The sequence below is a fragment of the Balaenoptera physalus genome, assembly GCF_965194825.1.
Source record: "Balaenoptera physalus genome assembly, chromosome: 20".
NCBI lineage: Eukaryota > Metazoa > Chordata > Mammalia > Artiodactyla > Balaenopteridae > Balaenoptera > Balaenoptera physalus.
In genome coordinates this window covers 10780818-11898860 of record NC_138901.1, presented here as the reverse complement: position 1 = coordinate 11898860, position 1118043 = coordinate 10780818, and the positions used below count along the sequence as shown (strand labels likewise).

General features: G+C 51.1%; 18 protein-coding genes and 4 long non-coding RNA genes across 96 annotated transcripts; 11 read left to right on the top strand and 11 right to left on the bottom strand.

Moving 5' to 3' along the window:
* The first annotated feature begins 52008 nt into the window (after positions 1-52008).
* Positions 52009-93657, top strand: SLC38A10 (solute carrier family 38 member 10). 10 transcript variants are annotated; one of them, XM_082441291.1, is made up of 17 exons: positions 52011-52442; positions 55044-55161; positions 60888-60933; positions 61741-61834; positions 62045-62188; positions 63089-63213; positions 65964-66066; positions 66915-67097; positions 69710-69821; positions 70688-70794; positions 80832-81018; positions 87345-87512; positions 87710-88021; positions 88726-88857; positions 90048-90071; positions 91981-92151; positions 92436-93657. In XM_082441291.1, the coding sequence occupies exons 1-17, from the start codon at positions 52344-52346 to the stop codon at positions 93473-93475; spliced, it is 3165 nt and encodes a 1054-aa protein (XP_082297417.1). In that variant the 5' UTR covers positions 52011-52343; the 3' UTR covers positions 93476-93657. The 10 variants fall into 10 exon arrangements, with proteins under 10 accessions (XP_082297420.1, XP_082297421.1, XP_082297417.1 ...); XM_082441288.1 differs by having other exon boundaries at positions 52012-52442; positions 80832-81003; positions 87710-88162; XM_082441286.1 differs by having other exon boundaries at positions 52012-52442; positions 87710-88162.
* A 3158-nt stretch (positions 93658-96815) lies between these two features.
* NDUFAF8 (NADH:ubiquinone oxidoreductase complex assembly factor 8) lies at positions 96816-99414 on the bottom strand. The gene is made up of 3 exons (XM_082441305.1): positions 99264-99414; positions 98999-99109; positions 96816-97066 (listed from the first exon to the last, which is right to left on the bottom strand). Exons 1-3 carry the CDS (start codon positions 99345-99347, stop codon positions 97037-97039), a joined length of 225 nt encoding a protein of 74 aa, XP_082297431.1. The 5' UTR covers positions 99348-99414; the 3' UTR covers positions 96816-97036.
* A 185-nt stretch (positions 99415-99599) lies between these two features.
* TEPSIN (TEPSIN adaptor related protein complex 4 accessory protein) lies at positions 99600-110847 on the top strand. 7 transcript variants are annotated; one of them, XM_082441302.1, is made up of 14 exons: positions 99600-99763; positions 101678-101750; positions 102058-102149; positions 102318-102411; positions 102817-102931; positions 104560-104627; positions 104812-104898; positions 105014-105085; positions 105897-106100; positions 107084-107261; positions 107402-107515; positions 107642-107720; positions 107877-108011; positions 108221-108713. In XM_082441302.1, exons 1-14 carry the CDS (start codon positions 99716-99718, stop codon positions 108338-108340), a joined length of 1479 nt encoding a protein of 492 aa, XP_082297428.1. In that variant the 5' UTR covers positions 99600-99715; the 3' UTR covers positions 108341-108713. The 7 variants fall into 7 exon arrangements, with proteins under 7 accessions (XP_082297428.1, XP_082297423.1, XP_082297424.1 ...); XM_082441297.1 differs by lacking the exon at positions 108221-108713 and adding an exon at positions 108989-110847 and having other exon boundaries at positions 99610-99763; positions 105897-106091; XM_082441298.1 differs by lacking the exon at positions 108221-108713 and adding an exon at positions 108989-110847 and having other exon boundaries at positions 99611-99763; positions 105897-106007.
* Positions 110848-116598: 5751 nt separating this feature from the next.
* CEP131 (centrosomal protein 131) lies at positions 116599-135312 on the top strand. Of its 3 annotated transcripts, none has more exons than XM_082442322.1 (26): positions 116599-116826; positions 119267-119468; positions 120206-120315; positions 120761-120875; positions 121177-121304; positions 123693-123806; positions 124353-124508; positions 125765-125882; positions 126256-126372; positions 126575-126725; positions 127245-127339; positions 127816-127998; positions 128380-128556; positions 128635-128760; positions 128870-128995; positions 130088-130204; positions 130644-130746; positions 131461-131662; positions 131925-132032; positions 132125-132242; positions 132529-132603; positions 133574-133716; positions 133796-133973; positions 134063-134259; positions 134997-135057; positions 135133-135312. In XM_082442322.1, exons 2-26 carry the CDS (start codon positions 119283-119285, stop codon positions 135205-135207), a joined length of 3279 nt encoding a protein of 1092 aa, XP_082298448.1. In that variant the 5' UTR covers positions 116599-116826; positions 119267-119282; the 3' UTR covers positions 135208-135312. The 3 variants fall into 3 exon arrangements, with proteins under 3 accessions (XP_082298448.1, XP_082298447.1, XP_082298449.1); XM_082442321.1 differs by having other exon boundaries at positions 128870-128998; XM_082442323.1 differs by lacking the exon at positions 128635-128760 and having other exon boundaries at positions 128870-128998.
* A 737-nt stretch (positions 135313-136049) lies between these two features.
* LOC309650679 lies at positions 136050-138925 on the top strand. Its single transcript, XR_014257681.1, has 3 exons — positions 136050-136461; positions 138165-138827; positions 138864-138925. It is a non-coding gene; the product is annotated as an uncharacterized lncRNA (long non-coding RNA).
* Positions 138926-139897: 972 nt separating this feature from the next.
* On the bottom strand, positions 139898-149240 carry PVALEF (parvalbumin like EF-hand containing). 3 transcript variants are annotated; one of them, XM_082441569.1, is made up of 5 exons: positions 144907-149240; positions 142152-142264; positions 141823-141958; positions 141362-141453; positions 139898-140258 (listed from the first exon to the last, which is right to left on the bottom strand). In XM_082441569.1, the coding sequence occupies exons 2-5, from the start codon at positions 142255-142257 to the stop codon at positions 140212-140214; spliced, it is 381 nt and encodes a 126-aa protein (XP_082297695.1). In that variant the 5' UTR covers positions 142258-142264; positions 144907-149240; the 3' UTR covers positions 139898-140211. The 3 variants fall into 3 exon arrangements, with proteins under 3 accessions (XP_082297695.1, XP_082297694.1, XP_082297696.1); XM_082441568.1 differs by lacking the exon at positions 144907-149240 and adding an exon at positions 143085-143452; XM_082441570.1 differs by lacking the exon at positions 144907-149240 and adding an exon at positions 143085-143452 and having other exon boundaries at positions 141362-141450.
* Positions 149241-151853: 2613 nt separating this feature from the next.
* On the top strand, positions 151854-190831 carry AATK (apoptosis associated tyrosine kinase). Of its 9 annotated transcripts, none has more exons than XM_082440927.1 (15): positions 152129-152318; positions 174469-174576; positions 177812-177959; positions 178438-178486; positions 180396-180475; positions 181023-181141; positions 181297-181384; positions 182321-182454; positions 183729-183813; positions 183890-184011; positions 185321-185470; positions 185909-188570; positions 188665-188812; positions 188975-189160; positions 190238-190831. In XM_082440927.1, exons 1-15 carry the CDS (start codon positions 152236-152238, stop codon positions 190276-190278), a joined length of 4203 nt encoding a protein of 1400 aa, XP_082297053.1. In that variant the 5' UTR covers positions 152129-152235; the 3' UTR covers positions 190279-190831. The 9 variants fall into 9 exon arrangements, with proteins under 9 accessions (XP_082297057.1, XP_082297053.1, XP_082297054.1 ...); XM_082440928.1 differs by having other exon boundaries at positions 189882-190831; XM_082440932.1 differs by lacking the exon at positions 152129-152318 and adding an exon at positions 157367-157515 and having other exon boundaries at positions 174469-174602.
* A 402-nt stretch (positions 190832-191233) lies between these two features.
* Positions 191234-263071, bottom strand: BAIAP2 (BAR/IMD domain containing adaptor protein 2; the record flags this gene model as incomplete). Of its 23 annotated transcripts, XR_014257400.1 has the most annotated exons (16): positions 262899-263071; positions 247246-247321; positions 245629-245715; positions 221749-221810; positions 220988-221059; positions 220235-220372; positions 208878-209030; positions 205952-206176; positions 205570-205771; positions 204722-204923; positions 203678-203746; positions 203101-203263; positions 201213-201247; positions 198474-198517; positions 193676-197432; positions 191234-192968 (listed from the first exon to the last, which is right to left on the bottom strand). XR_014257400.1 is itself a non-coding variant. In XM_082440955.1 (15 exons), exons 1-13 carry the CDS (start codon positions 262950-262952, stop codon positions 201217-201219), a joined length of 1668 nt encoding a protein of 555 aa, XP_082297081.1. In that variant the 5' UTR covers positions 262953-263071. The 23 variants fall into 23 exon arrangements, 20 of the variants coding, with proteins under 20 accessions (XP_082297081.1, XP_082297067.1, XP_082297068.1 ...); XR_014257399.1 differs by lacking the exon at positions 193676-197432 and having other exon boundaries at positions 198470-198517; positions 203101-203397; XM_082440955.1 differs by lacking the exon at positions 193676-197432 and having other exon boundaries at positions 203101-203397.
* Positions 263072-263436: 365 nt separating this feature from the next.
* Positions 263437-267920, top strand: LOC309649919. The gene is made up of 2 exons (XR_014257359.1): positions 263437-263678; positions 264437-267920. It is a non-coding gene; the product is annotated as an uncharacterized lncRNA (long non-coding RNA).
* A 22334-nt stretch (positions 267921-290254) lies between these two features.
* On the bottom strand, positions 290255-296153 carry CHMP6 (charged multivesicular body protein 6). 2 transcript variants are annotated; one of them, XM_082441223.1, is made up of 8 exons: positions 295995-296153; positions 294438-294547; positions 294199-294286; positions 293536-293622; positions 292642-292707; positions 292324-292404; positions 291234-291288; positions 290255-290546 (listed from the first exon to the last, which is right to left on the bottom strand). In XM_082441223.1, the coding sequence occupies exons 1-8, from the start codon at positions 296058-296060 to the stop codon at positions 290491-290493; spliced, it is 609 nt and encodes a 202-aa protein (XP_082297349.1). In that variant the 5' UTR covers positions 296061-296153; the 3' UTR covers positions 290255-290490. The 2 variants fall into 2 exon arrangements, with proteins under 2 accessions (XP_082297349.1, XP_082297350.1); XM_082441224.1 differs by having other exon boundaries at positions 294438-294535; positions 295995-296145.
* Positions 296154-308833: 12680 nt separating this feature from the next.
* Positions 308834-759893, bottom strand: RPTOR (regulatory associated protein of MTOR complex 1). 7 transcript variants are annotated; one of them, XM_082441505.1, is made up of 44 exons: positions 759483-759596; positions 758994-759165; positions 749501-749635; positions 749253-749292; positions 748128-748240; positions 747183-747251; positions 746720-746848; positions 744131-744204; positions 743230-743288; positions 673961-674103; positions 573691-573793; positions 555832-555914; positions 498974-499132; positions 484878-485024; positions 469603-469778; positions 437273-437332; positions 405769-405869; positions 405083-405227; positions 397406-397481; positions 391298-391399; positions 384414-384497; positions 382881-382991; positions 362319-362393; positions 359269-359334; positions 358572-358763; positions 358094-358234; positions 352805-352922; positions 351783-351923; positions 351339-351497; positions 344246-344364; positions 338740-338843; positions 337942-338125; positions 336272-336385; positions 330855-330960; positions 327686-327800; positions 326284-326408; positions 325114-325218; positions 321569-321616; positions 315357-315463; positions 314411-314538; positions 312594-312680; positions 311612-311728; positions 311209-311338; positions 308834-310529 (listed from the first exon to the last, which is right to left on the bottom strand). In XM_082441505.1, the coding sequence occupies exons 1-44, from the start codon at positions 759536-759538 to the stop codon at positions 310461-310463; spliced, it is 4887 nt and encodes a 1628-aa protein (XP_082297631.1). In that variant the 5' UTR covers positions 759539-759596; the 3' UTR covers positions 308834-310460. The 7 variants fall into 7 exon arrangements, with proteins under 7 accessions (XP_082297631.1, XP_082297629.1, XP_082297630.1 ...); XM_082441503.1 differs by lacking the exon at positions 321569-321616 and having other exon boundaries at positions 748128-748264; positions 749105-749292; positions 749501-749583; positions 759483-759893; XM_082441504.1 differs by lacking the exon at positions 321569-321616 and having other exon boundaries at positions 336275-336385; positions 748128-748264; positions 749105-749292; positions 749501-749583; positions 759483-759892.
* Positions 615119-631402, bottom strand: LOC309650320. The gene is made up of 2 exons (XR_014257523.1): positions 620258-631402; positions 615119-620094 (listed from the first exon to the last, which is right to left on the bottom strand). It is a non-coding gene; the product is annotated as an uncharacterized lncRNA (long non-coding RNA).
* NPTX1 (neuronal pentraxin 1) lies at positions 697882-707730 on the top strand. Its single transcript, XM_082441533.1, has 5 exons — positions 697882-698449; positions 698740-698947; positions 701079-701323; positions 702548-702727; positions 703516-707730. The coding sequence occupies exons 1-5, from the start codon at positions 698006-698008 to the stop codon at positions 703735-703737; spliced, it is 1299 nt and encodes a 432-aa protein (XP_082297659.1). The 5' UTR covers positions 697882-698005; the 3' UTR covers positions 703738-707730.
* A 181-nt stretch (positions 759894-760074) lies between the features above and the next one.
* Positions 760075-775631, top strand: LOC309650319. Its single transcript, XR_014257522.1, has 2 exons — positions 760075-760474; positions 775264-775631. It is a non-coding gene; the product is annotated as an uncharacterized lncRNA (long non-coding RNA).
* On the bottom strand, positions 762786-877026 carry RNF213 (ring finger protein 213). The gene is made up of 69 exons (XM_082441536.1): positions 876894-877026; positions 874455-874596; positions 864582-864742; positions 859728-859877; positions 849805-850320; positions 849403-849525; positions 848669-848817; positions 847907-848065; positions 847370-847572; positions 842068-842351; positions 840959-841215; positions 839612-839809; positions 835952-836174; positions 835097-835152; positions 833793-833946; positions 830920-831090; positions 826186-826275; positions 824920-825042; positions 823892-824072; positions 821763-821936; positions 821235-821384; positions 818124-818713; positions 817093-817255; positions 815746-815963; positions 814652-814792; positions 814365-814532; positions 812265-813420; positions 811387-811580; positions 811017-811169; positions 806759-810364; positions 805023-805159; positions 804514-804609; positions 803503-803621; positions 802075-802194; positions 801421-801563; positions 800721-800856; positions 800314-800452; positions 797669-797860; positions 796765-796910; positions 795542-795696; positions 794134-794340; positions 793615-793793; positions 792926-793046; positions 790392-790492; positions 790096-790278; positions 789182-789351; positions 788983-789082; positions 785259-785370; positions 784469-784682; positions 784032-784222; positions 782892-783014; positions 781985-782095; positions 781099-781338; positions 780689-780770; positions 779846-779880; positions 778414-778508; positions 776419-776578; positions 774383-774551; positions 773024-773115; positions 772006-772257; positions 770648-770780; positions 770214-770297; positions 769624-769804; positions 769152-769353; positions 767950-768027; positions 766807-767001; positions 766282-766371; positions 766010-766188; positions 762786-764766 (listed from the first exon to the last, which is right to left on the bottom strand). The coding sequence occupies exons 2-69, from the start codon at positions 874582-874584 to the stop codon at positions 764613-764615; spliced, it is 15657 nt and encodes a 5218-aa protein (XP_082297662.1). The 5' UTR covers positions 874585-874596; positions 876894-877026; the 3' UTR covers positions 762786-764612.
* A 7289-nt stretch (positions 877027-884315) lies between these two features.
* Positions 884316-904855, bottom strand: SLC26A11 (solute carrier family 26 member 11). Of its 4 annotated transcripts, none has more exons than XM_082441525.1 (17): positions 904739-904855; positions 903416-903630; positions 902662-902854; positions 902175-902260; positions 900138-900217; positions 898907-899049; positions 894610-894785; positions 894095-894167; positions 891747-891797; positions 890571-890631; positions 888441-888496; positions 888104-888244; positions 887359-887486; positions 886930-887029; positions 886349-886482; positions 885942-886014; positions 884316-885151 (listed from the first exon to the last, which is right to left on the bottom strand). In XM_082441525.1, exons 2-17 carry the CDS (start codon positions 903626-903628, stop codon positions 885060-885062), a joined length of 1800 nt encoding a protein of 599 aa, XP_082297651.1. In that variant the 5' UTR covers positions 903629-903630; positions 904739-904855; the 3' UTR covers positions 884316-885059. The 4 variants fall into 4 exon arrangements, with proteins under 4 accessions (XP_082297651.1, XP_082297652.1, XP_082297654.1 ...); XM_082441526.1 differs by lacking the exon at positions 904739-904855 and adding an exon at positions 904110-904133; XM_082441527.1 differs by having other exon boundaries at positions 885081-885151; positions 885881-886014.
* Positions 904856-904863: 8 nt separating this feature from the next.
* On the top strand, positions 904864-917478 carry SGSH (N-sulfoglucosamine sulfohydrolase). 4 transcript variants are annotated; one of them, XM_082441532.1, is made up of 8 exons: positions 904864-905023; positions 906175-906335; positions 907796-907901; positions 908185-908335; positions 908685-908841; positions 909206-909287; positions 910142-910345; positions 917114-917478. In XM_082441532.1, exons 1-8 carry the CDS (start codon positions 904927-904929, stop codon positions 917194-917196), a joined length of 1041 nt encoding a protein of 346 aa, XP_082297658.1. In that variant the 5' UTR covers positions 904864-904926; the 3' UTR covers positions 917197-917478. The 4 variants fall into 4 exon arrangements, with proteins under 4 accessions (XP_082297658.1, XP_082297655.1, XP_082297656.1 ...); XM_082441529.1 differs by lacking the exon at positions 917114-917478 and adding an exon at positions 911157-912493 and having other exon boundaries at positions 904866-905023; XM_082441530.1 differs by lacking the exon at positions 917114-917478 and adding an exon at positions 911408-911668 and having other exon boundaries at positions 904866-905023.
* Positions 912519-950235, bottom strand: CARD14 (caspase recruitment domain family member 14). 7 transcript variants are annotated; one of them, XM_082441512.1, is made up of 21 exons: positions 949501-950235; positions 934062-947847; positions 932673-932810; positions 931414-931739; positions 928263-928430; positions 927179-927298; positions 926432-926557; positions 925765-925920; positions 924609-924716; positions 923935-924077; positions 923750-923844; positions 922044-922104; positions 921660-921852; positions 920094-920220; positions 919683-919920; positions 918578-918641; positions 917730-917844; positions 916678-916851; positions 914527-914648; positions 913361-913476; positions 912519-912732 (listed from the first exon to the last, which is right to left on the bottom strand). In XM_082441512.1, exons 2-21 carry the CDS (start codon positions 934270-934272, stop codon positions 912537-912539), a joined length of 2997 nt encoding a protein of 998 aa, XP_082297638.1. In that variant the 5' UTR covers positions 934273-947847; positions 949501-950235; the 3' UTR covers positions 912519-912536. The 7 variants fall into 7 exon arrangements, with proteins under 7 accessions (XP_082297638.1, XP_082297640.1, XP_082297639.1 ...); XM_082441514.1 differs by having other exon boundaries at positions 917730-917841; positions 934062-950235; XM_082441513.1 differs by having other exon boundaries at positions 921660-921849; positions 934062-950235.
* A 90-nt stretch (positions 950236-950325) lies between these two features.
* On the top strand, positions 950326-962964 carry EIF4A3 (eukaryotic translation initiation factor 4A3). Of its 2 annotated transcripts, XM_082441535.1 has the most exons (12): positions 950327-950570; positions 952625-952697; positions 953318-953384; positions 954062-954124; positions 954967-955099; positions 955299-955379; positions 957349-957490; positions 957953-958091; positions 959065-959180; positions 962222-962329; positions 962430-962557; positions 962739-962964. In XM_082441535.1, exons 1-12 carry the CDS (start codon positions 950402-950404, stop codon positions 962753-962755), a joined length of 1236 nt encoding a protein of 411 aa, XP_082297661.1. In that variant the 5' UTR covers positions 950327-950401; the 3' UTR covers positions 962756-962964. The 2 variants fall into 2 exon arrangements, with proteins under 2 accessions (XP_082297660.1, XP_082297661.1); XM_082441534.1 differs by lacking the exon at positions 962739-962964 and having other exon boundaries at positions 950326-950570; positions 962430-962598.
* A 2727-nt stretch (positions 962965-965691) lies between these two features.
* On the bottom strand, positions 965692-981206 carry GAA (alpha glucosidase; the record flags this gene model as incomplete). Its single annotated transcript, XM_082441519.1, has 19 exons — positions 965692-966885; positions 967283-967435; positions 967743-967907; positions 968319-968462; positions 968875-969016; positions 970026-970174; positions 970338-970489; positions 973577-973710; positions 974070-974187; positions 974652-974736; positions 974834-974947; positions 975456-975566; positions 976518-976649; positions 976736-976854; positions 976935-977054; positions 977552-977648; positions 977732-977897; positions 979547-979692; positions 980691-981206. 19 exons carry the CDS (start codon positions 981204-981206, stop codon positions 966826-966828), a joined length of 2823 nt encoding a protein of 940 aa, XP_082297645.1. The 3' UTR covers positions 965692-966825.
* A 3088-nt stretch (positions 981207-984294) lies between these two features.
* CCDC40 (coiled-coil domain 40 molecular ruler complex subunit) lies at positions 984295-1028100 on the bottom strand. Of its 2 annotated transcripts, XM_082441510.1 has the most exons (21): positions 1028012-1028100; positions 1027481-1027581; positions 1025954-1026014; positions 1025090-1025527; positions 1019641-1019773; positions 1018501-1018664; positions 1017567-1017650; positions 1017274-1017493; positions 1011313-1011470; positions 1011010-1011132; positions 1007269-1007390; positions 999836-1000079; positions 999573-999755; positions 995035-995280; positions 993847-994060; positions 993258-993427; positions 993057-993148; positions 991524-991644; positions 988431-988619; positions 986756-986914; positions 984295-985696 (listed from the first exon to the last, which is right to left on the bottom strand). In XM_082441510.1, the coding sequence occupies exons 2-21, from the start codon at positions 1027507-1027509 to the stop codon at positions 985451-985453; spliced, it is 3396 nt and encodes a 1131-aa protein (XP_082297636.1). In that variant the 5' UTR covers positions 1027510-1027581; positions 1028012-1028100; the 3' UTR covers positions 984295-985450. The 2 variants fall into 2 exon arrangements, with proteins under 2 accessions (XP_082297636.1, XP_082297637.1); XM_082441511.1 differs by lacking the exons at positions 1025954-1026014; positions 1027481-1027581; positions 1028012-1028100 and adding an exon at positions 1020215-1020260 and having other exon boundaries at positions 1025090-1025221.
* Positions 1028101-1028171: 71 nt separating this feature from the next.
* TBC1D16 (TBC1 domain family member 16) lies at positions 1028172-1111776 on the top strand (the record flags this gene model as incomplete). Of its 5 annotated transcripts, none has more annotated exons than XM_082441521.1 (12): positions 1028172-1028434; positions 1044824-1045059; positions 1047975-1048572; positions 1095639-1095800; positions 1096824-1096971; positions 1097896-1098060; positions 1098561-1098709; positions 1099325-1099459; positions 1100170-1100356; positions 1102470-1102649; positions 1105254-1105400; positions 1106282-1111776. In XM_082441521.1, the coding sequence occupies 12 exons, from the start codon at positions 1028172-1028174 to the stop codon at positions 1106528-1106530; spliced, it is 2619 nt and encodes an 872-aa protein (XP_082297647.1). In that variant the 3' UTR covers positions 1106531-1111776. The 5 variants fall into 5 exon arrangements, with proteins under 5 accessions (XP_082297647.1, XP_082297648.1, XP_082297646.1 ...); XM_082441522.1 differs by having other exon boundaries at positions 1097893-1098060; positions 1098603-1098709; XM_082441520.1 differs by having other exon boundaries at positions 1097893-1098060.
* Positions 1111777-1118043: the final 6267 nt, after the last annotated feature.

The window sequence follows — 1118043 nt, the reverse complement described above, 5'->3', positions numbered from 1 at the left end:
AGAAAACGCTGATGTTTCTCAAAGCGAGGTTCCTCTGGGAATCTTCATCAGAATCACTAAGGGAGCATATTACGTAAGCTTCCCGGATCCCACCCCAAATCCATAGACCAAATTTTAAATGCATTTTACATGAACTCTCTTGGGGATCCTTCTGCACATGGACTAAATCTCAGCAGTTAGACTCTTACTCCCTGGAATTTTGCCTCTTGTGCAATGACTGAAATTTGGACATTTCCCTCATGTGTTGGTTTGAAAAAAAAAACCTGTCCACAAATTCTCTGATACTCCTTCCATGGGTCTCTGTCCCTTTGCCCCCTCAATCAGGGCTGACTCTGCAGACAGCCTTTGCTCATTCAGAAAAGCCTTGTTGCTTCTACCCAGTTCTCTTGGGATACTAGCTTTTAGAGCCCTGAGCTAGGATGTAGGAATTCTGACACCCCTGAGGCTGCCATGCTGTGAGGAAGCCCAGGCCATAAGGAGAGAGCACAGCCAACAGTGGGCATCAACCACCAGACGTGTGACTGAAGGTGTTTCCAGATGATTCCAGTCTCCAGGCCCTTCAAGTCACGCCCAGCTGTTTTCTCAGCTGGCCTGAGACATCATGGAACAGAGACAAGCCATCCCCACTGTGTCCAGTCCAAGTTCCTAACTCACAGAATGTGTGGGCATCATGAAATGGTGGTTTTAGCCGCTGAGTTGAGGATTGTTTGTTATGCAGCACTAGTAGCTGGAAAACAGATGATACATCCTGTGATGAAGCCCAAGCAGAAGACCCACAGGTTCCTGCTACTTGGATTTCAGGAGCACCCCTGCTTCCTGTTCTGTTGGAAGCCTGGGTGTACAGCTCTCCGCTCCTGTCTGTCAACCAACCTACATCCTTCCAAGTTAGGCCCAAGAATTCTAACGATGCAGCCATGCTGACCACGAGGTGCTGTGAACATCCGAGTGGAGGCGACCAACAGACCAGGTGGTAGTGAAAGTGGCGGGAGTACAAATTTGGGAATTCTCAGCTCACAGGTGTGGTCAAAAATGCAACCTGCAATGTGAAGATCCAGAAGAAGCGTGTGGAGAGAGAGAGAAGAAATGGGTCCACGGCACCACATTTCAAAGGGTGGGCGGAGGAAGAAGGACCCATGAAGGACATCAAGATGGGGAGACAGGAGAGAACAGTTCGTGAAGAAAGGGAGCCCAAATGGTCAGGGAGTTGTCCGGGGAGATAAGGGCTAAGAAGCCACAGGAAGTATTTGGAGACTTTTGCCTGAGCAAGGAGGGCGGAAGCAGAAGCCAGATGGTAGTGGACCCGAGAGCCTGTGGGTGGTGGCTGAGTGGGCAGCACCCTCCACGTGTGGCCGCAAACCAGGGCCCCACGTGAGCTGCATCCACGTTGAGATAAGTACAGAAATCGAGAGGGAGCGTTTAGCAACATTTATAGCGGTCGGACAATAATTTATGTCTGTTGAATCCAATAGTAAAAAATTAGGGCCTGCCTTTTGGATGACTTTGGGGTTTTAATTTCATTTTTCTAGTAATTCATTTTATTATATTTTACAGAAGTATTAGTCTGCATAGGATTGGGAAAACAAAACAAAACAAAACGAAGCACTGGCATAGAAAACTCTTGCCAGATGTTTTGCCGGTAAGAGAGGGAAAGAACATCAGCTGAAGGGCGTTCAGTGTTAAAGGAAGGGTTTTGGTTGGCTGGTTTGTTGTTGATGATGAAGTTTACTTTTAGGATGAGAGAAACTTGAGCACGTTTACACACTGAAGATAAAAAGCCAGTTGAGAAAGAAAGAGATGACAGGATATAACCTCTATGACAGGAGAAGATATAATTGATGGAGTGAGGTCACCTCTTGAGCTAGTGGGAAGAAGAGAAATCAAGAGTGCGCACACACACACACACACACACACACACATACACACACACACACACAGAGTAAGAAAAGGGACCAAAAATACAAGTGCAGAATTTATTTTATTTTATTGTTATTATTATTTGCCACACCACTCAGCTTGTGGGACCTTAGTTCCCTGACCAGGGATTGAACCCAGGCCCTCAGCAGTGAAAGCGTGGAGTCCTAACCACTGGACCGCCAGGGAAGTCCCCAGAATTTTTCTTAAATTATGATAATGCTAAGTACACCTCTGCACCAACAAGATAAAAAGAAATCTAGATTAGATTATTTTCTAGGGGAAAAAAAAGCTAAAATTGACTCAAGAAGAAGTAGAAACAACCATTGGAAGTTGGAAAGGTGGTCAAGAATCAATCCATTAAAATGTGACCAGGCCCAGATGGTCGTAAGGCAAGGCCTACCAAATTCTCAAGGAGTAGACAATCACCATGTATGTAAACTCCTCCAAAGCATACAACAAGACAGGATACTTCCCAACTCTTCTACAGACCCAAAGTGGAAGCATGAAAAGAAATCTGTATCTCAACTTCCTTTATGATCATAGACAGAAAAATTCTAACTAAAATGTTGGGATTTGTCATTTTGTTCACAAACTTCACCAGTTGAAAGCTCGGTTTGTTGCTCTTCAATTTTTCTTGATTTCCAGTAAATGTACTTAATGGTATACATTTTCAATTCTCACTTTGGGATATCCCACGGGTTTTCTTTTTTTTTAATTTCTTTTTTTAAAATTAATTAATTAATTAGATTATTTTTGGCTGCGTTGGGTCTTTGTTGCTGCACATGGGCTTTCTCTAGTTGTGGTGAGCGGGGGCTACTCTTCCTTCTGTAGCGAGGGCTTCTCATTGCAGTGGCTTCTCTCGTTGCGGAGCACAGGCTCTAGGTGCACAGGCTTCAGTAGTTGTGGTGTGTGGGCTCAGTAATTGTGGCTCGTGGGCTTAGTTGCTCCATGGCATGTGGGATCTTCCCAGACCAGGGATGGAACCCGTGACCCCTGCATTGGCAGGTGGATTCTTAACCACTACGCCACCAAGGAAGTCCCCCCACAGGTTTTCGGATACAGTATTCTCATTGTTTCTTCATTTATAAACAGTTGGCAGTTTCTGTTTTGATTTCCTTCTTTTTTTTTTTTTTTAATATTTATTTATTTATTTATTTGGTTGCACCGGGTCTGTTGCAGCAGGCAGGCTCCTTAGTTGCGGCATGCGTGTGGGATCTAGTTCCCTGACCAGGGATCAAACCTGGGCCCCCTGCATTGGGAATGCGGAGTCTTCTTATCCACTGCGCCACCAGGGAAGCTCCTGATTTCCTTCTTTGGCCAAGAGTTACTTAGAAGGGTGTCCTTAAATGTGCAAATGACTAATTTTTATGTTATCTTCTTCCTCTTAATTTCTAAATGATTTCATTGCAGTCAAGGAATGTGAATCGTATGATTTTTGCTCTGTTAATCTATTAGATTTCTGTCGCCAAGTGAATGGTCAACTTTTTGTGATTGGTCCACATGTATGAAAATAATAGAGTCTCTGTTCATTGATTACAAGGTTCTACTATATGGATCTGTTGGATCAAGTTTGTTAATTGTGCTTTTGGAATCTGCTATATCCTTATTTGTTTTTTGTCCACTTGGTCTCTCAGCTTCTGAAACTGATGTGTTAAGGTCTTCTACTAAATGTGGATTTGTTAATATAGGCAGGTTGTCATTTTTTGCTCTATACATTCTGAAGATATATGTTGGTTGGTCCATAGCAGTTCACAATTGGTGTGACAGGCTATAGAAAGAGGTTCGTCACCTACTGCAACCCCTTCTCTTTTGCCTTCCTCTCCTCTATTGAAAGGAAATACCCAGATTCCTGGTCTCACTGTAAGACAAAGGGTGACCATATGACCTAGTCCTGGCCAAGGAGATGTAGGCCGGAAATCTCTGAGGACTTCTCTTCCTAAAAATGAAGGAGCAGATTTGTGGAGATAAGGCTTAGGCTTTATCCCTTGGCCCTTCCCCCTTCATCTTTTTGAAACAGGACATAACTAGAGGTGCAGCAGCCATCTTGCAACCATGAGGACAAAAGCCAGACTCTATATCTCTGATGAGTTCCTCCAACAGCTGTATTAATATTGGACTCCACCTTCTATACTTCTTCCTGCTTGAGACAAACAAACTCTGCTTGTGCCGCTCATTATTTGTTGTCTGGTCTCTGCAACTGAAGCTACAGAAACAGCTACTACAGAGGGCCACATATCTCTGTGATGGCTTCAAATGAAATACAGTGGGGTGTTTTTGGGGGAGGGTCTCTTTAAATGCTTTTTGCCTTGAGTTATTTTTGTCTGCTCTTTTTTTCTTAGCATTGTCTGATATAGCATGTCTTTTGTAATCCTACAAATTTTGTTTGCTTTTTGTTGTGGTAAAATATACATACAAAATTTATCATTGTAACCATTTTAAAGTATGCAATGCAGTGACATTCAGAACATTCACACTGCTGTGCAACCATTGCCACTGATACAACACTTGAAAACTTTGTATTGAAGTACAACATACACATATGTAAAAATGCACCTATGTTAAATGTGCAGCCCTACGGATTCTGGAATAATGAACACACTTGTGCAATCAACACCCAGACCAAGAAACAGAAGCTTCCCCTGGTGTCACCTTTTCCCCTTTTTCTGTGGTGCTTTCTTTTGGGTGGGTGTGCTGGTAGCAGAAACTCTGCCTCAAACTGGAATTGACAATAATGGAGTTGAATGTTTTGCAGGACAGATGTGGGCAAGTGCCGGACTTGGCAACTCAGAATCCAGCAGTGTCCCCCAGAACCAGGGCCCTGCTCCGACTCAGGGAAGTGGGGAGGCGTCGGTTCTGGTCTTGGCCTGGGCGAGGTGCCTGGAGTTGCAGGCTTCCTGCCCAGGTCGGACAGGATCCGGGGAAGGCCAAGGCATCTCCTCCTGCAGCGCGTGCAAAAACCAGGAGCTTGTCCTGGAGTCCTAGCACACGTCCCCTTACACGTGCTGTGCCCCCCGGCCCACCCAGCCCGGCTCTGGCTTCAGCAGTGGAATCACCATGATGAGCCTGGGCCCTTCCTGGCACATGGTGAAGTCTATGGACCCCTTCTTTGAATAAGTTTTTTTTTTTTTAATATCTATTTATTTATTTATTTGGTTGCACTGGGTCTTAGTTGCTGCAGGCGGGCCCCTTAGTTGCAGCACGCAGGCTCCTCAGTTGTGGCATGAGAACTCTTAGTTGCGGCATGCATGTGGGATCTAGTTCCCTGACCAGCGATCAAACCCGGGCCCCCTGCATTGGGAGCGCAGAGTCCTAACCGCTGCGCCACCAGGGAAGTCCCTAGAATAAGGTTTTTAAATACGTAAAATGCATAGGATTATAAAGAAAGCCAACTATATGATAAGACAATAATCAAAGTCTTTACATGACTTGTGTATGTTTTGTACACATGTATTACTATATCACAAAAACTGTGATATTTGTGCTTCCTCGTTAACACATTAAATAACTACCAAAATTTTGAAGTACTGATGACAGAAACAGTACTTTAAGATACCTGGAATCATTGCAGTGTGATTCGAAAATAACTGTCATTTCAGTTGAGCCATGGATTCATGATAGAAGGAAATGCCAAACTGCAGAGATCAGAGAAAAGAAAGGTGTGAAAATGTGGTTCTATCCAAGGTCATGGACGCGCCCAGTCTCTGTCCATGAGCCCAGATTAGGGACCCCTGGCCCAGACCAGTCATTGTTGGGGGTCAGCCTCATTGACAGCACCCTCTAGATGTCAAATTTTAATCTATCCCAAGTGTCTCTGTCTTTTAATGCAAGACTTTTAACTCATTAGTATTTATCGTGATTACTGATATACTTAAACCTATTCCTGTGACCTGGTTTCAGGTTTTCGTTACATGTTTCCTGCTGTTCCTAGGCCCTCTGCCCCCATTTCCTGCTCTTGTTAGACAAGTCAAGATGTCTTCCTTCCAATTTTTTCTTCTTATGGTTTAGAAGTTTTACTATATATTTCTATTTATCTAGTAGTTACTTAAAAATTTTAACATGCATATTTGAACTTAGCTTTCCCCACCCATGTCTGTCCCCATGAACAAGACACACACACCACTTTTCAGTTTTATTTCCCTCCCTCCTTTTCCCTCCACTGCCCAGGATGAGATCATTTGGATTTTCCTCCCAGACTGTTGAGTGTATTTTCCAGCCTGCGTCCCCTGATAAAAATAGTTTCACTGGCTCCCAGAGCCTGTGTCTTCCTCTCGGATTTATTTTTCGTTTTGCTAGAGTCTATAAGCTAGTAATTATTTTGGATGGTATTTGTTGGAAATAAACTCTCCTAACACTTGGCACGACCCAAAAAAGTGTTTGTTTTCTCTCCCAACTGAATGGCTGTTAGGCCTGGCGGAGAATTACAGGCTCAAATCATTTTCCCTCCGAACTGTGAAGGTACCCCTCCATTGTTTGGAAACAGAAGTTATCTGATGTCAGGCTTATCCTCTTCTTTTTCTTTTTTTTTTTTGCAGGTAAGGTGTTTTTTCCCCACTGGGAGCTTTTCTTTGATCCCTCTCTCTGCTGTGTTCTAAAGTGTCCTCCTGTGTCCTCTTCAGCCCAGGGCTATTCCTGAGTATTCTTTCCTGAATCATTCCTTTCCTTCTTGTCCTGTCCTTCGGAATTCGTTTTCAATAACTGAATGCAGAAAACTGTGGGCTTATGTCCCATGTTTCTTAACGTTTCCTTCCTACATTATAACTTTTTGTCTCTGACTCTGTGTTCTGGAGAATTCCACAGCTTGACCTTCCAGCTCACTAGTTTACCACTCAGCTGTGTCCATTCTACCTTTCAGCCCACCTATTGAGTAGTTTTTATTTCAGTGTCCAAATTTTTTTATGTCCTAAGATATCTAGTTGACTTTTGGAAAGTATCTTTTTAATTTTTTTTTTCACTTCTGGCTCTTTCCTATCACCTCCCCAGTTTTCCCAAATGTTTAGCCATGGCATAACAAGGGAGGCACGTTATTATTTCCAGCTCACCATATCCGTTTCCCTGCCATCCACAAGCCAACCACTAAGCTAACGCCACATATTTTAGGGTTTTGTCACTCCCTGGGTACACATTTCTGCATTAGTTAGGCTGGGCGTATTAGTCAGCTGTTGCCACAACAATGCTGCATAACAAACCACTCCAAAGTTCCGTGGCTTAAGCAACAGTCACTGATGCTCACACTCGTGGCTCTGAGAGTGGATGCGGGTGGGTTCAGGTCTGCTTCGGGGCTTCCTCATCCTCCTTGGACCAGTGGCTTCCCATTAGCACATGGGAAGGAATTTGGGAGGAAGCGGGGTGGACAGCTGCAATCTTGGCCCCACCTCATGGGAAGTCCTTCACGCGTTGTGTTTGGTGCTGCTTCCTCTTCGTATGCAAGGTTTCCTATTTGTCCATCAACAAGTGGTCAGTGGCCTTGAGACTGTGGAGGGTCCAGCCGACTGCTAGGGGCATCAGTGACCGCTCTGGGGACATGGGGCTCCCTGCTCTTCAAGGTGTTGTTCATCAGTGGGATTTCCCCTCTGTCCACTGCCTACTTCTTGGCACAGCCAGGGTGGGGCTGACCCTGGATACCCCTGTGCATCAACCTGACAGTCGCCCAGGGCCCTTCAGCTGCTGCCTACGAGCCACCATCACCTGCCAACAGTTTCTTCCCTCGAGCCAGAGCAACAACCCTCCACCCTCAGGATTCCTCGGGATTTCTGGTCCCCAAGGGCACCCTTCTTGTTCTCCTGGTTATAGTGGGTCTTTAAATTTTTCTGTCATTTCCAGGCATTGAGGGTGGGAGTATAGGCTGTTAGGAGACACCTGGATCATCATCTTGATTTAATCTCTTTGAGGCATCTAAACCTGTCCAGTTCTCAGGCCTTGGATGCTTAGTCCCTGGGAGAATTTCCAAGGACCTGTTGATGGGGGCTGGCGGCTACAACCTGGCCTGGACCAGGGCAGGCTGCTGGGAGGGGATACCTGCTCCCACCTGGCTGCTGCTGGCCTCCTGGGGCCTAGCTCAGGATCCCCATGAGCCCTGCCCGTAGGGAGTAACCCCAAGGTGGAGCCTTGGAGGTCACTGTCTAGTGGCTTTAGCAATGCGGAATTGGATCGTGACTTCCGTGGCAGCAGCTCCAGTGATGTGGACATTCAGAATCCTCAGGCAAAACCCGGTAGGCCCCAGGACGTTTGTAACATGGCAGGTCCCTCTGCCATTGGCACCTTACTCATGTACAAGGTTCAGCTCACCCCTGGATGGACAGGATCCTGCAGGGAGGTCCTTTCCTCATCTTTATGTCCAGTGCTTTCACTGACTGTTTTGTTAGGGTTTCTACTTCATTTGTGATCAAAATTTGAGTGGAGGTTTGGAAACCAATGAAAGTTTGTAAGCCACCCTCCCTAGGCCTGGGACCACGTGCTGTGGTTCCTCCTCCTCATGTAATAAGACGGACCCTGTCTGCTGCTTTCAAGGAAAGTGCAGGACTGGGGTGGGCACAAATTCTCCTCCAGAAGCAAGCCAACCTGCTTTTTGTGAAAAGATGGGAACTAGCAATTTGGGGTCCAAAAGAAGATTTATCACCTTCCCTCTTCCTGGGGAGGCAGCAATGAATTAAAGGGTCAGAACCCTGCTCATCTCCACAAGGCTGAGGTGAAGGCACCTCTGGGCAGGGTGCAAAGAGCAGCAGAAGTGCAGCCCCAGCCGCGGAGGCTCCATATCTCAGAGCCCCTGGGGGCCGGCTTTTCCCCCTCAGTATGACTCAGCCCAGGGGGAAAGGGGGCCACTCCTCATTCGGGGTGACCCTGAGACAGTCACCAGGCAATGAGTGCGGCCAGGACTGGCTCCTGGGCCCCAATCCCATCACAAGGGAGTGTTGAGGGCGAAGACGCCCCTGAGCAGCGCCTCCCTCCGGAGCTCCGGAAAGCTCCCAGGGCATCCTGCTTCCCTTCCGGAGTGCTGCAGTTCTCTGCAAGTCCCAGGAGAGATGCGCGGGGCGGCCCCAGGCGCTGGACGCGACGGGCGGTTCTTAACCAAATCCCCAGGGTCCCTGGGGTCCCACTCCGCCGCCGCCGCCACGAGGTGTTATCCCCACCCCCTCCACACTCCGGGGCGTTTTTCCGGACAGCGGAGGGCGGTTTCCGACAGGGGAGAAAGCGCGGGGGGCTGGGGCGGTGAGTCACCCGCTTCCCAAGATCGTGTAGTCCGCGTGAGCAGGCCCGCCCGAAGGCGCCCGGCAGCGCATGACTCCTGGGCCGCGGCGTCTTCCCTCTCGGCCCGCCCGACCCGCCCATTGGCCCAGATGAGCACCGCCCGCGACTCCTTGAGATCCCATTGGCCTGCGGCTGCGGCCTAGACAAAGGAAGCGGCGGCGGCGGGCGGCGATTGGGCAGGGCTCAGCATGGGGGGAGAAAGGCGAGAAAGGGGCGGGGTGGGAGGGGAGAAAGAAAGCCGGGGCGGAGGCGCGGGTGGCGGGGGAAGATGCGCACTGGAGGGGGCGGGGTCGCGGAGTGGGGGCCGGACTGAGGGGAGGGCGGGAGGAGAGCGAGTGGGGGAGGGGTGAAAGAGAGCGGGGAGTTGCGAGAGCAGCGAGGGGTGGGGCTGCGGAGCCGCACGGGCCGGTAGGACGCTGGGGCTCTAGGTCCCGGGTAGAGGCGAGGGGTTTAACGAGGGGTGGGGTGAGAGTGCGGGTGTTCGAGAGGGAGGACTCCAGTGCGGGGCGGAGGCGGGGTGGTGGGGGCGGGGCCCGTCCTCGGGGGCGGGGCCGGGCGCCCCTGGAGGGCGGTGGCCGTGGGGTGCTGGGCGACTGGAGCCCGCCCGCCCCTCCGCCTAGCACCCCTCCCGCCCCGGGGCTCCTGCCCGGACCACGGCCGCCGCCGCCTCATCGTCTTCCCCGAGGGCTCCGCGTCCGTCTCCGCAGCTCGGCCGGGAACGTGGGAAGGCAGGATCCCGGGCCGAGAAGGACGCGCCCGGGCCCAGGACTGGACCTGCAGCCGGACCCGCAGCCCAGCGGCGGAACGCGCCGCCCCTCGGCCTCGGAGCCACTCTCCGGGACTGCCGGGCCGCGGGGATCCTCTGCGCGTCCACGCATAGGGAGGAGACGCGGGCCTTGGCGCTGGAAGACGTACCCGGCGCCCGGACAGGAAGCTCCTTGCGCTTCCTGGAGAGTTGGCTCGGCGGGGCGCGTCGCCGGGGAGGGAGGGACGGGCCGTGGGGCGACCGGCCGGGCGGGGAGTGGCTTCTGGGGGCCCCCTCGCCATCGGCGGGCCCGCGAGGCCGCCCTCGGAGCGCCGCCAGGTACGTGCGTTTTCCTTTTTTCCCGCTCCCCCAAAGCACACTCCGGGTAGGGAACGAATAAAAACCCGGCTGGTGTGTAAGAGCCTTTCGCTGCAAACGTGTCTTTCTGCAGGGCTCAGGGAGGGCCACTAAACGCGGGGTGGACACTGGCCCAGGATGTGCCTGCGGCCTGGGCCGGAGGACTGTCCTCCACTCCATCTCGGGGCTCGGTGCAAATGCCCCTTTGGAAAAGCTTGTCCCTTTTCTCCAGGTTCCGTTTAATTTGCCGAGGAGTCCATGCGCCCTTCCTCCTCCCCAGAGCTGGGACGATAGGGCTTTGTTCGCGCAGTCTCTCCCACCCCTACTCTTTGGAACCCCGGGGATTTTCGAGCCGGGACGCTCAGTACTGAGGGAGGATCGCAGGAAACTCGGTATGGGGAAACCAGACCTTGGTCCCGCGGTGGGTGGGCAGCTCCCCTTGTCCTGTAGTTAGCCCCACGAGCCCCGGACTTGCCCGTTAGGGGAGGCCCTTAGGCTTTGTTTTTTGGGGGTGGTTTGGGGAGGCCCGGTAGCCAGCCTGGAGCGGGCTCCTTCCCCTCCCCCATGACCACTTCAAACAAAAGAGGTCCTCGGAGAATCGTTTCCTGGGGAGAACTCTTCTGAATGTGAACCTGTAGTTCCCCCCGCTCCAGTTCTTAGGATGGGACAGTCTTTACAACAAAGGGGAAGGTTGGAGAGAGTTGAAGGAAAGGGCGCGCTTTTATTTAGGGAGACTTTGAGAGAGAGAATGCACATTCACTTTCTCCCCATTTTCTTACTTGATTAATGGGGCTTTAGGTGATGTTTGCATTTGGGGTGTTTTTGTTTGGAGACTTTTTCCGGAAAGGAAGAGTGCCAGATAGGTGGGAAATTGGTAATTTGGTCTCCAGCCGGTAGGGAAAAATCCCCTATGGAGTGAAATATATTCCTTGCCATTTTGGGGGAGACTGAAAATTAGGGATTTGGTGGTTAAAGGGGAGGGGGTGATTTTGTGTAATTTTCTACCGCCTCCCCCCCGCAAGTCAGAACAAAGGGCCGAGGTGGAAGGGGCAGAATGGGGTCGGGGTTCAAATAGGGTACGCTGTAAAAACCTCCCAGTCCCCGCGCACCCCCGAATATTCTCATTAGAGTTTGGGTTGGAAAGAAAAGGAGTCAACCCTCCAGAGTCGGGATCTGTACATACCCAGCTCCCGAGAGCCTCCCCATCTTTTCCCGAGTCCTGGTTACCGGGCTGGGGAGCAGGGGCCCCGAGGGCGGGAAAGGTCTCTCCTTGGGGTAAAGCACGCAGTTTCGGTTTCCACCTTCCCGGGACGAGCCGAGAGGTTCGCGGTATCCTGGTTGCGCTTGTCCCCGCTCGCCCCAGCGTGGCGCTCCCGACGCAGACCCGCATCCACCAAAGCCCCGGACCTCATTTCTCTCGAAATAAAACTCAACAAGCCATAAAAGGCTCCCGATTCCAGTGGAAAAGGCGCCGAAGATTTATGGTCCCCCGAATTACCCACACTCTAATTATCCCTGTTTTTAGTTGACTTATGGGTGGGTGACCACTAAAATCATTTTCCATTTTGGATTCTTTTTTTTTTTAAACGGGAAAAATGCAAGCTTCACTCTTTCTTACCCGCTTGGGCGGGCCTTTTCCGTGCGGGAAGAAAAATCCGGCCTCCCTCTGCCTTCTCTGCCGCCTCCGGCTGGGCGTAGCGGACCTGTCGAACTCCTCCACGGCCCGCTTAATTGCAATTTAGGGAAAAGTATTTTTTCTTTCTCCCTCCGCCCAAGGGCGTTAACAAGGATTCTTCCCTAGAAGCACTGCCCTGTGGCGCGCTAGGTTCGGTGTGGGGACTACTCGGGCCTCAGAACCCCACTCCCGAGCATCCGCTCCCACCCTGGCCCAGCAGCTGGGGGTGAGCCAAGCCGGAGAGCGAGTCTCCCCGTGGTCCCAGTTCCAGTCTGGTCACCCTCATCCTTCACCCTCTTGGGAGCCCGCGCAGGACATGAGCTTGGGGCGTTGAAGGACCCCCCACACACACACAATGTTCTGGGGGGCGATCCCGGACCAATTCCATGCCACTGACTGGCGGCCCCATCCCCCATCTTCTTCCCTTTGTTCGCCTCTCCGGACTCTGAGTTGAAAGTGGCAGGAAAAAAATAATTACATGGAAATCAAAGATTAGACGGGGTGCGCTGGCGGCCTCCACGAGGCCTGGCCCACACTCCGACCGACAGCGCCTGCGCCTCATAAATCTTCGCGGGACTGACAAAAGCTGCGTCCTCCGGTTACCTGGGAATTTGGGAACTATGGATCGCCTCCTCCCAGTCCCCCAACACGCCTCTTCAGGGGCGAGAGTGAAGAGTCCTGGGGGCCCTCAATTTCTGGCCAGTGCAGAGGCTTAGTTCTCAGAAATGGATGGTGTTGTAGGGGGAAGGGGTGGTCTGGCCAGGGAGGGACTAGGGCCCAAGACCCCCATCCAAGGAAGGGCCACAAATACCCTCACCCAGTTTGCTAACCAAATAAATATTACTAGGGTGCTGCGTTTCCCTGTCCAAACTGCCTTAGGAGGGTGTGGTGGGGAGGACGAAGAAGGGTGTGTGGGGGGGCGGGTGGCGGCAGCGGCCGTTAACCCCTCGTTGGCGACTCCTTTGTCTGGCCACTGCTGAAGCAAGTGGCGTCCTGGCCTGAGGGCGGGGTACCGAAGCTAGAGAGCCAGCCTGGCTTCCGAGGACCCCTTCCCTGGCTCAGGTGTGCAGGCTGTGGGTGGGGACCTCTGATGCAGGTTCAGCTGAGCCAGGAGGTCTCTGCGCCCTTCTCCAGAGGTCCTGGGGCCCACCTGCGATCCACCCAGGAGCTGCACCCCAGACCAGCCTGGGCAGGAGAGAAAGTGAAAGAAGTCTTGGCTCGTTTAGATTGTTTTAAAAACTCGCATTAATTGGGAAAATAGTAACTGCGCTTCCCAACACAGAGAAGAGGTTGAGAGGGGTGTCTTTTTTTAATTATACCCCCTTATTGTGGCGGTTGTTTCTGACCCTTTCATAGAGTTAGAAGAAATGTTGCCACATTTAATTTCTGTTGCCGTGAGATATGGAGGGGGTAGTCCAACATTTTGAAGTAATTTGATAAGGCTTCGAGTAGCAAATCCGAAAGGGAGGCTGGCGGCCCAGGTATAGTTTCTTTATAACCTGAATTTACAATGAAAGCATTCTCCTTTATGGATATAATAGATTAGATTTCACAACTTAATTCACCGGAATGGCTCCGTTTAAGGGAGCTCCGGCTGATTTTATTACGCCAAGCCAAATTGGATGTTTGTGGTCTTAACGAAAAGCGATTGTGACATAAAATATAAAATTTTTAAAGTAAAAAAAACAACGGGTTCGGCCCTGTCCCCTCCTCTCTCCGTCCTTCTTCCTCGCCTCCGGTTCCCCAGTTTGGGAAATACCGAGAATTATTTGTTAATTTCTGCGAGAGAGACAGGAACTCACTCCCGGGAGGGGGTGGTCCGGGAAGAGCCACTCGGGCCGGGCGGGGAGCTCCGCGGAGCAGCGGGCCTTATCTGCCCGGCGCCGGCCCGTTGGCGGCCCTCACCACGCCGCGCAGGCCTCGGCAGCGGCGCGCGCGCGGTGCCATTTCCCCGAGAAGCCTTGCGGTCCTACTCCTCGGGGTCTTTGGAAAAGTCGAAATGCCCAGCCAGGCTCCGGAGTCTCGGGGCCGTCGGAGTACCCACAGGGGCCGAAGCCTTTGACCGCCCTCGGCGCCGGACAGCTTCCCCCGACAGCGCGGGTGGGATGGAGAAGGCGCCCCTCTGAAAGCCAGGCGCGCGTTCCCCTGGTAGGGCCCTCGGCAGGACACCGGGTATGGAGCAGGCTGGCGCTACTTTGTGCAAAACAACTGCGCTCCCGCTGGGCGTGCTCCGCGCCCGCCTCGACCACGAGGGCTCGCCCCGACAGCGAGGGCTCGCCCAGGGCGACCGCAGGAGCTGGCCCCAGGACCCGCCTTGTCCTCCACCTCGTGGCCCGTGGGGAGTGGGCATCACGCGCGGAACTGTCCAGGGCCGGTCAACCCCCCGCCTCTGAGCGTATCCCGGAGGCCGCCCTCTCCACGCTCAGCGGTTGACAGTCCCTCCCGGCGGCGGAGAAAGGCGCGGCCCGCTAGGCCAGCGGAAGACCGAGGGGGGATGGGGGACTCAGTGGCCCTGCCCGGGCCTGGCCCGCCCGCGCCCGCGGCCCATTCTACTGTCACTTCTGATTAAGGTCGGGCTCTATTCTCCCGACTGCGACGTCCTCCTCCTTCTCCTCTCTCGCCCCTCCCCCATTTAGTGGGCGGTTTGTTGAAGTCAGATTTAGCCCCCAACCCCTCCCCGAGCATCCGGGGGCGGTAGGCAGCCCCAAGTGCGGTCCACCCTTTCCCAGGTAGGACTCCGACCCGAGAGCCAGCCTGCGACGGGGGAGCCAGGCGCGAGCCCAGGACCCCGGAGCTGAAAGGCCAGCCGGACGCTCCACGTGGCGCCCGCGCGGCCGGGAACCCCGCACCCCACACTGGGAGGACCGCATGCGTTCCAGTGGGCGGCTGGCGGGCTGCGGGTGCGCTCCTTAAATTAAATCTTCGCAGCGCCTGACCTTGTTTTTTCCTCGGCCCGATAGCGGCAGCAGCTGTTTTTTCCAGAATTCCTGCTGCTGGGGGAGGGGCGTTATTATTATTATTTTTGGTTGTTACAACCTCCTGGAAAAATTCCCTGGTCTCGGAAAGCGTAACAATAGCCCAGCGGATTTCTGGAGGAAGCGCCCCCTGCCCTGCTTTCTCCTGGGACGCTTCTGCCCTCAGGCAGCTGGGGGCACCTCTGTGGGGAGTGGGGACCACCTCCCCTGCTCTGGCCCCAGCCCCCTCCTCGGCCTTCAGAACCTTCCAAATCTACCTCTGGTCTGGATCCCAAACCTACCTCGCCTTGGGGTCTTGCCCCTGCCCCCATCACCCCTGGGAGAGGTCGCGGCTCTCTGAACTGGGGAGAAGTAGTTTCCTCCAGTATCGGTGGGGGTGGGGCAAGAGGTAGACCTTTCCAGCACCACCTCACCCCCACCCCCAGCCCCTCCAGGCGACCCCTCACCGGGGTGTCCCTTCCCCTGGAATCCTACCCCTGTTTGCTTTGGGTGTCAGCTCTATACCAGAGACAGTTAAAGATTAATGGGCCTGGGCCCTGGGGGATGGGATGAGGGGGCTGGGGAGGGAGGCTGGCCCCTCCCTGGGCAGTCAGACCCCTGCTGGCTTCCTCAGTCTCTCTGTTGGGCACATAGTCCTGTTCCCTAATGCTGCCCCCCCACCCACAGGGCTGAACAGTGGCTTCGAGCCGGCAGCAGTGGTGGGCCCACCTGTCTGGCCGGGGAAGAGGTCGGGTGACTCTGGCGGCCAACTACACGCGTGACCTGGCTTCCAGCTTCTGCCCTGGGGACTCCTGCTGAGGAGGGGACGCTGGCCCTCCTGGCCCCCTCCCCCTGTGGCGCGAGAAGCCCAGAAAATTGGCCATGGCTGCGCCCAGGAGGGGGCCAGGGAAAGCCAGGCTGGCCAGCTGGTCTTGCAGCGTGTGACTGGTCTGGGCCTCCCTGTGTCAGCCTCACCAGTCTTCTCTGTCCCTGGGGAAGTGGTGGTGAATGTACAGGGGCTGCTGGGGGCCTTCACACAGCCCAGCCTGGGCCTGCCTCTCCTCGCCCGCCCTCTGTGCGCCCTCCTCGGTTAGGAAGGGGAGGGGGGCAGGCAAAGAGGCCTCTTCGCGTCCAGTGGTCCCCAGGAACCCCTGACCCCTCAGGAGGCAGGGCCTCCACCACGGAGTCCTCGGGACCTTCCCTGAAGCTCCTCATCCTGCCTGTAAATGTATTTACACTTGTGTTACGCCAGTGCGTGGCTGTGACGCACAGGTCCCGGGCCTACACTACAACAGGAATTGAACTTTAGTCTCCAGGCAATTAAGGTGGCAGGGACTATACTTCATTAATGGTTGTTATGCAATAAAAATGATAAAATGGCCCCTATTTTGTGATTTACAAATGCAATTTATTTTAATTTACGTTTCTAAGTACTTCTGGGGTTTGATGGGGGGGCAGCTAGGACATAAATTGAGGGGGTTAGGGGCCGCAGCTCCTCCATTTGGAGGGATAGGGAGTGGCCGAGGTGAAATGGGACGTGGAGCAGCAGGAAATGGAGAGGACACGGCCGTGGCCCTAGGCTGGCAAGAGATGGACGTTCTGGGCTGCCTTTTAAAAAGCAATGAAAAGTCACTCCAAGGCCTTGCCCTTCTGTCCCTGGCTGCTGCAGAGTGGGCCGGGGAAGCATTCCTGAGCCAGCTATCCGGAAGCCTGCTGGGCAGGACTGTCTCCTAGGACCCTGGGACCTTTGGCACAGCGGCTTCCCTTACCCCACCCCACCCCACGGTCAGTTGGGCAGGTTCCTCAGGTCCCAAAGCAGCCTGTCTTTGGAGACTCTCTGTGTCAGGATCCCTGCTGTAGCTCTGTCCCCCTTTTCCTGGCCTTGTGTGTGGATCAGATGTCCGTTTCTACAGCCTCTGGAGGGTCCAGCTGTCCCGTTGTCCCAGCGCTGTGTGCTTAACCGGGACACCATATGCACTGCCAAGGCCTGAGGGCCCAGACAGCCTCGCAGGTGTGTCTCCCTGGTTTCCTTCTGCACCCCTCCCCCTCTCCTCCCCCTCCCCCTCCTCCTCCCCCTCCCCAACCCACAGACAGACCTCGGGCACTTGGAGAACCCAGGATCAGGACAGCAACATTCCAAGCCCAGCCACAGCCCACAGCGGGCACTTGAGAGGTCGGGTTGCCTGCGGGAGAGTTTAGAATCCAGCCTCGAAGGTGGAGGGGTCTGGCTTCGGACAAAGAAGGGAAAGAAAGTGCGGGAAGGACCAGGGCTGGGGACTGTTGTGCAGGCGGAACATCGGAAAGCCTGAAACACACTCCAGCCCTGGTTGTCACAGGATCCTTGGCCACCAGCTCCTGCCTTTCAGACCCAGCGTTAACTTTGTCGGGCACTGTCAAAGCCAGGGCTCCCAGCCCAGCCTGTCACCCTTCCCCCGACAACACACAACACCCCTCCCCACCGACACACACACCCTGACATCTTGCAGCCCCAGCCAGAAAGACCAGGACTGAGGCAGCCTTGACCTCTGCTGCGCTTGCTGCCACGGGTGGGCGGGGCTGGGGAGCAGCCTCCTAATTCCTCCTCACCCTCCAAACTCCTGAGGATCATGGAATCTACACCTGATGCCCCCCTCACTTCCCGAAAGGACTGTCCCAGGCCTCCTCCCTGTCCCTTTTATTCTGGGCACCTTGGCATGCTGAGTTAATTGGCAAACTTTCCCAGAAGTAAACTTGATGGATGGAAATTAATAATTTTCCCAACGATGCACTCATTGCTAATCATGCCGTCTGGGAGGAGGGGGCAGGGGGTGCCTCACTCAATTTAGGAGCTCTGCAGCCCCAGTGCTGGGTGCAGCAATGGCGGGATAAGGGTGCTTTGCGGGGGGTTGAGCCACCCCTGCACTCCCACTTGGGTCTCTTGCCATGTGACCTGGGCCCCACGGAGTCCACTGGGGTGCTTCCAGCTGGGGTCTCTTACACAATAGAGGTGAGGGAAGGGGGAGCCCTGACTGCATACATGGAGACCTGTGGGGGGACGGGGCCCTTGGGATCCTTAAAGGAGGGGCAGGAGAGGATGGCCGTGGGGGCCCCGTGCATCATCAGGGCCACCTTCCTGGCTTTGGAGCTCTTCTTCTGGAAATGAGTGACCAGGGTCTTGCTGGTCCACCCAAGGCAGAGGGTACCTCGTGCTTGGGGACCTTGCTCCCGGGACTCCTGTCCTATAAAGAGGCACAGCCCCCCATCCCCATCATTCTAGAACTCTGGTCCCGTTGGGGCTGAGTGGAGAATCAGCGCTAAGGCAAAACAGGTCTCTGCTCAGGCCTTTGCGTCCCCGGGAGCAGCAAGGGCACAGCGCACAATGGCTGGGTCCCCAACAGCACTTCACCACAGTGCAGGGGTACTCAGGGGCCCCCAGCAAAAACCCATGCTGGAGAGTGGCCTGGGAGGTATGGGCGTGACCAACACGTACCCCAGATGGTTCTGACTCAGGCAGCCCAACTACTGCCCAGGAGACCTAGACCAGCTACAGGGTCAGGGATGGGAGGCAGGCGGAGTGGGGCAGGGGGGAGGGGTGGGCGGTCTTCACGAAGGAAATGTTTTGTTGAATGAATGGTGGATAGATAGATGGATGATGATGTTTCAGTAGGTGCAAAGATGATTTCCTTGGCCCTTTTAGTGTCCGCAGCCCGTTTGTGGCAGAGCTGACCTCAGTGGCTCCACCCAGAAATTTTCTTTGGAAGATGAGATTAGATCAGCCCCCCAGGGAGACAGACAGGGGTGGGAGGAGGGGTGAGAGGGCTTTCTGGCCTCTTCCCTGCAGTGACCAAGCTCACAAAGGACACAAGAAAGACCTTGCCTTGACAAGGGCAGGGGCATGTAGCGGGGCCTGGGATGCAGTCCAAGCCAATCTAGCACCCCTCCCCACCCCACTACCCCAGCATTCCCATGCTGGTGAAATGTGACCAAAATGAAGCTGGAGGAGCCGGGATATGACTAAGGAGGGAGGGGTGGTGAAGATTAGGGGCTGATGAAAGGAGGAGAGGCAGGTAGGACCCACTTGTTCTGGTGGAATCGGCTCCTGGCTGACTGCCATAGCTGGACAGGGCCTTTCTGCCCACCTGGCAGGTGCAGACCCCTCCTTGGGCTTGGTGGACTTGTGCTGGCCTACACTGCCAGCCCCAGGCACCATATGGGGATTGCCAAACAACTTTGTCCTGAGGCCGCAGGAACATGGGGGAGGAGGGAGAGGAGAAGGAAGAGAAAGAAGCTGACTCTGCTGGCACCCGTACTCAGGACACTTACAGCCTTAGCATGTTAAAGATGAAAACAAGAGGCACAGAGAGGTTCACTCACTTGCCCAAGGCCACACAGCAGGATTTGAACCACGCCTGTCTGGCTGGGAAGCCCGCCTTTGTCCAAAACATGACATATTGCAGATTAATTAAAGTGGTCACCCCAGCCGGGCACCTAACGGTGCCCCACCCCACCCCACCCCCACCTGAGACCGTGCCCATGGCCCCGAGCCAGACAACTGACCCAGCTTCCTGGGCTGGGCAGCTTCTGAGGGTGAGGGGCTCACACCTCACCACACAGCTCTGGGGCCTGGAGCTGGCCAGGGCCTTGGGGTGGGGGAAGGTGGGAGGCTCCACCTTGAGGACAGCCCTAGGAAAGGGGGTGCCTCCCCTCCAGGACCATATCTCCCTCTTCACACTGACCACCTCCCATCCTGCGGAGCTTCGTTGGGTGCCTGGGTTAGATTAGCACGGGACTCACTGGTCTGATGCTTCCTTCGCACCCTTAACTTGGGAACGTGGCCCTTTGGAGCACAGACACACTCAAGCTCTGGCGTTCCAGCTCTGGTTGAGGTCACATCGGACCTGTTGTTTGCTTTCTAAGTTTTGCCGCGACCCTTTGGCCATTCGGCTCTGATCTGGGTCCCCTCCCCTCCCCTCCCTGCCACCACCAGCATGACTGGAGGCCTTGAGCACCTGTGCTGGGCCCCTGTCCTGGTCCCTGCAGGTAATGGTGTCCTGGCCTCGGGAAAGCTGAGGGAAGTTTCTATGGACTTAGGGATATGTTGCAGATGCAGCCATCCTGGCGTGGTCCCTGGTCCTGAAGACATGCCCTCCCTGGCGCCATGGGGGTGTGGAGCAAAAGCATGGAAGCAGAGGGGTGTTGGCTCTCTCTGGAGTTGTGGTGGCCCCCCTCTCCTCGCCCCTGACCTTGGGTTTCACTGAGTCCTGCCCATCCTGTCCCCTGATGTCTTGTCTCTAGCTCAAGGTCTCTCTCTCAGCCTGGTCCCTTATGTGTCACAAGGTCACTGCCCTCCCCCCACCCCGGCTTCCTTCACCCAGCCTTTCTCTCCAGTGGTCCTTATCCAGCCAGAGCACCTTGACAACCCACAAACCACTCCCAAGCTCCTGACCCAGAGGTCCTCTGTCCTCCCTGGCCTTACCTGCCCAGCCCAGCCTAGGATAGCTGTTCCTACGTTGCAGCACCGTGGGACACTCAGAGGGTGCTGCTGGCCTGGTGGGAAGGCCTGGGACCGGGGTGGACAGTGGAAGACACAGGCTTCTCCCCTTCCCATCAGCCAGGATCCTAATAGGGGTGTAAGTGGCCCCAGGTGGGGCCCTCAACTCTTGGAACGCCATCCTGGGGCTTAGGAATCTGCTGTTTGGTGATGCTTTCATCAAAATGGAATTTGTTCTATGCCTGTTTATCGATTTGAGTCAATTGATGGGAGTGGCTTGCTGCCGCTGGACCCGCTGGGTGCAGAGCCCCACTCCATGCCCTGCTCTGACCTGGGGGCTGGTCCTGTGGCCTCCTTGCCCTCTGGCTTCTGGGCGGGTGCGGCTGGGGGAGATGCAGGCTGGAGGGCTGAGGGCAGGAGGGCGGGGAGAGCTGTGTGCACCCCACCTACGTGCACCCAGGCTCTGGGCCACAGTGCCCTCTATGTGCCCTCCCGCCAGCTCCAACAGCACCATCTCTCCTGCCCTTCCTCCCAGGAGGGTGAGGGTGCCTGGCCCGGCCCACCCCTCTGCACTAGGTCATTCAGCAAGCTCTCACTCCCCTCGTCTCCCTTTGGGTGGGTCTGCGGGGCCCTGACAGATCCAAACCGCACACCAGCCTGATGGCCAGAGGCCTGCTTGGGAGCAGCAAGCCCTACACACTTGGACCGCCTTAGAGACAGCGCCATGAAGGTGCCCCAGAGGCCTCAGACCCCCCACAGTGAGCTGACAGGGCTTCCTCCTCTTCCAGCCACCTTTGGGATTCTGCCTTCGTAGAAGATCTTGAGAAACTGGTGATGCCTTCTCCGCCTCCCACCTCCTTTCTGGGCACTGGGGCTGCAGAGGGAGGAATGCAGGCTGGTCCCACCCAGACTGCGGGCCCACCCTACACCCCAGGGGCCTCAGCCTGGGCCCTGTGCATCTTTCTTGAGACTCTTCTTAGGAAAAGGATGTGAAGATTCCAGTCTGGACTTTTCCTGGCTCTGCTCTGCCCCCCGTCCTCCAAGGAGCTCTGGCTTGAGCCCCACATGCTTTGGTCTGAGGATCAGGTGCCCTGGGGGTACCCTTGACGAGCTCCTTGGGCACCCCACCCCTTACTGCCAGCCATCCCGGGTCCTCTCTTCTCCCTGCTGGCTCTGGGCCAGCTCAGAGGTGAAGCAAAAGACAGGTGCCACCTCAAGGAGCCCCAAGTCCACAAAAGGGACAGATCTGTGAGCAAACAGCTACTGTTCCAAGTGGGAGCCCTGCCATCCAGGCCTGCAGGTGGCGGACAGCACCCATTGGAGCCCCCGCAGCAGCAGGTGGGGGACCAGTGGTGACTGTGTAACTCCATCTCTCTGAGCCTCAGTTTCCTCCAGGTAGTTCACGGTGTCACCTATGTGATGCCCTTGTCCAGGACGCTTAACCTGAGTCGAGCCACAAGGGAAGAATAAAGGAAACCCAAAACGAAGGACATTCAGCAGAACAACTGCTCTGGATGCTTTGAAATGATCAATGTTAAAAAAGACAAAAAGAGGTGATACATATATATGATGGAATATTACTCAGCCATAAAAAGGAATGAAATAATGCCATTTGCAGCGACATGGACGGACCGAGAGATTGTCATACAGAGTGAAGTAAGTCAGAAAGAGAAAGACGAATATCATATAATATCACTTACATGTGGAATCTAGAAAAATGGTACAGATGAACTTATTTGCAAAGCAGAAGCAGAGTCACAGATGTAGAAAACAAACTTATGGTTACCAAGGGGGGAAGGGAGGGGTGCGATGAACTGGGACATTGGGATTGACATATATACACTACTATGAATAAAATAGATAACTGAAAACCTACTGTTTAGCACAGGGAACTCTACTCAGTGCTCTGTGGTGACCTAAATGGGAAGGAAATCTAAAAAAGAGTGGGTATATGTATATGTATAACTGATTCACTTTGCTGTACAGCAGAAACTAACACAACATTGTAAAGCAACTATACTCCAATAAAAATTAATTTTAAAAATAAAAAATAATAAAATGAATGCTTCTAACACTACTCTTATATACAAATGTTTGCTGAAGATTTTTGGTAGATACTCTTTAATAGGCTAAGGAAGTACAACTTTTCATTAAAAAAAAAAAGACGAAAAGGTGGGGTATCTGTTCTAGAGGAAGAGAAGTTAGTGCGAGACCCTGGAGAGGCTCCAGACGCCACTAGGCATGGGGGTTCGGCTCTGAAGGATTTCAGAGAGAACTGGGGAGTTTTGCACAGGGGCCGCATGGGATCTGAGAGATGGTGCCAGCTACATTTCCGGGGCATGATGAAGTTAGAAAGCCCTTCTTGGACTTGAAATGCTGAAATAGTTAGGAGTGAAGTGTCACAGTGTCTGCAACTCACTCCCAAGTGGTTCAGCAATTTTGTATAAAGGGAGAGAAAGAGCAAATGCAACAGTATTGTTTTAAAAAGAGCTGTTGGGTACAGAGTCAATATACACAAATACATTTTATTTATATATACTTTAAAAAAGATGCCTTCTGAGGCCTGGAGGGGCCAGATCCCAGGTGCTTCCGCAAGACCCCATGCCACTGTTGCCCTGCCCATGGGACCTCGGGAGGCGCCCAGAAAGGACAAGAGAGAGCCATGCACAGCCCAGCGCTGTGCTGGTGTTTGCACTGTTCGTGGCGGGGCGGGGTGAGGGCAGGGTCTGTTTGCTCAGACGCTCCTGGAAGGAGTGCTTGCATCTCCCTGGGTGCCTGTCCTTGCACCCTGAGACACAGAAAGGCTCCTGGGGCTTAACAGGAAGGTGCTGGAAGAGGAAACCAGTCACAAAGTCCGGTCGCAAACACTGACATGCTGGGTCCCCATGGCCACTGGGAGTTTGCTGTTATTAAGCCATTTTTAAATAAGGAAACTGAGGCTAAGAAAGAGTAAAGTTCAGGGGAAGGGACACAGCAGCTGGCATTGATTTAAACTTCACTGTGCACAGGGCCTTAAAACAAGGCTGCAGACACGCGGCCTCTTCCAACCCTCACAACAACGCTGTGAGAAAGGTGTTGAATACTGATCCCATTTCCCAGATGAGAAAGTTGAGGTGTAAGGAATTTAAACGCCGAGCCCAAGGCCCCAGCCAGGGAAAGGGGAACCGGGCCTGGGCACTCCAGGTCTCGGATGCAGAGACACAGACTTGGGGACATTCCCACAGGTCAATGCCCACAGACCTGGCACCACACAGGGGCACCCACGCCTCCAGGAGGAGGTAGAGGGAGCCTGCCCAGGGGGGCTTGCTCTAGACCCTGTGCTGGGCTGAGTGCGTTATTGCCATGTGCACACGGCATCTCATGCTGGCAAAGTGCAAACCACAGAAGAGGAAACAGGCTTGTTGGGCTGATGCAGGTCCCCTGGAACCTCGAACATGCCCTGCGCTCCGCAGCTCCGGGCAGTTTCCTATAACCCAACTAGCCATGTGCCACTAGGGACTAGGGTCCGTCCCTGTGAGGAGGGCGCAGTGAGCCAGCTGTGGCTCGGGCAGCCCAGGCCTTCTGCATTTTCCTAAGGCCCATGCAGAGTCTCCTCACCACCTTTGTTCATTAGAGCTTGGGGCCTCCCTTCTCCTGCTCCTCGGGATCCCAATCAGCCTGCAGAGCCCCCCTTCAGCCTCCCCAGGGCAGCATGGAGGCCAGGGGCCCTCCTTTGATTTGCTTTCATATGTGTGAATGAGATCTCTGCCCCAGCAGGTAGCTGTGGGACCTTGTGGGGAGGCCAGGGCAGGGGAGGGGAGGGGAGGGGAGGGAGAGAAGGAGGGGAGGGAGAGGGGAAGGGAGAGGGGGAGGGCACGGGACAGAGGCTCTGAGTCCAGCCTCCAGGCCTGGCTCATTCACTCTCTGCAGCCCCTGCTCTGCCTGAGGTCAAGGAGCTCCATTGGGCGGGAGCGGTGGGGGGAACAGGGGGGAGGAGGTGGACAGCTCAGAAAGCCGTCCCAGTGCCCTTCTCTGGGCAGGCGAAGGGGTCGGCCCCGGCCCAGCCCCTGTCCAGCTCCAGGCTGGTGGCTGCCCCAGGCCCTGATCCTGCCAGGCACACCTGAGGACGTGGCCATGGCTGGCCACACTGACCTGCCCCTCCTCAGCCTTCTTCCTGGTCAGGACCACCCTCCTCTCCTCCCTCCCTTGACGTCCATTCCTGGGCACCCTTCTAGCCAGCAGGCACTCCTGCATCCGTGGCAGCGGTCCGTGGGCCCAAGACGAGAACCCGTACTCTCTGAAGATGCTGGGTGGGCCTGGAACCCGGGATACTTGCTATAAATTCAGATGCCCACCTGCACTTGCCAATTGGGACCTCTCAGCCAGGGCTTTTGGCAGCACCCCCCGGCTGGGGGTGTGGGGAGACTCTAAGCCCATCCCCTATCTCCTGGGTCTTGCCTCTCTCCCAATCAGGACTGCTAATACCGTGTCACCCTCAGCGCTAAGGGCAGGAGTGGGGCCCCCAGCCGGAGAGGGAGGCAGGCAGGGCGGCTTGGCACCAGTGGGTGCTGGCCGCCCCCCACCCTGCTCCCTACAACAGCTCCCACATCCTAGTTCTTAGTCGCCCCCCTCCCCCATCTGCACGGTCCTGCCTGGGAGCCTTTGCTCTGCCAGGAGTTGGTTCCGTGTCCTCCAACAGCACCTCCTTTGTGAGGCCTCGGCTGCTTGGAGAAGCTGGGTGTCCTCGTGCTGCTGGGCCTCCCTTGCTGCTGCCGGGACCCTGCCCCACCCTCCCCGCGTATCCCCAGTGTCAGCGTGGTGCCCGCAACCAGTGGAGGAAGAAAGGAGTGAAGGGGGGATCTCAGCGGCACCAGGCCTGGCCCTGCCCTGGGCTCTCAAGGCAGCTCCCGTGGGAGGGGTTCCCTGGGTGGGAGGCTACCCAACTCCTGCGTGGTCCTGGCGCCTCCACCAGGGAGGGTGTGGGAGAGCTGTGACTGTGAAGACCCTGATCCCGGCCCCCCTCCCTCCTGGTGCTGGAACACCTGGTCCCTGAGACATAGGGGGCAGAGGGGAACAGGGGGGCAGCCTCCAGGTCTCAGGAGCCTGAGGAGCTCACCTGTAAATGCCTGTTGAGCAGGTGACCCATCCAGAGACAGACCCAGAGGCCCAGAGAGACAAAGCAACTTGCTTGAGGCCTCACAGCTAACTGCGGATTTGGGTGAGAAACCCAGTTCCTCAGCCCTGCCATCAGAGCAGGTGTTCCCTGCCCAGGGCAGAGCCCCCGAGCCGCGCCGGGAAAGCGGCCTGGATCCTGGGTTCCAGGCCTGAGGAGCTGCAGCTGCTGTGTCAGTGTGGGGACATTGCCAAGCCAGGCTCAGACGCCCTGGCCCGAGGCCTGTGTGGGCGTGGGAGGGAGCCCACAGCCCAGCCACACCTGTCCCGCTGCGGGCCCTGCGGTGGGGTTTCCCATCTGTGCTGGAGCCTGATCAGGTTTCTCACTTCACCCCGAGGCAGGGTGCAGGGCAAATGGGCTCCGGCCAGCCGTGAGTCACCGCCCAGCCTGTCCGCCAGCCTGCCAGGGCTCCTGACAGCCGGAAAAACCTGTGGGGAGGGGCCATGCTGGGAGTATCCTCGCTGGGCCTGGGGCGGTGGGGGGGGGCCCTCCCGTGGGGCCCTCCCACCCAGCCCAGCATCTCCCTCCCTCCTCTAGCCGGGTCAGGGGCCCAGGGCCGCTCAGGCCCCTGCATGGTGGGAAAGTGGGACCTCCCAAACCTGAGTCAGTCCGGGCCTGACCATCCCCAGACCCTGTACCACTGCTTACTCAACAGAGTGCTGAAAGTTCACCTGATCTTGTCCCAAGTGTTAAGATCTGTGAAATTGCGGGCTTGATCTGTTGGTTTTGCTTTTTTTTAACAGACGCTAAAAGAAATCACGTGTTTTAAAATAGTTTGTCGGGACCATCTGTGGATCAAGTCAGGCACAACTGGCCTGGGGGAAGGCCAACTCCTCCTTTGGAAGCGCAGAGCCCAGAGGGGGTCTGGCTGCAGCTGAGATGATCCGGGAAGGGCCTCTCCCCAGGGCAGCCCCAGAGCACGGAGGCTGTGGTCTTGAGTCCAGTCCAGAGCACCTCCCCCCGCCCCCACCTTCTACAGGCCTGCCCAGAAGCAGCCTCTCCAGGCAGCCTGGGGTCCCCTCCGCCCTGGGAACAGTGGGCAAGGTCAGGGACACTCCAAGCAGGCTCCCAGTTGGCCTCACACCCACTCACACCTCCCTTGGGCTCACCCCTCTGGGCTGCACCCCTCCTTCATCTCCAAGCCCCTGCATTCCAGGCATCTCCTCCTGTGTGGGATGAGGCTTCAGCCCCTGAGAACCCTGCAGCTGGGAGAGCCCCCATGTGGCCAGGTGACCAGCTTTGTACTGGCCCTACCCCTGGCCTGCCCCAGGCCACTGCCAGCTGATAGAATCACTAGACCAAGAAAGAGTCCCTGCAGCCCCTCAGGAAAAGCAAGGGTGAGGCTGAGATGCAGAGCGCGCCCCCTACTGGAGGGAACCTGCATGGCATGCAGCCCCCCCAGCCCTTGGCCACTGTGAAGGCAGAGGAGGACAGAGGAGGCCCCTGCCCCATCTGCTCACAACCTTGCCCACAGGGTCCCTCCTCCGGGTGGCTGGTAGGTCTTCTTTCTGGGGGATAGTGAGCTCAGCCCCTGCCCTGGGGTCCTGGAAGCAGTTTAGAGGCAGGAAATGAGCTGATGAGGTCCTTGAGACACAGGCCAGGTGCAGGGTGGGCTAGACCGGCTCACCGTGGTCTGTCTCCCCCAGAGCGAGGCTGTGGGCAGTGAGGGCTGATATTACTGAGTGCTCACGACACACCAACGCTGGCCTCCACGCTGTACCTGCCTCCTTGCGCTGAGCCTCCTAAGAGGTGGGTGCTGTTCTATCCACCTTTGACAGACAAGGAAACTGAGGCACTGAGTGATGGAGCCACCCACTCAGGCCCTGCAGAAGCCCCGGAGGGTCAGAGCTAAGACTCAGAGGCAGAGCCCACAGGGCCTGGGCTACTGGGGTCCCCCTGCTGGCCTGGGTCCTTGGTGTGTGGCCTTCCAGGCCCCCTTGCCCACCTGCAGCAGCTCCCCAGGCATTTCTCACCCTCAGATTCCCCTCTGGCCCAGGGGAGGGAATGGAGACAAAATCTTTTCCTCTAAAAGGTTAAAATCTGGGTTAGGGGACTTCTCTGGTGGTTCAATGGTTAAGACTTCGCCTTCCAATGCAGGGGTGCAGGTTTGATCTCTGGTCGGGGAGCTAAGATCCCACATGCCTCGCGGCCAAAAAGCCAAAACATAAAACAGAAGCAATATTGTAACAATTAAATAAAGACTTTAAAAATGGTCCACAGCAAAAAAAAAAGAAAAAAAACCCCACCTTAATAAATAAATAAAATCTGGGTTGAAAAAGGGAGGGTTGTCTGGTGGTTCCTCAAACATAGAATCACTGTGTGACCCAGAAATGCCACTTTGGGGTATATTCCCAAAAGAACTGAAAGCAGGGACTCAACCAGATATTTGCACACTGGTGTTCACAGCAGCGGAAAGGTGGAAACAACCCAGGGGTCCACTGATGGATGAAGGACAAAAAAATGTGCTCTGGTCCATACAATGGAATAGTATTCAGCCTTCAGAAAGAAGGGAATTCTGACACATGTCACAACGTGGATGAACTCGAAGACATTATGCTAGTGAAAGTGGTCAGACAAAAAAGGACAAATATTGTATGATCTCACTTATATGAAGTTCTTAGAATGGGCCAATTCATAGAGATGGAAAGTAGAATAGAGGTTACCAGGGGCTGGGGGGAGGGGGGAAAGGGGAGTTATTGCTTAATGGGTAGAGTTTCTGTTTGGGATGATGAAAATTTTAGAAATTGATAGTGGTGATGGTTGCACAACATTGTGAATGTAGTTAAAGGCACTGAATTGCACACTTTATTATTATTTAAAAAAATTTTTTTGGCCACGCCACGCAGCCTGAGGGATCTTAGTTCTCCGACGAGGGATCGAAACTGTGCCCCCTGCAGTGGAAGCGCGGAGTCTTAACCGCCGGACTGTCAGGAAGTCCCTGAATTGCACACTTTAAAAAAATACTTAAAATGGCTAATTTTATGTTATATGTATTTTTCCACAATAAAAAGAAAGATTTTTTTAAAAGGAAGGGGCCCAGTGAAAGGCATGTAGGGGGCCCCCTGCGGCCTCCCCGTCCCTGTCCCATCCCTCTGAGGGCCAGAGTCCACCTCCTTGGCAGCTCCCCTGCCAGGCAGGCCCAGCTTAACAGGAGATAAAAAGCAGTTCCGTCCACTTTGCTCCTTATTCAAAGACAGATGGAGGAGAAGTTGACACCATCGGCACGTATGAGGTTTGGGGGTCTTGTGCGGGTTTCTCACGTCCTGCACCCATAGCAGGAGCAGCTCACCATCCTCTTTGCCTGGTTTCGGGGGTGGTATCCTCTCTACCATCCCCCCTACCGCTGTCGCCGGAAAACCTGTCCTGGGGGACCTGATGCTGCGGTCAGTGTGATCCTGAGTTAGGACCTCTTCTGCGACTGCCAGCTGTGTGGCGTTGGGAACACCTGCAACCTTTCTGGGCCGCCGATTCTACACGGAGTCACCCAGGGAACATGCAGGGAATAGTCATCTCTGCATGTGAATGGGAGTCACCGGCTCGTGGTGGCGCGTGGTGGCGCTCAGGGATGCTGCCCCTCCTCGTGGGGCATTTCGGTGCGTGTTCAGCACCTTCTGTAACGAGGCCTTATTGCCAGTTTTCAAGCTTTATTCTATAACAGAGCACAATGTCCTGTAGAAAGAGCACAGGCCTTAGAATAGGCTCCACTGTTTCCAAGCTGTGCCATTTCCAGGAGGCTACTTAACATTTCTGAGCCTCATTTTTCTCATCTATAAAGTAGGATGATAACATCTGCATCCCAGAAATATCGTGAAAATGAATGTGGGAAAGCGCTTATTTGCATGGTACCTAATATAGACTGTGTTCTCAAGGGTAGTTACAGGTGAGGCTGTCACTGTGTCGGGGGTTGAATGGTAGGTATCAGCCCCCCCCCGCAAGAAAAAAGATATGTCCACCTGGAACCCGTGACTGTGACCTTATTTGGAAAGAAGGTCTTTGCCAGCCTCCCCCCAGTACCCCACTGAGGGTAAGTTTGTGGAGCTCACTCTTGCTCTGTCTTTCCTGACCATGGACACAGCGTTTGCCCTCAAGGCTGAGCTCAAAGGCTGCTATGGGGGCCTTCCAGGCTCCCAGGAAGGGATCAGAGCCGCCCGCTACTCCAGCACTCAGATTCTGCTTTGTCGCCTCCCCTGAAGCTCAGGGCCCAGGCCCTTCCCAGAGGGCCTGTGTCCAGTCCAACTGGCTGGCAGTGTGCAAGGTGCCAGCAGGGCAACGAGGACCTTGGGAAGAACCGGGGGTGGGTGCCCCAGCCCGCCAGCAACGGGCCCTGGCACATCAGGGGTCCTCTGCGAGCTTCAGTCTCCTTGTCGGCTAAACGGAGGGTATCCTCAGCTCATGTGAGTGTTGGAGGAGTCTCTCAATAGTATTTACCAAAAGCCCTTGGTGCCTTCAAAGGCAGTTGTGTTATTACTGCAGTGGGCATGCCAGTATTTCCCAGAGGGGTGAAGTCCCCAAGGCCCCAGTCTTGAGATGGGATGGTCAGGGCGCAGAGAGGATGCTGGGGATTCCCTGGGCCCTGAGACCACGGGAAGACCTTGGCTGACCTGGCTTTAGCCCCAGTGTGGCCCCAGCTCCCTGGCTGACCCTCTGGGGTCTGGATGGGTGTGACAGGAGGGGCTGGCCCTTCCAGCTCTGCCCTCAAGAGTGGGATGGGGGCTGCAGAGGGAGGAGGAGCCCCCTGAGCGTTCTCACCCCACACAGGAAACATGCCCTGGCGGCGGTGGCCTTGGCCTGGGCGCCCGGGTTCACGCGCCAGGCTGCCCGGCCCCACGGGTGTGGAACCGATTTATTCGGTAGCTTTGCCGCTGATTAGTTGCAGGTGAGTGGATGGCACGTGGTTTCTGTTGTAACAATATTTTGGGACAATTAGATTGAAACCACATTGTCTCGGCCCTGCTGGTGGCTCGCCCCAGCGTTGCACTCTCCATGCCCTTTGAGGCTCCCGGGCTGGCCAGGCCACCCCAGTCTTCCTGGGGCCCCGGGGCACAAGGCAAGGCGCCAGGGGCCCTTCTGCTGGGGGGCAGGGCCTTCCATCCTCACCCTCACCAGGGCTCTTCCCACTGGCCTCCCGCTGACCACAGCCTCTAGTTGTTCCAGAAAACAGCTGCTGGGAGGCTTCCCAGGGCAGGTAGGGAGGGGGCTCTGGGGGGCCTGGGACTTCTAGGCTGGAAGGCCACTCCCTTCCCCCCAGCATTATCTCAGCACATCCCTGTCCCTACCCCGCAGAGGAATGCACTAAGCATCCCCTCGCCCCCGACTCCAGCCAACAGCACCCGCAGACTGCATGCTCCAGGAGCGAAACCCAAGCCCAGTGACCCCAGGGTGGGAGGGGACAGCCAAGGCCAGGTCGGCCCAACTGCTGGGTGGGGGTCTCTTGTCCTGCCCACCCCCCTAGCACCACACCATGGGCAGAGAGGCCTGGATGCCAGGTTATTCCTCTCACTTTTGGGGAACCACACTCCCTACCCGCCCCCTCGGGAAATGCTGAAGGCTCAGGGTTCATCTACAAGGGGTGAGGGGATGCAAGGGGGCCCCTGGGGCCAGGCCCAGGCTTAGGAAGGGGATAGCTGACAAGGCCCAAGCACAGGGAGCAGAGTGGGACCCAAGACATGCTCCCCCACAAATAGCCAGCAATACCCCGGGCAGGGCCGTGTAGAAGGGCTGGTGACTGCGGATGAGGATTTTATTTTATTTTTATTTATTTATTTTATAAATTTATTTTATTTATTTATTTATTTAGCTTATTTATTTTTGGCTGCGTTGGGTCTTTGTTGCTGCGCGCGGGCTTTCTCTAGTTGTGGTGAGCAGAGGCTACCCTTCATTGCGGTGTGAGGACTTCTCATTGCGGTGGCTTCTCTTGTTGTGGAGCACAGGCTCTAGAGCTCAGGCTCAGTAGTTGTGGCACACAGGCTTAGTTGCTCTGCGGCATGTGGGATATTCCCGGACCAGGACTCGAACCCGTGTCCCCTGCATTGGCAGGCAGATTCTTAACCACTGTGCCACCAGGGAAGCCCCAGATGAGGATTTTTAAATTCAGGTGTTACCCGAAACCAGTTTGAGTCTGGGGACTTGTGCAGAATGGGGGATGGGGGTGATGGGGGTGGAGGTGTGGTACCTCCCTCCCTTTGGGAGGAGCTCAGGTCACACTTTAGGCAACAGCTCTGGCCCAAAGCATTCTGGGACAGCCTCTGGGGTGAAGTTGGAACCAGGCTGGGACCCTGGGGTGGGGGCAGAGCCAGGCTGGTAGCAGGGCCACCCCAGTTGGGTGGGCAAGTGTCACTGGGGCTCTGCTTCTCAGCCCCCCAAATCCCCCCAGCCCTGAGATAGTGGTGTTCCTGCAGATAGGATCCTCCAGCCTGCTGGAGGCCCTGCCCGGGGTGTACCGGGGCCACTCCCCGCCTCCCGCCTGCATCTTTGGTTAGGACTTGTGTTGAGATGGGGATGCAGGTGCCCCCACACTGGAGAAGCGAATTAAGGGAAGGATTTGCCTTCTGCAACAGGATCACAGTATCTGTCAGGTTTCCAGTTTAATTCCAATAGTGCTCGTTTGCCGTTGCAGTGTTTCTAATGCTTCCTGAGCACTTGAGGGAAATTTTTCCGAATGGGATTTTCCTAGAGCTCTGCTCACTTGCCCACTTCAGCCCGCGCTGTTCCTTCCCCAGAACTGCAGCTCTCTGCCTGGCCTCTGCTCCAGCCCGGGGCAGCTTCATGCTTCCCAGTGACTCTTGCCTTATGACACGAAACAGACAGAAATACAGGTCCAGGAGCTGAAACCTCAGGTGTGCCCGGCATTGGGGAGGCTACCTGGCTGGGCTGGGAGTTGGTGAGTGGCCTGTGGGCCCCAGCCCAGGGCACATGGTGTGGAAAGCCAGCTCTCCCATCCTCCCCAGCATTTCTGCTTCTTCAAGCCCCGCCCCCGCCCAATCCATCCTGGGAGGCCCCGCTGTGCTCTCCGGGCACTGGCACTCTGCTCTCCTGGCCTCGGGTCCCGTGCCCGTCTCTCAGAGGGACACTGCCAGGTCTCTGTGTCTTTGCCTACCACAGCCCTTCCTGGCCCAGGTTTGCAGAGGAGAGAGGGGGCGTGAGGGCCAGGGAATGGCCTCTGACCCTGTCCTGCTCAGCCCCTGTTCCCACCAGGCAGAGGCCTCTCAGAGCCTTCCTCCCTGAGGCCCTCTGCTCGGTACAGTAAGGACGATGGCCGGGGGTTGTGTGCCTGTGCCCCATGACCCTCTTCAAACCCTTTTCCAGGTGAGGACCCTAAGGCAGAGGAAGACCGAGCTTGCTTGGTCTTGGGGAGATGGGGGGTTTGCTTGGTCTTGCTTGGTCTTGGGGAGATGGGGGGTTTGCTTGGTCTTGGGGAGATGGGGGGTTTGTGAGCCTGGGTGTCAGTTCCACCGATTTGGAAACCCCTAAAAATAAGTGGGGTCAGCCTGAAGGGACAATTTCTGGGGACTGAAGCCATCACACTTGGGGTATAAAAGGAAAATGTGATGAAACCCCAAAACCACAAACAGAAAAAGAAATTTCTTACACAAATGTTTGAAATTTCTCCAACGATAAAAACATCGTTATTGACAAATGTCAAAAACAGCAAACTGACCCAGGAAATGCAAGCTATAGCCTCAAAGAGATGCCACTGCACACCTCCCCATGTGACCAGATGCAAGAAGCAGTCGGTATCAGATGCTGGTGAGGATGTGGAGGGCTCGGCCTCTTGCTCCGCCTGAGGGAACGGAAAATGGTGCAGCCTGGTGGGTGGGGGTGGGGGTGGGGAAGCAGGTGACAGCGTTGGAAAAGGTCACATCCACCTGCCCTGTGACCGAGCCGTTCTGCTCTCAGGTGTTTGCCCAGGAGATGAAACACGTTCACATACAGCCTTGTACTTGAATGTGTTCCTAGCAGCCTGGCTTATTAATAGCCCCAAACTGGACCTACCCAAGTGTGCAAGCACAGGTGAACGGTGCAGACACGGCCACCAGGCCGTGGACGGTACCTGGCAGTGAAGAGGACACACACAGCAATGGCCTGGTTGAGTCTCAAAGTCATTTGCTGAGCAAAGCAGCCAATACATTCTGCATGGTTTCTTCATTTATGTGAAATTCTAGAAAAGGTGAAACTATTCTGCAGGGGCAGAAAGAGCAGGTCGTGGTGGCCCGGGGTTGAGATTGGGCAGGAGATGGGGATTGATCAGGGGCCTAAAGGAAGATTCCCGGGCTGCTGGGAAGTTTTGCATCTTGACTGTCGGGGTGGTTACACGACTGTACCCATTTGCCAAAGCTCATCCAACTGGACACTTAAAATGGGCACTTTTATTGTATCTAAGTCATAACTTAAAGCTGATTAAAAAAAAATCCTACCGGACACTAATTGTCACCTATCAGATGACAGAGGCCAAAATGACTGATCATCTCTAGCTTTGCCAGGGACGCAGGGAAGCGGAAGCTCTCACACTTGGTGGGGGTATATATTGGCACACTTTTGCCCAGAAGTTTGGCAATAGCAATCAAAATTTGAAATATGCATGCTTTTCACCTAGCAGTTTCTCTTCTAGGAATTTTATCTTCCAGACACATGTGCATAAGGGCACAAAGATATGTGAACAGAGATGTCCTTTGTTAGGCTGAGAAACTAGCAACAACTGAAACATCCAACAGTAGCCGCTGGCTGAATACACAGAACCTGACCCATCCTGACCAACCGTCTCAGTTTTCCTGGCACTAGCACTGACAATCCCATGTCCTGGGATCCCAAGCCCCCTCATACCAGGACACACCACGGTATAGATAAGCTAGGGAGTACTACAAAGTCAGGAAAAATGACAGGTGGGTTTACATGTGCCAACGGGCAAGGTGTCCGAGAGACTCTGTGAGTGAGATCAAACAAACAATCAAATTGCTGGTGGCGTGGGGCCGTCCACAGACGCTGCCTCTGGAGATTGAGGCTCTGGAAGATACTACTTTCGCTTTGTATCCTTTGTGCCATTGGCTTCATTTATTTTGTGTGTGTATGGGTTGTATAATTAAAAAATATATTCTAAAGGACATGTGACCTTGGTCTGCATGTGTGACCTTGGTCTGCAGTCGAAGGCAGGTGGGTGGGGCCTCTGAATTACAGCCACAAAGAGGCAGGTACAGGGCGAGGGAGGGGCCTGAGGCATCTTCAGCAGCGGAGGAAGACCTGGAGGGGAGGTGGGAAAGAGCCATCCCTAGATCAGGGCTTAGACGATCCCTTTGGTCCTCCGGGCCCCTCACCCAGGACCTGCCTCCCGGAAACTGACTCAGCCCCTCTTGCTCCCTTTGAACCCCTTGCCATTAGCAGGCAGCCCCTGGGCCCCAACCAAAACACAGCAGCCCAGGGTTGTTACGCAAATGGACTGGTGGGGCCCTGAGCCTGGCTAATTCCTGTGTCTTAATGAGTGGGAAGATGAGGTTTTTATTCATCACTGGGGCTTTAAAAATTGCAGTGAAGTGGCCCACTTTATAAAGAAAAAAAATCAATAGCTAAAAGAAAACAGGAGTATGTAAATGGACAGAGTGACAAAAAGCAGGCCAATTACCCCCCAAAATGAGACACAGTTATGGCTCCATTAACTCAATTATATTTTCAAAAGGATTTTTTACATGGGCCCCACCCCACCCCACCCTCACACGCCTGTAATTTTTACATCAACTTCAAGCCATTAAGTTGCATTAAATTATTTTGTGGGAGAGAGAGGTGTGTTTGGGAAAGGGGAGCTGTGGTCCTGCCCGGCTTCCCTGGGGGCCTGGGGTCAGGTGTGAGCAGGCGGGCTGTCGAGTGGAGCCTTGGGGAGGGAATCCTGCTCTCAGCCCTGAGAGATAATGAAGAGGAACCTCGGACTCCCCCCATGTAGCAGGACCAGCCTGGGAGTCCCCAGCCCCAAGGTCCCCTCTGCATGCCCCGCCCCCGAATTTTTATTCCCAGATGATTCACTGCTCTGTAACTACCCCCCACAGTGGGACAGTGGGTGGCCCTGCAGGTGTCAATCCAGATGTGGGCACCTAAACCCCCTTGGCTTCGTGAGTTTTCTCTTTGTCTTTTTACTGTTAGGAAACAATGTTTTGAAGGCATGGGAAAATACAGTGTATTAAAAGCAACCACACCACCAAAATTGGGGCCTAAACGGGGATATATTCGATGCCTGCTCTTCATGCAGCCCTTTGCAGGCCCAGAGCCCCTGGATGAGAGGATCCTAAATGACACTGGCAATTGTTTATTCAGCCACCACCTTCCAGCTGTCCCGAGATGCCAGGGAGGCCCTGGAGGCCCGACAGTGCCCACCCGCATTTCCTGAAGTTTTCTTAAGAACGTGCCGGCCCTGAGGCTCACTGGCTGTAACCTGCTTTTCTGAGTCTGCTGCCCCCGGGGAGCTGAGGCCTGTCCTACATAAGCCTGGGCCTGGGCCGCCTGAGACCCAGCACTTAATATCAAGGATTTCAGGCGGAGGCGAGGAAGAGGAGGAGGAAGGGCTGGGGCCCAAGGGGTGGTCAGACAGGCTGTTGCTGGGCAGAATGTCCAGGGTCACTGGGCCAGGTTGCTGGCCAGAGAATATAAAACCAGCCAGTGGAGACTCAGGCTGAGCAGCAGGGGTGGGGGCGACCCTAAGGCACAAGCCAGGGCCCCCCACTTCCGGGGCTGGCGCAGTGAAGGGTTAAACTACAATACAGACACAAAAAACCAAAGAGAATCAAACCCCTTCTGCCCTTTGGGGCATCAGACCCAAGACAGGCTGAAGAGAGGGCCAATCTGGGCATGCTGTACAGAGGGGTCATCAGAGGTTCCAAAGGGCTGTAGGGGGAGGAGAAATGAGGGAGGGGGTCCCCTTTGACCTGGAGAGGGACCATCGCAGGGTAACCTATAGGGAAGATGGCACCATGGGGAGTGTGTGTGAACTTTAGGCTCTCATAACCTCCATCACCCCACAAGCACCCCAAACTTGCTGTGCCCATGGAGCTGGGAGACAAGCCCTCACTCCCTCGGGCCCTCAGCCCTGTTTGAGAGCCTGGGGCAAGAGACTAACGGGGGCACTTCCCTGGTGGTGCAGTGGTTAAGAATCCGCCTGCTAATGCAGAGGACATGGGTTCGAGCCCTGGTCCGGGAAGATCCCACCTGCCGCGGAGCAACTAAGCCCGTGTGCCACAACTACTGAGCCTGCGCTCTAGAGCCCGCGAGCCACAACTACTGAGACCGTGTGCCACAACTACTGAAGCCCGCATGCCTAGAGCCCGTGCTCTGCAACAAGAGAAGCCACCTCAGTGAGAAGCCCGCGAACCACAACGAAGAGTAGCCCCTGCTCACTGCAACTAGAGAAAGCCCGCGTGCAGCAACGAAGACGCAACAGCAGCCAAAAATAAATAAATAAATTTATTTAAAAAAAAAAAAGAGAGACTGATGGGGAGGATAGGAAGGGGCCACATTCCTGGATGCAAGTGTGTGCACACGTGTACATGTGTGTGCGGCTGAGACACAGGATACACGCCAACTCCCATTGCCTGCCCCCATGTCCTTGGGAGCCTGAGGCTGGGGCAGCATGTGCTCGCAGGCCCAGAAGTGGGTGCGCAAGTGAGTGGTGAGGCTGCTTGGAAATGGATCATCACCTCCATTTAGGGTGTGATCTTGGGGCTTCAGCAACAACAGGAAGGAATCCCAGGGAGGGAGAGTAGGTGCAATGGCTGGGGCCACAGCAAGCCTGAGAGATCCCAGGAGAGGGAGACACAGGGCTGGGAAGGTAGTTGGGGGTGTGGCGGCCAGCAAGCAGACCACTGGGCAGTGGAGGGGAGCAGAGACTCAGCCCAGGGGAGCAGGGGTTGATGGGCCGCCTGGGTGCTGGGGAAGGTCCTACAAAGAGGGCATTGTGATGTGAGGAGAGCCCCACCCCGACCCACGGCTCTGCCCTATACCAATGCTCCCCAGCTTGTGCCTTTTCACCCACCACACCAGGGCCCTCGGGCTCACCAATCCTCATGACCTTGGGGACACCCCCTACGCCCCCCAAGCCCTGAGGATGGAGAGTGGCTCAGAGGGAGTGGCTGAGCCCAGGCCTCTTTAGCTGCCCTCCAGACTCCGGGTGCCCACCATCCCAGGGATCTGGGGGAGTGGGGGACCCCGCCTTCCCTGGGACTGGCCGGTATCTTCTCACTCTCTCTCTTGCCTTATCAATCATCTGCCTGCTCACTGTCAGGCCACAGGGCCAGCCCCTGGGCCCCCAGCCAGGCCTGCCTCTGCCAGAGAGTGGCCTCTTGCCCACATGCTGAAAGAGCCATTGTTCCAGAGGGGATGAAGGGGAAGGGCATGGGGACACATCAGCTGTCGGCCAACCAGTCAGGGTCAGACTCAAGGGCCTGGGCTAGGCCACACTCAGGAGACTCCTCAGGACCAGTCATGCCTGGGCAACTAGCAGGGACCCAGGGACAGTGCTTGGAGTGAGGCCTGAATTCAGGGGCTGCCTTTCCTGTTCTCTGCCTCTTCATCCCCATCTCAGCCTGAGGGAGAGTTGGCTGCTGTGGCAAGTTGAGGGCCCAAGCCCCCTGGAGCCTCTGGTCCAGCCAAGACCCTGGGGGAAGAATCTAAGATTATTGACTTCCCGGGCAGCCCAGGACCAGGAGGGGGCAGGGGTGGTTTCTGCCTGGCTCTGCTCGGCGCACAGCCATCTGGCCTCTGCCCTCTGCCCTGCCCGGCCTTCGTCCTCTTGGTCTCTCCCTCCTGTCTCTCTGTCTCTGGGTATCTCTCCATCTCTGCACCCCCTTCCCACACTGCACCCCGAAGCACATCCTCCAGGGCAGTCAGTCTGCTGGAGGGACAGAGGGAAAGCACTGCCTAGAGATCCACGCCCTAGGTGACAGTTTCCCACCGGAGGCCTGGCCCCTGATTCTTGGCCTATGTAGCCGTCTGCCCATCCCCCGCACCCTGACCTGCTCCCCGGCCTTCAGGTCTCTGTGCCCACCCCACCCCCCGACACCTAGGCACCTTCCAGAGAACCTCGAAGGCTTGTGCTTACTTAGACCCTTCGCTCCTAGGGGATGGGGATGTTTGCACCTTTTTCAGTCCCTTGTTGCAGGAAGATGTGTGTGGTTCTCCTGCTGTCTTCTCCCCGATCCTGTGGGAGGCTGCACAGTGCCTCAGGACGAGGCCCCACCCTTAATCTCTCCTGGCTTTTCCCCTCAGAGAACAAGTGGCCATTCCCCCCGCCCCCCATCACAACTCTAGCAGGTGATGGAGTCCCCAGGAGCCATTAAACGGCTGCCCGAGACCAGTGGCTACAGGGTGGGGCTGTGGGAGGAGGCCAGAGTGTCCCCTGCACGGTCCCCAGGAGCAGACGGCAGCCAGCCTCCTGCCTTTTCCTGGAGATGGCAGCCACAGGGGCCCAGGTCCCACATCAGCCCAGGGCAGCCGGAGTTGCAGGTGGTGGGGTCACCTTGGAGCCGGGCTCTGCTCCCCCCCGACCTTCCACGTGCTGGCTTGCCAGCCAAGCTCTTCTCAGCTCGGAGCTCCTCAAGGTGAAGAGGGCATCCTTGAGGGCTCTGACGGCCCCACGCCAAGGTCTAGGCACCAAGGTCAGTGCCAGCCCGCACCGAAGGAAGGGAGAGGGGTGATCAGGAGGTTACAGCGAGGGAGGAGGGGGCCAGGGGAGGGGAAATAAAAAAAGATTACATTTTTTTAAAAGGCACTCTAGCTGTCTGCTGACACCATCTCTGGTCTCCATCTGTTTTATAGCCTGACGGCTCAGGCAGCTGGGCTTTGCCGTCAGGGTGTGTGTGTGTGTGTGTGTGTGTGTGTGTGTGTGTGTGTGTGTGTGTGTGTGTGTGTGTGTTGGGGGGCGGTGAGGAGCCAGACCCCCCCCTAGCCAGACCAGGAGGCCTGGTAGACTCACCTCCTCTCTGCCCCCACCCCCATCCCTGGCTTCTGCTCCGGGACTGCTCAGGCCATGGGCACCCAACCCTTGGCAGGGTGAGGGGCACACGGTGCAGGTGGGATCCCGAGGGTGGAGGGGAACCTGGCCCCTGGCTGGCGGCCACTATCGCTGCCCATCTATCCCCCTGACAGGTCAATTTTCTCCCGTGTTTTACAGGACCTTTCAGAGCAGGAAATGTGATCTGGCGGCTGATTTATGTCTTTACCTGGTCTTTGTTCACAAGCCTGCTCTGCGGCCCCCTGCTCTGCAGGGCTGCGCCTGTGCAAGTGTCCAGGCCCCCGAGTTCCTCCCCAGGGGTCCCCACCCTCGGCTCCTCCCAGGGACTGGGGCCGACTGTGCCCAGCCTGAGCTCGCCTCTGACTCGGGAAGAGGGTCCCGAGCGGCTTGTTTCCTGGGAAGGGGGTGGTCTGGGGGCACTTCGAAGTCCCTGGCAGAGGGGCTGCCCCAGCCACAGCCTCCTACCACCTGCAGTGTGGGGAGTGGCGACCGGGGGGGAAGGATGGGGAGCCACATCTGGACGGCAGGGCTGTGTCCCTTAGCAACGCTTCCCGGGTTTGGAAGGAAGGGACGGTTAGGGTAATTGTGTTCTTTACATGTTAAGTTGACTTTTGTTTCTCAAACTGAGTTCTTCCCTGGTGTCATAGCACACATGGGGCCAAGGCGGGATGCGGGCCTCTCCCCTGGTCTCCTCTGGGGGAGGCAGCAGTTGGAGCATTTTAGCAGCTGCCTTCTGAAATAATGAAAATCTTTTGTGTATAATCGACAAGCTCTCAGTCTTTTATAAAGTGGCACAGAGCATGTTTAGAAAACTTCTGGCGGACATTCCAAGTGAAAATAGCTCTTGGCTCCTCCCCTGCCTCCACCTCCCCCAGGTGCCACCCCCCACCCCTTCCCAAGAGGATTCTGGGAACCTGAGACTGTGGTCTCTTCCTCCGCACCGTCCACAGGTTCCGTGTGGTTTTGTCACATACTCCGGGTGCTAACCGAGGTGACCACTGCTAACAAACAGGCTGGATGCCACCTTCCTCCTGTTTCCACCAATGCCCAGGTCTCGCCCCCAAGGCGCTGCCACCTGGCACCCAGGGGCCCAAGACATGATGATCACTCGATCGGTGGTCAAACAAGTAAGTGAATCAAGATCCTCAACCCAGAGTCTGTGTGGGTGTCTCCAAGAGGAGGGTGAGTCCTGCCCTGACCACCAGGGCTCCCCTTGGTGGGGAGATGCAAACATGGCACACTGGGGGGCCCGGCACGGGCAGATGGCCTCCCAGCAGACCCCACTCCTGAGCAGTGGGCTCTGCCTCGAGATTAGCAGGGGGCATGCATGATTCTTGCTGAGGTAGGACCCCCATGGCCATGTGGTCTCTGCCTCCACAGGAAGCCCGGACACACATGTCCAGCCAGGACCTGTGTGTGACCTAAACCTTGGCCAGCAGACTCTCCCTGGCTCTTGGTGTTGTTGCCTGACCGAGTCACCAGGTAAAGGGACAGGTAGAATCTGCCGGTGTGGCTGACCAGGTGTCCTGGCCCGACTGTGCCTGACCAAAGGTGGGTAACATTATTCCTGCTTCTCGCCTCCCCAGGAGGCCCTGTTTCCCCACTCCACTTTCCAGCCACCTGTTTCTTTTTTCTTTTTTTTGTTTTCTTGGCCATGCCACACGGCTTGTGGGATCTTAGTTCTCTGACCAGGCATTGAACCCAGGCCCTCAGCAGTGAGAGCAGGGAGTCCTAACCACTGGACCACCAGGGAATTCCCTCCAGCCACCTGTTTCAACTGTGAGATCCTGTTATCCTTCCAAACTTATCCTGTTTAAATGGTGAGAACAGTGTTGGTTTTTGTCTCCAAAAACTGAAAGTATTTTGCTGATTTAAGACCCACCAAGATGAAATTAACAGGGTTGGGACTTGCGGTTCCACTTGGAAAGGACTATAGCCCAGGTCATGCCCACCAACCCACCCATTTATCTCTCCATCCATCCGTCATATGTACATTTACTCACCCATCTGTCACCCACCCACCAATCCACCAACTCTCCCCTTCCATCCACCCATCTACCCATCATCCACTTACTCATTCATTCACCTGTTCACCCCCCAACCCATCCATGTGTCCATTCATTTGCTCATCCATCCTTTATCTATCTATTCCCCACTCCAGCAAGCCACCTTTCTATGAGGAGCATTGACAATATTCCAGGCCTGGTACCGGGTACTAGGGCCACAACAGTACATGAGACCTTGCCTTAGTCCCAATCTGGTGGAAGAAATAACATGTAAATCCAGGGGGCTCTGGGGCACGTGAGCAGGGCATGTATAACCCAGCTGGGGGAAAGAGAGGGCCAGGGAGTCTTCCAGGAGGAGGACTCTGTGGAGCTTCAAGATGGGTAGTGAGGAAGGGCCTGCTGGGCAGAGGCCAGGAAAGGTGGGTGGCTTGAGAAGGCTGAAGAACAGAGTAGGGGGCCGGAAGTACAGCAGGATGCAAGCTGGAGCTGCAGAGCTGATGTGGCGAGCCTCATTCCCAGGCCATTTGGGAAGGGCAGAAGCGTGACCACCAACCAAGGAACCCATCACATCCTTTCTTCCTGGTGCTCCGTCTCTATATCAGCCAACCACTCACGCTGGAAATGATGATATGGAAGGAAAGAGGGGGCACAGCCCCTCTTCTGATCCTTCCCCCATCAGTTTGCTGGAGGAGAACTCGGGCACAGCAGGAAGTGAAATAAAGACAGCGGAGTTAGTTTTGTGGCCTGCCTGTACTGTGTTCATAACAACGGAATACGAGAGCAGGTACCAGCTACAAAATACGAGTTGTGTGATTTCAGTGATTCCGCCTATATTTGTGTTTCAAACGGGCATCACACATTATAAAGATGAATGTTAAACGCATGCTAATAATTTAAATTTTTCTTTACTTAGAATGACATTACATAGCAACTAAAAAACACCATGACAAGTGGAGAGACCACGGAAGAAAGGGAAAACGTTTATGCTTTCCCACCTTTCATGGAATTTTCCGTGACTTTTGAGCAGGGTCCACACTCTCCTTTTTTTTTTTTTTAATTATTTTTTATTTTTTAATAAATTTATTTATTTTATTTATTTATTTTTGACTGCACTGGGTCTTCGTTGCTATAGGCGGGCTTTCTCTAGTTGTGGCAAGCAGGGGCCACTCTTTGTTGCGGTGCACGATCTTCTCATTGTGGTGTCTTCTCTTGTTGTGGAGCACAGGCTTCACCCCCAATCGCCCCCCCACTCCCCCCCACCGTGGTCTTGGCTGCTTCCATCCCCAGGGATGCTGAGCACAGGAGTCGTCTGTGTGGAGCCTGGACAGGTTGGGGGCTGGGCTGATGTGTGACCGGAGGCTGTGCGCTCTGAACCCTCCTGGATCTGTATCCGGCCAGTCTGACTGCCCGCCCTGCGCAGAGCGAGGAGGCCACACCCCCAGGTGGTGTGGGGACAGCTGGAGGAGCCCGGGCTGGAATCCGAGCCTGGTGGCCCTTGTCATTATCACCAACCCCTGATGGGCCCTGGACGTGCAACAGGTGCCTGGCTTGGGGCTCAGCACCCCCTAGCCTGGAATTTCATTGGCTCTCCTGTTATCTGAAGACTCGGCCTGTGTTTGGGCATGCAAACAATGGTAATAACACTAGCGGGCAGTGACAGCGCCCACGTCCCATGCACATCTGCTGCTTCCCAAACATGCGGCCCACTTCACCTCCATGGCACCTGACAGAGCAGGTGTGGTGACGGCCCTCTCCATCCCCGGGGTCGAAGGCCTGTGAGCTGCCAAGTGTCCACAAGCGGAGGCCGGCCTTTCGCCTGCAGAGGTGGTGGCAGGGCCACTGTGGCCACTTCTAGAGGAAGGGGTGGGCAGTGCTGCCGCGGAGGGCGCTCCTCGCTGATTCAGCACGTGCTGTGGACCAGGCCCTTTGTGGGCCTCACTTAATTGACTGCCATGGCTGTGGGCGGTGTGTGTGTGTGTGTGTGAGGTTAGAGCTATATTTCAGTGAGGAAACCAAGGCCAGATGAAGATGGTTGTCCAGCCCGATGGCTGGAAGGTGGGGAGAGGATTTGAAGGTCGCCTGGTGGCTACAGCCTTGTCAGCAGCAGCTCTTCTGAAGGAGAGATGAAGAGTGAGTCTACCCTCGGGCCAGGCGCCAGGTGGGGCTCCTCCAGCTCCTGTTGGAGCAGATACAGTTCCTCACCCTGCGAGGGGGCCCGAGGATTAGACAAAGCCCGGGCGCGGATCCAGAGGGCCCGGCCAGGCCCACTGCCCTCAGCCCTGCCCCCCGCCCCCCACCATTTGTGGCCTCCCTGCTCAGGACCCCTGCCTTCGTGAAGGCTGTCGTCCCCCCAGGCCCAGCTCTGGCCCTCTGCCTGGGGAGTGGAGGGGCCTGTGTCCCCAGGGACAGCCCGTCCTGCGCTCCCTGTCTCCATCAGCTCTCGGCTGTCACCGGCTCTAATTACCCAGGCTCCATGTGCCTGGGCCTCTGCACAGCTGGGGAAGCTCTCAGAAGCTGCACCCCACGCCCGGGCATGTCACATTCCTGTGTACCTCCCCACCGCCCCGCTGTCCTGCCCAACTGCAGGGCAGCCGCGGGTGCAGGGAGCCTGGCGCGGGGGGTGGGGGAGTGGGGAGGGGGCTGCCGCTGCTGGATGGGGGAACCTGAATGCGGCCCACCTGTGCCCCAGGACTCCCAGCTGTGTCTCCCTCACCCCCCCCCACCATCCTAGTCCTGTCCCCCGACCTAGCAAAGAGAAGTCAGAAGTTTATCACTCTGGGTCTGTTGGGGCCACCTGGAGGAGCTCAGTGTTCTAATGGCGAAGGCAAGGGCAGGACTTCCCCACATGAAGGGGACCGTCTGACCTTCCAGTGTTGCCTCCCACCCTGAGGGTCACAGCCTTCCCTGGAGCCCGAGCAGGGCCCATGGGCCCTGCGGTGCCTGGGCAAGCCGTGTTTGGGGCACACCTTTTAGGGGAGATAAGTGACACCTTTGATCCCAGGGATGCTGCCCTGGAAGGGGGCCCATCCTGGGGAGATCTCCCGCTTCTGTGGCCTGGGAGGACCAGATGCACAAGGGGCTGAAGAAGGCGGGCATTTGCCGGGCTCCGGCCACCACTGCTGGCTTCTCCCTTCTGGAGCATGAAATGGCAGTTTCTTGCCGGCTCACAAAACCTTCGAGGCATCTCACCCTGGCAAGCCTGGGGCGCGCACATCTGCAGCCAGAACATCCCATCCTTTGTCCCCACTCCTGAGATGTAGCCTGGGGGAGCAGGGGTGAGGCCTCGTGCCTCTTGCTGGCCTGCTCCACAGAAGGTCCATGGGGCAGGGAGGAGGGTGAGCTGAGTGCATGCTGGGGTCTCAGCCTGGCTTTGCCCCAGTCTGCCAGGCTGAGACTGAGCGCAAGGTGGCCATGGGACAGCCTGACATCCCGGCTTAAGGAGGATGGAATCCCAGAGCAGGCGGGGGTAGCACATGGTCTGCTGGTTAGGGGTCGGCAGCTGCTGGGGTCAAGTGCCAGCTCCTAATCTGCTTGGTGCGTCGGGAGAATGAGCTCAGACATGGCCCTGCCTTTCCCGCACCCCCAGATCTGCCTCCAGCCCCAACAGGAAGGGAAACACCTTGTGAATTTCCCAGGGACCTAGGTAGGGAACCCACCCGCCCATGCAGGGCCTGCAGGGATGGTGCCTGGGGGGGTTCCTGTGTCCAGACGTGTGACTCTGCACCTTATGTGCCCAGGCAGCTCTCGCCTCGTGTCTGGAATTTTTAAAAAAGGGGGGGAAAAAAAAAGTAGATGAAAGCAGTTTTTCCATCTTGTCAAATTCTCAACCACCCCTTCTAATTACAAGATGATAATGAGATTCAGGGGAAGTTTTCTCTTGGTGGCCAAGATTACAATCTGCAGCTTTTGTCTGAGCCCAGGGACATCATAAAGGTCACACTGTCCCTCCAGCTCAGCCTGGCTGCACAGAAGGCTCTCCCTGATGGGCCTGGGGACACACTTCCCATTCCCCGCTGCTGGATAGGACCTGACCAAGGGCTCCCCCCTCAGACCAGGGAAAGGGGAGGCCCCAGTGGGGACCAGGTCTACAGAGGCCACATGAGGCCCCAAAGCTTGCATGAAGGTGAGCTCGGGGACGGGTCTGGAGTGGTGCAGTAGTGTTCTTTGTGTCCCCTTGCCCCTAACGTGGCCTAAAGCATCCCCAGGAGCCAGTCCCACAGACATGGTGCTGGACTCCACCACCAGCTAGAAGATGCTGCCTCCCTTGTCTCAGCTCAGGGGGCAGAGGCTAGCGGCCCCTCGTGCAGGGAGCTATGGAGCCACAGTGACCTGTGTCCAGGCCCTGGGCCTCCTGTTATGTGGCCTTGAGTAAATCGCCTTGCCTCTCTGAGCCTCAGTTTCCCCATCTGTAAAGTGGAGAGGGTAACAGTTAGGGATTGCCATTGGCTGCCTTTAGTAGGAAGTCGAGAAGTTTGCCCTGGCCAGGCTGCTACCAGGACCTGGGCTCTACTCTGAGTGAGAAGAGTTGGAGCTCTGACTTTCTGGCTGCCATGTGATGAACAGACGGCAAGGAGGCCAGGAAGTGCCAAGTGAGGAGAGCATTGCAGTGGTCCAGGAAAGAGATGATGATGACCGGGACCATGGTGGAAACAGAGGAAGTGGTGAGGGATGGTAAGATTCATGGGTATCTGAACATGGACTCAACAAGATTTCCTGACAGATTGGATTAGGGTTGTGACTGAAAAGGAGAAGTCAAGGATGGGTACATGGCAGCTGCAGCAGTTCCAGCCATCACATCTGCATTCCAGGCAACAGGAATGAGGCAGGGAGAGATAAAAAGGACCACTGAAAAGCCTTTCCTGAAGTTCACCCAACACTTCTGTTAACATTGGTTAGGTCTTAGTCACATGACTGTCCTGACTGCAAAGGGGGAATGGGAAGAGTAATCTCTTTGCTGGGTACAATGCCATTGACAAGGACAGAGAGATGCTGTTAATAGGGAAAAGGACAGCATGGACACTGGTCAGGCAGCCACTTGGAGATGCTGATCACTATACACTTAGCCCAGGGTCAGCTCCCAGTGGGCACGGGCAACGCCCTGAGCGCTGACAACCTGGGCCAGGTGGCATGTTCCACGGACCCTCTCCACCTGCAGGAATTAGGTGGGAGTTTCTCCTCTGCACATGCTTTAATCGCTCCAGTTCCTGTGGTTCTCCGGGGTGAGTGCTGCAAATTAGGTGGTGTTGTGAACTTGGTCCCATAGGAGGACGTGGTTGGCTTGGGCAGCGAGGGGTAGCCAGGAACAAGGAAGAGACAGGGCCAAGGCGGGGGTGCGGGGTGGCTGAGAAGGGCACCAGGGAACCATTGGCCAAGGAGGGGAAGGATGAACCTGTCAGACGGAGCAGGTGAGGCCGTGGCAGGGGCCACGTCTGCGGGAGGCCTGCCGTGTGGACACCGAGGGGCCTGAAACCCGGGAGTGTCCAGAATGGGCAGCATGGTAATGTTCGTGTCCTGGGGCTGCCGTAACAAAGTTCCAGAAACTGGGGGACTTAACAAATTTATTCTCTCCCTGTTCTGGGGCCAGAAGTCTGATATCAGGGTGTCGGCACAGTCCGTTCTTTCTGAGGGAGAATCTTTTCCATGTCTCTCTTCCAGCTCTTGGTACTGTCGGCCATCCTTGGCGTTCCTTGGCTTGTAGACGAATCACACCAATCTCTGCCTCTGTGTTCACAGGTGTCCTCTCTGTGTGGGTGCCTGTGTCCAAATTCCCCCTTTTTGTAAGGACACCAGTCATATTGGATTAGCCCCCCCCCCATATGCTGAGGGACTGGGGTTAGGAATGCACACATGAATTTGGGTGGGGGGGGTCACATCCACCTTAAACCTGCAGGGAAAGAAGGCGAGGGTGGAGATTGCAGCAGTGGCCCCAGGCTTGGGAGGTCACAGGCCCTCATTAGTGGATGTGTGGGGTCCTGGGACATTGGGAGGCAGCTCTGCTGATGGCCGTTTCTGAATTCCTTGTAGAAAACACCCCTTGGCCCTCTCCCTCCCCCACCAGGCGTCCTGGGATGGGTCTGTCCAGTGAGGTCCCTGGGGAGGGCTGTGGGAGGGCATCTGGGCCAGGCTGCTGGCTGGGAGAGAATGTAGGTGCCTCTCCCCGGTACCCCATTCTGGCTTCCTGCCTTCCAGGAAAGGGCAGAGAGGGGGCCTCCCTGGGTGCCCCCTTGGGTCCCAGAGCCACCTGAGGAGGGGAGGCCTGGTCTACCCTTGGCCCAGCTGGCTACTGGTCTCCCTCAGGTCTGGGTCAGCTGGCCTGGCCCCTGGTGTGGACAGGGCCTGCCTGCCTCCCGGGCTTCTGGCCTTCCCAGTCTCCAGAGATTTGGGGCCTGCATGGGGGGCCCTGGAAGACTGGATCGTTAGTCTGTGGTTTTTCCAACCGAGGGTCTCATGGCTGCCCCTCCTCCAGACAGAGGCCCCTGGAGGCAGAGGGAACCAGTGTCAAGACCCCTGGAAGACCCTGCCGGCCCCCAAGGCTCTCCCAGGCCCACCCAGCCCAGGTGCCCACGAGCAGCTGCTCTCCTGTCTTCCTCTCCCGGGCCGCCGGCCCCTAGCCCTCCTCCCAGAGCCCGAGCCAGCCCGGGTCACCCACAGCTTGAGACCTGGGAAAAACCCTTGGTCTGTGGCTTTAGGGGCTGGGGCCAAGGATGGACTCTCAAAACTGGGCCCACTCAGTGGGGGGCTAAGGGTGGCCCACCCAGCTCTCCCTTGTCAGCCCCAGAGAAGCTCCCTTGCACCTGGGCAGCTCCCCAGGCATCTCCAACTTGGGCGGCCCCTGACAGAGGAGGAGGGGACATAATCATCATCCTCCGGGCCGCAGTGGGGCCAGCCCCCGCCTCCCCACCTCACATGCTCCCCTCTCCCAACACAAAGGGGCCTACAAAATGAACGAAATGAACGGAGCAAGCGTACTTTGGAAAACACCAGGGCCGATCCCCTCTCCTCTCACACCTCATTAAGGCCTGACCACCCCCACCCAGAAAACCAAGGTCAGGGCCAAGTGTGTGTGTGGGGCCGGGGTGGGGGGGGGCGGGGGGCGGCGGCAGTCACGAGGTTCCCTGTGAATCCAGTCACTCCACGTGGTTCCAGCACTGCCCCTTCCTCTGAGGAGGAGGCCTGGCAGTGGGAAGGGGTTGGTGGATTCCCCCAAGCATGTGATCCAATGGTGCCCCGCCCAGCGGATGCTAAATGAAATCCATTCCTGTCTGCTGGACCTGTTGTCAGTTTTATGGCTCTGGGGTTATATAAACAGCGGGAGGAGAGTACAGGGAGTCAGGGCCAGGGGCCCACCAGGCCTGGGCTCCCCCTTCTTTCCCTCGGCCACCTCCCTGGGCTCAGGGCAGCCTCCAGGCTCTGCTCTGACACAGACAGCCTGAAAGAGGGAGAACCCAACCAGAGAGGGGGATGGGAACTTGGGTGTCTGGACAATTCAGCCACTGGGCTGGAGTGAACATTTAACTCCTGCTTGCTGGGGTGATGAAAGCCCAGACCCCATGCCAGGGTCCCTGATGCTCAAGCCCCCCAGGGCCCCCACTATTCATTTCCAAGGGACCATCCTGGTCCCCCATCATGCCTCCGGTTTAGAAGCTAGAGACACAGATGAAAAAGCAGAGGATTGCCGAAAAACAATGATGCTCTCCAGGAGAGAAGGGACCAGCCCTCACTGGGGCTTATACCTGTGACCTCACAGAGAATCGCAGAGCAGGGTCATCAGCCCCATTTTACACCTGAAAACACTGAGGATTGATCCAGTGTCCCAGTAGCCAGGGCACAGCCAGCTCCATGGCCCTGGCTCTGCCTACCACCAGCTCCTGGGGCCCAGGCCACCTTCTCCAGGAGCCCTTCTCTGAAGCAGCCACAACTCTCACGTGGATTTAACCCAGGCTGGGTCCCTGCATTTCTCTGGTGAGGACTGAGGTGGGGGAGAGGGAGGGGAAGGGGAAGGAGGTGGTAGAGGGGCTCACCCTTGGTAAAGCAGGCACCACCTCCGGCCCCCCGCCCCAGTGTGGGAGAAACAGGATCCTTCACCTCACTGCAGACGTGCCAGGTGGGGTCAGCATCCCCCTCTGTTTGAAGACCTAAGTCGCCAGCCTCCAGAGATGGGACCCTCGTCCAGCCCCCTTCCCCTCCTTCCCCCGATGGTGCCCATGGCTGTCACCTCCAGCGACCAAATGGAAAGTTGCTGCCACTTCAGTGATGGGTGCCCCAGAACAGGCTCAGAGTGGTTCATTAACATGCCCAGGTCACAAAGCCTTTGTGCTCCAGAAAGCTCCCATGGAACAGCGGTGTCCTGTCAGCTCTGCTGATTGAACTCGTGTCGGTATCGAGAATGCAGGGGGTGTAGGTTCAGAAATAGCCATGGCCCTGTCCTTCCCTGCTTTACACTTCAGTCCCTAAACCTTTAGGTGGTGCAGGGCGAGGTGAGTGACTGTGTCAGCGGGAATTGCGGGTGGGAGGCCACTCAGAACCAGAGTGGGGTAGAGAGGGAGTCCGGGATGGGGGTGGGGCAGCCCAGGGGAGGCTATTGGAGCCCAAGTGAGGTGGGGGAGCATCAGCTCGGGTGTTACAAGTATGGAAAGGGAGAATACCAAGATGAATGCTGTGGACCTGGACCCCCAGGGGTATTTGGTGATGTTGCTGTGAAAGTGTAGCTTTCAATATACTTAGATGGACGTTGGAAGAAATCTATATGTGAGTGTGGTACACACATGTGTCTTCTAATTCTGTCCATTGAGGGACCAGGAGCAGTGGCATCCCAATGGCTGAGCACACACCCAGGGCCCAGATCTTGGTCACTATGACTAGTCTCCCACTGGAAGGACCCAGGGCTCCTTGGAGAAATGATTGATTCTGGAAAAGTACAGGATGAGCTAGGAACATCTAATTGTGCAAGAAAGCAAGGAAGTGCTCAGAGAATGATGGAGACGCAGCACAGGACACAGGAGCCAGCTGAAGGGGCGCTCACTGTCCAAGTCTGGGAAATTTGAGCATCAGAATAACTAATGATAGTAATGGATGATAACCCATTGAATACAATAGGAAACTAGGAGTCCACAGTGACATTGATACATTAGTACCTTGCAAGTTTGACAAGGAGCAGGACAGTTAGTTTCAACGTACCTCCCCACAAACCACTCATTATTTATAAAGGAGAAAGATGTAACTTTAACGTAACTATCTAATCAAGCGATCAGAGAGAACATCACCAGTAATGGGACAAATCAAAATCATTCAGCACCTGATAGGATTCAGTGGAAACACAGCAGTGCATCCATGATATTCCTGCCAAAGAAACGTAACTTGAATTTCATCATGGGTGTGGGTAGGCAGAATACTGGCTCCCCACAAAGATGTGCACCCCTTAATCCAGGGAACCTGTGAATATGTTACCTTACATGGCAAAAGGGACTTTGCAGCTGTGATTAAGGTTACAGACCTTGCGATGGGGAGATTATCCTGGATTATCCGGATGGACTCAATCTAATCACATGAATACTTAAAATTGGAAAACTTTTCCTGGCTGGGTCAGAGACGTGAAGCGAGAGGGAGGTGACCCCCTCACCCTGTTGCCAGATTTGAGGTTGGAGGAAGGGGGCCATGAGCCAGGGAATACAGCCTCTAGAAACTGGGAACGGGCCTCAGTTTTCGGTTGGCAAGAAAACGGGGGTCTTGATCCTACCACCGGAAGGAACTGAATTCTGCCAGCTACCCAATGAGTAGGAAATGGAGTCTCCACGAGAGCTTCCAGAAAGGGGGCGACCTGCTCACATCTTGATTTCAGTCCGGTGAGATCCATTCTGGACTTCTGACCCCCAGAACGGTAAGAGCAGATTTGTGTTGGTTAAGCTGCTAAATTTGTGGTGATTTGTTACGACAGCAATGAAAAACCAATATAATGAGGAGACATCAGACAAACTCCAATTGAGGGACACAGGGCTACTTACTAAGCACATTGAAAGAACGCAAAATTCGTAAGATCAACAGCTAATTAGAAAAATGGGCAAAAATGAATAAGCATTTCAAGAAGAAATGTGAATGGACAGTAAAAATATGAGTAGATGATTAACCTCATTTGTAATTAGGGAGAACAAATTAAAAACCACAGTGAGATTCCATTTTATTCACCAGATTGGCCAAATGATGATACCATATGTATGTGACAATGGAACTCGCAGGGGCGAGTTCCTTGTGCTCTAGGTCGTGAAAGACACGGCTCAGGATCCCAGGTCCACAGGAGGATTAGCGGGGTGCTGGGACAGGTGAGCGGCCTCCCGGCCCCGCCTCGCAGGCCCTACCCACAGACCCAGCCCCCACCTCTCATTGGTTTGCGCCCCGCCAAGCCCCGCCCTCAGGCCTCTCCCTCCCGCCTTCCCCAGGCCCCGCCCCCGCAGGCTCCACCCAGGCCCGCCTCTCGTCTTGAGCGCCTTGCCCGAGCCCCGCCTCCTTGTCGTCACTTCCGGGCAGAGGAGCCCGCGGAAGGCGGAAGTGTGTGTGTGTGTGTGTGTGTCAGGGCGGCTGCGAAGCCGGGCGGAGGTGTTCCTGGCTGGCACCCCGCGGCTCCTCCAGGTCTGGGCGTGGGGACACGGGGGTGGCCAAAGAGAGCCAGCGGGGGACGAAGCCATGAGGCGGCCGCGGGGTCTGGCGGGGTCTGGAGGTTGACTACTCCCGTCGCCTTCCCGCGAGGCCGCCTCCTCCAGGCAGCCACCCGTCCCCCTCAGGGTCTCGCGCCCCACCGTCGTCCCGGCGCCTTGGACTGGGGCTCCCGGGCCCCCAGACCCCACGCTATGACTGCGGCCGCCGCCTCCAACTGGGGGCTGATCACGAACATAGTGAACAGCATAGTAGGTGTCAGTGTCCTCACCATGCCCTTCTGCTTCAAACAGGTGAGTCCAGTGGGCAGTGGTCGCCGCCCTCGCCGCCCCGGGCTCATCCCCTCACGGGAACTAGGGCTGGGGGAGGCGGCCCCGCAGCTCGCCCGCCTCGGGGCTGCAAGAGAAACCGAAGGAATTTCCTCAGTGAAAAACTTAAGCACAATTAATAGCGTCAGACCGAAGTGCAAGTGTAGCAAAGCAAAATGATCTTTCAAAAATGGAAAGTGACCACAGGATTCAGTGTTCTTTTTCTTTACTATTTTTTTTTAAAACTCTGACCTGACTTCACTTGTATTCAGAAGCACACAAGTCAAACCCCCAGACCTTGGAACTAGATTGGGGTGTTGGTTACAAGGTGATTACTAAATTCTCCAGAGTGTACGCTTAAGATCTCTGCGTTTCACTGTATACCAATGTTACCTTGAATGAAAAAATCTGAAATGTTAAAAAATTGGTGTCATCCCAACATTAAATACTGCATGAAAGAAACTCACCATTTTTGAGGTGTGGATTCATTTGGATTCTGTTTAATTCACAAATAGGCATTGGTACATTAGAAAAGGGAGATTGATGGAATTATCAAATTGGGTAACTTCTTTCCTAAAAATGAACTTCTTAGCTTCCCGTGTGCCACGGTGGAGGTGCTGCTCCACCTGCCTCCTAGGGCAGGAGCTGTCCACTAGCTGGGTTGCTTAAGGGTTGGGGAGGAGGAGTGGGACACCAGAGAAGAACAGGTGGCCAGCAAGGCTTCAAACACCAGTCTTATGTGATGAAACCAAATAGGTGGAAAAAATGAAAATAAGATGGACATTTTGGAACTGAAAATGGGCACCAGTCGTTTAATTTTAGATTAACACTTTGCATTTTTCATATTTAGTATATTTTGGATAAAAATAGCAAAAAGAAAGAAAATGCGTTTACGGTTCCTGTGTGAGTGGTTGATCTGACTTGGTTGGTGAGCATGTTGGCAGGAGGACAGAGACTGCAGGCCTATGTGGAAGGCCACGCTGGCGGCTTCTAGAAGCCCTGGGGCAACATCTGTGTCTCGGTATGTGAATCCCAGTGTGGGCCGGCCACCTCTGTTTCTGGAAGGACTACATGTCCCAGCGTGCATTGCGACTTGTCTGGCACAGAACTGCATCCTGGGATGTGTAGTTGGCTGGTCCTGCGTCTGTAAATGCAGTGCTGTCATCCTTGATGCCTGTCTGCCAAGTGCCACCATGGCAGGGTTCTGGTGATTCAGATTTGAGTATCTGCCGTGTGCTGGGCACGAGGCCCCTGCCAGAGCATTTGAACATGGGCCAGGCTGACTTGCCCGGGGAAGAGCTTAGAGGTGGGGTCTGCATGCAAGCCAAGACCTGGAAGTCGTTTGCCCTGCCCCGAGGGCCTGGCTGAGTTAGGACACTCTCTCACTCATCACTCAGCATCTTCTCCGTGAGAAGCCGTCAGCCAGAACACAATGTGAGGCCAACGGGCAATTTGGAGATAATGTGTTTTGATCTGGCAGCCAGGTCATTTAATAAAAGTTTTGGTTTGCGTTTTTGTTTGTTTGGTTTTAGTAATTTGGGAACTTTTCCAAAAGAATTAGCATTTTATTGAAGTGTAACATGCGTACAGAAAAGTGGACGCATTTTAGGTATACTCTTGATGGATTTTCATAATGTTAACAAACACATGTAGCCAGTTCCCAGATTAAGGAGCACAGCATTGCCAGCACCCTCCAGCCCTGCCTTCTTACTGAGGGTGCCCCCTCCTACCTCCAGTGCCACAGGTCAGTGTTGCTAGATTTTAACTTTACGTGAATGGATCATGTTGTAGGTACATTTCGATGTCTGGCTAGCATTCCTCAATTTATCTGTGTTTTAACCTTTATTAGGCAGGCATGGTGTTTCCTATTTGGAGTGCTTAGGAACATGTGTACAGGCTTTGACCCCGTGGACGCATTCTGTGGGGTGGTGACCTGCGTGCAGGAGAGCTGGGTCGTGGGCTGTGTGTGCGTTCCACTCTGCTAGATGCTAGTAGGACAGTTGGTTGTTTCTTCAGTTTTTGGATTACAGATAAACCTGCTGTAAACATTGGCATGCAGGTTCGTGCATGAACACATGTTTTCATTTCTTTTGGGTAAATACCTAGGAGTGCAATTGCTGGTCAGATGGTGAGTGTCTGTTTAACTTATAAGAAAGGCGTAAATGTCATTTTTAATCTCTTCCTTCCAGAATGTGTTTATCACTCGTAGCTGTTGATCCAAGTGGCTGGAAGGTGGTTTGCTGTAGGGTGTTTGCAGGGAACTGGGGAGACTGGCAACCCCTTGCTGTTCCTTGAGACTCTGGGAGGGGCTGGGAAGGAAACGGTGTCCCTGGTGCTCTTTTGGGGTCATGCACAGGCTTTATGTCTCTGGACAGAGCCTATGGCCACCACATCCAGGAAATTGTCCTTTTAGTGCTAGGAACCACCACCCATAGGCACGGGAATGAAACAGAGCTGGGGCCTCGTGTCTAGGGGGCGGGGGCCACGGGGAGGGCTATTGGTTGTCGCACATGCTGTTCAGTGTGAGAGGTAAAGATGCCGGGTAGTTTTATTTTGTTAACATCTCTTTTTCTCCCAACCCTACAGTGTGGCATCGTCCTGGGGGCCCTGCTCTTGGTCTTCTGTTCTTGGATGACGCACCAGTCGTGCATGTTCCTGGTGAAAGCCGCCAGCCTGAGCAAGCGGAGGACCTACGCCGGCCTGGGTGAGCGCATCGCCTCCCCAGGGGGCGCTGGACCTTTCTCAGTACCTTCTTAAGAAGTGCAGCATCTCAATCTGGGGGTTTGGGCCTTATTCTCTTTTTTATTGGCCGCACATGCGGCATGTGGGATCTTAGTTCCTCGACCAAGGATTGAACCCGTGACCCTTGCATTGGAAGCGTGGAGTCTTAAACACTGGACCGCCAGGGAAGTCCCTGGGCCTTATTCTTTTAATTACTTTTCTTCCACTTTATTCTTAAAGAGTCCTTTGAACAGCAGTTTCTTATTTTAAAATTTAATGCAATTAAAAGAAAACTGTTGGGCTTCCCTGGTGGTTAAGAATCCTCCTGCCAATGCAGGGGACACGGGTTCGAGCCCTGGTCCGGGAAGATCCCACATGCCACGGAGCAACTAAGCCTCTGCACCACAACTACTGAGCCTGCGCTCTAGAGCCCGCGAGCCACAACTACTGAGCCCGCGTGCCACAACTACTGAAGCCCGTGCGCCTAGAGCCCGTGCTCCACAACAAGAGAAGCCATCACAATAAGAAGCCCGCATACCCCACCAAAGAGTATCCCCTGCTCACCGCAACTAGAGAAAGCCCACGCGCAGCAACAAAGACCCAACGCAGCCAAAAATAAATAAATTAATTAATTAATTTAAAAAAAATTTTAAAAACTCCAAAAAACTGTTAACATCAACACACATTTTAAAATTGAGGTGATACTCATTCTCCTGTCTCCCCTTTATGCAGATCCACACAGAGAGCCCTCTCCCAGTTCAGGCAGCCTCAGCAGCCTCCGCTCCTGTGCCCAAGAGTCCCCAGAGCCTTCCTTCCGAGCTGCCTGACTGGGATCTTGCTGTACATCCCCACTTTGAACGCCATGGGCAGACTGTCCTTGGGCTCGGGTTCGTAGCTGGGAGCAAGTCACCATCTCCTCAGTGCTGTCCTGTTTCCTGTTGCTATTGGTTGCAATTTCGTTTCCTCTAGATCTTTCTTTCTTCCTTTGATTTCAGTCGAGGCAGAGAAGGCTGTGCTTTCCGCCTCCTTTCAGTTTGGACTATTTCCTGGGCAACTTGGCTCTGAGGGCAGGGTCCCTCACTCTCCTTCCCCCCTCAGGGTGGTGTGTGCAGGCTGCATTCTCTCCACCGCCTCGGAACTTTTGGCTCTGCACTCCATTCTGGGCATATATGGTGTGGGTGTTGAAATACCAATGCACATGGTCTCAGGAGCTGGTCCTGAGCACTTCTGGGGAAAATTCCTGTCCTTCGGCTGGAAGTCCCTGACCCTCCAGCTGGTGTGTGGCCAGGATGCTGGGTCCGCTCGTGGAGGGCCTGGTTGGGCCCTCAGCTCACAGCTCTCACGGCAGAGAGGAGGCAGCAAGAGGAAATGGTGTGTGGAGTTCCAGGAGCCAAACAAAATAAAAACATCTGCAGGCCCCACATGTGGGCTTTTGGCAGCGTGACCTCTGGTTTCCTTCCAGTCTGCCTACTTTGCATTGGCATGGAGGTACTTGCATTTGTTCTGACCTCAAAACTGAAGGGCTACTTCCTTCTCTCTCCGTTCTGATGAGAATGGTGATGTCAGACCTTTTTTTCTTTTAAGTTTTTTTTTTTTAAGTAATCAATTTATTTATTTATTTTTGGCCACATTGGGTCTTCTTTGTTGTGTGCAGGCTTTTCTCTAGTTGCAGTGAGCAGGGGCTACTCTTCGTTGCAGTGCGCGGGCTTCTCACTGGGGTGGCTTCTCTTGTTGTAGAGCACGGGCTCTAGGCGCGTGAGCTTCAGTAGTTGTGGCATGTGGGCTCAGTAGTTGTGGCTCACAGACTCTAGAGCGCAGGCTCAGTAGTTGTGGCGCATGGGCTTAGTTGCTCCGCGGCATGTGGGATCTTCCTGGACCAGGGCTCGAACCCGTGTCCCCTGCATAGGCAGGCAGATTCTTAACCACTGTGCCACCAGGGAAGTCCCTGTCAGACTCTTTTATTGCTATTGGAGTCACTTGGGGAAGTGAAATTTATCAGCTAAATTTGCGCCCCGCCCTGCCCCCCACCTGAGACCAAATTCTTCTTGGGATGAAATGTGCTCCTGGGCAGGTTCCTTCCTCTGTCTGTGGGGCCATGGCCTTTAGGGTGACTCTTTCTCCCCACTGAGGGTTCCTGTAGCAGACATCCCACGAAGTGCTTGGCTGTGCCCTGAAAGAGGATGGGTGACCCTGGCCCGGGGAGGCCATGGTTTTTGACAGCTGTCTGTCTGAGTATTCTTAGAAAGTCCCTGAGAAGGCAAACTGGTTTGGCTAGCTGTGAAAGATTGAAGAAAACTACCCATGGACACCCTTCTGCATGGCTGGCTGGGGCTCCTACCTTTAACTGCTTGTGGTGACTGCAGCCCAATTCTAACTGCTAGAAGCAAAAAGGATCTGAAACCACCAGTGGTCTCTGGTCCTGTCTTCGGTACCAAACAAGATGGCTCAGTTGTGTGAACTCCCACAGTCCCCCAGGCCTAGCCTGCAGCATGAGCTGCCCTTCGTCCTGGCTGTGTCTTGGCACAGTCTCAGAAATGGAGAGGCCCCACCGCTTGGAAAGGAGCCCTAGACAGGAAGAGATGGGAATCTCTCAGACCCTGTGGGCCAGCAACCCTCCCACGCTTCCTGAGCCATCTCCTGCTGCCTGCAGGCCTTTCTCTTGTCCTCTGCCTTCTCCTGGCCCAGAGCTTGCGCTGCAGCCGGAGAAGGTGGCCCAGGAGGAGAGTGCTCACTGCATCCTCGTGCCTCAGGCCCGGGGACATACGGCCTCTGTCAACAGAGCCCCCAATGCATGTTGTCTGCTGGGCCCATGGGCATCAGGCAGGTGGGGGTCAAGGAGATGGACAGACCTGGAGACATTGCAGGCCATGGTGCGGAAATTCCTAGAAAGGCCGTCGCAACTTGAACAAATAACCTTTTTAAACTGTCTGCGCTCCGAGGAATGGGTGGGTGGTTTTCTGGTGTTTGAGTTTGTGATATTTCTGTTTGGTTCGTCCCGGGAAATGACCATAGCTCTGCCCACTCCGCTCTGGCCAGTGCGTAGGCATCGCTGGAGAATGAACTTTGCCAGTTTGGGGAAATACAGCACTGGTGGATTTTTTATTGGTGTTTTGTGTGTGTTTTTGTGGTGTCTTGTTTGTTGCTTATGGGCTGGTTCTGTTAATTTTATCCACTTCTTACCTGCTGCTCCCTTGCCCTGCATGGCATACTTTTGAGTGGACTTTTCAAACCCCATTTTCAGAAGATATACAGCTATGTCAGATAGTCAACTGCCCCTAGAAGTTGTGGCCCCCTCGAGGCCACTCTGACCCAGGCCCTGCCCGAGGAGGGTGGCCGGGCCTCGCCACCACCTCGGAGTGCTCAGTTGTGCGCAGCAGATGCTCTGGCACCATGTCTGTGGTCCTGTCATCCGCCCGCCCAGGTTTCTGTGGCCCTGGTCAGCCTGCTGCCCGCTCATGGGCTGGGTGGGGCCTGCAGAGGGCCTGTCTCTCCCTGCCTGTCTGCGGTTGCGTGACCTGTACCTGTGGATACTTGGCTTGGGAAATGAGGGTTGTAAAACCAACCTTTCTAGAACCCAGGATTCTCTGCACCCCCTACCCCTCATCTTTCCAGCAAATGCTCATCATCCCCTGGCGGATGGCAGTGGGGAGTCAGCTGCCATCCAAGGCCTGGCTCTGGGGAGGGCTGGGTTGAGGTCGTCACCCTCAGCTTGAACAGCACGGTTTGGTGCGTGCTTTCCCGCTCTGCCTGGCGGGCAGGAGGCTTTGGACTGTGGGTGGTGAGTATGGGAGTGGGGCTGGGGTCCCACACTCAACGAGGCGGGCTAAGGGTCAGCTCTGTGTGCACAGCGGCCGTGGAGCCGTGGGCGAGGCCATGGCCCCAGGAGGACGAGCTGAGCCAGTGTCTCTGGGGAGACTGGAGAGTCCCTCCTGACACCAGTCCTGGCTCCGCACCTGGTGGGAGTGCCGGCTCCTGGCCCCCGTGAGGCCTGGCCCGTGAGCTGCAGCGAGCCTGTCACAGATGGAGAGGGAAGGCCCAACCCAGGAGCGTGGGGAAGGGACGTGCCTTCTCAGAGACCACCCTGCCCACTCCTCCTAGCCTCTCGGGGCAGGTCTGGTGCTGTGGTTCCAGCCCAGAGGGGCAGGAGGGCAGTCCCCGGCTTGCCAGGCAAGAGGCTGAGGGCCGGGGGGCTGCCAGGTGTTTGTATCTGTGACTCGGGATTAGAGGTTACTGAGGGATGGACATTTGAAGTGGTGGGTGGGGTGTGGGGGGTGCTGGCCCAGGTGAGGAAAGGGTGAGAACGGGGCTGGAACCACAGGCCGTCTCAGCACAGGTAGCAACTTGGGGGCAGCCCCGTGAGGGTGTCGTTCTAGGAACCAGTCGAGTCTTTCTGGGTGAAGAGGTGCCACCTCCCGACTTGACCTCTGGCTTCCTAGAGCAACTTTAGCTTCCTCTGTCCAGAATGCAGGTGTGTTCTAGAACTTTCTCTGGCAGGGTGGTCTGAGCATTTGGAATACACTGAGATGCTCAGCTTCTTTTTGGAGAAGGAAAAGGAATGGGATGGCTGGGCCCCAGGCACCTTCACGTTTGGGGCACTGGGCTCTGTGTCTTAGATGACCCTGAGGTGCGAGTGTCTGTGCAGTAGTCAGACAAGCCGGGAGGCTGGAGTGACCTCCCCAGCAGAGTGACCCCCTTTGCTTCTCAAGGCCAACTGCCCTGTGGCTGTGTAGCCCAGGTCAGGTGCCACGCTCACTTGCTTTTGGCAGTGTCGTGCCTTTTCCTAAGTAATTTGAAAGTAACAAGGGTCTTTGGACTCATTCACATCAATCGGCCTTCATGTTCCCTACTTTCCCAGTCTCCTGGGCAGCCCTGGCGCTGTGTGACGGAGGGACAGGGGCAGGAAGCTGGGGCTGTGCTGTCACACGCACCCCCTTATGCTTGCTCCTGGGAGACCAGAGCTTCTCTCTGCCCTCGTCCTGCTGGACTGTGGGGATGGGACGCAGGGGTTCCGGGCCACTGTTAGGTCCTGGGAGGGACCTGCTGAGTCAGCTCTTAATCTCGCCTCTGCTAGAAGCAGCTCCACTGTCAGGAAGGAAGGGCAGAGGGACTCCTCTCCGCTGTAGGACGCGCCCTTCACCAGCAGGGCAAGTGGGGGCAGGCCCGAATGCACTTGTCCCCTCCTGTCCCAAAGTACCACATTTGAGATTTTCTTCTGAAATCACAGAGGGGACATAGCGGCCCTTAGCCAGGTCCCCTTGGTGTGGCTGTGAAAACCAGATGTACTGGGGCTGGGCTGACAGCCCTCCTGGGCACCCCCCACCCCCGTGCAGCTTCTGCCTCAGGCAGGCCTCTTTCAGCCTCCTTCACAGCTGCCCGGCTTGCCCAGAGAGAAACTCTTACTTTGCTGGGATGGTTTTTCTTGTCTTTTTTCTTTCCTTTTCTTTTCTCTCTTTTTTTTTGTGTGTGTGAGAAAACCAACCCACACTGGCTTTGTTCTTATTTTCTGTGATTTTTGTTTGTTGAAGGTAGATCTGAAAAAAAGCATGGGACCAAGATTTTAAAATATCCCCTTTACACCCATGGAACTCCAGACCTGCAGGTTTTTGTCAAATTGCCTTTCACAGCTTTTATTGGTAACATTTTTACTGATGTGCTTCTCCCACTGTTGGACTGAGCTGTTCATTCTCTCCCCCACCCTCCGCCCACTAGCGCTGCACGCCTACGGAAAAGCAGGGAAGATGCTGGTGGAGACCAGGTAGGTGGTGCCGTTCTGTTGGGGTAATTCTCTCTGTTCTTCACTTGTGGCCAAAGAGAAACTGGAGGATTGTTACACAGTGAGCCATATGTTTTAGACGCGGATTGGTTCATAGCTTGAAATATTTCTCTGAAGTGTTACTTACTAAATAGCTGAAAGTTCAATTTATCGTACCCTTAAAATGATTAGTGTCAAAGCTGAAAGCCTTATTTAAGTCTTACTAAGAAAAATATAAAAATGGAAAACCCAGGGAACATAGCGAGGGGGCGCTCCCTCGGCTGCACTTCATCTCTTGGTTCTGTTCCTGAAGCTCGTACGCACCCCCCACCCCGCCCCCTGCCCCGGACACTGTTGCATAAAGGTGGCATTAAACTCATATTCTCCCTTTGGAGTAAAATTTTATGAGATGAAAAAATGGCTGGGAAATTGCACTTTTAGGCTTCTAAATTAGGGAATTGCAAACTGAAAAGGATAACCCTTTCTGAAGCAGTCAATTGTTCTTTTAACTTGTCTAACATCACAGTGCATTTTTGTAGCACCTGAAAGAACTTTTAGAACCTCCTGTGGAGAGAAAAATGTAATACCACATAAAGAAGAGTTCAGTGTTACTCAATACTCATTCTGAGTAAAATAGCAAACTCCACAGCCAAACCCTGTAAACCGTTGAATGTTGATACCATGTCTCCCACTCAGCCCCTCCCTTGGGTTGTTGCGTGTCAGCGGCCACCCAGCAGGGATGGGGGCACGTCTGGGGCTCCCCGGGACCCTGGTGCTCAGCTCTCAAGCCCGCGCCTGCCTTCCTTGCAGCATGATTGGGCTGATGCTGGGAACCTGCATCGCCTTCTACGTTGTGATTGGCGACTTGGGGTCCAACTTCTTTGCTCGGCTGTTTGGGTTTCAGGTAAGGACATCTGCAGGTGCGTTGGAAGGCTTGTGGCTGCTTGCGTGGCAGCCCAGGGACACCGTTTAAATTCACATCTCATATGGGGAGCGGGAGGGGGGCCGAGACCAACATGCTGTGTGGTGAAGCTCCCTGGGCCCTGGGTCAGTGCTGGGGCTGTGGGTGGGAAACCCAGGGATTCACTGGGGCAACGCCTGGCGCTCCCTCCAGGTCACCGGCACCTTCCGCATGCTCCTGCTCTTCGCGGTGTCCCTGTGTATCGTGCTCCCACTCAGCCTGCAGAGGAACATGATGGCCTCCATCCAGTCCTTCAGCGCCATGGCCCTCATCTTCTACACCGTGTTCATGTTCGTGGTGAGTGTTGGGCCGCCAGCTGCCTTCCAAGGATGACAGGAAGGTGATGCAGATTCGTCCACAGGGGCACGGTGGATAGACAGGGCCAGCTGGGGAGGGGAGGCCTCCAGGGCAGGGAGTGAAAGGTGATGCTCCTCAGTTCACGAAAGACCTTTTATATGGGCTTTGTGGCCAGGGGTCACGAGGCCAGCCTTTTGTCACAAGAGGGCGAGCAGTTGTTTTCCAGTGAGTGTTTATCACAGGCTGGGGGTGGGATGCAGCGTGGAGTTAACACTCAGGGTGCCCCTTTCCTCCCAAGCCTGGGAGGCCCTCAGTGGGAGCCCCTGGGCCTGAGCCCCTGATCAATCCTGCAGGAGCAGAACGAGAGAATCTGTGCAGTGGGCTTTCCTTAGAAGACCGAGCACCGGGCGGTGTTCCCAGCATCCCTTGGCCATGAGGGCCAGCCCAGTGACCGTTCCCCTTCTCTCCAGACAGCCCTGTCCTTGATGGGTTTGTCTTTTAAATCATGTCCATGCAGGACCGGCAAGGACCTGCCAGGTTGGGGGACTGTCCTGTCCCGGAGGCGACTGGGGCCCACCAGGTGGGCCTCGTTGCTTACCGTCTGCGCTAAGCAGCCCTGGACAGGCAGCTGCCCCCGATATCAGGAGGCCCTGCAGCGTGCGCTTCTCTGGGCAGCACCCGGCCAGCTTGCAGCACAGCAGAGGGCAGCGGCCCCGGGACCGTGCACCACCCCCGGCCCCTCCAGCTGGTGGCACCAGGCTGCACTGTGCCAGAGCCTGCAGGCTGTCTCTTTCCCACTGTGGTGCGGGCAGCATCCATTCCTTGCCTGGCCCTGGCCCTGGCCCGAGTCCCACCTGTGTCTGCTGCCTGGTGCCAAGCTCCGCTTTCTTCTCCTCACAGATCATGCTCTCCTCCCTCAAGCACGGCCTCTTTGGTGGGCAGTGGCTGCGGCGAGTCAGCTACATCCGCTGGGAGGGCGTCTTCCGCTGCATCCCCATCTTTGGCATGTCCTTTGCCTGCCAGTCGTAAGTACTGCCTGCTCCCGGGGCCCCGCGTGTGAGTGTGTTACGAGGTGGGGCTACGATCCTGGGAGAGGGAAGCACCGTTTTCTTCAGTGGATGATCCAGGCCACGAGGAGTAACGTGTTCTTCACCGTGGCCTTCCTGCTTTGGGTTCAGGGTGGGAGTTAGATGTTTACTGAGGGAGAAATCGACTTTATTCCCGAGATGTGTTGCCGGCACTGTTGGTGAGAGCGCCGAGTTTGCCAAATCCCCCACGAGTAGAGTTGGCTGTGGGGAACACAGAACAGCCCCAAACCATCTGACTCACAGAGTCCTGAGCATTTTGCCAGAATTTAGCTGTTCGTGTGAGAATATTTAAGAGGAAATTGCACAAACATTGACTTCAGACTGCCGCTGGGATGCTTTCAGAGGCCCGTGTGTGTGTGCGCGCGTGCACGTGAGCAGGCGTGCGCTCTCTGGCACGCAGGGCTTTGTAAATGCAGAGCAGCTATTTCCTTAATTCCAGTAGCCTTATCTTCTCTACCAAATGACAGGAGCCTGTGATTCATGCCCAGTCAGGTGGTAACCCGCTCAAAAGAGAGGCGTAAATCCGGCGGGGATAGGAAGGGACCATCGGTGACGGGGGGCTGGCAGAGCAGCCCCGCACAGCTCTACGGGCATCAACTGTGCCAGTCGTAAACTAGCGTGACAGATGAGACTGTCCAGACTGCTGTGTTTACACCCACACGCGAGATCCAAATCGTGGTTTCCCACTTCTCGTCTCTCTTGGCAGCTTGGTTTCCACCAGAACGCTCTCCACTCTTGCTGTTTAATGTCCCCGTTACAATCAGTGACAGAAGTTACATCCTTTTGCCATGTACCTAGTTACCGGTTGTCCTTTTTGTCTGAGTTTGCTTCTTTGAAAATAAACCCTGGTCGGGCTTTTGGTGGTGGCTGCTCTGTAGTCAGGCACGTCTGCTGGGTTTGGTTCTCAGGTGGAGTTATGGGTTCCAGAGGGGTTGTGAGCACATGTCCCGTCTGCCGCTCACGGAGGGCACAGGGCCTGCAGAGGCACCCACGTTCCCTGGGGAGCGATGCTGAGGGGTCCAGAGCTGGGGGCATCCAAGGGCAGAGATGGCTCTTCCCTGCCCTGCATGTCTGCCCCAGAGCACGTGGGGGGAGGGGGCCCTGCTGCTCTTGCCGGGTGACCACGGGCCGGCTGTGTGGCTGGTCTCCCTGTCCTGGACGGGCCAGGCCTCCGCTGTGCCATCACTGTGTGGCCCTTTCTGGTCTGAGTTCGCAGTAAATGAGTACATGGTGGTGCAGGACCACTTGGCCCTGCGGCCCAGAGAAGCTCGGAGAGAGCACTGAGCACGTGGAGGGCCAGGCTGTGCAGGGGGACAGGCGGACTCCTCTGACTCAGGTAAACTGAGTCACAGGGCTGCTCAGCGAGGTGGGCAAGTGCTCTGCGGGTGCTGGGTTGGCCCGCCGTGGGGGTCTGGCTGCCACCATCAGGTGTCCTTGGGGCCCAGGCAGGATTGGAGGAAGGCGGGGACCGTGGCCGTTCCACACCCGTCCATCCCCACGTTCAGGGCACAGCCCCCTCCCCGCAGTGTCAGCGGCTCTTGGGCAGGGACTTCTCCCTGTGTGTGCTGGGGGCCGGGGCGGGACACCCTTGTGCTGAGATCTGGTGCTGGGGCTCCCTGGCATGGACCCCACTCTGGCCCAAGGAGCTGGTCAGCACCCAGATGATGGTGCCAGTTCCCCTGCAGGTCCTCTGCCGCCTCCCTGGGCTGCATGGGCGTGTGGCCACCCGCTGCCCTCCGCCGGGCCGAGGTGGGGACAGCTGTCTGCTGTGACCCCTGCCCACTGGGGGTAGCTGATGGGATGGTGTGCAGGGCCGGGGGACGGTGCCAGCTTCTGCCGGCCAGGCCTCCCCCATCCTCATCCTTGTCGTTTGCTGTTAATAACGTTAGCGCGTCCTCTTTGTTCTCCTTTCACTTTTTTTAAGGCGGTTTTGGGATTTGGCTCCGCTGACTATTGTGGTTTCATTTATGTCCTGACGCGCCCCCTCCCGGCCTCCCGCATGGCGTGACCGCTGGCCCTGTCTCCCTTGGTGCTGAGCCTGAGCCTTCAGCACAGTGTCACCCTGCTTTCTCCTCTCAGGGCTGCACAGGAGCCCCCCATACCCCCGCCCCCGGCCCCCGGCACCCTACCCCCCGCCCCTTCCTGTCTGCCTCCGTGGGGCCCACCTCTCGCAGGTGCCGGGTCCCTGCCTGCTGTTTGCAGAGAGCCTGCATGGACGCATCCCTCCCAGGCCCGGCGGCGCTGCCCTGCTGGCTGTGGGCCATGGGACTGAAGCCACTCTTCCCGTCGCAGAGCTGGGTCCACGCCGGCTCCGAGCCCCTCGCTGAGGCGCTGAGATGGGCAGGCAGCCTGGCTTGTTTGTTTAACTTTCCATTCTTTTGACAGCGATGCTCTGAACCGCTTCCTGCTTCCCCTGTAAACATGAGGTGCTTCAGCCCAGCCCGGAGCGGTCACGCTCCTGCTGCAGTGGAACAAACGGCCTTTCATCCTGTGGCACTTCTGAAATGTTTACAGAGAGCACGTTCGGGGAGGGCTCTGAGTACTGTCTGTAGTATTGTGAGAGCTCAGCCTCGGCTCCGGTGGTGGCCAGCGTGGTGGGAAGGCAGGTGTGGAGACTCGGCTGGGGCTCTGGGGGAGGTGTGTCTGTCTCTGGAATCGGCTCCGTGAAGTCGCTCGTTCTTATACAGCCAGGTCCTGCCCACCTATGACAGCCTGGATGAGCCATCAGTGAAAGCCATGAGCTCCATCTTCGCCTCCTCCCTCAACGTGGTCACCACCTTCTACGTCATGGTAGGAACCCTTTCACACGCCCCCCCACCCACCCTTGCACAGTTCCTCCAGTCCCCCAGCGCAGGCCTGCCCTTGCTCCCTCCCATCCCAGTGCCCGCAGGCTGCCGGGCAGCTCTGCGCCTCCGCTCAGCTCCAGGGCCACCTGCGAGCCCGCTCCCCAGGTGGTGGTGTTGTCCCCATCCCGGGAGGAGCGCGGGTGCCTCAGCGCAGGGCCTGGAGCCTCCCCAAGACCTCTGCTGATTTGCTGTAGAAAGGTGGTCCGTCAGTGAGAAATTGGAGAGAGTAAAATAGCAGAGAAAGAATATCACAAGTTCCAGCCCGCAGATGCAGATACAGTTCATGTTTTGGTAGATTTTCTCTCCAGTCTTCTTAATTCTCCTCTTCGTTGTTTTTTTACATGGCAAATAGAGATATAAATTCACTGAGAGTCTGGCTTGTTTCCCTGAACTTTGTGGTTCCGCCATTCTTGTCAGTTTTTACAAATGGTCTGTCAGATTGTTGTCCACGCTGAGCCTGAGCTCGTGGGGACCTTGATTTACCCCATGGTTTGGGTTTTGAGCCAGATTAAGTCCGGCCCCTCTGCGGGGCTCATGGGGCATTCCGGTGCTCCCTTTCCATGCAGGCAGCTCCCTTCTCTTGGTGCCCTGTTGTCCAAGTGGGGAGAAGCCACATCGGACTGTCACCTTTAGGCCTGCAGCCTCTGCTCGTCAAGGAGGATGTTTACGAGCCAGGAGCTGGGGGGCCTTGGTCTTGCTGCAGCTGCTCGTGATGAGGCTCGTGGCTGTTCCAGGGAGGGTGCGCCCCTCTCACCACATACCACCCCCCATCCCTCTGTCGTCCCCCCGCAGGTGGGCTTCTTCGGCTACGTGAGCTTCACCGAGGCCACCGCGGGCAACGTGCTCATGCATTTCCCTTCCAACCTGGTGACCGAGATGATCCGTGTGGGCTTCATGATGTCCGTGGCCGTGGGCTTCCCCATGATGATCCTGCCCTGCAGACAGGCCTTGAACACGCTGCTTTTCGAGCAGCAGGTAAGGTGCTCAGGGCCCCTCGGACGGCGTTCTGCCGGGAATTGTCTCTGTCCTGGTCTCAGTTATGTTGTCCTCAGGTGGCTTTTGCTAGTTCTTTATTTTCCTGGGCGGTAGTAGGAAAAGTTTTTCCTAGTTAAAAATTAAAAACTCCAATTAAGGGCTTCCCTGGTGGCGCAGTGGTTGAGAATCTGCCTGCTAATGCAGAGGACATGGGTTTGAGCCCTGGTCTGGGAAGATCCCACATGCCGTGGAGCAACTAGGCCCGTGAGCCACAACTACTGAGCCTGCGCGTCTGGAGCCTGTGCTCCACAACAAGAGAGGCTGCGATAGTGAGAGGCCCGCGCACTGCGATGAAGAGTGGCCCCCGCTTGCCACAACTAGAGAAAGCCCTCGCATAGAAACGAAGACCCAACACAGCCAAAAATAAATAAATAAATAAATAAATGTATTAAAACAAACAAACAAACAAAAAAACTCCAATTAAAATGAAATCTTTTAATAGGGATCTTTTTTTTTAACCAACTTTGGAGGACAGAGCCCCAGATCAATCGGGTCGATTCCAGCAGGAGATGTGGAGTCAGGCCCAGTGTCCAAGCAGGTTAGGCTCGTGTCCTGTGACTTCCCTGCTGTCCCCCACATCGGAGAAGTACCAGGAAATCAGTGGCTTGCTTCAGCACAACCCTGTGGGAGAGGAGTGGTTGAGAACTCAGAAGAGCCGGTTTAACTGACAGGAGCTGATAATGGCCGGCCGGGTGGGCAGATGAACGCTGGGGTCAGGCCACCATTCTCTTTACATTTGTGTAAGGGAAAATTTTGATAATTTGACGAAGGACATCTGAACCTTGAGAGAGGCTGAGTTTTGTTTGCTGTCGTATGTGTAGGCCCAGCGCCATGTAGTCCTGTGTAAGCAGTTTTCCAAATGTACGGTGGGAACCCACATTCCCCTGGCTCTCTAACTCCTGCCCAGTTGACAACAAGAGGTGCAACTGTGGTAGCTCGTGCCCAAGGGCGAGGGCATGGGGTTGGCCCTGTCTCTCTGTGGTGGTTCTTGTGTTCCCGCCCGAGTCCTTGAGCCTGGTCTGTGGCGTCAGCCAGGACTCCTGGTGGCCACTTGAACTGCTTAGGCCATGGTGGCGGGGAGGGGAGAGTCTGGCAGGCAGATGGGGTGGGTGGCTGCCTAGGCCTCCAGGACAGCCGGAGCCGGGCTCGTCCATGTGGCTTGGCGCGTGGTTGAGGCAGCCTCCCACGGATTCTGCCACCAGGGACAACACCTTGCGGCAGAGCCCCAGTCCTGAAGAACTGGCTGCCTGCCCCACCCCTGTTAGCTGTTCAGGCACCTGGGCACCAAGCAAGGCTGTGTCCCCTGGGGGGCGTGGCAGGCCAGCTTATGCGGCCATGGGGTCCTCTGTCTGATGCAAACATGTACTTCATATCTGAACAGCATTTGTGTTTCTGTAAATAACATGTTTTTATGATTTTTTAAATTAGAAAATCGGTAGTGGTATTAAAGGAAATGTTAATTCAAGTGGAAAACTTACCTGCATGCCTCCATCCTCATTCAAATGACCCGTTCTGCTCCCCTTGGCGTTTGTGTGCATCTCTTTGCAGATTTCCTCTCGCTGTGTTTTCTCCTGTCTTTAGTCCATGTGTATCCATAGAAACCCCCAGCGTCACTAAGCCCTTGCTCTCACTTCCTGTTCATTGCTGGTCTTTCACCCTTGACCTATCACGGGTGACTCTCGTGACCCTCTTCCTGCATGTAGCTGCCCGTTTCTTCTTCTCCTCTTGGAGTGTTTCTTGGGTAAATTTCTGTAGGATTCTGAGTCAGAAGGTGTAGACCTAACAACCTCCTTCACTAGTCTGTCCTAAGAAAGCTGCCTTTGCAAGTCAATTCTGGACATTGGGTGCCTCCAAACTGTAGTTCTGGAAGGGTCTGAAGCTTCACTTGAGTGGTGTTTTCCTAGCCCAGCAATAGTAATCATGGCCAGCCCCTCCTGTGTGCACAGCACTGTTCTAGAAGCTTCACTCCCATCACCTCCTTTGGTCCTCACCACAGCCTGATGAGGTGCTTCCGGTGCCCCTGTGCCTATGGATATGGAGGTGAGGCCAGAGGTGGTCTCTTTGGCTTGATTACAGCATGTAATGACTTGACTTGTCCCCTTGCCTTCTTCCTGAACGTGCCTGCTGGAGATGAGGATGGCGCAGCCGAGCGTGTCTGTGTGCATGGGGGGCCCACCGAACCCTGAAACCCACTGCGTGTCACTGTGAACTGGGGATGTGTTCTGTTTCCCGTGTTATGCAGTATTTTTAAAAATCTCTCTCACGGCATTGCTCTAAAAGGAGAACAGAAGGATTTGTTCTTCGTATCTCAGAACGAAGTTGTTATTTACCGCCGTAGCTGCTGTGAGGAGCAGCCTGGACCTTCCTGGGGTCCGCGGTTCTGGTTGCAGGTTCACGTTCAGGCACATCTGCCTGTGCCCAGAGTGCACGCCTGCCACCTCCCGGGGCAGACCTACCTGGGATGTTGGTAGAGCCCTTTAAGGACTTGCTTACAGCAGAGTGGAGAGGAAATTGGTCATTTCAGAACCTTGTTTTTATTTTCTTTCATGTAGCAAAAAGATGGGACCTTTGCCGCCGGAGGCTACATGCCACCCCTGCGGTTTAAAGCCCTCACCCTCTCGGTTGTGTTTGGAACCATGGTCGGTGGAATCATGATCCCAAATGGTAAGTGGGGCTGCTCCAGTGGCTGGCCTCCTGCTGGCCTATTCTGCCCCGCGCCCCCTTCCTGCTGTTGTGTGCCCCTGCCTCCAGTCTCAGTGTTCAGCCAAGATGCTCAGAGTCTCACCACTGTCCTCTCTGGTCAAAAAAAAGTCTAGAGACTCTTGGGCGCTTTTTTCTTTGGCTCCCTGAGAAAGGCTTGGGAGAAAACGCTGCAGCTTGATGTGACCACAAACACGTGGGTGGAAGCTGCGATGCGGGGTCCAGGCCTGATGTGTGAAGTTAGTGGTTATAAAGCAGCTCCTTACTGCTGACTCCTGATTTTGTTGACACGTCACCGAGGGAAAAGGGAAGGGCCCTGGGCAAGATTTCTGTTGTCCGACGTCCTGCTCCAGCACAGACAAAGCTCATTGTCCTTAGACATCGAGTGGGCCCCGCATGCCCTCCAGGTAGCGACCCCCAGGCCCCACACTCCAGGCTCCCAGCTTCCCCACGCAACCAGGACAGGCCCTGCTCGGTCACTCGCTGGGCAGCAGGTGGGGTGATGTAAGATGATCCGGCCCAGAAGCCCCCGCTGGCCGCCCCGGACGCTCCGCGAGGAGCTGTAACAGCGTTGTGGACCCAGCACGGGGCGGGCAGTGCTGTTAGCCTCACCTCACTGGCGAGGAAGCTGAGGTACAGAGAGGAGGGGACTTGCGTGAGGCTCCTGGCCCGATGCTGTCAGATTGGACACCCTAAGGGTCCTTGCGGGTACAGAAGGCTGTGCCCCGCTCCTTGCTGCTGTCCGGCGGCACGCGTAGATGCGCCTTAGTGGCAAGTCTCCTCACCCTGCTCGCTGGAAGCTCACCCCTCCCTGTCACTCTTGTTCCCAGTGGAGACAATCCTGGGCCTCACGGGCGCCACGATGGGAAGCCTCATCTGCTTCATCTGCCCGGCGCTGATCTACAAGAAGATCCACAAGAACTCCCTCTCTTCCCAGGTGCGTGCTGCGCAGCGCTCTCAGCCCCACTCAGGGCGGGTCTGGGTCGGAGAGAGCAGGAGGCGGTGTTCTCTGAAGTTCCTGTGAACTCGTTGTGTTACTTAGCACAAAAGGTCCTGTAGGTCTGAGAAACGTGGGGTTAAGCCAAGGTGAGCAGCCTTGCACCGCAGGGCCGCCGAGCCGAGCTGCTGACCACGCTTATCTGAGCATTGAGTGCTGAACTGCTTTTCTCCGCCTGTCTGTGCGGTGACCGGATTATCTGTGTGTGCCACATGCTCACGTCCCCGTCTCCATCCCCTCCTGGGGACACCCGCACTGTCTCGCTGGGGACTGTCTTGTTGGTGTCACTTCTCCAGTCTTTCACTGTTACAGACAATGCCATGGTGACTATCTGTGCCCATGAGCGTTTCTGTATATTTGAGAAAGTACCTATAGGAAGCTCTCTGGGCCCTGGGATCCCTATGTCAGGAGTGGGAGCTTTCCCCCAAGGGCCCGTGTGCAGGTCAGCGCTGTTGCTTAGCAGCCAAGCTCTGCTTCTCCCCTCCGTCAGCCCAAGGGCGGTGGCAAGTCTCGGCTGCCCTGGAGTGAAGGTGAGCATTTCTCTTTACATGAACTGTCCGTGCTTTTTGCTCACCTTTAATGGAGTTGTTCAGCTTTTTCTTATCGGTTGATTTTGGTAAATTTTTTAGGAGCATAGTATACATATGGCAAAACACATAATTCTCATGTACAGCTTGATACATGTCGGCTAAGTTCCACACCTGGAACCACCTCCAGGCCAGATACAGAACATTCCAGCACTCGAAGCTTCCCTGGGGCGCCCCACGGTCTTTCCTCCACTAAGGTTACTGCCTGTCTGTCTTCTAACATTTTGGAATAATTTTGCCTGCCTTTCAAGTTAGTACAAACGGAGTCTCACAGGAAGTGTCAGCGTGTGTCTAGCCTCCTTACTCAGCATCACGCCTGAGTTCCCCCACGTTACTGCCGGGGTGGCCAGGGGTGGTTTGCCGTCTTCCCTGCCATGTGATTCTCCACTGTAGGAATCTACAGTCACCCAGAGCAGAGTGTCCTGGACGGGCTGCTCTGCACGTCTCTCCTAGTGCAGCGTGTGTGCACTTTTGTTGGTTATTCACCTGGGTGCGGAATTGTTGGGTCCTGAGGTTATGTCTGTCCAATTTTAGTAGATTTTGCCAGACTTTTTCCAGCTTTCCAAAGTGGTCCTCAGGCACCATATTGGAATTTTAGTTGCTTTAACATCTACCGTCCCTTTTTCAGATTCTAGCCCTTCCGATGGATGTGTAGCAGTACCTCATTTGGGTTTTAATTTCCAGGTGACTGTTGAGCACCTTTTCATACTCTTGTTAGCCGTGTGGGTGTCTTCTTTGTGAATGCCTTTCAAGTCTTGCCCATTTTTTAACTATTGGGTTGTTTTTTTCTTATTGATTTGTAGAGGTTTGTAAAAGATTCTAGATAAAAGACTTTTCAGAAGTATATATTACAAATGTTTTGTCTCACTCTTGGCTGCCTTTTCACTTTCTTAACGACACCTTCTGATCAACAGATGTTCGTAATTTCAGTGTAGTTCAGCTTTTTGAGTTTTTCTTTTGCTGTGTGCTTTTTATGTACTACTTAGGAAATTTTTGCTTATCCCCAGGTCCTGAAGACAGTCTACTCTGTCATACTGTAGAAGCCTTGTATTTTCTCTTTCACATTTAGATTTACTTCCCATCTGGAACGCTTGGTGTGTGGCAGGGGTCAGGGGTCGTGTTCTGTGTGACTCTCCAGTTGAGCAGCAACCCCTTGCCCCAGCGTTGCTGCGGCACCATTGTCATCAGTCACCTGTGTACGTGTGAGGCTGGGAACTCCCATTCACTGGTCTGTCGGTCTCTCCCACACTAGCGCTACCCTGTGTTGGTTGCTGAGGCTTTGTAGGGAGTTTTGATGCTGGCTACTTTAAAGATGGCCTTTCCTATTGTTGGCTCTTTGCATTTCCAACTCAATTTTATTTTTTTTAATTTTTAAAATTTTTTGACCGCACCACGCACCACGTGGGATATTAGTTCCCCGACCAGGGATGGAACCCGTGCGCTCTGCAGTGGAAGTGCGGAGTCTTAACCGCCGGACCGCCAGGGACGTCCCTCAACTCGGTTTTAGAAGTGGCTTCTCAGCTGTTGGCATTTGACTGGGATTGCATCAAACTATAGATTGAAGATTTGACATCATCATTCACTTTGCAACTTTTCCTAATTTCCATCCTTATTTCTTCTTTCACCACTGGCTTCTTTATTTATTTTTAATGCTAATAATACAAAATTTTAACTTTTTCTCTAACAGCAAAGTCGCAAGCAGAAAAAACACTGTAACGAGTTGTGAGAGAGACCACAGAAGAAAGGGAAAACATTTTAGTACTTTTAATGGTACTGTTTACCTGATTTTTGGATAAAAGGCCACACATCTTCATTTTGCACTGGGTCCTACATATTAGGTTATATTAGCTCTGCTCTTGACTGCTCTGCTTCTCCTGAGGCAGACCTCAAACCTTTCCTTATCGGAACCCCCTTCTGTCTACAGCCCTTTGGGACTCCAGCTGATTGTCACCAGCAGCTTCTTTAGATTTCCAAACTTTGGGGGATTTTCCAGGACTCTCTTTTATTGATCTCGAGCACAATCCCAATGTGATTTGAGGACACAAGCTGAAGAACTTCAGTCCTTTGACATTTGTTGGGGCCCAGCAGATGGTCTATTCTGATGGCTGTTTAGCTGGCTGTAGAGTCTGCAGTTGTTGGATGCAGTATGCTTCCAACGTGTGGTTAAGTTGAGTTTGGTAACTGTGATTTTTAGATTTTACATATACTTACTGATTTTTTAATCTTCTTGTGTATCAGTTATGAAAAAGGTATGACAGTTCCCACTTTAATTATAGGTTTATTTGTCTTGTTATATCAATTTTTGCTTTTTGTTTTGAAGCTATGTTATTAGGAGTGTACAGTTTTAAAATGACTATATCTTATTAAACTGACCCTTTTTGTTGTGAAACGTTCCTTTTTATCTTTGGAAATGCTTCTCTCCTTAAAGGCAGCCCTGTCTGATACAGTGTAGCTAATCCAGCTTTATTTGGGGTTTATATTTGCACAATATTGTTTTTATTATCCTTTCTCTTTTGATCTCTCTATGCCTTTATATTTAAGGTATGTCTCAGGTAAGAGCATTTAGTTGGCTTTTGTTTTGTTTTGTTTTGATCCATCCTGATAATAGGAGTATTTAAGACTATTTACAGTTAATAAAATTACTGATTTGGGGGGATTAAAGCTTCCGTCTTACTCTTTGTTTTTTATTTGTCCCATCTGTTCTTTTTTCTGTTTCTTTTTTGCTTGCTGCCTTTTGGATAAATCAAGCATTTTAAGTATTTATTCTCTGTTCTTCTATTAGCTGTTGTACATTTTTGTTCTACTAGTGGTTATACAAGGCAGTTTAATATGAATCCTTGGCTTATTAGAGTTGACCATAAGTTAGCTTTTTTAAACTGCTTCCCAGATGAGGTAACTATCCAATGATATTTTAACTCCATTTACCTTCCTCTAGCCTTCGGTGCTATTGTTTTTATGTATTTTAATTTTACGTATATTTTAAACACCACAAGACATCATTATTATTGTTCAAAATAGTTTGTTTATATTGATCCTTTGCACCCTCTTGGTTTTCTGGGGCCTGGTCCTGTCCCCTGACATGCTTGGTACTTTGTGTAGGTGTATGTGACAAATCGTGGAGGCTCTGGATGATGCTGTCCTCTGTCCAGCAGACAGAGGATGGGCAGAAGGCCTGTGTCCACTTGAGGCCAATCGGTTTCAGGTTTGCCCTCACTCCTAGAGTGTAGCCCTTCCTGAGTCTCAACGCAATCACCCGCAGATTACTAAATTCTCTGCTTAGCTTTCATCCTCTTGGCAACTGCTCTCTGCACGGCTCTGCCCAGCTGGTGGCTGGCACGTGCCTCAGGGGAGAACTGAACACAGAACGTGGGTGCGTCCTTGGAGGGTTCCTCTTCTCCAGGATTGTAGCACCTCCGGTTCTGGCTGCTGGGGAGCCCTCACTTCTAATGCCTGGGGCCCAGCCTATGTGTCTGCAGCCTCCAGGGCTGCTCAGCACTGCTGACTGGGAAAAGCCTGGCCTGGTGGCCCCTCGGTGCTTACCTGTTCTCTGGAGTCTCTCGCCCCTCAAGTCTTAGCTGCTGAGGTTGTTCACCAGTCTTCAATTGGGGATTTTGGTGAGTTTTAGGAACTCCTTATAATATGAGGAAATTGGCCCATTGCCTGCCAAATTGCAAATGTTTTTCCCAGTTTGTGAAGTACCAGTGTTTTAGTCTATCGGACTCTTTGTAGGAGAGAAAAAAGTCATTGTTAAAATGACCCTGCCACTCCAGTATTATTTTAAGGAATTCTTCCCTCAGTTCTTTTAGTAATTCCATGATTTCATTTTTCCATTTAAATCTTTGACCCATCGGTATTCTATTTTGGTGTAAGAAACAAAGTAGGTATCCTCAGTTTTTCTAGATGGCTTTCTAGTTGTCAGAACACTGTTCGTCCATCAGTGATATGAAATGTTACTGCTCCTGTATATTAAATTCTTGTATGTATTTGGGCTCATTTGGGACTTGTATTTTAATTTCCTGGATGTCCCATCCAGTGATGTGGCCGTCCACGCTGTTTTAATTACCCGGCCTTGTGATGGTGCTCCCTTGTTGTGTGGCTCTGAAAACGTTTTAATTCTAATCTCTTTTCTTTCATTAATGACGTTTCTGGATGTTCTTGCTTGCTTACTTTTTCTTTTTTTTTTTTTTTTTGGCTGCACCGTGTGGCTTGCGGGATCTTAGTTCCCTGACCAGGGATTGAACCCAGGTCACAGCAGTGAAAGCCCGGAATCCTAACCACTAGGCCACCAGGGAACTCCCTGTTTACTTTCTATATGAATGTTCCAGTCAGCTGATCTGACTCTTAACAAAAATAAATCCACCTTTTTGGTTTTGGTCTAATTGGAATTCGTTGAAACTGTAGATAAATTTGGAAAGAATCATTCCCTTGATACTCTGGCTAATCTGCAGAGTGTATTTGTGAGCCTCCCAGTGCGATAATGGGGCGTGGCGTTCAGTCGTCACAGCTGCACTCAGCCCCCCTTCCCCGTCTCCGTCTGCTGGACCAGCATCCCTCTGCTACATGTGCCTGTGATACTGGGACCTCTCCTTCCTCTGGCTTTTCTGACTGTTTGTACGTAGGGAGGCTATAGATTCTCATATATTAACTTTTTTTACCCTCTGACCTTACAGCATCTCTTGTTAATTTCACCTCCCCCTTTCCAGTTGTTTCTCTCTCATCTGTGTCGTCCTGCACCTCTCGCCGTGGCGCTGGGGCGGGGCGGGGGGGCAGCTAGTCATCTTCCCAACTCAGCTGGGACAGCTTCCAGTGTTGAACTGTTGAGCGTAATGCTGGTTTTGGCTTCATGTACAGAAATGAACATGCGCATTCAAACGTTCCCACGTGTCTGTAGACGTGAACACACGTAGAATCGCGTTAAAGAGACGTCTATCTGTGCCTGTGTTACTATGGATTTTTAAAACTGGAAAGCATATTGAATTATATTAACTACTTTCTGACCACGTGCAGAGAAGATGGAAAAGTTTCTCCTTTGGACTTAGTGTCTTGGTGACGTACATTGCAGATCAGTCCTAGAATCGACCATCTGACTGTGGCATACCGTTTGTATGCCCTGCTGTTTTATTTCCGAACACGGAGTTTTCATGTTTTGAGGAAAATGAGCCTTGCAAGGAGCATGCTCAGAAATATGGCTGGAGTCTGGTGTGCAGACCTAGGGCCTGGAGGGTACCCGCTTGGGGTGTGTCCCTCCTGTCCTGGGAGCCCCGGCTGCTGCTCCGTAGGATGGCACAGACCTGGCGTCAGCCCGAGTCTACTTGCCCCAGATGCCTGAGCGCTGCTGGCACGGAGGTGCTTGTTCCTGGCCCCGAACCTTGGGAAGAGCCAGGGAAGGTGGGGGGCACGGGTGATGGGCCCATCACAGCTGTGCTGGAGAAAGGCATGAAAGAGTATTCTGAGAAACGTCCTCAGAAGAATAAGCAGGGACCGCGAAAACACAGTTGGCCCTTAGCAAATCGAAAAGAAACCTTATCTGTCATCACTAGTTCATCCTTTATCTTGAAAATTCGAGAACTCAGAGGGTCTCTCCAGTGGGGCTGAGACGGAAGGGGTGGGTTTCACCGTCCGGAGTTGACGCTGCGGCCGGGAGCCAGCAGGGGGAGCAGGGCCACCTGGGACTCACGGGAGGCAGCGGAGCCCTGAGTCGGAGCGGCACCAGCCTCCGTAGCTGTCCTCGTGCAGAGCACTGGGGAGCATCCGCAGGGAGGGCCAGAAGGCGCCGCTGTACTCCTGAAACAGGGACACAAACGCGCACCAGGACCTGTTGGACCTCACCCAGAGTGTGACGCCCTGGCCTCAGGGCTAGGATGCCTGCCATGCGCTGATCACACTGCCCTGAAGACCCAAATTGGGGTGCATGGGGCGGGCTCCGGAGCCCCCGCCTCGAGGTGTGGGCTTTGTTTGAACGTGTACATCTTCAGTCTCACGTGTGAGCAGTGAAAGGGGACACCTTCTTCCCGGCCAGGGCTTGTCTCTGGTTCTGAGTTGGGGACTCCAGCAGATTGGGAGCCTTGGGGTGTCGCATTGCACATGGCCCCCAGGCCAAGCCCCTGGTTTTGCCTTATGTACCTGGGCTGAGACGTCAGGATGTGTTTGCGTTTCTCCTGGCGGCTCTGCAACTGGTTAAGAAGAACAGAAGTCAGGGCTGCGAGATCAGACGTCTGGTGCACCCGGCTCGCTCACCAACCTTGTCCCGTTTCAAAGCAGCTCTGGACTTGCAGGAAGTTGTACCTGGAAGATGGGTTCTGCAGGCACAGGTGCCCTCCTGTCCCCATCTTGAGGCCATGGCAGCCCTGTACCCCAGCTGGCTCCCCCGTGTTCCCGATCATTCCATCACTGCTGGCTGGTGCGGTACAGACCTCAGCTGCGGCCCCTTCTTCTGGGAGCAGCGTCTCTTCCTTGTCAGGACTTCGGGGGAACTGATGACCGTCCCTGTTCACACACGTGTGGCATCAGCCTCCCAAACTTCACGGCAGAGCGGCAACCTGCGAGCTCTGGCCTCTTGTGACCCTGGGGCCTCATGGACGCCTCAGGCCTTTGGTGGGGTGGTGGTGGGGGTCTGTGGTCGGTGCGTACTTGTCATGGCTGCCCCAGGGAGTTGGCCAACACCAGTGCCCTTTCCAAAGTCTGGCCCACCTGGAGCTCCTGACACTGCCCTGGGGGCCGTGTTCCCACCCTGGCTCTGGCTGACTCTTGCCTCCCGACAGATGCCTGCATGCAGACTGTGATCTGGTCACTGCATCAGCATCACCCGTGGACCTAGATTCCCTTGGTGTGAGGCATGGCCCTCCCACGTCCTCACTGACGCCAGCCTGGCGTTAATCGTCTGCTCCCCTCAAGCTGGGGCGGCTTTGGCTTCCCTGCCTGGGGGTTTTTGCGGACCTGTGGCATTTCTTCAAAGGAAAGGGTGAGAGTGGAGAGCTGGGACTGTGACCAGTTACAGAGGCTCTGGCAGGGCCAGCAGGCGGCTCATGCTCAGACAGTGGTCAGCTGGCAAGTACCCCACAAAGCCCAGGGCGGCTTGAGAGCCAGGTGTGTCAGGGTATGAGGGGGGGTCTCGGCGAAGGGTGGGGTGGAGACTGCCGCCGGGTGGGGGAGCGTGGGTGGGGTATCTTCTTGGACAGGGTGGAGCCAGGGAACACACTTCGCTAGTGGGGTCGTGGGATGTCTGGGCCGGGGGCAGCGGCAGGTGCGTGTGTGGCACCAGGCGGAGCTTCCTGGCTCCGTGCAGGCTCTTCTTCGTAAATTGAATTTAAGTTGACGCTTTCTTGTTCTTTTTTTGGGAAGCTTGCTGTCTCCCAGCATTGATGGAGTTAACGTTTTTTATTTTGTGCGCGATTTGTTTCTTTAAGGCTAGAAAGCCAAGGGTTGAAATAAATCATTCAAAGCCACGGATGAAATGTTGCCTTTGGCTTGTCCGTCTTCCGTGGAATGTTCAGTGATGTCCCCGTTAAAAAAACCCAACAAAAAACAACCAAGCAGATGTCTTCATCTCTGTGTCAAGACCATTTTAGGGACTGTCCAAATCAGGGCCTGGAGGGGAATGGGGTTCTGCTGGTGAAGCCCAGGCTCATTGGGATCCCACCTGGCGCTGTCCTGGGGGCCCTTCTGGAGCTGTCATCCCCCGCTCTGGCCGGCCACGCAGGCAGAACCACTTTGGCCGTTCGAGTATTTCAGGGCTCTCACTCGGTCTTATCCTCATCCTGTCAGTGCTATGGGGTCCAAGTCAGGACGTGAAGTTCTTTTTGTTGTTTCTCTGGAGAAATACGAGATGCAAGGGATTTAAAGTTTCTTTTTTTTTAAAAATATTTTAAAACTACTTTGGTCGCCTCTGGATACCATTGCTCTTTGAATCTTCCCTTCATGGTGAGTGGGTATAACATGCTACTCTTTGAGCACACAGCTGAAGCTGGGAATCCACACATTTTTAAGAAAATAACTTGGGGTGGGGGGCGAGAGTCAGGAGGTCTTGACCCCAAGCTGCGTACAGTGTTCTGATGCTGCTCAGACCCCAGGGCTCAAATCCAGCAATATCCCCATGCGCACCTGCCTAAGGCCGGAGGGTGGTCAGTGCCAGCGGGGCCTCTCGAGTCCATGGTACTGACCGGGCCTCCCTGAACCATGGCTGACCCCAGAGCACGGCCAGCATTTTGCTTCCATGAGCCCTGAACCAGCTCAGTGTTTCCAGAGTGGCAGCGGCTGAAACAGACTTTCTCCCCAAGGTTCTCCTCATTGGTTGGCACCCACCTTCAGGAGCACAGGTCCTTTCTTCCTGTGGAAAATCTTTCTTCTCTAATTGTGTTGGACCTGGGAAAGTCTCAGTGGTTCTTTTGAACAGATATATTTCAAAGAGTCAATGTGCCTTTTGGAAAAGGTTTGAGTTCTGACTCTGAGAGCACGTGGAGGTGGGTGGTGGGGTCCCCTGGCGCTTCAGGCAGGCCACCTCGTGCTCCTCTCTGCGGCACCAGGAGTTACGGCTCCTTGGGCAGAGCTGCGTGGGCCGGGCCTGGCTGGGAAGGGCAGGACGAGCAGCTTCCACTGCTGTGGCAGCAGAAATAACATGGAGAGCGTTGGCCCAACGTGTACAGGAGCTGCAGGGGAGACGGAGTTACACAACGTCGGGTTCGTGTACTGAGTCACTGAGGGCAGCACTTACGACCAGCCTGGGGGCCATCACAGGAGGGACCGGGTGGGGACGAGGCCCCTCGGCGAGCAGTAGTGCCTCCAGCTCAGCTCGCTGGGCAGCACCGATGGGCACCGATAGCCAGAGGGGGCGAGGAGCCACCTCCTTCCCAGCCGTCTCCCCGTCTGTGCCCTGTAGCTGCAGGTGTGCCTAGCTTTCTGGGTAATGTTGGGGATAGGTCATTTGTAGCCGGGCACCCAGTGGTCTGGGCCCTCTACTGGGTGAGCGGGTGGGACAAGCAAGGGCCCCCTTCAGGTTAGGCAGATGCCCCAAGATTCTTGCTCTCCTGACCAAAACCATCAAGGGATCCAATCTCTGAAGCATTAGGCGTGGGGAGGCGTGGCCGCCGGGCTCTCCAGGATGCCTGGCCAGTGGGCTTGGGTCTCTCCAGCCAGCAGGCCGCTCCGTGTCATACTTGCTGCCCCTGCTGTCTTCAGGCTCCCTCACAACACCCCCGCCACCCCACCGGCCCCATCACCAGTGTGGCTTCTGCAGATGTGGCCCATGATTCGGTCACACTGATCAGTTAGTTGACCATCATCTAGTGTTCAGAGTGGTTGGGGCCTCTGTGGGCTGTGCCCCACCCCCTAGGAAGGGCAGGGCCGCAGGGACTGCATGACCCCTTTAGCTCTTGGGGTCTTTGTCTTGTCCAGGTGGTGCTCTGGGTCGGCCTGGGCATCCTGGTGGTCAGCACACACACCACCCTGTCCGTGAGCCAGGAGGCCCCTGTGGACTTGGCAGAGGAAGCCCCGGGCAGCAGACTTGGAGAGGCTGAGGGCGCGATGAAGGCAGAGGCAGCCCAGCTCCCAGGTACGCGGCTCCCAGGTACGCGGCTCTCAGGTATGCACACAGGCTTGCAGCCTTCTTGGGGGCACCCCAGCAGCGTCATCTTGGGGTCACGGGGACCCAGGTGGCACTTTCCAGGCTGTCTCACCTGCCCAGTTGCCTCCGTCCTGTTTGGGTGATGGAGGGGGTGGGGGGCCTCCAGGGGGCTGGTGGGTGCGGCCACCTGCGTGCAGGGGACAGACAGATGGCAGGCAGCAGGGCCGAGATCTGAACACCCCCATTGAGAGCGCTAACAGGTGAGTAAACTTGGGGGTGTCGCTCACGTTTGCTTGTTTTGTTTTGAGGATGTAAATTTTAAGCCAGGTTTTCCTGGACAAAGTCAGTGATGCCCCTCAGCTTTGTTTCCTGTTTCACTTTATGTTTTACTTGTTGACCTGCCCGTTGATAGAGGGATGAGCCACACTCCCTCATAAGCTGCAGGCCTGCCTTGGAAGGCCCCCCAATGCAGTGGCCCCATCGCCCATATGTGGCAGGGCCCATGGGGTGCAGGGTGGTTTCCAAGCGCGGCTTTCTGGGGTACAGCAGGAGCTCCATTGCATCTGGGGTGTTTGGGAGAGAAGAGGTGTCTTGGAGCCTGTGGCCTTCCCAGGCCTAGACGGGAGGGGTGCGGGGAGGGCTCCCTCCATCTGGCCTCCCGCCTTCTAGGAGCTCCAAGCGGCTTCAGGTTCGGGTGCTGGTGGGTGGTGCTGTCTATGATAACGTTCATTCCAGGGGCTTCTGCCCTGACAATGGCTGGGTTTTGTGTATTCATACTAATGGTGTGTGCATGTCTGCTTACCTCCCCTGCAAAGAAACCCCTGGCTTGGACTGAGATTCCCCAGGCTGCCTGCCTGGCATTCCCCTCTGGGGGAGCAGTGCTGGTTGCTGGTGGATTCCAGGTCCCTTTGAGTGGTGATGGCTAAGAAGCCCAGGGGAGCCCTGGTCTCCTCAGCTACTGTGATTGACAAAAGGAAAGGTCCCAAGGGCTGTCCAGGGAGGCAAGCGTGCTGGGTGCTTGCAGGGCTGGGCTACCCGCAGTCGGAGGTACGGGGCTCTTGGATGTGTTGACGTCTCTGTTCCGGCCTTACCTCCCTGTGCTCAGAAAGCCCCTGCAGTGCCAGCAGCCAACACCAACTTCCTGCAGAACAGTCTATCCTGGGGCTCTTTTGGGGGAGCCCTGAGCCCGGAGTAGCTGGGCATGCTCTCCTCTGCCTTCCTGGGATGGCGAGGGCCGGCTAGAAGACTCTCCCTTTGTGGGTCCCCTGCAAAGAGGACCCCTGGGAATAGCGGGGCTCAGCAGAGAAGTTAATCAGAGTGGTCAGAAGCTGCCTGGGGGACTTGCCTGGTGGTCCAGTGGTTAAGACTCCTCGCTCCCAATGCAGGGGACCCGGGTTCGATCCCTGGTCAGGGAACTAGATCCCGCATGCTGCAACTAAAAGATCCTGCATGCCACAACTAAAGATCCCACATGCCACAACTAAAAGATCCCTCATGCCGCAATGAAGATCCTGCATGTGGCAACAAAGATCCCGCGTGCCACAACTAAGAACTGGAGCAGCCAAATAAATAAATAAATATTTAAAAATAAAGAAGAGGGCTTCCCTGGTGGCGCAGTGGTTAAGAATCCGCCTGCCAATGCAGGGGACACGGGCTTGCGCCCTGGTCCGGGAAGATCCCACATGCTGCGGAGCAACTAAGCCCGTGCGCCACAACTACTGAGCCTGCGCTCTAGAGCCTGCAAGCCACAACTACTGAGCCCATGTGCCACAACTACTGAAGCCCGCATGCCTAGAGCCTGTGCTTCGCAACAAGAGAAGCCACCGCAATGAGAAGCCCGCGCACCACAGCAAAGAGTAGCCCCTGCTTGCCGCAGCTAGAGAGAGCCCACATGCAGCAACGAAGACCCAACGCCGCCAAAAATAAATTTATAAAAAATAAAAATAAAGAAGAAGCCGCCTGGGCATCCCACAGCAAGTTGCATGGATTCAGTAATTTGGATGGGAAAAAAGGCTCCTTGAAGAGGGAGATAGGTGTTGCTCCTCCACCCCTGTTGGCAACCCCACTGGGTCCCTCACCCCTGGGTGTCCTGGCCCTGTGTGCTTTAAGGACACCCCTAGCAAAACTAGACTCGTACACCGGTTTCGCATCTCAGCTGGCTGTGGGCCCGCCCAGTAGGGCTTCTCGGCATCAGTTGACGTAGTCGGCACCGGGCTGCCTGTCCCCACGGCGCTGTGCAGCCTCCAGCCCACGGCCTGCACAAGCAGCTGCATCCTGTCGTGGAGGCGGGCCCCCGGCTCACCTGGAGCTGCCGCGGCCACATCTGGTTTCCATTTCTTCCACGAGTCTGTAACAAACACATGGCCCCTCTTGGAACCACATGCCGTTTGTTTAACTCAGTCTCCGTGTTTCTTGCCCCTGGCCTCCCCGTCATTGATGGGTTGCCTCGCTGAAGCAGAGCTGGGCCCGTGGGGCCTTGGCCACGTGCCCTGCAGACGTCTGCCCATCAGCGTGTGAGGTGGGTTTACTGGCCTCTTTGATGTCGAAGAGGCCAAAATGGTACGGACTTTCCTTAGAGCCCGAGCTGGCCTTGGGACTGGGGGAGTCCTGCCCTCCGGGGGACATGCGGGACTGGCCACCCCCGGCCTGGCACTCTTAGCTAGTGCAGAGCCCAGGATGCACCTGGTGTGGACGGAATAGGTGGCCGAGCCCTTTAGGAAAGGCTACGAGGCTGCTCACCTGAGGCCGATGGCCTGCTCGAGGGTCTGGCGGGTGGGTTCAGAGTTGGTGATACTCTCAGCTCCTCCTTTGAATGCGGCCTTGTCCCCTTTCTTCCTCTCCCTCCCAGCCTGCAGCTTCTCTTGGTGTTGGGGGCCGCCTTGGCCACACCCATTATACAGCTCATCCCTTTCCCCATCAGGGACACGGCCCGGCTTCTGCTGGGTGGGAAAGAAGAGGAAGGGCCAGGACGGGGCCTGTGGGCAGCAATCCGTTCGTGTGGGGACACAGGTGACCTGAGCGGGAGCTTGCCCCCCACAAGCTCCTACCTAATTGTTCTTCCGAAGATGCGTCCCTTGTGCTGCTGCGCCAGCTGCCGGTGCACGCAGACAGGAAAGCGTCCGAACTCCTGCGACAGATGCCGGCATGCCCACGGGGAGGCCCGGCTCCACGCCTGCCTTCTCTCCTTGGTCCCCGGCAGCTCTCCCTGTGCCCTGCAGAGAAGGGGCTGTTAACACCACTGTGCCGAGTGACTTCAGTTTTTCTGCCCGTTTGTCAGGACACGGCTGTGAGCTCATTTCACCCATGCTAAGATAACCACACCAGCCGCGGCTGAATCCAGAAGGACTCCTTGGGGGCAGGAGGGGTGCTGCCTCCCATGTCCAGCCCCGAGTGACCGGCCCACGCCCCCTCCACCTGCTGCCCGTGGGCAGACGTGCCTGTCTGCAAGAGAGCTGTGACGGTGAGCCAGATGGGGCCACCGGGCCACCTGGCTAGGACTTTGGGTCCAGGGGCCCATTGGGATTCCTGCACATTCAAAAGAGTGTCATAGTCAGCGTTTCTCTTGCTGCCTGTGGAGAAGAGTGGGGGGTAACAAGTAAAACCTTCTCAGGGCAGCAGCGAGGCGGGCACTTCGAAGGTTGTCAGGAAAGTTACTCAAAAGCAGCATCTGGCCTTTTAAAGGAACGTTGGTGGCTGCTCCTGCTCTCTGCACGGCCCTGGGGTCCCGTGCGTCTCCTGAACTTGGGGTTCCCCTCCAGTCAACAGGGACTCCCATCTATGGGACTCAGGTGTGATTTTGAAAGTCACTTTATTTTTGTGCTTGGCAGTCAGAGAGGACTGCTTCCATCTTCACTGATTACAAGATACAGAAAGAGACACCCCTGGACTCAGGATGGGGTCTTGCAGGGGAGAGTCGACAAAGAGGAGCCCCCGGCCCAGACCCTGTCTTCCAAGGTGGAACCAGCCTTGAACGCAGATTCTCGTTGCCGTGGACAGGCCTACTCAGGATGTCGCACCTGCAACCTGACACACATGCCCAGATTTTAGAACTGCAGGTGTCTATGGCCTTTGGTCCTCTGTCTCCCTAAGCCAGTTACAGAATCACCTGGCGCCCGCACTGGACACGGGAAGGAGAGTCTGATGGGTGACCATCCATCGGCCCGTCTGTCTTGGGAGCTCCTGGCCAGACGCACCGTCAGGAGGTCTGAGTGTGGGATGAGGCCGTGCAGGTCGGGATGCTCCACCGCCCGGCAGAATGAGGCAGACATGGCATATGTCTGCGTGGTTTCCACTTTGTGGAGCGGAGGCCATGACCTTGAGGACGAGAGGAGGCCCTTCCAGGCCGAGGCGCCCTCTGCTGGCCACTCCCCGCTGACCCACTGCCGCCTCAGGGAGGAGAAACGGTCCAGGGTCGGCCCAGCAGCCTTCGTCCTTCCCTGGGGTGATGACCAATGACCGCACGGGCAATTTCCTGTCTGCGCCACTGCGCGGGCGCCTCATTCCAGAGCCTAGCCGCAGGGCAGACGGAGTGTGGGCTGTTTTTCAGTTGCTAATTAGGAAGTCCTGTGTTAGTTTTACTGTGGCCCAGAGGCATTGCTGGCAAACTGTCCTCATGAGGAGCTCCGTTCCTTTTAGGAAACGCTATGTCCATTGCTGAGGACAGCTGTGAAGTGTCGGAAGCCCGGCCGCTGCAGGCAGGGTGGCCGCGCTGTGCGCCCTGTGCCCCTTGCACACCTGCGTCTCCAGGTCGTTCCTTTGCCCGACGACCAACAGATTTTTGTTCCCTGCTGAGAACATGACTTGTTCCTATGACATAATGGAGATGTTTTCTGTTTTGTTGTGTTCTTCCTTCCCGGCCCCCTTTCTTCACTTTGTGATCCGCTGGATAGACACCTCTTGATTTTGAGCACAGGGCTCTCTGCAGGCTGGGGACGGGGGTGTTAACTGTGGTGTGGCAAAGACGCCGCATGCTTATTAGAATCAGCTGCTTGATTGAACTGTGGAGTCCCGAGTCTGGCTCCTGCCCCGCACGATCCCCCCTCGTTTGGACACTAAACCTCAGCTGCTGAAGGTGCCCCCGGCCAGCATGGCAGGTCAGCCTGGTCCCTGCTCCTCCTTTGGGGGAGGGAGCAGGCCCACCTGAACAGGACTATTGTGAATCCCCCCAGAGGCCCTTTCGGGATTCCGCCTCCCCTTTTGCAGGCAGCTTGTGCCCTGAAGGGGGAAAGCAGTTGCTTCAGGCCTCTGGGATGAAATGATTCTTTTTTTTTTTTTTTTAATTTAATTTAATTTAATTTTTGGCTGCTTTGGGTCTTCATTGCTGCGTGCGGGCTTTCTCTAGCTGCCGTGAGCGGGGACCACTCTTCGTTGCGGTGCGCGGGCTTCTCATTGCAGTGGCTTCTCGTTGCGGAGCACAGGTTCTAGGTGCACAGGCTTCAGTAATTGTGGCTCGTGGGTTCTAGAGCGCAGGCTCAGTAGTTGTGGCGCACGAGCTTAGTTGCTTCGCAGCCTGTGGGATCTTCCCGGACCAGGGCTCAAACCTGTGTCCCCTGCATTGGCACACGGATTCTTAACCACTGCGCCACCAGGGAAGCCCCGAAATGATTCTTTTTAAAACGTGTTTTTTCCCTAGATAGTTTTTTAGTTTCTGCCACGTTTGCCTAACAGGTAGAAAGTGGTTTTGTTAATGGAGAGAGTTTCCTGATAGGCTCCATTTTGGCCCAGTTCGGCGGGCCATCCTCGTGCACCTCTCCCCGAGGACCCGCGGTGACTGTGCAGGTGAGCTGTTGGACCTGCTGGAGGATGAGATGGCTTGTGGGATGCAGGCATGTGTGGGAGGCAAGAGGGTCCAGCTTTGTGGGCTACACCTCTTTCTCACCTTCCTTTTGATAGGAATTTTCACTTCTGCAGCAAGAAGTTGACAGAATTGCAAATCAACCTCCCTCAGGCATTTTCCTTAAGCATCCCTTGTCCTCCCCTTCCCTCTTGGCCTACAGCAAGGAGTTGGTTGGGCTTGGGCAGGATGGCTGTCCCCAGGCCTTAAATGGTGGGTTCGTGCTGCCACCTGGTGGTGATGGCCAGGCTTATGAGGGATGTCGCTCTTCTGCACCCAGTTAGGTGTAAATTGCATTTTGACATATTTTTGTTGTGAACACACATGAAAAATGACAGTTTTCTATACTACTTAGCTGCTAATGATTGAACAGGAAAAAAAATAACTGCTTAGGCTCTGCCATTCGACTGGGAAATGTGATTACAATCCAGGGAAAACTGCCCAGTTGCCGTGCTGATTGGCGGTGTGGCCATGTGGAAACACCGCTCAATTATCTGTGCCGTGCTTACAGGCCAGAATCCAATTGTGGACGTGGCCGAGGACAGCCGAGATAAGCCGAAGCTGCCAAATGAGAAAGATGAGATGGAGCAGGCCCAGATTAAGGGCCCCGTGAATGTGCCCCCAAGGGAAGACGCCAAGGAGAAGCAGGAGGAGGCACAGCTGGATCGCCCTGGTCAAGGTGCTGTGACGGCCCGGGCGGGGGGTTGGGGGGTGGTGTCCACGGGGGAGGGACCTCAGCTGGACATCAGTCACGTGGTTGGTCGGGAACGAGCTCAGTTCACAGGCCTGGAGAGGGAAGGCCACCCTGGGGGGGAAGGCCAGGCCACCCCCCACCCCACCCCCGCCCACTCCCCCACCTCGGCCGTCTCCTTCCAGGAGTTGCAGTACCTCTGGGCGAGGCTCACCGCCATGAACCCCCAGTCCCTCACGACAAGGTGGTGGTGGACGAAGGTCAAGACCCAGAAGGACTGGAGAAGGAGCATCCGTCCAAACGTGTGGATGAAAGGGCTCTGGGGGGCAAGGGTCAGATGGTGCCACCACTGCTGGATTCAGAACGAGAGAGACCCAGACAGGACCAGGCTTTGGAGGCAGTGGGTGGTCTTCCTAAAGATCCCCAGAAGGTTCCAGAAGAAAATGGTCAGCCAGCCGTTGAGCCCCTGAAGGAGGACCTGGGGCTGGGCAACAGGGGTGCGCATCCAGGGCCCCAGGCAGTGCTCCCTGAGGGGCAGGACGTCCTGGTGGCAGGTGCAGGGGCCAGAGCAGACGGTGCCCTGCTGCCCGGCCATGCCGTGGGGGCCATGGGCAAGCTGGTGGAGAAGAACGAGCACGGTGGGTGTGGGCTCCTTCCATGTGGGGCCTGGGAGAGGCTGCGGAGGGGGCAGGAGAAGCTGACCATCCTCACTTCTGTCCCACTGCCTTTCTTTTCTCGCAAGATTGGCATGTGCGTGTAGCAGCCCTTCTGCAGCTGTCGGGGGCTTGGCAGCTATTCTGATCAATCTGTCACACACTTGTTTGCCAGACCCGTAAACATCAGGTGCTGAGCTAGTCCTGTGTGTCTGGGCACACACGGGGTGCCTGGGCACACACACGGGGGTGCGGCGCAGGCCTGACGGGTGGGTGGTGCGTTGTTAACTGCTGTCTCAGAGCTGCTGAGGATGGTCCCTGCGTGTTAATTGGCGAAGGTAGTTAACACTGGCTCCCTGCCGCCAGCCTATGACATGTTAAATATTTTTTATTACCTCCTTGGTACTCATCAGGTTGAGTATACACTGCCACAGGGGAAGGAGGGGCAACGTGGAGGGTGATTTTAGGAAACATCTGCCTCCTCTTGTCCCTTCTCTACGTTCTTCTGAGCCTTCTGCCAGCCTCCTGAGTTTTTGCCGTGTGTGCAGGTGGGAAGGCTCCCCTCTCGGAGGAGAAGCCAGGCCCGGGGGCAGTGCCGCAGGCAGAGCCTCGAGAGCAGAGGACCTTGGAGGGACAGGGCGGGGACCACGCCGGGGACCACGCGGGCAGCAAGCTGGAGGGTAAGGCCTTCACTTTCTCTCTGCATCCTCCGGGGGCCTGGAGACACCTGCCCCTTCCTTCCAGAAGCGGAGTGATGTAGGGAAGGAGCCACAGGTGCCCATCGTCTTGGGGGCCTTTGCAGGGCCCCAGCCTCTGCACTTGCCAGTTTCCTGCTGAGGAAAGATCTTAAATAGCTCCCCTGCCCACTAACAACCTTTTCTGCTCCTTTCTCACCTTCCTAGGAACGTTTTCTATCTCCTTTTCTCCCCCTTTTTAAAAAAAATTCTCACTGTCACGTGACTTTCTGTTACCATTTGGATCTCATTTCAAAATAGATATGTTAATATTTCCAACAAGTCGGCCCGGTGTGGGGGCATTAGTGAGGGTGGGAGGGCTGGTGACTCACTGCTGTCTTAGCTCCCCCCAACCCTGTGGCAGTGGCTCCCACCCCTTCGTCTTAGCTGGGGCAGGGGTGGGGGAGAGGGGGGGACATTTGTGTCCACCTGCAGTGAAGACCCAGCACCTGTCCCAAAGCGAAAGCTCATCTTCTCTCTTCTCTCCAGTGAACAAAACGTGCTCTGCATCCTCCTCCATACCTTCGTGCCCATTTTGGGGTGCTCCCAGCTCTTGGCTTTTGACTACCCTCCTCGTGGGCCCACCTGGATGGGCACTGCCCCTGCCCTAGAGGTGGTGGCGGCCGTCCTAGCGAATGATCACCCATCCTGGTTTCTTTGGCCCCCGCCCAATCTGAGTCACCGCGGTGTCACCATATTTTGTAGCAGTGTCCACAGAACGGCTCCTGGGTGTTTCATTCTGTGCTCTGGGAGTCTTGGTCTGTGCGTGTGGATGGCGGTACAGCAGACTTGGGTGGGTTCATGGGATGCTCGTGCCTTGCTGCCCCATGAGCTGCTTCCCAGCGGATCCTGCAGCCTCGGGATAGCTGGCCCAGAGTACTGCGCAGGGATGCGAGCCGAGCCTCTGCACACCAAGGCTAGGAAGGCAGAGCCAAGGGTCCTGGGGTTTCCTGCAGCTCGGGAGCTGTGGGAATTCCGCATGTTACTTTGTCTTTGGTTTCAGTCTGTTTACTGGTCCTGGTCCTTATAATCTGTTACCTAAGCCTGTTTGATTCTTTGACTTTTTCGTTTCTGAAAAGAACTTTCATGGTTTCCTATTCTGCCTTTCTCCAAACGCCTCTCAATGGGATGCACAGCTGAAATCAGAAAGATGGTGGCAGGTAGGAGTCGGGAGGAGCTTCACAGTGAATGCGTCTGGGGGCGGGGTTTAGAGACGCGGGAGCAGATGGTGTGGGCCCCGCATCCAGTAGCGCCTCACATGGGGCGCATGAGGCAGAGACCGGGAGCCACACACGGTCTGCCCCCCACCCCGGCTCAGCCACAGCCCCTCAGGTGGGGTCCCCCTAATGCCCCAGCCCACTCCCTTCTTGTATAGACACCCTGGTCCCTCTTAGCCCTGCTGGGGCTCCACTGTCACCAGAGGACAGCCAGGTGCAGCCTGTGAGCGCCTGGGCTCCCCCAGAGACGGGGCGGGGCCTGTGTGTGACTTCCACCATGTGCATGGCCTGGTATTAATGTGCTCTGCGTGTATGTTAATATCCGTGCAGCTCTCATCCCATCCACGAGCCTGGTCCCCGTGGTCCTGGTGGGCCGGGCAGGAACCCAGAGCCACATGCGGGGCTCTGGCTGGGGGCTCAGTTTGTCACCTCCACTCTGCTTCACGTCTGTCCCATGTTGCTTCTGGCTGGACATGGCGCACTTCCCCCCTCCTCCAGCCTCAGTCCAGGGCTGGTCCTCTGAGGAGCCAGTGAGGCAGGGGGCCTGCTCCTCAGGAACCCTCCCTGGGGACAGGTGGTATTGGCAGCACGTGGGACCATTAGGTGGTCATGAGCCACGGGCACCCAGGGTGACAGCATGGCCATGGCCAAGGGAGCTGGTCTAGAACCCTGTGGGATGGCATTGTGCACATCCCTTGTCTAAAGGAGGTGTGCGGAGCCACGAGCCAATCCACAGAACATGGGCTTTCTCAGGCCGGCATCTTGGTCACCTTAGGGTGTCTGGATGTGTGCCTGGTGGGGAGCAGGGGGCTGGAGCGCCTGGGCTGGCCAAGGGACCTGTCCTCCCTGTGGTCGGCCTCAGCATGTTCTTCATGGGCCTGCCTGCCTGCACGTCCTGGCACCGGCCTCTGCAGGGGAGAAGCCATGGCAGTCCCTGACAGAAGGCCAACCCCACCCTATTCTGGCGGGTCACAGGTTGCCGCTGGGGAGGACAAGCCAAGGCACATCTGCGTGTGCCCGGCACTCGGGGCCCTCGCTGGGGTGTTAGCTCTCACCACTCACAAAATGTTCTTCTTTCTTTGGATTTGAGCTTTTACATCTGACAACCTATACAGTTACATCATCTTTCAAAGCTTCCTGTTTAAAGACATACGTGTTGTAAAAGTTACTTAAACCCAGATTGCTGGCTGTAAAGAACTGACCCAGCGCTGAGGTGTTTGTAGTGCAGTGTGAGCTCTCCGCACCCAAGGTGTCCAGCCTCAGGGCCTCCTCTTGGTCCACAGTCTGTGCGGGGCCCTCCTACACACACCTGCTGCACCCGGCCTGCCCCTAGCTCACCTGGCGCTCCTCCCGTGCCAGCTGCAGCCAGCTTCCTGGGGGAGGTGGGGCCAGTGGGAAAACTGTCACAGCCCCCATCTCACTGAGGTCCCAGCTCTTGTCTCTGCTGAAGAGGAAGATGGTTCTGTTTGTTTTTAAAATTTTCACCTTGGAGGAAATTTTCTTAAAGCACTGATGTTCTTTTTTAGAGTAGTTCATAGTTCAGGTCACCCAGCCCAGATCACCATCATTGTGGTTATGTCGCGTGGCCTCTCCCTTGGCTCTCATAACCGCTGAGCCGCTGTGGGAGTGAAGCAGAAGGAAGGGTGTCTGGTCGCTGGAGAGAGGCGATGGCTGTGCCCCAGGGTGGCCTGGGCGCCAGCTCAGCCGGGTGGAGAGGAACGCCCGGGGGTGGTGTCCCGGGGAGGGGCCCACAGGCCACCTTGGCATTGCTGCATGCATCATGTCACCCTCGGCCCAGCAGAGCGCCTTTGCAGCCTTCAGGCTCTGACTGCGTGTGTTTTCCAAACTCCAGAAGCTGGCCGGGCGGAGATGCTGGACCATGCCGTTCTGTTGCAAGTGATTAAGGAACAGCAGGTGCAGCAGAAGCGCCTCCTGGACCAGCAGGAGAAGCTGCTTGCAGTGATTGAAGAGCAGCATAAGGAGATCCACCAGCAGAGGCAGGATGGCCAGGACGGCGAGGACGGCAAGTCCGGGGGAGGCGGCAGGGGGAGGGGGCTGGGCCTGCAGGGCAGGGGACAGTTGCTGCGTCTGCTCGGGGAAGAGGGGTTGTCACTTAATGCACCAACACCAGAGTGTCCGGGGGTCCCTGCGCAGTTGGGTCTGTGGCTCCATGCCTAGAGTCCTGCTGGGCAAATTTAAGCCATGTTTCTTATTCCTTGATTGCTGGCAAGCTGGGTTCTTTTAGTCCCTGCATGGGTAGCTTCTGCTCATTTCTGTGGCTAAACCGGTGACTGACTTCATTTGCAGCGGACGTGCAGCCTGAGCTGGGGGTGGCCGGGCCCAGAGGTAAGGAGCAGGAGGCCCACGCCGTGGGGATGGCAGAGCGTCCCCCACAACAGCCTTTAGGAGCTGTGCCCGGTGCTCCTGGGCGTCCCCCCGCTCCTCCCCAGGGGCACAGCCAACACTCTGTGGAGAAGCCCGAGGGGGCCTTGGGTAGAGCCCCGGCTGCGCCCCCTGGCGGCGCTGACCTGCAGCCCCGGGCAGCCCAGGCTGAGCCGAGGGAAGGCCGGCAGGGCGCTGTGCCTGAGGCCGTGGACGCTGGCGTGCAGGAGCGGGTCCCTGTGCTGGACCCCGCCAGGGCACCCGGGATCCCAGAGCAGCACGGCGCTGGAGACGTCCCCCGGCAGAGTCGGAATGTTTTTGGTGGAGGCTCCCACGAAAGGAAGAAGTCTGGAAAGGAGGAGGCAGCCACTGGCGCAGATGCTCAGGAGGCAGATGTGCTGGGGGCGGGGGCAGCAGTTGGGGCCCCTCAGGTAAAGTCCCAGCAAGCAAGCCAAGACCGGGCACCTGGAGGCCTGTCCAGCAGGTCGGGGGGAGCAGCCCCTCAGGCCCAAGCCGTGTTACATCAGCCGGAACAACGGGCTGTCTCTGCCGGAGGGCAGGGCGGGAAGCAGGGTGGTCATGAGGAGGCGAGGAAGGAGCACGTGCCCGCTCCCAGGGAGGACGCCGCCATCCAAGAGCCCGAGCAGAGGCCGGACCCTGAGCTCGGGCCCAAACCAGCCATGCTGGGGGATCAGAAGCCAGACAACGCCAAACCCAACCGGGACCTGAAAGTCCAGGCCGGCTCTGACCTTCGGAGGAGACGGCGGGACGTGGCTCCTCGTGCAGATGCGGGGCCAGCCCCAAAGGACGGGGTCATCATCAGCTTCAACCCCCTGCCTGACGTGCAGGTCAATGACCTCCGCAGTGCCCTGGAGACCCAGCTGCACCAGGCCGCGGGGGGCGCCCTGCGAGTGGTCCCAGGCCGACAGATCAAACAGCTGCCCGGGGCCCTGGAGGAGCCCTGAGCCCCATTAAGGCCACAGTGCTCCCTGTCAGCCAGTGAACCTGGACCACGGTGGGCACGAAGTCCTGGAAGTCAGGCCCAGGGTGGAGTCTGACAGCTCTCCAGCTGCACCCTGCTTCCAAACCGGCTTTGCCGTCCCTCTCTCCTCTTACACTTCCTGGTGACTCAGCTCCCTGAGGCCACTGGGAGAAAAGGTGGCCTCAAGGAGAAATAGCCACTCGCTGAGACCCAGGAAACGTGACCCGCCACCGGCCACACGGGTATTGTTACCCTGAACCTTCTTTATTGATGTTCTCTGTGAGTGTCGTACAAAACCTGAGGAAATGCTTCTGCCTTTACCCTTCTTCATAGCAAATGCTGCTTCAAGTCTCAGAGGCTGGGCGGGCCTGTGAGTCCAACTGCTTCTGCCCTGGAGCTCTGCTCTGCATACTCTGGTCTCCCAATCGAGTGGTTGTGAGATTTAAAAAGTAACAACACACCACTGACATCTGGTTAGTGCGCTTGGTGCGGAGGTGAATCACCCAGAGGACCCCATACCACAGACATAAGCCATGACCCTCAAACCCCACAGTGACACGTGCTCGGAGCCTCAGCTGGGTGCCAGACCTGCAGGTGTGGGGGTGGGAGTACACAGCCGGCAGAGGCAGCTTCTCCCGAGTCTGCACCCCTGGCACCTGCTCATCTGTTGGGAGGGTTGTGGTGTTTCGTGCTGTACTTTGTTCTCAAGGGGCAGAAAGGCCGATGGTCACCCCCGGCCCCTGAGGCTGGTCAGCAGGTGACCCGGAAAGTATGCCAGGCTGTCCCACTGCAAGCCCGGGGCCTTCACCTGCTTTGTGCTGTGTGTGCCTCGCTCCCCTCTGGGGGTAGGGGCAGCTCCAGACCCTGCCCCCGAGGGGTCCATGGGTGGGCCACTCGCTGACCACTGGCCAGGGGTGCCCAGGGCATGTGGCAGCTCCAGCCTCGGCCCCAGGTCACTCTCTTCCCCTGCGCCTTTTGAAATGGTTTTTATTGTTTACTGTAATTTCTGTGTCATCTTGAAGACTAGAAATGAGTAATAAAAGGAGTGGAATCTTCTGGAGGCCAAGCTGATTCCCCATGAACCCCGGGCACTGCTCACAGAGAAGGAAGCTCTGTGAAAGGGGGCCGGGTCTCAGTGCTTCCCACCCTCCATTCTTAACTAAAAGCAATTCCAAACAAACTGTGCTCAGTGGAAGTTTCCCTCAGGTTGGAACTCCATTTGTTAAGGTCTTGTAGTGGGACTTTGTTTCCAGTCCTCTTTACCTGAATGTCTTACCTTGACCCAGTGTTCGTGTCCTCTGGAGGTCACACCACCCTCCTGCTCCTTCTGCCAAGATAACTTCTTCCTTAGAGCAGGGCGGCCCGAGCCTAGGGTGAGAGCAGCAGTGCAGGGCCTCTGCTGCCGCCTGCCATCCCCACACACCCTGACACTCAGGGTCCTCTGTCCCAGTTAATGCTTGTTCTCTCCTCCTGGCTTTCAGCTCCACTTCCCTCCCCAGTCGGCAGCCCCTTGGGAAAGGAACCCGAATCTTCCCCAGAATCTGGGCAGACCTCTGGGTGGGGTCACCATTACCAGTAATGCAGGGAGCTAGGAAGGGCCCTGGGACAGTGCTTTGCTTTCTGACCACAGACCACTCCTCCATCTGGGTCCCATGGCTGGCAGGTATGGCCAGGGGTCCCAGCCAGAGCAGCACACTGGGCCACCAGTGGGCAACCTTCTGTGCTGGCAGCTACACTTGGCAGACACAGGGCCATGCTGGCCTGGGTGACTGGGACAGCACCCTATCCACGCTCCTGTTCGAGAGCAGGGCCACTGAGCCCAGACCGGGGTAGGAATAAGCCAAGGCCGAGGCTGTGTACTGCCTCCACTGGTGCAGCTGAGCTCTCGGCCCAAGGTCAAGACAGGCGGAGAGTACAGAGCCGCACAGGGTGACTTCCACATGGTGACGCAGCTGCATAAGCAGCAGAGACCATCTTTCCTGCATCCTGACACAACTTGGTTGAATTCCCTTCAATAAATACAGTCTTGAAGACAAACTGAGTTTGGGGAGGGGAGCTGGGGAGGCCTGCGAGGTGAGTTCAGTGTGTGGTGAGGGGCCTGGCCCGGTCAGTGGACCACGTCCGCAGCCCTAGGCTTGAGACGCGGGGTGGCGGCTTCACCTGCCTCCATGAACTGGAGTCTGAAGGGATGGCAGGAGAGAGCACTCGGCGGGACAGTTCTGGAAGGGGCCAGAGCACCTGTGCCCAGCAGAGATGCTGGAAGCTCTAGCCAGCAGGCTGTCAAAGGTCACAAAGGATCAGGAAGAGAAGGCCATCCTCAGGCCGGAAGCACTTGCTGGGCATAGATACCAGGTCCAGGTGGATGCCAAAGTGGGGAGGCCCACTCCTCCCCCCGGCCTTCAGCCTATCCATGGGTCTGTCCCCCCCGGCAGGGATGGGGGTCGTGTCATCGGTGTCTGGTCCTGAATTCCAGTGTTGACTGTGAAATGTGACTCTGCCCAGCGGGACAGTTTCTAACAGCCCTGAAGCCCTTGAATGGCATGTGGCTCCCCTCCGAGGCCACCCTGGGAACTGCATTTCACTGGGATGATGTCTCAGGAGATGAGGGGTTTCACCACCTGGGGAAAAGTCGGGCTGATTCTGGAGGAGCGTTTACAAGAGGAAACAGCTCCAGGGCTCAGGGCGAGGGTGCCCTGGCACGAGGCTCTGGGACGCCAGGGCCTGGATGGAGCCAGAGGACAGTGTGACCTCCACACCCCGGGGAGGGGGCTCTGGGAGCACAGTCCCCACGTGCCCAGCAGGCGGTACTCAGGACCTTGGAATCTTCAGGCCATGGCACCAGGGTCCTGCCAGGTCTCCCTGGACTGCGCATGTGCAGGTTGGGAGGGGCGCTGCTGCGGCCTAACCTTAATCTCAGGATGACAGGCGGAACCAGAGCCAGCAGGAGCCTGGCAGGGATGGGCTTGGGCTTGGACTCCAGAGGCTGCAGAAGGGTGGGGAGGCGACCCCATGGGGAGGGTCTCACTACTGGGTTCCTAAACCGGACCCTCCCTCGACTCATGCCTTAGTCTGGAAGAACAACCCCCGCCTTTTTTCCTCTCCAAGTCTGAAAAAACCATTGGTATCAGATTCCTACAGCGGGGACCTTTCCCTCATGGTGTAGCTCTTCTCTCTTTGGTCCGTGCTGTAAATCGGTAGTTACTTCTAGAGGCCTCGCTAGACTCAGACAACAGGCCTTGGGTGAGAATTCTTTAAAAAATGAGACTAGAGAGGCAGGGTGTTCTATGGCCCACGCGCTCACCCTGCAGACGACAAAATAGATCTTGCAGCATCTGATCTGGTCTTTATTGTGGGTTCACTGCATCTTATTCTCCCCCAAATCCTTAAGTGAGCAAGGCTGGAAAACCCATTCCCCTCTGCCCGCACTCGCCTAACGTGTTTCCAGTCCTTTTAGCCCCAAGAGCTTTTGAGGTTTTAGACATTTGCCCCTCGGAGCCATCAGTACCACACACCCGGGGACGTGGAGTGGAGCTCGCAGTCCTTCCTAACGGCCTCCTGTCAGGGTCTTCTTGGCCTGGAAGAGAAAGTTCTTTGTCTGAATGGGTTTTCAAGTTAGACGTGGCTCTAAAGTAAGAAAACTACCACACCAAATGCCATCTTCTGGCAAATAACTTACAAACAGCCTGGCCGTGGATGTGCAGCAGGGGGCCCCTGGGGCTGGGTCTCTGCTCCCACCTCCACAGGCCACGGAGCTCAACCTGCTCTGTGGCCTCAAAGCCATGCCCACCTGTGCCAGGCACTGTGCAGGGCCACCAACGAGTTACATTTAGTTTTCCCCCTTCTAGAGGAAACTCTGAGGTCAGAGATGCTGAAACACTTGCCTAGGGACAGGGCTCCCAGGGACAGAGCTGGAAGTGGCGCCCAGAGCCCTCTGCCTCCTCGTTCAGCCCCGTGGAGTCTCAGGGTCCAGGCAGAGTGGGCAAAAATGGGTTCACCGGCTTGTGTTCTTAGGTGAGAAACCCCCAGGTTCCCTGTTCTGAGCTTCCAGTGCCCAGGGCCTGCAGTTAGGTCACCCTCAGCGGAAAATGGCACGAGAGGCAGCGACATGCTCCCGGGGGCAGGACAAAGGAGCGTAAGGAATCACAGATGACCAGATACCTGTAACGGGTGATTCCTGACTAACCACAGGCGGTAGAGAAAAGCCTAGCGTGGCCAGAAGTGTGTGATCTTTATCTCACATGTGAATCCTTCCAACCAGCGACCACAGAATGAAGGTTTGTCCCCTCCCCGAGGGAACACTCTAAGTAAAGCAGGGAAGCTGCCAAGAGGCAGCAAGTCCAAGGGACCCATGCAGCTTGGGTGAAGGGCACACGCTGGATCAGAGGTTGGTGACAAGGGCTGAGGTCACACGTCCCAGCCACAATGATGGCAAGGAAGGTGCAAGGAGTTCTCTGAGCCCTCCAGGAAATGAGGGATAGCCCACGCATTCTCAGCCACCCTGGAACATCCTTGGATTCCCTGAATTCTGCCAGGCTGACCCAACTGCCCCCTCTCGGGTCCAGTTCTCGAGATCAGCAGCTCTGGCGAACAGAGCTGACCACTGGCATCGTGGCCCACCCCAGACCCACTGAGTGAGGGGCACCCAAGGCCATGACACCTTGGGCACCAGCTCAAAACCCTGTGTTAAAGCCTCATTACAGGCAGTCTCCACACCCTCCTCTTGAGAGACTGGAACTCCCATCTCGGTTCCCCAGAGAGCTCCTCTCCCTTGGTCAGGTGTGGGTCTCTTCCAACCCTACTTCCTCCCCATCCTTTATAATAAATGCATAAACTCAACACCATAAATCTTTACTTGTGCACAGTGCCTATTTTCACTGGCATAGCATTTGATCAGATGAGGATCAGAAAACGCCACAGCTCAGAAACAGAAACCACCTGCTACGGAACGGTTAGAAGCAGAACTGAGTCCAGAGCCAAGAGAAGGAACACACTGTTGTCACCACACCCCGCTTCCGCGCCAGTGAGAACCAACCAGCGCGGCTGGGTGGGGGACTTCTCAGCCTCTGTAACCTTGGTCATGACAACAAACCTAAGATACACTCGTTTTTTCTCCTTTCACCCTCTGTGAAATGGGGTAGTCGAAAGGAAGGGGGGGTCGGGGGTGCCCGGTTGTAACTGCCCACGCACAGCACACACGTGGGGTCCTAAACACAGAGAAACTAAGACAGCAGGGGCCGGGACCCCCCACCAGCAACAGTCCCGCAAAGGGTTACTAGGCACTGGCGGGTACACGTTGAGAGTGGTGTTCCCCCAACCTGACGGACACGGGCACGCGAGCTCCGTGGCGGCGGGGGTCGCACCGGCTGATGGAGGGTGTGCCGCGTCTGAAGCACTTGCTGGCGCCCAGCACCGCACCCAGAAGGAAAGGAAGCCGGAGGTCCCGCGCGGGCACGTGGGTCCCAACCTCCCAGGGTCTGTTCCCCGGGCGGGGCCGGCGCCCACCTACCGCGGCAACGAAGCAGCTCCGTAAGGCCTCGAACTCCTGCGCGCACAGATCCTTTCTCAAGCGGCCGCCCGGGGCCATGGACGCCTGCACGCACCTGCCGTAGGCCGCGGCCTGGGGGCGGGACGGGGCCGGGCGAGGGTCGCGGCGGCCCCCAGGCCCGCCAGTCACCCGGGCCGACCCCGCCGCCACTCCCCAGTCACCACCACCCCGCCAGCCCACACCCCGCCCCGCGCGGCCCTTCCTGCCCCGCCTGACGGCTCCGCACCTCGGCCCCACAGGCCGCCAGTCGATCGGGGAAGGCGCGGAGGCGGCTTCGCACGCGACCCCACACCGCTCCGTTCCCCGACATGAGCAGCTCTTCCTGGCACCCGTGGGCGCCGCCATCTTAGGTCCAGCCTCTTCCGGCGCCCAACAGCTTGATAGGTCGGCGCTTCCGCCCACAACCTTTCTTGCGCTTTGTCATTGGCCAGGCTTCAGCCCTCGCCTCCGCCTCTCCTCCGGAACCGCTCCTGGTGTTCCAGAGCCTTGCAATTGGCTCGCGGTTTCGTCTGTCTTTGTCCTTGGACTTTGGATTGGTTCACGTGCAAATTGTTTCCCGAAGTCAGCCGCAGGGCCCGCCTCACGCGAGTGATTGGCCAGCGGGGTCAGACCCGCGCAGTTATTGGAAGGGGCTCGGGCCTGGCGGGAGCTGGGCGGGGCCGGAAGGTGACCGGCACCATGGCGGCCACGGTGCCGCTGCGGGACCGCCTGAGCTTCCTGCACCGGGTGAGTGCGGGGGGCCCTGGCCCCGCCGCGCGCCGTCTCCTGGCCTCGCCCCTGGCCCGAGCCGGCCGCCTCCCTGGCTCCGCTCGACCCTCGTGGCGTCCCCGCGCTCCGGGCTCTCCAGTTGCTCCTGAGCTCGGCGTCCCCCGGCCCCTCCCACTTGTTCTCTCTCCTCTTTTCCACCCCCTTCCGTCCCCTCCTACACCCCAGACCCCTCCTCCTCTCCCCTCCTACTCTTCGGCCCCTCCCAAAGCTGGGGGACCCCACAGCACGTACGTCGAGGGGGCAGGTCAGGCCACCCGTTTGTCAGGTCCACTGGGGACAGTGAGACCCCCCCCCCTTGAACAAAATCCAAGTTGGAGAAGAGAGCTGTGGGACCCCAATTTTTGTTTTCTTACCCAACTTAAAATATCAATAGCCTTACAGGAAAGGAAATATAGTGACCCCAAATTCTGTCCAAGATAAACACAACCAGACACTGGTCCGGGAAACGGGAAAACCTTTTATTCAGTGGCTCAGGCAGTGCGGGAAGCCCTGAGCTCCACTCCAAATTGTGCAGAGAGGACTGAGAGTTTTCAGGACAGAAGGAGGGAAGGGTGGAGCTCAAGTGAAAAATTATAGGCAGTTGGGCAGTGTCCACGGGATACCGGCTGCTGTGCTGATAGCTGGTGGTTACAGAAGCTAGGATCCCATCGTCCCGTAGCGACTGGGAGACAGGCCCTGTCCTTCCTGGTGGTTACATTTCGAGGAGTGGCCTTCACGTCCTTGAGAAAGATATTCCCGAGTTGTAGGAGGTCCGTGTTCACAATTGTAGGTTCTTCTTAGAAAATGCTCCTGAAATGACCCTGAACCAGCCCAATGTCCAAGGTCAAAAAAGGGAGGTTGGGGTCTGTCACCAGGTATAGACCAGAATGAACAGTAAATTCTCCTGGCACCTCGAGCTTCCTCAGGCAGGCGGTGGGGATGGGGGTGGGGGGATGCCAGGTTCACCCTCGTGCTGCCAGAAGCCCAGTCAGTTCTCTTTGAGCAGAGATTTCGCTACGTGCCAAACATTCTACGGTTCTGCAGACCTTGCCAGCTCCCCTCTGGGTCTTGGTGGACAAATAGCTAAGCAGTGTGTACACACAGCCTCATGCGACATTCAGGCAAACCGTTTCTGTGGCCAGCACCTCATGGAGTGCACCTGAAGTCTGTCTACACTGAGGCTCGTACCCCCCCAGATGTTCAATGATGTGGAACGGGTGTTTCTGGTTTTTATCCCTGTAAGCTATACGTCTTTGTGCTGAGTCAGCTCTTAATGTAAAGGCGTTTGTGCTAACAGGTAAACGTGAGACACACAACTAAGTTGGTTGTTCTTGCTTTGGGTTGTTTCCGTGGAGTCCCTTCATAGAAGTGGAGCTGTGGGTCGGTCAGGCTGAATGGTTATGTCACTTTGCTGATTTGTGTTCTGGAAAAATGCAATCTTCCCAGTGCCCTGTGTGGGAAGTGGGAAGGGGACTGACCCCAAGGGCTTTTTTTTTTTTTTTTTTTTTGCCAGTCAGTAAGTAGGTAAACTAAAGGTGGTTTTAAGTTGTGCAGCTGTAAGCATAGGGGTCTGGGGCCCATGCCGAATCCTGACCCAGAGGGTTTGTTACCATGGAGACCACCACCCATTTCCTCTTCCCAGGTGTTCATCCTGACCTCCACAAGGGGGGGCTCCTGCAGGCTTCCTGTGGCCAGTAGGACCATAGCTGTCCTCTCTGGGTCCCCTCACCCTGTGGCATGCCAACAACGACATGTGTGGAGACTGGTACCCCCAGGAGCCCCGAGAACGAGGGCTCCTGTGGCCCCTCTCAGGAATGGGTGGCCCCTTTGGTGGCCGGGGGCCCCCTGTGTGCATGGCCACTCACTGTGGGCAGGGCTCTCCCTCCCTTTCAGCTCCCGATTCTCCTGAAGGGAACGTCGGATGACGACGTCCCGTGTCCAGGCTACCTGTTTGAGGAGATCACCAGTATCCTTCCTTGTGGACACATGTGGGGGCCCTGCAGCAGGGTTCCTGGGCTTCTACCCTGAGCGGGCCACGGCTCCTTTACCATAGTAGCCGGGTGTGAGCGGGCTCTGAAAGTCACACTACTGGTGACACAGGGCTCAGGAGACCCTAGAAGCCCGATGCTCCTGAAACCAGGGCCTGGGTTGGGCGCCTGTTGGGGGGACACACTAAGGAGCGTGATGGCAGGAAGGCCTGGCTCCTCTCCCAGGCCAGCGGCCTTGTGCGGCCCAGGGTCAGCTCGCCCCTTCCCTAACCGAGCGCCTCCCAGAGATCTCCCACGAGTCCCTGGGCAGCAGCCAATGCCTCCTGGAGTACCTGCTGAGCCGTCTGCAGAGCGGCTCTGGCCGCGTGAAGCTCAAGGTGAGTCCGTGAGCGGCTCCACAGACCCTCCTGGGGGTTAGTTTAGGGCCCAGTCCTGCCCCCGGTGGTGAGGCTGGAGGGGAGGGATGAGCCGGGGGCGCGGGTGGCTGTGTCGGGAGGGGTGCCACTCTTTGGGCCCAGCTCTGCCCCACGTGCCTGCTCCCCTAGGTACTGAAGATCATGCTGCACCTGTGTGGTCATGGCTCCTCGTCCTTCCTGCTCATCCTTAAGCGCAACCCCGCCTTCATCCAGGAAGCCGCAGGTACAGCGCTGGCACAGCCCAACGGAGGTGCAGGGAGGAGGGTGGCCAGGGCAGGTCTTGGCCAGATCCCTTAACCCGGGCCCCCGCGTCCCCACCCCTTACTCATGCTCCCCACCCTGTGCCCCGCCCACCCTGTCCTCTGCTGTCAGCACCTCCGTGCAGGACCCTCCCTCCTCCCCGCAGGGCCAGGCCAGCTCCGCTGGGGGCTCCTCCAAGCCCTCCCTGCGCTTAGCCCCCTGCTCCTCCCCTGTGTTCACCGCACTGTGCAGAATGACTGGTGTCTGTCCATGAGCCCTGCCAGGCCCTTGCGGCCTGGACCTTTCCTGTCCTTGTGCCCTGCACACGGTGGGCGCTCGGCAAGCGTCTGCACTGCCGTCCCTGCCACGGGCTCTCTCTTCTCCCCAGGGCTGCTCCTCAGGGCCCTAGTAAGCCTTCCGCTCTTGGAAGGGCTGTGGGAGGACGGGACTGGTGAGGCCGTCGGGAGAGGTGGGGCTCTGGCCTGTCGTGATCCAGGCGACAGGTGGGTCTGGGGTGGAGCCCCATCCCTCACTCGCCCCCAGGCCGGAGGTGTCCGTGCATCTCTCATCTCTTGTTAACAAGGACTTGTGGGGACGTGGCCTGAGGTCTTCTCCTCAGGTGGGGCGAACTGAACAGGAAGGCCTTGGTGTTCAGGCAAGAACTCACCCTGCCAAGCTGTCCCTGAGAGGGCAGTGCCATGGAGGGGCTGAGTCCCTTGGCCACTGCTTGCTTGTAGGAGACCCTCAGCAGTTAGCGAGTGAGTCCCACCCGCCAGGTGCTGGGACTTATCCCACCCACACCCCAGATCCACTGTCCCCCCTTTACTGCAGGCAGGACTGAGGCCAGGGTGGGGCTGGGCTGCCTGTGGGCCCTGGGCCACTATGCCAGCGCCTTGGAGACAGGGAATGGCCTTGGAGCGGGCACAGACTATGACTCAGCAGATGCCCAGAGGCGTCCAGGGGGCTGGGGGTGCACTTGTCACAGCTTAGCTCCCTGGAGCTTGTGCACTGAAGCAGCACGACTGGTTCATACTCACCAGCCAGCTGGTCAGAATGGGTCTGTCCCGCTGGGCAGCTCATGTGACCGTGGCTGGTGCCAGACGTCACCTCTATCCTGGTCTCCAAAGAGGGCAGATGAAGCAGAACGGGGACAGCAGACCGTGGTTTTCTGTTGGCACCAAAATCTCTTGAGCTCTGAGCACTGCCCCAGAGGACGGGTGCCCAGCTAGGCCTGCACAGGCTGTGAGAAGAGATGGCGCTGGGAGCAGGAAGGGTACACAGAGAGGACGGCCCTACTTTGGGGGCCAGGCGGGGGGTCCCCTGCGATCCGAGGCTTGGGCCCCACAGGGAGGGTGGGAGCTGTGGCATGACAGCAGGGAGGTGCCCGCCCTACCTGGTTGCAGGGCCGTGGTCTGCACACCCCGGGGCTGGCCTGCCAGGGTGGAGACAGCACCAGATGGGTGAAAAGTGAGATGTGTTTGGACAGAGGAAACAGAGAGGCCCCGCTCTTCCTCTCAGCTCTGAAAGGATGAGGTGGAGCCAGGCATAAGGGTGTTCTCCAGCTAGTGCAAGGGCCCTGCGGCAGGGAGAGCCCGGAGTGGTTTAATGAGATTTAAGCTCATTTGATTTACCACATCTGAAGTTTTGTGAGCAGGAGACTTTTCAGGTGTGATAAGGAACTTGAGTTTTATCATCTTTGAGCCCCTGGAAGCTCTAAGTGTTTTGAATTGGACAAGAGCCTCCTCTGGTTGCCTCTGGGTGGAGAAGGGGTTGAGGGGAGGCAGTTAGGCCGCGGGTGCAGGAGCTCAGGCGAGGGGCGGCAGTGGGGTCAGGGAGCAATGCAGCCCATGATGTTCTGGAGTTTGGATTGCAGCCTCGCTGCTGTGGGTGTGGGCGAGGGGGAGCCGAGGGGTTGTGAGGGCACAGCCACCTCAGGCCTGGGGACGGTGGTGCATCTGTGCTTTAGGAAGCCCCCAGGGACTTGGGGGGTGGTGCTGAGCAGGGGCTTCATGGGGGGCTGGGTGGGGCCGAGGCTCACCACCTGTGTCGGGGGTGGGCTTTGAGGCTGGGCCCCTCAGGGTGGTTGGCATAGCCCAGCTCAGCTCTGCTCCCCTCTGCCTCCATCCCGCAGTTTTCACGGGACCCCCGGATCCTCTCCATGGGAACAGCTTGTACCAGAAGGTGCGGGCGGCCGCCCAGGTGAGCCCAGGACCCAGGTCTCTCCCTGCTTTTCCCGCCTGGGACTCTGGTTCCACTCCTGCTGCGGGACGGGAGCGCCTGTGTGTGGCCCTCAGAGGAGAAGGGGGCAGGGGTGCAGAGCAGAGGGGTGGGCGCGAGGACAGCGGGCGTGTGGCGGTGCTGAGTGTCCTCTGCCTCTGCCTAGGACTTGGGGGCTGCCTTGTTCTCGGACGCCTTGTCACCTCTGCCTCCCTCCCAGCCGCCCAGGGCCCTGCCTCCAGCAGGTATGCAAGTACGTCCAGCCCCATCACCGGGTTCCACTCTGGGGGGGCTCACGGCCTCCTCCCCTGAGTATCCGGGGCTGAGGGTGGGGGTCCCCGCTGCTGCTGACGTGGACCTCCCCGCAGGCATGGGCTCCCAGTCCAGGTCCCAGAGCGCCCTACAGGGCTTCGGCTACAGCAAGGAACGGGGCCACACAGGTGAGTGCTGTGGGGATGAGGGGCCGGGCGCGGGGTGGGCGGGGCCCGTGCGCCCCCGACTGACTTCCCTCCCACCCTGGGGCGGCAGGGCATGTGCAGCCGCTCTGTTTAACCGACAGGTGAGAAGCCAGGCTGAGGGTCAGCCTTGCACTCGGGCCCCCAGCGCTGGCTCCTTCAAGGAGCCAAGGGCAGAGGGTGGTGGTCCCGGCTGTGACAGAGGTGATTTGGAGCAGGCCCGGTGCCGGCCCTGCTTGCTGGGAGAGCCTGAGGCCCCAGCAGGGCCACGTGAGCCTCTCATGGGCTCTGGGCCGTGTCAAGCTGTTGTGCTGACTGTCTGGTCATGGCTCCCAGTTCCCTGGCACTTCTGATTCCTAAAGGGGGTCTGTCTCAGAGGCCCCGCCCGTTCCTAATTTGGGGGTGACCACCGGATCACTCTCCACGGGGCACTCACGTGGGTAGGCCCTCCAGCCCTGGACGTGAGCACTCCTTAAGCGGCCACGGAGATTGTGGTTCTCAGGACAAGCACCTTAGGTGGCCCCCGGCTCCGAGGCGGGGACCCAGGGGGCCCAGCGGCACAGCTTTGCTGTAAGCTGCCGAGCGTCCAGGTTCCTCGGGGCCAGGATGCACTGAAGTGAATTCACCACAGAAGCTTCCGGAAGGACCCTGTCCCTCCACACGGCCTCTGCTCTGTGACTGCAGCTTGTGTCCTGCTCCCGAGTCCTGGGTGGGGAGCAGCCAGGGGTACCTCATCCTGGGAAAACGGGGCAGGACTGAGAGGGGCTGTGCCGTCTCCTCTCTGTCTCTGGTGCAGGCTCTGCGGGAGAAGCCTTCCTGTCCACCATCCAGAAGGCCGCAGAGGTGGTGGCCAGCGCCATGCGCCCTGGGCCTGAGAGCCCCAGCTCCCAGAGGTCCCTTCTGCGAGGTGACGCCTACCAGCCGGCTGTGACACCTTCAGCCAGCCTCGGCCCCCCAACCCCTGGGAACCCTCTCCCCAGGGCCGGCCCAGGTGCCCGAGGTATCCAGCGAGACTCCTCCCCTGGGGGTGTCTGGCTTCCCCCTCCCAGGGCCCTGGGCTTCCTGTCACCTGTTCGGGCCAGGCCGGAGCTGACGGGGGAGGAGGAAGAAAGCAGCCCACCCATGGTGGGAGGGGGTACGAGCCACACCCTGCCGGTCCCACGACGTCTCTCAGAGCCAGCATGCTCCGTTGGCCACGTGGGAACCCCCGCAGAGCCAGCCGCCCGTGCGACTCAAGTTCCCTGGGGCCTCTGCGGTGGCTACCTTGTCCCCACACTGTTGGACGTCTCTGTCAGTCTGCTCTGGGTGGGAGCTTGGGTGGTAAGGCCCCACAAGAAGGCGGGGTCCGCCCAGGATCCCAGCTGCTCAGACACAGAAGCAGGACTTGAGCTGGGACGGGAGCCCAGCCCCAGCTCTTGTGCGTTCACCCAGCGCGTTCAAGCGGCTGTGCAGCCCATCAGGGCCCAGGGACAACAGGGAAGCCCTCCTCAGGGGCCAGGCTCCGTGGCACGTGCGTTCTAGTGGTGAGCTGTAAGAAAGGAAGGAGGGGCAGCTGTCTGTGATCTCCGCCTTTCCCAGAAGCTGCTGTCATATTTGTCCCGCTCGAAGGAAGAATGTCAGGGCTCACTGGGATTTGAGAGCTGCTGTCCTGGGCGCTGCCCCACTGCCCCAGCCCGCTGCCCTGCACGTCCTGCCTCCCGCCTGGCCTCTGGTGCCTGGCGCTGCTTCCTGCATTTTCCAGGCCGGGCGTGTCCCATGCGGGACCCCCACCCTGGTCCTGAGTCAGAATGTGCCCCATTCTGCCCCGTCTCCTCTCGCCTGGTGTTTCCTGGAGCAGAAGCCCAGGTGGCCGCGCTGTCCACATCTCGGGACCCAGCCCCCAGGCCCTTCCCTGGGTCTCCCCGTCCAGGGCTCCCGGGAAGATGGACATGGGGCCAATCTGAGGCCCACAAAAGTCTTACCCTTGGTCACTGTTTCTTCCAGCCATGAGACACCAGCCTGGGCAGGCCGGAGGCGGCTGGGATGAGCTGGACAGCAGCCCAAACTCTCAGGATTCTTCCCAGGAGAATGACGACCTGGGCAAGGCCTCAGACTCAGGTAGTCCGTCGGGCAGTGACAGCCCCTCAGGGGCCAGCCGGGCACCCAGCGACCTGGCAGAAAGGTGAGCCAGCACCCCAGGGCACCCCTCCCTGCCCTGCTCCAGGGTCCTACCCCGATGGGGGAGACTTGACCCAGAAAGGCTTCACCCCTCCTGGCATGGGTGGAGCCCACCCTCTTTCCTGACCTGCGTGCCCCCGACAGGGTCGAGGCCGTGACCCTGAGTGACTGCCAGCAGGAGCTGAGCCTGGTCCGGGCTGTGACACGGGGGCCGCACTGCTTCCTGAGCCGAGAGGAGGTGCAGCACTTCGTCAAAGAGTGAGCCCCTGACCCACTGCAGGCTCCCCAGCCCTGCGCCCCCGCCGCCCATCACCCTGGCTCTGCACACCGCCCCCCTCTTGCTCTGCTGGCCCAGCCCCACTGCCCGGTGCCCACTTCATGCAGGTGTGGACTCCTCAACTGTGAGGCCGTGCTGGAGCTGCTCATCCGCCACCTGGGCGCAACCAGCGAGCGCGTGCAGATGGTGCGGAGGGGAGCGGGGGCGGCGGTGGGTGAGGGGGGAGTGAGCACGGGATTCTGGTGGACCGCCCAGCTCGGCTGAGCGCCGAGAGGAGGGAGGGAGCTGGTCAGACAGACCTCCCTGGGAGTGGACCCTGCTGACGTCAAGCCCGCCCCGCAGAGAGCCCTGGGTGCCATCGCCTCCCTCGGGTGCACCGACCTGCTCTCCCAGGAGCGAGTCCTGCTCCTTGCCCGGCCTCGGCTGCAGGAGCTCAGCGTGGGCAGCCCCGGACCCGTGACCAACAAGGCCACCAAGGTGGGCAGCCTCTGGGACCCAGAGAAGCGGGCGCAGGACACCTCGGCAGCCCCACACCGTCTCCCCCACCCTCCACTGCCTTCCCTAGACCCGCCCCTCCTGCCCTTGCTGGACAGGAGGGCCAGGTCATGCCCTTAGAACAGCGGTCGGGGGCCTGGCCTCTTCCCGTTCCTGGGAGCCCCATGCTCCCCTGCCCTTCTGCCCAGCAGCTCTGCCCTTCGGGCGACTCGCTCTCCCTCATGGCTCGTCTCCTGTGGGAAGCCCTCCTCGACTGCTTGGATGCATCTCTCCCTCTGTTCTGCACTCTGGGTCACAGCTCGTGGGTCTGAGCTCTGCCCCCAGATCCCCACCTCCAGGAGGACAGAAAGGGTTCCGTCCGTCTGAGTCCTCTTTCCACTGATGGATGTGGGGAGCCCCCCGGGAATCTTCGCTGGGGGCCGCTCGGCAGCAGCCAGGCCCCGGCATCTCCGCCCGCTCTTGGCATCCTTCGGCTTCTGGTTTCCTCTGTGGTGGCTGAAGATTCAGAGCCTTAGTCACCTGTCCCTAAACTGCCTTTCTTCAAAGCACTGGCGAACCTGTCACACACGAAACACACTGTGGGCATGTCACGGTGGTGTTTCTAAAACCTGGGAAGGACCCAGGAGACTGGCAGGCGGGAACGACCAGGGGTTTAGACACGTCTGTTCTCTCCGCGTGTGTGTCAGGTGCTCATGTGGCACCTGACCGGGGGGCTTCTCCCGCTCTGGCAGGTCACACGGCAGCTTGATGCCGGGAAAGTGCCCATTTGTGTGACAGCGGGTGGGGAGCAGGAGCGCTGCAGTTGGGGGAATGACACGAGGACAGCTGTGAGTGGCTAGAGGCCCTGCCCCCTGCTCTGGGCAGCGGCATTGAGGAGGGAACCGGCAGGGCCCTGTCCTCTGAGATTCCTGGAGGAGCATAGGAGCCCTCACTGATTCCCCTCTTCTTCCCTCGTTCAGATCCTGAGACACTTTGAAGCCTCCTGCCGACAGTGGCCCCCTGCCCGGAGGCCCCCAGCCGAGCCTGGCCCCACAGTAGCCCGTGTGGGCCCATCAGACCTGCTGACCGACACCCTGCCTTTAACCGGGGGCCAGGCCTTCCTGCAGCCTCTGAGTTCAGCTCTGTTTTCTCCCAAGGACACTGCTCCCCCGTTGGGGCTGCAGCCCAGCCCTGTGCCCCCGACTTCCCTGGACGGCTGCCCCCTTCCAGCCCATGCGGATGCCAGGGAGGCCAAGACCAGACTGGCAGGTTCCAGAGAGCAGGGGGCTGGATCGGAGCGGGGCCCGTTGGGCACAGACACTGCAAAGGGAGGGCCAGAGCTTGACCCGGGCCCCGGGGATAGCTGTGACTCCTTGTTTGCTGGCATGGAACTGGTGGCCTGTCCCCGCCTGGTGGGGGCCAGGACTGCTGCAGAAGAGCCCCTCCCAGCCTGCCAGGCTCCCTGGACACCGTCACAGAGAGTGGCAGCAAAAGAACCTTCTGGCTCTGAGCCATCAGCTTTCGCATTCTTAAACTCATGATCTTGTCAGCCTGGGCCACTTGCAGAGTCTCTGTGTCCCCCAGCCCCTGACTCCTAGGACCCTGTGACTTTGTGCTGTCCCCATGTGCCCACAGCCTCTGTGTCCCACCAAAGAGTGGCTCCCCTCAGGTGTCTGCAGTCGGCCTCACCCTCCTCTGGCCTCCTCCCCTCACCCACTGAGACATTGGTGCGGGCAGCCACCCAGCCAGGCAAGCTCAGAGTGGACAGCCCACCCAGTGATGAGAACAGCCACCGGTAAAACACAGATAATGTTTCAGGAGTCCACGAACCAGCCAGAGCCAGGCCGGCACTGCTGGGAGGGGTCGTCCTTGCCCATGGGGGCTACTCCCCAACCTTGTCCCTGAGGTGGGTTCCCCATTTTTCTGCTGGGGGGCAGGACCCCCCCCACAGCCCACCCTGTGGGTGTGATGGCCGAGGAGCAGCCCCTCAGGCAGCCCGCAGGACACACAGGGAGGGCGGGACGGGCACAGAATGAGGAGCTGAGTGCTCGCTGAGACTGGCAGCTGGCGGGCCCTGGGCTGCCGGGTCTCCCACCTCACAGCCATCTGGTCTGGCAGGATGAGTACACCGCCCGCTTTTCCCATTTGCCAGAGGGATCCTAAGGGAGGACAGTGGGGTGGGTGGTATGGCGTGGCCTGCCTGGAGGGTGTGGGAGGGAAGGCCTGCTGACCGAGCTCAGAGACCAGGTGCCCCTTGGAACTGTCCTCAGTCCCCAGGGTCCTCACGGGCACACAGAGAGGGGCACCGGGGGGAGACAGGCCCCATCTGCAGGCTGAGCCCAGGCCCGGGCCCCAGCCGAGCTTCTGCTGTTTCCAGACGACAGTCCTGAGAGGAGGACCGCAGGGCCACCTCAGTCATTCCCCCGCTGTCTCCTTGGCCAGAGACTGGCCATTTGGACTTGAATTCCTGTAGCAGCAGGCAGGCACAGGGCCTTACAAGTGCTGACCTCGGGGTCCCCTGGGGAAACCCCTGCCTGCCTTGACCTCAGAAACAAGGATTTTTGGGTGGATTTGGAACCACTGCTTGGGTCTTTGAGCTCAGATCCGTCTCTCAGCGGGGGTAGGGGGGGTGTCCTAAGCAGCGTCACACCTTCTCGTCCAGCAGGATGGGGCCCTTTCCAGCATCGGGTCCCTGTGTGACCCATGTCAGCTCCCCCCTGCCATGACCACTGCCTGCAGACTGTACAGCCACCTCAGAGCAATGGCTGTGGTCCCTCTCGGAAGAACTGGGGTTGACCTGGGGTCACACCTCCTACATAAACACTGCTGTTCACACAAAGCTGCACTGTTTGCTTTTTTCTTTTATTTTCCATCTTTGTGTGTGTGTGTGTATGAAGATGGCCCTAAGGGGCACACGGAGAGACTTCTAAAAGCAGGGACAGGTATTTTTTCCTTAAATGTTTGGAAGGACTCCCCAGTGGAACTATCTTGTCCTGTAATTTTCTAAATTGCAAGGTTTTTAACTATGAAGTTCAGTTTCTTAAGTAGATTTGGGACGATTTGGGTTCTCTATTTCTTCATAGGCTAGCTTAAGTAATTTTTTTTTTTTTTTTTAAGCTGCGTTGTTCTTCATTGCTGCGTGTGGGCTTTCCCCAGTTGCAGTGAGCGGGGGCCACTCCTTGTTGTGGTGCACAGGCCTGTCACTGCAGTGGCCTCTCATGGAGCACGGGCTGTAGGTGTGCAGGCTTCAGTAGTTGTGGCTCGTGGGCTCTAGAGCGCAGGCTCAGTAGTTGTGGTGCACGGGCTTAGCTGCTCCGCGGCAAATGGGATCCTCCTGGACCAGGGCTCAAACCCGTGTCCCCTGTGTTGGCAGGCGGATTCTTAACCACTGCACCACCAGGGGAGCCCCAGCTATAGAGTTTTTCTAGCCTACTTTTCATTATTCTTTCAATTTCTATAGAGTCCCACCTTCATTTCTGTTACTGATAATTTTTCCCCTTTCTTGGTTAGTCTGATAAGAGGTTTATTAATATTACTGACCTTTTCGAAGAACTAACTTGGTTTTATTCTACTAGTTTTATGTTTTCTATTTCATCGATTTTTGCTCTTTATTATTTCATTTGTTCTGCTTTTTTTTTCTCTATAGTTTTTTTAAGCTTAGATTATTGATTTGAGAACTTTATTCTTTTCTGATACAAACGTTTTAAAAATATTTATTTATTTGGCTGCACCAGGTCTTAGTTGCGGCATGTGGGATCTCTTTTTTTTTTTTTTTTTTTTTTTAGTTGTGGCATGCAGGATCTTTAGTTGAGGCATGTGGGATATTTAGTTGTGGCATGAAGAATCTTTGGTTGAGGCATGTGGGCTCTTTTAGTTGCGGCATGCAGAATCTAGTTCCCTGACCAGGGATCGAACTTGGGCCCCCTGCATTGGGAGCATGGAATCCTGCACGTTTTCCTCTAGACACTGCTTTAGCTGCATCCCATGAATTTTGATACATTTTATTTTTATTCAGTTCAAAATATTTTCTAATTTCCCATAAGACTTCCTTTTTGTCTGATGGATTATTTTAAAATGTGTTTTTTTGTTATTACTACTTTAACTCTGATGTAAGAGAACATATTTTGTGAGACTTCCATTATATTGTTAAAGATTTCAAACTTTTGTTAAAGTTTGTTTAGTGGCCCAGAATATAGTCTATCTTGGTGAATGTTCCATGTACGCTTGGTCTAGAGAACTACAGACCAATCTCCTTCATCAACATAGATTAAAAATAAAAATCCTCAACAAAATATTACCAAAACAGGGCTTCCCTGGTAGCGCAGTGGTTAAGGATCCGTCTGCCAATGCAGGGGACATGGGTTCGAGCCCTGGTCCGCAGAGCAGGATCCCACATGCCGCGGAGCAATTAAGCCCGTGTGCCACAGCTACTGAGCCTACGCTCTAGAGCCCGCAAGCCACAACTACTGAAGCCTGCGTACCTAGAGCCTGTGCTCCGCAACAAGAGAAGCCACCGCAATGAGAAACCCGCGCACCACAACGAAGAATAACCCCTGCTTTATGCAACTAGAGAAAGCCCACGCGCAGCAACGAAGACCCACTGCAGCCAAAAAATAAAAATAAATAAATTAATTAAAAAAAATAAAATTAGCGAAACAAATCCAGCAATATACAAAAAGTAATACATCACAATAAGTGGAGTTTTTCCTGGGGAAGGAAGGCTGGTTCAACATCTGAAAATCAATCAGTGCAATTCATCATATTAACACACTAAAGGAGAAAGAATCACATTATCATTTTACACAGAAATAGCAAGAGATAAAATTCAACATTCATTCATGATTTTTAAAAAAACTCAGCAAACTAGAAATATAACAATTTCTTTCACCTGGTAAAGGGTATCTACAAAAATCCCACGGCTAACACCATACTTAATGGCAAAGGACTGGATGTTTTCCCCCTAAGACTGGGAACAAGGCCAGGTTTTCCACGCTCATCACTTCTGTTTAGCATTGTCCTGGAAGCTCCAGCCACAAAATAAAACAAGAAAAAATCAAAAGGCAAACACATTGGAAAGGAGGAAATAAAACTGTTTCTATTCACAGAGAGCATAATTGTCTATGTAGAAAATCATGTGGAATCTACACAAAACCCTAAAACTAATAAATGAGTTTAGCAAGAACACAGGCTACAGAGTAAATTATACCATGAACTGTATTTTCGTATACTGGTGATAAACAATTGGAAATTGACATTTAAAAAACTGTTATTTATGATAGGGCTTCCCTGGTGGTGCAGTGGTTAGGAATCCACCTGCCAATTCAGGGGACATGGGTTCAAGCCCTGGTCCGGGAAGATCCCACATGCCACGGAGCAACTAAGCCCACACGCCACAACTACTGAAGCCCACGTACCTAGAGCCCGTGCTCCACAAGAGAAGCCACCGCAATGAGAAGCCCGTGCACCGCAAGGAAGAGTAGCCCCTGCTCGCTGCAACTAGAGAAAGCCTGCACGCAGCAACGAAGACCCAACACAGTCAAAAATAAAAATAAATAAAATAAATTTATTTAAAAAAAACAAAAAACCCACTATTATTTATGATAGCATCTGAAAAATGAAATAATTAGGTACAAATCTAAAAAATATATGTAGGCTCTGTATGATGAAAAATACAAAAGACTGATGAAGGAAATCAATGAAGACCTACATAAATGGAGAGCTATACCATGTTCATGATTGGAAAATTTTACTGTTAAGATGTCAATTCTCCCCAGATTGATCTATAGATTTAACATAATCCCCATCAAATTCCCCCTGGATTTTTTTGTAAATGGAGACAAGCTGATCCTAAAAGCTACAGCCAAAGTCAAAGCAATTAGAATAGCAAAGGTGATTTTGAAAAAGAACACAGAAGGCTCACAGTACCTGATTTGAAGTGTGAGATGGGTGAAAGTTCAGACACAGATCAATGGACCAGTACAGACAGTTCAGAAACAGACCCACACAGATATGGTCAATTGGTTTTTCACAGGTGTCAAGGTAATTCAATGGAGAAAGGATAGACTTTCACCGGATAGTGTTGAAACAACTGGAAGAAAAGAATGAGGCTTGGCCCCATCTCATATCTTACACAAATTTTTTTAAAAATTTATTTTATTTATTTATTTTTGGCTGTGTTGGGTATTTGTTGCTGCACGGGCTTTCTCTAGTTGCAGCGAGCGGGGGCTTCTCTTCATTGTGGTGCATAGGCTTCTCATTGCGGTGGCTTCTCTTGTTGCAGACCATGGGCTCTAGGCATGTGGGCTTCAATTGTTGTGGCGCATGGGCTCAGTAGTTGTGGCTCACAGGCTCTAGAGCGCAGGTTCAGTAGTTGTGGCACACAGGCTTAGTTGCTCCGCGGCATGTGGGATCTTCCTGGACAAGGCCTCGAACCCATGTCCCCTGCATTGGCAGGAGGGTTCTTAACCACTGCACCACCAGGGAAGCCCCTCTTACACAAAATTTAAAGTGAGCCACAGACCTAAGTGTAAAACTTCCAGAAGAAAACCTAGCAGAAAATGTTCTGTCCTTGGATTAGGCAATGGTTTCTATGAGATACAAAAAGCTCAAACTGTAATAGAAAAAACTGGGCGTCATTGAAGTTGAAGAACTTCACCTTGAATGCCACAGTGAAGAGGACAAAAAGACAAGCCACAGACTGGAGAAGATGTTTGCAAATCACAGCTCTCAGGAAGGACTTGTATCAAGAACATATTAACGAACACTCAAAACTCGATGATAAAACAAAAACCCCAGTTTACAAAGCTGGCAGAAGATTTGGACAGACACCTCACCAAAGAAGGTATATGAATATAGGGCAGAGAAGCCCATGAATAGATTTTCGACATCATTAGGGAAATGCCATTGAAGACCACGTGGGATACCACTACACACCTATTAGTATTACTTAAAAATAATAATAATTAAAAAACCCAGTAATACCAATTGTGAGAGCAATGGGGAGCAATTGGAACTCACACGCTGCTGGTGAGAATGTAAAAAGATACACCTCCTTTGGAAAAGTTGAGCGGTTTCTTAGAGAGTTAAACATGTACCTACCATACAATTCAGTAGTCCCCTCCTAAGTATTTATTTACCCAAGCGACATGAAAACTTATGTTCATACAAGAGCCTAATAGTGAATGTTTACAGCAGTTCCTTTCATAATTGTCCCAAACTGCAAACAACCCTATGTCCTTGGGTTGCTGAGTAATAAAGTATGGTTCACGCATACTGTGGAATACTAGTCGGCAATGAAGAGGAACATAGATGCCTCTCACACCGCTAAGTGAAGGAAGCCAGACCCAAAACACTACACACCGCAGGACTGCATTTCTACGACACTCTGGAAAAGGCAAAATCATAGTGACAGGGGACAGGTTAGTGGTGGCTGGGGCAAGGGGTGGGGAGGGTTTGGCTACAAAGAGGCAGCCCAGGGTTTGGGGAGGGGAGAGAATGTTCTGTGCCTTGTTTGCGTGGTGGTACAACAACTCTAGGCATCGTCAAAACTCAGCTGTACACTCCAAAATGTGATTTTTATTGATATAAATTAAAATTTATTTAAAAAGTATGTGATTTGAAAAAGTGGGGCAAAAATCAGCAAAGTGCTGTTATTTTGAAGGGAAAGACGACTTGTTGGTGAGATCAGAAGTTTCATGGAGGAGAGGGGGCTTTCCTGGTGAAGGGATCACAGACCGGTGGAATCTGGCCGAGCAGCGCGGCGCTGGGCGTGCTGGGTCCACCTGAGCGCTGGGAAGGACGCACCGTGCTGTTCGTGGGACACCTAGGACACCAAGGAGGAGAGGCCCTGCCAGTGGGGCCTGTGGACATGGGTTACAATAGGAAACAACCCCCAGGTGCGGGGGTGGAGGTGGGAGGATTAAAACTTTCGAGAAGGAGGCCAAAAAAAAAAAAAAAAAAGGCATCGTCAAGACAGAAAGGATGGAGACAAAAAGGGCAAAGCCACCGCGCACTGGGTGTGGGAGTCGGTGTCAGAGCCGCCCGAGAAAGGGCACCCTATTGACAGCTTCACATTTCCCCCGAGGCGGGCCTCCCTGGGACTCGCAGGTCTGGACCCCAAAACGGAGCTTTCACGGGGTAGTGGGATCCACGTGTCCAGACGGGTCTCGGCAAGGAGGGAACCCGGGGACCGCGTGGGAGCCGAGGTTCCGCGTGGGATCCGGGGGACGGCGTGGGAGTTCGGGGACCCTGTGGCAGCCGCGCAAGCTGGCTGAGCTGGGGTGAAAGAGAAGCTTGGAGCGACCACACACCCCCGATTGCTCTCCCCGCACCCCGCCCCTTTCTCCTCCTCCCCCATCCCTCCCCACAGGCTCCGCCCAGGACCCGCCCCCACTTCTGCCGAGACCCCGCCTCCCGCAGCCAAGTCCAATCGGCAGCCCGCCGCCACCACGGGCCCTCAGCTCTCTGCTGCTCCTCCCACGCCTGAACTTCCCGAAGGACAGCCGAGCGGCCCAATGAGCTCCCAGGACGTCCGGAGCGGGCGGCCGGAGGGCCAATTCGAAAGCGGCGCGGGCAGGAAAGGCGGGCCTCCGTGACGGACGGGGAGGAGGTGCTAGGCTGTTTGCTGGTTGCTAGCTGCGGCTGCTCGCCCGGCCTCCCGGCCGTTTCATTGTCACCGGGCCTCGGAGTCAGCGCCGGGGCCGGGGGCGTGAAGTCGCCGGCCCGAAGCCTGGGCCCCGCCCGTCCCAGCCTGGAGGGCCCCGCGCACCCTTCGCCGTTCGGTCCCGCAGGCCCCGAGTCCCAGGCCCGACCCGCGCAGGTGAGGGGATCCCTGTGCAGGTGGGGTTGCCCTCGCAGTTAAGGGGGGTCCAGGGCCTGCGCAGATGATGGGGCCCGCGCAGGTGAGGGGGTTCCTGGACCGCGCAGGGAGGGGCATCCCGGGCTGCGCAGGTGAGGTGGAACGTGCAGGTGAGTGGGGCCTTGTTACGATGAGGTCGTCCCCGCGCAGGTGAGGTGGTCCTGGGCCCGCCCAGATGCGGAGGCCAGCGCAAGTGAGGGGGTCTGGCCCTCGCACAGGTGAGGGGGTCCACGCAGGTGACCGGGGGGGGTCCTTATGCAGGTAAAGGGGTCTGCCCAGATGAGGGGGAGGGTGCAGGTGAGAGCCCCTTGGTGCCCCCGCACAGGTGAGGAGGGGCTCATGCCCCAGGGCCGTTGAGCTCCTCCTGCCTTCGCAGGAGGATGGGGTGGAAACCAGTCAGCAGTCCGGTCTCACCACCTTGAGCCAAACCACAGAGATGGGGAGCTGCCGGGCAGAGAAGCTGCCTGGGGTCCTGGGACAGCCCATCTTGAGGGGTCCAGGCAGAGGCTCTGGACACCCACCTTCAGGTCCTGGGAGGGACACCTCTATATGCAAGGTGAGGTCTGGCCTGGAGGTTTCCACAGAGAGGCTGTGTTTACCATCCCAGAGCCCTGCACGCTCCTCCTCGAGTGGGCCAGCCTGGGTCCAGCTGGGTGTGGCCAGTGCCTGGAGGAGAAGAGGGTGTTAAATTTCACCCCCACGACCCGACCGGAAATGCATAACTGAGGACACTGGCCTGGTGAGTGGCAGGGACAGCCTCTGCCCTCACGCTGGAGAGTAGGGGCCAAAGCCTCTGCTGTGGGTGTTGGGGCTGAAGGAGGCTGCAGCGCTGGCCTTGGGTGACAATGGTGTGTGCCCGCTGGCCCACCAGAGTCCTCCGTGGCACAGAGGGCTGTGCTCATTCCTCTCTGGTCACTCCTGGTGCCGGGTCACCCCCTCTTGTTACCTGAACACCTGCCACGTGCCCGGTTCTGCGGCTGCATGGTCCCCACCCTCATGGACCTTACATTCTTACGAGGGCATCAGGCAGTGCACAGACCAACCTGTGTGGCCAGGTGGTCAAGTGGTCAAGTGAAGAAGAATGAAACAGGATGAGGGATGAAGAGTGACAGCAACAGGCAGCCCTCTGAGTGAAAGGGGGCCTCGTGACATCCCAGGGAAGGGTCTCAAGCAGATTGAGGAGGGAAAAGGGAGGCAGTGAGGAGGTCAGAGAGATCAGGGTCAGGTCTGAGGGGCATTAGGCATGTGGACTTTATTCTCCCTGCCTGGGAGCCCTCGGAGGGTCTTCACTGGGGACACAGCCTGATCCGAGATCCGGTTCAGAAAGATCAGCTGTGGCTGCTGTGCGGGGAGGGGCTGGGCCGGCCAGGCAGGGCCAGAGGAGGGCTGCTGCGGTTGTCCAGTTTGAGGAGATGGGGGCTCAGATGGGGGTTGTGGAGGGAAGGGACTGACGGGGAAGGGGCACCGGCTGGGTTGCTGAGGGCCAGGTGTGGAGGTGAGGGAGAGGATGTCAGGACGAGACCTGGATCTTCGGTCTGAGCCGGTTTCAGAAAATGCCCACCAGCGAGGGGCTCTGGAGGCGGTAGTCAGGAGTCTGTTTGGGTCTGAGGTACCAGGGGCTCCGTGGTTAGCTAAATTGGGAACTAGGGGACAGGGGGGCGGGAGGTATGCCTGTGGGAACCGGCAGCCCATGGATGGTGTTTGAAGCCAGGAGGCCAGAGGCGGTCCCCCAGGATGAAGAGAGAGGCCCAGGGCTGAGCAGTCAGAAGAGGAAGGGCCAGCACGGGACGCTGCAGAGGCGGCCAACCTAGGAGGGGAGGAGGGGAACCTGGACACGAGAGCAGATGCCGCATCCCAGGAGCTCGTGGATATTCTGGGTGGTTCTGAGGAGATGGAGGGGGTTCTGTGGTCGCATAAGTTTGGGGGCCCTAACAAACCCCAGTTAGAATATCGCCTGTGGGATGCTCACCACGCGCCAGCCTCACAGCCGTCTTGTCTGAGCCTCGTGATGACCCCTGGCGAGGCACTTTTAAAGGCCCATTTTACAGATGAGGAACATGGGGCCCAGGCGGGTGGAGTACCTGTCACGGGGCGGGGGCTCACAGCCATGACTGCCGCAGCCCCCGGCCACCCCAAGCAGTGTCCCTCCGGGGAAGGTCATCTTGACCCCAGGAGGACCTCCTTTTGCCGTTCATGCTCGGGGTCCCACTCTGCCACTCGCTTCTGCTCCTAATGAGGAGATGGCCACCCAGTGAGGAGGGTGGTGGGCGTGGCAGGCTTCTGGGGAGCTGGGTGGCAGGCAGACTCGGGCGCCCTGGGCCCCTGCGGCCCGGCCAGAGGTCATGTGTGCGCACCTGGTTCCTCGGAGGACACCTCCTCGCATCCCTTCTTCCCTGCTCAGGGCCTACTTGTCCACCATGAAAGGCTCCAGGGCCCTCAGTGGCCCCTCCGGCCCTCCCGAGGGCAGCCCGGAAAGCACGGACCTGAGTCTGACAGGCCTCCCTCCGCCCATGTCCCGGCGTCCCAACAGTGCCTCCACCGCCAAGCCCATCGCCCGCTCCATCTCCGTGGTCACTGGCAGCGAGCCAAGGAGGAAGATGCTGGTGAGTGTTAGGGCTGGGCCTCAGGTCCAGGGGTGTCCAGGGCCCCCTACCTCGGGGTGGCGTCTGACTCCTGGGTAAGCTCCACACCTCAGCAGGCACCTTCATGTCCATCATCCCATGCATCCCTGGGGCCGCCCCGGGGCAGGAAGGACTCCGGCTTGTAGATCAGGGAGCTGACTCACCAAGAGGTCAAGACTGGGGTCAGCTGGCCCCGGGCAGAGCCTAGATCCTGCCAGCACCAAGCCCTCTGTCTCTCCTGTTCCAGCAACATTTGGATTTGTGTGATTCCTCTGTAAACGGGGTTGATGTGTGGGGAAGGAGGAGCTCCTGGTAGCCTTGAGATACCAGGCAGGGCAGGGCAGGCGGGCAGCCGGATGGCCGCGGGAGCTGCGGGACGAGAGCTGCAGGGGGGAGTGAGTGGCCAGGCTCGTTGGTTAGAAGGTGATGAGGAGGATGATCAGCCTTTGCTGCGGCGCCCGGGCGGGCCTCACGCGCTTCCTCTCGGACCTTCCGTCTGCCAGGGGTGAGGAGCTCCCACTTCGTGTGAGAGGCCGAGGACCTGCCCCCGCTCAGCAGGTCAAACCCAGGACCCCCATGCTGCTCCCCTGCCCACCTGTCTACATGTGACCCAGGAGAGCCTCTCTCTAAATCTGTGTCCAAGCCTGGCCGGTGCTGCGTGGACTGGCGAGGGTCTGAAACCTTGGCCACATGGTTGGTTGCTTCCCTCCTTTTGGCAGGAGGCCCCAGGGCCCGGAGGCTCCCGGGCCGTCAGCAACCTTCGCAGATCTAACAGTGCCACGCAGGTCAACCAGCCACAAGCCAGCCAGGCATGGCCCGGCCCCCTCAGGTAACCTCTGACCCCTCAGGTACCCCCAGCCTGCTCTCTCCTCCTTCTGTTAGCCCTTCTCCCAGCTTCACTGGCGTGAACGCTGGCTGGACGGGGGGCCAGCCCTGGGTGGGGCAGGCGGGACGAGTCTTGGCCCGTCATTTCCTGCGCAGAGATGTGGACCTCAAGGCCACCATCCCCCTGCCTGCTCCTCTTCCTTGTCCTTGCTGCGCTTTCCCTGTGGGTGTTGTGGTGGCCACAGGACAGGTGTGAGCACCTCTTCCAGGTGCGGTTGTCAGTTCGGGGCTGAGAAATGATATTTTATGCTGTGGGCTGGGGAGCAGGAGTCCCCACCGGTGACCTGGTCCCTCCTGTCCCCTCGTAAGACGACCCCCGTCTGGGTTCCTGGAGTCGGGCTCCCGGGGCCCAGTGACTATCCCTGCTTGCCATCCTCTCTGCGACACAGGCCGGAAGAGCCCCTGGACTTCCTGACACTCTTTGAGGGCAGCCCTGGTGGGAGAAAGAGGCCTGCCAGTCTGAGCAAAGCTTCCAGCGAGAAGGGAGCCACGTGGAACGTCCTGGTGAGGCTGCAGCTGAGCTGAGCGGACAGGACGTCACGCGGCCCGTGTCCGTTGGGAGTGACGCCTGGTTCCGGCTTTGTTCTCGCTGCCCCTGCAGGGTGGGCCAGCAGGGGATGGGGGGCATCAGTGTTAGTTAGCCAGCTTTGACCACAGCGGTCAACGTGAGGAGGAGCAGCAAAGAATGTCCCAGCCCTTGGGCCATCCCACCACTCCCCATGTGTGCGTGGGGCAGTGGGGGCAGGGCAGGGGCCCTGTGTCAGTGGCGTGTGCAGCGAGGTCACAGGCTGTCGTCTATGTGCAGGATGACCAGCCCAGGGCCTTCACCTTGCCACCCGATGCCCAGAGTCCTGGCACCCTCGACGTGCTGGTGGGCCCACGGAGGAGAGAGTGCACGGTGCCCCTGGCCCCCAACTTTACTGCCAACAACAGGTGCGCTGGCTGCAGGGCCACACGGCCCCGCCTACCCAGAGCTCCCGGGGGTGGCCGCTTTGTCTTATTTGTGTCTGGACCGGGGTGCCTCGGAACATTGCTGTGGGCAGGTTGCTTAACCCTCCTGGGCCCCAGGATCCTCATTTATACCAAGGGTATAATGGTTGTGTTTGCCCCCCAGAGTCAGGAGGATTGAGGAATCCAAGATGTGAACCTCAGAGCAGAACCTGCTCAAGAGACGTTGTTGATGTTTGGGGCACACTTCTGTTTTTCCCGGAGTTAAAAATGATCTCTTGTTTTCCTCCTTGGTTCGTTGTCTTTGTGTGGGTCACGTCTTCTCCCAGACTTGACAAGAGAACCTTAGAACTCCCCTCCAGCAGGCCAGCAGGTGCCCTGCCCATCCACCTGCCTCCAGAGAAACGTCTCGGAGCCCTGTCTTCTCTCGCCTGGGTCCGAGCTGGCCGCCCTCCGCTACCCCCTCCCTCCTGGTAGGCCCTCCGTTTCCTCCATCTCTAGGGGAGCACATCCTCCCGTAGATTCCTCAGGAAGAACGTGTGGGAGGTAAAGTTTCTAAGACCACATGTGCCTGAACATGCCGTGACTGTCCCACCGACTGAGAGTTTGGCTGGCGCTGAGTTCTAGATTGGAAAGCTTTCCTGACATCTTGAAGCAATTGCTCAGTTTCCGTGGAGAGCTGTTGTGAATTCACTGCCTTCCTGATCCCCAGTCCTTTCACGTGTCTGTTTTCCTCCCTCTAGAAGCAGTTTGAGTCATCTTTTCATTTCTCTGTTGTGGAAGCTCCCAGGGCCAGGCCTTAGATGTGGTCCTTTCACTCATCACACTGGGCTTTGGTGGCTGGTCCATGTGCACACTTGTGCTGTTTGGTTCTAGGAAATTTCCTCTTGTCATTTCTTTGACAGTTTTCTCCCTTTTCTTTTTCCTGTTCTTTCTGCGACTGCTGTTATTTGCATGATGGGCCTCCTGGGTTGATTCTACAAACTTGGCGTCTTCCCTTCTTTTCTTTCTCTTTAGCTTTGGGATCTGCTTTCTGATAGATGCACCTAACTGTGTCTTTCAGCCCTTTGCTCACTTTGTTTCTTCTCCTGCAGCTCCTCTTGTTCTCGAACGGCTCTCCATCCTTCCTCTTTCGTAGCATCTTGTTCTTGTTTCATCTCTCACGTGTTTGAGGATTCCACGCAGAGGCGGCTGGAGCTGCCTGCACTGCTCACGAGGCTGACTGTCCTCCTCTGCCCGGCTCTGGTTCCAGGGTGTCTGAAATCAGCCACGGTGGGAATATTGTCACTGACGTTGGCAGATGCTGCAGATAAGAGCTCTTCTCTCTAGAGACTTGGCTGTTAAAGATTTATCAGCACAGCCTGACACTGAGTGTAGATTTGTTGAAATGTCCTGTTCTTTGCTTGGCCTTATTTCCGTCATATTCTGTTTGTTGACCTTTCACATGTGGGTCTTTCCCCAAATGTCTGGAATACTGGCTCTGTCAGAATTTAAGAGGGAGGCCCTAAAAGTTGCCTGGAGGCTTCACTTTGGGGTGATTGTGTGGGGACCAGGCTGCTGTGCTGGGGGCTCCCCACCTGTCTGCGTCTGGGACTTTTCTGTGGGGCTGCCCAGTCTCTCCAGGGAGAGATCCTCCTGTCTCCCCCGCGGGGTTATTTGAGGGCCACCAGTTCTGCGGACCAGCAGGAAAGGGATGGGGGCGTCCTGGTCCAGTGCACAGACTTTCACCTGGAGACCTAGCTGCTTGTCTTCTGTAGGAGGAGGGGCGGGGCAGGACGGGCTTGGTGCCTGATGCTCAGAGTGAGGAAGGGGGTGCAGGCACAGCTGCTGCTTTGGAAGAGCCAGGTGCCCTTGCTTCCTGCACCTCCCTGGATTCTGGGGTGCAGACCAGCCGCCTCGTGGCCCCTGCGGCACCCAGGTTTCCCCTCACTCACTTTGCGAGTCAATCACCACTGGGCCCTCTGTTCCTCGTCCTCAGGAACTTTGTGGACATCTCTTTGCCGCTGTCTCGTCTTCTCATCCTTGTGTGTTTGTACATTTTTTATTCCTTCTAGAGGGTTTGAGAGGGGCAGAGAGAAAACTGTGTATTCCATCCATCACGTGTAACTGGCAGGGGGAGGTCCTTTCTCTGTTGACTGGTCTGTGACCGTTCCCCCACCCTGTCGCAGGCATGTCCAAAGTCAGGGGCTGCAGTTTTCACCCTCAAACCTCGGGTTCTGCTCGGTGGAATGCCCTGGTGGAGCTTTCTCGGGTCCAAGAAGGGCTCCACCGGCAGGGACACTGAGACGACGCCACAGTGAGCCCTGGCATCAACAGCGTGACTCGGGGTTCTTTCTCAGAGCCTGACCCCCCTGCCCCGGTCTCTCCTGGCAGGAGCAACAAGGGCGCCGTGGGCAACTGCGTCACCACCATGGTGCACAACCACTACACCCCCTCGGAGAAGATGCCGCCCCCCAAGAGCTCCAACCACATGGCTCCCTCCCTCAAGTAAGGCCCTGGCTCCAGCCTTGCACAGTGCATGACCTGGGCCACACAGGCGGGCCCGGGCTCACTCCAGCCTGAGGTCCTACCGAGGAAGCCGCAGCCACCCCCTGAGTCTCCGGTCCCCGGCTAAGACCAAAGCCAAGGGGGGTCTCGAGCAGGGCTGAGCTGAGCTGAGCAGAGCAGCCCCTAGTCCGTCACCCCCACGTCCACTGCATGGTGTGCTCAGGTCAGGGATGGCCCATGGGTGTCTTGAGTCACCATCTGGCTCTGGGATCCTGTGACATTTGAGACCTTTCTGCTGTTTTAAATGCCGTGCCCATTAACCCTGGGTGCCACCAGACGGGCCCTGGTGGGGGCGGAGTAGGTGACCCTGGCGACGACCAGCAAGTCAGAACGGGGAACAGGACCTGTGGGTGCCTCCTCCCAGGCCCAAGGCCCCAGGACCAGGCCGAGGCAGCTCCCCAGGCTGCGGGCAGAGCCGTCCCCCAGGGGCCAGGAGAGGGGGGCCCTGTCAGGTGGCTGTGAGCCTTTCTCTGCCCTCCCGGTCAGCAACATCATCAAGGCAGCCACAGACGAGGGCGAGGGCGGCAGCCTCGGGAAGCCGCAGAAGAACGCGGCTCGTAGCAACCACACGGTCCAGAACAACTCAGGGGGCACCGCCGGCCAGCTCAGACGGAAGGAGGTGACCGAGGAGGAGGCTGAGAGGTGACTGCAGCCGGGGCTGGGAGGAGGCCTGAGGTACCACTGAGAGAAATTTCCATTTAAGAGTTGTTTTAAGATATGTAGGCTGAAAAGACCACACGTACAATTCTTTTTATATAAAACGTCAAGAAAGGCGAATCTGCAGAAACAGAAAGTAGAGCGGTGGCTGCCTGGGGCCAGGGGAGTGCTTTGGGTGGTGATGGAAACGGTCTCAAACCGGATCATGCTGGCGGTCGTACAACTCTGTAAATTTACTAAAAATCATTGAATCGTATACTCAAAATGGGTGAATTTTATAAGTATGTAAACCATACCTCAGTAAATCTGTTCGTTAAAAAAACATTAAGCAGAAAGAAGATATAAAACTGAAAAACTCCAAACAACTGATGGAGCCGCCCCTAGAATCTTGCCCCAGGGGAGCGCGGAGGGTGGGCCTGGTGGGATCTGTTGCTGCAGCCCCTGGTCTGTGACGTTGTGCCCCGTCAGGAACCACTTAGCGATCAGAGGCTGGGCTTTGAGAGCCTCACCTGGCTGAGCCATCACCACTGCTGTCCCAGTAGAGCTTGGGACTGGGCCCTGGCAGTGGGCAAGTGGGACGAGCTGGGTGAGGCCCGGGTGTCCCCACCAGGGCTCCCCTCTGCATGCATGTCCCACGGCCGGTGACTGCTCACGTCCTAGATGGTCCATTAGCACCTTTGCTGAGTGAATCAACAGTGTCCCTGAGAGCCAAGGTGAAGGCTTTGGGTTTAACCCGCTTTACTGAGTATAATTTACGTACAAGACACGCCCCCTTTAGGGCACAGGTCTATGAGTTTGATGCACGTGCAGACGGAACGATGTCACCCCCTGGGATCCCCTCGCACGCCTCTCACCCAGCCCCTTCCAGCCGAGACCCTGGCCACACCAGCCCGTCCCCTGCAGCTTGCCTTCCCTAGCAGGCCCTGACTAGAGCACCGGCCTGTGGCCTTCCGTGCCTAGCCTGCAGAGTCCCTGGTTTGTTGCTGTTTGTCTGTGAGTAATGTCGCTGTCAGGAGCACACAGTGCTCACCCATAGGTGGTGGGCCTTTGGGTTACTTTCTGTTTCTAGCAATTGTGCATAACCTGTGCGGATGAGCATTTCCATTTCCCTGGGGAACGCTGGCACCTGAAGAAGGGCCACGTGCACAGCCGCCGGCTTCTCTGCCTGCCGGGCCTTCTGGAGACCCGGGGAGGGAGGCCTTGGCTCAGCCGCCTCCATCCTGAGCCCCACCTTCTGGCAGGTTTATCCACCAGGTGAACCAGGCCGCCATCACCATCCAGCGCTGGTACCGACATCAAGTGCAACGGCGCCGAGCCGGAGCCGCCCGCCTGGAGCACCTGCTGGCGTCCAAGCGAGAGGTCAGCGTGTGTGTGTGTGAGCCACACCCTGAGGGGGCGGGCGAGAATCCCAGGGGTCCAGCTATACGGCAGGGTTTCTCGGACCAGTGAGGGTGAACCTAGAATTGCCCCATGGGTCCCCCCCATCTGGGGGCCCAGTTTCCTCCCTCCTGAGTCACTCAGTTGGCAGGGCCTGGGTGCCAGGTCACCCCTGCTGAAAGGTGGGGTGGGTTTCTGGCTGGGATGCAAAGCCATCTCCCACCTGCAGGAGCCGCTGGCCACCTGGGAGAGGGGGGCTTGTCCTCTGTGGGGCAGAGAAATGGCAGGATGGGGCCATCCATCTTGGGGCCACCCCATCTTCCCAGTGAAACCCACAATGGCTCGGCTTCTGCAGGGGCAGCGGCAGCGGCTAGGAGAGGGGACCCTCCTGGACCAGCACCAACAGAAAGAGGTGGCCAGGAGGAAGGCCCGGGAGGAGAAGGCGCGCCAGGCCCGGAGGGCAGCCATCCAGGTGAGGGGTGACCTGAGCCACATGGGGAGTCCGGTGCTAAGGCAGGACCCCCATGTGCCGAGAGCACCACTGCGCTCCTGGGGGCCCTGCCGCCCCCTTCCCTGAGCCCCTGGGTGTGGGGCCTTGGACAGCACGGCTTGGGGAGGACAAGGGGCCGCCCTCTCCCCTGGGCGGGGTTGCTCACAGGTGCTCCCCACGGCAGGAACTGCAGCAGAAGCGAGCCCAGAAGTCAGGTAACGCTGACCGTGGGCTGCTGAAGCGGCCGGGGGAGACAGGGAAGCCCCAGACCACCCAGGAGCCAACCCTGAGGCCGGGGAGCGCCGCCCAGCAGACCCACAAGGCCAATAACACTGGTGAGCAGGTCCGAGAGCCCGGAGGCTGCCCTGCCGCCTGCCCACCTCTGCCTCTGGCTCTGTGTGCAGACACCCCGGGTATGGTGACCCCAGGTGCAGCCATCCCTGAAGGCGGACACCCCCGTGCCCAGACCTCCCCATCCCTTTCCCTCAGGGAGGCCCGTGGCTGAGAAGGAGGTGTGGCCTCTGCCAGTGTCTTCTGGCCCCCTGTGCCACTGCCCCATTTGTGGCTTCCACCTGTGGAGGAGGGGGTGTAGTTCTCAGTAGACGCCAGGCCCTGCTTCTCCACCTCTGCCCCAGTTACTCTGGAGCTGGACACAGGGTCCCTACAGAGCAGCTGCGCCAGCTACCTGACCTCTCGCCCCGGGAGGTCAGGGCTCTCCATTATCCCCGCTGTTCCGTGAGGTCCACTGTGGCACGTGCTGTCCCAGGCCTGCATCCCCCTTCCCTGGCCTCTTCCCAAGGGCTCCCCCACGTTCGCTGCCCCCAGGTGGGCTGACGCTGCATTCCGTTGTGCAGGGGCTGGCCTCCGCACCGCGGGCCTGGAGGACCCCTGCCAGCCTGCCCACGACTCGTCGCCAGAGCCCCGGCAGCTTCCAGAGGACAAGCCTCAGGTCTCGGCACAGCCCTTCCTGCCCTCCCTGCCCGGCTTCAGCTCTGGGGTGCATCTGTGCCGGGGTGGCTGGCGTTTGCCCTTTCCCTGCCCCTCCCTGGCTGTGGGGTCACTCACACCAGGAAAGGCCACCCAGGATGGGTCTTGTCGCTCCAGCGGAGGGCTGGGGTCTCAATGGTTGCTCTGGAATCCCACTGGGTCTTCATGGACACTGGGGTGGGGCCTGTGCAGGCCCACAGAAGAGAGCTGGAAGCTCAGAGGTTAGGTGTTGGCCAACGCCTCCAGCCTGAGGGACGAGGAGGCCAGGCCCGGACCCATCTCACCCGGCCGCCCTTTTTGTTTCCCTGGAGGTGGGTTGGGGGGCAAACCCAGTCCCTGTGGCTGAGCGGGCAGGCAGCCGTGTGGAGGAAGTCTCACCCCGGCCTCCCCTGCACCGTTCTCTGGTGGTCTCTGCCTCTAATGGCCCATCTGCTGCAGGATGCCAGCTCCCAGGACGTGGCTGGCGAGGGCCTGGAAGCTTTGGGCCCTGCTGGGAGCAGGACCAAGTCCAGGGCAACCCTGGACGAGCTGCTGGACACGCTGAAGCTGCTGGAGCAGGAGCCTGAGCCGCTGCCCCGCCCCGAGGCCTACCACAAGGACAAATACGCCTGGACCGACGAGGTGACCGTGGGCCTTGCCACTGTCCACGCGGGTCACAGGGGCGCTTTGGGGGCCAGGGAAGTCCACCGGGCTCCTCCCTGCTCTAGTCAGGACGCTAACGAGGGCCAGATGGGACCTTGTTGAACCCCCTTGTCATCCCCGGGCTCACTAAGGTTTAGGACCCCCAGAATAACCCAGGGGTGGAGGTGGGGTGGGCACCACCTCTCTGCCAGTGGTGCCCCCAGGTGATGGATGCCCTGCCAGGGTCTGGGCAGCCTGAGAGGCCCTCCCTCAGACCAGGCCCTCTCCTGCCCCAGGGGGCCCTGAGCAGCTCCTGGAAGGCCAGCCCAGAGTCTTCCGCTGCCGCGACTGCCCCTAGTGCTGCGCCCCCTCCCCCCGCAGGAGGACGATTCCAGCTCCCTGACGGCCGACAACCTGGAGAAATTTGGGAAGCTGAGTGTGGCTGCTTGCCCCCGCGAGGATGGGACCCTGCTTTCGGAGGCCAAGCTGCAGAGTATCATGAGCTTCCTGGATGAGATGGAGAAGTCTGGGCAGGGCCCGCCGGCCTCGGCCCCCCAGGTGTGGAGGGGTCTCCAGGGAGGGACGGCAGGTCATCACTAGGTGAGCAGGGCCTGCCTGACACAGCCGCGTCCCCAGGGGCCCATGCCGGAGGAGGGGCTGGGGCGCCTGGAGCCCGCGTCCGAGGTCAGCACGTCGGTGATGCGGCTGCAGCTGGAAGTGGAAGAGAAGAAGCAGGCGATGGTGCTGTTGCAGAGGGCGCTGGTAACGTCGCCACCAGCGCTGCCTCCGTCCGCATGTCCCCAGCTGGAGCGAGTCCCCGGCCTGCCCCCTGAGGGTCTCATCTCTGTCTCATCTCCCGCACCCCCCGTAGGCGCAGCAGCGCGACCTCACCATCCGGCGGGTCAAAGAGACGGAGAAGGAGCTGGGTCGGCAGCTGCGGCAGCAGAAGGAGCACTATGAGGCCACCATACAGCGGCACCTGTCCTTCATCGACCAGGTGGTGCTGCCTGGGAGGCGGGGCTTGAGGGCAGGGCTGTCAGGACCTGAGCAGTCAGGGAGGAGAACGGGACTGGGTTCCAGACCAGCTCGGGCTTCATGGAGATTTCTGGAGCCATTGGCCTCCCCTGTGGGTCTCCTTCTCCTTCTGTAGAAACGGGCAGCATCTTCCCCTGTGGGGACCAGGGCTGGTCCAGTGCACACCAGCCTCACTGGGTGCTGCTCACCAGCCCCCAGCGATGCTCCCCACAGCCGTAATCCTCCCCCCACCCATGGCCGTGCTCCCCAGCCCAGCATGGTGGGCGGGCAGCAGGAGCAGGTGGGCACAGCACATCCAGGGTGGGGTCCAGCCATGTGGGATCACTCAGAGGACCGGTCGGTCCTCTGGGGGCCTGGTGGGAGGCGTCCAGCAGGACACACCCTGAACTTTCCGGTGTGTTCCAGACTGTCCGTGTCCCGGGGAGGCCACTCCTGGTCTGCTGGGGCTGGTGGGGCAGCCAGAGCTCCCTTGACAGGGTGGTGGCAGCTTCACGCCCACGCTGTGTTCAGTCAAGCCCCCCCGTCGGGTCCTTTTCTGAGGAAAACTCTGGTGCGGGGTCTGTGAAGAGAGGAAGGAGCCCAGAGGAACCGAGTGGCCTCCCGTGATCATTAGCGACACTCTGCTTGGTGGTCATAGGTGTCTCCAAATTGGGGGTCTGCCTGGAGCCCTCAGTGAGGCTGGGTGCCATCCTGGGGCTTCACAGAGACCCCTTGGCAGGCAACGGGCAGGCCCTTCTCCACAGGCCAGGTGATGGGGTCGAAAGAATGACCCCCATTCCAGGAAGCTCCTGATGTGGCCACAGTGGGGGGCTTGTAGGCAAGGCACCGTCCCTGCCTGAGCTCCGCTGACACCAGCCAGGTCTCAGGGGGCTTGAGGGCCGGGGGCAGCTGCAGCCCCTTGTCCACGTGTGCACACCCTCCCAGACCCAGGGTCCCGCACAGACCGAGGAGCAGCGGGGTGTTTTGGGATTTGGTGCGCTGGCCCCCCGGGTGAGGGGAGGCGGGGTCTCCTGGCCTCACGGGGCAGCAGCTTCACCTCCGCCCCTGGTCGCAGTTGATCGAAGACAAGAAGGCTCTGGGTGAGAAGTGCGAGGCCCTGGTGACCGAGCTGAAGCAGGGGGACCAGAGGCTCAAGGACAAGGAGGCCCAGATGCAGGAGCAGCACGAGCTGGTGAGCCCCTCGCCCTCCTGACACCTGACCCCAGGCCTGGTGTGCCTGCAGGCCCTGTGCGAGGGACTCCAGGACAGGTGGCCCCCGGAGCCTCATTCCCTGACCTCCGAGCTGCTTCCCGCAAGCCCGGCAAGTGGCAGACCCCGGGGCAGGGGCTGAGGGACTCGCATGACCTCTCCCGTGTCACAGATGAGGAGGTGGGGTTCAGAGGAGGTGACCGAGGACATGCCGCAGCTCTGGTCCCCGGTCAGAGGGACGCCACTTACTACTCCTGGCTTCCGTCAGACAACAACCGCAGCCCCTGGTGCTTCCTGCTTTGCCCGAGGTCACTGTTGAAAGGCCGCCTCCTGATACCCAGGGGATGGCCAGAAGGGGGCTGTCATTTGCATCTTCCCGCTTCGCACAGCTCCTCTGTTGACTCCTGTTTCCTTGCTGGTAGGAGATTAAGAAACTCAAAGAACTCATGAGCGCCACCGAAAAAGTCCGCAGGGAAAAGTGGATCAATGAGAAGACCCGGAAGATCAAGGAGATCACGGTCAAAGGTGGGTGCCGCTGTGCCCAGAGCCGCCACTCGGGCGGAGTAATCGTGGGGGTCTCGAGTGAGAACAGTAGTTCCAATTGCACACGTGGCGGAGAGGCTTCCTGGGAAGCAGTGAGACTCAGGGATGCGGCCCAGCTGGCTCGAGGCCGGGAGGCGCAAGGGAGGCTGGCGGCACACGAGCTTGGCCACAGACCAGCGTCCGGACAGAGGGCCTGGTCCAGTTGGGGGGCCTCACCTTCCCTTGGCCGGGCTCCCCTTGCCGGGTCTCCTGGTCTCCTCCAGCTTCCAGGGGAGCGAGCCAGATGGGCGTTCGGGGTGGGGGCCGCCTGCTGGCAGCACAGTCGCTCCTCCCCCACTCAGAGAGCCTTCTGAGGGCTGATGGGGCAGCCCCAGCTGTGTCTGCCCATGCCCAGCCCTCCTGCCCCAGGACACCCTCCTCTCCAGTGACCCCCGTCCTCCAGGGGGAGACCCAACAGGCCAGAGCACCAAGCAGGGAGCCTCGCTGCGGTGGGCAGGGAGAGATGCCGTGGGCACTGGTGGACTCAGCTGTGCTTTGGGCTGGAGCCCATGGCGGGGGTCCTCTGCCCGGACTGCAGCCCTGGTGTCATGGTGGGCAGAGGTCGGGGGTCCCCCACAGTACAGAGGGGTGAGGGGCAGCGCCCCTCCAGTGGTGGAGGAGGGTCCCTGCAACATGGTCTCCCTCCACGCCCCCCAGGCCTGGAGCCTGAGATCCAGAAGCTGATCGCCAAGCACAAGCAGGAGGTGAAGAAGCTAAAGAGCCTGCACGCGGTGGAGCTGCTGCAGGCGGACGAGCGCGCGGCCCAGCGCTACGGACGCCAGGCGGAGGAGCTCCGCGAGCACCTGGAGAGGGAGAAGGAGGCGCTGGGCCGTCAGGAGTGGGAGCGTGCCCAGCAGCGGTGAGGGTCCCAGCCCTCTGGGGGCGTGGAGGGTGGGGGTGAGGCCTGGGGTGTGCGCAGACCCCCCAGAGCGAACAGCACTTCCTCCGCAGTGGCCTCCCTCGGAGGACAGAGAAAATGGGGGGGTGTAGGACACCGAGGGATGCAGCTGTACTGGGCAGTTCAGTTCTGAGGGACGTTCCCCGGGTGGCGGCTGGGGTGGATGGGGCGGGGACTCCAGCGCTCCGGCGGCCCCCACCTCCATTGGGTCCTGTGTCTGCAGCTTCGAGCAGCACCTGGAGCAGGAGCAGCGGGCCCTGCAGCAGCAGCGGCGGCGGCTCTACAACGAGGTGGCCGAGGAGAAGGAGCGGCTGGGCCAGCAGGCCGCCAGGTACCACGGGGAGGGGCCCAGCCCAGCCCAGCCCAGCCCAGCCCAGCCCAGCCCAACCCAGCCTTACCAAACTGGCCTCTGCTCACCTGCAGGCAGCGGGCAGAGCTGGACGAGCTGAGGCAGCAGCTGGAGGAGAGCAGCTCGGCAGGGGGCCGGGCCTTGAGGGCCGAGTTTGAGAAGGGGAGAGAGGAGCAGGAGCGCCGGCACCAGGTCAGCCCCGCCCCGTCCCGCCCGGGCCCCGCCCCTCCAGGCCAGCCCAGCAGCAAAGCACCCACACCACCTGCGGAGAGGGGCCACCACCAGGAGCAGCGCCCACCTGCCAGGGTGGCAGACGCTTGGAGTGCTACGCTGAGCCTGGGTTCACACGACGGGACTCCCCAGCTAGCTCACCACAGACCCTCAGCTTGACCGCAGGCCCCATCCAGGCTCTTGCAGACACTGCCCTGGGTGGGGAGCAGCCAGCGGGGGCTGCTCTCACACTGTCACTTGCCCCCAGATGGAACTGAAGGCCCTGAAGGACCAGCTGGAGGTGGAGAAACAGATGTGGGAGGCCAACTCCGCCAAGAAGGAGGTGGGAGGCCGGTGAAGTTGGGGCAGGGGGTGGGGTCTTCCTTCCCTCTCTCCCCTCCTGCCCGGCACCCCAGGCTTCAAAGCTGGCTTGTAGGCTCCACCTCTGTGGCCTCCCCTCAGGCACACGTGGGTTCTGGCTGCCCAGGGCTGGCGGTGATTCTGACCGTACTTGAGTGAGCTTCCAGGTGGGCTCGGGAGAGACCAGGGGGCTGGAGCGGACCCCACTTGATGGTGGCGGGCGTTCCTCACCCTCCCCTCGCCCAGGTAGCTGCTCTCAAAGTTGACAGGCTGACCTGCAGCCAGTGTAAGGGGCCCACGCAGGAGCAGGCTTTCCTTGTCCTCTCATGCCTTTTACCAGGTGGGCTGTGTCAACCTCTCCTGTCCTGGAAGGAGGCTGTGGTGGAGAGGCACCCGGGACCACACAAGGCATCAGCCTGGGGACAAAGCCTGAGCAGTGGCCCAGCAGCCATGCTATCCCTCACCCCTAGCCACACACGGAGGGGTCCCCATATCTGTGGGATATGTTCCCAGACTGTTTGCCGAGTTAAAGGGCATGGCATGTTAAACCTGATGGCAGTTTCCAGGTTGCCTTCCAAGAGGCTGCCCCACTGATGCTCTCGCACCCAGGTGGGGGCACCCGGCCCTGCCCTCAGCAACCAGACGAGGTCCCTTCTTTTATCAGGAGGGTCAGTTTGGCAGCAGACGTGGTCTCTGTGGTCTTAGTCCCGGGTCTCTGAGTGGGGAGAAGCACCAGGCTGTGCTAATGGTTCCCACTCAAGCCCCTGCTGTGTCCCACGCTGGGTCCTGATGACAGGATGTGGCCTCCACCCCTGAGGACAGGTGGGGCCTGGGGCAGTGCGAGGCCTCTCCTTCCCTGCCATCAGGTCATTCCCAAGAGTCCATGTGGCCATCCCTCGGCCTCCTCCGCCAACCTCAGCTGGCCCCCCAAACCCTCTGGGCCTCCCCTGCAGGAAGCGTGGCTGCTGAACCGGGAACGGGAGCTGAAGGAAGAGATCCGGAGAGGCCGGGACAAGGAGATCGAGCTGGTCATCCACCGGCTGGAGGCCGACATGACGCTGGCCAGGGAGGAGAACGAGCGGGCCGCTGAGAGCCGGTGAGGCCCCGAGAACCCCGGAGTGAGGCCCAGAGACTGGCAATGGGGCTGCCTCTGACCCTGCTTCTCCCGCCACCAGGGTCAAACGCCTCCGGGATAAGTATGAGGCAGAGCTCTCAGAGCTGGAACAGTCGGAGCGGAAGCTCCAGGAACGGTGCGCAGAGCTGAAGGGGCGCCTTGGGGAGGCCGAGGGGGAGAACGTGCGTCTGCAGGGCCTGGTGCGGCAGAAGGAGAAGGAGCTGGCGGATGTGAAGGCGGTGAGCAGGCGGGATGGGTGGCTGACCGCCAGCCCCCAGCCCCCGCCGTCCGCTCACGCCGTCCCTGTCGTCCCCGCCCGCCACCCCAGGTAAATGAGCAGCTGGCTGGTGAGCGCAGCAGCCTGGCCCAGGTCCTTCGCCAGGAGTTCGCTGACCGGCTGGCAGCTTCGGAGGAGGAGAACCGGCAGGTCAGGGCCGAGCTGGCTGAGCTGCGGGCCCGCCAGCGGCTGGAGCTGGAGCAGCTCACGCGGGAGAAGCAGGCGGAGCTGGAGGAGGTTCACGGGAGGTGGGCTGCAGGGCTGAGTGGGGTCCTGGGGAGCACAGGGCTGGGGGAGGCAGGCGGGACCCTGTGGCTCCAAAGAGGACGCTGGGCCCAGGGAGGCGAGCAGGCCGCGCGCCCTCCTTCCTGCTTCCTGCTTCCTGCCTCCTGCCGATGCAGAACTGGGCCGCATCAGCCGTGGCTGCTCCAGGCTCTGTGTTTGAGGCTCTGTCGTCCTCTCTGTGGTGCTTCGCCCCAGAGCCTGGGAAGAAGCCCAGCCAACCCCAGCCAGGGCGGGTGCCCTATGTGTGGGTGTCCGGAGAGGAGCTCCCTGGCCCTTAGCCCCCTGGGCCTGGGTGGAGTGGGTGCTATGCAAAAAGGGTGGACACCCTCCACCCCCTACTCCCCTCACCGCCAGGGGTCCCTTAGTCCTTCCCTGGTCCCTACCTGCCTGCCCTCCGTGGGTGCTCTGCAACGCGGGCGTGTGGTGGGGGCTTCTCCTCCTCCTCTCAGCAGGGAGCCCTTCCCAAGGGGCATGGATTCACATGGGGTCAGCCGTGGGGTCACAGATCCTGTCATTGGCTTCTCCAGGCGGCCCAGTGCCGCAATCAGCAGGGCTGGGACAAGGTGGGCAGGAGTGGCCCCTCCTGCTCTTCGGGGGATGGAGGCCCCCCACCGGCCACCCTGCTGCACTCAGAGCTGCAGGCCGGCATGGGGGTCTGGCAGGGGCATCGCACAGAGGCCCACCGCACGCTCCCCCGCAGGGTGAAGCTGGCCCTGGCAAAGAAGGAGGAGGCCGTGAGCAGCCTCCGGAAGCAGCACGAGGTGGGTCCCCACGGCCAGCCTTCCTGGGGGAGCGGGGGTGGCTCGGGCCTGACCAGGATGGACGGCCTGTTGCAGGCTGCGATGAAGAGGGCCGACCACCTGGAGGAGCTGCTGGAGCAGCGCAGGCGGCCGTTCCCGAGTGCCAAGTGACCGCCGACAGCAGCAGGCTGAGGGCGCCTGGCAGGAGGTGCTCTGGCCGCCCCTCAGGTGGAGCACCGAGGCTACGTCGTAACAGTAAAGAGGTGTCTTTTAATACTTTGTGTGACCCTGATTTGTCTCTCCTGGGCTGGGGCCTGGGGTGGCGGGGCTGGAGGCTGCTCAGGGCCAGGTGTGAGGTGACCCGACCTAGCTTTGCTCTTGGCCTGCCCCCCATGTTCCCTGCCTGGCCCTGCGGTTCCCCGACTCAGGCCCCAGTCCCTGAGCAGAGAGAATGGCCCTCTGTTCAAGCCTGGGCCTGGACGAGCCCCAGGACGCTTGTGCCCCCTCGCCGCACCCCTCACCCCTGGGGAAGGAGGTCTGAGCCTCCTCCCCGACCCCTGCACAGGCTGCTGTGTGTCCCCTCCATGGTTAGAGAACTGGCCAGCCTCCCTGAGGGCCTCTCCTTCCTTCCCCCACTCAGGACACCCCCTGGAGGTGACAACCTGGAACCTGTGAGAAATGGGTACTGGACAGGCCCTGCCCACGAGGAGGGTGGAGGCCCATCCTCGAAGGTGTGGGCAGGGGAGCGAGAGGGCAGCGGAGGGGACACTCCCCCTCTGGGAACTCTCCTCCCCCGCCCTCCCGCCAGGCACTCTGTCGCTGCTGCTGCCCTGGCCGAGGGTGCTGGGACCAGGCCGCTGGGGAGAGCCGGCGCTGGCCAGGACAGCCCTCCTAATGGCCCAGGCGCCACCCTACTTGTGGGAACGCTCAGGGCTGGCCCTAGTGGAGGTGGAGCCCCTCCTGCGCCCCAGGCCCTGGGGCTTGGCCTCTCGTTAGCGTGAGTCCCGGCAGCAGTCACTCTCAGTCTCAACCACCAGGAGGGCAGAGGTGGACGCCCCATGGGCCTGAGGCAGCTCACAGGAGCGCTGACCTGCAGGCCCTCCTGGCACCCCCATCCCCTGCTTTGGGGTACCGGGGGCTCAGTTTCCTCATCTGCACAGGACGGCTTCTTCCTTCCTTCATGCCAGAGCTGATCGCTCGCAGAACCCCAGGCCAGAGCTGGATACAGCAGTGAGACGAGCAGGGCCGCTCTGGGCCTGACCCCTCCTAGGTGGAGTGCCTGGCCTGGTCCCTGGGCAGAGCACATGTGTGCCATCCATGTTTCCTCCCTTATGGGGCTGTCTCATCACCATGAGATGACCGGGCAGAGAGCAGGCCTTGCAGCCCCTCCAGCTCCAACTGGGGCTCCCAGTCCTGGGGCTCGAGGTGAGCAGGGGGTTTGCTTAGTCACCCACAGCGCTCCTGGCCCCCGCCTGTCTCCCCTTGGGACAGCTTTGCTCCTGGAGCCCTTCCCACTGGGCCTGGAGCCCCTCCCAGCTCCCCACCCACTTCAGCCAACCAGCTGTCTCTGCCTGCTGTTCTAAGAGCCAGGCTGGCCATTTGAGGCATTCCTCCTGAGTCCCAGAAAAGAGGTGGGGAGGGGCTGGGCCCCAGGGGCAAGGTCTTGGAGTGAGCTTTGCCAGGGGAGGGGCGGTGGGTCACCAGCTCAGCAGGCTGCGGGCTTCAGATGCTGGGCCTGCTCGACCCTCCCTGAGCTGCGCAGAGGCAGAGAGAGCTAGCTGCTCACTGTCTCCAGGCCAGAGGCTCTGGGGGCAGGGCAGGGACCAAATGGGGGAGAAGCAGCCTGCTCTGGCATGCCTTTGGATGCCCTGATCCACCCCCAAAATGTAGTTTTATCTGAAGCTGTTGTTGGGAGTTTCTAAACTATGGTATTTTTGCAAGTAAGGTTTTCAGCAGATGGGAAGACAGGTACTTGGGGTGACTTTCAGGGAGAGATGGTGGCACAGCCAGAGAAGCAGAGAAATGGATGGTGGTGACTTTCCAATCAGGGAGATGTTGCCTGACTCCCCAGCTCCTGATTTACAGCTTTCCATTCATCTGTTCATTTGTTTGTTCATCCACCCACCCATCCATCCATCCATCCATTGATCCATCCATTCATTCATCTGTTCACAAGGACAGGTTGGGTGCCCTTCTGTACCAGTCTCTGCATCCCTTATACTCCTTCACTTCTGCTGTTATCTGAGCTCTTTGCTTTAATTTTATTCAAGTTTTTGTTGTCACAGATAATTTGCTCCTGACATTAACTGGTTTGGAGCTTTGTGTCATCCTGGGTCTCTGTCCTGCCTATGATCTGCCCATGGGCCTTGTGATGGCATCTCACACGTCCCAGCTGGTGAAAACGTGTCCCTGAGAGGCTACAATGCTGGGGGTGGCGTGGGAGGCCTGCCCCGCTGGACTGTTCCACCTGCACAGGTGTGCCCCAAAGAAGGGGGACTGAGACGCCATTCCTGTTCCCTGGGGTAGGGATAGTGGGCTGGGTGGCACCGTACGCAGGGGTGAGGGTATCTGTTAGGCCCCAGCCTCCCAAGAAAGGTCTCCTTGGCCTTCTAGCTCCTCTGGTTAATTCATTGTGTTTTTTTAAGTCTTCTGTATCCTTGCTGATTTCTTTCCTACTTGCTCTGTCAGTTCCCAGGAGAAGAATGCTAAAATCTCCACCTGTGATTGTGCATCATCTCTTTTTCATTTTAGTTGGCCCATTTTTGCTTTATGTCTGAGGCTATGTTAGTAGGTGCATACAAATTTAGAGCTGTGTGTCTTCCTGGTGAGTTGACCCTTTATCTTTACAAACTGTCCCTCTTTGTCTAGCAGAGCTTCTTGCCTTAAAGTGTCCTCCATCTGATAGTAGCAGCCACACCAGCTTTCTCTTTTTCTCTACCAGCCACAGACAATATGCAGACGAATGGGCATGGTCAGATGTGGTCTGCATTGAGCAGAATTTGGACCCTGGTCCAGAGGGATTACTTTTGCCCTGGTGGCAGTTAGGACAGGGACTGGGCTGGCTGAGGCTGGGCTCCAGTCTCTGTGAGGACTGGCCTGATACTCCCGTCCTCACTTCTCGCTCCTAGCCCCATAGGAACCACAAGCAAAGACCCTACTCCCTGGCAGGTACTGAACACCCGGGAGACTGCCGGACGCCCTCCTCAGCCGCTCAGCCTCTCCACCGCTGTTAACCAGTTGCAAACCCTGGCAGGGACCCTGTGCCAACGTCAGGCTCACTTCTTGGGTTTTCCTCTCCGGGATCTCAGAACCCGTGTCCTTGATGCTTTGCTTGCTCATAATAGACAATAAATAAGCAACTCATATGGTATATTAGGGGATGCGAGTGCTATGGAGAGAATAGATTAAGGAGAATGCAGAATGCTGGGCAAGGTAGAGTGGAATGTGAAACAGGGCGGAAGAGTTGACCTCTTTGGGATGTAACATTTGAGGAAAACATAGAAGGAGATGAGGGAGTTAGTCAGACAAATGTCTAGGGAAGAGCATAGCAGGCCCAGGAACATGCAAAGGCCCTGGGGCAGGGTGGTTCCTGGCTGGGGAGCAGTGGGGTGGCCAGTGTGGCTGCAGTGAGGGTGGGAGGGTCTAAAGTCAGGGAGCATGTGGGCATCCCAAGGACTTGGCTCTTCTGCGTGAGAGGGGAGCCTCTGGAAAGTTCCAAGTGAAGCCATGGGTCTGACTTGTATTTTAAAAGGACCTCTCTGGCCGTTATATTGAGAACCCACTGTTGGAAGGTAGAGGCAGGGAGGCCAGTTTGGGGGCCAAGGAAGGTAGAGGCAGAGAGGCCAGTTTGGGGGCCAAGGTGGTCATCTGGGCAAGAGCTGGTGGTGGCCCAGATGGTGGGAGAATGGCGCTCTGGATGTTTGAGGGCAGAGCTAGTGGGATTATGTTGCAGGTGGGTGTGAAAGGGAGGGGAGCTGAGGATGATGTGTGAGCTTGGCTCCTGCAATAGCCCAGCCTGGGGGCTCCTGAGAGCGTTGCCTTCACCCTGGGGTGATCCAGCCACCTTTGGCCCCTCCATCCTAGAGAGTCTGGAGTCCCGTGGCAGCTGGAGGAGGGAACCCATCACACCCACGTGGATGCAGGGGGCTCGGATGGGGGCCTAGTGCTCTCCCAGCTACCAGTCCCCAGGATGGAGCGGGGAGCACATCCACACCCTCTGCATGGTGACCACAGAGCTCCCGGCCTGAGCAGCAGAGGAACGATGCAGCTAACAGATGGGAAGACCGAGGGTGGGGCTGTGGGAGGAAGACGGGAGCTCAGCCTTGGGCACGTTAAGCTTGAGACGCCTCCATCACACGAAACAGGGTGTCAGGCAGCCAGAATGGGCACAGGAGTCTGGAGTACAGGAGAGAGGTGCTTAAAGCACAAGAAGGGAGCCCACTGGGTGGGCGAGTATGGCTGGCGCAGAGGCTGGGGCAGGCGGGTGGGGTGGGGGAGGACTCCTGCAGGAGGATGAGCTTGGGGAGAAGGGGAGGAGGCCTCAAAGAGAGGGAGGGGGTCTCAGACCGGAAGGAGGAGGCGAAGAGATATCGGCAGAGATCTGAGCCCTGGACACGTCCAGCCCGGAGTGCAGGGTGCACAGGGCTGGTGCCAGGACCCCCCAGAGGCACCCTGGGGCTGAAGCTGTCTCTGCACTGTGGACTCCAGGCGGCCTAGGACCCAGCCTGGTGAGCAGCTGCACAGAGCCCAGTGGGGGCCGGGGCCGGGTGTGTGTGTGTGGCGGGGGTGGGGGGGGGTCTGGGCCCAGAGAGCACCACGCTGGGAGGGCAGATCCAGGAGGGGCCGGGGCTGGAGGGGGGACTGCCCTCCGAGGGTGCCCCCAGTGAGGCAGGAACAAGAAGGGGCAGAGGAGGCTGGACACACACACCACCTGTCCTTCCATTTTCCCTCCTGCACCCCCCATGCCACCCTGCCTTCCCCGTCACCCAGAGACCCACGACCCTGCCCCCACCCCAGCACACCCCCAACAAACACATGGGCTGCAGTTCATTTAATGCTGTTTTTCTTCAATTTTCCTGGCTCAAGCTGCATCCACTCCCATGGCCTCCACAGGGCACTCGCGAATCCCACGGTACGCCTTGGGGGATGCTCAGCCAGCCGAGGCTGGGCATGGTGCTACTTCTTCTTTGCAATCTTCTCCTTTTTGATCAATTCAGAAAATTCTAGAACAGGAGACAGATTTCTAGTAAATAACCCCCTGGCTTGTGCCCCACCAAGCCCTGCAGGCCCAGCGGGAAGCCTCCTTTATGATGGGGGACCTCGCGGTCCAGGGAGGCCCTGTATCCTGCCCTCCTGAGTCCTGGGTGGGGAGCAGGAAGGACCGGAACTTGGCTGCCTGAGTGCCCCACACCGTTGTCGTGTGCCCTGTGCCCGGCCAGCTTGGCGGTGGTGAGCTCACCCACCCTGGGTCTTACGATGAACCCTCAGCAGTTCCCCTCAGAGTCTCTGAGCAAGTGCTCCTGTGATCATCCTGCCTTCAGTGGGGAAACTGAGGCACAGAGAGGCTGGGGGGCTGCATCCTAAACAGACCCCTTGGCCCGGCTGCCCCTCTTTTAAGTCTTGCGACCACCGCACAAGTCAAGGTTTGCTGGTATTTGCGGGCAGCAAGTGGAGGCCTGGAGGGTGAGGACAGGTCCCCAGTCTGGGGCTCTGAGCCTGTGCTTGCCTGTTCCCAGGGCCATCCTCCAGGCTTGGGGTCAGCATCTGGGTGGGTGGGCGGCAGGATGATGCAGACCCCAGGGCAGCCATGGGAGCCTCAGGGAAGGCCTGCAGCCCCACAAATGCCTTTCCTCCTGGGCAACCCCCTCCCGCCTGCTCAACTCACACGCAGCCGTTGGCCCACCTGACCTCCTTTCTCCTGCGTCCACCTCTGCAGCTCCTCAGGCCCTAGTCTCTGCCTCAAACCTTCCTCCCCATCTCGGAAACCCCCCATCTAATCTGCCCCCTCGACCTTCCCCAAAGCCGGCTTGGGCCACCTCTCCCCTGCTCAGAAACCTGCAGCAGCTCCCCTGGGCCCGGTGAGATGCCCAAGCCCCCTCAGCATCCTGGAGACTCAGCTTCCCCCTCTGTGAACAGGGACGATGGTGACCACCACAGGTGGCTGTAAGCTTTGGGGGATGGGGTTCACGCCTGGCAGTGGGGAGCCTGGTCAGCCCTGCACAGAGACAGGCTCTGGACGTGGAGCAAACTGAGTGCGAGTGACGGGGAGTGGGGGGCAGGAAAGTCCTGAGAGGTATCCCTGCCCCTCTCATCTCTGCTGCCCCACCTTCGAAGTCAATCCTCCCGTCCCCACCCATGTCGGCTGCTTGGATCACGGCCTCAGCCTCCTCGTCCGTCAGTGGGGTGGTGGGCCCGCTGCTGGGGATGATGCGCAGGATGTACCTGGGGCCAGGGGTGGGCTTGGGTCAGAGCTGAGGGGGCATCTGGCCAGTGCCCAATGGTATACAAGGTGCCTGCTCCCCACTTTACAGCTGGAGAAACTGAGGCCCAGCTGGAGAGGGGTCTCTGGTCCTGGGCCCAGTGCTGTGCCCCTGGACCCTGTTTCTAGCCTGGCCCCATCTCCCACAAGGCCTGCTGGAGCCAGTGGGGGTACCAGGTCTTCTGGGGTGAACGTGGTAGCTGTAGGTCAGGGAGGGGGCCCAGAGCTCAGTACCCCCTCATCCCCAGCCACCACCAGGGAGGGGGCCCAGGGCTCAGGACATCCTGTCCCTGGCCATTGGCTGTTACTTGGTCTCATTCCACTCGATGAAGCCGCTCTTGTCCTTGTCCAGGGTCTGGAAGGCCTTGCGGATGACACTCTCCTGCTGCCCTGAGGCTTGGAACTTCTGCATGTACTCAAAGAACTTGATGTAGTTGAAGGAGCCTGGGGATGAACGGGCGTGTCACCAGGACCATCCCCCTCGGGGCTGGACTGCCCTGGCCAGCAGGGCCTGGGCCCAGAGGGGGATTCCTCCCCTGGGGTGGGGGCTGCCGGGTCCTGTGCCCTCCCCCAGCCCCGGGGGGGGCTCCTGCATCCACAGTGGGGCTGGCCCAGTGCGGGCGGGGGCGGGCTGTACCATGGTGCCTCATGTCGGTGGGCAGCAGATCTATGTCCTTGTCCGACAGGGATGTACCCATGGCCATGGTCATCTTCTTCATCTGGGAGGAGAAGTCCTCGTCCATCCTGGCCCTGCAGGGAACAGGGAGCCGGCTCGGCAGGTGTGCTGGGCAGGAAAAGGTGCTCTGCCTGGACTCTGCCTGGTGCCAGCTCCTGGCCCTGGAGTGGGGACCCCAGGCACCCAGACCCCAGGCAGGCCTCGGGCTGCAGAGGGTGGCTGGAAGGGTCAGCTTTCCCAGCACCCTGGGGCCCCGGCCTTGCAGAGGCCCTCGTGCCCAGGCCCTGAGGAAGATGCGTCTGAGCCCTGCCTCTTGGTAGCTGGCCACCCTGAGGTGTTACCCCACTTCACAGAAGAAGAGACTGAGGCTTTGAGACGATAAGTGATACACACGAGGTCCTTCACTCTGCTCGGAAGAGGCGGAGGTGGCGCTGTCTGACCCCTCAACGCTGCTGGGTAATTTCCTCTGTCCTTCCGGGCTCACCTCAAAGCCGCCCCCTCTGGGAAGCCTTCCTGGTTACCTGAAGCACCACCTCCTCCTGCCAGGACTCAGGGCCCAGGGCCTTGGTCTCTCTCTCCCGGACCCCAGACCGGCGGGCCTTGGTCATCCTGGCTGGACACTAGCCGCCGGCTGGGAGGCGTGCTGTGTGTAGGCCAGTCTCGAGCTGGCCCTGGACTGAGCAAGGCCCAGACCCACTCCAGCAGGATGGCCCCACCCCCTTCCCAGGCGCTCAGGAGGGCGGCCCGCTGTGCATCTGCCCTGAGGAGGTGCCCACGGCAGTGTCCCCACTTCTTGGAGGTTCAGGCAGGAGCCACTGAGGCAGGCCGGGATTCCAGCTCGGCAGGTGGGGTCTGGGCACAGGGACCGGGCTGTCCTGTGCCCCCACACAGTGCCTTGTGACCTGCGGAGCTCTCGGGTTGCTGTCCCCAGGGCGGGTTGGGTTCTGGGGCTCGTGGCAGAGCAGCTATTTCAGAGGCTCGTTGGCCCTCTCTGAAGTTCACGGGGTGGTGGAGCCTTCTGGAACCTACTCCCGCCGCCAGGAGAGGCAGCTCAGTGACCTGCTGGGCATAAGCCAGTCAGGCAGTGGCCGGAGGCGTCTCCTTTCTCCCAGTAGAGAAGCCACGGGTCAAAGGTTGCAACTCAAGCTGCAGCGGGGGGCAGGGAGGGCTGGATCCAGCCCAGGGCTGCGTCCTGCTTCCTGACCCTGGGCGTGCCCCCCAGCTGCTCTGGGCCTCAGGCTCCTCATCTGTGAGATGGAGAGACCCCTGCCCGCCCGCCCTGCCCTGCCCTGCCCCTTCGCAGGGTCATGCAAGGAGCCATGAGAGAAGGAGATGGTGGGGAAAGGGTGTCGGATCCTGTGGTGGCTGTCACCCATAATGGCCAGTCCCTGCATCCAGTCCGGGAGGTGGGGCGGGGGTGGTCAGCTGGGATCAAGGGCAGGCCCAGGCCTTGGAGGCCCAGGACAGACCCCACTACCCTGCATCCCACGGTGAGACCGTGATTCCCCTCTCTACCCTGGAATCATGGGGTCCATTCTGGAGGGAAGGGATTCCCTGGCTGCCACTCGGGGCCTTGCCCAGGGCCAATGTCACCCCCTTTATGGAGGAGGGACAGGGCCAAATTCCAGGCCAGGTCTGGCCAAGCCTTGGGTTGACATCCTGACTGCAGAGCGCTGTGGGCGCCCTGCGCTGGGCTGTTTACCACCCTGCTCCCACCCCGTTGCTCTCCGGGGCATCCCCCCACCCCCACCCCCCATGAAGGCAGGGGAGCCTGAGATCAGAGCTGGAGACAGCAGGGGAGGCAGGGCCTGGGCCTCAGGCTGTGGTTGGTGTATTTATAGCACCTGATGCAGGGCCTAGGATGGAGTCTCACCTGGCACGCCTAGTCAGGGCAGGAAGCGGGGAGGGGGGTGGGGAGGGGGCTACACGGCACCGCACGGAGCCGGCTCTGCAGCCCCCTGCGCAGCCTCCCGGGGTGCTCCCAGCGCCTGGAAGGCCTTCCTCCCTCTCCTCCCGCCTCACTGCCTTCCATAGCCAAAGCTGGTCATAGCTTTAAGGCCTGGCTCCGCCCCACCTCAGACCCCCACGTATGCCCAGTATTGCTGCGTTCTCTATGCCCCCTCCAAGGCTGGCAGGGCCCTCCCCTGTCCCCAGACCACTCAGGACCGCCCATGTGGCCCTCCTGGGGGCTGTGGTCTGCATCTAGCACCTGAGAGTGAATCACCAAGTTCAGATGCTCAGTGAGAAAAAGGCCTCATGGGCTGGAGGGAGGTGGGAGGGGTGATGGAGGCCTTGGGGCCCCACTGGGACGGGGGCTGGGCACGTGGGCCCAGAGCTGGCTCAGCATGCCTGCCAGAGTTGGTGGGTCTGGGGGCCTTGGAGCCTCTGTTCTGCCAGGCCCTTCCCCCACTCAGCACCGGGAGCCCTGTGAGGGGGTCTCAGCCACCCCCTACTGACCCCAGCTTGCAGCCATGCTCTCAGAGGCCCGCCTAGGCACATGTGTGCACACGTGCCCACCCCTGCAGACCCAGTTACCTTGGGGCTGCCCCTCTCCTTCCTCCTCTTTTTCTTCCTCTCCTGGACCTCCCTGGGGTTCCCCCAGCACCCAGGGCCTCCCCTTGTCCAGCGGAAGACGAGGCCCAAGCTCCTACCATGCAGCTCGGGCAGCTCTGGCCCGGCTGGGTGCCCATACCACCCCTCCCTGGGCAGGGCTCACCTTCGCCCGGCTTCCTTCGAGGGCTCTGGGAAGGCGGGTCAGGCTGGGGGTGCTGAGAGGCTGTGGGGGCTCCAGCTTTTATACCTGAAGCCGCTCGGCCTGTTTACATCTTGGGGCTGCAGCTGTCCCCCCGCCTCTCCCGGGTACTCCAGCCTGGTACTGGCCGCCCCCAGGGGCTCGCTGGCACTTGGCACGTCCACACCGGGCTGGGCAGACTGACCATTAGCAGCACCTGGCCTCCCCGAGCCTGGGGTGGGGGTAGGGAGAGTGACGACATTGCTGAGTGAGTAGGCTTGCTATCTGTCGCAAGAGGTCCCACCCTGCCTGCTGGCCTCGTGGGGGTGAGAGGGGGTGGCGGTCCAGGAGATGGCAGGGGGTGCAGGCCGCCAGCGTGTCCGAGATGGCAGCAGAAGACTGGACGACTGGGCCTCCTCTGATGAGAAGCCAGGCTGGGCAGCTGTCCTTTGTCCCTGGGTCACTGTGGGGGGCTGGGAGCCATGCCAGGGCTGGCTGTCAAGGCGAGGGGAGGAGAGGGAGGTCTCCGTCAGGCAGGATGGCTCCTGCAGGCACAGGGAGCAGGGCTGTGTGACCCCGGGCGGGGCTGGCCTCTCTCCCTGGGAAGGGCCCTCACAGGGCAGTCACCAGGGTGAGGACGAGGGACCAGAGAGGGACACATTGCCGTGAGCCCCTCCTGGCCGTGGCCCACCTGGAGGGGAACGGCTCACGGTTCATTCGCTTCCTCGGCCTCAGTGTTTTACAGAGTGGTGCCCCTGACGGTGCAGACGTCTGTGCAGCCCCTTTCCTACCCTCCATCACCAGCTGTCCTCTGCGGGGGTTTCTGCCCCCGTCATTTTACATGGCGCTCCTATAGCTCTGAGATCTGCTTTCTCTGCACAAAAGTTTATCATGTGTCGCCGCACTCTGCCATGACGTAAGACAGCTCTGTGTTAGGCCAGCAGGCTGAGGATGTTCTAGTAAGTTCCTTGACTGACCACCTGCTGCTGGACCTGGAGCAGGTCCCAGTGCTTTTCTTTCTTTCTTTCTTTTTGGCCATGCCACGCGGTATGTGAAATCTTAGTTCCCCAACCAGGGATCGAACCCGCGCCCCCTGCAGTGGGAGTGCAGGGTTTTAACCACTGGACCGCCAGGGAAGTCCCAGGTCCCAGTGCTTTTGTCATCAGAGACACTGTGGGAGACCAGAGTGGGAGGACCAGGACGAATGATGGAAGTTTCCATGGTCCTGCCACGTTCCTCTCCAAAAGGGTTACCCTAAAGATTTCCAGCCAAGGCTGGGTGACTCGCACCTCCTGCACACCCACACCTACACTGCAGTCTGGTCCCCAGCAGGCAGCAGGGACATCTCTTAACATGTCTGTACATAGAGTTGAATGTTATCCGCATGAAAGGAGCAAGGCACCGACACTCTACAACACGGATGAGCCCTGACAGCCCCACAATGAGAGGAAAAAGCCAGTCACAAAAGGCCACATAGTCTGTGATGCCATTGGTTATAAAATGTCCAGGAGAGGCAAATCCATAGAGACAGAAAGCAGACTGGTGTTTGCCGGGGGGCTGGGGGAATGGGGAGTTACTGTTTAATGGGTACGGGGTCATGAGAATGTTCTGGAACTAGATAGAGGTGGTGGCTGCACATTATCGTGAATGCACTAAACACTACGGAGTTGTTCGTATTAAAATGGCTTATGTTATCTGAGCACCCTCTCTGCCGGCACCTTCCAGAAGGCCCTATCTGTGCCCACCCCTGCCCAGGCCATGAAGCGAGGTCTGGGGAGCGGGTGGGCGGGCTCCTGGACCAGCACCTGCCCGGAGCTGACAGATGGCCAGTCCCCTGGGCAGCCCCTCCCGTTTCATTTCGGTTCAGAGTTGGGCCGCCCCTCCTCTCCTGAAGCCCTGGCCCTAGCTTACCAGCCCCCCTCTGGGCTGAGCTGGCCTGGAGGGGCCACGGGGACCAGCTCACAGCTCTGGGGATACCGTTGTCCCCTGTGCCCAGGCACGGCAGGCACTGTCCGCTTGGGACGCCCTGGTCTCTCGGGCCCTCGTGGGGCTGGCACTGCCCCCCACCCCGGCCTGCCTGGAACAACTTCGCGGGAGGGGTCTGGTGGGCTCTCGGCCCTCCTGCTGCAGACTGGAAACCCCTGCAGAGATCCGCAGCCCAGCCCTGCCCCATGACGTGAGTACTAGACACCTAAGAGGAATTAGCTCTTCTTTTCCAGGGAGCCGTTTTTATATAAGGACAAAGCTCTTTCAAGCCACAGCCTCCTCAGAGCATGGCGTCTCCCCCTGGCTGGCTCGGAACGCCAGGCAGCACCTTCCCGTTCCTGGGGAGGCCGGGTACCCTTGGCGGATGCACCTGCTCTGAGGTTTCTTTGGCAAATGCTGGAACCCTCTCACCCCCACTTCGCAGAGCACAGCTGCGGTGGGTGGGCTTGTGGGGGAGAGGTTCGCCTGAGGTTGGGGCCTATCTGCGGGCACGTTTGGGTGGGGGACAGCATTTACCCTTGGCACCCCTCCCGTTCACACAGAAGTGGGGGTGGGGAAGTGTAATTACAACAAGGGACATCTGTTTCCCTGCCCCCATCCCAGGCCAGGACCACATCCCCGTGCAGCAGAAAGGGGTGGGCCGGGGGAGCCCACTGGGGGGTGAGGTCCTGGCCGGCAGGGGTGTCCCTGTGGCCCTGCACTTTGGTGCCCAGCATGTGGGTTTGTGGGCTGAATTTGGGGCAGCCTTTCATGCAGAAATGCTGATGCGGGTTATTACAGGAAGGACTCAAGAGGTGCTGGCCATCCCCATGGCCCTGCCCCTGTGTCCTTTACCACAAAAGATATGTCCATGTCCTAATCCCAGTACCTTGAATGGGAGCTTGTTTGGAAATAGGGTCTTTGCCGATGTGACCCTTAAGACGAGGTCACACTAGATTAGGATGGGCCCTAATCCAGTGACTGGTTCCTTATAAGAAGAGAGACACAGAGAAGAGGGAAAGGCCATGTGGCGACGGAGGGACAGAGGCAGAGGTTGCAATGATATGGCCATGGGCCAAGGAACACCTGGGGCCACCAGGAGCTGGAAGAGGCAGGGAGGGTCCTCCCTTAGACCTTTGGAGGGAGCCCGGTCCTGCCGACACCTCAGTTTTAGATTTCCAGCCTCCAGACTGTGAGAGAATCTATTTCTGTCGTTTGAAGCCCCCAGTTTGTGGTCATTTGTTATGGCCTCCCCAGGACACTCAACAGCCCCTTCCCAGGGACCCTCTCATGTCCCCCTGCTTCCGGCCCTCTCTCCTACCGCTGTCTGCCCGACCCCCGGCCCATCCCCGCCTCTGACCCCCTTCCTGAGCCTCGGGTGAGGACCCAGGTAGGATGTAGGGCTGGGCCCTGGAGGTTCCTGGAGGGACACAAAGGCAGCTGCGTCCACCAGGCTGACCAGGTGCCTACCAGGGCTGTGAATTTAAGGGGCACCAGGCTGACAGGTGAGCAGTCCAGAGCTTCTCTGGCCTCAGGCTCCAGATGGCTCAACACTTTCTGCTCCTGCCTTGATTCAAAATTGCGATATGTTGCTCATGATGGATTTTTCTCATTAATTTTGATTCTTTAAGATATTGCATTAAAATATTAGTTACCTTAATGACCAAGTTTGTTTTTGACAGCTTTATTGAGATATAATTCATATGCTGTGAAGTTGACCATTTTAGAGTGTACACGTCAGTGTTTTTAAGTATATTCACAGGGTTGTGCAACCATCACCTCTATAAAATTCCAGAACATTTTCCTCACCCCCAAAAGAGGCCCTGTACCCCCATTTTCCCCTTCTCTGGACCTCTGACAACCATCAATCTACTTTCTGCCTCTATGGATTCGAATAACCTAGGTCTTTCCCATAAGTGGAATCCTATGGTGTTTGTCCTTTTGCTTTTTTCGCCGAGCACATTTCCAAGGTTCACCCATGCTGTAGTGCGTGTCAGCGCTTCGTTCCTTTTTACTGATGGTAATATTCCCCTATATGGATCCACCACATTTTATGTATCCGTTCATCTGTCGATGGATGTCATTACTGAGTTTTTGGTGCCCTGTGGTGCCTCCCTCACCTCACCTGAGCCCTGGTCTGGCCCCCATGCTGTTCCTGACCTGGGAGGCCTCTCCCCTCTGTCCCAGGGCCTCGGGCCCTCTTGGAAATCCTCTAGGCCCAGACTCCCTGGGGGGTCGGCTCCTTCTAGGGAAGGTGCTCTCCCCCTACTACCCCTGGCTTGTCCTTGACCCCATATTGTCTTTCCTGAGGCTCCTGCCCAAGGCTTCGGTCGCCACGGGCCCAGGGTGCTCTCATGTCCGTGGAAGAGAAGCAGAGACGAGGCATCCCCACCAGCCCGGCCTCTGAAGGTGGAGGCGCGCCTGAGGCACTGATCGCTCCATGTGGGACACCCCAGCCCCCACCGATGTCAGGCCTGGCCTCTGACCCGGCTATGTAGGGCTCTGGGGCATCTTGCCTCCCTCCAGGTGGCGGGGGTGGGGGGGCACATCTGCAGGGATCTCGTGCCATTCCGGGATTGGCAGAAGCCAGTTCTGTGGGATTCCTGGGGCAGGCTGGCCACTGGTCACCCCTGATTGGCAGGTCTACCCCTGTGAGCCCTCACCCCTGCACGCCCTGACCCCAGCACTGGACAAGCCAGGTTCATGGTGTGGGAGCTTTGCCCCTGGGGCTCAGGTTTCTACCTTCTCTGTCTTTTCTCAGAGGGGTGTGTGTGTGTGTGTGTGTGTGTGTGTGTGTGTGTGTTGGGGACGGGTCCTTGGGTCCTGAGGTCGAGGAGAGAGCCCCATGCACCGAGCCTCTCAGCTCCACCCTGCGCAGGGCCCAGCACTCTGTCCTGTCTGTTTGGCCTTGTCACGCCAGCTGAGGGTTGGGCTCATGGCTGGCCTGGAGGTCTTGGACTCAGGGGACCCTGAGTCCAAGACAGCAGTTCTGTCCCAACCCCAGGAAGAGTACAGATAAGCCCTTCCCCTAAATTCCAGTGCCAGTCTTCCTGCCCCCCACTGTGGTGGCCAGTGAGTGCTGGTGGCTGGCCACACACGGGAATCGCTGGCCAGAGGAACAGATCAATGGCGGAGGGACTCAGGGCACCTCTGGTTCAACGGTCACCATGCCAGGGGAGCAGCAGGGCTCCTGGTTCCAGTGAATCTCAGAGGACCCCAGTGCATGGGGGGAAGGTGTCACTCGGGTCAAATGGAGTGATAGTGCTGGATCTGCAGCCCTGGGTGGACTTCCCCTGCCCCACTTAGACCCTGGAGGATATCTGCAACCCTAACGCCCCCGAGATCTGGCCTTCTGTATGCCAGTGTGTGCACATGTGTGTGTGTTCACTGGTCAACCCATGTCACAGAGGTCTTCACAGAGGGTCTTCTGATCCTGGTCACTGAGGCTGGCCATGGTGGCACAGAGAATCTGGACAGGGACAATTTAGGGCCACTGGTCATTTCCCTGCTTGTCCCCAGGGAGTCCCCCAGTTGCGTCGAGGTCCAGGTGTCTGGGGCATCTTCCTGGCGGGCAGAGGCAGGGCCCTTGGTATGGGGGTGGGCAGTGTTGGGCTTTCCTCCTAGGTGGGGAGGGGAGACCCCCCACTGTGGATCCAGCCCCCTCACACTGTGCACTCCTGGATCACAGCCCTCAGCCATCCTTGCGCCTGTGGCTGCTGCCCCTCCAGGCCCCTGGGATCTGAGCCCCTCCCACAGGCCAGGCCCTCTGCTGGCCATTCCCCTGTGGCTCCTTCCTCATCAACAAGGCCTTTGGGGCAAAGCTGTTTAGAGTAGTGGCCACAACATCAGGGCCAGTAAGAAGGTTCTGGATGCCCCATGCTCCTCCACAGACCTGAGGTTGTTGGGGCCACCCATGGCAGGGGACCCCGAAGGTCTGAGAGGAAAGGAGGCCCCTTCCTTTGCCCATGGGGGAACTGTCTACACAATGGGCCATCTTAGGTTAAGAAGGATGTGTCCTGGCATCCTCTCCTGAGGGCTGGCCCTCACCATCCTTTCTCTGTCCCTGCCCACCCCTGTTCCATTGATCCTTGCCCTCCCCCAAAGCCTTAGGAGCCCCTCCTGCCCGCAGAAACCCCCTGCCTTCCAGCTGGGTCAGCCAAGGAGCTTTGCCCATCTGGATGGACGTAGAGTGAGTGACCCAAGTTACATAAAACTCAAATCCCGGCTACATAGTAACTCTCTCTCCGCTCCCAGGGGGTGGGGAGGGGACGGTTCCCAGCCCCCTGCGAGCTCAGCCCCCCTGCCCTCCTGAAGCCGCCTCATCCATGCAAGATGGCGCGGCAGGGCGCGCAGCCGGCGGGGAGGGGACGGTCCCTCGGTGCCCAGCGCCGCCGCGCCCGCCCTAAACGCCAGGCGCTGTTCTCTCCAGGGCGGGGGCGGCCGCTCCTTCTCCACGGTTGTCGCAGCGTGGCACAGGCGCGGGCGGTGTGGGCAAAAATAGCCCCCCCACCCCGCCGGCGCGGGCGCCGCCCAGAAGGCGCGGGGCCGGACCAAAGCTGCCTCCGAAACCGGCGTGTGCAGGCCGCGTGCGGGGCCCCGACCCCCGCGTGCCGGGGCCCGCGCCTCCGGGCCACCCAGCGCGCGCTTTCGTATTGCTCCTGCGTGCCACCGTGCCCACCCCCGCGCGCGCCGCCGCGCCCCCGCCTTCCCGCTCCTACCCCCACGCCTCTGCCCACCCCCGCGCCTCCAGGTGCCCCCTCCCCGAGTCTCCGTCCCGCCCCCTCCCCCCCCCGCACTTTTCGCCTCCGAGCACCCCTCCCCCACTCTCCGTGCCCCCGAGCCTTCGGGTCTCCCATCCTACGTCTCTGAGCTCCCACCCGGCCTCAGTATCCCCCTCCCCGCCCCCCTTCCCCCCGCACCTTCCGCCTCCCAGCGCCCCCCCATTCTCCGTGCCACCCCCGCGTCTCCGGATCTCCCATCCTGCGTCTCTGTGTCCCCTCGTGCCTTCGTGCCCCCCACGTCTCCGTACCCCCCCAGCCTTCGGGTACCCCCACCGCGCGTCTCCGTGCCCCCCCAGCGGTGTAGAGAGCCCCCCCTCCGCGCGCGCTCCCGCCGGTGTTTTCGGACTGCACCAGCCCGGGAGCCCCGTGGCGCCGCGGCCGGCCGGGGGAGGCGCCTCGTCTGTCGCCGCCGCACCGGCACCCGCACCCGCACCCCCGCCGGCCCCGCGGCTGCGGCTGTGGGCGCTGGGCGGGCGCGGCGGCCAAGGCGCGCTCGCACCTGCGGCGGCCGCTCGGGTGATGGCGCGCCGCGGGCCGCGGGCGTCCTGAGCGCAGCGCCCGCCGGGGGATGCCAAGACGCGCTGCTGGCCCTGGCCATGTCGTCGTCCTTCTTCAACCCCAGCTTCGCCTTCAGCTCGCACTTCGACCCCGGTGAGTCCCCTGGCCGCGCCCCTTGCCAGCCCTCTGCCCGTTGCGGCTGCCCCTAACCTGCCCGACTGCGGACATGATGCTTCCAGAGCCCCCGGTTTCCTATTTTGCATGAAAGTTAACCCTTTCCCCACTCTGAGTGGAGCCGCAGAAGGAACGGCTTTCCGCGCTGGACCCCCTGGAAGCCCGGAGGTGGGCAGGCCTTGGGGCTGGCACCTGCATGGCTGAGGCCTCCAGCAGCGGGTGTGGGCAGTGGGGGCACTGCCCCTGTCTCTGTGGAAGCTTCTGTCTCAGGTAACTGGGGCAGGAGGGCCCGTGTTGGCCCCAGGTGTCCGGGGGAGGAGGTGGCCAGGACTAAGGGCCCCCGGGAGGTGTGGGAATGTCGCCCCCCCAGGCCCAGGTGACCATGGCCCCTTGTGGATCTACGGTCTTAGCAATAGGAGGCTTCTCCCCAGGCTGGGATCTGGTTCTGGGGAGCCGTGCCAGGCCACCCAGTCGCCTGCATGGGGAGGTGGGAGCAGTGGTCAACCCACAGGACAGAGCCCACTGAGCAGAGGCTCAGAGGAGATGGGCCTCAGTGGATGCCCAGGCCTTCCGGGCAGGGAGAGGCCCAGGTGGCGCTGTCAAGCTGGCTGCAGGGGGCGTGGGGCCAGGCTGGCGGCCCTGGCAGCCTGTTTACCCATGGCTGCCTGACCTCCTGGCAGCTGTGGGCGGCTGGGGTGGGCAGAGGGGCCAGGGGCAGCTGGAGGCCTGCATCTGTCACCAGGAGGTGGTAGACTTTCTTCCCTCTGTCTTCACTGGCCTCACCACCCCCCTCCTTGGCCCGAGTGGGAGATAAACCCCTGCCCTGGAGCCTTGGCCGCAGGGCCCAGAGTCCCACCCACATGTCACTGGGGCTCTGGCACAGGCTAATCCAGCCAAAACAAAGCCGGGTGAGCACGTGATGGGCTCTCCTGGGTCTCCCTCCCTGGAGTAGGGTCCAGTTCGTGCAGTGATGCACAGGGTCCCCTGGGTACGGCCCCATCTGAAGGCATTTGCTCTTGGGGGAGGGGACCTGATAGCAGGTTCCTCTGCTGGGCTTAGGGTGTGGGTGTCACTGGCTCAGAATTGACTTCCCAAGGCGACTCCTGGAGCTTGGAGAATGTGGAGTCACCAGTGGATGGCCCAGAATCTGGCAGCGACAGCCCTGGCTGGGCTCTGAGGGCAGGGGCTGCAGGTGGCCCTGCTGAGCAGTCCCAGGCCCAGACAACCTTTAGGGACAGGTGTCCCGCTGGCTCCGAGCTGGTGCTCCATGCAGTGTGGCTGCTGGGGAGTGAGGGTCCAGCCTTGAAACTGTTGGCAGTGTGGCGGGGTGTGTGCCAGGACTGACCCAGGGATGGCGATGCCCTCCCCCACGCCCTGCCTCTTGCACTCTTTGTGGGGCCCAGACTTGCCCTGTGTGGGTTCAGTACCCTCCCCCCACCACACACACACCCCGTGTGTCCCAGCACGAGACCCTTCCCCCATCTTAGAAAGACAACTGAGCTTGGCTCCTCTTGCAAGTGTTCCTGTAAACAGCTGTGATCAATGTAATTATAATGTGTCAGTTTAAGGACTTACGAGGGAAAAAAGTTGTCAGGAGGCAAGTGGAGATCTGTTTGGAGTGAAGGGGAGAACTGTGCCCCACTGTGGGAGGGGCCGCCCTGGATGGTGGAGATGGGTTGCTGGCTGGGGTGCAGGGCTCTGTGCTGGCCCCCACGTGGGCATTAGGGAGGGGGGGTGGGGTCCGATGCCCTCCTGCTAAATGCCCAGTGTTCAGAGCCCAGCTCACACCCCCTGGAGTCCCCCTGCCCACCCTTGCCGTCCAGAGTCTCAGTTTTCTCACCTGTAAAATGGGATGGCTGTGCCTACCCCAAGCTCAGTTAGGGGTTAAGCGCCTGGTGAAAACTTGACTCTCAATGAACAGAGACTGCTCTTATGGAGGGGGCGTGGTGTATGGAGACAAGGCCACAGTGGCATGTGGCTTTCCTGTCCCCAAAGTGGGGAGAGATGGTTCTTTTTGAAGTTGGCTCCTGTCTAAGGGGGGACCCTGCTTGGGGTCCACCAAACTCGGAGGGCAGGGGACAGTCGTGTTTGTGGCTGTCTCGGAGTTTGTTTCTGTGGTCACTCAACACTCAGGGATGGACAGAGGGGCCTGGCCCGGGCAGAGGGTCCTCACAATGTCACCAGGCCAGGTCTGCTGCCTACTGCCAGCTCTGCGTCCGTCATGGATACTGTGGCAGTTCTCCACAGAGGTGGTGACAATGGTGCGGTTATGTAGAGAGTGACAGGGGCTGAGTTTGAGGCTCAGGCTGTAGGCACATGCTTGAGTGAGGCCTGGGGGCTGGGGTACCTCATTTAAACTCAGCTCCTGCTTGGGCCACCACCACCTATCAGGTAAGGGCAGGGCAGGCTGCTGGAGGGGGCCAGGCCCAGGATGTTCTCCTGGGGCGATGGGCCGGTGCAGGCGGGCATCCGGAAGGGCTGCCTCCTCTGGGGTCCAGCTCTTCCTTAGGATGTGGGTGACCCTGGGGTATTTCTGGGCAGTCACAGCCCTGTGACCTCAGCACTGTGTGGCCTTGGGCCAGTCACTCAACCTCTCTGAGACTCAGCTCCACATAGGTGAAACCTCACTCTGGGGAGACCAGGTGATGGGGTATGGAAGCCAAGAGCTGAGGGGTGATGAGGGTGCCACGTGGGAGTCGGGAGCACCTGGGTCTGGCTGGTGGGGGGTGGGTGTGGCTTCGAAGGGGCGGGGCGGGGGTTGCCTCTCCCGCTGGAAAGCTCTGAGGCAGGGAGCTGCCCTTGTTTCTTACCCTCTCCGGCCCCGGGTGGAGTGGGTGCAGCCCAGGCTCTCAGCAGGTGCCTGCCAGGTGCAGGCCTCAGTCAGAGCTCTGCAGTCCTGAGCCTGGGGCCCTGGAGCTTCTGAGGACCCCAAACCCCTCCCTGATCCCATGGCCCTCTCTGTGCCTCTGTTTCTTAATCTGTAGGCGGGCATTACTGTGGTGTCCCCTCCTGAGGGCCACATGTGGGTGACTGGAGCGCTGGGTGAGGGTCAGTCCCCAGGGAGCACCACTCAAGGCTGACCCTGGGGCAGGGGTCACTGTGGACCATTTGGCGGGACCTGGAGTTCGGCGAAGCTCATGGAAGACAAGGCAGCCCCCAGCCTCTCGGTCATGTGCTGCTGCCTGCCCACGTCCTCGTCCTGCGCCTGGCCCCACTGGGAGCCGGCTCACCGGCGTTAATGTCTGCGAGGTGCCAGCTCAGGGCTGGGCATGCCCGGGCCTTAGGGTGAAGGTGTCGCTGGGGGACAGGGCACAGGGAGGGCATTCCAGCCGGGCGTGGTCTGTCCTGCACGGGGACAGGTGCGCTTGGGGACTTGAGGGCTGAGAGGCCCCCAGGAATGGGCTTTTGCCGCCCTGGGGGTCCCTCTCTCTGGCTGATGCACCCGTGCTGGCAGTGGTTCTTGAACTTGGTGGCCCACCGCTCTCTGCCTGCTGCCCACGGGGCCTAGCTGAAGGCAGATGCTGCCTGACACAACCCGCCCCCCGTCCCCTCCACCGGGCCCTCCCCAGATCGACTCAGGCTGGGGTGGGGGGAGGGGCGTCAAGGGCCGGCGTGTTACTCCCTCCCCGCGCCCGAGAAAGGCTGGCCCCAGGGTGGAAGCTGTGGCTCTTGGGCTCTTGGGGTATGGGCCAGCTCAGGGCAGGAGGGAGGTCACAGTCCTCCCCTGGGCAATTTCTTTGCATTCTAGCACATTCTCCAGGAAGCCAGCCTATGCTCCTCTCACAAAGGGGTTGCTTCTCCCTCACGCTGGGTAGCTTTACATGCGCCGGTACCCGGGCTCACGCACACACTCACACACGTGAACACACACGAATGCACAGATGCTCACAGATGCCTTCACCTGTGTGTGAGCTTGGGCTGGGCCGTGGGTGCTGTGGTCTCCTGCAGGGGGTGGTCAAGGTCATGGCTGAGCGGAGCCAGATCCCCCGCCCAACCTTTGGCCCTCAGCCTCACCCCTGGTCTCATTTCAGTTGATGGGCTGAGTCACCGGGTCCCGCTGGCCTGAGGCTTGAGGAGCCTGGAGTCGGCCCTCTCGGTGGTTGGCCCTGAAGGACTGCCCGACTGTCAACCGGCCACCTGCAGTCACTGCCCTTGAGCATGTCCACCCATTCGCCATCCTCCCTGTTCTCCACCTTCCCCAGGTCAAGGGCTCATGGGTGGAATAGCATCCCCCCAAATTCATGTCCACCTGGAGCCTCAGGATGGGACCTTGTTTGTAAACAGGGCATTTGGAGCTGTAATAAGTTAAGATGAAGCCATCCTGGATTAAGGTGGCCTAATTCTATGGCTGGGGTCCTTACAAGAGAGCAGGGGGAGATTCAGGAGAGAGGAGGACGTCCCATGCCACATGACAGTGGAGGCAAAGCTGGGCTGATGCAGCCACGAGCCAAGGAAGGCCTGGGGCCTCCAAAAGCTGGGAGAGGCGGGAAGCGTTGTGCCCCGGGACCTCTGGAGGGAGTGTGGCCCTCGTGCAGGACGTCTGGCCTCTAGAACATCAGACACTCCATGTGCATTAAGGCCCCAGTTTGTGGCACGTTGCGATAGCAGCCCCAGGACACTCCTGCAGGGCGGCTCTGAGCCCCACGGGGCCTCGTCTGGGGCTGAGCCTGCCTCTGCCTTCATGCCAGCCTCCATCTCCTCTGTGTAAACTGGGACAGCCCTACCCACCTGGACATGTCTTTGGAGGAAAGCAAGGTAACACGTGTGCAGGCGCCTCAGAACACGCGAGTTCACTGGACCGCAGTGATAGGAAGGCAGCTGTGGCCCAGGACAGTAGCCCTCATCTGGGCACCTTGGGGCCTCGCTCTCGGCCTCCAGCTGCCTCTTGCAGAGGAGCCAGCACCAGCAGGACAGGCGGCCCGTGGCCTCCCCTCCCCCGGCAGAGGAAGCCGGCAGAGGAAATGAGGGCAGCGGACGCCGGGCCAGAGCCAGCTCCCAGGCAGCCTGTCTGGCCTGTTGCAGCAGGCAGCGTCCACGCCGGGTCCCTGCCTTCCTCTACCAGGGTCAGCCTGGGGGGCAGGGGCCAGGGTGCCCTGGGGTCAGGGAAGGTCTGCTGAGGGTGACTCTGGAGTTAGACCAGCAGTTGGAGCCGCGCGGGAGCGGCCGCCAGAGCTAGGTATGTGGGGGTTTCTGGGAGGGTGTGGGCTCTCCCACTGCCAGCCCTGGGGCCAGGCATGAGCGGACAGGGGCTCGTACTCACGAGGTCCCCAGCCCCTGCTCTGGCTCTGCCAGAGGAAGTGGCAAGACAGGAATGGGCAGGGCCAGGGCAGTGGGTGGTTCTGGGCAGCCTGGGGGTCACTCGCCGCAGAGGGTGTGTGCGGTGAGGCAGCAGGATGCGGGCCGGCATCTGGAGGCTGGGGCGGGTCCCCGGTCGCATCTCACGGTGGGATGTGGCAGGCGGTCGCTTGTAGAGGGATGTGTGGTGACTGTGTGATGGGCTGGTTCCTGTCTGCGTGGAGCTGCCTGTAATCCCGGGCAGGTGGTTTGGCTCCACTTGCTGTGAGGCCCACCTGGCTGTCCGGGCACCCCCCTGGGAAGAAGGAATCCCACTTTCGGGGGACGCCGCCCGCACAGGGTGCTCATAGGAACGAGTCTGGCGGGTCGCGCTCGGCCTCATGCCCGAGGTCACTCCTTGTTGACAGCAAAACGGCAGGTTCTCTGCCCAGCCGTCCACAGACACTGCCTTCTGCCCGGCTCCAGGCATCCTAACGCCGTCTCTTCCCTCTCTTTCTGACAGCTTTATCGAGATATGATTCACGTACCGTGTGATTCATCCATTTCAAGTGTATACTTCAGCGCTTTTTAGTGTATGTACAGAAGCGTACAGCCATCACCACAATTTCAGAACACTTTTGTCCCCCTCGTGAAAGCCGCACACCCACCGGCAGCCCCTCGTGTGCTTCCTGTCTCTGGAGATCGCCTGTCTGGACATTTCCTACCTGCAGGCGTGCAGCTCAGGGTCGTCTGTGTCTCTCTCCGTGGGCCCTCCGTTTTCTATCACGGGAACGTAGGGAACGGGCCTGGGTCTGGGGGCCGCTTTCGTGGGTGCTGAGGGCTGGGCCACCACACACAGGCCCCTGCCCAGCACTCAGCACTGAGGCCCTGCTCCTGCAGTGCCACAGCCTGACTCACCTTTTCCGCTGCCTGACGCCTTGGGTGCCTTTCTGGGGGCTTGTTGGCCATTTGAAGTCGTCTTCTGGGATTCCCTGTGTGAGCCAGGCCTGCCCGGCTGTGGGTGGTATTTATATGTTCTGGAACTGAGCCCTTGGTCAGAGGTGTGCGTCAGGGCTGGTGCTTTCGCATCTTAGCCGTCTCACTGGTCTGGGGTCGGGTATGCAGGCACCGCTGGGGCGAGTCTTTCCCGACCCCGTGCTCAGTGGCGTCAGGTTGGTGGCTTGAGATGGGCTGTGGTGGGAGAATTTGTGCCCCAGGAGCCTGCAAAGCCTCCACATCAGAAACCTCCTTCGTCTCTTTTTTCAAGAGAGCTGGTTGTTAAGCATTACCAGCAAACCAGGGGTGTAGGCCAGCTTGTTAATCCCAGGAAGCCGCCTGGAATCCTTTTGGCATGAGGCAGGCATCCTCAAGAGGCAGTTTCTGGCCCCTGGGGATGAATGACCCAGAGGGATGGTCGTGCTCCCTCTTGGGGCCACTCAGCCCCGGAGGGAGCCCCTGGGTGGGACCTGCTCAGGGAGGGCGGGGCCAGGGCTTGGACAGTCCTGACCCTGGCTGAGGCCGCACCTGACCTGAGCCCTGCCCCTGCTGCCGTGCTTCCCCGGCTCGCCTCACCCCACTCTCTGCCCGCACTGGGTTCCAGACAGAAACTTGGAGGCCAGGATGGCAGGAAGTTTTGGGTTTGGGCTGCCCTCCCGCCCCTCAGCAGCTGGTGCTGGAGTGGGAGCCAGTGCATCGGATTTTGCTTTATTTTTCCTTCTTGTGATGGGCGGCCCTGCAAGTCCTGTCTGAAACTGACTGGCTGCAGCGCTTCCTGGGTCTAGCCGTGCATCTGTAGGTTTCCTCCTGGGTGGGTCTGAGCCTGGCTGCCTCCGGCCTCTGCACAGCTGCTCCCCCGCCCATGCTTGTGAGAGGGACTCATTCATCCAGCTCAGTACCCTCGGGGCGACCCCGTGCCCAGCGGGTGTCAGGGCAGGGTCCTCAGATGAACAGGATGGGCAGGTCCCGTCCTCCAGAGGGGGTCACCCTCAAGTCCCTGCAGGGAGTGGGGGCCGAGGGATGTGCAAGTCGTGGAGGGACTGGCGGACGGAGGCCGGGGGCCGAGTGGGAGGCCGTTAGTGCAGGGGAGACGGTGTCAGTGGGAGCGGCCCCGGGAACGGAGAGCGGGGACTGTAGTGCCCGTGTTTCCCTGTTCTCACCCAGACACCCCCCACCCAACCACCCCTGCTGTGTCCCTTGGGCTGCTCAGCCACCAGGGATTGGGGGGCCAGGGCTGAGGACATCCTGGGTGCCCACCCTGCCCCAGGACTAGCCTTGGGGGTGGGTCCTGGGGCTCCTGGGAAAGAGTCAAGGGGCCTCTGTTGGTGGTGACCAGGCCGGCCTTGTCACATGCCAGCAGAAGGGATGTCACTCATTGGTGCTGAGCTCGTGGCACTTGCTTCTGTTGCTGCTCCGCACGGTGACTGTGCTTATGTCCAGTGCTGGTCCTGGCCCGAGGGGGACCGGGCTGGGTGTCCAAACCCATACTGCCAGCATGTGCTTCTGGAAGCGCATATGAGAGCATGTCTCCTGGTGTGAGAGGTGTGAGTGCGTGCACGTGGGTGGGTGTGATGTGTGTGCTGGGAGCGTGTGAGTGTGAGCATGTGTGCAGTGGTCTGAGTGCGGGTGAGGATGTGGGGGGAGTGTGTGGGAGGGAGTGGGTGAGCGCACGTGTAAACATATGAGTGCACCTGTGTGAGGACGTGGGGACGTGTATGTGAGTGTGTCCCCTGTCTGGTTCTCAGTGGGGAGGCCCAGGCCCCTGGCTCTCCCCTGCCCCGGGCGGTGAGAGCCCTCGGGTTCCCCTCTTAGGCTCTACGTGATGGTGTAGTTCCTGACCCCCTGTGGACAGCAGGAGGGGGGCTGACACCCCCCTCCGACCACGCCGACCGTCCAGCCACCCACCAAGGGTCTGCGGTCCGGGGTCGGGGAAAGAACCCTCCTGTGTAGGCGGCTGCTGTGACCCATGTGTCCGTGGGGGCCTTGGTGGGGGGGCCTCCCAGCTGCTTGTTTGTGTCTGCGGACTTTGCCGGGTCTAGGTCCATCACTTCAGGTTGATACTTAAGCCGGCAGAATGGCTGCGGCCACTTAGCCGCCGGACACTTGAGCTTCCCTCCCCCGGAGGCAGCGCCCTCCACCTTCCAGCCCTCCCCTCAGTCCTTGGGGTGCGAGACTGTCCAGGATGCCTGCTTGCCCGCCCCTTTCCCCCGGTGCTGTCCTCGGCCCCATGCGGCCCCAACGCCGTCTGTACTCCACCCCGCAGGTGGCATCCACACCTGTCTCTGTACGTTAGGACATCCAGACTGCGGGTGAAGAGGTTTGGAAGGTTCTGGGGTGGGGGCGGTGGGGCGCAGCCTCCCCACCCAGGCGCGTCTCGGACCCCTCTCACCTGCTGGGGTGGAGCCTGGGCGGCTGCGGAGGTGGGGTGGCTGCACCCCCGCCCGGAGCTGCGTTCCGAGGTGGTCAGGGTGAGCCTGGTGGGGGTGGTGGGCTGGGACTGAGAGCCGTCCGTGACTGCCCCCGACCCAGTGCCACCTCTTGGGATGGGGGCATCCTGCAGCTGCGGCCTTCATCCTGGGAGGCCCACGGGGAGGTGGGTGTGCCGGGGCCCAAGCGCCCCGTGCGTCCGAGCAATCAGGGCTCTGATTTCAGTCGCCAGCGTCCTTTCATTTCTCTACTTGACCTCAGAGATTTGGGGGAGGAGTGAGGACATGGATGGGGTGGGCCTGGGTCCTGCCTGGGAGGCACCACACAAGTCCAGTGACCTGCTTCCCTTCCTCTGCTGAGAGGTTTCTGTTTCTCTCGGGGGGAACTTCCATGTCTGGGCCTTTGGGCAAACATTTGCCAAGAAACTCTGCCCCACGGACCCCCAGCGCTGGGTCCACCTTCCGGATGGTTCATGGGGGTATGAATGCCCCTCCTACTTGCCCTCTGTCGTGGGAAGCCCCAGACTCTTGCCACTTGCCTCATCTGGAGGCTGGGAGGTGGGAGTATCAGGGACAGATGATGGGCCCCTGGAGGCCTGGGCACGCAGAGCTCTGCCCCTTGTGCTGTCCGCTCACCTCGGCCTCGTAACTCAGAGACGCCCGCCCAGGTTGCACAGCTTCTTCCTGCACAAGATCCTGTTTGCATCAGCGGGCGGGCTTGTGGGGCAGGGGCATTGGTGCCAGGATGCCCTCCGATGCCCTGCCAGGGCCCCGCCCCAGGCCTGCTGGTGACTCCAGGTGTGAGCCCCCGTCGGCTGCATCCGCACCAGGCAGGCCGGCTGGGGCGCTGGGAATACCAGGGGGCGTGGCTGTCTCGCTCGGAGCCACGCTCACTGCCTGGGCTGGGCGGGGCCCCTCGGAGGGCCTGGTTGCCCCCACTGGAACCGCAGGCCAGTGGAGGCTGAGCCGCTGTTCTGTGTCCTCATGTGGTGCCGTGGCGCCGTGGGCTTCGGTGTGAGCCACGGGAGCAGCTCCTCAGGGCCTCAGAGCCTGTGGCCGGCCCTGGACTAGGTGCGTTACGAGGTGGGGGTACGCAGGCGGGGGTGCCAGGTGCCCAGAACAGCAGCTTTGGCTATACCTGGGGCGGATGACCCCATGGGGGGATTCGAGGCTGCTCGGCCACAGGGGGATCTGAGACCTCCCCTCCTTCCACAGGGGAACAAGTTGGGGGCCAGGAAGGGTGCTGGGCCCTGGTGGTAGGTGGGCACGGTGGACGAGTGGACGGGGTCCTGGCCTGTGTGTTGTCCTGAGTAGCAGGAGTGGGGCCGTGCTCCACCTGACTTCCGACAGTAGGATGGAACATCCAGTGAACTTCAAGGGCCAGACGGGGCTGTAGCAGGGAGTCAGTTGGTGCTCTGGCCTCGGAGCCACGGCCCTTGGCAGAGATGCTGGTCGAGGAGTGGGCTCCCCGTGGTGTCTGGCCGCGATGCGGGGTCGCCCAGGACCCTCATTGTTGTGGAAGTGGCCTTTGTTCCAGGAGGGTTTGGGCAGCGCCCCAAGGGAGTGGGTGAAAGATGAGGCTGTGGGCGTCTGGTGCAGATCGGAAAGGGGCTCTTGGGGGGAGCAGTGAGCCAGCCAGGGGCACATTGGGGGTGCCCGCCCATGGGGGCCGGCAGGGTTGGCACACCCCTGACTCGGTCTCCACGGGTGTCAGACCGCTTACTTAACATCTTTTTAAATTGAGGTGAAATTCATATAATGTGAATTTAACCCCTTTAAAGTGTATGGGTCAGTGGCATTTAGTACATTCACAGTGTTGTGCGGCTACCACCTCTCTAGTTCCAGAGCCTTTTCATCACCCCAAAAAGAAGCCCTGTGCCACTACAGTCCCCCTCCCGGCCCCTGTCCCCTGGACCCGCCTGTTCTGGACACCCCATAGGGATGGACCACGCAGTGCCGTGGAGGGGCCGTCGGACTCGCCCACGGCTTCTCCACCAGCCGCGCGGGGGCTCCTCTTTTTTCTACATCCTCACCAACACTGGTTATTTTCTGCTTTAAAGATCATGGCCGTCCTAGTGGCTCAGATGGCTCACTTATTCTTCAGAGCGGCTGCTGAGCCAGGCGGCAGCATGCGGCCCCTCCCAGCAGACTGGGAGACCGAGGCACTGGGCCTTGAGGCTGGAGGGGGCTGACTGGAAGTGCTTCCTGAGTGCCGTGTGTCTCAGGCTCCTGGGGATGTTGGGACGGGGCCAGGCCGAGGGGCCAGCGAGGATGAAGGCGCAGCGGGGGAATGGCCAGCAGTGGGTAGGCAGGCAGGTAGAGGGCTCGGAGGGGGCTCGTGGGTGGCGCTTTTGGAAGATGGCTTCAGTCCCGGGTGAGGAGCCGCCTGGAAGCCACAGACCCCTGAGGAGGTTGGGCAGGGTCCGGGCCATGGGGTGGAGCTCAGTAGCCTCAGCGGGGCTGGACGTGGGGAGGGGGCAAGAGGAATCCAGAGGCAGTTGGGGTCTCCCACTTGGGGAGGGGTGGGAGGGATCCAGGGAGCGGGTTTGCCTTGAGGGGGACGTGGACTCCATGCTGGGTTTGGTTTGAGATGCTCCAGGACACCCAAGGGAAGGGCCAGAACCAGGTGGATATCGGGGTCTGGGGCCCCAGAAGAAGCTGGGGACCAGGGTAGGAGCTGGGGCCCTGATGGGGTCAGGAGGGGATGTAGGCCAAGCCTGGGTCCACTTGGGGAGGAGGATGGCATCTAGCCCAGGACAGTGAAGGCAGCGACTGAGGAGGTGGAGGGTGCAGGGGCCACCCCGGGACCCAGAATGAGGCACAACCTGCTGTCCTTCCTGCACTCTGGCCGCGAGATGTGGCCAAAGACAGAGCCCCTCAGAGTGGGTCCACTGACCTGAGGATGGCTGGAATCACTGATCCTTCTCTTGGCCGATCCAGGCCACCTCCACCTTCCATCTCTGTGTCCCCATTGTTTCCCTGGGGAAACCTTACTGACCTCCAGCCATGTGGCTCCCCCAGGTGGGGTTTGAGTGTGGGGTGGGGGCAGACAGAGACCTGTGGAGACCCAGGACCCTGTGACGCCAGGACAGATTCTGGGCTCCATTCTGTTTATGGTGAGGCTGTTGGGGTCTTTAAAGATGAGAGTGATGGGGTTAGGTGTGGGTGATAGTTAAATAAAATATTAAATAAAAGTATACACATCTGATTCTAGACGTAGTACATGCTTATTGTAGAAAATATGAAAACTGCAGACAACGAGAAGGTATTAACTACCCAGAATTCTCCCACCCAAGACAATCACTGTTCACATTTTGAGATGTTTTCTTCCAGTTTTTTTTTTTTTTTAACATGGTTGTGATCAGGATTTATAAACAATTTCATGTCCTGCCTCTTGTTCTCAAATTTACTGAGGCATAATAGAAATAGACTAAACTGTGCATGTTGAAAGTGTTGGGCTTGATGGGTTTGGTGTACAGATATGTCAAAACTCATGAAGTATATATATTTGGGAGACCCCATGAACCCTTGACTCCGTAGTCAAATAACAAGCGTTTGCTTTGAGCCCAACCGTTTCCTTGTGTATCCACTTTTTAAAATTAGCATAAAGTTGATATTCCCTCATTTATTTAACACATCTTCTTAAATTCACTCTCTATGGCTTCCTTTGCAAATATACTATTGTTTTTACGGAATCCTTTTATTGTGATTATGTAGGCTGGTTTTTACTCTTATAAACACCACTGCAGGGAACATCTCTGTGTGAAGCGATTCCTGCCTGTGGCATTAACTTGCTCCTTCCTTTGTTTTTAGTCTGGATTTGTGTGCCATTCAGGCTGCTCTCTCGCTTGATATTCTCAGACCAGGAATCACTAGGCCTGGGAGTTGGCAGGTCTCCCAGGCCCTGCAAGCACATCTCCAAATCGCTTTCCAGAGGCTGCTCCGACTTACACCCACCAGAGCGCCTGGGCAGCTGGTCCTGGTGTGTGGGCTTCGGCCAGACACCAGCTTCTAAGAATTCACGTGGCCGAGAAGCAGACATCGGGTGTGACATTTCATTTCTTTTATTATGGACGAGGCTGCACATTTTCCTGTGGGTTAGTCAAATTGTATTTCCTTGATTGTGGGCTGTGTGTTGTTTGCTTGTTTCTGTTTTGGGGTCTTAATGTATTTTTTTAGTTTTTGCTGATTGTGTGCCCCCAAAAGTAGTCACATCAGTCCCTGATAAATTTTCTGTCATCATTCGTCCTGGTTTGTTGTTTCCTTTTAATTTGGGGCTTTTATAGAACATACGTTTTTATGTGGCCAAACCCATTGATCTTTCATGATTCCTTCCGTTGCTTTTAGCTTAAAAATCCCTCTCCATTGAGAAGCCTGATATTTATCTGTTTTCTTCTCAGATGCTATAATTTGACTCACTGATGTCAATCTGAAGGTATTCTGGTGTGTGGTCTGAGGCAAGACCACACGGGGCCGGGCATTCTGTGCGGGGTCTTCCGCTGAGGCCGGACCTGGCTCTGGGCTGTGATTCTGCTCCTCACCTGTTGGCCCATCTCTGCTGCAGAACCATATGGTTTTAATGATTGTAGCTTTTGGATATGTTAAGAGTTAGGCAAGATCCCTCTCTCTGCACTTTTTCTAGTTTCTCTTGTTTAGAGCTTCATCCGCTACAAGGCCATGGGTCTTGTTGATGGGTGCTTGGGAGGGGGTGAGGGAGTTGGGTGACCCAAGTTGTGTGACAGCCCCCTCATGGACACCACTCACCTGACCTCACCCCCACTCATTGGCGGAACAAGTCATTCCTTTTACAAGAAGCCCAGCCTGGCACCTGGTTCTGTCCAGAACTGCTCCCTCCCCGCCTCACAGCTCCCCCGACAAATGGTCCATCCCCCTCCTCCCGCCAGCCCCTCGGAGCCCTCCCTGGAGACTGACTGAGGCCAGGACCAGAGAGCACCAGCACCGAGGGTGGTTCACCAGAGGGATCTGCTGGGTACCGATGTCCACCCCCTTTGGGGAGAGCACAGGATCCATGTCACCCCTCCCGTGTCACCTGCAGGGCCAGGCCCCCCAAAACTGGAGCCCCTTGTGAAGGGCCCTGAGACCTCCAGGGTGGGCCATGGGGGATCTGTCCCCAAGGGACACCCAGGTCCTGGCCCTGCAGCCTCCACCCCAGCTTAAACCAGCACCCCTCCCCCCTCCCCTTCCATGTCCATCCACTGAGGGCCATGGGTGGTGTGGCTCGTGCCCAGACCCTGACGCTGGACCCCACTCCTGCCCCCTGCTTACCCGCCCTCCCAGCAGGATCGGGCTGGTCCTGGAGAACTGGATAGGACCTGTCACGTGGCGGGTGTTACAGTCGTGTACTCGGGGGATAGGGTGGGGGCAGTGTCCCAGAGCCAGCACCTGGCAGGTTTTATGGGGGACTGTGGGATGTCCAGGAGGCAAGGAGGCCTTGGGGACATGGGACTCTAGCTCTGTGGGGTCTGCAAGGAGGGTCTTCTGGCCCACCTGTCTCCCTTGGGTTCCCTACCCCAGTTGCAGGTCCCTGAGGTGATCTGGGGGACAGCAGAGAAGGTGTGGGAGTGGGGAATCCTCAAAGAATGTGTTGAACTTGAAAAGGAAGCAGGAAAAGCAGGAAGGGAGAAGGGGGAGGAAGGGGGGAGGGGGAGGGAAAGGAGGGGTGGGGACCCATTGGTGGACCCGGTGTCCCTGCCTCGGGAGATGGTGCCTGGCTGCAGCTGTGTTGGGGGCTGTCACCCTGAAATGGCCTGCAGTCAGACCCCCACGCGTGCCTGGCTGAGTGGAGGTGGGGTGGGGCCAGAGAAGGGTGGTTCCAGGCGGGAAGCTGGGTGGTAGGGGTGAGATCTGTCCCGTGAGGCTGGGGGCGGGCTCTGTTTGCTCATCATGAACTGGAAAGTGGCCCCTCCTGGCAGGGAAAGCATCCACGGGAGACCCTCGGGACACAGCAGGTGCCCAGCAAGCGTGAGTTACTATTCCTAAACGTGGCCATGCAGTTTTACAGAACGCTGTGCCTCCTTGGAATGGCTGCTCACAGCTGGTGAGCAGTGCTCAGGCCACCGGGCTGGCGAGGAGGGCAGGGTCCCGTTCAAGCAGCAGAATTGGGCCGATGGAGGCCATAGGCCTGCTGGGTCAGGGGGGGGAGCTGGTCGTCTCTGTCTTGTTTTCTCTGTTGCTTCTGCAGTAGATAGAATTATTATTTTAAGAAGTATCTAACGAAACAGGGTCCACCATCAGTCATCCCCACAGGAGGGCGCCACAGAGGCGGGACCTCAGACAGAGGAGCGGCCAGGAACATGGGGTGGTTCTGGTCTACCTGCTGCTCCGGCTCGGATGCTGCGTGGGTTTGGGGGTGTTGTAGGAGCTGGTGGGTGTCAGAGGTGAGCTGCTGAGCATTTGCTGCCCTGGGGTGTGCATACCCCTGGGTCACTGAACTTCGGGCGGGAAGATGGGACAGGTGCCTCTCGGCGCCGCACATACCACCTTTGTTGTGATGGTTAACAGGCGTTTGTATTGTATGAACATGTCGGCTTTTACAACCTGCGTTTTCACATAAGGGAGCTGGACTCTCAGTCCCTTCCCGTGTGAATTCATCTGATTAAAGTAGAGCCTTAATCACAACAAGAAAGAGCTCCTCTTACGCCAGAAACGTGACCCCTGCTGGTGGGGGACGGAGGAGCGGGCTGGCCGCTGCTCTCAGGGAGCCCCCCCGAGGGACCCCCCCACCCCACCCTGTGAGGTTTCCTTCCAGAATCCCCGGCCCAGCCCCTGCCTCTTCCAGCCCCGTAGGCTGCGGTGGCCCCTTGAGGGGTTTGGGCCCAGGGTTTGCCCTGTGTGCTCTCAGCCACCCACAGGCACTGCTTCTCCTTGTGATGTCACCACCCTGTTCCCAGTGTCCTGGCTCCCTGGCCCCAGTTCTGCCCACAGAGTGGGCATGGGGCACTGGGGAGGGCAGGGAGGGGTCCTGGCCGGGGGCCCCAGGCTCCTGTCTGTAGCTTCCTCACCCCAGCCCTTTGTTTGGGTGAAGACAGGCAGGCTATGTGCCTGCCAGGTGACCCTGGCTGTGGGTGCCCCCCAAGGCGAAAAGGGCCTTGGGGAGTGAGCCCTACAACGGTGGAGAGCTGTGTGCCGACGCCCACGGTCACTTGGCAGGAACCTAGCCCGTGGCTGAGACGCTACCCATCCCCCTCCCGGTGAAGGACCACTCTGGCCACCTGCCCCTGCTTAAGGAGGCTCTGATGGGGGCCACCTGCCCCTGCTTAAGGAGGCTCTGATGGGGGCCACCTGCCCCTGCTTAAGGCAGCTCATATTGAGGCCACCCACCCCTGCCCAGGGCGGCTCGGATGGAGGAAGCTTGCAGAGCGGCTCCGGGGACGCAGGCTGCTGGGGGTCGGAGACGAGGCTCCAGGGACTGAGGAGCTCACCCCCTGTGGGGCACACGGGACACATGGGGAGTGAACAGACCCCGGAGACCCTGGAAGGCGGGGCCCAGAGTTCAGAAGGAGGCAGGTGTAAGCTGAAGCAGTGGGAGCCTCACCACACCCCGTGGAGGCCACACCCATGAGTGCCCTGCCCCCGCCTTGATGCCCCCGAAGCTTGGACACGCCGGGAGGAGGCCTGCATGGCCCCAGGGCAGACCTGGACGATGAAATGGACCCTAAGAGAGAACTTCCAGCACTCAGCAGTCCTGCCTGCCCTGCCGTGTGTGGTGAGCCAGCCCTCCCCCATCCCAGCTGGACCGAGATTGGCGAAGTGGGGCCTGAAGGGGCTCTGGGATCTGGGTGCCTGCGGGGGCTACGTTTCCTGCCTGGAGGTGAGCAAGTGCGGGGGCGGGGGGCTCACTGAATGGGGTACATCCAAGGGCTTGGGCTGCAGGGCCACGCTTGGCCACTCCTAGGTGACTCCCGGTGGTCTGAACTTCACCTGGGTCTGCGGGTTATTTTTATAATCTTGGCGGGCCCTCTGGGCAGGAAGGAGCAGGTGGTGAGCGACCAGCCTGTGGCCTCGCTGCGAGACCAGCCTCTGCCCCTGTTCCTCCTCTCCTCGCCCTCCGCTCAGCCAGCAGGAGGCCTGGAGCACCTTTTAGCCCACCCTTCACCCCTTCCCCGGGGCTGAACTGAAGTGGGAAAGGGCGGGGGGTGGGGTCTTGTGGTAGGGGGTCTGTGGTGTGTGCCAGGCCTAGCTGACATCTTGGGCTGGTGTTCCTCTATTGCACACTCGGTGTGGGGTGGCCCCATTTCCAGATGGGGAAGCTGAGGCTCAGGGTCCCACAGCTGGTGAGTGGTGGAGCGAGGCCCTGAGCCCCCTCCCAGCCTGGCCTGGAGCTGCCCCAGCCCAGCCTGGGGAGGGTGAGCAGGTAGCTTCTTCCCACCACGACCAGGAGCCCACTGATGGGGGGCACATGGTCACAGAGACCGGTGCCAGCACTTGCCCACTGATTGTATACAGGCACGCCAGGTGCCCATCTCCTGTGGGGAGGACCACAGGGCCAGGTACAAGGGAGGCTTCTTGGCAGGGGGGTGGTCTTCCTCTGCTTAGCAGCTCCCCTCACCTCTGGCCCCGGCACCCTCCCTTCCTGGAGCTGCACTGGGCAGCCCAGCCTGCAGCCCTTGACTATGAGCTGACCTGGGAGCTGCTGCCCCCGCCAGGGCCCTCCGAGGCGGTGCCCGTCCATGCGCGGCCACTGTGCTCTGTGGGGCTGGGCAGTAGCTGTGGGTGCCATGAGGGTCTGGCCTTCCCTTCTGCTTTGGGGGCAGGGTCTGGGGGCAGGGATGGAACCTCTGGTGACAGTGCTGCAGAAATGGGTCCCGGAGGCATTGGGTGGACAGAAACACCCGTGGAGGCCTAGGGTCCCCCGAGTGGGGCCCAGGCCAGGCACGGCCAGCCAGCAGGGCAGTGCCTCAGGGGACCCTCCTGTCACAGGGTGTTAGCTGAGGCCATGTGCCAGGATGCTGGTGGGTCCCAAGTGCAGTAGCCCCAAGCTTGGACCCCTGGGTGGCATGCACCCCTCTGAGCCAGCTACCAGCCCCACAAGCAGGGCGTTTGTTCCCCACATCCAGGGGCCTGGTGCCTGGTACCCAGCCCTGCAGCCCCCAGACCTTGGCTTCAGTCCTGGAGCCCCTCATGGTTACAGAAGGGGGCTGGCATGGTGATGTGTGTGCTGGGCTTCATGGCCATGTCCAGGGGCTGGTGTTCTGATCCTTTCTCACCTGCCCAGTGTCTTCAGGAAGGCTCTCCCCGCTGAACCCTTGGACATAAAACGGCCAGAGAGTGCCACCTGGTGGGCGGTGAGGACCCCCCCCCCCCACCGACCTATGTGTCACTGCCAAGCTGCCCCTGTGTCGCTGTGGTCACAACTCAAGTGGGCTCTGCGAGAGCCAGGACCCAGCTGGCCTGCCCTCCCGCGGGCCGTATAGTTGTCCCCCAGGCCAAGGGTGGAGTGGCAGGCGTCTGGGCTTGGGGTCCGGTTGGAAGTGGGTCTTCCCATGCTCCCCGTGCTGGGCTCGCATGGGGCTGACAGTCACGCTAGGATGAGTGGCCACAGCAAGGTGAAGGGCTTGGAGTTTGGGAGCAAAGCTGTGGCTGGGTGCTTTCTGCTGCAGAGTTGAATGGCCTGAGGTTTGTTTGAATGGGTTTTTCATTTCTGAAACAAACAACAAAGCCATTTGCAACTTTTGTCTTCCTGGGCACTCGTGGTGTCGTTCTGGTGTGTGAGTGGCCTGGCACTGGGGGGATGGTTTCGGGGTCACCGCTGCCAGGCCCCCTCAGTGGACAGAGCATGGAAGGACATGTGTGCAGGTGCCCGAGCACAGACACACAGGTCAGTGCCTGTCTGTGCGCTATAGGTGTGCCAGGTGTTCATGCCATGGGGTCGTGCGGACACCGCCACCCGCTGCGGGCACCTCCTGCTCTTCTTGCTCCCCGTCCTGCACTGGCTCCAGTATGTTGCTTATTTGCTTTGCGGAACCAAATCCCCACCTGAGGCTGCTCTGCCCCCTCCTCGTGGCCCCACTGCCCCAGCGTCAAACCTGATGGGCCCTCTGCGCCCTTTGTGGTCCTGGCGCTGTTCTCTTTCCTCCGTCAGTCAACACAGGCTTATTGGGGTTTCCAGGCCTTGGGTGTTCCTCTAGCCCTTGACACAGAGAGCATCCTTGGGCTGTCACACCTCTCACTGAGGTTGTCACAAGAATGAAACGAGGTGCTGACCCCTCTTGCCCTCTGGGAAGAGGTGGGGCGTGAATGGGACCCCATATGGGCCTCCCAGACTGTTAGTGGGCGCCAATCCCAAGGGCACAAGCGGGACCTTCCCCGTAGGCATCTTTGGTGGGTGGTGGAGGAGCAGGGAGCCGGGAGCCAGGAGTCAGGAGTGGGTCTACTCAGGCCCCCAGGCACCAGCCTGTCAGTGTTTGGGTGCATCCATAACTTCCTCGAGCCTCAATTTTCTTACCTCTAAAGTGAGCATGATGATACCTCATGAGCAGGCTTGTCGGGGGGACTGGAAGAGAGGGTATGTGTTTGGGCACGCATAGTGTGTGTGCCCCCGTGTGTGTGTTCGTTCATTCTGTGTTGATACAACAGGTGTCTCTGCCAGACACTGGTCTGTTTCAGGAGTTCACGGCCAGCAGGGCCCAGGCTGTAGGCGCCGGCCTGCGGGCACAGAGAAGGGCTCCGGGAGCCAGAGCTGGAGATGCTGAGGGCGTTGGTGGCTCCCTCCTGGGGGTGGCCAGGGTGCAGGACTTGAGTGAGTGATGCCTATGTGTGGGCAGGGGGTGAGCGGCCCCTGTGCGGCCTTGGGATCTGGGGGTGACACTGGAAGGGACAGGTCCATCTGACACCAAGGGACTGTTGGAACCCTCCTTCTCCCACCAGGATCATCCTCTGACCGCGGAGGGCAGGGCATGGGCTCCCTGGGGACCGAGAGCAGTCTCCTAGCTTCTGACACAGACCTCAGTGTCCTTATCTGCAGAGTGGTTCTGAGGGTGACACTTCTGTCACCTGCTGTAGTCTCGGGGAGCGGGGCAGGTTTCAACTGTTCCAGCATTGGTGGGGCTCCAGAAACTGACATGTTTTGTAGATTAGAAAATTCAAGTCCACAGCCTCTCAGAGCCACTTCTGGCTCTGCCCATCTGTTTGGTCTTCTCCCCATCCCCGCAGATCCACCTTCAGGGACGTGGGCATTGGATGGTGGGGGAGGCCCACTCAGGGCCCCGCCCGCCACCTTCCTCTGCTGCTGAGTCAAGCACATCATGCTGAATGACCACCCACCCTCAGCCCAGTTCTGTGACCAGGGCCTGCCAGGGGGTTGGGAGGGGACCCACAGGAGGGCCGCACCCCAGGACTAGCATCAAGGAGGCTGAGGGCGGAGGCTGAGGCTGGGCCACCTGAGGTTGTCCTGCCCGACAGCAGCCTGTGCAGCCCAGAGGGGCAGGTGGGTGATGGGCCTGGTGCCTGCTGCCTTCTTCCAGGCTCTGGGACCATCCAGGAGAGGGAGATGCAGGAATGCGCATGCAGGCAGAGGTGGTGGGAGGGGAGCCTGCTGAATGCCCATGAGTTGCCATGGCAACAGCACATCCTTGGGGGCTTTCATGGCTTCCTGGGGGTGCGGCAGCCAGGGCTGCTCAGCACCCTGCAAGTACATGCTATTTGGGTGGGAGAGCCCATTGGGGGTGTGATGCTTACCCAGTGGGTGCCCCCCCATCCGCCACACACACACCCAAAACCTGGCCTGTGGAGGCCCCTGTGAAAGTATCTGCTCGCAACCCCACGGGACTGGGGGATACAGCCAGAGTTCCAAGGTCTCTTCCAAGGGCAGGCTGAGCTGGTTTCCCCTGCCATGGTGACCCTGCCCTCCTGGGCCGTCAGCCTTGCCTCTCTTCCCTGTGTGTAGGTATCTGGAATGAGCTCGGAGACTTGAGTAGGAGTCCAGGCCGCACTTGCCATTGTTCCAGCCTCTTGGGCTCACACTGCCTCCAGGAAGTCTTCCTAGATACCCCATTAGCCAGCAGCTCTGGCTTCCCATGTGGGCGCAGAATGCCCGGGAGCAGAAGCACATCAGTCAGAGGTCAGCTGTGCCACGTTGGGCAGGCTCCTCACCCTCGCTGAGCCTGCATTTCCTCCTGTCCAGTGGAGACAGGCATGGCAGCCACCTCAGTGCCAGTTAGGACCCGGTGAGGCACTGCTGAGACCTGCTCTGACCTGAGGGACCAGTGATGGCAGGTGTGCTGGGTGGGATGATGGGGTCCTGAGGAATCAGCCGTTGGGAGCTGGGGTGCTGGGATGCTCAGTGGGCAGAGGAGCTGGGGACAGGCAGGAAACCTCCAGGGGCCGAAGGGAGGACGGGCAGAAAGTCCTTGGGAAAGGGGCGTGCACTGGAGCCGGTATTGTGGGACAGGAGGGCAGGCCAGGGGTGGAACTGCCAGCCCAGCGTTTAGGGGACCCCGGCTGGCTCCACCACACTGTCCTGCGGGCACCAGATGGGCCGAGCTTCCCCAAAGCCCTGGCTCAGCAGGGGAGTGGGGGCAGCTTGGAGCCCTGATTTGGGGGCCGTGCTTGTGTGTTGGAGGGCCACGTTGTGCTGTCCTGGGCACCACAGGTTCCCTATCTGGTGAGGGTGAGCCATGAGGGGCTCACATGGACCAGGTGCTGCAGAAGGGGGCACCCCGCTGTCCTCAGGACAGAAACAGCACCGGGGGTCCCTTGGTGGGCCTTCAGTAAGAGGGTGACTTGGAAACACCAGGCTGCATGGAGGAACTCTGCTGCCTGACCTTGGGGACGGTGACATCCCTGTCCTCAGAGGTTGGACGGGTCCCGGCCCTGACCCCCAGCTGCCTGGAGCCTGGCATGTGGCCAGTGGCCAGCAGCCAGGTCCTCAATCTCTCCCACTTAGTGGGGCCCTGGTCCGCCTCCCAGCACCCCCCATCCCGGGTCTCACAGCCTTTACCAGTGCCATCCCATAGCTATGGCAACGATGACAGCCCCCGGGGCCCGCTCCAGAGGGGTGAGTGGGCTGGCCAGTCTGAGAGAGACGTGGGAGAGGGTCCCCATAGCCCCAAGACCCTGAGCTCATGAGGGATGTCCACGAACCCCCAGAAGTGGGAGCTGAGCAGGCCTCGCCAGCTCTGCCAGACCCTTGTCCCTTGGCAAGGCCAGTGTGGCACCCAGGCGCCGGCCATGGACTGCAGGCTTGGGCCACCGTGGCCACCCCGTGTGTCCACCTGCCCTGGGCCCGGCGGCTGTGCCTCCAAGTGTGGGGTCTTGGAGCAAGGGTAAGGGTGCTGAGGCTCAGACCGCAATGAATCGGGGGGCCTCGGAGCCCGGCATGGGGATCCGGCTGGCCCCGGAGTGTGCCTGGGGGACTGGGTGCAGATGGGGGCCGGATCGCAGAGCTGCCATGTAACTGCTCTCTCCCTCGGCAGACGGCGCCCCGCTCAGCGAGCTCTCCTGGTCGTCCTCCCTGTCTGTGGTGGCCGTGTCCTTCTCCGGGCTCTTCACCGTCATCGCCCTCATGCTGGCCTGCCTGTGCTGTAAGAAGGGTGGCATCGGGTTCAAGGTGAGGGCTGGGGGTCGGGGGAGGCTGTGGACGAGATCCTGAGGGCTGGCCCTCTGGTGTCCACTCGGCACTGGGCTTCCTTCCCTCCTAGGGCCCTCTGGGGACCATAGAGGCCGGGACCCCACAGTCCCTCCTCTGGGGGCGGCTGATGGGAGAGGCCTAGGGGCTGTGAGGGACCCCTCCCACTGCCTCCCCCATTTTGGGTCCCCCTGTGGGGGGCATGGCCTCACGCTGTCATGTCCCAGCTCAGGGTCAGGCCTCTGTGTGCGGTGCACCCCGGGACGGTGAGGATGGGCCTCAAGGGGGCCATGGGGGCTCCTGAGCCGCTGTGTGAGGGGTCTCTATGCCCAGGGGGTCCTTGAATCCTTGCTTGTTCGAATCAGCAAAGGGAAACCAAAGCTGCCCAGACACGCTTCCCGGCATCAAAAGCACGTCTCTGGCTGGGGTCACCTTACTTTGGGTGTCTTCTGCCCCACGAGGAAAGGATTGTGTGCCACATAGGAATCAGCGCGGTAGGACAGCAGGAGTAATCATTACTGTTCACGGAGCATCAGCTAGACGCTGGGCCCGCCTTCTCTCTAGCCGCCCTGGCAGGGCTAATCTCCCGGGGTCATCCTGGGCTGGATTCCAGGGCTGAGGTGCCCCTCCTAAGGATGGTGGCCGAGGGGCATCCCCTGGGGCGCTGTTCCCCAATCCTAGAAGCGCCCATGGCTGCTGCCTACCTTTAGCTGCAGCTCTGAGCATGGAGGACCAGGAGAAAAAGCTGGGAACTGAGGGGCCCAACCAGAGCCACCCCCCCCGCCCCCTCGCCCTGTGGGCTGAGTTCTGCCGACTTAGCACATAGCACCGCCTGTGGTCATTCTCCCGCCCACTTGGCTGCCCCGCCCTTGGCTGGAGGTCAGATTCCCAGGCCTGGCGAGGTCAGGAGGGGAGGGGCTGTCCTGTGGCCCAGCACAGCACCCCGACACCCCAGTCGTCTCCATACTAAGTGACCCACATTGCAGCCGGGGTCACCCCCATTTTAGAGAAACAGTGCCCTCCCCCTCCCCCTGGTATGTCTCATCACAGAGGGGGCCGGGGGAGCTGGCATCTGCCCGGCACTTGCCTTTTACAAAGGTGTCTTTGCCACATTTCACGGCAGGGCCATCCAGAGCCCTCTGAGGGGGGAGCTGGTGGAGCTCAAGGCCTGGGCAGCAGGGCCATGGCCCTGGGAGCCTCGGGTCCGCATCCAAGCCCCTGCCTGGGTATCCTCATGCCTAGCCCTGTCTCCCTGGCCTGCAGGCACACAGTGGGCTGGGCCAGGCAATGCTGGCATTTTCCTGGAGGATCCTGGGGCCAGAGAAGCAAGCGGGAGGGGGAAGGGAAGGGAAAGGGGATGGGAAGGGGGGAAGGGAAGGGGGAAGGGGAGGGGGGAAGGGAAGGGGGATGGGAAGGGGGGAAGGGAAGGGAAGGGGGATGGGAAGGGGGAAGGGGAGGGGAAGGGAGGGGGAGGGGGAAGGGGGGGCCTGGGCTGGGCCTTGAGGCTATTGTATGTCAGCCCCTTCTCAGGATGCTGTGAGAACAAGGCCCCAAACAAGGGCCAGTTCGGCCCCCTCCTACCCGTGCCCTCCTCACCTCCTGGGAACATGGTGCCCGGAACATTCCACCACCAGTGCGCCTCAGTGGGAGGGCCTGCCTGCATAGCGGGCTCCCGCCTGGGCTCTGGGGGGCCAGTGCTGGGCTCTCCCACCTGGAGCTGTGCTGGGAGAAGGGGCTGGGCAGCGATGCTCACACTGTCCTATCTGATCACCCGCTCTGCTGGCTCCATCCGGTGGGCCTCCAGGTGGCACCGTCAGGTAACAGGCTGGGGCCAGGGCCAGACCCCGAGGTGGGTGGGAGGGTGGGCGTCTGTGCCTCTGCAGAGCCGCAGCTGGGATTACAGGGTGAGGGGGCCCAAGGGTAGTCTCCCGGGCCCTGGAGAGGGTGAGTCCCTGCAGGCCTTGTCCCCAGTGGCTCTGTCATCTCTGGGTACAGGCTGGGACCGGCCTGCAGGGACACCCCAGAGGGCTCTCAGCCTCCCTGTTGCAGCCGAGGACATCGAGGCCTGGAGAAAGGAGGGGCCTCGGGTCACAGCGCCGGGCAGGGAACCTAGGCCTCGTGGCTCCCAGTCCAGCCGCCTGGCCACAGGGGCGGCCCCGCTGCAGCTGCTTGCAAGTCCCTCGACCCTCGGCCTCTGTTTCCCCACCTGGCAGCGGTCTGTCCTGGTCAGGCAGGCCCACGGCGCTAGTACTGTGGTTCTGCTTGTGGCCCAGGGCTCCTGAGAGACTTGGCCGTGGCTCAGGAATGTGAGGTGGCTTCCTCAGACAGACGAAGGGGCAGCTGAAGTTCAAAATAGCTGGGCCAGGTGGGGCCCAGCCCGGTGCCCAGGGCCAGGCTCTTAAGGAGCCCAGGGAGCGGACGGATGCCCACCCTCCTGGGTCGAGGTCCAGGGGCCCTGCAGGCAGATGGCCGCGGTAGGTGGTGCTGCCAGCTACCACCTGCCTGGGGTTGAAGCTGGGGGGTGGGCTCTCAGGAATGCTCCTTGTCCGGGAGGAGCAGGGGCACTTAGTTGCCTGTCCACTGGGTCAGGGTGGGTGGGATGATGGAGCCCCTGTCCTGGATTCCCCAGCCACGACCCTGAAGCAACTGACCATGGGGTACCCCCGCCCAGGGCGAAGGCTACTGGGAGGTGGGGTGGCTGAGAGGAGTGGAGGGCTGACTCTGGATGGGCAGGGGCAGCTGGCCTCCAGCCCTACCCCGCCCCCCGCCAGTGTGGGCCCGGTGCTGCCCACCCTGGCCTGAGCCTGGTAGACGTGGATGTGGGTGGGCTGAGGCTGGGTGAGGCGTGGCTGCCCTGGGGCTCACGGCCCCCACCCTTGAGGCTCTGCCCGTGGGAGGTGAATCCCCACTCCCCAACCAACATAAACCAAACCCCGCCCTCCTGGGGCAGCTGGTGCCCCTGCGGAGGGGGCAGTCTAGGAGTGGGGTCTGTTCTCTGCCCTGAGGAGCGAGGAGGTGGGTGGAGGGGGCAGCTGGCAGGGCTGCTGGTGGGAGCGGGGCCCCGGGAAGAAAGGGGCCTTTCAGAGCTGGCCTGTACCCCTTGTTCTCTCCCTGCCCTGCCCCCTGTCCCCTGTCCCTCCCCCTTCTGGGGAGCCCTGGAGCTCACCGCGTGTGTCACCCGTTTGGCCCAGGAGTTTGAGAATGCTGAGGGGGAAGAGTACGCGGCTGACTTCTCGGCACAGGGCTCCCCGGCAGCAGCAGCTCAGAACGGGCCCGACGTGTACGTCCTGCCACTCACCGAGGTCTCCCTGCCTATGGCCAAGCAGCCCGGGCGTTCAGGTGAGTGAGCCCCCAGGTGGGCCCAGGTGGTGGGTGTAGGGTGTGGCTCGGGGGTCAGTGCTCCCGGGGAGGGGGGGCAAGGGGCTGGTGTGTGCCCCCTTTTGCTGGGACCTGGGGCGCTATGAGCAGGCTTGGGCCAGCTGGGGCTACTGTGCAAAGGGGGCGGGGGTTGCTCCCTCTGGTCCTGGGGTGGGCACCTATGTGCTGGGAGGAGGGGCTTCTCTGCGGCCCCTGGGATGCTGGACCCCGTACATGGGCTCTGTGGTGCCCAGGAGCAGAGCCCACCCACTGGGGGGGAGGGGCTCTTTGGGGCTCCTTCTGTGGGTGGAGCCTTTTGCTCAGGACCCTGGGGTGGGGGAAGGAGGGGCCTGGGTCCCCCCAGTGCATGCAGGTTGCAGGTACAGGTGCAGGCGGGGCCTCTTCCTGTGGCTTCCTTGCCATGTCTCCCACTTGCCCCATCCCGTGGTCCCCCCACCAGGCTGGCAACCCACATGGCAGATGCAGGGCCCACACTCCAGAGGTTAAAGGTCAGTGGCCAAGCTGGGCTTTGAACCCACATCTGCCTGATTCAGTACTGCAAGAACCCCCCAGTTGTGTCTGGAGGCTGGTGGGGGGAGTCCCTGGCCCCAGGCCCCCTCCCTGGCAGCTCCTAGGTCAGGCCTGTGCCCACCCCCAGCTCCTCCAGGCGCCCTGAGTAGGGTGTCAGGCCCAGGGGGGGGCTCTGTTGGCACCAGGGCCTGTGATGAGTAGGCCTGGCCCACCTGCTTGTGTTCCGGACCCTGCTGGTCCTGACCACGATAATGCCCATCCCGAAGCCCAGACCTTGTCATGGGCTGGGGGCCTCCAAGGCACTGGGCTGGGCCCAGCCCCCCGGCCCCATGACTGTCACTCCCCACCCCCCTGCAGGTGTCTCCTGGAGGAGACCTCACCAGTTAGGCAGGAATTTCAGGTGCCGGGGCTCCTCTGTCGAGTGGCCCGAAGGAACACCCCATAAAATCTTGAAGGTGGGGTCTCTGCTATAGGAGGCCCCCCCAACCTTCCTGGGTGACCATGGGAGCCTCTGAGCCTGTGCTGACGGTGCTGGACGCTAGGAGCCGTTGCGGAGCAAGGGACCCCCCCAGGGGACACTGTACCCCTGGCCTGGGCCTGTCACCTGCCCCTGGCAGTGTGTGTGCTTGGGACCCCAAGGAATCTTTGAGACCCAGTGTCTTCCACCGCTTAAGGGACTGTCCCTGGGGATGAGGGGGACAGGGACCCAGGAGGGGGCAGTGATTGCATGCTTTTTTCCATTTTTTAGCTCTGTTCTGTTCTTTATAGGGTACCCTGCTTCTGGGGAGGGGGAGGGATTTGGGTGATGCTGGGAGGGCAGACCACCTGGAGGTCAAGGATTAAAAACCTGGGCAGCAAGTACTACCCCTCTAAACTGTGGGGGAAGATGGCCCAGCCTTCAGGCTCCCCAGCCTGGCTCTGTAGGTGCTGCCCCTTGGGTGCGGACCCCAGAACCCCTGGACCCGGCCTGCCATGCCTCCTGCAGCTGCCAGGAGAACTTTCCTGTTGGCTGGCAGTCAGCATGCTCACCTCCATCACTGCCCCACTGTCCAGACTGCTGAGCCTGCTTGGGGAGACCCCAGGCTGGAGGTGGGGGGCAGCAGGCTGGACCTCAGGGGGAGGAGCCCCGGGACTCAGGGCCCCAGTGGGACCCCTTACCCCCAATTCTGCTCAGCATCAAGGTCAACATTCCCTAGGGTCTCCAGTCCCTGGGAGCAGCCCCTCACCTTGGAGTCTACTGGCTGCCAGGCTCAGCCTGTCCCCTGGGCCCTCTGGGCAGTTGGCGTGGGAGCAGAATTCGGGGAATCCCTTGGGGCACAGGCGGGGTGTGGGTGGGCTCAGCAGCTCTGGCCCTTCCTCTGGGGCCCTCACTGACCCTTCCTGCCTGCTGACCTCACCCAGCCCAGCCTGCAGGAGAATGGGCCCAGTGTGTTCCGTACAGGGCTGTGCCAAGCAGCCCCCAACAAAGGAGCCTTTGGCGTGCCTGGCGCTGGAATGCCATCCTGCGGCAGGGGTGAGGGGACGGGCCACTCCACTGCCCTCCTCCCCATGGCCTCCGCCCCAGCCACATTGCCTGCCCAGCATTGCCTGTGCGCTGGTCTCGGCTCCAGGCCCTGCTGTTTCCAGCCTGGCTTGTCCCTGTAGCTTGGGGCACAGCCTTCCCAGACCCACTCAGAAGGATGCATGGATGCGGCTTGCAGGTCCACAGCTCCCCTGGGCAGCAGGTGCCCTGCTCCTGATGGCAGCTCCCATCAGGAGGGAGCAGGGGGCTCTGGGTGGCTCCCCGGAACAGGCCATGCAGGCAGACCCTCTGGGGGCCAGGCGAGAGAAGATGGGGGCGATGATGGAGGCTGAGCTGGCATCTCTGAGCCCCCTGCCCTGTTACAGTGCAGCTGCTCAAGTCCACAGATCTGGGCCGGCACAGCCTCCTGTACCTGGAGGAGATTGGCCACGGCTGGTTTGGGAAGGTGAGTTGCCGTCCCGGGGGTCGGTGGGGATGGGGGAGGGACTGGTAGCGTGGTCCGCTCTTTTGCCTGGCAGGTGGAGAGGGTGGGTTGGAGACCTGCTTCTCCTAGAAACCTCCCCAGCCCTGGGGTCCCCTCTCAAGGCGCACTCTACTGGGCCCCTCCCTGGGGACCTCAGGGTCCGGCAGCCTCTTCTCTGCAGATCGTGGTATCATGCTGGCAGGTGCCTCTGATTGGGCAGGGATGGGGAGCAGCATCTTGGTCCTGGCTTCTCCCTGACCACCAGCCTGGGTGGGACAGTGAGTTGAGTCCATCTTCCTCACTGCAGACCCCCAGAGCTCTGAGAACAGCTGGGGACCTTAGGGGAGGCAGACACAAAAGACGGAGTATTACAGCCAGGAGGGCGCGCTCTCCCAGGAGCGGTCCAGAACCCATTTTGCAGATGAGTACACTGAGGCACAGAAACAGACTGCTTTGGCTGGAAGAGCAAGGTTGGGGGCGGAGCTTGGGGACGGTGGAGTCCGCCCACCTGCTGACGCCTGCCCCGCAGGTATTCCTCGGGGAGGTGAACTCGGGCATCAGCAGCACCCAGGTGGTGGTGAAGGAGCTGAAGGCGAGCGCCAGCGTGCAGGAGCAGATGCAGTTCCTGGAGGAGGCGCAGCCCTACAGGTGGGTGGCATCTGGGGACAGGCTCAGCCGGAGGGGGTGGGCCACTGGCCGGGAGGTGGGGACGCGGGCCCTGTAGACAAAGGCAAGCTCTGTGCTGCCCCGCTCCTGCCCTGCCCTGAGTGCGAGTCAGGGGGGCAGCCTCTTGGCTCCCGCAGGGCCCTGCAGCACAGCAACCTGCTCCAGTGCCTGGCCCAGTGCGCCGAGGTGACGCCCTACCTGTTGGTGATGGAGTTCTGCCCGATGGTGAGTCGCCCGCTCCCTGGTCCTCCAGCCCCTGCCCTGCGCTTCTGGAAGGTGGGCCTGGCCTTCCTGCTGAGCCGGGGACCCCTCACCCCCACCCTCTGGGCCTCACATCCCCCCCAAAGTGGGGTCCAGGTGGCTCTGCACCACTACCTCCCAGAGGCGGCCCGGGGGAGGAAGGTGGTCCCCCCTCAGAGACGGCGGCTGTCCGGGTTGGGATTCCACTGTACCCTGGGGGAGGGGGGGCTTCCCCATCTGCCTGTGCTGCTCCGAGTCATGGCGGTTTTCCTGAGAGGCACCCCGGCCGGCTCGGGAGGCTCACGGCCCTTGCGTCTGGTCCACGGCCTCGCTCGTACTTTGGTCTTGGGTCCCCCGCCACACACACACACATCTGAGCCGCTTGCCGACAGGGAGGCGGCCTCCACAGACGTGGGCCCCCCTGGACCATCTAGTTTCTGGACTCCTGGCGTAGCCTCCCAGGGCTTCCCCAGGATGCCTGGGCCCTGCCCGGAGCTGAGCGGCGTCAGCAGGTCATCAGCAGGTCAAGGAGTTGCCAGAGGACGCTCTGGCCACCGGCTCTGGGTTCCACCCAGGCTCAGCATCACGGCTCCTGTGGCCTGTCTGCTGCCCACCAGCTGAGAGGTGGCGAGCATCTGGGCCCCAGTGGTCTGTATGCGGGATGTGACCCTGCTGGCCCGCAAGGCTGCCTGGGGCTGGGGCTGTCAGTGTGGGGAAAGTGTCCGCTGCCTGCGGGGTCATCCTACTGAGAGCTGGCCCCTGGGGGGCGGACACGGGCTCCTCTGGGCAGCGGCAGCCCTGCGCCGTCAGCAGGATGCCTGGTCCCCCAACGGGCCCTGCTGAGGAGGGAGGGGCCTGGCGGTGGGCTCGCACGGGCACCCACTCCCCACCAGCAGGTGACGGTGCTGCTCTTCTCCGCAGGGGGACCTCAAGGGCTACCTGCGGAGCTGTCGGGTGGCAGAGTCCATGGCGCCCGACCCTCTGACCCTGCAGCGCATGGCCTGTGAGGTGGCCTGTGGCGTCCTGCACCTGCATCGCAACAACTATGTGCACAGGTGAGGGCGCGGGCGGCCCACGAGCTCCCTGCAGGGCCTCCACACTTGCTCCGGGGGCCGCGTGAGGCGGATCCTCAATTAACCGGGTTAGTCTTTGTTCAGCCTCTAGGGACCACTGTACAAAGGGATTTTGTCAAATAAGAAGCACCAGGCAGATGGGAGTTGAACACCTGCTTCTGCAGGAGGGTTAAGCGAGGCGACGTCCACTGTCCAGCTGGCCTGGCTGGGCATGCGGTAGGGCCTGAGGCCCATCCTCTGTCCCCAGAGTGGTCAGCGCTGCCTGGTGGCCCTATGGCGGCCCCTACTCTCCTCTGTCTCTCTCAGGCCCATAGGGAGGGGTGGCTCTGTCCTGCTTCCCGCCCTGGCCCCTGAAGTCGGAAAGACGGGCCAGGGCCCAGCGTAGGGGGACGTGCCAGAAGAAGTGGCGATGGACGTGGCCCCACCAGCCCTGGACAGCACACGGGCCGTCCTCCCCAACAATATCCTGGTGCTGAGTGATGACACGTGCAACTCCAGCATCAGTGATTTTGTTGAAGAGGGCAGCTGCCAGCCTCCCGACCTGCCCGCCGAGCCCACCCAGCCCCAAGCGCCCATCTGTGGCCCCCAGCACAGCAGCATTTTGGCCGATGTGTGCTGACCCCGCGTTTGCCCCAGTGCCCTGGGCCCCAGACACCCATGGGGCCACGAGGCAGGCAGGGGAGGAGCCGGCAGCCAGGGCCGGCCGTGGGTGGGAGGCAAAGGCGGGGGTGAGCGGCACTGCTGGGTGGGCACTCCACACCCCCACCCTGCCAGGGCCCCTGTGTGCACAGGGCAGGGGCAGGACCCTGGGGCACTCAGTTTCCCCACTGATGCCTGCCTTCAGGGAGCTGAGGGTGGCAGTGTGGTGGGCGGGAGGAGACTGCGGTGTCTCTGGGCTGGCTCGTCCCCGAGGGACAGGTCAGCAGACTGGTGTCCCAGGAGAAGCAGGGGAGTGGACTGGGGTCAGGGGATGGGGTTCCGGTGAGGCAGGCCTCGTCCAAGGAGGGCCCTTGGGCACCTTCTAGCTGGCCCTGGGCCTCGTTTTCCTTGTCTGCCTTCTAACGTGTGTGGCCCCATCCACTTAGTGTCCAGTGCTGGGCGAGGGGCAGGGCAGGCAGCCTCTGAGATGCCCCTTTCCACCCACCCACCGACCGAACTGAGCCCAGGATGCCCTCGGCGACAAGCGGCCCAGTCCCCTCAGTGCCCTGGATGCCCCAGCCTGGCACTGCCGGCTGACCCCACCCTCCCACCCTCAGTGACCTGGCCCTGAGGAACTGCCTGCTCACAGCCGACCTGACGGTGAAGATCGGCGACTATGGCCTGTCTCACGGCAAATACAGGGTGAGTGGGCCGGCTCGGGCCAGGGCAGGGCCGGCCGCACTTGCCCGCGGGGTGACACTGTCCCACGTGCTGACAGGAGGACTACTTTGTGACGGCTGACCAGCTGTGGGTGCCACTGCGCTGGATCGCGCCTGAGCTGGTGGACGAGGTGCACTGCAACCTGCTGGTGGTGGACCAGACCAAGGCCAGCAACGTGTGGTGAGTGTCCAGCGAGGACGCGGGGCGCTGGGGGGCTGAGTCCCACCCGCCTGCCGGCTCCCTGGTGTTGGAGGGGATGCAGGCTGGCCGCGCCAAGCGAGGCCACATGTGTGAGGACGTGTTCGTTTGTGTAGCCCTGTCGCTCTGTAGGAGGTGGCCAAATACGCCCCCAGGTGAGGTCGTGGGGGTTCTGGACCCACCTGTCGCTGCCCGGTGCCACGGCCCACAGCAGTTGGGCTGGCAGAGCGGCAGGGCCCATAGGGCCTGTGGAGGAAGCCCTGCCCCTCCCAGGGCCCACTGGGCCGACGCCCGAAGACATCAGGGTCAGAGCACTCGGGCAAGTTGATGAGACGTGGGGCCTCATGGTAGCACCTGTTCCCATTGAGAGGGGACAGTGGGGCTGGGGGTCTCCTGTGACTGCAGCCTGGAGGCTTGGGGCTGGGCACAGAGTGGGTGCTTGGACCCAGGACTACAGCCTCTAGAGGCTTGGCTGTGGTGGTCCCCTGTCCCTGGCCTTGACCAGCCTCTGCTTCTCCCTCGTGCTTCCTCCCAGCTTCCCAGGCCTGTCTGGCCTCCCTCTGCTCCTGATAAACCCTCAGGGCCTGGATCCAGGGCCCAGTCCCCCTTCCTGAGCTCTCCAGGGGTCTCCCCTGAGCCATTAACTGTACCCCCGTCACGGACACTCCATTCCCCCGCTCGCCTCTCCCTCTGGCTGACCCTCCCCTGCCTGCCCACCTGCCCACACTGACTGGGGTCCCCTAGACGGCTTTGGCCAGGGCCACTGTGACATCTCTGTCACCAAATCTGCTGTCCCTCATGCCCCCAGTTTCGTGGGACAGCCTGGGGTCCCCGGGAGCTGGGTGAAGCTGCTGCCCACTGGAAAGATCCCAGCTGCCTTCTCCCAGCCCCGCGTGCACTGGCTGCCTGGCCCACCTATGCTGGCTGGGGTGTCCCTAGACTCACGCCTCCCTCCCTCTGGCCTCCGCAGGTGCCTGGCAGGACCGGGAGCTTCTCCAGGGCAGCTCCTGCACCTGGCAGTGTCTGGGCTTCAGCCCGGCAAGGGAATGAACGAATGAACAAATTGACTGGGTTTGTGGGAGGCCAGTCTGGTGTTTATTTGTCCAAGCACCCTGGGCGTGGGCTCGGACCCAGCCAGGTGGCACATACTGCCCATTTCCTGAAGGAAGGCGCCGTCTTCTGGCTGCTGGTGTGATGACGGGAGCTGCCCTTGGCACCCAAGTCTTCGAGACCCTTTGTAGCCGTGCGTTGGCCAGCCATGCCCGCCCTCTGATGGCTGTCACCCCCACAGGTCCCTGGGCGTGACCATCTGGGAGCTCTTTGAGCTGGGAGCGCAGCCCTATCCCCACCACTCCGACCGGCAGGTGCTGGCCTATGCTGTCCGGGAGCAGCAGCTCAAGCTGCCCAAGCCCCAGCTGCAGCTGACCCTCTCTGACCGCTGGTGAGGACCCTGTGATGCCAGGCAGGGCTGGGGGTGTCCCCAGCAGGAAGGACAACACAAAGGGGGGGTGCTCTGAGTCCCCAGAGCATAAGTGGCTCCTCCTGACCGCCTAGGTCTCCAGCTCCCCCTGGCTCCCCCCGGCCAGCAGTGACCTCTGGGCCCCACCCTGTGCCTACAGTGGAATGGCCTCTTTATCCAAAACACAAATTTGCCTGCAGCCCTGGCAGGGATGAGCTAAGGGAACAGTGCCCCGGTCCACTACTGTCTCCCACACCACCGCGCCCACTTTAGGAGATGCCCTAACTGCTCTCGGGATTCTGAGTGTGAGAACCCTCGTGCTGAGGGCGGACTGGCCCACTCCCTGCGGCTGGGGTCCTGGCCAGGCACTACCACCCGTGGCGGGGCAGGGACTGAGCCCCAGGGCATCCCTTCCTGCAGGTATGAGGTGATGCAGTTCTGCTGGCTGCAGCCTGAGCAGCGGCCGACGGCCGAGGAGGTGCACCTGCTGCTGTCCTACCTGTGTGCCAAGGGTGCCACCGAGGCGGAGGAGGAGTTTGAGCGGCGCTGGCGCTCACTGCGGCCTGGCGGGGGCGGCGCGGGCCCCGGGCTGGGGGCGGCAGGCCTGGCACTGGGGGGCACGGGCGAGCTTGCGGCCACCTCATCCTTCCCACTGCTGGAGCAGTTTGCTGGCGACAGCTTCCACACGGATGGTGACGACGTGCTGACGGTGACTGAGACGAGCCGTGGCCTCAACTTCGAGTACAAGTGGGAAGTCTGCCGCGGCTCCGAGGCCTTCCCGCCGCCTGAGGGCGCACTGAGTCCGGGCCGAGACGCGCGTCTGCAGGAGCTCTGCATCCCTGACGGCGCTCCCCCAGGCGTGGTGCCGGTGCTCAGCGCTCACAGCCCCTCGGTGGGCAGCGAGTACTTCATCCGCCTGGAAGATCCCGCGCCTGCCGCAGGCCACGACCCCGACTGTGCCGGCTGTGCCCCCAGCACCCTCGCCGCCACCCTGCGCCCCGATGGCAGTGACCACGACGATGACTCTGACGGCAGCGAGGCCGCCTCGCTGGTCATGGAGCCACTGCTGGGCCACGCGCCGCCCGATGATGGCCCCTGGGGCCACTTCGACTACTACCCGTGCAGGAGCCATGCCCGTGACCTGCCTTGCACCTCACGCTCACCCTCACCCTCACCGGAGACCCCAATGCTGGCGGAGCCCAGAGCAGAGGATATTGACTGGGGCGTGGGGGCATTCTGCCCGCCCTTCTTTGAGGACCCGCTGGGCACATCCCCCTCCGGGAGCTCTGGGACCCGACCGTCCCCAAGTGGGGAAGAGCTGGGGGAGGCTGAGATGCCCAGGGCTGCCCAGCACAGACACTGGAGCTCCAATGTATCTGCCAACAACAACAGCGGCAGCCGAGCGCCAGAATTCTGGGTCCCGGGTCTCTCAGGCTACACGGACTGCTGCCCTGGTGTGAAGCAGGCCCTACAGACCGTCCCTGAGCTGGGCCATCCTCTGATCCCAGAGGACCGTAGAGAGCCTCTCCTTGGGCCAAAGGGGGCCTCCTCTGGTAAGAAGCTGGGCCGCTGCCTTGGCCTCCCCCATCTGTATCTTGCTGAGGGCCTGACACCTGCCCCGTGCCTGGTCACATTCCCCTGGATAGAGGCAGCCAGAAGTGGGGGTGACAGCCCCCAGGCAGAGCCCAGGCTTGCAGAGGAGGCCGAGGGCTCTGCTGGACTCCAGCTGCCCCTTCCCTCCATCCCATCCCCATCCCAAGAGGGAGCCCTGCTTCCTGCCGAGGAGGCCAGCACCCCGCCCACCCTGCCTGCCTCACCCATGCCCACTGGCAGCCCACAGCCTGCCACCGAGCCAGTCCAGGCCCTGGACAGCGACAGTGGCAGCAGCTTCCCTGAGCTGGAGGCACCAGGCAGTGAAGACGAGGACACGACTGAGGCCACTTCTGGTGTCTTCACTGACTTGTCCAGCGATGGCCCACAGGCTGAGAAACCAGATGTGACACCAGCCTTCCGCTCCCTACAGAAGCAGGTGGGGACCCCCGACTCCCTGGACTCCCTGGACATCCCATCCTCAGCCAGTGATGGCGGCTCTGAGGTCTTCAGCCCATTAGCTGTTGGCACCCCTGGCGGGCAGCCCCGAGCCCTGGACAGCGGCTATGACACGGAGAACTACGAGTCCCCTGAGTTTGTACTCAAGGAGGCACATGAGCCCTGTGAGCCTGAGGCCTTTGAGGAGCTGGCCTCAGAGGGCGAGAGCCCCGGGCCAGAGACTCGTCTCTCTGCCTCCCTGGGTGGCCTCAGCGAGAAGAATCCCTATCGCGACTCTGCCTACTTCTCAGACCTGGACACGGAGCCAGAGCCCCCCTTGGGCCCCAAGGAGACGCAAGGAGGTGTCCCAGTCCCCGGGCCAGAGCCCGATCTGGAGAGCCCGAAGAGCCCCAGGCTGCCGTCTGCACAGCCCTCCCCTGGGTTGGGGATGCTTGGGGAGGCACAGGGCTCTGGCCCCAGGGAGGTGCCGCCACTGCCACTGCCTGAGGGCTCTTCCCCAGAGCCAAGCACCTGCCCCAGGGGCCCCAGGCTGGAGCCTCCCTGGCCCCAAGACCCAGCCCAGGTGCCACCCATGCCCAGCCCCGGGCGCTCTAAGATTTTCCTGCTGACTCCGGTCCGGCCCAGCTCAGGAAGCCATCGCCCCGAGCTCCAGGAGACCCTGGCACTGCTGTCAGGGTCGGGCCTGCAGGAACGGACAGGGGGCCCAGGTGCCCCCAGAACCCCACTCTGCCTGGCCCTGCCGGCAGTCCCCGCGGCTCCAGAGGCGCGGCCGGAGGAGGAAGAGGAGGACAGCGAAGACAGCGACGAGTCGGACGAGGAGCTCCGCTGCTACAGCGTCCAGGAGCCGAGCGAGGAGAGCGAGGAGGAGGCGCCGCCTGTGCCAGTGGTGGTGGCGGAGAGCCAGAGTGCGCGCAACCTGCGCAGCCTGCTTAAGATGCCCAACCTGCTGTCTGAGGCCTTCTGCGAGGACCTGGAGCGCAAGAAGAAAGCCGTGTCCTTCTTCGACGACGTCACCGTCTACCTCTTCGACCAGGTGGGCGGCTGCCCTGGGTGGGCTCTGCGTGGGTAGTGGGGGTCTGCGGCGGGACGGGAAGCCATGGGAGACTCGTGCTGTTCTGATCCTCCAGGAAAGCCCCACCCGGGAGCTCGGGGAGCCCTTCCCCGGCGCCAAGGAGTCGTCCCCCACGTTCCCGGCGGGCAGCCCGGGCTCCCCCAGCACCCCAGGCCGGCATCGGCGGGCTGACTGCTCCCCCGACGGCCCCGCGGTCGAAGAGGGTGAGCTGGAGGCGGGGTGACGTGGTGGCGAGGGTGGGGCAACGGGGGTCGGGGCGGGGGGGGGCCCTCATGGAGGCGGGGCAACATGGCGGGGGCCTGTGACTTCGCTGGTGGGCGGGGTCTCCCCCATCCGGTCCACAACTGACGGCGGGCCCCTCGCAGGCGGAGGGTTCGAGTGGGACGATGGCCTCCCGCTGACGCCGGCCCAGGAGCCAGCCCCGCGTGTCCCTGCTGCGCCCCCCAAGCCCGCCAAGCCCAGTCCCTTCTCTCGCTTCACTGTCTCACCAGCGCCTGCGTCCCGCTTCTCCATCACGCACGTCTCCGACTCGGACTCCGGGTCCGTGGGAGGTGAGGCTGCGGTGGGGCTGGCGGGAGGGGATACTGAGTCAGGACAGTGGTGAGGGCGGCCGGGAAGGGTACCTGCTGGGCGCGAGGCCCTGCGCTTGTTACTTCTCGTTTTCTGGACAAGCTCAGTTTTCAGATGGGGAAACTGAGGCTCGGAGAGGTCAGGTCACACCAGGCCTGTTGTGGCCACCTTGGCACGTTTCCTCACCGCCCTGAGGAGATGCAGTGCCCCAGACAAAGCTGGCTCAGCACCCTCAGGATGTAAGCTGGATGCCCACGCCCCGCCCCCCACTCTTTTCTCTCTCTTTCAAAGGCACCAGGCTGGACACTGAGTGCCCCCCACCCTGCTCTCTGACCTGCAGCAGCCTCTCCTGCCAGACCCTTCCTAGCCCCTGCTGGTCTGCCTCATCCACCACCCCCCATCTCAGATCTAATGGTTTGCCCAGAGATGGTGGTGGTGGTTCAGGTGCCTAGGGGGGGCCCTACTCAGGGGCCTGAGCTCACCCCTCCCTCCAAGCTCCACTCCTGTCAGCCTCAGACCAGGTGGGCTCATACCTGTCCAGTTGCCACCACCCAATTCTGGTAGGCTTCCCTGAAAGCTCACTTCCACTAAGATGCCCCTAGTTATTTTGTCCCCCAGGCAGACACAGCCCCTCCCTTGCTGCCCTTGGCCTGAGGCTGCAGCCTCTAGGGAAGGACCTGCTGGCCTGTTTGTGTCACACAGTGTGCCCTTAATGGATGGCTGAACAAGCAAGGAGGTCACCAGGAGGCGAGTATGTGACCCTGGCCAGCCCTGTCCTGTTCGGGTCTCAGTTTCCCCACCTGTAAAAAGAGGACTCAGAGGGCTGATGCTGAGCTTTGTTGGGCCCGGTCCCTGGTGATGGGGTGGGAAGGATAGTCGTCTGGCTCCTACCTAGATAGGCGGGCAGGCCTGCTGCAGCCCCAGCTGCTCAGTGGCCCCTAAGCCAGGGATTGAGGCCAGGTGAAAGTCCTGGGGGAGGGGACTCTGGCTGTCCTTGGAGGGGAGGGCGCTCTCAGGAGTCCCTGTGTCCCCAGTGTCTCCCTAAACATGTTTGCCAGGTCCTACAGCAGGTGCTGGGGGCAGCTGTAAAGAGGCCTGAGCCCCAGGCAGCCCCTGCTTGGAGCCCCTGCCGGTTCTCTTCCCGGCAGCAGCGAGGATGGTGACCGAGAGTGGTGGGGACTTTCATCCTGGCAGTGGTCAGCAGCAGCTTCCAAGTGCTTCGGTGCCCCATGCAGCACCCTGGAGGAGCAGGGCAGGACGAGCGGCCCCTCTCTGGCGCTGGACATTAGAGCATCTGTGCACACCAGCCCCGTGCTGCCCTGGGGGCAGGATTTGTCCTGGACACTTGGGTTTGCTGCTAGGCCCTAGGGATGCCCTACAGCCGCCCCTCACCCTGAAGCTGCCCCCTCCCCCCGGCCCCTGCTGTCAAGACTGCTTGGCCTCTGAGGCCAGGGGCCCTCGCATGCCCCGCCCACAGGTTCCCTGTGGTGTGTTGCAGGCTGCTGTGTCCTCGCCCCAGGTGAGAGGGCAGGTACAGGCCTGCTAGGACGGCCTCTCCCTGCCCCCTTTGCCCCTTCTGCCGGTTCAGGGTTGGCTCAGTGCAAGAAGAGGACACCGGGCTCGTGTGTCCCCGCTCCAAGTCTGTGGCTGTTTCCCCTTCACTGAATCAGTTAGACCGTAAGCTCTCCCTCCCCACAGGGTCTGGGCCGGCTCCTGCCTGGGTCCCACTGGAGCCCTGCGAGGGGACTGAGGTGGGCAGCCCGAAAGATGGGGGGCTTTCAGGTCGCAGTCCTGCTGCTTCAGCTCCTGTCTAGAGGTGCCTGTGGCTCCCCTCTGCAAGGTAGTGCCCAGCCCAGCCCAGCTGCCAAAGGAAAGTGGGGGCTTCCCCCAACGGTCAGTGTCTGTCAGGGGGTTCCTACCGCAGGGATGGAGACAGTGGGAAGGGGTGGAGCTGGGAGGGGGGGTGGAGCTGGGAGGGAGGGTGGGGCAGGGCAGCACAGGGGGTATTTTTGTAACGCTGTTGTCAGAACAGATCGAAGTGGGATGCTTTTAAGTTATTGTTGCCAAAGAGACGTAAAATTTATTGTTGCTTTTGGGGTGTGGGTGGGGACTTGTTTTGAGTTTGTTTTTTGTTTGTTTATTTGAGGCTTATGATGCTGGTACAATGATCGTCTTGTTCCTTTCTTGTCTGTTTTTTAAGAGAAATCAAAGCTAAGGAAAAAAGCCTTCATGCTAAGCGTGTTTTCTTTTGGAGTCTGCAGATAAAGCCTTGGGCAGGAGGGGGCATGGGCCGCGCTGGGGTGGGGTCCCTATAGTCCCTTCTGACCACTGGGGGATGCAGGAGGGAGACCACCCCTTCCTCCAACTGTCCTTGGCACACCTTGGTGGAGGGAGACAGTGACCTTGGGCCCCTAGGGTGCCCAGGTTGGGGTGTCTTCCCAGAACAGGGCCGGCGGACTGACACCTGCAGCCCTCACTTCTTCCTGCCTGGAAGCTGGCCCTGCCTAGGTAAGGGTGAGAGGGGACCTCTCCGGGAAGCTCTTCCTCCTGCCTCTCCAGGGGTCGCCCCTGTCCCTCAGCACGGGGAGGCCGGGTGAGGGGGCGGTGAGCTGGGAGCAAGGTGGGTTGTGAGAAGGTGGGGCTTCTGTGCCCCTCCACCGCAAACATCTGCCCTGTGACCCTGCCTCGCCCCACCCGGCCTGCCTCCAGCTTCTGCAAGGTGAGAGCCTCTGGGGTCCTGCCCCCCTGTGCTTCGTGTTCTGGGCTGTGCGCAGAGCCCCTCCTGGGAGGGTCTGGGAGGAGCAAGCGAATGCTGCCCGGAATGTCTCCTGAGGTAAGGACTGCTGTCACCAACGTGGTTAGTTAGCACGGCTGTATTTCAGCCTCAAATGTCAAACAGCATGGATCCGATAAAGTTTCTAAAATCTTATATTTCAGCTGAAATATGGAAACAGCCAGAGCATTGAGGGGGCCCACCCAGGAATCCTGGGGCAGGACCCCCTCAATGGCACACAGCCTGGGGAGCCAGGCCACAGCACCGACCACCCTGGGGACAGGGAGGAGAGCTGGGGGCCCTGCAGCCAGTTCTGGATAGGAGTTAGTTAGTTAGGGTGTGGGCAGCGAGAAACTGGGACAGAGAGGCCCACAAAACTGCCAGTGGGAGAGGGGAGACCCAGCAAAGCCCCAATCAAGGGTCTGCCAGGAAGTTAAGTGCTCATAATAAATCCAAGGAAGGGGGGCAGGCCCTCGCCCTCCCCCTCCCCTCGCCCTCCCCCTCCCCTCACCCCTTCCCCTCCCCTCTCTCCCCCCCCCTTGCTCTTGCATGCTGCCGCAGGCACGTACAGGTGGGCGGCCTCATTACTGACCAGACAGGGGCTCCCCTTACAGCTACAAGCTGATGCGATGGTCCTCCCTGCACCCTGGGGGCTCCCCGGCCCACACAACAGACGGGCCTGATCCAAAAGGTTGGCCGCACAGCCCAGGCAGCAGGTCCCCGCTCCAGGGGCCAGCCCCCCTCACTCTCCTTGACCACGGCCATGCCACCTCCTGACCCTGTAGGAACAGCCGGGGTCCAGCCCAGGCCAGATTGAGGTGGGGGCAGAAGGGCTTGGAAGGAGAGAATTCTCTAAACGGGGAGAGCAAGCAGATTGTAACAAAACAGGTTACAGGTCAGGGTGTGGGAGGAGGGGCCCCACGGGCAGTGGGTGCAGACGTGGCCGTCAGCTGAGGAGCGGGGCAGACCTGTCATTGGTCACCGTCGGCTTCAGCTGGACGCTGGCGAAGGGATTCCTGAGAAGAGAAGAGTGGTTTTAGTGGTTTTCGGGATGGGTGCTGAGTGCTGCCCTGTGGCTACGGACGGCACCCACCTGGACCCCGACGGCGCAGCCTCTGAGCTCAGGGCCAGTGGGTGGCAGAGGCCGCTGGGGAGAGCCAGGAAGGGGTGCTGTCCGCAAGGCCCGCTGAGCCCCAACGCGCCTCCCTCTGCTCACCCCCCCAGGTGTCCCACCTCGAACTGTCAACCCTCCCAAAGGCAGGGTGGGTGGGCATGGGGGGGGGCCCCTCCACATCAGCCCCGGTCCTTTCTCCGCAACCTGAGGCAGCCCCACATGAGCCGCACCCGAGCTCGGTGTGCCGCCCCCCAAGGCCAAGCACCCCTCTGCCACCTGCCCGAGAGCAGCAGCTGAGCCCGTCTGCAAGGACACAGCTGTTGACACACAGAGCCACAGCTCAGCAGAGCACGCAAGCCCAGCCCATGCATCCTGGGGGCCCAGAGAGTGGCCCGCCCCATGCCGACACGACAGACACGAGGCGCAGGCACCCCAGCGGCAACGGGGCTGGCAGGGGTGGACGCCCGCAGCCCCTGCGGAGGGGCTGACTGCCTCCTCAGAGAGGAGCTGTGCCCGCCCCTGCGTGCTGGGGCCGCGACTGATGGACAGACGGACGCACCAGACAAGGGGCTGAGATGGAACGAGATGAATGCAGGGTGGGGCCGGCACCTGGCCTCGTGCTCACGGAGGCCTCTCCTCCTCGGGTTCGGTGGGCTCCGAGGACCTGCCCAGGCGGGGACGGCACAGGAGAGCAGGCCGGGGGACATCAGGCAGTCCCAAGGGTGACAGCACAGATGGCACGTGGGACACGGAGGGCTCGGCATGAACAGGAGCTGTTACCTGGGGCGGGAGTGGCCTCTGACGTGGCTGGGCGTCCACAGGAGCTGGCTGGGCGCTCTGTCCAGGTGCCCAGGAAGATAGAACGTGGGGTGGGCAACCCTGTGTTGGCCTGAGGACCTGGCATTTTCTAAAACACTGAGGCACTTTGGACTCAGTTGTTCAAAGGATGAACTAGTGAGAGGAGATTGATGATGGAGCAATGTGTGGCTTCTGCGTCTCCAAGATGCTGCCTGACAGTTGGCAGCACCCGCAGCTGTTCCACCCCTGCCTCGGAACATCTGCACCTGATGAAAGGCCCTTCCAGCCGGCGGGGCCTCAGTGTCTCTCATTCAGGTCCTCTCTGGCCTCCCAGGCTTGGGTCTGAGCAGATGTGCTTCAGCCCCACTGGCCCCGGGCAGGGGCAGCCTGGAGGTTCTGAGACCGAGGTTCTGCTGTGACCAGCGTCATCTGCCCCGGGACGGAGGATGCAGGGCAGCCATGGGGGCGGCCGCCTTGACTGGACTCTGGTCCTAGAGGAGGGCTCCATGCCCTTGGCGGTCCGCAGCCAGGGTCATGGCGGGGGGTCTTGTGGGGCTAGAAACGGGGCAGGTTTGTCCATCCAGAGTCGGGGACCCAGCAGGGGAAGGGACCCAGAGAAGGGAGGATGGCGCCTGTGCTGACCAGAGCCAGGGGCAAAAGGGAGTTCCAGCCGGGTGTGTCCCGACGCACCTACATTCTCATCAGAAAGGGTCAGTGACCAGCCACGTGTAAATCAACGAAGTTACAACACACCCTCAAACCATATACAAAAATAAACTCAAAATGGCTTATAGACTTAAATATAAGACATGACACCATAAAACTAGAAGAAAACATAGGCAAAACATTCTCTGACATAAATCGTACCAATGTTTTCTTAGGTCAGTCTCCCAAGGCAATAAAAACAAAAGCAAAAATAAACAAATGGGACCTAATCAAACTTACAAGCTTTTGCACAGCAAAGGAAACCATAAACAAACAGACAACCTACAGATAGGGAGAAAATATTTGCAAATGATGCGACTGACAAGAGCTTAATTTCCAAAATATACAAACAGCTCATATATCTCAACAACAAAAAACCAAACAACCCAATCGAAAAATGGGCAGAAGACCTAACTAGACATTTGTCCAAAGAAGACATACAGATGGCCAACAGACACATGAAAAGATGTTCCAACATTGCTACTTACTAGAGAAATGCAAATCAAAACTACAATGAGGTACCACCTCACACTGGTCAGAATGGCCATCATTAAGAAGTCTACAAATTACAAATGCTGGAGAGGATGTGGAGAAAAGGGAACCTCCCTACACTGTTGGTGGGAGATTGGTGCAGGCACTATGGAAAACAGTATGGAGGTTCCCCCCAAAACTAGAGTTGCCACATGATCCAGATGAAACTATAATTCAAAAAGATACATGCACCCCTATGTTCACAACAGCACTATTCACAATAGCCAAGACATGGAAACAGCCTAAATGTCCATCGACAGATAAATGAATAAAGAAGATGTGGTATATACACAATGGAGTATTACTCAGCCATAAAAAAGAATGAAATAATGCCATTTGCAGCAACATGAATAGACCTAGAGATTCTCATACTAAGTGAAGAATGACAAACAGCATATGATATCACTTATATGTAAAATCTAAAAAAATTATACAAATGAACTTATCTACAAAACAGACTCACAGACATAGAGAACAGACTTGTGGTTGCCAAGGAGGAAGAAGGGTGGGGGAGGGGTGGATTGGGAGTTTGGGATTCGCAGATGAAAACTATTATATATAGGATGGATAAACAACAAGGTCCTACCGTATAGCACAGGGAATTATATTCAGTATCCTGTGATAAACCGTAACGGAAAAGAATATAAAAAAGAATGTATATATGGGTATAACTGAATCACTTTGCTATATGGCAGAAATTAACACATTATAAATCAACTATACTTCAATTAACAAAAAAAGAAAGGGTCAGTGGCAAACCCACACTGCCACCTGAACCAGGAAGACCTCCCTGAAGAGGGTGTCTGGCCTCTGACCCACACTGTCCTCTTCTCCTCCCCCAAAGCAGTGTGACCATGGAAGAAGCATGTGCCGTCCACACTGCAGGTTCTGAGGAAGCAGGTGGCAGCTGTAATCACTCCAGACCTCTGGAGCGACTCCCTCCTGCAGCCCCGGCCAGAGACCCCTGGGTGGGATACTCCCACCCTTCAGCATCAGAGGAAGCATGAGGCCCCCTTGGGTGCCCACCACTTTCTGGAATGTTCTGTGAAAGAATAGGCTTAAGAGCTACCCCCGGGGAGGGCACCTGAGTGACCCCAGGTGAGGGACTGGGGGTCAACAGTGGGATGACAAAACATGACAAGATTCGGACCTGAGGCACTGCCGATGCTGCTGTCCTGCAGACGTCCGTCACTGCCCAGGGGTGGACGCTGGGGCCAATCAACAGCGGACCACCCAGACACAGAACAAGCTCTTCTTGACCCAAATGGGAGACGCTGGAGTATGCGAGGGTCAGTGCTGTCAGGACGCCAGGGCCCCTCCCCAGGCAGGGCCACCAGGCACTCAGGCGGAGGACTGGGGGCAGGGCTCTGTCCCCCTCCTGAGCAGGGACACACGGACAGCCGGTAGCTTTTATACGGAATGGATTTGCACCCTCCGGGGGGCAGGCCTGAAGTCCCGGGCATGGTGAAGGCAGGCACGAGCCAGGCCCCCCGCCAGGAATGGCTGTGCCCACCACCCAGTCCTCTGCAGACCCCCACAGCCTGACGAGGTGGGACCCCTGCAGCCGAGCAGCGTTCGGGTCCAGGCTCACGAAACATTCGTCCCTGCGGATTTGGTGGAATCGCCTTCGGTTATCTTCTGAATCCACTTCTTGAGTAAGAAAGAGGGTGGTTCTGAGAACAGCCCGGTCAGCACGAAGCGTGGCTTGTGTCCTGTGGTGACTCCGGAGCAGAGGAGGAGCGAAGAGCAGTCACAGCATAGATTTCAACTTTCTCCACGTTTTCCTCTTAAAACGTGCCACAACTTCAGAACATCGGCCCTTCTGGACTTGAATCGTTTTCCTTCCCGGCCCTCCTCCCAGGGCTGTGAGCTCTGGCAAAGCTGAGCAATGTCCCTCAACCAACCAGAGGTGGCTTGTGACACCCCCGCCCCTGGTAGAACCATCAGGACAGGCAGACCCTGCGGCCGCCGTGCTGTGTGCTCCCAGGGATGAGTGCACCCCTGCCCGCCGTGCCCCTGGGGCTCTGCCCCACCATCCAGGGGTGGGGTTCTAGGCAGAGGCTATACGAGCCTCCCTGAGCCTTCACCCCCTTCCAGTACCTCCAGTGGGTGAGATCAGCTGGGCTCCACCAGCTCAGAGGGACCACGAGGGCAGCAGAGGTGGGGGCGGGAGATGCAGGTGTCTCAAAGCATCTCGGAAGAAGAGGGACGGATGCAGGGGAGGAGAGTGGCCCAGGTCACCCACTGCTGAGCCAGGGTCAAAATCATTTCTGCCATCCCCCAGTTTCAGGAGCACTTGTCTCTAGAGTTTTCCAGAACTCACACTGCAGCTCTTCAAGAGAAAGGCAGGAAAAAAACCCCAAACATATATATAGATAAAAAACCCTGGCAGTCCAGTGGTTAGGGCTCTGTGCTTCCACTGCTGGGGGCCCGGGTTTGATCCCTGGTCAGGGAACTAAGATCCCACAAGCCGCGCAGTGCGGCCAAAACAAACAAACAAATACACACAAAAACAAGAAAGGCAGCGAAGGAGGGAGAGGGAGAGTCCAGGATCTGCTGGAGTGGTCCGGCTGCCCACAGGGAGGATGGCATCGCCGTGACACCCAAGGAGGTGAAGGGATGACCATCTTTGTAAAGGACCCATGTGCCAGCTTCACGCAGCAGACTTCTCAGTGACAGGGCTGGGGTGGGGCAGAGGGGCAGCAGTGCCGCCCAGACCCAGGCACAGGAGCCCAGGGCAGTGGGCTCCCCCTGCACCCCCCCCAACCCCAGCTGTTGGCGCTTGCTTTCCAAGGGCACAGGGGAAGGGACCATGACCAGTTGGGAGTTGGAGGAGGCCACCGGGGCCTGCTCCGGAAAGCCTGGAGTAGCCCCTTGGAGCCATGTCGGGGCAGACAGCAGGTGAGCCTGGGCAGAACGGAGCCACTGCATCTGCTCATCCCCTGCGGGGCAGACGCATGCTCCTGCTCCCGTGTGCCTGTGGCTCTCACCTGGGCACAGGCCATGGTGCTACCCCCAGACCCATCCTGGTCTCCCCAGCCCTCGAGGGGCTGCGATACTCACCAACCCAGGAGCCAGCCAGGACGGGCTCAGACCCACGCCCAGGGACCGCTCTGAGGGGCACTCAGCCAAAGGAGCCCAAAGCCAGCCTCGCAGCTGATCACCAGGCTTCACCCCGATTATGGCCAAAGCACCCAGCAGAAGCAACAGGGAACCCAGACAGAGGGCCAGGCCAGACCCGCAAGCTTCCAGAGGGAGGAAATCCGAGAGCCCAAGGAGAAGTCCAGGGAAGCAAAGACCCGGAGCCGAGAGCAGACGCAGGTTCAGCAGACCCTCGGACCCCAGCATAAGAAAACCAGGGCAACTTACTAACTCTAGTCAGGGGCCGCTCAAAATCTGGCCACTTCCACATCGGCACTGCAAGGAAACACAGGGCTCGGTTGGTGCAGGTGGAGCGGGTGGGAGTGAGGTCTGAGGACTCCGAGGGGACATAAGCCGGCTGGAGGATGGGGGGACGCCTGGCAGCTGGCGTGTGCTGCCAGGAGCATGTGCCACCAGCCACAGGGCAGAGCTGGCTCTCCAGCCCCCGGGAGGGGTCTGCAGGGAGGAAGCTCCAGGGAGCACGTCGGCTCAAGCAGGGCATCCCTGGATCAGGCCCACGTGGCTCTCACCCAGGGTGCGGGCCTCCCCAGGTGCCCCCAGGGAGAGCACTGTGGCCTGGCACTCTCTGCACCTTGGTTATTCTGTCGGCGAGGAGGCCAGGCTTTGCGCACACACACGTGTGGCCCGGACACACGCAGAGGGGCTGGAAGGAGGCGCCACACCCAACTCGATGCAATAAATAAAACTTTTATTCAAACAACTGCAGTACAGGGCACAATTTCAGATTAAAAAAAAAAAAAAAGACGAAAGGAAACAGGAAAAATATTTTCAGCACTTTACATCTTCATACAAGTTTTGCGGTTTTGTGTCTACATTCATCCATTGAGCATGGAATCCCCTGGATTTGAGATCTTTTAGCAAAATTAGAACACCAACATAGAAGGCTCTTTTTACAAAGGTCCATGTTCTGGCTTTGTTTTTTCCTTAATTATAAAACAGGGTCTGTCTGCGTCTTGAGCTGCTTCTCTCACAAATGCTACCAGCCATGTCCTAGTCCACGGGAGGGGGTGGGAGGGTTTTGCTAAATCACATCAGAAAAGGGAGCGTCCACAGCTTCACGGGGGCTCCCGTGGCGGGAAGGGCGGAGCGGCTGCGCCCTCGCTCACTTCCCAGATTCAAGGCGTGAAGAGGCCATACCAGCAGCCACTAAGTCCAGCATGTCTGTTTCTGAAGTCACCAAGACACACAAAGAGACGAGAGCGTTTAGGGAGGACTGGGCAGGGACTGCCTGCTCCCCGATGGCAGGTGCGGGGGTGTAGCGCCCAGAGCCGCCCTCACTCCTTCACAGGCTGGTTAGAGAAATGATTTCCAGAACACGTGGGGTTGGGGGTGGTCTCTGGAGGTCTTTGGAATGTCCGAGTGTGGCCGGTCCCCCTCCCCGCCAGTGCACTGTGCAGTCACGGTCACGGCGCCCCGAGGCTGGCGCCGTGCTCTGGTCTGTACATCGTCCAACGGCGTCCGGGACAAGGAAGCGGTCAGGAGCCCGGCCTGGCGGGCAGGCAGGGCTGGGGGCTGTGGCCTCCCTCACAGGAGCGGCCAGCTTCCTCAGGAGGCCCCCCGGCTCGGCCCGAGCCCTTCTCTGGGTGCGGCCTGGAAGGATGCCCCCGGGGCCACAAGCCTCGTGGAGCCCCCAGCACCCTCCCTCTCCCGACACAGGTGCCAGCGTGTGCTGGGGGGTCAGATGCAGAGATAACAGTACGTACACCGGAGTCCATGCATATCTGTTTTTGTTTTTCAGGAAAAAAAAGTCCTTTTCCTGTTTTTCATCTTTTTGTTTTTTTGTTTTTTTAAGATTTTTCTTTTTCTTCAAACTTTTTAGACCTGGCTCACGGTGAGCCTTCAAAGAGGGACAGCGTGTCATGAATACGGCGGATGGCGAGCAGCGGCGAGGACACCCCGCCCGCGCTGCCCGGCGGCAGGTCCCGACACACGGGTGGGGGCGTGTAAACATAGGGAGCGGAGATGGGGCAGCACCATGGACCCTGGGGGATCACAGAGTCTGGGGTCACCAACCAAAAGGCGGGGGTGAGGGGGCAAATGGGAAAGAGAAACAACCCAGGAAGAAACCAACGAGAGCCGAGGAGGAAACCGACGGAGACCAGACAGACGGGGGGGGCAGGGGACGGCGGGAGCTCTTCTGAGCAGCAGCTGCCCGGGGTCAGCGTCCTCACACTGTGGACACCAGCGTGCCACTGCCGCTGCGAAACAAAGCACAGGACAGCTGCCGGGCCGCACACCTCCCCCGCAGCTGCCCTCCCAGCCACGCGGCTGGCCACCTGGCCCTGGGGGAGTGGTGACAGGAGACCCCCAGAGCCCGACAAGGGCTGAGCCCAGGTCAGGGGTTCAGGAGGCTGCAGCCCTGAGCCATCTGCACCAGCCTGGGCTGGTTCTGGAGAGACGAGCCCAGGGGTGGGCCCCCCTCCTGGCCAAGGTCTGGACAAGCAGGTCTGGATGCCAGGAAAGAGCAGGGCCACAAAACCACCAGGCGAGGGGGTCATGCTGCGGCTGTGGGCAGCCCGAGGGCCCCACCAGGAAAGAATGGGAGCCCCAGTAGTGGCTGCAGTGGGTCCCTGACTCCGGCCTGGGCACAGGGCCAGGCCCGGCTTGCTCCCACCCACCCACCCGCCCGCAAGGGGAGCACGAAGGCAGCTCCCGGAGGGGCTGCTTCCCCCACTTGGCGTTATCTGGGGACCCTGGGCTGCTGCCAGGGGACAGGGCATCCTGCACTGAGGGCCCTGCCCTACAGAGTGGACGGGGGGAAGGCACAGCGCGGTGAGGGACGGAGAACAGGCACCCTGGGCCCCGCTCACTGACTCAGAGTGGAGACACCATGGTCTCCAGCCAGGCCCCAACAGAGCAGGCCTGGGAGGGGAGCCACCCAACTCCAGCCTCCGGTGGGACAGCTCCCCAAAACCCACAGCTCCCCAAGACGAGTCTCAAAACCCCTTACCTGCTCACAGCCCGTGCCCCGTAATCATCCAAACCCTGGGGAGGAAAGAAAAAAACAGGTCAGGCTGGGGTTCAGGGGGTGAGGCCAGATCTACAGGGCAGGGTCCCCTCCTAACCCCAGGGTGTGCGGTGCTGCCTGCAGCTGAGGACATGAAAGGCGCCTCCCCACCTCAGCAGTGACCTCCCAAATTCACAGGGATGCCTCCTTATCTGGCCAGCGGCCGACAGTGAGCTCACGCTCCCGGGCACACACAAGACAGATCACCTCATGACGCCCTTCCACCCATGTTCCCTATGGCTCTTAGGCCCTGCAAGTCATATGGTAGGAACACCTGGCAGGTGAGGGCTTCCTGGGGAACTCAGAGGCTGAAACCACTGACTGTGGGGCGTTGGGGAGCCGGGTCGGGGAAGCCAGGCTGGCGGAGGCTGGCGTGGGGAGGGCGGCTGCACCGAAGGTCACCTGCACGCCTGCCTCATGCACGCCTGTGCCGGCCCCTAAGCGCCCCACACCCAGTCGCAGCTTCCTGGCCCTGAAGCAGCTGCCGCCCCAAAGCCACTGAGGGCTACTGGGGACACCCTCCTCAGCCCTCTAAGCATCAAAACCAAAACCAGCGACCAGGAAGCAAGAGGAGCAAGCAGTGGTCAGACCCCTCCAGGCCAGGCCAGCTGAGGCCTGGGTAAGGCTGGAGAGGGACTGAAGCGTCTCACTGCTCAGCAGCCTGGCCCTGTGACCACCCCCCCACCACCGAGGCGCCACGCCTCTCCCAAGGCGGGATCAGCCTCTCCCTCCCTGCTGCTTGCCCTGGCCATTGGTCCCAGCCTCACCTTCTCCGAAAGGTTCCATCCAAGGGTCTGGCCACACCACCTCGGCCTTGCCCCTCTCACCACTTAAATTGTCTCGAATCACGTGTTCACTCTGCCTAAACCGTCAATTCCCTGAAGACAGCTCCCTCCACCCTCGACACCTCACACAGCATGTGCCAGCTGAGCCCTCCTCACAGGAAGGAGGGGTGGGTGAGGACAGGACAGCTGCCGGACAGGGACAGCTGGACAGGGAGAGTCGGCCACCACGTACCCAGAGCCCTTCCCTGCCTCACCCACTTCTGACATCACACTGTCAATACAGGAGCCCCAGCTGCTGGGTCAACTCTCTGGCTGCCCAAATCCTAGAGAGATCTGAGTTCTCTTCTCTTCCTCTCCCCTCTGCCTGGGCCCCCCAACCCCCAAACCGAGGGAGGCCCTGCCCTAGAGAGCGGCACCAGAACAGAGCTCCTGGCCCCTGCCTACCACGCAGCCACAGCAGATGAACGTCCTGGAGGCCTGGGCCCCCTCCACCCCACGAGCTTCCCCGGCAGAGCTGTGCAGCACCGTCCACACTCACACCCCAGCCCCGCCTTGACCTCAAGACCACCAGGCACACTGGGGGATCCATCAGGGGATCCACCGGGGACCCGAGCCTCAGTCTTCTGCTCTGGTCGCCTGGTACCAGGTGGCCTGACCACGCGTGCCCGGCCCTGCCTCCTGAGGGCCCCAGAAACACGCTAACTAGAAGGTTCTGGCCACGTCTCAGGCTCGTCTGCACTCAGACCCATGATTGCAGGAGCCCCACGGCTCTCAGGGAAGGGGCTCCACCCGAGATGATGCGTCCAGAGCAGTCTCAAGGCCGGCAGCACCCCAGCCCGAGGGAAGGGCAGGCAGAGGGGCCGCCGTGCCTTCTCTAGAGCCCTGAGACTATAGAGGACGTCTGGCCGTGTCCCCTGAGGTGGCCACAGCAGGGGTGCAGATGCCAGGCCCAAACCCCCGAGCACACGGCCTTCCAGTGGAGGTGCCAACACAGGGCTGCGGCCGAGCCCACCCATCAACGGCCCCTGCCAAGGCCCCCAGCTCACCTGGGAGAAGGCGGGCACGGCCACGCTGTAGGGCCTCTGCTTGAAAGTGCCAGCCGTCTGGGCGGGGAAGGCCCGGGAGGACGTGCCATAGTCGGGGGGCGGGAGGGCCAGGTCTTCCTTGTCCAGGAGGTTGCCCGTGCTGCTGCTCTTGCCCTGCTGCAGGCTGGGGGGGCGGCGCGCACGGCCGTCAGCTCGGGCCCGGCCCGGCCCCCACGGGCCCCGCAAACACGGCGGGACGAGAGGCTGCTCTCCGTGGCCTGGGGTGCGGCCACGCCGCCCCAGTGGGCCAGCCCCCGCCTAGGAGCGGGGTGTGAAGCGTGCAGGCGGGAGGGGAGCCGAGCCCTATGGCAGCCGCTCAGCCCCTCGCTGGCTCTGGCAGCGAGTCTCCTGCTCTCCCGAGGGCCAGAGGGACCTGGGGGGCTCACGGGGCCCCCACCCCGCCCCCCACAGCTGGCAGCGACCCCCGGGGCTCTCAGACGCCACCCTCAGAGCACCTCTGCACCCCTGCACCCTAGGGCCTCAAACGTGCAGCCCCTCCCCAGAGCTACGGGCCACCTGCCCCTGTCGGCATGCTCACCTCATGTGCAACCTGTCACCGCCGTCGCCGTCCAGGACCCGGGTATAGGAGAAGGGAAACCAGCCCCGCCTGGAAGAGCAGACCCTGTCAGAGTGTGCAGGGGCCTCTGCGTTCCGGCATGGGGGCCGACTGCCATCCGGCCCAAGTCCCACCCATTCCCTGGCCTGGCTGCACCTGAGGAGGGGACACGTGTGTGCGCTCCAGGGAGACCAGGAGACCCCTGCACCCACGCGGGGTGTGCGTCCAGCTCGGAACTGCCCTGCTCCGGACGGGAGCGAGGCTGGGGGTGAGGGAAGGTGCCAGGACCCAGGCAAGGCTCTTACTTCTTCAACAAACAGAACTGGTTTCCTGCCACGTGGCCCAGCTGGGCAGGGCCTCAGCCCCAAGTGGCCACACAGAACCACGGCACCAACGTGAGAGGCTGCCTGGGGGGAGGCAGGCGTGGTGTTGGGGATGCGGGTGCCCTGCCGGTGCCCCTGCTCCTCAGAGCTCCCCATCAAGGGTGGCGGCTGCCAGGAGGCCAGAGCCAGGCTCAGCGCAGCCTCTCCCTCCCCGGCTAAGGCAGGCTGCTTCTGCCCTGGGGCAGGGGTCTCTCACCCCGCGGACAGATGCATGCAGACAACAGTGGTGGCGGTGGCAGTGGGAGGGGACAGCCCCTGACCTGCGCGGCCCCTGGCTGAGCAAGAGCCAGGCATTGGCACAGCCTCTTGGCAACAGGCGTTCAATTAAGCCGTGAAGGCGCGGCCCATCCGGCTCAAGGCCACTTCTAGAACCCCAGCACGAGGGCTGCTCACATGCACGGAAAGGCTTTGGGGTGGAAGGCTGGCCTCTCTGACCGGGAGGGCACACGCACATGTGGGGTGATGGGCTGAGTCAGGGGATGTGCAAGTGAGGGACGGTGGGGGGCCCTCGGCTACATCTGTCCCTCCCAACAGAAGCGTGGGACCTGGATCATCAGTTCAAAGGAGGACCCAGAGCCCAGAGTCAGGACGTCTGAGGACCAGGTCATGAGGCCGACGTTCCCACCGCCCACACAGGACTCACATCTTGGTCTTCTCGCTCTCGCCGTAGTGCCAACCGTCACGGGCCTCGGGCACCAGCAGGGTGATGAAGTCGCCCTCCTTGAAGCTCAGCAGGGTGCTGTTGTCCCCAGCCGCGTGGGAGAAAATGGCCTTCACCCGCATGCGGCCATTGCGCTCTAGACCAGCTGCCATGGAGCTCGAGCGGGGCAGGGTCTTGTTCTCGGCTGCCGGGAAGACAGGGCAGGTGTGAGGGGGATCTCTGCCCCGAGTGGGTAAGGGCACGGTCACCCTCCCGTCAGCTCAGCTGCCCGATGGTGAGATGCTAGGAGGCCCCAGGTGGGCCTGGAGGTGGACTGTCCATCCTGATGGACGACTGCCAGGCCTCCAGGGCTGTTTGGCTCAGACTCTGGAAGGACCTGGGAGCTGGGGTGTGTGTGGATTCAGTCTCCGACCTGCCACTCATCAGCAGGGGCAATTCTCTGGGCCTGAGACTCAGCTTTGCCATCTGCTAATCAGGAGACCCTCACGGGCCGAGGCCACCGGTGGGGCTGCGGGAGGGAGAGTGCCGACCACGGCAGACACGGCAGGGCGGGAAACTGTCACGGTCAGCGAAGCCCTCCCCAGCGTCATTCACCTGCTCCTGTCACCAGCTGAGCTGCTGGCGTCCCCACACCACCCCGCCCTATCATGTTCACTTAATGGGGGAGCCTGGCCAAGCCCAAGGGTCCAGGAAGGCAATCTCAAAGGGGCCCCAGGGTGCTGCACGCAGGCACACACACTCGCGAGCCTCCGGACCTCCCCAGCCTCCCCTCAGGTGTGATGTTACTACTGCGGGCGGGGGCAGGGCCGGGGCCCCAGCGGAGCTCTTACTGGTGGCGTAGCTGTTCTTGGGGGCCACGCTCTTGCGCACAGGAAGCGTGTTGGAGTAGGAGTCGCTCAGCTTGCTCTGAGACTGCGGAGGAGACGTGGACTTGGGCTGGGCGGCCTTGCGGTCAGCCCAGGGGTGGTAGTCCTCGTTGTCTGGGCCCGAAACGCCATTCATGACAGGCGTGTTCTCCTGGGCAGACAGCCGCTGTCGGGAAGAGGCGGCATGGGGGCGGTGTGGCAGGAGGGCCCGGCCCGGGTAAGGCCAGTGTGGAGAACCCCTTGCCCCCAGCAGGGGCGCCCCAGATGCCACGGGATGCCAACCATTGGTGCCAAGGGGGGGCCATCCCCCCACACACCCATAAAGCTTTACAGAGCAAGGACTTACCCCCACAAACGGGGCCAGCTCAGGGGGCACCGGCAGGGGCTTGGCCCCCGGAATGGGGTCTGAGATGACCAGGTTGGACTTGGAGGCCGACAGGCCGCTGGGGAGTATAGACCCATTGCTGCTGGCCATCTGCTGCATCAGCTGCACGGCGCGGTCTGGGATCTTGTTGGGGTCGGCACAGGCCTGCTGCCACAGCGGCAGCTTCTGCGCCAGCAGGTCCTTGCCCTGAAGCGGAGAAAGCCAAACAGGGTGGGAATGAGGGCCGGCCGCAGGCTCCTGCAGCCTGCCTGCGGGGCTGCGGGAGGCCAGGGCCTGCTGCCGACCTCACTGATGCAGCCCCCTGGCTCCCGCCTGGCACTGGGAGGCTTCTAAAGAGACACACCCACCCCGGGAGGGGCACACCTGGCTAGGGCTGCTCTTCGCCAGGTGGGGTGCCTTACAGCCAGATGAGCCACCTGTAAGTCCCTGACCCCCGACCTGGGAAAGGGGCCGATACGATGCAGTGAGCTGTGCAGTTGAGGGACCCCCAGGAATGAGATCAAATCAAGGCCTGATCAGGGTGGGGCCTCCCCAGGGGCCTGAGGGAGATGAAATGGACAGGTGCTCAAGTGGTCAGCCACCGAACAGAAAGGTCCTTTGTGGGCAAACCCTGAGATACTAGGAAGAGCGCCACTTGGGCAGACTTGAGGGCCAGGAAACCTCGCAAGGACAGAGGGGACCGTGGGGAAGGGACAGAGCTGCCCAAAGCCCAGCTACGATCAGGGCACCACCCAGGGGCCCGCAAGCCCAGCTGTCCCTCCAGTGTGCACCAGGGCCTGCCCAGGACACAGCTAGCCAGAAGAGCACAGGGCCTGACAAAGGATGAGGAAGCCACAGGCCTGACCAGGGCCCCAGGATGGGGGTGTAGCCAGAAGTGAGACAGCAGCCTGAGGGTCCCTGCAGCCCATTCAGGGGCCCTGTGTCCACGACATGGACACACTCAGGGCCTGGGGTGCAGCTGTGCCCTCCCCCTCTCCTCTCCTGGCCCTCTGACCAAAGTGGGCTACCCTACCTGCAACAGGTGACACAACCCATGTTCCACTGCAGACCCCAGACCCCCCCTGTGTGGAGCTGCCCCCCAGCTTGGGGCAGTCATGGTCTCCAGGACCTCGGAAGGGTCTGTCCAGCCCTCACTGTCTCTCCTCACTTATCTTCCCACCTTTTTTTTTCCCCCCCCCTATTTTTTGGCAGTGCTGCGTGGCATGTGGGATCTTAGTTCCCCGACCGGGGATCTAACCTGCACCCCCTGCAATGGAAGCGCCGTGTCTTAACCACTGGACTGCCAGGGAAGTCTCTCTTCCCACTTCTTTTGACCTGTGTCTGGGGCAGGGAGGTGGCGTCCACATGGGGAAACTGGAGGCTGCTGGACAAACAGCCCTTTGGAGCAGGCCGTGGCCCCCTCTACCACCTGCTAGTTTAAACCAGGGGCCAACAAACAACCGCCCGAGGGCTGGCTGCTTGTCTGTGAACAAGGTTTGACTGGAACACAGCCACGTCCGTTGGTTTACCCATCTGTGGCCACTTCTCTGTGCAATAGCCAAAACTGGAGATATTTACTAACTGGCTCCCGGTTGAGAGAAATAGTTGATGGGTCTGGGCTGGTGGTGAGAAAGCGGGTCAGCAGGGACCCTGTACTAACAGGGACAACCCAGGATCAGGGCGCCGCAGCCCAGGGCTCCCACCCTGATGATGGCCCTGTTGCTGTCGGGCCTGAGCCCAGGCACAGGGAAATGCCGGGCGCCTGCTGCTGGGAATAGGCTGGGGTGGTCCTGCCTTCATGCCCCGGTGCCCCAGCCCGGGGGGCTTGTGCCTCTTTTAAACCTACCAGGGGGCTGGCGTCCAGCTCCCTGGAAAGTCAGCTGTCGTGTCTCGCATACACACGATCAGGCCCCCCAGGAGACGGAGATGGTGGCGTCCTGGAAAAGGACGGCTTTCCTGCCCTTCTGGCACGGATGGGCCTGTGCTCTCCCTGACCAGTCACAGGGCCCAGCCGCCAGAGGGCGCATACGCCTGCCATAGTGCTGCCTAGGGCCGCGTGGGCGCTGCGGTGGCCCTGCTAGAGAACTGCGGCTGCAGCAAGCACCGCCCTGCTGCCAGTGAGCCCTCGGGGGCACAGGACCTGACGGCAAAGCCCCACTCAGCGGGGTGGCCGGACCCCCGACCCTGCAAAGGACATAAGTCCTGTCACTGTCCTTGCTTTGCACCTGTGGTGGCAGCAGGCCCTTGGGCAGGCCCAGGCAAGCAGGAGCCTCTCCGTGGAGGGAGGGCATCTGTCTCCTTGGCAGCTCCAGCCTGGGGACCAGAAGCTGAGTCAGATCAAGCATGTGTATGAGGTGCTGACCCGCAGAAGCCCTTTATGGAAAAAGGACACAAACGAGGGCCTCCCTGGTTGGCTGAGCTGCCTAACCACACCTAAACTTTCAGAACGTTCTGGAATGTTCCCGCAGACAGCTCTGACCCCACCCCAGCTCCTAACTGTGGACTACAGGAACAGCAGCCCCAGTGAAGCTACCCGTCCCTGCAGGGGAGGTGTGTCCTCTGGGTCTCGCTGGCCCCGGGGGCCTAAGCTGGCCTCTGTAGGGGTTCCCTGGCACTGCAGCCCCTCCCAAGGAGCTTGATCCCTGGAGGAGACCCTCTTAGTGGGCTGTTAGTGTAAGTGCTCTCAAAAACATAGCCGGCAACTTCTAACGGGAGTCTTAAAGCATCTGCAGCTTTAACCCGGTAACTCTCCTTCCAGAACTCTCGCCCTGGGGAAATCCGAAACACACGGGACGTTCAGCACAGTGTTCCTTCACGACAGCTCCAGGCTGGACGCGTCCTGGTGCCCCCGGGGGAAGCCGTCGTTTCTGCCGACAAGGGCTCGGCCCCACGCAGAGTGAACACCCACCTTGGAGTGGTAGGCGGCGGAGCTCTTGGCCACTGCACACTGCTTCTCCACCAGGAAGCAGAACCTCCGCCTCTCCTCAGTGAGAGCAGTCTTGTAGCCGTCAGACACGTAGCTCTCCAGCTCACCCTGCTTGTTGCCGATGGCGTCGATGTACTGGGGGTGAGAGAGGGGGTACAAGAGGCAGGTGAGCCAGCGACGGGACAGCACGCGATCACCTCCAGTTCTGGGCGGCCCCACGCAGGGGGAGCACACCTCCTGGCCAGCGCACCGGTGTGGGGCTTGGCCGTGTGACTCACCCTGGCCATGGGGCTGCCCTGCTGTGCCACTGCCCCCTGGTGCCCCGGCAGCCGTACGTGTGGGGACCATGCTGGCAGGTTGCTTGGTGAGGCTGGTGGCAGTGGTCACCTCCCTCGGACCCGGACTCCAAACATAACAAAAGCCACCCTAATGCTCGGTAGACCAGGAAAGTTCAGCTGGCACTGTGTGTTGGAGAATAACTAATTCACACCCAGATCCCATGGGTGTGGGCAGAGAACGCAGACACAGGAGACCGCGCTTGATGCTGGGGCACACCAGAACATTCTCTGCAGGTTGGAAAGTTTCAGTAACAAAGTACCAGCAAGACTGGGGGCAGCTGTCCCAGGGAGGCCTGCAGGCCCCTCCGCGTCTGGGTGTGGGTCTGCAGGGCCCGGCTTCCTGGGTGTGGGAGGCCCTGCCAGCCCTCTTCCTGTCTCCCCTCTCTCTCCTCCATGCTCCACGCGGGGCACAGACTCCCCCTCCCCAAGCTGGTATCGCTCTCTTTTGGCCGGCCAGGGAGCAGCCTTTGCCGAATCAAGCCCCATCCTCCGGCGGCAAGGGCAGGTCCAGGCCACGAGGGGGCGGCCTCCCCCGCCTCCTCCACCAGCTCTGACTCAGCGTGGGTGGGTGGTGCGGAGCCGGTGGGCGCAGTGCAGGCTGTTCCTGCCACCTCCCCTCCCCTCCCCTCCAGCAGCGCTCAGCGGGAGGGCAAGGGCCCGCCTGCCGGGCGTGGGCCGTCCCCAGTGCTCTCACCAGCACACAGCTCTGTCAGCGTGAGTGAGCACACTGCCCCAGGCAGGGCCTGCCCAGCGCCCCCACCAGGACTGGGACCCTGCTCCCCCCTCCAACGCCTGCAGATCACCCCGCCTTCAACACTGAACCCCCTCTCCTCGCCCTGGGAGGGCAGCCAAAATGGGCCAGGCCACTACCCCACCCCTAAAGGAGCCGGCCCTGGTCCTCCTGAGCAGCCGCAGGGCCGGCCACACCGTGGGGTGGGGGTGCCTGAGAAAGTCTGTGCAGGAGGAGAGAGGCCTCCAGGGCAGCCCTGCTCCCTGCCTCCACTGCCGCTGGTCCCCGCCCCCGCCCCCTCCTCCCAGCCCCAGCAGCCCGAGCAGCTCCAAGTGCTCTTCTCCAGGTTATGAAACATGTGCGCATTCCAGAGCCTCCAGTCCCTGCTCCTGCAGAACCTCCCCTGCACTGTGGCTCCTTCAGGAAGTGGGGGAGCAAGTCTGCAGATTTGGGGTGCTACTGGGGGCCTGTGGAGGCCACCGTGGGCAAGGCTGTGCTGTGTGGGGAGGTCCCTTCAGATGCCGCCCACCAAGGGGGAGTGGCTCACACCCGAAGCCCCTATGCGGACAGGAAGCCTGGGGGCGGGAACACCCTCTGGACAGAAGGGCCTGGAGGGGCTGGGCTCCCTCAGAGAGGGGGACCCTGATGCACACCCCCGCTGCCCCTGCCCCATCACCTAAACAACACCCAATGCTAGACTGAAATCCCCCAGAGGGTCCCATGCCCGCTCTGCTCCGTGGCTGTCCTACCCCGTCCGGGGGATAGTGGGACATCGGCGTGGACTTGCAGGCTTCAACCAGCCGGGAACAAAGACGCCTCCCTCGGCCTGGCCTGCTCATCCTTGCACACAGGGGCTCGGCTGGGGTCCTGGGAGCCCCCTAAGGGGCAGCCTCAGAAAAAGTCGCTGCGAGGCTCCGGAAGGAGTTTGTGTTTTAACCCCAGGACGAGCCCCAGCCGGCCAGCCCTTCCCTGGGTCACCACCTCCCACCCTCCCTGGGGGCTGCTCCAGTGCTGGCCAGGGGTGGGCTCAGGGTGAGCCAGGCACGTGGAGACCCCATGTCCAGGCAAGAGGGGCTGAGGCGCTGAGAGGTCAGCACGGAACCTCATGCAGGAAGGCCCAAGGGAGACCGCCCACTGTCCCCTAATTGGGGACTTTGGGGAGGGAAAGGCACCTCTTCCAGCGGTTACCCCAGGACAGCAGCGTAAACCGGGACGTGGGCCCCCAGGGTCCGCCCGCCCTGAGCCTGCTGCTGAGAACGGCTCCTCCTCGTGCCGGCCCCGCGTCCCCGTCTGTCCTGCTGACGGTTTCTGGGTTTTCAGGCTGCGGTAACATCTTTCACCTCAACGCTCCCACTCCCTGGAGGGGAGAGAAACCAGCTCGGGACGAGATGGCGCGGGGCGCTGGCCTCATTAGCTGCCTGGCAGCCTCCTGGGCCGGGGGAGGGAGTGGTGGTTTATTTTTAAGATTTCCATTTATTCAAACGAATCCCAAGAATGGCCAGGAGCAGCTCAGGTCTCAGGCAGGGAACCTGGGGCTACGAGAGCCACCCAGTGTCTTCCCAGGGACCACAGTTGCCTGGGATAGGGCAGGAGAGATGTTGAGCTATACTGGCCGGGATGGCCAGCCCAGGCGGGGGCCACGAGGACGCGGAGAGCCGACCCTTCCTCCACGGTCCCCACACCAAGCATCTGGCTTGGGCAGAGCGCTAGCCGGCCAGGACACTGGCTGCCACTTCTGTCAAGGAACGACGGCAGGCCCTCCTGACCTCCTTTCCCAGGACGCCGCCTCTTGGGGAGAGAGGCCACCACTTCACGGGCAGATTCTAGAAATCCAGGCCAAGTGAGGAGCTTCGCCCTCGAACGGGCGGAGGAGGAGGACACACACCCCCGCCCCGCCCCCCGCTGCAGCCTCCAGGCCACGCTGGCCACTGTCGGCAGGGACACCCCCCAAATGTGCAGGAGTGTCCGCGCTCTCTGGACGTGCAGAGGACAGAACGTGCCTGACCCTACAGCTCTGATGACTTAGCAACAGGTCCCAGAAAACGGCCCAAGCCGGTCCCTGCCACAGGCAGGCACCGCAGCCAGGCTCCTGGCGTCCTGCATCCTCCCTGCCCCCACCTTCCCCTGCTCCTTGCTTAGCGGGTGCTATGGAGACCGCACTATAGAAACACCCAGCTGAAAGCATTTAAGACCCACAGACCGCTCCCACTTAGTCACCCTGGGCTGAACAGCCCTGTAATCCGAGAAGACAAAAGTGATCAGAACACATGTCTCCTCTCCTCTGTGGAGCAAGCCGGTGACTCAGAGTGGGGGAGGGGCGTTCTAGAAAACACCCGAGGCTTTGGTTTCCCTCACCGGATAGGCCATCGTGGCTTTCCCACGTTTCTCAAAACACCAACGCTGCCCCTAACCGCTGCAGCTGGTGAATGACAGCGGAATCCTTGGGCCTCAGCTGTCACCACTGGTAACCATTACTCCAAGGAGACAAGGAGGGAACTCGCTTAGCGGTGATGTACAGGAAGGTACAGCCAGAATCGGACGCCCCCAAGCTGCATTCAGTCACTGGGCACCTTCTGGGGGCAGCCGGTGGCTTCCCTGGAGCCTGCTGACCGGGCCTGTGCCCACTCCCTGGTCTGATGCACTCGGCACCCAGGCCAAGAATAGGGAGGCCAGCCTGGGTCAGTGGGTGAAGCTTGGTGAGGGCTGTGGCAGCGGTTCAGTGGATTGTTGGAGGACCCTTAAAAATCTCATTTAAGCACAAGAGCTCAGAGCAAGGCTTGGGGCCGGGGCTGAACAAGAGGGCAACTGCGCCCTCCCGCCCACGGTCCAGCAGACGCAACAGCTAGCAGGCAGCTCTGCGGGGAATGTGCTGTGGGCACATCCTTAGGCAGAAAGTGCAGTGCCTCTTGCAGGCATCAGGGACCCATGGGCCCCGGGCTTCCCAATTTCCTGAGAAAGGGCCCACAGCCATCACTAGATTGGCGGGGGGTGGGGGGGTGGGGGTGGTCCGTGACCAAACAGATCCCACTGCCCACGCCCTGCCCAGTACACTCACACGCCGGCGTGTCCAGAAAGGATGTGCTGGGAGGGGTGCGCCCATGGGCATCCCCATGCCCAGACCCCAGGAGAGAACGTGGGGCCACTTCTGTCCACACCAGTGGGCTGGACATGCTGACAAAGGCTTGAGGCCCAAGGGGATGGGTGTCTCAGCAATCTGTGAGCACGCTGAGCCAAGGCCTTGGGTGGCCACCAGGGAGTGCGCCAAACTTCCAGGATCCACGCCATCCAGGTCTGAGGTCTGCTCTGCTGCCCTGGGACCTGGAGGAGGGTGGAGCCCGGGCTCCTGTGCCCACCTTACTGGGTGGTCCCTGCCAAGTCTCTGGACCCTTTGGGTCTCAGTTTCCTCAGGGGCTGAGCCAGATTGTCACTACCCGACATGGCAGCCCCTGCCTCACGTGATCTTGGAGGTTCTGCAGGTACAAAATTCATATCCAACCTCAAAGACTCAGCAGAAAAACAGGAACGCAAAATACCTCACTAGTATTTGTTATAATGATTGCGTGTCTAAATAACACTCTAGACATGTGCCACTAAATAAAACACTTCACCTATTTCTTCTTACTTTTTTACATGCCCACCTCTCAGTGCGAAAAGACAGGTGCGGTGTGCCTGGTGCTGCCCCCGAAAGCCCTCCCAGCTCTGACAGCATAAGATGCTCCAGATTTCCCACGGTGCTATCCAAGTAGGCAGCCCAGTCTGGAGGAGGAATTGTGCGGCTTGATCTGGGGAATTGGGGGTAGGTTTGGGGGGGACCAGGGGAAGGGACAGAGTCCCCCAGAGGACTGAGAATCCTGATACCATCTGTGGACACAGAAGCCCTAAGAGGGCGCAGTAGCTTCTGGCTTCTCAGTTGTTTTTTTCCAGGAGGACCCCTAACTGCTTATACTCCAAGGAAAGAAGATGTCCCACTGCTGGGATGCGGTGCCTTGTCCACAGACCGCCTTTCACACTGAAGAGCTTTTTAAAATGAGAACAGCAGACGCATAAGGGGCTTAAACCACTGCCATCAAACTCCACGTGTTAACAGGAGCAGCCTCTGCCATTATCTTTTTTGAAGATCTAAATTATGGTTATTTTGTTTTTGCTTTGTTAATTACACATCCCTTGAAATAGAACAAATCTCTCCCCTTTCTCAGACAGCAATCTGGAGGCGCCTCCCAGAACAAGGGAGCCCAGTGAGGGGGAGCAAACTGCAGGAACCGCCTGCTTCAGTCAGCACAGGCCCCGGCAACAGCCCACACCCCACACCCAGAACACTCGAGGCCCCGCTCTCTGCGGCTCAGAGAGGGAATGGGGAAGATGGATCAGAGCAGAGGAGGGGGCCCCTGGCAACCTCAACCCCAGCTGGGTGGGTGGGCCCTCTGCCCTCCCAACGGCAGGAGCCTGCCTGTGTCAGCAGCTCCAAGTGCTGGGCTGCTGAGAGCCTGGCACTGTGCCGGCAGGGACCGTCCAGGGCCCTGGCCCTCTGCGCTCGGGCAGAAGGTTTGGCCCACATTGGGGGTGACCCCGCCCCACACCCATGCCCATCCATCTGCCTCCAGCCTTCTCTTCCCGGGCTCTCGCCTCTGCTGCGGTCTTGCCGGCCCCTCCCTCAGAGCTCAGAACCTACACAAGGGGTGGGAAGGACACACTGCCTCCCCGTGGCCCCCACTGGCCGGCCACACACCAACGCGAATCCCAAAGGCACGGACGACTGCTGGGTTTTCTAACAGTCATGGTGTCCCTTGGAGGACGAGGATTCCTGCCTAATCAGAGCTGGGCTGGGGGTGGGGCCAAAGGAAACAGAAACGGGAGAAATCCTTGGCCAAGTCCCTCCCGATCTATAAGGGGATCGTGCACCCAGAGCCTGACCAACTCCACCCAGCACTGCTTCCCAAAGTGCTTCACCCGGGATGGCTCTCGGCACCAGTCCCACCCCAGCCCGGACCCTTCCGTCTGAAGCCCTGGAGACCGCCAACCAGCCAGGGGCCGGGCTGTCCGTCAGAATCACCCCGAAGCTTTGAGAACCTGACAGTCAGGCTAAAGTACAACCATGCACCCGCATGCCTGGGGAGGGGGACCCTGGGCCAGAGACAGGGCACCAGACGAGGCCTGTGACCACGCCCCGTCAGACACACGGTACGTCCTCCACTGACTGTCCCCTGTAGCCGCCTCCACACAGATGGGCGCTTCTGTCAGCGCCTGGTCCGGCGAGCACGGCCATGACCAGAGGTGCAGGGCGTGACCTCAGCCGTGTGGGCAGTACTCGGTGTGCTCCCTACTTCTAGAAAAAAAACCTCTGTCCTAGTTTGCGCCCCAAATGCCTCTAAGTGCCTGTTCCCTGACCTATAATTAAAATCAATTCTCTCGCTGGAAATCCCAAAACACAGTCTCAATTATCAGCAGTTCACGAAACTGGCCCAGTCCCACTAACGGGGAGCCCATCACAGATGGACTGACAGACAGACAGACACGCTCACAGAGGACAAGCCTCCGCCCCGCTCAGGAGCCGAGGTGCCCTGCGGGAGGTGTGTAGGTGCTCCAAGGGTCAACCGCTGCCTGGCGGGTGCTCGGGGGCCTCTCTGCCCTCCCTGGAGAGCATCCTGCCCACGCTGAGCTCCAGTCGCGGAGGGAAAACACATGGACCAGGGGCTCCAGAAGGCTCACAGGTGACCCCAGGGATTGACCCAAGGAAGTCCACCCATCTCGGGACCACTGAGTCAGCCCACACCTGCATCCACCCGTGGGAGCCCTGGGCAGCGTATCCATACCTAGAAAACAGAGCTGCATGGGCTCCGTCGGTCTGGGGGTCCCACCGCCTCTGCGAAGAGGCGCTGCACTTCACGTCAGCCCAGGGGCTTCTGTGGCTTGGGGATGCCCAGGTGGGGTCCCTGTGCCAGCTGTGGGGCCCAGGCCCACGCCCACCTACACATACTGCCCACTGGGCTACATGTGACCCAGGCCCCAGTGAAGGTCCCCGGAGTGGAGACCCTGGGGATACAGAGGGGGCTTCAAGAGAGCAGGGGGGGGACCACGGGTGCCTGGGGTCCTTCCCCACCTCCCCAGGGGCCCAGTCTGGAATCCTGCCCCCACTTGGTGACAGCGTGCAAACACATCTGCTTGGAGTAAGCAGGTCTAGTGGCCAGGATGTCCTGTGGGTCCAGGCGAGGCCACGCTCTCCAGGCCAGGGCCGTGAACTACAGTCTGGACGGACAGAGCTGCCCCCACGGCTGATCCGCTACCGGAGTGGACTGCGTGAGAGCTGGGGTGTCAGCCGTTCTAAGAAATGGAGACAGGGAGAACAGAGTCTTGCTCTTCCTCAGGAAAACAGTGTCTTGGGCTTCCCTAGTGGTGCAGTGGTTAAGAATCCGCCTGCCAATGCAGGGGACGTGGGTTCGATCCCTGGCCTGGGAAGATCCCACATGCCATGTAGCAACTAAGCCCGTGCGCCACAACTACTGAGCCTGAGCTCTAGAGCCCGCAAGCCACAACTACTGAGCCCACGTGCCACAACTACTGAAGCCTGCGCACCTAGAGCCCATGCTCCGCAACAAGAGAAGCCACCGCAATGAGAAGCCCACGCACCACAACGAAGAGTAGCCCCCGCTCGCCGCAACTAGAGAAAGCCTGGGTGCAGCAACGAAGACCCAACACAGCCAAAAATAAATTAAAAAAAAAAAAGAAAAAGTACTTAAAAAAAAAGTGTCTTAAAGAACTTCTTGTGACTAGCAGGACCTCAGCCAAGGCGAGGGGCAGGGCCGGCTCAGCACACCTGCCCTGCCCAGGCATTTCCTCCAGGGGAAACTGGGGAGGGGAGGGGCTGTCAAACCAAAAGGTGCCTAGGGCCCTCCCAGCCCCCAGCAGCCACACCTCAAAGCAGACATCAGGCCCTGGCTCCTGGCCAGGTCTGCAAAGGTTCCAAGAACCAGAAGGAACAGACCCAGGTGCCAAAGGACCCTCACATGCCCAGGTGGGCTGGGCACCTCCACAAGGCCACCAGGTAGGCCAGAACCATCCATGGGCCAGGCGGCCAGCGTGCCTTCCACCGTCTCAGAGCACACTGAGCGCCCACCCCCTCCAGCGCAGACGCGGGGGGAGGGACTGAGGATGCCCCAGCCTGGCCTCTCAGGTTCAGCGCCACCAGGGAACAAAAAACACACCGGTTGGACTGTCGCTCTGCTTCCCACCCTTGGAAAGACAACCACGACCGGAGTAACACCACATGCCACCTGTCACCGCGTCAGCAGCCTGGGCTGGACGGCGAGCGGGACAGCATGGAACACAGCCCCCAGCCCTCCCGGGAGGAACTCGATTACTGGAGGAGGATCACTGCAATAGCACCCTCAGGAGGCTAAGGGACAGGTAGAGAAGGGGGGTGGGGTGGGTTTGGGAAAGACGAGGGAGGGGGTGGGACAGAGAAGGGAAACCGAGGAAGTGCACAGAACGGGGAGGGGTGATCTCGCTTTGTTCAGGCCCCAGGGCCCTTCCTGCTCTGAGATGGGAGGAAGGCCGAGGTACACCCCTCACAAGCGGGGAAACCAAGAGAGGACATGGAACTTGCCGTGACCACACGGCCAGTGCACACGGGGCACAGCTGGGATCCAAACCCAAACCCAACGGCCAGGGCCTCATGGCTGTGCCCAGGCGGGGACAGGCCACAGGGGGGCGAAGAGGAGGCCCCTGAGCGAGAGCCTCAGGGCAGATACCGGGAGGGGACTGGGCCTCACCGGGGGCAGCAGGGCTGTGCTGAGGAGACAGGGCAGAGGGGAGCCTCAGTTGTGGGGTGACTCTTGGACGCGGGAAGAAAGGTCAGCACTGGATGTCTCCCAGGTCCCAGGAGGCCAGGGTGGACATGGCCGGCCTCACCAAGCTGGGGAACTGCTGGGAGGCCCCCTGCAAGGAGAGAACCACTACCCAACTGCCTGTATGGAAAGACTAAGGTTTGCAGAGCCCGTGCTGTGTCCCCCTGGCCCTGCGTGGCTGGGGGAGCAGATCCCAGCCTCTCGGCCCTGCAGGCCCAGACTCCAGAGTGGAGCAGTCAAGGCTCTCCCGAAGAGAGAGGTCTTGCAGTGGGTGGCGGGGGCTTTGGGGCAAGGGGAGTGGGCCACTGGGAACCAGAGGCAGCAGAGTCACGATGACCCAGGCCCATGTGGCTCCGAGTCATGTAGGAGTGAACACCATGGATGACGCCAGCCCACACGCACTGACCTCTGCCCGGCCTGTCCTCTCCCAGCCGCAGGACGCACCGGCCGGGACACAGTCCCTTCTGACGGCTCTCAGCAAGCTGGTCATAGCAGCACCAGCTCGTCCAGGGAGAGGGCCTCGGGCACAGGACGGAGCCTCCGAGTCCATGGCCGTAAAGGGGAATGAAGCACGGGTACATGATGATAAAAAGGAACGAAGCACTGACACACACAACGTGGACGAACCTCAGAAACATCACGCTGAGGGCAAGAAGCCAGACGCAAAAGGTCACATGTCGTATGATACCGGTCATGCCGCTGGGGGGCGGGGAGGGACTAGTGAAGACGGGCTTTCTTTTTGGGGCCGTGAAAACATCCTAAAATGGACTGTGGTGACAGTTACACAACGCTATGAACGTACTCAAAATCAAACGGGTGAGTTACATGGTATGTGAATTACCTCGATGAAACTGTCACCAAAAAAAAAGCACCTTAAGGGGCGGGGGCTGCACAGGCTGAACCCCTGGAAAGCCAGCCTCCTGTCCCTGTCACCAGGCCTCCAAACCAGTCCCCAGGGTTCCCTCAGATAGGGCGCTGAGGAGGCCACTGCCCTCCCAGGCAGCAGGTCAAGGTTTTCAGGAAACAAAATGGCAAAACACGTCAAGGATGGGACAGAACAGAAAAATGGACACACACCAGTGCAGGTGTCTTTCCAGCCTCGACCTCACGACCCGCTCCCAGGAGCACATCCCGGGCGGGGGTGACTCGGGAGGGTTCCCTGCAGCAGTGCTCTCGCCGCGGGGCGGGGAGGCCTCGAGGTGGTGACGGGTTACAGACGGTCTTAGAGACGATGGTCACGAGACTGTGGATGTGGGGAAACGCGTCTGACTTGGGGAAGGGAGGCTACAGAGAGGCGGGAGCTGAGTTACTGCGACTACGTGAGGAACACACCTGAGTAAGGGGCTGCAGGAGACTGGCGGCTGCCTCCCACGCGGCGGGTTGCGGTTCTCAGCTGCCGCTGCGCCACCCATCCTCTCCACTGGGTGCCTCAGGCACAGAGGGGCGCGGAGGCCGGGCCGCCCCGGGGGAGCAGGGGGCCTGCTAGTCTATGCCGCACTCAAGTGGGCAGGACCGGCCTCTTGGCCCTGGCGTGCCCCAGAGGTGCTTGCGCGCAGCGGTGTGGGCACCATGGGGCATGTGCGTGCACCATGCACAGAGGGCCCCAGGCAGTGCGCCCAGGCTCACTGCCCAGATTACTGGCAGGAAGGGTGGGGCTTCAGGAGGTGAGGGGTTCACCCCAGGGGTCACCCCCATGCCTGTGCCCAGGGGAAGCTTCCACTGCTGACCACTGGGGGCTATCCTGTTCCTCCTCCTTATCTGAGACGTGCGACCTTGGAGAGCAGCGTCTGGGCCTGATCTGTGTCAACTGGCTGCAGGGTTCTGGTGAATCAGGTGTATCAGGGCCATTCCCGTCACAGGCCATGCTGTCCTAAATCCTTGTCCCTCACCCCAGCACGTAACGTCTACAACCAGGGCTGCCCCTCCCGTGCCCTGCAATGCCATCTGCCTCACACTGCAGGGTCACTGAGATGCTGGACCAGCCAGCATCTACCTGCCCTGGGGTCTCTGGGTCTGTGCTGGGAGCAGGCATTCACAAGTCAATCAGAGTAACAGTCTGGGATCTCTCACCGAGGTAGGAATCCAGAGGAACAGGCAGGAAGTTTCCCTCTGGGTTCTGCTCCTTTGGTGGAGAGCCCTCTGGCACCCACCGAGGCTACAGGATGGGACTGCTGTCCTGCTGGCTCCGGGACGCCGGGCACCCACCACCCAAAATCCCCCAGGAGAGCGGAGCCTGGCTCTACCCAGTTTCATCAGGAGGGATCAGCCTCGCCCCCCGAGACCAAGAAGGGTGAGTGCTGGGGACAGACAAGAGCACCTGCCCTTCACCGCTCACTAAAAGGCCCGAGAAGTCCCAAAACCATAACCGGGGCCCCAGTGCTCCTGTGTGTCCCCAGGCTGAGCCCCCAGCACGCGGCGGCCAAGTCCCACCTGCAGCTCCTTGTCCGAGTACTTCTGGGGGTTTTTGCTGCCTTGGCTCTTCTTGCGGAGTTTCTTCAGCTCGGCCTGGCACTTGTCCAGCGCATCACCTTTGCTCCTTTGCTCCGTCTGGTATTTCTTCAGCGCAGCCTGAGATTCAAACAACAAAACCACGGGCAATGAGCTGGTGCGCCCCTCCCGCTCTCAACTGGGCCACAGCGGCCCCGACCCCGTGGACGGCAGGAATTGCGCAGCTGCAAACCTGAGGCCTCAGCTCTGCCCACCCTGGAGGTAAAGATCAGGGCTGGGAAAACCAGCCGAGCCTCCCTCTCTCCCACCCCAGGGCCGGAAGCGCCTCAGATCAAATCATGTAATGAACACTGACAGAGCCCAGCCCCTCGCCCTTCTTGTCAACCTGGGAGAGGCGACAGGGCAGGGTCGGGGCATGAAGAACTCGAGGAAACGACAGCGGGTCAGAGGAGTTCACACAGGTTCCACAGGGCGGCTGCCTCACATCGTTTTTACAAAAAGCGGCCGAGAGGTGGGGGTAGCGGAACCTGGCACGTGGGGCATCAGACACGAGAGTCCACTCACGGGGTCACATTTAGTCTCAAATGGGCATGAATGTCAGAGGAGCTGCAGGAAACCCACAGGATGGAGAGCTCACAGGAAGATGAAAACCGTTCAGACGGAGGGAAGGATTCACACACAGCAGAGGCCAAGCAGCTCAGGGTGACCAGCAGGTACAGGGCAGGCGCTACTTACGCTCAGGTACCTGGAGTCCAGCTCCACCTTCTGTTCCAGCTGCGTTAGCAGCTCATTGTGAAAAGACTTCAGCTGGACATGGAGAGAAAACAGCCGTCAGCTCCGACGTGTGGCCGCCCCGGGAGGGGGGGGCGGTCACCACGACCATGGCATCCGGGACGCTGGGCACCCCAATGGGAGAGAGGAGCTTGTCTGACCCATGAGCCGATGACCCCACAGGGACAGGTGGGCCCCGCGGAGCCAGGCGGCCCCGGGAGCGAGCACTGAACTGAAGCGCGGCCTTCGACAGGCACGGAGGCTCCACTTCCCTCGGGGAGACAGAGACCGCCGCCCCACTGTCCCTGCTCTCCCGTGCTGGCGGGTAGTACAGGCACAAGCTGACAAGAGCCGTGGACCTGCTGGGTCCTGGCAGGACCTATAGGCTCGGTGCACCTGTGCTTCCCCAGGCCACCACTCGAGGTGTCCCCACCTGGCCCCGCGGCCAGCTGAGCATAACACCCCATCTTGCCCGTGTCCTTTTCTTCCAGGTCCATCTGTATATCCTCAGCCCCCATGGTGGTCACATCCCTGGTGTGTGACTTCTCTCTCGGGCCCTGGGGACGCCCCCACCTCTCTGGGTATGACCACAGGAAGGCACATACTTCCCTAGTGGATGCATGGCCAGAGCACATGCCCGGCTCTTCCCCTCGCCTCTGACAGCACCTGCTCACCTGCATCTGCCCCTCTCTCCCCGGGGGCTGCACCAGGAGACTGGGACTCACCATTTCTTCCAATTGATTTTGAATCTGCCTGTGGACTTCGGCCATCTGGAAGAGAACGTCCCCTGGGAGGCAGATGGCAAGAGAGAAAAGCAGGAGGAAAGTGAGCTACTCAGAATCACTGTCTTGTCACTCCCTCCACAGCTGGGGAGCGGGCACCAGTGGGCCAGGCACTGGGGTTGCTGTGGTCTGGAGACCGGCAGGCAGGGGTGTGCTGGGGGCAGGGGGAGGGGTGCCTCTCCAGGTGATGCCACCAAGAGGAGATGGGAAATTCTAGAATGACAAGGATACACAGTCGCTTGGTGTCTCTGGGGGTTTGGGGGCCTCAGGCATCTGCACTGGATCTGAGATTCACGGCAGAGGTGAGAAGACCGGAGACCCTACGTTTGCAGGTTTCAACCCTGCGTGCGACCCTGTGAGCACATGCGTCTCCTCTCACAGGCGCCAACCACCACCGGCCCACCTACCTCGGGCCCAGGCAGAGGTAGCCGCAACATGCAGCCCCTGTGCGTCCCGGGACATGGCGTGGAAGGAGGGTGGCCGTGGAGGGAGGGACCCCGCGGCCCAAGACACGTCATGGGCAGCACAGTCCCAACACCCACCCCAAATCAACGCTGTGGAACAGAAGCTCCGAGCTGGGGCACGCACGGCACCTGCCTCCAAAGACCCTCAGGGCCACTGCCCACACCCACAAGGTCAGCGTGAAGGACCTCCTTGCACAAATGGCTCATTTCCTCCTCTGCAGAGGGGGGGTCTGGAACGGGCAGTGCGAGCTCCATTCATTTCATCGGCAAGTATTTGTTAAGCAGCCATTTCTGGCGGCAGGCACTAACCACGCGCTGTGGCCACATGGAGGAGGGCCCGCCCCTGCCCTCGGGGGCAGTCACCTGCTGACTAACCCTGTCCCGAGGTGCTGCCTACACCAGGACGTCCCTCCCCTGCTCACATCCAGGCCACGCAGGGGTCACGTGACCCAGAGGATCCTTTTGGAGGCAGCCACGATGAGCACCTCTGGTCCCCATGAGGCCGCCAGAAAGCAGAACAGTTCCTGTGGCCCCTGCCCTAATGGGATGACGCTGCCCAGCCTCCAAGATCACAATGACAGCACACACATGATCCCCTGGGGTCGCTTTCCCTCCCAGAAGCACAGCTGGGTTCTGGGGACGGCCAGCTCCTCCTGGTCATCGGGCCGTTCCATCACCTGCTGGTGCTGTCGTAGCCCTGATGACCACAGAGCACGGTGATCACCACAGGCAGAAGCCTTAGGGACGGATCTCCAATCCTTGGGGCAGTCTGCCCAAGGTCAGTGGGCTGTTAAATGGCCGCAGTGCTGGCCTCCGCTGGCAGGTCCCGGGCCCTGCCTCCCAGGGTCACTCTCTGTTGTTGGAGTTCACACGAGGGCGGCCTCTCCAGCCAGCGGGTGCCCCACCCCCATCTGAGTTCTGAGTTCTCACTGTCAGTGCGCTGCTGGGCTGAGTGCCCAAAGGCCTGGCTTCGCGTCGTCGGATGCACAGATTTCTGTCGAGGGAGGAGGAGGGGACAAGAGTGCTTCCGAAGGAGCCCCAGGGGTCACCTGGCAGCTGGGAGGAGCCACGGCGTGCCAGGGGGTAGGCCCTGCAAAGCCAACCGCATGTTCCTGTCAGGAGACAAGGTGGGGGGAGTTCCCTGGCAGCCCAATGGTTAGGACACCGTGCTTTCACTGCTGAGGGTGCAGGTTCGATCCCTGATTGGGGAACTAAGATCCTGCAAGTCATGGGGTGTGGCCAAAAACAAAAAAGAAAAAGGGAGACACAGGCATGCTGGTGGGTCCCCTCAGGATGGGGTCAGACCACACATAGCTGTGGTTCGCTGGGCCCTGGGCTGAGTGTCCAGCCTGCCGCCTGTGCCGCCAGTGCGACGACCCCTTCCCAGGCACCACATGAGGAAGCACAGACCCCTGGGGGGCCCAGGCTGGCACCTAAGGCACCAAGCTGCTCACGGCTACTGCAGAGAGAGGAAGACGCCCAGGCCCAGCCTGAGGCTTCGAAGGATGCTCGAGGTCAGGGCCAGTGCCACGCCGTGTGAGTGTGAGCGAGTGGGTGGTGTCTGTGTGGGTGTGAGTGGGGGAGGGCATGTGTGTGCCAGAGTGTACACGTGTGTGCGTGTGGGTGCACAGGGTGTGCGTGGGGGTGAGTACGTGCATGGACACAGGGGGTTGGGTGTGGGTGTGAGCGTGTGTGGCTGTGTTGCGCGAGGGTGTTGAGTGGGTACACGTGTGGCCGTATGTGTGAGCCTCAGTCTCCATTCTCTCTCCCCGCAGCCCTGGGGTGCTGCTACGCCCCCGTGGACACGCGGCTCCAGGAAGCTAAGTGACCAGGCTGTGACCGGGTGGGCCACAGGGATCAGAGCTGGTCCACACAGGTCTGCCTCCAGGACCACGCTTGTCCACGAGCCGGGAGGGAGAGGACGGAGCGGGGAGATGCAGGAGCAGGGGCAGACGCCAGAGCTCCTGATGCACAAATCCCCTAATCCAAAGTGATAAACATTTACTGAGCACCACGCATGCCGGCAGGGCCATGGACACCAGCACCAGGGCACAGGGGAAGGCCTGGCGGGGGGGCCCAGAGTCCCTGGAAGTTACTTTCCACTCACTCAGGCTCCGAATGGCAGCCTGACCTCGGGCCTGACAGTGCTGTTGGGTATGGCGGGCAGGGAGGGGCGGCACCGTGGGACAAGAAGGCCCCACCCCCACCACGGCTGCCTGGGGGCAGCATGGTCCATGGTCAACCAACCATACGCCGAGGGCTGAGCTGAGGCTGAGCAGCCCCAGCAGGACAGGATGTGAGTCTCACTCATCCTCTCCTGGCCCTGACCCCACTTCTACCCCATCCCGACCCCAGGGGGCGGTCTATGAGTCAGGGAACTGGCCAAGGACAACAGGGGACAGAAGGTGCCTGGTCCCCGTCCTTGGCTGAAAAGGAACCACCAAGACAAATACAAGCGGGCAGCCCAGGGGCAAGGCCAGGCTGCCACCACCCTGACCTGACCTGCTCAGACCCGCAGCTCCCGAGTGGGATGAGGCCCCCGGCACCGCCATGGCCTTGCAGCAGCCCCAGATCTGACATGCTTGGTGGGGATGCCGTCCTGAGTGTCAAGGGTGGCACGCACAGGAAATCCAGACCCACAGGTCACCCTCTGGCCCTATGGGCTCTCTCAAGGGACATGAAGTCCATAAATAAGACACAGAGCAAGTGGCACTGTTGGCCACGCTTGAGGCCCCAGAATTGTAAATCAGTGTCCGGATCAAACTGAAAACACGTATTTCCTTGAAAGGCCACACAAAACTAGTTCAAGGAAAACATTTGAAAAATAACAACAACAAATACCAAGTCCTTTAGATAAAGAATTCCTGTTGCCAAGAAGAGTATGTGAAGCTTCTTGAGGATTCTGGACACTGCACCCCAAGCTCTGTCGATGCACTGGGACGCACCCCATCGCCTCCGCCCACTGGAGCCCCGCCTGTGTCCCTGGGCACACATGCGGGGAGTGGGCACACGCTCTGAGCTGCAAGCCAGTGGCTGCCACAAGCCGGTCCACACGGGGAATTTTTAAGGTAAATTTTACAAGCAGCTGCAGGAAGCCACGTGTACATGATGTCTGCAAGGTGGTGTGAGCGTGTACCAGCCACCAGGCAGTGGACCCCGGAGCACTGCGGGGGCACTGGGCCAGCTGCAGGGGGCGGTCACCCCTGTCCGGGGATGAGGCTGTGCCCCGAACTAGGCTTCCCAGGAATGCCGGGGGCCTCAGGCATTGGCACGGACACTCTCTCGTCTTCTCACCCAGGTTCCTTCCCGGTCCTGGGAAGCGGGCGAGTGAAGGTCCTTGGAGCCATGGGGCCGGCCAGAGCCTCCCCCCTTCTCTGGGCTCAAAGGCCAGCACGAGGTGGAGACACCTTCCCAGGCCCACCCCACACGTGGAGGAGGAGGCCACCGGGCTTTCTACCAGACCTCATCTTGGAACCCAGGTCTCGGTCCACAGCACAGGTGGGCCCTAAACTCGAAAAACCAAGTTTAAAATAGAGCCCAGACCCAGCCTCGCCAGAGCAAAGAGCGGGGGAGCAGGGTAATCAGTTGTCACCACTCATGGGACCACCAGGGTCTCGAGGAGTGTGAACAGAGGGGGAGGCAGGCAGGTGGCCAGGCCCCAGGGCGCCACAGGAGGGGAGCGGGCAGGCCACCCTGGCACTGAGGAGGGTCTGGGAGCAGGCCATCGGGAGCAGGGACAGGAGAGGGCACACTTGGGTGCCATGAGGCTTCATCCAGGACAAAACCACGTCAGAAACACAGGCATCTGAGAACGAGGCGACGCCTTCCCACCCAGTGTTTACCCTGTGAGGAGGCAGCCAGGTCAGCAGTGAGTCACCTCCGGCTGCACACCCTTCAGCTCTGAGTTTAAAAATTCCTGGTACTCTTGGTAACCTTAAACACCAGCCTTGTGTCTTTGAGTTAAGAGTGGAACTCGGTACACGTGGCAACTCCCCTCCCCCAGGGGAAGGCAGGGGCTGGGGCAGCACATGCACGAACGCGCAAACACACATAGGCACACGATGTAAGCAACGTGCTGTTCACCTCCCTCCCCTCCAGCACAGTCAGGCTGGACACAGGCTGGTTCTGTCTGGCGTGGCTAAGACAGCACAATGTCGGGACAGTCGCCACCACCTTTGCTCTGCACGATTGCGGCCTGGGAGCCTGGGTATCCTGCAGACGGTGCGTGTGCCCCTGAAGAGAGGCTGTGTGGCCTCGGGAGCCAGGCTGTGCCCTTGTCCCTCAGGGTGGTGGCCTTGCCCTTGGTGACAGGGGCAGAAAGAACTGGTCCAGCCTTCTAGCAGGGACAGGGCCCCCAACAAGGACACAACACTGGAGCTGGGGTGGCTGGACAGGGAGGGCTGAGGCCCAGGCCTGTGTAGCCCCTCACAGGCCACTCTGTCCTCAAGGAGCATCCACCACTCTTAATTCCAGAACGTTCTCGTCACTCCAGAAACCTGTCCCCATCAGCAGTCACTCCCCTTTCCCTCCAGCCTTGGACAACCACTAATCTACTGTTTGTACGGATCTCCCTGTTCTGAGCGTTTAGTATGCGTGGGATCCCGTGACACAGGCCCTTTGTGTCTGGCTTCCTCACCGAGCATGTTTTTCCTTTTTGAGGCTCACCACGTGGCAGAGTGTCAGTGCTTCATTCCTCTCCCAGCTGGATGACATTCCAGGGAATGAGCCGCATTTTGTTTATCCAGTCGCCCAGGATGTCCATCGGTGGACATTTGGGCGTTTCCACTTTCAGGCTATTACAAATAGCGCTCGCTCCTGTGATAATCAGCTCTCCCTAGGAAGCAGTTTTATTTTATAATAACTCAATTCTTTTTGTACACAATCTTCGCAATATGATTTTTGAGGTTTTTTTCCCATCGGCTTAGAGCAAGAGTCCACTAGCCAGCAGACCCTGGGGGGAGGTGAGTAAAAGGGGAGCCTCCAGCCAGTACTGTGACCACATCGGGGGCTGGAGCCTCAGAGCTGCCAAGCCCTCCCAGGTTTCTCCAGAGCCAGAACGAGCCCTCCACTGCCACGAGGGAGCCAGGGGCAGCGCCCCTCCAGGCGCCCACTGCCATCTCTGAGGGGACCGCTCCCTGCTCCAGGCTAGTCCAAACCCCCCTGGGAAGATGAGGCTGCAGATAGGAATAGGAACTGATTCCACAGCGAGGAGCCTGCCTCTCTTGCAAGTCTGGGTGACTCAGCAACCCTCTCGCTTCAGAGCTGAGTGGGGAGGTTGGGGGCTGTCCGCGGGGGACCCTCTGCCCCCGCTGGCCACCGCCAGCAGGAGCTGGCTTCTGCCAAACCTTGGGATCGTGAGCCGGAGGGAGTACCACGGCTCAGTCGCTCTGCTTCTTTTCCTTAAGTGTTTTATTTCACCACCGATACGAAAAAATTCCCAACAGACTCTCAAAAATGTTCACAGCCCCTGGCAAGAACGTCAGTACAAGGACAAGGTGGAGGGGCCTGGCGCTGGCCAGCACCTGGGGACCGAAGGCACCCACTGAGGGGAGAAAAAGGCAGAAACTAGAGACCCCGTCAGCACAGAGGGACCGGGGCGATAAGCTGGAAGGTGCAGGGCACAGCTGAGGAGGGGGAGGCCCAGGTGCAGGAAGGCCCCACACCCGGGAGGATGGCAGTGGGGCAGACACTCAACAGAGCAGCTTGGCAGGACCACAGCTCACAGGAGGGGAAGGGGCGGAGCTGTCTCGCTTGGAGCTCCAGGCAAGGTCAGGACTCGAGCAGGGCGGCACCCTGCTGTGATATGGCCCCGACCTATTAGCAGACAACACAGAAGGATCAGCCACCCACCCCAGGTGCTCTCAGAACTTGTAGACGGTTCGGAGGAGCAGTCGATTTACACGTGTTCGGGGATGTAGGGCCCACCACTGACATCTCAGATCTCAGAAACATTCAAGTGTTTCCCCAAACTGGGCTCTTTGGGAAAAGATAAAAGATTCTAGAAGACTAGAGAAAATTACAGGTACCAGATTTTTAAAAGGGACCGACTCTAGAAATTGCAGGTTGGTGTCTTCATGTGAGAGTTGTTACTGAGATAAAGGTGACCCGCTCGCAGCCTGGGGCACTCGCTCACCTTCATCGTCACCACACTGACGACTGCTCCATGAGCACCTGCTCCATGCAGGTGCCGCTCCAGGTGAGACAGTGAACCAGAGGCCCTGCCTCTGTGGTGCCTGCACTCTTTCCTGGGAGGCAGACAAAACATGGGCCAGTGAGGAACGAGGAAGAGTGAGGGGCAAGTGGGCCAGGCAGGTCAGGAAGGAGGGCCACCCGAAGGCCGGGAGGACGAAAGATGCCTGTGGCTGCCGATGGCACAGAGATGGCGGGGAGCGGTCTGGCAGGGAGCCTCATCTCGCTGATTCTCGAGCCCCAGACCAGCATAGGTATAGCCCCACCCCTACCTGAGCTCCACAAGGCACCAGGCAGTTCCCCAGGGCACTGAATACTGACACAGGGGACCTGAGTGTGGCTGGAGGCCGGGTCTCCAGCCACACCCAGAGGGTTCCATCCAAGGCCCGGAGATCAAAGGGGCCGTGAATCTGTTCTTATTAGCGCTTAGAAGACAGACACTCTCCTCCCAGCCCAACCTCCAAACCTCCCGAAAGCAGCTAAAATAACAGAGCGGGTACCCGCTCACCCCTCACCAGGTTCCCTGGCTCTCTTTCCGACACATGCACCTAGGTACCCGTGCACACACTTTTCGGCTGAAACACCTGAGATGGTAATGAACATCACGGCGTGGCCAGCATGTCAACTTCTGCACCTGGAGAGCACGGACCTGTGTGCACAGGTCCACGGCCAGCCCAACCCAAGGACAGTGGCCACCGACACAGACCCTCTTCCATCAGCACCCGCACCTCGGGGGCTGGGTGCCCCAACTCATCGCCGCCTGTGAGCTGCTCCCCAACCCTGGACCTCACGCGCGGCTCTTCAGGTCTGTGTCTCTGTCTCTGTCTCTGTCTCTGTCTCTCTCAATAAGTCAGCATACTGTTTATCTAAATGCTGCTCTGTGAGCATCTAGAACAAGTAAGTCATAAACAGGCTTAATCGTGGGTTATGAGGACTTAACCTTCAGCGGCACCAGAATTCTTATCTTTCCTCTGTGGAGTCGGGAGTCTTCAGCCTCTTTAATCCAGAAGAGTCCTCTCGAGTTGCATCTCTCACAATGCTGACATTTTTAAAGACTCAGGCTGCTTTTTTGGTTTTTTCTTTTTGCAGAAAAAACACATGTTCTTATAATCTGCAAATGACAAGAAGCTGAGAGGGAGCGTGGATCTGGGAGACTGGGAACAAGCTGGGGTGGGAGGGGGGCTCAGGCCCCAGAGTCTGGCCGCTCAGGCTGGCGCCCGGCAGATCTGTGCAGCTCCCCACCTTGTTCTATGAGCCAAGGGTGGACCAGACTCCACCTGAGGGCCCCTCCTGGGCCATAACGCTAGACTCCTAATCCCAAAGGAGCGAGGACAGGATTTCAGGAGGAGATGAGTTATCACCCATTTAGGCTTAAAAAAGAACACGTTTTTGCCAAAGCAACACAGACCCGAGAAAGCCTGCTTTGAGATGGTTCCCATGAAGACAGCCAGCGGCCTGAGCTGACCCCCAGCAAAAGTGAACAACAGCACGGGATGAAGAGGGTAAGGACCCGGCTGCCGGACCCCAGGGCTGGGCACAGCTGCATGGAGGGCCAGGTCCCTCCCCCAGAGCACTGTGACCCCCACAGCGGAGCATCACCCCCAAGATCAGTGTCCAGAGGGCAACCCAGTGAAACTTCTAAAACCTGATTAACCCAAGAAGTGGGAGGAAGCTGGGGACCTGAGGTGGGGGAGGTCACAGAAGGCAGTTTCAATCTCTGGAAGGCACAGGCGGCTAAGCCCTGGCTGGGGGAGGGGTGGGAAGTGTGGAGGTGGGGAGGGGCCTCCTCCAAAACCCACTGCCACAGAGCAGGACCAACCCCCAGGGCAGAGACCAGCCTCCATCCTGGTGCCTGTCCACCAGCCAGGGGATGTCCGTCAGGGGGCCCACCTGGGGGTGACAAGTCCTGATAGTCCAGGCACCTGCGGGGAAAGGGCTCCAGGCCTGGGCTGACCTCACTGTCTCATGGGTTACGTGTACATGTTTGTACCTCATCCCAGGATTAAATCAGTAAGACCACGTGTCTCCTGATTAGGGGGTTGGGCTGACAAGGCACACGGCACAGCCCCTGCCCCAGAGAAAGAGCTGGGCAAGTGTTTGCGCCCCTGCCAGTAACAGTGACAATGACAGCCAGGAACCTGGGTGCAGCTCCACCTTGACATCAGCGGTCCTGCCACATACACCCTCTTTCTTTAAGCAGGAGGATGGTGGGTGAAGAGGTTCAGGAACTGGGCAATAAGACAGGGAAAGCCCCCTGCCCACATGCATGTTCCATCCTTCTGAGGAGCTGGGCCCCGGCCGGCAGGAGGGTACCACCCATGTGTGGTCCCCTGCCTATGTCCTTCGTCCCTGATGCCAAAGTCAGGCCTGGGCAGGGGTCCCCAGTGCTTGGTTTCTTGCTCACCACCCCCATCCTCACACCTGTGTCTTTCCCACTGTGAGAGGGCTGTGTCTGTCTCTGACCCTGGCCGTGAAGACGGGACACTGCACAGGGCTCTGTGGACAAGAGCCCGCGGGGCTCCCATGAAGGCACAGTGTCAGCGTGCAGGGGGAGCTGATGCTACGAGAAAGTGGGTGTCTTCAGCAGCATTACAAATGTGGTGGACGCTGATGAGAGCCCGGCTCCCCAGCTGCCTGGACCTGGACCTCTCAGACCATGCTGGGCACTCCCAGAGCACAAGCCTTCCAGGACAGGATCTGAGAACATGTGGGAAGAATGGGCACATCCAGCGCTAAGTCCCTGTCCATGTGGCTCATCCTTAAGGGCTCCCTGGGCTGCCACAGCCCTGAAGGCCAGTCCTGTAACCTGCTGGCCCTCCACCTAGTAGACATCAAGCCAGATCACCCCAGGACATGAGCACCGCAGCCAGATTCCCAGCCCAGATGGGTCCCCAGGAGCAGCCTTATCGTGCGTTGGGGAGGGTCCTACCGTCCCTCCACCGCCAGGAGCCACCTGCCGAGGCCCCGCCCCAACTCCAAAGTGGCTGATACTGCTCCTCCTGGAGATAAAATTGGGTGACCGGTCAGGGGGCAGCCAAGCCCCGATGCAGCTAGAAATGAAGCCGTCTGAAAAGGCAGGGTAGCCCAGGGCTGTCGGCTGCACCACAAAGGTCAAAGTCCTCCCGGACCTGGGGTTACAGTGCCAGGTCTCTCCAAGGGAGAGTGGCCCTTCTCTGCCGGCACCGCCAAGTCAGGCAGGGGCTGGGGTGGCCGGGAGGCTGTGGCCCAGGTGGAATTGAGAGCAGAACGTCCACACGGTTACTGACCAGTAACAAGTCGACTGACCAGTGCAGGCGTCACATGAAGGATGATCTGGGTGGGGTCACGAGGCACGACTGCAGGGGTGCCAGGACGGCCCCTGTGCTCCCTGATCAAGTCCAGCCAGGGCCACCTTAGCAACCCTACCCCCCACTAGAGGAGCCCGACAGAGTGTGAGGGGTGGAGCTTGGGGGACCATGCTGAGGACCACGGCAGCCACAGGCCTGCCGGGAGCCCTCACCCCACCTGGGCACTGACACCAGGCCCCTGACTACCTCTCCAGGGGAAGCAGAGGTGAGACCAGCACAGCCGGGACTCTGTGACCACGAGACTAACGTGTGCGGGCGTGTGCTGCGGTGGGGTGGGCAGGAGTTCTCTGCCTCCTCCCAGGTAGAGCCACGTGCTGGAACAGTCCTCAGCAGCCCCAGATGGTGCTGGGGGCGCAGAGAAGGTGTCTGACCTTCCTTTGGAGACTAAACCTCCAGCTCTGTCTTCGCAGAGCTGGACTTGAACCTGGTGAGCAGGACGCACTATTACTGCCAAGTGGTCATGGCGTTCCTTTTGGTCACTGGCAGCCACCGAGGGCGCCAAAACACTCGTTTCTTGAGGATCTGTCATTTCAGGAGGAGCCAGAGCTCCCATTCCCTGCTGGTGGCCAAGGGGCTCTTGAGCCAAGGGGTCAGCTGCTCAAACTTGGCTGGGAGCGCCTGTTGCCTCCTGAAGCCTTCTGAAGCAAATATCCATAATGCTCAATTATTCTGGTGGCTTCCAGAGCGGAAAGGCGCCTCTGAGAGCTCATTAGCATACGCCTGAACAAGGCACGAATATAGAGCTCGCGTTCCGGAAGACAGACAGCCGAGGGCTGCGGGGGTGTCGCGTCGGCCGTGAGAGCCACCGGTATGGGATGCGGAGCTCAGACAGCACTGAGGGACCCCTCTGGGATCAGCCACCAACCCCTCCATCCTCCCTGCTGGCCTCAAAGCCACCAGTTCCTCCCTGGTAGAAGCAGGGTTCTTCTCCTGCCTACAAAATGGCAAAAAATGGCAGGTGGCCAAAAGGATAACCAGGACAAAAATCGATGGCTGTTGCCATGGTGATGATAGCGGACAGTGACCCTCCCTGACTGCTGCTCTGAAGCAGAGCAAGACCAAACGGCCCCTCGGTGTCGGTATCAGTGTTGTGTCCAAAGTGGACGCCCAGGCACCGGAGTGTCGTGGCACGAGGTGGAGGAGGCACCGACCACACGTGGCCCAACCGTCCAGGCTGGCCTCCTTCCTGTCCTGAGCCTCTGCCCTACCTGCTCCGGGTCAGGTCCTGGACCGGCATCGGCCACATAGGGAGTCTGATAAGATCTCAGAAGCTCAGGCCTGCCCCGGGCCTCCTGAAGCCAAATACGCATTTGGACGTGTCCTCGGCCAATCCACACGCTCTCAGGCATCCACAGTTACACTCGGGGCTTCGGGGTTCCCAGGCTGGCCGCCCAGGCCGATGGAGGGCTGCTTCAAGGAACTGGCCGACAGGAGGCCGTGGAGCGTGTGGGCTGAGCCTGGGCGACAGGGAGGCGGGGACTTAGGGTCAACCTGGCGTCCTCTCCCCATGGGCCGGGCAGGCGCTGGCTGAGCCGGGTCCCCGCAGCAGCAGCAGCAGGAAAGGGCACTGCGAGACGTTGGCTGTGCTGCCGGGAGACAGCGGGGCAGGAACTCACATCGACAGACCCTCCACCCGCCAGCATCACCGTCCTTCAAAATGCCGTCTTTTCTCCTGCCCGACGCGACTCACAAGGGGACAGGGAAACGTGGGTGTGGACAGAGGGAGGGGTTTTCCTCCCACATTCCCACCCAGAGCAGGGACGTGAGTGGACAAGGCCACAACCCCCGACCACCGGAGGCCACCTGGACCTCGGCAGGGCGGGCAGGCCAGGCCCAGAGCTGGAAGGTGCGTGGATGGCGCTCCCCCAGGGCGGCCACCCTCCAGGGGCCACAGAGCCCCGTGACGCTGCGCCCCAGGCCGGGCAGGCACCGCTGCTCCGATCCTCACCAAGTGCCATGAAGACCCCCCAGAAGCGGTGGTGGCTCCCCATTAACCTGCCCACTCATGCCCCCGATTAACTGTCCAAGTGGACATCAGCTCTCCTGGGGACGGTTTCTCAGGCATCAACTTGCTCTAAATCATGTGAGACACAATCAGGAACAGGCCCAGTTGAGGACTGCTCATCAGGTAATCAGGCCTCTGCGGTCGGAGCGTCCACAGTGCCTCTGACACACCTGCCCTCCTGCCAACGCCGGGGACCCAGGGGCCAGCACCCCTCGGAACAGGCGGAGACCTGCCACAGAGGCTCCCGAGCCGGCACCTGTGCCCACCGGGCCTCCCGCCATGCGTGGGATGCTCCAGGGCCACCGGCTCTCTGCTGGAGGATAAACGAAGGACCGCTTCCTCCTCACTCTCACTTGGGGGCGGGGAGCTGCAGACACACTGAGAACACAGCACACGCTGCCGGCGGGACCTCGATTCAGAGGAGGCATGGCGGGGTCACAGGACTGGGGGCCCCCAGGGCCCTCCAGCCACCCAGGCACTCGAGTCAGACTGGCCGTGGTGGGAGAGCCCTCACAGGCGTGCTGCTGCAGGATGGGCTTTAAAGGACCTCGGTGAGCCTCCTGCTGCGGACCCAGGTCAGGTCACATGCTCCCCCTCAGTGGGAACAAGCCCCAGGCCCAGTCCTCACAGACCCTGCCAGCCCCACCTCACTACCAGAACCAGGCTCAGAATGAACCACAGCTAAGGGCCCCCTTCCCCTCCTCCCAAGCAGGACCCCCAGGAACTAGTCCAGAGGGTGTGGGGTCACCACAGCCACACACCGCTGTTCCCTGTGGATGTTCCCACCCTGGAGTGGGCCCTCGGACACCGAGGAAGCATGAAAACACCCTGAGCCGTCTCTCCTGCTATGGCCAGAGTCGCTGAGAACAGGCAGATCCAATTAAGACGTTTATTAATCCCTCCTGACAAAGGCTCGAGCCGGCCCCATAAAGCTCTCATCAGGGCAGGCGAAGTGGACACGCTGGAGCCCCTGGCCCTTCACACCAGTCATGAGAGTCCAGGGGGCCCTGAGAGGGGACCCTCAGATTGCCCTCTTACCCTGTGCTCAGCCCCAGGCTTTGACCTGTCCAGCATCCACACAAAGCCGGACACGAGGACAGAGACTCTGCAAAAAATCTGCCTGCTGTGAAGATCTGCTCGAGGCCTGAGGGAGGCCAGGAGAGCGTGGACCCTATTCCTGGGGTTCTGGTGACTGCCTGTGTGCCTGTGTGCTGGCCACTTCTCCCAGGGGCTAAGCGCCATGTGCTATGGCGGGGGTTGCTGGTGTTATCAGCTGGGAAGAGGAGGTGAAGGCAGGATGCAGGCAAGGAGCCCACTCCAGGCCAGCCTGGGGACACCAGGCCATCATGGGACCACAGTGTAGGGCAACGTGGGTCCTCTGAGTCAGGACCCTCAGGGATGTGAAATCGCCCTGGCTCCCACTGTGCAGCTGTAATTAAGTCCTCCAAGTGGCGTCTGTCAGGTTTACCAGTCAAAGGTGGGGTCTGACAGCAGGTGGATGTGAGACAGACTGTCACCCACCTGCAGGGAAGGCAGGGACACACTCGGGCTCCCCAGCCGGGTGTTGACAGCTCTGCATGATATGGAAGGGGCCGTGATGCAGCCCGACAACCTCCCGGCCTCACAGGGAGCACAGGAGCCGACCTGGTGGGCAGCCCCCCGACCTGGTGGATGGCCTGTGGCACTATCTCAGAACTGCCTCTGCCAAGGAAACTATCCGGCAACAGTCTCAAAGGCCCCTGGGGTCACATGGCCCCTGCATTTCAGCGACCCACGCGCAGGAAAGGGCCACCTCGTGCCTCTAAGCATGAGGCTGTCGTGGGAAAGTCAGCCGGCATCTGCAGGAACCAGAAGCGGTAGCCAAGTCCCACGGGGCGAGTCTCCAAAGGTGGCATGGGACTGCCTGCCTCGGTTCTTCACTCGGGTAGCTGGGCGTGGACAGCAGCCAAACGCCAGGGGAGTGTTCAGGCCACACCTTAATCCAGTGACTCAGCGGCCAAACCTGGCCCAGTTTCAGGTGCAGGGAGCCGCCTCCTGCCCCGAGGCCCCGCCCAGCACAGAGCTCCCGCTCTCTCATGGGTGCGGGTGCAGATACCAGTATGGGTGCGGGCAGGTGGCGGCCGAGCACAGGCCCAGGGCACCTGCAAGCACACACACGCCCGGGATCACAAACAAGCGAGCTCTTCAGAGGCAGAGAACACAACAGAGGCTCGGGAGACGGTGAGGGCCAAACAAAACGGCCGCTCAGCCGCTGGCCCTCGCCTGCGCAGATGTACAAAATGTCCAGGTGAGGCTCTGGCAGAGGCCCTGGACACAGGCTCTGGAGGGACGGGCCCAGTGTGAAGGTCGGCCACACACGGAGGAAACAGAGGGCTCAGGGCAGGCTGGGCCCTTCGTTGCAATGATGGCCTCGTGTTAGTGCTGCCAGCCAGGAAAGCCTAGAATGCTCCACAGGATATGTCACCTTAGCCTCCTGCACAGACACAGGGCAGCTGACTGACCCTCTTCTTGCATGAATGATTCTGGCACAGAGCCCCTGAGTCACCTGCCCATCTGAGCACTGTGCCCGGAGCCCAGGTGCATTGGACTCTGGCCTCCACCTCTTACTCCTGCCTGTGCTGGGCTCAGCCCTGCTCTTTGCACAGTGGCTTTGGGGAGTAGAGCTGGGGGCCTGGCTGCAGGGGGCCACCCAGCGGGCAGGATGTGCTCAGGAGTGCCAGCTCCCTGGGGACTACTGCAGATGGTGGCACGGCTGTCGGTGAGGGGGACAGGACAGTGGCCTCCCCTGCACAAAGGATGAGGTCAAGGTCGATGGTGGCACCCCCAGGAGCAGGGGAGCAGGGCACCCCAGGGGCCGACACCGGGGAAGAAACCAGCAAGCAGGACAACACAGAGACTGCACCAGTCTGATGCTGCACCAGGCCAATTGTGGAGTGGCCGTGATGGTGGAACAGAGGGCCCGGAAGCCAGCCTGTCCACTGCCTGGACTGGGGGACAAGTGTGCTTTCAGCCCCACGGCCAAGGCCGGGCTTGCTGACAGTGCACACGGGGGCTGGATGGAGAAGCGAGGAGGTGCCATCGGGATCACCCCAGGGGAGCAGTGACAGGGCGCAGGTGAGATGCCACCGTACTTGGTCTGTGCCAGCAGGGGACAGGCACCGGGGGGTCTCCACCTGCTCTCTCTGCTTTGATGTGACCTGAAGTGTCCTGTGACTTAAAGCTTACGGCAATGGGAGAGCCCAGAGGGGACATGGCATTGCTGACAGCGCCCAGGACAAGAGGACAGCGTCTGCACTGTTCCCTCCTTCAGGGCAAAAGGAGCCTGACTGGAGATCCGACCTCCCCGACCAGCCCCGGAGCCCACGCCGGAGCAGTCTGGAAATACCCACTCTGCGCCATGCTCCCCACCATGCTGGCATCTCAGGCTGCCCGTGTCAGGGGGACGGGGAGAGGCTGGTGCACCCTGCTGTGGCCAGCAGCAAAGGGGCCACCTGCCCCCTATGCCCTGTGGCCTCCAGGCTCAAGGTAGAGAAAGAAGCAGGAGAACCAAACATGAAAACATGCTCACTTCCAGATCTTAGCAAACCCCCAAGTTTGTGGTCTACGAGCTTGGAGAGTGAGCCCCCTCAGGGTGCTGTGATCGGGGTCACCCTCCCTTGGGCCACCATCCTGGCTCCTTGGTCTGGGGAAGGCCTGCGTCTGCACACACCGGGGACTGGCCTGGAGCCTCGGACCCAGATGGGACACCCGCGCTGCCCTGAGCTGCCGGTCAGCCCCACGAGCATAGAAATCCGTGAGGAAAGCAAGCAGACAGGGCCTCGGAAAAGCTGCCCCGAGTACACAGATCAAAAGAGACGGGGATGGCCTCCATAATCACCTGCCTGGGGGCGGCACCAGGTGTGCCTCAACGGAGCTGTGAGGGGGGCGGTCAGGGAGACAAGTCCACGGCAAGTGTGGGTGGCTGCTGGCGGGGGATGAGAGGGCGGCGAGGCGATGGGGAAGGCGGGCATCCCTGCACCCCGACTAAGCAGCCTGCCTATCAAAGCGAACCCAGAGCCGAGTGGAGTGAAGATGAGAGGCCGTCTCCTCTGTGAGGTCTGGAGCTGCAGGGCCAAGCTGCCTCCTGGCCACAGGACCAAAGGCAGAGCGGCCACTCGCTCTCCACAGGGACGGGGAACAAAGGGGCAGCAGCTCAGCGACTGGGCTGTGACTTCTGACCTCCACGGGCCTCAGCCTCGCTCTCAGCAGGAGACCTCACGTCAGAAGCCTCTGCTCTGGTGATAAGGGGTCCAGCTCTGGGCAGTACGTGGTCGGCTGACGTGGCGGGGGGGCGGGGGGGCGATGTGCTGCTCAAGACCCTCACTCTATGCAGGAAGGACGCAGCGCAGGGCTCGTAGGGAGATGGGGAGGGGGTGCAGTACCCTCTGAAGCATTAGACGAGGGTCGGCATGGCTGAATCCCACACCGTCCTAGTGGGCTGTTGGCCCAGGGAGCAGAGCAGGAGCCATACAGCTCCTGCCCTTCATGGGAAAGAAAAGGCAAGAAGAACTGGAAGAACGGGGCAGGGATCAGCAGAGGACGGAGGGAGACCGGGGAGTGGCCAGGGCATCTCACTGCTTGCCTGGCAATCCCTGACCCCAAAGCCACCAGGGGCCACACCCAGAGGGACCCCAGCAGGAAGTGGGCAGCAAGAGGGCAGATGAAGCCCCACTTTGCAGGGCCTCGAGATTAAGTCTCTGGTCAGGAGCCCGGCGCCTGGCTCAGGACGTCGTCAGTGTGAACAGAGCTCCCTCCAGGCTGCTGCCACACCTCGGCTGGAGCACCACCTCCCCAGAGGCACTCACCCCTTGAGGGCTCTGGTTGATCCCCAGGACAGCAGAGACCTCGCATCTCTTCCCTCCCATCCTGGGGAGTAAGGTCTATCGAGAAGAAAGTGGTCAGAAACGAGTAATTCCCCAGGGCTGCAGACAGGAAGGGTGGAGGAAAACAAATTCAGCATGAAACAAAACAGACTGAAAACAGGGTTACTGAGAACAGAGAAGTTCCCCTCATAAAGTTCAGCTTGTCAGGAAAACACGACCACACATAACTTGTAGTTTATGCACTCAATAACTCAGCTGGAAAACACATAAAGCAAAAACCTCACAGAGAAACTGAAGAGCCCATCTTCCTGGGGAGTAAGAAAAACGCCTCTTTCACTTACTAATAAGGAGGTGGAATTACTGAAGATTTGAACGCAATTAGGAACCCTGCACCCAGAATCGGAATAAGCAGGGAAGATATGTTCTCTTCAAACATAACAGACACCTATAAACATGGGCCACACGCCAGACCAAACAGCCTGTCAATGAATGGCCAAGATTCAGATAATTCGGGAATCAGCGCAGGCCCCCCTACCTGGGGTCCCGACCAGCTTTCGGGGAGGGGGAGCTCATACAGATGCCCAGGGCCACAGGCAGAGCTAACGAGACCAAGGAACTGAGAAGAAAACGTTTCCTAGGCAAGTGACCCAGTGACACTGTTCCATGAGGACAGTGGCCAAAGTGCACCACCAAACCCCAATCCCTACCACACTCCAGCCAAGAGCAAAGGGTCCCAAATCTGAAATTTCTGCCACTTCTACCAGGGCCTCAAAGCTCAGAAGGACCTGGAAGCCCTCAGCTTTCTCAGCAGGTCACTGCAGGGCAGCCCCAGGACGGGCATCGCCCCTGGGCTGGGTCATCGGCCCCTGGTACACGGGCACCCAGCACGCCCCAAGTTATAACAAAGTGGAAACAATTGTCCTGCTGGTATCCAAGATGCTGGTCCCAGTTTGGTTTTCCCCTCCCCTCCAGCACCAGGTAGACCAGAGCTGCTGCCTCGGCGCCTGGGGTTTGGGTGGCCTGCCGGGTGGGACTCGCCCACACAGAGGGGGGCACAAGGGCACGGGAATAGAAGGCAGCGGTGCCCAGCCTCACTCAGACAGGAGCACTGCGAACCCTCACACGCCGGTCACGTGGGAGGACAGCAGGGCCAAAAGGGAGAGCCCCGTGGCGTCACACTGGCGAGCCCTGGGGCAGCGGCTGCTGTGGAACCGCGTGGAGGTCACCCCACGGTGGGCTTGGCATCATGGTCCCGAGGACTAGCTCGTTCAGAGCAGCAAACCCACCCCGCCCCCCCTCCGGGAGTAACCCAAGCGCTGATCGAGAAGACAGAGAAATACACAGTGTTCATCACGTGTTCACAGAATATTCTACAGCAGTGAAAACGCAGCACCCGCTACTGCAGGCAACAGGCGGATCATAACGCAGGTACAACAAGCAGGCTGCACGAATCCGGCTTCCCACGGCCAGAAGCCCCAGTTCCTGCCAGGCCCTGCCCCCTTCCCCCAGCCTCGACCCCCTCCTCCTCTCCAGACTTTCCCATTTCTGCCAGAATGCGTTTCTGTCCACCTTGCACTTGTGGACATACCCTTGCTCTTGTCCTCCGCCCCTCCTGGTGCCCTTGCTGTCCTCACCCAAGGTCAGAGTTGCAGCTTAACCCCTGCCCCCGGTTACCCCTCCCGGGGCCCGGGAGGCCACACACCACACCCACCCTTGGGATGCTTTGTTCTCCAGGTCCCCTTGGGCCCTCCCCCAACATACACACTGTAGCTACGTCTGGAAATTTCACAACACCCACCCAAGGACAAAGATCTCAAAAGCTTCCCGGAGGGGAAAAACAAAAAACTCACGTTAAAAAAAAAAAAAAAAAAAAAAAAAAAAATTAGCCAAAATGACTCTGAAGACTGCAACACCAGAAGGCAGAGGACAGCGGGTGAGGACTCTAAGGGAGGGAAGGCAGTCTCCCACCTGGAATTCTAAGCCAGTGCGAGGTAGAGAAACATCCGCAGACAGACATGGGCTCAGAAATGTTATTCCCCTTTTCCTGCTAAGGAACCATTAAAAGGAAGGATGATCTCCCTAATTGAGGGAGTAAAACAGGACCCACGACCCAGAAAACACGGTCCCCGACTGGAGAAGGGGCGTCCCATGCATGGTCCAGCCACCGGCCCGGGGTATCAGAGCAGGTCGGGGCTCCGGGAGGCAAGTTCCAAGAGGGGGAGAAGCGGCCAGATGAACGGGACTGCGGCCGGCGGGGAGGAGTCCCAGAGCGCCGTCTCGGGTTTGGGAGCGAGTTAATGACCGCAAACTGACGACTACGCAAACGAAGGGAAGCAATTATTAACTCCAGCAGAAACAAAGTTGTCAAAATAGTAACAAAAACCTATGGACCACAGTTCAAGAAAAAATATCACTCAACTGGACTTCATTAAAATTAAACATTTCTGTTCTAAAGCCACTGTGACAGGGGTTTCCCTGGCGGTCCAGTGGTTAAGACTCTGCGCTTCCACTGCAGGGGGTACGATCCCTGGTTGGGGAACTAAGACCCCACATGCCATGTGGTACGGTCAAATAAATAAATAAATAAAACTACTGTGACAAGAATGAAAGGCTAGTCTGGGAGAAGATATCTGCAAAGTATGTATCTGAGAGAGCACTTCAACCTAGAATACACAGAGAACTTTTACAACTCAATTATAAGACAAAAACCCAACTGAAAAAAGGGGGACAAAGATCTGAAGAGACATTTCACCAAAGAAGATAAACAAACGGCAAACACTATGCGAAAAGATGCTTGACGTCATTAGTTCGTTAGAGAAATGTGGACGTGGAAATGCACGAAACTGGAAACAACCCAAATGTCCATCAGCGGAAGAATGTCTAAACAACAGGTCACCTCCACACAGCGGAAACTACTTGGCACGAAGGCAGGATGGTCTGGAGGTACGCGGAACATCGGGATGACTTTCAAAACAATCATGAGGTAAAAGAGGCCAGACCAAGAGAGACCACAGCACACACTACTCGAGTCCATTTACACAAAACTTGAGCAAATGCACACCGAGTCTCAGGGCAGAATACACAGCAGTGGTTGCCTGGCAAGCGGGGAGAGCACGGAGGGAGAGAGGCAGGAGGTTTTCTTGCGGGCCCCAGGAAATGCTGGGGGTGACAGGGCCGTTTGCTACCTGGGCAGGTGTGCACTACCTAGGCAGGTGTGCACTCATGTCCATCTCATCATGCTTCCACTTCAGACGTGCAGTCCGCTGCACTGCAGTCAGACTGCTCTGTCTGAGCTGAGGATTCCTGCCAGCACCGCACAAAGGTGATACTGGTCACCGATTTAAGCAAAAGTTGTCATTGTTCTATTGGGTGGGGCGAGAAGTGGTATAAAAATGCTAAATCCAAATAATGTCCAAAATTAAAAAGAAGAAACAGCACAGGGACTTCCCTGGCGATCCAGAGATTAAGACTCCGTGCTTCCACTGCAGGGGGTGCGGGTTTGCTCCCTGGTCAGGGAACTAAGATCCCGCATGCCGCACGGCATGGCTGAAATATTTAAAAAAACAAACAAACATGAAAACCAGCAGCACAAACCTGCCTGTTTACATGTATGGAAGCAAACCCAAGCAGACAACATGCAGGGCTGAGAAGTGGGCCTCGGGCACGTGGGGGGCAGGGAGACTTATTTTTAAACCAGGGTGTGTGCTGCTTTAATAAAAATTCAACTCCGACCGTGTGACTCAGTAGTTCCCCTCCCAGGCATACATGAAGTGTCCACACAGACACTTGTGCCGACTGCTGACACCAATGCTATGGAAACTGCTCAAAACATGGAAACAGCCCAGATGTTCATCAACTGGGGAATGGAATCCGCACAATGGAATATTATTCAGCTATAAAAAGAATGGAGCTGACACGCTACAACGTGGATGCACCTCGAAGACACGATGTCAACTGAAAGAAGCTGGACACAAACGGTCACGATGGGTTAAGTGCACGCTTCCATCTATATGAAACGTCCAGAGCAGGTAAAGCCACAGACACAGAGAGCAGATCAGTGGCTTCCAGGGGCTAGGGGAGGGGGAGTGACTGCTAATGGGGATGGCTTACATTTGGGGGGTGAGGAAAAGTTTGAGAACTAGATATGGGGATGGTTGCACAACTCTGCGAATACATTAGAAACCAGTGAATTGTACACTTTCAGTGGTGAGTTGTATGGCATGTGAATTACATCTCAGTAAAGCTGTTGCCAAAAGAAAAAATTCAGTTCCCAGAGCAGGGCTGACAATGACCTGAGAAGAAAGGCACACTGGTCTCTGCTCCGGTTCCTGGTACAGAGCTCCTAATCCCTTGTTATCTCCTGGTGATAGCAGCATCCTTTGTTCTAATGAGGCAACTCTGGGTGGGCTCTGGATGGGGGTTGGTCACCAGAAAGACCGAGCCAGGGTTAGAAGTGGCACTTTGGGCCCCACCCCCATCCTCTGGGAGAGGGGCTGGAGACTGAGCCAACAATTGTTCATGCCTGGAAACCCTTAAACCACGGTGTTCAGAGAGCTTCCAGGGTGGGGCACCCCGACTCCATGGGGACAGAAGCTCCTGCGCTCGGTACCCTCCCAGACCTTGCCCTGTGCATCTCTTCCTCCGGCCGTTCACCTGGGTCCTTTGTTATACCCTTTACAACAAACTGGGACTCTGAAGTAAGCCTTCCCCTGAGTCCTGTGAGCCGTTCCAGCAAACTACCAGATCTGAGGAGGGAGTGGTGGGAATCTGATTTGTAGCCAAATTGGACAGAAGTGTGGTGAACTGGGTACCCATGACTTGCGCCAGCCTCTGGGGTGGGGGGCAGTCTCTCGGGATGGGGCCCTCACCCTGCGGGTCTGCACTGACCCCGGGTAGATCGTGTCAGAAGTGAGCTGAACTATGGGACGCCCAGCTGGGGTGCTCAGAAACTGGAGGGCTGGCTGGTGCAGGAAAACCCACATCTGGTGTCAGAACCGTTGGGAGGAGAGGAAATAGAGTCCTCCCTTGGCTGGCACCTCACCAGCCACCCCCGCAGACACACAAAGCCCCAAAAGCCCCTGGAGAGATTTCAAAAACCCACAAGTAAACCAGAAGCTCCCTGATTCAGGCCGGAGCCCAGACAGCTCCTAGAGTGGTGGGTGGAGGGATGTTCCAACCCCCCCGCCCGCCCCTTCCATGTGCGGACTCCACAGCAGGAGGCTGCTGTCCTGCTCACGGGGCCTGTTGTAGCGACAACTCCCAAGGACTGTGCCTACCGGAAGTTCTGGAATCTCACTGCGGTTTCGCACACGCCCATCCTCACTATGGGGCCACATGGGGCCCGATCTCCCCGTGGACAGACCCTCCCCCTTCCACACGTGTGTGTGACTGCGGGGAGAAGGCACATGTCTCCCCCTGGCCACCACGATTAACCACGATAAGAAAGTGCCCCTTTCACAGACAGGAGCCGTGTATAAACACACAGGATCACACACAACACCCGACTTTCTTCCAAGGGGCCCAGACGGTGGCTGCAGGAGCCACAGCCGGGATGCCCAGGAGTGCTGGGTGGGGCCCACGCGTGGCCTCTGAGCTCAGAGCCGGTTGGTTCACGGCCAACGCCAATCACAAAGGGGTCCAGGCCTCCATCCGCCCAAACATCCAACACGTCACCAGCCAGGCTGAGCCTGCAGGCCTGACCACCACAGCACCCCGGCCTCCATGTCCTCACGGAGGCAGGTCAGCTGAGTGTCCCCAAGAGGCCAGCAGGTTTCCCTCTAGAGCCACAGAGCTGGAGACCAGCCAGCTCTGTACACACTGAAGAAAGGCCCACATCCAGGTGAGCAGAGCCCAGCTCACATGAGGGGTCCGGCCCTGGTCACTCATTCCGCCCAGCCTCGCCTGCACATGGTCGCCTGCCCCTGCTCCCAGCCCAGGGAGGTCCCATAGTTGTGTCTGGCTTTTACACTGTTCTCTGTTCTCAGGAAAACCCGGACGTCACTGTTGCTCTGCCAGGGTGGCAGTCACCACACAGCACACACACCTGGCAGGCCTGCTGGGGACGGTGTGGACCCAGGGCCGGGACAGCAGGGCCAGCTGGGCCACCATGTCCTCAAACAAGGGAGTAGCAGAGGGCACCACAAAGCCCGGCAGCGGGCAGGCCTGACTTCCAGGGCAGGACGGTGTGAAAAGTTTGCAGGGCGGTGCTGCGAGCGAGAGCAGGCAGCCTCTGCTAAAGGCCGCACCGTAGATAAGACAGAGGCACCTCTGGGAGCCGGAATTAATGGACACACAGAGAAAACAAACGCCCTCAAACCTGCCAACAACCGAGAGCCTCTCCAAGGGAGCCCACAGCTCTTCCCATTTCACACTGTGTGCCTTGACTATAAAAGTAACGTGAGCTCATGTTGGAAATGTGCAAAACACAGTAAAAGCATGAAGAAAATAATCCATCCCAGAAATTCTACCTGTTAAGCTTCTGGGGTCTCTTCCTGTATCATGAGATAAACGTGCCCCCAGTGTATTACAAAATCTGGTCACACCATGCTATGGGTTTGCATCCTTTTTCCCTCATTTTTATACCAGGAACCTCTCCCCACACCATTAAAGACCATCATCTGAGTCCAACTTTTCACATGGCTCCCCTATGCCGGCCATTCAAGTTTTGCCTCAAACACCTGTAAACGTGGATCTGCCTGTCTCCTCATCCCCACACCGTGCTTCTCAGGGGACCTGAGCCGCCTGGTGCACCCCATTCTCAGCAGGGTGTGTGCCCCACAGCCCTCGCCAGCTCCGAGGGCAACTGCCATTTTAGGAAGACTTCCCTTGTTGGACAGGGAAAACTTGATCCCAAATCAAAGGACCAGACACAGGACAGGGCAGGGTCCCAGATCGGCATGGGGACATCCAACGACTTCAGGGACTTCCGGGGTCTCTGCCACATTTAGGGGTCTTACCGAGTTCTTTGGAGCCCTGGCTCTCGCTAGCCAGCTCACCCATCTTCACCAGGGCGTCGAAATAACCTTTGGCAGCATACGTCACACCTGAGAGAAGAGGAAGGGGCAGTTACTTCCCTCGCTAGGAAGTAACAACACCTGCAGCACCTACTCAGCGATCCTGCCTGCCTGCCAGTCAGCCGCCTCCCCTGTGCACAGCAGGCTCCAGCCTGGGCAGGACCTAAGCCCGTTTCTTGCTGATGTTCTCTCGTTCCAATCCTGAGAGCTCCTTCTCTGTGTAAGAGCACAGTGTACGGCCTGGGTCCAGAGCTATTCAAGTCAAATCGCAGGGTGCCACCCCGACCACGAGGCCTGGCGTCTTGACGAGACAAACACCAACCCCAGGCAGGAGACGTGCAAAGTGGGTCGGCAGGAAGACCACCCCAGCCAACCTGGGTTGAGGACTCTGTCCCCGTCTGCGGTCTCAGAGCGAGCCTTGTAAGTGGGAGAGAGTCACACGCTCAAAGTGGGCTAAAGGCAGCACCACGGGCACGGAGGGGGGGGGGGTACTCACACCACTTCCCAGGGCAACTTCTGCTCTAACCTGACTTCGCAAGGGACTGGCACGGAAAGCGCCAGGCCTGCCGACTTCCTGGGACCACACCTGGGGCCCGCTGCCCGCTGCCCTCTGCCTGGGATGGAGTTTCCTCCAGGAACTCGGAGACCCTTCAAGACCCCGGGTGCGCCCACAAACTCCTTCATGAGAAGAGCCCCCCAGCTGCCCTTCACGCTGGAAGGAGGACGAGGGCGCCTCTGGAGCAGGACCATAGGGAGCACCCGCCAGCAGCATCATTACTATTTCTAATCCGTTTTCTCCAGGACCCAGTTAGGGACTTATTACTGGACACTTGATCAAATTTTATTTAGGTAGTTTTCAATTAAGCGCACGCAATTTGCTCTGCAGTCTGGGAGTGTGTGCGGGCTCCGCCCCCCAGCAGCTGGAGCGCGTCTGCTGCCGGGCAGGGCGGGCTCCTTGAAAGAGATGAAAGGAAAGCATAGCGGGCCCAGGCCTGGCCTTGGGGAGGCCGAGGGCAGCTGAAGGGCTCTGTCCTATGGGGCAGTCCAGGAAAATGGGGAAGGGAGGACACCTCCAGGCCCCACCCCCACAGAATTTTGTTGGGGGCCCAGGTGGGGGTGGAGGAGCCTGGAAGGAGGCCTGTGTCTCGTGTCCAAGGGCTGGGGCTCGCGAGCAGGAGACCCCAGGCCGGGCCTTGACGGAGTCACCCTAGGCCATCGACACTGTGCAGCTGAGAATGAAGTTACGTCACTCTGAGAGAAAGCCCCCGGGGGTAAGACATGTCGTCCTTGGATGATGCTTTCAGGAAAGGAACCACCATTGGCCTGAAATGTGCAGGCCGACGCCCCCAACTCCAGGGTTGGAACCATCCTGCCACTTTTGGCCCCATGTCCACAGTGTGCACTAAACATCATGGCACTCTGTGGTGCAGCACCTACACCTTCACTCTGCCACGGTGTGCTTCTGGAAACACCGCCGTCCCTCCCTAATCAGGCCCCAGGAGCTGTCCACCTACTGAGATGTCCTCACTCGCACCCGCGGGCCAGCGACGTCAGCCTCACCTGCCAGCGCCTTCTCGTAGTTCTTGCCCATGGCGATGAAGTTCCGCAGGCTGGGGTTGAACTGCTCCATGATGGTCTGGAAGAGAGCAGGGAACAACATCAGGGGCAAGGCACCCGGCGGCTTGGGGGCCTGAACGGCGAGGGGAAAATCCCGCAAGCATCACATGCAGGGTCGAGACCACGAAGCCATGGCCGGGCCCTGGGTCCAAATCCCAGCTCTACCCCTGTTGAATGTCCTTGGGCAAATGACCTTCCCAAGCCTCAGTTTTGACACCTGTACAATGGGGGAAAGAACAGAACCTGCTCCATCGGGGCCTTGCAGATTAAACAAGTGAGCACGCGTACGACACGTGGGGCAGCACCCGACATACATCCGGCGCTCAGATATGCTGCACTGAGGTGCCATTACCCCGTCTGGCAGGGCTGAGTCAGCGAGGAAGGTCCCTCCGCAGGCCACACACAAAAGGTTCATCGCTGCCTGGAGCCCCCTCCCACCACGATCTTCACTCAACACATCAATTACCAAACGTCAGTTCTGATTAGAGCAACGCACAGCCTGACTGCAAACACCACACGATGAATAATCCAGCAGGCTCTGGATCCACTCGCCTGATGGACTCAAGTCTTGGTGCCAATACCACTAGTTCTTAGATTGAAGAAATTAGATTTTCACTGCGAAGGCCAAATAAATGTTTTAATTATGAGGCATAAAAACAGGCACACACAAACAACAGCCAAATGTGAGCTCTACTGGGTAATGTACCCTGACGGTTGGGTGCCAACCCCAGCCAGTGAGAACACTGCAAGGAACTTCTAAGGAAAACCCCATCTCGGCCACATCCTACATCTTCGGGTCAATTACTGTGATATGCGTCTGATCTTTCCGCAGGGTAAGAGAGAAACGTCGCCAGGGAGGGGAAGTCGCCTGGCCCCGTGGGCAGACCGCAGAGCCCCAGGTGCTTCTGCATGAACGGAGGCAGGGCGCGCCCCACCCTGGCCAACAGGCCAAAGGCAGCCCCGGCCCCAGGTAACACCCTTCCATCCCTGCTCCTGGCCCTCAGCCAGCAGGACGGACATGGATTCCAAGAAGGGCTGCGGGATCTGGGCTCCAGAAAAACCTACTACTTGGCACGTGCTTCTGTCGCCCACCCGGAGAAGCGGCCTGGAGTGCCAGCACGAAGAGGAACAGAGACCCGTGCCCAAGGGCGACAAGACCCCGAGCCTGAGCCACCACCTCCTGACATCGGGGCTGGGCGCCCACCTGCTCTACGCCATGCAGGGAACCTGGGAGGGAGATACACCTGACACATGCCTGAGTCCACAGGGCAGGTGCACCTTCCTTTCTGGACACGACAAAGGGGAGGGCACCTGCCATGTGCTGCACCAGGGCTGAGGCACACAGGGGGACGCAGCAGTGACCCCATGGGACAAAGTCCCGAGAGGGAAGGCAGGCCCACGTCACACACCGGGCAGGACCCCGTACCTGGAGATTGAGACAGCAGGACACGGCTCAGGGGACAGCAGGGGAGAGAAGCATGTCATAGAGAGAGGAGGGCTGCAGGCAGGAGCGTGCAAAGGCCCCGAGGCCAGGGCCTGCTGGTGTCAGGGACAGGACACCAGGAGCAGGGTAAAGGGTGGCAGGAGGTAAGAAGAGGCAGGAAGTGTGCAGTAATGGCCCAAACCTACTGCCTTGCAGCCCGTGGCAGGGACACCTGCTTTCCCTGAGTAGGACGGGAAGCTGAGGGTCGAGCCAACTACATTTCAAAAGGAAATGTACCCCTGGCTGCTCCAGGGAGCCCAGGTTGTAGCTGAGACCACACAGACGCGGGAGACCCCTCAGAGCTGCTCAGAAACCTAAGATGTGAAGGTGGCTCAGAGGGCTGGCTCCACTGCAATGCGGGATGGGGTCAGGGGGCAGCGCGAAGCTCAGTGGTCTGGGGACGACTCTACAGTGGGGAACCCAAATCTGGATGCATCCAGTCCGAGGAGTGCCCGGCAGTCCGGGCAGGGATGTCACGTAACAGGCAGCAGACGAGGGGCTGGCGTCCGGGCAGGGTGCGGAGGGGAATTCAGCGTGGGGCTGTCTGCCAAGGGTGCACGCACAGGCTGGCTGAGCCCTCAGCCTCGCTGCTCAACGCCACCCAGACCTGCGTCAGGGCAGAAAAACGCTGGAGGGCGCGTGTGTCTGCTCAAAGGAAATGGACCAAAAGCAGGGTATAGACCCAGTAAGGGTGGCTTCTGTCCCCGATTCTGGTGTTCCAGACATGCACACGCACGTACGTGGGTGTGCTCGCGCGTGTGTACAGAGTTTCAGTGTAAGATGTATTTCTCGCTGCAGCGATGGGCACAGGCTGAAAAGGGCCCTGGGGTTGGGGCATGTGAGGGCAGACCTGGGCTGCAGAGCTCTAGGACTGCAGCCCCCACCCACCCCGGGGGCAGGAGAGGAAGCTCCACAGCTCCCTCCCTAGAGCCCCAAACATCCTCAACGACAGCAGGAAATAGGCCAGCAGCCGCCCAGGCCAACAAAGGGGGTCACCTCGGCAGCCCGCCCACGCCCGCCCAGTGACACACGGCGACAGCCGCCAGGTTTCGCTTCCTTAGCACAGCTGCTGAGCTCATGCACGAGGAATGTGGGAGCGAGGGGCAGGCCAGGAGGGGTGCTGGGGTGTCGGCCAGGACACCTGGCCAGGGCACCGCCTGGTCACACAGGTGCCGCTGACTCGCCTGCCTGGAGGCAGTGGCAGAGGCATAAATGCTGTGGGGCTGGTGTCCCAGGAGGCCCTCCCTCCTTGGCCAAAAGCCATTCTTCCTCCCGGCTCCTCACAGATGCTGCCCTGGCTGGAGAGCGGGCTCCCACCCACCTCCAGGTCACCGATCTCCTAGAACCGCGACCACCAGAAACCGGCCAGGTCCAAGACGACCTTGTCAGGAGGGACCCTGGTGGCCCAAAAAGGGCCTAGCCCCTCTGGTGGGGGATCCTCTCTGCAGGGGACTTCTCTGTGGGAGGGGGCCCCTGACACCGGAGGCCTCTCAGAGCCTGAGTCCATCGCCATCCTAGGGCTCAGGCAGAGGCATTTGGACCCAGGGGGCCGTGCTAGGCCCATGATGGGCCCAAACCCACCATCAGAAGCCCGGAGTGGGGCCCTGCCACGCCCACTGCAAGTGACTGCTCCCCTAACCAGGGGCCTGTGCAGCCCCTCCACGCACTGGGGGGCCCTGGCAGGGGAAGCCGGAAGCCAACAGAGGCACGGTTGCCATGGCAAGGAGGCCATGGGGCTCTGCTACACATTACCCGCCCCACGATACTTTTTCAGAAGTGACGGAACAACGGTGTCTTTCCATGGGACTCTTTACTGGAGGGATGGAGAGAGATGAGATGCAAACCCCAAGACGTCCTCCCACGGCACGTGCCAGGGCGGGAAGAGGGAGACCTGTTTACTTCCCAAAGGGAAGGGAATGCGTTTCCTTACCTACGCCAAAGGGCATGTGCAAATGAAGGGAAGGCCAGGCCAGGAGGGCGGCCTCCCCGCACACACCTCTCTGTGCCGCAAGGCCATCCTCATGCCTGTCGTGAAACTCAAGGGCCTGGGAGAGGCTCTGCATCCTGACACCACTTTCCCGCAGCAGGGACAGAGACCCGACAACGTGGGCAGCGACCAGCGCCTTCTCCAAACGCGACACCTGTGCTACGCAGATGAAACCAAATCCCTTCAATCGCCATGCCGTGGCACGTGGCGACTGTGGGTGTGCCCCCCTTGCAGGGGGCGTGGGCCGAGCACCTTCTATCACTCTTTGGTTGGCTCAGTATCTACGAGGTGCCCTCAGGAAGCTGGGCTGCCACAAGGGCTCCCTGCCACCCCACCACACAAGCGCCCCAGAAAGGTCAGGGAGAGGAGGGGTCTCTGCCAGAAACCCTCGCAAGCTCAGGCGCGGATCATGGTGGCCCCCTTCCGAGATGTCCCAAAACTGGATGTCCCTGCCACCCCTGCAGTCCTAGGAATCCAGGCCTTAAACCAAATCTCCACGGTAGGGCTGGCCCACCCACCCCCACCCCGGGTCCCCAGCCCTGCATGTCCACAGGAGCCGATGGGAGGGGCCAAGCCTGGCTGCAGGGGCGGTGGCGTCAGCACCCCAGCAGCCGTGAGCCCAGAGGCCTTCCTGCCTGGCCGGATCCTGGGCATCCCAGCGTCTGTGCAGTGACGCCCATTTTGATTGACCTGGATCACGGGTCTGCCTGGCCATTGAGGACAAAGGGCAGCAGGACGCCCCTATCTCCAACTTGGGGTCACAAAGAGACTGTGCTCCAGCTGCTCCCACGCCCGCGCCCAGGGTCTGCCGTTCGCCAGCGCGGGAATCCTGTTTATCCCTCACAGCTCTGGTTCCTGGCGACGGCCCCCCTCCAGCACTTTCCTGGCAGGGCTGCCACAAACAAAGAGCAAAGTTTCTCTGCTGACACAGGGAAGTGACGTGCCTCCTGCTTCCCCTCCTGCCCTCGGGCAGTCAAGGAAGGCAGGGTGGGGTGTCTGCCTGCGTCCAGTGCACACGTGCGTACGTGTGCATGTGTGGGTGTGCAAGCGTGTCGTGGCCAAGCCAGGCTGCGTCCTCCCTACACAGTCGACGCCTGTTATAACAAACTCAGGGGATGAGACCTCGCTGGACTCTATCTGCCATCTGGGGAGGGGCGGCCTTACACCCCATCACCCTGAATCTTCACTGGACTGGTGGTGGGCGCCGCTGTCCATTTTACAGACGGACAGAGAGAGGCTCGGGGAGGCTAAGAGCCAGCCTTCTAGGTCCTGGTGGAGCCAGTCCCGGCTTCGACTGCAGGCTGGCCGCACAGCCCAGCTTGTCCCTTTCTCCACACGGGCCTCAGTGCTCTCTGGACGGGTCGCCGAGGCAGGCAGGACAGGATCAGGTGCCACACAGCAACTCCGCCTGCCCTGGGCTCCCTCACGAGCCACGTTCCAGAAACATCAGAGCAAGGGCAAGGGCTGATGCCAGGATACCTGGTCATCTGAGGGTGGGGCCTGGTGCCTGCCTCATCCACTCTCCCCTGACACACGGCCTCCAGCCTCCCAGGGGCCTGGTGCCTGACTACCCCTGACCACCTGTCCTCTCATCCCACCTGTCCTCTCATCCCACCTCTGCGGCAGGAACAGCAGGCGCCAGCTTTGCAGCCAACAACCTACATCCAACGTGGTGCCACTGTCCAGGCACTGCCAGGGGAAGGTGGCAGCCGTCCTCCAAGGGAGGCTGTCCTTGCCTGCTGTAACTGCCCTACACAGGAGCACTGACTACCTGAGGCTCTGGACAGAGGGCCCAGCTCACACTGCAGCTCTACATGGACTCCCGCCTCTGCTCCCCTATAATAACTGGGACATCTGTCCTGGGGACCACTCTTAAAGGAAGAAAACCAACTGGAGAAGTTCAGTGAGTGCTGGGAGGGCTTCCTGGAGGAGGCAGAACTTGCGCTGGATCTCTCTTGGTTACAGCCAGAGAGAAGATAACAATGGGTCTGCACTTGACAAAGTGAGTGGACACAGCAGCTTCCAGAATGAAATGGCCTGTGAGGTGAGGATAGGACAGTCAAAGCTGGTGGTGGCTGCAGAAAAGTCCCCCGAACTAACAAGAACAAACCAAGCAGGGATCAACTCCAGCCGATATCACTTTAACAGCACTAGGGCCCCCTCCCCACGTCCTCCACGAGACGCCCCCATGGGCCATGAGCCCCCTACAGACCACAAGAGCACCCCCCCCCGCCCCCAGGCATACATATTCTCAGCCCAACCACCTCCAGCGGGGACAAGGGCCAGGGCCCCACCAGTGCACAGAGAGGCCAAGCTCACCACAGCCTCCCAAGAAGGGTGCACAAAAGAGCATTTGCAGCAGGACCCAGCATCAAGAACCAAGGCACCCATGTTGCCCAGGACAGTCCCCTGCCGCTGAGCGAGGGGTAGGCAGTGGGAGCACAGCCGGCCCTTTTGGGAGCCAGAGGAGAGGCCTGGAGTGCAGCCGAGGTGGCCCTCATGCTGCAGCGGGCGCTCCAGCTGGCCTGGCAGCCCGGCCAAAGGGTCGCCCGGGGGCGTGAGAGGCTGACAAGCGGCCCTGCAGCGAAATGGCGGTTCTTGGCCTCCGCCAGCTTCTGGGGAAGCTGCCAACATTAGAATAAAGTGACAACTTATGTCTTTGGCACGGAGCCCAGAGTGACACCAGGGAGCACGGCGGCCTCCCATGAGGAGGGACCAAGGGGCGGGTACCCCTTCCCGTCACCCCTACGGCCCTGCGGCAGGGGGCCCAGGAGGCCCTGAGCCACGGGCTGGGCGACACCAGGAGAAAGACAAAATTCTGGCCAACTTTCCCGGTCCTGATCTGAGGGCGGGGCCTTTCTGGGCCCCTGCAGGGAACGGGCATAGGCCATGCAAGGTGAGGAAGGAGCAGCCGAGCTCCCACAGCCCCCGAGGCCCATCTTCAGGGACCGAGCACCATCACCGATTCCTGGGGCTGTGGACACCCGCCTCCCACCCCAGCTCTCCCTCAGGACCTGGATCCTCAGGTGCCCCCAACCCGACTGACCCCTGCTGGAATAGTTCCTGGGGGCAGGAAGCCACAAGTGGGCTCAGGTTGGGGAGGGGGCCAGTGAGCGCCGGGCGGGGTCTGTCCCACTGGGAGAGCCTCCCCCTCAGACCAGGAGCCGCGCAGCAGGGTCCAAACGCGGGCCCCACCAGCCCGGCCACTTCCTTCCTATCCAGAGGCACATCCGGCCAGTCCCGACTTCAGAGGGGCAGGACCCTGCAAGGCCCCAGACGCCTTCCAGCATCCAGGCCCTGCCACACCTGCCCGACTTCTCAGCCCTGCCCAGGGCACGTGCCTCCCCACTGCTTTCTGTCTGGGAGTCAGCTTTAAGCTGGAGCCCAGGCTCCCCGAGTCGCTTTCACGGTGAAACCCGTGTGCTCCTGGGGAAGTCCTCACAGCGTCATGAACTGAGGGCTGCCATCTGACTGAGGAACAGGGAAAACCTTCATGGGCCCAGAAACACACACGTCCCTGAGATTCAGACAGCAGCACCCAGGACGACCCCCCACAGACCAGCCCACTGCACCTTGAGGTGGAGGCCTCATGGCTGCTGGGTGTCAGGGACTGAATTCGTCCCCTAAGAATTCACGTGTTAGGCCTAACCCCAGCACCTCATTGGTGACTGTTTTTGCAGGGAGTCTTTACAGAAACAATCAAGGTAAAACGAGGTCATCTGGGTGGGCCCCGCTCCCACAAGTGGGGACTGGTGTCCTTCTAAGAAAAGATCAGGACACAACACTTAGAGGGAAGACCGTGTGAGGACACAGGCAGAAGGTGGCCTCCACATGCCCAGGAGGAACCACCCTGCCCACACCTGGATCCTGGCCTCCAGGCCTCAGATGAGACACACCTCTCTGTTGTTCAAGCACCCGTGGCGCTTTGTTTGGCTGCCTGAGCAGACCCAGTCGCTGGGCCAATCCCCACTTGCCCTATGAAGGCCCAACCATCAGTTCTCTTATCATCTGGTTACTGCTCAACTGGTTAGAACATTCTAGGGCCACTGACCTGTCCTTGTCCCCGACAAGGCTCTGACCCGAGTTTCAGCTGGGGGCTGGGCTCCCCGCTGGATGAGGAACCTCGATGAGCAAGAAGGGACACAACCCCAGAACGCTCTGGAGCTGCTTCTCCTCCTGCCGCCCTCCGCCGGGTGGGACGAGCCAGCTGGGGAGGCTGTCATGCCGGTGGGTACACAGGCCACTCAGCACCCGGGAAATCAGACGGCAGCAACAGAGGCCTTGGCTGGGCCTCCCTGCCCTCTCCACGGACTTCCAACTCCTCCAAGAACTTTCCATCCTGAAAGCTACCAACCATAGCCACCACTTACCTGATGCTCCCTGTGGCCAGGAAGGGTTCTCTGGTTCCAGCTAATCACGAATGAGAAAATGGTGACACAGAAGCTAAAAACCCTTGCCCGAAGCCCGCAGGGCTCCCAAATGGAAAGACAAACAAGCAGGATTGAAGCCATAGGGCCCAGCTCAGGCAGGCCTGGCTCTAGGCCTGACTCCAGCCCCGGCTCAGCCGGGCACCTGGGACGGGCTGCGATGTACTGCTTCATGGCTCTGAGCCTCTCCCACCCGCTGGGACACCCAGGGCCCCTCGTGAAGCAGGTTTAGAGATAAATGAGGTCACACACACCACTCCCAGCATGGTGCCTGGACCGAGCAACCCACTGAAGGTTCTTCACGATGATTCAGGATTACCAGCCAACTGCAAAGCCCAGGCGGCCACGGCACCTCCCCCAGCGCAGAGCCAAAATGAGAGCGTGAGACGGTCCAGCTCCTTCACCCAACTTCATGGTCCCCTGCCCAGTGGGGCCTGTGCAAGAAGCCTGAAATCAGGCCTCCTGCCGGGGCTTGACTGTAGCCCCTGGCTGCCTCCCTGCCTGTGGCCAGCAAGGCCCCGGATCCCCAAGGGCAGGACTGGCCACAGCCTGAGAACCATCAGTCCCTGGACTGCAAAGGACGCGCCTTCCGTGGGAAGGGCAGGAGGGAATAAATAGAGGTGTGGACAACAACCGCTTCTGCCAAGGTGTTGGCTAGGGCAGAGGGGCTTGACTTGCCCCACAGTGGGCTCAGAGGGGCAGTGGGTGTGGAGGGACCCCCGGTCCCCTCCACCTGGGGCACATCAGCACCAATGCAGGCTCTACCACACCCCCTTCTTTTAATAGCCCCGCTGGAAGCAGCAAGGCCACTCTGGCTCAGCACGTCAGCTCTGCCCATGCTTGGCTCCCAGAGATGCAAACGCTCTGCTGGATGGAATTCTAGCTCCCAGAGGTGGGGGGCACAGCCTCTCCTCCACAAAGCTCCCACCCCCATTCCAATATCAAGATGTCGATTTCTTTCACAGCATAGACACCTGTGAAATCCCAGCATGTTTCACAACCTGTTACATGTGTGTCGTCACCCGGCACAGGGCTGCTTGGTGACTGGTCCTGGCACCGCTGGGCAGGGGCAAGTGGGGACATTACATCCACAGACCGCTTAGCGAGTAAGAAGGAACAGAGATCCTGGCTGTTGTGGGGAAACCTTCTTTGGTCAAGAAGCAAAATGCCAGCAACAAAAGTGGCAGAACAAGGGTTTGAGGGCTTGGAAGAAAATCCCACAGCCATGCTCAGGAAACCCCCCATTTCACCAACACCTGGACGGCCAGAGGTGAGGCCCAGGCGACACCCTGACCCTGACGACTGTGAGCTGAAACAAAGCTCCGAAGAGTCAGACTCTGAATCCGAAGAGGTTTTAGGAAAACCCTACCAATTAATTTCATGCCTTTATTATTGTTTTTTAATTTATTAATTTATTTTATTTATTTTATTTTTGGCTGCATTGGGTCTTCGTTGCTGGGCGCGGGCTTTCTCTTTTTCTTTTTCTCTTCATTGCAGTGCCTTCTCTTGTGGCAGAGCATGGGCTCTAGGTGCGCGGGCTTCAGCAGTTGTGGCTCACAGGCTCTAGAGCGCGGGCTCAGTAGTTGTGGCGCACGGGCTTAGTTGCTCCGCGGCATGTGGGATCTTCCCGGACCAGGGCTTGAACCCGTGTCCCCTGCACTGGCAGGCGGATTCTTAACCACTGCGTCACCAGGGAAGCCCTATGTCATGTGCCTTTGACATACAACTTTTAAAAAACCTGTCCAAGTAATTCTAAAAGAACTGTTTTCATAACTAGAAAATAAATATCTCAAGCAAGAAAAAAAAGCACTCTGTTCCCATTGTTGGCCCTGATTCCTCCTTGTGGTGTACAACCTCTCCCAGCCCCTTACGGCACAGGGTACTTGCGACCCAAGGGCACGGGTCCCTCTCTCACACACATGCCCCGAGGGTCTGCAGGAGGCCCTGGGGATGCTCAACTCACAGCCCAGGGCATCAGGACTGGCTCCACCAGGCCCCAGACAGGCACTGGAGCTGCAAGGGGAGCCTGCACGGACCTGGGACCATCCTGGTCATTGTGCTCGCTGCAGCAGCAGAGCCCGAGGGAGAAAAGGCAAGATGCCCCTGAACTTCCCACAGGAGCAGAGGACCAGACAAGATCTCCAAGGCAGAGAATGGCTCCTGCGGCGAAAGTTGGGAGGAGGGGCCAAAGGCAGCTGGAGGGGCCAACCTGCCACCCCACTGCCCCCTGACAGACAGAAAGGGGTCGTGCTGACACCCACTGGATGCCCACTCGCAGGTGCAGATCCCCTGCCTGCCCCTGAGGTTTCCAAGGTCACCTCTTAGAGACAGGACTCCCATCAGGCCCTGCCTTCACACCACCAACTGACCCCTTGGGCCCCCAGGACATGGCAGGACCAGGTGCTTCTGGCTAACACCCTGGCCTGCCTTCAGGCCCTGAGAAAAAGGAACTCTGCGTGGGGACAGGAGCCTGCCACCGCCTTCAGAACGTGCGGGGGGTCCTGGGCCACTGCTTGTGGAGCCAACAGCTAAGAGAGCAGACCCATGACAGAGACGGTCACAGTGAGCAAAGCGAGAGCCCCAGAACCAGAAACGAGGTTCATCCATTCCCAAGCACTGACACACATGTGCTGGCCACCCTTCCAGGCCGGGGTCCCCACAGTCAGGGGCCATGTGGGTCCTGAGTCACCACACCTTGTTGCTCGGGAGCACATCAGGTAGGGACAGAATGATCTTCTCCAATAAGAGAAGCCTGGGTGCCAACCTCCTCCCAGGCCCGCTGGCTGGAACCCTTGGGAACCCACCTGGTGGGGGAAACGGGAGCACACCCTCGTGCGCCCTGCACCCTCTGGTTGGGGCCCCTCGAGTCATCTCACAGCTGTGCAGCACAATCAGGGCCCGAATGAATCAGAGCTGGGGGGTGGGGGGAGTACAGGGCAGGCATGGTCCACACCCACCTATAATTACCACGGCCGCAGGCAGTAGACACTAGCAGAGTGCTGACAGCCCCACCAGCTCGCCGGCGCAGTGTGTTCAGCGGGCACAGGCCTGCACCGTAATGAGGACAGCCTCCCCACTCTGAGGCCTCAAGGGAAACTGCCCGGGCACAGTGGCCAGGAAGGCCACATGGGGTGGGCCCTGGCTCGGTGCACTTGAGGGCCGAGGAAAGAGGACGGGAGCCAGCCAGCCAGCGGCCCAGGGCACCCCCCACCAGATCACTGCTCAGGTGTGCCTGCCATTGGAGGGCAGCCCAGGCAGCGCCCGTCCCGGGGGCCATGAAAGGCTGAGGCGGGACCGCCGAGTGACAAGGCCAGCCCTGCCCGCCCCCCACTCAGTCCTGTGCGGGGCTCCCCTGAGCAGGACCCAGACCTGCAAACTCGGGGGGAGCGCCAGGAGGGCCTCGGGCTCCCTGCCAGCCTGCCTTCCTGCCCGGAGGGGACGGGGCCCTCTGTTCAATGGCCTGTTCTCCCCTGAAAGGCCCCAAAACCTGGGCAGCCCAGCCAGCACCACCTGTGCCGGAGAGGGAGGGAGGGAGGGAGGGAGGGAGGTGGACGGACCTGCTGGCTCTCAAGGAGCTTTGGCCTAAAACAAGGCGGCAACAAGCACGCAGCTTCCGCAGCACCTCCTATGGCCCTCCCCACTGATGCCCCGAGAGCCCTGGACCAGTACCCGGAGCCTCAAGGGCACATGGTCTGTCCCATGAACCGACCAGCCTCCCCAACAAAAGACACGTTCTCCAGGAGACACCAATAGGGATGGCAGCGCAGGCAAAACACTCCTGGCCCAGTGAGGAACTCTGCAGAGCCACCACACCCCAGGCACCAAGCCACCTTACGACCATCAGCAAACTTCGGCAAGATCCAGCAGCAACCTCAGGGACGTGACCTGGGCACAAGCAGCTGCTGAAGCCAGTTGCCCAGAGATCAGTGCAACAAAGAAACTGCCCTGGCTACTCCAGAAGGGATGGAAGACGCAGTACTGCTGCTGCGCTGGTGGTGGAAAGAGTGGGTACCACATAGCGCGCTCCACTGAAGTGCAGCTCTGAGTCCGCTCAGGGACATCAGGCCCCTCTTTTTATCGGAAGATTCTACCCCAATGTGGCACCCGAGGCACCTCTAAAGCAAAACAAAGCACCACATGCACGCACATGCATGCACTCATGCACACACGTGCTCACTTGGACACAGACTTGTGAATATACCAGCAGGCACTTGCATGCATGTGCTCGAGCTCACACACGTCTGCACATACATACATGTGCACACATGTTCCTGGTCACACAAGCACACACACGCGCACACACAGCCCTCAGATCTGCTCCCCAGCAAGCGTTTCTGTTGCCAAAGAAGCGCCTGTCAGAGCATCCACTTCACCATCCCCAACGGGGAGCCGGGGGAGCTCTGTCCACTCCGGGCGCCAGGCTTCTGATGGCAGCCAACAGTTTGGTGTGACTGCTGAGCAGTGGAAGGGGGTCTAGGGTCAGCAGTAGAGGACCTGGGCCCTCGTGCTTCCCTCTGCTCCCACCTGGAGGAGCGTGGTGGGCAAGGCCTGGCCAGCAGTGGGCTCTCACCTACCAGGTGGGCTCCCTCCTGCCAGCACTGACGCCCACCACCTTGCACCAGTGGTGGCAAACCTGACCGACTCCGGCTGCAGGAACCTGCTGGCCACAGCCGCCTTCGCAGGGCGAGTACGCAAGGCCAGGCCAGCTTCCCCACACAGCTGCAAAGTGAGGACCACTGGACGGCCTCTGGTGACCAAGGCCCAAGGCCCACGACACCCTGAGGAGCCATGCCTGAAGCCTTCCCAGAGACTTCCTTCTCCTCAGGCTGTCCCCCACCTTCCCGCATCCTCAGGACAGGATGGAGACCCGTGGTGCTGTTCCTACAGAAGGTGCCAGAGCCACCCCCCTCCAAGGTCATCAGGCTGCCTGGAGCCAGGGCTTCTCTTGAGATACAGGACCGAGAGAAAAACACGAACCTGACACTCACTCTCCTGAAGCCGCGGTCTACGGTCAGCTGTTAAGGAAGGCCCTCTCTCTCCAGCACGAGGGGATGCTCGGCGGCCTCTCCCAAGAGAGCTGCAATTTGGGCTTAATCCTGAGCAGCAGACTCCCCACCCCCACCCCGCAACTCTGCCCCTCACCCCAGGCAATTACCCCGGGCTGCCTAAGAGCCAAGTCCTGGGCTCCAGGCTCTGCTGCCTGCACCCCCATCCCCTGAGGGGCCCAGCCCAGGGCCCACCCCAGGAAGCCCCCAGAGGGCTTCAGTCCTTGTCCCCGCACCCGCGGTCTGAGGGTGAGCTCTCAGCAGATGTCTGGAAACCATTCCATTTCTCGCCCCTTCATCTTCCATGAAATTCCCCGAGGACACAGCTCCCACGGGAACCGGGCCACACAGAGAGAGATTAAATCCTGCACTAGCGCTTCTTCCAGGGAAGAGAATCAAAACTGTACATTTTAGTCTCGCATTTTTAATCAGCAAGGCCAAGGACAGGCGTCCCCACCGTTCCCTTCTCTGACAAGGCAAACACCACTCAGAACTGCAGTTGATAAGACACAGGGGCCAAAACAAGCAGCTGAGCTGCAGCTCGGGGTGACACCAAGCAGGGCCACATCTCAGCCACTCTCCCACAAGTTGCCAACCCAGGCACAGAGGCAGCAGCGTCCCTGGACAGAGCAGAGGACCAGCCGGACAGGCCTGGGTCCACACACGGTGGCTTTGGCTGTATCCTGACTGCGCCTCAGGTGGCCTGGTCTCTGCCCAGCCAGCGTGCTGAAGCAGCCCAACCTGTCCTGGCTCTGCTGCAGAACCCGAGCTCCCGGTGACAAACCACAAACAGTAACAGCGCCGCACCAAAAACCCACCAGTCAGGCTGCAGAGTGGCAGGGGAGCACCACCCACAAACCTACCTGCCCACGGGCTCTGCAGCCGTCACCGGCCAGGAGTGTGTGAGGTGCCCAGCCCTGTGGACACCCACTTTCCGATGTGTCCAACCTGAAAGTCCTTGGTCTCAGCCACACCTTCCCGTGGGAGCTCAGTCATCAGCTGACCCGCCGAGCACAGACCGCAGACTAGCCTGTTGAACGTGTGTCCCAATCCCCAAAAGCTCGGATCCTAACCTTTTTCTGCCACCATCCTGCCGACAGATTTCACTTCAGACCTACAGACAAATCATAGCTCCATCCAGAAGCTGCTCAGCTGGAACAACACGCCTGACTGCTCGGTTATAAGTGTTTTATTAAGGCTGATCATGGGATTCCCCAGAGCAAAGCCACGCCACACACTCCCTCCTAGTTCTCGCCATTAAAGTTCCTGTTTAGTGGTTTCAGTGCAGAAGCAGGGAAAACAGGGAAAAAACCACCAAGACAGGCATTTCTCTTCTACCCCCTGCAATAATGAGCAAGTCGAAGTAGAACTAATGATTAATAATTTAATAAACCTCCCTCCCCTGAGAGCATTTACAGAGCAACACGACCAAAAACGTATGCAACCGACTCTACGTGAGACAAATATAAAACCCCCAAGAGCTGCTCCTTTTACGTGCTGCTTCTTCGTCAGTCTGTTTACCAGCACCTCTAACATGGTTTCAGAACTGACTTAGTCTACCCTGACCCAGCTTAAGGATTCTTCCAGGTGACCTAACTACAACTTTAAAAACCTTTATTAGCAGCCATGATCGACGCCAGCCGCGCTGGACTCCAGCTGAAAGCTAACGGCCCCCCAGAGGCCTCCCCCCCCCCCCCGCGCACAAAGAGGGCTCGGCAGGCCGCTGGCTAAAGAGGCACAGCGTAGTTGTTTAACACAATCAGAAACTGTTGCTCTGCCAGCGCGCTGCAAACCCACTCTGCCGCCATGAACCAGCCGCCGCCGCGTAAATACCAACTCCGAACCCGCCCGTCCCCCCCCGCCCCCGACCACCGCTTAACCCCGAGACACAGTTTTGAAACAGAGCACGGTTTTGTAAGAGGACTGCGTGGACCGCCCAAGGAACGAATCTCCCGTGAGGAAATGCTGCCGGGAACAGCCCTGAGCCGCCGGAGCCTGGGTCTGTGCTGGTGGGGGCGGGGGTCCAAACCGAAAAAATGGATGGTAAGAAGCTGAAACTCGGGTGTCTGCCCACGTGCACACAGGCGCAAAACCAGCCGGGGCGGGGGCGACGAGGGTCCGGCGGGCACACCCGCGTTCCGCACCGGGGGCTGCGAGCCGACTCCTCACACATCAGAAGCAGAGGCGGGCGCGCCAGCCTCCTACACAATTAGTCTTCTCCCTCCGCGGTTACATAAGATGACGGATTATCTGTCCACCCATCGAAGCTGCCCGCGCGCGACCTCCCACCCGGCCACGTCCACAGACACCCGGGAAGGAGTTGTGGGAACGAAAAGCCTGTTGAGAAAAAAGTGCCCGACGCTTGCGTAACCGCGCCCGGCGGGACCACCACGGAGCGCAGAGCGACGGGCAGCCACGGCCCCGGACCCCGGCAGACCCCGGACACCGCAGCCCGCGCCCGTGCCCCCACCTCACTCGGGTCCGAGGGCTCCGGCCCCCGGGAGCGCGGGGGCAGCAGGGGGCTGTCTGGACGAGGGCGCCCGCGCCAACTTATGCCGGGCCGGTGCTGGGTCCCCGCGGTCGCGCCGGGACGACCCCCGAGAGCCCAGGGACCGCCCGGGCGGGCGCGAGCGCGCGGGTGGCGCAGAGCTCACCTTGTAGACATTTTCCGTGAACCGATGCATCTCCTCCGACCGAGAGAGCGACATGGTGCTGGTCCGGCTGCACCACTGACAGGAGCGGGGGCGCAAGCAGCTGCGACTGCGGTAGCGGCGACGACTGCGAACGCGAAACGCGCAGAACCGAACCAAGAGCGGAGCGCCTCGCCGGCGTCCGCCTTTATAGCCGATCAGGCCCCGCCCCCGGAGGCCCCGCCCACCGCGTGCCCGCCCCCGCCGCACCCGGATCACCGCCCCCGGCCTGGCGCCCCCGCCCAGTCGCTGCTGCTAGGCAACCGACAGGCCCCGCCCCCGCACCGCCTTTCCCATTGGCGGGTTCCGGAGCCAGGGGAAGGGGGCGGGGAAGGGGCGGGGTTTATGGGCCGGCACCAGGCAGCGATTGGCCCTTGGCGCCGTCGATCGCGGGGGAGGAGGCGGAGGCGCGGCGCAGGCTGGGGCCCTGGGAACAGCCTTGGGGGCCCGGGCGACAGCCGGGCTGGGGGCGGGGAGGCGGGGGCGGGGTGGCGCAGGAAGAAGGGAGCAGAAGGGGGGGCACGCCGGCCGCGAACGCGCGTGGGGGAGGCACTCAGCAAAGTGGTGAGTCGGGGTGGCCGGGTCCTGGGCGCCGCTCCCCCGAACGCTGTCGGGGTCAGACGCCCTCGCTGGGTAGGGGAGGGTCCCTGGGCGCTCGGACGCCTGCCGCACGGGCTTGGTGAAGGATGGTGAGAGGCCGCCGCTGTGTCCCGGGGGTCCGGCCGCGACCCGGCATTTTAGGAGGTAAGTTCACTGGGTGGCTACGATCCCCGGGCCAGCCCTTCTGGGGAGGGAGGACCCTGAGGGAGGTCTCGGAGGAGGGAGGACCCTGGGGAGAACGCTGGAGAAGGGTGGACCCTGGGAGGGGTGCATCTTGAGGGGGGCTTGGGGCTGGGATTCTGGAGAGGGGAGGGCCCTGGGTTGCGGAAGAGGACTCTGGGGAGGGGGGATTTAGGGGGCGGATTCTGGAGGGGGTGTGGGGAGAGGATCCTGTGGGAAGGATTGAGGGTGAACGCTTAGGGAAAGAGAGGACCCTTGTAGTGGCAGAAGATCCTCTTTGGGGGGAGTTTCTTTGGGGAGGGAGGACTCAAGGGGAGGGGGGCAGGGAGGACTCTGGGGGGGGTGGGAAAACCTGGGGGAGGGGGAACCTTCCTAGGTGGATCAAGGGGTCAGAGATGCCTGGTTTTTGAAGGCGATTCCTGGGAGGTTCTGCTGAAGAAGCTGACCAAGTTGGCACAGAGGGTTCCGTACAATTCCCTTGGAGAAATATTTACATAAATTAGACTAACGTAGAGGAATTAATTGCTTTACATCGTAAAACACCAGATCTAAGTGTTTCCCTTTAATTAAAGCTGACACTCTCTGCCAGCATCCCATCCCTGGACAGTCATCCCTTCAAGTGCAGGTGCCCCAGGAGACAGACCCCCCCCCACCGCGCCCCACCCCAGACAGGTGGGGGAGTCCAGAAGACAGCAGGGACATAAGACAGGTTTCTTCCACAGGGTCATTGACTTGAATGGACTACAGTCTGCTTCACGTGGATTCGAAGAAAATGGAAGGGATATTCAGGAAGCATTTGCCTTCCGTCCTAACCTCCAGCCTTCGTTCACAGAGATTGTTCTTGGTTTAATTTCCTTTCTGCTACCAGCCCCCGTTTCCTCCTTTTTATTGCTTGCAGTGTTTTAAGGTAGATTCCGGTGTATGTAATTTCTGGGATTCTTTTGGTTGCAAGTAACAGAAAGCCAGCTCAAACTGGCTCTAACAATGAGGGCGTTGTTGGCTCAGGTGACAGAAGTCAGGCCCGTCTTCCTCCCCCAGCTCCATTTCCTCCAGGCCAACTAGATGCAACGCACGCTTCCATCCTTGCAGCCCTAGGACTGACATCCATTGACCTGCATGGAGTCACGGGCCAACATGGAGCTGGGTGGGTGCAGGGCAAGAGCTGTTGCTCGTCCGAAGGGAGTGGAGTGACCAGGACCAGGGGAATGGTGGGTGGAGGCTGGCCGGAGAAAACAGGGTCTCATCACTCTGGGAGGGGAATTAGCCTGGGGAGAATTCTCCTGGGCTGTCTGCTCCTATCAGCCACAAGACAGTAGAGAAAGGAGAGGGGCCTCACCAGAAAATCTTCCATGGCCCTGAGCCCCGCCCCACCCTCTAGAAGGTCCTGCTCCTGACTGCCTTCCTCCTGCCCAATGGGACGCTCACATTTGGTAGCAGCTGAGGCAGGAGACCCACTCAGAGCCTGGCCTGCCTGATTTGGGCTAATTGCTTTGCAGCCTCACCTCTGGCCTGCACCCTCCAGCTGACAGCTGGGCAGGAGGTGAACAGCTGGGAGGGAAGCCATCAGTCAGAAGTGTGCTCACAGAGCACCTGGGGCAAGTGAAAATAAGCACATCGAGCCCAATGGCACTGAGACACGCGGGGCTGATGGCAGGTGCAGAGCAGGACTGGCGAGGGGGTCGCACCTGGGCCTGGAGAACCAAAGCGAGAAAGTCCGCCCCCTACCGGGCGGCTTCCCCCAGCCACCAGCCTGCCGAGGTGCCCAGCGCTGGGTGCTCACCCCTTCAGCTGCAAGGAGGAGGTCAGAGCCTCGGGCCAGGAGACCGCCAGTGTCCTCTCAGGCCTTTCTTAGGTGGGAGGCCTTTCAGATGGCAGCAGTGTCTGGGCAGGGCTGAGTACCACAAGTGAGGACCTAGAGCCTGAGCAGTGCCCAGGGCCAGGGGGTGGGCTGGGTGCCAAGGCAGCCCCAGTGCCACTCCCGGGAGTCAGGAGGGCCTGCTTGTCTCGGTACCTTTACCAACCCCACCTCCTTCCCTTCCCCTGGACTCTGAGAGTTCGTCGGGGGGCCGTGGGATCTAGTGACTTGCCTGGACGTTGATGGTCAGTGCCGCGGGGATTGCTTAGACTTGGGGTCAGGCCCACTCCTCTCCAAGACCAGTAAGAAGCCATTGTCATGATGGAGAGGCTTTGCTCTTCCCGCCTGCTCTGCAGGGACTAGCAAGAGGGCCAGGACCAGCCAGAACACTCAGCCCCCAGCACCCCAAGCCCACTGCCCTCACCCGGACCAGGGTGTTGTTCTTCGTGCACTACTTGGGGTCGGGGAGCGGCTTTCTATAAATGAGCAGCTCATCAGGAATCACTGAGAAAGCAGATGGGCTGGAATCTGCCTGCTGCCGGTTTCCCGTCACTTCTTACTGCCGGTCCTCACCTCCACGGGCCAAGCGACCAGGGAGGTGTGTAGCCATGGCGACCCACAGCACTCCACTTCTGAACCCGAGGTCCCCCTTCCCCGTGCACCGGTGATGGGGCCTCGCAAACACAGGGTGCCAAGCAGGGATTGGAGGCAAGAATCTGACCACGTGGTGCTGCGGACACTGACCCTGGGTCAGCTGACCCCAGCATGGGTGGCACTGGAGAAAAAGGCTGGAAGCAGGGAGAATCAAAGTGCATCTCTTCATCAACTTATTTTTAGTTGCGTTATGTAAGTGGTTTCATTTCAACGTCACGTAGGGAGGGGGGGTCTCAGATTTAATTACAGGATGACAGCCTCTGCTTTTCAAGCAAGCTGTTCTCCTGGCAAGGCAGGCACAAGGATTTGTGAATTTTTGCTAAACAGAAGGAGCCCTTTCTGAGGTGACCGCAAAACTTTGAAGGGTTTCACCACCCTCTCTCTCTCTGACCAGCCCAACCTGGTTTCTGCTGAGCTTGGCCTAAGGGGGTGGCGATGTGTCTCAGATCACAGGGAAATTTCATGCCTGTCAAGGGACCTGTTTCTCCACCGCCCCCCTCCTCCTGGCAGCCTCCCCGTCTCTCTAAGAGAAGAATCCACCCAATCAGAACTCCTCTTCCTTTTCTCCTTCCTGGATTAGAGCACTTGTAATCAGTAACCAGAAAGTTCCAGAGCAGGAGAGAGCGGAGGCATGGACACTGTCTCATCTTCCCTATCCTCTCTGGCCATCACTGCCTCTTCCTTCCACGCCAGGTGCTCTGGGCGACCGGCCCGGGCAGGGTCACTGGGCAGAACTGTCCAACTTGTGTCCAGAGTACTGTCTTTTTGGTCCTCGGCCCACATTCTTCACACTGTCGGCGTTGTCAGCAAGAAGGCATGGGGGTGCCTGGAGCCAGAAGCTCCGGGGTGGGGGGAGGCCTGTGTCCTGCCATCAGGAAGGTAACCTCAGCGGCTTCTAGCACACTGTGGCTTTGTCCAGCATGAGGCAGGGCCATGTTGCCTGCCACAGGGCGAAGCCTGGCACCTACCCGGGGCTGCTGCTGACGGCATGACCACCGACTCGGGGAGCCAGTACCCGGGGCCAGTAGCTGGGACAGCAGTGGTGTGACCGCCATGGGGGCCTGGGTAGATTCCAGGCGGGCAAGGTACCTGAGCAGGGTGTTGGGAGAGCCAAGGTGTAGGTGGCAGAAAAAGCACCGAGAACTGTGCCCGGCACGTGGCGAGCCCTCGGTGTGTCTTAGAGACTGTCATCGTCAGCGGTTAGACAGGACCTTCCAGAGAGCACCTGAGTGCCCGTGGGAAAGCACGTGAGAAGCTGCCCTTTACAGCGGGTGCTCCAGGAGACCCCCAGCTTCGGTGTGGACTGCACGGTGACTTCCAGAGAGCACAGGTGCCAGGAAGACGTTGACAAGCACACCTCAGCCAGGCCACATCTGCAGGGTGAGCCACGGGGACCGTATGTGGCCTTGACGTGCTGAGAAAGGCACTTCGCTGTACTCTTCCTCCCAAAACCTATCATCCCAGGCTTATCATGAGAGGAACATCACCAATCCCAGCAGAGGGACAGTCTGCAGATCCCTGCCCAGCAAGTCACCTGAACCAGGGAAGCCTGAGACCGTCCTGGCCAAGAGGAGCCCGAGAAGACGTGATGACTAAATGTCACCTGGGGTCCGGGACGGGTCCTGAAGCAGTAGAAAGACACGAGGTAAAAACTAAGAAAACCTGAATAAAGTCCAGACTCTAGTTAACAACAGTGATTCCATGTTGGTCCTTTAATTGTAGCAAACACATCACAGCGATGTGAGATGTTGACAACAGGGGAGACTGTTGGGTGTGGGCTATCTTTGCAGTAACTTTGTAAATGTAAACAGTCCTAAAATGTAAAGTTTACTAAAGGGGGCGGGCACCCGTGACCTTGGCACAAGCCTCTCTTTGGCCTGGGGGTCTGAAGGAGGGCACCTGCACCTCACCCCAGAGTCTGGTGTCTGTAGGTTCAGTAGGCAGAGCAGTGGCCCTGTCCCCACAGGGTGCCCCGGGCCCGCTCTGCCACCTGCCACGTGGCTTCCGTGCAGGAGGCTAGCATGGGGGGGCGTGGGCCCGGCTGATGGCCAATCTCCTGCCACCCAGATGCGGCTCTTAACTCCCTCCTCCCCAGACTTTTACTTAGATTTGCTCTTCCCTCAACACCTGCTCCCCCTTGAGCTGAACGTGGTTCAGAGGCTTTCATCTCTCTGACCAAAATGTTGGCTGCAGACAGCACGGGCTTCACCCTGCGCCTCCAGGGATCAGTGACTTTGCCCTCGCAGGGACCTCTGAGCCGGGCCCCGCCCGAGAGGAGGGGATGCCTATCTGCCTGGCCATGGGCGCCGCCTGGACCAGCAGGGCCCTCTGCCCTCTTTGAGATGAAGGAGTGTGGCTCCCATGCCCTTCCTGGTTTAGCTTCAACCCTCTTAGCAAGGCAGCTTAGAAAGTTCCCAGAGCTTCCCTACTGGCCAGGCCCAGGAGGGGCCAGCAGGGGCTTCCACTGAGGGTGGAGGGGCCAGAGGAGGTGCCACCCTGTCACCGGGCTGGATGGGGAGAGGTTCGCCAGCAGCGGGCCCTCTTACATAATCCGGCGCATCGGCGTGACTCCAGGTGCCTGTGGGAGGCAGCGTGGGGGTGAGCGCAGGGGCGAGGACGAGTCTCAGCTTCACTCGGTGTTTCTCCCCCTCTTATTACATTTCAGCGTCATCCTGCGTCTGCCAGCTCGGTCACCCACTCGCTTGTTCGAATATATTAACTGACAATGCAGATTTAAATAACTTGGGCAGGTGATGAGGCCTTGGGCAGAGCCCCCTGTACCTGGGCCTCCTGTACTGGCCCAGGTGAGGCAGGAGGGCTGGGTCAGAGGAAGGACGCCAAGGCAAGCTGCCTGCTTGGGCCTCGTGTCCAGAGCTGCACGGGGCGTGCTGGGAAGGGCAGCCCAAGCTCAGGGGCCGGATTTGGGTTGGGTTGGGTGGGGAGGGAGGAGCCGAAGGCAGGCAGCCGAGGAGCCCACCCAACCACCCACCCACCCCCCATCTCGGGCACACTCACCATCTTATGTGCAAACCCAGCTTGCAACAGGATTCTGTGAGCGGGAAGACCGCAAGCTAAGGAAGCCAGCGTCGGCCCTCATGCAAGCCCCTGGGTCAAAAGAACACAGCGTTTTGGGTCAGGAGGCCAGAGGTGAGTGACTCGAAGGGCCCAGGGACCGAGTGCTGTGTGCCCAGGCCGGCCACCGCAGGCACACCGGCTCGGTGGTCACTCGGCTTCAGGGGGAAGATGAGGAAAGACGCTGGCTTCACCCTCAATATAATTACTTCCTTTACCCCTGAAATGCCATTTTTTCTGATCACTCTGCCTCTTAAATGACTTAAATTGCCTTGAAAGTGATCTCAAAGGTATGTTTGGAGTGGAGAGGAGGAAATCTGTTCTTTGGAACGTGAACTTAGAGGACACGCCAAGAAACAAGCCTGGATGTCCCGGCAGAGAGGGCAGACCTGTACCTGCAGCGCCGGCTCCTGGTGCTGCTAGCGAGGCCCAGGCGCTGCCTCGCGTGTGCAGACGGCTTCCCTGCCCAGGCTGCTGCTTCTAATTTCAGCTGCTGGGGGCTCCACACTCTCTCTCTCTCTTTTTTAAATTCCATGTTTATTTAAAGCCAGACTAGAAAATGTCTTCAGCCCTGAAATCTGACTTTCTCCTCTTGCTGCAGATCCTAAAACCCCACCTAGGGTCCCACAGCTCCCAAACGGGGAGCTTTGAGGCCGACTCGCGTGGGTCTGTGGGTCAACTTGACGGTGGGACAGATGCTCCCCACACCCACCCCCGGTTGTCCAGCACTGTGGCATTTGGACAACTGGCGGATGTTTTCCTATCAGGGCAGTCTCGTGTGGTGTCGACACAGCCGGAACACGGAGAGCTCCGCCCCCACCCCACCCCCCCAGACGTCCTCGGTTCCCAAATGCACGAGAAGTGGTGTACGGGTCTCGGGAGAGGCGAGCACATCCGCCTTGGTGCCAGGTGTTCCCAGGAGATGGGGGTCTGGAGCCACCCGCCTGTCGTCTCCCTGTCTAGGCCCTAAGGCAGCTGGGCCTGCCTGGTCCAGGTGTGTCCCCTGGAGGTGGGAAGGGACCAGATGGGCAGTTCCTGCGCACTGGGCAGCAGCTGCCGGCCTGCAGTGTGTGGGCTTCTCTCCCACCTCTGTTCTTCCTGGCACTCAGGTCTCCCCGTTTCTCTTGTATTTGGGAACCAAGGATATTGAGGGGGCTCTCCGTGTTCTGACTATGTGGACACCAAACGAGACTGCTCTGATAGGAAGACATCAGCCCACTGTCCACCTGTGGGTTAGCACAGTTTGGGATAGCTGATGCTGGATGGCCACTGTGGCCATCAGATGCCGATGCTGGACAGCAGGGGGCTCTGTCCCACAGGCGAGGTGACCCACGGACCCAGCCCAAGTGGTTGTGGGCGCTCAGGAAACGTGAGGTCCCGTCCCTTTGAGTAGCACGTAACCACCCTCACCTGCTTCTGTGGCTCACCCCAGAATGTGCTAGAAGGACTGTGATGAAACTGGACAGTGAGAAGGCAAAACTGGCTTAGGGGCCAGCCTGGGCTCCACGGGCCTGGGAGGTGCTGGCTGGACCCCTGTGCGGGACCGAGTTTATTTGTCTGACCACGAGCTCCTGCAACAAGAGGCAGGAAGCCTGAGAGCAGAGGGGCTGGGGTCTTTGGAGAATCTGCGACGCCCCGAGTCCAGTCTGTAGTGAAAGCAGACCCCAAGCCCCAGAACCGCCAGAAGCCTGGGCAGGTCCCCCCAGGAGGCCCCACGGTGGTCCAGCGAAGACTGGGCTGAACGGATGCCGGCTTCAGGGGCACGCTGGGGCACCCCTTTCTGTCCAGTAACAGGCAGCTGTCTGAACAGCACTCCAAACTGCTGCCCGGGCTGTCACAGCCTCAGGAAGCATGGAGTGGTGCGGAATTTCTTCACTGACAGGTCCGGTCAGAAAGTAATAGGATTTTGAAAAAAATTATTTTAGTGTCAAGCTTGAGAATATCATTTGCCCCGTTAGGCTCTTTTTTTTTTTCCCCTCAAAAATTGGAAGAAACAGACATCTCTGTAGAGGTTCATGGAAAACCGTAACTGTTGACTAGCTGTCCAAACAAAAAGAAGATTCCATCCATGGGGGAAAAACAATTCAAACAGATCCAGGTGACCTTTAACCCCCAGTCCAACCAGACACCGGCTCCACGTGACCTTTGCAGTGTCGCTCTGTTGCTGGCAGAAACGAGGCCCCTGTGGAGATCTGGCAGCTCAGCCCCTGGAATCTGCTGTTAATTCTCACCCAGATTTTGAGATTTTCTCTGCAGCCGCAGGAGCCAATAGAGTCCTTTGTGCAGCCTCAGGCCTTGGTTTTCAGAACCCCTGGGGCTGGTGGTGTTGGATTCGGTTGTAATTTTCCTTCATTCCTTGGCTCATAGATTTCCCACCAGGAAGACGCCAGAGACCTTGATTCCACCTCAGGAAAAATCAAAGCCAAGGTCCCCCCCAGGCACAGGCTCCGTACTGGAAAGCGGTGGGCTTGCCGTGCAGCCCCCCCGGAAAGCTGAGGTGGTGGCTTGCAAGCGGTTTCGGGCAGGTGGGGTCTCATGGGGTGTCAGCTGCAGGAGCACGGCCCTGTGGTGTTTCGCAGCACAGACTCCAGCCTTCAGGCTCCCAGTTCAGCGTCTGGAGCTCGGCCTCCCCTGAGTTGGGCAGAGAGGACTGAGGTTGCGGCCGTGCTCGTGCTGATGACGAGCTCTGCCCTGAGGGAGATGTGACCCCGGCATCTCAGTTCCTGGTCTTCAGAGGACGTGGGGTGCTGGTGTTGCTGGTGGGCAGGGACTCCACATGGGGAGCCTCCGCTGCCACCTGGTGGACAGCTTGGAAAGGTGATGGGACGCATGGCAGGCGCAGAGAGCGGTGGCCCCAGGCCGGAGGAGGATACCCCGGCGGACGGGCTGCGGGGAGCGGAGGGGTGGTGACAGGGAAGGGGCCACCTGGCCTAGGGTGGCGGTGTCCATGCTTGCCCCTGAAACTGGGCAGTCAGCAGGTGGCTGTCAGGGCACTGGCTCTGTGGGACCAGAACTCTCCTAAGACGCATCTTCAGGAGGGGAGGAGTACCACCCCGCCAGGACCCAGCAGGGAAGAAAAGATAGTGCGTGGGAGAGGCCGCCTGGAACCTCCAGAGGGAACGTGGGGATTGTGCGGACCCCCTGGCCACTTACACTCTATGAGAAAATTGCTCCCTGTGATGTGTATTTTCAAAGGGTCCTATGACATCTTTTTTTTTCAAAATTGAGAGAAAATTTACATAACAGAAAATTAACCATTTTAAAGTATACAATTCTGTCCACTTTAGTGGCATTTTGTGCATTCACAATGTTGTGCAACCACTAACTCTATTTAGTCCTGAAACACTTTCATCACCCGAAGGGAAACCCCGTGCCGTGCCCGTTAACACTCAGGTCTCATCGCTCCCTCCCCCGCCCCTGGCCTGTCTCTGTGGTCGTTTCACATCAGTGGAATCATACGAGGTGTGATCTTCGTGCCTGGCAGCCTTCAGTCAGCGTCGGAGGAGCAGCCGTGCTCTCGTGTGCCGATGCTTCATCCCTCCTCATGGCTGAGTAAACACTCCAGTGTGGGGAGGACCACATTTTGTTCATCCATTCATTGGTGGTGGATATTTGGTTGTTACCGCCTCTAGGCGACTGTGAATAGTGCTGCTATGAACAGTCAAGTACAGTTTTGGTTTGAACACCGGTTTTCAGTTTACTCTAGGAGTGAATTGCTGGGTCACATGCTAGTTTTGTTTAGTTTTTGAGGAGCCACCAAGCTGTCTTCCTAGCGGCTGCACCCTTGTGCAGTTCCACCAGCACAAGGGTTCCACTCCCTCCATATCCTCACCAACACTTGTTATTTTCTGTCTTTTTGTTCTGTTTTAATTCTAGCCGCCTTAGTTGGGTGCAACGTGGTACCTTATTGTGGTTCTGACTTCCCCAATGCCTAATTGAATGTCTTTTCATGTATATGGCATCCTTTTTATTTAATTAAATTAATTTATTATTTATTTTTGGCTGCATTGGTCTTCGTTACTGTACTTGGGCTTTCTCTAGTTGTGGCGAGCGGGGGCTACTCTTCGCTGTGGTGCACAGGCTTCTCATTGCGGTGGCTTCTCTTGTTCCGAAGCATGGGCTCTAGGCGCGTGGGCTTCATTAATTGTGGTTCGTGGGCTCTAGAGCGCAGGCTCAGTAGTTGTGGAGCACGGGCTTAGTTGCTCCACAGCATGTGGGATCTTCCCGGACAAGGGATCAAACCCGTGTCTCCCGCATTGGCAGGCGGATTCCTAACCACTGCACCACGAGTGAAGTCCGGCACCCTTTTTAAAAGGAACCAGAATTCTGTAGAATTTCAGTACCTTTCCTTCAGAACTCCATCAGGGGAGTGAGCCTGGGATACTCCATGGAGGCCAACCAGCCTGCACCTGGGCCTCCTCTCACAGGCTTCTGACCAAAACTCGGCTCCCCCAGCTGAACGAGGGGCTCTCTGGACCCAGTTCAGCTGCATCTTCCAGCCAAGCAGAGTTCCAGAAGCAGCAAGGACCACCAAAACTACTTCTATGAGTTGAGCAATTCCTGTGTGCCTTTAAGTTGAAGCCCGTGGTCTGATGAGAGTGGCGTGTGGACTGAGGGTTCCCGAGCAGACCGGGCATCTGAGATGTCTGTTAAGAAGGCCCTACGGCCCCCACCCTTGGCCACGTGGAGTGAGTGGAAGTCCTGACCTGCTGCCTTGGGTGGAAGCCCAGACTGTCTGAGATCCTGGCAGGACTGTGCTGCCAGGTGGTGGCCCGGAGCCAGGGAGCCAGGCTCAGCAACGCCCCAAGGCCTCTGACCACCAGCCCACAGGACAGGCGGGGCGGGACGCATCCATTAGCCTCATCACGCTGAGGCACCGGCTGGGAGGGGCTTTCCCAAGGCCAGGCGGCCGGGCACGGGGAGTCAGAGCCACCCCACCTAGGGCATGGGCAGCTGCATCTGCTGGCCCTGGTGGGCGAGAGCCTCAGAGACTTCAGCAGAAATGGGCTTTGTTGAAAGATCAGGTAGATTACTGGGTTTCCAGAAAACCTGGAGAGCCACCTGAGCCAGGCCTGGCCCAAGGACCACCTGGTCCATCAAACGGGCCCAGCTGGCCCTGCGAACCTGCCCCGGGGGCTGCTGCTGTCACCGCCACCTCTGCCCGCTACACTCCCACAGCTGGCACCACGGCTCCCCCTGCCTCCCAGCCCCCTCCCATCCTCTGGCGGCCGTCTCCCCAAACTCCCCACACTGAGGGGCCCCCGACCTGAGAGGGGGGATCTGACACCAGCTGTGCCAACTACTGACTCATGGTGCCCTCACTCCCCTGCCCTCTGACCCTGCACCATACACAGCTCCCAAGATCACACCTGGGGACATGCACATCGTATTCACGCAGATGGTTTTAACTCTGGAAACCCCCAGAGGCCCTGTCCTCCCTCAGTAAGCCCTAGTCTTCCTCAGGGTGCTAATCAAAGGGAGCCCGAGCCTGAAGGTTTCCTGTGAACGGCTGCCAGTATCAACAGGCCTAAGAATCAAGTTAATTTCTCAAAACAAGCACAAGAAACGGTTGCAGACTGAGGCACCCGAGGGCCCCAGAGCAGCAGGAACTGACCATGACTATTTCCTCCATGGGCCGCACCAGGTGCCTCTCCACAGCTCACAGTGTCGATTCGACTGAGGCCCTCATTTGCTGATGAGGAAACTGGCCCCGGGAAGGAATTGCCCTGGGGAGTGGGGCTGACCAAGACCCCAGGCGGGGAGTAAGAGGCTGCCTCACCTGCTCCCCTGGGACCACAGAGCGAGCCTGGTGCAGGGCCCCTGCCCGCAGGCCCGCCCCTCACTCACCCCGGCTCCCGGTGGAGCTCAGTTCCCCCCTTTAAACTCAGATGGCTCCACAGTATGTATTTCCTGCCCAGACCTCTTCCCTGGGCTCCAGCTCTGACCACCAACCCAGAATCCCCTCTGTCAGTCCCCCTTTGGGGACCAAGTCCAGGTCCCGTCCCACCACAGCTTCTCCACCTTGCGTGAGTTTCTCTTGCTCTACCTGCCCCCCGCCCCGCCCCCAAGCCCCTCAGCTTTGTGCTCCTAATTCTCCAATCCACCCCTCCACCCTAGACCCAGGCACTGGTCCCTCCCCTGATCCCCGCATTCTTCTGCCCCGTACAAACCAGTCCCTACACTGCAGCCCCGCAAGGCTCTCAGATGTAGCCCTGACCCTGTCCCCTGTGGTGCTGCAGTGCCATCCCACAGCACCACAGGGATGAGGATGAGATCCTCGAGCAGCCCCTGAACTCCCACCTCACTGCCTCCTCCCCCCAGGGCCGTGAGAGTGACCTTGGACGCCTGTGTGGTCCTCTGTCCTTGGCCTCCTCACACCAGGCTGCTCACAAGCTCCCCCAGAAAGCAGGCACACAGGAGAGGGGGCAGGGAAGGGGGCCGGTGACCTACGTAGGACAGGCTCAGCTCCAATGGGGACCCTCACCCCCACCCCTGGCAGGCAGTTAATGTTCTCTGGTCACTTATGGTCACAAGAGCAGCTTCACTTATTAGGTGAAATATTGAGACGCAGACCTACTTGCCCAGGACGAAGTGACTTGTGCTCAGTCAGACCTGCTTGGACAGGGAAGCTTGGGGTTTGCAGACTCTTAAACGTTTGTTTATATAGATTCTGATTCTCCATCTTTTAATGTACTTTCTCCATTGTTTCCTCTATTTAGAAAAACGTTCTGGTTCCAGATCTTTCAGAGTTCTCACCTGCTACACCACTTCCCAGAGAACCTGTGGACCTGCTGCCACTGATGGGTTTTTCCTCTTGGTTTTCAGTCATCTGGCCCTCTGAATGAATGCTGGTGTCAAGTATTAAAGATGGTGGGAGCAACAGGTCAGGGGTCAGCTAACTACAGCCCAAGGGTCAGATACCTGTTTTTGTAAATAAAGTTTTATTGTAACACAGCCATGCCCATTTGTTTACACAGCATCTCCATGGAGACAGCTGACATGGAGACAGTAGAGTTCCGTAGTCAAAGACCATACCTCCTGAGACATTTACTATCTGGTTCTTTAAGGAAAAGTTTGGCAACTCCTCCTCTAGAAGATGTTGTGTTCCAGCAGGTAAGAATAACCTTTTCCTCCATAAGAAGTCTGACCACCTTAACCCAACCAGGACGGAGCTGAACTTGGGGTGGTTTATGGTTTCGGTAAGTCCATCTGCTTCTCCTTCCAGGGGCTGGTCCTCCAGGACATTAACCAGAAAGCCCAGGGTGAACACTGGCGCCTCCCTTGGTAGGTCTTTGTGTCCTCAGCACTGAAGGATGGTAGACAACTTTCCAGAGGTTCCCACATTACCTCTTTAACTAGCATCCTCATATGTTCCTAAATTTGTCAAAATCTTGAAGGAAAGATCAGCCCCCAAGTCTCCATTCTTCTCATGATTAGATGCCCCTCAAATCTCCAGTTCTGTCACTAAACCCATCATAAACCAATGCTTGGCAAGCTCTGCCTACAGACGGTCAGCTCATCTTTTTGTTGTTCTGCCCCCTGTTCATTTCCATTGCTTCTGCAGTTCTCTGATACATATAAAGAGATGATTTATATATTTTGTCTAGCTTCTCTAGTTCTTAGCAGGAGCACTGATCTGCCACACACTGTCCCATCCTGCTTGGGAAGTCTGTTTCCCATGTTTAAATTTTAATTTCAGTTTCCAGTTGTTCATTGCTAGGAAACAGAAATACGTATTGAATTTTGCATATTTGCATTCTGTCATCTTGCTAAATGTACTGATTAGTTCTAGTAGATTTCCTATAGATTCCTTTGGGATTTTGTACATATGTAGCCTTGTCATCCACAAATAGAAAGTTTTGTTTCTTCCTTCCCAACATGTGTGCGTTTTCTTTTTCTTGCTTACTACGCTGACTAGGACTTCCAATGTGATGTTGAATAGAAGTGGTAAGAGTAGTCATCTTTGCCTTGTTCCCAATCTTATGGGGAAAGCACGCAGCCTTTCACCATGAAGTGTGGTGTTAGCTATAGGGTTTTTGTAAATGACTTTTAAAAAAATATTTATTTTATTTATTTATTTGGCTGTGCCGGGTCTTAGTTGCGGCACAATCAACCTGCTAATATTTTATTGAGGATTTTGCATCTATGTTCATGAGGGATAGTAGTCTTCAGGTTTCTTGTGATGACCTCATGTGATTTTGGTATCAGGGTAATGCTCAGGTTGACCATATCCTTAATGACTTCCTGCTGTCTCTCACTTACTGAAGGAGGGGTGTCTAATTTCTAAGAGAGTATTTGTCCTTTAGTTGTCAGTTTTTGCTTTCTGTATGTTGAAGTTCTACTGTTAGGCAAATACACATTTAGGATTATTATGCCTTCTTTTATTATTATGTAATTATCTCTGTATGATATTAATATACCACTCCAGATTTCCTTTGATTAGTGTTTCCATGGTATATTTTCCCCATTTCTCTACATTTAACCTATCTCTGTCTTCCTATTTAAAGTGGGTTTCTTTGGGCTTCCCTGGTGGCACAGTGGTTAAGAATCTGCCTGCCACTGCAGGGGACACAGGTTCGAGTCCTCGTCTGGGAAGATGCCACATGCTGTGGAGCAACTAAGCCCATGCACCACAACTACTGAACCTGCGTGCCTAGAGCCTGTGCTCCGCAACAAGAGAAGCCACCACAATGAGAAGCCCACGCACAGCAATGAGGAGTAGCCCTCACTTGCCGCAACTAGAGAAAGTCCACACACAGCAATGAAGACCCAACGCAGCCAAATAAATAAATTAAATAAATAAATAAATAATTAAAAAAATAAAGTGGGTTTCTTGTAGACAGCATATAGTGTTTTTTAAAAAAATTCCAATTTGACTGTCTCTGCCTTTAGTTGGTGTGTTTACACCATTTACATTTAATGTAATTATTAAAGTAGTTGAGTTTCGGTCTCCCATTTTATTGTTTTCTATTTGTCTCCTCTGGTCCCCTTTTCTGCCACCTTCTGGATTATTTGAGAATCTTTTGAGTATTCCACTTTAATTTACCTACTGACTTTTAGGCTGTATCTCTATTCTTTTAATGGTCATACAAGGGATTTTGCTATATACATTCCTATCCTTTCAGTTTATTTAGTGTTATACCATTTCAACTAAAATGTGGAGGCCTTACCCCCATGTAAGTTCCTCTACCTTCCCCATTTGTGTTACAGTTGCCACACCTATTACATTTACATATGTTGAAAATCCCACCAGGCAACATTATAATTTTTGCTTTCAACAGTCTTTTTAAACATACTTTTTAAACCTTAAAAGGAAAATTTATCTTTTTTATTTACCCATATATTTACCATTTCTGTTGTTCTTCCTTCATTTTCCATCTGGTGTCATTTCCCTGCAGCCTGAATAATTTCTTGCAGTATTTCTTTTAGAGCAGGACTACACAGTGAATTCTCTTAGTTTTCCTTCATCTAAGAATGTCTTTAATTCCCCTTCATTCCTGAAGCATATTTTTGCCAGATATTGACTCTGGGTTGACAGTTCTATTCTCCGGTACTTTAAATTTATTTATTTATTTTTGGCTGCATTGGGTCTTTGTTGCTGTGTGTGGGCTTTTCTCTAGTTGCATCGAGTGGGGGCTACTCTTTGTTGTGGTGCACGGGCTTCTCATTGCGGTGGCTTCTCTTGTTGCGGAGCACGGGCTCTAGGCGTGCAGGCTTCAGTAGTTGTGGCTTGCAGGCTCTAGAGCGCAGGCTCAGTAGTTGTGGCGCACGGGCTTAGTTGCTCTGCGGCATGTGGAATCTTCCTGGACCAGGGCCTGAACCCATGTCCCCTGCATTGGCAGGCAGATTCTTAACCACTGCTCCACCAGGGAAGTCCTTCAGCACTTTAAAGACACTGTTTCACTATCTTCTAGCCTCTGTGGTTTCTGATTAGAAATCTGTAGTCATTTGCATTGTTGTTCCTCTGCATGTAATGTTTCATTTTTATCTATCAGCTTTCAAGATTTTTTCTTTGCCTTTGACTTTTAGCAGTTTAATTATGATATGTCTAGGCATGTTTTTCTTTGAATTTATCCTTTTTGGGGACCCAAGCTTTTTGAATCTCTAAATTGATATCCTTCACCAATGTGGGAAATTTTCATCCATTATTTATTTCTTCAAATGTTTTTTCTGCTGTAATCTCTTTCTCTTCTCCTGGGATTTTAAAAACACAGGTTAGTCCTTTTGATATTGTCCCACAAGTTCCTGAGGCTCAGGCTCCCCCCCCCTCCCTGCCCCACCCCAATCTTTTCTCTTTCTAGGTTCTCCAGATTTAGTAATTTCTGTTGCTCTATCTTCAAGTTCACTGAGTCTTTCCTCGGTCATCTCCTTTCTGCTGTTGAGCATGGTCAGTACTTTTTTAGATTTCTGGCACTTTATTTTTCAGTTCTAAAGTTTCCATTTTGTTCATTGACACAGTTTCTGCTTTTCAGCTGAGAATGTCAATCTTTGCACCTGTTACAGGTATGTTTGATCTTACCTTATATGATGCAATCACAATAACCACTTCAAGGTTTCTGTCTGATGATTGTACCACCTGGATCATCTCAGAGCTGGCATCTGTTGATCGTCTCTCTCCTTGCATAATTTGGGGTTGTAAATTGGACATTTTGACTGTTGTGTAGACTCTGGGTCTGTTATAATCCTCTGGAGAATGTTGTTCTGTCTCAGCAGCCCATCAACCTGGTTAGCTCACACGACAAGCCCCACTTGCCTTCAGTGGCCAGTGGTTCCAGTCTAAGTTCAGGTATGAAAAGCTTTTTGTGTTGCTTTGGGTCTGTCCTGCGCACATGTAACTTGGAGGTGAGCCCAAGACTTCTGCTGGTTTATTTAGAGCACAGGTCCCTTTCTCCAACTCTCTCCTCTCCAGGACCCTTGCACTTTCCAGAACTCAGCTCCTCTGGTAGTTCCTCTTGCCAGAAAGACAGAGTTCTATCAGAATTTTTGTTTGGTGTTGCTGTGTGGTCCTGCAACTGAGGCCGCCCAAGGCAAAAAGAAAAGAGAAAATAAAATGGGAACTCCTCCCCACACGGGTCACAGCAGCAAGTCTGAACTTGCCTCCACAATCCACCTGCTTTGGTTTACTTTGCAGAGTCCTTAGGGAGCTCCTTTTTTTTTTCTTCCTTGAGTTTTCAGTTGTAACAGTGACAGAGATGGGCTGAAGTGGGCTTATGCTACCATAACAGAGCCAGACACTCCATATATTACTTTAAAATGGAAGAAAAATAATCTGGAGATGATGCAGTTAATCCAAAACAATTGATTTGTAGAATTTCTACTTTGTTTGAGGTTTCAGCTTTACCTATTATTCAGAACTTCACTACGTCCAAGTTCCCTTGCTGGCTGTGTGCCACATAAGCCAGAATTAAAGTGTGTTTTTTGGCGTAGAGGGAACATACCTCAACATAATAAAGGCCATGTATAACAAACCCACAGCTAACATTATATCAATAGTGAAAAGATGAAAGCATTTCCTCTAAGATCAGAAACAAGACAAAGATACCCACTCTTGCTACTTTTATTCAACATAGTATTGGAAGTCCTAGTCACAACAATCAGAGAAGAAAAAGAAATAAAAGGAATCCAAATTGGAAAGGAAGAAGTAAAACTGTCACTGTTTACAGACGACATGATACTATACACAGAAAATCCTAAAGATGCCAACAGAAAACTACTAGAGTTCATCAATGAATTCGGTAGTTGCAGGATACAAAATTAATATACAGAAATCTGTTGCATTTCTATACACTACCAACAAAATATCAGAAAGAGAAATTAAGGAAATAATCCCATTTACCATCACATCAAAAAGAATAAAATACCTAGGAATAAACCTACCTAAGGAGGCAAGAGACCTGTACTGTGAAAACTATAAGACACTGATGAAAGAAACTGAAGACAACACCAACAGATGGAAAGATATACCATGTTCTTGGATTGGAAGAATCAATATTGTTAAAATGACCATACTACCCAAGGCAAACTATAGATTCAATGCAAAACCTATCAAATTACCAATGGCATTTTTCACAGAACTAGAATAATTTTAAAATTTGTATGGAAACATGAAAGACCCCAAATAGCCAAAACAATCTGGAGAAAGAACAGAGCTGGAGGAATCACACTCCCTGACTTCAGACTATAAAAGCTACAGTAATCAAAACAGTATGGTACTGGCACAAAAACAGACATATAGATCAATGGAACAGGATAGAAAGTCCAGTGATAAACCCACACACCTACAGTCAATTAATCTATGACAAAGGAGGCAAAAATATACAATGGAGAAAAGACAGTCTCTTCAATAAGTTGTGCTGGGAAAACTGGAAAGCTACTTATAAAAGAATGAAATTAGAACATTCTCTAACACCATATACAAAAATAAACTCAAAATGGATTAAAGACCTAAATATAAGACTGAATACTATAAAACTCCTGGAGGAAAACATAGGCAGGACACTCTTTGACATAAATCAAAGCAATATTTTTTTGGAACCGTCTCCTAGAGTAATGGAAATAAAAGCAAAAATAAACAAATGGGACCTAATTAAACTTAAAAGCTTTTGCACAGCAAAGGAAACCATAAACAAAATGAAAAGACAACCTGTGGAATGGGAGAAAATATTTGCAAACGATGTGACTGATAAGGGATTAATTTCCAAAATATACAAACAGCTCAACAGCTCAATATCAAGAAAACTAATACCCCAATCAAAAAATGGGCAGAAGACTTAAATAGACATTTCTCCAAAGAAGACATACAGATGGCCAACAGGCACATGAAAAGATGCTCAACATCGCTAATTATTAGAGAAATGCAAATCAAAACTACAATGAGGTTTCACCACACACCAGAATGGCCATCATCAAAAAGTCTACAAATAAACGCTGGAGAGGGATGGAAAAAAGGAAACCCTCCTATACTGTTGGTGGGAATGTAAATTGGTGCAGCCACTATGAAGAACTTTATGGAGGTTCCTTAAGAAATTGAAAATAGAGTTACCATATGGTCCAGCAATCCCACTCCTGGGCATATATCCGGAAAAGACAAAAACTCTAATTCAAAAAGATACATGCACCTTAATGTACACAGCAGCACTATTTACAAAAGCCAAGATATGGAAGCAACCTAAGTGCCCATTGACAGATAAATGGATAAAGAAGATGTGGTATATACACACACACACACACACACACACACACACACACACACACACACACACACACACACACAATGGAATATTACTCAGCCATAAAAAATAATGAAATATTGCCATTTGCAGCAACATGGATGGACCTAGGGATTATCATATTAAGTAAGTCAAAGACAAATATCATATGATATCACTTATGTGTGGAATCTAAAAAATAATACAAATGAACTTATTTACTAAAGAGAAACAGATTCACAGACATAGAAAACAAATTTATGGTTACCAAAGAGGAAAGTGGTGGTGGTGGGGAATAAATTAGGAGCTTGGGATTAACATATACATACTACTATATATAAAATAGATAAACACAAGGTCCTACTGTATAGCACAGGGAACTATACTCAATATTTTATAATAACCTATAATGGAAAAGACTCTGAAAATCTATATCTATCTATATTTCTATATATATCTCTATCTCTATCTATATATATCTGAATCACTTTGCTGGACACCTGAAATGAACACAACCTTGTAAATCAACTATACATCAATTAAAAAAAAAAGTGTGTTTACTTCCCCTCACTTCCCTTCATGCCAGTACACTGAGAGTAGGCAAAGCAACAGATGCACAGGATAAGCCACAGGTCACCTCCTCCACATGAGGCTGTTCAGTCGGTAGTACAGGCACGAGAGATGTGCCTCAGTGGGTCAGACGAACGGTCTGTGGGAGAACAGGGGTTTCCTCTGGGATATCACCCTTGAAATAAGGAAGTGCCCACTTCCCCTTGTATAGATGAATGTGTTCTTATGGCTTCTTTAAATCTACAGCTAAACTTAGGTTAAATGCTACTGATTTAGAACTAATGTAGAGAAACTGAGACGGGTATATTTTTATATTATTTATTTAAAAAAATATTTCCTAAGTAATAAGTGGAGTAAGCAAGACTACAAGGAGGAAACTACAGTACTAAGGCAATACTGTACTTAAGAACGTATTGTTTTTTAAACACACGAGGAGGACAATATATAAAGACGCACAGAGACTCTCCCTCACTCTGCAGACATCACCGGGGAATGACACGTTCTGCCTGAGGAATTGGATGGCTGCAATCTCCCTGTTTGGCCAGTGAGCACTTTGGAAGTGTCGATCATCGTGACTCGAACACAGCTGTGGGGGTACCTATTATATGAGCACATCAGCACTCAGGAGGCTGGGACAGCACAGCAAACACGTCAGACCCGTCTCTGCCCTTCTCCGTGGCACTTTGTTTGCTGAAGCAGAACATTCAGAACCTAGCCTTTTATTGCTGACGCAGGGGCAGCACTGTAAACGAAAGCTGGTGAGGGGACTGCAGCATCCCACTAAGAGTATATTCTATTGGTGAAGCCTAAGGTTCCATCGAGGATTTAGCAGCTGCACCCACAGTTCACCTGCAGAGTTTGCAGGCAAAATTCCCAGACCTTCTTCAAATACATCACTAACAAACAAGGCTTTAACCTATAAACCCATGCACTGGCGGCCTTTATAGGACTTCATACGTCCTTTGTTAACACATTGTCTGGGGGCTTTGGTTACCACTGGGGCCATCATCTTGAGTGTTACTCACTCTCTTGCTGCCCCTCTCAGCTTGGAATCACAGCATGGGAGCTCTTCTCCCTCTGCTGCTGCGGAGCCACTGGCCAGTTCCCGCCTGGCAGCAAACCCACCCACGATGATGCCATTATCAAGCTCACATTTCACGACGGAATCCACGGGAACATCACGAAGACTGACAAGTGCAGCTTGAAGACCGGGTGGGCCAGGTGTGACCTGGCCTGTCAGCCCCACCGCCCCACCCCACCCTGCTCAAAAAGAAAAGTAGAAGAAAGGAGAAAGGTAGGAAGGGATGAATGGGAAAGGAAAAAGAAATGAGCTGGATTTTGTTCAAAAACTTGTAAGGACTTGTTCTTCCTGTTTTTAGTATTTTAGGGGTGGGAGTGGAATAGAAACATATAAACTGAAGATATCCATTTCTATTCAACCCTGCCCTGGAGGTCTCAGCCAGGGAAATTAGGCAAGGATGACTAAAAGGCATCCAGTTTGGGAAGAAGTAAAACTATTTCTATTTGCACATGATATGATCTTGCATATAGAAAATCCTAAGGGTTGCACTAAAAACCTACTAGAACTAATACACAAGTTCAGCATGGTTGCAGAATATAAGATCAACATACAAAAATCAATTTTATTTTTATACACTTGCAGTGAATAATCTGAAATTGAAATTAAGAATAAAACTCCATTTATAATAGCATCAAAAAGAAGAAAATACTTAACAATAAAGTTAACAAAAGAAGTATAAAACTTATACTCTGAAAACTACAAAACACTGTTGAAAGGAATAAATGAATAAATGAAAAGACACTTGTGTTCATGGATCATAAGACTTAATATTGCTATGATGGCAGCACTCCCCAAGTTGATCTATGGATCCAACAAAATCCCCATCAAAATCTCACCTGGCTTCTTTCCAGAAATTAACAAGCTGATCCTAAAATTCATATGGAAATTCAAGGGACCCAGAATAGCAAACACAACCTTGAAAAAGAACAAACTTAGAGGATTCACACTTCCTGATTTCAAAACTTACTACAAAGCTACAATAAGGATATAAGGATAGACATATAGATAAATGGGATAGGATTGAGAATCTGCAAATAAACTCTCACACTTGGTCAACTGATATTTGACAAAGGTGCCAAGGATTCAATGGGGGAAATAACTGTCTTTTCAAATGGTACTAGAATGATTGGGAAAGAATTAATCAGTAAGCTTCCACATTAATGAAAGTTGACCACAGTTATTCCCGAATAAAAAGAAACCAACTCTAGCCGCGGAGCAACTAAGCCCATGCGCCACAACTACTGAGCCTGCGCTCTAGAGCCCGCGAGCCACAACTACTGAAGCCTGTGCACCTAGAGCCCATGCTCCGCAATGAGAGAAGCCACCGCGATGAGAAGCATGGGTGCTGCTATGAAGACTAGCCCCCGCTTGCAGCAACTAGAGAAAGCCCACGCACAGCATCGAAGACCCAACGCAGCCAAAAATAAATAAATACAATATAAATTTATTTAAAAAAAAAGAAACCAACTCTAAAAAAAAAAAAAACCCAACTCTTAAAAAAAAAAAATCCACGTGCAAAAGAATGAAGTTGGACCACCAACCTAACATTATATAGAAAAATTAACTCGAAATGGATGAAAGACCTAAATGTAAGCGCTAAACTATAAAACTCTTAAAAAAAAAAAACCCATAGAAATAAATCTTCATGACCTTGGATTAGGTAATGGTATCTTAGATACGACACCAAAAGCACAAGCAACAAAAGAAAAAATAAACTGGACTTCATCAAAATTAAAGAACACTTGTGTTTCAAAGGAAATTATTAAAAATGTGAAAGGACCAAGCCACAGAATGGGAGAAAATTTTTGCAAATCTTATATCTGATCAGAGTCTAATATCAAGAATATATAAAGAACTCTTGCAACTCAATAATAAAAAGACAACTCAATTAAAATGAGTAAAAGATCTAAATAGATATTTCTCCCAAGAAGATATACAAATGGCCACTAAGCATAAGAAAAGATGCTCAACATCATTAGTCATTAGGAAAATGCAAATCAAAACCACAATGAGATAGCACTTAACTCCTACTAGGATGGCTATAATGAAAAAGATATGAAATAGCTAGTGCTGGGCAGGCTGTGGACAAAGTGGAGCCCTCACACCTGCTTCTGGGGATGAAAGATGGTGCAGCTATTGAGGAAAACATGCAGCACTTCCTCCAACGGCCAAATGTAAGAGTCACTGTATGACCCAGAGTGGAATTCACTCTGGGTTTACACCCAAGAGAAATGAAAACTTGTCTACACAAAAACGTGTACAGAAAGGAGTATTCATAAAAGTGAGTAAGTGGAAAAAACGCAAATGTCCATCAGGTGATGAACAGATAAAATATGGTCCATCTATACAATGAACATTATTCAACCATAAAAAGGAATGAAGTACTGATACACACTACAACATGGGTGAACCTCAAAAACATCACACTAAGAGGCCAGACACTAAAGGTCATTCATTGTGTGGCTCCATGTGTATGAATGTCCAGAGCGGGCAAATCCATAGAGACAGAAAGCAGACTAGTGGCTGCCAGGGACTGTGGGGAGGGGAGATGAGGGCACTAGCTAGAGGGTACAGGGTTTCCTTAGGGATGATGGGACTGTTTTAAAATTGATTGTGGTGATGGTTGCACAACTCTGGGAACATAATAAAAATGACTGAACTGCACAATCAATGAAGCTTTTACCAAAAAAACCACAGTGAAGATCACTCTTCGGGCGTCACAGCGCCGCCAAGCACCTTGCATCCACAGTTCAGCTTCCACGGTCCTCATTCCCTGTGCTCTTACTCTTCTGAGTTCGTTTCAGAACTTCTGCTTCTTAAGGAAGGTTCACTTACTCCATAAGCCAGATCAGAGGACAGTGTCGCTCACGACCCTTAAATGCCTTTCCTACACCAGCCTGCGCCTGCCTCAGGAAAGAACACACCTTCCTTCCTTCCAAGACCAGTCCTCAGACTCCTCAGGAACAAGATCACAAGTAGCGAGAGCAGCCCTGGAGGACACCACAGCCCCCAGCCTGAAACCTGGTCCTTGGTGAGGGTGGGGCACCAGGGACGGGATGAGGTTGTGTGCAGGGTCACTCAGGAAAGCTGGGTGGAGAGGGGGCAAATGACTAAGGAAGAAAGATCTGGAGTGTTCCCATTTTCTCACTGAGATCCCCAGACACAGGGCCGCAAGGATGCTAGGGATCGTTGAAAGGGTGAGGCACACGCCAAGGTGGCAGCTGTCCTGGCCAAGGGGTGCAGGTGTCCACTGGGGAGGCCCCAGGCTGGGTGTCTTGGCTCACGCAGTCAAGGCTCTGCCTGGGGCCATGAGGCCAGCTCCCCCTGGGGCCCAGCTCCACCTGCTGACCTGCTGCCCCCACCCCAGTGGCCGAGCACCAGCAGAGATGGAAGGGGTGGTGGGGTCTCCTGCTGAGTTTGGGGATGTGACCAGTGACCTGGCTCTGGGCCTCTCCTCCGAAGGCAAAGCTCCCGTGTTGTCATGACAACGCCCCACCTGACATCACCAAGTTCTCCCCATGGGCAGGCAGGGGTCACCGGGAGACCCCATGGGGCAGCAGTGGGTAGGGGGGAGGGCAAACACCTCCCCAGGGAAGGGCACACAGTGCAACCAGGACACAGCCCCCACCCTGTCCAGGCACCTCCCATTCTGTCTCCCCTACCCTGTCCCAGGCACCCCCACCCAATCCTGGGTGCCCTCTTCCCCCAACTCCCCATCCCCTGCTTTTCTACTATCCACGCTGCTTGTACCACAAACGTGCCTCCAGCCAAACGGTCCTGGTCCCTGGGTCTTTTTCTCTACTGCCCTGGTCTATCCCTTCTGAATGCCAGGCTTGCCAGCTTCCCAGGAAGTCCTCTCTGTGGTCAGATGGCCCCCATGGCTCCCCCTTATGCCCGTCCCACCCACCAGGCACGGCTGCTACCAGGCCCTCTGCAGGCGGCTCACTGCGGCCTCTCCTCTTCCTCCAAGGCCCCCACTAGGCCCCCACTAATCTTGGGCAGGATGCCAGCTCTGCTCCCAGATTTTGTACTTAACTGTGACTGGTTTGTGATCGTCATGAGTTCTATGCCCCCAGATTAGGTCAGGTCAGGCTCACACAGCTTGTATTTTAAGACCAGGGCTCAGCGCTGGGCAGGAAGATGTGAGTCTCATCCTGGCAGGATGGGCTCCCCCTGCCCCAACACACACACAGGGGGCCTATGAGCCAGGTGACCTCCAAGGCCGGAGCCCAGAAGTCAGCTCTAGGTCAGCTGGGTTTCAGAGCACGGCCTCCCTAGGTCCATGGGTTGAACTTTAACAAAGGAAAAGGCATGTTGGTTGGTACGTGAAATCTCACTTGTTGACGGCGAGAAGATGAGGCTTCCCTCCCCGACTCCTGGGTTGTTCCAGACGAGGGTACCCCTTGCCTGGGTCACAAGGAGGCTGGTCATGACCTTCCCGTCCTGGGAACGGGTGTATCCCAGGGAGCTGGGCCGCACACACCCGTGGGCAGGTTCTCCAAGCGCTCACCATGGGGGGTTGGCACCCGACGGCCCACCACACAGCTCCCAGTGGTGAAACCGTTAGAGACGAGGCAGGGCACTGCCATGGGCAGCCTCACAGGCCGCCCCAAGCGCTGGGTCCTGGGGAGGCAGAGGGAAAGGGGAGGGTCCACCCTGCTGGTGAGGTCTGGAGAAGCTGCCCCTCCACAGCCTCCCCCGGCCTGGGACCCACTGCTGCAGAGGGAGGGGTCACTCACAGGCAGGAGAGGCAGGACCTCCTTCCCCTCCTCAATCAGAACTGCCCCTAGGACCGGGGTGGGGCCCAGCAGCCAGAGTGGCGCTGGAAAGGTTGGCTTCTGGCCAAATCCCCCAAGTCAGCTGGCAGAGAGCCCCCTCCTGGCTGAGGCGTGCACTGCACCTGGTAAGGGTGCTTTCACACGAAGCAAAACTGTCCCCTGAAAGCCTGGGTTTCTAGCTCCTCTTGAAGAACTCCAGACCTGGCAACTTGGCCACATCCCACCATACCCTCTGGGTGGAGGGTGTGGAGGCCTCCCCTTAGGTGGGACACCCACTTCTCTGTCCTTGCTGTTGCCTGCTCGCTCCCTGGGGCATCTGGCTTCCTACCTAGACATCAGGACTCCAAACCAGACCCCCACACCCCAGAGGCACCAAACTGCACGTCCTCCCAGCCACCAGCCGCGGGAGTCACACAAAACCCCTTGAAAAGGGAGAAACCACCAGCACCCCTTCTAAGGGAGGTGGGGCCAGAGTACCGCCCTGCACCTGCTGCGGGCAGGTGCCCACAGGTGACTGCCTTCCACCCACAGCCGGGCAGGGCTAGAACCTCACTGGCTCCTGAGGCCCCAGCCCCTGTGTGGCACTGACCAGCCAGGTGCCAAGGAGGGTCAAGGGACTGTGTTCCAGGGACCTGAGGGAGGAGCCACACCAACCCACCCTTCCACGGACCCCAGTCCACAAGGCAGCAGGCTGTGTGGGTGTCAACTTTAATACGGGGCTGGCCTGTCTGGGGGCTAAGAGGGTCCCCTTTGTCTTCTTGTTGGGAGTGAAGTCTCAGGGAGATTGTCTAATTCCAAAACGAACCGTGAACTAGGGAAGTCACTTCCATCCTTCACTGTCTCCACTTGGCTGCAAACAGCTCGAAGCTGGCAGCTCGGGGACCCGCAGCCACACCTGCCGGCTATGCTGGAATGTCTGTCAGCAGGACTGGGCCTCTGTACGGCCCCAGGAGTGATGGGGAGGGCAGACCTCCTAGAGTCATCAAAATCCATCAGGGATGCACCCCTCCTGGTCCACCACCCACAGACGCCGACGTGGAAGCAGAGAGGTTACCACCCCCAGGTCTACATGGAAACTGGGCACGTCCGGGAGCCAGGCCAAGGCAGGGACCCCTTAACCAAAGCCCTGCCAGCTAATGGGAGCAGCAGGAAGAAGGGAAAGGGAAGGGTGGGGAGGCCAGGTCTGATGTGCCTTCCACAGAAGACAGGGTGGCGGAGACACTGGCCCGTGGAGCCGCGCGACCCGGGACGGGAGGTGTGACCGGCACCAGGAGCGTTGGGCCTGGCCGTGGCCCGTGTGAACCACAGCTGCAGAAGCTGTGTTTGGCTGGAGAGTTTGAATGTTGCCATTTAATCCAGAAACGACAGCAAGACAGCAGCGCCAGGGAAACGCTCCGTAGAGTCACCCTGGTCAGGAGCCCTGTGTGTGCTGTGCTGCTCCGGCAGCTCCCGGCCCACCTGGCCCGGTGCCAGCCTCCTGGGAGCCCGGTCAGGGCCGGACACGCACCCAAACTCTGTGGGCCCCAGGCCTCTGGAATCCCCGTGACTCCCACACAAGTTACGAGGCTGCCACCACTTCCGCCTGTCGGGGCCTGGCCTTGACGGGGACTTTCTCTGTGGAGGAAACATAGAGATGTCTGTCGCGTACAGAAGACCCCAGAGGCGGGAACTTCCCGAAAAGGACAAGAGGCAGCAAGGAGCCAGGTCAGGGCTTCGCGCTCTGGGAAGAACGGGCACAGCTCTGAGAAAGGCGAGTTACACACAGAAGCTGGGAGGGAGGACATACAGCAGGCACTGGCACAAACACTCAGGACAGCACAGCAGGCGGGCGTGCACGCCTCCCCACGGACCCCAGAAGGGAGGCCAAGCAGCAGCAAGGGAGCAGAAAGAACTGAGGACGAATCACGAAAGACGAGTCCGGGCGGATAGAGAATTTCTGAAGGCGTGTTAAGCGATGCCGCGGGGAAGGTCGTCCCCGTGATGTTTAGAAGACGGCTGGTCCTGGGTTGGACCCAGAAGAGCCTGCACAGCTAAACTGGTCCTTTCCCGACTCGAACTTTGGGATTCGCCCCTCTGAACGGGGTTTGGCTCTTACGCGGTTACCCAAACTGCTCAGAAGCCTGGGCTCAATCCCAGGGCGAGGCCCACACTCTGCCTGAGCTGGTGCCAGCAAGCACGCCCACCAAGCAGGGGAATTGGGGCCCAACCCGCACCAAGCAGGAAGGGCAGGGCCCAGAGGCCAGGATATTTTGCTTTGCTCTAGAATGCACGGTTCTCCAAAGGACATAACGAGGAGGGTACCTGGGATCTTTTCAGGAAGGGGCTCTGAAGGAACCTCTGGCAGCTCTATCTGTTCCTGCAAGAAACAGAGAATAAAGGCTGTGAGATACAATCACCTTGTCCTTCCCTTGGAGAGAACAGCATCCCGTTCACTTAGCCGCTATCAGCGGGATTTAAATAGGACACAAATCCTCCAGCACTCAAGCCCAGGGTGCATCCTCCCTGGCTTCTGGCATCTCTGCAACTCACATCACCGGGGGCACAGTGACCACAAAAGGTGGCTGCTCCCAACGACCCAGAGCCTGAGGGGCTCCCAACCCAAAGTTCCATTCTGAGTCTGAGACAAGGGCTTTGAAACAGGCACCCATGCAGGTCAGGGGCCCCAGTGGCGCCTCTGCCTCAGGTGGTGGCACCTGGGTGCACCTGTTGTTCCAGCGAGTGCTGGTCTACCTCTCGGGCCTTGGGAGGAAGTAAATTAGCAGGCAGGTGCACATAGGGCCCCCAGGCCACGAGCAGCAGTGCTAAGGACCTGCTTGCCTGGCCTGGCCTATGGCTGGGGGGTGGCAGGCTGGTGGGCACGGTGTGAATTCGGCTTGCTTAGGCAGGGGCCCACAGAGATGGAGACGCCCTCCATCAGGGAGCAAACACAGACTCAGGGCCTGAAGTGACGGTTGGCTGGTTAGAGGCCTCTGGGCCAACACATGGAGGCCCTGTGTGTGACAGCGAGTGACCGGCCACAAGAGGGAAAAAGCCCCCATTTGATATAAAACCCACACACTGCCCACTGGGGAGGAAAGGGCTGAGGGAGCTAGGAGGGTCGGCATTCCGCTCTGTCCTGGCACCTGGTTCACTCTGATGCCTGCAACACCTGGGTGGACAACCTGCAAAATGTTCTTTCCAGGCCAGTCCTGCCCTGCTGTCAGCCAGGTGGCTGGGGAGAAGGGACCTCAGTTTAGCACAAATGCCAGTTGTTTTAGGGAAGAAAACCAGCTGCAGAACCAGGGCCGTGTGCTCAAGTGAAACCTGACACAGTTGCTCGCTGAGGCCAGTGAGCAGTCCTCCTGGGGGGTCCCTACACCTGGGCCTGTGTCAGTGCCGGGGGTCCTGTTACCTGAGTGATTGCGTCCAGCTCCTCCAGGATGGCATCTTCGTCCTCCTGAGTGAAGCTTCCTGCCAACAGCTCATCTATTTGCTGCAAAAGGAGGAGCAGAGGTGAGGAGCATGGCTGGGTTGGGGTGGGGGAAGGGTGGGCCCTCGTGGAGGAAGGAGACAGCCCCAGCTCAAGGCTCCTCTCACTCAAAAGAAGGAAGGCAGCCCCCACGTGGTGTGGGAAGGCCTGGCCCTCGAGAGCGGCACAGGACATTCAGCGAGTTGGCCACTGTCCTCGCCGGCTGCCAGATGGCGGGCCCCGTGGTGCGGCAACACTTACCCGCTGGTACTCCACGGCCTCCTGCGTCTCGTCCAGTATCCGCTCCACCTCTTCTATGGACATCACCTGATCGGTTACAAGTTTTTGAATCTTGTCAGTGAAGCACGTAACAGAACCCCCTACACGAAGGCCACCTGCGTTGGCAGGGCACACGGCCTAGACCCTCTGTTCCTGTTTAAATGAAGCCACGCCAAGCAGAATATAACACATCTTTGGTTATTTCTGTCCCAGGCAGGGCCCGTCCACAGAGGCATGGAGCTGTCAGACAGTCTTTTCAGAAGCCTCAACTGACCTCCTTGGACTCCTCCTGGCCCTTCTGGCACTCAAATCAACCCTAGCGGTAGTCAAAAATATAAAAATTTTTCTCTGGCCAGGTGACTTGATTTCTTTTGGGTTCAAAGCAGCACCTTTGCTTGACTGGTCACCACAACATTGGACAGTCAGAAAGGCAGTGTAACCTCAGCTCTCTGCCCAGCCCCACTGCCATCCACTCATCAGGAATGAGATGGGGTGGGGGCCGGGGCACGCCATCTCTGCGCCTCACCTCTCCTTTCACCATCCACCTCTGTGCTGTTTCCTGAAATGAAGCTGTGTTCACCTCCTCCGGGAAGTCCTCCAGATTAGTTCACCACACCCCTCCCCCATTCAAACCAGACTGTCCCTCTAGTCACTTTAGCATCTCTGGACACAATTTATAGTTTGGGTCCCTATTCTCAGGTCAATATCCCTGAGTTTGTACTACTAGACTGTCACCCTCTCCCGTCACCTTCTCCTGGTAGTGACTGGCTTTCCCTCATGCCCGAAGGCCTGCGTGCAGGTGTGGCCTCAGGGACTACCCCTCTCCTTATTCCACTGGCTGCCCCTCCTCTCTGTCCCCAGTCCTGCAAGACTTACCTGGTGCATCTTATTCAGACACTCATTTCCAAACTGCAGCCCCTCGATCACCTTCATTTCAATCTGGGTGAACTCAATACTCTGGACCTGAGGAAGGAACCCGTGTGGTCAGGGGCCCACCTTCTCTGCCGCCTCATGCAGACCCATGGAAGGGAGTTAGGATCACACTATCACTGACAGACTGCTGGGCCTCAGAGCAGACTGTCTCTGCCTTCCTCCTCCCTCTGTCCTTTCCCGCTGCCCTGACCAACACTTGGGCGGGACTGAGAGGGCCTGGGAGGAATCGCAAAGTAGACTGCTTATAACCAGCAGCTCTGTTAGCAAAAGAGCAGAACTAGAGCTCTGGGTCCTGAAACTGGATCACTTCGGGAGCCTCCTGCAGATCCCAACACCTCTTCAGTCACTGGGGCAGCCTCCCCGCCCACCCCACCACCCAGAAGTGGCCTAGCCCCCCAGCCACGATCCTGCAAGAGCCAACCTGCCCCAGCCCCTTAAGACCGTCAAGCTCCCATCAAAGATTCTCCTCCACCTCCAGGCCTGACCCATTCCATAGCCTCGGGCTGAGAGGTCCAGGAGAGGAAAACGATAGGTTTCAGTCCTCTGAGGGGACTCTGGCGCCTACACGGTCCATGGCCCACACCCCCCGACCCCTACTAGGCCTACCATGGTCTCTAGGCTGGTGATCTGGTTTTCTGTCTTGTCCAGGAGCTGCTCCCGGTATCGCTTCTTCTTGAGCAGCAGCTTGGCCCGTCTGCAGAGGGAACCCGATCAGTGACCCAGCAGCCATGGCCATCAGCTGCCCTGGCCTGGCACTGACCAGCCTCCAGGCCTACCCCACCTCTGCTCTAGGCCGATGGGGGACAGAACCCCTCTCCCGAAGACCGGCCCCCAGCCCCACTCACTCCTTCCTGCCGTCGCGCAGGAGCTGCCGGGCAATCTCCCGCTCCCGCTCCAACTGCTGGGTGATCCTCTTCTGGTACTGCTTCAGCTTATCCCGCTGCTGCTTCAGTTGCTGCCGGGAAAGCAGGCCTTGTGTCGACACCAAGCCCAGGCAGGGCACACTGGACACTCACCGGGCTACCCAGCACCCAGGAGAGCCAGCACAGAGGCTGCTGGGGTCACTGAAGGGCCCCCCACAGGCCAGGATGCCCCAACTGCCACCAATGGAAGCACATCCTCTGAAACTGAGTTCTCCATGGGGACAAGTTTGCCCCCCAGGGCACGTGGGGCACTATCTGGAGACATTCCTGGCTGTCACACTGGGGATGCCACTGGCATCTAGGAGGTGGAGGTCAGGGATGCAACTCAATATCCTACAAATCCCCAAGATCTCCCCCACCTCAGACAGAGAGCCAGCCTAATGTCCTCAGCACCGGGGTGGAGGGCATGCTCTCACCGCCGTCATGGCAGGGCATCGCCATCAGCGAGGAGTGTGAGCGCTGGTCAGGGAGTGAGGCCAGCACCTCCAAGGTGAAGAGACGACACAGAAGTCGCTGGTGACAGTCACCCGAGTGCCACCATCCCAGCCCAGCCGTGGCTGGAGACTGGGGCCTTCCCTCCCAGCTTCACTCCTCTGTGGACTTCAGCCATTTGCCATCAGCTCCCCTGCTCTTGCCACTTATCACCATATGTAAGTGTACAACAGATGGTGCACTGAGGTGATGTTCATGTGACCGTGCCAATCACCTAGGACCCCAGTGTCCCAAAAAGGATGCAGGGACATTTACACGCCTTAGTCTCTCCTCCCCTATTTTAAGCCATTTACATTTCTTCCAAATTTCATCATTTCAGGTGACGCTACGGTGAGCACCTGCAAGCACAAGGCACTTCTCAGATGGAAGATTATGTCTTCAGGGTCGGTTATGGGGAGTGAGTTAACTGGGTCAAGGGTGTGCAAATCTTTAAGACTCAACGTGGCGAGAAATTAGCCCCCAGTGTAGACGTGGTCAGTCTGTCTCAAGCGGCCGCTCCCCAGTTCCCTCCACAACTCCATTCTCTTTAGAGGCTGTCTGCCCCAGCGCTCCCCATGGCCGGTGGGTCGGGCTCGTCGACAGCCGCACGTCCTGTCCCTGCTGCCGTGAGAGGCGCCCGCCATCCCACCCCGTGGCCAGCCTACCCGCTGACAAGGTACGACTAGGAAACAGTGAGACGCGGGCACCGCCTCCCGAGACCTAAGGCACAGCTCAATCGCCGCATCGGGACCGCCTACACCCGCAGCGACCGGATTCGCTCAGACTCGCTGGGAACCGGACCCGGACACGCTTCCCACCGGAAGCCCTCCACCCACCGCCCCAGACGGGCTCCGAGGCTGCGGCCCCGGCGTGGGGCTGGGCGGCCGGAGGGGCCGAAGCCCGTGGCGAGGGGGAAAACGCAGCCGGTAGCCGCCGTGCCTCGGTTTCCCCGCCCGGCCCAGGTGTCCCCGGCCCGCGTCCACCCGCCTGCGGGGCCCGGCGTCTCACCAGGATGGCCTTGTCCTGCTCCGTGACCCGGCTCTGCTGCTTCTTACGGCCGAACAGGTTGCCCATGGCGGCCGGCGCGGCCCGGCCCGCGCCCCGCCGCCTAGCCCGGTCGACTCCGCACGGCGCGGCCACCGTAGTTCGGACCCAACCCACCCCCGCTACGGCGGCCGCGCGGGGCCAACCGCCGCAGAACGCGGAACGTGGCTGTCCGCAGACGGAGGCCCCGCCCCGAGAAGCGGCCGGGGTTCTGGGGCTCTGGATCGCGTGGTTCACGTGCATTTCCAGAACGCCTCACCTGCGCGGTCTTCAAGACTAAAAGTTCCATGTCCCACTACGGTGGGACCCTCGCAGGGTGACAGCGTGGACCGTCTCCCGGGCGGTCAGAAATCTTGTTCACAAGTCACTGCCCCGCCGGCTCGGACCACAAAATGCTGCGTTTAGTGATGTTACAACCCTGGGCGTCAGTGTCCGCTGAACCGCCCCCTGGGCAGCATGCTCCACCCGCTCTGTCCTCCGGGCCTGTGACTAGTCCCCGGAGGAGCCCACCTTCTGGTTCCGTGGACACGGGCAGAAGCCCCCACGGGGCATCGGGGATATAGGGCGGGGCGCCACGTACACATGCAGCCTTGGCTCCCACCCGTGTGTCCTGGCTGGGTTGGGGGTCATAGGATGGCACCCAGCCCTGTTTGGTCTCCCCAACTGATCCCGCAGCCCAGTCTGCATGGGCCCCGCCACCTTTCTAGCAGCCCAGCAGCTCCTGGGCGGTGGGGTCATGCTAAGATGAGGCGTCCCATGGCACGAGTCCAGCGCTCACCCCTTTCTGTGAAATGAACTCCTCGATCAGAAGCAGTGCTGCGTGGACACCACGATGGGCCTCTCAGTCCACAACAGTGCCGCTGGCAGAAGCCCCCTGGGCGAGGGGGGAGGCAAATCTGTATCCAGAGTGTCTATTCCCGTGACGACATGTCACTGCCCCCTGAGGGAAGAGTCCTGATTAGCTAACCTGCTGTTGGGCAGCTGGCTGGTCCCCCAGCTAATAGTGCCATCTGGGGGGCTCAGTGCTCTTGACCCACTGGGCCCTCAGCAGCGGCGGCCAGGTGAGCCTCAGTGAGGGGAAGTCCATGTAACTGAGCCCCGCAGAGCCTCCATCCCTGCCCACATGGTCACTTTGTCCACAGGCCCATTGACCGAGCGCTGGGGGCCTGGGAAAAGCCGTTGGCTCGTGTCCAGAGAGTGTGCACTGCATCCACCCGGCCACGGAGAGCCTCCTGGGCAGAGGGTGCTCTTTCGTGAGCCTTCCCTGGGACACGAATGTCGTGTGTCCACTCTGAGAAGTCCATCCAAATCTGGGGGAGATTTGGAGATCATCCAAATCTCCCCCAGATTTCCTATGACCAATCTTCCAATCCTGTTTCTTCCAAGTCCCTGCCCGTTCAGTCAAACCTTAGCAGCTGCCTGTGATTCAATACAGATGTAACTTCTTGCCATCCCTCACTGCACACATACAGGCACGACTCCGAGGTACTGAGGGTTCTGATCCAGACCACTGCAATAAAGCAAATACTGCAATATTTCACAGGAATTTCTTGCTCTCCCAGTGCATATAAAAGTTATGTTTTATGCTATACTGTAGTCTATTAAATGTGCAATAGCATTATGTCTAAAAAAAAAGATGTACATACCTTAATGTACATACCTTAATTTTTTTTATACCTTAATTTAAAATGCTTTATTACCCCCAGTCCATCAAGAGAGACATTGGAAGAGAGAAACTGTGTTCTATGGCAGGATCTCAAGGGGCACCTGTCCTGAAATTCTCAGAGGTCTTTTTGTATAACTGAATCGCTGAGTTGTCCACCTGAAACTAACACGATATTATAAATCAACTGTACTCTTTTTTCCATTTTTTAAAATTACATTTGGACCTTTAAGAAACATATACCATCAGTCATACCACTATTCAGTAAAAATCTATTTTAGTTTTTGGAATTAGAAAATAAGACTCAAAAGTATGAAAACCACATGGGCATATATAGTAAGTGCTCAACAAATGTTGGCTTTTATTATTATTAGGTGATCATGGGATTGACTTTCACTAATTTGCTCTTGAGTTATAAGCTGCTGTTGACCCAGGGATAGTTTCTAAGAAGACCAAGTTCCTGACACTCCAGGGAATATAAGGGAAATACAACTTCCGTTTAGTGCAGTCTACCCCAAAGACGGACTGGATAAAGCCCCAAAGAGCTTTATCCAGACTACTATGTGGGATCCTTCAGGTGATTTTAGATGGTGCGCAGACCTTTTAAATAATGTTCTTTAAAATACTATGTATTTAAGAATAAACATAACTGGTAAAATATCTATGTTTAAATATATTTTTATGACAAAAGACAATGGTTTTGCATTTATGCTGATATAAAGTTTCCTTTTAAAATAAATTATTAAAGTGGAATAAGTAAGTTGATTCAAAGAAAGCTGTTAAGTAATCATAGTACAGGTGGTACCCAGAAATGGTAAAAATTGTGGCGGTGGTATGCAAATGATTGTGCCTTGAGAAATGCTGTGTGATGAACTGAATCTGCCTGCTCCCCATTTTGCTACATATGAAAATATTAACACTCATTTTCTGGAGTTTATATATATATCACACAGTTATAAAATTTTTGTACTGGACAAGACCATGAGATCATCACAGAACAACTCTCCTTGTTTTAGTTAGGTGTATTCTGAAGTCTAGAGATGCTGTGCCTTGATTAAGTGCAGTACGTTCTGGAGGAACTGCGATTTCACCCTGTTAGAGAAAACATTCAGATTTTCTGGTGGTCTAGACCTCGAGTAGAAAAGGAATTTAAGGTATAAAAATTGCTTTATTGCTGGGAATTCCCTGGCAGTCCAGTGGTTAGGACTTTACCTTCCAATGCAGGGGGTGTAAGTTCGATTCCTGGTTGGGGAGCTGGGATCCCTCATGCCTTGTGGCCAAAAAGCCAAAACATAAAACAGAAGCAATATTGTAACAAATTCAATAAAGACTTTAAAAATGGTTCACATCAAAAAAAATCTTTAAAAAAATGCCAAAACAGGGAATTCCCTGGTGGTTCAGTGGTTAGGACTCCATGCTTTCACTGCTGAGGGCCCGGGTTCAATCCTGGTTGGGGAACTAAGATCCCATAAGCTGCACGGTGTAGCCAAAAAAAAAAAAAGGGCCAAAACAATTACAATACAGGTGTACCTCATTTTATTTCACTTCACAGATATTGCATTTTTTAACAATTGAAGGTTCATGACAACCTTGTATTGAGCAAGTCTATTGGCACCATTTTTTTTTAAAATTAGTTAATTGATTTTATTTTATTTTTTGGCTGTGTTGGGTCTTCGTTTCTGTGCGAGGGCTTTCTCTACTTGCGGCAAGTGGGGGCCACTCTTCATCGTGATGCGCGGGCCTCTCACTATCGCGGCCTCTCTTGTTGCGGAGCACAGGCTCCAGACGCGCAGGCTCAGTAGTTGTGGCTCACGGGCCTAGTTGCTCCGTGGCATGTGGGATCTTCCCAGACCAGAGCTCGAACCCGTGTCCCCTGCATTGGCAGGCAGATTCTCAGCCACTGCGCCACCAGGGAAGCCCGGCACCATTTTTCCAACAGCATTTGCTCACCTCCTGTCTCTGTGTCATGTTTTGCTAATTCTCACAATATTTCAAACTTCTTCATTATTATATTTGTTATGGTGATCAGTGGTCTTTGATGTTACTACTATGACTCGCTGAAGGCTCAAACGATGGTTAACATTTTTCATTTTTTCATTTTATTTTTTTTTGAAATTTTTTGCCAATTGGGTCTTTTTAAAAATATATATATATATATTTATTTATTTAGGCTGCACTGGGCCTTAGTTGTGGCATGCAGGATCTATTTCCCCCACCAGGGATCGAACTCGGGCCCCCTGCACTGGGAGCACGGAGTCCTAACCACTGGACCACCAGGGAAGTCCCTTGGGTTTGCTGCTTTTTCAGTGACCTGCCCACCTTAGCTCTGGGCCTTGCCCCACCGGGTTCCCAGGAGAAATCAGGGACCCTGTTTTGATGGCAGCACCTCCACCGTAATTCCTGGCCTGCAGACTTTAGAGGGCTTTTCAAGAACCCGAGGTCCTCACCAAGGGCTTTCTTGGGGCCTCTGTCCAGTGTGTGTGCTTCGGGGCCACGAGGGGCTCAATGAGCGGGTTGCACCTGATAAATTCATGTCAAGTCCTTGTCTGCGCCAGCCCTTGTAGTCTTTCCTTTGTATTATACCAAGAAATTCCTGGCACCTTAGCTGGGCCATGTTAAGTCCAAGTTTCCATGAACAAAGGAGTTTCTCACAGATGAAAGCAAACAGTGGGGCCCCGAGTCTCAGGTGCCCATACCCTGTCCAGCTCCCTGGGGGTCGACTGCCTCGGGCACCTGTGAGGGATGCCCCCGCAAGACTCTCCAATGTGAGTCAGCAATATCTTGGTATTCTTGGGGCGTGAAGCAGGTAGCTGCTTCGGTGGGGTCTTCACGAGTGGGGGCGGGAGGGCTGCCTCAGACAGCGAGCAGGGTTGCTTCTGCTGGGAGACAAGGCTCAACGGGATTATGGGGGCTCAAGATCAGTCCACTCAGCTCTCTCCATCTGACTCTTTCACACTTAAAGCTCTGACCTGGTGAGGTTGAGAATTCAATTTACGTTGTAATCCTACAACCCATAGGATAAAACTTGGGGAATGATTTCCAGACACAACAGTCTTGCTACAAGAAACAAGATTTTCTTTTATAGTAGTCCTACACATTTTCTGCTTTTCTGACTCTACCTTGAACAGAGAATTTAAAGCCCCTTGCTTGTCATTTTGAAAAATGAAATCTTCCCAGTGTGGTCAGAAATCACCAGCCTACCCCACAGTCCTGATTTCCCCCAGGATGTTGCTTTGCAACTGCTTGGGCTCCCAGAACCTGGCTTTCAGGAAACACTTCCTTCCAGGTCATCACAGAAAAGCGTGTGGCTGCAGCATGTCTCCACTACCCATGTCCAATTTGCCACAGACTGTGTTAGTCCCCCTGGCTGCCATGACAAATTACCACAGGCTGGGCCACTTAGACAACAGAAACTTATTGTCTCACAGTCTGCAGGTTGGAAGTCTGAGATCAAGGTGTCGGCAGGGCCGGCTCCCTCTGAGGCTGTGAGGGGGACTCTGTCCCAGCTTCTCTCCCAGCTTCTGGTGGTTTGCCAGCAAGGCCTGGCAATGTGGAAGCATCACCTGGCCTCTGCCTCCATCTTCACGTAGCCTCCCATCTGTGTCCAGATTCCCCCTTTTCATAAGGACTCCAGTCATGTTGGATCAGGGCCGACCTGAATGACTTCATTTTAACTTGATCACCTCTGTAGAGATGTCTCCCTAAATAAGGGCATATTCTGAGATATTGGGGCTTAGGACTTCAACATCTGAATTTTGGGGGGACACAGTTCAGTCCATAACACAATGATGAGATCATCACTGTGTACCACCAGTTCTGGGTTTCTGTCTTCGAAGGTGTCTCTCCTGGACTGACTTCTGGCACTAACTATGCATCATGGAATCCTCTGTAAACAGGCACCTCTCTGGGAATTTCAAGCAGGAAGAGGTTTATTACAGAGATTCAACCCTTCAAAACCAGGGTTTCAGGAATGAAGGTCAGGGGTCCCATCACTGGATCGTGGGGGCGTGGGAGCTTTCGTAGACTCGAAAGGAAAGGCTCGGCACAGTGACCCCCTGCCTCACAACCACACCTGCCAAGGCCCCAGTTGGCCGCCCCTACACCTCTTCCACCATCCACAGCTCGGACGGAACGCTTACTACCGGAGGAAATTAACCTGGAATCCTGATGGGAGGCCTTCCAGGGAAGGTACAACGGGGTGGCCCTTACCTGACTCGCAGACTGGGGCAAGCAGGCGGCGTGAAAGTGCGGCCGCGCGGGCCGTTTGCGCACAGGTGTAGCTGACAGGGCCTTGCGGGCCGGGGTGGCGGGCCAAGGAACACATGGCAGGAACTGAACCTCCACCAACTGAGGCCGCCTTGGGTGACCAGCGCAGGAGGCCATCCGGGACCTCCTGCCCCTCATTGCTCCTCGGCCCTCATCCTCCGTCCACCTTCTCTGCCCACCTCTCAGCCTCCGCTGGGTGCCCACCTTCCCAGGCCTCCAGCCTTACTCCCAGACAAGGGCTCTGACTGGTTCTCTCCAGGCCAATCAGCTGTGGCCTTGCGGGTGTCATGCCCTCGCCTGAGCCAATCCGCAGAGGGATGGGCGGGTGGCTGCTCACGGGCAGAGAGGAGGGAATTTCCTCCAAAATAGGCGCTCTTCGAGGCCACGAAACACCAGCGATTCTGGGACAAGCCCAACATGAGAATGTGGGTCATGCCGATGCCTGGTCGGGCCAGGACACCCCAGGGAGGACGAGCTGGGGGGCTGGCTGGGGATGCACGTGCAGCATGTTAAGAACTGTCAGGGTCCTGGTCAGGGGTCCCCAGGGTCAGGGGTCCTGGGGGGTCAGACTAAGGAGGCGGTGGGTGACAGCAGCAGAGAACGCGGGGTGAGCCAAGGAATCTTTTGGAAGAAGTCGGAAGAATCCAGGCCAAGTCCCAGACATTGGGTATGAGCCCAGGAAATAGTGCTGAAGACACAGATGAGGTGTTGGCGGGACCAGCTGCACGGACGCTACGTGGGCACAGCAGATGGGGCAGCCCCGGGTGCGGGCCGGTGGGAGCTCCCAGGCGGGCGTCCTGGGAGGGGGGACGTCCTGGGGAAGGGCGGAGCTCAGAGAGGCCGCGGGGAGAGGGGCTGCAAGGGAAGGCCCTGCCTGCTGGTGACCCTCGAGGGACCCGTGAGTGGGGACGCTGGGCCGCAGCGGGTCAAGGGTTGAGACACATCTTTGGGGGCTTGAGAGCAGAAGAAACGCGGGGTCAGGGAGAGGGGTGCAGGGCCGCAGGGGCGTCCACCTTCCTGGAAGCCTAGCGCTGGACGCTCAGCCGGGCTGCGGGCGGGCAAAGGCTAGCCCCGCAGTGGCCACGCGGTGGCGCTGCAGGATAGCCGGGCGGCCGCGGGACAACACCAGGGCCAGGGATGTGGGCCGGCTCCCCGCAAGGCGGTACGGATACCCGTCCCCCAGCACTCCGCATCCCAGCACTGGGCACCTCAGCACTCCCACACCTAGAATCCCGCACCTCGCACCCCACACCGGGCACCCACCCTCGGACACAGGCCATCTGGTACCCCAGCACCTGGCACCGCACACCTCAGCATCTCGGACACTGCACCCCGTGGGGGCAGCACCCCACATCCCAGCACCCGGCACCGGTCCCAACACACCAGCCACCTGGTACCCCAGCATCTGGCATCCCACACCCAGCATCGTAGCGCCCTGGCATCCCTGCACTCCAGCACCCAGCACCAACAGGCAGCGACCCCTGCGGGGCTTTCAGGAAGGTGGGTCCAAGAAGAACAGCTGGGGTGGGGGGAGGATCTGACATGGGTCTGCCCTAGCTGGGAGAAGCCACGTCCTTCGAGCTGTTCTGCAGATACTGAAACGCCCACCAGGTGGAAGAAGTTAACTGTATGCTGCCCACAAGCATGGAGACCCCAGAACGAACCACTGGAACCAGGAGGTTGATGATGTTTACTCCCAATTACCTCACCTCCAACCAATCAGAAGAATGTTCACGAGCTGATCATTCCTGCCCCCCCACCCCCTGCCCAGCCCCGTCTTTAAAAACTTTTCCCTGAAAGCCTTCAAGGAGTTTGGGCCTTTTAAGCACTAGCTGCCTGGACTCTTTCCTTAGTGCCTACAATCAGTGCTGCACTTTCCTTCACCACAATCTGGTGTCAATAGATTGGCTTTACTGTGTGTGGGCAACGGACCCAAGTTTAGTTCCATAACTCATCTTCTTTGGAGAAATGTCTGTTCAAGTCCTTTGCCCAGTTTTGAATTGAGTTGTTTGTTTTTCAGTTGGTGAGTTGTGAGAGCTCTTTATGCATTCTGGATATTAAACCCTTATCAGATATATGATTTGCAAATATTTTCTCTGTAGGTTATTTTTTTTCACATTCTTGATGCATGAAATTGTTTCACTTATATGAAGTCCAGTTTATCTAGTTTTTGTGTTGTGCTTCTGGTGTCAAATCTAAGAATCCGGGGCTTCCCTGGTGGCACAGTGGTTGAGAATCCACCTGCCAGTGCAGGGGACACGGGTTCGAGCCCTGGTCCAGGAGGATCCCACATGCTGCGGAGCAGCTGGGCCCGTGCGCCACAACTACTGAGCCTGCGCTCTAGAGGCCACTCGCCACAACTAGAGAAAGCCCACGCACAGCAACGAAGATCCGACGTAGCCAAAAAAAAAAAAAAAAAATCTAAGAATCCATTGCCAAACTCAAGGTCATGAAAATTTACCCATGTTTTTTTCTTAGGAGTTTTATAGTTTTAGCTCCTGTATTTATGTCATTGATCCATTATGAGTTAGTTTTCGAATATGGTGTGAGGTAAGGGCCCACCTTTTGTGTGTGAATATTCAGTTGTCCCAGCACCATTTGTTAAAAGACTATTCTTTCCCCAATGAATGGTTTTGTCACCCTTTTTGAGAATCAGTTGCCCATAGGGCTTGCATTGAATCTGTAGATTGCTTTGGGGAGTACTGCCACTTAACAATATTAAGTCTTTCAGTCCATGAACACAGAATGTCTTTCTAGGTATTCAGGTCTTCTGTAATTACTTTCAGCAGTGTTTTGTTGTTTTTGGTGTACAAATCTTTCATCTCCTTTGTTGCATTTCTGCCTAGGTATTTTATTCTTTTTGATGCTGTTGTAAATGGAATTGGCCTGTTAATTTGCCTTTTCCGATTGTTCATTGCTGGTGTGTCATTTGTTTATTTCCCTGGTCCAAAATGTTCTGGTAAATAGCAAAAAAGAAAGGAAACTCCATGTGGTTCTGCCTGGGCTTTGGTTGTGCTTGTTGCTGGCGGCTGCCACCTTCCCTGTGGAACTAGGGCTGGTGTCCATCATGGCTGGGCTCTCTCACAGCACAGCCCCCAGGCCACGCCTCCTGCAGGGCAGGGCACGGTGGGTGCTGGTGACAAGCTCTGGACCGGACCCCTCCCTCCTCACCCCAGCCCCTCCCCCGCAGTTGGGGGGCCTCTCTGGGAGCTCCGCGTCTTGTCTCCTGCGTGGAGAGGCACTGGGCAGGCTCTGCTGGACCAGAACCTGTTCCCCCCGGGTGTCTGCCCCACACTCAGGCAGTGGCTTGTCCCCTCAGCTCCTCTTTCACCGCCTCTCCTCCTTCACACAGCAGCAACGTCTGGGTCGGTGAATCGGACGCCTCACCAGATTTCTGATCCTCAGCCACTTGTCCCAGCTGCACACTTTCAGGCCGTGTGGACCTGGGGCTGCGGCTTCCTGTGCTGGCCCCTGGCTCCCTCCCTGCACATCAGCCCTGGGGACCCGGGGGGCTGGCAGGTGGGTGGGGGTCTCAGGATGTGCCTGCTGGCCGGGGAGAGGGGTGGGGACATGAAGCCCACCTCCCACCATCGGAAAAAGTCCCGGCCCCACCAGGTGGAGGCAAAGGAGACCTTTGCTTTAAGATGCAGATCCAGGGGCTACAATCAACCTGCCAGGGTGTCTCTTCCAGCTGAGGCTGCTGAGGAGAAATTGGTGGAAACCAACTAGCTCAGGGGCTGACAACAGCCCAATTCGATCTCTCCCCGAAGCCCCATCCTGACCCTCGAGGCCGGGCCACCTGCCGGGACCACAGGGCTCGGGAGGGGCCTCTGCCCTCCCCACCCAGCCTGGGTCTCCTACATCCTCCCCACTTGCTTCTGGTCCTGTGAGACTCAGGGGCTCAGAGCCACCTTGTCTGTGCCGGCACCCCATGCTTTCTCCAGAGTCCCTGTCCCCACCCACCCAGCGCCACTGTCCCCCCTGTCCAGCACATGGCAGAGGCTGTGCCGAATTGGCCCCTCCAGACGGAGCGCTGGGGCAGGGCTGCAGGGAGTTAGGGGGGTTCAGACTTCAGCCTGAGTTTAGAGGACACAACTGGGCACATCTCAGCTGCCATCCTCCCTCTGGTCCCCCTCTTCCTTCACCTGCTCTGGTCGTACCCCATCTTCACCTGCCCCAGGCTGTGAGGCACTGGCCACTTTTTGGGGCACATGGGCCTCCAACGAGCTTGTGCAACTGAACCTGAGAAGCAGAACAAACTTGAGAGGTCAACCCCTCTGACCCCTTCCCAGAGGAGCACCTGCAGAAATTCCAGGAACGAGACAGTGGCTGGCCAGCCTCATGGCACCCCCAGCCCTTGTCTGTAATCACCTTCTCCCAAACTCCCTCTGCCGGCCCCACGTTCTGAGACTGGAATCACCACCGCCTGCCTGCATGCGCACGTGTGTCTGCATGTTGGCTGCAGGGAACACATCTTTGCCGGGAATTCTTGGCCCCTCCTGTGTGCGGAAGCACAGCGTCAGCACCGGCATGAGGACAAGCCTACGGCCGCGTCTCAGGTGGTCCTGTGCCGAAAGCTTCTGAGCCAGGAGGGACCTTCCTGGTTCCAGGTGACCCACAGCAGAGCCTTGCCGAGCTGGATGACCTCACGAGACGCCACTTCCCTGCCCACTCTCTCCTCGGCTGGATGGCTTTCTCTGCACAGCTGCCCAGTACAGTCGTCCCTGGCTCCTGGCCTGAAGGCTGACACTGGTCACTTGGTGCAGCTGGGCTCTTTTCCGGCCCCTTCACCGCGGCCGCGCGGAGCCGAGTGGAGGGTGTGGGCCTGGGCCTGGCCTGGCGCCCTCCTGTGGTAGCTCCTTCCACGTGCCCATCTTTCATTTTTATGAGCACTTGATTTGTACTCAAGTGCTGGTGACAGAATAACTGATGCTAATGCGAAAAATATTACTCTCTCCACTGAAGCGTGCCGGGTGCAGCTGAGTAAATGCTGGGTATCCTTCTTGTTTAAAACAAACCATAATTTAATTCAGGAGTTCCAGCTGCTCAGACCCCGGGTTTCCATGGCAACAGCTCCCCTCCCCACCTTGGAGCAGGCGCTGTGCTGGGGAATCCACCCACTTCCCGGCAGCCTCCCACATGCACCAGGCCTGGGGGCCTCCCCGGGGACACGGGGGCAGCTGGCCCTGCACGGATGGCTCTGGAGAGCAGGGCCATGGCCTGATGCCCTTCCCCAGTCCTCTCCTGGCACTGAGAACAGGGACGGACGTCTTCCTTCCCATCTCAGCGTCCACCCACCTCTTGGCCAGCCCCTGCCCCCCGGCCTTTGGGGGCTCTGCTTCGTGGGGGACTTGTAGACAGAGCGAGTGGTCAGCAGAATAAAGTCTCCCAAAGGGGCCCACATCCTAATCCTGGGAGCTGGGACCTTGTTAGGTCACGTGGCAAAGGGGATTGAGGTTGCCAATCGGTGACTCTAGTGTGGGGAGATTGTCCTGGATTATCCTGTGGGGCCATGTCATCACAGGGTCCTTGAAAGAGGGAGGGGGGCAGAGTCCGAGTCAGAGTGATGCCCTATGAGAAAGACTTCACCAGCACTGCCAGCTTTGAAGGAGGAGGAAGGGGCCACAAGCCAAGGGATGAGGGCGGATTCTAGAAGCTGGAAAAGGGGGAAGAGGGATTCTCCCCTGGAAGCTCCGGAAGGAACCTTGCTGACTCCTGGTTTTAGGTCCAGCGTGGGGCTCTCCAGGATTGAGAGGGTAAGTCTGTCCTGGCTAACACATTTGGAGTGATTTGCTGCAGCAGTCATGGGGGCTGACATGGGGGCTTCATTGGTCTGGGACCAGGGGCTGGGTGGCCCGCCTCCTTCCCAAGTCCTGGCCTCATTCTCCCCCCTGTGCCCCCTGCAACTGAGTCCCTTGTCACAGCCTGCCTGGCCTCCCCTGCGGCCCGCCTCTCGTCCTTGGTCAGGTCGGCCCCGTCTAGCCCAGTGAACCCCGTTCACTTCCGGTGGCCCCTTTGGCGCCACTGTGCACGGCTGGTACCCGGTGCCACCTGCCTCCCCGCCCACCACACCCCCTCTGCCGAGCGAAGGTCTTTCTCCGGGCCTTGAGGTCAGGATGCCTGGCTGGGACGCCCGGTTTCTGCCACCACCCAATGGGTGTGGCTTTGGGCGAGTTACTTAACGCCTGGGCCCCACTTCCTGTCACGGGGGCAGCAAGAGCCGGTGCCCAAACCGCCTCCAGTGGGACCCACATCTCAGTGGGACCCCTGAGATGTGAGGTGCGCTTGAGGGGCCGGGACCCCACAGGCCTGTTGACCGCATCTGTGGGAACATCCTCACCCAACCTCAGAAGTGTCCAGGGATGGCAGGGCCTGCAGAGCCACAGGGTCCCATCTAGAATCAGGAGCCATTTGGAGCAGGGGGGCCCTGCAGGAGATGAGGTTCCAGCCCCCAAAGGGGAGACGACCCTGGACCACCAGGTGGGCCTGAGGAGTCATGCGCTGACAGCAGAGGACCTTTTAGGCTGGGGTCAGAGGGGTTGCTGGCTGAGGGTGGAGTTGCGGTCTGCGAGCCATGGGATGGGCGTGGGAAGGCAGATGCCCAGAATAGAGCGGACGCAGCCTCCTGGCCTCTAACTGCAGGTGGTAAATAAAAGAGACACAAGAAGTGGCAGCAGAAGTCCCTCTGGGAGCCTGGGCTCGCAGGTAGAGTGGGGTGACCCCACATTTAGTGCCTTTTCTTGGACCAACTGTCCAAGCCACAGGGCTGGGGCTGTGCCTAAGGGGAACGAGGGTCGAGAACCACCTGCTTGGTGCCTGGAGTCCCCGAGGGCACAGAGGACTTGCCTTAAAAGACAGAGCCTCCAGCCAACCCTCTGCGTATTTATCTTTTATTAACAGTTTATCGCTCTTACTCTCGCATTACAATTCCATGTTTCATCAAAGTCTTTCAATTCTCATTTTGGTAAAATAAATAGAGATAAATGAACCCTTAGGTCACGCTCTCTCGAGCCTCTGTAACTTCATGATTGAATTTTCGCATCAGACCTGTGAAGACAGCCCCTCCACGGGGCCTCTGCGCTTGGCCAGGGGATGGTTTTGTCTCAAAACAAACAGAACCGCATATGAGCTCAAAATCTGGAGTGGAACCGCTCCGTGAATTGGCTGTGGGTAGTCAACTCTGCATCTGTGGGTGGAGCTCAGCTTCTGGAAGGTTCCCAAGTCGCCGTCTGGAGCGCCGGCTGGAGGTGACCGGCTGTGTGCGGGGGAGCTGAGCTTTCTGCGGTCTTCCCCACCCCACGCTGCTCGCTTGCCCAGAACATGGTGGACGCCGTCCCGGAACTTTCTCGGGGGAGCAGGCATGGCCTATGGGCCGCAGAAGGGCTGCTCCCCTTGCCCAGCCCTGCGCCCCGTCCAGCCCACCCACGTCCACAGCATGGCTCTTCCTCACATGCTCACTATTATTGGCCTCTTACTGGCAGAAGTAGCTAAGCCAGCTCACTCTATTTCTGAATAATCCTGATTCCCAAGGAAAATGGAAAAAATGCTTTTCAAAGTATCATCATTGTGGCTGTGTCTTGTGCTCCAGATGTGGCTGCTCAGCGCCCCGTCGCAGACGCGTGTGCGTGGACACATGTGAAGTTGCTGCCCTCCCAGCAGCTCTGCCGTGTCCCTCGCAAGCGTGAGCTGCACCCCTTTGTGTGGGGACAGAGGGCTGGGGCGGCACCGTTCACCCCGATACTCTTGGGGCTCGGTGGCCCCTCCATGTGTGCTCGTGTGATGCGTGTGGGGTGCAGGTGGGGAGGCCACGGTTCCCACACCTGCTGGGGAAGAGCAGCACTTGAGAGAAACAAGCTCTGTGGCCCAAGGGACCTGTCTCTCCTTCCAAACCAGGGCCCCTCCTGCTGACAGACCTGCAGCAAGAACGGCTGACACTCAGACGGAAGTCCTGCCTGCGGGGAGGGCGGCCGTGTGGGGAGGGGCACGCTTGGCCTCTGCCGTTTGGCCGGATGGGCCTGGGGTGAGGACCAGTGGGTGGCAGGCCGCCTCCATCTGTCCTTCACTCCGTCTCAAGCCTCCGCCTCATCCAGTGCGCTCAGACCATCCCCAGGAGCACACCCTGGGTTGGGGGGGTGAGGGGCGCGGCGAGCAGCCCCGGGAGGCTGGCTTCCGTCTGGAGCCTTTGTGGACTAATGCTTGCATCACTCGGAAAACGAAACAAGTGTGTTTCCCCCTTAAAAACCTCAGAAGAAAACAGGACGGGAGGGGACTGGGATGTACAGCTACTGTGTCCTCAGGCCCGGAGCTGTGTTTCATCAGAGCAGCAACCATCACACCGAGGACTCCAGCAGAGCCCCCTTCTCCGGGCTCCTGGGCGTGACAGCGAAGACAGACAGACAGACAGTGCGGGCTCTCTCGAGCCCTCAGCAGCCAGGTCAGGCAGGTGCTCAGGGCAGTGCGGTGGGTCCACTATGTACACGGCGGCCTGTGGGGAGGGGCCGCTATCTGACGCGCTTCTCCACCGAGTACACGGAGATGTAGTAGTCGTTGCTGCCGACGGCCAGGTGAGGCTGCAGGAGGGAGGAGAAAGCAGGCAGTGAGCATCCAGGGGGGTGCAGGCCGGGCCTCGTCACCCCAACTCCGCCCACGAGGCAGGCGCGGGAACGAGGGCCCATCGGCTGCGGCTTCTGCAGAGATGCACCATCTCCGCCCTGTCACGGGGAATCCGCACACTCCCCATGCCTCCCACATTTTTCTTTTCAGGATGGCCTCCCAGGGACAGCTCTGGGAACCTGATGTCGTGCGTTTAGGCAGAGAGCCACACGCCAGGCTCCCGGGGAGCCTCACACTGCACGAAGGCAGGTTGGCAGAATCCTAATTTAAAACACAGCAGCCCCCAACCACACGACCGACTGTAACGAAGGACGGCGCTGTCAGCCGGGTCACAGGGCTCTGGGCTGCTCCTACCCCAGTGGGCTTTTCACGGGGAGGTTTCTTCAGGACTGGGGTCTGTGTAGGGGCCGAAGGGGTCGGAAAGGGCGGGGCTACTTCACATCTGCCCTGATTGACAGGGAATTTGGTGCTGCTTCTACAGTGAGTGCAGTCTGGGGGCTACGGCCCCTGGAGACCCTGGGGCAGCAGACTGTGGTGTAGGGAGGGGCCTGGCTGCAGCACCCCACCTGCTGCTGCTTGCCTCCCGCCCGCCCCCCTCGCCTCCCACCCGCCCCCAGCCCCCGCGGGGACACAGACCCAGTGTGGGTGGAAAGCCAGGCAGCTGATGGCGCCGACCCGCTGGCCCATGAAGCCGTCATAGTACTTGATGTGGTTGATCAGCTCTCCGCTGCCATTGTAGATGGCGGTGAACTGGTTCATGGAGCCACTGCACACGAGAAGGAAGGCCTGGCAGTCAGTGTGGGGAGGCGGGCGTGTCCACAAGGAGATGGGGCTCCTCTCTGGTCACCCCCATGAGAGGACTTGGGCCTCAAGGGCCGGGAGGCCAGGCAGGTGAGGAGCAGCAAAGGGGCCGCACACTCAGTCCCTCCACCCAGCTCTCCTCCATAGGTGTGGGGGCGGGCAGTAGTGCCTGCTGTTTACACAGGGCCGCGGGAGTTGGTCAGGCAGGGAAGGGAGAGAGAAGAGGGCCGGCACCTACCATGCGATCAGGTTTGCCTGGGGGTGGATGTCAAGGGCCGTCAGCCCCTTAATGATCTGCAGGACGTTCACGGACTCCGGCATCCGAGGATCGAAGAAGCGCACGTCCCCGTTGACGCTGCCGAGAGGGTGTTGTGGTGACGCTGGGCGGGCCTACTGGCCCCAGGACGGGCCACGTGCAGTCGGGGGCCGTCCACACATGCAGCTTAAGGCCATGGCCCCTTGGACCCTCAGAGTGTCCAGGGAGGCCCCTGGATGGCACATGGGCCCACCCCACCGACTCTGGCAGCCAGGCCTGCCGCCGAGCCCCTTGGACCCCTCCCCAGAGCCAGAAAGGGCCCAGCCGCCGAGGCACGAAGCAAAGACACGGGGGAGGCTGTGAGTTATTTGTTCATTTCCGGCTGGAGATTAGATTTTGTGCAGCTGGGGATGCGGCGACGGGCGGGAGGTGAGGACGGTAGGCCGCCTCTTTCCCGCCCTGCGCCTGGCGGACAGCGTTTTGAGAGCTATGTTCTGTTTTCACGTTACGAACAAGGGAAGCGCCATCTCTTTGAAGAAATGGTGGCTTTGTGACAGTAAATTACATTTGCTGTCCCTTTAACGGGCAAATAAATATCCGCTGCTCTCAGCACAGGATCTACCGGGCAGCAGGAATGGATTTATGGGCAGACAACGGATCCGCACAGTGATACCGGCACACGCCAGGCAGATGCCGCTGTTGCGGGGACGCTTTGCCCCACCGCCTTGCCACCCCGTCCCCTGCCGCTGCAAGTCACCCACAGGCAAAGCTCTCCAGTGGGAGGACCTGCTGTCCCCGCCCTTGTGCCGGCTCTGACCTTTCTGGCCAGTCCCAGAGCAGAAGTTAATTACTACCCTGAAATGCCATCATTTCCCAGCTGTTTAAATACCAAGGACATATTTTAGATAGAGGGAAAATAATGTTTTTACAGCAAAATGTCTCATGAATATTCCATGCTCATTACCTGACGCTCATGATGTGGCCCTCAGGGTGCTTCTGGAGGTAGGCCTTCACCACCCAGGCCGTGTGCTCCCGGTACGTCATGACGCGGCTGGAGGGGAGGAAGGTGGGATCAGGGCCTGGTGACAACTGTGGGTGTCCCTGATGCTCCAAGGCATCAGGACGGGAGGCAGGGTGGACTTCGTTTTGAGCAGAGAGAACGGAGCATTTATTTAAAGCGTCCGGGGTCCGCCGGTGCTGCGACGTCTGCCCTTACCCTCTTGTGTTCACTGTGAGTAACTGAACCCCCCAGGCACGCCCCTCCCTGGGGGCCTCCCGAACACCTTGGGCCACGCTGGGACCTCCGGAGGCAGGGTGGCTGTCATGCCCTCCCGGGGCCTGGGCACCGCCAGCCCCCCTACCAGGACTTCACACTGGCATCTCCCTGTGGGTTTGAGGGTCAAGACCGAGAACCCCAGACTCTAAGGCTGTCGAAATGGAGGGACACAGGGGCTTTCCTGGAGGCCTGGTGAGGGTCCTTGTCAGGGAGTATGGGACTGGGGATGCACGTGCTGGAGAGGTGGGGGCAGAGTGTGACATCTGGGAAGGCATCCAGGTCACACCCAGCACACATAAGTCTCGGTCCCTGGGGATGCACAGGAGACCCCACGTCTCTGTCCTCAGACCTTGGGCCAAAGAGGGGGCTGTGGAGACCCCAGCCCCTCCCTCACGGCTGTTCTGTGACCCTCAGGTCTTCTTGGGTCGGTTTGCCAGTTAACTGCCTGCCTAGAGAGGCTTCTTAAAATAACAGTTTGACTGAGATTTGATTCACATACCGTAAGACTCTCCCTTTAAAAGCACATATTCAGTGACTTTCGCACATTCTTACAGCTACGCGACCATCACACATCTAATTTTGGAACATTTTCATCACCCCAAAAAGAAACCCTGCTCCCCCACCTCCACGATGGCTGCTTTTGGTGGGTAGTGTGGGTTTTCAGTGGGCACCCTCCCATAGAGACCCGCAGGGAACATGCAAGCCAGGGGCTGCCTGGGCCCACTCGCCATCCAAGCCTCAGGCCCAAATTCCCGCTACAGTCTGGCTGGCACCTCTGCTGCCTGCCTGGGTCCTGCACTGACTCCCCCGACTGCTCCCGGCCCTGCACCCTCACAGCTGCACTCTCTTCCGGCTGGTGTCACTGATGGTGCTCGCCTGCTCTCAGGCCCAGCTCAGTGCTGTACCCTCATCCCCTCCCACTCCCCTCCCACGAGGGCTCCTTTAGCTCCTGTGGCTGCACATGGGCCCACCTGCTGCTTCCCATTCAAAGGCCAGGCCTGTTTTCAGGGACAAGGTGGGTGTTCAGTAAACATCACCCGGGAGCCCGCGACGGCTGGGCCTGGGTTCCAGCGGTGCTCTGTCATTTACCATCCGTGTGTGACTGGCGTCTGGACCTCCATGCTCACCGGCTCACACAGGGCACGGTGCTGGGCCCCACCTGGGCCTCAGCCCAGGGCTGAGGGGCGGTGCCCAGAAGAGCCATGACAACGCATGTGGCCAGCGCTGCACAGCGCCCACGTGTGTCCCTGATGCCATCTTCTTGGCTATTCTTGAGTTCAACCCGGGAGGCGGTAGCCTTCTCTATGTTCAGGTGGGAATGGAGCCCAGGAGGGCAGCGCCTCGCTCGCTGGGACCCCCCTACCCCCAAACCTGTGTTCCCATCCACGGCTGGTGGGAAGCCCTGCTCCTCCACACGCTGGGGGATGTGGCTCTGGGGGGAGTGCCCAGCTGGCTCCGGGGGCTGGCTCCTCTGGCAGAGGGAGGGGAAGGCGTGGCCCAATTACCATTCGCTGAGCGCCATCCTCCTGTCGTAGACGCGGATGGAGCCATCGCCGAGCCCGGCCACGATGAGGGAGCGGTGGGAGTCGCAGGACAGGCTTGTCACGCAGCTGTCGGCACCGGTGGGGATGTCCTAGGGCCGACACAGACCCCGTGAGGCACCCTGGCGTCAGGAACCCCCCCGCCCCCACTAGCTGCTGGATCCCTTTTACAGCCACCGTGGGTGCGTTCGTCACCCTGGCGTGGAGCTGCTGCCTTTCTCTCCACCGGGGAAGCTGTCAAGGCCTGAGGAGCCGGGCCCCAGAGGGAGTCAGGCTCCATCTGCTTGAGTGACAGCCCGGGTACCCGAGGCCCACAGCCAGGAGGGCAGGGCCGCAAACACCTCTGCGCCCATTAAACTTCCCAACGTCTCCCTCTCTCCTGAGAAGGAAGACGAAGCAGATATCGGCAGGAGGAATCCTCGTCGGCTCCCTCTTAAAACTCCTAATTAGTTCAGGGAAGGGTCTAGGAGGAATCCTGCCGCCCGTAAACCATCTCCTCGCCTCTCCCCGTGGCAGCTGTAAATGCTGGAGAAGGGAAGGAGGCGTGATGAATGCGCGACAGGAAAGAGCAGGAGACAGAAAATGGGCCCCAAGACGGGGAAAAGTGCTTTTCCAATCAGAAGAGGTTTTGCTGCTCTCAGGCACACACAAGGAAGAAATCCAACACGGATGGAAACCGAATCATCGTACCCCTTTAAAAGGTGGGAGGCAGCGTGACTTGGCCCCGCTTCCTCTGCCCCGCCCCCTGCAGACACCGCCCGCTCAGAGTACTTGCGGGGGGTGGTGGCTCGAGGACCCTCATTCTCAGCCCTCGACCTCGAGGGCAATCGGAGCTGGGGAGGACGGCAGGGTCTGCACCCACTGGCCCACCTCGCCCCCAGGGAGGCCCCGTGAGGGACGGTGTGCTTACCTGCACCTTCATCTCACGATCCGTGTCCCAGATCCGGACGATCCGCACGTCTCCCGAGCTCATGAGGAGGCCGGTCTCCTGCTCCCAGTCCACCACCATCCCAGCTCCTGGAGAGACACAGACGGGCACCGGTGTCACCCAGGGAGCCTGTTCTGGGCAATCGCTCAAGCAGTCGGTGCCAACCCATAGGGTGGGTCCCCAACCCCACGCAAGCTTGAGGCCGGGGTGACAATTCAGAGCCTTCTCTATATCTCTGCTGTACCCAGGCATCTGCCAGAGAGACAGCAGGATCTTAGGACCATTTGTCCAAGATGCCCACCTTCCAGGACACCTGGGCATGATCGGCAGGTCTGGAGACTTTAGAATGGGTGTCAGAGGCACAGAGATGTGAGTCCCCTGGGTCCCACAGTCCCCTGGGGGTGAACAGCTTTGCAGCTGCCCCTCACAGAGGCAGGGGGCTGACCGCAGATGGTCCGTGGTGAATGAATCGAGGACTGCCCTTCCCCACACTGGACTGGGCGGGGGGCAAATGCCTTCAGCATCCCTAAGGGCAACACTGACCTCACAGGAGGGACTATAAAATAAGATTTAAGATGTTTAATTATAATATTTCAAACATACAAAAAAAACACAACAGAAACCCCTGTACCCACCACCCAGATCTAACAGCTGCTAATATCTTATCATTTTTGCTCTTTTTTTTGTTCTTGAAGTGAAATTTAAGACAGTGAAAGCCTCACTTGCCTGTCCTGTCCCCAGACAAATCACCCACAGGCCTTGGGCACCCTCCCAGGCTGGCCTCCTTGCACTCCCCTGCAGAAGCACGTGTCCGAAACCATGAACCACATCTCCCACATTTCAAAAACGTCGCCAATTTCAAATGGGGGTATATTTTCCAGCAATTTGCGTTTTTCCAGTAAAGTTACGTTTTGAGGGTTTATCCAACCTGACGGATGCAGATCTGGTTAATTCGTACTGAACTTCTGGGTAACACGCCTTTGGAGAATGAGCCCGTCACTTCCACGATTCCCTGCCTGTAAACCACGCCACACTGACGTTTCCACACGCCCTTGCACAAGGAAGTGGCAGCACCGGGAAGGGGACACGTCCGTCTGTGCGTCCCACCTCCCCAGGCGAGGCCGTTTCACTCCCAGAGTGGATGCTGGTCTGCAGTCTCAGCAGAAATGGACACAAGGTGTGATCTCCCCAAATCCTGGTCGATGTTGGTGTGTGCAGCCTGTATGTTTTAATATACATTCTGACACTGATGGTTTAACTCATATATTGCAAATATCCTCTCCTATTCTGTCACTGACATTATAACTTTATTTATGTCTTCTTTTGGTCATACTGAAATCGGAAGTGAAGTCATCATGCTTTTTTATACATCTGTCTCTGCTTTTTGTGGCAGCAGCTCCTGTGTTTGCCTCTGTGGTTTCCCCTTCTCTCTGTGGGTGCCCACTTTTCTCCTGACTTCCTGAGTTGGACGATGTGACCTTCACTTGTTCTTTTCTGACATGCCCCTTTCAGGCTATGGAGTTCCCTCCAAGTGCCCGATCTCTCTCCCAAACTCCAGACTCTCATCTGTATGTGTCACTTTAGGTTCCTGCTTGGATCTGAGCCCCTCAACCCTCACTCCAGAGACCCACAATGGCCTCCCATTCTGCCCTGGCCCCTGCAAGATTCGAGCTCCAAAAGTGACCAGGCTGGTCCTCTTACCTGACAGTGGGCCCTGTGCCTGGAACGCCCCTCTCCTGACGTTCACACAGCCCCTCCAAATCGTGCTCAGTCACCTTCTCGACCATGTGAGCCTATGACTCACCCTGTTCCGTCTTCTACCTGTTCCAGATGTGTCACCTGGCACACCCCCTCCCGTCCTCCCTGTTTTGCTGGCGGCTGCCGTGTCTACCCTGGAGAATGTCAGCTCCACACAACAAATGGACGAGCCTTTGTTTCACCTTTTAGAATGCAGTCTCCCCACTGCAACGCCCCTGACCCCAGGCAGAAGAAAACACCCTAATGTGCCAGAAAGGCATCTACTGGTGACAAGGCTGCAGACGAGGTCTCTCACCCGTCACCACGATCAGGACTGGCAGGGGAGAGGGCAGGGCACGTGGCCCCCACTTCTGTCCGGGACAGCCCAGTCACACTGTGACCAGTCAGCCCACAAGCAGAGCCTGAAACCACGCCACCTGCTTCCCCTCACCACGTGCCCGGTGTGCATGACGTGAATGAATTACAGAGGACGCGCCCACCTACGACCTGACTTGGGGCGCCAGGTCACTGCAGAGGCTCACAGACCCCTGTATCCATGGACCACTGATGGGGTGGCCTGGTTCTTGGGCGTCCTTAACAGTGCACTTGGAGCTCTGTGTCAGCCCCGTGGGGCTTTCAGGAGCCGTGTAATTAAGGAGTGGTCCTCCGATGAGAGCATGTGGCCAGGTGGCATCTGGGGTGCTCTGGGGTCACGGGAACAAGCTGGGGAGGGTCTGGGGGGACCATAGAAGGACTGGGAGGGGGGGGTCTCAGCCCCACGCCCACGCAGGAAGCAGAGAGGAGGCCACGGCCGCTCCCAATGGGGTAAGAAGCCCGACCTGGCCTCCAAATGAAGTGGTGCTGGCTTCCTTCTAGCTGAGTCTCCTTCATGGTGGATTCAGAGCCAGTGGGGGCCCGCCCTGCATTAGGGCCCACCCCAGTGACCTCATTTCAACTGAATCCTTCTCTCAAATACAGTCGCCCTCTGAGCGCTGGGGCCGAGGACTCCACCACGTGAATTTGGGGAGACACAGCTCCCACACAGGGGCCCCAGCGTCTCCATCTGCAATGGAGGCTCTGGAAGATGTGCCCATGTGGCCGTCAGATGATCTGGGGACGTGGCTCACGTGAGCTCTGAGTTCTGTTTTAAATTTAGATTCTCTGATGCGGACCAAATTCTGGTTTAAACCAGTTGTAAAGCACGGTGAAGCCAGCAGAGACAAGAAGCGTGTTTCCTAAGGTCTTCCCAAGTCCTGTACATGTCGGGTAGGCAGGCGCCCTGTGTGAGCAGACAAATCTGGGCGAGGCTGCTTCCTTAGCTGTACCAGACTGTTTGCGGAAGCTGTGTCACCTAAGACAGTGAGCTCCTATCCGTGGAAGAGTCTCAGATCAACGTGAAAACTGCTGGGATAAAAACAACAGTCTGCTTGCACCCTGACCCACCTCCTGCGCCTGCCGACCCCCACCTCATTCTCCTGCAGGTCTGGGGTCCTGGCCCATCCTCCTGCCTAGAACGGAACGCAACCACTGGCCTTCTCACTCGAGACCTTTCCCAACCAAGCCTGTGTCTCGACCTCCAGACACAGCGGAGGAGAGACGATCTGATTCATCACGAGTTGGTAAAAGATGTTAAAAAAGGTGACACTCTTCCTTGACGTATTGAGCACAAGGAACAAAATTGATGACTATGATTTAAGTAAAACTCATAAGACAGGAACATTGTGACTTTGAACCAGAGTGAAGATTCCAATCACTTCATTCCTGGGGAGCACGGCCTCAGCAGTGTCTCCTCCTTCCCCATCCCCAGAAAAGTGACAGTTGTGGGCAGAGCCTGTGCCCCTCCTCCCTCCCCTGGGCCTCCTTGGACTTTTTTTTCTTCGGGAGCAGGCAGGCTGCTCTGGGCTCCCCCCAGGAGGGCCCCTCCTCCCTGTCCACACTGCCGCCTCGACACAGAGAGTGCTTGACTGATGGAGGCTTGGCGCGTGCTGCAGCCTCTCCCCCACTGGGCGAACTCCAGCACCCTGAGTGCCTGAGATCACGGTCCATCTAGTGTGACATCCATCTCACTGCCCGGGGCCAGGGGTGGTGGGCAGCCCCCGCCAGGATGCAGAGATTCCCGTCTGACTTTATCCTGGATATGAGCCCTGCTCACATGTTCCCATCCAAAACTGGCCAAAGAGGGAATTTCTTCATTAAAATATAGACATACGGCACAGGGATGGCTGTAGACTAGGAAGCTGGAAGGTGTAAGTGAGGGACCAGACAGAACCCTAGGCCCAGCAGACAGTGAAAAAAAGAAACACGTTGTTTCAGAGGCTTGGGTCCCTGTGATGTCCATAATCAGCCCTCCAGGCTCAGAGGCCAGTCCAGACTGACCTCTAAGGACCCTGTCGTCTGGAACGGACCTCTGAGAACCCAACATGGGGATCTGACCTCTGAGGACATGTCATGTGGACCTGATCCCTAAGGACCCATCAGCCCCAACCTGAAACGCCCTTAGGAGCTGTGGTTCTGGAACTCCGAGGAGGAGGGGCCAGCCCCTGCCCAACCAGGCATGTGTGAGAACCTCAGACCTGTGGGATGGCGACCTCCATTCCCTCCCCAGGGACGCAGATGCAGTGCCTCCCCACGGGATCAGGCCTCCCTCAGGGCCCAAGAACACCTCCTGGACACCCGGCAGGTTCAGAGACACAGGACAGGGCTGGCAACAGAAAACTGGGCTCCTCGGGAGCAAATGATTTCACCTAAACTTCCATTTCTCACCTGGGAGATGGACCAGACACTTGGCAGCTGCTTAGGGTCAGAGGAGACAGGGTCAGGCACACACCTCCTGGGAGAGGAGGGAGCCGTCGTTCCCCACGGCCAGTGCCCCACCCTGCGTGGGCCCACGGGGGCTGCCACCCGGCCCCGCGTCCTGCCTCCTGCACTGAGAGGGCTTCCTGCTCACCAGGTCCCGCTATCTTTAGACTCCAGATGTGCCTGTGACCCCGGAGGAGGAGTGAGGCTGGGAGGGGAGGGCAGCCGTGACTCCCCCGCCAGCCACCTCTGTGCTCTGCGGTCGGCACCCTGCTTGCTGCCCAGCTGCTCCAGGCAACGAATACTAACAGCTGACCCAAGGCCCAAGGTTTACGTCCAGTTCACACACACACCAGTGCTGGACGATCTGTCCCTGCCCTCCGGGGCAGCTGACAACCAGGGGATGGGGCTGCCCTCCTCCGGCCGCCCCAGGTCCTGACTGTGAAAGGTGTCCCCTGGCTCCTCTTCAGGATTTCAGGGCAAGTGACCCTGTCATTCCTCTGATAACCCAAGGAGGCTCTTTCTGAGAGAAATCCTTCCCGTTACCACCACCGCCATCACTGCTGGCGGGAAGCAAAGGAGTGAAGATTGAGTCAGTCTCAGGTTTTCTCTTTTCTATTTTTCCTTCCTTTTGAACTTTTTACTAAAAGAGTCCTTTGTAAAATACGAAACTGTGAGTTTGTACATCTGTAAGGACATCTTGTTCTCAGCCTCCCGGGACCTGCTTCTCCACCCCCTCCAGTTCTGATGGCACGAGGGACCCTGTCAGACCCGTAGCCACATATGCCTTCCTGCAGGGAACCCTTGTTTAGGGAGTGACTAAAGACAGACCAGGACAGAAAGTTCACCAGAAGGCTGGTCACACTTTAAACTCAGATGCTGCAAATTAAAGGTCAAGAATTCTATCTGCTGCCTGGATTCATAAGGCTCCATCTCTTTACAATTTACCTGACTAGCGAGCTTAGGCGAGAAAAGGACTCGTTTTGAGCAGGCATGTGGGTTTGCTAACCCAGTGTTACCATGTGTATCCACAGTCAGTTGCATATAGGTGTTTTAGTAACTATCAAACTTATATATGGATTTTCAGATGGAAACAGATGCTTTAAGAGACTTTGCATTAAATTCTGAAAAAGCTTCTTTTTTGAAAACTTTGGTGGGAACACAAATCTCAATCTGGAACGACTTTTCTGTCCTAATGGAGTCGTGAGATGCCCTCCCTGTGAGCCCGCAGAGCTGTGCCACCCTCACTCCAGCAGGCTTGGTTCTGGATTGTCTTCCATTCCCAGGCTGTTGCGAAGGTGGCCTGCAGCAGAGAACTGAATTGTCCTTGAGCCAGCCCAAGAGTGAGTGAGGCCACCAAGGAGGCCGGGAGGTGCGACCACGAGGCCTCGGCTCCCAGGGAGAGTCCTGTCTACGGCTTTCGTTAAGATTTCTTCCCAGAGACTCACACAGCCAACCTCATTCATCCCATGAGATGTGAGTGCTCAGCTGGCGATGATTTTTTGTATTGGAGGAGACTGTGCGGATGGAACGAATAAGAAAAACCACAGCCCTGATCCTCTGCTGCCTGAAGAGCACAGCGGGCTAGCGAGCGTCCTCAGGCAAAGCAGAGGAGCCGGCTCCCACCCCTGGCACTCACAGATAAGGGAGAAGGCACTCACCTCCCTGCTTACTGCGGTCAAGAAAGATTGAGACCTTTCGGGCCAGACCTGTGAGGAAACAGGGATTATGGGCTTGATGCAAGGGAAAGCAGGCCAGCCAGAGCCAAATCAGCCAAAATCAAACAAGCCACAAACAGTCAGGGCAGCACCCAAGAAGGAAACAGGAGGGAGGGGCAGACGGTGGCCCAGGCCACGGCTGCAGTGGAAAAAAAGGGCCAAACGCACCTATGAACGTGAAAACCCAATTATCAGGGTTTTTGGCTAAAAAGACTCTCTTTCTAGACAGGAAATTGGAAGCGCTATGGCTTGGGGGAAACATGACCCGACATGGCGTGGGCACTTCCAGTGAGTGGAGGTTAGTGGCCGGACGCGCACATGGTTAGTGCAACCCAACCAGCAGGAGCTGACCCACTGGCCATGCCCGGAGGAGGGCAGACACTTCTGTTTAGGTCCTTAGAGTGAGGACAGCTCTTCATTCATGGGGCCCAGCGGTCAGTGAGGAGGCCTCGGGGGGGTGGGAAGTGTGCTTCCATCCGGGTGTCTGTGGGCGCCGTGGCCCAAGGATGGGCGGTCCCACCACTGGTTCTATTTCAGAACATGGCTCGCTCAGTTCCGGGGGTGGCCGTGAACCCAGACTGACTTCAGTTCTCCTGACCGCGGGGTACCCCATGAGGGGAGTGTCCCCAGGCTAACTGCACATGCATGCACAGGAGCGTGTTCATGTGTGCACATGCATGCATGCATGTCCATGCCTGTGTGCACATGTACACACGGGAGCCAGGGGCATGCTAAGATGATGAGGAGACCCTGCACATTTCACATGACTTCCGAAAAGCAGGGGTATGGCTCCTGCAAGAAACAGTCTCTTTAGTCACAAACCACGGAATCAAATCTTTGCTAACAAGCTGCCACGACAGTGACTTGGCGAGCAGATTCTGAGCTGGAGAGCACGCAGGAGAACTTCACAGGCAGACTTTTCTAACTGTTCAGGGAGTGCCAAGTCCTCCCTCCCACGTGCCCTACACACCAGCATTCACAGATGAGACCCCCTACGCCCTCTGTAGCTGAAGGACATGGTGGGCCAGGCCTCATGGGGTGCACAGCTGTGCAGGATCCCCCGTCACAGGCGTGGGGAGGAGCTGATGACCGCAGCCCCCCCAGGAGTGCCTCTTCCCCCCGCCACAGCTCGTGGCTGCCTGGGACCCGAGACCAGGCGGAGGACCTCACTGCGGAGCACAGGGAGCTTCACGTGCCTGGGAGGGGGGGGCGGTAATCTGGAGCAGGGAGCGGGGGCTGCTGCTTCTGCCCGACAAGGTCCCGGGGGACCACAGCCAGAACTCTGAAGCTGTGGGGGTCCCCCCCCAGACGCTGACAAGCAACTGCTGTGGAAGCTGCTAGCTCTCCCCGCAGGGTCCCAGCCCACAGCTCTGTAATTGTCAAGTCAGAGGCCAAGGCGGGTGAAGAAAAAGAAACAAGGTGCTGATGGGCAGAAGGCAACGAGAAGCTGGCACAGGGGCCAGAATTCCACCAGACCTGCCCCTCGGTTACTGAGCTTGAGCTCCTGAAATAGAAATTACAATCGGGGGTCTCTCCAGCCCTGCTGGGGCTGCAATCCCCGTGCTGCAGAGGGAAGCTGTGGAGACTGAAGGATGCGGGGCCCGGAGAGGCTCCCCGGTTCTCAGCGTGCCCCTTTTGGGCCCTGCAGCACACAAGCCCTTCCTGTCTTGATCTTTTAGAGAAGCCAGCCTCCTAGGCACACCACCCCTTCCACCTTCCATCCCCCTGAAAGAACAAGGAAATAATGTCTTCCTTTTTGCTAAGCCCACTGCTGCCTGGTCAAAAGGCAGGGGACAGACCAAACGAACTCCGGCTTAGCAGCCGAGGAGTGCTGCGTGCCTGCCCAAAGCCCCCTCACGCCACCTGCTGATAAAGACTTGGAGGTAAGACCCCCACCAGCTTCCTGGCCCCTCAGCAACAATGCCTCTCCTGGAGGGATTTCTGAAACCCAGGAAAGGGAGAGGGTCCAGCAGGAAGGAGTCTGTAGGAAACAAGTCTACAGAGGTGGAACCACTCTCAAGTTAGGGCTGCAGGGCACACCTGGCCAGGAGCAGCTCTCCACACACAGGTGACGTCCGGGGGAGACAAGTGGCATTGTGGGTAAAAAACCACAGACACATCACTTGGGGGTGGCAGGTATTTGGGGGCGGCAGGTAGGCAGGCTGCTGCAAGAGGAATAAACTAGACAACAGTGTATCCACTGGGCTGCCAGTGGGCTCCCCACTTTCTCATCCTCTGGCCCGGCCGGGAGGCCGACCCTGCTCTCGACCAGCCCCCGCCTTCCCCGCACAGGCGTCTGCGGAACGGCTGGAGCCTGGGGCGTGTCAGCTGCTGGGACGGCAGCAGAAAGCTAAGGACTGAAAACCACGATTCAACTTGTGCAGCGTGTCCCGCAGCGAAACAAACCTGTGAGCGTGAGCCCCTGAGAGCCACGGGGAGGCCGTCAGCCACCTGCTCCGCCGCAGCCGCAGCACTGAGGGGGGCCTGAGGCGGGGCTGGGGGCTGAGAGGGTGGGAGGCGGGGGCGCTGCAGGGCAGGGATCAGGCTTTTGCTCCAATGTTGGAAAAAGCAAGAGAGAGACAGAGGGACCTGTGACGGCAGCTGTCATCCATGTTAGCCCAGGACCGGGCCCAGAGGGGCCTGGGCAATAAGAAAACGGCTGTGTTGGGTCTTGTGGAGGTGGGTATGCATGACCATTTTGTTCCTGAAGAAAATTTAAAAACATGGCTATTTAAAAAATTAACACATAAGGAAGTGTCTGCCGTGGAGCCGGCCGTGCCCCCGAGGGTCGGCGTCTCCCTAGGACAGGTGCTCTGACGGAGGGGAGAGAAGCAGCCACGTAGGCACCTGATTGGCCACGCGAGGACACGCAGAGACCCCAGGCCAGCAGAGGGGCCGACAGCAAGCCGCTCCGGCCTCCATCTGGCAGCGGCTTTGCGACCACATTGGAGGGTGGCTCCAGCTGAGGGTGTCTCTGGAAATCCAGACCTACGGCTGCATTAATGCTGTGTGCACAGCGAGCGCGGGGCTGAGGGGTGCAGACCTCCGCGGGCCCGGACCCAGAGACCGGCAGGCGGCGCTGCTGTCTCTCACCCTGGGCGTGGGGCAGCCGTGCACACCGACAGGCAGCACGCACAGCGGCGGCCGGCGGGTGCTGCAGCCGCGCCTCCGTCAGCCCAGGGCAGGCAGGCAGGCAGCGCACTGGCCTCCGCCGTCGGACCAGACACAACCGGGTCGCCTGCTGTGTGCTCATCACCGAGAGGGGATTCACTCGGGCACAAGGGGCACAAAATGCAGCCCCAGGCCCTGCCGTGGCCATGCTCTCACAAGCAACACGAGCTTCCAGCCAAGGACGGGGGCTGTGGGCTGGTCAGAGCTCGGCAGGACTTCCACCCGCGAGCAGAGTCTCCCAAGGAGGAGGCTGGCTGGGTCGTCACCTGGGGAGTCTGAGTGGACTGAGCGCCTGCAGGACCCCGGGGAGTACCCACCTCGGGTGGTGGGCAGCATGTCGGAGAGCCCCTGCCAGGCCGTCACCATTTCTGGATTCTTTTCCAAATCAGCAAAGTTCTTCCAGACTCTGATGGCACCGTCATCTTGGGGAGACAAGAGAGGATATTCAAAGGCAGGCCTGGCTGCTCTGGGAAGGGGAGGAGGGCCCTCCCCGGAGGCACAGGAGGACAAAGGCCGCCCAGCCTGAGGGACAGATGGTTCTCTCGTCTGGTGAGGAGCCGATCAGAGGCAGAGTGAGGCCTGTTCTGGCCTGACCTTGGGCTTCAGGGCTGTGCCTCCAGCTCAGCATTCCCGATCCCCCCCGAGGGGATCACCTGCCAAGAAGAGCCAGTCTCAAGGGGACGGTGCTCAGGGCCTCTCTCTCCCCACCTCCCCTCACACGACTCAGGAAACGGGCGGGTTGCTCCTCCTGCCTCTCCAGGCTGGGAACGGGGCAGAGGCCCCAGTGTTCTCCGGCAGATGGGCAGCCAGGTGGGCCTGAGTGTGTGGGTCCACCACCTGGCTGCCTGTCCGTCTGTCCTTCCTTCCTTCCTCCTGGTGTTGCTTGCCCCCAGGACCCTGCTCTCCGGCCTCACTAGCCCTTCACACGAGGATGACCTTGCCTCAAGCTGCAGAGGGAGGATGAGGTCACCTGGGGACACACTGGGAAACACTTGCCTGATCTCTGCTGAGAAGCGAAGCCTCCCTGCTGGAGAACTCCAGCCTCGTGCTGCATCTCCACTGGGACCTGACTCCTGAAGGGACCTTGGTTCCTCTGCTGTGTCTGCGCCCGGGGAATCACCCTCTCTGCCTCCCCTTTGGCGCTCAGAGAGGCTCAGTGTGATCTGTCCTCAAACCCCGCACTGACCCTACTGGCTGCCCGCACCACTCTGGGTTTTCGTCCTCCCCCACCGCCTGATGTCTGCCAGGGGGCTGGCTTTGGGCTGGGGCTGGACTTTATTTTCCTGGGGAGGGCTGCCAGCAGGACCTCTCCCCATGGGTGTGCCTTTAATGACGGAGGCCTCCACTTGGGAGTGGTTAGTCCCCTTTGCCAGAAGAAACAATCGAGGTCACAGGAAGCTTTGTGCCAATTCGTGCTGGGGTCTTGCATCTGTCCCCCGCCACCTCTGCACTGGGGTTTAGGTCCCCACCACGCAAACTCCACTCACCTGTGGCTGTGAGCAGGAGTGAGCAGTCCTGGCCATTCAGATACTCCATGGCCGTGACCCTCGTGTACCGAGGGTTTCCGTTGTGGAAATAATCCAGCTTCTCCCCTTTCTCCCAGTCCCAAAAACTTCAGGGAATAAGAGAGGAATAAGGCTAGTGATCAGAGAAATACAAACAAAAGCCACAAGGAAATACCACCTTACACCCACCAGGTCGGCCACCAGCAAAAACACAGAAAGGGACAAATGTTGTCAGGGATGTGGAGAAACTGGAACCCTGTGTCCTGCTGGTGGGAACGTAAAATGGTGTAGCTGCCATGCGAAACAGGAGTGGTTCTTCAATATAACTAAACACAGAACTACCGTTTGGCCAGGATTCCACCTCTGGGTATACACTGTGCACCCAGGTTATATCAGTGTCACTCACAACAGCCAAAGGGTGAAAGCAACCCAAGTGCTCATCAGTGGATGAAGGATGAAACAAAATGTGGTCCCTACACATGGACTATTATTCTGTCTTAAAAGGGAAGGAAGTTCTGACACCTGATTTGTTAAGTGAAATAATCCAGTCAAAAAAGGACAAATACTAGATGATTCCACTTATATGAGGTTCCTGGAATAGACAAATTCATAGGGACAGAAAGTACAGTGTGGGGTGCTGGGCCTGGGAAGCGGGGAGGGGGAGCCAGTGTTGCATGGGGACAGAGTTTCAGTTTAGGGTGATGAAAAAATCCTGGAGATGGACAGTGGTGATGGCTGCACAACAAGGTGAATGTGCTTAATGCCACTGGACTGCACACTTAAAAACGGAGAAGACAGTAAATTTTACGTTATGTATAAAAAAGGAGAGGAATAAGAAACAGGTAAGAATTCTATCCATTTTATCAGCTATAAAAAGAATCGCCTCCATGGTTCTCTCCCATCAAGTGGGCACTTTCTCAGTGACATAAGGGCAATGGTCACTATGAATTAACATGGTGTCTTGTTACTGACACTTTCCCTTCACACACTTGCTGCCCTTGCACACGAGCAGGTCCCTCACATGTCCTGTCACTGTGGGATCCTGATGAGCCCCTGTGCACCAGTCTCTGTTCACTGCACAGGAATGGCCCCATCTTAGTACCAGAAGCTCCTGTGCCGGCCCACACATAACTGTGCTCAGGCCTCTGGAACACCCGTGGTAACGTGGCCAATTGCAACCCTGGGAGGGCGCGGGCAACACCAGGAGGAGGGAAGTCTCTCGGCAAGTTTTCCAGCCACCCCCCCTCTGCCCCCACCGAAACAGCCCAAAGGCCCGGGCTGAGGAGCTTCCACACCAGGAGGGTGCAGGGGGGAATCCTGCCCACCCCCCCCGGGGCTACCTGTTCTCCAGCTGAAAGGCCAGCCCCGCAAGTGCCCCACGTACCAGATGCTGTCTTTGTCAGCGACGGCCACACACGGCGTAAAGGGGTGGAACTTGACCACGGAGGGGACACCAGGGTTCCTGTTCAGAAATATCTGGTCATCCAGTCTTGTGATACCTGCCAAGGGCAACACACGACTATGGGTCTCAATTTGCAGTAAATGTCAATGATGTATTTTACCAAGGCCAACACAAGTCCCTAATGTTTGGGGACCTGGAGGGGCCCAGAGGAAAGCAGGGGTTACAGCGCAGGGGTGGGCTCCTGACAGCAGGGCCCTGCCTCTGCTTGGACACGGCTAGCATTCGATATATAATTGCAACAAGCCGTCAGCAATACTCAGATCAGTGCACACTGGTTAAGGTTTTAGGAAAAGAGCGCCAAAGATTTTGGAATAAAGCTCAGTAAGCTGCGATTCGTAACTGAGACCCAAGGCTGAAGCCTCGGTCTGGCCATTGCTGTCTGCAATCCAGCCAAAGCCCTGGGGAGGGGGCTCCAGTCTGGAAAAGTGGAAACCTTGAAATGACTGAAAGGCAGATGATCGAGTCACACAGAGGATGTGAACGGGGATTTGTTCACGAGGCCCCAGTACAGCCACTTGGGAAAAAACCCTCGTGGCCCTGAAGGAGCGTTAGAAGAACAACGAAAAGAGGATAAAAATGCTAAGAGCATCAGACAGGTTCACACACATTTCTGGAGAATGACACAGGATCATGCAGAGGAGCCAGGCGTGGTGGCCCCTCTTCCCTGCACGTCGTGGAGGGTGAGCAGCCCTCGTGACACTCAGGCCCCGGAGTCACCCCCTCCTCAGTGGCTGGACGCAAGTCTTGGGTGACACAGAGGCGCTGCTCACGCTTCGTGAACCTGGCGCCGGCCGGGAGAGCTGCTGTCACCCACGATTTCAGTCCTTTTCCGCCTCCCTTTGCTAAAACAACTAACACAGAAAACCGCTCAACAATCAAGACGGGGTTAAACTAACAGGCAAACAGGTCCCGGAGGGTTTAACTATTGCCCAGAGGTGCCTTCCCCCTCAGCCCTGGGTTCCCCAGGACAGGGGTGTGATTTGACCCCGGAAAGATGAGGGGACACCCAGGTCCTGAGTCACTGCAGGCGTTCTGCACACATGCAGAGATCCATGTATGATGGTGAAGTCACGGTGTCACTGGGGGTGGCCGGAGGGGTCACGGATAGAAAAGGCAGCATTAACTTTCCCAGCTCGTCTCCCGGGGCCTCGCTGACTTGTCTGGTGACTTTGCTTGGCCCGCAGGCATGATTCCCATCCTTCTACTGTTCACAGCCTTCCCAGCACACCGCTGGCCTCAGATAAAACCACAGTTTCATGAGGAGTCCAGGCTCTGAGCGCGGCAGGTAGTGGAGGAGGCTGTGGCCTCTCTAGCGGCCCTGTCCTCCCTGCCCACGTCCACCGGCAGTGATGCTCCCGTCGGCAAGCTCACTTGCTAAGGTTTCCAGCGGCTCAGCAGTTCCCCTCGGTGTGTGTCTGACAAGCAGACCTCTTTTTTTTCCACAAAGACTGGAAAAGAGAACCCCTGACCCTAATTTACAGAGATACTGTTTTTCCTTTTTGTCTGGAAAACCTGGTTGTTTCTCGAGTGGCTGGCTCTAATTTCACTCCCTGCTCAATGCTGACCAGCAACACCAGCCCAGAGTGTGGCCTTCACCACCTTCAGATGTCCGACTGTGTGCAGAAGACTGGCTCCCAGCTTGCGTCCGTGGGTACCGGGAAACCAATTTGTTCTGCTGTCCCCGTCCATAGGCCCGGGGTTCTAAAGAACCACCAACTTCCAAGAAAATAGGCCCTTGACCCCATAATTCGGAGAGCTTCTATCAAGCTGGGCGGCTCGCTCTCTCCTGGAGAAAGCTGCAGACTCTGAATTCCACATCCCCGGAGGCTTTACATCCAGCTGCGACAGTGCTTTCATAGAGGCGAGTTACAAACAACCAAGATTGGTTTTAGCAGAAGTGACCGCACATTAATGAAACGTGACCCGAGCATCTCACGGAGAGCACTGTGAATGCACGCGGAAGTGCTTCCGAAACAGCACTGCTTCTGGAAGTGCTCAGTGGGCCAAGGAGTGCGCCGGGCCTGGGCAGGCGGGCCAGGGACGAGACCCTGACTCCAGGCTGCCTGCAGGCAGGGACGGTCTCATGGGTTCTCACCCTCAACTTTAAAAAGTAACCCGTAATAATCAAGAGAATTTGACAGGACAGGGAGGCAAGGTCACGACAATAATTCAACAGAAGCGTTAAGAGCCTGCTTATCCACTCTGTGTGGTACCTGGCAGCGTTCGTCCACCGCCCAAAGCTGGCCCAGCGATGAGGGCTCAGGCAGAGCCAAAAGACCAGCCCACGCCCTGTACACTCACAGCTGTGGGACTGGGTCGGTTCCCGGGCCAGCGGGGGCTGTACTGCTGGGAGAGGGAGAGGAGAGAGGCTCGTCCCTGGGGGGTGGTGAGGGGCCCGGTACTCTGTCCCTGTCCTGATCACAGGGTGGAGGCCCTCAGCTGCCCCCTCCCACCCTGCTTCAGTGCCTGGGGGGCTGCTGCAGCCAAGATGAGGAGGACCCGCGGCCCAGCAGCCCTCCCTGTGGCAGCCTGCGTGTCCACACTGCTCACTGCCACTTCACCGGGGGTGGGGGTGGGGTGGGGCTGGGGGGCATGCAAAGTGGGCGGTTTGGGCATCTGTTGGCAAATTTAGTAAAAGGTTTGGTCGAAATGTGACTGATACACAGTTTTGGGTGATAGAGAGCAATTATTTGGGGGCCTGGTGGGGTCCAGGTAAACACAACCAGGGCCTGGTGTTTGCCTTCTGTCCCCACGGGGAGGACACAGGCCCACCCCGCCGTGGACCCCAGGGCCTGAGGAGGGCTTGCTCCTTCCTCTCTGGAAACGACAAAAGGCAGAAGACACAATTGTCCAGAAGCTGCCAGTTAAGACCGGAGCTTCCCTGGACGATGATCCCAGAGAGCTTCCAGGTCTCCCTGAGGGCAAAGGCACAGAGTCTCCCGGGACCAGGCCGTGTCAGGCAGGTGGGTGGTGCCCCCTCCTTGGCACTCCTCCCTCCCTCGAGCATCTCCGCCAGCCTCACTCCTCCCCTGCACAAGGGCGGGTGGGCGCCTGCTCAACAGGGGCGGTGGCCCCTGGGGACAGTGCTTACCCTTCTGGATGAGCTGCTGCGCCTGCTTCCTGACACGGGTGTTTCGCAGAAACCGCCACTCCCGCTCCTTGCGGATCTGACTCTCCAGGTCATGCTCTTCCGGGATCTTCAACAATAAAAAAAACAGTTATTTCCAGATAAGACGATTCCTCCTCCACTGGTGCTAAAGAATCTGGGTTCTCTGGTCAGCCCAGTGTCCAGTGCCCTACCGCAGTCCAGAGCAGAGCATTACAGTCAGAGGTTGGTCACTGAACCCCCGAAGCAGCTTCCCTCTCTATGCTGGGAGTGCCGCTCACTGCTGGCCGCTGGGCTTAGAGGCTCTGAGACCTGGGACCGGGTGGGGGGAGGGCTGGCCGGCATGGGGATGCGGAGTGGAGACTTAGGAAACCCCTGCCCCCCCGACGGCCCAACCGTGGAAGCCAGAAGCCGTCGCACTCTGAAAGGGCAGCAGGGGGGCTGTTTTCAAAGCAGACAGATTTTGAGGGGAGGTTCAGGGATAAGGGCTGGGTGTTTTCTGCAGGAGGGGACACAAAGGGCCCTGCTGTGCCAGACACTAAATTTGCTCCTTCTTACCCTTAAATGCAAAATCAGAAAAAGATGGGCTGTGCTCAGAGACTTTTGCTTTTATTCTTTGATGACAAAGGGAACTGAGGCATCTGGCTAGAAGATGAACGAGCTCATGAGAAGTGACAGAGGACAGCAGCCAGGGCATGGCTACCCTGTGACAGCTGTGAGAGGCAGGCCGGGCCTGAGGGTGGGATCTTCTCTGGGAGCTGCTGCCCGCCCCACTCCACCTAATGCAGCAGAGGGTGAAGCTGGCATCGGATTCCGCATAGGTGGAGATTGAGGAAGGAGCTTCGACCCTATGCCAGAGAACTTCTGCCCTCCCTAATCAGCTTTCAAGAGATGGAGTTTATCTGCACGTGAAGTATATGGATGCTGGAACAGTCCCCTTTCCTGGATAAGGGCCCTTCTTGCTTCATGGCTGGCGTGTGTGCATGGAGTGGGTGCATGTGGGCTACGGATGGGTGTGCCTAGGAGAGGGCCACACTTAGCAAAATAATTTGCTACTTAGCAAATAATAAGTTAGGATTTAAGTCTACTTTATTCATAACAATCACTTGTCATGTAAAAAAGATGTATCTCCTTAATCACATAGTCAATCTGGCTAACTCTGGTTCCCTGCTTGAAAACTCAGATTGTAAAATCCCAAAATACAAAAGGAATCAAATAAACTAGGAAAAACCCTACTTCCTCTTGGCTGAGTTTACCAGCCTTGTACTCAGCCAGGTAACACCACACAGGCAGAAGGAGCCCATATTCACCCCGGAGAAAGCATCAGGATGAAGGACGGTGAACGTGGTCACGTGCACGTGCCTGTGTGTAAGTGTGGCTGAGAAATGAGGTAACGTCTACACGGAGAGGAGTTCAGCTCACGTTTTAGGCAGTTATTACATGAAATGGTCATGGAGCACTTTTGTGTCTTCTCCTAGAATGCTCTGTGTTATCTCTGATCACTAATGAACAACCCCAAACCTCACCTCGTCCCTGTGCACAGGTGCCGAGGCCTCTGTGTTCCAGCATTTCACTGCTACACTCCTGTCTTTTTTTCTCTTAAAAATCACAAAACTACACCCAGCAAAACAGCAAAGATATCCTGACATGGAGACAACCGAAGAAAAGTCACCCAGAGCCTCCAGAGCACAGTTAGTGCTGTAGACATAACCCCACAAAGGTACTTGGGATAGACGGTGGGTTTTACCAGTTGGTTTTGTTTCATGACAATCCAGAGATTATTTGAAAACAAATAACAAATAACCAATAACGAAGAACAATAATAAGAAAACCCCACATGAAAAGACTGAGACTGCACCTGAATGAATCTCTCGTTTCTGCGGAATAAATTAGAGGAAGGGTCTAGACAAGCAGGAAGGGAGTGGGACAGGCAGGCATGAAGTTCTGGACTGTACTCCCCATGGTGGGGGCAGGCGGGAGGAAGGAAGGGGGACGGGAGGCAGCTGCACATGGGAGTGCGGCCACACGTGCCTTGGGGCCACAGACAGACTGACCTCCACGGCACAGCCGGGCATCACTGCCCTGGGCTGAGTCCTAAGCAGCAGAGCGTGGTGCTCCCGGGAGCGGTCCCACGGGCCTACAGGCTCTGCTGAGCTCAGAGAAGGACTTGCAGAACTGAACTGAACTAAACCGCAGCCCAGGAACCAGTGCATGCATCGTCTTGGGGATAATCGCCATGAAGCACTAGGACAAGCAGGGGCGGAGAGCAGTGGGACAGTGTGGGAGGCGAGTGTGGAGAGAGACGAGGAGAGGACAAGAGAGCAGAAGAGGCCATGAGAAGCAGCCGGCGTTGGCCGGCTGGGATGCACAAGGATGGACGGAGGGACCAGCCAGACGATTTCCCACTCAGCCTTTCTTAATCATCCGCTCATGTGCTCCTCCCCTCCCCCCATGGCTCTGCAGGCTGAACAAAAGCTTCTGACTAAACAAAAGCCCAGACCCAGACTGTGCTGCGCTTTCCTCTAAGCAGAGCTGGAGGGACGTGGGTGTGGGAAATAGTGTTACATGATTAGGATCACGACACTCCTCGGATTCCTAACACCTCCTGGCTTCTCCTCAAACAGAAACCAATTACGGTGCTGAAGCCTCCTGAAGCCTCCCGAGGAGCCGGCGGCTGACGGCTGGTGAGGGTGTCCCCCTCGCTCCTCGCCTGTCACTGGGGCAGGCTGGGCTTGGGAACAAAGGAAGACCAGAGGGCCTGCAGAAGCCTGAGGGTGGGCATTTCCACGTAGAGCAGGTTCTCATATGATGAATTTGTGAATCACAGGGCTGGGTCTTACCCTCAATGCCTCTGAATTTAAAGAGGTCCAAGTGCACGGGATAAAATTCACGACAGGCACGCGACTATCAGGATTGCAGCACGACCCCTGGGGAAGGCTCATGATGTCAATGCTAAATTCTCAGACACCAAGCTTCCTGGGTTCCCACCAGAAACAAAGCGAGTTCCGTGGCAGGACAGAGTACCTCTGTGCTTGCCTCTCACCTCGTTGAATAACAAACACCCTCCCCAAACAATGACATGGGGTCAGCAGTGCCGGGAGGGTGTGCACTGGCTGCGGGCTGACCCGGTTCAACCCGCCACCTCTGGGCACAACATCTAAGGGGTGAAGACCACTGACTGCCAAGGAAAAAGCTCTGAAGTGCAGATCAGAGTTCACTGCAGGCACTGATACCCAAATATGGGCATTTCCATCATCTGGCCACACTTCTCGTAAAGCATCAGGGTGACCGAGATACAGTTCACATGCATTAAATTTCACCCTTTTGGGCACAGTATGTAACCACCACCACAGTGAGCATGTTGAACAGTCCCCCACACCTCAAACTGCCACGTGCCCTCTGTAGTCAAGCCCTCCCCCCAGCCCCAGCCCAACACCCTGCCCTCTGTTCTCTGTCCCTGCAGCTTTGTTTCGCCTTTTCCAGTGGTGGCTGTGGGTCTGCATCTGAGTGAAACACGTAAACACGTAAGTAGAGGTCCCCACAAACCGCAGCCCTTGCCTGAGGAGCCTCCCCACCGCGGTCAGCTGACGTGCGCTCCTGGAGGGCACCTGCACTCTGAGTACTTGGTGCTGAGGAAAGGAAAGCAAATCCTTAGGGAAAAGCCAAGTTCATTTCTAAGTTTAAGAGAACGTGTTTTGGATTACCTATGCCACTTCTCCCCACCGGTAGATGACTGAGAACAGGCATCCCTGGAGACTTCAAGGACAGCCGCTCAGCACGCCACCAAGCAGCTTCCGAGACTTACAGTCACTGCCGTTTCAGTGAGACGGCAGACCAACCACCTAGAGTCCAAGGCACTTGACCGCACTTGCCTTAAGCAGGAGACTGTATCAACGAAACCGAACTTCCATTACTATTAGACTAAACCCCCTTAACTTTCAAGCAGATGGTATGTACCACAGATCTAAAGGACAACTCGCTACCTACAGCACCAGCGATGAACTGTCTCCTGGGACGAATTCCGGTGTTTGCCTACTCCCTCCTTCCTTAGCCAGAGGAGCCCGAGATGTCCTCTCTGCAGGCGGACAGGTCAGCAGGAGCAGGCCGACCCTGGCGTGGACAACACACTTGGTTGACTGTAACAGGCCTCAATGATCTCTTGGGGTTATTTCTTTAATATATTTTTTTCCTGATTATAAAGGTACTTCGTGCTAAGTGTAGAAAGTATGGCCATCCTGTGGCCAGTTTACGTCCTGTTTTTTTTCCTTTTTAAAGAAATTCTATCATGAGCATTTTCTTATGTTACTAATTTCAAAGCTTTATTTTTTAATAGCTCCAATAATATCATATCAAATACTTCATCCTTTTTTAACCATTCTCCTTCTGTTGGACATTTACGTGGATCCTAGTTTTCGCTGAGAGAGTGCTTCTCCTTTTCAGCAACGGGGGCTTGATAAATTAGAACTCTTATCACCTGCCTCAGGCACTGACAAATGTTATTCTGTGTTGTAACTGACAAAAATCAGTATCACTACAGGGAAACAGGAAGGCTGGAGAAAAGTTGTAATAGAGTCCAAATACTCTTCCTGGAAATTACTTGGATATGTAGCTTGATATACAAGAATAAGCTGCAGTTTTCAATTTTCCATTATCTATGAGGGAAGAGGAAGGTGGTTCTGTAAGAACGTGCTTTAGACCAGCAAAGTCTAAAATGAACCCCTGCAGCACTCCCTGCAGAAAGATGGGCACGAAGATTCAGCTCTGACAGCACTGCCCTGTCTCACCCTGGCACCCTGAACGTGTGGCCTGAGTCTGTAGCAAAAGGACACACGTCACGTCATCAAACCTGGAAGGCAGTGTCCCGGAATAAGCCAGATTACCCCAGTCAGCTAGCTTAGTCCAACAGTCCCCAAAGCCAGAAGCGGCCCAAGCGAGACCTGGGGACCGCCTGGATGATCTTGCTAATCAAGACAAAATGACACATTTTATACTGGCAAGCTCGGAAAAGGCAGGTAAGAGAGGTCTGTTTCTTTTACCGTTTTTTACCTGTTAATACCAGCTACCAAGACAGCAATCTGGCGTCCCCTCAACAGCCACCCTCGGTGGGACAGGAGGCCAGTGGGCATAGCAGGGCACTGTGCAGCCGGCACCTGCCCCGGGCCACGGCTCAGGGCAGGGCCTGCGCGACTGCACCTGGGCTGCTAGGAGTCACAGCAATGTGGCCCCCGAGGGTCACAGCGAGCAAACCAGTGGGGATCAGACTTTGAGCTCAGAGCAGAGGGGTTCAGACACCCAGGCCTGAGGCCGGGGCTCTGGAGTCCTGTGTGCGTTTGCTGAGGAGACGGGGGCAGTGCACGCCAGGGGATTCTGGCTTTAAACCCTGAGAGCTGCCGACACACCACTACCTTCATGACAGGCTGGGCGAAGTACCGCGCGCTCCAGTCGCAGAACCCTGTCTGCATTGTGGCTGAGATGAAACTTTTGTGCCCGGCAGCATCATCCGGGTCGTCAGTGGTCTTCGGGGCATTTGGAAAGGAGGAGGGGAGGAGAAGACAGAAACAGAGTTAGTCCCGTCACCCCCGAACTTCTTTGTGAGCTCGAGACAGTCCATCCCTGGAGACCCAGGCACAGGGGTCAGGCTTCTGAGGGCAATATCTCCGTGGTCCCCTCACTTCTGCGTCCTGGTGCCCAAGGAACCCCGACTGTCAGGACAGGGCTCCGAGTCTGCGCTCAGAGGCCGAGCAACCCCCAGGGCCGGCTGAGGTGGCCTGGGCTGCAGAGTCCCTGACACTCGCCATCGGTGCTGAGTCAGTGCCCCACGAGGCCTTTGATGCCTGGTCCCAGGGCCACCGCTCCCACCAGGCCAGTCATACACATAGGACCTTGGCTTACCCTGTGGCTCCTGGATAAGAGCACCGTAGAGCTTGGGCCAACTGGGACTTCTAAGCATTAAAACTTAAAACATGTGGCTCTGCTCACTGGGACAATGGTTCAGTTTGTTCCCCGCTGCAGAACCAATGGGGGCCAGGATGGCAGAGCAGGGGTTTGCCTCACTGCACGTGGCCGGGCATGAGAAGTGCCTCAGAGAGGAGCCCCCTGCTACCCAGGAAGACGCGCTGGGTGGAAAATCCCACAGATGGGGTCAGCGATAGGGTCTTACCTCCCGCCTGACAGGGGAACTGCAGCCACCTGCCGCCACCTCGCGGCTCTGCTGGCCAGGACCCACGGATCACGGCCCAGCCGCTCCTGCCTGGCTGCCCCATGTAGGGTCCAGCCAGGAGGCTAAACCCGGCACCTGGCGCTGTGGCCGTTTTTGTTCCTCAGCCATCAAGGCGAGGGGAGCAGGCAGCTCCAAAGCAGGTGGGCAGGGCCGGTGGCAGGTGTGGACACCTGTCCATCCCCAACACCTGCATCTGGCTCCAAAGTCAGGGTGCAGGCTGCCGTGACCTTCCTGTTAAAATTGCCGGTCACTGGTGAGCTGAGACGCGTCCTTGGCGCATCCAGAACACCCTCGCGATACCGTTTGTGCTTGGCCGGGACAGCGGCAAGCAGTCTGGACAAGACGCGAGGCCCCAGCTTTTATGTCCACCCTGTTATGTGTTCTCACAACCCCGACAAACAAGGACGCCAATTCCTCCCTCTCCTGAACGGCCTCGTTTAACTTAGCGGCTGAGACCACACCCACCTATGGGGCATAATTGAATGCTGATGGAAAAAGCAAACAACCTGTCAGAACAAGCGCTTCTGTGGAGCAGCTGCCACGTTCAGTGGAGACAAATGCTATTGACTGAGAAGGGAAGAAGCCAATCAGCCCATGTGCTGCTTGTTACATGGAAGCTGCCAAGAGTGAACCCAGAACAAGGGGCTGCAGGAGGAAGAGGGACACCCTGTGATATCTGCCCAGACGTGGGGGCGAGGAGCCCAGAGCCATTGGTGGCTCATGGCATCCTGCATTCCGCACCCGGGCCGAGGCCACGTGCACCCCGGCGCCCGAGGTGGTGCCTCTCCTCTCAGGAGCGAACGTCCCAGCACCCAAGCCCATTAGAGTTAGTGTTTAAAACCACATCTGTACCTGGTCTGGGCCCTTGTCGAACATCTTCCGTGTCCGGGGGAACTGGTGGGAGTGGGGTGTGTACTGCACCGCCACGGGGCCTGTGGTGCCCGGCCGGCCTGCAGGCAGGTCTCGGCTGACGGGCTGCTTGGCCACGTCGTTGGTCAGGCTGGAGCTGCTTGCACTGGATGTTGGCGGGGAGCCTCTGCCGTCGGGGAAAAAGAAACACTGTGTTTTACCCAGAACCCACTCCTTTGAGACCAAACCCTAAGCAACCTCCCCTGGTACTGCCCACTCCCAGATCCTGCGAATGGGCCCGGGGTCACCAGCTCGGACCATTCTCAATCGCATGGCTTGTCAGTGTGACTTCCAAACCTGAGCAGCTGATGCTGAATTAATGACCCCATCTAGCTTCTGCCCGCAGGTTCTAAGAACCATCTTCCCCTGAAAACCAATGCAGCCGGAGGCAAGCTCGGTCAGGACTTTGAGTAGGCTCCAGGAGGGTGCAGGGCACGTCTGCTCCCCTGAGATGCAGTGCACAGCTCTGTGAACACTGATTAAGAGGAGGGTTCCACCCTGCTGGTCACTCATTGGGAGACACGGACCCTCTCTGATAAAGTTCTGAATGGAGTCAGGTTCAGGTCAACTTTTGCTGTCACAATTGTGCAGATAAAGGTAGGAAAGGATTCTAGGAGGGGCTCAGATGAGAAGATGTCGGCGTGTGAGAGAGAGCCTGCAGGCTGGAGAGGGAGGGGGAGGCGGGGGGAGGCCGTGCTGGGAACCTCCCCAGACCCCGGAGGGCCGCTGCCCACCACTCACCCCGCCTGGTGGATGTGGATGCCCTTGTTGGTGGGGCTGGCGGGTGCCGACTGAGTGAGGGAAGAGGTGGTGAGGATGCGCTGAGGCCGGGCGTTCACTGTGGCCTGAAGGAACAAAGGGACAAGTGAGGTGGGTGGTCACTGTGACAACCTGAGGCTACAAGACAAGCACAGGTTGGTGGCTGTTTTGAGTGGCTTCAAAATCACAGAAAAGGGATTTTGGCTGAGGAAATCTCATACGAATGGAAGGTCCCAGTTAAAATTTTCCCCGCAAATGTCACCCTCTAGATAAAATGATATTCTGTTGCTTTTCTGGAAGGTATTCACCTGGTCCAGTGAGGCTCCACGGACGTCCCCCGCCCCGAAACGCTGTCACAAGACTGCACCGGGACTAATGAGGAGTGGGGGGGTCTGGAAGTTGGGGAGAAAGCTCTCCAGGCTCCCTCTCATGGCAGGAGCTCCCCTGGAGGGAGCAGCTTCCTGGGCGGAGCTGGCACTTGGGAAGAAGCCTGCCTAGGCTCAGCCTCGGTTGTTCGTTGTCATATTTTGGCACAGGCTCAAAACAGCACCTTGGGTGCAGCATTTTGTGAATGGAGACAAGACCCAGGTCTGTGTACTTCCTCCCATGATCACGTGCACGTTTGACATTTTACCCGGCAGAGGGTCTGTGCCAGCCTGGGCTGGCAGTCAGGAGGGAAGCAGCTTTGTTGTGATTTTTTAAAATGGTGGAGGAGACAATAAGCAAACAGGGGTGTCACTGCTTAGCTGCTGGTGGACCCACTGACGCCAAGTTCTTTCCTGGACTTCTGTTCTGAGGGCTGGGCAGCTGGATGGGCCTGCCGGATCTGGACATCCAGGGTGAAAGGACCAGAAAGGGGCTGATGCTGTGGAGGGGGCGCCACTCTGGCAGGAAGAGAACAGGAATGGCAGCTGTTGGCCACCACGTGCCCGAGTGTGGCTGGTGCCAGGCTCAGTTCTCGAAGATTGGGTGTCACCCAGCGAGATGGGCGGAGCCTCGACCTTCATGGGGTGATGCTCCAGGGGAACCCTGGACTGGCTACTTACAGAAGACCCTCAAATTCTGGCTTATTCTCTCAGCAGTTAGGAAGGCCATACCTATATTCAGCTGACAGGTAGAAAATTACAGAATACAAAACCACCAACATAATACCAATATTTCCCAGATAATCCTTCACTTTGAAATGCAAACAGCAAGAACTAGATCATAACCGGCCTATAAAAACTGTTTTTTATTTTTTGAATTATAAAAGTTGTATTGTGTTTGTTTTGCTTTGGTATTTAAATTATTTGGCCTCCACACACACACAACCCCAACAAAGCCTGAGAGCCAAATGATCCCTTAAGAGGTCTAAAAGGAGAAAAGAAATTTAAGCTAAGAAACTATAAACCGAATATGTGTCTCCTCAAAATTTCTAGAAAATCAGTGGGAGGTGATGAGGAGAAGAAACAGAAAACTTTGGGGTTGAAATGCAGACTTCGGCTGAATCCACGACCTTTCAAAGCTTCCCTGAGCACAGAGGCTCTGCCGCTGCCTGAGCTGGAGCCCACGGTGCTGATCTCCCCCGAGACCCCCACCCCGACTGCTCCCCTCCAAGGCGGCTCCAAGAAGAAGCGCGTGGGCCTGGGGTGACTAACTCTGCTTCCCTGCTCTTCCCGGGGTGTGGAGGTGGCACAGCCCTGGCTTGTTCTGTCTCAGCCTCGAGGGCAAAGAAGACAGCCGTGATTTTTTAATGCCGTTCACACTGACGGCTGCTGCACACAGCTCTAGTTTTGCATCTGTTCTGGAAATCCTGAGAGGTGGGCATGCCACTGGTTGGGGAGGCCCCATGACTGGTGATCGATCCTAGGGTTTCAGGCTTAGATGACGCTTCTTTGCCTAACGTTTCCTATTTGTGCAACAAACATTCCCTGCAGCGGTGCTGCAGTGGTGAGCATGAGTGGGGGGTGGCCACGCAGACCCGCCTGTCCGTGGGGTTGGTGTGGATGGAGGCTGCTCCGGGAGCAGGTGGCGAGCAGGTTGTGGGAGACGCCCTCCAGGAAGGCCCCTTTCTGTGCTGGTTCCAGTCGCCGTTTCACACAGAGAGCACACCGCCAGGAAAGGGTAACAGAGAAACACTGGCGTGCTTACTGGATGTCAGGCTTGGGCTGTATATGGAGGAGGATGGAGCGTGGGTCTGAGAGACCCCAGGACCCCACCGTGAGCCCCATCCACTGCGAGCACACTTGCCCATTGTTCTCATGGCGTCAACACCCTGTCATTCTCCCTCCATGACGCTGCACTGGAGTCACTGGACCAGCAGACGCGCTTTGATGAAGGCCCGCGGTAAGTTCCCTTCCCAACAAGTGTTGAGTCCAGAAGAGGAAGGGCAGCAGTGGGAGGTCATGATTAGGGCTACAAGCCAACTTTTTAGAGAGTGGCAAACACCTTGTTAGTCGGATTCTAGGTCAGATGTATCCTCTTAGCCCAATGCAAACACAGAAACGATTTGCAGGGACACTCACACACAACCCCACCTGTGCTCCCCGCCCCTGTGCTGTTAATGGGGGTGGTCTCTGTAACTGGAGCCTGGGGCCACAATAAGATGCCACCTCTGTCTCCTGCTCCCAGCGCTTTCTTACTCTGCAGATCTTCCACTACAACACATCGCCTCACAGGGATGCGGGAAAGTCTGATCCAGTGCAGAGAAAACACCCTACAGAGGTGATGAGGACAGCGAGTTTCCCAGCTGGATCTCGACAGTCAGTCAGGGTTTAGGACACCAACGGAGGCTTTTGGCTGCTCCCTCTTGGGGGATGGAGTATTTCAGAAAAGTCCCTGTTAACTGCATACCAAAGATCTGGATTCATGTGGGAGGCGGTGATTCCCCAAAGGATCGTCTACAGTTAATTCTGGGCTAAGCATGAGGCAGAGTCCCTGGTTGCTGGAGCACTGAGAATGGACACCTATGAAAGCACGTGACTCTATTTATCTAAAAAGTAATTTTTCTGTAAACCACACTTCCTAGATAAATAATATAAACTTTCCTTTTGGACTCTAAGCCCCAGGTAGAATTCACTTAAAGCAACGGTGGTGACTGTGATGAATTAGCTGGCACTTGGGAGAGCTGCACTCCTGGGGGCCTGGGTGCCCTGAATCCTCGGCCTTGCAGGAGGGGAACCGGCATCAGTGAGGCCAGGACCGGGCACAGCAGGGAGGCTCCATTTTCACAGACGAGGAGGATGACACCCACTCGAGTCCACTGTGCCTTTCTCCAGGACCACCTTCCTTTTCCTCTGTTTCTTTCCCCAAGACTGTACTTCCTCCCTCCCTTGGTCACAGGCCCTAATATGTTGTAACAAACATATATTTTAGAAAAGTTTAATTTTTGAATCAATCCTATTCTTGAAAAAGCAGATGATTAGACTATTTCTTAGTTTTGTATTACAGAATGAAAAAATTAACCTAATTCACTGGCCTCTTTTCTATAGACATTGAGAAGACTCCCCACTCCCTGAGGATGGAACAGCATTCAGGTGCCTTTGTGGCGGGTCACGCAGTAGGATGATGAAGAAAGTGGGCGAGGGGCTCACTAGGGGCAAGGGGAGGTCAGAGTGGAATAAACTACCCGATAGTCCCGAGTCGGCCAACAGTAATGCCTAGCACTTTAGCATGAGGCTGGCAGTGCTCACAGGCAGGAAGTGCAGTGAACACTGTGGACCTAGGAGTCTCTGCTTTCAGAGAGAGTCACACGTGTGACCACAGGCTGGGGTTAAACCCAGAATGTGCTCCTGAATTATCCTCATTGCTTCTTTAAGGAGGAGGAGGAAGTTGACTGCTACAGCAGTTTAAGACTGGGTACACGATGAGGCTGTGTTATTACTACTTGTGATACTACCAGGAGCTGAAGTAGCAGCCACAGACAATGAGATGATTCAATCAGCCAGGAAAAGACAGAACTTCACCAGTGAAGAATAATGTCGGTGAGGGAATCCAACACCACACAAATATGGTGCCAACAGGAGGCCAGGTGCTGCAGGAGGTTGGGCTACGTGGGAGGCCAACCCCAGTGAGGCAGCAGCAAATAGGAGGGCTTGATAACCAGTTTGGAAAAAATAACAGACCAGGAGTGAAGCTACGAGTAAGCCACGTGCCTTCAGGCAAGTGGCAGCCTGAGGACGACCCCTCGTTAGTGATTAGGGTTAGATGAAGATAGAGACACGCCAGGTAAACTGTGACACGTGACAATATTTCCCTGTACTCTTCCTGTAACTTGTCTGCAAGCCTAAAATTTAATCAAAAAGGTATGAAAATCTTTAAAAATGCTATAACGAATGACTTCTTTGTGGCATTCATTATTGTTCCATTCATGAAAGATTAACTGCATGTAAACTTTCCAACTTCCATAAACAGCTGGAAAACAGAAGAAAAAAAAAAGAAACAGATGTTTTCGGACATTGGGCACCGGGTACTGCTGAGAGAAGGGAAATCATCGCCCAGCTCCTGGCCTGCAGTCTGTTTCCTGCAGACCCGGCTGTGGTGGGGGAAGGGTATCCAGACAGAGCCCAGCAGTGCAGCTAGCAGAGGGGACCAGTCGGAGTGACATGGAAGCCGAGGTGGCTAGAATCTGCAGGGCAGAGAGGAGAGGGCTTCCAGGGTCTGCAGGGGAGGCCCCTCAAATCTGTGAGTACTTTCTGCTTGGGGTGGCGTGAAAACCCATGAGGGTGGGGAAAGAACCACTGACAGGCCAAATAATTCCCAGAGCTCACAAAAAGAACTGGGAGAGTTTACAGTCCCTAAAGAAGAAAGGACTAAAATCAATGACCTAAGCTTCCATCTTAAGAAATTAGAATCAGAAGAGCAAATTAAACTGAGAGTAAGCAGAAGAAAGGAAGCAATAAATATAAAAGCAGGTATCAATAAAACACAGAATGAAAAACAACAGAGAAACACAGCTGACTCTTAGACAACGTGGGTTTGAACTGCACGGGTCCACTCATACACATGTTTTTCAATAAACACACACTGCAGTACTACAGAATTCAGGGATGTGGAGACATGGATGGGAAAGGCTGATTTTTGACTGCGGGGGGTCAGGGTTGGTGTCTCTAACCCCTGTGTTGTTCAGAAGTCAATTGTACTAATGAAACCAAAAGCTGGTTCTTTGAGGAGGTACATTTAGCCAGAAATAGTCATGAATAAGAGAAGTCGTACGTTACTGGTGCCGGGAATGAAAGAGAGGACATCGCTACAGGTCACACAGATGTCCTTACCTAATTTCCTGCTGCCCTGATGTGGGTGCGCAGAAGCAGTGACACATGCCCCAACAGAAGCTACATGCACATGGAATTTAGCCTATATTGTGAATCTCTGGATTCAAAACGCTCGTTCAAAGTTTCTAAACCTAAACCGTGGGTAGACCTGAACATGCATGGAGTTCTCTGCTTGAATATTCATAACTGAAAACCAGGGTCCTGAGAGCTTCACAGAGAACGCCCTTCGCACGTACCTTGTAGGCGATGCTGTTGAGCACTTTCATAGCCAAATCGGAAACATCTGGATAGGGATCCGCAGCCAGATGTAGCAAGACTCTCCAAATTTGAGTGTAAACACTATTGAATGAAACTCCTGGGAAAGAGAAATGGGAGCTGTTTTAATAACAAGGAGCTGCCACTGAATGCTGGGGTGGCTTCTGGGGTAGCTCCCTCTTCTGAAGACCTAACCATGCATCAGGGGTGGACACTTAAAAGAGCTGGGGTTACAGGAAGCTCCAGTTTTGTTATCTGATAAGGGGCCCAGAGATACAGAAATCCCAGGTGGTGAACAGGCTTGATCACACAATTTCACCTCCTGTGGCTGGATCTTTCTAGAAGGAAAAGTTAGAAAAGGGCAGGACTTCCTTTCAGGTCTTGGCTGACTGGAGAGTACTATCCAGCACTGGATTTAACGCCTAGATTTCTAGGAGCTGTCATGGCCCACGCGAGTGGAGAATGTTGGCTGAGTCCCCATCCACACCTCCCTCTGCATTCACGGCCTGCTCTGGTCTCGGTGACTCACTGAGTCTTCTGCCCACGCTCCCCGGGACCTCCCCAGGCATCCAGCACCTCCCGAGTGTGCTCTCCACACTAGGGCCTGCCGAGTGCCTGGGTGCCAAGGCAGATGAGACAGGACATAAACACAGACGGGGTAAATCGTGGATCCGAAGGAAAGGGAAGGAACATTTATGAGGGATGGGAGGCCACCCCCAGGGAAGGCGGCTCAGTCCTATTAAACCTCACTGTCCTGGCTGCAGGCATCACCCCAGGCTTTACAGAGAAGGACAGCAAGGCCCAGCGTCCAAAGGATGAAGAGTTTGAATGCACGTGGTCGAATGAGGAGGCCGCCATATACCACTGCATCCTTTTTATTTGGAGGAAGCCGGACAATTGGTTTGTTGAAAAGCAAGTGCTTGTTCAACGACAGACAGGGAGTAAAAGGATTTCGAACAAGCTGTGATTGCATGTCATCTGACCGGCCAGCCCCTAGTTAACAAAGTCCCTCTAGTTATGAAGAATTTAAACACAAGAAGGGCCACTGGAGGACAGTGTTTCCTGATGGACACCATTGTTCAAAGGGTTTTATACAACATTCAAATCACAGAAGAGGTACTGGACGAAGGTTTAGAGTAAAGGTCAGCTTCTCGTGTGTGTCCTACGTCGATGCTTACGGACAAGTCCTAGCTCACCGCACCCGACACCCTCTCATTCGTAATGGGAGGCGACAGGGTCCCAGCCCCCTTTCCACAGGGACTGTGGTGCCTACGTTTGCAGGGCCTACCCACTGCACGCCCGCCTGTTCACAGGGTGATGGAGCTGGAGGAGGCCAACCCCTCACTCACATGTGGCGTGGCTGCACTCCCCAGGGGACCACCACACACAAAATACCTCCCAGTGAGCATTCACAAAAACTCCCATCGCCTTATCCTTCCACCCTGGTTCTGGGAAGAGGTGCCGAAAGCTGCCGCGGCCTCTAAATAATTCAGCAGGAGCACAGCTGCCTGCGCAGGCCAACCTCCGAGAGGCGGGGCCTGGAAAGCATCTCCCGCCACCGAGGGCGAAGAGTATTCTAAGGTCAGAGCAACGCCCCATCAGGTACTCACTCGGCATGCGTGCATCAGCACCAGTTTGAGTACCTACTGGGTGCGAGGAAAGTCACTCTCGAAGGCTCGTGGCCCACAGGAATCAGGAGGGCACATCCAGGGACTTGGGTTTAGTATAAATTTGGACCTTCGTTTGGTGAATAACGTCAGGCAGACGCACTCTCGCTCAGAGGGGACCATGAGCTGGGGAACAGTCCACATGGAAACACACACCTGTCCTCTGCCCTACTCAGTGTAGAAACACAACAAAAACCTCTTGACTCTCAAATGCCATGGCTCATGACAGCTGCCCAGATTTACAAATTCTCAGGGCTGTTCGTCAAGGCAGTTGGAATCTCTTTGGGGAAATTTCCTAGAAGCTGCTTTCCTGTCCTAGCAGATCAGCTGCCATAGGAACCTGCTGCGGTGAAGGGCCACCAGGTCACTGCTATTTCTTGTCTCCCTAGAGGAGGAGGTGGGAGAAGCCGCTCCACACTCACTCTGCAGATGGTCCCGATTCATGACGCACGGGGGAACGAGGCGAAGCACGTTCATGGACGTGGCTCACTCAGACAGGAGAACTGGCCCCATGGATGGGACGTTCCTACAAAGACCCCACACACTCACCACAGCCACTGGGCAAAATTCTCTCCCTTCCGTTGTTTCTGAGCTCAGAGTGATCAGGGCAGCAGCCGACCCGTGTGACAGAGGGCGGTGAAGGGCACAATAAATCTGCTTGACTACAGACGACGGACCCATGGTAACAGGGGGAGTGGGGAAGTGGGGGAAACAGTGGGGGCCAAGGGACCTCCTTACCAGGGTGATGGTCCAGGGCAGACACCTGAGCCCACAAGAGCCTTAATCAAGGTGCCTTTGGTATAAACGTGAGGAAGGGGTGCAGCGTGGCACTGTGCAATGAGGAAGGGGTACTGTTCACTTTACAAAATTTCAGTTTTTATTACTATTGTTGACTCTCTTGCAGAAGATTTCGACTTTGATATCACTCTGCTTGTGATTCAATAGGGAAACTTAAAAAATCTAATTTTTGTAGTGTCCTTGACCACACTGAATGGTATACAATTTACTTGTAAAAACACAGAACAGGGACCTGGAATTGCTGTCCCCACGTCACTGCTCTCCTGGGGCTGGCCACCACCTCCCAGCCTCTCTGTTCTGTGAACTGTCCTGGTTTTACATCTGCTGTTTCCAAATTGGAACGTTCTGAATCTGTGCAGCACAGAGCTCGGGCCTCTGGAACGAAGAGAACGTGGGTGCAGCCCCTGTGGGGATGGGGGGTACCGCTGGGCTGAGCCGGCTCAGAAAGGGCGCCGTGTCTGGCACTTGCCAAACTCCCCATAAGCGCTGAGAGCCTATTTTCATGTCTAGACTACAAGTAATAAAAGATCATAACTAATGGTTTTAGGATTTATTTTTCAGAGCAATGGCCACAACTTTCTAAATAGCATTGGACTCAGGAAAATTTGCTCAGAGCTTTGTGGCCAACTCTGGGCCCCAGAGTCCCCGGGGGCTGGCAAGGCAGCTTGGAGAAGGAAGGTGGAGCCCCCTGGAGGCAGGAGCTGTCACTTGTGACCTGTTGCCTGGGTCTCAGGGGTCACCAACCCTGACGCTCTATCGCATGATGTGGGCCCGGGCACCTCCCTGGGAATCAGCTCCCAGGGCCTGGGGCTTCTGCATTTCCCCTCTTGGTGACCCAGACTCTGAGCCCCTCTGGGAGGGTCCTGCTCACCTCCTCCCTCACCTACTGGACAGAGCCCTGGCTGGACTGGGCGGTGTGTCAGCACAACCCTTTCAAGGGGCTTCCCTGTGTCTCACCTGGGGGACAAGGTAAGACAAAAGCACCAGGGCTCCCCCTTCCCCACTCTTTGCACTCCCACCTCTGGACATCAGGAATGGGGTGAGGCTCAGAGAGGGAGGGAGGGAGGGAGGGAGGGGCAGGATGGTGACGGGTGGACAGGTGAGGGAGAGAAGGGCAGGTGATGGAGGGAGGAGAGGCTGCCTGCCACACACAAGAGCAAGAAATAGCAGCTTTATCAAACCTGTTGATCAAGATGGCAACTTCACAGCCCGATGTGATGCCGCAGGTTTAATGTGCAACACGAAGGCGTCTGATGGGTCAGGGAGGGCCTCCTGAGACGCCGCAGAACGCCAGCGTGGAGAGGAATGGGCGAGCACTGCTGTGTGGAGAGGCGGGTGCGGGAATGTGGGATAAAGGCAGAGGTGTCCAGGCCTCATTTGAGGGCCAGTGGCCAGCCTGGGGTGGTGGGCACAGTGGGCGGAGCTATGGTGAAGGCCAGGCTGCTCTCAGAAGGAAGGTCTTGAGTGTCGGCCACAGCTTGGACTTTACAGGAAACGAGTTTCTGTGAAGGCGTCAGCCAGACAGTGGTCCGTGCAGAGCTGATGTTGGGGGGGATCTGCTCTGGACGGGTGGTGGGGTGTGAGAGCCGAGGCCAAGTCCTGGGGTGGGGGGCCCGGAAATGGGAAGGACTGACTGGGGACACACATGGAGGTCAGGCCAAATGGCTGAGTGGGTGAGAAACATGCGGAGGGAGACATCAAAGAAGATTCCAGAAGGTGGTGACAGAGCTGGGTCCCAGTGCAGATTCACAGACATTGGGCAGATATGCTTAGGCACGTGGAAAAACGCGTGATCAGGGCTTTGCTCCCGTGGGGGGACAGCACCTCGCTCAGCAGGCAAGACCTCGAATGCGTTGGAGACAGTGGGGAGGGAGGGGGAGCCTGGGAGGGGCTAGTTTTCTGGGAGAAGATGGGAATGAATGAATGGATGTCCTAGGTTGCCATGGTTTTGAAAACCTCTTTTGCAATATTCAGTCAAAGACGCTAAAGAGATTGCTGTTCCTTGGTTGAAATGAAACAAAAAATTGACTTTAAACAGGCGAATGCCGCAAGTAATGGGATTCGGTGTAGGTTATGAATTTTAAACACTTATGTAAGCACCGCGGTTCCAGGTGGACGCGCACACTCGGGTGCACAGCTACTTTGTCTCCTTAATGCTCCTTCCAGCTCCAGCTCATTGTGAAACTTTCCCACTGAAGTTTTCACAGATATGAACCATATACAGATAAAATTCAGTTTTCTCCAGTAAAAAAATGTTCAGGAGTCAGGTTTTGTGTGAAGGAAGGAATCAGTGACGCGGCTCTCAAGTCCCTGGAGGACATGGAAGGCGGCAGGGGTGGGAGGCGCGGGCTGTGCCCTCCAATCTCATGTGGCGTCAAAAGAAACAGCGATTCTTCACCCCTTACATCCCCAACCCAGGGCCAAGGACAAAAAGATCCCCCTTTCTGGGTCGTACTGCTGGGGGTGGGGCGTGGCGACCAGCTCTGGACCCTACAGTCCATTCAGACCTTTATGGGCCCCAGACAGACTCGTCTTGTGGAATGAGTCCTGAGTCCTTTCTAGGGCCAGCAGAGGACCAGTCTTGAGGCTCACAGGTACCGCTGGCAAGCACGTTTGGACTGCCCTCCCCCTTCAGATCACAACAACGGCAAGTCAGAAATATCTAACACTGTCACGTGATGCCAAGAGAGTGTGAGCTCTAAGGTAGAGGGATTATCATGGAAACAAGCAAACAACCAAGAACTGAATGTTAATGAAAAAGAGTACCAACCAAATAGGAGGGTAACTAATACTGCAAATGATCGCAGAAGTGGGAACACAGGAGTCCAGTGAACACGTGAGCTCAACCTCATCATAATTGAGGGACATACAAATTAACACCACGAGGGGTCGGTTTGCTCACATCAGACGGGGTAGCCTGACCGGACCAGGAGACAGCAGGGCCATGGGAGCTTGTCCTCCTCGGAACAGAGCCCTTTGTGGTCAGTCTCCCTCCACGTGGAGCTGTCAGACCCCACGTGTGTCAGGCTGCAGGGTGTCTGTTGCGGCCCACGCCTGTGCACATTATGGGGGTGCCTGCTGTGTACCAGGCACAGGGTGTGGGGGGCTGTGGCAGGAGATAGGACAAAGTTCCTGCACTCGTGGCTCCGACCACTTGAGCAGAGATAGAACCGAGCCGAATAAATGAGGTCCTACATCATAAGTCTGCTGGGGAAAAGTTCTCAGGACGAAAGCAAACAGAGGGAGAGAGACACAGAGCGACTGCAGAAGGCTATTCTGGATTGGGGTGGGAGGAGCCTGGAAGACTTCTTTTAAGGTGACTCTGGAGCAGGACTGTGATTGGACTGAGGAGCAGCCTGTGAGGTGTCTGGAGGCGAAGCCCTGAAGCCAAGGGGAGGAGCCAAGGAACCCAGGAGCCCAGCACCGCCAGGTGCAAGGGGGAGGGCAGGAGGTGGAGCTGGGGCCAAATCCTGAGTTTGCTTTTTAAAAAATGAGAAAAGAAGGAAAAATCAGAGCAAGGCTACTGTCCATTAACAGGAGAATGGACAAGTGAATTGCAGCAGATCATGAAAGGGTACGAACAAGACTCAGGTGACCAGTGTGGACACACAGCCCTCAGGGCAGAGTGAGGACACAGGATGTGTGGTGCCATTTACATGACATTTAAACCCTGGGAAAGGGCGCGAGTCCATGGGGATCCACAGCCAGAGAGTAAGTGTGTGGGGATCCTGAGCAGGGAACCAGGAGGGGCTCTGGGCGCTTTAACTCTATCTGTAATTCCTTAAGTTGGGAACAAAACACACAGGTGGAGGTGTGTCACATTAGTCTAAGTTTTTGTGTGTCTACAGCATTTCTTAGTATTAAGTAAAGCTTCAGATGAGGCCTGGTAAAGCACCGGGGTGCCGAGAACAAGCGCAGAGGGACTGTCTGGTTGAGTCCTATGTGTATTACCGGTGACACAAGGGTCAATATGGTTGGTTATGCAGCGAGGACATGCGGTGAATTCCCACTGCTCAATGAGCCCAGCAGCAGAACCAGGGGCTCACCACTCAAGGCAGAACATGAGACGATGCTGACCCTTCACTCAAATTTCAATTTCCAGGCAGCCAAGTGTGAAACTGCTGGACTGGCTGAAGGTGAAAGCACAGAGGGGGGCCCTGGGTGGGGGTGAGGGGGGGGTTCCGGCCAGGGAACTTGAGAAGGGAAGGGCCGTCTGCGCCCCTGGAGCAGGGCTCTGACCTTGGGCCTCGCACACGCATTCTCTGGGGGACCCTGGGCACCGTTGGAGGCCACTCTGCCTACTGGATGCTGGGAGCCCCCCGTGCCCTGGCCGTGACACCCCAAATGTCTCCTGGCGGCAGAACCCCCCTGCTCTGCAGCACTGGGAGTTGTGCAGCCTTCCCAAGCGACAAGGCTGGCTCGCCCAGATGGCCTGGATCAGACCAGCAACCAAGGGCAGGGGGTTCCTGCTGCCACAGCAAGACGCTCCTCACCTCCTCCTACCCCGTTCACTTTACTCTCCCACTGAGCGTGTCCCAGCACCGTCCACTTGGGCGGGAACCCATGGGTGCTGAGGGAACAGGTGGAGAAGTGGAGGGGGGGGACTCACCGATGAGGGAGTTGAGGGAGGAGTAGGAGCTGACTCGGCGCATCTTGTCGATGGTCTCAAAGGACAGGATGTACTCCTCGTTCTCGGGGCTGCCCAGGGTGCTGCTGGCGCTGCTGCTGGTGCTCAGGTTCCCAGGGGAGAAGGCCACCGAGCCGCCGGCTGGCGGGGCACCGCCATGGGCAGAGTGTCAGTTAGCACATGCCCCCGCCGTCTCCCCTGGGGCCGGGCTGCTGGGCACGGGGCAGGGGGCTGCTGTGGGGCTCAGGAGCGGCTGTGCCCAGCGGTGCTGCAGGATCCTCACTGGCCACCCCGGGTGCTGACCCACGACTTCTGCTCACGCCCAGGTTTAGCAGATGGCAGGAGGGGGCAGGGGCACGTCTAATAAAAGGTCCCAGAAGATGACCCACACCACCCCACTCGAGCACCCAGCTTCTGGGGTCTTACATTCTTCCGTCAGACTCAGGTTTTGCAAAGATTTGTTCAAGCTTCTAGCCGTGGTGACGGCACGGATGTTTCCGTAGGAGCTCACAGAGCGCAGTCTGGGGGTGCAGGGGCTGTCCCGCACCGGGGTCAGACTCCCACCCTCTGGTAGGAGAGAAGGAGAGAGAAGAGTTAATGGTGGGCTCAGGTGGGAGGTGGCCAGACAGCAGGTGACAGTGGCTTTTACCTGGATGATGTGACGCTACAACAGGGCCCTCCTGCTCAGCAGGGTCTCTGACACATGTATGTTGGGGTACAAAGCTGGACAAGGTCCTGACTGGGGTGAGGGGAGCATGGGAGCAGATGACCATGACCCACGCTTGGCGTTCTGTGAGAGTTCAACTACAGAGGCCCACATGGCTCTCCAAGAACCATACCAGGTGCTCTGGGACTTGCCTGTGGCCGCTGCCCAGGATGGCACCAGGATGGCCGTCTGCTGGCTCAGCCACCCCGCCTTCCCACTCCCCAATCCCACCCCGCCCAGGCCCGCCAGCCGTTTCCCTTCCCCGATGTACTAAACGCAGCAACGGTCTCACGGCTGATCACAAGCCCTCTTTCCTGAAGACACAGCTGTCTGGGGGAGGGGGCAGCTCAAGATGATGAAATATAAATTCGGTAAAAAGGCTAATGTGAGATGAGTAGCTGCCTGATGTGACACTGACATGAGGACTCATCAGGGGAAGAGAGAGAATGTGCCTTCCTGTAGCCCCTACGGCAGCACCTTCTACCCTCCAAGATTTCCATGACTTTGATTTCCAAAAAGGGTAAAAAGGAAAAAAAACAGTCAGAGGGTCAGCGTGGTCCCCTTTCCTGCCCTTGCTATTCTTCTGGGAAGATGGGAACTGCAGATATCTGAGTGGCCCTGACTTGACACGTGGGCTCAGGACCTAGCAGAACGAGGGGCCTGCTGACAGCCCTGACCAGGGTCCCCTGGGCCAGCGAGCCCCACGGGCTCCACCTCAGTGCCGCACCCCTGGTGGCTGTACCTGTGGTGGCTGGAGAGGGCAGTGGGTAGTTCTTCTCCTCTTCCATGAACTGCAAGGCCACAGTGCAGAAATTGCTTTCGTACTGAACGACAAGGTGACTCAGAGCCACCACCAGTTCCTGCCGGGAGGAGAAAGGACAGCGACACTGACTTGGGGCTGGGAGACAACTCAGAATAGCAGTGAGATGCACGTGCTGGCGCTGAGTGCTTGAGCCACTGGGGGGGCGGTGGGACAGACAGCACTCGGCGCCAAGACAGGGGCTGCCCCCTCAACGCAGCACTCTTGAGCCCCCGGCGTGAGCAGAAACCTCTGAACAAGCCATGTGGTCAAGATCAGGGCCTCCGAGGGATGCCCCGGACACCCGGCAGAGAGACTGCTGACCACTAGGTGTGAGAGGCGGGACTTGGGGCCTTGTAGGGATGCAGGGTGAGGATGCCCCAGAGCGGGATGGGGAAGAGCCCTCACAGCTTCCCATGGTCAACACCGTGGAGAGCTACCTGAACCCTGGGCATTAAGGCAGGATACCCCGGACACTGTAGCATGCTCTTCTACTAAATGTGAAATTTTCAAAGATAAATTACTTTCCAGCCCCCAAAAGGGTAACAGGAAAGTTCTACATGACTTCAGGCCAGTTGCCTCAGTCCAAGGAGAACAATACAATTTACCTCTTTTGGGGCAGTTGGTGCCATGACCTGAGTACCTGGAGATCCTAAAAATCACGGGAAATAAAACTGGATGTCGGTACTACTTTTCCCATCACTATTCAAACGGTTTCCACAACTTTATTTTACTTTTTAGAAAAATACTTAGCAGAAGACCAAGGTCTGAGAGCCCCTTCTTGTTCTGTGAATCCCCCAGACCCCCAGGGCCAGGAGAGCTGTGCCGAGGTACTGATAAGCTGGGCTCCGATGGGGCCCCCGGGTCCTCTCTTCGGCCGCCCCCTTCTCTCCTGAGAGGGTCTCTCCCACCTCAGCCATACGCACTCCTTGGCCTCCCCGGCACGTGTGTGGGTTTTACTCCCAAACCTACCTTTTCAGGTCCTATCTCTGAGTTCCAGGCTGGCCCTTCCAACCACTGACCATGTGTGTCCACCAAGCGCTCTCCAAACCCCAACTCGACCTGCCCAGGACCTGCTGCCCACCCCTTTCTGTTCAGCCCTTGCTGGGGACCCTCGGCTTGTGCCAGGAGCAGAAATCTCTGGTGGCTTCAGTTAGACCCTTGAATCATCCTGACCCATCTCTCTCTCTGGCGATCCGGATGCCCACCCAGCGGGTCCCCTAGTCTAATAGGTGCTGAGTAACAGGCTGTCGAGGGACTGTCCGCCGGCCCCTCCCAGCGAAGATGAAGCCTGAACCGTCTTCAAAAAGCACAGGTTTTCCCTTCACTCTGAACTGGTGAAAGGGCTCAGCTGGACCTGAAGCAGATTCCCAGGTCTCAGACCGTTTGATCCAGGGAAACCTATGAGGACAGGAGGCTGAGTGCAAGGCCCACGTCAAGCGGCCGTGGGTCAAGCTCCTCCTGCTGGGCGGCAGCCGTGGGCTCCAGCCCTCGGAGGTCCGCAGGCATGTCTGGCTGGGGCGCAGGCCGGGCGCGAGGCTCGAGTTATTCTCAGACCTTGGAAGCAGATCAGCACGGCGACTTGAGCCCCTCCAGCCAGCAGCCTCACTCCCTTTCCCGGCAGAGTGGTCCCGCCACCTCCACACTCCAGCTGCCTGCTCACACTCGGACCAAGCAGGACTCCCGCTCCGGGCTTTGGCACCTGCTGCCCCTTCGGCCTGGAAAGGCCGATGCCTCGCACAGGGCTCCCGACTCTCTACCTTCACTCCCGACCTTCCTTCGGAGCAGGTCACCACCTGCCACATCACACCCTGGTCTGTCCCATCTCCATCCCGCCCCATCTCCAAGTACAAGTTCTGGAGGCCTGGTGACCTAGGGCCTGGCACACTGGCAGCACTTAATAAGTATCTGCTGAATGAATGAAGCCTCTTCCCTTCAGATACACTATAATCTTTAACAAACGGTTTGATTTTTTAGGTGAGTTGCCGTCAGGATTCAGGGACATCACGCCTGGGCATACATGTGGCCCGAGGTGAGTCGGCTAATGCTCCTCTGTGGTCGCCTGGAAGGCTGGACCACACGCCTTTCCAGGTCTTTCCCCAGGGCCATCCCCACTCCATGTTTCCAACGATGAATTACTGGCTAACATTTGTTTTTGGCCCATGGCCATGGAGCATCAAACTCAGCTCCCAGGATGACAGAGCAGCGTTCCGGGGAAGGGAGCACATCTGCTCCGCCTGGACGCCCTCTGGGCTCGCCTGCGGGAGAAGGCGCTCCAGCCCTGGCAGCTCATCCTGCCCCGTCGCCTCCACCTGAGACGTCCTGGGCATCAATGGGGAAACACCCTCTGACGCCGTTCATCAGTTTCGGCTGGAGTCAGATGTGTGTTACGGGAGGAGGATGCTGGGTACTGCTCTTCTGTGTCTGTGGTTACTAAATAAATAAATGTAAACTAGAGATAAAGGATTCAAATGTGTCCTGCTTTCCTTGCTAAGGTGGACGGCACCAACTAAGCTGCAGACAAGGGTCGCAGGGCTGGACTGGTCAGCCCTTGAGAAAGGTGGGGTGACAACAGGGCGGGGGGCGGTCACAAACCTGCTCCCCTGGCCTGGCCCTTCTTGATGAGGTGTGGGCAGCTTGCTGACTGGATGGACAGTCTGGATCGTGTACTTCCTGGACAAGTTCAAGTTCAAAATAATTTGGGAGGTTGACATGAATTTGCTGACTCTTGATTTTATCAAGTAAACTCATTAAACAGGTCAACAAGCAAAAACCTTCCCTCTCTGTCATTATCGCCTCCCCCAGGAAAGGATGCTTTCATCGTTCAGGAGTCAACAGAGGCAATCTTTTTTATATTGAAGACATGTGACTTTACAAAATGCCGCCATAATACCCTGACTCTTCTCGTTTTGCCACGAGCTGGAGACACCAGCAGTTGGTTACTGCTGGGACTTCTTAAGCCTTAGCTAAGGTCAGCTCGTGGAGTGCAGTGCCCAGGGCCGAGTCCTGTTTCATACCCTCAGGTGCCCTAACGCTGGGTCTCCTGGGCCAGCAGGCTGGGCCTGTGTTCCTCAGAGCACCATGTACCACAACTGTCACCACGTGCTCTGGACAAAGACGGGAAAAGCAAGCTGCCAACAGCATTAGGATTCCGTGAAGAGAATGAAGGCTCAGCCTCTGAGCTGGTGTCACTCACCCTATTAAAGCCTGGTCCTCTCTCCAACCCAGGGGCCCCAGTCTCCCTGAACCTCTGTGTTGCCCATGTTTCCACGGCAAACATAGCCCCCTTGACTTATTTAACAGACCTGCACTGCTGTCCGTCTCCCCATTAGAGAGTAAAAGCCCTGGAGGCAGTGATGGTCCCGAGGCCTGACACAGGACCTGGGACGTGGCAGGCGCTCAGATGTGTTGAGAGATGAACATGGTTACAGAAGGTGCGCTCCTGCCCGCTCCCAGCCTCTCCCCCACTGCCCTCCCGCCAGCTCCATGCTCTAGCGCACACAGGATGGGCAGCCCCGGGCGCACCATCGTCTTCTGTGCTCCTGGACCTTTGCACAAGCTCCTGCCTCACTTGCTCTCCCCGTCCCTTACTCATCCCTCACAACCCAGGCACAAGCTCCCCTCCTCCCCCTATGGGGCCAGAGCTCCTGACCTGGGCTGGCCTTTGGGGTGCTGCTCGTTTACGAGGGCTTCAGCACAATTCCTAGTTCTGTGCCTGCCTCTCCACCTGGACCCTGGACCCCTCGAAGACAGGATGCCTGCTGCTCCACGCGCTGAGCCTGGTGTGCAGAGGCAGCTGCGAGCTGAGCCCGAGCGCTGGGCGAGCGAAGGCAGGCCCATTCTCAGCACCCCTGTCTGCGGACGGGCTGACCCCAGGCAAGGCCAACATCAAGTGCCCACAGGAATGACCTGGCTACACCCGAGCATCCCAGTGTCTGGGGAAGGGACAGCCAGTGGACTGGGGCTGGGAACGTCAGGGCACCTGGGACATGCTTGAGAGGGCGGTGGTCCCTGTGTTCCTGATGACCTAGCGACCATTCTGATACTGGAGACTCAGATGGACATTCTATTTTTATTAACATTCTTTTTAAGTTTTTTGGGTAAAGAACTGAAAAACAGCTTTCCTTTCTTTAAAAGGAATCTTAACAGACAATTCAGGATACTGCTGATGTGCTGCTTTGATCACTGACGTCCACACACAGGCTATTTGACTCGGGAAAAAGAAGACTGACTCAAGGAAGCCAGATTCAGACAGATGCTAATGATGAGAACCCAAAATAAAAAAGTAACGGCTGTGAAAAGGCACCTCCAGGATCATTCCACATTGTTAACGTTTCTCTAGATAACCTGGCACGTTAGTAACTGGGTTCACGGCTCTCTGAGGGAACTCAAGATGGAATGAGTCCTTCCTGGCTGATGTGAACTTGCTCTGACAACGTCCCTGCCACCAAGTCAGTGGGGTCTGTTCTCCAAACAAATACCCTTCAAAACCACACCCACCTCTGACAAACCCAACCTCCCTTCCCTGGCACAGGGATCTCAGACATGCCAAGAAGCAGCCCAGCACCTCTAGGTGATGAGAGGTGACTCAAGGTCACACACAGAACGACACTGCCCTCCTGGTCCGAGAACAGTCTCTGCTCCCACGGCAGGGCTCCAAGGCCACCCCAAAATGCGGCCAGCAGACACTGGGGTCCCCCCCCACGGCCTTTTTTGGCTGGGGGAGGAGGAAAGTTGATCCGTTCTGGGCCAACTTTTGACAGGGGTGTGAGATCTTGGATGGAAATTGTGGTACTTCTACATTGAAACAGACAAGTAAAAGTTTCAACTGCAAAGAACTGCTCCGTTCATTCGCTGACAAACGTGGGGGCAGGGAGGGGAATACACTACACAAACCTTTCCGTCTGTCTGTGGGTGGCTACTGCTCTTTTGAATCTCCGTGATGTATGTATGTGTTGCTCCCAGGCAGGAAGGAGCCTATTATACAAGCTGCCAGGAGACGCAGCCTGCTAAATGCCTTTAAATGAAGCAAACACACAAGTATCTGGTGAAGAAACGTATTTGGAGAGAATTAAACAAACATTTAAAGCCTGCTCTCAGCAGGATGCACACCGGTGTTGGGGGGACTGAGTGCTTGCTGCTGTGGTCGGGTCAGGGTCATGGCTCAACCTGGGCGCTGGGGGAGCCCGGCCTGGAGGCGCTCGGCGCTGCCTGGGGGCGGGGGCCACGCACCTTCCGGACCACGGGGCTGCCGTCGTTGATGAGCTGGGCCAGCATCATGGCCACATTGTGGTCGATGGTGGTGGAGTGGTCCGTCCTCTCTGCGGAGTTGCCCACAAATGTGCCGAGGGCAAAGACTGCTGCGCAGCGCACCTGCAGGTGGGACAGGGGGCAGTCACCCCGCGGCCGGCTGTTTGGCTCTAGCCGGGGCCCCTGGAGCCGACCTGACGCAGCCCAGTCTCGTCCACGGTCCTCTCGGCCCAGCTCCACTCGTGTAGACGAGCAGGAGCAGGGAAACGAGAGGTAAGTGGCGGCCCCACCTGAGGGCCAGGTGACAGGCTATGCAGGCATCAGAGACCAAACCAGGCACCAGGGAACCCACAGAGAGGGACGCTGGGGTCTGGGGCCGGGGCTGGGCCTCTCTGGCTGTGTGGTCTCCAGGCATACCTTGACCTCACTTAGCCTGAAGTGGCCGTGGGTGTGGACTCACCTCAGGGATAGGGTCGGAGAGGAGGCTGCAGAGCTTCTCGTGAGCGCTGTCCCTCACCCCGCACCACCGGGCCGAGTCAAAGTTCTGCCAGATCCGGCCCAGGCAGATGGCCACCCACTGGCGCAGCAGGGGGTGGGGGTCGTTGAGCTGCTCCAGGCAGATGGCGATCAGGTTTCCCTGGAGGCAGGCTTCCTGCGAGAAGGCAGGCAACACACGGCATCACCCTGACCACTGAGGTGGGAGGGGTGCCGGGCTGGACCCCAGCTCCCAGTGTTTCTCAGGGAAACCTTGCTTAATCACATCGCAAGATGTCCTCAATTTTCCTTTTTTTTTTTTTTTTCCTCTGGCCGTGCTGTGCGGCATGTGGGATCTTAGTTCCCGGACCAGGGATCGAACCCGTGCTCCCTGCAGTGGAAGCACAGATTTTTAACCACTGGACCGCTGGGGAAGTCCCTCAATTTTCCTCATTTTAAATCCACCAATATCAATTCACCCTGGCTAAACAAAGGGTCCGGACCCCACTCCTCCCATGGAGCCCCTTGGGCTGGTGTGTCCTGCAATGCCCCCTCTTCTGAGGTCACTGTTTCATCAGACATTCAGAACAGTTCCTCTGGCCCCCAAATGCTGGAGCTCGGGGCTGCGCCTCTGCAACCCACAGGGAGGCCCTGCAGGGGTGGGGACGCGACGTGACACTCACCTGCCCCGTGTTATAGCTGTTAACGATCACAGCCAGAATGAAGGCTGTCATGGTCCTGTGCTCAGCCTGGAAAACAGAAGTCACCTGCTAGTTTGCACTTTTTTCATGGTGGAAACTCACCACTCCCAAGCACTAGAGTTATCCTTCCAGAATCTTTATGATTACGCTTGGTGTGTAATTAAAGTAAGGAGAGCCAGCTTTATTGTCTTTTGAGTCCACAGAAAGGAAGAGCACTTTAAAGAGGGTCTGACAGCTTTGGGTTGGCCTCTCAGAGGACAGATGGGTCCCTGACGTCTGATGCTGCAGGAGGGGCATGGGCCTCTCTGATTCTGCTCCATCAGAGGCCACCCCGTCCTGCCCAAGCCTATGGAAGCAAATCACCCTGGTCGTAAAACGACCGACCACAGTCCCTAACTTGGCTTCATCATCCCTTCCTCGTGGTCTTCTAGTGGACAGATCGATTCTCATTTTCTCCTCTCCTCTGTGCCTCTACTGACTCAGAGATCAGTGTTACGTTAACTATTAGTGGTACCTAGTCATTCTTTAGAGAATGACTAAAGTTAGTCATTCCCTGTGTCTCCCTTGCATTCCCGATACTCCTCCTCACGTGTCAGCCCCTCACGTGAGTGACTGTTTTTACTTATTCTTACAGCCGATGCTGATTTAGATACATGACAAGTTTGCAGATGTCTGCTTTCCGATGCTTCCTGCATCCTACTGTCCCCTGGGCTCCATCTCCTCCTGAAGTGCGGTCCTCCTGGCTGCCTGGGTGGGGTCAGTGCACAGGAAGCTGTCGGTCCTGAGATGTGTTGGCTTCGCCCTCTCCCTGACTGACACCGGGGCAGGCACAGGGTCCCGGGGTGACGGTTCCCCCTGTGCTGTGAGGGCCTCTCCTCAGTCTTCCACCCGTTACTCTGGTGACTGCTGTCCACATTTTTGCAACAATCTTCCTTTTTGTCCTGGTTACTTTCAAGATTTTTCCTCTTGCCTTTGACATTCTCTGCTTTCATTATGATAAGTCTTTGTGTGGATTTGTATTTATTTAACCTTCTCAAGACTAATTGTGCTTTATAAACCTGAAAACTCATTTCTTCTTCAAATCTGGAAAATTCTCCGCTAGACCAGTTGGATGATGTGTCCCCCCCCGCCCCCTCACCTGCCCCCACCATCTCCCTCTGGCCTGTGTTGGATGCAGCGAGCCCTCTCAGCCCCTCCATCACATCTCCGCTTTACTTCATCTCACGTGATTTCTCCACGGATTCCTTTACCCGTTGTGTCGATTCTGCTGTTTAATTTGTCTACTGAGCTTTTAATGACAGTGACTGTCTTCCATTACAGGTTCTTTCCCCCCCCCCCAAATCTGCCTATTTATTAAAAGACTCTAGTTGGTCATTTTTTGAGGAGGAGTAAAAAGGACAGAATACATTGTTCTTTTATAATAGTCACAAAAGTCCTTCTGAGGAAACAACATAAGAGTTTATTTTTGGATGTAATTAAAACAAATTGTTTATTCAGTAATTTTAAACATACTTATTTGTATTGATTGTCAGTCTTTTTCAGAGAATCCTATTAGTTTCAATTCTTGGGGAGCCAACCCTCTTACGTGCCAGCTCTGCTTATGTCCCTTGAACGTGGGTTAGGAGCAGGCCAGCGCTCCTGGCACGAGTCTCAGTACCCTGGCTTCGTAGGTATCCCTGCAGAAAGGTTTAGCCTTTGCCGCTTCCAGGCAGGCTCTGGAGATTTCACGTTCCTCTCTTAGCTGGCGGCTACCCCTGCAACGGGGGGCTTCTGTTTCTCACGGAGGCCTTTCCTGACTTTCCAACCAGACGTGGACAGACAGGACCAGCTCTTCTCGTCCTTGTCTGGTGAGTGGGCGGCTCGCCCCACAGGCCCGTGTCCTCCATGCAGACTCGGGGCTGCACGCGCGTGGAGCTCCAGGGTCACTGTGAGGTCTGCCTGTGAGTCCCACCGTGCCCCTCCTCTGTCATCAGTTTTTGGCATTTGGGGATTTCCTTTCCTTTCTTTCAGATCTATGTCCTCAAAACTTCAATGTGTTTGTAGCTGAAGTGGGGCCCACTTGTGCCGGCTTCGCTCACCATTTTACTGCATTTTATCAGCTTAGATGTCTTATTTGTTTGATTTGTATCTTACCCTGAAGAACAGGGAAGTGATTATTTCCAACATTTGTATAAAGTCTAAACTTTAACTGCCTATGATAATGTTTAAAAACCACACTTCAGTTAAAACACACAAGTTCTACTTACCTTTCATAACAATCCTGTTTTTGACGTTTTCTGTATTTTGAAAAATGTGTTTTTTTTTTATTATTGTCATTTAGTTCAGAAAACCAACTAGAGGGTGAATTTACACACAAAAGTTCCTTTACACAACCAAAGCCACCTAAGACTGTGTGAACAAGCTGTTAGACTTAATTAAACATTCTGATAAAAATAAGTTATATTAAGTAATTATTTAGGGTGTCTATTTTGTTCTTTTTACTATGCTAGGAGCTAGAGGTAGGGAACATAGAAATTAATTAAAAAAACACTTATAGGAAGTTATTCTATATGCTATTTATGGATTACTAATTTTTAAACAACTTAATACAATAAAATATATTTAAAATTTATATTTTCAATCTCTTCTTTCCCCCGCCGGCTCTCCTTCCCGATTGAGAAGGTGCAACAGCCTCCTGTCATGTCCAGAACCTGCACTGGGCAAAGGAACTGCCATACTATGGATGTACAAGTACTCATTGATCTAACTTGGCTGACAGGGTGTGAGGCAGAGTGGATTCTACTTCACTGCAAAGATGTGCTCGGAAAACGGACTCACGTAAACAAAAAACCAGCCTGTGTATCAAGTTTCACTGTAACTCTTTACTCAGGGAAGCAGCTACTGAAATAATATGCTGGGAAGCAAAGGGCACCGTCTGAGTGAGGCAGAGCCGGGGTGAAAGCGGACCCCCTCCCGCTACCCCGCGGGCCCCTCTGCGTGGAGCAACCTTCCCCAGAGTCCCCGGGAGACGTGTCACCAGAGCTGGTCCTTACTGGCATGTACGGATCTGCCAAGACCGAGAGGAAGTACTTGTGGCCGTTGTCCTTCACCAGGTCAGCTTGGCACGACTGGGGAGAGAGACACAGGAGAAACAGTGAGTGCAATTCCGGGAAGGGGCTTCGTTTTCTTCTTGGGATGTGTGAACAAACGAATGTGCAATGAATATTTTATGCCTTAATCATTTTCTCCTCTCAAGTCCAATTTTCATCTGAAAAAATAATTCTGACTGCTGTGTCGAGACACATTTTTCCTTGGCTGTGGGAAAAGGGCTGGCATCTCACACACTCTCAGAAGTGCAGCAGCTCCAAGGCGTTCTCGAAAGCACCTTCTGGGTACCTGCCGAATGGGGGTGCCCTGGCTGCTGGATGGCTCCTTTGGAGACTGTCTGCGTCCTGCAGCTTCCGCACACATCTTCCCTCCCGCGTCAGCCCGGGGCCCACGCGCCTCTCCTTGCGCCTTTCAAGCTGGGACGTGCCCTGGATCAATACCCAGAAAAACTGCTTAGTGATTTAGGGTAACGTGTCCACAGGGAGACATTGAATTCCATCAGCTCCCAGCATGCTCCACTCTAGGGGAAAAAGGCCATTCAAGAAGAGAGAACTGGAATTTTAAGATCTGAGTTTCTGAGAATAAAAGGAGAAAGTTACACACTGCAATACATCTCTACCTCTGCAGGGCACCGCTGGCTCAGGGGCACGTCCTATGTGAAGCCCTCTCAGGGGCAGGGCGGTTTTGCAGACAGAACCTGCTGTTTACTGCAGCCCGGAGCCCTGACCCCCTCTCTCCCACGCTGGCCCACTTCTCAGGGTGCTCTGATAATGAGGTGTTTCTTCCTCACGTCAATAAACTAATAAGGTGGCGAATGGACTCAGCTGTTTAAGTGGGAATTGAGCGAGAGGGAGGGGGTGGTCAGGAAGCAGGGGCACCAGGGGCTCAGGTTAGCAGGATAATAATCCCCAAGAGCCAGGGAAGCCAATAAAGCATGCGGCTTTCAAGTCGCTCCCATAAGGGATGCCTCCTCACTTTGAATGAAGGTTTTGACAAATGGACTAAAAGGTATCAGCTTGATGCCCTCTGCAGAGACTCGATCAGAAGGGGCTGGGAGGGAGCACTCAGTTGGTGCCTGAAGTGCAGTGCCCACGTCCAGGGACAGGGCTTAGGCGCTGCATCTGAGAATAACGCCAATGTCCTTTGTTTTGAAACCAGAGATTCCACAAGTCAAATCCAGGCCCACACATTTACAGCGAAGCTCATAGCACACGTCTCATCATAGAGTAACGAAGTGTCACTAAGTCATATCCTGCTAATTCGGAAGCTGAGGCACCTGTGGGAGTATGTGAAGCTATAACTTTAATACGTCTTCAGTATCGGAAACGGCAATTATCTTGTCCATGTTGAAAGACCTCTGTCTGGACGAGGCTGCCATGCAGGTGGGAACCACAATAATGCTCTCTGGTCCTGTCCATCCTCACTCTCAGGTCTCAGCAGGTGTCCTTTATGAACTGGTTTAGAATCACCCCATCAGCCATCACAGCCCTGTCCGCGGCCGGGGAGCCAGGGACCTGCAGGGCTCTGACTTCTGAGGATGCTGGGACACAGGCCACCAGCCACCTGCTTGCCCTCTTGACTTGGCCAAGTGCCTCCTTATAAGGAAGAGAAAACAGTCCTTGAAACTACAAAGGCCCAGAAATGCAGGCCACAGATGCGGTGCACGCACAGGCCAGTGGAAAGCTCCCAGAGAGACGCAGGGCTCTGGCAGCCCAGACTCCTCCACACAGCCGCTTTCCAAGGGTCCCCTCTTGTGTCTGTTTTCCCCCAGATCAAGCTACAGATTTGACATATTAAGGCCAGGGTAGAAAGAGGGTGGAGGCGAGGAAGAGCACGACTATGAAATGGTTTTTCCTAAGCAAGCCCCTCCCCCACTGCACACCCAACAGCTCTGATGCTTCTGTCTCAGGGATTTCATGGAATTATATTTTTAACATGGGGAAAAGGGAGGGAGGCAAGGAAGAGAAGAAAAGCAGAAGGGGAAGCAAGCACATAGTTCCTTGTGGAAGCAGCTGAAGATGCAGTTTGCAAGCAGATCTCAGGAGGGAGCAGAGACCAGGACGAGCCCAACCAGAGACCCTGGCTTCTGCAAGGGTAAGTTCACCAGGGGACGGCAGGTGCTCCCCCTCGGAATATTCTGGCAAAGGACGCTGTGGGGGAGATCCCACCTTCATTCTCCTTAATGCAGACTATAAAGTCTGTTTCCTGGGGAGCAGGAAGACACAAACTGAGCACAGACCAACAGACCACCAGGCATGACGCATCAAATGAGGCGCAATCGGCAGGACAGTCCTGAGCAGTGTCGCCAGTGGACGCAGCCACTCATGTTCTGATGTGAATATGGAGAAAATCACACAGAGGGAGGGTCCTGTTTCCTGTCCTCCGGTCGCAGAGTTCAGTCCTCGGGATGAGGAAAGGATGCCGCAGAGGTAAGCCGGGTTCACACAAGAGACAGCGGCACCGGAGTGCACCTTGACCCACTGCTACCAGAACATTAGAATCGTCTGGAGACAGATGTAGGACTACGTTGAACTGTTTATACATCCAGAGTTTTAACAACGGCATGTGGCCATAAAACTAGTAGTGCCTGAGAAAATAATCCCAGAGCAGGGATTCTGCTCACTGCTCACAAGAGCTCACCGTCCTTCACAAACCCAAAAGCACAGCCACAGGCAGTTAAAAGACGCACGTCCCTCTGCACGCCTCAAAGCCTCAGCACAACGGCCTTCCCACTTGCCAAGTGTAGCAAGATAGTTAAATACATACAGGTTTTCATTTTCCAACAAATGGTTTATTACTTTAAATATTCTCGTCAGATGCTCTTGTGTTGAAGGTAAACTTCAGAATGAAGAGATACCGTGAATGTTGAAATAACTGATATCAGTGGGAAAATCACTGGTATACATGAATGTTTTTATGCCTTCCATCTACTTTTCTGTATGTGTTCTAAAATTTGTAAATGCAGGGACTTCCCTGGTGACCCAGAGATTAGGACTTGGCACTTTCACTGCCGTGGGCCCAGGTTCAATCCCTGGTCAGGAAACTAAGATACCACAAGCTGCTTGGTGCAGCCAAAACAGAACAAAATTTGTAAATGTATTTAAAGGCTCAAAAATCAAAATGCTACAGAAAGGTATAGATTGAGAAGCTTTTGTCCATCCCCTGTCCCTGTAAGGGGTGGCGGAGTCAGTATGATCATATCTTAAAGTAGAAAATGTGACATCTGGGTACAAAATGAAAATAAATATTAAATTAGATGGAGGTTTTAAAAAAAATCTCCTCCACTGCTATATGTAATCTCTTTACTAGTTTCTTATTCATTCTCCACACATCCAAACTGTGGTTGCCCTTTTATAAAACTTCCGAGACCTGGTCATGTGGGCTATGGTCTCTGGCTGACTAGCCCCTGCCCACCTCTCCCAACCCCAACTGGAATCAGCACTGCAGAGCTAGTGAGTCAGCACAGTCTGACAATTAATCACGCGGCCCTTTAGCCTCTGGATTGCCCTCAGCGATGGACTGATGCACCAGGAAGTCCCCTGAAGCCTGAGTCACTGCACCCATTCATCCTGCAAAAGGGTGATCTGTCACCTCCCTGGCAGCACCCAGTCCAATCTGCCTGTGCGGGGCCGAGTGGCCTGCGTGGGGAGGGCAGGTGAAAGCCTCCTGCGTCCTCCTTCAGCTTTTCACTTCACTCTTGGCAACAACAGCCATTTGAACAACTGCCTCCCTCCCTCCCTCCTGCCAGACAGACAGACACATACATACCCAGCTGCAACCTGGCCCGTCATCATCATCAATGTGCACGCCTAGCAGGGCCTGGGTGGTCCTGGAGGCTAAAGCAGTGTTGGGACAGGCAGACCTGTCTGGACGTGGCAGGGTGGGGTCTCTGCTTTGCTGGCCCACAGTTCTCCAGGGACCCCAGGAGGGTGGATCTGAACCTCTCCCCAGAGTAAAACCCACTCCCAGCGCTTCTGAAAAGCAGCCACCTCATTTAACCAGAATGACGGCTAAGAAGAGGCCATTCTGCACAACAGTTCTATTTTACCAAAAAATAAAAACGACACCCGGAATCACTCACACAGCACAGCCTTGCTGACTACAGCTTCTGGGTAAACGTGGGTCTTTGCAAACTGTGTTCTCTAACGCTGTGATTTTGTTTTGTGTTCTATAACCTATAGTTTAGAAATTAAATGGACCATCAATGCAATTAAATTATTTACATTAAAATGAGGAGGTGGGAAGTGCCCACAGCAAGCCAGACTTTGGGCGGGAGTTTCACAGGAAGCCAGGCCTGGCTGCCACTCAACACCGTGTGACTGACAAGACAGTTCGTGGTGACAGCGAATCAGTCCCTTTGTCCATTTGTAGGTAGTTGCAAGATGGGACAGCAGGACAGTTGGCTCAATAGGGGGCAAACTGAAAGAAGGAATGTTAGAAAGTCCCAGAAATGCAAAACAAAACAATTCCAATACTAAGCCTTATAAAATCAGACTCAGTCAATAATAAAAAAGAGAAATTAAAAGAATGAGATTCATGGGACTTCTCTGGTGGCACAGTGGTTAAGAATCTGCGTGCCAATGCCGGGGACGCGGGTTCCAGCCCTGGTTTGGGAAGATCCCACATGCCGCGGAGCAACGAAGCCCGTGTGCCACAACTAGTGAGCCTGCACCCTAGAGCCTGCGAGCCACAACTACTGAGCTCATGTGCCACAACTACTGAAGCCCGTGCACCTAGAGCCCGTGCTCCGCAACGAGAGAAGCCACCACAAGGAAGAGTAGTCCCCACTTGCTGAAACTAGAGAAAGCCCGCGTGCAGCAACGAAGACTCAATGCAGCCAAAAATAAATAAAAACAAATAAATAAATAAATTTATTTTTAAAAAATGCGATTCAGTTTTTAAATAGATCATGAAGGTGAATAAAGGAACAGTGGTCAACAACAGACATAAAGCAGGTCATGCAAAAAAAAAAAAAATCTCAGCACATCACAGTGATGGCAACCCAAAGAGAACAGGATGGAAAGGGGAGAAAGAGGAACTTCCCAGCAGTGTCACCTGACAGACACACCTCAGCCAGGTGACCAAGGGACACCTCAACCAGGTGACCAAGAGCCCAGCCACAGTGAGGAGTCATATTGAGAGCACGGACCCTGATGGGATGTGATGAGAAGGGCACTTTTCCTCTGTGTTCTCCCTCCCCCAAACCCACAAGCCCAGACTAACAACGAGAAAAACATCAGACAAACCAGCAGAGGGACAGTCTGCACATCCCTGCCCAGGCCTCCTCTAAACCGTCGGGGTCATTCAAACCAGGAAAGTCTGAGAGACCGTCCGGTCACGAGCAGGCGGAGGAGATGGGATGACTGCGTGTCATGTGGGGTACGAGAGAGGTCCTGGAGCAGCAGGAGGGCATGAGGTTAAAACTGAGGAAACCTGAATAGTGTAGACTTCAGTTAATGACAATGTATCAACGTCGACTCCTTAGTTGTAAAAAATGTACCATGTTTTGCTGCTGCTGTTGTTGTTTTTTTTAATGGAGCAGCTTCTTTTATTTCTTTTTCATACTGAATCCCAAGTCCTTGGGCTTATCTAAAAATACAGAATTTCAGTGAAAAGTAGAGTTTTGGTCCTCCTTTTAAACTGTTAGTCATTAGAAAGGAAGTTGCAGTGGAATAATCAAAGGTGAATAATCAAAAAATGGGAATTTCATTGATGAATGGACTGCATATGCCCCGCTGTGGTATGGCATATAGAAGGGCTCTGAGTTTTGAATGAAGATGGGAATTCTTACCCAGATTTGATCACCAGTCAGCAGAGTGAACTTGGGAGAGTTGCTCATCCTTTTCTGATCCATGTTTTCCATCTTTTCCTGGAAATTCCAAGGCTTCTTTACAAATAAGGGACATTTTCGTTGTCCCAGAGAATCCATGGTAGGGGATTGTAGATGATCCCTTCCTTCCTTCCTGCTAGTGTTGGAGGGTCCCCTGGGAGGCAGGGGGCAGCTATGGCTCACTATGGAGACAGGGATACTGGCAGTGGCGGCTCTGGCGACTGCTCATTGGCGTGGGCCCTATAGGAGGCCGCCACTTTCTTACCAAGCTGTACCATGTTAATGTAAGGTACTGACAACAGGGGAAACTGGGTGTGGGACATATGGGAACTCTATTTACTATCGTCTTACGTTTTCTGTAAATATAAAATTATGATTAAAAAAATATATCTTATTAAAATAAAAACTGTAAGAACAAGTCATTCAGGACACAAACTCCCAGCACAGGAGGTATGTTTGCCCCGGCTTGTCATAGGACCAGCCCCGCGGGCTGCCCTGCCTTCCGTGATTGGACCATTAAGAAAGCAGGTTCCAGGGGCTTCCCTGGTGGCGCAGTGGTTAAGAATCCGCCTGCCAATGCAGGGGACATGGGTTCCAGCCCTGGTCCGGGAAGATCCCACGTGCCGCGGAGCAACTAAGCCCGTGCGCCGCAACTATTGAGCCTGTGCTCTAGAGCTAGCGAGCCACAACTACTGAGCCCACGTGCCACAACTACTGAAGCTCACGTGCCTAGAGCCCGTGCTCTGCAACAAGAGAAGCTACCGCGATGAGAAGCCTGCGCACTGCAACGAAGAGCAGCCCCCGCTCGCCGCAACTAGAGAAAGTCCGCGTGCAGCAACAAAGACCCAACACAGCCCAAAATAAATAAATAAACTAATTAATTAAAAAAAAAAGAAAGCAGGTTCTGGATGGCAGATCCTCTGGCCCACCTGATCACACTCCAATTTGGGTGACGTGAATCATATTTGGATGGGAGAGGAAGTTAACCCTGCTCACTTTTTCAACTGCGAGCTGGGAGCGGGGGGGTGGGAAAAAGGGGGGATACAGGTGCCAGGAAGAGAGGCTGTGAACATCAGAGTCAGTGAGCTGGGATAAAATCACTATGCAGAGAAAACAGCAGAAGTTTTGAGACTGAGAAGGAGAACTAGCACAGATGTGGGGAGGAGGGGGGGAGCTACAGAAATAAAACTCCACTAATCTCTGATCTGCTTTTCACTCACACAACGTGTTCCTTCTTGGGACTGGGATAGCTGGCACACACAGTGAAGCTCTTTGTGTCCCCAAATCTGGATGTACTTCCTCTATACCGACACACAATGTTTTTCCAAATACAGTGATACTGTGCCCTTGGAATCCCCTGGTGGCACTATAAATAAAACTTTATTAGCTGTAACTAGGGAAGGTCTGCCTGAATTACATATTAGCTGTGTCTATGAGAAAACCTCTATTAACTGGAACCTAGCTTATAGAAATCTTTAACTGTCTCCCCTCTCTTTTCTTTATAAATGTATTTATTTATTTTATTTTTGTCTGCGTTGGGTCTTCGTTGCTGCTCGCGGGCTTTCTCTGGTTGCGGCGAGCGGGGGCTACTCTTCATTGCGGTGCGCGGGCTTCTCACTGCGGTGGCTTCTCTCATTGTGGAGCACGGGCTCTAGGGCGTGGGCTTCAGTAGTTGCGGCTCGTGGGCTCTAGAGCGCAGGCTCAGTAGTTGTGGCGCACGGGCTTAGTTGCTCTGCGGCACGTGGGATCTTCCTGGACCAGGGCTCGAACCCGTGTCCCCTGCATTGGCAGGTGGATTCTTAACCACTGAGCCACCAGGGAAGTCCCTCCCCTCTCTTAATCTTGTTAATTAGCAGAAAAACAAATGATAACAAACAACTTAAGGAATTTATTAAAAGACAACCACCGCCATCCTCCAAGAGTAGGGTAGATTTTGCCACATTCTCTGGACTCTCTCATCTACGTGTAATGTTGCTTTTGATAGCTGATTCCATCACACAACCTGAAGGACAGTTAATAAAAAATATTCTGCTACATTTGCTTCTCCCTTTCCTTTCCCCTGTATTTTTCTGCACTTTTTGAAAGTTGCAGATAGCATGACATTTTGCCTGGAAATTTTCTTAAGAAAAAGGACATTATCTTACATAACCACAAAACCATGATCACACTCAAGAAATTTGACATTGATACAATATTATTATCTGATATTCAGTCCTTATTCAAATTTCTCCCAATTGTTCAAATAATGTCCTTCATAGCCTTTGGGTTTTGTTTCTTTTTTTCATTTTTTAATCTATTTATTTATTTATTTATTTTTGGCTGTGTTGGGTCTTCGTTTCTGTGCGAGGGCTTTCTCTAGTTGTGGCAAGCGGGGGCCACTCTTCATCGCGGTGCGCAGGCCTCTCACTATCACGGCCTCTCTTGTTGCGGAGCACAGGCTCCAGACGTGCAGGCGCAGTAGTTGTGGCACACGGGCTTAGTTGCTCCATGGCGTGTGGGATCTTCCCAGACCAGGGCTTGAACCCGTGTCTCCTGCACTGGCAGGCAGATTCTTAACCGCTGCGCCAACAGGGAAGCCTTAGCCTTTGGTTTCTGATCCAGGATCCAGTCAGAACCTGCCCTTAGTTGTCATGCAACATTAGTCTTAATCTGGAACAATTTTCCCCACATTTTTTGGTCTTTCTTGAATTGAAAATCTAGATAGGACAACTACAGTTTTTTTGTGGACTATTCTACAATTTGAATTTTTTAACAGCTCTATTCAGGTATAAGTGATATACAAAAACCTGCACATATTTAAACTATATAATTTGACAATATTGGATGTATGTTTACACCTGTGAAGCCATGCCCACAATCAAGGTAATTAAGTTATCTCCTGAAAAGTTTCCTTATGCCCTTTGGAATCCTTCCTCCTATTCCACTAATCTGCTTTCTGTGGCTATAGTTTGCATTTTCTAGAATTTTGTTTAAATGGAATAATACAACATGTATCCTTCTTTTACACAGCATAATTATTTGGGGATTAGTTTACCCTTTTTTACTGCTGAGTAGTATTCCATTGTATGGATAAATCACCATTTGCTTATTCATCCACCTGTTGATGGACATTCAGGCTATGTCCAGTTTTTGGCTGTTACAAATAAAGCTGCTATAAACATTCATGTAGAAGTTTCTGTCTGGACATATGCTTTCATTTCTCTTGGGTGACTATCTATGAGTAAGATGACTGGATTCGATGGTTGAGTATGTATGTTAATCTTTATAAGAAACTGTGAAGAAACCTCCCAGGGTGGTTGTGTCATTTGCATTCTGAACACAATTTATGAGAGTTTCAGTTCCTCCAAATCCCAGCCCACACTTGATACTATCAGTCTTTTTCATTTCAGACATTGTGATAGGTATGTGGTGGTATCTGACTGTGGTTTTAACTTTGCATTTCTCTGGTGATGAATGATGTTCAGCACCTTTTCATGTGCTTATCTGCCATCATACTTCTTTAATGAAGTGTATGTTCAAAGCTTTTGCCCATTTTTTTGGTTTGTGTGTTTCTTTTCATATAGAGTTTTGAGAGTGCTTTACATATTCTCACTACAAGTTTTTAATCAAATTAATGATTCACAAATATTTTCCCATTTTGAGTTAATTTTTGTCATGGTACATGGTGTAGATTGCAGTTCACTTTTTGCAGATGGATGTCCAATGGCCCCAGCACCACATGTTGAAAAGACTATCTCTATCTCCACTGAGTTGAACTGTCTTTGTAACTTCAAAAATTAGTCATCTGTATATGTGTGAGTCTATTTCTTGACTTTCTATTCTGTTCCATTGATATTTTGCCCATTTTGATGCCACTTCTACAGTCTTAATTGCTGTAGATTTATGATAAGTCTTGAAATCAGGTAGTAGTTGTCCTTTAAATTTTTTTTTTCAAGTTTTTTTGGCTATTCTAGGTCCTTTGCTTTTCCATATGGATTTTAAGATCAGGACCCATGATAATGGAATATCTCTCCATTTATTAGATTTTCTCTAATTTCTCTTAGCAATAGTTTGTAGTTTTCAGCGTATGTCTTGCATATCTTTGTCAGAATTTATCCCTAAGTATTTCATATTTTTGATACCATTGTAAATGTTCTTAACAGTTTGTATAAATTAGTTAACAGTGTATATAAATAAGACTCATTTTTGGGTATTGATCTTATAATTTGCAATGTTACTAAGGTCACTTATTAGTTCTAGTATTTGTTTGTTTGTTTGTTTGTTTGTAGATACAGTCAGATTTTCTACATAGAGAATTGTGCTGTTTGAAAATAAAGACAGTTATACATCTTTCTATCCAAACTGGATGTTTTTTTCTTGCCTCACTGAACTACCTAGAACTTCCAGCAAAACTTTGAAGAGAAGAGATGAGGGCAGATGCCCTGGTTTTGTTCCTCATCTTAGTGTTCAGACTTTCACCACTAAGTGTGATGTTGGCTGTAGCATTTTTTGTAGATGCTATTCTTCATGCTGATGAAGTTCCCTTATTGGTTTTCTGAGAGGTGTTATTTAAAATCAGGAATAGATTTTAGTTTTTATCAAATGCTTTCTTTCTGTCTATTGAGATAATAATATGGGTTTTCTTCTGCTAATATGATAAATTACATTGGTTTTTCAATCTTTAAAAACTTTACATTCCTGAAATAAGTCCTTCAAGGTCATGATGTACTTTCCTTTTTATATATTGTTGAATTTGATTTGCTAAATTTTGGTTTACAATTTTTGCATCTATCTTCACCAAGAACACTGGTCTGTAGTTTTCTTGTCTGGTTTTTGGTATCAGGGCAAAGCAAGTATCATAGGATGATATGGGAAGATGCTTGTTTGCCATCCGTATATTTCTTCATTAACATTTGGGCAGAATTCACCAGTGAAGCCATCTGGACCTGGAGCTTTCTTTGCAGGAAAGTTTTTAACCACAAATACAATTTTTAAAATAGATACAGTGCTATTCAGATTATCTATCTTCTTAAGCGAGCAGCTTGTGTCATTCAAAGAATTAATTTCATCAAAGTTATCAAAAGCTTGGGCATCAAGTTGTCCATAAATTCCCTCACTATCCCTTCAGTGTCTCCAGAACCTTCAGTGATGCCACTTCTCTCATTCCTGATTTGGGGTTTTGTGTCTTCTGTTTCCTTATCAGTCTGAGCAGTTATTGATCTGCTCAAAGAACCAGCCTTCGGTTGAGTGGATTTTCTCTACTGCTTTTCTGTTCTCTTTTGCATTGACCTCCACTGTGATCTTTATTATTTCCTTTCTCTTACCTACTTTGGGTTTAATCTGCTTTTCTTTTACTAACATCTTCAGGTTGAAGCTGAGGTCAGTGATTTGAAAACTTTCTTCTTCTTCTTCTTTTTTAATAAGGGGAATTAACATTTATTTATTTATTTATTTATTTATTTATTTGGTTGCACCAGGTCTTAGTTGTGGCAGGCGGGCTCCTTAGTTGTGGCACATGGGCTCCTTAGTTGCAGCATGCTTGCGGGAACTAGTTCCCTGACCAGGGATCGAACCCAGGCTCCCTGCATTGGGAGTGCGGAGTCTTAACCACTATGCCACCAGGGAAGTCCCTGAAACCTTTCTTTATTACCTTTACAGGACTATAAATAATTATAATCTTCCATATTTATCATTTTAAAAAATTATGTTCACGAGAAGTTTTTCCCTTGAAAGATTCTAGAATAATTTTTATGACACAGAATTGTGTATTATTCCCTGTGCCTGCCTAAAACAGTATGTGAAAAATATCAGAAGAAAGATTAGATCTGTCTAAAGTCATATCTGCACAGGACCAAGAAAGGTAGATATTTGATCTTTATGTAATTAATATGATTACTGAAGATAACTCATATTTTTCCTGGCTATGTATCACTTTGTACCTTGTGTTTTTGCCTAAATGTTGTCTTTCTTCTTTTCTATTGTATGCATTTAGTTCTAGAAGTTTCCCTCTCAACACTGCTCAGCTGTGTCCCACAGGTTTTGAAACGTTGTATATTCCTTTTTATTCAGTTTAAGGTACTTTTTACTTCCCTTGAGACCTCCTTTTTGAAAAAAATTATTTTAAAAAGTTTTATTTCATTATTTTACTTATTAATATAAATGTTTATATGATTATAAATATTCATAATTATATACAAATTATACTGAAGTATATAAATATCAATTACATTATAAAATATACATAAATATTCTCCCAGATTTACTGAGGTATAATTAACAAAAATGTATATATTTAAGGTGTAAAATGTCATGGTTAAAGTATGTATTGTGAAATGATTAGCACAATCAAGTTAATACATCCATCACCTCACATAGTTACCTTTTTTTTCCTTGGAGTGAGAAGAGCACTTAAAATCTACTCTCTTATCAACTTTCAAGTATACAATACAGTATTGTTAACTAGTCACCATGCTGTACATTAGATCCCCAGAACTTATTTATCTTATAGCTGGCAGTTTGTCCTCTTTGACCAATATCTTCTCATTTCCCCCACTCCCCAGCCCCTGACAAACACCATTCTACTCTCTGTTTCTATGAGTTGACTTTTTTAAGATTCCACAAATGAATGAGATCATACAACACTTGTCTTTCTCTTGTCTGGCTTATTTCACTTAGCACAATGTCCTCCAGGTTCAACCATGTTGTCATGAATGGCAGGATCGCCCCCTCCTTTTTATGGCTAAATAATATTCCACTGTGTGTGTGTTTGTGTGTGACATTTTCTTTATTCATTCATCTGATGATGGACACTTAGGTTGTTTCCACATCTTGGCTATTGTGAATAATGCTACAACGAACTTGGGTGTGCAGGTATCTCTTTGAGATACTACCGACTTCATTTCCTTTGGATATACACCCATTAGTGAGATTGCTGGATTGTATGGTAGTTCCATTTTTAAATTTTTGAGAACTTCCATGCTGTTTTCCATAGTGGCAGCACCAATTTACCTTCACACTAAAAGTGCACAAGGGTTCCACACCCTTATTTTCTCCACACCCTTGCCAGAACTTGTTATCTCTTGTCTTTTTGACAACAGTCATTCTGACAGGCATGAGGTGATACCTCATTGTGGTTTTGATTTGCATTTCCCTGATGACTAGTGATGTTGAGCACTTTTTCATGTGCGCTTTGGCCAGCTGTATGTCTTCTTTGGAAAAATGTCTATTCAGGTCCTTTGACCATTTTTTAATCAGGTTTTTTCTTTTTGAGTTGCAAGAGTTCCTTATTGTAGTATATTTTGGATACTAACCCCATATCAGATAGATGTTTGTAAATATTTTCTTCCATTCTGAAGGTTGTTTTTTCATTTTGTTGACTGTTTTCTTTGTTATGCAGAATATTTTAGTTTGATGTAGTCCCACTTACTTATTTTATACATACTTATAATTATAAATAAATATGATTTTACATATTTATGCTGCTTATACATTTATTTATATAACATTTATACTTTAATATTATGTTTTATTTTATACAATATATTTATATTATTTATTAAACTTTTATAATTAAAATATTTTAATCATTTATTTAAAAGTATGCAGTTTAGTTTCCAAGTGTTTGTTGATTTTCCTATTACCTCTTTTGATTTTGCATTTGATTCCACTGTGGTTGTAGAATACACTGTGTAAGATTCCAGTTCCTTTAAATGTGTTGTGGTTTGTTCTACGATGCAGGATGAGGTCCATCTTGGTGGACGTCCCTGGCACTTGGAAAGAACATGTGGTTTACAGTTGTGTGGAGCTTCGTCCAGCAGGTGGATGGTGCTGTTCAAGTGTCTGAGAGAACCTCCCTGGTTCCCTGTCTACTCGTTCTGTCATTTACTGAGAAGAGAGTGCTGGATTCTCCAGGCGTAATTATGGATTACCTATTTCCCCCTGCAGTTCCAACAGTTTTCATTTTATGTGTTTTGAAATACTGTTATTAGGTGAATAAACATTTAGACTGTTCTATTCTCATGATGGGTGGGCTCCTTTAGTGTTACGAAACACCTCTGTGTCTCTGGTAATATTCTCTGCCCTGAAACCTACTTTGATATATTAACAGGGGCATTGCTGCCTTCTTCTGCTTAGTGGTAGCATAATATGTTTTTACTTTTAATCTATTTGTGTCTTTACACTGAAAGTGCATTTCTTTCAGGCTCATATAATTTGTTCTTTTTTTTTTCTTTTAAATCCAATCTGACACTCTCTGCTTTTTAATTGGGTATTTAGACTATCTACATTGTGATTATTGATATGGTTACGCTTAAATCTATTGTCTTATTATGTTTGTGGTATTTATCTCATCTATTCTTTGTTCCCTTTCCCTCCTTTTCTTCTTTCTTTTGTGTTGCTTGTATATATTTATGATTTCATGTTATCTCCTTTGTTAGCTAATTGGCTATAGTTACAAAAATTTTTTAGTGATAACTTTAAGGTTTATGGACTACACTTTATCACAGTTCACGTTCAGGTGATATTATATCACTTCAATGAACTGAAGAGAACCTAACAATAGTATTTCCTCAATTTCTCTCTTCCCAACCTTTTTGTTACTGTTAGCGTACATTTTGCTTTTACATATGCTATAGACTCCATAGTACACTGTTATTACTTTTTGTTTAAACAGTCAATTATCTTTTAAAGAGATTTAAATAACAAGGAAAATAAACCCCATACCTTTATCCGTGGAGCATTCTTTCCTGGTGCTTTTCACCATATTGTGTACATGCATGTTTCCTCCGGGTATTATTTTCCTTCGCCCAAAGGGTTTTCTCTAACATTGCTTATACTGTGGATCTACGAGTGATGAATTCTTTCAGTTTTATATGTCTAAAAAAGTCCTTATTTTGTCTCCATTTTTTAGAGATATTTTCACTGGGTACAGAATTCTACGGTGATGGTTTTTCTTCCAGGACTTTAAAGATGCAGCCCCACTGTCTTCCTCCAGTCACTGTTTCTGACAAGTGATCTGCTGTCATCCTTATCTTTGCTTCTTTGTTCCTTTTCTTATTGTCTGCTTCTGAGTTTTTTAACTTGTTGTTTTTTAAGCAATTTGATTATCAGGTGCCCTGGTGTAGTTTTCTTCATGTTTCTTGTGTTTGGGGTTTGTTGAACTTCCTGGATCTGTGAGAGTTCAGAGTAAGTTTCGGTGGACTCATTTTATTTTTTATTTTTCTCCTCATTATGGATCACATTTTCCTCCTTCTTCACATGTCTGGTAATTTTTGCTTGGTAGCAATAAGTGTAGAGTAACATGGTGTATGGGTGATTTGAGAAGAGTTCCTCTGGGACCAGATTTCTTGGAGATTATCAGGGGACTGAGACAACAGGAAAGGGCTTTCCTAATGTGCTGTTATTAGATTTCCTTGTCCCGAGGCACGCCTTCTCTGCACTTCAGTGCCCCCACAGTGCACACTGCCCCTTCAGTCAAACGGCACATGATTCTTCTGAGCCTGTAGCTCTTTCTGGAGTTCCCCTCCTTGCTTCTTCCCAGACTGAGCCTACCTTCTCTAAGGCTGAGGTAATTCCTGCACCTCAATCAGTTTGAAAACACGGGCCCCCCGCCCGCAGACAAAAAGAAAATCCAAGCCCTCCCCACCGCCCCCGTGACCGAGGAGCACATAGGCTCCAGGCTGGAGTGCCCCGTGCGCAAGGACGACTACGGGTTGGGTGAGCGCCTGCGACAGCTGCCCTGAAAGCACCTCTTCCACGACGGCTGCATCGTGCCCTGGCTGGAGCAGCACGACAGCTGCCCCGTCTGCCAAAAAAGCCTCACAGGACAGAACACGTCCACCGACCAGCCCCCCACCCCCAGGCCTGGCGGGGGTGAGCTTCTCCTCCTCCTCGTCCTCCTCCTTCAGCTCGCCCGGTAATGAGAACCCGGCCAGCAGCTCCTGAGCATCCCGGCCGGCCCCCGGGGCGAGCACTGGGCCGCGGGCTGGGACTGCGGGCTCCGCGGCCCCCTGCACCCCTCACGCCCACGGACTGTGGTGCCACCGGGCCTGCCGCGGCGGAGGCTTGGAGGACCCGCCCCTCCTGGCTGCGGAGGGAGCCCGGCCTCTCCAGGGCCGGGCGTCTGACTCCCTTCCTGTTTGTATCCGACCTCACCCTCTACATGTTCGACGGCGGAAAGGTTTTTATAATTTTAAATTATTACTGCTTTGAAATAAATGGACGTTTGAGCTCAGAAAAAAAAAAATTCAGGTAATTCTCTGAATCCTTTAGGAGCCCCTCACATAATGACACATAGTGTGTGCTCAACATATGCTTGTGGGATGAGAGGGGGCCCAAGACTCATCCCTTAGCTGGGAGTACAGCCTGAGTGGGGCCCACACCTTCTTAACTCTTGGGGAAGTGCCCTGAGGGTGGGAAGCTCCCCAGCCCGGGGACAGCTGAGTGCACTGGAGTGCTGGGATGCCTCGCCTTGTCTGTGCCTCTGTGCAGGTTCCTTCGTCCCAAGGTGGGCGTCCCCGTCACAAACAACATGCCTTCTGACCCTCACGGTGGCCACATCGAGGACTCACTCCGGGAGCTCTGAGCTTTGCGGGAGGCACACACCATGTGAGTAGCGGAGGCCAGATGCCAGGAGGGGAGGGGAGGATCAACTCCTCAGAAACACACAGAACTTTAATCTCTTGGAAACTCAGGCCAGGGTGATCATGAAAAGGAAGGATGAAGTAAACGATGCTCAGTCTCAATCGGAAATACTAAAAAATGTCTCTCAGTGGGATGATTGCCCTTAAATAAACAGGTGCTACAAGCTGGTTAAGGAGCTAATTCAGAGGATGGTCCCAGCGCCTGAATTTACAAGAACATTGCAGGCTAGGACATTTCCAGCTGGGCCCAGGCACAGCTCCTCAAGTGTTATTAAATGTGTAATTCCTCCAGCATCGAGCACACAGTGAACGCAGGCCCTGAGATGGCCTTACAGCAGGTGTAATGGAGGAGCACTGCAGCATCTGTGCTGTCGACGAGCTCTCCCATATTGGGCTCCAGAGATAAATAGACCCCTGGAGACAAATGTGACCGAGAGGCAGTTTCAAACCAGATTACAATGATCAACTGCAAATTCCATGAGAATTCAGCAGCAAAGCGCAGTTCTGAAGGGTCATCTACTTTCATGTAAAGAAAAACAATTAAAGCAGAAATAGCCACTCCGAAGACGAAATATAAAGACATTCTCTATTTTCAGGTACTAAAAGCTACTAAAAATCCTCATGAGTACAAGAATCACAGTTGGCTGAAGGTGTCCTGTAGCACTGGTGGCCCCGGGGAGCAGGCTTGGGTGGCTGATTGCCACCCCTCATCTCTTAGGGGAAATTTTTTCTGTCCCCCCCCTTCACTGGGTTTCACGTCATGGTAGTCTCTCCATTTTATGCATCCAGAACCTTTGCACATGGTCCTTAATGGCCAGGTACCAAGAGCAGTGCCAGTGAATTTCTAAATGTGTGATACAGATGACAAAGGTATTGAAGTAGGAGAGAAGCAAGGAAGGTTCTGAAATAACTTCCCCAGAAAAGCCCTCTTGTTTATGTAGCTTGGCTTTTCAATTAAATTTGACAAAGGGCAAAGTGGAAATGACCAAAAGGTACAGTTTCCTGAGCCACAAGACCAGGCTTTCAGACCAGCAACAGAAGGCTTTAGTGTAGCAGAGACGGGTTGGGTAGAAATGAGGTTTTACTGCTACTCCCTTCACTCTAAAATTTCCAAAACCGCTTTATACACCGTAGTTCTGATCTCTGTAACCATGCTGCAGGAAGCGTTATTACCACAACTTTACAGAGAGGCAGATGATGGCTGTGGGAAGTAAAAATAGCTGGCTTAAGAAATTGAGGGCAACAGGACCTAAATTCAGTTTTTTAAACTCTCAAATCTAGGGTTTTGGCCAGTCTTTTAAAGTCACTGTTTATCCAAAGTTAGTTCAATGGGTAGAAAGATAAATCTTTTGTTGAAATATAGAATATTCTGGCCATCATTCCAGAGCAGACAAGCAATGGACATTCACTGGACACAGCAGGGCACTGGGTCCAAAAAGGGCCAAGGTTGAACTGAGGAGGATGCACTGAGGAGGATGGAGGCTGTTCCCAGCATCAAGACGAGCATTAAAATCAGGAACATGCAAGGGTGTATTGATCGCAGCCTCCCAGTCAGTAATGCTAGACCAGGAAAATGAGCGAAACCGCAGGGCTGGGAGAGAGTCCACATGACTGTCTGTATAGAAATGCCCCGGGAGCCGACAGGCCACCTCTCAGAACCAGGAGACCAACAAGGTTGCTCCACGAGATGACTCCAGACACTAACCCCAACCCAACACAACGTAATGAAAGACAGCCTTCTCCCTAGAGGCACACAGGCTATGACACCTTCTTTGGGGATGCCCCCGTGACACTCACAGTCTCATGCAACCGTTACCCGTTTTTAGCCCCCTCACAGCAAAGCTCCAGCCACCATGGCGTGGGGAAGTGGTCTCAGCAGCCGTGCAGAGCCCAGATAAGAGAGGAGGACCCGGATCCATGGGGAGCCAGGTCAGAGACTCATTGAGTGGGCAGGCATGGCTCTTACGGGCCTGGAGCAAAAAGGGTCACGTGAGTGGTTTCGGGCGGCAGCGTGCAGGACTGATGCACAAAGGCGGTAGGGACAGGACCAGGTGGCCAGATCTGCCTAACGCATTTGTCAACTCCAGGCCCACCGGTGCTAGGGAGTGGGAGCCCTGGGGGTGTGCAAGCTGAAAAGAGCCCCAGGTAGCGGGCGGCCTGCAGAGCTATCTCAATGGCGCAGGGGTCCTGGACAGGAAGGAGGGGCTGACACTCTGAGCTGAGGTCCCCCACTCTCTCCTTTCACCCCTTGCAGAGCAGAGAATGGTCTCCCCCTTTGCATGGTGACGCCCTTGCTTCCTGCCCTCCTTCTCTGTGGCTCTGCTGATCCCCCTTTCCTGTGGGTGGAAAGGGCTCCACTCAGCTCACAACAAATTGTTACAGGTTTGCTATGGGCTCCTGGGCAGCTCCTTAAATGAGCATTTTCTTATCTGCAAATAATCTACAAAACCACACTTATAGCATGGAGTTGATGTAAGAACTAAGAATCTTCACACGAGAGCCCCTGCCACGGGGCGTCACCCAGATACACACACGTGTGCACATGCACATGTACAGAGCGGGTGGGTCAAAGTCCGATTAGATGTATGGTAGTTTGCTGATTCTTCTCTCCCAACTAGAGACAATTTAAGTCACCATTCCTTCAAAACAAGCAAGCAAACCCAACCACTGATGCCGACTCGTCTCCCCACTTACAAACCCCTCAAGCAAGCTGAGGGCCGCACCCCGTCCTTCCTCCCCAGAGCCCCCATTTCTGCCCCACCCCCCACGCGCTTCTGAAGCCTGACTGCCAAGTGCGGCAGTCTCTTTGAGGGTCTCTGTCCCGCTCCCAGCGCTCTCCCTTGTTCCGGAGCCTCCTTCTTCATGTTCTGTAATCAGACTTCCCAGCCCTCCCCTCTCTGACAACCTCCTTCCACCCTCCTTTCTCTGTCCCCCGAAGAGCGGACCCCGAAGCTCAGCCCTCAGCCCGCTGGGCCTTCGTGTCACATTTCCGCTCGAGGACTTGCTTGCCATCGTCATCGGGTAGACGAGGGCCCTAGTCTCCATCTCCCAGGTCATGAGGCCCCATTACCAGTGGTCCCCTGAGCGCTCCCCTCACCACGCCTACCCGCTCGGTGCCCCTCTGTCACTGACACAGCCGGCCCACGCCCCACACAGGTTCAAACTTGAGAACCGTTTGTTCTCCACACCCGCCTGGCCCTCCTGATACCTGTGCGTCCCCTACCCTGGCCCTTCCTGTCCAGCAGCCCCCACCTTCCGGCCACCCTCATCCCTCCCTCTGGGCGTGAATTCCTGCAGCAGTGGCCTCGGTGGCCCCCTGCCACCTGGGTTAACATTATAATCTCCTTTACACTGAGGCACACAAATGCAGCCCTATCCACAAGATTTCTCCACTTTTTGAAGAGTCACCCTCGTGCCAGGCCTGTGTGCGGATTCCGGCCTCACAGCAGAGGGTTCTGTCCCCAGTGGACAGTGTCGAGGGCAGGGACGGCTGAGCTCTGCGACACCTATGGCCTTCAGCACAGTTCTGAGTACAGGGCCTTGCCTAGGACTTCAAGCAGCGGACGTGTGACTGCAGACCCACAGGCATGAGGACAGGGGTGGGGAGGTGCCTACTGGGAGCAGAGCTGGAGATGTGGGCTGGGCTGTCATGGCTGAGAAGTGACTGCTAGTGCCGCGGCCTGAGCCTTACAGGTGACAGCCTAGGCCTCCACGGGACTGTTCCCAGGGTCGGGGTTGGGGAGGGAAAGCACTGGCTGGAGACAGGAGACTCATGGGGGGAGGCAGGGCCGAGCGTCAAGAAGGAAGCGGGCAGGGTCATTCGCTGGCTGGAGGGGTGGTTGTGAGTGAGGAGGGGGCAGCGCACAAGAGACAACAGGTGAGCCGAGGGCCAGCGTGACAGACCAGGACTGGGCCCAGGAGAAGCACAGCCTTTCCTGGGAGGGAGGGAGGCCATGGAAGGCGTGAGGCCGGGAGGAGGAGAATGGACAGTGGGGCCGGGCCCCCCGCCCTACTCTCAGAAGTTCTCCTGTTGGGGGGTGGGTACAGACATTACTCACACTGTCCACGGCGAGGATCTTGGCCCAGATGAAGACAAGGAGAGGCCGCAGCTCCCTGGCTGAGCTCTGGAGCAGCTTCAGCACGTAGGGGAAAATACCCACAGACAAGGCCTGTGAGAGAGAGCACGTCAGCCCCGTGCTGGAGGGAGCAGAGCGCATAGCGTCCTCAGCACTAACGGAGCCGCACGGGGAAGGGTCGTGCCTCCCTCACCTCCAGTCCTTCTCCTAGAAGCGACCCAGGCCTGCCTGCTTGGGCTGCATGAGCTCACGCAGCTCACAAGGAAGAGACACGCCAGGCCTCCACCTGAGTCTACCTTTGGTGAGCTACATACGGCCTCCCTGCTGGCACCTGGGAGTGTAAGAGGGCTAGCAAGGACTGCTCATGCATTCTTCCTAATTTTTAGGTTTTCTCTCTTCTCCTTCATGTTGAACTATCAATTATCACTCTTCGTTGACAATATACAATGAAAAAACTTAAATATACATCAATGGAGATAAAATAATATGCTGAACTCCCATGTGCCCATCACTTGGTTTCAATGCCATCAACCGAAAGGGCACGGCATCCTGGCTGGCCCTACCCACTGTCCTTTCCTGAATGTTCTGAAGCACGTCTTAGGTATCACATTGTGTCATTTGTAAACAATTAGTGTTTATCTCTAAAAAATAAGGTCTCTTTTATGAAAACATGACCACATACCATTACCACACCTAAAAAAATGAACAATTACAATTATTCTTTTTTTTTTTGGCTGCGCTGCACCGCATGTGGGATCTTAGTCCCCTGACCAGGGATCGAACCTGCGCCCCCTGCATTGGAAGCAAGGAGTCTTAACCACTCAACTGCCAGGGAAGTCTCAACAATTATTCTTTAATAACATAAACTATTCAGTTCATGTAAAATTTCTAATCGTTTCATGAATATTAATTTTTCAAATTTTAACTTTCAAACTTTCGTTTGCAAATAGAGCCCTATAAGGTCCAGACCCTGCACCTGGTGGTGGGTCTCCTGAATCCCCTTTTATCTCTAGGTCCCTCTTGATCTCTTTCCCTGGTGATTTATGCGTTGAAAAAATGGATCACTTTTGACTCTATTTTTGTCAGTGTTTTGAACGGCTGTTTCTACTCTCCTGTGAATAGAATGATAGAAAAGTGTTTCAGAGTTGTGCCTAAAACCACAGTGAAAGGATGGCGAGTGAGGCTTCGCCGGCTTCTCCCAGGAGAACACACGCCGCGTGTGGCCGGGGATTCAGCCCAGAGGCTGCCAGCTTCCTGGCCTGGCAGGGGTGAGCTCCTCCCTAGAGTGTCCCTAAAGGACACTTTCTGTCCTGCAAAGGTGAAGCCTAACAGCAGATGGGAAAGGGCCCCCCAACAATGTGACAATGAAGGTGCAAAGAGTGAGGTCCATGGGGGCCTTGAGGGCTTAACGGCCACCCCCACAGTCATCCTCGGCCGCATGGCCAAGGTCCCTTGATTCGTCAGACGGTGACGTGGAGTCTCGTGCCCCCCACTGCGGACACGGGAAGCACGCACCAGGCTCACCGCCCAGGGACCCAGGTCCAGAAATCTTCCCAGCAGGTCCAGGGCTCTCAGCCGGTGCACTTGGCTCAGCAGCACCTGGAAGGGAGAAGAGGCGGTGTCACCGCAACACCCCCTGCCCCGGAACACGGAGCCAGGATGAGCATCCCCGGGGGCTGTTCTCCCAGGTCAGCAGGTGCCCCTTTCTCTATGGCTCATGCTTTACACAGGCTGGGGATGCTCCATTTCTTCATGAACAGGTGAACTATGTGCACGCTGTAGGAACTACTAGAACAGACACTTTCTAACCGCATTTAAGAAAATATCCACTGATGACACTGGTCTATCCACTTCCAGACTGTTCTCTATGTACAACGTCCCGTTTGTTCTAAATTTGATAAGATACTATTGTGTTTCTCATGTCCTTTCTGACTAAATGATACCCCCTCACTCTCACTCCACATAGCTAGATACATCTGACCATTAACACTGCCAACAGCAGCACTGAACTTCTTTTCCGTAAATGTGCATAATTCATTTAAACAATCTCCACATTGCTAGATACTTAAATTATTCTCAAATTTTTGCTATTGTAAACAATGCTGTGATAAAAATCCTACCAGGTAGATCTCTGCACATTTACGTTTTCTTCCCCTTCCCCTAGGATAAACTTGAGAAGTAAAATTACAGGGTCAGAGCATACACGCTTATATCACCAGATTGCCCTCCAGCTGAACCAACTTGCCCATCAAGCCTTGGCTGATTACCGGGCACCAGGACATGTTTGCTCCGGTGCTCACGGGTTACTTGGCCTTGGGCAAATAACTTCTCTGAACCTTAATTTCCTAATTCATAACACAAGACCCACCCACAAGAGTTCTATTAAATATCAAATTAAAAGCTACCAGGAAAATATTAGCTCATGTTACACTATTATTTGCCAACATGATAGGTAATAATAAAATGCTCTTTTAATCTGAATTTCTTTGATTACAAGTGAGGTTGAATATTTTTTCATAGGTTAATAGGCTATTTCTCTAGTAAACTGCCCATGCATGTCCTTCTTTTCCTACTTAAATGTTTGGCTTTTTCTTTTTGATATGAAAGGATTCTTTGTAAATTAAAAACAGCAACCTCTGCCACGTATTTTTCTCTTTTTTCCTGCGTTATATCAAAGTTTTAAACTTTAATGAAGTCATTTATATTGACTTTTCCCTCACGGTGTTTACCCAGAGGTCACATGAACAGAGTCCTGTGATGCAGAGCCCTTCTGCCCACCCCTGTTCCCAGCCACCCAAAGCGTGTACAGGGCACTTACTGTGTGCGGGCGCGGTGCTGGGCGCAACTGGGAACAGCAGGGCCCCCTCCCATCACCACCTGGCCCAGACACAGACATTCTGCAGCCACACTGCAATAACCATCGAACAGACAACTGGGGGCCACTCCCTACGCTGGGGGTCTGAAAGCTGTCACTCCCAGTGGGTGACGTGTGGGGTTCCTAGGTTCCAGGCAGAGGGACTGGGAAAGTGTGGGCCTTCCCCAAGGAAGGGCAGGTGGCCAGTCTGACGGAGGAGGCTCCAGAACCAGCCGGACCTGCAGACCAAACTAAGGGCTTCAGCTTTTCCTAAGAAGAGCAGCAGAGGGACCCATCCAATGTGCTTGCTGCGGGCAATAGGCTGGCAGGAAGATGGATGGAGAGGTGGGATGGGTGGACTTGACCGTGGCCATGACCGATGGGGAGAAACAGACTCCAAGACAGCTGGCGGGCATGACCGACAAAGGCTGCTGGAGGAGGGGGAAGAGGGGTCAGGGAAAGGAGCCGCTGGAAGAGAAGATTTGGAATGAGGCAAGAGGAAAGAACAGACGGACAGGCCAGCCAGCCCGGGGTGGTCTGCAAGGGGGAAGCTGGGTAGAGAGACCAGCGAGGGAGGTGGGAGAGAAGGCGGGGAGGTTTTAACTGTGCGCCTGCTCCCGGGAGGTGAGGATCAGTAGTGGGACGTGTGAAGAGGACCCTCTGGCTGCAGGGATGTGGACCGCGGTGTAGGAACTGAACGGGGGTGAGGAAATGGCGCAGCCAGAGCAGTGGTTCAAGGGGCTACCCTCTGAGGGGTGAATACGGGTTGGCGGGAGGAGGGTGGGGAGCAGGGAGGGTCACCAGGTGGGGGACAGAGGAGGTGGCAGGAGATGCTGAGGGAGTGGAAAGAGGGGAGGGGGTCCCGGCAGCACGAGGCTCCTGAGGAGGGGTTCCCGGGTGGAGGGGGGAGGCTGGGGAGCTTCCCCAGGTGGATGCGCGGCCTGTGGCCGCAGAGGAGGCGAGAGTAGGTGTTCCCAGCCTGCGGGCAGCCCAGGGGTCAGGGAAGTGGAGGTGGCTGGGTTCAGCTGCTGGAATGTCATTTCCCACTGGTTTGGAGCCTGTTTCCACATCGCTATTTCGAGACGGATGATCGAGTGGTTCATTTTATGTTTGGAGAAGTTGAGGTTCTCTAATCAAGAAGCTGGGAGAGGTTATGTGGGGCTGCTCACAGGGGCCTATCTGAACGGGGCCTGATCCCTTTCCCATGTTTAACTCATGGGTTATCACGTGCCACTGCAGTGGAAAGACAGATCTGGAGGGCAAGGTTAGACGGCTGAAAGGCATGGGCTTTGGAGTCAAGCTGACCTGACTATCTCACTTCCTCACAGTGTGGCTTAAATCATAACCTCTGGACACTTCAGTTTCCTCATCAAGAAGAGTAGAGATAACATGTGACTTGGGCTTATTTTCAGAATCAAATGAGATGCAGCCTGTCTGGTACAATGCGGTCTGGTATGAGGAGTGTGATGAATGTTAGTCTCGGTGTCAGCATCCAGCTACAGGATGTCTCCATCTCTCAGAAGCGATTTGATTGACTATTTATTTATTTATTGCCGTGCTGTGCGGCTTGTGAGATCTTAGTTCCACCACCAGGGATTGAACCTGGGCCCTGGCAGTGAAAGCGCCGAGTCCTAAGCACTGGACCACCAAGGAATTCCCTATTTGTTTTTAAAGAAAACGGAACTGCCGGAGGTTCAAGTCTCTAGAGACCCAGGGCTAGCAGAACCTTCCATTTACTAGGTTTGTGAAAGCAGGTGTAATTCCTCAAAAATCAAAGACATCAAACACATCTAACACTTGTAAAGATTCTGTTTACTGATTCCCTTTGTTATTTAAAACACTGTCAACGTGAATAAAGCTCTGTGTTTTCAAGTAAATAGCAGAGCACTTTGCAGTGGAAGAAATGGCAACTTGGGCCAAGAAACCTAACCACGTGTAGTTCGCATTGCTTGTTTCTCATGTGCACTGACCAGCAGTAAGAGGTCTCCATTACAACGTCTTATTTACAGATGGCAAAAGTAAAAGGGAAACCATCACCATCACTACTGCAATGCGATCTTTCCTGACTCTGTTGTCCGTGTTGACGAAACACACATTAAAGCATCAATACACAGCCCACTTGTCTCAGAGACTCAAGACCCTCAGCAATGCAGGGTTTTGTGCTGTGGGTATTGATGTTTCACTGGAAAATAAACAGCATCAATAACAAGTCCTAGGGAAAATGTCAAGTACTGGTTTTTCTAAACGTTATCGCTTCCTCTGATTCCTTCTGTTGATTTACATTTTTAAAAAATTGAGGCCCAACATAAATTAAAATTACTTTTTAAAAAAAGGACTGGCTTTTGTTTGTATTTGTACTTAAAAAAAAAAAAATTCCTGTTTCAGTGTGCCTCAGACCCCGGGGAAATTACAGAGATAAATGTTGGTAAACTAAATGAGTTAATGGGATTTCTTTCTGTCTGTGGCAACCCAAACTGAAGATTAATCATGGTGATACAAATACCCAAACTAAAACAGAGCTGCTAGGGCAACAACCTTTCATTTGCCTTGTGCACAAAAAACGCACTCAGGCTTCTGCACTGAGACTGCTGGATAGAGCTGCTTCTTAAAAACCAGATTCTCAAGCTCCAGTCCTGGCCTGGTGGACCCAGGAATCTGATGATCAGAGATTCTGGAGCCACTGATTAATATAATATGTGTAATAATAACATCCCAGTTATTATCCTGATGCCACCTAATAATAATCCTGTACTTTCAGACCCAAAATTCTATTTGTAAATAAAATGATGCCATGAAAGCAAACAGGGTTTCCTAATGAAATGCCCACACTGACTTGTAGTATCTGTGTAAAGGTACTAACACGGAATCCTGTAAAATTTCTCTCTTCCCTCTCTTTTCCACAACATTGATTCCTCCTTCTCTGCCTGGGGCTTCTTTGCACATGGGCCACTAAGGGAGTGCAGACAGTAATGCTGAGTGAGGCAGGGCCACCAGACCGGGAGACCACGGGGCCAGGCCTTGCAGTGTGGCAGGGCTCAAGAATCTTCCTTCCCATCCTTTCTGTTGATTTGTATTTTTAAAAGGTGAAAAAGGACATCAGGACTGGGCAGGAAAAGTGTACGTTCATGCTTACATCTACATGAGAGGCTGCAAATCAGCCCAAGGAGACAGTTCATTTTACCCCGATGGTCCTCAGTTAATGCCTCTGAGTTTTCGGAGGGAGAAAATGCTCTCTGGCAGTGGAAAAAGTAGCAGGCAGTGGAAAAAGTAGCAGGGATTAGAAAAGCTGTGACGTCTCTGTATTAAAATTCTCTTTCCCTTCAGCAACACTTCCTGACTCGCCAAGGCACTGGGGATAATTTATGGATAATGGGGCCCTGGTTCTGGCAAAATAACTGAATTAATGAGAAAGAAGCCAACACCGCGGGCTACCCCAAATGAAGTAAGCTCTCCTTTGCATTGTGTTGGGTTTTCTTGTTAAGTGCAGGTTCCTGCACTGATCCAGGTGGGACACAGCCCAGACAGACCCCCCCATCAGAATGATGAGGAACCTATGGTTTACGTTCGTCTGAAAGATCGCACAGAAGATGCCCCTTTCTTTTCTTTCAGAGTCATTCCCTCATTTTGGCATCAGGAAGTTGGGTCTTCTCTTTCCCTGAGGGCATGTGGGTTGTAAATGGGGCATTAAAGAAAAAGTCAATAGGAGGCCATTTACAACAGGATTGTTTGCCAGGCAGGATTCAGTGCTGGGCATCTTGCCCCTGCTTGGAAAGGACCGGGTTTTATCTATCACATTATTGAAATAATAGGAAGGTCGGTGGAGGCTGGCCACAGTCTCCTCTCATGAAAACTCGGATGACCCTGGGAGCTGGGGAGCACAGCAACCAACCGGCCCCCGCTGCCCCACAGCCCTGCCTGTCAGCCTTCCACTCGCTCCCTGAGAACTCGTGGGCTCCTGCCAAATGGCGAGTTTTCTTTGTCGCGTTGTTATCGTTGCTTTTTGTTTTGTTTTGAAAATTTGTTTATTGCTCACCTTGCAAACTCAAGATAGTCAAACTAATCTAGAAACACACATGAGGAATACTAATAATTTCTGCATTCTTCTCACAATGTCAGAAAATAAGCAGTCATAAGACAGAAAAAGCACCAAAATATCTCCAGGGAAGGATCCTGGCCAACACCCTGTGCCCACGTAATTATCAAGCCATGAGGACAAGGCTGTGTAGTGGCATTTCCACAACTGCACACACTGCTCTCACTGCTCTGCTGCCTGGGTCCCGGCACACAGTCCTGAGCCAGATGAGACCTCAGATCTGTCGCAGGCACCTTCCCAGCCCACCATGCGGTCAGCACAGAGCGGGAGAGCAGACCATGCAGGGAGGGGGCCCGCCATGCTCCAGGTGGGACAGGGATCAGCCGTTCACCTATTTTTCAAACTGTCCTCGGCAGCGGGAGACGCTCAGAGAGCGCGTCTGGCCCAGTGAAGATGAATGGTACTTCTGCAAGACGTGGTCAGCAGCCTGGTGAGAAAGTGGGGCCCTCCTGGGGGGAGGAAAGGCCTCGTCCTCGGGCAGGTGAGGCAAAGCAACCTAATCAGCTTTCTGGGGGGAAGGTGATGGTTTTCCCAGCCAGCTCTCAGAATTTAAGACCCTACTTCCTAACTGGACACGGATGTAAATTCCCACCCCCTCCAGCTGCGGCCACGGCCCCTCCCACAACCGTCCACAGTTCTCATCCAAGTTCAACTGCCGCATCCCCACTGCACACAATCTCTTCCAGGGCCTAAAGTGAATTATTAGGCCTTGGTGTCTACACTGACAGTGGTTTTAAATCTCATTTGACACTGTCTCAGAGCAAAACAGCTTTGCTTATGTCATGACCTGGTCCCTACACCTGCCCCATAAATATACATTAACTGAAACAAAAGTTCTGTGAAAACTTCCTAAACTTCCTGCCTGTGACGAATTTTGGTATTTTGCCATCTCATTACCCAAAACTTAGCTGGGTGAGACCTACAGAACTGATCTCCCAAACCACTCGTGGGGCACCAGGTGCTGCGTGAACACTGACACAGGCCACACGGGTGACTGCGCTTGACGGCACAGCCAGAGAGTGCAACAGCCCACAGCTACCGCGGGGCACAGCCCCCTGGAAGTGAGCAACCCACAGGTGCCAGGAGTGGTGCCCACGACCTGCGTGTGTAATTTGCTCAGGCTCTCCCATTTTCTCCGCAGTTGATTTGCATCTCATGTCCTTCCAAAGAGAAGGGGCACTGATGCCAGAGCCGTGCTGGAACGGAGCTCGCTGGCAGCAGCACTGGGGGTAGAGGGGACGGCAGCTGATGACAGCTCAGATCAGTGTTTAACTGCGGGGGAGAGGCTTCAGTGACTTCGCCAGGCGAGCCCGGGAGACAAGGAGGCATTAGCTCCAAAGCAGGAGGGCTGTCACACACCAGCACACTCAGCCCCAATAAACTAGTCCCCTCCCGGGCGGCTGCGGGGTTTTCTAGCTCCCTCATCAATCTGGCCTACCTGGAGACACTCACCTGTAAGACAATGGGAAGCTGCTCAGGTGGGTTCCTGTTCTCCACACCCATCGTGAGCCACACCTGGAAGGCGGTCAGCTGCTCAGCAAAGAAGGGGCTGTGCTGTGGGATGAGCAGAGGATTAGTCAGGGGCCCTCCTTCTTCACCTGGCTCTGCCTTTACACACCGCCCCCACCATCGATTCAGCCGTGTGTCTTTGTGAGGCCCCGACTCCACTCGGCCACCACCATCCAGGTGAGGGGACACAGGGCCGGGCCATAGCAGAGGAGGTGGTGAGACATGGTCAGACCAGGACGTTTTACACGGCAGAGCCAGAGGCTGCATGGACAGACTGGGTGTGGGTAAGAGAGGGTTGCAGTAAGGTTAATGCCGGGCCTTGGGCCTAAACACTCGGAAGCGGGGTCCCAAGACCTGAGGCAGGAAGACTGAAAGAGGAGCACGTTTGGGAGGAGCACGTGGGGAACTCAGCCTGGACACGCTGAGTTTAAGGTGCCTACTGGACACCCGACCGAGACATCAGGGGGACGATGGCCTACATGAGCCCGCAGTCCAGGAGACGGGTCTGGGCTGGAGAGACAGATCTAGTTAAAAGTTAAGTGAGAAACAGAGGGGACCCCGGGCTGAGCCCTGGAGCCCCGCAAGAGTGAGAGGCCAAGGAGATGGAGACACAAGGGCAAGGCCAGCAGAGGGGGATCAGGAGTGGGTGGTGGCCAGGATGCCAGGGAGGAGTGTTTTAGGGAGATGACATGGTCGGCACCTTCCATGACTGTAGAGGGTCAGGCAGGACCAAGGTCCAGAGCTGCCGGTGACAAGGAGGGCCCTGGAGACCATTAAGGATGTAACAGGAGGGCCCTGGTAGTGGGCAGAAGCACAACCGGACTGGGTTCAAACAGAAGAAAAGATGATTCAGAGACTCAAGAATAGACAGTTCTTTGCAGGAATCTGGCTGCAAAGGGGAAGGAGAGACATGGGGGGGCGGGGGCAGGAAATCGGATGGGATCACGTGACTAGGAATTTCTTTTTAAAGGTGGGAGAATAAGGGCGTACTTGTAAGAGGGGGAAACTGCTGATGAAGGAGGGAGGTGCTGGGCAAGGGCCTTGGCGAGTGGACGCCTGGCGCACAGGTTGGGGGCAGCACTGCTGGGAGCGGGAGATGCAACACAGACGGGCCGGGATGCAGGACAAGGGCCAACGTGGCAGGACTTACAGAGGATCCCTCTATCGCTCCTGTCTCTCAGCGAGGTGGGAAAAGGAGGTGCTGTGGATGGAGGGGAGAGCGAGCGGAGAGGGGACGGGAAGGAATGAAGGAGATGTGTCCGGGCAGCCCGCCGGGCAGCGTTTAAGGCCCCTGGAGGGTAGTGACTGCAGCAGGTCACAGCGGGCTTCCCCAGCCTGGCAGTGGGGGTGCGGAGGGTGCCTTGTCCTCGCACAGGCACTGCGGAGGGGATGCCTTTAGTGGAGATGACGAGGACGAGGGAAACTGCAGAAGTAGCGGCTCAGGTAGGAGGGGGCCCAGGCTGTCAGAAGGAGGTCCGGGAACTGAGAGACCAAGCAGTAGGACTGCTGGGTTTTCTGTCTTACATAGGCATTTCCACTTAATACACAGCTCTGCTGTCCCTGAGCTCCAGACAGAAAGAATTCCAAATCTCTGCCTCTGGCCCACTCCTCTCTGTCCCACTCTGTCGCCCCAGGGGGAAAGCGGGTGTCTGTGTAAGGAAGGGTGGGTGGGAAGGCAGGGATGCGGGCTGTGACCCCAGGTTCCTGCACATGTGGAAGTGTGCGCATAGAGCCCTCCAAGCCATGGGCAGGGCTCCGGCACAGCTGCGAGCCAGACCAGGCGTGTTCCCGCCGCACCTTCCACAGAGGGGCCTGGTGGTCAGAGCCATGGTGCCCCTTGTAAAGAAGTCAGTGTTGCGTGAGAATTCGGCCGAGGACTTTCACACTTAGGAATGCATGTTCTTGCCAAGTCAGTGTACGTGAAGTTAATCAAATTTGGAAGGCAACTTGGGGATTGGGATGGAGCCCCCAAAGTGATTTTCCTGTTTTTAAGTGTGAGTTATTCACAAATTGGTTTAAAAACAATAATCTTGTTAAATGCTCCCTCCCCAGCTGTACTGAGTGAGGGGGACCTTCAGTCTGGGAGGGGAAGTCGGGAAACTCAGATAATTCCACCTCCCCCCATTTCCTTCACTTAGTTTTGCCTTATGGATGCAAACACGCTGCTCATTGCTGAAGAAGCCGCTCCGTCCCGAATGACAAACATTCCTGATCTTTTCACATAAAGCTGACAAAGAGGGAAAAGCCTTTGCCATCCAAGTATGCTGTGAGGTTTGTCATGCTTCTTAAAGCCACGGGGAAGATGACAAATCAGATCAGCCCCCCACCATAAGCGTGGTTCAGCATTTTAAGCAACACTTCACAGAACAGCTCAAGAGTTGCCCCGTGAGCTCCTGAGATTATTCACAGAGTTGATGTTTTGGGCCAAATCTTCATGATTACCTCCCGGAAATACTGTGTAGATTCTTGGGGGGGAAGAAGCAGAACCCAGGATGAGTGCTCTGGAGGAGAGCTCACAGGCCGTGGGCAGAGGCTCTGAGTCATGTGGCCATGTGGCCTGGGCCTCCTGGGACGATTCTGACGCCAGGTGGTCGACCCTGTGGTCAGCCCACGTGTCAGACGGGCTGGGGGGTCTGAAAACAGGCGCCAAGCGCGAATGACTAAGAGCAGAAAGGCCAGCTCTGGGCACAAAGAGCCACGCCTGACCCTGGGGGCCAATCCACCGCGACTTGTGAGGTCACTGTGGGGAGGAGGAGAGCCAGTTCATCTCAACACAGTCCTGCTCTTCTCACCTGCCATCCCCAGTCCAAACACACTTATTTCGGCTGTTTCACAGTAAGTAAAGACTTCTTAAAGGGATACCAAAAGCCCTAACCATAAAAGAAAAAACATTGGTAAATTGGATATGATAAAACAAGAAACTTTTGTTCATCAAGTAAAAACATTAAAAAAGTGAAAATGAAGTCTGCAGAATGAAGAAAGATATTCACAATGTGTGACAAAGGATTTGTATTCAGAATATAAATAGAACCACCACAAATCGATAAGAAACAGATAACGCAAAAGAAAAATGATCAAATGACTCTAACAGGCAATTTATAAAAGAGGATAGTCAAAAAGCCAATAAAAACACGAAACAGGGCTTACTCTATTAACCATCAGGGAAATACAAGATAAAATCTCAATGAAATACCTTTACATAATGAACCAGAATAGCCAAAAGGAAAAAAAAAAAGGTGGAAAACATCAAGTATTGATGAGGACATGGAACAACTAAAACTCTCATACATCGTGGGAAGGACTGAAAATTGACTCACACCCACTTTGGAAAACTGTCCGGCAGTTTGTACTGAAACTGAAAATATGCACACCTGGCGACCAGAAATCCTACTCCTCGTGTGCACACCTAACACTAACGCACCAGAGCACGAGGAATTAGCAGTACCTGGCCACACCCACCCACTCGCCTCAAGCACAAAATTTAGGGGGGCACCAAAAAACACAGTAATTGAGATTAAAAAACACCTTAACGCAATATTTAAGAAAATAAAAATTAATGTAAAAATCTATAATGAACAAAATATCAAAATTTCATAGAAAGACAGGCCCAGCATGACTGATTTCTCCTTCTGTCTCAGGCTCCAGCGTCTCGGCTGGGCAGTGGCCAGCACAGTTCGTGAGGTGCATGGGATGGACCATGACCTTTGGGGTTTCCGCACTGTGATAGGAGTGAGCTGCAACTGAATGGAGCAAACTTGGCATTGAGTGGAGGCAGCCAGACACAAGGATTCTATTTACCCAAGTACAAACCCCTCAGGGCAGCACATACTCTGGCGGAGGTGGTGGCCAGAGCGGGAGGGGCCTCGGGGGACCGCTGATGGTCTGAGTGGGTGCTGGTTACGCGAGTGCGCTCAACTTGTAAATTCACCAAGCTGCACGTTACGATGCCTGCAATCTTCTATGTGTATGTTATGCTTCCAAAAGAATGAAAACTAAATAAAACAGCTAGTGTGTGGCCTCCATCAAGTACCCCTCCCAGTGACAATTTGGTGAGATTATTCCCAGAGGCAGAATCCTGAATCTAGTAGATGAGAAACGAAGCTGAAGACGCTTGAAAGGAGGCCTGGCACTGGAGGGAGGGGTGAGGACACAGAACCGTGGGACTTCATCTGAGAGGTGTGCAGCTCCGACCCTTTGACGGTACAAAGGAACACCAGGCACAGAGCACAAAAAAGCCTGAGTTGAACGAGGTCCCCGAACACGTTTGTGGCGACAGGCCCTGTCCCTGTGGAGGTGGAGCGTGTGAGGAGCAGGAGGCCAGGACTGTTCCCCACGGAGACTTGTCCCTGCCTCAGGGTTTAGGGTCTCCCAGGCAATGCCAAACACATAGGTGAGAGCCAAGTGAAGGCCCTGCCGGCGCCCACTTCAGGGTTCAAGATGCAAGGCCGGCTTCGATTCCCTTGTAAGTACGTTAAAGGAAAGGTGGGTGGAGGGCAGCGAGCTGCTGGAGCAGGCACCACAAGTGCTGGAGGAGAACCCAGCAGTGGGCACACGGTTGCTCGATGCAGAATTCTTCCAACTTTGCCGTAGGTTTGAAAATGTTCATAATAAAATGGGAAAAAAATTCAAGCAATGAAGGAGGAAAGATAAGATAAAATAGAGAGGGAGGGCCTCATAGCCCAGTTACCCCAGTCTCGGGGGGCATCGAAATCACCTGAGCTAACACACATGCATACAACGCTCCCCCCCGCCACAGACATGCACACACGTACACACATGTACACGGACACACAACCCACAGAGAACACACACACTCATACCCCATAGATATACGCAGGCACACAAATATACATGCACGTACACCCCCCACAGAAATACACACATACACACACACACACACACACACACACACACACGCACCCAGGCCCCTGACTCAGTAAGGTTGAAAGCTTCCCTGATGGTCGTGATGTGCACTGAAAGTTAAAAACCTCTGCAGTGACATGTGGGTGCCTCTGGCCGCAGTCAGGACTTTGTGAATACACCAAGGGTCAAGAACCCTTGCGTCCAGCATGTACCACGTGCCAGGCTCTGTCCTCCAGTCCTCATGTGCTCCTTGAATTGGATACAACTATAGTTCCCGTTTTAAAACAAGGAAACTGAAGCACCAGGGGGCTAAGCTGCCCACTGTGGTCTCTCCAATGGGGCCCGGAGACAACGGTGTGGGGAGAAAAGGCCAGTGACTCCGATCTCCAAGCCCCACCCTCCAACCCGTCCCCTCAGTGGACAGCTTGGAGCCACCTGCTTCCTCCCGGCTCCCCCCACCACTCCCCCCAGTCCCGAACACCTGCCCAGTCCCTTGGAGGGTCAGATGGGGGATCTAATTGTGCTCTAACTTGATGGGTGGCTTTTCTCTTTTCTCAAGGGTTACTTGAGGGAAGGGACCGGGTCTCACCCACATGCACCCAGATGTGGTGCCTGATGCACAGCAAACGCTCATCAAATGAACAAATCTTGAATGAAAACAGGAGGGGCTGTATGTGCAGGGGACGCAACAGGGGGTTCTTGGTGAGCTGCTGTAACGACCCCCAGGGGGGTGGGGGGAGAGTCGATTTGCCTGCCTCAGGAGCCACAAGTGAAACAACATTAACTCAAGGATGACCAGACCACCACCTAGGAAAGTACATGGGGACCAGACATCCCCTCGGGGCCAAGCCTCAGCCTTAGAGGCTTTACCTGGCCACTGGGCAGCAGGGCCGCAAGTCGAGAGCATCCGTTCATGGTAAAAAGGCTGAGAACCTGGGATCAGGCAGTGCGCATCAAGAAAAGCAGACCTATGACAGCAACACTGTAGAGAAGATGTTTTTAAGAGCTGACCATTTCATAATCTAACTTTAACCCCTGGTTGGTGCAATCTTTTAAGCTTCTGGATAATGCATCTTCTCCCAGGTGGGTGAGGGCTGTCTCTGACACCCGAGCAGGGGCTCTGCAGACCAGGTGGCCAGAGAAGCAGCTGCCGCAGTGGACCATGTAGGATGCCCTGGGAGGACTCACCCGAAATGCCGTGCCTTCTTCGATGATGGTCGGCAGCTGGGAGAGACAAATGTCGACAGCCAGGTCCCAGGCTTGCCTGGGGAGAGAGCAGAGAGGAACCCACAAAGCATTACTGACGGGCTCACCCAGAGGGACCTGACAGCAGAGCAGCCCGTGGGTGGCTGAGTCGGGGCAGAGCCGCTGGTGAAGGGCACAGGAGGTGAGGAACTCTCAGCTAGCTAAAGCCGTTTTCTTTATGACAGCTTTTCTCTTCAAATTGAAAGGAGAAAAAGCTCAGGAAAAATAAAGAGACTTGTCCACTTTCTAACGCAGTTTCTGCCCCCAACTTGAGCCCACCTAGTGCGGCAGCCTGCCCACGCTGATGGCAGCTGGGGCACTGGGTGACCGGACCATGGCAGCATCACACACAAACCTGCCATGAAAGGCCATGGTCAGGCCAAGGCGCTTCACCAGAGACGGGCCAGGTGGGGCTGGGAGAAAGGGTCCGCCTCGGCCCACCCACTGCCAGGCCCCTGCACCCCTCTGTGGGTGGTCGGCACCTGTGCCCAACACAAACCACTTGGGACAAGACAGGTGGTGCTCTGTACGCTGGGGATGCAGCAGCCTCTTTGATGAGTAGCCCTGGCCACCTTCTCCAACTTCCTGTGGCGCCGGACCCAGCTCCGCACGCTTACAAGATGTGCAAGACAAGGTGGTGCCGACTGGGTCATGGTGTCACCTCCCCAGGGTCAGTTTCACCACCTGTGAGGCAGGCTAAAGATCGTGTCTCCCACACAGGGTCCCATGAAGGCCTCGGAGGGTGGCTGACATGGAGGGACACACACAGAGGCCTGCTATTTCCTGGCAACGTTTAACACCGATTCTAAACTGGACACAAACGATCCTCTTACTTTCTCTGTGGTCCCAGATCCAAGTGCGGATTCCCAAGGATATAACGATTTTCTCACTCTGACCCCCCCTTTCTTTTAGAAACATGCTCCTCGTAGAAAGAAAGTGATGGTCAGAACAAGGGGTTTAGTTTCCGGTATTGCAATCTCTTCCCAGCGCAATTTCCTGACACGCTCAAAGATTCCATGTTAGGTTTATTTAGACTAATAACTGCCTGTTTGTGTGCAAGAGGCACCTTTTCATGGGTCTTCATAAAGGATCAAAACAAGAATGAAAAATGAAAACATGCAGAAAAACAGTAAAAATGTAAGATGAACAAAAGACTAGAGAACTCTTTTTCATTTTTCAAATATGTGGAATATATTTCTTTTTTCCCAGACTGGCCCCTTCTACACAAGCACGCCCTTCCCCCACCAATCTAATGAAGAGGCAATCAGGAGATAATCAAAAGTTCCTCAAAGTGCGGGCAATAAATAGCTCCCATATGCTCAATAAGTGCCCAGACTGCAGGTGAAATGGTTATTCTGCAGCATTGAGGGAGACACTTACTCTCTGTTAAGACAGGAGTCAAGTCAGTTATTGCAATTAAGCTCTATAAAGATTCCTTGAATTTAATCAAATAAAAAGTTTTAACTTCAAGAGTTAGAAGAAAGTGTCCACCATTTGGGGGGAGGTGACGTGGGCAGAGGGGGTCCAGGGCAGCTGGTGGTCTTGCTACAGCAGCTACACAGTGGGCACCCTGAAACTGCACCTTCTGTAAAGCTGGCTTCTGTGCCCTCTTTCAGAACCATCTCCTCAAAATCACGAGGCAAGAAGAATTATAACCCATTAAAGACGTCCCTGCTGGGGTGTCCTAGACAGAGTATCAGAGGAACTAGGCTGCCCTGGCGAGACCTACTACTGCCGCCTCAGTCCTTTCCAAGGAGCGAAACAAAACCTGACGCAGCTGCAGCGGGGCCTGGGCGCAAATCTTCTGAGAAGTGTGGCCCGTTGGGCCTGCTGGCTCCCCAGGGTTGGCCCCCACCTGGGTCCAATCACTCAGTGAGGTCGAGTCCCACCAGCCAGAAAAGCAGCTCAGAGGAGACTGCTGGCTTGAAAGGAAGCCCCGGAGGAGGGACTCGCCTGTGTCACCGGGAGCAAGGCAGGGCCATGACTGGAGGGGCACAGCTGTCTAAGTGAGAGGGGACAAGGGACTTTGTTCAAGGCACCGAGGAGGACAGGAGGAAAGGAGAGGGCGTGGGAGAACACCTAAGACCTACTGGACACCGAGGGGCCAAACAGACTGCCAGACAGCAGTGAGGCTGCAGCGAGCCCCAGGCCGAGGCCGGGAGAGAGCAGCAGGCTGGCACTGGGCTAGCCGGCCTCCCTCTGGGGCCTGTGGTCGTTGATTCTGTACAAAAGGAAAGGGTCAGGTCGGGGACCTCAGTTCCCATCAAGCCCTAGATCACATGGCAGCCTTTTCAGCAGCACGACGGTACCCTCTGCTGAGCATTTACTCGGTTAAAAGTGGCTACATTTTCTAGGGTAAAATCAAAACGAACTTGGAGTCTTAATTTGGGATTCTCACTAAGGAAAAGTGGGAAAGGAAGTCCTGTAAAACCTTGAGCCGTGGCACCCAGGCGAGCATGGAACTTGGGAGATGTCCACGTTCGCACTTCCCACAGCCCCTGTGACCAGCCGCACAGGCTGCGCCCCCAGGGAGGGAGGATCCCGGGCCTCCCCACCCCGCGGCGCAGACCAGCCGGGCTCTGAGCCGTGGGCTGCTGATGAATCACGGCCTGGAGAACGTGCCATCCAGGCAAGAGCTCGGGTTTTCAGGAAACGGGCCTAAGATGGCAGGCACCCAAGGAGTGGGCCGGGAGGACAGCCTTCCAAGAGCGCCCGGCTCCATCTGCACTGATCAGTCAGCCAGCCAGGCTCGCTCAATGGGAAGGAACGCACAGGTTATTACCACGGAGAAATGCAAGGTTTCAGGACCTGCTGAAATTGAAAGTGAAGGCAAACGGCTCCCCAATGGCTTTGCATCAAAAATTGAACAGAAGCTGGGTGCTGAGCATTTCATCATTGGCACCCCCGCCTGAAACAAAGTGTGAATGTGTATGACTTTGTGTTTTAACCTCAATTTTTGTTAGGCTTTGTTCCCTTCCTCCCCCTGCTGAAAATTCAACCTTTCCATCACCACCCAAGGAATATAGTAACTAGATGGTAAATTATTTATTCCAAATGCTCTTTCCGACTACCTTGGCTGTGCACTCCCTGGGGACGTACAAACTTTCGTCTATTTACGAGACGGGAGAAAGAGCTATGGGCATTGTTGTTGAGTGTTTCATCACCCGAATGAACTCTGCTGAAAGCCCACGGCAACGCTTCACTGGCAAGGAGCCCATGCGGCGCCTCGGACCTCAGGGGCGGCTGGCAAACCTGAGTGCAGGCGAGCATGACCTTCCAGGTTTCCAGGCCTCACATTCTCCTGCCTTTGCATCTGAGCCCACTGCCTGTTCCCTCCGCTCTCCCACCTCCCCCTAAGGACAGGACTTTGAGCTGGACACCTGCCACCCAGGACAGAGACCACATCCCCAGCCTTCCTAGACCAGGCACCACACACGGCCGCGGGGAAGAGCGGAGATCCGTGTCCCTCCCGTGAGCCACTCAGCTACACAGGAAAGAGGAACAAATCCCCATTTGTAAAGCCACTGGATCTGGTGTTACCAACTGATATTCCAACCACTACCTTTAACTACCCCCAGGGGAGGAGGGAAAACATGTGGCAGTCTTTCCATCCTAACCAAGTCAGTGGCCCTCAACGTGGCTGCATGCCCTATACAGCTGCCTGACCCAGTGTTTATACCAAGTATTTCTGGTCTCTGACTTGGCATGAGACAATTCTGCATGATGTCGTAAAGAAATAAAGGTTATCACCCACCCTGAGTGGTTTTCTCCTCCCTAGATCTACAACACGGTAGCACGGTCCAATCAGAGGGCCGTGTTAAATGTAGCGGCTGGACACAATACCAGGACCCCACATAGTCTGACCCTGAGTCTGTGTCTGCAGTGACACGAGGGCCACGTGCAAGGGCGTGACGCCCACCTGGAAACGCACAGTGTGTCCAGGCTGGGTCGCCAGTGCTTGATACTCAATAAATACTCAGGCATGATTTCATACCTTTTTAGAAAGGCTTTTTATGTTCTTTACAAGGCCTCCCAGTGTCCTGTGCATAGTGAGTATGCAACTACTTGTTAAATTATCCCTGCAACTGTTGTTTCAGTAACAATCCCGTTTGCTGTACATTTGCTGTACAGTAACAAATATGGGACGAGTCTAATGCATGTGAATGATTTCCAACTCAGGATTTTAATGAGTTCTTTCTACAACATTTAAAAAATACCAAATGAGATCAAGTGCAGGTACTAAACCTCAGGGAATTCTACTAGTTACATTTTTTTTCATGCAAAGAAGCACACAATGATTCTTCTGTCTCCAGTTTTGCATTTTTGACAAGGGAGACTTCAACCTTAATAACTTAATTTTAAAAAATAGCTTTTAGTGTTTCAAAGGCTTAAAACATCTACATGTAGATTTTTAATTACAAAAGTAATATCTACCAACTTTTAAAAGGGAGCATTCTCATTCCAATCCTCCTGTCCTGATATTAGCACCATTAGCATCTTGTTATAATTCTATACAGCCCTTTTCCCATGCATAACAGAGAGGTAATTATACTGCTGATACAGTCTGGTGTTCTGTTTTTGTCATTTAACATATATTTTGTATAATAATAAATAATCTTCACAAACAAAGTTTTAAGATGGCTTACATTTTTTCAAATATATGTATCTCAATTACATCCTCATTCTGTTAGGTACTGAGATTCTCCCCGGTTTCCCCTTTTATAGCTAATATTCTGACAAACGGCATTCTTTTTCAAAGCCTCTCTGACTGTTTCACCAGTCCCGTTCCTTGGCTCTTCCTCACAACCTGCTTAGTCCCTCTCCTGAGCTGGAATGGGTGGATGCCAAGTGGACAGGGCAGCAGGGGCTGGAGTGAAGCGGGAGATGTCAGGGTCCAACAATGCCGGCTGGGAATGTGCTGGTCCAGGCTGGGTCAGGGGTCAGGCCGCCCCCTGTCCAGGGCTGTGATCCCCAGAGCCCTCCCTCACAGCATCCTAATTCTGACCCCCACCTCTGAGTCCGCTTCCCAAAGAACCCAACGTGCAACAACCAGGATTCGCCTAAAAGGGAGCGGGGAGGGTATCAGGCCACAGACAGTGCGCTTTGCAGGATGGAGGGACTAGATTGTACTCAAGTCTTCAGGGTGCATATCAGCTGCAGAGGGGCCCTGGAATGCGCAGGGAGGTTGGAACCAGGGAAGTAGAAAGACCCCAAGGGTGCATGTATGACTGCTAGCAATTGCACGCGCCCCGGGATACCCGGGAGGCTTTCCACATGTTTATCTGGGTCTCTGTGGGTTGCTGTGTTAGCTCACGTTTCTCTGTACAACAAATAAATACAAATGAGGATTTGTTTTATGAGATTCATGGAGAGCTAAACTCGCAGGCAAGAGGGCCATATTCCTAGTTTTAGAGGAGGGCATGGAAAGGTATCAGTAACAGAGACGGGAGGGATTATGAGACGCTGCTGTTAGACTTTGGACCTTATATTAAACAGCACTTATACAAATCCCAGAATTCAGAAATGTTCTAAGAGGCCAATACTAGAGAAAGATCTGTGGGATGATGAAGAGAGACAGGTGTGACTGTTCCGCACCGGCCATCTCTGCGTGCTTCCTCCCTGGGTCCCCTTCTCCTGCTGTCATGTTCCCTGTCTGTTCTGTCTGCTCTCTGCTCAGGCTGTGCTCCTTACTCTCTTCTCCGGGACAACACGTTGTTTTTTACTCTTTGCAGCTGAACACATCTTAGAGGAGGCAGTTTTATATCTAGAGAAACATGCACAAGAAGGAAAACTGTCCCATGGACTTGGTGGGGTGGGCAGATGGAGGGAAGGACATAGGCCGCTTCTCACTAAAAGCTGGCGCCTCGCGTCCACCCTGTATTTCCTCCTCCTGGGGGGAATTGCTTGGCCAGTGGCCCCAGTCACCCAGGAGGCCGTTCACACTGGGCAGCTGGTGTGATGCCCTTTTCCTGTGGCTTAACTAGTTTTCCATCCATGACTAGTCGCAGCACTGACCCTGTTCAGCTCTTTTTTCTTTTTCTTTCCTTTTTAATAATAGATGTTTTATAAAAACCTGGTTCAGAAAAAATAGAATTTAAGGCATCACTTTACTTAAAGGATAATGCTGTTTTGAGGATCTCCTCCTTCAGAAATGTGGCTTTTCTTTCTAATTATTTATCCTAAGCATTAGAGAGGCTTTTCAACCCCATCTCCCCAGTTCTAATCTTCATGGAGTGAAGGAAACTGTGTCTGCTGTCCTGCCACTCTGTTCACACAGGATCTAAACTGCTGCACAGAGACTCTTCGTGCGGTCTACTCCTATTTCTCTGTTTCTCCATAACTTGTTCTCTAGTTTATTCTATAAGCTCTTCCAAAGGATATGGATGAGGCATGTTTTAACTTGATTTCTGTTTATAGTCTGGTGCTTGGCCAGCATAGTGCATCTTGATTTATCTCACAGATAAGAATGTTAATTCCTGATTTTCCTTGAGTGGATGAGAGGAGGTGAGTTTACCACCTTCTTCTTAGTTCTCTGGGTTTACAGAGTTGGGGGAAAGTGGTCATGCACATATTAAAAAAAAAAAAAAATCACTACCCAAAATAAACCTGACCATGAAAATACACCATAGAATGGTTTTTAGGGCTAAACTTAAGTGAATTACTCTTTTTAAATATTTTGTATTAGGATTTCTCTCTGGATATAACTAAGACACATTTTCCTTTGTTACTGCCCCATTTTAGTACTTCCTCAAATTCTGCTTGTGTCACAAAAGCAAGGAAACAGGAAGAAACCAAACGCCTTCAGATATAATGTCTAGATTCAAAACAATTTCCATTATTACTGCTGTTATCATACTGTACTTACTACTAGCAGTAGTGTAAGGAGCAGTAATCCAGTTTTTTTTTTTTTTTTAATATCTATTTATCTATTTGGCCGCGCCGGGTCTTAGTTTGGTATGTGGGATCTTCGTTGCAGCACGTGGGATCTTTAGTTACGGCATGTGGGCTCTTAGTTGCAGCAAGCGGGATCTAGTTCACTGACCAGGGATTGAACCCAGGCCCCCTGCATTGGAAGCGCAGAGTCTTAACCACTGGACCACCAGGGATGTCCCAGTAATCCAGTTTTGAAGGAAATTTATAATCAACATACAAGCATCATAAAGATCACACTCGTGGGTGTGTGTGTGTGACAGCGTGTGTATATGTGTGAAATAAGCATGCAAATTAACTGGTCATGAACCCAACAGTTTTAATTCTCTGGAGCAATCTTGGATACACTTCATGAATTCAGCTGGCAGTTTCTTTCCTCAATACCAATCCCTACAGAGTCAGAAACTCACCCGCAGGCCCTCTCCGCCCCGAGCTATGAACTGCAGGGCCTCTGTAGGCACTGGTCCCGCTCAGCCCTGGATGACCCTTAGAGGCACCTGCACTTCTGCAGGGGACTCAGGCAGAGCTGAGGGTCGACCTTATTAACTTGTGTACACCACTCAGGTCTCCACGTTTGGAGCCACGTCTTCCTATTTTGTTCAGATAATTCCCTTACACTTGGACTATCGCAGAAACGGGAAAACCATGCTCCTTAGAGAACTTGATGCTGGTCTGGGGAGAGACACTTACCACATGGCATGCATGTACGTGGGGGGCAGGCGTGGGCTGCTGACGGGGGTGCAGTTATACGACCTCATGATCCTTTCCGCCAATAAAAAATTTCGAAACAGACTAGCCACCAACAGGTCCTGTCTGAAGAGCTTCTGGAAGAGATCTGAGGGCAGAGAAAAGATAAAAAGGTGACTTCAGTGACTCACGTCCAGCATTTAAAGCCAAATATACAAATTTACTGTCCTTCTACCAGAAGTTGCAACAAGCAGGTTGGAACTGACATGCACATTCTCCACTGGCAGCACCTACATGACACACGTAATGTGAACAAACAGCAGAACCCAACCAACCGGTCACAGAAAAACATGAACGTGTCTTATACTATAGTAGTAATTTGGGTTTTAAGAAATATGGATGGTGTGTGACTAGGAAGGCAGATGAGCCCTGAATCTGCCCTGAAAACACTAAGGACCCGAGCAGACGCTTCTCTGAACTCGCCCTGCAGCACTGCTCTCGACCTGATGCGCGATTCACTTCATCCTCGCAGAACCTTCGGGGCCCCTGCTTTCTCCCGCCCACCCCCTCAGGTTTCTTCACTGAGGGGAACTCAGTCCTCCCATTCGACTTCTCTCACACGCCAGCGCCAGAGTCTCCTGACTCCGGGGCAGCAGCCTTCCCGCCAGCCCACGGCCGGGCAGCCTCACCCCGAGGAAGCACGTTCCACGCGATGGTGTCCGTGATGGCCGTGAAGATCCAGTTCAGCTCGCCCAGGGGGGTCCTCCTGTCGTTCAGCCGCCCGGGGATCCTAGGGAACACGAAACGGTCACAGAGATGGAAACAGGTGACACAGGCAGGAGGCGGTGGGGAGAGAAGGGGTGAGGGGACGATGACGCGTCAGACGGGGGTTGGGGGGAGGCTCGGCCACGCCAGGAGGACCTCCTTGCCTCGCCGTGATCTTTGAGACTCCTGTACGTCTAACCTCACATCTTAAAACTCAGCCTCCACTTCACTTTCTTCCCTTCCCCATCTGCACAGGAGCAGCGGGTGGGCCCCTCCGGCACCCCCGTGTGACAGCAGGCGCAGAGCTCTGCCGACCAGGCAGGCCCCCGGGGCCCTGGAGCCCCCCACAGCCTTGCTCTCAGCCTCCAAGTGGACGGGCCCCACACCCTAATCAAGACGCTCCTGTCGGGCAGGACACGGGTCACCTCCCAGAAGCCGGGGGCAACGGGGAGGCCTCTGTGGGCCCAGCTCTTCACCACACAACCCTTCACCTGTTCAACATCAAAACAGACCTAGTCAGGCCTAGATTCCACCTCTTAAATTCACACATAGTCCTGGGCGCAGCATCACTGGACTGAAAATGCCAGCGGTGAGGATGTGAGAGGTGGGCCAGCAGCATCACAGGCCTCCCAGTGGGGCGTGTGAGGGGAGCTGGGCTTGCTTCCTCGGCCCCCGTGGGGAAATTCGAGCACAGGAAGAAAAAACGCAACAGACAACCGGGCGACACTCTTTTGAGTGATGCTCAATTTGCGGCCACTCACATACGACGCCTTGGGTGTATGAGCTGGCACAATCCTTCTGGAAAGGACAGACACACGAAGGACAGAAAACATCTGTATCCTTTCCTCAGTAAGTCTGCTCCCAAGAATCAATCTTGAACCAGAAACGAAGAATGTGGAAACAAGGTATGTTTTGCAGTGTTTTATTTATAACAGTGAAAAGTCAGAAACTACCTATGTGACCAATAATAGAGAAATGATTAATTATGGAACAACCACAATGAAATAACTACAAGCTATTAAACTGTTGTTTATGAATATTTTAATGATATGGGGAAAAGACTGCTTTGTAACCTTAAGTAAAGAAGCGGGACAAATATCGTGCCGTCATAATTATACACAACACGTGCAAGGAGATCCGATCAGGAGGAAAGCCCCGCAGTGAGGCAGTGGCGACACTCTCCTTGTCTTCACATCTGCACGCAGTCAGCATTGGCTGCCACGCCTCTGCCCACTCACCCGCCTCTCGCCCTGGCAGCTGGTGGTGACAGGACGGCGTTCTTGGAAGAAGGAGGGTCTGCTGAGGTCTATTTCTAAACCTGGACCAAGCGCATCATGGGTGTGTGCAGTGCCCCTTGAGTCAGGTGAAGCAACACAGCCCCGGCTGGCTCCTTGGGGTTTGACCCTTGGGAAAGGCTGCTGCGTCCCCAGCGGTGAGGAGATGCTCCTGAGACTCCCGGCCCTGCTGCCGGCACTGCGGCCGAGCCATCAGGGGGAACAGAGGCCACTCCTTGTCAGGCGGAGGTCAGTGTGCATTTAGGTGTGTTTTTAAAATCCTCATCTTGTGACGATCGCTGGCAGATAAATGCAAAACTAAGACTCCCACTATGATCTCCTGAAAATTCTACTGATGTCTTTCACTAAAGCTCATCATGAAACCACAGACCAAGCCATCTGCCCGACGGATTTCAGACAGACCTGGGAACCATTCAAAGTGATTAATCAACTAATCATTGCAAGACCCATCTGCATTTGGCAGCCTGGGATGACAAAGGTGGAAGTGAGTCCCACTTCCCTCCCTTTTCACGTCATTTAGAATTAAGTCACTTCAAAAAAAAAAAAAAAAAAGAATTAAGTCACTTCAGAAACTACTTGTTTCCATTTTCCTTTCTGTAGTTGATCCTAAGGACGTCAAAACCCAACCCGCTCTGGAAGCCGTCTGGGTCAGCGATGCAGGGCCACGAAGAAAGGCACAGCACAGTGTCAAGCTCAGGACACATTTCGTTACACAAGTTTCTTTCACCTAACCCTCCCCCCAATTTCATTAATAATCAAGGTGGTTCTTTTAAAATTTAAACCCACAGTGTTAATCAAGGACTAACTTCTATGTGAAAAGCACAAAAAGCTATAGTTTAGGAACAGATCATGGAACTGGGAGATGAGAAAAACGAACTCTAGTCCCAGCTGTGCATGTCTGGGTAACTTCTGGCGTCTTGTTTCTCTGCTCTGAGTCACCCAGGTTAACCTCATATGCAAAATGGGGACCAAAATAAAGTGGATAGCACTTCCAAAGAAGATGCAGCAGAGAGCCAGCAGACACTTCCTTGGAAAATGCATGCCACCTCCTCAAACTCCTCATCACCGCTGTCTGCCGTTGGATTTATTCTCACCTCCCCCGACATCTGGGTTCACCTACAGCTTCCAGCACTGCCCACTGTGTGGAGCCTGACTCCAGCAATGGCGACTCTGCTTCTGGATCTTACAAGATGACCCAACCTGAGGTGTCTGCCTTCACCCCTTGCTTGCGGTCTTCACAGCTCAAATTTAACATGTCTAGAATCAAGCTCATCCTCATTACTGCCATCTTCTTCTCCCCTGTAGCGTGTGTCCTCGCTCCAAGAGTCCCCGTGGATTCTCTTCCATCAGAGCTCGAACCCTCAGAGACAGGGCCCACTCATCTCTTCCCCAAGTGTAGCTCGTGTTTCCTGCTTCTTGCAAGGGACCTCTTCCACTGCTTTTTGGTAACCACTCCCACTGCAAAGGTATCCTCAATGGCCTTCTTGATCCAATTCATACTAGGCAGGGTGACGGCCCCCGGTATACCTTTGTTCAAAAATCTACAGGGTTCTCTGCTTACTGCTGCACTGGTTTCAAATAGTTCCTTCTATTTCAACAAAATCTCACTTGGAATAAAGGAAAGCAGAGTTCCTCTGGCTGGAGGGGTGGGGGCTGGGAGCCACCAGCTTCCCAGTGGCCCACGCCTCCCCAGATGGGCCACTGCGAGGCCTCCGAGGAGCAAGGGCGAAAACACTGCCAGTGGAGTTGGGTAGAAAGTTTCCACTTGGCTTCAAAGCCATCAACTTGACACAATAAACTTTGAAACTAGTTTCCTCTGGTTGGGTCCATTACCTCGCAGTTGGACAAAAATATCAAACTCAGTCTCCTCTCATTTGCCCACTTGGAACAGCCTCCCACCTGCCTTGGGCTGGTTCTGGCTCAGTCTTCACAAGCGAAGCCCAACTTCCTTGTCCATGAAGATGTCTTGACCACAACAGCCTTTGCTGAGGTCCTTTTCAACTGCATCTCCCTCGGGATTTCTTTGGCAGCCCACCGACTGCTTACTTTTCTTTTTATTTATTCAGTGTTGCTCCATGCATGTTAATTATCTGTGTAACTAGGTAATAAATTCCTTGTAGGCAATGACTTACTTTCCTCGATGTAAATCAGTCTCTTCACAGATTCTGGTGGAGTGCTGAGCACATGCACGAGCTCACAGCCCACACATCTGACTCATGTTACTTCCCTACTTAAGAACATTTGCTCCCACTTGGCCAGCAGCTCCCTGAACCCCGTGTGGTGGAGGGACTGACATGGAGGGGCACCGCCCAGACCCCCCAAGAGGGGCTGGCTGCTCAGCGGGAGGAGTATGGTCGGGTACACCGTGCAGCTGGGAGACGAGCCCGTCTCAGCCGTCAGGCTGGCCCCAGCTGATGATCCCCGGGCCAGAGGTGCGGGGCCTCCACAGGCGGCCCGTGCTCCTCAGCTTAGCATCATGGCCGCGACTTCTTCGCCTCCCTCCCGTGCTTCTCCCCAATAAGCTTGTGTCCCTTGTCTCTGTGTCTGCCCCCATCAACCAGCCAGCACCGTGGTCTGGGGTAGATGTCTCACCCTGCCTGTCCTCACCTCCGTTCGTTACTTTCTGTGTCTCCCCACCTTCCTCTCTCGCCAATACGCCGATGTCTAGCTACACGGAACTTGTCCTCCTCAAACAGCTCACGTGCCTCCAGACCTGCGCAGACGCCCTCCTGCCTCCCTGGCCCAGGGGTCCCCCCAGGCTTTCAGGTTCTGCTCTGAGGCCCCCACAGAATTCCGTAAACGACAGCTGGTGCCCAGGCTATGTCTCCCACTAGGCTCGGGGCTCTTGGACGGCAGGCCCACGTGCTTCCTCGTGCTAACCTAGTGTTCACACACAGCATCTAATGCATAACAGATACATATTTGATGAGTGAGTGGATGGATTCTTGCTGCATGATCACAGCTCTGTGTAAATAAAATGCTAAATGAAAAACTATGGTTTCCAAGAAAATGACACAAACTCACTAAAAATACTCAAGTGATAAGAAGATAACACAAATCATCCCAAATTTCACCATCTAAGAACCAGTAGAAACATTTTGGTGACCATTCCTTCAGATATCTCTTTATGCACAAAATCAAATAATTTTAAATGCACTGAAATAACAATATGAAAAGACATGCTACATTTTTGTTAAAAACATCCACCAATAAATACACTTAGGAAAAAAGTCTGGGAGGGTCTGCACCAAAGTAGTAACAACAATTATCTTGGCATGGTGGAGATTATGGATGATTTTAATTCTTTTTGCTTATCTGTATTTAATAATATATATGCTGAAAACACGCTACTTGCATAATAAAGAAAAATGAAACTTTTTTTTAATAAGAGGGAAGCCAAGCAAGTTTACCCGAAAAGGGAAAACATTTGAAAACTTCATGTTTTATGAATTTACATCATCTCATATTCAGTTCAAATAAAGGAGGATGCACTTTTACTTTGTCTGCTTTAAATGGCTTTATGAAAATGATGGTGCAGAGAACTTTGGGCTAATTCATTTACTTAATGCAAATAATTCATTACTTAGAAATGCTCTGTGACTAAGAAAATGGGGAGGCGAACCCAGCAATTTAAAAAAAATTCATTCATTCATTTCTTTATATTTTAGCTGTGCCAGGTCTTAGTTGTAGCACGCGGGTTCTTTGTTGTGGCATGTGGGATCTTTTTTTAGTTGCTGCATGCGGACTCTTAGTTGCGGCATGCAAACTCTTAGTTGCGGCATGCATGTGGGATTTGTTCCCCAAACAGGGATCGAACCCCGGGCCCCCTGCATTGGGAGCGTGGAGTCTTACCCCCTGGACCACCAGGGAAATCCCCAGCAATTTTTAAAAAAAATAATTCTTTTGAATATCCAGGTCCGTATATACTGGTTAGATATTTGATTAGACAAAGCCAGATAAACTAGACCAGGGTTCTCAACCTGTGGGGTAAGGGACAGTGCTCATGATGTCACCAAAAGGAGTCCCTGAATATGTGTGCAGGTACATTTTCTCAATCAGTTAATGCTATACTGAAATCAGATATGTGCGCGCGCAGACACACACAATCTCAATCATTCTAAAAATTCAGCTGAGTGGGAAAAGAAAACTACTTGACATAAATGAAGGTTGGGAACTTCTGCCCTAGATAGTACATTTTGGGACATATTTCTTCATATGCTGACATTCTGCTGAACTGGACCAAGCCACATCTCTATAAGACTTCTTTCTAATGTCTCTTTATTTAAAATTGTGTACAATTCAACACTAATATTATCTGTATTTCCTATTACACAATGGCTTTTTTCCAGCCATTCACAGATTTCAAGTGATGATCATCCAAGTCCATTTCAGTGTGTATGGAACCTGCAGTTTATAAAGTGTGATATGGTTTGTTTGCAGCCTGAATGGTTTGCAGTTTTACAGAAGAGTCCCCCTTTAACTGGACTGCAGGACTGCGTCTGAGTAGTCAGGAAGAAGGAAATGAGAAACACGCAGTAAGAAAGCCTGGTTGGAAATGTAGCCACACTTGTTTAAATGCAGAAAGCCTGTGGACGATGCACTCAGCTCTCAACACTCACCCAGAGACACTCAACTGTGCAGCCACTGGGATGCTATCTTAGTGCTGAGTCAGCCGGGCCCTAAATTACATCTGCAAAGCCTGGGGCGCACGGTTCAATTACTCTCTTAGGGTTTAGAAGACCTCCTGGCAATGGCAGGTGAGGTGACTCAGATCATTCTCCCACTGAGAACAACCAGAAGGCTGTGTGTGTGTGTGTGTGTGTGTGTGTGTAAATCTTTTTGAAGGCAATGGAAGGCTGGCAAGGCTGTGGGGAATCGTGGCGCCAAAACCTGAGAGAGAAAAGCCCCAGGCTTGAGCCGGCACCTGGGGCTCCATTTGTCCCAGAGTTACCTGGCAACTCTGAGAGGCAGAGAGCCTAAGCTGAGCTTGGCAGACTCACAGGCTGGAGAACAAAAACTGAGGGCCCACCAAGGAGATGCAGCTCAGGTAAAACCCCCAGTCTTGGAGCTGGGTGCAAAGGATGAACTAGAAATAACACAGACCTCACAGCCTCAAATCATCCCAGATTTCTGTACAATTTCCATTTTCAATTTGCAACATTCAGTAAAAAATAACCAAGCATTTATAATAAATATAAATGGAATATAATTGATAATAATTTTGTATCACTATGTTGTACACCTGAAAATAATATAATATTGTAAACCAACTATACCTCAAAAAAACTCCAAACAAAAAAACAAACAAAACACCGCCAGGCATTTCTAGGTTTAAAACCAAGAAAAACAACTGACAAGAGAAAGAGATGGACACAGGATTCAGATATTGGCAATATCAGACACCAACTTCAAAATAATTTTACTTAATATGTTCACAGAATTAATGCACAGGATGGAAAACTCTGGCAGAGAACTGGAAACTATAAAATAAACTCTGGAAATCCGGGAACCTCAAGAACTTAACAATACAGTATATTAAATTTAAAAACTCAATAGATGGGCTGAACAGCAGATCAGATAACACTGAAGAGAGATATGGAAGACAGTTCAGAAAAAAAAATACTCAAAATTAAGCAAAAGAGACAAGAGATTGGGACATAAGAAAAAAATACATAAGAAACAGTGGATATTGTGAAAAGACCTAAGATGTACATACTGGCGTCCCCAAAAGAGAAAATGGAATAGAAGCAATATTCAAAAACACAATGGCTCGGGGACTTCCCTGGTGGTCCAGTGGGTGGGCTCCACACTCCCAATGCAGGGGGCCCAGGTTCGATCCCTGGTTGGGGAATGAGATCCTGAATGCACGCCGCAACTAAAAGTCCCCATGCCGCAACTAGGAGTCCACATGCCGCAACTAAAGATCCTGCATGCCGCAATGAAGATCCCGCATGCCTCAACTAAGCCCTGGCACGGCCTAAATAAATAAATAAATATTTAAATAAATAAATTAAAAAAAGCATTTAAATAATGCAAAAAAGGAGTCACTCTTTAAAAAAAAAATACGATGGCTCAGAATTTTCTACAACTGATGAAAGACATCAAGGCACAGTGTCTAGTGAGCTCAGGCTGTCGTAACAAAATACCATAGACTGGGTGGCTTAACCAACTGAAATTTATTTCTTCACAGTTCTGGAGACTACAAGTCCAAGATCAGGGTGCCAGCATGGTCAGGTTCTGGTGAGGACGCTCTTCCTGGGGGCCATAATTCAGTCTATAGCACTCAGGTTGAAGAAATGCTATAGTCATAAAGCAGGACAAATACAAGTAATGCCCACATAGGCACATCAAAATAAAACCGCCAAAATCCAAGACAAAGAGAACTTCCTAAAAATAGTCAGAGGAAAAAATGCATATAACTTTCAAGGGAACATGTATTAGCAAGGGTCTCGTCAGGAGACAAAAACCATGCCAGTAAATTAAGCAGAGAAAATTTAATATTAAATGCTTTAACTAAAATATGGAGATTAACTAACTACTAAGAAGGACAAAAAGAACTCTAAAAAAGACAGGATTGGTATCTGTAGGGAGTAGCTACTACCTCTTCAGCTCAGGGAGTACACCCAAAGAAGGAGCAAATTTGGAAGAGGCCCCACCCAAGGCTAAGACTTAGATCTTGCTGGAGAGGGTGTGGCTGCACCCCACTGGATTATAGAGAAAATCATTACCCCTCAGAATACAGGTGCATAAATCTTTAATAAAACATTAGTAAGTCAAATCCAGCAGTATATCAAAGGGTAATACACCATGATCAAATGGGGTTAATCACAGGAATGCAAGGTTTGTTTAACATTTGAACATCAATAATGTAATGAAACTATTAACAGAACAAAGGAGAATAAATTATTATCTTAACAGATGTAGAAAAAGCATTTGATAAATTTCAACACCTGTTCATGATAAAAACTCTCAGGAAACTACTATATACAAAAGACAACTTCCTCAACCTGATAAAGGATATCTATGAAAAATTCACAACTCACATTACCCTTAGTGATATAAGATAAAATGTTTTCCCCTAACTGATCCTTAATTAGGATCACAGCTTGGAGGCCCAGTTTCATCACTTCTATTTAACTTTGTAGTGGAGGCATTAGCCAGTGCAGTAAAGCAAGAAAAAGGAATTAAAGACATAAAGATATGAAAGGAAGAAGTAAAATTGTATTTATTTGCAGATGACACAATTATATACATAGAAGATCTTAAGGAATCTATAAAACAGGTATCAGAACTAATTAGTGAGTTTAGCATAGTTAGAAAAATGAGGCTATTATACAAAAATCAAATGCATTTCTACATGCTATCATTGAACAATATAAAAACTGAAATTAATTTAACAAACTATTTGCAAAATATATACAGTTAAAACTACAAAGCATCAAGACAACTAAGTCAGTATGTGATAATGATCATGGTAGATGAACCCACTTAGTGCTACAGAAAAACCATGAATAAATATCTAAATTAGACTGAGGACTCCAAGAACTAGAAAAGGGTAGAATGGAATATACCACAGTTAAAAACACAAGTTTGGAGCTATAAAGTTTGGGTTTGGTTCTTGAACTTTTACTTACTATTGTATGACTCTACTTCTTTTATGCTCCATCCCTTGAAAACGCCAATAAGGACCTACTTTTTTGCATTAAGTTAAATGAGATGATGTACGTGAAGCACAATGGCTGATATATAGTAGGTACTCAGGTAGATGCACATATAGCTCTAACAATAAACTGACTCTCAAGAAAGGTCCCTTGTCAGGGAACTAAGATCCCACAAGCTGTGCAGTGAGGCCAAAGAAAAAAGAAAAGAAAGAACTGTTGGGAGGATACCCAGTGAACTACAACAAGAATGTCCAGTAATGATGGTGATACAGGTGAAATGCCTCAATGTCCAGCAGATGCCTGCAGCCTCCGTCACTTCTCTGCAGTACTTAAAATTCCAGAAACTAAATACAACAGTCAGCAACAAAAGAGGAAGATCTGGTCCAGCATCACTACATGATGGGGGTTAATGTCCCCCTGGGTATGTGACATGCACTGTTGACTGAAAGCTTCTCTCTGGACACCCAATCCTGATCTCACTGACCAGACCTCTGACCAGAACCAGGCAGAGGCCTGAGGATCTCCCCTGCTCTCACACAGTGACCTCGAAGCATCTGTCCCTGACTTCCTCGTTGTAAGATGTATCCCCTCGGAATCCCCTTGAACAGCTCTGACCACTCCCCTCAACAGAGAACTTCACTTTATACTGCATTTGTCACAGTCAGAGATGTTTGATGCCATTTGCTGAATTCATGGGATTAAAATGAAAAGTAAACAACAACAACAAACTACAAAGTATTGCTGCAATAAATTTTTAAAAGACTTAACTGGGGAGACACACCACGCTAATGGCAGAAGACTCAGTATTGTTAAGACAAGAATTCTCCTCAAATTGGTCTACACATGCAACGCAATCACAGTACAAATCCCAGCAGGCTTGTTAGAAACTGATGAGCTGATTCTAAAATTGACATGGAAATGCAAGGAGCTAGAATAGCCAAAACCATTTTGAAAGGGAACAGATTTCCAGTAAAGCTACAATGATCAAGACAGTGTGGTTCTGGCATAATGATAGACATAGAGATCTATGTCATAGGACAAAGCAAAAGGACTACACAATTACATTCAAATGATTTTTGTCAAAGGTACCAAAGTAATTTAATGGGAAAAAGACTTTATTTCCATTATGGTGTGGGAACAAATGTACATCCATACAGAAAAAACTGACCCTTGACTCACTGCACGTCATGTATAAAAGTTAACTTGAAGCGGACAATAAACTTAAACATAAAAGTTAAAACTATAACAGTTTTAGGAGAAAATCTTCACTACCCTGGGGTACGCAAAGATTTCTTAGGTGGGGCACAAAAGTATAAATCATAAAAGAAAAAACTATTAGGTCGGATTTTATCCAAATGAAAAACTCCTGGTCTTTAGGAGATTGTTGTGAAAATGAAAACAAAAGTCAGACTGACCAAAAATATTCACAAGATGTAGATCTGACAATGACTTATATCCAAAATATGTAAAGGTCTCTTGAAGACAAACAACACAATTAAAAAGTTGGCAAGAGACATGAATATACATTTTATTAAAGAATATAAATTAATGGCCAATAGCACATGAAGAGCCACTTAGCACCATTAGTCACTAGGCAAATGCTAGTTAAAGCCTCAGGACACAGCATCACACACCCATTAGACAGCTAAGATTAAAGAGACTAAGAACACCAAGTATCAACGTGGATGCAGAACATCTGGCCACTCACACATGACTGGGGCGAATGCTGAGCTGGGAAATTTCTGATAAAGTTAAACACACACCTGTCACACCACCCAGCCATTCCATTCTTCAGACACAAAAGAATACAGTATCATCTTCTATTTATCTGAAGCTCTAGAAAAGATAAATCTAATGTATGAGAAAAAGCAGGTCAATGGTTGTTTGGGTCTGGGGGCTAGGGTGGGGGATTAACTGGGATGAGGTACAAGGGAAATTTCAGGACATATTTTGAGTGTGATGGCGGTCCCATGGGTGTATAAAGCTGTCAAGACTCATCAAACTATATACTTAAAGTGAGTTCATTTTATTGAATGTAAGCTATATTTCAACAATGTCAATTTAAAAATGTAAAAACAAGGGCTTCCCTGGTGGCGCAGTGGTTAAGAATCCACCTGCCAATGCTGGGGACATGGGTTTGAGCCCGGGTCTGGGAAGATCCCACATGCTGTGGAGCAACTAAGCCCGTGAGCCACAACCACTGAGACTGCGAGCCACAACTACTGAGCCTGCAAGCCACAACTACTGAGCCCGCGCACCACAACTACTGGAGCCCACGCACCTAGAGCTTGTGCTGAACAAGAGAAGCCACTGCAATAAGAAGCCCGCGCACTGCGACAAAGAGTAGCCCCCACTCGCCACAACTAGAGAAAGCCTGCGCGCAGCAGCAAAGACCCAACGCAGCCAAAAATAAATAAATAATTTTTAAAAAATGTAAAAACAAATGAAGGGGAAATTACAGCGTTTTCAAACAATAAAAATATAACTTTTCACTGGCAAACCTGCACTAAAGGGAATAAAGAAAAATGATCTCAGATGGAAGCTCTGAGGTGCAGGAAGGAATGAAAGACAATAGAAGATGTAAATATGTGGGTAAAAATAAGTATTAACTCTATAGAATATTAATAATGTTTATGGAGATGATAATATATGGAGAGTTAAAATATATGACAGTAATTGTATACAATTAAGGAAGTGAGTAAACGAAGTTAATTGTTCTAAGGTCCTTGCCATCACCTGGAAAGTGGTAAAAGTACTAATTTATATTAGACTTTAATAAGCCAGGGGTTGCCAAAACTATGGCCCTCGGGCCAAATCCAGCCAGCAGCCTATTTTTTGTATGGCTTGAAAGCTAATAACAAGCCTTATAATTTTAAAGGGCTGTAACAGAAGATAAAGAAGAATAAACAACAGAGGCTTTATGTGGCTCACAGAGGCTTAAGTGCTCACTGCCTGGCCTTTAACAGAAAACACAAGGAGACCATGGCTCTGGGTAGCCACTCGAGTGTAGGAAAAGAACACATAGTTAACAAGCCAAAAGAAGGGGAGGAAGGGTAGTAAAACTGTTAATCAATCTAAAAGATGGCAATGCAGGAGAAAAAAAGGAAGGTGTAAAAAAGAAATGGGGGAAAAAACAAAAAAGAAACAGGGTGGTAGATTTAAACTCAAATATGTCAATTATTATACCAACTATAGAAAGACTTGATACTTCAATTAAAGTCACCAATTTTGGGGATGTCTCTGGTGGCTCAGTGGTTAAGAATCCACCTGCCAATGCAGGGGACACGGGTTCGAGCCCTGGTCCGGGAAGATCCCACATGCCGTGGAGCAACTAAGCCCGTGCGCCACCACTACTGAGCCTGTGCTCTAGAGCCCGTGTGCCACAACTACTGAAGCCTGTGTGCATAGAGCCCGTGCTCTGCAACAAGAGGAGCCACCGCAGTGAGAAGCCTGTGCACTGCAACGAAGAGTAGCCCCCGCTCGCTGCAACTAGAGGAAGCCCGCGTGCATCAACAAAGACCCAACACAGCCAAAAATAAATAAATAAATAAATAAATACATTTATAAAAAATAAAATAAAAAAATTTTAGTCTAGATTTAAAAACAGAAAAGTCAACTATATCCTGCTAAAAACAGATACACCTTAAATATATAAAGCTATAGAAATATATATAAAGATACCTGCTTAAATATATATAAAATTATTTACATATCATACATAAAATTATGTACACACACATTATGTATATACATATGAAAAGACACACTCTACAAACACTAACCAAATGATAGCTGTATGGGTACGCTACTATCCTACAAAGTGGACTCTGGCAAAGGCATTACCAGAGATGAAGAGTGACATTTCTTGGTGACAAAAGGTTCAATTCATTCTACCAGGAAGGGGAAATCAGTCACGGCTAATGTGTCCTTCTGCAGTTCTGAAGGACAAAGCATGTGGTCAAAATGGGAATGGGCTTTTAATTTAAAGTAAAATGACAATAAATTGTCAAAATTACTTCTTGAACAAGAAGAGAAGAGGAAGTTGAGGTATATGTATCAGCAAACGTTTAATTAAAAATGTGGCAGGTTATAGGAAACCATAACATGGCATTAGGCTGAGGGCACAACAGGCATTCAGGATGATGGAAGAAATTTTCACATACTGAGGTATGGGTAAGTCATTCTGGCTTATACATGATTTGGCCTGAAGTTTATGTTAACTAGAACAGCCTGTCTTATGGCCTGTTTATCATACATTGTACAACTGCTTTAACCACTAAAGAAAAGAATGCAATATCCAGGGAATTCCCTAGGGGTCCAGTGGTTAGGACTCGGCACTTTCATTGCTGGGGCCCGGGTTCAAGCCCTGCTCGGGCAACTAAGATTCTGTAAGCTATGTGGCATGGCCAAAAAAAAAAAAAAAAAAAAAAAAAAAAATGCAGAGTATCCAGAAGAATTTCCACTTGAAAACAGGGATAAATGCCTCCCTTCCTATGACACCCATGCTAGTTCCCCTTCAAAGATAAGTTCCCTTCTCAGATGCCAAGGTCATGCTGCCTTGCAGTGTAGCTGCTAATCTGTCTCTTTTGAAAGCTTGAAGGGATGTACCTCTGTCATGTTTGGTGTATATTCTTTGTTCTGACAGGATATAAAACTGTGCTGAAAACCATGCTTCTCCAGAGCAGCTCCTCAGAGCTACTGAGAGGCTGTCCTGGACTATAGCCCTCAGTTTGGCTCAAATAAAACTCTCTTCTATCCTTTATTATAGATTGTTTATTGATTATTTGCGTCAACAGGGACAATCAATAGGAAAAGACGAGCTACATATTAAGAGCACTGACAACTCGAGGTTGGACCATTAGGGAGCCAGTATGTCCAGGTCCTCAGGGAACATAAGAGGCTCTCAGACTTTTTTGATCACAACTCCTAGTAAGAAATGCATTTTGCATGGTGACCTGATATACACATATACACAATCATATGTAAATGTACACATTCAAACAATAGGGCCAGAGAGCATTCATGTTGCTAGAAAAACAAGGATATTTTCTAACCTTTTCTCTTTTTTTTAATGCAAGGCTGTGACCCACCAAACTGATTTTACAGGCACTAATAAACTATGACCTGCAGTTTAAAAAAATGTTGACTTAAATGAAGCTCTTGTTAATTTCTCCTGGAAGATACTGGCTATCAAAATAGTTTGATGGTGAACAAAGCACCTGAGAGATGTGAGAGATTAGAAAATTACATAATTCTACCTCTGAATAAGCTGACTGATATTTTTCAAAAGCCACACAGGCAGCTTGTTTCCGAATGATTTTTAAAAAATCTGTACTGAGCCTTAAAATCGAACGGTTTATGTGTGCAGCTCTGCTGTTCCTCACATCCCTTTCCTTCTGCCTTTAACAGCTCCCACAGAACAGAAGCCTGCCAATCTTTACTTGTGAAGCAAATGTAGAAAAATGTATCTTAAAATCCTGGGGGGAAAGGAGTGATGATTTCCAAGGCTCAGTGGTGAGCAGGAGTTAAAACAACACTGGAGATAATCTCCCTTTTACTGAATTTATTACAGAGTGATAAACTATTGCCCGTTCGCGGAGCCAGCCAACAACAGCACCAGTACTGGCACGAGTCCCTCTGGAGACTGTGAACAAAAACCAGAGAGACACGGGGTCAAAGAGAGGGAAGGAGCAGTTTCCCATGTGCTTATTCAATATGTTTACGACACAATGAAAACAGGTTCTTTTCTATTAAATAGTACAGAAATAAATCTGGACCTAAGATTATTTTTTAAGCATTCCCTGAAAAAACCTGATTTTCTTTGGCCTTCCTGGTGTCAAGGCTGATCTTCAGACAGACCCTTTACTGAGAGCTATAGGCCCAGGAGCCAAGCAGAAGTCTCCTCCGAGCAGAGTACTCTGAAAAGCTGCTAAAAAGCCTGTACCATTCGGAAAAGGCAGTTTCTGAAATGAGGGGAAGAGGCGAAATCCAGACGAGCTCCAGGGAGCACCCCTCCTGGTCCAGACGGGCAAGGAGCGCTTCCCTCCTGAGACGCTCCCCTACCTTCAGGCTGTGCTCTCCAGGTGTCCCCCCTGGAATGTACTGAAGCACCCTCACAGGGAGCTTCTCGGTAAAGAAGGTGGGAGGAGGGGAGGGGGAGGGTGGGGCTGCTGGAGGGCGGAGCTGGCCTGCTCAGCAGCAGACTTGGACGTAATGCCTCCAAGTGTTTCAGACAGATTGATCCTAGCCTTTCTAGTCCATGGGATGCCAGGGTTACTCCACACCTCGTGCTGAGTAGGACTGCCGGCAGTCTTGCTGGAAATTCTGTCTCTTCCTGTCAATTTGTTAAAACACCACAGAAACGATAGTTTCCAAATACAATCAGGTTGCGTTTGCTGTTCTTGATCTTCCAGGATAATTTTCCTCGGAGGTTTTCCTGGAAGGGCTGCATTAAATAGAGATGAGAGCTCCTCTTCCTCCCAGGTACCTGGTGCCCCGGAGGACCAGACACTTAGACTCATGGAACTCATGCCACCTCCCTTGTAAGACCTTTCCTGATATGTCCCCAACCAAAATGAACCCTTCCTCCCTCTCAACATCCACACACGAACTTGCAGAATGTTAAGGAATCCTTCAGTTTACACGCAGCACGGAGATAAGGGGGTGGATTCAGAGAGGCCTGCGTGTGAACCCTCCAGGCTCTGCCACTTCTCACTGTGTGACTCTGGGCAGGTTACCTAACCTCTCTGCGACTCAGTCACATCATCTGTACCACCCAGCCCCACAGGAACTAGAAAAGTGGAATAAGTTAACACCTAACAAAGTTCGCACAAAACCTGGTGCATCGTAAGGGCTCAGAAATTATAGCTGCTCCTATTTATTTGCTACAAACCCCCCACAAGTTCTAAAACAAATTAAATCAGAAATTTTGGAAGTTCCCAAATAAACTCAACCCCTAAGTTTAATATAACAAACATGATAATTTTATGAGCAACCTAAGTTACATGTAGCACATTTTCACTTTTGTAACTTGTAAAGTAGCCTTCGGGAAAATAATTCCAAATTATATATCTGAGAAGAACTCACATCCAAAATATATAAAGACCTCTTACAATTCAATGATCAGAAGACAACCCAGAGAAAGTGTGGGTAAAGATGTTAACGGGCACTTTGCCATAGAAGATAGATAGACGGCAAATGAGCACAGGAAAGGTGCTCCACATGGCGCGCCTTAGTGAGTTCAAATTAAAACTCCACACTCACAAGAATAGCTATAATCAAAGGAGCAGGCGATGACAAACGTGGAGAGGATGTGGAAAAACCCACCTCTCAGGCACTGCTGATGGGAATCTGAAATGCTACAGCCGCTTTGGAAAATAATTTGGCAATTTCTTAGAAGTTAAACATAAATTCGACCATATGACCCAGCAATTCCACTCCTAGGAATCCACCCAGGAGAAATGAAAATAAATGTCCATATAAAGGCTCGTACATGAGTATTCATAGCAACATTCCTCCTAAGAGCCACTGACTGATGATCAATGATATGGATAAATAAAGAAATGGAATACCATTCAACAATAAAAAGGAATAAAATACTGGTACATGCTATAATATCAATAAACCCTGAAAACATTATGCTAAGTAAAAAAAAAAAAAAAAAAAAAAATCCAGACAAAAAAGACCCCATTGTTTGATTCCACTTACATGGAATGTCCAGAAAAGACAAATATACAGAAAAGAAAGTAGATTAGTGGTTGTCTGGAGCTGGGGTAGCAATGGGATTAACTATAAATGGGCACAAGGGATCTTATTAGAGTGATGGGAATGTGTTAAAACTGGATTATGGTGATAGTTGCATAAATCAGGGGATTTACTAAAAACCATTGAGTTGTACACTTAAAGTGGTGTGTAAATTACACCCCAATAAAGCTGTTGGAAAAAGTACAACAAAGACAACCCCCTCAAATGCCCTAATTGGATATATAAGTGATACTACAAAACCCACTTTATTTTCAAAATGTCATGTTTTCTGCATTGACCCAACAATGAGGCAGGCGGGAGAGACTCGTTTGTTGTCGAGCTACTTAATTTTGCTACACTAAAATTCTACTTTTTTTCTTTTTTCTGGCTGTGCCGCACGGCTTGCGGGATATTAGTTCCTGGACCAGGGATTGAACCTGGCCTTCAGCAGTAAAAGCACGGAGTCCTAACCACTGGACCGCCAGGGAATTCCCCAAATTCTACTTTTTAGTAGATGTAAAATTTTCTCTCTTCCCATTTTTCCTTTCTTTCCCTGAATAAACCAGTAGTTTTTTTCCACTTGGAAGTCATCTATTTCTTGCTTTTCCTGGCATCCCCAAAACTCATGCTGCCTGGGTCGGAGGGGCCTTACACATCGTCTCCAGTGCAACCACCCTCCTGGTTCACCTCGCCCCTCACAGCCCTCACTCTGCCTGGGGTGCACTCCCTGCTACCCAGCTCGTCTTGGGGGTTTTGACCACCGGGCGGTTCTTCGGGATACCAAGACCGCTTTCGCTGAAGCTCCCGCCCGGCAGCTCTGACGCTAGCACTTCTTGGTACCAGACAGATACATGTAACTCACCTGAATCTCATGAGTCTTCCATTATCTAAAACAGTTACCTGTCATTCCAGAGCCTTCTCTGCTCCAGGCTAAAAATCCCAGTTCCTTAAAGTGCTTCTCACATGGCCGCCCACTCCATGTCCCACCCCATCCCCTCAGGGTCTATCACCTCCCTTCTCTAGATTTTTCTATTTTTGGAGCAGTCATTTCGAAGAGTTGACCCAAATTAAGTTCAGTTTACTAAAATACTGACTTTTTCCACAGGGGCTAGTGTTCTATCAAATTTTCCAAGTCCCATACTTATACATGTGATTTCTGGGGACCACTGTGAGATCTATATACATGATTCTGATCATCTGCATTTAGCTACTCAGCCTGTCAAGACCTTTTTATGTTCTAGTATTGGGTTCACCTCAAAGTTTTCTTAATATGAGCAAATTCTTAGTTCAGCTCTCATTACTTCTAATAACAGTACCATTACTGTTGATCTGAATTTCTGAAAACTTTTTGCAACATTTTGCTCTACTTTCTATGGTTAATTATTAAACGCATCCTTGTTGTAGCAGAAGAATGGTGCCATCATGAGACCGTGCAATGGTGAGGCGAGTTGTTGGTGCTGTCACATCTAAACTGACTCCTGCTATACCTGGAATAGAAGGAGGAGCATTCTGGCTGCGATCCCAGTAGTAAAAAGCAAAGCTTTACAGCTCTAAGACATGATACATGGCACACCAAATTGACCTGGGCCATCATTCACGGAAGTAATCTTACAGATCTTGCAAAAGGACCAGCTGACCACCTTCTTCAGGTAAGATGAGGGACAACCCTCCCTGTGGCTTTCCAGTTGTACCCATTCTCCATCTTGCAAACAGAGCGCATCCATCAGGCTTTGTACTACCGCTCCCTTTGGTGGAAAGCTGCAGCTAACAGACTTACAGGGCAAAGCATGGCCAGTGCTCCTTGCCACTGATCCAAATACTGCCTCCTCTGTGAAGCCCAGCCCGTGGGTCCTCCTCCAAGGAGTTGGCCCCAGAATCTCCAGCTTGCCAAGGGCTCTCTCCTCTCTGGACCACTATCCACTCACAGGCATTCACTGACTGCCCACTACACGCTGTCCACACAGGAGAGGAGGCCAACCTCTTACCAACCTCTTACTGAGCGTCCAGTCCAATCTCAGCTCCAAGAGGCTTGCAGCCTAGTGAGCTCAGGCCTTCCTTGTTAATGGTTCTACAGATATGAACCTGAGCCCCCTGATCAGTTTTTAAGCTCTTGAGGACACACCATCTCGTACACTGTTAGTCTTCTCCCATCATCACCCCCTAGCACCTGGTGTGGTACACACCGCCGGCACGCCAACACTTGCCGGTGGCTGGCATGGAAGCGTAAACGTCACCGCATACCCGTACAGCAACCCAGCAACTATAGTTGGAAACAATCTGGCTCCATCTCCTATTTAGGTGCTAACCAAGCTACTAAGTGCTCAGCTGCCCTGTGTGACGTAGTGATTTGAGTCAGACTTGAGAGGCCACTGTGAACCCTCTAAGTGCGTTAATTCTAAATACCGGACCTACGAATGCCCTTCCAGGGCGGCACTTGGAGCACACCAAACTTGTGCCCAACTCAGTCTGCGAGGCTCCCGGTTGGGATGCTGTCCCCCACCTCGCGGGGCCGGCTCCTTCCGGCCAGGTGGAGCGCCCTCCAGGAGACAGGCCTTCCAGGCTGCTCAATCAGAGAAGCACCAGTAACCATGTTATGGCTCCATCTAGCACACTTTGTAATTTCATATTTTTTAATTTATGTTTTCATGTTTCCTTCTCCTGATAAGAATGCAAGGGCACACACCAACTCTTTGCTGAATGAATGAATGAACAGTCCAAGAAAGAGATGCCTGGTTCCTAGGCGCGTCTAAGCTTAGAATCTCAGATGCCCCTCTCAAAAGTAGGCATCTCACGTGTGACTCACTGGCTTCTAGTTCAGAAGACGTGCTCAGATCAGCGTGGGCAAGTGTTGTCTCTGGAAAGAAAACCCGGCACAATGACCAGGCGGTTTGGCGGATGGAGCAGGCAGGAGCTGGCTTTGTCATTTACAAGTGACTGAGCAAGACACTCAACCTCCTCTCGTCTTGGTTTCCAGGGTCTGAGATGGAGATGGTGCCAATAGTCACTCCCTGGACTGGTGTGTGGACCAAAGAGCCAATGCACCTCTGACAGCTCGGGCGCACCAAGGCCTGTGCCAACATGGGTGACAGTGGGGCTCTGAGTCCTGTATTGAGGGACAGGTCTAGGGACCACTGCTTCGTGTAACTGCCCCCCACCCCAACCCAATGAAGCAGCGGCCACTGCCGGGCTGTAAGGGAGAGGATCGTGTTGCAGAGCTGGACTTGAACAAGCTCTCAGAGACAGGTTAACAAGAAGTAGACTAAGAAAGGAGGGAAGCAGTGCCAGCATCAATAGGGACAGAAATGGGATGAGGCACTGACTCAGCCTTATCTTCTCCGTCACAGGCCTGCTGCAATAAGCGTCCCCGGAGGCACCAGCAAGACTCAGGAGACAATGCCACCACAAGGAAGGCCAACCTGAGAGTGACTGGTAGGCACGCGCTGAGGCCCCAGTGGCCTTCCCCTCTCAGCGCCTGACGCCTGCCCTCGATTAAGAAAAGCCGCCTGCACTGCCATCTGCATCCCCAGATCTCACGGATTCAGCATCCATTAGAGACCCACAGACACATTTTCTTCAGGACACCGGGAGGGCGCCGAGGGCACCAGGCGCCAGGAGATGAAATGAGTGCCGCAGATGTTTAAATGTCCCGAGCGGCCCTGTGCAGCCTTTGCTTGGATGACGAAAGGCCAGGATTTGGTCCCACTGAGAAGGAAATGGACTCTCTCTGCACTGTGAGCAGGTGCCCCACGGAGGCCTCGGGAACCTCTCATGCTCCCCGGGCAGCTCATCCATGGCTTCCTCCCAGACAAGCCTCCTTCACGCTGGCTGATCAGCAAAGGCCAGAGAGACCGTAAGGGGTGTGGGGACCCGCCCTCCTTCCCCTTCCGACCTGAGCAGGATCAGAGCGCAGAAAAGCCCGGTCCCGCCCAGCCACTCTCCCCGGTGGTGGTGCTCCAAGACCAGGCTGATTGATGCCTGCTGTGGGGCTGGGGACGATCTGTGACTCTGTTCCCCCTCAGTGTTCCCACATTTCCGCCAATTACTCACATTCTCTCCATTGCACCATCTCTTGGGGTTTTGTTTTCCCCACTTCATTTCCAAATTAGCTTCCAGTGAATCATTACTCATCTTCTCAGTGACTGGCAGGCGTTAATGAATTACTGATTTTCACCTTCAAGCAGCCGATACAATATATTTATGTTGGAAACAAAGGTACTTTTTGAATCAAGACTGGTATCTTTTGACAGTTTTCCTTTGAAACATAATACATGTGTACAATTACAGCTTGACAGCAGAGTAAATTCTAATCACAGCTACCGAGCAGCAGGCACAGGCTGCCGCCAGCCCTGGACCTCTCTGCCCACGCCGGCCCCATGGGACGCCGTTTCCCTTCCTGCCACGATGCTGGGACAGGCCACTCGGCAAGGCCTGGGCAGTCAGACACTGGGCTGGCTACTTGCCTGCCGGAGCCTCGGTTTCCCCGTCTTTGGAATGTGGACAATAATAGCATCTCCCTTCGAAAGGCTCTAGGGAGGACTAGAGAGTTCATATATGTAATGCACTTAACACAGTACCTGGCACATAGCAAGTGCCCAATAAATGTCACCTATTATTCTTCCTAATTCTCAACTAAAGAATCATGGGTTACCCTGTATTCTCAAGCCACAATTCATGTATGTTTTTACCTCTTCCTCACTGTATCCACAGGACTCAGATGAGACCAGGATTCTTTTTTTTTTTTAATTTATTTATTTTATTTATTTTTATTTTTGGCTGTGTTGGGTCTTTGTTGCTGCGCATAGGCTTTCTCTAGTTGCGGCGAGTGGGGGCTACTCTTTGTTGCGGTGCGTGGGCTTCTCATTGCGGTGGCTTCTCTTGTTGTGGAGCATGGGCTCTAGGCGCGTGGGCTTCAGTAGTTATGGCACGTGGGCTCAGTAGTTGTGGCTCGCGGGCTCTAGAGTGCAGGCTCAGTAGCTGTGGCACATGGGCTTAGTTGCTCCGTGGCATGTGGGGTCTTCCCGGACCAGGGCTTGAAACTGTGTCCCCTGCATTGGCAGGCAGATTCTTTTTTTTTTTTTTTTTAACATCTTTATTGGCGTATAATTGCTTTACAATGGTGTGCCAGTTTCTGCTTTATAACAAAGTAAATCAGCTACACATACACATATGTTCCCATATCTCTTCCCTCTTGCATCTCCCTCCCTCCCACCCTCCTTATCCCACACCTCTAGGTGGTCACAAAGCACGGAGCTGATCTCCCTGTGCTATGCGGTTGCTTCCCACCCGCTATTTTATGTTTGGTAGTGTATATATGTACATGCCACTCTCTCTCTTTGTCACATCTTAACCTTCCCCCTCCCCATATCCTCAAGTCCATTCTCTAGTAGGTCTGTGTCTTTATTCCTGTCTTGCCACTAGGTTCTTCATGACCTTTTTTTTTTTTTTCCTTAGATTCCATATATATGTGTTAGCATACTGTATTTGTTTTTCTCTTTCTGACTTACTTCACTCTGTATGACAGACTCTAACTCCATCCACCTCACTACAAATAACTCCATTTTGTTTCTTTTTATGGCTGAGTAATATTCCATTGTATATATGTGCCACATCTTCTTTATCCATTCATCCGATCATGGACACTTAGGTTGCTTCCATGTCCTGGTTATTGTAAATAGAGCTGCAATGAACATTTTGGTACATGACTCTTTTTGAATTATGGTTTCCTCAGGGTATATGCCCAGTAGTGGGATTGCTGGGTCATATGGTAGTTCTATTTTTAGTTTTTTAAGGACCCTCCATACTGTTCTCCATAGTGGCTGTATCAATTTACATTCCCACCAACAGTGCAAGAGTGTTCCCTTTTCTCCACACCCTCTCCAGCATTTATTGTTTGTAGATTTTTTGATGATGGCCATTCTGACCGGTGTGAGATGATATCTCATTGTAGTTTTGATTTGCATTTCTCTAATGATTAATGATGTTGAGCATTCTTTCATGTGTTTGTTGGCAATCTGTATATCTTCTTTGGAGAACTGTCTATTTAGGTCTTCTGGCAGGCAGATTCTTAACCACTGCGCCATCAGGGAAGCCCGAGACCAGGATTCTTTTTTTTTTTTTTAAATTAATCAATTTATTTATTTATTTATTTATGGCTGTGTTGGGTCTTCATTTCTGTGCGAGGGCTTTCTCTAGTTGCGGCAAGCAGGGGCCACTCTTCATCGCGGTGCGCAGGCCTCTCATTATCGCGGCCTCTCTTGTTGCGGAGCACAGGCTCCAGACGCGCAGGCTCAGTAATTGTGGCTCACGGGCCTAGTTGCTCCGCGGCATGTGGGATCTTCCCAGACCAGGGCTCGAACCCGTGTCCCCTGCATTGGCAGGCAGATTCTCAACCACTGTGCCACCAGGGAAGCCCCGAGACCAGGATTCTTAAGATGGAGACTGCAGCTAAGTTAAAACGTTCAAGGTTTCAACCGAAAATCAAGCTCCAAATCCAGGCTCAGCTTCAGCCACTGCTCCTGGACTAAACAGGGGCTAAACTGCTATTCAAGGTTCTGAGGAAGCAGGACACAGCAACTCATTTTATTCAAGACAATGGATTGTTAGCTATTTAAAATATGCTGTTTACACAATAGATGTTAATTATGAATAATTTTTTGGTGCGCTCTGTGCCTCCAGTGATCAGAATACTAACAGCCTCATGGAATAGCTTCCACATCTTTCTGATTCCCGGGAGCTTTGAGTACCCTAGTATTTCTAGCACGGTTTAAGCGTTTCATTACTTTGTTTCAGGGCTGAAAAATGTCCCTTAATTTCCAAGTATGGATCTTATTGCCAGTCTCTCAAAGGATTCGGAATATTGTCGGAATATAAACATGTACTGCAGTGGCAACATGCCTATTTATCAGGCTGCTGGGTTCGCTTAGATAATTAGAAATCTGGACATTTCTCAGAGAAGGTTCACTATAATTTACTTCTAGACACAGCAGCTTAATTAGAAAACAAATTCCTTGCCTAGCTTTAAAGATTGCTAAATAATTACAACACACACACCGCCCATGTATTCTCTTTGGTCTTGTGCTGAGACTCTAAACAACACATTTTGCACATCTGACAAAGGTGGCTGAGACTGGGAAGGGGTTAATCCTTGATATCCTGGGGAACCTTATGCTGAGCTGCTGCACAGAGGCAGCTGTTTGAAACAAACCACATTTATCAAAGAATTACCATGCAGCGATTCTGAAGTGTGAAACATTTCAATCAATTTCTCCAGTGATGGCAAAGAGGAGGGCGACGACAGGATCGGGCTGCATTTCTGACTGTCTACTGGCAGTAAGGGAAGGTGCTGGAAGATGGCTGGAAAGGCAGGTCACGCAGGTGAAGCCTGGCGCCACCCTCAAGTCCCCACACCTGACGCTCCAGACCCCGAGGCTCTCGGGGGCTCCTTGGATGGGGTCGCCTGCCATGCAGCGTGCAGGGCAGGATTCCCTCACCAGCTCACGCTGACATTAAGAGCCGGCACCGGTCCTAACAAGCTGTGGCCCTGGAAACCTGGGCACGCACAGAGCCACACGCAGGGGAAGGAGTGGCAGCTCGGGCCATGTGCCTGCCATCCCGGTCCACACACGCCAGGCCTCGGCATGGCCACTTGCCAGGCTGTGCCAGGACCATCCTTTACACACGCAGAGCAGGTGCCCGGGAAGGGAAGGGGTGGGCAGAGGACCAGATGGACATTATTCTTATTTTCTGCAAGTCATTAAACTTGAAGGAAACAAAACCCAACAACACAGGCCAGTGCCCTTCCTGTTTTGTTTCATCTCTGTATTGTGACTTGTCACTCCAGTCAGGTGGTATGGTGACCAGGGTCACCTTCACACTTAGGGGTGACGGAAAGGTTCTCAAGTTTAAGATTTTCCGTGTGGTGAGCTGAAACCAGTCATACTGGATGCAAAATGCCTTAAAACGCTCGTGAAACCAGCAACATGTCAGTGGCAGCCCCACCATCGCTCTGTTGATATGTCTCCAGGAGCTCCCTGACATGGGTTTATCCACACCGTCCACACAGCCCACACAGCCTATGCCATCCACACACGGACACTTTCCATGCAAGAATACTTTCTTAGGTGCTTCCTTGCTGATAGGGTTTCTTCCTCTCCCCCACCAATGACAGTGCTTAGGATTTTGTTAGGAATAAAGAACTGCTAAAGAATAAATGAAACGGGACCAAGGGATTGAGCAAAAAAGCCAATTTCTGTTTGGTCCTATAATTGTAACTAAGCACAAGTTATCCTGCCAATTAACCTGGACCCACAAACGAGCTGCACTGGAAGCCCATGTGAGGTTCTCACTTTGCCCCCTAAAGGCTCAGCTTGCTCAGTCACGCCGCCAAGAGGGTGGGGTGAACCTCCCTGGGAGAAGCCTCCATGACGCTCCGCTAGACACTCCCTGCACCTCTTCTGGTGAGTCACAGCCACGTCCCAAAGGCGGGCGGGCTTGTGCAGAGGAGGGGCATCCAGTGGACAAAGGGCACTTGATATGGCGAGAATGGCCATCCAAGGAGAGCACTGCCAACAAGACGGAGGAAAAGGGTAAATCAGCCTGGACAGCCTGGCCCAGAGCAGCAGTTCAGGCACTCAGCATGGCAAGGATTCACAAGTAAGGAATCACCTCACACGACAGCTCCCGAGTGGACCTGCTTCACCAACGTGCAAGTAAACATCACGATGAGTTATGACCCTGACGGAACCCCAAGCAGCCCCAGCGCAGCAAGTGGAGACCAAACACAGCCCCAGAGAGGCGGATGCCAAGAGCCTGCTGCATCCAAGAGCTTCATATGTTGACCAGAAATCTCCAGAAAATGATGATAAAATAGGTGAAAAATAATGAGACATTGTCCCCAGGAATGTTCTCTGAATAGAGAAACCTCAGCAGCCTGGAAGACTCTATTGAACACAGATGTGCTGCATTTCTCTCTAGCCTTGTAACTGCAAAATCACATCTGCTTCTTGAAATTTTTTCTTCTTACAGACTGTAAGCACAGTTGGGGAAAAAAATCTAAAAATTAAAAAAACAGAATAGCATTTTAAATGGAAAAATCTCTCAAGTAAGCTACAGAAATTAAGAACTTGTATCTACTCAGAAATAGATCTCACGGTTTTAGTGGCTGGGTATCTTAAGGAGCTGCACATCTGGATTTCTACTAGGGCCATATAACTAAAGTTTGGAGTTTGTCCTGGCATAAAAAATAAACATAATTCAACCCCACACATTCACTCTAACCTTGGCCAGGCTACGAGGGGAGCAAGCCACGTGGCACCTCCAACTGAAAACGATGATGTGTGTGAGTCTCAACTGAACTATACTTTTGCTAAGTTGTATTCAGAGAACGATGACTCAGACCCAAATTAATGTACCTTGAAAAGTTATTCACAATAAAAACTCAAGGTTTCTAAAATATCTTCTTCTTACTCTCTTTTTGTCACCACCATCACAAACCCACCGAAATGAAGCTCCATCTGGGGGGAAAAGTGTGGTTCATTCTGGATGCTTGTAGCCTGTCCCAATTAATCTGGACAAAGTGCTTTTCTAAAATGCAAACCCCTCTGGAATGGGAATGATCTCTTTTTAAATTGCACAGCTCACTGGACTTTGGGTACACAATTTTCCAAAAGTTGTGTGGCAGCATTCACCCGATTGTGGACAGGGCCGGTGTATGAAAGACATTTTCCCCCTTCAGTCTTTATCAGAAATCCAAATGGCTTCAGAAATGCAAAGTAGTATTAACCATTATCCCCACTGCAGCTCGGCGGGAAAGTGGTAAAAGAACAGAAGTATTTGTGGGTTGATGCCCACAGAGCCGACAGTACCACATGCTCCTCAGTCCGACCTGTATGATGGGGACAGATGTGGGGGTGACAGGGGTGTGACCAGCGAGTGTGACTCCTGAGGGTGAGGCCAGGACTCCAGCCACGTCTGTCCATCTGCAGTCTTTCCACCACATCCCCTTCCTCGCCCCCATTCCCACTCAGGATGCTATTAATGATGTTTTTCTTTTTAAATTAAAACACACAGACACCCAGTCTTTTAGCATTTCACCAACGTTGTAGTATCACCTGGCACGGGAGATGGGGAGATGGAGAAAAGAGGACCCTGTGAACCAACCTTCACAGGCCAAAGTGTAGACTCACCAGCTGAGAAAGTCACTTCGCCCTGGGGAAGGGGAGGGGTCAACACTGGGTGCTTCCAGGAACACTGGTGGCTGCAAACTCTGAAGTCCTGATTTAGGAAAATTGTGCTTGATGAAAAATACTAAAATCTTATTATATAAGGGTGTTTGCTTCTATATTTCCATCCTCATTAGCCAGTTTAAGTAGCAAGAGTAAAGGTTTCTCCCCAAGAAACAATGGAGCACATTTCATGGTAGAAAGACCACACCCCTCTCAAATTCTGTTCTCCATTTCCTCTGGTCCCCGCTTCCCTGGTTCAGGTGTTTCTGCTATGACTTCCTTTAGTCATTCTGACCTGTATCTCTTACAGGGTATCTTATTTCCCCCACATTCTATATTAATCCTATTTTTGAAGTTGTCGTATAGTACATTGGTTTGGGGTATGCGGCGCTATGATTTTAGCATGTGTAGCTTTGTGGAACCAGCACCACACTCAGGATAGTGAACATTCCATCACCTTCATAGCCTCTCTCTATAGTCCTGTTCTCTGACCCTGCAGTTCTGTCTCTTCCCGAATGCCACATGAATGGAACCAGACCTGTGTCACCTTTCACTCCACGAAGGACCTCTGGGACCCCTCGTGGCTGTGGACCCGAGGGCCTCCCTTCTTCCTGGAGGTGGTGCTCCTCTGTACGGACGCACCACAGTCTGTTTATCCATTCACCCCCAGGACATTCTGGTTGTTTCTAGGTTTGGATGGTGATGAACAAAGCTACTATAAACATGCTTGTACAGGACTTTGTATGAACCTAAGTCTTCATTCCTCTAGGGTAAACTCCCGGGACTGGGACTACGGGGACATATGGTAAGGTATGTTTAAAGTGACAAGAAGCCACGCACTTCTCCAGAGTGGCTGCACCGCTCTGCCTTTGCACAGCAATGTGTGGGAGTCCTGCCATCCCAGTTCTCACTGCACTCGGTACCGCCAGCCTTTTTTTGTTTCAGTCATTCTAATAGGTGTGCAGTGGTGTCTTGCTGTGGTTTTAACTTGCATTTCCCTAACAGTTAATGATTTTGAACATCTTCTCATGTGCTTATTGGCCAACCTTAAATCCTCTTTGGTAAAGTGTCTCTTGTCCATTTTAAAATTTGGTTGTTTTTTTTTTTTTTCCTTATTTTTGAGTTTTGAGATATCTTCATATATTCTGGATACCAGTCCTTTGTCAGCTATGTGATTTGCAAATATTTTCCCCAAGTTTGTAGCTTATCTTTTCTCTCTCTTAGCAGTGTCTTCCAGAGAGTAAACAGTTTAAATTTTGATGAAGTCCAATTTGCCAGTTCTTTTCTTTTGTGGATCAGGCTTAGGGTGTCAAGTCGCTGTGCACACTCTAAGTCTGAGAAAGTGACAGGACAGGAGCTGGCTGTCTAGACACCAAAGTCTGGAAAAGGGAGGGTCTGTGTATGGGAAAGACCACAGAGAGACGTCCAGAGACCTGGCCGCCAGGCGGGCCTGGCACCGCCAGGTGGGAAATGTCACCGAGGAAGCTGAACCAAACCAAAGCCAGGTTCCTCTTCAGTAATATCAGGGGGCTTAACTAAACAACCTAAAAAAATATATTTTTAAGTTATGTGATTTTTAATAGCTCTTTTTAGTCTGGAGAACTCGGAACATGTGACACTGTTTGTCTGGGCCCACCTGCACCATACGAGCACAGCACAGTCAGGGACGGTCACAACCATGCTAAGTGACCAGGAGGGGACACCACCCAGCATGTGAGACAGGGTCTGGGCTGGGTTCATGCTTCAAGCCGCCCCACCCAGTGGGAGAAGGAGACAACCCAGCCCTGCTCACAAAATATTTACACAGAGCAAGAACTGTCTGAACTGGTAGCCAGAAGTCACCTCACTAGGAAAGAATGTAACTTTATTGAAGTTTTAATGGATATGGTTTATCTGAGAATTACATATCTACGGAGATGTGTGGTACAGGTAACAGAGGCTCTGTCACTCAGAAATGGAGGGAAGTAAAGACCCACAGACACAGCAAAGCAGTGCTGGTGAATGAACTCTGCCGGGATGGCTTCCAAACTCTGAAATCTCATCAGGGAATCGAACCAAACAGGCCGGATAACCAGGCAGATCTAGCATTTTCTTATTTTCTAACTTCTCTCCATGTGATGTCTCTCGATGGTTGCCTTGTTTGTCCAGCACTTGTAAATGGTTTTCTTGGTTTCAGCCCATCTTGGAGGTGAAGCTGGCTTAGAACAAGGAGGAGCAGCTCCCCTGAGTGGCAGGGCGCTGAGCCTTCTGTCTCTAGAAGAGAGCTGTGCGAGTGTGACCAGGACAAGGCAATCGTGGAGCTCAGTTAAAAAAAGCACTCAGCGCCTGGCCACCTGGCCCTCTGCTTCCCGACTGCAGTGACCCCTGGTGCACCAGGCTGCCCAGCACAGACAAGACTGGGGACACGAGGTGGCCAGCAACACGTTCTCCCCACCACCTGACACCAGATTGCACCAGCACTCCGATTTAGAGAAAATCAGCAGCTGCACATGCCCAGAGCAGCACAGTTTTGAAAAGGAGCAAGAGTCACCGGTGTGTCTTACACTACATACGGGGGTTGGATGGGGGCACACGGAGAGCCAGACCTGCACCCTCCCTGACCCTTGAGAATGTGACACACTGAAGTCTATGGTCCCTGCTCTGACCGAGCTAGCACAGCCAGCTCCCCGAACACAACTCCGCTGCTGGTCCCAATCCCGACCTCAAGCTCCCGCTGCTTCCCACCCAGCCTGCAGTGCCAATCTATCAGCGCATCCTCCGGCCCTGCCTCAGCCAGCACTGCCTTTCTAGCAATGGCTTCAAAGTCTCCTCAACTGGGGGTCAGTGGTAACCAAGACCCAGATGTGGGCTGGTCAATGGTAACCAAGAATCAGCTGTGGGCCGGGCAGTGGTTTAAATCAAGAATCAGCCGTGGGCCAGGCAGTGGTTTAAACCAAGAATCAGCTGTGGGCTGGGCAGTGGTAACCAAGACCCACTCTGAGCAGAGGGGACCACCAGGTCTTCCCATTTGTCCTGCTGGCACTGATCAATGTTACACTAATTCTTTCTTGTCACAATATCCCATTTTGCTTGTGGACAAAAGCATCTTGAAGTAAACAGATGCAGTGACCAGTCACATGATTTCCTTAAACATTTATCCAAAATTTAATGGAAGAAATTATACTTGATGAACTGTTTGCAGGTATCCTAATTATACTTCGTTGATTCTTTCTTTTAAATTTATTTGTACCTATGTTTTACATGTCTATATTCTTATAACAAAAATTAAACAAGATGGAAAAAAATCAGTCCCTAACATTGCTCCTCCCTGCTTCTTGCTCCAAATTCCACTTTCCTACCCAAAGTGAAGTGTAACTATTTCATTTCATGCCTTGTTGATATGTATACACACACACACACACACACACACACACACACACACACACACACACACACAGAGTTATGCACGGTTTCAAACATGTGCTCGGCAGCCCACCATGGGTGTCGGTCTTTAACAGCATGTCCGACAGGCCGCTCCCCGGTGGTGCACAGGCCACTCCCTGTCAGTTCAAGGGTAGCCACCACATTTTCTGTATTTGCCCGTGAGAATGCACGTGATTGAGTCCACTGTGCCCTTACAGTGGGTGTTCAGGCATAATATTTTTGTGTATTTCCCCTGACACACAGGCAAGTTGTTTTCCGGGAGAGAAAACTAGAATATTTGCTTTTCCTACCTAATGTAATTAAAATCAGGCTTTAGCTGCTTTAGCACAAGATTTTGTATATCAAGACTTTGGAAACAATTTGCATGTTAATTCTAGAAGAAACGGGGTTCGGAGCAGAAGCGTTAGGAACTACCTAGGTGAATCAGGATGAATGAAATGAACACGCAAACAAATAAACAAAAAATGCAGGTCAAGTTTAGAGCTGTGAGATGGTGTACTGACCCAAAGAGCCTCACGACAGGAGCAGACAAGCCAGCCCTGTGACCTGGGAGGACAAGGAGAGGCCAAGCAACCGCAGCACATCATGAAGGACCCCTCCTGCAGGGACCGCTGCATCTGCCCTGAGATAGAATGTAAAATTGGGGGTGGGGGGATGGAAGGTTGCAGAACGTGAAAGGGAACGTTGAAGAACATCGGGAAGATGCTGTGATCTGACGTTTGCAGCTGGGGAGCAGAGTGATGACCTCTGTGTGCAGAGTGATGGACCTGTATGGCAGTGACCTGTATGTGAAGTGATTGGTCTGCATGTGTAATGATATGTTTTTACTTTGGCTCAGTGTTGGAAGTATTTTTAAACGTTCAAAAGGATTCAGCTTTTATTCTTTTCATTTTAATATGGCCCCAAATTTAGCTGTGTTCTATGTAACAATCACAAACATGGCCTTAATCAGAAAACAAAAGAACACACCCACATGAAAGGGAAAACAACCTGTGCCGACAGGAAGGACTTCTGAGAACCAAGAGTGAAAAAAGGACACTCCCCTCACACCAGAAGCCACAATAGTTTAAAAATCTGACTTACTTTTCTATCAAATCCAGTGTGACTCCAGGCACCAGACTAACGCATTTCTGCATGCAAAACCTGCAGAGAAAGAAAAGAAAGTGAATCACAGCAATTGGATATTTAACAAGAGAGTGCACCAGTCCCACAGAAAAAGCAAAGAGAGGAAAGTGAGGATGGGGATTGCCACGGTGAAAAAGTAAACCCTGTTTTTCTTAATTCTGTCAGCTTTTAGGTTTATGAAGAAAATCTCCCTGCAGCCTCTCAAAGGGGCAGGAACACCGAGCTACAGCCGTAGGTCTTCAGTGGAAGGAGAGAAACGAGTCTGCGGCATGGCGGGGCAGAGCCCCCACTGTGGCAGGGGCTGGGGGCACGTGCGCACAAGATTCCGCAGGACAGGAAGGTTCCACCCAGATGATGAACAGGCTCCACTTTTCTATTTTTCCTTCTTAAGCAAGTAAGCTGGGGAGAGTGATGGAAGAATCAGCGAACCACCCCCAGGCACACAAAAGAAATTCGTGAGAGCAGACAAAGAAAAGTGAATTCAATTATATCATTTTAATTATCATAAAATCATAGGAGTCAGAGCTGCGAGACTTAATCTTCACTGCAGAGCCATCCTGGAGGGCTAGGGTGGGACTGTCCAGGCTTCATCTAATTTGTGTGCACCAACAGGAGGTCTCGGACCATCTCTTTCTTCCTGTCAGGGCTATCGCCACGCAGCAGGACAGAATCAATGGTAGCACGGAGTGAAGAGGCAACTTAGTATCAGTCGCAGGAGAAATGTAATTCATTGGCTTTAAAAATTAAGAACAAATAATGCCCTCTATAAAAACAGCAGCAGGCACACAGCAAATACACCCACAAAATGCATTTTAGTATCACTAGTGGATGTGAGAAGTGGAGGAAGGTCGGAGAAGACCAGTGGGCTCAAGGGAGGGGATGAGTACAAGGACCAGGCCACATTCAGGACACGTGGAGTGAGACGTGTATGGTGGGTGGGTGGAGATGGGGGAGAAAGACAAGGAGACAGAGAGAGACCCAGAGGCTGGAAGACGACAGACAAGGCCGTGAAGACAGCGTCTGGAGGGCCACTGGCTCCCAACACGCAGCCCTCCAATGGGGGGAGGGTGGGGGGAGGGGAAGAGGGGACCCTGTGCACCCAGCCCCGCCAGGCTCATGGCCTCGGGGAGCAACGCCTCGCTCAGCCAGCAGAGGAAGTTATCTTCCTGGCTGTGGCTGCGCTGGCTGGTGCTCTCTATTCACGGAGCAGAAGAAACATAAATGCGGGCTGTGTTTGCCCGACACGGACAGAGCCCCTCTCCCACCGGCACAAACGGCCGGGCTGACCAGCTGCTCCACCGGGCCAGTCAGTCCCTCCAGACAAATCCTTCTGTTTACTCCGCTGTCGGAGAACTCTGCCCGTCCGCTCCCGTGCATCACCGCAACCGCCGAACCAGCCCACATGCAGCTCTGACAGCGGCTCCATGTGAATCAGGATCTCTCCGTGGATAGAAATGGGCTACAGGAAACGCATTTTCCAGTCCAATTCTGAGGCCTATGCAAACAGGGCTGCTCTGTCATCTTTCTCTCTGTAACGCACTTACTGATTGGACCTCTGCCTTCCCATAATGATAGTCTGTGCCAGACTAATCCTTTTGTCAATAACAACAATAAGCTCTGGACAAAATATAAAAAACAACCACTTGAAAGAGCAAACAAATACAGGCAGAAAGGGAAGCCATGACCCTTAAAAGAAGAATAACTGGGCAAGGTCCGCCTTAACCAGCTTTTCCCAGGCGTGCTCCCCAATTCACACAGCGCCGGGGACACTGCTCAATGCAAAGGAGATCAGAACCCCAGGCTGCCAGGAGCTTCAGGGGAAGTCTTAGGAAGGAGGAGCCAAACTCTGCGAGCAAGCTCTCCTAGGATCCTGGGCTGACCCCGGCACTGCACAGGCGTGGGACCAGACCCTGAGGAGCCCCGGGGACACCAGAGCTGAAGTGCTGAACACGCTGAGCAGAGGTTTCCACACTTGCTCACTAGCAGACATGCATGCAGATGGGGACAGCCAGTGCCACGTTAGGGGGCTATTAACTCCTGGGGCTTTCCTCTGACACCCTGTGGGGTGGTGCCTCAGTTACAACCACAGTCCAGGATTCAGAGCCTCACCCCAGAACTAGGAGCAAAATCAAAGGAGACCAGTCCTACAGCTAAGAGACCTCAATCAATTAAACCATCTACAAGAACAGAGCTAAATACTCCTCAGAGGAAGATAACAGAATCCAGACTTTCTCAGTGTCTCATCCACAATGGAGAGTATTCTACCTAAAATCAAGAGAAAAATTGTTAATAAAACCAGATTCATTGCTGACCACATTTTGGAATTAGACTTTAAAATTATAAAAATAATGATTAACTGGGAAATAAGTATTAAGATAAATCTGCTGAAAATATAAAGTTCCATTAAGTAGGAAATTAAAAATAGGGCCATGATGCAACTTTAAAATATCTATGATATGGTTATATGCATTAAGAGCAGCATGGATAAACCAGTGACTGACAATCCACAAATTGTACATCAGCCAATATTTATTCCTTCGCACCAGGCAAAATCAGAGGCAATAAAAATGGCTCGACAATTCCACAAAATTGGATATTAGTAATTATGACAATAAACACAACAGCTGGCAGTCGGTTAGTGCTTACTCTTGGTGCTAGAGCTCTCATCAACAGGCTCTGGCCACTTTCGAATCCTCTTTGTCCGACTCGCCCTTTCCGAACTTCGAGTGAACAGTTACACAGCACCTGACCACTGCCTGCTGACGCTCCAGGCCAGGGTTTCTCAGCTGTGCACTAAGGACTCTCAGGGCCAGATCACTCTTTGCTGTAAGGGCAGCATCCTAGCCTCGACCCACAGGACGCCAGCAGCACCACACCCCAGTTGTGACAACCAAACATGTCTCCTGACACTGCCTAATGTCCCTGGGGGGCAGAGTCACCCCCTTGAGGCCACAGCCCCAGGCCAGGCCCCAGTGTCTCTCACATTTTCCACAACAGTCTCTGCTTCCACTCTTGCCTGTGCTCCCTATTCCTCTCCCAGGAATTCTCTACCCAGCAGGCAAAGCAAGCCTTTTAAGAGGAAATGCTGTGATAAGTCATTTCATCTTGACCCTCCAGAGGCTTCCTGCCATGAAGGATGAAATGCAGGGTGCTTGCCTAGCCTCCCAAGGCCCTGTCCTGGGCTTCCAGTCACTGCTCTGACCTCACTTCCTCACTCTCACTCTGCTTACCCAGCTCCATTCACCCTGACACACTTCCTGCTCCTTCAACACGCCAGGTACAGCCCCACCTCAGGGCCTTTGCACTTGCTGTTCCCTCAGCCTGCAACACTCTTGCCCCAGATAACTGGAAGGTTTACTCCTTTGTTTTATTTGTACTTCTTCTACCTTCCTTGACCAGCCTAAGGAAAATAGCACCTTCATTCTCTACCTGCATACCCTGCTTTTTAAAAATAACATTTCTTGCTACCTTATTATATATTTGTTATTGCTTGTCTTTATCATAGAAGATAAGCTCAATGAGTACAAGGACTTCTCTTATTTTGTTCATCAGTGTGCCCCCAGTACTTAGAAGGGTGCCTTAATATATAGTTTTGATAATCCATAAATGTGTCAACAAGTGAATATGGTATAAGATTAATTTCTAATAGTTCACATATATCTTTTTTTTCCTGTTGCTCTTGAAAGTGAGTGGCTTCAAGATTTTTATGCAGAACAAATTAATTAACGTTAAAAAAACTCAGCTGTGTAACCTTGTACACTACCATATAACTGTTGGATGCTATTGTTTCTGAGAATGGAAATACATTAATTTTTTTTTCTAATTAGAAAACCCCCCACATATTTACCATAAAAAATTAAAAGTACAGAAAATTACAAGTAAAAATTAACCCCAAACCTAAGATAACCATTAACATTTTCACATTTACCTCTTAGAGAAAATTGAATCATGCTGGTTTATTTTGTTCTAGGAGAAAAGGAAATCAGTCACTGAAACATCCCAAACAATACAGATGTGTGTAACGGAAAAGTGGAGTCTGTCCTGCCGCCCCATTCCACTGCTGACCACTGCTGACTGCTCCTCTGCATCCAGACTGTGCCCAGCACACATGCACAACCAATATCTACCCTTGGGTTTTGTTCAGTTTTTTTCTTACCACAAGAGAATTTGCCATACACACCACAGCTGTGTTTTTCTGTTGTTGTTTTTTTAAACATTTGTTTTCCAGCATTTTCCAACATTCAACAAAGTTGAAAGAATTTTAGAGTAAGTTCCTGCATCCCACCACCTAGGTTCCACCATCAGCATTTGATTGCATTTGCTTTATCACATCTCTGCCTCTCCGTCCATTAATCCATCTCATTTTTGGTGAGACAGAGAATATGGTACACTTGCCTTTAAATTCTTCAGCACACATACTGAGATCTCAGTATCTGTTTATTGTTTTTGTCTTTTGATGTAAGATTACATACAATGAAGTACACACATCTTAATTGTTCGTTCACCGGGTTCTGACAAATGCACATGCCCGTGTACCCAAGCTCCTACAGGGACCGCTACCAACATCCCAGGGAGTTTTCTCTCACCCTTTCTCAGCCAATTCCTACTTCCTCCCATTGCCCCCAGAGGCAAACACTGCTCTGATTTTTCTACTGATTTTTATTCCTCTGTTCTAGAGTTTCACATACATGGACTCATCAAGTATGTACTTTTGTGTAAGGCCTCTTCCAGTCAGCATAATGTTTTGGATGTTTATCCATGTTTTTGTTTGTATCATGAATTTATTCTGTTTCGTTGCTGACTGGTATTCCATTATATGAAAAGACTGTAGTTTATACATGCTGTTCTGTAACTTGCCCTTGTGTATCATGGACAATATAAAAGCTGATGCATAGAACATTACCTTTTTCATGAACATAAGTGTGCTGTCCTCGGGATGCATTCGTAGCAATGGAACTGCCTGACGAATGGGTACACATATTGAATGACCAGTCATCTGATGGCTCTCCAGAGGGAAGTGCCATTTACTGTCTCATCAAGGCTGAATATACCCACTTTTTAACTTCCGGAAAAAACTGGGTTTATCAACATAAAAGAAAAACAAACCCTCTGTTCTACTGATAGGTGAGAAATGACACATCATTGGAATTTCTTTGATTATTATTGAGGTTAAATGCCAGCTAATAATTTTTCCAGTTCTTTGTATTTTTCTTTTGCTTGTTTCCTGTTTACGCCCTTCTTGTCTTATTGATTTTAAAAGTGCTTTATACATTAACGGAACCGACGGTGGCTTTGTTATATATTACACAATTTTCTCAATTTATAATTTTAAGTTTTGGTTTTTGTTATCTTTGCCATACAAAACTTAAAATTGGTGTTTAATAAAATCTATCACTTCCTTTATAGCTCTTTAATTCTCTTGACAATTTTTCCAGTACTTTTGTGAGTTTTCTTTTTTACATTTAAATCCTCGGTATATTTGGAGTTTATTTTTTTCAGGTGAGAGGTAAGGATTAAAAAAAATTCAAATGGTTAGCCATGTGCCCCATATAGTATTGAGTAATTCATTTTTTTTCCAAATGATAAATTCTTATACAGTAGATTCTGTTTCTGGAACGCTCTACTCTGTTCCATTGCCTCAAATGTCTGCTCTTACTCCACCTGAACCTTCAAAATGCATTTTAATAATTAGTAGGACAAATTTTCTTTCACACATTCTATTTTTTCAAAAAATTCTCATGGGTATTCTCAAACATTTATCCTTCTACTTGACCTTTAAAATCACTTTATCAATATGTGTCAAATTTATGGTTTAATTTAAGGAGAATTTATATCCTTAATCTTCTGGCTCTCACCATGTAATAATAATGTGGTCAATCCCTCCATTTATTCAAATATCCTTTCGTATCAATCAGTAAAGTTTTATGGAATTTTCTACACATACGTCCAATACACTCTTAGCTTGTTTATTTTTTTTAAAAATTTTTTTATTTTTGGCCGCGTTGGGTCTTTGTTGCTGCACGCAGGCTTTTTTCTGGTTGCAGCGAGTGGGGGCTACTCTTGGTTGTGGTGCGCGGCCTTCTCATTGTGGTGGCTTCTCTTGGTGTGGAGCACGGGCTCTAGGTGCGTGGGCTTCAGTAGTTGTGGCACACGGGCTCAGTAGTTGTGGCTCGTGGGCTCTAGAGCGCAGGCTCAGTAGTTGTGGCGCACGGGCTAGGTTGCTCCGCGGCATGTGGGATCGTCCCAGATCAGGGCTCGAACCCATGTCTCCTACATTGGCAGGCAGATTCTTAACCACTGCACCACCAGGGAAGCCCCTTGTTTATGTTTTGTCATTGTTACTGCTACTACTGTGAATCAGATTTACTTTCTTTCCCAACATTTCCTTACTGGCTTTTTTTTTTTAATTAATTAATTAATTAATTTATTTTTGGCTGTGTTGGGTCTTCGTTTCTGTGCGAGATCTTTCTCTAGTTGCGGCAAGCGGGGACCACTCTCCATCGCGGTGCGCGGGCCTCTCACTATCGCGGCCTCTCTTGTTGTGGACCACAGGCTCCAGACGCGCAGGCTCAGTAGTTGTGGCTCACGGGCCCAGTTGCTCCGCGGCATGTGGGATCTTCCCAGACCAGGGCTCGAACCCGTGTCCCCTGCATTGGCAGGCGGATTCTCAACCACTGCACCACCAGGGAAGCCCCCTGGCTATTTTTAATATATAAAAAGGGTAACAATTTAAAGGAAATTATTGTGAAGTATACCATATATGAAGAGTATATAAGATACAGATGTGAGTTTAAGGAACAATAAAGTAAATATAAGCACCACACAGATTAAGAAATAGCACATTACAAAATCTAAAAGGCCCCATGTGTCCCCGCCATGGTGTCTGTTCCTGCCTGCCCCCCCAGAGGTAGCCTGTACTTTTATGATACTGATTTGTATTTGTATGGTATTGATTTGTAGTCACTTAGTAATCAGTCACTTTGTTGAATGCTCGTGTTATTGTTAATAGTTTCCCAGTGGATTTTATTGTTTTTTTTGTTATTGTTGTAAAGTTAAAATTCAGATCATACATAAATAATGCAAATTTGCGTTCTCTTTAGAATATGTATACCTTTCATTTTGTTTTTGTATCTAATTATATTGACTAGCATTTCCAGAAGTTTGTTAAATGAATTACAGTTAGTATACATCCCCCTCTTAGTTCTAATTACATTAATGGAAACACGATGTTGAAGCATTAGTGCATGATGATGGCTGCTAGTTTAGAAGGTTTCTCTTATGTAAAGGAAGTATTCTTCTATTTTTATTATAAGGTTTTATTAAAATTCATTTTTAATTTTATCAAATAACTATTCTTCTCTCACCTATTAAGATGATGAATTATATTAATAGGCAGCCTAACAGAAAGTCATCAAAACAGTCCTGGAATGAATCTCACTTGGCCAAAGTTTATTCTTCTCTTACTATACAGCAGGATTCTAAGTGCTAATATTTCATTTTGAACTCATCTGCAGTGTGTGTCTGTGTATGCATATGTGTGTGCCTCTGTGTGTTTGTGTGTATGTGTATGTATGTGTCTGTGTGTGTGTATACACACTGCATTTGTCAGGCTTGGTACCTCAGTCATGGTAACTTTATGAAGAGAATGAGAAAGCTTATATCAATACTTGTTGAAATATGGCCTATGCTTACAAACTATTTTATTACCATTTGTTTTATTCCATATTTCAAGGATAATCATCTATATGTTGAATCTTCATTGTTTTATTTTTCTTGCTTCTCATTATTTTTTACTGCTTTCTGTTTCCTGTACTCCTGACCAATTTTAAGGTCACAAACTTCAGAATTAAATTTGATTTCTTAAACTTTCTCTTTGCTAGTTCTCTTTTCATCTTGATGTACTGTTTTGTCAATCTCAATATTTATTCATTTTTTTTCAGAGACCATTTTTCTGTAATTTCATTGAGGCTACAAAGCATATGCTGTCTTCTTTCTGGTGCTCCTTGTAACCACACCTGAGTTTATGCTGATGAGGTGACTCAGGGTGGGGGCTGGTCACCAGAAGGACCAACACTGGATAACAGCAGGGAACTTTCAGCCCCATGCTGACCTCCAGCCTCTGACCTCAGGAGGGAAGGGGGCTGGAGACTGAGCTCTAAAAAGAATCTTGAACAAAGAAATTCGGAGAGCTCCCAGGTTGGTACTTTGTGGAGGGGGTGTGCCCTCCACTCTCTCCCACATGCAGGTGACCCTCCCCTCCAGTGAGAAAGAGGGGCTTCCCCAGCAGTCTTGCTCTCAGCATTCCCTGTGTAGGTCTAGCCTGCACCTGGGTCACAGCTGGGAGACACAGGGCAGGAAAAGACCCACAGAGCTGATCCCCACTGTGAGTGTTATTCACGGTTTGATTTCAGTCCCCAAGGTGCCGCTCACTTTCTGGAGTCCTCGGGTAGCTGCGTTCTGAGCAGAGGCTGTACTGAGTGTGGCCGAGTCCTTCTTATGGGCCGACACTGGGCTCTCCACAGATGCAGATGCCGCGGAAGCTTCACAGATCAGGCTATTTTAACCAAGTCCTTCTGAACATGAAGTGCATTGCCAGAGATGTCAGGCTTTTAAAGGAATTTTGGGAAACAGCTCAAAGTGGCAATACACTATTAAAATAAGACAAGCAGGGCTTCCCTGGTGGCACAGTGGTTGAGAATCTGCCTGCCAATGCAGGGGACATGGGTTCGAGCCCTGGTCTAGGAAGATCCCACATGCTATGGAGCAACTAGGCCAGTGAGCCACAACTACTGAGCCTGCGCGTCTGGAGCCTGTGCTCCGCAACAAGAGAGGCCGCGATAATGGGAGGCCCACGCACCGCGATGAAGAGTGGCCCCCACTTGCTGCAACTAGAGAAAGCCCTCGCACAGAAACGAAGACCCAACACAGCCATAAATAAATAAATAAATAAATAAATAATTTAAAAAATAAAAATAAAAAATAAGACAAGCAAATTCCTTGACATTTCATTTAATGTAGCAGGTTAAAAAACAAACAAAGAGGCCGCCACCTGGGCCGCTGCTGCTGCTGCCATAACCGTGATTCCCCCATCTCCCGCCATGGCCGAGGAGCTCTCCGCGGCCACGTCCTACACCGAAGATGATTTCTACTGCCCCGTCTGTCAGGAGGTGCTCAAAACGCCCATATGGACTGCGGCTTGTCAGCACGTTTTCTGTAGAAAATGTTTCCTGACTGCAATGAGAGAAAGTGGAATACATTGTCCCCTGTGTTGTGGAAATGTGACTAGAAGAGAGACAGCATGTCCTGAACGGGCCTTAGACCTTGAAAATATCATGAGGAGGTTTTCTGGTAGCTGCAGATGCTGTGCAAAACAGATTAAATTCTATCACATGAGACATCATTACAAATCTTGTAAGAAGTACCAAGATGAATATGGTGTTTCTTCTGTCATTCCAAACTTTCAGATCTCTCAAGATTCAGTAGGGAACAGACATTCACAGAAAGATAGACAAGATGAAAAGGCAGAGGGCTATGTACCAGATGAAGGAACAAGAAAAAACCCCAGAAAAACAACTAAATGAAGTGAAGATAGGCAACCTTCCAGAAAAAGAATTCAGAATAATGATAGTGAAGATGATCCAGGACCTCGGAAAAAGAATGGAGGCAAAGATTGAGAAGATGCAAGAAATGTTTAACAAAGATCTAGAAGAATTAAAGAACAAACAGAGATGAACAGTACAATAACTGAAATGAAAAGTACACTAGAAGGAATCAACAGCAGAATAACTGAGGCAGAAGAACGGATAAGTGAACTGGAAGACAGAATGGTGGAATTCACTGCTGTGGAACAGAATAAAGAAAAAAGAATGAAAAGAAATGAAGACAGCCTAAGAGACCTCTGGGACAACATTAAACACAACAACATTCACATTATAGGGGTCCCAGAAGGAGAAGAGAGAGAGAAAGGACCCAAGAAAATATTTGAAGAGATTATAGTCAAAAACTTCCCTAACATAGGAAAGGAAATAGCCACCCAAGTCCAGGAAGCACAGAGAGTCCCATACAGGATAAACCCAAGGAGAAACACGCGGAGACACATAGTAATCAAATTGCCAAAAATTAAAGACAAAGAAAAATCATTGAAAGCAGCAAGGGAAAAACGACAAATAACATACGAGGGAACTCCCATAAGGTTAACAGCTGATTTCTCAGCAGAAACTCTACAAGCCAGAAGGGAGTGGCATGATATACTTAAAGTGATGAAAGGGAAGAACCTACAACCAGGATTACCCGGCAAGGATCTCATTCAGATTCGATGGAGAAATCAAAAGCTTTACAGACAAGCAAAAGCTAAGAGAATTCAGCACCACCAAACCAGCTCTACAACAAATGCTAAAGGAACTTCTCTAAGTGGGAAACACAAGAGAAGAAAAGGACCTACAAAAACAAACCCAAAACAATTAAGAAAATGGTCATAGGAACATACATATTGATAATTACCTTAAACGTGAATGGATTAAATGCTCCAACGAAAAGACACAGGCTTGCTGAATGGATACAAAAACAAGACCCATATATATATATATATATATATATATATATATATATATATATATATGCTGTCTACAAGAGACCCACTTCAGACGTAGGGACACATACAGACTGAGAGTGAGGGGATGGAAAAAGATATTCCATGCAAAGGGAAATCAAAAGAAAGCTGGAGTAGCAATACTCATATCAGATAAAATAGACTTTAAAATAAAGAATGTTACAAGAGACAAGGAAGGACACTACATAATGATCAAGGGATCAATCCAAGAAGAAGGTATAACAATTATAAATATATATGCACCCAACATAGGAGCACCTCAATACATAAGGCAACTGCTAACAGCTCTAAAAGAGGAAATCAACAGTAAGACAATAATAATGGGGGACTTTAACACCTCACTTACACCAATGGACAGATAATCCAAACAGAAAATTAATAAGGAAACACAAGCTTTAAAGGACACAATAGACCAGATAGATTTAATTGATATTTATAGGACATTCCATCCAAAAACAGCAAGATTACACTTTCTTCTCAAGTGCGCATGGAACATTCTCCAGGATAGATCACATCTTGGGTCACAGATCAAGCCTCAGTAAATTTAAGAAAATTGAAATCATATGAAGCATCTTTTCTGACAACAGCGCTATGAGATTAGAAATCAGTTACAGGGAAAAAAACATAAAAAACACAAACATGTGGAGCTTAAACAATACGTTACTAAATAACCAAGAGATCCCTGAAGAAATCAAAGAGGAAATCAAAAAATACTTAGAAATGATGATCCAAAACCTATGGGATGCAGCAAAAGCAGTTCTAAGAGGGAAGTTTATAGCTATACAAGCCTACCTCAAGAGACAAGAAAAACCTCAAATAAACAATCTAACCTTACACCTAAAGGAACTAGAGAAAGAAGAACAAACAGAACCCAAAGTTAGCAGAAGGAAAGAAATCATAAAGATCAGAGCAGAAATAAATGAAATAGAAACAAAGAAAACAATGGCAAAGATCAATAAAACTAAAAGCTGGTTCTTTGAGAAGATAAACAAAGTTGATAAGCCATTAGCGAGACTCCAAGAAAAAGAGGGAGAGGACTCAAATCAATAAAATTAGAAATGGAAAAGGAGAAGTTACAACAGACACCGCAGAAATACAAAGCATCCTAAGAGACTACAACAAGCAACTCTATGCCAATAAAATGGACAACCTGGAAGAAATGGATAAATTCTTAGAAAGGTATAACCTTCCAAGACTGAACCAGGAAGAAATAGAAAATATGAACAGACCAATCACAAGTAACGAAATTGAAACTGTGATTAAAAATCTTCCAACAAACGAAAGTCCAGGACCAGATGGTTTCACAGCTGAATTCTATCAAACATTTAGAGAAGAGCTGACACCCATCCTTCTCAAACTCTTCTAAAAAATTGCAGAGGAAGGAACACTCGCAAACTCATTGTATGAGGCCACCATCACCCTGATACCAAAACCAGACAAAGATACTACAAAAAAAGAAAATTACAGACCAACATCACTGATATCACAGAAATTGAGACAGAGATGTAGAGAACAAAAGTATGGACACCAAGGGGGGAAAGCCAGGGGTGGTGGTGGTGGTGGTGGTGTGATGAATTGGGAGATTGGGCTTGACATGTATACACTGATGTGTATAAAATGGATGACTAATAAGAACCTGCGGTATAAAAAATAAATAAAAAAATAAAGGTTTTATTAAAAAAAAAAGAAAAAACAAAGAAACAAACCAAAAAACCCACATGAAACAGTGTGCCAATCATCTGGTATTTGTAACTAAATTAAAAAGTATGCCATGTGTATTATTAGGCAAGAAAAAAAGTAGAAAAAGAGACTTTTGTAATTTACAATCTTTAAATAGCTACCACTTTTAAATGTACAGAATGGCTCACTCTCCTCAGGAGCTTCTAGACCAGTAACCAGAACAAGACACAAATGAGGTTCAGGAGCCAGCTGTCTCAGCTGCCCTCGATGTTTCAGAGGCAAGCATCTGAATGATGGTCGGAATGAGCCGATCCTGTCTGTCTTGTTCCCAGGGCCAGAGCCTGGAAGACATCCCAGGGGTCCCTTAAGTACCTGCCCAGTGAAAGCAGAAAGAACTTCCAAGGGAACAGTGCTAACTCTGCAAGGGTGCTGTCATTTTGGTCCAGAAGAGGTTAAAAGGTCAAAACAATTGTCATAAGGAAATGTCTTTTAGAAAATGCATATTTAAGTATTGGAGGGTAAATATCATAATTTCTGTAATTTACTAAAAATAGCCATAAGAAGAAAATGATAGAGCAAGTAACAAATGTAAGATTTGGGTTATGAGTACAAGGGGGTTTGTTTTATTATTCTCTTGACTGTTTTGTTAGAATAGCTGAAAACTGTCCTGCAATGGAAAGTAAACAGAGAGAAAGAGGAAGAGAGGTCAAAGCAGATGTTCCTACGTTGATGAGTCAACGTCAGGAAAACATTCCAGGGAAAGATCTAATTTCTCAAAACTTGAGCAGTTTGTTTCTGTTTTTGAAGAATGTCAAGATGTAAAGAGGGGCTCCCAGCCCTGCCCAGCCCAAATCATCTCCGTGGTCATTAAGAGTCGGTCCTGACAGCAAAGCCCCTGCACTGATCTGCAAAAGCAGAAAACCAACACTCTCTCCTAAAAGTGCAGCTCTCTTCCACAGAGGTGACACTCACGACTCCCAACCACAGGAGAGACGCAGAACACACAACAAGCTTCCATGGAGTTCTTCCAAACTTTCCGGACCCTGTTTCCATGGAATTCACCTGATAAAGAAGTTAGAATCCAGCTTGTCCAGGACAACCTCACATGCTCCAGCCTCCTCAGTCTGATTCAAATCTTAAGGTGTAATTTTACCTGATAAACTGAAAACAAGGACTGTGTTTACGCTGCCTACTGACAAAGCTGAGGAGTGAACACATACAAACCTGCCTGGAGGGAGCCGGCAGTCAGGAAGGGGCGGCCACAGAAAACAAGAATTTCACACGGGACACATAGAACCCCAATCCTCTCACCCAGGGAACCCCCCTGTGAGCCCTGCGGCACAGTTCTGATTTAGTAGGCGTCCTCATGTGCTGGCAGTGCTGAGGAATGGTTGAGAGGTGGTGGCGGAGGCTGCTGTCCCCTGGGAACCGAGGTTCTCTAGTATAAAGGGAAAACAGGGCCAAATGGCTGAAGGGAGTGTTTCCCAGTAAACACACCTGTTTACTCTCACACACAGCAGCTGGGCCCTCATCTGTCCTTGTCTAGTATATAGGATGGCCTCGTGGCAGACCCAGAAAGTTAAATTTATGTAAAAATTAAGTGATTCTTTTAAACTAAAGAGCCAAACACCACTTAAATTCAATCTTCCACCGTATTTATTCTTATTATATTTTTCTTGCTGCCTGATGTGCCCTTTCTGTATTAAGAAGCTATGTCCTTGACCCCCAATCTTTCCTCTACATCCAAAAGTTCACTGTGGGGGTCAATTCATGCCCGTGTGCACAAGGATGGGGGAAATACAGGTGAACCGAGGCCACCCCTGCCCCAGTGAATGAGGAGGGCAGGCGCTGCAGCACCAAATTCCATACCACTTACCATTCAAGTGACAACTTCAAAAGAGCTGACCCTATTTAAAAACATAAGCCCATGATACGCTGAGAGCAGCAGTGCTCGTGAGCTACACAGCGACCTGCGTGGATCATTTTAGAATCAGTCAGTCCCTATTACAGGGGACTGAAGCTGATGTCACTGCAGAACTCTGAAGTCCCGGCACGTCTGGTGGCCCCAAGCCAAGCCCTGATTCTTCTCCAGATACAAGTGAGAGAAGAAATCGGCTGGAAGGAATTTTAAGCAGGATGGGAGACCAAGATGAGCTGTGCAGTGTCACGCTCCTTCCGTGATCAAAAGATACAAACAAACCCCTCCAGCGAGTTACAGACACTTTACTGGAATAATGCAGACGTTCATTTCTCTTCTTTCCTATGTAACCAGTAGACTTCTCCCTGCAAGGAGACTCCTGAGAGCCGGAGGCTGGCTTAGAAACTCAGTCAACAGTGAATTCAGTGTTTTGCACGCCTGGTCAGTTCAAACTCAGTCACCAGGCTCCCACTGCGGGTGAGGCTGCACTCCAACCCTGGAGAGAACGGGCGCTTCTCAGCTGCAGCTCACCTCCTGCCTGCCAATAGCACGGCAAAACCCATGCTTAAAAACAGCCACAAGGAGTCTCTGTAATAAGCCCCAGGTGTTTTAAACGTGGGAAGTTCTTCTTGTTAAAAAATTCGCATTCTCTGACTCAGTTTCCAGGTTGAACTCCTAAATGACTCCTGAGGAGAAGAACACGACATGGAAAAGAGGCAACAGGTTTGGTGTTTTAGGGCAGAAGCTGTGAGCCGAACCATGACTCCTCCATCTGCTGGTCTGCCCGGCAGCATCTCCAGGGATTCCAGGAAGATTAAGATAGGGACAATGTCATTTATGAAGTACCTTCTGTGTCCAGACAGCTTCTTTGTTTGCTATTATTATTCCTACTTCAGGGGAGAGAGCTGAGGTTCAGAAGGTTCTGAAACTACCCAGCCAGTTACGTGGCCAAGCGTGAGAGCGTACCTCTGCAGCCACGTGCCACGACACTCCCACGGGGGCTAAGGCCACCGGACCCAAACTCAAAAATGACGTACCACTGTGCTCCTCTAGACAATTCAATGCATTGTCTCAAACTCAAGCAGTGAAAGCAGGAAGAAAAGAGGGAACAAGTAGTAAGATGAAAGCCTATAAAGAGAGACTCCCCCAGCTGTGCGGGGGAGGCCACAGGGGGAGTGGGAGCCACCAGGCAGGGTAAGTGGTCCAGCCATTGGCTCAGGAGAGAACTGACAGAAGTGCCTGCACATCCCTGTCTAACAGGTAAAATAGAGGCAACAGAGAAGTAGCTTAAACAGCAAACAAATGAGAAGTGTGCACATCTCAGGTCCAGGTTTGGTCCAACCTGTGCTCATTAACAAGGGCCAACAGCCTTGCAGGAATACTGTAGCCCAGTCTCTCCTTCCTGCCTGGACCACGGCTGGCATGCCAGCCGCCCAAGCCCAGTCTCGGGCTGCAGTCTATGCAGTTGTCTTCCTCAGGATTTAAATCTCCCTGCTTTTTAGGTCTCATATTTAAGGTTGGACTGACTTTGTCCCCCCGACCCCCATCCTCTCCTGTCCCTTCTAACACCTAAGCTCTCCCTACATGCTTTTCTGCACTCATGTCTCCACTTATACTCAAGGAAAAGAAAACACCCAAATACGTTTCTGAACATTAATAGCACCGACATGATTTTAATTCTTGTAAGACATTTGTCGATTAAGTACCCTGATAAGTACCAGATATTCCAGCTGCTTTATGAACCGTGAGTCTGTGCCCATTAACTTAGAGGCAGGTGGACACGATGATAACATGGCTGGTCTGAGGACCGTGTGGGGAACAAGCAGAGGCACCAGGCCAAAGCAAGTTTCCTACGGCAGGCCAGAGCCTGGCAACGCCAGGTCAGGTGCAGGGAAGGAAGCCCAGACATTCCATTGGCTTCTCCGTGCTCTCACGGTATTGAATCCACCAGAAAAACAGTTCCCAGGGGGTGGGGGTGAGGAGGAGCACTGCTGAGAAACTGAGCCAATTCCTGGTATTCTGGCAGCAAATGAGCGAATTCAGGTTGATTTTCCAATTATCTTTTAAATGTAAATTGTGTTCCTTACAATGTCTGATACACAATCTGTCCTTGGACTCCCAAGCCAGGCAGGAAGCTTGGAAATCACACCATGAGGGTGTTCACTGAGTCATGCTTGCTGACTTTACCTGCTTGTACTCCTGGGCTCTGGTTTAGGTGTCAGGTCAGTGACCTTGGGACGTTACCCTCCATTGAGATTCTTCCAAACCTGCCCTCACGGCTTCAAGAAGCAGATGAACCCCACTGCTAGGAAGGGGACAGCCTCAGCCCGCCTCAATTGCTTCCTCTCTAAAAGATACCTACCTTCCAGTCTACAAATGTTTGCCTATTAAAAACAAGAACACTAAAAAAGCAACTAACTTAAAGCCAACAACCTCTTTCCTTAAGTCGTACATTTTCCCCTCAAAAGAGCAACTGATCCTCTGCCGCTTTACCCCTCACTTCCTTAATATAGTTTATGCCTGTGTTGCCTCCCCTTTCTCAGGGTAGCCCCGTGCCTTCTGGCTGCCACTCCAGTGGCTCTAGAACTGCCCGAGGTGACCGAGGACTTCCTAACTGTCAACTTCAAGGCCTCTCCCAATCCTCAACCCTGAAGGGTCCTCAGAGGGATGTGGGGGTCTGGCTGCCCTCTCCGCTCTGCCCCTCCGATCACTCCCTCCGGCCAACTTCCTTCCTACATTAGGACTCGCAGAACCTGGTGCTGTGTTCTTGGCCCTCCTCTCGGCTTACATGCTCTATGAGTAACCTCAACTGCATCCAAACCATGGTGCTGGACCCCAGTGAAACAACTCCCCTGGGACGAGCTTTCCTCTCATCTCACGCACCTGTTCAAGCCTCACGTGCCGTGCTCAAAACAAAGTGACAACAACCACAAACCCTCCACGAGACAGCAAAGAACCCGCCCGACCCACCCAACAGAGTCCAGCTCCCGCCTCTTCCTTCCCTCCAGGCCCTCAGATCTCCTCCACCTGGAAAGCCACCTCTCCATTCCAGTCCCATTTGTTTACCTCGGCCTTTCTTTTTGGTTTTGTTTTTGTTTTTTTTTTAGTAGGAGGGGGTTATCAGAAGGCCCTGAAATGCCTTTATGAGTCACATCCACAAATCCTGCTGCCCTCCACTGGGGCAGTGGGTGGGGCTGGGGAGAGGCCAGCTGGGAGCGCCCAGGTGTCCTGAGCTCGCCCACGCCCACCAGAGGGCCACTGCTATGGCCGCCTCCAGGTCTCGCACACCCGGGGAAGCTGCCCTGTCGGGTGTGGGTCTGCGTCTCCGTGTGCCCATTTCCAGAAGCACCTGAGTCACTCTATTACTAATCCACGTACACGTCTCCCGAATCAGCTGTCACACGCCTGGAGGGGAGATCGACCCGTCTCACTGGCTCTGGAGACGGGACCCCAGACCCAGCACCATACCCCTGGAACAAGGTCCTACGGAACAGCCCACCTTCAAGCTGCACATCCACGGCTCCACCCTCTTCCCACTTCATGGTCACCTGCCCCACCTCAGTCCTCAGGGCCCCTGCCACACCGGACGCTCTGCCATCGCCCAGACATGGCCCGGCGGTGACTGTCTGCTCAGGCGCCTCTTCCTCCTTCTCACTTGAGCCAGAGTTTACGCGTCACAGGAGGTCAGGACCAATGACGCCCCCAGCAAGATGCTGGTTGCCTCCACGGCGAGCAGAGGAATCTCCTCATCCTCTTCTCCATCCCCAAGAGCAGCATTGATAAAAAGTGTCTCTTTAGCAGACTTCGTCTCACAGATCTTTATAATTTTAGTACTTATAATAAGGCTGACTGAACAGAACACATATTCAAAAGAAGTTATTTCACAAGTCCATTCAATCTCAGGATAAGCAAACAAGCTGTTCTGATGACCATGGTGACAACAGTTAACACTAGGACGAGGTTTAACGCCCAGTCTCAGTGCCTTAACATGGCCTCTGCATCCAGTTTAAACGCTCAGAATAAAGTGTGTAAAATAAAGAAGTAAAAAAAACAAAGAAGAGGCTGACATCTCGTGGCTTAATTTACACTATTTTAGACGCTGATGGGGTCACTATGCTACCATCTGCATGGGTTTTATACGTGGTCACACTGTTCTGGTATTCAAAACGTGATGTTATTTAAGAGGGACCATCAATTCCATCTCAGCAAAAGTAAAAAGAGAATGAAACTGGTTCATGCAATATGCCGCCTAGTTCAGCACCAATCAAAGGATTGTTTCTTTATGTCCATAAGGGTCATGAAAGTGTGCTGTCAAGTATGCAGCTGTATACAATAACAGTCTCTGAAGCAATGTGATTTACTGTTACTGATTTTGCATCCTTAGGCACACAAATCAGATAAGAAGTCAAAGTACCGTTAAAATGCCCAGAAGTTTAAGGAGAAGATACAAATAAGCAAATGAATAGTTAACAGGTAATTGTTTTATAAAAAGTGATATAATCAGTTGCTCTGCACGGATGATTTCAAACAGGGATTAAAACTAATTTGGAACACAGTGATGATGGTATCAAAGCAGCAGAGGACAAACGACTTTGCTTCCATTGGCCGACGATCATGAGGAGGACTGGGAGGGAGGGAGGCCGGCCGGCGGGGGCAGAACACTATTTTATAAGCATCATTTCACCCAAAGTTGATTTCCCGTAACTATATTAATAACTTGGTGGCTGTAAGAGTCCCATTGTGAGCTGAACTGCATAAAATCTTTATTCTCTTCTGAACACTCCTGTTATGTTAAAAGAACATTCTGTTCACACTTGCTCCCCTCGAGTCTTCCACACACATTACATACTGATTCGTTCAAACTCTCACAAAAGACTCTTGGACTCACTGAACTGCCTAGTGAGATCCGTTTGAGATAATACATTCCACGTACTCTTGTTAGGTAAACACTGGAGGAGAAGGGAGAATGTGAGCCAACAGCAAATTACTAGAAGATAAATAAGCCCAAACGTGAACAGTAATTAAAAGGCAACCTGCCCTTTAAAAAAAAAATTCACTTAATACTTTTTCTCAGGGAAATAAGATGATTTTCAAAAGGCGCTATGTGCCTAAAATTTGGTCAAATTGGTCAATATTTAGACAGTAACTCTGTAAACATTATATTTCTTAGCTTTTTACCATTATTGATTACATTGAGCCTTGGGACAACACTTTAACACTGACATCTGATATTTAAAAGAAATAAAAGGAGACATGATTTTAAAATCCTGGTATCTTGCAAAGGGTGGTCTGTCTAGTCCGTTTCATGTATGTGACTTTCTAAGATGTTAGGTGTCCAGAAGGCTGTTCACAGTCCCGAGTTAGTGGAACACATCATCATCGTGTGTGAGCCTTCTCTTTTGTTTTGCCGTTTTCTTCCCTACATCCCCAACCTGTCTCAATACCCCATAGGCACTCACATCTATTTAATGTATGCCCTTCCGTATTTCAAGTGTATGTGCACACTTATTTATACTATATTTTTTGCGTTTAATTTACAAAAAAGTATTGTTTATTTTTTCACCCAATACTATGCATTTTAAAACATTTAAATCAACTTTAATGAGGTACAATTTGCATACAATAAAATGCATCCATTTCCGATTATAATTTGAAGTATTTGACAAATGTGTTTTGTCTGTGCAACCAACCACCACAATTCCCACACAGGACATTTCCACCCCCCAGAAGCGCTGTCCATCTCATTCCTGTATCTGGCTCCAGCAAGCCCAGATTTGCTTTCTCTCGTTGTAGTTCACTCTGAGAACTTCACAAAATGATAAACTATGTACTCTTTTGTGCTTATCTTCTTTCAAGCAGTGACTCATTCATGTTATATCGATAGCTTGTTCCTTTCTATTGGTAAGCAGTAACAGACTAAGTGTATGTCCCAAAATTTGGTCCATTCACCCATGGATGAACATCTCTCTGGATTGTTTCCAGGTTTTGGACACCATGAACACAGCTATGACCATTCATTGCACATTTCAGTGTGGACACATGTTTTCATTCCTCCTGGGTAAATACATAGGAGCAGAATAGGTGAGTTGTATGCTATGTGTATATTTAAAGTTATTAAAAATGGCTAAACTGTTTTCTAAAGTGGCTGTACTATTTTCATCCCCACAGCAATGTATGAGCGTTCCAGTTACTCCACATTCTGGCCAACACACGAGCGCCTTTCATGGGTCTGTCGGTTCTTCCTCTCTCTTTTTGTCAAGCATCTATTCCAATCATTTGGCCATTTATTTAAAATTTGGGTTGTCTTCTTATGATTGAGTTTTTACAGTTCTTTATATATTCTAGATACAGTTCTTTATATATTCTCAGATACATGTATTATAAATCTTTTCAACTAGTTTGTGGCTTGTCTTTTTATTTTTTATTTTTTAAAATTTATTTTATTTTTGGCTGTGTTGGGTCTTCACTGCTGCGTGCTGGCTTTCTCTAGTTGCGGCAAGTGGGGGCTACTCTTTGTTGCGATGTGCGGGTTCTCATTGCGGTGGCTTCTCTTGTTGCAGAGCACAGGCTCTAGACACATGGGCTTCAGTTGTTGCAGCACGCGGGCTCAGTAGTTGTGGCGCACGGTCTTAGTTGTTCTGCGGTATGTGGGATCTTCCCAGACCAGGGCCCGAACCCGTGTCCCCCGCATTGGCAGGCAGACTCCCAACCACTGCACCACCAGGGAAGCCCGGCTTGTCTTTTTATTTTCTTAACGGTGTCTATCAAAGAACAGATGTTTTTATTTTGATGAACCTCAATATATCAATTTTTAATGATTTGTGCTATTTGTGTTACATGTAAGAAATCATGAACACTTTCTTCTATGTTTTCATCTATAAGTTTTATAGTTTTGTCTTTTATATATAGATCAGAAATTAATTTTTCTGCTTAGTGTAAAATAAGGGCTGGGGTTTTGATTTTATTTTTTTTCCCGAATGGATAGCCAGTTGTTCCAGCACCACTTGTTGAAAAGACAGTCCCTTCTCCACTGAATTATCTGGTACCTCTGTCCAAAATCAATTAATCATATATGTGGGGGTCTAATTCTGCACTCCATCATCTGTTCCATTAATCTACATGGCTATCCTTATATCAATACCACAGTCTTGATTACTGTAGCTTTACATTAAACCTTGTTTTTTTCCCAAAATTTTAATAGCCACTTCAAGTTCCCGTTCCATGAGTTGTTTGTTCACACACATTTCTTTCTTTTTTTTTTTTTAACATCTTTATTGGAGGATAATTGCTTTACATTGTTGTGTTAGCTGCTGCTGTATAACAAAATGAATCAGCTATATGTATACATTAAATCTTGAACCACACGCCTGTTTTTCAAAATCGTTTTGGCTAGACTCTTTGCATTTCTATATAAACTTTAAAATCAACATCAATTTCCAAAAAAAAAAAAGGTGTAATTTTGACTGGGATATTGCGCTGCATCTATAGATCAACCTGGGTAGAATAAAAGTTTTAAAATATTGAGTCTTCTACTCCATAAGCACAGTATAGTTCTCCACTTATTTAGGTCTTTCTCTCTGCAATGTTTTATAGTTTTGTGTTTTTTTTTAATGACTTATTTATTTATTTATTTATTTATTTACGGCTGTGTTGGGTCTTCGTTTCTGTGTGAGGGCTTTCTCTAGTTGCGGCAAGTGGGGGCCACTCTTCATCGCGGTGCGCGGGCCTTTCACTATCGCGGCCTCTCTTGTTGCAGAGCACAGGCTCCAGGCGCGCAGGCTCAGTAATTGTGGCTCACGGGCCTAGTTGCTCCGTGGCATGTGGGATCTTCCCAGACCAGGGCTCGAACCCGTGTCCCCTGCATTGGCAGGCAGATTCTCAACCACTGCGCCACCAGGGAAGCCCTGTTTTATAGTTTTTGTGCACAGATCTTGCATATATTTTGTTACATTCACTCCCAAGTATTCCAGAATTTTGATGCCATAGCTAATAGTATGTTTTTTAAAAATTTTCAATTTCCAACTATTAGTTTTTACTTTATAGAAATGCAGCTGATTTGGGGGTATTGATCTTATATCTTGGAACCTTGCTAAAATGCATTATTAGTTCCAGTGACCTTTTTGTAGACTTCTCATGATTTTCTACATAGATAATCATGTTGCCTGTGAAGAGATTTTTACTTCTTTGCCAGTCTGCATGCCATTTTATTCTTTTCTAGCTTATTGCACTGACTATGACTTCCAGTACAATGTTGAAAGGAGTGGTAAGAGTGAACATCTTTGCCTTGTTTCCAGTCTTCTGGGGAAAGTGTTTAGTCTTTCACCATTTCAACTACAATGTTAGCTGTAAGTTTTTCTTAGATGCCTTTTATGAGCTTGAGAATGTTCTCTTCTATTTGCAGTTTGCTGAATCAGTTTGTCATAAAACCGTGCTGAATTTTGTCAAATTCTTTTTATTTATCTATTAAAATAATCATATAGGTTTTCCCCTTTATTCTGCTAATGTAATGAATTACACTGATTGATTTTCACGTTAAGCCTTGCATTCCTGAGATAAGCCTTATTTGATCATAATACTCTATCTTCTCTCTATATTGTTGGGCTTCATTTGCTAATATTTTGTTAAGAATTTTTATACCTGTTGGGACTTCCCTGGTGGTCCAGTGGTTAAGACTTTGTGCTTCCACTGCAGGCAGAGCAGGTTTGACCCCTGGTCGGGGAGCTAACATCCTGCACGTCATGCGGCACGGCCAAAAAATTTTCAAAAATTGTTTTAAACAAATAAAATAAAGAAAAACAAAGAATTTTTATACCTGTGTTCATGAGAGATCTTGACCTGTAGCTTTTTCCCCCACCCCCCCCTTGCAGAGTCTTTGTCTGACTTTGATTTTTAAGATAAAGTCAGCCTCTTAGAATGGGATGGGAAATGTTCCCCCTTCCTCTATTTTCTGAAAGAGCTTGTATAAGGATTGGTATTATTTCTTTCTTAAATGTTTGCTAGAATTCATTAGCAAAGATAGCTGGGCTTGGAGTTTTCTTTGTGAGGCTTTTAACTAGGGAATTCAGTTTCTTTATGAGATATAAACTATCCATATTTTCTTTTTCTTTTTGTGTCAGGTTTAGTATTCTGTGTCTTTCACGAAATTCATCCAGTTCACCTAAGACATAGAATTTATTGGCACCAAGTCCTTCATACTTAAAAGGATTCCCTTACTATCCTTTTAATGTCTGTTGGATCTGTGGTGATGCTCCCTCATTTCTGAAATAGGGGATTTATATCTTCTTTCTGTTTTTCTTGACCATTCTAGCTAGAGTTTAAAAATTTTATTGAACTTTTCAAAAACTATTATCTATTTTCATGGGTTTTGTATATTTCTCTGGTGCATTTTCTATTTCGCTTATTTTTGCTGTTTTCTTATTCCTTTCTTCTACATACTTAGGGTTTGATGTGCTTCTCTTTTTCTGGTCTTAACAGAGAAAGCTTAGACCATAAATTTTAGACTTTTCTAATTAAAATCTATAAACACCATTACAATTTTGAGATTATTTTTGGTACGTGTAAGCCGAGTTCAGTAATTTTACCTCTTGCAAACGTGATATTTTACTCATGATCCCCTAGTGATAAACCCTGAGTCAGTTATTTCACAAACAGTGCAATGAGAAAGGTTATAGCATACACCTTGACGTGGGCTTTTCTAAGCATTTCTATGTACACTAAGAAAGAAAAAGTGCTGCCAACTAAACAGGCACATTATTTATCAAAAGATGGTACTGGATCTCAGGTATGTTCAGATGTGAAAATGTACATCCTAGAATCAATGAAATATGAAAGATGATCCATAATGCACACAGATAATTACAAATATTGTATCTTGTCTCACTGATAGCCAGAACTTCTAATACTGAAGTAGCGCCAGAGAGAACCCTTGCTTTATTCCCAATGTCAAAGGGAGGGCATCTCAAGTTTCTCCACTAAGCATATTTGCTGAAAAGCCCTGTACAGCCTTTACCAAGTTAAGTAAATGCCCATGACTCCACTTAAATATGCTGGATTAAACATGCACATGGATCTCAACTCTCTCCAAAGGGGAAGAAAAAGAGTAAGACATGGACAAAGAGTACCAGGGAGAAAATACAGCAAATGGGAGAAGCCAATCATCACACGGACAGTCTCAAGTGTCAGCGCTGGTGTCAGGACAGGGTTTGAATCCTGGCTCTACCAGTCACGACCATGCAGCCTCAATCCCCTCCTCCTGAAAGCAGGGCTGAAGGCAGGCCATGCCACACAGGCTTCCTGCAGGGGCTGAATGGGTTAATTCATGTAATGGCACAGCATAATGCTCAACAAGATCGAGCTACTTTTATTACCATAATTTAAAATTTCAATGAATTAAGAGTTGGGCAAGTTGTAGTGACTAAGCAGAGAGAGAATGGAAGCCTTAAACCTCAAAGGGGAAAAGCCAAAAAGAAGTAAGTACCCTCATAATGCAGAATCTCAGAAAGAATGAAAACTGAGGTACCGGACTCACTTGAAGGAGGAGCTAAGGATGAGAGTGCTGGTCCAGAATTTATCTAAAGAGCAGTAGAGCCCTAGGGCTGCTCCTCCTTGCTGGGAGAATTCTGGAGAAACTACCCAGAGGTGCTCTGGATGTGGAGACACTATGAACAGCTCAGGGCTGCCTTCATCTTCAGGACTGCCTTTCTTCATATTCCTTTTTGTTTACTGCATTTTCCCCTGGGCTCCTTAAGGTGAACATTTGATTTTTCTTTTATTTTTTAATCTTCGTTCTCTGCTTTAGCTACATCCCACAGACATGAAAAGCTGTGCTCTCACTGTTATTCAGCTCTGAGTATTTCATAATTTTTAAAAAGTATTTCCTCTTTAAGGACTTTATTTTTTAAGAGTAAGATTTTTAGTTTTCAGACATTTTAAAAGCTATCCTTTCATTATTGAGCTCTAACTCTATTGTATGGTGGTCTGAGAATAGAGTTTATATGGTATCAATTCTTTGGGATTATTAAAGCTTCCTTTGGAACCTGGTACACAGTTTTTTTTTGTTTGTTTGTTTGTTTGCTGTGAATGGTCCACCTATGCTCAAAAGTAATGTGTATTCTGTGCTTGTTGGGTACATGGTCCTATATGCCTACATTAGACCTAGCTAATTAGTCCTGCTATTAAAATCTAAACTGTTTTTCTTACTTTTTATGTACTCGGTCTCAGTACCTATGTTCCTGGTGTATCCGTTTCTACCCAGAGTCCTTTTGGTTCCCATCTTACATATTTCAAGGCCATATTGTTTGATGCCCAGAGAGCCATGGTCAGTGTATCTTCTTGATCGTCTGCTCTTTTTACCACAATAAAAGTTTTCTTTGTCCTTTCAACATTTTTTATCTCAGATTTTTCTTTGATGCATATTAAAATTGTCACTCCAGCTTTCTTTTGGTTTCCATATTTCTCCTCTTTCATCCTTTGATTTTCAACCTTTCAAATACTTTGTTTTAAACATGTATCCTGTGATACATGCTATATCATGATGATTTTTATCCAACATGAGAATCACTGCCCTTTGAGAGGTGAATTCAACTCACTAACAATTAGATAATCGCTTACATTTCAAAACTTATTTCAGCCATCTATTTCACATTTTCTATTTACCATGCTTTTCTTTTTTCTTTTTCTACCTTCTTTTGGAGAGAAGAAATCCGCTCTGCTCCTGTGAACATAATATATTCTATTTTCATTCTTTTGGTGGTTACCTCTAACATAGTGAGGCCTAAACCTAGACTTATTTTTCATGATCAGTATCTCAGATATTCAAACTTTAATTCTATCTTTCTGGTCTCTCATTCTTTCCATCTCTACCTCTTTGGTGGGAATTAATCAACCCAGCCTTCCAGCTCTCTAATTTGCCCTTTGGTTATACCCATAATGCTGCCTTTCAATCCACCTCCTAAATTCTTTACTTCGTCAGTTGTATTTTTCATGATCCATACCTCCAACTAATCTTTCTTATTTCTTCTTCCTATTTCCAATATTCTCTCTTATCACTTTGGGTATGTTTATCCTCACTCTGAATTATTTTTCTGTGGTGTAGTGCTTCTGATTTTTACAGGTGTAGCTTTTTCTACAAAGGAGAGGTGGTACACCTTGTTTCTTTCCTTCTTTCCCTCCTTCCTTCCTTCCTTCTAAGCCCCAGATACAGCAAGGCAAGCTGCACTGTCCAGGGCAATGATGGAAAGAGTAATGTGCACACCAGAGGGCCCACCCTCGGCCTTCCCTCAGCTGCACCTTCTGGTCCTCACCTGTTCCACTCCCCACCACAACAGTCTCAGCCATCCCCAAGGGTTCCACACCGTTTCTGACTCGTTGAGTGGACTCACTGTAGGACCCATCAATCTTACTCCCCTGTGGCAGCCCGAGGACTGGGCTCAGGGGAGGGAGTCAGCAGCCTGTGCCATTCTGTCTGGTTCAGTTCATTTCTTAGCAGCATAAATCAGGTTTCCGCATGTCAACTTTTTTTTAAAGGAGCTCTATTACAATACATTATGATATTCATCTTAATTGAGTGTATGTCAGAGATAGGAACACTGAGTGAGAGTACATCGTCTAGTTTGGGGAGAAAAAATAGTTTCCTCAGAGTGGGCACATGACAAATTACATAACCTGAAAGACTGGAAATTACCCTGAAACTGTCCTGGGGTTTATGGAGCAGGACCAGATTACAGTTATGGCCACATTGTGAGGGCCTCCAGATAAGAAAACTGTTTAAATAAATCCCAAATTAAGTTTACTACCACCAAGGTTTACGACGCAAAGTGTGACATTACTACAAAGTAAACTGGTAAGACAATTTCATTCACTAATGTGTCTAGATCGCCTGCCTTCAAACATAAGATACTTCATTTTAATTCAGTTTTTACAAGAAACTGAAAAAGATCACAAAACAGAAAGCACTGATTAAATGGGTAGGCAGAAAGCTTGCTCTCTAGCAGAGAAGCTGTATTTTAGAAAACTGTACAGAGAATAAATGGTTAACCCCGGTATCAAACACTAGCAAGAATTTATGTTTCCAAAAGTAATTCTGACTGATTCTTGGTTAAGTCTTCAAGACAAAACACAAAGCAAATGCCACAAGTGTCACAAAATGCAAAGCAAGTGTCTGCAGTGAGACAAGCAGGACACAGCGTGGGGCCCAGCTGGATGGACGATGCAGGGTCTCAGTGCAGCTGCAGGGCAGGGTGTCTGTGCAGCTGCCTCTCTCTCTGGGCAAAGATGAAGACAAGGCTTTCCGTGCTGGCAAATTTTCAGTAATACTATGCCATTAACATTTAAACTCCTTGAGATTACTCAATTTAATTGAAAGGAAGGAAACATGCTTCTTGACCTCTATTCAATCCAAAATGATGTCTGCCATTTTCATTAACAGACAATACAACTGCATGACACACAATGCGATGGGCATCAATCTATTTTACAGCAAGTCCCACAGCAAATTAAGTACCACTGAGTTATAATTTCAGTAGCACACAAATATATCCATAATAAATTTAAGATGGTATCCTGCCACTCAATCTAGTAAGTAGAAAACAGCCTAAGGAAAAAATACTTTGGATTCTTATCCTATATTGATGTATATGGTGAGTAAGGAAATCACTTACAGGGAGAGTAATGTAATTGCTCACTTCAGAATTACTAAAATTATCAGTTTCTGAAAATAAGATTGAGGCAAAAATGAAACAAAAATCAGAGAATGATGTCTTCCAACAACTACTTCATGATCAAATAAGATTTATAAGCATACTCGCCATCAAATATACGTACACATATTTTGTACATATAAAGTAAGGCTGTATTCTGTTTACAAGGTATATAACTTTCTTTAGCAACTGTGCCTTACATGAGTGCAGTTTTGTTAAAACCATCCTCTTAGTTATACAGGAACCTTCCCGAGCAAAGGTTTTTCCTAGGTTATTTATTGTTCGGGTTCACTGACCAACAGGTAAGTGCAGCAGTCATTTGCAGGTAAAAGCCTGGCTACATTCTCGAAAGTAGGGGATGGCAAACTATGGTTCCCAGGCCAAATGTGGCCCATTGCCTGCTTTTGTAAATAAAGTTTTATTGGAAGACGGTCATGCTCATTTATTTACATACTTTCTATGGCTCTTTCATGCTATGACAACAGAGCTGGGACCCTCGGGCTCACAAAGCCTAAACTATTTACTATCTGGTCCTTCACAGAAAAAGCCCATGGACCCCTATTCTAGAGCTACTCTGAGCTTACCTGAATCATAAAACCTAAAGCCCTATACTTGGTTAAATAACATAGAACATCAGTACAGTGAAATATTATGCAATCACTACAAATAACATTTATTGAGTTTCTAATGGTCAAGGATAAATAAGTTTGTTATGCTAAGGTTTAAGTATATGAAATTGTAAATTTAGTCTAATTACATCAATGCAAACATGTACAGACACAGAAAAAAAGACTGACTTTTTAACCAAACAGTTAACACTAATTGTGGTAATGATGGTAAAATCTTGGACAACTTTTTCCTTCTTTTTACTTTTTAGTAAATTTTCTACAAAGAATGTATATCCCACTTTTCATTGGAAAATATTAAACTGACTTTTAAATTAAAAAAAAAACTTAACCCTAAAAATATACATATTAATACTATCTGGCAAACTGTCTCCTTTCTTCATGTAAAAAAGGGCTGGTGTCTTTTTTTTTTTAACTCAGCTGTTACAAAGAAGTACAGAATTCCCTTGACAATTCTTCCCATGAATATGGTTTACTGCCATTCACAGGCTAAGGACACTCAGTGAAATGTTATGTTCGATCTAATTTCAATCCCTCAGTATGCAGAAAGTGGTTAATTGTAAAAGACCCACCCACCTGGGACTCTGCTTAATCATTCCAGGCAGTGCTTATCTGACGACCATCATCCACAATCGTTATGTACTGACCTCAAAGTCCATTCTCTGATAGCTGTATTAGTTTGATTCTTCACTGTGCTTCCTACTAAATGCTTACTTTAAAAAAAATTAATTATATATTAACTCCAAAAAGGATTTCGGATAGGTACCAAGACAATGCATCACATCATGGTGGAGTGAAAGCCTACTGCCTGACCCCTGACCCGAGGGCAGGGACCCACAGCTGCCAGTGAAGGGACGCCACGTCCTTCTGACCCCTGGTGGAGGACGACAGGGCCGGAGACACAGTGGAGAAACAGATAAACTCACTGCGCTGGCAGCAGAGTGTGGAGTGGCGAGGGCAGGAGGCCCCGTCTGTGCTCTTCCTGCTTCTTCCCTCGTCAGTCCACCCCTCCACTCACAGCCCCCTCAGATGCAGCACCAGCCCGGGGTCCCGGAGCAGAGCTGGTGTGCACCGTCAGTTCCGGAGTCGGGGTGCACAGGTGCAGTAAGGGCAGGAAATCCACAGGGAGGGGCAGGAAAATGAGTGGGAATGAGGCCTGTTGCACCGCAGATTCTGGGGCGTGTCTGTGGGCCCTCCCGCCGAGGGGTCTACGGCCGCTTCCACCTTCCTGCTTTAGTTTGGATCCTGATCTCACTGCTGTGATAAAGGCCTCATTTGACCAAGGTCTCCCCATCCTTACATGGATTATCTTCCTTAAACACTATTCTTAAGTCATTTCCCCATATAAACACCTCCCCCCACCAGTCCTAGGAGGAGCCAAGGTCCTTGGCCCAACATCAAGGCAGCCCACCCTTTGATGCCGGCCCATACTCCGACCTCACCTCACCCCTCTGGACGATGTCCTTTCTCGACTGACCCACTCTCGCTCCTCAGGGACGGTTTCTTGCGCTGGGGGCCACCTGCCTGTGGTGCTCTCTGCTCCCCTTCAAATCCCACCGTCTGCCCAGACCCCGACTCAACTTTCCTCTCCTCCGAGAAGCCCTCCCTGATCCCCTTGGCCCTTAGGGATTTCTCTGTCCTCTGGAAACACAAATAGCCCTTGGTGCCACAGATCCATTTAGTCCTTGCTCATGCATTGCCTGAAATGTTCAGATTTCCTTGCCTGGCATGAAGCACCCATTTAGATAATGAATTTTCAGGTCACATCTTGTCTCCTCAACGAGACCGTAAATTTTTCAGGACAATATGCTTCTTTGTATCGCCTATAGTGCTTACCCATGGGTTTTAAGTACACAGTTGGTATTTAGTATATTATTTCTTGGATGATGAATAAAATGAACGACTTCCTGAGTCATCTGAATCAGAGATCTTCCTGAGGTCACATTAAATGGCACCATAAACCTTTTCTAACAGCAATCACAGAGTACGGAGAGATAAATAGAAAAACTCACTTACAAATCAAAGAACGAAAAGACCTCCAGTCAAGGGCAGCGCAGCCACGAAGAAAGGAGTGACGCTCAGAGGCGGTGTGGGCGTGGCTGCCGCGCAGCCTCAGCCTCGCCCCGAGGTCGCGTCCCTACTCTCCTCCCTTCCCATCAGCCCTAGCCTCTCAGATCCTTCGAGCTTTCTCCAGTTCTGAAGACTGTGTCCGCATCACCTTCAGGCATTTCCAGCTCTGCCACGTTCCCCTTCTCTCTCCACAGGGGAGCTTCCATCTCCCCCGTGTCTCCTGCTCTTCTTCTGTTCTCTGTCTCTCTCCTCCTGCTGCCTTCCCCAGCGCCTAGCTCCTCGCTGTGATCTCCCAACATGCTAAGTCAGACTGCAGCCACCCCTCCCGCTAGGAATCCCATCCACTGTGTCCTTTGTTTCAAACACCCTAGTCCTCTCACCTGTATCTCTATGTGGTTCTTTTCAACATCCCCAGGTCGTAGTCTCACTCTGTTACCAGCATCTTCCTCCCTTCACCTCCCATCACGTGCACTGTGCTTGATGACAACAGTCCTGCCTCGCACGATGACTAGCTCAGCTCTCTCCCTTGGAGTCTGCTTTTGCCACGTGTGCTCTGCTTTGTGGGGTGCAGTGGGGAATGGCCCCGGTCAGGCCCTGTCTGAGTTGGCTGAGTCGGGGGGTGAGCTCGGCAGTTGGGGGACACCTCCTCTGCTAGCTCCTTAGGGATCAGGCACGTTAGAAGAGGCCTCTCCCTGGGGGGATCCACAGCCAGGATTTGGGAGGGCTGGGGTGGGAGGTGGATGCCCTCACCCAGGTGCTGTGGGTCAACCTGATGCTGCTACAGAGGTAAAGCTGCAAGTCCAAGTTCTCATCCAACCAGCAGCTCAAGGCAACCACAGGACCCCCCGCCCAGGCTATAGTCACCCGAGGGGCCTCCCGAGGGATTGAGCACTGTGTCGTTGCCCCCAGAGTCCTTGCTTGTCTCCCCACTTTCTCCAGGGCTGAGGGGAAGGAAGCAGGACCCTGTGCCTCTGCGCTGTTAGGACATCCCGGCAGGAAATGGAGGAAGGCGCCTCCACAGAGTCCAGTGAACCCACACGGCTGCACCGTCCCGCCTGTGCCTCACCGAGAGCTACTTACCTCCATGTATACGGGTTCCAGCAAAATATAAAATGGAAAAGTAGATATTAAAAGAGAGCAAGACGGTCCAGGGGAGAAAACTGGATTTGGAGGCAAGAAGCACACACATTCCATTGTGAGTCCTGCCAATGATGGAGGGTCTTAAATGCAGGCCCTACTGTCTTGGAATATTCCACACATTTCCTCAGTCATATTCGCAAGAGCTCTCAACTTCTCAAAAGAGTGGCGGTAGGAAAAAAAATCATTATTATTTTTTTTACTGCTGAGAATAAATTGAAAGATTCTACTTCAACTCAAGCAAAGAATTCTATAACTAATGAAGGCTTTTCTTTTTTCAAAAGAAAGTCCACTTTCCAGCATGACCCACATTGGTACTATCTGAGGGCACAGCCACAGTTAGCGACGAAATGGAGAGGGTGCTCCTGGAAACCACGCACGCACCTGACCCGGGGGAGAGCGCATCCTGAACCCCGAGAGGAAAACCCCAGCATCCACCTGGGGTCCTGAGCTCACGCCTGTAACTTGGTCCAAAAGACCCAGGTAGATTCCTTGGGTCCCCACAGCAAACCCCAGGGGGGTCGCTGGGAGTCAAGGTGGGCGCCACTTACCAGCGCAGGGCGATTTTGATGGGGGTGGTGAGGCACGACGTGAATAGGTCGGCCGGAAGGTCGGGGATCATGGGCAGGAGCTCGTTGGCCTCACAGGCTGCCAGCTGAATGCAGTTCTTCATGGATGGGGGCAAAGGCATCTGGGCCAGTGGGTGGTTTGGGTTAATAGCAGCGACCTGCAGGGGGACAGGAAGGAAGAGAGCAGCTTAACTGTCATGCACAACTGGAGACTGAGCCGGAAATGTGACACGAAGGAAAGGACCCATCAACCGAGGCTTAAAGCTTGGGGGGTCCTGGCCAAGTCCTCCGGAGAGGCCCAGCTGCCAGATCCTCTCCTGGAGACGACCACAAGCTCCAGCCCCAAATCACTTGTTACTTAAGGACTCCTGGGTTATAAACACCAGGGGGCGGGGCTCCATGAAGACCAGGTGCTGGGGTTGCAGGTGATGATGGCATTGAGGAGGGCAGATGGGGCAGGAAGGGATAATTTTAATCACTGATGGCTGCTCGTTTGTTTCCCAACTTGAAAAGAATGTTTATGTGTCTCGGGTTTTGCTCCTTACTAATAATCCCCTATGTCTGCATGATTGTGTCTCTTCCACACTGGCTATTTCATTTGCTTTTTACAACATCCCCATGAGGTAAGTCTTCTTTCCAATTTTAAAAGTCTTCTACAATGAGGAAACAGAGACCCCAAGAAATGACGTGAACTGCCGGTCACCGGGCGAGTCCTAGTCATGAGTACAGGAAGCTGGTCCTGACCTGAGGGCCGTTTTCCACTCCCTCATCCCATCCGGACCCTCCTGAATCTATACCACATACCTGTGACACTAACATGAGCGCTCTGCAGGGTCTTTTCCAAACAGCAGTCTCGGGTGAACTTTGTAAGTTAAATACACACAAAGCTGTGTTCACTCATATATACCTAACATTGATTACGACATGTAAAGTGTTGTCATTATTAATGCTGATAAAACCTTCTCAAATGGAAGGCAATAAAAGCTGTAATTCTATTAATAACCTCTTCAGATTATTAATAGAAGGAATAGTAAACCCAGAATACAAATCAAATTCTAGTATACTTAATACTAAATAAAAATAAAAACTGCAATTTCTAGAGGAAGGGGTTTTTTATTGTGGCAAAATATACGTAATATAAAAGTTACCATCTTACCCATTTTATTTGTATGGTCAGTGGCGTTAGGTACACTCACATTGTACAACCATCAGCAGAGTAGGTTTTTTAAAGCACAGAGAAAAGGGAAGGCAGAATCACTTTTAATCCTTTCCTTGGCTCCAGCTCTACAATCTAAAATAGCACCAGTGAAGCAACCTGCTCCACACAGGAAATTAGTTTCCAGGTCTGCTGTGACAACACGCTAGGAAAGATGACGGGTCTGGGTGCCGTGTGGGTCTGCGGCTTATCAGACCTGAGTCATGCGGAAAGACGCAGAGGCTGCAGATGTGTCAGAGCCAGGGGAGGCTGCCAGAAGTGGTCTCGACTCGCGTGCTCTGTGGAAGTGTGTCCTCCCCAGCCCAGGAGGGAGGATGACATGGGCAATGGGTCAGGCTCCGGGAGGGGAACAGAGTGCACAGTCTTCAACGGTGAAAGGGGCATTGGAGAGGTGGCCTGGGACTGAAGCCAATGCACATGCTTCTTGCAAGCCTTACCACAACTGCGCACAGACGTGATGATTACAGGAAACAATTTAGGAAGAAACAGTCATTTACGTAAAACCTAGATTCAATATTCTTAAATGTTGGTGTGGGTTACTAGTTTTAACCTCTCTGTCTATAATCAGCTTCCACAGTAAATTTACTTTCTGAGAACCGAAGAGCAGGTCCTCTGGCTACAGCCCCACAATGCTGCAGCCCTTCCATCTTTGCTGTTGCCTGTCACTGAGCTTCTACAGCCTCAGGCTCTCAGAAGTGAAGCAGTGTGTCACACCAAGGCCACCTTTCTCCCAAGTCGGCCTTAGACACAGGCCCCCACGAGGAGGCGGGGGTGGGGCGGGTTCCCATGCCCTGGCAGCCACGTCGGGTGCTTGGTGGGTTAAGGGCACTTCTGCTGATGTCAGGACGTCTGTGCCCTGTCCTCTGCGGAGGCAGCGCTCCCGCAGCCCCGACACAGCCGGGCGGTGCTGTCAGGTAGCAATCCGCTCAGTGCCTCTGTGTTAGGTCTGCCTCGGGCTGCACCTCGTGGTCCACGAGCATTTGGCCCAGAGCCTTGCAAAGTACCTGAGGCAGAGGAGGCACAAGGAGACAGGGAGACGATGCAGGAACATCTTCATCCCAAGTAAGTCCACTAGAAACTAAATTTCCCAATTCACAGTGATCATTGATAGAAACCTCTATTTCTTAAACAAGCCCCTTGCAGTATGCTGATGTATAAACTGGCAGAAAGCATTAAATGTGGCTGCAGATAATCTGAAGTGTGGTAACACACAATAATAGTCCCCTCAGACTCATATGGGACCTGTCGTCACCACTGGGCACACGAGAGCTCTGCACTGGGGTTAATTAGAATCAGTAACATTTTTTAAAAATGACATTCAAGACAAACAATTCCACCAACGATTCATTTCTCAAGCTGCTAACCCAGGAATACAAAAAAACAAAACAAAACAAAACCAACAGATGAGCTACTTCCAATATACTGTTTCAGTTTTGTATTTATCTAAGATACTGACCTTTTAATTGAAATTAGTCTTTGGAAACAGCTTGCATGTAAACATAACTACTAGTGATTCAGAGGACTTTTCAAAGGCACCCAGGCTGAGAAGAGAACAGGTCCAGCTGGGAGCCACCACTCACCCTGACGGGCACACCCCAGATGCACTTTTACCCAAAGGGGCTTCTCCTGGAGAACCTAGAGGCTCAAACACCAGGAAAACTTTAATCATTAAAAGCTCACTAGAGCCTTCTGGAGGATTTGGGAAGGATCCAGAAAAATCTTCAGATGCGATACACAGCAACCAGATCCAAGAAAGACATCTGCTACCTCTTCCACACGTGTGGATAATGTGGCACTCATGCACTCAGAGCTCACGGGAAGGCTGGCCAAGCAGCTCACACAGGCCCGGAACCACTCGCTCCAGAAGCACGGCTGGAGGTGAGTGGGGGTTGCAGGGGGAGCACCTACACCTCTCATTTTCTAAATGAAACTCTGCCATTGTGCTGCTTCTGTTCTCCATATACATATACCAGACTTCTTGATAAAGAGATGAAGGCACTGATAATTTCAGAGGAGTCTTTACCAAGCGACTTTCTGAAAATACCATCTACTTGGTAATAATTCCAGTTCTAGCTTAAAGCAATTTTTATTCTCAATTTAATAACACCTACTTACAGTGGACATTTTTGCAAAGTTCAGAGAGAGACTGAGATCTGTAAAGGAATCAGGTATTGCTTACCCAGCTCATTTCAAAGTTGTTAATGGAGCATCTATCATGCGACAGATACTGTACTAAAAATAGCAGATACAAAGTGGAAGTAGTAATTTTTTAATATATAATTTATATAATTCTATATATATCAAATATTAAATAGTAATTTAAAAAGAAGTGGTACCTATTGCTGGGAACTATGAAATCTAGGCCAAGAGAGCAGAAGGAGTCGTCTTTGTTGGAGGAATACTTGTAATCATACCGAGAAACTCCCCCAATATTCCCCCTAGAGGGTGGCTAAAGAGCATGATTATCCTGAGTTTGCCTAAATGGACCGTCCACTATTTATTTTAAAGCCATTTAGTTGTTAGCAATCATTTTCTAAAATGCTCTAGAATCATTCTATAACTCAGTAAAGATGCTTAATTAGAAATTATAACCAAATTTCTCCACTATTACTCTTAGATAACTAAAAAAAAGGAGATACTAAAAAATTCTACAATCCTTTACATCAAGAAGAGAATTTCCATTAGGGGCTACTGTGAGTAATGCTGCTGTGAACATCTGTGTACAGGTTTTTGTGTGGACACATGTTTTCAAGTCTCCTGGGTATAAACATAGGAGTGGAACTGCTGGGTCGTCTGCAGCTCCAAGTTTAACATTTGAGGAACTGCCAGACTGTTTTCCAAGGCGGCTGCACCATTTTACCTTCCCACTAGCACTGTCTGAGGGTTCAAATTCCTCCACATCCTGGCCAGGACGTGTAATTATCTATCTTTTTTATTCTACCCATCCTAGTGGATGTGAAGTGCACCTTAGTGTAGTTTTGATTTGTTTCCCTAGTGACTGATGATGTCCTTTTCTTACCTTATTGTGCTGGCTAGAACTTCTGGTACTACGTTGAGTAAGAATGCTGAGAATGGACAGCCTTGCCTTGTTCCCGACCTTACGGGGAAAACGTGGTCTCTTACCATTAAGGGTGATGACAGCTGTAGGTTTACAGATGTTCTTTATCAAGCTGAAGAAGCTCCCCTCTAGCCCTCATTTGCTAAGAGTTGGTTTGTTAGGTTTTTTTTTTAATCATGAAAGGGTGTTGGATTTTGTCAAAAGCTTTTTTTGTGTCAACTGATATGATCATGATTGTTCTTCTTTAGTCTGTTGGTATGATGGATTACATTAATTGAGTTTTTTGAATATTAAGCCAGACTTGCATACCTGGAATAAATCTCACTCAGTCGTAGAACATAATTCTTTTTATGGATTGCTAGAACTGATTTGCTATTATTTTATTGAGGACTTTTGCATCTAAGTTTGTGAGAGATAGAGGTCTGCAGCTTTTTTTCTCTTCTTCTGTAATGTGTATCCATTTTGGCATCAGGGTAATAATGACCTCATAAAATGAATTGGGAAGTGTTTCCTCCCTGTTCTATTTTCTGGAAGAGACTGTAAAACTGGTGTTAATTCTTTACATATTTGGTAGAATTCTCTAGTGAAACTAGCTGAGTCTGGAGATTTCCTTTCAGGAACTTTTAAATCACAAATTCAATTTCTTGACTACTCACATTATCTATTTCATCTTGGGTGGATTTGGTAGTTTGTGGTTTTAGAGGAATTGGTCCATTTCTTTGAAGTTGTCAAATTTATGAATGTAAAGTTGTTCATGTTATTCCCTTATTATTCTTTCAATGGCTGTAGGATCCTGAATCTTCTCTTGCTATATTTGTTAGTCTTGCTAGAGATTTATCCATTTTATTGATTATTCCTGAGAATCAGCTTTTTGTTTCATGGATTTTTCTCTTTTTCTGTTTTACATTTCAATGATTTCTGTTCTTATCGTCATTTTCTTTCTTCTGATTGCTTTGGGGTTATTTTGCTCTCCTTTTCTAGTTTCTTGAGGTAGTGCTATGGTCTGAATGTTTGTGTTCCCCCAAAATTCACATGTTGAAATCCTAACCCTCAAAGGTGATAGTACTAGAAGGTGGCGCCTTTGGGTGGCGATTAATGCATGAGGGTGAAGCCCTCCTGAATGGGATTAGTGTCCTTACAAAAGCAGCCTGAGAGCTCTCTGACCCCTTCTACCATGTGAGGACATAGTGAGAAGGCCTGGCCATGAACTAGGAAAAGGGCCCTCACCTGATCAAGCTGCACCGTGATCTTGGACTGTCCAGCCTCCAGAACTGAGAGAAATAACTTTCTGTTGTTTAGAAGCTACCCAGTCTGTAGTATTTTGTTACAGTAGCCCAAATTGATTAATACAGGGAGGAACTTATAATTTGATACTTTTCCTATTTTCTAGCATAAGGATCTAGTGCTATAAATTTCCCTTTCAATTGCTTTAGCTGCAGCTTTTTTTTTTTTTTTTTAATTTTTGGCTGTGTTGGGTCTTCGTTAGTGCGCGCGGGCTTTCTCTAGTTGCGGTGAGCAGGGGCTACTCTTTGTTGCGGTGCGTGGGCTTCTCACTGCGGTGGCTTCTCTTGTTGCAGAGCATGGGCTCTAGAGCACAGGCTCAGTAGTTGTGGCACACGGGCTTAGTTGCTCCATGGCATGTGGGATCTTCCTGGACCAGGGATCGAACCCATGTCCCCTGCAATGGCAAGCGAATTCTTAACCACTGCACCACCAGGGAAGTCCTAGTTGCATCTTATCAGTACTGACATGTGGTACATTCATTTTTGTTTTTTTTTTCTATTTATTTTTTAATTGAAGTATAGTTGATATACAACGTCGTATTCATTTCTGCTATACAGCAAAGTGATTCAGTTATACATATATATACATTTTTCTCTTATATTCTTTTTGACTATGGTTTATCATAGGATATTGAATATAGTTCCCTGTGCTATACAGTAGGACCTTGTTGTTTATCCATTCTATATATAATAGCTTACATCTGCTAACCCCAACCTCCTACTCCATCCCTCCCCCTCCCCCCTCAGCAACCACAAGTCTGTTCTATATGTCCATGAGTCTGTTTCTGTTTCGTAGATAGGTTCATTTGTGTCACATTTTAGATTCCACATATAAGTGACATCATACAGTATTTATCTTTCTCTTTCTGACTTACTTCACTTAGTATGGTAATCTCTAGTTGCATCTATGTTGCTGCAAATGGCATTATTTCCTTCATTTTTATGGCTGAGTAGTATTCCATTGTATGTATATACCACATCTTCTTTATCCATTCATCTGTTGATGGACATTTAGGTTGCTTCCATATCTTGGCTATTGTGAATAGTGCTGCTATGAACATAGGGGTACCTGTATCTTTTTGAATTATAGTTTTTCTGCATATATGCCCAGGAGTGGAACTGTTGGATCATATGGTAATTCTATTTTTAGTTTTCTGATGTACATTCATTTTCATTCAGTTAATGTATTTTCTTTAATTTCCCTTGAGACTTCTAACCCATCAATTATGTGTTCTTTTTTTTTTCTGAGATTTTTCTGTTATCTTTTTATCACTGACTTCCAGTTGATTCTACCATGGTCAAAGAGCACACTTGTGTGGTTTCAATTATTTAAAATATGTTGAGGTTTGCTTTATGACCCAGGATATGATATATCCTGATGGATGCTCTATGGACACTTGTGTATTTTGCTGCTGCTGTTGGTTGGAGTGTTCAGTTACTGTCAATTAGATCTTTATGATTGACATTCAACAGATATAACTGTTTCATCTTCAAAAAAAGATAGCTTAATTTCCTTTTTCCCAGTCTGTATACCTTCTGTTTTTTCCCCTTGCCATATTGCAAAAGTCTTACTGTATAATGTTGAGGAGGACTAGTGAGAACTAATATCTTTTCCTTGCTTCTGACCCCAGTGTTAAGAAAAACCACTTACCTTCTTGTCCCTCCCCTCAAGTGGGCTGGTAACTTCCCACCTGCCCTTCTCCCTGTGCATGGCTCTGTGATCACCCAGTTTAGTGCTGCCATTTTTCTGGTTGCCACCAGAAACACCATGGTCTGTGCTACCACAGATCCTTTGCGAGAGAACATCGGGCCATTACCTCCACAGCCTCTAGCTGTTGGAGGAGAGGTCCTCCTGTGATAGCAAGCAGGACCATGCAGATGGGTCCTGCTGGGAACCACAGTACCCTCACGATATCCCATGGTGTTGGTCATGATCTGTGGTCCAGAACATGAAGCAATTTTTGGCATATTTTAAAATAGATGAAATTAGAAAAAAAAATTAAATTCTAAGACTTAACTCGAAGAAGCTCCCAGTTTTATGATGGCTGCAAATAGTACACTATATTCATGGATTTGGATGAATAATTTTTACTTTGTTTCTTTTTACATTTCATACAAATCAACCAAAGATTAAACACATTCAGGGAATCATAGACACATCTAAGGAAGACAACTAAAGGTAGTTTATTCAAATGTAGTTATTTATGAGACCAAATCCATAAATAATTACTAAGCAACTACTTCATATGAAGCATCCTTGATAGGTTTACATAATAGACTTAAATACAGCTGACAACGCCAATAGAAGAGATACTGCAAGACAATACATAATTAATTGTCGAATTAATTGCATAAAAATTTGCTATATGAGGTCAGCTGAGAAGGATTTCGGGCTCAGGGAAGTAGAATTTTAGTTATACCCTGAAAGTTGACTGTATTAATGATACAATTTGCTTGTCTGTGGATTTCATTTAATCTACAGACAAGAGGTGAGAGTTCCTGAATTTTTTATGCAGCGAAATCACTTTTCTTTCACCCAAAGCTTTCAAATTCCAGGACTAGGAATAGTAAAAGGTGCCAACAGAAAAAAACTGGATCTCCCGGTACAAACCGCAGAAGGGATTGTTCACAGGTGCATAGCAGCAAAGAGTTTGGAGACACTTAAGTACCATCCTCTGTTGCACAGGCTGATGACTGGACTAAATGTAAAAGTGCTCTGCACACCAGAAAGGGTCGCACAAATAAAAGGCGGTAGTAGGTAGTGTCCATCAGCTAAGGCCGTCAGGTGCTCTGGCCTCCCCTGACGCTGCCTCTCCACCTTGCACGGCCCCCTGCTCTCTCACCAGCTCTCAGTGGCGGTAAGGGTCCTGATCTTCCAGAGGCTGCTTTTCTCATCAGCACGTTTCTGTGATCCTTTCCACCTTCTGGTTAGCACGTCAGCTCCCAGAGTACTCGGAGGACCAGCCTCCCATTCCACTCTTCATTTCCATCATGGCTTTATTTTCCCCAGCCGGGCACTCTGGGTGGCTGTGTGCAGCCCAATGAAAGAGATTTCTGCTGTATCTGTTTACAGGTTAACCCCCACTTACTCTCCTATAAACAGTGGAAATGGTAGCATTTCTCCTTAAATTACAAATGTGTGTGTGCTGTGGGGGGAGTGTTTCAACTACATAATAGGTTTCTTATCGATATTTGTTTTGAAAATATTCACTCTTATGAATTCTTACAGCTTGCTATACATAGAGTATAAGGTACAGAGGGGTGAACTTAGCCCGCCTTTATTAAAGAAAAGGGCATGGACCTGCGCAGAGTGTGTGCAGAGAAGCAAGCGGGGAAGATGGTTCACCGCTGAAGCTGGGGGTGGTGCAGTGGGAAGGCGGGGCTCCCCTGAAGACCTGCCATCAGGACAGCCCCCTGCTCACCCATGTGCCCGAAGCCAGGTGTCCTGCAACCACCACAACCAGCCCTCCCCAGGAAGCACGTGGAGGTATTCTTCTTTAAAGAGAGTTACTGATGTGTCTGGGGAAAACTAGGGTGGCTAGTGTAGTCACCGGCACCCAGAGGTAGAATGCTCTCTGGACTGTAAGCAAGGGTGCCCCGGGAAGCCACCTGCCTTCCCCGCCATGGGCACATGGCAACAATGGGTAGCTTCCCTTCAAATTAATATCATTTAAAAAGTAAAGAGAAAATAAATAAGGTTATCACATAACAGACTTCCTGTTTCCCTACTACCTACAAATGGTAACTATGAAGCTATAGAAGAGAAAGAATGGAGACATGAAAAAAATTATAACATGAAAGCTAGAGATGGACAAGCCTGAGCTCCGTGTAGAGTCAGCACTGCGGACCCCTGTTTTGTAGCGTGGACATCCCGACAGCAAGTCCACGGAGAATGTTCACAAATTCACACACACAAACTCCATTTAGTAAGCAGTCATCCAAGACACATACCTTTCTATAGATAAACTTAGAATTAACTTGTGATATTCAAAAATCACAGAGAGACATTGTAACACTACAAATATTAACCTTAACACAGAGCGTCGACTTCTGTTGGGTTGGCCAAAAGATTCGTTTGGGTTTTTCCATAAGATGTTACGGAAAAACCAAAACGAACTTTTTGGTCAGCCCAATATTTTGAATTCCACGGACATCCACACAACGTGCTATCTACAACAGTAGCAAAGGAACCACAGGTTTCAAAATATGAATTCTCTAGTTCTATGGGATGCACATTTGACATTTTTTGAAGAAACCTGAAGATTCTGATGTTAGTCATTTTTGTCACAATTAGTTTAAACACTTGCCATAAAATTTAGCCACAGTGATGAATACATGAGAATAATGTGTCATAAATATCAAGTCGAATACAGGATTTCAAATGGAAAATAGGGTGGTTAAGTCACTGCGAATTCAGTGATGCTGCAGGACCAAGCCTGTTTCTGTGAAAATGAGTATCCGCTGGACAAGGTCCTGAGCTGCTGGACGCTACTGCTGGAGCCAGCGGGAGTGGGTCACACAAGGCAGTTTACAGAATGTCAGATCAAAACATGATTCGTGGAACTGCCCTGGTGGTCCAGTGGTTAAGACTCCGTGCTTCCACTGCAGGGGGCATGGGTTCAATCCCTGGTCAGGGGACTAAGAACCTGCACGCTGCGCGGCACAGCCAAAAAAAAACAACAAAAAACAAAACATGATTCACTTGGAGGCATCATGAGAAAAGCCTTGCCAAGTGCAAACAGGCGGTAAGAGGAGAGAATGATGCCACCAGAGTTATGGCCTGAACCTCAATAACAGACTTCCCCAAAGCATGTCGACCATCCTTGGGGGCAGACATCGTCCCACCACCACCGTGGCTGCCACCGAGAAACTATCTGGGCTCCCATCCCACACCAACGAGGATGATCATGCTGAGGATCAAGTCTTACTGGGATGCAGCTCAGCCCCATCAGTCTCTGTAAAAGAAAGGCGTTCCTGTTCCCACCACCAGACATCAACTCACCTCTCAGCCTCCACAGAAAGAGAGGAAAAGGCTGAGATTTGACCCCTGCTTCATTGCTGTCTTCAGTGAAGAGAAGAATCATAACTGCCCGTGGGAAATATCCAATGGAAGTAGAACTAATGGATGAAACTTAGTAAAGACTATTTCAAAGAGAATCCACTGAAGATTTAGTCTCCTCTTCTAGTTACAAAGATTTTATATCCAAGATAAAAGTTGTTGCAAAAAAAAATAGAAATCTGAATTCTCTTTTTCTCTTTCTCTCTTAACATATATACTGTGTGCTGTGGATATAAATACTCCTTCTCTGGCTTTTATCGTGAATTCTTGGTTATGGCTACAACAAGGCCATCTTCTCATCTATCGCAAGAAGTAAGGGTGATACAGTTTAGTGAAAACAGCCTAAAATTCCATACCCAAACTGTCCATAATGCGTGTGGACAAAATGAAGACAATAACACATGCAATATAGCTGACACTCACTGTCAGACAGTCCAATACTCATCCCAACTCCACTCCCTTTTGCCACCCCGCCAACTATGAGGGGTGGGGCACATCGCATATGACCCAGCTTTAGCTAATGAGATATAAGGGGAAGTCTGCACTTGCTTTCCTAACAAGAGAGACAAATGCGATAACTCTGCCCTGTCCCCACCTCATCCAGGCTCAACATGGAAGAATGCACTGTAACCATCAAGATAAAACATCAGAGTGGAAAGATTAAACACAGCCTGTGTCCCTAATGGTACTGCTGAATAATTAAATCATTTGCCTCAGAGATCTTAGCGAAAATGACAAACTGTTACTTGTTTAGAAAGCAATAGTGAGGGCTTCCCTGGTGGCGCAGTGGTTGAGAATCTGCCTGCCAATGCAGGGGACACGGGTTCGAGCCCTGGTCTGGGAAGATCCCACATGCCACGGAGCAACTGGGCCCGTGAGCCACAATTACTGAGCCTGCGCGTCTGGAGCCTGTGCTCCGCAACAAGAGAGGCCGCGATGGTGAGAGGCCCGCGCACCGCGATGAAGAGTGGTCCCCACTTGCCGCAACTAGAGAAAGCCCTCGCACAGAAACGAAGACTCAACACAGTCATAAATAAATAAATAAAAGAACGTGAATTTCTTAAAAAAAAAAAAAAAAAAAGAAAGCAATAGTGAGATTTTTCATTACTTTCAGCTAAAAGCAGTCCAAATGCAAACACTTAAAGCCTGAGAAAAATTACTCCCATACATCAGTTCTTAGGTTGTTATTTGAGGATTTGCCCTAGCAGAACAAAGGAGAAAACTGAGAAAGAGACAGAGGTGGGATCTAGAAAACAGTGGATGCTTCCAGGAGAGTAATAAGGAGAAATCCCAGGATGACAGCTTTGGAGCAGGCCCGTTAAGAACAGCCGACTGAAGCAGGCAGTGGAGAGCTGGGAAAGAAGAAACTTTGGGAAGAGGCATATTCTGAGATTCAATACTACCCGTGCAAATTTAGGAACTGAGGAAATGTTAAAGATCTAATTCAATAAGAAAAGAGAAAATCTTCAGGAAAATCAAAGAAACAAAAACTGTTATAAAAATGGAAAGCATAGCACCCTATTTAGCCATTCAATGAACAATATTTACATGGTCATAATCAGGGAGTTGAAGTTTAATATTTGTCATTTTTTAGAATCAACTCATACACAAAGCATGGGGACTTAATTATGGTCAGAGACTAGAGAATAATCATAAAAGTGCAGATGACAGAAGTTGGAAAGGTCCAGAGGTAAAAGAAAGTCCAAGGAAGCTGAGAACCTAAAGCCAGAAGATAGTACTGATTACTGACGAAACTAGAAATAAAAACGTCAGGGTATTATTTCAAATTGCAAAGGTTACAAAGTATAGGGAATCCAAATATAGTGACACAACTAAATGGCAGTGGGGAAACAGGAGGGGGCAGTTAGTGACTCACCCTCTTCAATTTCTCTTTAGAATTCACAATTTAATACAAACAACAAATATGACTTAAAACTATGTAACATGTCTCTTTACTATCAAAGTCCTATATAATTTCTCCAATTCTTTAAATAGAATTTACTAATGGCAACTCTGTTTTTGGTTTATACAGTAGCAGAAAGCCTGATAACCAAAAATTTATGAATCAAGCAGTAGTAGTATAAGCATATTATTTACATTTATAGAGATACTCACAGAGGAACTAGAAATATAAACAGTTAAAATAGGTTCCCTATAGTAGCAGAGTCTTGGCCAAGGAGGTGTGGGCCAGGGCATATTTCATTCATTATAAACCCTTGGTACTATTTAATTTTTAAAATCATGGCATATACTAATTTAGTAAAAATAAAAATATTTATCTTAAAAAAAAAACATGGAAAGCAGAGAGAATTGAAGACTTTCCTTAATTTTCAAATTACAAAGCAATATGACATAAGGAAACATGTAGAGACCATTACTGAGGGACAGATAATGCATTTTTCCTGGCTATGATGAAGTTTCAATTGTGTGCAGTAATTTATGCCATGCTTTCATGGAGGCATCTTCTACTTCACCTGCAGTATTCCTTTGAGATGGAAGTCCACAATAAGCAAACCTCCTGCTCCCAGCAGGAGCACTGTGCAACGGAGAATATGAAAGCTGATAATCCTCTCTTAAAATTTATGTCACTCATATTTGTGTTAATGTTTATTACTTGGAGGCTTTCTGGTCCAGGTTACTATTTTTTTGCATTATATTTAATCACTTTTACCCTGTTTATTTTGTAAACTCTGGCACAAACCATTTTACCCGTCAGTTTCTTTCAGTTTCATGTTATCATCTACCCAATAAAAGTGTTAAAATGTATCATAAATTTACAAAGAATCTGGCCAACTGTAGACAGGGAAAGAATTTTTTGAAAGAATAAACCTAAGAGGCCACACAGGATTGCTGTTTCTACAGCAGATAAAAAAATGACTAACATGAACATTAAGATATTAGCTGGGAGCCAATTTTATCATTTTAATTTCCGCTGTTGATGCAAGAGACCAGCTGAACAACAGCCTATAATAGTAAGTGTAATGGAAAACCGTAAGACTTATCTGCACTGTAATTAAGAAAAGAATGAAGATAAAAGTCAGAGCTAATTATAAAACATATGGTATAACTTTGCATTGCCATCTATTTGCCACTTCAGATAACATATTTTTCATTTATTCTCCTCCATGAGGAATTAGTCAATTAAACATTTCCCTCCTCGCCCCAAAAAGATGCATGGAAAACTTTTTTGTCGCATTCAATGAAATGAACAGTTTCTTAGGCTGATTAATCCTTGGCAACATACAGAGAACATTTACAGAACCGACAGAGCAGATACTCCCAAGTGCTAGAGCGTAAGAGGGAAATGCTTGTCTTCTGCTGAGAAGGGTGGGAGAGGGGCTATATTTAACATGTTTTAATTAACAAAGGCTGATGTATTGGTCTTTCCTTAACCACACTGAAGCTCATAAGTTGGGGATAAATATCAGGCTGGATTCTTTGGCATTTTTATTTACACATTTTAAATGGAAAACAAAAAAAATGTTTTTTCAATATTTATTATTTGATGCAAGGAAAAGCAATTACCTCTTGGTGCTTTGAGTTTTTAGCACTCATAAGATAACCTATCCCTTGGATAAACTTAGATGAAATGCCTAAAAGCAAGGTAAAAATTTAATGATATAAAACTTGACCTTTCCCTTCTCTTATTCTAGAATGCAAATAATACTAATAACAATAACAACTTGTGGCACTGGGATAAAGGGTAATTTTATCAGTCACTCTGGTGCAAAGTTCTGCATAAGGGCCTATTTATAAATATTTTAACTTATAAAATATTTATAAATTAACTGTATGACATGTTAAATTCCCCCAAGTAGAATTTCAAATTTTATTGCTGATTATTTCAGCAATATCCTCTGATGAAATGTGAAAAACATAACAATACATTAAAGTTGAATAGACCCAAAAAGGCTTGAGGAAACATGTACTCAGTGCCATTTCTGTTCCTGAATTGAGAATTTCCTGCACTGCAATCAGTTGGAATTCATGACCCCCTGGAGGCTGCAGAATATTTTATTCTCACTCTTGTGCAGCCCACAGAATGGAGGCCTCTTAACTGAAAGTGCCTCTTCAATTTCTCTTTAGAATTCACTGTTTAATTCAAACATCAAATATTAATTAAAACAACCAAGTAAAATGTTTCTTCACGATCAGAGCACTACACAGGCTCTCCAGTTCTTTAAATGGAAGGCACCAACGGCAGCTGTAGCTGTTTTGTTTTCTGTATTTAGCGTAGTAGGGGTTTTTTCCAACACAAAAGACAAAAAAATGAGGGCAATAACTAAGATGCGGGTGGAACTGAAGACTGCCCAGACACGGGTCCATTTCTCCGAAAATAAATGTGTCTGCTTTATTTTCACATTTATCTCAAAGGCAGAGCCCAATGAAGCACAATTCAGCTCTATTAATTTTATCACTTAGTTAAAAATCAGATTAAAAATGACACTGGGTAAAACAAGATGTAAAATTAAGCCCAAGAGCTTGTCCTGAGTCCTTTCCAAGTTCTTTGTCTTGGACCCCACCACCTTGCCCTGAGCACTCTGAGCCTGCCCCACCCAAAGAAACAAAACCACAGCTCCAGGCCAACAGTCCCCCACCCCCACGCCCACCCCCACCCCCCCGGTGTGTTCAGGGCCTCACCTCCAGCTCCTGCTCCCTCTGCAGGGCGAACTGCTTGAAGGACTTGACGATGAGACCAGCGTTGGAGCAGTCGTAGACGAATATGGAGGGGCTGCCCATCCATGTCTGCAGGTCGTATATAGACAGAGGGATGTACTGAGTGTAGTTCTGGAAAAGAAAACAGCGCATGTTTGTGACTCACACCTGGCGAACTCTGCCTGCTCACCAGCACCTGCGCCTCCAAGAGGGTCCCATGCACGGGGCCCACTGCACAGAGCGTTCCTGAGCTGCCGTCTCTACCCACTGCGAACAGCAGCAAACTAACCTCCCCACCATCTGCCCACACGCTGTTTCATCAGGTAGAACCGGGCGGTGGCACAGTTCAACCCCGAGCTCCTCTCCTCCCCTGTTCCGCTCTCGCTGCCCGCTGGGAGCGCACTCACTCCACTGAGGGATTTCCCTCCACATGTCCCACCACGGGGCCTTCACACCCACCCTTCCTCTCCCACCCGCTTGCAGCCAAACCACAGCTTTCTTATAAATCCCAAGGCTACGCATGCTACTCACACCATTCCTGCTCACCATTTACTCTGTAACTTCTCTGGGCTTATACAGCAGAACACGTTCCTCGATTATAAAGAAGATGAGCTCAGAAAAGTTGATCGGGCCCTCAAATGTGCATGTTTTCCCTGTTGCCCCTTTAATTTCAGAGCTACCCATAAGCACTTTATCCTCTAGATGATTTAGATCACATTGAAGGAGTTCAAATAGATTTGGCTCCGTAATTTTTTTTTCAAATCACAGAACAATAACATATTAATATGAATCTGCTAAGTGAAATATTTTTCTGGACACACTGTACTCTTCAGTACTTGAAAACACTCCAGCGATTACTGGTAAACATAGAGAGGAATGGTCCTCATCTCACCAGAGAAATGACTAAAATCCTCACTCAAAGGTAACATTTTTAAGCAATTCTTCTGCATAGAATGCCATCACTTATTTATCCTTCCTCAGGCACCAATAGTTTAAGTAGTGACACTCTAGCAGAAATCAATTCTGTGCACTTACAGTAAAGGTGACTGTTTCCTCAAAGCTAAGCCACAAACACTGCCTCTGGTATTGCCAAGAGGATTGTTTCTAATGCAAGGGGGAAAAGGAACAGAAGACAGAAAGACCAAACCAGGCCTGGAGAAGACTGTCATCAAGGTGGTGGCGGCAGAGGCCTTCTTGATATGCACACACGTCACCAGATGCAAGTCCCATCCCAGACGGGGGAGGATGTGCCAACAGCACAGGTGTGGTCGGGCTGCAGACATCTCTATCACGAGGGGACCACCCTCTGCTTACGCTGTGCCATTTCACCTTGCTAAACTGCCATCACCTGGTGTCTTGTTCTTCGTCACTGCACGAGTAAGAGAACACTTGGATATGCTCTCTCTAAGTAAACTCTCACAGAAGGATTCTAAAGACGGCAGTTCTTCCCTAATGAATCTATAAAGGCAGTGCCCAATCAAAATACCATCAGGGGTTTCCTTAATGGAATCTGACAAGCTGATTCTAAAGTTAATGCTGAAGAGAAAGGTATAAGAATAGCACACACACAAAAAAAAATTGTAAAGAAGGAACAATGAGTGGGGACTCAACGCTAGCAGATATTAAATACACTATAAATCTATGGTAATTACAGGATGGTACTGGGGAAGGCAAGACAAACAAATCAACAGGAGGGAAAGCCCAGAAACAGAGCCACATATATAACTGTAATGAAGGTGGCATTTTAACTCAGTGAAGAAAGAAGGAACAATTCAACAAGTGATACTTGTAAAATCCAACTAACCATTCAATACTGCCATCTGAGATTCCACACACAATCAGGACAGATTTTAAAAATAAATACGAAAGCAGAATAAAAGATATAAAAATTTATTTTGGTGTAAGAAAGACCTTCTTAAACATATAAAACCCAGAAATGTTAAAGAAAAATAGAACAACGTAAAAATTATATAATTCTGATAAAAACACATACCCGTGACAAGCAATTTAAGAGTAAAGTAGGTACAACATATGTGACTTAGGCTTTATATTTAGAATGTGTGTGTGTATATAAGCTTCTGCTGCAGATCAACAAAGACAAAACAACAAAAACAATATATAATAGGCAAAAGCTTCACACAGGCAATTCACAGAAGAAACATGAATGATCAACAACTATGAAAGTTTCAAGCTCTCGATTAATCGTGGAAATGCAAATTACAATGAGACTCAGCCATCTACCTATCTTCATCCAGCAAACTGGAAAGAAATTTTAAGTATGAATAATACCCCATGCTGACCACAATGTTCAACAGGGGGCTGGCTTATTGTTGGTGCAAGTATAAACTGAGAAAGCTATTTTTGGAAGGCAATTTGGGTGGTTCTTAAAATTTTTACTGTACATACCTTTGACTTCTAGGTGTCCATCCTACAGAAATACTTGCATTTGTATACAGAAATGTACATACAAGGATGTATAATACTTTCACTGGTAAAAACCTGTAAGCTGTCTACATGCTACTGTGGAAAAGACTGCCAATCTAACACCTATTTTTCCCCTCTTCATCCTCAGTGCAAGTTTAGCTGAGCACAGTTCCCAGTTTCCTTTGCAGCTAAGTCTGATATTGCAGCCCAATTCTGGCCAATGGGACATGATCAGAAATGTGTCTAAATTATAAGTGCCGCCCTCTTTCCCTTCCCGGGAGGAAATGTGAACATGGCAGAGGACATAAGCAGGGGGACAACAGAGCTGTGTGATGGAAGGGGCTTGGGCCCCATGCCATGACGATGCCACAGCAGTCCCAGACGGCCCACAGGGACTATCACAGCCAATCTTGGATCCTAATATATCCAATATGAAGGGATCATTAAGCAAAGGGGGCCCATACACCCACATTATGGAACACCATGCAAGGTTATTTATATGCACTGACATGGAGAGATGTCAGAGGCTTGTCATGATTTTAAAAATGCAAGTCTTAGAATCTCACATATAATATCCTGTTTTGTGTGTAAAGCACCACATACCCAGCACTTAAGCTGAATGAAATGAGGACTCAGCAGAAATGTGCTAAGTGAAAGGTCCTATAAATGGTGCTGAAAGAAGAACACAGGACTGCTAAGGGCTGCTTTCTCTGACTGGGGAGGTGACAGGGATGTGGGGTGGTAAGAAAGTGTCATATTTATTTCTTTTAAAACTTCTGTTCTCTTGGAACCTTTTAGAATAGAAATTACTTGTATTTTTTTAAAAAGACAAAATGCACACAACTATTAAAAGGAGGGAGGAAAAGGGTAAGCTCCAGGGTTCACTATAACATACTTTCCGTTCGGTCAGTGTTTCATAATGAGCAGGTATTACATGTTATCTGTACAAGTAAAAAGGCTGCAGCACATGCTGCATTGGACAGAGCAGGGCACAAGTCAGCGCCTCTCTGGGCACAGAAGGGAAGAGCGCTCCTCTCCGGCCCTCTGCCCAGCAGCCTCCCTCCCCTTGTTCACCTGCAGCCCCCACTGCTACGGGGGAGAAAAGGGCCAAAAGGAACCCTTTAATTGGGCAGGGACACCCTTACACTGAGAGGAGAAAGGATTTTAGCACCAGCCTGGGAAATCATCACATTTTTATATGCCAGCCACACTCTGCTGTTTATCTGCTTCCCACAAGGTTCTAGCTCAGTGAGGAGCGGCCGAACATGGCTGGGGCAGTTCTGACCCCATTCCTGCCACCACGTCATCCAAGTGACTGCTGGGAAAGGGCAATGCTGTCATCTTTGCTGCCTTCTAGGTACAGCCCTAGAAGGCCCCAAAGGCAGCAAAGCAGCACGCAATAAAATATATTTTAACTGTGTTTTGAGGTCTGGCCTTTTGAACTGAAATGTAATTTTTATATTTCCCCCAAATCAAAAGTTACTTTCTAAATTTCTGCGATACGAAGGTAATTAATGGTGACTCATTAAAATAATAAAGCACTAATCCATCAGGAAACTCATTAAGGGTTTTCCCTTTCATTCCCTGTGCCACCGGCTGCCACGGAAATGGTTCAGGTAGAGTTGTCAGCCACCCAGTCCCACTGGAGGGCAGAAGCACCTCCATTTTCTAATGCTTGTCCAAGGGGCAGCATGCAAGGAGCTTTCGGAATTGGTCTTTAGCTTCACGATTTTTAGTTGTGAGAGGGTCTGGCACCTTATACCGTCCACAGGGATGCTCAGCCAGAGAAAATGGCTTGGACCCACACCTCCACACAGATGGGCTGCATGGTGGGTGGCAGCCTCTGAGCAGCAAGGGCCTCTGCGGCTGAAGTGGAGACACCCCAGCACTGTGGACGTGTGAGGCTGGTCAGTCAGTGCGGGGTTCATCCCGGGCACTGCGTCAGGCTTGGCAGCAGCCCTGCCAACAGCACTTCCCCCTCTCTGCCCAGTTGTGACAACCAAAAAGGTCTCTGGACACTGCCAAATGCACCCTGAGGGGGAACCTCCCCTGGTGAGAACCAATGCCTTTGAGGAGAGATGATTTCATTTAAAGCAGTAGCTGTATATCTGTAGTTTAGTAAGCCCGTGAAACTTGGAAGTCTGTTTTCCTTAGGGATACAAAATCAACTCTATTAAACCATATTGAGGAAAATGGCCTTTGAGAACGAATCCTTATTAGAACACGAGCAGGTGGATCTCATTTCCCATCTCAGAAGGATCCTGGGGAGTTTGTCAACCTTCGGGCCAGAATCACGGTCCTGCAAACCTGCAAAGGGAGGCCTGTAGGATGACAGCCCCGGTGCTGCAGCGAGTGAACAAGAGAACAGAAACAACACCCGAAGTGCAACTGTTTCCAGCCCGTGCAATTATCCCTGTGTCTTCTAGGCTGAACCAACCTACAAAAGCTGGAGAAGTCAAAGTCCCCCACGCACTGAAGGCTGCCAGAAACACTCCACAGCCTTTCAGGCAATGGTTTGGTTTCTTCCCCCACCAAAAACTACGAGCACAGAGAATTCCTAATCAAAGCATCTTTCCATTCTCTTGAAAAAACATATTCAAGGCCATGTTTTCATTTCAAACAAAGAAATAGAAATAGGTTTTGGATAATTTATTCATTACACTCCACTTTATCTGTCAGGTTATATTAAACATCAAAAAAAAAGCCACATGCTTCATCAGACTGTCATCACAGCTGAGTCAACCACAGAGGCAGCCAAGCACTGAGCCCTGGGACAGGAGCTCGGAGGAAGGGCACTTTGTTCTCCAGGTAAAGCCAGCCACCTCCTAAGAAGCAACTCTCCATCTCTGAGCAGATTCTAAGTTCAGACAGTCCCTGACTCCCCGATGGTTCAACTTATGAGCTTTTGACTTTACATGGTGCAAAGCGACACGCATTCAGTAGAAACCATACTTTGAATGTTGGCTAGCGATATGCGGTCCGATCCTCTCCCATGATGCTGGGCAGTGGCAGCGAGCACAGCCCCCAGTCAGCCCGAAATCACGAGGGTGAACAACTGATACACTTACAACCATCCTGGACCCAGACAACCGTTCTGTTTTTCACTGTCAGTACAGTATTCAGTAAAAATTACATGAGAGAGTCAACACTTTATTATAAAATAGTCTCTGTGTTAGATGATTCCACTCAACTGCAGGCTAATGTAAGTGTTCTGAGCATGTTTGAGGTAGGCGAGGCTCAGCTATGATGTTTGGTAGGTTAGGTGTAGCACAGGTGTTTTCAGCTTTTGGTATTTTCAACTATGATGGGTTTATGGGGCATAGCCCCACTGTTAAGTTGAGGAAGGTCTGTATATCTTCTGCCAAAGAACTCAGAATGTGAGTCAGAAGTCTTAGCCATAGTAAAATGGCATCCTCCTAAGGGCTTTCCGGTAAAACCCCCAAGGATGCATGCTTCCTCTGACCTCATAGACAGGAACCACAGGCATATCTGGACGTGTCATCCTGGCTTTCCCTGGACAGTAAGGGAGTCTGCATACAGCTGTTCTCCGAGGAGAGCAGAGGAGCATGGGTAAGCAGAAGATTCATCTTCCTTCTGAAGGAACCGGTATTGGGAGGTGATGGCCCAGAGGTGTTAGGTATGGGGCAATGGTACTTGTGAACCAAACACTGCAGGGTTTAAGTCACAAGCAAACTCCTAGTCCCTTAAAATCCTTAAGGCTGAAGGTTTATTGGCTTTGTTGATACTTTCTCTGCCTTTCCTTTACTACAGTTCAATAATTGTTTACCTTATGAGTAATGCTAAATAAATGTTATTTAAATAATAGAATTTATTGGTTTGGAAAAACTGCACATCACTATCAAATAGATGCCTCTTATTCTGATTTAGTATATAGTTCATTACTGAGTCTGTTGAAAGATGGATCATAAAGGTTTTTAAATGTGCTAATATCAAAAAGATGTATTTGTGATTTTTTAAAAGCAATATTTGTGCCAGACCACATTTAACATTTGTTGTAATTGTTACTTTATCCATATTGAGAATACAGCAGTTGTCCCCCTCTCCAAAAAAAGCTGTTAATTTTATTGTAAACTTGACCTTTCTAGCATTTTTGTGTTTGCTTGCAATAGCTGAAGACCATCAGTAAAAATTCTCTTTCTTCAGGAGAAGTGATGGAAAACTTTGGGCTATCTCTTTATAAGAGCTTTAAAGTTTTTAAAAAATATTGTTTTCTTGATGCTGAGACATAAAACCTTAGACCATATCTTAACTGACTTCTCAGATGTCCTATATTTGAAAACCAGATTTATGGAGGAAGAATTCTCAAATGAGTGTGCATCAGAATGGCCTAGAGGGCTCATTAAAACGCAGATATCTGGGCCCCTCCCCAGAATAGGCTTCCATAAGCCTTGGGTGGGGTCTGATAATGTGCATGTGTTATAAATTCCAAGAATACTGCTGCTGCTGGTCTGGGACCTGTACTTTGAGAACCCCTGGTGCAGACAGTGCAAATGTTGATGGAAACAGAGAACATTCACTTTCCAGTTTTGGTGTCAACTGTACTTCCTATGCATCATGAAGAACACTTCCCTTTTTCCATCTATGATTTAACACTTTACATATAGTGATCAGGAAACATTTTGATGATAAGATGATACTTAAATAAAAATATCCATTCATCCATGAGTCAACATGTAAGAAGGTTTTTAACTGTGAATTCAATTCCTTTGATTGATCTAGGGCTATTCAGATTTTCTATTTCATTTTGGGTCGCTTTCAGAAAGTTGTATTTTAAAAGGCATTTTCCATCTAATTTAAGTTATTAAATGTATTGGTATAACATTATTAACATTCCCTATCTTTTTAATGTCATGCCAGGGATATGTGGCGATATCCCCTCTTTCATTCCTAAATGTTGATTGTATCTTCTTTTTTCTTGCTACCTAGCCAAAGACTTGTTAATTTTACAGATGTTTTCCAAAAACCAAATTTTAGCTCTGTTAACTTTCTCTACCACCTGTTCTCTATTTTACTGATTTGTGCTCTTTATTACTTCTTCCTTCTACTTCCTTTGAGTTGAGGTTGCTCAACATTTCCTAGTTTCTTAAGGTAGATATTTAGATTTTTATTTTAAGCTTTTCTTCCCTTCTGTATAAGGACTTAATAAAGCTATACATTTTTATATAAGCACTGCTTTAGCTGTATCCTACAAACTTTAACAAGTCGTCTTTTCATTATCGTTTAGTTTGAATTATTTTTATTATCCCTTGTGATACCTTCTTTCATACATGTGTCATTTAATTTCCAAATATTTGAGGATTTTCCAGCTAGCCTACAATTTCAGATTCTGTGGCCGGAGAATAGACTCTGAATGATTTCAATCCTTCAAACTTTATTATGACATTTTTGTGACCCAGCACAGGCCTTTCTTGGTGAGCGGTCCACCTGCCCGGGACAATGTGCGTTCTGTGGGTATTGGGTGCAGTGCTCTGTTAACTGAGTCAGAGTGATTGATAGTCTTTTATAATAGTAACTGATTTTTTTTTATTAGAAAAATATAATATACCATGACTGGACTTTTCCTTGTGAGAAAGTTTTTAATTATCAATTTTATCTTCAATTTTAACACCAGTTTTAACCTATCAATAACTGCCAGATGGTTACTCAAATATCCAACTAGGATTATGGATGTGTTTCTTTCTCTCATTGGCCCTCGTAATCTTGCTTTATGTATCTTTAACTCTCCTATTAGCCGTCTACACATTCAGGGTAGTTATGTCTTCCTGATGACCTGACTTGTCTGTCATTGTGAAATGTCTCTCTTCATCTGTGACAAAACTCCTTGTCTTGAAGTCTATTTTCTAATTAGTAATATGCCCACTCCAGCTCTCTTTCAACTAGTATTTCATGATATACCTTTTTACACTCAACTTTTATGTGTCTTTGTATTTAAAGTGCATCTCTTGCTGACAGCACAAAGTTTGATCTTGCTTTTTATCCAGTCTGATATAAACTCATGAAAAAAACAAAGAATGGGGGACATTTTAGAGGATAACTGGTCTGGACTCTCCAAAAAGTCAGTGCCCACTCTTCAGAGAATGGAAACACAAGTAACAGAATGGGAGGAAATATTTTAAAAATGAATTTCTGATAAAGGACTTGTACCCGAATATTAAAAGAACTCTTAAAACTGAGTAAGAAAACAAATAACCCTATTTAAAAGTGGGCAAAAGATATGGAAACCCCACCAAAGAAAATATATAGATGGCAAATAAGCATATGAAAAGATGCTCAACATCGTATGTCATTAAGGAATTGCAAATTAAAATGCGATACCACTATGCACCTAATTAGAATGGCTAAAATCCAAAACACCAGCAACAACAAATGCTGAGGACGATGTGGAGCAACAGGAACTCCCATTCATTGCTGGTGGGAATGCAACCGACACAGCCACTTTGGAACAGAGTTTGGCAATTTCTTAGAAAGCTAAACATACCAGCTGGTCTAGCGATGGCTCTCTTAGGTATTTACCCAAATGAGAAGAAATCATGTCTATACAAAAATCTGTAGAACAGCATTATTCACAATTGCCAAAAACTGGAAGCAACCAAGATGTCCTTCACTAGTGGAATGTGTTTCAGCAGTAAAAAGAAAATGAGTTATCTAGCCATGAAAAGACATGAAGAAACCTTGAATGCGTAAGCCTAATTGAAAAAAAGCCAGTTTTAAAACACTGTATACTATATGATTCTAACTATATGACACTCTGGAAAAGGTAAAACTATAGAGACAGTAAAAATATCAGTGGTTGCCAAGGGTTGGGGAGGACAGGCAGAGAGGGAGATATAGGTGGAGCACAGGATTTTTAGGGCAGTGAAACTATCCAATACACTATAATGGTGGATACATGACATTATGTATTTGGCAAAACCCACAGAACTGTACAACATGAAGAATAAACCCTAATATAAACTAAGGACTCTAGTTAGTAATAATGTATCAATACTAGATCATCAGTTGTAACAAATATACCACACCGAAGCAAGATGTAGGCCAGGTAGGGAGTGAGAATACAACTGACCCTTGAACAACACGCGTTTGAACTACGCAGCTCTACTTATAAGCAGATTGTTTTCCACTAAATACATACAGGACTACATGATCCTCAGTGGGTTTGATCTGGGGATTTGGAACTGTGAATGTGATGGGCCAACTAAGTGGCTTGAGCATCCACAGATTTTGGTATCTGCAGTGGGTCCCGCAACCATTCCCTTGTGGAGACCAAGGGACGACTGTATGGGGAAATTCTGTACTTTTAAATTTCTCTAAAAACTAAAACTGCTGTAAAAAAAATAATGCCTATTTTTTAAAAAAAAAAGACTTTCATGTAACTATAATAACTTACTACAAGAAGACAATAAAATAACCTCACTAAAAAAATGTCAATGTCAATAAAGAAAAAAAGCAAAGAGCAATCTCTTTTTCTATATATTCGAGGAGACTGAGAAAGATGACTAACAGTTCAATGCAATGCACGAACCTGGGCTGGATCCTGAATGCAAAACCAAATCAACAAACATAAAATGCTTACTAACACACATTTTTGAGGCAGTTGGGAAATTTTGATTATGGACTTTGTATTAAATGATATTATAGAGCTGATGCTAAATTTCTTGAGCAATTTAAGGGTATTATAGTTATGTACTAAAATGTCCTTGTTTTTAGTGTCATGAGATCTGTAACTTTCAAATGGCTAAGGTAAAAAATATTTATCGGACTTCCCTGGTGGCGCAATGGTTAAGAATCTGCCTGCCAATGCAGGGGACGCGGGTTCGAGCCCTGGTCCGGGAAGATTCCACATGCTGCGGAGCAACTAAGCCCGCGAGCCACAACTACTGAGCCTGCGCTCTAGAGCCCACGAGCCACAACTACTGAGCCCATGTGCCACAACTACTGAAGCCCACGCACCTAGAGCCCGTGCTCCGCAACAAGAGAAGCCACCGCAATGAGAAGCCCTCACACCACAACGAAGAGTTAGCCCCCGCTAGCTCCAACGGGAGAAAAGTCCACACGCAGCTACGACCCAACACAGCCAAAAATAAATAAATAAATAAATAAATTTATTTAAAAAAATTTTTATCTATACAGAGATATAAAGCAAATGTGGCAAAGTGTTAACTGGTGAATGTAGGTGAAAAGTATAAAAGTATTCATTCTATTGTTCTTTCAATCCTTCTGGAGGAGGGAAAGTTAAATGTTGATTCTTTGAAAAGACTAATGAAATATACAGAAACCTCTGGTAAGAGTGATCAACAAGAAAAGAGAAAGAAGGTATCCAGTATCAATATCAAAAATGAATGAAGAAACATCACTAACTCAGACTCTGATAAATTAATAAGGAAATATGAGTCACGTTTTGTCAACAAATTTGAAAATTTAGCTGAAATGAACAAATTCCTACAAAGGTAAGTTAGCAAAGCTGGCTCAAGAAGAAACAGAACATCTGGATAGCCCTTTAGCAATGAAGGAAACTAAATAGGTAGTCAAAGATCTCTCCACATACAAAATACCAGCCCGACAGCTTGATTTGTAAGCTTCACCCAATATTCAGACAACATGTACTTCAAATCTCACAAAAACAATCCCTGTGTATCTAAGTGGAGCATTCCCTTAACTTATTTTCTGAGGCCACAGTTACACTGACTATCCAAAGACAACAAGAGAAAGAAAAATTCCAAGCCAATCTCACTCATGAACACAGATGTAAAAATACTAAACACAATACCAATAACAGAATTAACCCCTGTATGAAACACATAATTGATAAAGGCACACTAGGTTATCCCACAAAGGAAAGGTATATTTAATATTAGAAAATCATATACCTTTCAATGCATTTCCAGTTTAAAGGAGAAAAATCATACCGTCATCTAAGACACACACACATAATGGCTTGGGGAAAAGCAACATCTATTCATGATTTGAAAAATAAACTAGGAATAGAAGGGCACATTTTTAATCCGATAAGGGGCTTTCTTATTTTTTATTCTTTTTACAAATATCTATAGCAAACATCATACACTGACGCACAGGAGGCGCTCCCTTCGAAACGGGTGAGATAAGGACATGCAGTCACCACTCCACGCTCTGGGAGGCGTTGGAGGCACAGCAAGATATGAATAGTAAACACAACAAGACGGGAAGGAAAGAAATAAAACTGCCATGATTTGCACACCACGTGGTAGTCTGTTAAGAAAGTTTTAAAATATGTACAAATCATTAGAATCAATGAGAGAATAGCAAAATTAGTAGACATAAAATAAATGTACAAAAATCAACTGCCTTGCCATATACCCTGATAAAAACTCGCAAAATATATTCTTTATAGCAAACATTTTTAACAACATCAAAAAATATAAAGTATCGGGCTTCCCTGGTGGTGCAGTGGTTAAGAATCCACCTGCCAATGCAGGGGACACGGGTTCGAGCCCTGGTCTGGGAAGATCCCACATGCCGCGGAGCAACTAAGCCCGTGTGCCACAACTACTGAGCCTGCGCTCTAGAGCCCACGTGCCACAACTACTGAAGCCCACGAGCGTAGAGCCTGTGCTCCGCAACAAGAGAAGCCACCGCAGTGAGAAGCCTGCTCACTGCAAGGAAGAGTAGCCCCTGCTCGCTGCAACTAGAGAAAGCCTGCGCATGGCAACAAAGACCCAACGCAGCCCCCCCCCAAAAAAATTTATATATAAACCTTTATGAAATTATAAATTACTATTGATAAACGCTTAAAAAGAGCATAGTTTGGAAACTCAACAATATAAAGATGTTGAGTCTCCCCCCATTAATCCACTGATTGGCAAGTTGATTTAATATTTTCATGGAAGATCAAAGGACCAAAAGGAACAAAGGAGGGAAACTTGCCTTCCCAAACGTCAAGAATCATTGAAAACCTATACTCATTAAAATAGTTTACAGGGGCTTCCCTGGTAATGCAGTGGTTAAGAATCCGCCTGCCAACGCAGGGGACACGGGTTTGAGCCCTGGTCTACTACTGAGACGGCTGGTGGTTCATTACATCATATTTCTTTTAATTCTACTTCTTTTATAACTACAGTTTTGAATCTATATAATAATAAAAATGATTAAAATCAAGTTGGTATCTAGGTACATACAAGGCAGAGAGGGCACTATCCTGAGGGAGGAGCTGGGTCCAGGCCTCTTCTCCACTCCGTCTCCTCCAGGTCCCCGACTGTCCCGTCTGCCTACCTGTTGGCCACCTGTGGAAGAGTGGATGTCCCCTGAGAGTTCACTATGTGAGTGGTGTGTTGGGTACTTTAATCCTTCACTACGAAGGAGCTTCCACAATAAGGAACAGAGGTATAGGAAGTCTTCTCATTTGTCCATGTCCTGGGGCTAACAAGTGGTGAGTCTGAAGTCAGAACTCAGGTGTGGTGAGCTCCTGTCCTGGTTCACGTGCTCCAGCGTGTAAGGAGCTGCCAGGTGGGATGAACGCTCACACCTACAGGCACCGCCTCTCGGAGGATGTGATAAGAGCATGCAGCACAGGACTCAGGATGGTGGGAAGGGGTGTCGTTTACCCCTCACTTTCATCTACAGTCTTTTTTTTTTTTTAATATTTATTTATTTATTTATTTGGCTGAGCAGGGTCTTAGTTGTGGCATGTGGGATCTTCATTGCTACGTGTGGGATCTTTCAGTTGTGGCATGCGGGCTCTTAGTCGCGGCATGCGGGATCTAGTTCCCTGATCAGGGATCGAACCTGGGCCCCCTGAACTGGCAGCATGGAGTCCCAACCACTGGACTACCAGGGAAGTCCTTTTTAAAAAAAAAAAAAATTTTTTTTAATTTATTTATTTGGCTGTGCCAGGTCTTAGCTGCAGCACAAGGGATCGTCATTGCTGCATGCGGGATCTTTAGTTGCGGCATGCGAACTCTTAGTTGCGGCACGTGGGATAGTTCCCTGACCAGGGATTGAACCCAGGCCCCCTGCATTGGGAGCATGGAGTCTTAGCCACTGGACCACCAGGGAAGTCCCTCATCTACAGTCTTTTGATTAAGGGACTGTAGGAGGCCGGCTACATTGACCTTGGAGAGAGCAGAGCTGAAGCCCTATCTGCAGACTTGCTTCGTATTAGCTCTTTGGAATACTTATACCATTTTATCTTCTAGGAACGTGACTGATTTTCAAAGGAAGATCCCCAGACCTCATGACTTCCCTAGACAGCCATTTCATTAACATGTTTCGCAAAAGAAACAACTCCCTGTGCCTGATTATTTTTCAACTTTTATCACTGAAATATAAATGATCCCCAGGACTTCCCTGGCAGTCCAGTGGTTAAGACTCCGCACTTCTACTGCAGGGGGCATGGGCTCGATCCCTGGTCAGGGAACTAAGATCCCACATGCACGGCCAAATAAATAAAGAAAGAAAGAATCCCCAAACTTCCACCAGATAACTGGCCCAAGTCCCTATTCGATCTTCCTGCATTTGGGTTTGTGGAAACGGATTAGCCATCAATGGTTCCATAGAAGCTACAGGGGAATAGGACCTGTGGCCAACCACCAAAACTTACAGATTTTCTTGTAAAAAGAGAAACGAATTCAGTTCACAGGAACCTTTTATGGCACGCCCACCTTGTTGAAGACCCAAATCTCGCCGTTCACAGTGGGCCTGGGCACCCCATGCCCATTGTAGTGGAAGAGGACCCGCTCCTCCTTGGCATTTCGACGTAAAGATGTGCAAAGCTTCTTCACTTCATCCACAGTTGGATCGAGGCTCTGCTTGTACCGCGCCTGTTGCAGGAGAAAAAATTAAGAAACTTAACATGGATTCATGGGAATACCTAGAATTAAAACTCCATCCTGGGGCTTCCCTGGTGGCGCAGTGGTTAGGAATCCGCCTGCCAATGCAGGGGACACAGGTTCGAGCCCTGGTCCGGGAAGATCCCACATGCTGTGAAGCAACTAAGCCCGTGTGCCACAACTGCTGAGCCTGCACTCTAGAGCCCATGAGCCACAACTACTGAGCCCACGTGCCACACCTACTGAAGCCCACGTGCCTAGAGCCCGTGCTCCACACCAAGAGAAGCCACTGCAATGAGAAGCCCACGCACCGCAACGAAGAGTAGCCCCTGCTCGCCGCAACTAGAGAAAGCCTGTGCACAGCAACGAAGACCTAACGCAGCCAAAAATAAATAAATAAATAAATTTATTTTTAAAAAAAACAACAACTCCATCCTTTACCCCACGTCTGCATTTAATGGACCCTGCACAAGTGACCTCAAATTTCTCCATCTATAAACTGGGATGATGACTACTTCACAGGGTGGTTGTAAACATTCATTTACTCAACAAATACTTATTGAGAACTACTGTGAAGATCCAATGAGATTAATAAGTAATGCCTGCCACATGGTAACACTAGTAAAAGGTAGCATCCCTGTGATATCAAAAGTATTTCTTGGAAGCATTGAATCTGTTTGGAAAACCTGACTGGAACATGGAAGAGAATTTGCTTAAACACAGGAAGCTATAATATATACGGTAGCAAGGGAGAACAGTTTCAAAAAGACAACAAAGTTAAGGAAGCAAACTGCCCCTCTCTTGCTTAGTCATATTCGCTCTGCTTACCCCCTCCCACTACTCCTGCCTGGACCCTTGCTGATGAACATAAAGGATTCACTGAATTAGCAGGACCTAAAGTAAACACACAGAAATCAACAGCCTTTATATATATATACAAACCATAGATGGTTAAAATCCTAAGGAACCCCCACTTCTAAAGCAACAAAGAAGACTGAACTTAACAAGAAATATACAAAACCCTGACAAGGAAATTTTGTAAAACTCTCCTGGAAAACAGAAGGAGGCTTGAACAAATGGGAGATGCTCCCTGCCTGGGTAGGATGCACCCACATTCTTAAGACATCAGTTCTCCCCAGGTTAAGAGTCCATACTTTCCCAATAAATATAACAACAAGCTATTTCGCGGAGCTTGACAAGCTGCTACTGAAGTTCGCATGGAAAATAAATATGCCAGAACAGCCAGGAAAACACTGAAAGGAGAGCTATGAGGGGTCCTGCCCCCCAACACTCCAACCTCCTCTGGGCCTCTCTAAGTAAAAGGTGAGGGTCGGGGCCCAGAGAGACCAGCAGGCCAGGGAGCTACTACAGAGTCCAGAATTAGGTCCACACACATTTCCTGGCTTTTTGGAGAACAGTGTTCGCACAGTCATAATGCTATGAACACTGATTTTATTTCATTAGAAACTGTGCAGACTTCAAGATAACCTGAGTGTGGTGAGGACCCTGAAGCTGGGTGAGGGGTACACGTGGTCATCAGAAGAGTCTCTCCACTTTATATTCATTTCCTTTTGTTTGGTTTCAAAGAAGCTCCACTGGTAAATTCCCAATAAAAAAGAACTGAAAGTGTAAATCTATAACCATACTAGATGGTCGCGTGGAAGTGATGTGTATAAAAGCACTAAAGCCACACCAGGAAGTCAATAAAAACACCCCAAGTTGATAAATCAATAAAAAGCAGCATACACATATTGTTCTAAAATATGGGCATATCTACCCAAAAAACACAGCTAAAAGGGTTTACCTCTAGGTAGGGATTATGTTCTGACTTTCAAAAAATAATGTGTATGTTTGTTACTCTGATAAAGTTCTAAAACTTTATTTAAAATGTTAAATTTAAAACAAAAAACAAAAAACAAAACAACCCAGTGCCATGATATCACTTGAAGAAAACAGTGGTGAGAACAAGGAACATGAACGGCGAGGAAACTGTGTTTGAAGCATCATGGCTCCCGCTGTGGGCCTGCCACCTGGCGCAGGGCTCAGCACACAGTGACGGGTGCTGCTCAGGAAGCATCCGCTGACGTTGTTTCAAAAGAAGAGCAGGGAGGTGGAGGGAGCAGAGAAGGAAAGCAGACACAGAGGCCTGAGGATGACCTGCGGCCTACGTTTAAGAGAGGCGTCCTGACCTTTCAGAGGAAAATGAAGAGCTACACGGGAGGAAACCACAGGAAAATGTGGCTCACCTCGCAGAGCATTAGTTCCTCCATGTTTGAGATATGACATTTGGTTTCATCTAATTAAATACGTGCTAATAATGCAATTTCTGACAGTAGAAAATCCTAGTGAAATACTGCATCGTGTGTTCTGAGAGCGTTGGGGGCACAAACACAGAAGCTTCAGGATGATGAAACTCAGAACAAAGTTCTTCCAGATTCTCCCAACTTTTTCCAACTGTAAGCAAACTAATACAAGGATAGCAACCCTCTTCCACTGCAGGACAATGTTAGGACCCTGCCCTGAGGTGGCAGGTTAGGGTCCAGCAAAGTGGTCTCTCCCTGTGTTTCTTCCATAAGGTCCAGAATGCTATTTGTAAAATAAAACCGTGTCACAAAGGAGACTAGAGAAAGTCAACACATAATGCGATGTTTTCAAGTTCATTCTCATCGAGGCAATGTGCATTAATCTGACACTGACAGAGGGGCTGGGCATTACCCACGCTACCAGAGCAGGGCTGGCCCCAGTAGGGACGCTGGCCCCAGCATCCAAACCAAAGCATTTCCACAAAGGTGTGAAAAAACCAACTTAAATCAAACCGTTCCATTAGAAGAAATGAGGGAAGGGGCCTCCTTCCCGTGCATTCAGAGGGCACCCCGAGAGAGCCGTGCGGGGATGTGCCCTTTCTTCCCCACCACAGTGACGACCAGGAGCAGTGAGGGTGGTGGGGAACCTCTAGAAAGTGCAGGGTCTGTGCCTGGTGAGGTAAGGGCAGGAGGCAATGGTGAGGGGAACCACCCCTCTCGCACCCACCTCTCCTGCCATGCGGTTACGAAAGCACTGACAGATCTTCAATAACTTTCAAATCACGGCCGGTTTTATCAGACAACAGGAAGAAAACAGCAAATAAATCTTCAGTGCATATGTGTTTATTCCCCTGCCCATACTTACTTCCAGAAATTTCCCGCCAGCAGTAAGCGTAACAGTGATCACTGTTGGTAAGCAGCACAGCCCGCTTTGCATGCCCCCTTTGTCACCACTCACAACTCCACCGAATAAGAGTGGCCGCGGCGTGGGAGCCCGACGCCCCTGCAGCTGCCTTCACGAGCTGGTCCTGCAGGAGCCTCCTGCAGCCTCCCGTGCAGGGTGGAGAGTGGACTGCCTCGGTTCCATGGCCCGGCTCGGCCGAGGCCAAGGGGCACCAGAGTCACACACAGGCACCCTCCCACCCCTCCTCTGGGAGGCCTGCGCCCACCATGCCGCCTGGAGCTGGCGGAGGCCCCCTCCTTTCACGCGAAAGCCACGTCACCCAAAGGACCCATTTTCAGAGTCAGAGGACCTCTCAAGTCACAAGTTGCAGGGACACGGGAGAAAAGACCATGCAGAACTGCCAGAGAGCAGGGCAGCGAGGAGGGAGACGACCAAAGGCCGCAAGCTGAACCCTAGGGATTGGAGAGCCCCTCATTTCGTGACCTGCCCCACGGAGTGGAGTTCTTGCTCCTGGGGCTAAGAAACCTGGCATACAGTTGTGAAGAAGTCGCTCAAAGACAAAGCACCCCAAAATATGAACAAGCCGCACCGCATAGCATCTCCCAGGCCGGCAGGGCTCACTGGGTGCCCACGTGCTTGCGAGGCGCTTCTCCAGCGAGGCGACGGTACTTCCTGCTCTGTCTGGGCCCCACATTGCACTGCTGCCCCCCAGCTTCCCTCAGGCCCGCCCCTCTGCACTGCTATCCAGCTAGGATTTGTGAAGTCTCGGCTCCGCTGAAAGACCATTCGCTGTCCCCCGAGGTTAGTCCTAAACAGGAGTGTTGTTCTCCCAAACCACACACAAGGTCAAGGGGCTGACGTTACTCGGAGACGTCAATAAAGTTAGGGATTCGTTATTTCTGACCTTGGCTCTATCAAGGTCTTCTCCTGTGGGGTGCAAAAAATGATTTAGCCTCATTTTCTTACCTATCGCACAGAAAGGACACATTAATGGACCAGCATGAAAGGCACTACAGATATTAATAATAAGCCTCCTGGGGTTTTATGGGAATTAATTAATATTTTTAAGGGCTTTGAAATGAGAAGCACTAAATTAAATGTCACCACACCATGTTAAGGTTTTGTTTCAAAACTAGAATGCCCGGGATAATGGCTTTGTGGCTGGAGGGACTGCCGTGGCACAGGAAGCATCTCACCATTTGGGAGACCTGTGACAAGTGTAGCAGGGTGTACTGAATGACAACGCAAGTCTCTAAAATACTGCCTCTTGTGCTGGGCATTGCTACTATAAGTCCAAATCTCAAGATGTAATAAGATACAAGCATGGAAGTTTCGGGGGATGCGCGAGAGGAAGAAAATAGAAGAATGAACAACGGGAGGAAGGGGCAAAGGAAGACTGGCCCTGGGCTTAATGAAGGGGAATGGGGCTCCAGGTTTCATTTCTTTCCAGGATGGTCTCTAGCTGACTCCATATGCTAATAAGGCCTAAGCAGTGCTGTTGCAGACTCTGCCTTCCTTGTGGATGTGGCCCCTCCTCGTGCACATTCCAGAGGCTAGAAGGTGTGGGGGCAGGAGGGGCTCTGCTCCATGTGGCCCAGTTGGCAGCGGTGGCCCTTCTCGGTCTGGTGAAGCCACACAGAACGCTACTGTTGTGCTGCAGGAGAGTAATGGCAGCGCCTGGGGGAGGAGCTGGGGTCTCTGCTTGGTGGGTCTTCTCATGACAGAATCCCATAACGAGGAAACCCGTGCTGCAGCAGCGGCACTGCCTGTGCTTCTTTGGGGTTTCTAGTAAAGATTACTGCACATTACTCGACTAGGAATGTGAGTATGAATAATGCTATTTCCATCCTTCCATCCTTCTACGGCAATGAGCAACACCTCAAGTTCAGATCCAAGAAACAGAAATGCCTGAGAGATTTTCTCAGAACTGTCCAGGAGGAATAAACATAATGTTAGACTTTGGGCCAATTCTGCCTTTGGTCTGGGGTCTTGCAAACATTTCACCCCATCCTTCTCCTTCCCAAGTAGGAAGCAAGGGCTTCCAGGGAACTTCTGGGTAGGAGGAGGAAGGTCAGGTCTGCTCAAAGGACACCTGTCTTAGGTGGTGGTCCCATGTAAGACAGCTCCAGGCCCCTGGCAGTTCAGGAGCTTTACGCCACCATCCCTCACAAAACACGTATTGTTGCTATAGCCCTTCGCATCCCCACTGTCACTACCTAGGCCAAGCTGCTGCCATCACCACCACCATCACCATCGTCGTCATCATCACCATCACCACTACCGTCATCATTTTCATCACCACCAAGACCAATGCCATCACTACCATCACCATCATCACCTCGCCCCCTCCCTTCCTCTCATCTTCCCTCTGTCCTCCCCTCTCCCCCTCTTTCTCCTCCTCCTTCTCCACCCCTCTCTCCTCCTCTCCCCTCCCCTTTGTCCACCCCTCTCCTCCTCCCTCAGACTGCTCTGACTGCTGTCTCTCACCTCTTCCCTGGTCCATCCTCCTCCATCAATCCTCAGATGTGGCCATGACTCAGTTTCCCTTCTTTTCTCACACTACATGCGCCTCCTGGATGGCACCTCTGAACAAATCCATGGCCGAATTCCTCATCATGCTCCACACATGCCCACCCTCTGGGCTCCCTACCATAATCACTGGCATCAGCCTATACTGAGTCACCCAGACCACACTCCCCAGGCATGTCCTTTGTGCTGCTCTCCTTCTCGCCTCCCCTTCATCGAGAACTTGTTCAGTGGACCTAACATGTGGCTGTACCACCTCTGCTTTCATCAGGGGTCAAACATGCCCCAACTATCCCCAGGCCTCCAGACCATCATCTCCAAGTCTCTCCATTCGGTCACAGACTTCCCTCTCAAACACACAGCAATCAGGCCACCTGCCCTCTAAAAATGAGTCCTCAATGGGGGTGTCTGCTGCTTCCAAGACAGCATCACCATGCCTGAGCACAGCACGGCCACCTCGGCTGCTCCACCCTCACAGCCCTCCACTCAGCCACCATGTCATTTCCAGGGGTCCTGAGCAAGCTGTGCCCTTTCACACAGACCTCAGAGCTACTCTGTTGTTAGGAAGGACACAGGATGAAGTGTTGTGCAGCACAAACACGCTGTCCAGTCCATTTGCAAGTTTTATTTTCTGTTTAAATGTTTTCACTAGGGACTTCCCTGGTGGCACAGTGGTTAGGAATCCGCCTGTCAATGCAGGGGACACGGGTTCGAGCCCTGGTCCGGGAAGATCTCACATGCCACGGAGCAACTAAGCCCGTGCACCACAACTACTGAGCCTATACTCTAGAGCCCGCGAGCCACAACTACTGAGCCCACGTGCCACAACTACTGAAGCCCACACGCCTAGAGCCTGTGCTCCGCAACAAGAGAAGCCACCACAATGAGAAGCCCGCTCACCGCAACGAAGAGTAGCCCCCACTCGCCACAACTAGAGAAAGCCCGAGCGCAGCAACAAAGACCCAACGCAGCCAATAAATAAATTAATTAATTTAAAAAAAAATGTTGTCACTATTTCATAGTAAGATGCTATCTTGTATAATTTTTTCCCAGTGTTATCATTATAAGGCTGTTCCCCTTCCACAAATCTCTTAATTAAAAAACAAACAAAAAACAACTACTGCTTGTAAGTTGAAATGGAACACTTGAGTCCTTGAAGTATAAACAGAAGGCAGGAGCCTCCTATAAACAGGTGTCCAGTCTATAAACCTGCCCAAGAATCTACTCGGCCCAAAAGAAACTCACAGACACTGTGCTGGCTCTCAGCGTCACACCTATAGAAACAGTTGCAGTTTTCATCTAAAATATAACCAGATCCTTCCCAAACTCATTACCGAAATTTGGATCTTGAACAAATCAAAACCATCTCACCAAAAAAGAAGGGAGCCCAGAGCCCTTCTGCAGAGCGGAAGCAGGGCCCACACCCCACCCCAGCTGCCCGGCCTGCAGGCCTCGCCTTGGCTTTCATGCTCTGCATTTGCACCCGTGCAGCCTGAGTCTGGTCACTCAGCACAGGTAGAACCGAGTTTACTTGTTTTTCAGAAATAAAGGGGGTGACCCTTAGAAGAAGTCTAGAAACACAGAATTCTCTGATCACTTTCCAATTGGTTCCAACCTTTTCATATTATTCTGGAATTTTAGGGCACATACAGAGACAGAATGCATAAGCCATCATACTGACCTCTTAGGAGGACCTTGGCTCTGAGAGTGGCCGACAGATAAGGGCCATTCCACCTGCCTGGGTCATCACTACAGTTAAGAGGCTCACAACATGCGGTCTGCAGAGAGATCTGATCTGACTTAGATTCATGTTTGCTTCAACAATCCAGGGCCCCCCTTTGACCATTAAGTAGTCATTTATTTTCTGTCTTCTAAGAATCCCTCCTCTTGACTCACAGCCTTCAAGGCTCCAGCACAGACTATTCTAGCGATCTGCTCCACCCACTTCACAGTGCTAGCTGGGCAGCAGACACAAACATTTTCAGGTATCCCACCGCCCACGCCCCCGCCAAGATGTGCCAAGGGCAGTGGTGTCTCAAAGGAGGCTGTGACTGGGTGAAGAAGTGACTGAGCCGCCTCGCTGCGGCCCACGCTGAAAGCAAGTTGCAGTCCATTTCCGGGGCTGACAGTGATGCCGCTGGCCATCAAGGCGGTATCACACCTCCAGGGAGAGACAGGCTGCAAGCAAACCAAGTTTCAGTAAAGCCCCCCCAGGAAGTTCAGGAGTCCTCCTGGCCACCTCCCCTCTACTCCCTCCGTATCCATGACAGCTCTGTGGTGGCTTCATTCCCCTTGGGTGCAGTCTCCGTTGTGCCTCTGTCCATCCCCCCTCAATGCTGGAGGTGAGCCGCACAGGAGTCAGATGTGCCCACTGGTGAGTCCCTCCCCTCTACAAGAACTGGGGTCCCCAAGATGGAGGGCTTGGGTTCAGCCCCAGAACAGTGATTTACCAGCCATTCAACCTGGGAAAGCTCACGAACCAAACCCAACCTCCATTTCCTCCTTTGTAAAACAACTAAAATACTACTGCCCCTGACTACTCCGCAGGCTGTGGGGACCACGTGAGAAAGTATGTGTCATTAAACTGAAGGGAGGACGAGGATGGAGACTGGCACCCACACTGCACTTCTGATGTGCCAGCCACCTGACCTTCACATCCACCATGCAAAGTAGGCATTGTCATTGTCCCTGTCTTACAGATAGGGAGTGGAGGCACAGAGAGGTGCAGTAACTACCACAAGGTCACACAGCTGGTGTGTGGCAGGGCCCATTTCGAAGCCAGGCAGCCTGAGGACATCCATGGAGACCCGGAGACTAATGGTGAGCTTTCTTGTGTTGTTGCAAACTGGGGACAAGCAGGGAGTAGAAAGACAGAAGGACCATCTCTGACCATCCTCACGTGCTGGCATCCCTTCTTGCTTCAATATGACCTCTGGGCTCTGACACCACACTAACAGAAAGCCCTTCCTCTCAAGAGGGGCTGATACCCTGAGCACCTGCCTTGACTGAGCAGCAAAGCTGAGAACTGCTTAGGAGACTTAGAATAGCCTAAGTCACTCACTGCTACTGATTTTTCCAAACAATTTCACATCAACACTGAAAAAACCCACTCCCTCCTTACATTAATGTTGGACTACCTCCAAGCAAGATCAATAACTGCTAGTGACCTGGAACACTCAATATTTATTAACCTGCCTGGTGAGCAGAGAAGGAGAACACTCAAAATGTAATAAGCGGTATGCAGGAGACAGAGGGAGTGGGAGAGGGGAGACTGGACCCCAGTCACTAGGACCAGAGCATTCAGTGGACGCAGGAATACGGGCATTCCAGACCTGCAATCGTGCTCTGAGCCACTGCCACAGCTGCAGAGAACTTCTGGAAACAGCTCATATGTTATCTTCAACAGTAACAAAATGAACAAGGGAATAAATAAATACCTGGCAGTGTGAGGAGGAAATAGGTATTGTTAAATGGTTGCCAAACCAGGCAAGCACAAGCAGTCTGCTGGGGTGTGCCCACCACCGCAAACCAAGCTGGAATTCATTCAAAGAAACAGCCACCAAATTGACTCATGGGAAGATGTCCCTGCCTTATACCTCCTACCACCAGAGTTCACTCTGAGTCAAGCCCCAAATAGGGCTGTGCCAGGGCCCAGGAGCCAACAGGAGGGTCAAACTGTCAGAGTCTATCTCCAACTGGTCTATGGCTACAAACTCAAATCTTCAATTGCCATAGAGGCATTCTTGCTAATCCAATGTACTTACTTTTCAAAGAAATTTCTTATTTCTTATTAGATTTCTTTTAATGTTCAAGACGATCCTCTCTGTAGGGGTTAGTCTGATTTCGGCATGGAGCCTCAGAAATCTGGGGGTGATAGGACGGGATGTGATGCTGGCTCCGAGGCAGCTCCGGAGGACCCTGGTGACCTCTGAGCAGGGCCCCAGCCTCCACACTCAACGTTGAAGGAGTCCACCTTCCAGGTTCGGGCTCATCTGCTCCACGGGATGTCTTCTAGACTACTAGCTTGGATAATTTCATTGCCCCGTGGCAAAATGCCCTGGTTTCTTTCCGCTTACCCAATAGTACTACCTGACTTCCACCCTGTGTGGAAAGAGAGCGGCTGTGCCTGTAGTGCCCAGGTCACGGCACAACAGGAGCTCTCAGGGCCAGCAAAGCGTGTAAGAAATGGTGAACGCTAGCATTGAAGGGCTACCATACAAGGTCAAAGTAACTCCTGGTGTTTTCAACACATATCTTCCCAATAAGAACAGTTTTACATGAAATTTGTAACATCACTGCCTCTCTTTCCTTTATGTATTATTCAATAACAATTCTTCTTTCCTTCCTCCCCTAATTTGCAAAAGAGGCAGGAGAGAACTAGAAGAGCTGGTTTAGTATTCAAAGTCCAAAAATAGAAGCTATAGCTTCTAGATGGGGTCTGAATCCACTTCTGAAATAAAGGGCTCATATGGTCTCTGCAGACATGCTAAGAATCTCCCCTCAGTGGACGTGAGAAATGCTGTTCTCATCAGGGAGCAATCCTGTCCCCCAGGGCACATTTGGTCTGGAGATAGGCTTGGTTGGCACAATGGGGGGCGGGAGGGGTAGTTCTACTGGCATCTGATAGGTAAATGCCAGGGAAGCTGCTAAACATCCTACAACTATTCTCACAGCGTGTAGGGACATTATCGCCACAAAGGTAAATTATCTGGCCCAAAATGTCAATAGTGCTGCGTTTAAGAAAGCCTGCTTTGCAGGAAAATAATGAAGCTTTGATTCTAATGAAGACACATTGATTCTAATCTAATAAAGTGAAAAAAAACAAGGTGGAGAAAAATGTGTATAATATACTACCATTTATCTAAGAAAGAGGGCAACAAATGTATGTGTGTATAAATATATGTATATTTATATATGCATATACTGTTCGAATGTTTAAATGGTTACCTTCTTCTGGAAGAAGCCCACTCATTATTTTGCAATCAGGTAAATAAAAGAAAATAAGTATTCATATTGGCTTTCCTATATGAACTATATCTCAAGATACCCAAATAATAGATGAGAGGAAGTTTCTCTTTATAGAGATATACCAGTTAACAGACAAACAGGAATAATAGAATTATAGCACAACCTTTTTACAACCTCTAATGGATGGATCCAGGTACTGATCATCAATGGCTGCTAACTTCACAGAGAGAAGACAACCAATCGTTATACACATCCTAAAGGAAGCACACATTACCACCTATGGAATGTTGTGTCCCCAAACACTCCCTCCAATTGGAGGAATCTGGTCAAGCCTGGGGGGTGAGGGAAGGATTAGCAAACTCCAGACCTCAAGGAATTCTATAAGGCACATGACCTGGTTTCTCCAACCAAAAAATTGCAGTAAGAAACAGAAGAAACAGAGAGATGGATGATTGGAACAGGATGGGGTGGGGACTGACTTTTAGATTAATTCTATGGATTAATAGGGTAGATCAATCAATCACAATGTATTTACCTTATTTATGTCCTGATTCAAATAAACAAACTGTGTGTGTGTGTGTATGTGTAGTTTTTTAAAGTCATAATTACCTTTGAGATACACTGAAATATTTACAGATGAAATTATATGATGTCTGGGATTTGCTTCAAAATAAGGCAAGGGAGTGGGTGGGAGAGGGGAGTGGGTGGTGGCATAGATCAAAGAGGACTGGGAAAAAGTTGATAACTACTGAAGACAGATGATTGGGAGATGTGGAAATTTTCCACAACAAAAAGTTTTAAAATTAACAAATGAATAAGCCACAGAAACAAAGAGACAAACAGCATTTTAAAATGTTTCTACCATACGACCCAGCAATCCCACTACTGGGCATATACCCTGAGAAAACCGTAATTCAAAAAGAGTCATGTACCAAAATGTTCATTGCAGCTCTATTTACAATAGCCAGGACATGGAAGCAACCTAACTGTCCATCATCGGATGAATGGATAAAGAAGATGTGGCAAATATATACAATGGAATATTACTCAGCCATAAAAAGAAACGAAATTGATTCGTTTCGTATTTGTAGTGAGGTGGATGGAGTTAGAGTCTGTCATACAGAGTGAAGTAAGTCAGAAAGAGAAAAACAAATACAGTATGCTAACACATATATATGGAATCTAAGGAAAAAAAAAAAAAGGTCATGAAGAACCTAGTGGCAAGACGGGAATAAAGACACAGACCTACTAGAGAATGGACTTGAGGATATGGGGAGGGGGAAGGGTAAGCTGTGACAAAGTGAGAGAGTGGCATGGACATATATACACTACCAAACGTAAAATGGATAGCTAGTGGGAAGCAGCTGCATAGCACAGGGAGATCAGCTCTGTGCTTTGTGACCACCTAGAGGGGTGGGATAGGGAGGGTGGGAGGGAGGGAGATGCAAGAGGGAAGAGATATGGGAACATATGTATATGTATAACTGATTCACTTTGTTACAAAGCAGAAACTAACACACCATTGTAAAGCAATTATACTCCAATAAAGATGTTAAAAAAAAATGTTTTCATGATTAAAATGGAACTCCCCTAGAATTGTTTTGACACATAACTTAATGTCAGAATTGGCTATTTTTGATTAAAATTTGCTTACATGAAGCATTTTGGCCAGACATTTAAAGAAGGTATCCAGATAGGTGAAAAACTTAAATGCGTTTTTAGCACAGGTAAGATATACATACCGATAATCTGAAAGATTAACACATCTGGAAAAAAAAAGTTTCATAAACGTAACACAGATATTGTATGTCTCAGAAACTCCTCTCATGTTTTCTACATAATAAGAAAGTATAATAATGGTGTAAGATATAGTCAGCTTACTCTGAACTAGGAAATCCATCTCCGATTAAGTGTTGATTTTTCACCGAGGGTCACATTCCCCAGCTGACCCACGAACGCAGTTTTGTGTAGCCAATGCCTCTAACCGGGTTGACAAAGCACTCCGGACACGTCATCTCCTCTGCCTGCATTAGAAAAGCACTCAGAGTCCTGCACAGAAGGCTAGACTCAGGGAGGAGGCCTGTGCCCCATCCTGCTCATTAGAGGCCGGCACGGCCTGGGGAACACAGGACAACGGGGGCACAGGGACCGCTGCCCCCGCCAGGCAGTCTGTGGTTTCTGTGAGGCCTGCTGTGGTGTCTCTAGGAGCAGCACTGCCGTGGGGTTCATCTGCTCGCTGGCCTCTGCTGTTTGGGAGCGAGAGGAGTATTGACTGGCCTGGGAAGGTAATCCTACTCACTTTAAAGGGTGAAATAAAGACCACAAAATGTGAGATAATCAGATAAATGTTTATAAAGACTCAAAGTAACATTTTTAGGCAAAGTCTTGTCCAGAATCAGAAATGCCACTTGCTAGTACTTTTCTTGCAATCCCTCAGAACTGCAGTGGCTAGCTGCTGTTTTGCTTAACAGGCCACGACGGGGGCAGCTCCACGCCAAGAGGGGGCTCTGTATGCATCAGGCAGCCAACTCACCCGCCAGGGCTCAGGGCTGGGGAGCAGAGACTGGGCTTCAGCATCACTTGCCCAGTCAGGCTGCAGCCCTGAGCTGGCAAAAGACCACATTCTTGCCACTGCCCTAGAGACACATCTAGTCTCAGGAACAGGAACAAAGAAACTAATAAAAAACTAATAAAAAAGGATGGGCAGGGAGTCACCCCTTACTCTCTCCAGCAGAGCACACCTTGTACCACCAGAGAGGCTGCTGGGGAGGAAGAAATATTTCTCTACCCTTCTAGGTCCTTCTGGCTGGTCTCAGAATTAAATTGACATGAGACATTAACAGGAGAAACTCAAACAAAAGTTTAATAGCACATATATACACGGGAGAGACCCAGGAAAACTGGGTAACTCACCAAAATAGCTGAAGCTCTCAGCTTAAAGCCCTCACCTCACTTCACCATCTTCAGCTAAAGATAGGAGAGGATGTTGGTTTAGTGGTCAGAACTTCAAAGGGGAGGAAGGCAATTCACATGGAGATGGAAAAGTAAATGTTCGGTAAACAAATGTTTGCTGGGCCCTGCGGAGACAATGGACACAGGGAGGAATTTTAACAGACAGACTTTGATGGGTTCCTGGTTCACACTATAGCTATCTATGGGGGTGGCTCCCTTCCTCTAACAGGTCCTCTATCTCCATTCTTTAGGTTCAGGGGAAGGTCTAAGTTTCTTCCTGAGTCTTTGGGGCATCGGTTGTTTTCAGTTTAAAATAATCCGCCTGCCAAAGAGACATTTGGGGGTAGCAAATTTTGTTCCCACACAAGGCTGAATGTTTCTGGGCATCAAGCCCGACCAGGGAGACCTGAGGGCAAGCCAGCTAGAAGGCATCCGGAACAGTGTTCTCACAAAGAGAATGGTTTTCCTCCTTCTTTCTCCCTTTGAACACAATTACATGGATGTGATGTTTGGAGCTGCAACAGCCATCTTGTGATCATGAGAGCAGAGTCAAGAAAACAGAGAATCTTCCAGAATCCTGACGATACTAAACCATATACATAACGAGTCCTGGAACCATTTACCTTCAGACTTCACAATAAACTTTTATTTGTTGAACCAGAGAAAAAGTACGTATAAAGGCTGAGAGGATGAACTCTGGGGACAGAGAGAAGCCCAGCTCATAATAGCTTTGTGATCTTGGCAGATTATTTAACTTCTCCATGCCTCCACTTCTTCATCTGTAAAATGGAAGGGCGGGGGGTGGGGGAAAGAGGGAGCTCACAGTTTTTGTGAAGATTAAATGAGTTAATACATAAAAGTTCTTAGAATAGTGCCTGGCACACACCACCTACTATGTGAATGGTTACTAATATTACTTGTAAACAGGAGCATCCGAACTAATCAATTTCCTCCTCCCAGCCCGACACAGGGTCCTCACCCCTGAGTCCTCCTTTTATGCTCTGCCCCCTAAACCCCCCATTCCTAAAGTATTCCGACTATTTTTCTGTAGATGTCTCTGAAACACAGGCAACCAGTCCTGATTCCCTTCCTGTCATTCCCAGCGCCCCCATCCCTGCCTGCTCCGGCACACTCCACGTGAGCTGTCTTCTCCAAATTGGTGCCTCCTCCTGACTCCCTATTCCTTTGTATTTCTCCCAACACTGAACATACTGACTCACACCTACTGCACAGCCACTTAATATGAAACATATGTAAGTGAACGAATATATGTCAATAAAATCCTACAATTTTCCATAAAATTAAAACTTTCAAATATGTAATGGTTACAACCAATAGACTAATGAAGAATGAAAACATAGTAAATCTGACCTAGACTCCCTGTCTGTTCAATTTAACCAGTATTTACTGAGCCCGAAGCTTGAAGCTCTGGGCACTGGGCTGCAGGGTAGTGAAACAAACGCCATAGAATGGGAAGCCTCAGGAAGTGATGTGAAGTCAGCCACAGCCTGTGAGATGGAGGCCACCAGGCACTCACGGGGCAACAGCTGCAACAGATGCTGGGGGCACCGAAGACGGTGCAAACACACCATTTCTGAGGTTCAGAATTTATTGCTAACCTCCCTTCGTTTCGCATTTTTAAACTTAAACATTACACTGTGAAGCTATCACTTCATTCCAGTGAAGGAATACTCCAGAACAGGAAGCAGTCAGAAATAATCAACATAAACCATGCAGACTCTTTTCATTTCCCTTTTTCTAAACCAATGACAATTCTGTGGCTTGCTGTGGCACTCGTTTTACACAATTCTTCACAGGTGCAAAAAAGAACATCCAATTTGAGACACACAGATGAGCATCCACCAAGTGGAGTAAGTGCTGGCACAGGGGGCCGGGGCCAGGGGTGTCCGGCCTGTGGTTGCCCCTCGCCTGTGGTGGCCCCTCAGCTGCGGAAACAGAGCTGCCCCCATGGAAACACGTCACGAGCTGCCCACAGGGATGCATTTAGTTATGGAAGACCTGGATAAACAGGCTGCACTCCTTGTTACTGACTTGAAAAAACAAGAGCTGGTCTTCAGCTCTAACTAGAACTGATAGATTCAATAAGCTACATGATTTTCACCCTCACAGCCTCCACTTTAAAGGCTCCCATTAAAATAAATCACACGCAAGATTTAAAATAAGTTACATTTAAGGGTCCAAAGCAGCATGGCTCAGAATCCCCCGGCTAGGCTGGGGAGCTCACCACCTATCCTCGTATACATCTAATTCCTTCTATTCAGCCAAGCGCCTGAGACATGTGGCCTCATTAACAGAGAATCATTCTTTCCAACCTTCCCAGGAGGAAGACTTTCCAGGAGACTGACTCACTGCAGAGAAATCTGAATTATGCAAATGGTTCAGGAAGGAAGACCTAGGAGTAGAGTCCCTTTTCTCTTCGTTTTGTGAAGCATAAACATGGCCACAATTACAAGAGGGGAGAGCCACATGGGATGAGGAGGAATGAGTCTGTTACCTAAACTGCAAACTGGGAACTGCTCCCAGACAACTGTGTCTGCTCCCAGGGCTGCTGTGGAGAGGATGTGAGTTTGTGCTGTGAGAGCTGCACCTGGGGTCGGGACACAAGCTCTCAGTGACACTACTAAGCCATGGACCCCCCCCTCCCCCGCCCACCCACACACCCAGTTCTTCATCTCAGAGACACAGAATCTCAGAAATAAGCAGCGCTGGATGGCTCGGGTGGCTGGACAGAGCTGGGAGGTTTGACTCCTTCTATGAAAGTGTCCTGCCGACATCCACCCTCTCTGGGCACAGGACGACCCCACCCTCCTCAAAGGCCACCATCACACTGCCAACTGGAACATCCTTCCACATGAGGACAATGTGCTCCTCATGGGGGATCTCTGCTCTGCTCTCCAGGATGACTCTGATTTATCTTATCCTCACTACTAGAAGGGATTCGGCAGTCAGAGGCAGCTGGGAATTTATGGGGTGTAGCGGCTATCACCGATGAAGTTAAAAATTATGGAAATAAAAAATATTCTATGAGAAAAATGGACAAAAGATTTGAACAGACAATTCACAGCTAAAGACAAGGAAATGGCCCATAAATATTCAAAAATGTTCAACTTCACTTATAATAAAAATGAGAGAACATTGCTCACCTAGCAGACTGCACACACTGGCATACATTAAAAAGCACCACAGAGTACTCTGCAGATCAGGTGCTTTTACACATTGCTGGTGGGAATGTAAAATGGTACATGATCCTTAGGCAAAGGGATCTGAAAATAACCCCAAAAACCTTATACATGGATTATTTTTGACCCAGTGATACTATTACTATGAATTTACCTTAAAGATACACCTTTAACTATACAAAACACACCTGAACGAGGTTATTCAATGCAGTATTGTTTGTAATTGCAAAATATTACAATCATAATGGCATCTGCAGGAGACTGAAAAAAACAATGGTACATTCACATAGTAGAGTGGGACAGAGTTCTAAAATACAATGAGAAAGCTTCCTAGAAACTGATATGGGGTGATTTCCAGGATACACTGAGAAGTAGAAAAAAGCCAGGAAAGGAGTATATGTAGTATAACACCTTTTGTATAAAAAAGAACAGGAAAGAAGAAGATAAACATGTATCTCCTTATTTTAAAAAAGAAACCTAAGAAATATAAACCTGAAGCTAATGAAATTCGTCACCTACAGCAGGGAGATGGGAATGGCTGTGGGGAGATGACACTACTCTGCGTATATAACTTCTTATATCGTTTTGACTTGTGGGATTATGTTAATATTTCTTGAGTGTGTTGTAGGACTAACCCACTGAGTAAATACATGGAGAATAATGGGAGCCAAGAACAGTGAGCACACCAGAGCCTGCATTCTGGTTTCCAAACACCACTCTCCAGTAAAAAGAACCGGGCTCCTTGGAGACATGGCTAACTCCACAGCTCAACAGGGGAGGGAAAATATGAGCCTGGTACATCCTGTTGTGTCAGAAAGCAAGTAAGTGGCCAACACCATCTTAATCAATGATCAAACTTAGCATCACCAATAATGGGACAAAAGGACAGCAAGTGCCCCTGTAGAGGCTGAGACGGTGACAGCATCATGTCTGCTGTACTCCTGCCACAAATGCTCACCCTGACTCTAATCATAAGAAAATGAGAGGAAAATGCAAATCGAGGATTAGAGGAGCCCTGGCCTGCACTTGTCAAGAACACCCCGGAGGTGGGGGTGGGGGGGGAGTGAGGCAAAGGAAGGGTGAGCGTGAGGCAAGGGTGGAGCCCAGATGGGGGTGGGGATTTAGGACATTCCTGGAACAACTGGCAAAATTTGATTATGAAACAAATTAGATCGCAGTATTGAATCAATGTTGCATTTCCTAATTTTGATAAATGTACTGTGGTTACGAAGGAGAAAGTCCTTGTTGTTAGAAACTGCACACTAACATATTTATGGGTAAGGGGATATGATGCTTGCAAATGACTCTCGAATGGTTCAGGAAATATATATATATATTTTAATAGATTTGGGGCATGAATGATAAAGAAGACAGATCAATGTGATAATTCAAAGTGCTGTTTATTTCTTAACAGTGCTCCAAAAGAGGGGCACTCCATGGGGACATGACTACTCTGTCAGTGCCCTATCCCAGCCCCTAGAAGTGCCAGGGACACAGCAAGTGTGCAATAAATTGTTTTATACATGAATAATGACTATATATGAAAAATAAATGAACAAACAAAGCAAATACCCATTTCCTTCCAGAGAAAACATACGTTTCCTACCAGGGTGTCCAGGCCCCCGCCGCAGCAGGTGAGGGTGGGGGCTGCGTGTGCACTGGGGCTGGGATGTGCACAGACTGACTGAGGGGAGAAGAGCTCTCCATCAGCGCCCCGGACAAAAAGTGATGACGGCCTAAAGGCAGTGAGAGGCTGTGGGGACTAAACGGAGAGGAGAGAGATTTAGGAGATGGAATCCACAGGACTTGATAAGGGACTAAATGTGGACTAAATGACAGAAGCCAAGCGTGACCCCAAGTTTCCAGGCCTGGGCAGCTGAGAGGACAGTAACTGTGCAGAGAGGAAGTATAAGAGGAGGGGCAGATGCAGATTAAACAAGGCACACTTATTCTGGACATTTACCAACATCTCACATGAGGCCTAATTCAGAAGTACATGTTAAAGTCACATCCCTCTAGATCACTGCTCCTTGCCTGTGCTAAAGACACGTGTGGCAAAGTTCACTGGCCTGCCAGAGGTTTACTTGTCCAGAAGGACCCTCCGTGGCCTTACCGTCCTCCATAATTACAGGCAGGAAGGTGACACCCCCACGGGACCAGCTGACAATGCTGAATGAGAGGCATTCTAGTTCACGCTCAGAACACAGAGGTATCCAATTTTGTTTTCTTCCGTAAGTCACATAGTGGTAATAAAACCGAGCTTTCATCAACTGTAGTCATATTAATTGTGTCTGTACGTGAAAAACAAGATTTCTTCATATCCCACTTGTGTTGGTGTCCTGTGGCTGCTCTAACAAATCACCACAAAGTTGGTGGCTTAAAACAACAGAAATTTATTCTCTCACAGCTGTGGAGGCCAGAAACCCAAAATCATCATGTCGACAGAATCGCGCTCCCTCAAAGGCTCTGGGGACGAGTCCTCCCCTTGCCTCTTTCAGTTCCCGGTGGTAGCTGGTGCGCCCGGGGAATCCTGAACGTGTGGCCACATCACACCCATCTCTGCCTCCATCTTCACATGACCTCATCCTCTGTGTCTGCCTCAAAGCTCCCCAGCCCGTCTCTTATCAGGATACATGTGACTGCATTTAGGGACACCCGGCGATCCAGGATAAGCTCTTCCTCTCAAGATCCTTGACTTAATCACATCTTTAGTCACATAAAGTAATATTGACTATTTTGCCGTATAAGGTAATATTCACAGGTTCTGAGGATTAGGATGTGGATAAGTCTTTTGGGGGACCACAATTCAGCCTACCACATATTTTAAACGAGTAATGGGATTATGTCACATTTGATACAGGAAGATCCCATATCACTGACCAATATTTTAATAAACTGACATGGTAATAGACAAATTCATTCTTCCTCATTGTTCATATAACAGGAAAGAAGATCATAACTACAATAAAATTTTTCTTTATTATCTAACTACTCAACCAAATATTTCATGAAAATGAGTAAAATAAAATTTAACCTCATAAAGGTATAACAAACTTCCATGGTATTGGTATTTATAACTAAAAATGTTAATACATACACATAAAATTGGTTTTCAACACTGGATATTATCAGCCTTCCCTTCTATATGTGCCAGCCACACTCTGACAGCCTGTTTTTAATTGGATGTTGTCGAAACAGACTTAACTACGGTGTTGGATTAACTGTCACCTGTCTGGGGATAACACTGCAGTGTAAAACAACCACATAAAACACATACACTCCATCCAGCAGCATGAAAAACTGAGCAAAATCTACACTGAGCAACTTAAAACCTTCAGGCCTAGATAAAAACACTGACACTGGGACTCCCCTGGTGGCGCAGTGGTTAAGAATCTGCCTGCCAATGCAGGAGACACAGGTTTGATCCCTGGGCCGGTAAGATCCCACGTGCCGCAGAGCAACTAAGCCCGTGTGCCACAACTACTGAGCCTGCGCTCTAGAGCCCATGAGCCACAACTACTGAAGCCCGTGCGCCTAGAGCCCCTGCTCCACAACAAAAACAAGCCACCACGATGAGAAGCACGCACACCGCAACGAAGAGTAGCCACCACTCGCCACAACTAGAGAAAGCCTGCATGCAGCAACGAAGACCCAACACAGCCATAAGTAAATAAATAAATAAATTTATTTAAAAAACAAAAAAATGGACATTTCCACAAGCACAGTTATTCTGCTTTTTATTTAGTTTGAGACAACTCTTAAAGGTGTTCTTTTCCTAAGAAGATATCGATCTGAATCAAAAAATAAAAGGAGTTACTCCACTGCTAGCGTTTAGAGACCATGTTTTACTGACACTTAACCGACCTTCCACAGAGCTCGTGACACCGCTATAAAGAACCTGCTCTCTGAGAGCCGCAATCAGTGGGCCAGGCCACCTACCCCAACACGCCCACGCTCGCATCAACGCATGGCTATTGGCATTGGAAACAAGCTCTCCCCGTTACCTCGTCCTGTTTTGCAATATCTGAGCGGGAAATTATGGTGAAAAACAAATGCCAGCTAGACACGAGAAACATATACTTCTAACCCCATTTGTTGAGTTTAGAGGGGTTCTATCTCACTATACATAGTAATAGCTGTGCTGGGCAAGGCAGAGGATTCACCCATCAAATACTTAGGAGGCCACAACCTTATAATCTGCACAGAAGCCAACTTGGAAGGACGGATAGCGGGATTACTGTTAGGATACCGACCTACAGGATAGGGGGTGTCACATGAACCCCGCTGGGTCACAGTACTGCCATGCTTGATCTTCCCTATCATTCACGAAACGGAGCTCCACCTGGAATGACCGTGGGATTTCACGGGAATCAAACTTGTTTCTCACTGAGAAAAGGGGACCCCGACTGCCATGGGGGGCAGGAAATCACGACTGAGCCTTGGGAAAGAATGGGCGTTTAGAGGAGAGGAAGGAAGAAGACTGAGAAATAGAGGCTGAAAGACAAAGCCAGGAACTCAACACAGAAGCTCCTACCCCACAGAACATCTTGATTTCTCCAGTACGAGAGCTCCAGGGAAGAAAGAAGGCCTAGTTTTGAGACAAGCACTGCAGCAGAAACATTTCATGGGAAGTCTGAAACACAGAGTTGGCGTTTGGGCAAAGACTCGCCTGGAAGTGGAGAGCTGGGCACGCACATCTGTAAGTCCTTCAGTGGACGAAGCCGCACTACAAGGTGAAGAACAGGAGACACAAAACGACCACGACGCTCCCAGGGTCCTGAGTCTAACGGAGAACACCTGGAGGTGTTTAACTCTATGACAGGGACCATCTTACCTCCTTCCCTCTCTCCGGAGCTCTGGGAAAACAATGTAGACAGACTGGCACCAGCTTTCTTCCTTACCAACTGTTAACCCCTCAATATGCTAGAAAAGGGGATTAGTAAAGAAGGGAGAAAAAGTAAGGTCAGGTAACTGATGAGATCTGGGTAAACTTGATGCAGAACTGAGTGATTCCAAATGTGATGAGCTTCAAAATAGAAATACAAATTCTGAAGACACTTCAACTCCTTATAAACCATTTATGATTCCCTTTTTCAAACTCTGCCTTTTTCAAAACAGGATTTAAGTAAGTAAGTAAGATATTTTCACCATAGCAAAAATTAATCATTTGCAGCTCAAAATTCAGGCTAAGAGACACAAATGAAAGAAATCCTTAAGTTTAAATGCATTCAAGTAGGTCTGTAAAGGTATTCTACTATTCCTGAGCCATAATCTGAGGAAAAAGTAAACAAAAACTTATAGAAACATCATTAATTACCACCCCCCAGAAATCTTAACTCAGGTAAGAGTAAAGAAAAGAAAGTCATATGTTGAGTGGGCCTTTCCTTACTGACGTGTGGCTCGTGGTGGTGGACCTCAGGGTCAGCTGTGACTCTTCACAAGGGAAATATGTCCCTACAGTTTCTTTCCCATCATTAATTCTCAAGACATCAAACTTTCATCCAGAGGAAAGAAAGGAGAAGAGGAATAATCACTGGGGGACGCTATGAATAATCAGGAAAAGAAGAGGCCATTTCTCCTGAAGTGAGAGAGGAAAATGCCTGGGAGATGACAGTTAATGCTGGAAAAGCAATAAAAAGAAATTGCCCCACCAGATGGAGCAGTAAAAACCACTGCCTGGGAAGCGAGGAAGCAGAGGGCTGCAGTGACACAGGCAAGTAGAAAATATCTGCAGAAGGCTCCAGTCCATACAGATGAGGAGTCACTGAACAGATGACACGCTCGATCCACGGTGACTCAATCCACAGTTCTGGAATCCCAGCCCATGGTTCGCTCCACCCTCTTTGTGCATTTTTTTTTTATGTGTACGTATTTTGAGTTAGAAAACATGAATGAGTGACCGTCTACTACGTGTCAGGCATCGTACAAAGCACAACTATAAGCAGACATAATTCCTGCTCGCTCTTGTTTTTTCTTTTTCCTTTGAAATAAGTTTAGACACTAAGAAACACTGAAAAACTAGCACAGAATTCCCATCTAGCCTTCTCCCAGCATCCCCTAAGGCTAGCATCTTACATAACGACAGTGCAATTACTGAAAGCGGAAAATTTGCCCTGGCACAATACTATTAGCATATCTATAGACCTCACTTGAACTTCACCAGCCGGTGAAGGGTGAAGTCACCGTGGTTGCTCGGTTGCTACCTGTTTGGGAGTCAACACGGGACCCACATAACACACAGCCCTCAGATCTCCTTTGTCTCCTCTAATCTGTGACAGGTCCCCAGTCTCTGGCCATCATGAACTTCACAGTTTTGAAAAACGCCAGGCAGTTATTTTGTAGCCTCTTCCTCAGTTTGGGGTTCTCTGATGTGTGTCCCCTTGGTGCATAATCAGGTGGGCCAAAATGTCTTGTTATCAGTGATGAGAACTCTGAACATTTGATTAAGTAAAGCCAAATTTCTATACTGAAAAGTTGCTATTTTCCCCTTTGTAATTAATAAGTATCTTCTGGTGAGAGACTTCAAGACCTTTCAACTATATATCAACGTTCCTTCCAAGACTAATTCTGGCATCTGTCAGTGATTCCTGCCTGTAACAAACAAGGCTGCCCTGAATGACCTTGTGCACGCGTGTTTTTGTATTTTGGAGGCGTATCTTCAGGGTCAATCCCTAGAAGTGGAATCTAGGCCACAAGGTGAATACATGTGTAATTGTATTCAGAGCTGCCAAACTCCCCTCCAGAGTGAGGTGCCAGCTTGCACTCCCACCGGCAACGAGGAGGGGGCCTGTCTCCCCACTGCCTTGCCAACAGAATGTGTTGTCGTCCTTTTTAATTTTCACCAGTTTGATAAGTGAAGAATGACATCTCAGTGTAATTTCACTTTGCATTTCTCCAAGTATGCACTTCAGTGCTTTTTCATATTTTAAGGCCAATTTTCATATCTTTTATATGTTGTGGATTATCCGTTTATCTCTTCTTCCTGCTCTCTATCACGTTTTTGATTCCTTGATATTTAGCAGTTGCTTGTACATTATGGACACTAGCCCTGTGCCTGTAGTTTATGTGCTGTTTCCCCACAGTTTGTAATTAGAAAGCCTTTCCCTACACTGAGATAAGAGGAACTCACCCAGGTTTCCTTCCAGTGTTTGCACGGTTTCACTTTTTACATGTACATCCCTGGCCCATTTGTAGCTTATTCTTCTATATGGTGTGAGGTATGGATCTAGTTTTATCTTTTTCCAAACAGGTATCCAGTTGCCCCAGCACCATTTATTTAAATGTCCATCTTTGCCGCAGTTGAGATGTCATATTTATGATATACTATGTTTCCATTTGTACTTGGATGATTTTAATTGTACTGTCAATGATTTTAATTCTATGCCCCTGGTCTATTTGTCTCTTGGTGAGCCAGCAGCATGCTGTTTTAATTACAGAAGCTTTTTAGGATGTTCTCATGCCTGGCAGGGCCAGTCACCCCTGGTGGATTTTACTTTTCAGTGTTTTCCAGGCTATTCTTCATGATTGTTTTCCCATATAAACTTTAATATCAACTTGTATAACTTCTTTTTTTTAAAGTGTTGGTATCTTTACTGGGATTTCATGAAATTCATCAATGAACTAGGGAGAATGGAAACCAAATCCAAGTCATGCCCATCCAGAAGGGGACGCCTCCCGATGTGCTCAAGTCATCTTCTGTGGTTTTCAAGGGAGTGTTAAGTTTACCTCAGAGAGTTTCATACATATCTTCTTTATTTCTACAACTCTGCTGTGGCCCCAAAGCAGCCACAGACAATATACAAACAAATGGGTATGGCTAAATTCCAATAAAACTTTATTTGCAAGAAAGGCAATAGGCCTGGGGGCCTTAGTTTGGTGACCCCTGCTTTCGTGAATGTTTTGTTGGTGAGAGGAAAAGTTATGTGAGCGCCAATTTTTTGGTTCTCTTTTATTTACAGGGCCCTAAATTTTCCCCTTTTGCTTCTCCCTCCCTTTTTGCCTTCTTCTCCTGCAGACTCTTACCCATCCTTTTAAGCCCACAACCTATAATCCATGCTCTGCTTTACCTGACCGCTTGTTACAGTGCTCTCAGACTCAGAGGGTTCTTGGCCTTCTGGGTAGTGGTTTCCGATCACCCTCAGGCCCTGCTCTGAGCTCCCTTCTTCTCATTTTCCGGCAGGTGTTCCTGGCCTGCCTTTGCAGAGCCTGTCGGGGGGCAGGAGTGGGGAGGGGATACTAGAGATTATATGTTGAGATTTGAGTTTCTCTTTATTTTCAAGTTAGGGCATATCATGTCTTTATGCTGAGGGCACAGTTTTTATATAGTTTAATTTCCCCCTTCTTATTTTGCTACATTGTTTTGGAGGAAATATTTGGAGACAGGGACGTAAGACACAACCACTGTCATCAGCTATGGGAAGTCTCCATTCCTTGTTTTCTTGAAGCCGAGAGACCAGTGAGCAATACTGATATCAATACTAAAATTAAGGTGATGATGATGACAACAGCAACAATAATAGTAACGTATAGCTTACAGTGTAGACATCTTATGGGGTAAAATAACATCCCCTGGGAGAACAAAGGAGCGGGCATCTTTCCTAGGGTTTGTTTTGTTATTACTTTTTAAGATGCTAACGATTAAGGATTCAGGGAAGGCTCCCGAGCAAAATGACATCAAAGATGAGACCTGAAGCATGAATAGAGTTCAGTGGGCAGAGGAAGAGAAAACTTGGCAGCACCAGGCAGGGGGAAGGTCAAGCGCACTAGATGCTGAAAGTTGGCTGGAGTCGGTGTGGGACGCAAGGGTTGCAGCTGCAGTGAGAGCAGGGACCAGATCAAAGTGACTTTTTAGCCCAGTTTAAGAGTTTTAGACTTTGTACTGGGGTCAATGAAAAGCCAGTAAAATGCTTTAAGCAGGCCAAGATCCCTCTGAAATGAAACCCATAATGTTCCCAGAGTGGAGAATAAGTGCCAAGTTCAGGAATTACTGCACAGTTTTAGGGTTACACTTTCTTTATTGCACTTCAAAAACACAAAGAAAAGTTATGATAGTTTGAAAAGCATAGAATTTCTAAGTTATCTCTAAGAGCACGATGTTAAAGGCAAGTATTAAGATGACAGCTAAGAGGGCTTCCCTGGTGGTGCAGTGGTTAAGAATCTGCCTGCCAATGCAGGGGACACGGGTTCGAGCCCTGGTCTGGAAAGATCCCACATGCCGTGGAGCAGCTAAGCCCACGTGCCACTACTGAAGCCCGCGCGTCTAGAGACCATGCTCTGCAACAAGAAAAGCCACCGCAATGAGAAGCCCGTGCACTGCAACGAAGAGTAGCCCCCGCTCGCCGCAACTGGAGAAAGCCCTTGCGCAGCAACGGAGACCCAACGCAGCCGAAAATAAATAAATAAATAAAAAGATGACAGCTAAGAGAGAAAGAGGTATATTTATTGCTAACGGTAAGAAAATGCTTATTTTCTTATCACAATTAGAGCTTCTCACAACGAACTCCCGTCACAATAAACAAGCAAAAGAAGAACACGTACGAAACAACATCTTCTTCCCTGACACCCAGGGGCAGCCTCTGACCACGCCAGGCCTGCAGACATCAGACCCCGTCTCTGGTTGTTGGAACCTAAGCCTGTTGTCTTTTTACTGCTTTTGGGTTTCAAGGTCTACCTTAAGCTGATTATTAAAATAAAAATCTTCCTACAGTGTTGGCTGTAATTAAGTAACACGAGGTGGTGTTATGTAGAGACCACCAGCCTGTAAACCCAGACATCTGGTCCTGGTTCTGTGCTTCCCAAGGTGAGCCCCCCACCTTCCCGGGTCTCCAATCTTCATAGGACACGTGAGGAGACTAAGCCAGAGGCCTTCCGAGGCCCTGGTTCCAGCAGTCACGCAGGTGCCCAAGGACTGACAACGGCCCCCTGCACATGCTACTCTGCATTTAGTTGCACTCACCTAGCTACTCTCTGCCCTCAAATTCTACTTTACTCAAACTTCCCACTGCTACCTGCCAAACCCCCACATACTCGCTGGCACAGGGTCAGTGAATGGACATCCCAGCAGGCAGCACCTAACATGGTCATGGCATGGGGACAACCTTTGCTACTCCAACTGCCCTCTTCAGGCTGCAAGTCAAAGATGACTAGGGGCATTGGTCTCCGGTGATCCTAGGGCGCCCTGATGTCTGGTGCTTGTCCTCACATAACAAGAAGAGCTGTGGGGTTTTTGACATGCTGGCCATTTTCTCTTTCTCTTGATACTGTTTCCCATGGTTTAAATCAAAGCTGGAGGTGATTCCATCTCTGCAGTGACTCACTTCCCTCAGAAATGTTTGAGTTTAATCAAATTGCATTCACCACTCATCTATGCTTAACCACTTCTTATCTACTGGAACTTTCTGTGCCAACAAAGTAGAAGCAGGCCATTATGCATTCGCATAGACCCTACTTCTTTCCCTCTCTTAACACAAAACTTGCTAACCTATAAATTTCCAGCATTACCTTCAATTCTTAGGTGAACTTAATCCTATCCACCTACTGTGTATAATGATTTATCACTGAAAATGGCTATCCTTGATATCAGACGCTCAGTTACCTTTTCTATTTCTTTCAGAACTGTCAGGTTGTGCCATTCAGACTCGTGATTTAGTGCAATTCACGTTCTCGAAAACATTTTATCATATGGCTCAATTTTAAGGTTAGAACCTGGAACTGTTACGTCCCTGGAAGAAACAAGCAAGGAAATGACATCTGCAACAGCACAAAGACCCCAGATGAGAAAATGTCCTGCAACGTGGTGGATCTGGGTTCCTAAGCTCCTCTCTCGCCACAAATGATGGGAAAGGCTTGGAGTGGGGAAGCAGATGGGCAGGTGGGGGGACACCTTCTTAAAAACAGGGATGAGCTGGTATGAAAGTGACGAATACTCTGACTGTACACTGCAGTTGGGAACCCAGCTATGTAAACAGAGGAAGAAGCAGGATCTCACCTCAATGGCAACTGCCAAGCCTGGTGCTGGAGTGTGGGTGTTTGCAGCCACAAGTGGCCTGAGGACAGGAGACAATGCCCAAGGCCCAGGCCAGCTGGGGAGTCCAAGAGATGTCCCTCCAGAAAGATGTGCCTGCAGAGGACTACAGACTCGGAGTAAAGTTTACCCAAAGTAAAACCACCCCACGAAGCAGCTGCACAGAAAATGATCTGTCTCTAACCCTGGGAACAAGTAGAGAGGGAGAAAAAGCACATTTACAACGCAGCTCAACTTCCTAATGTCCTTGTTCCCCAAATGTAATCTGAATCTAATCCTGGGAGAGTTATGAGACAGATCAGATTGACAGGCAGTCCACAAAACAGCCAGCCTGAACTTTTCGAAGTTGTCAACATCTGCCATATGATCTAGCAACCCCATTCCTGGGCATATATTTGGAGAAAACTCTAATTCAAAAAGATACATGCACCCCTATGTTCATAGCAGCACTATGTACAATAGCCAAGACATGGAAGCAACCTAAGTGTCCATCGACAGATGAATGGATAAAGAAGATGTGGCACATATATACAATGGAATACTACTCAGCCATAAGAAACAATGAAATAATGCCATTTGCAGCAACATGGATGCAACTAGAGATTATCATACTAAGTGAACTAAATCAGATAAACACAAATATCATATGCTATCACTTATATGTAGAATCTAAAATACTTCACAAACGAACTTATTCACAAAATAGAAACAGACTCACAGACATAGAAAACAAACTTATGGTTACCACAGGGGAAAGGGGGTGAGGGAGGGATAAATTAGGAGTTTGGGATTAGCAGATACAAACCACTATATATAAAATAGATAAACAGAATCTAAAAAAGAGTGGATATATGTATATGTATAACAGATTCACTTTGCTATACACCTGAAACTAATACAACATTGTAAATCAACTATACCCCAATACAAGTTTTTTAAAAATTCAACATTCTAAACAAACAAACAAACAAAAAGATAAATAACAAGGTCCTACTGTTAGGACAGGGAACTACATTCAATATCCTGTAATAACTCATAAAGGAAAAGAATACGAAAAAGAACATGTATATATATGTATAACTGAATCACTCTGCTGTACACTTGAAACTAACACAACAGTGTAAATCAACTATACTTCAATAAAAGTTTTTTTAAAAAGGGGGAAACCCCCCCCACACACACAAAAAGTAGGAAAAGTCTGTAGAACAGAGTGAGAAGGTCCAACACAGTCTTAATAAGATTCATATAGAAGAGGGAATAGGACACAAGCAATATTTGAATAGGTAATGGCTATGTAATTATCAGAAATTATGAAAGATGCCAATACCTAAATTTTAGACGCCCACTGAATCTCAAGTAGAATGACTAGAAAGAAATTTACACTAAACATGTAATAAAGAATCTGCAGAGCCCTAAAAGCAAAGAGAAGCTCTCAAAGCAGACAGGGAGAGGAGACAGACCACCCTACAGGAGAAGCAGTTAGACTGACTTCCCAAAAGCAATACTAGAAAACAAAAAATGTGGAATCACAGCTTCAATGTACTGAGAGAAAATAAGTGTCAGACAACTCTATACCCAGTACTTTCTAGAACAAGAGTACATAAAAATACATTAGGATGACAGAAACTAAGAAAGTTCATCCCAAAAGAGATAATATAGACAAGGAAATTCTAAAGGATGAGCTTCAGACAACAGAAAAATGATAATCATGGGAAGTCTGAGATGCAAAGGAATTGGCAAATTTCTGGAATAAATATATAAATAAACACTAAATGTATATAAAAATAATAATACAATTTGGGCTGTATCCTCTGAAAAGGCCTAGAAAAAATGGCCAATGCAGTATCAGTGAATATCTCCAGCTCTGAGATTATGGTATTGAAATACAAATTTCTAACCTAAGGAAACCAAAATTTATTGGAAAAATGGGACAGGAAATGTACAAGATGAACATGCCATCTTGTCACACCCAAGAGCAAGGAAGCTCTACAGGAGCATGACAGACAAGGACATGTCAAAATGACTTGGCAGCCAAGCCAACTAGAAGAGGCCCCTACTAGATAAGGATGGGAGAACTTGAGCTTCAATAAAAATCAAAATTGCAATGAATTAAAAAGCATCAAATATGTTTAAACCTGTAAGTTTATAATGACACTAAAAAAATATCGGTGGCTCCTAATAAACCATGCCATCCTGTATTCATGTCCTCTGAGCTCCCCTCACACACTAACCCTCAGCTGTGTGACTTCCTTAACCAATGGGGCATTAGCAAGTGTGATGCAAACAGAGGCACAGCCAGCACAGGGGAGCTTGTCCTTTAGAATGCTCCCTCCTCAATGCCCGAGCCTCCGCGTACAAATAAAAAGGTTAGCTACCACTGGAAGGAACACTGGGGTGGGCGGGGCGGGGGGGGGGGGGGCGGGCGGAGAGAGATGAACCGCCAGCCCACACCGTTCTACCACCTCAGCTGATGCACCAGACGTATAAGTGATGTCCTCTTGGACTTCCAGCCCCAGTCAAGCCTCCAGATGGTGACAGGAACATGAATGACCTCTGGAGAAACCAGCAGAAGAACTGCCAGTGGCCCAGCCCAAACTGCACAACTGTGAGCAAATAAACGCTTGTTGTTTTAAGCCACTAGGTTCTAGGGCTCTTGGTCGCAGCAGCCACGGAAAACGGAAACAAACACCTTTGTAATTCACTATCCAAAGAAAAAAGTTGGGTTGTTCTTAGCATTTATGTGGAGTCAAAGTAGCAGAATTAACAAATTAACAGAAACCTCTAAAGCACAACATTCTACTCCTGACAACACTGGCAGTCTCCTAGCTCTTGAAAAAAAGGCTAGGAGTGTCCTATATTTATTGTTTATTATTTGGAACTGATTGCCCATAGGTGGTAGTCTTCTATAATAGTTGCCTTACCTACGTCTCACCTTTAGCAATGATGCCATAGGCTGGCAACCCCAGTATTTGGCCAGTTCAGCAGTAAATCATATAAATTACAAACCACATGTATTTTAAGAGGAAATGGAAAAATAAATAGTAATTCTAAATTCGCTCCCTTGGTAAATTATGTCATTTTCAAGTTTCAAATAACAAAATGAGTCCCAGAACCATGAGTACATAGACAGCTACCCAGCAGCCAGGAAAGGAACAGACAAAGCCAGAAGCCGACAAGCAGACCCAGAGATAAACCTTTGAAAATTAAAGAAAAAAGACCAACAGGGCAAAAGCAACAATCTATCCTCCTTTCCCCAAATGGAGAAAGACAGGCTAGTATAAGATATGTTCCTAATTGCCAGGCAGCTTCTCTTCCTGGACCTCCTCCTCCTCGAGTTGCTGGCTTGTCCCTGAAGCCCCAACCTACAGGACACAGGGACGAGCGGGGCTCTCTGAAGAGAGGGCCAGAGGGCCCACAGGGCCACGGCCCCTAACCTACAACTACATGTCGTCTAGATGCAGTCTAGAACTCAGAATTGTTGCATTTTAGAAAGATAATAATGGTGAATAAACAAACATAAATATTTCTGTGGACAAACCTACAAAGAGTCATATTAATTGGCTTTTTTTCCCTTTAATTCTGTAAATAGCCTCATGTCATTCAGGTCTGATTTTGGCACCAAATATGTAAAAACTTCAGCACCAAATATGGAAAAAGTTTCAGAACTTCTGAATTTCTGAAGTTACTTTTTGACAGCTCCTTCTTAAATCTTTGGGAAAACCAAACAAAATATTAATGAGAAAGATTAATACCTTTTACATATAAAAGGTAGGAATAAAAATACTAATAGCTAATGTTTAGTGAGTGCATTTTATATACATTATGTCATTCAGTGTCTGCAGCAGCCCCGAGGTGAACACCATCCTCATTTTACAGATGTGCAAAATGAGGTAGAAGGAGGAAGAGCACTTGCGCAGGGCCTGGCTGCTGGTGAGAGGCAGAGTTGGCCCTGAGCTGTCATCTCACCCACCCTACTGACTCCCAGGAAACCCTATTATTTCAGGGGACTGCTCCAAGCGCCGCTCCTGACCATTCATCTAAGAAAGTCTAGTATTTACTCATCTCATCTAGGGATATTCTATTAGCCCCTTAGCAATCTCTTTCCATAAGAATTTTTCTCAGAAATGCTAATAAATAGATGAAGCCAAAACTCAAGGCAATTTTCCCAAATTTGCAATATATAAAAAATGACTACAGGCGATAAATAATCTTGATCGGCCTAAATCAGAGAAATGTAAAAAGAAGCAGCAACACAGCAGCAAAGACAGTTTTCTCAAATGTGGCACCAGTTTCCACGTTGTGCCAGAGACTGCTGTGAATCGTCCCAAATCTCCCCCATTTCTCATAGCTTGGCTCTTCCCCTTCTACAGCCTTGGGGCTCGGGTCCTAGTTCGAAGCACAACTGGTCACCTAGGTATTCTACCTCCAGGCTCTCCGGGCACCATCACCAGGACAAGTCATCCTCATATTCTCAATGCACCTTTGATCACAGCCTGAGATACGTCAGACTTAGAACCAATTCAAAAGGATTAACAAACAATCCAATGCAAAACCATTCTCTTCTTGACATGGGGGCAAGACTTTAGCTAATAAGCATCAGCCAGGACGATGCTTATGCCAGATGCTGCAGGTTTTCTCCAATATCTGTTCCACACTTTTCCTGAATAACAGAACCCCCATTTTTTTAATGTGGGCACAAGGCTACCCAGACAGTTTTCCCAGTCTCCCAGTGAGAGTGGTAAGTGTAACTTTTAAGAAAACATCCGAAAGGTAAAGAGAGGGGGCCTTCTTCCCTACCTATTCCTTTCTGTACGGTGAAATGCGTATGTAATGACTGGAACTCCAGCAGTCATCTTGGACAATGAGGTGACTGAAAGGGTAGAGTCCTTGTTAGGTGCCAAGGGCCCTGATATTGTAGAGCCCCTAAGAGCCCTGAATGGCTACTTCTGGATAATCTTCATGTGAGGGAACTTCAATTTTATTTACACTACTGTTATTTTTTTCCCCCTGTAATTCTTAACCAAATTGAATCCTAATACAGAGAGATGTTAAGGTGACAATCATGAAGGGAGTACGCAGGTCACGACTCTTTCCCTTCAGTCGCTGAGTCTGAGCAGATTTCTTAGTCAAGTAAGTATCTGCTTAAAAACCTATTTTGTGACGTCAGTCCGTTTTTTTTTCAAAGATAAGTCCATCTATTAAACATCGTATTTTAAAAAGGAGCAATGGATTCAATGTACAATGGAAGTAATTACTGGAACGTAGCCAGGGGGATGTACGGTTACGGCAGCTACTGTGAAATTGAGCCTACAGTTACGTGTTAGTGACAACAACTGCCTCCTTCACAAGCTCCGTGCTCACCTCGTGCACAAAGTACGGCATGCACATTACAATTCTTCCCCATACTGTTTACAGGGTACCGCCCACTACCTCGCACAAAGCTGCTTCTCTTCCCATTCTTTTAAGGACTTTTGAAAACATCCCTTTATAATTTCATCAAGCCCCCTTCTCCACCCGATTCTTAAGCATCTTTTCTAAAGGAATCCTAACCTATTGGAAATCACTACAAACATCAGCTGGTCATTGCAGTATTTCACTCAGCACTGTTGACACACAGGCCAAGTAGATACGTCGTCAGGAGAAGAGAAAAAAAACCCAATAATTAGTGAGCGCTCTGATTTACCCAGGAAGCCTCAGCAGGAACACACACACTCACCCCGTAAGTGTGATTATCAGGAATCAGGCGGAGGGACAAAGGCCCTCGCCACAGCCTGGGGCTCCGGTGGAGAGTTGGAGCAACACCAGGCAGACAGGGGAGGATGCAGGTCACAGCAGCGCTCAAAGGAAGGAATCGAACTGGCAGAGGGTGAGACTAGAGAAAGGACCATGTACTTTGGACTCTGAAAAATGAAGAAAGAACAGGGGAAAAAAACTCAGGAGATGGCCAGGCAGAGTGAAACCCCGGGCCCCACTCCAGGGCCAGGCGGCAGGAGCACAAGGCCTGCCGGGGTGGCAGGGGCTCTGGTCTGCACAGGGGCACGAGCTCGGGCTCCTTGCGGCCCGGCAGGATCTGCACCTCTGATGGAGAAGACCCTCGTGGCTACACAGAAGGGTTATGCCTTAAGAGTGACCAGAAACGTGTAAGGAAAAGGGGGAGGGGGGGAAAGCCAGCTAATCCAGGTTAAAGGTCAAGATGAGGATTAAGCACATTCAACAACGATTAATGAACACCTCCTATGTGCTGGGCCCTGTGCCAGGAGCTGGGACATGTCTGTTATCAAAGCAGAATGTTCTTGCCCTCCTGGAGCTCACAGTCTGATGCGGAGAACCAGACACCAAACATAATAAATACCAAAACTGTACAGTGAGTCAAAACCACAGAGACAGACAGTAGAACGGTAGGTGTCAGGGGCTGGGGATTTAGTGTTTAATGGGCACAGAGTTTTACAAGACGAAAAGAGTTCTGGAGATGGATGGCAGTGATGGTGGCACCACAATAAGATGTACTTAATATCAATGAATGGTACACTTAAAAATGGTTAAGATGATAAAGTTTATGTTATATATATATTTTACCATAATAAAAAATACAGGGTGGAAAATTGCCCAGCATGTTAGAGGTGACAGGTGCTACAGAGAAAAAGAGAACAAGCAGAACAGGATAGAGAACCAGTCACCGTTAGGCGTTCTTCCAGTGGGACTCTGAAATCCAGTGCTGGCAGCAAAGTTCTGGATGGACTGAAGGTGTCAGAGGTTGGAAACAGGAAAATCTAATGGGCAAAGTTGGCAAGAAACTGAGTCCTACATTAAAGACCTAGAGTTACACTAGGAGGTCGGGTGGGAATGGAGAGGAAGGGGCAGATTCCAGAGACACTGGAAAGGAACCGCAGGACCTGGTGGCTAAGTGGACAATGGTCAAAAGAACAGCGATGCTTTAAAGGAGACGTTCCATGTTTTCTAGGCTGAAAGATAACAAGAATGATGCCCTGTGGTCAGACATGAAGCAGTTGTGACAAGAAACTGGTTAAAGGGGAACCTTGCTCACAATGAGCAACGAATCAAGAAATCTGGGTTCCAGTCCTGAGTTGACTCAACTGGCAGGCACTTGTCCATCCAGGCTGCATGCCCTCGCTATCAGGTGAGGGTGACGGCTTTAAAGGGTTATGAGAGCCCTTCTGGATCTAACGCATCCAATTCTAGGATGAATTCCAATCAGAAACGATGAATCTGGAGACAGTGAAATGATGTTATAGACTGTCACAGACAAACAACCTGGGAGAGACAAGAGGTCAGGCCTGGAGAGGGGCCCAGAAACCACAGCTGTTGTGACTGGCGAGGAAAACGGATCAATTCTCTAAATTAGTGTCAGATCAGTGAGGGGAGGGGAGGGGACGGGAGAGAAGAGGAGTGATGGGCCCCAGAGGAGGGAGGCGCCAGTGCAAAGACAGAGGCAGAGCACTCAAGTTGCCCAGTTGCCATCGAGCAGTTTGGGCCGACCTGGGCTTAGGGGGGAAAAACATCACAGGGGCACTTTAAGGATGAAAGACTATGGACCAGGGATGGTGTTCATTGGTGGGGTGGGGGTGGGGCGGGCGGTCCAGCAGAAACCACTCAAGCAAGCACTCACGCAGCAGGGCTGCACTACCAGGGGTCCCGTGGCCTGCAGAACCCTTGGAAGGACAGAGTGCAGAATGTCACACTGAGCTTCCAGGGACCTGGAGCTGGACACAGATCCTGCCCGTGTGAGCACGGCTGATGGGCAGGCCCAGCTGGCAGGGAGTGTGCAGCAGCTCTGGCCTGGAGGGCACGGGGCAGAGTGAGAGGCCCTCAGCACCCTCAGAACTACTAAGCCTCTTCCCTCAGTGATGTTCAACTTGTCCTTACAGAACACTGGCAGCGAACGAAATCTCACATTTAAAATGGTTGTTTTGAACAAATTCAACATGTTCAACACTCCGGCCAGCAGGTAGCAGAGCGGCTGTCCTCACACGGCTCCACAGCAGGACCTCCTCTGCTCACAACCCCCAGGTGGCCGCTCTGCTGCACAGAACACTGAAACAGAAGGTTCTGGGAAATAAACAGTGAGACGTAAAGGTTGCCAGGAAACCAGACAGAAAAGAAATATAAAACATGAGAGGGAGCACCAAATTCTTCATTGTCTCTCTTTCAAAATTAATGAGGGGAAGGACTATGAAATTCATCACAAACCTTTAAAACACAAACAGGGCATCATTAGCATGCAAACAGCAGGCACAGCGCTGTTCATTTGTAACGGTGGGGCACATGGCAGAGGCCTGCTGAGGCAGGCGAACTCAGGGAGGGTCACCCTTTTGCCACTGTGTCACTGGAGCTCTGTGCTGCCCCCTCGAGCCAGCCCTCCCAGCGGCAGCCTGGAAGGACACTCCCTGCAGGCTCCATCTGGAAGGAGCGCCGCCGCGGTGAGAAGGAGAACAGCACACGCCCGCCTGATCAGTGTCAGGGCACTGAGGGCACTGAGCCCACTGAGCGCTGCCACCTCTTCTCAGAGATCCTCCTCCTAGAACACGGGGAGACTTAGAGACCGGTCCTCACAGGTCCTAAGGATGATCAAAACGTAACTCTGTACTTTACAAAGGCTAGTCATTGGTAGAAACAGATGGAGTTGGGAAGAACCTTGGAAATTATCAGTGCAACCTTAGCCTGCTGGACGAGGTGAATTATGAACTGCCCCCCTCCCAGGTCCCTACCCGTCGGAAGACAAGATAAACTGCCCTTTCACCACAACATTTGCAGTCTTCTAGACCAACAGCCCCAGGCTAAATGCCCCACTTAAAAACCGGGTGTTTCTGCTGTGCTGTTTCCATGTCACTCGTTGGCATGGAATCTCCCTTGATTCTCAGATTCCAACAACTGAAGGTCATCCTTCCCATCTGAAGGTTTTCAGCAAAATGGGAGATCCTTGAGGATTTTCCCATTAAAATGATCTCACAAAAAGGTTAACGTGTGTCAGAATATTGGGCCTCTGATGGGAATCAAATGAATAAAAAGCTACAATGAACTGGTTTAACATGCTTTATCACAGTCACAACTATACTACTCATTTCACTAAAATCTTTCAAATCAGCTCTATGATCTTGTGGCCAAACTCCAATTACTGGAAAGCAAATCGAGGAGCCCCGTATTTGCCCCATGAAAACTGAAAGAATATTAACGTTTTCTCTAATTTGTCATCAACTGGTTATGCTGGCCCCCAGAGATGCGGCTAAACAAAGGTGAGAGTGAGTGGGAAGGACATGACTACAGGGAAGACGGGCTCACCGTTAGGGCCAACGAGTCAGACACAGAACTCCATGGAACATCTCTAAAATGGGAAAACAAATTACCATTCAATTTCAGCTATTAACTGTACACACTGGTGAAATAGCTAAGAGAAATAAACTTTGAAAATGGCATGAGTAGAAAAAATGACATGGCAGAGGGTTTTCAGTGGGAAAGATGACCTGGTCCTTACTGGATGGATACCTCTGCAAGCATTGAAGCTTCTTCAAGCACATAACTGAGCCACAGCCTGGGAGGCCCTCTTCCAGTGGGCGGCCCTGCCCTCACCTCAACCACCTGGCTAGGTCAGGTCCCCTTTTCTCCTGGCTCAGACATTGACAATTCTGTGGAGTTTCCTTGAGCTACTTCTCTTCCTGCCTCTCAAAGACTAACAACTCTTCTAACTCGGGGCAGCCTCGCCCCCTACACGTACAGGGGAGGCAACAAGATGTAATGGAAAGATGACAGGTGCCTGGGGAGGAGATGAGCAGAATCTCCTCTTGGGGCTGGTATCCTGGGAAAGGTAAGTGGAGATGATGCTTCTTACCTTCCCAGGTTACTGTGAAAATCCATGCCCTATAAATTATGCCCTAACCACACAGAAGGCACCACAAAGGACATCTTCTTCACACTCTCCTGAGCATACAAAGAAGGGGAGTTGCTGGCAGGCTCTAAAGCCTTCTTTGGGGTATGGGGGGAGCACTCTGGCCTGTCAAGCATTCGATCAGGAACACAAGAGGAATCCCACATGACCTCTGGTCAGGATCGCCATTATCCATGTTCAGGGAACATATTCCTTGCTTCCAGGCACTTCTCCTGGTTTTCTGTGAACCATCCCTAGTATATTCTGTGACTGTCATCTGTCTCACCCACTAGACTCCGTGTTCTACAACGGCAGGGACCATATTTGGTTTTGCTCAGACTCTGAGCTTAGTATAATCCTGATAAACATTGTTGTTGAATGCATGAACCAATCAATGAATCAATGTCTACTCTCCCTATAAGGCTTGGAGTTCATCACCAGTAGGAACCATCTTTTTTCACATCCACAGCAACCAGCAACATGCCTTGCATATGGCACACACTCAGTGATATTTTGTTGTGTTGAACCAAGTAGGAATGGTTTTCATGCTTCTGCTTTCCCAGTACTCTGACCAGCATGGCGACTGGATTTGGGGTGGCCTCACTCAAACTCACAACAATGATCCTAATGCTTCTAACTTCTCCTGAAGACCCCAGCACTTCGTCCTGGGACCTCTTCCTATCTCCATGTCATCTCTGATATCTCCACCAGGCTAGACAGAGAGGGAAAAAGAATCTTCTTCAATTCATACCAGGGAGAAGGAAAGAATAATAAAAATGGTCTATTTTCACAAGCCAAATTTGGAGAAAGGTAATTCTTTAGGTAATAAAGAATTCCTAGTATTCCATACCGAAGGAGATAGAAATTCCTAGTATTCCATACCAAAGGAGATAGAAAATGCAGTTCTTCTCTGGAGAGAATCACTACAAATAACCAGCATGCCCTCCTCGCTCCACAAACCCCAGGTCCCATGAATGGGATGGTGACAACATTACAACACGTGCAGAATTCATAGAAACAAACAGACTGGAAAGAAAGATATTGAATGGTTTTGAGGGTTAATAGACAAGCAAGACTTCTTCCATGCTTCCTATGAAGATTTTCCTGGAGTTTTTAATAGTTTATATCACTTTTAAAGGAAAATTTTCTCAAGAAGAAATAAGGGTGGGAATGTAAATTGATACAGCCACTATGGAAAACAATATGAGGGTTCCTTAAAAAATTAAAAATAGAACTACCATACGACCCAGCAATCCCACTACTGGGCATATATCCTGAGAAAACCGTAATTCAAAAAGAGACATGTACCACAATGTTCACTGCAGCTCTATTTACAACAGCCAGGACATGGAAGCAACCTAAGTGTTCATCGACAGATGAATGGATAAAGAAGATGCGGCACATATATACAATGGAATATTACTCAGCCATAAAAGAAACGAAATTGAGTTATTTGTAGTGAGGTGGATGGACCTAGAGTCTGTCATACAGAGTGAAGTCAGAAAGAGAAAAACAAATACCATATGCTAACACATATATATGGAATCTAAAAAAAAAAAAAAAGTTCTGAAAAACCTAGGGGCAGGACAGGAATAAAGATGCAGACATAGAGAATGGACTTGAGGACACGGGGAGGGGGAAGGGTAAGCTGGGACGAAGTGAGAGAGTGGCATGGACATATATACACTACCAAATGTAAAATAGATAGCTAGTGGGAAGCAGCCGCCTAGCACAGGGAGATCAGCTCGGTGCTTTGTGACCTCCTAGAGGGGTGGGATAGGGAGGGTGGGAGGGAAACACAAGAGGGAAGAGATGTGGGGATGTATGTATATGTATAGCTGATTCACTTTGTTATAAAGCAGAAACTAACACACCATTGTAAAGCAATTATACTCCAATAAAGATGTTAAAAAAAAAAAAAAGAAGAAATAAGAACAGTAGTTAGGAGGCACCCCAATAATTAGACAGTGTCTTCAATTAGCTTCCCTGCCTTACTTGGTTCTCCCTGGGAAACCTGCAAGTCTTTGATGTGGAACAGCCAGCAAACCACTAATTAGGATGGCAGGTTGGAATCCCAGGCCCACGGTCAAACAACAGCAGAAGTGTTTCAGAGATTTCCTTTTAAATATCTTAATTGACAGAGAAAAAGAGGGAAGAAAAAAAAGGAGAAATGTGGGAAAATACTGGATAGAAGGAAGTCTCCATAGTGCAGAAAAACAAAACAAAACTTTTTTTGTTCCTTGTGAGGAGTAACGCAGATGAAAGCTCTATCAATATTCTGGACATAAAATTTATGAAAGCATATTTCTCCTTGTGAGAAAAAGTCCAGGTCCTTCTGAAGGAAGTGAACACTATAAATTTATCTCAGGCACTTTACAGTTAACAACCCACATTATTATAAATGTTCCATCTCCTAATCAAGCCAGCTTTGAACAGCATGATTCCTTTAGAGACCTGGGCTCTTTTCTCTTCCTCATCTCTTCAATAACCAACACTTCCCAAAACCTGCCAAGGTCAAGGATTCCGAATACTGCTAAGTGCTTCTTAGGAGACTAGCTGGAAGAAGGGGGAGATGGGCAGGGAGGGGAGGAGGAAGAGAGAAAGGTAAGGAGGGGAGAAGGAGGGGAGAGGAGGAGGGCAGGGAAAGATGGAAGTGGGGAGGCGGAGTTCGGGAGAAAGAGAGGAAGAGGAGGGGGGAGGGAAGGAGCAGCAGCTTTGGGGGTGGGGTGGGGGTGGAGCCCTACCCCAGCACCTGAAGCAGAAAACCAATACTGGGCATAAAAATGATTTTCGGGGCTTCCCTGGTGGCGCAGTGGTTGAGAATCTGCCTGCCAATGCAGGGGACACGGGTTCGAGCCCTGGTCCAGGAAGATCCCACATGCCACGGAGCAACTAGGCCCGTGAGCCACAATTACTGAGCCTGCGCGTCTGGAGCCTGTGCCCCGCAACGGGAGGGGCCGCGATGGTGAGAGGCCTGCGTACCGCGATGAAGAGTGGCCCCCGCTTGCCACAACTAGAGAAAGCCCTCGCAGAGAAACGAAGACCCAACACAGCCAAGAATAAATAAATAAACAAAGTAAACAATGCCTTAAAAAAAAAAATTCTTTAAAAAAAAAAATGATTTTTCTCTGGTTTTGCTTCTGTTCCTTAAAAAGGGAACAAAAATGAACACCGCTAAATGTATTTGTCCTCAGAATTGAAATGGATTGGTATTTCTTGCTGTTTATCATTAAGAAAGCAGGATGAGACACCTCCAACACCCCTTTCAGGAAGCTGGGAAGCCTAGACCATTCAGACTGAGCGAGCCAGCAGCTGTCCTGCAGGAGGACTGCAGAGAAGGGCGGCCTTCCAACAGCGGCCCTGACCCAGCAGCAGAGCCACCAGGACCAGGTCAGCAGCTGGCCCTCACCTGCAAAGGTGAAGATGCACAGACACAACCAGCAAGGCCTTTCCCAGGTAGAGTCTAGAAGCAGTCCTGCATTTTGCACCAAAAGATGCACAGTCCTTCTCAATAGATGTCTGTGACAGCAAAAAACTGTAAAGAGCCAAACTTCCATTCTATCGCCCTTAGGGAATATACAGAGCAGGGGGAACCTAAGAACCCAAACCAGCCAAATGAGCCTCAGAAACAGTGCTGAGCACAGGAGACATGAGTGCCACAAACAGGGCAAGCTGACCATGATCCAGTTAGGGTCTTGTTCACACCCACACACACACCACTCTTAAAAAAAACAAGTGAAGGCACAGGACAGGGCTGCCTCTGAAAGATGAGGGGGCTGTCATCAGGGAGGGACTCAAAGGGGCTTTAAAGCCACAAGTCACTTTCTCTTTCCTAAGCCCAATAATGGGTAAAAGCAATTAATTTGATTAATTTCTAAACTGTGCATGTATTTATGTGCATGATTCCATAATAAGCATAAATGGCCTAATTCACTCCCCACATCAAAGGAAAGTATATTATTTGAGAGGAAAATAATGCCCAATATCTAACCTAAGAATTCATTCAAAGACAACCAAATGTCTCCAAGCTCATTTATGTTCATGTTTTCATGTCTTCTGAGTAGTGGAGAAAACTGTAAATAAGATTTCTCTGCAGATTGCCTGGCAAAGAAAAACAGATGATTTTTGTCATTGTGTCAATTTAGAGCATACAAAATATAACGGAAAACATGAAACTATCCCACGACCTGCAATCCCATTCCTAGGTACTTACTCAAGAGAAATGAAAACATGCCCACACAAAGGCTTTTACATGAACACTCACAGCAGCTTTGTTCATCACAGCCAAAAACTGGAAATAACCCACAGGTGCATCAGCAGGAGGATGGAGAGAAAGGTTGTGGGATGCTGATACTCAGTAATAAAGGGGGAACGGATCACCGGTAAGTGCAACAATGTGGGTGAACTTCAAAATCATTATGTTGAGTAAAAGAAGGCAGACACCAAAGAATACCCAGTGTGTGATCATTTGTACCAAGGTCAAGGAGGGGCAAAACTAATCTATGGTGATAGATGGCTTCTAGAAAGTGGTTTCCCCTGGCCAGGAGAAACTGGCTGGGAAGGGGCACCAGGGAACTTTCCAGGTGATCAAATGTTCTTCATCTTGTTTTGAGTGGTGATTAAAGGGGAGTGTACAATTGTCAAAATTCATCAAACTAAATACTTAAGTGCTGTACATGTTATTGTACGTAAATGATGTCTAAAAATAGGTTGTAAAAAAGTTTGTAGAATGGCTTATAAAAAAGGGATGTTCTAAATTTTTAGAGATTTAAAGAGACATGAAATATATAAAACTGAAAACAGGACAGACTTTCTGTGCACCTCCAAATCTGGTGTTTTGACTGTGAATTACTGAGCCCTGATGTGCAGGGCTGTGAGTCCCTAACAGTGCAGAACACCGTCCTGATGCCAGGAGACTCTGGACAACACTCTTTATCACAGCTGGTGCCCCTGAATGACACAACAGGAGACCTGTACTGGGAGAACCCTAAAAATAAGCGACAATGTAACAACCAACATGGAATAACAAACAGCATTCTCATACTGCATTCTAGAAACCCATTAGAAAAGGGAAGGGAAAAAAGATCCCTTTAGCAGGAGCAACAGAAACTCTGAGAAGAATCTTTGTGGAGAAATCCTCAGACCCCGTGGAAAGACATAAAAACAAGCGCAGAATAAATGGAAAAGTACACCCTAGTTATGGTTGTAAAATCGCCCAGTTCTTCTCAAGCTGATCTATAAATTCAGTACCATCCCAATCAAAATCTCAACATAACAGTGGTGAAGGACGGGCGTTAGGGGCTTTGCCAAGAGCAAGGAGAGTTCTGGGGCCCCCACTCAGCTCTCCCTGAGGAGAGCTCCCACCTCCCCTGAGACACACCTGGAGTCTCTTGCCGGCCCCTTTGTGCCATGACTCGGAACCACTCTGGCCTCCCGATCCGTCTAGCTGAAGACTCCAGGAGCAACCCTGACTCAGCGCAAGTCCCTTCCGATCTCCCCCAAATCTCCAAGTCGGCCACCCCCGATCCCTAACTCAGGCTCAAGCCTGACCATCACCATCTCCATTCCTGCTCTGGAGCTCCAGAGCCCAGGGCCGACACAGAAGACGCATGAAGAAGAGAGGCTTAAGCCAGGTGGGTAAGCAGCCGCCTTAGAACGTGCAAAAGATGAGCAGGTAGCAGAGGAACTGGGGAGAGGCAGACAGGGGTGAGAGGGACGAACACCCTCCCGCAGGCGGCGGGCTGGCAGGGAGGAACGCCAGGCCAGAGGGTGGCTGGGGTGGGGGCGGAACGTGATCCTGTTTTGACTTGTTTGTTGTAAGCAGGAGGCGAGTAAGCGGCACCAGCACCGGAACAAGACTGACCTTGAGGTACCTGGGGGAGGGGGGTGCGGGAGAAGATGGGGGTGCTGGTGTCACGGCAGTGGGAAGGCTGGGATGAGGCGGTTTGGGGAGCGAGAGCAAGGGACTCCAGAGCGACAGGACGTTCAAGTGCGTCTCCCTCACTGACTGCGAGTGTGGCAGAGATGGAGGCATTCGCACCTCAGGAAGGGACGCGACAGCCTGGTATGCACAAGGGGAAGCCGCCGGTGGCCATGGTGGAGAGGGGCTCCCTGCATCATTAAACATCACGGAGCCCCTCTCCCAGCTCAGCTCCTCAAGGGGTGTGGTTGTAATTTATATCAAATAGATGTTCTTTCTTCATAGAATCTAAGAAGCTACAGACTGAAAGACGTGCCACTGCTTCATGCATCACTAAGGGAAGATGCTGCCGACTCAACTTGGCACGACGCTTCCTCATTACCTGGAACTTACACCTGATACTTAGTGAAAGAGCTACTGTAAACTGAATCGGACAGGTTTATCATTTATTGCCCTTGTATGGATATGTAAAGAAAAAATAAGCCACAGCCACTGACTCGGGTATTCCCACACTTTCCTTCACGGTCAGAATCCCACTCTCTGTGCCAACTTGCCCCTCAGAGCCATCGACCCACACGATTTCACTAAGTGTCACCCCGTAGACCATGGGCAGGGGGGTGTGACATCTCCATGGCAGTCTCTGGGGGTCTTCCAGGTCACAGACCCCCATTCAGGGGATCTGATTCTGTCCTTTGCGTTCATCATCCGGGACTCCTATTCTCTGCACATGTGGGCCTTACAGCTAGTTGACCGACTGACCCCTGTCCAGTCACACCCCGGAGTCCACACCCGTGTCAGCACTGATTATGACACACATCCCGATTCCAGAGATGTTAACATGAAGAGAATGGGCACCTTAGAATTGACAGCTGATATCTTCGTGAAAATAGGTTACAAGGTGGAAGGATATTTTCACCAGAGACCAGGAATCATTAAAGAATCAAATGGAAATTATGGAATAAAAAAATATAATCAAGAATTTGGTAGGTTTGCTAAGTAGCAGATTAGACACCATAAAAAAGAGGATTTGAGAGCTATGAAATAGGTCAGCAGGCAATATCCAGAACTGAACGTAATGTAGGAAACATATGGGATCCAGCGAAAAGGCCTAACATTCTCTTATTCGAGTTCCAGGAGAGAAGGGACAGAGGTGGCATTTGAAGTGATACTAATGAAAAACATTAAGCCACAGGGTCAAGAAGCACCATAAAGGATAAAGACGCAGTAAACCACCCCAAGAACACTGCAGCGAAATGATGAAAACTAAGAAAGAAGCTTTTAAGTCGGGGCGGGGGGGCGGGGGTTTACCTTCAAAGGACAAATATTAAGACTCACAGCCAACTTTTTAACAGAAAGGACAGAAGCCTGAAGATGAGGGAGAAACACTTTTAAACTTGTTTAAACTGAAAACAAAAGCTAAAAACCAAAACAAACAAAAAAACACCCCTTTACACCAAAAGAAGGAAATTGCTATAGAATTCTGTGCCCAGCAAAGATATCCTTCAAAAATCAAACACAGGTAAAAGTAAAGCATTTCCAGACAAAAAGAAACTAAATAAATTTGTTTCCAGCAGACTCATACTAAAAGAAATAATAAATAAAGTTTTTCAGGTTGAAGGAAAATGATCCCTGGCAGAAGGACAGAAATGCAGGAAGGAATAAAAGTGTTGGAAAGGGTAAATAAATGGATATATCTAAATAAATATTGAGTGTATAAAACAACACTACTGTCTTGTAGGGTTAAAATAAACATAGAACTAAAACACATGACACTGACATCACAGTCAGGGGGAAAGTGAGTAAAGGCGGGAGGTGAGATGTTTTGAGGTTCCTGCACTGTATGAAAAATGGTAGAAGCACTAACTTAAAATACTCGTGTGCAGAGACCTCTAGAGCTACACTAAACCAACACATAGATGATACATCAATACATAGCTCATACAGTCTTCAGTGTGTCACTAACAGAAGGCGAAGATGGGATGATATTATAAAACCTGATTGCTACAAAAGAAGTCAAAAAAGGAGAAAAAAGCAATAAAACCAGGTGAGACAAAAATAAAATAAACAATGAAATGGTAGACTTAAACCCAGATGTGTTGCTAATTACATTAAATGAAAACAGACTAAACATTCCCATTAAAAGGCAAGAAAGGCCTGTAACCCAGTAGGTGAATGCAGCCTCCAGAGAGCCTGTGCGCTCAGGGCTTCCTAGGGCAGCTACACTCCTGGCTGCACCTCAGACGGGCCAAGTGGAGGAGAGGGCAGTGTGACAGAACCAGCCTCAGGGCACCCTAGTAAACTAAGACTAGCTCATCCTTTATGCATTCATTTGAAGCCCTTCTGAGTGCTTTGGGGATATGAGGGCAAGTCAGCTGCTTCCTCTGGCTTCAAAACAAAAGTCCTGACAGACCAAGACAACAGCCAAAGGAATAAAAGATCAGGTCCCAAGATATTAAAAACCTGGATTCCTTCTTCCCTCAGAGGCAGACATCCCTGCTGTGGCCCTAGGCGCACTCTCAAATGTTCCTTTGCAAAGCTGGGGCCTGCTCTTTCCTGGAGCCCGCTCCTGCCATCAACAGTCTCCAGGTCCCCCAGAGGCCCACCAGCCCAAAGCCCTCCCTTACAAGCCCAACGGAATTCCACAAGGTCCCTGGTCAATCGCTCTGTTTTTTCTCCCTCAGTTTAAAAGGTGAAAATTTTCGTATCGGCTGAGTAGAAACATACTCAAATTAAAACAAGGAACAGTAGAGTTTTAAAAATAAAGGAGCTTCTAATTTTCAAGACGACTAAAACACTGAGAGGAACTGTATAATCCCCATCTCCTACTCCTGTGTGTCCTGCAGAAATCAGACCCAATGCTGTCCAAAACACTTGCCTCTAAAAAGATCATCTGACTTGAATCGTTAATACAGACTATTCTGTCTCATTAAATAGATAAGAATAAACTCTTGTTAGAGCGAGAGCATTTTAAAGCTGAAATGAATTTTAGAGATTTATCCAAGGTCGCAAGTATTCAGCGCTATTAAAACAGGTCTCCTGACTCCCAAGCAAATGCTGTGTTAATTGTTAGGGAGTTATCACTAAGTACATTAATTAAAGAGCAGCTTTGTAAAACAAGAAATTTCTTTAGGGCAATGAAGGCAGGAACACCCTTTCCCCACACTAAGCTACCCCAGATCGCTCTCCCTCTGAGTTCCACATCTGCAACTCTAGGATGAGTATGGAAAAGTATAGACACCACTAGTTAGATAGTCATCTTCCTGAAAAGAGGACAGTAAACTAATGGTCACTTCCATTACCTGCAACTCTCTTTGTCAATGAATTGGGTGTTCACTTACCTACTTTTTATGTATTAAAAACAGTGACTTTTAACAATGATGAAAATATTAAAATTATAAGTAAAACCACTATTTCCTCTCATTTGAGGCTATACCAAGAACCTATAATTATTAAAGAAGTGTCGCCCTCACACTTGCATTCAGCCCCAAAGTGGCCCCTCACACACCTGTGACCCACAGCCAGCTAGAGTCTACACTGCATGTACACACCCCCAAAGCACCGGGACCACTTGGACAGGTACAAGTATCAATTTTAAGATGATTAGCCATCTCTATTCTTTGGGTTGTAAACCCCTTTAAGACAGGCTGTTATCTTCTGACTACAGGATCCCTCACATTAACATTTAAGGTGCTATACATAACCGATGTTTATTTTTTTCAAGATGTTTATTTTTTTTTTCTTAGAGTATTCAATATAACACTTTTCCTTCCACTAAGACAAACTGATTTTCACCATTGGTTGTTTTTCTTGGGTTAAATGCCCCTAATAAGCTTAGCTACTTTAATGCATGGAGCTGGTAAACAAAGTCAAAGGGAACAGGTTTGCTGAGCAGAGACCCTTCCACTTGCCCCCCACTGCCTCAGGGTGGTGACTGCAAGGATTGCACTGCCCTCAGGATGCTGCCCTCTGGGCGGTGCTCCCCACTAAACAGCTCTCACTGCAGCTGGTCCTACAGACAGAGGGACCAGCCATCTCTGACAGACTCAAGTCAACCTCTGTGGATGGGAGAGTAACAAAAGCTGCCCCCAAGGCATAAATGGCTGAAGGAAGGCCCCGGGCAATAGCCTCTCTAGCTGCTTACATCACACACACACAATGCATGGAAACAAGAGAGGACAGAAGTGGCAGGACGAACTGCATGTGGATTTCACAACCCAGGCCGGTAACATGTGGGTCCTTCTGCCTCACAGTCCCATTCCTACACGAAGTGATACTTGGAGAACAGGTATTTTAAATCAGATGTCTATTATTAAAGTCATACATAGTCATGATTTTTAAATGCAAGGTGTACGGGATTTAGGGTAAAAGTCTTCTTCTGCATCTACCTCAAACTCACCATGACAAATGTTTTGTGCATCATTTCAGGGATTATCTGTGTAACTACATGTTGGTGGGACTAGAAATTAAGCAACACAGCAAGATGTCACAAGGCAAGTGGAAACAGTGAACAACTAGGGGAGCCTCATCTCCCATTATGTTCACTCCAGGGCACTTGAACGAGTGGAAGGATGGGCAGATCAAGCGAACGACCAACCTACCTACTCATACATACACGAACACATCCATGTACACAGATGTCACACACACCTACACTATTAATTTGACAAGAAGAAACAGCTGAATTTCTATAAGTTACATATGCATATTCTAAGACTGCTGAATACATTTTCTTTTGTGCTTTGCTTTTTAAACTTACCACATTTCAGTCTTCTCATAATAGAAGTCAAATAGCCTTAGAATTCTGTGTCCCTCCAAAGTTTGAAATCTTTTGGAGGGAGGAGGAGTGGGAGAAGACCCCTGTGACAACATTCTCAATTTCTTCTACATTTATTGATTCATTTTGAGTTTCTATCTTTTCTGAGGTCAATTATGGCCATTTGATTTTCCTAGAAAATTATGCCTTTCATACAGGTTTTCCAATTTATTTGCAATGTTTTCCAAAGCACTCCTTGATGATGCTTTAAATTTCTTCAAATCTTGAGCTATTTCTCTTCAATCATTTATGATCTCTCCTTGAATTTTATTGAAATTTGGCTAAAAAATGTTTTTAATCAAAACAAAGCTTATAACTAAAAATCTATCAAGGAACCTGCCCTACATGCAGCCCTTTAAAAGAGAAACTTCCTTGATGACACTGACACAAGTCCTATATAACCCTCCTGGTTGGGCCATGTGCTTTACATCCTGTTCACAGCAGCATTATTCATAATAGCCAGAAGGTGGATACAACCCAAATGTCCATCAACAGATGGATAAACAAAGTGTGGTCTATTCAGCCAATGGAATGTAATTCACCTATAAAAAGGACTGAATTACTGATACATACAACAACATGAAGCACATGGATGAATCTTGAAAACATCATGCTAAGTGGAAGAAGTCAGATAAATGATCCCATTTATAATTTTATGCTATGTGAACTTTATCTTAATTTTTTAAAAATCTCCATTATATATCACACCAACAAGTAACTCCTTGACATTTAAGACAGGGTGTCCAGAAACCTTTGTGAAGCCCCAACTCACGAATATCACTGAGACATACAGTTTCCCGTGTAAAATGAAATCAAGTATAACAGAAGTGGCCATTCCCCTCCAATCCATTCTCATTTCCCCCTTGATCAGCACTCTCTCATTTGGATGGAATATAATTTGACAACTCTTCACAGTTACACATGGTGAGCATACGGTGGGCTCCTTGCCATCTCCAAATTTCACATTCCATTCTTTAGAGCACCACACCTTCTACTTTCTGACTTAGAACCAGCACTTCCTCAGACATCTTTATTTCCATCCTCACACGTCCTCCAGAGCTGTTTACACAGAGCCCTGCATCTTGGGCCTCCAGGTTAACTCAGGAAACCAGCCCTGCACATGAAATCTGTGAATGCCAGACATCTGAGCTGCAGTCTTAGTTTCAAACTGACAGCATTTGGTCCTCATTTGCAATTTGTCACACACACAGAGATAACTGTCTTGTTAAAAGGAACATGAAGATGAGAGACGATGTCCTGGAGAGGCTAGTTAAGGACAGAGTTAAGCCTGTATTTGTCTCTAAAACTACGACCCCTCAAGTAGGTCAGTTCATAGAGGAGAGCAGGGAACAGAGGTGGTTAGCCAGGAGCGGGGAGCTGGAGAGAGGGTGCGCCCCTGGGGGATGCACTTCACAGAGAGGGTCTCCAACTCTCATGGAAAGTAGGGATCTGCCCATAGCGCTGTGGCCCCTCCTGGTGCAGACACTTTCCCCATTAACCCTTCTTCCACACTTACAAATCTTTTTTTTTTTTTTAATTTGTTTTATTTATTTTTGGCTGTGTTGGGTCTTCGTTGCTACACGCAGGCTTTCTCTAGTTGTGGCAAGCGGGGGCTACTCTTCATTGTGGTGCACAGGCTTCTCATTGCGGTGGCTTCTCTTGGTGCCGAGCACGGGCTCTAGGCACGTGGGCTTCAGTAGTTGTGGCTCGCGGGCTCTAGAGCACAGGCTCAGTAGTTGTGGCGCACGGGCTTAGTTGCTCCGCGGCATGTGGGATCTTCCTGGACCAGGGCTCGAACCCGTGTCCCCTGCATTGGCAGGCGGATTCTTAACCACTGTGCCACCAGGGAAGCCCACACTTAACAAATCTTAAAAATTACATTTCTAGGAAGTAGCAAAGCCAAAATCCAACCAGCCCAGGTTCTCTGCCTGGTTACCAGGCCGTGAACTCACGCCTCCCCAGAAAGAGCCAGAGTTCTTCCAGCCCCAATAGGCTATTCATCCTCCAGATGGGCTGCAAAATGATTTCCTTCTTCTATTTTCATGTGTTTATTGTGTTTTTAAAAGAATGCCCAGGTCAGACCTCTGAGCTGCTCTGAGTGTTGGCGGAGGGATGGCCAGGCCTTTATGCTCTCTTAGGAAAAGCAGTGAGAGATGGATTTAGTAGGGGAGTTTGGCTAAGATGCTTCAGAATCTAAACTCCACATCCAGAGGCTGTTTCCAATACCTTGGCCTCTGGGGACAGGGCAAGACGGGAGGTATGTGGGCAGGGCTAAAGAGGAGACTTTCAGCTGATGAGCATAAATCAGAATTCTCACTGAACCCGGTACATGGAAAAGCTGTCAGGTGAGCAGTGATTGAAAAGAGGGGTAAAGATGAAGTCTGGGAACACTGTCAAGGCCAGAGCAAAATATAAAAAAAATGTTTGTCACAGGTACAAATCTTAACATTCCGGGCAGAAAGCAATTAAGTGAAACTGTGAAAACATAACAGTTAACCCCAAGAAGACCAGAAGACTTTGTCTACACTGTCATGCAAATTTAATGAGTACAGGATGCAAAGTGCTTCACAGCAGATACTGAATTATGTAAACTGTGAGCCATCCATTCACAATTCTGCCTTTGGCTATGAGTCCTTATTTGCAGTTTGTCACAAAAACACAAACAAGCCCAACCTTAGGACCCAAGGAAAGGAAAGGGCTGGTGAAGGCAAGAAGAGGGAGAGTTGGCTGGCCTAGGGGACAGCAGAATGCGAATGACAGTGTGACAATGGCATTAGGAGGGCTCTCGATCTCCCTTACAGGGCCATTTTCACTGGCTGAACTGCAATGTCCATTTGGGACTTGGGTCATAACATGACTGCCCCAAGCAGAGTCACGACAAGAAACAATCCACCTTGGTCTATTCTACAGATCTCTTTGGAGCACTTCCCAGGTGGGAAACACAGTCCTAGGGCAAACTTGGTTTCTTCCTCGAGTTTCTACATTTGACTCTGAAAATCCCAAGAAAAGGGAGAACCCACTTGCGTAAGGTTCTTTGCTGCAACCCCGTAGAGAATGCATTCCAAAGCACTGAAGGGGGCGGGTAAGGAGAGTTGTCTGTATTAACAATACCTGCTGCTCTGTCCCTACTCTCACCCCCCAAAGGGGCAGGCGCCACAGCCTGTGGGTCACAAGCACCGTGACCACCGCAGGAAGGAGGCCAGCGGTGGCAAGTCACCCAGCAGTGCAGTGGGCTCCAAAGCCCGACCAAGCAAACTGGACTGAGAGCCCGTTCCCTAACACCCACCAGTTCTACAGTCAATCCCGAATGCCTGGCAGCTTGTCTAGCGGCCATGGGATTCCTTCTCCTCGGGGTGGGCGGGTTGAGCTGTCAGGCCCATTTTTGGGAGGAGGCAAGGAGCCTGACTCCAGCATCCTAACCACAACCCCACCAGGAGACACTGCTGCACAGAAGAAGTGTTAGGGTCTGCAAACAGCAGCTGTGCCTACACCCAAAGGACGAGCTGGCAAATGCCCAAAACACGAACGAAGCTGTCCACTGGCCCTGGCAACCGGCTTCCTCCTCAAACTCTCTCCTCCCGCCACGAGGTAGAATCGTCACTGCAGTTCACTCGCGCATGCTCTGAGAGGATGCAGACGACTCTGTGATCAATACGAAGGAAAGGGTGATTGTCACTTAAATTAAAATGCAACAATTATTTCTGCTCTGATGATGGACTGGGTGGTGGAGGCTTGCTTTGTTCCAGGAAGACACATGTCCCTACACATATTCCACCTGGCAGGAAACTCTGTGAAAATGCATCCGTCTAACAGTAAAACCAACTTTCATCCCTTGACCGCTTGACAGACTTGAGAAGCACGACGAACTGAAGGGAAGGCTGAAATTGAGAACCTGCTACGTGCAATGCACCAAATGTCCTGCATGTGGTAACTAAGATTGGTCCCGTGAGGATTAACTGAGGCTGTCCAGCACCTCGGCTTCCCCCACAGCCACTGCATGGGCCGCCCGAGGCCTGGCTGGAGGAGGGCGCATCACAGCAAGGTGCCAAAGGGCACTTTCCGTCCCCTTTCGTGGACATGCACACCGGACAAAATGGGCTCAGTCAGGGTCACTTCAGACACCTGCCGGCAGTGGAAGTCTTGCCAAATGTCTTCACCTACCTTAGGAAGTTATCGATATTCCCATTACATTTGTTTTCAAGCCACCCAGGAGAACTGCATTTCAGCCCAAGGAAAGGTGCTGTGGCTTCGCTGGTGGCTTGGAAACTCTTTGGGGAAAGAACAACGGAGAGACAAGACCATTTGTTTGCCATCTTCCACCAGCCCCAGCCCCTAAATCACACCTTGTACTAAACTGCCAGAACCCCCCAATTTGTTAGTAAGTCTTAAAAAGATAAATTCTTCACTGTAGACGCTCAGCTTTATAATCTCCTGCTCCCATCTCCCAATAAAACTTTCAGTTGAGACTTATGTTGAACCGAGTGAGGTTTATTTAACTGCAGGATTTTCAGCTGAAACAACAGTTGGCATTTTTCCTTCAATCTCCCGCAGAAACACAAATTTATGTACCTACAAGGTAATAAGGCAAAGTCTTAAATTTAATCAGGAGAAATATTTCACCCATGGCAAACTGATAAATTATTTAGAAAAGGGCTCAATCGGCCTGTCAAGGAAACCTGGGCCAGATAGTCCGGCAGCTTCAGAAAAAAACATCATCGTCATGGTTTCTCTAAATTCCTTCTTGACCCCAAATCACCTTTATCAAAATGTTTAATCTTGAATAGTTAAAGCTAGAAAAGTAAAGAGGAAAAACCAGAAGGATTTTAACACCAGGAAGGAAATCAGCTCATCAAGGTACCACTCTTATAATGCTTATAATGGTTTTCAGTGGTTGATTTTCTGCGCTCCCTGGACGAGATGGAAGTCACAGGATTCCCCAGCCTGCTCCCATCCACGGCAACATGGAGGCATGCAAAGATTTCTGCAAACACTAATGAAAATGACCTTATTTCCAGTGGCCCAACCTTTTTGAGTCTTGCCGTACAGGACACAGAGAGAGAAAACCAGATCTATGGGTATCTACATCAAAGGTCTAGAAATTTAATAACGTTCCCATTGTTTTATTGCAGATGCAGCCAACCTCTCTCTATTACTGCAGAAAACTCGAGAGCCCTGTAGAGTGCAATAAAGTGGTGTGTGTTTTGCTCTGCAATGTTTCAAAGGACCCTGATTTATAGTTAGGAACCAGGCGCCCACGCACAAACATCTGAGCTTGGTGACTGCCTCACGTTTTGTGCAAACTCTATGAGGCAGCATGAGGCTGCCACACTCTGAAAACCACACCATCGGATGCCAGGCCTCCCTCCCTCTCCCGTAACCCACGTGAAGGTGTGCAGAACAGAGAAGTGTGCACTTGCACCAGGACACGTGCCATTATTGCCCAGTGAATATTGCACAGCCCCACGACTGATACCAGCGAGCCAGTCAGGTATCCCGCTGCACTGTTACCTTAGGCTTGTCTCTGAAATACACAAGTCCCACTAAGAGTCTGTAGCAGCAACATTTTAAACATTCTTATAGTACTTAAAAATGAAGGTAATGGTCTTGGCATTCAAAAAAGAAAATATTAAGTATTCATTGTTGTGTCTGCTTCCTGAATGCAGGCAAAAGATCCCACCCTGTCTGCAGGAACTGCTTCTTTCTAGGCTATAGCTGATACTTTATTCCAATTCTACTTTATAAACCAACCCAGATGGAATCCCACCCCACACTGGTACGCTGGCACCTTTTCCTAGGCATCCAATAATCTGTAAACATTCTCCCTCATTAGCCCTTTCAACTATCTCTCCTTCAAAAAATTACATTATAGATCTGTTCTTGAAATCCCACTAACTTTATCAAATTTTCTCAGACTAACAACCATCTACCCAGAGGACTATACCCCTTTGTACTGCTACTGGCCACCCAAGGTTAGCCCTCCCACTATCCTGGCAAGGTAATTTCTCAGTCCTATATGTGATTCTACACTGTCATTTTTGGATCTGCAATCATTTCTCTATATATAATGTTACCTGCCTTACATGCTAATGCCTCTTCCAGATAGCATGGAAGAGATCTGCTCATAGACAGAAATTTAGATTAAAAATAATAATAATCCTACTGTAGAAGATTCCATTTATTGTCAGCTAGCATGAACTTACTGATACCTACCAAGCTAAACTAATAATAAAGCTAGCAGTAAATCAACTCTTAGCACACACACACACAAAAATTACACATCACACCAAATGGAATAAACATATAATGTCTTCATATACTAAACATGCATTCTAAAAGACTATATCTTCTATATAATAATTCTTTAAAAGGAAGAAAGTAATTAAAACAGCAGAGACCCTTCCTAAGAAGAATACAATCAGTAGATCTGGTCAGGTTCTTTTTTAAACAAATGTGTCTAGCAAAGAGCAAAAGCATGAAGTCAAACCCAGAGGATGGTCAGAAGTAGCTAAGTCAGAAAGGCATTCTTTTAAATTTCAGTAGTGCTGGTTCTCAACCTTCCATCTGCCAGTGACATCACGTCTTCCGATATTACCTGTGCACATTGTCCCACGTGGACTATAAGGTCTGTCTATGCCTCTCACTCACCCCTAAGTGCCTGTCTAGCCTGGAGTACCTTCAAAGTCCTCAAAGAAACTATTTTCTACTGATAACACCGGGCATCTCGACTATTTTCAAAGGAACACACCATCTAAATATCTTTCTGGTCCTCATCCAAACACACTGTCCTCTCAAGAAAAATGCTACTGAATTTTTATATAAACCACCAAGAGGTAACAAATTTGAGGGAGGAAAAAGCAAAGCCTTTAGACATAGGTGAAAATCTCCACTAAGAAACTGCTTTCTAGAGAAGAAGAGTCCAAGGACTTCCCTGGCGGTCCAGTGGTTAAGATTCCACGCTTCCACTGTAGGGGGCGCAGGTTCGATCTCGGGTCAGAGAACTAAGATCCCACAAGCCACGCAGAAGGAAGGAAGGGAGGGAGGGAGGGAGGGAGGAAGGAAGGGAAGGGGAGGGGAGGGGAGGGGAGGGGGGAAGGAAGGACAAGATTCCATTACTACTGACTTGAAAAGTTAGAAATGCAAAGCACAAGGACACACCAGTGGCACAGAGATGTTTTGTGACATTAGTCACCTGGCACCATGAGCAACAGTAAAAATTACCAAGGGCACCATCACAGGCAGGAACAAATTTATTCCTGGCCATTCTCTTCTCTTGGAATGTAAATAATCCATGAAGAATTCCTAAATCCAGATCACGTGGATAAATAATCCACGAACGAAAATCCCAGGCAAGCAAGTGTTTGCTGGTTCTCCAAGACATTCCCATTAGGCTTACGCCCGAAAAGGAGAAGCAAAGACCCATGGGAGGCACGCCGGCAAGGCCACCTGCTCACCACCCCCTCCTTGTCACGTCCTGTAGATAATTCCAAAACCAGTATCACACAAAGCTTTATGGAAAGGCACCTACATAAACACCCCAGATTTCTAACTTTCTATTAGAATTATTAAATCCTCAAACTAGTTAATGAGAAAGACTAAAGAAAATAGGTCTTTGGGTGGTTTACAAATAACTTGAGATCTTAAAGGCAATCTGACAGAGTTGTTATATTCTATACCACTTTTCTTTTTTAAAAATGGTAAGATATAGGCAACAAAAGACACAGTAACTGGTAACAGACTTCCTAAAAAGAACCTTACCTTTTGAATCAAAGGCAAAGCATATAACAGGTGTCATCTTTTGAATGTTGACTGCTTTTTTCCTCAACTATTTGAAAATTGAAAATGGGAAAAATAGCTCTAACTAGTTGAGGTTGCAGAAAATGACTGAAAATACATTTCCTGTGTAAAATAAAAACCGTGATTTAAGAGTAACATGAAAAATACTTTTTCTTTTCTAAATATTTCAGGGGAAAGCATAGGCAAAATAAATAACAGACCATCCAATTAATGGCTCACACTAGGGCATGTGCTTCATTATGAATCCGTGGAGCACATCAACAGACAGAAAGGGGATGCAAGCCTGCCACGGGGAGTGTCCAATCACTGGATTATACGAGGTGAGGATCTGGATTCAAAGATTGTTTAAAACCAAGAAAATAAATTTCCCTGTAAGAAAGAAAAAGGAAAGCAAATAAAGAGCTTACCCTTGGCTGCCAGTTCTCGTACTGCTTCTGTAAATTCGCACCAATGGTTTCCAGGGCTTTCTGAGGACCCATTGACAGAGGATCTGGGAAAGCAATGAGAAGGAGAAAGTTCTTTATTTGTGCATTTCCTCCTTGCTAAACCTCTCTTTCAGAGTTGCCTCTCACACAACTCACTTCAAAGTCACCTCTGACTAAAGACAACACAACAGGGCTTGAGGTTTACCTGTGTTTAGCCAGACTTGTGGAACCGCTAAGGCACCCAAATAGGCTGAAAAGCCACAACTCTTCACCCTTCTAGAGAAAATTGTTCTTATTAACATCACTGGCCCCGTGATTTTTTCCTTTCATCCACGTTTGTTATTTCAGCACCTACAGTTCTCTTGCCTTCTTACTGCTTTATTCTTGTGCTCCTATTCAGGCCCAGGCTGTGCTTCTGTGGAAACAGAGACCCTGTGGACGAGGGGTCCTCTACACCTATTCATTCCGGGTTTACCTAGTCACTTCAGGAGGAGCTTCTAGAGCAAATAGCTCTAGACCAGTAAGTCCTGAAATGTATTTGGTCTTGAGTCCTCTTCACACTCTAAAATCGTGGAGTATTCCAAAGAACTTTTGTTTATGTGGTTGTATCTATCGGCATTTACTATATTCAAAATTTAGATGAGAAATTTTTAAAATATATCTTTATTCATTTAAAAGTAATAACACTCTGTATGACAGTCTCTAGATCCATCCACGTCTCTACAAATGACCCAATTTCGTTCCTTTTTATGGTTGAGTAATATTCCATTGTACATATGTACCACATCTTCTTTATCCATTCATCTGTCGATGGGCATTTATGTTGCTTCCATGACCTGGCTGTTGTAAATAGTGCTGCAATGAACATTGGGGTGCATGTGTCTTTTTGAATTATGGTTTTCTCAGGGTATATGCCCAGTAGTGGGATTGCTGGGTCATATGGTAATTCTATTTTTAGTTTTTTAAGGAACCTCCATACTGTTCTCCATAGTGGCTGTATCAATTTACATTCCCACCAATGGTTCAAGAGGGTTCCCTTTTCTCCACACCCTCTCCAGCATTTGTTGTTTGTAGATTTTCTGATGATGCCCATTCTAACTGGTGTGAGGTGATACCTCATTGTAGTTTTGATTTGCATTTCTCTAATAATTAGTGATGTTGAGCAGCTTTTCATGTGCTTCTTGGCCATTGCATGTCTTCTTTGGAGAAATGTCTGTTTAGGTCTTCTGCCTATTTTTTGATTGGGTTGTTTGTTTTTTTAATATTGAGCTGCATGAGCTGTTTATATATTTTGGAGATTAATCCTTTGTCTGATGATTCATTTGCAAATATTTTCTCCCATTCGGAGGGTTGTCTTTTTGTCTTGTTTATGGTTTCCTTTGCTGTGCAAAAGCTTTTAAGTTTCATTAGGTCCCATTTGTTTATTTCTGTTTTTATTTCCATTACTCTAGGAGGTGGATAAAAAAGATCTTGCTGTGATTTATGTCAAAGAGTGTTCTTCCTATGTTTTCCTCTAAGAGTTTTATAGTGTCCAGTCTTACATTTAGGTCTCTAATCCATTTTGAGCTTATTTTTGTGTATGGTGTTAGGGAGTATTCTAATTTCATTCCTTTACATGTAGCCGTCCAGTTTTCCCAGCACCACTTACTGAAGAGACTGTCTTTCTCCATTGTATATCCTTGCCTCCTTTGTCACAGATTAGTTGACCACAGGTGCATGGGTTTATCTCTGGGCTTTCTATCCTGTTCCATTGATCTTATATTTCTGTTTTTGTGCCAGTACCATATTGTCTTGATTACTGTAGCTCTGTAGTATAGTCTGAAGTCAGGGAGTCTGATTCCTCCAGCTCCACTTTTTTCCCTCAAGACTGCTTTGGCTATTCGGGGTCTTTTGTGTCTCCATACAAATTTTAAGATTTTTTGTTCTAGTTCTGTAAAAAATGCCACTGGTAATTTGATAGGGATTGCATTGAATCTGTAGATTGCTTTGGGAAGTATAGTCATTTTCACAATATTGATTCTTCCAATCCAAGAACATGGTATATCTTTCCATCTGTTTGTGTCATCTTTGATTTCTTTCATCAGTGTCTTATAGTGTTCTGAGTACAGGTCTTTTACCTCCTTAGGTAGGTTTATTCCTAGGTATTTTATTCTTTTTGTTGCAATGGTGAATGGGATTGTTTCCATAATTTCTCTTTCAGATTTTTCATCATTAGTGTATAGGAATGCAAGAGATTCCTGTGCATTAATTTTGTATCCTGCAACTTTACCAAATTCATTGATTAGCTCTAGTAGTTTTCTGGTGGCATCTTTAGGATTCTCTATGTATAGTATCATTTCATCTGCAAACAGTGACAGTTTTACTTCTTCTTTTCCAATTTGTATTCCTTTTATTTCTTTTTCTTCTCTGATTGCCGTGGCTAGGACTTCCAAAACTATGTTGAATAATAGTGGTGAGAGTGGACATCCTTGTCTCGTTCCTGATCTTAGAGGAAATGCTTTCAGTTTTTCACCATTGAGAATGATGTTTGCTGTGGGTTTGTTGAATATGGCTTTTATTATGTTGAGGTAGGTTCCCTCTATGCCCACTTTCTGGAGAGTTTTTATCAGAAATGGGTGTTGAATTTTGTCAAAAGCTTTTTCTGCATCTATTGAGATGACCATATGGTTTTTATTCTTCAATTTGTTAATATGGTATATCACGTTGATTGATTTGCGTATATTGAAGAATCCTGCATCCCTGGGATAAATCCCACTTGATCATGGTGAATGATCCTTTTAATGTGTTGTTGGATTCTGTTTCCTAGTATTCTGTTGAGGATTTTTGCATCTATATTCATCAGTGATATTGGTCTGTAATTTTCTTTTTTTGTAGTATCTTTGTCTGGTTTTGGTATCAGGGTGATGGTGGCCTCGTAGAATGAATTGTGGAGAGTTCCTTCCTCTGCAATTTTTTGGAAGAGTTTGAGAAGGATGGGTGTTAGCTCTTCTCTAAGTGTTTGATAGAATTCATCTCTGAAGCCACCTGGTCCTGGATTTTTGTTTGTTGTAAGTTTTTTTATCACAGTTTCAATTTCATTACTTGTGATTGATCTGTTTATATTTTCTATTTATTCCTGGTTCAGTCTTGGAAGGTTATACCTTTCTAAGAATTTGTCCATTTCTTCCAGGTTGTCCATTTTATTGGCATAGAGTTGCTTGTTGTAGTCTCTTAGGATGCTTTGTATTTCTGTGGTGTGCATTGTAACTTCTCCTTTTTCACTTCTAATTTTATTGATTTGAGTCCTCTCCCTCTTTTTCTTGATGAGTCTGGCTAAAGGTTTATCAATTTTGTTTATCTTCTCAAAGAACCAGCTTTTAGTTTTATTGATCTTTGCCATTGTTTTCTTTGTTTCTATTTCATTTATTTCTGCTCTGATCTTTATGATTTCTTTCCTTCTACTAACTTGGGGTTTTGTTTGTTCTTCTTTCTCTAGTGCCTTTAGGTGTAAGGTTAGATTGTTTATTTGAGATTTTTCTTGTTTCTTGAGGTAGGGTCGTATTGCTATAAACTTCCCTCTTAGAACTACTTTTGCCACATCCCATGGGTTTTGGATCCTTGTGTTTTCGTTGTAATTTGTCTCTAGGCATTTTTTGATTTCCTCTTTGACTTCTTCAGTGATCTCTTGGTTATTTAGTAACATATTGTTTAACCTCCATGTGTTTGTGCTTTTTTATGTTTTTTTCCCTGTAATTGATTTCTAATCTCATAGCACTGCGGTCAGAAAAGACGCTTGATATGATTTCAATTTTCTTAAATTTACTGAGGCTTGATTTGTGACCCAAGATGTGATCTTTCCTGGAGAATGTTCCATGCGCACTTGAGAAAAAAGTGTAATATAGGACATTATAGGATGGAATGTCCTATAAATATCAATTAAATCTATCTGGTCTATTGTGTCCTTTAAAGCTTGTGTTTCCTTATTAATTTTCTGTTTGGATGATCTGTCCATTGGTGTAAGTGAGGTGTTAAAGTCCCCCACTATTATTATGTTACTGTCGATTTCCTCTTTTTTAGCTGTTAGCAGTTGCCTTATGTATTGAGGTGCTCCTATGTTGGGTGCATATATATTTACAATTGTTATATCTTCTTGGATTGACCCCTTATCATTATGTAGTGTCCTTCCTTGTCTCTTGGAACATTGTTTACTTTAAAGTCTATTTTATCTGATATGAGTATTGCGACTCCAGCTTTCTTTTGATTTCCATTTGCATGGAATATCTTTTTCCATCCCTTCACTTTCAGTCTGTATGTGTCCCTAGGTCTGAAGTGGGTCTCTTGTAGACAGTATATACATGGGTCTTGTTTTGGTATCCATTCAGCGAGCCTGTGTCTTTTGGTTGGAGCATTTAATTCATTCACGTTAAGGTAATTATCAATATGTATGTTCCTATGACCATTTTCTTAATTGTTTTGGGTTTGTTTTTGTAGGTCCTTTTCTTCTCTTGTGTTTCCCACTTAGAGAAGTTCCTTTAGCATTTGTTGTAGAGCTGGTTTGGTGGTGCTGAATTCTCTTAGCTTTTGCTTGCCTGTAAAACTTTTGATTTCCCTGTCGAATATGAATAAGATCCTTGCTGGGTAGAGTAATCTTGGTTGTAGGTTCTTCCCTTTCACCACTTTAAATATATCGTGCCACTCCCTTCTGGCTTGTAGAGTTTCTGCTGAGAAACCAGCTGTTAACCTTATGGGAGTTCCCTTGTATGTTGTCGTTTTACCCTTGTTGCTTTCAATAATTTTTCTTTGTCTTTAATTTTTGTCAATTTGATTACTATGTGTCTCAGCGTGTTTCTCCTTGGGTTTATCCTGCCTGGGACTCTCTGCACTTCCTGGACTTGGGTGGCTATTTCATTTCCCATGTTAGGGAACTTTTCGACTATAATCCTTCAAATATTTTCTCGGGTCCTTTCTCTCTCTCTTCTCCTTCTGGGCCCCCTATACTGTGAATGTTGGTGCATTTAATGTTGTCCCAGAGGTCTCTTAGGCTGTCTTCATTTCTTTTCATTCTTCTTTCTTTATCCTGTTCCACGGCAGTGAATTCCACCATTCTGTCTTCCAGGTCACATCCATTCTTCTGCCTCAGTTATTCTGCTATTGATTCCTTCTAGTGTATTTTTCATTTCAGCTATTGTATTGTTCATCTCTGTTTGTTTGTTCTTTAATTCTTCTAGGTGTTTGTTCTTTAATTCTTCTAGGTCTTGGTTAAACATTTCTTGCATCTTCTCCATCTTTGCCGCCATTCATTTTCCGAGGTCCTAGATCATCTTCACTATCATTATTCTGAATTCTTTTTCTGGAAGGTTGCCTATCTCCACTTCATTTAGTTGTTTTTCTGGGGTTTTATTTGTTCCTTCATCTGGTACAAAGTCCTCTGCCTTTTCATTTTGTCTATCTTTCTGTGAATGTGGTTTTCCTTCCACAGGCTGCAGAATTGTAGCTCTTCTTGCTTCTGCTGTCTGCCCTCTGGTGGATGAGGCTATCTAAGAGGCTTGTGAAAGCTTCCTGATGAGAGGGACTGGTGGTGGGTAGAGCTGGGTGTTGCTCTGGTGGGAAGAGCTCAGTAAAACTTTAATCCACTCGTCTGCTGATGGGTGGGACTGAGTTCCCTCCCTGTTGGTTGTTTGGCCTGAGGCAACCCAGCAGTGGAGCCTACCTGGCTCTTTGATGGGGCTAATGGCGGACTCTGGGAGGGCTCATGCCAAGGAGTAATTCCCAGAACTTCTGCTGCCAGTGCCCCACGGTGAGCCACAGCCACCTCCCGCCTCTGCAGGAGACCCTCCAACACTAGCAGGTAGGTCTGGTTCAGTCTCCTATGGGGTCACTGCTCCTTCCCCTGGGTCCCGATGCGCACACTACTTTGTGTGTGCCCTCCAAGAGTGGAGTCTCTGTTTCCCCCAGTCCTGTCAAAGTCCTGCAATCAAATCCCACTAGCCTTCAAAGTCTAATTCTCTAGGAATTCTTCCTCCCATTGCCGGATCCCCAGGTTGGGAAGCCTGACGTGGGGCTCAGAACCTTCACTCCAGTGGGTGGATTTCTGTGGTATAAGTGTTCTCCAGTTTCTGAGTCAACCACCCAGCAGTTATGGGATTTGATTTTATTGTGATTGCACCCCTCCTACTGTCTCACTGTGGCTTCTCCTTTGTCTTTGGATGTGGGATATCTTTTTTGGTGAGTTCCAGTGTCTTCCTGTTGATGATTGTTCAGCAGTTAGTTGTGATTCCGGTGCTCTCGCAAGAGGGAGTGAGAGGCCAATAACATCTTAACATTATTACAAAACAGTCCCAACCCCGTGGATCCTTGAAGGGGTCTCAGGAACCCCCAGTGGTCCACACACCACACTTTAACAGCTGTAGGAAACTGTTTTCAACAGAGACTCTAATTTCAATCAGAAAGCATTTTTTTCAAAGGAAAAGGTTAGACTACTGGATAGGTAGAATACTTAAGTCTTTTATCTAATTCTCCTCCTAACTGTGACTAACTCTTCCACTCTGTTTTCTGGATTCCAGATCGTTCCACTTTCTCAGACACTAAACTCCATGCTCTAGGATATTCAGCCTCTCCCCTTTAACCAGAGCATTCCCATGGGCTTCTTTAAACTCAAAGTTATGCATATATACTTGACTTAATTAAGGCAGATAGCATCACAAGGCTTTCAACAAAACAGCAGCAGTCCTGCCCCTCCATCCACATCCCAAGCCTCACTTCTCAGAGGACAGAACTGTCCTCTCTTCGGCCACCATCCCACTCCCCCATTCCCTATTCTCCCAACATAACCACATCACATTTTTATTAAATTAATATTCAGTGTTTTACATTAGTAATGCCTATGGAAATATTATTCAATGCTGAGCCAAGTAGTGTATGAAAATGACACCTTTCTTGAATTGTTTTTCAGTCTCCTTGTTTTCCATGTTTTAATACTAATTCTGCCCCAACTCTCCGGAAGTATCCCTCTCAAATACTACCTTCCACAAAGTATATCAGCTAATCTCTCCCCTCCTCCTGGCCACTGCTGTCTTCCACAAAGTATATCAGCTAATCTCTTCTCTCCTCCTGGCCACTGCTGAACAATCTCGCCCTGGTAGAGAATTCGAGATTCCTCTTTGTAGAAATGGAATGACTCCCAAGAAAAGAGCCTAAAGGGACTGGGGGACAATAACAAAAGGTCTAATGTTAGAGTCATCAGAGTCTCAGAAAGAGAAAAAGTAAGTGCAGAGCTCAAAAAGTAGTTGAAGATATAATGTCTGTTAACTTCCCCAATTTGGTAAGAGATGTAAACTAATAGATTCCAGAAGCTCAGTGAACCACAAACAGGATTAACCCAAGGAAACCACATCCTGACACATCATAATCCAATTGTTAAAAAACAAAAGACAGGGAATTCCCTGGCAGTCCAGTAGTTAGGACTCTCACTGCCGGGGTCTGGGTTCGATCCCTGGTCAGGGAACTAAGATCCCACAAGCCGCATGGCACCACCAAAAAAAAAAAAAAAAGAAAGACAAACAAAAATCCATAGAGAAAAATCAGATCACAAACACAGAATCAGAAATGGGAAAAGCTCTGGATTTCCCAACAGCATTATAAGCTGGACAAAATAGAGCAATGCCTTCAAATCCTCTGTGAAAATAATTTCAACCTGATATTCAAGTCTGAGGGTAAAATACAGGTCCTTTCAGACATGTAAACACAAAACCTGTATCTCATGTTCCTCTTCTTGGGAAACAGGCCACAAAAGAAGGCAACAAAGGATCCAGGAAATGAGACAGAGAGACAGTGAGAAACAGACAGAGAGAACCAGAAAAAGAGAAACCACAAGACACCCATGTACCAGATCCAGAGACCAAGGAGCCCAACAGGAGCTAGAGGAGTGTTTTTTTAAAAAGTAACAGATTATCTGAGCACTGGAAAAAATATTGATAGCATTTGACAGATGTACTGGAATATATGTAAAAAATAAAATAAACTCATAAGTTCACAGAAAATTTAGCAAATTTGCAACTACAGGGGAAAAGGTTATATATACATGTATAGACAAGAAAGGACTCAATCAGAGTAGCCCCTCTGGGAAGGGTGGGAGCAGGACAGAGCTCTTTCTTAATCTACCTTTTAGTACTCTTCGATTTTTAAGATATGCATATGTTACCTTCATAAAAATAAAATAACACAAAAATGAATTATAAAATTAAGTAACAGGACTTTAGAGCTGGAAGGGGCCTTTACCATGGATATGTCAAAGTCATCAAGGACTCTTCACAGAGTCGCCAGGCCCCACCCTGGAAAGTCTAATTCAATAGCTTTAGAAGAGGCCAGTGACCTGATGAGCAGCTCTGGCTGAGGGAAACCTGGTGAAAATTGGGTTATAACTAACTTATCTGGAAGAATTATGGTAAACTTGTTTTAATCCATAACTAAAGAAATTAGATGTTAATCTTTAGCTCTCTCTGATATGGTAGGAACAGAGTGTTAGGGTCTCAAAAGAATTATAATGACAGCAATCAACACTGCTGTAATCTGAATCACAAGACCGGCAAGAGACAGGAATGAATTGGGATCTGAAAAGTTAAAATTATGGGCCACCTAAGTACATAAGGAAGGGAAACAGAGCAAAGGGAACCAAAGCAAAGGGAAGCAGAAAACAGCTTCAACAAATTGAAGCCATCAAATAGCTGGTTATGTCCTGTGCATGATGACCAACAGAGTAAATGTCAGAGCTGGTTTGAACGCGTCTAATTCATGCATCCACACTTCCATGCAGTGCCCTTGTGGTCAGCGCTCTGGCCATAGGTGACCTATGGCTAAGAGAACAGAAGTGGTTTCCTCTGTAAAAAGATAAAGGCCTGCCCATGAATCACATTGATCAGTGGCAGCTCTTAGGCACATCCTCTAAAGAACCACGACAAAGGCAAAGGGAGGGAGGGAGTTCCAAGGCCCAGAGTGCGGGGAGGACGAAAGCTACACCTCCTCCTTGGACTTCACCCTCTGGAAAGCCCAGGCCCCCACCTGCCCCTTCCTCTCCCCACTGTTCCCAGCGAGGGCATGTGGAAAGCATGTGGCAGCTGGAGAGAGCCATGCCACACTTCTCTGTGCTCCTCACCGACGGCCCAGCAGACACTGGAGCCTCACCAGTAGTGGCGGCCGACAGCAGCACCCACTCTTCTTCCCCTGGTCTCGGATCAAAATACCACCACCCAAGGGAGGAGCAGGGGCAGCTACCGGCCATCCATCAGGCTGTGATCAACTAAGTGAGGCTGTCACATCCAACCCACTGGGAATCCCTGCGGTCAATTAGTTTTATGGTTTCCTCCCAAGAATATGACAGCGAGTGGGAGAGGGGGAGGTGAAGAGAGGGAAAGAATGAGGACAACTAAAATGGTGCATTTAATACTACATTTACTAAAATAAACAACTAAATAACTTAAGTAAACTAAAATTAAATTCCTGGGTGGATACTGCTGACAATGTTATCAATCTGATATGGGGTGAAGTGGACAGAACATAAATTTAAAATTGTAGTTCTGTCTTAATAAAACACTTCTAATGACTTCACGGGTTTCTACTTAATGAACGAAGTGAGTTAGTGAGTGAGTGAGTGGGTGGGTGGGTGGATAGATGGATGGAAAAAAAAGTAGATGGTAACTGGCATTTGCATAAAATTTTAGCTCTTGATAAATCTTCCTGCCTGCAAGCTTTTCAGCATAACCCCTGTATTTCATGATGCTTAGAACTTCACAATGACATGGACTTAGTCCAACCCACCTCATAACAAAGAGAAAGCTGAAGCTTAAAGTGGTCAAATGACTTAGTCCAAGGTCACAAAGGATCCTGGTGGTGCTGGCATTCAGCCAGCCCAAAAAGTGGAGCCTTTTTTACCTCCCCGTCTTCTTCACATTTACACAACCCGACTACCACGTCCTATCCAATTTTCCTTCAAAAGACCCTGCGCTCCATCACTGCAACTACGTTGGTCACTACGTGATGGTCACTACAACCATCAACTACGACTGTATTGGTCCAACCAGCAGCACCTCGTGCTGACACTACTGAGACTCCCTGCTCCCAGCCAGTTCCTGAAGACGCTGCAGGGAGCAGAGGGCAGAGGCCAGGGAGTGCAGTAGGGCCCACTGACCTGTCTCCTCTCAACCCACTGACCTGTCTCCTCTCAACAGACCAGCGCAGTGAGTCCTTCTAAAATACTGCTTCTATGATGTCACTCCCCCAAAAGGCCTAAGGTGCCTCCTGAATGCTCCCATTTAGATAACATGCAAAATCAGCAGAGATAACAGGTGCTGTCAATACAGTGGAGCCCAGGGCCTGGGTGAGTGGAAGGTGACAAGAGACAAGATGGGCTTCCAGGCCACTGATAATATTGTTTCTTGATCTGGGTCTGATCAGTTTGGGAAAACTTATCAACTACATACTTGAATCAGTGCACCTTCCTGAACGTATGCTATCCTTCAGTACAAATTGAAATTTTAGAACATGTAGAGCTCACTGCTAAAGGAACGTTTGCACTTCTTTGTAGCTTGTATTTAGTGGACATCTCCTAAGTATTTGTTCACCGACTTATTAACTGAGCACTGCCTCCCAGATCAAGTGCAAATTTCTTTATATGTCTTTCAAGGACTCTGCCACTAATCAGCTGTGTAACTAATTTCTGCTTGAGAAAGTACTTAACGGCAAAAAGGCCACTGAAATCAGAAACGGTTTTTAATGGCTCTGTATTCTACTAGCCATAATATCATCTACATACATTTTATAAGTAGTAGCGCACAGAGTGAGAGGCATTTCAGCTCACTGAGCTCAAGGATAGAGCTGGGAGCCCCTCAGCTGTACGGCCCGTGGCAGTAACTGGCAGTAACGCTCTGGCTAACGGCCCAACCCCGACCCTCCCAGTACCTGAGGGTCCTAGGAAGGGAGCCAGAATCCTGCAGGAGCCTTCTCTACAATTAAGCCCCATCCTAACCACTCAACCTCCCTCCCCACATATCCACAAGTAGACCAGGTCCCTGTTGTCTTTTGCTGTGTTGTATACAAACACCAAGAGCTGGATGTGTTCTCAAAAGAGCTGAGGAGGGGGTGGTTGGGACGCCCTGTTTTAAGTATGGGCCTCGCTGTCTACACAAAAGTCACTTTGCACAGTAGAGGAAGGGAGGCTCCGAGCAGTTACACAGTCCTCCTTCAGGGGAAGCCCAGACACTACTACAAGAGGCTGGCGTCACCGGACAGAGAAAACAGGGTTTAAACCAGGAGCCCCTTAGAGCAAGAGTGCAGGCATGGGGCGTGCCCCAGCATCCAGCAGCAGGGCCCGGGCGAGCCCAGCAAGCGCTCGCAGGGCTCGGTCCCCACCGCCAGGCCCCTTCTCTTCCCGGGGTCCTTCACTCTCACCTCCCGTGCAGCCCCCGCCCGCCCGTGTGGCCCATTCCGACTCCCCCACATCTGCTGAGCTCGAGGGGCCTGTCTCCCTTGCTCTGGTCTTGTCTCCACCGAAGTCCCAAGGATCACGACTACATTTCTTCTGTGTATACCTCTACACTTAACACGTATATCTCTACTTAACAAACATCTGTTGACCAACTCGACTATCTCTCAAGCCCAAGTCTGATGTAAGGATCAGACGACAGTCTGTGAAAGTGTCTGTAAAACCAAGAGCGACACGCAAAGGCCTACCACCACTATTTTTAGCTCATCAACACAGGTCTCTTAATGCCCACTTGTGTGGAGGGAAGAAGAAAATGCTTTTCTCTAAGGAATAAGGGAAACAAAGCAAAGTGCCTCCCAAATATTTCCTTAGGATAACCAAATTCCCAAGCATCTGACAAACCCATAGCCTTCTTACCTATGATACACGGCTACCATTAGCTAGACATAAAAGACATCAAGGCTAAATTACACTCCCTCCTGTTCAGCACTCAGCTCATCTACACTCTGTTTTAAAACACAGATTCCTCCAGCAGGTATGGGCGCACCGTTCTTTAGCGGGATTGTTTTTACTTTAATGTGGGGCCATAAAACAAAACAGCTTCCCCCCCCCCCCCCCCCCCGCTTCCCTGAGTGTCGCCTCCATGAAATAAAACAGCATCTTATTATCTACAGGAATGGAGGGGTGGGGCGGGGAGAGGCGTTCAGCTCCCGGACCACGCCTACGGCCTCATGTCTGCACACACACTCCGGCCGGGCTACTCAGGGCCTCTGTGCCTTTCCTCCCTCAGCTGGAGCTCGGAAGCCGGGCCTTGGCTGTACAACAGTCCAGCAGGGAGGGCAGGCCGTCACTGCAGGGTACTGCGGTGCAACCTCTACTTGCTTGTTCTGGCACCACAGGAAAACCTAAAGAGCTGCTTCAGGGACTCTTACATCCTCTGAGCCTCTGGAAGTAGGACTCTCCCCAACGTGTATGGAGACTGTGCGCACACAGGTACACAAAAAGGGACTGGAAAGTAAGAATCTGTCTATTTCTCAAGCTCCCAGACCCCTTGTCCCTGAGATCAGGGCAGTTTCAACCAGCACAGTCTCAACAGTTTGATGTGTGTCTGCAGCCATAAAGCAATCAACTCGTAATCCCTACCCAGCCCTGTGCACAGAAGCACAGGGTTCTTTCCCCTCTCTTTTGGGGCGAGCACACAGAACGGAGCAGAAGTGGCACAGACGCAGGAAGAGCTCAAGATCCCACCCAGCACCCTGGCCTGCTGGGTGGGGTGGGGAGGCGGGTGCAGGCCCGTGGGGGCTGCTCCTGGCTGAGGGCAGTCCCCATGCTAAGCCCAGTTCACGCTCCAGTTAATCACCCTCCAGCCAAAAGGTGGGCGCCATCATCAGCTCCATTTTGCAGATGAGGAAACTAAGGCCCCAAATGGTTACGGGACTCACTGAGTGAAACAGCTGGAATGAGTAAGCTGGGGTCTTGACGAGTGCAAAACCTTTTGAATTCTGGTGATAGAGCACAAAATGCTAAGACCACGTATAAAACATCGATTGGTTGCCTTCTAAACATAAACATCTTTTTAAGTTATGTGAAGGCACCAACCCCTGCAGGGGGTCTTCCTCGGGACTCCTTCCCCACCCATGACATACTCCGGGTATTCCCATCCTGAAAAAGGCAGAACCAACCTGTCATCGAGCCTGGGTCTCCTTGCCTCGCCAGCCAAGCCTTCACTGTCCCTCTCCCCTTTGCTCTCCAGGCTCCCAGCATCTCTCACTCAACTGCAGCCACAGCTTGTGACAACGCCAACCTGAAACTCTCATCCAGTGGCACCCGGCCCTCCTCCTACCTCTGCCCACCCAGAGGGGTCTCCATCACAGGCGGCACCCCTCCCCACTCACTCACGGCCTGGCTCTGCTCCTCTCCCTCTGGTCACTGCACATTCTCAGCAGGTCACCTCCCCCAAATCCCTTTCTCCAACCAGAGAGGTCTTTCTAGCTGTCTGCTGGAAGATGGCCCTACTCTGAGCATTCCAGAAGCACCTTACCTTACACAAAACGTAATCCCATTATCTCCCCAGCCCAGCTGGCCCCCAACTCTCTATCTTGGTTACTGATATATCATCATCCCTTGAGCTAGCCAAGCCTGAAACCTAAAGCACTTGTTGAAAATGCTGAAATCCCTTCTTGAACAATCCTAAAGCTATTGGGGGGAGAGGCAGGTCTGGGCAAGGTTGGCATGTCCATGGAGCGGTGACCCATACGGGGTATCGGAGCCCAGGCAATGAGGAGGACGGACACCTGTGGGGGAAACAGCTGGGTATAAAATAAAGGAGTGTGATGACAGGCATAAGAAGTTGGTTCAGGGACTTCCCTGGTGGCGAAGTGGTTAAGAATCTGCCTGCCAGTGCAGGGAACACAGGTTCGAGCCCTGGTCCAGGAAGATCCCACATGCCACGGAGCGGCTAAGCCCGTGCGCCACAACTACTGAGCCTGTGCTCTAGAGCCCACGAACCACAGCTACTGAGCCCACGTACCATAACTACTGAAGCCCGTGTGCCTAGAGCCCATGCTCCGCAACAAGAGAAGCCACCACAATGAGAAGCCCATGCACTGCAACAAAGAGTAGCCCCAGCTCGCCGCAACTAGAGAAAGCCGGCGCGCAGCAATGAAGACCCGACAAAGCCAAAAATAAATAAATAAATAATTAAAAAAAAAAAAAAAAGAAGTTGGTTCACACAGGAGGATTCATCAAATTAGTAAATATATTAAGGATGAAGGATACCAAGGTTCTCACTGTCAGAGGAAGAGTTATAAATATGGAAAATTCCTATTGGTTTGGAATGGGAGGCACTAATGTAATGCATGTTTTTTATTTGTATAGATAATACTGAAATATAGATATGAATGTGTGTCCACACAGAAACACATACACATATTATGCACATGTGTGAATGTGTGCATTCCCTTGCTCCAATGAGAGAGGCCATGGGAGAAACAACACAGTACACAGCTCCAATAAGAACACCTAGAACCCAGATCTCGGTTTTCAAATTCTATTTGCCACTAAAAGGAACTGGGCTCCTTGGAGAAATGGCTGATCCCAGGAATGGAGCAGGGAAAGACAAGATGAGACAGAAAGTACAGACGTAACTCTAAGGACGATGGAAGCAAGACAAAAGGCCATATAAGCCAGTGGGAATGGGTTCCCACTAGCTAAATGGGAAACAAGTGGAGTATCAAGATAAATGACGCTAATATTGGACTATAATCCACTGATTATAATATAAAATAGGAATAAAAATATATAAAATATAAAAAAGGAAACCATGAGTTCAAATTGAATAAACTGAAAGTCTGATGAGGAAAGAAATATTAACACAGCCAAAGCACCTCTTCCCCCAAAATACTTACTAACTACAAAAGGGAAGGGGGCGGATTTCACAGCTGAAGTTCAGGTACCACACCAACTTAATCAAGTGATAAAAGAGTTACATAACCAGCAATGGGATAAATCAAAGTCACGTGCCACCTGACAGGACACCACCGAGGAAGGTGGATCTCGTCCATGACACTCTTGCCAAAGAGGCATAAACAAAATTTAATCCCGCGGAAACATCAGGGTTGTTCTGCTAAACAGAGCGCAGGTGATCTTCTGATGTCAAGGTCATGAAGGTTAAGGAAAGACTGAGGCCTGCTCCAGCCTGAATGAGACTAAATTAAGGGCAATGGGTGATACAGCGAAGGGTCCTTGTGCCATAAAGGACCTTATGGGGACACCTGGCAAACTTGAATGCAGCCTGAGGCTTACCCAGTAGCATGGCATCCATGTTAATCCCCTGTCTGTGAAGACCGAGTGGTCATTATGAAAGAGAAACTCTTGTTTGTAGGAATCACACACTAAAGGATTCCAAGGTGATGGAGCATCATTTCAGCAGCTTACTTTCAAATGAATCAGGAAAAAAACTGCTTAGTGCTCTACTTGCAACTTTTGAAAATGTTTTTTCAAAATAAAAATTAAAATATAGGCTGCTAGACACCATTACAAATTTGCTGAATCAAATCTCTAAGAGTTTTTTTTTCTTATCCCATATTGTTAAAATCACCAACATAAGGACCCACTTTTTAATAAAAGCCAAGCGAAATTTTTTCAACTTAAAAAAGGCAATGTGGGGACTTCCCTGGTGGCGCAGTGGATAAGAATCCGCCTGCCAGTGCAGGGGACATGGGTTTGATCCCTGGTCCGGGAAGATCCCACATGCCGCGGAGCAACTAAGCCTGTGTGCCACAACCACTGAGCCCACGGGCCGCAACTACTGAAGCCTACGCACCTGGAGCCCATGCTCCGCAACAAGAGAAGCCACTGCAAGGAGAAGCCCACGCACCGCAACGAAGAGCGGCCCCCACTCACCACAACTAGAGAAAGCCCACGCGCAGCAACAAAGACCCAATGCAGCCGTAAATAAATAAATAAATTTACATCTAAAAAAACCCGGCAATGTGCCCTTTTGAATTCAAAATCCATCGAAATTATTACAAAGTAGATTGCATACCTGAATTGCAAAAATTTTTTAGGAACACAATATTAAAAAATCTATTCGTTTGCTGGATTTCACACCAAGAAGGAAGTAAGGAATTCTTTGCATTTTCATTAACATTGTCCCATAAATACTGATCAAAGAGACTGGGTGAGATGTGAGGGAGGGTTCTTTGATTTCTATTTGGGGACAGGAGGGTAGGAGGCAAAGGACCCCTAGAGAATCTAATAAAAACCAAGGCCCCTCAGCCCAGAAGGCGCAATGCTGTACTCAGACACCACCACCCACACAATCTCAGCGGGCTCACACATCCCTAGGCGTACACACCAGGATCCAGGTTGAGAAGCCCTGTGTTAAAAAACCTAACAGAAGAGTAGTTAAAGAGGGAGGAAATAGAAAACAATTGATTAAATTCAGCTTTGACAAGGGATAAATGAAGTGGAAACAGTCAGTGGTGGCTAATAAGAAGTCAATTTCAATCGGCACAGTCACCAGGGGATGGCAGAGAGCCAAGAAAGCATCTAAGAAAACTGGCCACAGAAAACAGCTACTGTCACCGGGCTTGGGGAACAAGGGGCCTATGCTTCAGGCAGGAGGCTGTGAAACAAAGGCTGTCATCCTAAGACACCCCCAAAGAGTAGCGAGACAGGTAAGTGGGAAAAATAACTTTTGTTTCCAATTCAGATTATAATAAATTTGTAATTTTTACTATTTAAAGTAGATAAAGGGAATTTCTGCTTTTGCTTAGAATAGGAAAAGCTGGGGGGGGGGGGGGGGTTGCCCCGATCCTATCAACAAGAGAAAGCTGAATAATCAGTGACGGAAACAAAAGAAAATTCATACTGTGATGGCTTCATTGGTAAATTACACTAAAATTTAGAGAAGAAATAATACCCAAATCAATACAAACTCTTCCATAAAAAAGAAAAGATGGGAATATTTCTCAACTCATTTAATGAGACCAAGCATTATTTTGGTACCAAAACCAAACAAATATTTTACAAGATGAGAAAACTATAGACCAATATCCTTCATAAACAGAGATGCAAAATTCCTTAACAGAATATTAGCAGTCAAATCCAGGAACATATGAAAAAGATAATACAAGTGAGGTTTATGCCAGAAATTCAAGGTTGGCTCAACAACCAAAAAATCAATCCATATAATTCACCACATCAACAGACTAAAAGAGAAAAGCCAGGTGATTATCTCAACAGATGTTGAGAAAGCATTTTATAAGATGCAACATTGATTCTTGACAGAAACTCTCAGCAAACTAAGAATAGAAGTGAACTTCGTACCTTAGAAAAGGCATCAGAAAAAAACTTTGGCTAATGAATGCCCTATTTAGTGGTGGGAGCCTAATGCATTCTCCCTAAGACCAGAAACAAGTGAAGGTTGTGCACACTCACCATTTCTAGTCAGCACCGTGCTAAGATGCTCCGAGGAGGATGACGACAAAGAGCAGCCCCGCCTCCTCCTGGAAAGAGCTAGGTGGGACTCCTCACTGTGCAACTGAGGCACCTGCATGCAGGCGTCAGTCATTCAGGTTTAAGTGTATATAACTTGTACTACATGCCAGATGCAGGACAAATTTAATAGAGAAAATTATATAATCCAATAGTCATTATCTTATCAATTTTTCTTGAGACACTTTCTCCACTGCAAATCATAAGTGAATGTATCTATAATAGCCTAAAGGTTATATAACTGCAAAATGAAATAAAATCTTCAGATTTACACAAACCAATCACAGGCCTGCACTGGACCAGGACAGTGAAGGCAAGCCCTGCCAAGCCCAGAACCCCACGCAGTGACCCCTGCAACAGGCTGTAAGAGAGGGACCCACGCTTACCAATCCAGCATTCCAAACGTGCACAAGGAGTAGTCTTCACCACATCTGGAGGGTCCACACCAACATTCAGGCACAAAACTAAGGCAACGCTGACGGTCTTCATCTAGAAACACAACAGAAAAAAACAAATAATTCAATATGAAACTCACTGATGAGTTTTCCAGTTGTTAAAATGTTCCCAGACATACGGAGCCCTCTGCTTCTGCAGCCGGTCTTCAGTCGCCTGTTACCTGTGCCACCCCAGGGGTATTTCACAAGTAAGACAGGGTTTCAGAGTCAAGTAAGCAGATGGGGAAGAGTACATGGCAAGAGGTTTTTCTCAGGCTTCCTTATGATATACTTCCAGAAACAGAATTATTTGATCAAAAGATACAAACATTTTAAGACACTTGATACATTCTGCCAAATTACTTCGCAAAAACTCTGCACAAATTTACATTCTGACCAGTTCATCGTTATTCTTGTTATTTAAAATTGTTAATAATTTGATGAGAGAGAAATTGTCATACTGATTTAGTTTGCATTCTTTAGTATTAATAAGGCTGAATATTTTTTTCAAATATTTGTATCCTTTATCCTTTGTGGATTTTCTACTCATGTTTATACTACCATTTATTTACTAACATTAGTGATTTTTTCTAATTGGTTTTCATGTACTCTTTACATATTAAAGATGGCATCCACATTATTTATTGTAAATATTTCCCTAGTCTAGTGTTTGCCATTGGATTCCTTCCTGTTTCTTGACATACCGAAGCCCTGGACCCATCAGCTGATACACCTTCCTCCACACCTGCTCCTGCTCCGACTCCGACGTCCCAGTGTTGGGAAACGTCAGCCCCGCCTATCCAGCTGCTCAAGCCAGAAATCTAGAACTCATCCTTCATTAGTTCACTTGTTCAACAGATATTTACTAAGCACCTACCAGGTGCCAACTGCTATTTTTACAAACTGAAGATACATTAGTAAATCAAAGAAATAAAATTCCTGGGACTTCCCGCGTGCTCCAGGGGTTAAGACTCAGCGTTCCCAATGCAGGGGGCACGAGTTCAACCCCTGGTCAGGGAACTAAGATCTCGTACGCTGCACAGCACAGCCAAATAAATAAATAAATAAAAGAAAAATCCCTGCAAGGAGGGGGAGGATATCATTTCAAATAGGGTGGCCGCTAGGAAGACCACCTGAGCCTCTGCTCCCTCCACCAGGCTCCTGAGCGCCAGTGCCCACTGTGACTCCCCATCCATCTCTTTCGTCCTGCTCCTGAATGTCTCTGAGTCTGTCCACTTCACTATCCGCCAGCTCTAAGCCACACTACGTCCAACCTGTGCTCCACCATTTTCCCAGGACCCCTTCCCCTGCCTCCCCCAGTCCAGGCTTTCAAACACATCAGCACACTGCCCTGTTTTCAATCAGTTCCCAAAACCTTCAAGATTCACTGTGAACTGCTCCACACGCTATTCAAGCCTCATAAGCTCCAGATCCTGCCAAGCTCTTCACTCACATCAAGTCTCGCCCTTGGTCTGCCGGCATGACCTCTGGGTCTTCAAACACAGCCCCTCAGGGCTCCTTGCACGGCCTCACCAGCTCAGGGTCTCTCGGGTTCAGACCTCCACTCCTCGGGGAGGCCTTCCCAGATCCTGTCAGGGCAGAGCCACCTGCTCGACACCACCCCAGCATCCATGTCTTCCTCTTGGTGGAGCCAGGCCCATCCGCGCTCCTCTGTGCACCTGCAGCTCCTCCAAGGTCAGAGGTGACATGCAGGAGCAGACACCTGGCCCAGGCCCAGCTCAGTGACCATCTGCTGAGTGGGTGAATACAGGGATTTTCCTCTAATGTTTTCATTTGTTTCACACTTTACCCTTTTAATCCAGCTGGATATTATTTTGGTATATGGTACCAGGTGAGGATTAATTTTTTCTCAAAAAACTACCCAATGGTGCCAATTCCCCCTGTTAAATAATCTCCCCAAACTCACAGGTTTGTAGTGACTCCTCTAGCATATATTCCCACATAGACCAAATTCTATTTCTGGGTCACATACCTCACTGATTTAACTAATTTATCTTCACAACATTTCACAATGCTTGGGAGAGCCTGGTTTTCTTCTTCACAATTTTTTTTAAACTTTTACTTGGCTACATTTATATTCACCTATTTTTTCCCAAATTAATCGTTATTAAATTTCTTAATCCCATGGAGATTTTGATTAAAGTTGTTTAATCAAACTGCATATTGATAACACTGAGTATTTTAAATTGTCTTCTTTGATCCAATAATTCCACATACGAGAATCTGTCATAGGAAGTACAAAATATAATAAGAGAGAACTTTCTATGTGTAAAGATTTTCTTCACAGCATTTCTTACCATGGAAAATAAGTGGGAGCGACCTAAATTTTCAGCAAATAAGGGAATATTTAAGCACACCATTATATACTCTTAACAGAATGACACTTAAATTCTTAAAGTGTTAAATGAATAGAAATGGATTCAAAATACAAAAAAAATTACATTAAACATATAAACTAAACTTGGCAAGACATGACATCCTTATGATATTCTATTTTTCCATACAGGAATACAGTGTGTTTCTCTGTTTATTCAAATTTTCCTTTTTCTTTAATATTTATTTATTTATTTGGCTGCACTGGGTTGGATCTTTAGTTGCGGCATGCGGGATCTTTAGTTGTGGCACGTGGGATTTTCAGTTGCAGCAGGTGGGCTCTTAGCTGCAGCATGCGGGATCTAGTTCCCTGACCAGGGATCGAACCCAGGCCCCCTGCATTGGGAGTGCGGAGTCTTAATCACTGGACCACCAGGGAAGTCCCTCAAATTTTCTTTTAATTTTTCTCAGTAATGTTTAGTTAAACATTACTTCTTAGTTTACTTCTTTATGTTTAGTTAAACATTACTTCTTTTTTTTTTTTTTTTAAAGAGATTGGAGTTTACTTATTTATTTATTTATTTATTTATTTATTTTTGGCTGTGTTGGGTCTTCGTTTCTGTGCAAGGGCTTTCTCTAGTTGCAGCAAGCGGAGATCACTCTTTATCACGGTGTGCGGGTCTCTCACTATCGCGGCCTCTCTTGTTGCGGAGCACAGGCTCCAGACGCACAGGCTCAGTAGTTGTGGCTCACGGGCCTAGTTGCTCCACGGCATGTGGGATCTTCCCAGACCAGGGCTTGAACCCGTGTCCCCTGCATTGGCAGGCAGATTCTCAACCACTGTGCCACCAGGGAAGCCCAAACATTACTTCTTAGATGTTTAGTTAAACATCTTTGCCAAGTCCTGGGCATTTCTTTTAAGATTATTCCTGGATTGTTCATGACTATTTGGGGGCAATATGCTACTATACATGTATTTTGCCCATAGTAGTTTCTTACTGATAATTGCTGATATACCAGAATAATGTTTTGTGGTTTTTTTTTTTTCATCCCCACCTTCCCAGGCTTTATCCACCAGAGAATGTCCTTTTCTTTAATCCAGAAACAGGAGATAAAACCTGTGGCAGAATCTACACTCATTAGCTCTTCTGCAAGAATATAATTTGGATTAAAAAAAAAAAATCCCACAAGGACTCAGAGGCAAAGAATATACTAATCAATTTTCACTGCAAAGTAAAGGAGCTGTTACAGTGGAGGATTACTGGACTGAATGTCAATATTATGACATAGTATGAGTGTGTTTCATGTTTGGTAATTGCAATCGTTGCTTTTGTTGTGGTCATCCATGTACAATGCTTGGTGTCAGTCTATTTATCTCTTGTAAAAATAAAATACAGTGTGTGTGTGTGTGTGTGTGAAAAAAAAGAATATAATTTGGGTAACAGTGACTTTTCTTTATAGAGATTCACTGATGGAATCGAAATTGTTTATTTTGCTTTGGAAACTTGTTTCTCCAGCCAAACCGAGGTCCCTTTGAGGATTTTCTGACTCTAATCAGTTAACAATTTTGAATATCATATTCTCTTACCAGTGGAGATCTTTGAAAACTAAAAGACAGAGAGCAGAAGGGAAGGGAGAACTCCCACGTGGACCTTGGGAAGTGACCTTTATTCTCCCCCCCCACCCCCACCCACCCAGGCATCCTATTATTTTTTTTTTGAATTTTATTTATTTTTTTACACAGCAGGTTCTTATTAGTTATCTATTTTATACATTAGTGTATATATGTCAATCCCAATCTCCCATTTCATCCCACCACCACCAACCCCCCATCAGAATAATGTTTAAGTCACTTTACTAAATTCTTAATTAAATGTAACTGCTTTTAGGCGACTCTCTCCAGGTTTTGTTAGTATACAAACATACTGTCTGTGAATAATGATGAGTCTATCTCATTCTTTCCAATAGATCATTCCTCTTTTTCTTTTTTAGGTCTTATGGCATTACACAGATCTTCCAAAATCATATTACTAATAATTACAAAATGATGATAGTGGTGATCTTTGCACTTGGTTTTAATAAAATTGTCATAAATGTTTCATCATTGAGAATGATGATGGTTACTGATTTGATATAATCTTTATTACAGCAAGAAAATATTCCTCTGTTCAAACAGAATTTAAAGTTATATGGGGGAAAAAAGGAAGTATTTTTGTCTCTTTTCTCCCAACACTTAAAAAAAAGGATTTATTGAGACTTCCCTGGTGGTCCAGTGGTAAAGAATCCACCTTCCAATGCAGGGACATGGGTTCGATCCCTGGTTGGGGAACTAAGATCCCACATGCCACGGGGCAAGTAAACCCACCCGCCACAACTACTGAGCTCATGCACCTCAACTAGAGAGCCCGCGTGCCACAAACTACAGAGCCCACGCGCCCTGGAGCCCGCGCACAACTAGAGAGAAGCCCGCGTGGTGCAATGAAGAGCCCACGTACCGCAACTAAGACCCGACAGCCAAAAATAAATAAATATTCTTTAAAAAAAAAAGAAACAAAAAGCATTTATTAATAATAATTTCACTCTTTAAAGGAACTGCAACCCTGCCTCCAAAGACATACTGAAGAGAGGAACAATATCTTCCCAGAGACATGCCAGAATCTTCTCATTATGAACTATAAGAAACAAATGGTCCCTTGACCTAATGTCAGGAGAAAGGGTTGAAAAGTAATCAGAGAATAACAAAAGTTTTATTTACTAGTCATTTTCCAATATTTAATTGATCAGTATCAATAATCCCATACAGATGATTATTTGACAGCAAACTCACTCTCAGTATAAGCTGCTTAAAAGTAGAAGTTTCTGAAAACATTTCTGTGGTCTTCCAATGGCCATGGTGAATAACGACTAATACCTGCCCTTTACCATTTTTAAATCAAGGGCATTTTTCCTGTGCTCTATAATGTGGAACTTTGAGGTTTCCATGAGGCGTTGATTAAACCCGGGAGCAAGTTCCAAGTTGCTTCCTAAGGAAAATGTTGCTTTTCTTACAGTCATCCGAGGGCCCCTCTGGGTGCAAGGGAAGCCTTCCGTGGAGAAAACATTCCATATGGATCAGGGTCTCTGCTTAGACTGTCTGTGCCACCACAGTTTTGTGTTTTGTCCTCAATCTGCAAAGACATCCTACTCTCAGACTGTATGTTCCTCTCACAAAGCCCAGGGGAAGGACACTACACTCAGGGGTCTGCTCTAAGGCCCAGCCCACCCACTGCTCCTCAGCCAAGCCCCTGCCTGCTGTGGACCCAGGAGAAAGAGGGTGAGCCGGCCTTCCAGGCTGATGAGAGCTCAGGAACACCCCCACATTACCCCTTCTTCTTACCTCCAGGCGTTTACGGCCAGGTCTCAAGCCCAGTCGTTTCTGATCATTTCTGAGCAAGAATGGCCTCCACATGCCAGTGCTTACTCCTTAACGGGCACTGTGCTATGCAGTCACCAAAAGGCCATGAACTAGAAAAGGTGGCTGTGCGCCCCCCTTAGGGAGGCATGGAGAGAGTAAAGAATTTGGGCGGAGGCGCCAGGACTATACCCTGCTCACTGGGATTTCAAAGCTCCATTGCTGGAGCATCTGCTTCTTCTTCTTAATCTCTCTGTTGTCAGGCAGGTGGTGCAGGATGAGATAGGTCATTTATGCAGCATTCCTATGCTCTCTGATCATAATCCTATTTCTTCTACCTTGGCTGACACTATAGACAAATTGCATTCCCTCCACCTCTACAACTGCAGTTAATGAACTTAAAATAACAATTATCAGTAAAATAAATAATTTCTAATTTCATTATAAAAAGTATGATCTCTGAGGCTCTCCAAGTCCTTAGACAGAAATACCAATGGAAGCACTATCATTGCTCTTTAGTCCTGCAAGGCAGCTAATGGGCCTCACCTCACCAGGCCTCCACCAAGTGTAGTTTTCATTACTAATCAAACATTACTGACAGCAACAGTTTCTCCCTGATTGCTTTGAAAGTGAGCAACAGGAAAGCATGGCCCTCAGAGAGAAAGTGTAAAATTAGCTACACTCCATAAATTAAGATATTAAAGGAATTAATTTGATTCATCCTGGCGTACATAATACACACCTAACCCTACATCCTGCCTTTTTATACCTTTTAAGAAAACAAGGGAAAACGTCTCAAGAATATATTGACACATGAACTAGAAACATGTATTTGACCTAACACCTAGCTACCAATTTAATTCCACAATTGGGCAAAAGACAATACCAGTAAATATCCTTAAGCCAATCAAATATGTCTTTGCTCCCCTGCAAATTGTCATGGCATTGGCTTGATTTCAAATGTGGTGGATTTTAAATTCTTAGCTATACCCTAAAGTGTCTTTTTGGTATTTTATTTTCATTTCTATGGCAACCTCATTCCAAAAATTCTAGATTCATGTTTTTAATAATACAGTTACAGCATTAAGAAAATATAAGGGCTATCAAATTTACTGTGCCAAAAATTGCATAATAGTACATAAAATAACCATTTTGAATTTTAAAACATTTCTTCTCCAATGTCATATAATTGAAGATGACAGAGTTATATCCCTAGAGGTTAATTTCGAATTTGAAAAGAGTATTATTTTGAGAAGCTCTAAAACATTAAGTGATCACTGAAAACATATGACCTTGGACATGTCGGTTAATTCCAATCTCTCCTGAACAATTCTCTCACCCTAAAATGATGTAGATGATCTCTCAGGCCCCAAGATTTCTCTGATCCTAAAGTTTTGACTCCAGGACTGGTCTCTCCAGCCATACCAGAAGTATCCCTAAAGGCATGGAGCACCCTGCCTTACGATTCTGAACCCAACCCAGAGGGCTCAACATCACCTTGGCTACAAGGTGGGAGAGGCTGGGGACAGTCGGGCAGTGGGGGCCTGACGCTGTTGTAACAGCCTGGGCAGTTTCCCACACAATCCTCTGGTGCCAGATGTGTTTTGAAATTCACGATTTTTCCAATTTACAAAAGGATAATATGGTATATATCCCATATCGCATATAAAATACCAAGAAGGGTCTGGAGTAACATCCTATGCAAAACCATTAAAATTTCCACTGAAATGTACAAATATCAACTATGCATGGAATAAAGACTATCAATAACCTCATACCAGCTCACAACCCAGTTGTGCCCCCAAATGAGTTGAGAAAACATTTCCAGTATTCAGAGCTTTTGGATTTCAGAATTGCAGATAAGGGCCTGTGGACCTGGATCACTGCCTCTACTTGAAAGCCTCTGTATACTGCTTGTCACCTTGCTGATTAAAAATACATTAATGCCTGTCACCGAAGAATTCAAAACAAAATCACAAGGAATTCCTTTATTGGTTTCTTCCTACTTAATTATTTGATAACTATATATTTTTTAAAAGATACAGTGGATCAGACCTGAGTATAAATTCACAGGCTGGCGTGCAATGACACCCAAGCTGTTATGCAGAATGAAGAAATTATGTCGGTTAAACTGGCCAATCACTGCTTTCTGCTCCCCAAACCGAGAGTCTGACTCACTCCTATTCCTTCCAACATAAACAACTGAACGTAATGGAAAATAAACAGAAAGCAAGACTAGGATTTGCCATATACGCCACAACATTCACTATTCCCGTTTGTCTGAGGGCAAAGCCACCCAATTCCCAGCAGTGCTCATTAAGATTCAGAGCATCAAGCAAAAACTTTGAGCAGAGCCGAAGCTATACAAATGCATAATTTATAAAGAAAGTCAGAAACTAGAACATATAGCAAACAGAGTAGATACACCACAGGAGGGGTGGGGGGAATCGAGTTGTTGAAGAAAAGGAAAAACCAGTTTGCCTCCTAACTCCCATCCCAAAGACTGCTAGAAAGAAGTGAACAATAAACCTAGCAAGAAGCACATCAAATGGAATTTTTGCAACCAAGACCAGTAATACAAAACAAGATCCTCATCACCAGCAGCAACTGTGTGAACCTGGGCAATCCCGGTTGTCTATTCCTTTGCTCACTTCAACGGGAATTGGCAATGAGGGAGTGGTTCTTGAATGTTTGAGTTCAGTTTGTTACCTTGAGCCACAGGCCTAATTTGGGTTTAAGTACTCTTTTTTGAGGTCAAATTCTGTCTATATTCCCCTGTTTTTAAATCTACGTTCACTCCTATAAAATAGCCTAATAAAAAGTGAAGACACAAGAGGTAACTTTTCAACATCGAAAATTAGAAAGTCTCATCCAGAGCTACTGTCTCAGATGTGTGCAGAGCCCTCCCTCCCTCACCCTTCCCACCCCATCCAAACGCTCAGGACATGTGGAGCACATGTACCTACAACATCAGGACCCTTAGGAAATTTATGTTTCTAAAAGCCAAATTAAAGAACTGCATAAAAAATAGGTTGATTATAGGGACTTCCCGGTGGTCCAGTAGTTAAGACTCCATGCTCCCAATGCAGGGGACCTGGGTTCGATCCCTAGTCAGGGACCTAGATCCCACATGCCGCAACTAAAGATCCCTCATGCTGCAATGAAGATCCAGCATGCCGCAACTAAAGATCCCACATGCCGTAACAAAGATCCCGTGGGGGAAAAAAATAGGTTGACTATAGAGATCATAACTGCTTTAAACAAACTAAAGAAATCCCTTCTCAAAGGAATCCTATACTAAATCTTTTTGTGATTCCTTCATGAAACAGATGGTCTTCCCTTGGTGCCACCTTTACAAACCTGGGCATCTGTGATATGGGGTTCTACATGCCCCGCCTGGTCTGAGGAGCCAGTCTACTTGCACTAATGAACTGAGTGAGGGACCAAAAATGACTTCCTTGCCTTTTCTGGTAACACCTTATGAAATGAAATTTAAGTGTGTATTCACACAGAGATAAAATTAACTATTCAGTCTCCTTACTTAAAAAGTGAAAATAAAAATACTTAATTGTCACAGAGGGATAATATGAAGATGTGCATACTGACAAATTAACTCTAAATAATTCGACTATAGGGGCTTCCCTGGTGGCGCAGTGGTTGAGAGTCTGCCTGCCAATGCAGGGGACACGGGTTTGAGCCCTGGTCTGGGAAGATCCCACATGCCGCGGAGCAACTAGGCCCGTGAGCCACAACTACTGAACCTGCGCGTCTAGAGCCTGTGCTCCGCAACAAGAGAGGCCACGATAGTGAGAGGCCCGCGCACGGCGATGAAGAGTGGCCCCCGCTTGCCGCAACTGGAGAAAGCCCTCGCACAGAAACGAGGACCCAACACAGCCAAAAAATAAATAAATAAATAAAAATTAAAATAAAAAAAAATAGAACTCCCTAGATCCTAGGCACTGTAAATAGAACTTTAAAATAATAATAATAATAATAATTCGACTATATAAAGTCTAAATATGGTAAACCATTCTGTTGAAGCCAAAGGGTCTGACTTGAGGGCACAGGTTAAAGAACGCTCTGTGTCATGTGCTGGAACATTACAGCACCTTTAAAGCATACTTGCAGGTTGCACAACTCTGTTGGTAGAGGGTGAACTTTGTAGCACGTGCACTATATCTCAATAAAGCTGTTAGAAAAAACATCTTTTCAAAGAATGTTAAATGGCATGGGACATACCCAAACATAACCTGAGTGAAGAGAGGAGGTACACAACCAGATCCATAATTATTATCCCAAACGTGCAAGTATACATACGCAGAGGACACAGAGTTAACAAACAAGATGTCACAAGTAGTTCTGACCTCTGGGGAGTGGAAAAATGTGGATGATTCCTCTTTTCCTCTTTCTACCTGGCCCCTCTGTGTGTGTATTTTCAAATTTTCTACTGTGAACATAAGTTATTTCTACAAGTGGAGGGAAAGGTTATAAAAATTATTTTATCACAATGGTCAAGGATTTTTTACATGTGTGCATGTATGTATATATAATTTTTATTGTATCCTGAAACTAAAGAGAGTAGCTTGTTCGGTTAGCTGAAGTTTAGACTAGTATCCAAGGCAACGAGTGGGCCGTGACTGTGTGAGGAAATGCAATGCGGGTGATTCCCAGCGTGCCTGCGGAGACAGAACTCTGCTAACCAAACTGAATGTGGCCTCATAATCAACAATATACCTGGTCTTGGCAAAGCAAGTAAATCAAAGGGCTCTAGTCTATTTCTTCTCCACTCCTTTCCAGGGCAGGACACAAGATAAGGCCCACTGCTAAAATTGCTTTCAACAAGATTCTCCAATTCAATAAATGGATTGATTTCAAGGCTGTTTAGAGATTTCTGTTATTTGATAAAACACTGAACAGCTGCTTTACCACTCCTATGGTAAAGGAGTGGTAATTTAATGTAAATTAAAATTAGCAGCTGCAGCATGGGAGCGAGTCATTCATTCAGGACTAATTTTTCTTCCACTCTTCATTATCCAGCATATGTTACCCATGGTACAGACTTCATAAAAACAATCTCAAGGCAAACCAAAGTACACAGAGCTCCCAGGCTGGCTGAAAAAATACACCCGAGGTGGTTGGAACACCTTGATAACAGGCATCTCACCATTAAGTCTGAGGATGCTACGTGTGGCTGTTATCTTCTGCTACCATCCACCCTCTTGGTTGGGACAACATGTTATGAAGCTGTTCTCAAAGGTCTCACAGCTCCAAGTGGAGGGTAGTGTGGATTCTGCTAACAGAGGCCTTGAAGAGCATCACAGCCAGGAGCTGGAGTGTGGGCCCCACTAAGTTGTCGAGGCAGAAGCGTGGCTAAACAGATGTTTTTCAGGAAGACTAACTCATGACAACGGCTAACATTTACTTGGGAACGAAGAGGCTGGAGGAAGGGAAATTAGCCGGGAAGCTGTTATAGTGAAACAAGAAGACCTGCACTGGGTGCGGGGAGAGTGGGAAAGAAAGAAACCTCTATTTCAAAGAGAACAGGGGATAGCATGTGCTGCTAAGTGGGTGTCAGAGATGAAAAGCATGAGGAAATTAAAGGTCCTGCGTGGCTGAAACTCCGTAATAAGCCATCCATTAAAAGCCCCCACGGGGAACTGTGGTAGACATCTGCCATCTAACTCCCCATTACCTTTTTTACACCTTCCATCACCTTGATAACTTCCTATGCTGTGGGTCCCACCTTCCCAAAGTAGAAAATAAGAACAATTGTGTCTCAGACTCTCTTGCAGCTAAGGGGCCAGCATGTGGCCTGGGCTCCTCCAGTCAGATACACCTGCCCGAGAATCAGGTTCTGAATCCAGCAATGCCAGCTCCCTGCTCCACAGGGAGCTGTGTGGCTGAGGCACCTGACTCTGGAGGGTGGCAGCCGCACAGCTGCTAAGCTCATCCCAATGTCCCAGTGGTTCAGCAGCTACCGAGGCCCCCTTGGGATCTTCATAACCTCAGGGTCTGGCTCTGGGTCCTCCCAGAGATCTTCCACACATTCCTTTTCTGCTTAACCTCCCAGCGTGGATTCCAATGCCTGTAACTAAGAATCCTTAAGGCCCTTTAGGGGAGAAAACATTCAGAGGCCAAAATCATCACTGGATTTAACTACGTGGGCATCTTGTACTAATCGCCAACTCAACCGTCGTCAAACCAGGGAACTGAAGACACACAAAGATTTTGCCAAGGTGCTGTTATCCCAACAAGCGGCACTTTTGCCTCCAGTCTCACACAGACTAGCTGACCATATCTAAAGGAGGGAAGAAGGAAACGAAAGGTCATAGCTGAATCATCACTGAACCATCACCATCAAGAATCTTCGCAAGCCCTGAACATACTCAGTCTGAAGGCAGCAAAAGTAGCATCTTGACCTCACAGTGATTTAGATCTAAAACTGGTTCTGGCAACTCCTTTTCCTTTGATTATAAAAATGTAGCCCACTAAGTTCTCGGCACAGCACTCCCTTGCCTGCCCCCTTGCATCTCTCACAAGCATCCTATACTAATAAACTCTTCCCTTACCTGTCACCCTGCCTCTCGCTGAATTCTTTCTGTACCAAGACAGAAGAACCTATGCTCTACTGAGCCCCCAAACATGTTCTATGGTTTCAGGACCATGGCCGGGGGAGTGCACAGCAAAGGCTGCATACCTGCTGGGAGGTGAGCTTCATCTACAGGAATGGGGCCCACAGAGGGTCCCTGGCTCTGGGGAACTGTGGTGATGTTTATGTACTGTGAAATTTGAATTGCTTTTTGGTCTTTTTATAAATACACACACATACTACTATATATTGGAAACAACTACTGGCTGTAAGTAGAGAACACAGAGGTTTTCGCTGTACCCTTCTTTCAACTCTTCTACGTGTATGAAAGTTTTTCAGAATAAAGGCTTGGAGGCAATCTACATTGAAAAAACTAAAACTGATCACAACAAGAATCCAAGCAAAAATATACTCTATTGCTTGAAACTAGTTTCCAGGTAATAGAAAGCATTTTTGTTTCCATGAAAGGACAGTTCTGGAAACCATTCTCCTCAGCAGACTGAACACAGAGCTGTCCCACTCTAAAACTCAACAGAAAAGGCAGGGGTGCTACAACATCCAAACATCAGACACACTTTCTGCCGTTCAGCTTAACTGATTAACATGACGGTACCCTGAGTACACACACTAAGCCTGGAAGTCAGAGAACTCTCTGGGTTTTCATTCATTCATTCAGGCCACGCCAGGTCTTTGTTGCGGCACGCGGGCTCTTTGTTGTGGCACACGGGATCTTTGTTGCAGCACGCGGGATCTTTGTTGTGGCATGCGGGATCTTTGTTGCGGCATGCGGACTCTTAGTTGCGCATGTGGACTCTCAGCTGCAGTATGTGGGATCTAGTTCCCCGACCAGGGATCGAACTCAGGCCCCCTGCATTGGGAGCTTGGAGTCTTACCCGCTGGACCACCTGGGAATTCCCCAGGAGTGAATTCTAACACATCAGGGATGGCAGCACTTCCTGTGGCCTTCTCTTCATCAGTACGTGCAGCAGAAGCTTTATCAGTAAGACTGGACGCTCCCTCAGCTTCTGTCACGTGGGTCAAAGGACCACTCAGGTAGCTCTACCTCACATCCCTGCCCTCCCAGAGATGGAGCTGCACAAGAACCACACAGGGGCACAGCATGAGACCACCACCTCCTGCCCTTCCCCAGGCAAAGGTCCCACATGTGGCACCTCCACACCAAACCAGCTCCCTCCCCGCACCATCGCCACCAGCAGGACACCTCATCATTCTGTAACTGCTGGGAAGTAAATTAAGTCCACTGACTAACAACAACAACCAAACACTTGCTCACTTTAATAAGCTAAGGTAACTGACAACAATGGGAACATTCCACATTACATGAACAAAATTCAGAAATGCTTTCCGTCTACATCATCATCATGTTGTACAATCGAGCTTCTGCTGCACGTACCAAGACTAGGAAATGTTTTACATTTTGCTTAGCTGACTGTATAATGAAAGTAGTAAAACTGAACAAACACATGGAAAAGGGGGGGGGGGGAGGCGGGAGGCTAATTCCTCCTCGAAAGCCTCTCCTCCTGTGGCTTAGCGCCCTCCCGTCCGCTGACCTCTCCTTGTCATCATCCCCTGCCTCCCGCCGCCCCAAACCTGCTCCACCCGTGTCGCCTCCTATGTGAGTGAAAGGCACGGACAATTACCCAGCTCTAAATCTGGACACTTCACCCCAATCTAATGTTCCCAAATTGATGTCCACGCTGCCCGTCTCTATCCCCTGAGTTCAAGCCTCAACCTGTCTCTCCTCCATGACTTCAACTGCTCCCCTCCCATCCAACCTCCTTTAACACATCTCCATTTTAACACCATGGGTGCCTTCTACACTGACAGCCTAACCGTGCCATCCCATCACCCGGAGAGCACAGCAGTGCAAGGCCCCACAGGATCACTCCTTTACATTCATGTACATGGCCAGCAACTCCCCAAACGTGCAACGCTCTCTCACATTCTTTGCCTTTTTTCTGGTCACCCTGTGCTTCACTGCGCGCACGCATGCACATGCGCGTGCGCGCACACACACACATGCTGCATGCGGATTTAGGGGAAATGTCCATCTCTACACCTAAGTAAACTATTAACATCTATTAAAAAAAAAAAGAAAGAAAGAAAGAAAAGAAAAACTGAGAAAAAAGACAAATATCAAAAACTAGGAAAAAGAACAAAAAATACAAACAAGCACTTTCCAAAAGAAAAAACTCAAAAGGCCAACACACATACCAAAAACTGTGGAAGCTCACTATTTCTCAGAGAGATAGAGACGAGATACCATTTCACATCATAGTACTGGAAAAAACTTTCAAGTCTGACAGTACCTATACTAGCAAGGCTGTGGGTGAACAGGAGCTCCGGACACTCCTGGACGCAGGAGCGTGAACACACTATTCCCTGGAGAGGATTCTGGCAACACGATGGAGTGGAAGAGTGTGCGTGTCCTACAGCTCTGTTCCATTCTAGGTAAATACCCTAGAGAAACGCTCACACGCACAAATGTAGGCACGATAAGGACATTCACTGGGTGCTGTCTTGAGAAGTGAGAAAATTAGAAACAACCTAAATGTCCAACAATGGGAACTGGATGCATTACATGTATGTTCGTGTATAGAGCTCTTCTCCGCAGGGGATGAATGAAAGTCTTCTACTGAGATATCAATGAGGCCATAAATATTTCTATGTTTTTTCAAATGAATGCAAAGATTGGAGAAGAGTTTATAAAAGCTATGAAAGTGAAGGGCAGCACAAAGACTCCTCTGACTCTTAGAGACCGAGTATCCCGCCCATGAAATCACCATGGCAATATGGCCAGCAGGGACAGACGGCACATGGGAAAATCTGCATCAAGCACATTAGGAAAGCTTTCTACTTTTCCGGGAAGAACCCCATTCATCGTTGCTGAGATGACAATAACTTGAAACAGAAACTGTAGTGCATGCAATTAACCTCTACGACCATAGCAGCAAATTCCAGCAATTACAGGCACTTGACCATGACTACAAGTCATGCGCCAAGTGTAGTGGTCCCATCAAAACCACACGAAGCAGCACCTGTAAAACGAGGGCACTCAATACACACTGACTTAGAAAAGAAATGTTGTCAGCGGTTGTGGCTGAACCCTGGCACTTCACCAAAGGGGAGGAGCAGCTCCAGACCATGCTGCACTCAAAGTGGTCATGGTGGCTGTGAGCTTGGCCCACCTATGTTAGGTAGATTAGGTGTAGCAAATGCGTTTTGACTTACAATATTTTCGACTTATGATGGGTTTATGGGACTTAACTCCATTGTAAGTCAAGGAAGATCTGTAATGGGTCATTTTCCTTGTTAGAAAATGAATCTTTAACCTGAGCAGCTCCCTCTAGACATCTAGAGTTGCATTTCAATCAGAGAATGGCCCTACTGATTGCTAAGAGATATTATTCAGAGGTAGATCTGCAATTCGACCCTCCTCCCACCACAAAAGACCTTTAGACCTTTAAAATGAATTAATGGGTGGGTAGATATGTAGGTAGATAAATAGGTAGGTAAACAAATAGATAATAAATGAATAAATGGGTGGGTAGGTAGGATGGATGGATGGATGGATGGATGGATAAACAGATCCAAACAGAAGCCTGAAATTTGCCTTAGGCATATAATTTCCCACAGTGTCATCACTAAAACAAAATCATGCAAATATAAGCAGAACAGGACTAGTCCCAAAATCCAAAATTAATCAACTACTTCGACTAAAGAAAGATAGGGGGAGAAAACCGTCACTCACTATGAAAACTGCTACATAATTGCATGTATTTTTAAAAATCATGTGAACATTTTTTAGTGGCTAAGGAAACCACCTCCTTAAAAACTCTGCTGGTAAGAGACACCATAGAAAATAACGGCACCATGCCTGGCATACCTTGAGCTTCACACAACTACTAGCATTTCACAAACTTAGATAGTAGAGGACAGTCAGATCCAGAGTTACACCAGTTCCCAAAGAGCAAATCCACTGTTTTTCTGATTTAGCCACAGTTTGTTCTGGAGCTAGCTCAGTTCACTGAGACAGACCCTGATCATGAACAACTGAACAGATGGGTTTGTGCGGGCCTACTGTGTGACAACTGCTCTGCTGGATACTTTATGTACATAACTTCATTTTCAAACATAAGTAAATATTATCACTTCTATTTTACACTACAGAACCCATAGTTCGGGAGGAGAGATGCCCATGTGACCCCAACTGGATTCAAACCTCCTTCTATCTATCTACTCTGCAGCCAGCATTTCCCTGCCCATGTTCTCCAGCCCCAAGCAATGTATTTTCACAGACTCCTAAAGCTTGGGAAGGGTTTACATATCATCTGCTCTGTCATCATCACATCCTCACATTTTTTTTAAACTCCAAAAAATGAAACCTGAGAGGTTACATAACTTACATCTCAAAACAATTACTTAGTAGTAAGAGTAAGACAAAATCCCAAGCTGTCAGTGACTTCACTCCAAAATACAGAGTTAAAAGTATTCAGTCTCTCTTTCCTCTCTGCCTGGCTGAAAACTTCACCTTGAGATTTAGCAAAACTTGCCCTTAAACCCCCAGCCCCAGGGTCAACTGAGAGTGATGGTGAACTGAGGACCACACCTCAAGACCTGGATTGTATTAACCCTTCTTTCACCATATTTTACTCAAATCCACAAGAAAAAAGCCATGTTTCTCTTAGACCCCCAGCAAGAGTGGACCTCCACTCCAGGAAGAGACTGTGAAGGGCAGCCGGAGAGGGGCAGAGGAGGCTGTGGGTACTCTCCATGGCTGCATGCAGGTGTGTCCTGTGCACAGAGTGCACAGCCAGTGTGCAGATTTCACCTCTGGGCCAAGAGGGCCAGCACCATCAGCAGCCCCGCTCTTGCAGTGACTCTGCTTCCCTTCCCTCAAAAGACTAGCTCATTCCTTCGTTCAATGATATTCTCTAAATTTACAAAGATGGAGGAATTTATTTTACACACTTTTGTAATGCAAATACACTGTATAGGTACTCAACATTTAGTTACAATTCAATACTGTTCTCACAAAAGCGACTCTGCCTGTAGAGAATGTACTTGAGGACACGGGGAGGGGGAAGGGTAAGCTGGGAAGAAGTGAGAGAGTAACACTGACATATATACACTACCAAATGTAAAATAGCTAGCTAGTGGGAAGCAGCTGCATAGCACAGGGAGATCAGCTCAGTGTTTTGTGACCACCTAGAGGGGTGGGATAAGGAGGGTGGGAGGGAGATGCAAGAGGGAGGGGATATGGGGATATATGAATGCATATAGCTGATTCACTCTGTTATACAGCAGAAACTAACACACCATTGTAAAGCAATTATACTCCAATAAAGATGTTAAAAAAAAAAAAAGTAAAAGTGAAACAAACAAACAAAAAGGGACTCTGCCATCATTTAGTACCTGCATAGAACAGAAGCTCAGAAAGTTCAGTTTCTATCCAATACTTAACACGAAATTCTAAAAAACTAAGTCTTTTCTTCTTCCAACATTATCTACCACTTCTCTTTTGTGACTACAACTATATCATATTTCAGTATTTGGCTGAAACTGGCTTCCTGCTGAATACCTGTTTTCCTTATGGGAGTCTGGAATTTCAGTACCTGCCACTCAGAGGCTGCCTACATGACCAGCCCCAGATAGGAACCTTTGGTGCTGAGTCTTTACCGAATTTCCCTGGCCATCAACATTCCACACGTCTTGTCCTAACTCGTTCCTGGGGGAATGAGGCATGTTTTGTGTGACACCTCTGGGAGAGGACCCTTGGAAGCTTCTGCCTGGCTTTCCCCAGACTTCGCCCCATGCACCTTTTCCCTTTACTGGTTTTGCTCTGTCTCCTTCCACTGTAATGGTCGTAGCCATGACTACTACATGCTGAGTCCTGGAAGTCCTAGTGAATCATCGGGGTGGTGGGGGAGCAAGGGGTTGTCTTGGGGACCTTTGACGCAGCCCATATGTGTACAATCAAACAATAATCAACTTTTCTCCCCATCCTTCCCTCAACCCTTCAAAGGATATGCCAACTCCTACAAATAGCACTGAATGGGTCAGAAATGTATCTTCCTGCCCAGGCTCCCAGATTTAATGCTCATTAGTACCTGATTACAAATTAGACCTTTAACCAGTCTTAAGCTCTCAGAAAAGTAACCATTTATGCCAAGTCCTCCTCATCCTGACATTTCATTGCTTTGACAGTTTCTTGATAGGTTTCTCTTGGCATGAAACAGGATAAATTAGACTTAAATCATTTTCAATTTGCTTAACAAAGTCCACAGGATAAACTGCCTGGATAAAAGTGAAATTATTCCAGTTGACTGAGATATTTTTCACAACAAAAATAAACGGCATAGTGAGTTAGGCAGATTGCAAATCCAACCACCATAACAGTTCCTACTTCTCACCGTGCGTCAAGAAAAATACCCCAAAACATATAAACATGGAAAGGTACAAGGCACAAAGCATCCCATCTGTGATGACCATCAAATGGAAGGACCCAAGAAAACTCAGTGTTCTTTGGCAGCAAAACTATGGAATCATATGCCATAGAAAATTTAAAGAAAACTGGAATGCGTGAGATTAAAACTTCTTGAATCTCTGTGGGGCCTCAGCACCACCTCTAATACATGAGTGCTTGCTGTGATGCGGAGAGAGTGGGTTCCACATCCTGTGGGTGCACAACAAACCACCCACTTAGTGGCGATTCTACAGGTCAGAGATTCACAAGGGGACCAAGGGGACAGCTCATCTCTGCTCCTCGATGTCTGGGGCCTCAGCTGGCAAGACACAAAGGCTGGTGATGACTCACACTGGAACCACCTGGAAGCTTCTCTCACACATCTGGCAGTTGATGGTGGTGTGGGCTGGGATGACAGGAATACTAGTGAGTAGCTTCCCAATGTGGTCTCCCAAGTGGGGCTGGTCTGGGCTTCCACAGTGGCTGGGTTCCGAGCATGGGCATCCCCACGAGAACCAGGCAGAAGCTGTGTTGTCTTTAGCCCACAAGGCACAGAGCATCGTTTCTATCATGGCTACAGATGGCCCAGGCCCCAGAGGAAGGAAAAAGGATGTGGCCTCTCAGTGAAAGGAGTGTCACCACCACACTGCAGTGCCACCGTGTGGGATGGGAGATGCTGTGTGGTCCTCTTTGGAAAATACAATCCACCAGCCCAGTCTACCCTCTGGCCACAGTTCACATCCGTCCACATGCAAAATGCACTTGGCACCTCCCCAAGGCTCCAAGGCCCACGAGGTTACCACCTCAGATTGAAGACCAGGATCTCATCATCGAAACCACGTCAGGGGAGGACGAGGCTTGTCACGCGTTCCCTCGGATCTAAAGGCCTATGAACTAGAGACATACACACGGCCCGCACGCATGGAGGGGCCGGCACAGGACAGCAGGGGCACACACACCCAGCGCCATGATTAGGGCTCTGGTCTGCTGCCTGGTGCTTGTGCTCTGGGGCTCGTGGTTCCAGCCTCTCAGATGTACTTCATTTCCCATAAAACGTAGCCCATGTTTGCAGCTGGGGAGTTTTCTCAGCCTGCTTCCTGCCAGTACAAGTTTGGAGGTCCAAAGGCCTTTTTTCATTTTGTTCTGTTTCAGTTCAAGCAGATACATAATCTCTTACAATCTTTGTGGGCTTTTTGTGTAACAATTTATAATCCACTCCATCAGACAAAGCCACACCCACGAAGAGGAGTCCTTTGTCCCCGCCTCCCTTTCCAGGCTGAGGGTCAGCATCCTTCTGATTCCCAGAGGCCAGCGCTGAGGGAAGAACCACAGCCCAGATCCAAGGCCTCAGCAAAGGCTCCCACAGACCAGCCTAGGTCTGCGAACTGCCTGAAGCCATTCCTTTATTTGAGGACCCTCTGCCTGGAGGAGAGGCTGGAAATGAGAAAGTTTTATTTTTGAACCCAGCAAGTCCTGTCTCTTTATACTGAATGCTGTTCTTTAGCTCAACTGCCTCCTCTCCAGTTCTATCACAGGCACCAAGTGGAAACCAGGTGGCTCTTTGAATATTCTGCCTGGAAATCTCCTGAACTAGATTACTGGGTTCATTAAATACATTTTGTGTGTTCTGCTCTTTATCACAGCAACAGCAACCCCAAATGCGCCACCACCACATAACGAGGAGCCCCCTTCCTCCAGTTCACAATAAAATATCCCTCCTTTCCTTTCAGGGATGTGGCCCAAATCCAGCCAGGCCCACAGGCTTATTTACTGTCCATCCAGGCAGAGGAGGGGAACAGACACCACATGCCCACCCCATCTCCAGCCCTAAAGCTTCTGTGAGGCCCTTAGACTTTTGCCCGCCACCTGGACCCTAAGCCAATGCCAAAGGCTTTAGGATTTTATCATGGCAACACCTGTTTCCAGCTTCCAAAATGTGCTCACATCATCTACTGCTGTTTAACAAACCCCCTTACTCCGTGTGTGAAACCACCACTGTGCTCACAGCCTCCACAGGTCGAGAGCTGGGAAGAGCCCTGCAGGGGCGCTGGTCTCCACCCACAGGTCTGAGACTCAGCTGGGAAGACTTGGTCCTGGGGTGAGTGACAGCCGGGGAGGAGGGGGCCTCTGCATGCCTCTCACGTGGCCACGGGTGTCCTCACAGCAAGGGGGCGGCTCCAGAAACAAGGACCCCAGCAGATCAGAGGAAAGCCTCGCATGACCCGGCCTCTAGGTCACATGCCCCATGGTCACAAGTGGCCCCGATTCAAGGGGAGGGAACAGAGACGCCTCCTCCATGGAAGAAACAGCGAAGTCACAGTGACTGTATAGGGAAAAATACAATCTGCCTTCATTTTCTGTTGTCTCTTTGTTCACCTCCAAGTCCTACACTGTAGTAAGAAATCTCATTACAAGCACACCTGTGTACACAGGATTCCATTTTTCATTAATTCCTCAGTGAAGACAGCTTCTAAACAGAGTTTATGGTTGGTTCGTGACACGACCCTTGGGCTCTGCCCCTGTTGCTGGGCGCCTCAGCTTCAATGTCTCCGCTCAACCACAAACTGCCTCACAAGTTTCTGCTTCGCTGTTTTGGGTGCCTTAGTCCCACATTTGGATCCAACAGTATAAGCTATGTCTTCACCTTCTTGCAAACCCCCTCCAGTGTCAAACCAAACACCATGCCAAACAAACGTTCGCACGGGATAGATACCCACTGGACGAACCAACTGTTACACACCGCAGACATCTGAACTGTTATCATGCTACCTGAGTGGCTCTCAAGCGCAGCCAGGCGCACGGAAACCCCCAGGCCAAAAACAAGAATCTTCATCCTCTTGTAAGAGCAAATTATGCTGCATTTTGAGAACATCTGATGAACCTGTGACATGACAACCAGGTCCCTTACTGAACTCTACCTCTCCCAATTCCACCTCAGCAAGAGTCCATTTAAACAAGAGGAAAACATCATCAAAATTAAAATGCATGGGGCTTTTCTCCAAAATGCTTTCTACGTTGGAGTTCTTAAATACCAGCACCATCATCAATGATGAAAGAATAAAATTTAAAAGGTACACAATCTAAGAAATAAGCCAAATAAAATACAAACCTGGGTATCCTTCTCCTCATCACAGAGAAGCATCACAAATGGTCCCATAACTAGCTGTAGACCCGAGGTATCACATGCCCTCTGGATGACCACAAATGTACTAGCCCATAAGAGGACCCATAGCTGTTAAGGCAAACATTTAAAACAAAAAGTTGGAGCCTAAAAGTGCCTGCCAGCCCTTGAAGAGAGGAAAAAGGGAAATTCAAGAAAAAAATTTTATAGCAGATGTAGCCAAAAAGATAAACATACTTCTTTTTGACATTTTTTTACCATTTGCAAAGTAATGATAGGTCAATCCTCTATTATCGATTCCAATCCCAACTTGAAAGATGTGAGAATGAGGACATGGCAGGGATAAGCAGATTTCCTTAAAACAAAATGTAAATATGAATGATACGGATGTAAACAAAACTGCTGCCCCACAAAAATTGCTTCTGGAGGACCCTGGCTTCCAATGTGCGTTTAATCACAACCCGAGTCCACATTAATAAACCCTTTCAACCTAAGACAGCATGAACTAACATTGAAACTAATCTGCCTTAGTTTTAAATGGCAATACAATGAAAATGATAACAACCAAAAATGTTATCAAGACAAACTTATATCAGTCCAAAAAATAAGTAAATATTACATTTTAGTAAACTTCCTGGAAACTCCCCAAAACACTGCAACCCAAAACAGCAGGGCAGCTGGTTGATGGCCAGAAACCTTATAAGAAAAATCCAAATAGCTTGGCAATGTTACTGAAAATATCAAAACCAAAACCATATCCCACACACCTTATAAACAGAGGGGATGCACAGACTCACAAAAATGTTTCTAGGACTTCCCTGGTGGCACAGTGGTTAAGAATCTGCCTGCCAATGCAGGGGACACGGGTTCGAGCCCTGGTCAAGGAAGATCCCACGTGCCATGGAGCAACTAAGCCCCTGTGCCACAACTGCTGAGCCTGCTCTCTAGAGCCCAAGAGCCATAACTACTGAGCCCATGTGCCACAAATACTGAAGCCCGTGCACCTAGAGCCTGTGCTCCGTAACAAGAGAAGCCACCGCAGTGAGAAGCCTGCACACCGCAGTGAAGAGTAGCCCCTGCTCGCCGCAACTAGAGAAAGCCCACGTGCAGCAACGAAGACCCAACACAGGCAGAAATAAATACATTAATTAATTAATTAAAAAACAAACAAACAAACAAAAAAACCCACTTCTGCCAAGATGGTGCTGCCTACCTCAGCCGGTAACTGAATACCCTGTGCATGATCATGACCATCTAACACACTGCAAGTCCTCTCCATGGAGAATCACAGGTTTTACTGCAAGTTTCCAGGCTTCCATTTGTTGTGCTTTTGCTTTTTTTCTATCTAATAAAACTAGATGTTTAAGAAGTAAGTTGGGGGCTGGTATAAGGCTCGATTTCTTTTTATACAGTCAGAAAATCCATCTGAATCCTGCTGTTATGCTGCAGTAGAAACCCCAAAACAACCCACTTAATGAGTCTTAAAAAGTTTTAAAATTCTATCATCCTTCCCCTAATCTGAGCAACTTTTAGGCACAACAACTTCAAAGGCAGAAAAGCCAAGCCCAAATTCTACCGTATCTTATTAAAATACATATATAAACAGGAGAACAAAGAATCATGATATTGACCCTTTTGCCAATTCCAATCAAGTAATTTTGAAAAAAAAAAAAAAGTCGATGTGCTCTCAAAGGTAGAAGATTTAGGGACTTCCCTGGTGGTCCAGCAGTTAAGACTCTGCGCTCCCAACACAGGGGGCCCGGGTTCAATCCCTGGTCAGGGAACTAGATCCTGCATGCCGCAACTAAAGATCCCACATGCTGCAACTAAAGATCCCACATGTTGCAACTAAAGATTCCGCATGCTGCAACTAAAGATACTGCACGCCACAACGAAGATCCTGTGTGCCACAACTAAGACCTGGCGCAGCCAAATAAATAAATAAATATTTTTTAAAAAGTAGAAGATTTAGGTAGTGTTGACTGCCTCTCTATAACACCTGGGTGCCTCTCACACCCAAATAACTAGTCAATCCATCAATTAATCCAGGTGAAAAACAAAGTGAACAGAAAGGATTACCACTGAATTCATGTGTTAGTCACGTATTTTCTCTTTCTCTGACCCTCAGGTGCACACAACAGAGCGGGCATTTATTGAGCTCCTGCTGAAGGTCTCATAACCCCCTAGCTCTAATTTCTGAAATATACATAAACTAAAATAAAAAAGGGATAGTTGTCACCAGAACAGATGTTGCAGGGTTTTATCTCTAAGCACTTCACGGGAAGAAATCCCACTCACCAAATGGCAGTTACCACGGAACCAAGTGCAGCCACTGTTGATTAACGTCCACCACATTTGAGAAATAAAGAAAGAGAAAAGCCATTCTGTGGTGGATATTTTTAATTAAAATGTTCAGTTTTCAGTAATGGCTAGTTCTCTCTGCTTTTTTTTTTTTTTTTTGTGGCTGCGTTGGGTCTTCATTGCTGCACGCGGGCTTTCTCTAGTTGCGGCAAGCGGGGCTACTTTTCATTGCAGTGCACGGGCTTCTCATTGCAGTGGCTTCTCCTGTTGGGGAGCACGGGCTCTAGGCGCACGGGCTTCAGTAGTTGTGGCACGAAGGCTCAGTAGTTGTGGCTCGCGGGCTCTAGAGCACTGGCTCAGCAGTTGCGGCACAGGGGCTTAGTTGCTCCGTGGCATGTGGGATCTTTCCAGACCAGGGATTGAACCCATGTCCCCTGCATTGGCAGGTGGATTCTTAACCACTGTGCCACCAAGGAAGTCCTCTCTGCTGATTTTTAATGGCTTTATTCTTGAGCTGTGCTCGAGCCCTCAGACAAGCTCTTCCACACACAGGCAGGGCACACAGTTCCTGATTCAGGTGGCAGAAAGGAAATACTGCAAGTGTTGCTCCCATGCTGGCGTCACATGCTGAAGGGCATGGTTTTGCCCAAATGCAAGCACTTCACATAAAGCATTATATGACAAGAACAGCAGCACAGAAAGGAGTCTGCCTTTGAAGGTCGGAAATGTTGGTGTCAGATTGAGAAGCCCAGGTTTACCTCCTACATTGAAAGAACTGAAAGGTCATTACCATTTTTGTTTCTATAAACCAGCAGCTCTCAACCTTTTTAGTCTCAGGACCCCTTTATACTCTTAAAAATTATGGCAGGTATCAAAGACCTTTTTGGCCAATTGTAACTACCAATATTTATCATGTGATAAGTTAAAACTAAGGGTTTTTTCATTTTTATTAATTCATTTAAAATTAATTACAAGCCTATTATATATTAATATAAATGACATATTTTATTTTAAAAAAACAAAACAAAAACAAAAAACCTCTATCTTCCCAAACAAAAAAACTTTAGTGAGAAGTGTGGCAATGTTTTTATTTTTGCAAATCTCTTTGATGTCTGACTTAATAGATGGCAGCAGGATTCTCTATCTCCTTTTGTATTCAGTCTGTTGCAATATGTTCTTTTGAAGTATCAATATATAAAGAAAATCTAGCCTCACCCGGGTATGAAGCTGCATATCTATATGTAGTCTTTTCAAATAACTGTCAATATTTTTTGATACTACACCAAAACTCAACAAGTGGTAGTTTCTCAAAAGGTTATTTGCCACATAGACCCTGAAGCCACTTCAAGACCCTTTTCCTACTCTGTTAAATTCCAGCATTCCATCTTGTGCTTTAAGTGGCTCTTTGACCCATATGTGATTTTGTGACACCATGCACTGGTCAGCTAGAAAGACTGCGTCACCAAGGGATGTGGACCTTCCAAACATTGACGCATTTCATTCTCCAACATCAAACCACCACACTGAGTACCGACACAACTGGTCTCATCAGAAAAGGCTTTAGGCATTGGGAAACCGTCAAATTCACAGTGGCAGATACAAGTTTTCCAACATTTAATTTTCAATCAAAAGTTCAAATTTTATCACTGCCAATGCAACAGATACCATCAGTTGTTTCCCTTGAAGTGACAGCTCACTTTTCATTTTTGAGAAAATTCTTACAGTTGTTCTTTCAAGGAAAAACAGTGTTGTGTTGAAAAAAAAAAAAAAAACAGTTCAGCTTGCAACTCGACTGCACAAGTGCTCTTCCTTGAGACAACCATCAGATCTCAATATGCAGAAGTGCTTTAGGCATATTATAAATAAGTGGCCTAAAGGGTCAAGATTTAACAGTCTCTTCCAGCTTCATCTTAACTGAAAGTGGCATTATTTTTTACTGCAAGTGCGAGACTAGGAAGAACACAATGTCCAGCCCAGGGTGGGGTGGCTGCCTGAGCCACACTGAGACAGCAGCTTCACCGGCCACTCCTGCATCATCAGGGCACATGTAAACAGGGGGGAAAGCCAACAAAGTCTCAGTAACTGACCTCACAGAACCCTGGAAGGGTCATGGAGACGCCCCCCCAGGAGTCTGCAAACACACTTTGAGAATAGTACTACTGAGTATGTAGGAATGTGAAAACATACTGCACTGAATTTTCTTTATTTATCAGGAGAATTGCAGGAATACTTAAAGTAAACGTTCCTAGAGAGCTGTTTGCCCCAATAAATCTCCTGTTCTGTTAGGACACTAAATAATCATGGAGGGAAATGAAAAGTTACAAAGCTACAGCTTACTAAGAGCTACTGGGTCAGAGAGGGCAATTAATGATCTGTCCAATAAAGGTTATTTTTATAAACAACTTGCTCAACTGTGTGATACTGTCCTGTCACCTCTCCCACAATGCACGTCCCAAATCTGCCCTCCTCTTGCCATCTCGCCGCCTCCACCCCAGGGCGAGCCAGCAGCACCTCCTACCTGTAGACCAGAGCAGCCTGAGTCTCTACCATCCCTGCCCCTACAATCCATTCTCCAGTCTCTTAAGTAGAAGTCAAATGACACCACTCCGCTGATAAAACCCAGCAATGGATCCCTAACACACGTAAAATAAAGTCAAACTCCTTACCAGGGTCCACATGCCCCAGCATGACAGTTCAAGCCAATCGCTCCTTCTCCTCACCAGCTACAGTGAATCCAGCCTTCTTTCTATTCTGAATCCAGCCTTCTTTCTATTCCTCGCCTGGGCCACACTCGCTCCAGCCTCAGGGCCTTTGAATGGGAAGTAGATGGACAGATCACAGCTTGGGGGGAGGGGTGGGACAGAGTAAAGCCACACTGGTGAGGGGAAGGCATAGCCATGAACACAAATAGAAGAAAAGAAGAAAAGCTGAGAATAAATGAATAAGCACTGATCACAAGAAGTTAAGGGGAAAGTAGATAAACTCAAAGATAGTAAAAGGAAGGAAATAAAGGTCAGAAATTGATAAAATAGAAAAAAATATACAGAAGAGAAGACTGATAAAGACACAAATTGGCTTTCTATAAAAGACTAACCTCCAATGAGGTGTTTCCCAACCTTCTTTTCACCACTGCCCCTCCAAAGAGCCTTTTTAAACTTTTTTTTTCCTGATGGCCCTCCCCATGAAATTCTAATACTGCAGAAATGCTGCATATCTGTGTACTGGATGTACGTCTGTGCTTCATGCATGAAGAGTAAGAATTTTTCTGTAGGGACTTCCCTAGTGGCACAGTGGTTAAGAATCTGCCCGCCAATGCAGGGGACACGGGTTCGATCCCTGGTCCAGGAAGATCCCACGTGCCACGGAGCAACTAAGCCCATGTGCCACAACTACTGAGCCTGCACTCTAGAGCCCGCAAGCCACAACTACTGGAGCCCGCGCACCTAGAGCCCATGCTCTGCAACAAGAGAAGCCACTGCAGTGAGAAGCCCGCGCACCGCAACGAAGAGTAGCCCCCGCTCGCCACAACTAGAGAAAGCCCACGCAGCAACGAAGACCCAACACAGCCAAAAATAAATAAATAAACACAAATTTTTTAAAAAAAGAATCTTTAAAAAAAAAAAAAAAAAGAATTTTTCTGTCCCCTCCTCCAAGAACCAACTTTCCCCCTTGGGGCAGTCCTGCCCCTGTGGAGAATGGATGCTCCCATGAGACTAATCAAGAAAAAAGAGAAATGGCACAAATAACCACTATGAAGAATAAAAGAGTAAGCTCTACAAACATTGAAAAGATAAGGAGAGGACACTTTGAACAATGTTATACCACTAAATTTTTTAACTTTATTAGATAAAAAGTCAAATTCCTAGAAAAATACAACTCTACAAAACTGACTCATGAAGGCATAGAAAACATGAAAATTCCTATAACCATTTAAAAAACAAATCATAATAAAAAACATTCCACAGAGATAACACTAGACCTGGATGGGTAACTGCAAAGTTCTACATATCTTACTGAAAGCCAGAGAATAAACAAATAGAAAACATTCCCAAAACTCGCATTTTTACATTAGCATTACCTTGGTATTAAAACCCAACAGACAAAAAGTACAAGGGGAAAGAAAGGTCCCTCTTATTAAGAACACAGGTAAAAAAAATCCTAAGCAAACCAAACAGAGCAATGCATAAAAAGCATGAGACATGATGCCCAAGTAGGGTTATATCTGAAATGTGAGACAGGTTTCACTATTAAAAACACTGTGTGTGTGTGTGCACATGCACTTGTGTGTACATGCGCACTTCAATTTCACCACATTGACAAATAAAAAGAGAAAAAGCGTATGATCATCTCAATAGATGCAGAACAAGTATTTAAATAAAATTTAATAGCCACTCAATATAAAAACAACTTGTGTAACAAGAAAAGGAAAATTCCTTAATCTGATCAAGACAGTCTACAAAAAATTGTAGCAAAAATCATCTTTAATAGTGAAAGATTAAAAGTTTCCCCTTTGAGATAAGGAGCAAGCTAAGGATACGCCCACTGCTATTCAACATCAGTCCTAGTCAGTGTAGCACAGTTAAAAACAGAAAAGGAAATGTACATATAAAGATTGGAACAGAAAAACACATCTGTCATTAGTTGCAAAGGACTATGATTATGTTTACAGAAATCCAAAAGAATATGTGGATAAATACTCAAATTAATAAGAGCGTTCAGCAAGGCTGCTGGATACTAAATCAGTATATAAAATCAACTGCAGGGCTTCCCTGGTGGCGCAGTGGTTAGGTATCCGCCTGCCAATGCACGGAATACGGGTTCGAGCCCTGATCCAGGAAGATCCCACATGCCACAAAGCAACTAAGTCCGCGTGCCGCACAACTACTGAAGCCTGCGCACCTAGAGCCCGTGCTCCACAACAAGAGAAGCCACCACAATGAGAAGCCCACGCACCGCAACGAAGAGGGGCCCCCGCTTGCGGCAGCCAGAGAAAAGCCTGCGCGCAGCAACGAAGACCCAATGTAACCAAAAATAAATAAATAAATAAAATTTATTTTAAAAAATAAAATAAACTGCATTCCCATGCACCAGAACAAACATTATAATGCTTCTAAGACACCATCAAAATAGCATTTAAAAATTCAAATATCTGGTAATAAATTAAATGAAAGACATGAAAGACTCCGACATGGAAAATTAGAAAACTTAATATTGAAAGATGTCAATTCTCTGCCCAAATGATGTACGGACCTACAGATTAGATTAAATCACAACCAAAATCTCGACATCTTTTGCCCTCTCCGTGGAATTTGACCCACTGATCCTAAAATGTATATAGAAATGGAAAGGGACAAGAAGAGCTAAGATACTCCTGAGGAGGATCAAGATGGGACCATTTGCATTTCCAGATTACACGAAGCCATATAGATAAGGAGAGAGTGACACTGGCACAGAGACAAGCAGGTCCCCAGAACAGCACCGAAAGACCAGAAACAGACCCAAGCATATTCAGCATTTGATTTATAACAAAGACAGCACCACAGGGGAGTAATGGTGGTCCTTGGAAATAAAAAGTGCTGGGGCATTTTCACATATTCACATGAAACAAAACAAAACTGGACCCCTACCTCACACCATATGCAAAAAGCAATGCTGGGTAGGCAATAGATAGTTTGATTATATAATTTACCCTCAAGCTGGACACTTTATAGCGTGAAAAAGGATGCTATGAATAATTATGCCAGGACAGCAGGTATAAGCTAGGACTGCCCTCAGCATGCTGGGACTTATGGTCATCCTAGTTATAGACCTAAATATAAACAGCAAAACTATAAAGCTTTTAGGATACATTATAGGACAAAGTCTTGACCTTATGGTAGGAAAGGACTTTAACATAAGCACGAACTATACAGAAAATATTTATATGATTTTCCAGTCTTTTTATGGACTCCTTTGATAAACAGAAATACTTAATTATACTATGGTATAAATTCAACTATAGTATTTCTGTTTATCAAAGGAGTCCATAAAAAGACTGAAAAATCATATCATTGAATAGGAAAAGAAATGTGCCACACATCGAACACATTTAAAAAGGACTTAATCTAGAACATGCAAAGAACTCCCACAAATCAATACAAAACAACCAACAGAAAAATGGGTAAAACCCTGAACAGGCACTTCACAGAGAGGCTAGCCCAACGACCTGTGAGTAGATGAAAAGTCAATTTCATTAGTTACAAAAGAAATGGAAATTATCTTTATTTAATTTTATTGAAGTATAGTTGATTTACAATGTTGTGTTTAATTTCCACTGTACAGCAAAGTGACTCAGTTATACATATATATATGTACTTTTTCATATTCTTTTCCTTATGTTTATCGCAGGTTACTGAATATAGTTCCCTGTGGTATACAGTAGGACCTTGTTGTTCATCCATCCTATATATAACTGTTTGCATCTGCTGATCCCAAACTCCCAATCCTTCCTTCTACCACCACCCCCTCCCCCTTGGCAGCCACAAGTCTGTTCTCTATATTTATGAGTCTGCTTCTGTTTCGTAGATATATTCATTTGTGTTGTATTTTAGATTCCACATCTAAGTGATATCACATGGTATTTGTCTTTCTCTTTCTGACTCATTTTGCTTAGTATGATAATCTCTAGGTCCATCCACGTTGCTGCAAATTGCATTATTTCATTCTTCTTAATGGCTGAGTAATATCCCATTGTATATAAACCACATTTTCTTTATCCATTCATCTGTCGATGCACATTTAGGTTGTTTCCACATCTTGGCTATTGTGAATAGTGCTGCTATGAACATAGGGGTGCATGTATCTTTTCAAATTAGAGTTTTGTCCAGATATATGCCCAGGAGTGGGATTGCTGGATCATATAGCAACTCTATTTTTAGTTTTTTGAGGAACCTCCAAACTGTTTTTCATAGTGGCTACACCAATTTACATTCCCACCAACAGTGTAGGAGAGTTCTCTTTCCTCCACACCCTCTCCAGCATTTGTCATTTGCAGACTTTTTAATGATGGCCATTCTGACTGGTATGAGGTGGCACTTCATTGCTGTTTTGATTCAAATTTCTCTAATAATTAGTGACAATGAGCATCTTTTCAAGTGCTTATTGGCCATCTGTATGTCTTCTTTGGAGAAATGTCTACTTAGGGCTTCTGCCCATTTTTCGAGTAGGTTGTTTGTTTTTTGTTGTTGAATTATAGGAGCTGTTTGTATAATATATTTTGGAAATTAAGCCCTTGTCGGTCACATCATTAGCGAATATTTTCTCCCAGTCCATAGGTTGTCTTTTCGTTTCGTTTATTGTTTCCTTCACTGTGCAAAAGCTTCCAAGCTTGATTAGGTCTCATCTGTTTATTTTTGCTTTTATTTCTATTGCCTTGGGAGACTGAGCTAAGAAAACACTGGTACGATTTATGTCAGAGAATATTTTGCCTATGTTCTTTTCTAGGAGTTTTATGATGTCTTGTCTTATATTTAAGTCTTTAAGCCACTCTGAGTTTATGTCTGTGTATGGTGTGAGGGTGTGTTCTAACTTCATTGATTTATATGCAGCTGTCCAACTTCACCAACACCACTTGCTGAAGAGACTGTCTTTTCCCCATTGTATATTCCTGCCTCCTTTGTCAAAGATTAATCGTCCACAGGTGTGTGCATTTATTTGAGCTCTCTATTCTGTTCCCCATTGATCCATGTTTGTTTTTGTGCCAATACCATGCTGTTTTGATTTCTGTAGCTTTGTAGTATTGTCTGAAGTCTGGGAGTGTTATGCCTCCTGCTTTGTTCTTTTTCCTCATGATTGCTTTGGCAATTCTGGGTCTTGTATGGTTCCGTATAAATTTTAGGACTATTTGTTCTAGTTCTGTGGAAAATGTCATAGGTATTGATAGGTATTGCATTAAATCTGTAGACTGCTTTGGGTAGTACAGCCATTGTAACAATATTAATTCTTCTAATCCAAGAGCATGGGATATCTTTCTAAGAAATGAAAACTAAAACCACAATACAATCACACCTACAAGAATGACTACAATGAAAATAAGAGCACTGGTCAGAATGCAGAGCAACCAGAACTCACACACAGTTGGCAGAAGAGTAACAGTCCTTCTGAAAAGTCATTTGGCAGTACCTTCAAAACTGAATTTTTGTATACCCTATTAGCCTGAAATTATACTCCTAGGCATCTACCCCCCCCAAAAATAATCTGTATATGTGCTAACCAAAAGACATATATAAAAATGTTTTTAATAGCACTGTTCATAATATTTAAAAACTGGAACACTCCCAATATTCCACACCTGTGGAATGAATGACTAAATTGTGATCTATCCGTTGAACGGTACCTGTACTACAGCAATGAGTAACTACTGCTATGGGACAACAGGGATTCATCTCAGGTACCCTATGTGCAAGGGGCTCCTGACAGGAGGGCTGACAGGGTGTCTTTCCAGATGTGATAGTAATTACCTCAAGTGTTGCTTTCTGGGTATCCATTTCACTATGTATTTGTTTTATGTCTCTTTTCTGTGTATATAGCACATTTCTAAAACAGATAAAGGTTAAGAAAACATAGATGAAGTGGTACATGGCTGGTTCATGTTTTCACTCAACAGACATTTCTGAAGACCAGTTACAAAACCGTCTGTTCACTAATGGGGGAGGGAGGACTTTCTCACCATCAAGAATGCTAAAAGCCAGTCTAACTATAATACATAGCAAAAAAGTGATAAAGACCACGAGAAACAAAAAAAGTTTAGCAGAGGAAACATTAGGCATTTGAGCTAAACCTTAAAGAGCTGGAAGCAACCGGACACTCAGCCCTGGGAGCGACTTTCAGCTGTTCCTGAGCGTGGCTTACATGAAAGGGGACAGAAGTCACTTGGGGCTGCTCTCTGTGTCCACCCGGGAGCTTGAACCTAGGCCCTTGGAGGCCAGAGGTGAGGAGAGATCTGGCAAAGCACAGACACAGCAGGTGATCAGAGGAACTCTTCAGGGCTATAAAAGAGGACCCCATGGCACTTTGCATGCCCAAACCGTTCGACCATGTTCTCTCTTTAATTCCTTAATTCTTACTTTCTCAAAAAGGGAATGTCACTGTATGGTTTACAGTGTACAATGTCCAGTTGGACCATATAGAAAGTGGAATGAAAACAGACATCCCCATCTGGGCAGGTAACTCTCCCCAAGATGTCATCTGGGGTTGTGGCACGCCAGCTTATACAAGGGAGTGTGGCCTGGGTGGTCAGAGGGCATCCAACCAGTTCCACAAATCTCAATCCAGCAACATCTATGACAACTCAAGCACGAATTTTTGTCTCTCAGGCTCAATTTCAGAGAAAAATAGGCCTGTATAAAACTAGCATCTGTAGGAGAGCTCAGGATGGGCTGAAGTAGAAGTTAACGTATGGCTTCCCACTTGAACCAAACAATTAAATCTCTGCCAGAAACAGAGGATTGATGCCCTCACAGATCTTCGGCATCCTGCCTCTTGGCCCCTTCATCTGCCCGGCTGCCCAGAACCTTCTGACAAACTGCAAACAGCATTATGATGTGTGCTGGAAATGTTACTTCACAGTCACGACTGAGAACACGGGACTCAGAAGACTTCAAAGCAATATTTACTGCACTATGCTGAAGGACTCTGAGCAGACTGCGTATATGACTAGATTGTAAAAGGAAGCAGATTTAGAATGACTGTTTTTCATAAATATCACAATTTTTGAACCTCTAGTTACTAGAGAATTTATTTAGCAGGCTTTCAAATATTTTAAAACCCAAGCCCAAAATAACATAATTTCTAGATGAAGTGAATCTCCAGGTTACTCCTCACAATTACACATTATAAAGTGCCTTATTTCTAAACTATATGCAAAAAGCCCTAAGTAGAATTCACGTTGAGAACGCCACTGTCCTTCAACTATATAGTTCCTTAAGGCACATAAACTTGGGTTTTGACAGCACTATGCACAGTGATGTGAATGGCACTCCCTGGAGTTGTGTGGCAGAGCTCGCCCTATGGACGCAGCAGCCCTAGGTGCTTCATAAGGCTAAGGAAAAAATGGCAAACTAAAGCACTGGAACAATAACAGGATATTATAAAACCAAGGACATTCTTACACAATTTGGTTTTAATTCAATTTCCAGTTGACCCCCTTCCCCAGCTTTCTAGAACTATTCACATAGAAGCAAATTCTCACTTTCTTTTAGAAAAGCATAAAGAAGTTGGGGGAAAGGATAAAAAATCCAGATAGCCAGCTCATGCTCCTTTATATTTTATGAATTGATATAAATAATATGTGGCTCCTTTTAAATGTTTGAACTCTGGTAGCATCTTGTCAGTAAGTATCCCACACATCTGAGATCATTTATTTTAATAAAGTTTCATGACTCACCAGCTACCAAAGATTTGATTTAATTCAAAGTCCAAAACATAATTCCCATTTTCTCATGACAAAAAAACTTTCTAAATAAATAACAGATCAAAGTAGCATCACAATGATGGCATCCACATTCCATAAGGCAGAAAAGTGAGGAGATGGATCCTGCAGTCAGGCAGTCCTTGGAAAAGAGGAAATTACAAGGAAATGGAGGGGGAAACATTAAGAAAAAATGAAACTGTGGAAAAGGACATTCTCTGTCACCTCACTGGGATGTGATAAAGACAGTAACACACAGAGAAAGAACCACACTCTTACTAGACTCTCCACTTCATGCAGAGGTATATTATATGGGGTCTTGTAGTGCTCTACGTGGGTAGGAAAACTCCACTGTTCTTTTTCCCATAAGAATTCCACTCATCCTGAAAGGCAGTTTTTATGAGTCACCCTATAAAGTTTAAATGCTTACATTTTTACATATTCTTTTTAAGTTCCCAAGAGTTCCAACCTTAAAAGCTCAAAGAAAAATCCAGCACTCCACAGCCCTCCTCTGAACCCCCACATGAGTAGTTTTTCTGTAGCGCTCAGCAAAATCCTAACTAACAAAATATAAAGTTCATTAAAGTGTAATTCAGGATGCTAATTTATTCCCCTTTACAACTTAGAAAGAACACTGCATTCAGAATGAAAAAAGTTGGAGATATAAAAACGCAGGTGTGCCTGGCTCCATCTCACCTGGCACAACCCACACAGCCTCCAGGCAGCCTGTTCACCAGGTCCAACGCCTACAAAAACCCAACTCTCTGTAGAACAACCCTGTGATGGTTAATTTTATGTGTCTACTTGGCTGTGCCACAGCTCCCAGATACATGGGCAACCATTATTCTGTGAGGGTGCTTCTGGATAAGACTAACGTTTAAATCAGTGGACTCTGAGCAAAGTAGATTTCTCTCCATAATGTGGTGGGCCTCATCCAATCAGTTGAAGGCCTGAATAAAACCAAAGCCTGTTCTCCCCCAGTGAATTCTGCAACAGCCTCCAAGCCTGAAGTGCAACTTCAACTCACCCCTGGGTCCCCAGCATGCTGGCCCATCCTGCAGATTTTGCAGTTATCAGCCTCCATAGTCACATGCGAGCCTATGCACACGTAGCCTGTTGGTTCTATTTCTCTGGAGACCCTGCCTTACCTACCCCAAGCAAGTCAGGGCCACGTCCTGGTGGTGTTATGAGTAAACAAGAATAGCCCTTTCCACTCTTCTCAGAGTCAGGGCCACTGTGCCCAGCCACAAGGGTCCTAGAGGTACAGGGAGACAGGTGGTAGTGAACAACGTCCTTGCAACTAAGAACACATCTTCTCTGGCCTCTCCCTTCAGTAAAATGGAAACTAGGCAAAGGTATAATTCTCTACACGACATGGTCCAAAAAAGAAAAATTAAATGTCCTTGTCTCACCCATGACCATAACAAGCTGAAAAACATGGGCTCATGAATATCATCGCAATTATCACCATTATTACGGTGGTGATATCTCGGTTTTTATTATGCAGTATCTACCTCTCCTCTGAGGAACTCAAGCACTTTCCAGAGAGGGCCTAATTATTCCTCCCTTCCCTTCCAGAATTAGGAGGGCAATATTATTATTATGGTTTTATAGACAAAGATTCTGAAGAAAAGAGAAGTTCAGAGGTTCCTGTAAGCACAGCAACAGGCCCAGAAGAAGCACAGGCCCCACCACTTGGCCCTAAAGACCCCTCACTAGGTCCCAAGTGTTGACAGGCCTCAGAAAGAAGCAGTGGACAAGGACAACCCAAGAGCATGTTTTTATTGATAGATGCTCTTACGTGCAATGAAAGTATCGATATAAGTGAAGCTAAAAATTCTGATATATGTTCTAATAAAAAGGCCACAGGGACTTCCCTAGTGGTCCAGTGGTTAAGACTCTGCGCTTCCACTGTGGGGGGTGCGGGTTCGATCCCTGGCCAGGGAATCCCTGGTAAGATCCCACATGCCACACAGTACGGCCAAAAATTTTTAAAAAAGGTCACAGATTTAAAACAACCCGTCTGCCCTGCTGTCATCTTCATAATAAGCATGTGTGCTGGATATTCATACTATGTGTGCATTAAGAGAACCCCAGGGCCGTGCAGTTTAGAGCAATGGGGATCTTGGATCCACACAGCGTAACTTTTCAAGGAAGGAAACAGAAACTGCACTAGTGGGACTTACCAGCATTGCCTCTTTAGATACTCACATCAATCACGGCAAACAGGTATCAATACCCCATTTTACAGGAAAACCATGTTCAGAGTGACTAAAGAATCAATCATCCTAAGGCCACAAAGCCAGGAATCTGTGAGCTGCTCTCTGAATTCAGGTCCACCTGGTATCCCTCTTCCATTACATGAAGCATCCTCCTAGCAACACAGAAATGCTAATATCCTGGGAGATGGCCATCCAATTACTCCTGAGTATTTTCAATAGGAATGAGATGACAAGGCTGGTTGTCCCAGTGAGGGACAAATCTGCTGCACTGGGCCACTGGGGTCTGTTCCCAGTCAGCCCTCAGGAGCCACAGGCTGCACTACTCCCTCTCAAATGCCCAGTGGCAGCCCTTCTGGGGTTGGAAAGGAGCCAGCCAGTCCCTCTCTCACTCTGCAACCCCACTCTTTGCAAATCACCCTAAGGGGCCTCTGCTTCCAAGCCTCTCGGGATCTTAGTCACTGTCCTTGGCCATCCTCTGGTCTGTTCTGTGACTGCCTCTCAAAAAAGAACATCCAGCATTAAATAAGATACTCCACACGTGGTCTCAAAGAGGCCCACGAATGGAAATCAGTAAGGCAAAGACTTAGCTTTTCAGCATCCCTAGGTCTTTGCACATGAATTGCTGAACATTTATCTGTATTTATGCAATTAGCGGGAAAACAGGAATTGAAAAAAGTGGGGGTGGGGGTGGGGAGGAAGGGCAGGAGGGAGGAAAGAAGAAAGGAAGGCAGGAAGGAGACAGACTCAGGCCTTGCTTGCAGTGCATCCTTGTTCTGTTTTACCACATTCCACCAGCATCTCGCCCTTTCAAGATCACGTTCAATCCTGATTCTGTCATCTACATTATTACCTGTCCTTCCCAATTCTGTATCATCAGCAAACATGGTAAACACACCTTCCAAATCTTTATCCAAGGTACTGACAAGACTGTTGAACAGGACAGGGTCAATACGTGAGCATGGAGCCACGCTCCTAAGGGGCCCTCGCTCTAGGCTGTCAGAGACTTACAGGACAATTCTCAGAGTATGGGGCGTGCAGAGAACCCAGGGCTGATGCCCTGCAGCTCACCTCATTCACTGTCTTACTCATAAATGGGCAAAGAGCACAAACAATTAGTAAAAGAAGTAATACAATTGACCCATAACATGTGTAAAAATGTTCAGCTGTACAAGCACTTGTAAAGTGTAATTAAAACAATGAAATGATCAGGTATCTAATTCAGTGCAAATACATTTTAATGGCAATGCTGAGGGTTGGAAAGAAGCACTCTCAGACCCTGCTAGCAGGCATGTAAAATAGTAAAACCCGTTTTAACCAAGTCCTTTGTTTCCTGTACTTCTGATGCTTTGATGCTTTGACTTGCTGACCCTGGAGTGACTGCCTTCCCAGGGTTAGCCAATTCCTGGAGACAGTAAACAACTGAGCTCTCAAACGCAAACCAACCACCACATCCCCGGAGCCCACACCCCCAACTACCTCCCACAGGCGCTCTCACACTCCGGCCACTGTCCACCTGCCCTAACCACTGCAGGGCCAGGTATCTGACAACTCAGGACAGCCCCTATGCCCCAGAGCCTGCTCAAATTACTCAAAATAGCCCATCCCAAGCCTGCTTGCCCTGCCTTGCCCCTTCCTTCCAGCAGAAACCCCAGTAAAGGTGCTTGCCCACAGGCCCTCCCCACCCCCACATCCTGACACCCCCCAGTGCTCCCTGACGTGGCATGGCAAGCCCTCTTCTCTTGGGAACTGTGAGTAATAAACTGTCTTTTCAATGTCAATTGTCTCCTGATCTGCTGGCCTTAGTATGAACAGCAATTCTGCAAAATATGTCAATACCCCTTAATATGTTCATATCCAGATATTTATGACATCTAGAAACTTACACTAAGAAAATAGCCAGTGACCTGGACAAAGATTTAGATAAAGATTCTCATCATAACATTATAATATTGAAAAATCAGAAGTAGCTTAAATGTCTAATAGAAAAGTGGTTTTAAAATTATAGGTACAGGGCTTCCCTGGTGGCGCAGTGGTTAAGAATCCGCCTGCCAATGCAGGGGACACGGGTTCGAGCCCTGGTCCAGGACGATCCCACATGCCGCGGAGCAACTAAGCCCGTGCGCCACAACTACTGAGCCTGCCCCCTAGAGCCTGTGCTCCGCAACAAGAGAAGCCACCGCAGTGGGAAGCCCGCACACCGCAACGAAGAGTAGCCCCCACTCGCTGCAACTAGAGGAAGCCCACGTGCAGCAACGAAGACTCCCACTGCTTTGGGAGAGAGGAACGGTTTGATCTCCCCCATCCTCTTCCATACATAGTGACCGTGAGCACCCCAGGCTTCGAAGGCTCTGGTGGGATGGGTGACGTGTTGGGGTGGCAACTTAAGGGGTCCACAAGGTTTTTGAAGCCCCTCATTTGGGTGAGGCTATTAAGCGCCTATGATTAAGCAAGATTCTGCATATGACTAAGAATCAACCACAGAATGACCGTGGATGAAGAACAGTTGCGCATCTACAGAGCATACCCTAAGATACTGTCAGTGTGCATGTGCAGAGGCCTGAACATCCCAGGAGTGGCCTTCACAGGGGTCCAAGCAGCTGGCCTCTGCCATGGGATGCAGGCACCAGGGTTGTCAGCCCCAGTTCTCCTGTCCCAGGGAGGTTTCTCGGGGTTGTGCCACTAGGGACACTAGAGGGAGATGACAGGTGACAGGAGGAAGACCGTCCTCTCTTTCCGCGCGCACTCCCAGGACCCGCCTCACCACGTACCAGCAGAGGCGCCAGCACCCTGCATCCCTCAGTGGCCTTGTTCCCCAGACCTGGGGGTGTTGGCTGCCTCTTGCAGTGACCACCTGGCTGTAATGCCTCGAGGTTCCCTGTTTGCCCTTTCAGCTCCTCTGAAACAAATTCCCCACCTAAATGTCCTCTGTTGAAACATCCAGGATGTGTTCTGTTTTCTTTACTGGATCCTGACTGATAGGCCTTCACCTCAAAGAGAAAAGAAGCACATAATCATGTTAAAACTACAGAAACCATGTAAAGTAGTGAGGTGTGTCCCACTGCCTGGCCACACACTGAGAAGCTGGTCAGTTTGTGGGTCAGAAACCGTGACCTTCCCCAGCCCATCTGCCACCTGGAAGGCAGTCAGGCCTGAGTTCAGGGGACCCCATGCAACTCACTTCACCTTTCACACCTTCAATTCCCTCCTTTGTAAACTCGGATAGAAGCAGCACCTACACCACACAGGACCGCTGACATCCAGGAGGCATCTCCCCTCCCCACTCTCCCACAAAGGAACACTGCTCCAGGCAACACGCCCCAGGTTCCTTGACCGAACCTCCTCAGCTGACACGGTTTGAATCCCTCCACAATCTCAATGGCACACCTTGAATATCTCCTGCTGAAGGTGGGTTTTTTTTTTTTTAAGAAATTTTATTTTATTTATTTATTTATTTGGCCATGCCAGGCAGCATGCAGGATCTTAGTACCCCGCCCAGGGATCAAACCCAGGCCCCCTGCGGTGGAAGTGCGGAGTCTAAACCACTGGACTGCCAGGGAAGTCCCAAGGTAGGTTCTTTTTAAAGAGAGTGCTTAGGAAAAAGCAGTTCATAAACATGAAGACCCTCCTGCTCGTTCTGGACACTGCATTCTATCCATACAGCAAAAGATGACACCCATGGTTTGATTCATTTGTTTCCAGCAGCACATCACTGTTAAGTCATATTGTGCCTTCAATCAACTAAGACACCTAAATACGTTTTCAAAGGCGTGAAAGGTGCTCAAACTGACCATCGTTTCATTTAGTACATGATTTCCAGAATAGGAATGAAAACCATTCTGCATTTTAGCCATTTACTTCTCCCTCCCAGGAGGGCTCTGCTTTCAAGGTTCTTCTGAGGATGGCACTAGAGACAGACTGAACTACAGCGCAGTACCAAAGCACAGCCCCCGCAGATGCATGGCCAGGTCTGAATGCTGGCTCTCCTCCTTACCAGCTGTGTGATCCAGGACTAGCCACCTAGCTGCTCCAGGCCTCATTTCCTCATCTGTAACATGGGTATATCCACCTCACTGGGTTACCGTGAGAATTAAATGAGTTAATATATGTAAAGCACTTAAACCGTGCCCGGCATATAGTAAGTTTACAGAAATATTGGTTCTTCTTAACCAGAAAGCGAGCTACCAATAATAATGCCGTTTATATCAACATTTGGACAAGCTTTCTCAAACTAACCTTATGGACAAAATTTAAAAATTGAGACTGGGAGCTGCTGCGATTATATGGGAACCCAGCAGGCGGAGAAGTAGAAGGGAGTTTCCAGACAGCATGATACCTTGGCCACGCCTGAGGCTGCATTTTTATCTATTACTTGATAAGAGGTTTAGAATGTATCCTTATCCATTCTTTTTTTCTTTTGTTTTTTAGAAAATTCATGTAATGTCTGAAAATTTATATTAACATATTTCCATACAAATAACCCAAAGAAAGTTTAGTATTAGTTGTTTTTTTGTTTGTTTGTTTTTTTATACTGCAGGTTCTTATCAGTCATCAATTTTATACACATCAGTGTATACATGTCAATTCCAATCGCCCAATTCAGCACACCACCATCCCCACACCATCGCGGTTTTCCCTCCTTGGTGTCCATATGTTTGTTCTCTACATCTGTGTCTCAACTTCTGCCCTGAAAACTGGTTCATCTGTACCATTTTTCTAGGTCCCACATACATGCGTTAATATACAATATTTGTTTTTCTCTTTCTGACTTACTTCACTCTGTATGACAGTCTCTAGATCCATCCACGTTTCAACAAATGACTCAATTTCGTTTCTTTTTATGGCTGAGTAATATTCCATTGTATATATGTACCACAACTTCCTTATCCATTCGTCTGTTGATGGGCATTTAGGTTGCTTCCATGACCTGGCTACTGTAAATAGTGCTGCAATGAACACTGGGGTGTATGTGTCTTTTTGAATTACGGTTTTCTCTGGGTATATGCCCAGTAGTGGGATTGCTGGATCGTATGGTAATTCTATTTTTAGTTTTTTAAGGAACCTCCATACTGTTCTCCATAGTGGCTGTATCAATTTACATTCCCAACAACAGTGCAAGAGGGTTCCCTTTTCTCCATACCCTCTCCAGCATTTGTTGTTTGTAGATTTTCTGATGATGCCCATTCTAACTGGTGTGAGGTGATACCTCATTGTAGTTTTGATTTGCATTTCTCTAATAATTAGTGATGTTGAGCAGCTTTTCATGTGCTTCTTGGCCATCTGTATGTCTTCTTTGGAGAAATGTCTATTTAGGTCTTCTGTCCATTTTTGGATTGGGTTGTTTGTTTCTTTAATATTGAGCTGCATGAGCTGTTCATATATTTTGGAGATTAATCCTTTGTCCGTTGATTCGTTTGCAAATATTTTCTCCCATTCGGAGGGTTGTCTTTTCGTCTTGTTTATGGTTTCCTTTGCTGTGCAAAAGCTTTTAAGTTTCATTAGGTCCCATTTGTTTATTTCTGTTTTTATTTCCATTACTCTAGGAGGTGGATCAAAAAAGATCTTGCTGTGATTTATGTCAAAGAGTGTTCTTCCTATGTTTTCCTCTAAGAGTTTTATAGTGTCCGGTCTTACATTTAGGTCTCGAATCCATTTTGAGTTTATTTTTCTGTATGGTGTTAGGGAGTGTTCTAATTTCATTCTTTTACATGTAGCTGTCCAGTTTTCCCAGCACCACTTATTGAAGAGACTGTATTTTCTCCATTGTATATCCTTGCCTCCTTCGTCATAGATTAGTTGACCATAGGTGTGTGGGTTTATCTCTGGGCTTTCTATCTTGTTCCATTGATCTATGTTTCTGTTTTTGTGCCAGTACCATATTGTCTTGATTACTGTAGCTTTGTAGTATCGTCTGAAGTCTGGGAGTCTGATTCCTCCAGCTCCGTTTTTTTCCCTCAAGGCTGCTTTCGCTATTCGGGGTCTTTTGTGTCTCCATACAAATTTTAAGATGAGTTGTTCTAGTTCCGTAAAAAATGCCATTGGTAATTTGATAGGGATTGCACTGAATCTGTAGATTGCTTTGTGTAGTATAGTCATTTTCACAATATTGATTCTTCCAATCCAAGAACATGGTATATCTCTCCATCTGTTGGTATCATCTTTAATTTCTTTCATCAGTGTCTTATAGTTTTCTGCATACAGGTCTTTTGTTGCAATGGTAAGTTCTTTTTGTTGCAATGGTAAATGGGAGTGTTTCCATAATTTCTCTTTCAGATTTTTCATCATTAGTGTATAGGAATGCAAGAGATTTCTGTGCACTAATTTTGTATCCTGCAACTTTACCAAATTCATTGATTAGCTCTAGTAGTTTTCTGGTGGCATTTTTTAGGATTCTCTATGTATAGTATCATGTCATCTGCAAACAGTGACAGTTTTACTTCTTTTCCAATTTGTATTCCTTTTATTTCTTTTTCTCCTCTGATTGCCGTGGCTAGGACTTCCAAAACTATGTTGAATAATAGTGGTGAGAGTGGTCATCCTTGTCTCATTCCTGATCTTAGAGGAAATGCTTTCAGTTTTTCACCATTGAGAATGATGTTTGCTGTGGGTTTGTCGTATATGGCCTTTATTATGTTGAGGTAGGTTCCCTCTATGCCCACTTTCTGGAGAGTTTTTATCATAAATGGGTGTTGAATTTTGTCAAAAGCTTTTTCTGCATCTATTGAGATGATCATAAGGCTGCATTTTTATCTATTACTTGATAAGAGGTTTAGAATGTACCCTTATCCATTCTTTTTTTTAAAAAAAATTTTTTATTTATTTATTTATTTATTTTTGGCTGAGTCAGGTCTTAGTTGTGGCACGCAGGATCTTTCTTTTTGGTGCGTGGGCTCTTTGTTGCAGCATGCAGCCTTTTCTCTAGTTGTGGCACGCAGGTTCCAGAGTGTGCAGGCTCAGTAGTTGTGGTGTGCAGGCTCCAGAGCGCGTGGGCTCTCTAGTTGTGGCACGTGGGCTTAGTTGCCCCGCAGCATGTGGGATATTAGTTCCCTGACCAGGGATTGAACCTGCATCCCCTGCATTGGAAGGCAGATTCTTAACCACTGGACCACCAGGGAAGTCTCCCCTTATCCATTCTTGAATGGTATAGCTGGAGAGGATTTTAAGTAAGCTGGGTAAAAGGATCAGAATCCACAAAAGATCTGGCCAAGCAACCAACTCTAATGAGATAAAACTTAACATTAAATCCTAGGTTCTGCACCCAGAAGAAACCAAGTGTATGGGTAGGGGCGGGACAGGTGTGAAATGATGCCTAAGGAATGTTTTGATAGAAAGCACACCATGGGTTAACAGCAGGATGAGACCTCCGAGGCAGGCAGTGGACAGCAAATGTCAACTCCCCAGATGAAGGTGAGGATGGCCACCTCCCTCTCCTCTCACCCATCAGCCAACACCATGAGTGTGGCAGCCAGTTCTGATCACTGTACTTACAACTTTACAATCATTTTATAATAATTATGATTACCACAGAAAACCAATAACCACCATTCATACAGTTGTGTTTTACTCTCTTTCCCTCTGTACCACACAACACAGGCAGTGTTTTAGATCCAATGTTTTTCTCACTTTGTCATGTTGTGAATGTTTTCCTATGTCATTAAAGGTAGATCAAAATCTTTTTTTTTCCAACTAGGAAAAGTTATTTTCACCTTTCAACTCATTTTTCCAAGCACTGGTTACAGTAAAATCAATGGTGTAAATATACTGCATATTACAGAAAAATACATTTCATTTAGTGATCAAATGAAGAGCTTTTGGTACTGATTATATTGACATAAAATGTGCTTCAATTGGAAAAAATATCTCAAATCTCATCAGTAATAAACTGAAATGATACAGAGATGTGCAGAAGGGAAGAGAAGGCCGAAGAAGCCCCCTCCTCCTCCTCCAAGAACCTCGGGTGTGCTTCCAGGCTCCCACTGCCATGCACACACTCACACACAGACACGCATGCATGCAGCTGAAGCACAACTTACATGACACTGTACACATTTTGCTAGTTTGCTTTCTTCAGTTTACAACATGCCCATCAGCTTATGTGCCCTATCCCCCATTCTAAAATAAACGAACTTCACGGCAATCTTACAAGGCTGACATTATGCCCGTTTCATAGACAAAAAACTGAGGCTCAGGCCAGGCAGCCAGTTACGTAGTAAATGCAAGATGTGAAGCTGGCCCTCACCCCGGACCACCATGACTTCATACAATGCCACCTCCCTTACTTAGGGACAGAGCAAGGAGTAGGAAGAAAGGGCACAAAAATACCCACACTTCAGAATATTTGCCAAATATTCCCACTAAGAGCTGGCAAGAATTCCTATGGTAAAACCCATGTAAAAGAATACACAGTAACAAGGCCAAAAACTTCTGGGCCAACATCAACCTCACTTTTTATTTCATTCTGCCCACAGGCCAAGCATTAAAGACCATTCATCCACACTCTTAGCTGCACACTGCAAGGTGACTATTTTAACAAGTGGTATTGCATAGCAGCATGGGTTCGCTATTATTCCATGAATAAAACATTTTTTTCATCCAAAAATGTAAGTATGAATACTTTTTCACTGTATGCTCTGACAGGGGCACCTTGTCATGAATCTAGGGGTTCTAGCTAAATAAGGTATCCCCATCTCTGGAAAAAAAAAAAGTGGAAGAAAAATGTATTAATGAGAACAGTCTGGAACAGAGAGATGACATTTCAGGTAGAAGGGGTAAGCACAGCAGAACCTCTAAGCAAAGGGAGCAGCACAGGAAGGCGGAGGCGTGAATTCAGGGGCTGCGGTCTCTTTCACATCCTCCCTCCAAGTGTTCTTTCCCAGCTCTCTGACTTCCAGAATCCACACTAATGAAATAATTCTTAACATGGGGGAAGGGAACCATACAAGATGAAACCTGAATAGCCAACAACAGGAGACTAAAGTGTGGACTAACAAGGAGCCATCAAAAATTAGTGAAAAGAACATTTAGCAATCTAGGAAAACTGCATATGATGAGATAAGTACAAAAAATAAAACATAAAACTGTATCATGATGAAATCAGTGTGATCACATAGGCATCTGAAAAATGACAGGAAAGGAAACCAATATTCAAGTAGCTCTTAGTATTATTTCATTATTATTACTACTTTCTTCGACTTTTCAAATCTTCTATCATATTGCTTTCTTATATAAATTTTATTAAAAGGTAAAAAGAATATAACAGTAAACTATAAAATGAAAGTAATTTATGTTCCAAGGCACAAAAATGTACAAAATGCTATGGGATTTAAAAAGGAAGAGGTGAGGACTTCCCTGATGGCACAAGGCTAAGAATCTGCCTGCCGGACTTCCCTGGTGGTGCAGTGGTTAAGAATCCGCCTGTCAATGCAGCGGACACGGGTTCAAGCCCTGGTCCGGGAAGATCCCACATGCTGCAGAGCAACTAAGCCTGTGCGCCACAACTACTGGGCCTGCGCTCTAGAGCCCATGAGCCACAACTACTGAGCCTGCACTCTAGAGCCCACGAGCCACAACTACTGAGCCCGTGTGCCACAACTACTGAAGCCTGCACACCTAAAGCCCGTGCTCTGCAACAAGAGAAGCCACTGCAATGAGAAGCCTGCACACCACCATGAAGAGTAGCCCCCACTCGCCACAACTAGAGAAAGCCCACATGCAGCAATGAAGACCCAACACAGCCAAAAATAAATAAATAAAAATAAAAGCAAAAAGAATCTGCTTGCCAGTGCAGGGGACATGGGTTCGAGCCCTGGTGTGGAAAGATCCCACATGCCATGGAGCAACTAAGCCTGTGCACCACAACTACTGAGCCTGCACTCTAGAGCCTGCGCACCACAACTACTGAAGCCCGCGCGCCTAGAGCCCGTGCTCCACAACAAGAGAAGCCACAGCAATGAGAAGCCTGTGCACCATAACGAAGAGTAGCCCCGGCTCGGCACTAGAGAAAGCCTGCATACAACAACAAAGACCCAACGCAGCCAAAATAAATAAATAAATAAATAAACAAACAAAAGGAAGAGGTGGAGACAAGGATTCAGGAAGACGTTAGTTAGCATTTGAAATAGACTTGGAAGATGCTACAGGTCTACCAGGATTGGGAAGCAGGCACACTATCTTGTGTGATCAAATTTTTATATGCTTTGCAGTTTCAAAGGGTGTGTATGTGTGTGTGTATATCAACAGCCAGATAACTCTGAACCCCACACCCCTTTGTCACACAGAGATATAAATTTGTGGGAATAAGTAGAAAGCCTGGAATAAAAAAAGACTGCAACACAAAAAAGGAATACCATTTTTTAAATTATGATTATTTATATGCAAGTTAACAAACTGTAAATTTTGAACTCAAACATTTTATTAACCTCATTTTAATTCACTAACTCTGTAAATACAGCCTTTTGTGTTTTTAATTTAACGGAAGCACTATTTGATATGTTTTATTGTCAATGCCTCTGTAGAGCTCTCTCCCTCTCGCTCTTCATACATCTGGTGTCTTTGCTCAGCTATATCAATTATTTTCCTGTCCTTACCAAGAACAGTGAAAAGCTATGGGCAATTCACAAAAACCAAAGCTTAACACATCTAAACAAAAACTCTAAGAAACAAAAAGAATGGGAATTATGTAATCCATAATAATAATTACTACAACAGTTATTTTCCTTATTAAAAAATTCTAGCATACTAATGTGATCACCTTATTTCAAACCCTCCCCCACTCCATCCCACCCCCAATCAACTCAATTTTTTAAATTATTCTGGCAAAAATAAAATGCAGATGTTTACAATCAGATAGATTACCTCTGATCCTCAGGGCCAGCCATCACCCCACTATCAAAACCCACTGAAATCGAGGAACTATTTTATGAGATTGAAGAGCTATTTTATATCACTTGTTTCATTAATAAATGGTAGAAAAGGGGCCTAAAAGCACGGGAAATGTTTAATAGGAGTGTGGGAAACAAGTGAACAGGGGAGGACTTCCACATCCAGTGACAAGGGCAAGGTCTTCCAGCCCTGCAAGGTGAGAGGCAGGGGCAGTACAGGCAAGGAGCGGGCAACCTGGGCCAAATGTTTTGCTTTCTTTTGATTTGCAACCTCCTTAAAAGCACTGAGGAGCTGTGAAGCTAGCAAGAAACTACAAGGTGAAAATCTGAGGGACAGCAGGGACCCAGAGGCAGCAGCAGATCAGAAGGGATTTGCAGGTGAGCAGGGGAAGTCACAGCACACAGGCAGCCCAGAGCAGGAACCTAGGAGGCAAGGCCCCCACGTAAGCAGGGACCCCAGTGGGCTGTGCCAACGGGGCACCACCTCGCCTCTGCCCACAACCACCACCCTGGGGAGCATGGCAGTGACAAGAGCAGAAAAGGAGAAAGAGGAACAAAACATGGCCCTGAGGACTTAACAGCCACATGGGACCTTCATGCATTTTCAAAACAGCTTTATGAGTATTATGTTATATATCATAAAATTTGCCTGTTTTTTGTACAAATGAGGGGTTTAGAATATTTAGAGTTCTGCCACCATCTCATTTTAGAACATTTCCATCACTCCAAAAAGAAACTGTCGTGCCCATGTGAAGTCATTCTTCACCCCCCACCCCTGACCCCAGCCTAGTCTGGACATTTTTTATTGAATCATACAACATGTGGTCTTCTGTGTCCTTCGTGCACTTTGCAAGCTGGGTTCTCAGTTCTAGATGGCCCAGGGAACCTCAGGCCAAGACCACAAAAAGCAGTCCCAGACTAGGACCAACTGCCTGGCAAAACAAACAAGAACCCACCCTGGAGGAAAGTGCCTTCACCCTGGGCCTGCCCAATGCCCACAGATAGCTTCCCGAAGGAAAGCAGTACACAACAAAAAATAACAAAGCACACAAATAAACACAGTAACGGGGCAATGATCAACGTAAGCAGCAAACAGAAGACCCAAAGATCCTCAAATTGGAATACTAGACAGTGACAAAATGCTATGCTTAGAGTCAAATGAACTAAAAGGCAAATTGAAAATAGTTGCAGGGAACGAGAAAAAATTTTAAGTGACCTGCTAATAAATCAAATAAAGTTCTAAAAAATTAAAAACGCAAAAAACAATATTAAAAACTCAGTGGATTGAAAGAATTAAGCAGAATGCAGAATGTGAAAAATTCAGTGAATGACAAATGGCAGCTTAGACATAGCTAAAGAGAGACTGCGTGAACGTGATAAAAAAGAAGAAACTGTCCACAGTGCAGCTCAAAAGGACAGAAAGGAAGATATGGAAGAGAAATATGGAAAAGAGAGTGAACATAAATCTAATTAGAGTTTCACAAATAGTGTGTGGGAAGAACTCCAGCAACTGCCTGGCAGCTTCTAAGCCACAATAGAAGCAGGAGGTGGTGGAATGACTTCTTCAGGTGCTGAGAGAAAGTGCCAATCCAGGATTCCACATCTGGTAAAAGTGTCCTTTAAGAATCAGGACTTAATAAAGACATTTTCAGATTAACAAAGAGAATGTGACATCAGCAGACCCTCATGAGGGGAAATTCTAAAATCTTTCAGTCAAAATAAAAGTGATTCCATGGGACTTCCCTGTTGGCGCAGTGGCTAAGACTCTGCATTTCCAATGCAGGGGGCCCGAGTTCAATCCCCGGTCAGGGAACTAGATCCCACATGCGTGCCGCAACTAAGAGTTCACATGCCACAACTAAGGAACCGGCGAGCCGCAACTAAGGAGCCCGCCTGCCGCAACTAAGAGCTGGCACAACCAAATAAATAAATAAATAAATAAAGCAATCCCATGTGGAAGGTCTGAGATCCAAAAGGAATGAGAGCAAAAAGTCATAAATGTGCATTAATCTAAAAGAATGTTGGCAGTATAAAGCAAGAATAACTACTTGTGCTAAAAAAAAAAAGAAACAGAAATAAAATACACAATACTAACATATAAGAAATAAAAGGTTAGGTGGATTTTTCCCGTCTTATGTTGTCCAGGAAAAAAAACAAAGGTCCTGATTAACTTTATGCTTTTTTTGAGTATTCCTACTGTGATTGCTAGGGAACTATTACAACAAGAGAAAAACAGTTATGTTACTTCAAAAACAGCAAAGGGGAAGAAATTGAATAATAAATATTTTCAATCCATAAGAAGGTATGGGGGAAAAAAAAGAAGAATACAGGCAGGACAAATAGAAAACACAAAATAATATTGCAGATTTAAGCCCAAATAAATGTAAATAGACTAAATGTTCCAATTAAAAGACAAAAATCATCAGACTAGACTTTTTTCTTTAACTCTAACTACAAGCTGTTTACAAGAGACATATGAAAAACATAAGGTTGAAAAGAAAGGTTGACGTATATAAAAGGATAGAAAAATAAACAGTGCAAATACTAAGCAAGAAAAAACTGGTGTAACTATATTAAGGAAACATACTTTAAAGCAAAAAAGCATTATTAGGGATAAAGAGAATGACTTCATAGCAATTCAGACTCCCATTCACCAGGAAGATACAGTTTTAAATTTGTATGACATAATAATATAGCCTCAGAATATAAACAAAGCACAAACAGAACTATAAGGAGGATCTGACATATTTACAATCATGGTGAGAGGTTTTAATACACTTCTCTCGGTTATTGATAGAAATAAAAAAATCAGTAAAGACATAAATGATCTATACATGACAAATAAAATATCTAATTTAATGCTCACATATGGCACCCAGCTATTACAGATACACACTGTGGTCAAGCACACGGGGAACATTTACCAAACCTGACCCTATACAGGTCCAAAAGGCAAAGCTCAACAAATTTCAAAAGACCGAAATTTGGAGTGTACGCACACGCGCGCGTGCGCGCGCACACACACACACACACACACACGTATGCGCAGAGTTGTGCAAGTCACATGATCCACAACACTAGGGGGTGCCACTCACATAAGACAATCATGTAAGTGGCTCCCCTAAGGATGCCCAGTGCATCTGTTACTACTTGCTGAAATCACATACATGTTCTCTGATCAAACTGTAATTAAGCAAGAAATCAAAAAACAATCCTAGGAAAATTCCTCTATTTTTAAAAATTACAAAGCACACTTTTAAATAACTCATAATGAAGTCAAAATGAAATTTAGAAACTTTGAACTGAATAACAAAAATACTACACATCAAAACTTGTTGAATGCAGCCAAGTATTTAATTTACATATTATAGTTTATAATTTAAATATTTATAAAATGCCTATATTCGAAAAAACAAATGACTGGAAATTAATAAGCTAAGTACCCATCTCAGGAATTTCCCCCTCAAGAATAGGGGAAAAGGAAATAAAATGAATCCAAGGAAAGTAGAAAAAGGAAATAAGATTTTTAAATAAATTAATAAAATATTAATGGTATAGAGTATCAACAAAGCCAAGAGCTGGTTATTTGAAAGACTAAAAAATAGACAATCCTCTGGCCAGAACTGAGAAAAAAGAGTGGACACACAAATACTCAATGTCAGGAATAGAAAGGGAACATTACTACAGTTCTATAGACTTTAAAAAGATCACAAGAGAATATGATGAACGACTTAATGCTCCTAAATTTGAAACCCAGAAAAAATGGACAAAATTCTCTAAAAATACAAATTACTAAAACTGACTTTTAAAAAAATACTGAAAGGTACAAACTTCCAGTTATAAGATAAATAAGTGCTAGGGATGTAATGTACAACATGATGAATATAATTAACACAGCTGTATGTTATACAGGAACGTTGTTAAGAGAGCAAACCTTAAGAGTTCTCATCACAAGGAAAAAATTCTTTTCTATTTCTTTAATTTTTTTATCTATATGAGATGATGGATGTTTACTAAACTTACTGTGATAATCATTTCATGATACATGCAAGTCAAATCATCCTGCTGTGCAACTTAAACTTATACAATGCTGTATGCCAGTTATATCTCAATAAAACTGGAAGGAAAATAAATAAATAAAATTGGGGGGAAAAATACCATTTCAAAAGCCTAAATCATATTTTAAAAACTCTTTTTACAAAGGAACGTTTCGGATTGCACGGCTTCACTGGCAGGTCCTATCAAGCATTCATGGAACAGATCATTCAAGTGTTGAGGGATCACTCTCCTTGGCTCGAGTCACCACGAAGCCTGAACCTGTCCCCAGAGCCATGCAGGAAGGTGCCTGAGTGGGGCTGACGTCTCACAGCACCAACTCCCTGAAGATGCACCAGGTAAGGAAAATGGGGAAGGCTGGTGCCCAGAGCCGCTGTCTGATCTGTGGGATGACAGCACCTGAAACAAAAGCTGTCAAGTGGCCCTGTGATTAGAACAGTATTAAACCGGTAAGAAGCCAAGGCATGGTTTCTCTGTGTCCACACACCCCCCCTACACCCATCTCATCCCCAGCAGCTTTACACACGCAGCGCAGCGGCGGAGGCAGGAAGCTGTGCACATGGGCTGCCAGGGCTCCTGATGAAATCGAAGATGCTGTGAGCGCTACATATAAAAATAAATTACTTTCTAGTACACGAACAAAAAAAAAATTAGATTTTTAAAAGATGCTATTTAGGAAAGCATCAAGATAATATGAAGTACCTAAAAGAAACTGAATAAAAGACAGGCAACAGGGTATTCCCCGGCGGTCCAGTGGTTAAGACTCTGCGCTTTCATTGCTGAGGGCGCAGGTTTGATCTCTGATTGGGGAACTAAGATCCCACAAGCCACAAGGTGCGGCCAAAAAAAGAAAGAGAAAAAAAAAAAAAGAATGGCAACACCTCTACAGGGGAGGTATATAGCTTTATTTAGGGAAATTCTCAGACCTACCTTTAAATGAAGACATGCTGTGTTTATGGACTGGAACACTCAATTTTGTAAAAATGTTAAATCTCCCCAAATTGAAATACAGGCTCAACGCAATCCCAATCACATACCCAAAAAATTTTCTTTCTTTGAACTTGCAAGCTAATTCTTAACCTCACATGAAGAGCAGAAGAACAAGAAGAGCCAGATGTTTCTCAAAGAAAACAACTGTGAGGACTGCTCTCAGTCGATTTCCATAAAGCTCGTAATTAAGACAGAGGAGTGGTGCAACAGTGACCATGGGGAAAGAGCAGGAAGCCCCCGACAGACCCACACTGACACGGCCTCTGGACAAAAGACAGAGCCCTGCAGCTGAGGGAAGGATGAGCTTTCCAGCAAAATCCACTAAGACAACTAGATATCTACATGGGGGAAAGAAAAAAAGAAAACTGGACCCCTTCCATAGACCACACACACAAAGTGCATAACCCAAACCGGGAGGGAGCTTTCCAGACAGGACTGGGGATCACCTTCATGCTACCAGGGAAGAGTAGGAAAGAAGTTCTTAACCAAGATGGAAAAGAGCACGAAGATGAAAAAGAAAAAATAACAAATCTGATGCCATTAAAACTGAGATGTCAAAAGACCCCTCACAAAGAAAGCAGAAAGACAAGCTTCAAAGTGGAAAGGCACTTACAGTAAATATCCAAAATATGTAAAAGCTCCTAAAATCAGTAAGAAAAAGGCAACTCAACTAAAACATGGGCAAAAGACCAGAACAGGCTTTAAAAAAAAAAAAAAGAATATATAATTATGCTGTACCTGTGCCCTATGCCTGCTATGTGTACCAGAATACAAAAGAATGCTCATTTCAACATCTTTCAGGAGTAGGATAGATAAGTAAATTGTGACATATACCTGTAATGAGATACTATACAGAAGTAAAAATGAATTAATTACACACATATTCAACAACCTGGGTGAATCTTACAAATGTAATACTGAGAAAAGAAGCAATGCAAAGAAACATACATGCAGTATATCAATCATATAACCTTCAAAGTGGCAAAATAAGCACAGTTTTTTAGATATGCATGCATAGGCAGGAAAACCATTAAGAAAAGTGAAGAAATAAGTATCACCCAAAAAAGTAAGAAAAATATTTGCCTCTTGGAGGGAGGAAGTAATTGTGATGAGGGTAGGACACATCAAGGGTGCTTCCAGGGTGCTGAAAGGGTCTATTTCCTGACCTGGGTAGGGTGTACATAGGTGTTCTTTTTCTAAATATGAGTTAAACTATAAATAGATGTTTTATGCATTTTTTGCCTCATAATTTTTTTAAAAAGAAAGTAAACCAAATCAAATAAGACTAGACCCGCTTAACCCCATAGTTAAATGAAAAGAGCAATTTGACAATTCCTTCTAGGGCTCTAATGATTATTAACACCAAAGAGGATTTCTGTACAATTAACTAAACCCTTAAGGTAGCAGGTCAAATCCGGTACTCTAACACTGCATGACAAAGCGCCCAATTTAGATCTGTAACACCAAAACAGGAAAGGATTTTATTTTTAAATCCTCTTACATGTTTAACAGTTATTTCAGTTTCAAACTCTGACCCACCTGGCTTTATAAAGCCCAAATGAAATGCAAAGGATGTTATCAGAGAAAGGAGGACTCTAAATCCAGACTTGTAAATTACCTGTCTAGGGATCACTGCAAGTGCAACTCTTCCCAACAGTTAATCTGTACTATCAACTTGATACAATGTAATCTTAAATTTTAATGCCACGTTGAAGTTGGAAAGTAAAATTCCACTGGCAAAAAATAAGGTTCAGTAAAAGAACTACAACACATAACTATTAATTGTAAAGAATCAGCTATCAACTACTCCACTGAATAAAAGGTGATCTAGTCATGCATCATTAATCTCTCCAAAACCTCCTGTCCTCCCTGGCTCTTCCGAATCCTACTCAGGGAGACCTCCCCTTCCAGTAAAGATGGAGTAACCAGTATCAGACTAGTCCTCTCGCCGTGCACAACTAGAAAGCTAAACAAAACATATAAAACACTTTTTCAGACATTAAACTACATGCAGTATCGGAACATGATTGCTGAAAGAAAGAAAGCAAATGAAGTGAGCCCCATGATCACTGAGCTTTCTGCACGGAGAGACAGGGCCCTGAGCAGAGAAAGGTAGGATCACTGAGCTGAGAAAACAGAGACCAGAGTTCACGGAGGCTACAGCAGGTGGAATTGGTGGGCCCAAGGACCAAAGAGGAAAGCACTACACAGAAAGGGTGTGCCAGAAATCTACATGGGGTCCCTCGTGTCCCTGGCTGAGCATGTAGTTGGCGAGACTCCAGGAGGCCAAGCAAAGAACTACTGAGAGAGGGTGGGAAACATCCAAGTTCCAACAACTCAGAATGAAGAGACCCCACTGACCACTCAGAATATTCACCCAGAAAGGTGGCCCCACCTTAGGCATAGGGCAAGACTAGACTCAGAGCAAAGGCTTCTCTAAAAGGGGTCATCCACTTCTTTCCATAAAGAGCCAGATGGTAAATATCTGGGTCACACAGTCTCTGCTGAACTACTCAACTTTGCCAGCGTAGCACAAAAGCAACCCAGACAATACATAAAAGACACTGCTGTGTTCCAAAAGACTTTACTTACAAAAACAAGCAGTGGGTCATAGTCTGCCAACCCCTGATCCAAACCTGCTTTAACAAAGCTAGAAAACAACCTTGAAAGAAGGAAGCTGATACACTACTAGTACACTAACTTCCTTCCAGAACAAAACTGAACACTGTTTTAATGAAAACAATAACATCCAGATTCTCAACAACATAACACTCAGTGTGTCTGGTATCCAATCAAAAATTACTAGATATAAGTAAAAGCAGGAAAATGTGATCCATAAGCAAAAGAAAATCAATCCAGAGAAACAGACCCAGAAATGACAGTGATGATGGAAATAACAGACAAGAGCTTTAAAATGGCATTACAGATTTGTTCAAGGATTTAAAGGAAAACATGAACACAAAGAAGAGAGAAAAATAAACTATAAAAAAGACCCAAGTAGAATTTCTAGAAAATAAAAACGTAATATCAAAATGAAAACTACATTGGGTGGTGGGAATTCTCTGGTGGTCCAGTAGTTAGGACTCCATGCTTCCAATGCAAGTTCGATCCCTGGTCAGGGAACTAAGATCCCGCAGGCCGTGTGGTGTGGCCAAAAAAAAAAAAAAAGAAAAAGAAAAACTACACTGGGTGGGCTTAACAACATATTTGACACTGCAAAAGAACAGACTGAGAGAACTTGAAGACAGTGCAATAGAAATGAGAGAACTTGAAGACATTGCAATAGAAATGATCCAAATTAAAACACAGAGGGGGGAAAAAGGTAGGAGTGGGGAGAGAGCCTCATGGAACAATATGAAACATCTAAGATTAATGTAATTGGAGCTCCGGAAGATTGAAAGGGAGCAGAGTGAGAAAAATTGAAAAATTGAAAATATATGGCAGTACATTTTCCAAAAATTTGCTGAAAACCATAATCCTACAGATCCAAGAATCTCAGTAGACCACAAGCAGGCTACTCACAAAGAAAAGGACACCAATGCACATCATAATCAAACTGCTAAATTCCAATGATAAAGAGAAAAATCTTAAAAGTAGCAGGAGGAAAAAAAGACACATTACATCCTGGGGAACAAAAACAAGACTAGAGCACACTTTTCATCAGGAGCAATGCAGGCCTGACCACAACAGGGCATCTTCAAAGTGCTGAAGAAGAAAAGTCAACCTAGAATTTTACATCCAGTGAAAACATCCTTCAAAAATGATGATGAGGGCTTCCTTGGTGGCACAGTGGTTAAGAATCTGCCTGCCAATGCAGGGGACATGGGTTCAAGCCCTGGTCTGGGAAGATCCCACATGCCATGGAGCAACTAAGCCCGTGCGCCACAACTACTGAGCCTGCGCTCTAGAGCCTGTGAACCACAACTACTGAGCCCGTGTGCCACAACTACTGAAGCCCACGCACCTAGAGCCTGTGCTCTGCAACGAGAGAAGCCACCGCAATGAGAAGCCCGCACACCGCAACGAAGAGCAGCCCCCGCTCGCCGCAACTAGAGAAAGCCCGCGTGCAGCAACAAAGACCCAACACAGCAAAAAATAAAATAAATAAAATTTTGGAATAAAAAAATGATGATGAAATAAAGACACTCCCACACAAACAAAAGTTGAGAAAATGTATCGCCAGGGGACCCAAGTAATAACATTCTTCAGACGGAGAAAAATGATTCCAGATTCAAACTCAGAGCTGCACAGAGCAATGAAGGCTGGGAACTGAACTATGTGGGTAAATATAAAGGATGTTCTCGTTTTTCAAATTTCTTTAAAAGATAATTGACTTTTTTAAAAAATAATAACAACGTAGTCTGGGGTTTATAACATGCAGAAGTAAAATGTATGACTCGAACAGCAAAAGGATGGGGGACAGAAGCACCAGGCTGTCAGGTTCTTACCTCACATGTGAAGAGGTGTACTGTTATTTGAGGTACAATGTGATAAGTTAAGGATGTAATACTGCAAACCTTAGAACCACCACCTCAAAAAATAAAACAAATGTATCGTTAATAGGCCCACAGAGGACATATCATAAGGGTAATCATGTTTTTCACTAACATTAAAATAACCATGCAAAAGGATATAATAATTAAATACAGGAAAATATAAATTTTTATAAGTATAATTCTACTGATGCCTACCTCCTATCCCTGTCCTTAAATGTGTAACTTTCCATATATTTTTTACATAGATAAGCACTTATTTTTATATGTATATATAGCTTTTTAAAAACACAAAAATAGGATCATACCAGACAGTCTGCTCTGTGCCTTAGTTGTATTTTTTTTTAATGTGTGTGGTTTGTTTTTTTTTTTTACATGTATGTTTAATTAATTAATTAATTTATTTATTTATTTTTTTGGCTGTGTTGGGTCTTCGTTTCTGTGCGAGGGCTTTCTCCAGTTGCGGAGAGCGGGGACCACTCCTCATCACGGTGCGCGGGCCTCCCACCGTCGCGGCCTCTCCCGTCGCGGAGCACAAGCTCCAGACGTGCAGGCTCAGCAGTTGTGGCTCACGGGCCCAGTTGCTCCGTGGCATGTGGGATCCTCCCAGACCAGGGCTCGAACCCGTGTCCCCTGCACCGGCAGGCAGACTCCTAACCACTGCGCCACCAGGGAAGCCCGTGGTTTGTTTTTTAATTTAATAATATATCTTAGAAACTTTCCCATAACAGCACACACAGAATTACTTCTGTGTTTAGTAGCTGCATGGAAGTCTATTGTATGATGCACCAAAAGTTAATTAATCAATTCTCTATTGATGGATATTAGGTTATTTGCAGGCACTCAATAAATACAGACTAAATGAATGAATGAATGAATGCTGTAATGAATATTCTTGTAGAAAACTGGGATAATCTTAAAATGCCAGTTTTCTACATTTGTTTGGATTTATTATTCCTAAATTTAAAACAGGCTCACAATTCTATAAAGACAATTCCATAAAGTTATGCCATTTAAAATGAAGAAAAAAATAATCTATAGAATCAACCATAATCTACTTAGCATGACATTCTTCTCAGAGAAAAGAATACTGTCAGGGACAATCTGGCAACTATTTCTCAAATATATGCATTTAAGTGAAAATATATTTATTTAAGTGAAAACTATCATTAATTTTAATAAGGCAACAAAACAGATCATAAATTAGGATCCACTGTCTCAAAGTTAAACACAGTAGCATAAGACATTGATATGGCACTAGTAAATGATCCATAAACAAGCATGTCCTGGTACAGCTTGCGATAAGCAAGTGCAGAGCGAAGGGCTCGTGGTCAACACCCACCCCCCCAGTAGGACCAGGTGAATGTTAGGGATTGGGGCAGGGGTAGTAGCCAAGGGAATGAGTCAATCTCCAAGCCCACTTCAGGCATACTTCTGGCACCTGGGGTCCTGGAGGGCATCTGAGGGAGACACAGCATGTGGAGCCCAACACAGCTCAGGGGCACCACTCCATATACTGTGTTGCAGGACCCAGGCAAATCCAGGAAGGGAGAGCCCATCAGGTGCCCCAAACCAAAACTCAGAAAAATATGAAGCAAACCAGAACCCATATAGGGAACTCAAGCTCTGGAACTTAGTAACAAGCTCTGAGGCTATGTGAGAGCAGGGAGTCACTGAACTTAGGAGGAGTGAATCAGCATCTGGAGACAAAGAACCAAATATAGGTCACAGGAAATGCGGCCCAGCCACAGCTCCAAAGCCCAGCGGTCAGAGCCAGGCCCCCAACTTCTGGGTCAGCCCCCACACCGCTACTCCCAGAGAGGCCCCGGGAAAGCTGAAGTACCTCCTATTTGGCTCATTTCTCCTGGAACCCAGGAGAGTGCTAGGCCAGTGAGCCCACCCACGGGAAGGCAACAGAGTAGGAGTCAGGGACAGTACCAGCAACAAAGAAGGGCTTTGCAGCAAACACCTGTTCAGAGAATTTCCCACAGTAGTGCCTGTTAAACCCAGCAGTTTGCCTCACAGACCACATAGTACGGAAATAAAGCATTTCATCTTCAGAGCACCTTTACTAGAAAGAAGGGAACGGTAATGACCTCACCTTCCCAGTCTGATTTGGTAGATTCAGAACTGTTTTTACGAGAATACTCATGCTGAATGAAATGAATTTGATGTCAGGAAAAAATGTGTGAGCTATTATTGAAGCCCTAATACTTGCCATGGTGGCCTGCAAGAATCAATTCATTTTCTGTAGTGTTCACAAACACTGATGTATGGGAAGTGTGCCATAAAGTCTAGTTTTTGATAAACTATAACATTTACCAGAACCTCACATAAACACATTCAGGTAGAGCATGGATCTTAGGAGAGCTCCCATCTTACTCCGGAGAGGGGTAAGGGTCGGTGCAAAGGGTTTTTAAAAAAAGAAAGCTAAGCCTGCCCAGTTTGGAGCTCCTCTTAGGATGGTGGTCACCTGAACAACTTGTGCCCCTTATCAACTGATGAAAACTGCAGGCACAGCTCGCTGTCTCGACAGGGACAAATCTGTTCTTTTTCTTCCAAATAGTCAATTACGTGCAACATGTGCGCCACCACAGAGGAGGGGTGGAGCTCCTTAGCAGCTGTGCAGTAAGGAGCACATGGGCAGAAACACACAGCCACACAGGCTGTCCCTCGAAACACTGGGCTCAGCTATGTACATGTCACACAGTCTTCCTGCTTCATAAATATGATCACATTTAATCTTTGCAACACACCACCACGAGGTAGGTAGCCTTAGACCCACTTTACAAAGCAAAACACTAAGATCTAGACCAAGAACAGACAGCTAGAAAAGAAACCAGCTTGGACCAAGGTCAGTCTGACAACAAAGTCCATTCTCTCAGATAAAACCTCAGCTGCCTGTTCAATTTTTAGAAAAAGTCCATCAAGAGTTTCTGAGTCTTGGGACTTCCCTGGTGGTGCAGTGGTTAAGAATCCACCTGCCAACGCAGGCGACACGGGTTCAAGCCCTGGTCCAGGAAGATCCCACATGCCGCGGAGCAACTAAGCCCGGGCGCCACAACTACTGAGCCTGAGCTCTACAGCCCGCGAGCCACAACTACTGAGCCCACGTGCCACAACTACTGAAGCCCACGCACCGCAACGAAGAGCAGCCCCCACTCGCTGCAACTAGAGAAAGCCCAGGCGCAGCAACGAAGACCCAACGCAGCCAATAAATAAACAAATGAATGAATAAAAATTAAAATTAAAAAAAAAAGATTTTTGAGTCTCCATAAGGAGGGACTTTAAGCCAATGAGAAATCTCGCCCAAAGCTGCTCTGCAAATGGGATGAGAAACAAGGTGGCAGCCCGGCTCCTCAGTCATCAGACTGAGGCCTGGACTCCTGGCTCGGCTCCTCAGCAGCCCATGAATTCCATGGGGTTGGATGCCCCCTCTAAGTGGCCTCAGTTCACTCAGGTAACAACAGGTGCCTGCTAGGGGTGTTGTCAGGATTAAGTAGACTAAATCCATGTGAAAAAATGTTCACAAACTGTAAAGCAATAAAGTAGGAACAGTATAGCTTCTGCCCACACGGCCTCCCCTCCCTGGGCCTCTTTCCACCACCTTCCATCTCTCCCTCTGATGGCTCCTCTGCCTTGCAAACATTTGTTTGCTGTTGCCCCCAATGCCAGCCACTTCTCTCCTCCCAAACCCCTGCTCTGTGACCACTGCCTCACTCTCCCCTCACCACCTTGATGAAATTTCTGTTCCCAGAAATTCAGCTTCCACAAAATTTTCTATTCAACCAAGACATCACTCACAAAAGTCACCAAGGGCCCTGGCTCCGTCATGCAACAAATATTTAAGAAGTCTGCACTACGTCACAGACACTCCCTGGTACACACATACTCATTAGCTTTCCTCCAGAAGCACACCTATCTCTGACTTCACCTTAGGTTACTAACCTCTTGGTTCCAGATTTACAACAACAACAAAAAACAGAAAAAACAAAACAGATTAGACCTGAAGACATCACTACAAATGCATGTTTAGCTTAATACAGAGATGGTTACATATAGAAATGTTTACAGATGTGTATATATACACAGGGGTCAGTATATGCACATATATCTCCTTGCTCTGTCACCTGAAAGGACCTAAAAGTAGTGACACCCCAGTAGCAGTGAGCACACCCGGCACCCTGATCTTGGTCTCTAACACCATTCTCCAATAACAGGAACCAGGGGTCCTTGGAGAAACACCTGATTTGAGAACCGAGGCAGGAAATGTACACGATGATCCCGGAGCATCCTGTGCTCCAGAAAGTAAACAGCCAGAAAGTAAATAGGTGCTTTAAAAAAAAAGTCCACAATGGTGGGGCTTTGTCAAAGTAGCACAGGAGCCAACTGAAAGCGTTCCCACTGGCCAAAGATGGAGCAACAAAATAAAGTAGTAGTGAATTATAACACAAAGGACAAAATAAATATCCATGAGTCCACAGTGATATAAGTAAATGATTGAACAAATAAATGCAGAAGAATAGATAAATCTCCCATACAGAAAAATTCCAATTAATATATGCAGATACTCTGACCTTAGGGAGATGGAGCACAAGCCCCCTCCCCTTAAGTGCGGGCTGGGCACAGGAAATTCCTTCCAAAGAGAACAAGATGGGGGGAGGGGATATCAAGTGGAGACATCTGATAAACAGGACCTCAGCCAGGTAATCAAAGTCACATCAACAGTGATGAGTCGTGTTGAGAGCATGGACCTTTGATGTGATGTGATATGAAGGGCACTTCCCCTCTGTGATATTTCTCCCCAAAACCTATAATCCCAGTTTTATCATAAGAAAAACATTAAACAGATTTCAACAGAGGGACACTCTATAAAATCCCTGACCAGTACTGCTCAAAATTATCAAGGTCATCCAAAACTAAGAAAGTCTGAGAGACTGTCACAAGCCAAGAGGAGCCTGAGGATACGTAACAACTAAATGTAATGTGGCATCCTGGATGGGATCCTGGAGCAGGAAAAAGATAATAGGTAAAAACTGAGGAAATCCAAATAAAGTATGGATAGACTTTGGTTGATAATAATGTATCAATATTGACTCATTGGTTATGACAAGTGTACAATCCTAATGCAAGATGTTAACAACAGGGGAAACTGGGTACAAAGTATACAGGAGCTCTATCTTCTCAATTTTAATAAAATTCTAAAACTATGGACAAAAAAAGAGAGATAAAGTCCTTTTCCCCTCCCACACAAAAAACCACCACACAGTTTTTCTTTCTCCCAATTATTCACCAAATCCCATGATTCTCTCCTCATGTCTCTCAGAATGTTACTACTCCACTTTACACCCCAACCCCTACTCAAAAACCTTCAAAGATTTTGTTGCTTTCCAAATAAATGTCATTTCCTCACGCTACCATTCAGGCCTTTAAAGATGTGGAGCAGACCACCTCCTGCCTCTGGAACCTGAGGCTTCCTCTCACTCTGGGCAAACCCTTCCCTCCCAACTCCATGCTATTCTCTCAACTCCACTTGCCAAAATTCTACTCTGTCCTTCAAATGTTTTCTTGCTTCCAGAGCTTCCCTGACACCCACCTACCTTTAACACCAGGTGTGTGAGCCCCCTGAGGTCCACGCTTCTGCAGTATCTCACCTGAGCACTAGTTCTCACCACCAAACCTCCCGGGGATCCGTGCCCTCAGAGCAGAAGCTGGTCCTAACTGGACCAACTCTTGCTCACTGAAAACCTTCAGACGATTAGGTGTTCTGCCCACCTGTGTCCATCTAGAGAATGCCCAGTTAACCTTGGTAGGATGCTGCCGTCATCATCTCCCCGCACATCCATAACTGAAGGAGAAGGGCCAAGCCTTTCTGCTGGGCACCCAAAGGGTCACACTGTGGTTCCACTCCCCGCCCGCCAGCACTGTGTCCCACTGTGTCTTTTCACCTAAACTGGAGGCCATGTATACCCCACCCTAGACGGTCTTTTCCTCTCCATTCCAGCCAGTGCAATCCTTCCTTTCTCTGTGCCCAGCTCAGGTCCTCCCTCCCTCCTCCAGAAGCCTTCCTCAGCCAGACCCCTCTCCTGGAATCCCTCACCAGCCATTGGCCACATCACTACTTCTCACTGGTATTAACACAGCCTTGAGCCACTAGTTAGATGTTTCAAGACGCTATCTGATCCACTAAGCTGGTCTGCAGGTGTACTGATTTCACAGTGCTTCCCAGGGTTCTGGACCAGGTCCACTCCTTCCTCATTCCCACAGAGGAGCTGGTACAGCAGAGGCACTGGCTCAGGGGTCAGTAAACAGCGAGTGAGCAGGTCTTCCTGAGAAGCCAGCAAATCATGGTCTCCCAGGTTCAACCATTAACGCTCATGTTCTCAGAGAGGGGGATAACTAAGCACAATGAGGGCACAGATGCCAGGGCCAGATGGCCAGGGTCCAAGTCCAGGCTCTGCGGCTCACTAGCCACGTGACCTTTGAAAAATCATCTAACCTTTCTTGCCTCAGTTTCCTCAATCACAAAGTGGGTGTAACAGTACCTGCTCCCAGGGCTGTTTGGAAATTAAAGGGATTGTCAATGTAGGAAGCCTGGACAAGCCAGACACACGGTAAGCACGACTTAAAACTAAGCTAGTAGTGCTACTATTTTCCCAGAGGCATAAAGACGTTAAGAGCTAGTGCCTGTGACAGTCTTGATGATGATCTAGTTCCTGAGTGTGATGGGTGTCTTCCGAGTGCTTATTTTATTGTTATGCTTCAGATCTTACAAGGGTAAGAATGTCAAAAATAGATAATTCAAAATAATCCTTTAACGACACATACAGTATACTCCTGGTTGTGGGGAAGGGGGAAAGGGAAGACAGAGAAGTGGAAAATACACCAAAATATTAACAGTGGCATACAGGATTTTATATAATTTTTATTTTCACTGTTGTGTTTTTCCATATTTTCTAAATATTCTACAATGACGTGTTATTTTTATAATCTGAAGGAAAACAGCAAGTTTTCAAGGAACTCAGTTACTCCAATAAAAAAATGTTAAAATATTTTTCAAGTATTAAGACCATTTTCAGCATAAAGTTTTATTTAAACAACAAAAACTGGGGCTTCCTTGGTGGTCCAGTGGTTAAGATTCCACACTCCTAATGCAGGGGGCCCAGGTTCGATCCCTGGTCAGGGAACTAGATCCCACATGCATGCCGCAACTAAGAGCCCGCATGCCGCAACTAAGAGCCCGCATGCCGCAACTAACAGCCCACATGCCGCAATGAAGATCCCACGTGCCACAACTAAGACCTGGTGCAGCCAAATAAATAAATACATAAATATTTTTTTTAAAAAAACTCTTCAGGGAAAATATTCATGCCTGCTGGTCAAGTAAAAACTCACTTTCAGGAGAAGAGCTGTACGTATAAAGGAAAAGACTGAGAAGCAATTCTCTGGAGCCAGGCCCTGAAGCCAGACCAGGGGTCTGATCTGGGCTGTGCCACCTACCAGGCCAGGCTGGCAACAGACGGGAAGAAACACAGTCTGCCCTTGAGGTCCTGTGGCCAGAGACTCAGGGAGACGACAGTGCCGAGCCAGCACACTCAGGACGTCCACTACAGCAGACAGGAGGCACCTTGTGTCCCTGCAGTGGTTTCACCTCTGTAGAAACTAAGTCCGGACCTAGGCCAGGGCTTGGAGGGAACGCAGAAAGAGGAAAAGCTTGATTTAACATTTTGACCGTGGTTTTATTTTGATACACCTTTAAACTGCTTGTCAGATCAACTTTTAAGGGTAAAAGAAGTCACGCAAGGAAACACCAAACTGAACGGTATTCACTGTGCCCAGCTCATCACCAATACCTTCAGGCATGGGGACAAGGGGTGCAGCGGGGAGGGATGAAGACCAGATGCCAAGGGGACAGGAGGCTGGGAACCACTGAAGCAATACTTTCAACATTTTCCACCAAAACATTCTTTAAGGAAAACTTTTTCCCATTTCCACAGCCAGATACATGTTCTTTCCCTCCCAAATGCTGGTAGTGGCTCATTCCTCTCCCTCTTACATCCAACCGGAACCAGCAAGGCATTCTGTCGCCTCCTGCAGCCAATGAATGGCCAAGTGCAATCAATCCTTGTTCCAGGGAGCGCTTGGGGCCACCCACGTCTCACTGGCACCTTCCTAGCTGGAGCTATGGCCAGCTCTTCCTCGCTCCCACCTCCCCCTCCTCAGGACGCTCCCGACCCACTCCCCATCCCTAACACACATTCACACACACACACACACACACACACATATACATACGCACTCACACACCTACACAACACATACACATAAACACACACACACAAACTAACCCGCCCTCCCCGCCTGACTCTATAGCCAGAAGAATCTTTTTAAAATGCAATCCTGATCACTTCACTACTCTGCTTTAAAACCTTCTTTAATTGTCCTTAAGACAAAACCCAAATTCCTAGGGCCTCACAAAGCTTGTCAGGACCTGCCCTGCTTGCCTCTCCACCATCATGGGTCTCCCGGCACTTCTCTCCGAACAGTCTCTGCTCCATTTATTTGCGCAACAAATACTCACTGAGCACCTACCACCAGCCAGTCATTATGTGAGGAGCTGGAGATGTGGCACGAACAAGACAAAGTCCCTGTCCTAGTCGGGGAGGCAAAACAAATGCATAACCCGGTGTCACGGGGTGGACATGCCAACAGAAGATAAAGCAGGTGGGGCTACGGCCGTGGCTGGAGCATGGCCCTGGGGAGGAAAGAGGGAAGCACTGTTCAAAGACAGGCTCTCTCCCCTCCCCACCTCTGCACACCTGGCTCCTCTGCCCTCCCTCCCACACTCTTCCTTCTTTGCCCAGATCATTTCTAGTCTCTTTCAGGTACTGGCTCAGTGTGCCTGCCTTCCAGGAGGCCTTCTCACCACTCTGCACACAGCCACCACCACCCCAACCCATCTCCCCCAGTAAACTGGTAAACTCCTTAAAAGCAGGAGTTATGCACCAATGAATCGCCAACACTTAGCATGGTGCCTGGCACATAGAGGCCCTCAATAAATATTAGCTGAATTACTGAATTCTTTAAATCAGTTTTTGCAACTTCACCACTCTTTCCCCTTGCTACACCCCCACCTTTGACCTGCACACATTTTCATCTCCCCCATTAGGGACCCCCTATTGCACACAGCTTGGGCAAACAGACGCCACCAAAATGTCCAGAAAGCAGAATTCCTTAAATCACTACCTTATTACTCAAGTGCAGATACATAATTACTGCGTTGGGCTTTTACTTAACTTTGTATAAGGATGACATTTTCTCTAATAAGATAAAATTCCTCAAGGGCCACGCCCACGTCTTATACCTCCTGAGATCCCACACAATCCCAGGCTCAGTGCCACGTAGGTAAATGGTACAAAGCGCTCATAAGAACAATTATTTCCCCACAAAACACTAAGAAGCCCTGCAACTTGCTTTTAGATAGCGTACACTAATAGTTAGGATTTGTGCATTTCACTGTATGTAAAGTTTGCCTCAAACAATAATGTAAGTGAATATTAACCTCTTAGTTAATAAGTGTGCTTCCTCAAGTGCTATGGGTTAGCAGTTCAGAAACTCCCCTCTGTGTACTCCAGCCAGCAAATGAATCCGTGAGGACAAAGGAGCCAGGTTTTCACTGCTGGGAAGGAAGTGACAAACCTGAAAAGGGGAACAGAGGAGACGGGCCTTGTGGTAATCACCTCTGTGCATCACGGTACAATGCACAGCAGTAAATAAGCAATAAATACAGACAAACACGGATGTCTCCACCCTACCTCTCTGCTGAGGGGGCCTGCAAACAGTGGCACACCAGCAGCAATGGGCACACTTAGTGCCAGGTCTTGCTTCTAAATTCCATTCTCCACCAAAAGGTACTGGGGATCATTGGAGAAAAGGCTGATTCCAGGGCTGAGGCAGGGAAAATACAAGATAAGCCTGGAACATCTTACAGTGCCAAAAAGCTAAGAAATGTTCAAAGCCTGGTATGTCAAAGGGCACTGACAACAATGTGATGAGGCCTTGCTAAGCTAGAAAATAAATAATGACAGGGACGGGCCAAATGAACAGCAACAAAGTTGGGACCAAGCAACATGATGCGATGCTCTGGAAAAAGCAAGTCACTTCAGTAGCATTCTCACCCAAAATGCATAACCTGCATCTGAGTACAAGGAAGTATCAGGCAAAACCAACTTGAGGACGTTCCACGAAATAACTGCCTGTATTCTTTTGAAATGTCAAGGTCAATGAATTCAGAACAGAAAGTAGGATGGTGGTTACCAGGGGTTGGGGGAGGGGGAGGGAGAGTTAGTGTTTAATGAGGACAGAGTTTCAGTTTGGGCAGACAAAAAAGTTCTGGAAATGGACGGTGGTGATGGCTGCACAACACTATGAATGTACTTAATAACTGTAGCCTTAAAAATGGTTTAAATGATAAACTTCATATTATGTATATTTTATGACAATAAAAAAATTGTCAAGTTCAAGAAATTCTAAGAAAGCCTGAGAAACTCCTTTAGATTAAAGGAGGCTACAAAGATGAGACTTCTACGGCAATAAGTGAACCTGGATGGGGGGAGGGGCAAAAATGGCTCATAAAGGGGCAAACCACAACATTTTAATGTGAACTGTGGATTAATAATAGTATTATATCGGGAGTTCCCTGGCGATCCAATGATTAGGACTTGGCACTTTCACTGCTGTAGCCTCAGGTTCAATCCCTGGTCGGGGAACTAAGATCCCGCAAGCTGTGTGGCAAAAAAAAAAAAAAAAAAAATAGTATTATATCAATGGCAAATGTCCTGACGTTTACAACTGTCCTGTGTTTATGTAAGAGGATGTCCTTGTTCTTAGGAGATACACACAGTAAGGCATAAAGGAGCACAGTCTCCAACTTACTCTTCAATAGTTCAGGGGAAAGAATTACATATTCACATTTATAAATAGAGAAAAGTAAATGAGGCAAGATGTAAAAACGGGTGAATCTGGGTAAGGGTATATGGGAATTCATTACACTATTCTTGCAATTTTTCTGTAAGTCTGAAATTACATCAAAACTAAAAAATACAAAACAGTAGTAGTCAAGAACAGAAGACCCACCTAGAAAGCACACCGACGGTGGGTAAAATTAACACACGTCACTGGCTGTCTCTCCTCAGCTGTCTCCCCTTCTGCTGTAAAGGCACAACCCTCTCTGCAGAGTTGGATGTACAGGGCAAGTATAAGGTTCAAGAACATGATTAAAGCATTAACTTATCATGCCATATATTTACTGGCATGGCCTTTTCTATGTATTTAACTACACTTACAAAAAGGAAACAGTATCCACCTTGAGCTCCACGGAGACAAGCATGGTGGATGCCCCAGGCACTTTAATGGATTCTGAACAAAAAGAGGACAGAGTCAGAAACCTAGAGGACACCCTCTATATGTAAGCCACATGGATCTTGTTAGAACTCTAGCTTTACAATTCCACAAGGTGATAATGAGGTAGAAATGTTCTCATCCATTTCAGGACTCTTCCACAGCACGTTGTTCAAAATGGAACACGGGGGCTTCCAGTGGGCGCAGTGGTTGAGAATCTGCCTGCCAATGCAGGGGACACAGGTTCGAGCCCTGGTCTGGTAAGATCCCACATGCCACGGAGCAACTAGGCCCGTGAGCCACAATTACTGAGCCTGCGCGTCTGGAGCCTGTGCTCCGCAACAAGAGAAGCCGCGATAGTGAGAGGCCCGCGCACCGCGATGAAGAGTGGCCCCCACTTGCCACAACTAGAGAAAGCTCTCGCACAGAAACAAAGACCCAACACAGCCATAAATTAATTAATTAATTAATTAATTTTTAAAAAAATGGAACACGGCACATTTTTTAAAGCAGGTTAAAAAAAATCTATGTAGATGTCCCTTTGTGGCTCCTGAGGCTCACATGACAAATGCCAAAGGAAAGTTCATATACTTCAAATGCAAAGTGAGAGGGTGTTATAAACCCCACCCCCTTTTACCCCCACATCCAAACCAGACTCCCTTGATTCTACCTTCTCGATTCCACCTTCTGGACATCAGCAGAGGCCCTGCCCTGTCCTCCACCCCTCCCACCACTGTCTCCTCCAGCCCTGGTGGTTCTCACCTGGATTATCACACTCCCCTCCCCAGCTGGTGATACCACCTCCAGTGTCACCCCTCTTCAAACCCTCCACTCCACCCACAGTCAAAAAGACCTTTCAAAACACAAATCTATGTCTGACACTCCCCTGCTTAAATCCTGAAGCAGCTGCCATCACCAACTACATCAACAGTCATTAGTTGCTGTGAGTTTAAAGCTGGGTCGACTTGACTGATTTATGTTTCATAAATGTTGTTCAATGCAAAGGACTCACTTATTTACTATAAACTAAAGGCTTTCGCTGATAACCATGGTCTCCTCCCCTATAAACACACAGTGTACTATAATTTGATCACACGGCACACTGTCAGTAAGCAATAAACCTCCACTGAGCTGAAGTGAAGACCTCTGGCTACCTCCCCTCGCCCCACTGGATCCATTCTCCTCCCCTCACAGAACAAGGCCGTCCTGGGTGAGTGGCAGTGTGTCTTCCTACAGGACACGCAACAGGGGCAACAGGAGGCCCTAACGGTGCCTAAAGGGCTACATATAAGGCAAATGCCTTCACAATCACAAAGGCTCTCCACAAGCACAAGCTCAGAGGATGGAAAGAGTGTAACAGATCCCTTTTAGGTCTGTCACTTGATTTCTGGTCAAGCTTGGTATTTTTGGCCAACCATCTGATACCTCAAGCCTTCTTCCTAGTTTAAGTCTGATGCCCACTTTTTTTTTTTTACACTTGTTTCTCTCTCTATTTTTTTAATAGATCTTTATTGGAGTATAATTGCTTCACAATACTGTGTTAGTTTCTGTTGTACACCAAAGTGTACAACAGAATCAGCCACATACATACATATGTCCCCATATCCCCTCCCTCTTGAGCCTCCCTCCCATCCTCCCTATCCCACCCCTCTAGGTCATCGCAAAGCACAGAGCTGATCTCCCTGTGCTATGCTGCTGCTTCCCACTAGCTAACTATTTTACATTCGGTAGTGTATATATGTCGATGCTACTCTCATTTTGCCCCAGCTTCCCCTTCCCACCCCGTGCTCTCAAGTCCATTCTCTATGTCTACATCTTTCTTCCTGCCCTGCAACTAGGTTCATCAGTACCATTTTTTTTTTTTTTAGATTCCATATATATGCGTTAGAATACGGTATTTGTTTTTCTCTTTCTGACTTACTTCACTCTGTATGACAGACTCTAGGCCCATCCACCTCACTACAAATAACTCAATTTCGTTTCTTTTTATGGCTGAGGAATATTCCATTGTATATATGTGCCACAACTTCTTTATCCATTCATCTGTCGATGGACATTTAGGTTGGTTCCATGTCCTGGCTATTTTAAATAGTGCTGTAATGAACATTGTGGTACATGTCTCTTTTTGAATTATGGTTTTCTCAGGGTATATGCCCAGTAGTGGGATTGCTGGGTCATATGGTAGTTCTATTTTTAGTTTTTTAAGGAACCTCCATACTGTTCTCCATAGAGGTTGTATCAATTTACATTCCCACCAACAGTGCAGGAGGATTCCCTTTTCACCACACCCTTTCCAGCATTTATTGTTTCTAGATTTTTCTGATAATAGCCATTCTGACCAGCATGAGGTGATACCTCATTGTAGTTTTGATTTGCATTTCTCTAATAATTAGTGATATTGAGCACCTTTCATGTGCCTCTTGGCCATCCATATGTCTTCCTTGGTGAAATGTCTATTTAGGTCTTCCACCCATTTTTTAATTGGATTGTTTGTTTTTTTGATATTGAGCTCCATGAGCTGTTTGTATATTTTGGAGATTAATCCTTTGTTGTTTCGTTTGCAAATATTTTCTCCCATTCTAAGGGTTGTCTTTCTATCTTGTTTATGGTTTCCTTTGCTGTGCAAAAGCTTTTAAGTTTAATTAAGTCCCATTTGTCTATTTTTGGAGGTGGGTCAAAAAAGATCTTGCTGTGGTTTACGTCAAAGAGTGTTTTTCCCATGTTTTCCTCTAAGGGTTTTATAGTGTCTGGTCTTACATTTAGGTCTTTAATCCATTTGGAGTTTATTTTTGTGTATGGTGTTAGAGAGTGTTCTAATTTCATTCTTTTACATGCAGCTGTCCAGTTTTCCCAGCACCACTTATTGAAGAGGCTGTCTTTTCTCCATTGTATGTTCTTGCCTCCTTTGTCGTAAATTAGGTGATCATATGTGCATGGGTTTATCTCTGGGCATTCTATCCTGTACCACTGATCTATATTTGTTTCTGTGCCAGTACCATACTGTCTTGATTACTGTATCTTTGTAGTATAGTTTGAAGTCGAGGAGCCTGATTCCTCCAACTCCGTTTTTCTTTCTCAAGATTGCTTTGGCTATTCGGGGTCTTTTGTGTTTCCATACGAATTGTAAAATTTTTTGTTCTAATTCTGTGAAGAATGCCATTGGTAGTTTGATAGGGATTGCATTTAATCTGTAGATTGCTTTGGGTAGTATAGTCATTTTCACAATACTGATTCTTCCAATCCAAGAACATGGTATACTTCTCCATCTGTTTATGTCGTCTTTGATTTCTTTCATCAGTGTTTTATAGTTTTCTGAGTACAAGTCTTTCGACTCCTTAGGCAGGTTTATTCCAAGGTATTTTATTCTTTTTGTTACAATGGTAAATGGGATTGCTTCCTTAATTTCTCTTTCTGATTTTTCATTGTTGGTGTATAGGAATGCCAGAGATTTCTGTCATGCCCACTTTCTTTTAACTACACTAACAAGTCTCAAACATTTGATAACAGGACACCTAACCACTCTTAAAAGATTACTGAAGACTCCCAAAGAGCTTTTTATATGTTACATTTATCAATATTTTCCATATTAGATGTTAAAACCAAATATATATATATATATATATATTTCCTTATTAATTCACTTAAAAATTATAAACTTATTACATTTTCAATAAAGATTTCTATGAAAAATAACTATTTTCAAATAAGTGTTAGACAAGTGACACTGTTTTTTGCAAATCTCCCAATGTCTGCCTTAATAGAAGACAGCTGAACTCTCACATTCTGCATTCAATCTGTTGTGATATGTTGTTTTGGCTGAAGTATGTGAGAAAAATATGGACTGAAAAAGACACATAGTTTGCAAAGGGCAGGAGTAACAGAATAGCAAAATAATTGGAAATATTCTTCTATGATATTACATCAAAACTCAGTAAGTGGTAGTTTCTTAAAGGTTTGCTGTAATCTATCTGAATAGAATAGAAAATAGAAAATTTAATCTATCCAAAACCAAAGCAATGACTCTTCATACCCTATTATGTTAAAATCCATTGGCCTAACTTTGGATCTTTTACCCATGGATGATTTTATAATATCATGAATCGGTCATTTGGAAATATTGGTTCATTGAATTATGCAGATGTTCCAAATGTGGACACATTTCATTCTACAATATAAGAAAGATCATATTCATTAATATCACCATCATCTCATCAGAAACATCTTTAAGTACTGGGAAGCTGGGAAGCTCACAGTGGCAGATACAGGTTTTCCAAAACTCTAATTTTCACTTGAAAGCTCAAATTTTATCACTGGCAACAAATACTGTCAGTTGTTTTCCTTGAAGTGAAGCTCACTTGGTTCGTTTTCCAGAAAATGTCCGCCAGAACCCAAGCCTGACCGTTCAGGGCCGGCCTGCCAGCCTCCTCCAGGTGCAGCTTGTGTTTCAGGAAGGGTAGCAACTGGCGCAGCCGGCAACCGCAGGTGCTCTTCCTCAGACAACCATGCCTCGTGCAAAGGATAAAAAAGGCGTGTACCAAAGAGCCAAGATTTAAGAAAGCTAATAATTTTAATGCTTTATCAAGGGCATTCTGAAGTGAAACTGGGATTTTTTTTTTTTACTGAGAGCATATGGCAATGAAGAAAACAATAACCACCAGCACAGTCAGACGCCACCATCTTGATTCAAGCTCAGGCACCAGCAGTTTCACCCACCCACAATCAGCGCAACTGTCAACATGGGGAAAAGGCCAATAACTAACATCTTCTATTATTATGAAAACAGTGTCACCTCGGGGACCCGAGCGAGCACCGAGCACACGGTGAGAACAGCTAGGCTGCACCATCAGCATTGTTCTGTTGGTGGTTGACCACCACCCGCCTCATCTTCCCCATACATTTTGTTTCAGCCTCCATGGCCTCTCAGCAGGATTTTTCCAGTGGAGACACTGTGATACAGTTTTGCCTGTTTGTTTTTACCTGGGCTGTGTTTCTCAGATTCTGCTTCCTCTGTTGGAGCCCTGTAACTATGTCCCTTCAGGCAAGCCTTTTAATCAAGCCCCAGTTTCCTCATCAATCACACATAGATAACGATCTCGGCTACTGAGCCTTGAAAGACATAATCTATGTGGAAGCCCTTGGTGAACGATTCATTTTTTCATCAGTACATTTTTATTGAACCCCTATTGTGTGCCAAGCACTGTCCTCTATGCCAGCAGAAACAAGGTTCTTGTTTTATGATTAAAAAGCTCACTTCTGGGGGTCAGGGTATAAAGAAAAATATCAGAGACATAAAGAGTGATCATGAGCGACTGGGGAGCTGCTTAAGATGGGGTGATCAGGAAAGGAAGTGACCTAGACACTGGGTGCAAAATACAAGAAGGAGCCAAGTGTGCAAAGGTCAGATGGAAGAGCATTCCAGGCCTTTCCATCCAAGAAGCAGAAAAGGCAGGTGGGGTCAGATCAAGAAGCTTTGTGAACCAGGGTGGAGTTTGTGTTCTACTCCAAGCGGCCTGGTAAGTAATGGAATCTGATTTACACTTTAACAAGCTCCCTCTGACCACTACGTGAAGAATCGATTGTAGGACAAGAGCAGACATAGGGAGACCAGTCAGGACACGATTCTAGCTATCCAGATGAAAGATGGTAGTTGCCTGGACTGGGCTCACATCGGTGGAGACAAAATGAGGTGGTCCAATATAAGATACAATTTGGAGGCAAAGTTGACAGGTTCTGCTGATGACAGACAGTACAATGAGCAGAGGAAGAAGAAATAATTACAGATAAATTCTAGATTTACAGTTTGAACAACTGAGTGGGTGGTGATGACAGTGTGTTGTGATGGAGAAAACCAAGGCAAAGCAGGCAATTAGGTACCTGAGACAAGAGTCACAGCATGTAGACGGCACATAAAACCATGAGACTAGATGAGATCAGCTAGCAAGGAGTGTACAGAGAAAAGAGAAAGGGCTCCAAGATCAAGTTCTGGAACACTCTACGCTCAGCTGTCAACCAGCAAAGGAGTCTGAGGAGGAGCAGTTAGTGACCTCAGAGGAAGACCTGGAGTTTCAGGAAGACACAGAAGCAAGTGAGGAAAAAGCTGTGTGAATGAGCGAGTGGTCCACCCTGGAATGCTGCTGAGAAGTCGAAAAGATAAGGACAGAGAAGTGACATTTAGATTTAGCAACAAATGATGACCTTGTGGAGGGCAGTCTGAGTGGCATGGAAGAGAGCCTAAATGGAGTAGATTGAGAGGATGCAAAGTGAGGAAACAGGAGTAAAGAAGGGTTATAAAGTATTACTATTTCCCCTTGCTCCAAAGACAACCTAAACATTTGACTGTCCATATATCAGTTTAATGTATCTACTTGGCTTCCTCCGTGGTTTATTCAAATATGGCTACAAAGCAAGGTGACTAAGTCTAAAGACTGGTTTGGGAAATGGCTTCATCATTTTATAGCTACATCTCCTACACACATGCAGGTATAGTGTCTCTGTCAATGGTTTTCTTTCAGAGCAATAGCTCTCAGGCTTCCCTGATTCCATCCCACATACGTAAGGTAAAGATCCATATGAGACCAATTATCTCCACATGCCCACTTTGCGGAAAATGAACTCTGTGATAACTATAAACTATCACAGTAAAACATAAATGGCGGAGTTATATACAAATCTGTTTTAGCCATAGGTCTATGAATGATTCACTTCAAACTGTAATTCACATGTCTAGTTATCTGAAAATCACAAGTCAAAAATGCCAGTGAGGCATATACATATTTACTACACACAGAACCAAACAACAAACTTGATAATTTGATAATAAGAGTATTGAACTTACAGTAACTTAGTAATTAAAATGCAACAATAGTGGCATCTGAAAACCAGGAATGGTTCAATACCAAGACTGTGGGAATCCCAACCGAGAGTGGGCACGTGCTATAGTTCTGCGAGGATGCCAAATGCCGAGAGGCAGAAAACTTGGAGTCATCACTCAACTTTGGTAAAGTTGTCAATTTTAGGAACCCTTAACAACTCCACTAAATAGGACAACAGTAAGTAACTACTGATACATATACAATAAAAGTGTGTGGACTTGGGACTTCCCTGGTGGCGCAGTGGTTAAGAATCTGCCTGCCAATGCAGGCGACACAGGTTCGAGCCCTGGTCGGGAAAGATCCCACATGCCGCGAAGCAACTAAGCCCATGCGCCACAACTACTGAGCCCATGTGCCACAACCACTGAAGCCTGCGAGCCTACAGTCCGTGCTCCACAACAAGAGAAGCCACCACAATGAGAAGCCTGCGCACCGCAACGAAGAGTAGCCCCCCCTCACCGCAACTAGAGAAAGCTGCATGCAGCAACAAAGACCCAACACAGCCAAAAATAAATAAATAAATAAATAAATAAAATTTATTTTAAAAAAGAAGTATGTGGACTTGCATACGGATCACAGGAAAAAACAATGACTGAGTCTGCATTTAGGGCAGTCAATTGCCCCCTGGAAGAAGTAGTCTACACAGGTCCTGGTACAGGACAACCAGGTCCACACCTGTTGCTTTACAATGATGCTGCATCATCAGACTGCTGGAGATCACCTCCAGCACAGGGAAACAGTCTGGCATCATGCCCATGTGCTCAAGATTCCTAGAATCTTGAAGTCACATATGGGTAACCCACAGGCCAGAGCCAACCCCACAAATGGACTGCTTCATGTTTTGTAATATTCGAATTAGTTCCAATATTTTAAAATTGGAAAACTTCACATTAAAAAAAAAAAAAAAGTTTTCTGGCTTCTCAAAGAAAAGAGAGAGAGAGGGAGACCTGACCAGGACCAGCTGCCCCTTGAGCTGCAGCCTGTGCTCTTCAGCGCCTCACTGATCTCAGCCTCCAGAAAGTCAGGCACGAGTCAAACCTCAGCTGCCATTTATCTATGAACCTGTGCCATTATTCTCCTTCTATCTGGCCTGTTTCATTCATTTATGCTACCTTCTAACTCTCAGCATCATTTGGATCTGTACCCTTTACCCTAGCATAGTGTGCTGAAAAGGTCCCCTCAGGGTCTAACCAGGGGAAAGAGACTACAAGGATGTACAGAGGCCAAGCTCTCACAAACTTAACTAAAAATGTTAGCTGCTGATCTTCTTCTTCATTAAACAACTTGCAAAGGTCGGACACAGCAAACTTTCTCCCCTGGATCTTTCTAAGTCAAAATCTCAGTAATTACTCCGACTCCCAGAACTTTTCTTCCTCTTAATAACCTATGAAGAGCTTACCAGGGAATGTTAATCATTCACAAATTGTTTTAATTAAAAGGTCAAAAATAAATCCATCAATCAGTTTTGAACAGTTTAAGCATGGGTTTAGAGTAGCAAAGGGAACTGCATTTCAAAAGAAAAAAGAAAAAAAAGCCCTCCAAATAGAATGGAAAAAAAAAAAGATTACAGTTAGTTTTAAAATAAGTCTTTTCATATATGCATAGGAACCACAAAAGCTTTAAACCATATAATTAGTACTAAAGATATCCGTAAGACAAACTTTATACAATCTCTTCCAATGACCATCTCTTTTTAGTCTCTAAACTACTTTTGGATGAAACAAATTTTCCTAATAACAACTGAAGCACCAGTTACTAGTGACTGACTAGCTAGAATTACCACAAGGGTAATCCTATATATGTTCAACATCATACACTAAAAACAACAATCTTATATAAACATATCCATAAACCCAGAGCAAGCACACTGCATTACAACACCAACTACCCCTCTTAGGCTAAAATGTTCAAATCAATAAAGACAGTTTTGAAGGAGAAAACAAAGCACAAAAAAAACCCAAAAACAAATTATAAGCGTGTATGGGTGAGACGATCCCACCCTTTTGCTCTGGAGGCCAGGAAATAGATGGTGGTTGATTAAGGACAGGTTTAACAAAATTGACTGTTTTCTTTCCTACTAGCTTCTTAAGTCACTATCCACACTCCAACACCATGAGGACCCCCTACCAGACCCAAGTTCCAATCCATCATACTCTATTATTAGAGAAATTGTCTCCACCTAACAGTATCGCGACACCACATAAAAGTACGGAAGTCTTGATTCAAGACAAACTGTTTAGAAGTCTATGATGAAGTTCACTGTAACTTTAAAATAACTTTGCATTAATTTGTTACTAGCTGAACATTTGCCAGTAATCTTGTTTCCTAGCATACTATATTAGACTTCTGCACTCCACCTAGCTTGGACAAAAAAAGTAAACTAGCCACTAAGTAGACTAACCACGTTGGGACAAATATTATATCCCAAGTTGTCTTTCCTCTAAGTGTTAACAATACAAAGTTTAACAGTACAAAGTATATCAGAGAGCATGTAAATAGTTGCAATGCTGTATTTTCTAACTTGCTTAACTTCCATTGTCTGAATTAGAACTTACTTTGAATCTAATTAACACTATCCAGTGAATAACTACTAACCAAAACAGCTTTTTCCATTTACAATTAAAAAATGGAGTCTGAAATGGTTTGTGCTTTTTGGTTGACTTGCAACATGTGGCTGAGAAAAAATATCGCTGCTCTCCCAAGGACATATTTCTGGCCCTGAACTTTCTTGAAAAAGTTATCAAGGTCTAAGGGACGCAGGCTCAATCCACTTACCCGATCCTTCATCCTCCAGCTCTGAGCTAAAGATTTGGAGCCTTCAATTTTCTCACAGTGCCTCTTTTTCATGAAAGCCAAAGGCAGGTTCCAGTCAGTAAGATCGGCCTCATCTTCCTCCCCGAGACCCAGGAGGGGCGACTGCAGCATCTCGGATTCCATCACCGGGGGAGGGGGTGGGGGAGTCCTGGGCAGCAAGCGCTCGAGAACCTCCAGCCTTAAAAACTAGTGTGTACCAGAATTGGTGAAATAAGAAACAGAGAAGGGGGAAGTAGAAAAGGAAATGGATGGAGAGTGTGCGGAGACCCTCGCTGAGGCAAGAAGTCTGAGATCCTTCTCTCTAACTCTGCGCGAGAAGTCAGAAGGGGTGGGAAGAGCGGTGGGAAATGAGGGAACCCAAGGAGCTCCTCACAGACACACACGCCCCCAGATCCCAAGCCACCGGCTGCTTCTGAGGCTGTCCGTTCCCGGAGGGGCTGCGAGCGGAGCTGTCAAAGGCGTGCGAGACTCCAGGCCTCACGATGACCCTGCTCTCGGCCTCCAACGCCTCAGCCGATCCGAGGACAGGCAGGCCGCCCGCTCTTGGTGCCGGTTTGCCGACTGGGCTGAGGTCTTCGGCCGAGGGGAAGAGGTTCAGAGCGCCTCGGGTCTCCTACAGCCACTTTCAGCCCTGCGGATCTCGCACTCGCCGGAGCTGCTGCAACCAGAGCCAGGACGGGCCCATCGTGCTTGCCCGCAGCCGGCTCCTCAGCCCCGGGTCCGCGCGGCCTGGCCGGTCCTGGCCTCCGGCCCCGCGGCTCTCTCCTGCCTGAGAACGAGTCCTGAGAAACGGGCGACACGGAGCCGCGGAGAAAACGCGTAACGTGGGCTTATTGGGTTTGGGGAGTTTTGCCCTCTGGCTTGAAGCTACAGTGAAACTCCTCTCATCAGCACATCAAGGAGGACGCCATATTGCCAAGACCCAGCATGCAGCGCGATCTACGGCGTGGCGAACAAGCCAAACTTCCTCAGAGCGTTCTGGCCATGCTTCCCAGGAGGCAGCGAGAGGCGTCCCTGCCTCCCCGTTACCATCGTTACCACAATTAAGCTTTCTAGAGTTTATGGCAGTTAGTATAATAGATGCGTCATATCAAAGTCAGTCCTATAAATGAAACTGTGTTATTTGGAAAAAAGCTTTTTATTATTACAAATGGACCTACATGCTTCTGAAATTAAAGGATTCGACCCCTTGTCCAGATTTTGAAAAAGCAGCAAAAGCTTCAGAAAGAACAATTGATAACATTACAAAAGAAGATAGTATTGGGGGGGTAGGGGTGTAGTATCCTCCACAGTATCAATCAGATTTTCTTTTTTATTTTCAAGGAACACTAAATGAAAAAATTAATTTCGACAATTATAATTTTTTGCTTAATCCATCTTATTTTCTGTGCGGTTTATTCTTATTTTGATAGAGCTTCATGTGCAAACAACTAAACGCTACAGATTTCTATGCGTGTCACTCCTCCTGCGTTACTTTATTGCTGTATTCCATAAACATTGCGTATTTACAGTTTGTGGATAACTGTGTCCCGTGCGGAGGGATTATAAACCCCAAGCAGCATGCGGTGCCTGCCTTCAATAAACATAGTGTCTAGTGAGACACAGATGTAACCGTTAGATAGAGCCGGGCAGAAGGCAAAGAGGCTCGTCTTCCCCTCTGCATTTAGGTTTTGAGGTCAGGCCCACCTGTATCTGCTTCTCAGCTGTATCACTTTCCATGTCTGTGACCTTGGTCAATCCCTTAACTAGTTCAGCCTCACTTTCCTCAACTATAAAACTGGGTTAATATAATACCCACCTTGAAGGATAAAATTAACCCGTGTAGGTATCTGATATATAGTGAATGCCCAATACAATTCCAGCAATGATGCGTCTATAGCTGGAGCGAGATCTAGCAGCCCTGTGTGCTTTACTAATCTAAAACCTCAGGGTGGGCTCTGGAAGAGACCCTTTTTCTCAGTGTGGTTTCCCAGGGCTTTGACACAATGTGGCAGCCCATATAAAAATCCTGATGGCATTTGTGTTCCTTTCAACAGCCGAGTGAATAGTGCAATCCCAGATCATTCTCACCTAGCACATCACAGGCATTTAATTAAAATTCTTGGATTAAATCATTACCGTTCTAAACATTTATTCAGTTATTACATCCTGATGAGCCCAATCCTCCCATTAAAGTCAGGGCAAATTCACCAGAACAGAAATAGAGGCTAAAATCTGCCTCTTCCTTGCTCTCTGTGTTGACAAAATATCCCCCACAGTCACCAGCAGAGGCTTCAGGACTGCAGGGTCCTGAGAAGACCCCACTCTCACCTGAGGGCAGCAGCATAACTCCGGCTCTGCCCTGTCACCCTGCAGCACACAACAGTGAAGGCCAGGGTCCCCAGGCACTCTTGCAGGAAGCAGCAGTTACAGAAAAGCAGCAGCATTAAACACATTCATTCCTAACTAGCCCTGTGACATGGGAAAACCCACTTAATCTGTGTGAGATTCAGTTTCCTCACCTATGAAGTATGTCACCTGGGGAAATCTACTCACCCTGTCTGACATTCTAAGCGAAGGTAGTAACGGAGCCCGTGGAACCCAAAACTGGCAGGTTGTCAGAATCACCTGGGAAACTATTTTAAAATAAAGATTCACCCATACCTACTGAATCACAGGGAGAGGGAGGACAGGGATTCAGGATCTCTATTTTTTAATCAGGTAACCCTGATGATAACTTAAAATCAGTCAGATGTGGGGATACTGGACAATATTCTCGTTGAGGATATTGAGGATATTAGGCAATATTCTCCCCCAATGATTCTGTTCCAGCCCCATGGTGGGCCCTCAATAACTATTTGTACTGAACAAATGAATACTACGAAGCAATTATCCAATCTTCCATCTAATACATCAGAACAAGACACCCTCTCCCCCAAACTACATAATAAAACACGCCCTCTACTGTTTTACAAATGTGACCCCAGAACCAAGAGGCCTTTAGGGTCCATGTCCTGGACTGAGGGTTGGATGCAAACATTCTGTCCCCAGCCCACCACCAATTCCTGCAGAATTGCCAGAGCCTCTGCCCTCCTCTGTCCTCAGTCTCCACATCTGAGACAACAGAAACTTAAAGAAGGTGAACCTCTAAAGACACTTTGGGGTCAAAATTCTGTGATTCATGTAAAAACCAGAAATGGGCAGATGAAAGCCCAGCTCCCAACCTGAAGTTTCAAGAAGGGGCTTGAATCATTTCACAGCATCATGACTTTTAAAAGAAACCTCTTCCCAGTGTGCCATGAGTGGCTCTATTCAAGTCCCAGATAAGCATTTGGAAGCATGGCTCTAGGTTTCCAGAAGGCAGTGAGCGTCGATGACTAATAACAGGCTGGAAATTCAAGGGCTAACTTTTCTCACCTGGGTGATCTCATTACCACGGCGTGTGATCGGCCAGCCACTTGGGCCTGCCGTTCTGATTCCCAATATCTCCAATTCTTCACAAGCAAGGACATCTCCTGCTTGCCACAAAGCCTCTAAATAAGATACTTTAATCATGAAAACAAGTTCTACAAATCTCAAAAAATGCGTAAAACCTGATCTGGTTCAAGCTATGGAAGGGGAGAGAATGTTAATGAAATCCTGCTGCGGGTAAACATCAGGCTGCCAATGTGGAACTGGGAGAGAGAAGGGGCTTTTAGGCCCAGCTCTGATGTGAAACAACAGAATAACATTTGATCTTCCTGTACAGAGAGGGGGGACCTTGTCTTACAATATGAAGGTCCAGCAGAAGACCCCTTCCAGCCCAAAATCTCAGGGGTAAATTTGGGATAACAACTGGGGCAGGGAAAGGGTCTGAATAGATGCCTTGGGAACATAGCATGTTGCCCAGGAAGAACCAAGGAGGCTGGGTTTTCACAGCCTTCAAGCTCAGCTGTTGGCTAATCTTCTCTCAAAACACAAGACCATCACAGCCGAGGCGTTCCATTTGCAGGCAGGACAGGCTGCGTTCCAGCCTCCAATATTGCAGTTTCTCCGCTAAATCAATCAAGGGCACTGAATGTGTTTTGTCATCAAGAATCAGGAGCAAGCCTGGAGGTCAAGCAACTCAAGAAAACCGGTGCTTCGCTGAGCTATTATTTTCCATGCAGGGAGACCAGCCAGCTCCCACCCTTTCCAGAGAAATCTATGCTTAGCTTAAAAGAAACAAAAATAAAGTACTTTGCCATTGTCTGAGCATCATTACTCTGTTTTCAGCAGAATCCAAGCCACTCCCCCCTCTGCAGGTCAGATGTTTTGTTGACAGAGAAGTGAGAAGAGAGAAAGGGAAGTAACAGCATCCTCAGTTGGAGATGCTGGCTTTGAGAACCCAAACGAGCCCACCTCCCTCTCTGCCCATTCCACCGTCTAAAAATATGGCAGTGTTTGTGTATGTGCTTTTCACCTCCTATTGCATATCTTTCTATTTTATGTACAAATTTTTACACTGAGCAAGTAAGGTTTTGGGAAGCACAAACAAACAACAATGTTATTCCATTTTAAAAAGGAAGTGACCCCTGAGTAGCATGGGGACTATGGTAAAAGATTTCTCTTATTGAATAAACTTCACCCACTATCCACATTTCTTCTTTCAGAATTGAGAATTTTTGCATAACCTCAGCCTTAAAGAGCCAGCCGAGAAGGAAACACACAAGGAAGGGGACAGAAGTGGATCCTTCACCCCTGGCCCTTTCCTTCCCACTCTGGGGGCTATTTTGCATAGGGTGGTGAAGAGCTATCTGGGGACCCTAGAATTTGGAGCAAGGTGAGGAGTGATGGAGTTGGAAGGAGATGTGTCTCAGGCCCAGTCACCATTGGGCCCAGCCTGCAGCACAGGAGCCCTGACCCGTCAGTCTGGAGGCCTGGTGCTCCCCGCTCCAAGCCTTCACTGAACCAGACACCACTGTCCACAGCCCTTGTAGAGAAGGGACGAAAGCCAGTACCTTTCCCAGTCACAAGTTCATTCATGTGAGCCCCATCTTCCTCCCCTAGAACCTGGAGGTAGAATCACTGGGATGTGGTCTATGCCCAGGGCAGAAAGAGTGCCTAAAAAGAAAAAAGAGGAAAAAAGGAAAGCTTTTATGATAGAGACTATACTGAGAAAAATTGTTATCCAATAAAAAAATATGCAAATGGAATTGTATAACCTTTTATTTTAATGGTATTGCCTACAATAAGATTCTACCTTTATGAAAATACAAATAATATCACCACTGTCTCTTTTTAAATTCCCCATTTGTTATTTTATGTAATATTCACATCTCATCAATGATTCTCAGGTTCTCAGTGAGCACGAGGTCCTGGGGGAGCCAAGGCTAACCCAACCGTTGCCTCTGCCTTTAATAGGGGGCATTAGAGAATGTGCCAGTAACTAAAATATTGTAATCCTGATAGTGTTTGTGGTGAGCCAAGTCCTTTTCATGAGAATTAACTCCTTTAATCCTCCTAATAACCCCCTGTAAGCCTCCTGTATTAGATCCACTTTACCAGTAAGGAACTTGAGACAGAGAGCAATTAAACAGCTTTCTCAAGATCTCCCTGCTGGCCAGGGCTGGGCGAGAGTCCAACCAGCATGTCTAAGGCCAGGACCTGGGAGCCATGAGAACCTCCTTGGGCCCTTGGGAGTCACACCTACCAAAGTTCAAATCCCCACTCTGGCGTTTCTGTGTCCTGGGACCCAAGGGAAAGGTGCTGAACACACCCCAGTCCCAATTTCATGTGTAAAATTGGGAAACTAATAGTTTCTGTTTCGTAGCGATGTTGTAAGTGTCAAATCAGCTAGTGCCAGGCACACAATAAGCATTCAATAAAGGCTGTTTTTATTAACAAACTGCTATAAGAACCAATTCCATGTAGGAAGATTAAAGAGGCTTCTTGGAAAACACAGCATGTGTGCCTGAGCCTCAAAAGTGGATTTCTTTTTTTCAAATAATTTAAATTGTTTTTTTCCAAATGAAAACCTTACACTTGGGGTGGGAGGGAGAGGTCAGAGTGGGATGTCTCGTTTTTCATGGGAGATGTCAGTGGATCAGACTGTAAACTGATTTTTAAAAAGTAAAGAAAGAAACACACTATGTAGAAATGCTGAACTGAATGTTAGAAGAAACAGCCCAATGTGTAGACCATCTGCTCCAGGCGTGGGGTGATGTGGGGCAGGGGGCAGGGACCACCACCTTCCCTGCATTATAATCCCAGAGATAATATTTGACACTTTAAACAGTATCACATAGTACTTTGACAATTTTTCTTAAATTTAAAAAATAAAAGTAATAGATATTTGCTGGAGGAAATTGGAAAATGTCAATGTCAATGTCAAAAAAAAAAATTACCCATCAGTCCACAGCCTAGAGTAACTACTGTTTCCATTTTATGTATTTCCTTCTTGCCTTTTCTTTCTGGCTTATATATATTTAAAATTATATTTGCTTTTTACATTAAAAAATAACATTATTCTGAAACATTATTTTGAAAGTAAAGAAGAAACACTTTTAATTCTATTGCACACACATAACTGCTCTTAATATTTCTTTGTATAGCCTTCTAGTATATGTTATAAATATTTATTATAAATGGACATACTTATTTGTAAGGTTTTGCAAAAGAGAATCATTCAATTTTGTATAAACACTGTTTAACAAAACCTTTCATTTTGTGCCTTTTTCACATAGCAGAAGCATTTTCCCGAGTCTACACTTCCTAGCATTCTGCAAATCAACATCATTAACCACTGCCATGTATCCCTGGCACAGACAGTAACTGAAAAATGTGGAGGGGAGACCCATAGAGAAGGATTTTAATTTAAAAAAAAATTTTTTTTTTTTATTGTTGGCTAACCCTTGGGGCTGCTGCCTTAAGTCAGAACTTTCACTTGGTTTAATGAAATTCAACAGGCTAGACCTTTGGTTACAAAGACATAAGGCAAACACCCTGCAGTTCATTTCCAAAAACATCCTGAGGGACCTTAAGCCTGCTTGTGGAGCCTTTGGAAGGTTCTTAAGTGTTCGATTTAGTACTAATTAAAATAATTATTGTAATAATGATGGCTAACGTAGCATACTTCCTATGGACCAGACCCTGTTATAAGCACTTCACATGTATTAACCCAATGCCTACAACACTCCTATTGTCCCCATTTTACAGATAAGGAAGCTAAGGCACAGACAGATTAAGGAACTTGCCAAAGCTACACAGCTAACGAGTGGTGGAACCAGGATTCAAACCAGCAGTTTCCCAAATTTTGCTGCATCAGAATCACCCGCGGGGCTTTAAAGACCTGATGCCCAGGCTGCACCTTCACCATTAGAATGTCAGGGGTGGTAGCCGGCAGCAGCTTGGAACCCCCAGGTGCTCCCAGTGCTGGGAAGTGGGGGACCCACGGCCTCGAGGTCTGAGTTCTTAACCACTGTGTTAAGCGCACCCAGGGGCTTGTTTCCAGCCTGCCAGTGCCAGCATGGAGGCAGTGACATGGTTTCCTGAAAAACGTGATTAGGTCCAGTCTTGGGGAAACGTGCTGTTGTGGTGACATGTCCAGGCTGTGCCATCTGCGCATAGCTGCGGGTGAGGGCTGGTTCAAAGCTGGGAGCAAGCTGGCCAGAGAAGACTCGTGGTGGGCTGGATTAAGTCTCTCTGGGTAACTGGATGTCCTGGTTTCCTGGGGCAGCCCCAGCTGTACCTTCTGCCTGGACATATTATTAACAGTACCCTCTTACATTCCCAAAATGTCCTGGTTTGGATGAAAAACTACAATCACCCTACCTTTACCCTCTCTCATGGTACCCTATACTTTCTACTCACAGCATACAGAGTAGTTCTAATCAAACCAGTGTTTATTTTTTATTTATTTATTTTTAAATTAATTAATTAATTATTAATTTATGGCTGCATTGGGTCTTCGTTGCTGTGCACGGGCTTTCTCTAGTTGCGGCGAGCAAGGGCTACTCTTCATTGTGGTGTGCGGGCTTCTCATTGCAGTGGCTTCTCTTGTTGTGGAGCACAGGCTCTAGGCGCGCGGGCTTCAGTAGTTGTGGCACGTGGGCTCAGTAGTTGTGGCACACGGGCTTAGTTGCTCCGCGGCATGTGGGAGCTTCCCGGACAAGGGCTGGAAGCCGTGTCCCCTGCATTGGCAGGCAGATTCTTAACCACTGCGCCACCAGGGAAGTCCAAACCAGTGTTTATTTTGATGTCCCTTTCCCCACCTAGGTAGAAACTCCGTGAAGACAGGGACCACATCTTCTGATTCTGCCCCGCAGGGATCACAGAGCCTGGTAGGGTGGCAGACACACCAGAAGTATTGGTTGAATGACTCAGATGAGCGGGGCTGCCCTGCTCCGATGAACACCAGGCACAGGCACACTGACCACACTTTAGGGCCATAGCAGCTACTGTTACCCGAAAACTGGGTTTGCCTCTTGGTAGGTATCGAGCCAAAACACACAACGCACAAGAGCAGGAGAAGGAAGGATTTATTTCTTGCAACAAGTAAGGAGAACACTGGGGATCTTTCCCAAAGCAGTGTCTCCCCGAGCAGCAAAACTGGGGAAGTTTTAAGCTAAGGGTACATGCATATTCATGAAGGGGCTGAAGCAGAGGAGAACTCAGCATAGAATTGGGGCAAAGGTCAACAGAGTCCGAGCTTTAGTTGATGGAAGTCACGAGGGTCAGCAAAGTCAACATCATCATTCCGTAGGCTCTAGTTAATCTGGTGGTCGAGCACTGGAGGGGACTTGGATCCTGCAAAACAGCTCAGGAATGTACTCCAGGCTAATCTTTACCCTTACAATTGATTTATTGTTTCCAATATGGTTATTTCCCTGGTCTGGTAATAGCTGTTTGTTCTTACCTTCTTTTGTTCCCTTAAAATCATTAACTACTGAGGCCTATTCTTGTGCAAGGGCAAGCACTGTGGCCAGGCTCAGATCACAAAATGGTTTAGACCTGAAATGGCTCCTCTTGTGTCAAGAAAGCGATGAATGCCTGGTTCTCTTCCTCCCGGAACCCCCTACCTTATCTGCCTACACTACAGCTGACCCCTTGGAGGCAGGAAGCAGTGGGGAGGGGCAGACCTGGGGAGTATGTGAGAAACCCCCAATGCCACTCCAAGAAGAATGGCCGCCCAAGGAGTCAAAGGACAAAGACTTGGGGCCATGCTGACCTGATTATGAAAAGAAAAGTGACTTTATAAGTGACTTTATTTTGAACCCCCAAGTGAGTAAAATGGGGCATAGGAACATCTTGGCCCCTGAATCTTGGCTTTTATCTATCTCTGATTAATTCCTTGTATTAGTCAAGCTAGGCTAAGTTCTGGACACCCCCTCCAAAGTCTCAGCAGAAGGCCATTGTTCACCCACACAACAGGTGAGCTCAATACAGGTGTTTGGGATGATCTCATTCCATCTTGTGGGTCCCACCGCCCCCCAGGACTTGGGGTCCTTAGCTAGGTGTCTGCTCCCAGCCAGAGGGAGCAGCTCGGAAGGGAATCCAGGTTTCTATTGGCCAGGCCTGTGGCTTACGTCACTTCTGGCCGCATTCCACTGGCCAAACTCGGTCATGTGCCACAACTAACTGCAAGGGAGACTGGGAAATGTGGTGTATGTGCCTGGAAGGAAATGCAATACATTTGGTAAATAAGGAGCTATAGGGACTTCCCTGCAGGTCCAGTGGTTGAGAATCTGCGCTTCCACTGCAGGGGGCATGGGTTTGATCCCTGGTTAGGGAACTAAGATTCCGCATGCCAGCAGTGTGGCAAAAAAAAAAAAAAAAAAAGGAGCTATAAGATTTCTTCCTAAAAATTAGTCCAAAAAGGCTATATTTGTTTCCCAGGGCTGATGTAACAAAGTACTACAAACTGGAGGGCTTAAAGCAGCAGAAATTTATCATCTCACAGTTCTAGAGGCCAGAAGTCTGAAATCAAGGTGTGAATAGGTGGAGCTCCCTCTGAAGGCTCCAGGAGAAAATCCATCCCATGCCTGTTAGCCTCTGGTGTAACCCGCAATCCTTGGTGTCTCTCTGCTTGCCCCGCATAACTCCAGCCTCTGCTTCTATCACTACATAGTGTCTTCCCCTTGTGTCTCTGTGTCTCTCCTCTTCTTACAAGAACTCCAGTCATATCGGATTAAGGGCCTACTGTAAATCATCTTAACTGACATCTGCAAAGACCCTATTTCTAAATAAGGTCACACTCACAGGCTCAGGACCTGGATGTATGTCTCTGGGGGACACAATTCAACCCATAAGAAAAACAAAGAGAATGAACTTTTTAAAGGTTCTCGAGACATTCTCACATTGCTTCCAAAAAGCTCATTCCAATTTGCCTATGGACCAGCAGAGTACCGGTATCATCCTCCCCAAACCAAGTAAGAGTATTTTGGTTTTCTTCCTGAGTTTTATTATCTTGATTTCTGCAACTTCGATAAGTGAACAATGGCATCTCGTTTGCGTTTTGGTAAGGAAAGACACAGAAAGTGCACAAGGTACTCAGGACGCAGGTTGGTCATCCATTACGACTGAAGGGTGGTGGGCAGTCAGGACCAAGGGCTGAGGACAGACAGGAACTGGGCCAGTGTGTGTAGAGCCCTCAGGGCAGACCTGGGAACTGGAGGGCGTTTGCTGAGCTGGGAGTGGCCATCACAGGACACCACCCAGGCAGGGATGGAGGAACATTTAACTAGCCAAGATCATAGCTCTCTTCTTACAGAAAGCAAAAAAGGCAGAGAGGACAGAAATTTCCATTTCTCCATCTGAAATTAATGTTTCCAGCAAGGAGCCTGGATGGCTTTCTGCAGACAGCCCAGCTGCTGAGGCTGGAAGAGGCTTGTCTGGTTTGCTTGTCACAGGGGCGGTTCGGGCTGATGGTTGCAGGGGATGAACGTGGCAGCAGACGCTCGGAGTAAGACATCCACGAGGCCGTCGGTGCCACCACACGTCAGAACACTCTGTGCTCGGTCCAGAATAACCCCGGCCCCTGTGAATTATTCATACCAGCCACCTTATGACATGTGATCACATTCCAGGCAGAATGTCAGCCAGGGGGAAATTTGTAAATATAATTTGTATTCTCAATTTTTGTCATAGTTTTGGTCGTTATTTTCCCCTCATAACTCTCCATCTTCCTCCCCTATTTTCCCCTCTCTGGTTTTTAATCAGAGGGATCTGTCAAGAGTGACTCTGAAAGTCTCTGCCTTTCCTCGGAATGTGCTCTCTCCGGTGGCGGAGCGTGCAGCCTCCAATCTCCGAGTTCATGTTTACGATACATATTTTTATTACCTTTGAGTGAAAGTGATTGCTATGGTTATCTCCCCCTGAAATATATATTTTCCTTTCATTTATTTCGAGTACGGTTTGAATTTTTATGCATCTTTCAATCCCTGTTCCCCAAAGAGGTAGGTGGGGCAGCTGGGACAGGGGGGCCACAGTTCTCACTGCAGCATGACCGCCCCCTTCACAGCATCCCCAGAGGGATGGTCTCCCTTCTCTGCCCCGTGGGCACCACCCACTCCCAAGTAAGCCTGAGGAGGGCTTTCCAGGGGCTTCTGAGAGCCCAGCTCTCATCAGAGCATAGGGTTGAGAGAGTGAGCTTGAAATGGGGAAAAAAAAAATGTGTAACTGTCAAGCTGATTTCCACTGGATGAAAAAGATTTTTATGATGAGAGATGCGAGGAGGGCCCTAGGCCAACTCAGAAACTCATTTCTAGAACCAGAGGCTGCATCACTGACTTAATATGGTCCAAGGTTGACAACAAAGTCAGAACCCCCCATCTCGGGTCTACGGGTCTGTAATTCCCATTTCCCTTTAGCCTTTCACCGTAGCCACAGTCATCATGCAATTTCCCCCCAAGCACTTGGTTAGATCACAAAGGTAATGAGATCCAGTGAGAAGGCCAAATTTCTTGTGAGCCAATTTACTTTCCAAAAAGACAAGTCGGACTTTGGAACCCTTCACCTTGACCCTGACAACACCCTGTGCGCGGGCCTGTGGAAGAGAGTGGTAGAGCCGGGCACACAGACCGAGAGTCGACCGGGCTGTGAGGTGCTCCCACCCTGGGTCTCTGCTCCCCAGATGCTGATGGAAACTAAGGAAGGTGGGAAGAGTTTGACTCAGGGATCAGAGGAGGTGATAGAGCGCTGGCACGTACGTGCTCCTAGCTGTCTGGAGTGGAGCTGGGCCCAAACAGTTACATGGGGCAGGGTACCAGCTGCAGGAGCTGGGACTGGGGGGAACTTGGGGACTCTGGGCATAAGCAGGGCTGCTTGGGGGCCCTGGTGACACATTGTGGCATAGTGTTGAGGGGGTCATTCCCCAAAAAGCAGCTTGGGTGTGTCCAGGAAGCACACGGGCACAGTCATAGGCTCTCCCTCGAGGCTGAGAGCAGAGGCAGGTGATACCAAACCACAGCAGGATGACCAGAAGGGATGACAATCCTCTGGGTGACCACCTGGTTTGTGAGCTCATTTGAGGCTCCTGGGGGATGTGGGGCTGCCTTGCTGTAATTTGGGGCAGGGACTGTGGGTATAGGGGGGACAGAGGGAGGGACTTTGGGCAACTGCTGTTCTGTAAGTTGTGACATTGGGTGACACGTGTGAAATGGCTGCATTTACCCCCGCACTGTCGCAGCTACTCAGGCAAGTCAGCACCAGCCTGTCCCCACAGCACTCAGGCCAGCCTTCCTCAGCCTCAGCACTACTGACATTTTGGACAAATGATTCTGTTTTGTTTTTGTTTATATTTTAGCATTTTAAAAACATTGTGGTAAATGCATATAACACTTTTAACCATTTGTGAGTGTGTAGTTTAGGGGCATTAAGTACATTCACATTGTTATACAACCTCACCACCATCATCTCCAGAACTTTTTTAACTTCCCAAACTGAAACTCTGTCCCCGTTAAACACTGACTCCCCATTCCCGCCTCCTCTCAGCCCCTGGCACCCACCCTCCTACTTTCTGTCTCTATGGATTTGACTGCTCTAGGGACATCATATAAGTGGAATCAGACAGTATTTGCTCTTCTGTGTCTGGCTTATTTCACTGAGCATAATGTCCTCAAGGTCCATCCATGATGTAGCAGGTGTCACATGATGCTCTGTTGTGGGGTGTTCTGTGCACCGTAGGACGTTTAGCAGCATCCCAGCCTCTAACAACTAGATGCTAGAAGCACTTCCCTCCTCTCAATTGTGACAACCCAAAATGGCTCTTGAATTTGCCAAATGTACCCCTGGTTGAGAACCACAGCTCTGTGCACAGTCATCTCTGAAGACTTGAGTCTCCCCTTCATGTACTTGAGCTCCACAAAGGGGCAAGGGCACCTCAGGAATGTGTCCCCAGCCCCCCGCTGCAGCCCAGCTCCCAAATCCCATCAGAAGGTTCCAGCCACACACATTCCATGTCAAGATCGCTTAATAACATTAGGGCAGATTTTCAAAATTGCCATTTTTAATAATTTTTTAAAAACCCTCTCTTTTCTTAAATCCACATTAAGCATATGGCAAGCCATGTGCTGGCTGCATCGCCTCTTGCAAACTCAATGCTGGCCTCTGGTTTTTTACCTTCCATATGGGGAGACATAAATCCTACTTAGAGACAAACCTCAGGAGATGTGAGAAGCATGTACGAGTCAAAGATAAACAGCCTGCTTTGCCCTTGGACACATAAGCTGGATTTTCTTCAGTAATCCAGGCCCTTCTCGGAAACAGCCAAGAGCAAGGAAACTTTACAGCATGATCCATAGCCACACACACACACACACACACACACACACACACACACACACACACACACCCCAAAAAGAGCGAGTCTGGCAGTCAAGGCAGATGACAGCCACAACTTGGGCAGAATTTCAGCATGCCACTTCTTCCTCCCAGACCCTGCCAACACAGCTCGGGCAGATCCACACAAATTCCGCATTTCCACTCAAGCCCCATATAGCTCTGCTAATACCCATCAGCCCGCAGACAAAATCTTTTACTTCCCAGTAAGCCTGGAACAAAAAAGATGCATCTGCACGGGCTTTGGGAATAAAGGAGAGACACTGGAGGCCCTCAGGATTATCTTGGCAGAGAATGAATTTTGTTTGCATGTGTATGATTCATCAGGCATTGATTAAGAGTCACAGGATTCGGGGATTGGAATCAATCAGAGCACCTTACAGTGGAAACAAATAAACCTACCTTCCAGGGCCAGAGGGGAACCCAAGAGCGGTGGCCATCCAGCTTTTGTTGGAACGTTCTGGAGAGGTGGCAGATTTTCCCCCATTCTTCACCCCTCTCTGTGTCCCCATCCTCTGTCAAGTGACCTGCAGCTCTTCCCACAGAGGCAGAACGTGCTTCCCTGACCCCGGACTTCAGGCTTGGCCTTGAGACTTGATTTGGCCAGTGAGACGCTAGCGGAGCAGCACAAGCAGGGGCTGTGAACGTGCTGGGGGGTAGACTCTCCCCCTTGTTCACCTCTTTCTCCAGAACAAGAAGCCACCCCAGTGAGGCCACCCACCCGAGGAGAGAGAGAGAGCCAAGATGCCGGGTGAGGCAGCCCCCAGCCACCCCCAAACCCAGGAGAGTCAGTGCTGCCGTGTGAAGCCATGAGTTGGGCTGGCTTGTTATGCATCATTATTGGGCCAATAGCTGACCAATACAGACACTGCAATACCACGCTTCCAGGGGCAGGCCTCTGAGGTCTCGCCATCACTTTTATGAGGAACTCACTGACTGGTTCTGACGAAGAAAGCTCACCTTGACAAGAATGGCATTGCCTTGTTGATATCATTGTCATTGGACAGTGACATTTCTGCTGTGCCAGCTTTGCCCCTCTCCACCAGGCAGTGTGTGGGCTTGGCCACTGAAACAATCCAGAACAAGGGTAGTCAGTCCTGGATTCGGCTGCCTGTCAGCTAGGTTGTGATAGCTCTCGAGTCTCCCCTGCATCTCCCTCCCTCCTTGGGATGCTGGGGGAGACACCACTTATGGAGAAGATTGGTCTTGGCACTCAGGGTGTCCACACAACTGAGGAACTTCACAGGGTGAGCGATGATCAAGCCAGAGGCAGGTCACTTTGGAGAAGGCAGAGCCCCCACTGCAGCCTGGCAGCTCTGGTGACCCTTCCCTCCACCCCTTGCCCTCTGGCTCCCATCACAAGTGCTCTGTCCTGAACAGATGCTTGTACCCCCAGGTTCATGTCGGCATCACTCACAACCACCCAAAAGTAGAAGCAACCCAAGTGTCCATCAATAGATGAATGGATAAACAATGTGTGGTCCATCCATTCAATGGAATATTATTTAGCCATAAAAGGAAGGAAATTCTGACACAGGCTCCAACGTGGATGAACCTTGAGGACATTATGCTCAGTGAAATCAGCCACTCACAACAGGACAAATACTGTATGATTCCACTTATATGAGGTCCCTAGAGGAGTCAAATTCACAGAGACAGAAAGTAGGATGGTGGCTTCCAGGGGCTGGGGAGCGGGAATGGGGATCTATTGTGTAATGGGTACAGAGTTCTAATTTGGGATGATGACAAAGTTCTGGCGACGGATGGTGGTGTTGGTTGCACAACATGAATGTGCTCAATGCCACTGACTGTACACTTAAAAATGGTTAAAATGGAAAATTTTATGTTATAAATATCTTACCACAATTTTAAAAAATGACCTGTCCTATGTACCAGCTCCTTGAGGCCTAGCTCCTACCTGGCTGTCAGAGAGCAAGGCCGTCTGGGAAGTGGAACTATCATGGGGTGGGCATGGGGAGGGCACTGCTGCCGCTGCCACCCCCTCCTCCTTGGTTTCCTTGGTTTCTGCAGGAATCTCTAGCACCCTCATTACTTTAACTCAAATGAACTGACTGCTAACGGGGACCATCCAGGCATAGGGGCGGGCCAGTAGGAAGATACTGGGGCAGAGAGAGTGTCCTTCTGATGCTCCTCTGATCCCACAGAAACAGCAGCCCCCCCGCGGTGGCAAATCTGCATGGGGCATGCTTATTGCACACCCTCAGCGGAAGGGAGGGCTCTTTGTGGCTGGTGTCTGGCTGAAAGTTGGAACTTGAGCAGGTGGGGTCCCAGTTGCTGATCCTCCTCCTGGTTGCTGAACATGTCAGGGGTCTTCCTTCATGACATCATTCCTGTGTTGTCACAACGTTCTCCTCTTGCTTTAAAAGAACATCCTTCACTTGACCCTGCTGCCCAAGAACTTTTCTCTAAGGTTCTGCCAGGCTACGGAGGGCAGATGAGAATGTAGGCTGTAAATCAGGAGCCCTCATGACATTTAGATCCATTAATCCATCAAAAGAAGATTTGCTACCTCTTAGCATCCAGAGGGAAACCAGAAATCCTCTCCCATGATTGCCCGGAGGCTTAGGCACCAAAATACTACTACTCAGCACTTCGTATAGGGACCTTCAGGAGTTTGCGGGATGTCAGTGCTCTTCCCTGTGTCTATCACTTGCAGGTGTACCAACCACCCAACCCAAGCTGAAGGAGTTTGCTACCAGGTGCCTTTGCTTGTCCCCAGATTGTTTGTGAGGGAAGAAACTAATCTTGAAATGTCGAGGAGAACATAAGCCACCATCGTAACCTACAGGATCCAAACAACCTTCCAGACTGGGAGTTCTTTGAGAGCTGGAGCCACCTCTGTCCTCCAGCACTTAGCCCTGGGCCTGGCAATGGATAGGTGGGTGGCTGGGTGGTGGGTGGATAGATGGATGGATGGATGGGTGGATGGATGGATGGATGGTGGATGGGTGGGTGGATGGATGAATGGATGAGTAGATGAATAAATGAATCTCTGGCCAAGGAGCAGAAGTTCTTGCCCAGAATCTACCTCAGTAGCCTTGCAACTTCCCTCATTTGTAAAATGGGGTGAGGGTAGTTCTTTTACTACCCATCCCGTAAGGTGATTGTGAGGAAAAAATTAGATGATAAAGTCCTTTGGCCACCCCTATAGAATTATACCAACGAGAGGAAGTATTGTTCAAAAGAAAATGTTTTCTTCAGCCTAATAAATGCTTCTAGGAGAACTCACTGATTCAATCAGTGACTTAGGGAATCCTCTTAGGGTAAACAGCACTTTCTGTGTTCAGAGGCAGAATTCAGAACAGTAGAGACTTGGGCGACAAGCCATCTCACCTTAGAGCTGCACATTACATTATATTATTACACCTGTACCTCCTACAAGACTGTGAGCTTGTCAGTACTATGTCTTAGACCTATAATCCCCCCATCAGTAAAAATGAGTAACTAATAGGCACTCAAATACCTACTACAGTGATAACCAAATCATGTCATGAAAAAAGACATGATTTTACAAAAAGAAAACAATGCATAAATACTAGGGTGAAATACCTGTGTGAACTGTATCCTTGTATGACTCTGAATTTAGAGATAGACATTTGAAGTGGCTTTTTACCCATTTAAGCCTTATATGGACGTGGGGCTTGTGTGATCGTGAGGGGGGAACGGGCATATGCAGGGGAGGTACGTGAGACAGTCTACACAAAGAGCCCGATGCAGGGGCTGACATATAAAAATGCTCCATTCATAGCAGCTTATTATGGTCTCTGTGACTTGGGGGTCACTTGCCACTGTGGTCCCAAACCCTCTGTCTTCTTTCCCTGTCTCGCTGGCCTCCCCTCCCCTTTGGATGGGGCAGGAGGTGGTGAGGGCGGTCCAGGTCAGAGGGGGGACAGGAGCATCCAGCCACGCAGGAGGGGCTGAAATCCCTGCGCCAATGACCCCGTCTCCTCCTCCTCCCCACTCCAGGTGTCATCCAGCTGGACCCCAACTGCCAGGGCTGGAGGGTCAAGCGTTCGCTTCTCCTGGGTGTACACAAGGGTACAGAACCATCCCTGGACTTATTTAGGGCTCCGGACCAAGGCAAGCTGGACTGGGAAAGAAAGGGGATGAGACTGTCACGGGCTTGTCCTCAGAGCACCCCCAGTGTGCTGGCAGCCACCTGCTGCAGGGCTCACTGGGGGGGTAGGAACGAGGGAACACAGTGGCAGTTTTTATGCATGACAGCTCTATGAAAAGGGCATAGCATTTACTTTAGCAAATTTGGGACTGCGGATTGATGAACTGACCAAAGTTGGTAAATATCAAGGGTTAAGCAGCAGGCCCCCCCATTATCCACACTGCGTCTGAGTTGCAGACATCAGGCTTCCTAAAGGACAGGAGCCGGGGGTCAGCAGGGACTCGGTCACATTAGAATTCCTAATATCACAGTCTCACACTTGGGGATGAAATGAAACAGCTCTGTTTTAACCACATAATGTCCCCGGGAGCTGGACCCCAAATGATCTCTAATTATTACAGAAGTATCTGATTTCTGGGCTGGTTTCGAAGGCCGCTATTGTGGCCATTCATCAGAGGCAGCCACAGTTGGGGGCCCTGGACTGATGGTCGGAGAATCAGACACAGGGGGGAGTGGGACGTTGCAGGAGGCCCACTGTGAGCTCAGGACCCACCCTGTGCTCTGGAGGACACAGGCGAGGAGGCATCCCCTAGGCTCAAGACATTAACACCCAGTTGAGCAGAAAAGCTAAATGCTCATGGAGCCTGGTGCCTGAGGCACTGGCTAAGGGTCCCAGGGAAATTTCGGCTCTCTCACCACCTTCCCTAAGAGGTTCTCATAGGAGACCCCCCTCACCCCTGACCCAGGGCTCATTCAGAAGTAGAGAGGGGACTTGTCTTTGGTTGTCACAAGTCTGGGGACACTATGGTGCTGAGTGGGAAGGGACCAGGGATGCCAAATGTCCCACAACTGCACACACAGAATCGTTGCAATCGTTAAATTTTCTGTATCAGCTTGGCTGGGCCATGGTGCCCAGTTGTGTGGTTAAACACCATCTAGATGTTGCTGTGAAGGTACTTTTCAGATGAGATTAACATTTAACTCAATAGATGACCCTCCCTAATGTGGGTGGGCCTCATCAAATCAGTTGAAGGCCTTATCTTAAGATAAGGTTCCCAGAAGAGGAAGGAATTTTGTCTCCAGACTGCCTTTGGGCTCACAGCTGCTACATCAACTCCTGCTGGAATGTCCAGCCTGCCAGCCTGCCCTGCAGACTTCAGACGGTCCAGCCCCACAATCTCAGGAGCCAATTCCTTAAAATAATCTCTCTTTCTCTCTCCTCCTCCCCCCCACTCCCCACTCCCTCTCTCTGTATATATGTCCTATTGATTCTGTTTCTCTGGAGGACCCTGACTAATACAGCCTGCCCCAAACACCAACAGTGCCCCCCCAGAAAGCCACTGAGTGGCCTGGCCCAGTCCCACGTGGACCCCCTATTCCCTGCCTCTACAGTGAAGGGACAGGGCAGAAGTCCACTCTGCACTAAAGTTCTGTGATTTGACATTAAAAGGAGAACCCATGGGGCTGCCTGTGGGAAAGTGCCTGACGTGTAGAGGAGACAAAAGTTCCAGGTCATGAAATGAGGCCGAGTCCCCTCAAAGCTGGCCTGTGAGCCTGCCCACAGGCCCCCAAAGACCAGCAGCCCCTTTGCAAATGGCTCCAGCCCATAGCCCTTCTCCCACACACGTGGAGGCTCGGATCTCTAGTTAATTGTAAGACTGGATTGTTCAAGGCAAGAAAATCAACAAAATCTCTTCAGTGTGAAGGTCCCACAGTGGATTTCTGGCCTGTATTTTCTAGTCAAATAGTCCTGGAGGTTGTTTTTGTTCTGAAACCTCAGAGCATGACCTTGCTGGGAAGGGCAGTTGTGGATGGAGCAGGGGAAAGCCAAGGAAGGAAGGTGAGCACTGAGGAGCAGAGGTGTCTGTGACCTAGGTCACGAGCCCCCTTGTGAGAGTTTTACAGACTGGTCCATGTGTTTAGGAAGCCCAGTTCTCCAGGGTGGCTCCAACCAAAGCAGTTCAGTGGAGGGACCTGGATTCTTGACTCAGAGAACCTGGGTTCTGGCCACCAATTTGCCATGTGACCTTGGACAAGCCACTTGCCCCCTGGGTCTCAGCTTCCTCATCTGGAACATAGGCACTGAGGTCTCTGGGTGTTGGTTGCCCCTAGTAACCAACATAATGCTGGCCTCCGGGGGCTCTCGGCAGCTGCCCTGCAGCACAGCCTGCCAGTCCTCAAATCCCACCCATGCCTGCTCCACGCCAGCCTCGCTAGTCTCACACGTGAACAGACAGCCCACTTCCCTGAAACAAAAGCCTCAGCATGAACAAGAAAGCCCAAGGTACCAAAGTGACACAATGACTGGAGTAAATCCAAGATGCAGCGGCAAAAAAGAAAAGTGATGAGAAATCCAGGAATAACAAAAGTCTGCGCCAGGAAGTTCTGGTCCAAGTGTGGAGCCCCTGGTCTGAGCTTTGAGGAAGATGAATGGAGTCCAAGCCATACATAGAGGGTAACAGGGATGAGACAGGGTCAGGGTAGGGGCTTCTTCTCTGCGAAAAGGAAGGAATAAGCAATCAAGATGCAGGAGAAAATGGAGTGCCTATAAGAAAGGCCTGGTCCAACGTATGCAAATGAAAACGAGGAGTGATTCTGAACCCCTGGTGGGGTGACAGAGCCCAGGTGAGCAGTCCTGCAAGGGGCCTGGAGCCTCAGAACCTTAAGGGCCAGGAGCCAGGCCCTGCCCTGCTCGCCATGTAGTGTTCACGTGCATGTGCTTTCGAATGTAGAGCGTCACTCTGGGGCCAAAGCCTGAGACATGAGAGTGCCTCGGACTGGAATGAAAGACCACCAACCAGGGCAGCGCAAAACTTGAGCGGAAGCAGGGGTGTCCCAGGAAGGCAGGCCCACATCCCCCTTCTCCCCAGGAGGACAGAGAGACTGCAGAAGCCCATACCTGAGACAGAACCGAGCACAGAATCCAAAGTCAGGAAGCGGCAGAGGGGGAACCGCACGGAGGCGGGGACGGGGCCAGGCGCTGTCAATGAGGAAGCCTCACCCAGCACAGCAGATAATCTCTAAAGCAGATAAATCAAGAAATGGCATTATGAGCATATTATTTAGGCTCTCGGAGGCGACCACCATATAATTAAAAATGAAACAGTTAAAAGTGCTTGCCTTCAGGGCTGAGAAAGGAGGAATAGGAAGAGGGTTCTTTATAAACCTCTCTGAACTGTTTGACTTTTTTTTCTTTTTTAATTTGATTTTTCAAAAGAGCGCACGCGTGATAAAAGGAGGAAAGAAAATGAGGAAGCCTGAACTTGGATCCCAGCTTTGTACGGTTGTGGCCCTTTCAGCTGCTGCTGAGTCTGTGTGTGACCCTCAGTGCTGGGTGTCCTCCCCCGCCCCCCACCCACAGATTCCCCCACCCCTGGTCTCCCACAGGCCTGCCCCACAGCCCCCTGAGAAGGCGGACCTTACGTTGGCCATTTTAAATGGAGAAGTCTTGGGAGTTCCCTGGTGGTCCAGTGGTTAGGACTCAGCGCTTTCACTGCCCTGGGCCCGGGTTCAATCCCTGGTCAGGGAACTAAGATCCTGCAAGCCGTGCTGCGTGGCCAAAATGAATAAATAAATAAATAAATAGACAAGTCTGTAGCGAGGGATGGGGCAGGCAGGCTGTAGGAAATGAAGAAAATCAACCATGTGAAAGTACTTTCTAAGCCCTCAGCTCTAGGGACTTCCCTGGCGGTCCAGTGGTTAAGATTTCGCCTTTCAGTGCAGGGGGTGTGGGTTCGATCCCTGGTTGGGGAGATAAGATCCCATATGCCTCGTGGCCAAAAAATAAGAAACAACACATAAAACAGAAGCAGTATTGTAACAAATTCAATGAAGACTTTACAAATGGTCTGCATCAAAAAAAAAAAAAAAAATCTAAGCCCTCAGCTCTAGGAAGGCAGCAGGAATCATATTACCGTTAACAGCATCTTGGAAAGCCTTGTCATCACTGTTGCCTGTGTTCTCTGGTGATGGGGGATTCGCAAGGGTTGGGTCCAGTCCCCATCTCTATCCTCCTGTACCGCATTCCACCACTGAGAGATGACGCTACCGAGCCTGGCTGGATCAAGGAGAATGAGCACAGGCTAAGTTAGGACCAGGCAGGGTTCAAACCACAACTCCACTCCTCAGAGGCTCTGGCCTGGGCATGTCTTTAAGGTTTCCCATACACCTTCCCAAGGATCCCCTCCTGAAGAGGCCAGATCAGTTTCCACTCCCACCAATGGCATAGAAGAGTGAGGTTGGCTCATCCAGCTGTGGACCCTTGAGAAGCTTCTTTCAGCTGGTCTGCGGATAACCCAGCAGGTTGGGAGGGGGCTCTTCAGCCCCTGCTGAGCTGTCATGAAAGAGCCCTGCCCCGTCCATGCACGTCTGAGCACCATCCACAGACAGCAAATGAGTCTGGCCCCAATCAGGGGTGACACACTCAGGACAGGAGGCAGGTGTGCTTAGTGATGTTTTTAGTTATTACTTTTTGTTGTGGTAAAATACAGATAACATAAAATTGACCGTATTAACCATTTTAAGTGTACAGTTCAGTAGCATTAAGCACATTCACGTTGTGCAACCGTCACCACCATCCATCTCCAGAACTTCTTCATCTTCCCAAACTGAAACTCTGTCCCCATTTAACACTAAATGCCCATTTCCCCTCCCCCATCCCCTGGCATCCACCATTCTACTGCATCTCTATGAATTTGGATACCCCAGGAACCTCATATAAGTAGAATCACAGAGTATTTGTATTCTTTTGTCCAGCTTATTTCACTTAGCACAATGCCTTCAAGGTTCATCTGCATTGTAGCATATGTTAGAATTTCCTTCATTTTTAAGACTGAATAATTTTCTGTTGTGTGGATGGACCACATTTTGCTTATCCATTCATCCACTGATGGACAATTGGATTGCTTCCACCTTTTGGCTGTTGTGAATAATACTGCCATGAACATGGGTGTGCACATATCTCTTGAAGACTGTGCTTAGTTTGGGGGACTTTGGCTGTTCATATAATGGCCCTTTCTCTTACAGAATTCAAAGTACTTGATTTAAAATCAGCACAGCGACCACAGCGGAGCCCTTTCCCAGACTGGCTAATGCTGAGAATATCTTACCTAATGTGCTCAGGAGGGCATTTCTACGCTTACCCCCATTCTATAGATGAGGAAACTGAGGCACAGAGAGGTTAAGAAACTCGTCCAAGGTCACACATGAAGTAACCTCTGGGGAAGGGTTGGACCAGGGCAGTGTGACGCCTGAGCCCACGTTCTAAACCATTCGGTTCAATGCTTTTAGTATCCTCCTTGAAAAACAGAGAGGCCGGCATAATTGTCATTCAGCGGGAAAACTCAAGTCACAGACAACTTAAGTGGCTCTGAAGGCCACACAGCTTTACCTCTGATTCCCCTTCTGCATCTTAGAAACCGCAGTACCGTTATTTGCAGACATTCTGACTTCCTTCCCTCCTCCCCTCACTACCTCTTCAGACACAGTGTTGCTAGGACTTTACTTTTTCTGAATCCAGCCTGGGTCAGCCATCCCACAGCTCAATAGAGACATCGTGACATCATCAATCAACAAGAAGCAAACTGTCTGCTGAAACCTGAATGAATCAGACAAGAGAAAGGCTAGGCGGCCAGGGGGAGCTAAAAGCCCTTAAAAGTTTAAAGAGATCCTGCCAAATGGGTGATTGGCTCCCAATGAGGTTAGTTTTAATCAATTATTAAGCAATGGTTTAATATTTTAAGTGTTTGCTTAATCACAGAGAAATGAAAATATTTCATGATTTTCTTCCCCTGTACCTTCCAAAATAAAAAACGTAAAACAAGTGTAGGTACAGTGGCATGGATTTTTTAAAAATGCTTTCTATTGAAATAATTGGGTGTCTTTTTTTTTTTAGCTTCTTCTGTATCCCCCACAAAGCCTCGCCCAACGAGAGCCCGAGTAGGTGCTGAGTTCTGATTGCCCAACGTTCCAGCACCGGCTTTGTTCGAGGAACATTGGGAAACATAATAATGTCCTAAAGTGCCCTGGCTCACTGACAGTGCAGGGGCAGCTTGGTTTCTCAAGGTCTCCAGGTGGGCCACGTGGGAGAGTCCAGCATCGGTTCCTTGAACTCTCACTATCTGTCCTCTGCAATTCTGGTCTCCCCTACCCCTTCTCCCTGCTCTCCAAGCCCTGCCTTTCCAGCCAGTAATGCAGGAACTGGAAAGCAAAGGATAGAGGGCAGCAGGAGAGAAGGATTAAAGCACATTACCACGTATATGATCAACCCTGGAGTAATGGAGTGACTGGGCTCCCATTTTTATTCTGTGATCAATTCCCCTTTGGAGTCTGATAAAAGGTGGCTTTTTCTATCCACGCATCCATCCATGCACACATACTCCTCATCCATCCACCCATCCACACATTCATCCATCCCCTCACCCATTTATCCATCCATCCACCCCTCCATGCATCCATCCACTCATCCTCCATCCATCCACCCACCCATCCATCCACCCATCCATGCATCCACCCATCCATCTATGCATCCACCCTTCCATCCACCCACCCATCTATCCATCCATCCACCCATCCATCTATCCACATACCCATCAATATATCCAGCCATCCAACCATCCACCACCCATCCATCCATCCATCTATTCATCCATCCATCCACCCATTCATCAGGGTGCCGGGTGCTAAACCAAAATCTCCTCAAAGTAAGCTGGGCACAAGGGAGAGAGTGGCCCGTCCTCAGGGCAGGTGGGCCTCACAGGGAAGGGTCCCTGCGCTCAGTCCAAGGAAACCGGATGGGGTATGGAGTTGCCAGTCCAGGCAGAGAGACCAATGCTGAGACATCGGCCCCAAACCCCATTTGTTTCATCTGTCCTAGCTTCAGCATACTCTGCCCCTTCAATATCCAGTTTCCTGCCCTGTTGAGTAAGGACTCTCAGCCATTCTCTTGGGACCTGCAGATTGGGGGTTACTTTGAAGTGGTCTGCATGCTGGGCAGACCCCAGCATTTCCTGCCTGCCCTGTCTTCCATGGGAAGATCATAGCGGGGAGGAGGCGGTCAAGATTGGGAGCTATTTCTGCAGATAATTCAGATTCATTTGCTGTATCTAGATCATGCCGTGTCCTAATTAACGCAGACCTTCAAGGTTATACTGCATTTGCAAAGTTTTCCGAAATGGGCCAGCACTTTAAACTCCAACCACTTCCGCCTCCCCACCCAGAATTTTCCCTCCCTCCCCGAGATTGCCCCCAGACGCCCCCAGCTTCCGCTCCCAGAGGGGAGTCCTTCTGTACAGCGGGAAAGTGAGAACTTGCTTTTGGCTTTTCCGAACTCCGAGCCTCACTTAGCCAAGGGGCATCGGATAACTGATTTGCCTCCATCAAATTCATAGGTGACTAACACGCCCAAGAATTCCCAGGCCGCTCCTGGCTGGGAGCTCTGTCGGTACTGGTGTGGGTTGTGTTCAGTGAACGTCACTGAAGAAGGGGTGGATCCCAGTCAGGAGCTGTGCCTGCGGGGACATTAGGCTGAGCCTTTCCTACAGTCTTTGGGTTCGATAACAGGGTTTTCTTTAACTCTTCAGACAGGGGATCTGTATATTCTAAAGACAGTACGTAAAATATTTATTAAGAAGAGTATCTATTTTTAACTAGGGATGATTTCAGTTCTATTATTCATACAGCCTCGGAGGGCAGGCTTCATGCTTGGCGGCTTACAGGAGCTGGGAGACCAAGCAGAGGTGATTCTGAAATTGGGGGAATGTCTTGGGGAGGGGGCAGTGGGGGGATTCCAGGCGGGGGTGTGGGGAGCAGCTGATGTCGCCCTCCTGATTTCAGCCAAACCTCCACATTCAGGGAACTGATTGCAGGAGCTGGTGAAAGCTCTGGCCCCGTTTAAACCCAAAGCCATCTGTGCCCCCCAGCCGACACTTTCGAGGCTCCCTCTTACAGAGACTGGCCCCAAGCCCTGTAGGAATCAAGGAACATGCCCCTTCAGAGCACAGCCGGCTAGACATCCCTGTTAGAGACGGGCACCTGTTTCCCTGGCAGCCCCATGCTGACAAGTCTCAAAAAAACAAGCTGCAACCTGTCAGAATCCAGACCAGGACATGCTCGGCCACCCACAGGGCTGGTGAAGGCGCCAGGGTGGTGACCCGCTTCAGGACAAGTTTTCCTCACCCTCTACCCCCCCAGATAGCCCCAGAGCTGCCAAACATCTGCTCAGCCCGGAGCAGGGGTGAAGAGCAGAGGCACAGGGGTTGGTCACGGAGCTTGAATCCTGAGTCCAGTGGGAGCAGCTCTGAGCCCTGGGCACAGTCCCTTTGTCATTCATAGCCTCAGGTGCTCTCACCTGTGAATGGGGAACCCAAGAACACACACCCCCCCAGAGATGTTCTAATCGGCAGAAGATGCTCCCATCTGCGCTGCTCCAGCACCAGCGCAGATGGTCAGTGTCCGGTAGTGGACACACGGTCCCTGCGGGCACAGGGCTCTCACCGGGATGTCCAGGCCTCCATTCTGCAGGTGAAGTGATGAGAGAGGGAGGGAGACGGACAGACAGATGGACATTCTCATCCGGTGCCAGGCCTTGTGCCCCCCACGTGTTACTTCAGTTGAGCCCGTGCACTTTGCATTATTGCTGCCACTTCCAGATGAGGAGTTGGTCCCCAGAAACACTTCCATCCCTCCACACACACATGGGGACCCAGCATCAGGGAGGAGGCCCCTAACGGGCTCACGCTCAGGCCATCACCTGCTGCTCAGCTGTCCAGGGTGCAGACCCGGAGCCTCACTTGTCTCATTCCCAGAGGTGGGCCCAGAGCAGGGCGCCCTTGAGAAGCACATGCTCTGCCAGGCACCCCGAACGCCTGCTCCAGGCTCCCGCACCAGCCTGACCTTGCCCAGCAGAATCAGAGTGGAGGATGAAATCAGGACATATGAAGGCACAATGCCTGGGGTTTAAAGAACATCAGGGGCGAACACACAGGGACAGAGGAAGGCGGGAACCGGGACAACTAGGTCAGTGCCAGAGGGCCCCGTGTAAAACCCAATTACCACGCCTGCTGTGAACGGAATGTTGGGGGAGGGAGGGGGCGCCGGGAAGGTTGCCAGGTCAAAGCGGCTCCGGCCCTCGGCTGACTTGGCCTACCTTGGCCCAGCGCACAGATCCCTAGACAGGCCGCTGCGGCCACCCAGGGCCCTGATTCCTCAGTGGAGAGCACGTGGGGAGGGGAGGGGAGGAGGACACAGAGCTTTGTCCTACTGCTGCCCTGGGGGCTTAGGGGAGACACTTGCCCCCTTCTGCGGACCTCCTCAGCTGTCCCTGTGTGCTGTTCCTCCCCCCTCTGCCCCCTGCCCTCTGCCCTCTTCTGCTCTCACTCCTGGGGAGCTCACAGCTGGAGTGAACCCACAGATGCCAGGATGTCACCCACCTCAGGCTGGCCTTGCTCTCCAGCCTGCATCCTGGGATGGCCCCGGGGCACCCTAAGTGATGTCCTCTCCTCTGCCACTCTTCCCCCTGTGTCCCACCTCCTGCTCCCTTTCAGCTTTGCAGCCCCCAATCTCCCCGCCCCCGCTCCCAGGCTCAGCAGCCCCAGGAAACACCCAGGGAACTGTCATAGGGTTTGGGGCCACATGGTCACATCTGAGGGGCCTTGACAACTATCCACACAGTGTGAATTGTTTCTCACGGGCATCTAGTTTTGGGGTTTTTAAAAAAGTGTTATTAAGCATAAAATTAATAAATGAAAATGTGCCGTCACAATTCTTTTTTTTTTTTTTTTTGATTTATTTAATTTAGTATTTTCTTAGTTGATTTAAAAATACTGATTCTAGGTTCAAAATATAGCATTTTATGCTTAAATTCAAAAGCATTAAAAGCGTCACAATTCTTAAAGAAAAGAAGACAGAGGCCTGGGGTTGGGTGGGGGTAGAAGCCCTCGGTGGTCAGATCAAAACAGAGGAGCAGCCTGGGGACCCTCTGAGCCCTCTCAGGCCCAAGCCTGTCAGGTTCAATTAATCCAGCTTGATTCCAGGCCCCCAAGCATCCCACCCACCCAGCCCCCCAGCGGGGCTCCCTCATGGGGAGCTTTGCCACCAGCCAATACTGTCCCATCTTTGACCTGAGATGAGGTTAGACCCCCTCCCTGCCAGCAGGCAGGCCCGGCGCCTCCTCTGTGTTAGGGTGGGAGATGGAGAGACCCCACGAGCAGCCGGGCCTCAGCCCAAACATCCTGCATGGGACAATCCAGGGCAGGACAGAGCTGAAGGCTGCACGTGTGCCAACCCCCTCTATGGGTGCTGGTGGCTCTGGGTTCAGCTCCCGGGAGTGGAGACCATCACCGTCTCTATTCTATACACGGGAGACCAAGGTTTATCGAGTTGGTGGGACCTGCCCAGTGGCACAGACGTTGCACAGGGACGAGGACTTGCACCAACGTTGGCCTGGTGCCAAAGCCCACACCCACAGCCGCCAGGTTGCACTGCCAGCCCCAAGCCTCAGCTCTGGGTTCTGAGCGATACGCCCCACCTGCAGGCTCCACGTCCAGCTGGGGGAGGAAGGAGGGCCGTGGAGAGCAGCACTCAAGAGATGTCACCCTCTGTCCTGCCTCACCGTGCTTACTATGCTCCATCCTGGGGGTGGCCTGCCCCACATCCCTCCCACGCCACCCTGACGGGGGGCACATTGCCTATGCCCACCCCCACTCTGTTTGCACCCCAGAGAATAAGAGGTACCTGACCCAGAAACGGAGAGCACGAGAGGCTTCTCACCCATCCCTGCGCTCGCTGGTGAGAGCTGCCTTGCAGCATGCCAGGGCGCTCCAGGGTGGACACACCAGGCGAAACTTCCTAATGGCCAGGTTATTGCCTTTATTTATGTCCCTCCGTGGAGATGCTCGAGGCTTCCGAGCAGCAAAACACTTTAACAACAGTAAAAGAAGCTGGCATCCCAAACACAGGAATCCTGGAGGCTGCAGACACTGAGAGCCCACAGCTGGCACTCAGCTCTGTCCCGGAGGGTGGGCTGGAGAGGACGGCTGGGCTCCCTCGTGGAGGGAGGGGTGCAAGTGGGCAGCTGGGGCCGAGGGCTCGCAGATGGCAAGGAGGTGGCGCAGCCTGACTCTGCGGGTCGCGGCTACTGCACACCACCCTTGGCCTTGATGTACGGTACTATGATGGTGAATTGGGAATATGTTATGTCCAGACACTGTGTCAGGTGCTTCATATACTTCCTCTCCTGCCGTCTTCCCAACAATCCCATGTCTTGTTATCACCATATTTCAGATGTGCTTATTGGCATTCAGAGAGGTGAATTTGAGCAAGGACCCACAGCCGGTCATCGGTGCACTAGGATCCAAACCCAGGCTTGTGGGGGGAGGTGGGGGGTGGGGGGCGTGTAGGCAAAGCTGTGCTTCTAACTGTTCAGCCGCATGGCCTTCAGAGGTGGGAAAGTTCCTTTAGCGCTCTTCCCAACACACACAGAACCACGCCACCTCTTCCTCCAATGACCCTCATTTGTGTCTGAAACCCAGGCCCCCTGCATTCCTCCCAGCTACATCACCCACATGCAGTGATGAGCTGCTTGGTAACAGCTGAAACAGCTTCCTCCACCAGGCCAGGCTCCCGGTTGCAAAGAGCAAAGCCTAACTGGGGTCAAGTTAAGCAGAAAAGAAACTTGTTGGATGGGTATCGGTTTCCTCAAAGGAAAACAGAAGCCAGGAGAACGAAGCATGGGCAGGACCTGGGAAGCTGGGCTGACCCCTCGGCCACCTCATCAGTCAGGACGGCAGGACTAGGCAGCCGCTAGGTCATACCACGGTCACAAGCATCCCGAGACATCAATTACTACAAATGACGGGTGTCCTTTCTTTCCCTCCCAAGGTATGTCCCCCACAGGTCAGTCGAGGCCTCCTTTCACCTCGGTCACTCGGGGACCCAGTTGCTGTGCCACAGGGACAAGAAAGGGTTGGTGTGTGGGGTTCTGAAACGCCCTGGGCTGAAGTGACGCTCAGGCTTGATTCACTGACTGCAGGAGGCCTCTAGCCACAGGGGACAGTGTGGTTCCACCTGTACCGGGAGATGGAAGCACTCGGACAACACACCGAGGACGGTCACCAGAGCCACCTGTCAGCATGGGGGTTCCCTGGGAAGCGAGGAGCCCTTCAGTTCTTATCAGGAAATTGAAGAGACCTTGGGGGCAGGTCCCTGGCCTCTCCAGGCCGACTGCACTCTGGGGCTGGACTGGCCCTGGGGAGGGCAGAGCCCGGCATCTCCACCAAGACCAGGTGGCTCTGCTGACCCTGCAGAGAGCTGAGCAGGCCCTGGGGACAGAGGGCATGGCAGCAGAAGCCCCTTCCTGCCGAGCCCCCTCATCCAAGCCACGGAGAGCCATCTGGGCCTCCCATGTGGGGGATGGGGGAACCCCAAAGGTCCAGCAGACGCTGAGGTGGCCGCCAGGGGCAGATAGCACCCACTCGTGCCTCGGGTGACAGGCCCAGATGCAGAGGGGACCGGAGCCTGCGGTCCCGTGCCCCTACTGCTGCCTTTGAACTTGCTCCTGGTCTGTCTCTCCCCTTGGGAGACCTCGTCTGGCTCTTCACAGCTGCCTTCCCAGTGCTGAGTCAAGCCTGGCTGGTGACTGTCCACTTGCCATCCTGGCCCAGTGCTCCCCTCCCCATGATGACAGCATCACAGCTTCAGTGCGTCCATCACAGCTCACCTCTTCCAGAGAACCTTCCCGAAGGCCTGGGAATAGGCCACAGAGGAGCTGGAGGCCAGGGGTTGGGAGGTGGGGACACTGGGTCCCTGGTCAAGCCTCTGAGCTCCTCTGTGTAGCCTCAGTTCCTCCATTTGTAATGAGGGGTGGGGACCATATGATCCAGAAATTCCCACTTCTGGGTATATATTTAAAATCAGTGGAGGCAGGGTCTAGGAGAGATATTTGTATGCCCATCTTTATAGTAGCATCGCCCACAATCACCAAAAGGTGGAAGCAACCCAAGTGTCCATCTTCAGGTGAGTGGATAAACCAAATGTGGTCCATCCGTACAATGGAATAGTATTCAGCCTTGAAAAGGAAGGAAGTTCTGACACCTGCTACAACATGGATGGACTTTGAGGACATTATGCTAAGTGAAATAAGCCAGTCACAACCGGACAAATATGCATGATTTCACTTATATGAGGTCCCTAAAGGAGTCAAATTCATGAAGACAGAAAGTGGAATGATGGGTGCCCGGGCATGATGGGAGGAGGGATGGGGAGTTAGAGTCTCATGGGGACAGAGTTTCAGTTTGGGAGGATGAAAGTTCTGGAGATGATTGCATAACAATGTGAAGGTACTTAATACCACTGAACTGTATACTTAAAAATGGTTAAAATGGTAAATTTTATATTATGTATATATTAGCACAATTTAAAACATTTTAAAATTTAAATTAAAAAATTTAAAAGGTGGGGAGGGTGCTGTTGTGCAAGGGCCCAGCCTGAGACGTCGCTCAGAGGCCCATGTTCCTTCCTTGTCTGTGGCTTGGCAGGAGCTCCCTAACCCCGGGACCCCTGGCTCAGCCCCTCCTTCACTCTCCTGTGTTACTAGTACCTGAGCATCTTGAGGGAGGGAAAGATGAAAAAAATCATAATCAGCATTTACTAAGCTTTACTAATTTATTTCTGTAGACCAACACCATTCTCAGAGTTTAATGGGTCTTGTCTAGTTTAACACTTGACACAGCTCAGAGAGGTGAAGTCACCTGTTCGAGGTCACACAGCAGCTGAGTGGAGGAGCCAACTCTGGCCCAGGCATGATGCTGAAGCTGCCTCTCACTGCCAGGATCCCTGACCATTTTCTCACTGCCCAGTAGTGTCTAGAGGATGCTCTAGACATTGCTGGCCAGTGCTCCCAGAGTGCCTGGGAAGCAGGCAAAGAAACCAGCGGCGCCCAAGGGCCTGAGTCCTGTTTCCTGGGCTACAGCCAGGCCAAGATGCTCCATTACCAAGTGTGTGCTTTCTATTGCACGGCAGGCCTGCCAGAAAGGAACCATCAGTCCTTCTCTATCTGGGTGGTGATGCCAGCCATGCTTTTCTGTCTGGATGGACCCCTGGCCCCAGCATGTCCTCCTTCCCTGGATGGCCCTCAGCAGCCCAACTGTGTGGTCCATGGGTCTCATCATACCATCATCCAAGCTCACAGATACTTTGAAGACCACAATGTTTGCCTTGTCCTATTTCCCCAGGAATGCAGAAAGGCAGCCCAAGTGTTGCAAAGGCCCCACCGGGGTCCAGAGACCCTGGTCCAGCACTGGCTCTGCCCCTCTTCTTAGGGAACCTTCAAGTCTCAGATGTTTAGATCCCAGCTCTAGCCCCTGTGGTACCCATGGCTATTGCCCACAGAAATGGACCCCTCCAGGGGTCTTTGGGACAAGTCTCCCAGCAGGCTGCAGTTGTGGGTGGCCATTGCCTTGTGTGGGCATTTGAGACACTGAGGATTCACCATGAGCCCACCACGAGTGGACACAAACATGTGCACTGAAGTGAGTGGTGCCCAAGTCATGTTCTGGACGCATGGCGTGTGACCGGTGTATACATGGCCGGTGAGACCCCTGTGTGAGGGAGGGAAGGGCACCAATGCACCTGCCACTGTGGATATGCCCCAGGCACGCTGTAAATGCTACGGCAGCAAATCAAATTTACAAAGCAATTTGTCCTCTCTCTCCAGCTGGCCCCAGGAGGCTTAACTTAATCACTCTGGAACAATGTCAGAAGATAGCCCCGGATGCACAAATCCCTGCCTTCTGAGACAGTCGGTGGCCTCGCCAGGGCCTGCGGGTCTGAAGCGCCCTCAGGCAGAGGCGCCCAGGCAGCGATAGGAGGTTGCCCAAGTGTCTCTTCTGGCCCATCTGTGCTTGCTCCCACTCCTCACTTCACTTCTCTCTCCTCCCCCACCAGAATCAGAGCTCTCACGGGCCTCCTCCTCCCTCCCTGGAAAGAGCAAAACCAACCCCCCACCCCCCAGTGAAGGTCCCTCATTGGAAACGAAATCCCAGTCTACAAGCTGCAGGGCTGGTGGCATCACCCAAGTCCACTCCGGGAGGGAGTGAGGTCCAGATAAAGAAATAAGACTTATGGTGGCCTTTCAGACACTTGTGATCCCCTGCAGGGGTCCTGTGGACTGCCACCCTGTCACTAGGGGCCACCTCCGCCATAGCCACATGGGGGTAACAGTGACACAGGCTGTGCTGCCTCAAATCTGGGAGGCCCTTCACTCATTCTCAGGGAGTCATGGCACTGACTTTATGGGGCCGTGGGGGTGACCAGAGTTCAGAGAGGGCAGGTAACCTGCAAGAGGCTACACAGCCAGGAGTTCGGGGTGGGGTGGCAACTCTGGTCTGGAGGGGCCTAGGGTCTCTGGTGAAAGCCTCCCCCACCGCCACCCCAGCCCTCCGCCAGCGTCTGGGTTCCGGGGAGCTGCCCTTTCCCCATGGCTGATATAGAAAGGGAAACAGTACAGGCTTTGGAGAAATAATTTCTATGAATGGTCCAGTCACCCCCCCTCCAGCAACAGCAGCAGCAGCTGTGGCCGGCGGCCAATCAGAGAGGCGTCCGCTGCTCCCGCCCTTGGAAGGCCCTCTCCCTCTCCTGGGGCTTGGGATCCCCCTTCCCCCCAAGATCTGCTCACCCCCAACACGAAGCCTCTCCCTCCCTTTATATCCTTTTAAAGGGAACACTGCAGATTTAAACCACAAATTAAATTTTTAATGAAACCGCATAACAGTAGTGCCCGATGCCATGCAATATTGATGAGATCACAGTGTCCAGCCGGTGGGAGCTTGCCCTGGAAAGCTTTTTAGGATGTTATGCAATATGGAACCAAATTAATTATTTGCAACAAAGGGATCCGTGTCTCTGTAGTGCTGCTGGGGCCCAGCGAATGTAAAACGGGCGCCTTGGGCTTCCCTGGTGGCGCAGTGGTTAAGAATCCGCCTGCCAGTGCATGAGACACAGGTTCGAGCCCTGGTCGGGGAAGATCCCACATGTCACGGAACAACTAAGCCCGTGCGCCACAACTACTGAGCCTGAGCTCTAGAGCCCGCGAGCCACAACTACTGAGCCCGTGTGCCACAACTACTGAAGCCCACGTGCCTAGAGCCCGTGCTCCACAACAAGAGAAGCCACCACAATGAGAAGCCTGCACACCACGACGAAGAGTAGCCCCCACTCACCGCAACCAGAGAAAGGCCCGCGTGCAGCAACAAAGACCCAACGCAACCAAAAATAAAATAAATAAAATAAAATAAATAAATTTATTTTTTAAAAAAATGGGTGCCTTTCATTACTGCCAGCTATAAATGGCAGTCACGGGAAGGAAGCCGTGACTTCACAGACCCAAATACTATGAGTGTGAAGCCGAGATAAAAGGATGGAGAGGAGGGAGATGGGAGTGTGTATGCGTGCGAGACAGAGAGAGAGGGGAGATGGAGAGGCCTCACCAGGGAGCACCAGGGCCTGCAAGCCAGATGCTGCAGCAAAATGCAGCTCAGTTCTTCGAAGCAGGCTCTGAGCTCCCCCACCCAGCTCTCTGAGGCATCCCTTCACTTAAAGGGGCAGCAGGGCTGGGCACCTCCAGATGGGGTCGGATATGATGCTCCCCACGTGGGATGACGGCTGCCCACACAGCGGGGCCTAAGTTTGCCCATCAGAAGCTGGGCTTCCCAGTGACCAGGTCTCTGCCCTGCTGCGTTACTCTCCCACCTGTGCCTGGTCCAACTCTGATGGGAGTCCCCTTCTGCAGGGCGCCCCCAGCCCGCCCAGGACCTGGAGAGCATGTGGCTGGACCAAGCAGCCTGGCCCCTCCAGGCCGTTGGAGCTGGGCCTGCAAGAGCCTCCCTGGAAGCACCCTTGAGTGCCTGGTCACCTATGGTCAGAGAAGACTTTGGGGTGGGGTCGGGGGACGAGCCCACACCCTGAACAGGAGCTGCCCTCCTGGACCCCCAGAACCTCTGTGCCAGTCCCACCGCTGGTCCACCACTGGTCCATGCTGTGCTCTTGACATGATTTCCTAGGAGGCGGAGAACATCCCTCTTTCACAGATGAAGAAGCCAAGACTTCAGAGATCGAGTGACTTGTCTTAGGTTTAAGACTAGAGTGTGCAGCCTGCACCCCGGCCGGCCACTAAGGGGCACGTCCGAGACATCTGAGCTGTTTTCCACGTGGTACAGACAGGCAGCGCTGCCGTCCCTCCTCCACTTCTGTTTCAAGGCCAGGGGTTATGAGACAGCTGGCTGGAGCTGGGAAAATGCCCCCAGACTTGAGTGCTGGGAATGTCCCCAGACTGATCTGAGGGATAAGGAGACAGGAAAGGGGGCGGCAGGGCTGTGTCAGAGGCCTGAGGAGGGGAGACCAGGCTGCTGGGTCCCTGAGAAATCAACCAGGACAGTCATGGAGGCCAGAGCTAAATACGGTCAGCCTTGGACTTCACATAGAATGGATGCTGATTCCGCACATGGCATAATTTTGGGTGTTCTCCCCACCTCCACCCTTGTTCCAAGCCGTCATCCCACCTGGTCACCAGGACAGCCTCCTAAATGGTCTCCCCGTCTGCTCTGGTGCCAGTGCTGGATCCATTCCCCACTGAGTGGCCAGAAGAAGCTTTCAAAAATAGTCACCTGCACCCTCCTACGCTGTTGGTGGGAATGTAAATTGGTAGAGCCACTGTGGAGAACAGTATGGAGGTTCCTTTAAAAGCTAAAAATAGGGACTTCCCTGGCAGTCCAGTGGTTAAGACTCCACGCTTCCACTGCAGGGGACACAGGTTTGATCCCTGGATGGGGAACTAAGATCTCGCATGCCGCACAGTGTGGCCAAAAAAACCCCCCTAAAATTAGAGTTGCCATATGATCCAGCAACCCCACTCCTGGGCATGGATCTGGAGAAAAATCTAATTCAAAAAGAAACATGCACCCCAATGTTCATAGCAGGACTATTTACAATAGCCAAGACATGGAAGAAATCTAAATGTCCATCGACTCAACAGATGAATGGATAAAGAAGATGTGGTACATATATACAATGGAATATTACTCAGCCATAAAAAAGAATGAAATAATGCCATTTGCAGCAACATGGATGGACCAAGAGATTATCATACTAAGTGAAGTAAATCAGACAGAGGAAGACAGATATATAATGTCACTTATATGTGGAATCTAAAAAAATGACACAAATGAACTTACAAAACAGAAATAGACTCACAGACATAGAAAGCAAACTTATGGTTGCTAAAGGGGAAAGCAGGGTTGGGGGAGGGATAAATTAGGAGTTTGGGATTAACATATACATACTACTATATATAAAATAGATAAACATCAAGGACCTACTGGGAACTATATTCAATATTTGTAATAACATATATATATATATACATAAAACACGGAATCACTTTGCTGTATACCTGAAACTAATACAACATTGTAAAATCAACTTCAGTTTTTAAAAAATAGTCACCTGCTCCAAACCCTTCTGTGGCTCCCCATGCCCCTAGTGCAGTTTAAACCCTTTAGTGTGACCTACAAAGAAGGCCCTGCTGAACTCCATGTCCACCCCCTGCTCATCCAAACACCTTGCTGCCTTGGGGCCTTTGCACGTGCTGCCTTTCCTCACCTAGAATACCTCTTTGCCTAGACAAGTCTCACTCCTGCTTCAGAGCTCAGCTTAAACGATACTCCCTTGGGAAGGCCTTCCCTGATCCCCTGCCTGGGTGGGAGCCCTGCTGTGTGCTCCTCAGATGCCCCTGAGTCAGCTGGGCTCTCCCAAAGGTAGAGCCTGAGGCTGGTAGGTGGTTTACCTGTGAAGTGGTCCAGGGGGAAACAGGAGTGCAAGGATGAGTGATAGAGTTGGCCACTGCTGTGGGCACCAGGTGTTCAATCCCAGAGGACCTCCTGAGAGACTTATGAACCACTCAGGGCCATCCCCCCAGGGGCAGAAAAAGGTTCTTATCCATTGACTCTTTACACCATTGGTCCAGTGTGGCCTCACCCCACACTTCCAGGTGTGCACTTGAGTGTGCAGAGCAGAAAGGAGCCCCAGGGCCACAAGGAAGCGAGGACCGCTGGGCTGCAGCACGGTCGGGGGTGGGGGCGGGGAGCTGGCCGCAGGCTGTGCAGCCCAGATGCCAGGCAGTGGCCGCTATGAGAGGTGACAGGTACGCTCGTGGCCACAGCTCCTCACTCTTCAAGAATCCCTTGTTAGGTCGATTTACCCGGCCTGAGGGTGGGGACAGCTTCTCCTCCCCGTGCCACCCCCTGTGCCCAGCACTGTCCTGGCCCATGGGTATCACCGAGTAAAGAGCCACGGCAGAAGGAATAAAAATGGACACTTACTAGGACTTCCCTGGCAGTCCAGTGGTTAAGACTCTGCACTTCCGCTGCAGGGGACAGAGGTTCAATCCCTGGTCGGGGAACTAAGATCCCACATGCTGCATAGTGTGGCCAAAAAAAAAAAAAAAAAAAAGGGACATTTACTTCCCACCCCACTGGATACGGATGGGGTGACCAGGAGGGGTCAGGAAGCATGATGCACGTTACTCCCTGGGAGGTCGGCCTCCCCTCAGAGCCTCAGGGACAGTCACGGCTAAGGCCAAGCTTCAACTGGCTTGGGGGACTGGGGGACCCTGCCGGAGTCACTGTCAGCCGATGGGGCTGGTCCTGAGTGGGGGTGGGATGGAAGGGTGAGGGCTGGCTTTGACCAGTTTCCTGCTGCAGCCCTGCCTCCCAGGGCACTGGGCTGTCCCTGTGCAGACAGGGAATGAAAATCTCCCCAGGAAAGAGGCTTTGCAACCCTAAGACAACCAACAGGAGGATGTCACTCCTTCATTCTTTTGTTTTCTTCCCACTACGTGACAATTTAAGATTTCTCCTCTCTGACCGCCCCCCCAAACCTCTCTCTTTCTCTCTCTCTCACATACACACACACACACACCCTACAACGAGTGTTTAAAGAGGGCTCCTCTCCCAAGAGCCCCTGTTTCATCCCCATGACATGTCCACATGCCGCAGGATCTGAGAGGTTTGGACACTAACTCTGACTCAGCATCAAGAAAAACAGAGATGGGAAGCACAGCCACAGTGGAAAAACAGCTCTCTGCTTCCTGCACGTCATGTCAGCTCCCCTCCTGGCTTGGAGACCCTCCCCGGACTGGACCAGTGCTGCCAACAGCACAATGACATCACTGTAAAAATGATAACCACCACCACCACTGACCAGGCGCTCATTCCACGGGGTGCCTCCCCTGTGCCACCTGATGTCATCCTCACATCCACCCAGAGCCTCACAGCTGGTGGCCAAGGCTGTGACCCTGGAGCTCACATGCTGAGCCTCTTTCCCTCCCGACGTGCCTCACCCTGCCCCAGAGGGTGCCCACTGCATCTTTTTGATATTGATAGACCAGAAAGCCATGCGTTCATGCTTCGGCCCAGCCAGACACCACCTTAGAGGGATCTTAATACAACTGCTAGTAGCAGATAACAAGGTTTTAAGAAAAGTGCATGAAATTGAAACTTAAAACCAAGAAATCAACTTTAAAAAAATTAGCTGGAAAGCTCTTGCATCTCCACTGTCTGGGAGAGTTCCTGGCAGCACACAACAGATACTGGAAGACTGACTGTTCACTGAATGAATAAATGAATGAATGATTGGAAACAGAAGTCCAGTTCTTACATTACAAGAATTAGCTGTGCTGCTTAAGCCAAGACACTGAAACGTAAGGAACCTCGATTGCCTGGTCTGTAAAATGGGGGAAATAAAATGTAATAACCCCTGCTGTGACCGCTTCACAGGTCCCTCCGTGATCAAATGAGGGAATGAAGGAACTGGTCTGTGTCATGTTCTCTGGTGCCCTGGGAGGTCCCCCAGGGCTCTCGGGACCTTGCCGGTGCCTGGCAGCCTGTGGCCTCTGTCCAGTGAGCCTTGTTCGCGGTGGCCCAGTCCCCAGAGGAGGAGGCTAGAGAGGCAGGAGCTCATGCCCTCCCCTCCCAGGTGTGAGTGATGGCATCAGGCACAGACCTTCTAATAATTGTAATCCCTTGCCGGTATATACCATTTTTATTCCAAAACACTTTTACACCTCGGCTCATTTTATATTTCATATGCCCTCTCCTGCCTGTGGCAGATGGTGAAATTGATGTGGAAGGACACAGCGGGCTGGCGGCCCCAGCACCCACCGCACCAGCCAGATGCTGTTAGCTCGAGGGAGCCAACCAAAGGGATACAAATGGGGCTCTGGAGTGGGGGCTCCAGGACCGCTCCAGACCTGGCTTTTGAATTTACCAGTTCCGTTGTCTGGAGGGAAGGGAGGACAGTGCTGGGAAGCACGCTGGTGTCCGAGGGCACCACGCAAATGGCTGGGAGTGCCAGGACCTGTCGCCAGTGGCGTCACTCTCAGAGGTCAGAAATCTTAACTAATCTCTTGAGCAGTGGGGTCCCGGGCGCTCTCCTCCATCCTCTCCCTGGGCGGTCTCTATACTGGTTGGCTATAACTCCACCGTGCTGAAGATGCTCTCAGGGTTCCATTGTCAGCCCCGACCTCCCCACTGACCCGTAGTCCCTGTTGGCTCAGGACCGGTCTCCTCATTGGACAATATGGATAGTCTAATAAGTACTGGGTTTGGGGCCAAGTACCTGGTCCCCATCATTTTAATTTCCTCCTGGCTGTCGAATAACCACTTCAAACGCGACATGTCCCAGCAAGAACTCACGGTCTCTCCCTCCCTCCAGACCTTCCCCTACTCAGTGGGCGGCACCAGACTCAGGAAGCTTCCCAGGTTCCTCCCTCTGCTCACTCCTCACACCCAAGTCATCACCAAGTCCTGACGATTTCATCTCCTCAAACGTTCTCAAGTCCGGCTCTCTTTCCCTGGCTCCTGCCACAAACTCCTTCCCACCCCTCATCACCCAGCAGCAGCCTCTCAGCCAGTGTCCCCCTCAAGTCTGCCCTCCCAGGCAGGTTCCCAGGCAGAACCTCCTACATACACTCGGCACTGCAGCTGTGCCTCCTTGCAGACAGGATGAAATGGACAGGACGGAACTGTGGCTCCTACACGCTTGCCAGCCCTCACCCACGCCTCTCCCCAGCCAGCTCTGCAGTTTACACTGCGAAGATGGAAGACGTCCCCTCCCTCCACTCACGCCCCTCATCCCTCACCCGGCATTGCTCGTGCCAGCCACCTCCCTCCCCACTCGCTCCTCAAGACCGTGCTCTGGTATCACCTCCTCAGGAAATCCCCCTGACTGCTCAACCCCAACCCACCCACCTGCCCTGGCCTGGGGCACTCACGTGCCATCCCGCCCTGGAGGTGTGTGTTACCCCATCTGCCCACCAGGCTGAGCAACCTCAGGATGGAGAGACTGTTGTGTTCATCCCTGGCCCCGGCACCGGGTCTGCCCCTCAGTAGATGCTCTGGAAATATTTGCTGAACTGAGAGCACACGATGAATATTTACACTGTACTAAGTGCCCACGGTTCTGCCTGGGGCCAGAAACCCCTGTTTGGAGAAAAGTGAGTTTTCACCGAGACAGGATGGTAAGTTTATGCCTGTAAACTCCTGTTTACTGGGGTAAGCAAGTCATCAAGTTCAAAAGCACCCGTTCCCCACCTGATCCCAGCATTGGGCTCGGTCCAGAGGAGGGCAGGCCACCCAGGGCTCTGTTCCAGCCAGACTGGGCTGACGGCTGCCCAGGCTGGCTCAGAGGAAGGGGGTCCTCAGGGTGGGAAATGCCCCTGGGTGCAGGGAGTCTGGAGGCCCGGGGTGGGGGGACCCCACTGTCCAATGCTAATGACCACGGCCCACAACTGGTTAGTCCCCATGTGGCTGCCGCAGGGATAGTTGTAGTCACACAATGGGCATGAACTTGAACACCCTGTGGTGAAGCAGGGAGGCTTCTCCTCCAAGGGTAGCAGGTGAGAAGCTCCTCAGCCCGGGGTCTGCGGTCCTGGCCTGATCTGCCTCCACCACCGGGTGTGGGCAGGATGGGCCACTGTCCCTTCTTGGGCCTCCTCTCTGCCACCCGGTCCTTCCAGTCTGAGAGCTCTTTCCCTTGCGGGTTCGGGGTTGAGGGGGGAAGTAGTGGGGTGGGCGGGGAGAGGGGGGACTGTGCCGGGCGAGGAGAAAGCTGGGTGGGAGTGTGAAGGCCAGGGCTTGTCCCTCAGCTTTGCCTTCACTGCACTTGTGGGAGACCCTGGACTTCCCTTGGTTTCCTTATCTGCCAAGTAAGGACAATAGCCCAGCCATGCCTTAGGAAGGCAAATGAATGAACATGGACAGAGGGCTTTGAAAAGGACAATTCCTTGTTTATAAGATAAGGCTATTACTGCAGGGGTGTCTGAGAAGAGGGCAGAGGGGACGGCTCTGGTGTGGTCCCTCCCCCAGCAGAGCTGGGCAGCAGGGACCTGTCCCTGTCACGCCAGAGTGGGTGGATGGGGCCTGTCAGGAATACCACTCCAGGCCAGGGGTCAGAGGCCCCATGGGGCTTGCTGCTGTCAGAGTGGCCCCATCCCCAATCCCTTGGGCCCAGGGGCTTCTCACATGGGAGTCACATGGCCTGGCTCTGTCGTGAGGGCTTGGTTGCCAGAGGTCCCTGCTGACTCTCACCTGGTAGCAGCCAAAAGCCTGTCTCCTCTGCTCCAGGGACAACCTGTGGGTGCTGCCCTCCCAAATAACCATACATAGAGGGGTGCATAAGTCATCCCCCTGGACACAAAGTGAACACCCGTACGAAAGCAGCACCCAGACTGAGAAACAGATCGTAACCAGCACTGTGGGGCTGCTGCAAACAGAAACAAACCAAAAACAGAAACAAAAGCAAAAATCAACACAGGAGCATGGCAGACGTGTCCCCACACATTTAAAACAGCAGCCACTGACATTACCGCAGTGTCCTCCCATCCCAGGTGAGACGCCAGCTCACCCAGCGGGGTCCACGGCGTGTCCTTAGCGGTGACATGGGCCTGACTCTTGTCTGAGGAGCCCACCCGTGTCCAGAGCCAGATCAGTGAGGACTTCTGCCTTCTTCTCTTCCCAGATGGGGTCCCGGGGCCTTGCCTGGCCCTCCCCCTCCACTCTCCAGCCTCCCCCTCCACTCCCCAGCCTCCCCCTCCACTCCCTAGCCTGCCCCCTGCAGGGAGGGCTATTTCAAAAGGCAAAGTGGACCCTCATGCTAGATGGGCTCAGAGTCAAGTGGTGGGTGGGCCCTGGTCTGGGTCCATTGTCCCCCCCAGCTCTTCCCAGTGCCCTCCCAGGTCCTCCCAGGTCCTCCTTGTGCCCTCCCAGCACCCACCCAGTGCCCCCCTATTGCCTGCCATGAGGGTAGCTCTTTCCTTCCTAGGCCGGCCCATGGCCTTGGCCCTTGAAGAGAACAGGGCCAGGAGACACCACAGGATGGGTGAGGGTCCTGGGCACAGCACCAGGCTTGGGCACCCTCCCTGGGTGGGCTCCCACCATCCACTGGGTAAAGACCCTCAACAGCACTGACGTGCTCAGAATAGTGCCCGACCCACCTGTTTAGCCTTCCTATGCCTGCCTGCCTTTACTACGCTGGCCACAGCTGGGGAGCCTCCGGCCACACTTCTCCACCAGCCCCCTTTGCTTTCCCTACATCGAGGTACCTGCCACCCCACCCCAATTTAACCTCTGAAGGCCACTCCATCCTCTTCCACCAGTGATATGCCCAGCTGGCTGGCTCCAGCTGATTGCTACATTTTCAGGAATTTGCAAGCTGATTGTTAAACACAGTCATCATTAAAATTTAAATTATACAAACTTACAATTATATAAATTATATTAAGAACGAAGGTAATACATAGAACTCATCACTTTCTAATGTTTTCTACTACATTTTACTATTATCTATGCTTTTTAGGTTATTCACATCTATTGCATCCATGAGGTGGGAAAACTATATACTTGTGTGATCCTGCCACATCTTTTCCCAACTCCACTGCAAGTGTGTATACAGCACTTCCTCCCCCCCACCCCCACCCCCACCCCCATCCCCGCTGCAGTCCTGACGTTCGGGGCTCAGGTCGGGAGAACGGGTGTACACATATGAGACCTTCAGACCAGGTAGCTAGGCAACTTGAAGTTCTTCCTCTGAGGGTTTTGGGCAAGGCAGCCCTTGATTTTCTAGTCCCCAACTCCCAGATACCGCCTGAACTCTAGGGAGGGAGAGGAAGCTGCAAACACTACCCAGATTGAATCTCTCCTGCCCAGGGCCTTGGGTCCAGTTTAAAAGATTTAAAGAAGGCAGAGGGCTGCCATAGTGTGCCCCCCACCAGCCCCTCAGCAGAGCCCAGCATTTCTGCACAGGTGTCCCACATACTGCCTTCTGGCAGACAGAGAGCTCCACAGAGGTCGCCCTTGGGACCAAAGGGTCCTGGGCCCTTGACCGCAGTGTCCTCCCCTCAGGGTTCCATACTTCCCTCCCAGAGATCCCACTGCCCCTGGACATTGCCCCAGGGCCCCTCCTCCCCTTCCGACTCAGTCTACTCCGTCTTCTGTGTGTGTGTGTGTGTGTGTGTGTGTGTGTGTGTATGTGTGGCGATGGGGGGGGTCGGGGTCTGGCCCTCAGTGCCCAAGTGCCGAGTGCCAACCGCTGAGATCGCCTCTGGAGGTAAAAGCCGAGGTCCCTGCCTTGCTCGGGCAAGCCCCTGCTGCTCTTGGGGCTCAGGACGCAAGGCCCAGCCCAGGGTTCCCGCTCCGTCCACACCTTCCGCCCGGCCCAGTTGGGCTCCTCTCCTGCGCCCACGTGCAATCTCTGCGGAGCGCGGTCCCTCTGTGCCCTCAGGGCCCCACGGAAATCGGCCTCCAGCCACACGCAGCCCTGGCCCGGGGGAGCGCGTGGGGGGTGCGCTGACCCGGGGGGTGACCCCCTCCAGTCTCAGGATGGGAATTGGGGCAGAAGCCGTGGTGCCCTTTGCGCGGGTAATTCCTCCCGAGTCGCTTGCTGGCCTGGGGCGCTCCGGTCGCAGACACGCGTGGGGCAATCGTGGCCGGCCCCCTCCCGCGGCCTGGGGCCGGGCGGTGAGCTGCGGCAGGTCTCAGGGCTCCGTGGTGGGCGAGCGCAGCCGCCGGGGCTGGAAACCCCCGCACAGCCCAGGACCGAGGCGCGCCAAGCCCAGGACAGCCGCTTGCGGGTCGCGGGGTCCCTCTGGCGCCGCTGAAAGACTCTGGCCGCGGGTAGCCCGGGGGGCAGGGGGTAGGAGGAGGCTGCGGAGAGGGAGGAGAGCGTGGCCTATCAAAAAGGTGTCAATAGAGCTGGCTTCATCTCCCACCCGCGGGGCGGAAGTCAGCTCCGCACCCAAGAGCTGCCTGTGGGTCCCTCCGGGCAGGGACCCGCGCACTTGCCAACGGCGGGGCCATCGCAGAGCCCAGAGGAGGCGGAATGAAGGGCTCGGGGCGTGGGGCTGGGGTGTCCGCCGGGCGGCCCCGACTGCGACTGTAGCTCTGGCTCGACCTGTCGCATCGAGCCGGACCCCGGAGTTCTGGCACCTCAGTGCCCTCCTCTGTACAGTGGGAGCTGGGAGGGGCGGCTTCCGAAGCGCCTTTGGCTCTGACCGCCAGGGACGGGCCAGGGTCTCAGGCCATAGTTGGGAGCCCCGAACCGGGCACTGAAAACTGGACGGAAATCTGGGAGCCGAGCCCCGCGGCGCCGCTGCCCAGAAAAATGGCTCGAGTGCGTGGGCGGGTGAGTGGGGTGACTATGAGTAACCTACCATCGTGTGGAGCTTCGCAGGTGCGACGCCCCCTCCCAAAGTCCGGGACCCCTCCCCAGCAGCAGAGAAGTGGGCAGAGCTGGGGTGCATGGGGTCCAGAAAGCCCAACACACACGCGGACACACACAGACATGGACACACGAACGCACCGCAACTCGCACAGGGACACACACGTGCCCTCACATCTCCGCGATGGGAAGGCGCTCGGAGAGCGCGAAAGGGTCCGCCTGTAGGGTCCCCTCGGAAGCGTGGCACCTCCCCCGGGGCTGGAGGGACCGTCCAGCTCCAGCGGCGCCGTCTGCCCGGAATCGGGCCCGCTCGGCTGGCAGGAAAGGCTTAATCCGCAAGGGACGCCTCCGAAAGTGCCCGCCTGCCCCGCCGGCACGAGGTGGGGGCTGTCAATCCCAGGAGACGTTGCCAGTCCCCAAAGCTCGGAGCTGGGGGGTGGGGGAGGGCACAGGAGAGCCAAGAACGAGGGCGTGGGAAGCCCCCAGACCTGGGGTGTATAGCATCTTTTTAACCCCATACGGACATCTAAGAAACTTGGAGCGGTCCCGCGACCCCCTCTCGGGACTTAGCGACGTAGCGAGGCTCTGCTCCCGGCGCTCCCCACCCGGCACGCAGGTGTGGACGACTTGAGTCCTTGGGGACCGGGTCCGGGCCCCGCGAGTGTTCAGTGCAGCCGAGCGGGTTGAGCCGAATTCTGTCTCCCGGGTCCTCCGTGGCCTCCCACACGCCCCGAGCCCCGTCGGAGATTTGGGGACACCACGCAGGTGGCCCATCCAGGAGTCCGAGGCCGCGGCCCGGCCCACCCTCCTCCCCCCACCCCACCCCACCCCCTCCGTTCTCGGCTGGGGTCGGGGACGGGCCGGTAGAGGGTGGTGCGAAGGCCGCGGCGGCGCCGGGGGTTGGGGGAAGTTTCACCCACTGCGCACCCCTGCGACCCCAGCCGAGCAGCGGGCCCGGGCCGCAGACAATTAAAGCGGGATTCCTCCCCCGCTGACGTCGGCAGCGCGAGGCCCCTCCCGCGGTGGCATAAAAGGCGCGGGCTCCGCAGCGCAGGCGGCAGTGGGGGCCGGACAGCGCGGCCGTGCGGACTGCGCGGCGGAGCAGTGAGCAGCGCGGCGCCCAGAGCGCTGGCCGCCCGCGGAGCTCCAGCCGAGCCGAGCCGGGTCCGGAGCGCCGGGTCCCAGAGCCCGCAGCCATGCTGGCCGGCCGCGCCGCGCGCACCTGTGCGCTGCTCGCCCTCTGCCTCCTGGGCAGCGGGGCCCAGGATTTTGGGCCGACGCGCTTCATCTGCACCTCGGTGCCGGTGGACGCCGACATGTGCGCCGCGTCCGTGGCCGCCGGCGGCGCCGAGGAGCTCCGGAGCAACGTGCTGCAGCTCCGCGAGACCGTGCTGCAGCAGAAGGAGACCATCCTGAGCCAGAAGGAGACCATCCGCGAGCTGACCACCAAGCTGGGCCGCTGCGAGAGCCAGAGCACGCTGGACGCGAGCGCCGGCGAGGCGCGGACGGGCGGCGGCCGCAAGCAGCCCGGCTCGGGCAAGAACACCATGGGCGACCTGTCTCGGACGCCGGCCGCCGAGACGCTCAGCCAACTCGGGCAAACTTTGCAGTCGCTCAAAACCCGCCTGGAGAACCTCGAGGTCCGCGCGCGCCGCTGTTTCCCCTCTGGCTCGCGCGCCCCTCTGCCCTCCCCCAACTCCATTCCCGACCCGGCCCGACACCCCCAACCCCGGCCTCGGCCGGGTGCCGATGCCTGGCTGGGCCCTCCCCAAGCGTACGGGGCCCCGTGGACGGCCACTCGCTCGAGCTCCCCGCCAGGCTGCCCCCGCAGTCGCCCTGAGGGGACCGCGCCACCGGCCTCCCGGCACGGCCCCTGCTCCACGCGTAACGATATGGTTTCCCCCCCACCCCCGCCCTTGCACCCTCGCAGCAGTACAGCCGGCTCAATTCCTCCAGCCAGACCAACAGCCTCAAGGATCTGCTGCAGAGCAAGATCGATGACCTGGAGAGGCAGGTGCTGTCTCGGGTGAACACTCTGGAGGAGGGCAAGGGGGGCCCCAGAAATGACACCGAGGAAAGAGTCAAGATCGAGAGCGCCCTGACTTCCCTGCACCAGCGGATCAGCGAGCTCGAGAAAGGTAATGGTCATGGGGGGCTGGGGGTTCATGCATCCTGTCTCAGCTCCCTGGACCAGCGGGACCCTGCCTCTGGTCCTGGCTTCCTGCATAGCTCAGGTTGGGAGTGTAAAAGCCCTGAGCTCCTCCACCCCTCCAGCCCCATCCCTGCCCCAGGTTCTCCAGTTGGTGTTCCTGGCGGGACTGGGGTGCCCTGGGCTTGGGACATCTCAGGAAGCAGAGTGAGGAAGGGATTGCCTGGGGTTCCCTCCCCCCTCCCCCGCCACACTCACACACTCGCACACTCACAGGATTTTTCCAAGTCTGATTTGTTTAATCTTCAGCAACTTTGCACTATAGCTTTGGCTGGCTCAAGTCCTCCCTGGCTAAGAAAACCTGGCTCTAGCCAGTCCCCATCCACAGCAGAGAGCAGCGCATGGGCTGGGGCTGGGTCCTCTTGGTCCATGGCACATTTGGGCCCTGAGCAGGTTTCCTCCCAGCTCCTTGGTACCCTTGGCATCCTCTGGGGATTTCCGGGTCCTCCCCTCCGCCCTGAGCACACCCCCGAGGTTTTCTCTTCTGAGTGACCCAAGCCCAGGCATCTTGCGTGCAGCCCCGCGGTTCCCGAGTCGCCAACTACAGCCAGCCCCAATCTCGCCCCAGGCCCACGGATGAGCTCAGGAGGCTCAGCCTTGAAGTCGCAGAAATCAAACAAGGTTGTAAAAGTGGGGGAGGGGGTGAGACTCGGGGCTCGAAGCAGGGCCACGTGACCCTTCTCGGACTGCAAAGTGTGCTGGATGGATTTAAACAGTGCCATCTTAAGGCACGTTATGTAACTGAAAAACAGATCGGGGAAGGGAGGAGGGGGGGAGAAAGGGGAGATTGGGGAAATGAAGAACACCCCCTGGAGAGACCAGGGACCAGATGTGCTCCAAGGGCAGGGGGCTGCCAGCCTGAGATGGAAGGGGAACACTGAGGGCCAGCCCCGCTCTGTTCCCTGACACCTGGCTTAGAGGAAGGGGGTGGGGTTGCTGGCCCAGTAGGATGCCTTCTAGAAATAATTCTTGGCCTGGAGGGCCGGTTTAGTGCTGGGCTCCCTGGCAGCACCCAGTGTACACCCTGGAGCTGGTGGGTGTGTGTTCCTGGCTCTGGGCCTGGTGCCCATGCCCACTGCTGGATTGGCATGTTTTGCCTGGACTCGGTCACACCATGCCCAGGGCCACAGCCACAGTGTGTGTGTGGGTTGGGAGAGGGCAGAAAAGCATTCCCTGGAGACATTGCCGGCAGGCGGGGAGCTGGTGGCCGTGTATAAAGGGAGGGTATGGGACCAGGAGCCTGATTTTTCAGGAAACGCACAGGAAGCTCGCCCTGAGAATGATTGGCATCATCCTCAAAGCAGTCACCTTAGGGGAACGTGGCTTTAGGGCTACCTCCCGGCTCCCTGCTGTCCTGCCCTCTCTGCAGGGGGCCAGACAGAGTTGCTAGAAGAGCCTCGGGGGGTACAACTCTCCCTCCTGTGGGATGGATGGGATTCTGGAAACAGCCTGAGTCCTCGGGGCAAATCGGCTGGGTCAGATGAGTGACCATGGGCTGCAGTGTGTCCTGGCCTCAAGGAAAGTGTGACGGGCACCGGGGGCCTGGTTCTGAGCACCGTCAGCAGTCAGCATCCTGGAATCAGGTTGGGCTCCTGGAGGGGCTGCTCTGAGGGGAGTTAGCCTCTTTACTGGCCGGGAGGAGACCTCCTTCCTCTGTGGTGACACCTTCGAGCGTTGCTTTACAGGGTGTGCACTGACCCACTCCCTACCCACGCCCACTGCCCAGCCCAGGTGCAGACACTCAGAGCCCAGCGTGTGCGGGCGGCTCCCCACACCCCCATCCCAGCCTCTCCACAGGGGTCACCGTGTGGGAGCCACCTTATGGGAGCCAGACCGGGAGCAGAGACCTTGGGTCAGCTCTTTTGTCCTGGCCCTGTGCCCTGGGGCAAAGTACTTGACCTCTCCGAGCCTCCTTCTCAGCATCTACAGAACAGAGGGGAGTCTGCTGTGTCTGCATCACCAAGCCTGGCTGGGGGCAGGGGCATTGGCAAGCCTGCTTTAGTCAGGGACAGGCGCTTCATCAAGGTGCAGGTGTCTGGACTGTGTCCCGTCCTCCCCAGGTCAGAAGGACAACCGCCCTGGAGACAAGTTCCAGCTCACATTCCCCCTGCGGACCAACTACATGTATGCCAAGGTGAAGAAGAGCCTGCCGGAGATGTACGCCTTCACGGTGTGCATGTGGCTCAAGTCCAGCGCAGCGCCAGGGGTGGGCACGCCCTTCTCCTATGCCGTGCCCGGCCAGGCCAATGAGCTGGTCCTCATTGAGTGGGGCAACAACCCCATGGAGATCCTCATCAACGACAAGGTAGAGTCCCCACCCCTCTGGACTTGCAGGGCAGCAGGGCGAGGCCCCCAGGGCCCCAGTCTGTGCCAGCTGCTGGGACAGGTCTGGGTAGCATGAGATATACAGCCTCAGATGCTACTGTGGCCCCAAGAGGAGAGCCTGCCAGGCAGGGCTGAGGGAGGTGCAGGGTGAGGACTGGGAGGAATGGGGAGGGGTGCCCTTGCCCTGCTCCACGAGCAGGCCTCCCAGACAGAGGCCTCCGGGCTGGGGTGGAGGAGGGTGATCCAGGGGGACAGTCCATCTGACAGAATCCTCCTCCCCCAGCTGGCCTTGGAGCTGACTTTGCTCCTCCATATTTGGGAGACCACAGATGCTGGGGGGGTGGTAAAGATGCTCCTAGAGAGTCCAAATCAATCCTGCTTAGCCCCCTACCCCTGGGAGGAGGCCAGATCTGGGTGAGTCCTTGGGAGAGGGCAACCTTTCCCTCCAGGGAACCCGTCTCCATCCTGGCCCTCTGTTAGCTGTGGGAATAGCTGCCAACTCTCAAACTCCCTCATCTCTATGCCAGCTTTGGTAGTAAATGTCTAAAACCTGGGCTGGGAATTAGATTCCAAGCCCTTGCTCTTGAGGCCTTGCCTAGAAAGGGCTGTGCCTTTCTGGGGCCCCATTTCCCCCAAGTTAAAAGGGTGTGAGGGTTCTTTCATTGGCTGAAGCAGCCTCCCTGCCTGAAATGGTAAGAGCGTGAGTGAAATTTCAGGTGACAGGCTGGTCTGAGCGTTAAAAGGCATGGTGCCATGTCCCCTGGCATCTTTCAGAGTCTCTGCGAAAAGGCTGGGCGGGTTGTAGACCCAGAGATCTGGCAATTAGAGATGGAGTGTTGGAAGAGAGGAGAGGCTCAGAAAGCAGCAGTGAACTCAGCCCCCAGGGGTGGCCCTCCTCCATCAGGGGGCCTGTTTCGTAGACTAGCCAAGAGGGAGGAGGGTGAGTAGGAGTGAGGAGATTGCATATGCAGATCGATCTTAGGAGCCCCCTTGACAAATCTTCCCATTTCCTTTGTGATTTTGTGCTCCATCAATGGATGGGCCTGACAGTCCAGAGGGGCAGGTGCTGCAAGAACTCAGTAACGGCTCTTGATATTTATTGTAAATGCATATGAATATCGGTTGAACTACTAACTAGTGATGATAATTGATTCTGATTGTACCCCTGTTCCCATAATGTCCTGTATGTTGTTCTCCTTCCCAGGTGGCTAAGCTGCCCTTTGTAATCAATGATGGCAAGTGGCACCACATCTGCATCACCTGGACCACCCGGGACGGGGTCTGGGAAGCCTACCAGGATGGCACCCAAGGAGGCAACGGCGAGAACTTGGCGCCCTATCACCCCATCAAGCCACAGGGCGTGCTGGTGCTGGGCCAGGAGCAGGTACAGGCCGTGGGGGCAGGGAAAGAGGGAGGCAGCTGCAGGGGGAGGAGCCCCAGAACCAGAGACTAGGCAGGAGAAAGAAGAATGAGGGTGTTGGGAGAGAGGGCAGAGAGGCAGCAGGGAGCAAAGTGGGAGGGAGCTGGAGAAGGAAGTGGTTTCCCCTGAGAAGTAGCTGAGGGAAGCAAGTGATGCAGCAGTTTGGGCAAAGTCCCTGCTCTGAGTGGGCACTTTCAGGAAAGGCAAGCAGGAGTGGGCTCTGGTCTCAAGGCTCTCCACAACTTTCTCAACAACTGCAGCAATGCTCTTTGGCACAGGAAGGCCAAATGTGCATTTAGTGATGCATAATTTATTTCCTGGAAGTGGTTTGTCTCCCATTGGGCACCCAGGAGGGAAAGGCAGGCAGGAGAGCCCCAGGGCTTCCATTCTCATTGGGCAGGTATTGCTGTCAAAGAGTGACATCTGAGTTTCTTGACTAGAGGCAGGGAGTGTAGGGGAGGCCCCCCAGGCGCTGCTCCCACAGTTGTTCATGGACCTGGCTGACACCCTCCCTCACTGGGCACCTCTCAGGTGCCCCCAGGAGAAGCTCTGCATCCAGGGCAGAGGAGGCCAGCATCACTCCTTTTCCTGAGCTCCCCACAGGGGAGGGACTGATGGATAGCTGAAGACCAGACACAGGGAGACAAATGGACCAGAGGTAGACGTGAGAGCCTTTCCCCCTAGGGATGCCCTCCTGATAGGCCCCCACTGCAATGACCCCCTCCACCCTCATCCTCTGCTTTTCTCTGAAGGACACGCTGGGTGGCGGGTTTGATGCCACCCAAGCGTTCGTGGGCGAGCTGGCCCATTTCAACATCTGGGACCGCAAGCTGACCCCGGGGGAGGTGTACAACCTGGCCACCTGCAGCACCAAGGCCCTTTCCGGCAACGTCATTGCCTGGGCTGAGTCCCACATCGAGATCTACGGCGGAGCCACCAAGTGGACATTTGAAGCCTGTCGCCAGATCAACTGAGGCCCAGGGCCAGGCTGAGCCTCCTGGTCCCCAGGTCCCCAGCCCCCTCCCGCTTCCCCCCTGCTTGTGCGGAGATGATCCGTCGTCTCTTCTTCTCTCCCTTTCCCCCAGGAATGACTCAAGGCCATCGCCCTCGCACATGCGCACACGCACACAGCCTGGTTTCGTCCTCATGCACGTGAAGCAGGCCCGGCTCCCATCTGTCCCCGAGGTGTCCCCACTTCTCTCTAGGAGCCCGCACTGTTTCTCAGGCATGCCCCGTTCACCAGTAAAGCCGGCAGCTGCAACATTTTGAAAAATGCACACGTAAGTCAGAGGACCTGTGTGTGAGTGTGTGTGTGTGTGTCTACAAGGGTCTGTCTCTCTGGGGAGGCCTTCTCTTTTAAAATGAAGTATTTCATTTCTTCTTTCTCTGTGGCTTTGGGAAATCTCATGACTGGTCTAATATCTGCATTGCCAACTTTGGTGTCTGCCCGCGTGTCTTGGGGCTGGTGCATCTTCTTCTGCAATGCATTCGTCTTTGTTTGTAAACGTTTTTCAGAGCGACATCTCTCTATATTGATAAAATAAATATCTTTTAGCAGTTTGTTAAAGGCCGGGGGCCTCTGCATGGAGAATTTGTATTTTGTCATAGAAGGAATTCTCTCTGAAGGGTTGAAGGCAGACAGTGTCCTGTGATGGCAGCACATGCTGGGCGGGGGCAGAGGAGGTGGCACCAGCCTCAGGATCCGGGCAGTCCCTCCCCCAACCCCCAGTGCCTGGCCAGCATCCTGCTGTTGGCATCTGAGGGCAGCACTGGGCCTGGGAGGCCAGCCTGCATACCCAGCTCGGCCAGCTCTGGCCCAGGATACCGTCTGTGGCCCTCAGACTTCCCACCTCCTCAGACTCCCCTTCAGCTGCCAGCTAGTGCCCCCAAGAGAGGAACATCCCATCCACAGCCCAGGAAGCCAGGACCCCTGGTCTCCTCCCCTTGGCCTCTGGCAGTGGCAGACCAGAGGCTTCAGTGGGTCAGCTTGAGAGCAGACCTTTTAGACCAGGAAACCTGCACTCTGATTAAGACCCAGCCACACAGGGCCACTGAAACTTGAACCCAGCCAGTCGATGGGCCAGGTCCGTGGTAACTCTGACAGCCATATTCTTCACCCGGGCCAAGGCGAGCCCTCCAAGGGGGCAGGGCCTCCGGAGACCTCTCCTGGGGAGCCACGCATGGCTAGGCCGGGGCCTGAAATCCACTCCCCCATCTTACAGAGCGCAAGTCCTGATGTAGCCCCCAACCTGTCACCAGCTGGTGACACTGAGACCCAACCAGTGTCAGAAGCTTTGACATTTCTTTCCCTCCATGAAAAACTAGCATGTGCACCTCCTTCTAGTCCTTCCAAGGCGGGGAGAAAAGTGTGTGTGTGTGTGTGTGTGTGTGTGTGTGTGTGTGTGTGCTGAATGAGAGCGAGAAGAAGAGCACTCAGACGGATCACACCCAGGGGAGGGTGAGCTCCCTGCTTTGTTGCACCATCTGGGGGTCGCACACCCCAAGGGCAACCTGGACTCTGTCACCAGGAGTCTAATTAGCAAAAGGCTGGCAAGTCTTTCTAGAAATTTTACTGCACTGCCTGGCTCATCTACAGCTGCAGACATTTCTTCAGGAGAAGCAGGTGTTTCTGTCTTCTGTTCCTTCCAGGGCACCTGTCTCCTTAAACGCAGGTCCGTGTTGTGTCGGAAACCTAGTGCATCTGTGTGTGTCTGTGTTGGTGTCTCTGTGTTGGTGTCCGCGTGGGTGTCTGCACGGTACCCAGTCGCCGTTCTGCAATGCATCACTCTAGTGCCGAGGGTGAGGTCCAGGCGCCAGGCTGCGTGTTGTGGTTCAACAGTGGCTTTTTCTGAGACCGCTGTGCTTTGTCAGAGCCCATCGGGCTGTGGCACCTGTGGATCTGCAGGGATCTTCTCTGTTTGCATGTTCCTTGGGGTGGCATGTCCCTTGCTTCCTCAGTCTGGTGTGTGTTCCCCTGCCTGCATGAACTTCTCTGGTTCTGTGTTGTGTGCCCAGTGCCACCCATTGTTCTGTGACCATCCATGTAGCTACTGAAAATGGCTGGGTAAGCAAGCCAAGGGTGTCAGAGGAGGTCAAGGGAGAGATCGATTCCCTCTCCCCCTCCCCACTCCCCAAACACACCAAGAAGTATTTTTAACGTGTAGGTTGAGAACAAGCCTAACAATGTCTGTGGTTGGGAGAGAGTGAGAGCTTAGTATCCCCCTCTAGACCAGATCGGCCCCACCCCTCACTTCAGCCATCTCAGAGCTGTAGGCAAGGCCCAGAGTGTGCTAGGTGCTCTCCCATCAGCACCTCCCACCAGCCCCTGCCGATCTATGGATCTACCAGACCCCGACCACCTCCTGTCCCAGTGGGCGCGGTGGGAGCTGTCCTTTCAGGACCACAAGCCATCCTCTGCCCTAAGTAGAGAGGGGCAGAGCACACCCCAGATGCTTACGCCTGTGTCCCTTCAGCCTCCCGACCTGTTCACCCTCCTCGCCCCTCCCCTGACGCACCCACGGTGCCAGGGATGGAAGCTGATGTTTAACTCCCTCCGCCCTCCCCAGCTGGAGCCTGTGCCAAGCCCCGGACTCCCTTACTGTGGTAACACTTGGCACTTTGCCAGCCCCGAGGAAGGCAGATGACACAGCCACATATCTAATCCACATAGTTTCCATCTACCCCTTAATCTGATTGATGTTCCCTCTTGCACTGAATAATACATGCCTATCTCAGGTAAGCGATTTTATAAAATAAGAAGATAAAAAACACTGTCGAGACAGTGTTTGCTTTCGCCGAGCTGGTGTCCTACAGCTCCCTGGGTGTCCGAGGTGGGAGAGCTGCTGACAGAGGCTCTCCGGGCCCTCGGGGGATTAGAGCCCACTTGAATCGTAAGCCTTTCTTGCTTTTGATAACAGTATTATTTCTCTTACTCTAGAAGAAAAAGTTTATTACCAAACAAGAGTATTTTTATGAAAGAAAAGGACAAACCTATAAATTAACTCAACCTATATTTCCCTTGAAAATACTTTCAGGCTCCGCCAAAAACGTAGAACTGAAAGCATGTTATTTTGGAAGAAAGAGATACATTTTGTATGCTTTCTGTTCCTTTTGTAGATTCACAGTTTTATTTTCTAAGACTGCAAAGATCACTTTGTCACCAGCCCTGGGACCTGAGACCAAGGGGGTGTCTTGTGGGGAGTGAAGGGGAGGGAAGAGGCTGGCATGAAGGTCACAGTCGTTCCAATGAGCTCCAAAGAGGGGCCACCTGTTCTCAAAGATGTGTCGGGGATGGGATGTACACTGGCCATTTATGGTGGCCCCTCTGTCTCGGAGCTGACTTGTTAAGTGGAATGAGTTGAAGACTTGATGGTCAGTTCCAACCCTGATAGAAGAAACTAGGGTTCTGAATTGTAAACATTAAGAGGATAGTATCCTTTGTAATCTTATGGCAACCAAAATGTGGCTTAAAGCAGTCATGGTTTCATCTCTTAAAACACAGTGTGTAAATCTATTCAACTAATGACGGGAAATATATCACTTCCATGCACAGTGGACTTAAGTGCCATTTGTTGAAGGGGAACAAGTCATTGAGGAGAAAAAAAGCCCAATACTTAAAGTCCCAATTTTGTCTTATTTGCCAAAAAAAAAAAAAAAATCAACGACAACAACAAAGCAAACCCCCTATGGTTGATATTGTTATATTGTATATACTGTATAATAGGAAACAGAATTGATGTATCTTACTTTTTCATTATTTGCTAACCAAAGCTGTACATTTTTCATATGATCCACAGCCTTTTGGGTATCTAATGGGTCAAAACCATGGGACCTGCCACCTCCCATAAGCAGTTCTGGAAATGCACTATTTCTACTGGTATTCTTGCTTTTTTCTTTTTCTTCATTTTCTTGCTGAAATGACATGAATTGTTAAGTTTATTTTTACACAGTAAAGAGTGAAGAAAGACTGTGGTCTCCTTGGAATGTCTCTTCTTTTCTCAAGCTTGCAAATGTCACCTCAACCTGCGGGATGACCTCAGGGGTCCTCCCAGGGGATGCATGCCTGCCCATTGCCCTGTGCCGCTTGAAAATCCCACAGCCACCTGGTGACACTGGACATCAGAGGTGGGGAGGGGGCCTGCCCAATAGCCGATACCAAGGCAGAGAGAGGTGAAGTGATTTCCCAATGTGTGGAGGCCACACTGGGGCTTGGGGTGCAGAGTAACTGCCCATTCCTCACCTCGCCTGCAGCCCTGCTCCTTACTGAGTGAATGCACTGCCCACAGCACACCTGGGCACAGGTCCCAGGTGGCCTGGGCTTGTCCTTCCCAAACAGCCCTGCTCTGCTCTCCTTTGCCATATCCCTGCTGACCCATCCTTGGCCAACACCTGGTTACCTCTCCTCTTTTGGGGTTCCCAGGCTGCTTTCCTGCTCTCAAGCAAGACAGCATCTCTAGATTCACATAACAAGAAGATGGGTGACGCGGGAGCCCTGGGCACTGAGAAGAACTTACTTCCTTGGCCCCTGGTGGACCAAGCTAGACTCTGGATGAACAAAGAGCTTTGGAACTGTTCCCTTCCAGGGGACAAAATTAATGACCAGGGGCCAAAGTAGCCTGCCTGGTTGGTGGGTCTCCCCCATGCCCCAACACACATGCCCACACGCACACTGGGTTAGCAGAGGGGACCTGGCCAGGACTCAGGACCTGGAGTTTGGTGGGGTGTAACTGAGCCGTCCATTGCCTGGGGTGGTACAGAGGGAGGGGATTTGGCCTCAGAGCAGGTGGCCGCTCGCCCTATTGCCCCTGCAGGAGGAGTCCCAGCTGGGAGAGAGAAGCCCCTGCCAGGCTGAAGACCCTGGACCTGTTTTCTCCAGAGTTGCCCTTGGCGGGTGGTATCCACCTCCAGACACGTGTGGCCAGGCCAAGGGTTGTACCCAATCCCAGCAGCTCCAGCCAACACACCACCTCTTTGCCTCCCACTCAAGCCAAGTGCATAGTTATGCCTATAATAACATCACTCTTACATTTCTAATTTCTATGGAAGTGCTCATTCAAAAACTTGGGTATTTTAACTATCATTAGAAACAAGTTACTTTCCCCACCTCTCACACCTGATATTGGTACATCAGTGACTGACTTTAGGGGCCATGGAGCTGAGAACAGCAGCTCGCAGGGAGGCAGTCAGACCTTGCTGCTGAGCTCGCTTGCGTGGAAGCCTGGGGCAGAGGGACACAGGCTCGGGACTTCAAAGCTGGAGAGTGTCTCCAAAGCCATTGACTCCAACGGCCCATCAGGTGCACGAAAATGTTTTCAGCTTGCACACTTCTAGTGATGAGGAACTCACTATTCATAGAGAGTCTGCCCCATTTTCAGACAGCTCCAGCTGGGAGTTTTCTTTTTTTTCTTTTCTACCTTTTCTATTTCTTTTCTGTAGTGTCCAGTTCCTTATACTGAGCTGCAGCTTCCACCCACCTGTCTGCACACAGGGAGACAGCCCCCATGTCCCCTGGGTCTCAGCCTTCATGTCTCTCCTGCACCACCTGGCTGACCTGCTCTAGGGTCACACCCCTCCCACCCCGGAAGCCCCCCAGGGGGCAGCATAGGAGTGTAGACCAACCCCTGGAGGGTCCAGGGAATGTGTCACCCCACCCCCATCCTTGCTCCAGGAAGCTGGGGCTTGTGCATCAGCTGTGGGCCCCCAGGGTAGGAGCGGCGCAATTCAAGGAGTCCCGACCTGCTCCATCTCCTTGTCTGCTCCCCGTGAGGCTCCCAGCGAGCGGCCTGTCCGCAGCAGCCCCCTCTCTGCAGACCTCCAAGGAGCACAAAGCTGCCTGGGCTCTGAGAAGTTAACTACTCGCTGGAACGGGGAAATAGGAGAGAATAAAAGTGGTGGCTGTGGGGAAGTTACAAAGGTTCTGGAACTCTTTGAAAGGCCTGTGGTTCTGAGCTCAGGGCTTGGCTTCTTTGTAGAAACCAGATGCCCTTTGGAAGAGGCTGGAACGCTCAGCCCAGCCAACGAGGGGCCCTCCCTGGGATGGAGTCAGCCAGCACTGCTGCCTTGACCTTAGCAGAACTGCCTCCCCCGTCCCCGACTAGGAGATTCTTTCCCATTCATAGCCGGTGGTGCCCACCTGGGCTCAGGCCCATCGGCTAGCTTTGCCAGGGGCCCAGACCCTCACGAGTCTCCACGGTCCACCTCTGGAGGTGCCCCGGCAGTGCTGCCACCCTCCAGGGGCCATTGGCATCCGCACTGTGCATCGTGCTCTGTGCTTAACTCATTCCTACGCTTCATCTCACGTCATCCCAATGGCCACCCTGATGATAACACTGATTTTGCAGATGAGGAGCTGGTGGGGAGGCCAGGTGACCTGCTGAGCTCATGAGTGGCAGGGCGGGCGATCAGACTGCAAAGCCTCTGTCTTTCCACACTAGCTATCAGGTTCCGAGTTCATCTGCAGGGGTCAGCACCTGGCAGGCCACCCCTTCACAGAGGACCTAGTCCCAATCTGAGCCCGTGAATCTCTGGCCAGACCTGCTCTTCCCTCGCACTTTGCTGCTCTGTCATCCTTGACCCCTCAAGTTCTCACACACCCACGTGTGATGCACGTGGTAAGTCCCTGTGGCCTTGGGTTCCCAAGATGCCCCTCCCCAAGGGAGCAGAGCCTCCCTCCTCTCCTGACATTCAAATAAATTGTTTCTAACAGTCTGGTCCTTAAAAATTGAAAATCCTTTCATTTCTTGGTTTCCCCATGAAGCACACTTGCATTTCCTGAGACTCACGTGGTCACTCAAGGAAGTGGACAGTGGTCTTCAGGGCCATGGTTTCCCCCAGCATAGGAAGACAGGGTGGGACCAGCTGGTCTCTGCAGTCCCTTTGAGCTCTCCCTGGAGCCTAGGAGGCAACCTCCCCAGTCCGTGGGGACCAGCAGGGCCCTCTGTGCAGGACGCCTGACCTACCTGCTGCAAGAGCCTTGTTCACACAGGACCCCTCTGCCCCCACCAGCAGTCCAGCAGCCATCGGATCTGCCCTCACCAGACTTCTCCTCAATGTTAACTGTCCTCTCAGGGTCCCTGTTCAGGCTACATGAGTTCATATTTCTGATCATTGTTGGTGGACCTGGGTCACATTTTCTCCCCAGAATCTCTTAGCTACCATATAAATCAGGGTGCATGTAGGTACTTGGGGTGGGGTCCACAGGCCCTGAGCCCACTGTCATGACCTGGACTCATCAGTCTCCCTTTGGAGACAGGGGCAGAGAAGGATATTAAGGAAATGAAGAACCACAACTGACCCTTTAGAAAAACATACACACAGGAGATCAGCCAAGATGGCGGAATAGAAGGACCCTGAGCTCACCTCCTCTCACAAGCACATCAAAATCACAACTATTTGCAGAACAACCATCAATGAAAAAGACCTACCAGAAAAGATCTTCTACAACTAAAGACATAAAGAAGGAACCACAACAAGACGGGTAGGAGGGGCAGACGCTCGATAAAGTTATGGGTTGCCCACCCATAACCCTGGGTGGGCAACCCACAAACTGGAGAATAATTACATTGCAGAGGTTCTCTGACAGGAGTGAGAGGTCTGAGCCCCACATCAGGCTCCTCAGCCTGGACATCCTGCACCAGGAAGATGAGCCCCCGGAACCATTGGCTTTGAAAGGCAGCAGGGCTTAATTTCAGGAGTCCCATAGGACTGGGGGGGAAAAGAGACTTCACTGTTAAACGGTGAGCACAAAATCTCACATGCTCCAGGACCCAGGGCAGAAGCAGTAATTTGATAGGAGCCTGGGCCAGACCTACCTGCTACTCTTGGAGAGTCTCTTGGAGAGGTGAGGGTCGGGGGGTGGCTCACCCTGGGGACATAGACTCTGGTGACAGCCATTCTTGGGAGCTCCTTCTACCGCGTGGCCACTGGTGCTGGTAGGCACCATTGTGTGGGATCCTCCCTCTAGCTCATCAAGGCCGAGACCTGGCGCTACCCAACAACCTGTAGGCACCAGTACTGAGATGCCTCAGGCCAAGCAACTAACTGACACAGCCCCACCCATCAGCAGACAAGCTGCCTAAAGATCTCTTGAGCCCACAGCCACCCCAGACACTGCCCTGCCCACCAGAGGGCCCAGGAACCAGCTCCACCCACCAGTGGGCAGGCACCAGACACAAGAAAACCATAATCCCACAGCCTATGGATACAGCCTGCCCACCAGCAAGCTAGACCCTGCCCTGGAACCAGCTGGGTCCCAGTCCTGCCCACTGTCAGGCCAACACAAGCTTCAGGACACCCTGGACCCTGTACCCAACTGTTTCAAGAACCGTCCCCCACCCCAACAGTGATGTGACACCAGCTCTGGGATCCCTGAGCCTGGCAACCAGACTCCGGGACCTGGCTCTGATCGCTAGTACGCAGGCACTAAACCCAGGGTTAACACCTATCCTTCTCAAATTATTCCAAAAAATTGCAAAGAAACACTTCTGAACTCATTCTATGAGGCCAGCATCACCCTGATACCAAATAACAGACAAATATATCACAAAAAAAGAAAACTACAGGCCAATATTACTGATGAACATAGATGTAAAAATTCTCAACAAAGTATTAGCAAACCGAATCCAACAATACATTAAAAGGATCTTACACCATGATCAAGTGGGATTTATCCCAGGGATGCAAGAATTTTCAATATCAACAAATCAATCAATATGATACACCACATTAACAAATTGAAAAATACAAACCATATGATCATCTAGATAGATGCAGAAAAAGCTTTCTGACAAAATGTAACACGTATTTATGATTAAAAAAAAAAAAACTCCAGAAAGTGGGCATAGAGGGAACATACCTCAACATAATAAAGGCCATGTATGACAAACCCACAGCCAACATCATACGCAACAGTGAAAAGTTGAAAGCATTTCCTCTAAGATCAGGAACAAGACAAGGATGCCCACTCTCATCACTTTTTTTGTGGGGGGGCAAGCCATGTGGCTTGTGGGATCTTAGTTCCCTGACCAGGGATTGAACCTGGGCCCTCAGCAGTGAAAGCACAGAGCTCTAACCACTGGACTGCCAGGGAATTCCCTCTCATCACTTTTATTCAACATAGCATTGGAAGTCCTAGCCACAGCAATCAGAGAAGAAAAAGAAATAAAAGGAGTCCAAATTGGAAAGGAAGAAGTAAAACTGTCACTGTTTGCAGACGACATGATACTACACATAGAAAATCCTAAAGATGACACTAGAAAACTACTAGAGCTCATCAATGAATTCAGTAAAATAGTAGAATACAAAATTTATATACAGAAATCTGTTGCATTTGTATACATTAACAATGAACTATTAGAAAGAGAAATTAAGAAAACAATTTCATTTACCATTGCACCAAAAAGAATAAGATACCTAGGAGTAAACTTACCTAAAGAGGTAAAAGACCTGTACTCAGAAAACTATAAGACACTGATGAAAGAAATTGAAAACAACACAACCAGATGGAAAGATATACTGTGTTCTTGGATTGGAAGAATCAATATTGTTAAAATGATCATACTACCCAAGGCAATCTACAGATTCAATACAATCGCCATCAAGTTACCAATGGCATTTTTCACAGAACTAGAAAAAACAATTTTAAAATTTGTATGGCAACACAAAAGATCCTAAATAACCAAAACAATCTTGAGAAAGAAGAACAGAGATGGAGGAATTACACTCCCTGACTTCAGATTATACTACAAAGCTACAGTAATCAAAACAGAATGGTACTGGCACAAAAACAGCCATATAAATCAATGGAACAGGATAGAAAGCCCAGAAATAAACACTTATGGTCAATTCATCTATGACAAAGGAGACAGGAACATACAATGGAGAAAAGACAGTCTCTTCAATAAGTGGTGCTGGGAAAACTGGACAGCTACATGTAAAAGAATAAAATTAGAACATTCTCTGACACCATATACAAAAATAAACTCAAAATGTATTACAGACCTAAATGTAAGACCAGAAACCATAAAACCCCTAGAGGAAAACATAAGCAGAACATTCTTTGACATAAATTGTAGCAATATTTTTTTGGATCTGTCTCCTAAGGCAAAGGAAATAAAGGCAAAAATAAGCAAATGGGACCCAATTTAACTTAAAAGCTTTTGCACAGCAAAGGAAATCATCAACAAAATGAAAAGACAATCTACTGAAGGGGAGAAATTATTTGCAAATGGTATGACCAATAAGAGGTTAATAACCAAAATATACAGACAGCTTATACAACTCAACATCAAAAACACAAACAACCTGAATGAAAAATGGGCAGAAGGGACTTCCCTAGCGGTCCAGTGGTTAAGACTCTGCACTTCCACTGCAGGGGGCATGGGTTTGACCCCTGGTCAGGGAACTAAGATCCCACATGCCACGCGACCAAAAAAAAAAAAAAAAAAAGGGCAGAAGACCCAAATAGACATTTTTCCAAAGAGCACATGCAGATGGCCAACAGACACATGACAAGATGTTCAACATTGCTAATCATCAGGGTCAAAACCGCAATGAGATATCATGTCACACCTGTCAGAATGGCTGTTATCAAAAAGGACACAAATAACAAATGTTGACGAGATGTGGAGAAAAGGGAACCCTCATACACTGTTGGTAGGAAAGTAAATTGGTGCAGCCACTGTGGAAAACAGTTTGGAGGTCTCAGAAAACTAAAAATAGAACTACCATATTACCCAGCAATTCCACTCCCAGTATATATCCAAAAAAAACCAAAAACACTAAGTCGAAAAGATATGTGCACCCCAATGTTCATAGCAGCATTATATACAATTGCCAAGACAAGACACGGAAGTAACCTAAGTGTCCATCAACAGATGAATGGATAACGTAGATGTGGCGTGTATACAAATGTATATGTATACTACTCAGCCATAAAAAAAGAATGAAATTTTGCCATTTGCAACAACATGGGTGGACCTGGAGAGCATTATTCCAAGTGAAGTGAGAAAGACAAATACTCTATGATATCACTTATATGTGGAATCTAAAAAATACAATAAACTAGTGAATATAACAAAAAAGAAGCAGACTCACAGATACAGAGAACAAACTAGGGACTTCCCTGGTGGTCCAGTGGCTAAGACTCCATGCTCCCAGTGGAGGGGGCCCAGGTTCAATCCCTGGTCTGGGAACTGGATCCCACGTGCTGCAACTAAGAGCCCGCATGCCGCAACTAAAGAACCCGCATGCAACAACTAAAAGATTCCACATGCCGCAACTAAGACCTGGCGCAGCCAAATAAATAAATAAATAATTTTAAAAAAAAGAGAGAGAGAGAGAACAAACTAGTGGTTACCTGTGGGGAGAGGGAAGGGGGAGGGGCAAACGTGGGGTAGGGGATTAAGAGGTACAAACTACTATGTACAAAATAAGCTACAAGGATATATTGTACAGCACAGGGAATATAGCCAATATTTGATAATAACTATAAACAGAATATAACCTTTAAAAAACGTGAATCACTATATCGTACAACTGTAACTTATACAATATTGTACATCGCCTATACTCCAGTTTAAAAAAAAGGGAAATAAAGAAAAACGTACATTCATGCATTCATTCATTTATCGAGGACCTGTTTCCTGAGCACCTACCATGAGCAAGTACCTGGGCCAGGTGCCTGGTGGGTGGTCTGAGGGGTGGAAGAAGAAGGCTCAGCTCAGGCACCTGGGTCAGCTTCAGGCTTAGAAACACCGAAGGCAAATGGTGCCGGAGGATGGGGGAGGGGGAGGAGGGCGGGTGTGAGCTTGCATGCTTGTGTGCCTATAAGGCATTGCTAAGGAAGCCGTCTGTCCGCTGTTTGATTTCTGCGCTTCTCAATTCAGGCCAAGGTGGGGGGCCATCTGCTAAAGTGGACACAGAGAAAACATTTTCGCTATGCAGAAAATTGGCTTCCGAGGGGAGGCTGTGCGCTCAGCACAGAACCAGCCTGCAGAGGAGGTGCTAGAGGCAGTGGGCAGGGCTGGGTGCAGGGAGGGAGGGCTGGGGAGACGCCCCTGCTCCTGCCCCATCCTTGGGAGGCCTCAGGCCTGCCAGTGTCTCCAATGCATCAAGCCCCTGCCTAAAACTTCCGGGTCTTTGCATGGGACTTGCATGGGGGGAGGGCTCCCCTCATTTTTAATACCTCCATTAAGATATAATTCACATACCATAAAATTTACCCATTTAAAGTGTACAGCTCAATGGCTTTTGGTATATTACATTACTAGTTTTAAAAAATGGTGGTAAGTATATATAACATAAAATGTACCATTTTAACTATTTTTAAGTGTACAATTCATTGGTATTGATTATATTCATAATGTTGTGCAAGTATCACCACTATTTCTAAAACTTTTTCTTCACCCCAAACAGAAACTCTGTACCCATTAAACATTAACTCCCGACCCCCTCCCCCAACCCCTGGTAACCTCTAATCTACTTTCTGTCTCTCAAAATTTACCTATCCTAGGGACCTCATATAAGTGAATCATACAGTATTTGTCCTTTTGGGTCAGGTTTCTTTCACTTAGCATAATGTTTTCAAGGTTCCTCCATCTTGCAGCTTGTGTCAGAATGCCATTCCTTTATGGCTGAATAATATTCCACTGTATGGATGGACCACATTTATTTATCCATTCACCTGTTGATAGACACTTGAGTTGTTTCCACCTTTTTGTGAATAGTGTTGCTAAGAATATGGGTGTGCAAGTATCTGTTTTAGTCCTTACTTTCAGTCCTTTGGTGTATATACCTAGGAGTAGAATCATATGGTAATTCTATGTATGGGTGTTGAGGAACTGCCACACAGTTTTCTACAGTGGCTGCACCATTTTACATTCCTACCAACAGCGTACTAGGTTCCAACGTCTCCACCCATATTTGTTATTTCTGCTGTTGTTATTACTCGATGGTAGCCACCCTAATGAGTGTGAGATGCTATCTTACATGGGTTTGATTTGCATTTCCCTAATGATTAGTGATATCACAAAATGTTAGTGATATACTGATTTTTAAAAATAAATTTATTTATTTATTTTTTGGCTGTGTTGGGTCTTCGTTGTTGTGCGTGGGCTTTCTCTAGTTGCGGTGAGTGGGGGTACTCTTCGTTGCGGTGCGCGGGCTTCTCATTGCGGTGGCTTCTCTTTGCTGTAGAGCACAGGCTCTAGGCATGCGGGCTGCAGTAGTTGTGGCACATGGGCTCAGTAGTTGTGGCTTGCGGGCTCTAGAACACAGGCTCAGTAATTGTGGCACATGGGCTTAGTTGCTCCGCGGCATGTGGGATCTTCCCGGGCCAGGGCTCGAACCCGTGTCCCCTGCATTGGCAGGTGGATTCTTAACCACTGCGCCACCAGGGAAGTCCCTGATATACTGATTTTCATGTGCTTATGGCCATTTGTGTATCTTCTTTTGCAAAATGTCCTTTTGAACCCTTTGGCCATTTTAAAATTGGGTGCTTGGTTTTTTGTTGTTGAGTTATAGAAGTTCTTTATATATTCTGGATATCAATCCCTTATTGGATATATAACTTGTGAATATTTTCTCCCATACTGTGGGTTGTCTTTTCACTCTCTCAGTAGTACCCTTTGACACACAAAAGTTTTTTATTTTGATGAAGTCCAACTTAGCTATTTTTTGGTCAAAGCCGCCTCTGCACTGTGTTTTTGGTGTCATATCCAAGAAATAATTTGCTAGACTAAATCCTACTCATCTTTGATCCCCTGCCCGGTGTAAATTAGTCCTCCTTGCGATCCTGTCTCATTGCACCTGTGTTCCCTTGGCAGTGCCAGCCGCGCTCAGTTGGTCTGCACAGCTCCGAGTCTCCCCAACCCAGAACCCCAGTGGGCAGAGGTCGTGTCTGTTTCCTTCCTCCTAGAAGCCCCTTCTGGATTGAACATTCTTGGCTCTGGGCTTTACTCTTCAGAATTCTGGTTCTCTAAGAATCACAGAATGTTAGTGCAGATGTAGAAAGAAGAAAAAAACCAGAAACGCTCTTTGAAATAAGAACCAACTGCTTTCATGCACCAGGGGAGCTGGTACATGACACAGGCTGGCTTGACTCAGTTTAGGAAAATACACCAATGGCTTTTGTTAGTCTGGAAGGGGAACTCACCCTCTCCCCTGCCTGCAGGGGTCGAGGCAGGAAGGAAAAGGTGAAGGGAGCTGCTTGCACAGCAGCAAAAGGGACTGTGGTTTTCACAGACATCCTGGGAGAGAAGAGGTGAGAATCTGCAGAACAGAGAACTGGGGAGAGAAAAGACGTGACGGGGTGGAGAAAGGCCAAAGGGGGAAAGCCCAATTGGCCAGAAATGCCTGTGTTGTCATCTGTAATGAGTTGCTCCGTCACCCCAAACACCGGTGAACGTCTGCTCCCAGAAGGGCCCATGTGAACGATGCTTTGCACAAACCAAGAAGTTGGGTGGTGTCCAGCGTAGACCCCCCCCGCATCGAGTGCGCAGCAGAAGCAGGGAACGTGAAGGCAGATGACCCAGAGAAACGTGGGGATCCTCATGGGACTCTGGGTTTTCCACCTTATATGGATGGGGGCTGTACTGGGGTGAGTAGTGTCCCCCCAAAATTCACATCCACCCAGAACCTGTGAATGTGACCTTATTTGGAAATAGGGTCTTTGCAGGTGTGATCAAGTTAAGATGCAATCCTACTGGATTAGAGGGGGCCCTAACTCAAAGATTGGGAAATTTGATCAAAGACACAGGGACACAGGGAGAAGGTCATGTGAAGACAGAGCAGAGATTGGATGATGTGTCTACTAGCCAAGGGATGCCAAGGATCGCCAGCAGCCACCAGAAGCTGGGGAGGGGCCTGGAACAGATTCTCTCTCAGAGCCTCCAGAAGGAACCAACCTGCTGACACCGTGATTTCAGACTTCTGGCTTCCAGACTGTGAGGGAATACATTTCTATTGTCTGAAGCTCCCCTGTCTGTGGTATCCTATTATGGCAGCCCAAGAAATGAATGGAGGGGCTAACGTCCTTCTGTTTTAAGAGCAAAGGAATGGGAGGCCCCAAGGCTGGAGGGCTGGGAACATCAGGAGCCGACCCTGGCTAGCGTGGGGTCTATGCCGCCAGCAGAAAGAGCCAGACCGGCTTCGGGCAGAGCCTCCGAGCTCCAGTTTCTCTGCTCTTTAGGGCTCAGGGTCACCAGACTGTTGACCCCTTGGCATCTGGCAGTAGAAAGGGGAGGCTGAGAAGCCATCTGGTCAAAACTGCCTCTGCACGTCACACATCCACCACAGCCAGCTTGGGTCTCTAAGTGCTGCAGCAGAGACGGCAGCACAGAGTGGGGTCACCAACCCCGGAAAATGCCTGAGTGCTTTGGGAGGACAAGAGCTGCCCCCGAGAACCATCCCCTGCCCCCAGTACTGTGACACCCTGGCGTGTGACCAGACTCTCCCTGCTGTGGATTTGGTGGCGGCCTGGGGAGATGAGCAAGAGATGAGGAGGGACCAGAGGATGGAGGATTCCCTTAGCAGAAGGGAAGGCAATGGTGAGAGCTCAAAGCAGGATAAAGGGACAGAGAGTGAGGTGGGGCAGGGAAGGGTTCCTGGGCAGAGGGACCGGGCAGAGGGCCTGAAGGGGCAGCGACATGGCAGGAAAGCACAGAGCTGGAGGCGGGCAGGGGTTGGGGGGCTGGTCAGGTCACACAGGGGCTTGAGAAGGAGAAAAACACCTGGCCTCGGTGTTGTGCAGACAATTGCATGGCTCAACAGTGTCACTGTCGGGACTTCCCTGGTGGTCCAGTGGTAAATAATCCGCCTTACAATGCAGGGGATGCAGGTTCGATCCCTGGTCAGGGAACTAAATGTCACATGCCGCGGGGCAACTAAGCCCTCACGTCACAACTACTGAGCTCGCACGCCTAAAATAGAGAGCCTGCGCGCTGCAAAGTACAGAGCCCACACACTCTGGAACCTGCGCGCCACAACTACAGATCTCACGAGCCCTGGGGCCTGCGCGTCACAACTAGAGAAGAGAAAACCTGCATGCCACAACTAGAGAGAAGCCCATGCGCAGCAACGAAGATCCCACGTGCTGCAACTAACACCCGACGCAGCCAAAAATAAATTAAATAAATAAATAATAAATAAATAAATCTTAAAAAAACCAACAACAACCAATGTCACTGTCATCAGACACAGCCACTCTGTGACTGAGATGGATGGAGACAGAGACAAGAGGCCTCTGCAGTCATATCTGAACACAGAACGTGGACACTGTCCAGACCTAAAAATGGGCCCTGGTCCCCTTTCCTTGCTGATTGGCATGGATTTACCAATTTCAGCCTAAGCTTTGCTCTGTTCTCCTGCCTTCTAGACACAAATTATTAAGATACCCAATTGTGGCATCAACCCTGCTTCCTGACGGCCTCTACCCCAGCCCCAGTTTCCCCAGCACAAGCCCGTCTCCAGAGTCCTTCCTAACACCTCCTACGGACACACACCCCAGCTCCCCACGGTGTGCTGTTGCCATCACTCCATTCCACTGCAGTTGTGTTCCTGGGGGTCCTTGGATGGAAGGTAACTGACACTTCGTACACCATGGAAAGAACTGTGGGTTTTACTCTGAATCATACGGGAAGCCACTGGATGGTTTTAAGCAGAGATGTGTGCCGCGATTTTCAAAAGAAATGTTCTGGAAGACCCATCAGGAGGCTCTGTCTGGAGCGCATCTGGAGCAGCGTTCCCTGTGGCTACTCGGTGGGGGAGGTAGCTCCTTCTGTCTCCAGCGCAGGAAGAAGGGAGGATGAGAGCACACGGATGGCCCTTGTGTCCCAGAACCACTTTCTAAGGAGCTTCTGAGATAAGAATTCAGCTGCAGTGAGCTACACAGGGCTGTTTGCATCAGCTCTAGGCAGCCAGGGAGACAAGCATTCTAGTGGACAGTGCAGAGGCACCTACCCACCCCCTTTCTGAGCAGGGGGGCCACCACATTCAAGACACCCTTTAAGACAGAGTTTGTGCAGGGAATTCCCCGGCGGTCCATCGGTTAAGACTCCACACTTCCACTATCAAGGGCCTGGGTTGATCCCTGGTTGGGGAACTAAAGAGCGGCCAAAGGAAAATAAAAAAAAGACTTTGTGGAAAAGACAAAATCAATCCACACCTGCAGGTGCCAAGAAGCCAAGGACATAAGGTTCTACACAGATGTCTGATGTTTCAGTCTGGATGGATGGTGATGTCATTCCCATGACCCTGTGTGTGCTCAGCCAGGAGGGCTAAGGGGTCAGACTTGTGAATAACTGGCCCCCAGCTTAGGAAGGGAGCTCAGATGAGGAGGTTTATCCACCTCCCCTGCCCCAGTGCATATACACATTGCTTCCAACTTGTGCCCGGGAGGGTGGGCTAGCTGGGGGGCTTCTTCCAAGGTGCCAGGCTACAATGTGTCCCCTTGTCCGGTGAAACCATGTGTTGTGTGTGTGTGTGTGTGTGTGTGGTCCTCCTTTGGTTATTGGTCCAACGGCATGCCCAGCGGTCCCCAGGGAGGGCAGAGGCAAAGTGTTTGTATTGGGCCCCTTGCTGCCTCCCCATCTGACCCGGCTGTTTCTCCTCTTTCTCCCAGGACCCTCTCATGCCTGGAAGGTGGAGCCCTCTGTTAGGCCTGCTTGCTTGAATTTCCCTCCCTCACCTGGATTGGTGGGTTCCTCAAGCCTCATCTTGACCCTGTCTCCCACCGCAGCGCCCCTAACCTAGAAGAAGGTGGAGAGAACTTGGGACTGCAGAAACAAACATGGAGCATGGAGAGCTTGCTGTCACCCCCAGGACCCCCTCTGCATTTGGAAGGTGGGGTTCTGGGAACTAGAAGCTACACTGGTATCAGCTGCATCAGTGCACATGTGTGTGCCCTTGAGTGTTGTTTGTGTGTTGGGGGAGAAACTGGGATACTGGGGAGGGAAAACCCTTCAGTCACATCAGGAGCCTCCATTCCCATTCACACATAAGGGTCCATGGGGCACTGCAGCACATGCATAAATTTTATCTGAAAAAAAATGTGTATGCAATATATTGAGAAAAAAAGACTAGAAGAAAATATTCTGAAGTGTCAACAGTGGTTTATCTTGCGATGGGATCAAGGATTTTTATACTTTCGTGTTTTACACCAAACGTGTTGGTTATGTAATTTAAATTTTATTTATTTATATTTAAACCAAATTCTCCAGCCAACTGTGCTCTTCCCCAGTTGCAGTAACTTTCCTTTGAGTTGGATTTCTGGGTGAACCTAAAACAACGACTCCCTCTCAAGTTCACACTACTTCATACTCGTGCTTTCATTCCTCCTTCCTTAGACAATCGATGCGTTGGGCCGGGGTCCCCGTCCTCAGAGAGTCTGCAGCCTAGGGGCATTCTCTCCCTACGACCCGCTCCTCCGCGAGGAAACGGGGGCGCAAGGGGCGGCGAGCATGTTCCGGGGTGGGTGGTGTCCGAGGGAGGCGGGGTAGCCCTCCAGGAGGCGTGGGTGTCGGCCTTGGCTCAACTTCCGGGACAGTGGGTGTAAAATGTTCGGACAACGTTAAAAGGGTCGACTGGGCTTTCTGCGGTCTCCTGCCCCCGAACCCTCCTGAGAGGGCGCCCTGGGGAGGAGGACGCCCGTGACCCCGAGCGCGGGAACGGCGGCACCCAGACCACACGTGGACCTGGGTACCGAGGCCCGGAGGCCACGCTCTGGGACAGAACCTCGGGACCCAGACGCCGGGCGGGGTTGCCACGGCAACGCCCTCGGGCGCGCGGCGATTGGCGGAGCGCAGAGGCGGGGCCCGGGAGGTGCTCCCGCGAGAGCTCGGCCCCGTGGATTCCGGTCGGCGCGGGCCAAGGGAACGTGGGGCAGAGTTTCCGGCCTAGGCTGCCACCTGGACTCTACTCTCGCTTACCATGTGGTAGCCGACCCTGCTGGCTGTGCCACCGAAACGTGCCCAGAACAGGAACCTTCTCCCTCCTCCGCTGCGACCACCCTGGTCTGGGCCACCTTTAGTCGCCTAGAATACTGCCCAACTTCTCGCCGGGTCTCCCAGCTCCGCCCTTCAGTCCGTGTCATCTTGTGGTGCCCTGCTTCCCTCAAGAGAGTCAAGGCCCTGTCCCGTTTGCCTCCCCCTCCCTGCTCCCCCACTTCAGCCTCGCTGACTGCTTGACTCTTGACTGACCTTGCTTCATACCCCGCCCCTTCCCCCACCCCACCTTTGGACTTGCTGGTCCTTCTGCCTGGGACACGCCTCCCCAAGACGTTAACAGGATGCTCGCCTCTTTAGTGAGGTGACCCACCTGCTTAAAGTTACACCCCATATTCCCCATACTCCCTGCCTTGATTTTTCTCCGTAGGTCTTATCACCATCCAAAAGAGTTGATAATGTAGTTATATGTCGTCTGAAAGCTCCATGGCCAAGCGTTTGTCTTGTTAGACCAGAGCAGGTACTCAGTAAGTGTTGTGGACTGAGCAGGTGGAAGAGGGGTCTTCTTTTCCTTCCCAAGAAGGGTGGTGAATCCCTTGGGTCACCCTCTCTGGAAGGAGAACCGGCCAGGACTGGCTGACTGCCCACATGCCAAGTGCCTTACTTTCAATATCTCACTCCCAAAGAGTAGCCTCCCATTCCTGCAGGAGGCCCAAGGCATCTCAGGGAGCCCTATCCTCCAAACACCGTCATCCTCAGCTCAGAATCCTCTGGGCTCCAGATGTCGCTGGCTGGTGCCGGCAGCCCCTCCCACGTGCCTGGCACTCTGCTGGGTGAACTGGGTGAGAAAGTCTGGTGCTGCCCTCAAGGCTCTCAGTCTGGTGGGACAGAGGAGAGTGATTACCACCATGCGGAGGGCAGTGCTGAGGCCGGGCGTGTGAGGCACAGTGTAAGGAGGGTGGGCTCAGCGTCCAGAGTGGGGCCTCTGGAATTCCTCCCGGTGGTCCCTGGAGGCCCTTCTGGCGTGAAGTGTGCACTGTGGACGACAATCACTGGTTGTCTGCTCTGTGCTGATGCGATTCCTGGGATCCAGCTCTTTGTGGCTGAGAAGGCTGTGCTCTTCCCAGGGCCCAATGCTGCTTCTCAAGCGGGAAGCCAGACAAGCATCCAGGGCTGCCCAGAATTGCATCCAAGTGTCCAGACAACTGGCTTCCCTGTGGGTGTGGGCACTGGGAGAGGAGCTCTTTGCATGGTGTGTGGCTTGGGTGAGCCAGGGCAGCCATATGCCGCCAGCCTTGTGGGGAGCAGGGCACAGGCCACCCCGGCAGCCAGATGCTCCTGGGCCGGTCTGTGGCTCAAAGGCGTTTCCTTCAGGAGAGGAGCCACCCGGCTCCTCTCCACCCGCCCTCCTGCTCCTGCCTCCCTCTCAGCTCCAAAGTCTAGGGTTCCAGGGCTGTGTCAGCACGGGGCCATGCTGCACTGTCCTTCTGGCATGGGGCATGGTGGCCTGGAATGGACATCTGGTCTGCCTCAGCCCCCGCAGCCAGGGCATCTGTGGCCCCATGGAACGCAGTGGCAAGGAGGAGAGCCGGAACCACGGGAAGGCCGTACTCTACTGTGATCGCCAAGTGGCCGAGCATTCCTGGCATGGCCCGCCTGGCATTGCCCTTTCCACTGAGGCTTACTGAGGGCAACCCCTGAGGGCCCTCCTTGTCAGGGATCCTTCTGCCAGGCGGTGTCTGCTCAGGTGGAGGGAGGGAGGGACACTGGTTACAAGTGATGATGCCAGGCCAGTGGGATCTTGAATCTGTAAATAGTAGGAGAGGAGGGCAGCCCCTGCCCCTTGCCCACGATGCGCCCTCCAGCTGGCAGAGGCATCCAGCCTGCTCTGCAGGAGTTGGGTCTACAACCTGAGAGAGGGCTTCATTTTACAGATGGGAAAACTGAGGCTCTTAGAGGGGAAGGAAGCAAATGTGTGCTCAGTGGGCTTTATCTTGTTTGCAGGGCTGAGGTCGGCGTCATTAGCTCCGTTTTACAGAGGAGGAACTGGGGATTGGAGAAATGAAGTGCTGTTTGCCAGTTGTCCTGGTAAGCCCCTTATCTGGCCCGGGATGGCATGGATCTGAGAAGGAGCCGGGGCAGTGCCAACGCTTGCTTGTTTTGCCACGAGATGGAAAAGTGAGCCCAAAGATGCAAGGCTGAGGGAAGGGAGACCCAGGATCAAGGTGACCCTCCTGCAGGAAGCAAGAAGTCCTGAGGCCCAGCTGGGCTGGGAAGTTCCGAATGAGGACGCCAAGTGCAGCCATGTGGGTCCTCACTGTGGTGGGTGCCCTGCCCCTCCCTGGTGGATGGAGTCGCACTTGGTCACTGGATCCTGAAGAAATGAGAAAATGGCATCTTTGGCTTCTACCTGCGGTTCAGACGAAACCATCAGGGTGACCCCTGCCCTCCTCTGCAGGCGCTCCCCTGCCGAGCCTTCCCCCACAGGCCCTTCCCTTCCTTTACATCAACCGTGGGAACCTATGCCCGAGAGACATGGCACCGCAGGCCTAATGCCATTCCAGACGCAGAGGGGAGCCCCCTCCTTCACCACCGTATCATCCATCGTTGTCAACAGTGACATGACTCGGTCACACCCCTTCAAGGGCCGGGCGAGTCCAGCTGGGGGCAAAAGGAGCAGCCTGTACCAGGTGACTGTGACAGAACAGATGGCCGAGGGGCAGAAGAGAGGTACAGACGTCCCCAGGTCCCTCCACAGGGGCCAGGGAGGAAGGGGCTGGTTCCAAGATGGGAGGAGGCACCCCAGGCCCGGTCACCCCAGCAAGCTGCCCTGGAAGGGTGTGTCTGAAAGCCGGGTGCACACCGGGTGGTGGGACAGGCTGCCATGGGGGCCAGGGCCGGGGGGCCCTGGGAGTCAGGCTGAGCAACGGGATAGTGTCCATGGTCTTTGAGCCCAAGGCTGAGGGAGCGCGACCCAGCTCGCGGAAGCAGCTTTTTAGCAAGTGCCTTGAGCCTTCTTAGAAGCAGGCTGAGTTTAAATTATAAATAAACAAACGAGAACTCTGCAGCAAGGCGAGGCGTGGGCTGGTGGGAAGACGGGAGAGACTGGAGGCAGAGACCTCACTTAGGAGCTAATATTCCCCCCTGAACTTGAACCCTCCTGTCCTCTCTCCCCACCCTGCCTCTGCCTCAGGGGGCTCGTGGGCCTTCTGCTGAAGGCATCACCTGGGGTCTCAGGCTTCAGGGGCTGACCCTGGCCGGTCTGCAGGAAGAGGCCCAGCGCGGACCCCCACGGTGGGGAGTCGGGAGGCCCACCTGGCTTACACCACCCAAGGCGTTCAAGCCCGAGTCTCCCTCGGACAAAAACAGGCCCCGGTGGACACTCATCCGTGTGGGAGGTGTCTTACCAAATGTTTGAAGGGGAAAAAAATCCCATTTTCTTAGCTTTTTTTTTTTCCTTTCTATTTTTTGATTATTTTTCTAGATGACTTCATTTCCAAGAAGGGTGTAGGGGAGAGAAGGAGGACAGAGGGAGGGAAGACAGGGGCCCTGAGGAGGGATGGAGGGGGGAGAGTGGGTGCCAGGCCCAGGGAAAAGCTGTGGGGAAAGTGGGGGCCACCTTGTCCTGACCGCGGTGCTTCCAGCCCAGGCTGTGTTTCCTCCTCCTGATCCCCGTGGACCTCTCGGCCAGCTCCACTCCCACAGTCCCTGGGGCAGAGTTCGGCTCTCATCCAGCCAGGATTAGCAGGAGAAGGGCTTCTAGGAGCTTCTCTCCGGGGCATGAACTCCCTGCCCCATGGACAGAGGTCTCCTTACCCCTTATACCGCTCACAACCAGCAGGACACACTTTGGCTAGCTTAATGGCAAAGAAAGTTTCTGCTCAGTGGCCACACGCCCAGGAGCAAGGCCCCAACCACACGGCCTCCACCACTGGGCACAGACCCAGCAGCCCACGCGTGATAGGGCACTGCTGCCCAGAAGCCAGGACCTTCCACCCCCACCACTGCTAGAAAAGAGATGCGGGGGGATCTGCTTTCTGGTGTTGGCTGCTTCTGAGTCAGTCTGTTCAGGTGAATCTTGGTTGGCGGAGCCCAGGTCACATTCCCCCACTCTAACTGCAAGGGAGCCAGAGAACACCAGCAAGGTAGCAGCCACCCCAGAACCCCTTTTAGTTCACAGAGCCCAAACTCCCAGCAGCTGCTGCAATCTGAGGGAGAAACTGTCCCAGGCCTCTCTCCCAGCCTCCAGTGGCTGCTGGCCATCTTTAGTGTTCCTTGGCTGGTGGGCGCACCACTCCAGTCTCTGCCTCCAACTTCACACGGTCGTCTCTTGGGTCTAAGTCTCAAATCTCCCTCTGCTTTTCTCTTCTGACACCTGACACTGGATTTAGGACCCACTCTAATCCAGGATGATCTCATCTCAAAATCTTGAACTTGGTTATATCTGCAAAGACTCTATTCTAAGTATGGTCACGTTCTGAGGTTCTAGGATTCCATCTTTGGGCACCCAGCCATTCAACCACTCCAAGAGGCATGAGAAATGGGCACTGAGAAGGGAGCAAGGGAGAAGAGGAAGAGGTGAGGTGCAAAGGGACGTTCGGGCAGGAGAAACCAGCTGCCCCAGCCCAGCATCCATGGGGCTGTCGAATCTCCTTTTGCTACTCAAACCCCAAGTTAGCTTGTGGCTGCCCAGACAGAGCTTCCCACCACCTCCCGTATCCCCATCATTGTGTTTTCCCCAAGGCCAGGCATCATGAACACCCCATCTCCTTGAGGGCTCGCAGGCCCCCCTGCACCTCAGACCCCCAAGATCTCCAAGTCCAGGAGGCAGGAGAAGCTGCCCTGCCCCTCCTGCCCAAGGGGAAGGGTGGGTCCCACAATCCCTTCATCTTTTGACTTCCCACCTCCCAAAGCGCTTCCTTTCCTCTTCCCCAAATTCTCTGTTGGAGTTTGGGCCATTTCTTCTGATGGGGCTCATTCCCATCCTTGGCAGAAAATGCTCTCAGAGATGGAGAACCTTCAAGATGCAAGATGCATGGGTCAGAACCAGAATATAAAAACATCTGTGTGCACTCTGCAGTTTACACTGCCCTTTATCCTACACTGTCTCCCGGGATCCTCACTACTGCCTGTGAAGGAGATACTAATCCCATTTTACAGAAGAGGAGACTGAGGCTCTGAGAGGTTTAATGACTTGCCTGAGTTTACACAAACCTGAGACTCAAACCCGAAATGTCTAACGCCAGCTTTTAATGCTCTTCCCACCAACTCCACCACACTGGGCTCAACCCCATGAAGAATCCTGTCCATGTCACAGCTTCAATCTTCCTATGAACAGGGAATTCACCACCTAACAAAACAGCGAATTCCACTGACAGTCCCAAGTATCAGGGAGTCTTCCTTCATTGAGGGAAAGCCCTTCCTTCTTCGTGTAACTCACCCCCTCACCCCCCGCCTTGGCAATGGGCAATGCCCCTGCCCCAGTCTTCTCCAGGACACATCTCTCCATTTCTTACCCCTTTCTTGAAAAGTGGGGCTCTGGCCATCCCCTCCGGGTTACCCTCCCTAGAAGGGTTTCTGGCCTCTTGATGCCCAACCTACAATGTCAAGGACACAGGTCCTTGAGGCAGCTGCGAAGGGTGACTTTGGACAGGTGTCCCCTGGCACTGTGCCCGAGTCAGGCGGAACTAAGGTGAGGACTGTGCCCGCTCTGGAGGTGACAGTCTCTCTGCCCATGACCAGAGTCTGGGAGTGAGGCCCGGCCACCTGGCCACCTTGGCCACCTCAAGCTGGGGCCACCACGGACAGTCCTGGGCAGAGGCAGTCACTGTGCCACAGCACAGTGGCAATGTCACATGTTGGAAAAGAAGAAGAAAGGCAAGCACCAGCCAGCAGAGTGGCTGAGGAACAGCTGAGCTGAGTCACACTGCAGCCAGGCGGGTGGAGGCGGCTGCAGGGGTGGGGTGGGGGCCTCCCAGGGACGGAGGAAGGAGGAGGGGACACCAGGCACCTGGCACTCTCCCCTGGGCTTCTGGAGCTGTGGAGGGTCAAGGCACCTAGCAGCAGGGTGCCCAGGGGGTCGAGCTGACCATCAGGGCTGTGCAGCCAGCTGGCCTCGGGCTCCATTCCCAGCTCAGCCACCAACTGGCCCACAGGCCTCTGCCAGCCACGTAATCTTTCTAAGCCTCAGTCTCCACCCCTGTCTAGTGGGGTAATGGCTGCTTCCCCCGCTACTGGGCCGATTACTGAAGGCCACGGTGCCAAGTGCTCAGGGTGGCATCTGGCACACGAGGGGGTGCTGAGCCAGGCCCCAGTGGCTCTGCTCACCATCATTATGAATGAGGAGCCTTTAGGTTTTCCCAGAGCAGGATTCTGGGGTTTGCCCAGTGGACCTCCCCCACCCCTGCCCTAGGCCCTCCTGCTGCCCCATGGGTGCGTTTCCGAGGCTGTCGGTGGTCTTGGGCTGTTTCCTTGTCGACTTTCCCACACTTCCCCCTTCATGGGCCCCAGGTCCAGGTCCAGCAGGCTGGGCTTTGGGGCAGCCAGGTCTGTATCAGGGCAGGGCTCCCACCTCAGCCGGCATCCTGCCCCCATCACCTGCCGGGACCCACACTGCGTGGTTCCCGCTGCGGCCACGCAGGGCTGCAACAGCCGGCGCTGAGTCCCACTCTGCAGAGTGACCTCACCTGACACACAGCGCTACCCTAACCTCTCTAGGAGCCACAGCAGACTGTGCTGGTGTGTCGTCCCCGCCTCCCCTGCCACGCAGGAGGTCCCTCAGATGGCAGGCTGCCCCCATCCTGCCGAAGCTCAGGGTTTAGGAACTGGAAGGCATCCTGAAGACAATCCAAACTCATGCCCTCAGGGCCTGAGAGGAAAGGGACCTGCCCAAGGCCAGCCAGCCGGTGGTGACAGGGGGATCCCTGCCTCGGCCAGTGCTTCCACGCTTCCCTTCCCCTCGGCGGTCCTGCTGGGATTTCCTTGCCCAGGAACCAGCACCACAGGCCTCACCCCAAACGGGGAGCCCATGCGATCCTAGCCCCTCCCTCCTGTGTGCTCCCCGCTCTCCCTAGGCAGGCGCCTGCCTCTCCCGCCCCCATGCTACCGCGGGAAGGGGTTCCTATGGCACCCCTTCCCCCGCACACACTTAGCTCACTGGCAGCCCATCTGCCCGGAGACAGTGAACAGCAGATGCCTCTATGTACAGCGGTGCCTGAAGCGCAGCGGCCCTGCGCCTGCCGGACGAGAGCATGCCAGCCCAGCGCAGGGCTCACGTGACACTTGGCTGGGGCAGGGGCCCCTCATCCAAGGCTGGGCCAGGAGTGGGTCAGGACACCCAGACAGCCTACCAGGGCTGGGGACCAGGGTGTCCGAGGCCGGAATCAGAGTGTCCCGGGAGGGAGTTGCTGGATGGGCAGCTCTCTAGCAGGCTGCACCCTTGGGGGACAGGCTTCTCCAGCTCCCTGACTCCCTGGGGAAGGCCTAAAGTGAGGGGATTGGTGGACTCCATGGACAGACCCCACAGGGTCAGCCACTGCACGAAGCGCGTGTGAAGGCTTGTGGAAGAGGGTTCAGAGCATCCAGCTCCTGTACAAGTGTGGGACCCTCGGCTGGGCCTCATGGGGCTCCTCACTCCCTCTTGGCCCCAGCCTCATCCCAGGCTCCCTCAGCAAGCTTCTCTCTCTCTCCTGAGTTCTTACAACCAATGGGGGTAGATGGCAGAGCAGGGTCAAGGGACCCTAGGGCTGGGCCTCCTGGGAGGTGGTCACAGTTCCTGGACCCACTGACTCCTGGACTCACCTACTGTTTCCAGGATGCACGTGGCCAGTTGGCAAAGAGCCTCGTTTCCATGGTAGCAGCCTCCAGCCCTGGGTCCAGGAGGAGGGGCTGGCTGAGGACCCCGAGAGCTCGGCCTTGGTCTCTGCTCTGCCCTCCCCAGCCAAGGAACAGAGCTTTGTAGCCCGTGGGTGGCCAGCAGAGCACTGGAGGGCCAGCCCAGCCTGGGGGAGGGGAACTGCTGGGGGGTGGTGCACATACTCTTCCTCAATAAAAACAGGAAAATAAATTGGCTAAGTCTGGAGCCCTATGGACTCTGGCTTGACATTAGCTAAATTTGCCTGATTCTAGAAAGAATTAGAACATTTCAACGATCTGCAAATGGGGCTGCTGGCTGCTGAGCCCTTATCTTGTTCACGGCCTCTAGCCCAGTGTCCCATGTGAGAGGTGAGGGGGAGCGAGGTGAAAGGGGTCTTAGGCTGGTGTGAGCCAGCCTGCCTGGGGCAGAGGGATGGACAGCTTGGCCTCTGAGGAACCTGTTAACTGAGACGGCAGAAGCCATGACAAACAAAGCTCACTTCCAAGCCCTGCAGCCTCCCTTTCTCCCCCACCTTCACCCTTTGTTTTCCTCCCCTCCTCCCAGCGCCCCCGCGGTGCAGGCAAGCACACGCACACACACGCACGCCCCCAGGCCGCCTCTGCTCCCCTCACATCTTGCGTTTGTTTTCCTTCAGCAGGGCTCGAATGGGGACACGCTGCACTCTCACAATTGGCAGCTCCCTCCGATCCCCCCCCCCCACGGAGGTGCCATATGTCAGTGTCATGAATAAGCATGAGGCGCTGTAGCTGGGGGGCTGGGAAGTGGCAGCTGCCAATCACCTGCCGAGCAGACATGGGGTGGGGGCTACCACAGGGTGGGGTGGGGGGGGGTCACCACTACCAGAGGGGCAGGCCAGGTGGGGGGATGGTGCGGGCAGAGGCATGGGAAGAGGGTGGGATCAGAGCATGGTCACTGGTCCTCACCAGAGGGACCCACCTCCAGGTGACCAGTGTGCTTTCCTGAAAACAAGCAAAACCCAAATGGCATGGTGTGACCGTGTGGGGTAGCCAGAGTCCCTGAACCCTGCCCCTCAGCTTCGTGTCTGCCTGTGGGCCCGCTGGCCAGCCCACACCACCCCCTCCAGGATGCCCTTCTCCTCCCAGGCTGCATGCCTCATCCTGTGCCTCTCCCCGCACGTGCTCCGAGCCTCCCACTAGTGAGCTGGGGACCAAGGCTTCACCTGCAGGGAGGAGGAGGGGGATGCAAATTCAGCCAGCACCTGTGCTGGGCCAGGCATGTCTACACAGGGCCCCATTCGCTCTCACAACACTCCTGGGAACTGGGGGCTTTTAGCCCCATTTTACAGGTGAGAAAACAGGTTTAGAAAAGTTTGAAGAAACCGTCTCCAAGTCCTATGGCTCAGAGTCGGGTAGCTGGATTGTGCTCAGGTCTGCCAGTTGATTGCCAAAGGCTCCGAGCACTGGGACTGGGGTACTGTTCTGTGTCTGCACTGTCCTGGGTGCCCTCCACCTGACTGCCACCCGGGACCTGGCCACTCCTCCTTCACCTCCCTGCCCTGCCCTCACCCCTTTAGAGTTTACCCTTCCCTGAGGATACTCTTATCCATATTGGATCCTGTGGAGACCACGCAAGTCATGGACACCTGTCTGCACATTTGTCCTTCCCCAGCACTGTCCCACCCCCTGACCAGCAGTGACCAGTTCAGGCCTGCCCCAGCAGGTGGCTGTGGAATGAATGAAAGAATGGACAGTCAGGCGGCAAGGCAAGAGCCATGTGCTGAGCACCCCAGTGTGACTGCAGAAGTGTGTCCCAGGGAGATGGAGGCCAGGCCCCGCCTACCCCACACCCTAGGCCTTTTTCCTCATTCCCAGCCCTGCCGGAGGCTGAGGCAGGCGATTGCGTGGATTGGATTAACCACTCCGGGTTAATTGGCTGCCCCTCACCACCAGCATGACAGATCCCGCTTGACATTTCTCTAGATAGTTAATTGACACCCAAGTAATTTGTCACAGAGACCTCGTTATATGCCAACTGGGTCCCCTAAGCCGTCAGCATCTGTGCCCCAGAAATAAGATTGGCAAGTTAATAATGGAGTCTTAATCATGCCATTCCCTGCTGGTATGGGAAGAGAATTGCCCGGAGACAAGATGGGGCACTGCTGGGAAGAGACGGTGCTTTCTTAGGGCCTTGGGAACAGAGCATCCTCAGAGAGCCTGGGGTCCCCTCCCCTCAGTTTCCCCAACCAGGTGTGCCTTCTTCTGGTGACAGTGCTCTGCCCACTGAGGAACGCCCCTCCGTGAGATGCTGTGGCTGACTCCACTCCCCGGCCCCAGGCACACATGGTCCCCCCTCCCCTCCAGCCACAGTGATAACATTAAGCAGTGGTAACAGTCCATCCAGAACCCAGGGCCTGGGGCTTTGGATGGAGCCTTTAGGATAGAGGCTGCACTTTGCCTGGGAACACCACAGGGGAGAAAGTAAGCTGGGGCTGCTGCCAGCCAGCCAGCACCCAGAGGGGAGGCCCCCTGGGAACGGCACAGAGGGAGAGGGCAGACGTATGTTGCAGCCAGGCCACTCACAGCCAGCTCTGCCCTGGAGTGAACTAACAAGCCCCTATTATTTGCTTAAGGTGGTTTAAGTTTGCTTCTGTCACATGTAATTTGGAGAGTTCTCAGCTCAAGCACCTACAGGATCTTACTTCAGGATTCAAGCCTGTCTGCAGAGCCCATGTGGGGTCTGCTTACAAGAGCGAGAAGGAGCCCTGAGCAGGAAGACAGCCTAGTGCAGAAAGGTGAGGCCTGGACAGAGGGGATCTGGGTGGAAGAGGAGGAAAGCTAGAGCCGAGGCCACCCAGCATCTGGGGCTGGCACCCGAGGCCAACATGACGGCGTTGAGTTCAGCACCGTGGACAGCGGTGGCCTTGCCCCACACAGCGCTGCAGGCCCAGAGGAGGGAACAGATTTCCCACCCACCTGGGAGAGACAGGACAATGTGGCCCATCTTGAGGTTACTGACAGACTCCTGAAAGACGTCGTGGTGTCCTTGTGCCTTAGAAACAAGGACTCTTCTGGGTACTTAAAAAAGCCCCTTTCCAAGGTCTCCCCAGTTTCTACGGTGGGGCTAGGGTGCGGTTGTAGTTCTCAAGAAGACACTAGATGACGCATACCATTTTAACAAGGAGCCGGAGCAAAATGAGGGTGGAGAGAGGTCCCTGGTGATGGATGTGAATCACGTATACAAGGCAACCAGGACAGGTGGGTATGGAGGAGTGGCTCTGTATTAGTTATGTTTTGCTGCATAAAAATATTATTCCAGAACAAAGGTCTATTATCTCACAGTTTCTGAGGGATAGGAACCTGGAAGCAGACTGGCTAGCTGGTTCTGTCCCAGAGTCTCTCATGAGGTTGCAGTCAGATGACAGCCAGGGCTGGGGGCATCTGAAGGCTTGAGCAGGGCTGGAGGGTGCACTTCCAAGATGGCTCCCTCACATGGTGACTGGCAGGTGGGCTCAGTTCTCTGCCACGTGGACTTCACAGAGCAGTTTACAACACAGCAGCTGACTTCTCTCAAAGTGAATGATGAGGGGGGAGAGAGAGGGAGGGGGCACCATCAAGACAAAAGTCCCAATGTATTTTAGGCCTAGTATCAGAAATGACACACCCTCACTTATGCACCTCCATTGGTCATACAGACGGACCTGGTTCAGTGTGGCCATAGGGCTACACCAGCCCCAGGAGGCCATCTTGGAAGCTGGCTACCACAGGCTCTGAGAAAAAAATAAATTCAAGATGGCCTGATGCTTTGAACATACCAAAAAGAGATTTATATTTCATTGCAGGGTTTGGGAATAAGTAATGGATACACAGAAAATAAACCAAATCCAAAACATGAGGCAATTATCACGTGCAGGAAAAACAAGAGGTTGTACAAAAAAGGAGATGTAATTACATTACATTACTCAGCTATGAACAGTATGTGCAAAGAAAGAATAACACAGACATTGAATTCTGATTCAATGAAAATGAGAAGATGGGTGGAAGGAAAGTGTATGAGAGGCTACGTGAGAAGGAACAAACTCTCAACCTCCATGGCAGAAAGTCAATGGATAATTTCTAAATCTAAAAAAAACAGAAAAAGAAAAAAAAGAAAGGCAGCATTAGCATGTTATTTAGAAGTAAATATGAAAAACCCCCACACCAAAGAAAACTAAAATAACAAAATTTTGCCTCTGAGCAGGGGAAGTCAGGAGAGGAGAGGGGTGGGTGAATAAGGAGCTACTGGGTTTTCGTTACAAGTCTTATAGAACTATTTGACTATTTAAACTATGTACGTTTATAACCTTGATTAAAAAAAAAAAAAACACCAGTGCAATTTAAGTAACTAAAAGACAAAACTACTCCAGCCTGCTCTCTACTCCCAGCTCTCTATCAGGCCCCTGCAGCCCCAAGGAAGGGCCTAGGGAGCCGTCTCTTCTTCCAGGGCAGGACCCCCAGTGTGCTGGAGTCGGGTCTGGATCCTTCCTCCCCTGCCCCGCCACGGGCCTCCAGCGGTCTCCCCCAGTCTCTCTCTTTCTCTCTGAGTCGCTCCAGGTCGGCTTGCCTATCTGTCTTGGGACCGCATCCTTCTTCCATTAGCCCACCTCCCGCCTTCTGCGCCCTGTTCCCAGGTCTTCTCCCGGTTGGGTGGAGAGCAACCAGACCGGGGAGGACCCAGCCCTGTCCACAGGCAACAGCTGTGCCCTGGCCCCTCTGGCCTGCACTCCCTACCCCGCCTCCAGTACCGCCCATCGTGGCAGGAAACGGAGAAGTTGCTCCTGCTTCCCAGGGAGGTGAATTGGGGATAGCGGGCCATGCTCCATCATTTCCCTGACACCTCTCCTAATTACCCAGTGTGTTATTCATTTGGATGTCAGAGCTGCCGCATGCCTGTGCCTTTAATTAATAATTTGGTAAAACTCCACTCAGGCCTGGCCAGGGCAGTGCAACAGGGACTGCTGGGGCTGGGCCAAACCTGCGGTGGGTGGGCCAGGCCAATGAGGACCCCCCCACCCCCAGCAAATGCAGAGGCCTTGGGCGGGAACCTGGGCCCTGCTTCCTTGCCCCAGCTGTTCACGCCAGGCCACAGAGCCCCAGGTGAAGCCCCTTTAGGGACCCTTCCAGGAGGAGGCAGGAATGCAGACCCTGAGGGGTGTGTGTGCACCAGTGACTGGGGCCTAAGTGGGGGGATTTGCTCCCCTGGAGCCCAGGCTGGCCCTTGAGCCTTGCAAAGTTGAGACCCCAGGAGCCTAGGAGGGGAGGGGAGGTGTGGTCAAAGGGGCCAAGAAGCCTGGCTCAGACCCAAGCTCAAACAGGCCAATGCCTGTGATCAGAAAGTAGGGGGGCAAGGGAGGTATCCTTGGGACAGCTAGGAACATGGCTGGGCCTCCTCCTTGACCTGATCATAAAGGACTCCCAGCCCTGGGTGTCCTCCATTCCTGACTCCTCCAGGTGAGGGGAGCGTGGGCAGACTGGGGTCCTGGAGGCGGGTGTCCTGAGGGGCCTGGGTGTGACCTGCAATGGTCAGGCCAGCCCACCACCTCGTGGGAGCCTCTCAGGCTCAGCCCCTGGGGACGCAGGGAAGGGGCACAGAGGCTGCCAGGCTAACAGAAAAATCTATTTGGATCCAACTTGAATTATTGAGTGTTTCGAGATTTATTCTTGGTTCTGGGGTGGGCTGTGATCTGCGAAGATGGATATCATCTCGGCCCTATTTTTAAGGTTCTGTGAGAAGAAGGCCAGACACCACTGCACTTAGGGCTCCTGTGTAGCCTTCTGCAGGGTAGAGCCTCTGGGGGTGGGGGATAGAGGTGGGCAGGACATGCCACCCCAAAGCCCCCTCCCCATTCCCAGTCCCACTGCTTTCCCGCTCTCCCATGAATGACCCCAGCCAGTAGGTCCCCAGGCACCACCTCAGCCCCTTCTAGTTGCTTCTGCACTCCCAGAGCCTCCCCAACCCCTCCACATGAACTCTCAGCATGGTCCATCCCTCCGAGATGCTCAGGGCTATAGCCACACCCACCACCCTGGGGTGAGCCAGGGGTCCCAGCAAGCTGCTGACATGCTCTACCTCTTCATCTTGTCTCTGATACGGCCTTGGTGTAGCCAGTAGACAGGGCCAAGGGGCCAATGGCACCACGCACTGCTGCAGATTCTCTTCCATCAGGCTGTAGCTGAAACTCTCGTCCCTTTAAGGTTCAGACGCCCCCACCTCTGCCCACAAGCCTTCCATGCCAGGCTTAACCCCCACCACTCAGCCCACCCAGGGTTATACAATGTCTCTGCTATCCTCCAACTGGTTCTCCTGGAACCCTACTCCCCCCCTGAGGTCAGGCCCAGGATTTATTGGGGCCATAATTAGTTTCTGATGGGGTGGGATTTACACCCTTTGGGGCTTGTGGGAAGAGCTGGAAACCCTTGAAAGCAGAGGTAGGTTGAGTCTTGACCCTCTGAATCTTGCAGGGGACTCTGCCCTCCCACTCCCCACTCAAGCCAGGGGCACTAACAGTAGCATCTTGGGGGTGGGGAGAGGGCTCCTTAGAAAAACCACTCACAGCCAGACTAACCCACTAAAGTCAATAAGCAAAGTGGAGACACTACTACCAACTTTATAGAAATAGAAAGAAAATATCACAAACAATTGTAGGCCAACACATTAGATAATCTGGATGAAATGGACAAATTCCTAGAAACACACAAACTACCAACTGATTGAAGAAATAGAAAATCTTCATAGACCTATAACAAATAAAGAGAGTGAATCAGTAATCAAAACCCCTCCCAACAAAGATAAGCACAGAGCCAGCTGGCTTCACAGGTGATTTTACCAAAGGTTTAACAAGAATCAACACCAATCCTTCTCAGAGGAGGGAACACTTCCTAACTATTCTATGAAGCCAGTACTACCCTCATATCAAAGCCAGACAAAGACATCACAAGAAAAGTACAGACCAGTATACCTTATGAATATAGATGTAAAAATCCTCAACAAAATACCAGCAAATCAAATTCAGCAGCTTAGTAAAAGGATTATATACCATGACCGAGAAGGATTTATTCCATAAATTCAAGAGTGGTTCAAAATATGAAAGTCAATCAATATAACACACCACATTAACAGAATGAAGGAAAATGATCATTTCAATAGGTGCAGAAAAAGCATTTGATAAATCCAACACCCTTTCATGATAAAAACACAGAGAAACTAGGAACAGAAGGATCTTCCTCAACCTGATCAAGGGCATCTATGGAAAACCCACAGCTAACGTCATACTCTGGTGAAGCTTTCCCCCTAAGATCAGGCACCAGACAAGGACGTCTACTCTCCCTACTTCCATTCAACATTGCACTGGAGGTTCCAGCCAGGACAACCAGGCAAGAACAAGATATAAAAGGTATTCAGATTGGAAAGGAAGAAATAAAAGTAAAACTATATTCACATAAGACATGATCTGATATATAAAACCCTTAAAGAACACACACACACACACACAATTAGAGCTAATAAATGAATACAGCAAAGTTGCCAGATATAAGATACAAAAATCAATTGTATTTTTATACACTAGCAATGAACAATCCAAAAATAAAATGAATAAAACAATTCCATTTACAATAGCATCAAACAGAATAAAATACTCAGTAATAAATTTTACCAAAGGAAGTACAGGGCGTGTACAATGAAAATTACAAAACATCGTTGAAAGAAATTAGAGCCCTGGTCCGGGATGATCCCACATGCCACGGAGCAACTAAGCCTGTGCGCCACAACTACTAAGCCTGTGCTCCAGAGCCCATGAGCCACAACTACTGAGCCTGCGTGCCACAACTACTGAAGCCCACGCGCCTAGAGCCTGTGCTCTGCAACAAGAGAAGCCACTGCAATGAGAAGCCCACGCACTGCAACGAAGAGTAGCCCCCGCTCGCTGCAACTAGAGAGAAGCCCGCGTGCAGCAACGAAGACCCAAAGCAGCCAAAAATAAATAAATAAAATGAATTTATTTAAAAAAATAACTTACTAAAGAAAAAAAAGACAGCAATGCTCTACAAATTGATCAGTGCAATCACTATCAAAATTCCAACTGCCTTTTTTGGGGGCAGAAATGGACAAGCTGGTTCTAAAATTCATATGGAATTGCAAGAGACCCAAATATCCATATACAAAAATTATCTCAAAATGCGTCAAAGATCTAAATGTAAGAGCTGAAACTATTAAACTCTTAGAAGAAAACATAGGAGGAAATCTTTGTGACATCAGATTCGGCAATGGTTTCTTCGTTATGACACCAAAAGCACAGGCAACAAGTGAAAAACAGATAAACTGGATTTCATCAAATTTTAAAACTTTCATTCAAAGGACGTTATCAAGAAAATGAAAAGACAACCCACAAAATGGGAGAACCTATTTGTAAATTATATAACTGAAATGGGTCTGGTACCCAGGACATATAAAGAACTCGTACAGCTCAATGACAGAAAGACAAACAACCCAATTTTAAAAACAGCAAAGAATTTGAGTGGACATTTCTCCCAGGAAGACATACAAATAGCCAATACGCACATGAAAAGGGGCTCAAGATCATTAGCCATTAGGGGAATACAAATCAAAACCACAATGAGATACCATTTCACATACACTAGCATAGCCAGAATCAAAAAGACAGATAATCACAAGTGTTGGTGAGGATGTGGAGAACTTAGAACCCTGTGTTGCTGGTGGGGTTGTAAAAAGGTGCAGCCACCGCGGAAAACAGTAGGAAAATAGTATGGCTATTCCTCAAAGAGTTACACAGAGAGTTATCATGAAATTCCACTCCCAAGAGAACTAAAAACGTTAAGTTCACACAAAAACTTGTACGTCGATTCGCATAGCAGTATTATTCATCATAGCCCCAAATAACCCAAATATTCATCAGTAGATGAATGGATAAACAAAATGTGGCCTATCCATACAACAGAATATTATTTGGCCATAAAAAAAAGTACTGATCCATGTTACAACACAGATGAACCTTGAAAACATCATGCTAAGGAGAGACGCCAGACATAAAGGTCACATACTTTGTGTGACTCCATTCCTATGAGGTACCCAGAATCGGCAAGTCCACAGAAACAGGAAGCCCATTAGTGGTTGCCAGGGGCTGGGGTTGGGGGGGGGAGGGGGGGAGGAGAGTGACTGCTAATGGATACGGGATGAAAAAGTTCTGGAACTAGATAGTGGTGTGCCTGCACAAGATTCTGAATATACTAAAAGCTAATTAACAGTACACTTAAAGATGTTAAAATGGTGACTTGTTACATGACTTTAACCTTGAAACAAACAAAAACCACTCAGGTTTTCAGTTGTCTGCAAACTGATCTTAGGCTCTGTCTGCTTCTCACTGAAGTGGAGGGGACTGGGTCCCCACAGCAGTCCATGCCTCAGCCTAGGGGGCCCACTTGACTCCTCTGGTCAGTGAGGAAGCAGTGGCTTTAAGCAGAGCCCCAGTCCCACCCCACTAGGAGGTCTCGGCCATCTCTGTGCCTGTCTTAGAGATGGGTCCCCAGGGGATGCTGCTGCGGACATCACCCTGAGCCTCCCGGCACCGGGGAAGCTCTCCTGTTGGCATGTGCGTGGGGCAGGCGTTGAAGGGGAAGGTGCAGTTGGGGCCGGGGAGTCACAGTCCTTCCTGCCAAGCCCTTGCGGGACCTGCATTCTGGTGGCTTGGGGTGGTGGGAGGAGCTCGGTAGGAAATGAGGACCTTTACTTCCTGTTTCTCCCTTCCCATTGGTGCAGTTAGCACAGCCTTGCAGACTGATGACCATCAACCTTGGCCCCTGTGGGCCCCACTTCTCCAAACCTTGTCACTTTCTTTGCAAGGACTGACTGCGTGCCAGGCTCTGTGCCACGGCCACTCCACACAGGGCTGCAGCTGTCCGGGGAGGCAGCACAGGTATGATCCCCATTACAGGCCCGAAGCTTTGCCCAAGGCCAGTCAGTACAAAGCCATCAGGCCCAGCCAGCTCTGCCTGGCTTCCATCCTGCACTCCTAAGTCCCCCCCACCCCCTGGTCCTGATGAACTCTGGGCAGGGAGAGACCTGGAAGAAGTTAGGAGGGCAGTGGTTGTGGAGCGCCAGGCAGGGCCTGCATGGGTGGCAGGCTGGGACTGAGTCTCCTGAGGGCCACCCTGGCACAGAGTCCTGGGCACCAGACTCGGGGCACATCTGGGGTGGCTCAGCACCCTTGCACTCAGCAGGGGTGTGAATGAGGCAGCAGCTGCCTGGGGCCCCAGGCAAGTGCCACTGTTTCCCTTGTCCTTGGACAGCCCCCAGGACTATGGCTGTGCTTAGTCCAGCTGTGATCCCCCGGTGGAACCCTGCCCAGGTCTGTTTGTGCCCAGTGACCATCAGGGATTTTAGGGAGATGGTTTCGCCATGGCCCCGTGCTCCTGCACGCCTCAGACGGGACTCCACGCTGTCCCTGCCTCTGACCACTAATGTCTCAGCGTGGAGCCCAGCTGGTGCTGGACGCCCCCCATCCTTCATTAACTGGGAAGTGACTGTGCCACCGCCGGCAGGGACTCCACGTGGGTCCTCACACTCACTCCCCCAACTGGACTAAGCAGGTGCTTGTATCCCCGCGAGAAAACAGGTTCCGAGAGGGAGGACCGGTCCCTCTCGGAGCACCATCAGACACCGCATTCCACCTTCTCTCCCAGGACACAGACCCGGGCCTCAGTCCAGAGGCAGGGAGAGCTGGGGCACTGCCGGCACAGGGGAGCCAAAAGCCGCAGGCACTGAGGTGCAGCTTCTAAAGCCACAGGCACAGCATCCCAGAGCCCGGGGTGAGTGGGCAGAAGGCTCAGGGCCTGCTAGGGAGGGTGGGGTGAGCTGGGGTTCCCTGTGTACCACCGGCTGTGAAGAGCAAGGGTGTTTCTCAGTCTCAGGATTGGGTGGACAGTAGAAGCTGAGGTGAGAAAAAAGATGTGCCAGCGAGGACATCTGGGGAGGACCACATATCAGAACCTGGGATAGGCCTTCCTGCCTGAAGGAGTCCCCTTGAAGGTACCTGTGGAACATGCCGGAAGCTGCTGAGCCCAGTGGGCCATCCCGTGGAGCCCATAAGCATGTGGGTGGCACCCAGCAGCCCACCTGGCCCCAGTAGGCCCTCTGTACCCCGAAGCCCCCTGCCCTGGAATGGCCCCGCTTCCTATTGCAATGTCCTGACTAGGGGCTACTACTACCATGTGGGGCAGCCCCTGGCCCCGCCTTACAAAGGGTTTTGGGAGCACGGGTTAAGCGGGAGGGGAAGGCGGACAGCTGACCCCAAATAGCTGGCTGCCTTGCTTACTTGTCCCCTTTGCTTCTTCCAGGAGCCCAGGCCCTGGAGGAGAGCTCCCTTCTCATTCTGAATGAAAGGAGAGAAACCAGAGCGGGGCGTGGAAGGAGCGCTGCGACCCGGGGCCTCCCTGGGCTTCCATCCCAGGCTGTCAAACCATGACAGGCAGCTCCTTCCTGAGAGGCAGGATAAACAGCAAGAAAGGCCTCCGAGGATTCTTCACACCACTCAGCAAAGATTCCAGAATCCTTAGGGAACCTGGGGGTGAGCTGGGAGGAGGTGGAGGACTGGGGCTGCTTGGGAGGCACCCAGGGGCTGTGGGTGGGGCCGTGCGCCTCCCTGGGACTCTAGCTCACACCAAGGGGAGTGGCCAGGCAGGGGGCCAGAGTCAGGGCTGCCCTCCCACAGCGGAGACGCGTTTTGAGGCTCGGCCTCTGGGTGAAGAGACTGGCAGGGGGGGAGTGCGTCGGGTTGACAGGAACAGGGGAGAGCCATTGGCACTTGATCACAGTGGGCTGCCCGTCCTCAGGGCCCGTGGCCAGGACAGCAGACCCCCAACACCCACCTCCTCGGGTATGGGTGCCGGCCCTCTGTCTGGCACCCCACCCCTGCAGCCCAGACTGCCCCTGCATGTCCCCCCACCCTCAGCCTTTTCCAGGCTCAGACGCTGCTCTTCTCCCCTCCTCCTGGCCCTGCACGTCCCAGCAGCAGGCAGGCTGGAGACCGGCTGGGCAGCCAGGGGCCAAGCCTGACAGCAGCCACCCCAGTCTGGACCCTCCCCGGCCAGGGCAGAAGCGGCTCGGTGTAGCTGGTCGGCAGGGAGGGACGTGCTGGTTTATAAACGAACACAAAGTGAAAGCGGCACACGTACGCAGAGGAGCAGATAGGCAAGGAGAAGGTGTGCACGTATGTGCAGTCTGGCAGCTGTAAGCCCACCTGGGCGCTTTCAGAACAAAACAAAAAAACACCAGAAAATCCCCTATGAACTCTGAATCCCTTCCTGTGCTCCTGAGAAATTAACGTCATGTGCTCTGTGGGCCTGGCGCTCTGCCATGTGAGCTCTGTCTTCCACTGAGCTCTCTCCAGGTTCCCGGGCGAGCAGGGCTGTGCCTTCTGCGTCCCCATGTCCTCGGGCCAGGGTGCCCCACCTGATGTGGGGGCCGCTCCCCCAGTCCCTACAGACGAGCTGGAGCAGGGCCACAGGCGGCCCAAGAGTCTTCCTGGCATCCAGCTCGGTGCCAGCCCCAGCCCTTGCCCTACTGCCCCTGGGCACCTGGGCCTGGGGCTTTCCGGTGTGTCCTGGGGTTTCTGCTGTGGGCTTCGCGGAGCCTGTCCTTACCTGCGGGCTCTTCTGAGACTCCCTGGGGGCACGCCTTTGGCCTCTGTGCCTTCTTGCTCCTGGTAATGACATCAAGAAAGGACAGCATCAAACGTCAGAGCCCCCCCTCGATCCCCAGGTGGTCCCTGGAAGCTGCGCCGACCTGGATCCTCAGGGGTGCAAGAGCCCAGGCCAGAGGGCAAGGCAGATCCCGACGGCCAGCCCCCACCCCTGGGAGAGTTCAGGGGTCCCAGCCACACCTTCCCACAGTTCTCAAAGCAGCTTAGCCAGGCCCAGGCCAGCACGGGCTTGGAGGAGAAGGGAGCACAAAGGAAACGCCGTGCTTGCAAGGACTCCGGGTGGGAGAGGATGGGCCTGATGTCCAAGCTGCCAACGGCAACCTCGCTGTCTCAGTCTCTTCATCGGCAAAGTGATCACAGTGGCTGTCTCACGGTAAGTGCCGTCAGGATTAAGTAACCAGCCACTGCTGGCTGTGACTGTACCACAGCACAGTGGGATGAGAATCACCGTGCACACCACACAGGTGAGGAAACAGGTTTGAGAGTGTAAACGACACAGCAGGTGCACAGCCAGGACATGAACCGGGACCATCTGACTCCCTCACCCTTTCTGTGGAGACCACGACACCCCAGTGCCTCACAGATAAATGGACCAAGGTAAGCAGGGGGTGCCCTGGTGGGAGGTGAGCTTTGGGCTTTGGGGGTTGCTGGACAGTTCCCACTGAACATGGAGTCCACACTGGCCCCCAGCATTCTGCTGGCTCTTCTCCTGTCCCCTCAGGAACCCTGCGCCCCCTGCCTGGCCCTGCCTGTCTGGCCTGAGCCACAGCGCCACCGCCGAGAGAGGCCCAGCCACCAGAAGTGGCCCCACAGGGGCATGACCCAGCCACCCCAGCACTCACCTTTCCGGCTGCAAGGCAGGGGCCCCTTGGACTCCCAGGGTCCTGCGAATGTAGTCTCGGGAGCGGATGTCAGCCTGAGGAAAGGGAGGGCTCGAGTGAGAGGGGATGGCTGGGGTCCCAAGCTGGCCTCTGGACCAGTCCCCACCCGACAGGGTGGCCCCTCCTGGAAAAGCCCACGGAGGCCCAGCCTTAGGGACAAGGAGAAGCAGCCCCATCATGCGTGGGTGCCAGGATGTCAGGCCCTCTGGTCGAGGTGCTTGACAGCATGTCCCCGAAGGGCCTGAGGAAATGGGCTGGGTGCCTCACTCCTGTTTCAGTTGGCTTTCAGTGGGTTTATAGCTTGTGCTTCCCTGTAGGTTTTGCTTGAGCCAACAGTTTCTCTGCTAAAGCCCTCTTCTCTGAAGGCTGTCCTCAGCCCAGCTTGTCTGTCCTCACTTTTGGTTCATCTGGCTCCCTGGCTAGTGTCAGCTGCAACCTCTGTCCCTGGAGAAGTGTCTGGAAAGTTCTGCAGAGTCACTGGAATGAAAGGGGGCTTGTGGGCCACAGGCTGGGATCAGGGCACACCCTGGGGAGAGGGGAACAGGCCTGAGTGGGGCCGCCAGGACCTTGCGGCTCAGGTTCTCCCACAGGCTCTCCCCGTTCCAGGGGGCCTGGCCTCAGGGAGGCCCCTGATCCCGGCTCAGATGGCTCAGCCCCGCTTTGGGCTGTGTGACTACAGGACACAACAGCTAATCCCCCCCAGCTGTTTCTACTTCAGAGTGAACGGGGAAGCGGGCAGGGTGGGCGGCAGGGTGCTCCGGGAGAAAGGCCCCGGAGATGCAAGGCAGCACCTCCCGCCTTCCCCTGCAACAACCTGTCCCGGCCTGGCCCGGAAGCTGGGGGCAGCGGGCCTGTGACCAATGGAGCGGGCCCTAAGCCGCTCTCTCAGCTTCTCCTCAGAGCTTACAGAAGTAGTCAGGAGGGCAAAGTGTACACAGGTGAGTGGGCCAAGGAAGAAGGTGGACCAAGAGATAACCAGTGCCACTGGACAGGGCCACACCCCGTTCCTGGAAGCGATGGGGCTGGTGGACTCCTGGGTGCAGACGTCTGGCTTTTCTCTAGGGCAGACACACGGTCCTTGCCCACCTTTGAGGGGCTCACGGCACTTTATAGGGCATCCCCCCACCTGCAAGGACACAGCTATCATGCACTCTGGGGCAAAGCGAGACACAGAAGGAACAGAGACCTGCCCACCGTACCAGCTCAGCGGAGTCCCTGGCTCTGAGGGCCTGCGGAGAAATCTCGGGTCGTCACCCCCACCCCCCAAGGTCGCACAGGTGGATGGGAATGGGGGAGGAAAGGCTTCCTGGGGCCAGGACACGTCACAGGCTTGTGCCCCTACAAACCCTGTACGGGGAGGGAAGGAGGCTGAGGCTGGTGGACACTTAGAAAGTCCACCCTGGAAGCCACCCTAGAGGCCTTGACTCTTCGCAGCCCAGAGAGCTGCTGGCAGGGGCCGAGAGCCACAGCCGCGTGCGTGCTGCTGCTGCCACCTGGAGGCTGCCCTGCACACCAGCAGCCGGGAGGCCCCAAACCCCGAGGTGGTGGCTACGGGGCTCTTGGGGTGGTCGAGGCAGAGCCAGGGCCCTCAGGTTTGCGGCGTCACCAGCTGGTGCTGAGCTGAGAGTACCGAGGGCGCCTGTGGCACCTAGGCCAGGTTGCCTCTAACTGACGCAGCACAGGCCTCAGGGACACACGGAGCAGCAGGCGATATACAGTCCCTGCTGGGAAGGCAAATCTGATGGTGTCCCCTCCCAACTCACATCCAAGGCCCTGTGGTAAACCTGAAGTTCTGTCCCCCTGCAATGCACACAGGCTTCCGCCCGCTCACCCCCACCAGGGCTCCAGCCACAAGTTCCTCTGAGTTTCTGGCATCCAACTCCTTCCTGCCCCAGGGCCTTTGCAAATGCTGGTCCTCAGGCCTGGACTGCCCTTCCCCCCTCTTCCAGCAGGCATCTCCCTGAGGACAGCTTCTCACAGATCCTCGCCTCATGGGCTTCCCTGGGACTTGCACCCGCTCTGCACCTTGTCATGGCCAAGACCACCAAGGTGGCCCAAGGGCATCCTGCATGAGGTTAGCTGAGCCGCCTCGTTCACAGAGTTCTGATCCCCCTGGGCCCCAAGTTAGGTGCTGGGTGCCTGGCGTGGCCACACCCTGGAGTCTCCTGATTGGCATCCCTGGCCCAAGTCTTCCTCAGCAGTGCCCAGCAGCCCTGCAGGGGCCCCCAAGCCAAGGACGGCCGCTCACTCCCAGGCCAGCTGGGCAGCTTGGGCCCTCAGGGGTTGGCAGGCCACTCTGCCATTTGAGCTGACATCAGCTGATTTTCCCGATGACCCAGGGTGCCAGAGGCTGAAAGGCTGAGTGCAGGGTCACAGCAGACCCCCGGGCCAGGCAGGGCAGGCCTCTGCGTCTTCCAGGCCCCTCTCCTCCCCTCCAGAGCCTAGTGTGGCCCAAACTGACTCTCCCACAGGTGCTTGTGGACCCTCAGCCCGGGAGTACAGGAAGAGCAGGTGCCGTGCGCTAGCCTACCCACCTGGCAGCCCACTCACCTGGCGCACGGGCTCCGGGATCCGAAACTTGCAGCAGCCATGGGTCAGGCGCACGGCTGCCTCCAGGCTCATCTTGTGGCCCACAGAGACATAGAGGGGTTTGGTGCTGTGGTCGTGGCTCTTCAGGGCCTGTGACAGGGAGGGCGAGGTCAGGGCACTGGGCAAGCTCTGTGGGCTGGAGGACTGACATGTCCTGGGCGGCGGGCGGGAGCCTGGGAGACTGGCAGCACCCTTGGGGCACCTTCCTGCTGTTTGTCTGAGGGACAGGGTGGGGTGAGTGAGGGCCCAGAGGCCCCCTCAGCACAGTGGGGGAGGGGAAGAAATAAAGACGCAGGGTCAGCCAGAGTGGCAGGAAGATAGGGAGAGGTGGACGGGTTCTGGGGCGTGCACGTACGTGGGTGCTGACCCCTGGCCCCCTCCTGAGGGGTCTGCCTCGGTGGGGTGCAGGCCCCTGGCCACTCACCATGCCCAGGACGGTCCCGGAGCCTCCCATCAGAGGAAATGAGTCTCCTCCAGCCTTCAGGAGCCGTATCTGGAAAACAGAAAAAAGACTTGGAAAAACACCTTTCTTGGTGAAAGGCTTGAAGGCAAGCCTGCTCACTTTTAAAACCTGAGCGGCCGCTGGGCAAGGAGATGGAAGGGCCCATCGCGAGCGGACCCTGCGTCCAAGCGCGGCCCGCAGCACCATCTCACCGTGACGAGGTACCCTCCTCCCCGTTCCGCAGCAGAGAAGAGGCAGCAGCCCGCCCAGGCCCCAGTGCTGCAGGGTGGAGGCGCCAGGCTGGTGCACACACAGGGCCACAACCCACTCGAGGCCACTTACTTCCTGCTGCTTTCTCTCCTGCTACAAATTTGAGCACTTCCGATTCAACCTGACAAACTTTTTGGAGTGGTGGTGGTGGGGACTGGCCCATTGGGTGGGTCAGGGGACCCTGTCAACTCAACAAACAGGCACTCCACACAGGCATGGGGGAGCTGAAAGGATGAGACAGATGCAACTGACCCGTTCTCAGAGCTGGCCGTCCAGGTTAGAGAGCCACGTGTGTCACCAGCTCCCGCCAGAGGGGGTCCCAGAGGAGGGAGATGCCCCAGGCAGATGGGGGTGGCACCGCAGGCGGAAAAGTACAGAGTGTTGTACAGGCCCCAAATGCCCGGTCCCCGATACCTGGAGGCTCTGCCCCCACATGGGGTGCCGCAGCAGCACGCAGGCAGGGGTGGAGAGGAGGCAAGTGTGCGCCCAGAGGCTGGGAGAGGAGCTCCGAGTCTCCCGAGATGACCCACCACCCACAAGGAACACAAGGCGCACAAAGAAAGCTGGTCTTCCTCACTCCAGGCCAGCAATCCAGGCTGGGAGGAGAGCGTCCCAGGTGGAGCTGGTCTGCAGCGGGGCGGACTCTGGCCCCCTCACCTTCTCCTTGTGCAGAGCGTTGTTCTCCAGCCCATCCACCTGCAGGAGTTTCTTGGCCACCCCGATGCAGGGCAGGTCTGTGAGGACACCAAGGTGGCAGGCTACCCCAAAGCCTGCAGGGGCAGAGGAAGATGAGGCTGGGGAGGTGAGGCGATGAGCCCAGCAGTTTAGAGACAGTGTGGGGATGGGGGCCACACCAGAGCCTCGCTGAACTTTTCTATGTGAGCAGAGGCCTGTCGGTGGGCAAGGACTTGTGGGACAGGGCTCTAAGCCCCATCCTGACCTCGGACATGGCCCTCTACCCTGACTTCCGGGCTGGCAGGCTGGGTGGAGGACGCCTCCCCCTGTTCTGACAAGATTAGGAGCCTGATTATAATTAGCGTGCTCACGTGCTTCACCTGCTTCTTTCAGTTCCTGGCACTTTTCATCCTCCCCTCCCCTTTGTGGCCACCTTCAGGCCTCTCCATCTCTGCCCTTAACTCCCCCAGAACTTTGGGGCTCCTGCCAGGGGGCAAGGATTGCAGTGACTGGGGTCCAGGCCCAGGGCTGGCCTGCTGGTCCTGCACTAGCATCCAGGGTGGTTCTGGGCCCACAGGCTCCCAGGGCCGGGGCTAAAATCACAATGCCACCCCTTCCTGACTCCCTCTGCCGCCCAACCCCCAGGTTTGTATCTGAGGGTAAGACAGCCCCTCCCCCTTGGTGGTTCTCCCCGGGTCAAAGTTCCAGCACCCAGGTGGGTGTGGGTTTCCCTGTGTCGGTGGGGAACAGGCACACCTGTCTGTTCCTGTTTGGTTTCAGGCAAGGGTCTGTTTAGGACACAGGGCAGGCCGCCAGTGGGACAGGCTAGCTGGGCTCAGCGCCTGAGACTTCTGGAAGCGTCAGGTCCAAACTGGATGTTGGTACCTGAGCTGGGCCAGCAGAGGCAGTGGAGGCAGGCAGGAAAGGGGCAGGGGTGAAGAGAAGTAGGGGCTCCTTACTAGGGGGTCTTGACAAGGAAAGCAAGGCCAGAAGGAGCTGCAAGGCCAGGCTGGTGGCAGAGGGCCTGGGGCCTGGTGCAGGAGGACTGCACGCCTCCTGGTCCCTCGCTCTTACAGCCCTCTCGGGCAGTCTTGGGAGCAGGATTACCTCGGTGGTGGAGCACCCCATTTCCATCCACAAAAAGGACCTGGAAGAGCCACAGGGGAAAGTCACAGTCAGCTGAAGTGCCCCTTGCCCATCAGGTTGGGGCATCCCAGAGCAAGAGGAGGGGCCCAGCTCTTTAGGTCTGATCCCTCTTGAGGCAAAAGCACTTCTCCAGGAAGCTCATGGGATCTCTCCCAGCAATGGGGCGGGGCCTGTGGAGGGCCTTTCCTCCAGCCCAGTGAGATACCTGCCTGGGGCATGAGGCGGGGCTCCTTCTCCCGCAGCTGCTGCACCGCGTCCACCAGGAAGGGCACTTCTCGGAAGGCCAGGAAGCCTGACACGTAGGGGGCTGTCAGGCTCACCATGCGACAGTCCTCATACATCACCTGCCACCAGGCACCCAGGTCACTAGGCACGCGCGGCCCTGGCCACCTCCCCCCGCACCCTCGCATGCCCTTGGCCCTTATCTGACAATCCCTGTCACTCCCTCTGTCTCCCAGGCCCACCCCCAAGTCGCCCCCTTCCCTGCCTCACTATCTGGAGACAGGTGATCCACCCTGCAGATGGGCAGTGGGGATTCAAATGCTGCCATTTCAAAGGTACTGGCCACACCGGGTCTGTATCAGGCCCTCCCCTATCGCCTCCGCACCCCACCCTGCTGCCAGGCTGTTTGGAGGTTCACAGAAGACAAAGCACAAGAAGCACCTGTGAACAGACACCATAGTGCCATATTAGAAGGGGCCTTGGGGAAGAAGAGGCCAAGTCTTCATAGAAGATACAATAGCAAGAAGGGCAACTCTGGCTTTAAGAAAAGAGATTACAAATATTTCAGAAAAAGGACAGGCACGATCTCAGAGTGAGGCAGTTTGGAAGAGAATTGGGTCCCAAGAGATGGGAGAGTCCAAAAAGAAAAATTCTGAGGCTGCACCTGCAAATAACCCCAGAGAGAGAAGAGGGGATACCCCTGGGGATATTGTGCTAAAAGGCCTAGCTCACGCTGGGAGGAGTGGGGGCCAGGAGTCTGCTGGGGACCACCCAGAATTTTCACACGCTCTGGCAGACTGTTCTTCAAACTGAAAAGTCCTAACAGCATGGAAGAGGAGGCCCTGTTGGTACTTGATTAGAATGTAACGGACCCGCTCAGAGCACAGGACGGCAGCCCTAAGCCCCTTAAACCTTGAGTTTTCATTACAGCCAGACCGGCCGGAGGTGAGAACGTTTCCCACTAAGCACACATTCTCCAGAACCTTCGGATGTCCTGGGTTGTTACTGACCATCCCACCCACCCCCCAATCTCTTGGTGATAGCTTTCAAAATCATACTTCCACCTCTCCCTTGAAGCTAGGTCATAATGACGTGTCCCTAAGTGAAGGGATTACTCTAATAGCATGGAGGAAGGGGCTCGTCCTTCCAACATTTTTATCAGTGACTCACAGGAAACTCATCAAACTGCCAATGACCTAGAGTGGGCAGGGTCCAACCGGATGACAGACCAGAGAATTTGATTCAGTGAACCCGGCAGGCTGGAGTGCTGAACCCCATGCAACAGGATGACTCTTAACGGGGACATGAGTGAAGTTCAAGTGTGGCCTGAGTTCCCACAGGATGATGGTGGCTGCTTATGTTTGAATCCCTCTGCACAAGCTCCAGGAACCAGAGATCCACAGGAGAGGAGGTGAACCCCCTGTACCCCATGCCCACAGCGTAACTGGGAGACAAGCCAATTACAAGCAACGGTGTGCACCTACGGGCGGAAATAAACAGCCCAGACTCACAGAGCCAGCTCTGGGCCCCTCGCCAGAAAGGCAGGTGGGGAAGGGGCAAGGGCAGGGGGTGTGGTGGGGTCTAGTGGTGGGGAGCCTGATGGAATGAGACCTGGGGGGCAGCCCCAGCCTTATCAGGAAGATGCTGCTCTGGGGAGACACAGGTGAGCCCTGGGGACTTGTGGAGAAGAGAGCGAGGCCAGAAGTGTAAGGTTCTTTGGAAATGAGAGTATCAAAGAATCAGAAGAGACACTGGCCGTCTTTGCTTCTGAAAAGGATGCCATTTATTGGCACGACTATACTTCACTGTCCCTCATGATTTAAGAAACCCATTGAGGCACCCAAACCCCTGGCCCTTGAGTTTCCTGTTTAAATATATATATATATTTAAGGCCGCATCGTGTGGCATGCAGGATCTTCCCTGCAGTGGAAGTGCAGAGTCTTAGCCACTGGAACACCAGGGAAGTCCCTAAGTACAACTTAGAGTGAACAGAGAACTACAAGAACTCAGAAGGCAATGATCAAACCTTGTGAGCTGATGAAATGCTGCCCCCAACCAGTTGTGCAGCAGAGGTAGTTAACTAAACGGCAGACAGAGAGCACAACCTGGCAGAAATAAAAACAGAAACACAAAAAAACCTGACAAGACAGAAAACCCAGCATATGCATGACTGAAGAAGAGAAACAAAACTATGGAGCTGAAATAATAAATATAACTAATACTTAAAACCACAATCTAAGAAACGTTCCAAAAATAAAAGATCTGACCCCACATATTGAAAGACCCAAGTGGGAACTTGGGGAAACTGACATGGAAGTCAACTCAAGATGTATCTTAGTGAAGAGCCACCAGAAGGCAGACAGCAGAAGCAAGAAGAACTACAATCCTACAGCCTGTGGAATGAAAAACTGCATTCACAGAAAGATAGACAAAATGAAAAGGCAGAGGACTATGTACCAGATGAAGGAACAATATAAAACCCCAGAAAAACAACTAAATGAAGTGGAGATAGGCAACCCTGCAGAAAAAGAATTCATAATAATGATAATGAAGATGATCCAGGACCTCGGAAAAAGAATGGAGGCAAAGATGGAGAAGATGCAAGAAATGTTTAAAAAAGACCTAGAAGAATTAAAGAACAAACACCTAGAAGAATGAAAGAACAAACAAACAGAGATGAACAATACAATAACTGAAATGAAAAATACACTAGAAGGAATCCATAGTAGAATAACTGAGGCAGAAGAACGGATAAGTGACCTGGAAGACAGAATGGTGGAATTCACTGCTGTGGAACAGAATAAAGAAAAAAGAATGCAAAGAAATGAAGACAGCCTGAGAAACCTCTGGGAAAACATTAAACACACCAACATTCATATTATAGGGGTCCCAGAAGGAGAAGAGAGAAAGGACCCGAGAAAATATTTGAAGAGATTATAGTTGAAAACTTCCCTAACTTGGGAAAGGAAATAGCCACCCAAGTCCAGGAAGTGCAGAGAGTCCCAGGCAGGATAAACCCAAAGAGAAACACACTGAGACACACAGTCATCAAACTGACAAAAATTAAAGACAAAGAAAAATTACTGAAAGCAACAAGGGAAAAATGACAACATACAAGGGAACTCCCATAAGGTTAACAGCTGGTTTCTCAGCAGAAACTCTACAAGCCAGAGGGGAGTGGCAAGATATATTTAAAGTGATGAAAAGGAAGAAGCTACAACTAATATTACTCTACCCGGCAAGGATTTCATTCAGATTTGACAGAAAAATCAAAAGCTTTACAGACAAGCAAAAGCTAAGAGAATTCAGCACCACCAAACCAGCTCTACAACAAATGCTAAAGGAACTTCTCTAAGTGGGAAACAAAAGAGAAGAAAAGGACCTACAAAAACAAACAAACCCAAAACAATTAAGAAAATGGTAACAGGAACATACTTATTGATAATTACCTTAAATGTGAATGGATTAAATGCTCCAACCAAAAGGCACAGGCTCGCTGAATGGATACAAAAACAAGACCCATATATATGCTGTCTACAAGAGACCCACTTCAGACCTAGGGACACATACAGACTGATAGTGAAGGGATGGAAAGAGATATTCCATGCAAATGGAAATCAAAAGAAAGTTGGAGTAGCAATACTCATATCAGATAAAATAGACTTTAAAATAAAGAATGTTACAAGAGACAAGGAAGGACACTATATAATGATCAAAGGATCAATCCAAAAAGAAAACATAACAATTATAAATATGTATGCACCCAACATAGGAGCACCACAATACATAAGGCAAATGCTAACAGCTATAAAAGAGGAAATCGACAATAACACAATAATAGTGGGGGACTTTAACACCTCACTTACATCAATGGACAGATCATCCAGACAGAAAATTAATAAGGAAACACAAGCTTTAAATGACACAATTGACCAGATAGATTTAATTGATATTTATAGGACATTCCATCTGAAAACAGATTACACTTTCTTCTCAAGTACACACGGGACATTCTCCAGGATAGATCATATCTTGGGTCACAAATCAAGCCTCAGTAAATTTAAGAAAATTGAAATCATATCAAGCATCTTTTCCAACCACAACGCTTTGAGATTAGAAATCAATTACAGGGAAAGAAACGTAAAAAACACAAACACATGGAGGCTAAACAATACGTTACTAAATAAACAAGAGATCACTGAAGAAATCAAAGAGGAAATCAAAAAAATACCTAGAGACAAATGACAATGAAAACACAATTCAAAACCTATGGGATGCAGCAAAAGCAGTTCTAAGAGGGAAGTTTATAGCAATACAATCCTACTTCAAGAAACAAGAAAAATCTCAATAAACAATCTAACCTTACACCTAAAGGAACTAGAGAAATAAGAACAAACAAAACCCCAAGTTAGTAGAAAGAAAGAAATCATAAAGATCAGAGCAGAAATAAATGAAATAGAAAGAAAACAATAGCAAAGATCAATAAAACTAAAAGCTGGTTTTTGAGAAGATAAACAAAATTGATAAACCTTTAGCCAGACTCATCAAGAAAAAGAGGGAAAGGACTCAAATCAATAAAATTAGAAATGAAAAAGGAGAAGTTACAATGGACACCGCAGAAATACAAAGCATCGTAAGAGACTACTACAAGCAACTCTATGCCAATAAAATGGACAACCTGGAAGAAATGGACAAATTCTTGGAAATGTATAACCTTCCAAGACTGAACCAGGAAGAAACAGAAAATACGAACAGACCAATCACAAGTAATGAAATTGAAACTGTGATTAAAAATATCCCAAGAGACAAAAGTCCAGGACCAGATGGCTTCACAGGTGAATTCTACCAAACATTTAGAGAAGAGCTAACACCCATCCTTCTCAAACTCTTCCAAAAAACTGCAGAGGAAGGAACACTCCCAAATTCATTCTACGAGGCCACCATCACCCTGATACCAAAACCAGACAAAGATACTACAAAAAAAAGAAAATTACAGGCCAATATCACTGATGAATATAGATGCAAAAATCCTCAACAAAATACTAGGAGACAGAATCCAACAACACATTGAAAGGATCATTCACCATGATCAAGTGGGATTTATCCCAGGGATGCAAGGATTCTTCAATATACGCAAATCAATCAATGTGATACACCATACTAACAAACTGAAGAATGAAAACCATATGATTGGACTTCTCTGGTGGTGCAGTGGATAAAGAATCTGCCTGCCAATGCAGGGGACACGGGTTTGATCCCTGGTCCAGGAAGATCCCACATGCCACGGAGCAACTAAGCCCATGTGCCACAACTACTGAGCCCGCATGCTGCAACTAAGGAGCCCATGTGCTGCAACTAAGGAGCCCATGTGCTGCAACTAAGGAGCCCACCTGCCACAACTATGAGCTGGTGCAACCAAATAAATAAATAAATATTAAGACACCACCACCACCACCATATGATCATCTCAATAGGTGCAGAAAAACCTTTTGACAAAATTCAACCCCCATTTATGATAAAAACTCTCCAGAAGGTGGGCATAGAGGAAACCTACCTCAACATAATAAAGGCATATACGAGAAACCCACAGCAAACATCATTCTCAATGGTGAAAAACAAAGCATTTCCTCTAAGATCAGGAACGAGACAAGGATGTCCACTCTCACCACTAATATTCAACATAGTTTTGGAAGTCCTAGCCACGGCAATCAGAGAAGAAAAAGAAATAAAAGGGATACAAATTGGAAAAGAAGAAGTAAAACTGTCACTGTTTGCAGATGACATGATACTATACATAGATAAATCTAAAGATGCCACCAGAAAACTACTAGAGATAATCAATGAATTTGGTAAAGCTGCAAGATACAAAATTAATGCACAGTAATCTCTTGCATTCCTATACACTAACAACAAAATATCAGAAGGAGAAATTAAGGAAAATTAAGAAATTAAGGGGAGGTGGGGCCGGTGGTGGTGGTGGGATGAATTGGGAGATTGGGATTGACATATATACACTAATATGTACAAAATAGATAACAAATAAGAACCTGCTGTATAAAAAATAAATAAATAAAATTTTAAAAAAATGTATCTTAGTGGGAAAAAAAAAAGTAAGCAGCAATATACTGGACCCCCCTCAAAAAAAATCTCCACAGTAATCATAATCTACTATCAACAGCAACTATAACATAACACATGTCAAAGTTTTACAGATCAGAGCAAAATACAAAACCAGCTTTAAGAGACATATGGGGACAACTGGGGAAATGTGTTATGGAATGGGATTCAGGTGGTGATGGAATAATGTATGTATATTTTAAGGTGTGATAATGACGCTGCCATTATGTAGGAAAATATCATTCTAGGACAGGTTTGCTGAGCTGTCACAAGCTCTAGGAGGCACTCTTGAATCTCAGTGCGCACACACACAAAAGACCACAAAATCAGTTGAATCTTAAGCAGAGGGTATACAGGTGTTCAATGTATTATTCTTTCAACTTTTCAGTATGTGCACATATTTTCAAGTTAAAAATCTGGGAGAAGGGATGAAATGAGAGAGTAGCATTGACATATATACATTACCAAATGTAAAACAGATAGCTAGTGGGAAGCAGCAGCATCGTACAGGGAGATGAGCTTGGTGCTCTGTGACCACCTAGAGCGGTGGGATAGGGAGGGTGGGAGGGAGGGAAACGCAAGAGGGAGGGGATAGGGGGATATGTGCATACATATAGCAGATTCACTTTGTTACACAGCAGAAACTAACACAACATTATAAAGCACTTATACTCCAATAAAGATGTTAAAAAAAAAATTCTGGGAGAAGGAAAGATCAGTTGTATAGTTAGCGTGTGGGCATGATCTGGTCAGTAATCTCTGTGAAGATATGCTAGTTTCAACCTAAGCTGGCGTTGTGCATTAGGCCCACCAAACGGTTGAACCAAAAGGCTGAACTGCACTTGAGGTACTCGATTCAGTTCTGGGTGCTGGATGTACAAATGGGCCCTGCTCACTGAGGGCAGGCTGGAGGGAAAGCAGCAAGTGAAGGAGCTGGAAATCACCTCCGTGAGACTCAGGAGAACACAGGACTGTCTTCAAATAGGAGGGTAGGAAAGGTTTGTCCTGTGCTCTGCACCTTAAGGCAGAAGTCACAAACAACGATATTTCAGCTCCATGTGGAAAAGAACATACGAACCAGGCTTCCAACTATGGAACGGGCTCTGGTATGAGGCCACGATTTGTCAGGGATGGTGAGGAAAGGATTCCTGGCTGTGCTAAAGGGAGACCAGTGATTCACAGCCTGGCTTTGCTTTGGAATCACAGGAAGGATTGTTTAAAAATGTAAATATCAGTAAAGGGAGTGGGGCCCTGGAATCTTTTTTTTAACAACTTTATTGAGATATAATTTACTACCATAAAATTACCTGAAGAGTATAATTCAACGCTTTCTGGTATTTACAGAGTTGTGCAACCATTACCATAACCCAATTTTAGAACATTTTCACCACCCCTAGGTAATTCTTATACCCATTAGCAGTCACCCTCCATCCCACTCCCTAGCCCTTGGCAACCACAAATCTACTTTGTGTCTCTATGGATTTGCCTATGGAATCCATATTTCTAAATGCACTTCCAGGCGACTCTCATTGCATAGATCCATGGTTGGGCATTTGGGAGTCACTGGACCAGACTATTCCAAGATCATTCCCTAGTCTAAGCTTCCATAGCATAGGATGACAAGTGCTGACTACATCCAAGTAGCAAGCACTTTGCTCAGTGCTGGGGCTCCAAAAGAAATACAGTATAACCCTGCCCTTCAGAACCTACAGATGGTGGGAAAACCAGAATATACCAATAACTTTTCTTTGAGGTAAGGGGAACTATTCAAAACTATTATTGCAATGAGGGGAGGAAGACTACTGCAAAAGGAGAGTGCTCTGTTAACAGGCTGTAAGATCTGTAAGTACCTCCTAAACTGATAACCTTAATACAGTGTGCGAAGTACTGTAATAGCACATGCATAAGAAACAGGCCTAGGACAGAGACGAGGGGGTGGTTAATTCTGCAGGTACAAAAAGGTATAGAGCAATAGGAACAAGTGAACTGGGTCTTGAGAAGCGAGAAGTCATCCTCAGAATTAACAGTGGCTTAGCATTTAATTTTTGAGGGCTTACCACACGCCCATTATGCTACCTGCTTTCCATGCATGATCTCAATTATTCCTCACCAAACTCTGAGTCAGGTATCAATATATTTCTGCTGAATTTTGACTAAAGGATCTTCCAAGTAAAGCACAAAGACTCTGAGGCAGGAAGGTGGTAGCTTTGGGAGCAGGCAGAGGAGCAGGGAGGGGGAAATGCTGAAGCTGCAGAGCAGAGGTTTCCTCGTCAAGCTCTTCCTTAGCCAAGGCTTCCTGAGCTGTTGACTCCAAAGGAATCGTGGGCACGCTGTTCATTCATTCACGTATCTATTCGATCGTCTTCTATGTGTCAGGCATTGAACTAGGTGCAGAGGCTACAACCGGTGGGCAAGACAGCATGGTTCCTACCATTGTGGAGTTTACATTCTGGTAGGAGAGACACACAGGCCAATTCCATCCCAGTGTGATAAAGAGGAATGAGAAGGTGCTGAGAGCAACTCCTGGTCTTGCAGGACGAAGGGGGGCTTACTGGAGGACCTAAGAGATGAGGAGGAGTTAGCCAGGAAGAACATTCCAGGAGAGGAAACATCACTGCTAAGGTCAGGCAGGCAGATACAGCAAGGCGTGTTTGAGGAAGCCAAAGGCCTCCGGAGTGGGGAGTAGGGGAGGAGCGGGTGGTAGCCAGAGGTGAGCCTACAGGGAGTTAGGTTAAGCAGGGGTCAGATCACGAAGGGCCTTTATGCCTTGTCCGTGAGTGTTACTTTTATTTACCATGAGATCACAGGATAGGCACTTAAGTGTCTTAAGTGGACTAGGTGGTGACCTGCTCACATTTGGTTTTTGGAAAAATTGCTCTGATGGCAGCATGGAGAAGGGACCCAGGAAAGATTCTGCCTGTCACCTACAGGAGAGGTGACGGTGGCACAGCCAGGCAAGGGACAGCAGCAAGGCAGACAAGTGGATAGATAAGACTCCAGTGATTTTAGGGGGGAGAAAAAATGGAGTTCGTGTGTGACCTGATGTGAGGGGTCTGGGAAGACAGAGATTTCCAGCTTGGGCAACTTGGGGGTGTGTTGCTGTGGGTCCCTGACATGGGGAGCCCAAGATAACGGTCAAACTTGGAGATCATGAGTTTATTTGGACGTAAGTCACAGAATGACTTCAGATTTTGTCCCCTATCCTCTTTTTTTCAAAGGCTTCCCAATTCATTAATGAACTCCCACGAAAGGAGAAGCGGGGTTCTACCCTAACACTGTTCCCTATCCAGAGCCCCACCTCTCTCACTAATGCACCCCGGGGCCCAGCGGAGCGGCCCCTGGCCAGCGTCCCCCCGGGGTTACCTCGAGCTCAGGGTAGCTGAGCACCACCAGGGAGGCGCAGGCGCTGACACTGTCGCCCTTCACAAAGGACACATCCACGCCCCCGACCCTCTGCAGACCCGAAAAAGCGGGGTCCCGCTGCCACGCCTCCGTGTCCCGGTCCACGACAAGTGTCTTCAACAGGGCTTGCTCCCTGAGGGCAGAAACAGGTCCAGCGGGCAGCCCAACCCAGATCCCCCCACCCCGCGGTCCGGCTGCGGCCGCCCACACGCGGAGCCTCCAGGCCCGGGGGTCGGGGCTCTACCCGGGGACCCTCCCGGTCTCACCCCCTCCCTTCCCTGGGACCCAGACGCGTCGCCGGAAGCTACAGCTCCCGAACGCCCTTTCGCCCGCACGCCGGAAACGGTCGCAGGCCCCCGCAGCCCCAAGCCGGGGATTACGAGGTCGGAGGTCCGCGCGGAACCTCGTCGCTCCAGTCCCCGGATCTTACGCGTCCTCTGGCCCCATTACCGTTTCCAGAGCGACAGTGTTTCCTCCGGCGGCCTCCCAACCACCTTTCGGGCCATGGCGCGGCCCTGAGCGCCCCTTCCCGTGGCGTCACTTCCCGAGCGCCGCGCGCAAGCGCCGGACCGCGTCGTTGCCATGGCGGCGCTCGGTGGGGGTCCGGGGCGTCGCCGCCTCGTGGCCAGAGGGCCTGCTGGCGACCAACGGCTCGGGAGTAGCGGCCGCCGACCACCAGAGTCAGCCTTTCCCCGCAGCCGTGGGGGAAGGAAAGTGGTCCCCGTCCAGGGCCCCTGACAGGATCTGAAAGTTACACTGACAAACAGATCTGCAGGAGAAAAGCACGTGTACACATTTTACTGAATTTCTACACGTACATGGGACCATTCACCGGAGAGTGGAGACCTGAAGAAGTGACCAGAGCGGGAAGCTTTATACCTTTTGGATAAAGAAACAATGAGTTTGTGAAGAATTGTTAAGGCAGAGGGGTTTGGGCTGTGGGTAGTAAATGGTGAAACCGGATGGAGGTTTGCTCACCTTCTTGGCCTTAAACGCCCTGTCTCTGGTGATGAGAATGTCTCTCTCCCTCCTGGTACAGGGAGGGGACCTTTCACGTGGGAGATTTGGAGTGAAAAATGGGAGAAGCAGGAGTGATCTTGCTGCTAGTGTGTCCTGAACGCCATCACCAAGCATCTGCCGCCTACATGGCACCTTGACCTCCGTTTCAGTGACTCTTTTTGAGGACAGGACACAGTCCTTAGTGGGGCCAGACTCGTAAATTTGACCCGGTGGATCTTGGTGAGCAGAAAGACTTACTACGGACAACCTGTGGAACATTGACTGACCCCTGCTTTTCAACTGAATGAAGAGTAATTCCATTCTCTTTGTGCCAGGTGTTGTGTGAGATGCTGGGGTTACAGCTTCCTCATGGTGGAACTGCAATTGTGTTAAGTGCTGGAGTGAAAATAATATGGTCTTTCAAGGTCTGAGGTAGCAAAGAGGTTGGTACATTTGATGTACTGAAAGGCAGCCAGCTAGGCTGAAGTGTAGCGATTTAACCTGTGGTTTATAGTCTACTAGGGGAATTAAGAGAAGTATATGGATAAGTAATCTAGTCTGAATATAGACCTCAAGAGGAAAATACAGGATTGGAGTCTGAGGTTCAGGAAAAGCTTCATATGGCATTTGACCACTGGCGGCAAATGGGAGAGCCAAGATTTACTCTGAGGTCCATCTGGGCTGTACTGTGTGTCAGCCTTGTTGTGTTACAGAGCAGTCAGGACACAGAGGCATTTCGATTTAGTAATCAGGAGTCATTCACTCCACAGGAGTCACTCCATCTCTACAGGAGGCAGTTACTGGGTGCTGAGGAAGGAGCAGTGCTCTGGGTTGAGGTTCTGATGTGCTTCAGGGTACAGGCGTGGTGATGGGGAAGGAATGCTGGGGAATGTGGAACACTCCAAGTGGGCCTAGGTGTGAAGGAAGGGGAGCAGGGTGGAAGGCAGGCCTTTATAGGATGTGCAGTCGCAGGGGTGGCTTCCATGTGCTCCAGCTGGGCCCTTTCCCCTCCAGTTTCTCTCTGCTCTTGCCCCAGATGGCTTCCCGAAATAATCCCAGCTCCTCAGAAGGAAGCACAGTCCTGCTGTCCCCAGAATACACTTCAGTCTGATGAGGTTTGAATCTTATCAGCATTTGCTTTCTTGGGAGAAGGCACTTTCCTGGTGTTTTTGCAGTTGGAAATGAGATTCATAATGTTTGAGCACGGGATTAATTAGTGAAGAGAGGGATTAGAAAGAGCAGGAAGCAATAAAAATGCTAATCATGGTCAGATGGATTGTTATTCAGCTCAAGGCCTCAGGCTTTCTTCTACCTTCTCATCTAGTGTCTCTCTAGGCCCAGCTGATACAGCGACCTTACACTTGGCACGAACACATGAAGTCAGAGATATAGCAGTGCCCTTGCGCGGGGCTGGACATGGGTAGCTTTACCTACTGAGCAAAGCCCTTTCTTCACAGTGATTGTTTATCACTAGAAGTTTGTTTCCGGGTTGGAATTGCCTGAACCTAGGAGTGACTGAAATAGCTCATGACTTGTCTCAGTTAACACGTGACGAAATCCTACAGCCATTAATGAAAGGTAAATAATTTACACACATAGTAAGGTCTTAGAAAGAAGGAGACAGTGATCAGTTGTGAAGATTTTCAGATTAAGTCATCACCAACCTAGTGAATGTTTCTTCCTGGGCTGAAAGCAGACAGAACTGTGGAGCAGGAAAAATCCAGAATATGAATGGAAACGAGAATGAGTAGGCAGGGCTAGAGGGGAAGGTCAGGGTCAGTGAGGAGCTACTGAGGAAGGGAGAGTAGGTGGACTTGACCCAGACGCTGTGGGGAAGAAGACACGGGGCGGGGGGCACGTCTCCTTCGTGAACCAGCGCCTCTTCTCCTTGCTGCGGTTCCAGACCATGGGGTTCTCTCCTGGAGGAACCTCTTCATTTTAGAAGAGGAAAATGCAGTTTTCCCCTAAAGCAGTGTTTTGCCACTGGAACGAAAGTGGGCTGCTGGAAGTTTACTGTTTCTCTCTCGTGTCTATTTCCTTTTCCTGAGGTGCTGTTTGCCCATCCCACAGCCCAGCCCCCTGACAGAGTCAGCTGTTACTCATCATTGGCTGGAGCTCTGCTATCCTCCAGGAAAGTCCTGTTAGGCAGGGAGTGGGAGGGCAGCCCTCTAGGATTAAGTTTTAGCCCCTGAGCCTGGCGACCGGGGAGCAGTGTGAAACTCCACCTCAGCTCTCCTGTCATTTTGTCCACAGGAAAAGTTTACCCTGTCACATTCTAAACCAGAGTGTATGTTTTCTGTCAAGAACCTTCCACTTTGGGACTTCCCTGGTGGTGCAGTGGTTAAGAACCCGCCTGCCAATGCAGGGGACACGGGTTCGATCCCTGGTCCGGGAAGATCCCACATGCCATGGAGCAACTAAGCCCATGCACCACAACTACTGAGCCTGCGCTCTGGAGCCTGTGAGCCACAGCTACTGAGCCCACACGCCACAGCTACTGAAGCCCATGCGCCTAGAGCCCAGGCTCCGCAACAAGAGAAGCCATCGCAATGAGAAGCCTGTGCACGGCAACGAAGAGTAGCCCCTGCTCGCCACAACTAGAGAAAGCCCACGCACAGCAACGAAGACCCAACGCAGCCAAAAATAAATAAATTAAAAAAAAAAAAAAAGAACCTTCCACTGTATGGACACCCCTGCAAGGACATCTCCACGAACACATGAAACCATTCCCCAAAGCCTCTTCCCCAGAGAGGATTCTTTAGCAGCAAAACTCAAGTTTATTAAAACAGCTATGACAAGTATAACAAAGTTTACATCGGCCTGTGCTAGGCCAGTGTTTTTCTGTACAAACAACAAGATAATGCTAGATAATGACAGTTAACACTTTGAAAGCATAGCATACAAAACAACGTATCTTCATCAAAAAAAAAAAAAAACCTTCATAAAAGTGGGAAAAAAAATCTCCCTCCCACCCACCAAAGGAGGTCTTCACAGGCTGGCCAGCTCCATCCCAACTCTGAGGTATCAAAGGAGTTCCGAGCGCAAACTGAAGGGATGAACAAGCAACTCCCCCACTCTCACATCCATTAAACGCACAATCCAGCTGATATTGTGGCAGAGTGCCTCTGCATGGAATGATTCAACAATCATAGGTTACTACATGCAAGTGGATACTGTATCAAATCCTGGATTCCTGTGCTCCCCTTTATCAAACATGGTGAAGAGAAACCAAAATAATGGAAATGGAGCACGAATTCTTCTACGGCTCCCTCCAGTGGTGCTGAAGGGCCCATGGTGTCCTTGGCGAGCATTTTCTATTTTTGTAGCTCTCCCCATTCCATGGGCCCAATTTCAAGTTGATTGAGTCGTCATCTCATTCAGAATATGTATGAAAAGACATTTACCTCTGACTTGTAAACAACTGTCATCCCAGGGCTAACAGGTGCTGAGCTACCTAGGAATAGGAATTAGTCCAGAGAGGTCAGAAGCATCAAGTAGATTTTGAAAAAAGGGCACAACACAGTGAGAAAAGCAGCACAAGATCAGGGTGTGTTGACTATTCTTTATTTCCTTTTTCAGAAATGTGACTGGTTTCATATTCTCTCTGAGTGTTATTATGCCTTGGCTGAGACCCAAAGAAAGGACCAGATAGTCATACACTTGGGGAAATCAAGACCACACTAAGAGTTCATGTTTATTTGGCAGAATGATAGAGAGGCAAAAGCTTCCCCAACAAATGCCAGAACCATGCCTTTGATCCAAATTTACAATGATAAACTTTCATTTAGAATTTACTAGAATACTAGAACTGGAAGGAAATCAAACTAAGACACTGAAAAGTGTCCTTGACTCTTGGCCCAGCGCTCTTCACAATGAAAGCCTGTGGGCTCTGACCCTTGAAATTTGGCAGTGACTCATTTGCAGGCTTGGGTGAGGGCTGGCTAGTTTGGCCTCACGGCACTCACATTATGCCCTGACTTGTATTTGTGACAAGACAAAAAAGAGTCTGGCACTTTTTCATATCTTCTTGGAAACCTAGAAATATTTGTACAATTCTCTGAATTTAAAGGAATGGAAGAAAGAAGAAAGCCAGATTCTCATTTGTGAGTGCAGAATAAACTAGAAAAGAAGACAAATTAATAACCCCATTTTCCCTCCCTGTCACTATGTAGTGGTCTGAGGAAGAAGGGCCTCGTGGGCTGGGTAAGTGCATGGTAAGAAGCTAGGACATCTGAGGCAAAGATTCCTATATGTGAAGCTGAGAAGCTATTTTTTGGTCTCTCCTGGAATGCAGAGGATGGTGGTTTATTCTAGTTTCATATAATCTTCAATTCTCACCTCCTAATGAACGGTATTCAGAATATGAGAAGATAGTTTCAGAATATACACATGTTCCTGAAACAGCTTGGCTCTCAAAAAGTTATCAGCCGGACAGCACATCTTGGTCTCAAATTTAGTACTGTGCCAATAGCTTTCCTTCTAAGCACGCACAAAGGCGATAGCCCACAAAGGAACCCATCCCACCAGTGAGGAGGCAAGAGCCTTCTCTGCCCAAGTCTCTTGCAGAGATAGAAAATGATTCTATCTTGTTTGTCGATTCCGTTTCAGTTCAGCAGCCATTTTCCACACAGAGACACAACTGGACAGCAGTATCTCTTCTGGGAACTGAGATTCCATTTCGGGAAGAATTTCACTCTCTTTAGTCTCCATGTAACTCACTAGCGTGTCTCTCAGGCTGAAAAACCAAGGAACAAGAGACAGCGTTAAACAGTCATGCGACATAAGGAGACCATCACTGGTCACTTTTTCAGGTCGTCAGAGAACCAAAGTGCTCATGAAGGCCAGAAATAACGAGTCAACCAGCTGCTGAGTTACTGACCTGGCACTAGAATCCTGGGTTCAAGGTTCTAGTACATCCCTGCTGCTCCCCACACTGCAGTGCACATACCCTATGGGATGGAGCTCCCCTTGATAGGGGCCCCGTCAGATGGTTCTAAGCACTCTAGTAATACATTTGCTTTACAAAAAAAGCCTCGCCATTCAAAACAAGCTTATATTCATGTTCATGATTTGTTGATTTGTTCATGATTTGTATCCAGTTCATGATTTGTATTAACAAAGATCGTAAATTCTCTAGAAAAGGGATCTTCTTTCCCTACACTAAAAGTCCAGGATAGTAAAAACTTCTTGAATAAGTTCAAAGAATACAAATGTAAATAGGCATATGCCATATACATAATGGAGGAAAATAGCAATTACGAAGTGTGTCGGTGAGGAAAACTGGAGTTTGACTATCTATTTAGAAAAACAGTAAAGCTAAATCCCTACCTCAGGCCACACATAAAAATAAGTGGTTAACAAAACAAATGTAATGTATAAAACTATAAAAGCACAGGAAAAAACATGGGAGGATATTTTATAACCTTGGGATAAGACTCTTATAGGTATATTTTTCCTATAGAGTCCTTGTAGGAAAATTCTGTCAGATCTGGCTTCATAAAATTAAAGATAGAGTATTTGTAACATAACAGATAAAAGATTAAGAAAAAGACAAACAGCCCAAAAGAAAAATAATCATAAGATATCAAGAGGCAATTTGGAGGAAGATATACAAATGGCTGATAAATATTTTCAGCTTCACCAGTAAATAGGAAAATACAAGCAAAAATTAGATACCATTTTTGGGCCATTAGATTGGTAAAAATATAAAAGACGAATAATATCCGATGTTGGGTATTCTTATACACTATACATTGGCGTAGCTTTTTCTATCAAATTTAAAATGCACATCTCTCTGACGTAGGAAGTCCACTTGTTATAATGAGAATATATGACTTTTTTGCAATTGGTAATGGTAAATCAGCAGGAAACCAATTTCTGCAGTAACATAAGAATGATTTTCATGTCTGTGGAAGATCTCGGGAGACGTGGCAGAATGTTGTGTGTGTGCCTCGCTCAGCAGGCTTACAAGCCTGTACCTCCACTCAGGGTTGAAATTCTCCGCGGTCTTGGGGTTCTTCAGCTTCAAGATCATCATTTCGTGAAGTTCCAGGAGGAAGGCATCCAGGCCAATCTGATTCAGGAAGGTGTTGAGCAGCTTAACATTTTCAGGGCTGAGATCAACTTTGTACCTTGGACTGATTTCCCCAAATGGCTCCTGGAATGAAATAACAACACATGACACACGGAAGCCTGGGAAGGGAGCATGCGGCTCCCTTGGTCCAGGTGGACAGGAAGAGGCCAGACTCACTTTTCTCAGTCGAAGCAGATGTTCAGACTTGTGGGCAGAGAGGAACTGCCAGAGGGAGATGGTGTGTTTTAACTGGCATCTGTTTAAGGCCTGAAAGAGAACAGAACTCCTGAATAGGAGGTGCTGTTTTCACTTGGCCCTGCACTGATTCCACCTCCCTCACTATGGAGGCACCTCTGCTTCGTCCACTAATTCCCTGCCTCATCTCCAGAACGTCTCTGAAAGCCCTCTCCCCGCTGCAACATCTCGGGGTCCACCAGCGGCATGCAGTTTGCAGGCACGCCTCCGCATATTTGTGGCACTGAGTCTAGATTCTTAAGTTCCGAGCACATCTCCGCCTTTCCCATCAGTGTGTTCTGATTACACTGTGGACTGGCTGGGGGAGGGGGTGTTCTTGCCTCCCCTCCTTTTCAGGGGCTGCTTAGATCAGTACTCCCTGGGTGGTGGTATCCCAGTAGGAAGTGGGGAGACGATGGAGGGGGACAATGCTGATTTCCTTTGGAGAGAGGCTGACATGAGACCCACCTCTGAAACCTGTGAGGCCTGATCACCCATCCGCAGCATGTCTTGGATATACACATTTAAGTGCATGTTTGGATCGCCCCCAGCTGTGCTCAGAAACCCCAACGTGACTTCTATGGCAGACAGAGCGTCACAGGCATCGCTGTAGGACTGCAGTTGTCCTCTGATGGCACTGATGGCCACGCTGGGGAGGGGGCTCTAGGAAGTCAAAAGCAGGATAGAGTTCATGGTTGGGGGGGCTTCCTGTGCACTGCTACTTGATAAGCGTGCTTACCTTCTTCACTGCTAAGGCCACAAAATGGGACAGACTCTCTAACTTAAACAGCAGTAGGACTTCCCTGGTGGCGCAGTGGTTAAGAATCCACCTGCCAATGCAGGGGACACGGGTTCAATCCCTGGTCTGGGAAGATCCCGCATGCCGTGGAGCAACTAAGCCCATGCACCACAACTACTGAGCCTGTGTGCCACAACTACTGAGCCCATGTGCTGAAACTACTGAAGCCTACGTGCTCCACAACAAGAGAAGCCACCGCAATGCGAAGCCCACGCACCGCAATGAAGAGTAGCCCCTGCTCACCACAACTACAGTAAGCCCGCGCGCAGCAACAAAGACCCAAAGCAGCCAAAAAAAAAAAAAAAAAAAAAACCAAAACAGCAGTAGTTAACACTTGGTGCTTGTTAAGTGTCAGCAGTATTTAGGTATGTTACAGAAAGAGAGATGAACTCCATGAATCCTCAAACTAACTTTGTGAAGATATGCATATGGACATATACATACATACAAACCACACACATATACGTCACACAGACACCCCCCCCCCACACACACACACAACACACATAAACCAGAAAAGCAGGAATAAATAAGTTCTGTGGACCTTTTGCATCAGCATACACAGTCATGACATCATTGCTAAAAAACTACAAGCACAAGATTTCAATCTGTTTATACTGAACAAGAAAACTTCTGCTGATCTGCTGTCCTGTTTGCCCTCTGGAAAAAGCACCGGGCTCTGAACGTAGGGAGGCCCTGAAACTCTTTGGTGCTCATGGCAAATGCCCGCAGTGAGGGTGGAAGAGTCCTAACATGGATGGAAACACTCTGATAAGACAGAGGCACATGCAAATAAGATTGATCATCATCACCTGTGGCATTTTGTTCTTGATGTCCATGAAGAGACGTTCATAGTTCCAGTCACGTCTGTATACCAGAGTGGGTATTCCCTAAAGTGAGAAAGAAAAAAGTCTTTGGAAATGGAATCCACTGTGGAGGTTTCCATCAAATGACAATATATGCCTGAGCAGAAACTCAAATGTAGTCCCATGCTATTCAGTGCATCACCAGGCAAAGCAGGCAGCTCCTTGTTGCCATGTGATGTCCGTGTTTAACCCGTAATCTATGGAAACAGTGACATGAGGAACCCAGCCTGGCCTTTGTGGCCAAGCAGATACCGTCACATAGAATACTGTGGCCTGCAGACCGCCCGGGGAAGTAGGTCATGAGGACCTCCCAGTGGGACACAGCACAGACTGAACGAGGGGGCACTCTGCTAACAGGGAGAGCAGAGTGAATTAAAAGCAGCCTTGAGCTCAAACAGTTCACAGTCTAACTGCAGGCAGGGAAGGAGCATAAATATACTGAAGTACCATACCCTTGACTGGACCTGGAAGGAGCAAGTACAGCCCAGGTAAAGAACAGATGGGGAAGTGCAGGGTGCATTCAGGGGAGGGAGAGTGACCCAGTATGTGAGGTTATGGGGTTCAACGTGGGGAAGTGGCTGGAGACAGGGTCAGGGCAAGGCCACAGGGCCTTTTGTGCCACATGCGCATCAAGGTTATCCAACAGGGTGGTGGGATGCAGATCTGGATGTAAGATATGTGGGCTAAAGAGCCTGAAGGCAGGGACCAGTTGGGAGCTACCGTAGCAGTGGAACTTAAGGACAGATGCTTTGAACTAGAGCAGTGGGCTCTGGTGGTGAAACGGGGGTGCCTGATGGCTATGGTGGTAAAACAGGGGCGCCAGATGACAGACTGTGTGTGCAGACTAAAGGAAAAGGGGGAAAACAATGAGGTTTTGGTGGTGCCATTAATTATGGCATAGAAATCCGGACAATGAGTCCATTGAGACCTGCAGACACCCTTGGAGTAATAAAGTGTGGATTCAGATGCATAGACAGCTCCGGAGAGCCGTCAGCCCCGATGGCAGGGGTGGTCATGGACACTGGGGGTGTGGAAGAAGGGTCCATTGGTCCCTCCTCACTTTGAAACCACTGTGATCAAAGCCATACTCAGGGCAACTTTTGCAAAACAGACACGCCGACCACATAAATACAGCAGGCCAGCCTTGCCTTGAGGGTTAGCCTGGGCTTGCCCTGCAGGAAGCGGCTGATGATCTGGCGCTGGATCTTCTCCAGGTCAAACTCCTGCAAGGTCTCCCCGCCCTGCTCCACGTGGTACTGGCAGTTGGAGAGAATTAGCGGAATCAAGTCCCGCTCCACTTCGTAGCTGATGACGTGCAGGTCGGCGACCTCGGAGGCATCGATGGAGTAGCTGGGGGACAGATAGATAGAGCTCAGCACTCCAGTCATGGCCTGGTGATATGGAGTCAGCTCCTGTCTGATGTTGCCACGGGCTGTGCAGGTGAAGGGACATGCAAATCTGTGACACTTGTGAGCGTGGCCGAAGGGTATCTGTTCGAGAAAGACCTGAAGCCTGGCTTGCTGTCCCCAGGCCTGGGGACCCTGCTTCCCTGCTTGTGCCGCCTCAGAAACGACTTCCTGAGCTGAAAGGGCGTCCCCTGCTGTGGGCCTGCACACTCACCTGTTGTCTTCCTTGGAGAACTTGTCTACTGCGTAGACAATTTCGTTGTGCAAGTTAATCAAGTAGCTGACTAAAGCGGTGGAGCAGAGGCCCAGGCCCTGGCGGCGCGGCAGGATGACTTCAAAGTCAGTGTCCAGATCGAGGTTGCAGCTGCAGTAGTCTTTAGGCAGCTTGATCTCACCTTTAAACGACAGAGGGGCAGTCACCTCCCTGCTGTTTCTTTCACAGCATCAGGACTGGGAGCCCACCACGGTGGGAGCGGGGGCAACGCAGAAGCCACCTCAACAGAACAGAGCTGGGAACCAGGGGTGCTTTTGCTTGCCATCTCTATTTTATGTGCTGATAAGTTTCAAATGTTCTCAACTCCTTTTTGATACCGTATTTATAGACTCAAGAGGACTGAGGGTTTGCTCTTCCTGATATGTTATGCCCTCATCTCAGACACCCCACCAAGAGTCCTCAGATCCAGCATTAGATGCACACGGCATGGCACTGTGCAGACGCGGAACAAGAAGAGTTAGGCTGGAGAGAAAGGGCCTTCAGAGACGTGCTCCTGTAACGTGTAGCGTTAAAGGGGATTTGACACTTACCATTGGTCTCCAGCGATCGCCTCAGCTTGTTCCATGTCGACAGAAAGATACTGATTCTGTTGCAGGATAACTGCTTCAGCCCATCTGTCAAACAAAACACTTGTCAGAACTCCGAGATAACACCTACCCCGTCTAACTCTGTTGGTCAAACCAACAGAGTTACTTGCTCTTTGACCCCTACCTTCATGCCATCACCAACACGTTCTAAATGCTGTTTAAGCTAAAGCTGAGTCTGAGGAACCAGAGAGGGAGGTGCTTGTCTGTTACAGCAAAAGCCTCTAATGTGTCCCAGGGATTCACAGCACCTACTGCTTTATGCTACAAGCTTAGGGCACAGAGCTCACATTAGCCCTGAACTGGAGTCTCCGAGTTGGACGGATCCTTTTGAACCACAACGTGGATCGTCCTGATCCCCTATAAGAGCAGAGACCTACCTGAACTGTGACTGCTAATGAAACTTCTGATGGATTTGTACTCAACTTCTGAAACATTCTGGAATCGTTTCACTAGATTCCTTTGCAGGGCCAGAATCTCAGGCAAGAATTTCACCAGTCTCAGTTCTGCTTCCTAGAGAAGGGAAGACCACCAGGAACACTTTTTTTTTTTAATCAGTCATCAATTTTATACACATCAGTGTATACATGTCAATCAGGAACACTTTTTAATGTACTGGGGAAACAGACTTCAAGGCTGGCTCAGGACATGTATTTGTAGTTTGATCTGGTCAACATGCCATTTTACATGATGACACATAATGATACTTGAGAATGGGGAACAGGCCACACCATTATGTCAGCAAGTACCTAGTGACTGCTTACAACGTGTTGGCCAGTGTTCTTCTACCCTCTAGAGGCTGGGGAGCAAACCCGTAGGGCCGACACGTCAAGTGTGTTTGCCAGAAGCTGATGAAAGAAAGCAGCCTCTTGAGCCCATGAGATGGGCTAGGTGTGGAGAGGAGCTGCTGAGAGCAAGAAGACCAAGCTTTTAGGCAATGATGCTTGGCGCTATTCCGGTGTCGTTCTGAAGACCTAGGACCTAAGCTTCTTCAGTTTAATGGACCTGTGCACATCAGTGACAGATCACAGTATTAACACAATGGCCTTCCCACTGGGAACTCATTTTCATTATCTGACCCACAGAAATTTCTGAGTCATCTTACTTCTTCCTAGACTGCATACATTGGTCCATGGAGGGAAATGATTGGAAAATCTATTGTAGAGAATAAAAGTTCAAATGGATTAAAGTTAGGAACCGTGTGTAACTCTGGTTCTAAAAGATATGACACACACTTTACTGCTCTCCTTCCCACAATCCCACCACCACCCTCACTCCGAATGGTTCAGGAACAGGGAAGATTCTTTGTTTGTTTGATTTCGGCTGTGCATCCTCAACTCGAGATTTTTTTGTTCAACAGACACTCATTGGTGACTAACTGCTCCAGGCACTGGGGGCAGGGGTGAAGATGAACAGACAAAGGAAACATTTTCATTGTATTCCTTCTTGCTGAGTGATTGGGAGAGACCCTCCTGGCCCTCAAGTTCTTTACAGATACCTGCTAATTCCAACTCGTGTACATATTTCACCTGTGACTTTATGTTTCAAACAACTCATACAGATTGATGTGTTTAGAGATCTCTGCTCTATCCCTGAGTCTTCTGCCAGAGACATTCTATTCAAAAATCAAAGTAGTCTGATGGCTGTCCCATCCTCAGGACTAATCAGACTAAATGAGAGTGGGGCCTTCAGGTCTCCAGGGGACATGTAGGCCGCATTCACGGCGAGGCAGCCTCACCTTCTGTAGGAACTTCCAAAGGATGGGCACTGTTTCTTTGCCATTCTTCTGCTCCACAATGTGCTGGAGGTACTCAATGGTGATCCTTTTCCTGCAGCTCCACATCTTAGAGCAGTGAACCACGCTATTCTGGGGCAGGTGGGGCAGGAAGGCCACCGGATCACCGTACACGATTTTGGCCACAGGGTTGGAGCTGATGCGCTCATCTTGGCTGATCCGAGTGTTCACCGCCAGGAGGGTTTTATCTAGATGCTAGGTAAGGAAAGCGACATGGGATCTGGAAATGAGATGCTACTGCAGACAGGCTGGACACCTAGTGACCTTACCAGTGGGCAGATTCAGGGACCCGCCCTCCTCGTTTTAGCCCGTAATCAAATATTCATATTTGCCATCTTTTATTATAATTTATGTGATCCTTATTTGTAGGATTTTGTCTCCCCAAACAGAATAAGTCTCAGAGACCTATATTTAATTCATTCATTCATTCATTCATTTATTTATTGATCTTGCCACACAGCATGTGGGATCTTAGTTCCCCGACCAGGGATCAAACCTGTGCCCCCTGCAGTGGAAGGCAAGGTCTTAACCACTGGACCGCCACGGAATTCCTCAGAGACCTTTATTTTATTACCATTATTTTACTTGATGACTTCTATTTCCTGATGGGCCTAGTTACTCTCAGTAACATTCTTATCTGACAGGGTTTATTTCTCTGCCTCTTGCTCTCACATTCTGCTGTAAAAAGTAACGGGAGAGAAAACTAGTGCCTGCACTTTCTGAACTCCCAGTAATTCCTCAGCCTGACACACTGACCAGCCTTGGGAGGGGACAGGATGGGGTGGGGGGGGGCAACAGGAGGGTGGGGTGACTGCATAGAGAACACCTAAATCTGTGGCTTAGCCTAGGGCTTCAATAAGGGACACTTCCAGAAGGGACAACAGACCGAGCACTCAGTAGAGGCCCAGGAAACACCCTCCCACACTTTCCCAAAGTAGCCCTGTAGCTATGCATCACTTACCTTTAGTTCAGGCAGAATAATAGTCTCAACAAGCTTTTCCCAGTTGTTCCTCTCTTGTCTGGTTGACAATTCTGTGCCAAAATTTAAAGACCCTACAAAGAAAAATGTGTCTGTTACCCAAGAAACAAAAGCAGTCTGCATAAACACTAAATAAATGTTAAATTGAAATAATGCTCCTTTTGGAGGTGGGGGCGGGGGCGGGTATATCTTCCTAAATTAACCTGAGCATTTAAAAATGGTTCCTGCTGCTACCACCAACCTCATGATCTTCATGAAGAAACTTAGAACTCTAAAAACTCTAACCCACATAATTATCATCTTAAAACCATTCTGAACAAAATTACTGAAAGGACAGTACTTTAAATCAGAAGCCCAGGGGCAAAATAATGGTGGCCAGTGGTAGCACCAGTTGCCTCAGCTGCTGCCACCTGGGCTTGAGGACGGAGGTGGGACCCTGTGGATGCCCGCGTGAGGCAGAGTGCTGTGGAAACTGTTGGCATGCTTCTAGAATTTGGTCACTTTGTCAGTATGATACTGGGTGAGCTTACCTAGTTTGAAATTGCACTAGAATGAGAGGCTTAAAATAAAATAAAGTTTTGCTAAATGGAAAATATATACTGATGTTGGTTTCTGGGAAAAAAGCTCCTGAAGTGGGAATGGATTTTCTTGTGAAGTAGCAGAACTTTTTACTGCTATTGTTATTATTTTATATAACATTGTCATTACAGTGGTAATTTTAAAAGATTTTTGCAGATAAGCAAAAAGAAAACAAAACTGTTCTTAATTCCACCACTCAGAGATAACCCTCTTACTAACTTGTCTTACAGACCTTTTCTTTCTGTGTGGATTTTAAATTTTAAAATAGAAAAATTCGCTCAGTGAACATAATAGATAGCCTGCTTTTTCACGTTAACAAATTATGGACACGTACATATATTAAGTCAGCCCACAACTGCAGTATTTTTTAGGAAAAGCAGATGCTGCCCCCCTAAAACAGAACAGATGTACAAAGAGACCAAGTTCCAAGCACTTATCAAACATCAGTCTCTCTGATGGTGATGTTTCTTTAACACACATCACCTGTTTTGGACAACAACAATACGTTCCCCATACAGTGGGTAAACTACAACCAAGGCTGACTTTTGAAACTAAAGCCTCCCAAATACACTGGCATTTAACACTCTGAGCACACCCAGCAGGGGATCAATGGAAAGGCCCGGCAGGTCCTCCCCTCCCCCACTCTCTGGAAGGTGCATGTCTTCCTGCTTCCCCTTCCTCTCCCTCTGGGGTCAGGACGAGGGCGCTGCTTCCTCTGCTGGCTGTGCCCCACGCCCCTCGGCCCCATGCCCGGCTCCTCACTGTGGCCCTGCTCTCCGAGGAGGTGGCTGAGGACAAGATGCACCACGCTGGCGGTCTCGTCTGCGCTCCTCCCCAGCGTCTTCATTAACTGCTCCAGGTCTCTCTGGATATGCTGCAGCAGAAACCCTTTTGGATCCCTCACCGGAGGCTTAATGATGTTCATCAAAGCCTGTGGGGGCAAGGGGACAAAATGTCAAGCAAGATCTTGTTTGTGGAGGAGATGGCAAGTTCAGGAGAGGTCAGGACGAGGTGAAGAACCAGCCCCGAGCCAGAGGACAGTCTCTAGGAGGGATGTCAGTGTGATTCAAACAGCGGTGGCGAGAGAAGGCTCAGGAGCAGAGATGACCACAGTCTGAAAACAAGTGCCTTCTATATCCTCAGTGTGAAATAAAGAATTTTCAAAGCCTGAACTTTTTGCTATCACGGTTAATTAACTTAGAGGAAATGCAGCCTGCTCTCTTTCTTCCCCAGAGCTGCAGCAAAGACAGGTAAAATCACGGTTATTTTAGCCTCTCCATTCCCAGGTGTGGACCGGAGACATAGAGCTGTTCATTAAAAATTTATTTTACATAATCTGACAAGTAGTTCCCCCTCACCACCACAGACCACAGTGAGAAAAATTAGGATATGTGAATTTAATATTATGTTTTGCATTAGGTAACAATGACATATTTGAAATCCACAACAGGTGGCTAGAACTTTTTATTTTTTTCAACTATTTTAAATGATTTATTAAACATTTTAAATGATTTATTAAAATTTAAAAGTCAAAGTACAAATTATAAGAATGACAATTAAAAATTCAGACCAAAATAGTTTAAATAATGCTAAATTTTTTATTTCAATTTTGATTTTAATTAAACCTTTTAAAGTATTTTCAGGGCTTCCCTGGTGGCAGAGTGGATAAGAATCTGCCTGCCAATACAGGGGACACAGGTTCGAGCCCTGGCCTGGGAAGATCCCATATGCCGCGGAGCAACTAAGCCCGTGCGCCACAACTACCGAGCCTGCACTCTAGAGCCCGTGAGCCACAACTAGTGAGCCCACGCACCACAACTACTGAAGCCCACTTGCCTAGAGCCCGTGCTCCGGAACAAGAGAAGCCACTGCCAAATGAGAAGCCAGTGCACCGCAACGAAGAGTAGCCCCCGCTCGCCACAACTAGAGAAAGCCCTTGCACAGCAACGAAGACCCAACACAACCAAAAATAAATAAATAAATAAAATTTTAAAAATAAATAAATAAAAAATATTTTCGTATTAAGTGTTTTAATTCTAATGTTCGATATCCATCTAGTTGTCAAAGTAAAGAATTGGTATCATATACAGTTAACTTGAGGTCATATTGATACCACCCTGTTGGTTATCTTTTACAATTATTTCCTTTTTTAAACTTTCAACGAGTTACTTTTAGAATAAACCTTATGCCTCCTATGGAAAAAAAAAAAAGAATTCATGTCAGGCTTCAACATGTTTCATCTGGACCTACATGCACTAATAAATGTAAGCTAATCAGATTTGTTTTATATTGTAAAGCATTCCTTGTGTGTTACTATTGCCAATAATATTCTAATCCATGAGAACACCTAGAACCACAAATTGGACCTTCAAAGAGGAGTAAGAAAATAGTTACTTATTTCTACTAAGTATCCTAACTAAGGATACTTAGTTATCAGAGAAGCAGTACATTCATACTCTCTGAAAGGAAGGAGTGGACAAATTCATTAATCTCTTTTCCCTTGCCCAAGCACTCTGCCACTCAGATCTTCCCCATACTCCCTAAATAGTTTCTGCCTCTGATGTCAGTAAGGGCACAACACACAAACCTCACAGCATTCAAACCTAGGAAGTAGTCTTGTGTTTCAAGGGGCAAAATCAGAGAACTCTGGAGCGGGAAAGGGTTTAGTCACAATGAAACCAAGCAGGACCCTGTAGGGCCTTCCCAAGAACTGGCTAGGACTTTTTAGACAAAAGGATTCACTGTGAAAAAAATTACTGTTGAAACTAAACACATGGTTCAGCAGTACAATGCTCTACCTGGGGACTTTGGGCGGCTCCCCAAAGCATAGCCAAATGAGTGAGTAGCCGGATGAGAAGGAAGACCACTGGGGACAGCTCTCGGTCAGATACCATGGCCTCGCCTCTCGGTGGTGGGTTTCCCAGCACGTGGCCAGTCTGAGTTCTGTCCATCTTGTTTCTGGAAAAGGACAAGAGAAGATAGGGTGAAGGCTGAAGATCACCATTTCTTCTCAGCTCTGGGGGCACAGTTCCCATTCTTAGAACCTGGAGACCAGGTTCAGAGTTTTGAAGAAAACAATGTTAAATTACATATTCTACTAAGCCTAGACTACTTTCCTATATTAGAAGATGTTTTTTTTCGGGGAGGGGGGGGCCACACCATGCGGCATGTGGAACTTCCCTGACCAGGGATTGAACCCATGCCCCCTGCAGTGGAAACGTGGCATCTTAACCACTGGAACACCAGGGAAGTCCTAGACCACTGTCCTAAGAGTCTTCTTCTTTATAGACTGACCTTTCTGGCTGACTAAAAGCCCACAACAGTGTAAAGTGGCTGTTTGTGAAACTAGTGGTTGCCAGTGGGGAGAGGGAAGGGAGGAGGGGCAGTGTAACGGTAGGGGGTCAAGAGGTACAAACTATTATGTATAAAATAAGCTACAAGGATATATTGCACAATACAGAGAAGATAGCCAATATTTTACAATAACTATAAATGAAGTATAACCTTTAAAATTGTGACTCACTAGATTGTACACCTATAACTTATATAATATCGTACATCAACTATACTTCAATTAAAAAATAATAATAATTTTGAAGGACTTCCCTGGTGGTGCAGTGGTTAAGAATCCGCCTGCCAATGCAGGGTACAGGGGTTCAATCCCTGGTCCGGGAAGATCCCACATGCCGCGGAGCAACTAAGCCTGTGCGCCACAAATACCGAGCCCGCGCGTCACAACTACTGAAGCCCACGCGCCTAGAGCTTGTGCTCCACAACCAGAGAAGCCAACGCAATGAGAAGCCCGCACACGGCAACGAAGAGTAGCCCCCGCTCGCCACAATTAGAGAAAGCCCGCGTGCAGCAGCGAAGACCCAACACAGCCAAAAAAAAAAAAAAAAAAAAATTTGAAAGCATAAAAAACTGGCTGTTTGTGCTAGTCCTGGGGCCATGTGTCAGGATGGAGGTCTGGACCTGCTTCTTCCACTGAATCATTGTGGGGGGTGGGGGGAGAAGGCAGGCCAAGGACAGTCAGAGTTTGGAATAGCTGACATTACCATGGGAATATGTACACACTGTTCTCCTTTTCCCAAATCAAAAACTGGGATCCAAGGTCTGGCAAAGGATTTGGCATCACACCCAGACGGGAGGTATAGTGTGATGGGTACATTCAGTTGCAAAGCTACTGGAGATTCTAGGACATTCTGATAGTTTATGGAGATAACAGATTAGCATATTTTCAACTGTGACAGCACTAAATGAGCTAGAATATATGATGAACGTAGAGAGGTCACACCTCCTATTAAGGGAGCATGTGTAACCATACTCATCTCATGAGCAAGTGTGGGATTATGAGATCAGATTTTTAGCTGGATTCTGAGGTATTTGATAAGATTGACTATGTCTCCTCTATTTTTCTGAAAAGAAAAAGAATAAGCTAAGAGAGTTTATAAGTGACAGACTTAAATGTGCCTCTGAATTTGGTCACCTGTTTACGTCAAGCAATTTCTACAGGGGTTGTGCCCAAGATTCAAATGGAAGACATCTGAATTAACAAGTATTAATAAGTATTAACGCATGGTCTGCTTTGCATTAAGAGCCCAGTTAGCCAATGACAGATCAAATGCCTCAATACTGAATGACCACAGGGACCTTGGCGTTGATATCAACAAGACCCAGGTCCAAATGTACAATAGTAATTGATACTATATTTAGTACTGATTTATCAGCTGGAATAGAAACAGCCCCAAAGCCCATGGTTTGACTACTTAGAAAGGAGATAGCATCTTACATACTTGATAACATGAAATCCATCCTTTGGTTTGTGATCAATCCCTCCAACTGCAGCACCACAGTCAATACAAAAGCTCTGTTCCATCGGCAAGCCACACTAGGATAAACACAAATGTGACCCCAGCTCAGTTTGGACAAATGCCATTGTGCAAATGAGCACATACTTACCACAGGAGGTAGCGGACGCCACTACGATTGCTTCCTTTAGCTTATGTGTGTGTCAGGTGGGGCTACAGGAGCCCTGGGAGACAGGGCAGGCACTCCATGCCAACTATGTTGTATGTGGGCAAATTTAGACTTTTTAAAAATAGAGACAATTTAAGTTTTATTCCTAAATAGTCACTCTATAGACAAATATATAAAACTCAATCTTCCTTTCTCATATTCATCACTGTTTTCCATTCATTCCCCCACCTATCACACTGGCCTTACTGCTTTACTATCTAACGCCAGGAATACTATAGTAGCTTCCAAACTGATTTCCCTAACGCCATTTGGACTTTTTTATTTTTAAAAAATGCAACCATATGATTCACTACTTCCAAAGGCTCATTTTTCAAACTCAGACTGTGTGCTACTATATACACTGAATAACAGTCTATCACAAACCAGTCTCAGATTCCCAGACCACAGAATTTCAGGAGCAGTTTTAGGAAGGATCTATTTTAATCCTGTTTCACGGACAAGGAAGTGAGAAGCTCAGAAAGATAAAGTAAAATGCATGTATCAGGTTTATCCTCCAGGTCGCCTATTTATTTATTAAATAACATTTGTCTGTTTCAATTCAATAGCCTGTTCTGAGCAAGTATGGCTGACACTATGAAGGGTTCTGGCTAGATGCTTTGGGATTCAGAGATGAACAATACACAGATCTTCCCCCAACGGGCTTACAAGCTATGTGTCTCGTTTTCCTATTCTTTGGTATCTAGACCCTATCTCCCCGCTGGGATAGTAATCCAGCCTACGGTCTAGTCAACACTTTGTCGTCACATAAAGACCGGTGTCACTGATCTTGTGCTGCAGTGGCCAGGAAGGACGGCCGGCAGTGGTTCCTGTCCTGCAGTTTTGTCTTTCAAGGGACATTTGGCAATGTATGGTGGCAGTTTTGTTTGTCACACTGTGTGAGATGGGATACTACTGCCATCTGGTGAGGTGAAGCCAGGAATGCTTCTAAACCTCCAACAATGCCCAGGCCAGCCCCACAATAAGGCATTATGTCCACAGGGCTGAGAATGAGAAACCCTGGCTGGAAAACCTTAGTACCATTTGGATGTTTAGTCATAATACCTAGAATAGCCGGCAAAATGAGTCTGTGTTCCCCCGAAAGGTCCAGACCCTCATTATCCAACCTCCTCCTCCACAGCTCCCCTCCTCAGACCTGGAGGAACACACATTTTGAACCCCCCAAACCCTACCCTGAATACCAAGACTCACCTCGCCTACAGAGCACGCGTGACCATTGGGACATGCTGTTAAAAGAACAAGACACATGTTGGCTGGTGAGGTTTCACCAGGGAAAGCTAACTCCCTCCTCTCTGGTCTAACCAAATGCTGATGTGGACTTGATGTCCCAAGCACATTACCAGAAATCTTGAACTTTGCTAGATATTAGAACTCATTAGATATTTGACACATACCAGGAGCTCAACTGGTATCACTGAAAAATAATGTCTGTGTTTAATTTCACAAAGCAAAGAGAAACTAGATTACAGGATCATACCAGGCGTTACTTTTGGAGGCAGGGTGGATAGTATTTTATACCCTCCTATTCACTCTCTTTGATTTTTTTCTTTTTGCTATGAGCAGGTTTTATAACAACTTTTAAAACTAGTTTTAAAAGATTATCTACTCAAGGCAACAGCAAAATTTACATAAAGTCATGGGTTATATTATTTTCTCCTTCAGTTCTATATTTCTAAAAGAACTATCTTTGGGTCAAAAACGTGGTTGTATTGTGAGCTGGCCCTTGACTGAGCCTCTCATGTGGTTCCCAGCACCCCCTTCTCCCCAAAGGGCATTCCAGGGAACAGAAGTGCACCCTAAAGGACCCTTTCCCTGTGACTAAGAAAAAAATAATCTGGCTCATCTACAGTCAGAAGGGTACCAGTTCCTGCAGGCTGTTCATGTTCTGCAAAGGCAACCACGGCAGAAGGAGGCAGGCACATTAGGACCTTCGGGGACAAACCCGTGGACCCCAATTCTATAACAATGTCTCATGTGGTTTCAGGATGCTCTTCAAAGCTCAGGAGTGGGATTCCACCTCAGGCCAACACTTACTGTACCAGTGGACTCCTTCCAGACCTATCCACTTCCTAGCTTGAGCAAGCAAGTCTTCAGGCATCGTTGGAAGAAAGGCATTCTGAAAAGTCAAAAGAACAGGGCTGGCTTTAGCTAAGTGAGCATATCGATGGGCTGTCACTGATCAGCAAGAGGCCTCGAGTAAGAACGTGACCTTGATTTTCTTTCTTCTTGACCTAAAAAGCTCTCTATGAAGAACACAGAACAGCTCCTTGTGAGGTAACAAAGGGCAAGGCAAGTTTTTCACCATCATTGTGGACTAAAGGGTCAAGTGAGACAGAGGCAGATGGAGAATCTAGAAGATAAACAGGTTCAACAGTTTCTGAGGTACCGGCTGGGTCTCTAAAGATTTTCCTGTGAACGCAGATGCAATCATATCCCAATCTTACCGCCATGAGATTTGGGGAGAAGGCCAAATTCTTCAGGGGTTCCAAGACTTTGCTTTGTCCACAGAGAAGGATGGTTGCAACATGAACAGCCATTTCTATTACTGTCCTTTCAAGGCTGTTGTCCCCAGGACCCGTCCTCAGCAGGGGTAGTTCATTGTTCACAAGGGATATTGCAAAACGTCTGATATCAGGAGACAAGGTCTTTCTTTCCACAATGAATTTCTCCATAGCCTCACATTGCTGACAGGAAAGAAATTAAAATACAACAAAGCAGAATATCATGTGAATAGTGAGAGAAACCCAAAGGTTTGCTCTTATGTCACTCATACACTTTTGATAGCAAATACCTATCAAATATCAAGGTTAAGGGGAATTCCCTGGTGGTCCAGTGGTTAGCACTTCGTGCTTTCACTGCTGACGGCGCGGGTTCAATCCCTGATCGGGGAACTAAGATCCCCGCAAGACGTGTGGAGCAGCCAAAAATAAATAAATAAATAGATAGATAAAGTTATTTGCATTAAAATAACTTTGATTTTTTTTTTTTTTTTTTTTTTAAATCAAGGTTAGGATGGCTAAATGGTTGCCGTTTGAAGGGAAATTATCTGGAGAAGAGAATTCTCCTCTACAAACACAGAAACCACATACCCAAGCACTAGTCTTCATAATTTTGGAAAACATTATCTTATGTTCTTGACTGTGTTTTAACTGTTACTCTAAAAGCTTTGGATGAAACAGAAAGTAGTTGCTCCACATAAGAAGGCTGGAAACCCCAATCATAGAATTTTAAAAATTTGGGATATAACTGGTGTTTGTGACTTTTACCTCTATTCAAAAAGTCCCTCCAAATTATAAGACTATGAACACAGCCCTGAAGGCTGATACTTACCTGTGGCTTAGGATGGAGGTTTGCACTGTGGGATCTGTACAAAGTCGTGACCTCTCTAAAAAGTGCTAACATTAGGTGGGCAGCCTGCTGAGTTGTGGAGCTCCTGCAGGTCTGAAAAAGCAAGGACATCAAGTGAGACTTTTAAAAATCTAGCTCAGGGCCAGAATCCCATGTGATTCGTATATGAATATTGAATGAGATCAGCCCTTAAGCCTTGGAAAGGTTGAGGGAGCCTTTCCCAAGACCCTGGGCACCTGGGACCCTGCACCTCAAGGACCATGTTCTGGAAAAACAACTGTTCATAAACATCCTAATATTAAACTCAATGCGTATTTATCAGATAGCTTACAACAGAAGTAACAGAGATCACCATCTGTTCTCTTTCTGACTACTTCACTGGTCCTAGAAACTTTTCCTGAGCAGAGACATTTATTTCCTCTTTTCCCAGCAAAATGCCAGGGTAAACAAGGACTCAAAAAGGAAACACGACCAGAACAATTTACAGATTAGATTCTAAAAGCCCTGTATCTACTAAAATAAACACATGCATACGCCTCTATGGGAATTATGAGGCTACACAGATATAGGTTTTGCTTCCTGTGCCATCACGTATCAGAGCAGAGGAATCTTGGAGGAAGTGACTTTTTAGCAGGGTCTCAAAGAAAGTAATGGACATAAATGAATCGGAAAGGAGCTGCCGGTGGCCTCGTGCAAACCCACCAGCCCAAATCAACCACTGCCGCTCCCCTGTTTGCTAGGCGAGCCCGTGAGGCCGTGAGCGTAAGACTTCTGATGCAGCATGTCACCCTGTGGGGCCTCTTTCGCTGCACCATTTGACACCAACAAGACAAGATTTAGGCTCTGAGGGGCCACTGTGTACACAAAGCAGTCCCCCAGTCCGACATACCTCCAGAGCAGTCTCAATGGCCAGGGGCTTGCACTCCAGAATGGCTTTGCCCACTGCGTCGCGGAGAGCCTTGTAGCTGTCTCCATGCACCAGATACTGATCCATCTGGCCTGTATGGTCCTTCTGCAACCCCAGGAACACAGGGGTTAATCATGGTGGGGACAGCGTGAGGAATGTTTAGGAAAGAACCTTCTTGATAGGTAAAGGAACCAGGCAATCGTTAGAGGTTTAAAGGCAGCTGAACCCGGTTTCCGGGTCCAGACCGAGGCATGACATCCCACTGCTGTTTGGGAAGCACCTCCTCCTCAACAGATGAAGAGCGGGGAGTGGGTGAAAATCTGGGGGAGGTGACCTTGTGGCTGCTTTCCTTCTGCACTCAGAGTAGAGCACCGAAGGACTTCAATACGTTAGCCCTAAGCTCCAGTTGGGAGCAAACAAAAAGCCAGGATTTTTAGTGCCGTTTTTGTAACACCAGGACAGTAAAAATTCATTCATTTCTGAGCACTAGGAAAGGACCACTGAGCAGCCCTGAAGCCAAAATGGCTGCAACTCTGTCATCCTTAGTCCTTTCCTATCTCGCCTGCCAAGGATAAAAAGGGCTTATTCTGAAAGCTGAAGGAATTTTTTTTTAAATATTTATTTATTTATCTGGTTGTGCCAGGTCTTAGTTGCGGCAGGCATGTGGGATCTAGTTCCCTGACTAGGGATCGAACCCGGGCCCCCTGCATTGGGAGCATGGAGTCCTCACCACTGCATCACCAGGGAAGTCCCTGGCTGAATGACTTTTAATTTGCTAAAAGCCAAAGCCACAGAATCATTCTTTTGCTTCCCCTGTGTCAAACTCTATCAGAAGTGATGCCTACATATGCTGTGCAGGTAGGTGACAAACACATCACACATACACACGCGCGCACACACATATCCTTCCCCTAGGCAGGCGGTCTAAACGTGATCATGAGCTGGGTCAATCAACTGAAGCACAGAGACAGAGGAGAAGACCAGAACAGATGCACACATTTTCCGTGATGGATGTGGGAGAAGGTCAGGGAGGAATGCAGGAGCAGCAGCCCCACTCCTGGGGTTGGGGGGCGGGCAGCGGAGCTGAGACAGCACAGGGACTGCCGGGACCACCCTGCTTACCTGCTGTGCAATGACTCCCCTGGGAAACACCCAGTGGGCCGGATGGCCCTGTCTGGAGAGGCTCTGCACAAACTCCATCCCCTGCTGGCTAGTTAGCTTCCTCACCAGGTATACTTGGTACCAGTCATTCTGGACCCGGGCACAGAAGTGTTCCACCTGCCGCAGGTAGCGACGCTTCTCCTCCGCCATCTCTGCAGAGCCAACAAGAAAGGCTGAGTGACGGCTGAGGGTACTTGTTAGTTAACTGTCTGGAACAGAGGCTAGTAAAAGCTCTGGGGCCACCCCTTTAGGAATTTACAGTGAAAGAACTAATCTAGAAGAAAGGGGACACGGTACAGACCAGTATTACTCTGAGAACCAGCTTCCCACACTTCCTGAATTTCTGAATCATGGGGGCTCCCGGCCTGTGGTCAAGAAAGTTTGGGAAGAAGACCTGCCTGAGCCGTCCTGAAGCTCAGAGAGGATCTCAGAAGCCTTGTCAAGACAGAGGCGGATGCGGGCCATCTCCTGCAGGTACTCCACCGAGGCCTTGCCAGCGGGCTCTCGGCTGCATCCCACCGGTCGGTACGTCTTAAGGAACTGGCCTTCCTCTCTTAGGTATTTCAATTCATCACTTATGAAGAAAGTATTATTCCTCTCATGTATTGAATCCTAGGGAACACAGAACCAGAAAGAAAGGATATCATTCTTTTCTATTTGCGAGTCCCCCACCTTCGCAATTTCTACAGTGTGGTCGTGGAGAATGCAGGAAGGGTAAAGAACAGTGCTGTGGGTTTGAGTGTACATTTTTTGAATCACGGAAAACTAATACCTCTTTTTATTTTAGTGGCAAGAAGGAGGGGAAAAAGAAAAGCTATGATGAAAAAATTTTTTATCTAATATTATTTTTTCATACGCATTGTAAGATTTTTGGGAGTAAGAAAAATATGAAGAGAATAAAAATTAAAAGTATTCACAATCTCACCACCTGTAGACAACTTTGGTGGCATATTCTTCTATGCTTTTTTTTCCCCTCATGCACATGCACATAAATGCCAATATATGCAACTGCTGAGGGCAGAAGCAATGTTTTTGAAACTTTTTTTCCCCTGCATGGAGCAGAGCATCTGTTAATGTTACCACCTAATTTATACTCTGTAAATTTTCAGAAAAACACTATTCCATCACATAAACCACATGGTTTGGAGAGTTTGAAAAAGAAATGCAGGGAGGTGACAATCAGCTTACCTCCAGGCAATTGCTAAAGAGCACATACAATTCAGCTTTATCTTCAGCCAGGAATGGTTTCTTTTCTAACTGGGACAAATAAGCCTGAATATAATCCTTCACTTCACGGAAGCTATGGAAGGAGAAATATTATACCTGGTTAGTTCAGGTCTGGAAACTCATTTTGCCAAAAAAAAAAAAAAAAAGGTATGTATGTATGTATCTATCTGCCTGTTATCCATCCCCCCCTTCCTGTATAATTATATATATATATACATACATACATGTGTATGTATAGTTTGTAACACGATTTTATGACGACTATTCTAGCACTAACTTGGAGGAATATAAAATTCCCTACTTTAGACTAGCTGTTCTCAAACTTTTTGGCTCCAGGAATCCTTTACAGACTTAAAAATTATTGAGAACCCCAGAGAGCTTTTGTTTCTGTGGATTACATCTATTGATATTTACAGTATTAGAAATTAAAACTGAAAAAATTTGAAATTATTTATCAATTCATTAAAAATAACCATACTAAACTCATTACATATTAACATAAATAATATTTTTAAAAAGCTTTTCCAAAACAAAAATTCATTAGTAAGAAGAGGGGTACTGTTTTTCATTCCTGCAAATCTCTTTAACACCTGGCTTAACAGAAGTTCGCTAGATTCTCAAATCTGCTTCTGCTTCTAATTGGTTGCACTATATTGAGTTATGTGAGGAAAATCTGGTCTCATACATTATGTAGCTGGAAAAGGGAGAAATATTTTAGTAGCATTTTCAGGTAACTGTGAATATTCTCCTTTGACACTACACCAAAACTTGATAAATGATAATTTCTAAAGGTTAGTTGCAATGTGCGATCTGAAACCCTATCAATGCATTCATAGTCAACTACATTAAAATCAAATGGTCTGCAGTGCACTTCAGATGGATTTCTTTTTGATCAATGCAAAATTCTCTGACATCAAGCATCAGTCACTTCAAAAATACCAGCTCACTGAGCTGTGCAGACCTGGCAAATGTTGACACATTTTTATTTTATGATATATTTTAAAAAACCTCACATTTATTATCATCAAAAGGTCTGTACGTATTAGAAAGCTGATAGGCTCCCGGTGGAGGATACAAGTTTTCCAAATTTTTATTTTAATTTTTTTAAATGTATTTATTTTTTTGGCCACACTGCATGGCTTGCAGGATCTTAGTTCCCCAACCAGGGATTGAACCCAGGCCCTTGGCAATGAAAGCATGGAGACCTAACCACTGGGCCACCAGGGAATTCCCTCCAAAATTTTAATGTTTGCTTAAAAGCTTGAATTTTATCATTAGCAACAAAACCATCAGTTGTCTTCCTTGATGTGACAGGCTCACATCACTTGGTTTCAAGAAAACACCTGCCAAATGCCCAAGTCTGAATAAGTGTTGTTTGTCAGTCATTCTTTCAAGTACAAGTGGTATTCCACAGAAAAAGCAGCCAAGTTAGCATGTAACTCAAAAACCGCATGAGTGGTTTTCCTTGAGATAACCCTGTACCTTGGTGTGCAGCCGGAGTGCTTTGTGTGTATCTCTCATTTCAACAGAATATTAAAAAGTCATATCCTCAAAGGTGGAGATTTAATAAAATTAAGAATTTTTATAGCTTCGTCAAGGACATTAAGTGAAATTGGCATTTTTAAAAACTATATGTGCTTGGTGGTGACGGAAACAATGGCCACTACCAGGGTTTTCCTCATGCTAAGATGCTAGCAGATTCACCCTTCATTGCTTTAGTAACATTAAATATCAACAAATATCAACACGTTGAAAAAGCCAGATAATATCTTAGTGTTATTTGCAGTCTCGTCAATGTTGTCCCACGCACGGGTCTGCCTAAAGAATGGATGCCTACATTTCCACGAAGTATGTCTAAGTCTGGTCTGAGTGATTTTTTTTTCTTCTTGGCTGCGTTGGGTCTTCATTGCTACGCACGGGCTTTCTCCAGTTGCGGTGAGCGGGCTTCTCATTGCGGGGGCTTCTCTTGTTGCGGAGCATGGGCTCTAGGCGCGCGGGCTCAGTAGTTGTGGCTCACAGGCTCTAGAGCGCAGGCTCAGTAGTTACTGCACACAGGCTTAGTTGCTCCGTGGCATGTGGGATCTTCCCGGACCAGGGCTCGAACCCATGCCCCCTGCACTGGCAGGCGGATTCTTAACCACTGCGCCACCAGGGAAGCCCCGGACTGATTCTTTTTTTTTTTTAATTAATTAATTTATTTATTTATTTATTTTTGGCTGTGTTGGATCTTCGTTTCTGTGCGAGGGCTTTCTCTAGTTGTGGCGAGCGGGGACCACTCTTCATCGCAGCGCGTGGGCCTCTCACTATCGTGGCCTCTCTTGTTGCGGAGCACAGGCTCCAGACGCGCAGGCTCAGTAGTTGTGGCTCACGGGCCTAGTCGCTCTGCGGCATGTGGGATCTTCCCAGACCAGGGCTCGAACCCGTGTCCCCTGCATTAGCAGGCAGATTCTCAACCACTGCTCCACCAGGGAAGCCCAGAAAATGTATTTTAAGAGTAATTTATTTGAAAATCCTCCAGGAATCCTGTTTGAAAAAACTATTTCAGAAATAATGGGGGAATAAATAGAAGCAAAATAAAATGTCCGTGGACAAGGCTGCAGCAGATCCATGCTTAAAGGTAAATCTAATCTCTATCCTGAGTCACCTTTCAGACATTTAAGTTAGAAACAGTTGTTTCTATTGGAACTTTTCTTCCAGCATCTTGATTTTGCCATCACCTCAAGGCGTACTCTATCAAGTCAGAACACAGGCTGAGGATACCGAGTATCTTCCAAAAGAGCCTTCTGAATACAGATCAGCTTTCTTTCTTTCTCTCTCTCTGTTTCTTTCTTTCATTTTTGGCTGCGTTGGGTCTTTGTTGCTGTGCACGGCCTTTCTCTAGTTGTGGCGAGCAGGGGCTACTCTTCGTTGCGGTGCGCAGGCTTCTCATTGCAGTGGCTTCTTTTGTTGCGGAGCATGGGCTCTAGGCACACGGGCTTCAATAGTTGTGGCACACGGGCTCAGTGGTTGTGGCTCGCGGGCTCTAGAGCGCAGGCTCAAGTAGTTGTGGTGCACGGGCTTAGCTGCTCTGCAGCATGTGGGATCTTCCCGGATCAGGGCCTGAACCCGTGTCCCCTGCACTGGCAGGTGGATTCTTAACCACTGCGCCACCAGGGAAGCCCCCTACAGATCAGCTTTCTAAGAATTTTCTAAAATAGCATAATTTGACAAGACCATTGAGCTGAAGCACCATATGGGCTTCTCTGTCCATTTATAGAATCAGAGAAACTTAAGAGCTGAAGCAAAACTTAGACAACATCAAGGGCAAGGAGGGTGAGGAGAGATTCTAACTTATCATCCAAAAAAACACAAAACTTTGTAGCTGTGGAACTGAGATGAGAACCGCAGATTCCTGACTCCCGACTTCCCGCACGTCACAACACCTTGCACCCTTCCCCCAAATCTGTCTTCTTCTTCCTAACCACGTGCTTGTAGGCATACTGAACTCATAGCCAGTATGTGAATATGTCAAGGACACAACCCATACAGATAAAGGAACAAGGGGGTCTCTTGCTGAAAAAGCTTCCCCAAATCATGAACTAGCTACAGGTTCTGCAAAGAATGCTTGGCAGCAAAGAAAAAGCCACGAGGAGAATAAAAAGAAGTCAAGGCGTGCTAGAGGCAAATCCAAGTTCGTGGTGCTCACCTGTACTTCAAAAGCAGTTTCAGTACCACTGAGCGGATGACAGGGGTCTTATCCACAACGTCATCAAAAGGAGAAAGAGATTTTGTGTGTTCACGGCGTCCTTAAACCAGAAGGAGAAAGGTAGATCATCGTTCACATCAGACATAAAGAGTGAGATGAAGAACTGAATTTTTAAGTCTATAGGAAGAAAGCCACTCACTTTGGGAAGCCTCTCGAAAGAGCTCCTTCTCTACAAAGAGTAAAGACAGCAGAACATCGACCACATCCTTCTGAGGTGGAGAATTGTCTTTGAAGCACATGGTGGAAACTAGGTCCACAAAGAAACTATTGCACATCTGCCGGAAGCGAGCATGTTTCTCGATGACCTCCCTTGGGAATCATTGAAAACCACGGTCAAAAGGCTTGTAGAATGTGTTCCAGAATCCCTCCCTACAGAGTGCTTTGGGATTTGGACAGCATTTTTTTTTTTAATTAAAAGATGCAAGTATCTCCTTACATTGATTAGAACCAGTCTCCAAAACTGCAGACAGTACATACACTTGGCTCTTTTGAGAAACACTTTGATCATTTGGACCATCTAGCAATAGCCTTCATATCCCAAGAGTTTCTCAAAGATCCCATCCACTGGGTTTGCCTTGGGCTCCACTTTCAGGAGGCATCAGAATGGAGGGAAATGGGAAGGAAAACCAACCACTTAGGCTAATTTTAACTACTGCCTTGAAAGGCACTTAGCCAGATAAGAGCTAGCTTTATCCTCAGGACATAGAACATGGAATAGGTTTACGTATCAAGAGGATACAAATTTACATATCAAGAGGATAAACCAGTTGCATCTAAATTCTTTGAGTGTCTTGTGATGGCTTTATTTAGTTTACGACCTTCTGGTTTATTTCCTCTAATTTTTCTATCTCCCTAATCTGCACACATGTATGTCTTGAGGAGAGGATAATTTTCAGACACTAGGTGTTCATAAAGGTACATAAGTAGTTAGTTGTCTTTCTTAGAACACTTCTCTGTCAGGCTTTCTAAGATTAATAATTATATTTCTGAACACTGTATTTGCAAAAAAGGAAGAAAAAAGAGGAAGATTTCTCAAGAGAAAGGGTGTTTTACCGGTGCTCCTGGGAAACAGAAGGAGAGAAGCTGTCTGGCAAGTCAGCTAAACAATAGGGGCATCCCATCTGCCCTTGGGTGATGTGAACCTTGACGCAGCGCTGGCAGAATACATGGTCACAGGGCAGGCAGACAGGATCCTGTGCATCTCCCAGGCAGATGGGGCACGGCTTCACCCCAAACCTAGAAGCCAAGAAGGGTGACCAATTCTGAAGCAGACAAGCTGGCCGTGAGAAGCAAAAAATACAAAAGGTTCTGAATTCTCTCCTTTGCAGATCCCAAACCCAAGATCTTACCTGGTGAGGCTCTTGCTGACCTGGTCCTTACATTTACAAAGAGTGGTCATCACTGCGACGAAAGGCCTGTGGGTCTTGATGTCAGAGTCCTCTTGCAGGCACTGAAGGAGAAAGGCAGCCGGAGGAGGAGGGAAGCTAATTAGCAGTGAGGAAGGGCAGGAGTCAGCCAGGGAACAAAGGCTACAAAACACATCCCCTCTGCTGCTGGCGAAGCTGGGAAGTTAGGGCTCTGGTGTCTGCAGTGCAAGGCTTTTTTTTATTTATTTAGCAGTTTCTTTAACTTTGAATGCCCTTTGTGACTATGCTGCTTTGGGGAGAAGGTCGATATTCTCAGCTTCTGATTTTTCCCCTCTTCCTCTTTTTCTTTTAAGGTCTATCCCCCTCCTCCCGTTATAAGATATTTCAAACTATAAAGGATAATATAATGACCATCTGCGTATCCACCAAACTTTAAGTAATCATAGCATTTTTTTTGAATATGTGCTTTATCAGTTTCTAAAGAAACAAAACGTTACAGGTGCAGCTTCAACTCCAAGTGTATCCTTTTCTGATCATATTTCCATCCCCCACCCCTCACCCGGCCCCAGAGAATCACATTCCTAAACTCCCACTTCCACTAGATTTGGATGCATGCATAAAAATCTTGCTGCTTTGAATGTTGTAAACTTTCTATCAGGGACATCACACTGTACCTAAGCTTCTGCAACTTGCATTTTTTGTTGATACAAGTAGGTTCAGATCATTCATGTTAACTGCTGTATGGTACCTGTTGATGAATATACTGGTCACCTGTTTTCCCATTAATGGACATTTAGAATGTTCCCAATTTCCTGCAATTACAAACATTTCTGCACCCAACATTCTTCCATGTGTCTGAGTACAAATGGGAAAATTCTCTAGGATATGTATTTAGAAGTGGAAACACTGTTTCTTAGGAAATGCACATCTTTAATGATATAAGATAGTGAGTTTAATGGCTGTGCTTAGGGAATTTTCTGGTTAGGTATGATGTTTGCTCTAGAAGTTTTTCTATTAGGTATACCCCTTGGGCATTATCTGCTGAAGGAGAGTTCCTTTATATTCCTAATTTGGCAAGAGTATCTTTGTACCAAATTATAAATTTTATCAAATGCTTTTTCTGTACCTTTGGAAATAATCGTTTGGAGTTTTTCTTTTAATTTGTTACGTAACTGATGATGCTTATCGATTTTATGATTTTGAGCTATCCTTGAATTCGCAGGATTAATCTTACTTGGCAATGATATTAGTTTTTAATACCCTGCTAAATTTGATCTGTTAATCAAAAGATTGAATAAAGGCCAAAGGACTTGAATAGACATTTTCCAAAGAAGATATACAAATAGGCAATAAGCACATGAAAAAATGCTCAACATCACTAGTCATTAGGGAAATACAAATCAAAAACCACAATGAGATATCACTTCATACCCATTAGGAGGGCTATTATTTAAAAAAATGGAAAATAACAAGTGTTGGCAGGGATGTGGAGAAATTGGAACCCTGGGGCATTGCTGGTGGGGAAGTAAATTGGTGTGGCAACTGTGGAAAACAGTATGGTGATTCCTCAAAATGTCAAACATAGAATTACCATATGATTCAGCAATTCCACTCTTAAGTACACACCCCCAAAAATTAAAAGTAGTGACTCAAACAGACACTTGTACACCCAGGTTCAGAGCAGTATTATTTACAATCACCAAAAGGTGGAAACAACCCAAATGTCCATTAACAGATGGATGGATAAACAGAATGTGCTCTATCCATACAGTGGAATCTTATTCAGCTTTAAAAAGGAAGGAAATTCTGACACCTGCTACAATGTGGATAAACCCTGAGAACATGATGCTTAGTGAAATAAGCCAGTCACAAAAGGACATTTCAAAGGCTGTACAGCAAAGCTGTTGGCAGTGCTTGTGTGAGGTTCCCAGTGGGCAAACAGTATCTTCCCTGAGTGGCCACTGATGCTGAAAGGACAGTCACTTTTTCTACAGGGTACTATCCTGTGTGTCACCAACTTTATAAAGGGTGTAGAGGGCCAGAGACATGGGCTTCCTGCCCCCTCGGTCCCACCGACAGCACTGTGTTTGGAAGTCCACAGGCCCAGCGGCATTCTCCTACACCCTTCCTGACCGTGGCAGTGGGAAGCAGTTCCCTCCGCGGGCCAGGCTGCTGACCTGGTCTGGGGCCACTGGAGGCCTGGCTGGAGCCCACCCTTCAGTCCTCCCAAAGGTTTCCCAAGTGTACTTGCTGCATGAATAGTTCCTTTTCCTGCAAGGAACCCTAAATGACACACCCTGACTTAACACTCAGGAGAGGGTAAATATTAAAATATTAAACACCAAAATTTTAATGGCCTATGTGATGAAATCACTTTCCTTCGCACTTCCAGATAAAACTCTCAGAGCAGAAAGGGGATATACCACCAAGATGATAAAAGTCAGGTCATGCTTCAATTGTTCTTTGTCTTACAAAGAGGCAGACCAGTGCCTGACAGGCCAAGCCTTCGCGCTCACCTTGTTCAGCAAGAAGACATACTCCGTCACCAGCTTGCACAGCTCGGGAATATAGCTCTTGGTCCCCAGGAGCACATGCTCCACAAAGAGCGCAATGGAGAAAATGCGATTCCAGTGGGTTCTGTCGAGAGAAGGGGTCCCTCACTCAGCTCTGACAAAAGCGCCTGAGACGAATGAAGAGGGGCAGGGAGGCAGTTCCAAGGCACAGGAGTTGAAAGATAAAAAAAGGACCGGGCATGAAGGTGGGTGAAAGAATTAGGTAGAAGCCCTTTGTGATGTGCTCCCTGACCTCCACACACTTCGTCTCTTTCCACCCCTCCCCTCAGACTCTCAGCTGGGACATCTCAAGTTCTACGCCTCTGCCTGTGTCCGGTGAGTCCCACCTTGTCCTTAAAGGCCAGCACAGGACTTGTCCCCTGGGAAGTCTAGCCTGTGTGTTCCCTCTCTGCTGCCCTGCTGGGGTCCTTTGCAGCTGCTTCTTCTCCCTCAGGATCATCATAATCTGCTCGCCTTTTTATCACCCCCATCACTCCACGCACTCCCTGAATGCACAGCTCTCTAAGATCATCATGACGCCTGGCGTTTAGTAAGGGTTCAAGAGACGTTAAAGAATGAATGAGGACAGGCCCACTTCCTGCGGCAGGAGCATCTGCTCTCTCTCTGATGTGCCCGGGACTCCTGGGTCTCACCTGACGTCCCTGACGGCTCTGGCCACCATTCCGCTGCCCTGCAGGTACCCATCTGAGCAGAGGAGCTCCAGCGGCATGCAAAGATTCTTCACCGTCTGTAACCAAGCTTGGGGACTGGGCTTCAGGAGGTTTTCTGTCAGCATTTCAGTACAGGCCACTGCTGCGAACACATCCAGACTCTGGGGAGCAGAGAACAGGCCCGTGACTGAGCAGCCTGTCCCCTGACCCCCACTGGGCTGCTCTAACCATTAAGTCGGAGGCCCTGGCTGTTAGCCCAGTGTGTTCTTGTGTTCCAGGCTTGTAGCCTCACCTTTCATTGTCTTGGGATCTAGGAAGCATGAGTTAGATGCATTCTAACTGAGGAGCCACACTGACATGTGTGCCCCATGAAGACGTTTCCCATTTGGAACGTGGTCCATAAGCTTTCCCTTCCCAGGGTGGCGGTGGGAGCAACCGCCCACTCGCTTGAGGAGGCCAAGCCTGGCTGCAGGCACGTGATGTCCCTAAGAGGGGCCATACCATCTCATGTCCAGCCCAGCTGTGGTTCCGGGTGCCTTTTGTAAGGCTCTGTAGAATTGGGGGGTAGATGGTCAAGATCCTGGAGAAGTTCTGTAGCCGGCTCCTGAAATGCTGGTAGGCAAGGTGTACGGACGGTAAGGAGGTCTCTTCCGCTGGCCTTCCTGCCTTCAGCTGATTGATGCAGGACCCCAGAGCCATCTGCAGAACCTGGGATGAGAAACAAGCTTTTACTATATACTTGTAAATTATTTTTTTAAAAAAGATACATTTTCCTTGTGGGAAAGCGGAACTATTCAAAAATGACAAAAAAGAAAATTAAAAACGATGTACACTATTAGTATCCCTCGTTTACTTTTTGGTGTCGTCCCTTCTAGACGTTTTTGGATCCATACCTCTTCTCCCTGTGGTCCCCAAATTAGGGTCACAGAGTATTCCTGATTTTTTTCCACTTTACATTATAAGCATTTCTCTATCACAAGCATGCTCGAAGACATCATTTTTAATGGCTGCGCAATAACCAGTCAAATGGCTGTACAAACATTTGTCCAACCCTTATTTTAAGACAATTACACTGTTTCTAATTTTCTGTTTTTAGAAATAAAACTGCAAAGAACATTTCTGTGAATAAAATATTTGTCCACGTCTCCGACAATGTTCTCAGGACAGAATCTCCAGTTCAGATTTTGTGAAGTTCTCCATTCATCCCGACAGATGGTTTTCCAGAAGCACCACGCCGTTCACACTGCCATTGGCAATGGAGGAACTCCTGGCTGTTTTAAAAACCGGTTTTGCCACAAGGACAAGTAAAGATCGTATCTAAAAGTTGTTCATGCCTTGTTGATTTACTAGTGAGGCTGAGCACTTTTTCCAGTGTTTTCTGGACATCTGTATAATTATTCTGTTAATAGTTAATTTATAACTTTCACTCATTTTTAAAAATTAGATTTTCTTATTGTATCCTAAGAATACTTTATTAACCCTTAATCATGTTGGTTGTAAGTATGTTTTCCTCAAATCCGTCAGTTTCCTTTTTTAGGTACTGAAGTTTGAAATCTTCAATATTTCCATTGAAATTTTGGTTATTATTATTATTACCTTGCTGTGATCAGTTAAATATTTACCTAAGTTTCTTCAAGAAAAACTAAACATTTAAAAAGAAGGTGTCACAGGAAATCGGAGGTCTTCTTCCTGTTAATAAAAGCTCCATGTTTTAGGGGCGCTGGGCAGTGGGCTAAGCGTCCAGCCCCGAGGGTTCTGAGGGTGTGAGTGGCATTTTCTCATACCACTGTCCTCTTGGACCACATTCTGTTCCACGAACACTACAGCTCCAGTAGTTGAGGAAAAGTTCCCATGTTGGCATCTTGTCCACGTTATACCAGCCTCACCCTGCCCCCTAGTCAGTACTTACGTTTAACTGTTCCCAAGTGGACACTCTCATGGTCAAGAGAAGGAAGTCCTTCAGGTAGCACTGAAGAAGTTCTTGCCGCTGGTCTACAGTGAGCTGAGCAAGAAACCTGCCCAGTGGGGTCTGCTGAAAGAGCTCCACTAACTTCTCTGCCAGTCCTGCCGGGGGTGGGTGAGGGGGGAGATGGAGAACGGCTTGGGGTGAGGATGTTGACCATGACTCCTCTTACCCGCTGAATGCAGGGACATGGACATGGTTCGAAAAAGGCTGCCTTTTTAATCATCATTTTTTATCATTTTATCATCATTTCTGGACACTTTAGATATCTTCCCAGTGGAATAACAGAAACAAAGTCAGAAGGAATGTTCCATTCCGGTCATAAAAGCCTAGCTAGCCCCAAAGAGAACACAATCTGGGATAGACCAAGTTTATTTCTACCAAGTCATAATGTGCTTTGGGAACCCCGGACCCAAGCGAACCAGGAATGAGTGGGTTGCCCTCCAGGGGCTGGGGTCATACGCTGCTCAAACCAAAAAGATCTGCCTTCTAGTGGATGGGGTGCTGGCCCCCAAGTCACATGCTATTATAGGAAAGTAAGGTCAGTTAGGATACGGTATGAGAAAGAGAAATACTCTCTCTTCAGGAGAGAGACTGCTTCAGGTTTGTTCAGAAAGAGTGGCAGAATGCTTACCTAGAAAAATAAGTTCATCTTCAAGTATTTTGACCAGTATTTTTTAAGAAATCTTTCCTTTTTTTAAAAAAATTGAAATATAGTTGATATATCATATTATGTTAGTTTCAGTGATTTGACATCTGCCTACCTTATGAAATGACTACCACAAGTCTAGTAACCATCTTTGTCCTGTATTTTTAAAAAGCAATACTATACATAAACTTTGAAAAGATTACTTCATGCATGAAAGATGACTTTCCCAAAAGCGCTGTGTGACCACTGGTTTTCCTGGAATGTCTGTGGCCAGACTACTTGGCACCTGACAACAAAGCAAGGTGCCCTGTGACTCAGGAGGACACTGATGGCTCAGTTTGGGCAAAGGTATTACTCTACTCTGGTCACTGGCAGTTGCTGAGAAGGGTCCAGCTGGGGACATTTTGAGTCCTGGTGCCCTGGTTGCCCAGGGAACTCAGAATGGGGGTGACCACCTATGACAGGGTAGCAGGGTCTCCTCCTGCCAGAACACGTCCCCTCCCACCATCGCTGGGCTCACCTTCATCTCTCGTGATGTACTGAGTGTGGATCCACAGCTCCTCCAGATAGTCCTTGATTCTCCAGCTAAATGGGACACTGTTGGAAGTGTCCTCCGAGAGGTTAATGTAGTTCTGCACCATGATGTAGGACATCTCCCCTTTAGACCTGCAATAGGCCAAACAAGGACCAAGAATGTGGTTAGTGAGACGGCACTCAAGACACAAGACGAGATCCACTCCTGATGCCAATTCCTCTCCATCCTTAAGAACTGGGAGGCTTAGTGGGCTACAAAGACAGTCCCCTGGTCTACTGAACAGCTCAGCTTTATGTTATAAAGGAACTCAAGGATGATCTTATGTCATCTCTTGGTTTTACAGACAAAACAAAAACAAACCACGGCTGGAAGGGGTCAAGTAGGTTGCTTGAAGTCTTGGGCAGAACCAGTCTGGTGATGTCTGAACCCACCCTTACCCTATACCTATGCAAAGAGAATCGAAGCCCCCTGAAATCCAAACAGGAAGGTTTTGGCAGGCCAGCTGAGCTTGAGTTACACAAGATCGGGTCTAGGGATAGGCTTTGTGGTTCCCACCATTGGCAGGAGGAGCAGGAAAATCAACACAAACGCTCTCCTACGTGCAGCTTCGCCAGTGTAGACGAGGTGGAAGCTGGCCATTTTAACTGCAAAGGGTGCTCTGAGAACAGGGAAATGAGGAAAGCCGAGAATGAAACACCTATTTCTCAGAACTCGCGTCAACTCTTTTGTTACTGTAATGCCATGACCCTTCAGGCTACAAAAAAAACCAACTTAAATGTGATTCTAAAACCCATAACTGTATTTCATCAAACACCTGGGAAAGCCTATTAAGTTTGTTGCTATGTTATGGGTTTTTTCCCTTCCCACGAACAGAAAGTCTTCTATTCACCTTGCATCATTTGCCACAAGAGGAATGTTCAGAAGCTTAACGTCACTGAAAATAAACATCCAAAGATCTCTTGCCCAGGACGGAGAATGTGGGTTGGCCAGCAGCTCAAGGTTGCCATCTCTGTCCAAGAAAGATATCATGCTCGCCAGGAGGGGAGTCACAGCACCCTGGACCCGCTTCCAGATGGTCTGCCTATGTGTGGGAGAGAAGCAGGCCCGCTCAGGTTTGAGGGACCACAGATCACACTGTGATGCCTGCATCCTTTTCACATTTTGTGCCTTCTTGGCAGTAACAAAACATCTGCTCTACTATTCCTACACTATAGCTGTGTTTTTCATGTTTTTTACATCATTTTTAAGTACTAGAAGAGAGACTTACAAATCGAAATAAGATTAGAGGCAGAACTGGAAAGGTCCTTAATTCTACCTCTAATAAACTGGAATTAGTTCGTTGAAAAGGCCAAGTAGTATTTGTTTTATTTTGTTATATAGCTGTTTTCCAGAACAAGTCATCCAGACTCTATAAATAAAGAAAAGAATGACCAAATTCATTTGAAAAAAATATTATTTTAAGAAAAAAAAATCAGTTGGGAATAGAATATAATAAAGAGACCAAAGTAAATTCGTTCTAGGTACGTTAAACAAGAAAGCATATCTATATCTAGAACTTAGTTTTCACTGTTGATGGTTTTGTACATTAGATCTGAATATTTATATATATGTATATACACATATATATAAACTTGACTGCTTATATTAACTCATTACACTTACAATTATATTTAATAATAAAATATATTTTATATATTTTATTTAATAAAAATAAAATATATTTTATTTAATAAAAATAAACTTAAGTCATTTAAAAATTCTTATGGTAAGGCCAAAGAAATCTACTACTAGGTAATTAATACTGGGGAGAAAAATGCATGTTCCATTTTGAAAAGAAAAAGAAATACTTTTTAAGACTATTGAACCAGAAATGTGCAGAAAACTGTGAGAGTGAAAGGTAAAAGCTGGCTGCAGGGAGAAATGCGGGAAGCTGTACCTGGTCACGTGTGCAGACTTTGGGTGCTGGAAAAACCCTAGTACAGTCATCCCTCCATACCCATAAGGGGTTGGTTCCAGGACCCTGACAGATACAAAATCTGAGGATGCTCAAGTCCCTTATATAAAATGGTGTAGCAGTTGCATATAACCTATGCACATCCTCCTTTACACTTTAAATCATCCTTAGATTACTTATAACACCTAATACAAAGTCAACACTATGTAAACCGTTGTAAATACAAGGTAAATGCTATGCAGATAGTTGCCAGCATGTGGCAAATTCAAGTTTCGCTTTTTGGAACTTTCTGGATTTTTTTTTTCCGAACATTTTCGACCTGCAGTTGGTTGACTCTGTGGATTTGGAACCTGAGGATATGGAGGGCTGACTGTGTAAAGACTATCCCAATTTGGATTATTTAATGCCAACAGGGCAAATGACTGAAATCCAAAACACATGGACGGGGAGCAGTTAGCCTCCAAAGCCTTGTGAGAACGGGCCAGCAGGCCCCAGAGCTCCACCTGGACTCTGATGCTGGTCAAATCCCATGGTGGCCCCTGAGTGCAAGGAGGCCAGTCCTGACGCACAGCAAACAGCACAGCAGTGACAAGTGGGGCCGCCCTTGCCACTTTGAACACCCTCTGAACACCAGCAAATGTGGGAAGTTCAGTAAGTGAAGGGGTGGTGTCAAGGGTACGCTGAAAATACAGATTTTAAGAAGCATTTATGTAAAATCAAGCATTTAGTAAAATCCATACAGAGGAACCAAGGGAAATGAAAATAATTCTAGGTCCAAATCTAATCTTATAAAGTTCCTTCAGAAGGTACAATTAGGAAAGAAATTAAGGGTAACTACAGAAAAACACAGAAGCAGAAAAACCCTACAGTCACAAACGCAACATCAATAAGCTCACGTGGTCCATTTAACCCTGGATGTTCCCACGTGTCCCCCCTGCCAATGGCATGAAGGCGACACACCCCTGCCGAATCCAAGCCTCCGGATGAGTTAAACTTTCTCTCAGAGATGAAGAAACTGAGGGCCAGAGTGGTGAAGTCACAGGTCTAAGACGACCCTGCCGACAGGGGTGGGTGGAATCTTCCATTTGGGATCCAGAGCAAGTGCCCCCTGCCTCAGCCACAGAGGTTGTCATGGGCTAGTCTTGAAAACAACGTCAAGTTTTGCAGAAAAAGGAGCAGGGACAACAAATGAATACTCTGGGTCTTATTTTTGTAGTTATCAAATAACTTCACGCAGGAGGCCTGGGAAAACAACTTCGCTTCCCTCCCTTAATTTACTAACCTAAAAAGGCACCCATTTCTATGGTAATGGACATGCTGGTACAAGTTTACATCCAACAAGAACAGATGTTCTGGGTTGTTTTGTTTTGTTCTGTGTTATGAAAAGATTGAAACTCACACAAAAGTAGAGAAAAGAGTCTGGCAAACCCCATGTAACTGCCACCCAGACCATCTTGTGCTCTGGGGAAAAAATATTGACAGCCCTGAATTTCTCAGAGGTTTGGAAAGAAGCGTCTCCTTGGCTGGGAGAGCCACGCGTCCACCCCACAGCCAGCCCTGGTTTCCTTACACGGCAGTACCTGAACGTGCCGGCTTCCTGCAGAGCGTCCTGATTGGAGGCTTCCCTCACCACCCAGTCCTTCACATTGTAGATGTAGTTCTCTTCTTGCTTCTTTAAAAGGACATAGAGGCGCATCTTGGCGACCCGTAAGAAAGCAGCTATGGAAAAGCAGAGCAGATGTGCATTCAGCACATCCCCGGGCACCGAGTGGTAGGCTCTGCATCCCTGACCCGCCCCAGCAGGAGGGTAAGCCCGTTTCCTTTGGGCAGGCCAAGTCGACAGAAATTTCAGAGGTGCGCTTAGATTCCCAGGGGGCCAGCTGCTTCTGGGAGCCACAGAAAGCTGCAGTGGGGCAATGATTCATGGTCCAAAGGAGGAGCCCAGGCTGGGGTGCGGGCAAGAGGGGCCCCACACCTGTGTACTCACCATCTTCGTCTAGGAGGCTGAGGAGAATGGACACCCTCCGCATGCTGCGCTGACAACCCTCGTTCTGGTCTCTGAGCATGCCCACGGCGCCCTGGATACAGCTTCTCAGCAGCCTGGTGGTGTCCAGGATCTGCGTCTGTCGACAGAGACAATCAAGCCTTCCGTTTCTGTCACTTACAAGTCAGGAGAAGCCAGGCGACACATCATGGGAGACAAGGTCTAAGTGCTGTGTGCAGGGGGCACAGCGTTCCTCCTGCCCAAGCTCCCGCCACATGCCCTTGCCAAGTTCCCCTTAGAACCACTGTGAGGGAATTCCCTGGCGGCCCAGTGGTTAAGGCTCGGGCACTTTCACTGCTGTAGGCCTGGGTTCAGTCCCTGGTCAGGGAACTAAGATCCTATAACCCACGTGGTGCAGCCAAAAAAAAAAAAAAAAAAAAAGGAAACCACTGCAAGATGATCCCGTGTGCCTGGGGACCCCGTCAGTGGTCAAGAATCAGAGCAAAACTGACCAGGGGACACCAGGAAAAGCCAAGGTCAGATCTGGTACTGGTAATTCACCTGTACTTGCAGTGGCAGGGGGAGGAGTGCCGGGCTAAGCCCTGGACAGCTGAGTCCACTCGTCAGACCCCTGGGGACACGTCTAAGGAAGGGCAGCCCAACAGCACGGAGGCTCAGAGGACTAGCAGGAGCAAGAACTCACATCACTGCCTGGTCCAGAGGTCGGGCGGTCCATTGCCTCAGAACCTTCTGTCTCCATGTCCACCTCTGCCACTTCCCCTGATGCAGCCGCCTCAGTTTCCATCACCTCCTCACCATCGTCTTGGGCCCTGTGTTCCACCTCCACTGCAAAGAAGCAAAACAATGGAGTTACTGTTCAGAGGTGGAAGGGGAGTGCTGGCAACAGCCTCTACATGGTGTGCTGGGGCTCTAACCACCGGGAGTTCCCTGGCACCAGCTCAGGGGAGGGTCCCCAAAGGAGAGGCCGTCAGTCATGCAGATCAGTCTCTGTCCGCCCACTGGATGTGGTCCACCAGTGCAACCCGAACCCCCGTCCTGGGCTCGGATGGCTGATCCGGGAGCCAGGGCAGACAGAACCTGACATGTTCCACAGGCACCTGCAAAGACCTACCTTTCCTGTGGAAATACTGTCTTCGCCTGGCCTTGGAAAGCAGTAGACAGTGCCCTCGATTCATCATCACTCAGTTGAGCAAACATGTCCCGAGCTCTTGCCGAGGGGCAGGTGTTGGACCCAAGGGAATGGTAGCCTAAGGTCCCATCCTCGCAGCGCCGCACACACCTCCCTGCAGCCACTCCCACCATCCTGTCTCCCCGAGGACCTTTCCTCCACACTCACACTCAGGCTGATCTTCTGGTTTAAACAGCTGGCTGATGGCCACATCTTGCAATTTAGTCACATCCGAAACCATGACTGTGGATCTCCGGAGGTCGTCGATGTGTACAGACTGCCACAGCCCTGGGAAAACAAGCCCCAGAAGCTTCCCTGTCTCCTCTGGTTTCTTCCTGTCAGTCATAAGCAGGGATACACTACCAACCCGATGTTTCAACACACTGCTGAATGAACGATTTGTATCCTGAAGTCTAATTTCTTCAATATACACAGGAACCATACAGATGTCATGCTATAGCTGTTAGCAACTTTAGCATAAAAATCAGTTTTAAGAACTGAAATGACTACCTTGTAAAAAAGTATTTGAAGAAGGCTTGTGATTCTTTTATAAATTTGTTATTAAACTTGCTGTATCATAATTAGTAGAGAGGTGTGAGACAATGGCAAGCTTTGCCCCCATTAATTATGAAATTATTAAAGTAAACTGTTATTTGCCTATTTCTAGAATACTAATTTTCTCATACAGGGGATTCCTTGGAGATACTTTGGGATCGGGTCCAGACCATCACGAAAAAACAAATATTACAATAAATCGAATCACACAATTTTTTTGGTTTCCCAGTGCCTATAAAAGTTATGTTTACATTATACTGTATTTTATTAAGTGTGCAATAGCATTATGTCTCAAAAAACAATGTACATGCCTTAATTAAAAAATACTATATTGCACACACAAAAACATAAAACAACCAAAAAAATACTGCACTGCTAAAAAATGCTAACCCTCATTGAGCCCTCAGCTAGTCGCAGCAGTAACATCAAAGGTCACTGATCCCACATCACCATAGAACATATGATAATGAAAATGTTTGAAATATTGCGAGAATTACCAAAATATGACACAGAGACATGAAGCGAGCAAATACTTTCAGAAAAATGGCACTGAAAGACTTGGCACAAACCTTCAATTTGTAAAAAACGCAGTATCCGTGAAGTGTAATAAAGCAAAGTGCAATTAAACGAGGTGTGCCTGTGTAATAAATATTTGGTGGCTCATTCCTCAGGAAAAAGAGAGAGAGAGATTTAAGATAGCGTTTCTCCACCCCAGAAGCAGGCATAAAGTATCCATGCATTCATAACACTGTTAGCTGGAACTATCTCTCTGCATTATCCATATAGTAAAAGGTGAGGAACCAGAGATTAATCAAGTGTTTATGGACAAGTGATGAAAGAAGTGCTATATGTTGGAACAGCCAGTCCAAAGATGAGTGTTTTTTGCATTAATCAGCAGTAAGAAATCTAAATTGCATCTGAAAAAAATATTGTTGAGATTAATATTAATGTTCCAATGTCAGACTTTGTACATCATAGGACCAAATTGGAAATAACTTAAACATCATTAAACAAACATATTCACTAATATTTTGGTCCTACCTCCATGGAATCCTACATAGGACGTTCCACTTCCCATCCGGGACAGTTTTGTGATGAAATAGACTAAGACATAGTCCTTATTTCCTTGTATCTTGTTGATTTCATTTATAGCAGAATACCTATTTTAAAAACAAACAAGCAAAGACAAAATAAATCAAAACAAAAACCAAGAAAATAAACAAAACGGATGTTGTAAAATGGCTGAAGGGTGTCCTCGGAGCAGTCAAGTTCCATCTCACATTTTTTTAGCTTTAAATAGATTTCATACCCTCAAGCTTGTTATCCTCTCTTACGAGAGAATGGGAGCAAGACCTCTCTAAGTAGGCTCATCTCTTTCCCCCATTCTTGCATCCCTCTGCTTTGAAATGGCATTTTTTTTTTATTGGTCAGGAACCCTATCTTTCAATCCTTGATGGGCTTGCTCTGATGTTACTAAGGTAAGGCTGGCGGACCTTTCCATTTCAAGAAACAGAGTTCTGTGAACAGACAACCAATGGCCAAAGACAACCAAGATATGAAATATGGTTTCCAATGCTTTAGAAGGTCCAGAGATTACTTTTACTTTAACATCAAGTAATAAGGGAACGTAGTTAATTCTAAAAGTATCAAATTTCCCCTACAAACAATATAAAGCTGCCCAACAAATACAACTGAAAGCATTTAAATACCATTATGGCCCTTAAACTTGCAATAAATTCATATCATGTAATTTAAAATGAATAATGACCAAATTATGTCTGCTAACATATGTTCCAAGGATACTCTTTTATATCCTGCTAATATTCTGTTATTTACACTTCTTGCATTGGGCTATTTTTGTGTTGTTATGAGCCTTTTCTCTCTTTGTTTCTCTAGTCCACATTTAGAGGAATAAAAAGGGAGAATAATTTTTATTCTTATTTTTATGTTTATTCTGATACTATACAGTTTTCAGGGAAGAAATTCTTTAGGAGCTCCTGAATAAATCTGGAGTTTCCTACGTAGTTTCTGAGAAAAATAACAAAAACATACTTTGCTGAAGCGATGAGCTGAGCACTGTGAATTCCATCTTCAAAATTTGTTTGAATAATGAGGATTTTATAACTGGCTTTGTGAGCTAAGCAGTTTCTGAAAGAAAAAGGAAATTATCCAAGTGAGTTTTCTGTCCTAAAAATTGATGATAATATTCTCCAAAGTGATGGGAAATAGAAGGGGTATATAGAAAAACTATTCAGGTGGGATTTTCCTCTGTAAGTAAGGTGAGTAGACAATCCAGTGGAGAAAGAAAAAAGCCCCAATAAATGCCTCCCAATGAGGCATAAGGATGCTGGATTCAGAGAGGGCTGTTTTCGCAGAGGATAACAGAGATGAGAAGGACACCTGGAGAATTTAACGACATTCTTTTCAGAGTCACATGTCCTCAAGGTTCACTAACCAAAACTGGTGAGAACACCAGTGGTTACCATAGCCATACATATGAAATACAAAGTGATGGATCCTGAGGAGGGAGAGGAACGGGAGGGGAAGGCAGGGACCCTCACCGAACTTCCCTGAGGAAGGAGTACTCGGTGTCAAACTGCTGCAGTGACAGGATGGTGAGTTTCACAGCCCTGTCCTTTACTTCTGATTCTAAAAGTTCACAGTCATGACTGGTTAGCAGTCTGGAGAACGTTGTGATCTGCAAAGGCAGGAAATGCAAATAATTTGCTGGAATGCAAGAAAGCGTCGCACATCCGCTAGGTTTAGATCCCAGAAACATGAGGATGTTCAGCAAATATCTTCTATGGGCTCCTCATTGTGCAGTTGGTACACAGAGAGAAAAGAATACAAACCCAGTGGAGTTTTCCAAAACGAGGCAGTGCTGAGGTAAACAGAACCTACAGGATCAAACGTATTGGAGAGAAGAGTCACCCTGTCCCTAAGATGCCTTCAAGTCTTCTTCCTAGACTCCAGTGTCTTTTCCTACTTTGGATCCTACTGACAGTTCTGATGATACCTTAGGGCTCAGAACAAATGCCATTTCTCCTTTGCAATCTTACTTCATACTTTCAGATGGAGTTGGCCATTCATGTCCCTTTCTTCCCACAGCTGTTAGCAATTCTCCCCTGCCACTGGATCACACCGCACAGTGCAACAAATACACTCCTTAAGGGCATGCTGATATCCTAGGTCCTGAATTATTATCTCCAGGCTGGCCTTACCACTGAGCTTCCTATTCCTATATCCAACTGCATGATAGTCTACCTAGATGTTACAGGAACATCAAAGCCCATCCCAAATGGAATTCACCACTGCCTCTGCCAAACTTGTTGCTCATACCTAGATTGTGACTAACCAAACTTTTGGTCATCCAAGGAAGAATCCAGGGAGTAATGTCTAGCCTCCTCCATCTCCCAGAGCCGCTATATGGAATCAATCATTACCTCTGCCAATCTCCATCCTTACTATGTCTCAATTCCACCCATCCATCCTCTACTTTGACTGAACTGGTACTGCAGCCTCCCTACTGGTCTATCTTTTCTGTGAGTCTTTTATCGGACTTTTTCCTCCCTCTCTCAGGCAGTGGGACACATCTCCACACACATTTCTCCATCACTCCCCTCTATACAAGAAAGAAAAAGCTCCTTGGTGCCACTGACAAGACCCTCCATGAAGTCTCTCCGGCTATATCTCATCCCCATCTCTCAGCACTCGCAGCCTTGAACTTTAAGCTTCATCAGCGTTTGACTCCTGGTTTCCTGCACAGACTGTGTTGTTTTAAACCTTGACATCCTTGCTCAAATAAGGTCCTCTGCCTATAATACCTTCCCAGCCATACTTTACAATTAGCTTGATGGTCATCTCTTAAAGATGGGTTCATGTGACCTCATACCCTGATCTGTGTTGCTCCTCTTTGCCTCTGTGGATAGCACTATCATAGGATATCAACAGTACCCGTTCATGAGTGTCTTTCCACCTTACACTGTACGTAGACCAAGGACAAGCCCTGTGTTAATTCATCTTTATATCCCCAGAGTACTCGAATGTGGTACCTCATTTGTTGAAGTGAACGCTGTGCACAGCACTGCACAAAAATGGGCACTCAAAACTTGGTTAAACTAACATGTATAAATATACAGGTCTCCTTGCACTTGCCATGGAGAGGAACCAAAAGTCTCAACACATTCATTTACGGTTCCTATACACTGACTTGCAAAGAATCTTGAATTCTTGATGCTAGCGAGTCAAGGACCCTGAGGTAAAAGAGAAAAAGGGTAAAATATAGAAAGATAATCACCTCTGTGAAGACGGCACGGCGCTCCGAATCCATCGTGCAAAGGTGAGCCTGGAAGAAGTCTGCAAAGGAGTTATGCTGCTGCTCGTAATAGTATACTTGCGACAGGGACAGTGCGGTGAACAGGCCTAGTGAGGAAGCGTTCAGCCGAACCACAGCATCAGGTGTGGCACAATCCAGCAGCACCAATTTGGCCTGCTCAGATACCTTCTGGTAAAGCTCATCAGTCAAGACCTTGTGCCCTAGCCGCTCTATGACCTGGAGCACCACAGAGGCACACGTGTCTGAGTGGTAGCCCATGAAGACATCAGAAGGGCTGTATTTGGGTCTGGCTAGAAACTGCTCTGCTTTCACATCTATGAACTTCTCCACCCAGACCTTGAGCTCTTCCACGATATTCTTCTGCCATTTCTCCAAAACAGTGTTGATGTCCAGATAGTGCTTCTCCAGCCGGTTAATGAGGGGGATGGGAAAATGTTTGTAGACGACATCTTTCTCCTCAATGACTATCAAGCGGAAGTCTGGGTGAACCCGACATTTGACCCGATGGGTCCCCAGACCGAGGTCCACATACTTCTGGCCGCCGAGGTAGACGTAGTACTGATTGAGCGCATCATAGAGGCTCTCATAGAGGTTCTGTAGATTGAGCAGCACCACCATCTTGCCGGTTTCCATGCATATCTTCACTCGGTTGATATTTCTGCAGATCTGGGTGTACTCTTGGTCCTTGGGAAAACTGGATCCAAAAATAATCTCTGGCTGGTCTGCACTGAAGAACGCCTGCTGCAGGATCTGCAGGGCCACATAGTTTCTGGTCAGCACAAGCAGGTAGCGGGATTCGGAGTCGTCCAGCTCTCTGCCAGACGCCTTCTGAAGATCACCGTATATGTTCTGCTGGATCAAATGCATGGTGCTGACTTCTTCTGTGCACTTTGCCTCGGGTAAATTGGATGAAAAAATATCCAGGGCATGGATGTCGTCTTTGCCACTGAAGTTCCGAAGGACAGCTTGTGCAATGTCTTGAGGGGAAGGCTCTTTATTAGAGGCTTTTGCCGCGGCAAACACCATTTTGATGAGGCTGTAGTAGTCACGAAGCCCAAAGAACTCCTTGTCCTGCCTCTTACATACCGTTTCATAGGCTTTGGCAAAGGATGCAAAGTATCCTCGGATTCTTTCTTGGACGAGGGGCTCTGAAGAGCAAATTCCCCTGGCGCTCTCAATGAGCTCTCTCTTGTTGGGGCTGCCACGTGACACAAAAATACCCCTGTTCATCTTGGCGGGGTCCAGGGCCCAGTTGGAAATGCCTATGAAGCCAACTTTTTTGTGGGGGGCGGGATCGTCTTCAATGCATCCATCTTCCAGCAGTGGGTGCAGAGCCTTCAGGGGCATTTTGGGCGAGTCTTCTGCCAGTCCAACCTCATCTAACACCACCACGGAGACGTACTGCTCCAGGTCCTTCCCCTGTTGGAAGCGGGCACACTGCTTGAAGGTGCCTATAATGCCCTGTGGGGTGGAATGAGGGCTACACTGGAATGACACCAGATGGACCTGCTTCAGGCTCCGGAATAGGTCCGAGTGCGCAGCCTGGCCTTGCATGGCATCTGCCACGATGGTCTTGGCGAGAGATTTGGAGCTGCCAGGCTTGCCCACCAGGAAGAGAGGAATCTTGAGCTCGATGCAGATAACCATCATGAAGACATTCTCCTTCAAAGCCAAGTTCTTAGCGATGGTTTTCCTCAGAGATACGTCATTCAGAAAAAGATCCTGGGTTAGTGTTATCTCATGCAGGATAATCCTGCTATCATTATATGGTTCTGGAAAGAACTTGCAAATGGCTTTCCGATAAGATTCCTTCTTCTCTAAAGAGGCGTGGTAACATACCCCGATGGCCAGCACCAAGGACCAGAGAATGGGATCTCTCTCAAAGTCATTTTGGATGACACCAGACTCGCAGGGAAGGGAATCCAGCTTAGACAAGAGCATCTCACTGTGGTCGTAAAACCATTTGAAAACTTTCACACAGCGTTCCACATCCCTGAGGCTGACAAAACTGCACTCATTTTGTCTTTTCCTCATGAAACCCTGAGAGGCAGAAAGCACTTCGGTGATCACACGAGTCTCGCTCTGCACCATCACGATGGAGTTCACCAGTCTCTGGACAATCTGCTGGATGTAGAGCTTTTCTGCAGAGTCATTCAGTTGTCCGAAGTCCCACACCAGGGGGATCAGGCTCGGCGGCAGAGCGTGAACGCGGTACACCAGCTGCCTCAGGGGGATGGAGCCAAGCCTCTCCGCCGTCTCTTCTGCACTAACCCTGTATCCCAATCCAGCTGACTCCAGACGGCAGATCATCTCTTGGGTGTGCTTCCGGTAAGGGTTGCAGGCTGCTATGATATGCAAGCCAGAATCCTTAACCAGGGGCTTGCCACCCACTGTGCGGTCACACAGGACCTCTTTGATGCAGCTTATGGCCTCCGTGGTGTTGGCTTCATCAAAGAACAAGATGGTGTCTAACTGAAATTGGTCCTTATTGAAGCAGGCGAGCGCTTCGGCCTCCCTGACCTTGGAATAGATCATGTTGGCAGCTGTTCCTCCGTGAACCTTGACCAACTTCATGGTGTCAGTGTCAGCACCCCCACGCCGCAGGTCACTGAGGAATTTAATGAGTCTTGTTTTCCCACAGCCGGTTTCTCCCATGATGATGACAGGGATGCCACACCGGAAACGCATCTCAATGGCAAGGATCTTAAGCATATTGTCCGTTGTAAGCTCGTATGTTTCATCAGGGTCGATGGGCCACTGGATCCCCAGTGCCAGGCACAGCTTTTCAAGTTTCTCCTGTCTGGGCAGCTGGTCAAAGTCCACATTGAAGGGCACCCTCTGAAGCAACAGGCCCTCATACAGTTGCACTGTCATAACATCCTTCTTGATTACTTCCCCACTCAAGCGGTCAATGGCGTCAACACCGCCGTTCTGATTGGGCTGGAAATGGAAGCCTATGAACGTCATGGATGTGTGGTCACTGTTGAAGAACACGTACGGGTGGGGCTCTGACTCCCACCTCTTCCGGAGAGAGAAAGGGGCAAGATCTTTTTCCTTGACCCCGTCCATGGTGACCGTGTACTTCCCTGGGCTTTGGTCGGATGTGTGAAGTGTAGGTGTGGCGAAATCTCGTGCCATGAAGATCATGAAGGTGACCACAAAGTTCTTGAAGCCCACCAGAGTGTCTCCAACAAAGTTGGGATCGCAGAAGAGAGAAGTCTCACAATCTCGGAGCTGGTAGTTCAAGAACTGAGCAAAGTTCCAAAGCTCTGACCAGGATGGGTTTATCACCCCACAGTAAATCAGGAGATGTTGGATGCATTCACCGGGGTTGCCCTCAACAGAGCCTTTTCGGTACTGAAATGTGTCTAGGTTTTCTTTCTGATGGAACCGCCTTAGATATTGGTAAGGTCTCTGGAGTGTTTCACTGCAGAACGCTCTCTGATCCATTCCTGGCTCTTCATAGCTCCACTGAGGATCCAGCTCCATGTTGATCACTTCTTTGGGAGGCCTGCACGTGACTTTGGGGAAGATGTCTAGAAAATTGAACTGGGGGACAAGTGTACTCTGGAAAGGAGAGACACAAATGAAATGAGTTATGGCTGACTTTCCTAAAAAATGTTTTTGTGTTTTAATCCTCCACATGGTCTAGACTGCATGGACCTTTATGAAAAATCACTTTCCATGAAGGGACTTCTGTAGATTCCTCTTTGCATGGGGTGTTACCTTTTGCACATTCAGGCATCGTATGAGCTGTACTGTCGATCACAAAGCCCTTTTCTACCCAACCTCTTGGAACTAAATCTCTCCATCAAGTACATACGTGTGTGTGTGTGTGTGTGTGTGTGTGTGTGTGTGTGTGTGTGTCCACATAAAACTCCCTTTTGTTAAGAAACTAATATGATGAAAGTCTCCTTTCCCTGTCAGCTACCATTAAGAAAGATGGTGCTCCTCCTAGCAAATGAGTTTTCTGCATTCCGAGCACCACTGGCATTTAACCCAGACATATAGCATCCATCCCGATGAGAACAAAACAAATCTAAGATACTGCTAATTAATAAAAGAATCTTTTTATTCCAGGTGTTATTTTAAAATAAGTTTAAAGATTTGTCTTTACTAACATTGCACTCAGCTACTTTGCTAAGGCAAAAGTGGGGAATCACAAAAACGTATCAAAGCCCCCACCCCAACAGTAACATGAAAGTGCCCTGATACACACCAGCTTCAAAGGCCTCCGTGGCAGCGAATTCCCTTCCAGGATTTCAACGATATATAAGTGGCATGGGTTCCGAAGCCACATCTTCCCATTTACATCCATTAAGTACTGGAGAATGAGGAGTTTGAAAAGAAACACCCAAATTCCAGTCTGCACCTAAAGACAGAATGACGTGGGTCTGTAAATACTTACACAAAAGACACCAACCCTCCCAACCCTAAGGACCCTCTTATCCAGCTCTTTGATATGATGATAGTGAGTATCAATACATGTACAAAGAAGCAAGTCTTTATACTGGGGAGGGGGTAGGGCAGGATGTGGGAGCTGTGTCTTTCCCAGTGCGGCCACTCAGCTAGAACCTGAGGGCGCTTACTGAAGAGGTCACGTCAAAGTGGAATACAATGGGCCTCCTCCGATACTGGGCGTCCAGGAAAGGCAGGAGGGAGCCCAGGACTTCATTCTCATCCACCCGAGGGTTGATCAATCGAATAATTTTTAGAGGCACTTTTTCTCCATTAAACTTCATTTTCAGTTGGTCGTGCAACCTCTTCACAAAGAGAGACCTTCCTGTGACGTGAACATACAAAAATTAGGTGCCAGGGCTGCGGATCAAGAGTGAGAATGTCCAGAAAGAGTCACTACAAATCGTTTCTCTTTGTACAAAATTCAAAACTGATGCACCTAACATCGGGTTAAAGGACGCACGTTCGAACCCTCAGATTTCCTTGCTGTTACCCACCCACCATCCTTGCTGCTTCCCGGGACTAAGGATGGCAGTCTGAGCGTAAGGACAGAAACAGCAGAGGTCGCTCCCGGGGGCGGGGAGCAAGTTTCACTGGAAAGAAGGTAGTACCGTTAAAGGGATACAGTCAACAGAATGGAAATCATGATGCTGACTGAAGGCAGAGGCATCCGTTTCTTCTCAAGACGGAGTAATTATACCTCAGCCTGCTCAGGACCCACATCAACCCCAAAGTAGCCAATGGACTTAAAAGAAAAAAAAAAAAAAGAGGAAACTGCAGAGATGCTAGTTTAAAGGAGGAAGATGGCTCAGCCAAGCTGGAAACCATGTGAGAACGGTGTCCCGCTCCAGTACGGGTCCCGATTTACAACTTCAGGTGAGTCAGTCCTCTGGAGACTCAGTTTCCCCACCTGCAAAAGGGCTCATCTGAGCTCACCCCCCCACCCCATTGGACAGGGAAGGGCCATCAGGTGGTCCCTGGGACTCAGGGACCCAGCAGCCATCATTACCGACACCCGCTCTCTGCGAGGCCACGATCCCAACACACATGTGGTCCCGGAACGCGGCAGCGGCTGACGGGGTCTGTTCCGGGACCCGGAAGTGGTGAGCCAGGTAGGCCTGGATGTCCTTGAGGGGCGCCTGGGGGGTGACAAGAACCTTGTGCTGGCTGAAGGCCGAGGGGAGGTAGCAGTGCTCCCGCTCACAGTCACACAACATCACGAGCCGGTAGTGCTCCTGGTGGCGCTGCAGGCACAGGCTCAGGAAGAGCTCCTCCGCCCGGCAGGCCACCTCGTAGCTCAGCTGGTCTGCGTACAGTAGGCTGTAGACCCTGAGTCCCTGGGAGCCCGGGGTCAGGCAGCGACGCAGGAGCAGCGCCACCTCCTCGAACGTGGTCTCTGGGGTGCAGAGCAGCACCTCGTCGTAGGTGGGCAGGGGCTGGTTCGGGGCCTGCATGTAGATGGCCAGGGCGGCTGGCAGCACCTCAGAGTGGCCACAGACGATGAGATTCGGCTGGCCGTCCTGCAGGCCTCTGGGGAGCTCCCGCTGCACAGGGGGCCCAGCCATCCTCGCCAGGCGAGCCAGACAGTGGCCAAGGGCCTCCAGGTCCAGGCAGTGAGGCAGGAGGACACTCATGCACGTCATCGACTGCTTCATGATGACCCTCAGCTTGTCCACCAGTCTGGGCTCAGAGAAGAGCAACAGTGGCAATCCTTCAACCACTGTACTCTCCTGGTGTGTGGCGGCCCTGCCATCGGGCCCCCGGCAGGCCTCCGAGACGTCCCTTGAGGTGCAGTTGCCTTTGATGAAGGAGAGCATGGTGAGGGCGGCACTGCTGGGCACCTGCTTCCCGAGCTCCGAGCCCAGGTAAACCAGCTGCTCGGCAGTATAGTAGTTGAGGTAAAAGTGCTCAGCTCGCTTCTCTGCCACGAATTTCTCCCAGCGGTCCAGGAAGTCCTCCATCTGCCGGCAGAGGGTCTCGAGCAGCTCAGCGACTGGCCCGCTCTCCACGAGCTGGCTCACGAGCTCCAGACCGAAGTCCATCTGGATGGAGGCACCCTTCTGGGGGGAGCAGTACACCTTGGCCGTCCAGGCCCTGAACAGCATATTTCCAGCAGAGTAAAGGTTTATAAAGGACTGGACAAGCCGCTGCACGTTGCAAAACACCTGTTGCAAATGGAAGCAGGAGGAAGACGTCACAGAGCTGACACATCAGTCTAGAATAACACAAACAGATTGATAATTTGAAGGGCTGGGGTTCGTGTTTCTCCATGGTTCACTGTGTGATATCGAGCACAAGATTGATCACAGAAGGCCTTCCTTCCTCATTTCCACAGTCTCTTCTTTAGGAAGCAATACGTTGTAAAGATAAAGGAAACCATTTATAAAATACAAATGAACTTTAAGGAAAAAACTCATAACCAAAAGGAGAGACCATTACATAAACCGATATGCCTTTATCATTATGATTACTTTGGATTTTCATGAAGGATGTACATTTACATCTTTAAGTATTTTGGGATGCTTGCTGATTTACAGAGTAAATCAACATCTCTTTGGGTCATGAATTCCAAATACATGCATTCTGCAGACCCACTGGCTCCACTCTCCATGGGTTTAAGAGCAGAGTGATTCCTATGAATTAAATACAAACTCAGGGCTTCCCTGGTGGTGCAGTGGTTAAGAATCCGCCTGCCAATGCAGGGGACACGGGTTCGAGCCCTGGTCCGGGAAGATCCCACATGCCGCGGAGCAACTAAGCCCGTGTGCAGTAACTACTGAGCCTGCGCTCTAGAGCCTGTGAGCCACAACTACTGAAGCCTCGTGTGCCTAGAGCCCGTGCTCCACAACAAGAGAAGCCACCGCAATGAGAAGCCCGCGCACCTCAACGAAGAGTAGCCCCCGCTCACTGCAACTAGAGAAAGCCTGCGCGCAGCAACGAAGACCCAACACAGCCAAAAATAAATAAATAAGATAAATAAATTTTAAAAATAAATAAATAAATACAAACTCAAACTCTTCCGACTTTCCCAGGCACCTCAGCAGTGAGAGTCCTCAGCCCAAACAGATGGGAATAGGACACCTGCTCCAGCATAGATACAAATCCTTACCTCAGAAAACACCTCTACGACTTCAGCATTGTTGTGATCTTTCTTGCCAGACATCAGCATCAATTTGTTCAAAAGCTCCTTCAGCTCTTCTAAAGAGTAGTCTCGCACCTCCTCGTGGCCTCCGTGGCCCTCAGGAAGGATTAAGTGTAGAACTGTGTCTGGGGAAATCTGTGGAACAGTACACAGTCAGAGGTCATTTTTGAGAGGCAGAGACCGCCCCCCCACCGCCCCTGAGGACAGCAACCTGTAAGAGCCACCTGCAGCTGTGTCTGGGACGTGGGGCTCACCTTCTGGCCCTCCGTGGGAGCCTTGATCACATAGATGCCTCTGCTGTTGATTGCTGTCGCCAGGGACAGGGATGACAGCTCCACAGACCCGTGACTCTCCTTCACTGTCTTCAGCCACTCCAGGTTCCGGGCAGAGTCACACTGTTGGGACAGAAGGAGAGAAAATGGGCCGCAGCTTACAAGTGATCTTCTTCCTGCCACTCCCTCCACCTCTGCCTTCCAGGGGCAAACTCCTCCTCCCCTTCTCCGGCTCAGCGTGCCATCACCCACAGGGGAGGCCTCCCTCATCTGCTGCCCACCACTGCCACGGGCTTTGGCTCTCCCTCTTGGGACACTTGTCAGGAGGTGTTGCTGCAATGGGCTGCTCCCCTGTGTTCTCACCCGGTGCCCTGGATACATGGATGGGGAGGGACAGGCATGAACCCAGCTCTCTGTGAGAAGGCAGCGTTGTGCCAGGCCCCCAGCTGGGGATGATGCTGGTTGTAACAAGGCTGTGAGCTCTGCTGCTCCTTCCATTCCTCTTTTGCTCCCCCATCCCTTGTGGGGCTCCAACCATCCTGTTACACAAGCTATGTATTGGGTTGGCCAAACAGTTCGTTCCGGTTTTTCCGAACATCTTACAGAAAAACCCGAACGAACTTTTTGGCCAACCCAATACTATGGGCCTGCTTGGGCCCTGTGCAGATGGTTTACTTATAGGGAAATGTTTATTTTTTCTGATTAAAAGTGAATCTGTACCAATTGTGGAAAGCATGGAAAATACCAAAAAGTATAGAGAATTAAGTAACAATTACCACCATTCAGAGAAAGCCACTGGTAACATTTTAACATATTTCCTTTCAGTCTTTTTTTCCCATTCTTTTCGCATAGCAGAAATCACTCTAATTTACATGCAGTTTTGTATCCAATTTTCTAACATAATAAGACAGAGAAAGCATTTCCATATAGGAAGAAACTGTTTTTAAACATCCTCTTAAATGACTGCATTAAAAGCCTGCCATGTGAGAGTGCAATAGTTGGCAGTCATGCCCCTAGTGTTTCTAAGCGATGCTTTATTAAACTTAATCTATTTTGGAGCCAGAAATAAGACTCACCAGTTTTTGGGGCAGGTGGTGGTCATTATCCAGAGCCTTCCACAGCTCTTTCAGGTGTTGCATGAATTCATCGAAACCCGCACTCGTGTCCAGCTCATACAGCAGGGGTGCAAAGCCCTGCACAGCATCATGGAAGCAAGCCACCCGATCCACGTCGATGTCATTCTCCCCCGCAGAGATGGAGGCCAAGTCCACGAACACTTTCAGCTCCGTGATGCCTGGGGAGGGAGAGGCAGGTGAGTGCAGGGCTACCCCGTGATGACATGAGCCTCAAATCCGGGACAATGGTCCCTACTGAAGCTATAAATGGATATTCAGTGGATTTTTAGGGTTTTTATCCACTTTTTGCTTTCGATAAGAACCTGGGGCATTGTTTTTTTTTTGCCATTTATGTTGATACTGCTGACCAATACCTGACCTTACTGAACAGCATCAATGTCCAGGCATCGCATGGGGCTTTTGTGTATCTTACTTCATGTAATCACACAATATTGCCATTTCGTTACGAAAAAGACAGTAACATGTTGACAGTTATCTATAAAAAACGGCTGCTCACTAATCGAAATCTGTGCATCACTGTGGCCCGAGGAGCCCACAGCTGAAAGCAGCGAGTCTGTGATGAGATGAGCAGGCGGCCCCTCCCCTGTCCCTGCACACCAGGGCTGTCCACCTTCCCTCTTCCCTGGCTCCATCTCCCCTCCATGAATTAATTCTGCCAAAATCACCAAAGCCACAGAGTTAAAAAGACTGCCAAGCCCTTGCACAACAACAGGTAGATGTGATTAAGCCAAGACAAGCTCGCCTTGGCTTCTAGTAAAAATCAACCGGAGGAAAAAGCTAAAGGGACACAATTTTAAAGAAAATGATCCCTTGCTGTTCACAGCAAGCATCCAGAGTGAGAGGGAAAAAAAGTAGCCAAGGAAATAGTTTTTACACCAGAAAATGAGCTATACTGTCCTGATATAAATGCTACCTACAATCAACGAGGCACACCCTGCACATTTACCAAAGAATACAGATGAAAACTTGCTAAGAGACTAGACTTAATTATTACCATCACTAAGATGAAAGGAGAATTATAGTGGGGCGAATTATTGTTACAATGGCAATCATATTACAAGATATAAATGTATCAAATCAATGTGCCATACGCCCTAACTTTACACAATGCTACATGGCAAATATATTTCAATTAAAATGTTTTAATTAAAAAAATGCAGATGGCATCTCATGGTCCTTTACTCAGAACATGATCAAGGGGAGGGGCTGCCCATAAGTTTAGGAAGACCACCCTATGAACCATCTAAATATGCTCCAGACTTCGGCCACCACAGTGATGGACTGTACCTCCGAGAGCCTCCCGGACCCAGCTGATGAACTCCTTCCTCTGGGACAGCTCCTTCAGACACTGACACCGGGTCTCACTGACGTCCTGCAGCAGCTTTTTGGCACGGATAAGCTGCTGGTTGATCCGGTCCAGTTTTTCGTGGCGAAAGTTATCCAAGACAGTCTAAGAAAGTCATCAAAGAAAGTTGTCAAAGAGAGTCTGCAAGAGAAGGTTGTATGTGCGCTGGAGCTGGCTCCTGGACCCCCCAAAACAACAATGTTGACCATTCCAACAGTCCTTCCCACCAAACTTCCGGGATTGGCAGGTGCCTGAAGCTCTTATCCCAGATTGGACACTGTAGCCGCTCTTGCTGTCCCCCCCTCGATCCATAGTAACTACAGTTCCTCTGCACCTGGCATTCTGCTAAGCAAACCTACACAAGAACCCTGCCAGGTGCACCTTGTAATTTTTTCTATTTTCTAGGTAAAGAAAAGAAGGACCAGGACAGTGACCTACTCAAGAATACGCTGCTGGGCTTCAAGCTTACATGTGCCAAATTCCAAATTTTGTGCTAAGTTTTAGTCCTCATCATACCTGTCTATACAATAATATAGGTCACCGTATACCTTATAAACGCTCACCTAAAAAATCAGAAAGCAAAAGACTCACTTCTTAACTGTAACAGGTAACTTACCATGTGCCACTCCCAGCTAAGCACTAGATGTGGAGAGCTGACAAAACAAATGGCTTTTTGGCTTCTAGAACCTAAAGAGCTCAGGTGACTCTTTACAAATATCAGATGACTAAAAGAGGATCATTGCCTTTTCCTAAATTCATGATCCTCCTGCCGATCCAAGGAAACCCACACTAGCCAAAACAGTCACACTATTGGTAAACAAAGGTAAAAACGAAGCCCTTGGCATATTCAGGCATCGAATACAATGCAAATAACATTGAAGGAAGCTGCGACATCATCTTGCCCAGTTTTTAAGAGCTTGAGAGCAGCACCCCCGCTACCCCCACCCCCAGTAGTCCCCAGTAAATAACTTACAAAGCTTAGTAAGGTGTGGAGAACACCAAAGTCGCCGGTCAGGGCCAAATTCTCTTTGACCTTCAAGATGACCTTGGCTGAGTCGACAGCCTGATGCAGGTGATGGTATTCCTCGATCTGCCGGACTCGCTCCTTGATCCAATCTTTTTGGTCACTGGGGTACAGAGCACACATGGTCTGGAGGTCTTTAGTTAGGTCGCTGTATTTATTCACAAAGTCTTTGAAGATGTCATCGATTTCCCCAAAGGTGACCTCCCCTGACTTCAGATCCTGATACAGTTGCGTAAACCTTTTGAAACAAGGACCATATAAATATTGATACATCTCTTCAGGGTGAAATATTTTCCTTTCCAACTCCTCCTCTGGCTCACTCAGCTCCTGGGCGGCTTCTCTCCAGAAGATCTGGAAGATGTGGCTGTCCTTTAGCAAGTCTGCATTTCTGGCCATTTCTTGGACTTCAGGGCTCAGGTTGTAATGTGTTGTCCATGTCGAGTCGAGGGAGGTGGCTGACAAGCTCACCGTCACGACTTGGTTTAATCTTTTCCCGCTGAGGTCTTCCGAATGTCTTTCAGCAATCTCTCCAAAATCCACTTTTGAAACCATAAGAGAATGTCAGAAGTCAAACCTCTAGTCATGATATCATTTCATTTTACTTTCCCAGTTTTTACTCCCCTCGCTGCTCTTAAGGAAATGCAAGTGAACACACTTGCTGGCATTGTTCTCAATAAGAATCCCTAAGTCTCCACCCTCACCTTGCTCGTCAATTTTCATGACAAAGAAAGTTTTGCAATTTCTGGGAGAAGATGACAGTCTGACATCTGCACATGCTTCCACTCCCTCCCCACATCCTGTTCCAATGATAGAAAAGAGATTGTTTTTCAAAAGCCATAAAGCAACAGGGCTGGGAAGGATAGAAAAGGAGATCACAGCAACAAAATTTGGGAACTTGAAAAGCAGATGTGCTAGGGGGTAAATGACATCTTAAGCCTCAGAACGTGGGGTCCTAGCCCATGGTGGGGAAACCTGAGTCTGCCAGGTGTCTGGTGTCACAGACTTCCCCCAATGCACAGACACTGGCTGCACAGGTAACTGGAATTTGGGAGGTGGTGATAAAATAAGGAGGACTGGGCTGAAAGTCTGCTTAAGAAGTCATCAGATAGCCTCATTTTCATCCCTACCCATTCCATACGGCAGGTTGATGGCACCTCGTTCCACCCTGGCAAGCAATGGGTGGTTTATATTTTAGAGAGGATAACACGGAGGGCTCTCTGGATTGGGGGTCTCAGGTATATGGCAGAATAAAGGCATTTCCAGGCACGTATGCTTTGTCAGGAAGCTAACAGACGGTATGTACCATTAAATTTAAGAAGAAAGGAGAACAGAGGATACAGGAAGAAGGAAGGCAGTAAGACTAGATATACATATTGGATGCTGAGATTCCTCCAGACCTCACTTCTCTCTCGACTCCCAAAACCTGGCAGCGGGGCCTGTACCTTCCAGGCAAGAGACTGGCGATCTAAGCAGCCCAAGAGAGAGGAGCTAAAGATACAGGCTATTTCAAAGCCTAGCCACACCACCCTCAGAATACTCCATTAGTGTGTCAGGCACCTCTCTTAATATAAACAGATAAACAAGAATTTCTAGACAGATGGGGAAAGTCTCTAACATGAAAAATAGATATTAAAACATACCAAGAGATAAAAGCAACTCGGAGGAAATAGGAAACTATTCAAGATAAAGAAAAAGAAACCCTCTAAATCAAAAATATCAATAATCTCAGAAAGATATGATACTGCAACCATGAACAAGAACAGGATAGCAGAGAAAAAGGATCACTCAGAGGAAAAAAAGAGTTCTTGTAAATTAAATACATAAGAAGAGAAATTTAAAAATTTACTGGAAAGGTTAGAAGGTCAAATTAAGGAAACTGCTCAGAAAGCAGAACAAAACACAAAGAGATGGAAAATAGGAGAGAAAATGTATGGAAGTTAGATGACCATTCCAGGAGGTCACATATCCAACTGAATTCCAGCAAGAGAAGAAGTAATCACTTAACTAACACAAGAAGTTTCCCCAGAACTCAAGGACTTGAATTTCCAGATTAGAAAGCCCCACTTAATTATGCCCAGTACAACAGATGGGAAACAGACCCATTCCAAGGCACATCATTAGGAAATTTCAGAATAAGGGGGACAAAAAGATCTCAAGAGCTTCCTGAGAGAGAAAACATGTCAACCACAAAGGCTAAGAATCACATCTGACTCTCAACAGCAACCCTGCAGAGACCATGGAGCCACAAATCCCAAATCCTGAAGGAAAACGTTTCCAGTCTGTACCTCTGCACCAAACAACAGATCTCATGTATGGGCAGACATTTTCAGACAGGCAAGGACTCCTGTGCCCCCTTCTCAGGAGGGACCAGAGAGTGTGTTTCACTAAAACACAGGAGTGAGAGCAGGGAGCCATGGGACCCAGGACACAGATCCAGCCGAGGACAGAAGCAGGACAGCCCTAGGACTGTATCCCTCCAGTCTGGGGAGAGTCCTTCTGAAAAATCAAACTGATTGCCTTGTGAGGAAATTCAAACGGTTGGTAAAGAGTCTGGGATTGAATTTAAAAACAAATACATTGAAAACAAGGCATAGGACAAGACAAGAATTTTAAATCTAGAGAAAACAGTTTGCAGAAGAAATGGAAGAGAATCATGGTATGTTTCATGGCTCGGTTATGAACAGTGCATTTACACAGTCGTGACTATTTACACCCTGAGGACTGATCTAATTAAAATTATGATAAAATTGGAGGAAAGGGAGGTTGGAAAGGTTATGTGTGTATGGCAGAAATTGGAAAAACAAGGAGATTTAATCCTAATTTTCCACAATGGATAATGCTTAAACCTGAAAAATCAAGGAGATATTTAAGCATGCTATTTAGAGATATGGCAGTAATCACCAAAAAAATTTTAACTTTGTTAAAAATTAACACATTTAAAAAAGCCTCCCCTCCAAGATAAAAGGCTGTTACGGTGATACATTTTTATCATATTCTATTTTGACCCTTCTCCCCTGGGGACCCCTCAATTTTGTTTATTTTAATGCTTAAGAATATCACCTTTAATCAGGTCTTTTACCCTCCCATACAACTTCAGGAGAGAGTCAACATATGTTTTCTCATTCTTTAGAGTGACTAGTTCATTCTTTCTGAGACTCAGCACTTCCTTCATAGCGTGTTTTTTCTCCTGGGCTGGAAGACTTGTACTCTCTGAAAAAAAAGAAAAGGAAACCAATAGAACACACAAACATCCGCTTGTGGCAAGACATTTCTTCCACCCACATGAACACGCCCGACGTGCTGAGCTATGTGGAGGGTGACGCAGGGGGCTGCGTGCAGGGCCACTGCAAGACGTCCCCGTGTCAGCAGCATGGAATAAAAACAGCCAGTGCTCTGACACGGTCAGTATCTTATCACTTTCCCATTATTTTCCTATGGATTAGAAGCCATCGCCTGTCAACTTCCTGGCGAGAAGAGCCACTAATCATAAAGACGACAAAGATCACCTCTCTACAAGACACACAGGCAAACACAGACGCTTCTTATCGTCTAACCCCTCATGAGCCTGAAGTCCACATCTCAACTTACTTAACTGCCAGATGTCAAGGAACTGATTCATGTGTTTTATGATCAGCTCCAGTTGTCCAACTAAAATCGCTCCACTGATGAGGTCATTAGTAACTTTTCTGAACACAGAGTCAGCAGTGGCCATCAACTTCTTGCCTTCATCGGTAATATTTTCTAATATTTTCTCATTGATTCCTGATCAAGTTAAGAACAGAGTTAAAACGGTGGGCACCCCACTTCCTTCCCATGTTATTGAATTCCCAGTAACTTCCTCATTGCTCTGACCCAACTTCCATACAATAAAGCAGAGTCACTCCGTGTTTCCAGATGTGCTTCTCACACCCCTCGATTCTGCTTTGCCCAGGAGGTTTACATCTCACCCAAATTCATCTCCCAAAGGACTTCCTTCTTCATGAAGACGATTCCTCAAATGACCAAAGTCAGCCAGGAGAACCACGTTTCTCAGTTATTTTAAACCTGTGCCCTCTTCAGTATACTAAATATCTTTCTTAAACTAGACATCACCGCCTTTAAAATCTCCCATCTTGAGAACGCTTAGAGAAGAATAAACTGCACTAGGGATGCACTGACACCCAGTGAGGGTTATCTACGTGGTCTTAAGGAGGCATCTTCACAGCACATGGAAACAAGATAAACATTAGTGTGATGGCTATACTCTACACATCTTGGCTATCTTGCAAAATTTTGAATGTGAATTTTAGGATCAATTCAGAGGGCAAAATTTTCAAACATACTTAACCACCAGAAGGTTTCTCTCCCAGTCATACTAGGGTCATACAGTTGGGTCATGCCATTAAAAGCAAATAAAGCAGCTTTATTCACAATTGCAAAATCTTGGAAGTATCCAAGATGTTCTTCAGTAGGTGAATGGACAAACTGTGGTCCATTCACATAATGGAATATTATTCAGTAGTAAAAAGAAGTGAGGTATGAAAAGGAACCTTCAATGCATGTTGCTAAGTGAAAGAAGCCAATCTGAAAAGGTTACAGAGTGTGTGATTCCAACCATATCACTTTCTGCAAAAGGCACAACTGTAGAAGAGGGGAGAGGGGAGGGATGAACAGGTGGAACACAAGGTTTTAGGGCAGTGAAACTATTCGGTATGATACGGTAATAGTGGATGCACATCATTAAACATTTGTCAAAACCCGCAGAAAGTACCAGAGTAAACCCAATGTAAACATTGGTCTTTAGTTATTAATAACATATCAATACTGGCTCATCAGTTGTAACAATCGTACCACACTGAAGCAAGACATTAATAATAGACGAAATTGTGTGTGTGGAGGGGCTAAATATGGGAAATCTCTGTACTTTCTGCTCAATTTTTCTATCAACTTAAAACTGCTCTAAAATATAAGGTCTATTAATTTAAAAGACACAAATGTAATATTTTCAAGTGAGTAGTTTTTAATCATTACATAGGAATTCCACATCAATCTTCTTATTTTATCGCTACAACAACCCTGCCATTGAAGAAACTTAGCTTTTTGTTTTAAGGCTGTCCCAGTAATTTGATGAAACTGAGACGCAAAATAACCTAACTGTGGTGCTTTTCCACTAGATCTGAATCTAAAGACTCACACATAAACCTGAATATAATGTTTTTAGGGAAATACACATCTCCCTCTCTTTGGTCACAAACGCTTGGGTCATGGAATGTACGGGTGGAAAAATCAGGCAGTACTTAGTTTTTGCTAAGGTCACCAGTATTGGATCGGACATTTATATGGATCTCAGAATAACAAAGAGAGGGTTTTAGACTCAGACACACTTGGGTTTTGATTTCAGTTCTTAACACTTATTCTTGGCAAGACCTTGGGTAAGTCCTATCACATTCTCCACCTCAGTTTCTTTGTCTGAGGACCCTCAGGACCACTTCAAGTATAAGACATCAGCATGGTAGCTGGTGTACAGCAGGTATTCTATGAATGGTGGCTTTCAGTGTTAGTTCTCAATTACAATACAAGATACTATGAACCTTCCTGGGTCTTTCCACCCAAGCTGCTTCTTTTGGCAAACATCAACCCATTCGAACTGACTCACAGGTCAAATACTCTGCCCTACCCTTGGGTCAGGAGGCACCATTGGACAGAGCACATGTTCCCAGCGCCCTCCGTGAACATACCATACAACTTGAAGAGATGATTGATTTCTGGCCAAGTGAGCAGGTGATTCAAAACCTCACTTAAGTCATCTACAAATTCCCCTCTACTTCTCGGCCAGGACTTAGTGATCACAGCAGACACAAGGGTGCCACATTTCCTCAAGTCATTATAAGAGATTTTCTCAAGGATACGGGTCTGAGACTACAAGAAAATGAATAAAGAGAGGGATATTTAGAAGGTTTTTTTGGTTGGTTTGTTTTTGAATAACAGAAGTAAATTACCCACCCAACAGCATTTCAGAAATCCCTCATAACTAGTTTTACAAAGCCTCAAAAAAACCAATTGTAAATAAAATGCTTAACTTTTCTTAGGGCATGTCCATTTTCCTGTGCACTGTCTCCGTAAGTGATGAACACTGGGGATGCGGAAACAGGTACCGACAGACAGATACAGACACAACCCACAAGCCACCCCCCTTTCCTCTGGCTCAATGCCAGTTTCTACATTTTTCTTGGGACTTTCACATTATGAAAAACATCAACCATAATACAAGGAAACCATTAATACTGGTATCCTTTGTATTCCTAACTGTAATTCTTTTAAAGCTGCCTACAAACAACACATAAATTTTAATTCTCTTTCTAAGTGAATTGATAAAATCTTTTCAACTTCATACATTTTTCTTCCATAATGCTTTGCTAACCTTTGGGGTCTTTTACTGCATGCTAAGCAAGTGTCATTAGCAAGCAATAAAACAAAGGCTGGGTAGGTGGCAATGATAATAATGGGGCATTTAGGAGCAGCCTGTGAGATTTCTGGAGGTCACCTGTGAGCTGCTATGATACCATGCAGTAGCAGGAAGCTGAGTGGCATTTCAAGGAGTGGGTACAGGGTACTGGATTTCAGGCTGGGGAGGGGGATGCCCAGAGCCCATTCTGTGCATCAGTGCAGGGTCTCAGAACCAGCGGCGCTTAATAGCCTTTAGCTGATGACGACAGAAGGCAGGTGTGAACCCAAACGCAATTCCTGAGTGGGAAAGGTTGTTCACCTGGCAGACCGAGCCCACGGCTTCAATGGCACACATCTCAAAGCGTTTCGACACACTGTCTTCTGCGCCTGCAGCATCCCAGTTAGTGCTACAGAAGGCAGAGATCTGGGAGAGAGGCTTCTCCTGCAAGACAGGAAGATGAGGGTGTGAGAGGTTTGGGGTGCTGCACTCTCAGACACTATGGAATGAAAACACCCTAGTAATTTTCCCTTTCCTACGACTGTATCATCTCCCCATTACTTTGACCTTCTTCCCATCCCATGCTAAGCATGTCCTCCCTGTCTCTAACCATTAGACCAACAAGGCAAAAATTCAAACAAGACCAAGAAGGCTAAAATTCCCACTTCGCAGAAAAAGCATCCGGCACAGCAGCTTGCAAAAACAGGTAAATTTAAAAAAAAAAAAAAAGGCTTCCCTGGTGGCGCAGTGGTTGGCAATCCGCCTGCCAGTACGGGGGACATGGGTTCACAAGCTCTGGTCCGGGAAGATTCCCACATGCCATGGAGCAACTGAGCCCATGCACCACAACTACTGAGCCTGCGCTCTAGAGCTTGTGAGCCACATCTAGTGAGCCTGCGTGCCACATCTACCGAGCCTGCGTGCCACAACTACTGAAGCCCGCGCGCCTAGAGCCTGTGCTCTGCAACAAGAGAAGCCACCGCAATAAGAAGCTTACACATCGCAACAAAGAGCAGCCCCCACTTGCCGCAACTAGAGAAGGCCCGCCCAGCAATGAAGATCCAACGCAGCCAAAAATAAATAAAATAAATGTATAACAAAAATATAAAATTTTTAAAATTAATTAATTAATTAATTAATTTAAAAAGGTTTCTTCTTTGCTTCTCTTTTCCTAAAAAGATCCATTTAACAGTTACATAGAAAACCCTCATATCACATTTTTTAAAACCCGAATTTTCTAGGGTCACAGGCCTTAATTAAAAATGGGGAGCACTTTTGTGTTGTCCCCACTTGTCACTGGGTTTAATAGGGCTCTTGTCACCAACAGGCCACTTAGAGCCACAGCATATAGGGTTAGTGCCTATTAGAACCCCATGCATGCTGAGGGTTCCCCTGGTGCCCCGACCTTGTGCCCTTATTCTTCTCTGGAATACCATCTGCGGTCAAACTATTAGGGCTGAATCAGAAACACAGAGTCATATGAACCCCATGCCCTGTCCATTCAAATGCAGTCATCACGTGTCTTGGTTGCTTCTCACGGTCTGGTTTTACCGACTTCCAAAAAGAACATCCCCCGACTTTCAGTACCTGTTTGAGCCTCCCTTCCATGTCCCCCAGCAAGGATTCCTTCCAGCCATGCTCTGCAGGGAAGTTTATTTCCACCAGTCGCCTCCAGACCTGCAAAACCCACATGTAAGGGACAGCCACTAAGACACCTAGATGCCACAGTGTAATTCTATGAAGGAAGATGATTATGCACAGTGCTTCGAAGACACCTGGGTTCTGACTCATCTTTGTCAATGGTCTGCTGTGTCACTGGTGTGTCAGGGCAATCCACCTTAGCCTTATAAAACGAAGGGTCCTGACTGGGACAGGTCACCTCTACAGTCCCTTCCACTGTGTAACTGGTTTTTAACCTGAAAGGATTTCCCTCCATTGTTTTATTTCAAAAAATTTCAAACGTAACAGAAAGTTGCAATGACAGCACAAGGACACTCATATACCTTCAGCTAGACTCCCCAGCGTTTAAAGCGACTGCTCTATCTCTTTCTCTTTTGTGCTCCCTTTAGTCTCTCTAGAAATAGGCATTTTCTCTGCTGAACCATTGGAAGGAAGTTGCAGATGTCATGCCCCTTGGCCCCTAAGTCCTGGGCCGGCATCCCCAACACTGTGTCCCTTCTGCTACACGTGGTAGTACAGGTGTCACTCTGAGGCCAGTTCACGTGGGTGTGACCTTTCTCGAGGAAGGGTCCCTGTCCACATTTCTCTCATCGTCCACAGGTGTCCTTCCTGACTGTTTGGGTCATGGATCCAACTGACGGGCACACACTGCATTTAGTTACCATGTCTCTTTTCCAGAAGAGTTCTCCGGCCTTTTCTGTCTTCCCTTCTGTTATGATGATGACAACGTTGTTTTCTTTTCCATTATGGTTTACTACAGGATATTGAATATAGTTCCCTGTGCTATACAGTTGGGCCTTGTTGTTTACCTATTTTATATATAGTAGTTTGTATCTGTTAATCCCAAACTCCTAATTTATCCCTCCCAGACCCCCTTTCCCTTTTGGTAACCACAAGTCTGTTCTCTACGTCTGTGTGTCTGTCTCTGTTTAGTAAATAAGTTCATTTGTGTTGTATTTTAGATCCCACATGTAAGTGATAGCATATGGTATTTGTCTTTTTCTGTCTGATTTACTCCACCTAATATGATAATTTCTAATATGATAATCCTCTTCTGGTCATTACTCATTGTGATACTCAAATTGCCTCAAATTTGGCTAGTGGGAACCCCTGCAAGCTAGCTTCTGTCTCCTTTTTTAAAAAATATAATCATTTTAGATGTACAGAAATACTGCAAAGATAGTACGGAGAGTTCCAGATACTCTCAGACCAATTTCCCCGAGTGCTAACACGTTACATAGCCATAGTACACTTGTCAAAGCTAAGTAATTAGCATTGCTAGATTACCCTGAACAAAACCACTGGCTTTATTTGGATTTCACCACTTTTTTCCCATGAACATCCTTTTACCATCCAGGATCTAACCTAGGATATCACCTTGGATCTAGTCTTGTCTCCTTGTGTGACATGTCACCACTCGACTTCAAGCACTTCTACTGTCTGGCAATACAAGGTGTTGCAGGCTGGCCTTTCACTTCTTCAGCCCCACCTTTAGAATTTGCCGTTCCTTCCAGAAGCACAGGTTTGGGGGGTTTTTGTTTTGTTTTGGTTTTGTTTTTTAGGGGAAATGACATTTAGAAGCCATGACTAGGGCTCTGGGTGTGCTCACGGACCTCGATGTCACGATCTCTAGGCCCTTTCAGTGGATGGAGTCAGGAATTGTTGTTGCTTTTAATTTTTAAAATTTTTTAAAAATTAATTTATTTATTTTTGGCTGCGTTGGGTCTTCATTGCCGTGCACGGGCTTTCTCTAGTTGCGGCGAGCAGGGGCTACACTTTGTGGCGGTGCACAGCTTCTCATTGTGGTGACTTCTCTTGTTGCAGAGCACGGGCTCTAGACACGTGGGCTTCAGTAGTGTGGCTTGCGGGCTCTAGAGCGCAGGCTCAGTAGTTGTGGCGCACGGGCTCAGCTGCTTCGCCACATGTGGGATCTTCCTGGATCAGGGCTCGAACCCATGTCCCCTGCATTGGCAGGCGGACTCCCAACCACTGTGCCACCAGGGAAGCCCCTGTTGTTGCTATTTATTTATTTATTTATTTTTATACAGTAGGTTCTTATTCGTTATCTATTTTATACATATTAGTGTATGTATGTCAATACCAATCACCCAATTCATCCCACCACCACCACCACCCCACCCCCGCTTTCCCCCCTTGGTGTCCATACGTTTGTTCTCTACATCTGTGTCTATTTCTGCCTTGCAAACCGGTTCATCTGTACCATTTTTCTAGATTCCACATATATGTGTTAATATATGATATTTGTTTTTCTCTTTTTGACTTACTTCACTCTGTATGACAGTCTCTATGTCCATCCATGTCCCTACATATGAGCCAATTTCGTTCCTTTTTATGGCAGAGTAATATTCCATTGTATATATGTACCACATCTTCTTTATCCATTTGTCTGTCGATGGGCATTTAGGTTGCTTCCACGACCTGGCTATTGTAAATAGTGCTGCAATGAACACTGGGATGCATGTGTCTTTTTGAATTATGGTTTTCTCAGGGTATATGCCCAGTAGTGGGATTGCTGGGTCATATGGTAATTCTATTTTCAGTTTTTTAAGGAACCTCCATATCGTTCTCCATAGTGTCTGTATCAATTTACATTCCCACCAACAGTGCAAGAGGGTTCCCTTTTCTCCACACCCTCTCCAGCATTTGTTGTTTGTAGATTTTCTGATGATGGCCATTCTAACCGGTGTGAGGTGATACTCACTGTTGTTTTTATTTGCATTTCTCTAATAATTAGTGATGTTGAGCAGCTTTTCATGTGCCTATTAGCCATCTGTATGTCTTCTTTGGAGAAATGTCTATTTAGGTCTTCTGCCCATTTTTGGATTGGGTTGTTTGTTTTTTTAATATTGAGCTGCATGAGCTGTTTATGTATTTTGGAGATTAATCCTTTGTCCGTTGATTCGTTTGTAAATATTTTCTCCCATTCTGAGGGTTGTCTTTTCGTCTTGTTTATAGTTTCCTTTGCTGTGCAAAAGCTTTTAAGTTTCATTAGGTCCCATTTGTTTATTTTTGTTTTTATTTCCATTACTCTAGGAGGTGGGTCAAAAAAGATCTTGCTGTGATTTATGTCAAAGAGTGTTCTTCCTATGCTTTCCTCTAAGAGTTTTATAGTGTCCGGTCTTTCATTTAGGTCTCAAATCCATTTTGAGTTTATTTTTGTGTATGGTGCTAGGGAGTGTTCTAATTTCATTCTTTCACATGTAGCTGTCCAGTTTTCCCAGCACCACTTATTGAAGAGACTGTCTTTTCTCCATGTATATCCTTGCATCCTGTGTCATGGATTAGTTGACCATAGTTGCATGGGTTTATCGCTGGGCTTTCTATCCTGTTCCATTGATCTATATTTCTGTTTTTGTGCCAGTACCATATTGTCTTGATTACTGTAGCTTTGTAGTATAGTCTGAAGTCAGGGAGTCTCATTCCTCCAGCTCGGTTTTTTTCCCTCAAGATTGCTTTGGCTATTCAGGGTCTTTTGTGTCTCCATACAAATTTTAAGATCTTTTGTTCTAGTTCTGTAAAAAATGCCATTGGTAATTCGATAGGGATTGCATTGAATCTGTAGACTGCTTTGGGTAGTATAGTCATTTTCACAATATTGATTCTTCCAATCCAAAAACATGGTCTATTACTCCATCTGTGTGTGTCATTTTTGATTTCTTTCATCAGTGTCTTATAGTTTTATGAGTACAGGTCTTTTACCTGTTGTTGCTTTTTAAATCATGAGTTCACACTATACCTCCTCTCTCCCCTGGTCCACACATCCCTCCTTCAGTGAGAAAGAACCTGGGCTTCCAACAGCAGCAACCCTGTGTCCATCTGCTCAGCCTTAGAGTACACACAACATAGCTCCAGACTTGCTACACCCATTCCACTGCCAACAACAAAACTTCTAAAACAAGTTCAAGATTTATGTATGTTTTCCTTGTTTTGACCTTAGACTCTGTCCCAGTGAGGGTGAGTGGTCACAGTTCTGGGCTCTGGGTATTTGGATTAATGATCTTCTCCCCTCTGTGTAGATAGGTAATAAGTCTGAAGAAGTCTGAGATGGAGTGAGAGTCATTTGTCTCTGTTCATGCACAGTCTCAGCTATGTGATTTTATGATGACTCCATTTAAAAGTATCCCTGGAAGGCAACAGCCTATTGAAGTCTGGTTTGATGACGTCAGAGGGCCATTTGGTTGGTTTGCTTATATCACTTTCTAGAACTTCGTCCTGGAGCCAACAGTCTTTAGGCCCTCCCTCCTCCTCCTCAGTGGCACAAGATTCTGTCCACACCTCGGTTTCTGGAAGCCCTCCCTGCCTCCCAACCTTTTGGGACTGATTTCCAGTTTCCTCACATTCAGACGCCACTCTGCCCAGTTTCCCTTTCAAGTAGCTTCCATCTTATTCTTCTACTTTCAACATCATAAACCTGACTCATAACCTCAGCACTGGATGAGACTCGAATGCCCCTCCCCGCCAGCCCAACAAGGTCTGTCCTCACCGTTCAGCAGCCTCACCATCGGTGTGGGGACCATGGCCCACCCACCAGGGTGCCCGTGCCCTTGGGTCCTGTTAGGGGAGCAGCTGCCCATTCTGCAGACAAGACCCACTGGGTTCCCTGCACTCGGCAGGGCTTACCTTAATCTCCTCGCAGTAAGTGAAGGTGACAGAAAATATACGCCCAGTCAGGAACACGCCCTTTCGAAAAATTCTCTGAAGCCAAGATCTTGTAGCAGCGAGAGTCCCCTGGAAGACTGTTTTTACTGAATTCTTCTTTCCAGTTTCATTTCCCTGCCCTCCTGCTGAATCCTGTCACCACAAGAGAGAGACAGAGAGTTTAATCGTCCCTGCGCTGTGGACCCAAAGGATCGTCCAGATGCCACTCCCCTCCCCCCTGTGCACCCGATGCCACCTGTGCGCTCAGACTCACCGGCGCGGCCAGAGCCTGCACATTCATAGCACTTTCATTTCCCCAGAGCGTTTCGGCTTCACTCTGGGTGGGCAGCATGGGGTGACGAGGCAGGAGAAGGAGTGGCATGGATGCCTCATCAAATGACCCCAGGCAACTGTTAACAGAGGCAACTCTGCCTTTGCCAATGCACAGACTTCCTGGGCTCCGAGCTGAGGAAGAGCCGACAAGCTTCCTCCGGACAGGGTGAGAAGGAGACACCAAGGGCTCGGAGCTTCCAGCAGCTCAGAGAAGCCGAGCTAGTGTAAACCCTGCCCCTTAGTGACATGTTTGGTCTGAGGGCCAGGAGGTAAACCCACATCCCTAACCACTGGTGCTCTTTCCGTGAGGTTCTCCCTTCATTCCCTCTCCCTGAAAAGCTCCTTTTCCCCGGGGTCAAGGGCTCTAGGGATGCCTCCCTCCCTCACTCCCTCCCTCTCTTTCTCACCAGAAGCACCTTTACCACAAAGCAGATACAGCCCAGCCGTCAGCCCCACTTAGACAGAGGCCTCTCCCAGTTCTGTGTGTGTTTTCTTTTGCTTCAACTGAGCCCCTCAAATTGTGTAACTGTCAGGACCCCTCAAAACTGGATCTGTTGGTGTCACTCCCTCCCTCCAGAGATGCTTGGCCCAAGGGCTAAAGACGCAGTGGCAAGGCGGCTGCCCAAGGAGCTGACAGCACAATCAGTAACCAGGGCAAGTGCCAAAATGAGAAAGCACAAGCTATTTTCAAGGCACATAAAGGGTGTTGTACCCAGCCTGGTGGGGGTGGTTCTTCCCGGAAAGATTCATGGAGCTCTGGGCAGCATGGGAGGGGTGGGCTGGGGTACAGGTGTGACGGGAGCACAGCACTCAGGATGTGGGTGGCAAGGGCCGGCGACAGTTCTGAGCTGAAAGCAGGACACGCTGACCCATGCTGAACATCCCCGCATGGTGCAGCAGCTTCTAGAACAATCTGGAAGCTTTAGCAGGGTGTGCATGCCATCTGTGATCTGGCATTGCCTAGATCTCAGCTCCATCTCCAGCCACACTAGGTTACCTGTGGGCCCTCCGGAGCGGCATGCTCCTCTCCTCCCTGACACTGCACGGGCTGCTCTCTCGCCCTGTGGGAACGCCAGCCCCTCCGAAGGCCCTCTGTTCCCAGGGCACCTAATCAACACTCCAGCTTAGCATTAAGCCACTGTGCTGCAATTATGTGCTCACAGGATGGTCCCCCACCTACGCAACCCTGCTGCCAGGGACCTGTCTTCTCCATCTGGGTGGCCCCTTCACCCAGCACAGATGATGGACGTAAGTGAACAACCCAAGTCTGAAAATCTACTCTAGAAACTTCAGCTTTGCTCCTTGTTTTTCTCCATCTGATGTCCTATCAATCCTATCAACCCTTTATGTCAGCACGCAACCAAAAGCTTTTCAAAAACTCTTCATATACTTTGGTTTTATTTAATTTCAGTTTTGCAAAGCTTTCTGTTTTTATGGCACAGGTAGAGTATTTGGATCAGACTGTGGATTGCACTGATCTGAGATCCCAACCAACATTTAAGATAGTTATTTCTACAGGAACATATACCCTAAGTAACTGACAAATTTCAAATTTCTTGAACACAGTTTATCTAGACGTTGGCACCTGCCTATGATGGTTTAAATAATACCCACTTCAGGAGAAAGCAATCATCTTACCAATAATGTTTATTTTTAAATGTATCCTTGGTATTTTAAAGAAGAAAAACGAAAAGGAACAAGTTAAAACATATACTTAATTATTTTATATCACTAACGTCCCAGTTCTGACTTGTCAAATGCTTAACAAATAAATGGTCGATCTAAATACGAAATCATCTATCACCTTCATGTGGAAGCTCAAACTCAAGCTGGTGAAGATCACACAACAATGGGAAAATATAAGCTGCGGACAACATGCGACGTCATGGATGGATCTCAGAGATGTCACGTCAAGTGAAGAAAGCCAGACACAAAAAGGAAAGAGTTCAGAGACAGGCAAAACTAATCTGTGGTGGTAGAAATCAGGAGAGTGGTTACCTCTGGGAGGTGTGGAGCGAGGGGGGACAGAGCTCTGGGATGTCCCCACAGCTTGATGAGGGAAGTGGAGCCTGTGTGGAAAGGCTGTAAGGTGTGCACTTAGGTGTGTGGACCTTGCTACTGTATTTGAGTTTCAGTGAACAGGAATAAAGCTCAGGTGGGAAAGACTAGGCATGAACATGCATTTGGGTGGGGAGGTCCTTGCCTGAAGTCCCGGCCACTTGCAGAGCTCTTGAATTAACCCAGTCACAGCCGATACTCTACACTTGAGATCCTGCACTGCCTCCTTCCCTCCAACGCAAGCCCTGGAGGGCAAGCACGCAGACCCTGGTTCACCAAAATAGCCTCGATGCACAGAACAAAACCTGGCATCAAGTAGGTACTGACAAATATCTGATGACACAATCAGCCACTCTGTGTCATTCTAGCAATCCTAGAATTAGCCTATCTCCTTTTTGAACTGAGGATGCTTCAGGTTCCATAGCTCTCCTGGGTACAACGTTATGTGTACGTGTTCCACTTACCACTAGAAGTTTAAGTATAATAATTCTGCAAACAATCTCAGCAGATAAGGCAGGCATCTCATAAAACGTGTGTTGTTTTGTTATTCTGCAGGTAGATTCGTGAAGTTTCAGGCACACAGTCAAGTAGGACTGTATCAAGGGCTCCTCAAGAATCCTACCCCACAAAGAGTTGAAAGAAATCAATGAAATAATTTAGGAGGAATGAGAAAACAGTACCCCTTATCCATGACGAGTTCCTTCCCTTTAAAACACCTACAAGGAAGGCACGTACTTGATCCCATATAGGTTAACATCCAGGACATCTATCTTGAACTTCCATCTATCCTGAACTTGTGACTAAGATAAAAAGGAAACAAAGTCCTTTTGGTTTGCCTCCACGGTCTGAACTATTTTAACAAAAGCAAGTTAAACTATTTCCAAGTGTATTCCTTTGTTTGAAAAAAATCTTAGGGATGCATATTACCAAAGATTCAAATACCATACAAATTTTTTAAAAAATCAGGAGGATACAGGGAGGGAGAAAGAGAAAGAAATGCTAGAAGAATATATCCTGGGATACCCTGTGCATGAAATCTCTTCCAGCTCTGCATGGACTTGCTTACTGGCTGACACATGACCAGAGCTGAGAGTTAGGGAGTTGATCAGAGCGGGGTTTAGAAGGCAGCACGAGAAAGGAATTACTGGGGCGATTGTGTAATACACAGAATTAGGTGGGGTCCCTGAAGCCCCAGGTGCTTGATGTTAATGAAGACCTGACACCCCCACCTCCATCCTGAACACCCTACTAATTCAGATGAGGTGATCCTGGCAGTGTTCCAAGAATCTCAGAAAATACCTTCTCTCCCACAGGTACATGTCTATTGTTCTGCATTCTGTACACTGTGCCTTCTGGGTATCAGAGGTCACACAAATTTGCAGGAGCAAATAATTTCAGATAATTATGGAAAGCTAACTTTGATTTTTATTTTCAACTTCCCTGACTTGCAAAAAAAATTTGAAGACTAAATGCTGATGAAATGCAGGACACAAGCATGAATATGTAATATGATGGTGATCACTTAAAAATAAATGACAAAAATGCACAGGAAAAAAGACCAGTTGGAAATAAACCAAAATCTTAGCAGCTGATTTCTACGCTTTTCCCTTTTTTAAAAAGTAGGATGATTACATTAATACCTTGAAAAAAGAAGTGGGATATATATTAATTTATGACCTTCCATTAATGACAGCAAATATGGGATACAGCCAATCATTAGGGGATAACCGTGTGCAAGAGAGAGACTACACTTTACTTTTCTACTTACTTTTCCTGATACATATCCAGGAGGTGCAACAGCATTTGAAAAGTACTCGTAATACTCTAGGGTGGGGAAGAAAAGAAAAAAAGGGAGGATTTAATCATGACGCCACCATCTCTGCTAAAACAGACCCCAAAAAATCCAACATAAATAGAGCATAATAATTATTTTCTTTCTATAAACAAATTTTAAGGGGCTCAAGTACTAATCTTATACCTTCTACAAATAAAACGCAGGATTTAAAATTATACCGTTTTGGGGACTTCCCTGGTGGTCCAGCGGTTAAGAATCTGCCTTCCAATGCAGGGGACGCAGGTTCGATCCCTGGTTGGGGAACTAAGATCCCACATGCCACAGGGCAACTAAGCCTGCACCACAACTACTGAGCTCATGTGCCACAACTAGGGAGGAGCCTGTGCACTGCAACAAAGAGCCCGCACGCAGCAACAAAAGATCCTGCATGCCGCAACTAAGACCCAAAGTAGCCAAAAATAAATAAATAAATAAATAAATATTTTTTAAAAAATAAAATAAAATAATACCGTTTTATCCATCCCCAAAATGGGAAAGGACAGAGAGCAATTAGGAAGTGGACCAACACTCAGAATAGCTTCTAGCCCTGCCTTGCACACTCACACATACCCAAAGGCTACCGTTTTATTGAATTCTATTTACTGAAACAGAATAACTCAAGTAAATCAACCCTTTACCCTACGAAATATTGACCCCTCCTGGTTCTCTTTTTTCTAAATGCTTTACCCTGTCAGGTTTTCAGAAAAGGAGAATCACACACTCTGACTGATTCGTTTTTGATCTGCTTTTGCTAAGCAAGGACTCAAGAGCCGATTCCAGACAACAAACCTGGATATTTCTGTTGGAGATTTCCTCAAGTCCTTCAAGCCGGTACCAAGTCCCTAGAAGACAGTCCAGGACACGAGGGGGTGAGTAACTCAGGTAGTCGGTGAGTTCTTCCATGTAATGAACCAAGTCACTCAGAGGGAGCAAACTGAACCAGGATCGGAACAGATACTCATCCACATATAGCAAATGTCTATTCTTTCCCATTATCTGGAGTAATTGTTTCCTATATAAGGGAAAATTGGAACAGAAAAAAAGGGCAACAGTGAGGTCAGTAAAAGAGACCAAGTTAGTTAAAATTATGTTAGAAGGGATCTAAAAAGTTCCGATTTCAAAAATGATTTAAATGCTAAGAACTCAATCAAATGAGAGGTAAACAATAATACATTAAGAATTCAGCAACACGGATGAACCCTGAGGACCTGGTGCTCAGTGAAATCAGCCACTTACAAAGGACAAATACTCTGATTCCACTTATGTGAGGTCCCTAGAGGAGCCAGATTCATAGAGACAGACAGTAGAGTGGTGGGTGCCAGGGGCTGGTAGTGAGGGAGGGAAGAGACAGTTGTTGTTTAATGGGGACACAGTTTCAGTTTTACAAGATGAAAAGTTCTGGAGACGGACGGGGGTGACAGTTGCATATCAATGTGAACGTACTTAATGCCACTGAACCGTACACTTAAAATGATTAAAATGGTAAATTGTAGGTTAGGTATATTTTATCACAATAATAAAAGAATCCACCAAAAATTAAGCATTTTCCAGCTTTACTGGGATACAACTGGCATATGACACTGTGTTATGGTTAAGGTGTAAAATGTGTTGATTTGATACACTTTCTTATTGCAAAATGATTACCACCATAGCATTACTTGATACCTGCATCCATTATGTCATATAGTTACCATTTCTTTTCTGTGGTGAAAACATTTTCTGTGGTGAAAACATTTAAAAGTTGCTACTCTCTTAGCAACTTCTAAGTAAACAATACAGTATTATTAACTATAGTTACCATGCTGTACATTAGCTCCCCAGAATTAATTTGTCTTCAGAGTACTGAAGTTTGTACTCTTTGACCAACATTGCCCCTTTTCCCCACCTCCCAGCCCCTGGTAATCACCAATCTACTCTCTGCTTCTGTGAGTTTGACTTTTTTACATTTCACATATAAGTGATATCATACAGTATTTGTCTTTATCTATCTGACTTATCTCACTTAGCATAATGCCCTCAAGGTCCATCCATGTGTTGCAAGTGGCAGGATTCCCTTTTTTTTGTGGCTGAATAATACTGCATCATATATACATATATATGATGATATACACAAGTATATATACATCATATATATGTATACACACACACACATATACACACCACTGCTTCTTTATTCATTCATTTGTTGATGGACACGTAGGTTGTTTCCACATCTTGCCTATTGTGAATAATGCTGCAATGAACACAGGGGTACAGATAGCTCTTTGAGATACTTATTACATTTCCTTGGGCTACATACCCACAAGTAGGACTGCTGGCAATCCTATGGCAATCCTATGGCAGTTCTTTTTTTAACTTTTGATACTGTTTTCCATTGTGGGTGCAATAATTTATGAACTAAGCATGTTGATGCATGAATAAGCAAGTGCCCTGGATCAAACAGTCTACGCAAACCCAGTCCGGGGAAGGTCTTTAAATTATGCTGTTCTGTAACACCGTCCTGGAGACCCGAAAAGATGACAATGGGAAAGTAAATACAGCCAAGTGCCACAGAAGCGACAGAGGCTACGCGAAACATATGGATGGATAAAGCTTCACTGCATACTAAAGGCCACTTTTGCCTAAAAGACACGATCTTTAAGACCAATGCTAATGTTTGTCATTCTCCAGCTAAATTTCTTCTAGATAGTCAGTTTTCTAGATAAATGCCCCTTGAAGGGCATTTAAAATATATATAATTATATAAATAATCTTAATTTGGCTTGAATTTCAAAACGTTCCAATAATAGTGAAGAAGCAATAACTTAATTCAGCTTACTCACTATTTCAATCCCTAAAAACCTATAGGCTAGATCCTATTGGATTAGGGGCGGGGAGGGCAGATGAGAGACTTGGAATAGTTTCTTTGACAAAAAACAAAGTAAATGGGGGATGTTATCTGTGCTTGGAAATAAGTGTTAGTATTAATTTTCTTGTACTGAATTTGTATTTTTTATTTAGCTTTTGTACTTAAATTTGATTTACCATTTTTCTTTTATGGATTGTGCTTTCTGTGTCTTCTCTAAGAAATCTTTCCTTGCCTCAAAACAGTACTTCACTACCTCAAGATGTGCACCTACAATGTGCAAAGCCTCTGACCTGCGCAATTCTACTTTCAGGAATTTATCTTGAGGAAATAATTGGACAAGGAAAATTACAAAGAAGTGCATCAAAGCATGCTTACAAAGCGAAAGTGCAGAAATAATCCAAGTGTCCAGGCACAGAGAACCAGCTAAATAAAATTTGCAACGCTAAGCAGTCATTACAGAAGTAGGTGTATATTTACTTGCGAAAAAAATCGTTCACAATATACTGTTAAATGAAAAAAAGAAGGTTGGAAAACAGGATAAAACAGAATAAATAATCTATCATAGAGGCGGGGCAGGGGGGAATTGCATGAAACCAGACAAAAGGTGCAAACTTCCAGATATAAGATAAATAAATGTTAGGGATATAATGTACAACATGATAAATATAATGAACACTGCTGTGTGTTACATATGAAAGTTGTTCAGAGAGGAAATCCTAAGAGTTCTCATCGCAAGGGAGAAATTCTTTTTCTATTTCTTTAATTTTGTACCTATGAGATAATAATAGATGTTCACTAAACTTATCATTGGTCATCATTTCGTGATGTAAGCCAAATCATTATGCTGTACACCTTAACCTTATACAGTGCTATAGGTCAATTATATCTCAATAAAATTGTAAGAAAAATAAAGAAAAATACATAATCTATCTTCTGTGGTTGATTTTTAAGCATATAAAGCACCCACATATCGACATTTGGACAAAACTCTGCAAATACACAGGCCAAAGTGTTAACAGCAATGATTACCTCTGGGGTTGCAGGCCATTTTTGTATTTTTCTTTGTATTTCTTGCTTATTTAAAATTCTATTTTTTGTTTAATTTAATTTAAGTTAATTTATTTTTGACTGCATTGGGTCTTCATTGCTGTGCGCGGGCTCTCTCTAGTTGCGGGGAGAGGGGGCTACTCTTCGTTGCAGTGTGCAGGCTTCTCATTGTGGTGGCTTCTCTTGTTGTGGAGCACGGGCTCTAGGCACGTGGGCTTCAGTAGTTGCAGCACGCAGGCTCAGTAGTTGTGGCTCGTGGGCTTTAGAGCGCAGGCTCAGTAGTTGTGGTGCACAGGCTTAGCTGCTCCGAGGCATGTGGGATCTTCCCAGACCAGGGCTCGAACCTGTGTCCCCTGCATTGGCAGGCGGATTCTTAACCACTGAGCCACCAGGGAAATCCCCTAAAATCTTTAAAGAAGTAATTTTAAAAGAAGTGATACATTACTTCCGTCACTAAAAGCAGGAATGAGTGGGTACTAAAAGTCCACTGGAGATCTTGGAAGCACAGTTATGATTCCAAGATTTACATACATAAGTGCAGGTCTGTAACTTACTGATCTGCTCTTTTCTCCCGAAACTCCGAGAAGGAGATGCCTTCAAGGGCTGCCCAGGTGTCCTCGGGCTGCATGCCCGAGTCCTGGGCTGGCGGGGACAGGTCCATGCAGTGGTGCAGCACAGGCAGGGCACACACCCAACGGTCAACCTTTTTGTCCATGCACATTTGGCACAGGTTTACCAGGGATGCTCGCCAGCTAGAAAGGGAACAGAGATCGCACGTGAGCCCAGCACGGCCAGTGTCAGGCCAGCCCCAGGGGTCCGACACCCACCAGGGAAGGGACAGCTCCTCACACAGAGCATAAGATAAGAGTGCTCCAGGTGTCTGAGCACAGAGTGACCAGGCCAGGGAGAAACCTCAGGGGCCCCCTCGGCACCCCCAAAAAGCATCAGGCACTGAACTGGCCCTTTCGAAGCCCCAGAGCAAACTCCTGGTGGCATCTTTCCATCCTCCTTGACAGTGGAGGAGACAGAGGTTCAGAGAGGCATGTGATCTACGCAAGGCCCCCTGTGCCAGAGCTGGGGCTTGAACCCAGGTCATCTGGCAACAGTAAATCTACATATAAAGCAACTCTTTACATGTAAGGAAGGAGCCTATAAATAATACATGGCATGTTCCCTACAATCACAAAACATGGATGTTTCTTAAGACCTGGAAACACTTGTACATTTGCCAGCATTTCTTCTCTCTTTCAAAATGAACGGGGTTTAACTGGGTGTTTTAAATTTGTAAAACCACAAGGCAGGTGTCCCATAAGACTGACTGCTCAGAGAAGGCTGCCCAATATTACCCTTGAGTTCAATTCAAACAGCTCCAGAAAAAAGACCTTGGGACCATCACAGGGTTCTGGGGCGGCGCCTCCACCCAGTGAAATGTGAGTGCCTTCAGGACAGGCCGCGGCCTCCACCCCACGAGTGCTCCGGGCCCAGCGCAGTGACGCCCTGGCTCGTGAACTGGGCACGGCAGCTGCAGAAGCCACGGGGAGGGCACCCACAGTACTTCCACAAACATCCTCAAGTCCGGCTTCGTTGTCTTACCATGACCCCCCCACCCCCAAATACACGCACGTGGGGCTGAGTTATGATACACCTTAAAGCTGCTCAAAAGCAGGGTATTCAAGAGAATATGTAATAAAATGAAAAATAGTACATAGGCTAGAAAAAGGCTAGCGGGATAAACACTGAAATGACAACAGTGAGTAGTAAAATTCCGGGTAGTTTTTATTTTTTACATGTTTTCATCCATTCTCTGACAAGCACTTATTTTTATAATCAGATAAAAACCATTAGAGAGCTAGAAAATCTTTACACACACAAACACACACACACACACACACACACACTACCTCTGAGATGTTTCAAGGATGTGGATCAGATCCTTGCGAAGGGCATCTGATGAACTGGCATTCGAGCAAAGGAGGCAACAGAGTGAGCCCAGGTCACTTTCCGATAAGAGAAAGTGAAATTTTTCCACTGAGAAAAGGACAATCAGGCCCATTCTCAATTTACTCCTCACTGGGCAGTCTTCAGGCAGAGAGTCCCCACTCATTTCCAGAAATGGTGCCATTTTCTTTGTCAAACATTCCCACAGGTGTTTTCTCACCTGCTCCCAGGAGAAAAGGAAGATACAGAACCATGGCAATGAAACCACCAGAGGTGTCAGGAGCTGCCCATCACTATGCTTACTTCCCCACCAGCTGGGCAGGGAAGCCTGTGTGGAGGGGTCACCCACTGCCTGCCTCCCCATTAAACCCTGAGCATCCCCCTCGTCCTGGGTCTTCGGGAGGCGCCACCAGTGGTATGTCCAGAGGCCTCAGCATGATGGAGGGGCTATCAGGTGGGGGTCCTGAGCCTTATAAGGGTATACTGGTCATCTCAGGTGTGGCTCCAGGTCTGTCTCAAAAACGCCTAAGCCATACCACAGAGCAGGTAGAGATGCAGTGAAGGGCGCCAGCCTTCTTGTGGTGGAGGGGATGGGCAGGTGAGGGGGTGGGACCAGTGGTGGAGGGGGACAGGTGAGGAGGTGGGACCAGTGGTGGAGGGGGACAGGTGAGGAGGTGGGACCAGTGGTGGAGGGGGGCAGGTGAGGAGGTGGGACCAGTGGTGGAGGGGGGCAGGTGAGGAGGTGGGACCAGTGGGGGGGGGAGCAGGTGAGGAGGTGGGACCAGTGGTGGAGGGGGGCAGGTGAGGAGATGGGACCAGTGGGGGAGAGCAGGTGAGGAGGTGGGATCAGTGGTGGAGGTGGGGCCAGGTGAGGAGGTGGGAGGAGGAAGAAAATGGGGAGGACAAAGAATTCCCTAGAGGTGGCACTAGGAGAAAAGGAACTGAAATATCCTGCCCCCATCCACCTGGTGCACTGATTCTAGGGGTCATCTGGCCACTAGGAGGCGGGGTGATGCTGAGTGCCCAGGAGGTAGAGAAGGGAGCTGCTGCTGACACCCCTGAGACCCGGTACCTCCTTCTCTTCGTACTGCAGAGTGCTCCACAGCTGTTCTTCTCCTTCATAGATCATGGGCACCCGAATGACAGAATAAAACTGCTGGAACTGGGTGAAAAAGTTCTTTAAATTGATGGCATTCCAGGTCTCAAGGATGCTGAAGATGCGGTCCAGCATGACCGCAGCCGCGATCTGCTTCCCATTCACCAAGTTTTTCCTTGTACCATCTGTTACATAATCCATCAATTTCTGCAACCTCCCAGGGGGCTTCCTACAAATTATATCATCGTACTGGTGCCAGTCTAAGATTAAAAGAGCAATGTTATACTTAGAAGCATCAAAACCCACTAGACCTGGATACTCCACCCTGGAAGGCTGATCTTGACCAGAAGAAATAGGATGAAGGAGCCAAGGAAGGGAAGAAAGACAGGAACACCACAGAACGTGGTAAACGGAAGGCAGCAACACTTGCTCCATCCAGGTACCCATCCACAGATAAACAACATGGGGCCTGGCCCCTGGGTGGAGCACGGCTGTTTAGGACAAGTAACCTGGACACCATACAGTGAATTGAGTGAGGCACACGATTCAGCTGCCCTGAAAATACTTGAAACATGTCTTTGTCGAACTAGACGGTTCAGCACAATTGGTACATGAGCTCTTGAGAAAATGACCACACAGGGGTCAAAAATTTCATGCTGAAACTGCATCACTCACTAGCACTTGTGCACCATTTTGGTATGTTATTTGGTGCAAGTGCTCATTTCCTCTGTCCTGGGAACCGTGGTGCCCACTCCATGAAGGATGGTACAGGTCACATGACAGACAAAACAGCCCTCGACATGGGGCAAGGGCTGAACCCATGGCTGCTCTTATAACCAGCTGAAATGATATGAGTACGGACCTAGAAAACCCAGGAAAATCAATTGTCAAATAATTAGAAGGCAAAGAGGTCAGTAAGGCACCAGAGGCAACACAAGTACCTAAAAATAGCCATGAAAATCAGAAAGTCCAGCCTCCAAACAGGCCTCCTGCTCCTCAATGTCCAGTCTGCTGTCTTTGCTGGAAGTCCCCACTCACCCATCCCTGCCCCATCCCGGCCCTGCCCAGCGATAACTTGGAATCACTGTTTGGATCTGACCTCAGACTGTTTGGATCACCTCCTGTGGAAGCTTTTCCTGCTCCATATGTCCCTCACAGGTGGGGGACACAATGGCTCTCTCTCGGTTTTATAAAAACGCTCTTCCAGACAAAAGGTGAGTGAGAGCTGCTGGCCTGGGATGGCCAGTGCCGTGGAGGTGAAGGGAGCGCCAATCAGTGTCCTGGGCATGGGATACCCTCGACCCCGGGACGGTGGGACAGGGAGGGACATTAATGGTCTTGGTCTTGAAGAATCTACTAGAAGACCAGAAACAAAATATTTAAGTTCCAAACCCCCAGAGAAAAGAGAAAGAAAATCCAAAAGTTAGAAAAAGTACAAAAAAGAACAAGGAAACAAGGTAGAGAGAAAAGACATGATTATTTGTCAAAAGTGAGTCTTCCACTGACAGTCTCAATTCATGCCAATGGGCTAAATTCACCCATTAAAGATGATTAGATTGGGAACTCCCTGGTGGTCCAGTGGTTAGGACTCCGCGTTTCCACTGCATGGGGCACAGGTTCGATTACCAGTGTGGGAACTAAGATCCAGCAAGCCATGTGGCACGGACAAAAGAAAAAAAAAAATGATGATCATATTGAATGGAAAGAAAAAAAAACAAACCAACAACAGTCCAGCGAAACAGAGACGGGGCTGCAAGAGTTGAACTTGAGAGCAAACAGCAAGAGTTGGGACAAAAGCAAAGAGGCTAAGAGGGTAGGCAAGAAACGCAGACACAGCAGAATCAGTTTTAGGCAAAACACAGCACAAGGAAAAAGGCACTGGAAGGGATAGAGTGCTAGTGATGGCTGTTTCTGCCACCAGCACACACATCTGCCGTCTGGGTCTCCCCCACGTCACAGGGCTGGAGCCCAGAACCTCCATTCTGCCTGCCTTGCCACAGTGGGTTCTACCAATGAGAGCGCTCACAGGAGGCTTAGAAGGAGGAAGAGGGGAGGGAAGTCATCTCTCTCTCTGTTTATTGGGATTGATGAAAACTACATTTATTTAACATAAACCACCACCACACCAAATAAAGCAAAGCACAAAACTTCTCAATCAACAAGAGTGCCTTCCAGACACTCCTCCCAAATCACCTGCATTGATGATGTCAGGGGCTGGGGCACTTTCCCACCTGGGCTCAAGCAGTGACCTCCAGACCCTTGGAAACCAACGAAGGCCCTCTCTGGCCTTCCCATCAGCCCTTGCATTGGTTACTATGACTCACCTCCTTACTGCTTAAAACTCCTGATTTAACTCAACTGACCAGGGTACCATCTCCCAGGGAGCTCCAATGTCAACCTACCAACAGGGCATCTAAATAGGACGGCCCACACCGAGAAGTAAGCAGTTAAAGTGCCCGTGCAACCATAAGGAAAAAGCTTTAACACTCATTTTTTTAAAAAGCTTGCAAAGTATAATTATTGAAAAACACTAGAACAATATCATGATTAAGAAAGCATCTGAAAATAAAGTTACTTGGCAATCCTGAGTTACTCTACAACCTAAAAATCTGTTTAATGACAAACAGCTCATACAACTCAATATCAAAAGACAAACAACCCAATCAAAAAATGGGCAGAAGACCTAAACAGACATTTGTCCAAAGAAGACATACAGATGGCCAACAGGCACATGAAAAGATGTTCAACATCACTAATTATTAGAGAAATGCTAATCAAAACTACAATAAGGTATCACCTCACACTGGTCAGAATGGCCATCATCAAAAAGTCTACAAATAAATGCTGGAGAGGGTGTAGAGAAAAGGGAACCCTCCTACACTGCTGATGGGAATGTAAATGGGTGCAGCCACTACGGAAAACAGTACGGAGGATCCTTAAAAAACTAAAAATAGAGCCACCATATGATCCAGCGATCCCCCTCCTGGGCACATATCCAGAGAAGATGAAAACTCTATTTCGAAAAGATACATGCACCCCAATGTTCACTGCAGCATTATTTACAATAGCCAAGACATGAAAGTAACCTAAGTGTCCATCAACAGATGAATGGATAAAGAAAACATTATCTATATATATATATCTATATATATCTATATCTATATATATATGTGATGGAATATTACTTGGCCATTAATAAAGAACGAAACATTGCCATGTGCAGCAAGTGGATGGACCTAGAGAATATCATATTAAGTGAAATAAGTCAGACAGAGAAAGAAGAATATTATATGATATCACTTGTATGTGGAATCGAAAAGATAATACAAATGAATTTATTTACAAAACAGCAACAGACTCACAGACATAGTAAACAAACATGGTTACCAAAGGAGAAAGTGAGGGGGGAAAAGGATAAGTTAGGAGTATAGGATTAAGAGATATACACTACTGCATATAAAATAGATAAGCAACAAGGATTTACTGTATAGCACAGGAAACTATATTCAATATCTTATAATAAGCTATAATGGAAAATAATCTGAAAAAATATATATATATAACTGAATCACTTTGCTGTACATCTGAAACTAACACAACAACTAACAATACTTCAATGAAAGAGAAAGGGAGGAAAAGAAGGAAAGGAAGGAAGGAAGGAAGGAAGGAAGGAAGGAAGGAAGGAAGGAAGGAAGGAAGGAAAGAAAAAGAAAGGAAGGAAGGAAGAAAGGAAGAAAGGGAAAGAAAATCTTTTTAATGGACTTTGAAATGATTGTCTCTGTGTTAAAAAGTGCATCTCTATCTGGTTTGACAGCTTAAGTACCAGGACCCAGCCAGATAAAATCTGAAGTGACTAAGGCAGTGCTTCTTAAATAAGAGCAAATGGGACCTGCTATCCCAAATCACTACCACCTCCTCCGGCAAGATTAGATCAGCATCACCTCTTGTCTGATGAGGGGTCACCTCAAGCATGGAAACAGCCAGTTTGGATCATCCAGCAAGTACAGGGCAAAACCAGAAAGTATCGCAGGGCTCTGTTCTTTGGTAAGCCCATACAGAATAGAGTCTTTTGGAGGCGATCGAGTCAACACTTGGGCACATTTAAGAAGAGAGCATGACTCTAGTTTCTTCTCTGTCTCTTTGGGCCAGTTCAAAATAACCAAGCACCTGCCCCACCGACCTCAATCGCTGTCAGCCCAACAGCGGTCCTGGCCACAGGCAGCATCAACTGCAAAGACCCCTCCAGATGATTCCAAAGCCCAGCCAGCAAATCACTCCCAGCTTTCAGGCTTTCCTAGCTAAGGCCCCAGACATCAGAGAGCAGAAACCAGCCAGCCCTGCTGTGCTCCATCCAAACTCCTAACCCACACAAGTCATGAGTATAAAAAAACAAATAAATAAATAAACAAAGCACTTGGTCTTGGTGACAGACTGGAACATCTCTCTCAAAAGCTGACAGATCGATCTTTTTAAACAAGGACTTTAATATTAAACAGGCTTCAGCTAATAGATATACATACAGCTTTTGAGTCCACAAAATTGATTATCCATTCTTTCTGAGCATACGTGGAATATTTATGACAGACCAAGAAGTCAGCCACAAAGAAGATCTAAGCAAATTCCTAAAAGTAGAACCCATACAGACTCTCTATATAGAACACATGCACATGTACACACACACAGAAATACACACGCACACTGGACACACACATGAACACACACACCTGACACACACACAAACACCACACACACTGCATACAGTGAGTAGAAAACAGAGCACAGAAAAAAGAATTAGATAACAGATAAGAGAAAGAAAGAGAAACAGAATAAAGTGAAAAAAAGAAAATAGAAGAGTGACACTTATGACAGACAGCAGGGGGCAGTGGATCCAGCCCCTGATGGCTTCTGCTGGATGTCTTATTCACAGTCGCCATTTGGAAATCTGGGAAGGGCTTGTGGTCCTGGCAGCCCTGTTTCCCTTGCCCTTGCCCCCGCTCACTGCTGCCCCTCTAGGCCCCAGTCCCCTTACTTCCCAGCGGCTCTATCTTCTCTCCTTTCCCTTAGTAAAAATCCTTTCGCTTGTTTACTCTTGTGAGTGGTTAAGCTAACCTGATCAGAAACATGCTTCCAAGCTCAGGTTTATGAAACATAGAGCTGGGGGGTAGGGCAGGGCCAATGCCAAGCAAAGAGGACCCACAAGGGCCAAGGAAAGCCTTTGATCCCCAGGAGGAACGTGCAGCCTTCTGAGCTCTGATCAGGAGCCCAGCCTGAGGCTTACCTCCCGATCCCAGAAGGGAAGATTTCACATGGAGACAGCGGTTCACGTGCTCGCCTTCCTTCTGCTGACATTTGTAGATGACCTCATACTCCACAGGGCCCTTGCCTCGCCAGAGGACGTACTTGTATGGAATGGGTTTATCCAGGTGCTGCTTAGAAATGATGGTGCTGCCTTCAATGAGGGACCCATTCTCATGCAGGTCTCTGTGAATAAACAGGACACCAGCCTGTTATCCAAAAAATCCTCTCCCAGAAATCTTCATTCTTCTCAAACACAGCACGGAGTGCAGACGCAGAGCTATAAATCGATGCTGACCGAGAGGATGCTTCCAGAACAAGGCACGGTTTTCACACAGAGACAGAGAAAGGGCCAAGGTGAAGTATGACAAAGAAGTGCATTATAGGGAAGAGTTGTTTGAAATATTCATCTTCCCAAAGGTCTAAGGATTAATCAACTTGATAAAAATTATGATTTCAATATATTTCAAAGACTGGATGTTCTGTACATTTCCTTACGGGCCTACTGGGATATACTCACTTGGTGTAGTACATCTCGCAAACATCATGATTCCATCTGGGCTTCCCAAATTCTTCTCCGCCCCTGACAAATACTTTGTGTTGGCTGGGGTTGAACTGGAAATGTTTTGAAATGATTGCATGGAAGTACACCGTGATTCCTTCCAAGGAGCTCAGTGGGCTGGGGGAAAGCCACGGAGGAAAACACCGATTAGATCCGGATCTGTCTACCTCTCTGCGCGCGCGCGCACACACACACACACACACACACACACACACGTGTGTGCACACAGGATCCTTGTTTCTTGGCTGTGCACTAACACACACCCCAACGAAGTGCAAGAGCGTCCACACTTCAGACAGGCTGTCTGCCATGTGGGTGCCCTCGGCTCTCCCTCTACAGTGGAGGAGGACAGTGGGTGCGGGGGCTGGGGGGCGATCTCTGCCCAGCTCCAAGGGGCTGCGGGCTGTGGCAGGAGGGGGTGGCTGAGTACTCTGGCACATGACAGCCTCTTTCCTGACTTCTGTAAGGCCAGTGCTGCCTCCGGGACCCCAGGAACCATATTATGGAGCATTTCAACTGAGCAAGGAATTGGGACAGGTGCCCCTCCACTGCCTACCTCCCGAGTGTTTCCCTTTCCCCCAAGAGTCAACAAGAGGGCAACGTGGGAATCTCCTCTGGGGTGGCTTGGCCCCTTCCAGCCCCGGCTCAGGGTGGGGGCCAGGCCTGTGCCGCCCCGAGCCGGGTCACACCCACCACTCCTTAGCTCCGTGTGCGCTCTACCTCTGGTTCCTTTGCTCCCCCTCATCTTTCACAGTGGTTGCATTATTTCTGTTATTCCCCTCTGGCTTCTTCGGGTCCTTCGGCTTGGCCTTCTCATTTTCACCTGCTTTTCCTCCAGAAACACCCATCTGGTCCTTGGTTGCAGCTTCCTGGAACAAGCACCCAAACCCCAAACTTGATGACCAGCCTCCACGTTTGCCCCCAACAGGGGATGCTTCTCATAGCCGCCAGAGTGGCCACATTCCTTCCCTGCTCAGAACCTTCTAATGCCTTCTGGTCTACCTACCACAGCCTCCCAGGACTCCTCTCCGCACCACTGTCAATGGCCCCTCTTTCCTGCTGCTCCCTGAACAGGTCCACCACACTCTACCTGGGGGCCTTTGCACGTCCCTAGACAGCCACGTGGCTCGCCTGTCACTCTTTCAGATCTCCTTGGAAGGCCTTGCCTGGAACCCACCTCCAACACCCCAGCCCCTCGCCCTACTTCTCTCCACGGCATTTCTCACAGCCTGACTTTGCTTTGTCTTTCTCCCCACTAGAATGTGAGCTCCAAAAGGCAGGAGCTGGTCTCATTTCAAATGCTAGGCTGCACCCCCAGTACCTAACACATATTCACCAAATGATTAAATTGAGCTGTGGAAGGAACGGGGCCAAAAGGAGCAGCCCATGGGACAGACAGCAAGGACGGGGACGGCTTCCTGGAAAGCCGACCAGGTAGGAACGAGACGCTTTACCCGGTGGTTGTCTCGGGAAGCAGGGACACTTGTGGGAGGCTGTTTCGTTTTCTCAGTCTGATTTTTAACTTCTTTCCCAACTCTTTTCCCTGCACCAGCTGGCTCAGCTGCAGCAACACTTGCCTGGAAGAAATAAAGACCCCAAAACATCAGGGCCAAGAGGACAAAATGGACAGGGAAACTCTGATTCAATGGCATAAGGGTAAGCATCTGCCACCAGCCCAGTGACAGGGGTCAGCAGCTCGGGGTGGAAGGGCAGCCCCTTCCACAGCCCCCCTTCCCAGGGAGCAAGTCCCAGTGGACACCCTTCCCAGACAGTGAAGTATTGTCAGAACCGCACTGCACAGCAAGGTGTCGAGACATGGCAGGCCAACCCCAGTCGTCACTCCCTTAACAACTCACCCCAGAGGCAGGGGCCCTGGCCTGCTGCCCAGTGGCCCGCGGCTCTTTCCCGGGCTTGGACTGGTCCCCCTTTGGCTCAGGCAGTGGGAGCTCCTGAGTAGCATCTTTCTCCCTAGGATGGCCTTCACTTGCAGAAGTGGGGAGGCCTTTGCCCTTGGAGGGGTTCAGGGAGTGGAGGTCCTTCCCTTCCGGGAAGGCTCCTCCCAGAGGCTGGTCCTGGGGTACCGGGCTGCTCAGAGACTCGGTGTCCGCAGCTGCCTCTGCTCCTCTCGCAACCTGGCCCTGCAGAGGGCGGCCCACAGCCTCCAGCGGCGTCTTGCCCACACTTGGGGGCTGGCTTGTCTGGTGGGTGGGACCACCCTGCTGAGCTGGGCTTTGGGGTGGGGCTGTGTCCTGGAGCTCAGGGTTTGCAAGCGAACTCAGACTACAGGGGCCCAAGAGGGATGGGGACAAGGAATCCAGCTCTGCAGACGTGGAAGCATTCTGATTCTTTTTCTTCCTTTTTCTCCTTTTCCTCTAAACAGAAAAAGAGACACTCATGTTATTTCTCAGGTTTACTATACTCTCACCAATGTTTTCCTCCAATTTCCTTTCAATTTCTGAAGTACGTCAAGTGTAGCTCGACCAAACCACCTTACATCTGTTAAATCTGCCATTTCTTTACCTTGTAAAGAATGAAACTGAGACACAAAGTGAATGGGAGTGGTGAACAGAGTTGAGGGGCAAGTGGGGAGCAGTGATGGTCACATGCTTCGTTCTGTCCAATCCAAGCTGAGACCCTCACATGGAATTCCTTCCCATGGGACATCCTTTAAGGACGGCTTTCAAATGTTAGAAAGCAGGTACAGGCCCCCACACATTCTACTCCATATACGTATTATGTACAAAATAGAGACGGAAAAATGAACAGAAGTCTAAGTAGTTCCTTCCTGCACCCACACTGGCATGTTACACCTCTGCCTCAGATCCTTGCTCAAAGGCAAGAGTCCTCAACTTCAGAATCAGAGATGGAGCCTGTGAGAAGCAGGTGTGGCAGGACCCTTTGAGGACCCCATGGGGCTGGATGCCCTGCACGCTTGGGGATCCTGCTCTGGAGCAAGTATTGATTGGTTCATTAAGTGCTAGTAACCCGTGACCCCCCTGAAGCCTGGTGTGGGCCCAGGCCTTGCCGTCCCGCCCCATGCCTGGGCTGAGTCCCCGGGAGAGAGAGACGGAAGGCCTCGGGGTTTCTCTGCACGTGGGGTGGGGCAGTCTTGTTCTGGGTCAGCTTCCAGATTTTCTCCAAGAATCCTGACCAAACTTCCTGCCCATGTGCTCAAAACAGGCAACACGACACACAGGCCACCCCGGATGGCAATTTCCCAGCCTGACATTGACCCCCGCTAACATCGCGGTAGAAAGAGGCTTAAGAAAGGTCATTCGAGGCAGTCACTTCCCCAGCTTCCAGGGCGTACAGATCTCTGAAGATTTTACCAACATACTGATGGTGACTCAGCACGTCTGGAGGACCCAAGGTTCTACATTTCCATGGTGCTGCTGCCAGACCAGGCCTGCTCTGTGAGCACTAAGGCCAAGCAGCTCCCTACCCCAGGCACCCGACTCTGATCTGACTGGCCTGGGGGCACGGGCACCAGCATCTCCATTAGCTTTCCTGGTGGTCCTGACATGAAACCTCACTGGGAACCACAGGTCAGACCAGCAGAAAGCTGTGTGCGGACCCCACAACCCCAAGCCCTTTGCAGAATCTCCTCCTTTTTCAGCGTGAGGCTGGCTTAAATCAAGTCGCTTAGTTCTACACTGATTTACCAAGGAACCTGGAACGTTGTCCTAAGCGCATGGAACAAGAAAGTAAGATACATTCCTCCCCCATGAAGCTGATGGTTTAGTAGGAGAGAAAGACTAAAAACAGATGGTTTTAGCATGTTGGAAGGACTCGCAGGCTTCCCAGGGAAGAGGCGCAGGTTGAGTCTGAAAGCCACCAAAGGCCAAGAAGGCAGTTTCATCCATTCGGCAAAGATTCCCGGGTCCTACACGTCTGAAGGTGGCCAAAGCTACAGGCTGCCTCATATGCTGACTTGCCCATCCAGAATCAAAGCGTACGTGTGGCCGGAAGACCCTGCATGACTGGTCCTCACTGCCTGCTAACCTCATCCCCTGGCCTCCAGTATTAATCCTGTTTTTTACTTTCTGTATTTTAGGATGCTCTGGCATTTGGGGGGCCTTGCTAATCCTGGAGAGACTGCCCCTCCCGGGGCTAGCTAATTCCCAGAGAGAGGGATCTCTCTGAGCAGATGAAAGATCTGAGCAGATCTTTCATCTGCAAACCAACTAACACGGCGCCCTGCCCCCCATCTCCTTTATCAAACTCTCCCTCCAAGCCAACATTCCCTGCACTAAATCACCGCAGGGCCAAGTACGGGACAGCTAGACAACCCTACAGCCCAGAGCCCACAAAGAGTATTCAAACCAGCCAAACCTAAACCTGCTCAAACCTGCCTGCCTTTCCCCACAAGGCAGGCTCTGGGCCACGTTCTCCCCTCGCTCCTTCTCCCTCCCGTGGGGCCCTGTGGACGTGGCCCCCCTCTTGGAATCCGTAAGTACCACTGACCTCTCGTGTCATCACCAGTTATACGAGCAGGGCGCCTCCTGCCTCAGGTTCCGTCTTTCCCCAGACACCTCCTTCACTTAGTCCTCTGCCCCACACCCCTCAGCAGACCACCCGGACACCCTCAGTAGGAAAGCAAACCTTCACAGCCCCGCATCTGCTTTATTTCCCTCCTTAGCCACTGTCAACTAAATATGTCTTTATTTTCTTTCCCCTCCAGGAAGGAAGTCCTTGTTTTCTTCACTGCTGCATTCACAGTGTCTAGAACAACCCTTGACCCCCTATAGGTGCCTAACCACTTCTGTCTCATTAAATAAATTCCTTGGAAAGTCCCGTGTTTCCCTGCAGCACCAGCACATTTCCTCTCCCCCTGGGACCCCACACCCCTCAGTCAGCTCTGTGATCAGATCCAAGAACAAAAGGTTTTGACTTCTGATTTCCAATTTGCCTTTCTCCCCTTTACCTTGCTTTCTCCTTTTCTTATCCCTATTTAACTGTTCTTTTTATAAGCTGCTTCAAAACCCTTAGAATAGGGCTTCCCTAGTGGCGCAGTGGTTGAGAATCTGCCTGCCAATGCAGGGGACACGGGTTCGAGCCCTGGTCTGGGAGGATCCCATGTGCCGCAGAGCAGCTAGGCCAGTGAGCCACAACTACTGAGCCTGCGCGTCTGGAGCCTGTGCTCCGCAACAAGAGAGGCCGCGACAGTGAGAGGCCCGCGCACCGCGATGAAGAGTGGCCCCCGCTCGCTGCAACTGGAGAAAGCCCTCGCATAGAAACGAAGACCCAACACAGCCATAAGTAAATAAATAAATAAATAATTTCTTAAAAAAAGAAAAAAAAACCCTTAGAATAAGATTTAGATTTTGCACAGGTGACTTAGAGTTCTCTCAACACACGTCTACGGGGGCACGTGAGTGCCCAGCCCCCTCTCGGGTCTACAGACAGGACTGGGATGTTGGCAGATCTCAGGCTGCTGGCACGCCTGCCATATAGCAAGGCTCGAGGCTAAAGTCTAAAATTTTCCTTGACAAAAATCAAGTTTATATGTATTATAGTTGTTACATATTTACATACTCCTAATTATTGTGGTCTGTCATTTTGACCGCATTAGTCAGGAATATGCACGCTAAAACTAAACACTGATGATTGGGAATGCATGCACGGACGTGGGTCACGACCTCTGGGTGTGGGCAGCAGATGGGGGCAGTTGGGAGGAGACCCCAATAGTTGTCCATGTTTACAATGGATGGTAGGGGATGAGTATTCACTTAGTTAATCCTGCATTTATGTTATACATACCCTTTATGGTGGGCATAATATTTAATTAAAACATTTTTTAAATGAAGAGTTTATTGACTTGGAAGGGATGCTACCGAGCTTTCTGGGGACTGCAATGTCCTGTCTCTGGATCTGGTGGGGGTGATGAGGCTGTACACACAGCAGAACATCTAGGGGGCTCTGCCCTGAAGACCTGTGCATTTCACTCAATACCAATTATACCTCAATTCAAAAGCTACGCTGCGGGAGCTTCCCTGGTGATGCAGTGGTTAAGAATCTGCCTGCCAGTGCGGGGGACATGGGTTCAAGCCCTGGTCCGGGAAGATCCCACATGCCGCGGAGCAACTAAGCCCGTGTGCCACAACTACTGAGCCTGTGCTCTAGAGCCCATGGGCCACAACTACTGAGCTCACGTGCCACAACTACTGAAGCCTGCGTGCCTAGAGACCGTGCTCCACAACAAGAGAAGCACCACAATGAGAAGCCCGTGCACCACAATGAAGAGTAGCCCCTGCTCGCCACAACTAGAGAAAGCCTGCGCGCAGCAACAATGCAGCCAAAAATAAATAAATAAATAAATTTATAAAAAAAGAATGTACATTATAAAAAAAAAAAAAAAGCTACACTGCACCAGCTCTATATGCATACATAAAGGCTATTCCTATTCCTGCCCAAAGAGAATTAGAAAAAACAACAGTTTGCTACTTCTTGGGGGGGGTGGGGGTTTGGTCAGAATACACCTCTGATTTTATAATGAGCATCACTTTGTTTCTCCATCAAAAGAACAAAGGCCTCCCACACAGGGAGAGCAGAGAGGAGACCTCAGTCTGGGGGAAGGCAGGCCAGCCTCGTTCACTCACCTGAGTGCTGGGTCAGGAGCACACAGGAGGGTGGTGCTGCGGACCCTGAAAAGGTACCTATGGCAGGATGCGGGGGTGACAGGTGGGAACACTGACTCGTTGGACAGAAAGTCAGTGAAGCTGCTTGACAAAAGCTGACGTGTTGGAGGCTAAGTGGGCCCACTAGCTCTGCCCCACTTCCCAGGGGTCCTCTGCCTTCATCTGCACTGATAGTGACAGGGAGAGAGTAGAATAATTAAATAGTTAGTTTAGAAATCCCACTAGGGGATTAAAGACAGAAAAAGAATTTTAAGGGAGCTTAGGAAACTGTTGCAGGCCAATGACCACTCAAGAAAAGAATCCAGTAACCTAGCAATAATCTGTGCTACGTTGAAGGAAAACCAGGCGCATCCAAGCACCAGGCACACTCAAGCCACAAGTCCTGATAGTTAAAACACAAGACAATAGATATGGGGTCTGAATCTTGTTACTTGAAGTCAGGGAGTTAATGGTCCCCGAAGAGTAGCATTTCTGCATGTAGTCAAGACAGGAGCATAGGTGAGGGGGGGAAGAAACTAGGTGAAAGAGGACACTATACTGAAACCTCAGATGAATTACAATATTTTAGTGTATGTTACCATCCTTCTGCTAACACATATATGATTTAAATAGTGCCATGATTGTCCCCGTTAGACCATATATAGGGTCAAAGGAGGAACTAATGATGTAAGCCTTGATGTCTACCTAAAAATGAGGAAGAAGGTGGTCTTCTCCTCTCCCCACTTTTTCTTTGATTATAAAAATGTAGCCCTCTTTGTTCTTTGGGCTGCGCTCCCTTGCCTGCCCACTTGAATCTGTCACAAGTGTCCTATGCTAACAAACTCACTCTTTGTCTATCGCTTTGCCTCATGCTGAATTATCTCTGTGATGAGACAAAAGGACCTGAGTTTCATTAAGTCCTGAGACCAGGTGAGCAGTTTCAGTTAAAAGACAGTGGGTTCGAGTCCCCTCCTAAGTCAGGGATCGTGGGTTCAAGGCCCAATCTGAGGTGCAGCTGGGTTCAAGTCCAATCCAAGAAGGAGTGCGGTTTCAATAGGAAGTGCTTTGCCAATTCAGGGAGGACGGCAGGGCTGAGGAGAGTGTCACCTTTCCACCTGGCATCTGATCAAGCACTTCCTTCTAGTAAACAGGCACTGCCCAAGCTCCCTCTCTGCAGCCTTCCTTTCCGCCGTCTCCAGACCCAAGTAACCTTTCTCAGCTTCAGTTTCCACTTTTGTAAAACTGGGATGACACACGTGGGCAGTGGTTTGGTGGGGGGAGCGGGGTGGGGGGTCTGTCTACAAACATAAGGTGGGCGTTGCAGAAGCAGCAAGAGGAAAGAAACTGGGATGAGAACTAGAAAGATCAGGGTGACCCCCCGCCTGACCTGTCCCAACAAGTGGTATCATTAGGACCAGGGCCGGCCTCTCAATTAGACGCTAGCCAACTGCAAAAGGGAACCAAGACTCTATAGTAGGGAATGCCGAGGAGGAAGTGAGGGGCCATCAGGAAAAAGTCCAACAAGAATCTCTACTAAGGGAACCACACGATTCCTGGATTTGCTGAGGAAGCCTGACTGGACCAGTTCTGGAGTCTTGGAGAGGTGCTCGGACCATCCCTGCCCCGCCAGCTGCCTGGCGCCCTGCTCCCACTCCCCCACTCCAGGAAATGGTCCCCTGAACCTCCCGTTCTCAGCCAAGTGGTTCAAGCAGGATTAACTCTACTCCAGCTGCAGGGTCAGCACACCACCCTGGCCACAGTGACTGGTTTAGGGATGGGTATGTATTCCCATCCCAAATCACAGCCACTGAGATTTGAGGACAGCTTCCCCTGGGAAGGAGACGCTTCCTCTTTCTTCTCTGGAAGCCCCCGAAGGAGGCATTCTCTTGTCCCCTGAATGATGCAGTGGGAAGTGGATAACTGTGGAAGGGTCCACAGTGGTGGAGACCGCTACTGAGGGGCCAAGGAGCTAACTGACATGAAGAAGGCAGTGCAAAGACACAGAGACATACCCGGACTTTGGGAATATCATCTAGGTGCCCAGATTAAACCTCGCATGCAGCTAGGTCTACCCGAGGATTTCTCAGTTACGTGAGTGACAAATTCCCTTTATTGTATTAATTTACCAGAGCTGGGTTTCAATTATTTGCAACCAAAAGATTTCTAATGGTTAAAATACTCAAACTTCCAAGTAGGTTGTTTCGTTTTTACAGAAGCCCCAAATAAGTCAAGGTAATCAATGTTCTAACAGCTTTGGTGCACAAGATGTCAGGCTCTGGTAGATATACTTGGGCCACAGCATCCTCAGGGCTCCTGTATCATTCATGGCACGGTACAGGAGGACCCCTCTGCGACAAGTGTGTGACCAGATGCCTTCTGGTCATCACAGAAGGTGGTAGGAGGTTTCTGACCTCATGAACAGGTGCCAGCCGCCCTCCCCAGGGAACATGGATCAGGTCTGCCTTCTAGAAGGAAGGGCGCTGTCAGCAGGGAAAGAACAAGGAAGCACACACCACAGTGAGGTAGGCGACCCCGCAGAACCAGGAGGGCCTGGGAGGTACGGCTGTGTAAAGATGGCAGTAAATGCAAGACGGACCCCTGGAGGGGCGTGACCCAGTTCCTGGAAGACAACCATTGGGAGAAAGGGTGACACGATGATAACAGCCCATTACGCGGACCCCAGACCACACCCCAGCCCCCAAGAGCAGACTGGTGGATGTCACCATACCTGTGGCAGCAGCCACCAGCCCAAACCCTCTTTTTAATATAACCAAAACCCTGGAATCTAAAAACATGATACCAATGAACTTATTTACAAAACAGAAATAGACTCACGGACATAAAAACAAATATGGTTATCAAAGGGGAAATGTGGGGGAGGGATAAATTAGGAATTTGGGATTAACAGATACACACTACTATATATAAAATAGATAAACAAGGACCTACTGTACAGCACAGGGAACTATAGTCAATACCTTGTAATAACCTATAATGGAAAAGATTCTTAAAAAGAATATATATATGTAATATACACATAACTGAATCACTTTGCTCTACACCTGAAATACTGCAAGTCAACTATACTTCAATTTGAAAAATAATAATAAAATATGTAAATAAATAAAACCAAACCCCACCCATCTGAGAGGCAACAGGGCAGCCTCCGGGCGGTGGGCATGTGTTCTCCCCTGATCACCCCTCCAGGAGAACTCCCCCACATTTGCTGCCCACTTATCTCTTTCTCCTGGGAACTGCCTTTTATGTCCTTCACCCACTGTCCTGTTAGTGCCTGGATGTCTTATTTCTTTGAGAGAATTGATTAGGTATTCCAGTTGTGAACCCTTTGTCATATGTTGCAAATGTTTTCTAGCCATCTGCTTTTCCACGTTATTGCTGAATGGTCCCCTCTAACTCAGAATCTGGAATATTTTTGTGCCCCTATCAGCATTTAAGGGGTTGTTTTGGTGAGCCTTAGGAATATCTATATAATTTTATAAATAGTCATCTATATTTACAAGAACTTTTAGGGTGTATTTTACTTTAAAATGGTCAACCAAGCTGGTATATATTTTAGTGTTTAGTATGAGTAAAGAACCGTTTTTTCCAAATGGTTAGCCACGGTTCAAACACCCCTTACTTAACACAACTTCACTCTGTGATACATGATGCCACCTTTAGCACGTGCTCAACTGCCATAAATGCTCACATCTGCATCTGGATGTTCTATGTCAACCCTCCCTGATGGGTCTCTGTTACTCCATTAGGATGTTATATTGCTATGTTTATAGCTTATGATACATTTTGATGTCAAATCTCCCATTTATTGTTCTACTTTTCTACATTCTTTATAGGAACTCTTGCCAATTTATACTCTAGATGGACTTTAGAGTCTTTTATCTATTTCAAAACAAAAACAAAAACAAAAACAAACCCACTGGGAACAATACTACTTTTACACATTAACTGGCTAATTGGATGTATACATCTGAGGAGAGAACTGACATCTTTACGATATTAAACCTTCCTTCTGGGAAAATCTATTTGCAGTTTGGTTTTCCTGTTTGTGTAGATCATGAAGGGGTTCTCCACCCACCCCCACCCCCATTTTCTGTTAGTGCTCGCACCCTGATGTCCGCTGTATTTACAAGGTGCTTTTGCTTTTTTTGTTTTTGTTTTTGGCTGTGCCACATGGCTTGTGGGATCTCAGTTCCCCAACCAGGGATTGAAGTCCGGCCCCAGGAGGTGAAAGCACCAAGTCCTAACCACTAGATCTCCAGGGAATTCCCAAGGTGCTTCCGTTCTTAACTAACCAACAGACCCAAGCCCAGAGGCAAGACCACACCTGGTTTACAGGCTTCCCCCTCACACCGAGCACCCAGTGCCCCACACGCAGCAGCTGCTCAAATAAATCTTTGTTAAATGAATCAATGGCCATCTTACTCAGGAAAAAAGTCACCACTCTGTAAAAGACTGATAGTTAAACACCACAAACATCACTCTTCAATGTCTGAAGCCTCACTGCTTTTCCTCATAAGCAAAAATACTTCCATTACATATATTAGCTAGTTTCACTTTTGATATTATTAGTGAAATCCACAAGACTCACAGATGCTATAGAAAATGAAAGAAGTCAGGATTTGAACTTCCAGAAACCAGAGACTAAATTTAGCAGGCTTCCTCTGCACAACTGGGGTTCAGAACATGAGCCCATAACCTCAGGTGCTGGCAGCTGCAGGGACTGGGGGTTTTCTCTAAGCCCCAGCAGAGGCTCGGCCTTTGACCCCCACCAGCCTGGTCCCAGCTCCCACGGAAAACCCAGCCCCCCCTGCTCTTTTCCATGAAGAGAATCTGTATGGCCTGTGGAGCTTTCGGGGTAAGTTTTCCCATGAACCAAAGAAGATAGCTGCACAAGAAATTAAAAGATGGATGGAAAAGCGGGGTAGGGGGCCACATACAATAAAGCTGAAATTCAATGTTAGCAGAACATCCTCAGAGTCACAAGAGCTGACACCTAAAGGCATGGCTCCTTCCTAGACCAGCCCAGGTAGGAGTGAAAAGCGCCTCCCCACCAGCTATCCTCAGCATCAGAGAAGGTGTGGGGCTCAGTTTCATGCAAGCCTTGGCGGGAGGCATCGTGTGCCACTATTTATGCAAACTACCTGCTCAGAGTCTGGAGAGCACGCGTCAGGGACTTCAAACGGGGTTGCATCCTCTTTTCTTCTTTTGCAGGCAGGGTAACTAGCAGCCTCCAGCTCATCGGATGTGGATGCGCCGTCTGCCGCATCTACAAAACCCTCTGACGCAACTCCCTGTTGAAACATGACCCCTTCAGACAGGACAGGGTGACCACAGGCACCGCTCCATCAGGACCTAAGGGACCCCTAACTCAGGCCCGGGCAGAGAGATGCTCTCGAGTGAGGACTGAGCCAGCCCCCCAGCCCCCGGGGTGTCCAGGCTCAGCAGGCACAGGGTCCCGGGTATAGGGAACCCAAGAAAGGGTCCTGCAGGTGGCAGGCAGAGCAAATCCATGCAGGCGAGCTGCCCCATGCTAGAGCTGGTGCCTGCAAGCCTTGGCACACTGGACCTCCCATGCAAACAGGCCCAGGCCCTGGTTCCCTAAGCTCCATCACAATGCCTAGGCCGGTGCTTCCACACAGATGCAGCTGCGGGGACACTCCTGGAGGAGCAGGCAGCCCAGCACCTGAGGCCAGGCCTCGAGGGGGCTCTCGGGGACGGGGGCACGCAGGGCAGTGCCCAACCCCTCCGGATGGCACACCCCAGGCAGCACAGAGCCAGCCCTGTGCCATCCTCCTTGGGTGCAGGTCAGGGGAGGGTACCTGGGCCTCCCACATGGGGGCCTCATGGCTGGCACTGTCCTCAGGGACGGACAAAGGGAAAGACCACGAGCCTCTGACTGAGTGTTGGGGAGGGCAGGCAGTCAGCGTGGAAAGGGAAGGGGAGTTCTCCGAGGGGCACCTGGAAAGGCCCAGTGGGTGAGACGGGTCAGAGCACGTGGGTGGCCCAGGCGCAAAGCCCACCCCAGTCAGCGCCAGGTACCCAGGCTGGCTCCATCCCCTCCCAGAAGGAAGCCGACGACAGGACCGAGGCGACACTGGAAGCAACCACAGGGTCAGGAGGCACCTTCAACCCAACTCTCCGGGCTCCATCCGGTGCCCCTCTTCCTCACAGGGCGGGGGAAGCTGTCCCAGGGGGAGAACGAATCCATTTGGAAGCAAGAACCAGCAAAGCCGCCCGGTCAGTCAGCACCAAAGGGCCACCACAGGAAGGGCAGGTAGGGACAGGAGCTCCCCACGGCCCGTAACCCCAACACCCCTGCACCCACCGCACGACAGCCGGGTGAAGGGCCCACTCACTCAGCGGCTGGGGATGAGGCCAAGTGGTCCGGGTCCTGGTTCTGGCCATTTCCCTTGGGCCCCTGCATGTCATCCCACCACTGTTAGAACATCACGGCCTCGCCTGCAGGCCCTTCCGACCACGCACACACCACTGTCTACTAGGATTATGTAAGGTCACTGCAGGGACTGGCAACAGTCACAGAAGCCCTCAGGAGCTAATCACCAGACCACCCCCCAGCGTTCCCGTGTTCACCGCATCTGGCTTCCTCTCCTGTACGGGTAAGTGTGCATCCAGGCTTTTGTTTTTAAATCCCCTTCTATGACAATATTACACAGTTTTCTTATATTGAGGTGAAGATCATAACATAACCTAAAGTTAACCACTTTAAAGTGCACAACTCAGTGGCATTTAGTACAGTGTGACCATCGCTTCCATGTAACTCAATCATTCTCGTCCTACCAGGAGGAACCCCGTACCCAGCCCCTGGGGGAGCTCCGGGCACTTGCGTGGCTTTTTCCAGATTCCTCACCAATCCTGGGAGCTGTTTCAAAATCTTATTCCCCAGAGGAACCTTCTCAGGCTTTTCACCCCAGGCTTCTGGCACATCTGCTGGTGACCCCAGCTGGAACCTTCCACCTGGGGTTGGGGGAGCGCAGGTAGCACCTTTCCATCTGCCTTCAGTGCTTTTGAGGAACACCCTCTGCACAGCTGCTTTTCCACCCTTAGAGAGTTAGTTCCAAGTAACGTGTAAAAAAGGCAAGTGCCCTGTGTTATTCCTTCTGGGAACTCCCAGACAGGTCACAACATACTTCCTTGGGGACAGGTCTGCTCGGCCCCCTCCGGAACGGGGAGCCCACAGCAGAACATCAGAACGAGGCTGTCATCCTCAGATCACCAGCACGTGGGAGAGGAGGGCATGGCTGAGTTAAGGTTGAGCTACGGCACCACAAAGCTCTCTTACCAGGTTAAGCCCCTTTTTCTTGATTCTGCGCTCACTTGGTTACTGCAAACCTCAGACTATTTTCCAGAGTTCCAGTAAAATTTATTCTTACAGTTCTCACTTATTGGGGTGTTTCTCTGAGGGGACAGGCCCTCGGAGTTCCCTTCTCTGCCATTTTTGCTGATATCACTCTACTATACGTTGTTCTTTATCTTTTTATTTATCTATCGGATTTGATTACAAGAATTCCCTCATATCTTTAATCTTTGACAGAAATAACAGTTGGAAGCCACAGTACTTTCTGCCGTAAGGATGATACAAGTGACACTCCCCAGGGTGGAATATTCAGGTGAACTCCAACATTTGGCCATAAAACACTAAGGCTGTGATAAAATCCTCAAATGAACTCTCACATGCCTGAGGTTATTTTCTGACAATGACAGTAGAGAAGCAGAAGAGCAGGTCAAAGGGCACCTGCCTCACAGGGGGTCCCACCACATTACTCTCACCTACAGGGAGAAAACTGCCCCATCGCTGCAAATGCTGACTTTTAGTCAGTTTGTTAGTTTGATAGGTTTAATATAAAACCCTGCAGCTCTTTTGAGTGTTTGATTCAGAGGTGGGACAGTTATACGTTTAATGGCCATTTCTATCTTCTCTATTGTGGACTATATCTATTGTTGGCCCATCTTTCTATTGGGTTGGTTACTGTTTCCTACTTGATTTCTAAGAGCTTTTGACATATTGAGGCAACTCACTCTTTGCTAAAAAAAATGTTATGTAAATACAAATCTTTTTATGTACACACAAATATGTAAATACATATTTTTCCTAAACTGTTTGCCCTTCATTTGTACTCATGATATGAGATTTTTAATTCTTTTAAGACTTTTTCTGGAGTCACATATACCAATCTTTTATTTGTATTTTTCACCTTTGCTTTAATTACTAGAAAATCTTTCCCCATCCATGGGTCAGATAAATATTTACGTATATTTTCTCCAACTGTTTTTATACACAGTAGGGTCTGTTTCTGGGTTAGCTATTCTGGTACATTGACTCCTCCCAAGAGTCACTGTTTTAATGACTGGCTTTGAAACATGTTTTTGTTCATCTAATACATCAAGTCCCACTCAAGGCTTTTCTTTTTAAAAATTTTCTTGGTTATTCTTGCTCATTTTTTCTTCCAAGAGAAGCTTAAACTTACTCAGTCAAGGTTAAAAAAAAAAGCCCTAATCCTGCTGGGCTCAATACCATCTTCAATCACAGTGTCATACACTTACTTCCTAATGGTGTGTGTTCCTTGATACTCACTTTAAGAGTGTACCCAAGGGACATCCCTGGTGGCACAGTGGTTAAGAATACACCTGCCAATGCAGGGGACACAGGTTCGAACCCTGGTCTGGGAAGATCCCACATGCCATGGAGCAACTAAGCCCGTGCGCCACAACTGCTGAGCCTGCACTCTAGAGCCCACATGCCACAACTACTGAGCCTGTGCGCCACAACTACTGAAGCCCCCATGCCTAGAGCCCATGCTCCACAAGAGAAACCACTGCAATGAGAAGCCCACACACCACAACAAAGAGAAGCCCCCACTCACTGCAACTAGAGAATGTCTGCACGCAGCAACGAAGACCCAATGCAGCCAAAAATAAATAAATAAATAAATAAATTTATTTAAAAAAAAAAAGAGTTTATCTCAAATTTCAGTGTCCCACGTGGCCCAGGATGGGAGCTGGCCATCCTGCTTTGGACAGGATTACTGTCCAAGGGGAAGGATACACTCACATATACACATCACAACTACCACACACACTCTCACACACACACACACACACACACACACGCATATACCACACACACATTCTCATACGAGTGCACACACATATACTATGTACACACATTTGCTCACACATGCATGCACACACACACTCACAAAGGGCTGCAACACTGCCAGCTGCAGCACCTCCCACACTGTCTGACCACAAAGAACAACTGAGGACCAGACAAGAAACCAGCCCCTACCAGGCAGAGAGACAATGTCCCTCTCAGTAAGAAACCTGGGAACAGACCCGGCTGTCTGGGTCTGGACAGGCTAGACTTCAGCGTGGGGAGCTCTCCCCCATCATTCTCCCTGAATATGTCCAGGTAACTCTCTGCAAGCCTCGCCTGGGCTACAGCCTGATCACTTACTCAGGAGACGCTCTCTCGGGGTCTGACACTTACAGGGAGACCAGATGGCTTGGCTTCCCCTTCGAGGAAGAACGTCTGGGTAAATGGTGGCATTTCCCAAGCACCCCCCTTGCCTCAGAGCCTGGAGGCACCTTAGGGACTGCCTGGTCCATGCAAAACGCCCAGAGAAGAGCCAGATACCCACGTGGCAGAAGCTCAGGCACCCAGACCCAGCCCAAGCACAGCGTCTGGGAGACACGATGTGCTGGGTATGGTGGGAGGAAAAGGAAGGGGGATGGGAAACCAGAGACCCTGCGATGAATCAGGCACAGAAGGGGTGGCTCCGGCACAGCCCAGCATGCAGGGGCCAACGGGCTGGGCATCAGAGTAATAAGGTTGTACTGGAGAGGATGCTGTGGGGACATGTGGGACCTTGTTCAGCCACTGATGAAACCACAGCAGGAAGCAGCGTCCTTGCAGAGCAGGTGGATGGGCAGAACCACTCCTCCCAGACCCACTTCCCCAGGGGCCAGGCACTCACTCTCTGGATTTGCCAGGAGGCGTCCGAACAGGGCTCATCTGGGTTTTCTTGCCAATCACCTGAGCCCAGGGACAAGATAGGGCTGCTGTCCTCCCTCAGCTCTTGTCCACACTCCATTTCTCCCTCCGGGGCCGATGTCGCCTCGAGGTTGTTCTCAGAATCTACAAAGGCAGATGCACATGGGTCACATCTCGGAAAAACAAGTGAACGTCACAAAGGAAAACTTGGACTCCTCCCGCGAGCGTTGTCCAAGATTAGCCCTCTCCCCACTCGAGGTCCTGCCCTGCGTGTGGTGAGGCAAGCCTGGTACAATTTCTGCTGTCTGGTGGGCGAAAGGGACCCGGGAGCCCGGCCCCAGCCGAGCAAGAGACCACAGTCCAGCTCCTCCCGGTGTCTGCATCAGTACAGCACCAGACCCTGATGTCTCAGCGACACCTCAAACTCTACAGAGCTCCAAACCGGGACTGCCGCCCGGCCCTCCCTCCCAAAAGCAGCCCCCCTCTCTCCCCAGGGGCGGGCTCCCCCTTCCCAGCCCCTCTCCCAGCAGGGCCCAGGGGTCTCCCAACACCTCCCTGCACTCATCCATCCGTGTGTCCTGGGGGTTGGTCTGCCGCCAAAATCACACCCGTTCAGAGCTGTCACCCACAGCACCAAGAGCCTGATACAGTGACCCACACACTGAATCCTTCAGGGATCCTATTTTCAAACCTGGGTCTTGATGCCCCCCACCACCCGCCAAGACACACACACTCCAGATGGTTTTCTGCCAGGAAGCCTCCCTTAGACTGATCCCCAAGGCCCCAGGCCCATGCGGGGAGGGGGGTGAACCTTCCAAAAGCGCCTTCCACTCCCCTCTCCCGGTGCCCTGTCGTATCACTGCCCTCCTCCTCTGTAAGTTCTGGAAGGCAGGGACCAGTGGCCTTGTTCTTGGAGTCCCCAGCGCCCGGAACAAAAGCCCCTCAGGAGCCTTCGCTGGATGATTTCAATTAACGGGAATCAGAATTTCTAACAAATACATTAAACATCTACAAACACACTCTGAACCTTAAGGCCAAAGAACTAAATAAAGCTGGGAAAGTATTTGTAACACACGACAGCCCGGGGCCACTGTCCTTTGATGATAAACTGTGGGCGTCCTGACCTCCTCTCTCTTCCCCCAGCCTCCACTGCGGGGGGTGGCCCCCCATTAGCCTGATCCAATCAGAACCTGGCATTTCCGTGGCCCCAGTGATTGGCAGAAGTATAGCAGGGGTCCAGGGCTGGTTACTGGGGTTTCGAACTCATCAACTCCTTCTTCCCAGTCAGACAAACAGACCCTATGCTTGGAAACGACCAGTCTGCCTCCATGAGGGCAGCAGCATAAGGACAAAGCGGGGCTGTCGGGACCTGAGAAAGATGCAGAGCTGTGTGTAGATCTGACCCCCTCGGTCTGGACACGAGCGTGTGCGGCCCAGCGTACTCCTCCCGCCGAGGAAGCAGGGAGCTGGGTTTCTAGTTGCCTCCAATATAAACAGCCCCAGTGACTGTGAAAATCAATAAGAATAACCTAAAAAAGGAAGAAAAGGATCTTCCCAAAAGAAAAGAGGCAGTTCAAAGAAAAAGAATTATAAGTGAGCTCTTAACCCTTGAAAAGACACTTAGTTTCCCTACCAATGAAGGAAGTGACAGTGGAACCCAAGAGGTACCCGTTTCTACCCATCTGACTGGCCCAAACCTAGATAGGGTATGGTTGGAAATGAAACCTTGAAGACCCTGCAGACAAGAAGGGCCGGAAGAAGCCTTGTGTGGGGGGTTTTGAAGGTTTCCATTGTAAATGCACCGGCCCTTGGGGCCAGCAGGCCGCTCCTTGGAGCTTGCCCTCCAGACAGACTGGCCTCGGGGCAGATCCCGTGCAAGGATCCAGCCCAACCCTGTGCATCTGTGGCAAAAGAACAGGAGTCCAGGACGGGGCTGGCTGCTGCGTGGCAGAGCTGAGACCGGTCTCAACTAGAGGCCACAGAGCGGTGCCACATGAGGGAAGCAGAGTGCACCAGCTTATAGAAACGCACGTGCGTGTGTGCATGTTTCCACGCGGAGGAAACATCTGGAAGGCGATACACCAAACAGTTAATGGTGTTGTGTTGATGGGGGGTGTGAAGGGCCTGGGCTGGGGGTAAGCTGAGGGGGCTTTACCATTTTTTATATCCTCCTGTAACATGCAGGTCATTCGCACCAGCATGTACTTCGTCTACAATTATCAAAATAAACAAGAAACTAGCAGGACTCAGTAGGAGCAAAACTTAACTAGCACCTACTGGATACCCTGCATGCTAACCCATCAAGTACTCACAGCCACGCTGTGACTTGCTCAGGCCCCCAGCTGGCAAGGGGGCGAGCAGGGTTTGAACCCAGGCTCAGAGGCCAGGATAGGCCCCAGGGACAGAGCTAGGGCCATGATCCTTCCCCCAGGACTGTGGCTGAATCAGAGCAAATTCCTGTCCCTGCCCCATGAAGCATGGGCTCACTAGGTACATGCACGCTGGGCAGCGTGACCTCCCATTGCAGCGCCCCTGCAGACAGGTGTGCCTGCAGGTAACAGACACACAGGTATCCAGAGAGGGCTAAGAGGGTCTGAGCTCCCCTTCAGACAGATCCCCAAATCCAGTCAATGGCTGATTAGCACATGAATAGGAGAGAAGGGCAGGGATCTCACAGGCAACCCCAAATCACTGCTACAAAATTAGTTCAACCTGAATCAGTCAGCTGCACAGGCTCCACGCCTAGGCTCCCAAATGAGCCCTGACAGCAGCTCTGGGTCTGCCACCCACAGCAATCCCCACCCCTCCCTCAGCTGGAAAACAGGGGCTGCAGCTGCCTTGTCCTGAAGGTTAAAGAAAGTACTGCATGCCTCAAGCTTTTATATGAGGTCCCTAGAGCAGTAGAAGTCATAGAGACAGAAAGTAGGATGGCAGATGCCAGGGGTTGGGGGAGGGGGAGGGACAGTTAGTGTCTAATAGGGACAGTTTCAGTTTGAAAAGAGGAAGAAGTTCTGGAGATGGATGGTGGTGATGGTTTTACAACATTGTGAATGTGCCTAATGCCACTGAACTGTCCACGTAAACGTGGTTAAAATGGTAAATTTTGTGTGTCAGTGCAAATAATCAATAATCAATCTATAATATGGAACAGAAGAGAGTTTTATCTGACCAAAACTGAGGACTATAGCCCAGGAGGCAGCCTCTCAGTAGTTCTGAGGAACTGCTCCATTGAAGCATGGTTTTCAGCAGTTTTATATCTTGTCAGAACAAAGAACACACACCAAACATGACAGGGGTACATCCTTTCAAAGTTTCAGATGAAGCAGATTAGCACGTACACTGCAAGTCACTATGACCCCGGTGTCTGGGAAGTGAACCTTAAATTTGGGGGGGTGCTGATGTGGGCGCCACAGCAAGGGAGGCATTTATCCTTATCTTCAAAGTGGAGTCGCTAATGGTTAAAGCACATGTGTGAGGTATGTTTGACAGGCCGTGAGTCAGGCTGTTCCAGTTCACACAAAGTTCAGGCTGAATCATGTATAAGCCCAAACGACTTCCCCATACTTCAGTTTGTGAAAATCTCTTCCATCATTTGTTTTAAATATTTTATCACAATATTAAAAAATTAAAACCACCACATAGAACAACGCAACTCTCTCAGCCCACGCACTCCTCCCACCACCAGGCAGTCCCTGGGTCAGGTGCGGTGGGCATTGAAGGGGAGCAGAATTTCCCACGCCAAATATGTCACTTTGGCACGAGGATTATTTTGTGCTAAAGACAATTAAAACTAAGCAGATTCAAGAAAAGCTCTTGGCCTCTCCCTCAACGGCCTAAATTTACAACAGAAAATTTAGGTCTATACCTAAATTAGGTCTATACCCTGGTCTATACCAGGAAGAGAGCCATTACTATAGTTACCATTTTACCAAAAAACTTATCTGCATAATAGAGCAACCTCTATTTTCCAAACTTCTCCTCTGCCTTCCTGTGAAAAGCCCTCCTCTCTGCAGCCCCAGATCCTACCCCTCTCCTTAAGTAAGGGTGTTACAGAAGCTTCAATTACCTGGCTGCCTTTTGGGTCTCCTATTTTTATGGGGCTCCCGTACACTTGAAATGTTAATCTGTCTCTTATCAATTTAATTGTTAGACCAGCTAAAGAATTTAGGAGGGAGGAGGGAAATGTTATCCTTCCCTGCAGCACAAACTCGAAGGCCAGTGCAGGCAGCCACAGAAACCAAGTGGCCGCATCAGTGGACCCACAAGTGCTGGCAGGCGGGCAGCTCTTTCCCTGACCAGTGAGGCCTCCACAGCTACATTCAAACCCTGGGGCCACCCCTCGCCCACCGCAGCTGCCTCCAGAGCTCCCCCAGCGGCCCCCAGCCCCTCCTGGACTCCTAAGGGGTCTCAGCCTGCTTATCTTACTTTTTTCCATTATAAAAACAGCGACGGGGCTTCCCTGGTGGCGCAGTGGTTAAGAATCCACCTGCCAATGCAGGGGACACGCGTTCAAGCCCTGGTCCAGGAAGATCCCACATGCCACAGATCAACCAAGCCCGTGCGCCACAACTACTGAGCCTGTGCTCTACAGCCCGCGAGCCACAACTACTGAGCACACGTGCCACAGCTACTGAAGCCCGTGTGTGCCTAGAGCCCATGCTCTGCAATAAGAGAAGCCACTGCAATGAGAAGCCCGCGCACCGTAACAAAGAGTAGCCCCCACTGGCCGCAACTAGAGAAAGTCAGCGTGCAGCAATGAAGACCCAACACAGCCAAAAATAAATAAATAAAATTTAAAAATTAAAAAAAAAAAAACCATCGACAAGAAAAACTTGGAAATGCAGAAAACAAAAGAAAAAATGCATTTCCCAGAACTCCCCCCCACCAAAATAACCTTCTAGAAATCAAGGAGGAAGTCCCACCTGGATTCCCTGGGGCACCTACCAGAACAGGGGTGACTTGGGGTGGGGGAGGGGCTCCTGACCACCCCCTACCCCCTGCCCCGCTGAACCTACTGGCATTGGAAACCCTCCACCATCGGACCAGATGAACATCATCCTGCTCTACCATCAGACTGCACCAACATCACCCCTGGCAAAGCCGGTCGCCCTCCACCTATGCCCAGGGTGGCCTGGAACTCTCCACACACTCCCCTTTCACGCCTTTATCTGCGTGGCCTCCCACTCCCCCCACCGCCCAGACCCAAGTGTCCTGGCACCTCTGGCACCTGCACTGCAGCCTCTCCTGGCTCCATGGATCCCAACCTTGCCCAAGTTCCAGAGGAACGGGCCCCACCTGCAGCACCAGAGGGAGCCCAGCATCCAGGATGCCCAGGGCTTAGAGGCCGGGCGGCCTGGCAGAGCTACAAGTGGCTGAAAGGTGGAGATAACTCCTTTTGCAGCTCACCCAAGCCTCCCAACATTTTGGTTTCAGTTTCCATTCCTGTAAAAATAGAGGCTTGGCTGGCGTGTGAGTAAGCAGAGAAATCGGTAGGCAGGAAGTGGGTGTGGGTCAGAGGCAGGACTCACCATTCAACACCTGGGTCCTCAGCCCTATCGTGTGACCCACACTGAGTGACCAGGGCCTGGTCCCTACCCCCGACTCCCAGTGACGGGTAAGGGACCGCCCCCAGCAAGCCAGCCCTAAGGACAATGGCCCTGTCCAGCACTCATTGTGCTCACAGAGGATAAGCAGGCAGCCCAGAAGCCAGCAAACCCCCAACAGCTCTCAAAGCCTTTGCCCCTGGAGCTGGCAGAGACGCCAAGCATCTCAGAGGCATGGGCTGTCCATCTTGGTAGTGACCTTGCCCTACTAACGGTTGGGGGCCCTGGAGTGACCTCTGACCAGGCCGAGGTGGACAGCTGCCTTGCCTGCTCTCCCTACCTGCCTGGACAGGCAGGACACTAGAAGGTGACCAGGGTTCTCAGACAAGGCTTTTTTCCCTGTTCTGTTGGAAAACACATCAGTTGCTCTCAGCAGCCCTGGGAAAGCCCCTCACACAAAATTAAAGGGTGGCAGGGGAGAGCAAGCTTTCCTGGAGGCCCTCCCAAAAGGGTCAGTCTCAGCAGGTGCCAGGCACAGGACATGAGACTCAAATGAAGTTCTGATTTTCTCCCGTTAATCTGTCTGTCAATTTAATTCTTAGACAAACCAGAAGGACCTAGAAGGGTAGAGGAAAACTTCCTCCCCGACCATGCTAGGCCAGTAAGACCTCAACCACAGCTTCCTTCCAGGGTACTGGTTCTGGCTCCTGAGTTCAAAAATCCCTTCTCTGACAGTTGCTAGCTGTGTGACTCTGGGCAAGTTACTTAACCTCTCTGTGCTTCAGTCTTGACATCTCTAAAATGGGGATTGATGATAGCTCCTCCCTCAATATTTAGCACAGGATCAGGCAAATCACAGGTTAGCTGATTGGTTTTATTTGTGTTTTTAGTCTCTGAGGTCCCAAAGACCCCTCCTCCCAAGGCCACCTAGTCTAGTGACCAGGGTGGGGAGCCCTGGCAGGTGGGAAATTCTGCCTGGACACCAATAGCTCAGCCATGCTATGATTCACTATCTGGACCAGGAATCAATGATAAGAGTGGACACTCAGCTGCCCACCAAGCTCCTCCAGAAGGGTTAGAAGCAAAAGAAAATCAATAAAAAACTGACAACAAAAAGTGGCCACCTCTCCATACCTCTTACAGTCCAAAGAAAGCATCTGTAACATGAGCACTTTGTACAAATACAGCAGAAACAGGATCAATCAAAGAACTGGGGGTGTCCATCTCATCCCTGCCTCAAAGTGCACCTTCTTTGGTTCATTCAGCAATTACTTATTGAGTACCTATTGTGTTCCAGGGAGCATACAAGAGACTTGGGATAAAGCAGTGAACAAGAGAGCAAATGTCAAGATAGCCTCATCCACCAGAGGGCAGACAGCAGAAGCAAGAAGAAATATAATCCTGCAGCCTGTGGAACAAAAACCACATTCACAGAAAGATAGACAAGATGAAAAGGCAGAGGGCTACGTACCAGATGAAGGAACAAGATAAAACCCCAGAAAAACAACTAAATGAAATGGAGATAGGCAAGCTTCCAGAAAAAGAATTCAGAATAATGATAGTGAAGATGATCTGGGACCTTGGAAAAAGAATGGAGGCAAAGATGGAGAAGATGCAAGAAATGATTAACAAAGACCTAGAAGAATTAAAGAGCAAACAAACAGAGATGAACAATACAATAACTGAAATGAAAACTACACTAGAAGGAATCAATAGCAGAATAACTGAGGCAGAAGAATGGATAAGTGACCTGGAAGACAGAATGGTGGAATTCACTGCTGCGGAACAGAATAAAGAAAAAAGAATGAAAAGAAATGAAGACCACCTAAGAGACCTCTGGGACAACATTAAATACAACAACATTCGCATTATAGGGGTCCCAGAAGGAGAAGAGAGAGAGAAAGGACCCGAGAAAATATTTGAAGAGATTATAGTCAAAAACTTCCCTAACATGGGACAGGAAATAGCCACCCAAGTCCAGGAAGCACAGCGAGTCCCATACAGGATAAACCCAAGGAGAAACACACTGAGACACATAGTAATCAAATTGGCAAAAATTAAAGACAAAGAAAAATTATTGAAAGCAGCAAGGGAAAAATGACAAATAACATACAAGGGAACTCCCATAAGGTTAACAGCTGATTTCTCAGCAGAAACTCTACAAGCCAGAAGGGAGTGGCATGATATACTTCAAGTGATGAAAGGGAAGAAACTACAACCAAGATTACTCTACCCAGCAAGGATTTCATTCAGATTCGATGGAGAAATCAAAAGCTTTACAGACAAACAAAGCTAAGAAAATTCAGCACCACCAAACCAGCTCTACAACAAATGCTAAAGGAACTTCTCTAAGTGGGAAACAAAAGAGAAGAAAAGGACCTACAAAAACAAACCCAAAACAATTAAGAAAATGGTCACAGGAACATACACATCGATAATTACCTTAAACGTGAATGGATTAAATACTCCAACGAAAAGACACAGGCTTGCTGAATGGATACAAAAACAGGACCCATATATATGCTGTCTACAAGAGACCCACATCAGACCTAGGAACACATACAGACTGAAAGTGAGGGGATGGAAAAAGATATTCCATGCAAATGAAAATCAAAAGAAAGCTGGAGTAGCAATACTCATATCAGATAAAATAGACTTTAAAATAAAGAATGTTACAAGAGACAAAGAAGGACACTATATAATGATCAAGGGATCAATCCAAGAAGAAGATATAACAATTATAAATATATATGCACCCAACGTAGGAGCACCTCAATACATAAGGCAACTGCTAACAGCTATAAAAGAGGAAATTGACAGTAACACAATAATAGTGGGGGACTTTAACACCTCACTTACACCAATGGACAGATCATTCAAAATGAAAATAAATAAGGAACCAGAAACTTTAAATGACACAATAAACCAGATGGATTTAATTGATATTTATAGGACATTCTATCCAGAAACAGCAGATTACACTTTCTTCTCAAGTGCACACGGAACATTCTCCATGATAGATCACATCTTGGGTCACAAATCAAGCCTCAGTAAATTTAAGCAAATTGAAATCATACCAAGCATCTTTTCTGACTACAGCGCTATGAGATCAGAAATCAATTACAGGGAAAAAAAAGTAAAAAACACAAACACGTGGAGGCTAAACAATACGTTACTAAATAACCAAGAGATCACTGAAGAAATCAAACAGGAAATCGGAAAATACCTAGAGACAAATGATAATGAAAACACAACGATCCAAAACCTATGGAATGCAGCAAAAGCAGTTCTAAGAGGGAAGTTTATAGCTATACAAGCCTACCTCAAGAAACAAGAAAAATCTCAAATAAACAATCTAACGTTACACCTAAAGGAACTACAGAAAGAAGAACAAACAAAACCCAAAGTTAGCAGAAGGAAAGAAATCATAAAGATCAGAACAGAAATAAATGAAATAGAAACAAAGAAAACAATAACAAAGATCAATAAAACTAAAAGCTGGTTCTTTAAAAAAAAAAAAAAAGGAGAGCAAATGTCTCTGAAGCCCCACCCTGGTATGGTCCAAGTGCTACCAGGACAAAGAGCCTGGGGAAGTGCAATTCAGAGTGAAGGGGAGGGGCGAGCACAGTTTTCAACTGGATGGTCAGAGTGGGCCTCCAGAAAAAAGGAGACAGTTGAGCAACGACTGGAAGGAGGGTATGGGGGAGATGTGCTGCCCTCTGAGGAAAGGTGTGTTCCAGGCAGAGGGAAAAGGCAGTGCAAAAGTCCTGCGCTCAGAGCATGCCTAGTATGTACTAGGAGGGGCAGGGAGACAGTCCAAGGTCCCGGACACCGAGAGAATCAAGGACCGACCAGAGTCTGCAGGTGAGGCCCACCTGGCACGGTTCTACCTTCATGCACCTACCGGCCGCCCCTCACCAGGAAGGGGCCTATGCAAGCTGTGGGGACCCCTCCCCCACCAAGTGGGCCTAGGATACCGCTACTATGCAGCATCCTCTGAAATCCTCTAACACTGCTCAGCTCAGCCCAACACTTCCCACTTCCAAGGGAGAAGGAAAACCCCAAGTTCTCTCCAAGAAATGAAACTGAAATTCTGTAAAAAGTGACACATGCCTCCAGCAAAGGGCCAGATAAAACTGTATTTCTAAGAAAAGTGCTTCTTCTAGAAAGAGTTCTTTAGCCATAGAAGACGTCACTGCTGGCCTGGGTTGACTGCTGACCAAGGTCTCCATTGCTAGGGAGGGAGGTGGGACTTAGCTGACTGCCCCACTACCGCCAGCTCCACTGGGCTCCCAGCCGCATCAGGGCCTTACCTGGTACAGGGGCTGCGGGAAGCAGCTTCTGTCCACACTGGCTGCAGAACTTCGGGGCTTCCTCTTTGGAGATATGCCGGCAGGAAGGACACTCCATACCTCCAGGGAGGGGAATTCCTGAGTCTGGCATGCCTCTGCAGATCTGGAAGCAAGAGTCCCGAGGCAGCCAGCTTTATACCCCACCACCTGTCATGTGACCACAGCCTTGCTTCAGTTTCATTTTCTGGGAAAGTGAAATTGCAGTGGCCTAGAAGTTCTCCTTGTTCAACTGAAAACCAGCCTGATCACCGCCCCTGAGGCGCTCCAGCCTGCCTCATCCCAACCTCCCCCTCCAACTCCCTCCTGGTCTGAACCCCGAGTGGCTCCAGCACCCACTTCCTTTTCTGCTGCCCCCACCAGGCTTGCCCCTCCCAGCCTCCTGAACTCCCCATCACTCAGTGAGTCTAAAAATTTCCTCACCCAGCTGAGACTGGGAGCCAGGTCAGCTGAGCCAAGTGAGTGGAGACTGGGGGTAGTGGGGGAGCAAGCAGAGACACAGCTTGTGCAAAACCCGAGATAAGACATGGGGTGGGGATACCTGCTGCGTGCCCCAGGCAAGGGACTCAGACTCTCTGTGCCTCACTGCAGAAATGCTGGCAGCAAATGGCTGAGTCAGAGCCTGCCAAAGGAACCAGCCTGCACAGGGCAGCCCAGGGCTATACGGCTGGCAGTCAGGATTCCTAATAACGGGGCCAGTGGTCAAGATTCCTAATAACGGGGAGTGCCATCTGCTAAGCCTACACTCTTCTCATTGACCATTTGGCCCTCAGAACACCTTCTGTGGGACTGGCAGCAAACCAAGGTCAGGGTCATGCCAAGGCCAGGACTCAGGCTGAGAATATCCAGCCTCCAGGGACAACCTAGTGCATCCACGGTGAGAGTGGAGACAGGTGTCTTGGCTCTTGGGGAACAAAGATCCACCGGCCACCCATTTCTGCTGGCTTCAGATCCAAGAACTTTGCTGGAGCAGTGGCCAAGTCAGCTCCTTCCCCAGCTGGGAGGGCACCCAAAGGGCCCTCAGCAAACAGCGACTCCCTGCCCCAGCCCTTCTACCGGCGCCTGCATCCCATTCTCATTTTCACTTCATCTGCAGCATGGGTGCCCCTCTGCCACCACCAGCTTGGTCTCCCTGATGGTGGGCTCTTGGTGGGGGTGGGGGCAGGGCCTGACCAAAAGCACTCAGTGTGCGCAGTTATCCTCAGGGCCCTGGTCCCCACCTCCCCTCTCCCCTCTCCCCTCCATACGCCCCCCGAATCAACCACCCTAAAGCAACCACCACTGTCGTCTGGGTACTCTCTCACTAAAATAGTCTCAACGACTCCCCAGGGCCCAGGCCTCTCTCCGAAGGTGTATCCCCTCTCTCCAAAGCTCTGCTTCCCCACAGACCAGAAAACTCACAGCAAGGATCAGAATTCCTCACTCAAGTGCCCTATTGTTTCTCGCCAGCACCAGGGGCCTAAGGGAAAACGCGAGGGCGGCACCAACACATCTCTATTCAATCAGCTTCCTGACTTTTCTCTTCCCCTTTTTTCCAGCCACATTCCGCCCACCACCACCAAAGAGAACCAGGTGGTGGCCCCCACCATCCTCACACTCCCCCATTCTCTTCTCCCCAGGGCCGCGTCCCACTCGCGGCTCTCAAGGCCAAAACCGGAGAGGTGGCAACCTGCCCTTTAGCCCCTGGCCACAGGCAGCCTCTGCTAAGTCGGGAGAACCCTGCGCTCTGGGCGGCTCGGTGATGTGGGCAGTGATGCCGTTCTCCTAAAAGTTACCATGAAATACAGATATGGGCATTTTTCGCAACATCACTTTTCCGTTGTTGCAATTAATGAAAGTGAAGGATTCCGTTCCCGGTAGAGGCCCCCAGGTCGGCCCGTCCCGGTCCGCTATCAGGCCCCGCCGCGCCCCCTCCCCGGGCAGTGCTCTCGGATTCAAAACCCGACCGGCGCTTCCCCGCAGGGGGTCCTCCGCACCCGAGGCTGGGCCCCCGGGAATGTAGCTGGGGCGCGGGGAAAGCGCGCTGCCTCCGCCAGTCCCACCTGCTGCGCGCGGCCGGAGAACAGGGTATGCACGGTGCCGCGAGGCGTGGCTGGACCGGGAACCTGCGGCGAAACCGAAACTCAGCGCCGCAGGAAGGGGCGGCCCGGCGCGGACGGCGGCCGGACGCGGCGCATGAGGACGCAAGCGGAGCTCCCCGACAACGCCTCGGGCCGCGCCTCCGCGACCGTGGCCCAGACCGGCGGGGACCCTGATCCGTGGGACCCTCTCGCACCCAGGGGACCCGCACTCCGACCCGTGAGACAGCCCGTACCCACGGGAACTTGCGCCCCGCACTCACGGGACCCGGCATCCCTCCCTGTAAATCGGCACTCCGCCCGCCAAGACCCGCGTTTGGTGTACCTGCGCCCGGGCCTCTCAACTGCGAATCCCCGCCTTGCCCGCCAGCTCGCACCTGCGCCGCTCCCGCGCCCACACCGCCGCCAGACCGCGCGGTTTCGTTTCTGGCGTCCTGGGTCCTGCCCCTCCGCCCGCTTCGCCCGGCGCAGCAGGGTTCGCTCGGGTGTGGCCGTCGAGTGGCGCCCCCCAGTGGACCCGGCGCCTGGCCAGGTCGCCCGCCGCAGAGGAGGCGCCTCCTGCCGCTGCGCGCGCGGGGCGGGAGGCGGAGGGGCCCTGATTCCGGCCGGGCAGAGGCTGGGGTTCGCACGTGGGTCTACCCCAGCGGCCCCCACGCCGTGGGCCGAGCCCGGGCGCGCGCATCCCCAGTCCAGCCCCAGCCCCTTGGACAGTGTCCAGGACCTTGCGAGCCAGCGGCCAGCCCGGGAGGGGCCCCGAGGACACGAGGCTGGTCACTCAGCCGAGCTTCAAGCCACTCAGATGCAAGGTGGAGGTCACCTGCCGCATCGCATCGGGGCTTTGTGTGGTTTAAGTGACCACAGCGGCCCACGCTCAGCCTTGTGTTGGTCACTGATAACCTAGAGGCCACCGCCCCGGCCTGCCTCTGCACCTCAGTTTTCTCATCTGTCAGGCTCGTAATCCGGCCCTAGGGCTGTTGGAGAACTACTATTACAGTGAAAGCTGGTGTTCCAGGCCCCGGGCAAAGTGCTTGAGGTACATCAGCTTATTTACTCCTCACTGTCCTCTCCCCTTCCAGCCAGCACCCGCCTGAGAGCATTTGTGAGGAGCCTAGCTCAGGCCCATGTGATGCTGCAAATGCCAGTTAAGATGAGCATCATTGTTACATTAAAAGGGCCCAGGGCTCCCACCCACCTCTCCAACCATTTCCTCCTTTCCCACACCCTCCAGTCACACTGTCCTTCCTCTGGGCTGGGAACAGCAAGCTCTGTCCTTCTTGGGGTTCCCCTCCTGCAGTGCCTGCCCCTTGCAGGGCTGGCTTCTCCCAGCCATTCAACCCCAGCATCTTTGCGCTCAGGCAGTGCTTAGGGTTTGGGGGGATACCAGTAGAGCTTGGCTGGGCCGGGCAGAGTGGGCACCCGCTGGTGTGCACATCAGAATTCTGGGCCAGCCCCAAGGTGACAGGGAGTCTCTAAAGACCAACAGAGTGGGCACCACTGTCAGAATACCGCACTGGGTGGGGTCAGAATGAACACATCACACGGCCTGAGAAAACACATTTACGTGCCAGGTGCAATATCTTTCATTTTAAAACCCAACACAGGGACTTCCCTGGTGGTCCAGTGGTTAGGACTCCACGCTTCCACTACAGGGGACACGGGTTCAATCCCAGGGCGGGGAACTAAGATCCTATATGCCGCTCAGAGTGGCCCCAAAAAAATAAGAAAACCCAACACAGCCTTAAGGAATTAGAATTCTTCCAGTGAGAGACTGAGCCCTGCAAAGGGAGGTGACTTTAGGCCATTTTAATGCCACCAGGGGATCTTCCCTCCACCCCCTTCTCCGTGTCCTTGTCCACTCCTTAGAGGAATCATGAAACAGTAAAGGGATTTTTAAAATCCAGCCTTAGAGAGATGGTGGGGTGTGGGGGGGGGATCCGCCGTCCTGCCTTCAATTTAGTTTGTGGTTCAAGATAAACGTGGAACAATCCAGCTGGATTATCAGGTCACCTCCTCTACTGAGCCTTCCTTCAGCCTGTACCGTCCAGTGTAACCTGGCTTCCCAGGGCCGTGTCTGTAGCATGCACTCCCAGGCGTGGAGTTCGGAGTGACACCAGCACACTCACATCTCCAGAGCAGGAAGCTGCTTATAGCAGGAGGCCTCAGCTTCCTACTTTCTGAGAAGTCAGTATGTGGCGTGGTCAGTGTGGTCATCCTGTTTCGACAGGTGTTCCAAAGTAGAGGTTCTGGACACTGTCCACTTCCAGGTGCTGAGGACCTATTTGTAAGTGACCCTGTCAACATGTCACCTAAACGAGAAAGATGGTTAACAACCCAAAGAACCAAGTCAAAACACACATACCAAGAAAAGACCAAGAAAAGATGGAAAAGCCAGTATTAGGAGCCCATCCTGAATACTCACAGAGAAAACCCCTCACATTCCCTAGTCTATATCAATGCAATAAATGTATGCATTGAAACATGCACACAATTTTTAAAAATAAAAAAATAGTGTAACATTAAATAGTATATAAATGTAATATATGATCTAACGTAATTAGAAAATAACAAAATACAAAGACAGTGGTAGATGCAGTTTACTTTGCAGGGCTGAGCCAGGTGCAGAGAGGAGGAGGGTGGAGGAGGATGGTGGGGTGGTGGAATGAAGGAAGGAGGGGACGAGGAAGCCAGAGGACTTGACGAAAGGTTTCAGATGGCATCACCTCCAGCTTTGTCCCTAAAAAGATGGTGCTGTGGACACTGCGAGCTTGAATCTGATCATCCTCTCTTCCTGATCCGTTGTTCACAAAGGGCCCGGGCTCCTCCACATAGAAGATCTGCTTGGGAAAAGCCTGCCCGGTCATTATTCCCCAGGTCAGCCACATGACACAGCAGGGGAGCCCCTGGACTTAGCCCCACTGCCCATCCAGCCAAACCCAGCATAGAATATCTTCCTGGTCCCTTGGATATTGGAGCACTTGAAACTTCCTCAATCTCATGCATTTGTAGAATGGATTCATTTGGGCCCCAAACACACCTTTTGGCCAGTCTTGCTCCTTGCCTGCCTAACTTGATAATCCTGGGGTCGTCTGCAGAAAGGACGCTCTCCGAGGCACACTTTGCTGGGAGGATAAGTGTGGGGAGAGGCTGGAACGAAGGGCCTTGTGGGGGTTGCTAGGGCAGGGACGCGGTTCTGCCCCAGAGGAGAGCGTCCAGCTGTCTCAAAGCAGGGCCTGTGTGACCAGGCAAGCTGAATAGAACGCTCACATTAACTCCAGAGCCGGGCAGAACAAGAAGGGCTTGTAGTTCTGGGCTTCGTTCGCATCTACTTCCCAGCCTGCCTCCAGATCTTCATTTCAGCTGTTTTCCCCACGGAAAGACAGGAGAGAGACTCAGCTGTTAAATGTTTCACTAACGGGGCTTTGGGGTTCTACGTGGTCGGGGCAAAGTTTGGCTGGTAGGAGTCAGGTTTCTGGGCCTGGGTATTCTTGACTGAGGATCATGCTCTTTGGACCCTATGGAGTAGCTGTTCCCGAGTCAGATGTCCCCCAAGTTAAAACACTGGGGGCCAAAAATTCGGTCCTCTGTCAGCACCGAATGAGTTCATCCACCTTGGGCTGCAGGCCTGCCCAGACAGAAGGAAGAGCAGCCGGTAAGGAACTATGTTTCCTTTCTTGTTTAGGGAGGCAGGAGGGGCAGAAGTGAGAAGAAGAACGTAAGGGAATAACTTCATGGCTCCCACAACAGCACCTCCCTGGTATGTGTGTCTCTGTCTTCTCATAAGGACACCACCCAAGTCTAGTATGACATCATCTGAACTTAGCTAATTACATCTGCAAAGACTCTATTTCCAAATGAGGTCACAGTCACAGGTGCCTAGGATCAAGAATGTAACTCTTTTAGGGAACACAGTTCAACCCCCTACAGGCACCAGCTCCATGGGCTTTGCCAGAAGTCCTCTAAAAGATTCAGCTGTCGGCACTGCACAAAGATTCGTATGATTTGGATGAACTTGGGTCCTTCCAGAGGATTAAAATTATTTTAAAAGCGGGGAGGGGAGAAACAGGCTCTTTGCCAGCATCAGCAGCTAAATTTACAAAGGGTAGATAGATCTACCCAAAACAGATTTTATAAAAATAATCACACTTCAGGCAGCAAAGGGTTTGCTATTCACTCCCAGGTTAGCCCAGGTTAGACCTGCTCCAGGTAGACTTTATTTATTTATTTATTTATTTATTTATTTTTTGCCACACAGCTTGCGGAATCCCGGTTCCTGGACCAGGGATTCAACCTGGACCACGGCAGTGAAAGCACTGAGTCCTAACCGCTGGACCGCCAGGGAATTCCCAGGTAGACTTTATCTTAAAGAAAGATGGAGGTCCCTGCCCCACTCCAGCACTAATGGGAAAGCCCACCACTCCCCCCCGCATTAGCTCACAGAGCACCCTCAGCCTCCCCTGCCCAGTGGGTGTGGGGTCTGCAGGGATGTGGCTGCAGAGCCCACAGCTGCTGCCGTTTGGGGCTGGTGGCACCGAGAGCATTGCTCCGGGACAACTTCAGGCTGTAGAGCGGGCATGACAGAGCAGTCACACCAGATCTCCTGCCCTCTTTCATTTTCAAGTAAATGGATTACTGGGGCGTGGGTGGGACGTGATGCTGGCATTGCAGCCTGAGTCCTAAATCCTTCCCCTTCCGCCTCCCATCCAACCTCTCTGTCTCCATTATCAGGGTTCTGCATCAAGCGGCTTCCTCCCAGGGCCACTTCCCCAAAGACACAATTTTTATTGAAGCCACACCTTGAGGGGGAGCTGCCTGAACTGCATTAGACATTCAGTTCACGTGGAAGAGAGGGTGAGAACAGGGGAGGGTAGGAAAAATAGAATTTGAGGAGGTTCAATTCATGACAGCAGCAACTACTTCTTAAATGCCTGCTACACATACACCCCAGGCCTCCACTCTTCTCTTCAATTTAATCTGTGCAGTGACCCTTTGGAAGATGTGGAAACCAAGGGTCAGAGAGAGTAGACAATTTACTCATCATGCGTTATGAAATCAGAACAAACTGGACTCAAACTCAGTTCTCTCTGAGCCCGCCGCACCATGCTGCCTCCTTGTCCGTGACTTTCAGAGTTTCTTGCAATTATCTCCGGAGTTCCAGTGGAGACAAACACAGGCCCAGGCTCTGAACAAACAACATGAGGCTTCCTAACCATTTTAGATTTGAACATTCTAAACCTACATCATCTGACACAGCAGCCACGAGACACAGGTGGCACTGAGCACTCCACGTGTGGCTGGTCCAAGCTGAGATGTGCTGTGAGTGTACAGTTCACACTGGGTTTCAAAGACCTGGTATGAGAAAAGTAATATAAAATATTTCATTGATAAGTTTTACATAAATTTCATGTTGAAAATACTTATTTTAGATGTTATCAGTTAAAAGATATGTTAATTTCACCTGTTTCTTGTTACTTTTTTAGTAAAGCTACTTGAAATGTTAAAATGACCCACGTGGCTCACACTGGGGCTTGCATTGTATTGCTGTATTGCATTGTCTGTTGGACAGCGCTGTTCTACATCACCACCATCATCATCATCATCATCTGTGTAGTCAGGGCTCCACCAGCTGCTGTAACAAGGGATCTTCAGAGCTTACTTCTGGCCCATGTAACGGTGCTGGCCAGGGCACAGCTCGGCAGGTGGCCTCCTTCACTCCAGCTAACCAAAACTCTGTCCCTTACGATATGTGGCTTCACCAGGTCCCCCAGAAGCTCATCTCCATGCCAGCCAGCCAGAAACGGGGAAAGCGCTCGGAGGAGGGAGCACGGAAGGCTTCTATTGGCCAGGTTAGAAATGGCATGCACACTCCCCATGTACTGTATTAGTCTGCTAGGGCTGCTGTGACAAAGTACCACAAATGGGGTAGCTTACACAACAGAAATTTACTGTCTCACAGTTCTGGGGGTTAGAAGTCTGAGATCAATGTGTCAGCAGGGTTGGTTCCTTCTGAGGCTCTGAGGGAGAATCTGTTCCAGGCCTGCCTCCTGGATTCTGGTGGTTTGCTGGTGATGGCTGGCATTCCTTGGCTTGTAGAAGCATCACCCCAATCTCTGCCTTCATGTTCACATCGTGGTCTCCCTGTATATGCGTATCTGTATCAAACCTGCCCCGGACCTTTTTTTATGACTGCGTGGTGCAGCTTGCAGGATCTCAGTTCCCGGACCAGGGACTGAACCCGGGCCATGGCAGTGAAAGCCCAGAAGCCTAACCACTAGGCAACCCTCCCCTTTTTATAAGGACACAGCCACATTGGATTAGGGTCCACCCTACTGCAAATATGCACTTTACTAATTACATCTGCAATGACCCTAGCTCTAAATAAGGTCCCATTCTGGGTAATGCGGGTTAGGACTCAACATATGAACTTTGTGGGGCCGGTACACAATTCAACGCACAACAGACAGCACTGACTTGATATCAGTCACATGGCCACACTCACTACAGGGGAGGCAGGGAACTGCAATGGTGTTGGTGATGTCAGTGCCATAAGTGGTGATGTCATGCCAGCCAGTGGTAAGGAAAGGCTCCATCGACCGTGTCATCAGTACAGTCACATGGATCCCCGGTTTATAGACCAAGGCTCAGAGAGCTTGTCTGGCTGATGAGAAGGGATGATGGAACCCAGCCCTGCATCTTCTGACACCAAGTTCCAAATTCTTTCCAGGCAATTCTCCATACTTCTCTTTTCTCTTTTTTTAAAATTTAATTTTTAAGTATACGTCAATGTAATGTTCTTTGAAATATTAAACCATACAGATATGGTTACTGTCAACCCAAGAAGTAATCACAGGTGAGTTTGACGTTTATCCTTCCACAACTTTTAAAAATCTCATACATATATCATACCATCATTTAGTGGGTGTGTTTACACAAATGGTATCGTAAGATGGGTATCACTCTGCAACTTGCCTTTTTCACTCAAAAATCTGTTAGTACCTACACCAATCCATTCCTTGCATGTTCCATGGTCAAGACACTTATGTTGCTTTCATTTTCCAAAATTGCTAACGAGGTTGTGATAAACATCCTTGGTCTGCTTCCCGGGAGACAGGCTTGTGTTTTGCTAGAGTGGCTTCCAAGAAGCAGAGCTGCTGAGTCACAGATGGTGAGGGTTTTCAATGAAATTGGTCCCACCTGAGTGTTATCAATTGGATACACTGTGAATTGGACGATCTCTGGGTTCCAGAATGGGCGGGCTCAGAATGTGGGCACAGGCCAAAAAGGGACAACTCCCATCACAGCTCTGGCCAGGTGTGGCCCAGCGGGCAGAGTTTCAGGACACACTCGCCTTGTGGAAAAAGAGAAACTGCCTGAGGTAAGGAAAGGCTGCCTTGGGGCTGGCGGTGAACTGTTTAGCTGGCTGGTCAGGGTCCTGGAAGGAGAAACACCAGAAGATGGAGGACAAGGAATCTGAAAAGAGTCGTGTATTATTGGCAGGCCTGGACCCTTGCTCTGCTCAGATACTGGCCAGGGTGGCCTGGGCAGAACACTGGTGGCCCCATGGCACCGCATCCAGGGCCATCTGCACAGTGAGTTCTTTCTCAAAGAGAGTCCAGGAGCACAAAATTCCTCAGCTAGGATTTACCTCTAAAAATTGATGGAAGTGAAATTTAAAACAGGAAAGTCATGTATGGAGAGCTTGCTAAGTAAATTATGACGCATATAGAATAAAATACCATGTAGCCATTGATAATCATGTATTCTATTTATTATCACAACAAATAATTCACAGTAATGACCGCATGAAAATGTGGGTCACAGAGCACCATGGATGAAATGATACCATTTACATGACTGTAAACACACACCCACATGCTAACGTACACACGTGTACGTGTACTGGAGGGAGGAGCTGTGGAGCTATCACCAAAGTGGATGGGGGGGATGGTTACCTGTAGTTTTTACAATAAGCATTTATGGTTTTTACAAAAACACCAAAGCTATTACTTATTTTAATTTAGAAAACACAACGAAGTTATTTTTAATAGACACTTGAAGTCATTTGGCAAACCTTGGTTTTCCTCCCAACAACAGCTCAGCCGCCGCCATCAAGAAGGGAACCCACCTGAGAGATGCCCGCCCTCCCCATTTCCCCTGAAATCCAGGAAGCAGCTTGGGCGAGAAGTCTCCTCTCCTAGACCAGGTTGAAATCCCTGCCCTTTCCTTTCTCAAGTGGTCTGCCATTCTAGAAAGTGTTCTCCAAACCACTCTTTAAAAAAAGAGTTCGCATACCAGGAAGAGCAGGGAGGTACTTTTTCAATCATCTCAGAGGAAGCGATGAGTCCCACCTGTGGACCCCCACGCAGTTGCCCTCCCCCTCCTCTGGGACACCTACTCAGGTTTCTCAGATCCAGCTGCAAGGCGGCATCCGGCATCACAGTGACCAGAACCTTCCGTGAGACCCTCTGATGTCGGGCGCCCATCGGTAGCCCAATCAGGCCTTCAGCAGGGCGATCTTGTGTTCCGGAACAGAGTCTTCGCTGCCATTGTAGGGCTGGGTCCCTGGTTCTTGCTTCAAGTATTTCTCTGCAGAAAACACAAGGTTTCCAAACACTAAAAAAGCGAAGTGAGGACAGGTCAGTTCACAGAATGGGATTAAAGGCTGGCCTTTTGGGGGCCTCAAGCCTGGGGAGTTAAGGTCCCTGGGCCAATGTCTCCAGCCCTGGGCCAGTTTCACCTAAGTCTCCACCAGCACCTCACCACTCTCCATGCCACGATAACCCTCCTCACTGCTGGGCGGGTTCCATGGTGTGGCTGGGCCCAATCTGCTTATCCAGTTCTTGTGGATCAGCGTCTGGCTGCTTTAGCAGCAACAGGGGTGAACTGCACAGACATCAAGTTGAGCCAAGGAAGCCAAACACAAAAAGAATCCTCTTGATCCTACTACATGAAGTTCCGGAACAGGCTACACTGACCGATGGTGGAAGAAATCAGAGCAGTGCTTACCCCTAGTGGGGGTCACTGGAAGGGAGAAAGAGGGAACTTTCTGGAACGATGGAGACAAGCTACATCCTGACTGGACGCCCACTGCATCCATGTGTCAGGACTCAAACTCACGTTTAGGATCTGTGCGTTTCACTGTATGTAAACTGTGCCTCAATTAAAAACGCACATACAGTCCTAAAAAATAAAACCCCAGAGCAGAAGGCCCCCTGACCACCTGTCCACTGCCTCACCCTCGTCCGAGTGCTCCCCGCTCTTGGACTCAAGCACCGACCCTCCCACCTCCCAGGGTTTCTGTCCTGCCGTCCTGACCCTGTGGGGTGTGGGCAGCCAGGCTGCCGTGGCTCTCACTCTGATGACTGGCCGCACCCACCTGCTTCTTCCAGGGTGCAGAAGTACAGGACGCCCTTCAGGTCAGCTGACAGCAGGACACGGAGAACGGGGACCTGTGGGACAAACGGTGATTGCAGGTGGGAATGCTCTTGCCCTAGCAAGCCACGTCACAGGCTAACCCACATCTCTGTAAGAGGAACACTTCTTAAGTGAATACTTTCTGAAGGACATGGAGATGAGTGCTCTGCAAATGCAACACATGATGCAACGGACACAAGCAGAGCTCTGCAGCCAGATGCCGCGAAAAAGGAGCCCAGCCGCCTTCCTCACTGTGTGACATTGGGCAAGTCACTCAGCTTCTCTGGGCCTTGGCATCCTCACCTCGACATGGGGACGGTGACAACACAGACCTCACAGGCTACTTCGAGAGCAGATGCCGACACCCACCTGCAGGCCAATGAGGGCGAGGGTGGCGCCCCGCTTGTGGAAGTCCTCCAGGAGCTCCCCGAGCCCCAGCACCACCGTGTAGTCAATGTTGCAGATGTGGGTGCAGTCCAGGGCTGCAGAGCGTGGCGGGGATGCTGGGGGGACAGGGGAGTGGTCACATCAGGCAGAGGCTGCCAGAAAAGGCTCTGGCCAGGGGCATGGGGCCAAACGAGGCCATCAAGAGCTCCTCCCCAGTGGGGATGGAAAGGTGAAAGGACAAGAACCCAAAACATTAGCTGTCTGGAGACAGCAACAACCATTTCCTTCATATGGCAAACAGACCCTTTTCTCCCCTAAAAACCAACTCCTGGAAGGAGTGGGCCCTCAGGGACACATGTTGGGGAACTGCCACCCTTGCTGCATGCACACACAGTGGGCGGGTGTCCACTGGACGCCACTCTGAGATGCCCGAGACCCCCTGGACCCAAGGACAGGCGAGCTCCTTCCTGAGAGCTGAGAGCAGGGTCTTGGGGTCCAGCAGGAACCCCTGCTGAGAGGGTGGCGGGGAGTTGGGGGTGACCGCAGCCCATCTGGCCACGTACTTTCCAGAGCCCGGCTCAGTAACGCCTCCCGGAGGGTTTCAATCGCAGGGAAGTGCAGGCCGCTCGCCGGCTGCAGGACCAGCATCGGGCCCTCTGACACCTGGGGACAGTTGGGGGGAAGCCAGTGAGCCCTGGAGGCAAGTTCAACAGGGCAGCTCTTCCAGGCCTAGGGTGGACGGGAGGGTGCAGAGCTGGCGGGACCCCCACCCGCGCCACAGCCCCACGCGCAGCAGGACAGCACTGTGGGGTTATGACCAGAAGGTCAAACCATCCGCTAGGTGAATGGTCACTTGGCAGTGCCTCGGGCCACAATCACACCAAGAGCTCAAAATGCAAGTCAGCGGGGTCAAAGGGTCTGCCCATGGCATGCTTCACCCCACCAGCCCCCTGAGGCCAGCAGGTCCCTCTCAGGGAGACCAGATGGGCTACCTGTATCTTGGGTCTGGCCACGGAGTGCAGGAGAATCAGCATGGACACCAGGGTCCCTGCCAGGATGCCGTACTGGACCTCCCAGAAGCAGAGCAGGAACGTCACACAGAGGGGCAGCAAGTCCAGCCCTGGGAGAGGGGGTCCAGCTGAGGAATGGCCTATCCTCAGCGAGCTCGGCTCCCAGCTACCCGAGCCCCCTGACAAGAGACACCTCGTGTGTGGCTTTTCTCATAATGAGTGAAGGTGTCGTGGACCCCAAACAGCTCCTGAGGGACCCCCATCCAGAGACCTGGGGACCGATGCTCTGACAGGCCATGCCAGCTCAAGGATGTGTCAGAGGCAAGAAATCCCTCCCTACCTGGGCGAGGGGCCCTTAAGACCTGCCTGGTCGGCCTGGTCCCCTGCCCCTGGGAAGAGGTCCCAGTGGGCACTTCTCAGGGGACCAAGGAAAAAGGGATATGAGGACCAGGGAGGCACCAAGACTTCTCTTAGATGCAGAAGCCACATAAATCCCTTAACCACTTCGAAAAACAAAAGAGAACAAAAACTTGTTACAGTAAAGGAATTGCAGGTTCCGGGGAACCTTGAGCCGCTATGACCTGTGGAGAAAGGGAGGCTATGACATGGGCCCTGCTGGTCACCCCAAAGCCCCCGTCTCTCCCCCAGCTGGGCCAGCCTGGGCAGCGGCCAATGGCAGAGGGAGGACCATCAATAACCTTGGTGCCGACGGACAGGACATACATACTCTTCACTCGCCAGAGTGTCCCCACGATCTTGGTGTCGAACAGGGGGACCACGGCCATGATAATCACAGCAGCCAGGGCAGACTTCGGGATGTAGTAGAAGAGTGAGGTCAGGTAGTCGAGTGACAGCAGCACCAGGGCTCCTGCAGGGGCGTGGGGTGCTGTGACCTCATGGCCCTGCCGCCCCGACTCCCACCCAGCAAGGAGTCCCTGCCCTGGGGCACACAGCCAGGCACCAGAGCCGACGGCACCCACACCCTGGGCTCCCTCCGCTCCTTTCCTCCTACCTCACTGCGGCGGACACAGGGGGAACACAGTGTCTATGAAAGGCGTGCTCACCCGTCATCAGGCCCCCTGCTGGGCTGCACACCCCTGACTGGGCATTCACAGCCGTCCTGGAAGGCAACAGAGACCCATTAGTGGCTGTCGGGCCGGGAGAGCAGGGGAGGCGAGGGCCCACATGCTGTGGCTGGTCTCCTGGGATGCAGGATCCGGAGGGAATAGGAGGACCCACCAACGTCGCCACCTAGTGGAGAGGCTTAGACGCTGGCGCGCTGGGTCCTCTCTCCAGGGGGACTCTTGGGCCTTCTCAATTAACCCAAAATAATGGATCGGTACGTCTGAGAGACGCCTGGTTGTAAATCCAAATGTCCAACAGGGGAGCCATAAATTAAAACTCTGTTACGGGCTGAACTGCATCCCACCCTCCCCCGCAATTCAAATGTTGAAGCCCTAACCCTGAGCACCTCAGGAAGTGACTGTATTTGGAGAAAGAACCTTCAAAGTGGTGTTTAAGTTAATATGAGGCGTTTAGGGTGGGCCCTACTCCAGTGTCCTTATTCGAAGAGGAAAATGGGACACACAGAAGCCAGGATGCACAGACACAGAGGAAAGGCCACTTGAGGACACGGAGAAGGCGGCCATCTGCAAGCCCAGGAGAGAGGTCACAGGAGAACCCTGCCGGCACCTTGATCTTGGATGTCCAACCCCCAAAACTGTGAAAAGTAAATGTTTGTTTAAGCCGCCCAGCCTGTGGTATTTTAAGACAGCTCTGGCAAAATAATACACCCCCTTACAATGGAATCCCCCGCTACCACGAGAAACGAGGATGCAGACGCTTATTTTTACTGATATGGAAAAATGCTGATGATCATCTGTCCAGTGGGGGGGGGAATATATGTACATGTATAAGTCATACGTAAATACATGTACACATACGTGTATATGTACGTATAAACAATAAAAAACATAAAAGGACAAACACCATAATTCTAACAGTGGAATTAGAGGTTAATTTTGCTTCTTTTTCACGTTGCCTATTTGAAAAACTATATTCAGACCCAAATGCCACGAGCTTTCTCTGCCGAAGAACTGGTCCTCAGGCCACATTTCCCTTTGCCGCCACCAAGATGACAAGAGAACCACGACTTGATTCCCACGACAGTACAGGACTCTGCCTCCCCCACGCATCCCATACCCCAACCGTGACCTGTGCCCACCCGTATTCCTCCAGAAATAAACGTTGTCTGTACATTTCCATGAAAGCCTTCTAAAAAGTCACCTTTAACCTCTATGGAGTTAGGCAGAAATTTCATTAATTGGTTAAATACTCACAGAATTTTTCCTGTACCCACTATATACAAGGAATTGTGCTAGATACCAGGGGACACAAAATATGACCTTGACTGAACAGGCTCGCAAACTAGTTATGCCAACAAGAGCATATAAAAAGTTAAACTGAAAAACAGAGGTTTTACTACATAAACGCTATTACAGCACCTACCAAGTCACTAGCATCGTTCTATGTGATTTCCTTTAAATCCTCTGAATAACTTTCCGAGACAGGCCCCGTCTTGATTCTGCTTTACAGACGAGGATGCTGAGGTGCGGGAGGTCGAACGGTGTACCCTGTGCCCCCTCGACGTGGTGGTTTGGGGTGTCGAGAAGGTTTAGTGCTCGGGGTCGGGTCAGGTTCCAGGACTTGGCCTGAGGGCCGGGCACTGACACCTCCTCTTCTCCTTCAAGCCACAGGCCACCCTCCCGCCCTGCCCTCCTGCCTTTCATGGGGGCCATATGGCAACTCCACTCGAGAGTCTGCCCCTTCCTCAGGCAGAGCTGCAGTCCCTCCCACCTCCACTATCTTTCAGGAATTAACTCCAGCACCAAGATGCTGGGAGCATTTCCATGCACGGGGATCTTTTTAATGTTAAACTGCAGCACTGTGTATCGGGGTAAAGAAAACCTGCCAAGATGGTGAGGGAAGCAGAGGGAGCCCCCTCCTGTCTCCCCATAGACACCGTCACAGCTGACCAAGGGAGAGAGGACCAACGTGGAAAAAAGTGAAAACGACCTCAGGACGTGGGCAAGGGCCCCGCAGGGGGAACCTGGTTCTTCAAGCTGGACAAGGACCCTCTGTCCTGGGCGGGGACCTCCCTGGAGACACAGAGAAGGGGGAACGTGGTCACTCACCGGCCAAAGCTGCCTGTGACTGGGTAGGAGGAGAAGAGGGAGCCCAGGATGTTCGTCAGGCCTGTGGAGAAACGGAAGGAAAAAGCTCATCCAGGACGAGAAGCATAAAATAGAGAGAAAAAGGAGAGGGGGAGGAAGGAGATAAAAACCAGAAAGGAAACAGGAAGACAGAAGGTGAGAGGAACTACCCAGTGGGGCATCCTATATCTGGTTCTCTCTCCCTCTAGGAAAGTCAAACCATGATCTTTGCCAAGTGCGCTGAGGTTGATTCTAGCTATAAAGCAGTTCTGACCCCAGCCTTGCCTGTGTGAGTGAAATATGCCTTTTCCCATGTATAACAGAATGAGGAATCCCTCCTGCCCAGAAAGGGGGATGGCTGAGTAAGGCAAGTGTGCACAGACAGGCCTGAAGTGCCCAGTACGCCTGTGGGCATCCCTCCTACTCTGAGTTCCTTCAAACCCACACTTTCACAAGATGACCAGCCAAGGTGAATGGCAGAAGGTCATGGCCAGTAAGCTGCCTTCCCTGTGTGCCTCTGATTAACCTGTACTGGACACACCCATGCCCGGAACCTGGCTGGGACCTCAGAACGGAGGTAACTAGCCCAAGTTCATCACCATCAGCTCGTCAGTACCCACCTCACCCAGGGGCCTTCACAAAGACCACCATGGTCTCCTTGGCTCCGCAAAACCCACAACTGGTCACAGGTTCAAGGCCTGCTCTCGAGACAGCTCAGGTGTCACCTGGGATGCACCGCTCCACAGTCAGGAAGCCTGGGGCCCACCTGAGTCCTTACTCATCCGCCTGCCACTCCTGGAGGGAGGCACAGGGCGAGGCACAGGCAGCCAAGATCCCACACAATCAGCAGGCTCACCTGAGATCCTACCTGGCCACATTCCTCAGCAACCTGACCCTCGCCCTGGAAGCCCCCACCCCCAGCCCAGGTGGAACATTCCAGGCGTTCCCAGGCACAGAACAGGCCACAGCCCTCAGGGTCTGGTACACAGCAGGTGCTCAGTGAGCCTGTCAGACACTAGATGTTGGCACCCTACTCCTAGGGATTAAACTGAACCACCTGAGATGGGAAAATGGGCCCCACTCGGGCCAGCTCTGCACCCTGAGTGTCAGCACCTCCACCACCCAGACCCCGAGAGCCACCCGCCACTGGAGTCTTACCGATGGCCAGCAGCTCCTGGTTGGCGTCAATACGGTAATTATTCTGAGAGGCTAAAGAGAACAGACAATAAAAACACTGTCACTAGATATAGATCATCAGGAAACTGTCTATGAAATGATCAAACAGGCCACCAATTTCTCCCTACAGCATTGTCTATGATTGTAAATAGAAGGTATAAACACAGATAAAATATATACATATATGCAAATGTATACACGTCTTCGTGTGTTTACAAAAAAAAAAGTAGACGTACAGCGAAATGTTAGTTAATTGGGGTAGTGAAGGACATTACAAGTGATTCGTTTTTTTTAATCCATTTCTGAACTTTCAATATCTTGTGCAACAAACATGTATTGCTTTTATAATAAGGGAAAGATGTTTTAAACTAAAAAGCTCTCTGGTTGCAAGTCAAGATGACTAGAAAGTCTCAGATGAGGCCCAGAGACATAAGCGGGAAGATTTAGGGAGAAACTATGGAGCGGCATGAATCTTAACAGTGGTTGGTAAACTTTCTGTAAAGGGCCAGACTGTCAATATTTTAGGTTTTGAGGGTCACACCCTCTGTCACAACTGCTCAGCTCCCCATTATAGCACAAAGCAACCATACAACATGAAACAAGTGAACAAGAGACCATCTTCCAATAAAACCTTACTTGTGAACTAAAATACAAATTTCATATACTTTTCATGTGTCATCAAATCCAAATCGTCTTTAGATTTTTTTTCAAACATTTAAAAATGCAAAAGCCATTCGCAGGTGATGGGCAACAGGCTGTGGTTTACTAAGCCTTGATTTAAAAGCATGACAAGCTTTACAAATGAGCACAGGCAGTCAGCTGACTTCAAAAGAAAATGGAGGGCTTCCCTGGTGGCACAGTGGTTAAGAATCCGCCTGCCAATGCAGGGGACACGGGTTCAAGCCCTGGTCCAGGAAGATCCCACATGCTGCAGAGCATCTAAGCCCATGAGCCACAACTACTGAGCCCACGTGCCGCATCTACTGAAGCCCGTGCGCTCTACAGCCTGTGCTCCACAACAAGAGAAGCCACTGCAATGAGAAGCCCGCACACCACAACGAAGAGTAGCCCCCCGCTCACTGCAACTGGAGAAAGCCCACGCACAGCAACAAAGACACAGCCAAAAATAAATAAGTTTAAAAAAAAAAAGAAAATGGAGAGTTTTCTAAGTAATAGACAAGATGAGTAAAATCTGTCACATGCAGATTCTGAGATATGCCCCTCCAAATTAAAAAAAGAAAAAAAAAAGGATCAGAAAAATAGAAACTGAACAAGAAAGATGTGAGCTGAACAGGTCGCAAACTGAAATGCAGTGTGGTCTTGAGCAACTGCTGGCGTTCAGAAAGGAAAACCCTTTAGAATGAACACTGGTTTATAGTCTCCTGGGAGTGGTCTAAGGATCCAGATGCTGGAACTTCAGAGAAGGAAACATAATCCTGGCACAACCTGGGCTGGGCAGTGAACACAATTTAGGTAGTCATAGTAACATACATGTCATATATCTGAATTTTAACCTTTAGAGTCAAATTAAATCCAAACAAAGGACTTAACCCTCTTATAGAACAGAAGAAACACATCATCCTCATGGACAACACAGAACAAAAGTCCAGGGACCTAAGACAGAAGCAGGGACACATGAAAGGTTTGGCAGCCTCAGCTCAGGTGGAAGGAATCAGTATTGAGCAGCAGTCATATAAGTAGATTAACGCTTCCCAGCCTCTCCAGGGGTTGGGAGGGGACAGGCCAGGTGTGCTCAGACACTCGGAAAGGGCACCTTGTCAAATTTTTAGGAATTCTGCTAACACGGTATCAAATACAGCTATTATTACCAATTAAATGAAAACTGTCAATTAAATAAATTATATTAAAAACAAAGATAATACTTAAAATGTATCGGTTTCTAATTTATTTTTACCTTTCATTCTGACTGATGAGGTTATTTAGCTGTATCTGTACAGTGGATGGTAGCTGTTTCATATGTTACCACAAGATTTGAATGTTCAAACTCCACATTCAGCTTGCAATCACCTGGCAGGAGGAGTGTTTACACCACGCACAGAAAAGTTCAACTGGCAAAGGCTAAATGCAGGACCTTTTATGTCCACAGAGAGCGGACTGTCAAACATTTCCAGCCACAGGAAGAGTTTTCATTGACAATCTATTTTTACTGTAGGTTTTTTTTTTTTTTTTAAAAAGCATGTATTACTCGGATAAAAAATCAAAGTTTTAAAAATCAAAGCAGATAAAAAGCAAGCAGGAGGGCAGACAAGCAAGGCAGGTTGGGCTCCGGGTTGAGATGCCAGGGAGGGCGTGGGTGGTGAGCATCTTACCAAAGGATTTGGCCACTGCGATGCTCTCCAGGAGACCCATCAGGGGCACCACAGCCAGCCCGGCCCCCATGCCCTGAGAGAGGAGACAGGGATGGTGAGTGACCCTCCGGGGAAGGACAGAAGAGGTCTGACCAGTCAGTGACCTGACAAGGTAGGCACTGACTCGTCTATGTCTGACAGAAGCAAACGTACTTCAGCTGCAGGGCTGTGAGCTCACACTGCAAGGAACACGACACACAGCAGAACACAACAAATTCCTGCTCTGCCAGCGTCCACGATGGCAGGAACACCCCTGGGCTCAAGGTAGAAAAATAAATGTGGTGTCCTTTAAGGTTGTGCCTAATCTGGAATTCATTCCTACCTGTCCCTGCACTAGAGACGCCCCTTCCTGAGGACAGCAGTCCTAGCTGAGTTCAGAGCTGCCCGTCACTAAGCGAATGCATTACGAGATAGACCCAGGCCCAGGGGCCGCTGCGGCCTCAGCCAAGCTGGCCTGGCTCCCTGTCTCTACCCACCTGTACCATCTCGGTGAAGGAGATCGTCCCGTTGGCAGTGGTCACTGAGAAGGGAGGGATGTGGGCATCAGGGAGCCCCTCGGGTGTCTTCCCAGTTAGAACAAAAGGCTGGTATCCAGTCACCTGGAAGGAGTATGCGACCAGGGCAGCAAAGGAGACCACCAGGGCGTTGCGAGCTAGGACAGGGGGAGAGACTGTCAGTGAAACCCGGATCGTCTGGGTAACTGGAGCAAATACACCTCAGGAGGTGGAAGACCCCTCCCCAGCCTGGGAATCAGCATGGATACAAGCAACTGTATGGCAGGCATGAAAACATGACACCATGAAAAACACACAATGGGGAAACAGAGGAGTGGTGACACACAGGGCCAGCACGCGTGTCATCTACTGGTCACCAGTGACTGCACGGTCAAAGGCAGAGCTGGAAAGACTTTGAGATCAGATCTCCCAAGGTGATGCCACTTGGAAGATGGAGAAACAGAGCAGGTTTACTCTGCTGCCTAAAACAACTAAAAACTGGACAAAATATACGGAACAACAGTGTCTGTGTATATATACCCAAATATCTCCCAAACTGACCTTCTAGAAATGAAAACCGTAACGTCTGAGGCAAAAAATACACTGAATGGATTAAAGACAGATTAGATATTACAGGGAAAAGACTAGTGAAACTGATGATGTAGCAATAGAATCTCAAAATGAAACACACAGAAGAAAAGAAAGATTGAAAAATTGTACTAAGCATCAGTAGCTGAGGAACAATTTCAAGTAACCTAACATGTGTCAGAGTCCGCAAAGAAAGACCGTGGAGTGGTACGGGGAGACAGCACGAGGATTTGAAGAAATAATGGCTGAGTATTTTTCCAAATTTGATAAAAACTGCAAACCTGCGTAACCAAGAAGCTCAGTGAATTCCAAGGACAAGACACATGGAAAAAAAACAAAAAGAAACTACAACAAGGCACATCATAATCAAATTGCCTAAAGCCAATGATAAAGAGAATATCTTAAAAGCAGCCAGAGAAAAAGGTCATATCTAGAGGAATGAAAGAATGACAGCAGACTTCTTATAGGAAACAAAGCAGGCCAGAAGACAGGAGAACAGCATTTTTGAAGTGTGGAGGAGGAAAAAAACTATCTAGAATTCTATATCCAGCAAAGCTACCCTCCAAAATAAAAGTAAAACACTGACTATTTTGGACATACAAAAGCTGAAAGAATTCATCACCAACAGGCCTGCACTACAGGAAACAATATAGAAGGTTCTCCAGGCAGAAGGAAAATGATACAGATGGAAATCTGCATCTACACAAAGGAATGAAAAGCACCGGAAAGATGTATAATGTGGGAAGATATAACAGACTTTGTTCTCGTTACTTATACATCTTTAGAAGTAACTACATGTTTAAAGTGGAAACAATAATGACTGAGAGATTTAAAACACATGTTGAAAAAAAAAATATGATAACCATAGTACAAAGGCTAGAAGAGGAGAAATGGATGTATCTGATCATAAGGTTCTTATATCAACGTGAAGTTGGAATGTACACTGTATTAAGATACAGATGTATACGATAAACCCTAAAGCAACCACCAAAAACAAACAAGCAAAAACAAAAACACACACACAGCAGTTAGAGCCATTAAGCCAATAAAGAGAATAAAAAAGGAATCAGAGAAAAATACTCAATCCAAAAGACGGTAGAAAGAGAGGGAAAAGGGAACAAAGAAGAAATGAGACAATAGGAAACAAAGAGCAATATGGTAGATCTAAAGCTAGATATATCAATCATCACATGGAATGTAAACATTACCCCACCCCCCAATGAAAAGGCAGAGATCATCAGATTGTATTAAAAAACAAAACCCGTCTATATGCTTCCTACAAAAAACACACTTTAAACATAAAGACACAAATAAGTTAAATAGGTTCAAAGTAAAAGGATGGGAAAACATATGCTAATACTAACCAAAAGAAAGCTGGAGCAGCTCTACATGAAAGTAGAGTTCAGAGCAAAGAATGTTACCAGGATAAAGGGGGTCATTTCCAGAGAAAATTATAATCCTACATATGTTATGTACGTACAACGTTTGTTCTCTGACCGTAATGGAATTATGTTAGAAATCAGTAGCAAAATACTAATTAAAAAATCCCCGAATATTTGGAAACTAATTCCTAAAAGGCTCCTGGTTCAAAGGGTAAATAATCCACAATTCAAAAGAGAAGTCAAAATGGAAATTAGAAAGTATTTAGAACTAAGCAAAAATGAAAACACAACCTATCAAAATTGTGGGATGCAGCTAAAGCAGTGCTGAGTGGGAAATTTATGACCCTAATCACTATACTGGAAAAGAAGGAAGGTCTCAAAGACCTCAGCTTCTGCCTTAAGAATTTGAAAAAGAAACGTAAATTCAAAATCAGCCAATGCAAGGAAATAATAAAGATCAGAGCAAAATCTACTAATAAGAAAACAAAAGCAACAGAAAGATCAATGCAATCAAAAGTTGGTTCTGTGAGATAAATAAAATTGATACACTTCTCGATCAACTGATCAGGAAAAACGGCAAGTGACCTGGGAGCAAGTCCTCACTCTGCCTGCTCCTAGGTATGTGGCCTTGAGAAGTCTTATTTGGTTTGTCTGTTTTACGTTTCAGAGCCTCATTTTCCTCACTGGCAACACAGGGAAAATAATATCCCATCCTCAAGGCTGCTATGACAATCAAAAGAAGTGATGTTTGTAAAATGCTTTATAAGCCATCCATCACTGTATGTCAGATTACAGCTCATTCAATTTCTGCAAGTCTCTACTTTTTCATCTGCAAAAGGGGAGAAATGACAACTGTTCCACCTACCCCACAAGAGTGTTCTGGGGCTAAACAAATTCTCTACAAATTGCTAAACAAACACAAGGTACTATTATAGGTTAACCTGTCCTCACTCAGCTAAAATACAAGCTGAAACGATGACTTTTTAACAAACATAGTTGGGAGCTCAGTAACTAGTTTCCTAAGGACACACCACATATTCTGGAGAGAAAGAAGACAGTAGTCCCTGAGAAGCCTACAGGGTTTTGGAGCAGCATTTCTCAAACCTCAGTGTGCCCACACGTCACCTGACAAGCATGTTAACGTGCAGATTCTGCGCCAGAGGTCTGGGTGGGCCTAAGAACCTGCATTTCCAACAAGCTCCCAGGGGATGCCTGTGCTGCTGGTCAGAGGCCACATTTTGAGTGTCAAGTTTTAGGCAATAGAGCCTGTTTTCACTATTTTACAGATGACTGTACTAAAGCTCATAAAATTTTGACAAGTGACTCATGCAAGTGCCAGGTAAGTGGCTAAACTAGGACTTGAAACCAGTAGTTTCACCATAAACCCAGTGCTCTTCCACCCTCCCAAGTGCTCAGCGTTTACCCATGGCCTCCGGGCTGCAGAATGGGGTCTGGTGAGTGACTCTTGGGACTGGGGACAGCCGGAGAAGCTGGAAGTGACTCAAGGGCTGAAATCTAGCCACCTCCTCCCTCCCACAACTGGCTGGATTTCATGGCTGCGGAGTAGGGCCAAGTGGGGTGATTTCCATTGCCCTCAGCTCTGGAAAGGCCCAGTAGATATCAATGCTTCCTTGCTTTGCTGTACCTGCCATTCTCTCTCTGTGTCACCTACTGGCAGCTCAGTGGAGAGATGTCCATCCCCACCCCCATCCCCACCCCGAGATGGCCCTTCAACCAGCCAACGGTTCCACTAACTCTCCTCATCTTGTCTTTTACTTCAGCCTTTCTTTACAGATCCTCTGGTTAACTGCGACTCAACCTGTTGATTCCAGGCCTGAAGCAAAATGTTTACCCTTTGCAGCTGCACAATTAAAACAGGACCAGTTTGTCTCAGTGGAACTTGTTTTCTCCTCCAGAGACCTGCCAGAGTTTCTCAACCTTAGCACTGCTGACATCTTGGGCCAAATCATTTTTTTGCCATGGGAGACTGTACATTGCAGGATGTTTAGTAAAATCTCTGGCCTCCACCCATCAGAAGCCAGAAACAGTCTTGCCCAGTAGTGTCAACCAAAAATGTCTCTGAACATTGCCAAATGTCCCCCGGGGGCGGGGGCGGAGCAAAATCATCCCTAGCTGAGAACTTCTGCTGCTAAACAGAGCTCTCAGCCCTGGATGCGTATGGGAACCACTTAGCGAGTGACGTAAAGATCTCTCCGGGTGGAATTCGGGTTCCTGGGGTGACTACAATGTGAGGCCAGGTTGTGTAGGACAAATCTGGAAACGGTCCCTCAGCCAGAAGGCCCCCTCACCTGTGGTGGCAGTCCAAACCAACCCATGGCTGAGCCGCACGCCAGTGGGCATCTCGGGATGGACGGGAGGCACGTGGTCCCGCATCAGCTTTAGCACGAGCAGCAGCACCATGCAGACCAGTCCCAGCACTGCATCGCCCACCCTGCAGACAGACACCGGTCACCGCCCAAACCTGCTGATAGCACAGGCCTTCTGGCCTTTGGTTGCTGCTTCTGCTGGAAAACTTTCTCTCTCGAATGCTCTTTTTGTTTTTCCCTAAGTAACCTGTGTCCCTGTTCCATTTCAAAACTTTATTCGAAACTTAGTAGGTACACAGGCCCTGGGAGCTGAAGCCCAGATGACAGTGGTAGCCGTAGGCACGCTACCAGCTCACGTTTTTAGTCACATAGTTCTCTGGGCTACACGTCTCGTCAGTTCAGGGAGATTCACTCCTGACTGCCTATGATGCTCTCTGACCGGTCCATCTCCATCTCCACTACCCCCCATGTGGCTGACCCCCACCAGGTGCATCTTATGGGCCAGGAAACGTCAGCAGCAGATCAGAAGGGGAGGAGAGAATGGTCACAGGGTCTCCCCCACTCCCTCCAGGCAGCTCCCCCTACAGCTCCCCCCAGGTCACTTCTTCCTCTTGCCCCTCCAGCCAGTGAGGTGCTCTGGCCTCCAGCTGGGCTCATCGAGCTGCATCTCCTATTTGTCCCTTTAACCTGCTTGCTCTCTGAGAGAAGCCCCTCCATTTGAGTGATGTGCTTGCAGTAGGAACTCTCTCCACCTGCCGCCCGTCCCCTGGCACCTGCATGTCTGTTGGCCTCTGCCTTCCCTTGCCCTGTGGTTCTCTTGCTCACTGAACTATGAACTCTTTGAACGAGAGACCACCTGCCCTTCCTTCATATGGTCTCTTCTCACTTCGACCACAGGAGGAAGCCCTGCATGGGGCCACGCTGACTGGCACACTGGACCGACCAGAGCAGAGCTTCTCAAGCTTCAATGTGCCACCTGGGCCTCTTATTAAGCCGACTGATTCAGCAGGTCTGGGCCGGCCAGACTGTGTTTCTAACCAGCTCCCAGGTGATGCCGATGGTGCTGCTCGCGGGACCCCTGTTTGAGCAGCAAGATCCCAGAGAATTGGAATAAATGTCACCTGGGAGTGGAAATGGGGAGGGAACCGGGAGAGGGATCTAGAAGGAAGAGCTTACTTATGGGGGCGGGGGGAGAAACACAGCCAGCCGGTACCTGGTCTCTCCGATGTTGTGGAAAGTGTAATACACTTGCAGAAAAAACTGCCTGGAGATGTGCTGCAGTCCCAGCAGGTTCTGTCAAACAAGAGATTCTGATTAGACAGCCTTCTGCGATATAAAGGCCTGAAACTCATCCCTTGCAGCATCTCAATACTGTTCCAAACCTGGAACCCCCCCCCCCAAGGGCCCTTCCTGGGGGAAAACATCTCCTGGCTCTTCCAGGCCTATCTGTCCATTCCCAAAGTCCCCAAGGGCAGGAGATCAAAGTTATCCCTCCCGGGGGGAAGTGGGGGTGCTGACGGTATTTCACAATGTTCATGTTGTCCCACGTCTTTGCAAATTACTTTCCTATCTGAGGAAAATCAGTCTGGGCGACCTCAAACCAAGGAGACTGGTTCAACTGCTCCCTGGTATGGGGCCCGGCCCGCCCCCTCAGGCCCGGCTGCCATCTGTTCGCGATCCCGTCCATCACTCAGCGGCCCGCCCTTCACAGCGCAGACCTCACCGCCATTGGCCTGAGGCCGCGTCCGTCACTCGGAGGCCCGCCCATCGGGGACCGCCCCCTGTCGGAAGGGAAAGTCTCGCCATGAGGTGGGCAGACCTGCACGGCCGGGGGTCGAGGGGGCGCCGAGGTCCTCCAGGGAGGAGCGCTGAGGGGACCCCGCCAGGTCGGGGGTCCTCGGCTGGGAGAAGGGGCGCCACTCTGTACTTTAGTTCTTTATCTGGTTGGGCTCAGAAGGGGAGGTCGAGGCCCAGACTCCCAAGGCAATCAGGCTCCAAGAACCCCAAAACCCACCGTGTACACAGGTCCCGAAGGGGAAGGGCAGACATGGACAGCGGCTTCTGTCCTGGACAGGGACTCCTGCGTGGGCAGGTCAAGAGGACCCCCACCCCAGCCTAGAGGCTCTCAGATGACTGTCATGACCTAGTCAAGGTTTTGAAGACAGAGGCCTAGGGTTGCCAAATACGAATGCATAAAGAAGCTACCCTCTCACTGTGTTATGAAAAAAGAACATTCTTGACACTAAAAATGAAAGATAATGTTTCCAGAATAAAGGACAGAGCATCCCACAAAACAGCACTTGCCAAGCTTACCCTGACATATGTGTGTACATAATCTATAGTTCGAATTTACCCACATTGTTCTAGGCTGTTTCCTCCTCTATAAGTGGAGATAATAATAAGCCTACCTCCCAGAGAACTTCTGAGAACTAAACATAGGGAAAGTTTAACCCAGCACCCAGTGACGTGTCAACTACTTTATTCTCTCTCACACGTACCCTCTTAGGCTTCATGTTCTTACTTTCTCATTCGGCCTCCATCTGCGAAGACTGTCACGGGCCACACTGAAGCAGAGCCTGACTGTGGGAACCACACCATGGAGAGGCGTGTGTGTGTGTGTATATGTGTGTCTCCCTGAATCTGTACAATTCAGCTCAGTTTCATTCTGCATACCCAAGCACAGCTCCGGGCAACCACACTGGAAGTAAAACAGTGCCTGCCTTCCAGGTATGCAGAACCCAATGGAAGGAGAATAAATGATATCCTCAGATAACCGATGATCACTGATTCCAATACTTCTCATAGGTGTTTAAACAGAAACATAAAAAAGCACGATATTTGAAAAACATTAAACAAAAACTTGGAAAAGAAAGACATAAAAGTGAAATCACCTAGCTAAATTAGCTTGGGGAGCAATTTGCTTGTCGGAATTTTGGCAGTACACTCGTGACTTGTAAAGGCCCAATGGTTCAATATGCAGTAGGGGCAGGACTCTGTGAGGGGAACCAAGCACTCAGGCATGAAAACTCCAGCAAGAGCAGGGGCTGTCATTACTGGTCCCCCAAATTACCTGTTGTAGAACTTGGCCATCACTCAATATCTCCCCCAAAGGATGATTTTATTAATGGAGACTCATGCCAGCACGACAGGCTCTGAGCCCCCAAATAGCAAGAGTTTGACCCACACATATCAGGACCTGGCCTTGGTCCTGCTAGCCAGCAGATGCCCCAGGGCCAACTAGGGTGCCTACCTTAATCTGCCCAAATCCGATGATGATGGCGGCAGCCGAGGTGAAACCTTTAATGACGGGACAGGAGATGAAGTCCAGCAGGAACCCTGGACAGCCAAGAGGGAACACCAGGCTGGTCCCAGCCCCACTGGGTCAGTGTGGGCTGGGAGAGGTGGTATAGGTGGGATTGGGTCTAAAGACTAGTGGCATACCCTGTTTGGGCTGGTTTGGAGAGCAGGAAAGAGACTAGGGACTGAGGCCCAGGGCACTTCTCCAAGTGTCCTGGCCTCTGAGCACAATAGAGGAGAGCTGAGAGCCACCCCTCTTCACTCACACACACACACACACACACACACACACACACACACACACACACACGGATAGCCCTTGGAAGGCAAAGAAGGAAACGCTGAAGGCAGGGCATCCCCAGAATGAGGTGCCTCGGTACCCCAGGAAGAGCAGAACTGCAACCCCCCGTCCCCATGACAGGAAGGTCTGAGTGCCTTACCCAAGCGCAGGAACCCCATGCCTAATTGGATGCAGCCCGACAGAAAGGCCAGCAGCACAGCATAGGCAGGCTCGTGGAAGGTGTAGAAGGAGACCAGGAGGGACATGATGGCCGTGGGGCCCAGAGTCACATCTCGGGAGGTACCCAGAAAGAAATATACGAAGCACCCCATGAAGGCAGAGTAGAGGCCGTACTGTTGGGCAAAGAAAGCAATGAATATCCAGGAGGCACATGGCACCCGCACAGGGTCCCTGGTGTAGCTGGTTAAGCACAGGGATCTGTGTGGTCCATTGTGTATTCTGGGCACAGCAGCACATACAGGCGGGGTGAACTGCTCACCCTCTGTTACCCAAGGTTGTGGACTTACAGTGACTACGGGGCCTCTTTTCTACCCACACCCAACTGGGGCCTCGTGTCCTTATGTCTGAGCCTGTGATTCTGAGAAAGCATTCTTAAAGCCAGAGTGAGTCATCCCACTGGCCCCATCAGGCAGTCCAGAACTAGCTTGGTGCCTGTGTGTGACAAGCATACAAGAGGGGTTACAGGAGCACGCGTCTGCCCAAAGGCAGTCACACGCTCCAGGTTGTAAACTAAGGCTTCTTGGGCCCCATGGGACTGGAGCCCAGGGTGCCCCCTTGTCTGGAGGGAATACTATGCATGCATTTCTACTCTGCTCCTGGGTGAGCACTAAGGCCTGGAGTGGGGTCAGGCTAAGGCGAAGGGATGTGGTGGGCAGCAAGGGCACACATCTCACCTGGGGAGGGAGTCCAGCCACCTCGGCATAGGCCAGAGCCTGGGGAATGACTGTGAGCCCGACTGAGATCCCAGCGATGAAGTCCATCTTCAGTGCGTGCCAGGTGTAGTCAGGCAGCCAGGCCAGGAAAGGCAGCCTCTTCTGCATGGTCGCAGTGGACCAGCAGCAGGACATCGGGGCAAAGCCCTTGGGCGGCTTCATAGTAGATGACATGTCTAGGAAGAGTCGGGGTCGGGGGGACACAGACCAGCAGTCAGTGCCTGGGCTTCAGAAAACCCAGCAATAGGGTGAGGTGAGAGTGAGGGTGAGGTCCAGAGACATCAGGAGATGCGCAATCGGTCTCTTCTCACCCAGGGGGGTGGAGCTAGATGCGTTAAATCTCCCCTCACCTTGCTGATCTGAGTCAGGAAGCCAACAGCCTGTGCAGAGAAGGCGTCAACCAAAGGTGGAGTGCCCCCCGCCACCGACTGCTCTCCCTGAACCCCACCTGCCCAGACCCTAGGTGCCTTCTCTTCCTCCATCGACTCTGGCCAGAAAAAATAAATGATTTCTCACTGAGAAATTCAAACACTAATCACTAATTAGACTCAAGGTTTCTCCTCCCAAGAGAATCTGTTTCCTTTTTTTATTCCCCCCCCCCAGGAAATTTAACGGGGAGCAGTGCAGAGAAAAGCAGGCCCACGGAGATACCCACACGTAGCCGGCGAGGAGTGGGTGGGGTGACTGGAGGCCCTAAGGTTTTCCAAGTGCGCAGCAGAGCAGGCTCCACCCACTACGGCAGACTGCGGCGCTGCGGTGGTGGGAGGGCTCCCGTCCTGAAGCTGCGCATCACCCCAACCCCCACCTGTGGCGTCTATATCCTTAGAGGAGCCTTAGGTATTCTAGTTGGTTCTGAAAGAACGTCAGAGGCTCCCCCAGTAATTCACGGCGCGCATCCTCTAGGGTCCTGGTGCTCATCCTCTAGGGTCCTGGTGCTCCTGGCGCGCAGAGCCCGTCCCAAACCACCCCCAGCCCCGGTGGGGCTGCTCTGGACAGAACCGGCCCCCCACCCCCGAAGCCCCTTGTCCCGGACGCTGGGGTCTACGGGCGGGGACCCCACACCGTCTGCCGGTCCGTGGCCTGCCGGCCCCAGCAAGGCGGACGATGGCGGGGACCTGGGTGGGGCTGAGGTGGGTAGGGAGCGGGGTCCCCGCGGGACGCGCCCGTACCCTCGGACCACTTGCCGCCCCCCCCCACGTCGGCCGCCCACCAGCTACCCCGGCCCGTGCCCTGGCAACTTGAGCACTCGACCCCGGGCCCCGCCGCCGTCAGCCACGCACTCACCGGACGCCACAGCTCAGGGTCTCCCGTCGTCGCCGCAGCGGGTCTGCAGGAACCGCAGAGGTTGGGGGAGCGGGAGCCGGAGCCGGGGCGGGTCCTGGGCGGGTCCTGATGTGCACGTGACCGAGGGTGGGGGCGGGAGAGCTAGTGCTCACGTGACCGCGGGGCGGCGCCCGGCCGGAGCCGCCGCTATGTGCCGCTCGGGGCCGGCCTGCTGGGTGTTGCTCCTCGTAGTGGGTCTCTGTTGTGTGCACCGGGCGCGCCCCCGAAACGTGCTGCTGATCCTTGGTAAGTTCCGACCCGCCGGCACCCCGGGCACCGCCCTCCACGGCCGCCGGCTGTCAAGCCCAGAAGCGGCCAGCGCTAACCCTCCGTGCCCTGCAGGCCCCATTGCCGTTCATTCCCCGACTCCTCTTTTTGCTGGCCCCAGACTCTTCGTGGTCGGCTGCTTGTAGAGGCAAGCAGAGGCGGCCCTGTCCACTGTGGGGTCTGGAGGGGTCGGCCCCAGCATCCACACCCCATTCCTGCCCCCGGTTCTGACCCTGTACCCCGAACCGTGACCAGAACAGCCAGGGCTAAGCCTGCGGTCCCCACTCACCTCGGGAGGCTGGGCGGCTTTCCACAGATCGCAGAGGGGATGCCAGTAGAGGGCCTGGTGCCCAAGTCCTCAGAGACCAGCAGGGTGCCCTGGATCTCTCATCTTCTCCCCAGCAGTGATAACCCCGTTTCCCTTCCCTTTTCAGACCCCAGAGCACTGTGGCTCAACTTTCTTTCTCCTGGCTGAAGGGAGCAGCCCCCGCCCGCCCGCCCGCCTGCCTTCTCCCCCGGCCCTCCCCACCTCCGTGAAACCCCAAGTTCCTCTAGCGCCCTGTTGTTCACGAGACTTCCTGCTTGGGTAACCAGAGCCCAGCTATCACAAGGCAACCTGATTTTTTCCTCTTTTGAGGTCTGGCTGTCTGCCAGGGCCACTCTTTCTGATTAACTTTGTGGTCTGGGGCAGGTCCTTCTGCTAATTGTAACTTAAACAGCACTCTACAGAGCGGCTCCCTTCAAATCCCCCTATCTCAGGGGCATTGGCAGAGAACCGGCACGTGGATCCACATCCTCAGGCATGTCTGCAGAGCCCAGGACTGCCGAATCATGCCTGCTTGGATCTCATGCTCCCCTGAGTTTTATGCCTGCCTACTAACATGTTCACCCAGTTTTCATACATGCCTGGTGGCATTCCCACTCAAGTAACAAGCCTGCTGAATATCATGCCCACTGGGTCATTCCCACTTGGGAATCACACCTTTGTGATATCAAGTCTACAGAGGTATCATACCCGCCTGGGCATCACTGCCAGGCCACTGCAGCAGGACCCAGGTCTCTCTCACTCCCACATGCTGCTCTTTCTGAGCCCAGCTCATCAGGTCCTCTATGTCTCCCTCCTTCCTCAGCGGACGACGGAGGCTTTGAGAGTGGTGCCTACAACAACAGTGCCATCACCACCCCTCACCTGGATGCCTTGGCCCGCCGGAGCCTTGTCTTCCGCAATGCCTTCACCTCCGTGAGCAGCTGCTCTCCCAGCCGGGCCAGCCTCCTCACTGGCCTGCCTCAGGTGAGGGCAGCAGGGGTTCAGGAGGAGGGAGAGCCCCCAAGGCCTCTGCTGCTGGGAACCCCTCCCTGATCTCCCTGGGGATGTGCCCACCTTCCCTCCCCCACCCCCAGCCAAATGGTCCAAGTGCAGCCCTGCTCCACCACTGTGTGACTGTGAGCAAATCACTTATCTCTGTGTGCCTCAATTTCCTCACCTGTAAGATGGAGTGACAGTAATACCTCACTCCTGGGATTACTATAGGATTGGCCAAGTTAACTCTCTATATGTAAAGCTCACAGCAAGGTGCCTGGCAGGTACTTGCACAGCCCAGTGTTAACTCTTTTCATGATATTGTCCCAGGAGCTTTTGTGACAATAAAAGCTGCCATTTAAGGCACTTACTCTATTGTGCTAATGTATATGTAATGAAAGATTTACCATTTTAACTATTTTAAGGCTGCAGTTCAGTGGCCTTAAGTACATTCGCATTGTTGTGCAACCATCACCACCATCCATCTCCAGGACTTTTTTATCACCCCAGACTCTGTCCCCATTAAACACTAACTCCCTATTCCCGCTGCTCCGCCAGCCTCTGGCAACCATCATTCAACTTTTTGTCTCTGTGAATCATATAGTATTTGCTTTTTTGTGGCTGGCTGGTTTCACCGAGCATAATGTCCCCAAGCTTCACCCGAGCACATCAATACCTCACTACTTCTTAAGGCTGAATAATGTTCCATGGTGTGGATAGAGCATATTTTGTTTATCTATTTCTCTGTTAGTGGACACTTGGGTTTCTTCCACCTTTGGTTGTTGGAATAATGCTGCTGTGAACCTGGGTGTACATGGGCACTTACTCCTGATGTATTATCTCACAGCGTTATTTTATCGGGGGGATGCTCTGTACGTCCCTTTCTGAGAGCCTGAGGCTGTGAGTAGGAGGCCTACATAAAGAGGAGACTGTGGCCTGTACACAGAAGCTTCCTGAAAGGTTAATCAGGCAGCTGTAGGCTACGCTCACCTCTGGGCAGTGAGCCACAGGAGTAAGGACAGGGTTTTTCCTTCTTACATCTCTCTAGTCTGTTTGAGTTTGCAACACATACAACAATTTTTTTTACACTCTAAAATAAAGTCAGCTAATAAAAAGATGCCTGTTGGTGTGGTTTTCACTCTACGATGTGTGCTCTTGATAGAAAAATTGAAAAGTACAGATACGCACAAAGAAGAAAATAAAAGCCACCCCTAATTTTAGTGTGCATTCTCCCAGTCTATTGTATTTCCTGCTGTGGTCCCATGGCAGGGACCTGTGGGCCTGTTGGGCGGGGAGTGAGAGATGGAGAAAACCTCTCTGAGGACTCTAAATCAGGGGCCTACAAAGGGCCAGGCTGGTGAGCCTGGGAGAGCAGAAGCGTTGGGGGTGGGGTGGGGGACAGGACCCTGGCTGCCAGGAGGCGCCCGGCCTCACAGCATCTCTGCCGGCAGCATCAGAACGGAATGTATGGCTTGCACCAGGATGTCCACCACTTCAACTCCTTCGACCAGGTGCAGAGCCTGCCTTTGCTGTTGGGCCGAGCTGGTGTTCTCACAGGTGAGGGGCTTTGTGTAGCCACAGGGGCAGGACAGCAACTTACCTCCCTGCCCCAGAGGGGCAAGGCCTTGTCCCGAGCCACCATTGGCCCTGTGTTGCCTGCTCTGAGCACTTGACCCCAAGGAATCTGGGCCTCCTGGCTGGGCCATGGGCACACGAGAACAAGGGCCCGGCTGCCCTCCTGGAGGCCACAGCAAGACACAGGGCCTGGGGAGCGGAGAAGAGGGCAGAGGGGAGTGGGAGACCGAAGGGGCTCTGGACAGGCCTATTTCCCCGACTCCAGGCATCATTGGGAAGAAGCACGTGGGGCCGGAGACGGTGTACCCATTTGATTTTGCATACACGGAGGAGAATGGCTCTGTCCTCCAGGTGGGGCGGAACATCACTAGAATTAAACTGCTGGTCCGGAAATTCCTGCAGACTCGGGACAACAGGTGCGAGGAGGGTCCCTCCCCCTTACTGCCTTCACACAGCCAGACCTCTGGACAGTTAATACTGGATGCAGATCCCAGAGTCTTTGGTTGGGATTCTTGGAGTCCCCAAACAGCTGGGGTGTGGGTGGAGGAGAAGGTTCCAGATGCTCAAGTTGATCTGGTCAGAAGAAGAGGGGACATGGGGAAACTGAGGCAGTGTGGATCACAGGGAGGCTCTCAGTTGTAGGGGAGTAGGCAAAGCTGAGGGGTGTTCCTTCCCAAAGGATGAGGCTCCCCAGGGTGGAAGCCAAGTGGTGGGTCAGCCATCTGACCTTGACCTCAACGCTCAAGCCCGTCCCTCCATCTGCAGGCCTTTCTTCCTCTATGTCGCCTTCCACGACCCCCACCGCTGCGGGCACTCCCAGCCACAGTACGGGGCCTTCTGCGAGAAGTTTGGCAATGGGGAGAGTGGCATGGGGCAGATCCCAGACTGGACCCCACAGACCTACAACCCGAAGGATGTGCAGGTAGGAGGACCCCTCACCACGTTTCCGAGAACTACCCTTCTTCCTCCACCTTATAAATCTGGGGACCTGTGCCCCTCTCGTGGGTTTACAGCCCTGGCCCCAGGTGTGTAAGAAGAAACCCTCTGACTCACTGGAGCCAGGTCCCCATCCGTGGGGTGGCAGAGAGAAGCATAAAGACATGGAATGATGTACCCAGAAACGTGGGTGTTCTGGGATAATCCATTCAGGAAGAGAGATGATTTTGGGCCCTGGGAAGAAGGCTGGCACCTGTATCTCCCACCCTAATTCAAGCGCTGGCCACTTTGCCCCCTCCACCCAACCTATCTGTTCTAACCTTGACTTTCCACCCACCTGCCCCATCCAGGTGCCTTACTTCGTCCCTGACACACCGGCTGCCCGAGCTGACTTGGCCGCTCAGTACACCACCATCAGCCGCATGGACCAAGGTGGGTTCAAGGAGCCCAGGTGGTGGGATAGGGTACAGCTTGGGCCCCCATCTTGGGCCAGAGCCAGAAATCACAGTACCGCAGGGCCATGTCCCCTCTGGGGGAGAGTCCTTCCTGCCTCTTCCAGCTTCTGGTGGCCGCAAGTGTTCCTTGGCTTGTGCAGCATTACTCCAGTCTCTGCCTCTGTTGTCACATGAGCTCCTTCCCTGTGTTTTCTCTTTAGTCTGTGGCCCTCCTCTTCTTTTAAAGACACTTGTCATTCGATTTAAGGACCACCTAGGTATTTCAGGATGATTTCATCTCAAGATCCTTGACTTAATTGTATCTGCAAAGACCCTCTTTCCAAATAAGGTTACATTCACAGGTTCTGTGTGGACATATCTTTTAGGGGAACCACCATTCAACCCAGTCTGGGAGGTTGGTGCCTTTATCGTTTCCCTGATGGTACCATTAGTTCATGGGGACTTGGGAAGGGGGTGGGTGTAGAGAGAATCCTATCTTCTGGCCCCACCCAAGACCATCCTTATTACCTCCACGGGGAGATTCCAGGAAACACAGAAACCACTGCATGGCAGGTAGCAGCTGCATAGGGGTGACACGGAACTGCCAAGGTTGGCCAGTGTCCCTGGAGGGGTGCACTCAGGTGGAGGCCATGCAAGTCCTGCTCCAGGACAGGGCCCTGGGCAGAGTGCTGGGCAGGAGGCCTGGCTGGTGGGAAGGAGGGCCGGGGTGATTGAAGGAAATGACGGTGCAGGGTTCAGCAGCCGGTTGAAGAAATGCTTTAGTGCACACGCATTCCCACAACTGCGCATCTGCCTGCGGCTGAGCTCTGCTATCCCCTCCACACCCTGCAGGGATTGGACTCGTGCTCCAGGAGCTGCGTGGAGCAGGTGTCCTGAATGACACCCTGGTGATCTTCACATCCGACAATGGTATCCCCTTCCCCAGCGGCAGGACCAACCTCTACTGGCCGGGCACTGCTGAGCCCATGCTGGTATCATCCCCAGAGCACCCAAAACGCTGGGGCCAGGTCAGCGAGGCCTACGTGAGCCTTCTAGGTATGACTCTGCATTCCATGCAGCAGGGATCGAGGAGGGGGAGTGGGGGAGGAAGAGGACATTTAGTGGGACCACCATGACCAGGCGTAGCTCCTCACCCACTACCTTATGCGGTTGCCACACCACCTCAGTGAGGAAAGGATGGTCAGCCCCATTCTACAGATGCAGAAATGAGGCTCAGAGACATGAAGTTAGGAGCCCAAGGTCACACAGCTTGTAAGCACCAAGCTTGGATTCTAGTTTGGGTCTCACTGCCTTCAAGCCAGTCATTTTTCCACTGGCCCACTGGTGAGCATCAATCACCTGGAGCACTTGCTCGTATCCACATATCCCACCCCAGAGTGTCTGATTCAGTAGGTCTGGGGTGATGCCCAAAAATTTGCATTTCTGACAATTTCCCAGGTGATATTGATGCCCCTTGACCCCACTTTGAGGGGTCAGGGCAGCAGCATGCGTGGGCCCCTGTGGCTCAGGGCTCACATCTCCCTTTGGCCCCAAGGTCAGGAAGCGTTATGGCCACAGCACAGAACAGGAATAGGCCCCTGTGTGGGGGCTTCCTCGCTGGTCTGAAGGATTTTAGAAGGATCCTGGGTATCACCAAGTTGGGGGCTCTTGTCATGGCATTGAAAGCATGACGGCGCAGAGGGTGATGCAGCAGTGACGAGTTGGCCTGTAGCAGCTTTTTCCTGTTGGTGATTTGATGTGCAAGGCGGCCCACCAGCTTCCAGAGTGGCCTGGATTCAGCCCTTGCACGGGGGTGGGCCTGGTGCCCTGGAGGGCCCGCCCTGCTGAGATGTCATCTCCTTTCCAGATCTCACGCCCACCATCTTGGATTGGTTCTCTATCCCCTACCCCAGCTATGCCATCTTTGGCTCAAAGAATGTCCAGCTCACTGGGCGGTCCCTCCTCCCGGTGCTGGAGGCGGAGCCTCCTTGGACCACAGTTTTTGGCAGCCAGAGCCACCATGAGGTCACCATGTCCTACCCCATGCGCTCCGTGCACCACCAGAACTTCCACCTTGTGCACAACCTCCACTTCAAGATGCCCTTTCCCATTGACCAGGACTTCTACGTCTCGCCAACCTTCCAGGACCTCCTGAATCGCACCACAGCCGGCCGGCGCACGGGCTGGTACAAGGACCTGCATCACTACTACTACCGGGAGCGCTGGGAGCTCTTTGACAGGAGCCAGGACCCCCACGAGACCCAGAACCTGGCCACTGACCCCCGCTATGCCCAGGTTCTGGAACTGCTTCAGACCCAACTGGTCAAGTGGCAGTGGGAGACCCACGACCCCTGGGTATGTGCTCCCAATGGGGTGCTGGAGGAGAAGCTCTCTCCCCAGTGCCGGCCACTCCACAACGAACTGTGAGGCCCTCCCCACCCCCACAGTGGGGGACCACTGTCCTGTGTCTGAGCTGTGTCCTGGCACAGGAATTCCCTGGGGGGTACCCAGGATGGTGCAGGATCCCCAGCCTGTGACAAGGTGAGGGTGGTCTGGGGAACAGCAGGAAGAAGGGTCTGGGACATGGGGCTTCAGTCCCTCTTGGTTCTCTGGAACCCACAGACGTTCTTGTGCCCTTCACCTGAGAGGAGATGGGCTTCTGTGTGCCACGAGGGTGGTGGGTGAGTGCAAACCGCACTCCATGTGGGGACAGCGTCTGTTTGTCAGTCCTGGTCTGGAGGGAGCCTTTGACGGAAACTTGGGCTTGTCTTCTTCCTTCACTTTGTTCACCGTCAGGCTCCCGAGCCCTGGGCTGGGTTTCCATGAAACCACTGATTCTTGGCAGGCTCCCTAAGTGACGAGTTTCATCCTGGGGTCTGTATGGGCAGAGCTTGCCCTTCTTTTTGAGAGTGTCCAAGGATGAAGATGTCTCTGCTCAAGGCCTGAAGCCGCCCCATCCTCTGGTTGGGTGAATTCTGTTCGGGTTTACACAAGTCTGTAGCACAGACAGTACTCATGGAATGCTCCAGACCTGCCCTGCCTCCGCCTGCCTGGAAAACCCAGAAAGGGGGCATCCTCCTTCAAGTGGATGGGCTCCCATCACCCTTCCCACCCCCGTCAACTCCATCCTGGAGGACATGGTGGGGAAGCCACAGGCCAGAGCGTTGTAAAAGCTTTTTATTTTAGTAAAATATACCAAGTTCATTTTCTGAATTTGTTTATGACACAGGGGCCATCAGCAAGGCCTCTACTCTGTCCACACAACCTTCTTCTGCTCATCTGCAATGGCCAGGCGGACACAGCCGAGCAGGGCATGCAGGTCGCTCCAGCTGTCAGGGGCCAGGCTGCTGTACAGACAGGGCACTTTATCCAGCTCACCCTCCTCTTGCCTGGCAGCCTCCAGGAGCTGGTCCTCTGTGGTGCCGAGCCGCTGCAGAGCCTTCCTGCCAGAGCCGGAGATGGGAGGGTGGCTCAGGGAGAGCCTTGCACCAGCCTCCCAGCACAGAGCCCCAGAAATCAGCCGCCGGCTTGGAATTCTAGGGACCTGGATGGACCGATGATGCAACAGATGCCCCTAGACACAGATGGCCTGCTTCGAGGGGACCCAGTGCCTTGTGAAGAAGATGTGACTGGGGCCCTAGATGACGTTGCACTAACGAGGTGGGGGGCTGGGGCAGCGGATCTAGTTTACAACTTTGGTTCTCAAATTATAAAGGGGGCAGCAGGATATCTGGGCTTGTCCCAGCAATGGACCAAGTAGTGTTTTTCAGTCTCTGTCCTTACCTAACACAGATGGACTGTTAACTCTACCCCAGGAAACATGTGGCCTCAGCCGAGGTCAGTCAGGTTCTAGGGTCTCACCTTACTGTCCTCTGGGTTGCTCCCCGGGGGTGGGCTGCAGGACCTCTGTCCTGGATGTTTTAGGGGAACTGCCCTGTGACACTTCCAAGGCTGGCACGAGGTGAGATCCTGGAAACCCCATCACGGGCTCTGGACGTGGTCGCCATGGGCCTTATGGGGAGTTCTGGTGCCCATTCAAACCTCACCACCAGCCCCCAGGGGTGCACCTACTTGAATTTCTTTGCCACCTTCTCATTGATGGAGATGTGGATAATGATGGGGAAGATCTCCATCTTGTGCAGGACGCGGACACTGTCCAGCTGGACGTCCAGGAGGGCGTGGGTGTTCTGGGGGGAGAGGGGAGGGGAGTGAGCCTCAGCCTTAGAGGAAGCGAGCGGAGCCCACACCCAGGAGTGATGCTGAGAGAAGGGAGAGAAGGGTGAGAAGGGTACAGGCAAGACTGAAGTTTGTAAAGGAGGTGGGGAGAAGAATTCGGGAATGCCCTTTTGTATACGAGGGTGCTGGCTGTACAGTTTTAAAAGTTTCCATCCGTTTGATTTTTTGCCTGGGAAATTTAGAAATCATAGGCCATCCGGATTGAGGGAGACTGCGTGGAGCTCAAATCCTAGGAGTTGGATGGCTCCATCAACCTCTTTGGGGTTATGAAGGATGGGGGTGCCATTGTGCCTCTGACTCACAGCTGTTCCTGGCTGCTTTGTATCAACACAAAACTTTATAGTTCACAGTGAGCTTCTTTTCATATATTTGTTTGAGCCTTAAAACATGGAGTGTTATCTCCATTTTACTGATTTAGCAAATGTTTATTAAACATCTCCTGCATTGAGGAAACAGGCTCAGGGGAGTTAAAAGTCCCGTCCGAGGGCTTCCCTGGTGGCGCGGTGGTTGAGAATCTGCCTGCCAATGCAGGGGACGCGGGTTCGAGCCCTGGTCTGGGAAGATCCCACATGCCGCGGAGCAACTAAGCCCGTGTGCCACAGCTACTGAGCCTGCGCGTCTGGAGCCTGTGCTCCGCAACAAGAGAGGCCACGATAGCGAGAGGCCCGCGCACCGCGATGAAGAGTGGACCCCACTTGCTGCAACTAGAGAAAGCGCTCGCGCAGAAACGAAGACCCAACACAGCCAAAAATAAATAAATAAATTAAAAAAAAAAAACTTTCAGTTTAAAGGAAAAAAAAATGTTAAAAAAAAAGTCCCGCCCGAGGTCACATGGACCCCAAATGGCAGAAACGGGGTTTGGTCTTTCCATGATGGAGCCAGAGACAAGCTGAGCACCAACCTGGGGTGTCCAGGGGGCCCTGGAGGTTGGCCCTTCCTGCCTTTTCCCACTGCCGTCCTCTGGAGATGGAGTTCCTCACAGCCCCCACCCCACCCCTTACCTTTCCCATGAGGGACTCGACTGCGCTGCAGGTGACACAGTAGCGACCACCAGACGCCTCCCTCTCCTGGATGATGTCCCCTCTCTGGCTGGAGGCATCGTACTCCTCCTGGCTCAAGTATGCTGAAGGTGACAGTTGATGGGGATGTCACCCACCCAGCTGCTCCCCCAGGAGCCCATGCTGAACACCCATGGGTCTGCCCCCACGGACCCCCACCAGCTCTGGGGCAAGTTCTTCCTAGGGTGTCCTCTTTATAAACCTGACCCTGCTCTTCCTGCTTGGAAGAGTGCATGCCCTGCACATTCACCCTAAACCACTGGACACAGCAGGTCCCTAGTCAGTGCCAGGATGTGGGTGGATGGATGGAAGGTTGGGTCGAGGGAAGAGTGGAGGGAAAGAAGGAAGGATGGACAAATGTAGATAAACCCTTCTCCCATCACTTCCCAAGCTCCAAACTTACATATGCAACTTCTTACGCCCAGAAATCCCTTCAATCCCTTAAATCAGTGGTTCTCAACCAGGAGCAGTTTTACCCCCAAGGTACACTTGGCAATGTCTGGAGACATTTCTGACTGTCACAACTGCTGGGAAGGGGGTATGCTCCTGGCATCCAATGGGTTGAGGCCCAGGTATGTTGCTTATCTGTGATGCACAGGACAGCCCACAACAGAGGATGATCCAGGCCTAAATGTCGTGCCCAGGCTGAGAACTTCTGCCCTGTATAAACATGTGAAAACACACCCTGACTTTTCCCTTCTTCCTGAATAGCACCCAGTCTCCCAAGTGAGAACTGCACGTGCTCTCCTGCTAGCCTCCACCCTCCAAAGCATCACCAGATCCTGCAGACAGCTGGCAGACAGCTCTTGGGGCTGCCCTCTTCTCCCTACTGGGGCTTTGCTGTACCACCTCTGGCCCAGCCCCTAGCCAAGCCCTTCTCCAGTCCGTCTTCTATTCTGCTTTGAAAACGGGCGTTCAAAGATCAGGCCTGATCGTGTCCCCTTGCCTACCACAGAACACGGCACGTCTGGGCACCCACCGCCTCCCCATGGTGCCGTCTGTGCCTCGGTGCCTTTGTACACTCTGCTCCCTCAGCCTGGACTTCCTGGTTCTGCTCACAAACTCCTGTCCTGTCTTGCCGTCAGACTGCAGCCCCACTTCCACCCCCTCCAAAGAATCCCTCTCTGGATCACTTGTGGAGCTAAGATGGGTCAGTCTGCCACGTCTTTAGGTGTCTGTCTCCAGAGGAGCAGAATAGACCCTGAGGGCCTCTTGGACTCTCTAGCCCGCTGCACAGAGCCTAGCACACAGCAGGTGCTCACTGGAGGAACTGCGTGGGCCACACTTGCTTCTCTCTGTCCCCTCTGTGAACTCCAGGGGAGAAGGACAGGGCCCTATTCACTCTCAGCTTGTAGCCTAACTCTCTGAGGCAGCCACCGACCAGTGATGGGTGGATGGAAGAAAGCCAAGGAGCTAACTCCTGCTCTCCACTCTCCAACCAGCTGAGCCACCTTTCCTGCTGAGCAGGGCCACTGGGACCCAAGATTCCCACTGGCCAGTCCATCTCCATGGCTCTACGCTGAGTGGCTTTGGGCAGGTGGATGGAGCCCTTTGGTTGTATGACTCCAGTTAAGTACAAACCTGTCTGCCAGCAGAGCTGCACTGGGTGGAATAACACACCCCCCAAATCCATGTTCATCTGAAACCTCAGAACGTGACTTTATTTGGAAATAAGGTCTTTGCAGATGTGGTTAGTTAAGATGAGGTCGCACTGGAGTAGGGTGGCCCTAAATCCCACGACTGGCTCCTTGTAAGAAAGTAACATGAAGACAGAGGGACACACAGACAAGGAGGCAGAGATGGAAGTAATGCAGTCACAAGCCACCAGCAGCCACCAGAGCAGGAAAAGGCAGGATGGACTCCCCCCTGGAGCCTTTGGAGGAAGTGCAGCCTGCAAAGACATCTTGACTTCAGACTTCTGGCCTTCAGAACTGTGAGAGTACACATCTCTGCTGTTTTAAGGCCCCCCCCCCCAGTTTGTGGTCCTTTGTTTCGGCAGCCCCAGGACACTCCTCTGGTCGTGCTGCCCTCCTGAAAGCAGATACCTCGCCTTGCCACCTGACAGTCAGGTGGGACTCCCAGGAGACAGCGTACCTGCTGGGCATTTCTTATACCCTTGGAGGAGGCACAGCTTCTCCATCAGTATCTTCCCGACCACCTTGGGCACGAAGAGCACGGGCCGGGGCCGGCTGGGCCTGTGGCTGTGCACCAGGGTGTAGGGCACCAGGGTGAAGTAGCTCTCGGCCCAGAAGCACACGGTGGAGGGGTCTGTGGGAGGAAGGAGCCGTGAGCGGTCCGGGCGCCAGGCTGCAGCAGCCCCCCACCCCCAGGAAGGCCTGTGTCTGTTTTGCTCACCACTGCAGCCCTGGCACCTGCAGTAACACAGGGCACGCTGGGCTCCCACACGATGCACCATGCCCTCCACACCTGCCCTGGCTGATTCCTTTGTACCTGTTGATTATTCCCTGTGCTTCTCTAGGATCAGCTTCATAGGCTGCAGTTTAAAACCTTTTCCTTGTTTGGCTCACAGGGAGGATAGAGAAACCACGTTCATCCTTGCAAACGATCTGGAAGCTTCCTGTGTCTTCTCCCTCAGCCTCAAGGGACACGTGATCCCAGTCCTTCCGTCCCTCCCTGGTCCCTGATCTCCTCTCCTGGTCATTCAGGTTATATTAGGCACTCAAAACACTTTTCAAGAAGAAAATAAACTCAAAACGATTTACCTTTCTCTAAATTCACTTCTGCTTATCTCATTGCACAGTTTTACCTGCTCAGGGGTCTGTGCTGTGCCGGCCTCTGTCACGGCCTCATGCCCACACCAGTCACTCAGCAGTTGTCTGAGGGTCCACTGGTTTGTGCAGTGTTGGGCATTTGGAGAGTGTTCAGACTTTAATATTCTAAAAGGACTGCTGTCCAGATGACTGTACCAGTGGCTTCGGACCGTCTTATTGGGGCAGGTTACAGAAGTAGGAGTGTCAGTTAAAGGACATTAAAGGTGTGTAGCTCAGCTGCTCTCCAGAAGGGCAGGTAGACATCAGTTATGGTTCTTAAAGACAGATTCTGGCCTAGATGAGTGGCATCACCCTGACCCAGCTCACCAACCACAGCAGCCTCCAAAGACCCTCCACCAGCTCCACCCTCCTCACCTTCTACCTGGCTTGGGTCCGACTGGCCCCCGTCAAAGGATGACCACAGAGGGCTGGCCTTTGTTCTGTCCATACTGACGATGCGGACCAGCTTCTGGGCTCCCACAGAAGGCTGCTGGACGAGGGAGAAGGGACGTCCCACGGGGCTGGGGGGCTGGCACCACACCCCCACCGGCAAATCCAGGGTGGTCCCTGGACTCCCAGGCTGTGCCTGCTGAACAGCCAGCAGGCCCAGGCCCCCTGCCAGGGGGTAGGTGACAGAGGGTGGCAGGAGAGGGTCCTCAGGCTGAGCCCCCCAGCCCCCTTCCCGAGCAGGGCATCTGTGGGAAGCAAGAGGGAAGAGTAGGGGCCCCCAGCCTAGCCCTGCCATGATCCAGGGGGCTGCCCTAGCGCCTTGCTCAGGGACAGCTGAGTGCTCTATGTCGGGAGAACCCAACAGTGCCTGGTCTCAGTGGGGAATAAGGATGGGGGGCAGATGGTAGGCAAATGGGGTGAGGGAGGGAGCAAGATGGAGGGATCATACATGACGCATCTGCACGCGGTAGAGGAGCTTGCAGGCTGGGTGGCACACAGACCCAGGTGAAGGTTTGGAGGGCCCGGGGGAGAGACACGCCGGGTCACCTCCCTCAGGTTAGCAGCCTACACTTTCCACCTGGGACCCTCAGCCAGTACCCACCTGTCTTCCAGCCCACGCCAGGTGGGGTTGGGACCCTCTGGGTGGAAGGAGGGGTTGATTGGGCCCCTCCCTCCAGATGATGTGAGCTGGGGGAGGAGGAAGGCCAGGGGAGAGAAGCAGGGCCCACCTGAGGGGGACCCCGCATCTCGGACCTGGGCTGACTGGTCCTCACCTTGCGGGCCATGGTGCTCCGATGAGCCATGTCCTGGATGAGGGCGATGAGCAGCTGCTGAGCCCTGCGCAGAGGAGGAAGGCCCCGGCCCAGCTGCAGGGAGGGCTGGACAGGAGAGGTGGGCCCCCTGCCCAGTGTGCTCTGGGAGACCCTCACTGCCCCCACTGCAGTTCTCCACCCCAGCAGCCATGATAGTCCCCTGGGGTTTTAAAAACCTGCAGAGCCTCAGCCCACCCCTGGAGACGCTAACTGAATTGTCCCAGGCGGGATCCGGGCGACACAGTGTGAGTGGGGTCGAGGCCACCGCTCCAGAACCTCGTCACTCCCAGTGTGGCCCGAGGACTTCAACCTGGCATCACCCAGGGAGGGGGTTGGAAATGCAGAGTCTCAGGCCTCTCCCTGCACCTGCTGAGTCTGATCTCCAGGTGACAGAATTTGCCATGAGGCTTGAGAGGAGCCGGATGAGACACCATGCTTTGTGCCCTATGGTTGATCTAGAACATGGTTCTGAGCAGGGGTGCTGTTGCTCCCGGGGAGGGTGACCAGCTGTCCCACTTGGCCCAGGACTGAGGGGTTCCCGAGGACATGGGACTTTCTGTGCTAAAACCAAGGCAGTCCTGGACACACCAGCATGATGAGTCACCTATCCTCAGGGTGCACTGGCAATGTCTGGAGATTTTTGGTTGTCACAACTAGGGGGGCAGGGGCACTACCGGCCTCCAGCGGGTGGAGGCCAAGATGCTGCTCAACATCCTACAGTGCCCAGGCGGGTCCCCCACGACAAACAGTGAGCCAGCCCCAAATGTCAATAGTGCTGAGGATGAGGAACTGGTCCCAAATACTCTAGAATGCTCTAGGACTGAGGTCCATCCCGTTTCACAGAGAAATCCCATCCAAGCAGTGAACTTGGTGGGTAGCACGTTGGGGATTCCACTTCTTTGAGGTGCCCCACCCTGTATCCCTGGGCAGTAGAGGGAGTCTCAGGAAGGCTGTTTCTCCTGGGCAGGAGGGGGCCTCCTCACTAAGTGAGGCCAGGCAATGTCCCCCACCCCGGGGAGCTCCCCGGGCCCTCTCTGGGGTGTGGGAGCCCACAACAGCTGCTCACTGTGCATAGTTGGGGATGGTGCCTTGTTCGGTGCCCTTGGTGCTGTAGGGGCCAACACGGTGGGCGTGCCAGCAGCTGCCGCCCTGGAACAGGGTGTCTGTGACGTGCAGGATGTCGTTGCAGTGCACCTGCAGCTCTCCCTCTGCCCGCCTCTCCAGGGCAAGGTTGACCCGGATGTAGAAGGAGTCCCCCGACGTGGCCACTTTGGCCTTTAGGTCCTGGACCAGCTTCTTATAACCTGATCAAAGAGGACGTGAGGACAGGTAAGTCCAGGGCTGTGATCCCCCACGAGAACAGTTCTGCCTGGGGGGGCCTCTGCAGACTTGGGGCTCAGCCTGGCTCTGCAGTGGGCTGGGAGCACTGGCATCGGTGGCCTCTGGGGGAGGTAGGACAGGACAAGGGAGTGTGTACCCTCCATGTTGACCTTCACAGACAGACAGCAGAAGCCATTCACCCTCTGGAGAAGTCTGACGGCCCGATCCAGGGTCATGCCCTCCAGGACAGCCTTGGACAAGGGCTCTGTTGCCTCGTAATCCACCTGAGGGCAAATCATGAGGGTCACCTCTGTTGACCAGGGTTCTGCAGCTGTGATCTGAGTGCAGGCGTGTGCCCTGCAGGAGACCCACTCCTTCCCAGACACCCACCCACACCCATCAGAGTCCTGTGTCGGGACATCTTGGTGCAGCGCCTCCTGGTTACATACATTCCTGCCCCGGATCATGTATTGAGATCGCCACTGGGCGCTGAGTGCCTGCTCTCCAACATGCTCCATTCTAGAGCCTTCTGGAGCAGAGTCCTCAGCTTGGGACTATTGACATTTGGTGCTGTCCTGGGCCCTGCAGGATGTTTTGTGGCATCTCTGGCCTCCACCCACCAGATGCCAGGGCACCCCTCACGCCACCCCTTCCCCAGCTGTGAAATCCGCAGGGCTCGCATCCATTCATTTATTCCCGGTGTTGTTTTGGTTTAGGAGAGTAGATAGTTTTATAACGAGAAAGAAAAATGAGATATGTTTTTAACTCTATTAGAACTGAATTGGCCCCATTTGGATATCAGGACTGTCTCATAAAGGGGATCCGTTGCTTTAAGCACAACATGAGCTGATAACTGAGAATCTCACGACGACTGTTAGAAGTGTGACGAAGGGCTTTCATATTGGGTGGGCTGATGCTTACGTCAGGAGCTCTGGGTGTGATCATTCGAGACACATGAGAACTCAGCTCAGCACACAGACAGCGAGAGAGAAGCCGTGGGGTCCGAGGGAGTCCTGACTGAGGGCTCAGCCCCTCCCTCTCCCTCTCAGCGCTTGCCTTCACACCCTACACACCCCTACCCTGGGAGGAATGGGTGGCACCTGTTTCGAGAATTTCTTGCCATTCTTAAAGGGCCTGATGTTTAATAATTCTGCTTTTAGGCTACATCAAAGTCACCTCCCTGCCCATATGTTCACTTAATAATAATTAGGTTGTACATTTATGTTTTTTGCAGTTTAATGAATATTTTACAGTAAAAAAAATTTTTAGATGCCCCCAGTGGTTAAAACGGTGAATTTTATTATGTGTATTTTAACGCATACACACAAAGTGACGATAAGATCGTTACAGTAAAAAAAAAAAAAAAAGCCCCACATCAGAATCTTATGTAGCCTTTATCAGAAGATCCCTGGGTCAAGACTGCCGCATCCCCAAAGCCCTCTCAACTGGTGCATAGTCCAGACTACAACAGCTCACAGGCTCACCCTCCAGAGTTCAAGGATGTCAAGGTGGGGAAGGGTGCAGGGTTTTGATGAGAATCACCAGGACTCTCCTCTAAACAAGTGTGACGCTCTGCTTTACATCAGCCCAAGAAGGAGTGCGGGCCTATCCAATAATACATCTTTGTCAAGTTGAATCTGTGGCTGCCTGGGTTACCTGCCCTTCCCACTGACCCCACCCCTGAGAGGATCCTGGGGTCTCGAGGGGTTGGTGCCACACTCACCATCATAATCTGGGTGCCGGGGCACAACGCCATCTCGTCTGCCGCGGAGCCCGGGGTGACCCGATGAATGTAGATGCCCGTGAGGTTCCCGCCAATGACGTTTATCTGCTCCAGCAGCGCGTCCCCCTGGAAGGCCAGCACCGTGACCTGGCCCAGGATCTTGCGGGCTGGCCTCCGCCTCACCGGGACACTGCTGCAGAAAGGGAGGGGACAGAGCTCATGCATCCTAGAGCAAGAGGTCGGGCCAGGCCATCTCCCCATCTGCCCCCTCTAGTCCCATCGCTCTGGAATTCTCCCTCCCCGGCCTCAGGAAGGCTGATAGTGAGGACCCAGTCCTCACTCTGCTCTGCCACCTGCTGGCCCTGGCCCTCGCCCTCTGCTCACCTGGCGGAGAGGTGGAGGCCCCCGGAAGACAGTTGCAGGCTGTTCTCGGACTCAGGGAGGTCTAGGAGGAAGCCACGGGCTTAGGCCTCGAGCCAGCCTACCCCTCAATGTCATCGCCCTTCTGAAGGAGCTTTGGCTCACCCGTGCAACCTCAGTGCCGCCACCACAGGCACCCCCTACCTGTTCTGTCTTTTGCTGAGGCTGAACCTTCTCTTGCCCCTCCCTTCGTTGATGCCTAGAACCTTGATTCACCTCCCCTAAAATAGGAGTAGCTGGTGGAGAGCTGCATCTGCCAGTGTTTAACCTACATTGTGTCCTTTTGTGATCTTTGAATGAGTTGCTAGCATTTTACAAGATAGGGAATCTGGAATCTGGATTTCTGGCTTCACTTGAGAAATCAAATCTGGCATAACCCTGGGTGTGTATTTCTGTGTGGCAGCCATCGCTGGCACTGGCCATCGGCTGCCTCCTGTCTCCCCAGGCCACGCTGCTGCCCAGCTGGCCATGGCAGGCCTCTGAGTTGGCAATCTCCTAGGACTAGATGTCCCCAGAGTCTCTCCAAGGCCTGTATTTTATATGTGTCCTGTGAGGCAGATGGCACACCGCTCCCAGCCCAGGTGAGGCTGCCCTTCTCACCTCCTGAGCCACTCACAAGAACCAGAGGGCCAACAGAGAGCTAAGAGTTGCCGGCTGCAGGCAGCCTGTGCCCAGCTCACAGGCAAACAGCCACTTGTGCTTACATTCAAAGCCAAGTGAAATTATACACTCCTGATGTATTTGAGGTCAATTCCACTAAAGTTATATGAACCAGGACATTACGCGGAATAATGACAAAAGGAAAAAAAAAAAAAAGAGCAATGACTCTTCCTGTTCGTGCTCTTACATCCTGGTTGATTATACCTGGGGTGGATCCTCTCAGCTGATCACCAATATAAATAAACATGGCAATGAATTTGCAAAAGGCAAGGTTTCTGGTCATGTGACCCACAGAAAGCCTGGGGCCGTCTGTCCTGAAGGTGCCGCTAGGCAGAACAGCGTGGGGTACGCGCGCCCCTTGGTGGCCGTAGGATGAAATCTAGAGGGTGCTAAGCACCTACTGTGTGCAAGGCCCAAGGCTGGAGGCAGACGTGCAGTGGTGGCAAAGTAAGGAGGCTGCCCGTGAGGGGCCTGTGCCTTGAGAAGGAGGGAGGACCAGTTAAGTGACAAATAGGAGGAATAAGCCAAAGGAGAAATGGGAATGTCTCAGGTGCCAACACCCAGGAGAAATGTTCCTAGCAGGTGCTTCGGCCAGGAACAGTGAGGATGGAAGCCTGTTGCCCTCTGATATCACTGGGAGGCCCAAGTGTCCATGGGTTGGAGCAGGGAGGGACAGAGAGATGAGGTGTGTGTCTGGAGCTGTCTGAACATTTATGCCGAGCTGGATGTGGAGGTGAATGCAACTTCCTTAGGCTCCAGGTGAAAACAAAAGGACGCCCAGTAAGCACAGCACATCTGGACACTGGTTTGAACTGCCAGCTAGTCTGGATTTTCCCAGAGGCCCAGGGCAGGGCAGTAGTCAAGTTCACTCCTCTCTGCCCATCCCCTGGACAGAAACTGGGGTGTCTCATCTGCCTCCCTGAAGATCCCTGTCTTCACTTCCCTGCCTGGCTCTGCCAGCCCAGCCCAGGGGTGGTGGGGTGGCTGCAGAGGTTGGGGGGTATGCTCACCTGCCCTGTCTACAATCTCATAATCCAAATCTGCATCACCCTTCTTAGCACCCAGGGAGCCTCCCTGGTCCACCTCCAGGGTTTCGGGGCAGCCACTGAAAAGCATAAGAAGAAGATGGAAGCCAATGTCCCAGTGAGCTGCCGGGGACTGGAGTCATCCAATCCCTTTACCAGTCCCTCTCTACCTGAAAGACGAGGGGTCTTCCCAGAAGTCCTCTGCGGCCCGCTTGTACAGGGACTGCTGGCTGGGAGGCACAGGGCTGCTGGAGTGGAAGCTATCCACCAGCTCTCGGCTGGACCTGGCGCTCAGGTCGGACCAGAGCTGAGACTGGAGGAGGACGGGGCAGAAGTCACCACGGGGCTCTCAGGGGGACCCCTGGGACACCTCTCCTGCTGCCATACTGTGTAAAGAGTATAATGATGATAAACCACAGCCTCCCACTGACAGGGCAGAGGAGGCAAGAGGGAAGGGAGGGAGGAGCAAAGAGCCAGGCCACATTAATTGAGCACCTACTATGTGCTGGGCACTCTATTACCTACTTTCTATATTTTATATTGCTTAGTTCTTATGATAAATCTATACAGTGGGTAGCGTTGTCCCACTTTACATATAAAGCAACTGAGCCCCAGAGAGGCCAAATTACTGGCTACTGAGGGTCACGTGCTGACAGGGTGTAAACATGCAAGATGCAGAGTGTGGCATTGGAGGATGCAGGTGAAATGTGTAGATCCAGGTGTAGCCCCTCGGTTCACCTAATAAGCATTTCTGTAGCATCTACTATGTGCCAGACCCTCTTCTGTCCCGATAGACGAGGGTGCACCTGGTCTGGCCCCAGCAGTGGCAGAGGCACTGGCATACCTCAGAGGAGCTGCCGTCGCTGTCGTCCCACGGGCAGAGGGCAAACATGCGCACCAGCTGCTGCTTCCTCTTCGGACAGGGCTCCCTGGCTCCCGGCTCCTGCTTGGGCTGCCAAAGACCCAGATAGGCTGGTTAATTCAGGGAATGTCCTTTGGTTGCTCTTGGGGTTCTACCAAGTCCCAACCCCTGTTTCCAGCCTCCCGAGTGGTTTCCTTTCATTGGCTTCAAGGCAAAACATTTATGTCCCCTCCTCCCAGCCTGGGACACCCAGCACTGAGGGAGCTGGCCACCAAGGGGACATGCAGCAACCGGCTTGGTGACTGCATTTTATTCCTTTTGGATAATATCTGTTATTCTTTCCTGGTTATACAAATAATATATACTATATGTATAATATATCTAAACATACTCCACAAAGAATATTGGTGGGGAGGAACAGGCTGATTAGAGAAGAAAATAAAATTGACCCGTCCTCCCACACTCAGAAATAGAAAAGCTAGCAGTTTGCTATCTGTCCATCAGTCTTTTTTCTATACATATGTATATTTTTTGAACATGTTTGATGTGGTAAGTGGGTAGGAAGGAAGGGCTAGGGCTCCTGCATAGGGAGGGGAGGGTCTGGTTGTGCCTTCCCACCCAGGTCCCTGGGCACCTCTGAAGGGTCTCGCCCACCCACCAAGGTGCCTTGGAGCTGGAGCTGCCGGCAAGAACATAATTAGAGGTTTTACAGTCATTTTAGTTCTTTGAGAACATAGCTCCCTCCGTGTCTATCACTCAGCTCTCCGATAGTTGACTTTCAAGCATCCCAGGAAGGCATCATCCACCAGAGCAAGTGGCTGCCCGCACAGCTTCATACGCTGCTTTCTTTCTTCATCAAACACCACACATTACAGACTCCAGAACCTTCCACTAAGCTACCCCTTCTACGACATGCATAGTATTACCGTAAAAGGAAATGTAGAAGGAGACTCAGCCTGCCCAGCTGGGTACCTTCAACCTCTGACCACACGGTCTGCTCACGGGAGCCAGCGTGGTGGATGGAGCTGAATCCGGTGGTGCCAGCAGGGCCCATGCCGCCGGCTCGGTCCCACCCCGAGCACACCCTGCATTCCCACCCCCCTGCCCCCCGCCCAACCCGAGCAGCAGCAGAGCTCACCCCTGGCAGCGACTCGGCCTGCGCCTGTAGCCGCTGGACCTGCTGGCGCAGTTCGCAGACCTGGTTTGTCAGCTCAAACACCTTCCTGCGGAGTGCGTCCTTCTCTGCCAGGTTCTGAGACATCTCCAGCTGGGATCCATCCCTCGCCGAGTAGGCCTGCGAGCCGAGATAGAACGGACCGATGCCCAGAGGATAAAGAGGCTGTGCCGCCACCACGCAGAAGTCCAGCTAGAGAAAGCCCCCCCATTTCTGGCCTGCGGTTATCCTGGACTTCCCCGCTGCGCACCATACACAGCTCATTCTGCAGCTTACCTCCATTTACAGTTCACGTAAATGTGTGTAGTTTTAGTAACACCCAATAGGTGGGGTGCACACAAACACCCCCTGCTAGAAATGAAAGGCGGGAGGACGCTGTACAGCAGGCATGGCAGGAGATGACAGTCGAGGGGAGTCAAGAAACCTCCCAGGGACCAGGAGAGAGACCCCGAGTCTGGAACCTGCTGCCATCAAGGGCGGGTGACCCGGCCGGCCAGCCCTCGGCCACACCCAGAGGGGCAGGGCCTTCCTGAGCCTCCCGACCTCCCGACACTCCGCGGGGGGCAGCACCTTCTGTTCTCCGAGCCCCTCAGCCCGGCACCCAGGCCGGCCTCTTGCCTCTCCCGGGTACCTGGTCCCGCTCCTTCTGCAGCTCGACCACTTGGCTCTGCAGGACGTTCATCTTCTCCTTGTAGATTTCACAGTCCACCTTGGTTTTCTGGAACTGGAGCAGGGTCTGCTCCTTCTCTTCCCAGTACTGGACAGAGGGGGACAAACATGGCCCATGAAGGTCAGCGGCTGTGAGGGTGGGGCTGAGGATGGGTGGTGGGGGAGCCTCAGGGAGAGGGAGGGAGGTGGTTCTGGAGGGGAAATAAGGTGAATTCACGCTCATTTCTTAAGTGCTAGATTCCAGGTGCATCTACAGAGTTGCTGTGTTGATTATATTTTAATTTGGTCATCAAAATGTGCATGGCTGCTGCATGTCTATCTGTGTTTTGTCTATTCCAGGTCCCAAATGCATAAATATTTTCCCTCTACCTGCCTCATTCTCTTCCACCGTCTCCTTTCTCTCACCCTCCCCTTGCCTTTTATAGCAACTAAAGAAATCCCTGGCTCTCACCCTGGGGCCCCTATGCACTTGAAATCACTCTGTGTTTTAATCACTTGTTTGCCTGACATGTTTTCTCCCCACCCCGCAAAGTAGACGTGACCTCTAGTCTTTGACTGTGAGTTGGTGTCCACTCTAGTTTTGACAAAGGAATCAATGAACAGGCCCATGCATTCGTTAGGCAAAGCTGGTTTTAAGCTCAGCGTGGATTAAAGAATCTGCTTCCTCACCCAGGCAGCCCGGCCCCTAAACACGGCCCAGAAGGGTCACCTGCTTTCGCTGTCTCTCAGCGGCCATGGCCTGCTCCCTCAGAGAGTGGATGCGGTTCACCAGCTCCTGCCTGCTCTCCAGGGCCTCGTCCAGGTTCTGCTCCAGAATGTCCTTCTCCGCCTGGTGCAAAGAGAGGTCAGCCCAGGAACCCTGACCTCCCCAGAGGCCTGCCCCTGGGGAAGCATCCCCATCATCTCGTCCCAAGGATAGGAGGCAGGAAGCTTCAAAGATGGTGTGTGGATGGATTTAGCCTTATTACTGCACATCAGGCAGGAAAAAAGGCAAGGTCAGCAATCAAAATGGAGAACATGCATTTCAGCTCCAAGTGTGCATGGCTAGGAAACAGTACAGGAAGCTGAAAGCCTCTGAGGGTAGCATAGCACCTCCACCGTTTAGGCAGCTTCAGGCTTCTCCTTCAACAAATCCACAAGCAGAGCTTCCAGGAGGGGGAACACCAACGGGTGGGTCATTCTCTCCTCACACTCACTTTTATGAGCGGTGGCACAGTTCAGGCCGTGGGATGGCAGTGCCAGGCGGCGGCCTGCCCCACACCCCATGAACGTCTATTGAAGGACTAGTTCAAAAAATAGATATCTATTGATTGAAAGGGATTGGAGAGGAGAGGCAGAGGGCTTGCATAATTCCAGGGCTTTGGCGTCACTAACTTCTCTGCATCCTACCATTCCCCACTCCCTCATGCCTGCATGGGCAGGACGGCAGAATATTTTGCAGGCAGAAACGTTGCCCTCCTCCCACAACCTTAAGCTAATCCCATCATTTATAATCAGCCTCATCTATTCCAAACAACAGGGCAGCAGCAAACCAGCTGAGTAAGATTTTCGAATATGTGTGCAACAGCTATCAATTCTGCTAACATTTGGGGGCTGGGAAGAGCAGGAAGGAGGGATGTGAGAAGGAGTGGTGGAGATGAGTCACTAGGTTTCATCTCACCCAGGCCTTAGCCACACCTCAATAGAACCACTTGTCCGAAATCCCACAGTCTGGAGGCCACAGGCCAAGGTCAAGGACACTCCCCGCTGGCCACCAGGGAAGGAAGCTGACCCTTGGAGGCACCAGGACCCACCAGGCTGAAGGTTAGGGAGCGGAGCCTCTCATTCTCCTCCTTCAGGCGGCTCAGCTCCTCGTCTCCAGGCTCCAGGTCATTCGTCATCTTCAGGGACCGCTCTCGAAATTCCCGCTCACAGGAAGAAGACATCTTCTCTCGCTGCAGCTCTTGCTTCATCAGATACAGCTGCCAGGATGGAGATCAAGGGGGAGAATGTAACTGCTGTTTCTCCACTAGACCAGGAGCCAGCTGTGGTTCTCAACCTTTCTCCTTAAGGATGTTGCTGTTCATACTCAAAGAGGTCCCTCTCCCGAGATTTCAAAATCCATTAAAGGATTTTACTTAATGAATAGTTCCAGTCCGTGCGGGACGGGAAGGCATTTTAGCTTTATTTTATAGATGAGGTGTAGGGGTTAAATCACTGGGCTGGGGTCCCCAGGAACAGAACAAGGAGCTCTGGCCACCAGCTCTTGGATCTGACAGCCAGCACAGCCGGGAATGAATGTCCAGTAAGCCTCCTCCAGCATGGCCCTGCTTCTCTGCCTTTCCACAATCTGCTAAACATATCAGATTAAGGGAAATTGGATTCATGAAAATCAGTAAGTAAAAAAGAGGAAAGTCAAGTCAAATAGAGCAGAGATGCCTGGGAATACAGGACCCGGTCTATTCAGACACACTTGAACTCTGTGTGCTAATCTGAGCCGCCTCCCACCCAGTGGGCTGCATGTCCAGGGCTATGAGCTCTGTAAACGACCTAGCCAGGTCCTGCTGGCCTCGGTCCTGCTGGATAGTGGTCCAAGAGAAACTTGCACCTTGAGCTGATGGGCCTGGCCTCTCCCCATCTCGGGTGTGGTATCCCTGGGAAGAGGGGAGTTTCCCTGTAAGGCAAACCCAGGAGGTCTGGATGTCAGGGTGGAGTTCAGCCCTCACTCCAGGGTTGGGGTCAAGCAGAGAAGGAAGAACATTTGGGCTTGGACTTTTTCCCTCTGACATCTAGTTAGCAAACTTTCCATAAGCAATTACCAAGTTCCTGCTATGGGCTAATAACTAGGTTAGGCATATCATATTCTCCAGATTCAAAAAGTAAAATTAAATCATTAAGATCTGGAAGGAGGAGACCTAAAACTGAAAGTAAACCAAACAAATGAACCTAATTATATTTCAAGCTAATACCGTAACCACATGAAGGGAGAGAGAGAAGGGGGTGAGGCAGAGGCAGAGAAAGAGAAGATGGAGGGCAGCCACAATAACTTACGAACACAGTATTTAACTACAGACCCTCAGCCTTGGGCAGGGTTGCGTGGTGGCAGGGAGAGAATTACAAATCCTAGTCTAGTCCATTGTACTGGTATGGGCAAAGCAATTCTGAATCTATTTCAGATGTATTACAGGACTGAGCAAGAGAGGAATGTGTTAAAGTGGGAGCTAGGGTTCTCACTGAGGAAAGGGCACACAGTATGGAGTGGGGCACAGCAAGAAGAAACCCTGGAGGATCTACTGGAATTAGAGGTTTGGGCGTGAACTCATGATTTCTAAAACATGTGCATGTACGTGTATATGCATACTTGCGTGCATATGTGCCTATGCATATTTGTATGTGTATGTATACTTGTGTATCTACGTGCACGTTTCCTAGCCCTGTCCACTGAAAGCGCCGAGAAGCAAAGACACCCCAGTAGCAATGAGCACACTGGATCTTGGTCTCTAAAAGGAACTGGGGCTCCTTGGAGAAATGGCTGACCCTGGAGCTGAGGCAGGGTGGGTACAAGATGATCCTGGAATATCTTGTGATGATGCAAAGAAAGTCAGTGCTAAGAAAATGCGGGGGCATGTCCCAGGACGCAGAGCAGATTGATGGGGCTCCCACAGCCAAATCTAGGATGCTTTGAGCTCCAAACTCGCTTAGGACAATAATATGTTATAGATCACTGGAAATAGGAATCCACATGTCTATGCCAATAACAGATGCATAAGTGGGGAGAAGGAAAGGCTCCTTCTCACAGTCAGGATGCCGAGGGTAAACTGGTCACTGGAGAAAACACTGGAGATGGGGCTCATCATTCTGCAGCCACTAGAGTAAAGACACGCTCGAGCAAGAATCCCTGGTGAGGCTAAGTCCAGAGGGAAGTGTCGACAAGGAGCAGGGGTGCTTGCTGGCCTCAAAACGCCTCCCCCTGACCCCTGGATTGCTTACTAGCTGCAGGGAGTAATAGTGTGACTGCCGATTTTGGTACAATACCTGATCCTGATCTGGATCCTGGACTGGAGGGAAAATGCCATCAACGATGTAATTTAGGTCAACTGATAAAACTGGAACACGTACAGTAGATTAGATTAAAGGATTGTATCAATGTAATTTTATGAAGTTGATAACTGTACTACGGTTGTATAAGAGAATATCTTATTTTTAGGAAATAGTCTCTGAAATGTTTAGGGGTAAAGGGCCATGATGTACGCAACTCAAGTGGTTCAGGAAAAAGCATGTGTATGTGTGGAGAGAGAGCGACAGAGAGAGAGAGCGCAAGTGATAAAGTAAGGGTATGTGGGAGTCCTTTGTATTTTTATGTGTATATTTTTGGGCAAATTAGAAATTCTTTCTAAATAAAGTTTAAAAAACTAAAATCAAACAATGCCATAGTTAAAAGCAAAAGCAAATGCGAAAATGACAAGGAATGAATATCCTCCATAAAGAACTCTTGTAGGTCAATAAGAAGATGATTATCCCCAACAGAAAAACGAGTGAAAGACTGCTGGGGTCTAAGGGGGCCTAGATAACAACACTCCTTTTCTCCCACCTGAATCCAGGACCAGATGAGAAAGACAAAGTAGGGGCCCATAGAGGTCCACTGTCCCCATGGTTACTGACACTGCCGGAGGGGAGTGGGGCCTGGGTGGGTCCACCACTCCCAGAATAGCCAGATGGGCCCCAGACATAGGCAGGCGGGGTCCCCATGGTGGGCACTTCGCAGACCAGGCAGTTACAGGGCAGGGCGGGCTCGAGGCCACATAGCCTATGCAAGGGGGCGCTGGTGGAGGAGAAAGGTCAGCTTCCTGCAGGGGCGTCGCAGGGAGTGGGGATGGGAGTTCCAGGAGATGGACCAGCGAGTGCAGAGGCACGGGGTGGGGAGCAGCAGGTCAGGATGGGCACCCCGGGAGGCATCCCCGATACCTCCTCTTGCAGGCCGCGGCAGCGCGTGGCGGCCAGATCCTTCTCCTGCAGCGCGTTGCTGTAGTGCAGCGAGAGACTCAGCATCTCATCCTTCAGTTTCAGCACCTCGTGGAAGTGGGCACTGACCTCGCGCTTCATGCGGCCGTGGTCAGCCTCCAGCTGGCGCAAGGCCTCGGCACGGGCCTCGGCCTGGCCCAGGTACTCCTGCAGCTGCTGGCACTGCCGCAGCAGTGCCTCCTTCTGCCCCTTCTCCTGGCTCAGCTCCTCCTGCAGGCTGCCGATGGCCCCGGCCAGGCACTCGGTCAGCTTGGACGTCTCCATGAGCCCTGTGGGACAGGACAGTGGGCCCAGGGGCTCCTCATGCAACAGGGTCTTGCTTCCTGTGCCCAGACTCTCAAGCAGGACCCCCCCCCCCAACCCTAATCTGTTGGTCGCCTTAAACGCTTCCAGGGTCAACAGGACTGAATATTTTGGTGAAATAAATAGCGTGACAGGCAATTCTGGTACAAGGACTACCCATTCTTGGCTTCCCTGTGGGACCCTGCTGTTCAGACCCAACTTCCCCCCAGTCAGCTGAGCCGCGCTCGACGCTCATTCTCATGTCATCCTAAGGAAGACATAGCAAAGAATCTGTATAACAGAACTCTGAATCACATAAATATTGCCTGTGATGCCAAACAGGCAGAAACGTTTTCCTAGCCACGGTTTTGAGTGATGTTGCCTGCTCCTTTGAATACCTAAATCTTTCAGCAACTCCTCCAGAGAAGCCTAAAATTACTCAATTAATAAACATGGCCTCATCTCCCACCCAGCCGGTGTAAACCTTTACTTAGCAGCTCCTCTCCTTTTCCCCTCTGGCGGCCCCTCCTGAGAGCCAGAGCCAGGTGGGACAGGGTGCGACTGGGCTCCCCTCCACCTCAAGCACCAAGTAAAGGTTTTCTAGGAAATGACACACTTCCTCTTTGCCTGCACCTCTCAAATGCAGATTCCACGACCTGTGAGGGTTCTTCTCTTGGTGTTGGATAGTTAGGGACAAACCTTTTCTTTTAGAACCCAAGGTCATGGGCTCCGCCTACGCACCCCCACTATGGTTAGTGTGTGTGTAGGGGGTCTCCTCACCCCCAGAGTGCGTGGTTGGGGGGGTGCAGAGCACAGGGACAGGAATGTCTGCCTGAAGGGAGCAGGGAATGTCTGGAACGGCCTGCAGTCAAGGCGGGACACCCCCTCACCCCGGGTTACATCAAAGACCCAGCTCTTACCACTGAAGTTTGTGAAGTCCACGCTGGGCTGTAGTCCAGTGACCAGGGTGTAGACGTCAGGGTTGTGGAATTTCAGGCTCTCCAGGAAGGCGATGGCCCCGTTCTTCCCGCGAGTCTTCAGCAAATCCAGCAAGTGCCCTTTGGAGAGAGAACAGTGTTAGCTGACCAGGTGCTAGGCGGGCTTCCCATGAGGGGAGCAGGGTGCAGGGAAGGGCATCCTTGCACATCTAGGAATCAGGAGGTCAAAGCAGTTTTCCAGGGGTCCCGGGGTGGGGCCCTCACTGCTCCATTTATTCCCATGATGGTGGTCAGTCTCGAGAAGGGCCAGGCTGATATTTATTGAGGAACTGCTACAACCCAAGTGCTAAGAGTTGGGGATAAAAGACTCAGGAGGATGATCTTTGCTCTCAAGACTTCCCAGGTTTGTTGGTGGACACATGCAGACACATGTATACAAAGCAGGTGGGAGGAAAGAAGCAAAGAGCAGCGCCCCAGGGCCCGGGTCCCAGAGAAACTTGGGCCTTCCCAGCCCACCCAGATCCCATCACTCTCAGCTTGAATTAGTAGCTTGAATTCATTTCTCCTTTAATGGTCATAAGGCAACAGGCACAAATAGTGTCATATTGATAGCTACCACTTACTGCCTGCTTTCCATGGCCCAGGCTTTGAGATGAGTATCTGATAAATTGTAACCCATTCAATTCTCCTAACAGCCTTATTTGATGAAACTATTAGCTTCCCTGTTTTTGAACGAATAAACACAGCTAACCAGACAATCAGAATCAGCTCCAAAGACATCCAGAGTGGGTTGAGTCATGGGTCCCAAAGTTATGTCCACTAGGAACCTACCGATGGGACCTTTTTTGGAAAAGGCTTTGCAGATGTAATTAAGGTAAGGATCTCAAGATGAGATCCTCCTGTGTTATCCAGGTGAGCCCTAAATCCAATCACAAGTGTCCTTATAAGAGACAGAAGAGGAGAAGATGCAAAGAAGAAAGCCACGTGAAAATAGAGGCAGAGATTGGAGTGATATGGCCACAAACCAAGGATGCTGGGACCACCAGAAGCAGAAAGAGGCAAGAAATTTTCTCCCCTAGAGCCTTCAGAGGGAGCACAGCCCTGCTGACACCTTGATTTCAGACTTTTGGCCTCCAGACTGTGAGAGAAGACATTTCTGCTGTTTTAAGCCACCTGGTTTGTGATCATTTGTTGTGGCAGCTCTGGGACACTAATACAGTCCCCATGACTGGATCTCGGGTCCCCTTGGTGTTGTTCCTTAAAGTCCTGCACTCCCTGCCCTCACACGGGCCTTCCCGGTGCAACCTGCACTGAGCTGGCTCTGCAGAAAGGGCCTGCTGGGGCCACGGTGGCCGGGATGCAGGTCCTCACCAACTCTCATGGCCGTGTTTGTGAACCTGGGGCTGTGCAGCACCTCCTCCTCGTCCAGCTGGTCTAGCACCTTTGCCTGGCGCAGGTAGGGGGTGAGGCGGCTGGGGCAGATGCTGCGCACGATCCTGCAGCGGTGGTCCTCCATCATCTCCCACAGCATCTCCTCCTCCAGGGCGGTCAGCGAGGAGTCCGTGCGGCACAGTTCTGCCATGGCTGGGCCCGAGGGGAAGAGCAGCCATGGAGGGCTGGGATCAGGGACACAGCTTCCTGTACACAGGACCTTTCCATCCAAACCCTCTTCCCCACGTCACCAGTAGGGAGGAAATGACCAGTTCGGAGAGGACATGACACCCGATTCGGCCCTAGTGTCCCGTGACCAGCAAGAGGACACCATCGATTCTTACTGTTGATATCAAGTCGATTCCTCTACCTGGGGCAGAACAAGAAGAACTGGGTTTCTTTTGGATTCAGGAGACTGGATTTGCCTCTAAAACTCAGGAAGCTGCCCCTGGCCTGGGGAATTGGTTTACCAAATGAGGGTGACATTAAAAACCAGATGGATCTAGAACGTGCATTCTTAACAGGAGTGACAGAGCTTCCAAGGGGTCAAAAATGGATTCTTGAGCAAAAATTCTTACTCTTCTGTGTATAAAGCACAGATGTGCATAAACAGATACACAGTGTACCTGTGATGTTAATATCTTATGAAAGGGTGATTAGGGAGGGGGTAGGCACAATCACGTCTAAGATACAAGACCTTCTGTTAAGAGGACCTCAGGGGGCCCCTTCCCAGCCTGCCAGCCACAGAACACACACCCCACCCCCGGCTTTGTAATGAGCCACCTTCACAACTTTGCCCCGCCTGAGCCCCTCCTCCCTCCAGCCCTGGCACAAGGTCATTAGCCCATTGAGCCATCTAAATAACCCTAAGATGCTTTTAACCTGTAGCCTGTTTCAAGCATACTAAAAAAGTCCTGCAAATGATATAAAATATCCATGTACCTTCCATGCAGATTCAACCTGTCTTAACACTTTGCACCTGGCCTCCTTTTTAAGGAAGTGCAGTTCGTGTCAGCCCGGTCCTGTTGTCTCCTGGTCCTGCCCCTCGCTCTCTGCCCACAGGTAACTGCTGGGCCACGTGCTGTATATGAGTGTGTCTAAAACAATGCAGGGCACCTCTGCATGATTCTTTGTGCCAACAGGAACTTCATAAACAGTGTGGTGCTGGGCATGGCCCTACACTCTGCCCGTTTTTGAGGTTTAGCAAATGGATACGTGCAGCTTGAGATATTTTTTAACTGACTACTGGATTCAATTATACTAAGAAACCATAGTTGGTGCTCCTGTGGGCAGGCATTAGGGCATTTCGCCTTTTACTCCAACACACTGCCGCAGTGACCGTCCTTGTGCATTATCTTGGGCACAGCTGGGAGCATTTCTCTCAGACTCGCGAATTCCTATGATTTGGTTCTTTTCATCTGGAATGACAAGCTGGACTCGCTGGAGTCAAATACCTCTTGAAGAGGCCTGTACACGAAAAATGCTTGAAAACCAGAGAAAATCAACCCTTGTAAACTAAGAAAAAGAGGAGATGGTTGTTGGAGGTCCTGTCCCCATGAACAGCCCCCCACAATCCACGCGAGGGGCCCAGTCTTTAGCAAGGACTCACCAAAAGCTGCTCACATTCGTTTTTGCAGGCACTCCTCACAGTGGGATGCGATCCCGTGTTCTCTCCGAGGCCAAGTGTGGTGCTGGCAGGACGGGGCTGGATGGGGAGAGCCCGAAGACCAGTGCTAAGATGATCTCATATCTATTTCAAGCCATGTGACTTGTACCAAAACTCAAAGATTGGGCACCGAAGGCTAATGCAAGGGGGAGAAAAAAAAGCAAACTCTGATCCAGGAAATAATTCGACAGATCTTTGACCCTTACTGTTTATTCAGTAACTATAAAAGCTTCCTTGGGGCTTGAAAGCAGGTTTCTAGAAGGAAACTGAACTTTGAACCCTGGAATACCAAGGAGAGTGGGCAGGTGCAATAGCTACCCAGTGCGTCTTGGTCACCATGGGGCCGGATTCACTGACACCCTTCCCCTAAGTCTTGTACTCAGAGAGATGGATCTGCCAGGAGGGGTGTGGGTGGGAAAGGGCCCAGGGGTCTTACTGGCTGAGGGAGGATGGGGAGCAAGCTGAGGACAGGAGTTCTGTCCTTAGGCGGTTCATTCCTGGTTTCTTCAGGGAACAGTCAATGGATGCTCATGAATTAGGGCTTTATAGGCTGAATTGTGTCCCCTTAAAAGATATGCTGAAGTCCTCACCCCCAGTACCTGTGAATGTGACTTTATTTGGAAATAGGATCATTGCAGATGTGATCAAGATAAGGTCATTAGGGTGGGGCCTTGAATCCCATATGACTAGTGACCTTATAAGAAGAGAAGAGGCCCAGAGACAGACACACAGGGAGAAGCCATGTGACAACCGAGTCAGAGATCGGAGCGATGCTCATAGAAGCCAAGGGACGCCAAGGATTGCCAGCAACACCCAAGGCTCGGAGAAAGGCATGGAACAGATTCTCCCCTACACCTTCAGAGGGAGACTGGACCTGCTGGCACCTGGATTTTGGATTTCTAGCTTTCAGAACTGAGGGCAAATAAATTTCTGTTGTGGTAATGTATTATGTCAGCCCTGGGAAACTAATACATAGGGGCAAAGGGGATTTGGAAACTTGCCCAAGTCCTGGAGTGCCCAGCCACGTCCAAGCTGTCAACCACACACTTGAATGGAAGGCTCTCAAGCTCCTGGGATCTCTACCCAGTAGAAGTTTGCATCACTGGGGTGTGGCCCTCCAAATCAGGATGACCTTCTACCTTGCATTAGGACCAGCTATACAATCCACAGAGCCCAGTACAAAGTGAAAAATGGGCCCCTTGTTTAAAAAGTATCCAGAATTTCTAGACAGTGACAGCAGAGCATTAAACCAAGTGCGGGGCCCTGGGGACAGGTTACACCTATGAAGCTGGCCCTGCTTTGCATGATCAAGTGGTCTCCAGGCCCCCACTAAGTAATTTATGCCTAAATCTCTGTCTTGACCAAGTGTTTCTTTTGTGATGATCATTGCCCTTCTGTGAGGTTCTCTTTTAAATACCCCTGGGGGAATAAACATTCAGTCCTGGCACCTAGGTGCGAGTGGGCTTGTCAAGAGGTGGAGGGCCAAATGGGACCCACTTTCTCCATGGCTGCCAGGCTGGTGGCTTGGGGGCCCTGACAGGATTCTAACTGGTCAACCTTCATAGCAGAGGATTTTAACTAGCCAACCACCCAAGGACCCAGGACAGAGGATCAACTCTGGGAGCAGCCCTTCCAAGCCCCGTCCGGCCCTGCCTGGTGAAGGCCATGGTCTTTGCTTTCTCAGGCCCTGCCTGTCCTGGAAACCGGTGGGGCAGCAATAAGATCTCAGGTGCCCAGCCCCAGTGCATGGCCAAGGAGGCGGGGCCTGCCGGCACCTGATGGCCCAGCGCCCCCAGCCAAGATCCATCCCCTGCCCAGGAGGCCCTGAGTGGAGCTGAGTGCTTTTGCCCTTGGGAAGCTTTGCATTCCCTCCTGGCCTCCTCTGTTCCATCCCTACACTCGCTCATCCCAGCATCCTGTTCCCCTTAGCTGATCCCATGACCCCCAGGAATGCGTTGCCACGTGTGCTGAGGCATCTAAGGGTTCCCCTTGCGCCTTCTCAGATGACAACGTCGTGAGTGCAGCCACTCCTGCCACATCCATCTCAAAAGTTCTGGGTCAGATTCTACACATAGAACCAGTCCAAATGGGAAAGGTGCTGAATGAAGCAGACTCACAGAGTCTCTCTTCCCCAGTGCCTCACAAAATGAGCCAAAAAATGTAAAAAAAAAAAAAAAAAAAAAAGCCGCAGCAGCCACAAAATAGGAACGATGGAAAGATAAACGAGTTTTTCCCCCAAACGTTGAGAAATGTCATAATATCAGACGAGCCCCGCAATGGGTGGAGTGGTGTCAAGGGGCTCGGGGCCGCCAGTGACAAAACCAGGTCTCAACGGAGGCATGTCGATTTTATGTAAAGCCTCTACCTTGTCGTGGTTATCATAATCTCTTAACCTTAGTGGGAACTTTTAGGGAAGTAATGGTTCTTGGATTGAAAAACACTTATACTACATTCAACTATTTCATCATAATTTAATTTTAAATTAACTAAAGCTAAAATTTTACTTTGAAACCATGTGGATCTCATTTTTATTGAATGATGTTAGTGTATCTATCTCTCTAGCAGTCCCTCAATCCATATACTTATCCATCCATCCGTCTAATCTGTCCATCTGTCTATTGTTCAGTGTGTGTGTATGTGTGTCTGTGTGTGCACTCGAATGTGTGGGAGAGAGACAGAGAGAGAAAGAAACACAAAGAGATAGAAACAGAGAAACAGAGAAAGAGAGCAGGTAGATTCTGGAATGCTGTTCCCTGATGCTAATACTCATTATTTGTGGTTGTAGAATTTTAGGAAATCTGTTGCTTTCTTTTTTTCTATTAATTAAACTTTTTAGAATGAGCAAGCATGGGTTCAATAACAACCATAAACTCATTGTTTCAGAAAACAATCAAATTAACTCAGTTGATCAAGCAGAGAGGGAAGTCATCACAGATAAGGTGCCCATCAGTCTTGGAGCGCCTGGGATACTTCCTGTCCAAGCATGATTATTCACCGTGCCCCCCTTTCTCTCTCACAAGTGACATGGTTTGGGTGACCAACTATCAGAGACCAGTAGAGGCGTCCCCTCTCTTGCTTTTCCCTCAGTCCTGCAAGGAAGAGCCAACCCTCATGTGTGCCGGGCACAGAGATGGTGGGAGCGGACCAGGTTGACAGGTGCTGGCTGAAGAGGGGAAATTCTGGAAAAGGCAGGGGCGTGGGGAAGGAAGACTTGATTGGCCCAGTCCTGCATCAGTGGGGAAGGACTGCTTCTTACCCCCAGGACGGGATTTCTTAACCTTCCACTTAATAAAGGAGAGGGGAGCACATTTATAAAACCCTGTGTTCCCCACAAATCTCTCATAAAATATCCACCTTAATATGCATCAAGCCTGAGCCTGAAGATTAAAAAACAGATGGGAAATAAGTACACTGGCCCTGAATGGTGAACCTAAATGCCTTCCTTTGACTGGGGTCAATGGCCCTGGATTAGTTGGCTCAAAGGAGACAGTGACCCGAAAACTTGGGCTCACAGAATATTAACTTTTATTTTTAGTAGATTACACCCTGGCGTGCTGTCTGGTATTATATGATATAGCTGCCAAGGGTCTGGGTCGGGGAGCACATCTCCAGCCTGCAGCTCAAACTCTGGGAGCTCCAGATGCCCAGGTCTCCGTGGATGCCCTGACGACCAGGACTGGCTGGAAAGCCTTCCCTGGGCTGGATCACAGGGGGTGACAGCCTGCCCTGGGAGCGTCTTCTAGTCCGACTGCCACCCCTGACCCCGCCTACCGTAGCATCACAGGACTCCCAAGGAACATCTGACTGCTCACAGACTCCCACTCCCATCAAAGTGAACTCAGAAAATCAGGGCCAGCTCAAGCGACAAGCTGCCTTACCAGGACAGCTGAAGACAGGTCTCTCTAGGACTCTCTAAACCTCAACCAACTACCCCTGGCTCCTGGGACCTGTCAGCCACACCAGGGTTTGAGTATAAGTGGGCGTAGCCGAGTAGAAGCCATGCTAGTCCCTGCTTCATGCAGTGAAGCAGCTTAAGACAGGTCCCCAAATGGGAGTTTAAAATGTGGGAGTTTCTTTGCAACTCAGCCCCAATGTAAATAGGGGTGAGTCCTAACAGTAAAGAAAATTTAGCCCAGAGATCCCTAAGGATATTTTAAACTCTATAAAATCCTCTTTTCACCCTACAGCAATTCTAGAGGGAGTCTTAGATTATAAGACCCCTGAGCCTCTAAGATGTGGGTCCTCCTATTTGACCCTTTCCCATGTCAGCATTCTTCTCAGACCCCAAGGTGCAGATCTTCCCTTGCCTGTGAAGTAGGGGAGAAGGATAAACGCGCGCGCACACACACACAGGCATGCACAGTACTCCAGAATAGGGGGAATGAGTTAGAGGAAGCTTAAGGGAATTGATGACCCACAAATATGGTGAGTGAGGCAGAAGTTCACCAAGCACAAAAGGGGTGCTCCCTGGCACCCCTCAGCTAAAATCTGGCACCGAAGTGCCATTGTAAATGTCCAGCTAGGCCCTTACCGCAGATAGGAGGCAGCTGGTCTTACTCACTTGATACCTGAACTTAGAAACCTTCCTTCCTTTTCTTTTGTCCTGGGCAACGATGCAGAGATAAGAGTACTAAACAGAGCATTCCTTTCACCCAGCATGGCCCACGCTGTCTTAAGGTGGTACTTAGCAGCCAGAGAATGTTCAAGTAATTTAACCAAGCAAAACGGGACAAGCTGCTTTCTCCTCTCGTACCCAAACCAGGCACCCCCTCCACGCCTTATAAGGAGGAAGCCGGCCCCTCTCATTCCCCTGTAGACAGCTCTTGGACCCCATTCTTGGCCTATCCACCCTCCCTGGGTATGACGACCTTCTCTCCTGGGGACAGACTCCGTGTACTTGCCTTCCTTGTCCTTGAGAAGCGATGGCTGACCAGCCACAGTCTTGACTGAGCAGCCGCAGACAAGCAGGTTTGACAGGCGCGTCCGTCTGGGCCCTGCCCACAGGAGCTGCACCTCACTCGAGCCTCCATGCATCAGTGAAACGCCAACACATTCCCACAGCAGGGAGGATGGGTGTGAAGGGTTTGTTTTGCCTTTGTGAGAACCACAGGAACCCTCCGAGAACTGCCCGTGTATCTGGTCAACCCACAGAAGACGGTGATTGAGAAGATGATGGAAAATCTTGGAGTGGATAGAATATTCTCTTCTATGTGAGCAGTCAGCCCATAGATCCTTCAGAAAAGTCCTAGGAAGTTTAGGATAAATTCTGGACCTCTTCTTTGGTTCTCATGAGCAATTCTGGGAAGTATCTAAATAGTTCCAATAGATCCATCTAAAAATCAACATTTGATAATTACTATTCAGATTTGAATGAAAGTCTTGGTTCTTCTATGTTCAGATATATCCAGAATGTGATCACTCTCGCCCTTTGCACTGCTGGGATCTGATCAGCGCCTACCCAGACCTCTGCAATGACCTCCTAGCTGCTTTCTCCATGCCCCCCGAGGCAGGTTCTCAACACAGCAGACAGGGTCTCCCTGCTAAAGGATGAGTCAGGTCATGTCATTTCCTTTGCTCTACAAATCCTCGAGGACTAACCATGCCTCACAGGTGAGACTCTGATTTCCTGGTACTTGCTGACCACATTTGCATTTATCTGCTCCACATATGGGGCCTCCTTGCTAGTCTTTGACTGCTCCAGGCACATGCCAGTCCCAGGGCCTTTGTACTTGCCTCTGCCTGCAATGCTCTTTCCTCCATCTCCTTCAGGACTCCACTCAAGGCCCACCTTCCTAGAGAGGCCTTTCCAGCCATTCTATTTAAAATCGTAGGACTGGGCTTCCCTGGTGGCGCAGTGGTTAAGAATCCGCCTGCCAATGCAGGGGACACGGGTTCGAGCCCTGGTCCGGGAAGATCCCACATGCCGTGGAGCAACTAAGCCCATGCGCCACAACTACTGAGCCTGCACTCTAGAGCCTGCGAGCCACAACTACTGAAGCCTGCATGCCTAGAGCCCGTGCTCCGCAACAAGACAAGCCACCGCAGTGAGAAGCCCACACACCACAACGAAGAGTAGCCCCCGCTCACCGCAACTAGAGAAAGCCCATGCACAGCAATGAAGACCCAACACAGCCAAAATAAATTAAATAAATAAATAAATAAATAAATAAAAGGTCTCATTTAAAAAAATAAATAAATAAAATCGTAGACTTCCCACACGGCTCCCCATCCCCCTTTCCCTATTTCATTTTTCTCTACTGGACACACTGCTCCCCGACATATTATATATTCTAATTATTTATCTGTCTCTTGCCTGCCTCCCCATGACAAGCCTGAAACTTCCAGAGGACAAGAATTCTTGCCTTTCTTGTTTTCTGCTGTGTCCCCCACCTGAGAAGAGTGTGCTCCATGCATACTAGTTGGGTGAATCAATAAGCATTGGTTGGGTGTCTGGTTCCCACTGATGCATATACTACTCAAGAAAGAAGGGACAATCATAATTCCATGGCCTACGTGAGTAGGAAGGACCTTAAGGATTATCCTCCTGACAAAGGCAGGTTCCCAAGGTCACACAGCTAACTGATGGAGGAACAGCAACCAGAACCCAAGTCTCTTCCTTCTGGTGAGTGAGAGGGATGGGGCTGTGGCCGCTCGGGGCAGAGTAGGTAAGAACACAGGTCCGAGCTCAGATAAGAAAATAAGTTCTTGGACCAGAGCCCCAGCCCTGCTGCACATCAGCTACCCTCTGGGGCAGGTTATTTAAACCCCTAAGCCTCAGCTTTCTTACTTCTCCAGTGGGGCTAATAGTGGCACCTGCTTCATGGTGGGAAAGCACTTCTCTCTGTGCCTGGTGCATAGAAAGTTCTAGATAGTTATGAAAAACTCAAAATGCTGTCCTTCCAGGTAAAAGAGGGGGCCAGAGCCTCACTAAGCCTCTGTTAAGAACAGAAATTCCAAGTGTTATAGGACCAGAGTTGAGAAAGCCCCAGCCCCCCAAGGTCCGTGAGCTTTCTGAGGGCAAAAACTGTTTCTTAGTCACCACTGGGTCTTCAGGAGGACCCCGACTGACAGTTATTCTGTATGACACGGGACTATAGCTGTGTACACAATTCTAGGGTCAATCAAACAGCATTTTGGCAACCTGGCTCAATGGGAAGAGTATGTCCTGGAGAAACTCCCAAGCCCCAGGGGGCACCAGGATAGCACCACCTGGTGAGCACAGCCCCCAGCAGCAATCAATAAAGGATCAAGGAGTGAGCGATAGACGGTCATTGTGAATGCCCTGGGCACTCTGTGGAGGGCCTCTGGGTGCTACCTTATCCATAAAATGTAGGGAGTTGGTGGGGGGTCCTGGGTTTGCCTTGGAATCAAGATGTTAACACCACTTGCGGATGCAGGTGCTACAGGGAAGGCCCTGTAGGAATAAAGTTCAGAGTCGCAGCAGAGAGCAACCGGGGACAGGGTTCCAGGCTGAGGTGTGGCTCGCTGGCCTCTGCATGGGAGCACGGACCCCCCCACACACACCCACCCTGGCCTGCACCAAAGCGGGGAGTGGACCAGGGGAAGTCGGGAAGCAGCAATTTCCACAGGAACAGGTGAGACCGGTCATTCCCTGCTGCTTCTCACATTTGAACATGCAACTGCCTACCTGACAACTCCCCTTGGATACCTAGGCATCTCAAATTTAACCCATGGAAATCAGATCCTTTTTTTTCCTTTTTTTTTTAAGAGACAGGGTCTTGCTAAGTTGCCCAGGCTGGAGTGCGATGGTTATTCACAGGAGCAATCCCACTACTCATCAGCATGGGAGTTTTGACCTGCTCCGTTTCTGACCTGGGCCAGTTCACCCCTCCTTAGACAACCTGGTGGTCCCCTGCTCCTGGGAGGTCACCATATTGATGCTGAACTTAGTGCGGACACTTGATCGGCATAGCGTGCTATGTAAATCCTGGGCTCAAGCACAGATCTATTATTAAAAAATGTTTGTTAATTGAGGTGAAATTCACATAACATAAAATTAACCATTTTAAAGTGAACAATTCAGTGGCATTTAGTACATTCACAATGCTGTGAAACCATCTCCTCTATCTAGTTCCAAAATATTTTTGTCACTCCAAAAAGAAAACCTGTGCCCATCAAGCAGCCCCTCCCCCCATTCCCTGGTAACCACTAAGCTGCTTTCTGTCTCTATGGACTTGCCTATTTTGGACATTTCACATCAATGGAATCATACATATGTGACCTTGGAGGTCTGGCTTCTTTCATGTAGCATAATGGCTGAATAACGTCCCATTGTGTGGGTGGACCACGTTGTGTTTATCCATTCATCTGTCGGTGGACACTGGGTTGTTCCTGCCTTTTGGCTGTTGTGAGTCCTGTCGCTATGAACACATGGGCACATGTGTTTTTTGGATCTGTTGGTTTTGCCCTCAAACCACACAACACTGCTGCCCATGGCTTCCCCATCTCACGATGGTACCACCCAGATGCTCACACCTGAAACCCAGGAGTCAATTTTCATCCTTTAAACCCTAACAGCCCCCTCTATCCCATGTGTCAGCCCTGTCCAGAATGTCTCCTGAGCCCTCCTCTCACCATCTCCACTGCATCAGCTCCAGCAGCCACCACCACCTCTCCAACGGGTCTCCCAGCCCCTCTCTGGCCCCTTCACGTCAACCGTTCAACCTCTTGCTGCAGCCAGGTCATCTTTCTCCACTTGATCTTAGCCAAAAGGGTGAAAAGTGATAAGCCAGGTCATCTTCCCAAACTGTTTATCAGAATGAATCCTCTCCCCACAAAGAAAGACAACCCTGAAGTGGCTCCTACGGCAACCATGATGCATTTAAACTCTATTTCACAGTCTATAAGACCTTTTATGATCTGGCCCTGTTCACCCCTTCTCCCACTCCCCCTCTTGCCCACACTCTCGATGCTGCAACCATGCTGGCTTTCTGTCCCTTGATTGTGTCAATCCCCGGTCCACCTGGGGGTCTCCACACTCCCTGTGCCTTCTTCCTGGAACCTGGGGTGTTACCGCGGCCACCTCTTCTCACAATTCACGTGGAACCTTCCTCCAGTCACCTGGTAAATCTGCAACCCATTAAGTCTGCCACTTTGCCTCATTTTATCTGAATCACACAAATTACAAAGCCTACAATTATTTTATTGCCCTCCTCTGGAACACAAGCTCCATGAGGACAGCACTGTCTGTCCTGTTTGCCGCCCAGTACAGCCCCTGGAACAGCGCCTGCACCAGGAAGATGCTCCAGGCACATCTGTGGCCAAAATGTCAGATGCCAGCAGTGTGGAGTCCCGGGTCCAGCTGGGTGGGATCTGGTGATGTTTAGTAAGGTGCCCTGCCTGGCTGGGTGGGTTAGAGGTGGCTGTGCCTACGAAGGAACAGGGTTTGTCATTTAATACCAGGTGATAGGTGAGGTTTCTGGCAGGAAGTCGCTCTTTGGGGACAGCCCCTAGGATCCAGGACATCAACTCCTGTGGTGGTGATTCATGGAAACCCAGCCCAGCCCAGCAGCACTACACCCGAACTTCCACCCATCCCAGACAAGACGAGCTGACTTGATTGTGTACACCCTGAGTCCAGTAAGGGTTCAGGGAAGAGGCAGGTCAGCTCCTCAGGTGCAGCCCGCTGAGCTTCTCCTGTCTTGCCCACCACTCCGGCATGAGCTGGGAGAGTTCCTGTGCTCCTCCTCCCCTCTTGCGTTGGACATCCAGGCACACCACGCTGTACTAGGGCAGCGCTGGGGAACAAAACAGACATGGGCCTGCCCTCCTTGAGATTAGTCTAATCAGGAGAGATAACCTCCCTCCCACAGGTTTGGAAAGCATGGGAAGTGAGGTGCAGGAGACAGAGGGCTGTGCCCAGACGTAATAGGCAGGTCCACCTGGGTGCCCCAGAGCCCTGGGACAAAGGATGCAGGCATGGTAAGCCATATAGACACACTTTTTCGGGGACTCAGAGTGGGGCAGCTTCTACCCCTTGCTGCGCTGGAAGTTACTTTTAACTTAACAGGCTGGGCATTAGTTTTCCCAGCAGTAAAATGATTAAGACATGATATATGCCTGCACTCCTTAGTTGAAATTGTAATGGAGGTTTCTGATAAAAATTAAAACATTAATCTGGACATTTAAGCAGTGGAATTATGTACTGACAGCCAATGTGGGCTGTCAGTTCTTGCTTTGTAAGTACAATTGACTTTTTTTTTTTTTTTCTGATCAGAAGTTTCTAGGAGATAGTTTTTTCTTTCACATCTTTATTGGAGTATAAATGCTTTACAGTGTTGTGTTAGTTTCTGCTGTACAACAAAGTGAATCAGCCATATGTATACATATATCCCCATATCCCCTCCCTCTTGAGCCTCCCTCCCTCCCTCCCTATCCCACCCCTCTAGATCGTCACACAGCATCGAGTTGATCTCCTTGTGCTATGCAGCAGCTTCCCACTAGCCATCCGTTTTACATTTGGTAGTGTATATATGTCAGTGTTACTCTCTCACTTCATCCCAGCTTCCCCTTTCCCCACCACCGTGCCCTCAAGTCTGTTCTCTACGTCTCTATCTTTATTCCTGCCCTAAAAAGGAATGAAATTGAGCTATTTGTGGTGAGGTGGATAGACCTAGGATCTGTCATACAGAGTGAAGTAAGTCAGAAAGATAAAAACAAATACTGTATGCCAATGTATATATATGGAATTTTAAAAAGTGGTACTGATGAACCTAGTCACAGTTGACACTTGAACAACAGGAGTTTGAACTGTGCGGATAACATCTACAGTGTTTTATATCATATAAGACAATATTGATGTAGGTACTGAGAGACGGATGATTCATCTTGTAAACATGTAACTGAAAGTGGGGTCCGGCTGCTCGCCGCTCAATGGCCAATAAAGAGGCAAGGTTGGTGGAAAGGAAAGTTTGCTTTATTTTGGGCGCTGAGAATGGGGTCGGGGGGGGAGGCGGACACCTGTCCAAAGGCCAACTCCCCCCACCTGACAATCAGGGGGCAAGAGTTTTTATAGGCAGAGGGAGGGGGCTACGTGTAGAAGCAGCACAGTCAGCTCTGACAATCATCTTGAAATTGGTCATTGGTGGTCTGACCAGCATCATCTTGATAGTTTTAAGTACAGTTAATCTTCAGTTCCATGGTTGGTTTGTTCCCACTTCCTTGAGGCCAATTCTCAGGATTGTGGCAGCTTCTGTCATGGCTAGAGTCTGGTTATCATGTAGTTAACTTCTTCCACCTGGTGGGGGTTTCAGTATCTATAAGACAGCTCACAGGACACGGCTCAGAATACTATCTATAGCCCTTGAGGAGGAACAAAAGGTCCTTGACTTTGCTTAGTGACTAAACTTTTATTATTTAGTCTTGGACAATTTTCTTTTGTTTCTGCATTTTCCCACTTCTCTGACTTAACTTATTCTTTAGCTAAAGTTTTACCACAGACAAAAGGCAGGTGGAGGACAGAGGGGAAGGACCATTGTGTCCTGCTGTGTTTCAAACAGACAATGTAAACTTGGAGTATCGATCATTACAGTACAGTATCGTAAATGTATTTTCTCTTCCTTATGATTTTCTTCACAGACATTTTCTTTTCTCTAGCTTACTTTATTGTAAGAATACAGTGTATAATACATATAAATACAACATGTGTTAATCGACTGTATGTTATGGGTAAGGCTTCTGGTCAACAGTAGGCTATTAGTAGTTAAGTTTTCGGGGAGTCAAAGGTTATACTTGGATTTTCGAGTATGCAGGGAGTTGGCGCCCCCAACCCCCATGTTGCTCAAGGGTCAACTGTGGAGGCTTAGGTCCAGCATAACATAGCTACGCAGAGCAAGTATTTTAACAAATAGGGCAAAGAGCCAGACATGTTCCAACACACGACTGCCTAGGTTATTCTCACCTGCTGTTGATAAAGCAAAGCGCGTTTCAGGGAATTCCCTGGTGGTCCAGTGGTTAGGACTCCACGCATCCATTCACTGCGGGGAGTGGGGGGGCCCTGGCTTCGATACCTGGTCGGGGAACTAAGATCCTGCATGCCGCCTGGTGAGGCCAAAAAAAAGGAAAAAAAAAAAAAAAAAAGCAAAGTGCATTTCGGATCTCGGATCTTAGTGACACTGAGACCTTTGGTGAGCATCGTAAAGGCCTTGTGAAAATTGGCACAGAGTCTGAGAAAAACCTCTTCTCCTGAGAGGAGCTCTTATCCTGGTTGCAATTACTCAGAGCCCTCTTTCCTGTGTAATAAAAACATGGCTCTCTATGACCTATTGTGCCCACTGCCAGCTCCTAGTTCCTGGAAGAGTGAAGGTACACTCCTTATCATTCCAAAGAGGCCTCCCGGTGGACCTGCCCCTTCTGTCGTTACCTTGGGGGAGGGGTCAGCCCCTTTGATTAGAGGAACCTCAAGGAGTACTAAGGCCAAGTCTGCTTGGTTGCCACCTTTGTTCCCTGACACTGCACGCCCACGCCCACCCGACTCCTGTCATCTTCATGGACTCTGGCCTAAAAAGTTAAAAAGTTATTGGCGCCAAACAAAAGGAAGAGGGCCTTAAGATGTGTATTCAGACATTGAGCAAAAGGGACATTGCCAGGAAAATGGCATAAAATATCATAAATGTGTGAAGGCAAGAGACAAGTCCAGGGGGATCATCAATAAGATCAAAAATCTCTCAATAAGTACAAAAGAGGCAATCATCCTCTTCAAACTTAGTAGAAGAGTGCAATAATTTCATCCCCTCCCCATTGATATCAGATTCATAAAGTCAGCGATCTTCAGTTTACTCTTTCCCCATACCCTTGGCAAGGTTATTTCACATGCTGTTAAGTACCTAGAGCAGCACCATCCAATAGGAATACCACATATAATTAAAATGTTTCTAGTAGCCATATTTCAAAAAGTAAAAAGAAATGGGTGAAATTAATTTAAATAACATATTTTAACTCAGTGTATCTAAAATATGGACATTTCAACACATAATCAGTATAAAAATTATTAATGAGGTCTTTCACATTCTTTTCTTATACTAAGTCTGAAACCTGTGTGCATTTTACAACACAGCCCTAGGGCACAGCTTGCAAAACAGAGTGTGGGCAACTTCAGAGAGGGTACTGGATAACTCTTTGTGGAGTGAGAAGACATAAGAACTTATATTTGCATTTTATTTACTTTAAAGTCTAAGAAAGAAATTCAAATTTATAAATATTTGACTGATACTGGCATCCTTATCAGGCATGTTTATCAGGTCAATTATCTTGTAAGGTCTGGACCTATTCCAAAGTCAGGGCAAGAGCTTCAGGGCAAGTAAGACCCCTCATTTCCTTGTTTGCTGTCAACATACTGCAAACCTCTGCATTCTAAGTGTGCCTGGTTTAGTGGATAAAATGATTACTGCTAAAAGTTTTCACTAAATTAACCTTCACAACAGGAGAGCGTTCAAGCAGTCCTGGAAAAAGGCTGTTAAGAGATTAAAGATGTGCCCAGTGATGCGAGACAAGCAAACAATGAGAAAGGACGGAGCTTGCACTTGGGCAAGTGTAAGTTTCACAAAGTTAAAAACGCTATTTTCACACAACACAGATGAACGCACGTCAGGTGGTGACGGTGGTTCAGGAGCCAGATTTTTAGAGGCACTTAAAGACGTTTAGGGTAACATGGCATAACTGGAAATATTCTGCAGGTCAACCGAAAGCCATCACCTCCAGGGTCATCTTTTCTGCAGGGCGGGATTTAGCAGCACCTCCACCAGACACGCGGAATCCAGGGCCTTAATGAACAGACAGACGCACAGTCCAGCAAGGCGCGGCCCAAGGTCACGCGGCCAGTTCTGGGGGTCCTGGTGCCGGGGACCGTCGCAGGACCCTTACTCTCCCAACACACTCGACCCCGGGTAGGGGCTTTTCCATTAGGGGGTTAAAAACCGGCCTGGGGGTGTTAAAGTGAGAGCTGACAAGCAGGCAGTTAAAGATTCCAGACTTTCCAAAAGCAGACGATGTGCAGTGAGGATTTCCATCGGGCGGCAGTGATAACGAGTAGTAATGCGTTTGCCGGCGTCCCCGGCCGGCGACAACGTTGGAACATGCGTACACACGAAAGAATGGGCACAGGTGGGGACCCACGCCCAGGTTCCCACTCGAAGCAGGGCCGCCTAGAGACCCCGCCCGGAGCAGGGTCGCCATGGCGCGGTCCGCAGCCCGTCTGCAGGGGCGCCAGGTCTACCGTCCCGCGCGGAAAAGCCATTAACTGGAGAGGACTACCTCAGCCAGAGAGCCAGGCCGGGAGTACCACACCCAGTACGAATCTCTGCACCCTGCCGCCTCCGCACCGTTTGTAGGGGTGGGCGGAGTCCGCTTCCGCGAGATCCCGCGGGAGCCCCTCCCGCGCAAGAGCCGCAGCACCGCCCTTTTCCCTGCAGCAGGCGCCCTTTCCCCTTTCACGTGACCAGGAGCTCCCCGCCCCTTCCGAGGCTTGGCCCCGACGCACGCTCGTACGCACGCACGCACGCGCGTGCTATGTCGTCAGTTCCGGGCAGCGGCGGCGCGGGGCCCTGCTTCCGCTTTCCTCTGAGGCGCGGGCTTGGGTCTCAGCCTGCTCGGGATTATGGCGGCTACGGCCACAATGGCGACCTCGGGCTCGGCGCGGAAGCGGCTGCTCAAAGAGGAAGACATGACCAAAGTGGAATTCGAGACCAGTGAGGAGGTGGACGTGACCCCCACGTTCGACACCATGGGCCTGCGGGAGGACCTGCTGCGCGGCATCTACGCCTACGGTCGGTGAGCTCGGGCCGCGGGCTGGGGCGCCCGCGGGGAGGGGGGGGGCCCGGCCGGGGGTGGTTCCCGAGACTGGGAGTGCGGCCGCCCCGGGGCTGGGGGTCGGGGCTGAGGCCGAGCCCGGGGGCCCTGAAGGGCGACCCCCGCCCCCAGCACGTGTCCCCACCCCCGTCTGTGTCGGCCGGTTCGAGTGTTGTTCTCCCGGCGGGGCTCCGTGCTGGGTCCCGCGAGGGCTGCAGGGTCCAGCGAGGTCTGCAGGGTCCTCCTTGCACCCCGGAGTCACTCATTCAGCGGATGATTGTCTTGCACCTGCCAGGTGCTAGGAACGTGCGCGGCTCTAGGCACTAGCGGCTTAGTAGTGAACCAGGCAGGCCTTAGAGAGCTTGTTATGTTTGGGAGAAGGATTATATAGTTAGTAGTAATGGCTACGAAGAAAATAAAGCGGGATAACGGAATCAAGAGTGATTGGTGGGAGGCGAGAGTTAAACTAGTAGAGCACATAGGTAAGGGGGCTCCCAGGAGGGGCTGGCATTTGAGCTGAGATCTGGACTAAGGAACCCGTTATGAGAAGATTATGGTAGAACTGGGCAGCTGGTGCCAGGGCCCTGCAGCCGGGAGCCTTATGCATTCCAGGAACAGAAAGAATCTCCCTGTCCTGGGAGCCTAGGGGCGAGTTTTGGGTGGGGGGGGGGCACAGATCTTGAAAAGCGTGGTGCGAAGTGATAGAGTTTGAATTTTATTTCTAAGTGCAGTGGGAGGCCATTGGAGGGTTTTAAGCAGGGAAATGATGGGATCAGATTTACAGTCACAGAGGTGGTCCTGAGTGTCTGGATATGGGGGGAGGTGAGGCAGGAGAGGAAGCAAGGAGATGTTAGGAGGCTTTTGCTCCAGTCCAGGGGAGTGATGATGGTATTGTGGTGGAGATGGAGTACTAACAGGGTTTGCTGATGGGTTGAATGTGAGCAGGAGACGAAAGTCCTGGATGTGTGAGTTAACTGGGCAGGTGATGATGCCCTCTCCTCAGGCGGGGAGCACTTGAGGGAGCTCTTCTTGAATGAGGAGAGCTTGAGGGACTTGTAAACCATCCAGGAGGCGATGTCAAGGAGGCAGTTGGGAAGAGGTCGGGCTGAGGATGTAGACGGTCGTGATCAGCATCTGTGCTTAATGCCTGGGACTGGGATGGACATCGTTTTTATCCAACAGTCCTTGATGTCATGACAGTCTAGCACAGAGAAGGTGCGGAGGGAATGGGAGGTGAAGAACCATTACAGCTGGCCCTCGTAGTGTGGCCGACAGCCCTGCCTGCCTCTTGGCACCCGGGACGTCCCTGCCCTAAAACACTGTTTTTAGTTTCCCATCTACTTGCTGAGTCATCCTGAGGGGTTTAAATCATCTGTTATATTTGCTTTTGTGTTAGATGGGAAATTGTACTACATTTTAAAAGACTACCAAAAATTAATTAAAGTACATTATTTGTATGTAAAGTTTTGTTTGTTTACTTGGACAGTAGAGGGGTGGTGGTGTAGTTCATGTAGCTGCATCAAGGCAGGAGGAGTAGATGAAATGGGGTTGTAGGTGATAACAAACAACCTGCAGACTTACTGCTGGTGGGGAGTGGTGACTACAGCACTGATGGGTTTATATTCCTTTTTTTTGACTTAAAAAGTAATACCAAAAAACCCCCATTAGTGCAGGTTATTGTAATATAGTCAAACAATACACAAGTAATTGGAGTAAAATATGAGCCTCCCTCACCCCATTCCCCAGGAGTAACCACCAACATTTTTTTAACTTAACTGGGGTGTCTATATTTTGCAAGAGTGTTCCTTAGAGATTGTGTCTGTATAAATAAGGTGGTATGTTAGTATAAAAATCCACTTCAGCCTACTTCATTCAGCAGCTGTTTCTTGAGAGCTCAGTATGTTGGACATTGGGTTAGGAGGGGGTGGGGGATTTTAAAAAGATAACATCCTCGGCACAAGGAGCTCCAGTGTATGGTTGCAAGTATGCTGTCCTAGTGGTTAGAACTCATTTCTTCTGTTTTAATTTACAGGATTTGAAAAACCATCAGCAATCCAGCAGCGAGCTATTAAGCAGATAATTAAAGGGAGAGATGTCATTGCACAGTAAGTCTGCTCATGCAGAGGGGGAGTCAGGTGCTAGTTAGCACAGCAGTGTGTAGTTCAGTGCTTCTTCGTTCAGATGCCGTTACCAACTCTTGCCTTGACTTTAGCTATGGGCTGTTTGTTTTTAGTTTTGCATCCTCCACTCTAGAAAACTTTCTTTTTTTTTTTAAGCCAGCTTTACTTAACCTATTATTTGGCATATAGAATTGTATATAATACTCTTTTAATAGCATTATTCCCTATTTGCCTAATTTTTAAACACTCATTTACAAAAAAAAAGAGTCTGAAATCGTAGAAAAGAATTATATAAAGGGGAATCTTTTTTTTGCCGCCTATAACACCCATTCTATAGATTCTGCAGCTCTATCACCCCCTGATGCAAAGGCCACATTTACTGTTCTTATCACCAGTGATTTAAAAGTTGTGACGTTATGCCTGAGTCCCACCACCTTGCAGTTAAGATATTGGTCGGGGTGGGGGGGAATCGACTTGGAAGAAGCTGCCCAGTGCTTCTGCAGCTCATCTCCTCAGAGCACTGCTGGGGCGGAGGTTACATGAATGGGAGCAGTGGCATGTAGCCCATCACTCTGAATCCCATTTATCTTTGTTTTCTTTACTAGATCTCAGTCTGGTACAGGCAAAACAGCCACCTTCAGTATTTCTGTCCTCCAGTGTTTGGATATTCAGGTAATCTTAAACTTCTCTTTAATCCTAGGAAATACTTCCTTTACCTTCTGTAACTACAGTGTTCAAGAAGTACAGTTCTTAAATATATCTAGTTGTACTGATTAAACACATTTTTAAAGAGAATCTTAAGTGCACACTAATATCTGAGCTAATATTCTGTCATAAATTCCTTTTTATTTAAAGTGATAGTCTTTTTAAAAATTTTTATCGAAATTTAGCTGATTTACAATGCTGTGTTAGTTTCAGGTGTATAGCAAAGTGATTCAGATATATATGTGTGTGTGTGTATATATATATATATATATAGTTCTCTGTGCTATACAGTAGGTCCTTTTTGGTTATCTCTCTTTTTACATAGTAGTGTGTATATTTTAATCGCAGACTCCTAATTTATGCCTCCCTCCACCCTTTCCCCTTTGGTAACCATAAGTTTGTTTTCTGTGTCTGTAAACTGGGAGATTTTTTTAACTAGTGGAAATTCTTGTCTGTAAACAAGAATCCTGACCAGTATACCTATTATCACTGGATATGCAATTTAGTAACATTCAGGTTCTCTTACCTGAAATCAGATGTGTGGTTAACTTGAGATAATATTCAAAATAGATCTGAGTCTGAATTAGTGCAGTCTACCTTGAAGATACTGAGATTCTCTATTTTCTGACAAATTACTTTACCAGGTTCGTGAAACCCAAGCTTTGATCTTGGCTCCAACGAGAGAGTTAGCTGTACAGATCCAGAAGGTAAGACAGTTAAAGATGGCACTGTCGTATTTGCAGGTACAGTTGACCCTAAACAACACAGGTTTGAACTGCATGGATCCATTTATTTGCAGGTTTTAAAAAAATGAATATGTACTACAACACTACATGATGTGAAGTTGGTTGGATCCAAGGTTAGGGAGGGCTGATTGTAAAGTCTGTGTGGATATCTGACTAGGCTGGGGTTGAGGGGTGTATGCAGTCGGTAGGTAGGCCGGCATACCTAACCTCCCTCCCTAACCCCCACGCTGTTCAAGCCAACTGATTGACTTAATCTAATCCAGTTTTTCTGTTCTGTCAGGTTTTTTTTCCCTGATTCCTAACATTTTGTGATAAATAACATATATGAGTTGCTGGTTTGTATGAAGTCATTTTTAGTGTAGCTTGTGTGATTCCAATAGTTTTTTGCAATCTTAGGATTGTACTTTTCTTTCAAAAAAATTAAAAATAATTGTAAAAAATAATTGTAACTATTTTGTTTTCATAGTATAAACATTTTGGAAGTGTATCTATTAAGATGTTAATAGCATTTGTGGGTGGATAGGATTATTAATTTTATATATTTTCTTATTTTTCTGTAGTTAATACATACTGTTTTTATAATGAGAAAACAGTAAAACTGACTTCATTCTGGCGCAGAAAAGAGTGGAAGGAGGAGACTTGGGCTCTCTGTAGTTTTATGATAGAAATAATGGCATAAACAATACCAGGTGGTCATCTTAAACTAGAACAGAAACAATCTTCATTTTGGGGGAACTCAGATGTTTCAGACTTCATAGCGGTCTTGGGGCAGACCTTGAACATGAATCTGTGTTTTAATTCAGGGCCTGCTTGCTTTGGGTGACTACATGAACGTCCAGTGCCATGCCTGCATTGGGGGCACCAACGTGGGGGAGGACATCAGGAAACTGGATTATGGACAGCATGTTGTCGCTGGCACACCTGGGCGTGTCTTTGGTAATTGCTTTTGTCTATAAAAAGTGCTTAAACAATAGAGGACCATTTTCAATTTGATATGCTACATGGTGGATTTTTGCATTTGAGTAACTTGTAAGAAGTGGAGGGAAGGTCCCTGAAATGCTGTGAAAACTGGTTGAAATGGCTGGCTCTTTACTTATAGCCTGAGGTCTGCTTATTTCGAAATCTGATTTTATAGATATGATTCGTCGCAGAAGTTTGAGGACACGTGCTATCAAGATGTTGGTTTTGGATGAGGCTGATGAAATGTTGAATAAAGGTATGAGTAACAAAAGAATTCATTTTCTGTTGATGTAAAATTCTTAAATTTTCACAGCGTAAAATTGAAATGTGGAGCTAATGAACTCAGTGTAAGTAGTATATTCTTTGTGGAAAACAGTTATGCCCTGGGTGCACTTAGGAACATAAAACTCTGGTTTTTTTATGGTAGTGGTTTGTAAGACTGATGACAACCAGAACAACAGCATTTCAGCCAAACTGGTGGGGTACTGCTCGTTGTGTGGTGGGTGAGCACAGATGGCTGAGGCATGGAGCTGGGATGTGGTGCAGAGATGCTTGGTGGTGGTGAAGGGGTGGAACAGACAGCTGAATAAATCTTGTTTCATGGCAGTAGGGTATTTTGTGGTTTGGATGTTCCATAATTTATTTCACTAGTTGTTTTTTATTGGTTGTCCAGGTTGGTTTTACTCTTTTATCGGTTATTTTTCAAGATAAATTTCTAGAATTGGGTTGTATTTCATGTATTTCTACCAAAACGTATGAGGACAAATATGTGAGGACCCGTAAGTCATAGCAGTTGTGCTCTTAGCACAGCAACTAGGAAATGCATAATGACAGCTGTCACCTTGGTTCAGTAACAGCTGCGGGCAGTACCTCACGGTGTCTTCACGCCTCCCCTCCCTGCACACCCCCTCTCCAGTCTTAACTTCCATACCAGGGGGTCGGGTGGGTCGTCCCCTTAGACATAGGGGTCGCCTGGTGTGAAGGGAATATTTTGCTTCTCAGGAGTCACCAGTAACTCATGGGGTTCTTCCCAAGCGTTTTCCTGTTCCCTGGTTCTTGAGCAGTTCTCTCAGGAACCTAGAGGCTGATGCCACCCCTTGGAGCAGCCCTCCACCCCACCTCTGTCTTGGGCCCCTTACCTGGAGGCCCTGCTCTTCAGCTAAGTTAAAGGTACAGTTACTACAAAGTGAGGTCTCCAGAACCAGTGGCATCTATGTCAGCTGGGAATGTGTCGGCAATGTAGCTTCTGGCCCCCTGATCTCTGCAGTCAGAACCTCGCAGCCACCTGTCCCCTTCTCACACACCAGCCTCCTAACCCGTCCTGCAGGTGTGGTGGTGTGGTGACCCGGGGGCCAGGTCCTGCTTGCCAGCGGGGTTTTTTTTTTTTTTTTTAAATTAATTTATTTATTTTTGGCTGTGTTGGGTCTTCGTTTCTGTGCGAGGGCTTTCTCTAGTTGTGGCAAGCGGGGGCCACTCTTCATCGCGGTGCACGGGCCTCTCACTATCGCGGCCTCTTTTGTTGCGCAGCACAGGCTCCAGACGCGCAGGCTCAGTAGTTGTGGCTCATGGGCCTAGTTGCTCTGCGGCATGTGGGATCTTCCCAAACCAGGGCTCGAACCCGTGTCCCCTGCATTAGCAGGCAGATTCTCAACCACTGCGCCACCAGGGAAGCCCTTGCCAGCGGGTTTTATTCAGCCTGTACCATATGAAATAATGTAAACTAGTTGAATTATTTAATCGGGAGGCTTTTAAATTAAGGTATAATTGACATGTAACATTTTCAGGTGTACAACATGGGTCAGTATCTGTGGGAGATTTTTTTTTAAGTGGAGATTTTTTTGGTGAAAATCTAGATCTCTGGGTTTATTTAAAATGTGGCAGATCTGGCCACAGTGGATGCATACCCTCACAGGGCAGCAGCAGCTGGAACTGAGATGTGAAGCTACCTGCAGGGGTCTGAGGCTGTGGGCTCAGGGCTCAGGTTTCTGTTGCTTTTACCTGTTGGCATCCAGGACTCTTGGGTGGGGCTCTGATCCCTAGAGTACACCAGGGAGAGGAGAGGGGATGCAAGAATTTGGTCCAGCTTTGTAAGAAGATTCCTTGTGAAATCTTGCACCTTACAGTCACAGTGCTGCATCCAGTTAAATGTGAACAGTTGATGTGCAACTTCTGTTTCAAAGTGTGCAGCCTTAAAAATTCCCCGTGTGTCTCATTCCTCATCCCAGGTTTCAAAGAACAGATCTACGATGTGTACAGGTACTTGCCCCCGGCCACTCAGGTGGTGCTCATCAGTGCCACACTGCCCCATGAGATCCTGGAGATGACCAACAAGTTCATGACCGACCCTATCCGCATTTTGGTGAAACGGTGAGGATGCCCTACTTCTCAGGTGGGACTAAAACACAGCATAGTTGTATTTGGGTTTTAAAACATGAAAGTTCTTTTTAATTTTCTCTTTTGAAAAGCCAGCTTTTATATAGTCTCCTTTGATCCAGTAATTCCAAATTTAAAAATTTGCTGATAGTATTTACTTATCAGTGGAATTATTTACCATTGGCAGTAAAATGTGTATACTATTGAACAGCCAAACATTTTGTTTAGAACCATATATAAGGTGTGGTTAAAGGTTCATACTGATCCAGGGCTTGGGCCCCTGCGGTGGAAGTGGCGACTCCTAGGAGGATGTGGCTGGCGGGAGGGGTGGGAGTTTAATGCCCAGACTCCTGGGCCGCTGGGGGTCGGGCCTGTGCCTGGAACAGCGCCTGGCCTGCGCACGTCCTCAAGTTTTGGTTGGAAGGATGAGTTGACAGGACTGTGTTTGTCCTCCAGTGATGAACTGACTCTAGAAGGCATCAAGCAGTTCTTTGTGGCTGTGGAGAGAGAAGAGTGGAAGTTCGACACGCTGTGTGACCTCTATGACACACTGACCATCACTCAGGCTGTTATCTTCTGTAACACCAAGAGGAAGGTGCGTGGCCATCCTGGCTCTTTAATGTCCTTGTGGCGAAAACCAAAGATCGGTTTTCATAGAACTTAGGTCAGGTATTTTCTGTTGAGGACCAGAATTACATGCTTTAGGCTCTGGGTACATGGTCTCCTCGGGCAGCCACTGGGCTCTGCCCTTTAGCTCAAAGTCACCCTGGACGATGAGCGGACAAGCGGGTGTATCCAGGGAACGTGTGCAGGGTGTTGATCTGGTCCCTTGACTGAAGGCTCCGGGTCATTGGTTCAGGTGGGGCCCGGACACATGTTCTTTGAGCTCCCAGGTGATGCTGATGTGCCGGCAGAGCTGAGAACCCTGGCAGCTCTCCTTGGAATAGGAAGAAGATTTGGACCACATTCCAAAAACGATTCAAACTTAAATTTCAAATGAGAACAGTGACATATTGTCTTTTAAGAGAATTTTTGCCCCAATATTTGCTGGGCAAAATTAAGTTTTCTACACAGCCAGTGAGGATTAGCCTGAGTTTTGTTTATATATATATATATATTTTTGGCTGTGTTGGGTCTTCGTTGTTGTGCGTGGACTTTCTCTAGTTGTGGCGAGCGGGGGCTACTCTTCGTTGTGGTGCGCAGGCTTCTCATTGTGGTGGCTTCTCTTGTTACAGAGCAAGGGCTCTAAGCGCACGGACTTCGGTAGTTGCAGCACACAGGCTCAGGAGTTGTGGCTCGCAGGCTCTAGAGCGCAGGCTCAGTAGTTGTGGCACACGGGCTTAGTTGCTCCGTGACGTGGGATCTTCCCAGACCAGGGCTCGAACCCATGTCCCCCGCATTGGCAGGCGGGTTCTTAACCACTGCGCCACTAGAGAAGTCCCTAGCCTGAGTTTTAAGAGCACTTATTTATGAATATTCGAATTGATTCTGCAGGGAATTGACGTGAAATCCTGTATACAGTCTCTGGTTTGTGAGCTTATGGCAGCATCTATTGATTCCATCTGTAGGTTGACTGGCTGACGGAGAAGATGAGGGAAGCCAACTTCACCGTGTCATCCATGCACGGGGACATGCCCCAGAAGGAGCGCGAGTCCATCATGAAGGAGTTCCGGTCAGGCGCCAGGTGGGTTGGCTGAGCTCTCTGCTGTGGTCCTGGTGCTGGTGCTGTGGGCCAGCATTTACGGGGTGTTACCCGAGTTTTCCCCCCAACAGCTGAGCTCGGGCAGGTCACCAACTTGCTGGTGAGCAGGGCAGCCACTGCTGGTGTGATAGGTTAGGCTGAGATGAGAACTAGCCTTAACTATGTAGGTCGGTTGCCTTATTTAGAAGAGTATTTTTCTGTTTCCAAATAAATGGAGATTTTCTATTTATCTTTTTGTATTGGTTTTAGCTTAATCCCACTGTGGCCAGAGAACCCGCTTTGTGTGATTTCATCCCCTCAGTGTGTATTCAGACTTGCTTTGTGGCCCAGCACGGGGTCGTTTTACAGATGTTCTCTGTGCGTGGACAAGATGGGTGCTGTGTGGTGTTGGATTTCAGTTGCTAGCTGTATTTCTGAAACCTGCATCCTTACCCTTTTGCCCTTAAGTCTTGTTTCATCAGTGTTGAGAGTGCTGGTTTTCCTCTTCGGGGTTCTGTCCATTCTTGCGTTATGTGTCCAGAGACCTGAGTGTACAAGTTCAGAATTACTAGATTTCTGGAGGATTTAGCTTTTGCTGTGGAAGTGTCTGCCTTTCTCTACTAGGGCTTTTGTCCTGAATCCTGCTCTGTCTGACCAGCCGCACCGGCTCTGAATGTTTGGTGTCTCCTTAGTACCACCCTTCTTCCTTCACGTCTGGTTTGTAGACTTAAGCTTTAGATGGATTTCATGCAACCAGCATATAGTTGGGTTTTATTTTTCCTTTTCTTTTAATTTAATGATAATTGCTGTCTTTTTTTTAAAATTTATTTTATTTATTTTTGGCTGTGTTGGGTCTTCATTGCTGCGCAGGGGCTTTCTCTAGTTGCGGTGAGCGGGGGCTACTCTTTGTTGCGGTGCACGGGCTTCTCATTGTGGTGTCTCCTCTTGTTGCAGAGTACGGGCTCGAGGCATGTGGGCTTCAGGAGTTGTGGCACGTGGGCTCAGTAGTTGTGGCTCATGGGCTCTAGAGCACGGGCTCTAGAGCACAGGCTCAGTAGTTGTGGTGCACGGGCTCTAGAGCGCAGGCTCAGTAGTTGTGGTACACAGGCTTAGTTGCTCCGCGGCATGTGGGATCTTCCTGGACCAGAGCTCGAACTTGTGTCCCCTGCATTGGCAGGCAGATTCTTAACCACTACACCACAAGGGAAGCCCATAATTGTCTTTTAACTGGAACATTTAGTCCAGTTTCGTTTAATGTAAATACTGATATATTTGGTTTTAAATTGACCATCTTATAAGTGTATCTTACTTGTCATTTCTCTTCTGTGGTTCTTTTTTCTTTCTTTAGTTTGGATTTTTTGTTGTTGTTGTTGTTATTCCTTTTCCCCACTTTTTATTTTGGAAAATGTTTATTTCTTTATGTTATTTAGTGGTTGCCCTGAAAAGTCATCAGCAGCTGTGGTTGCTTGGTACTTTTACCATCTCCCCTGAGAGCACAGAGAACTTGAAACCCTGACTTCAGTGACCCCCCCAGACTTCTGTCACTGTTGTCATGTGTTTTAATTTATATATATTTCAACCTCAACAAGAAATTTTTGCTTTATATAATGAAACTTATATAATGAATGCTGCATATTGACCATACTTGTTACTCTTCTGTCTTTCCTTTATCTCTGAGCTTCCATCAGGGATGCATTTTTTTTTTTTAATATATACATATATATACATATTTGTTTATTTATTTTGGCTGCACCAGGTCTTAGTTGTGGCACATGGGATCTTTAGTTGTGGCATGCATGCAGGATCTAGTTCCCCGACCAGGGATCAAACCTGGGCCCCCTGCACTGAGAGTGCAGTCTTACCCACTAGACCATCAGGGAAGTCCCAGGGATGCATTTCCTTGTGCTTGAAGAATGTCTTTCTGTATTTAGTTTGGGTCTGCTGGTAACAAAATGTCTGTTTTAGTTTCTTTGGAAATGTCTGCTTCATCTTGAAACACCTCCTTCTGACGTGTTGAAGGAGGCAATGCAAGCGGAGTCGGTCCCGGAAGTCCTGTGGACACCAAACTCTGCAGACATTCTAATCCCTTATATGAAGTAGCCTATGCAGTTGGCCCTCTGTATTTGGTGTTTCCTGGTTGTGTTGGTCCTGTGGGGATGTCACCTGCTGCTGCTTATGTAAAACAGTGTCTTCTCTGCAGGCTGCTTCTTAGGTCTGTTTTGTTTGTGTTTTGTTTCTGTGGTTTCACGCTGATGGGTCCATGTGTGATTCAGTCTTATTCCTTCCGTTTGGCACTTCTGTGACTCTTGGCCTTACCCCTCTGTTGGTGCTTTGGCTCCATCCTTTCTTCTTCCTCTAGGGCTCCAATTATATGTGATTATCTGGCAGGATTATTTTCTCCTGTTCTGCTGTCCCTTCAGACTTTGAATGCTTCTAGACCAGCGACGTCCAATAGAAATATAATTCAAGTAAACATATGTCATTTAACCCAGTATATCATATCACTTCAACATGTAATCAACATTAAAAATATTAATGAGGTTTTTTGCATTTTTTTTGTACTAAGTATTCAAATCCAGTGTGAATTTTACACTGTAAGACAATCTCATTTCAGACCAGCCACTCCGGTGCTTGGTGGGTTGGTGGCCTCAGCATTGGATAGTGTGGGTCTGTGGTGTGTCAAATTCTGTCCTGTGTGAAGGACAGAGAGGTGTGAGTTGCATTTCTAATTTGAAGATACTGTAAACACTGCACCAAAATCAGTGAGGCCGCTGTACTTGAGTTTTTGCTAGACAAAAGTAAAATGTCCTTCCCAATTATTGGTATGGGACTGGCTCTAAACAAATTAAATGTAGTAGTGTAAAGGATAGCCAATTTTTTTTTTTTTTTTTTATCAGCACACATGACCTAAGTAATGAAATATACCAAACACGCCTTCTGAATGGGGCTTTCTGGTGCTGTCCCTTGTGCTTCAGCCTGCAGAGGGGCCAGTGTGAGGGGCCCTGATGTGTTCGTAGCCGGTCTGACCCTTTTTCTTTGTGCAGCCGAGTGCTCATTTCTACAGACGTCTGGGCCCGGGGGCTGGACGTGCCCCAGGTGTCCCTCATCATTAATTACGACCTGCCCAACAACAGAGAGCTGTACATACACAGGTAGGCAGCACAAGCTTTTCTTTGGTTTCACTCTTGTTGATGGATTTACTGAAACCTTTTTTGCTGTGTTTACTGAAGTGATTTTGCTTTGTTGTTGAAGAATTGGGCGATCAGGTCGATATGGCCGAAAGGGTGTGGCCATTAATTTTGTGAAGAATGATGATATCCGAATCCTCAGAGACATTGAGCAGTACTACTCCACTCAGATTGACGAGATGCCCATGAACGGTAAGACAGTAAATCCGTATTTGTGATTGTTTTAGAGAGAGCTTCCTGGTTCCTGGTTTGGGGCACTTGAGGTTTTTCCCGCTTTTTTTTCTTTTGTTCTCGAGAAGTCTTTTGTGAGCCTTTAGTTAAATTTACAAATTTTCACTTTGTATTATTCCTTCTTGTTTATCTTCTCTTTCAGTTGCTGATCTGATTTGAACAATCTGCTTGCTGGAGCCTGTTCACCTATTTTGTATCAATTTGGAAATATTTAGGGGCAGTTTCTATTTAATGGGTTTTATGAGAACTCCCTTCTCAAAGCCCCCCCACGACAAACTTTGGAGATTCTGCCACCTTTTCTTACCCACATGTAAATAATGCATTGCTTTAAGTCTTTTTCATTAAACATTTAAAACTTTTCCCATAAACTCTAATTTGTATTTCTAATTTTTGTTTGCCCCCAGCTTTTCTAGTAACCTGCTGTCTGTATGATCTTGGGCAGTCATTTCACTCTTTTTTGATCTTTAAGATGGTGAAATGGAAGTGGTAAGCTGCCTGGCCTCTCCACACTTACCCAGATTGGTACCCAATCCCATTTCTTATGGACGGCAGGTGGGGGAGTTGAGACCATAAATACTTTTCTCTGGGTTGGCCTGGGTCTGTGTGCCCAGATGCAGAGGGGCAGGATGGCGCCCTGTGCAGATAACCGGGAGGAAGGATTCACCAGCCAGTCTTCCTCTGGACTAATGAGCCCACAAGTCACGGCTGAGGAGGGGTTGTGCACAGGGCACCATCGGTGATTCAGGGAGGGGCAAGCAGGAAACAAGCCAGAAGGTAAGACACCTGAGAAACTTAACCTAATTGAGATGGCTGTCAAGTAAGGTAACAAAGAAATGCAAACATCCACGGAAATGTGTATCCTTGGGGGTGATTCAGAAGTGTTATGTTTTCATAACCATTAACTCTTGAGTGTTGGTGAAGGTGTGGGGGGCGTGATGGTGGCATCAGTAGGTACAGACTTTGGAAAGCAGCCTGGCTCTTGGGCAGTAGGAGCAATTAGAATACTTCCCTTTGAGGGCGTCCTTCTGCATAGGCAGTAGTCTGGAGTGCAGACTGCACAGGTGAGCTCACCAGTGTCCTCCAGCACCAGGAAAGGAGTGCGCATCACTGGGGGCTCGGGGAGGGAAGCGATGGGACGTTGGCACTGACGCACATGGGTAGAGGTTCTTGGGCAGGTGCTTGGGGCCACTGGTGTCACAGGTCAGGTGGGTTCAGCTGTAACCCATGGTGGCTAAGTGTTGAAACAAGGGGCTGGTGTGTCAGGTTAGACAGAAATGTTCACAGCATTATTCATAATAGCCGAAAAGTGGAAATAACCCAAGTGCCCATCGACTGAAAGATATGGTAAGTACACATGAATATTATTTGACAATAGGAAAGAATGAAGTGCTGACACGTTGCAATATGGATGAACCTTGAAAATAGGCTAACTGGAAGAAGCCAGTCACAAAAGGCCAGAAAGTTTCTGTTTCTGTGAAATGTCCCAAATGGGTAAATCCATAGGACAGAAAGCAGATTAGTGGTTTTCTTTCTTTTTTTTTTTTTTTTAATTATTTGTTTATTTATTTATTTATGGCTGTGTTGGGTCTTCGTTTCTGTGCCAGGGCTTTCTCTAGTTGCGGCGAGTGGGGGCCACTCTTCATGGCGGTGCGCGGGCCTCTCACCGTCGCGGCCTCTCTTGTTGCGGAGCACAGGCTCCAGACGCGCAGGCTCAGTAATTGTGGCTCACGGGCCTAGTTGCTCCGCAGCATGTGGGATCTTCCCAAACCAGGGCTCGAACCCGTGTCCCCTGCATTGGCAGGCAGATTCTCAACCACTGCGCCACCAGGGAAGCCCAGATTAGTGGTTTTCTGGGGGCTGAGAGGTGGAAATAGGGAGTGACTGCTAAAGGGTACAGGGCTTCTTTGGGGGTGATGAAAATGTTCTGGAACTAGACAGAGGTAAGGGTTGCACAATTCTGTGAATGTACTAAAAAGTACTGAATTGTACATTTTAAAGTGGTAAAATTGTGTGGTATGTGAACTATACCTCAAGAATCAGGTGGGGAATCTTACACTTTCTCCTCTAAAATTATACTTAAAGACAAAAAGGGCATGAGCAAGGGGAGAAAATATTTGCAAAGCATATACTTGACAAAGGACTTAAACTAGAAAATATCAAGAACTTTATGTGTAGGTAGAATGGTGGTACCCCCAAAATGCCCACATCTTAATCCCTGGAACCTGTGAATATGCTACATTAAATGGCAAGGACTTTGCAGGTGTAATTAACTTAAAGATTGAGATGAAATTATCCTGGATTATCCAGGTGGACCCTATCTAATCACATGAGCCCTTTAAAGTCAAGAATGCTCTGGGCTACCGTGGGTCAGAGAGTGGTATAATGGAAGAGGCAGGATTGATTCTCAGGGGTGAGAAGGACTCAACCCACCATTGCTGGATTTGAAGATGAAGGTGCCATGAGCCGGGATACGGAGCAGCCTCTAGAAGCTGAGGAGGACGTCTGGCTGACAACCACAGGGACATGCGGACCTCACACCCATACACTCAGGAGACTGAATTCTGCCGACAACCTGCATGAGCAGGGGAGCAGATTCTCCCCTGGAGCCTCCAGAGAAGAAGCTGCCCTGCTGACACCTAATTTAGCCCAGTTGACCGTGTCAAATTTCTTACCTACAGAACTGTGATAGAATAAATCTGTTATTTTAAGCCACAGAGATTGTGGTAATTTGTTATGGTAGCAATGGAAAAACAATGTACTTTGTAACTCAATAATAAGGTCAACAAATCCAAGTAAAAAATGGGCAAGATACCTGAACAGACACTTCACCAGAGAAGATTTATGGGTGACAATGAGTCCATGAAAGATGCTCGCCATCTTCAGTTGCAAATCAGAACCGCGAGATCCACTGTCACTGAAACAGCTGAAAGTGAGCATACAGACCACACCAAGCGACAGCAAGGCTGGTAGGAGTGCAGAGGGGGTCACCCACTTTGGAAAACAGTTCCATCACACACACACCCTCCATATGACCTGACCATATCACACTTGGTGTTTGCTCAAGAGAAATGAAAACATGTCCGTTCACAGACTGGTCCATGATTACCACATCTTTATTCACAGTAGTCAAAAACTGAAAACAATCCTAACATCCATGAAAATTTGATAAATGTGGCACCGCCATCCAATGGAAAACTATTTGGCAATGAAAAAGCACACAACATGGATAAATCACTAAGTAATTAGACCAAAAGAAATACATGCTATATGATTCCATTTATATAAAATTCCAGAAAATGTAAACTAGTCTATAGTGACCAAAAGTAGACCAGCTGTTGCCTGGGAACAGAGGTGTTGGGGGTAGCAGCTTAGTCTACACAGCCCTTGGGAAGGGTTCGGGGGGAGAGTGCATCTCCCACCACGTGACTGACACCAGGCCTGGCTGGATGTTTTCCAGTCACCTTAGAGATGGGTGATACTAGGGTGTGAGGTGGGGACGTGAGGGTGCTGCTTTGAGCGTGCACAGTACAGCACACGTGCACACCCTGCCCGGGAACGTCCAGGGGCCCATTGAGGATGGAGTCCTGCTTCTGTGTCAGGGCCTTTAGACACATCCTCCTTACCCTGAATCCCAGAAGGACCGGCAGAAGCTTGATTGCAAATGCCCTTTTTATTAAAAATAATTGCACTTGAGATTAAGGGTTCCCCAAGTCCTGTGTATTCTGCCGAGTGTCTGGGCCCACTTGTCAGACTGGTGGACAGCCTCCACCTGTTGTCGGGGGCAGCTGCCCAGAAAGCAGTCTGCAGCGGCCCCCAGCTCTGCTTTCATCAGGTCAGAGCAGCAGCAGAGCTGCCCGAGGCGGGACCTTGGGGTGCAGGTACCACCCCATCCCAAGCACCACCTCTGTGTCACAGGCAGGCAGTGGTGACTGACAGTGCACGCATCACAGTGACAGGCTACAGCAAAGCAAACCTTCCAGTAAACATTCCAAACACAGGGCACCCCTCAGGGCACTGACCCGACTGGGATCTGGACAGAAGACTCAGAAGAGCTGCTGGCCCAGAGCCTGGGAGGCAGACTCACAAGCAGATCCGGGTGTTCAGGGATGTCAGTGGTATGTGATTCGGGGTAAGCGCTCTGACCCAAGGCCCACACACCGCCGACCGAGGGTGCAGGTGCTGGGCTGCCGGGAGGTCTGTAAAGGAGCAGCACACCACTGGGCCCTGGATTAAGACCAGCTGATGAGGAACTGCTCTCCCATCGTCAGCAAGACAGGGATGTCCAGGGTCTGGGGACAAGAAACAGGAAAATTTGCTTGGCAACAGAGGTGGGGCAGACAGCAGTCGGTGGACGGTGGACATGGGGTCTGTTCTAGCCCTGGGAGCGTCTCGCTCTGTTCCCTCCGAGCACTCTTGGCAGTGGCTGCCTTAATTTGCTTTGGAAACGAGCTGCCCTTTAACCAGGGGCCGACAGTGTGGACACAGGCAGAAAAGATGTGAAGTGCGAGGGGACTGAACCTTCCCACTCCTCCCCGCGAGGATCAGTTCCTCTCCGCCCCTTGTAAGGCCTGAGTGTCCTCTCCCTTCTGGACAGGGAATCCCATGATGCCAGCTCAGCGGGCACCTCCCGCCCCCTCGCCCACCCTCAGGGACAGGCCTTCTGGCCTCAAATGTAGGCTCTCTTGCCTCCGTGTCAGGGCTGTAGGTGAAGTTGGATACAGGAACGCCATTGCAGAGGACCTGCTGGGGGGCTGTGGCCACGCCCAGGACGGTCACCTTCCTCAGCTGCAGGCCAGCCCCCTCACTGCTCACGTGCACCAGCTGGTTCACGATGGTGTTCTGGCCGAAGCAGAGAGACAGGACCAGAGGTGTGAGCAGATGGCCTGGGGCAGGAAGCCCTTCCAGGGCAGGGCCTCTGGACAGCAGATGGGGAGGGCAGGTCGGCAGCACACCCCGTGCAAACCCTAGGACACTGGCGCAGTGCAGGGGACTCCAGCCAAGGCAGTTGGCCTACGGGCTCTTCTCCCCTTGAGTCTGCTTGACCCAGGGACAGGTGGCCATCCCAGGACCCCAGGCCAGCTCCCCTCACCAAGTCAGGATAGTCACCCCAAGACAGCCCCCAGCCTGGGCGGATCCCAGGACTCACGTTCCTGGCCAGGAAGATGACCTGCGTGTAGGCCCCACGGTCCAGCACTCCCAGGCTCTCCCCATCGTCCCAGAACAGCTCCCCTCGGGCCTCCCCGCTCGCAGTCAGGGCCACGGCCAGGGCCATGGGCTTCTTGCGGGACTCTGTGGTCGTGAGGCCAGGACCCTGGGAGGGGGTGGCCCACGTCACTGTCCCAAACCTGGTGAGGCCTCCAGACCCAGGCGTGAGGAGCACTAGGCTGGGACAGTGCCGTGCTAGAAGAAACCAGGATCCGCAGGACAGCCTACGGCCGAGCGGCCTGGAGGCCCGTGGACACCTCAGAGGACATGAGGCCCACAGAGGTTTGCAGACTGACGGACTGTTTTCTGAGAAAGGCCAATGAAGCAGGCCTCTCCTTCACCAGGCCCGGGAGCAAGTGAGTGCAAGGATGTATCCTGTCCTTCCCCAGCCCAGTTCATCCTCAACCCTCAGAAGTATCATCTCTGCCTGGGGGCAGACCCCCAATTGAACAGAGGCATGTGGGGTCCCAGCAACCCCAGGGCTGGACAAATAGGATCAGGGGCCCGGCCCAAGTACCTGCATGGGGATGATGTGCCCAGCCCGGAGGTGGAGGTTGATGGTGTCCAGTGGGGCGGAGAGTGTCACCCACTGCCCTTCGCTGTGGATGGCAGACGTGAGGGGTACAGGAGGTGGGAGGCTGCCAAAGGCCTCCACTGGCACCTGGAGGGGGATGTCATGTCACAAGGGGTCCTGGGCATTGCCAAGCTCCTGTGCTATTGTCGGGAGCTGAGCTGAGAGCAAAGATCTGGCCACATGGTGGGGACAGAACGTGCAAGGCCTGAGCCAGGGCTCGGGTCGGGCAGGTCAGAGGACGCAAGAAGGGGCAGGAGTTTGGGAGCAGAACTGGGGGTCCCAGCTCAGCTCGGTGGCAAGTCACCCACTCAGCCTCGGTTTCTCCATCTGGAAAATGGGTCCTGTAAGGGTCGCACAGGATGATGCTGATGGAGCACCCAGGTGAGGGCCCTCGTGTAGCCAGGACTCCTCTTTCATCTCTGGTCCACACGGATGGTGCTGGAGGGAAGACCCGCTCCATCTCCCCCGTCCTCCCAGGTTTCAGGGCCCCAGGACTCACCGTCTGCAGGTCGTACCACGTGCTGCGGGGGAAGTAGCCAGTGACCTCAACCTTCCCGGCCTTGAGCACCGGGGTGATGAGCAGAGCCTCCCCCCACAGGAGCTGGCGGTCCACGGTCCAGGTGCAGGGGTCCTCGGGGAACCTTCAAACAGGAGGGACGGGCAGGGGGGCCTGGTGACCTCTGAGGTCAGTGGGCTCAAGGGACCCATGGGGAGGCGTGGACAGGAGCCAGAGGACCTGGGTTACATGTGGCAGGGCCGGTTCTGGCCAGCTTAAGTCAAGGCAGGAGCCAAGAATAACCTCTCCCTGCCTGACTACTCGGGCATGACCTGTTCACATTTCCTGTTTGCAAGCTGTGTTCTTGCCCACATGTCTGTCTGGCCCTTACCCGTGGTCTGAGTTTCTGTACATTAGGGACAGTGTCATTTTATTGATACTGTTTTCTCCCATTCGTTTGCCTTGACAATCTATGTTCAGAGCAGTTTTAATATTTTTCTGCTTATGTTCAAAGAAGTGTTACTTTTTTTTCCTAAATGAAACCTCCTTCCCTTTGCTTTTTGCTTTTGATGCTTAGAAAGCCCTCTACTGACAGGTCATAGAGAAACATTCACTTCTGTTTTCCTGCAGCTTTTTCTACAGCTTAATTTTTGACATTTAACTATTTAATCCATTTGGAACTTAGGTTTGTATGGATGAGTGGAAAATAAGTTGATTTTTGCAAATAGCTAACTAATTACCTTACTACTGGAGAATCCTTTAATCCTCTGATTCGAGGTGCCATTTTATGGTATGGTAACTTCTTAGATATACTAAGTCCTACTTGGGGGCTATCTACTGGATTTCTTTAGTGGTCTTGTTCCCTTAAGCCCCAGATGGATTCAATCATGATAAGTCTTATAACTCGTTTTACCATCTGGGAGGCCTGGTCTGTACTCAGTGTTCATCCTGGGTTTTTCTGTTATCCAGTGCTCCCTGCCCTGAGCTGGAATCTAATGGGTGGGAACTGGGGGTGCAGGGGGCACCTCAGTGGGGAGTGCCCAGACTTTGCTGCAACCTCCTTCCTCTCTCAGTGCCCAGAACACCCCCTGCAGCAGGGTAGCTGCCCTGGGGTCAGTGGGCCGGAGGCCATCAGTCCCAACCCAGGCACTCACTCCAAGAAGAGGGGCCGGGCCACGGTCTCGCCTCTGACGTGGGCCCCATGGAACAGCGTGTAGAGATAGGGCAGCAGCATGTAGCGCAGGGCAAAGGCCTTCCTCATGGCTTGCTGTGCCGTCTCGCTGAACCTGTACGGCTCCTGCGGCTGCAGTGGAGGGAGTGGAGGAAGCACCTGGGGTCTGAGACCACGGACTCTGAGGTCCCCCCACCCCAGGAGACCCAGCACTTTGGGCCAGCCAGTGCTGGGCTCATTGGCACAGAAAGTGGCATTCCCCAGGGCACGGCCTCCCCTGCCGCCCCCGCCCTACCAGGCTGTTCAGGCCATTGTGGTTCCGCATGAAGGGGTAGAAGGCCCCCAGCTGGGTCCAGCGCACACACAGCTCCTCCGAAGTGTTGCCCAGGAAGCCACAGATGTCGGCCCCCACCAGGGGCACCCCCAGCAGATTGAAGAGCAGGATTTCTGGAGGGCAGAGTCAGATGGACCTCCAGCTGCTACAGCAGGAGCAGTCTAGGGCCAAGGAGCCTGACAGACATGTCTGTTGAACTGGCTGGAGGCAAGGATCCCTCCCAAAGCCCCTCCCACCCAGCCCCTACCTGATGGTCAGTACACCAATGGCCTCTGCACCTTGCACTTGTGGTCAGCAGAATGACAAGCCGCATGTGCTCCCTAACTCCCAGGGTGGGCGGGGCAAACTAGACCCGTTAGGGCTGAATTGTATCCCGCTCCAAAGGTAAGTTCTAGTCCTAACCCCTGGTTGCCACATTTGGAAATAGGGTCATTGAAGATGTAATCAGGTTGAGAAGAGGACGTTAGGGTGGACCCTAATCCACCATGACTGGTGACCTTATCAGAAGAGGGAACCAGGTACAGGAAGCACAGAGGGTCCCAAACAGACCTACACCAAGACATAATTAAAATGGCAGAAGTTAAAGAGGATTCTAAAGGCAGCAAGAGAAAAACAAAGCGTTAATTACAAGGGAACCCCGTCAGGCTATCAGCTGCTTTCTCTACAGAAAGGTTGCAGGCCAGAAGGGAGTGGCAAGATATAGTCCAAGTCCTGAAAGGGAAAAACCTACAACCTAAGATGCTCTACCCAGCAAGGTTATCATTTAGAATAGAAGGAAAGATAAAGAATTTCTCAGACAAGCAAAAACTAACAGAATACAGCAATGCTAAACCTATCCTAAAAGAAATACTGAAAGGTCTTCTCTAAATAGAAAAGAAGAATCTATAAGAAAAAGAAAATCACAATTGGAAAGTAAATCATCTAAGCCAGTACAAAGACTTAAAAAAAAAAAATCAAAAATATTTTTGTGAAAGCAACGATAACTACGACGAACGGCAAAGGGATGAACATGAAGATGTAAAAGAGGACATGAAAATCCTCTGTGGGGAGTGGAGCAATAAAATCTAGATTTTTTTTTTCAGAATGTGTTTGAGCCTGTATGACTACCAGTCTAAAGCAAGTAGATATAGTAATGGGTTAACATACTTGAAAAACAGGGTTACCACAAATCAAAAACATAAAATTGATTCACAAAAACCAAAAGAACACAAGGAAAATACAAAAGAAAACCATCAAACCATAAAAGGAAAAACAAAAAGGAACAAAGAAGAAATACAAAATCAAATGGAAAACAAGGTTTAAAATGGCAATAAACATATCAATAATGGCCTTAAATGTCAATGGACTAAATGCTCTGGTCAAAAGACACAGAGTGGCAGACTGGATAATGAAACAAGAGCCTACAAGGTGCTGCCTACAGGAGGCCCACTTTAGGGCAAAGGACACACATAGCTTAAAAGTGAGAGGATGGAAAAAGATATTTCATGCGAATGGAAATGACAGGAAAGCAGAGGTAGCAATACTCATGTCAGACAAAACAGACTTTAAAACAAAGCCCATGCAACATTTTCAGAGATCTTGTTTTCTCATCAGTGACCCAAGTGTAACCAACTTTCTCACATGTTACAGGTCATTGAGGCTTAGTATTTTAAACTAAGATGGGAATATAAAAATACAGAATTCTGACCCATGCATGAAATTTGCTAGCTATTGTTTTCTACTGTAGCTATTAGCTGCCATATGTGGAATCTAAAATATGATACAAATGAACTTATTTACGAAACAGAAACAGACTCACAGACAGGGAAAACAAATTTATGGTTACCAAAGGGGAAAGGGGGTGGGGGAGGGATAAATCAGGAGTTTGGGATTAGCAGATACATACCACTATATATAAAATAGATAAACAATAAGGTCCTACTGTATAGCCCAGGGAACTATATTAAAAAAGAAAAGAGGAGGGAAAACACCATGTGAAGACAAGGACACAGGAAGAAGACCGAGAGATGACAGAGGCACAGGTTAGAGTGACACAGCCTCAAACCAAGGAGGGCCAAGGACTGCTGGCAGCCACCAAGAGCTGGAAGAAGCAAGGAGGGATTCTGTCTAGAGTCTCAGGGAGGGCAAGGCCCTGCCGACACCGTGATCAGACTTCTAGTCTGAGAATAAGTTTGTTGTTTTAAGTCACCTGGGGTGTGGTACTTCGTTACAGCAGAGGGTCAGTGAGTCCCCTGAGTTGCTGAAGGGTCAGACAGCTTCCAGAGCATCTGGGCCCCGTGCCGACCCCACCACCGCTCGGCAGGACTAGAGGCTGCTGGGCCACCCTCTCCTTGTCTCCTCGGGAGCCAGGACCGAGCCTGGAAGCCAGTGGGCAGGATGGGGCGCAGCCTGGGGCTGTGAGCAGGGCTAGTCTGGGTCACAGCAGGTCCTGGGAGCTGCACAGCCTTATTTTAGCTTGGTAACAACAGCTCACACCAGAACTAAAACCCAAGAACCAGACAGGTGGACACAAAGCCCAGGAATCTGGCTCTGGGGTGGCTTCAGAGACTGGCCTGCAGGTGCTCAGGCTCGACCCCCCATGCTGGCCCCAGGGTGAAAAGCAGAGCCGGTTGGCACCTGTGGGCAGAGCCAGCAGCCGCTTTGTGAAGGAGGAATGGACTTCTCACCCGAGAGCTCAGCTCAGCAGGACATCCCTGTGGCCCGAGGCTCTGTAGATGCATCGCACATGGAAGCACGCCTGCGACTATGAAAGCACTTCCAGGCCGGGGGTTTGGTGGAGGCTCTTTTCAGCTGTGACCTCTGGGGTCACCTCTATGCCCTTCCCCAGGGCTCCTGAGCCATCCCTGGGCCTAAGGTCTGTCTGCGGCATCAGAGCTCTTGGAACAAAAATCAAAATTTTCTTTGCAGGGTGGAGCCAGGCACTAAGACGAGAGGGGTGGGGGCACCCTTTGGACTGAGCTCAGATGCTATTTCATGCAGCTCAGAATGTGGTCACCAGAAGGGACATTCTGATGTTAGCATGAATCTGAGATGGGGACGCATGGAAGAGGGGCACCACAGGTGAGCCCAATGGCACATGAGTTGGCGACGGGCCCCATGCCATCGCGGCAGCATCTCTCTGAGGACCCAGCTCTGGGCAAAACCCCCCGGAGAGGGGCCCACCCTCCCCTCCTTGCACCCCTCCTGACAGGTGTGCTCACCTGGCACGGAGTAGGAAAGCTGCTCCCAGCTGCTCCACACGTCCCCGGTCCAGTGGCCGGCATATTGGCCGTGGCCGGCAAAGGTTGAGCGAGAGATCACAAAGGGGCGCGTCCCCCGAGCCTTTACCAGAGCCCTGGGTGGAGCAGGGGGACAGAGAGCTGTGTTGAGCAGGGTCACCAGCAGCCCCATCACTGCCCGCAAGAGCGCCTGGCAGTGCAGCAGGAAGGGCAAGCTGGGAGCAAGGAGTTGCCTTGCTGAGGTCACCGCCACTGTCTGCCGGGCAGTCAGCCCCGCCACCTGACTTACCCTCGAAGATGCACGTGTCACGGGGAGGACAAACTCAAGGGAGCCAGAGGCCCTGGTCAGCCCTGGCCTCCCTGTCTCGTCACCATGCCCTTCCTCTGAGGCACCAGGCATGGAGCTGGGGTGGGGGGCGGGGGTGGGATGTGGGGACGGCCAGGGCCTCCTCCTTCCTGCACCCGGGCCCCTCACCTGTGGGAGGCGAAGGCTTCGGTCAGGCCGTACAGGTTGTGCAGGTCGTAGTGCGTGGACAGGAACTGGTGGCTGGAGGCGCAGATGGTGGCTGCCCGGAGGGTCCCGCCAACCACCCCTGGGGGAGAGCGGGCTGTTTCCTTGGAGCCTCCTCCCGGCAGGCTGGTGCCCCCCACATCTTGAGAGCCCCCTGGGGACATGGGGTGCGTGCCTGTACAGTCTCCACTTCTCCAAGGACAGGACGAGGTGATGCCGCAGGTTGTGGTCTGCACACCCAGACTTCACGTCTGCCTGCTCCTAACCATTTTCAGTTTTTCCCTGTCCGACTTCCTGAGCCTGAAACACCCCCTCTGAAGGGTCTCGCCTCAGCTGCACATGCCCGTCAGCAGCACGCGGCTGGGGTCTCCCCACGCGAACCTTACTCCCAGGGCACCCCTTGCCTTTCCCGGGCTGGCTGCTGCCCATCAGCTTCTCAGAAACCAGAGCTTTGAGTCTCCCAAACCAGAGAAGGAAATCCCTGATGTGAGCCGTTAAATCCCCAGCCGACTAGTGCTGGGGGGCGGGCAGGTGGAGGCGGCTCACCTGGCACGTAGGGCGGGTTCTCCAGGTTGCTGTTGGGGCAGCCATCCACTGAGCCCCTCACGAAATTGGATGGCTCGTTCATGTCCTGCAAGAGAGGCCCTGGGGGTGGGTGCCCTGCCTGGTGCAGGGAGCGGGGCCGGTCCCTGAGGCCACCGGACACCCAAGGGTGGGGCCACACTCACGATCCACATGCCGTCAAAGGGCACCTGGGCGTGGAACTCGGCCACCATGTCCTGCCACCAGTCAAGGGCCTCGGGGTTGGTGAAGTCAGGGAAGGCGGTGAGTCCGGGCCACACCTGGACGAAAGGCCAGAGGGGAGACAGGGCCCCTGGAGCCTGCACGGAGGCCCTGTGTGTCCTGGCTGCAGGCAGAGCCGTAGCCTCACTCATCTACCCAGGGATGGGTGGACTGCAAGGGGAGGAGCGTGGGGAGGCCCCACTTTCACACAAGGGCGCAGAGGCCCCAGAATCTGCACTGCTGGGAGCCTTGCCAGCCTCCCCTCAGGCTGGACCCCCTTCCTCCTGGTTCTGGGCCTGCCCTGGACCAGGAGGTCAGGAGTCTACTGGGCGCCCCGCCCACCGGGAAGGCCTGGGAACCATCAGGAAGCCCCTGGGGGCCCAGAGGATGTGGAGGACCCCAAGGCCTCCCCAAGCATCTTTGGAGCTTGTTTCTGAGCTGCCCGCAAACAAGGGCCCCTGACACAAGGATTCAGGGTGGTCTTGTCAGGGGCCACTGTCACCCGCTGCAGTCCCACTGCCCAGAGACCCCTGCTTTCTCCCCCTCACCCCCCAGGCCCTGCTGTACCTGCCCAATCAGCGGCTGCCCAGTCTCATTGGTGATGAAGACGCCCCGCCTCAGACCCTCGTCGTAGGGTCGGTAGGTCCCGGCAGGGCTGGAGCTGCTGATGGCAGGATCCTGGGGAGAGAAACCAGTCAGAATGAGAGGGAAATGCCCGAAGCCTTGGAACCCATCGCTGGGAAAACGAGAAAATGCTCTCTATAAACGTTAACGAGGCACAGGTGGATGCGCCCGTGAGCCAACACGCTGCGTGTGCGTGGACGTGCACGGGACCCCGCCCCCATTGCCAAAAAGGGCGCACCTGGATGCAGGCGTTCCTTTTGCTTTAAGGGCCCAGAGTTCCACAAACGTTCTACAGGGAGCGTTTATTTCATTTAGAATAAAAAAAGAAAAGGTCTGTGTCTGCCCTCCCTGCTCTGAGCGGACCTGGATGCTGCTGCCTTCAGAGGGGCTGCAAGGATGGAAATGACCATCAGCCCAATTCCAAACGGATTTCCTCTCCTGAGGGGTATCCGTGGTGGCGACCATTTGGTTGTCTTGGCTCCCCCTCCCCTCCTCTGGCCCCCCAGCTGTACCAGACCCTGAATTACACCCCTCTGGCTGCGGGGACTGGCCCAGGAAAGTGTGTCTTTCTGCTGAGCCACTCAGATCCTGCCCTCCTTCCCACAAGACAGAGCTGACCGCAGGGAGGCAGGGCCAGGGGTTTCATGGAGCTTCTGGGGTTCCGGCTGCCCTGGCACACAGCTCCACCCGGCCCTTTCAGAGCTGAGTGGTGTCAGCTGAGCAACGCGCCCCCCCCACCCCGCCCCTTGCTTTAAGCTGTTCAAGTCACCTACAGCCGTAAGCATCCTGAGCCACAGACAGATGTCTCCAGGGACATCACTGGCTAGCAGGAGCCAAGTCCATAAATCTGATATTCCCTCGATATCAAAGACCCTCAGAAACATTCTCAGTGACCATGGCAAGCATGAGGACGATGCCACTGAAAGTTGGAGCCAACAGACACCGGGCCCCTCTCCTTCCAAAAGAGCCTGCTCCCTGTGGCACAAGCGGGGAGGGGGCACTCACAACAATCATGATGTACCGCCGGCCACTTCGGTGGAGATCCTGCACCATGGCCGGGAAGTCCCCGAAGCCGTCCTTGTTGAAAGTGAAGTCCCGCCTGGCGTCCATGTAGTCCAGGTCATTCCACTGGACGTCCTGCAGCCACAGCACAGGGCGGTCGGGGCCCAGGCTCGTTGCCCCCGCCCCACCCTGGGGGCCCCAGGCCCCTCCCCGGCACTCACCAGAGGGAAGTGTGCCCTGGTCATGTTCTCCACAACCTGGCGGGTGATGGCGGTGGAGGAGTAGCCCCAGCGGCACAGGTGGAAGCCCAGGCCCCAGTACGGTGGCATGAACGGGTAGCCTGGGAGCCAAGGCGACCGTGAGGGGGCAGGAGGGGCTGGGGAGGGAGGGGCCGGGGGCCAGGGTCAGGGAGAGGCCTACCCACGATGTCCAGGTACTGCCGCACCACGCTCTTGGGCTCCGGGCCCAGGAAGATGTACACATCCAGGATCCCGCCTGTCGACCTCCAGCTGAGGGCTGGGCTGGGCTGCAGGACCACATCTGGGGGAAGCAGCCCTGGGGCTCAGGGACAAATACTCATCCCCCTTGCCCAGGGCCTTCGGCACTGCACCAATGGGCCAAACCACCGCTGGAGAGGCGGGGTCCTCCCACAGGGAGCTTGGGGGCCCTGGGACAGTCACCTGAGCCCAGCTTGCTGAGATCCTTGGAGCAGGACCAGAAGATGCTGAGCAGCTGGGCCTGGGGCCCCTTTTTTGGCCTCAGCCCCACCCCGCCCAGGTCAGAGGTCCCAGAGCCCACCTTAGAGGCACTGAAGGACAGAGCTGGCAGAGGCCACAGCCCACTGGTCATTTCTCGGAATAGTGTACGAGACCCGACCCCCTGCCCACTCCTCTACCTCCAGCCTGTCAGATAGGTGCAGAGAGGCCCAGCCCCCTCTACGAAGGAGGGGGTGTGGCGGCACCAGGGAAACCCTGGCGGGGAGCTCAGAAGCAGAACTGGCTGGGGGACGTGGAGGGCGCCAGTACCCCCTTGCTTACCCATGGCATTGCTGTTCAGCAGGAAGACCCCGTGAGCTAAACCGCCATCCTCCAGGACCAGGTAGAAAGGGTGAGATCCATATAGGTTCACGTCGGGCTGGGACACGGCAGACACCCTGCTTTATGTCCTGGCCCATGAAGCCCCTCCGATCGCACGCCCCACCCTGGCCACCCCTTTACCGCAGGCGCAACGTCCCGGTTCCAGAGAGTGATCTTGGTCCAGTTGGTGCTGAGCATCAGGGGCCCGAGGTGTTCGGCAAGGCCTGTGATGTGCTGCGACGGCAGGGAGGTGGACAGCTGCAGAAACTGGTCGGCGAAGAACAGGGGGGCCACCGTGGTGTTCAGCCTGCCAGGAAGAGACCAGGTGGCCTCGCACCAGAAGCCCATGGCCCCATGAGCCCTGACCACAAGCAGGTGCTGGGCAAGGGCTGCCCAAAACCCTTCCAGTCCTGGGAGTCGTGGCCCTGAGCACCTCCCAGGAGGGCCAACCTGCTCCCAGACATCGTGGAGCTGCCCAGCCAGGGGCAGTTAGGGTGCTCCAAGGTTCCACGGGGTCCCTCTCTGCATGGAAGGTGCATCACGGCTAATTTCATGGGACAAGTGCCTGCTGCACCCCACCAGCCCCTGTGTAAGACTTTGCTCACCTGCCTGTGGGTGTCTGTGCGTGTTCAAGACCAAGATCTGATAAAATGCTTAAAAAACTTCTCTCCAAACTCCGCTTGAAGGTCAGCTTCTCAGAGAGGCCCCCCCCGCAGCTGCAGAGCCAGCCCACACCCTGCATCTGCACAGCCCGTTTCTACCTCCCTCTGCTATGTCAGTCCTGGGAGCAGGTCTACAACACCCGGCCAAAAAATGAACAGGCCACAAAAGAAAGAAATGCACTTCAGAAGGCAAGTGCTCTGAAGATGTGGGCAAGCCCAAGTTCCCTCCTTCTGAGCGTGTAGCAGAGTTCGGTGCAGAGCAGGGCCTTGTCAGCCAGCACATATTCGTGTAGGACTATGTGGGCAAAGTGCATGGGATGCGTCCTGGGAAAGGTGCTTGCACAGCCCAGTGTCAGGGCCAGCGGGCAGCCGTGGCAAAACTGCTGACCCCGTGGCTGGGGGTACAGGGGGGCGCTTCTGGGCCCGAGCGACACCGGACACTTGGACTCACAGCCATAGCGTTTGAGTCTAAAAGATGCTTCGGTGCATCCAATACCTGGGGGGTGGGCTGGGGGGAGGTGAGGGCGAGACCAAGCAACACCATCATCCTCTCCACAAATATCCCTGAGCTCTGCTGTGGGTCAGAATTGCTCTAGGAGCTGGTGGTTCAGGAGGGAACAGGAAAGGCTCCTGCCTCAGGCAGATGGCAGCCATGGTCCAAGCAAAGGTAAGGTCCCGTGGGGGCACGCAAACCCTGGAGGGACATGGAGCAGAGTGGCCGACAGCACGGACGCTTGGGCTGGGCTCCGTCACCTGCCAGCAAGCACCTGGCCTCTCTGTGTCTCCGTCTCCCCATCTGTAAAGTGGGGATAATAACAGCACCTACATCCCAGTTGTTATGAGGACTGGACAAGTTAATCACTGCAGTGCCTGATATACTGATGTGCAGTATGTGATAAATAAACAAGAATAACGCAGGCTTGGGGGTGCTGCCTGGAGTGGGGTTGCCGCTTTAGACTGGACCAGGGTTTCTCAGCCGAGGCACTACTGACATTTGGGCCGATCGCTCCATGTTCTGGGCCGGCCTGTGCACTGTAGGGTGTTTAGCAGTATCCCTGCACCCCAGTGCCCAGTGGTGACAACCAAAAATGTCTCCAGCTGTTGCAAAACGTCCCCTCTGAGGAGGGGCCTTTGAGGGCTCGGGGTGGAGGGAACAGTGAGCACCAGGGCCCTGAGGGGCAAGGAACAGCCAGGAGGCCAGAGCAGGAGGGTGGACCACAATAGGGTCAGGGACGATGTCCTCCAGCTCCCTAAACCTCCCAGCAGATAGTGGGCACAGAAACTGGGCACTCACAGCACCCGTCCATCCAGCTTCCGCCGCATGATCACCCCAAAGGGCTCCTCTGAGAACTCCACGCTGTAGAGCGTGGACGGCGCCTGGCTGCGGACACGTGGGGTCTCCAAGGGCACCTCATAGCGCTGGTTGGTGGGATCTTTGATCTAGAAGAGAGTGGTGTCATGAGGCCCTTGGTGGCCGGCTGCCCCTGCACACCTGTCCACTCCATCCTTCACCCTCCAGAGAAGCGAGGCGTCAGTTCAAGTCTCAGGGTGGCCGCACACAGCGTGGGTGTGCGGACAGATTGGTCCACATCCCTGAGCCTCAGTTTCCTCGTCTATAGAGCCAGGAGAGCACCTCCTGTGGGCTGTGCCAGGTAAGACACAGGAAATCTGGATTTCAGATAAACAATTTTTTTAGTATAAATATGTCTCAGATATTGCACGGGACATGCTTACACTAAAAAAAAAAAGACTCATTCCTAGGTTACCTGAAATTCATATTTGTATTTTTATTTGCTGAATCTGGCAACCTTTTTCTACCTGGCATATCTAGTCACAGGGTGAACGAGAAAACATAATTAGAACACCCAGCCCTTGTCTGGTACATAGTCATCACTCAGTAATCCACGGCTGTCATCAGTTACTTTGTTAAAATAACTGGGCCGTACTGAATTATGTGCTTCAGGCTCTCTCACCTTTGTGTCCGCACATTCATTCAGTTGACAAGTTTTTACTGAGCACCTGCTATGTGCCAGGCACTGTTCCAGGGGCTGGGAAGCAGCAGGGAATACACCGGACAAGAGGCCCTGCCCTCAGTGGCTGGGATCCCACTGCCCACTGCCTGGAACAGCCCCCCTTCCTCCCTCTCCACCTTTCCCCTTCCTGACTCCTACTTTAGGTCCCAGCTGGGATGTCACTTCCTGGGGGGCGCCTAACCTCCCACCACCTCGCCCTGAGCCCTGCCCTCTAGAACATCTTGGAGAACCTCCTAGTCACTGTCTTAGCGGCCCACTGTTCCCTGAGTGTAGGCACTGTGTCTGCTCACACCCAGACTCCAGGTGAGGGCACAATACGTCTGTGCATAAACAAACACCCCGTAGAGTCCGTCTTTGCCCACTGTCCGCACACTCTCTGCCCCTGCCCAGCCCCCGCCCGCCCACCGTGAAGTGGAGCCGGCTCGCAGTCTCCAGCAGCACGTCCAGCCGCAAGGTCATGATGTCCTTGGGGAAGAAGGTCGGGGTGGCACGGATCAGGGTGGCGGTGTAGCCCGTCTTGGTGGTGGTCAGGTTCTCCAGCCTGTAACTGGGATAGCTGGGAGGGAAGAAGCACCAGGGCTGCCCCATCTGGGTGCCCGGAGGCCACCTTGCAGGCATGTAGCAGCAGCCCCGGGCCTCACACTGCTCCTGGGTGATGGCCTTGTCTGGGGCGCAGTCGAAGCGGCCGTCGGGGGGCAGGTCGCACTGTGTGGGTGCTGCCCTGGGGCTGCCGTGGAGCCCTGGGACGGGCTGGGGCCCTTGGCCGCTGGCTCCGGGCTGACGAGATGGGTAAATCTCCTCTTGGGAAAAGCTGCGCAGCTCTCGGGGGACCACGTCGAAGTCATGAAGCAGGATGTGCCCCAGGATGGCCAAGGAGACTAGGGCGCAGACCCCCAGCAGGGGGCAGGAACAGGGTGGCATGTGTGGGCAGTGGGCCCAGGAGGTCTGCAGACAGAAGAACCAGGCTCAAAGGGACGGCAGCAGGGAGTGGCCGGGGCCTCAGGAGACTCTCTAAGCAGCTTCCAGACATGAACTTGTGGCCAGCCCAGCAGCGCACAGGCTGGAAGTGAGGTCTGGTGAGGAAGCAGGGCAGACCTGGGGGAGGGAGGAAAAAGGAAAAGGAGAGAAAAGTCCCAAGCAGGGAGTTGCAGAATCCTGTGCATTGTGAAGTCTTCTAATATGTTACAAATAAACGCATCTAGAATGTCTGTGAAAATAACTTAATAACACACAAAGACCCATGTGATAGATCAAGTGGAACAAGTTCCCACAGTAGATAAGTCCCGCTCCTGTATGAAGACTGTGGCCAAGGTGAGTCTTGGCCAGTGGGGTGGAAGTGTGCCGTCCCTCTGTCCCTCTTGGGCTGACCAGGACGTGGATACAGCCTGTGAGGGGTCTTGGGCACTGCAGCCCAGGGCAACACTCAGGGATGGCCAAGCACAGAAGAAAAGCCTGGCCCCCAGGACTGGGCAGGCGGAGCCCCTCCCCGCCCCGGCAGTCAGGCTCGTGTGGGGTCTGGTTCTGGGTCTCTGTCACAGCAGCTGCACTGGAGCCTCACTCTGGTTACTTTGGTACTAAGACTGTTCTTACCCGCGTCTCGATTATCTGTATGTTCTAAATATTTTATAGGGAACATTGTTGGTCCAGCTCCTCCGAGGTGCTGTAGACACTGATATGGGACTAAACACGCAAGGATTTTATTAGCGGGGTCCTTTTTATCTGTCTGAGAGAAACTGGGGAGGTTGCCAGAGAGGGTTGAGAGCACCAACACACCCGTGCAGGTCTGACCCCATGGGAAGGTGGTGGATCCAAGAGCCCCAGACTGCCACGTAGGTTAGGGAAGCTTGGGCAAGGCCCCAGGGCTGGGGTTCCTTGAGCCAAAGTTGGCCGTTAGAGGGGTCCAGGTCTCCCAGAAGCGGCCTGCCCTAGCGTTAAGGGCTGGGAGGCAGCCCCTCGCAGGAAATGCAGTGATGATTTCAGAACACAGCAGCTGAGCCTCTGTCAGTGAAGCTCCCTGTGGTGGAAGGTCTGTGAGCTGCATTCTCATGGCCTCCAGAAACATGCAGGTGTTGGGGAAAAGTCACACGCCAGGCAGAAGTGCGCCCAGGTCACTGAGAGGGTCCAAGCCTGTCACAGACACAGACCGGTCACCTGGAACATTCTGGCCACCATGGGCCACCAGTACGTTAGATGCAAGAGTGAACTGTTGTCATTCACAACGCTTATGACACCAAAAGTGTGGAGCTTTTTCTCACCAACCAATTCTCCCATTCTCTGGACACCAGCCGGGTGTCCAGCAATTCAATTCAATTCTGACACCAACTCCCAGAGTTAGCGCAGACCCCACAGGTTGCGGGCTCACTCCCACAAGACTTCCCCCACTTCAGACACTAACCGCAAGTCCCAGGTTGTCACCGGCTCTTCTGACCGAGCCGCTATAAATTCCGGGGTTCACACAACACCCCTCACCTCCTCAGGTTCAATAACTGGCTAGAACAACTCAGAACTCACTTACTGTTACCTGTTTATTATAAAGGATACAACTCAGGAACAACCAGAGGGCAAGGAAGGGGTGCTGAGCTTCTATGCCCTCTCTGGGCTGGCCACCCTCTGAGCACCGAAGTGTGTTCACAAGCTTGGAAGTTCTCCAAACCCCAACTAGTTTAGGGTTTCATTATGTAGGCACAAATGATGATATCACTCACCACTGGTGATTAACTTAATCACCAGCCCCCTCTCTTAATCACGAGGCTCCTGCCCGGAGGAAGGCCAGGAGAAAGTTCCCACCCTCGAATCCTGCCTTGGTCCTTCTGGGGACTAGCCCCCATTTTGAAGCTATCTACAAGCCCCCAGTCATCTCATTAGCATATAAAAGACACTCTTACCACCCGCAAGATTCCAGGGTTTTTAGGAGCTGTGTGCCAGGAACTGGAGACAAAGACTAATATCTCTTTTTTTATACCACATAGTGTCCCAGTTTCACCTGACCCTGCCAGACACATTTGCGATCATGATGACTCAGAAACTAAGGAACTCAGAGTGGAGTCCAGGGGTCCTCACTTGGGAGCTCTTGGGCAATGACCTGGGCCCTTCCCACCCAGACTTCAGAAGGTGCAGAGGTGGCCAGAAGCACGGCCAGGGCAGCACCCCATGCCCTTCCCTGCTTCCATTTTACAGACAGGGAAGAGAGCCTAGAAAGCGGAAGAGATCCTAAAATGGGGAAGAGCCACACTCACAGCGCTTGACAATTTAGAGAGAAAACGGGGAAGAACTGAAGGTCAGTAGATCAAGTGGCACTGCTGACCCAGAGGGCCGGTCACCCCGCCTTCAGGTAAGTGTCTCAGAACTGCTGCTTCCCCAGGCCACGGTGGTGGTGTAGAGGAGCTGGGTTCAAAGCCCAGCTCCACCACCGGCAGAGGGAAGTAAAGGGTTCTCAGCCTCCTGTGCCTCAGCTTCCTCCCCGTGAACGGGGGCAAGCGCAGCGTTCCTCGCCCAGCTCGGGGGCGGTGAGTGGGAACCGTGGAGTTTCCGGGGTCCTCAATGTTACTGGGGTCACTGTCGTTTCTGCTGCCTCCTGCCGCGCGCGGCCCTGGCACGGTGTGCTCAACTTGTCCAGTAGGAAAGCACTGACCAATCCCTCTATCGATCGACCCCTCCCCTTTCGGGCGTCACGACTGCCCGCACCCGCCAAGCCTCCACTCTGTGGGGTTGCCGCGGACCTCCCCTACCCCGCCGCTCGCTGGGACCACCGCAGCCCGAGTCCAGCAGTCAGGTCCGCTCACCTCCGCGCACGCGCGTCCGGCCCCCTGCTCACCTCCGCGCACGCGCGCCCGGCCAGTAGCAGCAACTTCAGGATCCAGCGCACACCCGAGCAGCGGCGGCGGGTCACGTGACAGCTCCCTGCGCAGGCGCCCTTAGTGAGTGCTCGCCTCCGGGCGTGCGCCCTCTGGTGGCGGGGCGCTTGGGGGCGACCTCGCCCTCCTTGGGCCTCGGCGCCCCTGGAACGTGGGAGGGGCTCAGGGGGCGCGCACCTTGTAGGGGAGAGCTCTCGGGGGAGAGGCGGGGCCTCGCCTTTTGGGGTCGCAGAGGACGCTACGCCCCAGCATGAGCGAACCCTCAGCATCCTGGCGCCGTGCCGGCCGCCCGCCGAGGCACGCCTCTGCGAATCTAGCACCCAGACGACAAAACAGCGAAAATTTGGAAGCAACTTAAGTTCCGAAAAGGAAAACATTGTCATAACCCATAAAATCGACTGTCGTGAAAATGTTCAATGACAAGGAACTTTTCGTACACAAAGTCTCATGTTAAGGCAAGCTTAAAAAAAAAAAAAGAGGGGCAAGCTTGCACAGCAAGAAACCAACACAACATCGTAAGGCAATTATACTCCAATAAAAATTAATTAAAAAGAAAAAAAAAGGAGAAAGCTTTCCAAAACGACATACAAAAGCCGGACCCTGTGACCTTGTCAGGTGGAACCAGGCACAGAAAGCCCGGCGCAGCGGTGTCAGAGCAGGATTGAGGGCTTCCTCGCTTCTTTGTGGGTTTTGCATTTCTGAAATGTTTTAGAATAAATACAATTTTCTCTCATATTCAGAAAAAAAGTTTTATTTTTCTGCTGAAAGTTAAAATTACTTTGTAGAACATTTTCCCTTTAAACTGCAGAGAAGGCATAGGTAGCAGGGGCTCAGGAATCAGTGTGGGGGGAGGAGCCCTGGCTGGAGGAGGGGGCGGGACAAGGGGGCAGACAAGGAGGTCTGTGTTCATGCACCTGTGTGGTCTTATCTCAGGCATTAGGCTTCCAGACGCAGCCAGGGGTTCACATCCCCCTGGACTTGCTCCTGTAAGCTGGGAATCTGGATTTAACCCAAGCTGGGAGTGGGGGCAGGAGCAGAGACCTGGGTTTCCAGTTTTACTTGGAGGAGTAAGCCCAATGTGGGAATACGGGTTCGCGTTCACTGACACTGCCTTTGCAAGCGGAAGACTCACCGAAATGCAACTGGAAACGCTGGCATTTGACTTGGTTTAAACTGCTGGGTGGATAAAAAAAAAAAAATTCCTACAATGCTGGCCTGTCTGTTTCTCTTAACTGGTGTCTCTGAGGGTAGAAAGATTTGAAGTCCCTGATGATACACAAAACTGATCTCCTCCTTGGGGTAGGGCACTCTCTAGGGCCCGGATGACTCCAGCCTGTTGCTGATGGACCGGCTGACCTTGAGCAGGGCCTCCTGGAACTGGGGGTACTCGTCCTTCACGTGGTGGAGGATGGTGCTGATGCTGGCCAGGCGGTCGTCCAGCCGCTTGAGCTCTGCCAGCAGTGATTGCTTATTGCGGAGCAGGAAGCTGTACCTCCCGTCCTTCACGGCCTGCAGGTGCTTGAGGCGTGACTGCAGGGCCACGAGCGTGGAAAGGTTCTTGGGTGGGACAAGAGACCCCGTGTCAGGCTATGCATGTTACAAAGAGGACACCCACTGGGCTGGCACGAACTCCAACTCAAGGACATGCCAGAGGAGAACTTTGCAGGAACGAACAGCTGAGGGTGCCGAGTCTCCAGATCCAGGCAAAGAGGCTGACATGCATGGGGTGGAGCCTGGACCCTCCCTCACCCGCCGTCCAACCTGCCAGGTGTCAGGCCCGGCGCCCACCACTCCCATCTCAGCTGGTCAGACCCCAAACCCTGCAGCCCTGCTTGACCCCTCTCTTCTGCTCACACCACCACATCCAATCCAGCAGGAAATCCCACTGGGGTGACTTTGAAATTATATGCAGAATCTGACGGCTTCGCACTAGCCCCAGCCTACCCCTGTTCCGTGCATCCCCATCCTCCTTAAGTACCATGATGGCCTCAAACAGGTTCCCGTGTCCACTCTTGGCCCTCCCATTCCATACTCAACATCAGAGCCAAGCGATCCCGATAACCCCAAGTTACTCCTCCCCTCCCCCAACCCCCTCCCTGAGGGAGAAGCCCATAGTCATAGTGGTGCACCCCCAAGCTGTGCAAGCCCAGGGGCCCTTGGGCAGTCTCCAGCTCCTGCTGTACCTGGCTGCCCCCCTACCTGGGGGTGCTCACTCCCTTGCTCCCTGCAAGTCTTGACTCCAATGTTGCTTCCCCTGTGTGGCCATCTCAGACCACCCTGCTTACAAGTGCAGCCCCCATCCACCCGGTGCTCCTTCTGTGCTCCCTGTTTCTCTGGAGTATCTATATCACCATCAGATATACGGTATTTTTTTTCTTATTAGTTTTGTTTATCACCTGCCCTCCCGCCCTCAGAAGGAGGGCAGGGATTGTCACCTTTTCTATTCTAGTCTGTTGCCCTGGCACCCAGGACAGTGCCGGCCCATGGAGACTTCATGGGAAACATGAGGTGGACGACAGCAGTAGGCAGTGCTGTGATCAGCCTGGGCTTAGCTGGGCCGGAACGGGCCTTGCTGCTCGGTTCCTGTGGCCCTGGTGGCCCTGGGGACTTGCCTACCTGTCGCTTGAGGGCTGCCAGCTGGTACAGGTCAGCTTCAAGCTCGTCGGCCTTGGCCTGCATCCTTGACAGCTGCTCCTGTTTCTCCAGGAGGGAGTCGCTCACGGATTTTTGAGTTTCTTCCAGTTCTAGGATGGTTTGGGTGCACTCCTCGGTGGCCTGGGGGGTTAGACAGGAGCATCCTGGGACCCTGCCCACCGGTTATTCAGCCGACAGAGCAGAGTCAGGCTGGGAGGACCCCCAGGACCCTCTATGCACATGATCCAGGAGGATTCCCAAAGAGGGGGTGCAGGAGAGTATTGCGGGTGGGGAGGCCAGCAAGGGACCCCTGGCCGGACCCTCTGTGGGGTGGGGCGGAGAGGAGTCCGTCACCAAGCTGGGCAGAGGAGGCCCCTGGGGAGCCACGAGGGGTCGAGAGGAATGGACGCCAGGAGTGGCCAACGCGGCAGAGAAATGCACAAACCAGGCCCGGAAAAGGCCCCTCTGCGCCTCCAGTAACATCCAAATGAGCAGTTGGATCAAGTCTGTCATTTTCGGCTACCTTCCCTCATACAGGACTCCCCCTACAGGGGCTATTCCAACATTCTCCATTCAGTCCTCTGGGTGATGCCGCGAGGTGAGGACCCATTTCACAGGTCAGTAAACAGAGGTACAGAGAGGCCGGACAACGTGCCTGAGCCATGAGTGGAAGAGCAGGGCTGGGGCCCACGGAGGGGCTCCGAGGCCGCTTTCTGTCTCATGTAACCCTTGCCTCTCAGGGAGGGGTCACTGCTCCTATCTCCACTGGCAGACGAGGAAATTCAGGCATGGAAGGTTTCTACACGCACTGAGGCCACACAGCTGGTCAGCAGGGGCTGAGGGAAGTCTGAGCCCAGAGCCCAGCCTGGTGATCACAAAAGGAGGGGGCACTGGGGCCATACAGCTGGTCCCCTCTCAGGGCAGGGCACACACCACATGCTCAGTTGATGTGGCCTGGTGGACGGGGACATGGGCTCGAGTGGGTGCCCTCCAGGTTCCCACTGGCCCATCCCCAGCACCCACTTTGGGTCAGTGACACAGGGACTCGTGCCCTTCACCAGCACTCCATACTTCCCTGATGCCATTTCTGTTAGGCAGAAAGGGGCAGAAATAGGGCCGCCTCCAGTCTTAAGCTGCACCCTCCCTATATAGATCTTCTGTTAAACCCAAGACAAACTCCCAAAGAAAGCCCCTATCAGAGTAGGACGTTAGGGGCACTCGGGAAGCACCTACTGATCTGGCACCCACTGTATCTTGACCCAGAACCAGCACCTGGGGTGTGAGGCTCAGGCTTTTGTCCCCAGCACAGAAGAAAGCAGCTTGTCTGATTCTGCACCCGAGCTCCTTCCATCCCCCCAGCCCCCACTGTCACTTCTCTGTCTCCTAAAACAGCCCTGACACAGCAGCTGTGACCATAGCTCTGGGAATGAGGGGAAGAAGAAGAGGCGGTGAGGCAGGTGGGGCAGGGAGGGACCCACCAAGAAGCAGGCAGGAAGGACAGAGTGAAATCGCAGCCCAAGCTGGGGAAAGTACATCAGAAATACGGCCCTGGCCAGTGATGTCTGCACGCCTGCCAGCGGGGCTGGTGACACAGGCTGAGCGCCTGTGGACAGGTGGCCCGCAGCATGGCCCCTTCCCAGTCGCTCGGCTCCCCTACCTTGTGAATGTCCCTGATCTTCCGTCTCAGCTCGGTCTGCTTGTGGTGGAAGTCTGTGCGGGTGAGCAGATTCTTGTCCATCTTGCACTGCCCCTCGGCCCGGGTGGAGATGGTCTCTCTGCGGGCGACAGCCAGCTCCATGTCTCGGATCATCTTCTCCTGCTGCTTCAGCAGTTGGCCGTGCTTGACCTGGGTGCACAGGGCAGAGGGACCTCCCACCACATCCAACTGAACCATCAGGGAACCCACAAGGGTGATGTCCCCAGGGGAGAAAGGAACCTGGGGGCTTAGTCAACCGGTCAGAGTGATTTAAGGTCCATGTAAAGAACACCAGGCAAACAGGGCAACACTGAGAAACCGTCAGAGACTGGGGCAGGCGGGGCGACATGAGGACAAGATGTGGCCCGGGGTTGGGTCCTGGAGCAGAAGAAGGACATTAGGCAAAAAAAACGGTGAACTCTGGTTAGAATTTGTAGTTTGGTTAACTGTATTGCACCAAGGTTAATTTCCTCATTAGGAAAAACGCACAGTGGCTTTGTGAGATGGTGGCGTGAAGGGCCTATGGGGCCTGGGGCTGGGGGCTGGGTCGTGGTGGGAGCCGGGCCACGAGGGGCGCCAGAGAGCTTTCTGCAGGGGTGGACGTGCTCTCCGTCTCCACGGGGTGGTGGCTGCATACGTGTGCACTGGACATTTAAAATAAGTTCATGTTACTGCATGTAAGTTGTTCCTCAATAAAGTTGATTCAAAATAACAAAAGGATAGACAGGCAGGAATCCCCAAGTTAAGTTAGGAGTGGTGGTGGGACGCCTAGCCCACGAGGTTTAAAACAGAGCAAGAGTGACAGTAACCAAATGCTCTGCGCTGGCGCGAGCCCGTCAGAATAACTGTCACAGCAGAGCAGAGATGCAGGACGAGGATGGCATCCTCATCTCCATCTATGTGATCAACGTGGCCATTCAAATCAGTGAGAGAAGCGCAGATCATCTGATACATGCTGCTGGCATAACTCACTCCCCAGCAGAGAGAAAATAGAGATGGACCCCTATTCACAACATACCCCCAAACAAATTCCAGGTGGCTTCAAGATCTAAGTATGTGCAAACAATTGAAAAAACTCAGGAATCTGTTTGTGTAACCTCGAGTTGGGGAACCTTCTTAACAGTCCAGGAGACCCAGGAGCCATACAGGAAAAGACTGATACACAACTAAACACTAAACACATTCTGAGTGGAAAGAGACCATAAAAAAAATGTGTAAAGGCAAGCAGTAGACCAGAGGTAGCGTTTAGAATAGGTATTAAAGACAGGGGTTATTAACCCCAATATACAAGGAGGTCCTAAAAATTGCTAAGAAATAAGAAACAGGAAAATCAGGCAAAGATATAAACAGGCAACCTCCCGAGGAGGAAACGCCAAAACACACACACACATATACACACAGGCACACGCGTGTGCTCAGTCCCCCACGTGTAAACCAGCAACGCAAATCCACTGAGAAACCCCTTTTCATGCAGTGGGTTGTCAAATATTATAGACCGATAAACAAATGAGTGACTTTAGCAAAATCACAGGAACAAAGTCAATGTACAAAAGTCCATTGTATTTCTGTACCTTAACAATGAGAAACTGGAATTTGAAAATTTTAGAAAGTACCATTTACAATAGCACCAGAAAACACGAAACACTTAGGTATAAATCTAACAAAACATATGCAAGACCCGAATGCTGAAGACAAAAACACTAACAAGGGAAATCAAACAAGACCAAGTAAATGGGGAGACAGATACACCTGCTCATGGGCTGGAAAACTCAGCAATGCTAAGGTGTCAATTCTCTCTAAATTGATCTGTAGCCTCAAATCCCAATCGTGATACCCGCAGGAACTTTTGTAGAAACTGACAGGCTGATTTTCAATGTTTTTGGAAAGGAAAAAGATATTGAATAGACAAGACAATTTTGTAAAATAGAACAATGTTGGGGGAATCACATTGGACAGAGCCACAGAAATCAAGACCGTGTGGATTTGGGCTCTTGGATCAGTGGACACAGCAGAGGGCGCAGAAACAGACCCACGAAAACAAATATGGTCACTGATTTCCACAAGGATATCATTGTAACAATTGTTTATAGTGACAAAACAACAAACTGGAAACAATCTGAATCTTCACATCAACCTAGGAATGTTTCATTAAATTCTGTTATATCCATAGTATAATCTGCAACTGTTAAAGAAAGATAATGTCTGTATTACTTTTTAAAAAAATAAGTTGCTGAATTATATGTACTATTTTTGTTAAGGAAAACAAAACAAAACAAAACCACAACTAGGAGGGAAGGGGGCGGTAGCCCCATCCGTCCATGTATGTGTGTGTGTGTGTGTGCACGTGCCTGTGTGGGTGTAAGCTCTGTGGTAGAGGGTTTGACCTGCTGCAGCTTCTGCGGTTTGAAAAGTCAGTTAAATGGAGTGTTTTTTTAAAAACTTATCAGCAGTAGATGCATTTGATCAGAATTCCTCTGGACTCAATAGCTAGCGGGGTTATTATTAACCACGTAATTGTAAAAGTGATGTCACATTTGTTTTTATTACCTGCTCTCATTTGTATCTTTAAGGCCCTGAACCTTTGGCTCAGTGACAGCCTGTGATTTAATTACCAGCCTTTTCTCAAGGGAATGAAATCCAGCTAAAGATGACAGTAGAGAGAAAACATGGCTCGGAAGGAAAAGGTGGGTGTGTTCCTTGAACCCTTTTACTGAGTGAGAGTATTTCTGGTCCAACGGTGGGATACATCTCACAAATGGGTCATGAGATTGGGGGGTGGGGGGGCGTGTCACAGCCAGCGTTTAAAAATACTGGAGTGCATTGCTTGCACAGACTGAGGGTAAAATAGTAGTTCATGAATACTGTGCAGACAGCTGTGTGTCCCGTAATCATTTCAGTGCAGTAAGAACAAGAATTGCACAGGCCCTGATGCAGGAGGTCGGCAAGGGGAACAGCGAGTTTCCTTGTGCTTGGGGTGCAGGCTGCTGTGCCTGAGTGGTTTCCTCCCAGGACCCCGAGCTCCCAGGCTCCCCACACCTCCCTCCTCCCACCCACCTTCATCCTGTGGATCTCGGCCTTCATGGCCCGGATCTCTGTCTGGCCCGTCTCGGAATCCACTGAGGCGCGCATCTCTTTTGCCAGTTGGATTTTTTTGTCCCAAAGCATGATCTGGTGTCTTTAAGGGAAGGAGAGGCAGTGTAAGAGCTGGAGAACGAAGAGGTTTTCTTTCTGATGCTTCGGTGAGCGCTGTGTGCTGTGCTTGGGGCGGGCTCCGAGCACAAGGAGCAATGTCTGAAATGGGCTACGGGAGACCCTCGCCTTCCCGTCCATGAGGGGCGCCCTCGCCTAGCAGGTGGTCTGGTTAATTTGCAGGCACCTAGGCAAGGGTTTAAATAGAAACAAATGTTACCATTCTGGGACCAGAAGGTGAACTCAACCCCAGTGCCCACCACCCTCACTGGGGGGCTTGGGGGGAGCGGAGGAGAAAACAGATATGTAACTTTAGGAGAAACTGAGAAAAGCAAATATAAGTGATAGAAGTTGATATAAGAAGAAGTCAAAAGCCTAGATAGATGAAGAGCCTGAAAGCTATTAAAGTGTTAGCAAAGACACATGCCCCCCACCCCCTGTGGTCTGAATGTTTGTGTCCCCACCCCCCCAAATCCACATGTTGGAATCCTTACGCCAAGTCTTGGGATGGTGATGAGGTCATGAGGGTGGAACCCCCATGAATGGGATTAGTGCCCTCATGAAAGACACCCCACAGATCTCCCCCTCTCCTGCCACCCTGTGAGGACACAGCAAGGAGTCTGCAACCCAGAAGAGAGCCCTCACACGACCATGTAGGCACCCTGATCTCAGACTTCCAGCCTCCAGAACTGTGAGCAATAAATTCCTGTTTATTGTTTATAAGCCCCAGTCTGTGGTGTTCCGTTGTAGCAGCCTGGGGAGACTAAGATCCTCTGCAAGCTCCAGGTGGTGTTATGTGTAGATTCTGTCAAACCACAGGGAGGGGATGATCCCTTTGACACTCAGCCCCTTGGCAATCACATGGCACCAATCAGGGTGCATGCATACAGTACCCGCTCAGGAGCCCTTGCAACTGGAGATACAGATCTACGTGCACCAACGGGGAAGGACATCCACAGAAAAATATAAGGTTACTTCAAAGGGGGACATAGAGACCAATCTCATTTTTGTTTAAAAAAAAAAATGAAAGAAATACACAGAGAAAATGGTAAAGTAAGAGGGTTGGATTAAGTGTGATTCTCCTTTCTACTCTGCACATAGTGTTACGGTTTAAAATGCTTACCGTTGGGTCTGGATTACTCTTACAATCAGGCACCAGAAAGATCATACAGTTTTAAAAAAGTCTGTCCCAAAGGAAGCCACTCTGTTTCCAGCGACCACGATCATGTGTTTGGCGGGAGGGCTGCCCTGAGCGCAGGAGACAAGAACCCCACTCTTCCCCGGGATCCCCCTCGGGTCCCAGAGCCGCCCCCACCTCCCGGGCCGGTTTACGTGGACGGTGGCCTCCCACGGCTCCGTGGGGCAGCGACCCTGGGACCGGAGGCGCCCGGCACTTACTCCGCCTCCACCAGGCTGTTGAGCACGGCAGCCTTCTCCTCCCTGAGCTCGTTCAGCTTCTCCTGCATTTCGATGGTCTCTCGCTCCGAGGCCTGCATGGGGAGGGGGCGGCTGAGGGTGGGGCTGAGGGCGGCGCACACCTGCTCCCCCGCCCTGCCCCCTGCCTGCCCACCGCGGGCGGGAGCTCGAGGTGGAGCCCACCTTGAGCGCGCGCACGAACTCGCCCTCGGTGGCCAGGGTGCCCTGCTGCAGCTCCTCGGCGCTGCATCGGTTCTGGTTCATCAGCACGTTGAGCTTCTTCAGGTCGCTGTCCAGGTCCCTCATGTGCCGCTCGATCTGCTTCTGCTCCTTCTTCTCCTGGTCGATCTTGTCTGCGGGGAGGGCGGCCGGGGGTCGGGGGTGGCCCCTGGGGGTAGTGATCCGGGTCTGTGCCCAGAGCGCCCTACGGCCCCGCCGACCTTCGGGCACCCCCGCCCAGCCAGAGGAGGCCGAAGGGGACAGGGTTGGCGCTCAGACACCAAGCCCCTAGGAAAGACCAGCCAAGCTCAGGGGCAGGGCCGGAAAGCAACGACCCTGACCACCAACAGGGGGGTTTGGGTGGCCCAAGGGCAGGAGCAGCAGGCGGCAGGACCTCCGGGGAGAAGTGGGCATGATGCGTTCAGGCCGAGTGGGCCCTGGACACCAGGCAGCACTTCCTGTGGGGCTGCAGGGCTGGGCTGACCAGGTGGGACCAGGTGGGACCGGGACACCACAGCAGGTGCTGTGGAGGGGGCTGGGCAGGGGAGCTCACTTTCTATCCGTAGTTTCTTCTGCTCCAGGATGTGGATGTCCTTCTTGGACATGTCCAGGGAGGCCAGGTGCTCCTCGCGCTCCTGCGTGACCGTCACCATCTCCTGCTGCAGTCGGAGCCAGGTCACCTGGGCCTGCGTCACGCCGGCGTTGTGCTCCTCGATCAGCTTGGTCAGCCTCTTGATCTCCAGCTCCAGGGGCCCCACTTCTTCCCCCTGAAAGTGATGTTCACCAGAAAGCAGAATGAGCCTCTAAATCCGGGTGGGCTGCCGAGGTTGGGGACCCCTGAGATCATGTGTCTGTACGACGAGTAGGGGGTCTTTACTCAGAGGGACCAGGGACCCTGTCATTGGGTCCCCTCCCCTGAGGGCCCAGGCCATATGGCCTGACCTGCTGTGGGAGATATGGGTCTGGGGGTCTGTGACCCCTTCCCCTCCCTCCACTGGCCGGGCCCCACCATGCCCCAGTCTTGGGGCAGGGGCAGCAGGGCCTCTGTCACCCAAAGGGGCTTTGCAAATTGTCTTTTAACAGCACACTGTCATGGGTTAGGGTCTTTACTCCCTTGGAATCCACTCAGGTTGCAGCTCTGAGACCGCACTCTGGTGTCGAGGTCTACCTAAGAGTGCGCCCCTAGCTGCCCATTCTGCTCTGGGACTTGAAGCTGTTGGTGGGTTCCTCAGGTCAGCGATACCTGGATAACCTGTAGGACTTCAAGCCCCAGACTCAGCAGACCACTTCACTTAGAGCTGCAGTCAGTGGTGAGATCCCGCCCGCTGCCTGTCTTCGCATAGCCCGTGGGCCGCACAAAAAATCAGAAGAGAATTTTGTGCCAGGCGGAAGTTATATGGAATTCAAACTTCAAGGACCCTAAGTTAGGTTCTACTGCACACAGCCACACCCGTCTGTTTACGTACTGCCTGTGGCTCCTCCTCATAGCCGCTGGGGTGAGGGGTTGCAACAGAGACCATCTGGCCTGTAACACCTGAAATACTATCTGGCCCAACAGAGAAGGTCTGCAGACAGCCCCTGAGTCAGAGCATTCTGCACAGACACATGCGCTTCACCTGTAAGATCGGCAGGACAGGAACGCGTGTGTCCTACGTGAGTTCGTTTCTGAACATAAGAAGTTCCTGAAATGGCCAGGCATAGATATCAACCCGAGCGGCCTCTCCCGGCCCTGGGGTCTTACCCCGAGTTCAGAAATCATCTGCTCCAGCTGCTTGTTCAAAAAGTTGATGAGGCCTTGCTTTCTCTCAATCAGGATTGTGCGCCTGGAGATTTCATTTTCACTGTTTGTGATGAGGTCGTTGACTTTTTTCACTTCCTTGTCCAGCTCGGCCAGTGTCTTCTGATGCATGTCCAGCCTGCAGCTGGTGTTCGTGATGTCCAGGGTGGTCTGAGCAATGTCACCGTCAATTTTGGAATGATGTGTCACCTGAATTAGCAGAAGGAAACATGTCTGAACTTTTTTTCTCTTTCTGGGAGGCTCCAAATGAGCTGGTTGGCTTCTTGTTTCCTTGATCCTCCGGGTATTCATCTGGAGAAATTCCAAAACATAATCAGGAGAGGAGGATGTTGGCTTTCTCTCCACCTCATGACCTGTCAAAGGACCTACTTGTTGGAACCCTATTGATTTCTCACAAAAAAAGAAAGCTAACATTATTGTCTCTTCTTATCAAACAAACAGTAACGTGCATTGAAATGGGGAAATGTGAAAATACATATGATCACCCATAAATCTGCCACACAGCTAGCCAGCATCACTATTTAGAATCTATCCTGCTTTCCCGACTTTGTATATAAACCCCTCTCCCCCCGCCACCAAAAGAAAAACAGGATCACACTCTACATATAGGTTTGTAAGCCACTTTGCAATTTGACAAATTTCACGTCATGTCATTTTTAATGGCTGTGTAATACTCAGTCATATTTGTAACAGAGATCAGGAAGCAAGTCACAGCTGTCCCTGGGAATGTCATCTGTTCCACAATGATCATGGGGCACTGCTCTTGACAGCTCGTGTGTTTTGGTGAGGAAAACCAAGATGCCTGCCTTCTTTGAGCTTGTCAATCTGTTATCAACATTCCGACTCTAAATAATGCTGTGACAAACACCAACTTCTAATTTCTATTTGATGGGACAAATGTCCTTACATTTCACTGGAAAAGCTGGACACAGTCCTTGAGAGAAAAGATTGTACTGTGGGGTGTCACTTGCCACTTGGCCGGAGGCTTGTGACCCTGGGGCTCTCGCCAACCTTGGTTCTGGGGGTGGGAGCTTCGGCCCAGGGCAGAAATGCCCAGGGCTCCTCGGGGCTGCCACTGTCCTGAAGGCTGGGCCAGCCCACCCTGCCTCCTCTGTTGGCTTCCGAAGACAGATTTGCTCCATTCTTTCCTACAATGGAGGGTTGATCATACGGATACTTGTGAGAATCAGGGAGGGAGGCAGCTCGGGCTCACTTTGGGATCAGGGCCCTTTTCCCCGAGCTGTGGCTCTGCCTTGACCTTGCTAGCCAGCCCCTCTCCATTGGTTGCCCACTAGTTCCTGCCCATGCAAATCCTCAGCTCTCTACCAGCCTGTGGCTCCCATCAACTCCTAGTCTCCCAGGGTTATCTCTGCCCCTCCCCACATGATCCCAGCTGGCTCTGTCACACATGCACTCTCTGACCAGCCATCGTGCATGGCTTTCCAGGACATTCCTAGGTTTAAAGCCAGACCCTGCCAGCATCTCAAGTCACCCAGCTCCTTGCGGTCACACCTTGGCCCCTCTGGCCCCTCTGAGCTCTGGCTATCCACCTGTCCCTTTCTTTGCCAAGACCATCCAAGGTCAAACAGGGGCCCTGCCTTCCTCTCTACCCCAGTGCTAGCCACCCTGGAAGGGCTTCAGTTCCTAAGTCCCCTTTCAGCCACCAACCAGGCCAACCAGAGCACTCCGACCTCCCCTCAGTCCCCTTGGGCTGTTTGTCCCCTTTGTTGAGACCACCCTGGCCTCCTCCTGGGACATCAGTACTGCTCCTGAACTAACTGTGTAGGCCCCACGGTTCACCTGTGCCTGCCCTCTCTCTGGACCCAGCTGTGGATGATTCTGTCCCTCCACAATCTCTGCTCCTTGTCCCAGATATGCCCACCCTGTCTGCCACCAGCCCATGGGGTGTAATGAGCAGTTTGGGAAAAGTGCCCCCTTTCCAGAGCTGGACTTGCATCTGCTGGCTATTGTTGTAACAAATGCTGGCCCAGGACTCTTTACTGCCCTCCTGTGGATGTGGGTGGTAGTACACCTGCCACCCACCAATTGTTGCAACAGATGCTGGACCAGGATTTTACTGCCGTCCTGTGGACATGGGTGGTGGTCCCAGATATGCCCATCCTGTCTGCCACCAGCCCACGGGGTGTAATGCGCAGTTTGGGAAAAGTGCCCCCTTTCCAGAGCTGGACTTGCATCTGCTGGCTATTGTTGCAACAAATGCTGGCCCAGGACTCTTTACTGCCCTCCTGTGGACATGGGTGGTAGTAATGGGCTGCCCACCAATTGTTGTAACAAATGCTGGCCTGGGACTCTTTACTGCCCTCCTGTGGACATGGGTGGTAGTAATGGGTTGCCCACCAATTGTAACAAATGCTGGCCTGGGACTCTTTACTGCCCTCCTGTGGACATGGGTGGTAGTACATGGGCTGCCCACCAATTGTTGCAACAAATGCTGGCCCAGGACTCTTTACTGCCCTCCTGTGGACATGGGTGGTAGTACACCTGCCACCCACCAGTTGTTGCAACAGATGCTGGACCAGGATTTTACTGCCATCCTGTGGACATGGGTGGTGGTATACTTGCTGTCCACCAACTGTTGCAACAAATGCTGGACTAGGACTCCTTATTGCCCTCCTGTGGACATGGGTGGTAGGACATGTGCCACCCACCAATTGCAACAAACGCTGACCCAGGACTCTTTACTGCCCTCCTGTGGACATGGGTGGTAGTACACCTGCTGCCCACCAATTGTTGCAACAGATGCTGGACCAGGACTTTACTGCCCTCCTGTGGACATCAGTGGTAGCACACATGCCGCCCATCAATTGTTCCAATGAACGCTGGCCCAGGACTCTCTACTGCTCTCCTGTGGACTTGAGTGGTAGTACACCTGCTGCCCACCAATTGTTGCAACAAATGCTGGACCTGGACTCCTTATTGCCCTCTTGTGGACATGAGTGGTAGTACATGTTCCGCCTACGTGGGTGGCTGGGGAAGAGGGACACCTGAGGGCCAGGGGACCGGCCTCTGTGGTGCTGCAGCAGGGCCGGGCAGGTTTACTTCACACCCACCACACTCCATAGCTTCTCCAGTACACACTGCCCCCCACCCCAGTTTTGCTCCCAGCAGGTAGTCTTGCCCCCACTTCCCAGAATAAGAACTGGAAATACTCCACCAGCATCAGCTAGGGCATCTCAAGGAGATCCAGGCATGGGTGGTCTTGGTTCCAGCCCTGTCTCCCTGGTTCCTTGGCACACCAGGCCAGGAGTGAGCTGGTCTCCTCCCAGGTGTCTGGGAGGGGTGAGGTGCTTCAGGCTGCTAGCCAGATAGACAGCAGCCCCGAGGCAGGGGTTCACATCACAGGAAGAGCCAAAGAAGAAACTATTTAAGTAACAAATTGCTTTTCTAAGGACACAGGGACCCCCCCCCCCCACTCAAAGAAAAGCAAGACCCCTGGGGGAGCAGGAGAGAGCTCATGACAGGGGTAGCGGGGGGGGTCCCCAGGCCAGGTGGGCCAATCACATTCACTCAGGACCTCCAGGCACACCCTGGGGAGGCAGAGGCTTGGGAAACTCCACAATCCATTTAAAATGTTCCTACCAATTTGACCAGGGTTTCTGCTGCAGCAATTTATCCTCAGACATGTGGACAAAGATGTGTGAGCAAGCATGTTCAGTGCTGAGTTATTTATAAAGTTTAAAACCTAGAAACAACCTGAAGTGTCTAATGAGAGAACTGTTGAACAAAACACATACATTTGTAGGATGAAATGTGATGCATAAGCCAACATGTACTTTTTCTAAGAATATTTAATGGAAAATGTTATGTTGAATGTGGTCAATAATGTAAAATAAAACACTACATACATAGTGAAAAATTCATTGACAACTACACTTGTTTGTGCACTTTTCTCTCTGTGTTGTATTTCATTAAAGTTAATGTAAATGGATTAGAGTGGATTAAAAACTGGTATATAGTAAGAGTCCTATGTCCTCTAGGGTTGTGTGTGCACAGGTGTCTTTACACGTGTGTTCATGTATGTGAACATGCACAAATGTGTGCATGTTGGCGTGTGTGTGAACGAGTGTGCGTGTGTTTGCTCACATGTGGGGATGTGTGCACGTGGGGATGTGTATGTGCACGTGTGTTTCTGTGTGTCTTTGTGTGTATGAGTATGACCGTGTGTGTTTCAAAAAATTTCCAGAGGAAATACACCACAATTTCAGAAGAGATTATCTCTGGATGGTGGGACTGCAGCTGTCTTATTTTCCTCCTATGCCTTTTTGTACTTCTAGGTTTTCTACAATAAAAATGCTTTCCTTTTCAACTAGAAAAAAATGAAAGATGAATGAACATGCTGAGTGCCCCTTGCTCCCGCCCATTCCACCGCATGTGGTCTGTTCCCTGCGAGAGGCACCCCAATGCCTGCTCTCCCTGAGGTCACCTGCCTTTTGAGGCCCAGGTGTGTGCAGGTGGCATACCAGGTTGGTCTTTTCCTTCTGGAGCTTCAGGATGAGCTGGTGGAAGTACTTGGTCATCTTGTTGGAGGTCATGTGCTCTTGCAGCTTCTCCATGATGGAGGCATCCATCTTCCTCCTCAGCTCCAGCTCATGCTGGATGGTCTGGTGGAGAGTCTGCAATTCGCCCATGGTTGCCGTGTATTCCTGGAAAGGAAGAGCTAGAGGGTGGGTGGTGTGAAGGAGGTCGGGGAGGCTTGCCCTGTGGGTGGGAGACATGACCGTACCATGTGGGCCTTGCCCAGTGTGTCCTCCGTGTCTAGCAGGGTGAGCCTGTAGGTGTTGAACTCGTTCTGCAGGGCCTCCTCCTTGGCCAGGCACTGCGAAGTCAGTTTCTGCATCAGGCTGGTTTCTATCTCTGCCCGGTTCAGGATACTGGCCAGCTTCTCGTTCTTTTCTTCCTCCTTTATGATGGATTTCTTGTAGGCTTCGAGCTCGCCATCCATGGACTTGACCTGATGCTGGCATTCGCTGCCAAAATTGAAAGAGCAAAGCTAGGACATCGGAACACCAATGTGTATGGTGGTCCCTGCTCAGAGGAAGCTCACAGAGTGGAGAGAAAGAAATTAGGAAACCAACTCTTTTAACAGTAGTCGAATCTTTTTTTAAAAATTTTTTATGACATTCGCATATTATTTATTTATTTATTTATTATTTTTTGGCTGCACTGCACGGCACGTGGGATCTTAGTTCCCTGACCAGAGATCCAACCCACACCTCCTGCAGTGGAAGCATGGAGTCTTAACCACTGGACTGCCGGGGAAGTCCCAATAGTAATCAAATCTTGACTAATATTTTCTAATGTATTAGAACTATTATCCGGGACTTCCCTGGCAGTCCAGTGGTTGGGGCTCCATTCTTCCACTGTAGGGGGCATGGGTTCAATCCCTAGCTGGGGAACTAGGATCCTGCATGCTGTGCAGCCAAAAATTAAAAAAATAAATAAAAATAAAAGTTAAAAGAACTATTATCCATCTCAAGTCCAAGTCTAAAACTCTTCTAATATTGTGATTATGGGAGGGGGAAAGGGCAGGAAACTGTTGCCTTGTGCTTGTGGGTGGGGAATGGTTGGCACCAGCCCATCTCCTTTAGTCATGACCATCACCCTGGAAAGGATATGCTGTTATCTCAGTTTTGTACTCGTGAACACGAAGCTTAAAGCATTTGAGGCACACAGTGAATGGTGTGGCTGGGAGGAACACAGGTGGCTGTCTCTTCAAATCCCCTCAGCATACTGGTCATGGAAATACCCATAAGTAATGTCAAGGTAAAAAATGCAGATCCTGGATAATGGAATTTGCATTTTTGTGTGTGAGACATTTTTTCCCTTTCATTCTGTGCTGTCCTGCTGTACTTTAAGCATGCTTTTCTCTACTTATGGTATCTTATCCTTTGAATAAGTTCTTATTCAACAATTCAAAAAGTACTTTCTTCTTGAACTAGAATAATACCTTCCATATTTTTCTCACATCTATTCCTGGGCCTTGAACTCTCTTCCCCAAGCAACCTGTTACTGTCTCTTAAATGTCTTGCCAGATATATTTTGTGCATATATAAACATTATGTTTGTGGGTGTTTATGTATTTCTCTCCACTTAAAAAATTACAAGTGGAAGCTTAGTATATCCTATTCTGCACCTTACTTTTTCTTGTGTTGTATCTTAGAGATATTCATTATCAGTGTACATAGAAATTGCCTTAATTCTTTTCAATGACCAGATAGTATTTTAAATATCTCATTGGTATATGATTAGGCTCTATCCAGTTTTCTGTTCTTTCCCCAATTTCACCAGTATAGCAATAAACGCCTGCACACATTAAAAAAAAAAAAAAAAAAAGATACTGAAGAGATATGCTGTGTTCACGCAGCAGAAGATTCAATATTATGAAGGTGTCAATTCTCCTCAAACTGCTCTATAGTCTCAATGCATTTCCAATCTCAATGCCACTAGGCATTTTTCCCCCAGAAATTGACAAGCTAATTCTAAAATTCATATGGAAATCCAAAGGACCTAGAATAGCCAAAATAAGTTTGTAAAAGAAGAAAAAGAACTCCCAGTGTCTGATTTAGAGACTTTCTATAAAGCTGCACTTATGAAGACAATGTGGTATTGGTGAAAGACAAATAGATCAATAGAACAGGATGGAGAGTGTACACACACACACACACACACACACACACACACACACACACACAACTGACTGATTTCTGACAAAGGTGCCACAGTATTTCAGTGGAGAAAGGATGGTCTTTTCACCAAGGGTGCTAAGACAACTGGAGATGGACATGCAAAAAAAGACTGAACCTCAGACCATAATAAAATTAACTTGAAATAGATCATATACCTAAATGGAAGAGCTAAAATTATCAAACTTTAGCAGAAAACATAGAGAAAATCTTTATGACTCTAGGTCAGGCAAAGATTTCTTAGAGAGGACATAAAAAGCATGAACTATGAAAGAAAAAAATTAATAAATTGGAATTCATCAAAATTTAAAACTTTGGCTCTTCAAAAAACACTGTTAAGAGAATGAAATTACAAGCCAGCCTGGGGAAAAATATTTTCAAAATACACATCTGGTAAACGACTTGTATCCAGAACATATGAGAACTCATAACTCAATAATCAGATAAACTACTCAGTTTAAAAATGAGCAAAAGAATAAAATACCTAGGAATAAACCTATGTAAGAAGGCAAAAGACCTGTACTCTGAAAACTAAAAGACACTGATGAGAGAAATTGAAGATGACACAAACAGATGGAAAGATATACTATGTTCTTGGATTGGAAGAATGAATATTGCTAAAATGACCATACTGCCCAAGGCAATCTACACATTCAATGTGATCCTTATCAAATCACCAATGGCATTTTTCACAGAATTGGAACCAAAAGTTTTAAAATTTGTATGAAAACACAAAATATCCTGAATAGCCAAAACAATCTTAAGAAAGAAGAACAGAGTTGGAGGAATCACACTCCCTGACTTCAGACTACACTACAAAGCTACAGTAATCAAAACAGTATGGTACTGGCACAGTAAAACAGACACATAGATCAATGGAACAGAATAGAGAGCCCAGAAATAAACCCACATACTTATGGTCAATTAATCTATGACAAAGGAGGCGTGAATATACAATGGAGAATAGACATTCTCTTCAATAAGTAGTGCTGGGAAAACTGGACAGCTACTTGTAAAAGAATGAATTAGAACATTCTCTAACACCATATACAAAAATAAACTCAAAATGGATTAAAGACTTAAATGTAAGACTGGATACTATAAAACTCCTAGAGGAAAACATAGGCAGAACACTCTTTGACATAAATTACAGCAATATTTTTTTGGATCTATCTCCTAGAGTAATGGAAACAAAAGCAAAAATAAACAAATGGGACCTAGTTAAACTTAAAAGGTTTTTCCCAGCAAAGGAAACCATAAACAAAACAAAAAGACAACCTACAGACTGGGAGGAAATATTTGCAAATGATGTGACTGACAGGGGATTAATTTCCAATATATACAAACAGCTCAAACAGCTCAACATAAAAAAAACAAACAACCCAATCAAAAAATGGGCAGAAGATCTAAATAGACATTTCTCCAAAGAAGGCATACAGATGGCCAACAGGCACATGAAAAGATGCTCAACATTGCTAATAATCAGAGAAATGTAAATCAAAACTACAATGAGGTATCACCTCACACCAGTCAGAACGGTCATCATCAAAAAGTCTACAAATAATAAATGATGGAGAGGGTGTGGAGAAAAATTTACATTCCACTGTTGGTAGGAATGTAAATTGCTGCAGCCACTATGGAAAACAGTATGGATGTTCCTTAAAAAACTAAAAATAGAGTTACCATATGATCCAGCAATCCCACTCCTGGGCATATATCCAGAAAAGACAAAAACACTAATTCAGAAAGATTCCTGCACCCCAGTGTTTATAGCAGCACTGTTTACAATAGACAAGACATGGAAACAACCTAAATGTCCATCGACAGATGAATGGATAAAGAAGATGTGGTATGTGTGTATGTATATATATATATATATACACACACACACACGGACACACACACATATATATGCAATTACTCAGCCATAAAAAGAATGAAATAATGCCACTTGCAACAACATGGATGGACCTAGAGATTATCATACTAAGCGAAGTAAGTCAGTCGGAGAAAGACAAATATATGATATCACTTATATGTGGAATCTAAAAAAATGATACATATGAACTTATTTATGAACTTATTTACAAAACAGAAATAGACTCACAGACATAGAAGACAAACTTACGGTTACCAAAGGGAAAGGGGGTAGAGAGATACATTGGGAATTTGGGATTAACAGATATATAGATAAACGATAGCACAGGGAACTATATTCAATACCTTGTAATAACCTACAATGGAAAAGTATATATATATATATATATACATATATACATATATATATATATCTGAATCACTTTGCTGTATACCTGAAACATTGTAAATAACTATACTTCAATTTTTAAAAATGAGCAAAAGACACCTTTTATCAGAGAAGATATATGCATGGCAAATACTCACATGAAAAGACGCTCAATATCATTGGTCATTAGGAAGATGCAAATTAAAATCTCGACAGGACACCACAACATATCTACTAATGGCTAAAATTTAAATGACGGCACTATTAAGTGTTGGTGAGGATGAGAATGGCTGGGAATCTCAAACGCTGCCAAAGTGTTTCCCAAAGTGGTCTGTTCCATTTTGCATTCCCACACCAAGACCTGCACACAATGTCACAGCAGCTCTGGTCATGCTACCGTCCAAACTGGAAACAACCAAATGTTGATATATCCACATGAGGGACGACTACTCAGCAACTGATCTTGTAACATCAGGCTGACTCTCAAAGCACTGTGCAAAGTGAAAAAAAAGCTAGACAAGAAAAGCTACGTATTGTGTGATCCTGTTTATATGACATTCTAGAAATGACCAAACTATAGGAGCAGAAAGCAGATCAGGGTTGCTGGGGGCTGGAGGTGGGAAGAGGTACTGACTTCTGGGATGCAGGAAACAGCTGATATCTTGAGTGTATGATGGCTACTTGCGTCTGTCCATTTGCTGAACTGAACTGTGCTCTGAAAAAGGATAACTTTTTACATAACACTAATAATTTACATAATAAATTTGTACATAAATTATCCTCAATAAACCAAACTTTTAAAAGTTACTCATTTTCTTTTTTAGGAAGTAGAAGCCTTATAAATACCTAGAATTTGACAATAACAATAACAATAAGACATCCAATATTTATGACACAAATCTGAACACTCAGTAAAACATGCATGGGGGAAAAGACACCAGAATGCTAGCTAATCAACTGTCATTGTCACAAAAGGAGAAAGACTGTGGTATTTTAAATCTTTATCTCTGTTTTTCTAATTTCCTGTAATGTGATCACTTACCCTTGATAAAAATTATTTTTAAAAAAGACACACTTGGGAATCCCCTGGCGGTCCAGTGGTCCAGGACTCGGCACTTTCACTGCTGTGGCTCGGGTTCAATCCTTGATCAGGGAACTAAGATCCCACAAGACCCACAGAATGGCCAAAAATAAAAAAAATAATAAAATAAAAAAGACACTCTTTAAAAATGTCCTTCATAGAGAACAAACTGGTGGTTGCCAAGGGGGAGGGGGTTGGGGGAGGGATGGAGTGGGAGGTTGGGGTTAGCAGATATAAGTTTTTATATATAGGATGGATAAACAACAAGGTCCTACTGTAGAGCACAGGGAACTATAGTCAATATCCCATGATAAACCATAATGGAAAAGAATATTTAAAAAATGTCTACATATGTATAACTGAATCACTTTGCTGTACAGCAGAAATTAATACAACATTATAAATCAACTGTACTTCAATTAAAAAATTGATTTAAAAAAGTCCTTGATTAACAGATCCCAGTGGAAAATAAACAGAATGAAAAGAACTGGTGGAATCTAGAATATGTCTGAAGCTTGGCCCAATCCATCTGAGGATTAAGAGGGAACCTGTTACAGGATCTCAAGGCGATAAAGCTGATAGATTAACACCCAGCAGAGGTGCTGAGCCCTGCCTGTCCCACACGTTTCCTGTCGGGAGGTATGACAGAGGCAGATACCAGGGCACAAGGGGACCTGTTTGTGTCCCTATCCCTGAGAGGGTGTAAATTCTAGGCAGGGTATCCCCCCCATCCCAAGTTAAGCACAGTATAGTCTTTGTATTTTCTGGCTTGTTCTGAGACGTTTCACATGGAAATGACCCATTTGCTTTGAATGTATGACTTTCAGTGTTTGCTGCAGCCTCAACATGATTCTTCACCTGTGGTTGGGAGGCACTCCTAATGCGACTTTGTCACTAACTACAAAGATTCCGTAGGAGCTGCTGCCTTTCAAGTCTCTGTGTGGTAGGGACCCACAATAATAGAATATGATTGCTTACACACACACACACACACATACACAAAACACACACACACAGGAAGTGCTGGACAATGGGGGGGTCCCTGTGGGGGGCACAGGCCATGAGACTCCCAGCCTCAACCTTACTCAAGGTCGACGTTGGGCAGGAGGAAAAAGCTGCCCACAGGCCAAGGCCTCTCCTGCACCAAACACAGGACAGCATTGAGGGGGCAGACACAGCGGGAGTGGGCAGGCCAGCAGCCCCAGGGGGCAGGGTAGAGAGGAGCCCAACCCCACAGCCCTGAGCCCGCCCGGTTCCTCCACCTGCGTGTTTAAAGGGAAAGCAGATCTTTAGCCGGACTTTGCCTGGACAATTCCATGATTCTCCCTTTGGCTTTCTCTCATCGACTCAGGGAAATGAAGGAAACGAGTATTTTTAATCCAGCATTACCCATGTAAAATGGCTTGTTTTAAAAACAATCAGTCCCTCCGTTTTTGTTTTTCTGAGGTCGAGTCGAGCTATGATGTGCTCCCTCCAGAACCGGCTTCCACATCTGGGCCCCAAGCACCCTGGAGGTTTGGGGAATTCAGGCAGTGCTGTGTCTGGAAGCCTCTGTCTCCAGCACCCCGCCCAGGCTACACGTCCAGCCCTCGCTAGAAGTGAGAGGGGAACGTGAGGGGGGCCTCTTCCTTCCCTTTTCAGGGAGATTAAAGCAGGATTTCGGATGGAACTCAGCCCTCGGCAGAACAATAGAGAAGGGATGAAGTTTCTGCACACAGGTGGTGAAGCTGCAAATCAAAGGGACACCTTTATCTCCCCAAGATAAATACCCCTTTTTCTTTCTCTCTGTCTCTCACTGTTTCTCCTTAATCCTCCCAGGAAATCTGAGCGTGAAAGCTTTGCTGCTCCTGGTGCCACGGAAAGTTTGAAAGGATTTAAGAAACACTGAAATCTGGGTGAACAATAAGGGTGGCTTCAAGGCGGAAGCTGGGGCCGAAGGGCTGCGGGGCTGCAGGTGCACCCCTTTGTCCCAGGAGAGCCGAGGATGGGCACTCCGTGCTCACCTGTGAGTAGCCGGGCGTGGAGTCCACTCCGCACCCGCCTCCGCATTCCCACACTTGTCACGAGCTCTCCCCGCTCGCCCAGACACCCCCGTGGTCCTGAGCCACCTGGCCCACCTCCATGGCAACCAGAAGGGCCGCCTGTACCTGAGTGCCTCTTGGATGGTCTTGTGAGCCTCGTCGCGATGCTTCATGCCCACCAGGCTGGTGGCCCACTGCTGCAGGATGCGCTTTTTCTCCATGTTGATGGCATCTATTTCCGTGCAGGCCTGCAGTGGAGAGTTGAGGTTACTTGGATGTTGGTCTTATGTCATTAAGCTCAGAGCCCCAAAAGGATGTTGGAGAGCCCCGAGCTTCCTGAATCATCTTCCTTCTCTGTTACCCATGCTTTTCTTTATCTGCATCAGCAGAAGGACACATGTGAAATTAAACATGGCTCTAAAGACCTGTCTAACACCTGCCTGAGCCTTGAGCCCCAGCTGTGACACGGGAACAGTAACAGTACCCACATCCTGTGGCCGTCGGATCAGAGGGGATGGTGCCTGTACGCCCACCACGCTCTTAGCTCGACCACAATTGCTGTGTCGTGTGGTGCTCAGAATGTCCTGATGGGTCATTTCAGTGGAATCATTGCACCGTTAGCAAGTTGGCCTCGTGCTGATTCCCGGAAGGGGCACTGAGTGGGAGCTCGGGTGAGACCCCCATTAGGCCACGAGCATCTCTGTGGAGGTGATGAGTCCCAGCAGCGTCTGCTCTTGGTGGATGTGCGTGGTAGATGCTGGAGGAAATCAGAGTGGCCTTGAACACTCACAGGGATGATAAAAGGGTGGAGCTGGACGTGAAAGGAGGCGTCACCCCTGGGGATCCCACTCTCAGGTGTCAGGGCTTTAAAAAATCATCTATTCATTATTATTATTATAGAGCATAAAGTGGTATGAATTAATTATACCATGACTGGTGAGACATTTCAGGATTTGGGTAAGTTATTAACTGAGGAGGTTGCTCTGTGCCGTGGAGTAGGTTGTGCACTGCCCAACAGTGCCCGGCTGAGGCAGTAGGTACCAAAACCACTGGGCTCCTCCCCAGGCTGGGCTCTGTGGGGCTGGTCAGCCAGAGGCAGGTGCCCCCCGATTCCCCAAGGCTGCCAGACGAGGGCCTGCTGACCAAGGTACAGGCTGAGATGCAAAAATCAAGGCCGAATTCAGTCTTTAAATGTTCTAAACACACTCCTCATCAAAAAAAGTGTTTATTCTACTCAGATTAGAATATGGAAGTAAGCAAAAAGAAAATAAAAATAATCTCACAACTTAGAGTTTACCATTTCTAACACCCCGGTGTTATCTTCCTGTGTGTGTGTGTGTTTTGCGTGTGTGTGTAAGCAATCATATCCTATTATTGTTTTGTAACTTAGTATTAAAAAGTAGCGGGGGGCTTCCCTGGTGGCACAGTGGTTGAGATTCTGCCTGCCAATGCGGGGGACACGGGTTCGAGCCCTGGTCTGGGAGGATCCCACATGCTGCGGAGCAACTAGGCCCGTGAGCCACAATTGCTGAGCCTGCGCGTCTGGAGCCTGTGCTCCGCAGCAAGAGAGCCTGCGATAGTGAGAGGCCCGCGCACCGCGATGAAGAGTGGCCCCCACTTGCCGAAACTAGAGAAAGCCCTCGCATAGAAACGAAGACCCAACACAGACATAAATAATAAATAAATACAGTGTAAAAAAAAAAAATTGCCATCAACTGGTGGCTTAAACAACAGAAATTTATTTAAAAACAAAAAAAAAGTAGCGGGACTTCCCTGGTGGTCCAGCGGTTATGACTCTGCGCTCCCAATGCAGGGGGCCAGGGTTCGACCCCTGGTCAGGGAACTAGATCCCATGTGCATGCCGCAACTAAGAGCCCGCAAGCTGCAGCTAAGAGTTCGCATGCCACGACTAAGATCCCACGTGCTACAACTAAGACCCGGTGCAGCCAAATAAATAAACATTAAAAATAAAAATAAAAAGTAGCATATTGTGAATGGGTTTCCATGCCAGTAAATATTTATTATATTGGTGGGATAGTCCTCCACTGCATGGATATATCAGAATTTGTTTAACCAATGTCCTCTTCTTGGGACTTTCTTGGTTATCACATACAGCACTGTGTCCCCAGTGACTCTCTATTCATTTTGTTCGTGAAGTATGTAATGTATACAGAAATTTTATTTGCATGCCTATTCTCCCTGGAATGAAGTCCAAACAGTGATATTTTGGGAGAGCTTGCTGGGGAGCGGGGTGGGTGTCCCTGACATGCAGTACAGTATTGCCCTTGAATAAGGATCTTGATGAAGACAGATTGCACCCCCGCCATCAGTATGGGAGCCCCAATTCCCCTGCCTTGTTCATCTTTGCCAACTTGGTGGGAGAACCCCTGTCCCGCTCTCGTCTGTCGTCAATGTCTGTGTCGTACCTGCCATGGGACCCCTGTTCTGGGTGCAGGAATGCAGGATGAACAAACGTGGGACGGTCCTGCCCCGACGGCACACAGCCAGCAGGGAGGGGCGGGAGGCAAAAAAGACGTAATGAAAGAAAACTACAGCATCGTGTGTGTGTACACAATCATCACAGAGCAGAATCGCACACGGCAGATTCTGAATTGATTTTCAAAATCTCTTTACACCACCAAACTTACTGGTGTTATGCTTAGAAAGGCCTCTCCAACCCAGGGCTTTATAAATATTTATCTTTTTCTTTCTTCTGGTACAGTTTCCCTTGTTTCAATACTTGATCCCATGTGGAATTTTAGTGTGTGGTATGAGGAAAAGATTTGATTTTTTTCCCCAAATGATTAACCAAATGTCCCAGCACCACCGGGTGCATAATTCACTTGCTCTCCATTAATTTATAATCCATGAAATTTCTATATAAACGTTTCCTTGATTCTGAGCTCTCTCACAGGCTCCCACAGCCTACCTGTCTGTCCCTGACTCCAGTAATTCATTATTTTAGCCTCTAGGGCTTTATAGTATTTAATGCTAGGTGGACCCACCATTCCGGTTTGTCCTGGACTCCCCTGGTTCTAGCCCAGAAAGTCCCTCGTCTCGGGAAATCTGTCATTTCCGGGCAAACTGGGACCGTGGGCCAGCCTTCATGAACCTTCCTCCCTGGACAATTCTCTGCTAGTCCTCTGAATTTATTTTTCAGATAAAATTAAGAATCACTTTGCTAACTAAGAAGTTTTTTCCCCCCTGAGATTCTGATGGGAGCACATTCTAGGTTAAGTATATTCATAGGTTGGCAAGCATTGGACGCTTTCCCATGTGGACCCAGGTGTGTTTGTTCATTTGTTCAAGCCCATTTGTCTCTCCTTCAATAAAAGTGGGTTGTTTCCTTTGTGTCATCACTGCACGTATGAATGCAGATGGTGACTCACAGATTAAAAAAAAAATGGTCACAGCCACTTTGGTTTCCAGTGCTGGCCACTGAACTTGGAGCTGCACTGAGCCCATGCCCTCCCTTACTCCACACAGGAAGGGAGATGTGGGCACCGCCCTGGAGCACTGGCTGCCCAGGCTGAGAAAGGGTAGGGAAACTTCAGCCCTCTCCGAAAGAGGCCTGCTGTCGCTAAGGAACTTGCTAAGGATGCCCCAGCAAGCAGGACAGAATGTCCCAGCTCCTGAGAGGCCTTTCAGTCTATCACTGGCTACAGTGGGAATAAGAATACCGGCCATGAGTCAGCTGGTATCTAATGTGTCCCCAGCGTGGGTCAGCCAGATGCTCTGAGATGCTTATGAGGACAGACAGATGTGCAGGAGGCTGGCCGGCTAACTGGGGGCTCAGTCAGTCTCCTTGCAGGCATGCAGGCACTGCCTGGGCGCTGCCAGATGGCGCTTGTGCCACTGAGCGCTTACCTCGCTCACTGCCTTCCTGAGCGTCCGGGTGTCCTCAGCCTGCGCGCGGTACTGGGCCTCGAACAGGGCAATCTGTTCTTCCAGCTGGTTGGCTCGGGTGGTCAGCTGGTCCACGTGCAGGTCCTGGAAGGGAGGGGACGAGATGCACAGTGAGATGGGTCCCCAGCAACCTCAACCCACGTCAGCAACCCCATGCTGGGCATGGCCCCCAGGGCTGCGGTATTCACGCAGGGGCAGGGCTGATCAGATCAGGAAATCAAAGATGTGGTAAATAGTCACACGGGCGTCATCTTTGCAGAATACCTGCTGCTTCTTCTCCAACTCGGCCCGCATGCGCTCGGCTTCCGACTTCTTCACGACTCGCTTCATCACCCGGATGTCGTCACGCACGTCCTGGTCTATGTTCTGCACATAGAAGAGATGCAGAGCCAGGGTCTCCATCTCGGTTTGCAGAGCTGCCACTGGGGAGAGAGGGGGAGGGTGTCCCAGCATCGCACACCGGACATCATGGAAGCAGCACCCCTCCCCCCACTGTGGGGTGGGTCTGGGAAACAGCCTTTAAACTACAAAGACCCATACCTTTTGCCATCAAAGACTTTACAGTCTAGTTGCAGAGACGAAATATATGTAATCTATGCCCACCAACTGCAATAAGCCCTCCATTCCCACCACATATTAGAGATTCTCCGTGTCTAAGGATGTTCTGAAACAGTGTCAAGGTTACGAGGCCTCATGTGAATTTTACAGATTTCTTACCACTTAGAGGTTGGCAATCTCAGGTACCGTCCTAAATCCCCTGGGAGGAAACCAGCCTGAAGGGTGGGCTGAGCACCACTGGAGTATGGGTTCCTTGGAACGAAACCCACATGAGATTGATTTATAAGCTAGAACACCAGTTTATTTAGGGAGATAGACTTCAACCAGTAATTGCTGGCTCACTTGTGTAGAGCACTCCTTATTCAGTGGGTAGATCTAAACAGAAAATCGATTTATAGATCAAAAGGCTGCTGGGTGAATATCATGTTGGAGTTAGGTGATTTTGAAGGATGAACTTAAACTTGAAAAATAATTTTTAAAATTTTTACATCTAAGATGACTGTAAAAACCCTAACACTAGAGAATTCTTTGGCTCCTGTGTGGGTAAGAGTTATGGGGGAGGGGAATGGAGCAAATGCAGGGAAACGAGGGGGGAGGTTTTGTAGAAAGAGTGGTTGCCGGGTGGACTGGGGTGGGGGTATATTTGGGGAGAGGGTCTTTAAAGAGGTAATTAAGATAAAATGAGGTCACCAGGGTGGGCCCTAACAACTGGTGTCTTTATGAGAAGAGTAGGTTAGGACACAGACACACAGAGGATGACTTTGTGAGGATACAAGGAGAAGACAGCTGTCTACAAGCCCAGGAGATTGGCCTCAGGAGGAACCACCCTGCCAACACCTTGATCCTGGACATCTGGCCTCCAGAATGACAAGAAGACAAACTTCTGTTCTTCAAGCCGCCCAGTCTGTGGCCCTTTTCTATGGCAGAGGGCGCCAACTAATCCACCCCCACCTGAATCAGAGAGCTCACCCACCCATCCTTCAGGGCACTCACTTCTGCCCCTCTATCCTTTCCTGGCTGAGTGACTGAGAGTCAATATTTCAAATATTCTTTTTTTTTTTTTTTAATTTTTTTAAAAATAAATAAATTTATTTATTTATTTATTTATTTTTGGCTGTGTTGGGTCTTTGTTTCTGTGCGAGGGCTTTCTCCAGTTGTGGCGAGCTGGGGCCTCTCTTCATCGCGGTGCGCGGGCCTCTCACTATCGCGGCCTCTCCCGTTGCGGAGCACAAGCTCCAGACACGCAAGCTCAGTAGTTGTGGCTCACGGGCTTAGTTACTCAGTGGCATGTGGGATCTTCCCAGACCAGGGCTCGAACCCGTGTCCCCTGCATTAGCAGGCAGATTCTTAACCACTGCGCCACCAGGAAAGCCCCCAAATATTCTTTTTAATTTATATTCTTTCAACATTAGTGAAATCAAGTCTGTTTTCACAGTTTGAAGACCAGCTGTCCTTTTGCTTCTCTGACTTGCCCGCTCATACCATTGGCCCTTCTTCTACGGGTGGGATAGTCGTCTTTTACCTATTAGGCTTCAAAGGGCCCTTCATGTAATAAAAACAGGGTGGCTAGAGTCTTAAATGCCTCCCATGACCTCTGCCCCCAGTGTCACTCCTGTGATTGTGTTTTGTGGCTAAAAGGGAAATGATCAGGTGGGCCTGACCTGAGCAGTTGAGCATTCTAGAAGCAGTTTTCTTGACCTGGTGTCAGAAGAGGAAGCCAGAGAGATTTGCAGGGTCAACGGGATTTGTTTAGTGTGAAATAGGAGTCTAAGTGTTTATTTTCAGGTGGTCAAATGATCAAAAATATTTAGTGATTTAAAAATACAACCTGTACTTTCAATTTGCAGTAAATAGCTAAATTCCTGAGTAAATTTCCTGGAACCCCCTACTCTGTACTATTGATCTGCTTGCCCATTTTTTCTCTAGTGCCATTTTGTTTCTATTGCTGTAGATTGATACTGTGTTTTGATACCTGATAGGACAATTTCCCTTCATTATCCTTCCTTTTCACAATTTTCTTGGATATTCTTGTGCATTTAGTGTTCCAAGTGAACTTGGAACTTGAAAATCATTGGAGAGCCTTTTAGGTATTGCATGCATGCATTGATAAGGGAAAAAAGCAAGGAACAGAGCAGTGGGTATAATATGCAGCTACTTGTGTAAAAAATATAGAAAAAAATACCACAACCCTTGTAACTTTGCTTTTATATGCAAAAACATCTTTAAAAGAATACACAAGAATCAATAATACCGTGTGCCTCTGTGGAGGTGGCTGGAGGCTGGGGCGGGAGAGACTCCAGAGTGCCTTAATTTTGTATTATTACTTCTTGAAAATAATAAATAACTATGTTAAATAAATTCAAGTTCACCCAAAACATCCCATCATGGATTTTAACTGGACTTGCAGTGAACTACTTATTAATTTGGAGAGAAATGACATTTGTATCCTCTCATCTGGTTACATGATTGTTCCATTTATTTAAATCTGCTTTATGTCCTTTAGTAAAATTTTATTGTTTTTCTTCAGATAGGTTCACTTGCTTCTTGTTAGACTTATTCCTCAGTATTTTATGGTTGTTATAGCTATTATGGATGAGGTTTTAAAAAATTATAATTCATAATTGGATATGACTGGTAGAAAAGAAAATTATAGCTCTGGTATTCAGTTACTTTATAGATTTCTTACCGTTTTTTCATCAGTGATCTTGAATCTGCTAGGTAAACAATCATACCATTGGTGGAGAATGAGTTTCATGACTTCATACCCAGAATCTATGCTTCGTTTATTTTTCCTGTTTTCTTTCATGGCTGGAACCTCCAAAACAATGCATCCTCGTCTCATTCCTTAACTATGATTACTCCAGGGCTTTCCTCTGAGTAAAACTGCCTTGTTAGTGGCTGATAAATACTTACAAAGAACTTTCCTTCTACCCTAGTTTAGGATGGACAATGAGTTTTATCCAAACACCCATTTGACATCCACTCAGAAGATCTATTTGTTCTCTCTCCTTTAAGAATATAATGCAATGAATCAGTAGATTTCCTAATTTCAAATTATTCCAGAATTAAGCCCTCTTGACTAGGAAGTATTTTTCTTTTCATATATTGCTGAACTTAATCTTTTGTTGCTGGGTAAAAATTTAATATTTGCTAATATTTTATTTAGGATTTTTACACCTCATAAGTAGGACCACTTTATAGTTTTCTGTTTTTGTACGTTGTAAGCTTTTCCAGTAAGGATTATACTGAACATTGTAAAATAAGCCTGAGGGTGGGGGTGTGGTGTCCCTGGTGGCGCAGTGGTTAAGAATCTGCCTGCCAATGTAGGGGACACGGGTTCAAGCCCTGGTCCGGGAAGATCCCACATGCCACGGAGCAACTAAGCCCGTGGGTCACAACTGCTGGGCCTGCGCTCTAGAGCCCGTGAGCCACAGCTACTGAGCCCACGTGCCACAACTGTTGAAGCCTACGCACCTAGAGCTGGTGCTCCACAACAAGAGAAGCCACCGCAGTGAGAAGCCCACGCACTGCAACAAAGAATAGCCCCTGCTCACTGCAACTAAAGAAAGCCTGCACACAGCAAAGACCCAATGCAGACAAAAAAAAAAAAAAAGCCTGGAAAGAGTTTCCCAAATTTTCCACCCATTTGTGGGTTAAATAACACATAAGTGTCTGGTTTTGTCCTGTCTGTAATTCTATGGCATTTTTCCCCTTTACCTTTAGAATTTAAAAATTTCACCAACTATGCCTAGGCATGTTTATTTTTTCTTCCACCCATCTGGCCCTCCATGAGTCTTTACATCTGAAGATTCATCTTTCTTGAACTCATGCAAATGTTTTCCTCTGATGTCACTGGTTAATGCCCCTAATCTCCTGGAATTTCTATCTCATGGATACTGACTTTACCAGACCTACCATCCATGTCTTTTATCTCCTTCTCAAAACGTCCATCACTTTGGGTTTTTGCTTTGAATTCTGGGCAGAATTCCTCAAACTGACCTTTTAGTACACAAGTTCAATTGTTCAATTTCCAGCAGTGCTGATTTGCCTATTTAGTACTTTGGGCGGGGTGCGGGAGGTGATTCTATTTTTTAATTCCGAGTATCCTTTTCCCTAATAGTTGGTTCTCATTTGACTGATGAGATGTCCTCTAAAATCTCATGTCGAACACCAGCTGGCGTATGCTATGTTTTCGGAACCCGGTCTGTGTCTGTGGAGGCGTCCGCTCTCCTGTCTGGGGATTGACGCTGATGGCTCACATTTGGGTGTGAAGGTTTACTGACTGGTGGGCTTCACGCCCCTCCTAAGTGAGGAGGTCAACTGTGGACATTCTCCAGAGGCCAAGCCCCACGTTTCACCTACGGGACAGTGCAGTGGCGGCACCTGGTAGGCAGGGCTGGGACCGCAACCCGAGTTCTTTAGTCTGAAGAAGGGAGAAACGGTGCTGTTAGGTGGGTCCTTGCTTCTGGAATTCTGCCCAGAATTCAGGAGCTTCTGCTCCTGCTCCCTGGTGACTTCCAGAAAGGACAGAGTGTCCACGAAGATGTCTGGATCTTTCCAGAAGCCCATCCACACCTTGAGGACCTGATGAGGGGTGCTCTTCCCCAACTCTGTCCAGAAAACTCTCCTGCATTTCTCAGGGTCCAAAATGCTTCTTTCCATCCACAGTTGGGATATACGTGTGATTTTGGTTTCTCCCAAATTCTTTTAGGTTATTTTCCCCATTATAATAGTAATACAGAGTTGCTAAAAAAAGTTGGAAACATGAAAAAGCACAAAAACTGAAATAACCTGCTGTGACCACACTGTTCACTGTGGCCCACGACCTCCGCTCTGTGCAGAGCTGTTGCTTCGGTAGGAACAGTGCACGGTGACTAGTCGCACCCTCACTGTCTCTTCTGCTCCAAAGCCACCTATTCCGCGTAATCTGCCACACATCCTGGGGCTGCAGGGCTCTGGACCATGGGCTCCTGTGCTTTGGATTGGCCTCACCTATACCTCCCCACCTATTTAAACTCTGCCCATTCCCGCTCTTCCCTGCCTTCTGGATACCCTATCTTCAACCCCAGCAGCCCACCAGCCTCTCCAGCATTTTTAAAAATAATTAATTAATTAATTTTGGGCTGCATTGGGTCTTTGTTGCTGTGCACGGGCTTCTCATCGTGGTGGCTTCTCTTGCTGCGGAGCACAGGCTCTAGGCGCACGAGCTTCAGTAGTTGTGGCGCACGGGCACGGGCTTAGTTGCTCCGCGGCATGTGGGATCTTCCCGGACCAGGGCTCAAACCCGTGTCCCCTGCTTTGGCAGGCGGATTCTTAACCACTGCGCCACCAGGGAAGCCCGCCTCTCCCACTTTTGACTCCAAATACCCTGCCTACCGGCTTTCAGTGTTTGCTACTTTGCCTAATTAGGTACATTTTAAGACATTTATGTCTTCCTTCCCCCAAAAGTTTGGGAACCCCTCCAGTACAGGAACACAGCTTGCCTTTCATGAAGCCCTGTGATCGCACGTGGGGACAACCCTCGGGGTCATGATGGCACTTGGGAACACCCCACCAGGTTGCAATGGCATTCAGGGATACGATGGCATGTGAGGATGCCCCCTTGGGTCTCTATGGCATGCGGGGCCGCGCCACGGGGCCACCTGCGAGGACACGGGGCCGCCTTACACTTCTTGCGCTCCTCGTTGGCGGTCTCGCAGGTCCTGGCGTAGAGCAAGCGCACGCTCTGCAGCTCCTCCTCCTTCTTCCGCCTCTCGCACGCTGTGATCGAGTGGCGGTCGTGGCTCTTCTCGAGCTGCATCTGCAGGCGGGCCAGGTGCTGCTGGACCCCGTAAAGGTCCACCCCCAGCTCCTGCCGCTGGACTCGGCTTTGCTTGGTGGCCACGCCCTGCACCAGAGAGAGAAGCTGGGTCACGGAGATGCGGGTGCACAGCCAGGTGGAAGGCGGGACAGGTACGCACCAGCTCTTGAAGCTCCAGCCTCAGTTTCTCTATTTGCCGGTTAAGATAGGTCTTCAGGGCAGCCTGGAATCTTATCATCAGGGGCTAAAACAGTGGAAGAGCACAGCCGGTTACTGTGCTGTCCCCTCCAGGGCTTAGCCTAAATTGCCACAACTCCTGGCAGAGGATGGCAGAAATGACTTCCACGCTCGGTGCTCCCCACTTCTGCCCAGGATTCTTATTCCAGAAGCCACAAATTCAAGGCACTTGTGGTCTCATCCTAGGCACTGAAGGACCTGAGTGCAAAATGACAGGGTGGGCTGGAGCAGTGGTCCTGGTTTAATCCCTGGGGCCAGAGGGCAGTGATGAGCAGTGCCTGGGATGCCAGCACCAAATGAACCCTCAGCCCCTTTTCCCAGTGCAAACCTGATCCTTCCCGTGGTACCGGGAGCACCAAGTCTTTCCAAAGAGGTTCATCCAATCAAGACCTGCCCTCCCCACTTGCCAGAGGGGTGGGACACTCAAAGCAGTGGCTATCAGTGGGGGTGATTTTGCGCCCACCCAATACCCAAAGTCTGGAGACATTTCTGGCCGTCACAACTAAGGGGGTGCTACTGGCATTTAGTGGGTGGAGGCCCCAGGGATGCTACTCAACATCCTACAGTGCCCAGGAAGTCCCCACCACAAAGAGTGATCCGGCCCCAATTGTCTATAGTGTGGAGGTTGGGAAATGCTGACTCTGAATGAATGAACTTAAAGGGAGAATAAACTTTACAAGGTGGCAGCTCAAACCCTGCAGATAAACCATTCAGGGAGCAGGTGAGACCCGAGTGTGGCATTTGCCGTGGAGGCTCGGGGCAGGGCAGGGCAGGGCCTACAGGTCAGGTGTAGAAGTGTCTCTAAGTCCATCTTCATCTGCATGGGGCAAAAGCAAAACTCCAGAATGTTTCCTTACGTGGTTTGGGTCCAAAACCACCAGCTGGGATCTGTCTTCTTCGGCCTCGTCGCTGGCCTCAGACTCCACATTCTCCACCAGGCCTCCTTCCTCGGCCATGCTTAACTGCTGGATCCTGTCCAGGAATGAGGATGTGGCTCCTTCCCTGGGGTGGGCATCAGGCTCTGGGGGGACGAGTAGGGGCGAACAACAAACATCACTGAGGAGTTAATAGAGAGAGCGCTTCTCTGGAGAATTATCAGGCAAAGCTGACGCCCAGTTTCGTGCAACATGATGGAAAAAAGAAACAAAAGGCACCCCTTTGGCTTAGGGTTCACAAGTGCTATTCACAGGGTCTTCTGCTCATGAATTTTCTACTAGCTGATTCAACACATTCTGTAGAAAGGACTGCCCTTTAAAGGTAGACAAGAAGGAAACACATTTTGTTGACACTTTCTGATACATAAATAGTGAACAGAAAGGTGGCTTCTTAATGATGGACTAGATTTTTTTTTTCTTTAATGGAAAACAGATATGATTGAAAAGAAATCAGTGAGGCTCTAGTTTCAACTTTTCTCCCTTCCTGAGCTGGAGAGATCCTGTTTTGTTTCTAACTCCTTTAGATGTGTGCTGTCTGCATGTCGCTTGTGAGTGATGTGAGGCTTTGTTAGCTGGACTATCCACACACACCCATCATATGGAATATAAAAAAACCCAAAATCTGCTTTGCCACGTACTCAACACTGGGACACCGCAGCCAAGTGGAAAGACAGGGGTGTGCCGGGAAAGCCTTGGAAACTCAGCAAACAGACACATGTTTAGGGGTGAGCTCCCCCGAGACCAGAAGGCAGTGAGACATTTGGCCAGGGCTGTGGGCTGGGGCGTCACCAGATCTTGGTCCAGGCCTGGTTCTGCCACTTACACGGATAGGTTACTTAATGACTCTTAGGGTCTCTAAAATGGAGAACAGTGCCTACCTCACTGGGTTAGTGTAAGGATTAAATGAGATAAAACAGAAAAATGCTCCACATGTGTTATCCATTTCCGTTAATGATATTTTTATCTTTTGGCTCACAGCCCAACAGGAAACAAGGTAACAGGTGGTGAATGAGTGGCAGCCCTCGCGTAGAAGGGCACGTGAAGTGGCTTGTCCCACAATACCTGGCTCCTGTGTGGAGGGGCCCTCTGTAACCAGAGGCGGCTCGTCAAAGTCCAGGGATGTGTCGCTGCTCCCCCGGCTCTGTCCGAGGCCGTGCTGAGCCCCCAGAGGAAAGACCTTCTGCCGGAGCGCTCCCTGGGATTGTTTTTAGAGCAAAAACAACCAAATCTGAATTTATGACGGTTTAGTCAGGACTAAGGAGTTAATTCATTACAATGTTCAATTCAACATAGTTGTGGACTTCCCGGGTGGCGCAGTGGTTAAGAATCCAACTGCCATTGCAGGGGACACGGATTCGAACCCTGGTCCAGGAAGATACCACATGCCGCGGAGCAACAAAGCCCACGCGCCTAGAGCCTGTGCTCCACAACAAGAGAAGCCACCGCAATGAGAAGCCCACGCACCGCAATGAAAAGTTGCCCCACTCGCCGCAACTAGAGAAAGCCCGCGTGCATCAACAGAGACCCAACGCAGCCATAAATAAGTAAATAAATAAATAAATTTATTTTTAAAAAAATAGAATATTGTTTGCATAACATTTGGCTTTTGCAAATGGTCAAAACAGAAAACACCTACCTCCAGCCCCATGAGGAATCCGGGAGTGGTCTCTTTCTGTCTAGATCTGTAGCAAAGTGTAAACGCTGAGGCATGGGTGTGCGCTGGACCTGGGTTTCTTTACTCCCAAATGCTGCTCTCTCCAAGGATGGTAAGCAACACCTCTGAGCATCCTCTTTATAAAAGGAGGCTGGAAAGCCTGAGCCCCGGCCAGGGTCTCCCAAGAGGGCTGTTTCTTCTCTTCTTTCAAACTGTTTCACTTTAGGGACATTTCCATATGAAAAGGTTTTCCCTCAATAGAAGCACCTGGCTCCATTTTAGCTCTAAAGGGGACTCTTGCCATGATTATTGTTGACAGTAATTACTGCTTCTGATGAATAGGTGAATATTAGTAACAACAGACAATCACCCTGCACAAGACCCTGCAAGGTGGATGCCAGTCATTTCTGTCATCTGTAGGGGAAGCAGCTCACAGAAGCTGAAGCCCTTGCCTAAGTTCGCACAGCCAGCCAAGGGCCATCTCAACGCCCAGCTCCTGTTCTTTCTAATTGTACTTCCTCAGGTGATGCTGCTTCTAGAAATGATTTCTGAGGCATCCAGAACCACGGTGACATTAATGGGGGCCCAGAGTCCAAAGCCCACCTCTGGGGTGTCCAGAAAGGGCTTCTCCTAATGAGACGTCAATGAGGTGTCAGAACACGCCGATGACACAGCAGCTCCTACTCCACAATTAAGTTACTTCTTAAGACTGAGAGCTGAGGGCTTCCCTGGTGGCGCAGTGGTTGAGAATCTGCCTGCTAATGCAGGAGACACAGGTTCGAGCCCTGGTCTGGGAGGATCCCGCATGCCGTGGAGCAGCTGGGCCCATGAGCCACAACTACTGAGCCTGCGCGTCTGGAGCCTGTGCTCCGCAACAAGAGAGGCCGCGATAGTGAGAGGCCCACGCACCGTGATGAAGAGTGGCCCCCGCTTACCGCAACTAGAAGAAGCCCTCGCACAGAAACGAAGACCCAACACAGCCAAAAAATAAATAAATAAATAAATAATAATTAAAGCTGCTAATAATTAAAAAAAAAAAAAAAGACTGAGAGCTGAGAGGAGAGAAATAGGGTTCTCTCTTTGGGCTTGTATCTGCCCTTCTGGTTGATCAAATTTGGAGACTGTTTCTTCGTGAGTTTTCTAGAAACTAGACTCGAGGATGGAAATTGGTTTTACAGCTCAACAAGTGACCTATACTTCAACACTCCTGGCTATCTTTTATTTATTTACTTTTTGGCCATGCCTCACGGCTTGTGGGATCTTAGTTCCCCAACGAGGGATTGAACCTGGGCCCTTGGCAATGAAAGAGCAGAGTCCTAACCACTGGACCGCCTGGGAATTCCCAGTCCTGGCTATCTTAGAAAGGAGGGCACTGTTTTGTTGTGTTAAATTCTTAAAAGTGGTTTTGATCATGTACTTGTCATTTGTAATTATAAAGCTTAATTAGGGCTCATCGAATATCGAATTGTGTCATTCTCTAAAGTTATTAACTCTTTTAGGTCTCACAGGGTGGGGAGGGATTGTCACTTCACCGTTCAGAGCAAGAGTGACGGTCTGCCAGCACAGCTGCATGCCTCTGGGCAAGGAAGTCCCTTGGCCCCTCAGTTTCCTCACCTGAACTATGGGGATAATAATAGTTCCCACCTCACAGGGTTGTTGTCAGGATTCACTGAAACAACACATGTCAAAGGCATTGAAGTGTCCAGCCCAGAGTCCATGATGGAGAAACGTTATGCATTCTCCTCCTGCCCCGCCCTGCCCCTCACTTCCTTTCTAGAACAATCAAACTTAAAGCCAACAGGTTGGCTTGGCCCAGTGTGGGGTGATGAGCCTGGACAAGGTGAGGAGAGCAGGTTCCAGAGACTGTCCCCGAGGTGGGTCATGATAGCACAGGTGTCAGGCCTGGGCCTGCTGAGGAGGGGTCCCGGTGTGGAGAGTCACAGCCCAAACAGTTGGGGCCTGGCCTGGGTGGGGTTGGCCCAACAAGGTGATGAGGGTGTCCACAGTCAGGGTGGCCCAGTGAGGGTGTGTGTCTGAGCCTGAGTGGGGTGAGGAGTGTCCACACGGGGGCAGGGAAGTGCAGTGAGGGTTATATTTGGGGGATTGATCAAATTAATAATATGTTAAGGATAATAGGGACCAGGTCTCATACTGTTGAAAAAAGGAGTTAAAATACAGAAGGGGCGAAAACTAGCAGGAACCATGTCAATGGTGGATTGGAATTAGAGACGTTTTGGTGTGAGCTACGTGTATGTGTGTATGTGTATGGTGTGTTTGGGGTCGAGGGTTCCGTGAAAAGAAACCAAGCTCCTGGAGAAATGTCTGGTACTCAGGCTGGGGCAGTCTGTGCCAGAGAACAAGAAAGTGCTTAAAGGATGATGGTGGTTAAAAAAAAAAAGAGAAAAAAAAGAATGGTACTGATGTGTCAGAAAGACACAAAGGCCAATTTGAATGGGCTCACTGGTCAAATTGGGAACAATCTGAGCCTCCATATAAACAATGATAGTAATGAATTATAACACAGTGAATGAAATGGGAAACAATGAGTTTCCCATTTGTTCCCATATGGAAACAATGAGTCCATACAGATATGAAAATTTACATGAATAAATTGAAAGTTTAATGAGGAATGGATGTTACCATAGTTTCAGAGTATCCCTCCCATGTTTATCTCAGAATGAAGAGTTGTTTTAATATTTGAAAATCAATGTAACCACCAAATTAACAAACTAAAAAAGAAAAAAACATGATCCTCCCAATAGACACAGAAAACACTTTTGACAATAGCCAACATCCTTTCATGATTAAAAAAAAATCCACAAACTAGGAATAGATGGAACTTCCTCAACCCGACAAAAGGCATCTATGAAAACCCACAGCTAACATCATATGCAACTGTGAAGATTGAAAACGTTCCCCCTAAAATCTGGAAAAAGGATGTCTGCTCTCACTACTACTATTTGACATTGTACTGGAGGTTCTAGTCAGTGCAATCAGACATGAAAAAGAAATAAAGGGCATCCAGATTGGAAAGGAAGAAGTTAAACTGCCTTTTTTCACAGACAACACAATCCTTTTCGTGAAAAGTCCTATGGATTCTACAAAAAAAAAAAAAAAAAGCTACTAGACCCAACAACGGTGATTAGCAATGTTGCCGAATATAAGACTGATATACAAAAATCAATTGTATTTCTATAAATTAGCAACAAACAATTGGAAACCATTTATAATGGCATCAAAAAATGTAAAATAGGAAATTCCTTGGTGGTCCAGTGGTTAAGACTCCACGCTTCCACTGCAGGGGGCACGGGTTTGATCCCTGGTCTGGGAACTAAGATCCTGCATGCCACACACCGTGGCCAAAAAAATAAATAAATAAAAAATAAAATAAAATATTCCACAAATTCTTTAAAAAAAATGCAAAATATATAGGGATAAACCTGACAAAAGATGTGCAACAGCAGTACACATTGCTGAGAGAAGTAAGAAGTCCTAAAACAATGGTGTAATCTGTTGTTGTTTTTTCTCATTTGAAATAAATATTCACTTTCCTATCTTAAACCAAAAAAGCACCTTCTCACACAGTGTTTCTTAAATGCCTAGGGGTGAGGGGTATCTTTACAGTGGATAAGGCTGACACTTTTTCTTCAAGTGATCCAAGCCAACATCATCAATAATGGACAAGCTGAAATGATGCATCACCTGGCAGGACACCAGGAGAACACAGCATCCTTCTGTGACATTCCTGCTCAAGGATCACAAACCAAACCTGGAAACCTGGAAATAGCAGGCAAAGCCAAACTGAGGGACCTTCTACTAAATAGCTGGACTGTGACCTTTAAAAGTGTCAAGGTCATCAAGGTCAAGAACAGATTGAGAAGACTAAAGAAACTGGGCAGCTGAAGGCAACACGCAACTCTGAACTGGAGCTCTGCTATAAAAGACATTACTGGGACATCTGGTGAAGGAGGCCTGAGGATGATTGGGTAATGTAATATAATTTCTTGATTTTGATAGTCATTATATTGTTGTTTGTGGGAAACATACATGGAAGCATTGCGAGGCAATGGGGTATCAGATCGACAGCTTATTCTCAAATGCTTAAAAAAATTAAAAGTTCTTCTATGGTACTCCAATTTTTCTGTAAGTCTGTGCTTGCTTAAAAATTAAAAAATGAGGGGACATCCCTGGCGGTCCAGTGGTCAAGACTTCGCCTTCCAATGTAGGGGGTGTGGGTTCGATCCCTAGTCTGGGAGCTGGGATCCCACATGCCTCTTGGCCAAGAAAACCCCAAAACAGAAGCAATATGGTAACAAATTCAATAAAGACTTTAAAAGTGGCCCACAAAAAAAATCTTTAAAAAAACCTTAAAAATGAAAATTATAAGAATGTAACTATTGTCATTATCTAGAACTGCACTGTCCAGTATGGCAGCCACTTGTAACAATTGGTTATATAAATTTAAATTAATTAGAATCTTCAAAAAATTAAAAATTCAGTTCCTCCATCTCCCTGGCCACATTTCAAGTGCGCTATAGCCACACGTGAGTGATGGGTACCATATTGGACAGAGCAGATAAAGAGCATTTCCGTCAGCATTTCTGACAGTGCTGCTCTAGAGACTGGACACCTAGATGCCCTTACATGGAATGTTCCCAACTTGGGTTTGGGAACAGCAAGGGAGGGTCCAGACACTCTTGGCATTTGATGGTAGATCCTGAGACCTAAGTTTACTAAGGCATTTCTAACAGGGATTGCAATGTGAATTATTTATAGTGTACCCTGAGTTCCTCACATAGGGGTACAAGCAACTTGAGCAGTAAAACACTTGTGTAAAACAGACCTCAGGCTACTCACCGATTCCTGGTCCATTTGCTCAGATGAGCCTGATACTTGCTGGGAGGGCTCTGTGGAGATGACTCCCACTCCTCTGGATTTGGATGGGCCGGGGGCCTCTCTGTCTTCAAGACCTGTTTTCCTCCTTGCTCTTTCATGCCGGCGTGTGGGGCCAACTTCATCTCTGGCCACCTCCCCAGGACTGATGTCTGAGTAAGCTAGATCTGGAGAAGTGACTTCCCCTTCAGGGGCCGTGGCTTCAATATCAGATTCTAACTCCTCTTCAAATTCGAAGTCCTCTTCCGTTTCCATTTCCCCTTGGATTTTGACTTCCTCATCGTCTTCATCTTTCCCCTGGGCTGTGACTTCCCCATCATTTTTGATTTCCCCTTCAGAATGCTCTGTAGCACCCTCAGTTTCTTCATTTCTCTGGTCACTGCTCTTCTCTATCAGTGATACCTGTAGCCATGTAGCAGGAAGAAAATCAGGATACAAAGTATAAAGGGTCTTGTGAGGTTTTATTCTTAATAAGGTAATTACACCGATGGGAAAACTGCAGCTACACACTGAGCATCGCTAGGAGATTATGTTTCATGCTTTAATTTATCTGCTCTCTGTTTGTGGTAATTATTTTGCATCCTTCATTACAGGAAATGACCTCTGAAAAACTCAGGGCAATCTAACTGTAGGATATCCGAGGCATTCCTGAAGAGCCACCAACACTTCAGAATGGGGTGGAAGGAAATTGAGCTTCTCTGCAAATGATTTGAGTCTGTTCTAGAGCAAGGTCATAGGATCATCGTACAATTTTCTTGAGAAAGTCTGAACTCTCTTTAAATCTTAGTAAATACAGCCCAGAATAATTCACCCCATAAGGAACTTTACCCTGTTGCCTTCATGATTCTGGTCCTCTTCTCCTTCAGAAGATTTGCCTTCCAGGTGAGACCTGGTGGCAGAGAAACAATTTAACAGTCTCAAATAACATCTTTCTTTTTCTTGGCATTTATCACCTCCTTGATGTCTGTATATTTACTTATTTACTCGTTAATTATCTGCCTTCCCTCTAGGCTGATGGCCATGACTTTGTCATTAACACCAGCACTAGATCATGCCTGTCACGTGGCACAAAAGAGTCACTCCAAGAATGAATGAAAAATGCAATTATTGAAACATTAAAGGAACAGGTAGATTACCCCAGAAAAGTCACCTTAAATATACCTCTGTCTGTGACAAAACTGGGGAAAATAAACGCAAAATAAGAGAAAATTGTACAAAAAGGACAAATACTCTAGAAACTCTTGGTTAGTTTCCCCGTGAATTTTTTTTTTTTTTGGCCATGCCTCAGAGCACGTGGGATTTTATAATAGTTCCCCAACCAGGGATCAAACCCGTGCCCCCTGCAGTGGAAGTGCACAGTCTTAACCACTGGACCGCCAGGGAAGTGCCATTTTCCCCATGATGTAGCTAGTACAAGAATGTCACATTTAAAAATTTTTTTTTTCTAATTAGAAAAAAACTATATTTTTTTAAAAAGTAAAACTAATACAGAAATATGTGACAGACAATGAAAATCCCCTGTGACTTCTCCTCTCCTTCTCAAGATAACCAGTGGTAAAAGTAAGAGATTTAAGGGTATCTTCTTTCAAATATTTTTCTATGCATTTAAAGCCACCCACCCACCCAAATTAGAGATCACACTATATATACTGTTTTGCATTTAGTCTTTTCATTTATTGTGATCTGGACTTCTTTCCATGTCAGTACATGTAGACCTACCTTAAAAAAAAAAAAGAAAAAAAGAAACAATACAGCAGTGTCTAATGTAAAAGGTTAAATTCTTTAAAATAGTTTCTATCCTTTTAAACAAAGCATAAGAGAACAGAGGCCTGGTGGCTGTATTTTTACCTTACTATGGTCTATCTGTGTGCTCAAGGCATTCACGGTGGGGCTGCCTGACCATAGGGGCCCCGGCCCATCGCCTGCCACCTCCAACCCTGGTGAGGGGGAGGGATGCGGGAGGCTGGGCTGGTGCTCCTTCTCACAGCACCTCGCTGGGGCAGCATCCAGTACAGAGACCCCTGCTCTCAGGGCTCTGCAGCAGGGACTACCAAGCACAGTGGTTGTCATGGTTACTGTGGGACAAGCAAGTCCCGGGTTTCAGCGAGTGGAGCGCCCGGAGCGAGGGGAAAAGGGGAGGGTACGGGAGAGGACAAAGGGACGCGAGGTGAGAAGGGAGAAGGGCGCGCAGGAATGTGGGGGTGGCCGGGGAGGGCAGGAAAGGCCCAGAGGGTGGGGATGGCAGGGGCAGAGGAGAGGGGAAAGGGACATGGAAGGGAAGGGGCGCCTAGGGGGCTATAGAAAGGGGGAGGCGTGGGGGCCGCTGCGAGACCCAAGGTCCCTAGGCCCGCTTACCCGCCAGCCCGGCCGCCAGGCTCCGCCATCTCCCGTTGCTACGCGACGCCGTCAACATCCGGCTGGCGAGGACCACGCGCAGGGCGTGCGGGGCGGACGGCCTTTGTGCCATTTATGTGCATTAGAAACACAGAACATCTAACTATGTAAATATATTAAAGGATAAATACGCATTTTCTCCACCTTTATCTCTAAGACCGAGCTCTAGCCTCCTGGCTCAGTTTCTGTAAAGCGACAAACATGTCAACGTGCGTTCAGCTGGGCAACTCCGGCTCCCCGGGGGATCGCGCAGGGCACTCGGGGAGCGGGGGACCTGGGACGGCTAAGTGCCCTGAGGGTGGCAGGCGGAGGTAGGGGCACGAGGGGCTCCGGAGCCGGCTGCACCTTCGGATGCCGAGACCCCTCCTAGTGCCCGCCTATCCATCTCCAGACCTGGGGGGCTCAGCACCCCTTTCCCGGGGTTCCTGCGAATAATTCTTGGCGGAAGAGGGATGCCCCGTGGCCTCCTGATGGGTGTTGTTCTTTTCCTACCTCAAAATAGGAAAAACAAACGCAGAGGGTGGAACAGAGAGGGCGAGCACGCACGTGGAGCGTCCTAGGGCTTCTGCCTTCACTCTGGGGGCTCGGGGCTTCCCTCCGGGGCAAAGTCCTGGGGCCGGAGGCCCAGGCGGGCGGTGAGGCCCGGAATGGGATGCGGACGGCTGGGCCGGGTCCTGGGGTCGGAGGACGGAAGGTGACTTGGGCAGTTCCGCGGCCGGGTTGGAGCCCGTTGGGGACCTGGGGGTTGGGGGGCTGGCCTGATTGGGCCGGGGGCCGGGTTGGGCCGGGGGGCGGGCCGGGGGCCGGGCCTCGCCTCGCGTCCCCGCCCCACCGCTCCTCACAGGAGGCGGCGGCAGTGGCGGCGGCGGCGGCTCCGGGAGCCGGCGCGAATCCGGCCTCCGGTGCGGGACCCGGGTGGGTATCTGGGGCAGGCCGGGGGCCGCGGGGGCGGGGTCTGAGGGGCCCGCGGGGGACCGGGCATAGCCCCTCCGCCGGACGGGGTGGGGGCGCGCGGGGCGCGTGGGCCTGCAGCCGCGGGGCCCGGGAGGGGCCGGGGTCTGGCCGCAGCCCAGAGAGGTGCAGGGCCGGAGCAGGAGCCGGGCGGGCAGGAGCACGGCGGATCACGCGGAGAGATCCCTGGGCCCCCTCTCCGCGGCGGATGCGGGCCCCTGGGGCCGGGAGTGGGCCTACTTCGGGAAGATTCGGTCTCTGCCTGTCTGGAGCTTTGGGCCGGAGAACTTGCGGTCTTTGTCTGGCTGGTCGTCAGAGCACGCGAATGAGAAGTTGTAGGGGCCCGCCGTTCGCCGACACAGCCCCCTAAAGTGTGCATTCCACCCGCACAGTGCGCGCGCTTAGCATTCCCGGCCTTAGGGTGGGTGGTCCGGCTGTTTAAGAGCCGCATGTCAGGAAACTCACTTCCTTTAGGCCCGGGCTCTTCCTCCTGTTCTTTTCTTTAAAAAAAAAAAAAAAGAAAAGAAAAGAAAGAAAGAAAAAGAAAGAAAAGAAAAAGGAAAAAAAAATAGGCAATTTAAGATTGCTAAATATAACCTAAGGAACGCTGCCAGAAGCGGTGAATCTTGAAATCCTGTTATTCCCACACTCGGAAGTTGGTGTCATATGTTGGCCACAATCTAGTTCAGATTCTATTCAGAAATAGAAAACGACATAATACATTCACTTTTCTTACCGTGAAGTTTGTTTTACTGCCTCCTCAAGTTCATAGGAGAAGCTGGGTTGGTTGGCCAGCCCCTGTGACTGGTCCCACCGACCTTTCTTTACCACCTGCAGGCACCAATTCTTTAATTTGGAAAGAAGAGGGAAATGGTTCTCAAAAAACGGCCATGTGATGGAGCATATTATCAAAGGGCAGGTGCAAAGGCCCAGTTTCGTGAATTCCATTCTAAATCTGTCACAGATTGATTAGAGAACTTTTTAAAAATGTGTGTTAGTTTTAGAAATTCCTCATTAGAAACATTAATGTTTAATTGATTAGCAACCATTAAACACTTTTAAGAACCAGGAAAACTTTTGCAAAGAAAGGATTATTAAGGTTAGGAATGCATTTTAGTATTAACTGTGAAGCTCGTTCATGGCTGTTCATTGTTGGTATTCGGAGGCTCGTTCTCTGCTGAGTACGCTTGGCTTGTGGAGTGTTTATGGTGAGCAGTCTCAGAATATGACTAAGGAAAGTTCTTATCAGTGGAATTTTTTAATCCTCCAGACATGATGATTGTTGTGTAAATAGCATCTGATTATCATGCATGAATTCACTGAACCCACTAAACAAACCCATAAAGTCAGTACTGAGGTTATCCCCATTTTACAGGTGGGAACACTGACACTTAAAGTAAATTCCCCAAGTTCACACATCCAGGAGTGACAGTAATAGAGGCCTTGGGCCCAGGATGCTTCAGCTCCAGAAAACCACTGTACCACACTGCCTCCCCTCTTGTAACTGGCCCCTATGATTCACATGCACACACTCTCCCTGCCCCCCTTTTTGCAGACAAATAACATGGTTCACTCTGCCAAGTGATTCATAAACATGCAAGAGAGTGGGGACTAATCCACGTCACCACTAGCTGCTAATATCAGTTCAGTTTAGTCTGTAAAGAGTTCCCTAGGCCTCAGTGTAAAGGCATCTGAGAAGACAGCCACTGGGTTTGCAGAACCCTACCTACAAATGTGCTGATCTCCCTGCCTCGGGCTTTGGGTAGCTCAGTGCACTGGTTAAAAACATGGCCTCCAAATGTAGACTGCTGGGTTCAAATACCAACCCTGGTACATAGTACTGACTTAATACCTCTGTGCCTTGTTTTCTGCATCTGTGAAATGGGGGTAATACCACCTACCACAAAGTTCTATTGCAACAATTATCTAAAATACCTAGTACCTGGCACATTTGAAGTGCTTGTTACTATAAATTTTAAATTATTATTAATGACCATCATTTGGATTTTTCACATTTAACTAGATTGGTAAAAACGTTTGGTTTTGTTTTCTGGTTCCATGTGTATGTGGGCCATCAGATGGAAAGCTAATCATAAGTAGAAGTGGAATTCTCCATTTAGGTATATTTACATTCTTATCTTTGTAACTTTGTGGGGTGCTGGGTCCCTGTGGGCTGTCCAGGGACCAAGGTGATCAGGTTGCCTGGCAACACAAATCTGGAGTAGAGATTTTAACTTGTCCCCCCACATCTGGCTGAGGGTCCCCAATTTTGTTATTTACAGGCCTGAATCCTCTCCTGTAAGATTAGTGAATTAATTTCATACAGTGGTACAGTTGGGGAGGATGGCTTTAAACATGATGGATTTGTAGCAGTGGAGTGGAGTGGAGTGTAGCAGTGGTTTTATTGGTGTACATTGTATTGTACCTTGTTCTATTGTATCTGTATTAGGTTGATGAATACAGTCTCATACAGGTACAATAGATGAGACCAATGCACAGAAAAGAAGGCACACACTTTTCGCTCCAAAAAAAAAAAAAAAAAAATTGGGGCAATAATATAGGAAATCTTTTCCCATTCAATTCGGTGCTGTCGGTTTTGATGCTACCGACCACCCACGTACCCTTTGGGCACCTGGTCTTGCATCTCTAATAAATCTGCTTTGATGAGCTGTCTGATGATATCTGATCTGAAGCATGTCCTTTACTCCAGTCTTCTGAACTGATAAAGACATCCTCAGAGAGGAGAGAAATCAGGTCACTTGCAACTACGTTCGACGTCTGCCTGCGGTAGCTTCAGTCATACAGCTAGCATAAGGAAAGAACAGAAAGGACCCAAATTCATTATCCAATCTGAACGGCACGCCCTTCTCTGCCTGAGCCTTGGGCGGCGAGTCTGAGCAGGTGTTTAGAGTTGATGTACAAGATGAGGAATCTGTATGGACTCACCTGACCACATATAGAGATGTGGCAGTGTCTTTTCCATGCTCTTTCTGGATTGGCTCCTATAGAAACCACCATAACATAGGTGCACCCTGAGCCTGTGTCCGCACCTGCTTGCACACCTTGGTGTGTGTGCTGGTTTTCCACTGAATGACCCTGATCCTGATTTCAACAGTCTGATAAATTGGTCTTTACACTTTCCGGCATTGGAATCGGAGCAAAGCGCATACTTAACAGATGGCATTGGACACCCTTTCATTTTTCAATTTCTGTAGCTAAAATGCTTTCCCTGAGCAAGATCGGTTGTGTTGCATTCCAGGGGTGTTGTCAGTACATTTCCCCCCAGTTTGATTTCTGTTTTGTGGTACATTAGCTACTCCTTTGCCACAGACAGTGAGAACCTCTGTGTGTTAAAGTTTACAGGCACAGTATAGAAGTCAGATGTACCTCATCCACTGTGGGGTCGGTCATTGCTTTCCTGGCTGGATTTGCACTTATCCTTGCCTTTTGGGTATAGTCCTTCCTTGGTCCTCAATCCTGACTCATCTTTAAGTCTGTTTCTTCTTGCAGGCCCCCCTTCCTTGGCTCTTTGAGGGAAATGGTATTGGGGGGTTTGCTGTCGAGGGGCACAGGCAGCAGATGGTTTCTCTCGGGAGAGGCAGAGGCTTTGGGACTTTCCAGGCAGTGGTGACAATTGAAGTGACAACTGGACAGTTGGAAGAGGAAAGTCACAGCTAAGCAGGCCACCAGACCTCCCCTCACCCTCATTTCTGAAACTGTCTTCTCCAGTTACTGCCTCCTGAAGGTCCTTTTTCCTTATGGCAGTTAGCGCAAGCCTCGGGCTCTGGAGTTGATGCCCTAAGCGTCATTCCTTCAATTTAACTGCAAGTCGACTGTGTTGGTCCTCATTTCTACACAGAGGCCCCACCCACAGCAGCCCTATCTTTGGGCCACAATCTTTTCCTTGTGAATCCTGAATGCATGTGCAGCAAATGTATTTCTCTTCTGCAATAATCCCATAATTTGAAGTTAAATACAACTGAGAGGAGGGGTGATATCATCTCACAGGTGTCTTATCTGGGCAATGAGACTGAAGGAGACCCACCTTTCCCTAAGAACGGGGTTCCTGATCTGCAGGATTTATATCACCCAGTGAACCTCAAAGCTCGGGGTTCCCAAAAAAACTGTGGTGCACGTGCCTGGTTCTGGGACGGTAGAATGAGCTGGGGCCTCCTGCGAGGTGTGTTAGCAGCAGATGTTTTGTGGGAGGAAAACGATACTTGTTTGCGTGTGTCTGGCTCGTGTTTAAGATGGCATTGCCTTGTCCCAACTCTGTGTTGATTGGGCTTTGAGGGCAAAGCAGATGAACCGGTTTCTCCCAGCCACATGGCAGGTGACCAGAGCTCAGGGCATTTTGCTCCTGAGCAGTGTGACAATGACAAGGCCAGGGGAAGACTGTGGACTTTGCCCCATGACACGTCCCCCTAAGGATGCAGTGGCCCCACTCCCTACCTGCCTCCCCCTAGCTGCTGCAAACAGCTGTCACAGTGGGCGTGGGCTGTGACCCTCAGGTGTGTAGGAACTGCCAGCTTGTGAGCTGCTAGGACCGCACCTGTCCTGCTGACCCAGGGCGGCCCCGAGGCAGGCACACAGTACAGAACAGTGAACGGGAGAAGTCTGGGCAGGGCGTTTTCTGCTATTGGCTCCAGGCTGCCCTGTTTCTTTGGTCTCACTAGGAAGGTTCAAGAGACGTTTGCACCTTTGCTCTATTTGTTTTCCCACTTGGGAATTGATGGAGCCTCCAGCACAGGAGCCACGGCTCTGGCACTGGTCTGTGTGCAGCTTTTCTCTGTCCTGTCCTGCTGCTCCCTCAGAGACACGGAAGCCAGGTCTCCCCTCTGCAGGGTCCAGGCCTGGGTAGTGGCTCTGAATGGGGGTTTGATGGTCAGTGGAGATAGAAAGCCCACCCTACCACAGGTGTAGTGTGGTTGGCAGAAGAACAGTCCCCACAGATGTCGCTTCCTAGTTCTGGGAACCTGTGAGTGTATTAGGTCACGTGGCAACGGGGATTAAGGTCGCAGATGGAATTAAGGTTGCCAATCTGGTGACTCTGAGGTGGGGAGATTGTCCTGGATTATCCAGTGGGACCATGTCATCCCAGGGTCCTTGAAAGTGGAAGAGGGGGCCCAGAGTCAGTGTCAGAGTGATGCCCTATGAGAAAGACTCCACTCACATAGCTGGCTTTGAAGGAGGAGGAAGGGGCCGTGAGCCAAGGGATCTGGGCGGGTTCCAGAAGCTGGAAAAGGCAGGAAGACAGATTGTCCCCTGGAGCCTTAGGAAGGAACACAGCCCTGCTGACACCTGAGTTTAGCCCAGTGAGACCTGGGTTGACTCCTGGCCTCCGGAATTGCCAGATAATACACCGTTGTTTTAAGTCCCTATTTTTGTGGTGACTTGTTACTGCAGGCATGGGAAACCAATACACTCGAGATAGAAGTGCTTTGTGAAGGAAGTGGGAGGGGAGACTTGTGTCTTTTCTAAATGGTGTCATTTCTTCATCCGTGTTTTGCTCATTTCTGGCTTTTGGTGACTTTGCCTGTCTGTCTAGAAGGACTCTCTTTCCCTGGATATAAATCACCAAATCTTGGGGGATGAATTTTGGGTAATAGATGCCTTAACTTCATCCCTGGAAACATTAGCTAGAGGAGAGCCCCACCCCTCACTGCCTCTGGGCCAAGTGTCAGTGGCCAAGTGGCCCCTAGGGGGAGGGAGGAGGGAACATGTGTGGTTAACAGCCGGCCTGCCGCTGCCCGCTGGCTCCAACCCAGCAGCAGGGCCAGTTCTGAACAGGGCTGTGAAAGAAGAAATCTGCTACCCTTCCCAGCCCCACCTACTTCTCCAGGGGCTACTGCCGTTTCTGACATCTTTTTTCTGCAACCACCCCAAAATCCCCCTCCTCCTGGAAGCAAACTTGAGCTACCTTCATCGCCAGTGTAACTTACTGCTGCAAGCAACAGAGCACCAAGAATAGTTCTCAAAGGTGTTCTAATTCTTAAAGACTTGCAGGTTAATAGGAAAGAATGACTCCCTAGTCAGGGAGTTTCTGCAGAGAGTCTTTTGTTTTATGAGGGTGTGTGTTTTTTCTGAGGGGAGGCCAAGTTGATCTTTCCTTTGAATTACACAATAGCCTATTTTGCAAAAATGTCAGTGGTCGCTGACAGCTCAGAGCAGCACAAAATTCAACTTGTAATCAGGTATCGATCAGAGATGGTTAAAAGCCAGCACTGGCATTTTTATTGTATACCTTTTAAAATCATTGCCCTTTTTTTTTGTACACCCAAGCTAATACACATTCCAGATCTTGGCCTGACTCCATCTCTGTATTCCTTGTGCCAACTGCCAGGTTGGCATCGCTCTCCTTTCCATCAACAAAAACGTGGCATTTGGAACTCTACTGAAAATGGCATTCTGGTAGGCCCTTCATAAAAGGATCTTCTCGGAGATGTCTTGGACTCAGGAACTTATAATCTAAAATCAACAATATTGATGAGGACATAAAACCATTTTAAAGTAATGATATTAAGTGAACGCAGTCGAGGAGAATGAGGTTTTTTTAATCATTGTCACTGATCTACCTGGAGCTGTTTCTCGATCCACCTTCATCTCTCAGAATTTGGGGAGAGGATTTATAATATTGGTACAAAGTGCTTTGAGCATCTCGAGCTGCTATTTTGATCTCAATTAACTCTAAGTCCTTACTAGAGATGTGAAAAGTCAGACAGCTGTTTCTGGCTACAGGCTTCACTGGTTTTGTGTGTTTTAGGATCTCTGCTGATGGCATTTAAAGATTGTGCTATGTACCCTGGTCCCCTACTCTATCTGGGTAATACGGAGAATAAGTCTGGCCCGTAGAAAGGCCCCAGACCTGTGAAGGGGACCTGGGTGTTCTGCTCGCTCTGGGTTCTGTACCCGGCAGCTTTTCTGGAGCACAGTTTTCTGGTCTCCCAGGGAGGTGGGGATCTTTGTTACCTGCAAGACACCAGGTCCCTAAGGTAATGGGTGTAAACTGCTTTGCACATCGGCTCAAGAACCATTCAAGGTCGTGCGTCTTATGGATTCAAGGACATTAGGAAGATCTCCCATCAGGTTTTTTGGTCTTTGCCAGGCCCTGGCATTGCTGCTGGCAGCCTGCTGTCAGTGCGGGGGCCAGAGCTCCCTTTGTTGCTGGCCTCGAGCTCCCTGTCCTTTTCCTTGCCTCCATCCACACGATTCCACCTCAGCCTGGTCTCTTTGGGTGCAAGCTTCCTGGTCCCAAACATCTTTTTAAAAAATTAATATATTTTATTTTTCAGGACAGTTTTAGGTTTACCAGAAAATGAGCAGGGGGTACGGAGAGTCCATATACCCTCTCCAAGTTCCACTATTATTATTTTTTCATTGTGGTAAAGTACACACAGCAGATTTTGAATATTGACCACTTTGAAGTGCACAGTTCTACAGCATTACATGCATTCTCACCCTTGCGCGGCCATCACCCCCATCCATTCCCAGGACTCTTCCCTCCTCTCCACCTGGGCCTGCTCCTCTGGCTGGGAGCTTTCCCTGTGCACCTGCTCCTGCTTCTCCTGGTGGCGTCTTCCAGACAGCCCCTGTCATCCCAGCCTGCAGTGCAGGCGCCAGGCCCTTGATTAGCTCTGCCTCCCTCCCTACCAGTCTCCCCTCCGTTTTATGTGCCCCTTGGAGGCATCAGCCCTCCTTTGTGCCTGGACATCACCCTCTTCCTTGGCCTGAGCCCCAGCCCTGACATCCTTTAAGGATCTCCTCCACTGTTTCCCTCAGAGCCCTGCCCCTTATGCAGTGCTCCCCAGAAACCTTCCAGCTGCGCCTCCTGCGGGCTGTGATGTGGACCCTCATGTGGAGCAGTCACATGCCCCCCACAGAGCCCATGAGTGCCCTGGAGGAGACAGGGTGCCCCTCCCAGGCTGCCCCTGTGTCTCTGGCCCCACCCCCTGCCCTGCCCCCAGCCTGTTAAATCCTGTGGGAGCGCCCAGTTAGGACATAGCCTCAGGGTCAGGAGAGGGGGGCACATGTGCAGAGGGAGCCCACGGGAGCCTGCAGGTGGGGCATGAAAGCAGGGTTGGGTGGAGGAGGGGCCTGGGGCCCCAAGGCCAAGACCTTTCCCCTCTAAGGCAAACTGTTGAAGCCCCAGAGCCAGCCAGCAGGGGGGCTGGGAGAGGGATGCAATTTGGGCTCTGCAGGGGATGCAGCTGGTCAGGGAAGTGAGGGAAGCAGGTGCTGGGGGCAGGCCCTCCTTGTCCCTACCCTACTCCACTGAATCCCCTCCCCAGCCCTCCCCCAGCCTCTGACCTTCTTCCTCTCCGCCCAAGCTACTGCCCATCGGAAGCCCAGACCTGTGCTCTGCTCCGGACGCAGCTTCAGCAGGGCAGTGGTCAGCACACAGGGAACGATCCCAGCAGTGGGCAGTGAAGGTCCAGGACGGCTAGACCTTAGAAGTCTAGGAGGATGACTTAAATGATAGTATAGAGGGGCCCTACTTAAATGATAGTATAGAGGGGCCCTTTGCTTCCCAAGAAGGGTTTTGGTCAGGTGGATCTAGAGACCCTAGGGGAGCTGGGCGCTGTCTCTGCACGTCTGTGGCTTATCTGTGAAGAAGGAGCCCCATGATTCTGACCGTTAACCTTCCCACCGTCCCGGGTTCGTAGGGACACCCCTGAAGGACAGGCAGGTACACAGAGAGCTGCCCTGGGCCAGACCACGATTAGTCAAGTCTCGTTGCCAGACCAGTGGGCACTGAAGCCCAGGGGCCTCCCCTCGGGGTGTCTCTGCAGGCGGTTCTCCAGTCCACGCCCCTGGACACGGAGCTGCACGTGCCTCTCCTCCGGGTGACACGTGGGCTAGAGCCGTGTTTATTAACCCAGTGACAGATAGGCCCTGGGCTGCCAGTGAGAGAGGCCTTCTGCAGTCTTGGATCCACCCAACACCCACCCCTTAATCCTTTTTAACATCCAACTGGTGACAAACCAGGGGATGCAGAGGGGGGTGGCCCTGGGCAGCCACTGACGTGTCATTAATGTGTGCTGATAACAGCACAGCCTGAGCGTCAGAGGGGCTGGTCTACCTTCTGTCAGAGCCCAATTCTCCACCTTCCTCTGGGGGTGGAGGGGAGCAGTAGGTGAATGGTTCCCCATCTCAAATGGGGATGGTGTCACCTGGGCGCCCCTCTCCCCCAGACCTGCTGGGTCAGAGTGTAGGGACTTGCCCAATGAGTTTCTTAAAGCCCCCTGGTTTGGAGAAGCACTGCATCAGATGACCTTAGAGCCTCTGGGCACCAGTGCTGTTTCCGTCGAGCTGTGCTTTTTTAGCAGGCCCTGCTTGATGTGGGGCAACTGCACCCCAAGGGCATTGTCCTGGGCTTTGGGCGGGGAGGGCCTCCATTCTCATCTGGGAGGTAGCCTGGCAGCAACTGTGCTCTTTGGGATTCTTTTCCTTCCCTCTCTTCTGACAGGGTGGGGGGTAAACTCAGATTTATATTCACCAGCTGGAGGACTCGGATAGAACTGCCAAATTAGGACGCTGCCAACTCGGATGGTGGGAGCCGAATAGAAATTCACACTGAGCAAGGAACCCAGCCTCTGCTGACTCGCAGGTCGTCGCCTTCCCCACGGTGGTCAGCCACAGGACGCGAGCTGTGATGGTGGAGCTGGGGGCCGTGTTGGGGGGGACTGTGGTCCCACGTGGTAAAGAGGACGACAGGTGATCGTCGCTCCCCACCTGGACGGAGGTGAGGGGCCCCTGGCAGGACCCGCTGGGTGTGAGGCATTCTGGACCCACGGGCCTTGCGTTGTAAATAGCAACAAGGCATCTCTTTAAACAGAAGCAAAATAAGGCAGTAAGGGGGATTCGAGGGGAAAGTACTGCAGGGGTTGGGGATGCAGGCAGGGAGGGTGTGTTTGGAGAGCTTGCTCTAGGCTTCTTCCTTTGGCCCAAATGAGGAAGCCGTGGCCAGTGGGCCCCTGGAACGGCTGGGGCCTGAGGAGGGCAGCTCTGGCTCAGTCACCATCTCAGCTGCCGATGAGCAGAGCCCGGTTTATAGTACAAGCCGGCCTGTAATGAGAGTGGTTCTCACTGGAGCATGTTGGTAGTGTGAGAACCGTGTGTGTCCATCACGTGTGCAACGTGGGAGAAGACGAGAGGGTGCAGACCAGAGCACGGACCAGGCCACACAGGTCTCTGGGTCATTGCTAAGGGCCCCCTCCTTTTAAGTTTCCCGTAAGATTTTACATGACACGCACCCCACCTTTATTAAGCTATATTGATGTCCCTATTTTTATCAAGTAACAGTACACAGTAAAAACAGGAAATAGCGATAAAAACAACATAAACACTCATTCAATGAGCTGGTGAATAGTTAACATGTGCGGCCTTTTCAGGTAAATGTATACTTTGAATTAGGCTTTTTGAAATATCAAAAGTAGTTAATTGAAAATGGACATCATAAGAAAAATAGTTGAAAATATAAGCCAGTGATGATTGGATCTTTGGCTTGAGATGAATGATATAAAGTATAAAAGTGATAAAAAGAAATCACTAAGGAAAAGTTATCATCAGTTTGCCTAGAAGTTTAAAACCTCTGTATTTCAAAATGAGTAATACAGTTAAAAGGCAAATAACAAATTAGGAAAAACATACATGCAGCAACTATAGCAAAGGATTAAGATCTTTGCTATATAAAGAGTTCTTTCATAGCAATAAGAATTCTGACACCCCAGCAGAAAAATTGGCAAAGTACACCAACAGACAATTCACAGGAAGAACACAAATGTTTAATAAACATAGGACAACCTGCTCAAGTGAACTGATTATCAGAAAACCATTTTCCAATGACCAAATTAGCAAAGATTCAAATCCCTAAAAACTATGGTACCTTTTTGGAAATCTATTGGACATTATGTCAGGGGTCCAGTTTTTCCTCCTAAGGAAATAGGAATCCCAGAAATTGTCCTAAGGAAATAGTGAGGATACAGGTACAGATTTATGTATCAAATGTAAAGTTTATTATTTAAGTAGCCACTATTTGGAAACCAAATATCTAATGATGGTGGCTGGCTCAAGAATGGTGCATCCTTGTTTTATATTTATAGCTATCAAGATGGAGGGTTGACATTTTGAATTTTTAAATTAGTTAATAATGTGGTGTATTAGTATTCTGTGGCTGCCATAAAAAGTACCATAAACTGGGTGGCTTAAGCAACAGAAATTAATTTTCTCACAGTGTTGGAGGCTGGAAACCTGAGATCTTGGTGTTGAAGGGTTGGTTCCTTCTGAAGCCTCTCTTCTTGGCTTGTAGATGGCTGTCTTCATGTTCACATTGCATTCTCCTTGTACACCAGTGTCCAAACTCCCTCTTTTTAAAGGATACCAGTCACTGGATTAGGGCCCACCCTAATGACCTAATTCTGACTTGATTGCATCTGTATAGAAGCTACTTTCAAATAAGGTTGAATTATGAGGTGTGGGGGTGAGAACTTTAACATATGAATTTGGGGAGGACACATTTCAACCTATAACACATGGGAAAATATATGTATGTTATAACTGAAAGAAAGGTATGGTATAATTCCAGTGGGTGGTTTTGTTTTGTTAAGATAGACATGGAAGATAGTAGAAAATACACAGATTACTTTTGGATGGTGTGAGTTAAGGGACACGTATTCTTTATACTTCTCTGAACACGTTTCATAATCTAAAAAAAGAAAAAGCTTTTAAAAAATAGGTCAAAGATTCTCCACTTCTAGTTTGACAGAGAGCAGAGGTCGGGAACCAGTTTTAATTGAGATGAAATAGGCTCACAAAGGAACAAATACATTGAAAAAATAAATGAGCATTGTCTGAAGAGAGTAAATATTCGTGGCTAATGTTTAACAGACGGGCTGGACCTACCCAGAGGCACGTTGTCTCCTGCACTGAACAACCTGGGGGTGGAACTGGGGGATTGTCCTTGCTCACCCAGCTTGCAGGGGCAGGGGTAGGAGCCAGAATTCCACGCACAGAGGACAAAGGTCTCATGTTCAGGTGTGTCCGCTCACTGGCTGACTTGGGGTGTGCGGCCGCTGTTTTCTCGTTTGCAAAACTGCGCTTCTAGGATGTACCTTCCAGAGCTGCAGTGGGGTTTCACAGCCGATGTGGGGAAAACGCTATATTGTGAACACTTGTATTTTGGAATCTCCTTCAGAGCTTCCGGCACATTCTTTTGATTATCCTCAATGGTGGCAAACCGTCTTAGCTTAAAGATGGTGTGGTTTTTGGACTCAGCTGAGCATTGTTTGCAGCACATTCTGGAGGTTAGGGCGATTAAACTAAGTAATACCATTTGAGGCTCAGAAGGAGGTGGGGCTCCAGACCTGCCCCAGCCTCACCAAGCAGGAGGCTACGGGCCCCAGGAGGCCACTAAGCACCTGGAAGGTGGCTGATGTGAACTGAGGTATGCTTAAGTGCAAAATGTACACCAGATTCTGGAGATTTAAAGAATGTAAAATAGCTCATGAGTAATTTTTCCATACTGATTACAGGCTGAAATGATACTATTGGGGATATAGTGACTTAACTAAAAATATACTGTTAAAATGAATTTCCCTCATTTCTTTTTTACTTTTTAAAAATGCGGCTACTAGGAAACTTAAAATTGCATATGAGGCTCTCATTGTATGTCTTCTGGGCAGTGCTGATCTGGAGAAAGGAATTCTTTTTCTTGTATGGCTCATTAACTGATCTTGTAATTCTGGAATGATTATTGAATTCTAAAAATATTCCGGACAATGGAATGAAGTCATCATTAGAATAAAAGAATATAGCTTTACCAGATGATTAATTGGAAAGAAAACACATATTTTGATGTGTAGGTTCCAGTGTGATTTATTTTAAGTTTTGAACATTGGTTGTCAAGCGTCGTAATGTGCCTTGTGTGTTCAGACAGCACTCAGTGGTTAAGACGGTGAGAGACGCCCCCTCGACCTGGGGAGGCCACAAGGCTCCCCCAGAGCTGGGCCCGGAGGGGATTTGGGTAGTGAGGAGCAGCCCTGCCCCGAGTATCCAGAAAGTGTCTGAGCCGGGGGTCGGCCACGTATCGCCCGTGGACCGTATCTAGCCTTCTTCCTGTTTTATACAGTGCGCGAGCTAAGGATGGTTATTACGTTTTTAAATGGGTGAAAAAACTAGAAGAGTTTTCTTGTGTAACGTCAAAATTATATGGAATTGGCGTGAGTAGCTATTTAATAAAGTCTCGCGGGACCACAGGCATACCTGCCCACGTACTGTCTGCTTTCACACAACAGGACAGAATCGAGTAGTCTCCACAGTGACCGTTGGGCCCACAGAGGCAAAAATATTTCCTGTCTGGCCCTTTACAGAACCAGCTTGCCGTCCCCTGGGCCAAGGGGTCAACTTGATTCTGCAGCCCACATTAAAAGTGGTGTCTCAGGCATGGCGGATGCCTGAGAAGGGGTGGATTCGGGGCCCTGGATATGGCCGAGAATAGAGGGGCTTCTGTGGCTCAGGGCTGAGGAGGCGAGGACCCCAGCTAGGCCTGAGTCTCCAGGGCTAGTGATTTTCAAGGTCATCCTGACGTTGGGAACCTCAGCAATGAGAGAGAAGAGAGTGATGGGTTTTTCTGGGTAAAGACGCAGGAATGGGAAGGGTGACTCTTGGGCCTGCAGGGAGCTGTTAGAAGGATGCTGTGTTTGGGAGAGTTAGTTGCCGTGGAGGCAACTGGAAATATGCAAAGAGACGGGAGATCAGAGCAAGGGGGCACAGAGGGACACCCAGAGAGCCATAAGGGCCTGAGGATCCAGCCTTGAGCTGCCTGGTCCCAGGACATTGAAGGAAATTAGCACTGAGACAACCGCTACCCCGCTGAGCCAGCTGGACCCCCAGCCCCCGCCCTCTGCCCCAAGAACCCGTCCAAGCACTGGACACAGAAAGAACTCCATTTAGGGAACATCCTAAATCAGCCCTGGATTTAGGGGTAAATGTACAAAGTGTAGAGGGTGCAAAGAACAATATAATTTAGCCTGAGAACCCCCTCCAGTTGATTATTCAAAAAAGTTTTACTGTGGTAAAACATACATGACATAGGGAATTCCCTGGCAGTCCAGTGGTTAGGACTCCACGCTCTCATTGCCGAGGGCGCGGGTTCAATCCCTGGTTGGGGAACTAAGATCTCGCAAGCTGCGTGGCGTGGCCAAAAAAAAAAAGAGGGACTTCCCTGGTGGTCCAGTGGTTAAGAATCCGTCTTCCAATGCAGGGGACTCAGGTCCGATCCCTGGTCAGGGAACTAAGATCTCACATGCCTCGAGGCAAATCAGCCTGAGCGCCACAACTACTGAGCTCGCATGACTCAACGAGAGAGCCCACGTGCCACAAGCTACAGAGTCCATGCACTCTGGAGCCCACGCACCACAACTAGAAAGAGAAAACCCACATGCCACAACTAGAGAGAAGCCTGCGTGCTGCAACAAAAGATCCCGTGTGCTGCAACTAAGACCCGACACAGCCAAAAATAAAGAAATGGAGGGAGGGAGGGAGGGGGAGGGGAGGGGAGGGAGGGAGGGAGAGAGAGAGAGAGAGAGAGAGAAAGAGAAAGAAAGAAAGAAAGAAAGAAAGAAAGACCACTAAAAAAAAAAAACCACAAAAAAAATGACATAAAATTTACTCTCTTAACCATTTTTAACTGCACAGTTCAGTGGCATTAGGGACATTTGGGTACACTGTTGTGCAACCGTCACCACCATCCATTTCCAGAACTTCTTCATCTTCCCAAACAGTAACTCTCCCCATTAAACACTAACTCCCCAGCCCCTGCCCAGCCCCAGGCACCTACCCTTCTGTTCTCTGTCTCTATCAGTTTGACTATCCCAGGTACCTCATATAAGTGGAATCATACAACATTTGTCCTTCTGTGACAGGCTGGTTTCACTGAGCATGTCCTCAAGGTCCATCTATGTTGTAGCAGGTGTCAGAATTTCCCTCCTTCTTAAGGCTGAATAATATCCCATCGTATGGACAGACTGCATTTGGTCTATCCATTCCCAGTCAATAATTTTATCATACCGGCTTCAAGTCTTTTTTTTTTCTTTCTGAGAGCTTGAGTTGCAGCCCCTCTGCGACGCTTCCATCCCAGCCACCCCACCCCACGAGGCTGGCCTGCACCCTGCCCAGCATGGCCTGAAGTCTCGGACATCCATGATCTCTGACCAGGAAATAGCTTTACACACATCTCTTCATTGACACAGGCGACATCATGCCTGTGGTCATCCTACTCCCAGCTTGGTGGGCGGCCGTCATGAGCCCCATTGACGGGAACGTCTGGTTGGTTCACATAGCTGCCTGGGCTTTTGTTTCATTTTTGCTGGAATTAAAATTGCTTTTTGCCAGTGTGTCGGGTGTTGGGTTTTCATTTCATGTTCTCAGTCCTTCTGTTTCCACTTCTGTGAATCGCCTGCTTTTTCTGTTGGGATATTGCTCCTTTTTTGCAGGGAGTCTTTAGGAATTCTGTGTATATTCTGGATCTGATCCTTTGGTTTCTAGTTTATTTTTTTAAAGAATGAGTTGTATGTTAACTCGGGTCCTTCACCTATCACTTGTGACCCCTTCCCAGCTGAGGCAGCCAGCGTGTGTTGGGATGTCAGGCTGGGCTTTGGGATAATGAGGACACACAGGGCAGGTGAGGGTGGAGAAGGCTGGGAAAGGTGGGAAGGACGAAGGAGAACCGGGATGTTCCCTGGGAAGCACCGCAGATGGCTGAGAATCTCAGGAAGGAAGGGACATGGGGTGAACTCTGTGTCCTGGAGGTTTTGAAATTGCTGCCGTGGGAACAGATTCCTCTAGACCAGTTCTCTCTCTCTCTCTTTTTTTCTTTGGGCCACGCTGCGCGGCTTGTGGGATCTGAATTCCCCGACTTGGGATTGAATCTGGGCCCATGGCAGTGAAAGCGCCAAGTCCTAACCACTAGACACCAGGGAATTCCCTAGACCAGTTCCTAACAGGGTGATTTTGCCCCCTGGGGATATTTGCAATGCCCGGAGACAGTTTTGGTTGTCACAGTGGAAAGGGGTGCTAGTGGAATCTGGTGGGTGGAGGCCAGGAATGCTGCAAAACACCCTACAATGGACAGGACAGCCGCCACCACCAAGAAGGACTCAGCCCCAAGTGTCTGTAGCGCCACTGTTGAGAACGCAGCTCACCCTCCGTACGGCCTTGTGCTAGCAGGACCCCTTCTGTGGTTCCACAGCTTCCGTTTCCAGCCTACTGGTGTGGGGTAGGATGCTGCCCCAGGGATACCCAGTCCAAGTTCATGACCTTGGCCATGCCTTTTCTCTCTCTTCCTCCCCCAGGCAGGTCTGGTAGAGCCCCGCCTGGGCCCAAGTGTGCAGAGGATGGAAACACTCCCCCGGCAATGTCTCTGGGCCGCCTCCTTCGCCGGGCCTCCTCCAAAGCCTCGGACCTCTTGACCCTCACCCCCGGTGGCGGCGGTGGGCCCCCTTCCATCCTGGATGGGGAGATCATCTACTCCAAGAACAATGTCTGCGTGCACCCGCCAGAAGGGCTGCAGGGGCTGGGGGAGCACCACCCAGGTAAGCCCAGAGTGGGGTCACAGGCCTGGGGTCACATGCTGGGAGAGGAAGGCTTGGGGTCACAGACCTGGGAGGGGAGGGCTGTGGAGTCACAGGCCTGGGGAGAGCTGGCTGATCTCTCTAAAGTTAGCAAGCTCCTGCGTCACTTCCCCATTTGCCCTAATTTCCCCATCTGGGAAGCAGGCCAGTGACCTTTGACTCATGGAGGGTAGGCAGGACGGTTTAAGGGGAATTAGCCTGAATTTGCAAGTAGAAGAGGGCATTTGAGCACTACAGGGCTTCTGGGAGCAGGGAACCCCCTGCTCACGGGGAGGGAAGCCAGAAGGGAAGCAGGGCATCCTCTTCTGCAGGAACCTGCCCAGTGAGACGCTTTCCGCCAGGCCCCCTTGAGCGTGTGCAGGAACATAGCCCTCAGGTCAGTCTTGGTGGTTTTGTCCCTTCCTGCAGTCCTGAGTGTGGGGTGAGGACTGAGTGGGGCATGAAACAGGCCTAGGAATCTGGGGACGTGGAAATCTTTGATCCTGCGCACCCTCTGTGCTTAAAACTTCTGTTTTGAGATTGGGGAAGAAAATTCTTAGACTCTGCAGGGATGGAGATGGAGGAGGGTCCTTTCCTGACCCTCCACATGGGAGCCCAGAGTTACCCTGAGCCATTCCTGGGACACTCCAGCCCGTGGCTCTCCTTAGTCCCAGGAGTGGGAAACTTTTCCTGTAGTGGCGGTGACTTTGCTATCTTTTGCTAAGCCACAGAGAAAGAAACTACATTTTTTCCAGGGCTCCAGTTGTACTCTGAGCCCCAAAACGGCAAGCTTCCTTGTGCACTAAGGGAGTGGGCACAGATTCTCTTTGCAGGAGTGTCACTGACTGTGACTGTCCTGAGGCAGGGGGCCTGGGGGTGTTAGACTTGGTTATGGCAGCCGGGCACTCACACCTGAGTCCCTCAGCCCTGCTGCTCTGAGGAAGCATCAAAAAGATGGGTTAGTGATACTAGAGGCCTGTGTGGTCCTTTGTCATTTGCGCAAATGACTTGCAACAGACAAATGTATCGCTTTATGTACTTTGCACAACAACCTCATGAGAGTGGCTGGAGCCTGGGCAGGCCTGTCTCTCGGACAAGGAGGCTGGTGCTCAGAGGTGCTCCCCAATGCCAGCCTGGGGTGCAGGTGGGGTGAAGGCAGGCCCTGGGCTCGTCCTGTGGCCTCCCTAGGCTGCCGAAAGGTGCTTCCGTATCCCCAGTCCCAGTGTACCTGCAGCCTGGCTGCAGCCCACCTGAGTCCAGACAGAGGTCCCACATCAGATGTCAATACATTTAAAATTCTGAATTATAATCAGATCTGGGCACTTTAATGCATGCAAATTATGTGTCAACAAAATACTGAATAAATAAATTAATAAAAAAGACAAGTTTAAATTATACTAATGAACTCTTTGAAAAGTATTCTGTCCTCTTACCTTGATAAGCATATCTTTACAGTCACCCGGACAGTTAGGTGCAGACTTAGAATCACCAGACCCTCCAGGTTCCAAAGTAGGAAAGCCGGCTTCCGGCCCCAGCTCTTTCCTGCACTACAGGGGCCCCAGGTGTTCTCCTGGGGACACCAAAGCCCCATCCACGGCCCCCACATACAGCTCAGGTGGGAAGCCCCGAGCAGGCCCTGGAAGCAGACTCTGAACTGTGAGGGCAGGGGATTCCAGGGTCCTGGTCCGTGGAGTGTGCTCTAGAAGGGGGTACAGGCTCTGGGTGGCATGTCACCTTGACCCTGTGGACGCCTGACCACGCACCCAACTCCGAGGACTTGGGGTGCCAGGTACAGAGGTTCTAGCCCTGGGTCTGAGGGTGTTACATGTTCTGGGCATAAAACAAATAAAATAGCAGCAGCCTTTGGAGGGCTTCTGGTATCATCCTGTTGTGATGGGAGGCAAGGGAGAGGGAGCCAGAGGTCTCAGGCTCCCTTCCCAACCCAAAGCCACGTGATCTGCGGGTGTGGAGACACTTGGTCTCACCCGAATGTTATCCTTCTACATAACTGGCTGACAGCCCTGGAGTTCCCCCCACCTCTTTTGGAAATGGGAGCCAGGCTAAGGATTCTGGGTTGAGCCAGAGCCCTGGGGCATGAAAGGGACCCTAGCTCCTGCCCCAGGGGCTTCTCAGAACAGAAACCAGGAGGCCTGGGAACCTGGTGCAAAAGGCCCAAGAGTCAGGACACCCCGAAATGGCAGGTGCTGCAGGAGGAAAGGCCACCTTTCCCCAGACTGAGCAGTCAGGGGCCCGAAGAGCCCACCCACACACTGCCGGCGGCCTTGGAGGATCGCTCTTCTCATTTTTGTCAGCAGTGCAGGGCATGACATCGAGATGGCCCCTTCTTCCAAAACAGTGGTAAGGAAGAAATGCTAAGAAGCCACAGCCAACTGGAAAAGGCCCAAATGCCACTCATCTTGGATTTATTCTTTTTGGGACATAACAATAAAATCTGCTGCCTGTATCCCTCCTAGGATTGTGGTGAGGCTGTGAAGCCAGTGGGGCTTCTGGGCCCCTGTGTTCCTCCCCAGTTCCCTGGGCTTGCCCGGACCGGGAGGCTGATGGAGGCAGGGAAGCTCTGAAGCCCCCAGACAGTGGACAGGGTGGGGCTCTGAACGAGAGGAGGAGGGAAAGCACAGGACGGGCTGCTGCTTGAGGTCCCGGGCCCACTGGATCTGCTAAGTGTGTGTGCTTAGAAAATGCCCACAGCACTCATTCATCCTGAGCTCAACTGTATCCCTCAGGTGTGTTTTCTTAGGGCCAGGCTGTGTCCGGAGCTTGGCTAGTCTGCACAGCCCCACAGTTTTACTAACCCAGGTGTGGCTCCTGCGAGAAACCAGCCAGCGGCACTTCGTGCATGGCCCTCCCTAACCGTCTGTGCTCCTGACCCCTCATAGGCTACCTGTGCTTGTACATGGAGAAGGATGAACTGCTGGGGGCCACCCTCATCCTCGCGTGGGTCCCCAACTCCCGGATCCAGAAGCAGGACGAGGAGGCACTGCGTTACATCACCCCTGAGAGCTCCCCCGTGCGCAAGGCACCCCGCCCTCGGGGCCGGCGTACCCAGAGCTCGGGGGCCCCCCGCCCGCCGTCCCCCATGGAGCCCAGGCCCACCCTAATCCCCAGAGATGAGGACATCCTGGTGGTGGCCCAGAGCATCCGAGACCCCGAGCGTGTCAGCCCTTCGCCCGAGGACGGGGAGAAGCTGGCCCTGGGCCTGGGGACAGACAGCTCCCTCCTGGCCTCTCAGCCGGCCCACAGTGACTCGGGAATCTTGTCGGCGGTCAGTTCGCAGGACGGGACGGAAGAGGGCCGGGAGCCACGACCCGAGGCGGGCGAGGAGGAGGGCTCCTTGGAGCTGTCGGCCGAGGGCGTGAGCAGGGCCAGCTCCTTCGACTCGGACTCAGAGGCCTTCTCTTCACCCTTCTGCCTCTCGCCCATCAGCGCCGCCCTCGCAGAGAGCAGCAGCTCCGTGTTCCTGGAGAGCGAGAATGGGTGAGTTCCTGACTCCCCACTGCCTCTCTGGAGCCAAGAGCAATGGCATGTGTCCCCGCTCTGCTCACTGAGCGCTGAGGATGCCTGCATCCCATCCCGCAGGCACCAGAGCCTCTGCACCCTGTCCCCTCACTTCACACCACCCTAGGGGATTGTGATGGATGCACAGTCCGGGGGAGGAGGGCTGGGGGTTCCCTCCCTCTTCTCTCCCCTCCCCTAGGACTAAATATTCCCTGCCAGGTCTGACCAGCCCCATAACCCTGTCTAACCCCCCTGGTGCCAGGCCCCAGCAGTCCAGGTGTCTTTTGTGCTCATCTCTGGAGGAGATGGTCGGTCATCCCACAACCCCCAGGCAAACTCAGGGAGGCCTGGGTGGCGGCCGAAGGCTTGTGGGGGAGGCCTGGTCCCCAGCCAGGCTCTGTGCTCTGCCTGGGGCCAAGCCAGGCACGTGGCCCGGCCCACCAGAGGGGTCCCTAGCCTTTCTACTTCTCACACCCTCAAGCTGTAAGAGGCTGGAACACAACCCCAGGGGGAAGTTGGCAGCATTTACTGTACAGCCCCAGAGCCCAGGGGAACCAGATGCCTGGGCACACTGGCGGGCTCACTGGCCACACAGGCAGGGACCAGGAGGGGCAGCAGTGAGACCCACCCCCTGCCTGATTGGGGAGCGTTGTTGCAGTCTCATGGCGGCCACCACACAGCGTCGTTAGGGGGCCTCGGGGCCTCCCAGAGGTAGGTGTGCACAAGTCTCATGAACCACAGGCTTGGGCTAACCCAGAGCAGCTGGGGCAGGCCTGGCATGGGCAGGTGTGGGACTTCTGCCGCCCCTTCTCATGCTCGGCTGTGGTCCTTGTTCTCATTAGATTTCTAGGCTAATAATCGTGATGATAGTAAGCGCTGACATAATCAAACAGTCAGCACACAATTATTGAGCTCATGATATGAGATGGGCATGTGATAAGTGTGAATGGTCTGAGCTTTGCCTGGGCACTGGGCATGCGTGCCATGGATTAATTCTTTTTATGCTCACAACCATCCCAAACCCTGTGAGGTAGGTGCTAACATCACCCCCTGTGTATAGAAGAGGAAAGCGAGGCTCAGAGGTTAAGGAACTTGCTGGAGGTCACCCAGCTAATTTAGGAGCTGAGCCAGATTCGAACCCTGCTGGGTCTACACCAGACCTAGAGCACATAAGGTCACATGAACTGATGTAATCCCAGGAGAAAAGGAGTAGGGCGGAGGAATGCAGAATGCTTTGCTGGCTTCAGCGGGAAGGAATTTGAGATGGATTCATTCCTGTTTTCTTCCCCTCAGTAAGATGTGGTCCATTAAAGCCCAAGGGTAAACTGATAACATCCGTCTTGAGTACTGGAGGGTGCATGTAAGGGGAGCGGTCAGCTGTAGCCGAGGACTCCAGTGCCCCATGAGGTTCCCTGAGTCGTGTGCTGTTTCCCACCAGGAAACCAGGCTGAGAATGTAACTCAAAGCCACGCCTGGGTCCCGCCGCCAGTGGGGCTCTGTCAGAGCTCCCCCGGTGGTGCCACACCAGTCACTCCCCATCCCCCTCCCTCAGCCACTTTCTGTCGCTATGGATTTGGATTTGCCTGTTCTGGACATTTCACCTCAATGGTATCATGCAACTTGTGTCCTTTTGTGTCTGGCTCCTTCCTTAAGGTCCATCCAAGTGTGTCAGCACTCTGTTTGTGTGTCTGGCTAATATTCCCAACAATTTCCACCTCCAGTTGGATTTGGAAGCATTATTCTGTATTGCGTGCAGACTCCTGAGCTAAAGCTGGGTGGCGTCTGTCAGGTGTGAAAGTTTGGCTGTCCCACCATGAGGCCTTTCTGTAGTCATGCTTTGGGAACCCTACTTTTACCTTCCAGATCCCTGCTCCACCCAGTTTAATTTAGGGGTCATGTTTCTGCTTAGAGCTGCGAGGCGTGCTCGGAAGACTAGTGTTGTGAGGGAGCTCCCTCCTTCACCGTGGAGCTCCAACAATTCCATATTGCTTGCTTTTCTGGCCCAATCAGTCCAATTCAGCCAAGGCTTTGGGCTGGGGCAGGATGGCCATGAGTGAGGTCCCTCCCTGCCTCCCAGGAGCGTGTGCTTCAGTCAGGGGCTGATGTGGAAACAGCCTGTGTTTGAGACGGAATGTGAGAGGTATTACATGGAGGCACCCTGGTTCCTGACCCAGCCGTGCTTGACAGGTTGCTGAGAGCTTAAAAAAAAAACAGATGTGATTCCAAAAGGGGCTGGGTGGGCCCTGGAATCTACATTTCCTGCCAGGCTGTCCCTGCAGTTCATGTTTACTTGCTTCTTTGCTCTCGGAGCTGAGTTGCAGTTTTGTCTCCCCACCGCATCTGAGACCTGGAAGCAAAGCTGGTGCTCCTCCACTCCCTCCCTCCCACAGCTCCTGCCCTGTGATGGGCCTGGAAATGTGGACTAAATGGTCAGTAGTACTGGGTGCTATAGAGCAAGGCTTCCCAGCCCAGCGAAAAACGAGAATGCGCCAGGCAGCTTTGAAGGCTCCTGATGCCCAGGCCACACACAAACTGATTGAACCAGAATGGCTGGGATGGGGCCCGGGCCTGGGCAGTGTTTGACCTCCCCAGGGGTTTTCAAAGTGCTGCCAGGTATGAGAACCCCTGCTGTGGTGGGGAGCCCGGGGAGAGAGGTGTGGGCCTTGTGCCTCAGGCCGAGGGCATCTGGGGCGAGGTCCCAGAGCGCTGGCATCTGCTGGACCAGACACCCCTCAGGGAGCTTGTCTTTGAGGACTTGAATGCACCCATAGCGGCTCCTGGAGCAGAGGCTCCTAATTTAACCGGGAATTGGCTCCCTGGGAGGGGAGCAGGCAGGCTGGCTCATGGGATCCCTCTGGTGGCAGAACTGAAGAACTACACATGGAGGCTGAGCCTGGGGCTGGGGCTGGGCGAGGAGGGGGAAGCAGCCCCCATCCGAGAGTCCCCTAAACATTTTGTTATGTGGCTGGTAGTTCACAGAAGGGCTGAGTGGTTAGAAAGGCGGTGTCCATTCGTGTGCTACCTGCGGGGTATAGCCCTGCACAGCCTCATCCCTAGATGGCAAGGCCACCTGCCATAGCCACTCCACCAGCCCCAGCACAGTGATGGCTGGAAATCCTTGACTGTGTGAGTGTCCAAGGACTATTGGGAAATGGGTGGACAAGGAGAGCTGTGCTGCTGACTTGTCATCATGGGCCCTCCTCCCATGGAGATCTGAGTTATACAAGCAGGGTTTAGGGTCTGTGGCTCTCAGCCCCGTACCTTCCACAGTGTCAGAAATCAAGGCTTTGGATTGAGATGAAGGTGAGGATGTCCACCGACAAGATAAGTGGCCATCCCATCATTTGCTTCTGTCCTGAGAGGTACCCAGTCTCAAGGGCCAGTTGGATGAGGGTGTAATATAACAGGACCCCCATGTGGACCCCCATGTGGCGTGTCAGTTGCTCCCCCTTGGGGACGTGTGTGGCGATACGTATGAGCTGAAACACAGCTCCCACTCCCTAAATCAAAAGGTCTCTTCCGGAACTCGTCCTAAGAAATAATCTAAACTACAGAAATAAAGCACATTTGCATGAAGACGTTCATCATGCTATTCTTTACAATGGAGGAAGAAGGGGAAGAATCTAGAGAAGGAGACCCATCCATTACAGTTTATCTTCCAGGTCAAGGGATTTTTAATGGGGGTCCATGAGCCCCCTGAAGTCTTACACCACTCCCTGTATGTGTGTTCGTGGGTGTGCATTTTCCTGAGGAGGGGGCGCCCTCCGACTCCCCAAAATGTTCAGAACCTCGGTACTGCCAGACGGAAGAATGTATATTTGTAAAGGCTGTGCTGCAGCATGGAAATTTATAGTGCATCACAAACAAAGCAGGTAGCAAATGATGTATACATTTTGATTGAAATCTATGGAAAGGCCTGACGCATGAATGAGGCAGGCCAAGCAGTGCTGCCCACTAGAACTTTCCAGATCTGTGCCTTCGAGGTAGCACTACTGGCCTGCTCAGCTAGGGAACACTTGAAAGGTGGCTAGTGTGACTGACACACTGAATTTTTAATTTTATGTGATATTGATCGAGGTAAATTTAAGTGGCACATGTGACCACTCTATTGGACAGCACAGGTTGAGAGGAATCTGTACCAATATGTCAGGATAGCGTGGTTACGAGTAATTTTTTTCTTTTCTCATGTTTCAAAAATGTTACCGTGTGGTTATATTAATCATAAACCCACACACAGCTTAGACTGGCTCACCCTTGTCCACTGTCTTGCATGCTTGTTTTTTTATTTCTGTTTTTTGGGGTTTTTTTTGGCCGTGCCGCACGGCCTGTGGGATCTTAGTTCCCCGACCAGGGATGGAACCCGTGCCCCCTGCAGTGGGAGCAGAGAGTCTTAACCGCTGGTCCGCCAGGGAAGTCCCTTGCATGCTTGTTAATGAGAAGACCTCCTAAGACCCTGTGAGGTCCTTCCCATGAAGCTGATGCTGATGGTCTGCCACCCGCGTCCCCAGAGTTGTCATCGGTGCCCCCACCCCCAGGGTAAATGTGTGCTGTGTTTCCCCTCTCTCATCCCCTCCTTTGTCATCCTTGGTGTGTGTTCTTGGGGCGGCCATCCCGAGTGAAGGGTGGCGTTCAGGTTACAGAACGAGCTGGGTGGCCTGGCCACGCAGGGACTCTCGCCGTGGCTTCATTGGTGCAGTGGTCCAGCCAGCCCAGACGTGGGTCCAGGAGAACCGGGTACAGCCCCAGGGGGACACGGGCTGCCTGCCCTTGGGATCCTGCTCCGATGCTCACCTGCCCCCTGACCTCCTCTCCTCTCCTCTTTTCCCATGCACGCGGTGTTTTGGCCAGCCGGCCCCAGCAGGCTCCCCCTTCCCCAGCCTCCCTCCAGCTGGAATGTTCTCCCCTCCCCTGCTGAAACCCCAGCCAGACTGCGGTCTCCTCCGTGACCCCTGCTCGCTCTACAGAGCTCCTGCTGCTTTCCCCTGGCGTCTCATTTGTGTGGCATTTAACATATGCCGCCTTGTGCTGTTGCTTTTCCGTGAGACTTACCTGTCACCTGGACCAGTGCCGTCCTATAGAACTTTCCGTGGTGATGAACGCTGTCCCGTGTGGTAGCCGCTGGCCACATGTGGCTGTGGAACCCTGGAAATGTGGCTCTGGCAACTGAGCAACTGGATTTTTAATTTATTCATCTTTACTGAATTTAAAGTTCAATAGCCACAGGCGGCGAGGGCTTTGTGTTGGACAGTGCAGGTCCAGACGAAACAGTGCTTGTGAGGGGGATGGAGGGAGTAGTCACACTCCTGGCAAAGAGTAGCCCCTCAAAATGCTCTGTCAAGGGAAAAAGGGGAAAAGACCAGAAAACTGAACAGGTGTTCCCCCCGACCCACGCAGGGGCTAGCTTACTAGGGGGTGGGTGGCAGGAGGGGTCACAAGCCGAAGCCAGTGAGGAGGGACGGTGACAACGGATGACGGCGCCCACCCCGCAGAGGGAGCCAGGCTGAAATAAATGGCAGCTTAAGTGCTTTTTGCCTTTAGGAGGAAAAGGCTCTGTGACACCAGAGTATCAGCCGTAAAGGCTGAATTATTCATAACTTCTCGTTGTCATTGGTGTAACAGGCCCTGCTCCTTCTACCCTGCTCTGGGGAGAATCCAGCCTCTGAGAAGGACCTGGAGCCCATGAGCTTGGTGGGCCAGGTCCAAGTGCTGAGTATCATTGATGGGGGGCTGCCAGGAGGGACCCAGAGGGTGTCATTCTGGGTCACCCAAAGCCTGGTTAGGGGCAGGTTGTGTGATGCCATGAGATTCTTAGTTGCTTTGGGCGGTTTTCATAAATAGCCTTGCCCCATTCCTTTTCTGTCCAACCATCTCAGGGGAGGCGGACAAGCCTGCAGGAATGAGAGGTTCATACAGAACCGCTCACTCCTGGAGACGGGGGGCGGGGGAGGGCGGTGATATAAACGAGGGAGACGCTTTTCACCCCTTCCCACCCATAGTAGCTAAAGCAAATAAGAACCCTCTCCCAGAGGTGGGAGAGGAGGGATGGGAGGCTGAGAATAGGGGAGGGGCCAGAAGGATGGGACCCTAAAAAGAAGAAGGGGGGAGCAACAGGGAAGGGCCAGTGGCTGGACCAGTGGATGTCCTCGGAGGCCATTCCAGCAGCAGTGGGACTGCGGAAGGGGTGAGGGAAGGTCCTGGGGCTGCTGCCGCCCAGGAAGGGAGGGTGATGGTCGGAGAGGAGCTGTGGGATGAATGCTGAGGGATGAGTGTGGGTTCCAGAGAGATTTAGGAGGTGGAATGGCCAAGAGTTGGTGAGAGATAGGATGGCCAGGGGCTGGGGGGTGCACCCCCCTACCCCCCAAATTTCAGGAAGGTATCTCTGAGCTAACTCAGTATTGGGGCAGCCCCGGTGCCCCGGATGCCCTGAGGATGCTCCTGGAACACCCACCCTCACCCCTTTGGGGCCCCCAGCAGCAGCCTGGCAGCCGGGAAGCTGGCAGCTTCCAAAGATCTGTTGTTTGGGTTTGTTTGTGCTTCTGTAACCGGGAGCTGAGATTTATTTCTTTAAAACATCCCATCTCCCGACACCCTGCAATCTGTTCTGTGCGTCGTTAAGACTAATCTTGTCTTATGTTTCTGTAGCACTCGGCAGGCTCTGTGCCGGCATCTCTCCCTCCACACCCGCCTCCCGCCTGTTCCAAGCCCCCCCAGCCAAGGTGGCAGTCACCCGTCACTCCCCATCTCTGTGCCTGGGGATGGCTGGTAGCAGGGGTCCAAAGGAAGCTGCTCTGAGAAGGGCAGCTGGTGGGACTGAGCCCTTGGACCTGCCTGGGAGCCTCCTAGGCAGGGAAGCCAGGCACTGCCTGGGGAGGAGAATAGCCCTTCACTGTCTGCCCCGCAGCTGTAGAAACGCATTGATGGGCGGCTGCCACTGCCTCCAGGAGCTTGGAGGGGCTGCCAGGGAATTCAGGCTGGGTCTCGACAGTGCCCAGTCTCTTGGTGGGAGACTTAGGGCAGCTGTTGGCTCAGACACACTGTCTTGGGAGGGAAGGGGCAGGCCAGCTGGCTGGGCAAGATCTGCAGTCAGATGTGAACCAAGTCCCGCGTGATCCCTGGGGCATGAGCTTGGCGAGGTGTTTAATCTCGCTGTGCCTCAGTTTCCTCATCTGTGAAATGGGGCCGTTGTGAAGCCAAAGAGAGGCGATGAGCGAAAGCACTTCGAAAAGTTTCAGCACAGAGTAGGCAAATGGTAGTCATTTACCAGGATGATAAAAATAAAAGTGGCACTTTTATGGCACCTACCAGTGTGCCAGCCAGATATTAAGTGCTTTGTGTTAGTTTCCTGGGGCCGCCATAAGGAAGGACCACAAACCGGGCGGCTTAGAAAAACAGAGTGGGATTCTCACAGTTCTGGAGGCCAGAAGTCCGAAATCAAGGTGTCTGAAGGGCCTTGCTCCCTCTGAAGCTCCAGGGAGGCTCCATCCTGCCTCTGCCAGCTCCTGGTGCTCCAGCCATTCCTCATGGCTGTGTCCCTCCAGTCTCTGCCTCCATCGTCATGTGGCTTCTCTTCTTGTAAGGACATCAGTCCTTGGATTTAGGGCCCACTCTCAATGCAGGATGATCTCATCTTGGGATCTTTAACTAATTACATCTGTAAAGACCTTGTTGCCAAATAGGGTCATATTAGGAGGTTCCAGGTGGATGTGAATTTGGGGGACACTATTCAACCCAGCACATGCTTTGTGGGTACTGACCATTTAACCCTTAAAACAATGCCTGTGGTCAGGGCTATTCTTCTCCTGTTGTAGAGAAGGTTGAGGCACAGGGTCACAGAATGAAGGCTCCTAGCTGAGGTACCAGCTCTGAAGTTAAAAAAGCAAAAAAGCAAAACAAAATCGGGCCCTGTGAAGCCCCTGTTTCCGTCATCACTTGGCATATCAGTCGCCCCTCCTGGCCCAGCCCTGGCAGCCCTCTGGGTGTGTTCAGGAGCCCCCCCTGAGAGGCTTGTGGGGCCCGAGCAAAGATGCTGTGGAAATCTACTTTAAAAGTGACAAAAGTAATATATGTCCATTTTAGAAATTTGGGAGGAAAGGCATAAAGAAAATATTTATGGTCATCAATCCTTTCGGCATTGCTATTATCATTTTGGTTTGCTTCTCTCTGGCCTTTCAAAGTTGGGGACTGTAATTGTCCATCTCAGGGGTCAGCAGATCTTTTCTGTAAAGGGCCATGTAGTGAGTATTTTCAGCTTTTTGAACTGTACAGCCTCTGTGTAGCTTCTTAACTCTGCCCATAGAGAGAAAGCAGCCACTAGCAATATGGAAGTAGTTGGGCGTGGCTGGGTTCCAATAAAACTTGATTTATGGACTCTTTGAATTTCATATAATTTTCATGTGTCATGAAATATTTCCCTCCTTTTGCCTTTTTCAACATTTTACAATGTTCAAACCCATTCTTCAATTAAAAACCTGCACACGGATGTCTGTAGCAGGTTCCGTCATAAATGCCAAACTTGGAAGCAACTGAGATGTTCGTTCTTCAGTAGGTGAATGGAGAAATAAACTGGTCCATCTAGACAAGGGAATTCTATTCAGTGCTAAAAAGAAATGAGCTATCAAGACAGGAAAAGACATGGAGGAAACTTAAATGCATGTTGCTAAGTGAGAGAAGCCAATCTGAAAAGGCTACAGACTGTGTGATTCCAACTATATGACTTTCTGGAAAAGTCAAAGCTATGGAGACAGTAAAAAAAAGATCTGTTGTTGCCAGGGATTAGAGGAGAAGGGAGGGTTGAATAGAGCACAGAGGATTTTTAGGGCAGAGAAACTATTCTGGATGACACTGTAATGCTGATACATGTCCTTATGCATTTGTTAACACCCATAGAATGTACAACATCAAGAGTGAACCATAATGTAAACTATGGGCTTTAGATATTAATAATAATGTATTGATATTGGTTCGTCAATCATAACAAATGCACCACGCTAATGCAAAATGTTAATAATAGGGGAAACGCTGTGTGTGAGTGGAGGAGTATCTAGGAACTCTTTGTACCTTCTGCCCAACTTTTCTGTAAACCTAAAACTGCTCTAAAAAATAAAGTCTATTAAAAAATATTCTTAGTTCATGGGTTGTACAAAGACAGACAGCGGACCATTATGTGCTGATGCCGGGTCTAAACCAGCACTGTCCAGTAAAAATGTAACGTGAGCCACACAAAATTTAAAATTTTATGGTAGTCTTGTTTTTAAAAACTCTATTTTGAAATAACTATAGAGTCACAGGAAGTTGCAAAAAATGTACAGGGAGGTCCCATGCATCCTTCATCCAACCTCCCCTGATGGCAGCATCCTGTGTAAAACCATAGTACATGTTCCAGACCAGGAAATGGAGGTACGTACAACTCACAGATCTGGCTGGTCTTTCAAGCACCCATTTGTGTGTACATGTGTATAGATTCCTGTGCAGTTGTATCCCATGTGTAGCTTTGTGTAACCATGACCACAGTCAAGGTACAGAACAGTCCATCATCACACGGCTCCCATACACTCCCCCTCATAGTCACAGCCACTACTCTATTCTCTGTCTCTGAAGACTTTCATATAAATGGAATCACACTCTCTGTAACCTTGATATGGGCCTTTTCCACTCAGCATAATGCCCTTGAGCTCCATCCAAGCCATCATATGCATCCGTAGTTCTTTCCTTTTTATTGCTGAGTAGTATTCTATGGTGTACACAGACCAGTTTGTTTAACTGTCCATCCTTTGAAGGAAGTTCATTGATGGGTTGTTTCCAGTTTGGGGCATTTATGAATAAAGCTGTTGTGAGTATTTCTCTGGGAGAAATTCCCAGGGGTGCAATTGCTGGGTCATATCTATGGTAGTTGCATGTTTTGTTTTAAAAGAAATTGCCCAAACTGTTTTCCAGAGTAGCTGTGCCATCTTACATTTTTACCAGCAGTATGTGAATGGTACAGTTTCTCCACATCCTCACCAGCGTTTGGTGTGGTCACTATTTTATTTTTTGGCCATTTTGATATGTGTGTAGTGGTATCTCATTGTGGTTTTAATTTGCATTTCCCTAATGATTAGTGATGTTGAGCATCTTTTCATGTGTTTCTTTGCCATCTGTTTATCCTCTTTGGTGAAATGTTTCTTCATGTCTTTTGCCTACATTCTAACTGTTTTTTTTAACTGTTACATTTTTGAGAGTTCTTTTTATTTTCTGGGTACTAGTCCTTTGTTAGATACGTGATGTGCAAGTATTTCTCCCAGTCTGTAGTTATCTTTTCATCCTCCCAGCAGGGTCTTTCACAGAGCAAAATATTTTAATTCTGATGACACCCAATTTATCAGGTTTTTTTTCTTATGGATCTTGCTTTTGGTGTCAGGTCTAAGAACTCCTGGCCTAGTCCTGAATCCCAAAGATGATCTCCTGTTATTTTCCTAAAAATTTTATAGTTTTACATTTTACATGTAAGTCCATGACCCATTTTGAGTTAATTTCAGTGGAAGGAGTGAGGCTTAGGGTAAGGTTTGTCTTTTAGCCTGGGGATGTTTGGTTGCCCCAGGACCATTGAGAAGGCCAACCCTCCTCCATGGAACTGCTTTTGCACTTTTGCCAAAAGTCAGTTGGGCATATTTGTGTAGGTCTAGTAGCCACATTTTAATAAATAAAAAAGAGACATGTAAAATTAATTTTAATAATTACCCAGTATATGCAAAATATTACCATTTTAGCATGCGATCGATATTAAAAGTTGATGAGAGATGTTTAATATTCTCTATCTTTGTACGTAGTCTTGGGGATCCCATGCAAGCTTTAACCCTAGAGCACATCTCAGTTTTAATTCGCCACATTTCAAGTGCTTGATGCCGTGTGTGGCACAGGGCCACTGAGTTGGCCAGCTCTAGTCTCTATTGGTTGGTGTCCTGCTTTTGTTTTGTTTTTGTTTTTATTTTTGTTTTTAATGTTCTCTGGCCAGCCCTCTTCCTTTTTCCTTGATGGCTGTGTGGCTTCTAGGAGGAGGTCTGGAGAGCATTCTGTTGCTCCTGCTTGTTGTGGGGAATGTTCTGTAGCCCTGACCCCTCCCTGGCTTGGAGCAGAGATTCTGAAAGTCACTAGCCAAGTGTGTCACCCAAGGAAGCAAGATTCCAAAGAGATGCATGGTGGAGCCCTTGCATGGGTGGATCTTCTTGAAATCATGCTATTGTCGACTGCTCACCCCCAAGGACCATCAGCTCTTTAGAAAGTTGACCTCTTTCTATGACAGCTGTCAGGACAGGGAGGAAATAGGTGCATCAACCCTCCTGAAGTGAAAGGAAGGAAGTTCAGCCTCTGGGAGAGGCTGTGCTCCCCAGGGAATTGGCATGCCCACTGCAGGATGGCTGTCGAAGGACAGGAAATGAAACTGTTGTTGGCCTTTCCCCCTCAGCTCACAAAGCACGACAGCCCCTCTGGAGGTACCAGATGCAACCCTCGATGATTTGTTGCAGGGGGTGGTGGGGACGCTCTCTGCGGGCTGTGTTGCTCTGACTGCACAGAGCTCCACTCGGGAGCAGGAAGCTAGAGGCCCTGGAGGCCCTGGCTCTTGCATCAGCAGCCCTGGCAGGGACTCTGCAAGGCCCGGGGCCCACCTGAGCTTCTGAGAGCTCTGAGCGTGAGGTCACAGAGCAGTGACGTGACAGTGCCTCCCAGGTGAGACGGGAGCCCGCGCTCTGCCTTTTGGGACTCCCGCTTGGCTGTTGTAATGTAACCCAATACCTGATGAAATCCTCCCTAAAAGCGAGAGCAGGGTGGCAAATGACCTTTGTCTTTTGATCAGAACGTTCCTGTATCCTCTACTGTTTGCCTTAACGTTCATTCCCAGCAGAATAAACAAGGCATTTTTACTTGGATTTTCCTTTCAATTCAACCAATGTTCCCTAAATGCCTGTGATGTGCCAGGGAGAAAGGGCTCCTGGTGGCCCCTCCACCATATCCAGAATGTGCTTCCTTGCTTCAGGGAATCTGTTTGGGGAACCTGAGAGTATCGTTTCCCTGACGATCTGACAGCTGAAGCCCAGCCACACTGGTCATTGCAAACCGCCTGCCCTTTGAAAGTCATGGACTGGAGGAAGCAGGCCTGGACTCTGGTGCCAGCAGGTGGCCTCGAGCAAATTCCCGACCTTCCTTAGCGGCAGGCAGTGACACAGATGGTCCTTAAGTGTGGCCACCCTGGAGTCGAGCCCCTGGTCACCTCCCAGCTCTGCCCAGCCCTGTGCCCTGGCAAGTCTCCATCCTCACTGCCCCGCCTTTTGTCCCACACAGCGGGACAGTGGCCATCCATGCCCACAAGGCCATCACGGGCCAGGCCCCTAAGTGACCTGGAGGGTCCCAGGAGGAGGCATGGAGACCCGCCTGCAGGCTTAGATGGCACATGCCTCTTCTGTTACATTTTATTTGATGGTTTCCAAGATGGGATGCAGACCCTCTAGAGAAGGGGGGGCCTTTCCTGAGGAGGGGTTTTGGGGCCCCAAAGGCCTATAGGAAGGAGGTGCCTGCCAGGGTCGAGGTAACATTGGGAGTAAGAAGTCAGAAGTGGAAATGTTCTGGAAGGAGAGAGGGGGGCTGTCTCGTGGGTCACAGAAAGGGAGATTCGCACACATCTGGAAGGGAGAGGGAGGAGACCTGGGACCCAGCAAAGGGGGCGGGGGGGGTAGGGGTGGATTTGGCCTCTCCCAGGAGCCCCAGGGCTGGCGGTTAGGGCCGGACCCTGTAGATGGTAAAGGCATCAGGATCTGTCTTGCTTCTGTAAATATTTAAACACTGGGAGGATTATTTTTGGTAGCTACGGTCTCTCTCTGAGCCTGGCAGGCTGCCGGGCTGCCGGGAAGAGTGTCGAGTGACAGCGGGCTCCCTGCACGCTCCCCTGTGCTCCGCGTGCTCACGGTCACAGCAGCCACGATTTAATTGGGGTCACGGTCCCCCCTTTTGGGAGAGGGTGGACAGGCACAGGCTTATAGGCTTTCACCTTCAGGGTGAAACTGACGTGACCAACATGGATGTCAGGTCTCAGAAGTTCCCCTGACGGTAGTTGAAAGTGACAGTGCCTTGAGCTTCCAAACCACGAGCAGGGAAGTGTAGGGCCAGCTGCCCGGCCGGGCACCCCCCAGGGAGGTCGCCACGCTCCACCAGACCCACCTGGGGTGAAAGGACACATTGTGTGCCCCGCAGAGCATGAGGGGCTGCAGAGAGCCGTCTTTGTCGGGTCCACGGGGCTGACGTGCAGAGAAGCCGGCTCTCCGGGCGGGCGTGGACGTGGGGCGCCGAGGGCCACCTGGGCCCGACTCTCTGGGAGTGGCAGCCCGTTTCCTCCAGCCCCAGAATCAGGTCTGTCTGGACACCACGGCCCTGCAGCTTCCCCATGAAAGACGAGGCTGGCAAACACCATCCTTTGAAACTCCATTTTCCTGGAGGTGGCACTTCAGCTGAGGAGGGCTCTCCATGTGCCCAGCAGATGGCAGGCTTCCCCCAGATCAGCCAGGGGTGTCCCCTGCCCGCTGAACCCGCCTCGCCTCCTGACCCCACCCCCACCCGGCCTCCCCAGAGAGGAAGTTCCATCTGCCCTTTGTTGCTCACCTGTCCCCACTCACTTCTCACTGCCCCCTCCCGAGGGGCTCCCTGAGGGTGTGCTGTTGGGAGGCGGACACAAGCTCAGACCCAAGCCAGCCTCCCTTGGCTGTGGAGCTGCCAGACGCTCCTTTCCTGTGTCCTGTCTCTATTTTCAGCCAGCTTCTGTCTCCCCACTGACTTTCTGTCTCCTCTCTGGGGGTCTGATGGGTGGAGTATTGCCAGCATGACGCCCCCCAACCTTGCGCCATCCACGCCTCCCCAGAGATCAGATGGGTCCTAGGCAGGCTTGGCCTCTGGCCCCAGAGCAGAGGTGCACGGCTGATGTCAGACCTGGGATGTGAGGAAGCGGTCAGCCAGATATAGTCGCACACAGGGATGCAGCCTGATTCCTGTCCTTCTCACTGCCCCTGTGGACGTGCTGACCTCCTAGGACAGCCCAGCTGAGTCTCAAGGGTGGCCTTGTTTGAGATTTACTTTGCTGGACCCCCTCTTTTTAAAAAAATTATGATTTTTATTCAATATATAAATAATACGTGGTTAATACAGAAGTGTTAGATATAAAGGGATGGTGCCCCAAAGAATCGAAAGCAGGGACTCAAACAGATATTTGTACACCCAGGTTCATAGCAACATTACTCACAATAGCCGAAAGGTGGAAGCAACCCAAGTGTCCATCGATGGATGAATGGATAAATAAAGTGTGGACCATCCACACAATGGAATAGTATTCAGCCTTAAAGAGGAAGGAAATTCTGACAGAGGCTACAACGTGGATGAACCTTGAGGACATTATGCTACGTGAAATCAGCCAGTCACAAAAGGACCAATATTGTATGATTCCACTCATATTAAGTACCTAGAATTGTCAGATTTATAGAGACAGAGAGTAGAAAAGAGGTTACCAGGGGCTGGGGGAGGGTGATAGGGAGTTTCATGGGGACAGAGTTTCAGTTTGGGAAGATGAAGAAGTTCTGGAGATGGATGGTGGTGATGGTTGCACAACAATGTGAATGTACTTAATGCCACTGGACTATACAGTTAAAATGGCTAAAATGGTAAATTTTATGTTATGTGTATTTTGCCACAGTAGAAGAAAGGACAAAGAAGGGAAAAGAAGTTGAGATCATCAGGGGTAATTGAGACTGTGAGAAACCACCTTGGGTGCACATCTTCCCAACCTTTTGAGACCAGCTTTTTCAGATTAGCCATAAGCCTGTGTCGATTGTCCCCTGCCCCAACATTGGTCTGGAACTTCAGGCACTGGGCAGTCATGCCCATATGGCCTAGGACTCCTGTCTGGGGGCATCTCTGTGCCAGCTCTGGTGCAGCTGCCATGTACCTCTGTCTAGGCTGGAAGGAGAGGCCATCAAGGCAAGCCACGGCACCATGGCCAGAGGGCTGACCATGGCCTGGGCTCCCACCACCTGTCTCCTCCCGGTGACCAGGGCCTGAGACTGGTCGCCACACATGCCTCCCTGTAAGAGGGACGTATGCCTGCTCTCAACATGTCTTGTTCAACCGAAATCGAAGGCGGCGGAAAGTCAAATTCAGTTCTAGGCCCTGAAAACTGGTTCTTCTGAGACTCTGGTGGGCGGGGAAACCTGGAGGAAGCTCCCGGAGGCTTGGCAAGGTCAGATCAGGAGATACTGCTATCCCAGCCTTTTCCAGAACTTAGAAAAATAGACTCTCCCCGTTGTCTTCTTGGAATTGGGAAACTGAGCCTGCCTTCTGGGTGCCTATCACTGAAGGGAGGGCACCATGGGTCTCCCTAAACAGGACCCCGAGCCGCCAGCCTCCCCACCTCCCGCCCCAGAGGATGGGCGTTGACACTGGGAATCCAGAAGGGGGCATCAGGGAGGGGCATGCCAGCCATGAGGGTCTCCCTCCCACCCCCCAGGAACCTCTACCAATAGCGTGTGATGAGATTGGCCAGGGCCAGTGTTTATGCCCCTCCTCTTACAGCAGGAGCACTGGTTTTTCTATTAATGAATGTTCTAGAGTCCTCCCAGCCTGCAGCAAAGCAAAAGGCAGCTCGGGTCACAGGCAAAATGAGCGAGGGCCACTGGGGAGGTGGGCCTGGCTTGTGGGACCTGGGCTGGTGAAGCTGGCCTGCTCTCCACTGCCCACCTTCTGTTAGCCTTCTGGGCTCCGAGGTGGCTACTGTCAGAGCCCAAACCCCCCTCCTTCTTGCCCTAGGGCCAAATAACAGGAGGTGGGGTACCAGTCGGGGTGGGTCCCAGGACCAATGCCGACTGCCCCAGAGGGCACGCCTGCCTTCTCAGAGGGACCCAGACACAAATTCCAGGCCTCCAGAAGCAGTTAATCATGGAGTGACCTTTGAGTTTGGCAGGTGCTCAGCCAAAGATCAGCATGAACTTGCCCCAAATGGCCAGTGTCCCTAATGGCACAGGGCAGGACCTCCAGGCTGCCCTGGGGCCCACCTCTGGGGTCATCGCTCACAGGACAGCCCCGGCGGAGCCTGAGCCCCTGGTGACTCAGCACCCTTCACCTCTGCCAGGACAGGGTCACCCTGCAGACGGTGCCTGCGCAGACTTTCCCGTCTAGCCAGGATGAGAACAGCCCCGCCCACACGGGGAGAAGCCTTTAAAACAATTCTGAGCTCTGCACAGGCCCTTAACCTTGGCGAGGGTAGGGGAGAGGCAAAGATACCTGTACTTATTAGGACTTTCTCTGCAGCAGGCAAAAAATCATGTCTTTTTGTCCTCGAGAACACCCAGCGCCACATTTATTTTGGAGGCCCCTCTGTCACTCAAACAAGGCTTAAAGAGGAATGGTCACCTGCTCAAGGCCACACTGATGGAGATCACCGGAAACCGGTTAAAAGGCTTTGGGCGTTTTACCGAGTACAGAGCGGTAGCCCCCAGCTTTGAGAACTCCACTCCGGTTGTTTAATGGGCAGAATTCACTCCTTGCTCACAGTACCTCTTCGTCAGGGGAAAGCGGTGCTGCCTGTGGGGGTCTTACTGGTTCCCCACATTTGGGGTGCCCTTGGGGCCACCTCGAGTCCCATCTGTGAGTGGGATTGCAGGTCACTGCTCCCTAGCCATTCACACCATGCTTTTACCCAGAGTTGGCATTTGTATAATGGATGGCGGAAAATGTCCCCACTCATCCCTATGCTTTTTCCCCCATTTTTAAAGAAACGTCCTTTGGGGAAAACTTTTTCTCTCTTAATTGATTGAAAGACTTTTCCTTGGCAGAACTGAGGATACTGGGTCCCCAGAAAGGGCCCGGGGTTGGGGGCAGGCATGGGGTGGGATGTGGTACACCATCCCGCCTGGCAGAAGTGGGAGGCATGGCTATGCCTGGGCTTTTCCACGGGGCTGGCCAGGGCACACTTCACTGTGATTGGCAGAACTGAGCTTTGATCTTGTGAGGCTTTAACTGACAAAAGCAGGGACCACTGAGTTTTGCTTTGTGGCTGATTAACGATTAAAGGAACCAACATTCCATGCATAAAACCTTCCAGAAAAACTCCCTTCACCCCTAAAGTGAATGGTTTGGGGTTTGTCCTCTTTGCAGTGAAATGGGTGTGTTGAGTTGCTGGTGTGCGCTGATGGAATTCTTGGTTCGGAACACGGGGGAGCAGCCGCGTCTGGTCGAGCAAGGAGCAGGCAAGCTGTGTGTGTCTGACTTTCCACCACCATCTAATGATTGGGCAGATCCAGGGAACCCCATCGGGTGGTGCCCACCGCGCCCCTTGGTAGCTGATGGTGTAGGGTTTGGACTTAACACACAGCTCTCTGTAGTTGACAAAGGAAAACTATTTCCAGTTTGGGCAAACTGGCCACAGCCGTTGCTGAAGCTGGGGGAGAGGCCCGCCGACTTGGTGTGACTTCTCGGATGGTAGTGTTTTGTTTTGTGACTTTGGAAAGAACATGAAAGACTAGGCAGACGTCTACTTGCCAAGGAGCCCAGGGCTGGTGGCCAGGCCAGCACCTCCCTGGTAGGTGTCAGGGAAAACGTTCAAAGTAAATAAATACAGTGATTTCTGGGAGTGCATAATACCTTTCCCCTCTCTTTCCTAATCCCAGCGCCTGGGGCTGGAACCCCACAGGGGAAGTTCTTGTCCTTTCATAACTGAAGGTTGGCCTGGGCCTGGACGGGAATGGGGATCCTGGCTTAAAACACATGTCCACACTCACATACACATGTGTACACAGACATATGACATATATGCGCACGCACACATACACATACACCAGACATGCACACACCCCACACACATAGACATATACAGTTTCAGGGAGAAGAACTTGAGAGTATTTTGTTTGAGTCAGAAGAAAATATTCAATATCCTCTATTCTCCTCTACATGTTTAGTTTTTCCTTTGCTGTTTTTAAGAAAATCACTTTCGGAATTGCTAGGCTAGTTTTTCCAAGTTTAAGATACAGTCAGCCCTTTGTATCCGCAGGTTCGGCATCTGCTGATCAACCAACCTCAGATTGAAAATACTTGAGAAAAAAATTTTCCAGAAAGTCCCAAAAAGCAGAACTTGAATTTGCCACCTACCAGCAACTATTTACCTGGCATGGACATTGGATTTACAACTATGTACATAGCATTGCCACTGCATTAGGTATTATAAGTCATCTAGAGATGGTTTAAAGTTTACGGGAGGATACATCCCCAGTGTTCACGACAGCACTATTTATAATAGCCGAGACATGGAAGCAACCTAAGTGTCCATCTACAGATGAATGGATAAAGAAGATGTGGTATATATACACAATGGAATATTACTCAGCCATAAAAAAGAATGAAAAATGCCATTAGCAGCAACAAGGATGGACCTAGATAGAGATTATCATACTAAGTGAAATAAGTCATATAGAGAAAGACAAATATCATATGATATCACTTATATGTGGAATCTAAAAAAATGGTACAAATGAATTTATCTACAAAACAGAAATAGACTCACAGACATAGAAAAGAAACTTATGGTTACCAAAGGGGAAAGGAGGGGAGGGATAAATTAGGAGTTTGAGATTGACAGATATATACTACTATATATAAAACAGTTAAACAACAAGGACCTACTGTATAGCACAGGGAACTATATTCAATATCTTGTAATAACCTATAGTGGAAAAAGAATATATTTATATATATGTGTATATATACGTGTATATATATATATAAAACAATCACTTTCCTGTACACCTGAAACTAACACAACATTGTTAATCAACTATACTTCAATATAAATAAATAAATAATGTATCCAGGAGGATATGAGTCGGTTATATCCAAATACTATGCCATTTTATATGAGACTTGAGCATCCTCAGATTTTGGTATCTACAGGGGTCCTGGAGCCAATCCACCACGGGCATGACGAAGGACTGAATAGCCTCTAGATCTCATACAGACATAACATCCAAGACCCTCAGAGGGTTCCAAGCCTGTGGGCCTCCAAACACATGTGTTTGCCCCGTATTAAAAGCTCCACAAAGGAAAATTCCTTGCCTGCCTCTAAGCCAGCTGCTGTTGCAAGAGCCCCCAAGCCCCTCTGAACCCAAATCTGCTTATTCCTACATAATGTCCTTTCCCCTGAGAACCAGCTTGCAGCAGTGCCCAGAGTTCTCCCGGTGGAGTGAGGCCACAGTCACAAAACTGGGGGGAAATACTTCCCAGGGGCACCCCCTAACCCCAGCCTCCACGCTCGGAGAGAGTGGTGGTTCCTGGTCACCGGGCACATGCCTGCACTTGTTTGTTCTGTTTTTAAAATAACCATCCTTAAAGAAATGCTTGCTCCTCACCACGCCCAGACCAAGATGTTCTGGACAATTCCCTCTCTTGGTTGGGTGGGGCCACAGCCTGGAAGACGCTTCCTGCGAGCCTGCTCCCGGCTGGAGGCCCGATTCTGCCCTGGGCAATGATACAGCCCCGCCACCATTCCCAGTCCTGACCTTCTGTTGCCCACGGTGGAGGTGCCTGGGCTCCACCTTGCATCCGAGGGCCTCTGTGTAAACAAAATACCCCAGATGACTTTGCTCCAAGGCCACTGCAGGAAGGGAGCCTGGGAAACACAGCAGCAGAGCCCAGAGGGCAAAGGGACAGCTGACCTCAAGTCCAGCTCCTCTCAGCGGTCATGGCAAAGGCAGCCCAGGGCCTGCCTGGACAGCCCCCAACCCAATCCTGCCCAGCTGCCCAGGAAGGGCCTCGGACATCAGTCTGGCTGCAGGCTTCTCATTCAACCAAACCTACCCGTTGACCTAACAGGGGTGACATGTCCCACGGAGGATGCAGGATACAGGGCTCAGCCACAGCCTCCTGAAGGGTCAGGTTTGCCGAGCTCTTCCTGGTGAATGGGAAACCCAACTGGGATGTTGCTTTCCAAGGTTAAACCCACTCACTCGCTGGAGCGGCCCCGTCCTTTTGTAAGACACAAGGAATGGTGCATTGTGGGCATGCAGGCCCCACTCATCCTTCAACGCAGGAGTTCCTGCCCTGAGTCCGTGCTTTCTCAGGTGGCAGGGGCAGACTTTGTCCTCTCCTTTGTCCTCTGATGCAGATCTCGGGGTGAGGATGTTCTGCAGGCAGGGGCTCTGGAAAATGTCCTGGGGGCTATGGAGCCATGTGGTTGTGTTGAGGATTTGGGGCCGAGGGGCCTGCTCTTAAGCTCTGATTCGAAACTGTGCATTTGTGACAATCAAAAACATCCGCTTGGGCTGGACATCTGTCTGGGAGGATGATCAGAGATCTTGCACTCAAGAAGTGAATGCATTCTTGCAATGTGGAGCTTATGCCCAGCGTGCCCTAGAAGTACAAGGTCTGAGACCAGTGTGCAAAGCTAGTGATGGCTTTGGGCCCATAGTGGGTGGATGCGAACCCAGCAGCACCTTTGCTGCCTCTGCACCCCGCCCCCTGCATTGGGACCGTGCAGGAATTGGCACTGCAGTGATTTATGCAAGTGCTAATCAAAAGCTTTTATTTTCTGATTATCTCTCCATTTGATGGATATCAGATGCCAGTGCAGTCAAAATATAAACAGATTCCAGTCAGAACATTTCAAAGAAGAAACTAGCTGTTCCAGAGAGCAGAGGGCAGCGCCCCTTATGCCGCCTGGCAAAGAGTTTCATTGGGGAAAATTATTTTTCATCACCTTTTTGCTTTCTATTTAAATTAAGCTTCACCAAGCAAGTTTGGCAGCAACGGAGGGCTCCTAATTTGGTCCCCCTTGACCTCCGCTGCTTTGATTGGCAGTTTGTTGCCGGGCAGGAAGTTGTGCCCGCGAGGTAGGAGCAGCAGAACAAATGCCCTAGGACAGCTCTGCGTCCCCCAAGGACCCCAGCGGAGTGGGGAGAGCACGCAATTAGAGAGGTCTTCACACAGAAAGTTAATTAGCTACTAAATAGCATTTAGCACAGTTTACGATGGGAAATGCATGTCTGAAAAGCAAATGGAGACCAGTGAATAATGGCGGCCATAAGATGGGTGGGGGAGAGGGTCCTGGCCGCTGGCACTTCACCCCTCGGGCCTGACTCAACACCAGGGTCTCAGGACACGGGGCCTGCGTTCCCTCGAGGGTGGAGGGAAGGAACTCGAGATGGCCCAGTCCACGTGCCCAGGAGCTGTCCCCTCTGAGAATGAGGGCCAGGCACCCGAGGACCAGGCAGGGCAGGATGTCCCCCAAGACTCCGCCTGCCCTTGGAGTGGCTGTCCTGCCTCCCACGTGCTGTCCAGCTTCCCAGTCATAGAAATTAGTTCAATATGCCTTCAGTTCCTGGGAACCGTATGTGTGCTGGGTTGAAGGGTGTCCCCCCAAGTTCATGTCTCCCCAGAAGCTCAGAGCAGAACCGTCTTGGGAAGGGTCTTTGAAGATAGAATTAAGGCAAGGATCAAAACGAGATCATACTGGATTAGGGTGAGCCCTACATCCAGTAAGTGTCCTTATAAAAGACAGAAAAGGACACCCAGACATGGGGCGGAGCCCGTGTGACGCGAAGGCCGCAGTGATGCAGCTGCAAATCTAGGAACCGGGAGGGTTGCCGGAGCTGCCAGAAGCTGGGAGAGGCAGGAAGGACTCTGTCCTGGAGCCTTCAGAGGGAGCACGGCCCTATGGACACCTTGATTTTGGACTTCTGGCCTCCAGGACTGTGAGAGAAGAGATTCTGTTGTTTTAAGGCACCGGTTCATGATGATTTGTTAAGGCAGCCCTGGGAAACGAATAGTGTAGGGGCCACACTAGAGCCCCACCTCGGTCCGTGGGAAGCCCGGCATGGGTGCTGGTGTCTGAAGCCAGAGATGGGTTGGTGGCCAGGAGAAAACCAGGGGCCCCAGAAGGGCGGGGGAGGTGTCAGGGCCACCGTTGTGTTCTGTTACATCCCAGTATTGACTCTCATATGCTCGTTTGACCTACTTGATTTATTTGCCTGCTGAAACCGTGGGTTGATTGCTTGCGGCAATTTTTTTGCTTTTGCTTTTTGTTTGTTTGTTTGTTTTTGCCTTTGATATTTTTAATGATTTGGAGGGTTTTTTTCTTTTTTAATTATAAAAGTAATACCTGCTTACTAAAGAAATTTTGGAAAATAGGAAAAAGATAAAACAAGGGGGTGAAATCCTACCTGCGACCAACACAGCCATTGTCAGCATTTTGGTGTATTTCCTCTGGCCTTGTGATTGTTTTTATTTTTTTGTTTCTGACGCCTAAGTTATTTTACAGAGTTGCAGACATGCTGTTTGTAAAATTTGGTTTTGTGGTTTTTAAAATAGTAATTAAAAAATTTTTTATATTGAATACACGCAAAAAACATATATAACATGTAAACAATGCAGCATAATAATAAAATGCTCCCCCATTACCCGTCGCACAGCTACACGACCGAACTGACCCAGCCACTGCAGCCGCTTCCTCCCCTGGAATCCAGACTCTAGAAGGATTCACTTTCTGGAATGACGTGGGCATCATTTCCTCCCTCTTTTAAGGCAGGTTGTCCACATCTGTATACCTTTCCCAACAACACATGTTTAGTTCTGTCTGATTTTTGAGAATTAGTAAAACGTCAGCATCCTTTGCGACCTTCTGTGACCCAGGTCTGTGTCTAAGATCACGCTGTTCATTTCTTGTGACTGCCGTGAGGTACCCCAAGCTGTAGCTATTCCCTAGTTTGTCCATCCATATTGCTGGCAATCACCATTTGGTGTGTATTCGGGGATTTTCTCTATGACAATTCTTGCGCCCATCTTTGGTGCAGGGAGAGAATCCCTCTGGGATGTGTGTGCTCAACTTCACAAGATGCACCCGTGTTTTACACCAGCAATGGGCTGGCTTACACTTGCCCCCACCAGGATTTTGTGAGTTCGGTCCTGCTATTTTCAGTTCATGTCCTATTGTAAATTCTTCCCATGTCTTCTTAATGGCCATCATTTTTAATGCCTACTTAATATCCTATTGGGTAGATATATGACATTTCACTTGACCATGCACCTTTCATGGACATTGAGTTGTTTCCAATTTTCTGCTCATCCTATGAGAAACCTGCCTAGGCTTGGTGCTGGTACGCAAATAGGATTATTCCTCCAGTGGGTTCCCAGAAACAGAATCAAAGAGGGGAACGTTTTCAATTCTTGAAACATGTTGCCAATTATTGCTTTAAAAGCTTGAGCCTTGGTTGTGGAGAAATTCACAGATGTGCACAAAGGTGTAAATATTTGGGTACACACACGTACACACAGAGGTTCCACATATACACGTGTGCAAAGGTCTGATGTGTAATTTTGTGCATGCACAAAGGTTTAATGCATACACACGCACACACACTGAAGTTCAGTGTGATATTGTTTATTTTACAAAAAAATAAAAACAGGAACCATCCCCCAAGTTTTTGTCTATAGGGAATGTTAAAATAAATACACAGAACCTGAAGCAGCCCTTAAAAAGAGGTGCAGCCGATCCAACGTACTGACAGGACAAAGGCCATGAATATGGTAACTGAGAAAGAGCCAGCTGTAATAGTATTGACAGCATGATCCTATTTCTGCTTTAACGCGTGTGCCTGTGTGTGCACGTGTGTGTGTGCACACGTAGAATAGCCGCACTGTTACCTGGAGTTACGATGGAGGGGTGGGATTGAGTCTGGGCTGAGGCTAGTGAAGGAACAAGAGACTTTACAGTTTTGCTTTACACGCCTCCGAGTGTCTGAATTTGTAACAAGCACATTCCTTTTCCTATGAAAGAAGGGCTCATGGAGAGGGTGGAGATTGGACTGTTCACCCCGCCTGGGGCAGGAGGAGGGGCCGGCTTCATGGTACACCTCCCAAAATTGGCTTCCACCCCTTTGGAAATAAATCATTGCTGATCCAAGGGCTAAAAACCATGCTCATTTGCCTTTCTTTATGATTGAGGATTTTGAATATATTTCTGTATGTTTATTCATGTTGTTTCTTCTTTTGTGAAGTATGTGTAATTGGCCCATTTATCTCCTGGGGTCTTTGATTTTTATAGAAGAGTGCATCAAAGAGATAAAGCCCTCATCTGAGGGTCTCCCAAAGCCTCATGCCAGTACCACCATTTAGGGATTATTTACATGGAGACCAGGAGGCAGGGAGATACACCATCTCCCTCGGATCCGCCACCCGTGATGTTCGGTGTCCCTTGTACCCTGTAAACCAACTCCAAGGACAGACAGTTGCTTGGCAGTCGAGGCCGACAGCGAGCTTCGGGGTTCGGCTGAGTCAGGCTGCTGGAGGATGGCTGTGCCACCCTGGGAAGCAGAGCTTCCTAAGCCCATCCTCCCCAGGTTGATGAACAGCCATTTTGCTCTAAGAAGATTCTGTCAGCCAGCGTCCCAATCCTGGTTTGCCTTAAATGCCCTGAGCCAAGCACACCATGGCTCGGTGCCAAAGGATGATGTTGGTCAACGTGAAACCAGGCCCAGGGGACAAAGAAACAAGAATGGTGTGTAAGGGGCGTCATAGGGGAGGGAGAAAAAGGATCCAAAGCAAGTTCTGTTTCAACATCACTCATGGGATGTGGTGCTATATACAGAATTCAGGTTTGTGGGGTCAACCATGTGGATGGAATTTAAGTGAACGTAAATGAATAGCCGGCACCCCATCCAAGAATGCAAGCGATTTTTTATTTATTGTCATTATTATTTGCGGTTTGGGGTTAGGAGTGGTAGAGAATGGCAACCAACACCCCCTCCAGGGCCCCCCAGCACCCAGGGCCCAGTTGCTGACCCCTACCCTCAATACCAGCAGCTCCGAGTCACTCATGGCTCCCCTTCCAGCCTGCGGGGACTGAGGGCGCCGGGCCGTGCATAGGAGGGCTTGGCAGGGCTGTCCCTGGGCCATCACTCTGAGTGTCCCAGACGGCATGTTGGGGAGCCTGTCAGGACTGGCTGTCTCTGCTACTGGGGCTCCTGAATGGTCCACGGGAACCCAGACTGGCTGAAAGTGGGAAGGAGCCACATGGAGGGTGCAAAGCCCAAAGTTCAGAATCCAGAAGGTTCTGGCTCCCAGCTCTGCCCTCCCTCCCACCAGCTGTGCTTCTCAGCTCGTCCCTCAGTGTTTCTTGTTAGGAAAATGAAACGATTGGCCTCCTGACCTTTGAGGTGCTTCTGTGACCACATGCTCTTTCTCTGGACAGACCTTGCTTACCCTGACCCATGACGCAGCACTGCAACCCCCCACTGCCCTTCCCCCAGAAGCCTCTTTCGGGAGGGACGGTCCAGCCCGACAGGTGGAGCCCACTGATTCACGGGATGGCCAAGCAGACCTTGCCGTGAAGCTGAGAGAGAAGGCGAACTTGGGCTGAAAGCCTGAAAAAGAGTTCATGAAATTTAATCAGATGCCTAAGGGGAACACCTAAATTTAGTCAACTTATTATTAGTATTCATTCCATTTTTAAATTGCCTAGGGGAACATCACTGAAAAAGTTGAGAAACCACCAGCCTGGGCGATGATAATTCTGTTCTGCAGACCTGGGGGACCTGCCAGGGGACTGCAGGGGTCCTGACCTACCGCACAGCCACCACCCCCAGCACCCACACTGTGAGCCACTTTTCTGGGTGCAGGGGTGCATGACCCAGAGGGTCTGGGCGGAGTGGGTGCCCACAGTGGGGTCAGGCAAGCCTTCCTGTATTTGGTCATAACAGATGCATACAGACTCACATCGACCTAGGCCTCATCAGCCCTAGGCTCTGGCCAACGGAGCCCCCCTGCCCACCCATAGCAAGGCCCCTGGTCAGCGAACCCCTAGGCCCCCAAGAGTCTGCTTCTTGTTACTGGGTCTCTGGCCTCCACCTCTGCTGGTTCTGCAGTCTAGGGCGGGCTTTTTGGAGGAGGAGCATAGAGTCCCTTCCCACTCTAGGAAGGCGCGAGTGACTTGGGGCCCAACAGACGGTAGGTGACTTTTCGGGGCTGATGGCTGATTTCAGGAATTTTTGCAGAAAAATCATGCAAGATTAACGTGGTGCCTTTTTAAAATTTAAAAAAAAATTTTAATTGACATATAGTTGATTTATAATATTGTGTTAGTTTCAGGTATACAGCGTAGTGATTTGGTATTTTTGCAGATTATACTCCATTATAGATTATTACAAGATAATGGGTATAATTCCCTGTGCTATACAATATATCCTTGTTGCTTATCTATTTTATGTATAGTAGTTTGTATATGTTAATCCCATACCCCTTTTTTGTCCCTTCCCCTTTCCCTTTTCCCTTTGGTAACCACAAGTTTGTTTTCCATATCTGTGAGTCTGCTTCTGTTTTGCATATACATTCATTTGCATTATTTTTTAGGTTCCACATATAAGTGATAACATACAGTATTTGTCTTTCTCTGACTTATTTGACTAGGCATAATATTCTCTAGGTCCATCCACGTAGCTGCAAATGGCAGAAATTTCATTTTTATAGCTGAGTAATATTCCACTGTATATATATACCACATCTTCTTAATCCAATCGTCTGTTGATGGGCACTTGGATTGCTTCCATGTCTTGGCTATTGTAAATAGTGCTGCTATGAACATTAGGGTGCATGTATCTTTTCAAATTATAGTTTTGTCTGGATATATGCCCAGGAGTGGGATTGCTGGATCATATGGTAATTCTATTTTTAGTTTTTTAAGGTACCTCTGTGCTGTTTTTCATAGTGGCTGCGCCAATTTACAAGGTGCCTTTTTATGGCACTAAATTACCTGACCTGCGAGGTTCTTTCTGCCCCCAGACAGCACTTAGATTACAACTGAATGTTGGTCTCACAGAAAGGACACAGGAACATTTTCACACCTGGGTGTTTGTGACAACCTGTGTTCCCTCTCCTGTCCTCCCTGCCCTCCCCCGTCTTCCTCGAATATCACCTTGTTGGTTTGGGCTGGTGTAGTAGCTTCATTTTGAAAGGGTCACGTGACTGGCCGTGGACTAGGCTGGGCCTGATGCTGGGGACACCTCCACCTGTGAGTGTGCGTTCTTTGCTTGTCTCTGCAGCTCAGGGTGTTGCCTGAGTGGCCCTCATGGGCCTTGCCTTGGTCAGGGTCTGGCTCTTGCCAGAACTTTTGTCACTCATAGTTTTCTTGGTCCTACAAAACTTCCAAGGTGCAAACATGAATGGGCTGAGCACATGTGGCTAATAAGAGCACTTTTGTTTAGAAATATCTTATTTTCTTACCCATATTAAGTTCCTGTAAAATCTGGAGGAAATGTGTGACTCTGCTTTTCATTCTTTTTGTGTTTAGAAAGCTCTCGCTGCTGTTGTCTTCTCAGTGAAGTCTGTCTCAAGGATGGAGTCAGCTGGGAATGAAGCAGAACAATTGCTTCTCAGAAGCCTAGCTCGGGAGCAGCTAGGAGTGGTCTCTAGGCTGCTTGGGCTATTAATTATTTTGCTTTATTTATTAGATGTACCCAGCATCCCTTAGCCTCCAAGCATATTTGCAAATGCCTTAAGGGAAAAAGAAAAACAAATGATTCCTGCCATCAGAGTCTCCAGCCCATAATGAATGATACCATATAATAAAGTTAAGTGGGAAAAGACCCACACAGCATCCCATGTACATCCTGAGTCTACCTGTGTAACAATCATACATGCACATGATACATGGATGCTCAGAAACCCATGAAAGCAGTCGGGTTGGTTAAGTGAAATTTTTCTTAATTTTACTTAGAAATCTGACAATGTCATTCTATATGACTCAGAAAAAAATTAAAATAAAAACAGCACCCTGAGGACTAGTGCATTTTCCCCTCCTCTCTGCCAGCACCACTCCCCCCGGCTGCCAAAGGAAGAGAGGCCTAGCCTGGTTATCTTTTCCTAAATTGTGTTGGTAATAAACCTGAATAACGTGCCTGCTCTCCTCCTCCCCGTGATTTACACCTTTCATAATTAGCCCTGTGCGGCATCAGGGACGCCCAGCAGAGTTAATCGCCAGAGCTGAGCCGCTGCCCTCCCAGCTCCCAGCAGAGCCGAGCTCTCGGCGCCAAGAGCTGTGATTTAAGCCAGGCGCTGCCCGTCCATCCTGCGGCTCTCAAGTCCCTCTGGACGGGAAAGCCAAGTTGGTCTCAGGTGTGGCTGATGACACCCTGAGCTCAGCCACGGCAGGTTCTGGGGGCTGGAATAACAGGATACAGGGACTCTGATAACTTCCCATTTCCACTTGTGTCAGAAATGACCCCTTGAGCCCAGTAGAACCGGGTTCCCTTGGTGATCTTCAGCACCAAGTTCTCTGAAAAGCTTGGGAAGGGAAGTCGCCACAATCGCTAAGGTTTAGAGCTCTGGCCAGCTGTTCCGGAAATGACATTGATTGACTGTCTTCTGGGTGCACAGGGGGGCTGAGGTCTGCCAGCAAACCCCAGAGCAGGGCCCCACGGCCTCCATGGTCAGCGGAAACCGGGCAGAGTCGAGCCCAGGGGGTAGATTCAGCCGCCACTATGTGTGTGTGCTCGTGTGTTTGTGTGACGTGTGTGATGTTAATTATGGCAGACGTGCCTACAGTTTTGCTTGCAACAGTCAGCTTAGTATGCATTTTACAAACTGCCAGAATTTGAGAGCCTAACAGGGTCTCAGAGATCAGAATCCAGCCACTGTCACCTCCATTTTACAGATCTAAAAATTAAGATAAGGAAAGTGAAACTTCCTTTGTCATCCATCCGCATCCTCCTCTTCCATGCCAGGTCCCTGTGGGGCAAAGGTTACAAAGACGGCTAAGACACCATCCCTGCTGGGAAGAATGACATGTCAGGGGTGGCACAGAGGCCGGGGAAGCGCTCACAGCTGGGGGAATGAGGGGTCAGGGAAGGTGGGCTCCCTGTCAGTGATGGAGGGCAGCTGCCCCACACCCACCCTTCCTGCCCCATCCTCTCCTCCTGGTTAACAGAGTCCTGGTGAGTCCCCCAGGGTCAGGGTCCAGGGAACACAGACGGGACAATCTCTCCCTGCAGTCCTCACTCACGGAGGGCTCGGCCAGACTCCAGAGGACGAGGAGCAGAGAGCTGCAGGGGACATTAGGGTGCAGGGGAGGGGTGCAAAAGCCAGGGACTCAGGTATGGGACTGGGGTTGGGAACAGCAAGCACTCTGGAGCCTGAATTTGCAAGGAGGAGATAGTGCTGACTGGGGCGTTGGAAGGCAAAGGACATCCCACTCTGGACTGACCTCCCAACAGCCACGGACAGCTGGCAGGACGGCAAAGCTGCACCTGACAAGCAGGCAGTTAGAACAGCTGTGTCCACTCGCTGTTACCTCAGTCCCTCAGCCCTGTCCCTGTGCTTCCCCCCTCCCATCTCCCCATTTTACAGCTGAGAAGGCCAGAGCCCAGCAGAGGTAGGTAACTGACCTAAGGCTAGATAAGAGGCCAAGCCAGGATTGGTCCCAAGTCTTCCAGGCGCCACGCTGTGCAAAGGGAGGATTTCCCATCCGGTTTGTCTTTGGCAGGAAGGATGTAGGCACACCCCAAACATGCCTGATGGCCTGACGTGGCCGTTCATGTTTCAGTATTTAAACACACACGTGTGTGCGTGCTGCCGTGACGTGTCCTCCAGTATCCTTTTCTCTTTAGAACTCTTCTTCCTGTATTTTTAGTTGGCTGCTTGTCAGTCAAACAACATTTGGAAGCCCTATGTGAGAAAAGCCGTAAAATTGGTACATGATAGAGGATAAAGAGATGCTTTCCCCTGCTGTACAAGAGATAATTTAGTGTAGTGGTCAGGGCACAGCGTGGCCTTGAGCAATGACTGGGCCTCTCTGGGTCTCAGTTGTCACATCTGAAAAGTGGGCGTGCTAGTAGAGATGCGGTGGGGATGCCGTATAAACCTTTAGGACTTAAACTGCTCTGTATGTGTTGGTTCTTATTTTATCCTGTCCTTTCGGCTTTGTCTGGGCAAGGTACAGTTAGTGAGGTCAAGATCACAGGTTGACCTGTGTGTAGACTAGTCAGTTTTGCAGGAACAAAACAGAACTCAGAAATGCCCAGCGTTGTGAGGCCGGCATCTTGTACTGGCCTGCATGATGTCCACGCCCTGGCTGGCCTCCTGGCCTAGGAATGGGTGGAGGCTGTGGGAGTGCAGGATGTTGGCCCTCGTGACCAAGCCAGCCGCCCCCAAGGCCACTGTTGCCCTGATGCTTAGCCAGAGGCTTAACCAGGTCTCTGCAGAGCCCCGTCCAATCCAAAGTGGCTTTGAAACAGCCCCTCCCTCTCCAGGTCCAAAGTGGCACTCAAGCTCCACATGCATGGGCAGAGGCAGACTTCACCAGAAACTGCATCTGTGCTGAGGGCTTCGGGGACAGAGTTCCTGGGCCGCCAGTGGCAAGCTGGGGTGGTTAGGGGCCTGAAGCTATGAACGGTTGGTGACATGCAGACCGGGTTGGTGGCAGACTGGGGTAAAAGTGATCTTTGTCTTCCCCAGTCAGGGTGGACCTGTTGTGGCCATGGCTCTCTGAATGCCCCCGCCTATGTCATTGATCCTTTAAAATCAGGAGCCTGGGGCTCCCAGAACATCCTGGTTGCCCAGGCTTCCTTCTTTTAAGCAATCTTTTTGTGTAACGATCAAGGAATCTTCACAAGGGCTTGTAGAGCAGCTGACTGGTTCAGGGCAGCCCTTTAAATAGGTTCCATAGGAGGCGAGAGTTCTGAGAAAACCTCACAGCCAGCGGGGCCAAGTGTGTGACTCTGCCAGGCGGGCGCGGCGGCAATGCCAGCTGGCCGAGCACTCCCACCGGGTGGATTACACAAGATCCAGTTGTTTGTTCTTCCTTGAACCCCTCAGGTGGATTTCTTGACATAGACTTTACCAAGCGGGAAGACAAAAAACAAAACAAAAAACGTGCTTCCCCGAAACCCAAAGCCCTGCTGGCGGGAGGGAATGCTGCCCTGACTAGGGGGCCTTTCTGGGTCCTTTTTCTTTTTTTAACCAATGTTGGTTTCTTGTTTTAATTTTTATTTATTTATTTATTAGTCTATTTATTTATTTATTTCTGGCCGCTCTGCGCGGCTTATGGGATCTCAGTTCCCTGATCAGGGATTGAACCAGGACCACGGAAGTCAAAGCCCGAAATCCTAACTACTAGGCCACCAGGGAACTCCCACTGGGTCTTTGCGGGCCTTGCTTTCTCTCGGGGTCCCCTGAGGACAGAGCACTTCACGTCGTGAAGCAGTGGAACAGCCCAGCTTCTCCCAGGGTTCACTTTTTTTTTTAAATTTTTATTGGCATACAGTTGCTTTACAATGTTGTGTTAGTTTCTTCTGTACAGCAAAGTGAATTGGCTCTATGTATACATATATGCCCTCTTTTTTGGATTTCCTTCCCATTTAGGTCACCACAGAGCACTGAGTAGAGTTCCCCGTGCTTTGCAGTAGGTTCTCATTAGTTATCTATTTTATACGTAGTATCAATAGTGTATATATGTCAATCCCCATCTCCCAGTTCATCCCACCCCCCCTCCCAGGGGTCACTTTAACGTAGAAGAAGTGGCTGTGGGACAGCCTGCCAGGTACAGTGCAGAGGTCACCACCAACAACCAGGCCAGAGATGGAGGCAGGATAGGAATTTGACAGGGAGATGCCACACACAGTCACTTTGGAAGCAAGATGGCCAGCCTTCTACCCACTCTTTCAATATTCTTGGACTTATTCCACAGACTCTTCAAAGTGCTCAAGATAGCGCAGCTCCGTGGCAGGGCTTCCTTCCTTCCCACCTGTTGGTCTGTGTAGCCTTTGCATGGGTCAGGGACTGGCCAGTCCTACAGCTGATCTGGCATGGGCATCCTGCCTGAGTGAGCCAGGAAGAGATAGGAAAGATGAGAAAATATATTTTGGAGTGGAGGAAACTGAGAAATTCTAACTCAGTAACCCATTGAGGTTTTTTAGTATTATTATTGGGATAAAATACAGTTTACCATCTCATCCATTTTTAAGTGTACAGTTTGTAATGTTAAGTACATTCACACTGTTGTGCAACCGTCACCACCACCCATCTCTAGAACTCTTTCATCTTGTAAAACTGAAGCTCTATTCATTACACTCTAACTCCCCATGCTCTCTCCCCCAGCATCCCGTAATCTACTCTCTGTCTCCATGAATTTCACTATTCCGGGCACCTCATATAAGTGAAATCCTACAGTATGTGTCATTTTGTGGCTGACTTACCTCACTGAGCAGAATGTCTTCAAAGTTCATTCATATTGTAGCCTGTGTCAGGATTTCTTTCCTTTTTCAGATGGAATACTATTCCATTGTATGTATAGACCACATTTTGTTTATCCATTCATCTGTCGATGGACACTTATTTTGTTTCCACGTACTTTAGAGAAATGGCTATTGTGAATAATGCTGTTATGAACATTGGTTTACAAATATCTGTTTGAGTCCCTGCCTTCAATTCTTTGGGACAACCTGATTAAAAAATCGATGCCAGGGCCCTTCTGAGAATGACTCCAGCCAGCCCTTCTGGCTTCCTTATCGTTCCTTCCGCACATGCCTTGCGCCTGCCCAGGCTCTTCCTTCCACCCAGAGACACTCAGGACCAGCCCCTGTGCCACCTCCTCTGGGACGGAGCCTTTCCAGGGACCACACCCCCTGCCCTGGGTGATGCTTTTCTCTGACACCTCCCACCTCTTTGTGCTTCAGTGACAGCAGCACCTGGTCCATGTGCTGTCATCATCCACTTACCCATGATCCTCAGCTTAGCTTTCCTATGAGATCCCCATCCTCTGGTGGGCAGGGAACCGGCTTCCTCAAGTCCTCCTTGAATGAAGTCAAGTGTTACAGAGAAGAGTGATTGATTCAATTTAATGAGTCCAACTGAATAAAAGTTTAGACTGTTCTATTTTAATTGTGCCTCAGCCATTACTCTAAAATGGTTTCTACAAGCTACCTTCAAATGCATGAACACACGAAGCAAGGCTTGGGAGAAGAGTCACCAAGCTGCTGACGAGGATGGCTTCTTGGGGGGCACACTGGACAGAGTGGGGAGGTCTCAGGAGGGGCGCTTCCACTGCTGATTTTGCACACTTTGGTATATTTTGAATTTGTTAACCACAAAAATGAATTTATTTATTACTTGCAAAAGTTAAGCAATAAAAAATGCAAGGAGTATACTCCAATGTAAAATTATTTGTAATATGAGATCATTTCCATTCCTTCACTAGGAGGAAAGTTAAACTCAACAATGTAAGAGCAAAATGAATTTCTGTTCCCAGGGTGGTGCCATTTCCCCTGTAGGACATACCTAGTGATGGGTGCCTTTTTCCAGCATGTGTTGCTTATTTGACCTGGTAATGCTCTCTGCGCTCTTTGCTTTACTTGTTCTTCTCCCCACCTCAGGCCTCACCCAGGCTTCCTGAGACCACCCTCAAGAGTGTCTGCTCCCAGCCCCTTGGCCTCCTGCCTCTGTGCCCATGTCCCCATGACATAGTCACTCCCTTATGTGTCTGCCCCTCGTTCTCCACCAGAATGAAAGTCCACATGTCTGGGGACGGCATCCAGCTGTCCCCAGAACAGGGAGGCACTGAGAAGTTTGTGTTGAATAAACAAGTATTGACTGAGGTCATGCTTTGTGCCTTTGCCAGGAGATATGCAGGCTGAATCAGACAGGGGAGTGTGGGGACACAGTGACTTCTTTTTATTGAGATATCATTCACATGACGTAAAACTCACCCTTTATTTATTTTTTTAAAATATTTTATTGAGGTATATTTTACACGAATTGAAACAGAGATCTTTTTTTTTTTTCTTTTTTTTGGCCACGCGGCATGCATGATCTTAGTTCCCTGACCAGGGAACAAACCTGTGCCCCCTGCAGTGGAAGCACAGAATCTTAATCACTGGACCGCCAGGGAAATCCCAAAACTCACCTTTTAAAAGTGTACAAAGCAACGGCATTTAGGACATTCACAAAGTTGTACCATCCCCACAATCTAATTCCAGAATATTTTCATCACTCCAAAATAGAAACTTCATATCCATCGCAGTTAAACCCCACTCCTCCCCTGCCTCAGCCCCTAGCAACCACTAATCTGCTTTCTGTCTCTATGGATTTACCTGCTCTGGACATTTCATATAGATGGAGTCATGCAATATGTGTGTGGCCTTTTGTGACTGGTTTCTCTCACTTAGTATGTTTTCAAGATTCCTCTGTGTTATAGCATGTATCAGTACTTCACTAATTTTATGGCTGAATAACATTCCATTGTATGGATATACTACATTTTGTTTATCCATTTTTCAGCTGATGGATATTTGTGTCATTTCCCCTTTGGGGCTATTATGAATAATGTTGCTATGAACATTAATTCATATATAAGTTTTTGTGTGGATATATATTTTCAATTTTTTTGAGTATATACCTAGGAGTGGAACTGCTGGGTCATATATGGTAACTCGATATTTAACTTTTGAGAAACTTCCAAATTGTTTTCCACAGTAGCTGCACTATTTTTTATTCCCATCGGCAATGTATAACGGTTCTAATTTCTCCACAACGTCACCAACACTTATATTTTCCATCTTTGGTTTTTATTGTAACCATCCTAGTGGATGTGAAATGGTATTTCATTGTACGTTTGATTTGCATTTCCCTAATGGCTAATGATGTTGGGCATCTTTTCGTGTGCTTATTGGATATTTGTATATTTTCTTTTTAAATTAATTAATTTATTTTTGGCTGCGTTGGGTCTTCATTGCTGCGCGCGGGCTTTCTCTAGTTGCGGCGAGCGGGGGCTACTCTTAGCTGTGGTGAGCGGCTTCTTAGCTGTGGTGAGCGGCTTCTCATTGCGGTGGCTTCTCTTGTTGAGGAGCACGGGCTCTAGGTGCGCGGGCTTCAGTAGCTGTGGCACGCAGGCTCAGTAGTCGTGGCTCACGGGCTCTAGGGCGCAGGCTCAGTAGTTGTGATGCACGGGCTTAGTTGCTTGGCGGCATGTGAGATCTTCCCGGACCAGGGCTCGAACCCTTGTCCCCTGCATTGGCAGGTGGATTCTTAACCACTGTGCCACCAGGGAAGTCCTGTATATTTTCATTAGAGAAACATCTATTCAGATAGATCCATTGTTTAATTGGGTCAGTTGTCTTTTTGTTGTTGTGTTCTAATTTTTTTATATATATATTCTGGGTACTAGTCCTTTATCAAATATGTGATTTCAAATATTTTCTCCCATTCTGTGGATTGTCTTTTCACTTTCTTGATAGTTTCCTTTGAAGCACAAAAGTTTTTAATTTTAATGAAGTCCGATTTATCTATATTTTCTTGGGTTGCTTGTGCTTTTGATGTCATTGAAGAAACCACTGCCTAATCCAAGGTCATGAAGATTTATGCCTGTGTTTTTTCTAAGAGTTTTATAGTTTTAGCTCTTACATTTAGGTCTTTGATCCATTCTGAGTTAATTTTTGTATATGGTATGAGGTAAGGGTCCAAATTCATTCGTTTGCCCATAGATATCCAGTTGTCCTAGCATCAGTTGTTGAAGACTATTCTTTCTCCCACTGAGTTGTTTTGGCACCCTTGTTGAAAACCAATTGACCATCAATGTATGGGTTTATTTCTAGATCATCTATTCTATTCCATTGATCAATATGTCTGTCCTTATGGCAGTACCACTTTATGGTGTGTTTTGGAATTGAAAAGTGTGAGTCCTCCAACTTTGTTCTTCCTTTTCAATATTGTTTTGGCTATTCTGGGTCCCTTGCATTTCCATAATATTTTTGGATCAGCTTGTCAATAACTCCAAAAAAGGCAACTAGGATTTTGATAGGGATTGTGTTGAATCTATGGATCAATTTTGGGAGTACTGCCATCTTAGCAATATTAAGTCTTCCAATCCATAAGCACGGATGACTTTCCATTTGTTTAGGTCTTCTTTAATTTGCTTCAACAATGTTTTTGTAGTTGTTGTTGTGCAAATCTTTTACTTGGTGTGTGTGTGTTATAAATGGAATTGTTTTCTTAATTTTATTTTTGGATTGTTTGTTGCTAGTGTATAGAAATGCAATTAATTTTTGTAAACTGATCCTGTATCCTTCAACTTTGCTGAATTCATGTATTAGTTCTAACAGGTTTTTTTGTGTGTAGGTCTTAATTCCTAAGGATATTCTATATGCAAGATCATATCATCTGCAAACAGATAATTTTACTTCTTTCTTTCAGAAAATGCGGATGCTTTTTTGTTCGTTTGTTTTTCCTTGCCTAATTGCTCTAAGTAGAACCTCTAGTAGAATAGAAGTGGTGAGAGCAGAAATCCTTGTCTTGTTCCTGATCTTAGGGGGAAAGCTTTCAGTCTTTCACCATAGAGTATTATGTTAGCTATGGGTTTTTATAGATGCCCTTTATTAGTTTGAGGAAGTTCCTTTCTATTTTTAGTTTGGTAAGTGTTTTCATCATGAAAGGTGTTGGATTTTGTCAAATGTTTTTTCTCAAGCTATTGAGATGATTATGTGGTTTTTGTTCTGTATTTTATTAATCTGGTGTATTATATTGATTGATCTTCATATGTTGAACCACCCTTGCATTCCTGGCATAAATCCCACTTGGTCATGGTGTATATTTCCTTTTATATGTTGTTGGATTCGGTTTGCTAGTATTTTGTTGAGAATTTTGTGTCTCTATCATGAGGGATATTCGTTAGGGCCTAGAATGTTATGTTCTTGTGATGTCTTTGTCTGGTTTGGGCATCAGCAAGTGACTTAATACAAAATCCAAAGCAAAACACACAGAAGAGAATGATAAATTTCCAAGGATTTTGCAAGAAATAAAGGCAAATCAGCATATATTGGGTACCTGTGACACATCAGATACTCTGCTCAGCAGCTTCCCTTAGGTCAAAAGAAAACAACACAGACAAACTGGGTCTTGGAGAGTGAAAAGAACAGGAATAGAGACGGGAGAGCAGGCAACCCAGAGGGAGGGACCCAAGGAGGCAAATGTGCGGAGAGAGGGCCTTATGGGGTGGAAAGACGTGAGTTGTCCAGTTTGCCTAAGATATAGTGGGAACATGTAAAGGGGTATAACTTGGTTGAATAATGTCCCCATAAATCCATGTCCACCGGGAACCTCAAAATTCCACTTTATTTAAAAAGAGGGTCTTTGCAAATGTAATTAGTTATGCTGAGGCCATTCTGGATTAGGGTGTGCCCTAATCCAATGACTTACAAGAAGAGAAAACGGGGACACAGAGACCCACACACAGAAGGAAGAAGGTCATGTGAAGACAGAGGTAGAGACTGGAGTGATGTATCACAGGGGTCCCCAACCCCTGGGCCATGGACTGCTATTGGTCTACAGCCTGTTAGGAACCTGACCGCACAGCAGGAGGTGAGCAGATAGCGAGCGAGCGAGCAAAGCTTCATCTGCCGCTCCCCATCCCTCGCATTACTGCCTGAGCCATCCCCCCACTACCAACAACCACCCCCCACCTTCCGTGGAAAAATTGTCTTCCACGAAACCGGTCCCTGGTACCAAAAAGGTTGGGGACCGCTGATGTATCACATGCCAAGGAAAGCCAAGGATTCCACCAAAAGCTGGAAGAGGCAGGGAAGGATCCTCCCTTAGACCTTCACAGGGAGCTTGGCCCTGCTGACACCTTGATTTTGGACTTGGGGTCTCCAGAACTGGGAGAGATAAATTTCTATTGCTCAAAGCCGTACAGTGTGATGCAGTAATACAAGGAGGAACAGGCAAAGATGAGCTGAGGTTATACTTGTGGAGTGTATCACGTGCCAGGCTGAGGACTGGGGCTTTACTGGCAGACAAAATCTGACTGCTGACGGTTTCAGATCCAGGAGCATGGGGCAACGGGGAGCAGTAGGTATGTTTTTCAGGGACATTCTTTAAGAGATGCTTTTTAAAATAGAATTTTGTTTTCCTCTGTATCTTCCTTTTAAGTTGTTGCCGTTGTCTCTGGAAGTCACACGCCATAGGAGTCAGGAGTTTGAGCTTTGGATGAACCATGCCTGGCCCATCCCTGCTCTGCCATTTACCATCTGTGAAATTTGAGGGTGATGTTCCTGGCCTCAGTCTATTTAGCTATAAAATGGGGTTAATAATATCTCCTTCATAGTGTTGGTATGAGAAAGTCTTTAAAGCAATCAGCAGAGCTCCTGGCACATAGGAAACCTCAAATAAAGGGTAACTGTGATGATAATTGGTCCTTGATACCTCACTTTTTCTTTCCTTTTTTTTCTTTTTGAAATTATCCTTATTGGTTTTGCAATATAAAAGCTAATATGGACTTCTTGTTTAAAAAAAGATAGAAGATTAGCTTATTGTTTCTGATTATCAAAATGATACATTATTCCTTTCAGAAAATGTATAAGATAAAGAACAAGATGAAAATAAACTATAATGCCATCTAGAGATGATCTTTATTGTAATTTTGGTGTAGTTTTCTACTCATATATTTATGTAGATTTAAAATATTTATAAATATACATTATATACAAAACCGTATTGTATCATTTCATATAATTTTTCATCCTACTTTCTTCATTCAACATAATAGCATTTTCTTTGGTCATTAAATACTTTTATAAAATGTTTTATAGTAGCTTAATGGCATTGTATCATATGCATGTGCCACAATATATTAAAATATCCCTTATTGCTAGAAATTAGGTAATAATACTGAGTTGAATATTGGTATTTTTTTACAACTTTATTGAAGTATAATTGAGGTACAATAAATTGCATATATTTAAAGTGCACAATTTGCTGCGTTTTGACATACGTACGCTGGTGAAACCATCACCACCATCAAGATAATGAACCTCCATCACCCCCCAAACTTTCCTGTGTCCCTTTGTAACCCATGCCTCCCTCTAGCCCCTACCTCAACAATGACTTATCTGCTTTCTATCACTGTAGATTAGCTTGAGTTTCCTAGAACTTTATATAAACGGAATGCCCGCAGTATGTTTTTTTTTGTTCTGGCTTCTTTCACTCAGCATAGTGATTTTCTGATATATCCACATTGTTGTGTATATCAGCAGTTGATTCACTTTTATTGCTGAGTCTGATCCCATGGCATGTATATATCATGATTTGTTTATCCATTCACCTGATGATAAACACTGGGTTGTTTCCAGTTCTTAGCTATTACAAATAAAGCTGCTACAAACATGGTGTAGATGTCTTGCATATGGACATAATGTTTGGATTTCTCTTGGTAAATACCTGGGAGTGTAATGGCTGGGTCATATGGTAGGTGTGTGTTTAACTTTTTAAGAAACCGCCAAACTGTTTCCCAGAGTGGTTGTACCACTTTACATTCCCATCAGCAGTGTGTTCCAGTTCCTCCCTATCCTTGTTAGCACTTGGTATAGTCAGTCTTTTAAATTTTAGCCATTCTCACAGGTGTGTAGGGGTATCTCATTGTGGTTTTAATTTGCATTTCCCTGATTACTAATGATGCGGAATATCTTTTCGTGTATAGTCTAGCTTTTCTCACTTAACATAATACATTTCAGATTCATCCATGTTGTGTGTATCAGTGGTTTCTTCATTTTTATTGCTTAAGTGTATTCCACTGTATAGTTGTACTGCTGTTTGCTTATCCATTCAGCAGCTGAAAGAAATACCTGTTGATTCTTGCTTTTGCAATTATGAAAAAACTGCTATAAACGTTCATACACCGATCTGTGTGTGAACACTTTTCATTTCTCTTGGAGTGAGATTGATAGGTTGTATGGTAAGTGTATGTTTGACTTTATAAGATACCACCAAACTATTTTCCAAAGTGGCTCTTTCATTTTCTATTCCCACCAGCAAAGTATGAGAGTTCCAGTTGCTCTTCATCCTGGCCAGCACTCTGTAACATCAGTTTTCATGTGTTTGTTTTTTAATCATTCTAATAGGTGTGTAGTGTGTCACATTGTATCTCCTTATATCACATTGTGGTTTCCGTTTCCATTTCTCTCATGATCAATGATGTCATATGCTTATTTGCTTATTTGGCGAAGTCTTTTCAAATCTTTTGGCAATTTTAAAATTGTGTTGTTTGTTTTATTACTGAGCTTTGAGGGTTCTTTATATATTCTGGATACAAATCCTTTATCAGATATGTGTTTTACAAATATCTTTTCCCAGTCTGTGGCTTGTCTCTTTATTTTCTTAACAGTGTCTTTCAAAGATCAGAAGTTTTTCATTTTAATGAAGTCTGATTTATCACTTGTTTTCTTTTATAGATCATGCTTTTGGTATCACATCTAAGAAATATTTATCTAACAACACTATTGAGTTTTAAGAGTTCCTCATACATATTCTGGATACAAGTCTTTCATTGGATATATGTGTTATGAGTATTTTCTCCCAGGCTGTGGGATGCATTTTTATTTTCTTTAATGATGTATTTTGAAGAAAAGAGTTTTCAGTTATCTAATTTATTAATTATTTCTTTTATGTTTTATGCTTTTTGTTTTGTAAGAAAACTTGGCCTATTCTAAGGTTGCAAAAGTATTCTTTTATGGATTCTTCAAGAAGTTTTAAAGTTTTAGGTATCACATCTAGGTCTGTGATCTATTTTGAGTTAATTTTTGTGCATGACATGAAGAAAGGGTTGATGTTAATTTTTTTTCATACAGATATCCAGTTCATCTAACAACATCAGTTGAAAAGCTATTCTTTCTCCATTGAATTGTCTTTGCATCTTTGTCGATAATTAACTGATCATGTTTGCCTATTTCTGGGCTCTATTTTGTTCCATTAATTTAAAAGTTTGCTCTTTAAGCAATACCAGACTGCCTTGATTACTGTAGGTTTATAATAAGTCCTCCAACTTTCTTCTTCTTTTATTTATATTTGCTTTGGTTATTCTAGGTCTTTTGCATTTCCATATGAATTTTAGAGTCAGCTTGTCAATTTCTACCCAGAAAATTCTGCTGGAATTTTGATTGGAATTGTGTTGAATCTGTAGATCTATTTGGCAAGATTGCCATCTTAACGATGTGACTGTTTCAACCCATGATCATGGTATATCTCTTCATTTATTTAGTTTTCCTTTAATTTCTCTCAGCAAGGTTTTATGTTTTTCAGTGTATAGGTCTTGAATGTCATTTGTTGGACCTATTCTAAGTATTTTTTTAATTAATTAATTAATTAATTTTAAAATTTATTTTTGGCTGTGTTGGGTCTTCTTTGCTGCATGCGGGCTTTCTCTAGTTGCGCAAGCGGGGACTACTCTTCGTTGTGTGGTGCGCAGCCTTCTCACTGTGGTGGCTTCTCTTGTTGCGGAGCACGGGCTCTAGGCACACACGGGCTTCAGTAGCTGTGGCACGTGTGCTCAGTAGTTGTGGCTCGCAGGCTCTAGGGCGCAGGCTCAGTAGTTGTGGCGCACAGGCTTAGTTGCTCCACAGCATGTGAGATCTTCCCGGACCAGGGCTCAAACCCGTGTTCCCTGCATTGGCAGGCGGATTCTTAACCACTGCGCCACCAGGGAAGTCCCTATTCTAATAAGTATTTTATATGGGCTTTTTGCTACTATAAGTGGAATTTTTTATTTATTACATTTTCCAATTATGTGTTACTAGTCTTTAATAATACAATTAAGTTTTCTACATTAACCTTTATTTTATAACTCTGCTAAATTCACTGATTAGTTCTAATAGTTGTTTTGTAAATTCCATGGGATTTTTCATGTAAACAATTATATCATCTGCAAATGGGGACAGTTTTACTTCTTCTTTTCCAATATTTATGTGTTTCAGTTTCTCTTCTTGCCTCTTGCTGAGTGTAGAGCCTCCCAATCGTAGGCGGAAACAATTCAGTCTCCTACCATTGAGTATGATGTGAACTGTAGAATGTCTGCAGGTGCCCTCTATCAGACTGAAGCGGTACCCTTCTATTCCTAGTTTGCTGACAGCTTTTATCCTGAATGAGCAATAGATTTTTGTCAGAGGCTTTTTCTGTGTCTATTCACATACATATTTTTTGTAGGTATCTCTGGCTGTTTTCTTAGGATCAATATCTGGAAATGAAAGTAAAGGGTCAAAATACATAAACATTTTTAAGCCTTTTGCATCCGATTTCCTAACTGCCATTGAGAGAAATCTGAACAGCATACAGTGCCCCCAGCTGTGCAAGAGTGTTTCCCCAAACCCTTACTTACACTGTATTTCATAACTTTTTAATTATGCCAATTTCATAGACCTCCCCTCAAATTGTATCTTGTTTCCATTTGCATTTATTTCATTACTCTGGACATGAAAATTTTATTGGTTAGTTGTATTTATTCTTTAGTGATTTGTTTTTTCTTGTACCTTTGCCATTTTTTCTGTTGGGCATTCATTTTTTTAAATTTACATACTTTTTCTGTATTAAAGATATTAATCCTTGTCATATATACATCCCAGTTTGTTCTTTGGCTTTTCATTTTAATAGACTTTATCTTTTAGAGCAGTTTTAGGTTCATAACAAAATTGAGGGGAAAGTACAGAGATTTCCCATATACCCCTGCCCTTACACATGCAAAGCCTCCCCATTACCAACATCCCCACCAGAGTGGTACATTTGTTACATTGGATGAACCTACAGTGACACATCATTATCCCACAAAGTCCATAGTTTACATTACGATTCACTCTTGTACATTGCATGGGTTTTAAGAAATGTAATATAATGACATGTACCCACCACTATAAGGTCATACAGAGTAGTTTCACTGCCCTAAAATTTTTCTGTGCTCCACCTATTTACCGCTTCCCACTCCCCCCAATCTCTGACAACCAGGATCTCTGACAAAAGGATAGTGATCCTTTTACTATCTACATAGTTTTGCCTTTTCCAGAATGTCATAGAGTTGGAATCATATAGTATGTTTCCAACTCTGCCTTTTCAGATTGGCTTCTTTCACTTAGTAATACGCACTTAAGTTTCCTCCATGTCTTTTTCATGGCTTGATAGCTCGTTTCTTTTTATCGCTGAATAATATTCCATTGTCTGGATGTACCGAAGTTTGTTTATCCATTTACCTACCAAAGGACATCTTGGTTGCTTCCAAGTTCTGGCAATTATGAGGGGACATCAAAGGGTGGCATTATTTCCAGCCCTCCTCCCCCAATCCTCCCCACCGCCATTCCACATGCACACAGCACAATTTCCGAAACCTGCACACCCTTCCCAACACGCTGTGTCCTGCTCACCCCACGGGGCAGGCCAAGGTTTGCAGAAACCAGATCCAGGATGGACACTAGCTCCGACAGAGTCCGGGGTAAAGGCTCCTGCTCCCCTGCTGTGGTGGAAGGACTGGGGCCCTGAGGTGAAGGAGCCCCAGAGAGAGGGCCCCCCACACAACTTCTGGCAGCAACTTGCCTCCAGGCAAAAGTCTGCTTAAACCCTTTTACAACGCCTGAGGGGGAAATTATTTGCATTAATTAATTGACTGACTAATTAATTCAAGACACTATACTTGGGACCTACAGCTGGGGTTCCATCGACTTACTGTTCAACTGAATCAAAAGGCTCAGAAGGAAGAAAAGCAAGAGCCAACTTAGAAGTTTGGATTTTTAAAAATGTTAGAGTCTGGCCGCAATGTCTCTGACCTTGAGAACCACAATTCAATAATTTTGGAGGAAGGGAATTCCCTGGCAGTCCAGTGGTTAGGACTCCATGCTTCCACTGCAGGGCGCATGGGTTAAATCCCTGGTCAGGGAACTAAGATCCTGCATGCTCCTCGTCATGACCAAAAAAAAAAAAAAAACCCAAAAATAATAATTTTGGAGGTTTCTTCCTTCCTGCTCGAGCCTTTTCTGAAAACAGACACTTCCCATATATATCAGTTATCTATAGCCCCGTAACAAAGGACTCCAGAACTTAGCAACTTAAAACCACCATCTTCAGTTTGCTCACAGGTCTTCCCGTTGGGCTGGGCCCAGTCAGGCTGTTCTGCTGGCTGCTCTGGGGCTTCCTCAGGCAGCTGTCACCAGCTGGGAGCTCAGCCGGGTGGAGGGTCTGAAATGGTCTCTGTCCGTGAGGTCTGGGGACTCTGACGCTGTCAGCTGAGTCTCTCTCTCCTTGTGGTCTCTCATCATTTGTGCCTGGGCTTCCTTACATGGTGGCAGGAGTATACCAAGAGGGAGAATACAGAAGGTTCTTGAGGCCAGGCTCTGGAGCTCATAGAATGTCACTCATACCACATCCTATTGGCCAAAGCCACTCGAAAGGCCAGCCCAGATTCAGAGGTGGGGAAACAAACACCACTCTAGGAATCTGGGGCCATATTTAATCTCCAACTCTGTGCCTGACATTGCAGGAGTTGCCAGATGGACAAAGAACACACTTGCTATGTTTTGCTGTGGCAGAGCTGGCTTTTCTTATTCATTTCTGTTTTGCATTTTGGTGATCTTCAGAAAGAAATGCTATATTTCTTAGAGTTTAGCATCTTCTCCCTCTACCTATAAAACATTCTTAACTTATAGCATATTGGGAGTTATTGCCTTAGATAAACCATCCTTATAATTTTAATGTACCACACAATAATTTTACGAACAAGCCAAATTATATGCCGCACATATGAGTATTCTTAAAACCAAATTGCTCTGCGTGTGTAAAAAGATAAAAAATAAAAATTATACATACTTCAATTTTCCCAAGATTTTATTTCCATTTTTTTTCTATGACTTCAAAATTCCCAGACATTTAACACTTTCATCCCAGGCATTAGTATTAAATCTCTGTGTTCTGTGCCAGGCTTGTGCTGAGAGCTGGGGATGCAGAAGAGCGAACGAGATACGGCCCAGCAAACGAGATACGGCCCTTAACCCCATGGCAATGGGTCTTGAGGCAGAAACAGATGTGGCCCTAGGTGACCTAGATGACTGTACAGTCATCTGCTATGACAGGCCCTAAATAACAGAGAACGAAGTCTTCTATCAACTTTGCTCCAGTTTGAACCGTGGAACCCCAGCTGTAGGTCCCAACATAATGTCTTGAATTAATTAATCAATCAGTTAATTAATGCAAATAATTTCCCCCTCAGGAGTTGTAAAAGGGTTTAGGCAGACTTCTGCCTGGGGGCAAGTTGCTGCAGGAAGGTGCTGGGGGGGCCTCTCTCCTGGGCTCCTTCCCCGCAGGACCCCAGTCCTTCCACCACAGCAGAAGAGCAGTGGCTTCGGCCGGGACTCTGCGAGAGCCAGTGTCCATCCTGGATCTGGTTTCTGCAAACCTTGGCCTGCCCTGTGGGGTGAGCAGGACGTAGCATGTTGAGAAGGGCATGCAGGTTTTGGAGGATCGTGCTATGTGCGTGTGGAGTGGCGGTGGGGAGAACTGGGGGAGAGGGGCTGGAAATAATGCCACCCTTTGGTGGGCCCTCTCTGGCTGGGCTTGGAGGTGAGTCCGGATGGGCCGGCCCAGCCGGGGAAGCACGCCAAGCACATGCTCTCCGGCCACTGCAGCCTCATTGTTCAATAAGCAGATTATGAAATGCTGTGTGAAGCGGCATGGTGGGGGGCTGTCTTCAGACCTGCGGCTTGCCTTGTTTTGCAGACAGTCATTGCATAGTGCAGCCCTCGGGAGGACAGGGAATCCCTCAGCCTTTTTGGGTCCGAGTTTGCCGTGTGGCTGCGTGCTTCAGCTTGTCTACCTACCCTCCCATCCGGCTGTCTATCTTTACCTGAGTCTGTTTCCTGGGAGAGCGCAGGTGCCCCTCAGAAATGGGAGGACCTGGCTCAGCCCACTTCCTTAGGCAGGTGGGGAAGAACTGCACACCAGGCCCAGTGTCGTTCTAGAAGCAGCCAAGTTTCTAAAAAGGCCGGTCTTCCTCTTTGAGGAAGTTCCGAGTTAGAGGGCTTGTGCTTGAACAATCCAGAGTAGCTTCATTTGGAGACCTGGTGCCCATCAGAGGAAGAGGTGCCTCAGGATTAATTGCCTCCGACACTTTTATGTTCTCGGCTGAAACAGGAAAGTGGGATAAAGTGATTGCAGTCTTACCTCTGTGGGATATCGGGTTTGGGATCCAGAACCGATGCTTGCCTTTGCTCTGGCGATATTTTAGCAGTCATCTGCTAGATGTCACTATTAAATCTCAAGAGACAGCATTTAACCTGTGGTGTAGCTGAATCCATGTAATAAAATATTTGGCAACCGAGGAGCCAAACAAAATTATTAATTTTTTAAAGAAGCAGAATAAGATAATGGGGTTGTATTGCTGAACTTTGAACTTAGAAGCAGTTAAAGACACTGGTGAAGACGTGGGCCACAAAGCTTGGGTTCAAATTCCGGCTCTACCACCTGCTAGCTGTGTGACCTTGGACAAGTTACTTAACCTTTCTGAGCCTCAATTCCTGTTTTGTACAATGGTGGTAATAACCGCCCATTTCCTAGGATTTATTGTGAAGCTTATATGTGATAAAAAGCACATGAAAAGTGGTTAACACAGAGCTAAGTGTTTACTATTAGTATTAATAGTATTATAACCCAAATGTTTCCTTATGGAACCACTATTTTTTCAGGAAAATATTGAACCAATTTGAACCCAAACGGAAGCCCCACGCTGTCTAAAATGGTCACAAAACAGCTTCTTTTAGTAAGCCCTGAAAACCAGGGTGCCCAGCACTGAGCACTGTTCATTCTACACGAAGCCATGTTATTATCTTCGCTGTGCAAAAGAGGAAACAAAGGCTCAGAAAGGCTTGGTAACTTGCCCAAGGTCACACAGCAAGGGCTCAAACCCAATCAGTAGGACCTCATCTGCCATTATGACAACCTAATATCTCTGTCGAGGTGAAACAAAATTTGATCACAAAAATGCTTTCCCATCCACATTAAAGTGTAATTGGGCAAGACCTATGATAGGATTCATTTGTTCATTCATTCATTCATTCATTCATGGGTGTCCGTGGACAGCCTCTATGTGCCCAGCGTGTTCGGCTATATCTCTGAGTGTGCATGCATGTTTAAATGGTTTCCCCAGCCCTCCCTGCCCTTCCCCCATGGCTGCACAACAGAGAAACGTGTGGCCCTCACATGACTTGCTCCACCAGCTCCCCCTCCAGCGTGGACGCCCACCTGCAGTTTCCGGACAGCAGTGGCCTCCTGCAGCCCCCGCGCTGGGACGAGCCGCAGCGGGCCTGCGCCTTGGAGCAGATCTGCGGTGTGTTCCGAGTGGACTTGGGTCACATGCGCTCCCTCCGCCTCTTCTTCAGGTGAGGCCCTCTTGGCCATGTCCTGGAAGCTGCCTGTGTGCCGTGTCCCGGGGGGGCCATGCTTGGGTCCAGCGCCCCTGCATCCCCAAACATCTGCTTCCCAACATCGCTAGTCTCGTCAGCAGTGCCCCCTACGGCTGCCCCACAGGAGCTGGGTCTGGGTAGCTCCCAAACTCTTTCCTCTGCTTTCAGGGTGATGGTAAGCAGCTGTTGCTTGGAGCTCTGGTTTGGGGAAAGACGACGAACCAGGGCTACACAGAGAGCAGTTGCTGCAGGCTGCCCCCGGTCACCCACCCAGAGGCCCGGCGTGCTCAGAATAGGCCATGGCTTTCTAGAGGGAGGCACCCTTTCCTTCATTATGGGGAGCCATCCTTTTTAGTTCCCTGCCTAATGGCCACCTCATGTCTCTCTTCCTGAAAGGCAGGGTGGCCCAGCCGCAGGAAAGCACCAACCAAGACTGGTGCTTAGAAGAAGCAGGCGTGTCTCTGTGGGAGTTCCCAGACCCAGAGCCACATCCCGCCTTTCATGGAAGGGAAGCCAAGGTCGGGTGATGGCCCTGAGGCATGTGTCGTGAATTTCCCCGGAGGATTCTCCCAGAGTGCCTTCCATGCCCGATGGGGAAGCCTGCTGGAGGGGCGTCCCTTAGCGCCCGCCCCATCTGGGTTCAAAACCTGATTCCCCGTCAGGGCATCCACCCCCAGGACTCCCGGAGAGAAGGGAGGATATGACCTGGCAGGCAAGGGTGGGGACAGAAGGCTGCTCTGGCAGGTCTCCCGGGAGTGAGGACAATACAACCTGGGGTCTCCCAGGAAGGGAGCTGCTTTGCCTTCTTCAGCAAAGGGGGTGATGGCTTCTGTTGGGGCATAATTCTGTCCCCTTGCCGCCAGCAGCCAGACTCCAGGGGGACTTTCTGTTTCCTGCCTCTGAGGTTGGCAATAGGGGCCTCTGATTATACTTGGAAATAAAAACCCATGTTTACATATTCATGGGTCTGTTCTCTTCCCCCCTCCGATGGCCACTCAGCGATGAGGCCTGCACCAGCGGCCAGCTGGTCGTCGCCAGCCGGGAAAGCCAGTACAAGGTGTTCCACTTCCACCACGGTGGCCTGGACAAGCTGCCCGACGTGCTTCAGCAGTGGAAATACTGCGCAGAGACGCACCTCAAAGACCAGGTAGCCCGGAGGAGGGTTGGGGACTGCCCCCAGGGTGGGGAGGCCCTGCACCACCCCTGGAGGCACCTGGCTGCTGAGGCACCACACCCCCCCTCCCATTCCCCCCTCCCCTCCAACGGGGGCCCAGGACATTGGTTCTCTCCCCCGGAGACCCAGGCCTCTCCTGTGTGACCCGTGGTCGCTGGGGGCCTACAGAGCAGCAATTTGGGATTTGAAACATGTGCCCAGGCTTCTTGTAAAGGCAGTACTCCGCACTTGAAAAATCATGTTTTGACAAGGCTTCCTGCCATATTTTGCTCAATCTACATACAAATGTAATAAGAGCTCTTTAATTATCTGGTTAAGATACTGTATGTGCTTATTAGAAACGGGCTGACTTTAAAATTCCCTTCCTTCCCACAGAGCCTCCTGCTGGCTTCCCTTATTACAGTAGCATGGCTTTTTTTTCCCCCTACATTGAACAACCTTTGATTTTTGAATTAAATGTCAGCTGCAGTTTTGCCCTGGATCCGTGACTGCCCGTGGAGGCAACCTGACAGGCGGGCTCCCCGCTCGCAGAACAGCCATCCCTTTGTATGTGGCCAATCACATGTAATTTATTGCAGGCCCTCCCGGCAGAGGGAAGTTGGCCGTCCGAGGCATTAATTCCGTCTTTGCGGCGGGGCTGGAGGGAGAGTGGGGGGCGGCGGTCGATGGGAGTGGGCCGGGAGCCGGGAGCGCGAGGGGGGACCATGGTAAGAGGACGGAATTTTCATTTGAATTGTGTCTAATTACACTTGCCATTTAGGGGTTTGTATGCGGGGGAGAGGCGTCTCCCTCCTTTCGGAAGAGAGAGAGGAAGGCTTACATCCCGCGAAGAGCGCGGCTGGCTTCGAAAGCGAAGCGGCTGAGACACTGATCCCCAACTGTCCTCCCGTCCAGCAGGTCGCCGACGAAAAGACGTGCATGCAGTTCTCCATCCGGCGTCCCAAACTGCCGTCTTCCGAGACGCACCCCGAGGAGAGCATGTACCGACGGCTGGACGTCGCGGCCTGGCTCCGCCACCTGAACGCGCTGGGCCAGGTGGAGGAGGAGTACAAGCTCCGCAAGGTGAGGCCCGATGTGCCTGCGGGGCCCGATTCAGGACCAGGGGTCGGGGCCGTGCCCACGGGCCGCCTCCGGGGGGTGCGTCCGCTGGTGCCAGAGCTGGCTGTGTGAACGCGCCCGATAGAGCAATCAAAGCCGCTGCGATGAAAAAGCAACCTCCGGAGCGGGTTTGGAGGACCCCGCGTCAGCCTGTATAGCAGAGCTCGCAGCCCGCGCCGCGATTCCAAAACCGGGATTAGGCCCTGACGTGAGAACGACAGGTTAATCTGAGTGCCGCACCAGGGGGGGCATTGACATTGAAATGAGCCTGGTTTGTGTCCTGTATGGGAATGGGGGGCCGGCACTTTCCCCTTCCAAACATGTGCAAATTGCAGCGATCTGAATCAAGGCATCAGTTGTCAAGAAGGCGCAGCAAAGCCACCAAAACACAGATCTCCGGGGATTTGGGGGTCCTTTGAGCGGCCCTGCTTTGGCCCCTCCCCAACTTTTGCCGCTTCCTCCAGGCCATTTTCTTCGGCGGCATTGATGTGTCAATCCGGGGGGAGGTCTGGCCCTTCCTGCTGCGTTATTACAGCCACGAGTCGACGTCGGAGGAGAGGGAGGCGCTGCGGCTGCAGAAGAGAAAGGAATACACCGAGATCCAGCAGAAAAGGTGACCGCGGCGACCGGCCGGGGCCCCCTCGAACCGCGGAGGGAAACGAAACCCACCCCAGCGCCGCGGAGGGAAACCCACCCCAGCGCCGCGAAGGGAAATGCCATTTGGAAAGGCAATTTGAGGTGCAATTCAGCATTGATAATATGTTCCGTGACCCATAGTTTCCTTGAAAAATGGGTCTCCCAGGACCGTGAGCGATGGGGCTGGATAAGTGCAGTTATTACCCCAGCGCCCGGCCCCGGGACTGGCTCTCTTTAGCTCGCATGTCAAGATTTTAGAATTCTTTTTCAACGTACTTAACGAGGCGCTGACATCCTCCCGCAGAACGCCGGGGTGGCGGGGGTGTTTGGGGGGCGCTGGGACTGCTGAGGTCTGTTTGGGCCTCGCTGATCCCGCGGCTGCGGTCAGCTCTCTGTTTGGGACCCGTGAGGCCGAGTTAATGTTTGGAAAGCCTTGTGCACCCCCCCACCCCAGGTCAGTGGGAGCCGGAGGGTTTGCCAGCGGCCCCGGTTCCCATCTGGGAGCAGGGCTGGGCGGGACGCCCGCGCCAGCCGGGAGCGTATGTGCCGCTGGCTGACTCCCCCCCTCCGTGGGCGCTCTGCTCCATGCCAGGCTCTCCATGACCCCTGAAGAGCACAGAGCGTTCTGGAGGAACGTGCAGTTCACCGTGGACAAGGATGTGGTACGGACAGATCGAAGCAACCAGTTCTTCCGAGGAGAAGGCAATCCCAATGTGGAGAGCATGAGGTACCCCCCGCCCCCGGGCCAGCATGGTTCCTCCCCCCTCGGTTTCACTCCCATCTTCCACCTCACCCCTCAGGCCTCAGCTGACCCTCTGGGAAGTGGACCGGCAGCAGCTTCTGCAGGGGTCAGGGGTCTTTCCTCCAGGTTCAATGCCCCAGAATCAGAGGGTCGTTAGCTATTTTAGGCAATGTCAGTGGGTCTCTTATTGTCCTAGAGACCCAGGGAAGGCCTGTAGGCCCCACCCGCTGGGCATCCACCAAGCCTAACCTTGCTTGTCTCACACCAGCCGTGGGCCAGCCTCCCCCTGAGTGTCTCTGTCTCCCATTGGGTGGTCTTCCGGATGATAAAGCCACACAGGGCTGAGGCTGGCATCTTTGACGTTCTGCTACCTCCTGGCAAATAATTGCACAAAATTAGCAGCCCATGAAAACGTTCCTGGCCAGCCCACCCTTTGTCACAGGCAGCTGACAATTAAGAAAATCAGACCCACATTCCTCCTTGCCCTGCTCTCGAGGGGCTGGGCTGGTGAGTGGCTAATTGCAGGCCATTACCTTTCCCCAGGCTCTGGAGACGGTCCCAGAGCTGCCCTCCTTCCTCTGAGATCAAGGTGAAAGATGGGGGCCCGGACAGCCCAGTGTCTCCAGCCTGGGGTTCTACTGGCCTGCACAACACACCCTCCACTGACCTCCCTGCTCTCTGCACTGCGTCTCCAGGAGGATCCTGCTGAACTATGCGGTGTACAACCCAGCCATCGGCTACTCCCAGGGCATGTCGGACCTGGTGGCCCCCATCCTGGCCGAGGTCCTGGACGAGTCAGACACCTTCTGGTGCTTTGTGGGTTTGATGCAGAACACGATCTTTGTCAGCTCTCCTCGGGATGAGGACATGGAGAAACAGCTGGTGAGGCTCTCAGATGTGTATGGCCTGACTGCTGTGGGTCAGCAAGCAGCAGAAAAGCCAGGGTCAGCCTTGCCGATGGACTATGGGGGGCTTAGCCCTGGGCCTCTGGGATAGGGCCAGCTCCCCCAGGAGGGATGCATGCTGTTCCCAGGTCCCAGGACATGTGTTGCCATCCCCACCTCACACTCCTGCAGGTCCAGAGTCTGGACTGTGCAGGGCCCTCCCCTTGTGGCTTCCCACCTCCCTACATGTGGCATCCCAACCCAGGCTCCCTGGGAGACAAAGAAGGGGAGGTCCCTATCACACCTGACCCTGTGCTTTGTAAAATGGTTCCTCAGGTGCATCTGGGCCCCCTGCAGGGGTCCAACATAGCCAGGGTTCTGGGGCTGGGAATGGGAGGGGCTCCTGAAACCACCTCGAGGCCCACTGGGTAGTCGTCAGAACCGTACCTCGAGGGCAGCAGGCTTGCTGTGCCCAGCCGACACCCCTCCCTTCATGGCCTCCCCTAACCTACACAGACCAGGCAGCACTGAAAATTGGGAGTGAGGAGGCAAAGCTGGGTAAGGCAGGGCCAGGAGTGCGCACTCTTTCCTTACCTAGCATCTGTGCACTCCGAGCACCTGCCGGGTGCTGCTGGCACTGGGAGATGTTCTCAGGTCCCCAGTCTGCAAGAGATTCTTGGTCTGGAAGCTGACAGTGTGAGGAGAGGATGCTGGGTGCCAGGGAGTGATACAGAAAGAGCTCTGGTGATAGAGATGGGAACCAAGACAGGTGTCCCAATGTCTCCTTGGACTAGGCCGACCCCACGGCACATGGGGTCTGGCCCTGGACACTGCCAGGCCTGCCAAGACTTGGCTGAGCAGAGCTCTCTGGGCAGTGACACTGGGTGCCCCGGTCAGGTTGGTGGCCCACATGCAATGAGGGTAGAGCTGAATGGAGGGCCTCAAATGCCAGGCCAAGGAGCGTGTCCCGTCGACTAGCCATTAGGAAGCCCTTGAAGACTATGGATGGGAGAGCAGAACACAGCAGGGGATTGGACAAGGGGGAGGCAGGAGCAGGCAGGTGGGGATTGGAAGGTGAGGGGCACCAGAGCGGGGGTGGGGGGCATCCGTGAGGGAGGGAGGGGGTCAGCTGCATGCGTGGACTTGACCCTGCTGTGGGCCACCGAGTGGAAAAACTGGCCAGTCGGGAAGGATCCTCAGAATCAGTTCCCGTGCCATCCCAGCGGCTGTCTCAAGTAGGAACAATGGGTCGCTTGTGTGGGAAGGGGCCTGTGAGTCACCAAGCCCCCACCCCAGGATCTGGCTGGGATCTCAGCTGAGCCTGCCCACTCCAGCTGAGCCTGCCCACTCTGTGCTCTCTGCATCGGCCCTGTGATGTCAGGTTTCCACGGTACCTGCGGAGGCAATTACAGGCTCTGATGCGATTCACCCCTGATGGGCTCCGAAGCACATGGCCCCGTGACTCGTTAGCTGCCGGAGATTGATTTTACAACGGTGCTGGTGAAGTCAGCAGCCCAAGCAGGACGTTGCCAGAAATAGCCTCAATCTTATCCCACGTCACTGGGTGGTGACCTTAAGTGCAGGAACTGAGCCTCTTGGGGTTCAGAAACGCCCCCTCTCTGCTCTAAATCAGCTCTGGAAGATGATGGATCTTGGTGATCAGAGCAGAAGGTGGTTGAGTGGGTGTGGGGGAGGGGGTGTTGTCAATGGATGATCTGCTCGACATCCCAGAAAGGAGGGGACGTCAGAAACAGCCCCATATGGCGCCTGAGGCCTGGGGGTCTTCCTAGCCTCGGACCTGCCACTAGCCTCCTGGTCCACATCAGGGTGCTATGCTCTGCCTTGCCCTGGGCCACGTCACAGCCTCCAAAACAGTCTGAAATCTGGGGTAAACTGACAAAGACAGGTGTGAGTCAGACTTCCAGCGACAGAACAAATAAGTGGGTTCAGTGACACGTAGCAGGTAGAGACCTCACGCATGGCACACAGGCTTTGGCAGGGGGGGGGGAGGGGTGGACCGAGGAAGGGCCTCGGTGGGAGTGGGCTTCCTGGGCCAGGCAGGCAGGCGTGCTCAGGGCCGGGGGGCTAACTCATCTCGGCCTCGCCCCCAGCTGTACCTGCGGGAGCTGCTGCGGCTGACGCACCTGCGCTTCTACCAGCACCTGGTCTCGCTGGGCGAGGACGGCCTGCAAATGCTCTTCTGCCACCGCTGGCTGCTGCTGTGCTTCAAGCGGGAGTTTCCCGAGGCCGAGGCTCTGCGGATCTGGGAGGCCTGCTGGGCCCACTACCAGGTGAGCCAGGCGCGGTGCCCAGGGCTGGGGGCTGGGACAGCGGCTCCAGAGCGACGGTCGCTGTCCTGCACCCAGCCTAAAAGGAGGGCGGGGTGCCCACGTAACCGTGCGCCTCCTCTGGGGTCCCCCTCCACCATCCCTGACCCCCCGCAAGCCACAGTCAGCCCCTCACACGGCGACTGCCTTCCAGTCCCACGTGGCCAGCCTCAGACCTGCAATTCGCCTCCCAAGTAACTGAAATCGATGCAAATTGCCCACTGACTGCGCTCATTACCACGTTCCGGGGCTGAGCACGCTCCTGTCACAACCAATCAGCGTGAAAGACATTGCGGGGCCGAGCAGGACACCAGTGCCCACATGCTGGAGCCGGTGCCCGCCCGCCTGCCCCCTCGGGACGGCTCAGGGAAAGGGCCCGAGATCTTGCTTCCCCGTCGGCCCCTCTGAGAGCCTGGGCCTGGCCCACTGTCCCCACCCAGGGATGTGATTTCCACTTGCCGTCCACCGTTATCAGTGTCTCCTCAACAAATTCCCCTGAGAGCATCGAACTGGCCCTGTCACACAGCTTTAATGCCCAAATTAGCAACAAGCTGGTGACGTGAAAGGATAGGCAGGTCTCTCTGAATCCATCAGGCTTAAAAAAAAATAGTATTGACACATCCGGGAGGTGGCCAGGACCCTTTCTGCAAGAGCGGGCTGCATCCTCCCTGCGGCAGCTGGAGCAGCTTGGATTAGACAAACCTTGCTGATACGTGGGCACGCCCACCAGCCCTCGGAAACGTGCGTCAGCGTTTCCGCTCCTTACTAATGTCAAAGAAGGATTACGTCTGATAGAAGTGAGTCTGAAGAAATGTGCTGCTGCTGCCACAGGCTGTCTGTATTCATCCATCCTCACCCACCTCCTGCTCCTGCTCCCACCCCGGCCCAGGTCTGGGCTGCGTTTCCTGCGTGGATTAGCGTGCTCGACGTGTACTGCAGGGTGGAATCAAGGAAGCATTGGCAAGGATGGTCCAAAACACTGGATCACATTTAAAAAAAAAAAAAAAATTGTGTCTGCTTTGCAAAGCCTCATTGCATGTTTTTCCAGCAGCAAGTTTGCCACCCTCGTGACATCACATTTAGGCTAATGTTACAAGTGAACTCAGAGCATTACCCAACAAATGGGGCCATTTCTCAGGCTAAATTTAGCCACATTTGGCCCCACCACTTGATCAAATTAGTGGCAGGAGATTGGAGGGGGGGGGGGTAGGGTGATTGTAGTGGGCGTAGGCTAATTCATTAGAGTGAGCTCGTGGAGAGGGGGGTGGTCACGACCAGCTGCTTTAACTTTTAAAGTGTCCCCAGAGTGAGAAAGGCTCTATTTCATTCATTTATGATACTTCTAGTTTGCACTCAGGGGCTGGGCTGCCCTGGGCCTTGTCCAGTGAACTGGGATTAGTCCTGTACTGCCATCCAGCCCCATTTAGAATGTGCCCCACGTTTTCTGCCCCAGAGTCCTCTCTGAGAGGAGGTAGACATGCACCTTCCTCCGTCCCCCCCCAACCCCCAACCCACCGCCAACCCTGGCCACAGTTCAAATAGCTGCAGAAGGATCGTTCTGAGCCACAGCAAGACCATTCCGGATTAATTCAGAGGAAGGGGCTGGGCAACCTGGGAATGGTCTCTTCAGAGTGGGTGGGGTGTGGGGTGTTTGCTGCCCATAACTTCTGCCCGCATCCAGGGCTCCTCCCGGCCCTGTTTGCAAAGGAACAAAGTTCTGTCTGGCTGGGTGGCCGACGTCAGGAGACTAAACACAGGCTTCCTGGTGGTCCTTGTCCTTCCTCTGCCCCCAGGAGCAAGTGTGACTCAAAGGCGGTGTGCCCTCAAAGTGTCCGGGCCGGAGAGCGCACAGGATGTACCCCCGTCAGGACCAAGTGCCGGCTTCCTGCTGTGGGCCAGGCCTTCCTTGCTGGGCAGCCACATGAGGCAGCCTCCAAGGAAGACAGTGGAGTCCTCGATGGGCTCTGTAAAGCTGGTTAAAGATGGTGGGCTCATCGTAGGGAGCTCCACGGGGACCATCGGGATCTGCCGTGCTCTGCTCTGAGGCTCTTCTCCCCACTTTCTTATCAACAAACCTAAGAGTCGTCTCTGGGGCATGAGCTGGGACGTTTGGCCTGGAGGCAGGAGAACAATGACCAGTGGGTGGCTGCCAGAAAGTTCTTTCTCACTGGCGTGTTCCGTGACCCACTGGAGCGTGTCCTGACGCACCGTCTCTCAAGACCCCAGAATGGGCACGGGCCAGCCGTCAGAGGGGCGTGTTCTTTGCCCCTGTGCTGGAAAGCCTCCCGGAGGGCTCCCCAAAGGGTAACAGCAGCCCGTGGGTGGCCAGCTGCAACATCGCCCCTTTGTATGTCACAGCAGCCTTTGGATGGAGGTGCTCACACTGGCCCATTTGCAGGTGGGGAAACTGAGGATGAAGGAGGCTGCTGGGCTTGCCCAGGGCCGCATGAACCCAGACGACCTCACCCCGGAGCCCTTACCCCGCACCTCTGCACTTGGCCTCTACCTGCAGGCAGGGCCTGGGGCTGGGTCAGGGGCCTTATCTGAACCCACTCTCTTCCCCCCAAGACGGATTACTTCCACCTTTTCATCTGTGTGGCCATTGTGGCCATCTACGGGGATGACGTCATTGAGCAGCAGCTGGCCACCGACCAGATGCTTCTGCACTTTGGAAACCTGGCCATGCACATGAATGGGGAGCTTGTTCTCAGGAAGGTGAGTGTGGCCCCCACATGGAGGCCCGCCCTCCCATATACAGAGCCCCACCCCTTCACTTCCAGAGCTCCGCCCCCACACAGCCCCCCACAAGCCCCGCCCTCCACATATGCAGAGCCCTGCCCACACACAGAGCCCCACCCCTTCACTTCCAGAGCCCCGCCCCCACACTCCAGCCACCCTGGGAGCTCCTGACCAAGGCCCAGTGGTCAGCATGTCTGGCAGCTGCTCAGGGTGCCCATCAGGCCCTGGCAAAAGAGGTCTCTCTCCTCATGGACTGAACAGATTACCCGGTTTGATAGACAGGTCCTCCACCTGGGGTACCTCACTCCTAGCCCAGAGCCAGGAAGACTGAGCAGGAGGCTTAGGGAGGGGAGGTGGCCACTTTTCATCCAAAGTTAGTGGAATAAAGGGGGCCTTTGCCACCTCCCCGCTTCCCAGGCTCCTGCTGGAGACTGCTTCTTAAAGCTCTCTGGTGTCTCCCGGGGGCAGTGAGGAGGGCCTGGGGTCAGGGTGGGGTGGGTAGGAAGGGGGTGGTGGAAACAGACCCTGCAGGGTGGAGAGGTGGAGCCGTGCGGCCAGGCCGAGCCAGGGAGGGGCAGGGTGGGCCCTGTGCCGCTTTTGCCTGCCCTGTTCACCCTCCATATGAAGGCCGTTGGGGGAGCCTTCTTTGTGTCAAGCCACATGGGAGCACTGCTCCGGGAACCATGTGAGTCCCGTCCCTCAGCTGGATCATGGTGTGCAAAGGGACGGGGCAGGCAGAGTCCTCGCCCTGACCTGGCACAGGGTGAGCCCTTGGGCGCTGGCTATTGCTGCCCTTGCTCTTGGGCCACTGGCTGTCCCCCAACCCCCTCGTCACTGCCTGTCCTCTCTGTTTGCAGGCAAGGAGTTTGCTCTATCAGTTTCGCCTCCTGCCACGGATCCCCTGCAGCCTGCATGACCTGTGCAAGCTGTGTGGGACTGGCATGTGGGACAGTGGTTACATGCCCGCCGTGGAGTGCACAGGCCAACACCCGGGGTCTGAGAGCTGCCCATATGGGGGCACTGTGGAGACGCCTTCGCCCAAGCCCCCCAGAGAAGGCAGGAAGGGCCCAAAGACGCCCCGCGAAGGCTTCGGTTTCCGCAGATAGGTTGGGCTCCCTGTGCTAGATGAGGGGTGAGGGAACCTCAGCCAGGTCCCAAGCATGGGGGAGGGGGTGGGGATAGGCTTGGAGGGGATGGGATGGTAGAAACGGAAGGAAAATGCCCTTGGGCGGCATGAAGGGAAACTTTTCATATTAAGGACAAAAGCGGAGTCCAGAAGTGACAGAAGTGAAACCCGCCAGCTGCCCAGAGAAAAGTCACCTCCCAAAAAAGCGGGACTAGAATGCACGGCCATCCCACCTGGAGACGCAGGCTGGCTGGGTTCTCGTGTTGCCTGCCTTTGATGGATCTCGACACGTCCCAGGAATTCCTCCAGCTTCATCAGCCACCAAAGGGTATTGCCAGGCATTGGGAAAGGCAGAGACAGAAGGAGAGGTCTTGTGCACCCACCAGTGCCGGGGAGTGCAGAACAAGGGGATCCTGTCCAGGCCCGGAGACATCTTTGCAAGCTGGACACACCCGCCTCATCAGGCTTCATTCTCTGAAAGAACCAAACATACTCCCATACTCCACAGCTTTTCCAGCTGCAGCTGCAAAGCTGATGTGAAGACATCTGCCCCCCATCCCCCACCCCCCAAAAAAAGCCCCACTGATTTCAGGGTAAAGAGGTGTAAGAGCAGGGGGCTGGGGGCTTTCACACTGTCCATTTCAACATCCTGTCCTCTTGGCATGTGAAGGAATCTGCTGCCCGTGAGCCTGAGCACAGGCTGTTGAAGTGTTGGATTCCTCTCCCTTTGTTGGGGAATGTCTGCATTTGGCATTGTTTAAGGCCAGCCTCACCAAATACTGCAACCAACTGGGATCTGGATGGGTTGAGGTGTGCGTGTGTGCACGCAAAATCCTCTGAAGGGAATCTGCAGTGTTTGAGGGAAGGGGTACTATATTAACTGACCAACCAAAACAAAGGCACCTGAAAGTGCTAGAAAGACTCCCACTTCCCTGCAGGGCCTGCATTCTGCCATGAATGCCAGTCTTCTGTAAGTCAGCTTCTCAGGTGGTTGGACGCAAGAGTGGCCACAGTACAGTAGCCATCACTCAGGGCACCTCTGCTTTCTGTGTGGGAACCAGGTCTTCCCAGCAAGCTCTCCCTGCTCCCAAAGATTCTCATCAGTAGCTCCTTCTGGGATTTAGAGAAGGACAGATAAGGGCATGGGAGGGCTCCCAGCCAGTGTAAAGTGGTGGAGCCATTTGCACAGGAAGCCGCCTCTTGAACTGGCAGGAGCAAGGAGCCTGGAGTCGTTCCTTGAATCGTCCTGCACATTCTTCTGGGGAGAAAAATCCTTGACGTGCTGAGAGTCATCGTGGAGACACAGCCCGACTAAGGCTTCTTCCTGCCCTCAGCTTTTCTCACTGAGAGTTGACGCTGCTGGATGGCGCCACTTTAAAAAGATGTTTATCAACAGGAAAGAGGAAGTTATCAGCCTCCTCCCTTCTCAGCTTCTCTCTTCTCCATGAGCCCAAGTCCTCCAGCAGGCAGGAGACTGACACTGGTACTTCCAAGTTCCTGGCCCCTCTGTCCAAGAGCCTTTTGGAGACACCATCCTGGAGCCCCATCAGTGCCCAGATCTTAGGGTACTGACCATTATAGTCCAGCAGCAGGGTCCAGGCTGGATGGGGGTAGACTTCTGCTCTGCTTCTGCGGAAAGAAGATTGCCTTTCCATCCGGAGGATGGCTCCTGGTCCATTATAGAAGTGGCTTGAGTTACCCAGGCACTATGTTGACCCTCCTCTAGAGACCACATCCCCATGAGCAGGCATAACAGTTACCCATTGCCACAGTAATGCTACATAACAAATAGCCCCCAAACATGGTGGCCTCAGATAGCACACACTTACCTAGCACGTGAGTCTGTGGGGCAGCAGCTCAAGCTGGGCATTTCTGGTCTGGGTTGGGCTTGCTCCCATGCCTGGAGCTGTTAAGTCCCAGGGGGCGGTGCTCACACATGTAGAAGTGTGTAGAGGTCAGACTTGGCTCTGCTCTGTGCCTCTTGCATCCTTCCCGCAAGCCAGTCCTGGCCAAGGCAAAGGTGCAGAATCAGAAGTGTACAGGTACCTTCCCAAGCATTGACAGATGCCACCCCTGCTGCCACCCCAGTGGCCAAAGCAAGTCACATGGCCAGACTCAGCATCTAGGGATGGGGAAATGGACCCTCCCCTGCAGTAAGAGAAGTGACATGGCGAGGGGCTGGGGATTCAGGGAGGGGGTGAGGAACTGGGCGGCTGGTACGGGGCTGGAAGAGTCTACCAGCACCACAACAAAGTCCTGGTCCAGATAACACTGTTTTGGAACTCACCTTCTACCAGGGGCGTGACTTCCCCTGAAGGGGCAGGAGATGCCTAAGAGGAGAAAGAGTGCTCCCCGCTCATCCTCTGTAGCAGAAGAACGTCCATGCATTTTACAGTACCTTGTGCCTTTGGGCTGCTGTGTGTGGGGTGGAGGGAGAGGGGTCCCAGGCTCCCTCACTTTGGAGGGTCCTGGGTGGAAAGCACTCATTCTGAACCTCCCAGCTCCCACAGCCCCTCACCCCCACGGCTCCCCATGACCCTCCCACCTCTCACCCTATGGGCTGGGTGAGGTCCCAGTGAGATCTGGGCCTCTCGGAGCAGCCAGGACTTCGAAAGCTGAAGACCTGGGTGTGTGGGCTCTGCGAGGTCCCGCTGCTCCGGAGGGATGGAGAAGGCCCGCCCCTGCATGGCTCCCTTAATCTGGATGCAATTAGAGGAAACCAGCCAAAAACCCTGCGGCAGCTGTTGCCCCAGGATTATTCCCAGCCAGCAAAAGGCATTAGGGTGATAATTCAGTCATTAGACTTTTAGCCTTCCCACCGCCAGAACGTGCAAATACAGGATAATCAGCCCAGCACGGCCATCCTCGGCGATACTGCTTATTTAACCCATTTTTTAAAAATGACACTTAATGTTATTGGCTGGGGTGCGTGTGCACGCATACTTAAAAGTTTCCCCGCCGCTAATGTCTGCGCTGACGTTACATGATGTCGTCGGGGCCTCTGGGAGGAGAGGGCACCTTTGATGCGCATGTGCTGGCACAGAGAGGGCAGTGGGGCAGGGACTCACCAGCCCAGTGGGGGTTCACCCTCTCAGGGAAGGGGGATGATGGAAGGATGAAGCTGGGTGTGGGGAAGGTGGGGATATAGTGGGGTCAGGGTCTGGTTAAGTGCAGAGGGGAACAGTGTGCTATTCCAGAAGGTTCTGACTTAAGTCCCAGCAGGGGAGACTTGGAACTCACAAGTCAAGGGAATTGGAGTTCTTGAGCCAATTAGAGGGGTAGGCATAGGCAGGCTGGGAGGGGTCTCCAGCCCATCTCTGCAGAGGAGGAGGATCTGCAGTCCAGAGGGCAGTTCCATTGGCGGCCTTGGTCTGGATGCCATCAGCGAGCAGCGCCGTGTTGTCCTGATTGGCTAAGTGTCAGTCAGGCAGGACAGAGATTTTTGAATCCAGGACCTTTGAGTTTTCTGTAAAATCCTGCTGGGGGCAGACAGCTGGACAGGATGAAGATGCTGGTCCTGAAACGAGGGCAGTGGCTGGCAGAGGTCACCCAGCTCTGACCTTTGATGGGTGGACGTAGGAAATGGGGCAAAATCTGTGGACCACAGTGGGGGACCTCTGTGGCTCTCCCCTCGGTTTTTTGTGAGGTCCCTCTGAGCTCTCTTGTCTGCTTCTTGTTTGGTAGAAACAGCTGGGAGGAGGGCAGCCCCCAGGGTGGTGGGAATCTGCTCATGGCTGTGCCCTGCACCTGCGGAAGCTTCCATCCTCTGTTTGGCCTCCCCTCCCCCATGCCGGGAGGCTGGAGGGTGGCAGGAGCACCTGGGTTCACCTGGCCGACAGAAGGAAGCCTCTTCCAGCTTGTCTGCCCAGCAGAGGCCCCCAGAGGCTGCCCTGCCTCAGAGGAAGGAGGAGGAGTTTCCCTGGGAAACCCCACACACGTGCAGAGGTGCAGCCCTAGACCGGCCTGCAAGCTGTGCCACAAACCCATAGCAAAGGGAAGGAGCCTGCGGGTCTGGCCTGAGGCCGGGCGCTTCCTCTGGAGACCCTGGGGAACCAGATGGCCCAGGATCTGATTAGCCCTGGGTTTCTAAGCCAGGCGGCAAGGCCGTCCCTCGAAGTGAAAGCATTCTGTCCCTGCCGGTCCTTGGCTCAGAGGGAACTGCCCCCAAAGCTGTGACGCCCAAGGACAGGGCTCCCCTACAGAGGCTGCGCGGTGCTGCGTGGAAGGAAGACGCTTACCTAGGGGTCAGGAACCTGGTTCTTGTCCTGCCTCTGACCCTTCCCAGGTACGTGACCTTCCTGCCCTCTGAGCCTCAGTTCCGTCATCTGTAGAATGAGAACTGCGCTGCCCTCCCAGCCCACCTCCCAGGACTGCCGTGGGGATTCTCCAGGTGAAGGTGTCATGAAGATGGTGTACCAGCCCCGGGGGCTTCACCTGCCACTCAGGGAAGAGACCACTGACCTTGGCCTTGCAGCCTTGGCGGAAAGGCGGCATGCTCCCAACCCGAGAGCTCGCCCTGCTTTGAGAGTCAGCAAACCCGCTCCCTTCTACACGTCCACTTTGCTGCATGTCCCCGACTAAGGGGGACCTCTCTGTGCCTCTTCTGTGAAATTCACCCTGTGCCACCCCACTCCTGCCATGAGGAAAACCAACCATAAGCCATGACCTTGGTGACCCCGAGAGATGTGTCTGTGTGCCGTGTGCCCAGCTCTGCATCAGGGATGAGGTCCAGGCCTCGGACCCCCACGGCTGTGAAACCCACTCAAGCGGGGGGCTGTGGCCTCCTGGGTCAGGCTGTAGAGACTGGAGAGGGGTGTCCCTGGGCCTCTTGGGGGCAGGGCGGGCATGCAAACAGCCTGCAGGCATCTGGCCGTTAAACACATTGTGCTGAATTTCTAGGTAGGAAAGTACATTTCAAGTTCAGAGATCAAGTCACTTGGTCATCTTCTTTCCAGCACCTTGTGTTAGTCAGAGGGCAGGGTTTCTGTTGTTTAAGGGAAAGTTTTATGAAATTCCCACCATTACCAAGAGATTACTGATGTCCGTGGCTAGGGATTCGTTCTCTGTATTTCATTTTGTTTTCTTTTTTAAATACAATCGCCCACTGGTCAGGCCATGCCCCAGGCTCGGGACTGGCCACCCTGACCCCTGGGGCCACGGCCCCCACTGTGCTTCTGGCTCTCATGGATTCCACTGCAAAGTAAATAAAATCATATTGACAACAAACATACGCTCTACGGCGCCTCTAAGGAAAAGGTCCGGCGAGGTTTGTTAGGTCAGAATGTGGCAGGTTCCAGTGCTGGGTGAAGAGGGCTCCCACAGAAGAGCAAGGAGGGCCAGAGGGCTGGCCAGTGGCACAGCAGGCCCTGCTCTGGGGAGCCTGGCTGCAGGCCCAGGGGTCCATCAGGCATTTGAAGGGGACGGGCGCTGGGCCTGCAGCGGGGAGGAGCTGCTTGCCTCCAAGGTGGAGAGGTAGTAGGAAAGTGCCCGTGAACCCCAGTGACCGCGGGCCCCAAGACCGGCCCCAGCACCTGGAAACACACAGTGTTTTATTGAGACTTGGCTGCCAGGGCTCTGATTTCAGGAAAAGCCGAAGCCTTGCATTTGTGAACTTTTTACAGAGGCAAAGAAAATGAATTTGACCTTGTTAAGGGTGGGATTTAAAGGAAGAATTCAGGCATCAGCTTCTCTCATCTCCATGCCCTGGAGCCTACTACAGGGAACACGCCCCAGGGATTACAGGGAGGTGGGCAAGGGGGCTGGGGCCTGTCCTGGTTCTCCTGGACCGTGCTGGTGGGTGGAGGGCTCCCAGCCCTAACACGGTGCCTGTGGGATTGCGAGCTGGTTTTCTGTGGTTTTGTATGTACCTTTTTGTCCTTTTGCCTGAGAGGCAAGGAGGGTGCATGTGCCGCCCTCCTGAATGTCTGCACCCCTGGGGGTCTCGTGTCTGCAGGGTCTGTCTCATCCTCCACCCACCTGGCCTTGGCTGAGACGACAGAGAGCTTTGTCACCACTTCTCTGCAGGCCAGGGGTGCCCCTGCCTGAGGCTGGCTGGCCACGTGGCCAGGAGGGGCAGCAGGCCCAGCTGATGCCTCAGCTGCCGTGCCTGGCTGGTGGCTCCACTTAGAGAAACCGTCTCTGTCCTTTTGGGAGTGGGAGGCGCTGCTTCCCCCTCATGCCTGGCCCTAACCTGGGATCTGAAGTCACCCCTGACGGCCGAGTGCAGATAGAGAGGGAGCTTGGAGTTCAGGGGCACCAGCCCTACCATCACCACCCTCCAGGGCACGGCTGTGGGTCAGTTCGTCCTCAGAAAGGGGCAGTCCCACCCCACAGAGCAACCCTGCAATGGGTCGAGGCCCACTGTGGCCCCCACCTTGGGCCATGGCCCTGCCCAATAGGGCCTTTCAAACCTGTCAGGCGGCTGGTTTCCTGGGTCTGGCCCAACCAGGATACTCTACCAGGTTGTTTGTCTTTGCTCTGCTCTAGTTCTCCCATAAATAACGGCCGTGTAGTCACGGGCCCAGGGATGTGCTGCCCTAGAGCGAGACTCCTCAGGGTGGCCCCTGGAAAGACCTGGCCTCTGTTGTCCTGCGGTCCTGAGGGCTGGGCCTGGGAGCAGCTTGTCGCGGCGCGGAAGGGCCATCTGCACAGCTCGCTTTACACCCCTGCTAGCAGCAGAGACACCCCCGCCCCGCCCCTGGGGCCCATTCACTTCAGAGAGTGAGCGTCCTGTGCACCACCCTAGTCCCATCATTCCTTCATGCATCCGTTCAGCAAGCGTTCAGCAAGCCCCACCAGGGAGACGGGTACCGTTGTCCCATGGACCTGCTCCAGGGGCCCGAGGCTGAGCACACCAGGTCACTGGGGTTTCTGGGGCGGTCAGCACGTACTCTACAAATGCTCCATGAGCAAAACTGCCTTGCCGGCCCTGGGAGAAGCCACTCAATGTCCGCACTTTTGGGGCCCCCCGGGGCAAACCTTGAACTCCCCGGGTCTGAGTGGCCTTTGGCTGCAGAGACTCAGGTGAGCCAGAAATGTCACTGAGATGCTTTTCTTTCAGTCAACTTGAATCCCATTATGAGCCCTGCCAACCCAGTTAAGTCTCAGTTGTTATTGGTGTCTCTCCTTCCCCCCAACACCCACATGAAGACATGCAATGAGCAGGGGTGGGAGGGATCCCACGCAAAACGTGCAGGGGGCTCTCTGCTCCTGGCCCATGGTTGCCACTGAGACACCCTCTGTCCAAACCCAAGCAGCCCATGAGGTCTGGCTCTTTCCTTTGACTGGGGCCCTGGTGCCCAGGCACAGCTGCATCTCTACCCCCATCCTGTCCCTCTTCAGGGAAGCCACCACCACTATACACACACACTCAGGTACACACAGGGCGGGGAGGCCTCAGCCAGCCCCCTTCCCTCCCCGGTTCCATCGTCCACCTCTCTTCAAGGAGCACCAGCTTTTAGAACAGAACCCACAGGAGGCTGGCCACAGGCTCCTTCCCACCACTTGGCAGAAACCTGGAGGGGAAGGAGCACGAGGGCTTGGCAAGCGTGGGAGATGCTTGGAAGAAAAACTACAGTGAGAACAGGGCCCCAATCATCTCTGTGAGTTATTGGGCCACATGAGCGATCTCACTGTTAAAGGGGCTGTGTCTTCACACACCCCCACCTCCTCATGGCCATTGGGGAGGGTCTCACCAGGGTCCCACCCAGCCACTGCCATGCTCTCTGCAGACTGGAGGACACCTGCCAGTGGCCTCATGGGCCACATTCAGTTGCTGGCCCTGGGACACCCCTAAAGTCATCCTTCCTCCTCAGTGGACCCCCTCCCTCACCTGTGAGGCCCTCCTCTCTCTGCATCTCAAGAGAATAACCAGACCTCTGGGCTCCTGGGGCGTGTACTGTGTAATTTAGATAAAGTGGTTTGAAAATATGCTATTCATTCTCTGAATGTGATAATACGTCTGCCTTGATAGGTCAGATGCCACAAGCTCTTTCATCGGCAGTTTGACACTGAACAAAAGAAAGCACTTTATATTTTGAGTTGTTAGAGAGAATGGCTTAATGGTTTTCTAAATGGTTGTTTGGATGCTGAAATTAAGTTGGTGCAACAGGGGGATAGTGCCACAGGCTGGGTATAGCAGCCCCTCAGGAGGGAGAAACAGGTTCAAAACCCCCTCAACCAGTAAGAGACATGTGCAGTTCAACAAAGTGGGAAACCTTCATCAGGGACCAAACACAAAGTTCACGGGGTTCATTGATTACTGGCCATGAATAAGCACAAATAGAAAAAGACATGGAGGGTCCTAGTGGCCCCAAGTTAACGGTTAGTGAGCCCAATTGTCCGGCAATTTTAAAACCTAACAGTAGAATATGGCAATGGGCAAGGCCCAGGAAGCCCTCTGGGATAGGAGGTCAGAGCTTTGGATCAGTTCACTGGAGAACTATGGCCAGTGCCTGTCTGGAGACCAGCTACAGGCGGATGGACAGAAGATTCTGAGAGGCACAACAAATGACTAAAACGACCTCAAAGGGTAGAGGACGGGGCCCTGTCCAAATTAAAGACTGAAGGATAGTAAATGTTATCAAGAGTTTATGACTTAATGACGAGAGTGCCAACGAGCTGCTCTCCACTTTTCTGGTGGGGAGAGCTGGGCAGAGGCAATTGTGGTCACAGGAGGCGCTACCAAAGGGCTGGGCTTCAGGAGAGCCACTCTTGAGCCACCGACCTCTTGGTGTCCCATCCCCTCTGCCCTCCAGGACTCTTGGTGTGGACTCGCCCCCTGTGGGAGAAGCCCATCGCTTGCAGGGCTCCTTACTCTGTCCAAGGTGCATGAGCACAGGGAGTGTAAGGGAGTGGGGAGTTCTGGCTGTTCATGTGAGCTCAATTGGGAGCCCACTTTCCGATACGGGGTCTCAGTGTCCTTCTGTAAAAGGAAATCCAAGTGTACTTAAAGCAACCATCTGAGACAAAGTGGGGGGAGGGGGATGACACAGTGGGGGGAGGGGGATGACAGTCCTCCCAGGGCACTGTCTGGTATCCAGGCCCTGTCCTCTGTTCTGCCCACCTCCTGCCCCTATTGGAAAACTTTAGAAACTTTAGAAAAAAGGTGCTGGGGACCCTCAGACCTCTGGACAGGTGCCCTCTGGGGGAATCCCACCCACCTACCCAAATGGCAGGGTCTGTTCTATTTCCAGGCACTTTCTGCCTTTCTCCAAAGCCCGGGCATCCTTTGGGTTTTCTGATAAATCCCCAGGTTCTGTCAAATGATTCATTTAGATGGGAGTTCCCCACCCCCATTCTTGGTCTTACTGCTCCACTGGGCCACATGACTGTCTGAGCCAGGCTGATAAATAGCAGCGAAATTTTAGGGCTCAGAGTCAGCAGCCTGAAGCAGAGTGGCGAGGAGCGGGTGGGAGGGGTCCGGTGCACAGGGACGCAGGGGTGAGGGCATTTCCAGGAGAGGTGAACTGCTGCCTTCGAAGGGGGATGAGACAAAGCTCAGCTCTTCCCCACGTTGCCTGGAATGCATACCTCAGAGCTATTGGTGGGGGAGGTGGGGTCTTTCAGGTGGGTGAGACCCAGGAACTGGACTCAGGCCAGTGCAGGTAGGAAGAGGCACTGCTCCCACAGGTGTTTCTTCAAGAGCTGGCAGGTGGGACAGCGCAGCAAGGCTGGGAGTTGGTCCCCCCACCCCTGACTTCCAGCCTGCAGTCTCTCCCACCCCCTCCCTGCCTGCTGCATCTGCACCCCTCTCCCATGCAGTGGCCAAAAGGATTCTGCAGAGTTGAATCTTACCAAAAAGGCCACTGTCCTTCCCCTCAATCTGCTGGGCCAGAGTGCAGTCGCCAGGCCAGCCCCAAAGAGGTTTCTGGGTCCCCAAAAGAGGGGGAGGCCCCCAGAATCTGAAATGTAGCTATTGGTTCACCAAACCGGCCTGGCCTCCTGAGTCCCTCACAGACCTCCACTCCCATCATGAGCCTGAAACTGACCCAGAATGCCAAGGTCTGCTTGTAGAGTGAGCTGCTGGGCCCCCAGAAACTGGCTTCGATTAGAGGGGACACACTACCAGAGGGTGTGCCAGTGATTGGTACAGACTCCTGTGGCTCCTGCCCAGGCTGAGGATGGGTACCTAAGAGACTGCCAAAGCCTGGGCAGGACTGAGCTCCCCATAGGGGTTTTCCTTTCCAGAAAACAAGTTCCAAAGTTTGGGTGGAAGCCTGCTTGGCATGCCCTGCCCCTAGGGCCTGGGACACCAGGTAGCTTTGCACAAGGCTGGAGGCAGCCTGCACGGGTTCCCCACTCCTGTTCTCAGCTGTCCTGCTGAATCCCAGATACAGGCCTGGCTGTGGGATTCAGCCACACAGTGGCATCTCTGCAAAGCCTGGGATTCTCACCAGGAACTGGTCTCCCAGGAGGGAGGGAGGTGGGCAGGCGCTCCCCTGCCCGCCCACAAGAGGCCTGGGGAACTAGGGTCCCCATGCCTGGAGCCCCCACTGGGGCCTGTTCAGAAGGTGGCACGTGTGGGCACAGTGGGGCACTGCTTCCTCAAAAATAATCCTCGGTGCTAATTCCCATTTCCCCAGGAAGAGGGCCAGTGTCTCTCAGATCCATCCCATTTTCTGAAGAAGGGCTTTGTTGCTGCATTTTTTTTTAATTAATTAATTAATTTATTATTTTTATTTTTAGTTGCATTGGGTCTTCGCTGCTGCACGTGGACTTTCTCTACTTGCGGTGAGCGGGGGCTACTCTTTGTTGTGGTGCGCAGGCTTCTCACTGCTGTGGCTTCTCTTGTTGTGGAGCACAGGCTCTAGGCACACGGGCTTCAGTAGTTGTGGCGCACGGGCTTAGTTGCTCCGCGGCATGTGGGATCTTCCTGGACCAGGGCTCGAACCCATGTCCCCTGCATTGGCAGGCGGGTTCTTAACCACTGCGCCACCAGGGAAGCCTGTTGCTGCTTCTTTTGATTTCACACCCAGTGGTCCTTTTCTCCAAGTGGGGGTCCAGGTACGGGGACCCTAGTTGGAGTGTGTGTGTATGGTGGTGGCGGCCTCCCTGCAGAGGGACAGGATGAGGGTAGAGATGCAGCTGTGCCTGGGCACCAGGGCCCCAGTCAAAGGAAAGAGCCAGACCTCATGGGCTCCTTGGGTTTGGACAGAGGGTGTCTCAGTGGCAACCATGGGCCAGGAGCAGAGAGCCCCCTGAACGTTTTGCGTGGGATCCCTCCCACCCCTGCTCATTGCATTGTCCTCATGTGGGTGCCCTACGCCCGGCACACGCCTCGGGGCCACCATGTGGATGGGTTCCTGCCTATGTGGTGGGCAGGAAGGGGCACCAAGGGAGAGGGGCACACAGGACAGGGAAGTGCCTGGGGCTTCCAGAGGGAGGGGACTTGGGGAATGGAGGCGGCATGAGGGCAGGGGACTGGGGTGGGAATGGGGGAGAGGTGCAGGAGGGCAGGGAGAAGGAGGGGCAGCCCCCTCCATCCCTCCCAGG

Coding starts and splice junctions, on each gene's coding strand:
- SLC38A10 (XM_082441286.1), top strand. CDS start 52,344: ATGACTGCGGCCGCCGCCTCCAACTGGGGGCTGATCACGAACATAGTG. Junction 55,162..60,887: donor GAGGACCTACGCCGGCCTGG/GTGAGCGCATCG, acceptor TCCGCCCACTAG/CGCTGCACGCCTACGGAAAA. Junction 61,835..62,044: donor CTCGGCTGTTTGGGTTTCAG/GTAAGGACATCT, acceptor CGCTCCCTCCAG/GTCACCGGCACCTTCCGCAT.
- NDUFAF8 (XM_082441305.1), bottom strand. CDS start 99,347: ATGTCGGGGAACGGAGCGGTGTGGGGTCGCGTGCGAAGCCGCCTCCGC. Junction 99,110..99,263: donor TGGCGGCCTGTGGGGCCGAG/GTGCGGAGCCGT, acceptor TCCCGCCCCCAG/GCCGCGGCCTACGGCAGGTG. Junction 97,067..98,998: donor GGAGCTGCTTCGTTGCCGCG/GTAGGTGGGCGC, acceptor TTTCTCTTCCAG/GCCAAGAAGACCCTGACAGG.
- TEPSIN (XM_082441296.1), top strand. CDS start 99,716: ATGGCGGCCACGGTGCCGCTGCGGGACCGCCTGAGCTTCCTGCACCGG. Junction 107,516..107,641: donor GTGCAGCACTTCGTCAAAGA/GTGAGCCCCTGA, acceptor CACTTCATGCAG/GTGTGGACTCCTCAACTGTG. Junction 108,012..108,988: donor TGACCAACAAGGCCACCAAG/GTGGGCAGCCTC, acceptor TCCCTCGTTCAG/ATCCTGAGACACTTTGAAGC.
- CEP131 (XM_082442321.1), top strand. CDS start 119,283: ATGAAAGGCTCCAGGGCCCTCAGTGGCCCCTCCGGCCCTCCCGAGGGC. Junction 125,883..126,255: donor TGCTGGCGTCCAAGCGAGAG/GTCAGCGTGTGT, acceptor CGGCTTCTGCAG/GGGCAGCGGCAGCGGCTAGG. Junction 127,340..127,815: donor TTCCAGAGGACAAGCCTCAG/GTCTCGGCACAG, acceptor CATCTGCTGCAG/GATGCCAGCTCCCAGGACGT.
- PVALEF (XM_082441569.1), bottom strand. CDS start 142,257: ATGGACGAGGACTTCTCCTCCCAGATGAAGAAGATGACCATGGCCATG. Junction 141,959..142,151: donor CACCGACATGAGGCACCATG/GTACAGCCCGCC, acceptor GTTCATCCCCAG/GCTCCTTCAACTACATCAAG. Junction 141,454..141,822: donor ATCGAGTGGAATGAGACCAA/GTAACAGCCAAT, acceptor CATCATCCCCAG/CAGCGGGCCCACCACCCCAC.
- AATK (XM_082440927.1), top strand. CDS start 152,236: ATGCCAAGACGCGCTGCTGGCCCTGGCCATGTCGTCGTCCTTCTTCAA. Junction 152,319..174,468: donor CAGCTCGCACTTCGACCCCG/GTGAGTCCCCTG, acceptor CTCCCTCGGCAG/ACGGCGCCCCGCTCAGCGAG. Junction 181,385..182,320: donor TGATGGAGTTCTGCCCGATG/GTGAGTCGCCCG, acceptor TCTTCTCCGCAG/GGGGACCTCAAGGGCTACCT.
- CHMP6 (XM_082441223.1), bottom strand. CDS start 296,060: ATGGGCAACCTGTTCGGCCGTAAGAAGCAGCAGAGCCGGGTCACGGAG. Junction 292,708..293,535: donor GTCTGAATAAGATGCACCAG/GTAAGTCTTGCA, acceptor GTAACCGATCAG/GTGATGTCCATAGAAGAGGT. Junction 291,289..292,323: donor AGCTGGACGCAATCACTCAG/GTAACAGGACCC, acceptor TGTTTCTTGCAG/GAACAGATAGAGCTGCCAGA.
- NPTX1 (XM_082441533.1), top strand. CDS start 698,006: ATGCTGGCCGGCCGCGCCGCGCGCACCTGTGCGCTGCTCGCCCTCTGC. Junction 701,324..702,547: donor AGATCCTCATCAACGACAAG/GTAGAGTCCCCA, acceptor TCTCCTTCCCAG/GTGGCTAAGCTGCCCTTTGT. Junction 702,728..703,515: donor TGGTGCTGGGCCAGGAGCAG/GTACAGGCCGTG, acceptor TTTTCTCTGAAG/GACACGCTGGGTGGCGGGTT.
- RPTOR (XM_082441503.1), bottom strand. CDS start 759,616: ATGGCAACGACGCGGTCCGGCGCTTGCGCGCGGCGCTCGGGAAGTGAC. Junction 382,992..384,413: donor GTCCCTGGGCGGTGAGCCTG/GTGCGTGCTTCC, acceptor TCTCTCTCACAG/GCCTTGTCTGTGGGTATTTT. Junction 311,339..311,611: donor CAGGCAAACCTGATCGCATG/GTAGGTGCCGGC, acceptor TCTCGTGTGCAG/TGGCTCCATGAACCAGTTCA.
- RNF213 (XM_082441536.1), bottom strand. CDS start 874,584: ATGCCAGACTCAGGAATTCCCCTCCCTGGAGGTATGGAGTGTCCTTCC. Junction 848,818..849,402: donor CTTCCCGAGACAACCACCGG/GTAAAGCGTCTC, acceptor TGCTTGTTCCAG/GAAGCTGCAACCAAGGACCA. Junction 835,153..835,951: donor TCTCCAACAGAAATATCCAG/GTTTGTTGTCTG, acceptor TCCCCACCCTAG/AGTATTACGAGTACTTTTCA.
- SLC26A11 (XM_082441525.1), bottom strand. CDS start 903,628: ATGTCATCTACTATGAAGCCGCCCAAGGGCTTTGCCCCGATGTCCTGC. Junction 888,497..890,570: donor GTCACAGGCAGCTTTGGCCG/GTGAGTGACCAC, acceptor GTTGCCTTCCAG/GACGGCTGTGAATGCCCAGT. Junction 886,015..886,348: donor TCGCCCTCATTGGCCTGCAG/GTGGGTGTCGGC, acceptor TTTGTCCCACAG/GTCCCCGTTCTCCGTGTCCT.
- SGSH (XM_082441529.1), top strand. CDS start 904,927: ATGTGCCGCTCGGGGCCGGCCTGCTGGGTGTTGCTCCTCGTAGTGGGT. Junction 905,024..906,174: donor AAACGTGCTGCTGATCCTTG/GTAAGTTCCGAC, acceptor CTCCTTCCTCAG/CGGACGACGGAGGCTTTGAG. Junction 906,336..907,795: donor TCCTCACTGGCCTGCCTCAG/GTGAGGGCAGCA, acceptor CTCTGCCGGCAG/CATCAGAACGGAATGTATGG.
- CARD14 (XM_082441512.1), bottom strand. CDS start 934,272: ATGGCAGAACTGTGCCGCACGGACTCCTCGCTGACCGCCCTGGAGGAG. Junction 931,740..932,672: donor GGACTTCACAAACTTCAGTG/GTAAGAGCTGGG, acceptor CCTGTCCCACAG/GGCTCATGGAGACGTCCAAG. Junction 926,558..927,178: donor CTGAGAGACAGCGAAAGCAG/GTGACCCTTCTG, acceptor CCCTCTGTCCAG/TACTGGGAAGAGAAGGAGCA.
- EIF4A3 (XM_082441534.1), top strand. CDS start 950,402: ATGGCGGCTACGGCCACAATGGCGACCTCGGGCTCGGCGCGGAAGCGG. Junction 959,181..962,221: donor GAGTTCCGGTCAGGCGCCAG/GTGGGTTGGCTG, acceptor TTCTTTGTGCAG/CCGAGTGCTCATTTCTACAG. Junction 962,330..962,429: donor AGAGAGCTGTACATACACAG/GTAGGCAGCACA, acceptor TTGTTGTTGAAG/AATTGGGCGATCAGGTCGAT.
- CCDC40 (XM_082441510.1), bottom strand. CDS start 1,027,509: ATGGCGGAGCCTGGCGGCCGGGCTGGCGG. Junction 1,018,665..1,019,640: donor CCCCTCCACACAGGAGCCAG/GTATTGTGGGAC, acceptor TCGTCCCCCCAG/AGCCTGATGCCCACCCCAGG. Junction 991,645..993,056: donor AACAGCCTGGTGGAGGCGGA/GTAAGTGCCGGG, acceptor CTTCCCTTAAAG/ACACCAGATCATGCTTTGGG.